Source organism: Tursiops truncatus, chromosome 9, assembly GCF_011762595.2.
Source record: "Tursiops truncatus isolate mTurTru1 chromosome 9, mTurTru1.mat.Y, whole genome shotgun sequence".
Taxonomy (NCBI): domain Eukaryota; kingdom Metazoa; phylum Chordata; class Mammalia; order Artiodactyla; family Delphinidae; genus Tursiops; species Tursiops truncatus.
Genome location: NC_047042.1, coordinates 60,658,364 through 61,754,517, shown reverse-complemented (window position 1 = coordinate 61,754,517; position 1,096,154 = coordinate 60,658,364). Strand labels below are relative to the sequence as shown.

The following is a 1,096,154-nucleotide window of genomic DNA, read 5'->3' as shown; positions in this document are numbered from 1 at the left end:
CATCTGCCTCAAATCTCTGGTACTTTGTAAGGTACCTTGGTTTTAGCTCTCTCATAGTTACCTGAGGGAAGGGATTCATACATTAAACAATCCAAGTGGCTTCAAAACCAAAGGGAAAAAACAATTCAAAAACACATCGTTCAAGAAAATGACCTATTTTTCACGATACAATTCTATGCCATTCTATTGTTCCTGGCAGTAAAAAATACATTTGGCAAAAATAATAGATAATCTAGAGAAGAGAGCCTTCAGCATGAAAATTAAAATCTTGACTGTGTAACCTGGAGCAAACTGAAGTTCCCATTAACTTCATCACAGGAAGACTCAGTGAGACTTTCTTTCAGACATGGTCAAAGGAGAAAGTGCTGAAAACTACTAAGCTACAGTATTAAAGGGGGAGGGGTGGGGAGGGGAGTAAATTTATAACCAGTGTCATTTCCCAAGATAGGAAAAGATTCATACACGCTCTGATGGGCAATGACATGACATGGGAATACAGAGGCAAATAAGACTGAGAAGACCAACGGTATTACGGCTGGTGTTTTAATTTAACTATTGATTTTACAATGTTAGACGTTATAAACGAGGGCTCACAGCTGGAATGCTCACATTCATTCTGAAGTTTACAAAATGCTGCCATTTCTTATGCACGAGGGGTCTCTAAGCACAGTGGCCCAGATCATTTCTTGCCCTTTTGTAAGCAAGGACTAACTTATCAAAGCCAAAAAATCCTGCTATATTGTAAAGGCAACGTGTTTTTTACAAAATCCCCTCCAAATCACTGAGCATGAATCAAAGTGACAACAGCCAAGAGTTTAAAATCTAACAATACCCTGACTTTTAAGTAGAAGTGGTAGGCTTAAATATTTCTTGAGTCTAATGGTTTTAGGACTAAGACTGGAACTTATTTAAACTTCCCTGGGGCTCTTATGCATCCCATTCTTCACTTACCTGCTTTGCTTCATTCTTTGCACCCCAGAGGTAATCATCTCCCAAAGCTCTCCTTTGGGCCCTCCCTCCCTCCTCACTCCTGTCAGCCGTGCCCCTGCCAGTCATAGGATGGTCCAAACTCAAGCTTCAACCAGGTGTGGGGAGGCTGCTAGTCCAGTCCCTCAATCTCACCACTTTATGCCCCTCCCACCATAACCCACACAGCAAAGCAAAACAACTTCTCTTCCCAAGTTAACTCTTTTCCATGGATGTTACCATTTTTTTGGATGTACTCAAGTTCAAATTCCAGTTTGTTTGTTTTTTTTTAAGATTGTGCTAGCCCTCTTACATGTCTATCTATTTACTCCCATGTGAGTTAGGATCCTCACCACTTGGTTTTGTTGAATTACAATACTTTTTATTGAGTAAAACTAACTTTATGGCTTTCATCCATATAGGCACTCTCCACTCTAATTCCTACTATAAAATACTACCGGTTGAAGACAAAGCACATTTTTGTCTCATTTCTCTACTCAATCTGGATTAGCCCCTTTTTGCCTACAGGATAAAAATCTACAAGTGAAGAGAAACACTACTACTTTACCCCATTCTCCTTGGCCTATTTCCCAATTCTCACAAGTCTTCCCTCTGGCAGGATAGTCTCGAGAGAAATCCTGCCTGAGCTCATGCTACTGTCTCCATTCCCACTCCAAACTTCCTCTTTTGTCTCCAAACCACAGCACCTAAAACTGTGTCGAAATTCTCTGCCTCCACATGGACTGCCCATTCTCAGCAATCCAGCTAGACTGATGTCCTATCTCAGCCCAACTCTCCTTACCACTATCACCCAGCTTTCTATCATCTTCTACTAGAGAACTTTGTTTCAAATTACACTGCAATTTCCTAGAATGCAGGAATTCTAACTTGGGATTCCCTTTGCAAATCCTATGAATGTGAGCAGTACAGTTTAAGTGACAACATACTTTCAAAATGAAGAGGTGCTATTGATTCACCTGGTAGGAAACCACAACAGACAACCAAATAGTAATATGAACCCCCTAGTCACTTACATTCCAATGGTTTGTGAGAGGCTCTCCTAGACTGCAGTCCCTCTTCCTTGGCCATGGCGTATTTCCTTTGGCGCCTGACACCACTGCTTTCATAGCCATCCTGTCGTTTCAGCTGGTAAACCACAGGGACGACGTGCTCATATTCACCACCAGCTTGTAATAACCTGTACTTATTGCTGGTGGGCCAGACCATAACTTGGGGAGGGACAGAGCACTCAGGTGGCATCCTGATTATCCTTCCAGCCTTCAGATAAGACCTTCCTTTGGAAGATGTCAGAGGGCCCTGTGGACTCACTTCTTCAAGGAGGCATTCTACCTCATGCATTACATCTTCAGCTTCCAACTCAGAGCCTTCTGAATCCTCAGGAAGCACGATGGTCAAGGCAGCGCTTTTCTGCAGCAAATAGGCTGTCTTAACATTTGAGACGCTGCTCAGGTCTTTCAGCTTCCTGCCTTTCACAGTCTTTCTAGTCTCTGCACACCTTTTCAAGTTCTCTTTATGCACCTCCCCAATCTCATCATTTATCATCACTTCATCTTTGTCTGCACTTAATTTCCTATTTGTGACTGGCTTTCTCCATGACCCCTTGGTTTTGCAGTCTGGTGAGGTCCCTTCATCTCTGCAGGGCATTTGCTGGGGGGATTTCTCTACCTGTGCTTCATACCAACTCATGTCGCACTGGATGCCCTCTTCTACTTTGGTAAACTGGGCCGACCAGGTAGGGGAGGGAACGCGCCCCTCGCAGCCATTGTTCTCTACCTCACCAACTTCATCCTGGTTCCTGCTCCCCACTGACAGCTGCTCTGCTCCCTTTCTCCCACTTCCTGGTGAAGACTCAGGGGAATTCTCAGACTGTACCTCATACCACCAACTCATATCGCATTGGGTGGCCTGACCTACTTTGTTGAACTGGGCCAACCAGGTAGCGGATGGAACACCCCCCTCAGGGTAGCTATTGCTCTCTACGTCTTCCTCTCCACGCACATTCTCAGGGGAGCCATGGCTCCCACGACTGTTCTCTGGCATGCTTTCCCCTGCAGTAAGGAGCTCCTGAGATGCTGAATGTAGGCTCGGGTCTTTTACTGCTTCCATGCTGGCACAGGGTGGCCCTTCCTGATGCAGCTTGTTGATGTCTCCAGGAGACAGGTACAGTTTTGAGTTCAGGCTATTCTGGATCTCATCCCTGCCAGGTGGAGGTGGTGGGTTTTGGGAAACAGCTGCATATCCCTTCTTTTCTTCACTCAAGTTCATGTGGTCTCTACCCTCACAAGGGTTACAGAGCACACCTCTACTTTCACAGGAACTCTGTGAAATCCCATTGTGCTGCGCCTCGTTCCCTGGCATGGCTTTACCATAAGCCACATCATACAATGGCATAGTTTCTTTTGATGTAATTGTAGGGATACTGGTCACCCTTCCTACATCAGGGCTGTCACCTTCTGAGTGCACGTCTTGTTTTTCATTCAAGTTTTCAGCCTGCTGAGGTTCAGTGTCTGTTTGTGTGTCCTTTGTTTTCATTTTTTCCCAATAGCCACCATATTGTCGGTATTGTGCCGTGTTATAAAACACAGGGACTATGGGTCGTCGGTTAAGAGAAGTGGGCAGCGGGGATTGAGGGACGAGGAAACCAGGATACTCATTGAGCACCACAGGATATGAAAAATACAGACTTCCACTTGTGAAACCTAGAAAAAGAAAGGGATAGCCATTTTGTCTCCTGCAGCTGGTCACAACATTCAGCCAGTACACACCACAGCTGTACAGCCACAACTGTTCAAATCCACCACAGGACTACCAGTTAGTCTTCTGTTACCAAAGCCAAGGTCTTAAAGTCGTCCCAAGTCCTTACGTGAATAACTAGTAACTTTCTTAACCCATCTCCCACATATCTCACAGGTCCGTAATCCATTTTGCTTCCAGAACAATCTTTCTGAACAATGTGTGATCCTCACTTCAGTTACAGTATTTGAATGGCTTATCATGGCCTGTCAGGATAATAAGGGACAATGACCTTAGGATGGCATAAAGCACCTCATTATCTAGTTTCTCACTGTATCATCTCATTACATCCATTAAAATGTAGGTGGTCCACCAAGGCTCTAGCCATAGGCGCATTCCTCCACTAAGCCAACTTTGAAAACTTCTCTTTCGTTTTCTGGAACACCCTCCCTTCCCCTAATCTTTTTTTTTTAAATCTTTAATGGAATATAATTGCTTTACAATGTTGTGTTAGTTTCTGCTGTACAACAAAGTGAATCACCTATATGTATACATATATCCCCATATCCCCTCCCCCTAAAACATTTTAAAAATGGAATCCTGCCATTTTCAACAACTTCTGGACCTTGAGGCATTCTGCCAAGAGAAATCAGTTGAACAGAGAAAGGCAGATGCTGTATGATTACTTTTATGTAAAATCTGGAAAAGACGGCATCACAGAAACAGTAGAACGGTGGTTGGCATGGTAGTTGCTAGAGGGTGGGGAAATGGGGAGATGTTGGCCAACGGCAAAAAGAAACCTCTAATTCCACTTATTATAGAAAAGACAAAATGGAGGCAAAGAAAAGAGACAAATTTACCCAAAAAAAGAACTAATTCAGCTATTTTAATTCCACAGCACGGTGTACTGCATGTCCAATTAATATTTAAAAGATGGTAGGCTTCATAATTCTGGATATTCTAGAAGCTTGGAAGTCACTCAGTCCTACCAAAGTAAAAAGCTGAACAAGAACCAAGAATTCTCAGATCATTCACAGCAATGTAGTTACAGGGAAAACTGCTACCACAACACAGAGAGACATGTGAATACATTCACAGCTTACAGGAGCACAAACTCAAAAAATCAAAACTCCATGGGAGGTACTTCCCTGGTGGAGCAGTAGTTAAAACTCCGCACTCCCGATGCAGGGGGGCCCAGGTTCCATCTCTGGTCATGGAACTAGATCCCACATGCATGCCACAACTGAGTGTTCATATGCCACAACTAAGGAGCCCTCCTGCTGCAACTAAGACCCAGCGCAACCAAATAAATAAATAAATATTTTTTTAAAAAAAAACCTCCATGGAAACTCAGTGGGGCACGGAAATCTGAACTGTTATTGACAGAATGCAAGATCAGGTTGGATGGAGAAGTCTGAGTTCAAATCCTCAGAGGAACCCATTCATAAGGGGACTGCCCCACAGACTTTTTAAAGTTCTACATGCAGTAGTTCAACCAGTTTCTCACAGTAAATCTAGGAGAAAAATCCCCTGTCTGTCCTGCAGGGAGAGAGGAAAAGGGAATCACTGTAACATACACCAAAAGCACTGTTCTTAACAAGGCTCATCTTCAAAAGAAACTTTAACCAGAGCCTGACTGATGCAGGGGAATGAATACTTTTATCCAGCCCACTCTAGCCACCCTTCCCAACCCAATGGGAGGGGGGAGGTGAAGCATGTGTATTTTGCTGTCCAAAGGCACAATCACACTAAAAGACTGAGACCTAATCATAGTCCTTTCACAAACAGGACTATGATCCCTTCCCCACCTCCACAAGGTAACACCCCATTACTAAAAGCCTATTCAGATCAGTTCCTTTTATCCAGTACAAAATGGCTGACAATCAAAAACACATTATAAGGCATAAGTAAAAGCAAAAACTGTCTACAAAAAAAAACTCACTTTAAATATAAAAACTGGGATTATACAGAAATGGAAGGAGAAAGGTGTACCATGCTAACAATACTATTCAAAAGAAAGTGAGAGAAGCTGTATTTATTTCAGACAGATTTCAGAGCAAGGAAAGTGACCAGGGATATAAAGTGGGGCATTACAAGAAAAAGTCAGTTCTTCATTGAGACATAACAATCCCTAATGTGTATGTCCTTCACAGTGGATGAAACTATGTGAAGTAAAAGTCACAGAACTGCAAGAAAAATGGATGAATCCATTGTTGGAAACTTTAACACACCTATAGCAGAAATGGATAGATGCAGCCAGGTAAAAAAATCAGTAAGGACCGCTGAACTCCACAGCACCATCAACCAACTGGACATAACTGACCCCTACAGATCCCCTCATCCAACGGAATATTTTTCTCACACTCACATAGAACATTCACCAAGATAGACCACATTGTGGGCCACAAAAAACACAAATTTAAAAGTATACTAATCATAACATGTCTGCTTAGACCACAACTGAATGAATGTAGAAAACAAAACAGAAGACACAAATTCCTAATATCAGAAATGAAAGAGGGTCCATTACTACAGATCCCACGGACATTGAAAAGAAATGAATATTATGAACCATATTCCCACAATATTTATTACATAGATAAAAAGGACTAATTCCTTAAGAGACAATTTGCCAAAACTCACACAATTAGAAATTGACAATCTGAACGGACTTCTATCCATTAGGTCCAAGATGTCTACCTTCCAGATATTTTCAAGACTTGCTTGTCATCTTCCTCCAACATACTTTTCTGACATCACCATAACAGCTTTTAGGCCATGTCGAAAAATTACAGGGACTAGGAGCACTAAGCCACCTCTGGCCTCACACATGAGGGGACTTTGGTTGGATTATTCTGTGACCCTGGGCCAGTCACTGACTGGGAGCCTCAGCTCCCTCATTTGGGGAGCAAGGATAGCAACAGTACCTAGCTCATGGGCTGTTGAGGTCAATGAGAGAACCTATTTCTAGCATTTAGCAGAGTAACTGGCATATAGCTAGAATTCGAATGTTTCCTATTAACCTGAACAACAAACACTGCCCCATGCGCTGCTACAGTCTCTCTGGTGTGAGCACAGGGTGAGGAAAGGGCGGTAATGGACGCAGGTGTTAGAAACCTTCAGGCTTTGGCTCACAGGGAGGGTCCCTAATCCCACTGAACCTCTTTGGGGATTCAGATTCCTTACCTGCCCCGGGAATGGAGAACGGATTATAGACAGCATTCTGGTACCAGGGACCCAGGTGAAGCTGCTGGGCCACGGGGTGCACATAAAAGAAAGGTCTGGAGTTACTGCCCTCAAAATTGTCGTTGTTTCCTGAAGAGTTCATGTCCCAGGCTGAAAAGCAGGTGTTTGTAGTTAGGAAAGGACAGCCGCACTCTGCCCTGTAAAGTGCTGTGAAGGAAGAAAGTCCTCCTTGTCCCCCATCAGAACTAGGAGCCTGGGTGGAGGTCCCTTACCTTCTCTTCCCGCTCGCCTGGGATGGGGGCACGCGGGGGCTGCCCTGCGTGCGTTTCGACCAGAGGAGCAGCGCCCAGAGGCCCGGGCCCGCGTCGTGCTGAGCAAGTCTGGCTCCCCAGGCAGGAGCACCGTGGGGAGATGAGGCCTTGGAGGCGCGGGGTACCTAGCGCTGGGCGCCAAACGGCAGGGGCCGCGCCCCGCGGCTGCACTGGGAAATGCGGCCTAGGCCTCGGCTTCACCGCCCTTGTCCACAGCCTCTCCAGCCTGCCCCCCAGCCTCCACCCGGGCCGAACCCCTCCTCAGTCCGGGAGTCCAGGCCCCCGGCTCCGCGTCTCCTACCACCCCCCTCCCCACAGGCCTGTCTGTTCCCGCGACCTCCACACCCTGCACCCCCGCGCCCTGCAGGACCCGCGCTCGCGTTCGGGACACCAACCTGCTCCAGCTCGACGTCTGCGACTGGCAGCCTCTACGGTGGCTCACACCACCCGTGCCGACCCGACCTCTGTAGCCAGGTGAATCTACGCTGCCGGTGGCCGAGGCTCCAGCCTTTATCTGGGCGGCTGGAAGGCAACGTGCTGCCTCTTCCGCAGGCACCGCCCCTGGCGCATTCCCTTCCGCGCATGCGCCCTGTCAGAGCTCGTAGGCCAGGTGGGTCGTATCGAAGGCGCTGGTAGAAGCGGGGGCTGAGACTTGGTGGAGGGGAGCGGCCCTGTGCACGCTGCTCCTGGGTGAACCCCAGTCCTCCCTTCTGCCCACCCTTGTGTGTGTGGGCGCCCTGGCCTTGACTCTTCTAGAGAACAGAGCCCTTCCCGTTCCCTTCGCTCTCCACGACTGTCCCCTCCTCTGAGTGTGTTGAGTGAGGTCGGGTCAGGCCGCTCCTCTGAGCTCCTGGTCTCCTCCTTCCTTGGGCCTAAAGCCGCCCGCTGACACTTAAGGAAGAGGAGGCTACCGAGGAGAAGGAGAGAGGAAGGAGGCCAACGTGGACGGAGGACAGACCTGAGAGGAGGAAGACTCACACAGGAGAGGTAAACAAGCGTGCTTAATGCTGCTGAGAGCAGCATCTCGCAGGGGCAGGGGCTTCGGCAATTAGGACGCTAGTGGTGGGGGGAAGTGGTGGGACGGAAAGGCGCTGGAAATCTGTGGGGTGATGGATGGGCAGTTAGGAGGGGGAAGCTGGCAAGTACAGAGTACTCTTTGTACATGAGAGAAAGGAAAGACATAGGACAGTGGTAAAGTGGGCAGGAATAGTACTTCTAAGGAGCATTGAAAGTTTGGAATGACTGTGTTACCAGGTCACAATCGTGTTTGGCCAGAAATTGCAGTTGGTGAGACAGAGTAAAGGTTTTCTTTGTCATAAAAAGACTCTGGAGGTAGACTGCCTGAGGGCTGGCCTGGTGGCTTCTTGGTCTCACAAAGGAGTCCATCTAGTTCACTCTTTACCCAACATCCTTAGAACTGGCTTCTTTCTTCAACTTGCCTCTTTATCCAAATGCTTGTTCCAAGCAGAAAGCAGGAGGAAAACAAGGGAAATTGGAGGGGGGAGGAGGCATAAAGGACACACAGCAGCTTCTCGTCAGTCATCAGTCGTGTTGTTAAAGAGTTATAATAGAAAACACATGCAGCTTCAGATTATATCTCTTTGGTTACCCCCAGTTGAAAGGATGTGTGGGAGCTCTTGTCTTTGAGCTGGGCATATTGCCACTTGGAAGAAACTGGGATGCCGTGACTAAGAGTGGAGAATAGATATTAATTGGGCAGCTAACAGTGTCTGTTATAAGGATTCAGGTAATGAAAGAAACATGCTTCTTCCACTTCCCTTTACTCTTATTGTCCCCAATCATCATCCTACCTTCTTCCCTTCACAGCTAAATTTCTCTATAAAGGACCATAAACACTCAGCCTTCTCCACCTCCTGTTCCTCTACTCACCGCAAATCCAGATTTTGTTACCATTATGCCCACTCATTCACCCTCACCAAGGACACTAATGAACCACTTGCTGCTAGATGGCATGGAAACTTTTCAGTTCATATCACTAAACCTCATTTCCCAGGTACCAGCCTAATTGATTGACTCTCTACCTGCCCTTCTTAAAGTCTTTTACTGGCTCTCTTCCCAAATTTCTCTCTTTAATGTTCATATTCTCCAGGTATGGCCTTAAGTTTTTCTCCATCTTATTCCACTGTCTCTGCATTTTCACCCATTCTCAGGGCTACAATACAACCAGCATACTGCTCACACCCAAATCTCTCATCTCCAGTCTCTCGACTAGACATGTATATCTCAACAGAAGACTTGTGCTGTTGTTAGGACATGTGCAAATGATGTCTTTTGTTATTCATAATAAGCCCCTTTCCACCACTGCAGAATTTATGCTAATAAGGTGAGTAGGGTGGGGCCCCTAATTAACTGGAGGAAGGAGGCTGGTCACCAGAAAGACCAAATTTGTGATTAGAGTGGGAACTTTTAGTCCCACCCCTCAACCTGTGTGGGGGGGGGGGGCAGCAGGGAGCTGGAGGTTGAGTTCAATAAAAGTCTTGAAATTGACACTGTTTATTAAGTACCCAAGAAATGTTAGTCATTGATGCTGTTTCCTTTTCGTGGTTTTCAAAAAGCAACATTCAAGGAAAAACACAAATATTCTTCAATGTGTAATGTGTAAAATGGTTAAACAGAATGTTATATCCATATCATGGAAAACAATTCAGCAATGGAAAAAAATGAAGTATTGATGCACAAAACAACTTAGATGAATCTCAAGGATATTATGCATAGTCAGTGGTTTCCAGTGGTTAAGTTTGGGGTGAGACTGTGACTATAAAGTGGTCATACAAGGGAATTCCCTGGTAGTCCAGTGGTTAGGACTTGACCTTTTCACTGCCAGGTGGGGTTTGATCCCTGGTTGGGGAACTAAGATCCCACAAGCCACAGCTGCTCGGCCAGAAAAAAAAAAAGGTCATAGGGCTTCCCTGGTGGCACAGTGGTTGAGAGTCCGCCTGCCAATGCAGGGGACACGGGTTCGTGCCCCGGTCTGGGAAGATCCCACATGCCGCGGAGCGGCTAGGCCTGTGAGCCATGGCCGCTGAGCCTGCGCATCCGGAGCCTGTGCTCTGCAATGGGAGAGGCCACAACAGTGAGAGGCCCGCGTACCGCAAAAAAAAAAAAAAAAAAAAAAAAGGTCATAACATGGGAACTTCTTTGGGGTAAAGGATCCTGTTCTGTATCCTTAAACTGATTTCACCTGACAAAATTTCTTAGAACTATATACCTAACACAAAAATAGTTCTTGTGAAAACTGATGAAATTCAAGAAAGATATATAATGGACTTTCTATATTGTACCAATATCAACTTCTTTGTTTTGTAATCATACTATGGTTATAAGATAGAGTTATAAGATGGTACCTTTGGGGGCTGTGTGAAAGGTACATGGGAATTCTCTGTACTATTTTTGCAACTTCTATGGGAATCTAAAATTATTTCAAAATGAAAATTAAAAAAAGAAAAAAACACTGGAAAGAAAAGAATACAGGAAGGAGAGAGGGAGGGAAGGAAGGAAGGAAAAAGAAAGATGCCTCCAACCAAGGTATCTTGCTAAGAAGAAAGAAATTAGTCAGATTAAAAACAAAAATTACTTCTGGAACTGAAGGAAAAAATACAGAGCAGATAAGTAAATTTATAATGAATTTAATATATGTGGAAGAGCTTATAGAAAAAAATTTGCATCACTCATTATTGCTAATTGCATTATATAACCTTACAAATCAGCTTATGATTACACTTCAAATCTGGCAGCCAGACTTAAATGCAATAAACCCTTTTATTGTACTTTTATTGCTTTTGTTTCATTTGAGAGGGAAGTTACAGTATTTAATAAATGACATATATTCTCATTTATGTACTCCAGAAGCATAAGAATACTATAACATGCCATACTATTGGACAACCAAAGATACATCATTCTCTTGCAGCCCAGATCAGAATGTTCCCCAGCTTCCCAGCCTGAAATACCACCTAGTCACTCTGAATGCTCTGAAGACCCAGAATCAATGTAGATATTCTCATAGTTTTCCTGGACCTTCTTCAAATCACCTAGGCTTTTTAGTATAGCTTCAAAGTGGAACAAGTTTCCAAACAAGGTTTCAGAATCTTGTGGCAACCAAGCTGCCAGTTCAAATGTATTCCATGACAGTAGCAAGGGTAGATATAAAAATAATAATAAATTGAGAGCCATTAGTTAAAGTAAATAAGGCAAGGCAGAAGTGAACTGAAGTTTAAAAAAAAAAGTAAATGAGATGAAAATTTAAGCCCACATGCCTTTTGATCCTACTTAAATCTGCATCCATATTCCATCAGGTTATTTTTTAGTGTACTATTGATTTACTATTGGTTTCTTTCAGATACAAGAAACTAATTCTCTAACCCATAAAAGACTACAATGGTAATTTGTATTCAAAAGAAAGATGAAGGGGAATTATGATCCCTACCTTTCATCCATCCATCCAGACCCAATTCCTGGCAATTGCTAAAATGTACCAATATGCTTTCTTCATTCAGTCAACAAATATTTATTGAACACCTGCTATGTGCCAGGTATAATTCTTTGTGTATGTACGTGTAGAAACTTTTTAAATTCAGGATCTTGGTCATGAGGGCTTAAAATACAAAGCAGTCGACACATACACATTTGGAAATATATTAAATGCTGTAGCTACACACACTCTACCACCTTCTGTTGTTGTTGTTATAGTTACTAGCTTTTTTTTATTTTTTAGATTCCTCATATAAGTGATATCATACAGTATTTGTCTTTCTGTGTCTGACTTATTTCACTAAGCATTAGTACCCTCCAAATCCTCACATGTTGTTGCAAATGTCAATGTTGATGGACACCTGGATTGCTTCCATATCTTGGTTATTGTAAATAATGCTGCTATGAATGTTGGGGTGCCTGTATCTTTTTGAATTCGTGTTTTTGTTTTCTTCAGATATATACCCAGTAGTGGAACTGCCAGATCACATGGTAGTTCTAGTTTTATTTTCTTAAGGAACCTCCATACTGTTTTCCACAGTGGCTACATCTATTTACATTTCCACCAACAGTATACAGAGGTACCCTTTTCTCCACATCCTTGCCTACACCTAAAGAAACTAGAAAAAGAACAAACAAAACCCAAAGGTAGTAGAAGGAAAGAAATCATAAAGATCAAAGCAGAAATAAACGAAATAGAGACAAAAAAAAAGTAGAAAAGATCAATGAAACTAAGAGCTGTTGCTTTGAAAAGATAAATGAAATTGATAAATCTTTAGCCAGACTCATCACAAAAGAAAGAGAGAGGGCCCAAAACAATAAAATCAGAAATGAAAAAGGAGAAGTTACGGGCTTCCTTGGCGGCGCAGTGGTTGAGCATCTGCCTGCTAATGCAGGGGACACAGGTTCGAGCCCTGGTCTGGGAAGATCCCACATGCCGCGGAGCAACTAGGCCCGTGAGCCACAACTACTGAGCCTGCGTGTCTGGAGCCTGTGCTCCGCAACGAGAGGCCGCGATAGTGAGGCCCGTGCACTGCGATGAAGAGTGGACCCCGCTTGCCACAACTAGAGAAAGCCCTTGCACAGAAATGAAGACCCAACACAGCTAAAAGTAAATAAATAAATTTAAAAAAAAAAAGGAGAAGTTACAACCAAACCACAGAAATACAAAGGATCATAAGAGATTAGTACAAACAACTCTATGCCAATAAAATGGACCATCTGGAAGAAATGGACAAAGTCCTAGAAATGTACAATCCCCCAAGACTGAACCAGGAAGAAATAGAAAATATGAACAGATTAATTACCAGTAATTAAATTGAATCAGTAATTTAAAAAAAAAAAAAACTCCCCCAAAAAACATCCAGGACTAGGTGGCTTCATAGGTGAATTAGAGAGATTTAATGCCTATCATTCTCAAACTATTCCAAAAAAATTGCAGAGGAAGGAATGCTTCCAAACTCAATATGTGAGGCCAGCATCACTCTGATAACAAAACTAGACAAAGATGTCATACAAAAAAGAAAATTACAGGCCAATATCATGATGAACATAGATGAAACATTGTTGAAATTCTCAACAAAATATTAGCAAACCAAATCCAACAATACATTAAAAGGATCATATATCTTTTAATGAATCTAAAAGGATAAAGTGAGATTTACACAGGGATGCAAGGATTTTTTCAATATCCACAAATCAATCAATGTGATACACCACATTAACAAATGAAGAATAAAAAAACACATGATCATCTCAAAAGCTTTTGACAAAATTCAACATCCATTTATGATAAAAAAAAAAGTCTCCAGAAATTTTGTATAGAAGGAACATACTGCAACATAATAAAGGCTATATATTATAAGCCCACAGCTAACATCATACTCAATGGTGAAAAGCTAAATTATTTCCTCTAAGATCAGGAACAAGACAAAGATGCCCACTGTCACCACTTTTATTCAGCATAGTATTGGAATTCCTAGCCACAGCAGTCAGACAAGAAAAAAAAAAAAGGAAAGAAAAGGAATCCAAATTGGAAAGGAAGAAGTAAAACTTCATTGTTTGCAGATGACATGATACTACACATAGAAAATCCTAAAGGTGCCACCAAAAATCATCAATGAATTCAGTAAAGTTGAAGGATACAAAGATACAGAAATCTGTTGCTTTTCTATACACTAACAAGGAACTATCTGAAAGAGAAATTAAGGAAACAATCCCATTTACAATTGCATCAAAAAGAGTAAAATACCTAGGAATAAACCTACCTAAGGAGGTAAAAGACCTGTACTTGGAAAAGTAGAAGACACTGATGAAAGAAGTTGAAGATAACACAAACAGATAGAAATACATACCATGTTCATGGATTGGAAGAATTAATATTGTTAAAATGACCATACTACCCAAGGCAATCTACAGATTCAATGCAATCCCTATCAAAATATCAATGGAATTTTTTACAGAAATAGAATAAATAATTTAAAAATGTGTATGGAAATGCAAAAGACCCCACATAGCCAAAACAGTCTTGAGGAAGAAGAGAGCTAGAAATATCATGCTCCCTGACTTCAGACTATACTACAGAGATACAGTAATCAAAACAGTATGGTACTGGCACAAAAACATACATAAATCAATGGAACAGAATAGAGAGCCCAGAAATAAACCCACGCATCTATGGTCAGTCTATGATAAAGGAGGCAAGAATATACAATGAAGAAAAGACAGTCTCTTCAATAAGTGATGCTGGGAAAACTGGGCAGCTACATGTAAAAAAAATGAAATTAGAACATTTTCTACCACCATATACAAAAATAAGCTCACAATGCAGTAAAGACCTAAATGTAAGACTGGAAACCATAAAACTCCTAGAAGAAAACGTAAGTGGAACACTTTTGACATAAATCATAGCAATGTTTTTTTGGATCTGTCTCCTAAGGCAAAAGAAACAAAATCCAAAATAAACAAATGGGACCTAATTAAACTTAAAAGCATTTGCACAGCAAAGGAAACCATTGACAAAATGAAAAGACAACCTACTGAATGGGAGAAAATATTTGCAAGTGCTATGACCAATAAGGGGTTAATATCCAAAATATATAAACAGCTCATACAACTCAACATCAATAAAACAAACAACCCCCCCCCCCCCAAAAAAAAAACCCAGGACTTCCTGGTGGTGCTGTGGTTAACAATCTGCCTGCCAGTGCAGGCGACATGGATTCGATCCCTGGTCTGGGAAGATCCCACACGCCGCAGAGCAACTAAGCCTATGCACCAAAACTATGGAGCCTGTGCTCTAGAGCCCACGAGCCACAACTACTGAGCCCGTGTGTGCTGCAACTACTGAAGCCCGCGCTCCTAGAGCCTGTGCTCCACAACAAGAGAAGCCACCGCAATGAGAAGCCTGCGCACAGCAATGAAGACCCAATGCAGCCAAAAATAAATAAATAAATTTATAAAGAAAAACAACCCGATTAAAAAATTGTCAGAAGACCTGAATAGACATTTTTCCAAAGAAGGCATACAGATGGCCAACAGGCACATGAAAAGATGCTCAAATCATTCATCATCGGAGAAATGCAATCAAAAACACAATGAGGGCTTCCCTGGTGGCGCAGTGGTTGAGAGTCTGCCTGCCGATACAGGGGACACGGGTTCGTGCACCGATCTGGGAGGATGCTGCAGAGCGGCTGGGCCCGTGAGCCATGGCCACTGAGCCTGCGCGTCCGGAGCCTGTGCTCCGCAACAGGAGAGGCCGCAACGGTGAGAGGCCCGTGTACCGCAAAAAAAACACACAATGAGATATCACCTCACAACTATCAGAATGGCTATCTTCAAAAAGACCACAAATAAGAAATGTTGAGGATGTGGAGGTAAGGGAGCCCTTGTACACTGTTAATGGGAATGTAATTTGGTACTTTTTTTTTTTTTTTTTTTTTGCGGTACGTGGGCCTCTCACCGTTGTGGCCTCTCCCGCTGCGGAGCAGAGGCTCAGCGGCCATGGCTCACGGTCCCAGCCGCTCCGTGGCATGTGGGATCCTCCCAGACGGGGCACGAACCCGTGTCCCCTGCATCGGCAGGTGGACTCTCAACCACTGCGCCACCAGGGAAGCCCAGTACAGCCACTTTTTTTTTAATGTGTGTGTAATAAGGACACTTAACATGAGATCTATCCTCTAAATTTTTTAAAGTATACAATACAGTATTATTAATTATAGACACGTGTGGCACAGCAAATCTGTAGAACTTATTCATCCTGCATAACTAAAATTTTATAGCTGTTGCACAGCAACTCCCCATGTCTCTGTCCCCTGGACCCTAGTAACCACATTCTATTCTGTTTCTTTCTATGAGTTTGTCCGTTTTTGACACCTCATTTAAGTGAAATCATGCAGTATTTGTTCTTCTTTGAAGCTGGCATATTTCACTTAGCATACTGTCTTCCAGATTTATCCTTATTTTCACATATGATATAATTTGTTTCTAGGTACAGTTCTAAAGCCAAAAATACATCAGAAAACAAAAATCTCTGCCGTTAAGGAGGTTATTGTATCAGGAAGAGAGACATAATAAACATAATGAATGAATTCTATACTAGTCTGTCAGTCTGTTAGAGACAGTAAGTGCTATGGTAAGAGTGATGGGGATCAGAATTGCCCGAGCTGGAAGGACTGAAATTACATATAGTGTGGTCAGGGTAATGATCACTGAGAAAGTAACTTTTGAGCAAATATTAAAAGAAGATAAAGGAGACTATAGGAATACATATACTTACAGCCCATTGTGAGGACTTTAGCTTTTACTATGAGTGGACTGGGGAACCATTGGAGGGTTTTGAGCAAAGGGGTGATATGATTTGATGTACTGTGCAAAGGATCACTATGGATACCATGTATGGAACAGACTGTGAAGGAGCATGGATAGATTTTGGAGGGAAAATTTTTTAGAAGGCTACTGCAGTAATCCAGTCGAGAGATGATGGTAGAATAGACCAAAATGGTCGAAGTGGAGGTGAGAAGTTGTCTGATTCTGGATGTATTTTGGATCCAGATGGTGTGTTTGAGAGAGAGGTCAAGGATGACTCCAAAGTTTTGACTCGAGTAACTGTACAGATGAAATTCTATTATTGAGACGGAGAATACAGTGAGTAGCAGAAGTTAGGAAGGAAGGTATAATGAGTTCAGCTTTGTACACGTTAAGTGTGGATGTCAATTAGACATCTCAGTGGAGGTTCCAAATAAAAAATTGGATATACCTGTGCAGGATGCAGCTCTGGGAAAGAGAGTAATCAGAATATACATGATACTTAAAGTCAGAAAAACAGAAGGAGATCTCTTAGTGACTGAGGTATAGAGAAATGAAGAGGCAAAAGGACTGGGCTCTAGGGTGCTGTAGAGGTCAGGGAGAAGAAGAGTCACCAGAAAACTGAACAGGGGCATCTAAGGAGATCAAAGGAAAACCAGGAATGTTATCTGGAAGGAAGTGGAAAAAAAAATGTATCTAGGGAATTCCCTAGCAGTCCAGTGGTTAGGACTTTGCACTTTCACTGCCGAGGGCACAGGTTCAATCCCTGGTCAGGAAACTAAGATCCCGCAAGTGGTGCGGCCAAAAAAAAATAATAATAATACAAAATAAAAATAATACCATTGTGACCTATTTTTTTTAAGTGTATCTAGAAAGAGAGAGTAACCAGCTATATCAAATGCTGCTGATCCACCATAAATAATGAAGACTTGGGGGCAAAAGCTCCATTTGGAGTCACAGCCAAGGACAGAAATCAATAGGCTAACCAACAAGTAAGTGATCCTTTGCACACAGTCTGCAGGAGCCAGTTCAAAGAGAGTCTCAAGGTGATAAAATAGGAAGGGAAGATCTGCCCAACATCTGAAGAGGTCTTACTGTCCGCTCATGCGGACAGAAGAGAAAACCTCATGCGCCCTGCCTAGAGAACATATAAAACACCCAAGCAGTGGTGCAAGAGAATTTTTCTTCTTCATTCAAGGCTATTGAATGATATATACAAAATCAAAATGCTTAGATAAGAGACATGGCTTCTGTTTGAATTTAAATAACTTCAAACAAGAAGTAATTGTATCAGGTAAAAATAGCTGTAATGTGACAAAGGCCTTGAACACCTTCGTTAGTGAAAAAATTGTCAAGTTGCTAGAATGAAGAGAAAAATGTCTCCATTAAGCAAAACTAACTTTCCAACATTGTCTATATCAAACTGTAATTTCCCATGGACTTCAAACATAAAACTTGGGCTTCCCTGGTGGCGCAGTGGTTAAGAGTCCGCCTGCCGATGCAGGGGATGCAGGTTCATGCCCCAGTCCGGGAAGATCTTACATGCCGCGGAGCGGTTGGGCCCATGAGCCATGGCCGCTGAGCCTGCGCATCTGGAGCCTGCGCGTCTGGAGCCTGTGCTTCGCAGCGGGAGAGGCCGCAACAGTGAGAGGCCCAGTACCGAAAAAAAAAAAAAAAAAAAACCATAAAACTGAAGATCTATTTCTGTTGACAAAATAACATTGGCAAACTTTAATTCCTTCTTGTTTCTCCTGTTCTATCAATTCTCTTTAGCCACCCCTCCCTCCATTTGTGAGCTCCTTAAAGTCTCTTAAAGCCCCCCAATCACAACTTAGTTCCTTGCTACTGAAAGTGTAGTGCCCAGACGAGGAGCATCAGCAACACCCAAGAGCTTGTTAGAAATGTGGAATCTTGGCCTCACCCCAAACAACATCCCCAGGTGGTTCACATTCACCCCACCATTTGAGAAGCACTGGTTGAAGTGACACTTGATTGCCTTAGGTGGATGTTTCTTTATAGCAGGACTTCCCTCTTCTTTTTCCTAGGGCCTCTGCCAAGTTCCAGGGCATGAAAAAGACCATTACTTTCTAATCAAAGAGCTTTAATAGCTAAGAGGTGTCCAAAATCATTTGGTTTTTTCCTTTTGCAGGATAAGAAAGCAAAGCCTAGAGATATGACATTATTCCTCTAAGCACAGCTAATGGCAGAAGCTAGCTTCTGCCTGCTTTCTTCCTGCTCTTTAGTTTCTTGTATGCTGTCACCATCCCACAACTTAATATCCAAAGAAATGAGAGAGCAGGTGTCAGTGGTGTATTTTTAGTTTTGCTTTCCGTTGTTTTAATTTTTAACAGGAGTGTTAGTGTGAGGAGATCTTAAACCCACATCCAACAAATGGCTCTTCCTCACAAGAACACTACTTAACTACTTCAAACCAAGGCCAAGCCAATTATCCTTTCAGAGAGAAGTGTAAGGTCATGCATAGCAAAATTCATAAATTTACATCAAATCCCTGCATCTTTTTCCCATGGTTCCTGCTGTCCCAAGTGGCATCATCTATCACTGTAGACAATAATTTACTGAAAAACAAAGATTTACATACTTAAAAAGTTAAAAACAACAAGAGAGAAACCAAACATATGGACTGATATTAGCCACCATGTGTTTCCCAGTTCTTCAAAAGGCATTCATACACCCAGTGGTTAATTCCAGACTTGTTTTCTTACCAGATGCCTGCTCAGGTGAGCTCTATCCCACCTTTCTACGAACTCTCCACAAATTTCCCTTTAAGCAGAACACCTGCCAGGGTCCCTGGGCTGGAATAACTAGAGCAAGAGCAGAGGATGCGGAGAAAACAACCCTTACTGCTCCCTCTTATTCTCCTGCTCCAACTTCTTCCATGTCCCGGGCAAAGAGAGCACCTCACCAAGTAGCATCACAGAGTTGGCGTGATTTCCCCCCCACAAGTTGTTCCACTGCATCCCCTTCCTGTCATCCCCAGAGAAAAGCAGAGGAAACTGCATCCGTCCCTTGAAAGAGACCAGGAAGGTGAGAACAAGTCCTGCTACTCACAAAGAGAAAATGATGGAAGAGGTGATGACTGACTGAGATGTAGGAGAAAAAGGACGAACACCTACTTGTTCCAGCCTAACTTCAAGCCACCTTTGGTGTGTTGTCATAGCAAGTTTTTATGTGTGTGGCATAAAACGCATAACGTAAAATTTACCAACATAACAATTTTTAAAGGTACAATACAGTAGTATATAGGCACATAGTTTTGCAGCGGATAGGGTTCCAATTCTCCACATCCTCACCAACACTTTTAATTTTGTTTTTTTGACAATGGTTGTCCTAACTTGTGTGAGGTGATATGTCACTGTGGGTTTGATTCGCATTTTCCTGATTTGTGATATCGAGTATCTTTTCGTAAGCTTCTTGACCAGTTGTCTATTTGAGGCTTTTGCCTGTTTTTTAATAGGGTTGTTTTTTGTTATTGACATAATTTTTAACATAATCTGGATACTAACCCCTTATCAGGTAAACGGTTTGCAAATATTTTCTCACATTCTGTAGGTCACCTTTTTACTCCCTCGTTTTCTTAGCTGCACCCTGCAGTCTGTCACAGTACTTTACAGCCAAGCTACTGCGCAAGTCAGATAGCTGAGCCCGGATGCCTTCTGGGGGTTGTAGTCCTGAGCGTCAGAGGCGGGTGCAAGGCAGAGGATATTTTCTGAGTGATGGTTAGAATCACATTTCTACTGGGCGGGGCTGGAATGAACCACTGCCTGGTCCTCATTAGCAGAGAGAGAGAGAGAATTAATTCCAAGTCCCCTTTTCTGTCCTCAGTCTCTCGGACCCAGGTTCTGAGAAGATCCGCTTCCCCACCTTGGCCGCCCACGCAGGCTAGTTCCTCCTCCTCGCTCCGGCTTCCCGCCGCTGGGCGCTCGTGGGTGGGGCTTTCCTGGGGGCGGGGCTCATGCAAGCAGGGCGGGGCGTTGGGGCTTCTTCACTGGCTGGCGTTTCCGAGGCCCGCAGCCACCTAGCGACCTCTTTTCTTGGAACGCGAGGCGCGGGAGGTCCCGTCCATGGACCGATCCGCGGTGGCGAGGGTGGGCGCGGTAGCGAGCGCCAGCGTGTGCGCCGTCGTGGCGGGGGCGGTGTTGGCCCAGTACATTTTCACCTTGAAGAGAAAGACGGGCCGGAAGACCAAGATCATCGAGATGGTGAGTATGGGGGTTCGTCGCTACGGAGCGCTTAGGGGGCCGCGGGTGGTCCGTCCGGCCTCGCCTTCACATGCCGACCGCTGCTGGAATGAGAGGGGCCCACAAGGGAGCCGTTCGCCCCGCGTGCGGCCACCCCGCGGCCAGGTGACCTGGTTTGGACCTTCGACGGTGGCGCTCGGCTTCCCATGGGCTTTGTTATGTCTCCATTTGAAACAAAAAGGCAGCAAAATAGGTGATTCGGAAACAAGGTGCCTCCCGCTGCAAAAACCCGTTTTTTCGAGAAATAAACGGACGTTTCTGGGCAGATTTCTCCTTCCCTCATCCCGCGTCAAACTGTTGCAACAATCCCATTCTGATGAGGGTTTTTTTTTTTTTGCATCGTGGGTAGGATGAGTTCGATTATGACAAGGTGTAACTTCTCAGTGGTTAATTAAAGGAATGCCAGTTAACCCAGCTGGAGTTCAAAGTAGTTTATTTTGTATTTGAATGTTATTCCTTCTTGTCTCAAACTGCCGGGATGTACCCTTCGTGTTCATTTTTTCCCCGCAAGCCTCTTACATAACGTTTTAGAAATTTATTTCCAATTTTATTGTAAGACAGTGTTTGAAGAATTCCTCTTGAGGTACATTATAAGCAATATTTTCTCCAAAGTTGGGGATGTTTTTAGGTTTTTGTTTTTTAATTAGAGCCCACTCGTCAAGACAGTTTTCTCAGTGAGTTGCATTCTAATATACTTCCTGGAGTGAAGAATCCCGTGTATACTCCGGATGAGGTACTACACGCGTGAACTTCTGGGGACAAGTATTTTTGACAAGTCAGTTGACGGTTTACCGCTGTACTAAATAATATCATTTTAGGTTCATGTTAGAATACTTAGCCCAATCATATGTTCTAATTGATCAAAGAAACTTTTTGTCCCGTTGTTTGCTATTGGCCCTAGGTTGAATACAGAAATATTTTTTCATAATTAAAAGTAAAAAAAAAAAAATGTTAATTCCCACATATCTCATATGCCAATAGTTTTGTTTATCGGTAGGGTTAAATTAGTCTTAGATTATTATTACATAGTCTTTCTCCATCTCTGTACTCATAGCAGCAAATGTTTTCATCTCAAAAATTTCATTTTGTTTATGTTGCTGTCCTGCATAGAAAACTTTAGTGGCTTCCTTTTGTTCCAAACCAAAAATGTATAATACAAATGTGGGGGAAAAACCCACATTGCCATACCTTCTTGTATGTACTTAGACTGTGGATTAGTCTATCACTTCTCCTCGAAACCAGGTAAAGGTAAAAATCAATGCTTTCACAAAATCCACAATGAAGCCATTATAAGAACAGTTTGCCATCTTTGTGAAAATAATTAAGGCCCATGGTTTGTAGTATAGAAATCAGTCAATCTTTATATATACATAATGTTATATTAATTCAGGCATAGGGACAAGTAGTCTTGTGGCTACAGCATCATATACAGATGTGTATTTGTTTTTGTTTTTTAATTTATTTATTTTTGGCTGCGTTGGGTCTTCGTTGCTGCGCGCGGGCTTTCTCTAGTTGCGGTGAGCAGGGTCTACTCTTGGTTGTGGTGCCCAGGCTTCTCATTGTGGTGGCTTCTCTTGTTGCGGAGCATGGGCTCTAGGGAGGGTGGGCTTCAGTAGTTGTGGCACGTGGGCTCAGTAGTTGTGGCTCGCAAGCTCTAGGGCGCAGGCTCAGTAGTTGTGGCGCACGGGCTTAGTTGCTCCACAGCATGTGGGATCTTCCTGGACCAGGGATCGAGCCCCTGTCCCCTGCATTGGTAGGCGGATTCTTAAATTTATTTATTTTATATTTATTTTTGGCTGTGTTGGGTCTTCGTTTCTGTGTGAGGGCTTTCTCCAGTTGCGGAGAGCAGGGGCCACTCTTCATCGCGGTGCGCGGGCCTCTCACTGTCGCGGCCTCTCCCATTGCGGAACACAGGCTCCAGACGTGCAGGCTCAGTAGTTGTGGCTCATGGGCCTAGCCACTCCACGACATGTGGGATCTTCCCGGACCGGGGCACGAACCCTGGTCCCCTGCATTGGCAGGCGGATTCTTAACCACTGCACCACCAGGGAAGCCCGGTAGGGGGATTCTTAACTACTGTGACACCAGGAAGCCACAGATGTGTATTTGGAAGGAAGAGATGGGGAATGTGGGCAAAGACGCCAAATTGTAAAGGAATCTTGTAAAGCCATTCTAAAGGCTTTGCCTATAGGGGGCCATGAAAGGTTTTTAAACAGGATAGTTGCATGTTCAAAACTATATTTTATACAGATCACTTAGACAAGATAGGGTGAAAGCGGAGAGCCTGGAAAGAAGGAAATAATTTAGGAGGTTGTTGGCAGTATTCATTGTGAAAGATGATTAGGGTCTAGACTAGGAGACGAGCGATCAGAGGATAAACATTTCAGAGGTAAAATCAGCAGGACTTAGTGGCACTACAAACTCTGGACTCATACAAACCTAGCTTTGAATGTAGGCTTTCTCATTTATCAAGCTGTGTGACCTTGGGCAAGTTATTTAACTCCTCTGAGTCTGTTTCTTCATCTATTAATTGGAAGATGATAATACTACCTATTTCATGGGATAGTTGTGAAGATTACATGAAATAACACAGTGGACATAATTGCTATCATTTGTGAGCTTATCATTATTTATGATCATTAAATAAAGAGATTAATCACAGGGGTGGGGGGGATTACAAGCTAAATGGTGATACTGGCTACCTTATTAGCCAAGATAGAAAGGGGGAAAGAAAGAGGAGGCAGGGACAATGTGGAACAATAAGTTCACTTTGTCCTGTTTAGCCAAGTAGAAATGTCCATAAATTAGTTAAAATAAGTAAAATGCTTAGAAAAGTATTTGTTGCCATATATTGGCCCATAGTAATATATAGTATATGCATTACCTGTTATTATTAGCAACAGCAACTGAAAATGTAGTGCTGGAGTTGCGAAGATAAACTGGGACTGGAAACTACTTTCTCAAGTGTCTAGCCTCCTGGCAGTAAATAGTGGAAATGATAATAATTTCTCACCCATAACTTTGCAGCAAAATGAAAAAAGAAAACTTGAGAATACTGACATATAGTGGATGTTCAGTAAAGAAAACAGAGATCTCAGAGATGGGGTAACAGGACATGTTTCCACAAGAAGGGGCAGAGGCAGAAGTGTCAGTCTGCACAGATCAAAAATTAACTGAAAGCCTTGTGGGTTGGACAGCCACTAGAAGAACAATGGAGTGAAGAAGACCAGAAAGTGATTGTTGAGTACAAAAATACTTGTGCCGTCAGTGTACGTTTGGTTTGGTTTTGGTTCTGAATGGTTGGCACGTGACCATGTTGGCAGGCAGGATGGCAGTGAAAAACGAGTGCTTAAAGAAGTGAGAGAGGAGGAAGGGAGTTCCCTGGTGGTCCAGTGGTTAGCACTCGGCTGCCATGGTCTAGGTTCAGTAACTGGTTGGGGAAATAAGATCTCCCAAGCCCCACAGCTTGGCCAAAAAAAATGAGAGAGGGGGAGAGGGAAAATCAAGCTGAGTTCTAGAGGAGATAGGAAGGTAGAGGATAGAGAACACAGGTGGACAGATGCCTTTTTAAAGGAATAAGGAACATCCCTCTCTCTAAGAGTGAATAGTAGCCCCTCATCATCCATGGGGGATTGGTTCCAGGACCCGCTTGGATACCAAAGTCCAAGGATGCTCAAGACCCTTTTATAAAATGCTGTAGTATTTACTTATAACCTATACACAACCTCCTATATACTTTAAATCATCTCTAGATTATCTCTAATACCTAATACAATGTAAATGGTATGTAAATAGTTGTAAATACAATGTAAGTGCTATGTAAATTGTTGCCAGTAAGCAGCAAATTCAAGTTTTGCTTTTTGGAACTTTCTGGAATTTTTTTCCCCCACATATTTTCAGTCCTTTGTTGGTTGAATCGCTGATGTGGAACTGACAGATACGAATGGCCGACTGTACTACTCACTGATTTATAGCATCCATTTATTTCTGCATATTTTAATTTACATTATGTCTTATTTTCAGCCCTGCACTGTCTCTACTTACTTTGTTCTTTACTTCTGTCCAGTTGACTTAATTTCTCCTACTAAATGGCACCTCTTTCCAATTTTTATATATCAACTGTTTTCTTTTTTGTTTCTTTTGTATTACCAGAATATATTCTGGTTTTACTTTTTACCAGCAGATTACCTATTTTTCTCCAATAGAAAACTAATGACAAAAAAAGATGAGATGGTTTAATCTTATTCAGTTCTTCTCATATCCTTTATTAAAGGTACAAACTTTGTTTTAAGATAAATAAGTACTAGGGTTATAATGTACAACGTAATGACTATAGCTAATACTGCTGTAGGATATATAGGAAGGCTGCTAAGAGATTAAATCCTAAAAGTTCTCATCACAAACAGAGACTTTTTTTTTTTGGCTTTCTTATTGTATCTATATGAGATGATGGATGCTAAGTAAACTTACTGCAGAAATCATTTCACAATATATGTATGTAAAATCATTATGCTGTATACCTTAAATTTATACAGTGACATATGTATATGTATATATTGTATAAATACAATTTATGTATATTTATAGAGTTATAGCTCTATAAATTTAGGGGTGGGGAATTCTCCCAAGGTGGAAGTATCTAACAAATGAAATAAAATGGAAGCACAAAACCAGAACAAATGTATAGTCTCAACACTATTCCCTAAAGAGCAACAAAGAGGGTGGAAATTATTTGGACAGCAGGAATAGGAGGGATGGAACTGTCACTGGAAGTTCCCCAACCAGTTAAAATTGTCATTTTTAATTTAAACACATCTCAAGTACTTATGGCTTCCTTGTGAACATCAGGAGTTATTCCTTAAATAGCTGGTGCTGTTTTTGAAACTTCAGTGTGTTTCCTTCCTGGAGATAAACTTCTAACAAAAACTTCTTCCTTTCTTCTAAAGATAATATCAAACGTTTTCTGGGTACTATTCTAAGTGGAAAGCCAACTATTGAGTCTATATTTAGATATATTTAGAAAAGGGAGGGGGGGAACCAAGATTCAAACAGCTGCTTTAGTGGATCAGCACTATCACATAGGCTTTTAAAATATTTCTATAACTCAACTTTCATCTAATTTATATCAGTACAGAAATTTATGACCTTTTAGCACCTGTTTTCAGTTCTTGATTTGTTCTGTGAAGCATATTCCCTGAACTCCTGTGGCATTTCCTGATGATTTCTCATAATTTAGCAATTTATGTACTCTTATATTGTTTACTGTAATGTATATTCTGGAAGAGTCTGGATTGGTGCATAGTTCTTTGTCACCCTTTTTTATTAATTGTACTTGACTAAGAGAAACAGAGACCCCAAATCAGTGGCTTTAGTAAACAGTTCAGATTTTATTTTTTTATTGTAACGAGAAGTCCAAAAAATAGGCAGTTGCTGGTGTTAATTAGAGGGTACAAGGATATGAAGAGGTCTTTGAAATGTCCTTGGCTTTTCTCATGGTCACAAGATGGCTGTTGTAGTCCTGGCCAACATCTCCATCTTCCAGGCAGCAGAAAGGAGGAGGCAGAGAGGAGAATACTTATTTAATAAGCAAAACTTTCTTCTTGCATGTCACTGGAGGGAACAGTATCGTATGGTCATCCTAAGTGTAAGTGAAGCTGAGGAATTTTTTTTTTTTTGGATTGAGCAACTTGCCACCCTCTGACAAAATTGGGATTCTATTAGTAAGAAGAAGAGGAGGGTGTGTATTAGGTAATTACCGGTCTACCATACCACAGCACAGTGCCCATTCTTTTTTCATATCATTGACTATTCAGTAAATATTCAATATTTAATCAAATGAAAACACCTGTATATAATATAATATTACCAGTGGTCAGTAGGCTGGTAGAAAAATAGAGCATTCCAACTATTCCAAGTATTTGGTAATACAGCAGTAGAGAATACAAATTCTGAATAGCTTTGATCTTCTGTCCACCCCAAGAGTAAAGATTTATTCATTCACACCTGAAATATCTAGATCTTAAACAACTCCTGCACATGACCACTGCCATCATACATGCTAATGAGATTTAGAAGCTAATCTCCCAAATATGTCACAACTAGCTTAAAAGCTAAAGTCCTAACAGTACTTCTAGAATGAATGAATATAAATGTCTTGAGAGAGAGATCAACAGAAGGCTTTGTGGAGTTCAAAGGAACAGGAGATGACATTGGGTAATGTTCGATGTATGTGGTGGTATTTGAGGGGTAGCAATCATGATTAGTCCAATTTGAATAAAATATATTGTCAAATAAGGAAAATACATTAAAATCTTAACTTTGGCAAAGAAAATATCCAAGGTTATCTTGAATCTCCAAATTTGGAAGTATGGAAATGTTTCTACCAGGCATATGACTTTGTCTTTTCAAAGCACATTTGTCATGTTTCCTGTGTGTTATCCTCAAGCAGCAAGTTAACCACATTTTCAACTTCAGTGAAAAGTGTGATCTCTTATCTAGTGAGGCATTTTTATATTAGCTATAATAGTTCCTGAAAAAGTTTTAGCTTTACAAATTTTTTTTTTGCTTATTCCTTTTGTTGTGAATTCATTTACATGACAGACAGCCACCCTTGAACCAGATACTACTATTTTTAATTTATTCAAGAATTTTGTTTTCTGGCTAAAAGCTGTCATATCCTTAGATCCTTTTACTTTCTTCATTTAACAAGCTCCCCCCCACCCTACCCCACCCCATGATTCTGAGGCTTGCAAAAGTTTGAGAACCATTGAAGTAAACAATTCAAATACTTGCCTTCAGCAAAATTACAAATTTTACAAGTCACAAGACTTCCAAGTCTTGTGCTCACAAATAGTGAAAATTGGGGCTGCCAGAAATTACTGTGTGAAGAAGAGAAAGCAGAGTGATGAGGATGTAGAAAAATGGGCACTTTCATTTACTCTGGAGGTGGTATACATTGGTTAAATAAATAACAGTGCATGGTTAAATTATGGTGCATTTGTATAATAAAATATTGTGCAGCTTTGGAAACAAAAAAGTAAATCTGCATGAGTTAACATTTTAAAAAGCTCAAACGAGTTGGCCAAGAGGCACATGAAAAGTTGCTCAACATCACTAATTATTAGAGAAATGCAAATCAAAACTACAATGAGGTATCACCTCGCACCAGTTAGAACGGGCGTCATCAGAAAATCTACAAACAACAAATGCTGGAGAGGAAGTGGAGAAAAGGGAACCCTCTTGTGCTGTTGGTAGGAATGTAAATTGATACAGCCACTATGAAGAACAGTATGGACTCCTTAAAAAACTAAAAATAGAATTACCATATTACCCAGCAATCCCACTACTGGGCATATACCCAGAGAAAACCATAATTCAAAAAGACACATGCACCCCAATGTTCATTGCAGCACTATTTACAATAGCCAGGTCATGGAAGCAACCTAAATGCCCATCAACAGACAAATAGATAAAGAAGATGTGGTGCATATATACAGTGGAATATTACTCAGCCATAAAAAGGAACGAAATTGGGTCATTTGTAGAGACATGGGTTGATCTAGAGATTGTCATACCGAGTGAAGGAAGTCAGAGAAAAACAAATATTGTATATTAATGCATATATGTGGAATCTAGAAAAATGGTACAGATGAACCAGTTTGCAGGGCAGAAATAGAGACACAGATGTAGAGAACAAACGTATGGACACCAAGGGGGGAAAGCGGTTGGGGGGTGGTGGTGGTGGTGTGATGAATTGGGCGATTGGGACTGACGTGTATATACTGATGTGTATAAAATGGATGACTAATAAGAACCTGCTGTATAAAAACTAAATAAATAAAATAAAATTTTAAAAAAACAGAAGCTCAAATGAGGGGGAAAATAGCAAGTTGGAGGACAGTTGTGGTTCCAAAAGAGATACATGTATATGCTTGTTATTGGAAATTCTTGAAAAACTATATTAGAAGCTGTTTATAGTTGTTGCTGGTGAGAGTCAGACTTGGGAGAATGAGACTGTGGAGGAAGCCTTCAACTTTTTCATCCTTTAACGTTTCATACTGTTTGAAAGAACATGAGCATGTATTTTATATATTTTTAAAAACTGGTTAGTTAAAAGAAACAACATTATAAAAAGTGTGTTGGGACCACATTGTAGAAGCATCTTTATTATCAGGTGTTTGTAATTAATTTGCTAAAGAGCCTTTGAGTTTGTTTTTCTAAAATAAATAAGATCTGGAATGCATTTTAGTATGAATAACCTGGTAGCTGAGGTACACTGAATTAGCATTACTAGGACCAGGAGGAGAGAAGTATAGGGGAGGAGAAAATAATTTTCCCTCCACCTTTCTAAATTCTCCACTGGGGACCCCATAACAAGACAAACTAACGAGAAAAACAAACGGAAGTTCATTAACCTGTACACTTGGGCGATACCAGGGGAAAATGAGTAACTTCTGGATGCCTTAGAATTATACCATCTAAAGCTAAAGACAAAAGAACTGTGTGGGAGCCTGTTAAGAGTTGCGACAGAAGAGGAGTATGGCAAGCCTGACCTAGGGTTGATACACAAATTTAAGTGCATTCTCCATTAATATGTTTCTTGTGCTTACTCATCTTCTCTTCCTGGTACAAAGGGAGACACACAAATGGAGATGTCCTTCATAAATGTAAATTTCCATTACAAAAAGGTAATGTCTACTCTGTTTTCAGAGCTGCTCTTGTATCTGCTGTTTCTTTGAGATAATCATCTCGAAATAATCTTTATGCCAAAGAGGTACACCTTGGGGTGGCAAACCTGCCACTCTGGATGAGCAGGAATTAAAATAAGCCTGAAGTAAAGAGAATGACTATGCTCTCTAGACTGCTGTGGGAGCAGTTCAAAGAGGAGGACAGAAAGAGGATTGCAGAGGTGAAATCTACAGGATTTGAAAGGGAGCAGAATTTGTAACTCCAAAATATGCCTCCGTAGCATTAAGGATTATTTTAGGCTGATTATTTTTTAAAAAAAAAACAGCTGACACAAGAGAAACTCTGAAAAGCAAGTTACCCTTTGATAAGAACAATTTACACTTATAAGGGAAATCTCCATTTGTAGGGGTGTCTACCTCTCTCTGTCAGAAAGAGGGCAACAACTGAATATATATATATTATATAAGACCTCTTAAAGGTCTTAACTCCACGTGACAACCGTACCCTTATTTACTGAGCTTTGCCTGAAAACCTGGCTTTCCCCTGCCCAGCATCTTTTGTCTTTAGCTAGAGATGGTATTTAAGGCGATGGCTTGGGCCATTTTGAGAGTTAACTCAGTTTTCCTGGGTATCTCTCATGTATACAGGAAGTATACTGTATATGTTATTCAACTTGTTTTTCTCAATCTGTCTTTTATTACAGCAGAGTCTCAGCCAGGAACCTAGAAGGATAGAGGGAAAATCACTTTCCCTCCCCCACAGATTTTATAATTTTGCCAAGTGTTTTGGGTTATCCTTAATTTTTCACAGCAGTTTGAATGTTCCCTATAATTTATGTTAAATCATTTCCATATATTCCTATTTTACTTGTTTTTAAAATAATTATTAAATTAATAATTATTAATATTAATAATTATTATTAAATTAATAAGCATACAGAGGGACTTCCCTGGTGGTGCAGTGGTTAAGAATCCTCCTGCCAATTTAGGGGACACGGGTTCGAGCCCTGGTCCAGGAAGATCCCACATGCCATGGAGCAGCTAAGCCCGTGTGCCACAACTATTGAGCCTGCGCACCACAACTACTGAAGCCCACGTGCCTAGAGCCCGTGCTCCGCCACAAGGGAAGCCACTGCAAGGAGAAGCCCGCGCACCGCAACGAAGAGTAGCCCCCGCTCGCCGCAACTAGAGAAAACCCGCGCACAGTAACAAAGACCCAACACAGCCAAAAATAAATAAATAAATATATTAAAAAAAATACAGAGAATCTGAAATCCTATTTTAATCTTTATTCTTCTTTTAATTATAGGTTGTAATTTATATCTTCATGTAATAACTAATTTGAAATCTAATGTCATGAACCTTTCCTGATAGGTTTTCACCCTTTAAAAAAACAGCCATCAGGGAAATTATACAATCCTGTTTTTCTGTCAGCAGGTGGCAGACTTCTCCCTCTGCTATGGCACGGTGCTACATTTCTAAACTATTTACCTTCCTTATTAATGCACTTTTATGTTTACCATCTATTTCTTAAACCTGAAGGGGAGCAGAATATGCCACCCCGAAATGTGCCATTTTGGCATGTGGATTATTTGGTGCTGAAGGCAGTCAAGACTCAGCAGACTCAGGAAAGGCTTTTTGCCTCCTCCTGAACTGCCTAAAAATTTAGAAAGGGGTCCTGTACCAGGAAGAGAGCTATTACCAGAGATCACATTTTTCATCTGAGAGACTTATCTGCATAGCAGGACAAATATTTGTTTACCAAACGTTTGCTCTTCCCCTCTTCTGTGAATTGCCTTCCTCCCCTTTAAAGCCCCAGACTCCTACCTCTTTCTCCTTAGCTCAGTATGGTATGTAAGCCTCAATTGCCTGGCTGTCTTTGGGTCTCATATCTTCGTGGGAGCTCTTGTAGGTATGAAGAAATTTTTTTCTGTTAATCTGTCTTTTTAGTACGGGGGATCTCAGGCAAGAATCTAGAAGGATAGAGAGAAAATTTTTTTCCTCTCCTAAAAACCATTAACCTATGAAATTTAAACCAAGTATGACAGTATTCTGCCATTATAGATGTAAATGCCATTTGTCTACTTTTTTTCAACATATGTTCTTCATTTTCAAGGTGCTAATAGATTACAAAGTTGTTTAGCAGTTGATTGGAGGGTTACTTAATTTGTTTGGCAAGTTCCTGCTTATAATTAGGTGGAAGTAGACGGTCAGAGGTTTAACATGATGTGGGTTCCTGCAACATCCTTCCTGCCTCTGTTGTATCTCCTCTGAAGCCCTGTCGTGGCACAGCCCTTTCATTTACCTTACCTCAAATGTCCCACTCAGAGTCTGGGTTCCGAATACACCATCAAAAAAATCATCATGTTATTATACAGTCAGTCTTCCCCCATGAACAGTTTGTCAGTTTATCTTGATTTCTCTGTCAGTCACACCATTAGCGTTCTAGCGTTCTCGCGTTCTCATTCTCTAAGGGAATGAGACACTTTGATAGAGGGAGATAGGAAAAGTTTGAGAACCTAACCTAGCTTTAAAGCATAGTGAAATGTTACAAAAAAGAAACCCACTGAAGTTCCTTAAGATAAAAGGGGGCTACACTGCATTAGAACTAGAAAACAATTAGAAACCGATTTGCATTTGGGTTAATTTGGCACTGCCTTGTTATCTTGTAACCAGGGAAAAGGAACTAAAACATTGAGGTATCTACTTATGTCCAAGTGTGCCCTGCATGCTTACCTAATTTAATCATTAAAACACAGTACAGCTGGTAGTTATTGTAATTTTCTATCAACTTGCTTAGGAACTTAGCTAATAAATAGCAGAGCCAGCATTCAGTCTGATTATAGCTCTCTCTGAAGCTTTTGAGTAAAGCATGCTTCCAGTTGGGAATGAGAATTACTTCTTTAGTAAGGTGTTGTGTTGCTGATATTTAAAAATTTTGTCTTTCTAAGCTAATTAAATAATTTATTCTATTTTGTCTTTTGTGCACAACTGTGTACCATGCATGATATTGTCATGTGTTCCTAGTTTTGGCAGGAGAAGGAACTCGATATCTACTGATCCATAATTATTGTTCTGTTTTTCTCTGCATAATATAAATATTGTGGTTTATCTAGTAAAGATACACAGTATTTTCTTTCTTTAACAAGTTATGTTAATCTGTGATCTGACCGCTAGACAATCTTGTAAGGGAATGGGGTCGTGTAATAGATGTTTAAGTTTAGTAGTTGGTAAATCCTTGGTTCAGATCTCAGCACTGCCACATTCTAATGGTTTAGCCCTGGACAAATTTCACTTTTGTAAGCCTTAGTTTCCAGTTCTCTAGAGTGGAGAAGATTCACCTAAAAACTCTCCTGCCCCCTGTTTCCTTCAGGGTATCATATTAGAATATGTTCTGTTTTTGTGTTTTTATTTTTCATTTCACTTGTTTTAAATAATTACACTTTGGGAGAATTCCAACAGTATACTATTCTAATATCCACCTGGGTTATTAAGATTAAAAAAGAAATTATATACATTCAGTGTATATAATAAACAAAGCTATTCTTTTCCCAACTTTATTTTAGACATGATGTTCTCATATAGTATATTATTCATTTTAAGTAATACATTTAAAAATGATCTCTAAACAGTATTCCATTTGAGCCCTCAGATTTGGAGATAAAAACTGAATGACTAGTTTTATCATATATCTTTCTTAAAGTTAAAAAGAGAATGAGAAATGTCCAGCATTATGCCAAATTCTGAGCAACAGTTTTTAACCTGAGTACCTAGCACTCTAGAAAACAGTACCCAGCCCAATCCCTGCATGCCTGCTGTCATAATTGTAGATAGTTCAGCTGACCTGGGTAGCACACTTGGAGGCTTGGCATATATCATTTACAATTACTGAGATTTAATTTCACTAAAATTGTATGAGAAACATGAGTTATTGTAAAGGATAAAGCTGTATCTGTTTGACTCACTTTTGAGTCCCCTCTAGTATACTTAGAACAAGCACAGATCATGTGATTCATTATATATTTCAAAATTAACTCACGGGGTCCACAGGTGTGGATTTCCAATCATTTGATTTAGCTTTAGGGGAGTTTTGATGATTAAGGACTCATGAGTACCTGAATTAAGATCCAGCTTTTTACAAGGAATTTCTCCATTTTTAATTATTTACCTATCTTAGACTTAATTTTCCCTTTGATTCTTTCTCTTTTTATTTCTGGTATAGTATATGCTGATATAAAATTAGAAAATCTAGATAAGCAAAAAAAAGTAATCTGCAATTTTCACCACCTAAAAAACCCCATATTTTAGTAAATGTACTCCTTTCTCCTTCTGTACGTATAACTATTAAGTATCATTTTTCCCAAAATGAGACCATACTATAACATTGTTTTTAACTTGTTAAAACAATGTTTAACTTGTTAATTTATTTCTTAATAATAAACTTATACTTAATGACTATATTGTCTTTGGTATTATATCATATACGGATATCATTAATTATTTAGCAAGTTCTTCATTGGTGAGCATTTAGATTGCTTTTCACTTTCTGTTATGATAAATAATGGATCAGTGAACATTCTTGTAGCATCTGTGCGTGTCCATGATTGTTTAAATGGAATTGCTTGATCAAAGCCTTTTGAATGTGCTGCCAGAGGTTACCCTCTGAAAAGGTTGTACCAATTTATATTTTCACCAACAGTATATTTAAGTACCTAATTCTGTATTTTCCTGGGAGTAGATATCTTTTTTTTTTCTGATCTTTGCCAAATGATAGCTTTTTAAAAAAGTATTAATATTTCTATTACTTTTGAAGTTGAACTTTTTAAAAACTTGGTCACTTATTTTCTTCTTTTCTGAACCATCTGAGTTCTTTTTCTTGATTTGCAAGGGCTTTTATAAAATGACTTTCAGCCATGAGAGTATGTTAGAAATATATTTTTCCAAGTTTTTTTGTTTCACTTCCATTTTTGAGTAGTCTAAATTGACCCTCCTTTTCAAACCTTTAAATGGCTCATTAAGCCAATGACTAATTCTTTAGAATGTTTTACTAACCTTGATTTGCACATGACTCATTTATACATTATGACTTCATTCGATAGCCGGAGTAGGAGGAGAATATAGCATTAAATAGTTTGTATAACTTACTCACTAGTTTACCCTCCCAGCCATAGAATGAGGAAGGCTAACTACAGAAAAAAATAGGAAGGCATTATGATTTTGCTCCAACAGATAATTTTCATTTTACCTTCATAAATATTACTTAATATATGCCACGTTCATTTCTTCTAAAGATGTAGTAGCATTATACACACTTTCACTTTCTTTTATTTTGGGACATGTAACTTTTAAAAAATAATCTTTGTTTTCTTCTAGGTATAAGATATTATTCATTATAGAAAATTGAGAAAGTACCAAAGAGTATGAAGAAGAAAATACAATCACCTGTGATCCTATCATTTCTCTTTGATAACTATTACTTGATCTTTGGAATATATTTGATTCAGTCATGTCAGATGATTATTATACTATTGAATTTAGTTTGTTACTGGGTTGTTGTTGTTTTTTTCTGCTTTATAACAAAGTGGATCAGCTATACATATACATATATCCCCATATCTCCTCCCTCTTGCATCTCCCTCCCACCCTTCCTATCCCACCCTGTCACTGGTTTATTATTTAAAACTTTTGTTATGTGTATTCATAAGTGAAATTAGGTATCTTTTCTCTTTTTGTCTCTTTTTGAGAGACATTTGTTTCAGGGTTTTGTACTAGTTAGTTCATAAATGGCATTGGGTAGTTAACTTCTTTTTATGTGTTATAGTTTATCTAGCATGGGAGCTGTTAAAGTTTGAAAGAGCTCACAAGTATAAAACCTGACCACAAAGCTTTTTGAAGGTCATTTTCTAATAAACTTATTTTTATGAATTCTGTTCTAATGAGCACACATTCCATTGTTGGTTTTGGTTTGGTTTATTGAAGTATAATTGATTTACAATGTTGTGTTAGTTTCTTGTGTACAGCACAGTGATTCAGATATATTTATTTATGGATAGATAGATAGATAAAGATATTCTTTTTCAGATTCTTTTCTATTATAGTTTATTACAAGATATTGAATATAGTTCCCTGTGCTATACAGTAGGACCTCGTTTATTTTATATGTAGTAGTTTGCTGATCCCAAACTTCTAATTTACTCCTCCCCCCCAAGCCCTTTCCCCTTTGGTAACCATAAATTTGGTTTCTGTGTCACACATTCCATTATAGAATGTACTATATGTTATCAAAACTTTTCTAAGATTAAATTAATTACTTTGGTTTACTATGTTGAGTTTATTAATATTCAGAGAGGTTTTGAAAGGGTTATATTTTGTGTTTTCTTCTACTTATATACTTTAAAAACTCAAGTTATCAACTGCTGATATCATCCATATAAGTTCAAATAATTCTTTACTACAAGTTATTAGTTTATGAACTTGAATCTCAGTAATTTTCTTCATTGTTTTCTTACCTTATTACTTTTTAAATGAGTTTATTTAGCATAGCAAGAAGAAGGGATAGTACGTTCTCTTTGTACTCTCCTTTTAGATATACTGGATATAATACATCAATAATAAAAGCCACTAATAACATAAAACTTTTTTACCATTTTTATTATAACCCATATCAAAATAGCAATCCTAAACAATACTGTTTCTTTTCAACATATAGAATGCCAACTTTATGATGTGGAAGGAGTCCAGAATTAAAACAAAAGTTTTTCTTCTTGTTGCATTTCAGGCACAGAAATCCAGATATAATAAAACAGGAACAATAATTTCAGTGCTAAGCATCTTGAATGATCAGAACATAGTACATTTGAGAGTTAGGAAAGACTTCCTTCATTTATGGTACTGTCTTACATCAGATTTTCTTGAACTTGACCGACTTATTGCAACACAAATGTCATTTCCTCTAAAGGAGTTTATAGAATTTATTACTTTTTAAATAAGAAAGTAAAAAGATACAGACTGTGTTCAAGAACTTCATTTGAGTTTCTGAAAATTAAGTTATTCAATCCTAGATTTTTGCGTAGAGTTTTTTTTAATGTATACATATCAACAAAGATGTATTTTTTTAAATATATACATTTATTTTATTTATTTTTGGCTGCATTGGGTCTTTGGGCAAGCAGGGACTACTCTTTGTTGCAGTGCCCATGGGCCTTCCACTGCTGTGGCCTCTCTCGTTGCAGAGCTCCGGCTCTAGAGCACAGGCTCAGCGGTTGTGGCATGTGGGCTTAGTTGCTCCAAGGCATGCGGGATCCTCCCAGACCAGGGCTTGAACCTGTGTCCCCTGCATTGGCAGGCAGATTCCTAACCACTGCACCACCAGGGAAGCCCTGCATAGAGTTTTTAAGAAATGTATTGAGATTAGAACCATAGGTTTTCCTCAGTTTATATATATGTGTGTAAATTCATAAATGCAGCAATCAACTTTGCTAACAGTCACCTAATAGGATAAGTCTTTGGAATTATTTTAAATGAGAGAAAAACTTATGAGAAAATCTTTACTTGCTGTTCATTTCCCCAACATATAATAATTAATTGTTTTCATCTCTGTTTTTGCTCCTTAAACATTTTAAACTGTATTCATATAAACATTTATATCACCTTGTTTCAATTTTATTTTGAACAGTCACACTTTTAAAGTTAGTTGACTGTTGTCTTTTTCCGAGAAGTTTTGAGAGAAGTCAAATGCCTAGACAGGTGTTTTGTATGATTAAAAAAATGGTCTTTCTATTTACATCGTGCAACAATTAGCAGGAACAAATTTGGCAAGAGTCCTTATAGAGAGTATTACATCTCACCTCCTACTGAATTGTCTTCCTTTTATGACTTTATTGTTTGGTTTGGAATAACTTCCTAGAGTGTCAAGCAAGTTCAGAATGAAGTTTAAAAATACATTCCACAGAGAAAAGGTAATTGGATTATGGTAAATTAACTGTGAGTTAGTAGTTAAGTCATAGATTGGATTATTGAGAAATAACTACATACCACAGGTGTTATGTGGGATTATGAAATGATTTTTTTCATATATAACAATTAATATAATACCTTTATTCCCTTTACTCCCTGCCCAAAGATTAAAGGCAAAATCAATTAACAAGTTATTAAGATTTAAACTGATAGATTTTCTGTGGACTTTTTTGTTTTTTCATTATTTCAAAATTTTGAGAAACTTTTTTGATGGCAAAATATGAAGTGATCATTTTTAGCTTTTCAAGTTAATTGAAAATTGACGGTATCTAAAAGTTTTAACAAGTTACTCTGAAGTACAAATGAGTATCCCTTTCTCCGTTGATAAAGACAGGCAGTTTCAGTATTATAAGGGGAGAAAAATCTGCCAAATATTTGAGTCCTGTATGATTCTTTGCTCTTGGCATATCAATTTCAGGTTTAGAGTTTGCATCAGGAGTGATATGAGTAATTTTTGTTTCTATGACAGTAAATAAAGAAACTCCAAGGCAACAAGGCCCAGTCATTGTGTCCAGAGATGAAAGTCCACTGTGCTGCTAAAGAGACTGCCTTTATGACTTCTTTTATTCCTGGATCCTTTATGTCTCCTCTCAAAAAAAAAAAAAAAAAAAAGAGGATCCTAGAGCTATTTGAAACAAAATTCATTATCTTTCATTCAGTACTTGTGTCCTTGTTCCTTTTCTGTGGCACAGTTTCAAAACATTACTCTTATATACATCTTTAGCCCTCTCATGTAAGTGTTATGTTTATAATATTGCTGATCAAGTAAGAAAAAAAGTCTTCCAGCTCATGTATGTAAGTAACAAGTGACTTCTCCCAGACATTAGATTCCTTACCTATAATGAAGGGGGAAGTATTATCTTTCTCTTAAGGTTTTACTGATTAGATTACACAGGCATACCTCGTTTTATTGCACTTTGCAGATATTGCATTTTTTTACAAATCGAAGGTTTGTGGCAAACATGCATCAAGCAAGTCTATCGGGACCATTTTTCCTACAGCATTTGCTCACTTCATGTCTCTTTGTCACATTTTGGTAATTCCCGCAATAGTTCAAACTTTTTCATTGCTATCATATTTGCTATGGTGGTCTGTAATCAGTGTTCTTTAATGTTACTATTGCAAAAAGATTTTGACTTGCTGGAGGCTCAGGTGATCATTAGCACTTTTTAGTAATACATTATTTTTAAATTAAGGTATGCGCGGTTTTTTAGACATAGAGGGACACCCCACGAGACACACAATCCCACCCCCACCACGTATACCCACCTACTAGATGGAATTGAAAGGCCGAAGAAGTCCCCTATATGTGGTCAGGAAACAATGCTCACATTTCCTCTCTTCTCCACTCTCCTTAGAGTAGCTGGACAGAGCACTATCAAAGCCAAAGTCATCTATCCCTTAGAGACCAAAACATCCCTCTTGATAAGAAACTAGCCATCTTGGTTTTCATGCTGTAAAGTATTTTGTTTTGTTTTTAGGGTGACTGGCTGAATTCCTTGCTTCTGTCTCTACTTTAGAAATATTATTTAAAATAATCCATCCGTATGATGTTGACTGGTTCTGATTTTTTCTTAAACTTTCTTTTCCGATTATGGACATGATTGGTTCTACTACTATATCATTTTTAACAAGCCATTTTTTCCCCAAGGAACTCATTTATTTTATGAAGCTCAGAAAATAAAAGTGGCCCCTTAATCCCATTACTGACACTGTCTTATGTATTCTACTTCAGACTTTCCTGTGCTTATATAAAGATTTCTCCCCCAAAATTGGACTCTTGCTATAGATACTCTCATAACTCTTTTCACTCAATAGTAGATCATGTATGTCTCAGTATATATGTAAATATTAATCTCACAGAGCAGTACTGTATAGTGCTTTTTTTTTTTTTTTCGCGGTACGTGGGCCTCTCAGTGTTGTGGCCTCTCCCGCTGCGGAGCACAGGCTCCGGACGCGCAGGGTCAGCGGCCATGGCTCATGGGCCCAGCCGCTCCACGGCACGTGGGATCTTCCCAGACCGGGGCACTAACCCGCGTCCCCTGCATCAGCAGGCAGACTCTCAACCACTGCGCCACCAGGGAAGCCCTGTATAGTGATTTATAGGCATGGATTCTGAAGTCACAGAGACCTGAATTTGAATCCATTTCTGCCACTTGCCAGCTACAAGCCTTAATTTATTCACCTTTAAAATGAGGGTAATAATAGCACAAACCTTCTAGGGTTATGAAGATGAGATGAGATGAGATGAGGTATGTCAAGTGCTTAAAAGTATCTGGCACACAGTAAGCATACAATAAATTTTAGCTATTTAGAATAATCATGTTTGAGAACTGTATAATTTTTTATGTGTTTACCCCAATTTATTCACCTCTCCAGTATTAATAAACATTTAGATACTGGGCATTTAGGCTGTTTACAGTTTCCCAGTATAATAAAGCAACCCTGCAATATACACCCTTGCAACTAAATCTTTGTGTACTGTCTTATTTCCTTAGGACATAAAATTGGTGTGCCAAAGGGAATGTATATTTCTAAAGCTTTTAATAGTATTTCTAAATACCCCTCCAAAAAGGTTATGGAACTCTAACTCCAGCATTCTTTGTTGTTTTTGTTGAAGATGATTTATCTGGAGTCATGTTTCAAAGAGATATCTTTAAAATTCTTATCATTGCTAACCATATTAATATATTAAAGGACAGTTAAGTCGTCACATTCATGCATAATACAGAGGTGTTTTCAAAATGGATCACCTGGTTGCCCTTGAGCCTCCATTACTAGAATATAAAAGATTTTCCTCTAAGAAATGTTATGTTGGCAATCTTCTCATCTTATTAAGACAGCAATGCCAATTTTTAACATTTGGTAGGATACCAAGTTTGGTTAATTTGTTAGTGGCCTTTTTGAAAAGCTATTTAAAAATTTTTTGTGTTGTTTGTAATAGAGAATGCCACTTCACAAAGTTTGATTACTGAAATGTTTTGTGGGTTTGATTTCTCTTGAGCGTAGAAGAGAGAAGGCTGATATAAAAATTTATTTACGTAAGTGTAGCATAGCCATGTTTAGAAACATGTATAAGCATGATAAACATGATAAAGCTTCCCAGAGCCCGTAGCATAACTTATGTATCAGGACCTGCCACATGGTATTAGCATATTTAATCCTACTACTCAGGTTGAAAACAAGACTGATTTTTCTTTAAAGGTTAAAAATATTTTTCTTCACAACAGTTTGCTTTCATTTCCAGCAGGAAGGGAACTGTTTTCAATTTTTTTAACCATAAAAATTAGTTTTCATTGTGTTCAGATTTTTTAGTAGATCTATGCATGGTCTTGTTGAAATTTACAGTGTAGGAAAATATGAAGAAAAACATAAAAGTCACTTTAAATCCCACTGCCCTGCAATAAAGACTGTTAACATCTTACTGACCACACTTTTATGCATCATGTTTTTTTCACATGTCTTAAATGAACTAATCTTTTTAAAACTGTGAAACATACATAACAAAGTTTACCGCTTTAACTGTTTTTGAGTGTACAGTTCGATGGCATTAAGTACATTGACATAGTTGTGAAACCACCAGCACCATCCATCTCCAGAACTCTTTTTATCTTCCAGACTGAAACTCTGTACAGGTTGAGCAATAGCTCCCCGCTCTCCCCTCCTCCAGCCCCTGGCAACCACGACCTACTCTTTTTCACTTTGTATTGAAATATAATATTCATACAGAAAAGTACACATACTACAAGTACGCTGATAGCCAAAAAACACATGAGGAAGAGAGTGTTTCAAAGTGTTACTGTTGAGGTTCCTTTTTTCTTTGCAGAGCAAGTTGGCAGTGCTCTACTAGTACAGATTTATGTTCTCTTAACTGCCACATTATTTTATTTGATCATGTTCTGTAGACTGACTGGTGACTAACTCAGAGCTAGCAAGCCTGTCACCCAGAGCATAATAAAGCACTGTGTAGTGATGCGTCACAAGACTGTTTTTGCATAGAGCTTATTAGCCAAGGCTTTTGGAAACGCCCTCAGCTGCACCTTGTTCTATATTAGTACTCCTCAGACAGGAAGAATTTTCTTTTGCTGCGGTAGCTTGTCCGGTTACCTTCAGGGTAAGTGTGTACAGTTCGTGTAAAAATGAGTTTCTCTTGTTTAACTTTATCTGATTCTTATTTGCTTCTGTATCTTTTGAAATTTTAAGCATTTAAGCATCCAAATTAAGGAAATAAAAACAGAATGATCCTGTATAATGTAAAACTTCTTTATAGTTTGCAAAGATATGAATATGTAAAACTTTGCAGTGTCTTGAGTCTCAGAAATTATAATTTGTAGGATCTAATTTTAAGAGCTTATTGTTTAAAAAAAAAGAGCTTATTGTTTCACACATACATGTTAAAGAAAAGCAAAGTACCCTCAGAAATCTCTTTTCAAGGGGAAAAAAGATCCAATTTTGTTGTTCATTAGTTGTTGTGTGACTCAGTTTTGCTGATAGCCACATGCTTTGTGTAGCTAGGGTTAGGAACTATTTATTATGGCTAATAATAAAGATAATTAATTTTTATTTTGTGCCCATAAGCCTTATCCAGGATATCTTGGAATGGGTTTATACTGGTATGTTTTATAAATTAATAAAAGCTGGATTACTGTCTGTAAGGATTATAACACATTGTGTATTGAAAATTAAGATTCAAACATATATATCACCATAATAGCCTAGAATGTTGTAGTTAACTTAGATTTAAATACTTGAATTTACTTTATTTTTTATAGTTAGCTAATGCAGCAGACCATTTCGTAAAGTAGTTTACTTGGTTTTTATTGGCAGCCTATATCCAAGCCCTGCATCTTGGGATGCTGCTTACTACCTGTGCTGTTCTAGGACATATTCAAGGACAGAGGAACTCAGAGTACTCTAAGGGTGATCAGTATAAATTGCCTACTTTCTGTGTGCCTTGGTTTACTCACCTTGAAAAACACTATTAGCTATTAGGTTAGTGGAGATGGGGAGGATAGATGAATAAATTCTAAGCTTTGAAATTGTGTATTTTCATAAGTATCTACAAAATTCTGACTGAGAAGCCACATTTTACTATTTAAGAAAATTGGTATAAATTGCCAATTTTTAAATAACTGGCCTTTGAAATCTATTTTCTTTTCTTCTACCACCTTCTCTTACCATCCCACCTTTTGCTCTTCAGTTTCATTTTTGTTTTCTCTCTGTATCAAGAGAAAGTTTCATTTTCCAGTTTGTGTATTTTTTTTTCACTGCTGCCTTGAAAATCTAATTAGGGAGAACTCTTTAAATGCCCCCAAGAAATTGATTTTATAATGTTATACAAATGAGGAACTTATAGTTTGATTTTCCATGTGCTAATCACCCTAAAAAAGTGTCATTATTAAAAACCCAAGCTTAGGACAAGTAATATATGTTGCTGAAGATGTGCAGTAAGATATTTAGGACTGTTGCTGATACACTGTCCATACTGTAGTAATGCATACCTTTTCTTATGTAAGTAGTATACAGTTTACCATTCAAAATTGCCTTAATTTATTGTGTAATTTAAATGTTTCTAAAAGTATCAAGCTTAAAGCAGAATCACAACTTTTTAAGCTAAGAATATCAATGAATTTAATCTTTTTTCACTTTCCCATAAGACAGTCAAGTGGGCCTTTAAAAGTATTCAATTTGCATTCAAATAGATACTTTAAAACTTGTATAAAGGCAAGTAAATTTTTTTCATGTAGATATAGAAATTTTCAGTCATTTTGATTTGTAAATAACTTCAAGGTGTAAAGAGAATCATGTCAATGAAATACCACGATAGCTAAAATCAGTTATCAAGTTTGTGCTATGCAAGTGAAGTTCTTACCTCTTGCTTCAGTCTTTAGCTTGGTCCTACATGTTCCTTGTAATGAACACTGTTACAGTAGAGACCTTAACCTCACAGTGAAAGAACACAAAGTAATTATTTTCCAGTTTCCACATTTTCCAGTCCACATATAAAGGTTCCAAATACTTAAAACTTCAGAACTTTCTTAGTAGAGAGTTCATAGTTCAAGGGTAATATTTTCTATTTTTGAACATGTCTTCTACACTTGATGTGTTTTTTTCAGCAGCTTTTCTCTTGAAGCATCTGCAACAGATGACTGCTGGCAAAGTAAGCCAGAAGTTTATATACCAAGTATAGGTTTACAAGCCTATTGGTTTAAAAATATCCTGCCCTAATTTTCAATGTCTTCCTTAGAATAGCGCCAGAATGCTGACATTTATACCTTAGTCTTTACACTTCTATAATGATAGTGATTTTTCTATTAGGACTGCAGTGTCACTTCATGTGAGATTATCTTTGAGTAAGGATAAATTCTGGTCAGATTGCCAGTGAGGATTAGGAAGAATGAAATATCATCATTGAAATTTGCAGAGTATCTAGTAAACTATTAGGTTTACTTATTAAAAAGAACGTCCTAAAGTTGGCCATTAGCAGATTTCTGATCACTCTTTGTTTTCTTTTGTATAAATAAAATAGTGAAGAGACCATGAGGAAGATGATTAACTCCTTTACCTACTAACACTGGCTTTTTTTTTTTTTTCCTTCTTCTTTCCTTTTCTACTAAACATGAATGAATGCTCCAAAAAGAGCCATACTTGGGGGCAGAGAGTGGAGAGGAATTGGGCTACTTGGCTATGTGTAACAAAAGACTTTAGATTCCCAGATATTAAAACGTATTCTTCACTACTAGAATTGTTTTCCTTCGAGCTTTTCAAGTGTTTCAGAGTATGTGATATTTTTGTAAACTCCACTGTACTTTTTCACATCCTCCTTCCTTTTTTTCAAGCTAATAAAATGGTTTTATTTAAATAGTGCCTTCTGAGAAATCTAGAAATCCTTTTCAGATATTAAATATTGAAGAAAAGCCATAAGCATTTAATATTTTACTCTTTGGATTCTATAAATGAAGAAACAGACTTGCCAGGCAGTTTTGATGACAGTATTTTTCAGATGTGAAAAAATGGAGGTATCTTACTATTTGGAAATACTGTTTATTCAAATCTAAGATACCATCAGTTATAAGATCATCAACTTAACTAACAGCCTTTCTGAGAGGGGTGGGAAATACTTTTTTAAGTAAGATATTTCCCAATTTTATATATGTACTTTAAGTGGAAGGGGGGATGGATTTTAGAATTTGAGAAATTTTTTTTATGTCTGCTACACACATTTTAATTATAAAGAACACAGATCTAATGTTCAACTTCTATTACTAGAGTTTAAGAAAAAGTCAGTTTTTCCCTCTCAACTAACTTACCCTTTTTAAACAGTGCTTTTATTATAAAATTTTGCTTACCTGGAATAAAGTAAAAGTAAAGTCATTGGGCTTCCCTGGTGGCGCAGTGGTTGAGAGTCCGCCTGCCGATGCAGGGGACACGGGTTCGTGCCCTAGTCCGGGAAGATCCCACATGCCGCGGAGCGGCTAGGCCCGTGAGCTATGGCCGCTGAACCTGCGCGTCCGGAGCCTGTGCTCCGCAACGGGAGAGGCCACAACAGGGAGAGGCCCGCGTACCGCAAAAAAAAAAAAAAAAAAAAAGTCAAGTCATTGAGGAACAAAAATAAATAATTTTCCCTAAGATTTATACTGCAAAAATGAAACTTAGTATAATGATAGGGTATTTTTAAAACTTTTGGTTTAACAAATAGATGCATATAAATTTCACCCAAAACCCTTAAATGATCATTCAATTACATACCTATTTGTGCCAGACACTATGCTAGATTCAAACACAAGTCAGATCTTAGTCACGTCATTTCACAAAATTAAAGATTTTAAAATGAGAAAATTGAAGAATAAATTTGACTTGTGTGGATTATGCTTCTCCTTACATTCTTATTCAGTAATAATAATGCATAATTTTCCCACAAACTTCACCCTTACATGTAGAGATGTTGATAAAGTGTTCTTGCAATAAAGCATTTTCTTGCAAATATACACTTCACTTTAATTCTATTCAAATCTTATTAACACCATATAAATTCTTATAGGAGAGCTGCAACTTCTCCATACACAATTTTAACCCAAAACTTTGTGAGATAGAGTAAAATCTTTGCTGAGCTTCTTAGGAAAGAAAAAAAAAAAATGCCTTCAGTAACTCGGTATTTCAGTCAAACCAAAAGCACCTTCCAGGTATGTCATTAACATAAAGGAAGAGACTAAAATGTATGTATGTCACTTGTACTTTTTTTCTCTCTCTTTCACTGTGACATCACCTGGGAAAATCCAGAAGATTGGATAACCGAGAAATGCCTAATCAAGATTCTGCTGTACATGTGAAAATGGTGGGTATTTGAATATTTCCAGTTCCATTTATTAATGGTGAATCTTCACCACTTTTACCTCTGTCTCTAACCAGATAATTAATTATGGGACTGTAACTGTATACAGATCTTTCTTCCCAATGTTAGACACACAGTAGAACTTCGAATGTTAGTTGAATTGAATTTCTTTGGAATTCTTTTTGCTTGAAATATAATGTGCATTAAAGTGTTTCTCGGCATATAAAATGATTACCCCATTCCTTTTTGTGCTAAATTTTCCTTGCTCAGCAACAGCACACTTAAATCATACAACATGAGATCTTTTCTCTTAGGCCTCTGAATTAAAATGACCAGCATTTAAGAATTTTTAAAAACTTCTTGAACAGCAGTAGCTTTCATCGCATTATAGAAATTAGGATGAAGTAGGGAAAATATAGGCTTTGGCATCAGAACTGGCTTCAGATCTTAACTCAGTCCTTGATAGCTGTGATACCCTTGAATGAAGGCAACCATCTCACCTTTAAGAAATGGGTGTGAAAGCACCAACCTTGTGTTGTTTTCATTCATATCTTTTCCCAGCTTTTTAAAGATATAATTGACAAATAAAATTACAAGATATTTAAAGTGTACAGTGTGATGATTTGATATGCATGTACATTGTGAAAGTTTACCCCATCTAGTTAACACATCCATGACCTCACAAATTTACCTTTTTTTTTTTTTGAGAACATTTGAGTTCTACTCTTTTAGTAAATTTCTATTTTGTGATAGTGTTAAACATTATGATCACCATGTTATACATTATATCCTCAGACCTTATTCATCTTATAATTGAAATGTTCTTACACATATTTAATGAAAAAGTATATATAAAGTACCTCATAGCACATAGTAAGCACTCAGTGAATGTGAATCTCCTATATTATGTTAGTAAGTGTTTTAGCTCTGTAAGTAGCATTTATTTGTATGTGTGGGGAAAATTATGTCCATCCTCCTTATTCATAAAAATTTTTTAAATCACAGTTTCCGTCTTTTAAAGAAGACAACTGCCCCATGATCTCTTTCGTATTTTCTCTTTCTGTCCTTTTTGTTGTTCTTCCTCTTCTCTATTTTTTCATCCTTTTTCTTTCTAGTTTTCTTTTTCTGGTTTGAGCCTATAAACCAGAACATAGCATGCAAACAGCTTTATGTCACAATTAGTAAATCTCTCATTTAACTTTCCTCATCCAATATGTGATGGGAGGTTAAAGTTGACTCAAAGTGCTGATTAAGCTTGTCATCAGTATACTTAGAGCTGTTAGGATAAAGCATGAAATTGCTGATTTTTTTAATACATCAAATATAGTCCAATATTGGCAGTTTTGTATGGTTCAGCCTAATACTTGGACATGATCTTTGCATCCATTGCATGATTGACATTTGATTCATTGGTACTGAGCATGAACATCACTGACTTAAATCATTCTAAACTCATTTTCTTTCTTGAGTTGATTTTCTTTTTCTTTTTTTAACCAAAATGAATACAAGAGACATAGGAAAGTCTTACCATATAATTTGTTGTTACCTGGATCCTAGAACCTTCTAACATGTGTCTCCTTTAGAAGCAAGTAGCAATGTAGTTAACCCACAATAACACTATTGAAGGAAAACAAGCCAAAAGATGATATATACTTAAATACTTTTTACTGTCATTGCGTGAATTTACACAATTTTTACCTTGGGTTTGCTTTTCTAAAAACATTGATACATCTTTTAAGTTGATATCTCCTTAGGATGTTATGCTTAACTTCTCATGATCTGAGTCCAAATCTCTCCTTCCAGACTTTACACACACTCACACTCTTCTCCATGTACACTTAAGTTCTAGAAAAACAGAGCTATTTATCTTTTTCCCACATTAGACCCTGTACTTTGACCCCTCCCAGTCTCAGCATACCCAAATCCTGCTTCACTCTGAAATCCTAGCTCCATCGGCCCTCCCTCCTTTGACCCCAGCAGAAGTAATCTCAATTTCTTCTGTTTCTCTGGTATTGTACTTGGACATCTTGGCAATGTATTAGTTATTTGGGTTCCTGTATTATAATCCATGTTAGAGAACATGCATTTGAGTATAAGATGTATATCTTACTAAAACTTCTGTATCTTTTACAGAGCTGCTTAACAGAATGCCTTACAGTTAAAGACTATATGGTAAATGAAGGAAAGAATTTGGCCTACACTCCCTTAATGTGGAGACAGGCCAGATATGTGGTAGGCAGGAGAGATGGCTATCAATAAAATTTAGCAGTGCATAATCTTCAAAGTAAATCATAGAATCATCCAGGTATGTGAGTGAGTAAATGTACCAGTCTGAATAGGTGGTTTTAAAAATCTATACTTTTTATGTCATCACATAAAAATTGTAGTGCCCACTCCTTTGTACCAGTAATGAAGACTTTTGCTTGTACCATATCTGAACATTGGAAAACAAAGAAAAAATATTTTCCCTGAGAGCTTCAGACAAAGATTCTTAAGTAATTCAAACTAATTTTGATGTGGCCGTGTTTAGGAAAATTACAGGTAGACATCCTTAGGACAATTTTGTGACTACTATGCAGATATTCATTTATATCATCTCAGTGTATCCATAAGATCATATCAAACACTGTAATATTGCTATAGGGTTGTGAACAAAACTATATAACTTTGCAATCAATTTCTTTAGAAATCATGCATTCTGAATATGTAAGTAGACTAATAATTAGGAATTCATTTCATCTGTACAAATACGATATATTAAAGATCAGCCAGAATAAGTATATTTTAGGTTTTCCATAGTTATCTTTAGCATTGCTTCAGATTAGGCTCCAGTCAACCAGAATACCCTGATTCTTGTCAGGAAAGCTTCGCTCCCTCCCTAACATTTTATATTATAGCCTTAGAAAATGAATTGGTTTTCTTTTGCTCACAAATGATGGAAATTTTTAGCCCCTTATTTTTCATAAAATTGTATTATCAAATTGGAAAGTTTTCAAAAAATTTAAAATAACTTGCCCTTCAAATTTCAAGTATCATTATTTTATGTACCACCAAAGAGGAAGGTGTATTTTGTCCAAGAGGAATATGAGGAAGGGATTTGAGGAGGTAACAAAAGTATGTGACATATGATGAAATGCATACTCCTGTAGTGTGCTTCATAATGTTCTGATATTCTGATATTCATTGACAAATTTCATACATAAAATTGTATTTCTTAGGCTGTACTCTAAAATATTTGAGTAAAATGTCCAATATCTCAAGTTCCTGAGAAGTATTTATCATATACTTTAGTAATATTGTATGTGTATTGTGGAAAGGGGTGTGTGTGGTGTATTACCATATAGTCCAAGGCAAGTATAATTATAATTTTTTTTCATTTCTTACGCCGGTGTCCTCCATCCTGTCGTGTTCTCTGGAGAAAGTAGCGGCCCTTCCATCTGTTTTAATCACTGGTATTTCGCCCTAGTACTGTTTGAGTATTCGCTACTCATTTATCTGAAAATGAATGGTTATATTTTGTGCAGAAGCAGGGATATGAATGCCTCTAGCCACTGGTTCTCTTTATTTTCACTGTCAAATAAACCAATCTAATAGTTGTTTAGCCTAGCAGAAACCAGCCTACTTTGAAGTCCTGTTTAAACATGGCTTTTTAAAATTAAATGTATTGGGGCTTCCCTGGTGGCGCAATGGTTGGGAGTCCACCTGCCGATGCAGCGGACGCGGGTTCGTGTCCCGGTCCGGGAAGATCCCACATGCCGCAGAGCGGCTGGGCCCATGAGCCATGGCCGCTGAGCCTGCGCGCCCAGAGCCTGTGCTCCGCAATGGGAGCGGCCACAACAGTGAGAGGCCCGCGTACCGCAAAAAAAAAAAAAAAAAAAAAAAAAAAAAAAAAATTAAATGTAATATGTAACTTGCTTGAGGCAGGACATCTTCCTCAGTATCGACACACTGAAACAAAATGTCTAATTTTCTTGGCGAAAATACAGTAGGTGACATATACCCTCTATTGCTTTCATCAACGGGTTAGTTATCGAATCAAGCATATGCTGGTTGTTATGCATCTGCCAGTTAAGGCAGAAGTAAGAGCAGACTTTAGTCAGGGGATCATTTACTAGCTAAGGTATTTGTAAGGGAACAACAAAAGTGATATTCCAAAACAGCAGTGATTCCTAAAACTCAACAAGAAAACGGTATAAGCATCATGTCATCATATCTCTAGCTTCTCCTGTCTGACACAAAGTAGACACATGGTAAGTATTTATAAAACAAGTGAATGGATATTAATGAATGAAAAAAAGGAATGTAGGGACAAATGCCTATTGGTTTTTCTCATCTATTAAAAAATCACAATAAAATAGTGATGTATTTAGATGATTTAAATAACCTTCTTTATTCTTTTGAAACCCTTTAAAGTCCATTTAAATTAAAAAGATCACTGTGTGAAGGTTAATTGCATTGCAGGTTATCCTATCCTATTTAAATACGGCTTTTTAAAATTAAGTGTATTATAAGTCCAGGTCTTTCATTCATGAAGAAAAATTTAATGTTCCCACTTCTCTTTCCTGTACTCTCTGTATTCATCCTCCAGTCTTAGGAAAACATTTTAGCTTTTTTTCTGATTTTCCAATTTTGTCCATTATGTAGCGACAACATGGGACCTAATAGACTTAACTGATCAGACTCTCTTGTAGCAGAGATACAAGGTCTGGGGAATTTTTCATAACTGTGTCCATAACACACATGAAATATGTTAATATTGGTGATAACACACCCATAATAATAGGATATAAAGTAAATAAATATTATCTGATACAAACCACTATAGAATCTTGATTTGAGGTTCACTTTCGTTTTATACTGTGAGCTGACTATTAAATGATTCATAGTTTCCTTCCCCCAGTCTTCTTGTACAGCTGTAAGAGCACTGTGCTGGTGCTGATTTTACTCTGATCAAACTCTGATCAATTTCATTATATCTGTGATATAGTAGAAAAGAGAAACAATATTTATATAACATTAAATTGTTGAGCAAAACTAAAGCCTGCATAAACCAGCCTAGTGGCAGCTTCTAAGCCCAGGTGGTCTAATACCTAGTAGGGTCTTAACTTGAAATAAGTCCATTGTAAAATTTATGCCAAGAACAATGAAGTTTGGGGGGATATAGTACAATAAAGAAGCAAAGATCTTGAAGCAACTTTTCAAATTAAATACATTAATTTCAAAAAGCCAGATGCAAGGACTTCCCTGGTGGTTTAGTTGTTAAGAATCCGCCTGCCAGTGCAGGGGACATGGGTTCAAGCCCTGGTCCAGGGAGATTCCCACATGCTGTGGAGCAAACTAAACCCGTGTGCCACAACTACTGAGCCTGTGCTCTAGAGCCCGCAAGCCACAACTACTGAGCCCACGTGCCACAACTACTGAAGCCTGCGTGCCTAGAGCCCGTGCTCCGGAACAAGAGAAGCCACCGCAGTGAGAAGCCCGTGCACCGCATTGATGAGTAGCCCCTGCTCACCTCAACTAGAGAAAGCCCACGCACAGCAATGAAGACCCAACACAGCCAAAAATAAATAAATAAATAAAATATTTTTTAAAAAAAAAGAATGCATTTTTTTTTAAAAAAGTACTGTTAAAACTAAGGTATTTACTTAAAAAAAAAAAAAGCCAGGTGCAAAAGTGTGTAATGAGAATGAGATAAATTATGTGCATATACATGCATGATTGCAATCATAAAAATGAAAATACTGGAAAATTGATTTAAATGTTTACTTGTTTATCCTTGGGCAGTAGAATTACAGGCAATTTTTATTTCTTTATACTTTGGTTTTTTTCTGTGGTAAACATGCATGACTTTTATAATTAGAAAAATTGCATTTTCTGATAATGTATTACAAATGTAGTTTTGCCTTAATCTTCTAGATGGAAACTACTGATGTGCTTTAAAATTTTTTGTATAAATGGCAACTTGATATGGTGGTTTGCTTTTTTAAAAATAATGCCCCAACATTTTTACATCTTTAAAAAATATAAGCTTTTTATATTATTCTGCTTAGTATCAAAGGAACCTGGGGAAAAAGGAATTAAAAATAGTTAATTTCTTTGATTTTTAGATGCCAGAATTCCAGAAAAATTCAGTTCGCATCAAGAATCCTACAAGAGTAGAAGAAATTATCTGCGGTCTTATCAAAGGAGGAGCTGCCAAACTTCAGGTGAATAATTATCAGAAGCCTTAAGTATTAAACCTTTTTTTTCATGTTCAAGCAGTCTCATTCATCCTATGTGTTGCTACAATCTAAGTAAAGAAAGTTTCGATAGCAAGCTTCACCCATCCTTTTGGAATGTAAAATCTAAGAGATATATCTAGAATTGGTCTAAAATACTCAGAATGACCCACTGGAAACAAACAAAATTAGTAGCCTTGAGATAAATTTAGCTTTTCTTTAATATTAAGTGCTAAGCTAACTAGTGATATGCATAAGTATTAAACCATCTTAAGTAAAATATTAATATTAATAATATAATATTCTTTAAAATGTGTACAGTTTCAAGTTGTTCTTTTATTTTTTTATTTTTTATTTATTTTTTTTTTTAACATTTTTTTTTTTTTTTTTGAAGTGTTTTCAGCCATTCTCTAATGTGGTTTAATTTATTTATTTATTTTTGCTGTGTTGGGTCTTCGCTTCTGTGCAAGGGCTTTCTCCAGCTGTGGCAAGTGGGGGCCACTCTTCATCGCAGTGTGCGGGCCTCTCACTATCGTGGCCTCTCTTGTTGCAGAGCACAAGCTCCAGACGCGCAGGCTCAGTAATTGTGGCTCACGGGCCCAGTTGCTCTGCGGCATGTGGGATCTTCCCAGACCAGGGCTCGAACCTGTGTCCCCTGCATTAGCAGGCAGATTCTCAACCACTGTGCCACCAAGGAAGCCCCAAGTTGTTCTTTTAATTTAATTAATCACAGTAGTTCAGGACTTTCCTGGTGGCACAGTGGTTAAGAATCTGCCTGCCAATGCAGGGGACACAGGTTTGAGCTCTGGTCCGGGAAGATCCCACATGCTGCAGAGCAGCTAAGCCCGTGCGCCACAACTACTGAGCCCGCGTACCGCAACTACTCAAGTCTGCACGCCCTAGAGCCCATGCTACACAACAAGAGAAGTCACCGCAATGAGGAGGCCGCGCACCGCAATGAAGAGTAGCCCATGTGCTGCAACTAGAGAAAGCCTGCGTGCAGCAACGAAGACCCACCGCAGCCAAAAAAATTTTTTAAATAAAATAAATCATAGTAGTTCAAAGTAAAATGTAACTTTATTAGGAGATAGATAACTTTTTTTTAATTCTTTCCTTTTTTTTTAAAGGAATGTTTTACATGTAAATTAAATCAACAGTCTGGATATTCAGTAAAAACTTACTCTTTTTTTTAAACATTTCTGAAACAATATTTAGCCCAGTCTCCTAAGTTTCAAGAGTTGGTAAACTGTTGCTACGTATCATTCATTCATTGGTAGAGTTTACCTAAATAGACAAGTTAACTCAAGAATGTAACAGTTTCAATAACGAAAAGCTTCATATAGTTTGCTTCCACTGCATTTTTGTACATTGACCAAGTAGGTTGAAATTGTGCAATGTTTTATTGCTGTCAGGAATAGTAACCATATTACCTGTGAGTGCAAATTCCTATACCGATTAGTCAGATTTTATTTGGCGACAGTGCTGGGGCACTTAAGGTTCACCTTGTAGTTATGGAAATTCTCAGGACTTGATATATGAACTGCATTAGAAATCTCAGCGTAGACCGAATAATCTACAGTGGAGGGCAGGGACGGAACACAGTCTTATGCCTCTAGGAAATGTGCATTAAGTGTCTGGCCTTGGTGGCTGTAATTTCATAATGCCTTTTTCCCTTTTCTTACAGATAATAACAGACTTTGATATGACACTAAGTCGATTTTCCTACAGAGGGAAAAGATGCCCATCATGTCATAGTAAGTGTGGCATTCATAAACAAATTTATGAAATTAATCATTATTTTAAATTCCTTTTCTACCTGTATTATCTATGAGATTGCTTGGGGTTTTTTCTTCTTTATGGACATTGAAAGTGAGGGAGCCTTATTATTTTATTATTATATTTTTAGGATTTGTTTTCCCCATGTTACGTAAATGGCTGTTTTTCTATATGGTTTTGGTTGCAAGAGGAATGAAGACTTCTGAAATTTTTCTCCCAAATGTGGTCTACTCAGGAAATATTTAAATGAATTTAAACTTTGAATTAGCCTAAAGAAACAGATTTATCAAATGCTTTGTGTTTTCTAGGAATGTTACTAAATTTTTGTGTCATTGATAAACTCAGTAAAAGAGTGAGTTACTAAATAAATATCCAGTTAAAATCTGTTGTTAGGATAATATAGCTTTTTTGGTTTCCAAACTTGGCAGTGAGTTTTTAAAATAATACTCTTTAACCTGATATAAGCCCTCTCACTAACTGTTGGAACATGTGTAATTTGACAAATCATTGATAATTTATTTTAAAAACTACTAAAAATTGTACCCTTTGGCCCAGTAATTCCTCTCTGGAGAATTTCTAATCAAGTAATCCCAAATGTAGGAAAAAAGCTTTAGATCCAAGGTTTAGATTTTAAAACCATTAGATTCTCTAGGAATGCCATGTGAATTACAGCACTAACACCAAAAGTTGTAATGACCATGCTACTTGACTTGGCATTTAAGTTAAAAGTAATAAGTTATTTATAGAACTAGTAGCATCAGAGTATTTCTTTTCTTTTTTTAAATTTATTTTTTAATTGAAGTATAGTTGGTTTACAATGTTTAGTTAATTTCTGTTGTACAGCAAAGTGACTCAGTTATACATATATATACATTCTTTTTTATATTATTTTCCATTATGGTTTTTCCCAGGATATTGAATATAGTTCAGAGTATTTTTTTTAATGCCTAGTTTGCTTTCTTTCTTTAGATGTCATTGACAACTGTAAGCTAATTACAGATGAATGTCGAGAAAAGGTAAACACTAACTATAATCCAGAGTTACTCAAAAACTTCATTACCCTTTTTGCTGAGAGTTTTTTCAGGTTCATTCATACAAACAAGAATGGTTGCAAAGTGTTTATAGCCATATCTGGCACATAGTAAACACTCACAGATCTTAGGTTTATTGTATGGACTATATGCTCCCAACTTATTTTAATGAAAAAATTAACAGTAACTTTTTAACAATAACAATAAAACTTACATGAGAAACTTTTAATAGATTACCAAAATATTCTGGTGTCCTTACATTAACTGGAGAATTAAAACAAAAATACTGTGATGGGAATTCCCTGGCCATCCAGCGGTTGGAATTCCGAGCTTCCAATGCAGGGGGCACAGGTTTGATCTCTGGTTGGGGAACTAAGATCCCACAAGCCTTGCAGCCAAAAAAAAGTACTGTCGTTTTATGTATTTTGTCCCCTTAAATTGATCAGAAAACTGGCTCAGTTCTCTACTTCCTTGAGTAAGTGTCTATCTGTGTCTATTTTAACAAATAAGACTCCAAATATGAATCAAATTGAATACTTTCATAGGAGAACAAGAGTTTTTTTGGTAGTGATAATTTGATTACTGGTTTCACTGAATTACTGACCTGAAAGTACTTTAAAAAAGCAAGGTAACTTTTTTTAAAATTATTATTTATTTTATTTATTTATTTTTGTCTATGTTGGGTCTTAGCTGCTGCACGCAGGTTTTCTCTAGTTGCGGCGAGTGGGGGCTACTCTTTGTTGCGGTGCGCGGGCTTCTCATTGAGGTGGCTTCTCTTGTTGCAGAGCCCAGGCTCTAGGCACATGGACTTAAGTAGCTGTGGCACACGGGCTCAGTAGTTGTGGCTTACGGGCTCTAGAGTGCAGGCTCAGTAGTTGTGGCGCACGGACTTAGTTGCTCCGCGATATGGGGGATCTTCCCAGACCAGGGCTCGAACCTGTGTCCCCTGCATTGGCAGGCGGATTCTTAACCACTGCGCCACCAGGGAAGCCCCCGAAAAAGCAAGGTAACTTTTTGCAGGTATATTTAGTTATATGTAAACTAAGACCAACAAAGATGTCTTCAGTGGATCTATGCATTAGTTAGGCATGATCTAATCTTTACCATATAAAGCAGTTTGTGGAAAACACTTGCTTACATTGTTTTGCTTTCTGTAAAACTAAGCAGCTTAATGACAACTTTGTAGTCTTAATGATTGTTATTCACTTATTTCTAGTTACTGCAACTAAAGGAAAAGTATTATGCTATTGAAATTGATCCTGTTCTTACTGTAGAAGAGAAGTACCCTTATATAGTAGAGTGGTAAGTGTGTATTGGGTGATGGGAGGTTTAAAAATATAAAATAACATTACAGTTACAACTAATGGTTTTCCCCTGTACTGTATATAAATAGATTCATAGATTATCCAGTGAGTTAGAGCAGTGATTAAATATGACAAAATGAACTCGAATTCTCTAATCACTGCAACAGTCTAGAATTTGTTTTGTTACTATGAAGATCAGTGGGAATAAATTTAAATCCTGCACTCAAGCCTTAAATTAAAAAGAAGAAAAATTTTTTAAGTATATGGACAGATGTGGCTGAATGTATAAAGAAAAAGAATTAGGATTTAAGTTGACTCTGAACTTAGTTGGAGCCAGCAGGTGACATAGTTACTGAGAAATGAGCCTCTGATGTTGGTCGCATTAATCAAAATGCAGCATTCCAAGCAGACCACAGTGGAAGCATTGTGTTGAGTCCTGGGAGAATGCTATTAAGAGAAATGTTGACAAACTTAGTCTGTGTCAAAGGAGTCCACTAAGATAATCACAGGAATTGGAGCCATCCCATTTGAGGAAGATTTCAAGGAATAGAGAGGATGCTTTGATTTGAGAAGCAACAACTTGTGGTTTTAGTCTCAAGAGACTAGGAATGATATTACTGGTTTTCATTATCCCATTACCTAACCTGAATACGTTGCACACTTAATTAGTGTTTATGGTATGAAACACTGAAAAGAGGTTAGACTTTACATGCCTCTCGAAACAGAACTAGACTTGGAAGGCTTAAGCCAACTGATTTCAACATGATGAAAGAAAGGACTGTCCAGCAATTAGAATTTTCTAGCAATGGTATAAACTTCCCCGGGAGAATGAGCTCACTAACATGATGGGAGCTGACTCAGAGAGGAAGTTCACTTAGGAATATTATAGGTGGATTTTTAGATATCAGCTAGAGAGGTTCTAAAGGCCTATTATACTGAGATGCTATAATTATAGGTGGTTTTATGTAATTACAAAGCACCTATATATAAAAATTTCCATAGCAAGAATTTTCTCCGGCTCACTAGGCAACATCTTCAGTACTTCGGCTCTTCATGAAAATTCAGACCACAAACAGGTGGGAAAAAATGGCTTAGCTCTAATTCTCACTGCAATCAGAGAAATGATTTTGCCTCCCTAGCTTCAATTCAGTTTTATCTGTAGACTGAGGACAGAGTTACACCTTGTATCCTTTCATTATCTTATTAACACATTTAAATTAAACCAGACTTTGAGAACTGGGAAATACAGTAAGAACATGCATATCACATTTCGAGACACGTGGGGTATAACATTCATTAGTGATGAATTTAAATCTCTAAAATTTAAATTCAAAATTACGATAAATGAAATGCTCATTTTCTCATACTGAAGAATGCTTTTTAATAAAGATAATAGTCTTAATTTGCTTTAATTGATATTCTCTTTTTCCTTGATAATTGATATTCTCTTTATACTTTCCAGGTATACTAAATCACATGGTTTGCTTGTTGAACAGGCTTTACCAAAAGCCAAACTTAAAGAAATTGTGGAAGAATCTGACATTATGCTCAAGTAAGTTTCTCGGGTGTTTTTTTTTGTTGTTGTTAATTGTCTACGGACTTGAACTGTTGTTATATATGTATTCAAGTGTGTTTTTTAATTAAAATAATCTATAAAATATCACGTATAAAAACATATCCAAAATATGCCACCTATCATAAAACAGTGGTAAGATAAGGAATGTAGAATGACATATTAGATAATTTCAAGACTAACTTAAAAATTTATGAAACCAAGACCATTTTGAAATATTTTAGCAAAATACTTTTGAAAGACATGAAATATGAAAGGAATGTTTATAAATCAACTTGAAAAGGATTTTAAGCTCATAAGTCTGTTTCTGTTACATGATCTGCCTTCTGAATTCTCAAACTCCCCTTGAAAACTACTATCTCTAGGAAAGGCGAATATGTTTTAGCAGGTAATAAAAATATCTGTAATATATGAATTATATAAACTTTTTTTTTTTTGTGGTACGTGGGTCTCTCCCTGCTGTGGCCTCTCCCGTTGCGGAGCACAGGCTCCAGACGCGCAGGCTCAGCGGCCATGGCTCACGGGCCCAGCCGCTCTGCGGCATGTGGGATCTTCCTGAACCGGGGCACGAACCCGCGTCCCCTGCATCGGTAGGCAGACTCTCAACCACTGTGCCACCAGGGAAGCCCTATAAACATTTTTAAGCTTATTTTCAGTACTGTTTACCACCTCTTAAATTTTTCAATTCATTGGGTGAATATGATGATATTTCTTTTCTCCTCTTTTTTTTTTTTTTTTTGATGATGCTACATTTTAAGGTAATCTGCTTCTAAGGAGCAAAGCATTAAATTGTCAGAAAGAGTGTGAGGACAGCTAGTAAGTATTTCATTCCTTTGTAGGCAGCTTAACCTATAGTGCATTAAGAGTAAAATGAGTTTTGATTTTAAGATCAAGACATTACCTATGGCTGCCACATCTTAGGTAAGAGAGATGCCAGATGTAAAGAGAATACACCACTCTGCTTTTCTTACAATAAGGAGTAGATGAGCAAGATGACAAGCAGGAGGTCTTCCAGCTTACCTTTCGTGGGTTTTTCAAGGTGTGCTTCAATTATTTGCTGTAAAATGATATACATTCTGAACTGTAGGTTTATGTCCATATTCAGTGCAAGTCTAAAATCATCTACTTTGTACTGTTAGAATTTATTGAAACGAGAATAAAAAGCTAACCAGTTTGAAAAACTTGCAGTAGTGTCATAGACAACAGTAACAGCCCTCTTGGGCAGTATTTTGAAATGAGAATATAAATGAGCCATAGAATCAAGTAGAAATATTTAGCTTTTATAACTTCTAGGTGAAACGGAGATATACCTTGCTCTTTAACACTCACTTCTTACCTCCATCTTACAGGGAAGGATATGAGAATTTCTTTGATAAGCTGCAACAGTACAGTATTCCTGTGTTCATATTCTCAGCTGGTATCGGTGATGTACTAGAGGAGGTTATCCGTCAAGCTGGTGTTTATTATCCAAATGTCAAAGTAGTGTCCAACTTCATGGATTTTGATGACAATGTAAGAATAGCAAATCATTCTTCATGATTAATTTTAGTCTCAGAAAATATTTTAATCGTGTAAATGCATTTTAATTTATTATTTAATGTATATTCATTAAACTAGGCCAAGTTGATAGGCCTGCTCTGGAAATCATCATCTCTCCCAGGGTTATATCTATATCCATGTTTTAAAAATAATATACCAAAAATAATAATAATAATAATATACCCTTCTGTTTCTGAAGCTGCAGACTAATAATAAAATTAGTAAAACTTCTTTTAAAGTAATTTAATGCAGCAATTCTGAACACTTAATATCCATAGATGGGGAAAAAAAGTGAATTAGAACTGACATTATTTGAATGAGTTCTAGGAAAGACAATATATTATGACATACATAAAATGAGACCTTTTGGTTGGGAAACAAATGAAAAGTAAAAATTGGGTTTTCAAAGCATTGTGCTTTCAGTGGTTTTCAATGGTTTTTCAATGGTTTTCAATGCATTTAAAGTGGTCTCTAGGAAGTCATTAACTTCTCAGAGCCCTTCTTACCTATCATGAATGTAAAAATGCAACAAGTAGAACTTGCAGAACCTATTGTTTCAGAGGATTTATATTTTTAACAGGGGCTGCTCAGAGGATTTAAAGGAGAACTAATTCATGTGTTTAACAAACATGATGGATCCTTGAAGAATACGGAATATTTCAATCAACTAAAAAACAATAGCAACATAATTCTGCTGGGAGACTCCCAAGGGGACTTAAAAATGGCAGATGGAGTAGCCAATGTTGAACACATTCTGAAAATTGGATATCTAAATGATAGAGTAAGTATATAGATGTGATTCAATTTTCTTTAGAAAAAAAATTAGGATAAAACTTTATAGACAATCGTTACCAAAGGTGCCTGAGAAAGTAGTTATTTTAGAGACTTTTTCTTTTTTAAATTTATTTATTAAATTTATTTATTTTTGGCTGCGCTGGGCCCTCGTTGCTGCGCACGGGCCCTCTAGTTCGGCGAGCGGGGGCCACTCCCCGTTGCACTGCACGGACCTCTCATTGCGGTGGCTTCTCTTGTTGTGGAGCACAGGCTCCAGGCGCGCAGACTTCAGCAGCCGTGGCACGTGGGCTTAGTAGTTGTGGCTCGCAGGCTCAGTAGTTATGGCGCATGGACCTAGTTGCTCTGCGGCATGTGGGATCCTCCCAGACCAGGGCCCAAAACTGTGTCCCCTGCATTGGCAGGTGGATTCTTAACCACTGCACCACCAGGGAAGCCCCAGTTATTTTAGAGACATTTTGATTTCTCTTTATCCCTTTACTTTGGTGATGATTAAAGGACTTGGTATGTACATATGCATGCTATAGGGGAGGGAGAGTGTACATTCTAAATGAGGCGTCTCTGGCCTCTCCCCACTAGAAGCCCATATCATTCCCTAGTTGAGAATCAAAAATGTCTCTAGACACTGCCAAATGTTCCTTGGGCACTATCTCCCCAGTTGAGAACCACTGGGCTAGAGAGAAATCATTTCAGAAGAAAAGCCACCATGTGGGAAACTTCCTATGTCAATGAGTTTTAAAATTTTGAAAGTATTTTTTCATTTCAAAGGTTTTATGAAAGCAAATTAATTTACAACATTTTACCCAAAAGATTTAACATAGCAGTGAGATTTATACTGAGATTATTTACTTCTCCCCCCTGCATATTAATTTAATTTTTGTGATTTTTTTTGGTTGTTGATTAGGTGGATGAGCTTTTAGAAAAGTACATGGACTCTTATGATATTGTTCTAGTAAAAGATGAATCATTGGATGTAGCCAACTCTATCTTACAGAAGATTCTATAAACAAGCATTCTTCAAGAAGACCTCTCACCTGTGGGTACAATTGATGCAAGAGCTGCTCATCTGTTCATCTTGTTAAAAGATTTTATTTATAATATATTCTTGATCTTGAAGTTTTTCCTCTATATTACTGAAGTATTTTCAGATTTATTGAATCCATCAACTGGAAGCTCCTTTTTCTCCATCTCTCTCAACACACTCCTCACTATATTTTTTAACAGATTAAAAAAAAACTTAGAGCAAAAATTTGAAGAATAACTCCCTACATTTCCATAGTGAATTTTGTAGCTTAATGTTATTATGACATTTTTGAGAAGGCTTTTTACATTGGGAAAGTTTGTAGACGTTTAAAAAGTTTTATGAAATGGTGAAATAACGTGCATGATTTTAAGTGTTGTCATTTTTATAATTTGGGTGAATTATGCTGATGGTATTAACCATCTCCTAAAATTGTGTTACGTTTGGTTATTTTGTTTGGTGAAAATCGATATTTACCAAAAAATATTGGCATTTGATGTTTGAAAAAGAATCTATTGGTATCTACATGCCACTAATCATTACAAAATGTTCTATATTGAAGCACTGATGATAAAAATGAAATGAAAAGCCTTTTTAACTCTGTCAAGACTATTATTATTCATTCAGCAAAACCTGCCATGTTTTTGTGTGTGATGTATGAATCCTAATGTCCTTGTCATAGTGGCTATTTAGATTATTTTCAGATTTACACACTATAAAAATAAAAAGATTTTTGCAGAGAAAACTTAATCTGTCCTTCAGAAAATAATGGGGCCTAGGAAAGTTGTTTTCCCCCATTGAAACTATTAGTAAAAGAAGTACTATACTGAAAGTCTAAGCGTTTCAGAAACAGCCATAGGCAGAAAACAAAATATAGCTGGGTCTCATGCTGACTAAAACAGAGTACTTCAGGGTTAGGAACTGACATTCCTCTGTGCAGTCTGACTTCCCATTCTGAGTTTTGGCTGCCCCATAATGGTTTACACAAGGCTTAGACTTGCCATTGTGATAATTTTTTTTTTTAATAAATTTATTTATTTTATTTATTTATTTTTGGCTGTGTTGGATCTTCGTTGCTGCGTGCGGGCTTTCTCTAGTTGCGATGAGCAGGGGCTACCCTTTGTTGCGGTGCGCGGGCTTCTCATTGCGGTGGCTTCTCTTGTTGTGGAGCACGGGCTCTAGGCGTGCAGGCTTCAGTAGTTGTGGCTCATGGGCTGTAGAGCGCAGGCTCAGTAGTTGTGGCGCACGGGCTTCGTTGTTCCACGGCATGTGGGATCTTCTCGGACCAGGGCTTGAACCCATGTTCCCTGCATTGGCAGGCGGATTCTTAACCACTGCGCCACCAGGGAAGCCTACCATTGTGATAAATTTGACCCTGACTTCTAGCCCTTGATCTGCAGAGTCTATTGGTTTTCTTAGCATGTGAGCTGTGATACAGACAAAGCATGATCCAGCTGGTTCTGGACATCTAGTGTGGTCAGTAATCTCTAGTCCGGTCGAATATGGTAGAGAGGCAAGGTCTTGTGATGCAAACCTTTTTCCTGCAGCCCATCCTTATCTTCCATCACTACTTCTCCTTTTTATAATAAACAGTGAAACAAAGTACTCGGTGGCACAAAGTAGACTGTTCCCTTCTTGGGTATTTCCAGAATGGAACTCAAAACCAAGTTTCTTGCTTTAAAGCAGATAGCATGGCATGGGAGTATCAATTATCTGGAGGACTTTTTCACATAGAAAAAGTTGGGAATTCCTTATCTAATGAGAGCTCTTTACTCCTGTATTTGCTATTAGAGCTTGCCATATTGGCTATTTTCCAAAGGATTTGTAATATGCTTCCACAAATAAGCACACTGCATGGTGTAAGTGTAAAGAATACTGAAGTTATGACCTGCATTCTAGTCATTGCTCAGTCCTTTACTAAGACTATAGATCAGTCACCTCCCTTTAAAATGAAAGCCATGAGAGCAGTCTCTACAGCCTCTTCTAGCCATTACCAGTTCAGAAATGGCAAAACTTGCTGTTGGATTAAACATGTGGGGTGAGAGAATAGGGTGACCCCAGGTGTCTGGTTTGAACGAATGGGTACAAGAGAAGAATGAGAGAGAACAGGCTTGGATGGAAGGTGCTGGGAAGGGAGTGGGAATATACATTCCATTTTGAACACACAGTTTGAGTTGCCTGTGAGATATATAGGAGAAGATACCATAGGCAGATTAGGGCTCAGAGGAGAAATTTGGGGAACTATAAATCTGGATGTTGTCTGAATTTCAATGAGATTTAAATATGGCCACTGTAAGCTGGAAGGAATTCCCCTGACCTATTGAAATTCCAACATTAAGGATGACCACACAGAATCAAGCACTATTTTAATAATATCTGCAGCTAGCAATAAATAATTGAGAGCAGTATTCTTATTTTATAAAAAGACTCCGGACCCTAAGATATCCAAGGGAAGAAAGCAGCTTTCAAAGAAAGCAGCTCTGTTCCTAGAAACCTAAGATATTAAAGTGCTTATGTATAATCTTGCAGTCGGGCCAACTTCCCTAACAAAATGCGTATGTTCCCTTAGCAACGGAAAGAATGGAAGTGCCAGGCAGCACTCAGTAAGTCAAAGGTTTAGAAAGATAAATACTGCATGGTATCACTTATACGTGGAATCAAAAAATAATAAGTTGAAGTCATAGAAACAGTAAAAAAGTGGTTACCAGGGCCTAGAGGGTGGGGGAAATACAAAAAAGGATACAGACTTTCAGCTATAAGATAAATAAGGTCTGTGGATCTGATGTATAACATGGTGACTATAGTTGATAATGCTATCATATAGCTGAAATTTGCTAAGAGTAGAACTTAAACGTTCTCCAAAAAAAAAGGTGATGGGTGATGTATATGTTAATTAAGTAGATGGGGGAATCCTTTCACAATGTACATTTATGTCAAATCATCACATACACTTGAAATGTCTTACAGTTTTGTTAATTATACCTCAGTAAAGCTGAACAACAAAAGCCTGCAGGACAGAGACCCAAGAAGAGCCGAGACTTCAGTCCGAGTCTGAAGGCCAGAAGAGACCAGTGTCCCAGCTCAGCAGTCAGGTAGGCAGTTTAAATACAAAAACAAATACAAGCTAAAGTTTCCCTCCATTCTTGAAGCTCTAAGGCCCACAGTCCTTAATTTTCCCAGAGAAACTTATTTTTTATGCAGCCAACCTGTCTCCACCACTATAGAAAACAGCCAGTGAAGAAATTCAAACAGGACCATCTAAAGATCTAGCGTAGAGAACAAGCACAGGATGTTTATCTTCATGAAGATATGTAAGGTAAGCGTAATGAAGTGCTACAGGTCAAATGCATTCCAAAGAGCAGTTCAGTTTAGCAGATCATAAACGTATGTAGTGCCCTTAAGGAATTCTGTTAAATGAAAAGGCTGAGTGACTGTGTGCACCGTAGAAGAGGGTTAGGGAATAGACAGGAAGGCCACGGGCACCTCCTTCCCCTCCCAAAAGCACACAGAGTCCCTGAAGTTGCTTCTGCAAAGAGTAAACCAGAACATTTGCTCTTTAAAAAGCCATATATATATAGTTTTTTCCCTATACTTGTGCCAGTTATTCTCCATTTGCTTCCAACCCAACCCCAACTGGTCATTCTCCACCTTCCTCTGCACCCCAAAACACTGATCCCTGAGAACACCAGCCCCTGAGCTCCTTGCCCTCTGGCTTCGGGTTGGCTTCAGCTAATGGGAGCCAGTGGCAGGACAGAGAGGATGGGTGTCTCCCCCCTCAGTACTCTGCTCCACTGCCAGCCACAGCTCTGGGAGTGGCTGCATCCCTCCACCAGCTCCTACCAGGCAGCCCCGCCCAGGCTCCCCTGGACCCTTGAGGCCCAGGGGTGGAAGAGCTTCCTACTGTCGTTGGCCAACAGCAGTCATGGGTACCTCGACATCCTTACTGGGCCCCCTGAGCCCTGCCCACACTTCTGTAAAGAGTACTTTCATTAGCTTCTCTTCAGAAGTCCCACATGAGGGTATGTTTGCAGCCAGGACTCTGACTGATACATCCCCTTTATACTGTACGGCAATCTTCCACTTCTTCCAATTCAGTCCTGCTGAGTTTTTATCAAGGGGATTCTGATGGCATGGTGTATTCTCATGGGAAAAATGAGACTTCAGATAAAATACCACAAAACCTGATGATATAATTCAATATTTTATTTATGAAAAAGTCATCTCCCAACATTTATTCCATTGAGTGAGTGCACAGCATTTTCAGGAACGATCTATCTCAGGGCTACATCAGTACAAAATAGTTTAAATTAGTAAAACAAAGCTGTTTCAAAAGGAAAATCATTGGTTACTGCAGGATGAGTGCCACCACCACTTGGGAACAGAGGACATGAGGCAGCAAGGTGGTTACTGCATAACGTGGGGACAGGCCAGCAGGTACAGTGTCCTTCTCCTATGCAGAGAGAGGCTCCCAGGCCTTAGGGCACCTCCCTCTCTAGGACATGAATGAGAGGCAGAAATATGTCACTTTGTCTATGCTCACCTGTTGGGATGACATTTCCGTCTTGGCCACAGTGAGATAACTCTGGAGCTAGGTAGACTTAGCCACCAGCCCTATGTGTATCTATATCTGATCAAAGGATTCAGGGTGAGAAGAGAGGGTGCTATGGGATAGAGTGATGGGAATAAGCAAGAGTGAAGAAGATAATCTTATGTGACAAATGCAGAATCAAATTCTCTACTCATGGTCCAAGATGCCTTTTGTTTGGTCCACTGATTTTCTTTTTAACCTCCAAGTTACCTAGCCAATGGGAGGACCACAGTGAGGTGGGGTATGATTAACTAGAAGAGCACACCTGTGTGTGTGTCTGTGTGAGTGTGTGAGTAGAGGCACGGTGGAGGTTGGGCATTACCAGGGCCCATACGGGCCATTGGGAAAACTTCTCTGGGGCTGTCTGGGAATCCTGCTGGGGCATGCCCTCTGTCTCTTCTAGCCATCTGGAGAATAATTTTAAAACACCAGCAAGTTAAAAGCATTTTTAATCCTCTTTATGTAAATATCCTAGACACGTGTTCTTCTGTTCCCTCCAAGATGATTATAACTCCTGTATGACACTATTTTCCTTTCATAACAAAACTACCCAGAAGGCTCACAAAACTGCTGACAATGCAGCATTTTCAATATTCTACACAACCCATGCTAAGGCACCCGCACTGATTTTTTTAGTATCACTGGCATCAGCCTAAAATTCTCACCATGTGTATCAACCCACCCCGATGTATGTCCCAGGTACTATATGACCCACCTACTACTTGCTGACGATTCCCCTTCTGAGAGACCCTCGCACCCTCACTGCACATTCTGCCACAACAGGGGGCTTGGCATCACACAAGTGGCTCATATCAAGTTTAGAGTTCGTCGTGTTTTGCCTCCTGGTCTTTGAGTTTAAACTCCTCAGCCGTGACCTTCCCATCTCCATTCCGGTCCTGGTTGGTGAACATATTCTTCACAATCATCTCAGCATCGAATCCAGGGGCAAGTTTCCCTTTGCCAGATGCCACCTGGGCATGAATGTATTCTGAGAACTGGAGAGAAAGGGGCAGGACAGACCATGAGATACAGCAGCTGAGAACACCAAGCTGGAGCCTGAACAGAGCAGCCCAAGGGCGATGGGGCTGGAATTTGAGTCTGAGCCAGCAGAACAGACAAAATCTTCTGAGCTACACGACCCGGGTTTTTTCCCCCAGATGCAGGTTAAAAAACCCCTGCCAAAATGACTCCAGGAGCCCTTAGGTCCCAGGCAGCCAATACAGAGCAACCACTGGAACTATCCCTCTTCCCCAAATCAACACTTAGTTTTCCACCAAAGGCCAATCCCCTAACCACCCTCGCCTCTCATTCATTCATTAATTCATTCATTCATTCATACAATAAAAACTTACTGTCTACTGTGTGCTAAGCACCATCCTAGACCCTGGGGATAGATCAATAAACAAGCAAAACATCCTGCCCTTGCAGTTCCAGCACATGCTCGTGGACAAGATACATGATCAAAAAGGAACATTTAAAAAGTAAGTAAACTACATGTTAACTTAGAAAGTAAAATGCTCCAGAAAAATGAAGAAGTAGAGCCAAGTAAGGAAGATCCAGCGTGCAGTCAGGGGAACGGGTTGAAGTATCAGTTTGGTGGTCAGGGTAAAACCCTAATGTGAAAGAGAGTCTTGTGCAAAGGCTTGAAGGAAATGAGGGAACAAGCCCAACAGTTATCTAGGGGAAGTGTCTTCTGAGCTGAGAACAGCTGGTAAAAAGGCCCGGGGTGGACATGCCCAGTGTGTTTACAGGACAGCAAAGGGAGACTTGTTGGAGAGGAGGTTACGGCAAGCAGGTGGTGGAGGGCCTTTGTGGGCCATTGCAAAGACTTTGGAAATAGGGGGATGTATGGTCAGACCACTCAAGATGGCTGTTCTCTTGTCTTTGTACATCCCCTGTTTGACTAGTCTCTGCTTCACCTACACCCTACTCACAAGAACATGCTTGCCCCCTGCCCCAGCTAGTGATTGTTCTAATCCTTAGGCCAGAATGGCTCCACCTGCTAGTTTAGTAAAGGGAAACCTCTGCCCTCGTGATGGTCATTAACCTGGGGCCGTGAGGGACATGCCCCAGCTGCTGGTTTCCCTGGTAACTGATAAGCCAACCTGATATCAATTCTCCTATAAATGGTGGCCTTCTCTCCCAGGTAACAGAGATTCCTGTTATGTCCTGCCTCCTGTCTGCCGTACACAGTCGTAGGGGGTAGCTCCAGGACCTCTTGCTGCAGACTTATATGATACCCCTGTCCAATAAGTTGTTGATGTCTCTGTTGCTGTCTCTAGGCTCTTTCTTCAGTCTCAAGGCTGGGCAACTACAAGGCTTTCAGGCCTGCGGGATGCAGCCCAACAGGAAGCTTCTGCAGGGTTCTGAGATGAAGCAGGCCATGCTCTGACTTATGTTTTAGAAGGATCACTCTGGCTGCTGTGAGGGGCAAGGGTGAGAGCAAGAAGACCTTCGTAGAGGTCCAAGCGGGAGGCGGTGGGCACTGGACTGAGATGCTATGGAGTAGAGGTGATGAGAAGTGGGCAGCTTCTGGATATACTTTCAAGATAGAGCTAGAATAATTTCCTGATGGATTTATTCTAGCCTGTGAGAGGAGGAGAGGAGTCAGAGATGACTGAGTGCTCTCACCTGAGCAACTGGAAGGAAGGCGATGCCATCGAATGAGATGGGGAAGGCTTTGGGTGAAGCAAGTTCAATAAATGAAGATATCAAGTGGGCAGTTGGATACCTGAGTGTGAAGTGGAGAGAAGATGAGCCCGGAGCTGCCCGTCTGGAAGTCACAAGACAAGGATGGTAAAGCCATGGGACTGGAGGAGACCACCAAGGGTGTGATGTAAAGGGGGAGAAGAGCTCAAGTTCAGGACTTAACCTCCACCCGAAGAGCCCAGGAAGAAGACTCCTGAGAAGGAGCTACCAGTGAGGTAGAAGGAACACAGAGAAACTGTGCTGTGGAAGCCAGGGAAAGAAGACGTCTCAAAAAGGAGACAGCTGTGCTGAAGTAAGAGTAAGTAAGGTTCAGCGCCTTAGTGAGACCAGGTTCAGTGGCGTGGAGGGATAAAAACCCAACAGGAGTGGGTGTGAAATGGATTAGAAGGAAAGGAATTGGAGGCAGGGAGGACAGACAACTCTTTTGAGGTTTTTGCTGTAAAGGGAGCAAAGACCTAAAAGAAATGGTAAGATGTATTAAGAGAAGGGAAAATAGCAGCATGTTCTCGGGCTAATGTGAATGGTCCAGTAGCTGGGGAAATGATGACAGAAGAGAGATAGGGGAGAAGGCTGGAGCCACGTCCTTGAATAAGCAGACGTGGAACAGGCGGAGAGCTGGAATTCCCTGGGGCTGTGACAAGACAGAGGACTCTATTGCCCAGTTCCACAAAGGGGTGTCTCGTGCAGGAGAAACAGCACAGGATCCAGATGCTCCAGACGGGGATGTGTACAAACCGCTGGATGGCTGTGCAACCTTGGGGAAGTCATTTACCTTCTCTGTGCACAGCTGCTTCTTCTGAAAAATAGGGATGATTACAAGGCTGTTGTGAAGGCCAAGAGAGATAATATATGTGAAAAACACTTAGCACAGTGCAGGCCGCAGTGAGCACCCAGGAATGAAGAGCTGAATCTGAGCTGTGAGACCTGGAGCCAAGCCCTGAAGCTCTCAGGGCCTCGGTTTCTTCAAAGAGGAGTTGTGAGCTCAACTTAGAGACTGTGTGTGTGCAAGTGCTTGGTACGTGAGCATGAAGGTTACCAGCATCACAAGCAAGCACAGCTGTCCTCACTCTGAGAGGCTTCACATTCCGGATGGGTACCCCGGCCCAGTGAGGCTCCCTGAGCTCCTTGGGTCCCACTTCCCTTCAAAAAGGTCAGTTACCTCTTCCAGGAGGACTTCTCCATTGCCGTCCTTGTCAATTTCTTCAAAGAGGTTGGCTGACACCTCGCCGTTCCATATGAACATGTACCCCTCCGGCAGGCCGGCCACGAGCTCCAGCAGCTCGATGTCAAACACCAACACAGCACTGCCGGGCACTTCTCCATCTGCCGCAGCAACGGGAGGAGGGGGCGTTAGCGACGAGGCGGAGGGCACGCCCCTCTCATCCTCTCCCTGCCGGCCACCCCGGTTCTAGCTGCCTCATGGATAGAGGCATCTCTTGCAAAAGCAAGAAAGTTCAGCATCAATCAGTGAGTGGTTTTTCCAAACTGTGGGTAGTGAGTCTCAAAATCAGTTGAGAGAATGGTGACCAATATTTTTTTAAATTAAGGGATAGAATAAAATCAGAGTACATTGCACATAGAAAGGATAGGTATTGTTTTATGAAACTTAGTTTTAATTTTATATATAAAATTAAATGGATATGTATATTAGGTAAAATTGCATGCTTATGTGTAACACAGATTGGGAGATAAAATGTAATTCTTACTGTGTCTTGGTGAAAAAAGTTTAAAAGCCACTAGCAGAGTCTACAATGGTGCTTGAACTTTTGAATAAATCTTACCGCTGAACTTTAAGAATAATACAGTATGCCTTAAAATCATGATCCAGGATATGATTTGTAAACACAAATTCTAGAACAGTATATGTAGTATGAGCCCAAAAGAACTTACAAGTATGTGACTATAAATAAATGTGCATTATTTTAAATTATATATTATAACTATAATCTATATCATAGGAGCATGGTCATACAGGATATACAACATATTTTTTAAAGTGTTTCTTCTCCGACTGGGGGGATTAGCAGAGAGTATCTTTTACAATTACTTAAAAATTTTGAAAAAGAAAATCCAAAGTGCCTATCACTTCTATAAGTTAGCACTTCCCATCTCCTCCATCTCCAGACAGTAGGGGCATAAAAACTGAAAAAGAAGGGGTTCCCACCCACCCCCATGAGGAGGGCTCATTTTGGCCAAAATCATGAAGTAAACCGTAACAGCTGTGAGGGCAACGTAATGCCAGTATTTCCAGAACTTGAAACCAATCTTCCACAAGGAAATCTCCTTGGATAGCTTATAGGTTCAGCATTCCAGTATCCTGGGAAACAGTTCCCCAAGGAAGCACCTGGCTCACCTAAGAGAAGTCACCTGGCAAGCCCTTTCAGGGACATTTCCCACATGTGGGTTTGAAGAGCCAAGGTTTATTTCACAGAAACCCCTGTTTAATCCCATTAATGTGGCACTAACACCGAATTCACGGTGTCTTGAAACAAAAATCTAAATACTTAAATAAAAGTCCCCAGGCTTCCCTGGTGGCGCAGTGGTTAAGAATCCACCTGCCAATGCAGGGGACACAGGTTTGAGCCCTTGTCCGGGAAGATCCCACATGCCACGGAGCAACTAAGCCCGTGTGCCACAACTACTGAAGCCCATGCTCCTAGAGCCCATACTCCAGAACAAGAGAAGCCACGGCAATGAGAAGCCCGCACACCACAACGAGGAAGAGTAGCCCCCGCTCGCTGGAACTAGAGAAAGCCCACGTACAGCAACGAAGACCCAACACAGCCAAAAATAAATTAGAAAACAAAATGTCCCACAGTCTTTGGGTTTTAAATGGAAGAAGCATATTGTGGTTCTAAATAAGCACAAAATACAGACGGTGAATGTGCCCCAAACACCTTTTAACATTGTTGCATACTCACCCACACCAGCCTCCCCGTAGCCCAGGTGGGGTGGAATGATCACAGTCCGTTTCTCTCCAACGCACATCTCTCTGAGACCCATATCCATTCCCAACACGACTTGTCCAGATCCCAGAACGATATTATATGTTTTACCTAAGTTCCACCTAAAAATGAAACAGAAGAGTCCCTGGTTAGGCCGTGAACCCACTGGTACTTAAGAGTATCCTCCTGAGAAGAACATATCCCTTCTGTGATCTTTCTGCCAAAGATGCAGAACCCCTATGGAATCATAAGGAAACATCAGACAAGCCCACACTGAGGGACATTCTGCAAAACAACCAGCCTATAACCTTCAAAAGTGTCAAGGTAAAAATCAAAGGAAGACTAAGGGAGTTCGAGAGTTTGAGAGTTTTGGACATACTGGAATGGATCCTTTTGCTTTAAAAGAACTTACTGGAACATTGGCAAAACTTAAGTGGGGTCTGAGGATTAAAAGTAATGTATCAACATTAACTTCCTGATTTTAATTGAATTATGTAGGAGAATGTCCACCTTTGTTGGAAATTACACACTAAAATTTTCAGAGGTGAAGAGCCATCACAGTGGCAACCTTCTCACCAATGGTGCGGCGTAGCGGGGAAGTGCTTTGTACTGGTCTTGCAATTTTTCTCTAAGTTTTAGTCAGTGTTGTAGCTAGTCAGAAATTTTTATGAGAATTTAAAAAATATATAATGTAAGTTAAGATCCTGGGATTTGGATTCAGCAAGACCTGAGTTTGAATCCTGGTCAAATTTAATTTGACCCCAGGAAATATAATCTCTCAGTTTTCCTCATCTATAAAATGGAGATAATAACAGCTATTGCACCCGTTCCAAATAGTAAATAATATGCTTGGCACGGCAGAGAGCAAGCATGAAGAGCTCAATAAATGGATGGCCTTGAGAGTGTGAAGTGCTTGTGCCGGTAATAGCCTATGAGTCCAGAAAAATAACTGTGAACTTGGGCCATGGTGTTAATTATCCTTGATGCCCAAGGTCCCAGGGGAATCTAAACAAATAAAAGTTGGCTCAATCACCTCATTCATTACTGAAAGTAAATCTATTTCCAAATCAATGGCATTCCTACCACATCCTAAAGGCAAACAGTGGGAATGTTCTTCAATGGCCAGGAAGAAAAGCCTCCTGGATATCTTGGCGCCCCCTTGATGTCCATCACCAAGTGCTGACAACAGGGAAGGGACTGCCCCTGGTCACCTCCCCTTCTCAGGCTTCCCAGCCTCCCCTGGCCGCAGGGCCGCAGCCTCCTTCCCTTCTCAAGCTGGTTCCCAGGGCCAGGCTGGTTCTCTGGAGCTAGCAAATTAAAACCGCGTTTGCATTTGTCCTACCTGGGAGGAAGCAGAAACAAAGCCAATTCTGGCACAGGATGCCTTGGCCCCAGGCCTGCGGGAGGGCAGGCGGGTCCTCTGTCCTGCCCCCCACACAATCCCTCCTTTGTCAGCAGCACAGAGGCGCCCTCACACTGCCTCTCTCCAGGGACCGTGGGGAACTTCCCGTGGGACTACTGGGTTTCAAAGTCTTACAGAATATTTGAGAACTCATTTAGTTATCAAATAACAAATGTTTACTCTTCTCTGAGGCCAGTTTCAACATACATTAAAAAAAATCCTCCAAGGGCTTCCCTGGTGGCACAGTGGTTAAGAATCCACCTGCCAATGCAAGGGACACGGGTTCGAGCCCTGGTCCGGGAAGATCCCACATGCCGCGGAGCAAGTAAGCCCGTGCGCCACAACTACTGAGCCCATGCGCCGAGAGCCCGTGCGTGCTCCACAAGAGAACCCCGCAATGAGAAGCCCGCGCACCGCAATGAAGAGTAGCCCCCGTTCACCGCAACTAGAGGAAGCCCGCACGCAGCAACGAAGACCCAACACAGCCAAAAATAAATAAATAAAATTAAAAAAAAATCCTCCAAGCAAGCAATTTGTATTCATGTTGCATCTCTGAACACCCTGCTAATTCTTTTTCCTCAAGTCATCATTTTATTTTTATTTTTTATTTTGCCGTTTTCTCTCAGACATTCTCCTCATTCCTTCAGTGCATTCCCGGCTTCCCATTCATTGCAAGCTTCCTGCTTCCTGCCTGCAGGCTGCCCCCTCTGGCTCTCCACCCACATTCCCCTCTATCCTCTCCATCATGGATTCTCCTAGCGCTGATGAACGGGCAGCAGCACCTGCCTCGTTGTTTACAGAGCCCATGTGGGCTCGGGGCGGGACCAGATCCCCTCTTCCAGAAGGAGCTCCTCTCCCACACCCCGGTAAGCAGTCTCCTGCCACACTTCCCAGTATCCCATTATTCTGAAGCTTCCACCCAGCGGAGACCAGCAGGGACGCCCAGACACTGCTCTTCCGTGACAGTTTACACGTGACACAAATGACTCAAGTGGTTCAGAATGGAGTTTCCGAGAAGAGGAAGGAGCATCACGTGGCTCCCGGATGCTCTGTAACAATATTGTGCATCCGCCAAACACACATTAGAAGCAGGAAGACTGATTCTCCCCACCCCACGTGAGAAGCGTATCCTGAACCCACCAGAGAAGAAATTCCTTTGTTCATTTCCCACCCCCACTTCCCTTTCCAAGGCCATAGGAGCACCAGACAAGAATATGAACGTTGGCCAGAGCAATGACAGCTAGCCATCGGCCTTACAGACTGTTCTAACCTAGTTTTCCCATGCATAAGCTCACTTGTTCCCAAAACAACTACAAGCCATGCTTCTTCCTCACTGTCTAATCATCAGTGCAAAGAGGTTTGTTGTAAGCCAGGTCCCTGTAAATCTGGGCCCCAGAACCTAGAACATATTTCCTTGATTCTATAATGCATATTTTTTTCACATTTTAATATCTCTTGATTTGGGATACATCTTACAATTGACATCATCTCATTGTTTTTTGGCAGTGTTCTTACTTTCTTGAGACACATAAAATGATGCTTCTAACAACCAGCACGTTTTAGATCTCATGAAATACGTTAACTGCCTGAGGATACCGGATCTCATAGCACCAGAGAGAATGCTCTGAGGAGTATGTCCCTCAGGCTCTCCACGCTGGCTCTCCCCAGCCACACTCTGTCACCTGAAGCTAGAAGGCAGAGGTACGCGTGAGAGGGAAAGAAGACCCTCCCCATCTAGAATAAATGCAGTAGCACATATTTATATGAAGCCCTTCTTTCTCCTCAAGACTAAACTTGCGAATCTAAGTCAGGCTCAATACAAAAATGGGTGTACTTATATAGAGACATAAAGAAAGACTGAGGGCTTCCCTGCATGGCACCATGGTTAAGAATCCGCCTGCCAATGCAGGGGACACGGGTTCAAGCCCTGGTCAGGGGAGATCCCACATGCCGCAGAGCAACTAAGCCCATGCACCACAGCTACTGAGCCTGTGCTCTAGAGCCCACGAGCCACAACTACTGAGCCCGCGTACCACAACTACTGAAGCCCACATGCCTAGAGCCTGTCCTCCACAACAAGAGAAGCCACCACAACGAGAAGCTCATGCACCACAACAAAGATTAGCCCCTGCTCGCTGCAACTAGAGAAAACCCACACGCAGCAACGAAGATCCAATGTAGCCAAAAATAAACAAATAAAATAAACAGGGACTTCCCTGTTAGCATAGTGGTTAAGAATCTGCCTGCCAATGCAGGGGACACGTGTTTGAGCCCTGGTCCGGGAAGATCCCACATGCCACGGAGCAAATAAGCACGTGCGCCACAACTACTGAAGCCCGTGTGCCACAACTGATGAGCCTGCACTCTAGAGCCCGTAAGCCACAACTACTGAGCCTGTGTGCCACAACTACTGAAGCCCACGCGCCTAGAGCCTGTGCTCCGCAACGAGAAGCCACCACAATAAGCCAGCACACCGCAACAAAGAGTAGCCCCCGCTCACCACAACTAGAGAAAGCCCGTGCACAGCAACGAAGACCCAATGCAGCCTAAAGTAAATAAAATTTTAAAAAAGGCCAAAAATGTTTCTTTCCCAAAGAGAATAGTGTATTAACTTATAGATACCTCTGAAGATTCAGATACATAAGAAGGAAAGTTCCTTTTACCTGTATGATACTAGTATACACTGTTGATTCCTAGTAATATATTTTCAGATTCATCTCAATCACTTAACATTTATAAAGTACTCCCTTTGTGCTATGCTCTGGTCTAGGTGTAAGGAATAATATGAATAAACATGTTGGGTGTCTAAGGTTTTCAGACCAGCAACAGCGATAGAAACAAAAATAACTAAAAGGCAGGTAATACATAAAACATTATGAGACTATGAGACTATAGAAATGGGAGCAGTTGATTCTTCCTAGGAATTAAGCAAAGATTTTGAGAAAAGGGAATACATTTAAGCCAAGGCAGAAGCTGGCCAGAAGGAAGGGTGTAAGCAGTGCACATCCTGCACCACTGCACATGGCACCCCTGGGAGGCAGAAGACGGGCCTCAGCAGAAGATGCTGGCGAGGCAGAACAGAGCTGACAAGAGAGCCTGATATGCCAGACTCTGGAGTTTAGATTTTATTTGTGGGTTAATTTTTAAAGACAGCAGGATAAGATAAGATCTGCTTTTCAGAAAGACAGTTTCACGGGTGCAGGATGAAACCATTCATAGGGAACTCTTGGAACAATGCACCGGAGTAGCGATGTACACTTGAGATACTCAGCGCAAAGGGCATGAAGATAAAAGCTCTCAACCAGTATCTGATGAAAAGAAAAGGAGGATTGTTGGAACACTGACTGTTATCTGCCAGGCTCACACCCCACCGATCCCTGGCAGCCCTTACGTGGAATCCAGCAGCGTCCCATCCAGAAGCGAGGCGTTGTAGTGATACTTGAGGTAATCCCCCTTCTTACTCAGCACTGAACAGTCGGGGGGCTTATAGTGGGAGGTGATGCTGATGGAGTCTGAAGGGTTGTGAAAGTCAATCACATGGATGTCAAACACCAGCACAGCCGAGCCGGGGATGTTCCCTAAAGGACAGACAAAGGCAATTAGAGGGAACCCTCCAAGCAGCAGCGCACGTGCCTCCCCAGTATCACCAGGTATTCCTCACAGACCTCCAGTGAGGAACACGGGGACCCAGCTGTGAAATCCTAGGCAATGCTGGAAGAGTGGAGCTGGAAGGGCCATTAGAAGTAGCCTAACCCAATTTATAGATGGGGAAACTGAGGCACAGATTTGTCGAGGGTCCACAGTCAGGAACACACTTTGGACTAAAATTCAAGACACAGTACTACTGCCCCATGGAATGGTTCAACCTGAAAGATTTATGGCTTAAGTTCATCACAGATGAGAAAACTAAAGCTCAACCAAATTAAGGCTTGCCCCGCTCCTGCTAGACGTAAGAGGTGAGATGAGAAAATCAGCTATAGAATGAAAATCACTTTAGTGCCCTACCACTGCTTAAGAGAAGCAAAACCAACAGAAACTTCACAGGGGAAATCACCTAGCCAAACTAGGCCCATATATGCCCCTTAAGATATACTACACCTAACAACTCACAAAGGGCTTTACAACACATCCTGTTTGTTCTACGCAAAATTATTACTCTTTTCCATTTTTGAAAACATTATCTCACATCTGAATAATGTTTTACAGTTTACAAAGCATTTTTCACATACACTCTCTCATTAAATCCCTGCAGGAACCCTGTTGGGTAAATATTACCATAAATTCAGGAGTAGCAGGTCATCCATTCATTTAATGACAGCTTCTCAGGAGGGTATCGGTTGTTCACCACACCCCCAGATCATTTCAGAGAAGTTTACACGTAAAAAATTTGTAAATAGTGTTACTTAGAATCAAGGAGGTATAATATTTTCATTAGCATTTTACAGACAAGAAAACCAACTCAGATATAACTTGTTCAAGAAAACAACACAGCTACAGACAATTCAGTAGCGCTATGTGAACATCAACAGCCCCTCCCCACGCCCCATCCTCCAGATCACACCACCCCCACCCCACCATGTGCTCATCTGTTTCCCGGCTGCTGTCTCTCTAACACACACTTAATGGGTAGGTGCTTGTTAGGTACCAGGCACTCTTCTAAGTGCTTTAGATGTATTAGTTTATTTAATTCTCATTATAATCCTATATTCCCAACCTACAGATGAGGAAACTGAGGCACAGATTTTGATGGCCGCCCAAAGTTACCAAGGTAGTAATTAGAGAAGCTTGGGCTTTTACAGCAGCACACACGTGTCTCATACTCACTAGTGATGGGGAGTTGCTGAAGTGAGTGGTTAACAGGGTCCGGGATCTTTCCCAGAGGAACCAGGTATTGCAAACTGCCATAGAAGGGTGCCTGGAACCAGGGCCAAGGGCAGCTCTTTGCGGGAAACAGCACACACTAACGGAGGGCAGTGGCTGTGGAGCCAGACAAGGGGTTTCTCAATCTTGGTTGCTCATTAAAACCAACTGGGAACGAACCTTGAAAACATTATGCTCAGTGAAAGAAACCAGACACAGAAAGACAAATATTGTATGCTTTCACTTATATGAGGCACCTGGAATAGGCAAATTCATAGAGACAGAAAGTAGAACGGTGGTTACCAAGGGCTGGAGGGGGAGAGGGTAATGGGGAGTTTGTGTTGGGGATGATGGAAAAGTTCTGGGTATAGACAGTGGTGATAGTTACACAACACTGTGAATATATTCAACGGCACTGAACTGTAAACTTAAAACGTGTTAAAATGGTAAATATGTGCATTTTACCCCAATAAAAAAATAAAATAATTCACCACATTCACAGAATAAAAGAAAAAATCATGATCATCTGAAAAAAACATCACCTGGGCCCCACTCTGAGATTCAGATGTAGCTCACCTAGTGCAGTGATCTCGGCCTTGGGCGCCATCAGGATGTCCTGGAGAACTTGGTGAAAACGCAAAGGGCCAGGCCCTTTCCCATGCAGCACCTCTGGTTCTGTGATCTTTAAGCTCTCCAGGCGATTCTTGCCTGTGATATGCCACAACCTTGCAGAACGGCTGGACTACAGTGGCACCAGGCATTGGTTTTCCAGGCGTTTCTAAGGGGCAGCCAAGGTTCAGGAGCGCTGTGCTAAATGGTCGGTAAGTGAGCAGCTGAGGATATTTAGGAGCCCCGCCTCTCGTCTCCATGAGGAGGACTAAGGCGCAGGCCATGGTTGTGGTGAAGGGGATTGGTGGAAAAGAAAGCTGCATCCTGAGCAGCTCTAATAACCTCTCTGAAAAAAACGTGTGGACGGAGCCCAGAAAGGGACAAGAAACTGATGGCATTGGGCTGGTACAAACTTAACCTCCCCTTGCCAACTATACGGTTGGACCATTCAAGAGGGCTGTTTTCTTGCTCTCTGTACAGCCCCTGCTCAACCAGTCCCTGCTTCACTCACATGACTATCCAATTCTCTTAATCATAGCGCTTAATCAGTAACTGCCTACATGCTTGCCCCCTGCCCCAGGTGCTGGTTTCCCTGGTAACTGATGAGCCAAGCTGACATCAGTTCCCCCTTTAAATGGTGGCCCCTTCTCCCCCGCAAGTAGCGAAGATTCCTGCCATGGACTGCCTGCTCTCTGCCGTTCACGATGGGGTGTTACTCCAGGATCTTTCGCTGCAGACTTGTAAGATCCCTTATCCAATAACTGGTTGATGTCTCTGTGGCTGTCTCTGGGCTCTTTCTTCAGCTTCAAGGCTGGGCAACTACAAGGCTTGCAGCCCAGCACCAACTAAGTGAATGTTGCTTGCCACCTGGATCTACAAGAATTCAGTCATTAGCCACTGCAGTCACTGACCTACAGCACACCTTGGAAAACATTCAGGGGGAAGATCAGGGATAAGGTACCTGTGCTCTGGGAAAACTGGCAGAACAGGCCTCCAGGTTGTTAGAGGTTTTCAGGAGAAAACTTTATGAACCCAGACTCTTGCATCTTCCTACACCTAGAAAAGCACTAAAGTCAGTAACTGAGATACCTACTCCCCGTGACTAGCAGTTACCTTCTACCAAGATGTGTGCTTTAGGGCTTCCCTGGTGGCACAGTGGTTAAGAATCTGCCTGCCAATGCAGGCAACACGGGTTCGAGCCCTGGCCCTGGAAGATCCCACATGCCGTGGAGCAGCTAAGCCCATGCAACACAACTACTGAGCCTGTGCTCTAGAGCCCGCAAGCCACAACTACTGAGCCCATGTGCCGCAACTACTGAAGCCTTTGTGCCTACAGCCCGTGCTCCACAACAAGAGAAGCCACCAAAATGAGAAGCCTACACACTGCAAGGAAGAGTAGTCCCCACTCACCACAACTAGAGAAAGCCCACGCACAGCAACAATGCCCAACACAGCCAAAAATAATAACAAATAAATTAATTAAAAAAAAAAGATGTGTGCTTTACTGTACATATCCTTCCTCCAAATTCACATATATACTGGCCATCCCCCTTACCTCTTTGGAGCAGTTCCTCAGAGCTATCTGAGAGGCTATCTCCCAGGCTATATAGTCCTCAGTAACCCCAAATAAAACTATAAAACTGAACTCACAGCTCTTACATTGTTGTTGTTGTTGCTGCTTTAATTGACACCCTCAAAGGTACATTCATGTGCAGGACTATCTTAGGGCACCAGGACTACCCCACGCCCCTGTGCTCTGATATCAGTTTGCCCAGCACTTTCCTGATAACTAACCCAGCTTCTCAGGCCCCCAGGATCCCAGGTCCAAGTATTCTGATCAGTGGAGAGGTCAATCACACCCTTTCAAGTAAGTATTCAATGTCTGGTTCTATGTCAGCTCCTAGGAAGTTAGCATGAGTCAGTCTACCAGGTGTCTGATTAAGGCACAAATGCACATCTACTGAGGCATCAATAAGAACGTAAGTTCTATGTGGGCTGGGAGTTTGTCTTTTTCTCTGCTGAATCCCCAATACCTTAGGGCAGTGCCTGGTCATGAAGGCACTCAATAAATTTTTGTTTAATAAATTTTATTTTTATTTATTTATTATTTTTGGCTGTGTTGTGTCTTCATTGCTGCACGTGGGCTTTCTCTAGTTGCAGCGAGCGGGGGCTACTCTTCGTTGCAGTGCGCGGGCTTCTCATTGCGGTGGCTTCTCTTGTTGCAGAGCACGGGCTCTAGGCGCACGGGCTTCAGTAGTTGTGGCTCGCGCGCTCTAGAGCCAGGCTCAGTAGTTGTGGCTCATGGGCTCTAGAGCGCAGGCTCAGTAGTTGTGGCGCACGGGCTTAGTTGCTCTGCGGCATGTGGGACCTTCCCGGACCAGGGCTCGAACCCGTGTCCCCTGCATTGGCAGGCAGATTCTTAACCACTGCGCCACCAGGGAATCCTGGCACTCACTAAATCTTTGATGGACAGATAGATGGGGTTGCTGGGCCTACAAAAAAACCCAGACTAGACCTCAAGCCATAAGATCCCACCTGCCCCAGGCAGCCAGCACCCCTTCCACCCTCATTCCCTCTATCTGGCTCTGCCTTCTCCAAAGAATACACAGTGTAAAAATAAGTGCTGACCAGTGTAGGGGAGTAAAATTGCCACCCCAAAAATGTCTCTTCGACATGTGGATTATTTCAAGTTGAAAATAAACAAGACGCAAAAGACTCAAAAAAAAAGAAAACCTTTCTTTTTACCTCCTTAACTGCCTAAAGAATGTAGATAGAAGACCTGTTGGGGCATGGGGGGAGCTATCACCATACATAACTACTGTATGAACTAGATGTGGAGACAGGAAGGAACCTAGCAAAGTCTGTTAGTTAAAATTTCTCTTGGTGTCCCAATGTCTGTGTGGCCCCGTAAACATTTGTTTACCAAACATTTGCTTTTCCATCTCCAGGTCCGAAACCACTACCCACAACATCCTCTTCTGTCTTTAGCTAATGGTGGTGTTTAAGGTGAGGGCTTCAGACATTCTGGTGAGTTAGTCAGTTTCCCTAGGTCTCTCCCAAATATACATGTCATTAAACTTTGTTTGATTTTCTCCTGTTAATCTGTCTCATATCAATTTATTTCTTAGACCAGCCAGAAGAACCTAGAAGGGTAGAGGAAACTATCTCCTCCCCAACACCAGTAAACAGGTGAAAATAATCCAACATTTCATTAGGCCCCAACACTAGCCTCCTCTCTGAATAAACCCTTAACCAATGCAGAAAAGTATTCATCAATTTTTCCCACTAGATAAGCCGCCTCAAGAAGAGACACAGGGCTTCCCTGGTGGCGCAGTGGTTGAGAGTCTGTCTGCCGATGCAGGGGACACAGGTTCGTGCCCCGGTCCGGGAAGATCCCACATGCCGCGGAGCCCGTGAGCCATGGCCCCTGAGCCTGCGCATCCGGAGCCTGTGCTCCGCAACGGGAGAGGCTGCAACAGTGAGAGGCCTGCGTACTGCCAAAAAAAAAAAAAAAGAAGAGACACAGGTGACAAAAATAAAGCGGCCGGCCAACTGGGCCAGAAGGAAACACGGCAGCTCTTGGCAGCGTGGGTTTCCTCTGAGAGCTCTGGGACTTCTGGTTGGAGTTTTCAGTTCTTCATATATGGGTATCAACAAGTCACAGCGTAATGGAAACTCATTCTTCCCCTCTGCCTATGACACAGGCAGCAAGAACCCTGGGTGCAATTCAACTCCATCACCGATTAGCTATTGTGGCCTCTAGCAAATGACTCAACCTCTCTGGGCCTCGTTATCTTAACAGAGAACTGTTTTGAGGTTTGAATGAGCTCGTACATGAGAAGTCCTTCACAGTGTGGGTAAAATATTAGCTTTCTTCACTTTCGAAAAAGAGTGCTTAAAAGGTCATGTGGAAGTTGGGGAACAGAAACTGAGGAAGTGATGCTGCCACAACCCTGCAGCAGAATCCATTCTCCACTTCAGGGCTGCAAACATCCCAACGCTCTAAATTCAGGGCTGTCCCCATGGAACAAAGCAGACAGCAGAAAGGGCCAGAGCCTTTACAGAAGGCCTACCCCCTCCCCTCCACCAACCCTGCAAGAGAAAATGGCTGCAACAAAATGAAATGCTGATGAGTCGGAAAGTCCAGCATTTCTTCCTTCCACAAATATTTACTGAATGCTTACCATGTGCCTGGCCCTGTGGTATGTGGTGAGAATGCCACAGGCTTCCTCTGTGTCCTGACACCCTTCTAAGGTCAGTCCCTCAGTGATTAGCATTAGGTCCTGGGCAAACCCCACAAGGAGGCCAAGGGCACTCGCTAATCAATAGGACAGAAACAGACCCTGTGCAAGAGCAGCTGGGTGTTACTTGCCAAGGTGCCCCTCCCCCCACCATGGGAACAAATGATTCAGGGTGAAGTAGCCTCATGCCCAGAAAATTTATGAGACTTCAAATGTTTCCCAGAGCCTTATATAATTCTTTGCAAAACTGTCTCATACTTGTGAGAAAGCCAAAAGGAGAAATAATTTAAGCAAGTGTTTTCCATCAGTATATTCTTTTTAGGGAAAGGAAGAATTAGTCCTGAGGGCAAAATGAAACATGAATATGCTGAAAGTATTTGTCTATTCCTGCATGTATTTGGCTAGAAGTAGAAATTTACATAATACAAAACAACAGAGCATCAAGACACTAGACAAACAGAACATGAAGCAAGGTTTGTTGAATGATCTTAAGACCTTAAGCTGTGATTGGTTGTGGCTTTATAAATCAGAAATTTAAGTCAGGAAAAATAATGTTTCTCCATGGTACAGCCTAGTTTCCAACCAATCTGATGATTCTTAGATCCTCCAAACAAATCCTACTGGGAAAATTCTGAAATCCACTGTAGCAGTAGAAGTCAGAAGCAGGTTAACAAAATGAATGTGTACAGCCAGCCAGGCCAGCCAGAATCGCATTAGCAAAAAGAACACAAAAGCAAAACAAATACTGTATCAACTCTTCCAAAGTAAGTTGGCAAAAAATGGTATCTGAGAAAAAAAATAATAAAGGAAATATGGTTTGGAACACTATGCAACCATTAAAATTCTATGCAACCTGTTGGCATAAAACATTGTTCACGACAAATTACGTAAAGAGAGAAATTACAAACTAATATGTATAGGTGATCCCACTTTTGTCAGTATTTATTCACAAAAAATACTGTAGTATTTTTTGTCAATAGTGTAGATGGATATGTGTTTATTTCCTTTTATCTACACAGATTCACATATACTCAAAAGTATAGAAGGACAGTCACTTCACGGTTATATGAGTTTCCTATTACTGCTACAACAAATTACCACAAGCTTGGTGGCTGAAAACAACGTAAATTTACTCTCATAACTCTGGACTCAAAGTCTAAATTCAAGGTATTGGCAGGGATGTGTTCCTTTTGGAGGTTTCAGGAGAATCTGTTTCCTTGCTTTTTCCAGCTTCTCAAGGCCACCCTCCTCCCTTGACTTGTGGCCCTTTCCTCCATCCTCTAAGTCAGCAGTGTAGCATTTTCTCCCCTCTCTGGTCTCCTGCTTCCCTCTTGCAAAGATCCTTGTAAGTACATCAAGGCCACCTGGATGATCCAGGATAATCTCCTCATCTCAAGACCATTACCTTAATCACATCTGCAAAGTCTCTGGGGATTAGGACATGGACATCTTTTGGGGCCGATATTCCACCTACCACATTAACAATGGTTATTCCTGGGTGGTGAGATTATGGGAGATTTTTGTTGTTGTTGATCTCTATTTTCTTATTCTGAAGTCAACGTATATTATTTGTGTAACTTTTAAAAAGAAGTTTGCTGTTTGGGTGACAAATATTCTAAAACTGGATTAAGGTGATAGTTGCACAACTCACAACATTTATTAAAAGTCATTGAATTGTATACTTAAATTGGGTGAATTTTATGGTATGTAAATAATACCTCGATAAAGTTGTTAAAAACAAAAACCAAAATCTAATGCACAGTATAGTGAATATAGACAACAATATTGTCTTATAATCATCAAACTTGCTAATTATCAATTATTCCAACCATCAAAAAGAAATGATAATTATGTACCATGATAGAGGTGCTAATTATCACCACAATGGCAATCACATTACAATATATAAATGTATCAAAATAACATGTATACCTTAAATGTACACAAGGTTATATGTCAAATATATTTCAATAAAAACGAAAAACAGGGCTTCCCTGGTGGCGCAGTGGTTGAGAGTCCGCCTGCTGATGCAGGGGACACGGGTTCGTGCCCCGGTCTGGGAAGATCCCACATGCCGCAGAGTGGCTGGGCCCGTGAGCCACGGCCGCTGAGCCTGCACGTCCGGAGCCTGTGCTCCGCAAAGGGAGAGACCACAACAGTGAGAGGCCCGCGTACCGGGAAAAAAAATAAAAAATAAAAACGAAAAACAGAAAAAGGGGGGTTGCAATTTACTTTCAAATGGCTCAACGAAGAAAAAATGTACTGTAGTTATATATATAAAGCAAATATAGCAAGATGTTGACGACTGGTGAATCTAAGTGGAGTTCACTGTACAGTTCTTTCAACTTTGGTGTAGGTTTTAAATTTTCCAAAAGGAAAAGGAAAACGGGCAGGGGGAACAAGGAGTCATGACAGAGCATCTCTAGAAACTAGAGTTATTTGAGTATTCGAGTCTGAAGCTAGACTAGCTTCTACGCTTTGCCAGAGGCCCTGGTTCCAAGCAGCGTGGAAGCATCAGTTAGTGCCTCTCTAAGGCAGTCTTAGAAGGCAGCCAGTGCTTACCTCTTCCTTCCTCGCCATACCCCAGGTGAGGCGGGACCACGATCCTCCTCTTCTCTCCAATGCAAACGCCGAGTAAACCTTCATCCATCCCAGCAATCACGTAGCCCTGCCCAATGTACGTGTCAAAGGTGCGGTTCCGCGAGTAGCTGGGAAAGAGGAAAAGAGCTTGGTCACGAGGAATACCGCAGCAGCAGTGTAGCTGGTACCATGAGGCAACAGAGCGCAGGGGCCTCCAGACTCCAGAACAGGGTGAACCCTAGAATCTGAGTACAAGCCAGGAAACACGCTCCCCTGAAATGATGAACAAGGATCCACACACTGCGTGGGAGCTGCCGCCTGCACAAACACTCCCAGAAATAAGCCCTCCAGCCCTCTGGTTTGGTCAAGTTATGAATGGGATGCGGGTTACAAGAAGCAATCATGCAGAAATGTAGCTATAATGTAAATTGGACTCTACGCTTGTTGACCATGTCAGGTTAATGAAAAAAGCATTAAGGGCGCCCTTGTCAGAAACTAAGAATTTCTCTGTTATCTCTTGTAAAGAAACAACTTAGAAGTTTTAGAGTCTTCTATTACTCTAACATAAAGTTTCAAATGAAAGCCCAAAAAGGAAAAAAAAAAAAAAGAAACTAAGAATTTCTCTAAAGAGGAGAGTATCTGTATATGTGGGACATGAATATTCAGATTGCCAGAAAAGTAGCATATATACTGAGAGCAATTTAACTCTGCAGTGAACTCGCCCTACTGCAATCCATGCTCACCAAGCTACCACCCGGTGAGTACCTGAATTTCCCAAGTGCCTCTGGTAGGAGCCCCAGGCATTCCACTCAGTGGAGAGATCCAGCCTCTGTATTAATTGCCAATTGAGTCTGATTACTGAGTTTGGAGAAAACAAAGCCTGATGATTCCAGAATAAAATAATAAAACTTCATTTGCCACTTCAGATACTGAACTCTGAACCACAGTGATCTGTACCCATTACCCACCCCCAGCTGGAGCAGATGTGGCAAAAAGCTTGTCCTGAAAAAGAGCCAGTCAGTTCCACTGTCACCTCATCAAACACAGCCCAAGGATGACTGTCAGAGAAGATGGTCAGCAGTGGGACCAGGGAGGTGAAAAGGCAGAGCTGTGAGAGGCTCTTCCTCCTCAACACCCCTCAGGGACCACAAAGCCAAGGGGCGTGAAGAAATGATAGTAACAAATGATTCTCCTCATCCAGGAAGCAGATTTTCTACATAATTATCTGTATTTCACTGTATATGTATGGAAGACCTATGAAGTGCATAACTCTGGTTCCCTGTGAAGAGGGGAACTGGGTGATTGAGGGACAAGGATAGGTGAAAAATTCTTCATTGTATATTCTTTTACACTTTTAGGATTTTGAACCATATCAATGTATCACAGTAGGAAAAAACGATGTTTAAAAAGAAAAAGAATATTCTCTATCATACAAACTAAAACGTTACAATAGCTAAAGGTATGATTGTGGCCCAGAAATAGCTAGATCACTGGAAAAGGATAAAAATTCTAGACCAAGACCCAAAAGTGTATACAAGAATTTGGTACATGATCAATGTCAGATTTTAAATGAGTGAGGAAGATACAGTTATTCAATAAAGGGTGTTGGAGAAACTGGCTAACCATCTGGAAAAAACCATTTAGATCCTTACTGTCATACTGAACACCACAATAAATTCCAGATGGATTTAAGATTGAAACATGAAAGCATTTATAAACACTGAAGAGAGCCTGCAGAAGCTTTTTAATATTTACTGCAAGTGGTGAAAATGGAAGGGGTTGATGTGAAATTATTACATTTTATTAAATATCTTTGCATTGTTTCACTTATACAACAAGAACATAATATTCTTTAAAATAAAAATTCTAATAGAGAATATTTTAAAGGATAAAAAAATAAAGCCATTAGAAGAGCAGGAGGAAAATACAGGTGAATATTTATATACTCTAGGGGAAAAAAAAACAAGTCCAGGGGCAGGGAGAGACTTTTTAGCAAGTTACTCAAGACAGAATATATAAGAATTTACATAAGAATAAAGGGAGCCATAAAGGAGAAATGGAATGTATTTAACAACATAAAAGGTTTATATTTAAACAGATCAAAAATCACAACAACCGAAATTAAAATGCAAATAAACAGGCAGTATGCTTTCAACAATATGCAACCATAAAATTGTTAATATCTTTAATGTACAGAGATTTTAAATTAATAAGAAAAGGACAAATACCAATATCCTCAATATAAAAACAGGCAAATACACAAACAGGTAAATCACAAAAGAAAATATCCAAATAGTCAATAAACATTTGAAAGAATTTCAACCTTAATAGCAATCAAAAAAATTCACATTACAATTATAAAGTTCTATTTTTCTCCTATAAATTGGCAAAGATTATTTTTAAATAATACCCAATGTTGCTGAGTTTGCAGGAAATGGGGTACTCTTAGTGATGTAAAACCTTCCTTGAGGACAACTTGGTACTTATATCAAAAGCTGTAAAAATACACATAACCTTAAACCTAGAGATTCTTCTAGAAATTTATCCTAAGGAAACAATCATATTATTTAAGATTTAGCTACAAAAATAATTATTGCAGTCCCTCTTAGAACATCAAAAGATAGAAAATAATAGGGATTGATTACTAAATTAAGGCAAACCTATATAATGGAATATTACTTAGCTCTTAGGATGGATTAGACCCCAGTGTACTAAAATGGAAATCTGTTTGAAACCTAAGAAAACTGGTTCCATTAATATGAAAAGAAATCTGGTATCCACTAGAAAAATGGCTTTTCAACTAAAAATAAAATTCCAGGGAATAAAAGACAGAACCAAGATCATATGTGACAAGTAATCACACGCACACACTCTCTCAATTTTTTTTAATAGAAAAAATAAAAACAACTCAAATGTCATCAATGGGGAATGGTTAGATAAATATGGTATATTCACTCAATGAAACACTACACAGACATAAAAAATGATTTCTCTCTACGCATTAATAGGGAAAAATTCCAAGGTGAAAAAAAGCAAGGAGCAGGGGCTTCACTGGTGGCGCAGTGGTTAAGAATCCGCCTGCCAATGCAGGGGACATGGGTTCGAGCCCTGGTCCAGGAGGATCCCACATACCGCGGAGCAACTAAGCCCATGCACCACAACTACTGAGCCTGCACTCTAGAGCCCGCGAGCCACACTACTGAACCCACATGCCACATCTACTGAAGCCCGTGCGCCTAGAGCCTGTGCTCCACAACAAGAGAAGCCACCGCAATGAGAAGCCCGCGTGCCGTAACGAAGAGTATAGCCCCTGCTCGCCACAACTAGAGAAAAGCCCATGCGCAGCAACGAAGACCCAAGGCAGCCAAAAATAAATTAATTAATTAAAAAAAAAGCAAGGAGCATAATAGTGTATATAGTACGTAGCATTATGTTATCTGTATATGTATATAATACATAATGTTATATATGTATGTATATAGTATTCTATATGCTATATACTAATAACAATTGTATTTGCTTATATCTGCTTTAGGAAAAAAATCCACACATTTGAAGAATAAAAAAGAAACTTATTAATAACAGTGGTTAACTCTAAGTGGCTTGGGGGGAGGGGGATGTGAGGTTGGCAGGGATGGTCGGTACAACACATCTTAACGCATATTTTGTTTTAATTTTGAACCATGAGACTACTGCCTTTTTCCAAAAAAGTCAAATGAAAAATTTAAAAGAAGGGATCCGCGGAGTGGTAAGAATGAATTATGCAAATAAAATTATACCGTATAAAAATTCTGTAATGTTTCTGGGTGACTAATTAAACGAGAAGTCTCTTACCTCAGAGAAACAGGTAGATTGCTGTCACTACTTGCTTGCTCTATAGGAAGCTAAAGGAATCCAAACAACACATGCCACCTGAATGAGCAACGCATACCAAACACCTGTTGCCTGCTCACAACTGCAGGCTAAGCCTGATAAACAAAGCTTTGAATAACAACAGGCTCCGCCCAGCATCCAAACAGTCCCTGCAGCAGATAAACCATGAAAGTTCGCAAAGTGCTTCTGCCTACCTTCTCTCCTTAATCTAACCATCTCTTTGAGAAAGGTGCTAACAACAATGAAAAAACTGAAGCTCAGGGAGGTCAAATGCTATCCAAAGTCACACACCTAGTGCACCACACACAGGGACTGGAATCCAGATCTCCCAGCACCAAGTCTCTTCTCTTCGCATCCTACCGCCTGGACCTGCCTCCTGGTCACTTCCCACCTTGGACCCCAGAGTTGGGTTTATACTTGAATAGCCGAGCACAGTCTAGAGGGACTGTGGGAGTCCAGGGTGAGCCTCTCCTGCTTTCCTGCAGACCCATCTCCCACAGGCCCCAAGGAGACCGTTCTAACAACCTCTGAAGGAATTCAGTATCAGAAAATAGAAACCTATACTGGAGATGAAAATACTAACTCAAAATCAGCACTGACAAGCTATAAACTATATTTAATAAGATGTTCTGGTAAGTGAAGGACCCTGTTGTTTGCTTACCTGGAATCAAAGAATGTACCATCCAGAAGTGTGCCGTTGTAATGATACCTGAGAAAGTCCCCCGTTTGACTTTGCCGCTCACAGTTTTCAGGAACTACCTTATTCTCAATGGAAATGCCATCCTTGGGGTTATGGAGGTCCAATAATGCAACATCAAACACCAGAGATGCCTGCCCAGGAATGTCTTTCCCTAGAGTGGAATGAAGGAAGATGATGAAATCAGGACACAAGATTTAGGAAGTATCAATACTTTAACTACAATTCAACACCCACTACGTTGGTGTTACACATTCCTTGAAGTTTCCCAGCCAAGGAAACAAATGTTCTTCCACATCTTGGGTGGTCCCCCATGGTGTCTAACCGTGCTATCTCACGTGGTGTCCAACCGAGGGCTGGCAGGTATAATTTGAAGCCTGACTTCCTCAGAAAAAGGAGCAAACCGATAATAATGACATGGAGAATACTGTGACCACATTGTCTATGCTTGTGCTTGCAAATCAAGGCTCTATGTGAGTGGTTATATACCCACATGCAAACCCAAATACATACCTCTGTGGGTTTCTGTTTGTATATAGATGCAAATCACAGACATTCCACAGCTTGGATCTGGTTCTGGAGAACACTACATAGACTTGTTCTTTGGAACTCACAGACAATTATTTTAAAATTTATTTTATTGAGTACAGTTGTTTTACAATGTTGTGTTAATTCCTCCTGTACAGCAAAGTGATTCAGTTATACATATATATATATATTCTTTTCTTTTAATAGTTCGTTCTTGGAGTATAATTGCTTTACAATGTTGTGTTAGTTTCTGCTGTATAACAAAGTGAATCAGTCACATGCATACATATATCCCCATATCCCCTCCCTCCCGAGCCTCCCTCCCATCCTCCCTATCCCACCCCTCTAGGTCACCTCAAAGCACCGAGCTGATCTCCCTGTGCTATGGGGCTGCTTCCCACTAGCTAACTATTTTACATTCAGTAGTGTATATATGTCGATGCTACTCTCACTTCACCCCAGCTTCCCCCTCCCACCCCGTGTCCATTCTTTATGTCTACATCTTTATTCCTGCCCTGCAACTAGGTTTATCAGTACCATTTTTTTTTTTTTTAGATTCCATATACATGCATTAGCATATGGTATTTGTTTTTCTCTTTCTGACTTACTTCACTCTGTATGACAGACTCTAGGTCCATCCACCTCACTACAAATAACTCAATTTTGTTTCTTTTTACGGCTGAGTAATATTCCATTGTATATATGTGCCACATCTTCTTTATCCATCCATCTGCCAATGGACACTTAGGTTACGTCCATGTCCTGGCTATTATAAATAGTGCTGCAGTGAACTTTGTGGTACATGTCTTTTTGAATTATGGTTTTCTCAGGGTATATGCCCAGTAGTGGGATTGCTGGGTCATATGGTAGTTCTATTCTTAGTTTTTTAAGGAACCTCCATACTGTTTTCCATAGTGGTTGTATCAATTTACATTCCCACCAACAGTGCAAGAGGGTTCCCTTTTCACCACACCCTTTCCAGCATTTATTGTTTCTACATTTTTTGATAATGGCCATTCAGACTAGCGTGAGATGATAGCTCATTGTAGTTTTGATCTGCATTTCTCTAATAATTAGTGATGTTGAGCATCTTTTCATGTGTCCCTTGGCCATCTGTATGTCCTCCTTCGTGAAACGTCTACTTAGGTCTTCTGCCCATTTTTTAATTGGATTGTTTGTTTTTTTGATATTGAGCTCCATGAGCTGTTTGTATATTTCGGAGATTAATCTTTTGTCTGTTGTTTCATTTGCAAGTATTTTCTCCTATTCTAAGAAATCAAAGATGACAAACAGATGGAGAAATATACCATGTTCTTGGATTGGAAGAATCAATATTGTAAAAATGACTATACTACCCAAAGCAATCTACAGATTCAATGTAATCCCTATCAAACTACCAGTGGCATTCTCCACAGAATTAGAACAAAAAATTTTACAATTCTTATGGACACACAAAAGACCCTGAATAGCCAAAGCAATCTTGAGAAAGAAAAACGGAGCTGGAGGAATCAGGCTCCCTGACCTCAAACTATACCACAAAGCTACAGTAATCAAGACAGTATGGTACTGGTACAAAAACAGAAATAAAGATCAATGGTACAGGATAGAATGCCCAGAGATAAACCCACGCATATATGGTCACCTAATTTACGACAAAGGAGGCAAGAACATACAATGGAGAAAAGACAGGCTCTTCAGTACATGGTGCTGGGAAAACTGGACAGCTACATGTAAAAGAATGAAATTAGAACACTACCTAACACCATATACAAACGTATATATATTCTTTTTCATATTCTTTTCCATTATGCTTTATTACAGGACATTGACTATAGTTCCCTGTGCTACACTGTAAAACCCTGTTGTCCCTCCATTCCATATACAATAGTTTGTATCTGCTAATCCCAAATTCCCAATCCAACCCTCTACCACCCCACTTCCCCCTTGGCACCCACAAGTCTGTTCCCAATGTCTGGGAACTCACAACCAACTTTTTTTTTACATCTTCATTGGAGTATAATTGCTTTACAATGCTGTGTTAGTTTCTGCTGTATAACAAAGTAAATCAGCCATATGCATACATATATCCCCATATCCCCTCCCTCTTGCGTCTCCCTCCCACCCTCCATATACCACCCCTCTAGGTGGTCACAAAGCACCAAGCTGATCTCCCTGTGCTATGCAGCTGCTTCCCACTAGCTATCTATTTTACATTTGGTAGTGTATATATGTCCATGCTACTCTCTCACTTCATCCCAGCTTACCCTTCCCCTCCATGTGTCCTCAAGCCCATTCTCTACATATGAGTCTTTATTCCTGTCTTGCCCCTAGGTTCTTCAGAACCTTTTTTTTGTTTTAGATTCCATATATATGTGTAAGCATACAGTATTAGTTTTTCTCTTTCTAACTTACTTCACTCTGTAGGACAGACTCTAGGTCCATCCACCTCACTACAAATAACTCAATTTCGTTTCTTTTTATGGCTGAGTAATATTCCATTGTATATATGTGCCACGTATTCTTTATCCATTCATCTGTCGATGGACAATTAGGTTGGTTCCATTTCCTGGCTATTGTATATAGTGCTGTAATGAACATTGTGCTACATGACCCTTTTCGAATTATGCTTTTCTCAGGGTATATGCCCAGTAGTGGGATTGCTGGGTCGTATGGTAGTTCTATTTTTAGTTTTTTGAGGAACCTCCATACTGCTCTCTATAGTAGCTGTATCAATTTACATTCCCACCAACAGTGCAAGAGGGTTCCCTTTTCTCCACACCCTCTGCAGCATTTATTGTTTGTAGATTTTTTGATGATGGCCATTCTGACCAGTGTGAGGTGATGCCTCATTGTAGTTTTGATTTGCATTTCTCTAATGATTAGCAATGTTGAGCATCCTTTCATGTGTTTCTTGGCAATCTGTATATCTTCTTTGGAGAAATGTCTATTTATGTCTTCTGCCCATTTTTGGATTGGGTTGTTTTTTTGATATTGAGCTCCATGAGCTGCTTGTATATTTTGGAGATTAATCCTTTGTCAGTTGCTTCGTTTGCAATACTTTCTCCCATTCTGAGGGTTGTCTTTTCCTTTTGTTAATAGTTTCTTTTGCCGTGCAAAAGTTTTTAAGTTTCATTAGGTCCCATTTGTTTATTTTTGTTTTTATTTCCATTTCTCTAGGAGGTGGATCAAAAAGGATCTTGCTGTGATTTATGTCATAGAGTGTTCTGCGTATGTTTTCCTCTAACAGTTTTATAGTGTCTGGCTTTACCTTTACGTTTTAATCCATTTTGAGTTTATTTTTGTGTATAGTGTTAGGGAGTGTTCTAATTTCATTCTTTTACATGTAGCTGTCCAGTTTTCCCAGCACCACTTATTGAAGACGCTGTCTTTTCTCCATTGGATATTCTTGCCTCCTTTATCAAAAATAAGGTGACCATATGTGCGTGGGTTTATCTCTGGGCTTTCTATCCTGTTCCATTGATCTGTATTTCTGTTTGTGCCAGTACCATCCTGTCTTGATTACTGTAGCCCTGTAGTACAGTCTGAAGTCCAGGAGCCTGATTCCTCCAGCTCCGTTTTTCTTTCACAAGATGGCTTTGGCTATTCGAGGTCTTTTGTGTCTCCATACAAATTGTGAAATTTTTTGTTCTACTTCTGTGAAAAATGCCATTGGTAGCTTGATAAGGATTGCATTGAATCTGTAGATAGCTTTGGGGAGTATAGTCATTTTCACAATGTTGATTCTTCCAATGCAAGAACATGATATGTCTCTCTATCTGTTTGTATCATCTTTAATTTCTTTCATCAGTGTCATAGTTTTCTTCATACAGGGCTTTTTTCTCCTTAGGTAGGTTTATTCCTAGGTATTTTATTCTTTTTGTTGCAATGGTAAATGGGAATGTTTCCTTAATTTCTCTTTCAGACTTTTCATATTAGTGTATAGGAATGCAAGAGATTTCTGTGCATTAATTTTGTATCCTGCTACTTTACCAAGTTCATTGATTAGCTCTAGTAGTTTTCTGGTAGCATCTTTGGGATTCCCTATGTATAGTATCATGTTATCTGCAAACAGTGACAGCTTTACTTCTTGTTTTCCAATTTGGATTCCTTTTATTTCTTTTTTTTTCTCTGCTTGCTGTGGCTAAAACTTCCAAAACTATGTTGAATGATAGTGGTGAGAGTGGGCAACCTTGTCTTGTTCCTGATCTTAGTGGATATGATTTCAGTTTTTCACCACTGAGAACGATGCTGGCTGTGGGTCTGTCATATATGGCCTTTATTATGTTGAGATAAGTTCCCTCTATGCCTACTTTCTGGAGGGTTTTTATCATAAATGGGTGTTGAATTTTGTGGAAAGCTTTTTCTGCATCTATTGAGATGATCATGTGGTTTGTATCCTTCAATTTGTTAATACGGTGTATCACATTGATTGATTTGCATATATTGAAGAGTCCTTGCATTCCTGGGATAAACCCTACTTGATCATGGTGTATGACCCTTTTAATGAGCTGCTGGATTCTGTTTGCTAGTATTTTGTTCAGAATTTTTCCATCTATGTTCGTCAGTGATATTGGCCTGTAGTTTTCTTTTTTTGTGACATCTTTGTCTGGTTTCAGTATCAGGGTGATGGTGGAATGAGTTTGGGACTGTTCCTCCCTCTGCTATATTTTTGAAGACTTTGAGAACTCTGTGAAGCCTGTGAAGCCATCTGGTCCTGGGCTTTTGTTTGTTGGAAGATTTTTAATCAGAGTCTCAATTTCAGTGCTTGTGATTGGTCTGTTTGTATTTTCTATTTCTTCCTGGTTCAGTCTCGGAAGGTTGTGCTTTTCAAAGAATTTGTCCATTTTATTGGCATAGAGTTGCTTGTAGTAATCTCTCATGTCCCTTTGTATTTCTGCAGTGTCAGTTGTTACTTCTCCTTTTTCATTTCTAATCCTGTTGATTTGAGTCTTCTCCCTTTTTTTCTTGATAAGTCTGGCTAATGGTTTATCAATTTTGTTTATCTTCTCAAAGAACTAGCTTTTATTGATCTTTGCTATCGTTTCCTTCTTTTTCCTTTATTTCTGATCTGATCTTTATGATTTCTTTCCTTCTGCTAACTTTGGGGGTTTTTTGGTGTTCTTCTTTCTCTAATTGCTTTAGGTGTAAGGTTAGGTTGTTTTTTTGAGATGTTTCTTGCTTCTTGCGGTAGGATTGTATTGCTATAAACTTCCCTCTTAGAACTGCTTTTGTTGCATCTCATAGGTTTGGGGTTGTCATGTTTTCATTGTCATTTGTTTCTACATGTTTTTTGATTTCCTCTTTGATTTCTTCAGTGATTTCTTGGTTATTTAGTACCATATTGTTTAGCCTCCATGTGTTTGTATTTTTTACAGTTTTTTTCTTGTAACTGATATCTAGTCTCATAGTGTTGTGGTTGGAAAAGATACTCGATACAATTTCAATTTTCTTAAATTTACCAAGGCTTGATTTATGACCCAAGATATGATCTATCCTGGAGAATGTTCCATGAGCACTGAGAAGAAAGTGTATTCTGTTGTTTTTGGATGGAATGTCCTATAAATATCAATTAAGTCCATCTTGTTTAATGTGTCATTTAAAGCTTGTGTTTCCTTATTTATTTTTATTTGGATGATCTGTCCATTGGTGAAAGTGGGGTGTTAAACTCCCCTACTATTATTGTGCTACTGTCGATTTCTCCTTTAATGGCTGTTAGCATTTGCCTTATATATTGAGGTGCTCCTATGTTGGGTGCATAAATATTTACAATTGTTTTATCTTCTTGTTGGATTGATCCCTTAATCATTATGTAGTGTCCTTCTCTGTCTCTTGTAATAGTCTTTATTTTAAAGTCTATTTTATCTGATATGAGAATTGCTTATCCAACTTTCTTTTGATTTCCATTTGCATGGAATATCTTTTTCCATCCCCTCACTTTCAGTCTGTATGTGTCCCTAGGTCTGAAGTGGGTCTCTTGTAGACAGCATATATACGGGCCTTGTTTTTGTATCCATTCAGCCAGCCTGTGTCTTTTGGCTCGAGCATTTAATCCATTTACATTTAAGGTAATTATCAATATGTATGTTCCCATTACCATTTTCTTAATTGTTTTGGGTTTGTTTTTGTAGGTCTTTTCCTTCTCTTGTGTTTCCTGACTAGAGAAGTTCCTTTAGCATTTTTTGTAAAGCTGGTTTGGTGGTGCTGAATACTCTTAGCTTTTGCTTGTCTGTAAAGGTTTTAATTTCTCCGTCAAATCTGAATGAGATCCTTGATGGGTAGAGTAATCTTGGTTGTAGGTTCTTCCTTTTCATCACTTTAAATATGTCCTGCCACTCCCTTCTGTCTTGCAGAGTTTCTGCTGAAAGATCAGCTGTTAACCTTATGGTGATTCCCTTGTATGTTATTTGTTGCTTTTCCCTTGCTGCTTTTAATATTTTTTCTTTGTATTTAATGTTTGATAGTTTGATTAATATGTGTCTTGGCGTGTTTCTCCTTGGATTTATCCTGTATGGGACCCTCTGTGCTTCCTGGAGTTGATGGGCTATTTTCTTTCCCATGTTAGGGAAGTTTTCAACTATAATCTCTTCAAATATTTTCTCAGTCCCTTTCTTTTTCTCTTCTTCTTCTAGGACCCCTATAATTCAAGTGTTTGTGCACTTAATGTTGTCCCAGAGGTCTCTGAGACTGTTCTCAATTCTTTTCATTCTTTTTTCTCTATTCTGCTCTGCAGTAGTTATTTCCACTATTTTATCTTCCAGGTCACTTATCTGTTCTTCTGCCTCAGTTATTCTGCTATTGATTCCCTCTAGAGAATTTTTAATTTCATTTATTGTGTTGTTCATCATTGTTTGTTTGCTCTTTATTTCTTCTAGGTCTTTGTTAAATGTTTCTTGTATTTTCTCCATTCTAGTTCCAAGATTTTGGATCATCTTTACTATCATTACTCTGAATTCCTTTTCAGGTAGACTGCCTATTTCCTCTTCATTTGTTTGGTCTAATGGGTTTTTACTTTGCTCCTTCATCTGCTGCATATTTCTCTGTCTTCTCATTTTGCTTGGCTTACTGTGTTTGGGGTCTCCTTTTCGCAGGCTGCAGGTTCGTAGTTCCTGTTGTTTTTGGTGGCTGTCCCCAGTGGGTGAGGTTGGTTCACTGAGTTGTGAGGCTTCCTGATGGAGGGGACTGGTGCCTGTGTTCTGGTGCATAAGGCTGGATCTTGTCTTTTAGGTGGGCAGGACCACGTCCGGTGGTGTGTTTTAGGGTGTCTGTGAACTTATTATGATTTTAGGCAGCCTCTCTGCTAATGGGTGGGGTTGTGTTCCTGTCTTTCTAGTTGTTTGGCATGGGGTGTCCAGCACTGGAGGTTGCTGGTCGTTGAGTGGAGCTGGGTCTTAGCATTGAGATGGAGATCTCTGGGAGAGCTGTTGCCGATTGATATTACGTGGGGCCTGGAGGTCTCTGGTAATCCAGTGTCCTGAACTAGGCTCTCCCACCTCAGAGGCTCCGGCCTAACACCCGGCTGGAGCACCAAGACCCTGTCAGCCGCACAGCTCTTTTTCTAGTTTCTGTCCTTTTTCCACACATATAGGTTTTTTCCTTCATATCATTCAGTCTTGCTAAAGTTGTGGGGTCATCTCAGAGATCAATCTGAGTCCCTGTTAATGTTGGAGGGTCTCCTGCAGAGGCAGGGGGTGGCTGTGGCTTATTGTGGGGACAAGGACACTGGCAGCAGTAGTTCTGGGAAGTACTCCTTGGTGTGAGCTCTACCAGAGTCCCTCACAACCAACTTTTTTTAAAATAAATTTATTTATTTTATTTTATTTATTTTTGGCTCGTTGGGTCTTCGTTGCTCTGTGTAGGCTTTCTCTAGTTGCGGCGAGTGGGGGCTACTCTTCGTTGCAGTGCGCAGGCTTCTCATTGCAGCGGCTTCTCTTGTTGCACAGCACGGGCTCTAGGCACATGGGCTTCAGTAGTTGTGGCACGCGGGCTCCGTAGTTGTGGCTCGCAGGATCTCGAGTGCAGGCTCAGTAGTTGTGGTGCACGGGCTTAGCTGCTCTGTGGTATGTGGGATCTTCCCGGACCAGGGCTCGAACCCGTGTCCCCTGCACTGGCGGGCAGATTCTTAACCACTGCGCCACCAGGGAAGTTCCCCAATTTTTAAAGAGACAAAAATTCAATTCTTTAAGTTCATCCAAAACAAGATATAAGTAAAACTAAAGTTAGCTGAGATAAGAGGGGAAAAAATGGCACCCACAATCCAAAACATAAATAGTCCTCCAATCATTTCTATTTCACTTCAGGATGGTATTGCTTCTCATGGATACTCCTAACAGTGAGGATTTATTGAATATGTGCCACACGATAATCCACATGAGATTATGGGGCACTAGCTCTTCCTGCAAAGATCAACATCAACCAATAAGTAACTCTAAATCCAGGACTCTGGGATAGAAGGAAGTTAGTTACCTGACAAACCACTTACCTCAACACTCTTACTTGCCATTTGTTATGTCATGCAAAGGAGAAGGCCTAGACAAGTGAACCACAGGGCATGCCAAGACTGTGCTCCTTCAACTGGCTCTTTGGCAGAGCCCACCCCTCTGTCTCCTTCCCCTCAGAGGAATGGTGAAATCTGCTGAAAGCAGGCTGCTGAGTCAGCCTCTGGATCGCCGGGTGTGGTTAATCCCTGAAATGCAGGTGTGGGTGTGGGAGGGTGTGTGACAGAATATTAATCTTTTTTATTTTTCTGTATCTTTTAATTTAATAGAAAACAGAAAGCCTTACGGTAACCCCAGGGTTTAAATTTTTCTAGCATTATTATGTACTACCTGAATATTTGTTTCTTTTTATAACAACTTTATTGAGATATAATTCCCATACTATACAATTCACCTGTTTAAATTTATACCTGGATAGCTGAGCACAGTGTCAAAGTATAAAGCATTTAAAAATAACTATTTTAAATAAACTATTTATTTAAAATATTTAAATTATTTATTATTTATTTTAAATAAACTATGTATTTAAAATATTTAAATTATTTATTATTTATTTAAAATAAATAAATAACATTCATCACATCGGGCTAGGCATCTAGCTTTACTTCGTACCTCATATGCATGTGGATGATGATAAAAGGATTTGGGAGACAAGGAGAATGAACTTCCATTAGCCAAGGATGAGAAAGTTTGAGTAGTGATAAGAATAATAACATATCTTGGGGAGGGGAGAATTAAGATATATTTGCGGCAGTTACTTTCAAGCTTTATTTTTCTTTTAGCAGGTTTTTAAAGAAACTGTCTGCAGATTCCCAGTAATAAAAGTGGAGGTCGACAGGAGAGAAGGCTCCCCTCTCCTCCTGCTCTGTAGACCTAGAACTCTCAGAAAACATAGCTTGGAAAACATTATATTAGGGGGTTATTAGAAGTCAGGTATCACTGTCACTAAACTTTTTAAATAGCATCACATTTTCTTTTTTTTCCTCTTTCTTCTCTTTCTTTTTTTTTTTTTTGGCCACATGGCTTGTGGGATCTTAGTTCCCCGACCAGGGATGGGACCCACGCCCCTGCACTGGAAACATGGAGTCTTAACCACTGGACCACCAGGGAAGTCCCGAGATGTCTTACTTAAGAACAACAGTGAGGGTCAGATGAATTGGGAGATTGGGATTGATATATATACACTATTGATACTATATATAAAATAGATAACTAATGAGAACCTACTGTATAGCACAGGGAACTCTACTCAATACTCTGTGGTAACCTAAATGGGAAGGAAATACAAAAGAGAAGGGATATATGTATATGCATAGCTGATTCACTTTGCTGTACAGTAGAAGCTAACACAACATTGTAAAGTAACTAGACTCAAATAAATTTTTTTTAAATAAAATAGTGCTAGGTGGAAAGAAAAAGAACAACAATGACCATTAATAGGTGGAGATTTCTGCAACTTACTCATCAGACAGCAAATGATCTAGACTAGCACCGTCCAAATAGAACTTTCTGCAGTGATGGAAATGCTCTGTATCTGCCCTGTCCAGTATAGCAGCCCTTGGCAACAAGCAGCTCTGAAGTACATGAACTGTGGCAGTGTGACCAAGGTACAGTATTTAAAGTTTTATTTAACCTAATGTAAATGTAAATAGCTATATGTAGCTAGTGGCTACCATATTGGACACTGCAAGTCTAGACCAAAAGCTCTGGTGAGTTTCACACGGTACGTTAAATTAACCACTGTAAAAGAAATCAAGACAGATGAGAGTGGCTCAAAGAATGAGAAGGACTTACCATCTCCATCTTCTCCATAGGCCAGAAAAGGAGGTATGGTGATGATGCGCTTTTCTCCCACACACATCCCCAGCAGCCCTTTGTCCATTCCAGGAATCAGCCAGCCAATTCCCACATATGTGTCATATGTTTTCATGCGATTGTGACTGAAAACCAATGAGAAATGGGAAAAGTTCCATACCATGAGGGCATTTCCAATTCATCCTTCAAAAGGTTTTTGTTACCCAAAATTCAGCTACCAATGAACTCATACCCATCCCTGGAGAAAAAGCATGTATACATCTTTGTTCCCAATCACAGAGTAGTTGGGAATGAATCCCTTTTCTGATTTCTCCATGGGCATAAAAAAGCGGATGAGAGAGAAAGAACTAAGGGGCATTTCAATGATACTACCATGAATGGCGGGACTTACCTCGAATCAAACAGTGTCCCATCCAAGAACGTTCCATTGTAGTGGTACCTAACAAAATCAGACACCTGGATGGTCCGAGGGCAACTGGGGGGCTTGAAGTAAGTGTGAATCTGAACCTGATCTTCCGAATTCCAAATATCCATCAGAAGTACATCAAAATGAAGCACTGAATCTGGGGGAATCACACCAGCTAGAAAATAAAGAGAGTTCACACTGAGAAGCTGCTGCCTTTTGGGCCAGACAAATAAACACCTAGGATGCTGCCAAGGTGAATGGAAGCCAAAAGGGCTCGAGAGGTCACATACAATTCCAAAATGAACCACATTCCCTCCTTTTTTCCAAATGAAAAACAAATTTTTTTGCCGCACCCTGTGGCTTGCGGGATCTCAGTCCCCTGACCAGGGATTGAACCCAGGCCATGGAATTGAAAGCCCAGGATCCTAACCACTAGGCCACCAGGGAACTCCCTCCAAATGAAATTTAAAGAAAAGAGAAAAAACACAAAAATTTCCTCTCAGCAAGGATAACATTCAGTACACCTGTGTTAATAACACTTCTTTCATATCTAGAATAAATAAACTCTTAAGATGAGATTTTAGCTGTGTGTGTGTGCTCACAGCTTCTCATTTTCCCCTACCCGAAGCTTCCGAAGACTCTAGTCTGCCTGACTGAAGAGCCTGCAAATGTTCTGGTGGTTTCGGCAGATGTGTTTACAAGCACGGAACAAACACTTACAAACTCCTTCACTTCCATAGGCCAGCTTTGAGGGGATCTTCACAAAACGCCTCTCATTTACACACATCCCGACCAGAGCTTGGTCCATTCCTGCAATCAGTTGTCCTTTTCCCACAAACACGTTGAAAGTGGAGTCTCTGTCATAGCTGAAGACCCAAAAGGTAGGGAGAGAGAAGGAAAAGTATGAATAATCCTTCCCTTAATGAAACTAACCTGTAAAAATGTACCCATGGACAGAGTGAGGTCACTGCAAAGTAAAAAGCCCACAGAGAGGGCTTCCCTGGTGGCGCAGTGGTTGAGAGTCCGCCTGCTGGTGCAGGGAACACGGGTTTGTGCCCCGGTCCGGGACGATCCCACATGCTGCGGAGCGGCTGGGCCCGTGAGCCATGGCCGCTGGGCTTGCGCATCCGGAGTCTGTGCTCCGCCACAGGAGAGGCCACAACAGTGAAAGGCCCGCGTACAGCAAAAAAAAGCCCACAGAGGAGTTACTGATGCAGGAAATATCTTCATTGGACAGTACTTGCAGGGTTGGAATTTTTTAATTACCTTGAATATTGCCAGCAAATCTAGTCAGATAAGCATCAGCATAACTCTCTCTAGAGAAAAATATATGTTGTTTGTTGTGAAATATCCACCAATTCTTCCATTAAAAAAAAAAAAGTTTACTCCATTTCCACGTGATTGGTACCTAACAGCAATATCACAGATACTCATGCGCAAATTAACACTAATTTTCTTTTTTTTTCTTTTAAGTCAATAAGTTAAACAAAGAGGCAGCGTGGTATAGCAGGAAGTGCACTTAAACTCTCTTAATCTCAGTTTCCTCCACTGCAAAATGTGAGTGATGATAATAGCCATCACAAGATCTGTACCATATAACGATGTGAAAAGTACTCTGAAAACCTAAGGGTTATGCCAATATTACCATACATAATTATTGCAGGTGATAGAAAGTCTGATGTGGTCTTGAAATCACTAATACATGTGTTTTAAAGGCTGACTGGTGATGGCCTTAAGTCGGAAAATAAATAATGGAATCATGGCTATGATCCAAGCTCTCATCCTCTTCCATGTCAAACTTAGCAACAGCAAGGGGGTGCCAATTAGGATACTATGCTAGGGGCTTTGGGGGATATAAAAAAGTCCAAGGCATGGACTCTGCCTACAAGTACCTTACATACTGGCAGAGACACCTACAGAGTTTTAGACACTGTGTTTAAGAAAATGACTACAGAGCTTGGTTTATAATAACTAAACACTGGAAATAACTTACAAGTTCAAGAGTATGGCACTGATTACATATAAGGCAAGGACATATAATAAAATGCTCTATGGCCATTTAAAAATAACAGATTTCTGCTATAGGGATGTAATGTATAGCATTACTATACATGACTATAGTTAATAATACTGTACAGTGAATATAGTTAATGGTGACTATAGTTAATAATATTGTGTTGCAGGGCTCCCCTGGTGGCACAGTGGTTAAGATTCTGCCTGTCAATGCAGGGGACACAGGTTCAAGCCCTGGTCCGGGAAGATCCCACATGCTGCGGAGCAACTAAGCCCATGCGCCACAACTACTGAGCCTGCGCTCTAGAGCCCACAAGCCACAACTACTGAGCCCAAGTGCCACAACTACTGAAGCCCGTGTGCCTAGAGCCCGTGCTCTGCAACAAGAGAAGCCACCGCAATGAGCAGCCTGCACACCGCAAGGAAGAGTAGTCCCCGCTCGCCGCAACTAGAGAAAGCTTGCGCACAGCAACGAAGACCCAACACAGCCAAAGATAAAAATAAATAAATTAGGGCTTCCCTGGTGGCGCAGTGGTTGAGAGTCCGCCTGCCGATGCAGGGGACACGGGTTCGTGCCCCAGTCCGGGAAGATCCAACATGCCACGGAGCAGCTAGGCCCGTGAGCCATGGCCGCTGAGCCTGCGCATCCGGAGCCTGTGCTCCACAATGGGAGAGGCCACAACAGTAAGAGGCCTGTGTACCGCAAAATAATTAAGTAATTAATTTTTTAAAATAATAATAATGTGTTGCATATTCAAAGTTGCCAAGAAAGTAAATCTTAAAAGTTATCATTGGGATCTCCCTGGTGGCACAGTGGTTAAGAATCCACCTGCCTAAATTGATACAGCCACTATGGAGAACAGTATGGAGGTTCCTTAAAAAACTAAAAATAGGGGCTTCCCTGGTGGCGCAGTGGTTGAGAGTCTGCCTGCTGATGCAGGGGACGCCGGTTCGTGCCCCGGTCCGGGAAGATCCCACATGCCGCGGAGCGGCTGGGCCCGTGGGTCATGGCCGCTGAGCCTGCGCGTCCGGAGCCTGTGCTCCGCAACGGGAGAGGCCACAATAGTGAGGGGCCCGCGTACCACACACACACAAAAAAAACTAAAAATAGAACTACCGTATGACCCAGCAATCCCACTACTGGGCATATACCCTGAGAAAACCATAATTCAAAGAGTCATGTACCACAATGTTCATTGAAGCTCTGTTTACAATAGCCAGGACATGGAAGCAACCTAAGTGTCCATCGACAGATGAATGGATAAAAAAGATGTGGCACATATATACAATGGAATATTACTCAGCCATAAGAAGAAATGAAATTGAGTTATTTGTAGTGAGGTGGATGGACCTAGATCTGTCATACAGAGCGAAGTAAGTCAGAAAGAGAAAAACAAATACCGTATGCTAACACACATATATGGAATACAATAATAATAAAATAAGGTTCTGAAGAACCTAGGGGCAGGACAGGAATAAAGATGCAGACATAGAGAATGGAGTTGAGGACACGGGGAGGGGGAAGGGTAAGCTGGGACGAAGTGAGAGAGTGGCATGGACATATATACACTACCAAATGTAAAATAGATAGCTAGTGGGAAGCAGCCACATAGCACAGGGAGATCAACTTGGTGCTTTGTGACCAGCTAGAGGGGTCGGATATGGAGGGTGGGAGGGAGGGAGACGCAAGACAGAAGAGATATGGGGATATATGTATATGTATAGCTGATTCACTTTGTTATAAAGCAGAAACTAACACACCATTGTAAAGCAATTATACTCCAATAAAGATGTTAAAAAAGAATCCACCTGCCAATGCAGGGGATACGGGTTCGAGACCTGGCTAGGGAAGATCCCACATGCTGCAGAGCAACTAAGCCCATGCGCCACAACCACTGAGCCTGCGCTTTAGAGCCCGTGAGCCACAACTACTGAAGCCCACGTGCCTAGAGCCTGTCCTCCACAGCAAGAGAAGCCACCACAATGAGAAGCCCATGAACCACAAGGAAGAGTAGCCCCCACTCGCCACAACTAGAGAAAGCCCGCACGCAGCAGTGAAGACCCAACAAAGCCAAAAAAAAAAAAAGTTACCACCACAAGAAAAAAATTTTTGTAACTATGCATGGTGATGGATGTTAACTACGCTTATTGTGGTGATCATTTTGCAATATATACAAATATCAAATCATTATGTTGTACACCTAAAACTAATATAATACTATATGTCAATTATACCTCAATAAAAAAAATTTTAACATTTCTATTCATTGGCACTAGAAGGACATACACATGAAGAGAAAACTGTAGGTTACAGTGCCACATATAAAATAATCTCATTTTGAATTTATATATATAGATGCATGTGAAAAATCCACAAGGTGACACGTGAAAATATTACCAATAGTAATCTATGGGTAGGAGATTTCAGGTGACGATTTGTCTTCTCTTTAATTCTCTCTTAATTTCAAAATGATCATGGAATACATGTTCATAGGCTTCACTTCATGGATTCGACCAACTGGAAATTGAAAATATTTTTTCAAATTTCAGATAGTTCCAAAAAGCAAAAACCTGAATTTGCTGAACACCGGCAACTATTTACATAGCATTTACATTGTATTCGGTATCAGAAGTAATCTAGTGATGATTTAAAGTATACAGGCGGATGTGCCTTGGTTATATGCAAATACTACACCGTTTTATATAAGGGACTTGAGTATCTAAAGACTTTGGTATCCAAAGGGGTCCTGGAACCAATCCCCCATGGATACCAAGAGACGACTGTACTTATGTAATAAAATGTTAAGGGCTGTTGGAATCTACCTGCCCTTCACTTGGTAAATTACTTCTACATTTTCCTCATTTTCCTTAATGAACAGCTTGGGAGAGCAGCACAGTCCACCTCACCATCTGTCAGGTCATCTTCCTCAGACCTGCCCTCTCCTTCCCTTTCTCCTCCTAGTTTTAGAATCCATTTCACAGCCTTCCTTTCTCCAAGGTCAGTGAACAGAAAGCAAATGTCCAAGTTCTGGCTGACAAGCCAGAGAACAAAAGCACATAATCAGCTTTGTGCCGAAGTCGGCTCTACGACTCCACCCTCTGTCTCCGGGGGACCTAAACCCACCCTGGGGAATGCCAGCTCTTCAGTTTCACTTGGCTGGGGCTTTGCCACACCCTGAACCATCATCAAACTGGAGGATTTATGGACCAGAATTCAGGCTTCGAAGACTTCCCAGGCACGGAACTTTCTATTTTTCATCCACAGAACCCAAATTTAATGAGAGTTTTTAATAATAACTACTATTTAGAGAGCGTTTATTATGTGTCAGGCACAGGGGTAACCTAAGCTTTTCTATACGCTATCTCATTTAATCCTCATACAACACCTGAAGGTAAGTGCTGATACTCAGGCTCCTGGGAGGTGAAAAAATTTCCCAAGCTCACAAAGTTAGCCAAATGGGAAGAAAAGCTAGAACCCAGGACTATCTGACTCTTATCCTCCATGCACAGGGCCTCCCTAGATGATGTATAAAAACTGGTATGGCCTCGCAGCATTAATTTATGCATTTGATGACTGCCTAAGCAACATGCTAGAAACAAAAAACACCTTTCCGAAAGAAAATGTATAATTTACATACATGAGAAACTAACAAGCAAGGCCAGTTTTGTCTACAGCTGAAAACTCTGACCATCTGGAAAAATAAATTTGTTCTCAGCAAGTCTGTGCTGGTCAGTACTACTGGAACAAATTCATACGCAGGGTCCAGCCAGGAGCTGGTCATGAAAATTATTTCTGCAAGTGCTGGAATTAGCCCTTATTCAGCCTGTCCCAGTATTGGGCTGATTTGCAGATGTCCCAATCGAGGTCCTGCAGGAAAGAGATGATAGGCACAAACTAGGCAGCTCCAGGACACTTTAATAAAGGGGCCGTGTGCAGGGTGCAGAGAAACAATTAAGGGACAATGCAGTACCTCTGGGGACAAGAAGGGAGTGCTGTTGTCACACCCAGACCTGAAGCATCCAGGAACAGAGAGGGAGCTCAGAGCACCTGACAGAAGCTAAGCTAGGACCTTTGGTCTAGGGACACAGCCCATGTGATGACTCTATAGGCAGGGAGCCAGAGGAATAAATATCTCCACCACACTCTCCTCCCTCCCTCTGATCTCCTGCTGAGGCCCCATGGCTGAACCTAGCCACAAGCCGGACTACAAGAGGGTCACTGATATAACCCGTACTATGCACAGGTAGTCCATACAGGTCAACCTCCCAGAGTAAAAAGCAAGTGGAACAGGGGTAGAGTGGACCTAGAAAGGCAAATGGAAATTATCCAGCACATCCAACACCCCCTTTCCTCTCCACCAGCTTCTTTTTTCTCCCCTGCTCATTCACTGCTGTAGACCCTTTGATTGCTGCCCCTGACACTTCTACCTTCCTCTGCCCCAAGGGGGGTATGGGAGGTGGCTGCAGCACCCTCCAGCGATGCTCTTCCAGCCGATCAGCTCAAGGACCACTACGACAGGAGACATCACGTAACACCCATCATATTCAACTCACTCAAATTCAACTCACTCATCTGCTACAAACAAGCATACACTGTCTTGCGCTTATTCCTCAGGATAGGTAACTACCCCTGTGGCTGCATTCTTAAAGCATAAATACTGTGGCTCTACTTCTAAATGCAGGTTTCAACCTGCAGTGAGGATGAACTTTAAAAAGAACATACGGCAAACTGAACACACTCACTTCTCTAGAGCCCCCAAAGCCCATTCCTAGCCAAGCTCCTAAGCTCTTTTTTAAAAAAGGACTGAGAAAACCAGAGCAGAGACCCTTGCTGTCAAGAGATGGCAACATTTTGGAAGATGGAAAGGGAACGGAGGGGCAGAAACTGACCTAGAAGGGAAGAAACAGAATCTAGGTGTATGCAAAAGGGGATCTGGTCAAGGGTGGACGCCATGTGCCTCCTAGAGCCTGCGGAGGCCGCAGGGCAGAAGGAAACCTGGAGCATCAAAGTCCGAATTCAGAACAGCTACACCTCATCCCGGAGCCCCTTCCCCACTCTTAGCAGCTTGGTAACTATAATTCTAAGCTTTATGGAATTATTTAACTGCTTTTAAAACTCTGTGCATCTGTATTGTTTTAAAAATTAAATTAATTTTAAAACATTTTGCCAAAAATTGACATGCATGTATACTACTTGTTGCTGAGATTCTTCTGATCTCAGAGCCAGAAATGAAGTTAAAATGGCCATTACAACGGGGAGAGAGAATGGCCCTATGGTTAGCAGAGCTGAAGTCCTGATCAACTATGAAAGGAAAAGACAGCTTGCTCTAAATGCCAATTTTAGGTTCAGTTTAGACAAATAATAACCGAATACATTACTCCCCCTTGCACCTTTATTGAGGTATAATGGACAAATAAAAAGTGCGTATATTTAAGGTGTATAACTTGATGTTTTGATACATCGTGAAATAACTGTCACAATGAAGCTAATTAACATATCCATCACCTCACATAGTTACCATTTTCTTTTTCTTTTTGTAGTAAGGACACTTAAGAATTACATTCTTAGCAAATGTCAAGTATACAATACAGTATTATTAACTATATTCACATTGCTGTACATTAGACTGAATAAATTTCTTTTGAACATTAAAGAGACTGCCATATTTTGAGAATTCATAACAGGAGGGAAGCAATTTAATAAAGAGCCAGTCGATTGGGCATGGGAACTGCCTTCTGGTGTTTCAAAGTTGGTCAGATGGCTGGCTTACACGGGACGTGCTTGACTTGAGGACTGTGGTCCTTGCCAAAGCCCTTGGTGAATGAGACTAGAACATTCATGAAATGCACAAAAGTAGAAACTCACCTCCTAGTTGGATGCCTAGCCCTGGGATGACACAGGTGAGATTCAACACACTCCCCAGGCTGAATTCCACTGCTGAGCTTGGGCCCAACTCAAGGGAGGGAGGCCACGTCTGATGTTTCTGCCTCCCACCTCCCTCCCCACACCTCTTGCTCCCAAAGGTGACTCTGGGCTTCCCAGACCCTTTGCCCAAGAGTATCTTCCTCAAACAACCACCTCTACCAGCAGCTAATGAGCCCTGGCAGGGGGGAAAGGCAAGCCATTAATGATCTGGCAGACTGCCTCTCTGCTACCCAGATGGAAAAATGAGAGGAAGAGAGAGAAGGTGAGGGAGAAAAGAGGAGCGAGTAGGAGTGCAGAGGAAGGAAAGGAGAGAACGCATCTATTCACACCTCCACGGAGAGTCAGACCCTGACATGCAAGCGGCTGGCTTGGATGGTCTTTGATGCATTAAAGTATCATTAAAAGACAAGTTTTGCAAAGGAAAGTAAAATCATTACATTGCTATTGTGGATTTTTGCTTTTAAGCAACTGCACAAGTTAAAATGTCAGCTCTCTATAAATAATTCTTATTTTACACAAATTCTCAGCCCAGCAAAATATAGCCAACTTAAATAATCAATATGAATGTATAGTTACTTGCAATGACCCACAAATGAAAATTAAAAGCAATGCCATTAAGGCAGCGGTTAAGAATCCGCCTGCCAATGCAGGGGACATGGGTTCGATCCCTGATCTGGGAAGATCTCCCATGCCGCAGAGCAACTAAGCCTGTGCACCACAACTACTGAAGCCCGCTCTCTAGAGCCCACGTGCCACAAGTACTGAAGCCCATGCGCCTAGAGCCCATGCTCCACAACAAGAGAAGCCACCGCAAATGAGAAGCCCGCGCGCCACAACCAAAAGTAGCCCCCGCTCGCCGCAACTAGAGAAAGCCTGCGCGCAGCAATGAAAATCAAACGCAGCCAAAAATAAATAAATAAAAATCAATCAGTAAATAAATATTTTTTTAAAAAAGCAGTGCCATTAAGTCTTCAAAGGGGGCATCATGTTGGCCTGCCAATAAAAGAAGAACTTTTCCTAAAGTTAGCAGAACTGCACTGGGAAGCTTCTCTTTCTTTACATGGCTTTTCCGTAGAAAGTCTTACCATGCAGATCAACAATTTAAATGCTTCCCACCTAAGTGAGCAAGTCCTGACCTGAGTCTCTCTGCCGCCACTTAACCCTTCCAGTCCACCCTGACACTGTCCGAGGTACTGCCCAGCCCACCGGCTCTCTGAGATCCAGTCCTGCAGAAGGGATGAGCCATAATGCCCTTTCACTTAACACATGATTTAACACCCACGTGGTGGGGGGGGGGGGGCCGGGAACCTGACGCAAATGGGACCAATCAAATGGGAGAGATCCTGGGAATGTGGAATTGAGACAGATTCCAGTGAGTCAGCGTTACTGGACCCAAGAGGTCACGTATGTGGCATGGAAAGCCTGCTGGAGCTCTCTTTCAGAGAAGGGGAAAATGCGGCCCCTCTGCAATCCCTCAGAGAGATCCAGAAAGTCACTTCCATTCACGATTCTGGATCCTCAGGAGGAATTGGAGATTCTTCCAATAAATTCCCTTCCTTTCTTCTTAAGCCAGCTGTAATGGGTTTCTGGGCCCTCCCCATCCCCTGGCTTGAGGGTAGGGATTTTTTTGAATACACTGTTTTTTTTAGAGCAGTTTTGAGTTCACAAAAAAATTGAACAGAAGATACAGAGATTTCCCATACACCCCTTAATGCCACCCACACACACAGCCTCCTCCATTATCAGCAGAGTGCATCACCAGAGGGGTACATTTGTTAGAATCAATGAATCTACACTGACACGTCATTATCACCAAAAGTCCATAGTTTACATCAGGGTTCACTCTTTTGTTTTTTTTAAGTTTATTTTTAAAGTTTTTTTTTTTAAGTTTATTTATTTTGGGCACACGGCATGTGGGACCTTAGTTCCCCAACTGGGAATCAAACCCGCGCCCCCTGCATTGGAAGCGTGGAGTCTTAACCACTGGACCGCAGGGAAGTCCCCCATCAGGGTTCACTCTTGGTGATGTACATTCTATGGGTTTGGACAAAGGTAAAATAACATGTACCCACCATCAGAGTATCATACAAAATAGTTTTACCTGAGGGCAGGGATTTTTGTCTGTTTTATCTCTGCTACATCCCAACAACTAAAATAGTAGGTTTTCAATAAATACTTGTTGAATGAATGAATGAATATGTAAAATGAAGTTGACCTCTGTTACGAGTCTATGATTCTTTTAGAGCAATGGTTCTCAAAATGTGGTCCTAGACCACAGCATCAGCATCACCTGAGAACTTGTTAGATATACAAATTCTCAGGCCCCATCCCAGGCCTACCTAATCAGGAGCTGTGTATAATAAGCTTCAGGTGATTCTGATGCATGTACAGTTCGAACACCACTGGGTCTGAGCATTTACAACTCTATATACCCAACAGGGCATGTAGTGGTCACGCAGTAATATTTATTGAATGTATAGACCTTAAAGGCCTGCAGACAGGCCTGAGACTGTGAATGAACTGACCAAGATGCTGGTTTTGCCTGCTAAAGATAACAGGAACATGTTAAACTTCAGTCCCTTACTACTAGGAATGCTATGGAACTCCTCAAAAGCTGAATCAAGAGTGGTGGACAAGGAGTTTCCAAGGACTAGAGAGTGAGAGCAGGAGCCCCCCCACAGAAACCAGAAACCACAGAAACCAGGCGGGAAGCTGCTGTCTTCTCCTTAGATCTGTAGCAGCAGCCACAGAGCATATTAACGAGCCCACGGAGGCTCCGAAATAAAATGAAACCACGTCCAAGCCAGTGACCAAGGGCCGAAGGGCTGGGCCTCCTGGCAACTGCAAATGCCCATAAGCTGAAAAGATACCAACTGCCCCCAAGCGCCAGGCACAGACGCAGGAAGAATGATCTGTGGAAAGAAAGGCCCTTTGTGGTTTATGACCATGGTCAGAGCGACAGCTATCATTTTCTTCTGGGCAAAACCTCCGGATCAACAGCCAAAGCCCAGAGCATGCGGATTTCTCCTTCCCCAAGCTCTTTGTGCAGGAATAGCAAAGTAACACCCTAATACTTCATACATTCCCAAAGGAATAGAGGCCCTAGAAGGAAACTCATTTTAATGAATCACCTACTGTGTACCCTGCTCCCACCATTCCACCGTCCACACTGCAGCCAAAGGGACCTTTGTAAAATGCAAATCTGATCCCTCACGCCCCTGATTAACTCTTCAATGGCTTCCCATTGTCCCTTGAAAAGACCAAACTCCATAGCCAGGCAGAGGAGAGCTCTCAAAAGCTGGCCCTGGGCTTCTCTGGTGGCGCAGTGGTTGGGAGTCCGCCTGCCGATGCAGGGGAGGCGGGTACGTGCCCCGGTCCGGGAAGATCCCACTTGCCGCGGAGCGGCTGGGCCCGTGAGCCATGGCCGCGGAGCCTGCGCGTCCCGGGCCTGTGCTCCCGAGAGGCCGCAACAGTGAGAGGCCCGCGTACCGCAAAAAAATAAAAAATTTTAAAAAATTTTAAAAAAGAATAAAATAAGCTGGCCCTGTCTTTCTCTCTGGCCTCCCTTCACCTCCTCTTTTAACCCCCTCTGTCACACCTCTACTCCCACTCCAAGCTCAGGCTTTTTTTTTTTTTTTTTTTTTTTTGTGGTACGCGGGCCTCTCACTGTTGTGGCCTCTCCCGTTGCAGAGCACAGGCTCCGGACGCGCAGGCTCAGCGGCCATGGCTCACGGGCCCAGCCGCTCCGCGGCATGTGGAATCTTCCCGGACCGGGGCACAAACCCGTGTCCCCTGCATCGGCAGGCAGACTCTCAACCACTGCACCACCAGGGAAGCCCAAGCTCAAGCTATTTTGAACAGCTTTCACATGCCCTCACTTCCAGACCTCTGCATATGCTCTTCTCTCTACCAGTCACACCCTTTCTTCCGACCCCTACTCCCCAGCGCTCACCCCTCAGCTCCTCCTGGTAAATTTTAATCTTCCTCAGGCTTTATTCCTGCTATCCCAGAGCTCCATCTTGACCACCCCTCCCCCAGCCCCCAACCCCTCCACACACACACACACACACACACACACACACACACACACACACACACACCCATATAGTTAAGCCTTCTGGGTGCTTCCAAAGCTCCTTGCCGTTCTTCCATCATATACGTGGTGGACTACAGATCATAAACTTTAGACTCTGGCACTAAACTGCTTAGATTCAAAGCCCCACTCCACCACTTAGTAGTTAAGTAGTTAAACTACTTAGTCGTTTACTCCACCTTGGGTAAATTACTTGAATTCTCTGAGCCTCAGTTTCTTCGTTCGTAATGAGATACCTCCCTCACTGTACTGTGAGGTTAAAAGAATTCATTTCAGTTCCTGTATGTAAAGGCACATGGTAAGAACTATGTGTGAACTCTATGTGAGAGACAGAAGTGTGTGCTCTTATTCTTTCTGTACTTATCGCACTATATAATTTTCTGGACTATAAGCAAAAGGACAGGGAGGGGATACCATCTTCAGAGGCAGACACTGCATACACATTTGCTGAATGGATGGTAGCTCCTCTGTTTTCTTTCCACTGTCCCACACTGCCTCACAGTGGCTGCCATCCTAGAGGGTAGAAAGTATTAGACAATTTGTTCCAATGGGAATTATTAACATCAGCACAAGGAGGAAATTCTTACCTATTTTCTAATTAATGAAGCAAATTTAAAAAGATACACAAATGGCCAATAAACTCATGAAAAGATGTTCAGCATCTTTAGCCATTAGGGAAACATGAATCAAAACCGCAAGGACGTGACTTCCCTGGTGGCGCACTGGTTGGGAATCTGCCTGCCAGTGCAGGGGACGTGAGTTCAATCCCTGGTCCGAGAAGATCCCACATGCCACGGGGCAACTAAGCCCACGTGCCACAACTACTGAGTCTGCACTCTAGAGCCCGTGAGCCACAACTACTGAGCCCACATGCCACAACTACTGAAGCCCACGCACCTAGAGCCCATGCTTCGCAACAAGAGAAGCCACCGCAATGAGAAGCCTGCACACCACAACGAAGAGTAGCCCCCACTTGCCGCAACTAGAGAAAGCCTGTGCACAGCAATGAAGACCCAATGCAGCCAAAAATAAATAAATAATACTTTTTAAAAAAATGAAGTGAAAACACACATCCACAGAAAACCCTGTACATGAATGTTCATAACATCATTATTCATAATAACCAAAAAGTGTAAACAACTCAAATGTCCACCAACTAATGAATAAACAAAGTACGGTATGGAATATTATACAGCCATAAAAAGGAATGAAGTACTGATACATGCTACAACACGATGAACCTTGAAAACATTATGCTACATGAAAGAAGCCAGACATAAAGGCTGCAAACTGCATGATTCCATAAAGAGACAGAAAGTAGATTAGTGGTTACTTAGAGCTGGAGGGGAAGTGACTGACTGTTAATGGATCCAGCATTTCTTTTTTGGAACAATGAAAATGTTCTGGAATTAGAGACTTGTGATGATTGCACAACTCTGTGAATATACTAAAAAATAATGAATTGTATGCTTTAAATGGGTGAATTGTATGGAATGTGAATTATATCTCAATAAAGCTGTTCTTTTTTTTAAAAAAAAAAGAAGCAACTGAAACAATAGTGAGAATGACTATTTCTCAGCACTTGCTATGTGCCATGTGGCATATTAACCAGATTTTTTATATTGACTCCTTGTCTGGAATTTCAAAAAAGGCAAGAGAGGCTAAGAGTACTTTTTAAAAGATACCTTCAGGAATGAGCCTAGCCCAGCCTCGAACACAAAACAGATGCTCAACAAACATTTCTCTTTACTTAGTCTGGTGTTTCACTTAAGAGATTATAGGGCACAGACCTAGGATTATAACAAAGTCTTGGGAAGGAGAGCAGCCTGGAGCTGGAGGCGAAGAGGCCTTGTCAACCCTAAAGCTAAACTGAAGAGAAGTTGGGAGAGGTGTTGTGATCTTGGGGCAGAGTTTAGGGCTGAAATTGTGGACACGGTGCACGGCCCCGTGTCAAAGCTGAGTGACTTGCTCTGGATTACCTCTTGCCCAGGGAGTTTTTGGTAAGGCAGTAAAGGAAGGGCAGTAGTTAACAGGCACAATCCTGGACTTGGATTGTCTGGGTTTCAAAATGATTCCGCTTAAACAAGCTTCTTAGCCTCAATGGCCTTAAGTTCCCTCACTGGCAAAATGAGGGTAATGATAGTTCCTACATCAGAGAATTAAGAATTAAATGAGTTCGTTATATGGAAGGCACTTAGAACTACCCTGGCACACTGTAATAGCTCCATATATGTTAGCGGCTGCTATCATCACCTTCGTCAATATCATCATTATCACCTTCGAGAGGCATGTCTGACTAGACACTCAAGGGCCTTGCCCGAAGGAACAGTAACACATTTGCTCTTGGTGTCTGCTCGCGGGCTGACGACTTTACACCCATTTCGCCTGTGTTCATGCGCAGGGTGGGGAGGGAGGGCGTGATCTGTCCCGACCCAGCTGCTGCGCAAGGTCCTATCAAGATTCCCGCTGACCAGGGAAGCAAAAGGGCCGGGAAACTCGCGGCACCCCACCCCCACCCCCACCCCCAGCCCCCAGCCCTCAGCACTCCAGGCTGAAGGGATGAAGGGTCTGGGACGCTTTGGGGTGGGAAGAGGGAGAGGGAGGAGCGCGGGGCGGAGCTGGGGGAGGTCCGTCGGGAGGGAAAGGCCTGTCCGGAGACAGGGAAGCTGGGAGAGCGGGCGCTGCAGCCTCGGAGGTCGGGCCGGCACGCCGTGCGAGGTACCTGGAGTCGAACTTCTGGCCGTCTGGGAACATTCCCACGTAGTGGTAGCGCACGAAGTCGCCGCTGCGCACGGTGCGGGGACACTCGTCGGGGACGAAGCGCCGCTCGATCTGCAGCTCCGTGTCGGAGCCCAGCCCCAGGCCCGCCACGGGCGCCGCCTGCCCGGTCACCCAGAGCAGCAGCAGGAGCAGCGGCGGCGGCGGGGGCCGCCAACCCCGGGCCCTGATCGCCATCGCGGGCAGCGAGGAAAGGGGATCGCGGCGCGGAGCTGGAGAGGCGCGCTGAGCTCGGGCGGCGCGAGTCGGGCCTGGGCGTGCGGCGGCGTTTGCAAACGTGGAAAAGACTCCCAGCCCTCCCCGGGCAGCAGCAACCACCCCCTCTCTCCCGCCCCCCGCCCCCAGGCCACATCCGAGGGAGGGGAGGAGCCGCGGCCGTGCGCCAGGACCCGCCTGCTGCGCCCTGAGACGCCTGGGCCCGCAGGGTCCGGTGGGCTGGCCCGCCCGGGGAAGAGGCGGGCCTTCTTTGGCTGGCGAGTTCAAAGGGGACCCGTCCCCGAGGGAGAAACCGTGAACTCCTCGGGACTGGGCTTCGGCCCAAAGTTGGGAGGGAAAATCTGTTACTACCCAGGCAAATCCGCTGGTCTCTGCCTGTCGCTAGAGACTCTCCGGATTTAGTGCCACCAGAGGCTTCTACGTGGCCGCGGATCCAATTACCCCTTGCTGCTTTGGGGAGGGAGGAAAACTTTTTTTTTTTTTAATTAGTTTCAAGGCTGGATTCTACGTTGAAAATGACTGAAACCGTCTTCAAGATTTTTTTCCAGGACTTTTTTTTAATACTCAGAGAAAGGGGGAGACATGAATTGTGAGACTCCCCTGACAGTTGTCCAGAGGAAAGTTTTAAGTGGCTACCAGTGAGTGCTACTTAATAGCAAACATCCCACGTGGTCCCACCCGCATGACTAAGCCGGTTAAGACCCCACATTAGAGACTCAGATGCTGCGGGAAATGCATTAGAGTAGTTTAATGCATTCTTAGCTTAGAATTGGTTGTTCTCATTTATTGAAACTTTGGAATAGTGAAAGCAAATCACCAAAGGTTTCTCAACTCGTTTTGGAAGCAAACAATACCAATACCAAAACCTGGCAAAGGTAGCAAGAGAGAGAGAGAATGTGGGCGCCAACCTAATTTATAAATAGAAATGCAAAAATGTTAATAAATTGTGACTAAATTGAATCCAACAACTTATTAAAGAAAAGAACATAATTATGCGGACTATTTAGGTGACCTGCAAATTGTCTGTGTCCTCTAAGATGAAGATAAAACGTACTAATTTAAAAAAATGATAATTATTAGATTATAGATTTTATTAGATGCAGGATCTAATGAGAAACTACACATAGCACTAAAGAAATGTTCATTATTCCTAATAGAGCTTATTCTATTGAAATAGAAAACCTATTAATACAATTCATCCTAACACTGGTTATTTATAGGTGCTTGAATTTGGGGTGATCATTTTCTTCCTTCTATGTACTTTTCAGTAGTTCTTTATGGTTTTTAATAACAATGTCAGGTTTTAAACAGAAACAAACAAACAAAAAAGTCAACCTGGTTCCAGTCAGGAATCTTCCACTCCCTTACTGTGACTGTGGGCAACGCATGCCACCTTCTGGGCCTCGGTTTCTTCATCTGTAAAATGAAGTGGTTGATTTCTAAGACTTCTTCCAATTCTAAAATCCTATGATCCTGTGAGAGAGAAGACATTCTAGAATGGAAAAGAAGACAGATGTAGGAAGAAACAGGCCAGGTAGTGACCGCCACTTCCATTTTGCCTTGTAGTGCTTCCAAGTGGTTTGATTTCTTGTCATTCCTTTTATTTTATTTATTTATTTATTGGCCACGCTGAACAGCCAGGGATTGAACTCAGGCCCACGGCAGTGAAAGCACTCAGTTCTAACCACTGGACCACCAGGGAATTCCCTTGTTATTTCTTTTAAAATGTTAATTATCTGATCAAATAGTATGTGTGCTCTATAATGTCTCTCTAAATCCTAACAGACATTCTTTGAATTGGATTTCTGTAGCAATTTACCAAAGAGAAAATTTACCTCTTGGCATTACTGACATTATCATAAGAACTAATTAAAATCAAGCTGAGATTTTAAAATAAGGATTTCCATTAAACTTCTGGGGGTGACTTTGTGAGGACTTGTCAAGTCTAAAAACTGTAAATCCAGTCAAGAAGAGTCAACAGTAGACTAAAAGCTTAGAAAGGTAAAGATGGGGGGAAGAGGTGAGCAGGTGAGAGACAGGAACCAGAAATAAGGGAAAGGTACTGGAATTTTTTTAAAGGAGCAGGGAGAGAAGTGAGAGAGAAAGCAAGAAGGGAAACATAGAAGAGGAGAATCAGTGAGAGAGAGCCAGAGAGCCAAGGAACAAGAGAATGTGACATAGTCAGAGGCGAGGACATAATAGAAACATCCAAAAGGTCTGAGGCCAGGATGGAGGCGTGGAACAACATGGAGAAGGAAAGCGAAGGAGGATCTGAAACAGGATCGGTCTGAATGAACGTCAGAGAACTAGGTTCTTTCTATTCACCTCTATACAGGAAGTTAGTGGAAAAATTACAAACATAGTCCGTCAAGTAAAGCAGGGCACTAAAGAAAGAATTCCAGTTTTCATTGAGCCTGAAATAAAGAAGGACTCATGCATGAATCAGATCTTCCAAGAGCAGTAAACCCTGGAGGCTAAGCTTTGTAAGCTATTAACTTCAGCTTGGCACACACTGAGTTGGGGATAAAGAAAAGGCCAGTATTAAGAAAAACATCCCCCCCACCCCCCCACCCCCCCGCCAAATTCATCTGAGTTGACCTGAGGCAAAAGTGAAGTAGGAGAAATGTTTCCAGCAGTGTGTTCTCTCCCTCCCCAAGAGTTTCCAAGAAGTTCTCCCACCTTCAGTATTTGACAACACACCTGGAGTCACCATGTGGTTTGATGAAAAACCCTGGACTAGAAATCAGACCACCCTGGTTGTAGGGCCACTCATGCCCCTACTCTCTGAAACTCAATTTCCTTATTTGTAAGATGTCTTGCCTACCTCCATAGAGTTTCTAGGAGGATCAAGGGAAGCAATTTATGAGGGATGGAAATCTGCAAAGTACTGTGTAAATGTAAGGAATCGCATTTATCTATGAGTGAGAGAAGACCCAACTCAAAAATCACTTAACCCATAGAGATGTATACTATCTCTCAGAAGAGAAAGTCTGGATGGGAAGCAGCTGCAGGTGTGGTTAATAAAGTGTCTCTAGAACAGCCTCAAGGGCTCAGGTGTCTTCTCCTGTCCTCCTCAGGGGGTTCACTGCTCCCCCTCATGATTCCAACATGGCTCCCCCAGATCCAGCTACCACATGCAGGGAAGCGCCACCCTGAGGCACAAAAGGGATCTTTTATCTTTCCAAGTATCCTTTATTAAGAGCAAGCATTTCCAGAAAGCCTCCCTCCTACAGACCTCCCCTCATGTCTCATTGACTGAAACTATCCCATGCCCATTGCTAACTTATCAGTGGAAGAGAAATAGGATCACTACGATTGGTTTAAGACTAATCAAGATTCATCTCCAGAGAGCAAGGAGAGCCTCCTCTGAAGTAGATGGCTCCCTAAGCTTCCTGAACAAAACCAGAGTGCTGTGAGCAAGGAAGCGAAGGAGGAATGGCAATTGGTTTGTCAACCAACAGGTTTTGTCAATTACGTTAGATGTCTCCCCTTTTCCCTCCAAGCATCAAGTAAGGCACATTGTCTGCAATTTTTCCTCTAATCCTACTGGTTACTAAATAGAATACCAGTTTAAATTATTAGAAATAATAATACGGGACTTCTCAAATGTTTCCACTGTGCTGCAGAGAGCTGTGGACATGGACCCTTGGGAGCTTAGTGACTACTTGACCAGAATTCTTTGAAGTCTGGTGTTTAGCAGGGGGGAAGCGGGGGAGACAGATTCTGCAGTCTACCCTCTAATCTAGCCATGATTCATTAGTATGTAATAGAGTGTGATCTTTCCCTTTTACTCATTTTTTTCCTTCCTCCATCTTCCCAGTGGGGAAAAGGTCATTGGTAAATTAAGAACTAGTTTAAAAAAACACCTTGTGAGCAAAACAATGGCATCAAAGCTATGCTGCAAAAGCTGGTCAAGATAAGCAGGATCGGCCTTCCCTGGTGGCGCAGTGGTTAAGAATCCACCGGCCAATGCAGGGGACATGGGTTCGAGCCCTGGTCCAGGAAGATCCCACATGCCGCGGAGCAACTAAGCCCCTGCGCCACAAATACTGAGCCTGTGCTCTAGAGCCTGTGAGCTACAACTACTGAGCCTGTGAGTCACAACTACTGAAGCCCGCGTGCCTAGAGCCCGAGCTCTGCAACAAGAGAAGCCACCACAATGAGAAGCCTGCATACCACAAAGAAGAGTAGCCCCTGCTCACCGCAACTAGAGAAAGCCCGCGTGCAGCAACAAAGACCCAACATAGCCAAAAATAAAGAAATTAAATTAATTAATTAAAAAAATACATATAAGCAGGAGAAAAATCTAGTCATTTGGGGGAATTCCCTGGTGGTCCAGTGGTTAGGACTCCATGCTTCTACTGCAGGGGGCCTGGGTTCCATCCCTGGTCAGGCAGTTGAGGAGGGGGGAAGAAGAAGAAAATCTAGTCTTTTAAAAATTGTTTCATTCAGAAAGGCTTCAAACCTATCCAGTAACACAGAGTCAGGGCTAGCTGCAGCCACCCCTCTACAATTAGGCCAACACCAAGGCCCTCTGGCTGGCCTTGAGAGTGAATCTGCTATCTTAGGATGAAGCAGAGGGGCAGAAAAGACTGAAGCAGAGGATCGAACACGGAGGGAGGACAAAGAAGGCATCTCTCACTCACCTGGGCTAGGCGCCTGGGTAGAAAGTGAAGGGTGACTCCATGTGTATTCACAGTTGGGTAATAATCATTTTACTCTTTCTTTCTGGAAAGGAGCTGTACCTGCACACCCCTCCAGATGCTATAGGCATAAAGAAAGGGTGATGGGTAAGAAGAATGATTCAGAATCATAACCACCAGAGAAAGAATTCCTGTTTGTCTAACTGCTTACTAGATGTCACTACATTGAGTTTATCACAATCAGAAAATGCGGCTGAATTTGAAAGATGGCCCTGGGTCATAAAGAATCTGACCCCATTTTTTTATGTTGACCACTGTCACCCTTCAAGCCCCGCCTCCACTTTCCGCTTCCTCCCCACCTGTGGACAAGCTGATAAGAAAGCCTACACACTCCTTCCCTTGGCACCAGAGGAAAGTTCAAACCCCACAAAGCCTTGGCCTGTGTGCAGGAGTATTCACCCAGGTTCTACCTCCTAAACATCATAAAACTCAGGGTCACTCACCTTTCCTTTGCTGAAGCTATTTTTGAACTGTCTTAGGTGCCTGACCTGCTCTCCCAGAAAGCCTCAATATGTGAATAATAAATTTCTCCCTACCCTCTCGGTGCATATGTGGCATCATCAGTCTTGACAGCAAACCGATTTGGGGTGGAGGAGGGTCCAGCATACTTCTGTGGAGTGACCACAACACCTTGCATATCATCCTGGATCGGTGACCAGGAAACTTCTCAATCTGGTGCCAAAATACATAAAGAACCCAAGCTCACATAAACAGGTGGATATAGCAGCAAAAGAATTTTCACTAAACAAATATTGTATGTTAATTCATATATGTGGAATCTAGAAAAATGGTACAGATGAACCTATTTGCAGGGCAGGAATAGAAAGGCAGACGTAGAGAACAGACGTGTGGACACGGGGGGAAGGGGAGGGTGGGATGAACTGGGAGATTAGATTTGACATAAATATACTACCATGTTTAAAATAGATAGCTAGTGGGAAACTGCTGTATAGCAGAGAGCTCAGCTCGGTGCTCTGTCATGGCCTAGTTGGGTGGGATGGGGAGGGGAGGGAGGTCCAAGAGGGAGGGGGTGTGTGTATCCGTATGGCTGATTCACTTCGCTGTGCAGCAGAAACTAACACAATATTGTAAAGCAATTATACTCCAATAAAAAAAAAAGAATTTTCCCTGCTTTATAAGCTCTAACAGGGTAATCATCAAAGAGAGATGCCTAGAATGCAGCTCAGGATATGGTACTGGGTGAGGCTGTCAGACCACTGAACTGTACACCTGTTACTTTTCCCTGCCCAATATTGCTCTTCTCTTCTCCTTCCTCCTCCTCTTCTTTTTCTTCCTGTCTCTCTCTCTCTTCCTCTGTTAATAGCACCTGGATTTTGCTTTGAGGAACAACCCCTCCCCCTCTCTTAGTCTATATGGCTTGGATAAAGCTGATCCACCCTCGGATTTAGGGTGACATGTAACATAGGCATGAGCAGTCAGTGTATTGCAGCTCCTTGACTACAGTGATTGTTTCCATGACAAGTACATGACTCTTGCTAAGCCAATGAGTATAATACATGGAATTCTTATTGGAACTGAGAAAGAGAAAGTTCCTTCCAGCTGGGGCTGCTAATTTGTTGGCCATCTTTGGATTCCAGTGGCCATCTTTGCCCCCACAATGGGAGAAACTGCAAAGAATGAAGCAATACAAAGGAACGTGAAGCTTTGAAGTTGCTGACTATAACATTTCAGCCCCTAGATCCACCCATTCCTGAAGTTCCATCCCACGACATTTCACATATGTAAGCCCATAAATTACTTAATTTTTTTTCTTAGAGCAGTTTGATTTGGATTTTGGTCCATTGTTGTTTTCAAAAGAATTTTGACTAATACTTGCTAAAATGGAATTAACAATCCCTGGGTCTTCTTGCTGAGAGAGCAAATCACTATGTTAGACAAACTGACTTTGAATTGACTTCTTTCAACTGCAAGTGAGAAAAATCCAACACAATTGCTTTCTGCATATAAGTATATACTAAAGTTTTCAGATTATTTGCTTGCATGCCATAAGGTCACTGGTTGTGGTTAGATAATGTTTGTTGTCTTTTCTTTTTTCCTTCTTCCATCTTCTTTTCTTTTACTTTAAGCACATAACTTGGCCGGCAAACAAAGCCTCCCCAGGAGGACAGGAGCAATTCTTGGTTGACGTGAGCCCCTTAAGATTTATCTTTGGCTTGCACCAAGGAGTCATCTGACCAGGGTTGGGGTGTGGTTAGGCAGTGGGGTCTGACCTGACATCCCTTTTTTTATTGTCTCAGGGCCTCTTCACGTGATCTCTCCCCATTTGTTAGCTTGGGCTTCCTCTTAGCATGGTGGCTTCTATGCAACTGAACAGCTTACATCCCTGAAGGCTTCAGGAGGGAATACTTCAAGAGAACCAAGGGAAAGATCTGGCTCCCTCCGCAGCATCCTCAGCGCCGGGGCTCCTGGCCGCCGCCAGTGGGGCGCGCTCCGGCCTCCGGCACCCGCTGACTCCGCAGCACGGTTAGGACGCTCAGAGCGCGGACTTGCGGAGGCAGTCTGGCCGGCCTGTCGGGAGGCGGGGCACTGGCGGCCTCAGCCAGGACGTTGGGCCCGGCCCAGCGGGCCGCGGAGTGGCGGCGAGAGGGGGCGCAGCGGGGCAGGGCGGGCGCGGCGCGGAGGAAGTGCGGTCTTCGCGGCTCGGCGCGGGGCCGCAATGTCGTCCCGGCTCGGGCGCGACGACTCGGGGACCGGGGGCGCGCGGCGGCCGCGGGAGCCTCCGAAGCAAGAGCTGCAGCGCCGCCGGGAACAGAGGCGGCGGCGGCACGACGCGCAGCAGCTGCAGCAGCTCAAGCACCTGGAGTCCTTGTGAGTCCGTCACGCCCGCCTCCGACTAATGCGAAGAATGGGGTCGGGGCCCGGGGTCGCGCGGCGGGGCCCGCCCGGGGTTGGAGACCTGCGAGTGGACAGGTGGGCCCGTCCCCAGCGAGCCGGGTGCGGGATTTGATTCCGGGCTGCGGGACGCTGGACTCTCAGCCGCTGGAGGAAGAGCGGGGAGACTCCGTCCCCAGGGTCGTCCCGGGCGCGCGAGGCGGCGGCGGGCGGGCGCTTCTCCGCCGGAAACTACGGTTTTATTCCTCGTGCGGCGACGTCGGTGTCGGTCAGGATTTGAATACAGGAGAAGTGCGGCTGCGCCCTTGGGTCCTTTCCCATTTCTCAGTTCAAGGGGCTCGCTCTGAACTGGGTAAAATCCCCATTCTTTTCATCTAGTGCTGTTAACTAGGGAGGAAAAAGCCCAGTCCCGTAACGTGAGTGCGCGGTGAGGAAGGGAAGAATAAACGTGGGGTGAGGGCCTGGTCCCTGACGCTTCGGGAGGAGCTGTCAGGTAGAAGAGAGCGTGGACTTCTCTCTCGTCCCCGGGATTTTTTTTTACCAGGGTTAAGGATGGAAGCTACAAAGAGGCCAGTTCCAGCTCAACAAGAAGAATTAGGACCAGAGTCATAGATTCTTGCCGGTCAGCGTGGCCTGACCTAGGAGGCACTGTACTCCCCCAGCTACCCGAGGTTGGAGAGAGTCCAGATAACCCCTGGGAGAAGGGTTGGTTTTAAAGGAGATTTAAACATCAGGTGGAAGGTTGGATTAATGATCCTTGCGGCTCTTTTCTGTGTTTCTGTCGTTCTGTAATCAGCTTTAGAAGTCTGACTTTACTAAGTTCGGTGTTCACTGAGTTATCTGAATTATTTCTGTTTCAGGCACTTCTCATTACCTACCTTCTCATGATTGCTGAGACAGTCGTGTAAGGAAAGGCCCTCATTAACCTTCTGGGAGCTTTGATACAAAGTGCATGCTTCCTTGGAGCCTGGCCTGCTCTTTTCAGTGTGGCTCTTGAGCTGGATTTCACCTCAGTGGGCCGTGGTTTGGATACAGGTTCTGCATTGCTGGCATCCACAGTCCTGGCGTGTTCAAGGCACTCTGGGCTCAGGCAGGGCTTAGCCCCACCAGCCCTCTGTATCTTTAACTTTAGGATGCCAGGTGGTGGTTAATACTATGTGTTTATTTTGTAGCTCACAGAGCTTTTTCACAGACAAGAGAGAGATGATAACGTTTTGTAGATGAGAAAATGGAGGCTCAGTGGTTAAGCCACTGACCTGGTTAGCCAACAAAACTAGAGCAGAATTCAGGAGTGTGATTCTCAGACCAGTGGGATTTTTCCAGTTTCACAGATTTGAAACTGGCTAGGCTATGGACTTATTTGCTTTTTCTAGTTCAGGGTTTTGTTTGATTTTAATTAAGTTTAATTCATACCAGAGTAATACTTGCATATAGCTTAAAACTCAAAAAGTACTAAAAATGCTACCAAAAATAGCGCTGGGCTGCCCAACTCCTCATTTACCCCCCAGAGTAACCTGCACAGCCTCCACCCCCTTCCCTCCTAACCAAGGCCAAGCCTTCCATGTGCAGACTCTTTTAGTTTTTATTTCTTGGATTTAACTGCACATTTCTAAGTTATATGCTTACAACTGGTTTTGTTGACTCAACAATTTTAGACATCTGTTAACTTATTGTCATAGTAGATAAAGATTTAGTTCTCTTACTTGCCCTTCTTGTTTCCATCCTTCCAATATAGCACCATAATAATAACTTTCCTAATCAATGTCAGTGTTAACATTGTTATAACTTTTTTTTTTTGGCTGCGTTGGGTCTTTGTTGCTGTGCGCAGGCTTTCTCTAGTTGCGGTGAGCGGGGGCTACTCTTCGTTGTGGTGCGCGGGCTTCTTGTTGCGGTGGCTTCTCTTGTTGCGGAGCACAGGCTCTAGGCATGTGGGCTCAGTACTTGTGGCACATGGGCTTAGTTGCTCCGCAGCATGTGGGATCTTCCCGGACCAGCGCTCGAACCCGTGTCCCCTGCCTTGGCAGGCGGATTCTTAACCCCTGCTCTACCAGGGAGGGCCTCAAGGCTCTTCTTACCTCACATTTTCCCTGCAATCTCTTGCTTTCCCTTCTTCCAAAAATAAAATCGCTGTGCCAAGACACCAAGTTATGATTTCAGTGAATTTAAGTTCGACATCGAACAGGATGTGGTATAGCATCAGTTTATTTATATAGGACTTCTGACTGCTGGGCATATTTTATTAACTGTTTTAGTTATAATGTAGTTTGAAGTTTTTTCTAAAAAAAAAAGTCTTTTCATTTTGGTCTGCAGTTGCCTTTTGCTGATTGAGATGTGTTACATTCCTGTGAACATGGTTCATGACTGGTGTTTTCTTCCTTTCTAGTTATGAAAAACCTCCTCCTGGACTTATCAAGGTCAGTGTGAAGTCTGTACTTTTGGTTTTCCTCTGAGACAGATTTGATTCAGTGCTCAGACTCGGTCACTTACGAAAAACAGCTGCATAAGGTTTGAACCTCCTTTTATGATAGTTCTGTGTCTTCCCTGCAGATGGCAGTCGGTTCATGCACTTTGGGCTTTGTCACAGCCTGTGCCTTTGCAGAAATTTAATCAGCCTTGTCTCTGTCCCCTAAGAAACCACTGCAGGCCCCCCGAGTGTTCCTCAGCGCTCACTCCCATTTTTTCTGTCTCACTGTGACTGCATCTCCTCAAAGCTCTCCTGCCCCATGTTCCTTCTCTGACCCCCCCGGTGCTGATTTCTTGAATGTCATCAGCTCAGAGAACATTGGACTCTGAGGAGACGTGAAGCTCATCCAGTCCAGCCCTACCTGTTGCAGGAGTCCCTCCTCCAGCACCCTGGCCACAGTGTCAGTGTCTTTCTGCAGGAGCGAGACTTAGAGGACTTAAGGCCAAAGTAACCTTTTCTGTTTGGTAACTTTTAACTTAAAAAAAAGATTTTTAGAAAACATTCTTCCATTATAAATTTAATATTCGTGGAAACTTGAAAAAATCGTGAGGTAAAAAAACAGCACCTTAATTATATAGTGCAGTTATTTGGTAATGAAAATACATCTCACTAATACAGCATGTGTGAGATTATAAAACATGACGGTGGCCTTCAAGGTCTAATAATCTATTTTACTCTAACACATTGTTCTTATTATTCCAGGAAACCTCACCTGTTTAACTCTATATTCTGCCTCATTCCACAAAGCTTTTAAGTTAGCAGAAAACTTTTTGTGATCTTAGAATCTAATTTTTGTGATCTAGAATCAGAATTTGGAGCTCACAGATCAATCCTATGTAAACACTAGTAACTCTTCTCTAAGAACAGCTACGTTGTTTTCATGGTAGAGCTAGCTCTTCTAGTATAGTTACTTCCGTTTTTTCTGTCAGTTATGATTTGTCTTTCTTTCTAGCTCTTCAGAGGGTAACTTATGATGACATTGGGATCTCCAGCCCATGAGAAAGCCAGGCAGGGCTGTGTTCTCCGACAGGTGGGAGAGAGTTCCTGTGCTTTTTTGCCGCACAGCTTACACAGTTTCCTTTTTCAGGAGGATGAGACTAAGCCAGAAGACTGTATACCAGATGTCCCAGGCAATGAACATGCCAGGGAATTTCTGGCCCACGCACCAACCAAAGGACTTTGGATGCCACTGGGGAAAGAAGTCAAAGTCATGCAGTGTGAGTGTGGAAGGGTTTCAAGTAACACCCTCAATACGTGCAAGTTATAGACCACTGTTTACAAATGAGTTCACTTCTTTTAGTTCATTCTCACCACAGCCCTGCTAAAGTCAGGGCATGATCTCTGTGCTATAGTTGAGGAAGCCGCCTTGCATGTTATCAAGTGTTCTGGGGTAAGAGGCAGTGCAGTGCCTAGACTCCAGGGCTCCTGGCTGTAAGGGCAATGGTCTTCCACAGGGCCGTAGCTGCCTGCGGAGTATACGATTCAGTAATATTCCTGTAACAGAAAGGATATTCCATGTAGAAATGCCATGGGGGACAAGGGATGTATGGAGGGTGGTCCCTTGGGTCTTGCCTCAGTCAGTCGTCCTCATCAGAGGTGTTGAGGTTTTATCCAGGTAACCTGAGAGGAGCTCTGGGCCACAGAGGATGGGTCTGGAACAGGTAGACCTCTGTGTGCACACCCTCCACTGCACCAGAGCAGCAGCATCTTCATCCAGCATAAGATGGCATTTGAAGAAGGGGTACTGCTGCCTTTAAAGACATTGTTGGTACAAAGATTCTTCACACACATAATTAAAATAGCAGTTTGCAGTCTCTTTGCCTCCATTCACACACATCCTTTTTCCAGTACCTAGGTTACAACAGTTAGCCTTATTCAGGGTGGCAGGGAATACATGAGGGCATGCTTTTTAGAAGTCAGGGATTTTGGGGTCCATCTTTGAGACTCAGTTGGGTCTGAGTCTTTGCTCATCATTGGGAATTGTTATTGCTCATCATTGGGAAATAAAAAGTTGATTAGGAGCTTGCTCATCATTGGGAAATAATTACAGTTATTGCTCATCATTGGGAAATAAAAAGTTGATTAGGAGCTCTAAGTGTGTGAGTGGGGCTTGCTGAGTTTCACTGGAGGGTAATCTTTCTAGTCCGGTGAATTGGGAACTTGTGAGGTCAGTGGTCAGTACCTGTAGGTTTTTCTTCTTGGGGTGAGTTATATTTTCCTAGAGAAGAAGGCTCCTCCATGGAGGGTGAAGGCCAAGCTGCTAGTGTTGTGGGATCTTATTGGAGCAAGAAGGTTGGGAAATCTTGCCATTTACTTTTTATTTGTTCATGTAATCTTCTGTGTTTACTGTGGCACCTTGCCTTCACATGTATCTGATGTCATTTTGCCAGAGGTCTATGCTTTACCTTTTTCAGACAATAAACTTCCTTCCACCAGGGCTAGTAAGAGTTGCCCTTGGACTTTTCATCAATCCTCCTTATTTCAGCTCCTCCTTTACCTTTACTTTCAGAGGTATCTGGTGCTCAGAGCTCAATTCCTAAGCTCTTTGGAGGTGCTGCAAATAGAAATTGCGCTGATTCTCCGTTCTCCCCTCTGGTGGCTTAGAATTCAATTTTCTGGTGTTTGCTCTTCATTTAGCATTTAGTTGTTTTTTTTTTTTTTTTTTTTTGGCGGTACACGGGCCTCTCACTGTTGTGGCCTCTCCTGTTGCGGAGCACAGGCTCCGGAAGCGCAGGCTCATTGGCCATGGCTCACGGGCCCAGCCGCTTCGCGGCATGTGGGATCTTCCCGGACCGGGGCACGAACTCATGTCCCCTGCCTCGGCAGGCGTACTCTCAACCACTGCGCCACCAGGGAAGCCCAGCATTTAGTATTTTTAAAAAATATTTATTTATTTATTTGGCTGTGCTGGGTCTTAGTTGCAGCACCCAGGATCTTCGTTGCCGCATGCGGGATCTTCATTGCCTCATGAAGCCCCCGGCTTCTTTCTTTAAGCATAATATTTTTGAGGTTCATCTATGGCATAGCACATGCCAGTAATGCCAGTAGTTCATTATTATTATTTCCTCCTTCTGCTTGCCTTTGGTTTGGGTTGCTCTTTGTTTTCTGGATTTTTTTATTGAACCTGTGATTATTGATTTGAGAGCTTCATTCTTTTCTAATATAGGCATTTAAAGCTCTACATTTCCCTCTAAGCACTACTTTATCTGCATCTCATATGTTATGTTTAATTTTCGTTCAAATCAAAATACTTGCTAATTTTCCTTGAAATTTGTTCTTTGACCCATGGATTGTTTAGAAATGTGTTGTTTAATTTCTACATATTTGTAGATTCCCAAAGTTTGCTACTATCATTGCTTTCTAATTTGTTTTCTTTGTGGTCGGAAAACATACTTTGTATGGTTTGAATCCTTATTTTATTTTATTTTTAAGTACTTATTTTATTTACTTATTTGGTTGTGCTGGGTTTTATTTGTGGCAGGTGGGCTCCTTAGTTGTGGCTCACCAGCTCCTTTAGTTGCGGCATGTGTGCTCCTTAGTTGCGGCACGTGGTCTCCTTAGTTGCAACTTGCAGGCTCCTTAGTTGTGGCACGTATGTGGGATCTAGTTCCCTGACCAGGGATCAAAACCGGGCCCCCTGAATTGGGAGCGTGGAGTCTTAACCACTGCGCCACCAGGGAAGTCCTGGTTTGAATCCTTTTAAATTTATTAATTCTTGTTTCTAGCCTATGCTCTCTTCTGGATAATGTTCCATGTGGGATTCAAATAAATGTGTATTCTGTTCTTTTGGGGTGGTCAGATGTTCTACAGATATCTGTGAGGTCTAGTTGGTTTATAGTATTGTTGAAGTCTTCTATTTCATTGTTGATATTCTCTCTAGTTGTTTTGTCCATTGTGGAATATTGAAGTCTCTAATAGTATTGTTGCATTATCTAGTTTTCCCTTCAGTTCTGTCCATTTGTGCTGCATCTATTTGGAACTTTGTTGTTAGGTGCATATATGTTTATAAGTGTTATATCCTCTTGATGGATTGACCCTTATATCATTATAAAATGTCAATATTTGTCTCTTGTAACAATTTTTGCCTTTGAGTCTGTTTTCTCTAATATTAGTATAGCCACTCCAGCTCTCTTTCAGTTAGATTTTTAAACTGAACTTTATATTATTTATTTGAGATCTTTGTTCTTTTCTAATGTTGGTATTTAAAGCTATAAATTTCCTGTAAACACTGCTTTATTTGTATCTCTTTTCATCCTCTTACTTTCAGTTTAATTTTGTCTTTGAATCTAAAGTTTGTTTTACTTGGAAAACATTTTTTTATCCATTCTGCCAAAACCTGCCTTTTGATTTTCATTCAGATTAATGCTAATGTAATCTCAATAGAATACAGAAACTTTGTTCCTATACAGCTCCATTCTCTCCCCCTCCTTTGTGATAATATTGTCATACAAATTACATTTTTATATACTATAAGCTCATCATCACTGTTTTATAATTATTTCTCTATGTAGTTGTTTTAAAATGAGATAGGAGAATAAAAGAACTACAATAAAGGTATTTATACTGTCTTTTATAATTATGTTTGTAGTTACCTTTACTGGTGCTGTGTATTTCATGTGGATTTGAGTAACTGTCTAGTATCCTTTCATCATTTCAGCTTTCTTATTTTTTGTAAGGCAAGTCCATTAGCAATACATTTTCAGAGTTTGTTTATCTGAACTTTACGTTCCCTTTTATTTCTGAAGGATAATTTTGCTGGCTGTAGAATTCTTGCTTAATAGTCTTTCTTTCAGCACTTTGAATGTGTTATTCTACTGCCTTCTGGTCTCCATGGTTTGTGATAAGAAGTCATCTGATAATCTCATTGAGGATTGCTTATATGTGATGAGTTGTTTTTCTTTCATTGCTTTTAAAATTTTCTTGTTATCTTTCGCTTTTTAACAGTTTGCCTATGATGGATCTCTTTGAACTCATTCTACTTGGAGTTCATTGAGCTTCATGGATTTGTAGATTAATGTTTTTCATCAAATTGGGGAAGTTTTTGGCCATTATTTTTTCAAATATTCTACACTCTCTAGCACTCCTTTCTTTCTGAGATTTTCTTTATGCGTATGCTGTGAATTTTGATGGTATCCCACAGGTCTCTGAGACTCTGGCCAGCTTTCTGCATTCTTTTTTCTTTCTGTTCCTCAGACTGGATAATCTCAGTTGTTACCTATCTTCCGGTTTGCTTATTCTTTGTTCTGCCATCTTAAATCTGCTGTTAAGACCTTCCAGTTAATTTTTCAGTTTGATTATTGTGCTTTTCAACTCCAGAATTTCTTTTTTATTTATTTTTATAATTTGTATCCCTTTATTAATAATTTCCATCTGTTATGACATCACTTTCATACTTTTCTTTAATTCTTTAGGCATAACTTCCTTTAGTTCTTTGAACTTATTTATAATAGCTGAGTTAAAGTCTTTGTCTAGTAAGTCCAGTATCTGGACTTGCTGTTGCTTTGTGTGTTCTGCAATTTTTTGGTGAAAACTGCCCATTTTAGATAATATAAGGTGGTCTGGAAATCAGACTCTCCCTTCTACCCAGGTTTTGTTATTGTTCCTTTTTGTATTTTTAGTGACTTTCCTAACTAATTCTGTAAGTCTGTATTCCCTGTAGTGTATGGCCACTGAAGTCTTCTCTGTTAGCTTAGAGGTCAGCTAATAATACGACAGAGATTTCCTTAAGTGCATTGATCTAAGATTTCCTTAAGTGCATTAAGTGTGTTAAGACAAACCTGAAATGCTTATGTGGTTTGGTTTACATGTCTGCCTTAGCCTTTAGTGCCTGCTTGCACAGAGCCTTAACAGTGAGTCAGAAGTGAAAAAAAAGGCCTTCTCAGGCCTTTACTATGCATACACACAGCCTTACACATGTGTATAGTCTTCTAGCTTCCCGGAATTATGTCAGAATTTTTGAGAGCCCTCTATGGACATCTCATTCCCCAGATCTTCCTTTTAAACTTTTGGCTGGGCTCTTGTTTACCCAGTGATATCACAGCTATAATAAGCTGTGATGTTAAACAATTGCAAGTGACTATTTTTGACAAATATCCTGGGGTAGGGCTTTTTCTGTAGAGCAAACTGCATGACTGGTCAGATAGCCACGATACCCTGCCAGTGTGGCTCTGTGCTCTGAAGTCAGGGCTTTTTGAGGTGCTCAAAATCCAGTCTTCCCTCTTCAGTGGGTGTGACACTGCTGCTTTTCACAGCTGTCATAGTTGCAGGGCTGCTTGTTTTTAAGACTGTTGTGTAAGTAGGGGTTGGGAGTGAGCCCAGTTAAAACGCCAGAAATCCTGCTGTTCCTACCAAGGCTCAGCAGGGTTTCTTTAATTAATACTCTTTAGATTGTGGCAAGCCTTTGGTTAATTTTCAAGGTTTCAGACAACTTGATTTGGAAAAATTTGCAACTATTTCCAATGCTTCTATGGAGGAACAGATTTATGGAGGTTATTACTTGGCCCTTCTTGAGATACTTCCTGGATTATTCCTTTTGAAAAGAATTCTCTTGTCATTTTTATAGAATCTCAGGAAGGAAATGAAAGGAGACAAATGTGTTTAGTCTGTCATCTTTACCCAGAAGTCTATGGCTTTTTTTTAAAGTTTGAAAACCACTGCTCTGTTTGATGAGGTGGTTAGTTGCATTTCACTTAGTATTTTATAGTTATTTGCATTGACTTGGAAAATAAAAGTTTGGGTTGGGACCAGATCCAGTTTTACCAAGAAGTAAATGAAGCTTAAGTTTCAGGGCCCCTCACTTGTGTCTTTCAAAGACCTGCAGGGACCATAGTGATGTGTTGATTATGGTCATAGGATTTTGTAAAATTTGCCAAGGCAAGATTTTTGTTTTTCCTAAAGAGCCTCCTCCATCCCCACCCCCACCAAATAATTTAAGCTCAGGCACCACAAAACTGGGACTCATTCCAAACAAGATATATATATATATATATATATATATATATATATATATATATACACACACACACACATATGCATACTTTTAGTGATTTTAGTGATTGTAGCATTATCTAGAACAGTGGTTCTCAAACTTTAATATGTCTACACATCACCAGTAAGTCTTTTGAACTCCAAGTATGTGTCAGTGTTTCTGGGGTAGGCCTAATACTGTGCATTTCTACCAATCTCCCATGTGTTGTTGATTTTGCTTGTGCATGGACCACACTTTGAATAGTAAGGATCACCTTTCCTTTAAAGGTAAGAGGGTTTTGAACACAAAGAAAGACATTGGTTTGAAGGAGTGTTATCCTCCTTTCCTGAACTTTAGATGTTAGGAGAGATAAAGACAGGGACAGCTCAGAGGCAGTCAACAGAGAACCCCCACACTTCATTGTTTTTCAATGGTTTCCTGAGATCCAGCTCTCAAAATTATGTTCCCATACAACCATTTTGTTTTTCACTTTCAGTACAGTATTCAATAAATTACATGAGAAATTCAACACTTTATTACAAAATAGCCTTTGTGTTAGATGATTTTGCCCAATTGTAGGCTAATGTAGGTGTTCTGAGTGCATTTAGGGTATGCTAGGCTAAGCTATGATGTTCAGTAGTTTAGGTGTATTAAGTGCATTTTCAACTTATAGTATTTTCAACTTATGATGGGTTTATTGGGATGTAACCCCATCATAACTCAAGGAAGATCTGTAGTTTTCCTTTGTTTTTTAGGATCTTACATGGTTCATTCACTGATTGCATTTGCTTTTAGAATTGGAGTTTAATGAAGAAAAACTTTAATATGATCTACTGATCCTTTGTCTTCATTAAAGGAAACTGTGTTATCTTACAAAAATATTTCCTCTTTTCTTTGTTTTCAGGTTGATGCTGTAAACGATATGGTCACCGAACAGGCGACAAAGAATGCCCTTTTTTTATCAAAGGCAACCAAAAGTTAGAACAGTTCAAAGTAGTAAGTAGAACCCCACTATATCAATTTACATTTATCAGAGATAGTGAATATCAGTTGATTAGGTACTAACAGTGAACTGCAAATTCACACAAAATACATTCCCAGAAGTCATTTGGCCAAAGTATCTGGTGTTAACTACATTTGTGTTAAATTACAGGCGTACCTCAGAGATGTTGCAGGTTTGGTTCTAGCAATATCTAGAACCTCAATAAAGCAAATATCACAATATAGTGAATGACATGAATTTTTAAATTTCCCAACACAAATAAAAGTCATGTTTACTCTATGCTGTATTCTGTTAAATGTGCAATAGCATTCTGTCTAAAAAAATAAAGTACATAACTTAATTTAAAATACTTTCTTGCTAAAGAATGCTAACCATCATCTGAGCCTTCAGAGAGTTGTAGTACTAACATCAAAGATCACTGATCACAGATCGCCCTAACAAATGTAATTATAATGAAAAGTTTGAAATATTGTGAGAATTACCAAAATGTGACACAGTGACATGGTGTGAGCAAATACTGTTGGAAAAATGATGCTGATATACTTGCTCAATACAGTTGCCACAAACCTTCAATTTGTAAAAAACGTAGTACCTGCCAAGTACAATAAAGTGAAGTGCAGTAAAATGAGGCGTGCCTGTACAGTTGTGTGACAGATTAGTTCTTTTTTTTTTTTTTTGACAGATTAGTTCTTAACAAAAAACTTCTCATTAAGGTGTTATTCGCTTATACCTTGGGGATAGTGATTTTATTTCTGAAGCAGACATTGTTATTTATTCAATCACTTTTTTTTAACTTATTGTATAAAAAAATCATGTTTCATAACTAAAATGAGGGTTTTCGTTTTCCAGGCTTTACCTGAAGATTATATGTCTTTAAACTATAAGCTAGAAGTGTATATATAAATTATATTTGCTCTTTACATGACAGTAAAATTATCTTTTCCTCACCTTATTTTAACAGAGTCATTTCCCAGGGGTGTAAAGTCTCCATTCAGTAACTGCTTCTGTCAAGTGAAATATGTAGCTGTCTGGATGTACTGAGGTTATCAACATATATCAAACTGGAGTCAACAGACATTCTCCAGTTTTTGTTTTTGTTTTTTTAATTTTATTTTTTGGCTGCGTTGGGTCTTCATTGCTGTGCACGGGCTTTCTCTAGTTGTGGTCAGCAGGGGGCTACTCTTCGTTGTGGTGCGCAGGCTTCTTATTGCAGTGGCTTCTCTTTGTTGCAGAGCATGGGCTCTAGGCACACGGGCTTCAGTAGTTGCAGCATGCAGCCTCAGTAGTTGTAGCTCGCAGGCTCTCGAGTGCAGGCTCAGTAATTGTGGTGCGTGGGCTTAGTTGCTCTGTGGCATGTGGGATCTTCCCAGACCAGGGATCGAACCTGTGTCCCCTGCGTTGGCAGGTGGATTCTTAACCACTGCGCCACCAGGGAAGCCCCATTCTCCAGTTTTTAAGACATTTTAAGATGTTGTGTTTTCATTTTAATAATCTGAAATAACTTATTTTGGATCAATCGTTCTACTTTTAGGTGGAATGACAATTTCTACAGATACTATAGAACATAGTTTGGTGATAAATCTCAAAAACTTTAAACATACTCATTTTGACTCAGAAATCCCACTTTAATTTACCTTAAGGATGTAAGAGAACATTAATATATACACAATTCTTTATGTATGTATAAGGATAGCTTTCATTATTATTTATGTGGTTAGAAAAATGGGAGCTAAAGAAAAATAGGAAACACCTTAACAGTCCAATATATCAACAGAAATCACTGTAACAGAAATTATTTAGCCATTAGGAATTGTGTTTTAGAAGAATGTGTAATATCATGGGAAAATGTTTATGAAAACACAACTGAAAAGTAATAGAGTTTTATATATAAATGGTATGATTATAATTTTTCATAAATTATGAATAACAATTTAAAAAGACCAGAGACTTCCCTGGTGGTCCAGTGGTAAAGAATCCGCCTTCCAATGCAGGGGATGCGGGTTTGATCCCTGGTCAGGGAGCTAAGATCCCACATGCCGCAGGGCAACTAAGCCTGCGCACTGCAACTACTGAGCCCACGTGCCTCAACTAGAGAGACAAAAACCTGCACACCACCACTAGAGAGAAGCCCGTGCACCACAACAAGAGATCCTGCATGCCGCAACTGAAAATCCCACATGCCTCAACGAAGATCTCGTGTGCCGCAACTAAGAGCCAATGCAGGACTTCCCTGGTGGTGCAGTGGTTAAGAATCCGCCTGCCAATGCAGGGGACATGGGTTCAATCCCTGGTCCAGGAAGATCCCACATGCCATGGAGCAGCTAAGCCTGTGCGCCACAACTACTGAGCCTGTGCTTTAGAGCCCGCGAGCCACAACTACTGAAGCCCGAGTGCCTAGAACCCATGCAGCGCAGTGAAGAGTAGCCCCCACTCGCCGCAACTCGAGAGAGCAGCAACGAAGACCCGATTAAGCCAAAAATAAATTAAAAAAAAAAAGACCCAATGCGGCCAATAAATAAAAAGAGAGACCAGGGAATTCCCTGGTGGTCCAGTGGTTAGGACTCGGCGCTTTCATTGCCGTGGGTGCAGGTTCAATCCCTGGTCAGGGAACTGAGATTCCACAAGCTGTGTGGTACAGCCAAAAAAAAAAAAAAAAAGAAAAAGAGAGACCGAATGTTAATATTACTGTTATCCCTGGGTAATGAAGTGGTAGATTTTTTTAAAAAACTTAATTTTCTGATAATATCTAAAATTTCTGTAATAAACATTTATTCTTTTTTAAAATGAGATAATTCAAATACCATAACATTTCCCATACGTGTTCTTACTTTTAAGTAATTCAAATCATTTAAAATTATCTGTACCTCCAGTATACTTCCATACTTTGTTTGGGATACTTATATATTTTTGCATACCTATAAATGTTTCATTGTTATATATAATTTTATAATTCACTTGTTTTTCTTAATACTATTTCTTGATCATGTATCCACATAAAACAAAGAGAATTGCCTCAATATTTCTTCCTTGAATAGTTTTTCATGATTCTGCCATCGTTTAATTCTTTATAAAGGATATTTAAATTATATACTGTATTTTTCTCTTTTTAGAAAATAGTTATTTATTTATTTATTTTGGCTGTGCTGGATCTTAGTTGCGGCACACGGGATCTTCGTTACAGCATGTGGGATCTTTAGTTGTGGCATGCAGACTCTTAGTTGTGGCATGCACGTGGGATCTAGTTTCCTGACCAGGGATTGAACCCGGGCCCCCTGAATTGGGAATGTGGAGTCTTATCCACCAGACCACCAGGGAAGTCCCTCTTTTTTTGACCACTCTGCGTGGCTTGTGGGATCCTGGTTCCCCGATCAGGCATCGAACCCAGGCCCTCCGCAATGAAAGCCTGGAGGCCTAACCACTGGGGAATTCCCTTCTGTATTTTTCTAATTGGAAAATTATTTTTACAGCTTCAGGGAGTTTGCAGTTCTGGTGAGCCTTAGGAAGGATTAGAATGTTTGAACAACTAAACTGGAAAAGAATAACTGGGGGATTTAATGTTTAATTAACTAACAACCCATGAAGCCTAACCCAACCTTAACCTTTTCTCACCCTTAAGGCACATGAAGATCCCATGTATGACATCATACGAGAGAATAAAAGACATGAAAAGGATGTAAGGTGAGGTTGTCCTGATGATAACAATATCCTCTTAAAGTCCGAAATTATATAAAGTTGGAAACAACCATTCCAATATTAGAGAAATGGTTTAATAAATATGGTATTTTAATTGTGAAATGTTAGGAGAGCAGGAGTAATCCCTGAAGAGGCCAGTATGTGGGGAATGAGCAGGACAGCCTGTTCTACTTGGGTTAACTTAAAGCAGTGGGCTTTGGGACTTCCCTGGTGGCACAGTGGTTAAGATGCAGGGGACATGGGTTCGATCCCTGGTCCAGGAAGATCCCACATGCCACAGAGCAACTAAGTCTGTGCACCACAACTACTGAAGCCCGCGCACCTAGATCCCGTGCTCCGCAACAAGAGAAGCCACCGCAGTGAGAAGCCCGTGCGCCGCAACGAAGAGTAGCCCCCTCTCTCTGCAACTAGAGAAAGCCCGCACGCGGCAACGAAGACCCAGTGCAGCCAAAAATAAATAAATAAATTTTAAAAAGAACCGTTATTAAAATTTATTTAAAAAAAAAAAAAGCAGTGGGCTTCGCCGGCCTACATTCTGTGGTCCATCAGTTAAGCCTGTTATCTCCCTTGACTTGTGGTTTTTCTGCCCAGCTTACCCAAAAGAACCTCAAACCAAACTCCTCCTCCTCTGTTCTGATTTCCAGACTGCTGAGCCCGTAAAGCTGTCAATCAAATTCCTTCATCCTAAAACCTCTTTCCTCAAACTCAGTACTCTCTACTATTAAGGAAGTCAAAAGAAGCCACCAGACCTCCCTTTACAGAGGTATCTTATCAGCCTGCCATCATGGTCGTGGTAGGCGAAATTGTAAAACAGCCCCAAGGTTTCCTACCCAAACCTATAGAACTGTTACTTTAAGGGATTTTACTCCCATGATTAGATTATGTTAAAAGATGGTTTGGCCTTTTAAGGGTGACTGTTTGGGTGATCTGAACCAAATCACATGAGATTTTTCTTTTTTTAATAAATTTGTTTTATTTTTTTTTATTTTTGGCTGCGTTGGGTCTTTGTTGCTGTGTGTGGGCTTTCTCTAGTTGTGGCGAGCGGGGGCTACTCTTTGTTGCGGTGCCCTGGCTTCTCTTGTTGTGGAGCACGGGCTCTAGGCGTGCGGGCTTCAGTAGTTGTGGCACACGGGCTTAGTTGCTCCACGGCACGTGGGATCTTCCTGGACCAGGGCTCGAACCCGTGTCCCCTGCGTTGGTAGGCGGGTTCTTAACCACTGCGCCACCAGGGATGCCCTCGCATGAAAATTTTAAAACCAGAGTTTTTTTCCTGGCAGGTAGCAAAGTATGGCAGTGGTTCCCACGGAGATTTCTGCTTCAGTAAGTTTTGACTCTGTATCTGCCCATCTCTCCAATTTTTGGGTCAGCGGTTTGCCCTGTGACCTCAATTCTCTGATAGATTTAGGAAGATCTGATGATTAGTTTGTTCGGCTTTTTACTTGTTAGGACAGAGTGAAGACTTCTTATCTCTTACATGCCAGACCAGAGACGGGAAGTTGATGGATATTGCTTTAAGCCACTGCATTTGTGGTAATTAGTTCCTGCCCACATCTGGAAAATTTGTGAGGGCAGAGACCATCTCGTTTCATGTTGTAGTCTCACCTTCCAACACAATGTGTCACGCATGGTGGTGTTCAATGGGAATTTATTAAAAGTATGGTTACATTTTCCATTTGGAACATGATTTGGAAGTTATAGTGGATGCTGTATTGTGCCACTTGTATTTGCCTCCTAACCCCTACACCTGACTTCAGGACTGAAGTATTTATTCTCCCAACTGCTGGTTAACAGCTGACTTCAGGTAACAGTTGCAAATGACCTCCACTTTCCAGGGATTGGTTGTTCTCGCTTGAAGAGAGCTACGCTATCCAAGGCCACGCCTCATTTCCAGGGGCATCCTGCATCACAGTGACTGGTCTATGCAGGGGTGTAAGATGTAGCCTCTTGCCCCAACTGGGACAATTCTGCAGGGTCATTACAGCTCATGAGCTCTCAGTGGGATTGGCCAAGGCCTTTGTTGTGCCTGCATCACACCCAAACTCCTGCTTAATCATGCTTTGTCCCCTCAGAGATGTTATTCCCTAAAGCACTCCCCATTCAATTTCTTGCACCCAAATCTCCATCTCAGAGTCTGGTCCTAAGGAACTCAACCTGCCACAGAGGTAAGATGGCAGGGAAGAAGAAGGGTAGGTGTGGTCAGGAATTATCGTTCATTTTAGACTCCATTTTCCAAATTTATACTTGGCTTTTCATCTCCCCTCTAGGGTAAAGGGGAGACTGGGAAGGATTACGGAACAGGAAAACGTTCATTGGTACTCTCCTCTGTCTTTGTGCTTCCTCTTCCATATACTGGCATTATCAGTTTCCCCACCTTCTAGGGTCCAACCCACAAGGCCCAATTTGTTAATCTAATTAACACTAAGCCATTCATTCACAAATACCTGAATATATATGATGTCCCAGGATCTATACTCTTCCATGGGGATACTGCATTGGCTACACTAATCCATGGCCCTAAGGAATGAATACATGGTCTCCTTTGATGAGGGTAAGAATGTCACAAGTCTCATCTGTCATGTCATGAAATGGGCTATGAAAGTTAAGGCACCGGTGCTACTAGAACACATAGGAGTGTCACATAATCCAGCCTTGGGTGGGGATAGGAGTGAGAGGTGTTTTCCTGGAGTATCTAAACAAAATCTTTAAGTAGGGGTTACATAAAGTCATAGGTCTCATAAGACCAGCCTTGGAAACACTATCATCTTTTGCTTCTCATCTGAAAAAATGTAGCGCTTAATCACTTTTTACCATCTCCTTAATCCATTTTGAGGGATACCTGGTTAATACAGGGAGTTAAAGGACATTTTTCTATAGGACATTTTCATCACAGGGTTACTTAGAAGCAGCATTGAGCGGACACATTGATATGTATCAAAATACTGTCCATACTGTCACCCAGAAAGCCTTTCTTGGAGGCACCCCCATCCTCTCACATATGCTCTGTTCTTTCAAATAACCGTGGGAGAGCCTCCAATCACATAAAAATCTTTTTAGCACATAGTCACAGACCTAACCTGCACCATTTATTGGGAGATTGGTTCTACAAATTGACCACCTAGGTCCTAGGTTCTTAGTATAAAGATCTTTTGTTTCCTAAAGCTTCCTTTATTCCTAAGGAGTCTACACTAGTTGAAAGCATAAAACATATGATTCTACAGGCCACCACTGGAAATATCCATCAGTGGACCTACTGTGTTCCTGGCCTCCATTTATAAACAATGAGTTGGCATCCTTTCCGTCTTCAAGATGGTTCCTCTTTGTGGGGAATGCTTAATCTTTTTATTTTGTCCTCAAATCCACCATCCTTTTCTCCTTATCTAAAGGTCCTTGGAGATTACAAGACAAAACTATTCATGACAGATGGTGCTGTCATGAGTGATGTGGCCACTATGAGAGAAGAAAATGCTTAAGAATCACACACTTTTGCAATTCAATTTATTTGCTGTTTTACAACTTATATTTCCAAAGGCTTTACAATGTCACATTTTCTTGTTTTTTGATACAATGCTTTAATAGTTCAGTCAAGAGAGATATATGATGCAATATTTAGCTCTTCCTTGAAGCTGGAACTCAGCAATTTATTTCCTGTGAAATAATAATGGAATACATTTCCTTAAATTGGCGTGTAACAGACTCAAGATGTTATACAGAGAATCATTACCAATATCTTTAGTTTCCATTTTTAGGATAAAGCCAAAGGTCTTGACATTTTGCCTGAGCTTAGTTATCAGTCTTCCCTTTATGACCACTGCAGGGCAGAAATGGCCTTTAAGGGGCCATCAAGCCACTGCTCCAGGACCAGGGGTTGAGGTGAGGCAGGGTTACCCAATGCCAAGACTCTGTGTAGGGAAGCCTGTCAAGCTACTGCCCCTTAAGGGAGATGCTAAGCTTCCAGTACCCAGCTCTAAGCTGGGACACTAAGAGTGAAACTGCCAGGATCACTTACAAAATCCCATTTTAACCCACGACGTACTACCATTAACAGATCGGGAGTTAAGTGTGAAAGCCAGCTTAAAAATAACATTCCACAGAATTGAAAGGCTTTGGCTCTAATCCTGTCAGGTAGGGCCTTCTTTACAAGGTATGTCTGTTACCTGGGTAGAACTCTGCCGTTTGTCATTGCCCATAAGCAGTGTTAGCTTTGAAGGGCAGACCAGGCACCAAGTAGGAAACCCCAAACAAATAAAGTCCAAAAAGCAAATCATAAGACGAACTGGACACAGGACACATAACCAACCTCTAGAGCTGCTGGGTATTTCCTAAACTTTATAGCATCTGCCTCGAATCTCTGTTACTTTGTAGGGGAACTTGGTTTTTGATCTCTCACAGTTACCTGAGGGAAGAAGTGATTCATACATTAAATAATCCAAATTGCTTAAAAACCAAAAGGAAAAAATAAATCAAAAACACATCTTTCAAGAAATTGACCTGTTTTTCATGATACTATTCTATATCATTCTGTAGTTCTTGGCAGCAAAAAATATCATTGGCAAAAATAATAACAGACAATTTATAGAAGAGAGACTTCAGCCTGGAAATTAAAATCTTGACTGTGTGACCTGGAGTAAACTGAAGTTCCCATTATCTTCACAGGACAACTCGGTCAGACTTTTTTTTTTTCCGGCTGCACCGTGCAGCTTGCAGGATCTTAGTTCCCCGATTAGGGATCAAACCCTGGCCCTCGGCAGTGAAAGCAAGGAGTCCTAACCACTGGACCACCAGGGAATTCCCCAGACTTTCTTTCAGACATGGCCAAAGAAGAAAAGTGCTAAAAACTACACAACTACAATATTAAGAAGAGGGAGAGGGAGTAAATTTATAACCAATGTTATTACCCAAAATAGAAGAAGAGTCATACACGCTCTGATGGGAAATGACATGGGAATTCAGAAGCAGATAAGACTTTGAGAAGGCTAAAGGTAAAGTTGCCGGTGTTTTAGTTTATTCATTTTACAATGTTAGACATCGTGATCTAGGGCTCACACACATCTGGAATGGTCCCATTCATTATGGAGCTTACACAGCGCTTCTTTCTTATGTATGAGGGGTCTCTAAGCACAGTGGTCCAGAACAGTCTCTCTTGCCATCTTTTATAAGCAGGGACTAAACATACCAAAGCCAAAAAACTCTGCTCATATTGTAAAGTCACCCTATTTTTAAAAACCCCTTCCAAATTACTGAGCATGAATCGAAGTCATGACAACAGCCAAGAGTTAAGATGTGACAATACCCCAACTTTTCAGTGGAAGTGGTAGGCATAAATATGTCAAGTCTAAAGGTTCTGGGACTAAGACTGGAACTTATTTAAACTTCCCTGGGGCTCTTATGCATCCCATTCTTCACTTACCTGCTTTGCTTCATTCTTTGCACCCCAGAGGTAATCATCTCCCAAAGCTCTCCTTTGGGCCCTCCCTCCCTCCCCACTCCTGTCAGCTGTGCCCCCGCCAGTCACAGGATGGTCCAAACTCAAGCTTCAACCAGGTGTGGGGAGGCTGCTAGTCCAGTCCCTCAATCTCACCACTTTATGCCCCTCCCACCATAACCCACACAGCAAAGCAAAACAACTTCTCTTCCCAAGTTAACTCTTGGGAATGTTACCATTTTTTTGGATGTACTCAAGTTCAAATTCCAGCCCTTTCTTAAAGATTAAATTGCATTAGTCCTCTCACATGTCTCTATCTCTTTTTTTTTTGTATACATAGTTGTTAAGCAGTTTAAATTTTATTGACCTCCTGGTTTTTTTAAAAAAGTTAAATTTAAGGTCACACCTCTAAGTTTGATGCACTCTATACAGATCGTGTAGAGTATGACTGTGAAGAGATACAAATTAGTCCATGTGGAAAAAGATTTACTAGAGTACAGAATCATTTTCATAAATACATGTCTCTATCTCAAAGTCCCATGTGAGTCAGGACCCTCACCACTTTGTTGATTTATTGGGTTGCCAAAAAGTTCGTTCAGGTTTTCTGTAAGATGTTATGGTACTTTTTAGCCAACCCAGTACAACACTTTTTGTTGAATAAAACTGGTTTGGGGGGACTTCCCCGGCGGTCCAGTGGTTAAGATTCCACCTTCCAATGCAGGGGGCCTGGGTTCAATCCCTGATCGGGGAACTAAGATCCCACATACCACAGAGACAAAAAATAAAACAAACAAAATGGTTTTCAGCCATATAGGCACTCTTCACTCTAATTTCTCCTATAAAATACTGCTGGTTGAAATTCCTACAGCACATTTGTCTCATTTCTCTACTCAATCTGGATCAGCCCCTTATTGCCTACAGGATAAAAATCTATAAGTGAAGAAAAACACTACTACTTTACCCCATTCTCCTTGGTCTATTTCCCAATTCCTCACAAGTCTTCCCTCTGGCAGGATGGTCTCGAGAGGAATCCTGCCAGGGCTGCCCATTTGAGCTCACGCTACTGTCTCCATTCCCACTCCAAACTTGCTCTTTTGTCTCCAAACCACAGAACCTAAAACTGTGTCGAAATTCTCTGCCTCCACATAGACTGCCCATTCTCAGCAATCCAGCTAGACTGATGTCCTCCTGACTATCTCAGCCCAACTCTCCTTACCGCCACCATCCAAATCTTTATAATCTACTATAGCACTTTGTTTCAAATTACATTGCAGTTTCCTAGAATGCAGGAATTCTAACTTGGGATTTTCTTTGCAAATCCTATGAATATGGGCACATACAGCTTAATTGACAACATACTTTCAAAACAGAGAAATGCTATTGATTCATAGCTGCCTTTGCATCCAAGACTTGGTATGGAACCGCCACAGACAACCAGTTAGGATGAACCCACTAGTCACTTACATTCCAATGGTTTGTGAGAGGCTCTCCTGGACTCCAGTCCCTCTGGCTTGGACATAGTGTGTTTTCTTCGGAGGGTGACACCAGTACTTTCACAGCCATCCTGTCGTTTCAACTGGTAAACCACAGGGACGACGTGCTCATATTCACCACCAGCTTGTAATAACCTGTACTTATTTCTGGTGGGCCAAACCATAAGTTGGGGAGGGACAGAGCACTCAGGTGGCATCCTGATTATCCTTCCAGCCTTCAGATAAGACCTTCCTTTGGAAGATGTCAGAGGACCCTGTGGACTCACTTCTTCAAGGAGGCATTCTACCTCATGCATTACATCTTCAGCTTCCAACTCAGAGCCTTCTGAATCCTCAGGAAGCACGATGGTCAAGGCAGCGCTTTTCTGCAGCAAATAGGCTGTCTTAACATTTGAGACGCTGCTCAGGTCTTTCAGCTTCCTGCCTTTCACAGTCTTTCTAGTCTCTGCACACCTTTTCAAGTTCTCTTTATGCACCTCCCCAATCTCATCATTCACCATCACTTCATCTTTGTCTGCACTTAATTTCCTATTTGTGACTGGCTTTCTCCATGACCCCTTGGTTTTGCAGTCTGGTGAGGCCCCTTCATCTCTGCAGGGCATTTGCTGGGGGGATTTCTCTACCTGTGCTTCATACCAACTCATGTCGCACTGAATGCCCTCTTCTACTTTGGTAAACTGGGTCGACCAGGTAGGGGAGGGAACGCGCCCCTCGCAGCCATTGTTCTCTACCTCACCAACTTCATCCTGGTTCCTGCTCCCCACTGACAGCTGCTCTGCTCCCTTTCTCCCACTTCCTGGTGAAGACTCAGGGGAATTCTCAGACTGTACCTCATACCACCAACTCATATCGCATTGGGTGGCCTGACCTACTTTGTTGAACTGGGCCAACCAGGTAGCGGATGGAACACCCCCCTCAGGGTAGCTATTGCTCTCTACGTCTTCCTCTCCACGCACATTCTCAGGGGAGCCATGGCTCCCACGACTGTTCTCTGGCATGCTTTCCCCTGCAGTAAGGAGCTCCTGAGATGCTGAATGTAGGCTCGGGTCTTTTACTGCTTCCATGCTGGCACAGGGTGGCCCTTCCTGATGCAGCTTGTTGATGTCTCCAGGAGATGGGTACAGTTTTGAGTTCAGGCTATTCTGGATCTCATCCCTGCCAGGTGGAGGTGGTGGGTTTTGGGAAACAGCTGCATATCCCTTCTTTTCTTCACCCAAGTTCATCTCCATGATAGATCCTGACTTAAACATCACATGTCTTACAACATCAAGACACTGCTCTGACTGGACAGCTCTGTGTTCATCTTTATATGCAATGCAGTCTCCACCCTCATGAGGGTTACAGAGCACACCTCTACTTTCCCAGGAACTCTGTGAAATCCCATTGTGCTGCAGTATGTTCTCTGGCATGGCTTTACCATAAGCCACATCATACAAACCCATAGTTTCTTTCAATGATTTCCAGAATTTTATTATAGAGGATCCTTTGCCCTGGACTAGCCTCCTTTGCTCTTTCTCGGATACACAGATTCCTTGAGGTGCATCTCTATGCAAAGTGTTATTAGAAGGGCTCTTGCTATGTAGCTCCCTCTTCTGGGCAACAGAAGTCAAAGCCCCATCTGTTTCTTGATGAATGTTGTCAGTTTCAATGTCAATATTAGTAGCAGGGATACTGGTCACCCTTCCTGTGTCATGGCTGTCGCCTTCTGCGTGCATGTCTTGTTTTTCTCTCATGTTTTCAGCCTGTTGAGGTTCAGTCTGTGTGTGTTTCGTTCTCATTTTTTTCCCACAGCCACCATATTCTCTGAACTGTGCCGTGTTATAAAACATAGGGACTATGGGTCTTCGGTTAAGAGTAGTGGGCAACGGGGACTGAGGGATGAGGAAACTGGGATACTCATTGAGCACCACAGGATATGGAAAATACAGACTTCCATTTCTCAAACCTAGAAAGAGAAAGGTATAGCCATTTTGTCTCCTGTGGCCAGTCACAACATTCAGCCAGAACACCTGTACAGCCACACCAATGGTTAAAATACTGAATTTTCTCTATGTCAGTTGGTAAAGGCTCCCAGTTCCTCCCTGGACATCCACAGGAGTCAACCAGTGAAGGAGCAATGACTAGAACAGTGGGGCCTCCAGAACCCTTCTTCACACTAGAACAGCACTACAGCAGGCATCTGTTCCAACTGGTTGGTTCCCAAGCCATCAGTTGGTCAGCATATTAAGAATAGCACCCCCTACTTTGTAGCCTTTTAAAAGAGACCAAGCACATACCAGGCATAACTCAGGCTTGTCATGGTTGCAAAAAGAATAATATCAGGCCTTACAGAGCAAGAGGGAACAAAAGTTCTTTGGATTTAAAATCCTTTCTAAGCCTATGTATTCAGCCCTATTCATTCATACACATACACACATCTTCCCCCATTTCCACTCTTTAGGGATAACCACTGCAGTGGTGTCAATAATGCCAGACATATTTCTCTCAAACAAATATATTTTGGGGAAAGGCATTTGACTTTGCAAGACAGATTTGTACAACTGACAAGTGAAGCTAAGGTAAAACTTCTAACTATATAAAAGAAGGAGCAGTCATATTCCAATCAGTGTTCATGAAGCAATTTAGCCAGTATTGTGCAGTAGAGCTTATGAACCCAGTTTCACTGTTGAGGAAGGTATCAGTGTGCCTCTAGTACTTGGCTAAGATACCTCTAGTATATTTGTATAACCATATGCATATGGGTATTTTCCTTTATTGAAGGAAAAGGAAATCTCAGCTCGGGTTTCAACATTGTCCTAAGAGGTTAGAAGCCACAGAAGAAAGTTCATCTAACTACAGAGACAGATAACTTCAAAGCCAGTCCACGGAGGGTCAGGTTTGGAACTCTTGTTGAAACTACTGGAAGAGTGGGCTCCTCTCTTGGATCACTAGCCATAGAATCATTACAGGCCTGGAAATGCTGTGACCATCTTTGCCACTTAGAAATAATGGCTGACAGGCCAACACAGAGAAAGTCAAAACCTAGAAATAGAGGGAAATAGACTAAAAAAATGGATTATGTGTTTTGAGTCCCCATCTAGCCAAACAAAAGTGGCTTCACTCTTGGAATTCTATACATTCCTTTTTTCACTAAAATATGAATTATGTTGCAATTAAAAATACAAACTTTCTTCCTACTCCCAGCACCATCCACTTTAATTCCCCTAAACCACAACTCTAAAGGATAAATAATTGAAACCTTAAGCTGAATGGTGTGGAAAAACCACAGAGGTATAGCATCTCAACCTGTTAATTCAAAGAATGTTTAAGATACAATATAAATTGTTTTCTCTCAGAACTTCCTACACTCTGTACTCACACAATTCCTGTCTCTGCACCATTTCAAAATAGCATTTCAATGTCTGTACTAATTAGGGAATCTCCAGAGAAACAGAGCCAAGAGTTTATATACGGTAAGATTTCTTGAAGGAGCTGGCTCATGTGGAGGTGCTAGTCCAACATCTGGCAGGTAGAGGCACAGTGAAGAACTGTAGGTCACAGGCCATACGCTGGCACAGGTCCCTGTTGCTCAGACTGAGACTACTATTCAGCTGGCAACAGTGGTGAATTCAGAAGCTCTCCTTATCACACCTAGTTTTCTACCTGGAAAAGCTGCATAATATTTACAACATGCTTTATCTCCAGCAGGATACTCAGAAGAGCAAGTTTAACATTATCTTTCCTACTTGGAGAGGTGAGATGGGAGAATCACCCCATGGATCCTCCTGCCTGCCTAAAGCCCCCTCCCCCATGTACTGAATGAAACGCTAGATGTCTACCTTCCAAACATTTTCAAGTCTTGCTTGTCATTCTTCCTCTAGAGTACTTTTCTGACTTCACCATAATAGGTCTGAGAACCTTTAGGCCTTGTCAAAGCTCCAGGGACTAGGAGCACTAAGGCACCTCTGGCCTCACACATGAGGGGACTTTGGTTGGATTACTCTGTGACCCTGGGCCAGTCACTGACTGGGAGCCTCAGCTCCCTCATTTGGGGAGCAAGGATAGCAACAATACCTAGTTCATGGGCTGCTGAGGTCAATGAGAGAACCTATTTGTAGCATTTAGCAGAGTAACTGGCATATAGCTAGAATTCGAATGTTTCCTATTAACCTGAACAACAAACACTGCCCCATGCGCTGCTACCGTCTCTGGTTTGAGCACAGGGTGAGGAAAGGGAGGTAATGGACACAGGTGTTAGAAACCTTCAGGCTTTGGCTCACAGGGAGGGTCCCTAATCCCACTGAACCTCTTTGGGGATTCAGATTCCTTACCTGCTCCAGGAATGGAGAATGGATTATAGACAGGATTCTGGTACCAGGGACCCAGGTGAAGCTGCTGGGCCACGGGGTGCACATAAAAGAAAGGTCTGGAGTTACTGCCCTCAAAATTGTCGTTGTTTCCTGAAGAGTTCATTTCCCAGGCTGAAAAGCAGGTGTTTGTAGTTAGGAAAGGACAGCCGCACTCTGCCCTGTAAAGTGCTGTAAAGGAAGAAAGTCGTCCTCGTCCCCCATCAGAACTGGGAGCCTGGGTGGAGGTCCCTTACCTTCTCTTCCCGCTCGCCTGGGATGGGGACACGCGGGGGCTGCCCTGCGTGCGTTTCGACCAGAGGAGCAGCACCCAGAGGCCCGGGCCCGCATCGTGCTGAGCAAGTCTGGCTCCCCAGGCAGGAGCACCGTGGGGAGATGAGGCCTTGGAGGCGCGGGGTACCTAGCGCTGGGCGCCAAACGCCAGGGGCCGCGCCCCGCGGCTACACTGGGAGACGCGGCCTAGGCCTCGGCTGCACCGCCCTTGTCCACAGCCTCTCTAACCTTCCCCCCAGCCGCCACCTGGGCCGATCCCCTCCTCAGTCTGGGAGTCCAGGCCCCCGGCTCCGCGTCTCCTACCACCCCCCTCCCCACAGGCCTGTCTGTTCCCGCGACCTCCACACCCTGCACCCCCGCGCCCTGCAGGACCCGCGCTCGCGTTCGGGACACCAACCTGCTCCAGCTCGACGTCTGCAACTGGCAGCCTCTACGGTGGCTCACACCACCCGCGCCGACCCGACCTCTGTAGCCAGGTGAATCTACGCTGCCGGTGGCCGAGGCTCCAGCCTTTATTGGGCGGCTGGACGGCAACGTGCTGCCTCTTCCGCAGGCACCGCCCCTGGCGCATTCCCTTCCGCGCATGCGCCCTGTCAGAGCTCGTAGGCCAGGTGGGTCGGATCGAAGGCGCTGGTGGAAGCCGGGGCTGAGACTTGGTGGAGGGGAGCGGCCCTGTGCACGCTGCTCCTGGGTGAACCCCAGTCCTCCCTTCTGCCCACCCTTGTGTGTGTGGGCGCCCTGGCCTTGACTCTTCTAGAGGACAGAGCCCTTCCCGTTCCCTTCGCTCTCCACGACTGTCCCCTCCTCTGAGTGTGTTGAGTGAGGTCGGGTCAGGCCGCTCCTCTGAGCTCCTGGTCTCCTCCTTCCTTGGGCCTAAAGCCGCCCGCTGACACTTAAGGAAGAGGAGGCTACCGAGGAGGAGCAGAGAGGAAGGAGGCCAACGTGGACGGAGGACAGACCTGAGAGGAGGAAGACTCACACAGGAGAGGTAAACAAGCGTGCTTAATGCTGCTGAGAGCAGCATCTCGCGGGGGCAGGGACTTCGGCAATTAGGACGCTAGTGGTGGGGGGAAGTGGTGGGACAGAAAGGCACTGGAAGTCTGTGGGGTGATGGATGGGCAGTTAGAAGGGGAAAGCTGGCAAGTACAGAGTACTGTTTGTGTGTGAGTGGAAGGAAAGTCATAGGACAGTAGTGGAGGGGAGTCGTGGGGTTGTAAGGAGGATTGTGGATTTTGTTTTGTTTTTGAAAGGAAGGGATTGAGGTATATTTATCCTGGGATGGACTGACAGGGAGACGTTACTGGTAGTGGAGAGAGAAGGATGTTAGGACGATGTTCTGAGAGTGGGAGGGTAGCCAAGGCTGGTTACAGTGCTTGGCCTTGGACGGAAGAAAGTCCTTGAGGTTGGAGGGAAATGAAATCCTGAAGGCAGGAATTTAAGTGCATTAGCGTCTGATGACCTTGTTATTACTATATTTTCAGTCAAGAGGGGTAGGAATAGTACTAACCATGTCTGCCATATTTCTCCATGGAATGGAAAGAGCAGTAATTTACAGACATGCAAAAAGAGCTGCTGGTAGAGTTGGGGGCTGACCTGGGGTGAGATTCAGTCATTTGTATTGGCCTTCATCTGAAGTGTTATGTCACTTGCCTAGTCATTTTCAGTTGCTTGGGAGAGACACAGTGGTTGGATGGATCAAGGACTGTGGTTTTGTAGGGCTTGTGGGAAGAGAAGTCAATGGTTCAAGAAAGTTCAGTGTAATGGTGAGAAGTTAAATACATCATGGCACATGACGTATACCCTGCACTTGTGTGACCCTGAGTGTGAGTGCCTCGATAAATTGTGCTCCCTAGGTACCTCACCTCACCCTACTTAGTGGCCTAGCATGTAGTCAGGAAGAGAAAGTAATGTCAGAGAGGAACTGATCAAGTTAAGAAGAAGTAATGGAGGTCTTATACTTGAGAATGAAAGAGCTAGAGGAGGGCGTTCGTGGTCCAAGAATGGAAATCTAAAATTTCGGCTTTCAGAGTTGGAGCAGTTGTAAGTTGTAACAAGGTCCACGGGGTGGCCATTGGTTTGCTGAAGTCCTGTGGGCATGAAGGTCATTTGCACTGAGAAAGGAAAAGATCTGGGAGGCTGGGGTTTTGTTTGAGTCACCCCCTCTGTTGCTGAGCTCAAGTTTGTGTGCCAGACACACAGTGAGGGCAAACAAACGGAAACATCGGAGTTTGGAGCAAAGAAAGGTTTACAGTATTTGTTGAAGAGGCACCAACCCAAAAGATGGGAGACCTAGACTCATCTCAAATCCTTCTTGCTGGCTGGCTGGCTGGCTGGGGTGCGAGGTTTTTAAAGACAGCAGAGGTAAAGGTTCTTTGTGATTTCAGCTTCCTGATAAGACCTCAACTGCAGACTTCCTGGCTGCCTGTGACTTGATGTGTCGTTGGTGACTGTGACTGATCTGTGTGTTCCTGCAAAGCAAACTAGTAAATCGTGGTCTTGTGATCCCTTAACTTCTTTCTAGGAGAGAGCAAAAGCAATGGTTGAGACATTTTATTCTGTACTTAGAGCCTTCATGATGGTTCAGGAGCTTCAGTTCTTAATTGACCCTCCAGGTGTCATCAATTTTAAGTCCACTTGGGGCCAGCTGGTTGAAGCCACAGGACATTATCTCGACAGTTTGGGGTCATGAATCAAGGCATTAGTTTAAGCTAACAATCATGGAAAAGGTTATGTTGGGCTTGCTTTTCTTTTGTTTCTGCGTTCCCTCACTTCTCCAGTGAGTAACTGTTTGAATCTGCTCTTTGGGATTCAGGGAAAATCTAGGAGACTTAAACCATTTTCTATAAACGAGAAATGACAGACACAGGAAGGCTTTTGTACCCGGGAGGGCCCCGCTGCGCCCTGCTTCATTTCACCTCTTTCGTATGGTAGTCATTTAGAGGTTCCCATGTCCTCAGTGAATGTGGCAGAGGGACCAGCAAGGTGAGAGATAGAAACATCACAAGATGTTTGTATTCATAATGTGATGTTTTTCTTAAAGAGAGTTCCCCAAATTTTATAATCTTCAGTCCCCAGAAAACTTGGATCTGCCACATGCTAGTGGCCATGTCAGCCCTGGAGTGCATGGAGAGTGGGAGAATGAAGAACCTCCTTATGAGGGAACAGGTTTCAATGACTATTCAGTGAATAGGGTGAGGGATATGGTGGCTTGTGCTTAGGCAAACAGGGCTTCCAGGTTGCAGTGGCTGGGAGAGTTGGTAGGTAGGTGAGCAGGGAGAAGAACTGGAATGCAAGTGTCCCAGAAATGCCAGCTCACTGGGAACTTTGAGGCAGTGCTGGAAGATGTCAAGAATGAAACGTATAGTGGTACTAGACCACTGATGTAAGGATGTTTTTTGTGCCAACTGAGGCATTTTGTGTTGGGTGGGGTGTCTGAGGTTAGATGGTGGTTGCTATTTTTGCATTAAGGTCCAGCTAGTAAACTGTGTGTTCTCTGCTCAGAATTCCAAATGGTTTTTATTATTATCATCTCTATTTTAAGATGAGGATATCTGAGATTCAGGAAGGTTAAATAATCTGTCCACATATATTAAGTTGCAGTCCTACTAGTTGGAAGGGGAGTGGGGTGAGGTCTTTGAATTCCCAGACCCAGTGCCTTTTCTACTGTTTGTGTGGTCAGTGTCACTCTCATTTCGACAGTTTGACGGTCTTCGTCTCCCATTAAAGCAGAGTAGTTTCTACTTCCCCCTCAATTGACATGCTGATCTCAGATAGAAGTTTTAAACACGAATGTAATGATAGTCTTGCTTTCCACACCTAAAAACCTCCTTCACCCTCACTAATGATCCTTCATTTACTCATTCCATGTACAAAATTTGAGTCCCTATAATGGTACCAGCACAATTTTAGCCCTAAGGAAACGGAAGAAAAACAAAATTGTAATTCCTAAGGAGCCTTCATTCTTGTGGTATTTGCAATGAGATGCCATTCACAGCTAACATATTGGGGAAAAAATGAGTCTGACAACACCAAGGGTTAAGGAGGGAGTGGAGTGACAGGAACGTGTATACATTACTCCTGAGAGTGTAAATTGGTAAAAATCACTTTGGAGAGCAAGTTGACAGTATCTGAAAAAGTTGAAAATGTGTCATACCCCATGAACCAGCAATTCTACCTCTCGAAATATCCTAGGGAAAAAACCTTGTATATACACACAAGGAGCTGTTTATTAAAAATGTTTGTTACCATAGCATTGCTTTTAATATATATAAAAAAAAATGAAAACCACTTAAATATCCATGAAACAAGAGAATGGATAAATAAGTTGTAGTATAGATAAATTATGGGAAACTACATAGGCGTTAAATGAATGAACTAGAATCACATCTGTCTCCATGGATAAATCTTAAATATAAGGTTCTAATTTATAATTTCTTTTATAAATATCTTTTAGAGTTATAGTTTTTCTTGCTATTGAAAATGATTTATTTAAACTACACTTTCTAACTGTGTTGGTGGTATATAGGAATAATATTGATATTTACATATTGATTTTATATTCCAGCAACTTTGCTGAACTCTTTAGTTTCAATTTTTTGTGGATTTGACTAGATTTTCTGTGTGAACACTCAAATCATCTACAAATAATGAAGTTCTTTTAAAAATATATATTTATTTATTTTTGGCTGCGTTGGATCTTCTTCGCTGTGCACGGGCTTTCTCTAGTTGCAGAGAGTGGGGGCTACTCTTTGTTGTGGTGTGCAGTCTTCTCATTGCGGTGGCTTCTCTTGTTGCGGAGCACGGGCTCCAGGCGTGCGGGCTTCAGTAGTTGTGGCATGTGGGCTCTACAGCACAGGCTCAGTTGTTGTGGCACATGACCTTAGTTGCTCCGCAGCATGTGGATCTTCCCAGACCAGGGCTCGAACCTGTGTCCCCTGCCTTGGCAGGCGGATTTTTAACCACTGCACCACCAGGGAAGTCCCAATAATGAAGTTTTGTTTCTTCCTTTTCAATGAATAGCTTCTCATTTCTCTTATTTGTCTTAATCTTCTAAGACCTTCAGCACGATATTCAATTTAGAACACTGATAGCAGATAGCATTGTCCTGTACTTAATTTCTAATGATACACTATAAAGAATTATTGTAGGTTATTTTCAAGATACTCTTTAGCAAGTTAGTAGGGTCTGTTATTCCACATTGGCTGAGAAGTTTTAAAATTTTGAATGAATGTTAAGTTTTAGCAAGTGGTTTCCTGCATCTTTGAAATAATCATATTTTTTCCTCTTTCTTCATCTTGCTAATAAAGCAGGTTCCTTACTAAATTTTTCTCTCATTAAACAATCCTTATATTCCTAGAATACACTCAACTTGGTCTTGATATATTTTAATATACATTGCAGGATTCCATTTGCTGGTATTTTATTTAGAATTTTGGAATCTAAGACTATAAGTGGAATTGTTTTATAATTTTTAATTCTCATATTGTCTTTTCTTGGTTTCAAGATATCCTAGCCTCATAAAATAAGCTAGATAACTTGCTATTTTTTTCTGTTCTCTAGAGCAATTTGCATAAGACAAGGATTATCTACTTATTCCTTGAAGGTTTGATAGAACTTCCCTGAAAGAGTATGTTGTGTATTTTGTTTGGTGGGTAGACATGGCTACTGATGCAGTTTATCTAATGTTTATAAGTCTGTTTCGTTTTTCCATTTCTTGATTTGGTTTTGATGACTTGAATTTTTCTAGGAATTTGCCCTTTTTGTCTGAGTTTCCCAGTTTATAGGCATAAAACTTTTCATAATTTTTGATTTTTTAAAAGTGCTTGTGATGTCTGTAAATATGTTCCCATTTTGATATTTAATGTTCTTTGTCCTCTATATTCTTTCCTGATGAATGTGCTCAAAACTATATCCATTTCATTATTCTGATCAAAGAACCAACTGTTTTGTTGTTGTTCCTCTCCTTTATTTCCTATGTAATAATTACGGTTCTTTTATTTCTATTCTTAAATGTCTTTGGGTTTCCTCTGTTGTTTGCTTTTCTAGCTTATGAGTTGGACATTTACCTAATTAATTTAATTTTTATTCCTTATACATATATATGTTTAAAGCTATAAACTTCCTTCTAAATACTTCTTTAGTTGTGTTTCACAAGTTTTGTTGAGAAGCAGTCTCATAGTCATTTATTTCTAAAATTTTCTAATTTCCACTCTGTTCCTTTTTCTAATTACAATATGCTTTCTGTCATGATCCTTGAATTACTAAGAACTAGGTTTTTCAATTTACAAACATCAGATTATTTTGGTTTATGTTTTATTAATGATTTCCAATTATATTGCATTTTGGTCAAAGTACATGATTTGTAAGTTACCAATAATTTGGTATTTGTTTGGACTTGTCTTATAGCCTTGTAAGTATTCATATTTTGTAAATGATTATAGTAAACTTGAAAAGAAGTTTTATCCACTAATTATTAGATGTTCCTTATTTATAAATATCCTTTAGATCCAGTATTTTTCTGTTCAATTTCTCTATACCCTTACTAATTTTTGGTCTACTTGATGTATAATTTACTGAGTTACACGTGTTTGAAATCTCCCATCATGAGACAGATTTTTCACTAGTAGAGGAGAGAGTTAAAAATATGGAAAGGGGGAATGAATCCACTATTGTTGGATTGGAATCAGAGATGTTAGTGTGAACTCATGGCATGTATATAGATAGATATAGATAGATAGGGATAGCATGTATGTATATATGTTGATATAAATGAGTGTATATACATGTAAGTATGTACATATATATATGTGTGTGTGTATGTATGTGCTTACATCTGTTTTCTGGTTCTGTTTGCTGAGAGGGCCTAAAGAAATAATACCTTAGGGACAAGGAGCACACCTAGCCCTCAAATCTTGGTTTCTAAATGCCATTCTCCACTCAAAGGAATCAGAGCTTGGAGAAATGGCTGTTTCTACGACAGGCAAATACAGAGAATCACAATTTACTGGAGAAGCTCAAGAGCAGCAACCTGTATGGGAACTAGCACTCAGTAGGGAAACCTGAACTGTAATTGACAAATTGCTGGAGGCTCAGTTTTGACAAGTCTGAGAAATAAAAACTCCAGGTAAGCTCAGTCATTGGTGGAGCCCCCACACTTTTATGAGTTTTACCTCCTGGAGCTCTACAGTTTTCTCATGGTACATATTGGAGAATAATCCCAGAGTGCTTTCAGCAGGGGTATCAGAAAAGGAACCATTTTAAAATATGCCAGATCATTCTGTTCTTCTTAACAAGCTCTGCCCTCAGGAGGAACTGTTCAGAGCCTATCCTTCTGGGGTTTTATCAGAACCTAAACTACTTCTGGGAAGGAAAGTTCCCACTACACACACTCTAGCTGTCCTGTCCCACCTAAGGGTTGGGAGGTGGGACAGAGAGACATGTGTGAAGTTCACAATCAGAGATTTAAGCTCACTAAAAGACTGAGACATAATCGTAGGAATATAGAACACTTGTCCTGACCCCGTACCGTACCACTACATTGCTAAAAGCCAATTTACAGCAGTTCTTCAGCCAGTACCCATAATGTACTTTACCCAGTGCATTATGTCCAGCTATCTAGAAAGAAATTACAGGATACATTAAAGGGCAAAGACCACAGTTTGAAGGTACAGAAGAGGTATCAAAATCTGACTCATATGTGGCAAAGATGTTGGAATTATTAGACCTGGATTTTGAAACAACTGTGATTAATATTCTAAGGGCTCTAATAGATAAAGTAGACAGCATGCAAGAACAGATGGCTAATGTAAGCAGAGAGATGAAAATTCTAATAAAGAATCAAAGAGAAATGCTGGAGATCAAAAACATAACAAAATGAAGAATGCCTTTGATGAACTCATTAGTAGACTGGACACAGCTGAAGAAAATCTCTGAGCTGGAGAATATGAGAATATAATAACAGAATTAAAAACTTCAAAAATTGAAAAAAGACTGAAAACAGCAGAACAAAATACTTAAAAATTGGGAAAACTGTAAAAGGTGAAACATAAACATAATTGGAATACCAGGAGGAGAAGAAAGAGAAAAGAACAGAAGCAACATATGAAGCAATAATGATTGAGAATTTCCCCCAAATTAATGTCAGACACTAAACCACAGATCCAGGAAGCTCAGATAACACCGAGCATGATCAATACAGGAAAAAAAAAAAAAAAAAAAGCCTACACCTAGGCATATCATTTTCTAACTATAGAAAATGCAAGCTAAAGGAAAAAATCCTGAAAGAAGTCAGAGGAGAAAAACACTTTTACTTATAGATGAGCAAAGATAAGAATTATATCTAACTTTTTCTTAGAAACCATGCAAGCAAGAAGACAATGGAATGAATACTTAAAATGTTGAGAGAAAAAAACCAATCCACCAACCTAGAAATCTGTACCCTGTGAAATTATCTTTCAAATGTGAAGGAGAAATAAAGACTTTCTCAGACAAACAAAAATTGAGGAAATTTGTTGCCAGTGGACCTGCCTTGCAAGAAATGTTAAAAGAAGTCTTTAGAGAGAAGAAAAATGATATAGGTCAGAAACTCAGATCTGACCTATAAAGAAAAGATCATTACAGAAGGAATATGTGAAGGTAAAATAAAAACTTTATTTTTCTTATTCCTAATCTGACAGATAAAAGTTTACTCAAAATAATAATAGCAATAGTGTATTCAATTATGTATGCTTTTGTGTATATATATGTTTATATATGCTTACCTGTAATTGAATGATAGTAATGATAAATAGGTCAGGAAGTAGGAATTAGGAATTAGTAAGGTACTCATACTATTGGTGGAATCAGTATAGTGTTATTTGAAAGTGGACTTGGATTTGTTGTAAATGTATATAGCAATCTCTAGGGCAACCACTAAAAAGAGCAAAAGCAGAAGTACAACTGATAGGCTAAGAAAAAACAGAATCATTTAATATGGTCAGTAAGAACCACAAGAGGCAGAAAACAGTGGAAGACAAAAATGGGGACAAAGAAAAAGGGCAAGAAGTAGAAAACAGTAATGTATATGGTAGATATTAATTTAACTATAATGGGTAATCAGTTTGGATGTCAGTGATCTCAATGCACGAAATAAAAGATGCAGATTGACATAAGTGATCAAAAAATAAGATTCAACAAGAAATTGACTTTAAATATTAAGACACATGGGGACCAAAAGTAAATGGATGGAGAAAGATGTACCATACTAGGACTAATCAAAAGAAAATGGGAGGGAACTTTCCTGGTGGTGCAGTGGTTAAGAATCTGCCTGCCAGGGCTTCCCTGGTGGTGCAGTGGTTAAGAATCTGCCTGCCAACACAGGGGACACAGGTTCAAGCCCTGGTCCAGGAAGATCCCACATGCCATGGAGCAACTAAGCCCGTGCGCCACAACTACTGAGCCTGTGCTCTAGAGCCTGCATGCCACGACTACTAAGCCCAAGTGCCACAACTACTGAAGCCCACACGCCTAGAGCCTGTGCTTTGCAACAAGAGAAGCCGCTGTGATGAGAAGCCTGTGCACCACAACAAAGAGTAGCCCCCGCTCGACGCAACTAAAGAAAGCCTGCACACAGCAATGAAGACCCAACACAGCCAAAAATAAATAAATAAATAAATAAATTAATTAAAAAAAGAATCCACCTGCCAATGCAGGGGACACAGGTTTGAGCCCTGGTCCAGGAAGATCCCACATGCTGTGGAGCAGCTAAGCCTATGTGCCACAACTACTGAGCCTGAGTTCTAGAGCCCTCAAGCCACAACTACTGAGCCCTCACGCCACAACTACTGAAGCCTGTGTGCCTAGAGCCCATGCTCCACAACAAGAGAAGCCACCACAATGAGAAGCCCACACACCACAACGAAGAGTAGCCCCTGCTCACCACAACTAGAGAAAGGCCACATGCAGCAACAAAGACCCAACACAGCCAATAAATAAATAAATAAATTTGTTAAAAAAAGAAAGAAAGTGGGAGTAGTCATATTTATTTCAGACAGAGAAGATTTCAGAGCAAGGAAAGTGATCAGGAAATAAAGAGGGGTATGTCATAATGATAAAAATGTCAGTTTTCAAAGAAGACATAATAATCCTTAACATGTATGTGCCTAACAACAAAGTGTCAAACTAAGTGAGGCAAAAACTGATAGAAATGCAAGGAGAAATAGATGAATCCACTATTGTAATTGGAGACTTCAGTGCCCCTCTATCAGAAATGAGCAAATCCAGCAGAGAGAAGATCAGTAAGGATACAGATGAACTCAACAACACCATCAATCCCCTGGATAAAATGGACATCTATAGACTACTTTATTCAACAGTAGCAGAATATACATTCTTCTCAAGTTCATGTGTAACATTATATTTAATGGTGAGAAACTTGAAGGCTTCCCACTAATATCTGCTACAAGGCAAGTAGCACTGCTTTTCAACATCATACTGGAAGTCCTAGCTAATGCAATAAAATAAGAAAATGATAATAAAGGTATACTAATTGGGAAAAAAGAAATAAAACTGTCTTTGTCTGCAGAATACATGATCTTCCATGTAGAAAATCCAAAAGAATGGGTAAGAAAACTCATGGAACTTAATACGCAATTATAGCAAGGTTGCAAGATACAAGGTTATTATTCAAGAATCAATCACTTTCACATTTACCAGCAATGAAAATTTTCAATTTGAAATAAAAGACACATTATACAAGTACCCTCTAAGAATGACATATTTAAGTATAAATCTGACAAAATATGTATAAGATCTATGAGAAAAACTACAAAACTGATGAAAGATATCAAAGAACTAAGTTAATGGAGAGATGTTCTATGTTCATGGATAGGAAGACTCAATCTTTTCAAGATGTCAGTTCTCCCAAACTTGATTTCTAGATCCAGTGCAATCCCAATCAAAATCCCAGCAAGTTATTTTATGGCTATCTAGAAACTGATTCTAAAGCCTATATGGACAGGCAGACTTAGAACAGTTGACTCAATATTGAAGGAGAACAACAAAGTTAGAGGACTGACACTACCCAACTTCAAGATTTACTGTAAAGCTATGGTAATAAAGACAGTGTGGTACTGGCAAAAGAATAGACAAAACAAACAATGTAATCTAATAGAGAGCCCACAAATAGACCAACATAAACATAGTCAACCGATCTTTGACAAAGGAGCAAAGATAGTATTTTCAACAAATGATGCTGGAACTATGGGACGTCCACACGCAAAAAAAAAAAGAATCTATACACAGACCTTACACCCTTCACAAAAATTAACTCAAAATGGATCATAGATCTAAATGTAAAATGATGCAAAATTATAAAACTCCTAGAGGACAACAGAAGAGAAAACCACAATGACCGTGGGTATGGTGATGACTTTTTAGTGACAATTCCAGTGGCATAATCCATGTAAGAAAGAATTGATAAACTGGACTTCATTAAAAATTAAAAACTCTGGGAAAGATACTGTCAAGTGAATGAAAAGACAAGCCACAGACTGGGAGAAAATATTTGCAAAAGGCATATCCGATAAAGGACTGTTATCCAAAATATACAAAGAACTCTTAAAACTCAACCCTAAGGAAACCAACACCTCAATTTGAAAAGAGATCACAGACCTTAACGGATACCTCACCAAAGAAGATATACAGATGGCAAGTAAACATGTGAAGAGATGCTCCACATCATTATATCACTAGGGAAATGCAAATTAAAACAACAGTGAGATACAACTACACACCTATTGGAATGGCCAAAATCCTGAACACTGACAACACCAAAGGCTAGTGAGGATGTAGAGCAATAGGAACTCTCACTCATTGCTGGTGGGAATGTAAAATGGTATAGCTGCTTTGGAAGAGAGTGTGGCAGTTTCTTACAAAACTAAACATATTCCTACCATACAATCCAGCCAACTATTAAAAATGCACATTTTCTGACAGTGTGACAGTAGCAGTTTTGCTAGATAAAGTACTAAGGACTTTCATGACTTTTAGAATTGCAGTACTTTTGAAGCCAAGATGAATTAAGCGTAAGACAAAGTTATCTCATTTTAACATCACAATAGACCTAGGAAGTAGGTACTATTATTATTTTTCCCAATCTATAGATGAGAAAACTGAGGCTTGGGTAGATTAGGTAATTTGCTTTAGATCACAGATCTAGTAAGTGACAAAGCCAGGCCTCTTTCCAGTGTTTTCTTGTTGCTGTTTTGTTTTGTTTTAACCTTTTTTTTTTTGGTAAAATATACAGAAAAATTATCATTTTAAGCATACAGTAGCATTAAGTACATTCACAGTGTTGTGCAAGCATCACCACTATCTGTACTCAGAACTTTTTCATCATCCCCAAACAGAAATTCTGTATCCACTAAACAGGAACTCCTCATTCTCCCCTCCCACCAGCCCCTGACAACTACCGTTCTACCTTTGTCTCTATGAATTTGACTACTCTATGTACCTCATATAAGTGGAATCATATAATGTTTATCCTTTGATGCCTAGCTTATTTTGCTCAGCATAATGTCTTCAAGTTTTATCCACAATGTAGCATGTGTTTTCTTCTTTTTAAAGGCTGAATAATATTATATTCCCATTGCAATAATATTCCAATGTATATATCACATTTTGTTTCTCCATGTGTCTATTGATGGACATTTGTTCCTACCTTTTGGCTATTGTACTATTATGTACATGCGTGTACAAATATATGCTTGAGTCCCTGCTTTCGGTTCTTGTGGGTATATACCTAGGAGTGGAATTGCTGGAGAGTATAGTAATTCTCTGTTTAACATGTGGAAAAGAACATAATTTTAATTACTGTTATTTATTTATTAATTTAATTTATTTATTTTTGGCTGTGTTGGGTCTTTGTTGCTGCACACGGGCTTTCTCTAGTTGTGGCAAGTGAGGGCTACTCTTTGTTGCGGCGCGCGGGCTTCTCATCGCAGTGGCTTCTCTTGTTGTGGAGCATGGGCTCTAGGTGTGCGGGCTTCAGTAGTTGTGGCACGCGGGCTCAGTAGTTGTGGCACGTGGGCTCAGTAGTTGTGGCTCGCGGGCTCTAGAGCGCAGACTCAGTAGTTGTGGTGCACGGGCTTAGTTGCTCTGCGGCATGCGGGATCTTCCCGGACCAGGGCTCGAACCCGTGTCCCCTGAATTGGCAGGCGGATTCTTAACCACTGCACCACCAGGGAAGCCCTACTGTTAGTTATTAAATGACTACTGTGTGCTAGGCACTTTACTTATATTGTCTTGAATCCTTATACAATCTTAAGGTATAGTATGCCCATTTATCATATGAGGATATAGGCTTAGAGAGGTTAAATTAACTTGCCAGGAAGATGTAGCTACTGAATGGCGAGTTGATAAAACCCAGTCCAGTGCTCTTCCTGAAGTATACTCTCGTTTACCATGTTGGTCTCGTGGATTGATTGTCTTTGTAGCAGGCATTGTTGCTAGTTTTACTAGTGGTCTCACCCACTTCTTCCTTGCTGGGAGAACCACAATTTTGTCCAGATAAAGAAAAGCAATGTGTTCAGAGAAAGTGGGTCTTTTCCCCCTCTAGCCCTATCAATGTCTGAAAACCAACTACAGGAATCTCATTATCCTGGGCAAGAAGATATCAATATAAGAGGAACTTTGCTGAAGATTCTGGGAAATATTTTTCCTATCTGTTAATCCAAGAGAAGGGAGAAGAAAAATCACCTCCTTTTCCTTCCTGCTCATACTATTTAAACCATGTTACTGAGATAATATGGTAGTTCCTAAGATTTGAAGTGATACACGGAAGCAGTTGGCTAGGAGAAAAGAAAGCAGTAAAACAGAGTAGTTAAAATCATAGACACTGGAGCCAGGCAGCCTAGATTTTAATCCTGGCTCTGCTAATTTATTAGTAGTGTGATCTAGAGTGAGTTACTTAACTTCTTTGTGCCTTAGTCACTTCAACTGTAAAGTGGGGACAATAGCAGCAAATTCATATAGTTGTTGTAAGGATTAAATGAGTTGATATAAAGTGCCTAGTACATAATAAGTACTCACCAAGAGTCAGATTTTGTTTTGTTTTTATTATTATTGGTGTACAACAAAGACCTCAGACACTCAGAGGCTGGTAGACATACTATCCCTTGAGTGAGACCTGCAGTTACTAACAGCCTAGCTTGCTTTCCTCTGCTAACACACAAACTACTCAGGTTGCATTTTGACTTTTTGGAACACTGCTACTTTTTGCTTCTGCTCTACTACTTACTCTTCATACTGTCTTTCTACAACACAAAACTGATTCCACTGCTAGGTCCCCATTAACTTTAGGATAGAGTCCAAACTTAACCTATAAGCAGCTTCATGATCTGTATCTACCTCTTGCTTTCCTCTCCAGATACCCTGTCATTCCCCCACAAATTCTCCATGTTCTAGTCATGGCTAATGACCTTGTTCACCCAACAAATATTTATGAGTGCCTAGACACTCACTGTGTAAAGCATTGGAGAGTCAACAAGATATGAAAGGGGTTTCTGCATTCATGGAGCTTACATTATAAAAACATTTAATTATAACCATCAGAAGGGCTGTGAGTTAAAAATACTGTGTACAATGAAAACTTAATAGTGAAACCCACCAGCTCGTTTGTTTGAACCTCTATCCTTGATCCCTGCTATGTTCCTCTGCTGGTCCCCTTCTTTTTCTGCCTACCCTGCTCCACTTTTTCTGAAAAAACTTTCTTGAGCTTCTTGTTTTTCTTATGTACTCTTATAACACCAGTGTACATATTGCTTTCACAGAATTTATCCTACTGTTGATTTGCTTGGGTCTTTTCCTCCAACATTCCTATTCCTCTATGAGTCTTTTATCTCTGTATCCTAGGGTACTAAAGCAAATCTTTGTTGAATAAATGATATCCACTTTCTAAAACTTCTTATCTTGAAATAATTATAGACTCAGAAGTTGCAGAAATAGTACAGAGAGTTCCTTGTGTACCCATCACCCAACTTCCTACAGTGGTAACGTCTTATATAACTATAGTACATTATCAAAACTAGGAGACTGACATTGGCACAGTGCAATTAATTAGACTGTAGGCCTTACTCAGATTTCATCACCTTTTATATGCACTTATTTTTTGGTAGGTGTTATATGTAGTTCTATTAAACTTTATCATATGTATATGTTTATAATTATACCAGAATCAAGATACAGAAATGTTCTGTTACCATAAAGAACTCCCTTGTGCTACCTGGTAATAATGATGTCCATTTTAACTAGATTTTCTCTGTATATAATACAGGGAAGCAAGATGGAGAGGGTATACAGTTGACCCTTGAACAACATGAGGGTTAGGGGCACTGACCCTTCTCTAAGTACATGTACTTTACAGTGGGCCCTCCCTATCTGCAATTCCACACCTGCAGATTCAATCAACTGTGGATTGTGCACTGTCCCCCCTCACAGATGGCCTGGTAACTTCCTCCCCCAAATCCAAGGTTTTTAAATACATTAAAATTAACATTAAGAATATTTTAGATTATCTTAATATCTTAAATGATTATGATGTGTAACATCAGAAATGGTTAAGCAAAGATTCAACTTTAGAAAATGTGTAGTTGCCTCTTTATTTTCCCAGGAAATCATTTCTGTTTTCTTTCTAGAATCATGACAATGTTTAAAATGAAGGCTTAGAAGGATTGTTTCATGGCCATTGGCACTTAATTGAAAGAAAATGCCTTATTAACTAAAGAGGAATGCTTAAAACAATGTCATGTGCCTAATTTTGGATATAGATCACATGGGAGCTACTTTACATTGTAAAAAAAAAATAGTATAATAGCTAGAAAATACTGATTTATGATCTCCCTAAACTGGACCCTCAAACTAGCTGTGATTGTTCCGCTTCCAAGCTAAGAGGTGAAATCTGTAAAGAAGTCAAGGTGGTGTTGATGCTCATAATGCCAAGCACCCTATAGTTGTTCTGCCACAGCAGCTGCAAGGAGTCAGCCTCCTCTGACTGCAGCAGGTGCTTCTTCCTGATTGTTCCAGTTCCCTGAGGATTTTTAAGGGGATGGCAACTTTGAGGAGAGAAGGAATGGTAAACAATTACAAATATTTGAGGATACATTTTCAACCTGTTCTTTTCCCAGTTAAGATAAAACACCAAAAAGATTGGCTTCTTTGAAACTCTAGAAACTTCAATCCAGGCTACCAGCCCACAGTGTTTTAAATGTTAAAAAGTGATGCTTTAAGTATTAACCAAGTAGCAGACTGCTATTTGTCTGACCCAAATAGCCTTTTGCTAGAGCTTGGAAAAACTAAGTCCTCACAGCTATAGTTGGCTGAAAGACAGTTCTAGAAAATGAGATGTATGTGAGAGTCAGCTGAGTTGGGGGTATGGAGTATTATCCTGAAAAAGCTTTTACTTTCCTGGAAAAAAAGAAAAAGAAAAAGGTGGCTGAAGCTACTCCTTTCCCTATCCTCCTGCCTTGAACAACGGGGTGTAAAGAGTAAAACTGCTGCAACCACCTTGCAACCATGTGAGAAATGTCAGGAGAATCACAGAAATTGTGGCTTTCCTGTTCTTGAGCTGTTGAACGAATGATAACCAACTACCTGCAGACTTAGGTGACTAAAGAGACGCTTCTTTAAGCCATTGCAATATAATGGTTTTTAATTCGCAGCCATATGCATTCCTAACTGTGCAGCTATTAAAATGACACCTTTTTAGTACTCTCTTTCATCCTCACTATTAGCTACTCTTCCTATAGTTACTGCTATTACTATCTAGTCACCCTAACTGGAAAACTCAGTCATCCTTCACTTATTTTCCCTCATCCTCTTAGTAACCAAGTCTTGTTTATTATATCTAGCTAGTTTCAAGTCCACCTCTGCTTCACTATCTTCGCTGCCACTACGTTAGTTTGGACTCTCTCTCCACCTCCTGTCTGGACTATTTTTACAGCCCCCTAATTAGATAGTATCCCCACATCCAGTCCAATATCCACCATGCTTCAGAATTATTTTTCTAAAACCTTATAAGATACTCTTCTCCTTAAAAATCTTAAATGGCTCTCAGTCCTCTAGAGGAGGAAAGACAAACTCCTTTTGTTGTTTCTGCCTTCTTGTTTAGGCTTTGCATCTCCAGGATCCAGTCTGGCCCAGAGTAGGAGCTCAGGTGTTTGTTAAATGACTGAATCTTCTGTATGGCTTCTTTGTTGTTAAATATCAACACACGTATTTAATCAGACTAAGCAGCGTGATGGCATCCTGGATAGTCAATAAAGATTTGCTGAGTTAATCTAGTTTCTGGATTCTACTGTAAAATCCTTTATCAGTAGTCCCAGATATACACATCTTGCTGTGTATTCAGTTGATTTAATCTGGCCTGAAGAAAGAGGCTCTTCAGTAACGTGTACGCATTTAGTTTATAACTGGTCACGTACATCCTCCAGACTGGGCTTGTGCCAAGAAAGGAAGTTACGAAGGTGGGTGAAGAAGCCTATATGGGCATTTCTGACAATTTTCGATCTGTGAATTACTGCTATCAAACGAGAGAGTAAATCTACGACTTCCTGCAGGCTCGCAAGCCGTACCAAGTTAACCGCACCAGTGTGGGCCACAGCCTACAGCTGCTACAAAGGCTTTGCTTTGTGAAGCGGAAGGCTCTTCTTGGGAACTTACTGCGGGGAGCGGGGGGCCGCTGCATCGCAGCACAAACTAGCTCAAGGCTTCCCGTGCAGAGCTTCCCCAGAACTGCGGGCTCTTTCAGGTGCTGCTTCGAGTTTTTCCTTGGCCTAGAGACCAGGGCATGAAGCCTCTCTTGATAAGATCAAGAAAACGGAGAGTGCTTTGATACGTGCAGAGCGTGTTTTGGAGAGCAGGGGTCGAGGAGACAAAGCCCACTCAGCCAGCCGCCCAACATCTCCCTTTCTTCCCTGGTCCTGTGTTGTCTAGTCCTCCTCATTTCCACTCCCCGACTCAGCCTGCAAATTTCTATATTTCAGGAGGGAAAAATCACTCTACGGCATAAAACCTGGTGCCCTGCTGGCCGCATTTCCTAGCACTGAATTTCTCCCGCCTCCCTTTTCGCCGGGCTTAGGCCTGAAGCCTTCACCGCCCGAACCCCCTGGCGTCCCAGGCCCGGGCGTCTCGGGGGCGACCCCTCCGCCGCGCACGCGCCCTACGCGAGATCTCCGCTGACCTTCTCCAGAAAACCCCTTCAAAAGCGTTTCCCCTTCACCTCGCGCCTTCCCCGCCCTTCCGGCTCTTCCTCCACGCGCCTGCGCGGACCCAATTGTTTTGGCTTTCCGGTGGGATCCGGCAAAGGAAAAGGGCGGGGGAACCGAGGGTAAGGGCGGGCGGGGTGGGGGGGGCGTCTCAAGAACCCGGGAAACTGCAAAATTGACGTTTGTGCCGCTAGACGCGGGCGAGCAGCGGAAAGGGAAACCTGGCGAAGGCTGGCCCACGGTCCGCTGTCCGCGCGTTCCCGGGCCTCAGAAGGGGCCCGCCAAGGGGGCGAGAGCGCGCCGCAGGGGCGGGGCGGGAGCGGCTAGCCGGGCGTTTCGCGGCCCCGGGGCTGACGAGGCGGCGCGGGCAGGCTGCGCGGCTCCCGTGGGAGGAGTCTGGCGGTGGTCGGGCCTTGTGGAGAGTGCAGCTGCGCCCAGAGAGGACGCTGCTTTCCGCTCAGGACGGACCGGCCGAGGGAGGGCGCGAGGGGAAACCGGAAGGAAGGGGAGGCGGCGGCGCCAGCCTTCCTCGGAGGGAAGCAGAAGCGAGACCCCGGCCCTGGTCGCGGCAGCAGGGCCACGCCCCCGCCGCCGCGCGTGAGGGGCCCAGTGTCTTCGTGGCCACCGGCCGCATCGGATCCCAATCCTCGGGACTGAGGGACTCGGGTGAGCAGGCGTCGCCAGCGCCGGGCGGGGGTACCCGGGGACGACCTGTGGAGGAATTGGGGGAGGAGGGCCGCGGCGGGAGGGGGCTCGGCCCTTTGTGGCTCGGCGGGCTGGGGGCGGCGGCGGCATCTTTCAAACCGGAGACGCTTGCGCTGCGGGCGGGGGAGGGGCGCGGGCGGCTGGCGCCTCCCTCCACCCCCGGCGGCGGCCCCTCTGCGGCTCTGCCTCCGGCCGGTGCTTAGGGCAGGGGCGGCGGGGCTTGCCACTCGCGGGGGCGTTTCCGGCCGCGGGTCTCCCAGGCGGCGCCCTGGCCCCGTCTGGCGCCCGCATTGCCAAAATGAAGCTGCTTCCCTTAAGGACTCGCGGCGTCTTCGCGAGACGGTGGGCAGTAGGAGGGCAAGACCTTCCTTGCATTTTTTTTCCCGGTACTTTTGAAGTAACCAAGAGATGTCTAGATTAACTGAGGCCCCATTGTGATCTACTGATGATTTTAAAAAGAAAGCAGAAACTGCCCTTTGAAACGGAAAATTCTGTACGTATTTACTTTAGACTGTGAAATCGCTAACTTATTGAACTCGACCACCTTTCTCTCCCTATGAATTGAGAAACCGTGAAGTGGAAGAATATCCCATAGTTTGATGTGGACCGGTTATTTTGAGTTAACAGGTTTTTTATTTCTCGTTTGTTGATCTAAGATCTCTTTTTATACTACCTCAAAGAGAGAATATACCCTCCACAGATCTCTAGAATTGTCCGATGCCACGATTGCCCCTTCAAATGAAAATAGAAAAAGAATCTAAAAATGTAAAGTTAACTATGAAAGGGTATGTTTGTGTGAAATATCTATCTTCTATATCAGTAGTGTTATAAAAACGTAAGGTACAGGACTGGTCACGTGTTGTTGACACATGAATCTGTACGTCTGGCTCACTTAGCATTCAGGCATTCACAGACAACCCTATCAGCAATGTGGTCTGACTAAAATTTTATTTTCTTCTATTGAGGCAACCAGTTAACTGGGTGGAATTAACAGTGGTTTTCTTTCTCTTTTCTTTTTTTTTTTTTAAGACAGGGTGTTTCCCCCCCTTCCTGCTGTGTTGTGAATTTTTGCCTGAATTTGAGTGGTATGGACTTCAAATCTCGCAATTGTGAGTGACTGACTTTAGTTAACCTTTGGTAAGGACCTTTTTCCTGATGTTTTTTAGAAGGACTTTTTCTGACTGAAAGTAAATCGAAAAGTCAAACCAGTCAGTTGTTTTCCAGTCTTGATGTAGAATTTTCCTAATGTTAAGCTTACTTCTTCACTTTGATCTTTTGTTGGTCTAGTGTTTATTGAAGTCGCTTTAGATTGGGCCCTGAAATTCTCAAGAGGTTGTTGTCCTTAGTAAACAGTACGGGGCTATGGCATTTCTGTTGAGCTTGCTTTATAGTTCGTGCTTTTCCACATAGTTCTGTTTTCTCGACAGTTTTGTAAGAAGAGTTCTAAGTGCTATAACTCTTCTCTCCTTTTTGCTCTCATAAGCAGTACCATAAAATCTGTTAGCTTTGATTATTCACATGCCCTTTAAGGAGATGGGTGGGAATAAAGGTGTCATAGTGCTTTAGTCCACAGTTCTCCATATATTTTCTTCTGGTTAATGGAAATAACGAGCTGTCTCATAAAATCCAAATATTGAGCACTGAATGTGTTTAAAGTGGATGGTAGGGACTTCTCCGGTGGTGCAGTGGTTAAGAATCTGCCTGCCAGTGCATGGGACACAGGTTCCATCCCTGGTCTGGGAAGATCCCACATGACGCGGAACAAGTAAGCCCATGCGCCACAACTGCTGAGCCCACGTGCTGCAACTACTGAAGCCCGCGCGCCTAGAGCCTGTGCTCAGAAACAAGAGAAGCCACCGCAATCAGAAGCCTGTGCACCGCAACAGAGTAGCCCCTGCTTGCCACAACTAGAGAAATCCCATGCGCAGCAACAAAGACCCAATACAGCCAAAAAAAAGTAAAGTGGATAGTAAATTCATAGAAACCTGAATGCAGTCACAAAAGCCAAAAGATACTTTGATTTTCCCAAAGATTTTACTCATATACTTAGAAAAGAGTTGTATTTTTTCTTGCTCTCGTTCTAAGCCCAGGAAAAAGAATTGGTCCTGCTATCATAAAAAATATGAATGAAAATGTCAAGGTCCTTCATTATATCTTAGTCTTATCATTTCAGTTTTGTGGAGTTTGAATAGAGCAGATCATATTTAAATAACTCAGGGTATTGGAAATGATAAGTTGATTTCAAGTAACTTTTTTTTTTTTTTTTTTTTTTTTGCGGTACGCGGTCCTCTCACTGTTGTGGCCTCTCCCTTTGCGGAGCGCAAGCTCCAGACGTGCAGGGTCAGCGGCCATGGCTCACGGGCCCAGCCGCTCCGCGGCATGTGGGATCTTCCCAGACCGGGGCACGAACCCGTGTCCCCTGCATCGGCAGGCGGACTCTCAACAACTGCGCCACCAGGGAAGCCCTCAAGTAACTTTTTAAGTATATGAAGGGGTACTCCTGGTTCCCTTGCTGGTTTTTTCAGTACCTAGATTCCTCTGTGTGGGAAGAAGGGATTATTGTAGGAAATTTGGAGAAAATGTAATCATTTAATGAGAGATGTTTTTTAAAGTCTTTCCTTTTTTTTTTCAGTTCCACTCCCATACCTCTGACAAGTGGCAACGTGTAGTAGGTTCCATGATAGGCAGGGGATTCTGAGTATTCCTCAGTTTACCCCCTCTTTTTTTTTAAAGAAACTGAGAAATTTAAATAGTCATAATCATCATTAAGCAGCTATGCCCTTAATGACCTCATGAATATATTTACTATCTGGGAAATATTTTCTTCTGCTGTTGTGATTGAAAAAAATCATTGATTTGGTGGAAAATGAAATCCCATTGAAAAGGTTAAGGTCAGTTTTGCTTTAGTCTATACTTCTCCAGCTTTCTTAAGTCTATGTAGAGCTGAGGAGAAAAGAGAAAAGTGATATCCAAAATAAAAGGACATACTACACTCATATAATTATTCTATCACAGATGGTGTCTCCTTTATGTTCTTGTTTAATTTTTTAAAAGTGAGATAACTTATTATTCATAATGTAGAACAGAAGCTTATTCTTGTGACCTGAATTTACTTAGGGTACTGAGCGTAACTAACTTGATGGAGCCATGTAGTTTTTTCAGTATAGTTGGAAAGGAGGAACACAAGGAAATAGACCTAGGCTCTGAATTTGATTAGAGTAGAGGAAGCTGTACTGAAATTTATCAAACTTGATACATTATTTAAAAGGCAAGGTGTTTGGTCTTTTTTTTTTTTTTTTTTTCCTTTGGCTGCATTGGGTCTTCGTTGCTGCACACGGGCTTTCTCTAGTTGTGGTGAGCGCGGGCTACTCTACATTGCGCTGCGTGGGCTTCTTGCAGTGGCTTCTCTTGTTGTGGAGAACGGGCTCTAGGCACGTGGGCTTCAGTAGTTGTGGCGTGTGGGCTCAGTAGTTGTGGCTCTCAGGCTCCAGAGTGCAGGCTCTGTAGTTTTGGTGCATGGGCTTACTTGTCCTGCGACATGTGGGATCTTCCCAGACCAGGGCTCAAACCCATGTCCCCTGCATTGGCAGGTGGCTTCTTAACCACTGCGCCACCAGGGAAGTCCAGTTGTTTGTCTTTTAATTGATGCTTGTCACGACTCCAAAAATTTCTGTTTGTGTAGTGGTTGACAATCAATCTGAAGATCAGGTGGTCTTCCAAACATTCTCAACTGTCAGGGTTGTTTTGGTAACTTGAAAGCAAAGTATTTCTGGCACCAATATTTTGTCCTCCCTAAGGAGAAACCTGTTTTCTCACTGAAATGAAGAAAGGCTTGTTTTATGACTGGTATCATTTAGTTTTTCTGCATGGGCATCAGCCTTCTCAAGGTTAGTCTTTGTTGTACTAGTTTGTTTCATGATTTGTACCATCAAAATACTCCCTAAAATCTTTGAATAAATTTCTCTTATCTAAAATATCATTCACCCAGCGGGAAAAGAGAACTGTGTTTGAGTGTTGAGACCTTGTAATTGGGACCCTTAGACCTGTATAGGTGTGAAGTTTTGAAAGTCGGGAAAGTACTACAAAAAGCTTGACCAGTGAGTGCGTTAATAAAAGTAATTGCAAATTTTTTTGCACACAGTAGTACTGTTGTGTGTCAGGCAGCACAGTTCCAAGCTCTTCATAGAACTCATTTAATTCTTAGTCCATTGAGAAGAATTCTGTTTTTATCCCCCATTTTACAGATGAGCATACTCATGACAGAAAAAGGTCACACAACTAGTAAGTTGCAGAACTGGGATTTCAACCCAAGTAATTTGGCTCCACAGTTCACGCTCTTAATTTTTTGGCAATACATGAAATTCAGAATGCCTTGGATTCTTTCTAACAAAAGTTTTTGATCTTCTGTATTGAGATTTGTAGCAGTGGAAGATGGGGCATCACCTAAGTTAATATACAGCTTGAAAATGCTTCATACAGATGATAACCTGTAGCCCACTGCCCTTCCTTTTTATCACTGTTTTATCCTTACTGTGTAATTTTTGTGCAGTCCTTGTTTGCAGCCTCCTCTCCATCTTTTTATCCTTCCTCATTTCACATATACAGCTCAGTTAATTGCTGAGCAGTCTCATATTCACAATCAGTTATTTAATCCTTTATTCTTTCCTTTATCCTCCAGGTCTTCCCTGTATAACATTGGAAAAGCTTGTTTTGTATCTGTTTGAGTTTCTATAGCTACTCTGTGGAAGGGCACTACAAATGACACACCTGTGGGAATGAACACTAGATTTCAAAGTGAAGTTAGACACATCTGCTTCCCCTAATAAAAAACCACTGCCATCAACCTCTGAAACCTGTGAAAGTATTTGGAATTATTTTTTTAAATTTTAATATTTCACACCTTTTTCTAATTAATCTTGATTCCTGTTCCTTGAATATCAGTATTTAGATCCTATAAAATTTATTATTACCATTATTTTTAAATTATGAGTATTATAGTAGCATTTACTTTGTGTAAATTTTCTTTGCAGATACACTTTTGGGCATATTTTAGCTTTTGCAGCCTAAGGACTTCAGTTTTTTAATAGGAAAGTGAAGTGAGGATTTCAGACAACCAACGTAAACTTCTGGAGTACAACTGACCCTTGAACAACTCGGGGTTGGGGCGCCAACCCTCCTAATACTAGAAAATCTGCATGTAGCTTATAGTCAGCCCTCCAAATTCTATGTTCATCCATATCTGTGGTTCCGCATCTGAGGATTCAACCAACTGCAGATCGTGTAGTGCTGTAGTATTTACCATTGAAAAAAACTGGACTTGTGTAGTTCAAACCCCTGTTGTTCAAGGGTCAGCTGTACAGGTACTTTGAAAGTTGGATTTTTCTACAGTTTGATTCTATGGTGAAAATGAAAAACAAGTTAGCTCTGTGAAAATTTACTTTATAGTCGAATTGATTATTCAAAGGGAGGAAAACCTATTGAAATAACTTTCCATAAGAGGTGTTTCAGATTTTTAAGTAGAATTGTATATATTGATATGGATTGTTGACTGATTTAATCCTAATGACCATTTAATAACAGAATGTTTGTTTTGAAACTGTTTTGTGTGGTGGAATTCACTCAGTAGAACCTTGGAGGCTTGGGTATCCTAGAGCAGCGGTCTCCAACCTTTCTGGCACCAGGGACTGGTTCCATGGAAGACAGTTTTTCCACGGGCGGGGGTGGGGTGGGGAGGCGATGGTTCAGGCGGTAAGGCTGCCCTCTTGCTGTGTGGCCAGGTTCCTAACAGGCTGGGGACCAGTACCAGTCTACGACCCAGGGATTGGGGTCCCCTATCCTAGAGAAAATGTTAGGATCAAAGTTTTGGCTTTTCCTTTTTTTCTCCCAATCTCAAGCAATTTATAAATTTTCTGTTCTTACAGGAAGCTCTTAGATTTAAAAATAAGTTGGTCTTTGTTCTGTACTTATTTGCAGGAAGTCGGTAAAAAGGAAAGGATCTCATCCTATGTATAGCATTCTAACCTTATTCATTGCTATTATTCTCTGCTACCAAACAGATCAATCAAAAATATTGAATTGAGCGCAGAACTTAGAAAAAAAGTAAGAATGTGCATAGTTTTAATGCCAGAGTACATTGTACTTTATTAGATTCTGAATTTTGTTATATTGTGTTTGTATGACTCCCATTTAATTCTTATTCTAGTTGGTTTTTTTCACTGTGGAATATGTTCTAACAACCAGCTTTAAAATACAGGACTTTAAAAAAAAAAATAATAATAAAATACAGGACTTTTCTATTAATCTTGAGGTGCCTGGTACCAGGAAATGTGGCAAGTAATAGTGGTTTCCCAGTCTTTGGCCCTTGGTTCATCTAATGAATCCATGTGTTCACTAAATGTCTTTACACATTGTCTTGTATACATCTTCTATTTTTCAAATGTATGTAAATATGTTGTAGTTGATAAAAAAAAAAGAGAAAGTGTTTTTGACTCTAAAATAGTTTTTTCTCATTGTGAGTTTTTCCCAGCAGATTATCTTTAGGAAAAAAGTCCTTTTTTTCTAAGCTTAATAAAGGATACTCACATTAGATTTAAAAAAAAGAAGTGTTTCAGAAGTCCACTGAGCCTGTAGTAAGTGGGGAAAGCGGTTGTGTGATTAGGTAAGAGACATTAAAATATTTCAGTTGAAACGTGGAATATATACAGGTTAGATTAAGAATTATATTTAGGACTTAACCTGGTGGCGCAGTGGTTAAGAATCCGCCTGCCAATGCAGGGGACACGGGCTCAAGCCCTGCTCCAGGAAGACCCCACGTGCCGCGGAGCAACTAAGCCTGTGCGCCACAACTACTGAGCCTGCGCTCTAGAGCCCGTGAGCCATAACTACTGAGCCCGTGCACCTAGAGCCGGTGCTCCACAAGAGAAGCCACTGCAATGAGAAGCCCGCGCAGCGCAACGAAGAGTAGCCCCCGCTCGCCACAACTAGAGAAGGCCTGTGTGCAGCAACGAAGACCCAACACAGCCATAAATAAATAAATAAATTTATAAGAATTTTATTTAATTCAACTTTCAAGCATTTGAGGTTTGTGCGTTTTCCTTGTTCGTGTGATCTGAAGGGAAAACGATCTTCTAGGAAAAACAGCTTGAGATATGTATTTTTGTCACTGATTTTTTTTTAATTTCTTGATATTTGATCAAGAAACAGCCTGAAGCAGAGATTGGTACATTTGGCCTGCAGTATGTTTTTGTAAATAACATTTTATTGAAATAGTCATGTCCATTTATTTACAGGTTGACTTTTGCTGCTTTCAGGCTACAGTAGATTAAGCATGTGGGACAGAGACCTTAATGGCTTGCAAAGCCTAAAATATTTTGTCTTTATGATGAGAAAAGAGAGTAGTATACCTTTTGAAAGTTTGGTTTTTTTAATTAAATAATCATTGCATATGTTAACAAAATTGAGAAGGTTTAAATAGGTCTTCAATAAGTTTTTCCTTCCTCTGCAATGTGAACCACGGTTAGCAATGGGGACAAGTGCCAATTGCCTCCTTTCCTCGTTTTACTTGTGCTACAATTGTTCTTATGGTAAAGAATAAAATTTTCTTGTATTATGTCTCTATCAAAAGTTTGGAAATGAAAGAGCACGACAGCTAGATTTTATTCATTTGCCTGCTTCTTTTTGTTTTTGAGTTTGTCTGGAATAATTGGTTTTTAAAACACCCTGTTTTTAAATGATAGTCGTGTTTTGGCTGTAGTAAGGGTAAATGCACTTGGTGTCTTGGAGCTCTAGTGGTTGGCAACTCTCAGTCTGAGTCCTTAGAGTACAATACAACGACCAGCCTTTAGTAAATACTCAAACATTTGTTGAGTTAAATTTAAGTAGCCATTAATTTATAATAGAAAATTAAGTAAACAATTTCATTGATACCTGAGAATTACTAAGCCTGAGGATGCTAAATTCTACAGACAACAGGGAGTATGACTTTTTTTTTTGAAACTAGTTTTAGGTATAACACAGAATGATATATGGTACAATATATTTATTAAAAAGGGAAAATTCATAAAATGAGTCAAATCATTGGTTATTAAGTAATATGGTACAGACATTGTGAAATGTTTCAGAGTATGTAGGATATTGGTTTTAAGGTTTTTTTTTTTCTGGAACAAGTTGGGAAATTAATTAAGTTTTATTTTTAGGAGAGAAGGAATCTTGTTATAAAAAATATGTTACGGGCATTTAAGGTGGTTGTTGTTGATCATCTTAAACTTTGCCATTTTTCCCCATTTTTATTTAATACATTTTGAAGTCTGTGTTCCCAGAGAAGGGACACTGAATTTTATTTTGGATTGTACTAGATACAGATCAGTTTAAATTAAGTTGACTTTATATGATGTCTGAATGACTTTTTCTGCCTATTTTAATATTACGATATCATAAATAAAAATTACTTTATTAGGAAGAAATGTACCCTAGATTTCAAAGGAAAGAGTGGGAATAGGGTGTATAAAGCAGTGACAATGAGATTATATAAAGTTGGCTCGCCATGTAGTATTCTAAAAGCAGACTTCAGTTTTAATAGTTTTATGCATATGATAAAAAGAAATCAAATCTAGTAAAACTGAGACAAATTCAATGGGGCTCAAAAAAGTCACTGCAAAAAAATCAGGTCATAGTATGAGGTCAGAGAAATGACCAGAGTGAACCTGTACAGCTACCCTGCAAGGAATTCTGGAGTCTAATCTAAATCCATCCCTGCACTGGCCACCAGTTCCTGTCACCTGGTTTAAATATGGATGGAGGGCTTCCCTGGTGGCGCAGTGGGTAAGCATCCACCTGCCAGGGGACACGGGTTCGATCCTTGGCCCAGGAAGATCCCACATGCTGCGGAGCAGCTAAGCCTGTTCACCACAACTGCTGAGCCCATGTGCCTAGAGCCTGTGCTCCACAGCAAGAGAAGCCACCGCAATGAGAAGCCCGTGCACCGCAACGAAGAGTAGCCCCTGCTCGCCGCAACCAGAGAAAAGCCTGCACGCAGCAATGAAGACCCAACACAGCCAAAAATAAAGTAAAATAAATTTTAAAAACTAATAATAAATAAATATGGATGGGGACAATTTTGGGTCCTGCAGCTGGGGTTAGGACTTACAGTCTATTAATACATGCATTTCTGTAAGATAAATTTTTAGAGGTAGAATTGAAAGATTGAGGTATTAAGCATTTTCAATGCCAAATATATCTTCTATAATACTTCATTTGCAATCTGAAATTCAAAAACCTCTTAAAATGAAGTTAAAAAATTTTTTTTTTTGCAAAACTTGACCTGAAGTAACATAAGACTGTATATAGTATTATTTTTCACAATGTGCATGTTTCCCTCAGTCAGAATAGTAGGATGTTCAGTTCTGGAGCTCTGCCCCAGACCCTTTGTAATACATGATATATGTACCACATTACCTCTGTAAGATCTGAAAAATTCTAAATTCTAGAACACAGCTGGCTCCAAGAGTTTGTTTGTTTGTTTTTGTTTGTTTGTTTTTGTCTCCATTGGGTCTTTGTTGCTGAGCGCTGGCTTTTCTCTAGTTGCAGCGAGCGGGGGCTACTCTTAGTTGCGGTATGTGGGCTTCTCATTGCCGTGGCTTGTCTTTGTTGCGGAGCACGGGCTCTAGGCACGCGGCCTTCAGTAGTTGTGGCACGTGAGCTCTCGAGCGCAGGCCCAGGAGTTGTGGCACACAGGCTTAGTTGCTCCACGGCATGTGGGATCTTCCTGGACCAGGGCTTGAGCCCGTGTCCCCTGCATTGGCAGGTGGATTTTTTTTTTTTTAAGTTTATTTATTTATTTTTGGCTGCATTGGGTCTCTTTGTTGGGTCTTCGTTGCTGCACATGGGCTTTCTCTAGTTGTGGCAAGCGGGGGCTACTCTTCGTTGTGGTGCGTGGGCTTCTCATTGCAGTGGCTTCTCGTTGCAGAGCTCGGGCTCTAGGCGTGCAGGCTTCGGTCGTTGTGGCACGCAGGCTCAGTAGTTGTGGCACACGGCCTTAGTTGCTCCATGGCATGCGGGATCTTCCTGGACCAGGGCTCGAACCTGTGTCCCCTGCATTGGCAGGTGGATTCTTAACCACTGCATCACCAGGGAAGTCCCAAGAGTTTTGATTAAGGGCTTATACGTATGTATCAACTTATACTCCTCTGTAAGAATGCTCGTTTCCCGACACCCTCACTAACACTGGGCCTTGCTGCATTATTAATATGTGAAAATAGCCAGTGATTTTAGGTATTATTAGCTTTAGAGGTTATAGTAGTAAACTTAGATTTATAGTGTAACTTTCAGATTTGGAAGAGCAAAGTCATTACCTTAAATGACCCAAAGTCTCTGCCTTTGCACCTATTTTAGTTACTTCCATATAGTTAACTTGGCTGGAAATTTGACAGTCTACGTCAAGTTTGCAGTTCATGTAATAGTATAGTTTGGCAGGAAGTACAATGTGATCTTCTCTGACATAATGGATGATATTTTTGTGAGAAAAAGTATTAGTGGTTCCAGTGATGGTCAAATATATTTATAGGTTTCATGTCAACAGCACTTGACTTTCTGATTATGGAGCTAAGAGTCATCTAATTAGGAAATAGGTGATAGTTTTTAACTGTTATTAGCACTGTATATTCTATATGTTTTTCCTGATTTGTAATTCCTTTGCCATATGTTGTAAATACTGATTTCTAAATAACATTTTAAATTAAACTTTAATGCAGCTGGAATTTCTTTTGATGAATGGTATGCAGTATGACTAAAACTTAGGTGGGTTTTTTTTTCCTTCAGTGGGTAACCAGTTGTTCCAACGTTATTTGTTGAAATAACCCAATCTTCTAGTTTGAAATGACTTGTTTATCTTTATCATATCTAATGTTTTTTTTAACATGGATGTATTGTATTTACTTATTTACCTATTGTGTTTGTTTATTTTTGTTTACTTGGGTTTATTGTAGAATTGTAATACGTTTTAATATTTGTTAAGAGTATGAGGAAAAACTTGTTTTTCCTTCCCTTCAAATATCTTGGCAGTATTTGTGAATTCTTCCAGATGAATCTTCTGCAAGTTGGATTTGTATTAAATTTACACATTTTGAGAACATTCATATCTCTATAGTATGAAGTCTTCATGTAGGAATACATTCCTCTATTTTATCATGTTTTACGTTTCATTTTTCAGTAAAATTGTATGTTCTTATAAAGATTTCTAGGAAGGAACCACTGTACAGAGAGAGATATGTTGTATTTATCTCCGTTACAGGATTGAGCTGCAAATTTTATAATATAGTTTATGCTTTGGAAATAAACAAATTCAATCTATTTATCATATAGTTTAAGTAATTTAAATATAAAGGCTGTGTGAATACATTTAAATTATACTCCCCAAATGAGAATCTCCTTGCAAGAGAAAGGTTTTTTTTTTTTCTCTTAAATTACAGTCATGTATTGCCCCTAAACAAATAAGTAGGAGATTTGGCTTTGCTGGTAATTGAAATTATTTATTTTTAAAGAACTTTTAAAAAACTGTATGCTTATTGATGTGTTCCTTATTTTCTAGAATGTTTATATTTTGTATAGAAGGCAAAAAATTAACTTAAAACCACAAATGTAATAAACTTGTTAAATGTCCCTTTTCTCATGTTTCATTTTTATGGTAATGTCTAAAGTTGAACTTCAAAAAATAATTCATATTTAAGTCTGCGATTTTAAACATTGTATTCTAAAAATGTACTGACCTAGATACTCTAACTGAACTTTTTTTTCTTTTTAGTTACTCCAGAGGATCCACAGAACATAGGATGTTGCCACAAAATCTACCTCGTGTGTTACTCTCTTTCACTCATGAGTTAAACAACAGTTACAAATTTGAGCAAGATATCTGCAGACTGTGTTGAAAAACTCTGAAGAACCTAATTAACACAGGATGACCTGGTAGTGATTCTAAGCCTAAAAAGATACTGCTCATTAGTGAATGTATCAATCTTGGTTCTGAATGCTGCAGATAACAGCAAGCAGAGTTTCTCCTTTCTTTATTTCTGAAGCATTCACTTGACCTTCCATCAGTAAGACTGATTTTTCTAATCTGTTCCTGGATATATTAATGGAATACAGTCATGTCCACTCAAGACGAGAAGCAGGTCAATACTGAATATGCTGTGTCCTTGTTGGAACAGTTAAAACTGTTTTATGAACAGCAGTTGTTTACGGACATAGTGTTAATTGTCGAGGGCACTGAATTCCCTTGTCATAAGATGGTTCTTGCAACATGTAGTTCTTACTTTAGGTAAGTACTGTAATCTTGGTTAGTTTGTAATTTCAAATGCAGAATGTTAGCTTGTTTTAATCTTTTAAACATTATTTAAATTTTTAAAAAAAGTTAGGTGTCTTAATGTTTTGCTTAAGTTTTTTATTTGGGGGCTTCCCTGGTGGCGCAGTGGTTGAGAGTCCGCCTGCCGATGCAGGGGACACGGGTTCATGCCCTGGTCTGGGAAGATCCCACATGCCGCGTGTCTGGAGCCTGTGCTCCGCAACGGGAGAGGCCATAACAGTGAGAGGCCTGCGAACCACAAAAAGAAAAAAGTAAAAAACAAAAAAATTTTCTATTTGGGTGATATAGTGCTTGTCAAATCACCTACTTGCGTGTGTAAGTAAGGGGCAGGTGAAATAAGTTTTTACAAAGGATTAAATACAAGAAATATGTTGAAATTAACTAAGGTAAAGTTTTAATGATGGGGAGGCAAAAAGGTTCAGAATACTATTTTTTCATTGAAAGAAAGAATAAACGAATGGGGTAATTTTCACTTACTCTTAAGATTTTAAAATGTTACATTTAGAAAACAGTCATTGTTTATAAATTTAAGAGTTACAGGAGGCTTAATAATAACTTTTAGAAGATAATTGGTACTGTTTAGACATGTTAAGGACTTTTATTTCCTTTGCAAAAATGAGTTCCTTTACTCACTCTTGGTTTCTTTCATCATTTGTGCTATTGTTTTAGCCGTACCAGACTCCTTGCCAGATTGAAATAGTTAATAATTAATAATGTTTTTGTTCTCTGTGCCTCAGAATTTATAAGTTGATTTAGTTATTTGTTTGCTAATTACAAATAAATAAAGCTTAACTTTACATTTTTATGATCTTTTGCAACTTTTAATCTTTTTAAGATAGGTTTCCCTTTATTATGTGTTTCATGGGAGGAAAAGAATTAAGGCGTAGAAATTCCTATATTTGGTCTCTGCCCTTAGGTTGAATTTTTACTTAATATTTGAAAGGGACAGGGAGAATAAAGATGAATGAAATGTGGACCAGTATATTCCTGCTACAAATCTTAGCTGGCGTAAGTGGAGATCAGCAATGAAAGTTACTTTCTGCTGCTCCTTAGTGGCAGCTGTAGACAGGACAGGTTTAATCTTGACTTTTCAAGGCTAACATACACGAAGGTGTAGAAACTTAACATTCCTTAGTATAACACATCTCATGATGATTCTAGAAGCTAAGGCCCAAATGTCAGTTGCCTTGCTCTGCCTGCCACTGTTTCAGGTTTAGCTGTGGATATTTCATGCAATTTCAGACATTGATTTTCTTATCTTTGGAAGCTGAGCATATTTGCAAACAGTGGTTCTAGAGAATTTAATGGATCTAGAGGATGCTCAGAATCCTCTTGTGCTTCTACAAATAGAGATTCTTGGATTTCAAACCTAGAAATTATGATTCAGTGGGTCTGAGTTAGAGTTTTAGGATTTGTATGTTTAAGAGCTTCCCAGATGATTGTGATGGTCAGGTTTTTTTGTTTTTGTTTTTTCATATTTATTGACTTAGTAGATGGTGTTAGAAATTCAAGGTTATAGATTCAATCAAACCTGGGTCCATTAGTTCTCCCTTTTTAATGGTTATTAATTACAAATTGATTATCCATTATTGGAATGAGCTATATGCTTTAGTTGTGGATTTTCAGATTGATATTTGTAATCATAGAGTAGAATCTTTTGTGGTAATATTTTAGCAGTCATCTTGTATAACTTTTAAACCTATGCAGAAAGTGTATCTCCATATTTTCTGAATTGTCATCATCTTTATCAGGAAGTAACACATGGGTTTATGGGTTAGGTATCTTACCTTTTTTTCTTCCGCGCTAAGTCTGTTTTTTATTGTATAGATAAAACACTGTTCTTTAAATTCTCTAGCCCTGAGGTTATTATTTATCTTTAATTGGGTTGGAATTGGTTTTCCTGAAGACCAAGAAGTTTAAGTATTTCATTAATGTTACAATCTTAAAAACAACACATTCTCTTTAAGGCTGCTGTTATTAACTTATCACTAACTAGTTTCCTTTTTTAGCATCCTTGGTGTTCTGAGAGAATATATTCTCCCTAAAGCAAATCAGATACTAAGAAGTAGAAATAATAGTAGAAAGAGTAGTCCTATCCATGTTTGGGCTTAAAGCCATCCATCTTTAAAATCCTGTGTCTGGACCAGTTTCATAATCCACAAGACGAAGACATTTATATATTAATTTTCCCTCCAATATATATTCTCTGGACTGTGTAGATTATTGTTATTGTATATTCCCACAATAATAACCTGATTTTCTCCCAAGTGTTCTTCAACTGGATTCTGCTTTCAGGTTTGTAGATTTTGGTATCCTTACATATAATGTTGCTATCAATCTTTATCATTAGAAATTTACTATTAGAAATTTTGCCTTTTGAAACAGATACATTCCTCCTTTGTAGTTTACCAGTTCCATCCCACTAAGAATCAAAAGAACTTCTGAAATCCAGAGAACCTCTGAAATGGTAGTTTCTTCTTCTTGGTAACATATACACTTCATTTTAGACCCTAAACGAAGGGGATTACTTGAGAATTACTCAACACCTCTTCCACTATGGTAATTTAGCCTCCTATAATATTATGCAATTCAGTATTTACTCTTTCTTTAAAAAGTCTGTTTAAGATTTTTATAATCAAGTTGGCTAGGCTTCTACTAATCTTTGGTCTTCAGGAAGCATAGTTCCTTCACAGAAGTCCATCATTCTGGTGTCATAAACCATAGTCTAGAATAACCAGTCTCAGTGTCATCTGTATAGTCAGCTGTTCCCTTGCCCTACTTCCTCTTTCAAAGTTAACTACTTTCTACTGGCACAGATAGAAAAGCACATGACCCCTAAATCTTGCATTTTTACTCAGAGCTCCTATAGTTCTTTTCAGGTTGCTTTTGTTATTTCCCATTCTCTCGGGCCACACAAGTGAAGCCAGTAGCAATTGGTGTTTTTATTAGTTTCTTGTCACATCTTGGGTATTTTTCAACAGCACTTCCTAATCTCTGTTACTTGGTTGGGTTTATTTATGGCCATTCTGTATTCTTTGGGAGGAAGTTATCAACCACCCTGATCGATGTTTTTGCCACTCTTCCATTCCGTAACTGCCTGAAGTTTAGTTGCTGTTCTTACTGCTCATTCTGAGCTACACTAAAAATCACTAGTGCCTTCCTAATTGCTTTTGCAATGTTTGTTATCCTTGACTACCGTTTTTGACACCCTACCTCTCTTGCCCTGAGTAGCATTGTACTGACTGGCTTGTTCTTATTTCTCTGATGAATGTTTCTCAACCTTCTGTTATTCTTTTTTCTAACACATGTCATTTTGTAGATAATTCACAGTCTTCTGCATTAATGCCTGATCTTCAAAGTTCCAGTTGTATTAAATACTTAACTGATTATTGTATTACTTCCATTTGACTCAGCTGCTCGCACCTCAAACATATCTAAAATTTAACTCACCTTTTTTCAAGATTAACTGTTTTCCTTGACCTTACAATTTTTCTCTCAATGGTTAACATTTTTTTCAGGTACTTGAAAATAAACAGCTTTGATTCTTTCCCTGTCTACTTCCTACTATAGTCTACTCCATACGTTCAGAAAATCACCAGATCTTGTTGGTTTTTTGTAAAAGCTTTTGTATCCATTTCTGCCAACCTAGCTCAGGTGGTTCTTACTTCTAATCTAGATTATTGCAGTAGCCTCAGAACCCTTTTTCCTATCTCCAGCCTTTGGCCCTTGAGGTCTGTCAGTACAAAATATTCATCCTAGAATACATTTTATTATGCTAATAAATCCATGCTGAAAACCCTTCAGTGAACCTTCTTCACTATCTACAATAAAAAGCTCAGACTCGTATGTCTGTGTATGTGTGTGTGTGTGTGGTTTTTTTTTTTTTGGGACATGCTGAGGGGCTTGCGGATCTTACCCCAGCCAGGGATTTGAACTCGGGCCCCGGCAGTGAAAGCACTGGGTCCTAACCCCTGGACTGCCAGGGAATTCCCTCCTATATCGCATTTTAAAATCCCTCTGTGGGACTTCCCTGGTGGTCCAGTGGTTAAGACTCTGTGCTGTCCATGCAAGGGGTGCCACTTTGATCCCCTGGTCGGGGAACTGAGAATCTCACATGCCTCAAGGCCAAAAAAAAAAAAAAAAGCCCTCTGTGATCTGACTGCCACTTATCTTTCCGATGTTTTTCATGAGCCCTTATGTTCAGCAATGTCACTGGGAAAAACAGTTCTTATGTTCTACCCTGACTCACTGTTTTATCCATTTTAAAGCCTTTCTCATCTTCTTGTCCTTGAGGTTGCCCAGGCTAGTTCTTGTGCTACCCACTTACGATCACTATAGGCATTTCTGTACATGCAACAATATTCTTTGTTTTCTTACCTCTTTCATGTATATGGGCATTTTACTTTGTATTCTCCACAACACTAATTGCCTTTCCAGCATATTTTCCTGCATGTAATTTTTAGGAAACTGTTCTGCATATTTTTAGGAAATCATTTGAGTAAATGAAATTTTTAACGGCTTTATTGAGATCAAATTTACACACAATTAAATGAATTTTAGTATCTTTACAATTTAATTTGAAACATTTCCATCACTTTGTGCCAATTTACAGTCACTCACTGTTCTTACCCACAGCCCTAGGCAACCACTAATCTCCCTTCTGCCTCTATATATTTGCCTCATATATATTTGTATACACATCATACAGTATGTGTCTTTTGTATCTGCCTTTTTTTCACTGAGCATAATGATTTTGAGGTTTGTGTTGTAGCATGTATAATAGAGTTCCTTTTTATTGCTGAATTCCTGTATGACTATAAGGATTAAATTAGTTTTGATGTTATCACTCAGAATGGCACAGTGGAGTAGTTTGGTATATCTTTGGCACTGGATTATAATTTTCTGTTGTTTCCCTTGAAAGCTTTCCCTATAAGTTGTCCATCAGCAAATACCCTAAATAAACATCCCATATTGTCTAGTTTTTCTTTTTAGCCTTACATTTGTTTTCCCCATCTCTACTATAGGGCCATGTTCATGAGTGGACTAAGTGAAAGCAAACAGACACACATACACCTGAGGAATGTGGATTCAGCCACCTTACAGATAATAATAACGTACGCATACACGGGTAACCTGGCAATAAATGACAGCACTGTAGAACAACTTTACGAAACAGCTTGCTTCCTGCAGGTAAGCAGTTTTTTCAGTCTTACAGCTATGTAATTTTATTGCAGATTTTAGAAGGTAAAACTCTTTTTAAAATACGTAAGGGAAAAACAGTAGGATTTGATCAGCTAATAAACTTAGTTTTATGATGGGAACTTGACTAAAAAGATAGGTGAAAATTTCATATTAGTTTCATAGTCTGCCTAATATACCACAGGATTTAGATTTCAAGTAAAAGAAATTTTTAACAGCATTTGTTAAATTTAAGTGCTTCAGTTTTTTGGCTAGAAGCTTAGATGTGCTAATTTTTGATGGTTTTTTCACAGAAAATGTCAAGATTCTTATGGAAGTTATCAAACATAAATGTTCATAATAGCCATGAGACCTTACTGAGCTATTAAGGAAAATTATTTAAACTAAAATAAAAAGTGATGATTGATATATTTACATATGATAAGCTATTTCACTGTGTTTCCCCTTCAACTTTTTTTCTTTTTTGGCTGTGCCGCGTGGCTTGCAGGATCTTAGTTCCCCGACCAGGGATTGAACCTGGGGCCCCTGCAGTAGAAGTGCAGAATCTCAACCACTGAACCACCAGGGAATGCCCCCCCCTTCAACATTTAACTTTAAGAGGAATATAAAAATATTTTCCTCATTTTTTCCAAAGGGAGAAATAAAGTTTCTCCAAAGGGAGAAACTTTAAAGGTTAAATTCTGGGAGTACAGTTCATGATACCTAGTAGGTACTTGATAAATGTGTGCTGAATAAATGTGAATGATGCCGGTCGAATGCCAGTTTCTGGGTGTAACTCTGGGAACCAGAACTCAGTCTGTCCATGCCTTAAGTACCTGTCTTCCTTTTTAGTTCTGTATTCTTCCCCCCCCACCCATAAACTGTGCAGTGTCCTACTATACCTATAACTCTGGGGACACTGAAGTCATGGTAGCTTCCTGGTGCTTTAGAACGGAAGACATTCACATCCTAAATCCAAACCTAAAAGGGAGAAATGCCTACTGTAAGAACTGTCTTTCTTCCATAGCTTATATGTTTTCATTACCTTTTTAAATTTTTTAGCAATTCTAAAAGCAAGTTTTTTTAGAATTGCTAAAAAATTGAGGAATTTTAAGAAATTTGGATTCTAGAACATTGTTATTATAGTGATACCTTTCCTTATAATTTTTTTCTATCATGTTAATGAAACCTATAGGCATATGCTTGGCCAAATGCAAAACAGCACTCTGCCTCTGGGAGTAAGTTGCCCTGGCAAGCCTGGGAATGTGGCATTTTATGACTACCAACATGGCTTTTACTATTAACCACATGAAATGATGTTTTTATATGCCAGGTTCTGTACTAATGCTTTATATAGGTTCTCATCTAATTCTTAAAATAATCACTTGTAAGGAAGGATTTCCCCATCCTACACAGGAGAAAGCTGAGGCTTAGAGAAGTAAAGCTACTTGTCTGATATTGTACAAGTGTTGACTGGCCAATCCAGGTTTTGAATCCAAGCAACCTGGCTTCTTATCACAAACTGCTTCTAGTCAATCACTGTGTCGTTGAATAAGTATAGTAGGTAGCACTTCTGACTCAAGATCTACTGTTTCTTAAGAAACAACAAATCTAGGAAAGTTAGAGTGGCTAAGATGGGTCGTTTAAATATAGGTAATTTGTAATTGCACATGAATATATTCTTTTGATTGGTTATCCTACTGCTCCATGTAAGAAAGGCAAATAATAACTACTGTTAGGCATTGTGTATGATTTTCTGCTTCTATATGACTGTCTTGTCCATGTTAAGAAAACCAGATTCCAGCTTCTCAACAGTAATCATTTCCTATACTGATTTACATTGTTTTCATTTGGTTCTCTCAATTACATATTTTGCTAGGCTTTAAAAAATACATAACTTATGCATGAATTAATTTCTTTCCCTTTCCCTTTAAGGCTGTTTAGGTTTTTAAGAGCCTATTTAATGTTATACTACTGACTCCTAAATAGGGCAGTTAAGTAGGCCACTGGACAGGAAGACGAAATGCAAAACTATGCATAGTCTTCTAATTTTATTATTACTGGAAGATTATCTCTTAGCCCAAACATGTGTAGCTAAAAATAAAAACTATAGTATAGGGATCTGATTAATATACCTGTGTGTTACATAAAAATAAAATTTGTCTAGCCTGCCTTTATCAGCCTTTTTTTTCCCTTCTATTTTAGGTAGAAGATGTGTTACAACGTTGTCGAGAATATTTAATTAAAAAGATAAATGCAGAGAACTGTGTGCGATTGTTGAGTTTTGCTGATCTGTTCAGTTGTGAGGAATTAAAACAAAGTGCTAAAAGGATGGTGGAGCACAAGTTCACTGCTGTGTATCACCAGGAAGCTTTCATGCAGCTGTCACATGACTTACTGATAGACATTCTCAGTAGTGACAATTTGAACGTAGAAAAGGAGGAGACAGTTCGTGAAGCTGCTATGCTGTGGCTAGAGTACAACACAGAATCACGATCCCAGTATTTGTCTTCAGTTCTTAGCCAAATCAGAATTGATGCACTTTCAGAAGTAACACAGAGAGCTTGGTTTCAAGGCCTGCCACCCAATGATAAGTCTGTAGTTGTTCAAGGTCTGTATAAGTCCATGCCCAAGTTTTTCAAACCAAGACTTGGAATGACTAAAGAAGAGATGATGATTTTCATTGAAGCATCTTCAGAAAATCCTTGTAGTCTTTACTCTTCTGTCTGTTACAGCCCCCAAGCAGAAAAAGTTTACAAGCTATGCAGCCCACCAGCTGATTTACATAAGGTTGGGACCGTTGTAACTCCCGATAATGACATCTATATAGCAGGTGGTCAAGTTCCTCTGAAAAATACAAAAACAAATCACAGTAAAACAAGCAAACTTCAGACTGCCTTTAGAACTGTGAATTGCTTTTACTGGTTTGATGCACAGCAAAATACCTGGTTTCCAAAGACCCCGATGCTTTTTGTCCGCGTAAAGCCATCTTTGGTTTGCTGTGAAGGCTATATCTATGCAATTGGAGGAGATAGTGTAGGTGGAGAACTTAACCGGAGGACTGTAGAAAGATATGACACTGAGAAAGATGAATGGACAATGGTAAGCCCTTTGCCTTGTGCTTGGCAGTGGAGTGCAGCAGTTGTGGTTCATGACTGCATTTACGTGATGACACTGAACCTCATGTATTGTTATTTTCCAAGGTCTGATTCATGGGTAGAAATGGCCATGAGACAGACTAGCAGGTCTTTTGCTTCAGCTGCAGCTTTCGGTGATAAAATTTTCTATATTGGAGGGTTGCACATTGCTACCAATTCTGGCATAAGACTCCCCTCTGGCACTGTAGATGGGTCTTCAGTAACTGTGGAAATCTATGATGTGAATAAAAATGAGTGGAAAATGGCAGCCAACATCCCTGCTAAGAGGTACTCAGATCCCTGTGTTAGAGCTGTTGTGATCTCAAATTCTCTATGTGTGTTTATGCGAGAAACCCACTTAAATGAGAGAGCTAAATATGTCACTTACCAATATGATCTGGAACTTGACCGGTGGTCTCTGCGGCAGCATATATCTGAACGTGTACTGTGGGACTTAGGGAGAGATTTTCGATGCACTGTGGGGAAACTTTATCCATCCTGCCTTGAAGAATCTCCATGGAAACCACCAACTTATCTTTTTTCACCGGATGGAACAGAGGAGTTTGAACTGGATGGAGAAATGGTTGCACTACCATCTGTATAGTCAGGAGTTCAGGGAGTGCACGCCTGATCTATTTGCTTTGTCATTTTCTTTGCTAAATGAGAGAGGCTATGAAAGGACTGAATATGAGTACATAAAAATCTATCTTTGATAAATTTTATTTTTATGCCCTACTTAATATTTGCATCAGTATAATATATATCAGTGAGTCTTAAGAAAGATATGCTTCCATAATATGAAATAGATTATCCAATAATTGAGAAACTTTTATGTGTATCATGAGCATAAAAATCTGGATTATCTAACATTGTTAGCCCTGTGTATGTACAGTTCCAAAAGTTCTCTTATTAAAGTAGTTTCCTGTTCCTAGTGTGGTATATCGCAAATTATGCTGAGGTTATTTTATTATATGTATTTCATTCCTGTGCTTCTGTTCTGAAGTCCTGGAATAGTTTTTTTCGGTGTAGTTAATTGAGCTGCACTTAACACAAATGTCCATGTTGGTATTAGAAATGTTGTCTAAATCCTATAGTTGAGGAAGATCTTCCATTTTATGGTATTGCACAGGGAAAGTATGACTGCAGGATCAGTCTAACTATTAGGTGCATGTATTCTCTTTTCACTAACTTATACTTGTCTATCTAGAATACAGGTCTTCCAATCAGCTGGTCATTTACCAGGTGTGGACTTAAGTTGCTGGGCTTGCAATAAGAATTGCTAGTCCCTCATTGTGCGGGTCTGTGTGGAGCTTTAATCAGTAAATGCCTCCACTTTCTGTATTACATTAACATTGGCTCATGCATATAACTACCTGCTGCTGTCGTATTTCTCCATCTTAAAGATTTAGAGTGGGTTAACCAGGTCATTACATCTTAATTTAATAACAAACATTACTGTAGAGTGATTGTGTATAGATATTCGTTAGCTGTCAGGGTGTGTTTTTTTTTAACCTGTTGTGTGTGGGGGGTAGGATTAGAAAGGTGAACTGTTCAGGAATTCTCTGCACTAGCGGTGCAGAAGAGCAGATAACTAGTGCTGCTCTGGCATTAATCCCAGGAACCACTAGCAGTAGCGGGGTGCCGCCAATCTAACATGAGCACAGGTGCTTCATGACAAACATTACTAGCATGTTCAACTGCATAATGTTCTGGCACTGTATTTTGAATGACATTAATTTATTAAATAAATTGTATATATTCAATATCTGTTTTTCTTTTGTGATGCTTTTAGTTGTGCTTTTAGTTTTAGTTTTACGGAGTCAGCTTAGTTTGTGACAGGTGATTTCTTCAGAATTTTGTTGATTATATGATATTTGTCTGATTTGAGCCTTACTGTAGGAACACAAATTACATAAAAAGTAAGAGGCAAACCAGAGCCTAATGTTACAAAAAAAAAAGATTTTTAGTTATTTGAATGGGCCTTGTCCTCTTTCACATACGGTTTTTTCTGCCTCAAACACTCTTCCCCTTTGACTGGTTAGCTCTCAAGTGATTATACATCCTAGTTTGTGCCTGTTTTCCCTTTCACTTTGAAAAGTGTCCCTGTTTGGATAGTAAATGATATGGTAACCCTGGCTGAATTCAGTTTACACTTCAGGTAACTTCCTCCAACTGGCTTAAAAAAAAAATTCTATTGATACTACCATGAGTTCCCTTTGTTTAACTCTCAACTGTGGGATTTCCCTGGTGGCCCAGTGGTTAAGACTCTGTGCTCCCAATGCAGGGGGCCTGGGTTCCATCCCTGGTCAGGGAACTAGATCCTGCATGCTGCAACTTAAAAAAAAAAAAAAAAAAATCCTGCAAGCCACAACTAAGACCCGGTGCAGCCAAATAAATAATTTTTGAAAAAAAAAAAAAAAAAAAAGAATAAATCTCAATTGTACCCCATATTACCCAATACTCGTTAAACTATCTTATACTTATCGATTGTTTTCACCACTGCCGTGAGGGCAAGGGCTTGTGCCTACCCTATTTCTGCATCCTCAACATCTAATAATGCGTGGCACATAGGCATGCAATAAAACCTGTATAAAGGCATGCATAGGTCACAAGGGGAATCTGAATTACAGTAAATCATTCAGACTACTATTTTGGAATTGCAGTAATTATTGGAGTATCTGACAGTATGGAAAAGGATTTGTCAGTAGATTAACATCAAATGAGCTGGCATTAAAAACAAAATTTCCAGGGCTTCCCTGGTGGCACAGTGGTTAAGAATCTACCTGCCAATGCAGGGGACACGGGTTCGGTCGCTGGTCTGGGAAGATCTGACATGCTGCAGAGCAACTAAGCCCGTGTGCCACAACTACTGAGCCTGCGCTCTAGCGCCTGTGACCCACAGCTACTGAAGCCTGCAAGCCACAGCTACTGAAGCCTGCATGCCACAACTGCTGAAGCCCACGAGCCACAACTACTGAAGCCCGTGCACCTAGAGCCCGTGCTCTGCAACAAGAGAAGCCACCACAATGAGAAGCCCACGCACCTCAACCAAGAGTAGCCCCCATTCACCACAACTAGAGAAAGCCCGCATGCAGCAACGAAGACCCAATGCAGCCAAAAATAATAAATAAAATAAAAATTAAAACACAAACTTTCCAAAACAAACAAACAACAAAAACCCCCACAAACTTTCCAACAATATAAAAAGGATTTAACCAAGTGGGGTTTATCTCAGGAATGAAAGGTTGGTTTAACATCTGAAAATCACATAATATATTAACAGAATAAAAGAGAAAAATCATATCATTTCAATAAACACAGAAAAATTATTTGACAAAATCCAAGGACCATTTGTGATATATATATATTCATAGAAGTACTAGAAGAAACATGGATTAATTCCTCTATAATGAGTAGGGAAAACTTTCCTAATAATAGCTCAAATTCCAGAAGTAATAAGACAAAATGTAATTTCACATACAAAAAAATAAAAGTTTGGTATAGAGTAAGACACCTAGGCAAGACACCATAGGCAAAGTAAGAAGACAACAATACAGGAAAAAAATTTCAAGTGGTAGTATCTCTAATATCTTTAAAGAGCATATAAAAATAAAAAGGCCAAGATCTCTAAGAAATTGAGCTTCTGAGGTGAAAAATAAACCATATAATATATGCTAAGAGAAACACACAATAAAACCAACACTGAGATGCTATTTATCATGTATTGGCAAAAATCCAAAAGTTTGAATACTGTTGGTGGAGAAACAAGCACACCCATACATTCCTGATAGTCCTGCAAAATATGGTAGCTGTGGGAGATTTGACAATACTGGTAAAATAACCCTTTGATCACAATCCTGTATCTAGGGATCTCTCCCAAAGATAAACTGGCAAACGTATTTTTTAAATGTATGCACAGGTCTGTTATTCCTTACAACAGTATTTGTAATAGCAAAAAGGCCAGAAACAACACAAAATCCATCAGCAGTTGGTTAAATCAGGATTGGTTAAATAATGTCAGATCCATAAAGTAGATCTCCAGAATATATCATTAAAGGGCAAAGTGGAGAAAAGTGTGTATATACAGTAAAATGTACATTATTTATAAAATTTGCTATGTGTTTAAGCTAAAAAGATAAATATAAACATTTTTAAATGGTTAACTAGAGGGAAAGGAAAAGAACAGTATGAGGGTTAAAAATAGAAGTCTTCTTTGAACATACCTTGTTTTATAAATTTGACTTTGGAATTATGTAAATATTTTACATAATTATAAAACAAAATTAAAATTAAAGATTTTAAGATGAAGCAAAAGAATCTAAATTAGTATATGGGGGTGGCATAACCCCACAAAAAGGAAGTTTCAATCAACTTAAAACAGTAATTTGTGCATCCCTAGTGGAATAAACCCTAAGAAAAAAAAGGAAAAAAAAACTAACTTTTTTTAGTCACATTATTAGTGGTAGTGTTGGTATTAGTATTCTAATACTATTGTGTGTGTATTGTGGTTAAAGCAAATGAGTAATAATATAACCTGTTATTACTAGAATCTTCTTAGAACTGGAATTCCCTGCAGAGGAGAAAGGAAGAGTAGAAGAGGATAAGTAAAACCCTGATAAAACCCTATACAAATTCATAATACATTAAAAAATTTTTTTTTCTCCTTTCTGTTGAACAGGCCTCAAAACAGTCACCAATCCTATGGCAGTGAGCATCCTAGCCCATGGACGGTAGTCTTGAAATAATACTTCCCACTAAAGGAAACAAAGATTCTTGACAAAAAAAAAAAAAAGGCTAATTCCAGATGTGAGACAAGAAATGTACAAAGGAGGCTATGAGTTAGAGATAAGATGGCAGAGTAGAAGGACTTGAGCTCACCTCCTCTCATGAAAAACACCAAAATCACAACTAACTGCTGAACAACCATCAACAAAAAAGACTCGAACCTACTAAAAGTGATAGTCTACATCCAAAGACAAAAAGAAGCCATGATGAGATGGTAGGAGGGGTGCTTTCATGATATAATCAAATCCCATACCTGCCAGGTGGGCAACCCACAACCTGGAAAATAATTATATTGCAGACAGAGTTTCTCCCACAAGAGTGCAAGTTCTGAGCCCCACATCAGGCTTCTCAGCCTGGGGGTCTTGCATCAGGAGGAGGAGCCCCCAGAGCATTTGGCTTTGAAGGCCAGCAGGGCTTGAGTGCCTGAGCTCCACAGGACTGGGGGAAACAGAGGCTCCACTCTTAGAGGACACACACAAGGTTTCACATGCACTGGGAGCTTGGGCCAGACCTACCTGTGGGTCTTGGAGGGTCTCCTGGGGGAGGCAGAGGTCAGCCGTGGCACACGGTGGGGGCAAGGACACTGGTGGTGGAGGCCCCAGTGAATATTCATTGGCATGAGCTCTCCTGGAGGTCACCAGTTTGGTACTGAGACCTGGCCCCATCCAATAGCCTGCAGTCTCCAGTGCTGGGACACCTCAGGCCAAACAACCAACTGAGTGGGAACACAGCCCCACCCATCAGCAGACAAGGCTGCCTAAAGTAGTCCTGATCCCACAGTTGCCTCTACACATATCCCTTGACACGGCCCTACCCACAAGAGGCAGGACACCCAGCTCCACGCACCAGTGGCCACAAACACAGAAAGTTAGACAAAAAGAGTCGGCAGAGAAATATGTTGCAGACAAAGGAACAAGATAAAACTCCAAAAGACCAACTAAATGAAGTGGAGATAGGCAATCTTCCTGAAAAAGAATTCAGAGTAATGATAGTAAAGATGATCCAAGATCTCAGAAAAAGAATGGAGGCATAGACCAAGAAGATACATGAAATGTTTTACAAATAGCTAGAAGATGTAAAGAACAAACAAACAGATGAACAATACAATAACCAAAATGAAAAATACACAAGAAGGAGTTAATAGCAGAATAAATGAGGCAGAAGAACGAATAAGTGAGCTGGAAGACAGATTGGTGGAAATCACTGCTGTGGAGCAGAAGAAAAAAGAATGAAAAGAAATAAGGACAGTCTAAGAGATCTCTGGGACAACATCAAATACACCAACGTTTGCATTGTAGGGGTCCCAGAAGGAGAAGAGAGAGAAAACGGGCCTGAGAAAATATTCGAAAAGATAATAGCCGAAAAGTTCCCTAACATGGAAAAAGAAACACTCAAGTGCAGGAAGCGCAGTCCCACAAAGGATAAAACCAAGGAGGAACACATCAAGACACATATTAATCAAATTCACAAAAGTTAAAAACAAAGAGAAAATATTAAAAGGAACAAGAGAAAAGCAGTAAATAACATACAAGGGAATCCCCAAGAGGTTATCGGCTGATTTCTCAGCAGAAACCCTGCAGGTCAGAAGGTAATGGCATGACATATTTAAAGAGAAGAAAGAGAAAAACCTACAACCAAGAATATGCTACCCAGCAAGGCTCTTGTTCAGAGTTGATGGACAAGTCAAAAGCTTTACAGGCAACCAAAAGCTAAGAGAATTCAGCATGACCAGACCAGCTTTGCAACAAATGCTAAAGGAACTTCTCTAGATGGAAAAGAAAGGCCACAGCTAGAAACAAGAAAATTATGAATGGGAAAGCTCACCAGTAAAGGCAAACATACAGCAAGGTAGGAAATCATCCACACACAAATACGATATCAAAACCAGCAACTGTGAGAAAGGAGAGTACAAATGCAGGATATTGGAAATGCATTTGAAATTAAGAGACTAGCAACTTAACACAATCTTGTATATATATAGACTGCTATATCAAAACATCATGGTAACCACAAACCAAAAATCTACAATACATACACACACACACAAAAGAAAAAGCAATCCAAACACAACACTAAAGATAGCCATCAAATCACAAAAGAAGAGAACAAAAGAGAAGGGGAAGAAAAAAAGACCTACAAAAAAAATCATAACAATTAAAATGGCAATGGGAACATAATATCAATAATTACCTTAAATGTAACAGACTAAATACTCCAATCAAGTCATAGACTGGCTGAATGGATACAAAAGGAGGACCTGTATACATGCTGTCTACAAGAGACCCATTTCAGATGTAGGGACAAACACAGGCAAAGTGAGGGGATGGAAAAAGGTATTCCATGCAAATGGAAATAAAAAGAAAGGTTGAGTAGTAATACCCATATCAGACAAAATAGACTTTAAAATAAAGATTGTTACAAGAGACAAAGAAGGACACTCCATAATGATCAAGGGATCAATCCAAGAAGAAGATATAACAATTGTAAACATATATGCACCCAATGGACTTCCCTGGTGGCGCAGTGGTTGAAAGTCCACCTGCCAGTGCAGGGTACATGGGTTCGAGACCTGGTCCGGGAAGATTCCACATGCTGTAGAGCAACTAAGCCCGTGCACCAAAACTACTGAGCCTGCGCTCTAGAGCCCGCAAGCCACAACTACTGAGCCCATGTGCCACAACTACTGAAGCCCACATGCCTAGAGCCCGTGCTCCGCAATGAGAAGCCACTGCAACGAGAAGCCCGCACACCGCAACGAAGAGTAGCCCCCGCTTGCCACAACTAGAGAAAAGCCTGGGGGCAGCAATGAAGACCCAAAGCAGCCAAAAATAAACAAATTAACTAATTAAAAAAATATATATATATATGCACCCAACATAGGAGAACCTCAATATATAAGGCAAATGCTAACAGGCCATAAAAGGAAAAAATCGACAGTAACACAATAACAGTGGGGGACTTTAACACCCCACTTTCATCAATGGACAGATCATCCAGACAGAAAATCACTAAGGAAACACAGGCTTTAAATGACACATTAGACCAGATGGACTTAATTGATAATTACAGAACATTCCATCCCAAAGCAGCAGAATACATATTTTTCTCAAGTGCACATGGAACATTCTCCAGGACAGATCACATGCTGCACCACAAAGCAAGATTCGGTAAATTTACAAAAATTGAAATCATATCAAGCATCTTTTCTGACCACTATGCACTATGAGATTAGAAATCAATTATAAGAATAAAACTGTAAAAAACACAAGCACATGGAAGCTAAACAATATGTTACTAATCAACCAAGGGATCACAGAAGAAATCAAAGAGGTAATCAAAAAATACCTAGAGACAAATGAAAATGAACACAGTGAGCCAACATCTATGGGATGCAGCAAGGGCAGTCCTCAGAGGGAATTTTACAGCAATACAATCTTACCTCAGGAAACAAGAAACATCTCAAATTAACAACCTAAAATTACACCTAAAGCAACTAGAGAAAGAAAAACAAACAAAACCCAAAGTTAGTAGAAGGAAAGAAATCATAAAGATCAGAGCAAAAATAAAGGAAATAGGAACAAAGAAAAATATAGAAAACATCAATAAACGAAAAGCTGGTTCTTTGAAAAGATAAACAAAATTGATAAACCTTTAGCCAGAGGCATCAAGAAAAAAGGGAGAGATCTGAAATCAATAAAATTAAAAATAAAGAAGATACAACTGACACCACGGATATACAAAGGATCATAAGAAAGTACTACAAGCAACAATATGCCAGTAAAATGGACAACCTAGAGGAAATGGACAAATTCTTAGAAATGTATAACCTTCCAAACCTGAACCAGAAAGAAATAGAAAATATGAATAGACCAATCACAAGTACTGAAATTGAAACTGTGATTTAAAAACCTACAACAAACAAAAGTCCAAGACCAGATGGTTTCACAGACGAATTCTATCAAACATTTAGAGAAGAGTTAACACCTATCCTTCTGAAACTATTCTAAAAAACTGCAGAGGAAGGAACACTCCCAAACTCATTCTATGAGGCCACCATCACCCTGATTACAAAATGAGACAAAGATACCACAAAAAAAAGAAAATTATAGGCTAATGAACATAGATACAAAAATCCTCAACAAAATACTAGCAAACAGAATCCAACAACACATTAAAAGGATCATACAGCATGATCAAGTGGGATTTATTCCAGGGATGCAAAGGTTTTTTAATATCTGCATATCATTCAGTGTGATACAAATTTATCTTTTTTCAAAAAAAAGTCTTTTAATTGTTCAAAATAGCACAAAATGACATCACACTATGGTAATATTGAGTCACGGGGGTTACTCTACAATAGATGAACGGGCTTACAGTTTCCAGAAATGAGAGATCAAAGGGTGGTCGGGAATAGGGATGGGGGAAAACAATGAGACCAGGCAGTGGGCTCCAAGGTGACCAAACGTGACGTTTTCCACACATTAACAAATTGAAGAATAAAAAACATATGATCATCTCAATAGATGCAGAACAAGATTTTGATAAAATTCAACACTGATTTATGATAAAAAGTCTCCAGAAAGTGGGCATAGAGGGAACCTACCTCAACATAATAAAGGCCATATATGACAAGCTCACAGCTAACAACATACTCCCAGTGGTGAAAAGTTGAAAGCGTTTCCTCTAAGATCAGGAGCAAGACCAGGATGTCCATTCTTGCCACTCTTACTCAACATAGTTCTGGAAGTCCTAGCCATGGCAATCAGAGAAGAAAAAGAAAGAAAAGGAATACAAATTGGAAAAGAAGAAGTAAAACTGTCACTGTTTGCAGATGACAAGATACTATACACAGAAATCCTAAAGATGCTATACCAGAAAACTACTAGTGCTCATCAAAGAATCTGGTGAAGTCACCGGATACAAAATTAATACACAGAAATCTCTCGCATTTCTTTTTTTTTTTTAACATTTATTATTTATTTGGCTGCAGCAGGTCTTAGTTGTAGGACGTGGGATCTTCATTGCAGCACGCGGGATGTTCACTGCAGCATGTGGGCTCTTTTAGTTGCAGCATGCCGGATCTAGTTCCCTGACCAGGGATCGAACCCAGGCCCCCTGCAGTGGGAGCACAGTCTTAACCGCTGGACCACCAGGGAAGTCCCTCTTGCATTTCTATACAGTTAACAACAAAGGATAAGAAAGAGAAATTAAGGAAACAATCCCACTTACCATCACAAAGAATAAAATACTTAGGAATAAACCTACCTAAGGAGGCAAAAAACCTGTACTCGAAAACTATGAGACACTGATAAAAGCAATTGAAGATGACACAAACAGATGGAAAGATAGACCACATTCTTGGATTGGAAGAATCAATACGGTCAAAATGATTATACTACCCAAGGTAATCCAGATTCAATGCAATCCTTATCAAATACCAATGGCATTTTTCACTAGAACAAAAGTTTTTAATTTGTATGGAATCACAAAAGACCCTGAATAACCAAAGCAATCCTGAGAAAGAAAAACAGAACTGGAGGAATCAGGCTCCCTGACTTCAGACTATACTACAAAGCTACAGTAATAAAAACAGTATGGTATTGTCACAAAAAGAAAATATAGCTCAATGGGATAGGACAGAAAGCCCAGAAATAAACTCATGTACCTATGGTCAATCTATGACAAAGGAGGCAAGAATATACAATGGAGAAAAGACAATCACTTCAATAAGTGGTGCTGGGAAAACTGGAGAGCTACATGTAAAAGAATGAAATTAGAACATTCTCTAACACCATACACAAAAATAAACTCAAAATGGATTAAAGACTTAAATGTAAGACCGAATACTATTTAAAACTCTTAGAGGAAAACTTAGGGCACTCTTTGACATAAATTGCAGCAATATCTTTTTGGATCCACTTCCTAGAGTAATGAAAATAAAAACAAAAATAAACAAATGGGACCTAATTAAACTTAAAAGCTTCTGCACAGCAAAGGAAACTATAAATAAAATGAAAAGACAATCCTCAGAATGGGAGAAAATATTTGCAATGAACAATGCAACCAACAAGGGATTAATCTCCAACATATACAAACAGCTCAATATCAAAAAAAAAAACCCAATCAAAAAAAATGGACAGAAGATCTAAATAGACATTTCTCCAAAGAAGACATACAGATGGCCAAAATCACATGACAAGATGCTCAACATCCCTAATTATTAGAGAATGCAAATCAAAACTACAGTGAGGGCTTCCCTGGTGGCACAGTGGTTGAGAGTCCGCCTGCCGATGCAGGGGACACGGGTTCGTGCCCCGGTCCGGGAAGATCCCACAAGCCGTGGAGCGGCTAGGCCCGTGAGCCATGGCCACTGAGCCTGCACGTCCGGAGCCTGTGCTCCGCAACGGGAGAGGCCACAACAGTGAGAGGCCCACGTACCGCAAAAAAAAAAAAAAAAAAAAAAAAAGAAAAACTACAGTGAGGTATCACTTCACACCGGTCAGAATGGCCATCATCAAAAAGTTTACAAACAATAAATGCTGGAGAGGGTGTGGAGAAGAGGGAACTCTCCTACACTGTTGGTGGGAATGTAAATTGGTACAACCACTATGGAGAACAGCATAGGGGTTCCTTAAAAAACTAAAAATAGAACTAGCATATATGATCCAGTAATCCCTCTCCTGGGCATATATCTGGAGTAAACCATAGTTACAAAAGATACATGCACCCCGATGTTTCACTGCAGCACTATTTACAATATCCAAGACATGGAAGCAACCTAAATGTCCATCAACACAGGAATGGATAAACCAGATGTGATACACACACACACACACACACACACACACACACACACACACACACACACAATGGAATATTACTCAGCCATAAAAAAGAATGAAATAACACCATTTGCAGCAACATGAATGGACCTAGAGATTATCATACTAAGTGAAGTCAGTCAAAGACAAATATCATATGATGTCACTTATATGTGGAATCTAAACAAATGATACAAATGAACTTATTTACAAAACAAAAACAGACCTACAGACTTCAAAAACAAACTTATGGTTACCAAAGGGGAAAGGTGGGAGGGGAGAGGGATAAATTAGGAGTTTGGGATTAACATATACACAGTACTATAAATAAAATAGATAAATCGGGCTTCCCTGGTGGCGCAGTGGTTGAGAGTCTGCCTGCCGATGTAGGGGACGTGGGTTTGTGTCCCGGTCTGGAAACATCCCACATGCCGCGGAGCAGCTAGGCCCGTGAGCCATGGCCAAAAATAAAAAATAAAAAGATAAATCAACAAGGACCTGCTGTATAGCACAGGGAACTTTACTCAATATTCTGTAATAACCTATATGGGAAAAGAATCTGAAAAAGAATGGAAATATGTATAACTGAATCACTTTTCTGTACACCTGAAACTAACACAACATTGTAAATCAACTATACTCCAATATAAAATAAAAATTAAATTAAAAAAAGAATAACTTCAATTGCAAAAAAAGAAAGAAAGAAGAAATGTACAAGGAACCTAGAATATCTTATTATACCAGATATAAAGAGAGCTATCAGACAATTAGAGTCACGTTAAATGACTCTGCAGCCCACTAGTCAACAAGAACCATTGATCAGGCCTGACTACTGCTCCATGGGATGGGAGACACCTGGGATTCTTGACTGCTGGACCCACAAGGACAGCAGGCACTGTAACCACCATTCAAACCTCCTCATCAATCGCATAGTGTGGGCAAACCTCTGGTCCCAGGAATATGGCCTGGTGGGCCACAGGGGCCTGACGCCCAAGGGCAAGTGTGTAAGAGCTAACTGCAAACGTGGGTTCCACTGTGACTCAGCATCGAGGCTCCCTGGAATCAGTTCTCAGGTCTGGCTGTGTAGTGACAGATGAGGCCGCAAAAAATTAAAAATGAACCAAAAACCACTGAGCAGAGAGAGGGCAGTATGAGCAACAGTAAGAATAAAAACTCCAACAAGAGGAAGATATATTAGGCTAGTGATTTGTTGAAAATTAAAGCTTCTGAATTATAACACATTTCCCTTTCACTTTTTTTGACCCAGACCAATACCATGTTTATTTCACAAACACTGGGAAGATGGGTTGGAGGTAGAGGTGGGACACGGGTGCAAAGCTGCACACAGTCATCAGCAGCCCACTCGCCACACTGAGGGTCCAGCCAGGCAGTGCCTCCAAGTCCACAGGCAGCAGAAGTGAGTGCAGGGAGGGCCCTGAACACCAAGCCCCCTGAAAGCCTAAGGGGCACAGCTCCAGCTGTCCCGGGAAAACCACAAATAAATAAGAGTGGGGGGTGGCCCCACCCACACAGATCATCTAATCACCCATCTTCGCTCTGGAGGTCTGAAGGATTGCAACGATGACCCCAAAGAGGCCGATGGCACTGCCAAAGATCTCCACAATGAGAATCTTTACAAAGAGGCTGGGGTCCTGCACATCAGCCAGGGTGGCTCCACTGCCCACGATGCCCACACAGACTCCACAGAAGAGGTTAGACAGGCCCACTGTGAGGCCAGCCCCAAACAGGGAGTAGCCTGCATGGTAGTTTTGATGGCCAATGGCTTTGGGGTCAGGAGCACTGCAAGGCTCAGCCCTGTTGCTAATGACAATCGCCATGATGATGCCGTAGACGGCCACAGCCTCACAGAAGATGATGCTGATCAGGTTCTTGGTCTTAATCCTTGGGGCCTTCACCCCTTCCCCAGTGATGCAAGAGCCAGTGATGCAGATGCCCCATGCCGTCCCAACCACAGACAGGGAGATAGCTAGGCCAATGCCCAGGTTTGACCACATGACGGGGGAAGTCTCCGTCAGGAACCATGCCACATCAAAGCGGGAGCCCAAGTCAAAACTGGTGTAGCAGATTCCCATGACGAGCAGGCAGGCCCTGAAGGCCACGAAGACCCCGGAGTACAGCAGCACTAGGCCCGTCATGGCGGCAACGACGCCATGGGGGGGCGGGAGCTCAAACCGCGTCCCTGCATCCGCTGTCCACCCTGCAGCCTGTGGGCCCGCCCTGCAGTGTCACCTCCCCTTTCATTTTTATTGTGATTCCTTTTCCCTGTTATTTTTCATTGTACCAGTAACATTATTTTTAGAGGAAAAACACTGAAATACAAACATTAATATATGTATTTGAAAGTAGATATTTTCCCAATACTAAGCACATGCTGTATCATATATTTTCCATGTTGAAAATATTCTTCTCTCTGTGGGAGAGAGCCAGCTATTCAGTGGTACGCAAAGGAACTTATTTTACTCTTGATCCACGGAACCTCCTAGGGGAACCACTGTAAAATATGTCAATGTTTTTTTTTTCCTGGAAATGGTCTACTAAATATTTAATCTCTTTTCTTTATTATCATCAGAAATTAAAACATTAGCATGAAAAAGTTTAAAATTTCTTAATTATTTTTATTTGGGAAAAGTGTACTCATTAGAATATATGGAATATTAAACCCTAAATAAGAGGACTTTATATCAAAAGAAATATCATTAATCATCTAATATAATGAATGCCAAAAATTCTATTTGTGTTCCTGCCAAAATACAGAAACTTATTTTTAAAAACTGAACTATTACTTTCTTTGTGTGTGTGTGTGTGTGTGTGTGTGTCTGTGTGTGTAATTCAGATGTCATTGCTTATTATATCATTCCATACAATTTTAAGTAAACAGACTTTGAGAAAATATACTGGGAATATTAAACAGATGATGGCAATATTGATGAAAATGTTCAAGTGTTTTACATAAGGTAGTAAGAGGCACCACTGCCACCATCACCCTCCGAAATTTGTATGTTTCACATAAAAAGAGTAAAATAGTTTATTGGCATTTAACTAGCATTATTCTTTGTAATTTATGCACCAAGATACACCTAAACAACTGCAGAATCTTCAGAGCAAAACAAAGCATTTTCTTTCACTAGCAGATATAGAAGTTTCAGTTTCTTTAAAAAACAAGCAAACATAGGCTTCCCTGGTGGTGCAGTGGTTAAGAATCTGCCTGCCAATGCCGGGGACACAGGTTCGAGCCCTGGTCCGGGAAGATCCCACATGCCACAGAGCAACTAAGCCTGTGTGCCACAACTACTGAGCCTGTACTCTAGAGCCTGTGCGCCACAACTACTGAAGCCCGTGTTCCTAGAGCCCGTGCTCCGCAACCAGAGAAGCCACCGCAATGAGAAGCCTGCACACCACAACGAAGAGTAGCCCCCGCTCACTGCAACTAGAGAAGGCCCACTCGCAGTAACAAAGACCCACTGTACCCAAGAATAAAAATAAAATAAAATAAATTTAAAGACCAAAAAAACCAAGCAAACAAATCAACACAACTACACACACAACCCCAAAACAAAAGTTGGCCTATTTCAGTGGTCCTGAATTTTGATGTTTCTATTGTATTAATTAAAGAAATAAAATGTGATTCAGCATTTAAAAATGAGACTGATCTTCTTCACCATAATTATACTTACTTTATAATTCAAACGATTTAACTGAAGCCGATGTTAACCCAGCAAAAACCATGGATACAACTCAAACTGCTCTTTGGCTAAGAAAATTTCTTTAAAAGTTAAATATTCTTTAAAAACTCAAACCCAAGCTGCACAGGTGTAACTTTAAGAACCTACAACTGACCCTTCCAGAAACCACAGCAGTAGTTCCAAGTGTTTTGAAGCTGGGGAACATATACAGAATCACTGTAAATCGCACATACACATCAGTAACTTCCTGATAAAACTGTACTAATAGTTTCCTCTATTACTGACTAAAAAAATAAATCAAGCAGGTACTACAGTTTAGCATTTAAAAGACTTCTATGCCTATTTTTACAAAGATGCTTGGGCTGAGACATACATTTGTATACTTGAAAACAAACAAGGCTTGAAATGTGGTTTTATGTGAAACCACTTAGAAGAACTCAGTCATCAAAAAACTAAAAATACACAACAGATAAATAGGAATTTATTAAAACCACTGTCTCTAACAATATAAAAATTAAATATCAAGGCATCTTTTACTCTCATCTTGGTGTATGCAGCAAAGAGAAGTGTTTTAAATAGGAACCAGCACTTCTATTTCAAATGCTTTCTAACACATCTGGCAGATTTTTTTCCTTTCTCCTATTCCACATTCCGTTGAAAGCTCTCATGATCAAACATCATGACCCAAACCAAAAGAAAAGTATAAACAGATATTGACTTATTAAAAAGCAGTTCACCCTTGAAAAATAAAAAGGAACTACAAAGAATATTCTGTATAGGGAATTTCCTGGTGGCTCAGTGGTTAGGACTCTGTGCTCTCACTGCCGAGGGCCCGGGTTTGATCCCTGGTCAGGGAACCAGGATCCCGCATGCTGCATGGTAAAAAAAAAAGAATTATGCATAAAGTTCAAATACTAGTATTTAAATTTCTCTGAAGCAATTTGCGCTTCAGTAATTAAGAGAAAGAAGGGATGAAGACTTAAACACGAGAAGCCTATTAATATGGATCACGCTGTGGACTCGTTCACTCAGTAGTCTGCTCTGTTGAGAAGAGAATTTGAAAAGGGCTTCATACTCCCTTAAAAAACAAAAATCACATTCACCAGAATAAGATCATTTAAATTAACACTGATTATATATAATTCCCCATATTTGTCCACTTATGAAGCTCAATTTCTTCATAAAATATACTAAACAGTAACATTTTCACCTTTTATTAAGGCAGGTTTGGGACTTTTATGTTTGTAGAGTAACAGGCCATAGCATGTAATCTTGCCAGCCCTCCCGCCCCCGTCAAGTGTGAATGTGATCAAGCCTCTACCCCCAGCTACCAACCTATGAAACTACAGATGTTAGAAGAACATGTTAAATTATTTATGCCTAAAGGATCCAATCAGCAAAATCCAGATCTTGGAAAACTGTACAGGACAAATGACCCAATTTCTTCAGCAAATTGGAAAAAAATACAAAGTTGTAGAGGAGGAATCTGTGGTCACTTGAAAGATTTATCAACTAATGGCCTTGTGTAGACTTTAGTTCAGTACCAATTCAAACAAACTAAAAATAAATATGCCTCCACACAAACACCTGTACATAAGCAATTATTCGTAACAGCCAAAAAAAATGGATAAACAAAGCCTGGTAAATCCATACAAAGGAATATTATTCAGCCGCAACAAGGAATGAAGTTCCTTATTCATGTTACAACAGATCAACCTTAAAAACTTTATACAAGTGAGGGTGTTACCGAACCAGGTTTGTTCTGCCGGATGCGCAGAAAGTCAAAATGGTGAGACGCCGAGGTTTGCAGCAAAGTGAGACGTGAAGACAAATCTCAAATCTGCCTTCCCAAAGGCAAGGGGCTCAGGTATTTATGGGAAAAAGAACAAAGAAGCAGGGCACTCTGAGGCGTGGAGAGAGAGGAAAGGTTATTGGAAAAAGGTGTGATAATTGTTCTGGGCAGGCCTCTCTGCACGTTCAATATGTCACAAGTGGATGCTCTCGTATGCCCAGCTGAAGGGTCAGTGGTCCTATCCAGTCCTAAGCAGCTCGGCTCAAACCAGACAGAGCTGACTCTTGGCTCAACTTGAAGCCGAGGCAGCTGACTCCAAGTTCCTGGAAAACACCTTGGGCAAACATATTGTTTAAGCTACGTGCTGCTTGGAGGACCCGAAAGTCTTAAAACTTTGATTAGTGAAGGAAGGTGACATGGATTGCACCATGGTTTCAAATGAAGCCAGACATAAAAGACCACATATTGTAATTATTCCACTTATATGAAATATCCAGAAGAGGCATACCCACAGAAATTAATTTGGAAATGGGTAGCGACTGCTAATGGATACAGGGTTTCTTCTAATGGATACAGGGTTTCTTCTAGGTGTCATGAAACTAGTGGTGATGATTGTACAATTTTGTGAAAATACTATAAACCACTGGGCTGTACACTTTAAAAGGGTGAATTTTATGGCATGTGAATTGTGCCTCAGAAAATACAGCATTCGTGGGACAAATGGAAATTTGAATACTGACTTGCTACTTGATAATATCAACAGTTTATAATATTAAAAAAAATTCATTTTTTGAGATACATTCTCAAAAATTTATAGATGAAATATGATGCTAGAATTCGCTTTAAAAATAATACAGAATAGGTGGGAAATCATTATTTTGAGTAAGGATTACATCAGGCAAGAATCATCAGTGGATTCTGTAATGGTCCTAACATATGTCCACCAATTCTTTGATATTCTCCCTTCAAGAGTTGGGACTTCAGGGAATTCCCTGGTGGTCCAGTGGTTAGGACTCGGCACTTTCACTGCCAAGGGCACGGGTTCAATCCCTGGTCAGGGAACTAAGATCCCACAAGCCGCGCAGTACGGCCACAAAAAAAAAAAAAAAAAAAAGTTGTAACTTAAAAAAAAATTTGGAGCTAAATTTCCCTTCTCTGGAATGTGGGCTGGACTTGGTCCCTCACATCTAATGACTTGACTGTAGAGGAGGTGACAGTGTGTGACTTCTAAGACTAGGTCACAAGGCTTTGCCCTCTCCTTGCCCTCTCAGGGATCACTTGCTCTAGATGAGGCCAGTACCATGCTATGAGGACACACAAGCAACCCCAGGGAGAGGCCCATGTGGCAAGGAACCGAGGCCTCCTCAGTTCCCACTAACTAAGATCCCACAGGCTGTACGGTGCGGGGCGGGGGGGGAGAAAGTTCTAAAGAACACAATTGACAAAATTGGAATAAGAATGGTACAGTAGATAAAACTATTGAGTCAATGTTCAATTTACTGAGGTTAATAATTATACTATGGTCTATAAGAGAATATCCTTATTCTTAGGAAATACACAATGAAGTATTTAGGGATAAAGGGTTGTGATGTATGTTACACTCAAATCGCTCCCCCAAAAAAGTGTGTGTGTGTGTGTGTGTGTGTGTGTGAGAGAGAGAGAGAGAGAGAGAGAGAGAGACCTACAAATGAAGCAAATGCAATAAATATTAATAGATGAAAGTAAAGGGTAATGGGTATTTGGTTTTTTTACTATTTTCATTTTTGCAACTTATATGTAGGTTTGAAATTATTTCCAAATAAAAACTTTAGAAAATCATATGGCGGGCTTCCCTGGTGGCGCAGTGGTTAAGAATCCACCTGCCAATGCAGGAGACACGGGTTCGAGCCCTGGTCCAGGAAGATCCTGCATGCCGCGGAGCAACTAAGCCCATGCACCACAACTACTGGCCTGTGCTCTAGAGCCTGAGAGCCACAACTACTGAGCCCTGTGTCACAACTACCAAAGCCTGCACGCCCTAGAGCCTGTGCTCTGCAACAAGAGAAGCCACAGCAATGAGAAGCCTGTGCACCGCAACAAAGAGTAGCCCCCACTCACTGCAACTAGAGAAAGCCCGCGCACAGCAACGAAGACCCAACGCAGACAAAAAAAAAAAAAAAAAAAAAAAAAAAATCATACGGCAAAAATATTCTACGGGAGGGAGGAAAATAAGTGAGGGTAAAGATGAAAAAGACTGACTATAGGGGACTTCCCTGGCAGTCCGGTGGTTAAGGCTTCCAATACATAGGTTGTGGGTTCGATCCCTGGTCAGGGAGCTAAGATCACACATCCTCAGGGCCAAAAAACCAAAACATAAAACAGAAGTAATATTGTAACAAGTTCAATAAAGAGTTTAAAAATGATCCACATAAAAGAATCTTAAAAAAAAAAAGAAAAAGATTGACTAAAATTGATGAGTACTGAAGCTGAGTGGTTTATTATAAAAGGCTTAGGAACTTCCCTGGTGGTCCAGTGGTTAAGACTCTGAGCTACCCCCAATGCAGGGGGCCTGGGTTTGATCCCTGGTCAGGGAACTAGATCCCACAGACCTGGCACAGCCAAATATTTTTTTTTTTTTAAAGGAAGTTTATTATACTCTCCTGACTACTTTTGTATGTATTTGAAAATTTCCACAATGAAGGTAAACAACACTGAAGCGACTGAACTTGAAGATCCCCTATGTCTCTCTGAGTTCAATGGTTTTTTCGAGCATGGTGGGTTATGGATGATGTGAATTTGAGTTTCACCTTCGTTCAAGTTTTTCCTCCAAAAATTGGGGATAATAATTTCTACTAACAGGATTATTAACTTTATATTACACATGTCAAAGTTGTTAGCACGTTCTCTAGCATATCCAATTGTTCAATATGTGTCAGTAATAATTATTACTATTGGATGAATAAGTGAAATATAAAGATTAATTTCCACTTGAGGTTAAAAGAAGTATTGTCTTCGGAGTTTGTTGTTAAGGGATTAGACCGGCATAACCACGACCATTATAGGCATAAGGTATTGGAATAGGTCCACCCTGGGTTCTGCGGAAAGAACAACGTCCTTATAATTAATTAGGTTAACTCCTATGCGTTAAGAAAATTTTTTTTTTTTTTTTTTTGCGATACGCGGGCCTCTCACTGTTGTGGCCTCTCCCGTTGCGGAGCACAAGCTCCGGATGCGCAGGCTCAGCGGCCATGGCTCACGGGCCCAGCCACTCCGCGGCATGTGGGATCTTCCCGGACTGGGGCACGAACCCGCGTCCCCTGCATCGGCAGGCGGACTCCCAACCACTGCACCACCAGGGAAGCCCAAGAATTTTTTTTTTAACAGGATGTAACAGAGTCCTCTATTTACCCAAAGTATCTTGTACAGAGCCCCCGGTAAAAGTACAGGACATAAAATTAGGAGCTTTTCCATCATTAAACAAAGGACTGGTGGAATCAAGCCTGCATTAAAAGTTGTGGTAAAACACACATAAAATTTACCATGTTAAGTAATTTTAAGTGTACAGTTTGGTGGCATTAAGTACATTCAAATTGTTGTGCCAGCGTCACCACCATACACCTCCAGAACTTTTTATCTTGCAAAACTGAAACTCTGTACCTATTAAACAATAGCTCCCCATTCCTCCCTCCCCCCAGCCTCTGGCAACCACCCTTCTAATTTCAGTCTCTGTGAGTCTGACTGTTCTAGGTAACTCACACCAGGGGAATCAATACAGTAGTTCTCCTTTTGCGACTGGCTTATTTCACTGGATGTAATGTTCTCATGGCTCATCCACATTGCAGCACGTATCAGGTTTCTTTCCTTTTTAAGGCTGAATAATATTCCATTGCACGTATATGTATCCACCATATTTTGTTTATCCAGCGATGGACACCTGGGTTGTGCACACCCCGTGATGACTGTGAAAAATGCTGCTATGAACCTGGGGGTACATGTATCTCCTCCAGTCCCTGCTTTCAATTTCAAGCTTGGATTTTTACAATTTGTGGGAGAAAGTTATATTTTAAATTCCTCTTACCATCTGGCATTTAATTTGTTTGTTTGATGTGTTTAAGTGACCGGTAAGGGGACAACGATAATGCTTTTCCTGATAAAATACTAACATGAATGGTCTTGACCCATTCATAATAGCTAAGCTTCCGTTTCATTTCAGGTGAGTCCCTTCACGTGCAACACTACTCACATGACTACTGGAAAGTTACTTCGATTGGAGGGATTTGAAATAGCAACGTTGTTTTAGGCTTTGGATGCTGGGTGAGGATGGGGAGAACTGAAGCTGGTCAAGTTCATGGGAAAGGGCCTGGTTTCTCTTCAGCAGAAGTCTTCCTCTTTGAGGCCTGAGAACTGTTACTCACGTTTGATTTTCCCCGTGCAGCCCCGTACGATGGCACTTCTTCCCTCTTTCCTGGAGGGTTACATAATTATGCAGCTCAACATCGTGGGCCTTTTTCACCCGGACAGTACTTTCTGGAACTGCTAGATTTCCAGATGAGAACTGTTTATTCTGGATCAGACTTAAGTTGGTCATCTGAATTCTCGTGGGTATGGAGAGTTTTTCTTACCCTTGGCCTACTTTTTGTGCTGCTAAATATCCTCTTACAGTTCCACCAAGCACTTTGTAAGACAGAAAGAGTTGAAAGCACTGCTTCTTTTGCTTTCTCAGTTCCTCTGGCTGTTTCAGTGCGTCAGTTACATGGTGCTTCTCTGGTAAGCCACAACCACAGAGGAAGGAAAGGAAGGTTTTGTTCATGTCACAATGCAAATCAAGTGCCTACTATGTGCCGTGCTCCAGGCCTCATGGTTCATTACAAAACCGGAACAGTAAGGATGGTGATAGAAATACATCCAGGGCTCAGTTGGGGGAAAAAAGGCACTGAAGGCCAGGGCTCTAATTCCCATGCAGTGTGCTTGTATTCTGTGTCCTGGCACAGTTCAGAAGCAGAAAATCACCATTGTGTTATTGACCTCATCTATCAACTCATTTTTCCATGTTCCCATAGCAACGTGGGAGAAACTGAGAAAAGATATAGGAAAGAGGAAGAAAAAACGCAGGGGAAGCAAGCTGGCCTCCTGCTTCCTCTGTATACTTCAGTAGATCCTGCGTTTTCCTCTTCTCCTCGTTATCCCAGTTTCCACAGTGATTGTTCCGATAGCTGTCAAGTGTGACCATGAACATCGCACTCACTAGTATAACACTGAAGCATCATAACTCAGTCCTCCTCTGTTGGTTGTTCCCAGTTTTTCATTTTTCACTATAATGAAAAATGCTATGACAAAGAACTCCATGCACATGGCTTTTTTCTTTTTTCTTTTTTTTGCCTTTTGGATTATTTCCTTGATATTAACTCTTAGGAATGGAATGCCAAGCAGGCTTGGGGAGGGGGATTAAGTCCGTTTACATTGAGTTGGACGCTCTCCTGATGAAGGTACAGGGTCATAAAAATGTTCATGCCTGCGTTTTCGACACTCCTTAAAAGTACATCTCGTTGAAAGCAATGAAATAAGTATTAGCTTAACATTCACACACACTCAAAAAAGAACTCCGCTGGAGTGTGCAGGAACTCGATACAGTACAGGAAGCACTGTGTCATGGAGACCTAAATAAGGAAGGAATAAACAGTCAAGTACTGGGGAAGGCATCCTCTTCAGTCACATCATCCGGGAGGATTTCGCTGGAGTAGCTTTCCACCTAAGAGAGGATTTGAAAACCACCGATCTGCCTCCTTTCTTTTATTCAGAACATAGGCCCAGAGAAGTCTTTTTTTAACATGCCCAAGGTCACATAACAGGCTAGGACTGTATTCTGCCTTCAGCTTTTGGGGTTCTCTGTACAGACATCTTCTCCTAGTAAGTAAGGGAAACTGAGGTAGCGATTGGAACCCAAGGGAGGAGGCCCTGAGGGAGGCGGCCCACGTGCTTCCTTGGGCCTTTCCTCTCTCCTCTTCCCATCTCTCTCCCAGCCTAGAGGGATGAGAAACACCATCTTAAATCGGGTGGTGGAGCCTTCATTTTATTGTTTTCCTTTATACCCTACACATTGGATAAAAATTCATTTGAATCTCTTCAGTTGTTAATTTATAAAGAATTAAAAATTGTTGAAAGCAAATGTGTATTCAAAGCTAACTGCATATCAGATACACTGCCCGTGCGTGTGCTTAGAAAATTCACACTTTCCTTTTATATCCAATTATGCTGTTCATTTCTGGTCCCCCCTCCTCAAACCCTAGGAATTCACACCATTTTCTTCATTTTCCTTTCACCTGTCTGTGGATTGTGACCTTTCACCTTCCAGTTACATATATCTTCTCCCTTCTCCCAAAGTCACAAATCAGAACTGTCCATGCATCCAATGTTTACTAAGGGCTTACTACGTCCCAGGCACTGTTCTAGTCCCTGAAGACACAGGAGTGAATAAATCAGAAAGAAATCCCTCCTCACTTTCTATGGGAGAAGATGGACAATAAACAAATATGAACACAAATAAATGCATCGACAACACATTCGTCATCTAAACCCACTGCACCCATGGGAAACCCAAGGTTCAGAGGTGGTGAGTAATAAGCAAGTGTGGGTGCTGGATCTCAAACCCAGGCCTGTCTACATCCAATTTATGAGATCCTAACTTGTAAGCTACAAAGCCCTGAGCAAAAGCAAAGACTGATGCTGATTACTGTTGCCAAAGTCTAGCAAAATGAAAATGCAGGCACTTTTTTTGGGTAATTTTCACTTGTCAGAGACACCAGCCTTTTTGGGTTTGCAGTTTTCTTGAAAGATGTGCCTGAAAAATGGAAACCATATTCCTTCCATTGACCATGCCTACCTAACTCCAGAAACAAATTACAGTTTGAAATGGTTGGGGTTTTTATGATTAAAAATTTTAAAAATGTGTCTTATGTGTACAATTTGATTTTAACTATGTATATACTTATGAAACCACATAGATCAAGTGAAATAGTTGATTTTAATCAACACTATGCTTGGCCTTGATATCTGTCACAGCTTGAAAGTAGATAAAGTATCTTTTGGTCCCCAAAGAAAACAACTTGATGTTTCTGTTCGAAATGCTTTGTTTTGTGAAGTTGATATAAAGGCAGTTGCACTTTCCAAAACTTTCCAGCTTACTTGATGGAAAGTATCTCATACTCCTGACCCTGGGAAGGCAGCTACCTCATCCAACAGAAGTCCTCAACATACAGATGACCCCTTACAGGTACTTCTTTTCCTTCCTGTATCAGCAGGGATTTCCCCCCTCCTCACTCTTTCCTTAATCCTTGTATTCTCACCAAGAGTGATCTCTGGTGGTTTCTATACTTCTCAGGTTCCTTCTGGCTTTAGCATCCCCATAGACTGTTCTCTTCCTTCTTTCTCCTCTGTCATCACTCCATAACCGTTCCTAGGCCTATACTCACTGACCTGCTCTTCTGCATCACAGGCCACAGGCCCCCCCTAGGGTGGACTGAAAATCTGCTCTTATCTTTACTGTCTCTACTCAAAATCTTAACCATCTTCACTCAAGGAGCAGTGTGAATGCCACCTCCTACAGGAAGCCTTCTCTGATTGTCCTAGCTGAAAGGACTGCCATGGCACTTTACTGGACCTCTCAAGACACTCATCACATTTTTCACTATCAAATTTTTTTTATCAGATCTCCTCTTGTCTCCTGGAGCCCCGACAGCACCTCACCCACAGCAAGTAGTTTTGTGACTGAAACTTGACTTACTCCTGCTGGGGCTATGCAGACAGGAGCTATGTTTTCAGCTGTCAAGCTGTAAGTTACATTCTTCTGTCTGTTGTGCGGAGCATTTCAGTTCTCTAGCACCTTCTACTATACTTCAGTACATACTCTGGCTTTCTGACATGCAGGCTTTTATGAGCTGAGACACAGCTCCCATAAACAACATTGTCCATTTAGGAAACCCATTCTGCATTCCCTAAGAATTGTATCAGAAACCTTGGAAATACAATCTGCTCTTCAAGGGAGAATAGTCACAGAATTTAACCTGATAATTTAAAAGGAAACAAAAAAAACGTTTTCCAACCAGGAGTAGTGACTAGTATCCTTCATTTCCAAGGAGACCCAAGAGGAAAAATTCTAAGTATTCATTAAGCCCAGATGCTCAAAGGAGTGGAATTAATGGCACACAAAATAAAAATGTTTTAAACTTCGAGTCTCAAAATGCAGGATCCATCACTAATAGAAAAACACACTTTAAAAGTTGTAAAATATAAGATTTTAAAATTTCAGGGACTTCCCTGGTGGCACAATGGTTAAGAATCTGCCGGCCAATGCAGGGGACACAGGTTCGAGCCCTGGTCCAGGAAGATCCCACATGCTGCAGAGAAACTAAGCCCGTGGGCCACAACGACTGAACCTGCGTTCTAGAATCCACGAGCCACAACTACTGAACCTGCACGCCACAACTACTGAAGCCCACGTGCCTAGAGCCCGTGCTCTGCAACAAGAGAAGCCACCACAATGAGAAGCCTGCGCACCACAATGAAGAGTAGCCCCCGCTCGCCGCAACTAGAGAAAGCCCACGCGCAGCAACCAAGACCCAATGCAGCCAAAAATAATTTATATGTATTAAAAAAAAGATTTTAACATTTCAGTCCTTATGCTTTTAAATGACCATAAAGTGGGTAACACACAAAAAATACTCATTTATCTTCATCTGTTAAAACCTTACCTGGAATTTCCATTTCTAAGGCATTTAGTGGGAGTGAATGATCTATCGAGGGCACTGAGGCTTTGGCGTGTAATGGATGATCTTGTACAAAGAACCAATTCAGGATTCCTGCAGCTGAAGACGGTGCAGCGTAACTTCTGTCTCCGTGGTTTCTAGGAAGTGCTGCTGACTGTTTTCTAGGGCAGAGCCAGGGGGCAGGTGGAAAGGCTACTTTTCAGATTCTCTTCTGTCCTACTTTGGGCTAATCATTCCTCAGTGCACATGGCTCATCTGGTAACGCTGATCAGAATAAAAATTCCATGGATTAGATCGAATATAAATGAAAGTCCGGATGTTAACTGCAGATGGACTTTTAGAACATATGAAGTATTCCCTTCCTGCTTGTAAACTTTAGGAAGAAACAGTGAGTTTCACCCAGGTTTATCAACATGGTGGTGGCGGCACGGGTCTCTTGGGTCTCCCCTTTGCCAAAAAGAGTAACCTCAGCAGATGCTGAAGTGTCCTCCGGGCTCTCCTGGCACCGCCCACAATCACTTTAGAGCCGCTCCTCCTTCACAAGCGCGCACCCCCCCCCCCCCCCCCCCCCCCGGTCTAACGGCTGGAGAAATCAAAGGAAAACAGTTCTCAGGGTGACATCAGGATGACTGGTTTTTGACTGAGGGCTGGGTCCATAGGAGTTTTGTTCTGGGGCCCATTGTTTGGGGCAAATGGGATTTAAAGTTGGTACAAAGCTAAGAGATTGGGCCCTTGAGGAAAAGGAAGGCGGTGATGGCTGAGTTCAGAGAGACATCACTAGAGCTAATGGCTATGCAAATGCAGTGGTGCCCAACCCAGAATGAACTTTCTCAAATGCAGCACCCAACCTGCCACTTGCCCTTGGAGAGCCCTTTAAGGTTTTCCCCTACCCTTTTAGATCAAGTCCACCCCACCTCTGCCAGGCTGACAGGTATCTCTTTCCAAACCTGGCCTTATCTTACAGCCTCATCTCTTGCCCATCCCCCCTTGCCATTTAGGTTCCAGCCACACCAAAGAACATTCACTGCTTCCCAGTCTTTGCCTATGTTGTTCTCCTAGGCCCTGGAGCCCTTTGTATCTAAACCCACCTCACTCCTAAAACTATCACTTAGCCTTCAGGGGAAGAAACATCTACTCACCCCTGCCAAAAAGGAGCTGGCCACCTGCTCAAACACACTGGGGTGACCTTTGACCCAGCCTCTTTACCCACTATGGTAACCATCCATTCTCCCCCTGCTATGTGGGTGGCATGTACTGTGTGTGTACACAGTAGGCACTCAAATACTTGATGGGAAGAAGGTAGGGTTTAAAATGCAGTGTGAGGGACATGGGTTTGTTCTGAAAGTGACTTCCCAGGGCAAGTAGCCAAAGATGTGCACATCTTGGATCTCTGGAGGCCAGTGTGAGTCTCTGCTTCGGTGCTAAAAGTCCTTAGGGCTTGTGGCTGCCCAGGACAGTTCCGGACACACCAGACATTTATGTGACTGCTAGACTTGGAGAACATCAGCCCTTCAAAGTAAAAAAAATTGGGTTCCCTCCTCTGTCTTCAAAAACTCATGCTGAGGCAAAGTTTTGCATAGGACCTGTAACAAAATGAGAAATATAGGGACAAATTAAACTCATACAACACAAAGAGTTACTAATTTGATTTAAAGGATTCTCCTTTACTCTGACCCTATGCTCTTCCCATGTTTTGGTATTAAAACGTCTTTGTAAAAAGTGACAGTGATAAGAGAAAGACAAATATCATATGATATGGTTTATATATGGAATCTAAAAAACTGATACAAATGAACTTATTTATAAAACGGAAATAGACTCACAGACATAGAAAACAAACTTCGGTTACCGAAGGGGAAAGGGGAAAGGGGAAAGGGGACAGGGGTGGGATAAATTAGGAGTTTGGGATTAAAATATACACACTACTATATATAAAACAGATAACCAACAAGAACCTATTGTATAGCACAGGGAACTCTACTCAGTATCTTGTAATAACCTATAATGGAAAATAATCTAAAAAGCAGTGCGTGTATATATATATTATATATATATATATAATATACATATATAAAACTGAATCGCTTTGCTGTACACCTAGAACACAACATTGTAAATCAACTATATTTCAATAAAAGGTTTTTAAAAACCAATAAATAAATAATAAATAAACAGAGTCCTTACTTGGCCAAATAAGAAGTGCCAAAACTTTCTAGCCATATCGGGGAGGGGAGGGGGGAGTGGGGACTGGGAAAGAAATCTCAGGTGAAGAAAGCCCTAAATGTGAAGGGCAAAACTGAAAAACTCCTAGAAGATTACAGAGAATATCCTTATGACCTTGAGGTAGAGAAAAGTTTCTTAAATAAAACACAAAAAGATATCATTTCCTCTAATCATAAGAGGAAAGATAAATTTGACTACATTAAGAACTCTATGCATCACAAGAGACCATAAAGAATGAAGGTAAGTCACGGAATGAGTATTTGCAACACACATAATTGACAAAGAAATAGTATCCAGAAATCCATCTATCTATCGTCTATCTATCTATAGATTGAGGTATACACACATACATACACACTCGTAAAATTAAAATGCAAGCAAATAAGAAACAGATAACCTAACAGAAAAATGGGTAAAAGACGAATAGGTATTTCATGAAAGTGGAAATCTAAACAGTCAATAAGTAAATTAAAAAGTACTCAATTTTATTTGTACACAGGGAAATGCAAATTAAAACCCACAAGGAGATACCATCTTACACCCATCAAATCAGCAGAAATTTAAATTCCTGGTGATACCAAAGCATGGGAGACAATGTGGAACAATGTTGTTCTCATTCCCTGCTGGTGGGAGGGTAAAATGGTATCATCCCTTTGAAAAACAGGTTGGCATTAACTAAAAAGTTTGAAGAGACACATATTCCCATGACCCTGCAGTTTCATTCCCACATTTATACCCTAGAGAAAACATGCACAGGTGCACTGGGAGATGCATACTAGAAGGGTCAGAGCAGCACTGCTCTTCACATTAGCTTCAAACCAGAAACAGCCAACGCCCACCCATAGCAGACTGGATAAACTGTGGTGCAGTAGTACAGTGGAACAGCTTATAAAGCAGTGAAAGAGAATGATCTCCTAAAACCAAAATTAAGCAGAAAAAGACAATACAAATGGTGTGATACCGTTTATACAAGTTCAAATACAGACAAAAAATAACAATGCTGTTTGGGAAACATACACAGGAAGGAGGAGGTCGAATTATAAGAAAACGATTATCTCAAAAATCAGAAAACCAAACACATCTGGAGAAGGAAGAATTATGATCTGGGAGAGACACAAGGGGCAGCGCATTTTAGGTGCGGGCACTATGCTATTTCTTGCCTGGGTACTAGTTGTGTGATTGGTTAAGCTTAATGTATACATTTCTTTTCTGTATGTGTATTTCGCACTTAAGTTGCCCGTCCCTTTCTTAAAGTTTTACTGGTTGAAAATCTCCAAGACAGAAGCACCTATTTGAGTGATGCTCAATCAAAGCTGTGTCCAAGTATTTTAGAAAGAACTCCGAGTAGCCCCAGGGGAGACTTTGAAGAGCAAGAGAGGCTGGAGCTGACCTTCAGTTAAGTGTCTATCGGGGGTTCTCTCAATAATGCTTCTCCAACAACTAGAGGGGTGGGAAAGCGTGACCACAGCAAAGGTGTCACTTAGCCAGGGGGCTTGTGGAGGCCAAGGTGTCAGGAGAGAAGTTTGGGATGTTACTGTGTGGTGGACCCTGAGTGCCTGATTCAGGAATCTGGATTTAATTCTGTAGACAGTAAGTAGACTTGGAGGATTACCATGCAGCAAAGGGACAATTAAAAATACCCTAATGGGGCTTCCCTGGTGGCGCAGTGGTTGAGAATCTGCCTGCCAATGCAGGGGACATGGGTTCGAGACCTGGTCTGGGAAGATCCCACATGCCGCAGAGCAACTAGGCCCGTGAGCCACAACTACTGAGCCTGCACATCTGGAGCTTGTGCTCCACAAGAAGAGAGGCCGCGATAGCGAGAGGCCCGCGCACCGTGATGAACAGTGGCCCCCAGTCGCCGCAACTAGAGAAAGCCCTTGCACAGAAACGAAGACCCAACACAGCCAAAAATAAATAAATAAATTTTAAAAAAAAGTAACAAATGTTCAAGTACAATTGGTGTCTTAAAAAAACCCAAAAAACCCTAATGTCTTAGGGAGATGATTCTGGGTGTGAGGGGTAGGGTGGACTGAAAGTAGAGAAACTGATAAAGGCTCAGGCATAATAGACCAGGAATGACGGAAGTGAAGTTAGAAAGCGATGGAACGAAGACGAGTTACTGAGGAAGAACAGTAGGAACTTAGTGATGGAACAAACTTTTTCAAAAACTTATTTTCTGTTCTTTCCCAGCCCTTCCATTCTAAAGCTAACTCAAGAGAGATTCTGCTTTACAAGGACAAGTGACTGGAACCACGTAAGGTCAGAAGAGGACTAGCAGACACACTGATTTGATGCCGAGAGCCCAACTGAAGGCTTCAAAATTCCCTGCAACTACTTGAGAGTATTGCCAGGGTCGGGGGCCGGGGGGCGGGCAGGGAGGACACAGAGGGTGGAGCCTTTTCAGCAGCAGCAGAGTTGTTTAATGGCGAGCAAGGAGTTTTTAACTTTTCATTATGGAAATTCTCAAACATACATTGACACCAGAATAGTCTAGCAAATCTCCTGGCTTCAACAATGATCAGTATGTTATCAAGTGGCTTTCGCCATTTTCCCACCCTCCACATCAATGTGTCCCAGGAGGGAAGCCAGCTCTGGTGAAGGATAAAACATACACATTTAGAAACATTTGAATCTTAGTTTTTGTGTTAGGCTGGGATGTCAGTGGTTCCAAAACAGGTATACATGGGATCAAGAGCAAAGAGCACAACCATCTGGCTTTCCTGCCCCAGACACTCCCCGGCCTCTGAATCCACAGCCATACAAAGTGTGTTACCTGTGCTGGATGACTAGACCTTAGCTGCCTCGACTGGAGTTGGCTGTCGTTCACGCGACTGGAAGCTCCGCTGGGGATTTGTCGATTGTGAACTTGGACAGATCAGTCCTGCTGCAGAGCGGTTCCCTAAGCCTGTGATTACCACAGGAGGAGATGAGCCCTTCACAAAGTGTGGTTCCTTGGAAGAAACTGGCTCTATAATCCTGCTCTTTCCAGATGTTGCCAGGTTTGATCATTGCAACTCCCATTCTATCAGAATGAAGAGAAGGCAGCTCTGACCTGGGAGACAATGGGGGACCATCCCCTCACCACGGCAGAGCCTGAAGTGCAGCTGGAACAGGTCCTCGGAAAAGGGAGATGTTGGCAGTGTCGAGCTCTACTGCCCGAGTCACCTTGTCAGCTCCAGGCAGCAACAGTCCACGTTGTAAGAACACTGGTACCTTAAATTTAACCCCGTACTCAAGGCAGCGCACATTCCTGGGAACAAAGAAATTTGTCTCCTTCTTCTGTGAAGCTGTTTTGCAAAACAGCTATAAGGAAACCATGGTACATGGAAATACATATGTGAAAATGTGCTAGGAGTCCTCAGTGGAAATGTCAAGGTTATTCTGAAGCTCACCAGTACGGATGGAAAAATGGGTTGCTTGGGGCAATATCCTAGTCCCCTGGGGATTTCTGTCCGTGAGCATGTGACAAGATGTTACTGCACGACCAAACTCCGTTTGGTTGTACTTTGTGCAGCCCCAGGCACTAAACATTCTTGCTGCGAGGGTCACCACCTCACAAACTGAAGCACCACAAGTATTTTCAAAATGAGAGAGTAAAAAATAAAAAACGAGCAATGAGTCCTTTAGTTCCGCTGGTTTCCTAATAAACGAAGCTGGCCCTTCTCTCCAACTGTGAAGCAGGCCAGAAACCACACTGACAACATGAAGGGTACTTCTAGAAAAACAGGCCAAGTCCACTGTATGCAGGAGAAACAGGATAATTTTATTCTCATTTTTCCTTAAAATAAAGATACAGTAGAAGTTTTACAATTCAGTATGATTGGACGTGATTTATAATTTTAACATTTTTAAAAAAACAAATGACAACAGAAACAAAAGACTACTACAAATTATAAAACTACTAGAGCAAAGAGAAACTATCTTTCTAATCAAAACATGTACCACAGCTCTAAACTTCCTAAGAAAACTTTCTAAGATTTCTAAGCTAAACTTTCTTAGAATGGGGTTTGTGAAAAACCTTTAATCTCAAGTATTTAAACTATTCCTGTACCCACTAAATGCTTTCACCAACTTGTTAATCATATGCTTCCTAAATTTAGGAACCAGTGATCAAGTGGCCTGAAACAAGTCTTGATCCTATAATTCCAGCTATAAATTACTAATATTTAAAGAAAACAATATATTTTCTAAGCATGTAAGTTTTCTAAAAACTTCAATTACCTTTTCTGGCTCAGTACCTCACTGAAATGTTCAAATATTCATATTGCACACAAAAAAATTTGAGCAGCATACTATACGAGTGTGAGAAGCCGATGAAAAATAAGATTGAGGAAAATCCCTAAGTTGTGTCCCATTTAACATGATTTAAATATATAGTTTCTATATCTTTAATCAATATAAGTAAAAAGGTAATCTTTAGAACAGCACAGAGATACAAATGCATTAGCGTTTTACAAAATATATTCAATCCCTTATACGTCCAACAATCTTTTAGTTTTGGAGCTGCCACACAAGGGAGCCAGTTTCTTCTCCTTCATATGAAAGCAGGAAGTCATGTGTACAAAGTTATTTATATGAGAAGAATAAAGATCCACATTCCTTTTCTTTGTCCTTGACAAATATTTATGGAATGTTGGAAGTGATGAGAAAACAATTCCAATGTTATGAAGTCCAAAGACTTGGAATGAAAAAACTCGTAGTGGCACGCTGAGCTACACAGCATGACAATCATCTTCTAGAAACTAGGGTTGCGTTCTCTGTCGTGTTTAGAGGCTACCACAGAACTGGGTGGAAAGGCCATGAATGACGTGCCACCTCTGGTCAAACAATCAGAGCATGCAAATGTCAATGCCATCTCAAGAGTCCCAACCAACTCCCTGATAAAATAACAGGCAACACTAACCGGCTACCAGCCTGACAGGCTACTTTCCCAAACTGCTGAAGCAGATAAAAGTTCAAGGGGTTCAGGATAAGTCCACTGGCCCCTCACAGGGCTGGGCGCTCCTAAACTCATCACCAGGCCTCAGGGAAAAGGACCATTGACTCTAACTTCCACAAAACAAATTAAAAAAAAAAACTGCCTGCCAGGGAGATAAAGTTAAAGCCTCATTTTAAAACTCGTGGGCTTCCCTGGTGGCGCAGTGGTTGAGAGTCCGCCTGCCGATGCAGGGGACACGGGTTCGTGCCCCGGTCCGGGAAGATCCCACATGCCGCGGAGTGGCTGGGCCCGTGAGCCATGGCCGCTGAGCCTGCGCGTCCGGAGCCTGTGCTCCGCAACGGGAGACGCCACAACAGTGAGAGGCCTGCGTACACCACCACCACCACCACCACCACCAACAACAAAAAACTCGTAACTAGCAGATGAAAAATTTAAGTTCTTCATAAAAGAATTATTATAACCTTTAGCATATTAAATACTGCTCTCGGGCTTCCTTGGTGGCACAGTGGTTAAGAATCAGCCTGCCAGTGCAGGGGACATGGGCTTGAGCCCACATGCCGCAGAGCAACTAAGCCCTTGCGCCACAACTACTGAGCCTGCGAGCCGCAACTACTGAGCCCACATGCCACAACTACTGAAGCCCGTGCTCCTAGAGCCCATGCTCTGCAACAAGAGAAGCCACCACAATGAGAAGCCCGCGCACCACAATGAAGAGTAGCCCCCGCTCGCCTCAACTAGAGAAAGCCTGCGCGCAGCTACAAAGACCCAACACAGCCAAAAATAAATAAATTTATACCAAAAGAAAAAAAGATACTGCTCTCAACGTACTTTCATTCAGATTTTAAAGGACCTTGTCTCTTGGGTTTGCAACTTCTCACCTCTCCCTTCCTAATTTGTTTTCTCCTTGCCTTTCTAAGTAAATTATTCTAAAAACAACAACAACAAAAAAAAACAATGCTTAATATAGGACTTGGAAAGCAAGATAAGGTTGACGAAATCATGCCATATGCTCTGGTTTGCTGCCCAAAGATACAGCTGCTGTGTTTCTTAAAGCAAAAAGTAGAAGAAAATTGTATTTTAGGGCCTGGGGGCTAGTAAATCACTAACAGATTTGGGGATAGACTACTCATACTGGTTATATGAGCCAAATGCAGATGTAAAATAACCCCAAGCCATACTGTGACAGGCAACTTTTCCTATTCACTTAACTCAGGACACTTGGGTCAGCTTCCACCCTCTTTCCTTTACCTATGTCATCGTCATTACAGTGCCTAGTAGGAATTAAAGCACACCAGGGACATTTTCCAAACACTCTTTTTAAGTCACCTGGACAGGAGCGAGGTCTCCACCAAGCTATGGAGGCAGTCTGTGTTGCCTGGCACACTCTGAAAAAGCCTGGCTGACCCTAGCTCCCTCGGGCCTACATAAACGCACTCAGTCCTCAGACAAAAACACTGTGGCCAAGCAAAGCACACACCTTTTCCAGTGAGTTGTCCTAAGACAGCCACACCAGTGTTGGCTCCACTCACAGAGCCAGTGGCTAGAGGAGGCTACTGCTTCCAGGCTGGACGCTGGGCTGGAGCCAGGAACCCAAACTTGAAGCACGTAGGCTCCCGGGACCAGGGGCCAGGCTTCCTGCCTGCAACTGTGCTGGCCGCCCCAGGGCCCCCCAGCAGCAACGTAATAGCCTGCACTCCCTGAAGATGCCCATACCTTCTAGAACCTGAAGGAAATAGAGTTATGGTCTTTTGACCATTTCTATGACAAAAGTTCTATCTTCTGAAATACTCACTTTATGTTGAAAGCCAGTTAAATGACCACTGTAAATAAGAGTTGAACTCTTAACCAGAAACATGAATAGAAAGTTCCATTAAGGTGTATATAAAATAGGGAGTGATACTAAAGCAAAGTTAAACTTTATGTAACTTGTTTTATTTATTTCAGTGGGATTCCAAAGTGGATTGGACTTCTTGGAATAGTGAGAGATGAGAATTCACCCCAATCGTACAAGCCATACAAACGAAAGGAGGAACCAGCAGCGTGCTGGCTGACCCCTCACAGCACTCTTAGCGCCGTGAACAGCCTGGCGGTCGAGAGTAGCAACTGTGTACCGATACACTATCACACTCTACTCAACAATGCGGCCTCACGAAAAAATAAGATGTTAGTCTCAGTGCAACTTTAAAGTACCTTTTAAAGTTTTGTTTGGTACTACTTTCTTTTCTTCAAATAGTATTTCCTGAGAAAGCAAACTTTCCTAGCAGAAGTGGAATTAATACAGTTCTCACAATAAGCCCTTTACCTTGAGTTATTATACTCAAAGGGAAGTACGCTTTTAGGTGTGCAGGACTTGTGTTAAAACACAAATTGGAAATTTTAGGGATATTTAGATTATGTCCCTATGTTTCTTTTTACATGCCCTAGTAGTGCTTTTTATACAAACATTTCTTAAAGGGTAAATCAAATATAATCAAGCGTCCTCCCTAATTAGGTCCCCAATTTTCTCAATACTCTTTATATCAAATGTAGATTATACTCATGATGTATTTTCCAAGTATCTGAAAAAGCAGTCTGTCGCCTGTAAGTACTCCCTGAGAACACCCAGCCAAAGTCCCCTTGAAAAGCAAATGAGAGCTGAGCCTGGCAGCCACATGAGGTCTAGTTGTGTAAAAATATTCAGTAGTGAGCACACCTGTGTCTAAAATGAACCCAGGTGTCCTTCATGAAACATGACTGATGTCATGGCTGCAGTTTTCTTCTCTTGCTTTTCTAAATGTGAGCCAAGATGAGATTTCTGTTTAATATTTACAGATCATCTTGCTTTTGGAAGGGGGTAGAGATTGATTACATGAGGATTTTCTATCAGGGAAGTAGGAAGGCCAAGCGCCCTGAAAAGCTTTATGAAGATTAAGACTAAGAAAAAACCTGTAAGTCTGTAAACACCCAATGGAAAACTGTTCAAAAGAAGAAATAGAAGGCACAAACGCTGGGTTAAAAAATGCATGTAAAGATTGCAACATTACTACAGTCAATAGAACTAACACCTAGATCTTTAAAAGTCTTGCCCTAAATACACACTCAGTTAAACTGCTTGAACACCGCTATAACCGTCACCATGCTGTTTCTTTGCACATCTACTCGCACAATTAGAAAAAGGAAGAAAGCACAGTGACCCTCCTTGACACCTCAAAGCAAGTGCTTAGGATTGCGAAAGAATAAATTAAAAGCACAAAACAAAACACTCCATCCTCAGAACTACCACCTCTGACTTCCACGGTTTCTAGGAGGAAGTGAAGTGATAAATGTGTTTTGTAGGTAGAAAACCAACAAACAAAAAATCCTCATATAACTCAGCAAGATAATAATGAAGGGCTGGATTATATGCCCCCTTACTGTTAAATGTAAGCACATTTTAGGGCCCACTTTAGAGAAATTAAAATAGTAATATAACTTAATCTTAGCACATATAAATAGCCATCTGGATATTCAAACAGCAACAACAGAACAAAATTTACACCAAGTAAAAACTTTTCTAAAGTAAACAAATGTATAATATCAGAACTCAGAATTCATTAGAACGTTCACTGTGTTTCAATCAGGCTCAGACTGAAATAAAAGTAGTCAATTTAAACCCCAACCTGGGAAGCCGTCCCTGCTACGCTTGTGGTTTCGTCTTTTCAGCATCCCGTGACATTCATTTACACAGAGGGCAACCATCCCTGTAAACAGTTCGACCTATTGGTCCCTGCTGTGGACCTGTGGTCGATGAAGAGGAACAGTCTGGGAGCAGCAGACAGACAGGGGATGCTTAAACCTAAGAAAGCGACAGCAGCTTCTGGGTGGTTTGCTCCGCTCAGGGTTTCCCGTCAGGCAGCTCAGTGAGACTCTGTGGAGTGGAACTGGTGAAAGTAGAAAGCCATGAAGACATGGCTGTCTTTGCACTGGAAAAAGCTCCTCCAACTGACTGGCCTGAATGGAAAGAAGGGGAAAAACAAAAGGAAAAAATGTCTTCACTTTTGTTAAGAGACACTGAAAAACCAATGTTAATTAATAAATGTTAATTAACTGCAACCGATATGTTAATAGTTACTAAAATACCATTTACACTTCTAGTTTCAAAATAATCCCTTACCATGGGAATGTCTAAGAGGAACCTGGATAATGCCAGGGTGTAAGACCCTGCTCTCCTAAGCATTTTGAAAATCTTGAGCAAACTCTTTCCTTAATACCCACTGTGCCAGACCAGTGGTTCTCAGCACTGGCTGTGCAGCAGAATGACTCGGAGAGCTGAAAAAGTCCTATGAGCTCTCTGTACCCTAAATCCAAGTTGATAACTAAAAACCACCTGCAGGGAAGAGTTGTTAGGCTGCTTAGGGAAATTTGGTTTTGTCATCTAAAATGATGTTGCATCAAATGAAGACACACAGAGCTCTATCTGCCTGAGGTCTGTTCTGTTTTTAAGAGCGTTATCTCGTGTTAAAGTGAAATTATTTAAGCTGAATCATCCATACTCACTATTCCTGAAGAAGGGAGTGTGGAAGAAGAGAATAGGCCTTAGAATTTAAATATCAGCAGCATCACTAAAAATTAACTACCAACTGACATCATATAACTATGATGAAGTAGAATTTTCCTACTTTTCCATAGTGATGGGGCTATGTGCCTTGTGTTTCTCTTCTAAGACGAGTGTGTGGAGTAGTTCTCTCACCCTGTCTATCTCTGGATATACAGAACGTTAGAGCTACGAGGACCCCTGCAGAGATCACTTAGTTCTGGGGCTTTTGAGTTGTGTTCAGTAAGGGTTAGCCAAGCTCTCTCAGGAGGTAAGAAAGGAGACGGGTCCTATTTTCAATACTGATATGACAAAGCAAACACAGCCAAATGTAAATAATCAGTGAATCTGAGATAACTGGGAGTTCCTTGTACACTGTTGCACAATTTAAGTTTGAAATAATATAAAAATAAAAAGTTAAAAATATAGAAAAGAGGGAACAAGAAGTTTCTTTACAAAGGGTATGGAATAATCTTCAAAATATTTTAAGTGAAAAAAGGTACAGAAGGGTGTATACAACAGCATGCTACCATTTGTCTGGCTTTGGTATCAGGGTAATACTGGGCTAAGTAAATGAGTTGGGGAGTATTACCTCAACCACTACTTTCTGAAAGAGTTTGTATAACAGTAGCATTATTCCTTAAATGTTTGATAAAATTCATAAGTGAAGCCATCTGTGTTTAGATTATATTTAAAACCTTGTGGCAAGCTTTTAAATTTTAATTCAACTTATTTAATAGATATAGGGCTATTCAGATTTTCTATTTCTTTACTGCATTGGTTTTGGCGATTTGAGTCTTTCAAGGAAATTGTAGATTTTACCTAAGTTGTTGAAAAATTGGCATAAAATTATTCACAATATTATTATCCTTTTAATTTCTGTAAGATCTACAGTGGTGTCCCCTCTTTCATGCCCAATACTGGTAATTTGTATCTTCTTTTTCTCTTTATTAGTCTAAAAGGTTTCACTAATGTTGTTGATTTTTTCATAAAAACAACTGTTGGTTTCACTGATCTTCTTTATTGTGTGATACTACCTTAAAAGACGGCAACTCCTAATGCCTACTTTATTATTATGGCTCTCTACTATTTATAAAGAACTGTGGGCTGGGACTTCCCTGGTGGCACAGTGGTTGGGAAACCGCCTGCCAATGCAGGGGACATGGGTTCGAGCCCTGGTCTAGGGAAGATCCCACATGCCGCGGAGCAACTAAGCCCGTGAGCCACAACTACTGAGCCTGCGCTCTAGAGCCCATGACCCACAACTACTGAAGCCCGTGCGCTTAGAACCCGTGCTCCGCAACAAGAAGCCACCGTGCTCCGCAAAAAGAAGCCACCGCAATGAGAAGCCCGTGCACTGCAACGAAGAGTAGCCCCTGCTGGCCGCAACTAGAGAAAGCCCGTGCACAGCCAAAAATAAATAAATAAATAAATAAAAAAAAACAAAAACAAAAAACAAGAACTGTGGGCAGCTCAGGGAATGGAGGAAAAACTCCAGAGAAGCTTGAATCCTGGTAACAGAACAGACAGGACAAAATTTGCTAAACTTGGTTTGACATCATCTAGTGCCACAAGAATTGTTTTAATGAATAAGCCCAAAATTTAAAACAAAAACCTCTGTATTCGACCATCTTGCATTATTATGTGATACACAGATCTCTACAACTTTATGTTTTTATCAATGACATATTGAGGATAGAGAAGAGATGTGTTATGATTCCAATCTGTTCCTGCCCAAGACATCCTTACCAACAGCTTTTCCTGTTTGCACAACATTCCGACTCGTTGTGACCATGACGTTTCCAAGTTTTTTGCCACGTTCACTGTTTTGAACAGAACTGAGTAAAGGAGAGGAATGTTAAGTACAATATTAAAAAATTTCTCAGGTATACATTCACCACTCCATAACCATCCCTCAAATCAGTACTGCGAAAAGAAGCTAAATAATGCATTATTTGTTATGCATCAATTAATTTACTAACATTCTAAGCATGTGAATCTTCAGAAAACACTAAAAGAATACGCAGATGAGCCAAAAAGTGGTAAGGGCGTAAGGATGCATGCTTAACTCTTCCTACAGTCACAATATGCTAAAGTAACTTCACCAGAACAAAAATGGCAAATCTGGCTATTAGTTCACACCATTCTCCATGAAACAGCAGTGTTTTCACTTTGAAACATACACACTGCTGAGCTAGAGAATGTTATGCACATATTTGGTTACTATTTGAAGCACAAGTCTGTGAAGTGGAGAAAAACAATTCCCAATTAGCAATGAAACACATGGCATACATTCAGACGTAAGACTGTTCCTAGTATTTTCCCTAAATACTCACTGTGAGAATCTTAACTTCATGTCTGACACTGAATACTGGCCTTGGAAAGGATGGCTGTAAAACAAAGTTTGAGTTTAGACTATGAGTATTTCACCAATAAAGCTGCAACACAGTTATCACATGGAAGAATCAGGAAACCTCCCTCGCAGGGGTGACTCAGCCGGGTGGCAGTGCTCCAAATGAGATATAGGAAACAGGGCTTTGATCACAGCTCTCCACTTAACAGTTATGTAAGTCCCTCTGAGCTTATGTCCTTGCTTGTAAAATAGGTGTGCTTTTTTCCTTGGGTGGGGATGGTTTGTGTTAGTGCTGCCCTAATGTTCTGAGTTACCTGGTCTGGGGTGGGGCCCAAGCACCGACATTTTAAAATCAGGCAACCTGATCAACTTTACACTATAAAAGAAGGCATCAATAAATATTCAAATTCTTATCTCATACGCAGGGGTCTCTCTGTCAATGTCTAACAAAGAAAGTGACCTAGAGAAATTTGTAGCCGCTTATTGAAATATCAAAATGCTATTTATGGCTTTTCAAATGAAAACAAATTGATATATTGGCCATGTTAAGCATACGTTAACAATCCCTCTTTTTCTGGATTTCTGAGTCTCCGGTTGGAAAGAATTGAGAGATTAGTTCATCATTCTCTATTCCTGCAAACGCTGTGCTTAAAGGATGAAACATGCCTGCTGCTTTTAAGGGAAGTCAGAGGACTACCTTCTCCGATCTTTAGGAGTTGAAGAAAGGGTTTCATAGATCTCAAACCTTACATTTAGTTTTGAATATTTCCAAATTATACCCCCTGCTGACAGTTGAAGACTATCATTTCTTGTTTTGAATTTGGTGAAAATCTGCTGATGGTCATATCTGCATAATTTCCCTACCTTTTTTTTTTCCTGGCCCTTTTCTTCAGCTTTCTCCTCAATCTAAGTAACCGCAATTTATTTACATATTTTTAGAAGTATTGTTTTTACATTCCTTTAAAACACATTCCAGCTAATCCTCATATGGACCTGCAACACAATCTGTCGAGCTGCTTCAAGTTAAAGGCACTACAGCAGACGCAGGGGCTGCGTAACAATCTGACCAGGCTAAGGGTCAGAGTACCGGGGAGGAGACCAAACTACGAACAGTCACTCCCCCAGCACTACCACAAGGAGCACCGCCAGGCAAACAAACTCACATCTGTTTCTCCTTATTACTCTCTAGAACACAGACCTTGTGGTTAGTGAGGGAGAAAACTCTGAACTCTTAGTCCTTTCATTTAATACCATTAAAACGCTTGTGCCTTTTAATTCTCTATGTTTTTACCACACCCAAATGGCAACATAGGTTTCTGCTACAGCCCAGTATGAGGATTAAATTCCCCCAAATCGGTCCTGAACCTAGTCATTGTTCTTGATAGGTACAAAATATTGGCAGACATGTTCTCCCAAACCCTGCTTCCTTACAGATGCTTCTGCAAGTTACTATGACATAATTCCTGGGTTTTGTATTTGTAGCACCACTTAAATCACATCCCCAGTTGAGCTAAGTTTACCATAGTTCCCAAATAATATGGTAATCAGTACTAAGTTGATTTTTGTCAGATTCTCACCGAGAAGTAAAGTTTAAAACACAAATGAAAACAAACGTTCAGCGTATACTTGTATTGTAAATAAAAAATTATATATTTTAATTTAGAAAAGAAGTTGCCAAGATGTACGCATTATATTAATTGATCTCCTTAGACGCTACTCTGCCATTCACATAGTATTATTTCTTAATGGCCCCACTCCCCAGCATGTTTAAATGTCTTTTACATGGGATAAAGTCTTTGCCCAGCAGTCGGCACTGTGACAGGTATTAAATTTTGTTAGATCTAGAATCTGATGTGGAAACTGCATCAGATTTGACTGCAAATCTAGGAGTTTAAATATTAACTTTAGTTGTTCACACTTCATATTTTAAAATAACCTCTCAGTTTAAAAAAATAAAAATAAATAAAATAAAATAACCTCTCAGTTTTAACCAGTGCTATTTCCCTCAAGGGTTCTGTCTTGTTTGACCATTCTGCTGAGGCAGAGATCCAGCGAAAGGGAGGGAAGAACCATGAGGTAGGAGGATCCTCACAGGCCAGGACTTTGTCTCCAAATCACGCTGGAAGCTGGGAGAAATGTTAGTGCTTCCAAAATGCCTTGTGCTTTGTGGGTAAGAAGTGTGAATAGGGAAGCAGTTTTCAGCTGCTTCTCTGTACTTGGGAGCCTTTTTATAAAAATCTACTCAGGGAGATTCTTGAAGATATTCACAATATCATCAGAGTTAAGATATGATTTTCTTTTCTTTTTTTTTTTAAAAAGATATGATTTTCTTTATGCTGGGGCACACTTAGTAAGTGAACCACCTCTATCAACCTTCAGAGGATGTGCTTACTTTGGATTTATTTCTGCAAGTGCTGGATGCTTGTTGCTGTTCCAGACCCTGTAGTTGTGAGTGTTCTTCCATGCTGTAACAAAGGTCGTCCCATAGTCTGATAAGATCTTTTCATTATCTGTCAAGTAAATATTTGAAAGTTGAGCTGGACTGTAGTCAGTCAGGGATGTAAAGATTAATAACCTAAACCAGTAAAGAAATGGCTTTAGCCTCCCTGTCCCCCTGCTTTCTTGGGGAGACAGCCTACCAGATGTTAGGAATCTTGGGTCTAATTCCAGAAATCCTGTTAAGAAGTGATGCGGCCTTTGGTAAGTCACTTACTCACTAAGAATTTCATTTTTCTTACTAGAAAATAAGGAGGTTGAGCCAAATATTTTCTAAGGTTCCTTAAAACTCCAAAATATTTCCAAGTTCTCCTTACCAAGGTAAGGAGGCATAGTATTATTTATTAAAATCTATAGGCTGGACAGTGGGTTAAACATACTGATGTCTACACATGGAGCAGGCAATTAGGGTATCTTTTCATCTTCTCACAAATGCCATTTTTCTAAGAAAGGCAATTAGAAAGAATACATTAATTGGTTCTTTTTAGACACTATTTACTTTTCTTTGCCTCACTATTCAGTGAAACTTACTCTTGAGTTTCCATGCATTTCACAGTCAAAATACTTAAAATAACAAGGAGATTTTCATATATTTAATGCTTAAAACTTTTTGGCTTTATCACTATCGAGGCGAAGCTTCAATGAGGAGCGTTTCTTCTACTTGGAAGGATAGAAAAGGTTTTGAGGACTGATTCAAATAGCTATTGCTTCATATGTTAACTTCAAGTTGCTTGCTTTGAGGGTGAAACATGTGACTTTTTTTGCTGGGAGAGGAAGAGAAGGACATAACACGGTTCTGTATGCAGCATAAGGAAGTTCTTTTAAGAACATACTCCTCAAACAGCTCATTGGTCTGAATTTCCTTTAAGAGCTTGGGCCTGAGCCAGACTTCTTGGGCTGAAGTCCCAGCTCAGCCTCTTACCAGGTGGAAGAGCAAACTATTTAACCTCTCTATCCCTCACTTTCTCTTCTGTAAAATGAGGATGACACAGTATCTACCTCTAGGATTGCTGGGAGGATGAAATGAGTTAGCAGATGTTAAGTGCTCAAAAAAGGGGGTGCTGCACATGTTAAACGTTCCCCCCAAAAGTTAGCTACTATGTATTACTCAGTGCTCACAGCTACCCGGGCAAATATTTTTAAGAAGTAAATTAATTACTCAGGAAGCTACATGGCTGGTGGAGACTTGGGTTTTCTTACTAGATAAACTGAATGATTCTGGGTTAGAGGATTTAATTTTGGGGTCTCAGCTGCTACAGCTATAGAAGAGGCAGACATTCAAAAAAAAAATCCCATTAGCAAATAAGGAGTCGCTCCATTAGCTTTCCTAGCGAATGAAGAACATGCCCGAAGCCTGAGTTTAAAATTATATATATTATGTGAAGAACTAACCTGGGAGGTGGCAGTAGTGAGGTTGATTTAAAAATCTACTAACACAACAATGTGAAGGTACTTAATGTCACTGTGGAACGATACACTCATAAATGGTAACGATGGTAAATTTTAGGTTATGTGGATTCCACTACATTTTTTTAAAAAGCAACTGTGAAATAGTTGGATAATTGAAAAGAAGGAAAACCAAAAGCTCTATACTCTTTTAACACCACCACCACCAAAGCTAATGAATATATGCTAAGTGTCCAGGGTGGTAGGTGTCCATGGTGTGAGAGCTCATTGCAGAGCTTCATTTTCTCATTGTATATATTTTTTTCCATGGGGAATGAGATAATTTTAACTCAGCAGTGATTCTATGTTTGCCTGTTCCATTTTAACCACTTGATAGGGATAAAATTTCTCAGAATGGGGGATAAATTTGAAGGTCTAATCACTCAGAATGTGATTTTCAATGATTTCTATTTTTTATATTTCTCTTTTCACCCATTATATATCTTAACATGTAAGCAGTGTTTATAAATAGCACTCAAATACTGATATACCCTTCCATATGGTGGAATACTAAGGGGCCATGTAAAAAGTGACGAAAATCTGCATTTACTCTCTTGATAATATGTTTATGTTTCTATTATAAAGAAAAACTAAGTTATAAAAAACATGAAAAACGGGATCCATGTTTGTAAAAGGACTACCACAAAACTAAAATCCAAAACACAGGCTTAGAAAAAGGTCTAGAAGGATATCAAGTACTCAAAATGCAAAGAGTAGTTAAGTCTGTATAAGGGAGTGACAGGTAATTTTTCATAAACTTGTTTCTTATGCAATTCAAAACATCGTAAGAGTTACAAAATGAGCAAGAGGCTGTGAGCTCCTTACCTAACTGCAGTGTGGCGGCCAGCAGTGCATGGATGTAGACTGCAAACTGGGCTCGAATCCATTCGTCACCTCCCTCCCAGCCCGTGCCATCCAGGAAGACATCATCTCGGTTCTCGGTCACATGCCTCACTAGGTAATCTGCGAACCTTAGGTCTGCAGTGGTTGGGTTAAGCAGCTTCCTGAGTTCTGGATCATGGATCTGGATCAGAGCTTCTTCTACCTAGAGGGTACCCGGGTATAAGTCAGAGTCTGGGCATTCACGCAGATATCCATGCCACACTTTAAAGAGTAACTACTGGGAAGTTGGAGCTGGAAATAAAAAATATGAATAACAGCGTTCTCAAAAGGTGAGCCTAAGAAAGAGACAGGTTTTTTACACTGAAGTTTTTTTTTCTTTCACTATTTTAAAAATGCTCATTTTCTGTTCTTAGAAAATATATGCCTAAATATTTAATCTTGAATTATAGAAGTAATTCACGTTGACTGAATATTTTGGAAAATATAGAAATGTATAGTTAAAATCACCTTTTTCATACAAACAGAAATGAATACAATTAAATATAATTCCTAAAAATTTTTCCTTTGATTGCACAGACACTTTGGAATATTTTTATTATGTAATACTTGATACAGAAAGAAATATATGTAACTTACAGGTTAGTTTTAAAGTATAATAATAAAACAAATACCCATGAACTTGCCAACCAACTTCAGAGCTAGAATGTAACCAATAATGTTGAGAAAACTCTGTGGTCCTCCCATCTGTATCCTCCTGCCTTGGAAAGTATATGTATTTTTCTCCCTCAAAATTGGGATACATATAGCTTTGAATCCCAGATTTTTCATTTATTGTATTATAAACGTTTTCCCAGGAGGCACATTCTGGTACTTCTGTTAGAAACTACAAAAACCTTAGGGTGGCCGAAATTACCCTCACGCATTTGTAAAAATTAATTGTAAAATTGAACAAATTATTTAAATTTCTTATATATTAATAAGATGTCAAATATTTTTCTCTAGTTCCTTCCTCTTGATACTGGGGCATATTAAACAAGCTAGAAGTATTTAAAATATTTATACAATAAACACATTTTAATGGTGAGACTGTAGTAGGACCAGATTGCCTAGGTAGGAATCCTGGCTCATCCAGTTAGTAGCTGTCTGATCTCTCTGTTCCTTAGCTTCTGCAGGTGTAATACAGACAGTAACAATGCCTATTTCAAAGGTTGTTATGAAAACCAGACCAGTTCATATACCTAAGGCGCTTAGGATGCCTGGCAAAGGAAGCAATTATTACCACGATTAGTATTATTACTATGCCCCAAATTCCAATTAAGAAAGAAGGAATCAGAAAGAGAAAAACAAATACTGTATGCTAACACATATATATGGAATCTAAAGAAAAAAAAAAAGATTCTGAAGAACCTAGGGGCACAACAGGAATAAAGACACAGACGTAGAGAACGGACTTGAGGACACAGGGAGGGGGAAGGGTAAGCTGGGATGGATTGAGAGAGTGGCATGGACATATATACACTACCAAACGTAAAATAGATATCTAGTGGGAAGCAGCCGCATGGCACAGGGAGATCAGCTTGGTGCTTTGTGACCACCTAGAGGGGTGGGATAGGGAGGGTGGGAGGGAGGGAGATGCAAGAGGGAGGAGAAATGGGGATATATGTATATATATAGCTGATTCACTTTGTTGTACAGCAGAAACTAACACACCATTGTAAAGCAACTATACTCCAATAAAGACATTAAAAAAAAAAGAAAAACAAAAAGAAAGAAGGAAAACAGACCAGCGGTGTCAAGGACCCACACTCATATGTAACCTACTTCCACAATGGCATCACTGAGGTGTTTCTGTTGTCGAAAAAGGATGTTAGTAGCTCCAGCAACAAATCCTCGAATGGTGACATCAGAGAGAAGATGGTGCTGCTGCAATGCCATATAAGGCAAACACAGATATCCCTGAATTACAGGAGTAATAGAAAATATTAGAAAAGTAATGGAACAGCCCGTCTCTCCTCAAGCCTAGAGAGCTAATAGTAGGAAAAAAAACTCTCCATCTTTCCCCAACCCCACACCATTCCTAACACAGCTGATCTTTGACTCAATACAATAATATTCCAATAATAATAACCATAGGTCCGCATGAATGGTCAATCTTGGCAAAATAGTCTACCATGAAGGTTGTCTTACTTGACCACTTTGTTCCTCGGTTCAACTTAAAAGCCTCCACTGTAACTAACAAACCGAATTTTTTTTCATTTAGGAAATGAAATATTAAGCCCATTAAAAAGTATGTTGTTTAGTAGAAAGCTGTTTGTTCTTCCAGTAAAATTTTAAAACACATGCATTTGCACATAACCAGCAAAGTACTATTATAAGAAGGGCAAACACTGCATAGCAATTATTTTACTGTCCTATTGTTTAAAATTATGCAGCAGTATTTCAAGACACTTTCTACTAAATGTTTAAAGCACAAATGACAGTGGCAGTAGTGTATTTAATTGCTTTCCATTTGAATTGCATTTGAAAATACCATTGCCCTGAAAATTATACTTTAACCACCAAGCCACAGCAGGGAGTTAAGTGTACAGAAAGCAGCCTATATCCTGAAAATAAAGGTGTTAGCACTGGAGTGATGCACTGAAGGAGGAAATGGAATTTCTGCTGAAAGATTCTATATCAAGATAGATTTCCAACTAGTGGCACAATCTGCATGTGAAGGCAGGAGGGAGGACTTGCTGAAACCCTGAATTTGTTTCAATCAAGTCTGATGACAGTTTCATTCATTTATTTTTTATTCTCACCTTTTTTTAAGAAACACTGACTATAGTTATCTGGATAGTGTCTTGTTTCCCTCATGAGACGAATTTCTCGGAGGGCAGGACACACCCCTTCTGCTACTGCAGGTCCTTCCATGCATCTACCATCTGCCTTGTACCTCACAGCTGGTTGTTATATACTTAACATGAAAGAAGACTTCCAAAAGTTGGAATGTATGTCTAGAAACCTGGTTTTATTCTTCTTCTTGACAGTGTCTTCCTCTGCTCTATAAAACGCCAACTAATAGAAGCAGCAAAAATAAATCTATGTCTATGCATGAGACATACTGAGTATACAGTGCTTCTCAACCCACACCCTCTTGTGACTAAAGGTGGAAAGGACCCCTGGTCCTTAGGCCAAATCACTCAAACAGCTGGTGCAAGGCTCACAGGTCATGCTTTACTTTGTGTGCTATGTATTAAAAACAACAGGCTCCCCGCTCCCCAACTACCTGTTTCTAAACATAAATACTATAATATTGAATGCTCTTTCAAACTTGATATGGACCCCAGAATACCCTACTCCCCCAACTAGGCCTGAGAATCCTTCTTGATAAAGGCACCCTCAGAACTGCCAATTTTTACAAAGATTGATTTAATTGCTCATAGTATTGCATTTCATAATTGATTCTGTTAGAGAAGAAAGTCTACCGTCAACAGTGGAATTCTTGGCTAAGTCTATAACAGCATGAAAACTAAGAATGTGTTTTTTTTAAAAAAATCAATAGTTCAAAGCTTTTTAAAAATATGAAAAAAAATTTCCCTAAAATATTATACATACATATATTCTTTGACCCAACATTTTACTTCTTGTAATTTACCCTACAGATACACCTGTTCATGTGTGGGATTTGTAAAAAGTTATTTATTGCAGCATTGCTTATCATTGCAGAAGACAGGAACCCTAACTATTCATGAACAGGGCAATGAATATATGTTCTTCTATATGATGGAACACACTGCAGCGAGTGATGAAGTTCATCTCCAAGGAATATTTTGCTTAAAAAAAAAAAAAGATATAGATAAGGTTGGTTGCCCCTGGAGAGAGCAACTGAATAGCAGGGTATGGAATGAGAGAGACTTTTTATTATAGATGCTTTGGAACCTTTTGAATATTGAACCATGTGAAAGTATTACGTATTTATAAAGTTATTTTAAATAGTAGATCAAAATGGCCTTAAAATTTTGCGATCATTACTTTTAACGATGGTCAATTTAGCCTAAATCTTTTAAAGGTCTTCAGTGTCTGGTGGCAGCAAGAGCCTGGGTACTTTCACATAGAGCAGGCTCTACAGCCAAACTCACCATGGCTTTCCACTTTTCTAGGATGCTTTAACTTCCACATTTGGAGCTGCAGTATATAATGGTTAAAAAAAAAAGAAAATTGAAGAGATATCTGCACACCTATGCTCACAGCCACACTACTCAAAATAGGCAAAAGGTAGAAGCAACCCATACGTCCATCGATGGATAAATGGATAAAGAAAATGTGGTATATACGTACAATGGAATATTATTCAGCCTTGAGGAGGAAGGAAATCCTATCATATGCTACAACATGGATGAACCTTGAGGACATTATGTTAACTGAAAGAGGACAGTCACAAAAAGATAAATGCTGTATTATGATTCCACTTATGTAAGGTATTTTAAAGTAGTCAAGTTCATGGAAACAATGATGGGTGACAAGAGCTGGGGTGAGGGGAGAATGGGGAGTTGTGGTTTAAAGGTTATAGAGTTTCAGTTTTGCAAGATGAGAAAGTTCTAGACATCTGTAGTACAACCATGAGAATACACTTAACACCACTGAATTGTGCACTTAAAAATGGTAGAGATGGGCTTCCCTGGTGGCACAGTGGTTGAGAATCTGTCTGCTAATGCAGGGGACACAGGTCTGAGCCCTGGTCTGGGAAGATCCCACATGCCGCGGAGCAACTAGGCCCATGAACCACAACTTCTCAGCCTGCGCGTCTGGAGCCTGTGCTCCGCAACAGGAGAGGCCGCGATAGTGAGAGGCCCACACACCGCGATGAAGAGTGGCCCCCGCTTACCACAACTAGAGAAAGCCCTCACACAGAAACGAAGACACAACACAGCCAAAAATAAATAAATTAATCGATTAATTAAAAAAAATGGTACAGATGGGGCTTCCCTCGTGGCACAGTGGTTAAGAATCTGCCGGCCAATGCAGGGGACACAGGTTCGAGCCCTGGTCTGGGAAGATCCCACATGCCGCAAAGCAACTAAGCCCATGCACCACAACTACTAAAGCCTGAGCTCTAGAGCCTGTGAGCCACAACTACTAGGCCCACGTGCCACAACTACTGAAGCCCGTGTCCCTAGAGCCCATGCTCCACAACAAGAGAAGCCACTGCAATGAGAAGCCCACACACCGCAACGAAGAGTAGCCCCCGCTCGCCGCAACTAGAGAAAGCCCACGCACAACAAAGACCCAATGCAGCCAAGAATAAAGAAAAAAATAAAAATAAATTTTTTAAAAATGGTAAAGATAAACCTTATGTTGTTTTTTTTTTTAAACCACAATTAAAACTAAAAAACAAATAACGTCAAAAAACACACCTCAGCTTGGTAAATCTGGCAAACCTGTTGTGAGCTGATCTGCTAGAGAGCTGCAAAAGCATAGTGCCTTCTCCATTGCGACTTGGGAAGGGCTACAATGCCGTCAGGACCAACTGGCATTTTCTCATCTCTCCTCTGTTCAGGGATAATAAGCATGTTCATGAACTGGAAGCCTCCATACTGCAGGGATGTCAGTTCTCTACAAAATTTTATCTAGCGTTTAAAGGTAATCTCTCAAAATCTCAACCTCTGTGAGTGAGAACTTAAGTTGATCCTAAAATTAATGTGGAAATGCAAAGGGCTAAGAAACTCTTGAAGAACAATAGCAAGAGAGGAATCTCTGCCTGACTCAACATACATGGTAATTAACACAATGCAGGACTGACGCAGGGACAGATACACCAATGAAACAACAAAAAGCACAGAGACAGACTCCCTTTCTCAACCATACACAAAAATTAATTCCAGGTAGATAAAACCCAAAATGTGAAAGCCAAAACTACAAAGCTTTAAGTCCCATAAATCAGTGACAACAAGGGAAACAACCCAGAAGCTTTGAACAATTACTACACAAAGGGAAATCCAAATGGTTAAGAAGAACATGAAAAGATGCTCAACCTCAACAGTGACTACTGAAAAAAAATTACAAACTAAGAGCCAGAAGATACTACCAGATTGGCTAAGTATTAGGAAGTTTGACAATAACAAGTGTTGGTAAGAATGTGAAACAATGGGAACTCTTAACCACTGCTATGGGAATGGAAACTGTCACAGCCACTTTAGAAAACAGTTTGGAATTATTCTAGTAAAGCTAACATACCCATTCCCTGTAATCCAGTATTCCCACTTCTAGGTACTGAATCCTAAAGAAATGCTTGCATGTATACAGCCAAGATTTCCAAATAAGAATTTCATAGAAGCATTATTTGTAGTAGCCAGAAACTGAAAACAATGTAGATGTCCATCCACAGAATTCGTAAGCTACAGAAGAGCCGAAAACAGAAAACTACAGAGGAATAATAATACACGACTTCATGAAAAATTACGGATGAACTAAAAACAATGTTGAGAGGAAAAAAAATAGTATAGTGACACTTAAATAAAACTAAAAAACATGCATCCATTACTTTTTAGCTAGTCACAAGTTATCTGTAGGTTCCCTAAATTTGAATATGATACCCTGTAAGCAAGCAAACCAAATATAAACTCAGAAGCAATACATAAAGCAGTTTAATACATATGGCAGAAAAAAATTTTGGTTTCCAACTACATATACTTTTAATTCTTTCATATATTTTTTTTTGCTAAAACAGTTGCAAACTGTGGGCTTCCCTGGTGGTGCAGTGGTTAAGAATCCTCCTGCCAATGCAGGGGACACAGGTTTGAGCCCTGGTCCGGGAAGATCCCACATGCCACAAAGCAACTAAGCCCATGTGCCACAACTCCTGAGCCTGCACTCCAGAGCCCGTGAGCCACAACTACTGAGCCCATGCACCTAGAGCCCGTGCTCCTCAACAAGAGAAGCCACTGCAATGAGAAGGCCGCACACCACAACAAAGAGTAGCCCCCGTTCACCACAAATAAAGAAACCCCATGTGCGGCAACAAAGACCCAACACAGCCAAAAATAAATAAATAAATAATATATATATTTTTAAATATGCTTTTTAACGTAGTTCTTCTGTACAAGTATTTTTACTTGTACTCTCATCTTCAAGAGAAAAAAAGCCTAAAGGCAATTCACTTTTAAGTATATTCCATATTTGAAAGCTACTGACATGAAAGAATCAGCGATTGTATTTGAAACTGTGATTAAACAAGTTAGATTTGAATCATCACACAATAAAACATAAAACCAAAAAAAAAGTTTAATTTACCATAATGATGGTGGTAAGCCCATCATATATTCAGTACTGGTATAATGGACACAAAAAGAATATTCTGCCAAACAGTTTATTAACAGCACACGGAACACATTAACATTGCTTTAATTCAGCAACCTGGCAGACAAAAACAAAATCCCTCCCTCTTGATATCTCCACAGTGATAAAAATTAGAGTGGGTGGGTGAAGCAGCAAAGTAAGGGCTCCAAAAAGTACAGGCAGTCATGACACTCACATATGAATTCAGAAAACCCACAATTTGCGTCTATTGAGTATACTCAGTAGTTTGAGAGCCCTGAGTTTTCTCCCCAGGCTCCTGAATCCCAGTTTTAAGAAAATGTGCATTAGTTCAATCATGAAACCAATTAAGATAATTTCAGCATCCCCTAACAGGTCACAAAATGAACAAAGACAGCATTTTCTGTTAACTATTCAGCAACACTGACTTGGGGCAAGTACTTATTTGTAAAACTGAATACACCCAGAAAGAATTTATCATATAGTGGAAATACATGTTCAAGTCAATACTATCCAATTTCTTTTACTTCAGGCATAAAGGAAGGCACTTAGGGAAATCATAAAACATTGCTCTAGTTACTGGACAGATGTATCTGTCTTTCATGGTAGATTGCAAGACCATGGTTGCAAGAATTTAGAACCTAGTACGAGCCTAGCACATAGGAAGGCAATAAATACTTTTTGACTAAAAAATGAAACATACAGGAGACACTGGTTCGATTCCTGATCCGAGAAGATTCCACATAGCGTGGAACAACTAAGCCCATCTGCCACAACTACTGAAGGCTGCGCGCTTAGAGCCCATGCTCCGCAGCAAGAGAACCCACCGCAATGAGAAACCCACGCACCACAATGAAGAATAGCCCCTGCTCGCTGCAACTAGAGGAAGCCTGCGCACATTAGTGAAAACCCAATGCAGCCATAAATAAATAAATAAATTTTATTTTTTTTAAAAAAAAAGGGGATTTTTTTTCTTCTGCTCCATTTTGAAAACTAATTCATGAATGGCAATAAAATAAGGAGTTTCTCGTGAGTAGAATGAAAAATCAAAAGAACCCAAATGTTGCTTCCAGAATCCTAAAATATTCCTGAAATTAAGAAATGATACCCTAGGACATAAGATACTGGCTCAAAGATTCAATTAGATTTACTACGTTGTGTTTAAGTTAAATCATAAATGCATTTTGAATGTTTTTTCATAAAAAGATTAAAAAATAGTTTTTAGGGCAAGTTAACCAAAACACTATATTATACCTATGAGGGGTGCTAAAATTTACGTTAGCCATCTAAGCTTTTTTGTAGCTTTTGGAATTGTCGTATTTTAATATACATTCATTTAATGTAATCAAGACTGCCTCCTCCCCCACCAAAGATAAACCTGAATAATTAAAAACAGGCCAAATACAGTGATTGGTGACCTCAAAATCCCCTGAATTAATTCTCTGTAGCCTTACACTATGGTCACAGATGCCAAAGCACTGTGTATTTTACAGTCAAAGAAAAATTTTCAGACTGAAAATGTGTTTAACACTAAAAGTTAAATTCTAAGAGGATTTTGTTATATCCTTAAGGGCCTTAATAAAGCATTTTAAACCTTACCTTTGTGAAGATGGCCAGGGGCATGCCATACTGGTCCTCTTCCAAACCAGAAATTATCCCTGGTATCAGGACTACCTGGCCTGTGTTAGCTTGAGGTTGTACAGTAATCGGAGGACTGTCTGAGGGCAAAGAGTCCTTTGGAAATGAGTTTGTCTGTTCTGATCCCACCTGTTCTCTTTCTTTCAAGGAGGAGTCCTCTAAGACACTAGGATCCAAGGTCTCCCAGTCACTTTCTGAAGACTCTGGAGATGGGCGAGAAGGAGGTTTCAAATATTGATTGCTGTCATTGGGTTCCTGTCCTTCACTGCTGTCATCATCTACCTGGAAAAAAGGCTCTTCAGTCTTCATGGCAGCATCTCTTCCATGGTTTCTCATCATGATTTTCTCAACAGTTTCCAAGTTGGTATTTGAAATGTCAGGAGCAGGCATAGAAACAAACTCATCTTCAGTGGGATTACTTTCTTGAAGCCCAACATCTTCAGACATACTCTTTCGGGGTCTATATTGAGAACTATCACTGAGACCATGTTCAATCATGCCTAAAACATACAATATTGGTGAACAGTTTGGCTCATAATAAGGTAAAGGAAAAACAAGAGTTGTATATTCTGCTTTAAATAGTGGAACTCCCTTGAAGTAAGTCAGAAGAGACATACAAATATCGTATATTAACACATATATGTGGAATCTAGAAAAATGGTACAGATGAACCGGTTTGCAAATCAGAAGTAGAGACACAGATGTAGACAACAAATGTATGGACACCAAGGGGGGAATGTGGGACGTGGGGGTGGTGGTGGGATGAATTGGAAGATTGGGATTGACATGTACACACTAATATGTACAAAGTAGATAACTAATAAGAACCTGCTGTATAAAAAAACAAAATAAAAATTAAAAAAATACAATCAAAATAGTGGAACTCTCCTATAAAAATTTTAATAAGCTATGCTTGCACAAATTTCAATGAGAAAAAAGAGAACAGAGAACAGAAGCAAGAAGAATTACAATCCTGCAGCCTGTGGAACAAAAACTACATTCACAGAAAGATAGACAAGATGAAAAGGCAGAGGACTATGTACCAGATGAAGGAACAAAATAAAACCCCAGAAAAACAACTACATGAAGTGGAGATAGGCAACTTTCCAGAAAAAGAATTCAGAATGATGATAGTGAAGATGATCCAGGACCTCAGAAAAAGAATGGAGGCAAAGATCAAGAAGATGCAAGAAATGTTTAACAAAGACCTAGAAGAATTAAGGAGCAAACAGAGATGAACAATACAGTAACTGAAATGAAAAATACACTAGAAGGAATCAATAGTAGAATAACTGAGGCAGAAGAACGGATAAATGACCTGGAAGACAGAATGGTGGAATTCACTGCTGCTGAACAGAATAAAGAAAAAAGAATGAAAAGAAGTGAAGACAGTCTAAGAGACCTCTGGGACAACATTAAACGCAGTAACATTCGCATAATAGGGGTCCCAGAAGGAGAAGAGAGAGAGAAAGGACCCGAAAAATTATTTGAAGAGATTATAGTCAAAAACTTCCCTAACATGGGAAAGGAAATAGCCACCCAAGTCCAGGAAGCGCAGAGAGTCCCAGGCAGGATAGACAAAGGGAGAAACACACCGAGACACATAGTAATCAAGTTGACAAAAATTAAAGACAAAGAAAAATTATTAAAAGCAACAAGGGAAAAACGACAAACAGCATACAAGGGAATTCATGAAACATTAACAGCTGATTTCTCAGCAGAAACTCTACAAGCCAGCAGGGAGTGGCACTACATATTTAAAGTGTTGAAAGGGAAGAACCTACAACCAAGACTACTCTACCTGGCAAGGATCTCATTCAGATTCCACAGAGAAATCAAAAGCTTTACAGACAAGCAAAAGCTAAGAGATTTCAGCACCACCAAACCAGCTCAACAACAAACGCTAACGGAACTTTGCTAAGTGGGAAACACAAGAGAAGAAAAGGACTTACAGAAACAAACCCAAAACAATTAAGAAAATGGTCATAGGAACATACATATTGATAATTACCTTAAATGTGAATGGATTAAAAGCCCCAACCAAAAGACAAAGGCTCGCTGAATGGATACAAAAACAAGACCCACATATATGATGTCTACAAGAGACCCACTTCAGACCTAGGGATACATATAGACTGAAAGTGAGGGGATGTAAAAAGATATTCCATGCAAATGGAAATCAAAAGAAAGCTGGAGTAGCAATACTCATATCAGATAAAATAGACTTTAAAATAAAGAATGTTACAAGAGACAAGGAAGGACACTACATGATGATCAAGGGATCAATCCAAGAAGAAGATATAACAATTATAAATATATATGCAACCAACCTAGGAGCACTTCAACACATAAGGCAACTGCTAACAGCTGTAAAAGAGGAAATCAACAGTAACAATAACAGTGGGGGACTTTAACACCTCACTTACACCACTGGACAGATCAGTCAGACAGAAAATTAATAAGGAAACACAACCTTTAAATGACACAGTAGACCAGATAGATTTAATTGATATTTATAGGACATTCCATCCAAAAACAGGAGATTACACTTTCTTCTCAAGTGCGCACAGAACATTCTCCAGCATAGATCACATCTTGGGTCACAAATCAAGCCTCAGTAAATTTAAGAAAATTGAAATCATATCAAGCATCTTTTCTGACCACAAGGCTATGAGATCAGAAATCAATTACAGGGAAACAAAGGTAAAAAACACAAACACATGGAGGGGCTAAACAATACGTTACTAAATAACCAAGAGATCACTGAAGAAATCAAAGAGGAAATCAAAAAACACCTAGAGACACATGACAATGAAAACACAACGATCCAAAACCCATGGTATGCAGCAAAAGCAGTTCTAAGAGGGAAGTTTATAGCTATACAATCCTACATCAAGAAACAAGAAACAAACAAACAAAAAGAAACAAGAAACATCTCAAATAAACAATCTAACCTTACACCCAAAGTTAGCAGAAGGAAATAAATCATAAAGATCAGAGCAGAAATAAATGAAATAGAAACAAAGAAAACAATAGCAAAGATCAATAAATCTAAAAGCTGGTTCTTTGAGAAGATAAACAAAATTGATAAACCATTAGCCAGACTGATGAAGAAAAAGAAGGAGAGGACTCAGATCAATAAAATCAGAAATGAAAAAGGAGATGTTACAAGAGACACCGCAGAAATGAAAAGACCAATCACAAGTAATGAAATTGAAACTGTGATTAAAAATCTTCCAACTAACACAAGTCCAGGATCAGATGGCTTCACAGGTGAATTCTATCAAACATTTAGAGAAGAGTTAACACCCATGCTTCTCAAACTCTTCCAAAAAACTGCAGAGGGGGCTTCCCTGGTGGTGCAGTGGTTGAGAGTCAGCCTGCCTATGCAGGGGATGCGGGTTCGTTCCCTGGTCCAGGAGGATCCCACATGCCGCGGAGCGGTTGGGCCCGTGAGCCATGGCCGCTGATCCTGCGCGTCCGGAGCCTGTGCTCCGCGACGGGAGAGGCCACAACAGTGAGAGGCCCGCGTACCACAAAAAAAAAAAAAAAAATTACAGACCAATATCACTGATGAATATAGATGCAGAAATCCTCAACAAAATACTAGCAAACAGAACCCAACAACAAATTAAAAGGATGTTAAGTGACCAACACTCCCATGATTGAGTGGGATTTATCCCAGGGATGCAAGGATTCTTCAATATATGCAAATCAATCAATGTGATACACCATATTAACAAGTTGAAGAATAAAAACCATATGATCATCTCAATAGATGCAGAAAAAGCTTTTGACAAAATTCAACACCCATTTATGAAAGAAACTCTCCACAAAGTGGGCATAGAGGGAACCTACTTCAACATAATAAAGGCCATATACGACAAGCCCATAGCAAACATCATTCTCAATGGTGAAAAACTGAAAGCATTTCCTCTAAGATCAGGAACAAGACAAGGATGTCCAGCCTTGCCACTTATTCAACATAGTTTTGGAAGTCCCAGCCATGGCAATCAGAGAAGAAAAAGAAATAAAAGGAATACAAATTGGAAAAGAAGTAAAACTGTCACTGTTTGCAGATGACATGATACTATACATACAGAATCCTAAGGATGCCACCAGAAAACTACTAGAGCTAATCAATGAATTTGGTAAAGTTGCAGGATACAAAATTAATGCACAGAAATATCTTGCATTCCCATACACTAATGATGAAAAATCTGAAAGAGAAATTAAGGAAACACTCCCATTTACCACTGCAAGAAAAAGAATAAAATACCTAGGAATAAACCTACCTAATGAGACAAAAGACCTGTATGCAGCAAAGTATAAGACACTGATGAAAGAAATTAAAGATGATACAAACAGATGGAGAGATATACCACGTTCTTGGATTGGAAGAATCAATAATGTGAAAATGACTATACTGCCCAAAGCAATCTACAGATTCAGTGCAATCCCTATCAAATTACCAATGGCATTTTTTACAAAACTAGAACAAAAAATCTTAAAATTTGTATGGAGATACAAAAGACCCTGAATAGCCAAAGCAGTCTTGAGGGGAAAAAAACAGAGCTGGAGGAATCAGACTCCCTGACTTCAGACTGTACTACAAAGCTACAGTAATCAAGACAATATGGTACTGGCACATAAACAGAGATATAGATCAATGGAACAGGATAGAAAGCCCAGAGATAAATCCACGCACCTACAGTCAACTAATCTATGACAAACGAGGCAAGGATACACAATGGAGAAAAGACAGTCTCTTCAATAAATGGTGATGGGAAAACTGGACAGCTACATGTAAAAGAATGAAATTAGAACACTCCCTAACACCATACACAAAACTAAACTCAAAATGGAGTAGAGACCTAAATGTAAGACTGGACACTGTAAAACTCAGAGGAAAACATAGGAAGAACACTCTTTGACATAAATCACAGCAAGATCTTTTTTTGATCCACTTCCTAGAGTAATGGAAATAAAAACAAAAATAAACAAATGGGACCTAATGAAACTTAAAAGCTTTTGCACAGCAAAGGAAACCACAAACAGGAGCAAAAGACAACACTCAGATAGGGAGAAAATATTTGCAAACAAATCAATGGACAAAGGATTAATCTCCAAAATATATAAATAAATAGCTCATGCAGCTCAATATTAAAAATACGAACAACCCAATCCAAAAATGGGCAGAAGACCTAAATAGACATTTCTCCAAAGAAGACATACAGATGACCAAGAGGCACATGAAAAGCAGCTCAACATCACTAATTATTAGAGAAATGCAATGAGGTGTCACCTCACACCAGTTAGCATGGGCATCATCAGGAAAACTACAAACAACAAATGCTGGAGAGGGTGTGGAGAAAAGGGAACCCTCTTGCACTGTTGGTGGGACTGTAAATTGATACAGCCATTATGGAGAACAGTATGGAGGTTCCTTAAAAAATTAAAAATAGAATTACCATATGACCCAGCAATTCCACTCCTGGGCATATATCCAGAGAAAACCATAATTCAAAAAGACACATGCACCCCAATGTTCATTGCAGCACTATTTACAACAGCCAGGTCATGGAAGCAACCTAAATGCCCATCAACAGACGAATGGATAAAGAATATGTGGTACATATATACAATGGTATATTAGCCATAAAGAGGAACGAAATTGGGTCATTTGTAGAGACTTGTGTGGATCTAGAGACTGTCATAGTGAAGTAAGTCAGAAAGAGAAAAACAAATATTGTACATTAACACATATATGCGGAACCTAGAAAGATGGTACAGATGAACCAGTTTGCTGGGCAGAAATAGAGACACAGATGTAGAGAACAAATGTATGGACACCAAGGGGGGAAAGCAGCAGGGGGTGGGGTGGTGTTGGTGTGATGAATTGGGAGATTGGGATTGACATGTATACACTGATGTGTATATAATTGATGTCTAATAATAACCTGCTTATAAAAAAATAAATTAAAATAAAAAACGAGAGAGAAAAGAAAATGTCAGACAAAAGAGAAACCTATGGCCAAAGTGAAAATGTCAGGGAACTAGATCCCACATGCCACAGTTAATAGATTCCCTCATGTCGCTTCCCTGGTGGCACAGTGGTTAAGAATTTGCCTGCCAATGCAGTGGACACAGGTTCGAGCTCTGGTCCAGAAAGATCCCACATGCCATGGAGCAACTAAGCCCATGCGCCACAACTACTGAGCCTGCGCTCTAGAACCCGTGAGCCACAACTACTGAAGCCTGTGTACCTAGAGACTGTGCTCTGCAACAAGAGAATCCACCGCAATGAGAAGCCTGTGCACCACAATGAAGAGTAGCCCATGCTCACCGCAACTAGGGAAAGCTCGTGCGCAGCAACGAAGACCCAACAGACAAAAATAAAATAAATTTTTTAAAAATTAATTAATTAAAAAAAAGATTACCCCATGTCTCAACTAAAAGATCCCATGTGCTGCAACTAAGACCCAGTGCAGCCAAATAAGTAAATAAATATTTTTTTTAAATAAAAATAAATAAACTTCCGGAGAAAAAAAAAATAGAATGGTAACCCTAACCACTTTTTCCTTGAAAATTTTTATCATTCAAAGGTTCATGGACCAAAAAAAAAAAAGGTTCATGGACTTCCCTCGTGGAGCAGTGGTTAAGAATCCGCCTACCAATGCAGGGGACATGGAGTTGAGCTCTGGTCAAGGAAGATCCCACATGCAGTGGAGCATCTAAGCCCGTGTGCCACAACTACTGAGCCTGCACTCAAGAGCCTGCAAGCCACAACTACTGAGCCCATGTGCCACAACTATGAAGCCCTCGTGCCTAGAGCCCATGGTCTGTAATAAGAGAAGCCACTGGAATGAGAAGCCTGCGCACTACAACGAAGAATAACCCCTGCTCACCACAACTACAGAAAGCCCGCGGGTAGCAACGAAGACCCGATGCAGCCAAAAATAAATAAGTATACATACTACTATGTATAAAATAGATAACTAATAAGAACCTGCTGTATAAAAAATAAAATAAAATTCAAAATAATAAAAATAAATAAATATTTAAAAAAACAAAGTCCAGGACAGGGCTTCCTTGGTGGTACAATGGTTAAGAATCCGCCTGCTAATGCAGGGGACACGGATTCAAGCCCTGGTCCAGAAAGATCCACCATGCCGCTGAGCAACTAAACCCGGCACCACAACTACTGAGCCCATGTGCCACAACTACTGAAGCTCGCACACCTAGAGCCGTGCTCTGCAACAAGAGAAGCCACCACAATGATAAGCCCACACACCGCAATGAAGAGTAGCCCCCACTCTCCGCAACTAAGGAAAGCTCGCGCGCAGCAACAAGGACCCAATGCAGCCAAAAATAAATAAATTAATTTTTTAAAAAAAGGTCCAGGACAAATTATAAAAAGGTAGAGTAGAAACCGCTACGCTCTTACCTGGAAAAAGGGATAACACTGTCATCAGGGCACCCACCAATTTATTCACTGGAGAAATATAAAAGAGAACCTGAAATGGAGTCAATCAAAATTAAATCAGAAAATCCATGAGTCCACAATGATACTTTAAAACAAGAAAAAAGAAAAGAAGGGAGAGGGGAAAACTCTTTACAGAAGTGTAACAGCTAAAACATACAGAATTTATGATAGAATCAGAAAATCACCAAGCCATCTATCATGGTTCAGGTAAAAATTACCAATGGATGCTAAAACTATTGTGAAAGGTTGTTGGGCAACAGGATATCCACATATCTTCAAATTTATCAACCCACAGTTTACCTATTAATTGCAAAGAGAAAAAACAAGTACCTAATTTAAAGAAACCTGGCAACCACCACCTGAATCAGATGATCAAATTTCACATTGCCAATAATAATACAAACAGTTATGGGGCTCCTGATGTGATGCCCCGAGAAGGACACACCACCACCTGTATTCTTGCCAAAAAATTTTATCTGAAACTAGTGACAACAATCAGACAAATCTAATACTATAATGCAACTAATCTGGATTCTTAAAAAAAAAAAAATTAAAAGGCCAATGTCATAAAAACAAAGAGAAACAAAAAAAGAGCGAGGTGGTGGCACTGTTTGAGATTAAAGAAAGCTAACAATGCAATAAATGATCCTTGGTTTCCAGATTAAGAAAAGCAACCAGCTTATAGGACATTATTATGACATCTGGGGAAATGTGAAAATGGACTGTACATTAGATAGCATTTATTATATCAATGTTAAATTTCTTGAATGTGAAAATGATATTTTGTCTGTGGGAATGCACCCTTATTCTTAAGAAATATATCCAGGGCGTGTTAGGAATCGGGCTGCACAGCAGGAGGTGAGCAGCCAGCAAGCAAGGAAAGCTTCATATGCCACTCCCCATCGCTTCCCATCGCTCGCATTACTGCCTGAACCATCCCCCCTGCCCCGCCTCCGATCCATGGAAATACCGTCTTCTGTGAAACTGGTCCCTGGTGCCAAAAAGGCTGGGGACTGCTGTCCTAAAGTATTTAGGGATGAAGTACCATGGTGTCTACAAATTACTTTAAAATTATTATGATTCAGGGAGAAAAATGAACACATATAAAACAATGTAATGCAAAAGCAAAATGTTAACAACTCATAAACACAGATGAAGGGTATAAAAGTGTTCATTATATATTACTCTATCAACTTTCCTGTAGGTTTGACATTTTTCAGAATAAAAATTGACAAAAATTAATCCGGAACAGGGTTCAGTTAGATAGTGCACTAAAACTAATGCTGGTGATAATTAAATTAGAGGAAAAAAACAAGCATGTAGTTGCTCAGGTGAGAGTTTTTTCTTTTTTTAAACCATTAAATCATTTAGTGGCACTAAGTGATATCCAGTAAAGCGTAACATCCATCATCTCCTGTGCTCTCCTTACACATTGCTTACTTGAATGCTTTGCAAGTACAGAGAAACCAAGACTGCATTAAAAGATGTCCTTACTTTATTAAATCAATATAAAAAGTGTGTGCCTGTGATTTGCCACATTAAATAAAGTCTACTTGATCATAAGTGCCACTGCATGTGGCTAGGCTAAATATTATTTTGCAAAATTTTGTTTCAGATACACGTATCCACATGTGCTCTAAGTTTCAATGAAAAACATTTTTTATTATGGGTTGCAATAAAAAGTTTGAAACCTACAACTCAACAACAAAAAAAACAAACCTGATTAAAAATGGGCAAAGGACTTGGATACACATTTCTACAAGGAAGATATGCAAGTGGCCAAAAAGCACATGAAAAGGTGCTCAACATAACTAATCATTAGGAAAATGCAAATCAAACCCAGGAGATATCACCTCATACCTATTAGGGACGGCTACTATCAAAAAACCTGAAAATAACCAGTGTTGGAGAGGATGAGAATAAATCGGAACACTTATGCGCTGTTATTAGGAATGTAAAGTGATTTAGCTACTGTGGAAAAGATGGCAGTTCCTCAAAAAATTAAAAATAGAACTACCATGTGATCCAGCAATACCACTTCTGGGTATACACTCCAAAAAACTGAAAGCAAGGTCTTGAAGAGACATACATAGACCCATGTTCACAGCAGCATTATTCATGACAGCCAAAATGTGGTATGTACATACATGGAATATTATTCATCCTTAAAAAGGGAGGAAATTCGGACACCTGTTGTACATGGATGAACCTTGAGGACACTATGCTAAGTGAAATAAGCCAGTCACAAAAACAAACACTTATGATTTCATTTATATGAGGAACCTAGAGTAGCCCAATTCATAGAGACAGAAAGTAGAAGGGTGGTTGCCAGCAGGTGGGAGAAAGGGAGAACGAGGAGTTAGTGTTTAATGGCTACAGAGTTTCAGTTTTGCACAATGAAAAGAGTTTTAAAGATGGATGATAATAGTACAACAACAGGAACATACTTAACACCATGAAACTGTACACTTAAAAATAGTTAAGATGGTTAATTATATGTTATGTGTATTTTACAAGTATAAACTATTTTGAAAGGTTGAAACACTGTACTAGTACATGTTAGTTTCATTCACTTTTTAAAAATTTACTTTTTTTCTGTTTGAAGAAAGAATACATATTCATCCAGAAAGCTAGAATACAGAAAAGTGTATTTCCTTCTTAAAAATATAGCCAATATTCTCACCACACTGTTGCTGTCTTTCCTCCTACTCTTTTCAATTAATATATATTTAATTATAAAATTGGAATCATGGGCTTGATATGTAGCTGGGCAAACTTTTTTCACTTAACATGCCATGAAACACCTTTACAACAATAAAAAAAAAACCCACCCAGAATCTTTTTTGTTGTTTGGAAATTATATACAAAATAAATCAATACTTACTTAGTCACTGATAATTCATCATTAAAAATGACTGAAAGAATCTCTTAGATAGAGCTTTGCATCAACTAAGATTAATTCTGGAAATTAAACCTCTAAGAGAACAATTACTGGGCCAAACGGATAAACATTTTTATGGAAACAAAATATACTGGATATTGTGAATGGCTGACTCTCCAATATCCATTCCACCCTACTTTACTGAGCACAGTAATACAGTGTATACAACTGGCCACAGATCCAGGGATGGCTCCTGATTACTCTAAACCAGAGGTCAGCAAACTTCTCTATAGAGGGTCAGATAGTAAGCATTTTTCATTTGTGGGCCATTTGGTCTCTGTCCCAACTACTCAACTCTTCCACTGTAATGCAAAAGCAGCCATAAACAATAAGGAAAAGAATGGCTGTAACTATGTTCCAATAAAACTTTATTTACAATAGGTGGTAGACCAGATTTGGCCCTGGGGCCTAGTGTGTAGACTCTTGGTCTAAAATTCCTCATCTAAATCTTTGATCTAAAATCATTGCAATCCCATCCCTTTGTACTAGAGAGTGGTCTGGAACCCAGGTTTAAGCCAATCAGTACAGGCGTTTCTTTGGCACCAATTATTGGTTCTGGGTAGGCACATGGCCTCATAGGCCCAAAGGAATTGACAGGAAGAATCCTTATTAAATGGTGTGCGAAGAGGTATTATCTCTGCCACCAGTTACAGCTAAGGAAGCACATAGTTCAATTACTGTTGGCAGTTATCCTACACTACAAGGGAAGTTAGGCTCAAGATAAAGCAAGCACTGTGGACCACAGAACAAAGAGATGGAAAAAATCTAGGTATTTAAATACATTGTCAAACCATTCAGTCAATCCACTCTGAAGTCTGAAGCGAGCCAATACATTTCCTTATTTTTTAAGTCAATTTAAATTGAGTTTTCGGGACTTCCTTGGTGGACCAGTGGTTAAGACTCTGTGCTTCCACTCTAGGGGGTATGGGTTTGATCCCTGGTAGGGTAACTAAGATCCCTCATGCCGCATGGCACGGCATGGCAATCAATCAATCCATCAAGAGAACTTTCTGTTATCTATAGTCAAAACCATTCTGATAACTGAATACTATCAAATTGCCCCCAGAAGAGACTGCATGAATTTACACTTCTATAGTAGTGGACAAAAATATGTGCTTTAGCCCACTGTACTTTTATGGCCAAAAAAGTCTTAATTTATACTTTACCATTAGTTTCAATTTTATATAGTATTTAAGAAATGTCAATAAATATTAAATATTCTAAACATTCAAATCTCACCTTCTTTTCAAGAAGAATTAGTTTAAACAGGATTAGGACCTGAAGAAAGAAAAAAAAACTATCAAAATAAGAAACTCAAGCCTATTTTTCATTTGCCTTTGCCTCTCCTCAAACATAACCATGTATCACTGAATCAATAATATTAAATAATTCTAGAGCTTTAAACACTACATTGAAAATTATGAACTTATACTGAGAAATTCCTGTGTCCTCTAAAAATGTGAATACCACTTAAATTGCTATCAAATTGCACTTCTCGGAATAAGTTGCGCCATTTTTGCTTGAAATGATCTGCAAGCTCTTTAAAGTTAAGGTACTATTCATTTACTTCTGGATGTCCAGGGCATTCACAGAGCAGATACTCATTACAGCTGTTAAGTGAATGATCAATGTGTGTATGTCCCAGTCAACAGACACCTTAAGAATAAAGATCAAAAGATATAAGTATAGATATTTTACTGGAAAATGTTTCACTCTCAGGGCAACATATAAAATACTCTGCAAGATAAAAACATGTTTCTTTTAGATGTGGTATACATATACAATGGAATACTACTCAGCCATAAAAAAGAATGAAATAATGCCATTTGCAGCAACATGGATGGACCTAGAGATTATCATACTAAGTGAAGTAAGTCAGAAAGAGAAAGACAAACGCTATAGATATCACTTATATGTGGAATCTAAAATATGACATAAATGAACTTATCTATGAAAGACTCACAGACATAGAGAACAGACTTGTGGTTGCCACGTGTGTGTGTGGGAGGAGTGAATTGGGAGTCTGGGATTGGTAGATGCAAGCTATTATATAGAGAATGGATAAACAACAAGGTCCTATAGCACAGGGAACGATACTCAACATCCTGTGAAAAAAAGAAGTTTTTTTCCACTCTGATTTCATGATATCCAAAATTACAAAAACCATAGAAAAAAGTATCCTATCCTGCACAGAAATAAATGACACTATTTGTATACTTTTAGAAATTTCTACCATATAAGCACTACGAACACTTTCAACTTTGTATCACTATGACAGCTGTCTCAGGAAAACTAAAACACAGTTATGCCACGCTCTACATTAGACCATGCAGCTCGTGGAATTTGCCCAGTTAAGTAATTTTAGTACGTCATAAATTAAATAACATATCATACCTTGTGTCGAAAATGAAGCACAAGATCTCGAGGAGATAGACCTATAATGTTAAAAAAAAAAAAAAAAGCTAATCTATGACTACCAACTACTGTTTTTGTCAAAGAAAGTTTTAACCTCCTTAAAAGAAAGGCAGGTAAAAGTAGGAATATGCAAATATTTAAATATTTATGTAATATCTCATGCACACACATAATCAGAATTTATCAAATACTGTTAACAGTCAAACAGCACTGCGATAGAACTTTGCAATAATGAAAATGTTCTAAATCTTCACTGTTCAATAGAGTAGCCATATGTGGTCACTGAGCACTTGAAATATGGCAAGTGTGACTAACAAACTGATTTTTAAATTTTATTTAATTTCTATTAATTCTAATCTAAATATAAACAGTCACATGTGGCTAGTGGCTCGTGTTGTGGTCATGCAGCTCTAACACCTCCCCATTTTCCAGCCATCTTACAAATTACCCAAGTTTAGAAACTATGAAGCTTGTACTACTGTGGCAGTCAATCATTTAAACATGGTTTTTGGTCACTACACCCCATAGGCTACTATTTCTGAATCACAATCTTCTCTGATCATCTGCCATAAGACAAGATAAATTAATTTAGAGAAAAACATATTCTCAGAATAGGAGCTTTGTAACCAGCTTACATTACACACAGGATTGCAAAAGTGAAGTTCCAGGGTTTGGCTACATCATGCTAAAATGGGAATTGAGCAAGCGTAAATCACTATGTGATCAACAATTTTTTTAAAACATGAAAAGGACATTTATTGAGTGCCTAACACACAAATGAATGTTCTGGGTTGTCAAAATAGCATAAAACCCTCAACTTGAAAAATCTTAGAATAGAAAAGAGCTAATAAGCAGATTTCTCTCTCTTGCTCTCCCTCTGTGTTATGACAGGGAACTGACCTGGTCAGCATTAACGTAAGGAAAACAAACTTCCATTATTACTCTGAAAAGCAGAAATTTTCCTTATACAATTAATAGTTGTAAATTTTGATACAAGTATGTTACAACCCTTCTTAATGCAAATACTGTCTCAGAAGATATTTAAGGAAGCAGCAGCATCAAATGTTGGAGAATTTAGATCCCATATAGAAACGTAATGCTTATCATGAAGTTTTACATGCAACTCAGCATGCCAAACAAAAAGAAACGAGGGCATTTCTTCTGACTTGTAAAAAAGTGACTTACCAAGATATACCTGGGATCCTTCTAATGAAGTTCCTCCCAGGGAACTATTCATATGTTCATAGAGCTCCTATAAAATAAAAATTCAGTTTAGAACACTTTACTATCATTTTAGACACTGAATTAGAAATAGGATGACCAAGGGAAAATTGGTTCTTTAACTGAGGCAATTTTGTCTCTCTGAAACTTGCCAGTTTCCAGCAATCCTTCCTTCTCTTCCTCTACATATCAGAGCTTGATTCATTTCCATGGTGGTACGGATTCCTAGGATAAATTTCCTCTACTTCCTTGCTAAATAACTAACTGTTCTACTCTCACTAGAATCCAGGAGAGATCCATGTTCTATACATCCATGGCAGCCTCAAGAAAAACATATTATCCATCTTCAGTAAAGTAGGAATGTGGTTTTTCTGTGCTTTTTAGTATGGGAGTTAGGATCCAGAAATGTGATATATAAACATACTGCTCAGTGTATTAATAACATAACAAATGTAGAGAAGAAATGCCATAGCGAAAGGGCTATTATCCATTAACAGAAACATTTATGTCATAGTCAACTGTCAATCATTATTTTCTAATAAAAGATGGCTTCATTAAGTTTAATAAGTATGAACTGTACATTTTGGGATGATCATTGGCTCTTCAATATTATTTTCAAACAAGAATGTCCTTCTTAAGCTAATAAATGATTAGCTCACACTATTAAAAATCTACTTGATTCATCAATCTGTCTTCACACACATCTATGGGGGGGGGGATAAAGTTACCTTTAGAATGGAAATTTGGGAAAAATCCTTCTCTTCAAAATATGCATGCGTAATGAGTTGAAGTTTTGCTTGAAGTAAGCCATAGAGAGGCTTAAAGAAAAAGAGAAATTACCATTAGTTTGATAATAGTAAAAAAAACAAACACCCCACGACTTTTTAACTTGAAAAGACTGAGAAGGAAAAAGTTACTGACAACTTTAGTATCTTATTATTCACAGCTGAACGTTAAGTCACTGTTCTAGCTCCTGGACTGCAGCTGCAAAGTGCCTGACCCACTCAGAGCACCGGGGTTGAGAGTGAGCACAGACCTTCTGGGTCTTGCTGCAGTCACTCAGCTGCGTAACTCTGGGCACTTAACCTCTCCATGTCTGCTGACTGATGTGAACATGGGTATATGAAAAGACAGTACATCTTCTGGGGCTTTCTCATCTTAAATAACACAGGTAAAAGCACTTTCTAGAGTATCTGGCATATAGAAAGCACTTAAATGCTAGCCATCATTATCATAAAATTTAAAACATATCGTAATCCTGCACACTGTTCTGCTAGCTTGTAGTAATGTTTAATCATCCTTATAGCACTAATTCTTATATTCAGTTGAACATTCATGATTAAATTTAATTTCATTTCCCCTTTTTTTGCCCTCTATAGAGGCTTAAAACAACTAGTCTGTGTCCTTTATAATATCCTATATCATATTCTTTTGTATATCCGAAAAAAGTTACTCCTTAATTCTTATTTCTCTATTTAAAACCTTCTTCCTACCATTTCCATCCTTTTATGTTCTGTTCTAGATGTTTTCTGGTTTCTGTGTCCTTTTTAGGATGCAGAGACTAATGTTGAATATATACTCTAATTAGTTAAAACAAGTAATAGTGGAATAGTTTTCTCCCCCAATATCCCGGTTAATATATCATTATTTCTATCTAAATATATTTTTATATATAGACTAAAATGCACTATGAACCACCAAACATTTTTGTGTGAGCTGGCTCTATCTGTCTGATAAAACTGGCTTTTCACCCCAATTTTATCACATAGCAGTTACATGTTCATGAGAGTTAGACATTTTTTCTCTGAGATATATCTTTATTTGTGAAATGAGAACAATAAATACTTAGATCTCTCTTCTTACGAGGATTAAAATGACAACTATATCTAAAAAGTGCCTGGTATAGAATACTTGACATATAGGCACTTGATAAGTGGCACTTGTTATTATTATTACTGTTCTTTGAAGAATTATTCAGGAAGCCTTTCAACATGTTGTGTTTATTCAATATCCAGCACTCCTATACTTTGGTCATCTGGTCCAGCATTAAAAACAATAATTCACTGATGTATATTTTTTCAGGCTACCCTTCTAGAAACTGTGTACAGGAATCAGATTAGCAATTTACCAATTTTCTGATATTGAAGTCTTTTATAACCATTCCTTTCCTAGGAGACTATTCTTGCCCTATATTTAAGATTACTTGGGACTTCCCTGGTGGCGCAGTGGTTAAGAATCCGCCCCCCTATGCAGGGGACATGGGTTCAAGCCCTGGTCTGGGAAGATCCCATATGCCGCAGAGCAACTAAGCCCACGCACACAACTACTGAGCCTGTGCTCTAGAGCCCGCAAGCCACAACTACTGAGCCTGCGCGCCTAGAGCCTGTGCTCTGCAACAAGAGAAGCCACTGCAATGAGACGCCCGTGAACCGCAAGGAAGAGCAGCCCCCGCTTGCTGCTCTAGAGAAAGCCCGCGTGCAGCAAAGAAGACCCAATGCAGCTAAAAAACAAACAAAAAATTACTCTCTTGGAACAAATATCCTGATCCTCAAAATCGTATTAGTAAGGTCCATAGTACTAAATTATTCTCACTCAAGTTTTTTTTTAAAGCTTAGTACTAAGCAAGCTACATTTAAATTGTCTGTGAATATAAGAAATTGGAACAACTGCAGAAGAAATAATTAAATAAAACCATAGTTTTTTTGGTGACTAGGCTAATGAAATATTCTGTTTTGTGTTAGGTTAACTGCAGAAACATTTGTACTCAGTAATCATATAGATCTAAGATAATTAATATGATAGATATCTAGATATTTTTTCCCACAAACAGAAGTGGGGGGACTATATTTTACATGTAGAACTAGGCATCTGGTGTTACTGGTAAAGGTGTTATTAACCCATTAATAATACAAATGGGACATCACAAATGATTTAATAGAGACAGCTATGAAAAATAAGAAATGCTATATATTTTCTTTTGAAAACTAAAAAGTTAAAATGATTATAAACTTGCATCTGATCAACCTGTACAGAGAAGAAACAATTTTAAAGTGTTGTTATAGTACAATTCATTATGTCATTTCCTTTCCTCAAACATTTTCAGTTTTTTGTGTTTTTTTTTTGCGGTATGCAGGCCTCTCACTGTTGTGGCCTCTCTGGTTGCGGAGCACAGGCTCCGCAGGCGCAGGCTCAGTGGCCATGGCTCACGGGCCCAGCCGCTCCATGGCATGTGGGATCTTCCTGGACCGGGGCATGAACCCGTGTCCCCTGCCTCGGCAGGCGGACTCTCAACCACTGCGCCACCAGGGAAGCCCACACATTTTCAGTTTTTAAAGAGCAAGCTAGGGATACAATTTTTCACTGCAAAGAGCCATGCACTTTTGTATCATCAATAAAATCTGAGTAATTACGATACTTTGAATTTTAGTAAAATATTACTTATCTACAGTCTCGAGAACAAAACAAAGCTGGATAAATTAAATATATCAGATGCCTCATTTTGCTCATGTATCAACCTCCTTCCCCAAAACTGATCTATTAGATTTCCTCCCTCTTAAGTAGTTTTGGGCAGAGGGGAAATGAGAGTGAACCTGCTGAAAGGCAAAGAGGAGATGCAAGAGCATCAACAATAAGCCTCTAATTTTAATATATCACTGTTTTCATAAACCTCTCCTCATTCTAATAATGCTTTATCATCAAATAAAAAGCTGCCATGAGTGTTTAACATTAACAGGTTACTTGGTCTCTTACCAGCTTGCTTAGAACACAGACACTTTTCTGAACGGTCTCTCTGGTGATATCTGCTTGCCGTACCTTCAATGCCTATTATAAACAAATAGTCATTATTAAAAACATTTCATGGACATATTTAAAAATAATTATTTTTCAATATAACACAGCAATCAGAAAAAGTATCTTACACTTAATTAAAAGCACTTATTGAGAATCTCAATTTATTGAATGAATAAGTGTCAGCCAGAGCACTCTGCCAGAATCTGGCGGGCAATGGGAACATAACAGTGAGAGACAATCTCTACTCTCAGGGAATTCAGTCTGGAGGAGATTACTTGATGTGTAAATTGCCACATCCATAATGCAAATCAGTCATCCCTGGTTCTGGTTTTAAAATGGACACCCCTTTCGGAGATTAATGTTTCTGGTGAGAAAGGGACAGTTTAACAGCTTGTTTCTCCAGAGATGGAAGAATTGTCAGCAGTTTTGTTAAGCTGGTTATTCTACGTTACTGGAGTCTACCCTGGCACACCTGTATTGTATTGTAGCCCAGCCCTGAGCCGTAACTCAAGCCTTGGTGATTCTGAAGATGACTACATGAGATATCTGCAGTTCTCTGCTAGTAGGAAACAGGACTTGATCAACCTCAGGTAAGGCTGTGAGGGCAGTAAGAATGACTCTTCCCCCCCAGTGTACTGCCTGACGTCTCCTTGGATCTGTCCTGAGGCCCATGGGGTCTCAGTGTCTTCAACTGCCTGAGGACTGATGATTCGTCATTAGATTACATCAAGAGTAGAGCCTTTCCTCAATCTGTTTCTACCTGTTTACCTTGATTGGATTCATCCATCGGGTCTCAGCTTTGTTCAAAAGGAAAGGAAAGGCTTTCTCCTAGGCTCTAGGGCTCTCTGATATCTGCTTTATCTGTCTGGTTATCATATGAGGTGAGAACAACCTGGAGGAATGGGCAACCCCAATATACTCTGGAGTGGGTCAGACTCAGGAGGTGTCGGAGACACGCAGTATGAAATGCCACTTAAAGGCTGTCTATGTAGAGCATGAGAACTGTTGTTAATGACAACAGCATCAGAGGAATAATTTTACTAGTGGTTATACAATTTACAAGGGATAAGAGGTAGTGAAAGGAACAGATTTCCAAGAAAGGGCAGCAGCTCAATTCATCTCATCTAATAAGATGTAAGGTACATGAAGAAATCAAATGCGTAATTATTCGCAGGTTTCTTTATCTTTAAACTCAGTTATTCATTTGAACCACAAACATTTACTGGGTGTGTCCTATGTTCCAGGCCCTGCGCATGGAGGGTTATTTCACAGTAGTTAACTACTTTGGGTATGCTGGGATTTATTCGTGCAGTTTACTTTTAAATGCCTGAGGGAAACACACACACACACACACACACAGAGCAAATGTGGTAGAACATTAACAACTGTTGAATGTAGATGGTGGGTATACAGGTGTTTATTGTGCAATTCTTTTAATTTATCTGCATGTTTGAAACGTTCATTATAAAAGCTGAAAGAAAATTTTTAAAGACTTACTAAGTTAATTACCCACCTGAGGAAGCTTTTAAAACTTTGTAATTGCCTAGGATCTACTACCAGAGATTCTACTTCAGTCTGTAGAAGGAAAGGCCTGGCAAGTATACTTAAATTAAAAAAAAAAAGTCTCTGGGGCTTCCCTGGCCGTCCAGTGGTTGGGACTCCGTGCTTCCACTGCAGGAGGCACAGCTTCGATCCCTGGTCAGGGAACTAAGATCCCGCATGCTGTGGCCAAAAAAAAAAAAAATCTCTTGGCCAAAAAAAAAAAAAAAAAAAGAGTCTCCATGTAGTTCTGGTTAAAAACCATTGTTTTAGAGCAGCGGTTCATAGTCTTGCCTACATATTAGAATCACCTGGGGAACTTTTAATACTCCTGATGCCCAGAACGTTAAATCAGAATCTCTGGGGTTGGGACCTAGTCATCCCAAGTATCTAAAGCTCACCAGGTGATTCCAACAGTGAAGCCGAGGTTGAAAAGGCTCACTACTTCAGAGTATTAATCATTTCATAAGAGGAAAGAGATCTTTACTCAGAAAGGGTATCCCCACCACAAAAAGAACGGTGCTGCACAGAAGCAAACCAGGAAAGGGGAAGCTACCCATCTTGATTTATTTAAATTTATTAATTAGAGATATTATAGTAAGTTAGGCATTAAGCGGGAAGGTAAGTTTAAGAATGATCAAAATCTTAGTTATATATAATTAAGATAACTTGCAAGTAGTTTGCAGCTACTATAAGTACTTTCCATTACTTCTAGAATGTTCCTTAAAAAAAATATCACACTCATTACCATTCCATTTTTTAAAGTTACGTACCAAACACTAGAAATAGAAAACTCAAGGACACCATGAAATTGACATACAGTATTTTGAAGACAAATGGATAATTTTGGTATCAATATCTAAAAACAATGTACAAAATATTATACAATATAATTAGTCGCCAATGTCAACTTAGAAAAACATTCATGTGAATTAAACTGGTACTATAGAGAATACAGCTACATGGTTTATAAAACTTTAAAACAGTATCACAGGTACCACATGAAACATAAAGATTATGTATTTCTCCAAATTCTACATCTTAAGTGGCCAACAATTAAACAATTTTTTAGTGTTTTTTGGTGTTATTCATTTTAACTGTACCTTGGCTTCAATTTGTCGATAGCAAGAGATACCATATACAGTGGCTCCATTTCCATTTCTGGGTGGCAAGTGAAAAAACACAGTATCTAAGAGATATACAGAAAAAGGTAAATACCAAAGTGGACTACCCATATTAATAATGAACTTTGACGTTATTATAATGCAGTCACTTAAACAAAAACGATGAAGTAACACATGTCAGACTTATTTCTAGCATCACAACCACTGGTTTCTTAGAATTCCTCTCACTGCCTTCCAGTGTACACGCATGACAAAAAGCCCAAGAGGCTGAATCATAACAGGTCGAATTGAGACTACAATCATTTTTCTCAGAAAATACTTTATTATACAGGATTATTCCAGAGAAAAAGAAAGTAAAGAATCATACAGGGAATTCTCTGATGGTCCAGTGGTTAAGACTCTGCACTCTCACTGCTAAGGGCCTGGGTTCTACCCCTGGTCGGGAACTAAGATCCCATAAGCCGTGTGGCCAAAAAGAAGAAACAAAAAAAAAGTTTATCCTTAGGGACTTCCTTGGTGGTGCAGTGGTTCAGAAACCACCTACCAATGCAGGGGACACGGGTTTGAGCCCTGGTCCAGGAAGATCCCACATGCCGCGGAGCAACTAAGGCCGTGTGCCACAACTACTGAGCCTGAGCTCTAGAGCCCGTGAGCCATAACTACTGAGCCCGCGCGCCTAGAGCCTATGCTCTGCAACAGGAGAAGCCACCGCAATGAGAAGCCCGCACACCGCAACGAAGAGTAGACCCTGCTCGCCGCAACTAGAGAAAGCCCGCATGCAGCAACGAAGACCCAATGCAGCCAAAAACATAAATAAATAAATAAATTTATATATATATAAAAAAAGAATCATACAGACCAAAGGCAACACATAAATTTTGAATAGATCCAAGAAATTCTTGGGACAATTGGGGAAATTTGAACATAGATTAGATATGAGATGGTATTATGGAGTTACTGTTGAATCTCTTAGCTGTGGTAAAAGAATCGAACGTCATCCCGGGGAATGATCTTATTTTTACAAGATGCAGGCTGAAGTATTTAAAGTGTCATGATGTTTGCAACTGACTTTCAAATAGTATAGGCAAAACTGTACACATATATAAAGAAAGTTTGTGGAATATTTACTATTCTTCCAACTTTTCTGTATGTTTAAAAGCTTTCATGATAAAAAGGTTTAAAAAAGAAGTCTTGTGAGGTTAAAAGTACAGCATTTTAATTTTATGTTAGAGACTTCCCTGTGGCACAGTGGTTAAGAATCTACCTGCCAATGCACGGGACACGTGATCGAGTCCTTGTCTGGGAAAATCCCACATGCCGTGGAGCAACTAAAGCTGTGCGCTACGTTTACTGAGCCTGCGCTCCAGAGCCCGTAAGCCACAACTACTGAAGCCCACGCTCTGCAACAAGAGAAGCCAGGGCAACGAGAAGCCCACGCACCGCAAGGAAGAGTAGCCCCCTCCCTCTGCAACTAGAAAAAGCCTGTGCACGACAACGAGGACCCAATGCAGCAAAAATAAATAAATATAAATTTTAAAAATTAATTTTATGTTAAACTGCAGAGTAATATTTGCTTCATTTCATACAAAAATTAGTAAATATTAGAAAAATAAGTAGCCAAACCAAGTTTAATCTTGTGTCTCGGTAGAGCCTCTAATACCATGATAAAGTATAGTATATTTATTTCTTCATTAAGCCATTCAAAGCACTCATCTATACGGTGATAGGAGACTCAGTACTAACTTCACAGCATTGCTTTCCTTGAGGGTGTTAACATGCTCCCCACGCATGCAAGCCAACTTTTAAGCAGAGCACTGTGATGGCAGTGCTCCAGAGGTGGAGAAGCAATCCCAGCTGTTTTCAGGTGGGCACTAGAGGACGAAGCTAGAGCTCCAATCAATCTGCAGCTGGTGCAGGTAAAGCTCCTTAGTTTGTCTCTGAGAGGAGTCTGAAGTTTAAATGCAGAAAGTGCTACCAGTAGCAGATGTCCTAATATGGCTAATTACTTACTTTGGCCGGAGCTCTTGGCAAAGGAGTGGCCAGTGTCCACCAACCATTACCAATATAAGCCTGGCACTTCTCTGCAGATCCTCTAGTATATGACTAGCTAGTCATCTCCAAAGAAGCATTTAAATATTTTATGAATAGTCACAATAGGCCAAAGGTCTTTCATTACCAAAGTACTCAGACTCGTGGCAAATTTTTTAAAAAGCCACCTACTGATTGCTCCACTGTCTGTTTACATACCTTCTTGGTAGTTGTGTGCGCCATCTGGTAAGGCAAGGAATGGCAAATACTTCCATTCTTCAGGTAGAGTGTGACTGTCATGTCCATCTCCTGGAATCAGGGGCGGGTAAGAGAATTCAACCTAAAATGGTAAGGAATGTTAGCCAACAGGTTGATGATCAAAGGCAGCATTATATCCTGGCAGACAAAAATGCTTTCAAATTCTGAATGACAGAACTAAGGATAAGCCACACTTCTTGATGCCATTTTCAGCAAACCTATGGTATAGAAGAGGAAAAAGAAAAAGGGAGGAAAGCCACGGAGCAACTAAGCCCGTGTGCCACAACTACTGAGCCCGCGTGCTGCAACTACTGAAGCCTGCGCGCCTAGAGCCCGTGCTCTGCAACAAGAGGAGCCACTGCAATGAGAAGCCCTGCACCACAACGAAGAGTAGCCCCTGCTCGCCACAACTAGAGAAAGTGCGTGAGCAGCAATGAAGACCCAACACAGCCATAAATAGATACATAAAGCTTAAGGAAAAAACCCTAGAAAAAAAGAAAGAAAAAAATGAGGAAAAAAAAATTAGTAAGCCTTTTTCCCCTTTTTTATTTAAAGGAGTTTAACTTTGATGTGCACAAGGGTAGTGGGTAGTGGTGGTGGTGACTGGATTGGAGATGTACATGTGGGAGCTGTTATCAAATAGACGGTAACTGAAGACATGGAGCCCTGAGAAAAACCAATATCCTCCTGAACTGAGTAGGAGAGATCCAACAAAGGAGCCTAAGAAGTTGGGCCAAGTTCTAGATTTGCTTCCCATCAGTTGGCTCCCTTGCTCCCAATACTTGAAGCTTTGAGTCTATGGTTTCGATGGGTTGTTAGGGAGGTGAATGGGCATTAACCACCACTTTAGGTTATTTTTTTCCCAAGACTGAGAAGTGATCAATGAAGTCTCTCTAATACTGTTTGTCTTGTAGAAATAACAAAGTTTTTAGTATAAGCCCACGGTTTCTGGCATTCCCTAGGTTTACTAACATTTTCCCTTTGCTTATGGGGTTTCTTTTGTTGTTATTTCAATGAGACTTTTGGAGAGGAAGGCAGAATTAAATGCTGAGGACTTGGGTTATCATACTGACGTAAGTTCTAAGTGTCTTATGTTTAATTTTCTTTCAAAGTATATTTAAGCAGGAATTTGCACTGCATTAGTAATAAATACACTGAAGTTGGAAAAACATAGGGGTAAGAATCACTTTTAGATTCCATCTTTAATGTGGAAAGACATGATGGCTCATTTCCCCACATCTCAAGGTAATCAAGGTGCCACTAGTCACATGAGAGCCGATTATAAAAGGACTTTAATAATGATTATTTTTAACAGGTGATCTAGTTCTATATTGAAAATGTTTAAATTTCCCTGCGTCCACCTCCAGAAGCAATCAACATTTCAGTTTGAAAGGATTAGTTACTTAACATCAATTAACTGAAGGCTGGGCATAAATAATCTCAAGCTACATTTCACATTTCTCTGTGTCTTCTCCATGATACCAGTTTTATATTGGCTAATCTTAAAAGTGTAAGGGAAGGCAAGGTGTGCCACAGAGGGAAAGACATAAATTCAAAGCCGATGCTATGAAGCTGGTAGTTACAGAGCTAAAAAAAATTCCCAACTCAGAATTCTTACTTTAACAAGGGAAAAAAAAAAAAGAAACAAGAAAATTATTGTATTTTATGTAAACACTAAAGTCCAATATATAACACCTAAGAAGTACTGGTAATTATCACAAAATAATTTCTTTTGGAAAACCACTAATTTTTATGTACAGTATTTAAAAGTATTTAGTATGGAATAAACATGCTTCTAAATAAATATAAACATAATGGACTCAAATTCTCACAAATACTTCATGAAGTATGTTGCTCTCTAGGATCCAAAAAGTTTGCCAACTAAAACTTATCACTTGCAATTTGCCTCTACAAGGATTAGGTCACTAGCCACTGCAGTCACTGACCTTCAACACACCCTGAAAGGAGTTCAGGGAGGAGATCAGGAATGAGGCACTCTGTGCTCTGGGAAAAACTGGCAGAACGGGCCTTCAGAGAGTTAGATCTTTTCAGAAGATTTGAGCCCAATTTCTTGCATCTTCTCATATCTAGAAAAGCACTAAAATCATTAACGGAGACATCTGCTCCTCGTGACTAGCAGCAACCCTCTGCCAAAATGTGTGCTTGATTGCACACATCCCCTTCACCAACTCACACGTATACTGGGACTTCCATGGTGCTACAGCGGTTAAGTATTTGCCTTCAGGGCTTCCCCGGTGGCGCAGTGGTTAGGAATCTGCCTGCCAATGCAGGGGACACGGGTTCGAGCCCTGGTCCGGGAGGATCCCACATGCCGCAGAGCAACTAAGCCCGTGCGCCACAACTACTGAGCCTGCACTCTGGAGCCCGTGTGCCACAACTGCTGAGGCCTGTGCACCTAGAGCCCATACTCTGCAGGGAGAGGCCACCGCAATGAGAAGCCTGCTCGCCGCAACTAGAGAAAGCCCGTGGACAGCAACGAGGACCCAACGCAGCCAAAAGTAAAATAAATAAATAAAATAATAATAATAATAGATTTAGGGTATTTCCTTAAAAAAAAGAATCTACCTTCCAATGCAGGCAATGCAGGTTCGATCCCTGGTTGGGGAACTAAGATCCCACATGTCGAGGGGCAACTAAGCCTGTGTGCCACAACTACTGAGCCCACACGCCGCAATGAAGACCCAGTGCAGCCATAAATAAACAAACAAAATCTCCATAAAACAAAAAATCACAGGTATACTAACCTCTCCTGCTACTTCTTCAGAGCAGTTCCTCAGAGGTTTCTGAGAGGCTATCTCCTGGGCTATAGTCCTCATTTTGCCCCAAATAAAACTTAACTCACAACTCTCATGTTGTGTGGTTTTTTTTTTTTGTATTCATTTGACAAGTTTAATCTAGAAAATGCCAAAATAAAGTAGTATGACAACACTCAACCTCTCATTTAATATTTATTTATTTATTTTGGCTGCGCCAGGTCTTAGTTGCAGCAGGTGGGATCTTCATTGGGGCATGCGGACTTCTTAGTTGCAGCATGTGAACTCTTAGTTGCAGCATGCGTGTGGGATCTAGTTCCTCAATCAGGGCTCAAACCCAGGCCCCCTGCATTGGGAGCGTGGAGTCTTACCCACTGGACCACCAGGGAAGTCCCTCAATCTCTTATTTAAACATGGAAATGCAATTTGAAACAATAAAGTTTTTACTCATATATTTAAAAACATGAAAAAGATTATTCATATTTTGTGTTGACAAGAGTATGGGGCTTGGCTGTGGGACTGTAAATTGGTACAGCAGTTTGGATGACTATTTGGCAGTATTATCAAATCAACAATACACTGACTCAGAAATTTCAGTTTTAGAAATTTATCCCACGAATACACAGATATTCACACAGATAAGTACAAAAACACTCACAGAAACATGACTTATTGAAGCATAAAAATCGGAAACCTAAATATTCATCAGAAGATTGGTCAAATAAATTTTACATCAGTTCTATCCAGCTGTAAAAGAATCACAGATTTATCATATATTGATAAAGCAAGATAGGTATGGTATACTATATAGTAGGTAAAATAAGAGCCCTCCAGACGTGTCCATCTCCTAATCCCTAGAATCTGTCAATGTTACCTTACAATGCAAAAGGACATTGCACATAAGATTATCTCCAGATGGGGATTATCCAGGCGGTCCCAATGTAATCACAAGGGTCCTTATAAGAGAGAGGCAGAAGAGACAGAGTCAGAGATATTTGAAGATGCTATGCTTCAAGATGCTTTGAAGATGGAGGAAGGGACCATGAGCTAAGGAATGCAGGCGACCTCTAGAAGCTGGAAAAGGCAAGAAAACTGATTCTCCCTTAGAGCATCCTGAAGAAACGCAGAGCTGCCAACACCCTGATTTTAGCCTAGTGAAACCCATGTCTGACTTCCAGAACGCTAATAAATTTGTGTTGTTTTAAGTGTGTTGTTTGTGGTAACAGAAGCAATAGAAAATTAATACATACTGTTAAATTTAAGAAGCAAGCAGGATATCAGTAAATATAGTATAATCCTACTTATACTGTGATTCCATTTATGCTAACAATTATACATCTTTGTAAATGGATTAAAAAACATGCTTGAAAAAACCTTTAATAGAGGTTTTTATCTCTGGAGAGGTGAAAAGAGTTGGGGATTAGAGCTAAAGGAATATTCCTGTTAATTTTTTCCATCTTTTTTTTTTTAATTTCAAACTTACAGAAAATTTAGAATTCAAAAATCTTGTAACTTTCATCTATATTCACAAACTGCTATTTTTTTTGCCATATGTGCTTTGTGTTGCACGTGTATACAAATACTTTCTAAACCATTTGACAATAAGTTGAAGATATTATCATTTACTTTTAAGTAAATTGGTATTTATTTTTAAATGACTGCTTTTTAAAAATTAATTAATTTACTTTTGGCTGTGCTGGGTCTTCGTTGCTGTGCGCGGGCTTTCTCTAGCTGTGGTGAGCAGAGGCTACTCTTCCTTGCCGTGCACGGGCTTCAGTAGTTGTGGTGGCTTAGTTGCTCTGCAGCATGTGGGATCTTCCCAGGCCAGGAATCGAACCTGTGTCCCCTGCATTGGCAGGTGGATTCTTAACCACTGTGCCACCAGGGAAGTCCCTAAATGATTGCTTAAAAAAAAAAATTTTTTTTTGACGTGGACAATTTTTAAAGTCTTTATTGAATTTGTTACAATATTGCTTCTGTTTTATGTTTTGGTTTTTTGGCCATGAGGCATGTGGGATCTTAGCTCGGACCAGGAATGGAGCCAACCTGCAGTCCCTGAGAAATCTTAACCACTGGACTGCCAGGGAAGTCCCTAAATGACTGCTTTTAGAATAATTTTAAAAAAAGCAAATGATAACCACAAGCAGTTCCTAACTTCTGAAGGAAGTATTTCCATCCTATCCTTTTGGAGGCAAAGGGACATGGAGAGATCTATTTCCTTTTCGGAAGATTTAGTTATCAAATTACCAAAGGCCAGAGTCTAATATCTGATGCTATGTTATGTTCAATATATGATCCTGATTCTATTAAAGGAAGATCTGTTTTGAGTGACTCTAGTTTGAACTTAAAATGCAATCAACTCATAAAATTGTTATAAATATAAGTGTAGATACTACATATGTTTGAAGAATTCCGTTGGGTAAAATAAGGCGGCTTTAGACTGACTTGCATCCAGAATACTCGTAACATTGATTCTTCAGCAAAATGTATTCAGAATTTCAAACAGCTAAATTTTGGGACACAACCTTTTCATAAATTGTACACTGCCTATATTGTGTTGGCAACTTTCTAGAATTCTTCTGCTAGTTTATTTGCTACAAACAAATCCTTGCATTTGGAGACTGCTAAACTTGCTAATCAAATTTACAATAGTCCACACAAACTCCTTTTTGCGTCTACACACATACAGCAATTTCTATGGCTATATGGTGTTGTTTCATTATTTAATCAATCCTTTATTGTTGAACATTTTAAGTTTTTTTAAATTATTATAAGCTATTCGGTACAGTTAAATGTGATGTAATAAAAAAAAATAGATTTTTATTCGGTCTTTGTCCCTGGTCCTGACCCAAAGCTCCTAAAACCCTTGGAATTTCCTAAGAGATAGGAGCAGCCTTTGTTATTCATAATAAGATGCTTTCAACCATACCTAGGTTCATGCTAATGAGGGGACTCTCGGTGGGCAAGGGCTAAATGGCTCCAGGATGGGGCCTGGTCACCAGAACCATCAAGCCTTGATTAGAAGCTAGGAACTTTCAGCGCCACCCCTAAACCTCTGGGGAGGGGAGAGGGGCTAGAGATTGCGTTCAATCACCAATGGCTAATGATTTAATACGTTATGCTTATGTAATAAAACCTCCATAAAATCCCCAGATGATGAGGTTCAGAGAGCTTCCCAGTTGGTAAAGACACTGAGGTGCTGGGAGGATGCTGTGCCCAGGGACGGCATGGAAGTTGCATATCCCTTCCCACATACTTTTTGTCCTATGAATCTCTTCCATTTGGCTATTCCAGAGTAGTAGCCTTTAATAAACCAGTAAAGGTAAGCAGTGTTTTCCTGAGTTTTACAAGTTGTTCTAGGAAATTTTAGAACCTGAGGGGTAGACACGTAGCGTAGAATAGAACTGAATTGTAGGATATCCGGTCAGTGTGTGGGGAAAAACAAAATAACAATGAATCTGTTACCTCCCAATTAATGGGATTTATAAACCTTAAGTTGTACATTCTTCATATTTTGAATACAGACTCAACACTCTCTATGCCCCTTTTCAATACGTCCAAAATAATCCAGACAGACACACAATTCACGGCACATAGGTTTAAGAGGAATTCTCTTGGAGGTTACCTGAGAGTCTTACATAATACTCAGTTGAATCAAAACACAATTTAAACAATAATGCCAATAAAACTAAGCAGTACCACAGAAAGTAAAGGTAGGTATAGTAGGCTGCCTCACTGTCCAACTCTAAGGGAAACCACCAACACTGCAGTTTACAAGAAGGGCTCTCTCTCCCTGCGGCTGTGCTGTGCAGGGTCTGCATACTGTACAGGATAGCCCTCAGTATATATGAAAAATCACTGACAAAACCCAAAGTAAACCTTCAGAGATAAGCAACATTTAGAATGATGATCATCCAGTAAGGTTACTATTTTCACAGCCCCAAATCTAAGTTAAATTTGGGGAGCAAAGATGGTATCTGGGAGGGCATTAGCACAGATAATATATAACAGATACATCAAATGTTCCCCTATGATTAACTCACACAAATTTTAAGTAGCTCTCTCTCTCTTTTTTTTTTTTTCGCGGTACGCGGGCCTCTCACTGTTGTGGCCTCTCCTGTTGCGGAGCACAGGCTCCGGACGCGCAGGCTCAGCGCCACGGCTCATGGGCCCAGTCGCTCCGCGGCATGTGGGATCTTCCAGGACCGGGGCACGAACCCGTGTCTCCTACATCGGCAGGCGGACTCTCAACCACTGTGCCACCAGGGAAGCCCTAAGTAGCTCTCTTTTTATGTCAACCAACACTCATATGGTAAAATCTATTTTGATCTCAATTAGTAGTAATAATTTACATAACTACAAAAGAAGATAAGAGGAGGGAAAAAGAAGACAATGGCTGATTGCTAAGAAGGGAAAGCGGAATAAAGATGCTCTAATCACAAGGAATAAAAGGCAATTTTTCTTAATGCTAAATGAACTATGTAAGAAATGGTGACATATATATATTTTTTTTTTTTTTTTAATTTTTGGCTGCTTTGGGTCTTCGTTGCTGTGCATTGGCTTCCTCTAGTTGTGGAGAGCAGGGGCTGCTCTTTGTTGTGGTGTGCAGGCTTCTCAGTGTGGTGGCTTCTCTTGCTGCAGAGCACGGGCTCTCGGTGCGTGGACTTCAGTAGTTGTGGCTCTTGGGCTTAGTTGCTCTGCGGCATGTGGGATCTTCCCGGACTAGGGCTTGAACCCGTGTCCCCTGCATTGGCAGGTGGACTCCCAACCACTGCGCCACTAGGTAAGTCCTGTGACGTATGTTTATCCTCCAGGAATGGTAAAAATTACAACCCCTTTCCACAGTTCACAAGTCAAACTGGGGTGCTCTAATCAGATTCCATCTACTTTGTCTACAGAAGCAAAAGACTGAAAACACAACAATGAAAAACTACAAAAACAAAACAATTAACATAGTGTCCTGGTGTGGACTTTGGGTACTTCAAAAATATCCTCTGCTCACTAACAATCCACTCCACTGTCAAGAGAACCATAAAAGCCACAATGCTGAACAGCACACAAATTAAACACATCCTTGGACCTCACAGATATGGCTACAACAGGGCTTACTAAGGGAAGGAGAGGGCTTCCTGAAATTCTGAAGCAACTGCTCCACCTCTCCGCTCCCTTCCTAAGTACCTCAGGGATTTTACCTCCTTTATCAGAAGCACAGGGTACTTGTTTTCTTAACAGTCAAAACATTTTAGGCACCAAGGCTCTGTCATGATGTTTTTCAATTTAAATGAAACTTTGGACGTAGAAGACACATCTTCTCTGAGCTATATTTTCCCTCACAAATTTCTTGACAATTCAACACTAGAAAAGAAATGGCACTCTTCCTCATTAGTCTCTTACAAAGTTGGCAGAGCTGAAATTACAAAGGGATATTAGGAATACTGTATATAAAGTTCCTCTAATACAGGAGAGCTAGGAAGAGGATTTATAAAAAACATAGGGTGGAATGATGAAGACTGGTCTTCTGGATGAGATGATATAAACAGAACATTATTTATCCCTAGGCTATTGAGAATATATACAAAGATGATTATCAAAGCTACAAAAATTATTTTCTTGCAGGAAAAAAAAATTAGAGACTTCCTAACAAATGATTTAAATCAATTTGTTTTAGGGACTTCCCTGGTGGTCCAGTGGGTTCCCAATACAGGGGGCCCAGGTTCGATCCCTGGTCGGGGAACTAGATCCCACACGCATGCCGCAACTAAGAGTTCGCATGCTGCAACTAAGGAGTCCACATGCCACAACTAAGACCCAGCACACCCAAAAAGAATCAATTTGTTTTAATGAACTATACCCTAGCAATCTTTTACACATCTATCTATCTATTTATTTATTGCGGTACTCGGGCCTCTCACTGTTGTGGCCTCTTCTGAAGCACAGGCTCCGGATGCGCAGGCTCAGCGGCCATGGCTCATGGGCCCAGCCGCTCCGCAGCATGTGGGATATTCCCGAACCGGGGCACGAACCCGTGTCCCCTGCATCGGCAGACGGACTCTCAACCACTGCACCACCAGGTAAGCCCCATCAATTTATTTTTAATGTATTTATTTTTGGCTGCGTTGGGTCTTCATTGCTGCACGCAGGCTTTCTCTAGTTGTGGTGAGCAGGGGCTACTCTTCGTTGTGATGCACGGTCTTCTCATTGTGGTGGCTTCTCTTGCTGTGGAGCACGGGCTCTAGGTGAGTGGGCTTCAGTAGTTGTGGCTCACGGGCTTAGTCGCTCTGCAGCATGTGGGATCTCCCCGGACCAGGGCTCGAACCCGTGTCCCCTGCGTTGGCAGATGGATTCTTAACCACTGCGCCACCAGGGAAATCCCACACATCAATTTATTTTTAATATTTCAATATTGAACTTTTACATGGCAAAAAAGATTCCAATTTCTGGGCATGCACCACACCCACAAAATAGAATCTAACAAATTACTAATATCACCTGTGAAAGCCATGGGGGCAGGAACAGGTTTCATTAACAACCCTGCAGTGATTTCCTCATATATTAATATATAGCTAGCATACCCTGTGACGAGTTGGATGAAGAAAACACAAGTGCAGAGGGCCATATTTCAAATCTAACTGGACACCCAAACATAGTTTATTCTGAAGTCAGACTTCTGACAATTTAATTACCTAGAACACTGCCAACTAGGAACAAGTAAGAAAAGCATCTATCAGCCTAACCCGCTGTCATGCAGCCCTGGATAATACACTAAGGAGAAGTCTTTAGGTCTTCTTTCAAAACCCATGACTGAGTCATTTTATTTCATACACATTTAGTAGATGTGCCCTCCCAGTCCACTGAAGAAAAGAAGCAACATATGAGAAAGCAGGGAGGGGAAGCTGAAAACTACAACATTATGTTTCTGGTCAACACTGAGAAGTAACTGCTCACTGCTCCGTCATCTCCCTCTCTGTCTGGCTATCAAAAGCCCAGCTGAGTCAGAGGCATGTGCAAATCACTCTATGTTAAAATAAACCGATAATGCCATAGTACAACGAGTGACATTTGTTATGAAGGCAGAATCATCCAGACTAACTTAAACTGTGTTCAGTATATGCTGCTACAAAATCTATTTAAACAAGATCCCCAGTTAAAAAAAAAAAGAACGAAAAGAAAAGATGACTTAGTCTCCACACTTAGAAAAATGGTGCAAAGTCACAAGGATGTTCTTTGCTGCACTATTCAAAATAGCAAAAAATTGGAATGCCACCTAAGTGTCTAAAAAGGAGACCAGTTAAATAAAGATTTCTACAAAATACTATTTAGCTACTTTAAAAATGCTATAATTCAATACTTATCAAAATGGAAGGTATTAATGGTAAAATATTACATAAAAAAGGCAGGTCCTAAAATTTGTTTATAGTATGATACATTTTTGGAAAAAGTTATATATATTCATAAAAAATATTCCTCCAGGAATATTCAAGGCAGGTTTCTCTAGGATAAGGATTTTAAGCGCTAGTTTTCTTTTTTTTTTTCCTCTCTATATTTTCTGACTTTCTACCACAGTGAGTACATATTACTTCTGAAAAGAAATGTCATTTTTTGGGACTTCCCAGGTGGTGCAGTGGTTAAGAATCCACCTGCCAATGCAGGGGACACAGGTTTGAGCCCTGCTCCAGGAAGATCCCACATGCCGCGGAGCAACTAAGCCAGCAAGCCACAACTACTGAGCCCGCTTGCCACAACTACTGAAGCCCGCGCACCTAGAGCCTGTGCTCCACAACAAGAGAAGCCACCACAATGAGAAGCCCGTGCACCGCAATGAAGAGTAGCCCTGCTAGCCGCAACTAGAGAAAGCCCGTGCACAGCAATGAAGAACCAACGCAGCCAAAAATAAATTTATGGTTTTGAAGTCATTTTATAAAACAGCTGAAATATGATTTTAAAAATTGTCAGAAATATCAATTTAAATAACATCTTCTAAAAATACCCTAGGGAGAAACTGAGTTTTTAACCTGGTGGCATCTTTTTCTTTTGGCCGCACTGCATGGTATGCAGGATCTTAGTTCACCATCGTGCCCCTTGCAGTGGAAGGGGGAGTCCTAACCACTGGACTGCCAGGGAATTCCCTCTGATGGCACTGTAACCAAAGAATATAATAGGACCAGTCTTTCTCAAAATTATTAGGTAAGTAGGTCTTCATCTTTCTCTTGTAGTGCCCATCCATGATAGACCAGGGCCCTTCTGCAGTCTCCCCTTGTCTAGCAAAATCCGTGCTCAGCAAAGGATCTGCACCACAATGATAACAAGGAGAAGGCTACCCATGATATGTATTTTACTGGGGATCAAAGACTTAAGGCAAAGAAAGAAATTTATGCCTGCTGTATAAAAAAATAAAATTAAAAGAAAAGAAATTTATGTACTGTTAGGCACTTTCTAGCTACCTGGGGAGAATTATGAGGACAAAAGAAGCTTCCTGAAATTTCTAAATTTCCATTACACAGGTTGACCTCCCACCCTGTTTAGCTGTGATGCCAAGGCCTAAAGGAAAACTATTCCACCGCTATTAAGTGTTAATGTTGCAGCCCTGCAAAGTCAGAGATTTTCATCATTTCAGCATAGAAGAAGCATGGCTAAAATCAGCAAAAAACCTCCACCCAAATATAAAAGTGCTATGGAGGGCCAGAAAATGCAATCTTCTTTCACGAGTTTTTCCGCATAGCTAAAAAAAAAAATCCTTAGATGTTCCCATAACCAGCCCACTCAGACTTTTATTCTTCCCTAACCTCTAATTCTCCAAAAATTTGTTTTTTCTGTTCCAAAGACCTACTTATTCCAACAAGAATCACAAACAATACCTCCCCAATATTTCATTATTGTCACCACAAGATTCCATCAATAGCAGGTGCATAAACTTTGTATCTGTCAGCCAGCCTACTGTCACCAAAACCTGAATGGGTCAGGGCTTGACACTATCACCCTAACATAAACCAACCATCCCCTCAAATTTCCTCAACCCATTCCTGAATTTACCGTGCTACATCCTGCTACTCATGGAGATTTCCCCATCATCAGCCCACTCAGACCAAAAGGAAAATATACTGTTCTCTTCATTGCTTCTAGTTGCTTTATTCATTGTTGTAACTACTCATGTAAACATGAGTTCTAGTGCTTTAATAATTCTACTTTTGAAAGAACTACAGTCTGGTAAAACCAGTTTATCCAAGAATTAAAACTGCTAGTTATGTTTACAAAACCATGAATTCTATCAGAATAGTGGTCAAAATTCAAGTAATAATTCCAACTTTTTATGATATCACTTTGGAAAATAACTATTCCCTATTAATTTGAGTGTTTTAAAAAGTTCCACTCTACGAAAGAACCAAAAAGTTTGATATACATTGATTATACTATTTTGCCAAACATTCTGCAAATCTAACAAACACAGTTTATATATTTACGTCCACAAAGCAAATAAGGAACAAGCAAAACTCTGGGACACACAATCTGTAACAAGCAAACTACTATATAGAAGATGTCCATAAATTACCTCATGTCAATGAGTCTAATTGCAGGTGAATAAGGAGGAAGAAGAATTCTTTGCTAAGTGCTAAATTTTTAAAAATTTCAGGGAAAGAGTTGGAATGGATAAATATTTCAAAACCGTTTGAATTGTCATGGTAGTACTTTAGCTACCATGACACTATCACCCTAACATAAACCAACCGTCCTTAAAATGTTCTAAATGTTAAGTAGATCAATAAACTAGAATAATGACCACTAGAAATTAACATGGTATCTATAGAAGAATTCATTCTCATGAATTACCCAAATAAAAATGAAAAAATAATCAAATGATAAACAGATGTTCATTTTAATTTAAATGAAGGCATTTTTCATTTAAAATACATCTGGGGCTTCCCTGGTGGCGCAGTGGTTGAGAGTTCGCCGGCCGATGAAGGGGACGCGGGTTCGTGCCCGGGTCCGGGAAGATCCCACATGCCGCGGAGCGGCTGGGCCCGTGAGCCATGGCCGCTGAGCCTGCGCGTCCGGAGCCTGTGCTCCGCAACGGGAGAGGCCACAACGGTGAGAGGCCTGCGTACCGCAAAAATAAATAAAAATAAATAAATAAATAAAATAAAATAAAATACATCTGAAGGCCTCAAAGGTAGAAAAAAATAGGAAACAAAGTGAAGGAATCAACACCTACATGCCTAGTTTGAGGATCTTCAACATAGATTGCTTTCATCTTGCCCATGTAAACCGACCTCTTTATCACAGCACTGTAGAGCACCTTTATAACAGAAGAGTCTACAAAGATTTAGTACATTCCCCTAAATAATCATGTTCAACCCAGCACACTGCTGAAAGGAGTTACTTTTTTTTTTAAAGAAATATATTGGTTTTAAAAAAAATAAATTAATTAATTTATCTTTTTATTTTTGGCTGCGTTGGGTCTTCGTTGCTGCGTGTGGGCTTTCTCTAGTTGTGGCGAGCGAGGGTTACTCTTCGTTGCGGTGCGGGCCTCTCATTGCGGTGGCTTCTCTTGTTGTGGAGCACGGGCTCTAGGAGCACGGGGTTCAGTAGTTGTGGCATGTGGGCTCTAGGGCACAGGCTCAGTAAATGTGGCACACAGGCTTAGTTGCTCTGTGGCATGAGGGATCTTCCTCGACCAGGGCTCAAACCCGTGTCCCCTGCACTGGCAGGCGGATTCTTAACCACTGCGCCAGCAGGAAAATCCCAGGAATTACTTTTGTAAGTAAAGGTTTTACTTCGGCTCACTTGAATCTAAATATTACAAAGTACAACCAAGTATGGGAATCTTCTCTATGAATAATCTCAGTGTGTGGAATGAACTGGTGATCAACATGACCTGCTGCATTTTGAGTACTTGGAAGAGCAGTCTAACAAAGCACCCTCAAACCACCTAAAACAATCTGAAGTCAGTTACAATTCAATGAGCCATATACTTTTAATCCTTTACACCTGGAAGTAAAATCTTAATGGTGGAGAAGGGAGCTGATTAATCCATCCTGAGGGAAACCTTACATAATTAGAAAGTCTGAAACACCTGATACACTACTGATTAACAAAGAATGGCAGTCTCTAGAACAGTCCTTCTGCCTAAGACTTGATGCATGTACTTTACAGAACATCAAATATATTTGGATTTTGAAGGGTTAAGAAAGCAGAGTTGGACACATGCACCACAATGTCCACTGCACTATGTACAATAGCCAGGACATGGAAGCAACCTAAATGTCTATCAACAGAGGAATGGATAAAGAAGATGTGGCACATATATACAATGGAATATTACTCAGCCATAAAAAAGAACGAAATATTCCCACTTGCCGCAACATGGATGGACCTAGAAATTGTCATACTGAGTGAAGTAAGTCAAAGACAAATACCTTATGATATCACTTATATGTGGAATCTAAAAAAATGGTACAAATGAACTTATTTACAAAACAGAAATAGTCACAGATGTAGAAAACAAACTTAGTTACCGGGGGGAAAGCGTGCGGCAGTGAGTGGGGGGTGGTGGTGGATAGACTGGGAGACTGGGATTGACATATACACAATACTATATTAAAAAAAGAGGACCTACTGTATAGCACGGGGAACTGTACTCAATACTCTGTAATGGCCTATATGGGAAAAGAATCTAAAAAAGAGTGGATATATGTAAATGTATAACTGATTCACTCTGTTGTACACCTGAAACTAACACAACACTGTAAATCAACTATACTCCAATAAAAATTAAAAAAAAAAAGAGTTGTAGGTCATCCAAAATCATTTGCAGAAGTTAAGAACATCCTTTAAGAACTAATACGACATATACTGGAATTTTTAGTACACTTTGATATTTTAGAAAAACTAAGACAAAAAAGGGAGAAAGTAGGGCAACCAAAAATGAGAAATGTAGATGAACAAACTATTTACCCATCTTTTCCTGTACTAGTATACATCAACTGAACATCCTCTTCCAGCTGGATGAACTTCCATGAATTTATATAAATTATGTCTCCAGCAAAAGTTTGTTTTTCACTGCATTGACGTGTCAATTTTATCGATCAACTCAGTGTGAGAGCCTTTCATTCATTTGCTCTGTTGGCTGAGTGGAGTGGCTATGTTAGCAGACCCCTGACACAACCTGACTACCACCATAGAGGGTTTCAAAGTTTTTTCAGATTATCAACTCACCAACCTTAACTCTCTTTAGAGTCGAGAAATCAGTGTCATCTCTCCAGCTAACCTCCATTAGAGGAGTAACAGAAACCAGATTACTAGTAAGCCAAAATGTTTCTCTGAGAAATAGTAATAGTTCTACTAAAATTATAAGTGTTTGAGTCTTGCAAAAGCTACAGAATACACACTAGTTCTATCTAAAAATCACCTACATTTTGACTTTGACAAATTCTAACAAATTCTTGTTTGATTTGCAAAACCAGGTTCTTAGGTCTTCATTTTCTGCTATGAGATGTAATTATAATTTTAAATATTTATGTATGTATGTATGTACGTATGTATTTATTTAGGCTGGGAATGGTCTGAGTTGCAGCACGCTGGATCTTCGTTGCGGCATGCACGTGGGATCTTGCTCTCCGACCAGGGATCGAACCTGGGCCCCCTGCATTGCGAGCGCGAAGTGAGGTAAGTATAATTTTCAAAAGCTGCTTTCAGCCAGCAATAAGAAAATAACCCTGCGACTTTCCTGGTGGTCCAGTGGTTAAGACTCCACGCTCCCAATACAGGGGGCCCGGGTTCAATCCCTGGTCAGGGAACTAGATCCCACACACGGCAACGAAGATCCCGTGCACCACAACTAAGACCAGGCACAGCCAAATCATCTTTCATTGAATTGTGGCAGAACCCTTTGCATTCTCTTCAATTCTATCAACAACCCAGGTGAGCAGACACTCAACAAGTGTATGTATTCAAAAATAATTGCCTTAGTCTCCCTGAAGCACCTTGTGGATTACAAAAATATATATATAAGGCATGTATTTTTTCCACTCTACTAAAAGCCTACAACCTAAAATGCTACTAAAAGAGATGCAGTTATGAAGACTAGGGACATCTGGGCTTTAATGTTAGTGCTGACAAAGAGGCTCTCCTTAACCAAACTTTAGTCAGGCTCCTCTGAACTCTCTTCTCAATTAGGCCCTGACTTCTGGGCTTCTGGGTTCACCTCCGCATTGTCCAATTTTAGCAAGAATCCTGTTAGACCGGTTTAGCTAGAAACCCCTGTTACCCCTGAGGTACTAATTTTCTTTCCATCCACTGGCCCCCACTCTGCTTCCTGGCTATAAATTCTCATTTTTCCTTGTTATTTTCGGAGTCCAGCTCTATACTGAGGTCTCTTTTTCAATGTTGCAATTGCTTTTCTGAATAAAATCTGCTTTTACCACTAGCTGTGTAAGTATGTTTCAGTCACTTAACCTTTCTGGGTTTCAGTTTACTCATCTGTAAATTTAAGGGAGGTAGAGTAGATGACCTCTAAGGATCCCTGCCAGGTCTAAAATTCTCATGACGAAATCTGGTAGAGGAAAATGAGGTACAGGAAAAATTAAGCAATTTGGACTTGCTGGAGGTCACAGAGCCGTGAAGCCAGGACATCATCCAGGTCTTCTGACTCCCACCCAGCACAATGTCCATTTTACAAAACCAGTCACCGGGAATTCCCTGGTGGTCCAGTGCTTAGGACTTTCACTGTCAGGGCCTGGGTTCAAACCCTGGTTGGGGAACTAAGATCCTGCAAGCCATGCAGCACGGTCAAAAAAAAAAAAAAAAAAAAAAAAAAATCAATTTCAATGCTGAAACCAAAAGGCAGACAAATCCAGAGAAAGGGCATACCCAGGGTGCTATTTCACCCCCGAGTTCTGCTTCATCTTACAATCTGTTGTTCAGTACTCTTTAATCCCTAAGCAGCATTACATTTTTTTCCCATAAGATAAATCATTTTTCCTTTCTGGAAACATAAATTATACTACTTTTACCAATAAAACACGTAGAACACATAATAATTAACCTTGACTTTAGATGACAGCAACGATTAAAAGATTTTATTCTATTTCCTACCAATATTTCCTTCTGTTTTGTCATTAAAAGTTCCATTCAGTTTGGTTGTGAAGTGGGCCCCAGTTCTTACTTTACTGTAAAAGACTCCTAAATGCCACGGGGCTCAGTTGAAGGCAATTCTGACTCCAGCGTGACTTCAGTAAGATCGTTTTACTTCCTCCAAGTTTCAGTTACTTCGCCCATATCCAAGGTAAGTTATAAAAGACAACATCAAAGATGTGAAGTTTTAAAGTATTAAAAATCTAATGATGATGAACACTGTGTTTACATGCCATGGTACAATTATCTCAAATATCTATTTTCATACCTCTAAATATAGGGAAACAGTTTTTTAAATTTTTTAAAATTAATTTTTATTGGAGTATAATTGCTTTACAATGTTGTGTTAGTTTCTGCTGTGAGGGCCACATTTTAAAAACTTATATTCTACTGCTGCTGCTTTGAATTTTTTAAAATACCATACTGAATAATGCCACTTCCTCCTTGGTATCTTTCTATGCCATTTTTACCTGAGGGACAAGGAATATGATATATTTTAAAGTTAAACCGGGAACTAGATCCCACACACGGCAACGAAAACACATACAAACATAACTATTTTTTCACGCCATCAGTTTTCTGTTATCATCCTCTAACGAACTTAAATTTTGCCAATAAAGGTCTTCTAAAATGTTACATTTTCTGTGAAATGCAAGAAACAAAATGCTACATTACCTAGTGGGTAGCAATCAGTATTTTTAATACTTTAAGAATTTCAATTTACCGTTCACTAGCACATTATGACATCACTGCCTTCCAGCGTTTGCTCTCATTAAATAATCCTGTTTCTATCTTTGTTCCCTTGCCTTCCATACATAGACGGCAAATGTTCTATTGTTCCCGTTCACCATTTCAGTGAAGAAGCTTAAAAATGACTTTACATTTGCACGTTTCTTTGCTCGGTAAATACAGTTCCTCTCACTGCAGTTGAGCTGGAGAGGTCGATCTCTCACCAAAAAGCAAGATCTGGACAAAACTAAACAGCAAAACCAAGGCCGAATGGGAAGGGTGGGGGGTGGAGTCAGTACACCAGCCTAACAGGGGTTCTAGGGCTTCCACAGATAAACAAAGGAAGTTGATTTCCCCACGGCGCCGCGTGTGCTTCACTCGTGTGGAGTCCCAGAGCTCATTACCTCAAAAACGCAGCCCAACTGCTGAATTTTTCTAAAGGATCCCATTATAGGTGGACACCCAGAAAGTCAGCGGAGGCAGAGCTGGATGGGGAAGAGAGTGGGCCGACCTTCGATTCCTTCCTCCCACCCCACCAAAGAACCTAAATACCTACCAGCCCCAGCATACCGACACATAGCTCCTCAGCTGCTCAAGATACAATTTTCAGGGGCAGGAGAAAAACGGGAGCGTGGGGGGTGAGCTTCAGGTGGGGTGAGTGCGAGGAGCTGGAGAGAGGAATCAAGTTCAGAGGCGAAGCCGAGGGCACCAGAGGGAGGTCTAAGCAGAGCGGAACAGCTTGGGTGCCGGCGGCGCGCGAACGCCCGAACGGCCGGGGGCGGGTACAGGCCCCTTCCTCACCTGGCAGCCCTTCTTGTGATGAAAGCCGACCACCGCGATGTGCAGTACGGGCCCACGGGGGGCGCTATCGCCGCCGCGCCCGTTTTTCTCCATGGGCGACCGCCGCAGGCCCGCAAGACGATGACTGCAACCGCCGAGGGCGGCAAGCCGAGCAACCCCGTGACCCCCAGGAGGAGGCGAGCAGTGGATTTCAGGTGTCAGCGAGGGCGTCGCATGAGAGCCTCGCAGGGAGCGAGGAGGAGGCCGAGGCTCCTGCAGCTCTGCACCGCCCCCCCCGGGCCGCAGCCGAGCTTCCCTCATCCGCTTCCGCTGCTTCCGGGCTGTCACCTGATGCGGCGGCAGCCGCCGGTAAGGCGGGACTGGGCAGGATTGGGAGGCACCTGATGAGGCGGGGCCTGGCGGGGCCTGGAAAGGGGGAGGGGCGCCGGGATGGGGCGGGGCCTGGTGGGGTCGCCTGGCACACCTGTCCCCCGCTCACACCCTCTAGGTGCGAACTTATCCCGCTTCCTCCTCCTCTGTCCTTGTTTCTTCCCCCTTAAAATCTCCGCCCCTTCCCATCTCGTCCCTCAGCTTTCCTTTTTTTTACTTCACTTTCGGAGTATCCAGTTCTTTCACTTCCTTTCCTTCGCCTCTCTGGCCTACAGTCTCTCTGTTCTTTACTCTTAAATTTTGATAACACGGAGACATATTGGTGCGGCTGTATATCTGTGTATTCAACCTTTAAATTACCTGCTTACCCAGAGTTTCTCTTTTGCTTCGTTCTATGTTTTTTTTCCTTATTTAAATATTATGTGTAGGAGTTTGGAAGTGTTTTAAGCTGATGCAGAATATCCTTGAAAGTAAATTTACAGGGAGACCTGTAAAATGATCCTTCTAGTCCTGCTATTTTATTTATTTATTTATTATTTTAGTCCTGCTATTTAAAAAAAAATTCATTCTATCTTTCTGGTTTTAGTACTCTGGTCAGCACAGAGTACTAAAATACATGGGGTCTGTTGTCACCAGTATTTTTTATTTCCTTACTGTTTGTACTAATTCAATTAAAAAAAATTGAATCTCATTTTACGTCAATTTAAAGTGAATAATGGAAATACTAATAGATTTAACAAGTCTTATCCAGGGCAGTTTGAGGATAGGTACCTGCTTCAAATAGCATTCACAATTATTACAATAACGAGCTGTGAAGTTTATCATTACATGTTGCACATCCCTTAGTTTAGACAACCTTAGCAGCTGATTCCACTTCTGGCCTTGAAATTTAAGGACATTCATTCTAATATAAGTATGGCTGAGAAAAACAGTATACTCTTCTTAGAATATACTTTCTATGATTCAGTTGAACTGTTTTAATGCTAAGAAAAATACTGTAGAAAAATTTCAAGATGTTGCTACTATTTCTTTTCTGTATTACAAAAGTCTTGGCATTGGCTCAAAACTGTGTGAAACTATAATATTGCCTGTATACAGAATATGTCACTGTTTTGTTCCATCTGCCTTGACATTTAGGCCACAATTGGCCTAACTAAAATTGAAGTGAAATTGAACATCTTTTCAAAAGGATGTAAGGGCAGGACATCTTAGGACTATGTATCTACAGTGAATGCCAATTGTTTATTCATTGTGCAGGAGACCCAGTAATAACTTTATAAAAATCCATGTCATTTTGCATCCTAGGGCCTCCAACTAAGATTAAATCATTTATTCATAACCATTATGTTGGTTAAATGTTTAAAAATTGTCATTTAAAATAATGCTATAAACAAAGAAGGTATGTTACAGGGAAAATTGGAAAAGAAAGTAAACAAGTGGATTTCCAGAATTTTTTCCATCCCTAAATATACAGACTGGTCCATTTAACAATTTAGAATAACAACTTTTACGGTAGTTTTTTTTAAAATATTTTTAAATTAATTTATTTTTGGCTGCGTTGGGTCTTCATTGCTGCACGCGGGCTTTCTCTAGTTGTGGCGAGTGGGGGCTACTCTACTTTGCAGTGCGTGGGCTTCTCATTGTGCTGGCTTCTCTTGTTGTGGAGCCCAGGCTCTAGGAGCACAGGCTTCAGTAGTGTGGCACACGTGCTCTAGAGCACAGGCTCAGTAGTTGTGGCACATCGGCTTAGTTGCTCCGCGGCATGTGGGATCTTCCTGGACCAGGGATTGAACCCATGTCACCTGCATTGGCGGGCAGATTCTTAACCACTGCTCCACCAGGGAAGTCCTACATTAGTTTTTAATGAGTTGTATTAATATAAAATAAATTCATTAACAACATATTGTCTACAAGGACAAATATCTATTGAGGAGAAAATAGAAATTTCTCCTTTATTTTAAAAAGTATTGTAAGGAACAAGATTGGAAATAACAATTTGAGATAATGGAATACTTCCTGAACATTATTTTCTTTTGTTTTTATTTTTTTAAACTTTTTATTTTATATTGGAGTATAGCCAATGAACAATGTTGTGATAGTTTCAGGTGCACAGCCAAGTGACTCAGCCATACATATACATGTATCCTTTCTCCCCCAGACTCCTCTCCCATCCAGGCTGCCACATAACATTGAGCAGAGTTCCCTGTGCTATACAGTAGGTCCTTGTTGGTTATCCTTTTTAAATATAGTTGTGTGTACATGTCAATCAACTCCCTAACTATCCCTTCCCTCCCCCCCACCCCCTGCAACCATAAGTTCATTCTCTAATCTCTAAGTCTGTGAGTCCGTTTCTGTTCTGAACATTATTTTGAAAGGAAACTTTTGCTTGTATTTTTATGATGACATTTATCTCCAGGGAAAAAATTAGAAATGCTTTTCTGAATATACATTACATTGAAGAGCTTCTTTTAATTATATATATTTTATGGTGAATTATAAATTCTATATCTGCTCTGTAAGTAAGAGCTAATGGGAGAAAAACCCTGGAGACATAGAGCTGTGACATGTTTTCAAATTCATTAAAAATAAACTCTTCATCTGGAATTGCATATTGTTTCTTTTTCTGTCTTGCCTCAGGAAAGTACTCAGTAAAATAAAACCACTCCCTTCCTGCAATCCCCATTAACTCTACTCTCTAAACAAATTTTATCAACTTTTTCAGAGTATAAAGAGACTTTCTTTATTCTTCATCAATAATATTTAATATTGCTTATGTTAATTTGGTTTCTGTAATGGAATACAAAGTATTGACTTTCTTAAAGCATATTTTTCTGAATTTTAAACTCTATCAAGTAACCAATGCCTTGAATTTGGTCCCTACTCATAGTATGGTGAAAATAAAACAAGAATACAGATAGGAAAACAAACAAACAGGAAAAGAAAAGGGCTTCACAACAAATTTGGCATTCCTTTGTCTTTAGAATCATGTGAAGATTAAGGAGGTTTTTGATGGATATAAATGAAATAGAATGAGAAACAACTTAAAGAACTTAGCCCATACCTGGCCACAATGCTTGCCCTTGAACAGGTCTCAGTAATAATGATCTTAATGGAACAAAAGAACAAAAAAATGTTATCAGATAAGAGAAGTAACAATAGCAAAGATAATACATCTGTCATAAAGACTCCCAGTTCTGTTTCAATGATAAAGATTAGCCTGAAGCACTTTCTTGAGCTGTTTTGCTCAACTGTAACCTGAGGTTTGATGTTGACCTTTTGTGACCCTCCTGCCTTCAACCAACAAAAAGTTTGACTCTGTCGACCTTTGCCCCAATTCTGTGCTGAATTTTCTGCTCAAGCCCCCTCATGAATATGCATGTACCTTAGCTTAAAACTTCCCCAATTTTCCTGTTCGGAGAGATACTGTTTTGGGAAAGATCCCTGGTGTTATCCTTACTTGCTGGAAGTAAGAAATCCTGCCTTCTCTGGATCTTTGGCTTGGTTGTGTCTTTCAGCTAGACACCCACCAAGAGGCAAACCCAGTTTTCCAGTAACAAAATTGCTGCCTTAAAATGGCTTATGTGTTTAAAAGTAAGATAAATGTGAAACTAGCTACCTAGCAATGCTAGCTTTTGTAACGCCTACTCTAAACCAACCACCATATTAAATATTAGGAAACAAAGATAAATAGTAATAGCTCATATTTAATGAGTCCTCTGCTAGCTACTTTTCATGTATTATCTCATTTAATCTTCACAACAATCCTGTAAGTAGACACTATTTTTCTGTTCTTTCCAATGGGTAACATGGGACTTGCAAAGTTTGAATAGGTCAAATAACTGGAAGGAATTGTGGTGGAGATGAGGTTTGAATCAAAGTAATTTAACTTCAAAACTAATGGATTTAATCATGCTTCTTCCCAAAATTCTTGACTTTGAGGAACCTTTTTTTGCAGGAATGGGGTGGGGTGGGATGTGTGTTACCCCCTGGGTAGATAATTATAAGAAAATGTTACCGAACACAAGTTTGTGTGACCAATGCACAGTGAGGCCAAACAGACCGAAACATTGGAGTTTGGAGCAGAGGAAGATTTATTGTAGGGCCAAGTAAGGAGAATGGGTGGCTCATGCCCCCCCAAACCCCAAACTCCCTGATGGTTTTGGGGAAGGAGGTTTTATAGGCAAAATTTGGGCTGAGGACTACAGGGTGTGTGACTTTCTGCTGATTGATTAGTAGTGAGGTAACAGGGTGGTGTTCTAGGAATCTTTTTTTTTTTTCCTTTTTGCAGTACGCAGGCCTCTCACTGCTGTGTACTCTTCCGTTGTGGAGCACAGGCTCCAGACGCTGAGGCCCAGCGGCCATGGCTCACGGGCCCAGCCGCTCTGCGGCATGTGGGATCTTCCCGGACCGGGGCACGAACCCGTGTCCCCTGCATCGGCAGGTGGCCTCTCAACCACTGCGCCACCTCTCAACCACTGCGCCACCAGGGAAGCCCTAGGAATCTTATGCTCAACCTGAAGCTACTATCCTCCACCTGGGTGGGGGCCATAGTTCCTACAGAATTCAAAGATATTGTTATGTATGTTCCTTGAGCAAGAACCAGGACCCTGCCCCAAGGCTGCACCATTGTTTCTTGATTTCTCCTCCCTTATTTCTGCATCCCCTCCCTTCCCTAATTAGAAACTGTTTGAATCTGCCCTTTGGAACTCAGGGAAGGTCAAGGAGGCTGAATGAAGCCTATTTCCTACAAACAAGAAATGGGGGACACAGAAAGTCTTTTGTGCCCAGGAGGGCCCACAGGGGAGAGCATTGAGAGCTATTAACATTGAACATTGAGAGCATTCTGAGAGCTATTAACATTGTTGCAGGATAATGAGAGAGCCCAAGTCTGCAAGTCAGAGAAGCTTCACAGAGGTGGTCACATTTGAACAGGGTCTTGAAGGATGAGTGGGATTTATTAGAACTTGGGGACAGAGCATCCTAAATGCAATAAAGTAAAATCACTAAGGACTGAGGTTATTAAAGGACAGCATTTAGAAAAGGGAGGGTTTTATGACAAACTCAGGGGAAGTATATAAGATTTAAGTTAAAGTGCAGCGAGAGATGTTTGCAGGAGGGCACATGCCAATTTGGAGGAGGGCACACAATATTCCCTCTACTTGGAATGCTGCTCTTGTCCCCTTTCTGCCTATCCAATTATTCATCCTCCAAGACTAGATTCCTGTCAATTCCTTTGTGAAGCTTCCCAAGCTATCTGTGTGGCCAATGGGCAAATTTAACTCTCTGAGTATGAGGAACTTTATCCAAATACCAGATCAAAGTGAAACCGCAGTCCTCCTCAGATGCAACTTGAACCCAGCCATACTTCAGATTGGGACTTGAACCCACAATACCAGACTTAGGAGGGGACTCAAACACATTGTCTTTTCATTGAAACAGCTTACATGGTGTCAGGACTTACTGAAGGTCATGTTCTTTGGTCTCAGCACAGAAATAATTCAGTGTGAAGCAAAGTGATAGGCAAAGAGTGGGTTTATTAGCATAGGATGCTTGTGAGGGATACAAGTAGTCAGGCAGGGGAGCACAGCTCCGAGAACAAAGAGGGCTATATTTTTATAATCAAGGAAAAAGTGGGGAGGGGAGAAGACCAGCTCCTTCCTCATTTTTGGGTAGAGGTCAAATCTTACATCATTAGTTCCTCCTTTGACCCTATATGGTCTAACCCAGACTGTAATGGCGCTATTTAAATCATATGTATATTAGCGAAAGGGTAGTGACATATACTAAAATATGGTAATTCATCTCAGGTTTCAGCACAATGTCCCCTTTCACCTAGTTTCTTTCTCCTTTCCCCTTTATTCCTGTTTTGGCTTCATGCAGAAATGCTACTCTTCAAGAACCATAACTCCCTGACTTCATGTAACTAGATGTAGACCCCATATCTACTGTCTTTTGTTTTAACTATCAGGATTTGTGGTTTGAATGCACCTGGTATTCCTTCAAGGTAGAGTAAATTTTCTGCTATGTTACTGGATTCTTTTATTTTCTTTTAAACTGGATTGTTTTCTTGAATGGTCATTAGTTTACAACAGTCTCCCAAACTCCCTTAAAATTCTCTCTCTCTTTAATCCCCTAGTGGGATTTATAACCTATTTAATTATCCTACTCTATCTCTATTAAAAAAGTAACTATTAGGAGTAAATGTATTTGTAAGTTTCCTGACACATATGAGGTACTCAATATTTCTGAAATGCAAAAAAGCCAGGATTGGCTTAGTATTAAGAAGGAGGTTGAATCCTAGGGGACTTTGAACTCAAGGGCCCACCTGTAAGGGCTTCTGAACCTCCTCACTGATGTTTGCCTTAAATCATACCTACTTCTCTAGGATCCCTGAAGCTAAAAGAGGACTTTTTGCTTTATGTATTAAATTTCATATGCCTTCCACATAATGTTTGTTAATTGTCTTTCTCCCCTATTTATCCTCTGGCTCCTATAAGGACAGAAGACATTGTAGTTCTGTTCTTTACACTGTTTTATACTCAGCAAAATGCCAGACAGTGTGCAACTAAAGTATTTGTTCAATGAATGAATGATGGGTGCTTTACAATCATTTCTTGTATGAATGAAGGATGTTCTTTCTGGCCTCTCTTGCTTAGGCTCTTTAGTTTTAAGTTCCTCAGATACAAACATAAAATATACTAAGGCAGAAAATTTGTTTGCTTTCTCTTTTCAAAAAAGAAGTGTGAAAGCATCAAGGTTTCCTAAATGTGATGTCATTAACATAGAGTGACATCTGGTGGTTGCCTGTTGGACAATGTGTTTGTGGAAGAAATAGTGAAAAAAGTCTATAGTAGACTCCTAGATATAACAGGATTTAAGAACGATAGTAGAAAATAGGGAACATATTTAAAATCTCCCCCTCGCCCAGAAAAGTTTTTTAAAAATGTTAGTTGTGGGTTTTATTTATTTATTTATTTATTTTTGGCCACACCATGCGGCAGGCGGGATCTTATTTCCCTGACCAGGGATCGAACCCATACCCCCGCCATGGAAGCACAGAGTCGTAACGACTGGACCACCAGGAAAGTCCCTTAGCTGTGGGTTTTCAATCCACTGAAGTTTTAAAAGAATTGGTAGATTCCTTAAAAGAAACAAAAATAAGAACAACAAAATTTACGAAAATTACAACACAATGAATCGGTGGCGGGAAAATCAAATTTATTTATACTGGTCTGAAGAAAGATCCTGGGTTGAAATGAGATACAACTTGGGGAAGATAAGACGACTCAAAGGTTTCCGTTTGGCAAAGTCTTCCGGGTTAGAGGAATAATTTATTTACAAGGCGGGATAGTTTTAAAGTCTCTTGGAAATTTGGAGAGAAATGTGAGTGTCTGTCGAGACCGCAAAACGTTCAGTGAACGGAAATATTTCCCAGGATCTCATTGCCGGGGAAGGAGTGACTGGGAGCGATCCCCGTGGACCGGCCCGATCGCACTCTCGGCCTCAGATTGGTCGAGTCTGAACGGGCTGCCGGAAAAAGCGGAAGCGCGCTCTTTCAAACTCGCCTTCCCAACTTCCAGAGACGCAGACCACTTCCGGCGTAGCCATGGCGGCTAACGCTACCACCAACCCGTCTCAGCTTCTCCCTCTAGGTAACCGTTGTCGTGTTGGGGTGCCGGGGCGGGGAGCTGAAGATTAGGGTCGGGGCCCGAGGGGCAGCGCAGCCCCTGGCTGAGTGTTAGGAAAACGTATATGACCAATTGCTTTCTTCGCGGCTCTCCTCTAGGCGCCAAGTCTCTGCGGCCTCAGGCCGCCCACGTCTCTTCGGCTTGGTGGGGTTTTCTCGAGGCAGGGACTTTTGACTCCCCAGACCAAACCGTCACCGGAAGAGGTTCACGCTTAGTGAATAAGTCGTTGGCCTTCTTTGTTGTGAGCTCGCCTTTACAGTAGTGGATAGCAGTTCCGTTCCTCAACCTGGCGTTTAAAATCCCCATCTGTTGCCTATCTGGCCGGTTGTTGAGAGAGGCACCAGGATCTGGACTGCGCCTTAAAAGAGGACTCTGGAAACTAGCTTTTCTTGCCGCTCATTCTTTCAACAGTTATTGCGCCTCTGTGCGCTGGAGACTGTGATTGGGCACTCTTCAACAAACTAAAATCACGGCCGTTGCCTTCAGATAGCATACAAACCAGTGCAGGAAACAGGATGCCGGGCAAATAAACATCGTACCAAATAACGCTAAGCCTGCTGAAGAGATGTTCAAGCTGCTGTCAGACTACAGAGGATAGACTTTTGGGGGGTGGGGGAGACGTAGTGACGAGAAGGCATCTCTGGTGAAGACAGGCCTCTCTCTCTTTTTTTTAAAATAATGTTCTATATCTTTCTAAAATTTTTTTAATTAATTAATTAATTAATTTATGGCTGTGTTGGGTCTTCGTTTCTGTGCGAGGGCTTTCTGTAGTTGTGGCAAGCGGGACCACTGTTCATCGCGGTGCGCGGGCCTCTCACTATCGCGGCCTCTCCTGCTGCGGAGCACAGGCTCCAGACGCGCAGGCTCAGTAGTTGTGGTTCACGGGCCTAGTTGCTCCGCGGCATGTGGGGTCTTCCCAGACCAGGGCTCGAACCCGTGTCCTCTGCATTAGCGGGCAGATTCTCAACCACTGCGCCACCAGGGAAGCCCAGGCCTCTCTCTTAATATTTTGTATCTGAAGGGTGATTGAGCTAGTGGATGTGGCCGTGATTGTAAAGTGTCATGGAACAAACTCTTTTTGAATGATCAGTGTATGCCAGGCAGTGTCCATTGGGAATACACTGATGAGTAAAAACAACCACCATCTCTGCTCTCATGGACCTTAGAGTCTGGGGGGTGTGGGTGGGGTTCATATGTCAATAGGATAACCTAAAATAATATTAAGCCACAGCCATGATAAATTGTTACAAAGGAGGGGTAAGTGGAGAACAGGGAAAACTTTCCTGTTAATAGAATGATTAACAGAGACATGTAGTGTAAGATCTAAAGTTTTCGAGTGAATACTTTTCCTGGTTTATATTTCACCATATGCAAGTAATAAGTGCCAATAGGCACTCACATATTTGTTGAAGTAACGAATGGGCATAATAATCTTTTCTCTCCTCTCCCCCCCCCCTTTTTCTTGTTAAAAACAAATCCATAGAGCTTGTGGACAAGTGTATAGGATCAAGGATTCACATTGTGATGAAGAGTGATAAGGAGATTGTTGGCACACTTCTGGGATTTGATGACTTTGTCAGTATCCTTTTAAAAGTTGGTAGTATGGTTTTTTCTTCGGTATTTTAAAAAAAGAACTTTAGACTACGGATATTTATAATAAAAATTAATTTATTCTCATGGAAATTGTGATAGTGTTTTAAGAGGTGCGTGTACTGAAAGAAGATGAAATTACTAATCACAAACATTTTGAATTTGAGCCATTGTGTTCAATGTTATAATTAAAACTGAACAAAGGCAGAAGCCAGAGTAAATTTAACTTGGTATATTTATTTTCTTAACACCAAATTTCAGATATGGTACTGGAAGATGTCACTGAGTTGTGAGTAGTGTTGAAAATTAAGGAATTGGGCAGGGGAATCTCTTTTTAATTTAAGGCAGTTTTAGTACTGTTGAGTCAGTAAAATGATCTGTTGAGTCAGAGAACACTGCCTATTCTAACTACTCTAAAGATAGAAGTTTTATCTACTGATGTTAGTAAAATTGGATTAGAGGATTATTACCTTTATGTAACTGTCACTAAATTGCTAGCAAATTAGTAGAGACAAAGCTTTAAGGTAAAAGGTACTAAAAACAGCCAGGGATCTTAGGGCTTAGGTCAAATAAAGGAACTGATAATAAGAGCATTTAATGCTTTAAATTAAGTATTCTACAACTTATATATAATAGAAAATGTAAATGATGCCTCAGTTATATTAATTATAAAGATCATGACCAGTAGCTCTGCTTTCAGATTTGAATTAATTACAGATTGGTATAATGGATAGGAATCAGTAGTAGATAATAGTAAAAAGAGTGAGGATAGTAAACATTTTAGTTCATATTTGATCTCCTTGGCAAGTTTCAGCTTTTTAGATGAAGATCAGCTCAGTGGATGTGGATCTTAGGCCAGTCAGTCCACTCTGTTGCCTTTGGGGAAGAATTTACATCACCCAGGGGTGATGTACATCACCCACTTTGTCTCTGAAAAGTGTTGGTACAGTTGCCTGACCTCATGTTCATTTATATAGAATAATTAACCTTTAATCTATCTGTTTAGTGAAATCACACCAGAAGGAAGAAGAATTACTAAATTAGATCAAATTTTGCTAAATGGAAATAACATAACAATGGTAAGACACAGTAAAGCTATTTTTATTTAGATGTTAAGCCATTTTTGTGGGGCAGGGATTACAGAACTAACTTGCTTGACTAAGTGCTCATGGGTCCAGTGGTGCTTAAGATGGGAAATGGGTGCTCTGGTGGTCCGGGCTCTATGGCCAAACTGTTGAAGATGACATTAGGCCTAAGATAGTTTGCTTGTGCTTTTTTTTTTTTTGCGGTATGCGGGCCTCTCACTGTTGTGGTCTCTCCCGTTGCGGAGCAGAGGCTCCGGACGCGCAGGCTCAGCGGCCATGGCTCACTGGCCCAGCCGCTCCGCTGCATGTGGGATCTTCCCAGACCGGGGCACGAACCCATGTCCCCTGCATCGGCAGGCGGACTCTCAACCACTGTGCCACCAGGGAAGCCCTGCTTGTGCTTTTTAATCATTTGTTTTGCTAGTAATCATTGTTGAGACACTAAGTATTAATTGATGATGTTGGAATTGTAAACAGCAGTGACATGGAGAAAATGGAAATATGGGGGAGGGGCAAAGAGGCGTGACTCCGATCAATGAGGAGCTCTCAGTAGGGGTTTTTAGATTATGTAGTTCTAAACTAAATATTAAACTTTTTCCTCCTTTGCAGCTGGTTCCTGGAGGAGAAGGACCTGAAGTATGAATGGATTTCCTTGACTTATGCTAGATTCTGTTTTGTCTTATAATGACAACAAAATAGAATTTTTATTTTAACCTTTTAATGTTTGTATTCTCTGAAGCCAAGTTTTCCGTTAAAGGGAAATGCTTTGAAGATGCATTGTAAATGCCTGTTTTTGTAAGTTAATCATGATTATGTTGGAAAAAGAAGAACAGTTTGTTCTTTGAAAACAAAAATAAAGGTGTTTTTGTTAACTGTCATTTTATTTATTATACTGCAATAGCCAGTGGTTGTAGTTACTTTGTCACTTGCTTTCCTGTCATTTTATGATTATTTGCTTCCTCATTTAGGTGACCATTTGATTCTCAAACAAAAATTGTTCCAGACAAAATGATGAGCTTTGATTTTGAACAGGTGCATTAAAAAAACCTGAAATGATTGCTTACAAAATTCAGTTCAAACTCTGATGCTTTGAAATGAGGATTTTTCTACTGAACTCAAGTTCCATTAACTCCTATTAAAAACAAAGAAGCAAAATACACAGGTAATATATGCACATTGTAGAAGTGCAGATAAAGTAAAAAGGAAAATATTAAACACTTTGCTGTATATTCTCTTAGACTTTCTTAATATACTCTCAGTACACACTTTATTTTTACAAAAACTTACTCTTCCTGAATGTACTGTTTTGTAGCCTCCAGATAAGACTTTTTTTTGAATTTAAATGGGGAGAATCTTTCCGTGTCAAATATTTTGGCAGCATTAATGTGTGCATAATATTTTATTAAATGGGTTTACCATAACTTATTTAGCCTATTCTTTATTACTGGCCACAGTAGTCTAACTAAATCTTTATACATTTTTATTTTTCTTAGAATAAATTCAAAAATATGTAAGGTCAAAGGATAGATATTGTCGTGTTGCCAACAAAAAGTTTGTGCCAACCTACATATAGTTGTAGTTTTTCATAGTACCCTTCACACACTTAACAACATTGGCTATGTTCTATTTTCTCCTCTCTTTGCCATTGTGATAGGCAAAACCTGGTATGTTTAAATTTTTAAAAAGTAATTTTGAACTGATTTGTATTTTGTGAATTACTTATATGAGGGTTTTGCCATTGAGATGCTGTTCTTTTTCTTACTAATCTGTAAGAATTCTTAATACGTTACTCTTAATCGTGCATTTTGCAATAACTTCCCCAGTTTGTAGTTTGCCTGTTGGTACTTTTGTTTGTTTGTTTGTTTGTTTTTATTTTTGGCTGTGTTGGTTTTTCATTGCTGCACACGGGCTTTCTCTAGTTGGGGCAAGCTGGGGCTACTCTTGGTTGTGGTGCACAGGCTTCTCATTGCAGTGGCTTGTTGCGGAGCACGGGCTCTAGGCACGCAGGCTTCAGTAGTTGTCGCGCGGGCTCAGTAGCTGTGGCTCGTGAGCTCTAGAGCACAGGCTCAGTAGTTGTGGTGCAGGGGCTTAGTTGCTCCGCTGCATGTGGGATCTTCCTGGACCAGGGCTCGAACCCGTGTCACCTGCACTGGCAATGCTGTGTTCTCAAACAAGTGGGAGAGAGTTCCGGTGCTTTTTTGCCGCATAGCTTACACACTTTCCTTTTTCAGGAAGGTGAGACTAAGCCAGAAGACTGTATACCAGATGTCCCAGGCAATGAACATGCCAGGGAATTTCTGGCCCATGCACCAACCAAAGGACTTTGGATGCCACTGGGGAAAGAAGTCAAAGTCATGCAGTGTGAGTGTGGAAGGGTTTCAAGTAACACCCTCAATACGTGCAAGTTATAGACCACCATTTACAAAAAAGTTCACTTACTTAATTTGTTCCCACCACTGCGCTGTTAAAGTCAGGGTACGATCTCTATTCTATAGATGAGGAAGCCGCCTAACATATGTTTTTAAGTGGTACAAGGTGAGGCAGAGCGGTGCTTTGACTCCAGGGCTTCTGGCTGCAAGGGCAATGGTCTTCCACAGGGCTGTAGCTGCCTGCAGAGTTTATGCTTCAGTATTATGCCTGTAATGGAAAGGATATTCCATGTTAAGGTTTTATCCAGGTGACCTGAGAGGAGCTCTGGGCCACAGAGGGTGGGTCTGGAACAGGTAGAGCTCTGTGTGCACACCCTCCACCGCATCAGAGCAGCAGCACCTTCATCCAGCGTAAGATGGTGCTTGAAGAAGGGGTACTGCTGCCTTTAAAGACGTTGTACAAAGATTCTTCACGCACACAATTAAAATAGTGTTTCCCAGCCCCTTTCCTTCATTCTCCTCACCTCCAAGGGACCACCTCAACCTCTTTTTTTTTTTTTCAACCTCTTTTAAGAAGGTTATTTTGAAGTTTAGCTCTGGACTAAACATACCAAAGGCAAAAAATTTGCTCATAAACTCACCTTGCTTTTAAAAATCCCTTCCAAATCACCGGGCATCAATCAAAGTCATAATAACCAAGAGTTAAGATGTGACATTACCCCACCTTTAAGTAGAAGTGGTAGGCTTAAATATTTCTTGAGTCTAATGGTTTTAGGACTAAGACTGGAACTTATTTAAACTTCCCTAGGGCTCTTATGCATCCCATTCTTCACTTACCTGCTTGCTTCATTCTTTGCACCCCAGAGGTAATCATCTCCCAAAGCTCTCCTTTGGGCCCTCCCTCCCTCCCCACTCCTGTCAGCTGTGCCCCCGCCAGTCATAGGATGGTCCAAACTCAAGCTTCAACCAGGTGTGGGGAGGCTGCTAGTCCAGTCCCTCAATCTCACCGTTTTATGCCCCTCCCACCATAACCCACACAGCAAAGCAAAACAACTTTTCCCAACTTCTGACTCCAGCCTTCTTTTAAAGATTCAATTCTGTTAGTCCTCTCACATATCTTTTACTCCCATGTGAATCAAAACCCTCACCACTTTGTTTTGTTGAATGAAACTGGTTTTCAGCCATATAGGCACTCTTCACTCTAATTTCTCCTATAAAATACTGCTGGTTGAAATTCCTACGGCACATTTGTCTCATTTCTCTACTCAATCTGGATTAGCCCCTTGCCTACAGGATAATAATCTACAAGTGAAGAGAAACACTACTACTTTACCCCATTATCCTATTTCCCAATTTCTCTGCCAGTCTTCCCTTCTCTGGCAGGATGGTCTCGAGAGGAACCCTGCTCTGACTGCCCATTTGAGCTCACGCTACTGTCTCCATTCCCACTCCAAACTTGCTCCTCTTTTGTCTCCAAACCACAGAAACTAAAACTGTCGAAATTCTCTGCCTCCACATAGACTGCCCATTCTCATCAATCCAGCTAGACTGATGTCCTCCTGACGATCTCAGCCCAACTCTCCTTACCGCCACCATCCAGCTCTTTATAATCTAATAGAGCACTTTGTTTCACATTACATTGCAATTTCCTAGAATGCAGGAATTCTAACGTGGGATTCTTTTTGCAAATCCTATGAATATGGGCACCTACAGCTTAAGGGAAAACATACTTTAAAAATGGAGAAATACTATTGATTCACAGTTGCCTTTGCATCCAGGACCCAGTATGGAACCACCGCAGACAACCAAATAAGATGAACCCCCTAGTCACTTACATTCCAGTGGTTTGTGAGGCTCTCCTGGACTCCAGTCCCTCTGGCTTGGGCATAGTATGTTTTCTTCGGAGGGTGACACCAGTGCTTTCATAGCCATCCTGTCGTTTCAGCTGGTAAACCACAGGGACTATGTGCTCATATTCACCACCAGCTTGTAATAACCTGTACTTATTTCTGGTGGGCCAAACCATAAGTTGGGGAGGGACAGAGCACTCAGGTGGCATCCTGATTATCCTTCCAGCCTTCAGATAAGACCTTCCTTTGGAAGATGTCAGAGGGCCCTGTGGACTCACTTCTTCAAGGAGGCATTCTACCTCATGCATTACATCTTCAGCTTCCAACTCAGAGTCTTCCGAATCCTCAGGAAGCACGATGGTCAAGGCAGGGCTTTTCTGCAGCAAATAGGCTGTCTTAACATTTGAGACGCTGCTCAGGTCTTTCAGCTTCCTGCCTTTCACAGTCTTTCTAGTCTCCGCACACCTTTTCAAGTTCTCTTTATGCACCTCCCCAATCTCATCATTCACCATCACTTCATCTTTGTCTGCACTTAGTTTCCTATTTGTGACTGGCTTTCTCCATGACCCCTTGGTTTTGCAGTCTGGTGAGGTCCCTTCATCTCTGCAGGGCATTTGCTGGGGGGATTTCTCTACCTGTGCTTCATACCAACTCATGTCGCACTGGATGCCCTCTTCTACTTTGGTAAACTGGGCCGACCAGGTAGGGGAGGGAATGTGCCCCTCATAGTTACTGTTCTCTTCCTCACCTTCATCTTCATCTTCATCCTGGTTCCTACTCTCCAGCTGCTCTGCTCCCTTTCTCATTTCCCACTGGATGCCATCAACCTACTCTGTACAGGGTGGAAGGAGGGGAGAAATAATGACACTCCTCATAGAGGCTATGAGAGTCACCTCCAGAGGGCATTTGCTGGGGGTATTCCTCGAGCTGTATGCCCTCACCTACTTCATTTGGCAGGGGGACAGGGGAAATTACAGGGGAATAAAAATACTCCTTGTAACTATCAGAATCATCATCATCATCAGTTTCAAAGAGGTCCCTGTACTTCCACCGTGGTCCTTCACTGCTCTCTGATGATGGCTCAGGCTGTGCATCATAGCACTGACCCATGGCACCCTGAGTGGCCTCATCTACTTTGTTGACCTGAGCCAACCAGGTCGGGGAGGCAATACCTCCCTCAGGATAGCTAATGTTCTCTACCTCTTCCTTTTCACCCACATTCTCAGGGCAGAATGTATTCACAGGGATACTGGTCACCCTTACTATGTCATGGCTGTTGCCTTCTGAGTTAACATCTGGCTTTTCATTCAAGTTTTCAGCCTGTTGAGGTTCAGTTTCTGTTTGGGTGTCTCTTGTTTTTGTTTCTTCCCAGTAGCCACCATATTGTTGGAATTGTGCCATGTTATAAAACATAGGAACCATGGGTCTTTGGTTGAGAGTAGTGGGCAATGGGGACTGAAGGACGAGGAAGCTAGGATACTCACTGAGCACCACAGGATATGGAAAATACAGACTGCATTTGTGAAACCTAGAAAGAGAATGGAATAGTTAGCTATTTTGTCTCCTGCAGCTGGTCACAACATTCAGCCAGTACACACCACACCTGTACAGCCACAACTGTTCAAATCCACCACAGGACTACCACTTAGTCTTCTGTTACCAAAGCCAAGGTCTTAAAGTCCTCCCAAGTCCTTACATGAATAACTACTAACAACTTTCTTAACCCATCTCCCACACATCTCACAGGCCTGTAATGCATTTTGCTTCCAGAACAATCTTTCTGAACAATCTGTGATCCTCACTTCAGTTACAGTATTTGAATGGCTTATCATTGCCTGTCAGGATAACGAGGAACAATGACCACATTTCTTAGGATGGCGTAAAGCACCTCATCATCTAGTTTCTCAGGGTATCATCTCATTAAGATGTAGGTGGTCCAATAAGGACCTTGCCATAGATGGGTTCTTCCACATAAGGCAACTCTTTTCCTACCTTCCCTGCTACCAAACTGCTACCAAAGCCTAATCATTTTACAAAGGGAATCCTGCCAACACATGGACCTTGAGGCATTTTGCTAAGAAAAATCAGTTGGACAGAAAAAGGCAAATGCTGTATGATCACTTATGTAAATATATGGAAAAAGTGGAATCACAGAAGTAGAATGGTGGTTGACAGGCCCGGGGTGTGGGGGAACGGGGAGACGTTGGCCAATGGCAAAAACTCCTCTAATTCAGCTTATTATTCAGAAGACAACACAGGCAAAGAGAAGTTAAATATTTACTAAAATCAGCCCATTTTTAAGAACATAATTCAGGGAATTCTGTGGTGGTCCAGTGGTTAGGACTCTGCACTTTCACTGTCGAGGGCGTGGGTTTGATCCCTGGTTGCAGAACTAAGATCCCACAAGCCTCAGGACGTGGCCAAAAACAAAAACAAAAAAACACAACCCCCCCCCCCCCCGTCCCCATAATTCAGCCCTCTCTTTCAATTCTACAGCACTGTGTACTCCATGTCTTAAATATTTAAAAGGTGGTAGACATTCTGGATATGTAAAATGCTTGGAAGTCACTTACTCCCAAAACAGTAAAAAAGCTAATATGTCACAAACTCTTCTCAGATCATTCACGGCAATGGGTGTACAGGGAAGACTGCTACCCCCAGTATTGGAGAGACGTGAACAGACAATCACAACATACAGGAACACAAACCCTGTAGGGATCTCATCCCCATCTAGCCCACCGGAAGTGGCTTCACTCCTGGAATTCCAGGTTTCACAAGAAAATATATCCTATAAATTTCTTTTCACTAAAATCTGAGTCATGTTGCAATTAAGAAAAACCGAGTACAAATCTTATTCCTACTTCCAGCACTTACTCCTTTAATTCTCCTAAACCACAACTCTAAAGGACAAATAAAATACTGTAAACCTTAAGGGTGTAGAAAAACCAGGGGTATATAGCAGCTCAGCCTGTGAATTCCAAGAATGTTTAAGATACAATATGGGGACTTCCCTGGTGGTGCAGTGGATAAGAATCCACCTGCAAATGCAGGGGACACGGGTTCGAGCCCTCCGGGAAGATCCCACATGCCGCGGAGCAACTAAGCCCGTGCACCACAACTACTGAGCCTGCGCTCTAGAGCCCGAGAGCCACTACTACTGAGCCCGTGCACCAGAGCTACTGAAGCAGGGTGTGGAGGTCGCGGGAACAGACTGGCCTGTGGGGAGGGGGGTGGTAGGAGACGCGGAGCCGGGGGCCTGGACTCCCGGACTGAGGAGGGGTTCGGCCCGGGTGGAGGCTGGGGGGCAGGCTGGAGAGGCTGTGGACAAGGGCGGTGCAGCCGAGGCCTAGGCCGCGTCTCCCAGTGCAGCCGCGGGGCGTGGCCCCTGGCATTTGGCGCCCGGCACTAGGTACCCCGCGCCTCCAAGGCCTCATCTCCCCACGGTGCTCCTGCCTGGGGAGCCAGACTTGCTCAGCACGATGCGGGCCCGGGCTTCTGGGCGCTGCTCCCCTGGTTGAAACGCACGCAGGGCAGCCTCCGCGTGTCCCCATCTCAGGCGAGCGGGAAGAGAAGGTAAGGGACCTCCACCCAGGCTCCCAGTTCTGATGGGGGACAAGGACGACTTCCTTCCTTTACAGCACTTTACAGGGCAGAGTGCGGCTGTCCTTTCCTAACTACAAACACCTGCTTTTCAGCCTGGGACATGAACTCTTCAGGAAACAAGGACAATTTTGAGGGCAGTAACTCCAGACCTTTCTTTTATGTGCACCCCGTGGCCCAGCAGCTTCACCTGAGTCCCTGGTACCAGAATCCTGTCTATAATCCGTTCTCCATTCCTGGAGCAGGTAAGGAATCTGAATCCCCAAAGAGGTTCAGTGGGATTAGGGACCCTCCCTGTGAGCCAAAGCCTGAAGGTTTCTAACACCTGCGTCCATTACCGCCCTTTCCTCACCCTGTGCTCACACCAGAGAGACTGTAGCAGCGCATGGGGCAGTGTTTGTTGTTCAGGTTAATAGGAAACATTCGAATTCTAGCTATATGCCAGTTACTCTGCTAAATGCTAGAAATAGGTTCTCTCATTGACCTTAACAGCCCATGAGCTAGGTACTGTTGCTATCCTTGCTTCCCAGCTGAGGGAGCTGAGGTTCCCAGTCAGTGACTGGCCCAGGGTCACAGAGTAATCCAACCAAAGTCCCCTCATGTGTGAGGCCAGAGGTGCCTTAGTGCTCCTAGTCCCTGTAATTTTTCGACATGGCCTAAAAGATTCTAAAAGCTATTATGGTGATATCAGAAAAGTATGTTGGAGGAAGATGACAAGCAAGACTTGAAAATGTTTGGAAGGTAGACATCTAGCGTTTCATTCAGTACATGGGGGAGGGGGCTTTAGGCAGGCAGGAGGATCCATGGGGTGATTTTCCCATCTCACCTCTCCAAGTAGGAAAGATAATGTTAAACTTGCTCCTCTGAGTATCCTGCTGGAGATAAAGCATGTTGTAAATATTATGCAACTTTTCCAGGTAGAAAACTAGGTGTGATAAGGAGAGCTTCTGAATTCACCACTGTTGCCAGCTGAATAGTAGTCTCAGTCTGAGCAACAGGGACCTGTGCCAGCGTATGGCCTGTGACCTACAATTCTTCACTGTGTCTCTACCTGCCAGATGTTGGACTAGCACCTCCACATGAGCCAGCTCCTTCAAGAAATCTTACCGTTTATAAACCCTTGGCTCTGTTTCTCTGCAGATTCCCTAATTAGTACAGATGTTGAAATGCTGTCTTGAAATGGTGCAGAGACAGGAATTGTGTGAGGAAGAGTACAGCATACAGAGGGGGGGAGGTTTCTGAGAGGAAGAAATTCATATTGTATCTTTTTATTTTTAAAGATTTTAAATTTTATTTATTTCTGGCTGCGTTGGGTCTTCATTGCTGTGCGCGTGGGGTTTCTCTAGTTGCGGTGAGCAGGGGCTACTCTTCGCTGTGGTGCGCAGGCTTCTCATTGTGGTGGCTTCTCTTGTTGTGGAGCACAGGCTCTAGGCATGCGGGCTTCAGTAGTTGTGGCTCACGGACTCTAGAGCGCAGACTCAATCGTTGTGGCACACGGGCTTAGTTGCTCTGCGGCATGTGGGATCTTCCTGGACCAGGGCTTTGCATTGGCGGGTGGATTCTTAACCACTGCGCCCCCAGGGAAGTCCCCCAAATATATTATTGATAAGCGTTGAAAACAGTGATGCCCATTAAAAAAATAAATGGATAAAGGTCTCACCTCTTTGACTAAGGACATATAGATTCTGATAAGGAAGAGTGCATTTTATTGTACTGGGTCAGTTTCAAGATTGAGTTTTTCCTTTTGTAAAGATAAAAATTATACCCATTAAGAAAAAATAATGCATACCTAAATACTGAGTCAGTGAAATCTAGAAAGCAAGGATTAATGGTGATTAGGTGACCAGCCTGGTCCTGGTGCCGTGTGCTTCCCACTCACTGACATCTCTAAGTGGTGAAGCTGGCGGTTGATCTCAGGTCAGCCTGATACCCAAATCTGCTGCTGTCTGTCTGCTCCAGTCACAGGAATGTGAGGTCATTTGGCATTAGCCTGGAACAGAGAATGGCTGGTAAATACTGCGTCTACTTTATTCAAGGTTGTCCCTGACTGAATCTTAGGCTGTTAAAACTTTTCGTTCCTGAACCTAAGAAAAATCATGCGTGACATCAGCTGGCCGCTGGAGGGCACTGTGGAACAGGCTAAGAGTTGCTGAAGCCAAGGGTATTTCGTTTTCCCCAGATCCTGCATTCCAAATCAGGTTCTGGTTTTCTACTCTGCTGTACTTACGTTGGGATCACACCACAAGGGCAGGTAGAGGGTTGAGTCCATACTATTTTACACTTATTTTTGAAAAGGAGGAATCTTTTCCTTCATATTTTCTACATGAGGTGCTGTAAAAAACTGTCTCTAAGTATATAACGTTGTGGATGAAAACATGGGCTCTAGAATCAGATTCACCTTGACTCTAGTCCCAATCAATCATTTATTAGTTGTGTGAGTTTAGGCGGCTACTTAATGTCTCTGGTTCCAACCCCTCATTTGTAAATTGGGAAAAATAACTACCTCTCAGGGTTGTAAAAACTAAGATAATACATGTAGAGCATCCAGTATAGCTTTCAGTCATATAGTAAGTGCTCAATAAATGGCAGTAGTCATTACTACTATTTTTAAGAGACCCTGGATCAACTTATTTTTATGGTTTTCCTGTCACAGCAATTCCATTTCAACAATTCAAGCTGTCACACAGTCCACAACATTTCCCCCAAGAATTGAGCCCTTTGTCCTCTTTGAATCTTCTACCACAAAGCTCAGTGCCTGGGCACAAGGGTTCATGTGATTCGTTGAACTAAGTGGTGTCAGTAAAGCTATCTTTTAAGACGAGCCCGAGAAAGTGGGCTTTATTACTTGGAAAATGGCTGAACTTGCAGAGCAGTTAGCTTTAAGGTTAGCAGAGGGAGTAAAATAAAGAGACAGGGAGATTTAAAAATATTCATGTTTATCATGAATAATGCAGTCATTTACTCAGCACCTACTTTGTGTCTGCCCTCCGGAAGCTCACTGCCTGGCCGGGAGACACATCTCCCTAACTGTGATACAGTGTGATGAGTAGGTTAGCTTTTGGAGCACATGGAGAGAGAGGAATGGGTTCTGCTTGTGGTGGGAGTGGGAAGCTGGAATACAGAGTACTGCTGAAAATCGGATCTGGCTCAGAACTGAGCCCTGGCAACATCTGGACGGTGGGGTTAAGGTATTCCCTTCTCTAAAGGATCTGTTTGTACCCTCCAGTTTACAAGGAGGATGGGGAGTCTTTTGGAGGTTGTAGGTTCAGACCCATTCAGGCGTATCTGATGCGTTTGGAAGAGAGGGGCTACATATTGGGTCGGCCAAAAAGTTCGTTTGGGTTTTTCTGGTGAAATATGGAAAAACCCGAACGATCTTTTTGGCCAACCCAATACCAATACAGGTTGAAAGGAGGGATTTCAGAGGTCTTGGAATTTCATCAGAGGGGAACAAAGAGTCATAAGTATGAGGAAGTGGCTTCAGAAAGAAGCTGAGGATCAGCAAGAAGTGTGAAGGTCCTAGGAAACTCATCCTAACTCATGCCCCCAGGGATGCATGTCCTGAGGAGGGAAGGGAGTGTCTAAGAGAATGTAAGAGCTGTCTCTCCAAACTCTGTATACATTGTGGGCCTGACTTTTTCTCTTGAGCACTTTGATAGGAGTCCTGTGTCACTAGGACTATGTCAGTCACATGCAGGCAAAGTGGGCAGCTGAACAGCTCAGAAAGAGGCATGAAAAGGCAATCAGGAAACCTGAGTTTGTCGCCAAGTGGCTGTGTAACCTCAGGCAAGTCACCTCTGTTTTTTAGGACTTCAGTTTTCTCATCCATAAAACAGGAGTTGAATTGGATGTTTGGGTTTCCTTCCAGTACTCAACTCTCCACCTTTGGTTGTCTTCATTTCAGCGGAAGAGAAAATCAGTCAAGGGCCTGAGGTCCAAGTGGGGAGGAGGGGTGGTTAACCGTAAGTGACAGGTCATGTCTGCAAAGCCCAGGCGTGCTCATTCTTCCCTCCTGTCAACAGCCACCCCATCACTGCCAGCTGTGGTGTGTTTGGAATCTGTTCTGTGTTGGTAGCCATTAGGAATTGAGGGCATGTTTCCACATCTGCGGATTTTCCCATGACTTCTTGTCCCATGGGAATCTAGTGGTTTTGGGATACTGTGGCTAATCTTTTAAAGCTATGATGCTTCCTGTTCTCCTTGCTGCCTCTTCCTTTTCTGTTCTGTTTCAATGAGAGTGAACCTGAAAACTGTCAGAGTGGAAACCACATGGAGAGGAGTCATGGTCTGGTGTAGAAGCTCTATCACTTATTCACTGAGTGAACTCAGGCAGGCCATTTATCCTCTTTGGGTCTTGGTTTCCTTATCTTTTAAACCAAGACAAGAACTCATGCCTTTCCCATTCTATACAGGTGTTCTGAAGATGCAGGGGTCTCACAGATGTGAAATGCTTTAACTTGGCCAACTGTATGTATTGACATGGGGTCCGATTCTGGATTCCTCTTCATTCATCATTGGATACCAGCTGGTAACATCCTGGTTGACTTTTAAATCTATACGCCACAGCTTTCCAAAAAGAACTGTGGCATCGACCAGAATGCCTGCAAAATAATTGATCACTCTATTTTCTATAAAATAGAGAAATAGAGTAGAAGATCATGACCATGGAGTGTGGTGAATCATAGATATGTGGGTCATGGGCTCACATGCTTCCCCTGATGTCTATTTTCTATAAAATAGAGAAATAGAGTAGAAGATCATGACCATGGAGTGTGGTGAATCATAGATATGTGGGTCATGGGCTCACATGCTTCCCCTGATCTCTGGGAAGGAGTCTGTTTACTTCCTTTTAAGTATTTGCTTTTGTCTCCTAATTGCAACTTCTTGGGCCGTGGGCCCCATTAACACTTCTTCAGAGCAGCCCTGTTATTTGTCATTGGTTTTAGCCATCTTCATGGTCACCGTCTCATGGGGGTAGTAGGAAATGGGAAGGACCTTACTTTTCCCTCTGCTAAAGTGCCTGGAGAGCATCTCTTAGTGATTGCAGCTGGAAGTGTGACATTTAATTAGTGGAGAAAATTGAGTCAGAGAAGATGCAGGCTGTGTGGGCAAGAGGGTGAGAAAAGGCTGGGGGAGACGTGATATGCTCAGTGGGGCAATTTGGCCCAGGTGTTCTCCCAGATCCAGATTGGGTGTTCACATCACCACAGGTGGAGATTACAGAAGCTTCAGGAATTTTCCATAGTGATGGGAACCACAAGTGAACCCTCAGGGACGCCTAGTTTCTTCTATCCTACCCTTGCTTTATTTGGGAAAGCAAATGATGACTCCCCCCTCTCTTCCGAGAGGTGAGGACCTCACCCAATGAAGCCTGGCCTCCTGCTGGCCTCCTGACTGGTGCTTGGAGATGACACAAGCTTGCACTGAGAGCTGTGGTCTCTTAGAGCACAGGATCCAGAGTGTGATGAGTTGGAAAGGAGCTTCAGCACCTCTATGCCCAGTCCTGCACCTTATAGAAGAGGAGACCTAGGTCCAGAGAGGGGCATTGACTTGCCTACGGGACTTAGGGGCTGAGCTGGAACCGGTGCTTAGGTCATTGACACCTGGTTCAGAGCTCTTGGCTATGCCACTCCATCTCCATGACTGGATGGTGATGTTTGGGTTACACTGGATAAAATTACCCCCTCTCTCCCAGAAGCTGAACGAAATCGCTTGTGTCTGAGCACCTGCACTTCTCCATGTGTGTCTTAGAGATATGCATTCCCAGTTTATTTCAAAAGTACTATTTCTTCCCTGCAGGCACAGGATTAATTGTAGTAATGCCTCATCTGCCTCTGGGCCCCTGGTGCCTTGAAAAAGGCTGACAGTCTGCAGCAGGAGCTAAAGAGTGCAGGGGGACCAGGAGGAGGGGCTTAGATGGAACAGGAGGCAGAAAGGAAGAGGGCCCAGTATGGAACTTAAAGGAGAAGTGGGGATCTGCCTTCTAATACTTGCTCTGTTGTGTGCAAATTTGGCAAATTCCAAAATTCCATTTCCTTCTCAGTCCCCCTTTACCATTTCCCAGTCTCTTTTCTTAGGCTAAGCAAGATGAGACCAAAAGATAATGCTAAAAATAACTCTGTTCTTTAATAAATTACTTTTTATCTTTATGATTTTGATTATTCCTTATGGGTCAATGACACTTGATAGAAAAGTGAACTCCCCACCTGTGGCTTAAAGCCAAACCCAGGTTTCAGCTTTGAGGGGATTCCTGAGGGTATCCCATTAATAACCCTGAAGTCCTTAGGGAAGAATGAGATGCAGATTCTAGTCGGGATCTCCATCACTCAAGCAGGGGGACCCAGCCATTTTGTAAATCAACTAAGAGAGTAGGTGGCCAGGAATTCGGGAAATTGTGCTCACCTTTTCACTCGAGTGGTTCTGCAGGGCAGGACAGATGGGCACAACTGTACGCATTGGCAGATGATTTAGAGGGTGTGGTGTAAACGTCCTGCCCTTGCGGGCTTGTCCTAGCTCACAGCCACCAGCCAAGTGATCTTGAGTAGGTGACATTTAGTGTGGTTTTTGCTTTGTGTCAGACACTCTCCTAAGCACACTGCTCCTCACAATGACCCAGTGAGAGGGGATGTATTATTGTCCCCTGTATCAGTCAGGGTTCTCCAGAGAAACTAAACCAATATGCGATCTCTCCGTATCTCTATCTCTATAGATCTATTATGTACCCATTATCTATCTATCTATCTATCTATCTATCTATCTATCTATCTATCTATCTATCTACCTACCTACCTACCTACCTATCTACCTACCTACCTACCTACCTACCTACCTATCTCAAGGAATTGGCTTACACAACTGGCAAGTCCTAGGTCCGTAGGGCAGATCAGTAGGCTGGGGCAGGAGCCTATGTTGCCAGAGACAGAATTTCTTTCTCTGAGAAACCTCAATTTTGGCTCCTAAGGCTGTTCACCTAATTGGATGAGACCCGCCCACAATACTGAGAGTAGTCTCCCTCATTTAAAGTCAATTGATTGTACCTGTTAACCACATCTACAAAATATCTTCACAGCAACACCTAGATTAGTGTTTGATTAAATAGCGGGGCACTACAGCCTAGCCAAGTTGACACATGCAACTGACCACCACAAACCCTTTTACACATGAGCAAACTGAGGCAGAGAGTTCATGTCCAAGGTCTGGGCTGGGATGTGACAAGGTTAGAATTTCAACCCAGGCTCCTCAGCTGTGCCCTTCCCCGTTGTGTTGCTCCATGGCCTAACTGATTGCGGTTTCCTCAAGTACAGATGAAGCTAATACTGCCTGCCTCTTTCTACTCACAGGATTCCTGTACTTACTTATGTGCTTTTATTCTCTCATTCCAAATTGGATTCGAGGAAGCTCTGAGAAATCAACAAGTGAATTCCCATAAAGGTATTTTGAAGACGATGATGAGAAAAAATAAACCAACACTGACCGTGCGCCTATATGTGCCAGACACAATGGCAGCGTCTGCACGTTTGTTGTCTAATTTAATACTCAGAAAAAATGCAAATCCTCCACTCCTCAATGTTCTTTGAGGGCAACTAGACCTTGCTCGTATCCTTGTTGCTTTTCACAGGGCTGGGAGCAGTGGAGATACCCATTAAATGCCTATGAATCAATGGAATTATTGCCCAGTGGTGAAACATGAGACCAAGGTGATGGTTGCTAAGAGCTTCTTGGGCGGGGCAAAGGATTTTATATGGGATCCAATCTCTTGTAGGAGCTGAAAAAATAATCCCAGCTCATGTTGCCTTGAGAGGGAAGGAGGAGTCTTCTCCAGAGACTCATAGGGGAAATCATCTGCAGGTGAACTTGCTAAAATTATCCACTCCTTTGGTGCAACACAGTCCCCAGGCTGGAAAGCACGGCCACATATATCACCTGGACTCTTTAAAGCTTGCTTGTCCTGTAGGCAAAGTCTCTCCACTTAATGAGTACTGAATTCCTTTAATCCCCAGCCCTGGAAAGTGTTCCCCTGGAGGGAGGTAACACGAGTAGATTTCTTCTCTGGTTTGTTCTACATCAATCCCTCCTCATATAAACCCAAAGCAGCAAAATAGCTGGCCTGACATGAAAAGGGCTTTGTGTTACGTGGACGTGTCTTAAGGAGAGGTTTACCTGTAGGCAGGGTTTAGGTACTAATATGTTAGTATTAGAGAAGATATTCTGGCCAACAATCAGGTTTATTTTACCTTTGGCTCTGGGAGGACTGGGGCTTTCTGAAGTTCCCAAGAATGTAAACTTGGGTCTTTTGATCTAAGGGAAATGTGCTGAGAGGTGAAGAGGCACTGGCTTCTCGTCATGCGTTAGGAGGAAAGGGTGTGAGGTTTTGGCGTTAACCATGCGTGGTTTGAGTCTTGGCTGTGTCAATTCCTAGACATTTGAGATGGAGCAAGTTACCACCCTTTCCAGGTCTGTTTCCATATATATATGTATGTGTATATGTATATGTGTATATATAAGTATATGGGGATGTGTATGTATATGTACAATATATAGCATTGGGAGGACATTGTGAAAAACATAGGGCTGTTTTGATCATCACCATGAGACAATATATGTACAGAACTGGGCCTGTAGTAGGTACTCAGTACATGTCGAGTCTTACCCTTTCCAGAACCACTGCTGGGGGCTTGCCCAAGCCATGCCTCCCCTGTTGCTGATTGAATCTAGATGAAATCTAGTTAGAATGGACACCAGGAACATCTGAGAGGAGAGACTGTAGTTGAAGTGTGGAAATTGAGGGCCTGCCTGGGGAGTGTGTTCTGGGAAATGTAGTGGATGCTGTCAATGCCCCTTGTAATTATCCCCTTGGACCTGGAGGTCACTTGTAACTTGGGCGGAGTTTTCCATATCACACCAATGACCTCCTACCTCAAGCACATGATTCTTTCTGTTTAAAGGTTTTCTCTGGCCTGGTGAGCATGGTTTGTTCTTCTTTCTCAGGGCTTTGTTATGTGTGGGTATGAGGCTGGCACCTGCTGTAGCTATCTCCTTGCCAGTCTGAGAATGAAGCTAAGACATGGAGGAGGTCAAAGAAATGGAGAAAGAACCACCCTACTTCTGGTCTTGCAGTTTAGTGGAAGGAATGCATTCCTTATAATAATTTAAGCTAATTTGGGTTGGAATTTTCTATTTTATTGTTGTTTTGCTGCTGGAAGTATGCTAATCAATACAGAACTCTCAACCAATGAACCACAAGAATAATTGTGTTCAGATCAAGTCTTCAGTATCCAGAATCTGTCACCCCTCTTCCATTTGTCCTATGTTTTTCTCATTCTATTGGGATTAATCCCAGTAGATAGTATTCTCATATCAAGGCCTCTGACTCTACTTTTGCAGTTGTTTGCAAAAAGTTCATGTTTACTGCGATTTTCATCAATTGATTTCTATTAAGGGTTGTTTCCTCTAATCTGTTTTGCAAAATGCTGAGGTGTTCTGTTTTTGCTTTCTGGGAGTGGCTCTTATCTTTTTGCTTTGCTGAGAAGCACTCTCTCCATCTGATGCTTCGTCTGGTGACTGTTCTCAACCTTAATGAACTTTCTCTGCTTTACTGCTGTACTCTCTGTGGCAAGAAGAGATCCTTTCTGATGGGGGTCTTGTCTGGGCACAGAATGAAATCCCCACCCCATTGCATAACACTGTGACATTTCCTGTAATATGGTCTACATCCTCTCTGGCAGGAGTAGCACAAGGATGTGCCTGAACTCGAGGGCTCTTAGTACAGGGGCTAAATAAACACACAGGCCTTTTTTGTTTTAAAGGTTTTCCTGCTAATCATAGGGAAGGAGCAGCCAAAGTAACACATATGGGGAAATTACAGTGGTTCAAGAAATCTCAGAAAAGTTCCAATAGTAGTGGTTTTATCGTCTGTACTAAATTATTCTCAGATTATTTTCTTTTTATGTTGTAGTCCTTTTCTTTGCTACTACTAATTATACTCTGAATTTAAAAAAAGTTTTGACTTTAGAACTCAATAAAAAACAGAAGGATGGGGCTTCCCTGGTGGCGCAGTGGTTGGGAGTCCGCCTGCCGATGCAGGGGACATGGGTTCGTTCCCCAGTCCGGGAGGATCCCACATGCCGCAGAGTGGCTGGGCCTGTGAGCCATGGCCGCTGGGCCTGCGCGTCCGGAGTCTGTGCTCTGCAGTGGGAGACGCCACAACAGTGACAGGCCTGTGTACCACAAAAAAAACCCAAAAAACAAAAAGCAGAAGGATGAATATTAAAGCATCAGATCACTGTTTTAAACCTTGGAAAATGGAATTCCCTGGTGGTCCAATGGTTAGGACTCGGCCCTTTCACTGCTGCGGCTCAGGTTCAAGAACTAAGATCCTGCTAGCTGCACGGCATGGCCAGAAAAAAAAAAAATTAAGCCTTGGAACATATTTTTATGGGTTTAGGAGAATGAATAGGGATAGAGGGCCATTTGTTTTTTGTTGTTGTTGTTGTTTCCGGAGCACAGGGCTGGAACCCATGTGCCCTGCAGTGGCAGGTGCATTCTTAACCACTGCTCCACCAGGGAAGCCCGATAGGAAGTTATCTTTGACAACCTCAGAAATATGTAAACTCTGAATTTACACAAGGGGGGTTTATGTTACATAAGGAAATTATATAATTATATACAATTATATTATATGATCGTCGTCTCAAAGTACTGTAAGAGCAAAGGTAAAAGTTACCTGTCACAACAAGGGAAAATAACACAGACATTTCTTATTCAAGATAATTCAGTTAAAAACAAAACAGGGCTTCCCTGGTGACGCAGTGGTTGAGAGTCTGCCTGCCGGTGCAGGGGACACGGGTTTGTGCCCCGGTCCAGGAAGGTCCCACATGCCGCAGAGCAACTAAGCCCGAGTACCACAACTACTGACCCTGCGCTCTAGAGCCCGTGAGCCACAACTACTGAGCCCGTGAGCCACAACTACTGAAGCCCGCACACTTAGAGCACATGCTCTGCAACAAGAGAAGCCACCGCAATGAGAACCCCGTGCACCGCAACGAAGAGTAGCCCCTGCTCGCCACAACTAGAGAAAGTCTGCACGCAGCAACAAAGACCCAACACAGCCAAAAATAAATAAAATAAAAGAAAGATAACTTCCTATTAAAGCACTTCGTGTACTTGTTTACATGTTATGAACATTTGAATAATTAGCCCTTTATTTTGAGTGACCATTAGGAAATCATGAAATACCTTGAATGTTGACTTTCAGGGTCAAATAAACCAGTTTAGCTATTTTGCTTAATTTGAACCAAACTTTATTTAGCTAAAAATGGCCAATGACTCATTTATTTTCTCATATGAATTAGAAAAATCAGGTGTGATGTAATTATAAGTAAATGCAGTTTTATGAATTGCCTCTAATTCAACTGGGAAATCATCGTAACTTTTTTTTTTTTTTTTTGCGGTACACGGGCCTCTCACTGTTGTGGCCTCTCCCATTGCGGAGCACAGGCTCCGGACGCGCAGGCTCAGTGGCCATGGCTCACGGGCCTAGCCGCTCCGCGGCATGTGGGATCTTCCCAGACCGGAGTACGAACCCATGTCCCCTGCATCGGCAGGCGGACTCTCAACCATTGCGCCACCAGGGAAGCCCCATCATAACTTTTAAACCACCACTTCTTAAAGCATGTGATAACTACTCATACTTACTTGAACTTCTAAATCTTAAAATTCCAGTTATGTACAGCAGTAGAGCTACTTGCTTTAAACATCATCAAATTGATGAGCAAATTCTGACTGTCTTAGTGAGTTGCAAATGGAAGTTGGAAGATGTACAGTATGTCCTAGTTCTTTGAGATGCATTTTAATATATCCTTCCATTTTGTTCATTTACATTGTATTTTTAGCTTCTACCCTTCCTTTTTCCCTCTGTAATTTTATGTTGTGGATTTCGCTCAAAATAAAGACTATCAAAATCCATTAGAATTTATCCAGTCTGATGCTTTATTTTGCTTTTTCATATAAGAAATAGATGACTTTGTTATGAGTGTCTCCAAATGCATAAACACTATCCCTTTTCTTTGTTTCTTTCTGTGTCTGATTAGTTCATTCATATTAAATATGCTTTTGCTTTTTGTATTATGAAGTGGCAAGTGTCTTAGGAAAATGATTGTTTAAACTACCAGATTTTATCTGAAAAATACAGGTTGGAGAATGTCAAGAAAAAAGTACTAATAAGTAAGCCTTAATTGTTTCATTAGGAAGATGTTCAAGAATTGCCCAAAGTAAAGGTGATGGTGGGGAAAAGCTCACTGTGGATTTTGTTATCCACAAGCTGGCAGTTCACAACTTTTTCCTAAGTGAGAAGCCATACTGCCTACACAGCTGAAGAGAAGGTTGAATTTTATATACAGATTGGCTGGATCTCCAACCTGAATAATTCAGATCAGAAAGAGAGGAGGGGATTTGCCTGGGTAGACAAAGCCTAGGAACTTTCATTCTGCCGAATCTTAAAAAAGGGAGAGAATACATTCTGATCTAAATTCTGTGAGTTGAAAATCAAAGCTATTGATCAAACAGAATTGAATAGCATTTAGAGTTTTAGACTCATATAATAGGTTAAAATTGAAGCTAGCAAATAACAGTAAGTTATTTTGGCAGAACTGGTATAATTTACTGCACCTTAAAAAAAGTTTTCAAATGAGAGCTTTATTTTAGTCTGATAACAATTACAGTACAACGACTTATATCTAGAAAGAATTGACTTAGCATGATAAAAGGACCATGTTTTAAAGCTATGTAGGGACTTCACTCGTGGTCCAGTGGCTAAGACTCCTCACTCCCAATGCAGGGGGCCCAGGTTCAATCCCTGGTAGGGGAACTAGATCGCACATGCCACAACTAAAAGATCCCGCATGCTGCAACTAAGACCTGGGGCAGCCAAATAAATTAATTAATTAAAAAAAAAACTCACAAAAACCAAATATTTCTTTCAAAAAAAGAAGCTATGTAATAGTTATTATTTTTGAGAAATATATGAATTCTGCATTTGAATTTCTTTCCTTGAAGAAATGGAAATGTAGTTTTTGACCTGTTTATGAAGACATCTTGACATGCAAATACAGACATGTTGGTGTGGCTAAAACCAGTTCATTTAGAGGTAAACGTTTTGCTTTGAGATTATTTAGAGTCTAAGAATATACTGAACTAGTTTTAAAATAATGATCATTGGGAGGGGTAGCTGCATATGTTGAAGGATACAGCCTGTGGAATTTGTGCATTTTGCAAGGTTGAAATTATGGCAGGTCCAAAAACTGATGCCCAGTTCCGTTTCACTGGTGTTAAAAAATATTTCACTGCTTTGATGGTCTTATCCTTCAAGTTAATATTTAAAAAGCCTCCTATATGTATATGTATAGCTGATTCACTTTGTTATAAAGCAAAAACTAACACACCATTGTAAAGCAATTATACTCCAATAAAGATGCTAAAAAAAGAGAAAAGCCTCCAGCTGTGAAAGCAACATAAACAGGTTCTAAATGTACCTCATCTAAGTTCCTGTGCCTGAGGAAGCTAATGTTAACTCATCATGTGGTACTCAATTTGTACAATAAATTATGAACTTGGAAAAAAAATGATCCTCAGACAGAATATATGACTTAACAATCTGTATTGTCTTTCCCTGGCTTGTATTTATTTATTTATTTATTTTTTACATCTTTATCGGAGTATAATTGCTTTACAGTGGTGTGTTAGTTTCTGCTTTATAACAAAGTGAATCAGTTATACATATACATATGTTCCCATATCTCTTCCCTCTTGCGTCTCCCTCCCTCCCACCCTCCCTATCCCACCCCTCTAGGCGGTCACAAAGCACCGAGCTGATCTCCCTGTGCTATGCGGCTGCTTCCCACTAGCTATCTACCTTACGTTTGTTAGTATATATATGTCCATGCCACTCTCTCGCTTTCTCACAGCTTACCCTTCCCCCTCCCCATATCCTCAAGTTCATTCTCTACTAGGTCTGTGTCTTTATTCCTGTCTTACCCCTAGGTTCTTCATGACATTTTTTTTTCTTAAATTCCATATATATGTGTTAGCATACGGTATTTGTCTTTCTCTTTCTGACTTACTTTACTCTGTATGACAGACTCTAGGTCTATCCACCTCATTACAAATAGCTCAATTTCGTTTCTTTTTATGGCTGAATAATATTCCATTGTATATATGTGCCACATCTTCTTTATCCATTCATCCGATGATGGACACTTAGGTTGTTTCCATCTCTGGGCTATTGTAAATAGAGCTTCAATGAACATTTTGGTACATGACTCTTTTTGAATTATGGTTTTCTCAGGGTATATGCCTAGTAGTGGGATTGCTGGGTCATATGGTAGTTCTATTTGTTTTTTAAGGAACCTCCATACTGTTCTCCACAGTGGCTGTACCAATTCACATTCCCACCAACAGTGCAAGAGGGTTCCCTTTTCTCCACACCCTCTCCAGCATGTATTGTTTCTAGATTTTTTGATGATGACCATTCTGACTGTGAGATGATATCTCATTGTAGTTTTGATTTGCATTTCTCTAATGATTAATGAAGATGAGCATTCTTTCATGTGTTTGTTGGCAGTCTGTATATCTTCTTTGGAGAAATGTCTATTTAAGTCTTCTGCCCATTTTTGGATTGGGTTGTTTGTTTTTTTTGTTATTGAGCTGCATGAGCTGCTTATAAATTTTGGAGATTAATCCTTTGTCAGTTGCTTCATTTGCAAATATTTTCTCCCATTCTGAGGGCTGTCTTTTGGTCTTGTTTATGGTTTCCTTTGCTTTGCAAAAGCTTTGAAGTTTCATTATGTTCCATTTGTTTATTTTTGTTTTTATTTCCATTTCTCTAGGAGGTGGGTCAAAAAGGATCTTGCTGTGATTTATGTCATAGAGTGTTCTGCCTATGTTTTCCTCTAAGAGTTTGATAGTTTCTGGCCTTACATTTAGGTCTTTAATCCATTTTGAGCTTATTTTTGTGTATGGTGTTAGGGAGTGATCCTGGCTTGAATTTATTGTTCTATCATGACTTAACATTACTTTTGTGGTTTTTTTTGTTTTGTTTTGTTTTTACTTTTGTGTTTTAAAGTATTTTATACACATTTGTGAATTAATTAGACGAGATTTAGCATACTCAGGGGCCAAATTTTTATGGAGATTTGAGGGTTGCAATCCAACCCAGTTGATAAAGGTTGTAAGCAGCAGGTCTCAGTGCTTCCCTATCTCTTGCTCCTCACTGATCCAGAATCTGTGAGCCCGACCACATTTTCTGGTCACATCTAACTCTGTTGAATGCAAAGAGACTCAACTTTTATCTAGCCAAATAAGGGAGTCAGGAAAATATGAACATGCAAAAGTCATTGAACCCAAACTTACATTATATCAACCAACTTACAGGTATTTATATTAGATTATATTATATGCCAGCAATATCCAGGAATAATGGTACTGTCATGTCTGTTTGGAATACAATGTTCCTCCAATACCATGCTAAACATTTTCAATAAAATCATGTAGCAAACTGAAAACAAAACCACAAAGAAGAACATCCCTTTCTTCTTAAGAATATCTTATTTCTTCTTACTGGGGGTTTCTTGGAATTTGATCTAGTCAAGTGATCTCTATGAGCTGAAGGAGCAAAGAAGTATATCAAAAACAGTTGGGGTTCTTCCCTGGTGGCACAGTGTTTGGGAGTCCGCCTACCGATGCAGGAGACACGAGTTCGTGCCCCGGTCCGGGAAGATCCCACATGCCGCAGAGCGGCTGGGCCTGTGAGCCATGGCCACTGACCCTGCGCGTCCAGAGCCTGTGCTCCACAACGGGAGAGGCCACAACAGTGAGAGGCTCGTGTACCGCAAAAAAAATACCCCAAAAAAACCAGTTGGGATTCACAGAAATTTATACAAGAACGTTCATAGAGCATTATCCATAATAACCAAAAGGTGGAAACAATCCAAATGCCCATCAATAGATGAACAGAAGATTAATGGTATATCCATACAATGGAATATTATTCAGCCATGAAAAGGAAAGAAGTATTGATACATGCTGCGGCATGGATGAACCTTGAAAACATCATGTGAAGTAAAAGAAGCCAGGCACAAAAGGCACATATTGCATGACTTCTTTTATATGATACATCCAGAATAAGCAAATATAGATTTGGGAAAACCTGTAGAGATTAGAAGTTATCAGGGATGAAGTAGGGGAGAATGGGGAGTGACTACCTAATGGGTACAGGGTGTTTTTTATGGGGTGATGAAAACGTTTTGAAACTAGAGAGAGTTGGTGGTTGCACAATGTTGTGAATATACTAAATACCACTGAACTGTATACTTTAATATGGTTAATTGTATGTTTTGTGAATTTCCTATCCATTAAAAAAAAATGAGCAGGGAAGATTTCTAAAAAATCTGAGCCCCTAGTTTTCTCAGCTCCATATATTTTTTTAAATGCTCACTTTTCTTTTTAAATTTATTTTTAATTTTTTTTTGGCTGCATTGGGTCTTTGTTGCTGCGTGAGGCTTTCTCTAATTGTGGTGAGCGGGGGCTACTCTTCGCTGAGGTGCACAGGCTTCTCATTGCAGTGGCTTCTCTTGTTGTGGCAGACCACGGGCTCTAGGTACATGGGCTTCAGTAGTTGTGGCTTGCGGGCTGTAGAGCACAGGCTCAGTAGTTGTGGTGCACGGGCTTAGTTGCTCCATGGCATGTGGGATCTTCCTGGACCAGGGCTCGAACATTTTGTCCCCTTCATTGGCAGGCAGATTCTTAACCACTGTGCCACCAGGGAAGTCATCAGCCCCATATTTTGATTTGCATCCTAGGGAGCATATCGATGTGAAAGCTCACATTTTAAGAGATGTGTGTGAGGTGACTATCTGGCTTAGGGTGACTCATCATCGTTTATTAAGCAACCTGGGAGCTTGAGAGCAGTGCATTTCTGGCAGTTTGCTGATTCCTTTAGGCAATCTTAACGCTGAGCCCTGTGAGCAGCAAGAACTAGCATGTGATTAGAGCAGAAGAAATTACTCTTAGAAAAGCATCATTAATTTCAAAAGCTCTTGTCCTGAGCTATGTGGCCAAGTGGAGACAAATTAGGATGCTGTCTAGAGGAGAGAAAGTGAAGTTGTTTTCCCCTCTTTAGGACAGAAGAGAAACCTAAACTCATCTGTTTCAAGTAGTTAATTCTTCCTCTGGGGGGTGGGAGTGGTGGGTTTGGGAGAGGGTGGTGGGTGGAATGTTAGTCATAGGAGGCATGGGGTTTGTATCAACTCTACTGCAAGATGCTTTGGTTCTTTGTTGCTTTGTCTCCTTGGTGATGAAAGGAAGCTGTTCATATTTCCCATTCGAGTCCATCACAGAATCTTTCTGGGGTCTAATTAGTAAGGTGGAAAGGGCAGTGGACAATTCTCAGGAGACCTGGTTTCTAGGGTCTGCTCTGGGGTCTCTTTCTTGGGCCTTGCTCTTCAGTAAGGTAGATCAGAGCAAAGCAGGATCATCTCCCAGGTCCTTATTTAGAAACAGATCCTGAAACAAACTCTTATTAACAAAGTGTTCAAAGCATTTGGACAGTGTACTCTTTTACTCTTCACTTTTTTAAAAAAAATAATTTAATTATTGATTTATTTATTTTTGGCTGTGTTGGGTCTTCGTTGCTGTGCATGGGCTTTCTCTAATTGTGGCGAGCGGGGGCTACTCTTGGTTGTGGTGCACGGGCTTCTCATTGCAGTGGCTTCTCTTGTTGTGGAGCACAGGCTCTAGGCGCGTGGGCTTCAGTAGTTGTGGTGCACGGGCTTAGTTGCTCCGCGGCATGTGGGATCTTTCTCGGACTAGGGCTAGAACACGTGTCCCCTGCATTGGCAGGTGGATTCTTAACCACTGCGCCACCAGGGAAGTCCCTTACTCTTCACTTCTGAAACCCCACTCAGACAGGATATGAAAACAAAACAAAACAAAAACCTCAAGGAATGCAATGGGTATTTGTCAAGATTATTGACTTGATTACTTAGGGTAGTAGTTGCTCTCTCGCTGAGGCTTTAAATAACACACATTGGGCAGATAGGATGTATTAAGCTTTGTACTGTGTCCTTTTATAAAGATTATGTCATCGAAAGATATTTCAAGGTATTACTATTCCAATTTTACTAAGGTCTAAAGAGATTGCAAAACAAGCCCCGAATCTTGTAACCAGGGTTTGAATGTAAGTTTTTGCCTCCATATCCAGTGCTTTTTCTCTATGGCAGTATAGCTGATTTTCTTTGGGGGATGACTTAGGCTACACTACACTTCCTCTTCCCATGATCCTCCACTTTCTAGCTCCACAGTAGAATCCGTATTCCTTCGAAAGAAAAAACCACAGCCAATCTCTAAAATTCTATACCCCAATTTTATTTTATAGCCAGAGTACTATGATTTCTGCTTCCATCTTTCCATTGAAACACTCTGCAAAGGGCAGTTTCTAGAACACATGGGCATATTTAATCATATTCTTATTGGACCTCTCCATGGTGGTTCCATTGTTGACCACCATCCGACTTCCTCTGGTTGCCTGTCCTGGTCTGTCCTGATCCTACGCTTTCTCTGAATGTTCCTCCTCAGTCTCCTTTGAGGGCTCCTCTTAACTCAGAATGATGAACAGCGGAAATGTCCGTGTACTGCAAGGGAAGCCCCGTCACCACTCACAGTTACACAATGGTTAGACATCAGAGTATTTCCTGAAGTCCGGATGATTCAAGGTGAACAGCAGCACCCAAAGTACAATTCCCAGTCTAGGCTGGGACCTTGTCTGTTTTCTTCACTTCTGAATCCTCACTGCTTGGCCTATTATTGGTGTAGAAGGAAGTATATGTGGAATTTAAAAAAAATTATGGATAGATCTCCAAATAAAGATGGGTCCACTCCATGCAGAGGATGCAGAAAATGCCCAGGAATGTGGTCAGAAGTGCTTGGGGCTTTCCAGAGTAATTATGAGGAACACAGTATGGCTACAGTTTAGAGTGGAGGGCTAGAGGCACTGCTGCCAAGGCTGGAAAGTGTAAAAAAATTGTCAAAGACTTTGAAATAGGAAAGGAAAAGAAAAGATTACGAGGTGTCATATCAGTAGAATGCTGGGCATTGACTTGTGCCCTCTTCCATATCATCTGGTTCTATAGTGTTCTGCACCTTTCAGTGTCTTTGACCTTTTTTACACATTGTAAGTTATGTAACTCTGATAGCAATGCAAATGATTCTTGTCTATAGAAATGAAAACGAATTTTGTCTGGCAGAGTTGCAATTGATTCCCTGCCTCCTCAACACCCCAAACCCTACAGTTGGAAGCATCTAGTTTTGCATCTGTTAACGAATTCCTTTCAGCATTTCTGAGTGCCTGTGTATGTGTCTGCTCTGTGGACACTCCTTTGAATTGGGTTTTAATGCCTTATAAGTTCCTCATTAATTCATGGCTAAGTAAAATCTTTGACATGTGCTTACTTTATATTTGTCTGAGTCATGATTTTATCCTTTATGAAAAATGATACTTTAACAGAAAATAGATGAGAGTTCAGTTCTGAAGGGCCTTGAAATCCACTTTAGAGGGTTTAAATTTTAATAGTGTCAGAGGTTCTCAAAGCAGAAACAAAATGGGATTAGATTTGTGTTTTCAAACAAACACATGTGGTTGGGGTGGAGAGACCAGCTATTGGGCCACTGCCAGAGTCCAGGTAGGAGAAGGTGGGAGATGGAGTAGGGCCCAGCCCAAAGCCTTAACATGTAGTGACGCCAGGTGCTTCATAAACACTTAAAGATTAACAAAATGGATGAATTAAGTACTAACTTAAGGAAAGGGGAGATCAGCGAAGCATTTCTGAAGACAAGTTTCAATTAGGCACACCCACTACCTTCCAGACTCAATAATTTAAAACTTTCTGGGACTTCCCTGGTGGCACAGTGGTTAAGAATCTGCCTGTCAATGCAGGGGACATGGGTTTGAGCCCTGATCCGGGAAGATCCCACATGCTGTGGAGCAACAAAGCCCGTGCGCCACAAGTACTGAGCCTGAGCTCTAGAGCCTGCGAGCCACAACTACTAAAGCCTGTGTGCCTAGAGCTTGTGCTCCACAACAAGAGAAGCCGCTGCAACTAGAGAAAGCCCATGAACAGCAACGAAGACTCAACACAGCCAAAAAAAAAAAAAAAAAAAAATTTAAAACTTTCTGATTAAATGCTTTCGATTTATATTTTCACTGACCCTTATTAATATGATTTTTTTTGGTAGCACCGAGTACCAAATCTTAACACATATTCTAAAATCCTCTTTAACTCAATTCTGTACTCATTGTTACAGCACTGTTTCTGTTGACTCAGAATCTTTAGCCCATAGGGTCTCACAATTGTCCCATGTAGAAAGAGTATTATGCTTCAAAGAGAGGTAAGTACAGAAATTGGTGCTTTAAGGGTGTGGTAGACAGTTTCAACAGGGCCTCCAGTGAACCACTTGTGGAGTCTCCTCCCACACTGGCCCTGTGACTTTTTTGGCCAATGGGACATTATCAGGTGTGGTATAAGCAGAGTTTGGATACACGGTTGTGTGTTGGGGTTTGTCTTCTGGAACATTCTCTCTTGGAACCCAACTACCATGTGCTATTGAAGTCTAGTTTTCCCTGTTGGAGAGAGGCCACCTGGGAGGAGCCAGAGTTGGAGATAGCACATGAAAAGAAAGGCCATGTAGAGGAGAACTGGGGTTCCTGCCAGCTCCCAGCTGAATGTGGGCTGCATGAGTGACCTGAGACACAGTCTTCCAGACTTAGGAGAAATGATAAATTGTTATAATTTTAAGCTGCTAAGTTTTGCTGCATGTGTGCATGTGTGTGTTTCATACAGCAAAGGGAAACTGAAACTGAAATAGGGTGAGAGCAGCTTTCCTAGAGGGGAACCAGGAAGGGTACATCTGAGCCAAGTTCACTGTTTGAAAAATTCTTAATCAATGGCCCCAGCGATTTTGTTCAACCACAGTTCCTATTTTCAGTGAGGTAGCAAGTGCACCCCCTTTGTGAGCTGTCTTAGCATCAGCTCTCAGCTGACTAAAGTCAATAGTTCTTTGAGTACCTCATATACTTTATCCCCTGCCTGTTATGCCTGAATATCAACAGAGGGAAAGGAAACATGGCAAGCCCTAAGGTACAATCGGGATTCTAAAGAGATCCGAATAATTGGCTGTCTATGTAAGACAGATGCCTGTAAAATTGGTTTCACCATAGCAAGCTTTTGAGAGGTTTGGGGAATTGGGTCCATTTGGCTAATTTTTCTTTATATTTAACACACACACACACACACACACACACACACACACACGTATAAAAAAAAGTTTGAACATGAAATTAGGGCTAATGAAAATGAGGTATGACAACCCTAACTGACTTTGATTTGTTCTTGCTTTGGGTATATTTTTTTATCTCACAGAGCCAGGAATTTTTTTCATTTTTATTTTTTAATATATATATTTATTTATTTTTGGCTGCGTTGGGTCTTTGTTGCTGCATGCAGGCTCTCTCTCTAGTTGCAGCGAGCGGGAGCCACTCTTCATTGTGGTGCGTGGGCTTCTCTTGTTGCAGAGCACGGGCTCTAGGCGCGTGGGCTTCAGTAGTTGTGGAACTCGAGCTCAGTAGTTGTGGCTTGCGGGCTCTAGAGCTCAGAACCAGTAGTTGTGATGCATGGGCTGAGCAGCTCCACAGCATGAGGGATCCTCCCAGACCAGGGCTCAAACCTGCATCCCTCATATCGGCAGGCGGATTCCCAACCACTGCACCACCAGGGAAGTCCCAGGAATTTTAATTGTAGAACTTAGCTACTCTTAGGAGACCTAAAAAACAAACACCTGCTGGAAGATATAACAGTAAATGCTCTCTTTGCAGTATTGTCTATCAGAAATTACTCGGTTTAATCTCCACCCTTTATCCCTTGCTCTCCTACTCGTCCTACTTATCAACATCTATAATATTGAATAATTTTAATTGCTTTGCTTGAGGAATAATATTTGGTTCCAAACCCAGGATTGGCTGTTGGGCCTTTGGCTGAGTGGATAAAGTGGGCTGAAGGCAAGAGAGACTACTCAGGGCGATTTCTGTGGAGGGTGTGTGAAGGAAGGGCAGAGGGGAGGTGGTGAGTTACCAGGGAGGTAGGTCCGGAGGGGTGTTTCAAGGGAGAATTGTTGGGATGAACGGCTGTGCACTGAGGTTCTCCACTCCTCTATGTCTGCTTCTATGGACTCTTCAGTGAAATGTCCATGACCAGGAAATTTGCTGAGGAACTGGTCTGTTTTGAGATGTATCAAAGTGCTGAGTCCTTGGGTGTGAGGGAAGCAGAGCCTTCCCATGGAGAGCCACACCACCTGGGTGCCACTGGTAATGTCTGTGGCAAGAACTTCTGTGGTATAGTTAGCAGAAACTGGCCTTCACACAAAGTGCCTCCACGCTCATTAAGAAGAGCTCTCTTCTTTTCTTCTGTGAGTAGGCCAAATGGATTTGATAAATCAAGGACTGACTTCTTGGGGAGGGGTAATGGGTAGGTTGGGAGTAGGAGATGGAGCCACTGCTGCTGGCCTAGTCTTGTTAAAAGAAGCCCGATTTTGTTTGGGAGGCGATTCCCAGCCCCAGGTGAGGAATCAGGTTTGGCTTAAGCGAATCATGGGATCTCATTTCTCTTTGCTAGTGTTTTAGGGAACTGGACATATGACCTGGTGCTGGCCAGTGAGATGTAGGAGGGGACATTTGCTAGGTGATTTCTAGGGACAAGTTTTTTGCCTAACAAAAAAGAGCTATGTACTAAGAGAAGGCTCTTTCCCACCAGTCCTCTTCCTTCCTGCTTGGATTGTTATTATGTGACTCTGCAGTGATTGGCGTTTTGGCAGCCATCTTGTGATCCTGAGAAGGCCAACACAAGTGCAGAAAAGCTGAACAATCTTGGGACTACCTATCTCCAGATATTTTCTTAGATGAGATAAATAATACGTTTGTGGTTTTGTTTTGTTTTACTTTTCTACATTAAAAAAATTTTATTTATTTATTTTAGTTTTGGCTGCGTTGGGTCTTGGTTGCTGTGCACAGGCTTTCTCTAGTTGTGGCCAGTGGGGGCTACTCTTGTTGCGGTGTGCAGGCTTCTCATTGTGGTGGCTTCTCTTTGTTGTGGAGCACGGGCTCTAGGAGCGAGGGCTTCAGTAGTTGTGGCACGCGGGCTCCATAGTTGTGGCTTCCAGGCTCTAGAGCACAGGCTCAGTAGCTGTGGCGCAAGGGCTTAAGTTGCTCCATGGCATGTTGGATCTTCCTGGACTAGAGATCGAACACATGTCCCCTGCATTGGCAGGAAGATTCTTAACCATTGCGCCACCAGGGAAGTCTCTACATTTTTTTTAAATTAAAGAAAAATTCTTAAAAGGTGGTGGGAGATGAGGCAGTTGCAGCCACTGGCAGCCTGTTCTTGGATGAAACTTTGTTACGTAGGGAAGTAGGAACCCAGAGCTGCTATTACAAGGAGGCGCGGGGTGAAAGGGGACTTTTCCTTAAGAGGGGAGGAACCTTGCTTTGTCTGTAGTTGGATTGCCAGGGCCTAGCATAATGCTGGCCACTCCCAGGGGGTCAATGAAGCTTCGAGGCGCCAGGCTCGCAAGATGCTGGAGCCTTTCCTTTTGGATAAGGCAGGGACAGGAAGGCTTAGCCTGATTGCCAACAGTGTAGCACCCTCCCCCTAAGCTCACCCACCCCAGCTGCGTGGGAACCTGGGCCGGGAGGAGGGGATGCTCCTGTGCCCCAGAGCTGGGGGTGGGTGGAGAAAGCAAAGCCCTGCCCACTGACAAGGTTATATCTCCAGTCTTTCGGTTCAATGCATTTGTGGTTAAGCAAGCCGCTGTTGGTCAGGTTTTCCTGTTATGCCCAGCTGATATAGAACCCAAGTATTTTCTCCTACTCTGTTCATGGGCTAAATGAAGTTGGATGCTTCACTGTCTTCACCTGCAGTGCAGAGTTGGAGTCTCCAAGTTGCAGCCTGAGACAGCTGCAGAATTGAGGTCGTGCTCTGGGGTCGTGTTGGGTTTGCTCTGGTTGCTAGGCATCAGACTGGGGTCTGGTCCCCACAGAGCTGTCTCTCTCCTTACTTTACCTTCATTTGCACTCACTACCTCCTTCCTCTAAGAACTGCATTTGCCGGCTGGGGCAGCAGCCCCTAGCTTGGAGGGAGACCCCAGAGGCAGCTCATGCTCCAGCCGGACCCAGGTGTGTTCCACTTTGGCTGAGATCCTTTCAACCTAGACAAGGCACCAGGAGTTCCCCACAGCTCATGGGTGTAGATGCAGTGTTCCACCTGCAACCACCTTGGTCACCTCTGAGGTGTTCTCTGTTGTGTGGTCTGCCCCTTCCTTTCTTCCACTTCATGCCCCACACCTTAAGCTCTAGTACAGGTCCTGCTGCAGTATTTACTTAAAGGGTAAGTCATTTAACATGTCTGTCTCACAGTTTCCAAGTTGCTGGATAATCACACATGTATTTAATTGTTACTGTGGGGACCAGAGGAAGTGTAAACGCCCTGGTCTCAGTTGGGCACTGCTGCTTCTCCTGCTTTGACCTCATGTCCTGGTTAGGATGCCACTGGGCACCCCCTGGTTGCTAGGCCCAGCCCCCCTTCATACAGCAGAATTGGTGATTGGTCCTTTGTTTGTCAGGCCATGGCTTCATAGTCTGTTGTGACCCTAGTTCCATTTTAAATAAATAGCCCTTTGGACAAACTGGCAAAAAATGTTCTTCAAATGTTAAAAAATATACAAAGTAAATGTGCACAGATCTAAAACAATTCTGTCATTTTCAAAATGCTCAGATTTGATAAATGGTGGGAGTTTGACATAGTACAGTGGTTAAGAACATGCGTGGGTCTGAGTCAGAAAGACCTAGATTTGAACCTGCATAAAGTTGGACAGGTAGCTTAACCTCCCTGAACATAAGATGGGAATACTCCAAGCTTGACCGTGCTGTTACAATGATGACATGACTATACAGTGATGACATGCTAACAGGTGTTGATATGTACTAGGGCCAGCATTTTATATAGAGATTTCGATGGCAAATTTCTTATTATCTTCACCCATTTCACAGATGATGAACCTAAAAAATAGGTGAGATAATCTCCTAACATCATACAGCTATTAATTGTGCAGCTGGGCTTTGAATCTAGGACATCATCAGAAGCCCTGCTCTGAACAATCAGCTAGGTGCTGCATTTAACATATCCTCCAACACATAGAAAGTGCTTAAGGAAGGCTGTCTATGATAATAATTGTTATAAAGCACATTGTCTGAAGACTCATTAGATGAATTTGTTTAAAATTCCTTTAAATGCTCCAAAGATGGTAAAATAAGAATAATACAAGCTAACAGATGCAAAGACATTGCAGAATGTTAAAAATTAGTTTTAGTTTATAACATAACTTGTAATCATATAAATTATTTTAGAGGAGAAGAGGCCCAACTTCCTGTTGTCAGATGTGGCCTGCCGGCTTGTCCTTGTTATGTATCAGCTTCTTATAGCCTCCCGGTCACCATTTTTGCCTTCCTGCTGGGGCCCACTCATGCCCTTGATGAAGCCTAGACAGGCCCCAGGGACTAGGCTCCTCCACCTGGCTTCTCTCTCTCCCAGGGCTGGGCACTGGGCCTGCCCCACACTGGCCATGTGTAATGTCTCTCCTAGTTTTGTTTGTTCCACTTTCTGAGTTTCTGTTCTAATGCACAGGTGCACAAACTTCGTTTGAGAGTTCGATAGCCAGTCTGAAATAAGTGAGTTTATTATGTGTAATCGTTAACTACTTCCCAGGCATTAGCCCATTTAACTTTCACAATGAGACAGATACTATTATTAATTCTAATCTTGATACAGATGTTAAAACTCTTTAAGTAAAAAACTCTAGCCAGAGTCATAGGTTTGACATTAGCTTGTGCATGTGGGAGGAAAGGAAAGTGTCGTCAATCTTTTCCCAGCTTAAAGAAAATTTCCAAATATTTGTACCTTCCAGAAAACAAAATATCAATTTAAATATCATTACAAGGGCAATACATTATTAAGAAAGGAGATCAGACTTTAAGAGGTGAAAGTAAAATGATAGACTTTAAGAGGTGAAAGTTTACTTTCATAGTCGGGGTGTCTTAGACGACTTCTTTGGTAGAAAAACCACCTGCAAAGGAAATTTTGTGACAGAGTCCTCACTGCTTTTCTGCAGCTGGAGGAGAGGCCTAGCTTGTGGAGATTTCTGTCATCAGCAGGTGGGGCGGCATTTCTCATGGACATGACTGGTATTTTTCTCTCCTTAGTACTGATAGAAACAAAAGCTGACCTGAGAAACTCAACCAACAAGGAGAAAGGGAAACCGGTAGAAGAGGATTATTAACAAAAGGCACATGCGTGCTGTTCTGAAGAGTCTTATTTTGTGCCCCCCTCTCTCCCCACCCCGGCCATCCACCTCCACTCTTTTTTTTTTTTTAAACTTTGCTTTTAGTTTGTCGCCCCTAAGCAGATACCGGGAATCAGGGCCCCGGCTGGGGCTGCCCGGCTCAGCCAGCGAGTCTGTACAGTGTGTGCAGGGGTGCCGTTCGCCCCCTCCAGGTAAATGCAAGGACATGGTCGGCCAGGTCCTGGGGGATTTGGGTGAGATGGGGCCAGGCTGCAGGGCTAGTGGGTTCCATTAGGCAGCTGTCAGATGTCGAGAGAGGAAGCAGGGGACAGGGAGGGGGTTTGAGAGGGCGTAGTGGGCGCCGGCCCCAAGCCCCCAGCGCCCAGCACTCCGCCCTGTAAGCTGCTGGTGTCTTGCCGCCCAGCGAGGCGAGGTGCGAGTCGTGCGTGAACTGGACGCTGGACACGTGGCTGCCGTGACCCCAGTCCAAGAGGCTCGGCGCCTTGGCGCACGCACACAGGTACTGGAAGAGGTCCGCTTGGCGGAAGTCGTCGGACGCAGTCACTGTACGCTCGTTGTGGGAGCAGCACAGGGAGTGATGTCGGTTCCATCTGAGCCATCTGGCCACATGCCATAGACATGGCAGTTGAGCACGCAGGTGTGGGTGGCCCACTCCAGTTCTCAGCTCTCATAGTGATTCCTCAGCAGCTTACAGCCTCCAGCCACGTACCAGTAAAGGATCTCATAGTCCCAGAATTGGACATGATGAAGTTCCTATCCTTGGACCAGTCAGGGTGAGTGATGAAGCTGCAGTGACCCACACAGTGGCCAAAGCGGCTGGACTTGGTACCACTACTGGAAGCTCTACTCTTCTTTATACTGCTCTGTGGCCTGGGATGTAGATGAAATACAGGAGGCCCAGTTTAATTTGAATTTGAACTTTAGTAAACAAACAGGTTTTTAGTATAAGTGTGTCTCATGCAATATTTGGGACATACTTATACCAGAAAGGTATTTGTTGTTTATCAGAAATTTAAATATATCTGGGCTCCTGTATTTTTTATTTATTTTTATTTTATATTGGAGTATAGTTGATTAACAATGTTGTGTTAGTTTCAGGTGTACAGCAAAGTGATTCAGTTATACATATACATGTATCTGTTCTTTTTCAAATTCTTTTCCCATTTAGGTTATTATAGAACATTGAGCAGAGTTCCCTGTGCTATACAGTAGGGCCTTGTTGGTTATCTATTTTATTTTTTTTTGGCCACGCCACGAGGCTTGTGGTATTTTAGTTCCCCGACCAGGGATCAGACCCGGGCCCCCTGCAGTGGAAGCACAAGAGTCCTAACCACGGGACCTCCAGGGAATTCCTGAGGTTATCTGTTTTAAATATAGCAATGTGTGCATGTCAATCCCAAACTTCCAATCTATCCCTTCCCCTTCCCCTTCCCCCCCTGGTAACCATAAGTTTGGCTCTCTGAGTCTGTGAGTCTTTCTGTTTTGTAAATGAGTTAATTTGTATCTTTTTTTTTGATTCCGCATATAAGTGATATCATATGATATTTGTCTCTCTCTGTCTGACTTACTTCTTCACTTAGTATGATAATCTCCAGGTCCATCCATGTTGCTGCAGTTGGCACGATTTCATTCTTTTTAATGGCTAATATTCCATTGTATGTTATTATATTATTGTTATTATTAAACCTGGCAACCCTAGTTTGGGAGGCTGCATCAGCAGGCTCCTGTCCTCTGGCTTCCCATTGTGTTTGATCAGTGGGAGGCACTGGTGGGAGGAAGGGGGCTGGAAGAGGAGGAGGTGGAGGTATTGGCTGTGTGACTTGCTCTGGCCAATAAAATGAGGCAGAAGTGATGGATGCCATTGATAAGCCTCAGTGAACCCAGCAGGACTTGTAAGATCCCAGAACAGAGGAAGGGAGCAGCCCTAAGTACAGTGAGGAGGGAGGAGCAGGGCTCTAGGTAGAAAACTGGGATTGGGACAGAGGGCTATAACAATTGCTGATTGGCTGGTGCCGTTCAATATTCAAGATATGTTTCTAAAAAATCAACAGACTCGTTTTGGGAAGCTGGTGCACCTTAGCTTAGTCTAATTTTTATAGAGTTTTCACTTTTCTGGTTTGTGAGAGTGGAAGCAACAGTGAATCAAAGACTTCATTTGAAAAAATGGCAGAACTTCAATTTAAAAAAATGTTAAGTAAAGAAATTTCATGGATTTCTCATTTTGCTGGGTAAGCTTTGAGAATATTGTCTTGACACCTAGACAGATATGAAAACCATTTATTTCCTAACTCTAAGGGCCTTGCATTACCGTGAAGGCAGTGAAATTTCTTTTGGAGGGTTCTAGGTCAATAGTTCATTTAAGAAAAGCTTTAATTCATGTCTGCAAGAGATAAGGAGATGGACTGTTCTCCTAATAGGTTCTTTTATAGACCCTCCCCCTCAGTGTAGGGCCGTGGCCACGTCCTCTTCATCTTTTTATTCCTAGCGTTCGATGCAGTTCCTGCCATGTAGATGATGGTTGTGTAAATGTTTGTGGGATTGAAGTGAATTTTAGTCTTTTGCATTTGACAGACTAATATACAAATAGACCATATATGAAAATATAACTCTGATTTTCTATCTACAGCAACGAGTCCAGAAAACCAAACAACTCCCATAGCAACTGGCCCAAAATGGTCAAGACTTGATTAATAACTGACAGCTTCTCTAATTTTTGCCCCTACTTTCAACTTTGGACCGATTGGAGAAAGCCAGATATGCTCCCCTAACTAATCACATAAGGTGCTCCACTTCTAGTTAGCCTGCCTGCAGCTTCCCATGCCAACAGCCTTCAGTCAAGGGCATGCCTCAGGTCTTCCCTTTTTTCCACCATAAAGCTTTTCCACTCCTCTGCCTGACTTTGAGTCTCTGCCAAAACATGAGTGATGGTGGCTGACTCCTTTGCTAGAGCAGGCTCTGAAAATAATAGCCTTTGGAATATCTGCTTTATTTAATGAATTGAAATAGAAGATTTATTTTAATTAAATGCAACCAACATTCATTGAATGACCAGTATATGCCAGGTGTTAGGCTATTTGCTGTTTACTACTTAAAAAGAAAATGGTTGTTATCATAATTTTTAAAATTAAAAACTTAAATGTAATATTTTAATTAATAAAATTTTAATATTTAATATATTAATTAAAACAACCATTTGTATTTTGATATTTTATCAAAACATTCAGACCGATCTATTATTTATTAAATTGTTTTAGATGAAGATGTATTATAATAAAATTACATGGGTAAGTACAAACCCCAAGTTGCTTGAAATCTTACCTACTTTGGGATCCAAAATCGAGGTTTCAATGCTGAATCTGTAGAAGAAACTAAGTCCTGGACATGATCATGGCCACTTTCCCTCAGAACTTTTTCTGTAAATGGCCAGACAGTGAATATTTTGGCTTTGTGGGCCATTCAGTCTTTGTCAAAATGACTCGACTTGAGGGTTGCAGAGCAAAAGCAACAAGAGATAACGTGTAAAGCAATGAGTGTTGGTCTGTTCCAGTACTAAAATTTGTTTATGAACCCTGAAAATTGAATTTCATATACTTGTCACATATCATGAAAAATTCTTCTTTTTATTTTTTCCCAACAATTTAGAAGAAATAAAAAACATTCTTAGCTCACAGGCTGTATAAAAACAGGCGACAGACCACATTTGGCTCGGGGGCCGTTGTTTACCTCATAACATAAAAATACTCTGAATATCTTTAAATATAACAGCTGGCAACACAGATGATATTGAGACTAGTTGGTCCTTCTCCTATGTATTTCTGCTGTGATTTTATATGTCCTTGTATATGGTATATGGTACAAGGTATATGTCTTTCTTAGTGAGGCTAGATTCATGCACACACATACACACACACACCCCACATACAAATTTCATATAAAATTGAAAGAATATTTTCACATACATATGTTTTATATATTACCGATAATTAAAAATAACATCATGATATCTTCTCTGTCTTTGGCTTCCTTTAGAATTATGTTTCCTGTTTCTGTTTAGACTCTGGCTCAGAACTGGGTGGGAGGGAAAGAAACAGAATAACCAGCCCAGTAGGTGCAGATGTCCTTTAAAGTCTGAGGGAATTACAGATATTATGTTTCCTTTTCTAGCTTTATTTCCTACCACAGGGTAATGACAATTAAGAGCAATTGAACCACTCCCTGCTAACAGCCTCTAGATTTCAATCACAGGATCTTTGGCAGAAATTCAACCACAGTAAAACCCATGGCGCCTTGCTGGGAAATTAGTGACATACTTGCTTCTCTCTCCCTACCTCTGTCTTTGACAGACACCTTAAATCTATCCCTGCATCTTCCCTGCTATGCCTTAACTGTGGCTCCAGATTCCTGCTAAACACAGCGCTGCAGGCAGCCACTACCAATCAAATGCAGGCACACTAAACAAAACTGATTTGCCATGTATGTGATATTTTTGTCTCAATCTTGATCTAAGAAAGCTCAGTTGTTGAAATTTATCATGTGAAGAACAGTTGAAAAGCTGAGAAGGGAGATTCATGTGACTTTCAGATTTGGTCTTTTTTTACTTAGACCATGAAATCTAGTGGCTTTTTTACTTTTTTTTTATTCTTTGCTTCTTAGAAGTGGTTCAGTTTAATTTAAGTTAACACCGCTGAGGCAAGACATGAACTTAATTAGAATAGAAATATATTGAAAATTCTTCATTTAGGTTTGAAGGCCCATGTACCAAACGGGGAAAGAAGCTTGCCCAAAACGGGCCTGGGGTTTTAGTAGATGGCATTTTCAGAACACTTTGATGGAAGTCCAGGGTCTGCTGGATTATATAGGAAGAAGCAATTCCAAAGTATTCATTCTATCCTGATTAGACCACACGTGGATCATGGTCTTCTGTCTTGGAATTCAGCACCCCCAACCCCCAGCAACAACAACAACTAGAGAGCATTAAAAGGAACACAATGGAAGGGAACACAGTGTCTGAGCAGCCTGTCACATGGGGATGAGCTGATGAAGCGGGCAGTTGGCTTGAAAGAGAGAAGGTTTGTGGGAGCACAATTGCTGTCTTCATATACTCACAGTTTTATCACCTAGAAGGCGGCACAGGTTGATTCTCTGTTACTCTGGGGGCATCTTTCTTCGTTTGTTTCTTCCTTTTAAATAATTGGATTAAAAAATTGTGGTTGAATACACATAGCATAAAATTTACCATTGTAATCATTTATAAGTGTACGATTCAGTGGTGTTATGTATATTCACATTGCTGTGCAACCCACCTCCAGAACCTTTTCATCTTGCAAAACTGACACTCTATACCCATGAAACAACTCCCTATCTCTCCTTCCCTTCAGCCCCTGTCAACCACCATTCTACTTTTTTTTTCTATCAGTTTGACAACTCTGGGTACTTCATAAAATGAAATTATACAGTATTTGTCTTTTGTAACTGACTTGTTTCATTTAGCATAATGTCCTCAAGATTCATCACATGATAGCGTGTGACAGAACTTCCTTCTTTTTAAAGACTGAATAATATTCCACTGTATGTGCTTACCACATTTTCTTTATCCATTCATCTATTGATGGACATTTGAGTTGCTTCTACCTTTTGGCTTTTGTGAATAATGCTGCTACGAACAGGGAAATCTCTTTGAGACCCTGCTTTCAATTCTTTTGGGTACATATCCAGAACTGGTATTGCTGAATCATATGATAATCCTGTGCTTAACTTTTTGAGGAACTGCCATACTGTTTCCCACAGCAGCTGTGCCATTTTACATTCCTATCAACAGTGCACAGGGTTCCAGTTTTTCCACATCCTTGCCAGTACAAGGACATATTGTAAAATACAATATTTTATGGGGTTTTTTTGATAGTGGCCATCCTATTGGGTGTGAGGTGATTGTGGTGAGGAATGTTTCTCAACCTATGGGAACCCATGCTCCTTTTGAAGAAAAAGAAAAATCTCAAGCCCTTTAAAAATGTTATTTGAAATTTTAAAAGAAACTGAATATCTTGTCCCCAAACAGATCTCAGCAGTGGTAAATTTGCTTTCCCAATCACACAGATCCGAAAACTTCACCAGGGAGACTTTCTTCCTTTCCACAACAAACTTTTTCATTAGAATATCTAGAGCAGGGGTTGGCAAACTATAGCTCACAGGTCAAATTTAGCCTGCTGCCTGCTTTTATACACTCTTAAAGCTAAGAATGATTTTTACATTTTTTAATGGCTGGGAAAAAAATCAAGAGAAGAATAATATTTTGTGACAAGTGAAAACTGTATGAAATTCAAATTTTATTGTCCAATTCAGTTCTCAGAAAGGGCTGTATGCTGGCTCAGGCTGAGAGTCAGCCAAAATTCAGAGGCCTGGAAGAAAGAGAGAAGCTTAACCACAATTTGGTTAACAAGCATTTTGTCCAGTTGGTCAGTGGGGATGAAACAGTTTAGCTAATCATTTATGAGGCAAAGAATGGGCATTTGTAGGGTCAGTGTCTACCCTTGTCATAGATAAGCAAAGGGACATCCTTGAGTGTTATCTAAGTCATCTGGGAAAGGGTGGGGTTTTTTTTTGTTGTAAGCTATTTCCCAGGACATGAAAGGACGGGATTTCTCCACCTTCACTGTTTCAGGTAATATTCAACACTGTCAATGGTAGAACCTCCAAGATCCAAAGTCACTCAGCTTGTAGCATGGGTGAATCAGATCTTTCCAAGACCCCTCAACGCATACTCTGCTGACCACCCACTGGTGGAAGTCTGGCTGGATGGGAGCGCTCCTGCCCTTGATGGAAGAGGTCAGTGGCCTGGAAGAGGAAAGGCAAGGGCATGAGAATGACATCACCTACAGCTGGCATATTCTCTAACAGCTTCCTCTAACCAAGCTCTAGTTTTCGATACATGGTTTGTTTTTTTGTTTTTGTTTTGTTTTTTAATGTAAGTAGAAAAGGAAACAGAGAAGATTGTTTCAGGCTCACCTCTTCCCACTTACAGGAGAACTGGGGAGAATCTGATTATCAGCAGCAGTGTCAACAACCAAACTCTTAGTTGAGTTTAGCTTCCCTCCTGGAGGGAGGATGTGTGTGTGTGTGTGTGTGTGTGTGTGTGTGTGTACTGGGGAAAGGCTTAGGTCAATCAGTGTGGCAGAGGGCACTCTGACGGTTTAGGGTAGCAGCTCTTTAGCATCCCATTCAAAAGTCTTATGTTTATGTAAGTATTTTCGCAGTGGGTACAGTCAAGTGGAGTATGTACTCCTAAGTAGGTCCAAAATACCTCCTTCCTCACCTCCTCCCATGCCCACATTTACATTATTGCTAATGATGCCTATGTCAGGTTTGGAGGAAAATCAAGTCAAGGTACACGAATAGGAAATGTCTGCCCAGGAAGCTCCTTTTCTAAAAGGTCCTTTGCCCAGAGAGAGGATTTCTACTTGTCTGTCAAGTGAGCAAGGAAAGAATAAAAAGCACTTAAAGAAGTTAATATAGCCATGCACACAAATGGGTTGAGGGACACTGTTGCTTTCCTTCTGTGTGCCCTGAGAAGATGGGTTCCTGATGTTAGCAGAGGTGAGAGGGCACTCATGATGGTCCTTGCATGGCATGGGGATCGTGGTGTGCATTTGCCTCCATGTAATGTTAGCTCAGGGCCTAGGACTTCAGCTTCTGCCCACTTCACGGGAAACAATGCCAAGCACAGAGAGCTGTGTTGGCCCTGCAGCTGTCCCACTTCAGTTAATCCTCTGATTTAAATGCCCGTTGAGCGTTCTAAAACCTTTTTTCCTCTTCCTCCCACCTTGGGGTTTGTCGATCTGGAAGCCACCTCCGTGATAGTACTACTTCCCGCATACTTATTTGTATGCCATTTCACAGATGACAGTGCCAAGAGTCATGTCAGTGCTGGGCACTGAGGGAGGAGGGGAGGTTGGATCCCAGGCCAGCTGAGGAATCCCTGATAAAGTCATTCTCTCTTCACACATTCCAGCCTCATATGCTGTGTATTTCACAGTTGTCTTTTTGTGTGTGTGTGTGTGTGGTACGCGGGCCTCTCACTGCTGTGGCCTCTCCCGTTGCGGAGCACAGGCTCCGGACGCGCAGGCTCAGCGGCCATGGCACACGGGCCCAGCCGCTCCGCGTCATGTGGGATCTTCCCGGACCCGGGCACGAACCCGTGTCCCTTGCATCGGCAGGCGGACTCTCAACCACTGCGCCACCAGGGGAGCCCTTCACAGTTGTCTTGATTCATAGTTCAGTGCCTGACACCTTCAAGATGGGGAGCAGGGAGGATAGGAGACTGGGTTTAGAAAGAGGAGTCCCAGACACAAGATCCAACTCCATTGCTACTAACTAAGTGGCTGTGACCTTGAGCAAGACCTAATACGTCTCTGGGCAACAGGGTTTTAGCTGGAACTTAATCCCAGGCTGCTCTTCTGGCTTCTGGATCCACATTAGGTGTCACCACCTTCTTATTGCAGTCAGAGAAGGGGTGGGGCCAGCAGGGCAGGCCCATTAATAGAGTCCCTGGCTGCTCTGGCTTCCCTTCATGGGAGCCCCCAGGGCTGCGTTCCTGAGGAGTACTAGCAGAGTTGCCTCCCCTTGCACCTTGGCTGCCCTCTCTGGCCTTCATCCCCCGTGGGAAGGGTGGGCATCTTCTTGGTCCCCACAGGGGGGAGGCACCCAGGATGAGGGGCGCGGGAGGAAGTATGCTGGGGAAGGGGATCGCCGAGCCTTCTCAGGGACAGCCAGGAGCCCAGCCGGGCTCAGCGGGAAGGCACAGCCTGGAAGAGTAGTGATATTGGCCCTAAGAAGAGTAACTGAGAAGAAGGTAGGCTCCTCCTCTGCCCTCGCTAAACCCTTCAATCTCTCGGGGAACAGAGGAGGCCCAGATGTGTCGGAAGGAGCAGGAAGGATGTGCCAGTCCTTTGGCCCCAGGTGAACAAAGTGCAGAAAGTAGAGAAAAAAGCGGTATCCCTCACATAATGCCACGTCCTTTCCCCCCACAATCCCCAGTAAAATCTCTGGACAGTCTCTGCGCACTGACCCCTCCAAGTGTCCTCACCAGCCCGGATTATCGGACAGGCGCGGACACCGCCCGGGTTTTCCTCAGTCCCCGGCGTGGGCGCGCAGCCCTCCCTGCAGCCTCCTCCGCCGCCGCCGAGGAGGGGCTGCAACCCGCGGAGGCACAGGAGGAGCAGAAGCTGGAGGCGCTACGGCGCGAGGAGAGAGTAAACCTTTGGCAGGCAAGGGGTGTGGGTCGCGCCGGGAGCCTTGGCCGCTCCGCTGGGCCCAGCCCGGCCCTCCGAGATGGGCTCCGTCTCCTCGGCGCTGGCGCGGTCCCGCAGCGCCTCGGTGCAGCTGGGCTGCTCGCCGCCGCAGCCCGAAGCGCCCCCGGCTGCTCCCGCTGCTTGCGGAGACCCTGTCGCGCTCCCCAAGACCCGGAGGCTTGGACCAGGGCGTGGAGAGGCCGCCATCCGGCCCGCAGCCGGGGAGGCACAGCGGGCCGCGCCGAGCTCGGAAAGGCGCGAGAAGTTAGAGAGTTTGGAACTGTCCCCGGTGCTGAAGCGTGCGGCAAGTATGTCTCGGCCCCATTTGTCCGGAAGCCCCGGCGCCGCGGGTAAGTCTCCTTCTCTTGCGTAAGGATCGCGGGGAGCTGCTCCGTGGAGACCTATGGGGGCCCTCTTTACCGTCAGGGGGAGACATGAAGGCTGTGTCTCCCAACAGGATTTCGGTTTTCTTGTCCTCTTACCCATAACCTCTTGCCCATAAAACTTGCCCATTAACTTTCACAGGTTAAGACTCATTTCTGACTTATGTCAATAAGGGGTTATTTCATAAGAATCATCTTTCACAGGGGTTTAAACAGTAGCTGGCAAGGCAGTTTACACCCTAAGGACCTCTTTCCTCATCTCTGTACTGGTGTCGGCACCATGGGGAGACGTCTTCCTTGTTGTCTTGGAAAGACAAGGATAAAGGAGGTGCACCTTTCTCCCAGGGGAAGTGGGAAAAGGGTAGGAGATTCCAGCTTGTCCAAGACTTATCCATGTGTGAAGAAGGAAACCAGTATTTGAGCTACTCTCTTCTAAAGGGACTTGGGGGTGTGTGGCTGGGGAGGACATTTTAAGGGTAGGCAGCAAGGAAGAAGGGAAAAGAGCACATGAGATTTGGAGTCAGTGGTGGGTCTGGGTCTCCGTCTCCTGCTTTCATTGTGGTCTTGGGCAGGATACCCTCCTTGTGCCTCAGTTTTATCATCTCTGACATAGGGATGATAATAATACATTTCTCACTAGGTAGCTGGAAAATCTAACCAGACATAGGGCATGCAGTAGTACGTTGAAACTGTCAAGTGCTGTGCAAATACTGAGTATGATGCCTGAACCAGATCTCTAAAACTCTTCAGCTGAAACTGAAGGGAATTGTGAAATGTTTCAATTTTTAGTTTGAGATATTCAAAGGTCCATTTCATAGGGTAAGTCCTGTTTTGTGTAAGTGGGAGGAAAAGTTCTCAGTTGGTACATGTAATTAAAAAAATCACACTAGAAAAGTTACCAAATACATCAGCTGGGCTTTTGGTCTCATACATGAATCCCCACTTCATCCCAAGCAAGGTTGTGATGCTCATTGCTATTGTCTGTTGAGTGTTCAAGAAGGATTCAGTAGATTCAGTGGGCAATATTAGTTCCCCTGAAGAGAAAGATGAGATTAGTAGAGAGGGGGATTGGCTCACACTTTGACTCATGAGAGTTAAGTATACGTGTAACCTTATTCCCTTGAGAATTTCCTTTTAAAAAAATAGTGTGAGTTTATCTATTAGCTTTTATTTGTTCTCATTTCACTCAAACAGCGTTTTCAAACAAAAATTAAAAGAAGATACATGTACATTATGCTTGCAAGGGGGGATTTATCATTATAAAATATGTTAGTTTTTTTGCATTCATAGGATATCTTGTGGTGTTAATGGAAAGAGAACCAGATTTGGAGTCAGGATATCTGGGTCCTGCTAAGGTCTGCATCCTAGGCCAGGAGACCTATATTTTCTAAGCCTGTACTATCAGCTCTTTTAAAATGAGTACAAATAGAGTTGTGCCATCTCCTATGCCATGAAGCTGAAAGGAAATTATGGAGATAAAATTGGTTTGTAAACTATGAGTACTATACAAGTGTAAGGCATTATTAAAGTATCTGGAGACTTAATATTTTCTAATGTGTAGGATGGAAATTTCATTTTTATATAATCTTATCATAGTTACATTGGATGAAACAATTCAATACTAGATTGTGTGTGTGTGATATCAGTTGAATTACAAATATATAGATGTCTATGGAAGAATATTACCATATTTTTTCCTCATGCTTTTGATGATATGGACAGAAGAGTTGTATATTGCACTTAATTCACACATTTGTAATTCCTGAAAACTAATTTCTAGGAATTTGCATTGAATTAATTTCTGTTCTGGATTTGATGAATACACCTTGGAAATACTTTTAACTTTAACTTTCTGATTGTACGAAAATTCCTTTTGTCCATTCCCTCCATTTTATTTCATAAAGAATATCTCAAATTAAAAATAACATTCAGAGTTTTATGTCACCTAGAATACTTATACAAAGTTATTCAATTTCTATATTTTGCTCTTAAAAAAAAAAGAATGGTATTTGAGCTTGAATCTTTGAAGTGTGGTGGGTTTAGATAGTTGGAATTGCAGATGAGGCTCAGTTTTATCATCTTTAAAAGTGAGGTGAGTTGCCCTTACCTGTGAATCTGGGTGGCCCTTTGTTGGACTAGATTGGATTTCTCCAGATATTGGGTCAAATAGCACAGAACTTGTGAATCTGGGAGAAAAGTAGATATGCTGCAAACTAAAACTTGTACTTTACAAACCAAACTGAATATATACATGTGTGCTATGTGCCAGATGTTATTTTATGAGATGGTGGGATGGGTCCTTTAATTATCATTTTACAGAAGAAGATATCAAGGCACAGAGAGGTTAAGTAACTGGTCACACAGCTAGTAAATGACAGCCAGAATTTAAACCTTGGTAGTCTAGTTCTGGAATTATATTCTTATCTACTTCTCTATACTACTTGTCTTAAGTGCTATGGGTTTATTTCCCATTTTCCAGTCCTTTACTTTACTAGTATTTAGTAACGTCCTTTGAAAGCTTTGTCTTGTCTGAGCTATACACAGGGGAACCAAGGGCAAGTACGTTGGTCCTGGGAGGAAGATGTCAGAGTATAAGGAAGAAACAGTTACCTTGGATATTATTGTGGTGGTAATTAAAGTAAAAAAACTTTAAGCAGGAAGACTCAGTGCGCAGAGTCAGGGCAGTTAGGCCAGCTGTTCCTCCTCATCTTCATTAAAGGCTTTGAGCCTCTGAGATTTATTTTACTATGGATGGTGATAGTTCCCTACTCCTCTCTCATGATACTATTGTGAAGGTAAGGTATCAAAACCCAAGTGGGGACCTGGCTTATATTAAGCATGGGTGTTTTGTATGTTTGTTTTTAGAGCTTTGTGGCCCTGCTCACTGGTAGAAAGTAAGGATCAGGTTGATCCATTTTCAATAAAAAGGTATCTCAGAATAAACCAATAACCAGATAAACAAAAAACCTTCCACAGCTACCTGTCTGTTGTGTGATAATCAGCAGTAGATTATCTGAGGCTCCTAGCTTTTGTCAGAAATTCCCCTGGATGGGGAGAGACTTTGACATTATTCATTAAGATGGTTTTTGGTTAATAATCTGTGTATTAAAATTATTGGGGCTTTTTCAATTTTCAGTTGTTATTCCCACCTGCCTTTTTTTTTGTCCTGCTGTTTTAATGTTTGGAAAAGGTGTATCCTACAAGAGGTGGTTTCATACTGCAACTGACATTTGTCAAATGATGGTCTTGGAACATTGTCTTGCTGAATTTTTTTTTTTTTTTTTGACTACGCCTCACAGTTCGTGGGATCTTAGTTCCCCGACCAGGGACCAAACCCGGGCCCTGGTAGTGAAAGCACCGAGTCCTAACCACTGGACCACCAGGGAATTCCCTGTCTTTCTGAATTTTATTTTCTGTTTCTTAGTTTTCATCTAAATCCTCTGTGACTCCTGAAAAGGTTACCGGGTGGTGGTCAAGGGCAGCTGTATTTTCGGGAGGCTCTGCTTAAGTTTAGAAAGTGTTTCTTGCTGTTGCTGCTGATCAGATGTTTTCAGTTTAAAGTAAACGTCAGACCGCTTTGGTGGGCTATTAATCCCTTTATCACTGTTTGCCTCTAACTTCAGTCCTCTCATATGCTAGGATCAGTGGTTTTCAAATCTTGGTGTTTATCTTAATCAAGCGGAGAGCTAATTTCCGAAGCCCAGGCTTGTGGGTATGAGATAGGGCTGGGGGTGTTAATTACTCTAACCAAATTTCCCAGGTGACTCCCTTACCACCAATGTATGTATCATAGTCACCTGGAGGCTGGCCAGAACACAGGCTCCTGGGCCCCAAATCCAGAGTTTCTGATGAGTAAGTCTGGCAAGCAGTCTGAGAATTTGCATTCATAACAAGTTCCCAAATGCTGTTGATGCTGCAGGTCAAGGGATCGCACTTTGAAAACCACTGGTCAATGCACAGAAACCACCTAGAAGGAACACTATTCTTAGATACATTGTGTTATAGCCATTATTGAATTCTTGATTTGGGATCTTGACAGATCCCCCAAAAGAGACTCTGGATCCTAGGCAGCTTTCATTTGCCCAGTCTCTCTGCTTCACCTGCCCAGCCCCTTAGCAACCACTATTGCTAATTTCTAAAATGACAGGATAATTATGATTCTTTACCAGTGATGCTTTTAATTTGGGATTAAATTTTTTGGAAAATTTTTAGCCTAACTAAAAGGACGGATTAATATAAAAATAAAACAAAAGCTTTTATCATTTTTAAAGACCGGAGGGTGGATGGTGATGCCACTAGTGTCTTAATCTTTAACACTCACAGCATCTTCTAAGGTATTTCCCTGTTCCAAGTTAATTTAAACAGACACAAATGGCCTTCTAAAAGCTTAGGTTAGTGACAGGCAATACTGATGAGAACGGAGGTGTGATGGGCAAGTGCTGGACCCCTGTGGATTTGGCATTACCTGCAGGAACTGCCCCCACTTCCACAATGTCTTCCCCGTAGGGAGGCCAGCCCGGGTCCCAGTGCCCTATCAAGGCTGAAAAGTCTCTGAGTCACTTTCCTTTGCTTCTCTTTCCTGGCAGTTACTTGAGTCATTGCTTGCAAAGCCAGTCTCAGCTTAGGGCAGGGTTGCGTAACCTGTTTAGCTCTGAGCCACCAGTGGTGTATTTGCTCCTGTTGGGTGGAGAACTTGGGGAAGGATGCTTCACAGCTGTACAGCACTTTACAGCTTAGAAAGGCCTTAGAGAGTCTCTTTATCTTTGATCTTCAGGACAGCTTTCTGTGGTAGGTGAGACACGTGGCCTTATTGCTGGCCTTTAATAAAGAAAGATTTAAATCAACTTTTATTTTTTATTGATGACATGCTTTATCCTAGATCACTTGCAGTTAGTTAGACTTTCAGGTGGCCCATTATTAATTCTTCCAGCAAGTGGGTACCAGGAAAATAGGCTCTGGAATCTTAATCCTTGGTTCTGATACATCCTGGCTATAGGAACTTGCCTTCTCTGAGCCCATTTCCTTATCTGGGAAATGGAAATGGAAACGGTATTGGTATTGACCTCACCTACACAAGGTAATTTATGCAAGGAACTTAGTACATGCCTTGGGACATGATAATTATTTAAATATTAATTATCTTTACAGATAAATAAACAATCAGAGATGTAGACTCCGTACATGTAGATGTACAGATACGGAACTCTTCCCTGGAGTCCCACAGCCCGTGGACTGGCAGAGCTAGCCTCGAGATCTTTTGATTTCTAATCCAGTTCTCTTTTCACAATGTCATGGTGATTCTTCTGTGGAAATAAAACAATAACTGTAGTGAGAAAGATAGGAAAGAGGAGGATGTAGAACCAGAGAAATACTGGAGACAAAGGGGAAGAAAGCAAGAAAACACAAAGCCTTTGGTGTTAGGAGGCTGGGGCCCTCGATCACCTACTTCTGGGGTAAGGACATAGATCCCACATACGTATGTCACCCTTGATGTTATATTGTCTGTAATTTACTCAAACTGTTCAGCCTATGCAGTGGTGCGTGTGTGTGTGTGTGTGTGTGTGTGTGTGTGTGTGCGCGTGTGTGTGTGTGTGTTTCAATCTGCTTTCTAGGGGCAGGTAGTTAACACCCTATTGAGAAATACTCAATAAGAAGTGTATTCCTACATTCTTCACCTATTCCTCCAACTGCTCCAATTATGTAATGCCTAATTGTGTTAAAGATTTTAAAACCAGAATAAAGGTAATTGGGAATAATTTTTCATTGGTCACAATGAGTGATGTTGAAGGTATGCCAGGGAACTTCTGCCCTTGCATGAGCGAGGAGTAAGAATCTGACGAGTCCAGTGCGCTATATACCTGCCTGAGTGACATCCTAATCCTACGTCTCTGATTTGGGTGGGAGACAAAGGCTGAGGCTAGCTGATTAAGTTGTGCATATTGCTTATAATAACTGTTTTTAAAAACAGTTGGCCACATCAAAACAGCCATGTCAAAAAGAAAAAAAACAAAGACAAAAACCAAAAACAAGACAACCAGGTCAAAATGGACATCAAAATGTCCCTTTGTTTCTAATGTACAGGTGTGGTGTGTTTCTTCATAGAGAGTAGCCACTTGGCCAAATCCCTCCAAGGTTATATTTTGAGTTTCCTAGTGGAGCGGGGCAGGGGATATCTCCACCTCTCTTTCCTTTGCAGACCACACACTGAGGGCAGGGATTTCCCAGAGGCCCTTCTCACCCCTGCCCCTGGATAAATATCTAGGTCATTCCCAAGCACACTCTGAGCCTCTGCATCCCAGAGGGAGGGAGAGAGGACGGGAGGAGGGTTCTGGGAAGATCCTGTGATCTTAGATCTAAGATTCTCAGCATGTCCTGTCAGCTCAACCCAGACCCCTATTTATATATCAGCAACCATCAGTCCTGAGCGCCCTGACCCACTCCAAGTCTCCAGTGGCAGGTACTTGGGCCTCATCACACCTGAAGGCTGCAGGGGTGGTGAGGGGGTCCCACGCAGCGTGCAGCCCCTCTGCGCTGCTGAGGGAGGGACGGAAGAAAGCTCTCAGCCCGCCGCCCACTGCCCTGGCTTTTCAGAATTCTGAGGTCCCTTCCCTAAGAACCAACCCCTGCCCAACTCAGGGGGAAACTCTTCTTCTGCAGGGATTTTCACTCACCGTGTGGCCTTGGCAATGACTAGCCTGTACGCCAGCCAGCAAGAGTTTTTGCTTTTTCTGCCCTGTCACTTTTTCCACAGCCATACTAATTGTGGCCTCCCCAGGGAGAAGGAAAGGAGGCGTGTGCTGTCTGCTCCAGCCCTCTCCAGCTTCCAGCCTTTTGCTTTGTTATGTCTTGAGATTTGGGCTCCACTGGGTTGGGAAAGGGAGAGAGGATGAGAGTGCCAGGTAAGTAGGGGCCCCAGAACACTGCCTGCACCCCACATCGCTTTTCAAGCTGTCTCATAATGAAATGACCCCCAATACAAGGTGAGTCCTCTTTTTCCCCTTTGAGAAGATTCCTCAAAAAAAAATTTTTAAATGGCGTACTTGAACATACAGACTTCGAGGGGACTAGAAAAAAAATCACATTTAAAAAAAAATTTTATTTATTTATTTATTATTTATGGGTGTGTTGGGTCTTCATTTCTGTGCGAGGGCTTTCTCTAGTTGCGGCGAGTGGGGGCCACTCTTCATCGCGGTGCGCAGGCCTCTCACTGTTGTGGCCTCTCTTGTTGCGGAGCACAGGCTCCAGACGCGCAGGCTCAGTAGTTGTGGCTCACGGGTCTAGTTGCTTCGCGGCGTGTGGGATCTTCCCAGACCAGGGCTCGAACCCGTGTCCCCTGCATTGGCAGGCAGATCCTCAACCACTGCGCCACCAGGGAAGCCCCACATGTATTTTTAATATTTATTTTACTTTGTTATACCTATTTAAAAATCTCAAGAGGCAGAAAATACATTAGTTTAAAATATTCCTTTTTCCACTCTTAACATTTCATAAAACACTTTTTTTTTGGTTTTCCCGAGACCTGATTTATTCAATAGCTTAACAGATATCTGCATGTTCGTTATGTGCCCAAAACACTTTTATTTATTCTTCTTACATGCCTTTTTATCACTAGTATTACTGTCTTTACTAAAGTCATTTTGGGATCATCTGACAGTTTTCTAGAGCATATCATCTTCACCTGTGTCTAAGCTGTTTGTATGATCTGTGCGTAATGCTGTCTCTGGAACTTTTACAAGGCATGGCCTGACCAAGGTTTAGCTTTCAGACATTCAAATTCACTTCTCCTCCTCCTTTCGTGAAGTCTGACCTCTAACCTGCTAGAAAGGAGAGACTTGAGAGCTCAAGTTTCAGTGAGTCCCTCTATCCTGAGGGCTAACTTGACGCGCACGCATGTGCACGTGCACAGACACACACACACAGTCCTTGCTCATCATTTGGGCATACATGGCATTAATGAATCTTCATAGCTGGAAGGTTCCAGGGAGATCGTCTGGTAGTAGATAGTACCAACTTCTTTTAGTATTTTAGTATGAGTTGAAAATGGCATTATTGTTGTTATAAAAATAATACAGCTTGTTGCAAAAATGTCAAAAAATGTAGAATAGTGCAAAGAATAAAGCAGTAACAAACTATCAGCCAAAGATAACCACTGTTAACATTTTGCCGAACATCCTTCCAAGTATCTCTTCAGGCGTGCGTGCGAGCACACACACACACACATTTTACATAAATGATATCATTTTATACATGCTATTTTATAATATAATGCTTTCCACTCAATAATATTTTGTGAGCATTTTTCATATCAATGTAGTTAAACATCATTGTTTTTAAAGGGTGCTCTTCTGTGTATATGGTATAATTTACTTCTCACTCTCCGACTGATGGATTTTGGGGTTGTTTCCAGTTTTTAAAAAAATAAATATATTTATTTATTTTTGCTGCATTGGGTCTTCCTTGCTGTGTGTGGGCTTTCTCTAATTGCAGCGAGTGGGGGCTACTCTTTGTTGCAGTGTGCGGGCTTCTCACTGCGGTGGCTTCTCTTGTTGTGGAGCATGGGCTCTAGGTGCATGGGCTTCAGTAGTTGTGGCTCGCGGGGCGGGCTCTAGAGCACAGGCTCAGTAGTTGTGGCACACGGGCTTAGTTGCTGCACGGCATGTGGTATCTTCCCAGACCAGGGCTCGAACCTGTGTCCCCTACATTGGCAGATGGATTCTTAACCTCTGCACCACCAGGGAAGTCCCTCCAGATTTCTTTTCTTTTCTTTTATCAGTTTTATACACATCAGTATATACATGTCAATCCCAATCCCCGAATTCATCACACCACCACCACCACCCTCCGTTGCTTTCCCTGCTTGGTGCCCATACGTTTGTTCTCTACATCTGTGTCTCAATTTCTGCCCTGCAAACTGGTTCATCTGTACCATTTTTCTAGGTTCCACATATATGCGTTAATATACCATATTTGTTTTTCTCTTTCTGACTTACTTCACTTTGTATGACAGTCTCTAGATCCATCATGTCTCAACAAATGACCCAATTTCGTTACTTTTTATGGCTGTGTAATATTCCATTTTATATATGTACCACATCTTCTTTATCCATTCGTCTGTTGACGGGCATTTAGGTTGCTTCCATGAACTGGCTATTGTAAATAGTTCTGCAATGAACATTGGGGTGCATGTGTCTTTTTGAATTATGGTTTTCTCTGGATATATGCCCAGGAGTGGGATAGCTGGGTCATATGGTAATTCTATTTTTAGTTTTTTTTTTTTTTTTTTTGGCGGTATGCGGGTCTCTCATTGTTGTGGCCTCTCCCGTTGCAGAGCACAGGCTCCAGACGCGCAGGCTCAGTGGCCATGGCTCACGGGCCTAGCCGCTCTGTGGCATGTGGGATCTTCCCGGACCGGGACACAAACCTGTGTCCCCTGCATCAGCAGGCGGACTCTCAACCACTGCACCACCAGGGAAGCCCTATTTTTAGTTTTTTAAGGAACCTGCATACTGTTCTCCATAGTGGCTGTATCAATTTACATTCCCAGCAACAGTGCAAGAGGGTCCCCTTTTCTCCACACTCTCTCCAGCATTTGTTTGTAGATCTTCTGATGATGCTCATGCTAACTGGTGTGAGGTGATACCTCATTGTAGTTTTGATTTTCATTTCTCTAATAATTAGTGATGTTGAGCAGCTTTTCAGGTGCTTCTTGGCCATCTGTATGTCTTCTTTGGAGAAATGTCTATTTAGGTCTTCTGCCCATTTTTGGATTGGGCTGTTTGTTTTTTTAATATTGAGCTGCATGAGCTGTTTATATATTTTGGAGATTAATCCTTTGTCCACTGATTTGTTTGCAAATATTTTCTCCCATTCTGAGGGTTGTCTTTTCGTCTTGTTTATGGTTTCCTTTGCTGTGCAAAAACTTTGAAGTTTCATTAGGTCCCATTTGTTTATTTTTGTTTTTATTTCCATTACTCTAGGAGGTGGGTCAAAAAAGATCTTGCTGTGATTTATGTCCAAGAGTGTTCTTCCTATGTTTTCCTCTAAGAGTTTTATAGTGTCTGATCTTACATTTAGGTCTTGAATCCATTTTGAGTTTATTTTTGTGTATGGTGTTAGGGAGTGTTCCAGTTTCATTCTTTTACCTGTAGCTGTCCAGTTTTCCCATCACCACTTATTGAAGAGACTGTCTTTTCTCCATTGTATATCCTTGCCTCCTTTGTCATAGATTAGTTGATGATAGGTGTGTGGGTTTATCTCTGGGCTTTCTGTCTTGTTCCATTGATACATGTTTCTGTTTTTGTGCCAGTACCATATTGTCTTGATTATTGTAGCTTTATAGTATAGTCTGAAGTCAGGGAGTCTGATTCCTCCAGTTCTGTTTTTATCCCTCAAGACTGCTTTGGCTATTCAGGGTCTTTTGTGTCTCCATTACAAATTTTAAGATTTTTTTGTTCTAGTTCCATAAAAAATACCATTGATAATTTGATAGGGATTGCATTGAATCTGTAGATTGCTTTGGGTAGTATAGTCATTTTCACATTATTGATTCTTCCAATCCAAGAACATGGTATATCTCTCCATCTGTTAGTATCATCTTAAATTTCTTTCATCAGTGTCTTACAGTTTTCTGCATACAGGTCTTTTGTCTCCCTAGGTATTTTTCTTTTTGTTGCAATGGTAAATGGGAGTGTTTCCTTAATTTCTCTTTCAGATTTTTCATCATTAGTGTATAGGAATGCAAGAGATTTCTGTGCATTAATTTTGTATCCTGCTCCTTTACCAAATTCATTGATTAGTTCTAGTAGTTTTCTGGTGGCATCTTTAGGATTCTCTATGTATAGTGTCATGTCATCTGCAAACATGACAGTTTTACTTCTTTTCCAATTTGGATTCCTATTATTTCGTTTTCTTCTCTGATTGCCGTGTCTAGGACTTCCAAAACTATGTTGAATAATAGTGGTGAGAGTGGACATTCTTGTCTCGTTCCTGATCTTAGTGGAAATGCTTTCAGTTTTTCACCATTGAGAATGATGTTTGCTGTGGGTTTGTCATATATGGCCTTTATTATGTTGAGGAAGGTTACCTCTCTGCCCACTTTCTGGAGAGTTTTTGTCATAAATCAGTGTTGAATTTTGTCAAAAGCTTTTTCTGCATCTATTGAGGTGATCATATAGTTTTTCTTCTTCAGTTTGTTAATATAGTATATCACATTGATTGATTTGCATATATTGAAGCATCCTTGCATCCCTGGGATAAATCTCACTTGATCATGGTGTATGATCCTTTTAATGTGTTGTTGGATTCTGTTTGCTAGTATTTTATTGAGGATTTTTGCATCTATATTCATCAGTGATATTGGTCTGTAGTTTTCTTTTTTGGTAGTATCTCTGTCTGGTTTTGGTATCAGGGTGATGGTGGCCTCATAGAATGAGTTTGGGAGTGTTCCTTCCTCTGCAATTTTTTGGAAGAGTTCGAGAAGGATGGGTGTTAGCTCTTCTCTAAACGTTTGATAGAATTCACCTGTGGAGCCATCTGATCCTCGACTTGTGTTAGTTGGAAGATTTTTAATCACAGTTTCAATTTCATTACTTGTGTCTGTTCATATTTTGTATTTCTTCCTGGTTCAGTCTTGGAAGGTTATACCTTTCTAAGAATTTATCCATTTCTTCCAGGTTGTCCATTTTATTGGCATAGAGTTGCTTGTAGTAGTCTCTTAGGGTGCTTTGTATTTCTGTGGGGTCTGTTGTAACTTCTCCTTTTTCATTTCTAATTTTATTGATTTGAGTCCTCTCCCTCTCTTTCTTGGTGAGTCTGGCTAATGGTTTATCAATTTTGTTTCCTCTCCCTCTTTTTCTTTTTTTTTTTAATTATTTATTTATGGCTGCATTCGTTGCAGGTGCGTGGGCTTCTCATGGCAGTGGCTTCTCGTTGTGGAACACAGGCTGTAGGTGCGTGGGCTTCAGTAGTTGTGGCACATGGGCTCAGTAGTTGTGGCTCGCAGACTCTATTAGCGCAGGCTCAGTAGTTGTGGCACACAGGCTTAGTTGCTCTGCGGCATGTGGTGCATCAGTTAGGTCCAGTCCATGGCAATTTGCCAAGGGTAAGCAAATGGGAAGCTGGTGTTTGCTGGGAGCTTGGATGGAAGATTGATGCATTTTTCTCAAGAACCACTTAGGCAAAGTGAAGGTGGATTCTCAGAGTCATAGTGAAGAGCACAGATTATCTGGGTGACTTTGGCTTGATATGTGAAGGTGGGAGCTTGCTCAGCAGTGACCATATCAGGGACATGGAAGGGGACCTTCTGTATTACGGCCCTACAAATACAAACGCTGTCTAACAGTATGTTCATGATCTCACTGTCTTAACATTTGTGATTTCATTTCCGCTGTCTAGCTTGAGTATTTTTCAAATTCACTTGGAGCTATTCTGTGACAAACCTGTAAAACGTCAGAGCAGGAAAGAGCCTTGAATGCCTTTCTAGTTCAGCATTTTCCAGCACCACTAACTCCATGAGAAGAGAAAGGTTTCCATGGCCAAATGCATGTGAAAATTGCTGGTGAGACAAAGTTAAACAGGTTTGCTCACTGCTGGACTTCTCAGATGCTTTGTTCTAGAAATGTGCATTGTGACTCCAAGAGCAGAATCTAGCCTGAAGATTTCCCAGTATTCCCCCCTCCCTTTTTTTTTTTTTTTTTTTTTGCATAGAGCATTTCTCCATGGGATACACTTAGGAAAAATGGATGAGGAAATTCAGATTTAGAGAAGGATACTGATTTCCCAAAAGTCATGCCTTGAGTAAGAGGCAGATTTGGGATTAGAACTCAGGTGTCTTCATTCTCCATTCATGCAATTAAAAAATCATTCTCTGTGACAGACATTTCTGTGCCAGGTACCGTGCTATAAACCTGAGTAAGAAAGAATCTTTTTCTGTGGATGGCTTACACTCTTGTTGGGGAGACAGTTATAACACGGCGTGAATTTAGAGACATACGCAGCATGCTAGGTTCCTCAGAGAAGGGAACAATGAACTTTCCAGGTTTAGAGCTCTATCTACTACATCAGGCTATTCCAGGACTTTAAAAAAGAGTCTTGTTCAGTTCATATAAGGATTCCACAAAGTATTTGCATCTATTATTCCATCATTCTACATCAGTGAGTTTAAGAATAGAATCCAATGTGCAGACAAGACTTTAAGGACAAGCAGTGGTGTGTTAGAGATGGCTTGCCCTCTTGTTAGAACCCCTTGTGCACATCTCTTCCCAATTCCTCATTCAGTGACCTCATGAGGGTAGCTTGAAATCAGCCGTGATGAGAGTATTTACACCACGGAAGACACTACAAATCAGGGTCCCTGTCCCAGTTGTTAAATTTTTGCCAGCATAGCGCTAAATAAGGATGTTCACTCTTTATAATAGTCAAGAATTGGATATAAATTGAATGTCCGGCAAGAGGGAATGTTAAATTATGTGCTGGTTATCTTCCAAACTCACCCTCTACTCTTCTCCACCCTCCTCTAGTCTGGGTGGTGACCTTTATTGTCTGCTTTTACCTTCTGACTTCTGTTTGTGTTGGACCAATGAGAAGCACATGCAGAAGGTTGGAGGGTGGAAGAGAGTCATGTCAGGTCATTTATTCCTCCAGCTCAATCCCTGCGGGGTCACTGTTGGCTGGCTGTCCCTCAGCTGAAGGCCACAGCTCCTATCAAGTGATCCTGGAAATCATTCCATGTCTGTTCATAGTGGTCTTCTCCCACCTGCCTTTTATAAAAATTTAAACAGCTCCAGAATCTTCTATCGTGTGGATGTCCCAGAGTTTATTCAACCACTTTCCCATCTATGGGCATTAGGTTGTTTCCAACATATTGCAATTACCAATAAACCTGTAATGAATAACCTTGGGCATTCATTTTGTATTGTTGTATTTTCATATTGTTGGAGGTATTATCATATCGTTGGAGGTATTATCTTCAGGGAAAGTGTCTAGAAATGAGATTGCAGAATCAAAACCCAAACGCATATGTAATTTATTACTAAATTCCCCTCCATAAGCGTTGTACCAGTTTGCATTCCTACCAGCAATGAATAAGAATGTCTATTTGTCCCCAACCTTGCCAATAGAATATGCTGTCAAGCATTTTAATTTTCTTCAGTCTGTAACGTGAGAAATGGTATCTCAGTTTAGTTTTAGTTTGCATTTAAAAAATTATGGGTGAAGTTTAATATATTTTTGCACGAATTATCTGTTCATGTATTTTGCTTATTTTTCTATCGTGTTTCTGGTATTTCTTTCCTCAATTTTTAAGAATTAACAATAGATTAGGACATTAGCCCTTTGTGATATATGTTGCAATTTTTTTTCTTTTGGCTTTGGTTTTGGTATTTTTTTGTTGTGTAAAAGTATGTTTCTATGTAGTCAAATTTATTTCTCCTTTTATTTTTTGTATCTGGTTTTTGAGTCATAGTTAGGAAACCTTTCCCTGCATTGAGGTTAGAGAGGAATTCACCCATATTTTCATGTAGTACTTGTTTGGTTTCATTTTTTACCTTTAGATCTCTGATCTTTTTGGAGTTTTTCCTTGTCTATGGTGTGAGATACAGATCTATTTTCATCTTTTTCCAAAGAGCTATCAAGTTGTCCCCAAGTCATTTATTAAAATGTCCATCTCTGCTTTAAGTGGTTTGAGATGGTACCTTTATCAAATATTAAATTTCCGTATTTACTGGGAACTATTTCTGGAATTTGTAATTTATCGTACTTGCTTGTGTGTCTATTCATGTGCTGGTGTGACATTGTTTTGCCATTTTTTTTTTCAGATTTTTTTCAACATTTTACTATACAATTTTTCAAACATACATAAAAGTTGAAAGAATTTTACAGTGAATACCTACTTACATACCCATTAGATTCTACCATTTCACCATACATGCTGTATCACATATCTATCCATCTGTCTGTCCCTCTGTTCATTCATCAATCCATCTTATTTTTTGATGCGTATCCAGGGGAGTTGCAGGAATTATAACACTTCCCCCCAACTTCAATATGCATATCAGTTTATTTTATTTTATTTTTTTGGTACGCGGGCCTCTCACTGTTGTGGCCTCTCCCGTTGTGGAGCACAGGCTCTGGACGCGCAGGCTCAGCGGCCATGGTTCACGGGCCCAGCCGCTCTGCGGCATGTGGGATCTTCCCGGACCGGGGCACAAACCCGTGTCCACTGCATCGGCAGGCAGACTCTCAACCACTGCGCCACCGGGGAAGCCGTATGCCAGTGTTTTACAAACATGATCTTGTTTAATCCTCATAAGCATGGTATGAGAAAGGTGTGATTATCTCCATTTTACAGGTTAGGGACCTGATGCCCAGACAGAACTGACTTGTTAAAGGTTATTCAGCCTGGTTTAGGGATGGCAAATATATGGTAGAACTAGGACTTGAATGAAGGCTGTCTGACTTAGGGGCTTGTGCTTTTTCTATTACCCCTGGTATGTTAATGTATATATATATATATATATATATATATATATATATATATATATATATATATGTATATATCTTGATATATCACATTCTGACCTTTTGATAAGACAACCATGTTTTTAATTTTCTGGGTTATTCCCAATTTAAAACATTTTGTCCTTGGTCATCATAACTATCCTCATACTTGATACATTCATATGCCCTGATTTTTAAAAATAGAACTGCCTGGGGGTCTTCTCTTCTTGTTTACTCCCTGTTCCAGAATTATGACTGGAAGGTCATAATCTCATCTGCTAGTGATAGATCTTTCCATGAATGACACCCATAGTTACTGTTATTTCTTAAAATATGTGTCTTTTGTTCCATCACGGAACAAACTGAACTGTGATATGTTTTGTAATTCATATAGCTGATTTCATGTTACTGTCATCCTTATAGTTCTGTCACACTTCGGATGGTTACAATTTTCTTTGTCTCTGAGGACATTGGAACCTTGCATTATTTACTATATAGGAGAGGAAATAGTAGCCTTATAGGGAGATGTGATAATGTTCTCTCCCTGTTACTATATTTCTGAGAGAAAGCATCTAGTAAGAGCCAAATGCAAGCTAAGGGCATAGATAGAAGTATAAATGAAACTTTCAGACCTGTGAGGGACCTTAGAACTCTTCAAATTCAAATCTATTTTTTTAAAATTGAGGGCTCAGAGAAGAGAAGGTACTTACACAAAGTCATAAAGCTAATAAATAGTGGTGCCAGAACAATGTTCTTTTACTTTCAGTATAATGCTTTTTCCACCCTAACCCAGAGTAAAGTGTTATGGGGTTAATTGGGCCTCTCCTCTGCAGCTATGACAGCCAAATTAGGAATTATTACTGACATTTCTCAGGTTTCCCTTTGTGCTGAATGAAATAATATTGGGGGAAAATAGAAGATAGAACCCACAGAGCAAGAGAGAAGAGATGGCTCTAAGAGGGTGCTTCCCTGCTCTTCTCCAGGAGGAGATTTATGCCACATGAAAGGGAGGTGAGTACGCTAATCACCTGGTGGGCCTAGATAGGCTGAAATTCATACATTTCATGTAATTCCACCATTTTTAACTTTCATTGTTAGGAGAAAAGTCAGCTGTCAGTCGAACGGTTGTTTGACTACAGATAATCAGCCTTTTCATTTTGTCTGCTTTTTAAGATTTTCTCTCTATATTTAATGATGTGTAGTTTGAATACAGTGTGTCTGGTATGGTATTTTTGTTTTCATTCTGCTTGGAATTTTCTGGTTAACCTGGGATCACTTTAAACTAATGTTTGAGTTGGGATTTTTTTGTCTCCACAGGTAGTGTAGGTTCCATCTCTGAATCCATGTGAGTAAAGCCTTGTGATGAAGAGTTCTTTGGGGAGAGTCCCCCTCCCTGTTTTTCATACTTTAGCTGGAGTCCAGGTCAAAGCAGTCAAGATATCCACTGTTTACCCATACTGTGGGAAAGATTTTTTTAAAAAAATCTAGTTCATACAATTGAGGATGGTGCTTTTTTGGAGAGAGCTCTACTTTAGCATTCCACCCCTTTTTGGTTCCAGACTTTATTTCCTGTCCTCTCATGCTCATGAGGCCAATTAAAATCAGTCCCTAAGCCAACAGAGATTGACTGATTTCTCCAGAGAGAATGCCAGTTTCAGTACTTGCTTATCTCTCTGGATTTATGGTTTCTCATTGTTCCTAACCTTTGAGCCTTTCTATAACTCTCATGCCAGCTCAGACATGTCAATGAAAAGAGGTTTAAAAATGTTTTAGTAGCATTTTTGGTACCCCTGTGCCAGGAGTCTTTTTCCTTGACTTCCAAGTCTGTCATATTGTTGAAAATGAAAGTCGGTCTATTTATATTCAGCAGAAGAGTTAGACTATTACATTTGGATGTTATCTTGATATCACTCCAGCGCAACAGCCATATGGAACTCACAGTCTGTTGAAGGAGGTAGTCATTAAACCATTATACACAATAAATTGATATGGAGGATATGTTGGTCATCTATACAGGGTAAACGGGGACACAAAGACATGAACAGAGGGTCCAGGGGAGTCTTCTGGCAAAAGCTGACTTGAGCTGGGCTTTGAAAGGAAAGGGTGGAGAGACGAAGGAAAGAGTGGAGTGAGCTGAGTCAGTAAAGGCAGAGGGGGTTGTGAAATAGCATCTTTCCAACCCTACAGTCAGAGCTACTTGGTCACCCCAGTCTTTGAAACAGGTCCCAGTCTTGGTCAGTCCCAGTCCCACATCCAAAAAATCATTACCTAGACCAATATCAGGGAGCTTCTCCCCTGTGATTTCCTTTAGGAATTTTATGGTATCAGGTCTTCTGTTTAAGTGTTTAATTCATTTCGAGTTAACTTTTGTGAGTTGTGTAAGATAAGGGTCCTGTTTAATTTTTCTGCATGTGGTTATCCAGTTTCCCTACACCATTTGTTGAAGAGACCATTTTCTTCCCCATTGAGTATTCTTGGATCCTTTATTAAATATTAATTGACTGTATATGCAGGGCTTCCTCCTGTCTTTCTTGTTTCCTGTGCCTGTTCCTTTCTGGGGCTTATTTGACCTTCTGGGACTTAAGCCCTGCCAAGTTCTTGCTAGTCCTTCTGGACATGGTACTGCATGTGACTACAGCCTAGCTCCCTCTCTCCACTCTCTGCTAGTAGGCGTTATGCCAGACACCCTTCATAATCTTCTCTTATTTCCTTTTCTCAAACAGTCTATGAAGGAGATTGAATTTGGATTTCAGTGGGTAGAAATAAGGTCCCCTAGCCTCTGTGAGGGAGCACTCCTCTTCCTAGCAGGTTCCAACCATGTTTGCTTGTGGGGAACCTTGAGGGAGCAGTAGACAAGCTTAAGAAGGGGAGTGCCATGGAGCTACCAGCTCCCTGCTCCCTGCCCCGTTATATTGGAAGTATTTCAGAAGCTGCCAGAGGGAAGGAAATTGCAGCTCTAGCTTCTCTGGCATTTCAGAGAAGAGAAAAAAATATATACCTGCTGATGGCTCCCAGTTATACGTCTGTGATCTAGAACTCTCTTCTGAATTCTCTATCTGTACATTCAACTGCTTCCTTGATACCTCTACTTAAAATGTTTAGAGGAACCTCATAAGAACAGTGTGTACAAAGATGAATTCATCTTCTCTCCCGAACTTGGCTTTTCCTTCTGGGCTCCTGTCTCGGCGAATGCCACCTTGACTCACTCAGATGCCTAAGCCAGGAACAGCAACGCCATCCTTGGCTTCTTCTCCCCTGACAAATCCTGTGATATTCCATCTCTGCTCATCTATTTCTGTTCCATTTGCCACTTCCTCAGCCCATTTCCTCACTATCACTTATCCAGCTGGTGTCCCTGTCTCCTTGGTTCTGCTCTCTTCCAATTCATTTATCAAAACTAGCTAGAGTGATCACTCTAAAACCTTGGTACTCAAAAGTGTGGTCCATGGACCAGCACCATCAGCATCACATGGGAGCTCATTAGAAATGCAGAATCCTAGGCCCCACCCCAGATCTGCTGAATCAGAATTTGCATTTATCAAGCACCCAGATGATACATACCTAAGTACACTGGGATTTGAGAAGCATAGCTCTAAAATAAATGTCTCATGATATCTCTGCCTTGTAAAATCCCTTAAAGGCTTTCTACTGCCCTCAGGAAAATCCGTCCTCCTTAAATGAGCCCATAATGTCTTTTAAGATCTAGTCCCTATGGACCTAGGCAGATATGTCTCTTTTCTTGGTACTGTGGTGACCTCTGAGCAACAGTCACTGCCCTGCTTTCAGTTCTCTGTGTCTTTTCTCCAGGATTTGCATGTGCTTTTCCCTCTGCCTGGAATATTCTTTCTCTGCAACATTTCTTCCCCAAGGAAGCCTTTGTGACCTCCCATATCTGATCTTGGTTTCCCTTCTGTGTGTTCCTGTGGATTTCCCTTATCTTGCTAATTAATTCTTTTTGTAACTTTATCAAATAATATTTTTACAGTACATGTACCTGTTTGCTCTGTGCTGGGATGCAAGCTGCTGAGAATACCCTGTAGATGCTGTGTTCGCCTCCATCTCCCCCTCTAGACTTGAAGCTTAGTGTAGATGGAGACCATGTGTATTTATTCACTTGTGATCCTGAGACCTAGCATAATACCTGGAGCAAAATGACACTCAAAAATGCAAATCAAAACTACAATGAGGTATCACCTCACACCTGTCAGAATGGCCATCATTAAAAAATCTACAGACAATCCACAAACAAAATCTACAAAGAAATCTGCTGGAGAGGGTGTGGAGAAAGGGAACCCTCTTGCACTGTTGGTGGGAATGTAAATTGATACAGCCACTATGGAGGTTCCTTAAAAAACTAAAAATAGAACTACCATATGACCCAGCAGTCCCACTATTGGGCATATACCATGAGAAACATAATTCAAAAAGAGACATGTACCACAATGTTCATTGCAGCTCTATTTACAATAGCCCCAGGACATGAAAAGCAACCTAAGCGTCCATTCACAGATGAATGGATAAAGAAGATGTGGTACATATATACCATGGAATATTACTCAGCCATAAAAGGAAACGAAATTGAGCTATTTGTAATGAGGTGGATAGACCTAGAGTCTGTCATACAGAGTGAAGTAAGTCAGAAAGAGAAAAACAAATACTGTATGCTAGCACATGTATATGGAATCTAAAAAAAAAAATGTTTCTGATAAACCTAGCGGCAGGACAGGAATAAAGACATAGAGAATGGACTTGAGGACACGGGGAGGGGGAGGGGGAAGGGTAAGCTGGGACAAAGTGAGGGAATGGCATGGACATATATAAACTACCAAATGTAAAACAGATAGCTAGTGGGAAGCAAGTGCATAGCACAGGGAGATCAGCTCAGTGCTTTGTAACCACCTAGAGGGGTAGGATAGGGAGGGTGGGAGGGAGGGAGACGCAAGAGGGAAGAGATATGGGAATATATGTATACATAGAGCTGATTCACTTTGTTATAAAGCAGAAACTAACACAACATTGTAAAGCAATTATACTCCAATAAAGATGTTAAAAAAAAAGCTATATAAAGTAAATATATAATTAGGAAAAAAAATGACACTCAATAAAAACTTGTTAAATGGATGGGAAGCCCCAAGTATACTGATGATGAGTATGGAATATAAAGGACCTATTTGGTGAATTAAGGGGGGGGTGGTGACAAACTTTTACTCCCTTTAATCTGAGTGTGCTCAAAGAGGTCTATTCTCAGTCTTCTGGAGACTGGGAAATGGAGGCGATGGGAACAATTATTTCATTTTAAAGATGCAGAAACTGAGGTTCAGACAGGTTAACCAACTTGCCAAGGGTTCCACTGATTGTAAGAGTTGGAGCTGCGACTCCAACCCAGAGGTGGCTGACTCCAAAGCTGGGAACTTTTTCCAGAGTCAGGACCTGAGTAAAGGTCAGTTTGGCCACTCCAGCCCTGAATGAATGAATGAGTGAATGAGTGCATACAGGCATCTGTCCATCATTCTGATAGTTATTTTAGTAATTCAGGCATTTCACATTCAAAAGGCCAACCATCTCTAATGTAGAACAATCCTTTCTGGTGTTTTCCATGGACAGCAGACTCCCTCAAAGAAAACTTTCCTTTGGCCTCTACTGTGTGGGATCTGAAGCCTCTTTGCTTCTCCGTAGAATGCCAAATGTAGAAGAGATCTCATTAGAATCCAGTTGGTTCCATCTCTCTTTTCATCAAGGCTCAGAGACACAGAATGACTTACCCAAGGTAACACAACAGATAAGTGACTGAGCTGGAGCTCAAACCTGGACCTTTGAGTAGTCTGTTCAGAGCTCTATCCACTGGGCTTTGCCACCTCGTATGCAATAGGTGTTCAAGAAATGCTTGTTGATAGTCCTGTGATTGTTGCTCACTGCTGGGAGCTCTGGCAGTGACTCAGGCCTCAGTCAGAGGCAAGTCCCCAGTGATTTTTAGTAAGCAAAAGAGAAGTTCATGTCTTGAGCTATGATTATCTGTTCAGATTCCTTCAATTAGTGTCAAAGATAATAACTTGATTGTTATTATTAAATGTAAATGGGGATAGTCCTGAGATGCCCCAATAATTTTGAACAGAGACATGCACTGGCTGAGGCCTTGCCTCATGACTCCGGGAGAGAGAGAGAGAGAGAGAGAGAGAGAGAGAGAGAGAGATGGAGAAAATGAGTGTGTGTGTGTGTGTGCGCGCGCGTGCACATGCACACATGCGTTTGAATGTAACACTCAGACAGCCAGGACAATATGTTTCAGAATTTTCTACCTGCTGTTGCCTTTGAGATGCACGAAGAGCAAGCAGCCGTGTCCGCAGGCTGGGGGAGAGTCTGCCCGGCGACAGTGAGGAGGAGGAGGGACAGCGCAGGCGCTGGAGTCAGATGGTCTGGGCTCAGTCCCACCCTGACCCTTGGCAAGTTTTTAAACTTTATAGATTTACAAAGTGGGTTTGATACTACCTATGTCACGGGATAACATAAGGTAACGTGTGGGAAGTGCTGTACACAGCGCCTGGCACATTGCACGTGATTTAGGAATGGTTAGTGAACCGTACAGGAGTGACTGGTAAGGTTGGCTGGTAGGGGCTTGTGGACAGGCTTCTCCCCATGGGCTGGTTTTGGATGCAGTGACTACTAGGCTGCCAGCCATGTTCTGAGGGGTGAGCCGACTGCATGATGCTCCTGGGATGGGCTCTGTCCAGATAGCTGGATGGTCAGTGCCTGAAGGCCTCTTGGCCTATGCAGAACCAGAAGCCTTCTTGTCTCTGGGGAGGGCTCTTACAGGACCCAGTTCTGGGGACAGGGATTCTGGGCAGGTGAGCCAAGACAGAGACTTAGGACTCTTTTACCAAAGAGTAAGATGGAGATGAAGCTACCAGAATTGGGGCCCAGCTGTCAGCAGGGCAGAGCCCTGTGGGCAGAGCTGGGGCCAAGGTCAGAGCCAAGGTGCTGGATGTTAAGTCTAGGCAGGATGGAGCCTCAAAATTCCTCCAGACTACATTGAACTCCTTAAGGGAGGTGCATAGTGGTGGTTACAGAGCAGGTGCTGGGGCCAGACTGTCTGGATTCAAATCCTGGTTCTGCCATCTAACTAGCTGTGTGATTTTGAGCAAGATGTACCACCTTTCTGTGCTTTACCTTCTTCTGTGAAATGGGAATGATAATCATATTGCTTACCTTGTAGTCTCTTTGGAGGATTAAATGAGTTCATTTATGTAAAGGACCCAAATCAGTGCTTCACGTATGGCAGTGCTCAATGAAGAGTTAGAGGCTCTTCTACATGCCAGGCACTGTTCCAGGCTCCAGGAATGTGGCAGGAGACCAAACAAGGTTTCTTTTCTCATGGAGCTGACATTATAGTGTGTGTGTGTGTGTGTGTGTGTGTGTGTGTGTCAGACAAATAATAAACAAATACACAAATACATATATACTGTTAAGGGATAATAGGTAAGGCAGGCTGAGCAGGGCAGAAAGATCGAAGGGGAGGAAGTATTTTTTCTTTTTTTAAAATATGTATTTATTTATTTATGTTTGGCTGTGTTGGGTCTTTGCTGCTGTGCTCAGGCCTTCTCTAGTTGCAGCGAGCGGGGACCACTCCTCGCTGCGGTGCACAGGCCTCTCATCGCAGTGACCTCTCCTGATGCGGAGCATGGGCTCCAGGCACGCGGGCCCCAGCAGTTGTGGCACATGGGGTCAGGAGTTGTGGCTCATGGGCTCTAGAGCACAGCCTTAGTAGTTGTGACGCATGGGTTTAGTTGCTCCGTGGCATGTGGGATCTTCCTGGACCAGGGCTCAAACCTGTGTTCCCTGCATTGGCAGGCGGATTCTCAACCACTCCACCACCAAGGAAGCCCTGGAGGAAGTATTTTGGATGAAGTGGTCAGGGAAAGCCTCTCTGGCTAGGAGACTTGAAAAGAGGCATGAGTAATTGAGAGAGTTGTGTGGATATTAGAGGAGAGTAGCTTTCCAGGCTGAAGAAAGAGTAACTGGGGGGGCCTGAGGTGGAAGCATGCTTGGGCGTTCAGAAAACAGTCAGGAGGCCGGTGCAGCCGGAGTGGGGGGGAGCCAGCAGGATAGTGGGGAGTGAGGTTGGAGAAGTAATTGAGGCAAGTGCACATAGACCCAGGCGAAGCCACAGTGAGGATTGTAAGGGAGATGGAAGGCCATGGAGGGCAGGCAATTGAGCAGTTGAGCTGTCAGTTTTACCCAGGGTGCCTGAGTAGAGAATAGACTGATGTGGTGGGGAAATGGGGTAACCTCTGAAGCTATTGCAGTAGTACAGGCCAGACAGAGCAGTGGCTTGAATTAGAGAAGAAGTGGTGGGTGGTAAGGAGTGACCGCACTCTGATGTAGTTTGAGGGCAGAGTGGAGGTAGAGTAAGAAAGAGCAGAGTCAAGGATGACTCTTAACACTTTTGGTCTGAACGACTGGAAGAATGGAGTTGCTGTATCCTATCTCCTTGGATATAAAGAAGATGGGGAGGAGAAGGGGTTGAGGGGAAAACAGTCCTGCTCTGGACGTGTTAAGCTTGAGAATAGTGGGAGACGTCTAACTGAGGTTGCCAGGAAGCTGTTCAGGCAAGAGGCTGGAACTGGAGGTGTGGAACGGGGCGTGGTTAGCATGTATGTGGGCAAGTCCCCTGGGGAGTGAGACTAAATAGAGAAGAACTCAGCCCTGGGGCTCCCCAAAGTTGGAGGTCAGAAGGAGGAGGACAGTCCTCAAAGGGGGCTGGGAAGGAATGGCCCGTGAGGAGGGAGGAAAACCAGGAGCGTGGTGTCCGGAAGCCAGTGAGGTGCATGCTTTCAGAAGGGGATAGCGATCAAATGTGTCACAGGCTTCGGAGGCCCAGTGAGGCGAGGCTTGAGGCTGACCATTGATTTGGGAGCACAGAGTCATTGATAAGAGCAGCGCCAGAAGAGTGGTGGGGTGAAAGTGCACCTGGGGCAGGGTCAAGAGGCTGGAAAGAGAGGAGAAGACGTGATAATTACAGACACGTCCTTTGAAGAGTTTTATTATAAAAGGGAGCAGAGAATGGAACAGTATGTGGAAGAGCGTGTAGTCAAGTGAGAGACGGTTTTCTTTTATGATGGAAGAAATAACAGATCTGTGTGCTGATGAGAATGATCCAGTAAAGGGAGGGACACTGAGAGTGCGGGAGAGAGGGGGCACTAGCAGGAGCCGTGTCCTTGAGTAGACAACCGGAGATGGACCTGTGTGCCCTGGGGAGGCGCTGGCCTTGCACAGCTGTTCACACCCCCAACGGAGCCCTAGGTGCTGACTGGGCACTTCCTGGGGGAGGGGCAGTGGTGGCATAGGGAGTCCTGCAGAGAATGTTGAAAGGCTCATTCCAGAGACCAACGCTAAATTCTTTTTATAGCTTCAGAGTTTTGGTCTTACATGTACAGTGAATTTGATGAACTTATTGCCGGAAAACAGACAGGGCAGCTTCTAATAGCAGCTGTAGGAAGTTCTTGGCTTCCAAATTATGCAGTTGTCCATCAACAGCTCAGTTAAAGCTCTCAGGCAGCAGCGGTATGTCAGCATTAAAAAGGGTCAGAGTGAAACCCTCAGGAAAATTAATGAGATGCAAGTCCACCCGTTGGGCTTATTTTTAGATATTCTAGGCAACTCTCGAAAGGGTGGAATCTTGGGCTGCTTTATGTCAACGTCGCCGCGCCGGGAACTGACAATCTGAGAGGCTGGCCCTTCAAATAACAGACAACTTCCTGCAGCTCATGGGCAAGCATCTTCCTTTTTTACCCCAAGGCACAATTTCTTTCATTTTTTTTTTTTTCAGGAATCCTGAGTTGTAGGCAGTCTCTATTTGCCAGCCCTAATTATGGCTTATAACCTTGCAAACTGGCTGGGGTAGCTTGTGGCATTGTCCTCAAATCGGGCATTTGGGGATTTTGCTGTGGCTGAGAGCAGTTCTGTCTCTGTTTCTGATGTTGTTTCTGTTTTTCTTCATTATTGAAAAGACCAACCTTCCCTCTTTGTCCCTTTGGTTTGCAGCCCAAGTGATCGTCTTGGTTGGTACCTCTGATCTTTCTGTCCTTAGCTCAAGGGGTCTCCACCTATGCTGTCCTGAGAGGTGTCTTGTTGTCTGGACTTGGGCTCTGTCTATCCTACCTGCCTGCAGGTCTTGCCCTGTATGGCTACTGAGTTTCTGGTTGTCAGCCCCAAGATCTGACTGGCGGAGGAATGGTGCCCCAGGCCCTACCTGAGCCCTGAGGAGATCCACCTGCCTGCCTGGACCAGCCTCATACCTATATTGATACTCTATGCTGGGTCAGGGCTATGCTTGGCCTTGGGGACTCAGAGACAATTGGGACATGCCCTCAAGGGTCTGACAGTACAGTGGGGAGACCAGCGGGGAGTCACCATCCTTTTCTCAGGGAACTGCAAGTCCTTCAGGGCTGGAGCTGAAGTGTGATGGGGCTGGAGCTGGGGACATGGGCGGGCCAGAGCTGGGACTTCACACTGAGGGCAAGGGGGAGCCACTGAGGTTTTAAGAAGGTCAATGACATGTCATATTTGCATTTGAGATTTGCATATCTCTCTGGCTTCTGCTGCTGCTGTGAGGAGCACAGGTTGGAGGGGACAGGAAGACTGGTGAGCAGGTTTCGCTCATCTCTGCACCTGTCTGAGCCAGCTCGGCTTTAGAACACGATGCTGCTGAAGTTCCTTGCACACACCTGATTTCCTGATACAAACCCCTTACTCTCCCAAACATAGGGGCTTGGCAGTGGTGTGACTTTAAATACTGTTTCTTCCTCCCAGAAATATTCTCTCTTTGTAGAGACTAGAGGAAGGGATTATCTTTCTTTGTGGACTCTTGTGCACCAGAAATTACAATCCCAGCATATGGACCATTGAGACAAAACCAAAGAGGAAACTCATGTGCTGTTTTCACCTTTCCTTCCTCTGTTGCTGCTTTGTTTTGCTCGATGAGAGGTAACAGAGTATAGTGTTGGAAAGCACACATTTTGTAACTGGATTGCTTGGATTGCTTGAATCCCAGCTCCACCATTTACTAGTGACTCTGGGCAAGTTACTGAACCTCCCCTGTTTCAACTTCCTCATCTCTAAAATAAGGATAATAATAGTAACCTATATCATATTGTTACTGTGAAGGTTAAGTGAAATAATACCTGTAGCGTACCTAGACTAGGGCTTGGTCATAGTAGGACTTACTGCATCTTACCTATTTTTATTGGTGACTTGGAACGTTTGAGGACCAGAGGGCAAGGATGAAATGCTTTTCAGTGGCAAAGCGACTATAAAAAGACTCACCAAAATAGTCCTTCCCAACTGGGGTACCAAAGAGGCAGTGATGGGGCCCATAGACTATTTTAAAATAGCTAATAGAAAGTACACATTAATCTTTTTTTAAAAAAATTAATTTATTTATTTTTGGCTGTGTTGGGTCTTCGTTTCTGTGTGAGGGCTTTCTCTAGTTGTGGCGAGCGGGGGCCACTCTTCATCGCGGTGCGCGGGCCTCTCACTGTTGTGGCCTCTCTTGTTGCAGAGCACAGCCTCCAGACGCACAGGCTCAGTAGTTGTGGCTCACGGGCCTAGTTGCTCCGCGGCATGTGGGATCTTCCCAGACCAGGGCTCGAATCCGTGTCCCCTGCATTGGCAGGCAGACTCTCAACCACTGCACCACCAGGGAAGCCCCACATTAATCTTAAGGCAAGCTTCACAGGTGAATTATACTGCAATGCACTATGGTTACAATGTTGATATAAACAAAGTACTTGGGAAAACAGAGTGATGCTCAACACTGCTTTTGGTGGGAAGGGTGTGGGCAGGGAGGGAGGTTACCAGGTTCCCGATCTCCTTCCCGGAGACTCAGCCTTACACACTGTGACTATCTGGACCACCCTGGGGCAGCTTCCACTTTGCTCAGCTACTGAATATCCTGGGAACATTGTCTTATCCTTTCCATTTCATTATTAGATTGACTGGAGAGTGGAAGGGTAGGGGGAGAGGTGGCTGCAGTAGGGAACACGGTGATTCTTACCTGAGCCCCTAAAAGGGGCCCACACTCAGGGAATGGCTACAGGAGGATCTTTGGAAAGGGGAAGGCGTTGTAATTTTATGTTTATACAAAGAGATATGGGCTTAGGAGACTCCAGCAAATGGTGATTTAGTCCACCCCGTGGTCCCTCACACCCTCAGACCACTGTGTCTGCTTTTAACAGGTCCCAGTCAGCAATGTTTTCTTTCACTAAGCAGGCATTTATCTCCTAATACCATCAAGGCAAGGTCATTGTAATTAACAAAGGGCAGAAGTTTTTTCTTTCTTTGTTGTCCCAGTGTATGGGAAACACTAAGTTTACCAAGCAGACATTATGGTGTCTTTGCCAGTTGACCAGTGTCTTGGATTTCCTGTAGTTCTAAAGTCTGAGGGTTAGCTAGAGCCTAGGTGATCATCTGCTCCAACATTCCATCCCCGTCCTCTGACAGACCATCCATTCATTCTCTGATGGAACGGAGAATTTTTTCCATCTGAAGTTGTTTCTTAGTTCCCCTAATGTCCACTTTGTGCATGGGTCAGATCCTGTTGTACAATCATCTTTCAAGATATTATCAATGGATTTCTTCTTCTCAATGAGGAACACATCCCAGTGAAATGAAAAATGGTGGCCAAGTGAGTTATACTTTACACTCAAGAGCATCGTGGCGGGGGTGGGGGTACTTTGCTGGTGGCGCAGTGGTTGAGACTCCATGCTCCCAATGCAGGGGGCCCGGGTTCGATCCCCAGTCAGGGAACTAGATCCCACATGCGTGCCACGACTAAAAGTTTGCCTGCTGCAACTAAGGAGCCCATGTGCCACAACTAAGGAGCCCGCCTGCCACAATTAAGACCCAGCACAACCAAATAAATAAGTAAAAAAGAAAAAAAAAGAGTATCATGGGGGAACTTGAGAATAAATTTATATCTTAGCTTAGATGAGGCCTTTGAGAAAAGCTATCTCTAATATTTATAAAACCTTGAAGCTCCTTTAGGAAATATCTATTTCGTAAAGTTGAAGTGATAAGAATGACTGCAATTCAATTCCATTTTAATTCAGCTGACATTTGTTGAGTACCTCCCTTTTGCCAGACCCTGGGATAAACCAGGAGGCTGCAGAGATAAATAAGGTCCCTGTCCCTGGGGAGTTCATGGTCTGCCTAGGATGCAGATGAATAAACAAATAACTATAGTACAGCACATTGGGAGATAACTTAGAAATAGGAACAAACTGCTAAGGGAACTCAGATGAGGGAGCTCCACACCTGGAGCGTTCACTCCAGGTGTGGAGAGGCAAGGAGAGCTAAGACAGGTAATGCTATTTATGATGGAACTTACTAGATCTTGAAACATGGGGAGGAGTTGACTGGATTTGGTGGAGAAGCAGAAGCAGTGGAAGAGAACTGGTGAGGTGGATACACATAGTAGGAAAGAGAACAGTATTGTGGCACTCTAAGGAGTGAGTGCCATGATGCCTTTTCTTTGTTTCAGTAGAAATCCTTTCACCTAGTGAGGTGCTGCAGTGCATGCTTGAAGTCTGACTGCCTCTCCTGGGTGGGGGTTGTGTGTTTTCTTTTTATGGTAAGTCTGTGGTGAGGAATAAGGGAGGCTTGGCTTGCTTCAGGACTGGGCTGATCCCAGCAATCTTGCCTTACCTAGATTCTTTAGTTAATCAAAAATTCAGGGCTTCCCTGGTGGCGCAGTGGTTGAGAGTCCGCCTGCCGATGCAGGGGACACAGGTTCGTGCCCCGGTCCGGGAGGATCCCACATGCCGCGGAGCGGCTGGGTCCGTGAGCCATGGCTGCTGAGCCCGTGCATCCAGAGCCTGTGCTCCGCAACGGGAGAGGCCACAACAGTGAGAGGTCTGCATATGGCAAAAAAAAAAAAAAATAAATAAATAAATAAAAAATTCAAAGCTCCCTTTTTAACTGCAAGTACAGTTTAAATGGTGGTGACTGGCTTTCACACTTAGGCCTCCCTTTACCCGACAGAGCCATCTCTGGCTTTCTGAACTTCTTTGTGGGTGAAGGAGCTGCGGTGAGTTGCCTGCGACCCTTTGAGCGCTGCAAGAGCCTCAGCGGGTTGGGAGGGCCTGAGAAAGACTTTGTAAAGAAGGTTTTAGAATTAAAAAGAAAGTCCTAAAGAGTGGTGAGGATTCTTAGACCTTGTAGAAATCTTCTAGCCCTGGGACAGCAAGTGTGTTTCCTCTTTTGTACTGTCTCTCATTGCATGGTGGTGGTTGTTTGAAAGGCTGGCTTGAGGATGTTCTGGACAAATGGGAAAGGGTCTCATGTGAGGTGAGTGGCAATGATGGAATCCAGATCTCGTGATTCCTGGGCGGGACTTTGGGACACATGGTGTGGCCGTTCTGAACCCATGGGGCATAGGCTCTTTCCACGGGAGGATTTTTACAACCTCATAAAAGTCAGAAAAATTCAGAGATCTCTGGGAGTCAACTAGATAACAGCATCCTGACAAATGTCATGAATGAAGAGAAAAAAGAGGATTCTCCACGTTCATCTTCACTGGCCAGATATTTACATTTTATCAGAGCTCAAGGGGGTGGCCTGGGGTCTGGCGTATTTTATTCTCCTGAAATCATTTGGTAGTTAGGTCTTTTCTAAGATATTTAGATGTCATACTAATCAGGGAGGATTTACAGTCTTGTGAAGGAAAGAGGACAGGTGAATGTCAAAGGAATGAATATGCCCAAGAGTCCTGCCGTTGTTGTGCATTGTTCCCTGCACTGGGGCACTCTTTCAGTAGTTTTGGTCCTTAGAGATCCGGGATTGACTTTGAAAGGAGACAACATCTGACTTGCAGGATCAGAAGAGATTGTACTGATGTCATGATACTCAGTTGGGCACACTGGGAGTGAGGATACGAATGTCCCTATCTCAGCTCCAAAATGGACATTTCTAAAATAAGACTAATATGAGAAAGAAAAAAATATCTTCTTCTCTAAGATCATTTCATAGATTCCTCCAAGCTTCAGATCCTGTAACATAAGAAATTTAAGCAATCTAAAAGGCAACAAATAGTACTCAACAAATTAATTGCATGGAAAATAAAGAATGGAGGTGATACCTATAGACTAAAAGAGATTTCAGGAAGTATCAATCAAGTGCCATGGACAGACTTTAGTTGGACCCTGATTCTAACAAACTAAAAAGGAACACCGCAACCATTTGACTTCTAGGGGACAATTTGGGTATTAGAACACTGAATATTTGATGATATTAAGGAATTGTTCTTCACTTGGTTTAGGTATGGTGATGGTATTGTGGTTGTATTAAAAGAGAGCGACCTTTATGTTTTAGAGATACGTATTGTAGCATGTAAGATGAAATGGTATGACGTCTGGGGTTTGCTTCAAAATGATACCGGAGGGGGAGAGCTGGATGGAGGTGTACAGAGGACAAAATTGGTGGTAGATTGCTGGTAGTTGGGGCTGGTCAATGGGTACATGGGGGTTCATCGTATTGTTTTGTCTACTTTTGGGTATGTCCAAAAAAGACAATACAGAGGAATGCCACAAGGCAGGACACGGTTATGTATCACGTAATTGTAACGTATCAGGGATATGAATACAAAGTAAGGAACACACTGTTGTTCATAGAGTAAAGAAACTTATTGCTCACAGAATATTACTTTTTTAAAGATTTTTTTAAATTAATTTTTTTGTTAAAAAGGAACTATTTTTAAAAATGGAAGCATAATTTATAATGTGTTTCAAGTGTACAGCACAGTGATTCAGATATATATATATATATATATATATATATATATATATATTCTTTTTCAGATTCTTTTCCATTAAAGGTTATTATAGGATATTGAGTGTAGTTTCCTGTGCTATACAGTAGGTCTCACAGAATACTCTAAACAGAGCTTTTTTGGATCCACTTTAATGAGTAGAGGAGACAGCTCTAATTGACAAACACATTCCTTAATAGATGTTATAAAGGCCAGTTTTGAAAATCCTTTGCTCTCAGTGTTTTTAGAAGACAGTTCTCTAGAGAGTACAAAAGTTAACTTTAGCCCATACATTTCTGAGTGAATTTAATTTGGATCTCCTTTCTGGAACAGGCAGTCCTGCCCTTTCCCTCACCCCTCCTCACTCATCTGTGTCTTTATAGCTCAAGCATATTTGCCCTGTGCCATGGTCTGCCCTACTGTCCCGAGTTCCTTAAGAGCAAGGATGTGCCTCAATCCTCCTCTGTGTCCCCAACCACAGCCCAGGGCCTGGAGCACCATGGGGTTCAATAGAGATGAACTGAACTGAATTGAATAACGTTTGGTCTAGTCTCTGAACTTTCTGCCATGTCTAGAGAACTCCCAGGAGGCCACAGGTCACCCTGAGGGCTGCCTCTGTGGAGGGGCTTGGAAAGGGTCCTTGACATTTTCAGTGCCCAGGCTCCGGGCGTGTAGGCTCAGCAGCCATGGCTCACGGGGCCAGCCGTTCCGCGGCATATGGGATCTTCCCGGACTGGGGCACGAACCCGCGTCCCTTGCATCGGCAAGCCGACTCTCGGCCACTGCGCCACCAGGGAAGCCCAGTCGTTGACCCTTGAGAATGAATTTGAAGTGATCCCTGTTTGAGGCGGTTCATTTTTTTCTTTGATGGTGTGACTCCCCCTGGTGGTTCTCTGTTAGAATAGCTTCTTCAAGGAGCTGTCATTCACTGCTTGGGCTGTGTGGCAGAAGAGAATTTAGAATCCTTTGTCATAAATCCAAGGTGCAACTGGCAGCTCTTGTCATTTATTGCTCTTTAATGTAGGAGTGGCCAGTATAGGTAAGTCCACCTGCATATGCCAGGCCATTGGATGGTGCAAATGGGGTGGCCATGTACAGCTCTGTAATAAGAGCTTCAGGGAGTCACTGGCTTAAGGTACATCTTTTGCTGGCCTCCTAGGGAGTCCTCCTACCCTAGATAAGAAAACGAAGCTGGATCTATTGCCTCTAGAAGGTCACTGTTAAAATGCACACTGACATTTTGGGTTAGACAGAGAGGAGGAGTCTTCACATGAGTAAAGAGTGAAGTAACACTTAACTGAGTACCTGTTGTGTGCCAGATATTTCTGTAGGCCCTTCACATACCTTCCCATTTTAAGCTATGGCAACCACCCATTCTGATGTTCATGGGATAAAATTGATTTCAGACCCAGTCCCATTTCCCCTGTAAAGTCACTTGTAGTTCTCAGACTACGGATGCTAATATTCAGTTCAGTGAACACGGTTGCCGCACTTAGAGTGTACTCCCATGAGCACAGCAGCTCAAGTGCCTTGATAAGATGTAACAATCTGTCTTAGGGTAGGACAGAGTTAAGGATGCCTCTTTTGTATGGGCAATGAATATTTTTCTTTCTTTCTTGTTTACGGTAATGAATTACCATAAACATAGCTGTTGAAAGCAACATACATTTATTATCTCCCAGTTTCAGTGGGTCTGGAGGTTAGTATAGCTTAGCTGGTCCTCTGCTGGCGAGCTCATGAGGCTGCAGTTAAGGCGTTGGCTGGACTTCATTCTCATCTGGAGAAGTATCTGCCTCTAAGCTCCTCCAGGTTGTTGGCAGAATTCATTTCCTTACAGCCCTGTAACTGAGGGCTCCAGCTTTTTGCTGGCTTTCAGCTGAAGGCTGCCTTCAGATACTAGAGCTCACCCGCAACTCCCTGCCTGTGGGTTTCCTCGACATGCTGGCTTACTTCATTAAGCCAGCAAGGAGAATCCCTGACCTCGGGAAGAGCTCTCACCTGATTAAACCAGGCCCACCCTTGATAATCTCCCTTTCGATGAACACTAAATCAGCTGATTTGGAACCTTAATTACATCTGCAGTGTCTTCACCTTTGCCATATTCTATTGGCTGGAAGTAAGTCACAGATCCCACCCACACTGAAGGAAAGAGATTATATAGGGAATGACCACGAGGGGGCAGGGATCCATGGGGGGCCATCTTAAAATTCTGTCTGCCACAGTAAGATTGTTCTTGATTCTTTTGTATTCCAGTATCACAGAAAATGCAGGTTCCATAAAGACAGACTAGCCAATAGGGTTCCACTCTTCCTTGATTCCTTTAAAAAATTCAGTACCATGTACTACCCGGCTATCGGCTATACTGTTCCCACTCTTGGCAGAAGGTGGGGGGATTTTCAGTTGCCCAGGTGTTCTCAGCCTCAGGGCTGATAGTGTTTCCTTGGCTTTGGACTGAGGTATCCCTGTCCTGTGCAGCTGAGTCTGCTGGCCTGACCAGGCTACCTTACGAGATGTGTGGGTCAGTTGTGGGAAATAGGAGCGAGGACGTCAGATTCTTTTTTAAGCAACTTTATTGAGATATAATTTGAATACCATACAATTTACCCATCTTAAGTGTACAGTTCAATGAGTTTTAGTTTGTTTATACATTTAAACCAGCATCACAATCCAGTTTTAGGATAACTCCATTATCCTGAAAGTTCCCTTGAGCCTTTTGTACTCAATCTCTGCTCCCATCCCCCAGCCCCAGATAACCACTGATCTGCTGTCTGACTCTATAGTTTTGCCTTTTTTCCCCTAGAAATATTATATAAATAGAATCATGTAATATGTGGTCCTTGGTGTCAGCTTGTTTAATCAAGCAGAATGGTTGTGAGGTCCACTTATGTTGTTGTATGTATCATTACTCCATTCTTCTTTACTACTGCATACTATTTCTTTCAGGTCTGGCTACATAACTTGTAGGCCCAGTGCAAAATGCAAATGCCAGTCCCCTTGTTCAAAAAGCAGGAAAAAGTGCCACTAACATTATTAAAATATAAAGCTTTTCCTTTTCTTCTGCGGTCTCTTTCTTAGTCTGCCATGGTGCTTTCTTTTTTTTTTTGGTGGTACACTGGCCTCTCACTGTTGTGGCCTCTCCCGTTGCGGAGCACAGGCTCCAGACACGCAGGCTCAGCGGCCATGGCTCACGGGCCCAGCCGCTCCGCGGCATGTGGGATCCTCCCGGACCGGGGCACGAACCCGCGTCCCCTGCATCGGCAGGCGGACTCTCAACCACTGCGCCACCAGGGAAACCCTGCCATGGTGCTTTTTATTTGCTATTTGGTGTTGTGTTTAGCACGTGGATACTTACCATGGCTCACTGTGTGCCCATGGTCCTCCAGCTGCTGGGTTGCCTTTCCCACCAGCCACTGGACTAATGTGCTGTGGCTTGGCTGGGGGTGTAGAAGTTGAGCCAGGCATCTCTCTTCCACATGGGTCTATTGCCCCAACCCATGGGGACAGGTAACCCCCAAGGGTAGTGCAAGCTTTATGCTGGGATGTGTTGGGAACCTAGATCTGTCCCGTGTCCCATTGGACTTCACTTACCAAACACAAATTCAAAGATAAACTTACTAAGAAGTTCAAGATGGTGACCACAGAGCATGAAACCCTATGTGTGGGGTCCTTCTGAGAGTGGTTCGTGTGCATCTACCCTGGCTGCTTGCGCATCAAGGTGGCCCGGATTCCATTGTTTGATATATCATTTTGTTTATCCATTCACAAAATGATGGACATTTAAGTTATTCTAGTTTTTAGTCATTATGAACGTTCATTTATGAGAGTCTTCATGTAGACATGTTTTCCTTCCTCTTGAGTGGATGCCTAAGAGTGTAATTGCTGGGTCATATGGAAAGTGTGGGTTTAACTTTTTGAGAAATCGTCAAATTGTTTTCCAAAGTGGCTGTACCATTTTACATTTCCCCTAGCAATGTCTGAGGGTTTCTTCCTATCCTCACCAACACTTATTATCTGTCTTTTTGATTATAGCCTTTTTGCTGGAGGAGTTGTGATGGTTTTTCATTATGGTTTTGATTTGCATTTTCACAATGACCAGTAATACTGAACATCTTTTCATGTATTTATTTGCTATCCATATATTTTCTTTGGTGAAGTATCTATTTAAATCTTTTGCCCATTTGTTTTAACATTGGACATTGGGCATTGCTCATTGTTTTGCCCATCGGGTTGTTTGTCTTATTATTGAATTGTGAGACTTAAAAAAATGTTCTGGATACAAGTTGTTCTAATTATATGATTTGTAAATATTTTCTCCTGGGCCATGACTTATCTTTTCATTTTCTTAATGCTGTCTTTTGAACAGCAAAAGTTTTTAATTTTAATGAAGTCCAATTAATCAAAAATTTTTTTCTTTTATGGTCCATACTTTTGGTGACATCTGATTCTTTTTATTACTCTCTTCAGGGGAGAAATTGGGGGCCATGGTGAAAGACAGTCACTGCTTTCTTATTTGTTTGGGGGCATTGAGGGACTGATTTATCTTGATTGTTTTATAGAAACACACAGAGAAAATGAACGTGATTTTTAGATGAACAGGACTTTTGCAGCCTCTCCTTGCCTTCCTCCCCATTGCAGACGTGCAGTACAATGTGTCTGGGGAGAGTCTTGTGGGGAGACTTAGAGATGATGGAGAAGAGTCATAGCCTGACAGTTCCACTCTCCACATGAAAAGGGAAAACATCACATGGAAATTTAAGGCATCGTGGGATTCTCCGACTCTGCATGAGGGATTTTTCCAGAAGATCTGACCTTGTGATTATGCTGGAAGTGGAATGGTTTGAAGCTGAAGCTCTAGTTTTTCTTTTTTTCAAAATCTAAACACCATTCAAAGTGAATGATTAGCAGAAACCTCAGTTTTAGCTAAAACTGCAAATAGGATGATAGATGCAATACTCATAAATGGTAAAGAGACATTTTATGACTCAGGATATTTTTGTATCATTAATATCTTTCAGTTAGCTTAAAAAGTATTTACTGAACACCCATTATGTGCAGGCACTGTTCTAGGCCCCCTTTGTCCTAAAAAGGACAAAGCAAACAAAAATCCTTGCTCTTGTGGAACTTATATTCCAGGAGGGGGAGACAGACAATACATAAAAAGTAAGAAAAACGGGCTTCCCTGGTGGCGCAGTGGTTGAGAGTCTGCCTGCCGATGCAGGGGACACGGGTTCGTGCCCCGGTCCGGGAAGATCCCACATGCCGTGGAGCGGCTGGGCCCTTTAGCCATGGCCGCTGAGCCTGCGCATCCGGAGCCTGTGCTCCGCAACAGGAGAGGCCACAACAGTGAGAGGCCCGCATACCGCAAAAAAAAAAAAAAAAAGTAAGGAAAATGACACAGTATAATAGAAGTGACAGATGTTATGGGAAAAAATAGCAGGGGTTGGGGGGTGAGGGATGCTGAAGATGTTTCATATCATATAGGGTGGTCAGGAGAGAACTCACTGAAGGGGTGCTATTTGAGGTAAGGAAGTGTTATCTGGGGAAAGAGCAAAAAAGGAAGAGGCCCCAGACAGTGCAGAAGCTCCAAGGCGATGGTTTGCCCAGCATGTTCATGGACTCGTGTGGAGGTCCGGGTAGAAAGGGCAGGGAAGAGTGAAGCAGGAGACACACCAGAGAGGAAATGGGGCCAGATAATGTCGGCCTCAAAACCCATTAAGATCTGAGCTCTTACAGAGAGTGAACTAGAACACATTTTGTGCAACTGTAATATCCAAGTTTCTTTTCCATTCAGGTGTTTAACAGTTACATTTTCCTCAAATGATTTCCCGAAGAATACAAGGAATTCAGTGTGTGACTGAATAATAGTTAACTTTTAAAAATGGCAAATGATGCTGTGTGGATAATAAAAGATAACAAGTAGATCTAAAATGTTATTATGGAGCTGCTAAAAAGATGAAAATACTGGCCTATGTACAAATGAATAAAATTTAAATATAAAAATGCATCTATTTTCTTTGAAATAGGTTTTAAATGGGTTATTAAAAATGGAGACTGGGAAATTACAAAAGAATTTATTACAAAGCAGGCTATAAATGGCAAAGTACAATGTTACAGTGAAGTCGTAGATTTAAAAAGTGACTCACCAGAATATGCCATTTTTAGGTACAAGTAAGATGCACGCTTAAAGATATTTTTACTTATACTTGAGTAATATGGAATAATATGGACAGTGATTCAATCAGAGTATCTCCTTGTGCACTGGGGGAAGAAAGGTACAGCATGAACCCACTAACTCCTTAGCGAGTGGGCTGGGCCCACCGTTGGTGGTTTGTGAACCCAGCTCACCATCTACGAGAAAGTATGCGTCTTGCAACCAAATCTACAAGTCGGGTGACAACGTGACTCTTAGAAAAAGGTGTGGGCTATGTGGCTTAAAACTCAAACGAATATCAATCATTTAGACCAGAAAGTTCTCCAAGCCGAAACTGGACTTTTAAATGTAAATAAAATATCCTGCCCCAGAGAGACTGGAGTAGACCCAGAAGTCAGTCTGGTGTAAATTGACCTGATTCTGCCTTTCCTGGTGTTCATTTTTGCACAGCTTTGTCAGAAACCTATTGTTGGCGCCCTCTGGTGGCAGATTCAAGATGAGGCCTAGTGACTGGCAACACCTTGCAGTTAACATGGCCTAACAGCCCTTACTTCATGAGAAATGACTGTACCAACTCACTGCTTGTAAAATCTAGCGGCCTAACAGCCCTTACTTCATGAGAAATGACTGTACCAACTCACTGCTTGTAAAATCTAGCATTTCCCTTTGTTAGTGATGCATATTCCAGATTTAATAAAATTACTTGAACACTGATTTGGGCTTACAAATAAATAAGCACGTGGAATATTTCTGCATGATAATAGCTAGTACTTTTGGGGTTCTTACTATTCTGAGTGCTTCACGTTTATTAAGTCATTTAAGTCATACAACAATTGTATGAGGTGTTATTATTATTTTAAACATCTTTATTGGAGTATAATTGCTTAACAGTGGTGTGTTAATTTCTGCTTTATAACAAAGTGAATCAGCTATACATATATATATATATATATATATATATATATATATATATATATATATATATATATATCTCCCCATATCTCCTCCCTCTTGCGTCTCCCTCCCATCCTCCCTATCCCACCCCTCTAGGTGGTCACAAAGCACCGAGCTGATCTCCCTGTGCTATGCGGCTGCTTCCCACTAGCTATATTTTACATTTGGTAGTGTATATATGTCCACGCCACTCTCTCACTTCATCCCAGCTTACCCTTCCCCCTCCCCATGTCCTCAAGTCCATTCTCTAGTAGGTCTGTGTCTTTATTCCTGTCCTGCCCCTAGGTTCTTCATGACCATTTTTTTTTTTTTAGATTCCATATATATGTGTTAGCATAAGGTATTTGTTTTTTCTCTTTCTGACTTACTTCACTCTGTATGACAGACTCTAGGTCCATCCACCTCACTACAAACAACTCAATTTCGTTTCTTTTTATGGCTGAATAATATTCCATTGTATATATGTGCCACATCTTCTTTATCCATTCATCTGTTGATGGACACTTAGGTTGCTTCCATGTCCTGCCTATTGTAAATAGAGCTGCAGTGAACATTGTGGTACATGACTCTTTTTGAATTATGGTTTTCTCAGAGTATATGCCCAGTAGTGGGATTGCTGGGTCGTATGGTAGTTCTATTTTTAGTTTTTTTTTCCATAGTAGCTGTATCAATTCACATTCCCACCAACAGTGCAAGAGGGTCCCCTTTTCTCCACACCCTCTCCAGCATTTATTGTTTGTAGATTTTTCGATGATGGCCATTCTGACTGGTGTGAGATGATATCTCATTGTAGTTTTGATTTGCATTTCTCTAATGATTAATGATGTTGAGCATTCTTTCATGTGTTTGTTGGCAATCTGTATATCTTCTTTGGAGAAATGTCTGTTTAGGTCTTCTGCCCATTTTTGGATTGGGTTGTTTGTTTTTTTGATATTGAGCTGCATGAGCTGCTTGTAAATTTTGGAGTTTAATCCTTTGTCAGTTGCTTCATTTGCACATACTTTCTCCTATTCTGAGGGTTGTCTTTTCATCTTGTTTATGGTTTCCTTTGCTGTGCAAAAGCTTTTAAGTTTCATTAGGTCCCATTTGTTCATTTTTGTTGTTATTTCCATTTCTCTAGGAGGTGGGTCAAAAAGGATCTTGCTGTGATTTATGTCATAGAGTGTTCTGCCTATGTTTTCCTCTAAGAGTTTGATAGTTTCTGGCCTTACATTTAGGTCTTTAATCCATTTTGAGTTTATTTTTGAGTATGGTGTTAGGGAGTGTTCTAATTTCATTCGTTTACATGTAGGTGTCCAGTTTTCCCAGCACCACTTATTGAAGAGGCATGAGGTGCTTTTATATTCCCATTTTACAGAAAGGGAAACTGAGGTACAAAGAGGTCTCATTTGCACAAGGTCACACAGGTAGTAAGTGGGAGAGCTGGGATTTGAACTCAGGAAGCCTTCTTCCAGATTCTGTGCTCTTAATCACTACACTATACCGTCGCTTATTTGGCTGGGTACACAGTTGGTTTTGTCAGTACCTGGTTCTCTAGCATTGACTGTCATTCTTCAAATACTTCGCTTTTTGTTTTTATTTATTTATTTATTTTTATTAATTTTTTTGGAGTATAGTTGCTTTACAGTGTTGTGTTATTTTCTGCTGTACAGCAAAGTGAATCAACTATACGTATACATATATCCCCTCTTTTTTGGATTTCCTTCCCATTTAGGCCACCACAGAACATTCAGTAGAGCTCGCTGTGCTATACAGAAGGTTCTCATTAGTTATCAATTTTATACATAGTATCGGTAGTGTATATATGTCAATCCCAATCTCCCAATTCATCCCACCCATCCCCCCGCCCTGCCTTTCCCCCTTGGTATCCATACATTTGCTGTTCTCTATGTCTGTGTCTCTATTTCTGCTTTTCAAATAAGATCTTCTATAACATTTTTCTAGATTCCACTTATATGCATTAATATACGATATTTGCTTTTCTCTTTCTGACTTCACTCTGTATGACAGTCTCTAGGTCCATCCACATCTCTACAAATAACCCAATTTCATTCCTTTTTATGGCTGAGTAATATACCATTGTATATATGTACCACATCTTCTTTATCCGTTCCTCTGTTGATGGACTTTTAGGTTGTTTCTGTGTCCTGGCTCTTGTAAATAGTGCTGCAGTGAACATTGAGGTGCATGTGTTTTTTTGAATTATGGTTTTCTCTGGGTACTTTGCTTTTTAAAAGCAAAGCAAGGTGAAATACTTGTATGTATTTGTACGTACACACAGTTAAAATATATATTAAGTTAAATATATCATTTAAAGACAGCTATATAAAAAGGAAGATTATATATATGAAGGAAGATAAATACATCACTTTAACTTCAAACGTATTTGAATGTTTTTCTTTGTGGTGATGCATATATTCTGGTAACACTTCCTGTCATTTATTAATTCATGTTGTTCTTCAGATTGGGGTTTAAAATGTAAAGTTTGCATGTCTTAATCTCTGTTTCTAAGTTTCTTGAGAGTAGAATTAGGATATGATTTATCTTTGAGTGCCAGTAGTGGGGAATCTATCAATACTTATTGAATGAATGAATAATGGAGTAAATATATGAGCTAAACTTTATTCAAAGTAGTGAGTATTCATAGTATTGATAGCAAAGGCTCATACGCTGTTGATGATTCATCACTTTCCTTGCTACTTTATATGCACTACTTCAATCTACAGCAACCTTATGAGGTAGGTACTGCTATTACTCAACATACTATAGGTAAAGAAACTGAGGCACAGAGGTTAAATAAGCTGGTAAGGGCTCTGGCGTCCATGAGCTCAACCACCATGCTACATGGCCTCATGCAAACAGGCCTGAGCTGGCCTTGGCTATGATGAGTGTGTTTACAGAGCTGCAGGGGTGCACCCTGCATGGCTTTTTCTGTGCTTAGTGCTTATGATGGAAAAAGTATTAGGCATGGACTCCTTTCAGCTCCGGAAAACTCAGATTTCACACGCCTCCCCCCACCCCACAACTTAACTCACCATGCCCTTCCCCCAGTCCCTAAACTCACTCCGCTTCTCTGCTCCCTGTCTCAGCAGGTGGCAGCAACAGTCTCTTGTCAGAGCTTCCTTTCTCCAGGGTTACCCCTGTCCCATCCATGCTCCACAGAGCACTCCAGAGTGATTAAAAAAAAATAGACCATTTTTTTCTAGCAGTTTTAGGTTCACAGTAAAATTGAACATAAAGTACAGAGTTCTCATATGCCCCCTCCACACAGCCGGCCTCCTGCACTGGCTTCTGCCAGGAGTACGTTTGTTACAATTGATGAACCTATGTTGACACATTATTGCCCAAGTCCATAGTTTACCTTAGGGTTCACTCTTGGAGCTGTGCGTTCTGTGGGTTTGGACAAATCTATAATGACATGTATCCACCATTACAGCAGCATACAGAGTAGTTTCACTGCCTTAAAAAACCCCTGTGCTCTGCCTATTTCATTCCTTTTTCTCCCCGAACTCATGGTAACTGCTGATCTTTTCTTTTTCCTGTCTCCATAGTTTTGCCTTTTCCAGAATGTCACATAGTTGGATTCATACAGGATGTAGCCTTTTCAGATTGGCTTCTTTCACTTAGAAATATGCCTTTAAGTTTCCTCCATGTCTTTTCACGGCTTGATTGCTCATTTCCTTTTAGCACTGAATAATACTCCATGGTCTGATGTATCAGTTTATTTATCAGAGTGATCTTTCAAAAACACAAATCTGATTGTAGTTCTCTCTACTTAAAATCCTTTAATAGCTTCCCTGGGGATAAAAAATAAACTCATTTGCATGTGTTCCAAAGTCTTCACAAAAATAGCCTTGCATTCTATCCATTACCTTCCCCATGGTACTCAGTTCTCCATCCTTAATGAACTTCTTTCTGTTCCTCAAAGTGACATATTCTCACTTACCCCAGGGCCTTTGCACATGCTGTTTCCCCCTTGCTTCACATCCTCCCCCTCCTCTAGCTCTTTGTTCTCCTCCTATCTTGTCATTCTTCATGGTGACTTTAGTATCAATGTAGGTGGTCCATTTAATATTCTGGACTCTCAGTTCCTTGACCTCCGGCTCCAAAGACCTTTCATTTGACCTGATTAAGCCGCCTATTTGCAAAGTCATGGACAATAACTGCCCCACCTCTTAAATCTGGATTTCTGGCATCCTGCTCTCTGATCCTTCCCTCCTAAGTCTCCAGCTCACTTGTTTAAACAGGAGTCCCACCCAGGCAAGTCCCAGACCACAGTGAAGCCTCTATTTCTGTACCCATCCCCCTCCTCATACCCTCACTTCCCTCTCTGTGCAGCATAGATTCTATGGCCTGGCATTTAAGCCTTCCCTTGCAAAGTCTTATAAACCTCTTGCCTCTCTCTCTCCTCTGTTGTCCCGGCCTGTAAAAAACCATAACCTGGTTAAAGCCAGGTTAAAGCCACTAACTCTGCCCCTGCCCCTGCACAGCTGTGCTCTGCTGGAGAAAAGGCCATAACCACTTGTTTCAATACATAAGACCAGAGAACCCAAACGGCGGCACCACGGTTCTCCATGAACAGCCTTTAATCTTGCTCATCTTCACCCTGCCAGCCTTGACCCTGCCTCCTCCTCCAGCTATGGCCGCATCTCTGTGCTTCTGTTCAAAGCTGAGAAGTTTGAGAAGTCATGTGTCCTCACTTGCTTGATTTCCTCACCTCTTGGTCTCTCTCCTCCCTGCGTTTCCACAAGGCTCCATAACTCACTGTACTGAAAGGGCTTTATCAAAGCCTCCAGCGCCACATCTTGCTACAGACAGTTCTGTCCTCATCTTGTTCAACCTGTTAGTAAAATGGACTACTTATTCATTTTTTTATCCTTCAAAAAAATTAAAATTGTGGTAAAATACATGTGATACACAATTTACCATATTAACCATGTTTAAGTGCACAGTTCAGCAGTGTTAGGCACATTCACGTTGTTGGGCAGCCAGTCTCCAGCAGTCTTTTCTCTGTACCCATTAAACAACAACTCCCCATTCCTCTCTCCCTCCAGCCCTGGCAACCAGCATTCTACTTTCTGTCCCTGTGATTTTGACTACTTTAAGTACTGCATATAAGTGGAATCATACAGTATTTGTCCTTTCGTGACTGACTTATTTCACTTAACGTAACGTCCTCAAGATTCATGCATGTGGTAGCATGTGGCAGGATTTCCTTCTTTTTTAAGGCTGTAAAATCGTCCATTGTATGTATATAGCGTATTTTCCTTATCTTCCACCCGTTGATGGACATGTAGATTTGCCTCCACCCTTTGGCTGTTGTCAGTAAAGCTGCTATGAACATGGGTGTACAAATATCTGTTTAAGTCCCTGCTTTCAGTCCTTTGGAGTATATACCCAGAAGTGGAATTGCTGGATCATATGGTAATTCTATACGTAATTTTTTTATTAACCTCCAAAACTCTTTTCCTTAGTGGCTGCATCATTTTACATCCCAATCAGCAGTGTACAAGAGTTCCAATTTCTCCACATCCTTGTCAACACTTGTTATGTTCTGGTTTTTTTTTTTGATAGTAGCTGTCCTAATGAGTGGGAGGTGGTATCTCACTGTGGTTTTGATATTAATTTTTCTAACAATTAGTGATGTTGAGTATCTTTTCATGTGCTTGTTGGCCATTTCCATACCTTCCTTGGAGAAATGTCTATTCAAGTCCTTCATCCATTTTTAAATTGGATTGTTGGGTTTGTTGTTGTTGTTGAGTTGAATGAGAGTTCTTTATATATTCTAGGTATTAACTCCTTATCAGATATATGATTTGCAAATATTTTCTCCCATTCTTTAGGTTGTCTCCTCATTCTACTGATAATGTCCTTTGACACACAGAAGTTTTAAATTTTGATATAGTCCAATTTATCTATTTTTTCTTTTGTTGCCATGCTTTTGGTGTCATATCTAAGAAATCATTGCCAATTCCATGTCATGAAGCTTTCCCCCTATGTTTTCTTCTGAGAGCTTTATAGTTTTAGGCCTTATGTCTACATTTTTGATCCATTTTGAGTTAATTTTGATATGTAGCATAGGGATCCAAATTATTATTATTATTTTTTTTTGCATGTGGATATTTCATTTTCCCAGCGCCATTTGTTGAAAAGACTCCACTTCACTTCTGAAACACTTGCTTTTCTAGTGCTCTGTGACTCTGCATGTTCCTGCCTTGCCTCTTACCTCAATGACTGTTCCTTCTCCATCTGTTATGCTGGTTCCTCTTCTTTCTGACCTCCAAATACTGGATCTCTATAAGCTCAGTACCTGTCTCTTTCCCCTCCCTTCCCTCCCTTCCCTAGGTGATCTCATTCAATTCCATGTCTTTAAATCATGACAACCCCCAATTCTCTATCTCCATCCCAGATCCCGTATTCCGGGCTCACACATCCACTTATCTTTTTGATATCTTCATTCAGATGTCTAAGAAACATCTTAACCTCACAGTATTGATTACCCCATCAAAGTCTGCTCCTTCCTTGTTCCCACCATCTCCCACTTTGCTGATCTTCTCCAAAAAAGAATAATCATTTTTTAACAGCAACTTTTTTTTTCATTTTACTGCACTGGTTTGGGTCTCCCAATTACCTGCTCTCATAGCATGTGTTCTTACCTACCAAAGGACTCATGACTCTAGTTTATCGTAATTATTTGTTCCTAGCAATTGGCTGTCTCCTACACTAGACTATCACCTCCAGGAGTGTGCCTGCTTTGCTCAAGATAGAATCCCCAGCCCTCAGCATATTGTCTGGGACATAGTAGGGGCTCAATAAATACCTGTTGATTGAGCGAATGAATGATCTGGCAGTGGAGTATGAGAGGTTTAGAGGTGAGGAGACTGGAGTTAGGGAACCCATTTAGGAATCTCTCTAAGTAAGAGGTGATAAATATCTGAGCTAGGAAAGTTGGGGTGGAAAGGAAGAGATATAGTTAAGAATCATGAAAGCTGAATCCATGGAATATGAATGTCTGGGGATGAGGAGGGAGGGGTGACTCAGAACTTGTGCAGAAAGTATGCTTCAGTGATGCGGCTTGGTACTTGATAAATCATGCTCACCAGAGTTGTTTAATATAATTTACTGAAATACTGTTAGCAAAGAACTATATTAGGTAGTTTCCTACTTTCCTGTAGAGAATTCTCTTCTGTGTAGAAAATTTCCTTTGCTATGGAAAATTCTTTTCTATAGGCAGTTCCTGAAAAACTGTACAAATGTTAAACGTATGAAGGCTGCATAAGGTATTTGGATGCTACAAGGGAAACTCTGTTCTCTGAGAGCTAAGATACACTTCCCAAGTTACATCTTGTCTTCTAGGTGCAATCTTGGATCATCTGGTTTTAGAACCTAATCTGTGTTCTTTAGCTTTTTTTCTTTTTCTGTCACAGATATACACACATCAGCTTAAGTTCAGTGAACTCCCAGTTGAGAGAGTCCCTGATTCAAGCTCAAATGACAATTCCCATTTTTGTGTCAACTGTAGTAAGGTTATGAGACTTAATGTGTCTAATCACTATAGTTCCAGTATGTCATTTTCCCATTGTCTACACCTTTATTTGACAATAATAAGGGCAAAATGCAGTAAAATATTCAAATAAGTGTGTAAACAATCTCTAATGGATAGAAGTGGGGTGCTGCTAAAATTGAACTATGAGCTGTTGGCTGGCATGACAGTTTGAACGGTTTGCTTGTTAGGTAATATACAAAAGATCCCCCATGCTGAGGGCACCTTTGTTAAGAAGTGCCCTGCTGTAAAAGGGTTGTGAAGAAAATGGAACGCTACTTATATTTCAGGAAATTTGCAGGTAGTTCTGTATCATACCTTTAATTGGACTCTCCTGCTTCTATCAGAACTAGTCTGTCTACTCACCATGTTCGTTTCTTTGACAGAAGCGTGTTATGGGCTGAATTGTCCTCCACCCCCTCCCCCCAGCTGAATTCAAATGTTGAAGTCCTAGCCCCTAGTACCTTAGAATGTGACTGTATTTGGAGATAAGGCATTTAAAGAAGTAATTAAGGTAAAAGGAGGTTATATGGATGGACCCCAATCCAGTATGACTTTTAAGAAGAGGCGATTAGGACATACACACACAGAGGGAAGACCATGTGAAGACCCAGGGAGGAGATGGCCATCTGCAAGCCAAAGAGAGAGGCCTCAGAAGAAACCAGTTCTGCCAACATCTTGATCTAGGACTTGTAGCCTGCCGAACTGTTTGAACATTAATTTCTGTTGTTTAAGCCTCCCAGTCTGTGGTACTTGGTTATGGCTGCCCCAGTACACTAACACAGAACTCCTTGGCCAAACGCCACCAGCCTTGCTGAGACCCCTTGGACACCCTCTCAGCCTTGCAGGGTCCTCTGGGCCTTAGAGGTGGAGAAGCATTCCCTTAGGGCCCAAGCAAGGAACAGAGGTTATGAGTGGTAGGACGACTTGTCCAGAGGCACACACCCAGGAGGAGGCCAGATTGTAGACTTGAGTTTACTGTTCACCACATAGCCCCCTTAAGAGATTTGGACCTGTCAATTTTTAGTCTATTTGATAAAATGCTGGTTAAGGCATACCATTTTGAATACGTCCATGTAATCACTGGCAAACAGATGCTATCCTTCTTTAGATTTCATGATAACGTTCTTAAATGTTTCACACGAATGGCCAAAATGAAAGAAGTAGTAAGGGAGAGAGCAATGATGGGGGAGGGGAGATTATTACAAACCTACACTTAGATCTCTGCCAAGATGTAAAAAACACCAAAAAAGTAAAAATCAATTACAGGTCATTTTTAAAAAGAAGAATATTTTCTTATGTTATTATAAAAGCAACAAATATTTATGGTGTAACATTTGCAAAAGGCAAAAGTTTAAAGAAAGAAACATGTATCCCTCACAATCTGATCATTCAAAGAAAACTCAGGAACAATTAAATAGCCGTCTTTCCAAAATTTTATTCTATGCCTATGCAAACATACGTATGTATCACAAAAATGAAATTACAGTGTACACATACAATTTTATTGCATCTATTTTATCCGTTTGGAAATATATATATTTATTTATTTACTTAATTTTATTTATTTATTTATTTTTGGCTGCGTTGGGTCTTCGTTGCTGCGCGCGGGCTTTCTCCAGTTGCTGCGAGCCGGGGCTACTCTTCGTGGTGGTGCGCGGGCTTCTCATTGCAGTGGCTTCTCTTGTTGCGGAGCATGGGCTCTAGGTGCACAGGCTTCAGTAGTTGTGGCTCGTGGGCTCTAGAGCACAGGCTCAGTAGTGGTGCACGGGCTTAGTTGCTCCGTGGCATGTGGGATCTTCCCGGACCAGGGCTCGAACCCATGTCCCCTGCATTGGCAGGCGGATTCTTAACCACTGCGCCACCAGGGAAGTCCCTGTTTGGAAATATTTTATGGACATTCTCCCAAATCATCAAATAGTCTTTGAAAACGCAACTCTTATGGTTACATTTTTAATGTCCATTATACAAATATGCCACTCTTTATTTAATTAATATCCTAGTATTCAGGTAAAGTAAGTTCATTTTCTTCTTTTTTACCATTTTATTTATTTATTTATTTTTGAAGCATAAAATACATTTATTGGAAGAGTATTAGGTAGCTGACAGATTCAAAGGTGACCCTGTTGAATGAGGCTTGTTGAGGAACCGAAACCGGCAATGCTTGGGCAAAATTCTGCCACTGAAATAGTCATCTTGGAACAATGCAGCTGGCTCTTCAGCCCCAGGACCTTTTCACTGACAAGGCTTGGCTAGTGTGTGGCCACTGGAAACTCACTGTGGCTCCCTTCTCCTCTTCACTAAGTTCATTTTCTAATCACAGATGTGGTCAAAATGTTAGTGGAATTATGTTGAAAAAATATAGGTCAGGAAAAAATTTTTAAAGGACATATTATATATTTAGTTACCCCCAAATTAAGGACTTTTATTTAGACCATTGCAATTGAAGTTATTCTTTCTCAGTAATTATGTATTGTCACTGTAGGTAGTTTAGTTTTACTGAAAGAAATTTGAGTAAATTTACTTTTATTTTGAACCTTCTTTTCATTGAATCATTAATTGGTGGTTCATTTTATTTTATTTTATTTTATTTTTGCTGTACGCGGGCCTCTCACCGCTGTGGCCTCCCCTGTTGCGGAGCACAGTCTCTGGACGCGCAGGCCCAGCGGCCACGGCTCACGGGCCCAGCCGCTCCATGGCACGTGGGATCCTCCCAGACCGGGGCACGAACACACGTCCCCTGCATCGGCAGGCGGACTCTCAACCACTGCGCCACCAGGGAAGCCCGGTTCATTTTATTTTTAGTGTAAGTGTGTGTACCTGAAATGGTGTCTGTTCCATGAATTCCAGTTTAAGGTTCCAGTGCTTTTCCTCCTTGTATTTGTCTGCTTTTCTTTCTGAAATGACAGGGCCTGGCACGTTCTTAAACATTTTCTGAAAATGTCTATGAAGCAAGTTCAAAAGACCTGAACTTTTGTCCTCATTAAGTTGTGGAGAAAATAGAGAATGTTAATATGTTTGCTTTAAAATGAGTAGAATTGCAAGCTCAACTATCTGCTATGTTACTGCAACTCTCTAGCATTTGTCAAGGGCTTAATACACGGCAGGCACTTTCCTGTAAATTATTTCATTTAATTCTCACTCCAGTCTCACAATTTATGTAGAATTTCCTCCATTTTATATGAGCAGAAACTGAGTCAAAGAGGTTGAATCGCTTGTCCAGAGGCACATAGATAAGTGGCGGGCTCCAAAGCATGTGTTCTTTTTCATTACACAGCACAGTTTTTTGGTGACCAGGACAGCTCCTCAGATCGTTTTTGGGCTTCTCTAATGGGCATTCAGTGGCAAGGAGCATGCACACATAGACCAGGTGTGATGATAAAATATTCAGACTCATTTTGTGGGTGGTTATGGGAATCATTCTCATTGTTTTATAGTCACAAACTTACATTATGTACAGTATATATCCTTGTGGGTAGTGGGTGTGTACATATACACAGGTGCAAAAGCCTACCTTGAAAAGGATAGAATGATGCCTTTGTAAACCTCCAAAACCCAGCCAAATCCTATAGTCAGAACACAAGTTGGCAGCCAAATGCTGTAATAACAGTACATCAAGGCTCAGAAAATTAATATTTGAAAATAAAGAGGTTTTACTATTTATTAACTATTTTTTCATCCTCATTCTTTTAACTTGGTGCTTGGCACTGATTGGCTATGACCTTGGTTTACCTTGACTATGCTTTTGGTTATTTATTGCAGCTGTATTGCCCCTGGTAGACATAGGCAAACACTCTTCCGAGATGTTTTTAGAGTACATTTTTTTTGATGTATAACATAAATATGTTTCAGTGTAGACAGATCACAAGGTACAGGTTGATGGATTTTCATGAAATGGACTCATCCGTGTAGCTGACACCCAGATTAAGAAAAAGAACATTACCAGCATCAGAGAAACCCCCCCATACCCAGTCTTAATCACCATCACCCCCTCCCCAAAGGCTTCCACTCTCCTGACTTTTATCACCAGTTTTGCCCGTTTTTGAACTTCCTGTAAGTTGAATTATAGAACATTTTGCATTTGGTTTCATTTTTCAATGTTATTTTGTGAGATTCATCCATGCTCTTACATGAAGTATTTGTTTATCCACTTTCATTTCTACACAGCTTTACTTTGTCAGAATAAGTCACAATTTATTTTATCCATTCTCTTATGGATGGACACTTGAGTTTTCCCCGCTTTTTTGCTATTATGAATAGTGCCCCTAAAAACATTCTCATACATATCTTCTGATACAATTACATATATATTTCATTGGATAAATGCCTAGGAGTGGATTGCTGGGTTATGGACTACATACATATTCAGCTTTAGTAGATGCTGCCAAACACTTTCTTCCAAAGTAGTTGTACCAATTGAAATTCACATTCATAATATATGAGAGATTTTGCTGCTCTGGATCTTTGCCAAAAATCGATACTGTTAGTATTTTTCATCTTAGCCATTTAGTGGGTAGGCTCATTATGGTTTTAGTCTGTGTTTCTCTAATAACTAATGAAGTCGAGCACCTTTTCATATGTTTATTGGCAACTTGGATATCCTTTTTTTGTGAAATGCTTGTTCAGATCTCTTGCCCATTTTCTATTGGGTTGTTTATGTTTTTTTTATTGATTGCAGGTATTCTCTGTATATATATATATATATATATATATATATATCTCCCAGATAATGTAGCAGCTAGAGGCAGCATGAAAAGTCCTGGGATCCTGGAAGGTGTGGTACCGAGGGGAGAAGAACAGAAAGGAGGTTGGGGCCCCTGGATAAAAGCCCATTTGCTTCTCCTTTCAGCCCTGACATGGGAAAGGTATTTTAGGCAGCGATGCCTTTAGTCCCTGGTGGCTCTGTGCTTTACCAAGGGGTAGGCTGGCCCCACCTCTTGCCTACTGATCTGGATTTTGAAGCCCCATTGTCTGGGAATCTATGCATTATTCTAAACTCACAATTTCAGATGCTCTTGTCCAGTCCCGAACTTGGGTGTCGTCTCTGTTTCCTCACCTCTCCTCCAAGCCCTCACCTCTCCAGTCCCACCAAGTCCTGGCGATTCTATGTCCAAAATATGCATCCAGTTCGATCACTGTGCCCCGCTTCTACCACCAGCACCTGGTTCAAGGCATGTCGCTCTTCCCAGAGGCCAATGAGATGGCTTCCAAATGGGCCTCCAACTGCCGCAGTGAACTGTTTTAAAACACAAAGTGAACCTTCCTTTAAGTTCTTTATTCTCCCTGTTATTATTCCTCATAGCCCCTCTTCTTTCCCTCTATCACAATAGGTAATTACATGTTTCTTTCTGCCTTTGTTTTCATGTCTGTCTTCTCCACTGACCTGTCAATTCCATGAAGGGATCAGACCTACTTTGTACACCAGTGCAGCTCAATAGCTGTTGCATTTGAACATGAGAGATTGAATGAACACCTCATGTCAAATCTGAATCAAGTCCCCAGTGCCCCTTTCAGGTGGTTATCCAGCCTCTTCTGGATACTTCAAGGGATGCAGTTCTCACTACCCCCGAGGCCACCTGTCCTGTATTTGAAAGAAAAGCAACATACCTAACTTCAGTGTTCAAAGAGGAGGCAAAGTGCGCAAGCTGAAGGAAGGCTGAGGTCCCAGTAAGACCAGAAATAGGAAAATATTCCCAAGGCACCAATGTCCTTGCTTAATTGTTTTAGTTGGAAAACTCCCCTTAGTCATCAGATGCAGTTCCTGGCTCTTTGGCCCTAACTCCCTTCCCACCCACAGTGTTTCTAGGGAACACAGTGCACTTCTGTTTTGGGGGCAAAACAAGCTTGGGGGGTGGTGTCGATCTTGTTCCCATGCTATGCCTCTGACCTCTTCCTCTGGAACTGAGGTCCAGAGTGGAACACATCATGACCTGGGGCTCCAAAATGGGCCTCACCCATCTCTCAGTGGCTCAGCTCCTTACCCGAATGTGGATTACTGAACTCACTTTCATCAAAGGTGGTGGCAGGGAGCTAGATACCCAAATGCATCCCCTGAAAGAGACAAGGCTGCAGTTTGAAATTCTGGCTGTATTGAGGCCGTGTCCCCAGTGTGTAGTTAGTCTATTAAGTAGGAATCTCACCCCGTGATGATCTCAATTAATTTGACGTTTTCCCCAGTTCCCTTTAGATAGTCTGTACTCAGCACTGTGGATTCATGAGCAATTTTAAATCCAACACAGGAAAGGTTCTCCTTGTATTCCCACAGTTCACAGCAAGGCTAAGTCTATCAGTGTAGCTCAACAAGGCCTTGGAGCCAGAGAGAGCTGCGTTCTAGCTTGATCAAGCCACTTGTCAAGTGGGACCCCAGACATTCACCTACCTTGCTGAGTCTCAATGTCCTCATCTGTAAAGTGGAGCTAATTCTTATCTCCAGGGCCATTGTGAAGATTAAGTAAGTTGTGGAAGGTGTCCAGCACTGTAGCTAGTATGACTAGGTGTCCTGTATGAGATGATTCTTTTTCCAAACAGAGTCTCCCATCTTCTGGGAAAGATGGTCTGATATGGCTTACTGAATCTATTTGGTTGTTCTGGGAGATAACTGCATTTACTCCTGATTCTAGGACAGTATTTGCCGAATTGCTATACTGCAAGGTACTGCCAGCCTCCTTGGCATCCTTGATGGGGAGACAAAGGCAAGGTGTAGAAGCTGATTTGAGCAAATGAGCTGGAAACAGGCCCAAACCCTGACGCTTTTAATAATCTATCTTCAGTTCATTCCCAATTAATTCCCACCAGTTATGGGCGTAGAGAACTTTAATTCCCTCCACTCCTAGCACAGGCCTGAATAATTAGAACCTCCCAAATGCCCTACTTTATTCAGCAGTTCTGGACATGTGCTCTTGTGAGCCTTTTGAGTAACGCTGACAGTAAAGGAAAAAAGAAAAAACGAAGACTTGGAAGAGACCTGCTGATTTTTCCTGGGTAGTAGAAGTATGGATGGTTATTATTTTTCTCATCTGCGTCCCACATTTTGTAAGAGATAATTTATTAGCATTATTATCAGAACCCCCTTCCCCCCAAACTTTCTGAGTTAAAACACCGGGCAAGTTAATTTAAATGCTGCTGCACTTCTGAAGCAAGGGTGAACCTATGTAAAGTGGTCAAAGCAGGGAGCAGCAGGCCCAGGGCACCTCAAGGCCATACATACTGGATTGAAAGCTCATCAGCATTAAGAGGGAACATGAGTGTGGTTTCTGTTGCAGAGTACAAGAGGCTTATTCCATTCGTAGTAGGTGCGTAGTAAACAGTGGCTAAGGTGATGAATGAATGATGCTTCTCTTCCGATGATCTCAGAACATTTTGCTCTCTCTATTTGCCTCAGTGAGAAATGCCTGCTTAGCTTAGATTCCCCCCAGACAGGGATACTATTTTTAAACCAACCAGCTGATAAAAATTTATTGAGTTCTTATTATGTGCCAGGTACTGGGTATGCAGTAGTGAACAAGAGAGTCACGTCCTTGCTGCCTTGGACCTCATAAGCTGGTGGAGAAGACAGAATGTGGTCAAATAAATAAAGAAATAAGATGTGTAGATGTGTAGGTGCTGCAGAGGAAATATACTCTTGATAGGGAAGTCAGGTAAGAGTTCCCATCTAAGGAGGCGACTTGTAAGTTGAGACCTGAAGGATTAAAGCAAGAAGGTGGGGTGGGGGATGGAGAGTGGGGCTGTGTTCCAGGCAGAGAGGACAACGTACGCAGAGCCCCTCAACTGGGACAGAGCTTTGCATGTTCCAGGCAGCGAAGGAGACGGGGCACGGCGAAAGACGGGGAGTGTGGTTGGCGTGAGGTGAAGCGGACAGGTGGATAGAAGCCAGATCATGCAGGCACTTGGAGGCTGTGGTTATGTGTTTGGGTTTATTCTGAATGCAGTGGGAGCCTGCCCGCCCTTCTTCCCCCAAACCTACTTCACCTGCAGTTTTTCCATTTCAGTTTTTGGCAATTCCACCTTTCCAGTTGCTCAGGTCAGAAAGTTTGGCATCATCCTTGACTCCTTTTTTCCCTCTCAGACCACACCTGCCCTGCCAGCAAATCCAGCTGCCTCCTCCTTTAAGTTATAATAGAATCTCACCACTCCTCCCCACCTCCACTCCTCCACCCCGATCCAAGCCACCATCTCTCTAGTCTGAATTATTGCAATCACTTCCCAGCAGCTTGGCTAAGAATGCTGTCACATTAATATCTCCCTCTTGTGGTCAAAACTTTCCAATGTTTCCCCATCTCAGAGTGAAAGCAAACTTTCTTACCATTGTACAATCTGGCCCCTCCCTTTACCTCTTAGATCCTGGGTACAAAGCCAGTGGGTACACACCGTTCAGAATGGCCATCATCAAAAAATCTACAAACAATACATGCTGGAGAGAGTGTGGAGAAGAGGGAACTCTCCTACACTGTTGGTAGGAATGTAAATTGGTACAGCCACTATGGAGAACAGTATGAGGTTCCTTAAAAAAACTAAAAATAGGGCTTCCCTGGTGGCACAGTGGTTGAGAGTCCGCCTGCTGATGCAGGGGACATGGGTTCGTGCCCTGGTCCAGGATGATCCCACATGCCGCGGAGCGGCTGGGCCCGTGAGCCATGGCCGCTGAGCCTGCGCGTCCGGAGCCTGTGCTCCACAACAGGAGAGGCCACGACAGTGAGAGGCCCACGTACCACAAAAAACAAACAAACAAACCAAAAAACCCCCAAAAAACTAAAAATAGAGCTACCATATGATCCAGCAATCCCACTCCTGGGCATATATCTGGAGAAAACTCTCATTCGAAAAGATACATGCACCCCAATGTTCATTGCAGCACTGTTTACAATAGCCAGGACATGGAAGAAACCTAAATGTCCATCAACAGAGGAATGGATAAAGAAGATGTGGTACATATATACTATGGAATATTACTCAGCCATGAACAAAGAACTAAATAATGCCATTTTCAGCAACATGGATGGACCTAGAGATTGTCATACTGAGTGAAGTGAGTCAGACAGAGAAAGACAAATATATGATATAGCTTATATGTGGAATCTAAAAAAATGGTACAAATGGACTTATTTATAAAACAAATAGAGGCACAGATGTAGAAAACAAACTTATGGTTACCAGGGGAAAGTGGGGCAGGGAGGGATAAATTGGGAGATTGGGATTGTCATATACACATTACTATATATAAAATAGATAAGTAATAAGGACCTACTGTATATCACAGGGAATTCTACTCAATACTCTGTCATGGCCTATATGGGAAAAGAATCTAAAAAAAAGTGGATATATGTATATGTATAACAGATTCACTTTGCTGTACACCTGAAACTAACACAACATTGTAAATCAACTCTACTCCAATAAAAATTAAAGAAAATATTAGATATGTGGACACCTCAAAAAAAAAAAAAGCCAGTGGGTAAAACACGGAGGGGGAAATCAGTGGCTATAACCATTTATTCATTCAGTCATTACTTCAACAAATAGTTATTGAGAGCCTGCCATGTGCCAGGCACTCCTCTAGGTGCTTGGGACATGCTGGTGACAAATCAGATAAGAAGTCTCTGCCTCATGGAACTTACATAGTAAATAACTAAATTACATAATTTGTTAGAAGGAAATAAGTGTTGGGGGAAAAACAAGTTTTAGGGTAAGGAAAAATCCAGAGTCTTGGGTCGGGGGGAGAGTGTGGTCTTTTGTTTTTTTTTAATTAAATTAAATTAATTAATTAATTATTTTTTGGCTGCGTTGGGTCTTCCTTGCTGCACACAGGCTTTCTCTAGTTGCAGTGAGTGGGGGCCATTCTTTGTTGCGGTGTGCGGGCTTCTCATTGCGGGGGCTTCTCATTGCGGTGGCTTCTCTTGTTGCGGAGCATGGGCTCTAGGCACGCAGGCTCAGTAGTTGTGGCTCGCGGGCTCTAGAGCGCAGGCTCAGTAGTTGTGGCACACGGGCTTAGTCGCTCCACGGCATGTGGAATCTTCCCGGACCAGGGCTCAAACCTGTGTCCCCTGCATTGGCAGGTGGATTCTTAACCACTGCGCCACCAGGGAAGTCCGAGAGTGTGGTTTTAAATAAGGTGGCCTTGCTGAGAAGGTGATATCTCAGCAAAGCCTTGTAGGAGTGGGGGAAGTTAGCACTGCAAGTGACAGTGGTAATGAGGTCTTCAGGCAGTGGCCATGCTGGGAGTGGAGCAATGGCTGCTCCCTCCAGAGTGATGCAGGCTGAAGCTGCCATGGAGATTATGCTACCCACAGCCAAGAAGTGGGAGTGGTGGTCATGGTTAAGCCAAATAAGTTAGGTCAGAACAATGCGCTCTCCATGTAGCCTTGATGGCAATATATTTGTCAGATCCCTACTTCCTTTAGAATCAGATTCCCAAAGTGGATTCTGAGCAACAGTTCTCAGCAAAACGATTTCATGGGCAAAGAGTTTGGTAAGTGTTCCTTGGAGTTTCACAGGGAACGTCAGCATCGTAAAGGCTTTGTGGGATTCTGCACTAAAGAAGCATGTTTAACTCAACATTTATTAAGCTTATTTAGTTGTGGAATCCTTTTTTTTTTTAAATGGAACTTCTAGTTAAATTCCATAGAACTACAAACTTGGAAATACTTACATAGACAGACTGGACCCAACCAATCTGGGAAGATTTGATTGGGTTCTCACTAGGAGCAAAGTGCTTGCAGGAGCTGGAAAACAAAGCTAGTTGCTAGGGTGAGTGGGGTCCTCCAACCAGGAAAGTCTAGATAGTTATGACATTAAGAATGGCTGGGGGGCTTCCCTGGTGGCGCAGTGGTTGGGAGTCCGCCTGCTGATGCGGGGGACGCGGATTTGTGCCCTGCTCCGGGAAGATCCCACATGCCGCGGAGCGGCTGGGCCCGTGAGCCGTGGCCGCTGGGCCTGCGCGTCCGGAGCCTGTGCTCTGCGGCGGGAGAGGCTGCAGTGGTGAGAGGCCCGCGTACAGCAAAAAAAAAAAAAAAAAAGAAAAGAATGGCTGGGAATGCATCTAGGGTCAAATAATTATTAATCAAACATTTGTTCAATGTTTCCTTTCTTGTGGCATCTACGTGCTGAGAGTTGGCAAACTTTTTCTGTAAAGGACCAGAGAGTAAGCATTTTAGGTTTTGTGGGCCATATGGTAGTATGTAAGCAGCTATAGATAATACATTAATGAAGGAGCATGGCTGTGTTTCAATAAAACTTTGTTTATGGATACTGAAATTTGAATTTAACATAATTTACACGTATCATAAAATATTATTTTTCTTTTCCCAACCATTTAAAGTTGTAAAAACCATTCTTGGCTTGCATACCCTTCATTTATTTATTTATTTTTAAAACCTTATTTATTTATTTATTTTTGGCTGAGTTGGGTCTTCGTTGCTGTGCGCGGGTTTTCTCTAGTTGCGGCGAGCGGGGGCTACTCTTCGTTGTGGTGCACGGCCTTCTCATTGCGGTGGCTTCTCTTGTTGCGGAGCACGGGCTCTAGGCGCATGGGCTTCATTAGTTGTGGCATGCAGGCTCAGTAGTTGTGGTGCCCGAGCTTAGTTGCTCCACGACATGTGGGATCTTCCCGGACCAGGGCTCGAACCCATGTCCCCTGCATTTACAGGTGGATTCTTAACCACTGTGCCACCAGGGAAGTCCCTGCATACCCTTTAAAAGCAAGTGGTGGGCCCCATTTGGCGCACTGGCTTGCCAACATCATGTGCTATATGCCTTCAGGAGCTCCCAGCCTAGTGGGAGACATCTACCTGGGTAATTACAGTGTGTTGTGGAAAAGGTTGTAGCGGAGGTCAGCACAGGATGCTCTGAGAGCCCAGAGGAGGCACTGGGAGGGGGTTGGATGGGTTAGGAGGGGAGCTAACAGCGAAGGCACTCTGGATTCTCTGCTTTGTCTTCAAGGCCCGGTTGGATGTTGCCTGAAGGGTATGCCTGCCTGAACTCAGTGTTTCTTCTTCTGACTGGGCATTAGTGTTCACCTAGAGTCTCTTTTCTGGTGGTACTATTTTCCTTTTGCCTCCTTGACTTGTTTCTGTGGTTTTTTATCCTCATTTGCCCCCAGTTTACTTTGGGGGCTTTAACTTTCGAGTACCCTCCTGGCTGCTGCAGCCTTCTAGAGATTGAGCACGTGTTCCCTCCCTCCCGAGTGCCCTCGGCCTGTCTCCCTCGGGGGTGGTATTTCCCCACCCACCTAGTTCTCCACTCCCTCAGTTTCTGACACTCACTACAGGAACTTCACACAGTGGTGTGCTGGTGCCAGTGCAGATCGGCTCACGAGACCCAAATGTACACATCTCATCCCAAATGAGTTCAGTGACGTTTGGTTGGTAGCTTGAAATCTGCTGCGGTGGAAGTATTTACCCCGTAGTAATTGGCAAAGAAAACCTGCAAATACAAATCAGCACTACCCCCCACCCCATCCTCTCGGCTGTGGCCATTTCTGCCCAGGAGAACTGTTTTACCGGCCACTCTTTATAAGCCCAGGCAAGATTAGTTTTTAGGATATTATACAACCCTACTCAGCCTGGGAGAAATTTGGATCTAGGTGTAGTGTCAATTACTAAACTGTTAAAAATGCCTGGAAGGTACCGCCCTCCTGTACCTTCCTGACACATTCCTACTAGACTCTCCCAGTTTGTGTTGCCCCTCTTCCTTGGTGTGTTCAATCATATCACACTTTTGTGTCATCTTCTGATTCTATGTGTGTCTTTCATTCAACTGTGATCTCCTGGAATGTGGGCCTGGAATAGGCAGCCGTAGAGTAGTGATTAATTGCCAGGACTATAGAGCCAGGCTGTCTGGGTGCAAATTCTGGTTCTATCACTTATGATCCGAGTAACCCTGAGCACGTTATTAAGTAACTCAGTTTACTTCATCTGTATAATTGGTCAGATTTGCAAGGGCTAAATAATTTCATGTACACAAAAGCACCTAGAACAATATCTGCCCTTAGTAAGCATTCAGTGAATTCAGCTATTATTAGTAATCATTCTGTTTTCAATTCCCATCTATTGTCTGGCACATGTTGTATGGTACACACTTAATACATTTAATATGTATATTAAACACTAATTGTATGAGCAAAAGTACAAATAGAGGTAGAGAAGGGAGTGATCCTTGTGGGCTGTAGTAAGGGGATTTGAACAACTGATGGGGTTTGAAATAGGGCTTGAAGGGTTGGTTGAGTGTGGATAGCTGGGGAAAGTTAATGGTTAATTCAGTTGGCACTCCAAAAGTTAGGCCATTTGGTAAATATAGAAACTGAATGTGAAAAATAATTAGCATTAAGCTGATTTCATCTCAAGTTAGTAGCAGAACTGCTATCAAAATTTCACTTCTCTCCTCCCCAGTGTCTGCTGAGGTGTTACCAAGTGTTTTGCTTTAGGAATATAATAGATTTTAATTATTGAACAATGCACTTGAAGGGAAAGCAGGAAGTCAGGAATGTCCTGTAACTCTGGAGCATCAGTTTTATGCATTCTGGAGAAATTAACATAAGATGGTGACTTTTCCACAGCATCCAAAAGTAATTTTACAATGACTGAGAGATTGTGACCCCTTGACCCTTTCCATTCTCACATGCATTGTCACTTTGCCGTTTGTGAATTATTTTTCCTTTCAGAACTCACCTGTGCTGTCTCTTGGCAAATCAAAGCCAAGCTAACTAATAATGCATGGCTCTGCCCCGTGATTGTGTTAAAAGAAAGGCTGCTTCCCCACAGAAGGGAGGGGTATTAATTTGCCTTTTTTAGGACCTGCACAGTGATTGAGGTTGACATAATTCTCTTTGAGGTTTTTATTCCTTTGTCATTGAGTAATTGTTCTTCAGCTGCTAGGAGTAGATCAGAGCAAAGGGATGAGGACTGTTGTGAAATTTACCCTTCGTCTTTCCCCCACTCCAAAATTCATAGCCTCTGAGGCAAGACAGATCTGGTTTGAATGAGGACTCTGTCACTTTGCAGTGAGTGATCTAGGACCTGTGATGCACCTTTTATTTTGAGCTTCACTTTTGTCTTCTGTAAACGGAGATTATGACACCTACCTGGCTGGAGGTGTGGGTTTCAGTGAGATGGAGCTCTGCAGTGACAGTATGAGGCAGAGCCCCAGTGGCTTAGTAGGTGCTCAAGAAATGCTTCTTTCCTCACATTTCAAAGTTTTTTTTCTCCCAGAAAGTGTCTTATGAATGGTAGGATTTTCCTTAAACATATTTAAATTGACAAAGATATGTGAAAATGAACATCCAGATGAAACATCTATTGTGTGAATGTGTACAGGACTATGGGTGTACATGTTTGTGTGTGTTTGCTCTTGGAGGGCAGGCACGTACAAGAGTGACAATATTTCTAGAACAATTACTTGCATACTACCTTCAACTCCACCTTTTTCTTCTCTTCCATCAAGAAAGCAAATCCATTAACAAAGAGGAACGGAAAAAAGTAGCAGACGGGTCTGAAGAGGCATCGGACAAGAAAACCCCGTTCCATTCTTACAGAATCTGTGCTATTTGTGACAAGCATGATACTTGAAATTCACAGCACACAAGCAATTGTCATTCTCAAAATATATTATACATTGTGTAGTCTCAGTGACACCCCAAATTTGTGAATTTTACAGCATGTCACTACAGACAAGAGCCTGTCAGTAATCTGCCAATTAGCAGGTTGAAGATTAACTGTTTGGGAAATTATCATTTTTAAAATGCTAAAATTATTAAAATGCTAAAATTATTATAGAATTGACTTAAAATCACAAGTTGGCTGGGTTGTGGGCAGGGAAGCTTTGCTCTGTGTCCAGGGCCATGGCATTCTGTATGGTCTTTTACCCACCCTGTTCATTAGGATTTTGGGATAATAAAATGTATAATTATGTTTTATTTATCTATGCTCAGGAGGCATAAAAACTATAGAAAACAGTGAAAATGCTTTGTCATCGTAAAATATGTGCAGTTAAACACCATCTTAAGAAAAATTTCTGTAGGAGTATTTTCACTTTAGACTGGACTTAACTTTCCAGGCTTCGTATTCAGAGGGGTGGCTGCGGAGAGGAAGAAAGTGCGCTAGACCTGTTGAAGACCCATGTTCAAACCCTGACTTGCCTCTATGAGCTCCGTGACCTTGAGCATATTACTCAACCTCTCTGAGTTTATTTTTCCACTTGAAAGATGGGAGTCATTATAACTACTCACAGAGTTGCAGCAAGTGATATTCTATACTGAAGTTTGTCCTGTGTTCCTATTCCCGTCTCCTCTGGACCAGTGCTGTCAAGATGCAGGAATATATTTGCCTGCTCCAGAATGGTTTGTGGGGATCGTCCCAAGTGTCTGGAGGAAGCTTCTCTCACTTTTCCAGCTGATCCCTTTCCAGGGTTGGTTTGCCCATTGCCCAGATGGCTCAGTCCCTTCCTGTGCTGGCTGAAGAGATTAGGAGTCAATAGCACCCGAGGGGGTGGATGCCGTCACTTGGAGAGTGAGAAGAGAAAAAGGGTCTGGAACAGAACACCAGTGTTTAGGGTGCAGAGGAGGGTCAAAGGCCAGCCAGGAGGGAGCTGGGCATGGGAGTGCAGGAAGACCCAAAGTCAAAAGTGACGGCAGAAGAGCTAGTCAACTGCAGCAGACACCCCAGAGAGGTCAGCGAGGATGGGCTCCTCTGGTTACCTTCAGGTGGCTGACAGGGCATGTTTCTTTTCTTTGCGGATAGAGTCAGGAGCCAGGAGGACAACCGTGGAAGAAGAGTGGAACAGCCCGGGGGAAACCAAGGAGAAACTCGAAGATGCAGGAGAGCAAGGTCAGCCCCCCTGTGCGCAACTGACTTGGTTCAGAATCCTCCAAACACTCTTCTTTCCTCAGCTCTTACAACAGCTTAAGGGAACACAGAAGTGGCCAGTACTTATCAGTTTCAATGAAATGATGGAAAAATCGGAACTCAGAGTGCTAATGCTTTTTTTCCAGCCATGGAGAAGCTAGGTTTGAATCCACCTCTTCTGAACCTTAGTCATCAGCCCTTCTCACTGAACCGGCCGCGTCTTTCGGGAGTTTCCTAAGCGTTTACCAAAGCAGCAATGTAGCGCTTCCTGCAGGTCTCTTGGCCACGCAAAAGGCAGGACTCCACGCTGTCTCTCCCCATGGAAAAATATCCAAGCAAATGTGGTCCATCTTAGCATCCTCATGGCTAATCACTTCATGATTTCTCGCCTTTACTCCTGCTCCTGTGCTCACCGCCCTTCCCCCTGATCACTTCTGCCAGTTAAGTCGCGGGGAGGGGGGTCCCTTCGTCCCGGTGAGAAGAGACCAGGGACAGCCCGAAATTGTGCTCGGAGTCCTGCCAGCACACAGGCGCCCCCCAGCGGTGCTGGCGGTAAGTGCAGCTGTGTGGACGGCGCCATAAGGACCTGGGCAGGGGAGGGAGAGGAGAGCCTGTGTTTTCCAAAGTGAGGTTCCTGGTGCTGTGGGCTGTGGCAGTTTGGGGGATGTTGGACAGAGGAACCCCGTGAGACTTTGCAGGGATTTTTATCACACTCAGAAGGACATTTGGTTTGGATTCTAAGTATTCCCAAATTAACCCTAGGTGTGGGGTCCTCCAATCTGTTGAATGTTGACAGTCACATTGTCTCCTAGTGCCATTTCCCTCCTGTTTATGTGAAAATTAAGGCTTTTAAAGGAACTTTCATCTAAGAGCTCAGGGTTTTTAAAAACATTTTTATTGAAGTATAGTTGATTTACAATGTTGTGTTAAGAGTTCAGGGTTTTAAAACAATTTTATAAAGTGTTGTGAAGCGTTAGAAATAACATGGGCTCTCAGAAGTTCTGGTTCCGGAACTGCGCTAACTAGTTGTTAGGACAACCTGTTTCCCTCTCTGACCCTGTTACTTTACCTATGACTTCCTACCCTTCACAGGTTACTACTGTGCAGAAGTGCACCGAAATGCATAAGGTGTGAAAACAAAGTAACAATGACATGATAGCAGCAGCTGATGTTTGTTGAGTGGTTACTTTGTGCTAGATACCGCTCTAAGCACCTTTCACGTGTTAAGTCATTTAGTCCTCACAGCCGTCATATAAGGAAACTGAGGCAAAGCCCAAGGGCATACAGCCAGTAAGAGCAGCACCAGGATTTGACCTTGGCAGGTCAGCTTCGGAACTTGTGCTGTTCATCGTTGATGTTTTACTGCATTAACATGAGTGAGGGAGGATGAAAATGAGTATGGTTAGGGTGAAAATGACACCAATATTGTTATAAAAAAAAAAAGACAAACCGAAACCTTATCATTTTTGCTCATGTCTTTTTATCACTCTTATCTCAAAAAAAAGAGACTGGTGTGGACGTTATCTCCTCCAGGAAATTGTGGGCTGGACTAATGGCCCCATGCTGGGCTCCCCCCACCTCCTGGACGTCCCTCTGTCTATGCTTCATGTTCAGTTATCATTTGTTCACTTTGTCCCCCTAGACAGTGAGCTGCCTGAAGGCAGGGACGATGAGCCTGGCAGATAGATTGTGGAGCTTGGACACTGGGCCCCTGGGTACTGTTGGTATTTTCTCCCCTTCCTCTCTCCTTGCCACTCCTTTGAGGCAACTAGATCTCCCTCCCATCTTCCCAGGAGAGTCCCTGTTAAGTGGTTTCCAGGGTCCATCTGGGTATCAATCAGGGAGGCAGGTCTGCAGTCCTGCTAAGTCCTAAGGGACTGCTGACTTTAGGTGAGTCATCTTCATGACGCTTGGGTTTTCTCACTTCCCCTTGTGTGGCAGGAAGCTGAAGGTGGTCAGTGCGGCCGGGGCCTGGCCAGTATTGTGGATGGGAAACAGGCCCACATAAGGTACTTGGAGGATGGGCTGGGGGGGAGGCTTGGAGGTGGCTAAGGGCTCCTCTCCCAGGGACAGAAACCTCAAGGACAGCTCAGGGGCGCAGTTCTGTATTCCAGGTGGGAGATGGGAAAGGAATAGGGCCTACTCTGTGGCCTCTAACTGGCACCTGTCTCCTCTCTGCTTATGTATTTCTTTGGACTTGATTAAACAAGGGAGAGGTTGAAAAAGTAAGAATGGGTGGAAGGGCCCACAGATGGGAGTGTCTGGAACTTCGCACCCTCTGAGAAGATGAAGACAGGCAGCCTAGCATGGTGGATGGAGGTCTGGGGAGAAGTCAGATTGGTCCCCATTTAGATGTCACATCCACCTTGCTGCACCTGGCCTCAGTTTCTTAATGTGCAACATGGGAATTGTTGTGAGGGCTAAGATTCTTTCTGGAGATGAAAGGGTCTGTCACAGTGGTTGGACCACAGTGAGGACCTCGACAAACAGGAGTTGAAAATGAGGACCCACTGACTCTTCTTTCAATTTAATCACTGAGTTAACACCTCATTTTTACCCTTTTTCACTTCTTATCTCCAACAAGTGGTCTTGATTTCCAGCATACTTCAACAATTCAATTTTCTTGTGATTTGCTTCAGTTGTCACACATTTTGAGTCAATCCCGTAACCATTCGCTGAATGCAGGCCATGTGTCAGTGACAGTGCTTCGTGGTTTGGAGGATATCTTCAAAATCACAGGGAGATTAATTAAGTCAAGAGGCAACTCGTGAAAAGAGGAAACCAAATTGCTTCCATTCTCTCAAATGCCCTTTGTTGGCCTGAGAGGCATTTTGTTAGAAATTCAGTTGCCAAATGTGTGTGTAAGAATTTATCACAATTAGAAAAAATGCCTTTTGGTAACTTAAATACCTGACAAAAACAGCTCAGCATTAAATCGTTAATACTCCCACCTGCTGCCAACATAACTGCTTTCTTTTGTCATGATAATACAGACTGTCTGATTCTCTGGTAGAGTTTTTGGGCGGCAGCATGATCAACATCTGGAAAAATGTGCTTGTGATTCTGAGATTTCAGTCATCTTGTCAATGTAGAGACTTTGTGCTTTCCCCACCCATGAAGGTTTTTATAATTTAAGATCGTAATTTAGAATTTCCACTACACAAGACTACAATCTCTTTCTTTTTGTACCAGGTTGCCTTGTATGGTGAACATGCCTAATATTTTGTAAAGTACCAGTAAATAAGGTGTCACTGATAATGCGGTAGCAGGACTTTCCCATTAAGTCCTGGTATGATGGAAGTATGAAATCTCTCCTGAGAAGAGGAGCCCAAGAGTTTTTAGACAATGAATACGAATTCTCCTTTATGCAGTTGGTGGTAAAGGTGGACCATTTATCCTGATTCATGGAGGCTGGTTAGAGCACATCCTTGACTGAGAAGGCTGGCATGTTAATTTCCATATTTCTTCTTAAAGCTACTGTCAGAACCAGAATATTCATTCAACAAGTATTTATTGACTGCCTACTCAGTGCCAAGGTTGTTCTAGGTATTTGGACTACATCAGTGAACAAAACACACACAGCCCTCACGAAGCTTACAGTCTAGGCACGGGTCATTGATCTGGCTCAGGATAATTTACTTGAATATATTTTTTAAATCATAAAATTTTTAAAACAGGACAAATACAGGAAATAATTCAGAGACCCATGTTTGCATTGACAACTGACTTTTTATTTATTTTATTATTGTTTTATTTTTTTGACTGCTCCTTGAGGCTTGCGGGATCTTAGTTCCCCGACCAGGGATCGAACCCAGGCCAATGCAGTGAAAGTGCTGAGTCCTAACCACTGGACCTCCAGGGAATTCCCGACAACTGACTTTTTAAATGTTTTTCTTTTTTTCTAATAATGGGCAGAGTAAAAAATTTGGAGGGGGGCTTCCCTGGTGGCGCAGTGGTTGAGAGTCTGCCTGCCGATGCAGGGGACACGGGTTCGTGCCCCGGTCCGGGAAGATCCCACATGCCGCGGAGCGGCTGGGCCCGTGAGCCGTGGCCACTGAGCCTGCGCGTCCGGAGCCTGTGCTCCGCAGCGGGAGAGGCCACAGCAGTGAGAGGCCCGCGTACCGCAAAAAAAAAAAAAAAAAAAAAAAAAAAAAAAAAAAAAAATTTGGAGGACACATAAAAGAAGAAACTAAATTCTACCAAGTTTCCTGGGCGGGAGGATAAGCCTGAACTTGTTGCCTCTGGGTAACCAGGTTACCTGTAACTCCAGCACTAGACTGTAATCACTATCACCATTTTGGGGTGTTTTCTCCCCGTCTTTCTGAAGTGCAGTTTTTACATAGTTGTGACCATATTGTATCCTACTTTGCTCTTTTTCTTAAATATAGTTTTTTACTCTCACCAACTATGTTTTTCTGTGACATTTTCTCCAAAACCCCAGCATCCTTATCATTATCATCAGCAGCAGAGACCACATCCAGGACACAAAGTGTGGGTGGTGTGTGTGTGTGTGTGTGTGTGTGTGTGTGTGTGTGTGTGTGTAGCTAGCTGTGTATATCTGTGTGGGTGTGTGTTTGCTGGTGATAAGGGACATGTTTGTTAATTCTGTTTGAAGTGAATCACTAAGCTGGAACAAAGTCCTGGATGAATTTAGCTGCTAGTGAACAACAGATGGGGGAGAAACTCTCTACTACAAGTCATTCCAACAAATAGCTGGATCCACTCTGGTGTCAGAAATCCCCTTCTGAGCTGCCTGTCTGTTCTCTTTGTTTCCAGTGTTCTTGGTGCTCTTGATGATTCTGTTGCAAGGTTGCCACTGAGAGGAGTTACCTTCTCCAGGGATTTCAGAACCACAGTAAGAAAGATTTTCGAACTAAATCTAACACCATAACTCCATTCTTTGTTATTGGAGGGCTTGAAATGAGATGCATGTGTAAAATACTTAGCACAGAGCCTGGCACATGGTGGCTGTTAGATCCCTAAGGCCACTATGTTAGACCCCTAAGAAACCATGCTCCCTTCCCCATGTGCAAGTGCAGGTGCGTGCTGACTCTACCTTTAACAGTTATCCATCTGGGACCTGTTGCTGTGCAAGTTGTAACCCTGGCTGCTCTGTATTTTTTCTAATCCCTATTCCCCAGAGCCCCGTCAGACATCTTGGATGTGGCAGATTTTGCTGGCCTACAGAAGATTCTTCACCGAGTTTCTCTCTGTTTTGCCCCTTGCCTCATAACATACGGACATTTTTGTATTTCTATATATTTATGTTTTCTATTTACAGAAAGGAAAAAATCGTATGTCCTTATATAAGATGATGTAATATTCAACTACTACTAATGAATTATTCTTTTGGCTTGCTTACTAAAGCCAGAGCTATAGTGTACTATTGAAATTGTCTATACCCTTAAACCTTCTGGAAGTGATAATACCAACATCAGGCCACATGAAAAAGAGGTGTTCTTTCTGGGGCAAAGCTTTAATTTATATATCATGGCGGTAGGCTCAGGTACATTTTTCAACTTCAGACCGAAAGGTTACAGCTGTGATTTGGGGGCAGATTTTTCCCTCAGCCCTTGGCAGACAGGTGTCCTATGTCTGCACCTGGTGAATTGGAAATTTGGTCAAAACGGTGAAGAGGGTAGGGTTTCAAATGGATCCACATGTGTACCAAACCCTCTTTTCTTTCCTAATTTCATTTCCTGGAGCCCCTCTTGCAGTTTGATGGGGCCATATGACTAATTTCTGGCTAATGGAATGTAGGAAGAAGGGATATGTGTTTTCTTCCAGGCTTTTGGGGGAGGTCATCGAGGAGATGTGACCACTGGTTGACCTGTGAGCTGGACCCAGGCAACTGGAGGCTCCCCACCACCTCCCCTGTCCTTGGCCCCTTGCCTTCGGCATTTTCAGAAGCTTCTCTAAGGATACAGCCTTAAGATAGAAATGTGGTGTTGAGACTCTCTGGATGGTATATGTGACTGAACCCAGCTGAGTCCTCTACATAAACTTTTAAGATTCGGCGGGTGTGTGCGGAAACTTACTCATTCGCGGCCGCCCAAGACAGGCCTGGTAAGAAAGTTCCCTTGTTTATTAAACCTGCCACCCACCAGTCTGGAGTGGTCTGCCTCTTTCTTCAATCTCTCCCTGCCCTCTGCATATAGGGCTTTGTAATGAGCAAGAAATAAACCTTTAAGTGGTGTCAGGCCACTGAGACTTTGGAGAGTTGTTATAGAAATTAGCTACACAAACTAATACAGGATTTGGCACATGAATATTAGTTCAGTAAATATGAGTGTGTTTTTCTTTTGGTCCTCAGGAAGCACAGAATGTCAGACTCCTCTCAAGGAAATCTGAACTGAGAAGAGTTGATACGTCTAAGCAAAGCCCTTGAGAGAATGTCAGCAGTCAAGCAGGAAAGCCAAATACATCGCCAATGGCATACGGTGGGGTTTGCGAGGAAAGCAGGGCTTCGGGCCAGGAGCCAGATAGGAACATCAGGATGGAAGTAGACCAGGAGTATTTGGGATGAATGTTGCAAACTGGCAGTGGTTCTGATCCTTGGCTTCTCCCTAGAATCATCTGGTGAGCTTAAAGAATACCAATGCTTAGCCTCCCATCCCCATTCAGACCAGTGAATCAGAATCTCTTTCGGTGAGCCCTGATGTCTATATGATCGACTCACTCCACAGGTGATTTCAGCATGCTGTTGTTGTTGAGAACCGCTGCCGTGAACAGTATTGAAGCATCGGTGCCTCATCTTTACTGAGCAGTGGATACTAGTGTGAGGCATACTTGGATGACCCAAAGGTACTGAGTAATATTATGGCATGCTAAATAAAGGTCAGAGATAGTTGCAGCCAGAAGAAATTACGGCTCAAACACACCGGGACATCTATGACTTTTCCTTGGCATTCAGACCTGCCTTGAGGTGCAGAATATAATCCCTGCAGGTTCTCTGATTCCTGGGTCCTCTCAAGCTGCTTGATGGCCACTAGTATCCATTTCCCATCTTCTCCAAATTCCTTCTTATTACCTTTGTATTAGAGAAACAGAACCAACAGGATGCACCCATCTGTCTGTCTATCAACCTGTCTGTCTGTCTATCTATCTGTCTCTCCAGAGAGAGGTTGGTTTATTTTAAGGAGTTGGCTCATGTGATTGTAGAGGCTTGGCAAGTCCAAAATTTGCAGGGTAGATTGACAGGCTGGAGGCCCAGGGAAGAGTTGCAGTTTGAGTGCAAAGGCTGTCTGTTGGTAGAATTCCTTCTTGCTGGGGGGAGGTCAGGCTTTTTTGTAGTAAGATCTTCAACTGATTGGATGAGGCTCACCTACATTATGGAGTGTAATCAGCTTTCCTCAGAGTCCACTGATTTACATGTTAATGTCATCGCCCCACCCCCCACCCCAGATGTTCACAAAACATCCAGAATGTTTGACCACACACCTGGGTACCATGGCCTGGCCCAGTTGACATAAAATTAGCCATCACAATCCTCTTGCCCCTCACATGCACTCTCTACCTGCCAAAGTGTGCATGAAAAATGAAACATCCGAATGCCCATTCTCTGGCTTGTTCTCTGCAACTGTAGTTCGAGTCTTCTTTATACAAAGCAAATCAGATGAGCGCAATGTAGCAGATTCTGTCACGGCCTGGTCTCTCTCTGTCCCGTGCTCTTACCACTCCCAATTGCTGAACTGGCATTTCTTTGCTTGAAACCTTCATCTGTCCACCAGATTTTGCTCTGCTGCCATTTCAGCAGGCCAGGAATACAGTTCGTCTTCTGTTTCCACGGTTCTGCATCTGTGGATTCAGCTAACAGCATATCGAAAATATTTGAAAAAAAATTCCAGAAAGTTCCTGAAAAGCAGAACTTGAATTTGCCACGCTCTCCCCTGGACCACTCCCAGTTCCCCCCAAGATTCTGTAGGGCCTTATGAGCCAAGGTAAGGAGGTGGGGTTTTTTTTTTTGTTGTTTGTTTTAACTAACTTTTTTTTTTTTTTTTTTTTTTTTGCGGTACGCGGGCCTCTCACTGTTGTGGCCTCTCCCGTTGCGGAGCACAGGCTCCGGACGCGCAGGCTCGGTGGCCACGGCTCACGGGCCCAGCCGCTCCGTGGCAAGTGGGATCTTCCCGGACTGGGGCACGAACCCGTGTCCCCTGCATCGGCTGGCGGACTCTCAACCACTGCCACCAGGGAAGCCCTTAACTAACTTTTAAGTGTTTATTGTTAGTTTATTCTAAGAGGTTTTACTTTGTTCTGAGAGTTTTTCTAGAGTGATGGGGAGTCTCTGAAGTGTTTTAGGCAGAGAAAGGACAGGACTAAATTTTTGTTTAAAAAGGTCATCTTGGCTGCTGGTTAGACAAAGGCTTGGAGCAAGAATGTCAGCAGCTTGCAGGGTTAGGAGGCTGTTGTGACAGTTCACGTGAGAGACAGTGTAGCATGGACTGGGGAGGGGGAGCATGGAGAGGGGTGGGTGGATGCCAGACATTTAGGTGGTAGTTCTGTCAGGACTTAGTGGCTGTTTAGGTGAGGAGACAGAGGGGACAGTCATGACTCATAGGTTCTGATCCGATGGTAGAGTGCATGGGAGGACCATTTACAGAGATGGGGTAATTGGAGGTTAAGAGTGAGGCTTTGATGATATTCTGGAGGTATTATGGCGAGGAACCCCAAAATGCCTGAGGACTACAAGAACAGTATGGGAGCAACACTCAGCCCATGTCCACTCACCAAGCTCTGTGTTTGTCCTTGCCTGGGCTGCTTCCCCCAGGGGAAGGGCACCTTTTTCTAACTCTCACAGAGGTGCCGGGTGGCTCTTCCTAGCAGAGATCCTTGTTCTAGTGAGTTTGGACCGAGGAATGCCTTGGAACCCTAATCAGCCAGAGAAGAAATTCGAAGGAGGGTGATAAAGGTGGGCCTGGCCTGGGAAGGGGAGTAGAAGCATTATCCCCCTTCTCCAACACCCCAAGGGAACTCTGGAGGTGGATTAGGAAGATGAAGAGTTCAGATTTGGATGAGTCGAGGTTAGGTGCCTATAAGACCTTCTGAAGAAAAAGGAGATACCCTGTTGCTTGGGGAAGTGATCTGAGCTGGAAATAGATACTTGAGAGTCATTACCAGAGCTATCAAAGTGAAGAGGATTGCTCAGCGGAGAGGGAATAGAGTGAGGAGAGGTTCCTGGATAAGAGCTTCTCTGGTTGACAACAGTAAAGGAAGTGGCTAAGAAAGCTAGAGGGAAAACCAGGAGCAGGTTGTGCCCTGGGTGCCCGGGGAACAAAAGAAATCCTAAATGATGCAGCTGTGGTCCACAGAGTTAAACGCTGCCAAGAGGCCGAGAAGATGAAGGCCACAACATGTCCACTAAATGCAGTGATGCCTAGGTGACAGAAGTGTCGTGGAACAGGGAGGGGGACGGAGGCTGGTGGGTGGGAGAGTACCTGAGCATTTCCTGAGGGTGCTTTCTGAGCCAGGCCCTGTCCATGCTCCAGACTCCAGCTCTCAGGAAGCCCGTGGGTGTCTACAGCTCAGTTGAGTGATGGAGGCTTAGAACCTCTGGCTCCACTGCTCATGGGGTGATTGATACTCTGGGGCCTTGGGCCCAGGGTGAGTGAGCTCTGAGCCTGTTCCTCTTGCCTCTGAGTATGCATTATCTCAAGCACTCTATGCAGGAAACAAGCACAAAAGGGACCCAGTGTCCTAGTGATGATGATGATGTTAAAAAATAACATATATTGATGGGAATTCCCTGGCGGTCCAGTGGTTAGGACTCCACGCTTTCACTGCCGAGGGCACGGGTTCAATCCCTGGTTTGAACTAAGGGGAACTAAGATCCTGCAAGCCGCGCGGTGTGGCCAAATTAAAAAAAAAAACACAATACACCATATATTGAAAGTTTACTATGGGTCAGGTTCAGGGGACATCTTTAACTTATCTCGGTATAACTCACATATTCCCTATAAGGTAGTTATTACATCTCCATTTTACAGAAGAAAAAATCGAGACTCAGAGAGGCTAAGCAACTTGCCCAAGGTCACACAGCTAGCAAACAGAGGAGCTTTTTGTTTTATTTATTAGTTTTTTTTAAAACATCTTTATTGGAGTATAATTGCTTTACAATGGTGTGTTAGTTTCTGCTGTATCACAAAGTGAATCAGCTATACCTATACATATATCCCCATATCCCCTCCCTCTTGCGTCTCCCTCCCACCCTCCCTAACCCGCCCCTCTAGGTGGTCACAAAGCACCAAGCTGATCTCCCTGTATTTATTAGTTTTAAATGTTGTTAACCTGTTTATTATGAGCTGGCTCCAAAGCTCATCACAGAGGAAAATAGAGGGTGAATGGAGAGAGGGAATGACTGAGAATGACTCTTCTGCCCCAGTCACGTCACTGGCTGGCTGTGCAGCATTGCATGTTACACCTGTGTTCACTCCTTAATTGATCAAATGTCTTAGCGAGGGCCTACTCTGTGCCAGGCACTGCTGGGGCTGAGATGGAAGACCCATCCCTGCTACCAGCAGCTTATATCCTTGTGGGGTGACCAGCATGCAAACAAGCAGTGTGAGTGCAGTGTGATGGTTCTAGTATGGAGACGCGGAATGGGGTCCAGGGGAGGCTTAAAGTGGAGTGGCCACCTCCCTCCAGAAAAGGCAGGCAGGAAATGCTTTCTGGAGGACCTGGGACATCAGCGGAGACTTGAAGGAAGAGGAGGAGGTCTCTAGGCAAACCAGGTGGGCTGAGGGGGGAACAATAGTCCAGGCTTGATATTCAGGATTATGAAATAGAAATTCAAGGCCCTTATTTTGGTCTCTCCACCTCCACTGCAGAGTGTCTCCAGTTCTAAAAATCTCCTAACTGCAAAGCCTACCAGAAAATTCTCCCTAAATTCTTAGAGCAAAAAAGAATTAATTTACTCTAATTTGCTCCTGATGTTTTGGGGGAAGCATCGCTCAGCTAATATTTTTTGAGACATGGAAGGATTTTTTGAGACACTGAAGGCAGGTATAGAAAAATAGTCATTTTTCACGGATGCACTAATGATATGTAAACTTAGAAAAAAAGTTGAAAAATAGACAGTGGCCATTCCTATCACAAAGAAAAGTTGCCTCATTGTGCAAATAGAATTCTGTAATTTCCATCAGGGCTTTCGAGTCATCTTTCTGGGAACTTTCTCTGACCCTCAAGTGTGTAGGCACTTTGCTTTTTACTCTCTCTGTTTATTTAGATAGTCGCTGCCATCCCTGGGCCTAGAGAAACAAAGAATAGGCTCTAGGGAAGCAATAAGGTAGAAGCAAAATGAAACAGAGAAGGGTGTTAGTGACAGCTGAAGGGAGTCGCTTCCATAGATACAGATTTTCTGAGACTGCTCTCTTGTTCGGACCCCTGGTTCCAGAGACTGTTCTGGGACTTTCTCTTCTTGTAAAGTCCTCAAAGGCAGGGACTGTTTCTTGGTTAGCACAATGCCTAACACATAGTTGGCACTCAGTAATGTTGATTTAATTCCACCCTTTCTTTCTCTGTTTATTTTTTCCTTCTCTCCCTGAAAGGGAGCGTGTTTGATGGATTAGTTAGGACTCATGTTTGCAAGCAGCAGAAACTCCCTTATGCTGGGTCACTCACAAAAAGGGAATGTAGTATAAGGTACTAGGGCATCTCATAGAATTTGGGAGGAGCTGATTTTTAGATGCAGGCTGGAACTGGGACTGGAATTTCCTGGAACTTCCTCTTCACCTCTCACAATTCCTACTCGCAGCAAAGATACTCATTAGCCTTATCTGGACTGTACCAGTTACAGCCAGAAGAATAGGGTTGCAATTCAGAAACTTCATTGCCTGTAGCCGTTTCTGTGATGATGTGAACGCAAGGGGGTCCTCTCCAAAAACTGGAGTAGTTGTCAGAGAGCTGAGGATGTCCATGAGGGGTATAAACAATGCTCTTCTTGGGGCAACTTGGGTTTACAATTCTTGGGCCTTTGGCTGTTGGGAGAATTCCAAATGGTAGATGGCTTCCTATCTGAGAACGGTTGAAATGCATTAATGAAGTGCTGAGTAGCTGTCTTCTCTTTGGTATGACAAATAAAAAGTTATTTTCTTAGAAAATGGACTTTTTGGATAACACATGCTACACATATATATATGCTCATCTTTATCTAGAGGTTTAAAACCAATGAACAATAAGTACTTTCCACTGACACTCTTCTCTTACATAGAAACAGTTATCAGCCCCTTCATAAGGAGTATCAAAGGACATGATATTAGCACCTGAGTCAGAGGAGTATCCTGCCAGATGAAAGTTTTTCCTTTATAGTTGTTATAGTTTGAAGGACATTATTTGATCCATGAGCTATGAACTAATTTAGGTACTGAATTCAGTTCCTATTCTGATTTCTTGGGATGAAACCAGGGTCATGCATTATCTTGGGAGAAATTAATTCTAACCTAATTAATCTTGGCTAATAACTGGATCAAACTATTATTATGTATATTGTTTCTTTCCTTCCTTCTTTCATTCATCAAGCATTTGTTGCTGTGCCTTCCTTGTTAGAATCCATTCCAGTAATTAAAAGCAGATCAATGATTTTCCAAACTTATTTTAAAGTAAATATAATAAAACTAGAAGTTATCTAAGCCTGGGCAGGTGTAAGATATTTACTATAATCTAGGAGTCAGCAAACATTTTCTGTAAAGGGACAGACAGCCTTTTTTGGCTTTGTAGGCCATGCAGCCTTGGGCACAACTACTCAACTCTGCCTGTTGGTTTCAAAGCAGCCATACACAATATGTAAATAAATGAGCGTAGTTATGTTCCAATAAAACTTTATTTGTGGACACTGAAATTTGAATTTCATGCAGTTTTAATGTGTCACATGTTTTTCTTTTGAATTTTTTTTTCAATCACTTCATCACTTCTTAGCTTGAAGACTACAAAAAAAGACTTCTTAGCTTGACAGGCTGGATCTGACATATAGGTCTGTTTGCTGACCCCTGCTCTAACAATAAGAGCATAGGATTCACCCATCTGCGTGGATATCTTGGTTTAGTTTCCTTACTTCACAGGCATTCTTAAAGGAGCATTTCTGAAAGAACAAGCAAAAGTAATGCTTCTGTTGATCTTAGTCTTGAACTCATTCTTTCTCGGCTTATATAATGTCAGCACTCGACTTCACTTGGTTTCGTGTAAGAGCCCCACACCGAGAAGGCTGCTTTCAGACTTTGCACTTGAAGCAGTGCATTCAGTGGTTCTGTAGGTGTGCAATCTCTAAAACCAGGGAGAGAGAGAACGGTTCTGGGGAGAAGCAATTTAAAAACAGTTCTAATTGTTCAGGCAAGTTATTTTTACCAGCCTTTAGGGGACAGATAAATGATCACATTGTTATTATTTTTATAGATTATATTTCAAAAAGCTTTTCTGCTAAGAGTGATTAAATACCAAGTTTTAATTTCACTCACTCAGGGAAAATTTTCCATCACATTAGGATTTTTTTTCTTGATAACTTAACCATAGGAGACTATAACTCAGGGCTTTCAGGATCCTCATTCCAGAACTTACAGTGCCAGAAAAGAAGGCATGTGATTCTGCTGAAGGTTTGGGAAAGTGGGAGAAATACAGGGAAATGAGAACGATAAGAAACTTTTGGGGGTACTATATTTAAAATACATTCTATATAATACATATAAACATTTTATGTATAAAATTTTCTTATAAAATTAATGATAACAGGGACTTCCCTGGTGGCTCAGTGGTTAAGAATCCACCTGCCAATGCAGGGGACACGGGTTCGAGCCCGGGTCCGGGAAGATCCCACATGCTGCGGAGCAACTAAGCCCATGTGCCACAACTACAGCCTGCGCTCCAGAGCCCACAACTCACAACTACTGAGCCCGTGAGCCACAACTACTGAAGCCCGCATGCCTAGAGCCTGTGCTCTGCAACAAGAGAAGCCACCACAATGAGAAGCCCGCGCACCGCAATGAAGAGTAGCCCCCACTCCCTGCAACTAGAGAAAGCCAGTACACAGCAACGAAGACCCAATGCAGCCAAAAAAAAAAAAAAAAAATTAATGATAACAGTAATGAAAATATATTATTGCTGTGAAGAATTTTCTGCACTGTCTACATAATGAAACTTGGGAGTCACCTGGTGATTGCAATAACTGAAGGCCCACTGCATGCCTAGGTTTCACCCATTTCCTCTTCTTAATTCACATTGTAAGATGAAGAAAGCAGACTCAGGGAGGTCTAGCTTCTTGCTCAAGGTCATATAGCTGGTAAGTGGTGGAGCCACATTTCAGACCCAGGTCTCTTTGTTTCTAAAGCCTTTTTCATGCTTTTGTGTTGTAAGGAGTTCCAGTCTCAAGGAGTGCCTCAGGGTTTGAAGCACTCTCTTACTTCCAAGCTGGGACATGCCATTCTGTGTGACACAGGGTCTGTGACATCCATTGCCTTTTGGATCAATTAATCTTGCCACTGACCTGAGAAAACTATTAATGTGGTTCTAGGTCTTACCAGAGAGAATTTATAATTGACGTTCCAACTACATCTGACATTAAAAAAATACCCATTTCTCTAAAAATATATGGTAAATTGAAGAAGATTCAATTCCTGAGATATTCACTAACCTGGTTGCCAGTGGGCTTGAGGGTTTTATGGGCCCCCTGAAATTGCATGTGGAATACTGCACATGTGTGTATATGTGCCTTTTTTCTTTTGGAGAAGACTTATAATTTTAGTTAGATTCTGAAGACGTGTGGACCCACTGTTCTCTCAGAAACAACGAGGGATAGACCTGATTGACTCTGTTAGTATTGACAAGTGTTTGGTAATTGTGTCAAATTCCATCATGACAAATGAGGTTAAATTAACTGTAGTCCCTTAATAACCTGAGTGTAGCACTGTCATTCCATGTGCTACACTGTGTGGACTCCACCAAGGGACTCAGCTCTGGTCTCATTACATGAGCTCCCCAGCCCCTGACACAGAACACTGCAGCTGTAAATCCTTAGCAATTGCTTGCTGGTTGGAGGGAATGATTTCCTCTGTAAAAACCTTGCCTAACTCAAGTCATTTCAGGTACTGGAAACACCAATGATTGATTTGATGTCATAAAGTGAAACTCCTCTGTCCAAACGCTGCCACTTTTTACCTGTAGGACCTTAGTCAAGGCCCTGTGGACCTGTTTCCTCTTCTGTAACAAGAGGGGTTAGCTGTAGGATTGGTTAAATTTCTGCCACCTCCACAAATTCCAGGAATCTTTGCTTGGCAACACATTCCAGGAGTCTCTATTTGTCAAAACCAAATTGGAAAGAGCTTGGACAATTCGTTTGGAATCGACTAGAACTTGCACATCTTAGAGCCTCTGTGTGTAAGCGCTTAGCCACAAATATGGGTTACTTTGATAATTACCTTCTGGCCAGGGACTGCCGAGAAGTAATCTTACCGGGGTTCCAGGCCAGTTAGGGAGACAGCTGCTGGGAGGAAGTGGGCGTGGCGATTTTCCCGACTTCCTTGTTTGGAGCAAACTTTGGCAGTATCTGACCGGCTTAGATGTTTGCTTTTCCATCTGTTGATGTGCTTTTTGGGAGCTCTCTTGTCCGCCAGAGAAAACATCTAGAAGAAGCCCGACGCCAATCTTTGCCACTCCCTAGAGTCCCCAAACCCCACCAGCCTCCAGAGAGGGGAAGGCGAAGCTGAGAGAAAACAGGCGTGCCTGAAGCGTGCCGGCTTCAGCGGCTCCCAGGGAGTAGGGTGGCAAAGACAGGGATTTCGGCACCCACCCACCCACCGGCCTGCATCCACGCGCACCGGTCCGCGTCGCCTGCCTTTCTTAGCACTCCTCTCGTGGTGTCTGGAACCTGGCACTGGAGATGGAGCAGTTGCGACGCTCGCTGGCTGCGCCGTGTGCCTTGTGCGTTCGTTAGTCGACCTCGCGGTTGCGGCGCCTGCAGCCGGCGCGCTCCGCTCGCAGCGAGCGACGGACCAGCGGGGACAGCGCGCGGCGCGCCGGAGGAGGGGACGCGGCCGAGCGCGGGGCGCCGGCGCGGGGCTGCGCGCTCCGCCGCGGGGGACCCCAGGACGCCGCAGGCCGAGCCATGACGGACGCCAGCAACAGGAAAGAGGGCTTCAAAAAATGCCGGAGTGCCACTTTCAGCATCGATGGCTACAGCTTCACCATCGGTGAGAACTTTCCGCCCTCTGTTGTTCTACTCCCGGCTGGGGCAAACCTCCTCTCAGGTGGCGCCGAGGGTCCTCGGGGTTGGGCTGGGCCGCGAGGCGAGGCGAGGCGAGGCGAGGCGCTCGCCAGGCGGGAGACCCGGGGAGGGGCAACGGGGCCGGGAAGTCGCGTGTGTGGCCCGGCCGCCTCACCGGGGCTGTCCCCGCGGTGCCCCTCCCGCCGCTCTAACCCGGCATCCCGCTGAAGCTGGTTTTTAGGGTCACAGCTTTTGGAACTGCTCGATTTCCTCTCAGCGATTTTAGTAACACAAGCCGGGACAGGAGGGATAGAGACAGAGATGGAGGCAGAGAGATGGAAATACTGGGAGAGAGAGAGAGTGACAGAAAGACGTGGGCATGACAGGCACTAAGACAGAGACACAGAGACACATAGAGAGACAGAATGACAGAGATATCTAGACAGAGACATTAGTAGAAACATGTAGACAGCATGTCAGAAATACAAAGTCGGAGATGCCAAGACAGAGAATGACTGATAGAATGTCAAAGACGTGGAGACAGTTATAGAAACAGAGAGTCAGAGGCTTTGAGAGACAGACACATAGAGATAGAGAGATTCAGAGAAAGAGATTGAAGGATAGGTTCTACAAAAATTGAAGCAAGAAGAGAAAGGGACACAAGGAGAGAGAGAGAAAGACAGGAAGGAGGGAGGGAGGGAGGGAGAGAGTGAAGATAAAGCAGAAAAAGAGGCACATTTAGAGAGAGAGAGAGAAGGCAGGGAGGGAAGGATGTATCATGCTACTGAAATATTTGAGAAAAACCTGTCTGCTGTCCTCTGGACTCCTAGTGGCTCCTTTCCCAAACCCTTTACCAAGAGGGGTACCAGAGGGGGCTGGGGGTGTCTTCATGGCTGTTAGAGGGAGCAGGACCACAGGGCTGACCCTCTGGAAGCTGAATTTGAAGAGATCAGTTCTTGGTGCTTTTACTGCCCATTCTATGCTGCACACCAGCTGGTCCAGGGATTGCCTCCTCATCTTCCCAGGAGATGGGCTAAGCCAGGGCAACTTCCTCTCTGGAATGTCAGAGTTTGGAGAATGGCAGGGCAGAGCCAGGTGTCAAGGAGCTGCTTCAGCATTTCTACTTCTGTGTGTGCTCAGGTCACTATGGCTTTAAATCTGAACTTCACCCCAGAGCCTTTGAAAGTGAGGGGTGTATTAATGTGCTTTTTGGAAGTGTAGCAGGAATTTGCCAGGGGCAAGAAGAGGCTGATGGACAGGAGCTCATCTCTGGACCACTTTTGCTCCTTCTAATGAAGTGGCCCAAGATTTGGGGGGCATGGGCTGAACAAGTATTACCAGAATTAAGTCTAAACTCCTTTGCCTGCTTCCCAAGCCTCTCCATTCTGGCTTGAACTTGCTTTTCCTGCCCCAGCTGTCACTTCAGACCTGTTTCTTCCACACACTCATGATTGTTTGCCCACATCCCACCCCTCAGAGCCTCTGCTCAGGCTGTGCCCTCAGCCAGGAATGCCATTTCCCCCAACTCTGCATTGAGAAATCTTGTCTATCCTGGCTCTCACTTGCCACCTCCTCTGCTCTCCTTCCCCATCAGAAAGAATTTCTCCCTCTGCACTCATCTCAGCCTCTTAGTCCTCTGTGAGAGCTCACACCCGGCCTTGAATCACTTATTTCAGCAACTATTCGTCGTCCTCTTGCATTACGGATTCCTTAAGGATGAGACTGTGTCTTATTTATCTTTCATAATGGTGATGGTGGGTGCTTGGGAGTTTTTGTAGGAATGAATTAAAGGTTGCCAAGGTCAAAAGTGATTCATTAAAAGGCCTTTGCCGTTTTAATATTAGTTTTTTTGAATCTGATAAGGAAGCTCCCAAAAATGATTTTGAAATTTTACCTGGCAGTTCCCTGTGAAATCTTTTTTTTTTTTTTACAATGGTGTGTTAGTTTCTGCTCCACAACAAAGTGAATCAGCCATACATATACACACGTTCCCATATCTCCTCCCTCCTGCGTCTCCCTCCCTCCCACCCTCCCTATCCCACCCCTCCAGGCGGTCACAAAGCACTGAGTTCCCTGTGAAATCTTATCTTCCAAAAAGTGTGGCTTCTAAAACCCAGGTTTACAGTGTAGCCCTCCCCGCCCCTCTTTTTGCTCCCATCCTCACTAGAGGAAATGGTCTGGCACATTGGTGTGGTCTGCTAGTCAGAAGGGACCTCAAAAGTGAGCAGGTCACTTCCTGGTGAGAGAGCTGCCAGCTTGTTTCAGACCTTTGGGCATTTATTCATTCACTCCTTTCCATCTGCCCTCCTCCTTTCCTCCCTTCTTCAAAAACTGCTTATTGAATTTTACTGTATTAAAAGATACAATTTAATACAATGCCTGCCACATGGCAAACATTCAATAAATGGTAATTGTTGTAATTATTCAAGGCCCTAAGCTAATATCATGGGGAGTTTATGATGATGAATCAGACTTAGAACCTAGTGTTCAAGGAATTTGTACTCTTGGGGTGATGCGATGTGTTCATACATAACATTTTACAAAGTAGAAGCTACTAAACGCCGTAAGGGACATTTTAGAAGGTTTAGGCCAATATAGACATTTTAGCAAACACAGATATTCAAAAAGAAAGAAAGAAAATCACTTGTAATTTTATCACCCGATGCTAAACATTATTAATATTTCTTGTATAGACTTCCAGTACTTTTTATTGTATATACACAGTTTTTTTAACAAATGCAGTCATAATGTTTGGTAATGTTATTAAATATCATAATAGCTTTGTTTCAAGCTATATACAAAGTTTTTATTTAAAAAATCTTCTATTGTTGGCTCTTTAGGTTGCTTTTAATTTTTTACCATAATAGACAATGAAAACAGGCTCAATCTTTGAGTACATCCATTAATACTTCTGAGAATAAATTTCTAGAAGTATGATTGCTTGGTCCAAGACTATGTATATTTTTAGGGATTTTAAAACATATTGCTCAACTACCCTCTGGAAATACCAGCTTACACTCCCATCATCAGGTGCTCACACACTCTCATGAGACTGGACACTATAATTTTTCAAAAGCTGTTGGTTTGAGAGGTGGAAGGTAGTATCTTACTTCCACATGTTATTTCACTTCTTTTGTGAAATTGCCATTTTATGTTCTTTTCCTGTATGTTTTTCCTCTGGGGGAATTTCATCATTTATTTTTAATTTGCAAGTACAGTTGACCCTTGAACAACTGGGTTTGAATCGCGCAGGTCCACTTATACGAGAATTTTTTTCTATAGTAAATATTACAGTACTATACGATCCGCAGTTGGCTGAATCTGCGGATGTGGAATTGGGGATATGGAGGAATCACATATAGGAAAGGCTGACGGTTAGTTATAATGCAGATTTTCAACTAACCGTAACCCCTGAGTTGTTCAAGAGTCAAACTATACTCTTAATGTACAAAATACATGTTAGTTATACATATAATCAATATATTAATTATACATAATATATAATTATAATCACTATATATTAAGTATACAATATACTAATCACATAATAATTATATAATTAATATGTATAGTAATACGCATTATATACAAACATGTACGCGTGTGTGTATGATTTGCAAGTGCTGTCTGTCATATACGTTATGTGACATTTTTTTCTGAGCAGGGGACTTCATATTACTGCAACGTCAGTGTGTGGCAGGTAGGACTTGATTTCAGGACATACAGATATCTTGTAGCCTGTGCCCATGGTTGCCAGCTTGTCCCATGGTTTCAGCAGGGTGGAATAGGTGGACAGTCCCCCTCTTACCACGTGAGAGAAGAATCCTGAAGAGATCCTGGTGCCCAGATCACTCCCTTTTCTCAAGTGTCTGACATTCTGTCATCAAGAATCACCTTCTCTTCCAGTCTGTTAATTATGTAAAATTTCCAGGTCAAAGAACTTTACTAAAGGAATTTATGTTATGGTCCTGGCGAGTCAAGAGATTCTTACCAGGAGAGGCTTTTGAGGACAATGGGGGTCTTGAGGGTTCTTCAGAAGGGGAGGTGTGACCCACCCCTGTGGCAAGGTCAAGAATCACGTTTCCTTGGAGGGCTCCTGACAGAACTTCTCTCTGTTAAATGGATGTCTCTGGGATAAGAGGAGGCATCTGGCTCAGAGACTTGTGGTTCAGATTGGCAGGGAGAAGGCTTCAGCTGTGGTTCTCTGCCAGGAATGATACTCCCCAAGGGGTGTTTGGACACATATGGTACACTATTAGTAGTTGAGTTATAGGGGGCTGGGGACAGGCTCTACAGACAGTGAGCAGAGATCAGAGGGGTTCAGTGTTCTGTAGTGTGAGGGCAGTCCTGCACAGTGAGGAATTGCCCTAAACGCCAGTGACACCCCCAGGGAGAAACCCTGTGAGGGTTCCCTCTGACATGAGAGCCTGGGGCTCCTGAGCTGGCCTATGCCCTGGCTGCAGGGACTCTGGGACACTGACGGTCAAGGCTGCACGAAGAACAGGCCCTGCCATTTGCCATGCATAGCTATGGGGTGTGGGCCAGGCACTGAACTAGGTGCTCTACTCTGCTCATTTGACCACCTTTCACAACGACTCTGAAAGGTACGTGTCATGACCCCCATTTCAGGAGAGGAAGCTCCTGAGACTCCGAGAGAAAGTAATCTGCCGGAAGTCACAAGCTAGGAAGTGGCAGGGTTGGGTTCAGACGACATCTGCCCTGACTCCTCAGCCCAGGGTTTGTCCCAACCGTGCTCCCTCCCATGGTAGACTTTATTTGTGCCTGAGCCTTGGGACCAGCCCATCATCCTGATAAGGACAGGTCAGGGAGTTTGCCAAGGTCTGATGAGCGAGCACAGGCTGGGGCAAAACCAGAAAAAGATGGACCATTGTCACAGGGAGGGGAGGGCTGCTCCTGAGAGGAAGATCAGGTTGAAGAAATAGGCTTGTTAATCCACCTCCCACCAGGGCCGCCTGTTCAGCGCTCCCCTCACGTACCTGGGAAATGGTCTTGTGTCCTCTCTGTATGTTGTTCTCAGGTCATGAAATCAGGTATGCGATCAAGAGGTCTGGGAAACGAGACCATGAGCTTGAACACATGCTACATCCAGAAAGCACTACTGTCGTCAGCCTCCGTGATTTGAGGGTCCCATCCCTAGGAAACCACTGAAGTTATGATTGTAGCCAACGATTGTAGCTGTTAACATTAATTGAAGCCCATATGTAGAAGTTCAAGTGTAGCTTGACTGTGAACTCCCATTTGAATATGAAATGAATGGTTGTTGCGGGAGTTGCAGTATCACTGGTTTCCAGAACTTTCCTCGTCTTCGGGGGCTTGGTTATATGTTTGGGTTTGTATTCAGTGGATTTGCAGTTTCTTACTTTCTTCATAAGGCTGCCTGAAATACAAGCATACACTTTCCTCCCAAAGTGAAGTATGTCCGCAGAAAACAAAAGCACTTTTTTTTTTTTTTCAGCCGCCTGAGGGGGCCTCCTTCGATCTCCCTTGGTGCTACTCACCACTCCTTTTATAGCTGAGAAAATTGGGCTCGGGGTATCCTCATTTCCCCTTCTCCCCTCGGCGATGAGTGACCTCCAGGGTGTCAGAAGGAAGTGGGTGAAGCCATGGGCTGGGAGGATGTGAAGTTGGTGGGACGTATGGAAAAGAAGCTGCCTCCTTCAGAAATGAACCTGGTGGTGTTGTGGAAAATTCTAGGCCTGTACTGAAGACGTGTTGCTAACAGAGGGATGTGTTTCCTGTAGCAGCTGCCACTGGCTCCCTTGAGTTTCTCTCTGCAGGGTTGTCCCAGAGGAGGAAAAACAAGGGGCCCCTAGACAGCAATCAGAGGCCCAAGGGGCTAGGAGTGAGGGTTCCCTGTCCCACCCTGGGACTGCCGGGTGCTGGGAAGCCCCGCTAAGTGGGGAGGTCTGCTGGAGGATGCTCCTTTCACAGGGGTTCTGTGTGGGCAGGGCTCCGTGGGTGTCGGGGGTGATGGGGCTGCATGCACCGGGGGTGTGGCCCCTCTCCAGCCCAGGCATAGCGGCCCCTGGCCTCCCTTGGTGTGTATGGCTGGGGACTTTCTCAGCCCAGACCGGTCTCAGTGCTCTCTTGGCTGACTGTCACGTCTGCCTGCTAGTTTGTCTGGGTGGAGGCGAGACCTTTGGGCATTGTACGCCTGGTTGCGGGTGATGGTGGGTCGCAAGGAACTGAATAAGGATCCGAGGCACACTGTCCTACCGCCACCTCCCAGTGCCCGTTGCCCTAATTCCCTCCTTCTCACATCCCTGGGAAGACTGGAGCAGAGTGAGGTGAGGTGGTGTGTGGACTGAGGGCTCACGCAGCCTGGGACTGCAGTCTTTACTCTGGCTCTCAGCTGCCCCCCTCGATCCCCACTCCTGCATCTGAGCCTCAGTTCCTCACGTGTCAGATGTGGAGTGTGATCCTTAGTTACAGGATGTGGTGAGGATCAAGTGAAGATTTGCATGAAAAATTTGTTGGTTCACCCTGAAATGCCATTAAAATGCTTCTTGTTATTAGGGGAGACTTAAATACTGGTTACAACTTGTGCACCCCTCTGCACAGCATTTGCACTTCAACAAAGGGAAGCTTGAGGAATGAGGCTCTCATGACGGGGTTCTGATTGTCAGCCAGCAATTGGAGTGCATAGTTTTAGGGATGTCTGTCAGCTGAGAGAGGGCATTTGTAGTGGGAAACCCTGGGCTTTGGAGTCACACAAAGACTTACTGTGCTGGTCAGGCAAGTCAGTTAGCTTCTCTGAGCCTTGGTTTCCTTCTTAGAATAAACGGGGCTGGTGACACCTTGCTCGTGCGTGAACGCGGCCTGGGGAGTGAAGTTCTATGCACAGTGCCTGCTGTCACACTGCCTGTTTGCTCAGCAACCCTTCCCTTCCCCTGAAATTATACTGACTAGAGCTGGCTCTGGCTGCGAGCAGGTGAGGGGGTCGGTGGTGTGATCCTGAGGGTTTGCCGGTGTGTTCTGGGGCAGGCTTAGACGTGGGTCACTACTGGTCTGTGCTGGTGCGGGAGTGGCCACCAGGAAACCCTGTACTGTATCCTGGCCCCTGACGCCAGATGGGAACAAGAGCAGAGTGGGCACTGGACACTCTCCTGCCCTCTCATGGACCGATGCACCTTCTGGGGCCACACGGTGTCCCTGGCATGTCTACGAAGCCTCATGGACCTAGCAGAGCAATGGGCACAGTCCACCTGGGGCCATGGGGACGTTGTGGGTAGTGGGAAGAACAGCATTGCAGGAAAGAGCTTCTGAACTTGACTTGGGGATTGGCTGTAGGACACAGAAAGAAAAGGGGACCGGGATGGTGAAATTGGACCTCACAGAGTCCAGAATATAACAAGCTCTGGAGTTAAGACACTTGGGGTTCAGATTCTGAACCTCATCTTTTGCCATGATCTTGGAGAGGTGGCATCAAATGGCTAAAGTTTAGTGTCTTAAGCTGTAAAATGGACATAATAAAAATAGTATCTACCTTGCTGGGTTGGGCAATTAAATGAGATAATGCAAGCCGAGCTCCTAGGCATTACCTTAGTCCATTCAGGCTACCATAACAGAATACCATAGATTGGGTGGCTTAACAGAAATGTATTTCTCACAGCTGTGGAGGCTGGGAAGATTTGGTGTCTGGTGAGGGCCTGCTTCTGGTTCATAGAGGGCTGTCTTCTCACTGTGGGCTGTCCTCACATGGCAGAAGGGGTGAAGGAGCTCTCTGGGGTCTCTCTTTTTTTTTTTTGTGGTATGCGGGCCTCTCACTGTCGTGGCCTCTCCCGTTGCGGAGCACAGGCTCCGGACGTGCAGGCTCAGCGGCCATGGCTCACGGGCCCAGCCGCTCCGCGGCATGTGGGATCTTCCCGGACCGGGGCATGAACCTGTGTCCCCTGCATTGGCAGGTGGACGCTCAACCACTGCGCCACGAGGGAAGCCCTGGGGTCTCTTTTATAAGGGCGCTAATCCCATTTATGAGGCTCCACCCTCATGACCTAATTACCTTCCAAAGGCCCCACCACCTAGTACCATCACAGTGGGGATTAGGTTACAACATATTAATTTTGAAGGGACACAAAATCAGTCTATAGCACTATTATTATTGGGGGTTAATAAACATTTGCTGAATATAGCACTGTAGAAGAGCCAGGGGAAAAAAATTGCACAGTGTAGTGGAAAACATGTATCAGACTCAGAATTGAAAGTTAGGGTTAGTTTCTTCCTAACTCGCTCTGTAATCCTGGGCAAGTCGCTTAACATGGGCGACAGTTTCTCCAGCTGTAAGTGAGCTGGTTGGGTACAAAAATGTCTGTGGTTCCTGCCACTCCAGGAAGGGAAGGCAGTGAGCTTTGAGTCCTGAAGGCCACCGTAGCTGTCCCAGAGCCAGAAGGTGCAGGGGAATGGCTAAGTTTGACACTCACAGGATTTGTGGTGAAAGAAATTTGCAGAGTTCAAAACAACGCAGAGGCAAATTGAATGTAGGGCTAGCAAAGAGCTGAAATTATTCTTGAAGTAAGTAGACTAGATTTTGTGTACACAACTTTGTATGGTAATTCACTGTACTCCCAGTGAAGTTTGATAACCGCTGAGCTCTAACCAAAGACAAGTCAATGTGTAGCTGCCTGGGCCTTCCAGCTGTTTCACCTTTGTGGTATCAAATCCCAATGAGAAATGGGGGGCTGGGTGGAGATTTCCAAGTGTTTCTGCTTGCCTGCAGGGTTAGCTCCATTCTGATGTGTTATGAAGCCTTCATGGCTTCCGTTCGTGTTGCTAGATTTGTTTGTAATGAACGGTAAATGTGATAATAGATAATAGTCGTGGAAGCACCTAGCCTGGATCCTGCTTAATAAATGTTTGCTGTATTTGAGAGGCAGTAGGTGTAGAGGTTAAGAGTGTGGATTCTGGAGCTTGACTACCTTGGTTTGAATTTTGGCTTCACAGTTTATTAGCTGTGTGATCACTGTGACCTTGGACAGGTTACTTACCCATTCTGTATCTCAATGTGCTCATCTGTTAAATAGAGATAATTATATTACCTGTCTCCTAGGGTGTTGGAGGATTAATTGAGTTAATGTACATCAAGCACTCTGAACAGCACCTGGTACATAGTAAGTTCTCTATAAAATGTTATGATATTTTTCCATATTATTATTATAATATTCATACTGTATGTAGTAATAATAATAATAAATTTCCATAACAATATTATTAACATGAAGATAATAATAACCATCTCTGAGTCCTGCTTGATCAAACACCCATTTATGCTGTTCCTTGAAAAGCTGTAAGGATGACCTTGGTCTTCTGCTTTCTGTTGTTCAAAACTGGCATTTCCTGCCAAAAGGCATTCACTTCTGTGTGTTCTTGGACGTTGGCGTCCCAGTGCTGTACAGTTGTTCTTGATGAATCCATGGTGGACCTACAAATGTTCCCATCTTCTTAACCTTAATCATCTTTTAGGACTTAGTGACACTGTCACTTGTGATGGCTTTGCAGAGTGAGTCCCTAACTGCCAGGCCCTTTTTAGGTGGTTAGCTCTCCTAGGTCAGGATGTTATGTGGAAAGGAAGGAGAGGCAGAAGACCCGGGCTCTAGATCCAGCCCTGGGGCTTCCTGTCTCTGTGACTGTGGGAAAGAGCATCAGTCTTTCTGAGCCTTGGGTCCCTCATTTGTAAATGAGGATAACACTTCCTTCTTTGTTGTGTTGCTGGGGGAATCCAGTAGGATGGGCAACGATGGAACCCAGCATACTCTAGATGCCCAGTAATTGGTAGCTGTTGGTTGTGACTGCCGAGAGGCTCTGAAATCAGGGAGCGGGCAAGTCTCCCGGACCCACAGCTGCTTCCTTGGCTGGTGCTCCCCGGCCTGCCCCCTGGCTGCCTCTCATAGCCCCCAACCAGCCACTTATGTTGGGTGCTGGCGTGGCTGCAAGGCTGTCTTTGTTTTAGTGTAGGATTTCCCACCAGGCCAGGGATCTGGAGCCCAGATGAGCGTTTCCAGCTGGCTCTGGGTAATTGGTGCCAGCTACTCTGGGGAGAGCTGCCTGGCGCTGCCTGTGCTGTTTGGCAGGCAGGCTCTGGAGTGTGGCAGCAGAGACACTCTGGCCTGAGAACCAGGCCTTCCCCAAGGGGCCTGCGGGGGTCTTGGAAGCCGAGCTGCTGGAAGTTGGTTTTTACCTGTTGGAGGCCAGTATCTGCCAGACAAAGGTCCAAACCACTCAAGACTCCATCTATGAGTATTAGTCCACTAACAGTGCTGCCGAGGTTTGTTTCTTGGAGAGGAAATCAAGTTAATTGATTTGCTGATTCCTGCCTTTTTGCTTTGCCTCTCCAGACAGCTGTGCTTCCTCTCTTCTTGATAACGGCATAGAGTGGCTCAGGTGTGATTCCCTGGGCTTGGAGAAGAAAGTAGGAGAAGGATCAGCTATGCTGGACTTGCGTCACTACTAACTACCAGCGTTTGTTTAACCTTTAAAAAGGGACCTCTAGGGACTTCCCTGGCAGTCCAGAGGTTAAGACTCCGAGCTTCCACTGCAGGGGGCACGGGTTCGATCCCTGGTCGGGGACTAGGGATTGACTGTTTTTTTTTTTTTTTTTTTGCACAAACCAGAAGTTGAATTGCTGAGCTCTGATGTTCACCATTGATGAGATATCTGACTACAGTCTTCACCTTTCTGAATCCTGTAAAGTAGGAATAATAATATCTATATTCGATTATGCCATTTATAAAGTGCTTGGCCTAGTAATGAGACCATCCCAGGTACTTATAAATCTTAATTCCTTTCCCTTCTCTATTCTCCTTCCTTAGCTCATGCCAAACCTGAAGGCATTTTGGCTGGGTTAGATGTTCACCTGTGATACAAAGTATGGGAACCCTCCAGCCCTTTGGAAACTTCATCTCTCTGAGAGGCCCCCGGAAAAAGCAGGCATTGATTTACTCCTGACTCCTGGGGATCCCAAATGAACACATGGGATTTAGGCAGCAAGTGGGAAAGTGGATGGATTTCTATTTTAAAGTCATTAGTTTACAATGTCCAAGAAAGACTTATTGTGTCTAGTGACTCGTCTTTCTTTAACAGTTGGAAGTTTAGATTTTCAAAATTTGTCAAGTCAGTAAGTACTGAAGGGGAATCCAGCATCTCTTAAAGAGAGAACCGACAGCACTCTGAACCAGACCAGATCCCAGCCATGTGCTGGGCCCCAGAGAAACCCAACTTTCCAGCAAATGCCTTTTCTTCTTTTCTTACCTGGGTCATTCATTAGGCTAACTGTTTAAAAGTTTAAAAGTTTAAAAGATGCAGAAATTTGGCCAGTTGTGTAAGACTATAAGCCTGGTCTTGGTGACTATTCCAAGGAGGCTGTTTTTTTATTTTTTTTTTGAATAGTGGTCTCGCACAACTTTTTTCAGATTTATTCCTAGGTATTTGTTCTGTTCTTTTTAAAAAATTAATTAATTAATTATTTTTGGCTGTGTTGGGGTCTTCGTTTTTGCGCGCCGGCTTTCTCTCGTTCTGGCGAGCGGGGGCTACTCTTCATTGTGGTGCGTGGGCTTCTCACTGCGGTGGCTTCTCTTGTTGCGGAGCACGGGCTCTAGGCACGCAGGCTTCAGTAGCTGTGGCATGTGGGCTTCAGTAGTTGTGGCTCGCGGGCTCTAGAGTGCAGGCTCAGTAGTTGTGGCGCATGGGCTTAGTTGCTCTGTGGCATGTGGGATCTTCCCAGACCCAGGCTCGAACCCATGTCCCCTGCATTGGCAGGCAGATTCTCAACCGCTGTGCCACTGGGGAAGTCCCCCAAGGAAGCTGTTTTCTGGAGGTGATTATGCAGTTGTTTTTTAAGCTGTTACCCCCATGTTGATGATGATAATAATAAGGTTTTACCATTTGTGAAGCACTTTCCCAAACAGCAACTCATTTGATTCTACCAATAACCCTGCAAGAGAGCTATGTGCAGCTGCATTTCAAGGGGGCTTCAAAAGTCAAAGTGACTTATTTCAAGAGCAGTGACCTAAATCCAGTTTCTGCATTTTGGAAAGCTCATGCATCTGAAGCAGAAATCTGGGAACCATCTTAATAGATTCCTTCTTCTGTGTCCCTACATCTAGTCAGTCATCAGGTCCTGTGGATTTTCTTCTCTGAGCTCTTTCCTCTTCATACTTTGCCCTCCACCTCCCCTGCCTTAGTTTAGACCCCCTTTCCTCTCCCCGAGTCTACTGCAATATTTCCAAGTGGTCTACCCACCTCCCCAACTTGCCTCCCCTCCAAACGCCTCTCAGCACCACAGCTAGAATGTTCTTCTGGAACACACAGCTGATCCTGCTGCCCTGCAGTTTAAAACTGTCCAGTAGGGCTTCCCTGGTGGCACAGTGGTTGAGAGTCCGTCTGCCGATGCAGATGGGTTCGTGCCCCGGTCTGGGAAGATCCACATGCCACGGAGCGGCTGGGCCCGTGAGCCATGGCCACTGAGCCTGCGTGTCCGGAGCCTGTGCTCCGCAACGGGAGAGGCCACAACAGTGAGAGGCCCGCGTACCGCAAAAAAACAAAACAAAACAAAACTGTCCAGTAGCTTCCCGTCGCATGCAGAATCAAGCCCACATTCCCAAGTAAGGCTTGCAGGCCTTCTGTGATCTGGTCTTTTCTCTAGGCTCACACTTTGCAGTGTCTCTGGATGGTAATCATTCACTTGGCCTTTCTTTATGGGGTGCCCACCACATGCCAGCTATTGTGTTAGGCAGTAGGGATACAATGTGAGTCAAACTGACCAGTCCAGTGGAGCCCACAGTAGTGTAACTGTGCTCTGATGGAATGGCTGGGGTGCTGTTCCAGTGCCCGGAAATGGCATGGAACCTAGTCCGGGGGGCGTTGGGGTGGGCTCCCCTGATGAAGGGGATGGGAGAAGGAGGTGGGGAAGCATCCAGATGGAGCGGACAGCCCAGGCCCTGCGCCTGGAGGGTGGGTAGAGGAGGAATATGGGTTAAGAAGAGTCCGGAAAGGTGGGCAGAGGTTCTTGTGGACCAGCTGAAGGGTTTGGTCTTTTTCCCAAGAGCAGTGGAAGGCAACTAAGAGTTTTAAGCAGAAGTGACTTGATCAGATTTGTGTTCACAAATGCAGGGGCTGGCTGCACTGGGGCGAATCACTGTGTGCGTATTTGTTGACTGGTCCTGCTGTTGGGTCATAACGGGCAACTACCGTGCACATGGTGTTCCTCCTCTGTATCTGGGCCCTCCTATACCCTTCTGAGAATTCATTCTCTCTTCGGAGCAAACCAGAAAAACTTTCAGGCTGCCAGAGAGGCAGGTGGTCCGTGGGGGCAGGAGGCTTTCTTCACTTTCCTAATCACTTAATTCATTTTTTAAACACAATGAAGATGGGATTATTAATTTCATTTGCCTATAAAAATGATCCGTATTCATTTTGGGAACTCAGGAAAGAAAAACTCATTATCCAGAGATGACCTCTGTTAATATTTAGGTGAATCTGCTTCCATATTTTTTTATCTTAAATTCACATAATATTCTATAGCAGTTTTATATTTAAATGGGATCATCCATGTTGTTCTGTTATCTGCATTTTAAAACTTAATTGTATGCATGGACATTTAAAATTACTCAGCTCCCTCTCTCTCTTAGTGCCTTGGCTCTCTCTTTTTTTTTTTTTGCTGTACGGGGGCCTCTCACTGCTGTGGCCTCTCCCATTGCGGAGCACAGGCTCCAGATGCGCAGGCTCAGCGGCCATGGCTCACAGGCCCAGCCGCTCTGCGGCGCGTGGGATCTTCCCGGACCGGGGCACAAACCCGTGTCCCCTGCATCGGCAGGCGGACTCCCAACCACTGCACCACCAGGGAAGCCCCCTTGGCCCTCTTTTGCGCTGTTCTTGGCTTCTTCAACCTGGATACCTCGCGAGCCAGGTGAAACTTATCTGAGCATCTCACAATGTGGCCTGTTTGGGCAGTGCTGTCACACCAATTATACACACACACATTTTATGTACAAACACACACACACCACATACACTTATCTTCTCTCTCTCTGTGATTGAGCATTTGCTGTTCGCCAGGCAGTATTCTAAGGGCTTTGAAAGCACTAGCTCATTTAATTCCCCATTTTCTGATGAGGAAACGGACACTTGCCCTGGGAAGTGAAGAGCCCAGGGCTTGAATCCGGGGCATCTGAAGCTAACATGGTTGTGTGTGAGCCTGGCCATGCATGGGAGATGTCAGAGGAAGGGCCTTCTTAAACCTGTGGCACATGCCTTTGGTAAAAATTCGAAGCACTTTTGGGACATCCAGCATCTTCTCTCAACCTCCCAGTGAGAGGGTTTATGACCTTGAATGGGGGAGGCAACTGGGTATGAAGGTCTTAGGACCAGAATGTTTCTTAGAGTTTATTTCAACAGAAAGCTCGGTCAGCCACTCATTCCTTCTCTTACAAACATTTGCTAGGTGCCCTTTGACTGCCCTGCAAATCTAAGGAGACATGAGACAATTTTCTCATTCTTGAAAAGTGTGTGGGCTTGTGAGGAGACTGATAAAAAAATAACATCCATGGGCCAAGTGTTGTTTGAGGGATTTATGAAGAACGAGGGTAACACAAGCGCAGGAGGAGCTCACTGCCTGCAAGAGTTTGGACCCAGTTTTTTCCTGTCTTGTCTTGTCTACCTTTTCCCTCCCCCTTCCCTTCCATTCATTCAACTTTATTCAGTTTTTATTCAATTTACATACCATAAAATTCACCCATTTAAAAAGTACACTTCATGATTTTTAGTAAATTTACAGAGTTGTGCAGTCATTACCATGTGTAATTACTTAACTGTTTCCATATTTTGGCTACTATGAATAATGCTGCTATAAACGTTCACATACAAGTCTTTGTGTGCACACGTATTGTCATTTTCTTGGGTAGATTCCTAGGAGTGGAATTGCTGGGTTGTGTGATAAATTAATGTTTAACTTCTGATGAACTGCCAAACTGTTTTCCAAAGTGGTTGTACCATTTTACAATTCTACCAGCTTGTATGAGAGTCCCAGTTATTTTCTGTTTTTTTTTTTTTTTGCGGTATGCGGGCCTCTCACTGTTGTGGCCTCTCCCGTTGCAGAGCACAGGCTCCGGACGCGCAGGCTCAGCGGCCATGGCTCACGGGCCCAGCCGCTCCGCGGCATGTGGGATCCTCCCGGACTGGGGCACGAACCCACGTCCCCTGCATCAGCAGGCGGGCTCTCAACCACTGCACCACCAGGGAAGCCCGAGAGTCCCAGTTTTAAACCAAGTTTTAAAGAAGTAGGAATTAGCTATATCAGTGGTTTTCAGATACTGCAAGGGCAGGGCTGGCTGCATATGAACCAAATGGGAGGTTGTTAAAGATTTCTGGGCCCCATGCTTTGGAGATTCTGCTTCTGTAGTTATGGAGTGGGACCTGGGCATGTGCATTTTTAGGAAGCCGTCTAAGTAACTCTGATGTGTGGTTTTGTTTGGGAATCATTGAACTGGATGAGGTTCAGGAGGGGATGGGAAGGGGAGAGATTCTGGGAAAATTCTAGGCAGAGAAAATGGCATGTGTAAGAACAGCATCATATGTGCTTGTAATGAATGGTTAGCAGTAGGAGTGGCCAGAGAGAGAGGCCAGTTAGGAGATTTTTGCCTTGGTCCAGTCAAGACCAATTAATTCATTGACCTATCCATTTAGTTTTCTGTGAAAATTTTTTAGGGGAACTAACCTTTTTTGAGTACCAGGCACTAGGCTCAGAGCTTTATATTTAATTTTCAGCAATCCTTTATAAACCTTATTATTCTCAGTTTACAGGTAAGGAAACTGAGGCTTCAGAGATTAAGTAGTAGGGTTGGGACTTGAAATCGGGTTTGTCTAGCTCTTTCCATTATAGCAATTTGCCCCAACACTGTGCAGATCGCTGTGTGAACAGGGTCCTGGGATTTCATATTCATTATAGAAGAATTCATTATGCATTTTCATATTACACTTGATTCTCCAGCTTGCTATGTGATCACTGCTATTTGCTCTTCCTTTCTGTGGGTTAGAGGTGTATTAGATTTTCTCTAATGGAAATGACAATATTTAAACATTCTAAACACCTTGAGACTTTATGTCTGCTTAAGTGAAAGTCCTTTGGCTGCTGCTTCTTTCCTGGTCCCTGTTGATCCAGGTTGCATTTACTGACTGTGCCAACACTTGACCGGGATCTCTGGTGGCTGTCAGTCTGCGCTCTACAGAAGAGGGAGATGAAGCCCTCTGTGAATCAGGAGTTGGGAGTTCTGCGGTAGGGCTGTTTTCAGAGTTGGATGCATGGTGAGGGGAAACTTCTAGTAATTACCGAACAGATGCTCTTAATGAGGTCTCTGCTGGATTTCCAGCTGGCAGTGAGAGCTCTGCATTGGGACAGGGACATTGCAGTCACTGGATCATTATGTGACATCACATCCTCCCCTTGTTGTCATAGCAGCGTAATCATCCCACTGAAAGTGTCCCTCAGGGTGACGGGAAGCCACGTCTTTTTTCATTAATGGGAATTCATGGTGCTTTCTTCCATGATGAGGAGAAAAAGAACTAGCATATTAATGCTCTTTGAAAGGAGAATAAAGCTTAACGATTTTCAACATATTACTTCTATTGTTGTTATTATTTTAACAATTATTATGCAAGTTGTACATGTTGATTGTGGAAAAATTTATAAAATAAAGATTGGCAAAGAAAACACAAAATCCTACTTATAATATCAACACATACAGAGAATTACTGTTAACATTTTGAGAAATGTGTTTTCTGCTTGAGTTTTAACACATATGAACATTCATTATTATTTTTTTCAAATATGAGACCATTATTGTATTGTTGTTTACTTTTTTCCTCCTACCTAACAGTGTGTAATTAATATCATTTCATTCCAGTAGTCTTCCTCAACAGAGTTTTTAAGGTAACATGGTTTATTTAACTGGTCTCTATTGTTGGACGTTTAAGTCCTTTCTGCTTTCTTGCTGTCACAAATACTGCTCAGTGACTACCATCGTTTTTACATCTTTATAAATTCTTTTTTAAAAAAAATTTAAAAATTTTTGGCTGCGTTGGGTCTTCGTTGCTGTGCACGGGCTTTCTCTAGTTGCGGCGGACAGGGGCTACTCTTCGTTGTGGTGCGTGGGCTTCTCATTGCGGTGGCTTCTCTTGTTGCGGAGCACGGGCTCTAGGCACACAGGCTTCAGTAGTTGTAGCACGCGGGCTCAGTAGTTGTGGCTCACGGGCTCTAGAGCATAGGCTCAGTAGTTGTGGCGCATGGGCTTAGTTGCTCCACGGCATGTGGGATCTTCCTGCACCAGGGCTCGAACCCTTGTCCCCTGCTTTGGCAGACGGATTCTTAACCACTGTGCCACCAGGGAAGCCCTATAAATCCTTTTTGCCTTAGGATAAATTCTTAGAAGTAAAGTTGTTGAGTAGAAAGAGTTGAATATTTTTGAAGCATTTGAAATATATATTCTACCCCCGCAGTATTGAACCAGTTTACAATTCCACACACAAGTATGACTTTGCCTGTTGACCCTTATATTGGATCTCAACCTTTAAAAAAAAGCTATAATTTGGTAGGTAAAAAGTGGCATATAAACCTTCTGTTAATTTGTTTGATTATTTGTGAATTTGAACCTTTATTTCTTATCTGTTATTTCTTTTTATAAATAGCACCTGTATTTCTTTTATAAATAGCATACTCGTTTTTCTATTGGGGAGTTCTCTGATTTCTATAAACTTTTTATATATTAAGGCTATTTAAACTTTGGTGATATTTGCTGCAAATAATTTTCACCATTTGTAAATATGCCTTTTAACCCTTTTTTATGTTCAGACTTTAAATTTAAAAATAAACCAATCAGGTTTTTTTCCCCATTTTTGGTTCATATTTATAAAAACCTTCTAAATTGAAGAGATTATGAAAATATGTATCACTGTTTTTCTTCTAGTACTTTATAGTTTTATTTTTATAAAATTTTTGATTGAAATCTTTGAATTCATCTAAAATTCATTTAATGTTGAGGTAGAGATTTAATTTTGTTTCCCCTCTAAATTTATCCATTTTTCTCTGCACTGATTTAAAATATTAACTTTATAATATAATGTTACACTTACATACATACACACATTTGGGTGTCCCTTTGGAATTTCTATTCCATTCTTCTATCAGTCAGTCTTTTCCTATGCTGGTGTGATGCTCTTTAGTTATTATAGCTTTGTGATACATTTTAATATCCAGTATGGCAAGGCTATACTTGTTCAGCTTTTTCAAAAAGTTATTGGCTACTCTTGCTTATTTCTCTTCTTGATGGACTTTAAATTTGCTAGTTTGCATTTTAAAGTCCTTAGGATTTTTGATAAGGTTGTAGTTACAAGCATGAATTAGCAACTTCCCAGGTGGCCTAATTCTAAATAAACTTTTAAAAATATGCCATGGGTGCTGAAAAATGGAGATTATTTTCTGTTTTCATGTGTATCATTCAATATATTTATTAAATTAATTTAATTATATTGTAATTATATAATCCAGACTAATTATCTAGATTAGTAATTATATTAATACTATTATTCAGGTCCTTCTATTTTTTTGGCTGCTTGACCTGAAGAAGACTACTTGTTTTTTATAAATTTCTCTTTATATTTTCAGTTTTAGCCTTCATGTATATTTTGGTACACTGTAACTTGTTTTGTAGGATTTATGAGAATTATATATTCATTGTCAATTTGTTCTTTTTCAGTGTAAATGATTCTCTGGATACATACCACTTAAGTGGTGTTTACCATTTTCTTTTTTCAGTTTACAGTATCCTTTCGTGTGTGTGTGTGTGTGTGTGTGTGTGTGTGTGTGTGTGTCTGTGAATATATTTCAGTATTAAAAATGCAAGTTAAACAACCCTCCCCCCGCCACTTCCAAAAGCACTAAACTTTCCCTAAACCTACTTCTGACATCTTGGTGAACACCCTTTATTATTCTGTTGCGTCTGTGTGCACATGAACACAGACATTCACAATTTGCCATGGGGTCGTTCTGTATATGCTGGTATGAAATCTGCACTTTTTTTTCCACTTAAAATTTGTCGTAGTCATCTTTCTGTTGCAATGAACATTTAAAAAACCATTACAAATTAAGTTCTTCTTAATTTGGTAAGAAATGTCTATTTTTCATCAGATCAAGCAATTAGGCTTCTCATTTTTTGTCCTTTTCTTGTTTGTTTTACTGTGCTTTGTGTACAAATTTTTTTTTTTTGCTCCAATCTGATAGTTTTAATTTTAAATTGGGGAGACTAATATAAATATCATTACAGTATTTATAGTTGCTCTTATTCCTGTAACGTGAACAATATTTTCTACTGAAAAAAAATCCTGCGTTCTCTTTCCTATTTATTTTTTTGGTATATGGACTGCATTTTCTTTTATCTTTTCTAGTGTTTGGAAGGCATTATATTAATAGTTAACTTTCATTTTTCAAAAGTTTCTTTAATTAACTTTTTCAGATTGTCAGAGTCAAGTGTGAAATGGTACCTTTGGTGATAAGGTATTTGGCACACTTTTACTTGTCTTGCCCACTTCTTAGGCTATGTTGATATAACCTTGGCTTTGAAAATCCAGATGATTTTTATATTATTATTTTTAGCATTATAAAATTTTCTCTTTGGATACATTTTTAGATTTGATTTTTGAAAGCAATGTGATGGTTAATTTTATGTGTCAACTTGATTGGGCTAAGGGATGCCCAGAGAGCTGGAAAAACATAATTTCTGGGTGTGTCTGTGAGGGTGTTTATGGTAAAGATTAGCTTTTGAATTGGTAGACTGAGTATAGACCACCCTTACTAGTGCCGGTGGGCATCATCCAATTTGTGGCAGATCATGGGACTTCTTGCCTCCATGATTGTGTGAGCCAATTTCTATAATAAATCTCCTCCTATATATCTCCATATGTATCCTATTGGTTCTGTTTCTTTGGAGAATTCAGATTAATACAAACAGCTTTATCGAGGTGTAATTTACCATAAACTTAACCAACTTTAAGAATACAACTAAATGGGCTTCCCTGGTGGCGCAGAGGTTAAGAATCTGCCTGCCAATGCAGGGGACACAGGATCGAGCCTTGGTCCAGGAAGATCCCACATGCTGCGGAGCAACTAAGCCCGTGCGCAACAACTACTGAGCCTGCGCTCTAGAGCCCAAGAGCCACAACTACTGAAACCTGCATGCCACAACTACTGAAGCCCGGGGGCCTAGAGCCCATGCTCCGCAACAAGAGAAGCCACCGCAATGAGAAGCCCATGCACCGCAACGAAGAGTAGCCCCCGCTTGCTGCAACTAGAGAAAGCCTGTGCGCAGTAACGAAGACCCAACGCAGCCAAAAATAAATAAATAAATTTATAAGGAAAAAAAAAGAATACAACTAAATGATTTTTAGTAAACTTACAGAACTGTGTCACCATCACTACCATCCAATTTTAGAACATTTCCATTACCCCCCAGAGAGCTCTTATACCCATTTGTAGTACTTGAATCTGGTTTCATAGCCAGCTTTCTGCCAATTGATTATCTCTTTAACTAGTTTTACTTTTTGCCAGTCACTTTTGTGCCATTTTGGAACTCTTGTCTTAATATTCAGATTGTTGGATTACAAATTCAAGAGATTTTCTAGAAGCTCCTGTGTGAGCTTAAGAGCTCACATACCTGAAAATCCCTTCCTAACATAACAAATAAATTGGTGGCATAAAATTGCTGCATGGTAACTTTTCTTCTTTAAAATTCTGTAAGCATTGATTCAGTATCTCCTTGAATTTAGCCTAGCATTGGGGAAATCTGCAGCCTGACTTATTTTTCATATTTCCTAGGCAAGCTGGTTTATCTGCCTGAGTACTTATGTATTTTTTTAATAAAAAAATTTATCCTTGTAATTAAATAGTTGTACAAGCATGTGGGTAGTTCTGGGTTTCTTTTAATGGATTTTTTTTAAACATCTTTATTGGAGTATAGTTGCTTTACAATGGTGTGTTAGTTTCTGCTTTATAACAAAGTGAATCAGTTATACATATACATATATCCCCATATCTCTTCCCTCTTGGGTCTCCCTCCCTCCCACCCTCCCTATCCCGCCCCTCTAGGTGGTCACAAAGCACCGAGCTGATCTCCCTGTGCTATGCAGCTGCTTCCCACTAGCTATCTGTTTTACATTTGGTAGTGTATATATGTCCATGCCACTCTCTCACTTTGTCCCAGCTTACCCTTCCCCCTCCCCGTGTCCTCAAGTCCATTCTCCAGTAGGTCTGCATTTTTATTCCCGTCTTGCCCCTAGGTTCCTCATGACCATTTTTTTTTTAGATTCCATATATATGTGTTAGCATACAGTATTTGTTTTTCTCTTTCTGACTTACTTCACTCGGTATGATAGACTCTAGATCCATCCACCTTACTACAAATAACTCAATTTCGTTTCTTTTTATGGCTGAGTAATATTCCATTGTATGTATGTGCCACATCTTCTTTATCCATTCATCTGTTGATGGACACTTAGGTTGCTTCCATGTCCTGGCTATTGTAAATAGAGCTTTAATGAACATTGTGGTATATGACTCTTCTTGAATTATGGTTTTCAGGGTATATGCCCAGTAGTGGGATTGCTGGCTCGTATCGTAGTTCTATTTTTAGTTTTTTAAGGAACCTCCATACTGTTCTCCATAGTGGCTCTATCAATTTACATTCCCACCAATAGTGCAAGAGAGTTCCCTTTTCTCCACACCCTATCCAGCATTTATGGTTTGTAGATTTTTTGATGATGGCCATTCTGACCGGTGTGAGATGATATCTCATTGTAGTTTTGATTTGCATTTCTCTAATGATAACGATTTTGAGCATTCTTCCATGTGTTTGTTGGCAATCTGTATATCTTCTTTGGAGAAATGTCTATTTAGGTCTTCTGCCCATTTTTGTATTGGGTTGTTTGTTTTTTAGATATTGAGCTGCATGAGCTGCTTGTAAAATTTGGAGATTAATCCTTTTTCAGTTGCTTCACTTGCAAATATTTTCTCCCATTCTGAGGGTTGTCTTTTCATCTTGTTTGGTTTCCTTTGCTGTGCAAAAGCTTTTAAGTTTCCTTAGGTCCCATTTGTTTATTTTTGTTGTTATTTCCATTTCTCTAGGAGGTGGGTCAAAAAGGATCTTGCTGTGATTTATGTCATAGAATATTCTGCTTATGTTTTCCTCTAAGAGTTTGATAGTGTCTGACCTTGCATTTAGGTCTTTAATTCATTTTGAGTTTAGTTGTGTATATGGTGTTAGGGAGTGTTCTAATTTCATTCTTTTACATGTAGGTGTCCAGTTTTCCCAGCACCACTTATTGAAGAGGCTGTCTTTTCTCCACTGTATATTCTTGCCTCCTTAATCAAAAATAAGGTGAACATATGTGCATGGGTTTATCTCTGGGCTTTCTATCCTGTTCCATTGATCTACATTTCTGTTTTTGTGCCAGTACCATACTGTCTTGATTACTGTAGCTTTGTAGTATAGTCTGAAGTCAGGGAGCCTGATTCCTCCAGCTCCGTTTTTCTGTCTCAAGATTGCTTTGGCTATTCAGGGTCTTTTGTGTTTCCATACAAATTGTGAAATTTTTTGTTCTAGTTCTGTGAAAAATGCCATTGGTAGTTTGATAGGGATTGCATTGAATCTGTAGATTGCTTTGGAGTGTATAGTCATTTTCACAATGTTGATACTTCAAATCCAAGAACATGGTATATCTCTCCATCTATTTGTATCATCTTTAATTTCTTTCATCAATGTCTTATAATTTTCTGCATACAGGTCTTTTGTCTCCTTAGGTAGGTTTATTCCTAGATATTTTATTCTTTTTGTTGCATTGGTAAATGGGAGTGTTTTCTTAATTTCACTTTCAGATTTTTCATCATTAGTGTATAGCAGTGCAAGAGATTTCTGTGCATAAATTTTGTATCCTGCTCCTTTACCAAATTCATTGATTAGCTCTAGTAGTTTTCTGGTATCATCTTTAGGATTCTCTATGTATAGTATCATGTCATCTGCAAACAGTGACAGCTTTACTTCTTCTTTTCCGATTTGGATTCCTTTTATTTCTGTTTCTTCTCTGATTGCTGTGTCTAAAACTTCCAAAACTATGTTGAATAATAGTGGTGAGAGTGGGCAACCTTGTCTTCTTCCTGATCTTAGTGGAAATGGTTTCAGTTTTTCACCATTGAGGATGATGTTGGCTGTGGGTTTGTCATATATGGCCTTTATTATGTTGGGGAAAGTTCCCTTTATGCCTACTTTCTGGAGGGATTTTATCATAAATCGGTGTTGAATTTTGTCGAAAGCTTTCTCTGCGTCTATTGAGATGGTCATATGGTTTTTCTCCTTCAGTTTGTTAATATGGTGTATCACATTGATTGATTTGCGTATATTGAAGGATCCTTGCATTCCTGGAATAAACCCCACTTGATCATGGTGTATGATCCTTTTGATGTGCTGTTGGATTCTGTTTGCTAGTATTTTGTTGAGGATTTTTGCATCTTTGTTCATCAGTGATATTGGCCTGTAGTTTTCTTTCTTTGTGACATCTTTGTCTGGTTTTGGTATCAGGGTGATGGTGGCCTCATAGAATGAGTTTGGGAGTGATCCTCCCTCTGCTATATTTTGGAAGAGTTTGAGAAGGATAGGTGTTAGCTCTTCTCTAAATGTTTGGTGGAATTTGCCTGTGAAGCCATCTGGTCCTGGGCTTTTGTTTGTTGGAAGATTTTTAATCACAGTTTCAATTTCATTACTTGTGATTGGTCTGTTCATATTTTCTCTTTCTTCCTGGTTCAGTCTCAGAAAGTTGTGCTTTTCTAAGAATTTGTGCATTTCTTCCAGGTTGTCCGTTTTATTGGAATATAGTTGCTTGTAGTAATCTCTCAAGATCCTTTGTATTTCTGCAGTGTCAGTTGTTACTTCTCCTTTTTCATTTCTAATTCTGTTGATTTGAGTCTTCTCCCTTTTTTTCTTGATGAGTCTGGCTAGTGGTTTATCTATTTTGTTTATCTTCTCAAAGAACCAGCTTTTAGTTTTATTGATCTTTGGTATCATTTCCTTCATTTCTTTTTCATTTATTTCTGATCTGATCTTTATGATTTCTTTCCTTCTGCTTATTTTGGGGTTTCTTTGTTCTTCTTTCTCTAATTGCTTTAGGTGTAAGGTTAGGTTGTTTATTTGAGATTTTTCCTAAATTTACCAAGGCTTGATTTGTGACCCAAGATATGATCTATCCTGGAGAATGTTCCATGAGCACTTGAGAAGAAAGTGTATTCTGTTGTTTTTGGATGGAATGTCCTATAAATATTAGTTAAGTCCATCTTGTTTAATGTATCATTTAAAGGTTGTGTTTCCTTATTTTTTTTCATTTTGGATGATCTGTCCATTGGTGATAGTGGGGTGTTAAAGTCCCTTAGTTTGCTTGTGTTACTGTCGATTTCCCCTTTTATGGCTGTTGGTATTTGCCTTATGTATTGAGGTGCTCCTATGTTGGGTGCATAAGTATTTACAATTGTTATATCTTCTTCTTGGATTGATCCCTTGATCATTATGTAGTGTTCTTCTTTGTCTCTTGTAATAGTCTTTGTTTTAAAGTATATTTTGTGTGATATGAGAGTTGCTCCTCCAGCTTTCTTTTGATTTCCATTTGCATGGAATATCTTCTTCCATCCCCTCACTTTCAGTCTGTGCGTGTCCCTAGGTCTGAGGTGGGTCTCTTGTGACAGCATATATACGGGTCTTGTTTTTGTATCCATTCAGCCAGTCTATGTCTTTTGGTTGGAGCCTTTAATCCATTTGCATTTAAGGTAATTATTGATGTGTATGTTCCTATTACCATTTTCTTAATTCTTTTGGGTTTGTTATTGTAGGTCTTATCCTTCTCTTGTGTTTCCTGCCTAGAGAAGTTCCTTTAGCATTTGTTTTAAAGCTGGTTTGGTGGTGCTGAATTCTCTTAGTTTTGCTTGTCTGTAAAGGTTTTAATTTCTCTGTCAAATCTGAATGAGATCCTTGCTTATAGAGTAATCTTGGTTGTACGTTTTCCCCCTTCATCACTTTAAATATGTCCTGCCACTCCCTTCTGGCTTGCAGAGTTTCTGCTGAAAGATGAGCTGTTAGCCTTATGGGTATTCCCTTATGTGTTATCTGTTGTTTTTCCCTTGCTGCTTTTAATATTTTTTCTTTGTATTTAATTTTTGATAGTTTGAATAATATGTGTCTTGGTGTGTTTCTTCTTGGATTTATCCTGTATGGGACTCTCTGTGATTCCTGGACTTGATTAACTATTTCCTTTCCCATATTAGGGAAGTTTTCAACTATAATCTCTTCAAATATTTTCTCAGTCCCTTTCTTTTTCTCTTCTTCTTCTGGGACCCCTATAATTCGAAAGTTGGTGCATTTAATGTTGTCCCAGAGGTCTCTGAGACTGTTCTCAATTCTTCTCATTCTCTTTTCTTTATTCTGCACTGCAGTAGTTATTTCCAGTATTTTATCTTCCAGGTCACTTATCCGTTCTTCTGCCTCAGTTATTCTGCTATTGATCTTTTCTAGAGAATTTTTAATTTCATTTATTGTGTTGGTCATCACTGTTTGTTTGCTCTTTAGTTCTTCTAGGTCCTTGTTAAATGTTTCTTGTATTTTCTCCATTCTATTTCTCAGATTTTGGATCATCTTTACTGTCATTGCTCAGAATTCTTTTTCATGTAGACTGCCTGTTTCCTCTTCATTTCTTAGATCTGGTGGGTTTTTATCTTGCTCCTTCATCTGCTGTGTGTTTCTCTGTCTTCTCATTTTGCTTAACTTGCTGTGTTTGGGGTGTCCTTTTCGCAGGCTGCAGGTTCGTACTTCCCGTTGTTTTTGGTGTCTGTCCTCAGTGGCTAAGGTTGGTTCAGTGGGTTGTGTAAGCTTCCTGGTGGAGGGGACTGGTACCTGTGTTCTGGTAGATGAGGCTGGATCTTGTCTTTCTGGCAGGCAGGTCCACATCTGGTGGTGTGTTCTGGGGTGTTGGTGGCCTTGTTATGATTTTAGGCAGCCTCTCTGCTAATGGGTGGCATTGTGTTCCTGTCTTGCTAGTTGTTTGGCATAGGGTGTCCAGCAGTGTTGCTTGCTGGTCGTTGATTGGAGCTGGGTCTTGGCGTTGAGATGGAGATCTCTGGGAGATTTTCGCCGTTTGATATTACATGGAGCTGGGAGGTCTCTTGTGGACCAATGTCCTGAACTTGGCTCTCCCACCTCAGAGGCACAGCCCCGACACCTGGCTGGAGCACCAACAGCCTGTCATTCACACGGCTCAGAATAAAAGGGAGAAAAAAAAAGAAGATAGAAAGAAGAAGATAAAATAAAATAAAAGTTATTAAAGTAAAAAATAAGTATTAAAACAATTTTTTAAAAAGTAATAAAAAAAAAGAAAGAAGAGAGCAACCAAACCGAAAAACAAATCCACCAGTGATAACAAGCGCTAACAACTATACTAAAAAAAACAGAAAAAACAAAAAAATCCCAGACTGACAGAACCCTAGGACAAATGGTAAGAGCAAAGCTATACAGACAAAATCACACACAGAAGCATACACATACACACTCACAAAAAGAGAAAAAGGGGAAAATATATATCATTGCTCCCAAAGTCCACCTCCTCAATTTGGGATGATTCGTTGCCTATTCAGGTGTTCCACAGATGCAGGTACATCAAGTTGATTGTGGAGATTTAATCCGCTGCTCCTGAGGCTGCTGGGAGAGATTTCCCTTTCTCTTCTTTGTTTGCACAGCTCCCAGGATACAGCTTTGGATTTGGCCCCGCCTCTGCATGTCGGTCGCCTGAAGGCGTCTGTTCTTCCCTCAGACAGGATGGGGTAAAGGAGCAGCTAATTCGTGGCCTCTGGCTCATTCAGGCCGGGGGGAAGGGGAGGGGTACGGAGTGCGGGGCGTGCCTGCGGCGGCTGATGTAATCTTGCAGAAGCCTGAGGTGCACCATGTGTTCTCCCGGGAAGTTGTTCCCGGATCACGGGATCCTGGCTGTGGTGGGCTGCACAGGCTCCTGGGAGGGGAGGTGTGGAGAGTGACCTGGGCTTGCACAGAGGCTCTTGGTGGCTGCAGCAGCAGCCTTAGTGTCTCATGCCCGTGTCTGGGGTCTGCGCTGATAGCTGTGGTTTGCGCCCGTCTCTGGAGCTCCATTAAGTGGCACTCTGAATTCCATCTCCTCACGCACCAGGAAACAGAGGCAAGAAAAAGTCTCTTGCCTCTTCGGCAGCTCCAGACTTTTTCCCGGACTCCCTCCCGGCTAGCCCTGGCGCACTAGCCCCCTTCAGGCTGTGTCCACGCCGCCAACCCCAGTCCTCTCCCTGGGATCTGACCTCCGAAGCCCGAGCCCCACCTTCCAGCCCCGCCCACCCGGGTGGGTGAGCGACAAGCCTCTTGGGCTGGTGAGTGCTGGTCAGCACTGATCCTCTGTGCGGGGATCTCTCCGCTTTGCCCTCTGCACCCCTGTTGCTGTGCTCTCCTCCGCGGCTCCAAAGCTTCCCCCCTCCACCACCTGCAGTCTCCGCCCGCGAAGGGGCTTCCTAGTGTGTGGAAACCTTTCCTCCTTCACAGGTGCCTCCCACTGGTGCAGGTCCCGTCCCTATTCTTTTGTCTATGTTTTTTCTTTTTTGTTTTGCCCTGCCCAGGTACGTGGGGCGTTTCTTGCCTTTTGGGAGGTCTGAGGTCTTCTGCCAGCGTTCAGTAGGTGTTCTTTAGGAGCTGTTCCACATGTAGATGTATTTCTGATGTATTTGTGGGGAGGAAGGTGATCTCCACGTCTTACTCTTCCACCATTTTGAAGCTCCTCCCCAGAAATTACCAGCCAACAAGTGTTTATCGATCAACTCACTATGCACCAGGGAAAGACAGAATAAATTGATGAGCAGGAAATCATTCTATGAAACTATCCTCCAGAGAAAGTTGGACAAATTCCATTGTTTCTATCAGTGAGGAGTTGTTCCTTTTTCTTCTAGATTTTTGAAAATCAGAGTGAGAGTTTAGGTCTCAGGGTACACATAAAAGTTGTTTTTTGACTTTCCACTTTAAACACTGGCATTGGAGGACTAGGTTAAAATAATAATAAGGGATATGAATCCTCGGGTGGTGACACACAGGCATGGAGATATTCAAGCAGAAATTCTGGGTGACCATCTATCAGGAATGAATTCTGGAGGCTGAAAGTCCAAGATCAAGATGCCAGCAGTGTTGATTTCTCCTGAGGCCTTCTTAGCTTGTACTCATCATGTGGTCGTCCCTCTGTGCACGAGTCCCTGGTTTCTAATTGACTTTTAAAGGAATCCAAAGGCCCTTTTGATCTGCTAATGCAGTTTCTCTTCAGGTTAGGAATGATTTCTTCTATTATATCTTTGATTATTCTTTTCCATTTGTTCTAAATTCTTCTTCAGGAACATACATCATCCCTATATTGACTTTGCATTCTCTGTTTTCCACAACTAGAATCACTTTAGGTTGCATGTTCTTCCCCTCTAATTCCTCTTTGATTTTACCACTGAATGGATTTCCTACAGCATCAATTCGTTTCTTTAACTGTTTCCAGTGTGTACATTACTTCTGCTATTGATTTTTTTTGTTGGAATTCTTCTTTCTCTTCTGCATTTGTTTTCTTTGCAATTTTAATTGCATTTTAATTTCCATCTGTTCATGTTTCTACTTTTTTTTTTTTTGCCATATAGTCTGATCCTCTTACCATGTTTGGGGCATGCTGGTGTGCATCACTCCCAGTACAGTTTCCTGTTTCCATTAGGCCATTACCTGTGAGTCCTGCTCTGTGAAGTGGCATCTTTTATCTCCTCTCATTGCCTGATTCTCTGGCACTCTGAGCATGAACAAGCCACAGTTACCAGCATGCATTGCTATCAGGGCTCATCCTGATGGTACAATGCCTTTATCTAAGAGGTGTGTACTGTGCTGTCATTAAGTCTCTTCTTACCCACATCAATGTTGTACTTTCTAGGATTTGTGGTTTCTGCTTAGATTTGGAAGAAGTAGGGGGTGCAGTTGGGGATGAGGATAAGGCAACAGAACCTGAGACTAAGATGAAAGGGGAAGTTTGAAGCTTCTCTCTCTCTCTCTCTCTCTCTCATCTTTTGGTCTCTGTTTCATTCATCAAAGCTGCTGTGTCAAGAGCTGAAGTCTCAGCAGCTGTTGTTTTAATCCAGTGTCATCTATTCTATAATCCTCATCAGTTGCTCCCAGGTTCTGGTATTGGGCTGTGATCAATTTTAGTTTTGTTATGACTTTTTTCTATGCCTTCTTTGCTGTTAATGAGAACAAAGGAGCATCTGCATTGAGGACTTGTGCCTTTTCTACCGGTTTGGGCCAGAAGCATCGTATTTGATATTCTAAGACTATTGTAAAACTTTTAAAATGCCTCTTGGCAATTTGTGAAGACTTTGTAAAAGTGAGGTTTATAGAAGATTAAAAGAGATAACTGTATCTGTGTAGTGTCATATGTTGCTTATTGTGGGAAAACTTGGCATGGATGCAGTTTTTTTTTTTTTTTTTTTTTTTTTTTTGGGTACGTGGGCCTCTCACTGCTGTGGCCTCTCACATTGCAGAGCACAGGCTCCGGACGCGCAGGCTCAGCGGCCATGGCTCACGGGCCCAGCCACTCTGTGGCAAGTGGGATCCTCCCGGACCGGGGCACGAACCTGTGTCCCCTGCATCGGCAGGGGGACTCTTAACCACTGCGCCACCAGGGAAGCCCTGGATGCAGTTTTTAAGTGACGTGGGGTGTAGGGATTTTTTTGTTTTTCTTTAAGAGTGTATCTAGGAACAGAATAGTGAACAGTTGCTTTATAGAAGCCAGGATTTTGTTCTTTCTATGCTAACCAAAGCCACATTTTCTAGTTCGTTCTTTCTCCAGTGGTGGTAGTAGTGGTAACTGGTGTTGGTTGAGTGGTTCTTGTGGACCAGGTACCATGTTAAGGCTTCACATGTAGTAGCTCATCTAATCCACACAATAACCCTGTGAGTTAGTTGTTATTATTTGTATTATTCCCACAGAAAGGTCAAACGATTTGCTTAAGATCCCAGAGCTTATAAGTGGCAGAGCCAGGGTTGGAATCCAGGCTGTCTGGCTCTGGGGCCCCAACTCCTTACCATCACATAGCACAGTCTCTCAAAATAGCTGCCTTTCCTGTAGTTACTCAGCCCTCCTCCTAGATCCTGAGGTTCCATTTAACCCCTAACTGTATCATTTAATGACTTACTGTTCTTGCATTAAAATGTCTCTCACTTGTGTTAACAGAAGAGCTGAAGATGATGTTTGGGATGTTTAAGCTTTTTCTCTACCATGTTTTTTGAGTCATGAGTAGATACCAATTAATATCTACATAGGAAAAGGTACATGTTCATTTAAGTTCAGTTTATACTTGTTTTTGTCAGTTCTAATATTTCATTTCTTGTCTTTGGCTCAGTTTTCTTTGCTGTAAAATGGGGCTAGTAGTAGTATCTATTTCTTAGGGTTACAGTGAAAATTAAAGAGGTAATAAATGTAGAGTGCTTATAACTGCTTGGTACATGGTAAATGATCAATAAATCTAGCTATTATTGATAATATTAGTAGTATTTTTGTAATACAGTTTTCTACTTTCATTATAGCCATTTATGCCCCAAGTAAGTGAAAATATGTTTGCATTTTCATAAACTGGATACCTTGCAGCTCATAATTAAGGTCTGCCAACTTGATGATTGTTCACCAGCAATTATAGGGTCTTACTAAGTGAGCATGAATCATGTATCATGTCATTATGTCAGTGAATTTGCTGGATGTTTTTACCCAAATATACCAGTTTTCTTGGACACATCAGCAATTGTAAACATGTTAATTTATGTTGCAAGATTAGTTGTTTTTCTAGTGGAACTTGAAATAAAGCTTTTTCTATTATTTCAGTTTGTTTGAGATTGCAGGGTGAGTAGCAGAGCTCCTCCAGTTTGTTCCTACTGATAAGTACCAATCAGTTTTTTTTTTTTTTTTGGATCCTGTGTAGCCAGTACATGACAGAGAAATACACTGGATGCTGAAGCGGGTATAACACATAACCATCATCCTTAACCCCCAGTTTGAAAATTTCACATCCAACAAAATAGCATCTAGTTGATCTCATTTGCCTACTTTACAGTAAATATAAAAGTTTTCACTTTTAAATAAAATGATGATAAGTAAATACCATTATATCCATATTGGGGTTCTGTGTAAAATTTGATTTGAATAAAAGTTTTACTGTTAAAAATATTTGAGACATACTGGAGAGTTCTAAGTGTCCTTCTATTCTAAAACCCTCTTAAGATTTAATGTTAAGCCTTCCTGTTGTTCTTTGGTATATGTTTGTCACTACACAATCCTCTGTTTCCCTCTTCTATGGTGAGAATAGTGCTCACATCATGTTTTGAGATCTCTAGAAAAGAGCCAGCAGCAGGAGTTGATATTCTAAGTGCATTATTCTCCTTAGGAACCCAATGAGGTGGTGCTACTAGGAATCAGTGTTTTTAGATTTGGGGCACTTTCATATTTGATTTTTGTGTCACCACAATTATGATGTCTACACAGTTGATTTTGTTAACAAATCAGGTGGCTTCACACTGACTGCAGACACAACTACGGCCGCGGTGCTTCCACAAATGGGTTGTACTAGCCCTTGAAGGCAAAATTCAAACTTCATCCTCTGGTTCTCAAGGGTGTCCTCCTCTGATCATCATTACGCTCAGCTGTCCAGTCGACTGAGCCCTAAAGTGAACTCTGTCTTACTATCAAGCAAATGCAAAGACCCAGTGGGTTTTGAAACTGAGTTCCAATTCTCACTGTGATAATTCTGTGTCTGCTGTGGCTAAGGAAATAGTTGTGGGATGACATCTATCCTTTGCTGTAGCCCCAAAATACTTTCAGAAGCACTGTAATTACAGGAAGTTCTTGGTTTATGTTTATACATTGACTCAAAGCACAGGACCAAAACGTTATCAATTAATTTTTTATGGGTGGTTTTGCTTTCCTCTGATATGTTTTGCAGAATATTGGCTGCCTACTTCGCTGGTAGGAAGTATGGCAGGCTCTACATTATCAGCCTCTGACTGGGCACCTTTTGCCCTATGTCTGTCTCTGCTGCTACTGCAACTATTGTTCTTTTTTGCAACTAATATTGTTTGAGTGCTGTGCTGCAAGAGTCACTCCCTGGGTAAGCTCCAAGCTGAAGTAGATTTCTCCATTGCCAGGTGTTAGGGCATTTCCTGTTTAATAACCTGCCCCCCCATCTCCATTTTGAGGCTGATGCTACAGAGGTTACTGATTAATTAATTAATTACAGGTTAATTATTGTATATCTAATATCATAGGGTTAACTAAGCATATGGTAGATGCTTAATAAACACTTGTTAAAATTATAGCATGGGCCTTTTACCAAATGTATTCTTTTACATTGTTACATTTGACATGTATGTCCAATTAGAAAACTTTTCAATTCTCAGCCTTTGTTCTCCAGCTCATCACTTAATAGTGGCCATATGGCTGCCTCAGCAGTTATCCCCTTAAATCTCATTGGCTAGAACTGGGACACATGCACATTCCTAGGCCAATCACTGGCTTAGTTGTCATTGTTCACTTAGACCAATCATGAGTCATTCCATGGACTGGGTCCATTGCACCCAAACATAATCAGGATTCTGTTTGCTAGTCTTTGAAGGGAGAATGGCTTTTGGTTAGACAACAGGCAACCTAACTCTGAATATTTTTCTGGTTGAAAAGTCAAAGTTTTTGCTATGTAATAAATCTCACTGCAGGCAATGAACTTTGGCCTTGAGACTCTATTGATTTGTGCAAATAAGTGTTTAGAATTTTTAGAATTTACTTAAAAATGGGAGAATTACATCTTTGTTGGTTCAGTGTGATGTAACTTATTTTCTGAAATTTCCTTGTGAAACAGGTGGGTGTATGTATGTCTGATCTGGTCTGATGGGATGTTTGGAATGTTTGTGCTGGATGTGTGAGAATTTAGTCACTTCTTATTCCGGCTGCATCCCCCAGCACAGGTCAGTCAAGCTGGGTTATGAGGGCTCCCACTAAGTCTGGATCTCACCCGGCTCCACGTGCCTCATCATTCACTCCTGGCCCTGCTGCTCTTTCGAACCCATCTGTCTAGTCTCCATCCTCTTGACTGATCACAAGGGGCAGGGAGATCTGGCTAAGTTTCAGGACGCTACATTGCTACACTCTCCAATCTACTCACCCAAGCTAATGAGCATCTTTACTTCTCAGGCAGGGTCCCTCCCAGGCTATGTAATAAATGATGCTGCTGGGGTGAACAGGTGAGACAAAGTGGAGGTGATTTATAGGTACTTGTTGCAACTAAATCAGTGGAAGAAACAGCAGGTCTGCAGTATCCCAGAAGTTCTCCAGCAAGAAGGCCCAGTTTATGTCCTCAAATTCTTCCCTTCATTGCTTCATCCTTTATTTGCAACAAAAAGCCCTCCCAGTTACCTCCCCAGATGTTCTCCGAGGTGGAGCTAGATAGACCACAGGAGGCTGCACCTCTGCCTGGCATTCATTTCATTTGCAAGCATTTTCCCATTTGTCATTATCCTAAGCTAGAGGCCCTGTTGTCTAGTCAGGAAAGGTTGGTGCAAAACCTGAGACAGGTGTGCCAGCTTCTTCCTGTTTTGCCTATTTGTCCATAAGGTCTTGTGGGACTATTAATTTTCCATATTTTCGCAAGTAATTTATTTAAGTTCAACTAACTAATCTGATACCATAACTTCCTCTAATGTAATGGATTTCATTCTGATGAAAATTACCCATTTTATAGCATCATTCCTATTGGAGAAGTGATTGTGTTCCTGGATAAAAAAATTCTTTATTTTTATTATTTTATTTAAACATTTTTATTGGAGTATAATTGGTTTATGATGGCGTGTTAGTTTCTGCTTTATAACAAAGTGAATCAGTTATGCATATACATATATCCCCATATCTCTTCCCTCTTGCGTCTCCCTCCCTCCCACCCTCCGTATCCCACCTTTCTAGCTGGTCACAAAGCACCAAGCTGATCTCGCTGTGCTATGCGACTGCTTCTCACTAGCTATCTATTTTACATTTGGTAGTGTATATATGTCCATGCCACTCTCTCACCTTGTCCCAGCTTACCCTTCCCCCTCCCCGTGTCCTCAAGTCCATTCTCTAGTAGGTCTGCATCTTTATTCCTGTCTTTCCCCTAGGTTCTTCATGACAATTTTTTTTTTTAAGATTCCATATATATGTGTTAGCATACGGTATTTGTTTTTCTCTTTCTGACTTACTTCACTCGGTATGACAGACTCTAGGTTCATCCACCTCACTACAAATAACTCAATTTCATTTCTTTTTATGGCTAAGTAATATTCCATTGTATATATGTGCCACATCTTCTTTATCCATTCATCTGTTGATGGACACATAGGTTTGCTTCCATATCCTGGCTATTGTAAATAGAGCTGCAATGAACATTGTGGTACATGACTCTTTTTGAATTATGGTTTTCTCAGGGTATATGCCCAGTAGTGGGATTGCTGGGTCATATGGTAGTTCTATTTTTAGTTTTTTAAGGAACCTCCATACTGTTCTCCATAGTGGCTGTATCAATTTACATTCCCACCAACAGTGCAAGAGGGCTCCCTTTTCTCCACACCCTCTCCAGCGTTTATTGTTTGTAGAAAAAATTCTTATTTTTAAACTTTTTATCTTACAAATATTTCTTTAAAAAATGGTACCTCTTATTGTTTATTCTAGAATATCATAGCATTCTATCCTCCTACACACTCATTCAAAGGAAGGGATGTTTACCCTGTTTAGCACAACAATATGTACTTAGGTTAAAAAAATCCAAAAGGATACATGCACCCCAGTGTTCATTGCAGCACTGTTTACGGTAGCCAAGACATGGAAGCAACCTAAATGTCCATCGACAGGGGAGGGGATAAAGAAGATGTGGTATATATATACAATGGAATAATACTCAGCCATAAAAAAGAATGAAATAATGCCATTTGCAGCAACATGGATGGACGCAGAGATTGTCATACTGAGTGAAGTAAGTCAAACAGAGAAAGAGAAATATTGTATGATATTGCTTACATGCGGAATCTAAAAAGAAATGATACAAATGAACGTATTTACCAAACAGAAATGGACTCAAAGACTTAGAGAATGAACTTATGGTTACCGGGGCGGGGGTAGGGGGAAGGGTGGAGGGAAGGGATAGTTATGGAGTTTGGGATTGACATGTACACACTGCTATATTTAAAAAGGATAACCAACAAGGACCTACTGTATAGCACAGGGAGCTCTGCTCAATGTTATGTGGCAGCCTGGATGGGAGGGGAGTCTGGGGGAGAATGGATACGTGTATATATATGGTTGTTGCTTTGCTGTGCATCTGAAACTATCACAACATCACTTATACTCCAATATAAAATAAAAAGTTAAAAAAAAAATTCCTTCCATGGGCACTGACTGAAGTTGATTAGGTTGTCCAGAGGGCCGGCATTGCGGAGGGGACTTCTCAAAGGTCATCTCATTGCACAATTCATCCGAGCCCTGTTTGTACCTCTATTTTGCATGTGAGGAAATGGAGATGTAGAGAGCAGTTAAAGGACTTCTGCCAAATGGCAAAGCTGGATCTGAATCTGGGTCCCAGCCACTCCAAAGCCCATGCCCCTGCACCGTGCAGCCCGTGTGCCAGAAGACTGTTGACTAGGATCTTGAGGGTCACGGCATCCAGGCTAGGGGTGCCTCAATTCTCGAGGCCAGGTGGCACCTTGGCCGCTGTTCCTAACCAGCTCCTTATTTGTGGAGTTTTGAGTTTTCACCTATAAAGCTCTTTCCTCAGGTCAGGCCCCTGGAGACCAATTTCGTTTTCTAAAGGCCTTTTGGGGGACCTTGATGGGCAGCGTGGGCACATTTGAAATCAGCCTGACTTCCCGAGAAGTCTTTCATCTCTTTCCTTTCTTGACTCTGCTTGTAGATATATTCTTGCCTATTAATCCAGTGAGAAAGCCTTCTCCTTGGCCTCAGAACCTTTTGCAGATTTCTTTCTTCCTCTCTCTCCCCCACTCTTTTCTTCCTCCTTTCCTCCCTCTCTTCCTCTCTCTCTCTCTTTCAACTCAAATGCTACTTGATTATTGTAAAAAGCAAAAACGTTAGAAAATACAGCTGCACAAACAGAAGAAAGAATTAATTAAAATCACTCTAAAGTCCACCACCTGGAGATAAATACTGTTAGATTTTGTAGTGTATTATTTTAGATTTTTTACATGCAAAATTTGCATATAAAATAGAATTGTTATGTATATACTGTTTATGCTTTGCTTTTAAACCTTTTTAATCGGATGACCTCCTATTATTGCCTAAAAATATATCCTAAACGCCTGTCTGTATGAATATGTGTATATCCACATCATCATTTTTGACAGGGGCACATTATTTCTGTATACATTGGTTGTTGTGTAAGCAAGGCCTTGCTACTCAAAGTGTGGTTTGTGGGTCAGCAGTGTTGTCTCATCAGGAAGCTTGTTAGAAATGCGGAATCTTGCTACAGCCAGGCCTGCTGGCCTGGAAACGACTCCCAGGTGATTCGTGTCACGTTAATGCATGAGGAGCATTGGTTGAATGCAGTCTTCCTTGTGGAACATTCCAGTCTTTTAACTATAAACAACACTGTGATGAACACATCTTTAGCAGGCGTTTTTCAGGAGGTCTCTATATACTGCATTGTCACAGCTGTCATGACAACGTGAGTTCGGCACTTTCTGGCAACTTGTGTTTTATAACTCACTGACTCTTCGAGGCCTCATGGGGAAAGAATTCACAAGATTTGAGAGGTTCTCGCCAAGTCAAGATAAGTAATAATTCATCATCAGGGGTCCTAGCTGGTTCTGTTTCCTCTCTTGCCCCCTCCCTGACCAGCATCCAGGAATCCTTTCATGTGCATGAGTTTGAGGATGGGGGACGAGAGGTTTAGTTAAATGCTATTAATTAGTGAAAAGCTGCATGTTATTTGAAATGTTACCTATTATCCTAAGTGCATTTAAACACTAGACTATCTCTCCCCTTCCCAGTGAAAGGCTGGAATTCAAATCATAGATATTAAAAACAACCTAACGAATTTCACTGTAGGCAATTTTTCCTCATTTTCTCCTTGAGTCTCTCTGTGGGAGAGCAGGCTCATTAGTCTCTCTTTCACATTTACTCAGTCAAATATTTATCATGTGCCAGCTGCCTTAACTGTCTTTAGAACAAGGCAAGGTAGAAATAAATATAGAGCCTCTACTTTTTTTTTTTTTAACTGTAGCATTTCCTGTCTCCTCCAAGTGCTATGCTTTATATATTGTTATTCAATCCTTCCATCATTCCAAAAGGAGAGGTATCATTAGTCTCATTTTTCTAGTAAAGGAACGGGGGGGGGGGGGGGGCTGGAGCCGTTGGTGATTGGCCCATAGCCATGGGGTCAGTATTCGGTGGGGCTAGAGTTGAAACCCAGGTCTGTCTCCACTTCCCGCCCACCCCAACAACGCCCCCCGCCCCCACCGCCTCTGACCCAATCTGTGCTCAGCAAGGCAGCCTCCTAAGCCTTTTGGGAAAATGTAGGGATGAATCCTTCAGAAACGTCGAGACCGAACTGAATTTAAATTCCTGACATCAGGTCTTACCCTCAGCACCTCAAGCCGAGGTCTAGGAAAGAACAACCACAGCTGGGGCTCCGCGTCTGGCTCAGCCCGTGTGGCTGGGTTGGCAGCCCTGCAGGAGCCTGCTGCTTCCCCACCTCCCTGTGACCATATCTGGTGCGCTTGCCGCGTCCCCGGAGCACTGCCAGCCTCTTTCTTTACTGACGGGCACATGGTATCACTCTTAGGACAGTTGTCCTCACTAAGCCTCTCTGAGCCTGTTTCCACTTCTGTAAAGTGGGGAGAATAATCCCTAATTCCTAGGAGTGCTGTGACGATTAAAAATAATAATGAATGTAAAGTGCCGAGTGCTCCGGTAGAGGAGGTATTGTAATTGCTGTTTGTGGGTGGCCCCTGCTGGGTAGAGAAAGGAGACGGTGACCAGGAAAAAAAGAAGTGACTTTGGAGGGGATTTCCTCCACTGTGACATCATATCCCTTCCCTGCCAAGGGTGTGAGAAGAGACTCCACTTCGGGTGGTTGAGGGTGTCATTTGCTGGGATGTTAGTGGGAGAGAGACAGTGACAGAGAGACAGAGAGAGAGAGAGGGATTTTTCTGCAGTCTGAGGGGAAAAGGCCCTTTGGCTCCCTCTCCTCCCAGAAGCTTCCCTGCCTCCAGGGCTTGATGGATGCCCCCCTTCCACCTGGCTCCTGTTTCTCGACCTGTTCCTTACATGGAGCTGCCCTGGGTTTGGGTCTCAGCCCAGCCTCTTTTCGCAATACACACTCTGAGGGTTCCCATCCACTTCAAGGTTGTGCCAGAGATTCCCAGAGCTCCTTCCCCAGCCCCGAGATCTCTCTCAAACTCCTGACCCCTGCTCCCCCCACCCACTGGACATCTCCACCCTCGTGTCCCCTAGACGCATCCCGCTCAACTTGCCCCAAACTGAACACACTCCCATTCTCCCTCTACCCTTAGATGAAGTCCCCTAACCCCAGCCTGTGGTCTGGCCTGTGCATCGCTTTCTGACCCCATCTCCACACTAGACCTTGCTCACAGGGGATTTCCTCCTCACTGGATCTGTAACTAAGGAGAGTAACTGACCGAGGGTCTCTCTGCAGTGTTTAGTGGCATTGGTGCTGAGGATGTGCCTCCCAGGGCCTCTCCCAGCCAGTGACTGAGCTGCAGGGAGACCGAGGCAGACAGGTTCCCTGAGCTGAGCCAGGGACTCCTCTGACTGCTGACTCTGGCTCCGGTACTGCCCTGCCAGGCCTCCTTTAGACTGCTTGGTGGTCTAGGATACCTCCACCCAGCCTTCTCTTCCACCCTCCTCCCCTGGGGTCAAGCTCTTGCATTGCACAGTCAGTGGGCTCTTCCAGCCTCTCCAGCTCCTTCCCTCTCTTTACTCACAGGCATCTCATCTCATGATATTCTTTCCTGTTTAATCCCCTTTTGCACTGAGGATTGAGCTAACACACTCATTCACACCCCAGGGCCTTTGTGCTCGTGGTTCCCTCTGCCTTGAGTGTTCATCCTCAGGGCCAGCTCATCTCCTCATTCAGGTCTCTGCTCAAATGCCGTCTCCTCAGAAAGGCCTGCTCTGACCTTTCTATTCTAAAGAAGAAAGAAGGCCACCCCTCACCCCTGGCCGCCCGACCTTATCTGTCACATCATGGATTTTAATTCCTTCACAGCCTTCCGAATTCTTTTTATTTGCCAAACTTGCTTTTGTTGCTACTCCTCTCCCTCACCCATCTATTGGAATGTAAGCTCTAAAAGGATAGGGATTTTGTCTGTCTTGTTCTCACCTGGGTTCCAGTGTAAGGAGCACTGCCTGCACATGGCAGGTTCTCCAAAATGGTTTCTTGAATTGTTAATTTGTTCTTTTCCAAGTCTCTCTTCTGCTTCTGCTAATGGGACCACTTGCTCACCCTACCTCTACCTTAATCAGAAAGTTGGTGTTCATCCTTGATTCCTCTCCTGGAGATTTTCTCTCTTACATATTCTCAAATCCACCCTTCTCTCCATCTCTACAGCCTCTTTCTTATCTGTGTTTCTCATGAGGATGCCCTGATTGGCTAGGCTTAAATCAGGTGACCACCCCTAGAGCTGAGGAGCTTCATCAAACCTCATCAAGTGAGAGGGCTTGAGTGTGTGCCCTGCCTAGATTTGCTCATTAGCTGTTAGTAGCAGTGTAATTATCGGGCTAAAGGGTAGTGAGACAGCTCAGCGCTGGTGAAATGAATTTCCTTCTCTCTTCTTTCTTGCTAATCTTACCTTCTCTGAGTGGTCCAGCTATTCTTTTTTGTTAACTGCTTAAACCCATTAATACTCTTTTTTAAAAAACATTTTTTATTGAAAGATTTTTTTATTGAGGTATAATTGACAGCATTATATTAGTTCAGGTGTCCAATGTTTATGACTATTCTTAATTTTATATATCTGAATGAGTTTTATCACAAACTGGACTATTGCCCGTTTCTTGGCAAAGTCAGCCTGGATTCCAAAGGGAAATGTAATTTGGATTAAAGAACAATAGGGGGCATTATAGTATGAACTGGAGGAACAAAAAAGCATCTGTTTGGGCATTTTGGAAAAGCCTGCTTGAAAAGGGAGGGAGAAGTTCAGAAGGCTTCTCGGCAGGGCCTTTGTCAGTGCTGGATGGTTGGTTGTTTTCTAGCTCCATGATAGGCCCAGAGAATGTGGGGTGTGGAACACTCTGTTTCATCAACGTTCGGAGAGACAGGAAAAAGGATAGGATCAATGTGAGCACTGAATCCAGTGGATCCATTTGAATAATTCCTGGTGGACTTTTTAAAAAAAAAAATTTATTTTATTTTATTTATTTACCTTTGGCTGCGTTGGGTCTTTGTTGCTGCACATGGGCTTTCGCTAGTTGCGGCAAGTGGGGGCTACTCTTCGTTGTGGTGCACGGGCTTCTTACCGCGGTGGCTTCTCTTGTTGTAAAGCACAGGCTCTAGGCGCACGGGCTTCAGTAGCTGTAGTTGTGGCTGAGTTGTGGCTCGTGGGCTGTAGAGTGCAGGCTCAGTAGTTGTGGCACATGGGCTTAATTGCTTTCTGGCATGTGGGATCTTCCTGGCCTAGGGATCGAACTCGTGTCCCCTGCATTGGCAGACAGATTCTCAACCACTGCGCCACCAGGGAAGTCCCTTCCTGGTGGACTTTATTGGCCATTCCTTGAGCATTGTACGTGGGATGCACCCAGCCAGAGTCCTGGGTGGCATGGGGTGTTCCTGCCTGAGGTCTCCAACCCCAGTGGACACAGTGTGATGAGACCTAACAGCTTGGATCCATTTTGGAGGGAATCAGAAACTAGCCGTGAAAGTAGTAGTGTGTCAAAGGCACAGGCTTTTTTTTTTTTTTTTTTTGCCGTACGCGGGCCTCTCACTGTTGTGGCCTCTCCCGTTGTGGAGCACAGGCTCCGGACGCGCAGGCTCAGCGGCCATGGCCCACGGGCCCAGCCACTCCGCGGCATGCGGGATCTTCCCGGACCGGGGCATGAACCCGTGTCCCCTGCGTCGGCAGGCGGACTCTCAACCACTGCACCACCAGGGAAGCCCAGGCACAGGCTTTTGAGTCAGGTGGACCTACATTAAAATCTCACTGCAGTCACTTGGTTGTTGCTTGACTCTGGGCATGTTAGCTAATCCCTCTGAGCCTGAGTGTGAATTAGTGAAAAAAATAAAAACACCTACCTCATAGGGTCATTGAGATAATGTATATAAAGGGCTTGAAAATAGTAGGTGCTTGATAAATATTGGCTTCCGTTCCTTCAAACGTTATGTTTTATGACCCCTGTAGTTTGCACATTAAATCTTCAACACCTGCCAGTGTTTTTGGAGTTCTCTACCTAGTGGTTCTCAATTGTTTGGAGTATAGTGGTACCCTAGAGACCTCTCTGTGGGAAGTGGGAACATTTAATTATAATTTTGCAAACATCATAGTAAAGATTAGATCAGGCAAGAATCATCAATGGATATATACTAAATCTAGGGGATTGGGTGGGGTTTTGATGAAGGATAGTTGCATGGTCCTAAAGCATCTTGCAGGGGAAGAAATAAAACAGTAGGGATATTGAGAAAAAAATCTGACGTCCCCCTTGATCAAGTGTTCAAAATTAAAATGACTTATGAAGGATAGATGGACATGACGTGCCTCTGACTGTGAGACCCATAGAGGGAAATGTCTGTGCAGTGTTCTGGCTGAGAATGCAAACCTCAATCTAATCACAAGGAAACTTCAGACACGCAAAATCAGGAACATTCTCTTATAATAAAGAACAAGGAGGTTGGTTCAAGATGGTGGACTAGAAGGACATGCGTTCACTCCCTCTTCTGAGAGCACCGGAATCACAACTAACTGCTGAACAGTCATCAACAGGAAGACACTGGAACTCACCAAAAAAGATACCCCACATCCAAAGACAAAGGAGAAGCTGCAATGAGACAGTAGGAGAGGCACAATCACAATAAAATCAAATCCCATAACCGCTGGGTGGGTGACTCACAAATTGGAGAACAATTATACTACAGAAGTCCACCCACTGGAGTGAAGGTTCTGAGCCCCACATCAGGCTTCCAAACCTGGGTGTCTGGCAATGGGAGGAGGAATTCCTAGAGAATCAGACTTTGAAGGCTAGTGGGATATGATTGCAGGACTTTGACAGGACTGGGGGAAACAGAGACCCCACTCTTTGAGGGCACACACAAAGTAGTGTGTGCATCAGGACCCATGGGGAAGGAGCAGTGACCTGATAGGAGACTGAACCAGACTTACCTGCTAGTGTTGGAGGGTCTCCTGCAGAGGCGGGGGGGTGGCTGTGGCTCACCGCGGGGACAAGGACACTGGCAGCAGAAGTTCTGGGAAGTACTCCTTGGCATGAGCCCTCCTGGAGTCCACCATTAGTCCCACCAAAGAGCCTGTAGCCTCCAATGCTGGGTTGCCTCAGGCCAAACAAACAACAGGGAGGGAACTCAGCCTCACCCATCAGCAGACAAGCGGATTAAAGTTTTACTGAGCTCTGCCTACCAGAGCAACACCGAGCTCTACCACCACCAGTCCCTCCCATCAGAAAGCTTGCACAAGCCTCTTAGATAGCCTCATCCACCAGAGGGCAGACAGCAGAAGCAAGAACTACAATCCTGCAGCCTGTGGAATGAAAACCACATTCACAGAAAGATAGACAAGATGAAAAGGCAGAGGACTAGGTACCAGATGAAGGAACAAGACAAAACCCCAGAAAAACAACTAAATGAAGTGGAGATAGGCAACTTTCCAGAAAAAGAATTCAGAATAATGATAGTGAAGATGATCCTGGACCTCAGAAAAAGAATGGAGGCAAAGATCGAGAAGATGCAAGAAATGTTTAACAAAGACCTAGAAGAATTAAAGAACAAACGCCTAGAAGAATAAAGAACAAATAAACAGAGATGAACAATATAATAACTGAAATGAAAAATACACTAGAAGGAATCAATAGCAGAATAACTGAGGCAGAAGAATGGATAAGTGACCCGGAAGACAGAATGATGGAATTCACTGCCCCCGTAAAGAACAGAATAAAGAAAGAAGAATGCAAAGAAATGAAGACAGCCTAAGAGACGTCTGGGACAACATTAAGCATACCAACGTTTGCATTATAGGGGTCCCAGAAGGAGAAGAGAGAGAGAAAGGACCCGAGAAAATATTTGAAGAAATTATAGTCGAAAACTTTCCTAACATGGGAAAGGAAATAGCCACCAAAGTCCAGGAAGTGCAAAGAGTCCCAGGCAGGATAGACACAGGGAAAAATACACCGAGACATATAGTAATCAAGTTGACAAAAATTAAAGACAAAGAAAAATTCTTAAAAGCAGCAAGGGAAAAATGACAAATAGCATACAAGGGAATTTGCATAAGGTTAACAGTTGATTTCTCAGCAGAAACTCTACAAGCCAGAAGGGAGTGGCACTACATATTTAAAGTGTTGAAAGGGAAGAACCTACAACCAAGATTACTCTACCAGGCAAGGATCTCATTCAGATTCGACAGAGAAATCAGAAGCTTTACAGACAAGCAAAAGCTAAGAGAATTCAGCAGCACCAAACCAGCTCTACAACAAATGCTATAGGAACTTCTCTAAGTGGGAAACACAAGAGAAGAAAAGGACCTACAAAAACAAACCCAAAACAATTAAGAAAATGTTAATAAGAACATACATATCGATAATTACCTTAAATGTGAATGGATTAAATGCTCCAACCAAAAGACACAGGTTCACTGAATGGATACAAAAACAAGACCAATATATATGCTGTCTACAGGAGACCCACTTCAGACCTAGGGATATATACAGACTGAAAGTGAGGGGATGGAAAAAGGTATTCCATGCAAATGGAAATCAAAAGAAAGCTGGAGTAGCAATACTCATATCAGATAAAATAGACTTTAAAATAAAGAATGTTACAAGAGACAAGGAAGAACACTACCTAATGATTAAGGGATCAATCCAAGAAGAAGATATAACAATTATAAATATATATGCACCCAACCTAGGAGCACCTCAATACATAAGGCAACTACTAACAGCTATAAAAGAGGAAATCTACAGTAACACAATAATAGTGGGGGACTTTAACACCTCACTTACACCAGTGGACAGATCAGTCAGACAGAAAATTAATAAGGAAACACAAGCTCTAAATGACACAATAGACCAGATAGATTTAATTGATATTTGTAGGACATTTCATCTGAAAACAGCAGATTACACTTTCTTCTCAAGTGCACACAGAACATTCTCTGGGATAGATCACATCTGGGGTCACAAATCAAGCCTCAGTAAATTTAAGAAAATTGAAATCATATCAGGCATCTTTTCTGACAACAACGCTATGAGATTAGACATCAATAACAGGGAAAAAAGCATAAAACACACAAACACATGGAGGCTAAACAATACGTTACTAAATAACCAAGAGATCACTGAAGAAATCAATGAGAAAATAAAAAAAAAATGCCTAGAGACAAATGACAATGAAAACATGACAATCCAAAACCTATGGGATGCAGCAAAAGCAGTTCTAAGAGGGAAGCTTTTAGCAATACAAGCCTACCTGAAGAAACAAGAAAAATCTCAAATAAACAAGCTAACATTACACCTAAAGGAACTAGAAAAAGAAGAACAGACAAAACCCAGAGTTAGTGGAAGGAAAGAAATCGTAAAGATCAGAGCAGAAATAAATGAAATAGGAACAAAGAAAACAATAGCAAAGATCAATAAAACTAAAAGCTGGTTCTTTGAGAAGATAAACAAAATGGATAAACCTTTATCCAGACTCATCAAGAAAAAGAGGGAGAGGACTCAAATCAACAAAATTAGAAATGAAAAAGGAGAAGTTACAATGGACACTGCAGAAATACAAAGCATCCTAAGAGAGTACTACAAGCAACTCTATGCCAATAAAATGGACAACCTGGAAGAAATGTACAAATTCTTAGAAAGGTATAACCTTCCAAGACTGAACCAGGAAGAAATAGAAAATATGAACAGACCAATTACAAGTAATGAAATTGAAAAATCTTCCAACAAACAGAAGTCCAGGACCAGATGGCTTTACAGGTGAATTCTGTCAAGCATTTAGAGAAGAGCTAACACCCATCTGTCTCAAACTCTTCCAAAAAATTGCAGAGAAGGAACACTCCCAAACTCATTCTATGAGGCCACCATCACCCTGATACCAAAACCAGACAAACATACTACAAAAAAAGAAATTTACAGACCAGTATCACTGATGAATATAGATGCAGAAATCCTCAACAAAATACTAGCAAACAGAACTCAACAACACATTAAAAGGATCATACACCATGATCAAGTGGGATTTATCCTAGGGATGCAAGCATTCTTCAATGTATGCAAATCAGTGTGATACACCATATTAACAAATTGAAGACTAAAAACTATATGATCATCTCAATAGATGCAGAAAAAGCTTTTGACAAAATTCAACACCCATTTATGATAAAAACTCTCCAGAAAGTGGGCATAGAGGGAACCTACCTCAACATAATAAAGGCCATATACGGCAAACCCACAGCAAACCTCATTCTCAATGGTGAGAAACTGAAAGCATTTCCTCTAACATCAGGAACAAGACAAGGATGTCCACTCTCGCCACTATTATTCAACATACTTTTGGAATTCCTAGCCATGGCAATCAGAGAAGAAAAAAAAATAAAAGGAATCCAAATTAGAAAAGAAGAGTAAAACTGTCATGTTTGCAGATGACATGATACTATACATAGAGAATCCTAAAGATGCCACCAGAAAACTACTAGAGCTAATCAATGCATTTGGTAAAGTTGCAGGATACAAAATTAATGCACAGAAATCTCTTGCATTTCTATACACTAACAATGAAAGATCAGAAAGAGAATTTAAGGAAACAATCCCATTCACCACTGCAACAAAAAGAATAAAATACCTAGGAATAAACCTACCTGAGGAGGTAAAAAACCTGTACTCAGAAAACTATAAGACACTGATTAAAGAAATCAAAGATGACACAAACAGATGGAGAGATATACCCTGTTCTTGGAAGAATCAATATTGTGAAAATGACTATACTACTCAAAGCAATCTACAGATTCAATGCAATCCCTATCAAATTACCAATGGCATTTTTTTACAGAACTAGAACAAAAAATCTTAAAATTTGTATGGAGACACGAAAGACCCTGAATAGCCAAAGCAATCTTGAGGGAAAAAAACGGAGCTGGAGGAATCAGACTCCCTGACTTCAGACTATACTACAAAGCTACAGTAATCAAGAAAATATGGTACTGGCACAAAAACAGAAATATAGATCAATGGAACAGGATAGAAAGCCCAGAGATAAACCCACACACATATGGTCACCTATCTTTGACAAAGGAGGCAAGAATATACAATGGAGAAAAGACAGTCTCTTCAATAAGTGGTGCTGGGAAAACTGGTCAGCTACATGTAAAAGAATCCCTAACACTATACACAAAAATAAACTCAAAATGGATTAAAGACCTAAATGTAGGGCCAGACGCTATAAAACTCTTAGAGGAAAGCATAGGAAGAACACTCTTTGACATAAGTCACAGCAAGGTCTTTTTTGACCCACATCCTAGAGTAATGGAAATAAAAACAAAAATAAATAAATGGGACCTAATGAAACTTAAAGGGTTTTGCACAGTAAAGGAAATTATAAACAAGACAAAAAGACAGCCCTCAGAATGGGAGAAAATATTTGCAAACAAATCAATGGACAAAGGATTAATCTCCAAAATATATAAACAGCTCATGCAGCTCAATATCAAGAAAACAAACAACCTAATCAAAAAATGGGCAGAAGACCTAAATAGATATTTCTCCAAAGAAGACATACAGATGGCCAAGGGGCACATGAAAAGCTGCTCAACATCACTAATTATTAGAGAAATGCAAATCAAAACTACAGTGAGGTATCACCTCACACCAGTTAGAATGGGCATCATCAGAAAATCTACACACAACAAATGCTGGAGAGGGTGTGGAGAAAAGGGAACCCTCTTGCACTGTTTGTGGGAATATAAATTGATACAGTCACTATGGAGAACTGTATGGAAGTTCCTTAGAAAACTAAAAATAGAATTACCGTATGACTCAGCAATCCCACTACTGGGCATATACCCAGAGAAAACCATAATTCAAAAAGACACATGCAGCCCAATGTTCATTGCAGCTCTGTTTACAATAGCCAGGTCATGGAAGCAACCTAAATGCCTACTGACAGACGAATGGATAAAGAAGATGTGGCACATATATACAATGGAATATTACTCTGCCATAAAAAAGAACGAAATTGGGTCATTTGTAGAGAAGTGGATGGACCTAGAGACTGTCATACAGAGTGAAGTAAGTCAGAAAGAGAAAGACAAATATCGTATATTAATGCATATATGTGGAATCTAGAAAAATGATACAGATGAACCGGTTTGCAAGGCAGAAATAGAGGCAGATGTAGAGAACAAACATCTGGATAACAAAGGGGAAAACGGGGTGGTGGGTGGTTTTGGGATGAATTGGGAGATTGGGATTGATGTGTATGCACTAATATGTATAAAATAGATTACTAATAAGAACCTGCTGTACTACAAAAATCAAATCAAATTAAATTAAAAAAAAAACAAAATAGCCAAGTGGTATGGGTGGAGCTGTAGTCTTCAAAAATGTCAATGTCATAAAAAGATAAGCAAAGGCTATTGGAAATGTTCCAGATTGGAGAAGGCTAAGGAGGCATGACAGTTAAATGCAATGCCTGACCCTAAACTGGATCCTTTTGTGTATGGGAAAGGCCATAAAGGATGTTATCAGGTCAGCTGAAAAAATTGGAATATGGATGGTCACTTAGATAAAAGCACTGTCAGTGTAAATTTATGAAGGTGAAAACTGTATTGTGGTTATTCCTATTGTTAGGAAATATACCCATAAGCCTTTAGGAGTAAAAGGCCATAATGTATGTAACTGACTCCAAAATGGTTCAGAAAAATAAATTTATATATATATCCACAGCTACACCCACACCCATATATACACATTACATATGAATGAACATATACGTATGGAGAGGGGAGAGAGGAGAAGGGGCGGCTGAGAGAGAGAGAGAGAGACGGAGAGAGAGAGAAAGGAAAGCAAGTGAGGTAAAATGTTAATAATAGGTGAATCTGGGTGAAGTGTTTATGGGTGTTCCTTGTACCATTTTTTGGGCAACTTTTTGCAAAATTTCTCAACAGTTAAAAATAATTCATCATGCTTTTCTCACCTTCCCTGCCCCCAGAGACCTGGAGCACAAAGGATGTTGGCGTGGTGGAGATGAACAGGTGTGCATAAGGAAAACTGTCAAGGTGATTCTGATATCCTCCCAACCATGCCTGATTGAAAGGTGGGAGCTGGACTCTGCGGGAGGAATCCCACTTGACATCTTAGTTCTTTAATCACGACTCAGAGGTGGTAAAATCAACAATCATAATTTTGCAGAGTCTTGAATGAAATGGTGTTTGTGACTGAGGACTAGAGGATCCAGGACAGAAAGAGGGAATCGAGGCCGTAAGGGGCAAGGAGAGCCTTTGGGTAGACATTTTCACCTGCACACCTAGGTGTGCAAGACATACTATCTTTCTAAAAATCATTTAAAGCTTTATTCCAATCTCCTATCCCAGTTGGTTGGCAGGAAGTTCAAAGAGTCATTACGGGGACTCACCTTCCTAGGTCCTAGGAATGAGAGTGTCACTGGTCCTCACTGGGGACCATGGAGTTCCACACTGGGGCCCGTGGAGTTGCCTGGTTCCCTGCAGGTCCCACCCTGGGTGGTGGCTTGGCTGGCTGATTCTCCACCATGTTCAATACACAGGGAGTCTTTGGCCAGTCTGGGCACCTGTGTGCCAGGGGTGCTGCCATGCTGGGGGCCTCTTGCGGTCACCCCTGTGAGGTCCTTCCACTACCACCCTGGTGCACTGCCACATGGCAGGGTGTGGGCCCCTGCTCCCCATGGGACCCCATCCCCAGTCTGGATTGTCTGCCTTTCCTTCTTCAGAACCTTCAAAGTTACACAGCACCCTCTGTGCCATCCTCCCAGACTAGCTACTCACCCATCAGCATAATGTTATCAGTGAGTTCAGGATTTTACAAAAGACAAGATGGGACCACAGACTTAGCCACCTAGTTACTTGCTTGGAATTGGGTGTGAGCTGGAGGTGGGAACCACAGAAAAAAACAAATGAATGTCAAAAAATATCTTGACACGTAACTTTTTATTTCCTATGTATACGTACTCCAATTTCAAATTTTAAAAATATTCCCATCAATACGGGCAAATCAGGGGCAGTTCTGCCTGGTCTTTAGAAGCTGTTTTCTCACCAGCCACTAGGTGTCACATCTGAAAATCTCAGAGCAGCCCCAGGGGTGAACCTTCTGTTTTGGGGTCAGCACACAAGTTTATAAATATTTTGGTGTTCAGAAAGGAAGTCTCAGGATAATTTTAGTCCATCAGGGATTTTTTTTTCCACTAAGGACAATACTTTAAGACTGGTGGCATGTTAAAAGGAAACTCTACAAAGTAGTGATATTGAACTGATGTGGAGGGAATGAATGGTTTCAAAGTCCTGAATGACTTACACCCACCAAAATGTCTGTGTAGCTCTTTTGATTCCCATTGTTTTCCTGTCACATGACTAGACACTTCCTGGTAGGTTCAGTATAAAAATCACAGTTGACTTAAATTCTGGCTTCTGATCCTAGAGGCGAGAAGTGAACTCACCACGCAGAGATGGGAACTTTCTGGGTCCTCTCACTCCCCCAGGGGTGAGGAAGATGAGATCTCTCCCCAGAGAGAACCCATGGAGGGTTTCCCTCCACGAGCTGACCACTCTGCCCATGAAACAAAGAATTGGGGTGGGTGGAATTTGAGAGAAAAGTGACTCCTGTTTCATCGGGACCTTCTCTGTGCCACGTATTTTACTGATACGTCGACCCATAATGCTTACAGCAGTCCTGAAAAGTAGAGGTAATTACGCATCCCCATTTTGCACATGGGAACACTGAGGCCCAGAAAATCGCATGGCTTTTCCAAGGTCATGTAGCTAATGAGGGGTGGAGCCAGGCTTGCCTACCTCTCCACTGCTGACTGGTTAGTTCACTTACTTTCGGTTGGACGGTGTTAAATTCAGTTACAGCCCTTCCCGTCATTGCCTCCCTCCCCAACCTTGACTCTAATATTCACAGACTTCCTGCTTGGGGTCAGAAACTTGAAGCCAAAGTCCTAATCACTGAAGTCTCCTCTGGAGAGGTGACCCTCGTCAGTGAGCCTGGACACAGGAAGATCCACGTAGCATCTCTCAGGAGACTGCTTAGGCCCAGTCCTTGGGGTTTGACCACAGTTCTTGGGGAACAGCCCAATGTTTAGGTGGGACAGAGAATTTCTGGGCGCCCGTCCATGACTGGGTGAAAGAAAGGACACGCTAAGGGTTTGTTTATGCAGTGACTCTGACAGATGTGTGGAGCGGAAGTGTTGAGAAGTCAGCCTGCAGAATACATCGACTCATCCTCTGTTTGAAGGCTGGAGGAGCGAGTTGGGGTGACAGGTGGCCTCTGTTGACAGTGTTCTCTATCTTTAGATTAATTGGGTCCACTTTGGCTACCGTAGCGCGATATCACAGGGTGGAAATGTGATGATATTTGCTCAAGGCGTTTCTCTGGGAGTGGATGAGAGAATAAGTAAAATCCTTCCTGAAGAGCAGTGTTTCTGCTTGTTTGTTTGTTTATTTTGCTTTTTAAAACTTAAGCCCAGTGTAGTGAGGAAACTGTGAGATTTTAAGTCAGATCAAGATTCAAGTCCCAGGAATACCTCATCCTCCCTACGAGGACACGTAGAGGTTTGAGAACTTGCCCAAGGTCCCCCTGCTGCTGAGAGGCGGAGCCCAAATTGGATGCACTTGTCCTGATTCCAAGGCAGTATCCTGTCTGGAGCAGAGACTTGTCCCGGGCCCACGAACATGAGGCATTTGTGCTGTACTTTTGGGGCACTTGTCCAGTCATGCCTACCTGTGCCAGTGCACGGGGGGAATTTAAGGATGCGCTGATGAAGGCAGAGAGGAGAAGGAAGAAAAAGGCAGGAGAGGGAAATTCTCCAGCTGGGGTCTCGCTACTGCCCCTCACCAGCCTTGGCCCTGTCATCCTCCTTGTTTAGAGTATGGGACAGCAGTTTATCCAAACTTCTTTTTGGCAGGATAAAAATGCTGGCGACCTCTCTGAGTCTGGGGAGTTGGGAAACACACACCATATGAAATGTTTAAAAATCAGGACTGTAAAAATGTCTTTTCTTTTTCATAAACTTTTGCTGATTGCCTACCATGTGCGATGATCCATCGAGGTCCAAACCGTGGAGTGAGATAGGGGACCTGCTGAGGACCTCCCTGCTGGGCATGACGAATATGTCAGCTCCTTCAATCCCATAGTTGTTCTGAGAGGTAGATCCAGTTGTTTCCAATTCACAGGTGAGAAGACTGAGGCTCCGGGAAGGTCACTGACTTGGGTCTAGCAGGCCTTTTGAGAGCAAGAGCTGCCCCAGGAAGGAGCTCATCCTTTTGAAGTATTCTTTGAGGTTATGACGAAGGATATTCTTTGGCTTCAGTAAAAAAAATCACAGAAGCCTGCAAGCTTGGCCAGAATAAGGTTTCAGGAAGTTGACTGCCTTGCCTGCGGGGTTTCCTGGAGCTTCTGTGTGTGAGCAAGTCCCTCAGTTGAGTCACTTGCACTCACTGGCCTGGCTATTTTTTTTTTTTAAACATGACGATTCCTCAGGGACCCCAAAGTCTTGAATTCCCTTGGCTGGCACAGGGTGTGCTTGGCACGCCAAGCTTGTTAGCTGAGAATTCGCCAAGGGGATGCCCTTGCCCTTGTCCCTCTGCACACCAGTCATCCCTGTCATGCCACGTGCAGGGACCCAGCTCTCACGCGGGAGAAGGGAAGCGCATGGAAGATGTGTTGCTGAGAGAGTCGTTGTCAGGCTTCTGTGTTTTGAATTGGCAGGTTAACAGACAAGGGCTGATATTCATACCAGATTCAGTACAGATTCCATTTCCTCTTACATTTTGGAATGTTCTCTGATGTGCTGGACCTTGTGCTATGACATGATTTAATTTTGAGAAGTTTTTTTTATCCTCATTATATAGATGAAGACGCATGGATTCTAAGAGGTTAGGGAACTTGCCCAAGGTCCCCAGCTGGTGGGAGGCTGAGAGCAAATTCGAATTCATAGGCTTTTTTATCCTGTACCTTTGGGGCACTTGTTCCTTCCTCTGCTGCCCCTGGAAACTCTGCAGAGCGGTGTGGTGTCTTTGAGTCTGTCTGTCTGGCTCCTTGGAGATCAGCCAACTTGCTGAGCATGTAGATGGGATGGATAGCACGTAGCCTGCTGAACCTGTCTCCTTGGCTGCAGGGCAGCCCTGGTTAGGGCTGGTCTCTGTCTGTTTCTTGCAGATGCATTGTCAGGTTGCAGTGAGCGTATCTGGTTCTGCTCCCAGAGACAGAATGTGGCCAAGCAAAGTGCCAGGCAGGGCTCTTCTGGTGTCTGGTGGGCTGGGGGCAGCCCTCCCCCCCCACCACCGGGGCTCTAGTCTCGCCGGGAACCTATGCTGGGCTCGGGCAATTGAGATGAGTGTGAACTTGAGGGCACCGTCTGTCCTGCTGCCCAAGAGACAGCTGCCACCTCTTCCATTTCATGATTGCTTAAGAATTGATAATAATAATAGTAATAATAATGATGACAACAACAATAATAAAAACACTCATAGAATGATTATGTTGCCAAGCACTGTTCTGAGCATTTTATAAATATTTACTCATTTTAATCTTCACAAACACACTTTAAAGTAGGTGCAACCATTATCTATCTGTTTTATAGAAGAAGATGCCGAGGCACAGACAAGTCACGTGATTTGCCCATGATCACCCAGTAAATGATGGAACTGGGATTTGAATTTAGGGAGTTGGTTTCTGACGCATCATTTAAGTATAAATAAATCTTCATCGAGCCTCCCTGGTCATCAAACTCTGGCTGAGAGGCTTCTCTGTGGCTCCTGGAGGTCAGGAACTATGTGCCTAGTCATCTCAGCAGCTGCACAAAGCTTGATGCGTAAACTATTCTCGGTACGTGTTTATAGAACAGGGTGGTGGAGGGATGGACGGGTGGACTGATGAATTGGCTAAAAGTGACAAACAAGAAGCTGAAACTAGGAGGCTGGGTTGGAAGTAGAAAGAATGGACCATTTACTGATTTGCAGATCAGAAAACATTTTTATATACATTGTTATATTTAATCCTCACAATAGCCCACTTTAGGGGTAGAGCAGATGCTACTGTTTCCATTTTACAGATGAGGAAACTGAGGGCAGGAGAAATGACTTGCCCAAGGTCACACTACTGTGTATCCAGTGGTTTTCCTACTGCTCCGTGGGACTGGCCAGACCCGGAGTAGGGCAGGGGTGCCAGGTGAGCCACTGAGCACCCCTGTGGCCAGGTGAGGCTGAGTGGGCAGCAGGAGTCCCTTGGCTAGGCTGGTAAAAGTGTTGGCAGAGGGAACTGGCTGCTTGGGACAGACATACAGTCCCCCTGGTGAGTTGGCTGCCGTTCAGCTCATGCTGTGGAGGAAGGGGAGCTAGGATGTGGATGCCTAGGGCTTTGCCACTGGACAGCTGCCTTGGCACTCCCTTTCTTGGGCCTTCCACTCTGTGCACCTGGCAGGACAGTCATACTGCCAGGCTCACAGTGGGAGCTCCTTATCTCTAACTCCAAATAGGAGGTCTACACTAAGCTTTCAGAAAGCTTCACTAAACAAGCTGCTTATACCTTGTACCCACTTGAGTGAAACCTGGGAGATTCCGTTTGTTAAAGTTCAGATGCTTAGGTCTCTGAGGATTAATTCCTTATGTGAACCTTGCCTTACATGAACTAATAAAACACATAGGAAGCAGTGAGTGCAAGTCTTGTGAAATGTCTTTTGGTTTCTTTCCTGCATCTCCTTCCCCATGTAATGACTCTGGGTCAGACTTTTGCCATCTTGCCTCCTGAAAGGTTTTCCTACTTCTAATCTTGGTCCTCCAGCCCACCTCCACAGTGGCCACAGCGCGCAGTCCAAAACACAGGTATGATTGTGTCACTTCTTTGCTTCAACGTTCAATGTGTCTTTATTCCCCTGAAATCCTGAGGTATTTCTCACCATAGTCTACCAGGCCCTTCCTGTGTCTGAACTAGCCTCTGCCCCTCCTGTCCATGCATACTTATGTGTGTCTGGACGCACAACAGTATGAGCCAGTTCACTCCCAGGCTTGCCATCTCTTGTCGCGCCTGTGCTCTTGTTTCCGCCTGGGGTGTCCTTTCTCCTCTTCCTGTGGATCCTTCAAGCCTTGTTGCAATGCACCTGCCTCGGTGAAGCTTTTCAAATTCTTTGCTTCCTTGCTGGCAGGACAAATATACTCTCTTCTTTGGTTTCCATAGCATTTCATGATATTTCCAATGTTGTACTTAAAACAATGCATTTTAGTCATCTGCTTGTGCCTGGCTCCACGATATTCTCAGGGACAGGAGAGGGGGCCTGTTCGGCTCAGTCCCCAGTGCCCAGCACAAACTGTGGCTTCTTCTGATGAATGTTTCATGACTAGGTGATGGTGAAGCCAGAGTCCAGTAGGGCTGTCCTCTGTAGCTGCGTTCTTTCTTCTCAAGAAGAGGTAAACCTTAAGGAACCCAGAGATTTGATAATATTTTAGTAGATGAAGGGGCGTGTGTGTGTGTGTGCGCGCACACACGCGCGCAATAGTTTATTTCTGAGATTCGGGCTTCAGGGCCCCAGGATTCCACTTGTATTAGTACCTTAGGAGCTTGTGGCTCTCTCGGTGCAAAATTCTAGATTCCATTTAAAAGTCTAGATTACATTTATGGAATGCTTCTTACGTGCTAGTCACTGAAAGACAGGTTCTCCCATGCGATGCCCATGGTGACTGTAGGTGACAGGTACTGTTATGCTCATTCAGAAGATGAGGAAACTGAAATTTCCAAAATATACAAACAGCTCATGGAGCTCAGTATCAAAAAAATAAACAACCCAATTAAAGACCTAAATAGACATTTCTCCAAAGAAGACATACAGATGGCCAAGGGGCACATGAAAAGCTGCTCAGCATCACTAATTACTAGAGAAATGCAAATCAGAACTACAGTGAGGTGTCACCTCACACTGGTCAGAATGGCCATTATCAAAAAATCTACAAACAATACATGCTGGAGAGGGTGTGGAGGAAAGGGAACCCTCCTACACTGTCGGTGGGAATGTAAATTGGTACAGCCACTATGGAGAACAGTATGGAGGTTCCTTAAAGAACTAAAACTAGAACTACCATATGACCCAGCAATCCCACTACTGGGCATATACCCTGAGAAAACCATAATTCAAAAGGAGACATGTACCCCAATGTTCATTGCAGCCCTATTTACAATAGCTAGGACTTGCAAACAACCTAAATGTCCAATGATAGATGAATGGATAAAGAAGATGTGGTACATATATACAATGGAATATTAGTCAGCCATAAAAGAGAACGAAATTGGGCCATTTGTAGAGATGTGGATGGACCTAGAGTCTGTCATACAGAGTGAAGTAAGCCAGAAAGAGGAAAACAAATATCATATATTAACACATATATGTGGAATCTAGAAAAATGGTACAGGTGAACCTTTTTGTAGGATGGGAATAGAGACATAGACATAGAGAATGGATGTGTGGACACAGGGTGGGAAGGGGAGGGTGGGACGAATTGGTAGATTAGATTTGACATAAATACACTACCATGTGTAAAATAGGTAGCTAGTGGGAACCTGCTGTATAGCACAGGGAGCTCAGCTTGGTGCCCTGTGACGACCTAGGTGGGTGGGACAGGGGGGCGTGGGAGGGAGGTCCAAGAGGGAGGGGATATATGTATACATATAGCTGATTCACTTCATTATACAGCAGAAACTAACAACTTTGTAAAGCAGTTATACTCCAATTAAGAAAGGAAAACAAAAGATGAGGAAACTGAGGCCTAGGGAAGTTAGGTAACTTGGCACAGGTCACAGAGGTAGTAAGTGGTAGCCCAGGGCTGCTCAAAATGTGGTCCACAGGCTGGGCTGCCCTGGCCTCACCTGGGAGCTCGGGCAAAATGCAAATTCTCAGGCCTTCACCAGCCTCACTGAATCAGAAACTCTAGGGGTGAGGCTCAGGGATCTGTGTTTTAACAAACTCTCCAGGTAGCTCTGATGGACACTCAAGTTTAAGAATTTTAAGTATGCTGGCCGTATTTAAACTGAGGTATACGCATCTCCGAAGCCTTCTCCTTCCCTCCCCGTGTCTGCTCTCTCAGCGAAAAAAGGGAAGGATGTGGGAAAGGACCCCTCTGGCGTAGAAATAAATCTGGGCAGTTTATGTTGGTGTCTCCCATCTGAGTGGCCTTGACCCCCGTTAACTCATTAATGCTCTTAACAGCTCTGCAAGGCGATGTCAGCCACCCTGGGTTCATGCTCTGGGCTCTCACCCACCTCTGGGACCTCTTGTTATCAATGTGGGTGATTTCGAAAACAGAGAGTCTTGGGTTTCATAGCTCTTCTGGGAACAGTTTGGCAACAGGAAAAGGTTGAGTTGTTTCAGTTACTCTAGAATGGCTGCTTTTGACAGACTTCTAAGAGAAAGGAAAGGTGTTTCTCCAAGTCAGATTTAAGAATGTGCATTTGACTTTCTGGGGGAGCCTTTATTTCCTGAGAGAATTACATCAGCAGGAAAGGCTGTGTTGGAAGCATAGAGTTGATTGTAGGGTCCTAGACCACTTTCTATGGCAGTCCTTCCTAGAAGTGGACAACTCCTCCTAGCGGGGGTCTCTGAGATGTTCTCTGCCCTCTCCTTGCTCACCTACACACGTGTGCACACACGTGCATGTACAGGCACTCAGACATGCACACACGTTCACATGTGCACACATATTACACACATGCCAGTGTACAGAGACATGCACATGTCTGTCCCCCGGCCACACACACATTCACCCACTGTGGATGGATTTCCCTAAGTAGATGCTATTTCTGATGAATAGTAGAGAGAAAAAATCAGGATCTTTCTTTCTTCCCCATCTGCCTAAAAAAATAGCATTTATTGATTGCTTTGGGAACCTGGTGATATCACTGAAGGAAGCTGTTGCGCTTTCTGGCTACATTTTAAAGTTGGGAGGAAGGGTGAGCGTTTTTTCCTTGCTCTCTCAGGGGGCTGAGTAGAGAAAAGTTGTTCTTTCCCACCGGGCACCACCCAGAGTTTTGTACCTTCTTATGAATGTGCAGAGAACCTGAGTTTCCTGGATCTGTCAGTACCCGTGAGGTCACATTAGCAAGTCAGATGTCACTGGATTTTGCCCCAACCTGCATATCATAGGACTTCCAGCCCCCTCAGAGTCTCACCGTTGTTTCTGGAGGTATCCACGAAGGGGTGTCATGAGTACACAACCACTTTTTGGTGCTCTTTCAGCTATAACAAATAACGCCAAAAATGACCCACGCTCAGATGTGGAGTCTGGTCCAGCCCAGATCCTCAGACGCGCTCTGTATTGCCTCATCTCATTGTTTCATTGGTGCACAAGGCCCTTTGTGATACCCCTGTCCTCGTCCTGCCTTATTCCTTTTCCCTTATTCCCATACATTTTCCCGGTAGTGAGCTTCCTGTGGTTTCCAAATGCATCATGCTGATCTCGCTGCCCAGGATGGTGTTCTTAGGAGTGTCTGCTTGGGAGATTCCTTTCCCTGCTTTAAAGATCAGCCACCCCCTCGTCCAGGAAGGCTTCCCTGACCCACTGTCCCCTGCCCTCAGAGTGGACACTCCCTCTTCCAGGTGTGTGTGTCTGTGTAGGGCATTCACCCTGCAGCATTGCCTTTTATTATTTACACATTGTCGCCCTGTGTCCGTAAGCTCAGGGTCCAGCTCAATGCCTGGCACATTGCTCGTGCCACAGCAATGTTTGTTTGAATGAAACTGGATCCATCTTTACATGAGCCCTGTGGGTGAGCCAGAGCAGAGATCATTGGCTCCATTTTGTAGATGAGGAAACCAAGTCTCAGAGAGGCTGAGTGACGGGCATTGGGTCTTGCAGCAGACGCATGATAGAGGCGGGTCTCAGGTGCCTCCCATCTGTAAATGCAGAGTCCTCCGCTCTTGTTCCTGAGCTGGGCTGCTTCTTGGCCCCCCTGAACCCTTCCCTTCCCCAGCTGCATAAACTCAATTGTCTCCTTTTAAAAGTCATCAGGACCTTTTGGAAATCCATCAGCTTAAGAGAGATGAGAAAATGGTGAAAAGCACAGCCCATTATAAGCAGATTCTCTTTCTACCTCTGGGGTTTCATTCATTGCAAGGCATTTGCATGAAGAATGGCAGCTGTGTTCTCTGGAAGGCTGGGTAATGCTGATGGATCACTGTGGGGTTTCAGTAAAGGCCAGTCGGCTGTAGATGGCATAGAAAGGCTATTTACAGAAGCAGCAATAAAGATCTTGTTATAAGGTCACCAATACGGTGGCCCTAAGAACTGTATTTAAATAAGGCTTCAGAGAGCCTGGATTTACCAGGTTTTGGGAAATGTGAATGCTACTTCTGGAGATGACCTTAAATCTCACTTAATAACGAATGTTGATGACTCCTTTGTAGGTTATTGCAAGTGTTAAATATCATTCCCGCTAAGGAATATCATCTCTCACCAAGACACCTGCAAGAGCCCCAGTTGCCCCTCTGGCCCCAAAGGCATTACCCACACACCAGCCAGAGTGATCTCTGAAACCCAATTCTGAATTTACCTCACCCAGGCTTAAAGCCTTTGATGGCTTCCCATCCACCGTGCTTCTCAAAATGTGGTCTGGGGACACGTGCCTGCTTGTTACCAGTAAGCCCTGAGAAAGGACACACATTGAGAGCAAGCATTTAGAAGCTCTTATAGTAACTGGAAGAATCATTTTATGTTTGTTAAATCTAATAGTGAAAAAAATTGGGCTTGTATTTTCTATGTCTTTTAATTTTTATGCTATTTTATAGAAGTGTCAGTCTGGGACACATTGGCAATGAGTCGTTTGAGCAGCACTGGCCTGCAAGGCCCGAAAGTTCTGGCCCTGCCTGCCTCCCTGGAGGTCCTCTCACATCCTCCTTTGTGTTGCAGCCACACTGGCCTCCTCACGTTCATTCTCCTTCCACGTGGAGATTTACAGACTCTGTTCCCTCTGCTTGGAACGCTTCTTCCCTGCCTGTCTTCCCCACAGATTTAATTCCCGCTTACTCTTCAGGTCTCAGCCCACTCATCAGTTTCCCAAAGAATTCTTCTCTTTTTCTTTTTCCCTCTAGACTGGCTAGTTATATGCTCTCCTTGCACCTGGTTCATCATCAAATAATTAATTGTATAACTTGTTTAAAGCCTATTTTCTGACTAGGATATTGTTCCATGAGGAAAGGGGCTGTTCCTGCTTTGCAGACTGCCCTGTAATCTTGGGATAGTGCACAGTGCCAGGCACCTAGTATATGCTCAATAAAGTTACTGAGTGAGTGAGTGCAGAATCAATTGGCAAATGTTCTTGGTACACATTGTTTATCTGATTATATTGGCTATAATTTTAAAACAAGAGAGCAGTTGCCTAAGAGTAGGCAGGTGAGAGAGGAGGGGATGCAGGTGATCTGTACATCACACGATTAGATCATCAGCCCTGGAATAATTAGAATTTGCCTAAAATACTCATAATCCCTGAGTATAATAGAGAAATACAAAATGGAATCCTCCCTGGACACATTAGCCATCAGTTGGGTTTCTTTACAACCCCAGGCTGAAATCTGATTGATACAGTCAATCAGATGAGATCTCAGCTAAAAGAATTTCACTTTGGCTGGAGTGTAGAGTGGGATGAGGGAAGTGGCAAACAGCATACCTGGAACGATGACTATGACCAACCTTTGTAAGCAATCACAAGGAGTTTGGGCTTTATTTTAATAGCACGAGGGAGCTGTGAACGTTTAAGGTGTTTGGAGTAGAGAATGGAGAATGGGGGAAGGGCAAGAGGCTATAAATATTTTAATTAGGTCTTTGTTATTCATGGATCGATGGTTTAATGTGCATATTACCCTCCTCTGAGCCAGGTACCTCCTCTGTGCAGGTGCTGGGGAGAGAGCAATCCACAAGACAGGGAAGAATCTTGAGGCAGGAGAGCAGTTAGTAGACGGTTACAGTAATCCTGTGAGGGAGCATAGCGGCTAGAACAGGAAGCTAGGATCATCCTGGTAGTGGTGGGATGGAAAGAGGCAGACAGACTAGGTAGAATTGACAGGAGTTGGTGATGGATTCGATGTGGAAGGTGAGGGAAAAGGAGCGAAGGATGGTGGATGACTAGGTGCCTGGTCTGGAAACCTGGGTGGATGGTGGTGCCTTTCCCTGAGCTGCAGCTTCAGGCTGCTTGTGCTGTGCTTAGATTGGGCCAACCCAGGTTCAAATGTGCAGGCAGGGGTGGGTTGGAAAAGGACCTGAGGGGCTTAGCCTGGGTTGTTAGCCTTAGGCCTACGTGTACTTGCCTGTGGACGTGCCAGCTGCAGGTGAATGGATGCAGAAGAAGATCCAGCTGTGAGGGGCTGGGGACTGCAGAGGCCCGGAGCAGAACTAGGCTGATGGGGAATCTGCTGCCACAGCTCAAAGAATTTCACATTAGCCATGTGTGCGTGTGTGTGTGTGTGTGTGTGTGTGTGTAATCCATCATTTTCTTTATCTGCATCATGCTTCACTAAAGCTCTTGACTCAATCTAGCTTGACTTGTACAAATGTCACCATCTGGCACTAGATCGTGTGCCTTTTCAATCAAAAAGAGTGGAATGATTCCATTCAGAAATGTAAGTCTATGACTGAATGCCTTCGTGGTGTGTTATGGCCAAACTCGAACTTGTAATCAGCCTTTGGGGTATCTTTTAAGTAAAAAGCTTGTTTGGATTAACAATAAAACAGACTTCATGCAGGAAAAGTTCTCACAGTTTCAGGGGCTTTACTCTGCCCTGAATCATTAAAGTAGACCCCGGGCAGCCGGATGTACTTTTGGAAGGACTCGGGGCACATTGCCTCCGAGATGAGTGGTAAGAAGATGTGGCTATAGTATTATCAGTCATCATCACCAAGCATTTTATTAATAGCCCTGACAGCACCAGGCAACAGCACAAACATGTGGTTTAGTAGAAAGTGTATAAAGCAGGGAGTTAGAGCTTACAGCAGGATTTCTCAAAGTGTGGTCGGTGGTTTGTCCACACCAGACAGAATCCACTGGGGAAGGGAGCCAGGATTCTGAGTCCATTGGTCTGAGGTGGACCTAGGAAACTCCATTTTTAACATTTTGCTCCCTAGGTGATTCTGATGCAGAATCACCTGATTTGAGAATCACACCTGTAAGCCCATGTTTTTGAATCATACAGACCTTTGGCTCCAGCTCTGCTACTTATTGGCTGTGTGTGTGACCCAGGGTCACTGCTTCCTCTCAGCCTCAAATGTGTCATCTGTAAAATGAGGATAGGAGCAGTGTCTACCCCATAGATGGGTGGTAGAGAGGATTCAATAAAATGCTCAGTGCAGAGCTTAGCAGGCAGTAGGTGCCCAGTAAATGGAAACCATTCAGCTCCTGCCAGGCTAGCCGACATAGGGCAGCTCCTCTGTCTTAATACAAAGCTATAGAGTTTAATAGGCTCTGCATATGGTGGAGTGGTAGCATACGCATGCTTGATTTACAAAAACTTAACTGTACATGCTCATTTTCCTCTCTTTTATGTAATTTAAAATTCTCCAAATTTATAGTTTGCACGTATATTCTTTTTTTTTTTTTTTTAGCAGTATGCGGGCCTCTCACTGTTGTGGCCTCTCCCGTTGCGGAGCACAGGCTCCGGATGCGCAGGCTCAGCGGCCATGGCTCACGGGCCCAGCCACTCCGTGGCATATGGGATCTTCCCGGACCAGGGCACAAACCCGTGTCCCCTGCATGGACAGGCGGGCTCTCAACCACTGCGCCACCAGGGAAGCCCTGCATGTATATTCTTTATAAACACTCTGCCTAACTGCATGCATTGATCTTGGGCACTGTTTAGGATTGTATACGTAAGACCAGAGAGACTCTACTTTACAATTGATTTAAGGGATTTTCAAAGGCAATCCTTGAGCACATGTGAGTTTTGTCTTCTGAGCTAACTTTAGAACCTCACCCCCACGGAAGGTGTGACTCCGCTATACTTAAGACACAATGATTAACTTATTTTTGTGCCTTGATTTTTTTCTTTTAATCTGCAAAATTGAAATCATCTCACGGGATGTTGAGTGGATACATGAGATCGCGGTTGTGAAAGGTACTTATTTCTTAAAAAGAAAAAGTTTTAAATTAGTCCAAAGTAGAATTGACAAAAATAGTCACCAGTGTGGTGGGATGGCCCATTACGATCAACTCCCAGAAACTGATCTGGGGCATCTTTTGTCCCCTTCTCACAGCTGTGAATAGCATTTTTATTAGGCTGGTGTTCAAGGGGTCTTTCTCCTTTCCCCCAGCATCCCATGGAGGAACTGAGGGGACACCCTTGTTTACAGCACTAGTGCCATTTCCCACGGTCTAAGTAAGGTGTGGATGTTATTGTTGACCAGATCCTCTAATGTGCAGTTAAATGCCCACTTCTGTGGGCCTGCATTTACCCACTGTAAGGAAAGGAGAGACCCACCGCTGGTTCTCCAAGCCATATTTTGAAGTATTTAGAAGCACCACCTTCAGTGAAATGATCTAGATTCTTTGCTTAAGAACTATAAAACCTTGGGATCTTGGAAGGGATTTTCTGTGACATACTGGAATGTGCTCCATAGCGTCCCTGATAAGAGGCTGTCCAGACCCTGCTTGGACAATTCCAGTGATGACAGGGAATCACTTGTCCTATTTTCACCCAAGGTGGCCCACTTTCTTCTGAATATCTTTGACTATTGGATATTTTCTTTTTTTATAGTGTTTCATGAAACATTTAACTCCCAAGAGCTTCCATCCATTGGTACCTTAGAACCTATGGCCAGTCCCTCTTCTGCATGACAGCCTTTCATACATTTGAAAACTGTAGATACTTCTCTTCTTGAGCATGAACAACTTTACTGCTGCTCCCACCCAGCGTGTCTCCTGCCTGTTCTTTACATATGTGCAATGCACAGAAACAAAAGGAAGCTTTTCACAACGTCTTTCTCTCCAAGTGTTTTGTTTTCCAAGTGTTGATGCCATTTTGCCCAACGGTATGGTTAGAAGTTAATAATGATGCAACATCTGGGTCAGAGAGTATTTGCTGCAGCAGTGGGTCCTGGCATGTCTATTTGATGAGAGGCAGTAGTGGTTATTTGTAGAGGTTGTATTTTTCTGTAGTGAACTTACCTGTCCTAGGTCTCTGCTGAGCTTACCTCCTCTGGAGGTCTCCTGTCATTCTGTCATGTCATCTGGCTTTGTATCAATGTAATTCACTGTGTAGGCATTCTTCCAGGTCCTGGGAAATCCCTTCTGGGGCTGAATCAAGCTGTTGTTTCAATTTTACATGCTGTTTTCATTCTCCATATGTCTCTCTCTTGACTCCCCTGCTAGATTATAAGCTCATTTAAGGTCAGGATTCTGGCTTGTACATATGAGTATTTGTAGTCCATTGATTTTCACATTCTTGGTGTTCAGTGACTATGATATTGATTTGAAGAGGAATTGGTCTTCCCTTTAATACTAAATTCTTTTCCTTTGGAACCTCACCTGTTGCAGTGGTTTCTGTATGGATTCCCTCGTTGTCTATATCAAACCGCAGACCCATGCGTCCCATCGTCACCTGAATCTCTCTATTTATACATCTCCCAGGGACCTCAAGTGCAACATATACCATATTAACTAAGTATCTTTTAAACCCTCACCTGGGCCACCCAAGCCTGTTCTGCATGGCAACATATCTTACTTCAACAGCCAGCCCTTGACCATACCCGTATAGTATATTCAGTTATTTATTGAGTTGAGGTAATCCAACTTTGGAAATGTCTGTGAAATCCATTCTCTCCTCTCCATCCTGGCAGTCATGCCTCCCTGGAGGCCCTCCCTACTTCCATAGAGCTGACCTTGTTTGGAGAGACAGGCAATAAATCAAAAATCCTGAGCTTGGCCAACAAGGCCCTTGGCTCTCAAGCCCTAGTCCTTGTTCCCTGCTCCATCTTATACAGCATCTCTGCTGGTCATTCCCAAACACACCATACTCATAAATGCTTCTTGCCCTTTGCACATGCTGAACTCTTTTTTTCATCTATTAACTCCTACTTCTCCTTTATAGGTTCCAGTGTCATCTCTTCTGTGGAGCCTTCCTTAACTTTCCCAAGGAGGTTAGCCACTCCTTCCGGATCTCCACAGCACTAACTTTTGTACTTCTATTATTGAACCTGTCAGGTTATGATTATGAGTACTTGTTTACATGCCTGTCTTTTCCACTGAGTGCTTCTTAACGAGCATTTTAAAGAATTAATTAATTAATTTGGCTGCATCGGGTCTTAGTTGCGGCATGCAGGATCTTCATTATGGCATGCAGGCTTCTCTCTAGTTGTGAAGCGCAGGCTCCAGAGCTCGTGGGCTCAGTAGTTGTGGCATGTGGGCTTAGTTGGCCCATGGCATGTGGGATCTTAGTTCCCTGACCAGGGATTGAACTCACGTCCCCTGCATTGGAAGGTGGATTCTTAACCACTGGACCACCAGGGAAGTCCCCACTGAGTGCTTCTTGAAGGCAGGCAGTGTGTTTTATTTATCTCCTCATCCTCAGCAGCGTATTGTGCTTGGCACAGAGAAGTCACCCAGTTCATTTAATAAAAATTATAGCCATTGTTTATTGACCTCTTAAGTGCTGTGCATTGTGACAAGAAGTTATTAACACGAGTTATCTCATTTTGTTTTCATAGCGGTCTTCTGAGGGAGACATTATTATGAAACCCATTTACACCAGGAGAGCCAGAGTTGACCGCTCATCTCTTGGACTCCAGAGCCCCTGTTCTTCACCAATGTGCCTCCCTGCCTCTTGCAATAGAAATTTCTTGAACGCGTCAATGACAGGACTTTCCAGAAGTTATAAATTTCCACGTTTCTATACCACTGGCTTACTTTTGCCAAGTGCTGCTTCTCTGGGTTCTAAGGAGATTCCAAATACATAAACATGGAATAGTATGGCCAATAGCGAATTAGGGCTGTGTTCCCTGCAGGAGCTCTGCACATCCAGGTTTTCTTGGCATTATCTAGTTGGCTTTGGGGCAGGGAGAGTATACACCCCATCCCCTGCTCCTGCCTCTGACCTGCCTCTAAGGGGGCAAAGCCCTTCTTTCATCATGAGTTTGAGTCCATGCCTGATGCACTTGGAAGAGAACACAGGAGCACAGAATGCTCCGTGGGCTGTCATTCACTGGTGAGCAGAGAGCAGAGGTGGGATGGCAGGGGGTGGGGGCGAGAGGGGTGAGTGGAAGGGGCTGGGCTGGACTAGAGCCAGAAAATGGCATTAGGCAGCAGAGCTCACAGAAATGAATTCTGCTTTCTTCATAAAGGGACTTAGGGTTAGCTTTGTGCAACCAAGGAGCTTATTATACTGCATAATTATTTTATAAATGCAAGGTATTTCAGGATTGGAAGGGGTCTTAGAGGTGTTGTTGTTTCAGCTAAAGCTAAGCCAAGAGAGGAGCTGTCTGTCTGTCTGCTTGAGCAAGACTGGGTGGCAGCGCCAGGATAGGGTTACCACGGCTCCCACCAATTTATTTATTTACAGGGAGAAATTTAACTTCCAAGGGCACTAGCACTACCGTGTTGAGGCCAGTGCATTTTCTCCTGCGGGGCACACATGGCAAAGGAAAGAGTGTGGCCTTTGGGTTCCCTCTAGCCTTGGCTGGATCCTGCCCTGCCACACACTGGTTGTGCAAGCTTGGCCCAGTCCGACAGCACGAGGAGAGAGGGCCTTTCCCAGGGTCCCCATGAGCTAACACGTGCAGAGCACCCAGCACTGCTCCAACAGGAGGTTGTGCTCAAAGAGGTTAGCTCTTCAGTTTGACAGTTTATGTGAAAAGCCACGTGACCCTTGGAAGTGTGCCTGCTGATATTAGAGTTCCCATTGAAAGATATATGCTTTTAATGGCTCTTCTTGTCAAGTTGTGACCAGCTGAGGCAGCGTGCTTCCACCTGGGAGTGTCCCTGCTGGTGGGACCGTAAAAATCCTTGGCTGTTGTCAAAGCAGTTTCCCGAAAATTGTTAGTGTTCTGGCGTGTAACTGACACCTTCCTTTTCTTGGGCTTCCTTTGTTGTTAGTCAAGGTGAATTTGATGCCATCAATTTCTGCTCTTCGTTTCTTAAAGTCATGCCTTTCCCCAAAACTCTTTGTGAACTCCATTTTTTTATGATTTTTTTTTTTAATTGAAGTATAGTTGATTTACAGTGTTGTGTTGTGAGCTCAATAGTTTTGGAAATCCCGGGTTCAGTGGTTTTCCGACACAAGCATGGATCAAAATCATGTGGGGGAAGCCTGCTTAAAATGCAGATTCCTAGGACACACTCCCCCCTAATTCTGATCCAGAAGGTCTGAGTGGACTTGGGAATGTGCATTTTATCAAGCTTCTTTTGTGATTCCAACACAGGAGGTAGGGTGATGACACACTGAGAAATATTTGCCCTACTCCCATTAACATTTTTACTCACAGTCTTTTAATTCGTGTGATATTTTTCAATCCATGGATTTATGGGAAAAATGGTAGTTTTGAGGAACAGGTATAAAGTACCTATCCTCACAATGAGGTTGGTTAATGGCCCTAGATACTCATGTGACAATCAAAGAGAAACCTTAAAACTGAGATGGTCTTCACGATGCCTTCCTTCTAAGAGTATTCTCGGTTCAGTGAAATCGACCTTCCCCTCTTCTGAAGTCCTATAACATCTTGTCTGTTCCTCTTTCATGATGCCAACATCTTTTGAAGAATCTTTGCATTCTTCGTGTTTATTTGTGGGATGAAGGACTTCAGAGTCTCCTCGCTTTTGCAGAGTCCAAATCTTTAGCTTAGGTCTGTTTGGTGGGAAGACACCCTTCCTGCATGGACTGACTGTCTTGCAGTGTTGGTATTCCATGGAATGCTCATTGGAAAACAGTGCCCCAGGTTGAGGGAGCCAGTGATCAGGTAGAAATAGTGAACACCCACAAAGGAAAAAGAACTAAAGTGGATTCCATTTTCCATGTTCAATGTCAGGGCTCACAGACACCTGCTGTCAGAATGCTGCTTCAGTGCAGGACTGGCTCAAGTCAGGGCAGTGGGTTCTGGAATATTGAGTGTGCTCTGGAGGCCAGCTTCCACGTGTGATTTTTGGCTGCATGGCCTTCAAGTGCACTGGAAACTCTAAGAACCAGTCTGGGCTCTTGTCTTGTTTCTTGTTATCTAGCACTACTACTTGTGCCTACTGCCTCTGTGCTCCTGCCTGGGGCCCCACGTGGCTACTTTTACATGTCCTTCTCCTTTCTCTTCCCCCATCTCTGCGTGAAGGAAAAACACAGCATTCATTCGTTCATTCATTCATTCCACAAATTGGGCGTGGAGGTGTTGCCTTCACATCCTGCTTCTAGGCCTTTTCCTCCTACATTTCCATCGATGATCAGAATGTAGAAAGAGCTCTCGGAGAGCAGGAGCATGATGTTATCTTGTTTTTGTAGAGGAAGTGAGCCTCATAGTGGCTTTTGTAAAATTTATCTCCTTGGAAACCCACTGACACATAAATGCTCATCTTGAAGGCTTTTGAGACGTGCTTCATTCTACAGCCTGTTCAGAAACTCTTGTGGCTAAGTGTGCTTCCTGATCAGCAACACCGATATTTTCTTGTCCTCTTACTCAGGTCTGTATGTCCCAGATTTCAGTGTTTCTTTCTGGGAAAGAAGGTGATAAGGAAAGCTAGCACTGATTTAGTCCTGAGAGCTCAGTAGACTTTCTCTTCACAGCTACGCCCAAATGTAAATATCATTATCCCCTATATTTACATGGAGAGGAACTAAAACTTGGAGAAATGACATCCCCCAGGAAAGAGGCAGGATTTGAACCCAAGCCTGCTGACTCTTACCTTCAGCTGTTGATTATTAGAAGGACTTTTCCAGGCCCCACTATCACCAACTCTCCCCGCAACCACAATGTTCTCGAAGACCCGACTCTCCTGCTGATCTGTGTGATGGAGGAGGACTGTTTTGTTATTTTTTTGTTTGTTGTTTTGTTTTTGTTTTTTTCCTTCCAGTTTTATTGAGGTATAATTGACATACAGTGTTTTGTTATTTCTGACGTGCAGTTTGAACGATTTTAAGTCCACCCAGAGCCAGTTCCCGTGACAGGTGGGTCAAGGAAAGTGTGACTCATTGAAAACCACAGATGATTTCCGCATTCCATTTTAAACTAGTGTCATCAGCTTCCTCCCACTCAAAAACATCACCCCAAGCTGCTGATCTTTAAGGACTCAAAGGGCTAATCTGAGTGTCCCTTGTTCTCTCTGCCTTGTAAGTAGTCTGTGCACGTCAACCCAGGAAGACAGGCACTGCCTGTGCGTGGAGTCGCCTCTTACAGCATTCATATGTAAAAAGCTATTTGTCTTGGAGCCATTTCCCTAAAAAAATACATCATGCATGTGTTCACTGTGCAAGAGTGTGTAGTGCCCGTGTGATCCAGGCAAGCCCCACTCTCCCTCCTCCTAACTGCCCCCCCCCCCGCTTCCCACCCCAATCTGCCCAATAGACCATCTCTCCCTAGTTGTCCATTGGGAGTAACTCATTTGTATCAGGCACCCCAGGAAGTCAAGACTCTGGGTCATCCATCACCATCTCCTGGACACTCATCTCCATATGGCTTTTGTATCTTTTAATCGGACTAAATCTCTCTCTTCTCCCTGTTCCCTTAAACCTTCCACAGGGCCCTGTGGAACCCGCAGTATCTTATCAGTAAAATCCCCTGTGTCCTAAATCTTTTCTTTGAATGGCCACTTTACCTTTTTTGCTCCAGTTTAAACTGGGCTGTCTTCTGAGGACATTGCTTCCACTGGCAGTTTTATTCTCCCATGCCCACCAGGCTCAGGGGCGTGTACGTGAACTTCTCACTCCTCATGGCCACTTCAGGCCGTTGTTCTTGCCTCCTCCTGAGAAGCCCCCACGTCTTTTGAAGCTCCTGCCTCAGTTGGTACTGTCTACCACTCTTCCTCATTATAGTCATCTATAAACCCTCTCTAGTCATTCCTTGCAGACTGCTGTACCTGATTCACTACTCTTGTCACAGTTTTGGGTGGTTTGAAGATACCAAGTAGGTGATCCTCGATTTCTATTAATTTATTTCCTCACCTTGAATGATCTCGTCCTTTCTCAGCCACTCATTCCCTTGGGTATACCCCAGACTTTGTCGCTACCAACCCTTGTACTCTCCACCCCCAACCCATAATTCCATTAGCAATATCCCACTCATTGTCTGATCCTTTCCTTCCTTCCAGATCATTCCTTCTAGCAGCCCACCTCCAACAATTATTCAACCCCCAGCAACTCCAAACTATTGAACCTACTTTCTTTTCATTGGCGATTGCCCCTGTCAGATCATCAGTTTCCTTCTTACCCATCTCGTTTCCACGGGCCACCATTATAATCACTCCTTTGCCTACCGTTTCTACTTACCTTCTGTTTTACTTGCCTAGCACAGCCCCATAGCCAGGTAAGCCAGCAACCCTCCTCCTGCTCTCTGGCAGCTGAATGTGGCTGAGAAGAACATATAACCAGGCTGACTGTCTTATTTAAAAATTCATGACCACGAGATGGACTTGGAGGGTATTATACTAAGTGAAGTAAGTCAGACAGAGAAAGACAAATACTGTATGTTATCACTTATATATGGAATCTAAAAAATAAGACAAACTAGTGCGCATAACAAAAATGAAATAGACTCACAGATACAGAAAACAAACTAGTGGTTTACCAGTGAGGAGAGGGAAGGGGCAGGCGATAGGAGTAGGAGGTTAAGAAGTACAAACTACTATGTATGAAATAGATAAGCTACAAGGATATATAGTACAACACAGGGAATGTAGCCACTATTTTCTAATCACTATAAATGGAATATAACCTTTCAAAATTGTGAATCACTCTGCTGTATACCTGAAACATATAATATTATACAATAACTATACCTCAGTAAGAAAAATTCATGACCATGAATGAATCTCATATTGAACGCTTGTACTTCCTGGCAAATCTTAATACCTTCTCCCACTTGAGAGACAACTGTTTTATATACTCTCTTCTCTCCTCAAAATTTTCACTCTATCTCCTCCTCATTCTCTACTGATGACCTTGCTTCTTATTTCCCTGAGAAAATAGAAGCAATCAGAAGAGAACTTCCACACACTCCCATTGCCACGTCTTCCACCCTCCTGCATCTGTACTCATAGACTCTGCATTTATATCCTACACCTGCTGTTTCTCCCCACGTACTCTCTCCTGGTACAACACATGGACTGTGTCTAAGGCCAACATCTCCACTTGTGCAGTGGACCCCATATCCTCTCACCTTCTCAGGAACTTTGCTCACAATAATTCTCCTCCATTTCTTCATCAATTTTTCTTTTTCCATGGGGTCATTCTCACCAGCATGCAAACATGGTCTAAAAGCTTCTGTCTTAAAAAGAAAGAAAGAAATCCTGTGTGAACATAACATTCTCCTCCAGTGATTGCCCCATTTCTTGGATCTCCTTGGTAGAAAAATTTCTCAGCATAATTTTTATACATGCTGACTCAGTTTTCTCTTTTTTTCAATTGAAATATAGTTGACATGTAGTATTATGTTTGCTTCAGGTGTACTACATAGTGATTTGACATTTGCATTCATTATGAAGTGATAACCATGGTACGTCTGGTAACCATCTGTCCCCATACAAAGTTATTACAATATTATTGACCATATTTCTCATGCTGTATATTGCATCCCCATGGCTTATTTATTTTATAGCTGGAGGTTTATACCTCTTAATCCCCTTCACCTAATTTCTACCCATTCCTGACCTCCCTCCCTTCTGGCAACCTCATGTTTGTTCTCTGCATTTATGAGACTATTTTCATTTTGTTTGTTTGTTTTGTTTTTTAGATTCCACAAATAGTGAAATCTTATGGTATTTGTTTTTCTCTGTCTTATTTCACTTAGCAAAATACACTCTGGATCCATCCATGTTGTCACAAATGGCAAGATTTCATTTTTTTGTTGGCTGAATAATATTCTGTTGTATATCTATACCACATCTTCTTTATCCATTCATCTGTTGATGGACACTGAAGTTGCTCCCATATCTTGGCTATTGTAAATAGTGCTGCAGTGAACATTGGGGTGCATATATCTTTTCAAATTAGTGTTTTTTGTTTTCTTTGGGTAAATACCTAGAAGTGAAATTGCTAGGTCATATGGTAGTTCTATTTATAATTTTTTTTAAGTCAAATTTTCTTTTTCTTTTCTTTTATTGATTTTTATTTTTGGCTGTGTTGGGTCTTCGTTGCTGCGCGCGGGCTTTCTCTAGTTGCAGTGAGTGGGGGCTACTCTGTTGCGGTGCGCGGGCATCTCATTGCGGTGGCTTCTCTTGTTGTGGAGCATGGGCTCTAGATGCGTGGGCTTCAGTAGTTGTTGCTCGCAGCCTCAGTAGTTGTGGCTCGTGGGCTGTAGAGCGCAGGCTCAATAGTTGTGGCACATGGGCTTTGTTGCTCTGTGGCATGTGGGATCTTCCTGGACCAGGGCTCAAACCCATGTCGCCTGCATTGGCAGGCGGATTCTTAACCACTGTGCCACCAGGGCAGCCCTATTTATAATTTTTTGAGGAACCTCCTTATTGTTTTCCATAGTGCCTGCACCAAGTTACATTCTCACCAACAATGCACAAGGGTTCCCTTTTCTTCTCATCTCAACCACTGCGCCACCAGGGAAGGCCTCTACTCATTTTTTAATCAAGTTTATTTTTTTGATGTTGGGTGGTATGAATTCTTTGTATATTTTGGATTAACTCCTTATTGGATATATCATTTGCAAATACATTAAAGTCTTTAATCCATTTTGAGTTTATTTTTGTATATGATGTGATAAAGTACTCCAGTTTGATTCTTTTGCATGTTGCAAAAGTTGAGTTTCCTCAACTTTTATTGAAGAGGAAACACCATTTATTGAAGAGGCTGTCTTTTCCCCATCATATACTCTTACCTCTTTTTGGAGACTAAAAAAAAATTAATTTTTATTGGAGTATAGTTGCTTTACAATGTTGTGTTACTTTCTGCCCTACAGCAAAGTGAGTCAGTTATATGTATACATATATCCCCTCTTTTTTAGATTTCCTTCCCATTTAGGTCACCACAGAGCACTGAGTAGAGTTCCCTGTGCTATACAGAAGGTTCTCATTAGTTATTTATTTTATACATAGTAGAGTATATATGTCAATCCCAGTCTCCCAGTTCTCCTTTTTATAGATTAATTGACCCTATAAGCAAGAGTTTTTTTCTGGGCTGTCTATTCTGTTCCATTGATCTGTGTCTGTTTTTGTGCCAGTACCATACTGTTTTTTTTTTTTTTTTACATCTTTATTGGAGTATAATTGCTTTACAATGGTGTGTTAATTTCTGCTTTATAACAAGGTGAATCAGTTATACATATACCTATGTTCCCATATCTCTTCCCTCTTGCGTCTCCCTCCCTCCCACCCTCCCTATCCCACCCCTCTAGGTGGTCACAAAGCACCGAGCTGATCTCCCTGTGGTATGCGGCTGCTTCCCACTAGCTATCTATTTTACGTTTGGTAGTGTATATATGTCCATGCCACTCTCTCACTTTGTCACAACTTACCCTTCCCCTCCCCATATTACCATACTGTTTTGATTACTATAACTTTGTAGTACAGTTTGAAATCAGGGAGCATGAAATCAGGGAGCTAGTTTATGCTGCTGTAACAAGCAGTTCTCACATTTATTTTTATTTATTTATTTATTTATTTAACATCTTTATTGGAGTATAATTGCTTTACAATGGTGTGTTAGTTTCTGCTGTATAACAAAGTGAGTCAGCTATACGTATACATATATCCCCATATCCCCTCCCTCTTGCATCTCCCTCCCACCCTCCCCAACCCACTCCTCTAGGTGGTCACAAAGCATAGCAGCTGTCACATTTAAGTGGCTTAAGACAAACAAATAGATAAACAGTCATCTTGCAAGTCCATTCATGGGCTGGCAGAGGCCCAGTCCAGGGTGCAGGCTGAGAGCATTGTTGTCAGTCATGCAAAGGGAAAGAGAGATGACAGATTGCATACTGACTCAAAGGTTTCTACCTACGAGTGACACCTCTGCATACACTTGCTTGGCAGAAGCAAATCACACATACTTGCCTAGCTTAACAGGGTGGGGAAGTGCAATCCTACTGTGTACTCGGAGGAGGGAACTCAAACATTTATGAATAGGTCTAATAACTGTCACATTTACACATATAGTTATAGCCCTCTGTGAACCCCTTCCTGGCCTCATTTTTCCCTGTCTCTAGAGACTATCACTATGCTTAATTTGGTGATATCTCATTGTGTTAATTTTTATTTCCCTGATTATTATTGAAGTTGAGCATCATTTTATATTTATTAACTATTTTGGTTTTCTCTTTTGTGAGTTGCCTGTTTATATAAACATATATAATTTTAAAAATTATATTATTTGTTGCTTTTATATTGATTTATTAGAGTTCTTTATGTATTTTGGATACTAGCACTCTGTTGGTTATTTGTTATAAATATATTCTACTCCATGGTTTATAGTACCCTTTATTTATGGAATCTTTTGAAACACAGAAGTTTTAAAACACTTTTTTGTTTACTTTTTAATCTTTTGTTTTATGGTTTGTGATTTTTGCATCTTGCTTAAGAAATCTTTTCCTACCCTGAGGAAATAATACTTTCTTTTGGAAGTTTTGCTTTTCAAATATAGGTCTTTATTCTACCTTGAGTTGAAAGTTGTATATGGTGTGAATTAGGACTTTATTTCTTCTCTAGTAAGGGTAATGAACAGTTACAGCATCCACTAATTTATAATGCTTTTTCTCTTATATATCAAGTTTTCATATAACAAATATTCCAGGACTCTTTATTCTGTTCCATTATGCTGTGTGTCTGCTCCGGGGCTAATTAAAACATTCTTAATGGCTTCATAATTAAGTGCTAATGTCTAATAGAATGAGAATTATCCTTCTTCCCACCTCTGTTCTTCAAGATTGCTTTGGCTATTTTTGGACCATTGTTCTGCCTTAAAAATTTTTACAACAAGCTTGTCAAGTTCCATGGAAAGCCTTGTTGGAATTTTGATTTATTTGTTTAACAACAGTTATATATCACTTATTATGTGCCAGGCACTGTTCTAAATGCTTTACGAATACTTACTCAGTTAAAACGTATACTTTTATTTGGAGAGAATTGACATCTTTATGCTGTTGAGTCTTCCCATTCATGAACATGGCAAAGATCTGGCCTTCTTTAATATCTTTTAATAACATTTTATAATTTTCTCCATAATGATCTTGATTGTTCAGCTAGATTTATTCCTTGGCACTTTGTAAATTTTTATTGCTGTTGTAGAGGATATCATTTGAAAAATTACACTTCCTAATTGTACATTGCTGATGTAAAGGAAGCCAGTGCAAATAGATTGTTATTGTTAACCTTAAATCCAGCAACTTTGCTTAACTCTCTTGTTAATTCTAATTATTTGCCTGTGAATTCTCTTGGATTTCCTAGGTGAAAATTATAACCTCTGCTGGTTAGGACTTCTGGTTGAGCAGAAGTGGTGATAACGGTCATCTTCACTTCATTCCTGACTTTAAAGAGAATCTTTCTCATTTCTCACCACTAAGGAGAAGTTTTCTGTAGTTGTCTGGTAGGTTCTTTTTATCAGATGAAGGAAGTATCCTTATAATTTTAGTTTGCTGAGAGATTTTTGTTTTGTTTTGAATTTTATTTTTTAACATAGAATTTTTTCTGGTGTATGGTTCTAAATATTTTAATTTATGCTTAGATTTGTATAAGCACTGCCAGTGAGTTTATAGAACAGTTCTATCGTCCCAAATACCTCCCTCATGCTATTCTTTAAACCCTCTCTCCAGCTCTAAGGTTTGGCAACCACTAATCTCTTCTCTGTCACTATAATTTTATTCTTTTCAAGAATGACACATGATTGGAATCTTACAGTATATAACCTTTGAGACTTTTTTCATTTGGCCTAATGCCTGTGAGATTCATCCAAGTTGCAAATATCAGAAGTTTGTTGTGTGGCTGAGCAGTAACCCATTGTGTGGAGGTACCACAGTCTGTCTGTTTACTCGCTGAAGGGCATATGGGTTGTTTCTGGGTTTTGATGATTATGAGTAGAGCTGTCATAAACATTTGTATACAGGTTTTTGTGTGGCCTAAATTTTCATTTCTTTAGATAAATACTTAAGTATATGTGTAACTTTGTAAGGAAGTGCCAAGTTATTTTCCAGAGTGGCTCTACCAGTTTGCATTCTCACCATGTTTGAGAGTTTCAGTTGCTCTGCACTTTCACTAGCACTTCATATTGTCAAAGTTTTTTATTTTAGCCATCTTATTTGTCCTAAGAAGTGTGTAGTGATATCTCATAGTGGTTTTAATTTGTACTTCTCTAATGGCTAATCATGTTGATCATCTTTTTATGTGCTTTTTAAGCCTACTGTATATATTTTTTGGTGAAGTGGCTATGTTTTTGCCCAGTTTTTAATTGTGTTGTTTCTTTTCCTACTATTGGGTTTTTAAAAATTATGGTAAAATTTACATAACATAAAATTTACCATTTTAACCATTTTAAGTTTATAACTTAGTGGCATTAAGTACATTCCCAGTGTTGTACAACCATCACCACCATCTATTTCCAGAACTTTTTCATCAGCCCAAACAGAAATTGTACCCATTATATAATAACTCCCCATTCCCTGCTCCCCCCACTCCCTGGTAACCTCTATTCTGCTCTTTATCTCTATGAATTTGCCCATTCTGGGTGCCTCATATAAGTAGAATCATACAACATTTGTCCTTTTGTGTCTGGCTTATATTACTTAGCATAATGCTTTCAAGGTGTATACATGTTGTAGCATGTATCAATATCAGAATCCCATTCCTTTTTATGAATGAAAAATGTTTCACAATATGGGTGTACTACATTTTGTTTATTTATTCATCTGTTGATGGACATTTGGGTTGTTTACATCTTTTGGCTACTGTAAATAATGCTACTATGAACATTGGTATACAAGTATCACTTTGAATCCTGGCTTTCAGTCCTTTTGGGTATATACCTAGGAGTGGAATTGCTGGATCATCATTTTTGTTTTGTTTTTGTTTGTGTTCTTTTATTCATTAAAAAAATTGAAGTATAGTTGATTTACAATGTTGTGTTGATTTCTCCTGTACAGCAAAGTGACTCAGTTATATATATATATACACACACACACACATTCTTTTTTATATTCTTTTTCCCATTATGGTTTATCTCAGGATATTGAATATAGTTTCCTGTGCTATACAGTAGGACCTTGTTGTTTATTCTGTTCTTTTATTCATGAATAAGTATTCTTTGATTTTTTTCAAAGACTCTTCCTACATCTATGGACATGATTATTTTGTTTTCTTCTGTAGTTTCTTAGTATGCTAAATTATAACATTAATAGATTCTCTAATATTATTCTTACACCTCTGTGATAAGCAGAATTTGTTTAAGCTGTATTATAGAAAACAGTTTTGCTTTCAGTTTACTAACTGGTGTTGGCTCTGGTGTTTTTTACTATTATTTCACCTATGTGCATGTTTATGTTAGTAACATGAAAATATTAAACTTTCCCATACTCTTTCAATGTGTTTCTCTTTTAAATAATTATCCCCACATGCCGGCTTTAAGATTTACTTTGCCCCTGTGAAAAGATAAGCTGGTCTTCCTACTTTATAAAAACTGGACTCTAAGTGTAATGGAAGAGTGCTAAACTAGAAGACAGCTATACAGAGAGAACTGTTAGTGGTCACTAGACCCTTCTTCTAGGAGTTACATAAAAGCTTCTTCCAGCATCAGTTTGCAGGTAACTCACTAGTCTCTTCCCTCCTGGGCTGTGTGCAAGGTGTGGAACCTGGGAGCCTGGAGTCCTGGATCTTCTTCCTGCCTGGTTCCTAACTAGCTGTATGCTGGGTCAGTGTCAGGGACTCAAGCAGAGAATGGATGGGCCAGCTTCATGGAAGATGGCCGTGACTGTGTTCAATGATGTCTAAAATGTCATCTCGTGAACGCTGTTGAGCCAGGAAGGACCAGCTCAGTGATTTCGAGCAGGTCATGCTGGCTCCCTAAGCTTCGGTGTCCAGGGGGAGTCTCCATGGTTCTAGAGGTTTTTAAGGCCATCATGCTGTTTAGCTGTTTAGCAGTTTCAGGACTGCTACTTTTGTCCCCGCCCCCCTCCCAATTGATATGAATCAATGAATGTGATGGTATTCGGAGGTAGGGCCTTTGAGAGGTAATTAGGTCATGAGAGTGTAGCCCCCGTGATGGAATTAGTGTCGTTATATGAAGAGGAAGAGAGCTAGCCCTCCTTTACCCACCCCTGTCTCTCATCCACGCAAGGATACAAAAAGAAGGCAGGTGCCCTTGGACAAATTCCTTAACGTTTCTGAGCTTCAATTGCTTCACTTATAAGATGTAAATAATTATTATTCCCACCTCTAGAGAGTTCAGACCCTTTAGTATAATATTCAAGGACCGTCAGGACCCAGCCCCAACCTACCTTTTCAGTATCTTTCCTGGTACCTTGCACTCTGGCCATCTGAGATGCTCTCCCATTTCCCAAACACACAATCCCCATGCACTCTCCATGCCTTTCCTTATTTTTTCCCCTCTGCAGGAAATACAGTGTTTGTCTCTTCTGGGCCTGGTGAAATCCTTCTTGTTCTTCAAAGCCCTGTTCTCTGAAAGTTCTCCAGTCCTTTCCCATATCAGTTATCTATTGCTGAGTAACAAATTACCCTGTAGCTTAGTAGCTGAAAGCAACAATGAACACATATCATTTCACACAGTTCTGTGGCTCAAGAATCTAGAATCAGATTAGCTAGGTGGGTTTTGGCTCAGGGTCTCTCATGAAGTCACATTCAAGATGTCAGCTGGGGCTGCATTCATCTGAAGCCTTGACTAGGCCTGGAGGACCTGCTTCCATATGGCCACTCACATGACTGGCAAGTTGACGTTGGCTTTTGGTGGGAGGCCTCAGCTCTTCACCATGTGGACCTCTCCACAGGGCTGCTTGAGTGTCTTCACAGCATGGCTGCCTGGTTTCCCCAGAGAAGGGATCCAAGGGAGAGCAAGGTGTGAGTAGCAATGTTTCTGTGACCAGGATTTGGAAGTCATACACCATCCCTACCCCAGTATTTTGTTGGTCCCTGGGTTACTACTGACTCAGTGTGGGAAGGGAGCACACAAGGGTGTGAGCATTAGGAGGTGAGGCTCACTGGGAGCCGTCTTAGAGGCCAATATCACATTTCCCCAACAGAATTAAGTGTTCTGGTGTTCAGCCACATTCATTTATTTACAGGGTCTTTCTGTGCTATACAGTAGATATTTGTGTGCTAGTTTTATTTATTGGATGCATTTGATCTGTTCAGCCTGTAGGCAGCTGGTAATGATGCGGTGATTTATGGTGCTGGATGTAACAGTGCTGGCAGTGCATGTCTGAGCAATGTTTAGGGTGTGTGTGCGTGTGTGTGTGTGTGTGTGTGTGTGGTGTGCTTGCACTCGTGTCCGGCACATTGGCTCTCATGAGCTCAACTTACTGCGAGGTGCTTGGAGAGAAATGGAGCAGCTCTGGTTAGTCGTGGCTGTGTGGTTGACCCATACCCCGGATCTGAGGACCTCCTTGTTTGTTTCGGGCTTTGTGCCCTGCTGGTGGCTTGGCCAGGGTGGGCAGTGATCTTCTAGGTCAGCTGTTCTATTTAATGCCTGTGGAGGGGGGTGAGTTTCCCTTGCCCTCTCTGCTTGGACCCTCCTTCTCACGTGCACACCCTCTCAGCATCTATCCTCAAGTAGGTTTCAAAGTCGTGCTGGGAACTGTTCTTTCTCACAGCATGGCTGAAAGAAACCAAGGGAATTGGACGTTGAATTCAATAGTGTGCATTTTCAAAACCACCAGGGGCTTGTCAGGGAGCTCTTAGAAAGTGTGCCTGGCTGTGCCTTTTCAAGGTGGGTTACGTCCTTCAACACCTTGCTGCTGGAGCAGTACCATCAGCGCCACCTGGGAGCTCGTTTGAGATGCAGAATCACAGGCCCCACCCGAAACCGACTGAGACAGAATCTGCAGTTTTAACAAGATCCCCAAGTGGTTTTCATGCCTGGGGAAGTCTGAGATTCAGTGTTTTGGAAGGCAGCCTTCTGGAAAATTCAGTCCCTTTGGATGGCTCCTGAATGTACAACGCAGAAGAAGGTTCCCAGGCGCCCTGTGTGTCTCCTGAGAATCAAACAAAAAAGAGGCTTGGCCGAGGCGGTGGAGGTTTGGCTTCGCCTGGAGATCATTGTGGAAGTGAGTGTTAACCAGTGGGTTGCTGAGGCTTATTTAAAATAAAAACATCTCTCTTTTCTTTTCGCAATGATTTAAGTGATTTTACTTTGGTGGGTAAAGGGCTTGGGATATTTTTGTCAAATGAGGAGTGGATGGGGCTTGTCAGTCTGGAGAAGAGGGGGCTCAAAGGGCTGAGGCCGTGATCGTTGTCATCAAATGTTGGGAGGACCCTGAGGAGGAATGGGAATCAGGCTTGTTCAGTGAGGGCAGAAGGAAGACCTTCAGAAGGATTCCATAATCATGAAGATGACCTTGCTAAGGTTGCAGAACTAATTAGAGGTGAAGGGGGCCCTAGCTCCACAGGGGCTGAGCTGCCATCTGTAGGGGCAGTCCAGACATGAGCTGGACCTGCCCTTGTTTGGGACGTTGCAGGGGGTCTAAGCAGGACATGTGGAGCTGAACCAGTTCCAGTCCTGTGAACTGTCGAGAAAAGAAAAGGGCTCACAGAACTGGGTTCACTTCCAGCTTTCCCATTTACTAGACCTGATTTGGGCAAGTTATTTAACTTTTCTAAGCCTCAGTTTCCTTATCTGAAAATGGGAATAATAATACTCACCTCATGGGATGGTGTGAAAATTAAATAAAAATTAATTATGGGTGTAAAGTTCTTGCCAGTGCCTGGCATGAAGTAAGGCTTAATACATTACAGGGTTTTTCCTTCCTTTTCTCTGTACTTATTTCCTTTGCCTTATTTGGGTTGGACTTAATTAGTTAACAGTTTGAACAGCTGGCTTGATATTGTATTTTAATCTTGTTCATTTCTGATTCTTGTTAAGTGTTAGCCATCCTGGTTTGCTCAACTGGGGTGTTTTAATGAGGCCAGAGTAGTAAGGTGGCCCTGTATGGGCACTGCTTTCGTCACTCAGGTGTCACCCTTGTTGTGGGCCAGCAGTCGTACAGCCCGGGGTCTGTGGTTGTCACCAGGGCATCAGCCAGGAGGGCTGGACAGAGCCCCACAGGCTGTTACCATTGGGAAGCAGCCGGGTGCATGTCGGGTGGTGGTGCTTTGGAGTGACTGCTGACTCTGGACTGGTGTACCAGCACCTGAATTTAGAGCATGTTTAGACATATCTGCTCTTGGATAAATTCACGTGTCCATCCGCAGATGCGACACTTTTGTAGATGGGAATAGGAAAGAAGGCAGAGTTGCAGTGAGAGGCATTTTATAATGTATCAAGAGAGGAGAGAGCTCTTGTCTCTGCTTTTTACTACCCCCTCCCTCAATTAAAAGCTTTTCTTGCCTGAGAAAGGGAGAGATTTAGGGTATGGTTGGTCCATCTCAGTCTGCTCCCAGGCCTTGAATGTACCACACTTCTCCCCTCTCCCTGGAACGGATCCCATCATCCTCTCCACCTCCCTGGCTCTCACCTGCCCCGGGTCTCCTAGAAGCCTTCTGTTCTCCTCACTCCAGACCACCACAGTCTCTACCTTCTGTGAACAAGGACCCTTCATTTGGCATTCAGCAGAGTTTAGATCATATCATGTATTAATTTTATGTTTCCCCAACTTGGCCTCGGGCTTCCTGAGGTCAGGACCTGGTAGCTTGGCCAGGTGGTTTCTGCAGAAATACCAGGTACCGTAATAAATTTGTATTGCAATAACTCCAGTAATCTGTGTCAGGAAGCTCAGTGCCAGGCCTCTGGTCTCAGTGGACTCCTGCCCACCCAAGGACCAGTTGTATCCATCCTTGAGTCCAGCAAGACATGGGGAGGAAGGGGCTCAGGGAATGAGTGCTCAGTAGAGGTTAATAGATTGTTTGATCTGAGTAACTGGAAGCCATGGAAAGTCAGTCTGAAACCTGGCAGCTTGGAAAGAGAGGCCAGGGAAAGGGAGCCAGGAAGTGATTGAAAAACGTAAAATTCACTTTTATTAATATCCCACTTTGTTACATAAAGGATTGGTGTACAGAGCAAAATAGAAATAAAGTATAATTTGTGGAATGAGGTTGGATATAGATAAATAAACAAATGTATACAATTAGGACCAGGGAAGATAGAAATATATTACATGAGCTTTTTCATATGACCCCAATTCCTTCAAATTAATTAAAAAAAAAACACAAAGGGCAATCTGTTTCCCAAGCTGTCTTCTCAGGTTGGCAAAGACTTATTTGATTTTCCTTTCTGTCTGTATTTCATCGCACCCTGGGTTGAATGAGCTGGCGAGCCACTCTGCCCTCTGGCAGGCAAACCTTGCCCTCTGCAAGGATTTGCCCATTACTCCAGGAGAGAAGGGCCCGGAAGGTGCACCATCCCTTCCACTCTCAAATTATCAGCACTGATGAGTCATCACTACAAATAGGTTTTATTTTCTTTTGTGCAAGAGCCTGATTCGGAGTCGATTTGACAGGCAAATGGGCCCAAAAGGTATAATGAGGCAACACTAAGCATTTCTGAATAATGAAGTGGAGAAAGGAACAGGCTGAGGGGTGGCGAGGCCTTTTATGTCTCTGGGGCACACAGTCCAGTTGGACTTCAGAGCTCTGTTCTGTTGATGGAGCAGGAGAACAGAGTGCCTCCCTGTGTGGTGCTTCTGACCTGAGGCTCAGTGGAGGGGAGGCAAGGGGTTCTCCTGCCAGGGCTGGGTTTCTCGAAAGTAAGGCTTGTCAAACAGTACTGATACTCACATGCTAAAAGTGTGATGGGTAGCATGCAGGTTAAGAGCACTGGCTCTGGAATAAGGTGCTATTGGATTCAGTTTCCACATCTGCCATTCGCTAGTTGTTTCATCACAGGGAATTTACTTAAGTTCTCAAAGACTCAGTTTCCATATCTGGAAAATAGGGAAATAATAGTGATAACCTCAGAGAGTTGCTGTGAAGATAAAATTAGGTAATGAAGGAGCAGTGCTTAGTTTGGTCCTTAGTTATATAGCAGCTCTCATTTTAAGCAAGTCAAGTAATATATTTTTATATAAGTATTTAATTAATTCAGTTATCTCTGTGAATTGTCCATTTTTTTGACCCTATTATTTTATGGTCTATGCAGCCTGGCAGAGATTTTCCCACATACCCATCCTACCTTCTCCCTCCAGCCTCTCCCCATCCCGCCCATGACAGGCTTTGGTAGTGTATCACAGACACATCTTGCTAAACTCAGACTCAGTGTCAGAAGGCTCCCTAACACAGTACTCTGCTCAGCCATTGCCAATCAGAGTTGTATATGTTTATGTTTAAAACATATCCTGGGGCTGTCAAGCATCAATATTTATCAAACCCAATGGGGGCAAAGGAAACCAAGCCCTTTACTTTTACCCTTGACAGACCACTACAAGGGAGTTAAAGAGATGGCGTACATTCCCTTCTCTGAGAATGCTGGACTTGGAGCTGGAAGAAATGATATTTCCAACCCTGATGCTTGGCCTTGGTCTCATCTTGGACAAGCCACTTGATCTCTTGGAATGTCAGTTTCTTCCCCTGTTAAGAGAATAGGTCTTGCCTCCTGGGGGCTGGTGTTATGAGTTGTACTGTTTTCACGCAAAGATTTGATTCTAGTTCCTATTCCCTTGTTACTGTTTTCTAACTGTGGAAGATTTAATAGGGTTAGGGAGACACCTGGTAGCTGGGGTTCTTGCATGAATGTGGCAATGAAGCTCCTCTCTTTGTAACTAGATTCTTCCTCTTCTGGATCCTGTTATTGTGCGTCCTGGCCCCTGTGACCATCTCACAAAAGGGCCCCTCTCTGCTGACCACCTCCTGGTCTTGTGCCAGGTATGAAATCCCCAGGCAGGTGACCTCCCCCAATCTCTGTAGGCTGGTACATGGCTCTCACTGGGGCTAGAGCCATGGAGTAGAGGGTCAGGACTTAGTGTGACTTTTCTCTAGGGGTAGCTCTCTCTGGAGCACAGCTCTTATCTGCCTACCTTTCTTGGAAGGCAAAGAGGCTAAATGGAAAGAACCTGGGCTTTGGAGCCAGGCATACCTTGATTGGGAATTCTGACACACAACTTTGTGGTCTTGGAAAAGTTACCTGACTTTTCTGAGTTCCAATGCCCTGTCTATCAAATGGGAATGACAGTCTTACTCAGTGTGAAGGCAGGGACCATGACTGATTGTTCAGGGCTTTATCTGCAATTTAGTCAATGTTTTATAAGTATTCCTGAAGGACAGAATGGATACTTAAAAAAAAAACATATTTATCGGGCTTCCCTGGTGGCACAGTGGTTAAGAATCCACCTGCCAATGCAGGGGACACGAGTTTGATCCCTGGCCTGGGAAGATCACACATGCCATGGAGCAACTAAGCCCGTGCGCCACAACTACTGAGCCTGCGCTCTAGAGCCCGCGAGTCACGACTACTGAAGCCCGTGCGCCTAGAGCCCATGCTCCCCAACAAGAGAAGCCACTGCAGTGAGAAGCCCATGCACCTCAATGAAGAGTAGCCCCCGCTCACCGCAACTAGAGAATGCCAGTGCGCGGCAACGAAGATCCAACACAGCCAAAAATAAAAACAAATTTCTAAAAAATTTATTTATTTATTTATTTATTTGGATGTGCCGGGTCTTAGTTGTGGCATGTGGGACCTTCGTTGCTATGTGCGGGATCTTCATTGCGGCTTGTGGGATCTTTGGTTGCAGCATGCCAGATCTAGTTCCCTGACCAGAGATGGAACCCGGGCCCCCTGCGTTGGGAGCGCAGACTCTTAGCCACTGGACCACCAGCGAGTCCCCAGAACGAATACTTATAGAACATTTAAATGCTCAGTGGGTGTTAATGTCCTTGTACCATCTTCTTATTCTGCTTCCAGTTCTTGGCCCCCATCGCACTCTGCATGGTAGGACGTTGGTCATTGATTCAATACTGTGCCAGGCATTTAGGCATTAGGAATATAGTAGTTTTTTCATTGGCAGAGAATCTGTGCTTGTGTGGGGATTAGACTGTAGTGGAAGCAAAACGCAGTAAACCCAGTGAATGAAGAACAGAGCATATGAGAAGGTGATAAGTGCTTCCAGGAGGAATTGTGCAGGGAAGGGGGATGAGGCAGAGGGAGAAGGGGAGTCGGGAGCTGCGATCTTAATAAGGTGGTCATGGAACACCTTAATTAGAAGGTGACAGCTAGGTAAGCTGTCACTCGATCTTGGACGGAGTCTCTTTCTCCCCAGTATTCCATTCGGTTTTCCTTGCTTGGGTCTTTGCAAGTGGAAGGCAAGGTGAGGTGAGGCCAAGCATCTGTGAGCAATGCCGAGCTTCACCTTCTACAGAAACTAGGAGGGTGCCTGGAACCTCATTCCAACACCCTCTTCTCTGAAGTCCCTTGTGTGTGGTTTTCCAGCCAGCAGGCTTCCCAAAGGACCTCACCTGGAGGGGGTCCCTGGCAAGCCCCAGAGCTAGTGGCAGAACAGCAGCCAGCCAGCATGCCAGGTAGATTTCCTTGCAGGAAGCAAGGCTCTCCTGTGAACAGCTTTCTCGTTGTGTGTTTGCCCTGGCACCCAGCACCCCAGCTGCATTTATGCTCCCCCAGGTGCCAGGGTTTTCAAAACAAGGGTGGCAGTGTTTTTGGTGCTAGTTTTGGTTACAAAGCAGTGTGTACCTGCCCATGCCACCACTACGACTGTTTGGACCACCCTCCCCATCTTTTTCTGATGGCCTGGAATGTTTGTGACTCAGTTGGGGTTGGGATGCTCATTGCTCTTGAGTTAACTTCCTTTCTCACCATCCTGTCTCACCTGCCTCTCCCCACTGGTCTCCTTTGGAGAATCTTTAAGATTTGTTTCTGGCCAATTTTCTGCCGGGGTGGCGGGGGGGGGGGGGGAACATAAAGCAAACATACCAGGGGCACACTTCATTTAGAATGCTGCTTCTCAGACATTAAGTAGCAGTTGTTTAAATTCTAGAATCTTGTCTTCCCTTGCAGGATTCCATTTCAGTGGGTCTGGAATGGGACCAAGGAATCTGTGTCATATCATCATTATCTTAAAGTCAGTTCCCTAGCTGAACACACTTGGATAAACCCAGATTGAGAGACATAGTTTACCTCCCTAACTAGCTTGTATGTCAAAGCTGAATGAAACCTACTGTTGCAATCCTCCCAGAGGTTAGTCCTGTGTTGAGCTCCCAGGTGGCTCTCAGTACACATGTATTGAAGGTTAGAGGCAATGTGAGGTGAATCCTTTTATAAAGAACCCTTCACAATGTGAAGAGTTGCCCACTAATTGATCTCCATAGTTATGTTTGCAGTCTTAACTGTTGAATTTTTCATAAAGCAGAGGCACGTCTCTGTTCAGGATTTTAATGACAAAACGATAGCCTCCTGAAAAGAAGAACTGAATAGGGGTAATTATTTCTGAAGGCATCTTCCTCCCTGAATGTTGCTTTGATAAAGGTGTCTGAAGTTACACCATTTGTTAGTGCTTCACAGCCGTAGCTGCTTATTGGAATTATCTGGGAACTTGGAAAGTGTGGATGCTTGGGTCCCGCCCGCTGAGGCCCTATTTAATTGGTCTGGGCATCAGGATTTTTTAAAACTTCTCTAGTGGTTCTTACATGTGGCCAGGGCTGCAAACCACTGACCTAGGAAGTGTGGAACCCCCTGGAGAGGGGAGTGGGTGATTCATTTCTTGAGACTTATAGGGAGTCCCCTTGGACTAAAGATAGAAGGTCCCCTGGATTCTGTGATTCAAGACTGCTCTGAAATCTGAATCTGAAATATGTTTCATATAAATAAATATACATACATATATAATGACCCAAACTATATATAATAGTTAATTGTTTTCTACCCCTTTAATAAAAAATTTGTTTCTGATTATAAGGATGGCATGTGCTTATCCAACTGTTGGGTTTATGTAGAAAAGTATAAAAAAGGCTGATAATTTCCCCAAATGCCAGCACATGGAAGAAATAACTGTTACTATATCTGGTGCACATCCTTCCGCTCATTTCTTTCTGGCTAAACACACACGCAGCCAAGATATACAGTTCAGCACCAATGGAATTAGTAATACATACCGGTCTACGTGTTATACCCAGCACATCTTTCGGTAAATCTACATAATAACTTTCCTTAAATGGTTAACTTTCCTTAAATCTACAGAAGCATTTTTATGAGATCTTGCCAAATTCAAGCTCTAATTGCACTTGATAAATGGAACATCTACTTCATTGTCGAAGCTTGCTAGATATTTTTTTAAAATAAAAGGCAAACAGCAGTGTAGGAAAGCCCCTCTGCTGGTCAAGAAGCCCCCGTGTGTCTGAGCCGGCCAGCATTGTGCTGGTGGACCATCGAACATGTCGGGGCAGTTTGTGGGCTGGGAACAGAGGGGCTTAGCAAGCTTGGCCACAACCACTCCTTGTAGTGCTGGTCTCTGTTGAGTCTTAGTTTCCTTCTTTAAGACCTTTAAGAGGTCCTGTCTTCACCTGCCTTCTGAACCCACGCCAAGGGTATAGAAAGCCCACGCCAGTCAGCAAAGAGCTGCCTCCCGAACGTCCAGGAGCTGGACTCACCCATAGGGGGCGTCTCAGTGGTGACCCATTGCTGGCCCATGGGTCTGGATAGTTACTCAGTTATTGAGAGAAGCTGACAATCTGCATTTATATTTGAAACCCCTTGATTTTTAAATGCAGACAACTAATTGTTTAAAAATGAAAGACATTGTAGGGGCCAAGCAGAACACACCTGGGGCTTTTTAGAGTCCTCTGGAAGCCAATCTGAGGGCTCTCTCTACGGAGCCATCTGTGGCACTGGTATGAATTTCAGTCTACTTCATTCAGTTCTAAAAATATTGAGGAATGCATTATTCTGCGTGCCAGTCACTGTTTGAAAGATTGGAAACAAAAAGATGAAAAGTTATGATCCTTGTCTCAGGTGGGGTAATTTATAGTTTAGAGCAGCTGTTCTCAAAATATGGTTTCCCCAGACGTGCATTCTCAGTATCACCTGGAAACTTGTTAGACATGCAAACTCTCGGGCCCCATCCCAGACCCACTGAATCAGAACTTGCATTTTAAAAAACCCTGCAGTTTATTTTAACAAACCTTCCTGGTAACTCTGGTGCCTGCGCGGGGCATTGCCGGTCTCACCACTGAAGCTTGAGAAGCACTGGTGTGCGCGGGGAGTGCGGAGCACGGGCAGAGGTCTGTGGACTGCAGAAGCCGTGCTGGAAGCCAGGGGAGCTTTTCAGAAATGAACGGCTCCTTCTCAATCTTAAAGGATGAGCAGGAGTGAAGCAGTGGGGAGGGGTGTGTAGAGGGGAGGGGGCAAAGGAGCAGTAGCAAAGAGGACAGAGAGTATGTAGGGCGTGTTTGTCCTTTTAGAGTGTGTGGCTGGGCCCTGAAGGAAGCGCTGGGAAGTACAGTGAGCTGAGAAGACTAGGTGGTGCCAGGTTTTCAGTACTAGGTCAGGTTAGCTGGATTGCATCTTGTAGATGTTGGGACATCATGGGAGACCTTGGGGCACTGGGTCTGCATTTAGGAAAATAATGCTGCTAGCAGGGTTCAAATTCCTTCTGGGTAGAGACAACTCTCACTGGCCTAGATCTTGATTCCTGCCTCTCCTGGCGTGACTTGGATCTGGGTCAGCAATTCCCACCCTTGGATAGGGTGGCGGGAGGGGAGGAAAAAGCCTGTGGGTGAGGAAGCAGCCATGGCGGCATGTGAAACTGTGACGGTGTCGCGACCACCCCTCCTTCTTCCCTCAGGGAAAACACGCGCTCTCCAAGCTGAACATTTTAGTGCTTGCTGGTGTTCTCAGCAATGGCGATCGTCTTCATATTCCTACTTTAAAAGCAGCCCGTCAGTTTCTGCAGCAAACATAACCTTGCTCTATTTCTTTCTTTAGAGATCTGTAGTGTCCAAAGAGGAAACGATTTGAACTCAAGGCCAGGAAACTCACGTCAATAGCGAACTAGGTCTTGCTCCGTTCTCCCGCCCTCCCTCTCTGTCTTCCACTCTCCATTTCTGTCTCTCTTTCTTTCCAAAATGCTGGGGTGTGAGAGAGAATGGGAGCAGGATGCAATGTTACCTCCCCCTGCTGGTTGTTTTGTAGAATGTCTTGTTTGTAATACATACAGAGTGCAGACAGTGGGGCAATGCAAATGACCGAAGCACAAAGTAGACTGAGATTAAATTCATTAATTAAAAAAATTATGGTAAATTAAAAATTTTTCACTCCTTTGAAAGGGTGAAAGGAATTTTTTGACTCCTTCCATTCTTTGCAACATGATGTAATACATTTCTGAAGTAGTTATTTCTTTTGTCCTGTACTGCAAATTCTCATAGATGAGAATGATTTTAATGATTACATTGGCAATCTCCTTTATTCTGCATATGTATTGGATGTTCTTTCCTAAACTAAAATGAACAGGTTTTTCCAGTTGATTGCTCTGAATGTTCATTCAAGTTGATCACGAATATCTACAAAACACCCAAGGTTATAGTCATTATGGGCATTAAAAGTGATATTTAAAGGGGATGAAACTTGTGTTTCAATTTAACAATTGATATCTTTTTTATCCATGAAGATGGTGTTCGTAAATATAGGGGATGGTAATTATGACCCTATCAAGATGATAAATTATACAGAGGCTTTTCAGAGGAGGGTGAACGACCCTGCTGAGAAGCGTTAGGGGTACGGTTTTCTAGGGCAGCTCTCCGGACAATTTTCTCGATCCTCCTATTTGTTAGACTCTAAATTTAAATATCCTTCTTAACAATAACCAACCTTACTATCTTCTGAAATCCCTGCCTTGCTTTGCACCATGGACCAAGAAAATCAGACTGATGTCAGGTGCTTGGGGAGCATTTGTGTGCTGAAGGACATCCCGGTGAGAGGAAGCTTAAAGCAGAAGGATGTGCGCTGGCTTTGAAGCCTGGTGTGCACGCCTCTTACTCAGTGCATGCAAGCCAGTTAACTCCTGTAAGCCTAGTAAACTAGGTATTGTTTAGGTCGTCTCCAGCTTAATTCACTTTTCTAATCAGAATGATTAAGGCTCTTGACCTCGTTTAGACATTGAGAGCAGCACTGGAAATATAGAAAGAGAGGGAGTGAAGTTGCTTTTATCCTCTTACAAAGACTCTCAAAAACAGTGTAATAGTGAATCATCCAGAGGATTAGCTGTAGGTTGGGCATATTCTACGGACACATGTGCCTTGCTCTTAATTGTATCTTCTGTTTTTTTTTTCCAGTTGCAAATGAAGCCGGAGATAAGACTGCCAGACCACTTGCCTGCTTCTCCCGTGAGTAAATCTTGTTTCACTCCTTTCCTGGGCTCCTTCAGAGCCTTTTTGCCTGTGTGGTTCACCCTGCCAGGTGTCAGTAAAGCACTGCTAGTAGAAGAGTAATATAGGAAATGTCTTCGGTGGGTTATTACTCCATTTGAGCCCCACCACCAGTGAGTTATTCATTGCTGTTGCCTTTTCAGTCCTTAGAATTGTGGTTTATCAAACCGTGTCCTGGGGCTTTGCTATTCGAAGTGTGGACCTGGGAGCAGCAGAATCGACATTGCCTGGTGGCTTTTTAGAAATGCAGAGCCCCAGGCTCACCCCAGACCTACTGAATCAGGGTCTGGATTTCAACAAATCCCCAGATTCCTGTGCACAGTTGAGTTTGAGAAACACTGCACTGGAGAATCCCCTCAGAGTACCTTGCCGTGGGGTGGGCTTTTTCTGAAGAATGAGTGCAGAAGAGTCTATGAAATGCTTGTAGTTGTCAAGGTCCGTTACATGTGTGGAAGCATCGTCACCTCCCCATGTGGACTTAAGGGCTGGCTCCACTGGCTTTTCCTCAGTTTGGTGATATTTTGAAGCTCAGATGGAATCTGTAACTGGTTCTCCTTTGGCACGGGGATGTTTGTAAGGGCCTAGGAGCTCCCCATCAATTTCACTTGACTCCTTTGTCTCCAGGTCTTCATCCCAATGGGTGAGCAAGGGTCAAAAGCCTCTTGATGTTTTCTGTGCCAGAGTGATCAGCCAGTAATACATTTGCAAGTTAATGCATCCCCTGGGATGAAAACCCAGATCCCAATGAAGGGAGTGGAAATACCAAGGGAGATTGAGTAGGGTTGGGTGGAGATGCTCCCCAAATGGGCTGAGCATCCAGTGGAGAAATAGTGGAACTGTAAATCAAAATAGATGGATTTTTCTTTCCAGCGCTGTCACTACTTTCACTTAAAGGAATTTCACTTATGCTTTCCGAGCCTCAGTTTTCCCATCTCAAAAATAGGAAACTCATACCCATCTTCTCTCTTTTATAAAAAGCTTACCATCTTTTGAAGTGATGGCGTGAGAGTCACTGCATTCACATAGGGCGGACAAAGTCTTGTGTGTGGATTCTGCCAACATAAGTCTTAACATGTAGAGTCTGAAGTATCGTTTCTCTGTTTATAGGGCTTCTTCCAAATTCTGCCTTCTAGCTCTTTTTGGGGAGGGGGCTTCAGAACTTCGGGATTGATTCCTAAAAACGATTTTTATAGAACCGTAATAATATGTGATAATGAAAGAGCATTAAGTGCTCACATTTTAGAAACTGTGTAATAAAACACTTGCTTCTCACAGGCCCCCCTTTTCACTGCCCTCCTACCTGGAATCATTATTTCCAAAATAAGTATTTCATCCCACAGCTCAGTGAGGATGATGAATATGCTTTCAGTCTCTTTATTTCTTCGTCTCCTGAGCAGTAGTCAGGCAAATTAAGAAGCTGGGGTGGTAATCCGACCACGCTGTGCAGGCTGCACCCCCATGGGAGTTTCTGCCGTTTAGAGGCTCATCATGCTTGCCTTGAGTGTTGAAGGGTGCTGCGAGTTCAACACCCTTGAGTGTTGAAGGTGCTGTTGAGGAAGGTGTGGGAAGCATGTCCCAGGCAGAGAGAACACATGGGCACAGAGGAGCCTCGCACATTAGGGAAACTGGCTGGAGAGGCAGCCCGGGGTCAGGCTAAGAGGGGTCTTTGTGCTAGCCCATGGAGTGGACGCTGATTCTGGGGAAGCCTTTGAAGGGTGTCCTACTTGGCCAGCATCTCCCCCTCCTCCTGGAGCTGGAGGTGGCCTCAGGGGACCAGAGCTGTGTGGTGAAGAACTGGACCTCCCAGCCCAGCTCCAGACCCCAGTCAGGGGACGAGCTCCTGGAGCCCCCTGACACTGGGCTCCTGACATTGGGACTGTTGGCCCTGGGGCCGGGACTCCTGCTCGTCCAGATGTCTGGGATGCTGGGAGGCTGCCCTCCAGCACCAGCCCCAGAGAGCCCTCGTCTCTAGAGAGGTCTGTTTTATGTGTATGTCTGTCTCCCATTAGACAGTAGGCTCCTGGAGGCCAACGGACCCCTGGTTGAGCATGTATTGACTGTGCCTGGTGCAGGAACAGCTGCCTGTTGAATGAAGACTGAGTGAACTGCTACCCGGCCTGCAGCTGCCCCCACTCCTCCTTATCCTAACTTCGTGGACAGGGCAGGCTCTCCCACTGCCAGCACACACACTCCCGGATCCCTCTGGATCCAGGCCTCCCTCAGGGGGCTCCCATGTACTAACGTGAGGGTCCTCAGAAGCCACGAGGGACATGGGCTCTGGTGTCAGGCCTGGGTTTGGGTTCTGAGTCCAGGAATTCTGAATTCTGTGTGAACTTGGGCAGGTAACTTAATTACTCTAAGCAGGAATGAGTGCTAAAATGCTTAAAAACATGTGACGTGGTCACCGACCAATCAGGACAGATGTTGGCCCTGGCTGATGTGAAGGAGGGTGCAGGAGGCCCTGATAGGCCAGTCACTGGGTGGGGCGGGGGCAGCTGAGGTGGATATTGGCCCTGATTACTTGAGGTAAATAATAGAAAGCGTAGTGTTTGCACACTGTAAGAGCTCAGTAAGTGTGGGTGATTGTCATTACGTATATTATTACCCTGAGTCATTTTCCTCTCCCCGCCTGCCTCTCTCCCTCCCTCCCCTCCTCCTTTCCTCCCTCCATTCCTCCCTCCCTTCCTTTTACATGTGTTTATTGAAGATTTTTCTCTGCTAGGCCCTGGGGGCACACAGATGAGTAAGTTTGTCTTCCAAGAGCTCACAGTCTAATCAGGGAGTTGGAGAGTTGGACAAGTAAGTGGCCCCAGTGCAGTCTGTGGAGGGAGATGCGAGAGATTGGTACGGGAGCTATATGGGGAGGCCTCACCTGGCCTGCGTTGGGGGTGGGTTCAAGGGAGTCTTCCTGGAGGAGAAAAGGATTAGCTGAGGCTTGGGGAGTGTGTGTGGGTTAACAGGTAGAAAAGGTAGGGGGAAAAAAAAAAAAAGAAGCGACACCACTCTTCAAGGAATAAAGGCCATGTGTAGTGTTCAGACGTGGCCACAGTGTGGCAGGAAAAGCTCAGATTTGGGTGTACATCTCTACTCCAGAAGGCTTAAAAGAGGCTGCATGCAGTGCAATGGACAGAGCACCTTTTGAGAAGGGAGTGCACGGAATTGGAAGAGACTGTCCTGAGGGAGGGGTTGGCCCCAGAGCTTGTGTAGCTGGGCAGCTCCATCCTGGAGTTTTGATTGCTTCCCTAATTGAGGAAGAACAGTTTCTCCCCTGAGATAAGTAATGATTGAAAAGAAAAGAATGGTGTCAAAAGCAGTAAGAAAATGGAGCCTAATTAGTAATGCCTGCAAATTTGGCCTCTTTTGCTTTGGGAGGTAATAATCCAGGTAGTGTTGAAAATAGATTATCCTATAAAAGAGCTGGAGTAGTTTTGGTGGATGGATGATAAAGCAAAGGGAGGTCGCCTAGTATTTTTATGTTGGGTGTATGATTGGGCAGAGATGGGCAGGGGCAGGCGGGGATGTACAGCTAGGGTAGGTGCTGGGTGAGCCTAGTACCTATTACACGGTAATGGCCATTGTGGAGCCCCAAGGCAAATTCAAATCACGTCTGACGGAGCGCTCAAGTCCAGCCAGAGATTTTTTCTAAACTGACTGTCACAGCAAGGAGGGTTTCTCACAAGCATCAAGTTGGGGGTGGATGGGTTACAGAACCAGGATGATGAGAACAAGGATAGGATAAAATGGGTGGGAGTAAAGGCTGAGAAATGCCATGAGCAGTGATGGGCTGTGGCTGTTGGCTGGGTGTTCAACGTTCTCAGGGGTGTGTACTATGAGCTAGAGCCATATAAAGGGCCCAGGACAGGGTAGGAAGCACATATGGAGATTTCCTGGTTTGTCTTTAACAACTGTAACTATTTCCAAAATGTTCAGATCCTCTGTAGAGCTCCAGGTCCCACCTCAGTAGTATTCACAGACCGAGCATCTTCATTTCCTACTTGCTCCCGCAGAAAGTTACCTTCAGCAGTGGCAGCTCTAGGGGCTTAGGGGTAGCAATGCAGCTCAGTGGTCTTCAAAGTGGGGACCCTGGGAACTTGTTAGAGATATGAGTATTTGAGCCCTTTGCCAGATCTGCTGAATCAGAAACTCCTGAGGGTGGGTCTCAGCAATATGTATTTTAACAGACTCTAGTGGTGATTCTGATGCATGCCAGTATTTGAGAACCACTGCTGTAGTTGGAAGGACTATGTTATGGTGGTGGCAGAGATAGAGGTAGAGGTAAAAGGCAGCATGCAGAGCAGTACAATGGTTTTATTTAGTTTATACATTACAGAATAGTACAACTAGCAGTTTTCGATAACTGCTTGTAATATGTAATTGCATACAGACATAAGACAGAGCAAATGTTAATTGTCCTTGTCAAAGAATAGTATATTATTATTATTTTATTTTTATTGGAGGAGTTTGTGGGGGCTGATGGAGGTTATGGGAAAATGATCTAAAGGTCCCTCTAATCCTCCCTTGTGACTGGCACTGCTCTGCATCATCTCTTGAATCTAATCCTCTTTTTTCTAAGATCATCTCCTACCTGGCCCTGACCTTTCCTACTCCACAACAAGGTCATTGTAAGAACTGCTTGGTTGGCCCCTAGCTTCTTGCTTGTAGCTTCAGATCACCCTCCACACAGTAACCTGTACCGTCACGCTCTAGTTTCTGTCATGACATATTTGTGTTTCAGAACACAGGGAGTTACTCCCTAACTTGTGTTCATCCAAGATTTATCTGGCTGACCACAAGGGTCCCACTGCTTGTTCTTACCCCCTTTCTCCATCCCTTTCATCAAATATAGTCGTTATCAGCCATGCAAATCTGCTTGGTTCAGTAAACAGATATATCAACCCATTATCTTAGATTTGAAAAATTTCAAGTTAGACCAGAACTTGCAAATGATCTAGTCCAAACCTCACTACTTCCTGTAAAACTCATCCTCTTTGTGACATCCCTGTTAGGGGGTCATGAGCTCTCTGAAGGAACCCATCCAGTGATGGAAAACTCACCTTGTCTTAGTGAGGGTTGATGGTAACGGTCATAGTGATGGACTGGAATGTTATGTGTTTGGGGAACTGAAACTCACTCTGCTTTTCTTTTTTTGAATGTGTTTGATCAAGTCTTTGAATACGTCCACTATATCACTTGGTCCCCAATATGTTAGTCATTGGTCCACCAGTGGATGGCTGATGATACTATAAGTAGCTTCTAGAAGCTTGTGGACAATATGTAACCCAGATGTTAGCTGGAGGCTCTTAGTCCATTGACATCTAGTTAAATAGGCTCAAATCACTGTTGTGTGCCCTTTGGAGGTTCAGAGCAGACCTCAGTGTTTCCGTGAATATCTGGGATTGACTTAGTGTTCTTCTGGCCCTGATCTCCTACCTCTCTTGATTGTGTTCCTCTGTATGCTTCTGGCTCTTTTCATATCTGCTCTGACATAGACTCAGATGCAGGCCAAAGCCCCTTCCTCTTCTCTTCTTCCCGTGTAACCAGAGGCTATTGGTCAAAGCAAGACCTGACTGAAGATTAGGGAAAGGGAGATCACAATATGCAATTGTGTGCAGACAATTTAAAGTCATAGTTCTCTTCTCAACAGTTCTTTCACCCATCCCACAGCCAGTAATTGTTTTAAAGACCACGCTGCCCATGTAGCTCCTGGCCTACCACCCCTTGATCCTCCTCTATCCACCGTCCTCCATCCTTTACCCTTTATTTCCACTTCTCTCTTAGGAATAAAAATACACTCCTCCCAGTCTCTCGTGCAGAGCTGTATGACCATCATGTTAGTTGCTTTGGTATTTGCTGACACCCTTGCCTTCACCATCTCTCCTTTATTTTCAACTTATTTCTTTTCCTCCAAGAAGGCCAGTTTCTTCCTTAATGGGAATTGTGGTCCAACTTGTTGAGATACTAACAGATATTTAACTCCTTGCCACAAGTGTATAAGCTTACACCATTAAAAAATCTGGTTAGAATATTTTTTGTGTGTGTGTGTGTAATGTGACCCCAGGGAGGCCAGGGAAGACATGGATTGGCTGTTGTATGCCAAGCACCTCCTCCCCTCCCCTCTCAATGTATACTCCTTTCAATAAAGTTAGGATAAAGTTTCTGATTCCAGTAAGAGGTGGACTAAGAAAACCTGAAAATCCTCCAATTTTTATAAGCCTGTAGGAATGCTGAGTAAAATATTTTTTTAAATGCCCTTAAATGCATAGTTAAACTTGCAATATAGAAAGGGAACTCTGCAGGTGGTAGAAATGAAAGAGGAATTTAATATCAGTACAGCAAGCTGTAAACATGCCTGCTGATTCTGCAGCTATGCTGCATGGGGGTGGTGCTGCTAGTTCCATGGGATCTAGTAACACATGTTTTAACATCCACCTGGGGAAAGAAGTTAAGGCCTTGGCCTGTGCAGCCTGGGGAGTTGGATATGAGACTTCTGCCTGAACTTGACTCTTAAAACATATGGCAGATCGTGTTTTCCAAAAATATTTGCAGCTCTATCTCCCATCCCACATGCTCTTCTTGCAGAGTGATGTTGACAAGCCTCCCACTGAGATGTGAAGCCTATGTTCCCTCCCCTTGAATTTTGGTGGCCTGTAACTGTGGCAGAATGTTGCTACGTGACTTGCAAAGTTACATCATCATAAGTGATGCAGCTTCCACCTGGGGCCTGTTGGGATGCTTGTTCTTGGAACACTGTCATCATGCTGTGAGGAAACAGAGAGGCCATATGGTGAGCCCACTGCTGCACCACCCATCCCAAAGTACAGGTTTGTGAGCAAAATAAATGGTTATTGTTGTGGTTTGAAGCCACTAAGTTTGGGGTGATATGTTATGCAGCAATAGATAACTGGAACAAAGGGCTACCTCCTCAGTGAAAGAGGGACCTGAAAAACAAAATACATCCATTAGCATAGGGAGATAACAAGGAAACTTGTTTGCTTCCTCTTGCTCTTGAGGAAAAGTCTCCCCTGGGCGATGGGAACTACCTGCCTGGTCCAGGTACCCTTTCAAACTAAGAAATTAGTAAAAATTGGTTCTGTGGGCTAGTAATGGCAGAATCAAATGGAAAAATGCAGTAAAATCAATTGTAAAAATATTCTGAAATGCAACCCAAGTCATAATGTATTTTCATAAAGAAAACAAGGAGCACTAAATATTGTCTCACAATCAAAATTTAAAAAAAATCCACAGGGGCAGCAATCCACCAGGATGAACAAGAGTCAGTGAGCACAATGAATAGAGAATTAGAACCCTAAGACCTCGAGGTAATATATTGACAAACTGAAAGAAAACATGAACTACATATATTTAAAAATAAAGATATAAAAAGAATTGAAACTCTAAGAAGGGAACAAAAAGGAAGATTTTTAAGAGAACCTATAGAACTTCCAGAAATGTGAAAGTTAACATTAACAATAAAACAAACAAACAGACAAATAAACCCAAACACAGTTTATCCACCTGTGTTGGGTAGGACTAAAAAGGGAAATAATGAATTGGAAGATATATCTGAGGAAATTATCCAGAATGCAGCACAGGCAAACATGAAAGAATGGTTAAGCAATATGGAAGATAGAAAGAGAAGGTCCAACATACATCAAATAGGGATTCTAGAATGAAAGACCAAGGGGAATGTGGGAAAACTAGTAACTGAAAATCTAGTAGCTGAGAGTCCTGCAGAGTTGACTAGTGATATTAATCGTCAGATTGAAGAATCATACCTAGTTTCAAGCCCGGAAATAAAAATTAACCCATTGCTAGACACATAATAATGAAACTGTAGAACATAAGCAATGAGAAAAAACTAAAAACAATTGGAGGGAAGAAAGATTACCTACTGTGTCTGAAACTGTAAGTTTAGTTCTTCTATATTAAAAGAACCTTGACTTTTTAGTGGGGCCTATGTCCCCATCCCTCCAAATAGAGTGCATTTCTCAGGTTCTCTCGAAGCTAGGTATGATGATGTAACTAAGTTCTGGTCAATGAAATGTAAGCAGAACTGTTGGGGCAGATTTCTGGAAACTTTCTTGAGGGTCTTGTGCTCCCTTTTTTCCTTTTCTTATTTATCCTTTCTCCACCCTGCTGCCTGGAACACAAATGTGATACTGAAAGCTCTAGCTGCCACCTTGGACCACAGGGATAATGGTCACACCAAGGGTTGGTAGTGTAGTAATATGAAGACTTTGTGGAACAGAGCTGCTATACCAGCCATGAAATGCTTACCTCTAGATTTTAGAGAGCTTAACATAAACTTCTATCTTGTTTGATATTTTGGAATTTTGAGTCTCTGTTACAAAGACATGTAGAATCCTAAATAATGCATCTACCAAGATTAATAATTAGACTGGCTGCATACTTCTTAATAGCATGTTTAGAAGTCAGAAGACAAATTGAATATTTGTGAAATGATGAGGGAAAAGAACTGCCAACCTGGAATACTATACTGAGAGAAATATCATTCAGGAGTGAGGCCAAAATAAAGACATTTTTCAGGCAAAGAAATTCCAAGAGAATTTATTATATGTATACCCTTGCACAGAGAATTACTAAATGCTATATCTCAGGAAGAAGACAACTGAACCCAGAAATAAGAATAAATTATGTTTAACAATTAGTTAAAAAGAATATTGGGATGTTTTTAGTTTTTTAAAAAACAGCTTTATTGAGATATAATTCATATACCATAAGGTTTCCCTGTTAAAAGTGTACAATTCAATAGCTTTTAATGTATTTGTGGAGTTGTGCAACCATCACCATAATCTAATTTTAGAAAACTTTTGTCATTCCTAAAAGAAATCTTGCACCCAATAGCAGTCACTTTTCATTGAGACTCATACTCCTAGTCCTAGTATATCACAAATCTACTCTGTGTTTCTATATATTTGTCTATTCTGGCCATTGTATATATTATAAAAGGAGTCATATAATATATGGTCTTTTGCAATTGGCTTTTTTGACTTAGCATAGTGTGTTCAAGGTTCATCCATGTCGTAGCATGTATCAGAATATCATTCCTTTAAATTGCTGAATGATGTTCCATAGTATGGATGCTCCACATTTTATTCTTTTCATTTGAGTTGATTCCACTGTGAATAATGTTGCTATGAATATTTGTGTTCAAGTTTTTGTGTGGATGTATGTTTTCATTCAGCCTGGATGTATACCTAGGAGTGGAATTGTTAGATCATAAGGTAACACTAAGTTCAACATTTTGAGAAACTGCCCAGATCTTTTTCAAAACGGCTAGACAATTTTATATTCCTATCAGCAATATATGAGGGTTCTAGTTTCTCTAAATCCTCCCTTACACTTGGTATGGTTATTCTTTAAAATTTTAAACCTAGTAGGTGTGAAGTTGTATCATATTGTGGCTTTGATTTCCATTTACCTAATTACTAATAACATTAAGCATCTTTCCATATGCTCTTTGGCCATTTGTATATCTTCTTTGGAGAGCTAGTTAGTTTTTAAGACAAAAGGCAGCATTCCATTCTCTGATTTTCTAGTTGAAGGAAGTACAATAAAATGAAAAACGGTCATCACAAGGAAGCTGCCAATTATTTATGAATAAAAAGTGGAAGAAAACAGAGACCTCAAAAGCATCTGTTCCCACACTGTACTCATCATCTCTATACGAGTTCCTACTCCGGTGTTTCCTAACTGAATTGGTGCCATTTTATTCACTGGGCAACACCAACCGCAAACCTAGAAATCATATGTGCATCCCTCTTCTCCCTCACCAGTCACCAGATTATACTGGATCCATCTCCTGAATTCTGTTTCCTTCAGATCCTTTCACTCCATTCTCACTGCCACAGCTTTATTTTAGCCCCTTGTCATCTCCTACCTAATAGATTTCACTGAGCCTCCATTTTCCTCTGTGAAGTCTGTTCTCTTCCCTGCCAGAACAGTCTTCCTAAAGATAAAGCTGACCGTGTCATTCCTCTCCTTACAAGCCTTCAGATGTCTGCTTCTGGGAAGATGGAGTAGACACACTTTCCCCTATCACTCTTGTTAAGTACAACTGAAAACTCTGGTCATTTTATATAAGACAAGCAAAAAACAAAAACAAACAAACAGAAGACTCTGAAAGATGAAGAGAAGAAGCCAGACCGGCTAGAGATAATTGGGACCTGGGGAATGAAACAGTGGTGAATTCTCTGGATTTTCTTTTTGCCTTATACATCCCATTCTTGGAGATGGAGAAGCCAGAATCCTGGAAATGCCAACAGATCAGACAACAAAAGGCCCAGCAAAACCGTGCTCTCTGTATCCAAAGGACCAGGGAAGGGACAGTCTAGCAAGACAGAAAATGTTTAGACAATAACTAGACACTCTACTCCAACCAAATACCACAGAAAAACTGGGGTCCCATCCTCACCCATGCCAACAATGGCTGGGTAGGGAAACTGAATGTCTAGCCTCACATGACTATGAGGTGCCCTAAGACCCCCACTGTGGTGGCCTTGGAGAAGGCCAAGTAGGGAGCTGGCCGGTAATGAGGTCTCTTTCCCACCATGGTATCAGTGGAGAACATGTGGGGAACATGGAGTTCCACTTCCAATTGGTAATGAGGCATCCTTCTTCTTCCCTGTTGAGGTGATGTCACAGGAGGACTAGTGGAGAATCAGGACTCCATAACTGCCGAATGGTACAGAGGCCAGACTCATCAGATGTCACTAGAGGTCACTTGGGGAGCTGAAATGCTCACCCTTTTCCAGCAGTAACAAATTTGCCTCCCCTCCTTAGGTGTCAAAGAAACTAGAATAGTTAAAATAATTTTGAAAAAGAAGAATAAGTTGCAAAGAATCAGTGTATTTGATTTTAAAACAATGTATAAATAAGGACTAGGTGGTACTGGTGGAAGGATAGATCCATAGATCAATGGAACACAATAGAGAAGCCAGAAATAGATCCATACAAATATGCCCAACTGATTTTTGACAAAAGTGTAAAAGTAATTCAATGGAGATAATATAGTTAAATGTTGTTGGAGTATTTGATCATTCATAGGCAAAAATTCAAACCTCAACCTATGTTTCAAAACTTACACAAAAATGGACTTCAATGTAAAATGTAATACTGATACGATGAAACTTAGAAAAACAAAACAGGAGAAAATCTTTGGAATATAGGGCTAGGAAAGAAAGACGTTATTGAAAACATGATCTATAACAGGAAAAAAATGGGTAAGTTGGACTTCATCAACATAAAACCTTTCTTCTACAAAATACTCTGTTAAGAGGTTGAAAAGACAAGCTACAGTCAGGGAGAAAATATTTGCAAGTAATGCTGCTATCCAAGAAAGTTCTGGTGTCTATAATTCTCAAAACTCAAAAGTAAAAAAGTAAACAATCCATTTAGAGTATGGCCAAAAGATATGAAGAGACATTTTACCAAAGAAGGTGTACAGGTGGCAAATAAGCACTTGAAAAGGTGTTCAACATCAGTAGCCGTTAGGGAAATGCATAAAACCACAGTGAGATACCTCTATATACCTAGCAGAATGACTAAAGTACGGAGAAAACCATGGTTGGAAAGGATACATGCACCCTGATGTTCATTGCAGCGCTGTTTACAATAGCCAAGACATGGAAGCAAACCTGAATTTCCATCGACAGATGAATGGATAAAGGAAATGTGATACATATATATGCTATGGAATATTACTCAGCCATTAAAAAATGAAATAATGCCATTTGCAGCAACAGGGGTGGACCTGGAGATTATCACACTGAGTGAAGTAAGTCAGACAGAGAAGGACAAATGTCATATGATATCACTTATATGCGGAATCTAAAAAAAATGATACAAATTAACTTATTTACAAAACAGAAACACTCACAGACTTAGGGAACGAATTTATGGTTACTGGGGGAAAGGGTTGGGGGGGACAGATTAGGAGTTTGGGATTGATATGTACACACGACTATATTTAAAACAGATAACCAGCAAGGACCTACTGTACAGCACAGGGAACTTGGCTCAATATTCTGTAATAACCTAAAAGGGAAAAGAATTTGAAAAAGAATGGATACCTGTATAGATATAACTGAATCACTTTGCTGTACATCTGTGACTAATACATCATTATTAATCAACTATACTGCAATATAAAATAAAAATTAGAAAAAACAAATACACTAAACATATGCAATTTATTACATGTCAGTTATATTTCAGTAAAGCTATTTAAAAAGTCTTAAGAGAAAGAAAAAAGAATGGCTAAAATAAAAAAATAATGATCACATCAAATCCTGGTGAGGATACAGAGAAACCACATCATTCGTACATTGCTGGTGGTACAGCCACTCTGAAAAAGTTTGGCTGTTACTTAAAACACTGACATGCAACTACCATATGACCCAGCAATTGCACTCCTTGGAATTTATCCCAGAGAAATGAAGTCTTACATTCACACAAAAATCTGTATGTGAGATCTCACACCTATTAGATACAGGGGTTGGTGAGGATGTGGAGAAGTTAGAACCTCTGTTCACTGTTGGTGGGGATGTAGGATGGTGTAGCCAGTGGAAAACAGTTTGATGGCACCTCAAAAAATTAAAAATAGAATTACCATACGATCCTGCAATTTCACTTCTGGATATATACCCCAAAGAATTGAAAACAAGGACTTGAAAAGATATTTGTACTCTCTTCTTCATAGCAGCATTATTCACAGCAGCCAAGAGGTAGAAGCAACCCAATTGTCCGTTGATGGATGAATGAATAAACAAAATATGGTAAGTACATACAATGCAATATTATTTATTCATTCATGAAAGCAAAGGAAATTCTGACATGTTGCAACATGAATGAACCTTGAGGACTTTATGTTAAATGAAACTAGCCGGTCACAAAAAGACAAACGCTATATGATTCTATTTGTATGAGGTATCTAGAGTAGTCAGATACATAGAGACAGAAAGTAGGATCACGGATGCAGGGGACTTAGAGGAGGGGAGAATATTGTTTAATGGGTACACAGCTTCAATTCTGCAAGATGAAAAGAGTTCTGGAGATGGTTGGTGGTGATGGTTGTACAACCGTGTGGATGTACTTCATGCCACTAAACTGAATACTTAAAAATGGTTAAGATGGTAAATTTTATGTTATGTGTATTTTAACCACAATTTAAAAAACCCTATACATGAATATTTATAAAAGCTTTATTCATAATAACCTCAAATTGGAAACAACTCAGATGTATTTATCCAGTGAATGGTTAAACAGACTGTGGTACGTTTCTACCATGGAATGCTACTCAGCAATTAAAAGAACAAACTACTGGTACGTGCAACAACCTGGATGAATCTCCAGAGAATGATGCTGAGTGAAAAAGCCAACCCCAAAAGGTTATAAATTCCATGTATATAGCATTCTTGAAATGACAAAAATATAGAAACGGAGAACAGATTAGTGGTTGCCGGGGGTTAAAGAGGGAGTGAGGTGGGAGGGATGTGGGTGTGGCTGTAACTGGGCAACGTGAGGGATCCTGGTGGTGATGGCAGTGTTCTGCATCTGTGTCAACACCCTAGTTGTGATGTTGTACTATAGTGTTACAAAATGTTACCATCAGGGGAAACTGGGTAAGGGTACAAGGGATCTTTGTATTACCTGTTACAAAGTTCTTGGCATATGATGAAATGCCCTTCAAAATCTGGCCCCAGATGACCTCTTCTGTCACGCTAATTCATCATTTAAGCCCCAGAAATGTGAAAGTACTTGCCTGTCCATGCTGCTTCACTCCTCCGTGCCTTTGCACGTGTGTTTCCCTCTGCTGATCACCAAGCCAACCCATTCATCTCTCAAAGCTCTGGTCAGAGGGCACCTTTTCTATAAAGCCTGGTCTGACCCCCAGGACAAAATTATCACTCCCTCATTTGTTTGACATCTATATATTTCTACACAGTTATATTACTGCTTGCTTCATACTGTATTACAAGTAGCTCTTTATTGACTGTTTCCCTACTAGATTTTGAGTTATTTGAAGGCAGAAACTATGCCTTGCCAGTCAGTATATATAAATGTTCAATAAATGTTTGTTTAGTTGGACTGAAAGCAGAGTGAATGGGAATGTTCCAGATCTGTAACAATTCCAGACAAGGGGAGGAATCCCACTCATTGACTGGACAGCTCTTACGGATCCATACTCAGTTACCTAACTAGAAAGAAGTCAGATGCATTTTAACTTACAGGACTCCCATGATTTACCAGTCACAACATCCTGTGATGCCTTCTTTTCAACAACTATTTATGGAGCACCTGTTGTGTGCCAAGTACTGTGTGTACTCCCCTCCTTGGACAGGCAGGTAGGCCAAGGTGGTGCAGTGGTTCCTGCCATCATGTGCATTAGGCCCTGGCTAAGTCTTGGATTGAAGCACAGGGTGGACACCTATAGTCCTGTAGGCTGTGAAATATGTGACTCCAAGGACATCATCCTACAAACTAAGCTATGAACAACTTCCTCTGCAACTGTACAGTCCTGGAGGCTCTGCTGAAATTCTCATGTTTGCAGGTGCAGTTCTTGAAACTTGTGAAAGAATTGCCTCGGTTCCAAGTCTGTGGATTTTAGCTTTAGGGAAGCTAGGTTTCCTAATATAGGGCAAGATAGGAAGGGAGGTCAAGATGTGAAGCCAGTTGGGTGAGAAACTGAAGAAAACTCATGCATGATACAATTAAAACACGTAGAAGAAAAGACTGACAAGAGATTCATTCATGTTTTTAATATTGGGTTACAGCCTCAGAAGCAGATATCTTAGAAGCAGATAAAAAAAAGTTAACCTTGAAGGACATTTTGGGTGCAGGAGTATGAAAATGAGTAAATCACAGTCCTTTCCCCAAAGGAGTTTACTGCCAACAGATGATCCATTGTTCTTATTACCGGCAATGGCTAGTTTGGGCCAGAATTAGAGTTCTTCTCTGTGACTAATATATTGTCCCCAAAGCCTCTGTTTTTCTGGAACTCTTGATGCAAATCTCCAAATCTCCAAGCGATTACTTTCAAACACTTATATTTTTGATCACAGTATACATACCATTTAAACATGTCTAGGATGAATGTGGCACATTCTTCCAAGTGCTCAGAGCACTTTCATATAGACTATATTACCGAATTCATTCCCACCAAGTTTTTATAATAAGGTTAAAAATCAATCCTGGAACTTCCCAAAGGAATACTAGGCAGATTTACAAATGAATCATCCAGCAGATGGTAAGACTTGGGTTTTTGCATGCTTTGCAGACATTAACATACTTCAAGGTAGTTATGCATTGAAAAATTTTCACAATTATGGGGGAGGTGGTATCTGAATTAGCGATAGTCTAAGTTATAGAAAACTTAAAAAATACTATCTTCTAACTCTCAAGTACCCAACTTACGGTAACCATTAACGGTGTTTGTCAAGTAGATTTCACTCTTAGTAGGTAAAGCTTCTCTTTTAATTAGTATACTAAATGAATGCTGTCAAATTTCTTGAAAACAGTCTCCCTTTAATCTTGTCTACATCATTACTCTGCTGAACAGACTCATTCTTTTGATGTGTGACGAAGAGTAATCGAGACATTTCCTCTTGGAATTGATGGTCTCACTATATAGTGATCCACTGCACCAGATGAATTTCTAAATAGACTTTGAAAATTATGTGGGAGCTGTGCCCATCAGTTGGGTAAAGACAGATGCAAGGCTTTGCTTCAAAGCAGATTGGGCACTGTTCTTACTGTTCTCTTTAAGCTTGGGTTATGCATTACTTATTGTGAAAACTAGCTGTTTGAATAGGAATGTCAGTCTTACTCTTGATTCTTTCTGCTGAATTTATCTGGCAGCCGAGGTAGACAGTGAGTGAAACCTAGAGTGACTTACATACCTTGCCTTTCAGAAAACAACAGGCTCTGTATCAATCTTTTTGCATCCCAGAATGATTAAACTAGGGTTAAATCCAAAATAAAACTCCAAACAAAATATGAAGAACTAGGGAAATGAAACACTGTCCTGAAGACTTAGGGAATAGGTAGACTTCTGAAAAATGACCTAATATAGGAGCCAAAAGAAAAAATGTAAATGCTACTTTGCATTCTCTGTAAGAAGCAAAAAGACATAGACCCTGTGAGATAGGAGCAGAAAGCTGTTAAGAAGAAAAGCAGGTTGATTTTGAGTTGAGATGCAAAAAGGAACAATGCACAGAAAGTAAATATGAAACATAGGAATTAAAATCCTCACTGAAATATAGAAATGACACTGTAAAGATTTTAATCAATGATTGGAAGACAAACTTGAGAAACAGTGTGTTAGACTATAGAGGAAAGTGATGAAGAATTGAAAACGCTGAGAAAAGATAGTAGGAGGTCAGAGAAGAAAGAACCAACACAAATGAATTAATCATAGATGTTCTGAGACTAAAGCCACACAGTTGGAACAGAAGCAGTAATCAAAGATAAAGTTGAAGGCAGCTTGCCAGAACAGAAAAAAGGTCTGAGTTTGCATATTGAAAGGGCTTGTTGTATTCCAGAAAAAAATTGAAAATCAGTAAAAGTAACCCACAATTACATATACGCCAGCAAAATTTTTGAAATACAAAGATAAAGAAAAATGTTTTTTCAAAGGGAAAAAACACTATCAGACTTGTTTCCTAATTCTCTTCTACAGCATATAAATAGCAGAAGATAATTGAGAAATTGTTCAGAGTTTAATGTAAATTCAATAAATCTGTCCCTGCATTGTTGTTCACGTGTATCTCATTAACCAACATATCATTCTTGGAAAGAATTATTCGAGGATATACTTAAGCCAACTGAAACATGAGTCAAAATAAATTCTGTAGAGCTGTTCTGTCCCATTAAATGTGGCTATTGGGCACTTGAAATGTGGCTAGTCCTAACTAAGATCTGTAAGTTTAAATACACATTGGGTTTTGAAAAAAAAAGAAAAATATAAAAATCTCATTAATAATTTTTATGTTGATTACTTATTTAAATGTAATATTTTGGATTTATTGACTTAAAGAACATAATTTATTAAAATTAATTTCATTTGCTTGTCTTTAATAAATGTAGCTACCAGAAAATTTAAAATTACACGTGTGGCTTATATCTGTTCTGTTGGACAGTGCTGCTCTTGAAGATAAATTATTATGTTGAAGAACTGTTGAGCATCAAAACCAGGTAAATTTATCCTTAAGTTCAAATAGCTATTGGACATAAAGTTAGAAAACAAAATGTAATGTGAAACACAATTCTTAACAATGGAACTTCTTAATATTAAAATAACAATTTAGAAATAGAATTCAAAAATTCACATAACATCAGTGAAAGTGAATAGAGGAATAGGAAGTCTAGGAAGACTAATTTAATCATCTCATATAGGCAAGAGTCAATGGAAACTCTGTTGTTATTGATGTTGGCAGTAAGATAATATGAGAAAGAATAGAAGAATGTATATTGTTAAATTTAAAAGTAACTATCATAGTGTTCCAATTATTACAACTATATATTATTTCAAAAGGCAAAATTAAAACAAAAAAATGATAAGCAAGAATGTTTCAGGTGAGTACAAAGGAAAAGGAGATAGCTGTGGCAGTATTAAACTTGATAAAATACAGAACTCAAGAAATAAAGAGCTGAGTCATTTTCAACTGATAAAGGATATAGTCCACAATGCAGATGTGATAGCTCTATACCTTGTTTTCTACACATAGAGTGAATCTTTTCTTTAAATTCAGTGCCCATGAAATAGTTATAAAAATTACCATGTGTTGGATGACAGATGACATCAATAGATTCCCCAAATCAATATTAGATCACATAGAACATAATCTCTGACTATATTATTATAAGATCTAGAAAGTAAAAAGAAAAAATAAAGAGTTAAAGAAGGAAGGAAAAAAGGAAGGAAGAAAGAAAAAAGGAGAATGGAAGAAAGAAAGAAAGAAAGAAAGAAAAACTTAAGTTACAACAACCAAAAATACTTTAACCACTTGAAATATTTTTTCAGAAGTAGTCAACTTCTGGGTCAAAAAGGACATGAAAATTTCCATTGCAGTTTTCTTAGAAAGGATATTCAATGAGAAGTTGGCATATCAAAACTGATGACATATATCCAAAGCCATAGACACAAATGCTCTGATTTAAAAAAATAAATTATGGAAAAAAGAGGAATATAAACTTATTCAAAGTAGGAGAATGAAAATATCAATCTAAAAGCCCAAATAAGTGAATTAGAAATGAGAAAAGCAGTAGAATGTATAGATTCAAGAGCTAGCTCTGTAAGGCAATAAAAACAACTTATGGAATGGCACTGTCCAGAAAACATTCTATGATAATAGAATGTTCTATATTGGCACTGTCCAATACAGTAGCTACTAGTCACATGTGTCTGTTAAACACTTGAAGTGTGACTGGTGCAACTGAGGAAGTAAATTTTTAATTTTATTCTATTTTTATTTTAGTTTATTTTAATTTTTAATTGAAGTATAGTTGATTTACAATGTTGTGTTAGTTTCAGTGATTCATACATATCTGAATAACTTGCTGTACACTTGAAACTAACACAACATTGTAAATCAACTATACTTTAATGTATATATATGTATTCTTTTTCAGATTCTTTTCCATTATTGGTTATTACAAGATATTGAATACAATTTTATCCAGTTTTAATTGATCTAAATTTAAGTCACCACATATGATTAATGGCTACCATATTGGACAAAACAGCTCTAGAAAGTAAACAGAGAAGAAAATAAATAAGTAAAGAAATACTCAAAACTATTAATATGTAGGTGAAGATTAAAATACAAAATGCCATAGAAATCTGTGCCAACAAAATTGAATATCTCTACAAACTGGTAATTTCTAAAGGAAAATATTGACTCCAAAAGAAATAGATACTCTGAATGCAGCAATAACAAAAGAAGACATTGAAAAATTTGTGAAATGATTACTTTGCTAAAGATACTTTGGATCCTAAGAGTTTTATAGGCAACTTTATTCAAATACCAGGGAATAGGTTATTCCCATGATGATGACTACTTAAGAGATGAAACTAATGGCTTATTTTCTTTATGAATATAACATTGCAAAAAGTCTTAAATAGAATTCTAGCAATGCAAATCTCTAAGTATACTACAATAACAATACAACATGACCAAATAGAACTTATTTGAGTAATGCAAGGTGGCTTCACTATTAAGAAGCATTTTATAGTATAATTCAGATGTCGTATAGACATGACTTTTAAGACCTATGCATGGTTGTCTCAAATCCCCATCCCACATCAGTTTCAATCTCTAAAATTCAATCAGCGGATTTTTCAGGAGTTTCTCTAGGTTTCTTCTCATTATCTCTGGCTCTCTTTTCCTGAATCTGTTGAATTTCCCCCAACACTTTGCATCTCACAGATGTTGATTTACTCTTTTCAGACAACAAACAAGTATGGGACACAGGCCATTCTTCATATTTTCTGAATCCTCTCCCCAATGTCACTTTCACAAAGCAACCTGTGTGTGAGATCTTTACTGTTCTAGAGAGGTGGTTACATTGCAGTTCCACACAGCATTCAGTTTAAACATGGATGTCAGACTTATATGTTCTTTGAAAGTTCTTCACTTATTTTTGCCAAGTATGGGTCCAGTAGCTATATTGCTCTGCCTTCTTTCTCTCCTCTCCTTCTTTTCCCCTCTCCTTTGTTCTTGCCCTTCTCTACATTTTGTGCATTTTGTATGAAGAATAGTTTAACTCTTTCCTTGTTGTTTCTCTTTCCCTTAATCACTCTCTGTCATAACAAGATATTTTTCCCACAAAGTTCCCTAGAGGAAACTTGATTCCATCTGGAAAATAAGTTTTTTTCCATTTTGCTACTAGTTTAACACATCAATAGGTAAGAGTGAGAGAGTGAAAGAAAGAGAGAGAGATAGAAAGATGAGAGAGAGAGAGAGAGAGAAGAAACAACACATGATCATCTCAGTAGATGGTAAAGCCATTACCATTAAATATTTTATTTCTTGCAACAATAACCCAAACAACTAGCTTATCAAAGGGAATTTATAATAATGCTACAACAGAAAATTTCAACTACATTTCACAAATAGAAAATGAAGTGAAGCCAGCAAAATGATAAGGTTGCTTGCTATTGGCAATATGGTTTAAAATTCTTCTGGAAGTTTTAGCAAATGCAGTAAGACATGAAACAGAAATAAGAGGCATAACTAATGGAACAGAGAATGAAAAATTATTATCGATGATATATATGCTTACCAAACTGAAACAAAGAAACAAGGAAAAATTCTTAGAAAGAGTAAGAGTTTAGTAAGGATCCAGACTATTAAGTAAATACACCAAATGAATAGCTATTTTATATTCCAGCAATAACAATTTAAAATATATAATCTAAAAATGTACTCTATTAATGAGTGACAAGCATATAAAATGCCCAGGAAAGAAACTTACTAAGAATTTTGAAAGAACATTTGAAAGAACAAAGAATTTTGAAAGAACTAAGAACGTTGAAACTTTACTGAAGGAAATTAAAGTCTGAAGTACATGGGAAGGCTTTTGGTTGGTAGGTGACAGAAACTCAACACAAACTCTCTTAAGTTCAAAAGGGGATTTGCTGGAAGGATACCATAGTAGTTCACAGACCTGTAGAAGAGCTGTAGAAAACTCATAGATCTGGGAATATAAGGCATTAGAACCAGCACATGCCACTCTCATTCTTTTTTCTTCCTTTCCTTAGGCAACTGGCTTCATTTTCTCAGGCTCCTCCATGCATTGATTGGGACATGGTTGCTGGCACTAGCAATGTAAAGAGAAGGAAGTGACTTTCCTCTTTGGTTTCAGTATGAAAAATACCACAGGGAAGAACTGTGATTATCTGAGATTGGGTTGTATACCCACTCCTTGACTCATTACTAAGGCTAGGGCCATGGAATAATATAGCTAGAAAGCCCACCAGACTCACAAGGGATGAGTAATGGGGGAGGAGACATTCCCAAAATAAAGTGAGAGGGGCTGTTATAAGTAGGGAGGAAATGGTGCTTGGGTAAACAAATATGATAGATATTCCATACTGAAAGGACATTTTCATCTACCTGGATATGGACATGATATATTGTGAAGATGATAATGCTTATGAGAAATAAATTAATGAAACAATTAATTATACTTTTGTTAAACACCATCTCAATATAAATTCAGAAGGGAGATTTCTCTTTAGAAATTAAAAGAAGTGATTTTAACTAAGGTTTTCTTAGAGACTTAAACAAGTAAGAAAAGCTGAAAGAAAGGGGGAGGTGTTGCACTATCATATATTATAAAGTTATAATAAGTAAATAATATGATTCAGCTGTTTAAAAGGTTAATTTAACATGATAACTCAGAAATAAACCCTAACATATTTGAGAATTTAGAATATGTCATCACAAATCAAGTTGTATTCTTATATTTTGCTAGCCGCCCCCCTCAGTTTGTATGATATCTGAAATGGAATTAAATTTTCAAATCTCTTTGAAATTGCAGGTAGCAGAATTTCTGAAAAGTTTCTAAAACCAAGACTTAGTATATTGAAAATAACAGAGCAGTACCTGTGTGACTCTTTTAAAGATATTCAAAACATTCTTGACACTTTATGTTCTGTACCATGATTATTGTTCTATTTTAGTCAGCATAAAACTCTTCATCTGGGCTTTATTAGGTTCATTCTGGACCTCTGTACCCAAGCCCCAGTTTTCCTACCCCCTGGGAATTTTAGGAGCCTTATCCTCACGAAAAGAAAGAATGCCTGTGAATGCCACGTCATAGATATTTTGAGAATCATTGAAGGTTTCCAAGGTTTTTTCTTTTTTCTTTTTTTTTACCTTTCTGGAGAATTAAGTCTCTTCTTTCCTTTGTAGAACTCTAACTTCTCAGCCTTCTGCCAGCATAATGCTTCTGTATTTTTTTTTTTTTAATCAGGAACCCAGTTGATAAGTCACTTGTCAGATTTCAATAGGATTACCACATCACCTTGGGCTCCTCATGCCAGCTGTTTATCAGGCTGCCACCATTAGACACGCTTCAAAATGAATCTGTAGTTATTTCAGATTTAGATTCTTCTCATCTCATTTTCTTGCCTTCTTGTCTTTTCTTAACCCATTAAACTCATCTTGCATTACTCATTTCTTCCTGCAGCCTGAACCTCCTTCTTTAAAGGAAGCTGCAAACATGCAAGAGACTACACATCAAGGTTCTCTCTAGTTGCAGATGGGGTGTATCTTACTCCTTATGTAAAAGGATGTCTTTTTCATAGTAAAAAATGCAGAATATTTTGCTTGATCTACACTATGTGTGTGTTTATTTACTCATAAATAAAATACAAACAGTGTGATGTATCACCCTGAGTCCTGGATTAGGAGAATGAGAATTTGGGGTCAAAGCAATTTTGTGTTTTCTAACTCTATGATCTAGGTGGTTTGATCTCTTGGAGGCTTAATGTCCTAGTGTTCAATAGTGTTTCAATAATACTTACTTTGGAGGGTTGATGTGATGATTAAATGACGTAATGCAGACGAAGGCAACATGACAATGCCCAGCACATAGCAAATACTGAACAAATGTTGGTTCATCTGAATCTGAGCACTTGGTCTCCTGATAAGCTCAGTGATAAGGATGCTGCTACCAGAGTTTGTGACTCTGGAAAATTTATAATCAATCTGGAGTGTTCATAGAGTATACAAAAAGTTGTCTTCGTGAAGAGAAGAGAGAAGATTTATGGCAGGGACAGAGGGGGTGATAACAGCAAAGGTAAATGTAATGGGCATTTAGTGAGAGTCAGGAGCAAGTCAAAGGAGAGAGGAAAGCTGGGATGGGGAGGGGAGGGGAATGGGCAGAAGCAGATGAGATGGAGTGGGCTGAATGGAGTTGCTCATCTCCTGCACCTGAGCCTCATTATTTTTGGTACCCTGAAGGCTTAGTTTATCTATGATTTCCCTCGTGGGGTTTTTGATATTATTAAGAGAGACCTGTGTGACTGTTTCCATATTTTTGCTTCTACTTAGTCAGAAACATTTCATGCTTTCAAAGTCAACTTAAAATAAATTAGAGCAGGGGAATTTTTTTTTTTTTTTTGTCAGAACAGACCATTCCAGTGTCCCTGGATATTGCTCTGCCCACGTTTGTGGAGAATCGGAGGAAGAGTTCTTTCCCATTCTCTCGGATTTCAAAGAGGAGAGTGCCCAAAAGGCTCACATCAAATTGAGTTGGGATGAGCCGTGTCAGGGGGCTGTGATCCTCCTAAGGCAGGAATGAGTAGCAGATGAAATTCTGGTTGTATTCTCTAGGATCCAAAGACTGTGTGGAAACTCTAAGAATTGGGTACCTTTGAACTCAGTGTCACTCCTGTTGGCCCCCTTTTAAAGCTCTAGCTCTACTGCGTTCTCTTTATTTCTGTCCCAGGCAGTCTCTGATGATGTGGAGGTGGCGCCACAGTCACGCACAGTAGACCCAGAGAGCTAGGGAATTAATACCCTATGGTGTCACCCTTATCCATGGGATGAGAGCCTGTGGATCAATGCTGTCTCTTCCATTCCTCGCGAGGATCATTCTGAGCGTCACCTACAGCTCCTCTGAAGATCTCTGACAGCAATAATATAAGAGGTGGGAGGGAGGAGTTAGGATTATTTTGTTATTATAAGGCACTCAAACTACCTGTGAAGGGGGATGGTATTATTTGAGAGTGAACTTGGATTAGCTGTAAATGTATATTGTGAACTCTAGGGCAACAGCTAAAAAAAGTTAAAAAAATAACAATAAGCAATATGCTAAGAAAGAGGAATCATGTAAGATGCTCATTTAAAACCATAAAAGGCAGAAAAACAGTGGAAGACAAAAATAAGAACAGAAAACAAAGGCAACAAAGAGAAAACACTAATAAATATGGTAGCTATTAATCCGATTATATAAATAATCATTTAAATGTCAGTGGTCTAATTTGACCAATGGTTTCAATGTACTGATTAAAACGTGGTTAATAACCAACCATGGTGATAGCTCAATATTGCACCTGTGTGCTGGCTTTCCCTTGTTGTGCCCTGATTCACTCTCTCTGTCCTCCACTCACTCCTGCTTCCTGAAATCACTTCCAGATAACCTACTTGCCACGAGCCCTTGTCTCAGGATCTACTTTCTAGAAGGAAACTAGGCCACGACCCTACCTTGGAAGCAATTCAGGATGGGCTAAGAAAGGCCCCTTTCTCTGGATATGGTGGTATTCTTTGTTTCACTCTTAATATGTTTCCTGTGATATATGTTTTACTTAAAATTGTTGAAACCAGTCTGTTCACCTTTTGCCTTAAAGGTTTATTTTATTTTATTTTATTTTTTTTGCGGTACGCGGGCCTCTCACTGTTGTGGCCTCTCCCGTTGCGGAGCACAGGCTCCGGACACGCAGGCTCAGCAGCCATGGCTCACGGGCCTAGCTGCTCCGCGGCATGTGGGATCTTCCTGGACCGGGGCACGAACCCGTGTCGCCTGCATCGGCAGGTGGACTCTCAACCACTGCGCCACCAGGGAAGCCCAAAAGTTTATTTTTTAAAAAATAGTCCGTCATTACTAATTAATTTACTTAGCAAACATCTCTTCAAGGCCTGTTGAGAACAATCATAAGTTCATACTAATAGTTCTAATTCAGATCCTAAACGACAAGATTCTTCTTCACATTCTCCTGTTGCCTACTTGTATTTTCCTTCTCCTGAAGTGAGAACTCTGGATCCCTGCACCCTCATGACAGTTGCTCATTTGCTCTTTCCTACGATATGTATGACATAGTTTAGATTACTACTTTATGATTACTACTGACTAGAAACCTGCTAATGGAAGTTCAAGGTTTCTTTGCAGTGTATATGTTTATGTGTGTGCCCTTAGAATTGGTCTCTGAGGATGTATAGTTGGAGTACGGTATTCAAAAGATATTTAAATTAATTCTTGTTTTCCATTATGGTTATGTTACCAATTTGATATACAGTTAGATTTGATAGTTTCTGTTTGTATTCAGTTTTAGGATTGCTTTATTCCTTGCTGATTTGATTTTCTTTTTGAATATTAAAACATTTGCATAGTTCAAAAGTAAAAACTATCTGTAAATGTGAAGTGTTTCTGTCATCTTTAGTGTATTCTGCCTACTCTCAACCCATCCCCCTGTAGATAACCATTTTCATGGTTTCTAGTCTGTTATTCTTGTTTGTCTTTTTGCAAAAATATGCAAAGACATTTCCCCTATCTTTTACTCCAGAGATAGCATAATACACTATCAAATACTAGATAGCATAATATACAACTCACGCATGTTGCTTTTTCCCCACTTAGCATACATATTGGAAATCACTCCTCATCAGTTTACAGACTTTGGGATATTAGTAGCTCATTATATATATGTAGCATAGTTAATTCAATTGACTAGTATGGTTAGGTTAATTATAGGAATTTCTCAAGGGGTGCAGCAAATATTGGTTATGGACAGTATGAGGTCTTTGGTATTGCTAAAGGATAATTTAAAAAAATCATAAGAATCCAAAGTGAATGTATGTTAAAGATCTTATTTAACTCATTAATTGATGAAGAAACCAGTAAGATGTTACAACTGGTTTGAAGGAGAATCCAAAGAGCAAATATACAAATCCATCAGGAAGGCTGAGATGAATTTGCTTATTAGATGTAAAACTGGCAAAATGCATCATATCTACAAGGCAATAATTAATTGCATTCCATGGGACAACTTTACATTTCTAAAACCAAAAATCATTTGCATTACTATTCGTTTTCTCCAATTTTCAGAACTGTGAAATAGCTACAAGATAATAGAAAATGGAGATAACTGAGATGGGTGAGTTAGGATATTCACTAAACTTTTTTGTCCATTTCAAGTCTTTAACCATTTTTCTTAACAATGTTTATGGAGGGGATGGGGATGAGGGGTAGGGGAAAACAGATTTATTTTTCCAAAGACTGGCTCTAGTCTGAACCACTCAGTAGTTACCTTGCATTTTTCTGCCTCTCCAAAGTTTCTTGAGGGCAGGGATAATAAAAGCTTCTGTATGTCTTGAAGGATTCAGCACAGAGCTCTAAAGTGCTCTGCACTGTGCTAGAGTATTGGGGCCACAATCGTAAATCCCCTTCTGTTGATGGTTGGCATGTATCAGTGGACTTATGCCCCAGTCATATCCACTATTCTTGTCTTCCCATTTTGTGCTGTGTTGTTCACGTACAGCAGACTGTTGTCAATAATTTACCTTCTGAAAGAGATTAAAACAGAAATAGCAAAATTCTCCTTATAATACTTCGTGTTATGCCAGCTTCCTGGATCTCTCTCGGGTTTGTGCCTTAGGCCAGGTTATAGGTGATACAGTACTAATGAGCTGTTATAATTAGATCCTTGTGGATGGAGCCCAAGTTCTACTTAAATTACAGCTTTTATCAAGTCAGATAATGGCTGGAACACTCCAGGACAGGGCTGGGGCTTTGATATTGCCCTTCTTTAAAACATTTATTATTATTATAGTTTTTTAAAAACTATTGTTTGGGTTCAGTGAGAAGGGTAATTTATTCCCCATTTTATCCTGCTGTGAAAAATTTTCTTATCTCAGTCACGATAGAAGTGTTTGCTGAAATAGAATATTCTCATTTGAATCATGTATTCATCATCTGTGTGCTTCCACTTCATGAATATGGAGGGGATCTTTGCTTATATTTTCTATCTTGAAATACAGCTTTTCAGAGCATGGTTCAACTGCAGGCCCACGAGCTGCTCCACCTCCAGCATTTTCTAACGGCATCACAGTCTACCTGGCTGCTTAACCAGAAACCTCAATCCATCTTGCCACTTCTCTCTTCATCGTCTACACCCAATCAGTTACCAAATCCTACTGATTCTACTTGCATATCTCCTAAATCCACCTGTTTCTCTCTGTCTTTATCATCACTGTGCTTTTCCAGACCCCTCATTTTCTCACGGCCAATTTGCCTTTTGGTTGATCACCCGGTTCTAGGCTCATGCACACCTCCCAACTGGAACATCCTCTGTATTGCTGGTTCCCAACAATTTTTTGAGCAAAGACCCCGCCCTGCCCCGCCCCCCCGTTAAGTTAAAAAACAAAACAAAACAAAAACCAAATCAAAGACTATCCCATGAGACTGATGGTTCTCTGGGTTCTCAAAGGTCAAGAGAACCAGGCCATTTCCATTTTTTGAGTTTCCCAGAATATTAAAAAATGTGAGGAAATGCCAAAATAAGCTATAAAAATTGTAATGTGTTATAACTGTTTGCATTTAACAAATTAATAATTTTAACATGAGAAAACTGTGCAGTGTAGTTATGCCTTTCACAAGATAATTGGAGGATTTATTAAAATGTCAGTTCTTAGTACTTTATAGAGGGTGTATCATTTGGATATGGGGAACACCTTTATGTTAATATGCTGAGCACACATATAACATTTAGGAAAGCATTTGGCTACAAACAACCAAATACCTAAGAATGTAATAAGTCAGTATTCATATGTCTCACATCTAGAAATCTGGAGATGAGGGAGACCAGGGAAGCTGTTCAACTGTGTTGTCGGGGATTCAGGTTCTTTCCACCTTTATGTTTTTCCATATGCAAGGTGTAAGCTTTTGTCATAATGCTTGTCACCTCATGGTCATGAGATGGCTGCTGTAGCTCTAACACACGCTCACCTTCCAGTAAGAAGAAAGAAAAGCAAAGGGGAAAATAAGGAAAGGCAAAGTTTAAAGGGACAAAAATGTTTTTCTCCTGTTGAGACTTTACTTTTTCATTGGGACAGAGACACCAGCCCCAGGGATTTCCACCTACATTTCATTGGCCAGAATTATAACATATGGTTAGCCATAGCAGTAAGGGAGGCTGGGAAATTGAGTATATTGTTTTCTAGCCTCTTCGGAAGAGGAAGGCAAGTAAAAAGGGAGTTGGGAATGAATGTTGAGTGAATCCTATTTATAGCTTCTGCCACAGTCGTCTTCTTTTTTTTCTTCTTCCTTTTTATATATTTTTTTTATTGAGGTGAAATTTACGTAACTTAAAATTAACCTTAAAAATTATTTTTATTTTTTTAAAACATCTTTATTGGAGTATAATTGCTTTACATTGTTGTGTTAGATTCTGCTGTATAACAGAGTGAATCAGCTATACATATACATATATCCCCATATCCCCTCCCTCTTGTGTCTTTCTCCCAGCCTCCCTATCCTACCCCTCCAGGTGGTCACAAAGCATCGAGCTGATCTCCCTGTGCTATGCAGCTGCTGCCCACTAGCTATCTGTTTTACATTTGGTAGTGTATATATGTAAATGCCACTCTCTCGTTTGTCCCAGCTTACCCTTCCCCCTCCCCATGTCCTCAAGTCCATTCTCTACGTCTGCATCTTTATTCCTATCCTGTCCCTAGGTTCTTCAGAACCATTTTGTTTTTTAGATTCCATATATATGTGTTAGCGTACGGTATTTGTTTTTCTCTTTCTGACTTACTTCACTCTGTATGACAGACTCTAGGTCCATCCACCTCACTACAAATAACTCAATTTTGTTTCTTTTTATGGCTGAGTAATATTCCATTGTATATATGTGCCACATCTTCTTTATCCATTCATCTGTCAATGGACACTTAGGTTGCTTCCATGTCCTGGCTATTGTAAATAGTGCTGCAATGAACATTGTGGTACATGACTCTTTTTGAATTATGGTTTTCTCAGGGTATATGCCCAGTAGGGGGATTGCTGGGTCATATGGTAGTTCTATTTTTAGTTTTCTAAGGAACCTCCATACTGTTCTCCATAGTGGCTGTCTTCTTTTAAACTTGCCAGTGTATCTTTGTAGCTGCTGGTACAACTTCTGAAGGTGTTATTGCATGTCCATCTGGGACCCCTGATGGACAGATAGCTTGGATCACATGACCCTTCTGATTCACTGACTGAGAAAATGAAAAACCTATTATGCATTCATCAGTGCTTTTACATAAATTTCTTGTTTATTAATCATATCTATATATACTTAAAAATTAGTCGTATATATAGACTTCGTTATTCCATCTACAGATACAATGGATTCACAGACCTCTTCATATAGCCTTGCTAGTCCCCACGGGTTCACTTTCACTACTCTACAGCACTCTCATTTCCTTTCAGAAACACGGAAATGGTCATGTCACCATAACCTTGGTTAAAAATCTTTAATTCTTTTTTGCCTACAGAAGAAATTCTAAAATAATTAGCATTTTATTCAAGGCCCTCTACAACCAATCTTTGGCCTTATCTCTGGTCACTGTCCTCTCTCTCGAGCTGCTTTGTTCTGCTGCGGAGGCTTTGCACATGCTATTTGCACTGAATGCTCTTCTCTCTCTTCCCCATCTGCTGAAGATCTGTTCCTGCCTTAGACCCATATCAGACGTTACGTTTGCTGTGTGGCTTTCCCCAGGGCTCTGAGGCAGAGTGGGGGAGCTCTCCTCTGCCCCTTCTAGCGCTTCTTTGTCCCTTAGTTATGGTGCATTGCCCATTTATTGTGATTGTTTATAGGCTGACTCATCCCAAGGGAACCAGTCTCATTCATCTGTCTGTTTCGAGAGCCCAGAATGGAATCTGGCATATTGAGGGAATTCAAAATTTGTATATTGAATGAGTAAATGAAAGAATGAAGGGAAATAGGCAGGGAGTTTATTGTAAGGTCTTCGCTTAGATCAAATCTAAGAAAACAGGCTGCTGCTTTTGTCTTCCTCCTAGAACCAGACCTTCGTTAACACAAAACCAGACTTTCATTAATAGGACCAGATCTTATTAAGATATGTGTTTAGGACTTTGAAAAAGCTGTCTTGCATTTCAGGAGTTGGAGGGCTCTGTTTTCTGCTCTTAATGTGCCTTAATTTTCTCTGGATTGACACAAAAGCAGTTTGGATGTGGTACACTCCCAAGGATCATTCGTGACTGTGGTCATTAAAAGAGTTGTTTTCGGAGCCATGGGTGTCCTTGGTGAAGGTTCAGGGGTCCTCATGAGGTGCTCCCTTTTGTGTGTGAAGTTCTTTTGATCTTAGCTGCAGAGACAACCTTCAGGCACAACAAACTACAGTGATTTCTTCTGTTGTGGGCTGTGGATGGTTGATCAGGGAGGCATCCCCACGAGCATACGAATATGTTCTCTACCCACCGATCCCATGCATGTGCATTAGCTGGCACTGCTCCTTACCCCTCCATGCCCACCTCCTCATGCCCCATAAAGAGTCTTTGTGTGAATTAGAAAAAGGTCCTCCTTCTGCACAGATGGGATAGAAAAAGCCAACCCCCTCTGGATGGGCAGAGCTCCATGGGTGCATGACTCAAGAGACCTGACAGTATATCTGAGCAAAGATAAAGGCTTTCTTTCCTCTGGGAAGAGGATAACCAGCACCGGCCAATGGTAACTGGGTAATGATAGTGGTCATACCCTCAGTCTCTACCTTAAAAATATAACTTGCTCATAGACATTTAAAATAATAACTATTTTTATTACTTATTTTTAATACTTATTTGTATTTTTATAATAACTCTTAATTTTAGAACATTTTTAGATTTACAGAAAATTTGCAAAGATAGTTCAAAGAGCTCCCAAATACCCCATTCCCAGTTTCCCCAATTATTAAGCTTTTATATTATTATGGTACATTTGTCACAATTACTGAACCAATATCGATATACATTATTATTAACTAATGTACATTATTGAAATTTCCTTAGTTTTTCGTAATGTCCTTTCTTAGTTTCAGGACCACATCAGGATACCACATTTAGTTATCATGTCTTCTTAGGCTCCTCTAGGCTGTGACAGGTTTTCAGACTTTCCTTGTTTTTTGATTGCCTTGATGGTTTTGAGGAGTACTGGTCAGATGTTTTGCAGAGTGTCTGTCAGTTGGGATTTGTCTTTTCCCTATGACTAGACTGAGTGTTTTAATGGGTTTTATTATTTTTAGGTGTGGTAAGGCCAACAGATCAGGGGATGACTGCCATTGAAAAGATAGTTTGTTAGTATTCACAGATCCCAAAAGAGGGGGTACACGTCATACCACGGAGGCCATGCTGAGAAGCATTGGGGTTGTTAGGCGGAGGGAGGGAGGAACTGTGGGCAAGAGTCTTTACTGTGGTTTCTGCAGGAAGGAATGGGTTCTGCCAGGTAAGCAGGCTTAGGATTGGCTAGTTTGAATAATTTTAGTGCGCTCTGGGGCATAGGGGCTGTCCCTAGATGTCTGGTACCTGTCTGGGGTTATCGGGGCAGGTGGAGAGTGGCTCAGGATGTGAAAGCTTGGTGAGGGAGGTGTTGGGGTGTGGTTGCTGGTTTGGTTGGCTGGTATCTGAAAAGCATGCCTCTTGGAGGGGGGACTCTTCCTGAGGAATGGAGGGGAGGGAGGAAGGGGGAGGTGACGGAGGCAGGAGGCCAAGGCAAGATGACTCAGGGGTATTTTCTGGTTGTCCAAACAGGGCATGTCTGGGATACGCACGTAGGGCAGATGTTAAAGTATTAAGTTTACAGAAGATGGAAACATGCTTAGTACTCTGGGGTTATAGATTTTGGGGAGAAAGACCGTGGAGGTAAAGTGCCATTTTCATCACATCATATCAAGGATGTAACTTATCACTGTTGATACTGACCTTGAATACCTTGCTGATCAGGCCCTATTTTGTGGTACCATATCTACTTCACGTCTGCCTTTAATGTTCATCTCATATGTTTGAAGTGTTTGTAGGGTAGGGTCTTGGTAAACACCCAGTGTAGTTTTCCTTGAATCTTGATCTTCCAGAAGAATGAACCCGCCTGTAGTGGGGTCTAGTTCTTAGGCGGGGGGCCCTCTTTGGGGTGGGTGTCTCCACAGAATACAGTCTTGAAACTTGGGCCTTAGGCAAGATGAGTTCACAGGGGAGACTTGTGTCTGAATATCCTGCTGTTCTCTAAAATGGTCGTCCTTTGTATACTTCCAGTTGCTGAATGAATACTTCAGTAAATACCGACAACTCTGTCAGGAGTTGGAGTTGATTATCCCTGAAATGAGACAGGATATATATTCACAGTACTTAGCTGTGAGTTAAAATGCTCAGAGTACTAACCTATTTTTGTATATAAATTTTAAAAATCCTGGTTACTCCATGAGTTGCCTGACCAAAACCTTCTGGAGCCCTCTCATGTTGGTGGAGATCATGAAAGATATGTCAGTGTTCCTGCTCTGCTTTTGAAAATCCCGAGTTGGGCAAGGCAGGCCATGGAGCTGGTTGGTAACTCACCTGCACCCCTTTTTCCCCCCTCATGCCTCAGGGTCTAAGTCGCAGAACTGTCTGTGGAACTCCCTCATCGACGATCTCACAGGGAATGTCCAGGAGAAGCCACGGCCGACGATTGTCCATGACCCCCGGCCACCGGAGGAAATCCTAGCTGATGAATTGCCTCAGCTTGATAGCCCGGAAGCCTTGGTGAAAACGTCCTTCAGGTTTGGTGGATTGCAACTCAGTTTGTTCCTTCTTTTTGCTTGTGGAGTTATTTCAGTCCAGTTGGATGCCACGTCAGCGTGGCCAGCAAATTACCTCATTTCTCTGCACGAAGTAAATTAGAATTGATGAAGTAGTGTCGGAAGTAATGCCGCTAAACTTCTGGCTGGATTTCCTGAATGTAGTGAAGACCATATCAGTAGTTAAGTTGCTGTTGGTATTTAATTGGTATTGGCATTTAAACGCTGAGGCAAAGGATTTACTGACATTGGCAATTTGAATTGGATTAATGAGTCTTTTGCTTCAAAGGAGGATGACGCAGGGAGATAAGTGCACAGGGAAAAAGCACGTGGTGGGAATTAACTCAGCCCTGTGCCTTTAGAGTTCCTTGCTGGGGGAAGTTTTCTAGTTGTAAGAGAAGTGAGAGCTGCTGCCTCCTGAAATGAAGTGTGGATCTTCTTCTGTGGTTTCCCAGGTGGCTGTTGACTCTGTTCTTGTTCATCGTTTAGTCCTGCGTTTTCCCGCAAAGTTCTCTGGTGTTTTCTTTTTGTATTGCACTCCACTTTCATCATGAGGCGTCTCCTTACCTTCTCACCTGTATTAAATAAAAATCAGCCTGGGTATGGATGCGGTATAGAAAAGTGATTCTTTTTTCTGAATGGGTCTTTCAAACTCACTTTTGAAATACGCAGTCGTACTGGTATCAGAAATTAAGGTTTAATGATTTTGCCAGCCTGCCTTCCTCCCCTCCTTTCCCCCTGTTATTCTAATTTTACTTCTTTCATTTTTCTTTCCATTATATAAGGCTTTCATACTCTCCACATGGCCAGTAGTACATGTAAGCTTCCCTTTTCTTCCCTCATAAACAAATCAGACAGGATTTGGAGTCCAGGAAATATACTTGAAAAATGTGTTCTCTTCTGCATCCAGGTGATATGTGTAATCGCCCAGTAAAAGCCATTTCATTGTGTGAAGGTTCTTAGTGTGGACTGAATTATAGATGAGTTCTGAAAAGGAGTGATGAATAGGGGTTTGGATTTCTTTATATAATGTGACTGACGCAGTGGCGGGACCAGAATTGCAAGGCAAATGCTTTTCTTATTCCTAGTAAGGGTTTACTGCATTGTGAGGTTTAAGTAAAATAAAAACCACTCAAGTAGAGAGAAGTACATGCTATGAACCTGTGATTCTCTGCAAGTGACTGTGGGGGGAAGACGGGAGGGTGAATGGGTCTCGTGGTCTGTGTGTTCTCATCTGCAAGTGTCTCTGGTGGAGTCAACCCCTTCATATACTGTCTTCTGGTAATTACACCTTCCACCTCAAACCAGGTTCATCATCTTCTTCAGTGAATAGCTAAAGAGCTGCTCCCATGAAAAGAACATCGTATTTGCTAGCCCAACTCCATTACCATCATCCCTTCTCTTTGCATTCCCTCTGTGCTCTTTAATAGAGATAAGGTACTGATGGCCATGAACTTCTTTTGCTCTGCTAGTTGTATTATGTGCCAATGTCTTGGTTCCAGAAAGAGATTAATTTATAAGTTTGTTAAGGTCAGGATTTATTTCTGATTCCTTGTAGCACTTGGTGTGTAGTGGGAGAAACACAGTAGGTGTAAATATGCCAGTCCTATAGCAGTGGAACCCAGAAATGTATTGGCATTTGTTGTTCATTTACTGGTCTCCTTAATACAATTCTGTGCTATCCTGGAACCATCCTTTCTTCCAAAGAAGATAGTTGATTTCAATAGCAATGTTAGAGGGTAAATATTCTCTAATGCAGTTGTCCTTAATTGTGGTAGTAACATCAGTTGTGAGATTTGTTGCAGATAAATTATTATAAGCAAAATGTGGGAATAGCTTACTTATCAAGAAATAATTTAGAGCAGAATCAAGGTTGCTCTTGTAGCAGAAGACCTAAATAGACATTTCTTCAAAGAAGACATACAGATGGCCAAGAAGTACATGAAAAGCTGCTCAACATCACTAATCATTAGAGAAATGCAAATCAAAACTACAATGAGGTATCACCTCACACCAGTTAGAATGGGCATCATCAGATAATCTACAAACAACAAATGCTGGAGAGGGTGTGGAGAAAAGGGAACCCTCTTGCACTGTTGCTGGGAATGTAAATTGATATAGCCACTATGGGGAACAGTATGGAGGTTCCTTAAAAAACTAAAAATAGAACTACCATATGACCCAGCAATCCCACTCCTGGGCATATACCCAGAGAAAGCCATAATTCAAAAAGTCACATGCACCCCAATGTTCATTGCAGCACTGTTTATAATAGCCAGGTCATGGAAGCAACCTAAATGTCCATCGACAGACAAATGGATAAGACGATGTGGTACATATATACAATGAAATATTACTCGGCCATAAAAAGGAACGAAATTGCGTCATTTGTAGAGACTGTCATACAGAGTGAAGTAAGTCAGAAAGAGAAAAACATCGTATATTAACGCATATATGTGGAATCTAGAAAAATGGTGCAGATGAACCGGTTTGCAAGGCAGAAATAGAGACACAGATGTAGAGAACGAACGTATGGATACCAAGGGGGGAAAGCAGGGGTGGGGGTGGTGGGATGAATAGGGAAATTGGGATTGACATGTATACACTAATATGTATAAAATAGATAACTAATAAGAACCTGCTGTATAAAAAATAAATAAAATAAAATTCAGAATGAAAAAAAAGGTTGCCCTTGTAATACCACTTGTTTTCTAGATGCCTTTTGGATTGCAGAGAAGGAATGAGTTATAGCTGGATATTAAATAATGTGATAGGAATATATCACAATGTGTTCTCCCCTACCTCCCTTTTTACTCCAGGAGTGAAAAAACCTGGTAATTGCTGACTCCAATATTAGTGACTCTGGAAAATCTAGGACGACCCATGCATTATGCTCCTACAGTTTCAAACTCCAGGGGTGCCTCCATGATCAGCGCTCTCAATCCCTACTATGACTTCTTTAACCAAGCAGTACAGTCATCCCTTTGCTGAGATTGAGGTGTTGGGTTCTTTTTTCTGACTCTGAAATTCAGTCTCTCAGCCACCGTGCCGTGTGTGTGTGTGTGTGTGTGTGTGGACACACTTATACACAACCCCACACACAATTAAGGGATCCAGGCATGTGACTGTGAACATCCTGCCCTTTGCGGTTCTGCAGAGTCTTGTTTGCTGCGGAGGAACACATGGTTCTCGTGAATTGGCATCCTCTGTCCTCATAGCTCCTCTGCAGGATCGTTACCACCGAGCAACAGAGTAGAAGTGATAGCTTTGCCTACTCCCTTCTCTTTCTCCTTGTTCACACTTGGAGGGCATTTGGAATTTGGGGCCACAAAATATGGTCATCATTTTTTTTTTTTGATTGGGCAAGGAAATGCCTCTTTATTGGTGCTGGAGCTGTTCCTGAGGCAGTCAGACCATGGGACCCTCATTGGGACCCTTGCCCTCAGCTACTTCCATCTGTGGGAGATACTCTGTCCCAAGGACACCTATTGTATCAGCTTCTGTAACTGATGCAGAAGTGGGCGTGGTAGGTGGGGATGTCCTTCCGGGCAGCAGCTGGGGACGCACGTGCAGGTAGCGCTTGGCAGCCACCTCCCACTCCTCCACGCCTTTGAGCAGATACACACAGAGTGAATAAGATCAGACTTGGGTTTTGTGGGTCCAGGTGCAGACACTGTGGGCTCTGAATGCTCACGAAGCCTCTGACATGAAAAAGTCTGCTTTCAAATCCCGAGACTTTTGAAAAGAGGAAAGTGGGGACCATAGCTAAATAAAAAGGCTCGAGTGTCTCGAAAGTAGACACTTCTGGGAACTGTATCCAGGTGCCTGTTTTCTTTGTTCCTCACGACCTGTCCCTTTGAACCTTGTTCTGCTCAGGTTTTTCTTAAAAGAGATGAGAGAATATGCTGAGCCTGAAGCTTAAGGAAGATAGACCAGTCCAGCCAGTCTGATTAGTGACCCAAAAGAACAGGAAAGAGCTGGCTGCTGAGAACCCTTTATCTCCCCAGCTTCTAGTGTGCACATTTGCAAAGGTGAGACCCAGCCCAGATTGTACTGAAAGTCAAGGAAACCAATGTTTACTGAGCATCTGCTATGTCTAGGACTGTACATTCATTTACTCAATCTCCCCAAACCCTGGCAAGGTGTGTATTGCTATCCCAGTTGTGCAGGTCAGGAAACTGAGTCTCAGAGAGATCAAGTAACTTACCCAGAGCCACCCAGCAAGTGGCAGAGCTGGAAATTTCAACCCAGTCCACCTGGCTCCAAAGCCTTACCTGTCCACCATGTTCTACCACCACATCACCTTGGCTTTCCTGCTTCTGGGTTTGCTGTTGGTGAAATAAGGTAGCGTGATTGATTCTACTAATCTGGATGTGCAATTTGGATATATAGTTTGAGGCTTATCCTATGAGACTGACCCTGTTCTATTGCACTAAATCTTTTTTCTAGTCTAAACTTAGGTTTTGGATCCACCTACCCCTTTCTGGTAGGAGCCCATTAAGGTAAACTTTATGTCCAATAAATTCGTTGAGGGATCCTGTTAAATGCAGACCCACATTCAGTAGGTCTGGGTAGCAGCCTGTGAATCTGTGTTTCTAACAAGCTCCCAAGTGATGTGATGGTCCAAGGACCACCCTCTGAGGAGTGAGGCGTGGGCTTTGGAATACCACAGGCATGAATTTGCAAATGCTCTTCTTAACTGTGTGATCTTGAGTCATGGTTTTGATTCTCAGTTGCCTCATTTAACAAATGGAAACAGTGAAATAACAGCAGTGGCCTTGGGCCCTGTTGCTAGGATTCAGTGGGCGATGAATATGGCAGCCCCTAATTCCTTCTCTCCCAGTTTTTCAAAATCCTGTTTAGGAGTGGATTGATCCTCTGCACCTTGACCCCTTCTTCTGTGACTGGGCTGTGCCATGTGCCCCAGGCTGGGAATACGAGCCCAGTAGGTACTTTGTGAGCAAGGCTGGCCTCTGGCCTGACCTCCTTGGGCAGTAGTGGAAATTCTGAAGCCATCCAGCACGTTGGCCATCTCAGTTACTTACCTTGAATTGTGTGACTCAGCATAGGTTTTGATAATTTTGCATTTGGAAGAAGAGTATGCTCACTCCCTGGAGAGTCACTGGAGGATTGATGGACTTCTCTTCCCACACAGAATGGACTTATTTGGGCTTTGGCAAAAGCGTTCCTGATTCTATACATAACTTACTAAGACTATGTTCCAGAGAGCAGAACTGCATTGAGCCAACACCCTCGGCTGCAGATGAGATTAAGTCCTTGTCAGATCCCACTTAATGGATTGCATTTTCCATGCAGAATTAAATTGTTGAACTCATCCTCATTTTGGCTTTTGGCATTCATTTTTCGACCAACAGCTATAGCCAAGAAGCCAGTTTCTGACTTGATTACTTTCAGGAAATGTGCAATCTGGCTGATGATAGGGCTTGGTGTGGGGTAGCGTCCCCTGCAGCTTCAGACCCCACCCTGGAATGAGTCATGGGTTAAAATTCCCAATTAGCTCATGAGAAGTCTGGTCACATGTCTTTCTCTATCACCATATGTTGGTCACCCACCGGGAACTTCGGGGGGCCCCTACTTCCGTGACTTAGTGCTGTCTCCCTGGAGTTGACATTTTTCCTTTCTAGTCTTTGCTAACCCAAAGCAGTAGAGTTTTGCTCAGGTCTGTGAAGGGGAAAAATGAAAGAATGAATTCTGATTTTTTTAAAAACTCAGAAGAGTTTCTGTTGCAACTTTGGCTTCCCACAAGGGAAATACTTAGGCTTCTCTTTGCAAAGCAAGTTTTTATAGACAGATTTTCCAATGTTGGAAATTGACAAAGCATATATCATGCAGACACTGTTCCGTTTGCATTCTTCCTGGTCCTTCCACTAGTATTTTGGGAAAGAGGGAGTTTGTCTCTGTGGTGGCCATGTGAATGCACCTCTCACATCTCTGACCACATGGAATATACTTGACCCATGGCCTCAGCTTCTGTGCGAGGATATTTGTCCCTGGGATGGCTCTGGCTGTGTTTCTCAAGGGTACTTTCAGCCAATGACTAAGAGTGCTAGGGATCCTAAGGGTGGCCATTCCTGGGAGACACAGGACTCCTCTGATGGTGACTTCAGCTCGAGGACTCCAAGTTCCTTGGTGAACTTTCTTTAGAACTGCACTGTGATCTAAGACGCTCCCACCCAACCTGCCGTCCTTCTCTCCTTCACTGGAAGTCAGACCTGCATCTCGCCTCTCCCTGCCTCCTCTGGCTCCTTCCCCATTTTCTCTTTCAGATGTTCCCCCTGATACATTTCTTGCATGTCTAATCCGTCCTTGGCACCTGCTTCTCAGAAGGCCCCGGCTAACTCAGTCTCACACCATGCTGCGATCCTCTGCTGGCCCACCACTGCCAGCTCTGTGCTGTGGGTACGGCTTCAGCTTCAAGGCTACTGGCCTAGAAATCCTGGGCCAGTTTTCTGTGCTTGATTTTATATTTCGTGCTGCATCTTCCCCGTGGGCTCTAGTGGTGGGGTGAACATGGGGCAGGCCACAATTTTTTTTAGTCTTTTGTACTTTTGTTGCCCACTGGAGACTTTGCTGAAACATTGAGATTAACTAAAGAAACTACAACATGAGAAGGGAGCATTTAAAATCGTACCCCAAATATAATTGTTTCTTTTGTACAAGGGAAATGCTAAAGAATGTTGGACATTGTACAGCTGGTTTGAGCACTTTGGTTGCCAGCCAGTGGACCTGTCTCCAAGGCTAATTTCCCCTTAAGAGCGTATCCTTTGTCAAACCAGACACATTCTCATCAGGCTATTGGGGAAGCCAGGGTTCTACCCATAGGAATGGCACTCATCCAAGGTGTCCTCAACAACTTGGTATATGTCTAAATCAGAATAACTCCTAGCAGCACATTTTACAAAGTGTGAGTGAGTCATCCTAGGAGAATCCCACAGGGAGGAGTGGGGAGCTTCAGTACTGTCAGGTGGGGGAGAGGCTCGGATACTCCTGGAGGCTTCATCTCCATCTGTCTGCCAGTGTGCAGCATGGGTCAACCTCCCGTGCTTCCTGATGAGCAACAGGAACTTCTGTCCTTGGTCACACAGAGACCTGAAGTGTGCTAGGAGTCTCTGAAGTTCTCTCTAAATGAAGGCAGGCCTCCCATCTCTCTATGGCAGTGCTTTGCATCCTATCGAGGTCTGGTCATGATTCTCATATGCTTCTGGATCAGATGGTCTGGCCTTTAGCTCTTGGGTACTTTGTCCCCATGTCAACCTCATGGGCCAACTCCCCAAGCACAATCCCTGGTAACTTCTGAGGTTCAACCTCAGGAGCTTGTGGGAATCTCTGGGGCCTGTCCAAACCACATAGAACCCAAGAGATAACTCGGGGAAGCTAAAACCCAGCCTCCTTCTACCTGACTCTACTGGCCACAGAGTTTACTCAGATGTGGACCTTCTGGTTTATGGGTAGATGTCCCTCTAGAAAGAGAAGAGGAAGTCTCACTCCTGCCCCGTCTGCCTCGTCTCCCTATAATCCCCCAAGTCCGAAAAGCTGGGTCTCTGGCTTCCTGCTTCTCCTACATTATATCCTCCTCTTCCCCAGGACCAGGCCTTGGGCTAAGTCTTAATGGTGGATGAGGTAAAGAGACAGATTGGCCTAACTGATATGGGACCCTACACTGGGAAATACCTCAGAAGCACCATATATGTTATGCCTTAGAAACTTTCAGTGATAAATGACTTTACCTCATTGGTTTTTCTGCAGTAAAATTCAGGTTCCCTAAATAAAAATAGAGCAAAACTCTTTGAAACTGTGCCCTACGGTCATGCAAGTCTGGATATCCCTTGATTGGTGATTGGTCCCTGTCCTCAGCAGTGGGGGATCCCGGGTTATGTTATGAACCTCACGATAAGGTTACCTTGTGTTTTACTCTGTAGAAATTTTTGTCCCCACTTGCAGCCTTAAGGCAGGGTTTCTGCCCTTGCTAGCAGGAAAGGAGAGATTTCCTTCTTATTGAATCTTTCTAATAACAGGTGCTCTCTTCCCATTCAAGTGCTCGGTCCTTGTTCTGCAGTCACATCCCATGCCCGGCTCTGGAGCCACTTGAGGTGAACTGGACCAGCACGTACCCTTGCCCCTGGACCTCACACGGATCAGTGAACATGTTGAATGACACTTGGTGTAACCATTGAAACAGGCCAGACTGGATCATGGTGGACATAAAAGGGAAGCAAAAGGAATGGCGTTAGCCAGGGTCAGGAGGCAGGAAGACACGGCATATGTTGAAGGAACTGTTGGATTAGTGTCTAAGGCATGTGAAAGTGGGGCAGTCTTGGAAAAGTAAAGTTGAGACCAAATATGGCAGGGCGTTGTTTGCCACGAGAAGAAGGTTCACTTTTATTCCATAGGCAGAGATCTTTGGAGCGTTGGGAAATCTTTGGGGAAGCAGAAAGAAGACTGCATATTTTTTTCTAATTAAATTACAGAATTAGGATTTATATTTTCATACCTCTGCCCTCTATACACAGAACATCAAGACTAAGGTTTTTTGCCCGGCAGCAGAGATGGAATAATGGAGGTGGAGAACAGCATGGAATTTAAAAATCTATGGAGGAAGAGCATGGACAATCAGGGGAAGACACTTGTGAGAATATGTCTTCCCACATGGATTGGAACAGGGACCATTGTTTTTTCTATTACTTCTAAATGTAGTAGCAGCTAATGGTTATTGAACAGACAGCCCCATGACTGTAGTCTGGCTGCTCCCCATTTATTGATTACTGGTAAGTGCAGCAAGAGTTGAATTTGCTAAGATGAATTACCTCTAGACCCCAGAGGCCAGCTCGGTTGGGGAAGGATGGTTATTTGAACAAGAGCTGTAGACATGCTAGACATGCTTGTCCTCCTTTGGAAGGGATGATGATTCTGGCTCAGGTGATGGGGTCAAGTACTCAGAGGCAGACACATTGCAAACTGCCCGAGAGTATAACTTGTGCACACTCTGCAAAGCCAGAAACAGGAGGATGTGAATCAAATAGCAAACTTGGATTCCGGGATCCAAATCTTGATCTGTACATCAGTTTCATTCTTTGAAAATGGTCCGGATTGAGAATGAGAAAGGGGATGTATGCAGGGGGCTGAATTATATTTATTAAATTTTGTGTTTCTCTGTTGTTTTGATAATTATTCTATCTTCGACCCTGTCTGGCCCTGTCGGGGCTGAGTTTCGTTGGTCATTAGGTTTCCATGGGTAGCACTGAATCAGGCTTTTGTGTCTAGCTCTAAGCCAACTGGTAGGTACCTACATTGTTTTTCAAAAAACTATTTTGACAATTTTTAAACCTTCAGAGAAGTTGTAAGACTAGTAAAATGAACAACTGTCTATCTTCCACCTAGAGTCACTTTTGCTTGCTTGCTCTCAAATCTATCATCTATTTATCTTTTTTTTTCCAAATCTTTTGACCTTAAGTTGTAGACATCATGACCTTTCAGCTTCAGCTTGTATCACTTAAGAGTGAGACCACTTTCTTACACACACAGTATAATTACCAAATTCAGGAAGCTTAAGTTTTATATAAAACTATTATCTAATATACAGCCCACATTCAGATTTCACCAAATGTTCCAATAATGTCTTTTATGACAATCTTTTTATCTGATCCAGAACCCGTTCCTGAAGCACACATTACATTTACTTGTCAGTCTCCTTTAATTTGAAGCAGCTTTTTAGTCTTTCTTTGTCTTGCATGGCATTAACATTTTGAAGCAAACGGGTCACATGTTTTGTGCTGCAGAATGGTCCTCAGTTTGGGATTGTCTGATCGTTGCCTTGCGATTTGATTCAGGTTATTCATGTTGACAGGAATACTATTTAAGTGATGTAGATGTTGCGTCCTCCATGCAGCACTGGAAGAGGGCTGTCGATTGTCCCATTACTGGTGATGTTAGCTTTGATTATTTCATTAAGGTTGTTTCCCCTAATGTGTCCCCTGTAAAGGTGCCGTTCTGCCCTTTGTAGGTAATAAGTTATCTGCGGGGAGATAACTTTGAGACGATGAAGATAATCTCTTCTTTCTTTCTTTATTTTTTTAACATCTTTATTGGAGTATAATTGCTTTACAATGGTGTGTTAGTTTCTGCTGTATAACAAAGTGAATCAGCTATACATATATCCCCATATCTCCTCCCTCTTGCGTCTCCCTCCCACCCTCCCTATCCCACCCCTCCAGGTGGTCACAAAGCACCCAGCTGATCTCCCTGTGCTATGCAGCTGCTGATAATCTCTTTCTTAACAAACTTTTATGCAATGGTTTTAGCATCACTTGATGATTCTTGCCTGAATCAATGGCAATTTCTAACTCTATTATTCTTTCTCCATTTATTAAATGACATTTGATGGTAAATAAGAGCTTTCCCTTTCCTTCCTCTCTTGCTCCCTTTCTAGATTGTAGTGTCAGCATGCACTCTGGATTTTTCTTTCATCCATTGTTTTATAAGCCGTTATATCTTCATCCTACCTGGAGCCCAGGGAGGGTGTTTGTGAGAGAAAGGACACAAAGAAGGGTGGTATGGGCAGTCCTTTAGTCTAAAATGCATCAACCCTAATGGGCAGAAATAAGTTTGACTTGGAATATGAAGAAGTGTGTCAGCAAATCCAGGCTCTAAATAATCCCCTGTCCTGCAGGTAGGGGCTCCGTGGGCTGCCGTAATCTGGTGGAAGGCAGTATCTTGACCTGAACCTGGTGGTGCCACTGTAATGATGGGAAATTGCAGAGTGGCAAGAGTGACATGGAGTGGGTTGGGGGAGGCATTACTTAGCCAGAAAAAGGAGTGTGAATGTATTGTCTGGACTTTTTGTTTTTGCAGTACGCGGGCCTCTCACTGTTGTGGCCTCTCCCGTTGCGGAGCACAGGCTCCGGACGTGCAGGCTCAGTGGCCATGGCTCACGGGCCCAGCCGCTCCGCGGCATGTGGGATCTTCCCGGACCGGGGCACGAACCCGCATCCCCTGCATTGGCAGGTGGACTCTCAACGACTGCGCCACCAGGGAAGCCCTGTCTGGACTTTTAACTGGGTCTCCAAGTCTTTTCTCCTCTCCTCTTTCTGCCATGTAGCACTGCTCCCTGCTCCCACTCCTGCCGGCCAGTGTCTGATGTCTGTGCCCAACCCCATGGTCTGAAGACTTGCCTACATCTTATCACTGACGGGTATAGCGAGAATGCCTGAGCTCTGGTTTTAATCCCAGCTCCACTCCTCGCCTGCTGTGTGACCTTGAGCAGGCAGTTGAACCTGAGCCTCAGTTTCCTCAACCGTTTAATGGGATGGAATCTTCTTTTCCTCGAGGGATACCTGTGAGGAGTCAAGGGGGCTCTGCATGTGGAACAGTGAGCACAGTGTCTGGTACCAGCAAGTGCCTTGTAGTCGTAGGTAACGCGATCCCGCGTCAGCATCCTGCTGAGTGCTGCTGGTAGATGTACAGTTAGCTGTAGGCCCGGTGTTGTGTGAAGGAATTCACTTTATCTGGCTGTCCCTCAGGTGTGTCCCTTAGTACTGAAAAGCCACTCTGACACCAGGGACCTTTGAGGCACCCTCTCCTTCTCTTTAGTTTCTAGCGTTTTCCTCTTAATCCTTGTCCAGTCACGTTGTGTGTAATAATAAGATTTTAAATTTTTTATTACTTTAAATTTACAGATGGAGAAACTGAGGTGTGAAGTTAACTTACCAAAAGTCAGACCACCAGTTGGTAGGTGTGGGTGGGATCTAGAGCCACACACTCTGGCTCCAGAACCCACATATAACCACTAGAACACACTTCCTCCCTGGCCTAGCATGGACGAGGGGGTCTGTGTCTTCTGGTTTGGTTGTTGATGTGCATTTGCTTTCTAGCTAGGCTCCTGCTTCCTGCCTGCTTCCCAGTGAAGTACCCGCAGCAGCCTACTCTCTTCATTTCCTGCCATTTCCTCGTGCCCAGGATGGACTCTTACTTCATCGCCTGCTGGCCTGCTCTCTTGGGCTTCGTCCCCTGCCTGCCCCTTCCTCCTGCAGAACATAGCTCAGCCTACAAATGCCACTTTAGCTGCTGGGCAGGAGAACTAGAAGGCCCTTCTTAAGACTTACTGCTCTCCTGGCTGTGACCTCACACACTTGCTACCCACAGGCCTCTCCTACGAGCTTGTCACCAGCATCACCCTGCAGTCTTGCTAGAGCCCTTTGTCCCCAACGGCCATGAACCATGGAGGGGTGTGTGTGCAATACAGGGACCTGGTAGAGGAAGGTGGTTTAGAACTGGAGCTTGGAATCAGGCAAAGCTGAGTTTCTATCCTAATCCTGTCTGTCACTTACCACCTTGGGAAAGTTACTCAGCTTCTCCTGGCCTCAGTTTTCTTTTCTGCAAAATGGAAATAGTAATGATGGGAAGATAAGATGAGAAAGTGTATGTCAAAACACTTAGCATAAAAACTCCTGAAATCTGAGTAAGGTCATAGGCTAGGTACTTATACTGTGTCAATGTCACCTTCCTGGCTTTGATACCATACTGTAGTTGTGTAAGACGTTATCATTGGCAGAAACTGGGTAATGGGTATGTCGAAGCTCTCTGTACTAGTTTTGTAACTTACTGTGTGTCTACAATCATTTCAAAAAAAGATTTAAAAAACCTTTAGTGTAGTCCCAAATCTCAATTAATTGTAGTTTTTTAAATTATAAAATATCACCAAGAATTCAGTTACTTGGCTCAAGTTCAACTTTTTGAGGTGTGTGTATTTGTGTGTGTGTGTGTGTGTGTGTGTGTGTGAGAGAGAGAGAGAGAGAGAGAGAGAGAGAGAGAGAGAGAGAGAGAAACCTAAGATAAAGTAGACCAAACAATTTCTAAAATTGTTTCCCTTTTGTAATGGATAATACCAGTGGCATCAGCAGCAACCACAGGCAAATTCCCTCCGTGCTGTAGTTTCATCTTCTCCCAGTTGAAAACCTTGTCTTTTACTTAGTAATCTCTATTCTCTTCAGATTTATTATTTACCTTATATTTCAGTGGTTCTTAATCCGGGCTTCACAGTATACTCACGAGTGATTAAAACAGCATCCCTGGGGTAGCGCCCGGAGAGCTGTATGATTTGAAAGCTTCTTTGGTTTGTGGAGTGCAGCAGGCCTGAGAACCACGGTTCTAACTGCATTGCAGGCTCCCCTTCGGCCCTTTCTCCCTTCCCTCCTTCTCCCACATCCACATTGCCTTGGTGTGTGCTGCTTCCACAGGGCACCATTCTTCTAATGACCATCAAGGCCTTTCCTGACCGTGGTTCCCGGATACAGACGTTGCTCCCTTTTCTTTACAGCATTTATCTGGAGCGGATGTCTGGAGTTTTGGAATCATCACAGAATGAGCTCTCGCACCCCTCGAGATGCCATATGTCCATGCCATTTTAGATAACTGAAGTGTCACCAAATGTCCCTTATGTTGTCTTTCTCCAAAAGCCAATTCAGCAGAATTCAGGTGACGTACATGTTTTCTTTTGAGAATGTGATAGGTGGAAGTTTTCAGAAGGCACTGACTACTTTTGCTTACAGTTTCAGTGGCTGACGTATTTTCACCACCTTCTGGATAAACTCACTTTGCGACATTTCCTCAGTTTCTTAGTCACCAGTCCTCCTTTATTCATCTTTTACAAAATGAGATTTTGTCATAAAAATAATATACTTATCTTGTAGAACATTTGATAAAGGGTAAAAGAAAAAAGTCCTGAATATAATCCCTGCTGTCATTTTGGCATCCTTCCTGAAGTCTTTATATCTATGACTTATTCTTACAGTCATAATTACAGTGTGGATACCGTTTTGTATTCTAATTTTTTTTACTGAATGTTTTATGTTTTTTAAAAAATTAATTAATTAATTAATTTTTTATTTTTGGCTGTGTTGGGTCTTCGTTTCTGTGCGAGGGCTTTCTTTAGTTGTGGCAAGCGGGGGCCACTCTTCATTGCAGTGTGCGGGCCTCTCACCGTCGTGGCCTCTCTTGTCGCGGAGCACAGGCTCCAGACGCGCAGGCTCAGTAGTTGTAGCTCACGGGCCTAGTTGCTCCGCGGCATGTGGGATCTTCCCAGACCAGGGCTTGAACCCGTGTCCCCTGCATTGGCAGGCAGATTCTCAACCACTGTGCCACCAGGGAAGCCCTGAATGTTTTATCTTAAGCATTTTTCCAAGTTGCCACATAATGTGCGTGTGTGTGTGTGTGTGTGTGTGTGTGTGTGAGAATATATGTTGGACATTTAGGTTGTCTCCAGTTTTTCATTCTTTACAGGAATACTGTGATAAAGTCCTCATGCATCTAGATATTCCCATATTTTAAGCTGTATCCCTAAGAGTAGGTAGCTAGAAGTGGAAACACTGGCTCAAAGGGCATCTTGACCCTTAATAAACTGTACCAGAAGAGGAGCCCTGGGTGCTCTTTTCAGTGGGGCTTCTTCCAGCAGTTCCAATCAGTGCTGAACCCCTTAGGTTGAGTGGGATGGTGCTCATACCTCACAACTTTGAATTGACTGTTATTAGTATTTTTTTTCAAGATAGCTTGTCCTTTCTTAAAGCTGTGTAGTGCCAGTGCTGATGATTTTTGTGTATTTTGCTGACATACTGCTCACGGGAATAGTATAGTCACTTTTTGACCTGCTACTGGTAGATGTCAATATCATCCCTCTTTTATGTATGAGCAAAGTAAGGTTCAGAAGAATTAAGTGACTTGCCAAGGGCACACAACTGAGAAAGAGCAGAACCAGGAGTTAAACCTGCACCATTTTGGCCCCAAAGCCTGTGTGTTTTCCACCCCACTCCACCCCACCCCCCAATCTGGAAACAGGGCACAGTCATAAATTGTTCCTGGGGGGAGGAGTTGGAGGCAAAGGAGAGGAGAAAATATCTGCCTAGGATAGACTTCAGAAAGGTTCTTGCCCACAACGAACCTAGAGTTTAGTGGAAGAAATATAAGTAAATCAATAATTGGGACTTCCCTGGTTGTGCAGTGGTTAAGAATCTGCCTGCCAATGCAGAGGACACGGGTTCGAGCCCTGGTCCGGGAAGATCCCACACGCCGCGGAGCAACTAAGCCCGTGCGCCACAACTACTGAGCCTGCACTCTAGAGCCCGGGAGCCGCAACTACTGAGCCTGTGTGCCACAACTACTGAAGCCCACGCGCCTAAAGCCCGTGCTCCGCAACAAGAGAAGCCACCGCAATGAGAGGCCCGCGCACCACAGTGAAGAGCAGCCCCACACTGTTGTGGCCCAGTGGGAAGTGGATCTGCTGGAAGCCAGCCAGAGTACTTCGAGAATATGAGCAGCTCTGCTGTGAAAGTTGAGTGCGTCTGTGGGCTGGACTCCTTTCTGCAGAGCTGTGTGACCTTGGGCATCAAGTTAGACTGTGGCCCTGCAGTTGTCACATCCTTCCAAAGGGTGATGATAGTTCTTGACTCAGTAGCTTAGACCAACAATTCAGAGAAAAGGATTAACTCCTTGATTACAAGTGGAAGCCCATTTTCTAAACAAAAAGTAGAAGAAACTTTTCCTTTACTTGAGCTTCATTATCCATGGTGAGGGATGGACAAGGGGGTATTGAGACGTATTTACCTGTTTGTTTAAAGCTTTTTTTAAAAAAATATGTTTCTATTATAAATGTGATAGTGCTCATAGAAAAAGGAAAAGGGAAAATGTTACCCATTATTCTTTCTTTGCGGATTGCTAAAATTTGATTTCCTCTATGAATATGTTTAACTCCTCTTTAATCTCACAGTATCATGTTCTAAAACTTAACATTATGACCCACCCAACATTTCTCCATGTTTAAACTTTTATGAGCATCAAAAACTCTTAAATTTAGTCACTTAGTGGATGTACTATAGTTTAGTAAACCATTTTCTGATATTTGAAAATTTTCCAGTGTTTTGCAAATGTAATATAAACAATGCTGTGAGGGACATCTTTGTGTAAATAGATTGTTGTAGATTTAGGATCATTTACCTGGGTTAGATTCTCATACCTCAGGCAGATTTGTGGAACTCCCCAGAAGCACAGTGTGGTCAGAGATAAGAGGTGCTCCAGCTGTCAATGCCTTTGATGTTCTTCTTTAGATACTCTTCTAACTCTCCTTCACTTGGCATTTTCTTATCAAACAGGTATTAACTGTAATCTCTTGACTTTTTGTCAAGCAACCATATCTTCCGCTAATGGATGCACAAGATCTATGTAATTTTGATATTCATATTATCTATTGATACAGGACATTGGAGAGAATCCTTTCGCAGCTGTACTGAGCATTCTTTGTGCACTCTGAAGTGTTTAATTCAATTCTACCTACGTTTGTTGATCACTAAAGAGCAGCTGCCAGTGAATTTGAAGGAGTGTTAATTGGGAGTCAGAAAATGTAGGTTCAAAATTTGGCTCTGCCCTTTATTAAGTGACCTTACACACAGAGACTAAGCTTGTTCTAGTTTTGTTTTCTGCCTAAGATGTGGAAATAATATCTCTCTCAGTGGGTATTCATGAAGATGAAAAGATGATGACCTTAGTAAACTGTGTAGTGTTATATAAGTAAGAGGCACAATTATTGTCATACATGGAAAGTGTTCTGCTCAATACTGTGGGCGATACTAAGAGGAACCATTCATGCATTCATTTATTCAACAAACATTTATTGAGTAACTACTGTGTGCAGTGCAATGACCTGAATGCTGGGCATACAGTGGTGAACAAGGCCCTGTAAACCATTGAGGAGTTTATAATCTCGTAGTATAGATAGCTGTCCAGTATGATGGCCATTTCCTACATGGGGCTAGTGCCAGTGAGGAACTTAATTTTTAATTTTATTTAATTTTAAGCTATTTAAATATAAGCTTGAAAAAAGAGATCATTCAGTAACCGTTATTGGAAAACTAATGTTTTCCATTGAGAATTATGTCTGGAACAACTTGAGTATGTGAATCTACATTTTAAGCTGTACATTGTATAAAATCTAAATACAATCAAGGATTTCCAGTGAAAATTTAGCCTCCTCATTGAGATATGCTGTAAGAGTAAAATCTACACTGATTTCTAAGACTTAACATATACAAAAAAGTGAAATATTTAATTAATAATTTCAATATTGTTTATATGTTCAAATAATATTTTGGATGATTAGGTTAAATAAAATATATTATTAATTCACCTACTCCTTTTTACTTTCTTAAATGTGGCTACTGGAAAATTAGGCATGCAGGTTGCATTATGTTTCTACTGGCAGCACCAATGTAAGTAGAGACGAGTGAGCCACAGTGTGAGCTCTAGTGCAGGCTGCACTGAGGTGCAAAATGCTCTGGGAATTTTGGAGGTGGAGAAGAGAAGCATTTCACCTGCGGGGGGCTTCAGCAAAGCTTCTTGGAACAATGTCATTTGACTGAGCCTTGAAGGCAAACTATATGACTTTTTTTTTTTTGCGGTACGCGGGCCTCTCACTGTTGTGGCCTCTCCGTTTGCGGAGCACAGGCTCTGGACGCGCAGGCCCAGGGGCCATGGCTCACGGGCCCAGCCGCTCCGCGGCATGTGGGATCCTCCCAGACCGGGGCATTAACCCGTGTCCCCTGCATCGGCAGGCGGACTCTCAACCACTGCACCACCAGGGAAGCCCTATATGACTATTTTTAAGGTTAGGTTTATTAAGGAAGAGCAAATTCCAGTAAGAGGAAGCAGCTTTCACAAAAGTATAGTGGTCAGAGGGTTTGGGGCCTGTTATTAGGAAGTATAATGGATTTTTTTTTTTTTTTAATGTTATCCGCTTCTACTCTGCCTTATTTGGAAGCCTCAGGGTTTTAAAGTTCTCTTATGCTGAGCTCTGCCCAGGTATCCTGCAATGTCATCCTGATCCCCCAGGGGGTGATAGAAAATATATACTCTTCCCAAAAGCACATTAGCTGGGGCATTCTGGACATAGGTCTGTAACAGAAATACAGACAGGTAGTTTCTGGGGCCATAGTGACTTGGGGACAGTCTTGTGGTGCTCTAGTGCCAGAGTGACTTGGAGACAGGATTCTTGTGGGATCTTTAAGACCAAACCACTTGGCAGCCACCTGCCATCTGCCCTTAGGGCTGAGTATTAGCTTCTACTTTCCCCAAACTACCTATACCTCATTCCTCCTGATTTAAATGTTCTTTTTGGGCAAATGTGAGTAGCTAAAAATCTAAAAGCTAAATGTTGATCCAGTTCTCAGACTGCGAATACAGTTTTTATTTATTAATTTTTACTGCAAATAATGAGGACCAAAACCGAGTGGAAAAATCATGGTCCTAGGAATCAGAAATCTGGAGTTTCAACCCTGCCTCTGCCACTTATCTGTTGTATGATTTTGGGCAAGTCACTCATTCTGATAAAGTTTGTGTAATGGGATCAATAATACTTGTTTCAGAATTATTGTGAAAATGAAATAAATGGAGATAAATAAAAGTGTAAAGTTGGTAAAGTGCTATAAAACATAAGGCACTGTTTTGAGTTGTCAGTAATAATAATTCTGTGATAATTGGCAATTACAATTATAGGTATTATTAGCAATGCCCACACAATCGTTAATAATCACATAAAATCACCAACAATTATTGTCACAGATTATAATTTGACTATATTTTAAAGTACAATTAATAAGCAGTTATGAAGAAGCACTCTTTTGAACCTGAGAGGAAGAACTTTGTTTAGATAGGAATCTCCATATCTGCTTCCCATCATTTGCTTTTTTTTCCCATGTGAATGTTATAGTTGGGAGGCAAGTGAAGAGTGAAGGGGAGGAGGGATGAGAATGGATGGTTTGGAAGCTGTCAGCTAAACCTGAAGCATCCTCTGTTGCTGCTCTCCATTTAGTAAGTAGTTACATCCTGTGCAATAGCTCTGTAATTCGTTTCTCCTTTTCCATTCTCTCCAGCTATTAGTTTGGCTCAAGTCCTTGGCACCCCTCACCTTTCTACTCTAATAGCCTCCCAACTGGCCTCTTTGCCTTGAGCATCTCCTCATCTGACCCATCCTACATTTAAAAGCCTTCAGTGGCTCCCCATTGCCTACAGCATCTGTGCTCATCTGAGGCATTGGGAAACATTGTTGAATCAAAAGTCTGTGAATAATTTATTCTCTTTTTGTTTTACTCTTTAAAAACCCACTAGAGCAGGGTTCACTGTATCATTCTGTCTAACATGAGAGAATAAGGGTGGAATTGGAGCCAATGCATGAAAAAATCGCGAATAAACCCCAGATATGCCTGCAAGATGCTGCCATCCATCATTATGTTATGGGAGAAAATAGTTGAGAAATGGTAGCCTGAAGAATAAAATCCGTGTTCCTTTGCGTATCATGAAAACGATCCATGGTAAGTCCTTATTTCGTCTTGATCCTCCGCCATTCCCCCACCTCCTTACCGGCTGTGTTATTCCCCAGCCATACCGGTTGCGGTGACCTTTGTTTCCTAGCCAGCATGTGTTCTTTCTTCTGTGGGAACAGCAGCCTCATTCCATTTAGGGAAGCTCTGTTCCTCTACCTTCCACCAGCATGGCTTGGGTGGGGCTGACCCCACCTTCAGCCTCCTGGATTGGCCCTGTATCTCAAGCCTGACTGGCAGAAGTACAGGATTCCCCCAACCATGGGGATTGGCTGGAGATGGGCAGGTGCCTCTAGCTGGGCCAATCAGAACCAACCCGTGGTTTTGTAGGAAGTATTGGGAGTGTGGTGCAAAGCTGGTAGGATGTGTCAGGTCCTTCCAGGGGCTATGTTGCTGCCTGGGGAAAAGGCTGTCTGGGTATGAAGCTGACACAGAAGATAGGAACACTGAGAGAGAAGTGGCCACAGACTCTTGGCGGCATCCCTTGAGCTCCTGGATCCACTTGAAGCTAGATAAAGCTTGGTTTTATGAGCTGATTTAGTGTCTGTCTGTCTGTCTGTCTTGCTTAAGTCTGTTTGAGTTTAGTTTCTGTCATCTCAAACTGAGTCCTGACCAATATACTAGACTCCTTACCATCTGCAATCTTGACAAGCTCATTACCATGACATGTTTTTGCTCATGGCCTGGAATGCTCCTCCCCCTTTCTCCGCCCAGGTCAGGTATCCCCACTGCCTTCGCATCCTGCCTGGGCAGAATGAGTCTTCTCTGTGAGTTCCTATAGCCTGGGGTCACACAAGTCGTTACATTTTGTCTTACAGTTGCTACACGTGCATTGGAATTTCTGACCCCTTACTTATGAGATACTTATTAATTTCAGACACTTTCTTATTTAAATGTATGTCCCGAACACTTTGCATAGCTTCTGTGAATAAACAATAAATATTTGTTGATCTGAATTTAGTAGAAAAAGAGAAATAATAAAAGTAAGAAAGAAAGAAAGAAAAAGAAAGAAAAAGTGCATTTTGCCCTTTAAAATGTGAGTCTTGGTCTTGGACTGTGGATAAAGGAAGATGGGAACAACTTGTTGAATAACAAGTTAAACCTATTTAATCTCTTTTTGTGAAAACTGTTTGTACTTGACAGCTGCAAAATATTTGGTAGCCCGAAGATGGGAGGAATTTAGCCTAGCATACGGGGATGGTAAAAAGAGAGGCTGAAGAGGTGATTCTAAGTTACATAAAGTCACCGTCAGTGATACTGTGTCCTGCATAGCTGAATAACTCCTACCAGCTGATGGGATGTCAACTCTGGAATGTCTCTCAGGACTCTTTCCTTTTCATATTCCCTAGTTCAGGCCGTCCCTGAACACTGGACTACTGCAGAAGTCTTCTCACTGGGCTCCTTGCCCACCTTCTTTCACACGTAGTTCATCCTGTATGTGGGGTCAGAATGATCCTGTAAATCTGCCCCTGTCACATGGCTGCTTGCAAGCTTTAAGTCCCTAAGATATCTCTTTAAAGCATCACTTAGGACTTGCTATGGTGGGGCCTGAACTTTCTTTTACAGGCTCATTTTCCAGGACTCCCATTCCTCCCTGTAGTGTTCCAGCTAAAGTGAACCATATGCCGGTCCTGACTGTTGACCATGCCCTGCTGTTTTCTGTTTTGGTAGTTCTCTTAGGGAGACCTCTCTACCTGGAATATTCAATTCCCAACTCTGCAAGACCAATAGCTGTCATCCTTTGATGCCACAGATGAATGCCACCCCCTCCCTTTTCTGCATTTGGAACTACCCTAGAATGTTTTAGTCATTAGGGTCATTTGTATATACATTCTGTATTAGGATAGGCTTGCCACTGTAATAAACAAGACAAGCCTCAAATCTCAGAGGCTTAACACAATAAAACTGTATTTCTCACTTGGCCACCATCCTATGCAGCTTGAACATCTCTTCTCTCTGGCCACCTCCAACTCAGAAACTCAGGAATCTGGGCATCTTCCATAATGTGGCTTTACCATCTCAGAGACCTTAGCTTCCTGTCTAGAGAGCAGGAGAGAAAGAGAGAGAGGGTGGTGGATGGTGTGAGATGTTTTAGAGGCCAGACTGGGAAGTGGCACATGTTATTTCCATCTACATGCCGCTGGCCAGAACTGAGTCTTATGGTACCAGTCTAAAAGCAAGTGTGGCTGGGGAATGCAGTTTCCGTGTGAACCCTGGAAGAGGAAATGGAATCGGTGAGTCACTGCCAGCTTCCTACTGGAGAAATTTGTCTCATCATTTCTGCACCCTTTGGCATTTCTGAACAAAGGGCCCTAAACATATAAGGTGACAGTGAAATTGAGACCCATGAGGACCTGTGTACGGGCAGCACTGCACACATTATCTTTTGCTACTTTATTTTGCTTTCTTGCTCCTGAGCAGGGATAAAACCTTTAGTGCCTTCACTTTATACCTTCTCCCCCCTTCTCCTCCCCCTTCTCCTCCTCCTTCTTCTGTCTACATTTTCCTCCTTATTATCTAATTTTTTCCTATTCTCTTTGCCTTCTCTTAACCTACTTTAATTATCACCCAAAAGCCAATTGCAAAAGGCGTAAGTGTACACAGAGTGAGGAATGGATATGTTTGTGTTCTTGGGCAGGTAGAAAAGATGCTAACCACTCCAATTCCTTCTATTCTTTTTTTTTTGAGGGGGGGGGAGGTGTTAAATAAACCTTTTATTTGGGAATAGTTTTAGATTTTCAGAAAAGTTCCGAAGATGACAGAGCATCTCCATATACCCCTCACCCTGTTTCCCCTAACGTTAACATCTTATATTTATGGGGTCCTTTTGTCAAAACTAAGAAACTAACATTAGTACAGTGCTATTAACTGAATTCCAAACTTTATTTGGGTTGTGCCAGTTTTTCTACCCATGTCCTTTTCCTGTTGCAGGATCCCATTCCGGGTACCACATTGCATTTGGTTTTCATGTCTCCTTAAGTCTCATCCAGTCAGTAATAGTTTCTCAGTCTTTCTTTGTTTTGTATGACTTTGACACTTTTGAGGCGAACTGGTCAGATATTGTGTAGAATGTCCCTCCATGTGGGTTTATTTGATATTTTTCATATGATTAGTCTGGGTTCTTGAGAGGAAGACCACAGAGGTGAAGTTCTGTCCCCATCACATCATATCCAGGGATAAATGATATCTACATGATATCACTCATTATAATAAACTTGATCACTTGTTTAAGGTAGTGTTTGCTAAATTTCTCTACTGTAATGTTACTGGTTTCTTCTTTCCATACATTTATTCACTGGCTACTACTCACTAAGTCCGGCTCAAGGGGGAATGGAATTAAGCTCTGCTTCCTGAAAGGGAGAATATCTACTTAATATTATTTGGAGCATCCAATTCTTTATGCTTCCCCACTTAAATGCTTTCAAAGCCCCTATAAATAGATTTGTGCCTCAATGGCAGACATAAATCACGGCCTCAAAAACTATCTCTCTGACAACTAAATGAAGAGCCTTGCAAATTCTTATCCCATAGATAAGAGGAAGAGTCCATCCTGAGGAATCAAAACAAAGCGAGCAAATGAACCTATTAGCATCTAACCCTTCTGTGAAGTAGCACACCTTGGAGTCAGCTAATGACTGCAAAACGCTGCTTGACTCATCACCGCCTCCATTACTCATGAATGCACACGCTCACTCTTGGGTGAGGTGGTGAGGTGCCTAAGCTTTCCAAAACTGCTCCCGTTCTTTGTGGCAGGCTAAGGTGCTGAGGTGTTCTGTTCGTGGGCAAGGGAAGTGGGCAAGAGGGTGCATTTTGCTGCTGTAACAGCCACAATCATGCCCTCCCTAGCTAGCTAAGAGCATCAGGGATGTCAGAGAGGAACCTTAGAATGTTTGATGGGAGGTGGGGTTTCTCGCTTCAAAGCCCCCTTTCTCAGCTGTCAGGAAAAGTGTGAAGAGAATGCTTTTGAAATAAAAATTGAAATGAATCACCGCGCTAATTGTTTTCCATTTATAATCATAGTTGGGTGAGATCATCTGGATGGATCACTTTATTCTACATGTAAGAATCTACAGATGTGAAAAGTAATGCAGCTGAGTGCAGGAACCAGGCCACCTTAAGACGTACCTGCTAATTCACTTGCTCACTGGGACATACAGTTCTGAGAGGCAGGAGCTGGAAGAGAAAGAAGAATGTGGGTTTTGGCATCAGGCACACCCGAGTTTCAATCTTTTTTAAAAAATTTATTTTACTGAAGTATAGTTGATTTACAATGTTGTGTTAATTTCTGCTGTACAGCAAAGTGATTCAGTTATACATATATATACATTCTTTCTCATATTCTTTTCCATTATAGTTTATCACAGGATGTTGAATATAGTTCCCTGTGCTATACAGTAGGACCTTGTTGTTTATCCATCCTATATATAATAGTTTGCATCTGCTAATCCCAAGCTCCCAATCCATCTCTCCCTCCCCCTCCTCCCCCTTGACAACCACAAGTCTGTTCTCTATGTCTGTGCATCTGTTTCTATTTAGTAGATAAGTTCATTTGTGTCATATTTTAGATTCCACATACAAGTGATATCATATGGTATTTGTCTTTCTCTTTCTGACTCCACTTAGTATGATAATCTCTAGGTCCATCCATGTTGCTGCAGGGAGCATTATTTCATTCTTTGTTGTGGCTGAGTAGTATTCCATTGTATATATATGTACCACACCGTCTTTATCCATTCATCTGTCATTGGACATTTAGGTTGCTTCCAGGTCCTGGCTATTGTAAATAATGCTGCAATGAACATTGGGGTGCATGTATCTTTTCGAATGAGAGTTTCCTTCGGATATATGCCCAGGAGTGGGATTGCAGGATTGTATGGCAACTGAGTTTCAATCTCGACACTGCCATTTATATTAGTCAAGTCACCTTTGCAACTTTATCTCTCTTAAGCCTCAGATTTCTCAGCTGCCAAGTGGAGTTACTGAAATTTTCTTAGGATAGTTGTTGCAAGGATCAAATGAGGAAATACCTGTTATGTACCTACCTGGTATTTAATAGATGGCAGCTGCATCAGAATGCTTTTGGTGCAAATAACAGAAAATCCAACTGAAAATGGGCAAAAGAATATTTACGTTATTTCACATAAATAGAAGAATAGTAGTAGGATTACTCCAAGATTGGTTGTTTCAGAGGCTCAACATTGTTAACAAAGTCCAGGTTCTTTCCATTTTTCTGCTCTGTTGTCCTCAGCAGGATGGGTTCGTCTTGAGAGTAGCTCTCCTCACAGTCATAATATGGCTGCTGACTTCCAGGCATCCCGTTCATAGATGACACCCCAGAGGAAGATGAGGTATCTCTCCCAGTGTCTTTCTTAAGGGTGAGGAAACCATTTTCAAAAGCAACCCATCCCCATTCTTCCTTTCCTAGTTGACTGCTCTTCACATCTCATTGATGAGAACTACACCACAGATTTGTGTCTGAATCATGGGTCACCATAATTGGTCTAGACCAATCAGGATCCACTCCTGGGACACTGTAAGACACTGTAATTGGTTAGACCAATCAGGATCCATCCTGAGGCAAACGCTGGTCCAGCCTCCCTGATACGTGAAGAAAAATATGAATACTGTTAAGAAGGAGGAGCATCTGAATATGTCAAAACTTTTGCAGGTTCAGCAAACAAGGTTATTGCGGTAATTCATGAGGATGGACATTGACCTGATTGATTAAAATGTAGATATCTCTTCCTGCCCTTTAAATTGGTTCACTCTTTAATATGGTAGAATGTCAGAGTTTGAAGGAATCTCTTTAAAACATGTCTAAAGAATGATTACTTCCTTTTCTTGAACTCCCACCAGTATACAGGAGTCTGTCCCTGAAGCACGGATGAATGGCTTCTGGTGAACCAACCCTGGGGTTATATCTTGAGGTGATTATTTACATCAGAATTAATTGAAGTTAAATAAAGTTACAAGTTCAGTTCCTCAGTTGTGCTAGGCACATTTCAAGCGCTCACTAGCCACATGTGGCTAGTAGGTACTGTATTAAACAATGCCAATTGTATAACATTTCCATCATTGCAGAAAGTTCTTCTGGACACCACTGCTATAGGTTCTCCTCCAGACCCTTCCAGTTTTTTGTTTTTGTTTTGTTTTGTTTGTTTGTTTTTTTTTTCGGTACGTGGGCCTCTCACTGTTGTGGCCTCTCCCGTTGCGGAGCACCCGCTCCGGACGCGCAGGCTCAGCGGCCATGGCTCACGGGCCCAGCCGCTCCGCGGCATGTGGGATCTTCCTGGACCAGGGCACGAACCCGTGTCCCTTGCATCGGCAGGCGGACTCTCAACCACTGCGCCACCAGGGAAGCCCCCGTTCCAGTTTTAAAATTCTGAAGAACAGACTCAGGATTACCAATGTCTATGTACAGATTTAATAATTTGATGGGTGTATTGATCGGTTGGAAAAAAAAAATTTATGGGTCAACGTTTAGAAATTCTTACCATAAATTATTTGTCAACTGATCCATGTGAAGTAGAATTAATGATTCTCAGTGTGCCTAAATCTGCAATATGAGTTTTAATTAGTTAGCATTTAATTTCTTTTGTGCTTACTCATTTATTCCTACAAACCTCAATTCTTGCATATTCTGGGAGTGATAATTTCTGACCTTATTATTTTCTCTCTTGTCTTGGTCTGCCCAGTACTCTGCATTTCCCAGCTGTTAACATCTTCATCAACCAGAAGATGGGGAAAGGAGAGTGTATTGAATTCAAATAGTGAAAAACTACAGCTTGTCAGTGTCTTGGGTGGAGGTTTGGTGAGAGAACACTGGTTCAAATAAGGAGTTTGGACCATCTGTTGAATTAACTATATACTGGTATTATTACTAATAGTACCTTATATAGGCATCTCCCTTTCACATTTTTTATTTCATTTAATCTTCCTGTAAGTTATTGTATTATCCTCACCTTCATACAAGAAAAGAGACTAAATTACTATTGTGTAATGTGGTATATTAGTAGGGGTTAATGTTTTTTAATTTTATTTAATTTTGTTTGAATTTGGCTTAATAAAACACACACTGAATACACACACACACACACACACAGCATGTGTTTCAAAAGGTTATAAAACTAGAATTTGAACACAGAACTTCTGATTCAAAATTTGGTGCTATTCATATCTGTGGCTGCTTTCTTTGTTCTTTTCTATACTTTGTACCTTTCCCCTTTGCCAGAGATAATTGACACATGGCCATGCTAAACTCTCATAGGAAGTTGTGAAATACAAAATAAAGGGACTCACTTCATAAATAATCATGAAAGAACTTGGGGATCTTGACATGAAAGGTATGCTGAATTATAATTATATAGAGGTACATAGATTATAATAGAATTTCCTTCTTCAGTCAGAGATGTAAACACTTATGGGTTGTTGCAAGCCTCTTATTCACCATAAGTAGCCATTTCTATGTACATGCTGGGATAATGTCAAAGAGAATGGAGGGTAGGAGTAGGAGATGGTGAATTGAATGGACTGACATGTCTTTCTTCTCTCATGTGTTCTCTGTTAATATTGTCTCCAGAGAGGAAACACTGTTTCAACTGATGTAGACAAAACTTGAATAATAGGTCGAGTGAACTGGATAACAAATATTGAAGTGGAAAATGGTTATTGGATCTTTTCATTATTTAATCTGATGATGAACATCCTTTGTCACCTCCCCTTCTGTTTCTTATCCAGTGGACAGAGGAGATACAACAGCTGGCAATGAATCCATCCCTCACCTGGTTGATTATTCAATTTTAGGACTTTTATTTAACTGTGGTTGCTAATCAGCTTTTTTCCCAGGCAGTCTCCACATTGCTTTTTAATAATGGTGGCACCCAAGCAAAGCATGTGACAGGGATTAATTTAATTGTGTTGTCCAGGAAATGGAGCATGGGCTCTAAGGATGCTGCAGTGGTACAGCCCTTGAAGAACCAGGTGATGCTGACATTTTTCCTAATGGGGAGTGAAGATGGGAAGTGCTGGGGCTGGAGGTGGATCTTGGTTTACTTTTAGATTGCTGTGGATTACTTGCTGTGCGTCTTTGCTTGCAGCAGGAAAGCTGATTTCTGGAAGCAAACTTCTCTTCATAATACATATTGTGTTTTGTATCTTGCAGGGTCTTTATTGAACCAGACCCTTACTCTGTAAAAACACTGTGATATTCTCATGCCCCATCATAGATTGCTATAAACAGGAATAAAATGGATGAATGGATGAATGAATACATGACTCTGTGAGTAGGGGTGAACTACATAAAGAAATTGCAATGCTTTATAACTACTGAGTTTAAAAAAGCCTCTTGGGTGTAATTGCTTCTTTCTTTTTCTACTAAGGACTGCTAAATAAACAACCCCAAACTACTTCCAATTAAACAAGTGAACTCTGCATGCCTTTTCACATGAAGGCAACTAGGCAACTTTTTGGAAAAGGAGGCAGACATTTTAGATTCTCTGAGGCTCAGACACTTCCTCTGTTTAATTATGATGCAGTAGAGATTATTTAAACTGAAATATAATTGACATATAATTTTATGCGTGTTTCAGGTGTACAGCATAATGCTTTGATATCTGTATATATTGTGAATGATGCAGTATAGATTTATCCCGGGAACAAAGAACTGAGCTAAAGCCTCCTCAACATGGATCATCATCTCAGCAACTTTGGCCTGCTGTTATTGATACACGCTTATTTTGGCCCCTCTCTCTTTGTAACTAAATAATCATTTTTATCAGAAAGAGTCCTTTGATGAGAGATAAAACCAAGAGAGAAGTAACATTGAGCACTCTGAATCAATTCATTCTTTCAACAAATATTTATTGGGCGTTTACTATGTGTTAGACACTTCTGGGCACAGAGAAAGCAAAAACGGATGAATGAATTAAGGTTAAGTTAGCAGAGTTGACCATAGAGGGCTATCTGTGCTTCCTTCAAAATTTACTTTGAGAGGTCTCCCTTCTCACCATCACTGCCCCAAAAGGTCTTTTTCAAAGTATTTCCAACAACCTACAGGATTCGCTATGAGAGGAGTTCTGGCAATGTAATTTTCTCTATCGTGTCACATTTCCCATGATGCTTTAGTCTTCCTTCTAGATTGGCATGTTGGGAAGCAACACCTAAGACTCTTAATCTGCTGTGAACTCTTTTTGGGGACGACTTTAGATCTCCGTATGCAGTTCACTGAATGGTTTTGCTTAGGAGCAAGGCATAATGAGTTTTGCATTTAGAAGTTCTCTATCATCAGAGTGAAGGATGGAAGTCCTTGCCTCTCTTCTTTGCCTTCCTTTCTTTCTTCAACCTCTTTCTGTTGCACTTTTCTCTCTATCCCTTCGTTGGGACTGCTCTTGTCTAGGTTCCTACTGATTCCCACGTTGCCAAATCTGATTGCAGCTTGTTTGCCTTCATCTCATTTGGTCCATGCCAAAGGAATCAACCAATTCCTTCTTCTTAAAACACTTTTGCTCTTGGCTAACGTGACCACCCTATTCTCCTGGTTTTTAAAAAATACCTCATTGGCCATTTTTTTCCTCAGTCTTCTTTACGAGCTCTTCATCCTCTATTTGACCTCTCCATCTCAGATGATCTGAGGGCTTCCTCTTCAGTTTCTCTAGGCTTACCTTTGCTGATTTTATCTGTCCCAAGTCTTTATCTTTTGTTTCAACACTTAGACTATTATGTGCCTAGGTGCGGTTTTCTTGAATGTGCTCTTGAGTCTGTACATTTTTGTTTTTTTACTAAATTTGGGAAGTTTGGGCCATTTTTTATATTATATTTTTTCTAGCCCAATTTCTTTCTCTTCTCCTGGGATTCCAACTACCTTTATGGTGGACCTTTTGAAATTTCCCACAAGTCCCTAGGCTCTTTTAATTTTTTTCAATTTTTTTCCTTGTTCTTCAAATTAGGTGATTTCTATGACATCTATCTTCAAATTCACCGAATCTTCTTTGTCTGTCTGCCCCTACTATAAACTTAATGAAGTTAGGGTCCTTGTCTATCTTGGTCACTGCTGTGTCTTCACTATCTAGAACACTGTCTGGCAAGGAAAGAAGGTAATGTCTGTGGTCTAGAGTGATACAAGGAGAAGCTGAACTAGGACACTGGCAATCAGGAGGAAGAGAAGATAGACCCAGAGAGGTATCTTATCATCAGTAATATTATCAGATCAGTTTGAAATTCAATTCAAGCAAATTATCCTAAGGCAGAGATTGAGTGAATTGGGTTTAAATAGATCTCATTGACTCTAATGAGGTGGCTTCATTAGGGCTCCTAAGGGTCACTAATTCATTCGTGGGGGCCCAAGGCTTGGCTCTGATGTACAAATGACAGAGCATTTGCTTCTTTCTAAACATTTAAGGATTTAAAATTTTCAGTTCATCCATCCAAGGAACCAATCATCTAACCAACAAATTATTACCCTTACTGAGAGTTGAATCCTGGGCCAGATCCTGTGTATACAGGGGTGATTATGTATGTACCTTATAAGACTAGTAGAGTCGGAAGTTCAAAACAGTCAGTGTCATCCAGCATGATAAAACGCTCTATACAGGGTATGTGCCAGGGCCTGTCACTTTGAGAATGAGTATGAAGGGTTCAGGGAGCATTTTGAAAGGAGGTGCTTGAGTTGTGCCGTTTGAAGGACAAGTAAAACTCCTCAGACACCAAGGGAAAAGCTTGTATGCAGATCCATGCAGAGAAACCATGAAGAGGTCCATAACCAGTGGGAAAATTCCAGCGCCCTCTGGTGGAATGTGGCAGTCTTGATTCACATAGCTTTATCCTGACCCCCTCAACTTGAAGAAACTAAGAACATGAAGCAGGGATTAGGATCCAAAATGCCCCAAAACAGTTTGCAGTAATCATGGCACTTATTAGCACTTATTAGCACTTATTAGTACAATGGGGGCTGGGCAGAGATGAGCTCAGGAGGTTCTCCTGTACTTCTTGTCATCACTTGCCCAGTTGGGAGGTAGTAAGGGCAGAGAGGCTGTCATTTTTCAGGGTCTTACTTCTCTCCTTTTCCTCAATATATCAATAATATTCATGGTGATGCCATCTAAGTACTTCATTATCTCTTGCACCAGAGTTGATCAAGGAGGAGAGAGAGGCACAAGGGAATCTGCTTTCTACTGGTTAGGTTGCTGGTGAATGCTGCAGGGCCAGAGGAGTTTGGTCATAAGTAGTTGGGGAAGTAAAGGACTGTGATCATTTTGCAGCTCAGGAACAGGGGGTCTAATGAGGGAAATCCATTATGCTGAGATTACAGATATGAACAATGGCCATACTAGGACAGTAATACCCAGGTATTCTAACTCCTACTCAGGTACTTTTCCTCAGAATACCACAGGGAAGGGAGGAAGAGAGAAAGAAAGGAAGAGAGGAGAGGAGAAAAAGGGAGGAGAGGAAGAAATCCTTAATTAATATTCATATTTTGACCAAGTTTGCAATGTACTTTCCTGGTCTTAGTTACTTATCTTCTGTACTTTGTAATAGAGAATTGTTAGTTCGTATTTATTTCAGGAAAAAACTGTGGTATTTTTCCTTTGGAAGATAGATAGATACGTAGCTTCTGTAATGAGAGAGAGAAAGAGTTGTTTTGAATGTGAGTGAAAAACTGTTCCTGTAGGCTCTGCCTTTCCTATTTGCACATACTAGCACTATTTTCTGAAAATAAGAACAAACAACAACCAGAAAGAGAAATCTATATTAAAACTATTTAATCTAAGTAAGTGGTCAGCTTCGTTTTTGGACTTGTGTATTGGAAATATTCTTTCATTATTATTGTATGAGGTATGTCGTTTCCAGGTAACAGGGAAGAAAAAGCTTGGAAGCTCAGAATCACAATTTTATAATTCTCTAACTTTGTAAAGTACCATATAAGAGAACTTTAGGTTTAATTATATTGGAACAATGTGTGCTTATTTTAATCCTGAACTGAGATAACAGAGTCCTTGGGAAGATTATTTCTGTCTTAACTTTGGAGACGAAGAAAAAAAATATAAGCCCATTAAAACAACTTAGGGTCTTTGAATGAAAGCAGTAAAGAAGTTATACTATTACGAGACTGTTTTTGTGTGATTTCAAGTTAATGTGGAGTGACTTGAAGAGATTAAATGCAAAAAGCTTTGAATCTGAGGAAAACCATTTAACAGCAAGGCAATTGAAAAAGCAAGAGTGAGTTTATTAGCATTGTTTTTTTCTTTTGATAAATCGCTACTAATGTAATGCCTTGATAAAAAGAAACTTGAGAGCGACTATTATATTTTAACAAATTAAAAATAATTTGTTTACCTGTTACTAAAGTATTATGTCACATGTTCACTAATATACTGAATTTGGTAAGCAAGTAAGTATACATTAGACGACCCAGCAATCACACTACTGGGCATAAACCCTGAGAAAACCATAATTCAAAAAGAGTCATGTACCACAATGTTCACTGCAGCACTATTTACAATAGCCAGGACATGGAAGCAACCTAAGTGTCCATCGACAGATGGATGGATAAAGAAGATGTGGCACGTATATACAATGGAATATTACTCAGCCATAAAAAGAAACGAAATTGAGTTATATGTAGTGAGGTAGATGGACCTAGAGTCTGTCATACAGAGTGAAGTAAGTCAGAAAGAGAAAAATAAATACTGTATGCTAACACATATATATGGAATCTAAAAAAAAAGAAATGGTTCTGAAGAACCTAGGGGTGGGACAGGAATAAAGACTCAGACATAGAGAATGGACTTGAGGACATGGGGAGGGGGAAGGGTAAGCTGGGACGAAGTGAGAGAGTGGCATTGACATATATACACTACCAAATGTAAAATAGATTGCTAGTGGGAAGCAGCTGCATAGCACAGGGAGATCAGCTTGGTGCTTTGTGACACCTTGAGGGGTGGGATAGGGAGGGTGGGAGGGAGACGCAAGAGGGAGGGGATATGGGGATATATGTATATGTGTAGCTGATTCACTTTGGTATACAGCAGAAACTAACACAACATTGTAAAGCAATTATACTCCAATAAAGATGTTAAAAAAAAAGAGTATACATTAGTATATTGAAATTAGTATAAAAATAATAAGAAAAAATTTAAAATGTAATTCCAATACCCAGATATAACCATTGCACTGTCTTTTACTGTTTTCATATGTGTTTCTCAAGACCAACTTTATAATTTAAATTTATAATTAGATTTTATTATAAATTATAATTATAAAGCAAATTATAATGTGTTCTTTGCATGAACACTATATCAGGGGCATCTTTCCATATCAGTAGATGTGCATCTTCAATACAGTGGTCTCAACCATTTTGTTTTACTCCGGCATAACTGAGGAATTAAACACAGTATCGATAGCGGTATTCTGTCAACTCTTTTTTTTTTTAACATCTTTATTGGAGTATAATTGCTTTACAACGGTGTGTTAGTTTCTGCTTTATAACAAGGTGAATCAGTTATACATATGCATATGTTCCCATATCTCTTCCCTCTTGCGTCTCCCTCCCTCCCACCCTCCCTTATCCCACCCTCTAGGTGGTCACAAAGCACTGAGCTGATCTCCCTGTGCTATGCGGCTGCTTCCCACTAGCTATCTATTTTACGTGGAACTCTTTTTTTAAGGGGTGAGGAGATGGGGTGGAGAGGGGGGAGGAAAAATGGTCAGTTTATGTCGAAAAAGCTCCACGTGACAAATACCTATCTGTAACATCACTTTTAATGATTGTATAAATTATAATGTTTTAAAAACAAATTCCCAATTGTTGGCCATTTAGGTTGTTTCTAATTTTGAAACATTATGTGTAATATTGTGATAAACACTCCTCCCCACCCCCATCTGATTATTTCCTTACAATAAATTTCTAGGCATAGAATTAACGCTATCAAAGAGCCTTTCCTGCACTAGCAGTACCTTGATTTTAGGCCCAGGACCTGCATTTGCCATGCCAGTGACCCTGGAGAGTCAATGTTATGGTTCTAGTACAAATGCTGACAGGCTTGAGACCCAGGAAGGGTAATTTGAGTTCGAAGGCAGAAAAGAACCAATGTCCTCGCTGAAGAAAGTCAGGCAGGGGCTATTCCCTCTTACTCACCAGAGGGTCAGTTTCAGGCTGTTACGAAAACTGGAACCTTTCCTGTTAAGCTGTTGCTTTTCTGAGACTCCTCTGTCAGCTCTCAGTAGGAGCCTTAAGTGAGGCAAGGTTAGACTTGCATTTAAGACTTTGGCTTCAGCTGGGGCTTTTCAGTGTCATCCTGTATGTTTCCAGTTGACGGTTTTGGCTTACTAGCCTGAGTGTTTGCAGTCTCCCTTCATTTCTTCCAGTTTCCTGAGAACCTTCTTGAGCTTTTTGTAGACTTAGAATTTTAGTGTAAACAAAGGATGTCCAAATATATCCATGGTCATTGTGAAAGGCAGGGATTCAGTGAGGGAGGGAGAAAGAGAAAATAAAAACTGACCTTCAGTCTGCCATTGAGGCTGGTATTTTTCGGCCCCTCAGTCCCCATGCCTTGGTTACCCTCTCACACATTATTTGGCTTGGCATTGGTGCTACTCCCGCCTTCCTGGAGGAGTCATTATAGAAGAAATTCTGGGTCAGGTCAGAAGTCAGCCATATCATCATAGTATCACAAAGAACACAGAGCGACTGCAAAATGCTTTATGACCTCGAGGTACAAGTACTGTCATGTTTTATTTTTAAAATAAAATCAAACCTGGCTTTAAGCGCTGCTAGCTTTGGTGGGGGAAGAATCTAATGTTCCTTTTTATTGGAGCTCTCTTTCTTGTCTACTGAATCATGCAGGGACCTCAGAAGTTATATGTGCCTCGTGAAATGGAGGAAGGAAATGGCCTGACGTCCACAGTGGTCGGCATTATCAGTATCCTTCCATGTGCTCCTACGTGCTCCACTTGACACCTGGTCCTTCATTCTGTCAGGCTCTGCTTCTAGACTTGCATGTGAGGATGCTCACAGGATCCCTTCCTACTTGACCATGGGATGCTGTACAACCCCCTCACTTCCTTCTCCCTACCCCTCACTTCCTAAAACATACTCATATGACTTCCCAGGCTCTGGGAATCCAACCCTTAGGGAAAGGACAAGTCTGTCTTCCTCTTGTTGCACCAGTGTCTATCCTGTTCTCCTTTGGACAGTCTTTCCTAAAGTATTGTCTTGTTAACTTTTCCCTGAGGGCAACAGAAACCAGCCTTTAAGGACACAGACCCGAGCTCCCTCTTGAGTGGAGAATGCAAGAATAGCTTTTGTTCTTGCAGCTAATGAATTCACAACAACATCCTGGCCCTGCCCCCCCGCAAATTAAAAGCATGGTACCAATTTAATTTTTCAATAACTTACCCAATTCCAGAATTTTTTTAGACATTTAGGGGAGAAAAGGTGAGCAGTGCATTTTGAACATTCCTGGTCACCACCTATGGTAACAAATAGACCTATCCAGGCTGATCAAGAAAATAAGAGAGAAGACAAGTGGCCAGTATCAGGAATGAAGGATGGGACATCACTATAGATCCTGGTACACATACATGTATTAGTGCCACGTGTGTGCCCAGTTATGTGGTGAACTAACTGTTATAATAAACTTGAAAGACTTAAGACACAAAGAGGTGAAAGAGTACTTACTATGCTGGAGTTAGATGTCTTATGTTCCTGTTATGTCTCTGATAATAATTTTTAGCAAGTCTCTCAACTGCTATGGGTCTCTGTTTTATTATCTATAAAAGAGTGTAATAAACCTGTACTCACAGACTCTGAGACCCAAAAGGAATCACATACAGGAAATCACCGTACAAACTGTAAAGTTCCATTTACACATGAGATAGTTTTCTTATAGTTGTTATTATTATTAGCAGAGTTTGGTCAAATAACTCTTGGTCAAATAGTTTGGAAAGCCGAGCCAGACAAACAGCTTGAGATGAATAGTTTTCTCTTGACCTTTAAAACACAATCTCTTTGAGGGGTTGAATAGAAAGAGAAGTTGATCATGTCAAGGGGATGAGAAATTTCAAGGCTGTTTTCCCTCTGATGGGCTTGCAGATGCATACCAAGTAACAGTTTCGATTTCTGCATTTTGCATCTGCCTACTCCCAAGAGCAGAGAAGCAGAGATTTTCACTTGCATTGCTGAGTAATAACTTGCAAATAGGAATGCTCTTTCCCATATGGTCCAGGAAGTCAAGTGAGATGAGGAGTGCTAGCACTCCATTTTAATGCTTAGTTTATTGCCATGAAATGGGCTATAGGGTGCTGTTGATGAACTTGTCCAGAGATGTGACTGAAGCTGTGGACGGAAATAACTATGTAGCTGTAAGGGGCACAAGTTTTATAATTCTGTAGTTTTATGGTCCAAAACAATAGCAAAAGAGGACCCAAATCACCTAACAGGGAATGTGGACTGAAAGGTCAGATCCACCTCTCTTGTTCTGGCTTCCTCTCCCTCTCCGGCTCCCTCAGCTCCCAGCTTTCCAAGGTTACTGCACCTTCTATGTTTCCAATAGCTCGTCATCCTTCTCACCCTAGGTGGTGGAATCAGGAGAAGAAAGTACAGGTGGCAGAAAAATTCTGGCACCTTCTCTTTTGCGTTTTACCTACGTATGTGCCTATTATGAGCAGCCCCCCTGCCATTTGGGGAGATCGTCAAGGTGTTTACGTGGAATAAACCTGACAAACCCCGCCTGCTTCTTCGTTATTAGGATGCATCAGCTTTAATCAGGAGCAGCAAGGACACGATCCTCGCATCCCCTGAGAATAGCAGGTGTATTATCTTCTGGGGTTTGCTGAGCCTATTAGGAGTGTCCTTTGGCAATGAGGTAGATACAGCTCTGTGCTAGGAAGAAGAGAAGTATGCCAAATCTCCTACAAACTGAGTAGCATATGAGCACCCCATAGCAGACGTAGATGCAGGAATAAAAAGGGGGATGGATTGACTAAGATGATGCTTCTAAAACACCCCCTCAAGTTTCAAAGCACCCTATAGTTCCATCCCAGGGAAATGTCACATTTAAGGACAAAACTTTCTTGACTTACATTTTTGTAATGTTTCAGGGATTTTAAAGGCTTGGTCTAAGGAAACTCAATTAAAAACCCCTCATTCTGTCTTTATTTTTGATTGAAGTATATTTGATTTACCATATTGTATTAGTTTCAGGTATACAATAGAGTGATTCAATATTTTTATAGATTATTCACCATTTCATTCTCTCTTTTTATAACCCCGATCTCCTGGGATTTCCTTACACTTTTCCTTGAGCAGACCTCTTTCATCCATGCCATTTTGTCCGCACCAGCTTGGTCCCTTTGCATGATGGACTTCTGAGAAGTCGCATCTTTCCACTGTGCAGAGCATTCGGGAGGTGTAGTTCTTCCCTCTGATGGCTGTTCTCTTCAGAATCTGCCTGTGCAGCTGTCATCCTTTCTGTCCTCAGAGATCTGGGGGCAAGGGGGAAGGTAAGAGAGCAAAGAAATTGAGGAAATATGGTAAAATACCCCACATTTATAATTGTATCTTATAAAGATTAAGTTATCACACTTGTTGACCAACTATTTGGCGGATTGCCTAGACTCATTGGCTTTTTTGGCTTATTTTTCCTCATTAGGACTCTTTAGCCTCCCAGAGTTTAGAAACTGGGAGATTTACAGTGAGCTCCACTTTGTAGATCTTGGTTATAATTTTTCTTAGAAATTGTACCTCAGAGGCAACTACTGAACTACTGGCCAATCTCATTTCTGAATACAGACGTGAAAAATTCTAAGAACATTATCAAATTAAGTCTAGTAGTATAATGACCAAGTGAAGTGTCAACCAGAAATGCAAGGATAGTTCAGTACTAGAAATGCATTATATTACAAGATAAATTGACTTTATTTTTTAAAATTTATTTTTGGCTGTGTTGAGTCTTCGTTGCTGCTTGCGGGCTTTCTCTAGTTGTGGTGAGCGGGGACTACTCTTTGTTGTGGTGTGCAGGCTTCTCATTGCGGTGGCTTCTCTTGTTGTGGAGTACAGGCTCTAGGCTCATGGGCTTCAGTAGTTGTGGCATATGGGCTCAGTAGTTGTGGCTCACCGGCTCTAGAGCACAGGCTCAGTAGTTGTGGCGCATGGGCTTAGTTGCTCTGTGGCATGTGGGATCTTCCCGGACCAGGGCTCGAACCTGTGTCCCCTGCAATGGCAGGCAGATTCTTAACCACTGCGCCACCAGGGAAGCCTGATAAATTGACTTTAAAAGGCAATATCCGTTTCTTTTCTTTTTTTCTGTTATTTTAAAAAATTGTGGTAAGAACACTTAACAAGAGATCTACCCTCTTAACAGATTTTTAAGTGTAATGTTGGCAGTATCCATTTCTAAGTTATCTCTTACAAAAGTAGAATAGAAGGATAGTTTTTTTTTTTTAGAACACAAAAAATAGTAATGGAGGAAGATTTTCACTGTTAGAAATATGTATTATAAAGCTATAATGATTAAAGTGCTGTGTACAGATTCAAGTGTAGACAAACAGAGATGATGAAAACAGAGTAAAAAGTCCAGAAATGGACCCAAGTATATATGAGTTTTGTGTGTAATAAAGAAGGTTTTTTAATTGGTGGGTGAAGGATAGCAAGGTCAATAAAATATATTGGGATTACTGGCAAAACATTTGTTAAGAATGAAGTTGGAGCACTTGTCATTCATACAATAAGTTTTAGAAAGAAAAAAATATAAAAAGAAGAAGAGGAAGAGGAGGGAGAGGATGAAGAAGCATGAGGAGGAGGAGGAAGAAGAGGAAGACGAGGAAAATAACCTAAGGAAGTGGGAGAAAGCGTAGAAAACATCGGTTCTGAGGTGAGGAAGACTGAATGGGGGGCTCTTCAGCAGCCTGGGGTAAAGACCTGAAATTGTGGGAAGATCCATGAGAGGCCTCATAGCCACCTTGAGGGAGGCACATTCTCTTTTAAAACAGAGATTCCCTTATGATTCCCAGGGTGTTTAGAAAGTTTAGGTTTCTGGTGACTCATCTTTTGGGAACAGAGAGTCTGGTTTCATGATTGAAGGGTAATATTACAACCATGAGGGAGTTCAAGCAGTGCTGGTAGAAGATACCAAGATGAGGTTGGGAGCACATCAAGGAAAATCAGCTTTATTTCTTTTCCATTGATATTTTCTTGTAAAGTAGGCAGGCAAGTAACTTATAGGGGTTTATTACTGAATCTTGTTCTGTCTACCCTTCTGCCCCTATGCCATTCATGTCCTGACCCGTAAAGGTGAGGTCCCAGCCTTTAAAGAGTGGTGGTACACCTCCCTCATTCCCAGGCCGGTCTTGTTCTCATCCTGTCTCCTTAGCTCTGACTTGTTCCCCTGCAGTTCTGATTGCTGCCTGATTGTGGCCCGAAGGTCTCCTGGCCTGAACCTCAGTCTCCCAAACAGACTTTGATTTGGGGGGGCTCATGGCTCCTACCACTTCTGTGGCAGAAGAACCCACCCCCCAACTCTGGTTCTACAGTCTCAGGCTAATTGGTTGTGACAAAGCCATCCTTGCCTGCTACCTCACTCCACCTCTAGTCCCTGCACCACTCCCCATGACGAGAGAGGCGTTCCAGCAAGTTAAATATGACCAACACCCCACACCCATACACTTTTGTGTCTTTAAAATGCTATGAGTGTGGTAATCGTTAGAAGATTTCAGGGTCTATAATCAAATGTACCATCTTTGGTGTCGCAGAAACATCCTTATTGTCACTTCACACCTGCCTTCTCTGCTCCAAGCTTGAAAATCTAGAGACTTGGAACTGGTCATATGTAGTTTTTGAAGCTTCTGATTACATTTGCTTACATTTTTTCGAACTTTTAAGAGGTTTCATCCTTTTGAGCCTGACTTTGAGAGGACTCTTGAGTTGGCTGCGGGACAGAGAAGATGGGACAGCAGCCTTGTTTTGCCATCTGGCTACAACCCCCTTTTCTTGCTGCCGTGTGTGTGAAAGGCCTCACAACACGAGTTTAATTCGTGTCAGTTCACTCCCTCCCTTGCCTCTGCCAACAGCAGCTTCCAGCTTTGTTCACTTAATGAGAGTATGTTCGACGTAAGATGTCTTATTTCTAGCAAATGTGTAGCAATGCTTGGAGGCGCTCTGGAGGTTTTGAGATTTCTCTGGGGAGTTGAAGGAGATTTCTAGTTTCTTCTCAGGCAGTTAAAGTTGTCTTCTCATAAGCGGAGTTGTTACGTCCCCACCTGGTTCCGAGATTTTAAATGCAGTTGTTTGGAAAATACCACCCATCTCTGGGGTTTAATCAGATGGCAGGCTCTGAAAGGCTGCTGGGTTGGTGGCCGCGGTACCGTCTTGAGGGATGATGACTCATGGGCATCATCATTACAGTGTGTATGGAGTGAGGTCAGTCTTTCACTTTAAATTAGGCAGAGAGAGAGGGAAAGGGCGGGGAGGGAAAGGGATGATGACAGAAAAGGACCAGGGAAGTGGGACTTGGTGAGACCACTGTGTAGCTACCGCCTTCTTTTGGTCAGTCAAGGGAAAGACCCATTCTTCCTTAGTTGCCATGGTTTCTTCAGGAGAGGCATCAGGACTTTGTAATGAAAGTGATGCTCAATTATGTGATGGGCACTGCTCTAAGCTCTCAATGATAGATATCATTTTGGAGAATGTTCACGGGCTTTGAAGACAGACACACCTGGATCTATCACTTGTGTGTTGTAATTCTGGGAGAGTGACTTTTCTAAGCCTCGGTTTCCTTATCTATAGCCTTACTCTGAAGGGTAGTAAGAGAAGGTGCTGTAACACTGGCTGGTGGCAGGCCCTCCATGGCAGTTTTGTTTCAGGATCCTTCATTGATTCTTCTTGACCTGGGTGTGATACACCTCGTCTCAGCCCCAAACATGTCCTCATCTTGCTGCTGTGAAATATCCTTCCCTCCCTTTGTGCATCACCTAGATCTGTTACTCCCCATCCATGTGATGGTCTAGTGATTTTGTTTGGCCGTCCATCCCTCTGTCCTGTGCACATTCACGTGTCTGTCTTGAAAGTGAAGCCCTGCAGAGGGCAGTGGTCAGCTCTCTGCTGCTCTCTCCCTGCTGGGCCAGGCTGGGGCCAGCCAGAGCTAAATAGGTCATGAAAGTGCCGTGACAGCTCTCTCAGGGATTCATGAAGGTAGTGGGTGAGAATGCCTACACACTTGCCCAGCCAGAACCCACTCTCTGTGGCCTCAAGAGGGCTAATTGATGCGCACATATGAGGGTATTGGGAGGAACATGTGTGCCCCTGCTGGTGGATTTGCATGCTTGATACTCAGGTATTTACTTAGAATGTTGGCACGTGCCAGGCACTGTTCTAGGCACTGGGCGTACCACAGTGAACACAACAGACACAAGTCCCTGGTCATTTTTAGCTCACATTCTATAGCTAGTAGTAAATAACTAAAACACAGAGTGTGTCACCTGGATAAGGGCTATGGGCAAAAAGTCAAAAACAAAACCAAACAGGGAAAGGAGTGGGTGGAGAGTGCTGGAGTGGGGAGAGGGGTTACAGTGTCAATTCCGGCCTCCCTGAGAAGGTGAATTTGAGCAGAGACCTGAGAGAGGTGAGGGAGTGAGTCAGGTAGACCTGTGAGAGAGAACGTCATGCCAGAGAAAGGGCCAGTGCAAAGGCCTGGAGGAGGGAGTTGGTTGAGGAACAGTGAGGAAGATGGCGTGTGTGGGCTGGAGCAGAGTGGGGAGCGTGGAGGTGGAAGACGTGAGGGGGACGTGGGGGGACTAGAGGGTACTAGAGATCCCTTGCACCTCTGAAATTCTGCTATTCACTGAATGAAAAAATCATCTCTATTTCAGGAATATCTAAGCATGGACATTCAAGGTCCAAGCACAGAAATAGTACGTTTCATTTTGGGTTTATCAACAAACTCCACTGACCAAGGCGAGTTCTTTGTTTCAACTTGAATATGCAGTATTTTAAAAATGTTAATAACTCCTTAAGAAATACATGTTTAAGCTATAAAAATCTGAAGATACCTCAGAGGACAACCTCACTCTAAAATGAAGAAAAGACGAATCACCTGTTATCTCACCAAGCAGAGACGGCCATGGTGAAGACTTGCTGACTAGTAAATACCAAAATCTACACTGTGTGCCCTCTAGGCTTCTTCATTTAGGGCAGCGATTCTCAACTGGGGACAGTTTTGCTACTGAGGTACATTTGGCAATGTCTGGAACCATTTTGGGTTGTCACAGCTTGGGAGTAGCTATTGGCACCTAGTGGGTGGAGTCCAGGGATGCTGCTAAAACTCCTGCAACGCACAGGACAGCCCCACAACAAATTGTCTGGTACAAAACATCAATAGTTGTGAAGCTGAGAAACCCTCATTTAGACCTATTAGATGTGCTCTCTGTACTTTTATTAAAAAACAGAAATGGAATCAAAGGTATATATTATTTTGTAATCTTTTCCCTCACATAGTGATAAACATCTCTCCTTGTATATAAACCCATCTCTCTGTTATTATTAGAGTCTGTGTTATCCTTTCCTTCGTATGGATGTACTGTGACTTAAATAACCACTTCTAAATTTTCAGCTATTTGGGTTATTTCCAGCTTTTTGTTTTTGATTTTTCTGATCATAAACAACAGTATGAGGAGAATTCTTGAACATAGATATTTATGCATTTTGTTAAATTTTGTACCCCAGTGACTCACACTGTGCCCAGAGAAGGGTGGGAACTTGATAAATGTATCCCAAGGCTGAACTTCCATCTCTCTCAGTCCTCTGCTTCTACAGTATTTGTGTCCAATTCCCTGCGTGTTCCTTTGGCCCAGGGTTCTTATTTTATGTAAAGTCCTGGAGCGAGGACCAGATGAATCAGAGTATGTGTGTGCCAGGGGTAAGGTTGAACTGAAGAGAAGGCACAATCATTGGAACAGTAGCATGTGGTAGCTGGAGTTCTGCACTGAGTGACTCAGATTCCATTTCAAATCTCCAAGCTCTGGCACAACCCATAGGCCTGGTTCTGTGGGCCTAGATCAGGCCAGGGAGGACCTCGGTTGATATTTGACAATGTGGAGTACAGGAAAAAGACATGGCCAGATTTTCTAAATCATGATCATTTATGCTGTGCATCGTATATGCTTATTAGAACAAGGAGGGAGCAAATTGATATGGGTTTGGAGCCAAATGTTGATCTTTGTCATGGTACTGGGAACATAGTAAGTGCTCAGTAAACACTTAGGGAAGGATTGGGGTTGTGTGTCTTGCATCTCTATAATTTTCTTCTGGCATCATGGCCTAGGCACATCCTTTGAGCTTTCACTTTCTTCTGAATTGATCCTCTAATTTTCTCAGATTTTCTATTTCTGCTTATGCATTTTTTCTTTTTTGCTCTATTCTGTGGAAGGATTCCTCAACATATATTATGAGCTTTGATTGCATTTTAATTGTGCCCAGTTCGGGGAAATGTGTGGTATCATTCCTCTGATAATTTTTCCCTTCCGTTTTCTCTTTATCCAGAACTCTGCTCTGTGAGGTGTTGGATATTCTGCATTGTCCTCTCATTTTAAAAGATCTTTTCTAGGATTTTCCATGTCTTTTGCTTAACTTTATATTAGATTTTTCCAACCTTATCTTCTATCCTTTGTGTTGAATCTTTTTATTTTTTCTAACATACTTTAAATATTTTATAGCTTTCTTGTTGTCTTTCTTTTTATTTGAGTAGCATCCTATTCTTGTGTCTTGCCTGCTATGTTTCCTTATATCTCTGCCGATATTAGTTATTGTTTACCTTCAGAAGTTTCTTCTCTTTCCCTCGTTGTATTGATTACACCCCCTCAAGTTTCTTTTTGTTTTTAATTCTTATCATGTTGAAGGATTTTCTTGAATATATGACAGTCCTTGTCTCTCCGTTCATATTTAAGAGCACTAAAAGCTGACGGCAAGCCCTGTCTACATGCTTAGGCTTGTCAACTGTTGGGCTTTACTGTAGGGTAACTGCGCAGGTTTCTGGCTCATCATCTCTTTTTGGGGAATCGCATCTTACTACCTAGTGGTATTTTCTCTGACGCTCTTCCAATTCTCAAGAAAGAATTTTCCAGTCTCCCAGCTGGGCAGGAGTGGGTGGGAGATATCTGTCTGGCTGCCAGCATCCTGGGGATAAGAAGTGGGCTAAGACTTGTGTCCTCAGCCCCATCCTCATCCCTACCTTCTACTGAACTCGACTTCTCAGATTTTCCCAGTGTTCTGCAGGATGAATCAACTCACTCCTCTTTAAGATTGTAGTGTTCTCTGCTCTGGTAGCATAGCCAAACTTTATCTTTAGCCCTCCAATGATTTGTTGGAATCTTTCACCCTCTGGTACCTCCTCCATATTCTTTTTGCCCTTTTTTTGTGTGTGTGCGGTACGTGGGCCTCTCACTGTTGTGGCCTCTCCCGTTGCAGAGCACAAGCTCCGGACGCACAGGCTCCAGCGGCCATGGCTCACGGGCCCAGCCACTCCGCGGCATGTGGGATCTTCCCGGACCAGGGCACGAACCTGTGTCCCCTGCATTGGCAAGCGGACTCTCAACCACTGTGCCACCAGGGAAACCCCTTTTTGCCCATTTTTACTCTTGTGGGGTATGGAGGGGGAGAGGTGAGATGATAAAACCCTGAACTTAATTGATTATATTTAACCAGCGTTCCCTGGACCTGTGCTTTTAGCCCACGCAACTCTCTGTTACTTGCAAGTGACCGCTGAGTTTCAGCTGGCCTAGGCAGAAACCTCTTTCTTTGTGGAATAGGATGTGGTTTTAAGTGGCTTGTCACATGCTCCTCAGTCACCTGGAGAAACCCCTCAGTCCTGACTTCTCTATGAGAAGCAGTCCCACTGAGGCCCAGGGAAGGCTGAGAGGTCTCCAGGTATACATTGCAGAGAGCAAGACGCCTGTGATGAACCCTCTCCTCCATGGCCTGCCCTTGGCAGCAGGTGAGTGGCCAGTGTCTCTGGCAGTGGTCTCCAGGAGGCCACACCAGAAACACAGTGGCTCAATAGCAGTCACCTCAAAAGTCACCCTTTGCCCCCCGTCTTCCTTTTGGCAGCGTGCCATGCTGTGCAAGCAGTTGTCACTCTAGACCCTTCAGGAATGAGTGCAGATTTTCCTGGACAGTTGCCTCCTGCCAGATAGGAAAGGAAGGAGGGAAAGGAATTGACATTGACTGAGGTTGGCACCATGCCAGGTGCTTTATATAGGCTTGCTTACCTCATTTTTGTAACAATCCTTTGAGAATAGGATTGCTACCCTCATGTTATAGAGGAGGAAGCTGAGATTCAGGGAAGCTAAATAGCTTGCCCAAGGGCATGGTCGTTAAGTGGCAGAATCGGGATTTGAACCCCAGTTTGTCAAGCTCAAAACTAGTAGACCCTCCATAGATCACTGTGGATGATGGTGACAAAGGGGGCCTCCCTTCCTAGGAGACCTCAGAGGAACCATATTCTGTTAGGTGTGTACCCAGGAGGTGCTAAGTAAATGTGGTCCAAGTGAACAAATGTGATGGGAGGGCTTTCTTTTTCTAATTACTTTTAGAGCTTTAAGAATACCTGAAATGATACATTATTGTTTAGAAGAATCCAGAAGTTTAAGTGCCCAACCAGCTTTCAATTGTCCTTGACCAAAGAAATGTATATTGGATATCTGAGAATACTCAAATCAAATTTTTATCATTACTTTCAAGTAATTCCCTCTGTGGAGAATTCATTATAAGAATAACTTTGTTGGTTGATGTCCCATCCCTATGTTTGAGAAGCAGGTTGATCTCCTTTTTGTGATAGTTTTTGCAAGAACATTTAAACAAGTAACAAGGAAAAAAACATATTTGGGGGGCAAGAGGATTTGGATTTGGGTCATGTTTCTTAATTTCCAGCACTATGGTCCTATGTTTAGCCAGGGATCCCAGTGTGAGAAGTGACATCAAGTGTGACCAAAACATTCAGTTGATCCTGTCTCTTGTGCCATGTGGAAATTCCATTAGTTAGAACAGGGTGATGGTGAAGCAAGTCAGTCAGTTCTTAAGGGCATGTTTGTCCAATTCTTTCTTTTTCTCCAGCATATTTGTTCAAGTGCTGGGGAGAACATAGGAACACCAGGTCTATTCCCAGGTGGGGACGTTGGGACTAAGTTGCTCAGCAAAGAGAAAATCAGAAGCAGGAAAACAAGTGTGTGTGTGTGTGTGTGTGTGCGTGCACGTGCATGTGTGTGTGTATTTGTACATGCTTGTGCATGTGTGTGTGGTCATCTCAGGCATTGCTTCACATACTGTTTGGAGCTCACCTTTCTTATTCAGGCAAGTAGGTGGGTCATGAGTGGGTCAGTCTAGATTAAAGGGGAAGGTCAATGTCTAACTAGAAAAGGCATTGTATATTGCTTTAACCAAAACTGCAGTATTTACGTGGCTTTCTGAAAAATTCAAGTAAAACGTCATCTTTGCTTCTCCTTAATTTAGTAGAGATTGGCAGCTCAAAGCATATGGCATGAGTGTGTAATTTAAGAGAAAGTAAATTAATGTGCCACCAGGCAGGAGTTTATGGCGTTGGATGACTAATGGGAACAACCAGAACTATGTACTTATTTTCCTATCAAACATAGCAGAATTTATACCACTTATTTCCTCAAATAAGAAATTCTTCTTTAGGAATGTCATAGTGAAACAGCCTGAAGTTTGATGGGACATCCAGAAATGTTGCCTGCCTCCCTCCCTCTCTCCTTCCCTTTCTTCTTTTTATTCTGTCCACAAAAACTCAGAGGTGGCCACATGCCACCTGCTGTGCTAGGCACCTGGGAGTGGAGTGGGGTCTCAGGGGCGGTGCCTGGGCACAGGCGTATTTTAAAAAAAGTGCATCATGAGTACGACTGATAGTGGGATGTAGAAAATGGGGATGCGTGGTGTTTACTAAACTTACTGTAGTTATCATCTCACAATATATACATATATCAAATCATTATTTTTTATACCTAAAACGAATGCAGTGTTGTATATCAATTATATCTCAATTAAAAAAACAAAACAAACAACAAAAACCCAAACAAACAAAAAATAAAGTAGAGATGCAGAACAAACTGCTTTTATGTTGGCGGTGAGAATGATGAAGGGTGGGGCCTGAGAAGGTGAAGGTCCCAGAAGACGTCACCGAAGAGGTGACAGTTGAGTTGGATTAAAGGAAGAGTCAGGGTAAACTGGGGGAAGTGTACCCAAGTTGTGAGGGGAGAGGAGGCAGAACGTGGACTTCTAACCAGTGGAAAAGAGCATACTCGACGGCAGGTGGGTGGTACACTTGAGAAGAGGCCATGACTGTATCCTATAAAGTGTAAGAGTCATGGGAGAGGAGAAGCTGGAACAGCAGGCTTGCAGGGCCTTACTTGCCATGCCCAGGAGCTCAGGATGGATTTTGCAGACAAGAAGGATCCAGCAGACATTTTGGGGTTTTTTTTTTTTTTTTTAGTCAATTAATTTCGTATTTATTTAACCACGTAATGTATAAGGACTTGTACAAAATACACAAAGTATTCCACAACTTATGAAAATGTTAGAGTTGAGAAGGACCTGAAGTATCGCTCAATCTGCCATTTTTCTTCCAGATGACAACAGAACACAGTGGAGGTGAAACACACATGAACACAGTGTTCTGCAGAATAGCACACAGATACTGAGTATAAACTTTTAGAAGCAAAATCAGATTTCCTGATTCAGTCCAGGGCTCTTTATAAGGCCGAAGATAACATTTTCTCCCTTTAGGTTCTTTCTTCTATTGAAACCAAGGAATCTGTGAACAACTTTCTTTTGTAAAGACCTATGCCTGTTTTTTCCGGGGGGTGGTGCTATTTAATGTATTTTACTTCGTTTTCTTCATGTTTATGTGGAAATATTAGTGACTCTCTTTAATCGTTCTATCCTTTTTGTATATTGTTAAGAGCCATTATTGTTGCTACAGCAGTTTTTCAGAATAATTCACCCTCACAGCATTTACTTAATTAATTATACTGTGATAAGGTACACATAATATACATTTTACCATTTAAACTCTTTAAGAGTGTACAGTTCAGGGCTTCCCTGGTGGCGCAGTGGTTGAGAGTCCGCCTGCCGAAGCAGGGGACACAGGTTTGTGCCCCGGTCCGGGAAGATCCCACATGCCGTGGAGCAGCCGGGCCCATGAGCCATGGCCGCTGAGCCTGTGCGTCCGGAGCCTGTGCTACGCAACAGGAGAGGCCACAACAGTGAGAGGCCCGCGTACCGCAAAAAAAAAAAAAAAAAAAAAAAAAAAGTATACAGTTCAGTGGCATTAAGTACATTCGCATTTTTGTGCAACCATCACTGCTGTCCATCTCCAGATAGATTTTCACCTGGATCTGATTTTTCATCATCTCAAACTGAAACTCTCCCCCAACCTCTGGCGCCCTCTATGAATCTCCAATATTTTTAGTGAAAATCTTCAAATATATAGTTTAGGTAATAGAATTGTGCAGAGAACATCATATATCTACCACCTCGACTGTACAATTAACAATTGCTATATTTGCTTTCCCACAAATCTCTGCATCTATCCATCTCTCTGTCATTCATCAATCCATGTTATTCTCCCCGCTCCACACACGTTATTTGTTGATGCATTTCAAAGTAAGTTGCAGACATCAGTATCCTCTCCCCTAACGCTGTGGCAATGAACATCTTTTGAGTTCCACATTTGTTTATGGCAGTAAATAGATGTTTTTCATTTCAACAATAGGGGACTGGCTTGTTCAGAAAAACTGCTCTGAGCCCATTCAATAGAAGAGATAAGAAAGGAATGATCTTAGGGGAAATTAAGGTCTATCGCCCTAGAAAGGCCTGAAGGATGCGAAAGCAGAACAAAACAACAAAACAAAAACCTAATTGAGCAATTCTCTCTAACTTAATTAAGTAAAAGGAGGAAAAGCTTTAGAATCAGATAAATCTGGATTATCGTCCCAGATGTCCTATACATTCATTTTTCTACTCATCCTTCTACTTTGATTCAGAAAGGATTTGATTGTGGCTTATAAGAACACAAGAAAAAAAAAATTGAAATTAAATAAAATCCGTAAGCAGGGATTATATTAAGATCATTTGAATTTGAGTTTCATGGCATCTTTAACCAAGGGGTAAATACAATCATTTATATGATTCTCATTGTCCATAAGGAGAAAGGCTCTCCAAGGTCGTATAACCTTGGGCAAGTCACCTAACTTCTGTGAACCCCAGTTCTCTCATCTATAAAATGGGGGAAACAAATGCTTACCTGCCTCAGGGTGGTGTTGAGAATTATGTGGGTCATTGTCTTTAAAGGGCTTGGCACATTGCCTGGCACATCAGTGCTCAGCAATTGTTAGTTCCTGTTTCCTTTCATGTCATGTTACCTTGTGACTTGTGTTCCTACTATAAAAGTGAAGTGTAAACAATGTTCATTGCGGCCCTATTTACAATAGCCAGGACATGGAAGCAACCTAAGTGTCCATCGACAGATGAATGGATAAAGAAGATGTGGCACATATATACAATGGAATATTGCTCAGCCATAAAAAAAAAGGAAATTGAGTTATTTGTAGTCAGGTGGATGGACCTAGAGTCTGTCATACAGAGTGAAGTAAGTCAGAAAGAGAAAAACAAATACCGTATACTAACACATATATATGGAATCTAAAAAAAAAAAATGGTTCTGAAGAACCTTGGGGCAGGATGGGAATAAAGATGCAGATGTAGAGAATGGACTTGAGGACACAGGGAAGGGGAAGGGTAAGCTGGGACAAAGTGAGAGAGTGGCATGGACATATATACACTACCAACTATAAAATAGTGGGAAGCAGCCGCATAGCACAGGGAGATCAGCTCTGTGCTTTGTGACCACCTAGAGGGGTGGGATAGGGAGGGTGGGAGGGAGCTACAAGAGGGAGGAGATATGGGGATATATGTATATGTATAGCTGATTCACTTTGTTATAAAGAAGAAACTAACACACCATTGTAAAGCAATTATACTCTAATAAAGATGTTAAAAAAAAAAAAAGAAAAAGTGAAGTGTAAAGAGCCTAGCAGAATGGGGTCTTAGTTGGAGTCTCACTAATTGAGGCTTTAGTGCTTGCAGCAGCTGTTCTTCCTCTTTACCCGCCCTTTTCCCAGTGGCAGTCTCATTGTTTCAGGGATGGCGGAAGTTTTCTGGGATGCTTCATTGTTGTTTTCTTTTAATACACACCAACAGGGTAGGGCTATATGATTTAAAAAAAAAAAAGACTCATTGCTGTCAGTGCAGGATTCTTTGTTTGATGGCTTAGAGCATTTTCTCTTTCGTTTATGGTTCTCTAAGTGTTGGCATTGAAGTTGGAGCCACAATCAGCGATCTTTGGGGTCAGTCAGGGGACAGCGTGTAAGATTGTTAAATAGTTCATTCTAGCTATTTTTTTAAAGGATTCCTTCAGTTATTTAGGCATCTCAGGCCTGGAGTTGGGTTGTCATTTGGCATTCCAACTTGCTGCTTGGCACTGTGGTCTTCTGACAGCCCCAAATCCAAGATTTACTCAACCTGGTTAATTTGTAGCTGTATTTAGATTTTGTGATGGTTAATTTTATGTGTCAACTTGATTGGGCTACGAGGAGTCAAGACTTTTGGCCAAATATTATTCTAGGTGTGCCTGTGAGAGCGTTTCTAGGTGAGATTAGCATTTGAACTGGTAGCCGGAGTAAAGCAGATTGCCCTCTGCAATGTGGGTGGGCCTCATCCAATCAATGGAAAACCTGAATAGAATAAAAAGGCTGAGTAAGAGGGAACTTCTCTTGTCTGACTGCATGATGGGAGACATTGTTCTTTCTCGGCCTTTAGACTGAGGCTGAAACATCTGCTTTTTTGGGTTCTCAAGGCTGCTGGCTTTCAGACTAGAACTTATACCACTGGTCTCCAGCTTACCAGCTGCAGACCTTGGGACTTCTCAGCTTCCAGTTTGCATGAGCCAATGCCTTGTAATAAACCTCTCTATCTCTATCTCTCTATCTCTGTCTGTCTATATATACATATCTCCTATTTGTTCTGTTTCTATGGAGAACGTTTACTACCACAGATTTGTCCTGTACCAGGACATATACCAGAGCTTGGAATAGAACCATCACTTCTTTATAGATAGAGCATATGTTATTTGCATTAAGACATTGTGGGATGTTTTCCATATCACAGAAAAATAATAATTTTAAATCATGTATTAATTCTTTTATTTTTTTTTTGCGGTACGCGGGCCTCTCACTGTTGTGGCCTCTCCTGTTGCGTAGCACAGGCTCCAGACGCACAGGCTCAGCGGCCATGGCTCACGGGCCCAGCCGCTCCGCGGCACGTGGGATCTTCCCGGACGGGGGCACGAACCCGTGTCCCCTGCTTCGGCAGGCAGACTCTCAACCACTGCACCACCAGGGAAGCCCCTAATTCTTTTTTTATTACGAAATGGTGTTCATTATCTTACTGAATTCTCACAACAGCCCTACAAGTCAAGATTTGAAAATAGATGTATCTAATTCCCAAACCTGTGCTCATTCCACCATGATGAGAATTGATAAGATGTCAGGGGAAATGAACAGTTTATTCTCTTGACAATATTTGATGCTCACTATGTCTAAACTGAGGATTAAAAAAGTTTTGTTTTGGAGATCCTTTAACGTTTTCTGTTTAACATTCTATTGTCTAAATTCACCCTGTATACCTCTGATGAGGGCTTTAAAGAACATCTTCCAAAACCATTAATGCTTTCTTCCTCTGGCTTTGGGTGATTTCCCTCACCTGCTCAGTGATTGAATGAGTTCATGAGGCTAGAGCTGAATTCCCAAAGTTATGCTGGGAGAGCAGCAATGCCTTAAGATGATGCACCAGAGAAGGAGGTGGTGAGGGGGTTCCCATGGGAAACACTGCATACAGTACCCCATTTTGGAGGTTCATAATACACCTTAGTGTGGTAAAGCTCTCAAGTGTCCTCCGGTAAAGACACCCTCTTCATATTTTGTAACCCAGCATTTCCATAACTTATTTGACCAAAGGCCATTTTTATGATGCCAGTTTATAATTCTTTGCAACATAATATTATGGGAAATATTGACCTAAGCATGGGGTAGGTGTTTGCAGTGGCACCTGTTGATACTGGGGAGGGGCCAGGTGTGAGGGACATTGGCTTGTGCTATTCTGTAAGCACTTTACTTAGGGCCTGGTTTGTTTAGGTCTTATTTGGGGTGAAGACCTGGAGGATATACCCACATTTGCATAAGGATAGTCTGATGCGTCCAGTTTCTAAAGTTCAAAAAGCAGAAAGAAAAGCTTCCCTAGAAGCAGTGTTCTAATTCTGCAGACTGAGTTGATGAGGAACATCCATGCTAGAAGCAGCATATTGGGTATACTAGAAGTATGTAGCAAAGCTGCACATACATTTGAGAGCCAAAGTGGGCTGTACAACTGTGAGAATAGACACTCATGTCCTGCTTGGGATACCTGACCCAGGTCAAGGCCAGTGTGATTGTGGCCAAGCTGCATACACAGCAGCAAAGGGCAGACCAGTCCAGCTGAGGAAGTCTGCTGGGAGTGACACATCTCAGATGCCATTGTCTGGAGGGAAGAAACTGAAGATAAGGTGGGATTTCCTGTGCACCCATAGAGGGGCACCAGATCTGCCCATCCTGGGAACACAGTCTTTGGTTGTTGTCTGACTTCAGCCTCATCAGAAATACCTTGGCTGGTTTCTTTCCTAAGGAGATTTTCAGTCTTTAGGCAATCTGAGCACAAAAACTGTTCTTCTTAAAGAAACAACAAGATGATTCAGCAAACATTTATTAAATTTTTCGTATATGTTCTGGAGGAAAAATTAGTCCTTGCCTTCAAAGAGTTTATTTAGTATAGAGGGCTAGACTATCTTTTAAAGAAGTAAGGACAATAAATGAGTGGAAAGATGCGTAATGCTGAGTGAGCAGTACTAGCAAATCGTGCGAGCCAGGCTCTGGAGAATTCTCCAAGTTCTAGGTTCTAAGCAGCTGACTCTTATCCCAAGCAGCTGAATTCATTGATGTCCCCTTAGCAAGATATTGGGCCAGAGTCCTCCGGTAAATTAGTCAAGGATATAAATTACAATGACCAGAGCAAGAGATCTAGTTGACATTTTGCAGCAAACAGATGCAAAAGGGAACTGGATTTGGGGAACACACACTGGCAAGCTTGCTTTGGGAGTCAGCTGGTGGAATCGATCCCAGTAAAATGTGTAGGAAATTGGGGATTAATGTTCTGCAGCAAATTCTCACCAAGGACTCCACTCTTATAATTGCAGAAGACTGGCTTTTAACTGGGTGGGAAAGAAACCTGCTTTCCTTAAAGGTGAACCCCGTAGGAGCCCATACTTACCTTGACTAAAGGTGTTATTTATAACTCTCTCAATGATGTTTTTAAAGACTTCAGTTATTCTACTGAATTGTCTAGGTATTTGTGAAATGACTGCATTTTACATGTGCATATTTTCAGTTAACGAGGCAGCTAGGGTGCTAGGGTGACTCTCTGGGCATGGTTTGCCCTACACTTTCCTGCATTTAAAACTGAAAGTCCAGCATCCCAGGAACCCGCTCAGTCCCAGGCACATGGAGACTGTCAATCACCCTAGAGGCAGTTGTGGTGAAAGCTCTGCTTTGAAGTCGGACATCTGTACTGACTAGCTGGATCACTTTGGGCAAGTTGCTTAACCTCTCTTAAACTTTCCTTCTCAGAAAAATGGAGAAAATTATGCTGACTTCTCAGATGTTGTGTAGATTCAGCAACACAGTGCTTTTAAAAAACACTCAGCACAGTGCCAGGCACCTAGTAGGCGTGCAATAAATTTTTCCTTCCAAAAATATAGTTTGTCTATCATCTTGGCTTTTCTATCTTAGCATTTTGAAAAGCAAACCCTCAAAGGAAAAAGTGGGACACTTACCCTGTGCCAAGTGTTCAGCACCTTCTGCTCTAACTTCCTGTGGAGTATCTCCTTGGTTGAGCAGCATGGTCTGGAAGCGAGCTCCAGTTTCACTCTTGATTGTGTCCAGAGCCGGTGGCTCAGCGTTTGCCTGGCAGCCTAGCCTAGGCTAACCAGGAATGCTGGTGGGGGAGAGACAGCCCTGACTTCCCACTCTTGGTGTCAGATTCAGGTCACCCGGAAGTCAGCGTCTGTCTAGAGCTCCCAGTTTCAGAAAGCTGTTTGAAATCACCAGCGTTTTGTGGCCAACAGGGGTGTGTGTGTCCAGGTACTGACCTGGGGTCTAGCAGAGCAGGAGAGAAGATTTTGCAGCCTTCCACAGGAGAGAGCATTGTGCAGCCTTAGACATGAAGGGAGGGAGTAAGACAAAGGAAACACTTTCCAAAGCTTGCTTTCCAAAACTTAAATCAAGTGAATAACATACACTTTTAAAAGAATTCCTTCCTGCCTCTTGTCACAGGGCTACATGGAGTGACATCTCTCTTATGGAAAGAAAAAGGGAAACATCTTTGGAAACTTTAAACATCATATTATTTCTCCCAGGTTGATTTTGAGGCTTTGAGAATAAGACAGCAGGCTTTTAAGGCTTGCCTTCTTAGAATATAGGGATGAGCCTAAACAGATGTCAGTTTTGTTGCTTGGGCCAAAAACCTTAGAGTCATCCTTAACTCCCTCTTGCATATCAGGGATATGCTTCTCTCCATCTCCACTGCTACCACCTGGCCAAGCCACCGTCATCTTTTGCCTGAATAACTGGATGTGGCCTCCCGCCTGGTCTCCCCACTCTTGCCCTGGCCCCTGCTATGCTCTGGCCTTGTGCCAGCAGCCAAAGCCATCTTTGTAGGCTGGAAGTCAGATTATGCTCCCACCCTGCTCTGAGTCTTGCAGTGAGTTCCCATTTCACTCGGAGTAAAGGCCAGAGTCCTTGCAGTGACTGACACGTGGTCTTTCACAGCCCCCTGTTACCTCTCCGCGCTCCCTCGCCTGATTCTGCCACGCTATAGCTCCTTGTTCCTTGAGCCACCAGGCATGCTACCGCGTGGGGGCCTGGCTCGAGCTCTTCGCTCGAGCATCGAGCTGTTCCTCTATGCCTCTGCACAGCTCACCCCTTCATCTCCTTCAAGGTTTTGCTCAAATCTCACCTCTGGAGAGGCTGACACTCACCACCCTGGTCAGAGCTATAACCTGCCCCTCCCACATACTCTCAGTCCCTCCTCCTTGGCTTTTCCTGTTTCCCACAGCACTGGCCTCCAACACTGTATATAATTTATTTGTGTTCATGTCTTTGCTTTAGTCTCAGAGAAGATCACATCAAATGTTCGTCAAAGTGCAGGGGGAAGGGGGCAGACAGATCTGAGTTCAAATTCCACCTCTACCACTCATTCCCTGTGTGATTTGTGTAAGTTAATCTCTCAGAGGCTCCACTGCCTCATCTACAAATTAGTAATAATTCACTCAAATACTCAGTAAGCACCAACACTGTGAAAGGCACTGGGGACAGAGAGGTGAATATGAAAGACACCGTCCTTGTTGTTATACAGTTGTGAAGCGGATTAAATGCAAAAATGCATGTCATATGCCTGGTAGAGAACTCAACATATATTTGTTGCTCATTAAGCACAGTTCCTTTGTTTTTTTGAAGACCTTGAATATACTTTTAATTTTCTTCCCTTTTTAGTTCATACCATTTTCTTTTGGTGCTATGAAGAGCAAACACACACGCACACACACACACACACACACACACACACAACACACACACCCCATGTTGTCATTAAGCTACAGCAGGAGTTTTTTGTATTTTTATTTTTTGCGGTACCCGGGCCTTTCACTGTTGTGGCCTCTCCCGTTTCAGAGCACAGGCTCCGGACACGCAGGCCCAGCGGCCATGGCTCACGGGCCCAGCCACTCCGCGGCGTGTGGGATCTTCCCGGACCGGGGCACGAACCCGTGTCCCCTGCATCGGCAGGCGGACTCTCAACCACTGCGCCACCAGGGAAGCCCTACAGCAGGATTTTTGGGAAAGGGGGCTGGATGAGCTCTGGGAGGGTCAAAGAGCCTCCTAAAAATATATGCAAATCATGGTATACACATTTTATTTAAATAGATAGAAACAAAGTCTGTAACTTTTATCAGATTCTCAAAGGGTGCGCTTGATCCTTAAAAGTTGAAAACATTTCCAACACCCAATGATTGGTCTACTTTTCTGGGCTTCTCTAAACAAAGATTTGTAATGGAAACTCCAAAATGATGATTAATTCCAGGGTGGAAGATAGCTTTTGTCTAGTCTTGGTGCTAAGTTTCATGGGTGGTGAGAGGAGAGCCTGTGTATGTCAAGGTCATTGCCTTTTGAATCCCTGGTACCACTGGAATTTAGAGGCTTGCTGCCATGCAGATGAAACCACCCCTGAGATGACTGGGATGACAGTGCAAGAAGTGTAGGCATAGGTGTTATGAATGCTTCATTAATCTAGGTTGAGTACAGGTCACAGAGGGCAGAACCCCTCCAGCCCTCAGCGTAATTCTGGGCTGTGATTTTGGGAAGTCTGAGAAAAGGACCATCCCAAAGAGAGTTAAATGCAGAAGCGTTATTGCTTTATTATGACTGTTATTTATGTTACTAACAGTAGGGCTGCCGGCTCACTTAGCCCCATGCATTATTTTCAGCTCTGTAGCATTTAATCCCAGTTCCCATCATTATGTCTTCATTTACATGTATCATTCCAGGAAAACATTTTGTGTGATTTCTTGCTTCTTGCAAGAGAAAAATTAGATGAAAGGAATGAGAGGAGTTTAAAGGCAAGAAAATGATACCAAGAAACTGCTTTGCCTTGCCTTAATGAAGCAAGCAAGTAAAATTTTTACTGTGGTCTTCTCTCTGCGTGGAGGGTAGGAAAAATGCTGCCAGGCAAAAGCAAAAACCGGAGTGGGTGATGGAGGAGTTTCCCGGGAGATATGAGGATATATGTATATGTATAGCTGATTCACTTTGATATAAAGCAGAAACTAACACACCATTGTAAAGCAATTATACTCCAATAAAGATGTTTAAAAAAAAATGTGGGATATATTCACTATGGAACATTACTCAGCCGTAAAGAAGAAGGAAATAATGCCAATTGCAGCAACATGGGTGGACCTAGAGATTATCATATTAATAAGTGAAGCAAGTCAGACAGAGAAAGACAAATATCATATGATATGGCTTATATGTAGAATCTAAAAAATTATACAAATGAACTTATTTACAAAACAGAAATAGACTCACAGGCATAGAAAAAAACTTATGGTTATTAAAGGGGAAAGGGTGGGGGAGGGATAAATTAGGAGTTTGGTATTAAAATATACACACTACTATATGTAAAATAGATAACCAAGAAGGACCTACTGTATAGCACAGGCAACTATACTCAATATCTTATAATAACCTATAATGGAAAAGAATCTAAAAAAGAATATCTATCTATATATATACACACATATGTATATATCACTGTTGTACACCTGAAACTAACAGAACATTGTAAATCAACTATATTTTAATAAAAATTGAAAAAAAATGCCAAAAAAGAGATTTACTCTCTTAGCAGTCCAACAGAGAGTAGCAGAGAGTAGGATAGTGGTTGCCAGGGGTGGGGGGGAAGGGGAAATGGGGAGATGCTGGTCAAAGGGTACAAAGTTTCAGCTATGCAGGATGAATAAGCTCTGGAGATCTAATGCACAGCATGACAACTGTAGTTAATAACACTGTATTGTGTACCTGAGATTTGCCCTCAAGTGTTCTCACTGCAGGCTTCTTTTTATTCCAGCACCGCCACTGTCTGCAAGTGTGGCCTTGGGCTAGCGATCTCTACTGTACTCATTCTTGTTTGTACAGCTGCTTAAACATGGCTTGAAGTGATTGGTAACTGCAAAGTTCTGGTACCGTCATCAGAAGGCTTTGGGTCAGAGGGCTGTTAGTTGTTCAGACACAGAGAGTTAGCCTCCCAACTTATACAAAAACCCCGACGTCTGAGAGAACCCATAGTGGGGCAGGTCAGTGACAGCCTTCAGTTAAAATCCAGTTCTGCCCCTTACAGTGTGACCTTGGGCAAGTTAAGTGTCAGTGTGAGGGTTTCATGGGATATCATACTTGCAAAGAGGGAAGTACACACATACATACAATAGAGAGTAGCCATTATTATTACTATTATTAACTGTACTACTACTGTTACTGTTACTACGCATGTTGGGAGCAATATTTATGTCTGGGGAAAGAAGAGGGGTTGGATAGGTCCTCTAGATATCATCCAGGGTTAAACCTGCCCTTTCAGTAACAGTGATGGCTTTGTCCACACGTGGCCCTTTACAGCTGTATTTTGACCACTGCTCAATTACCCAGATAGCTGAAAAATGTCAGCCATGGGTCCCAATGCATTATTGATGTTGGCCCTTTTTCTTCCAGCTGCATTGCACGCTCCTTGTCTGCCAAGAACAGGAAGGGTATTCTCTCTCTCCTGTGTCCCTTGGAGGCAGGCCAGGGTGGAATCCTGCTCCAAAATGTTACTTCCCTCCAAAGGTGAAAAGCGTGAGTCACATCTGGTCGTCCCGGTGGGTGATTTCCGCGCAGCCTCTCCTCCGCGCAGCTTCTCTCCTGCACCATTTCACGGGTGATTAAAGGCAGGCCAGCGCACCCCGCTCCGCTGGAGTGAGGTCAGAGCCCGACTTCGACGATGCGAAGAGGGATTTTCCTCCCCTTTGCAAACACCGGGCGACGTCACGGAGCCTCGGGGGCGCTGTCAGTTGCGGCGGTGAAAGCGCAGGCTGACGGAATATTGATTCGGTGCGAGGGTTCGCAGCAGCTGGGACAAATGGGGCCTCCTCGCCGCTGCGGGGTTCCGGCCGCCTTTGCGACCCAAAGACAAGAAAAGCGTGGCCGAGTGTTTGCAAATGCCAGGCGGGATGGGCTCAGCCAGCGGCACGAAATGACGCGAGCCAGGCTACAGCCAGGATGCCCAGAATAATGCGTTCACGTGTACTTTTGCAGAGCAAACTCAGATAAGCTCTCAAATGTAAGCACCTGCTTAATTGGTTTAAAAAAAGAGAGAAAGCCCAGTCACTACATTTTCAGAAGTCCTTTTGCCTTGAAATATTCCGTAGCTTTTTTAGGAGTGGTTTTTGTTCCTTCTTTCCTTTTTGTTTTTCTCCTTTCTTTTGTGTTATAAATGGTTTATGATGATGCATTTGTTAGTCGTGGCCTCCAGGGCTAGATAGATAGTGACTGTGGAAGGTAGGCTGTCACTGAAATCCTAATCAAAATTTATAATCGAATTGAATGGTGTAAGTCTCCCTGCCAATATTCTAACATAAACACAGTTTCATTTTGATGGGAACGTTGTTTCTAAAAGCCAAAGTTATCAAATAAAACTCCCGAGGTTACCAGTAGTAAATGACCAGCCCTCTGTCAATAAACCCTTAACCAAGTTTAGCTTTGCTATGGGAGGTGGAGGGGTTTTGAAAAGGTCATGCATTAAAATTTCCTCTCTGACCAGCTGGCTCTGGCACACACAGGCAGATAAATCCTGCAATAAATTAATAGGAAAAGTGGTCCCAAGTCTCAGGCAATGGTAGCATCTTGAGGAATTGCGTGGAACTGATCTGGCAGAAATGGTTGGTTTCTGGTGGATTGAATCATATACTATAGAATTGGAGTACATATATGGGAAATTATTACGAACATTAAAATTCTGATCATTAAAATTCCAACCTCCACGGCAGATGAGACTGATTTCTGCACAGGATGCAGAGGGCACTTCTGTTATGTTGTATGGGTGAGTGAGGTGGGGACTGATTTTCACGAACGCTCTCTGTGCTTGGGTGGGGAAAGGGAAGTATTAAATGAAGTCTTTCTTATTTAGAGACTAATTGATTCAGAAGGCTCTGTTTGGTTTGCCCATAGTGAAAGCAGAATGGCTTCTAATTGACTTACAATTGCTCTTAATTGACTTGATTGGAGGTATTTTCAAGGACTCAGCACTCTTCCCTTTCAACGCTTTAGTTAAAATTCTCACGTGCCTCCTCAATCCCATTGAGGAGAGTAATTTTCATGTCTTCATTTACATTAGCCCAGGCTGTGGGGAAGTCACATAACCATATGTGTGAGGGTCCACCTGGTCCCATGGTGGTTATGGAGGCATCTAGCACTTTTAGAGTCTTTTGCTAATTTGCTTTGCGTGCTAACTACTTTTAAACTGTGTCCATAAGTTTCCATTCCTCTCCATAAACCAAGTCCCACTCCCTACTTATAGGAGTCTGTTTATATCTTAGAAGTAGAAATGTAAGCATATATCAACTTCTGATGGGTCTGACAATCTGTAAGTGTGAAGGATTATGGGCCAAATCAAGGTGCCTTCAGGGTCTTTTTTATTAGCCTGAATCTGTCAAAAGTGTGTGGGTGGAAGGCATTCATGGAGCTGTTGTTCTTAACTCTCCTGGGTCTTAAAAATCCTTTCACTTCTGAGAATCACAGGGACTAGAATGGACCATTTAGATGTACTCAAGGATAATTTTGAAAATACTGTCTGGAGTAGTTAATATCCCTCATTCCCCTTGCGTGCTGAATCACACAGAAAGTAACATTTCACTTCTCTGGAGGTACAGCTGCCAGATTATTGAAAGTTAACATTTTATGCACCAAAATGTAACCTGGGCAATGCTTTATTGCCTTTCCCTGGATAATCCCACATTGGCTTCTGGTCATGTTGAAGGTTCATTTGTTTCCATGGCTCGGGTTTGCTCTTTGAATATAGTTTATATGGCAGGAATCATCTTGGACCATAATGAAATAAATTTTACAGTCCTTCTTGGACTTTACAGTCCTTCTTGGACTTTGTCATTTTACAGTCCTTCTTTGGTCATTTTACAGTCCTTCTTTGGTCATTTGTCATTTGGTCTGTTATGCACTCAAGGGACAGTGATGAACAAGACAGTTGGGATCTCTGTCCTCCAGGAGAGTAGTCTAGTGAATTTTGTAGTAACCCTACCAATAGGGAAATTAGTTTATCATCAATGACGAATTAGTTCTGTATTGTGGATTTTGGATGCTGGAGCTCATGTGTCTAGAGTCTGTCCTCAGTTCAGGTCACTTCTTGAGATCATTCAGCATCTTTGATTAAGCCAGGGGACATTCTTGCTCCTTTCCGGCCATTCTTCACATAGCAACCAGAGTGATCCTTTATGAACACACAGCTCTTGTAATCCCTAATGATTTCCCATTGCACTTCAAGTGGAAGCTGGTCTGTAAATCTGCCCTCAAGTCTCTGCTGTGGCCCTAGCCACCTGCGTCCTCCACCTAATCCCAGACCAGTCTTCCCTTTGCCGCATCCCTCCAGTCACAACTTGCCTCCTTCCAGTTCCTTGACCCCATCAAATGCTGCTTCCTGCCCCAGAATCTTTGCATTTGCTGTTCCCTTTTGTCGGAAATGCTTTTCTTCTGCTTATCACCTGGATGACTCCTTTACCTCCTTCAGGTCTTGGCTCAGATGTCACCTGCTCACAGAGGCCATCCCTGACCACCTAGGTGGAGTAAAGATGGCTGTAAAATCTGTGTCACTTCCACCCTCCCCTCTGCCTTGAGAGGTGGAGTTTATTTCTCCTGCCCTTGAATCAGAGCTAGGCCATGTGGTTGCTTTAATCAGCCAAATGCAGCAGAAATGATGCTGTGCCAGTTCTGGGCCTGACTTTTAAGACAATGGCCGCTTCTACCTCCTCCCACTTAGAACGCTTGCTCTGGCAATGAACTTGCCATCTAAAGAAGTCTCAGCGTGGCCATCATCAAAAAATCTACAAACAACAAATGCTGGCGAGGGTGTGGAGAAAAGGGAACCCTCTTGCACTGTTGGTGGGAATGTGAATTGGTACAGCCACTATGGATAACAGTATGGAGGTTCCTTAAAAACTACAAATAGAACTACCATACGACCCAGCAATCCCACTACTGGGCATATACCCTGAGAAAACCATAATTCAAGAAGAGTCATGTACCACAGTGTTCACTGCAGCTCTATTTACAATAGCCAGGACATGGAAGCAACCTAAGTGTCCATTGACAGATGAATGGATAAAGAAGACATGGCACATATATACAATGGAATATTACTCAGCCATAAAAAGAAATGAAATTGAGTTATTTGTAGTGAGGTGGATGGACCTAGAGTCTGTCATATAGAGTGAAGTAAGTCAGAAAGAGAAAAACAAATACCGTATGCTAACACATATATATGGAATTTAAGAAAAAAAAAGGTTCTGAAGAGCCTAGGGGCAGGACAGGAATAAAGACGCAGATGTAGAGAATGGACTTGAGGACACGGGGAGGGGAAAGGGTAGGCTGGGACGAAGTGAGAGAGTGGCATGGACTTATAAATACTACCAAATATAAAATAGATAGCTAGTGGGAAGCAGCCGCATAGCACAGGGAGATCACCTCGGTGCTTTGTGACCATCCAGAGGGGTGGGATAGGGAGGGTGGGAGGGAGATGCAAGAGGGTGGAGATATGGGGATATATGTATATGTATAGCTGATTCACTTTGTTATAAAGCAGAAACTAACACGCCATTGTAAAGCAATTATACTCCAGTAAACATGTTAAAAAAAATAAGTCTCAACAAACCACACGGAGACCATGTGGACAGAGGAGAGGGGAGGGAGGGGGGAAGGGGGGGAGGGGGAAGGGGGGAGAGAGAGTGAGATGTCCCTGCCAAGGCCCCAGACATGTGAGTGAAACCATGTTGGTTATTCTAGCCCCAACAGACATCTGACTGCAACTGCATGAGAGATACCAAACAAGACCAGCAGAAGAACTTGCCTGGTCAACCCACAGAATCATGGGAGATAAAAGATGGTTTTGCTGTTGTTTTAAATTTTAGCCACTAAATCTTAGAGGGTCGTTTGTTACATAGCAATAGTTGGCTGAAATGCCCAACTTATTTATAAATAGTTCCCACTCCCATTGTTTTCTGTACTGGAGAAAACAGTTTCTGTTTATTTTCTTTTCAGCACTTTTCACAATTGATCTTGATGTATTTATTGTTTTATAATCTGTGTAGCATCTGTTACCCTAATTAGACTGATGCTCCATGGTGCAGGCACTGGATTTTTTATTGACCACTGCATACCTACTATCACAGAGTGCCTGGCACATAGTAAGCACTAAGAAAAGGTTTGTTGAATGAATGAATGAATTTAAAAGTTTCCAGCATTTATTTGTGAGATTGTCTCCCTCCACCCCCCACCCCCCAAATACAGAGACAAGCATCTGCAAATCTTTTCTGGGGGCGGTTCAAAAACAATTTTAAAAATTTCTTTTTATCTTTCTTTATAAATCATACTTGTAAATCACAATTCTACTTTGTATCTGCTACACACCTGCTCAGCAGATTTTATTGATTCCCTATTGGCAATAGCATAAAAAGACTATGCTTTCCTATGGCAGTTCAGGCCCACCTCAGTCTGCAGATCCAGCCTTTCTCCACTGTCCCTTTCTTGGCCCCCTTACACCCATCACTCCTGGTTATGACCTGAGCCACCACACACATTTCCACCTTCCTGGAGTCTCTCGTCCTCTAGTTTTTTCCTTCAGGAAACCTTTGCCAGTGGCCTGTGGTTTTAGTGGGCATTTCTTCTTCTTATCTGTGAACAAACCCTTGAATGAAATCCTCAGGTGGAAGCAGGAGCTGTTCTTGAGACCCGGGAAGGAAGTTCAGAGATAAAGGAGCCTTGGGCTGGGGGTATGGGGACATGGATTCTGGTCCTGGCTTTGCCAACATCAAGCGCTGGGCCATGTGCAGTTATCTAACCTGCTGGGGCTGCCCTTTTCTCTCAGTAGAATTCGGAGCTTAGGTAAAGGGATTGCTGAGTTCCCTTCAGCACTGAGGTTTTCCACATTCAAATTTGCTTTATAGTGACAACCCGCTGATTTATGTGCATTTGGGGCAGAATTTGGCTGACTGCAGCATCAGCAGTTTTATGTGAACAAAATTTTCAATTTCATTAGTACAGCCAAGTTAATTTTGCTGGGTTGTCAATTTTTCTGAGAGGCAGAGTGACCACTGGGGCCAGGAGTCAGGAAAGCCTTGTGCTGTCGTGTTTCCCAGCCACTAGCTGGAGTGTAAGCCATCCAGAGGGCACCGAGAGCCCTCTTGGATCTCATCCACTTCCTTTCTAAACTGGGGATAAAATGTATATGATAAAATAATATGTGTTTCATTCACTCTAGGGTTGTTCGGAGGGGCTAATGTGTGTAATATGGCAACGCTTTGAGAGGCCATTATCAAAGAATTACTGAAACACAAATTTTTTTTAAAGATTTGATGTAAGTTCATAATAATGCAATTGACAAGGAAATTTAGTTATTTCTGAGATATACATTTTAAAGTAATAACTAGAATTATGACTTATAACATTATACCTGAACATATAAGATTTTTAGAAATTTCATGTAATGTCTGAAACATTTATATTAACATATTTCCATACAAATAACCTAAAGAAAGTTTAGTATTCGTTGTTTTTGTTTGTTTTTTTATACTGCAGGTTCTTATTAGTCATCAATTTTATACACATCAGTGTATACATGTCAATACCAATCGCCCAATACAGTACACCACAATCCCCACCCCACCGTGGTTTTCCCCCCTTGGTGTCCATACGTTTGTTCTCTACATCTGTGTCTCAACTTCTGCCCTGCAAACCAGTTCATCTGTATCATTTTTCTAGTTTCCACATACCTGCGTTAATATATGATATTTCTTTTTCTCTTTCTGACTTACTTCACTCTGTATGACAGTCTCTAGATCCATCCATGTCTCAACAAATGACTCAATTTCGTTCCGTTTTTATGGATGAGTAATATTCCATTGTATATATGTACCACAACTTTATCCATTCGTCTGTCGATGGGCATTTAGGTTGCTTCCATGTCCTGACTATTGTAAATAGTGCTGCAGTGAACATTGAGGTGCATGTGTCTTTTTGAATTTTGGCTTTCTCAGGGTATATGCCCAGTAGTGTGATTGCTGGATCATATGGTAATTCTATTTTTAGTTTTTTAAGGAACCTCCATACTGTTCTCCATAGTGGCTGTGTCAATTTACATTCCCACCAACAGTGCAAGAGGGTTCCCTTTTCTCCACACCCTCTCCAGCATTTGTTGTTTGTAGATTTTCTGATGATGCCCATTCTAACTGGTGTGAGGTGATACCTCACTGTAGTTTTGATTTGCATTTCTCTAATAATTAGTGATGTTGAGCAGCTTTTCATGTGCTTCTTGGCCATCTGTATCTCTTCTTTGGAGAAATGTCTGTTTAGGTCTTCTGCCCGTTTTGGGATTGGGTTGTTTGTTTCTTTAATATTGAGCTGCACGAGCTGTTTATATATTTTGGAGATTAATCCTTTGTTTATTCATTTGCAAATATTTTCTCCCATTCTGAGGGTTGTCTTTTCGTCTTGTTCATGGTTTCCTTTGCTGTGCAAAAACTTTGAAGTTTCATTAGGTCCCATTTGTTTAGTTTTGTTTTTATTTCCATTACTCTAGGAGGTGTATCAAAAAAGATTTTGCTGTGATTTATGTCAAAGAGTGTTCTTCCTGTGTTTTCCTCTAAGAATTTTATAGTGTCCAGTCTTACATTTAGGTCTCAAATCCATTTTGAGCTTATTTTTGTGTATGGTGTTAGGGAGTATTCTAATTTCATTCTTTTACATGTAGCTGTCCAGTTTTCCCAGCACCACTTATTGAAGAGACTGTCTTTCCTCCATTGTATATCTTTGCCTCCTTTGTCATAGATTACTGGACCATAGGTGCGTGGGTTTATCTCTGGGCTTTCTATCTTGTTCCATTGATCTATGTTTCTGTTTTTGTGCCAGTACCATATTGTCTTGATTACTGTAGCTTTGTAGTATAGTCTGAAGTCAGGGAGTCTGATTCTTCCAGCTCCATTTTTGTCCCTCAAGACTGCTTTGGCTATTTGGGGTCTTTTGTGTTTCCATACAAATTTTAAGATGACTTGTTCTAGTTCCATAAAAAATGCCATTGGTAATTTGATAGGGATTGCATTGAATCTGTAGATTGCTTTGGGTAGTAGAGTCATTTTCACAATGCTGATTCTTCCAATCCAAGAACATGTTATATCTCTCCATCTGTTTGTATCATCTTTAATTTCTTTCATCAGTGTCTTATAGTTTTCTGCATACAGGTATTTTGTCTCCCTAGGTAGGTTTATTACTAGGTATTTTATTCTTTTTGTTGCAATGGTAAATGAGAGTGTTTCCATAATTTCTCTTTCAGATTTTTCATCATTAGTGTATACTAATGGAAGAGATCTCTGTGCATTAATTTTGTATCCTGCCACTTTACCAAATTCATTGATTAGCTCTAGTAGTTTTCTGGTGGCATTTTTAGGATTCTCTATGTATAGTATCATGTCATCTGCAGTGACAATTTTACTTCTTCTTTTCCAATTTGTATTCCTTTTATTTCTTTTTCTTCTCTGTTTGCCGTGGCTAGGACTTCCAAAACTATGTTGAATAATAGTGGTGAGAGTGGATATCCTTGTCTCGTTCCTGATCTTAGAGGAAATGCTTTCAGTTTTTCACCATTGAGAATGAGGTTTGCCATGGGTTTGTCGTGTATGGCCTTTATTATGTTGAGGTAGGTTCCCTCTATGCCCACTTTCTGGAGAGTTTTTATCATAAATCGGTGTTGAATTTTGTCAAAAGCTTTTTCTGCATCTATTGAGATGATCATATGGTTTTTCTTCTTTGATTTGTTAATATGGTGTATCAATTGATTGATTTGCATATATTGAAGAATCCTTGCATCCCTGGGATAAATTCCACTTGATCGTGGTGTATGATCCTTTTAATGTGTTGTTGGATTCTGTTTGCTAGTATTTTGTTGAGGATTTTTGCATCTATTTTCATCAGTGATATTGGTCTGTAATTTTCTTTTTTTGTAGTATCTTTGTCTTGTTTTGGTATCAGGGTGATGGTGGCCTCATAGAATGAGTTTGGGAGTGTTCCTTCCTCTGAAATTTTTTGGAAGAGTTTGAGAAGGATGGGTGTTAGCTCTTCTCTAAATGCTTGATAGAATTCACCTGTGAAGCCATCTGGTCCTGGACTTTTGTTTGTTGGAAGATTTTTAATCACAGTTTCAATTTCATTACTTGTGATTGGTCTGTTCATATTTTCTGTTTCTTCCCGGTTCAGTCTTGGAAGCTTATACCTTTCTAAGAATTTGTCCATTTCTTCCAGGTTGTCCATTTTATTGTCATAGAATTGCTTGTAGTAGTCTCTTAGGATGCTTTGTATTTCTGTGGTGTCTGTTGTAACTTCTCCTTTTTCATTTCTAATTTTATTGATTTGAGTCCTGTCCCTCTTTTTCCTGATGAGTCTGGCTAATGGTTTATCAATTTTGTTTATCTTCTCAAAGGACCAGCTTTTAGTTTTATTGATCTTTGCTATTGTTTTCTTTGTTCCTATTTCATTTATTTCTGCTCTGATCTTTTTGATTTCTTTCCTTCTGCTAACTTTGGGTTTTGTTTGTTCTTCTTTCTCTAGTTCCTTTAGGTGTAAGGTTAGATTGTTTATTTGAGATTTTTCTTGTTTCTTGAGGTAGGCTTGTATAGCTATAAACTTCCCTCTTAGAACTGCTTTTGCTGCATCCCATAGGTTTTGGATTGTCGTGTTTTCATTGTCATTTGTCTCTAGGTATTTTTTGATTTCCTCTTTGATTTCTTCAGTGATCTGTTGGTTATTTAGTAACATATTGTTTAGCCTCCATGTGTTTGTGTCTTCCCGTTTTTTTTCCTGTAATTCATTTCTAATCTCATAGTGTTGTGGTCAGAAAAGATGCTTGATATGATTTCAATTTTCTTAAATTTACCGAGGCTTGATTTGTGACCCAGGATGTGATCTATTCTGGAGAATGTTTCGTCCGCACTTGAGAAGAAAGTGCAATCTGCTGCTTTTGGATGGAATGTCCTATAAATATCAATTAAATCTATCTGGCCTATTGTGTCATTTAAAGCTTCTGTTTCCTTATGTATTTTCATTTTGTATGATCTGTCCATTGGTGTAAGTGAGGTGTTAAAGTCCCCCACTATTATTGTGTTACTGTTGATTTTCTCTTTTATAGCTGTTAGCAGTTGCCTTATGTATTGAGGTGCTCCTATGTTGGGTGCATATATATTTATAATTGTTATATCTTCTTCTTGGATTGATCCCTTGATCATTATGTAGTGTCCTTCCTTGTTTCTTGTAACATTCTTTATTTTAAAGTCTATTTTATCTGATATGAGTATTGCTACTCCAGCTCTCTTTTGATTTCCATTTGCATGGAATATCTTTTTCCATCCGCTCACTTTCAGTCTGTATGTGTCCCTAGGTCTGAAGTGGGTCTCCTGTAGACAGCATATATATGGGTCTTGTTTTTGTATCCATTCAGCAAGCCTGTCTCTTTTGGTTGGAGCATTTAATCCATTCACGTTTAAGGTAATTATCGATATGTATGTTCCTATGACCATTTTCTTAATTGTTTTGGGTTTGTTTTTGTAGGTCCTTTTCTTCTCTTGTGTTTCCCACTTAGAGAAGTTCCTTTAGCGTTTGTTGTAGAGCTGGTTTGGCGGTGCTGAATTCTCTTAGCTTTCCCTTGTCTGTAAAGCTTTTGAATTCTCCACCGAATCTGAATGAGATCCTTGAAGGGTCGAGTAATCTTGGTTGTAGGTTCTTCCCTTTCATCACTTTATGTATGTCATGCCACTCCCTTCTGGCTTGTAGAGTTTCTGCTGAGAAATCAGCTGTTAACCTTATGGGAGTTCCCTTGTGTGCTATTTGTCAGTTTTCCCTTGCTGCTTTCAATAATTTTTCTTTGTCTTTAATTTTTGCCAATTTGGTTACTATGTGTCTCGGCGTGTTTCTCCTGTATGGGACTCTCTGCGCTTCCTGGACTTGGGTGGCTATTTCCTTTCCCATGTTAGGGAAGTTTTCGACTGTAATCTCTTCAAATATTTTCTCTGGTTCTTTCTCTCTCTCTTCTCCTTCTGGGACCCCTATAATGCAAATGTTATTGCGTTTAATGTTGTCCCAGAGGCCTCTTAGGCTGTCTTCATTTCTTTCCATTCTTTTTTCTTGATTCTGTTCCACAGCAGTGAATTCCACCATTCTGTCTTCCAGGTCACTTATCCATTCTTCTGCCTCAGTTATTCTGCTATTGATTCCTTCTAGTGTAGTTTCCATTTCAGTTATTGTACTGTTCATCTCTGTTTGTTTGTTCTTTAATTCTTCTAGGTCTTTGTTAAACATTTCTTGCATCTTCTCGATCTTTGCCTCCATTGTTTTTCCGAGGTCCTGGATCATCTTCACTATCATTATTCTGAATTCTTTTTCTGGAAGGTTGCCTGTCTCCACTTCATGTAGTTGTTTTTCTGAGGTTTTATCTTGTTCCTTCATCTAGTATATAGCCCTCTGCCTTTTCATCTTGTCTGTGTTTCTGTGAATGTGGTTTTTGTTCCACAGGCTGCAGGATTGTAGTTCTTCTTGGTCCTGCTGTCTGCCCTCTGGTGGATGAGGTTATCTAAGAGACTTGATGGGAGGGACTGGTGGTGGGTACAGCTGACTGTTGCTCTGGTGGGCAGAGCTCAGTAAAACTTTAATCCACTTGACTGTTGATGGTTGGGGCTGGGTTCTGTCCCTGTTTGTTGTTTGACCTGAGGCGACCCAACACAGGAGTCTTCCTGGGCTCTTTGGTGGAGCTAATGACAGACTCTGGGTGGGCTCACGCCAAGAAGTACTTCTCAGAACTTCTGCTGCCAGTGTCCTTGTCCCCATGGTGAAACGGAGCCACTCCCTGCCTCTGTAGGAGACCCTCCAACACTAGCAGGTAGGTCTGGTTCAGTCTCCCCCGGGGTCACTGCTCCTTCCACTGGGTCCCGATGTGCACACTACTTTGTGTGTGCCTCCAAGAGTGGAGTCTCTGTTACCCCTCAGTCCTGTCGAAGTCCTGCAATCAGTTCCCACTAGGCTTCAAAGTCTGATTCTCTAGGAATTTCTCCTCCAGTTGCCTGACCCCCAGGTTGGGAAGCCTGACGTGGGGCTTAGAACCTTCACTCCAGTGGGTGGACTTCTGTGGTATAAGTGTTTGCCAGTCTGTGAGTCACCCACCCACCAGTTACGGGATTTGATTTTACTGTGATTGCGCCCCTCCTGCCGTCTCATCATGGCTTCTCCTTTGTCTTTGGATGTGGGGTACCTTTTTTCATGAGTTCCAGTGTCTTCCTGTCGGTGATTGTCCAGAAGCTAGTTGTAATTCTGGTGTTTTCGCAAGGGGAGTGAGAGCACGTCCTTCTACTCCGCCATCTTCAAAAGTAATCCTTTCAATGCTGAAACACAATTTTTGACTTATCTCTTTACCAGGATAATAAAGTCTCTATATTTATCTTGGGTGCTGTGCACGCCAAGGTTCCTGTACCATTTTCCATCTTCCCTTCCTTCATGTGCTGTTGGACGGGTAAGATGGGGGAGGAACTACTGTCTCACGAGAGCCTTCAGGGTTTAAGGCACTGGTCATACATGTTTTTTCAAAAAATTCCTTACAGTAGTCCTCTAAGGGAGGAGTTGTATTAGTTAGGATTCTCTTAGTCGTCAGTGACAGAAATCTGATTCACGCTAGTTTAAGTGAAAAAAAATGGGGGGGGTGGAGGAGATATTTATTTTGTTCATATAACTTAAAAGTCCATGGGTAGTGCTGGCTTCAGGAATAGCAGGATCAAGGGGCTCGAAAGACCCTTTCACATTTTTTTCTTTGTCTTTTTAGTTCTTCTGTCTGCTTTTCTCTGTTATCCCAGAGAAAAGACAAATAGACCTCCTCTCTCTTTCCCAGGGACCACATCGAATCTCCCATAAGGAACTGGTGTTGGATCTGCTTTAGTTACATGTCACCTTCAGACCAATCACTTTGTTCAGAGATAGGAGGTGGATGGCTCTGATTGGCCAACCTAGGCCATGTTTGTTATAGTCAAATCTAGCCAGGGGCTAGACTCCAGGTTTTCCTACAGCTTTTTTGGGTCAATGAAAAGCTTGGTTAGCTCAGATCAGGCTGAAGGTTTTGAATCAGGGTATGTGAGAGCTGGGAAAAGATCCAGAGGTCACTGAGCCCAACCCGGCCATGGCCAGAGAAGAGAAGAGAAGCATCTTGTTCTGGGTCACAGGCGATTCAGTGCTACTCCTAGTCCTTTCCTTTTCCTGCTACTCCTAGTCCTTTCCTTTTCCTGTATTTACCTCCACTGGAAGGGTTACATGAACTTCTCCTGTCAGAGTAACTGAAGGATCCTTCCAGAGGTAGGGGCAAAAACTGGATCACATGCAGGTTACATCAGACCACCCCTGAGCTGGGACTCCATCCTGTCTCTCCTCCCATCTCCTCTCCCTGCCTCGCTGGGCTACACTCTGGATAGTTGAGCCCCATTTCACATGGGGCTGAGAATAGGTCCTCAGGGCTTCGTCAGTCCACTGTCTCTTTTTGCATCTTTTTTTTTTCCTGGTGGAGGTAGTTCCTAGTATAGAATCTGCCCCAAACTATGAAACCAAAAAGAGAAGACATCAAAGGGAAAAGCAGTGTGACTGTTACCAAAGAGGCCCCTTGCTGGAAAGAAACGCCTATGGGAGAGAAGAGCCTGTGATGACAGTGTGTCCTGGGGGCTGGCTCACACTTGGTGTGGGCAGGAAGGAGGGGCTGCTCTGCTTGATGGTGCTACTTCCAATGTCCTAAATGCTTCTCCAGAATTTTCCCGTCAAAAGACTCTAGATGACGCCATTGCCAAATCATGAAAAATGTATCAAGGACACTGGCTTGCTTCATGGAGGTCAAAGCAAGCAATCATAATCTTGTAGCTAGAAGATGGGTGTTCATGGGAGATAATGCTGTGCTTTTTCTGATTTTGTCTGTTTTCTTTGTCTAGCTCTTCCTTGGTAAGCTGAGGAGCTTGTTTGCATTTGGTAGTTGGATTCCTCTTATGGAGCCCTGGTTATCATTTGCCCCATGGTTGTTGCATGGTCCTGAGGCAGGTTCCCTGAGCTGACCTCAGTATATGATGCATATTCAGGCAGCAGGTACCCTCCACATGTGACCATGCTTCCCTCTGCCTAGAGCCACCCATAGCTCCCTATCGTCTGCAGAAGAGAGCCCAAACTTCTTCCATGACTACACAGGTCTGGCTGACACTGCCAGCATTTTTCTCCTGTTCTTCATAGTCATGCACTTATAGTCAAGCCACAAAATTGTTTGTGGGTCACTGGCCACTCCACCCCTTCTCAGGCTTCTGTGTATCTTCCCATACAGTTCCATCTTTCTAGAATCACCTGCCTCCACCCACCTTCCACCTTCAAGATCCAGTTCAGATATTATCTCCACTACGTAGCTACTGTAATTCCCCTGCAGTTTTCGGGACCCCTCATATGTGCTCCTGCAGCTCCACCCTCTCTGTTATATACCTTTTAATTTGTCTTTTTATGTGTCTGTAGGGAAGAGATAATAACAAAGGGAAAAGAACTTTGCACTATGGTCTTGGTTTAAAACCTGGCTTTGCCATTTTAGCAGTACGTCTTTGCAAAATTGATCTGACTTTTGGGTGCCTCTTCTGTCTTTACTTGTAAATGGACATAATGAATTCTTCTGAAGTGTTTTGTTGAGGGTGAAAATGAACCAAACTGTGATGTGCTTTTAGCATGGTGCTTGGCACATGGTAGTTCTCAATAGCCAGTAAGGGTAGTGGTTGTTTTTATTGCAGTTATTATTGAACTGTGACATTGTGGTGATGAAAGGGAACTGAGGGGTCATTCTCATGCCTGTGAAGCCTGATTTCTGCTCCCTTGTCTGACAGTCATGCAGCTTCTCCTTGAACTCTGCCATGCACAGGGAGTTCACTTTCCTTCTGATCTTCTGATACTTAATGCTGATTATGCAGAGGTTTGATAGTACTTAGGCTAAGTTACTCTTTGTCTATTTGGGGCACTATTTTACTTTATTTTTTTTCTTGAACCAAAGGTTTTATTTATTTATTTTTGTTTTTAGTTTTTATACAATTTTAAAGGTTATACTCCACTTCACAGTTATTACAAAATATTGGCTATATTCCCTGTGTTGTACAATGCATCTCTGTAGCCTATCTTACACTCAATAGTTTGCATTCCCCCTCCCCCATCCCTATATTGCCTCTCCCCACCTCTCCCTACTAGTAACCACTAGTTTTTTCTCTATATCTGTGAGTCTGCTTCTTTTTTGTTTTATTCACTAGTTTCTTGTATTTTTTTAGGTTCCAAATATAAGAGAGATCATACAGTATTTGTCTTTCTCGTGTGACTTATTTCACGTAGCATAGTGCCCTCCAAGTCCATCCATATTGCTGCAAATGGCAAAATTTCATTCTTTTTTATGGCTGAGTAGTATTCCACTGTGTATATGGAATATACACATCTTCTTTAGACATTCATCTGTTGATGGACACTTAGGTTGCTTCATACCTTGGTAATTGTAAATAATGCTGTTATGAACATTGGGTGCCCATATCTTCTCTTTCTTTTTTTTTGGCCGTGCTGTGCAGTTTGTGGGGTCTGAGTTCCCTAACCAGGGATCAAACCCATACCTCCTGCAGTGGAAGTGCCCAGTCCTAACCACTGGACCACCAGGGAAGTCCCCATGCACGTATCTTTTCGAATTAGTGTTTTTATTTTTTTTCTGATACATAGCGAGGAGTAGAATTGCTGGGTCATATGGTAGTTCTATTTTTAGTTTTTCGAGAAATTTCCATAATGTTTTCCACAGTGGCTGCACCAATTTACATACCCACAAACAGTGTACAAAGATTCCCTTTTCTCCACATCCTCGCCAACATTTGTTATTTGTGTTCTTTTTGATGATAGCCATTCTGACAGGTGTGAGGTGATATCTCATTGTGGTTTTGATTTGAATTTCCTTCATGACTAGTGATGTTGAGCATCTTTTCATGTGCCTGTTGGCCATCTGCATTTCCTCTTTGAAAAAATGTCAATTCAGTTTTTCTGCCCATTTTTTAATTGGGTTGTTTGTTTTTTTGATGTTGAGTTATATGAACTGTTTATATATGTTGGATATTAATCTCTTATTGGTCATATCATTTGCAAATATTTTCTCCCATTCAGTAGGTTGTCTTTTCATTTTGTCAATAGTTTCCTTTGCTGTGCAAAAGCTTTTAAGTTTGATTAGGTCCTGTTTGTTTATTTTGCTTTTTTTCCCTTTATTTTAGGAGACGGATCCAAAAAATATTTCTATGATTTATGTCAACGAGTGTTCTGCCTGTGCTTTCCTCTAGAGTTTTATAGTATCCAATCTTAAATTTAGGTCTTTAATCCATTTTGAGTTTATTTTTGTATACAGTGTTAGAGAATGTTCTAATTTCATTTTTTAACATGTAGCTGTCCAGTTTTCCCAGCACCACTTATTGATGAGACTGTCTTTTCTCCATTGTATATTCTTGCCTCCTTTGTTTAGATTAATTGACCGTTAGTTCGTGGGTTTATTTCTGGGCTCTTTATCCTGTTCCATTGATTTCTGTGTCTATTTTTGTGCCAGTACCATACTGTTTTGATTACTGTGGCTTTGTAGTACTGTGTGAAGTCAGGGAGCATGATTCCTCTAGCTCTGTTCTTCTTTCTCAAGATTTTGGCTTTTCAGGGTCTTTTGTGTTTCCATACAAATTGTGAAATTTTTTGTTCTGTGAAAAATGCCATTGGTAGTTTGATAGGGATTGCATTGAATCTGTAGATTGCTTTGGGTAGTATAGTCATTTTCACAATGTTGATTCTTCCAATCCAAGAGATTATTTTAACGACTTGTTTTGGGGATACAAGACAGAAGTATGATCCCCAAATGGAGTTTGGCATGTGGGATCTTCCCGGACCGGGGCACGAACCCGTGTCCCCTGCATCGGCAGGCAGACTCTCAACCACTGCACCACCAGGGAAGCCCATTAGTGGGATTTTGATCAAGTCAGAGAAAAGCAAATTTTGAAAGAAAAAGGGAAAAGAATAGCCTTTCACTTTAAGTAAGCTAATCAGAGAAAGAGAACCAAAAATAGTCTTTAAAAATGTTTGTAAAACATGATTTTGTTTCATTTTAGAAAACTTAAAAAGTAAACATGTATGAGAAAGTTAATAAGGATATAACTTTTCTTTATTTTAGAGCCATAGTAGTTTTTGGAGCTGGAGGAACCTTAAAGATAATCTAATTTAGACATCTTCGAATTTCTTAAGCAACAGAATATTTTACTTCAAATTAACATCTTATAAGGAATTCTAATGCCTACCTCAGATTTTAAAAGTAAAGAAAGAGATGCTCTGGTTGAATGAGGAAGTGGAGTACTTAGTTCTCAGGATCAGAGTCCACCTCTGCCTTCTCCATATCCCATCTCTGAGTGACCAGTGCTCCCACTTCACAGATGAGAACACTGAGGCCAAAGTACCACAAAACACCACGGGATTCCTTGCTTCTCATTCAAGGTTCTTTCTAAACTACATTAGGAAGAGTTTGCCTTCTCTCCACCAACAAAATATTACTACTTTTAGATATACCATGTTATTATGTCATATGGTCAGCTTATTTTTGTTAAAGGAGGCAAGAATATCCAATGAAGAAAAGACAGCCTCTTCAATAAGTGGTGCTGGGAAAACTGGACAGCTGCATGTAAAAGAATGAAATTAGAACACTCCCTAACACCACACACAAAAATAAGCTCAAAATGGATTAAAGACCTAAATGTAAGGCCAGAAACTATCAAACTCTTAGAGGAAAACATAGGCAGAACACTCTATGACATAAATCACAGCAAGATCCTTTTTGACCCACCTCCTAGAGTAATGGAAATAAAAACAAAAATAAACAAATGGGACCTAATGAAACTTCAAAGCTTTTGCACAGCAAAGGAAACCATAAACAAGAGGAAAAGACAACCTTCAGAATGGGAGAAAATATTTGCAAACAAATCAATGGACAAAGGATTACTCTCCAAAATATACAAGCAGCTCATGTAGCTCAATATCAAGAAAACAAACAACCCAATCAGAAAATGGGCAGAAGACCCTAAATAGACATTTCTCCAAAGAAGACAAACAGATGGCCAAGAGGCACATGAAAAGCTGCTCAATATCACTAATCATTAGAGAAATGCAAATCAAAACTACAATGAGGTATCATCTCACATGGTTTAGAATGGGCATCATCAGAAAATCTACAGACAACAAATGCTGGAAAGAGTGTGGATAAAAGAGAACCCCCCTGCACTGTTGGTGGGAATGTAAATTGATACAGCCACTATGGAGAACAGTATGGAGGTTCCTTAAAAAACTAAAACTAGAACTACCATATGACCCAGCAATCCCACTGCAGGGCATATACCCTGAGAAAACCATAATTCAAAAAGAATGATGTACCACAATGTTCATTGCAGCTCTGTTTACAATTGCCAGGACATGGAAGCAACCTAAGTGTCCATCGACAGATGAATGGATAAAGAAGATGTGGCACATATATACAATGGAATATTACTCAGCCATAAAAAGAAAAAGAAATTGAGTTATTTGTAGTGGTGGATGGACCTAGAGTCTGTCATACAGAGTGAAGTAAGTCAGAAAGAGAAAAACAAATACCGTATGCTAACACATATATATGGAATCAAAAAAAAAAAAAAGGTTCTGAAGAACCTAGGGGCAGGACAGGAATAAAGACGCAGACATAGAGAATGGACTTGACGACACAGGGAGGGGGAAGGGCAGGCTGGGACGAAGTGAGAGAGTGGCATGGACATATATACACTACCAAACATCAAATAGATAGCTAGTGGGAAGTAGCCACATAGCACAGGGAGATCAGCTTGGTGCTTTGTGACCACCTAGAGGGGTGGGATAGGGAGGGTGGGAGGGAGATGCAAGAGGGAGGAGATATGGGGATATATGTATATGTATAGCTGATTCACTTTGTTATAAAGCAAAAACTAACACACCATTGTAAAGCAATTATACTCCAATAAAGATGTTAAAAAATAAAATAACATAAAATAATCTCTTAAAGTCCAATTCCATGAAGTCACAGTTTTGCATTGGGTGACATTGGGTTGGTAAATTGGTTTCCTCAGGTAAACAAATTTTATCGTAAGATGTTGACTGCTTAATGCTGTCTTTGCTTGAGAGTAATGCTTTAACTCACTGGAACTGTATGTGCTTCCAGAAAATCCTTAAGGACTGACTTTAATGAGATGACTTCAGCTTGTGTGGTAGGTGAGTGTGTAAGTTCTTTTCAATCAAAAAGGTCTGTCATCTCACCTCTAGGCAGGTACCTTCTCCACTGCATGGGGCTAGCCATGCCATCCTCATCACTCTCATCTCTAATTTCTGGAAAGTAAATGCCCACTTCCAAATGGATGAGCATTTAGGATTTAAACACTGCTTTAAAAATTTCTTTATCAAGGCCACTTGAATGGAACTTTACTTGAGCAATGGAGAAAAACTAGTTCTCACCTTTAAGTTTATCTGAATTTTGAGAAGCAGGCAAGTATCTGATGGATAGAATAAGAATGCTGGGAGTGTGACTGAATCATTAACTGCCAATGAGGGACAATACCATTATAGGGCAAGCTGCGTCCTGAATCTCAGGAGCCCTGGGTCCCAGGTTTGAAATGGCCGCTGGGAAGTGGGAAGTGGTGGTTGGCTGCATCTGGAAGGGAGCTTGACCACCAGTTCCTGTGATGTCTGGGCCTCAGTCAGCTTGAGCCAGGATCTTTCCTTTCTTTTCTTTTTCTGTCTTTGGTCTTTCTTTTAATCCCACCTCTCTCCTCCCCTCTTAACTGCATTACCTGGTCCCACTCTGCCTGAGCATTACACTTTATGGACATTGTGAATGACCTAGGGGGACGCAGATACTGAGTTGTAGCTTCGTGGAGCTGAAACTCCTCTCCAGTGTCAACATCTGCCCAGGGACCCTGTGAGGAGTCTGTCATGAATCAGTGGAAACTCCAACTTCCTTACTTTTGTTTATATTTTCCTTTTTTCACACCATTTTGGGGGGAGAGAGACAGACAGAGAGAGAGAGAGGACAGAGAGAGAGAGAGAGAGAGAGAGAGAGAGAGAGAGAGGGAGGGAGGGAGAGAGGGAGAGAGAGGGAGAGAGAGGGAGAGGGAGAGAGAGGTGACTCCCATTAGCAAGAACATATCGGGACTTTCTAAGTGTGATGTGTGGTTACTTTAGTCCCTGTCAATTGCTTTAATATTTCAAAATGGAACCGCCTCTCTGGCGGGCGTGGAAGTGAGCGCTGTGAATGAAAGCTCCAAGCACAAACTCCGCGGAACCTCGCCGTGGCTGTTTGCCCCACCGGCCCCCTGGGAGGACACGGACCTCGGTTCCCTGGGATTTCCGCGAGCGGTGCCGTGCTATTCATTTTGTGCGGGCTTCGGGAGCCATCGGCGCGCCGGGGCTGGGGGCCCTGAGCTACGGCGGGCCGCCCTGGCGCGCGCGGGTCTCCGGGTGCGGGGCTGGAGCCCGGCAAGCGTGTGCCCTGCCGCCGGCGGTGCCCGGCGCGCCCCTCTCTCCGCGCCCGCGGGTGTCAGACAAGACGCCGGTCCCGGCGCGCTCGCAGACGACTCTTCTCAGTTGTCAGTTTTCTCGCTTGTCAGCAGAGCTGCTGGTAAGTGACAGAAAACAGAGAGGGGGCGGGACGGCAGCGTGGCTGGGGAGAGAGCGACCGGGAGGGGGAGCCGCGGGGCGCCCCAGGGCAGGGGCGCGGGTGGAGCCTGGGTGCACGGCCTCCGGGTCGGACCGCCCAGCCCCGCGTCGGCTCCCCCTAGGCTCAACCCCCTCCTCGGTCTCCCCTTTTCACTTTCTCCCTCCTCGCCGCCTCTCCTCCCCACTCGGTCCTCCCTTTCCCCCGCTGCAGTCCTTCAGCTGCCAAACTGTTCGCTTCCTTGGCTTTGTTTGAGAAAAAAAAAAAAAAAGAACCCGAACAGGTCTGAGGTGTTTTCTCCTAAATCAGGAGCACAATTCCTACCCTTGGCATTAGCCCAGGAGCATGGCTGGTTCCCGCAGCTGCCTCCGGGGAGCACCTGGGTCCGGGGTCGCCGGCCCTCCGGGCCCGCCTTAAGCCATGATTTGGGGGTCGCAGAAGGGGGAGCGCACGCAGAAAGTGACAGGCAGACGCGCTCGCCACCTGACTGGGGCTCGAGGGCAGGGCTGGGCAAAGAGGCGGGAGAGGAGAGCCCAAAGTCTCTCAGCCTCACTCCCAGTGATAACCTGCAGCTATGGAGTCGCCAACCAAGGAGATTGAAGAATTTGAGAGCAACTCTCTGAAATACCTGCAACCAGAACAGATCGAGAAAATCTGGCTTCGGCTCCGAGGGCTGTAAGTAGATCTGTTTACTTCTTTCGCCCTATTTCCCTCTCATCAGTATTTTACTACACAGCCACAGTCACGACTGCTCACCCCAATTCCTGCATGACCCTTCAAAATACAACGCTAGAAGTTCCACAACCGCTTCTCTGTTAATTACAGTCACTGCTACCTTCCTTTCAATAGCGAGACTTGTCTTTCTGAGTGCTTCGGAATGCCTTGCTGTTTCCAAGTCATGCTTTCTTTGGGGAAGAGGAGATGTCCTTAGATTTCAGTTATAGTAGCTCAGTATTCATGGAGATATTTCTGTTTGTTTGTTTGTTTGTCAGGGGAGAAAAGTTTGGGGACTCAGGTCACAGACTTTTAATCAAAGGAAGAGTTATTCTCTGCAGAATGCTTGCAGACACCTTGGCAGGTGGTCCAAGAACTTACCAACCGTTCAAATTCAGCATGCATTCTGCCTGTTAGATTTTCCTCTCCCTCTCCCTAGCCTACTTCAACTTCTGATATTTTCTTAGGATTCTTTCTAGCAGGAAAAGAGTTACTGAAAGGAAGGACTATTTTTGGAGAAAGTAGGGTTCAGAACCAATATTGGAGTTTCCTAGTAATATTTGAACAGTGAAATAGGGCATTTGCTTTCAATACAGTGACCAGAATTCTAGTTGGACTGGTGAACAGAGATCTCTGAATTTCATCCACTTCATTGGGTGCTGTCTGTTTTTGGGTACTGAGGAGAGGTGACCTGAAAATATGTGTTATTTTCTGTGAAAAGATTTCATAAACAATGAACTGCTGGTTATCCCAGTCAGGAAGCTGTAGTGACAGCTGTATGGTTACAGCTTGCTCCTCAGTTGACCAGGCAGGTCCCAAAGATACCTTCCATAACCACCAGATACTCATTTCCCAGATATTTGGCATCAAATATCTAGTGCAGATAAAAAAAAAAATAGGTTATCTCCAAGTATATTCTCCAGACCTTCTGTTCCTACCAAGGGCAGTGATGGGAAAACCAGCTCCTTGGCAGTTTGTTTTGCTGCAGTTATTGTTTTTGAAAGCACACACACACACACACACACACACCCCAAAACAAGTCAGAAGGGCACTGATCTAAGTTATCTTTATCTTGGGGGAGACCACATTCCAACCAGGATATTCACAGTTTCTAAAGGGAAGCAATAAGGTAGGTGTTTCTTCAAGGTATCCCCATTTAAAGTGCAATTTATAAAAGCCCTTCCATCAATAATCAAAGTGAGTTTCATTGCCATTGATCTAAATGGGAAACCATGCCAAGTAACATGATTTTGGGGTTGTCTGGCTGCTGCAAGCAGAGGCTGTAAACTTATTTGGAAATCTTGTCTTTCTGGCTGGCAGGCTCTTCCAACAGTTGAGATGCACGCAATGCAGCACCTCTTTCAGAGAGGTGTTTACAATAAGCTCATGTTATATGTGATGAACACTCCATGTGATCATATTGTGGTGCACACAGAAAGTTTGTTGCGTCCACAAAATCTGGGTCCAAAATATACAATGTCAAAGTGTTGTCAGGCTGGTCTCCTTGACATCCTGGCTGGAGGGACTCATGTGCAGACACTCAGGAACAGCTTCTCTCAGGCTGCTTTACAATTCCAACCAACTCCACAGAGCAACTCAGGCTGGGGAAGAGTGTTTGGGCAAATCAGCCAGGTTGAGGTGGGAAACTTGTGTGAAAAAGCATTCAGAGCTTACAACGCACTGTCTTGTAGCTTCCTCTGTTTCATCTGTTAGGCTTCTCTCCCCAAATTGTTGTCTGCATTTTTGTTTTCAAGTCTCTCGTGTTTACCTAGCACCCTGTACCTTTGAACATAAAAGGTGTGGGTTGATTCTTTTCCAAAGGTGTTTTTGAATCCTTCTCTTTTTACCCTTCCTACTGAAACACCCTGCCCAACAGCAGTCCCAGGAGATCTGTAGCTTCACTTTCTGATTTGAAAAAGGACATGTTACTATTGTTATGACTTTTTTTTTTTTTTAACTACTGTTATGGTTCTTACTACCACTTTTTTTTTTTTTTTTTTTAACAAAACAGTAGTGCTATAATAAGTAGCTAAAGATTCCGGAAACCAAAGCACATGCTTTTTTATACAACTTGGAGTAACACTTTTGCAGTTAACAAAATAGAAACCTTAGGAGATGGAAGGGTGTGTGTCTCTTTGCTCCCACAGTGGATTAACAGTAAGAGAAAGGAAGCTGTTCCTGCAACATTTTAGAAAAACTCAATAGCCAAAATTGAATTTTCATACCAATTTATTACCATGACACCTGTATAGAAGGGGCTTTACAGGTGACCACAGGTAGTCAGGAATTTGGTTCACCTTGTTTGAGAGCCATCTAAGTTTCAGGACTTGGTCATCTCATGCCTGGACTATTTAGTGGTATTGTCAGTATCTCGCCTACTTAATCTATCCTTGAATTTTTCATCTCCTCCAGTAGAATGTCAGTTCCTTAGGACAGACACTTCGTGTGTCTTGCTCACTGCTGTACCTCCAGTGCCTAGAACAGGGTTTGGCACATAGTAGATGCTCAATGAATAGGTGATGAAGGAAGCATAAAGACCCAAAGATGAACTTTTCAGTATTCAAAATGAAGGTAAATGTGTATCTGGGTCAGCTTACAGGCCACGTGGTACTATCAACACAGTATTCCATGAACTAGGTGGGAGGTGGATTTAATTAACATCATTACCCAGGTTGGGCACAGGAATCTAAACTGAGGTAGAAACTGGGCAAGATGTGGCAAAGCCACGACCCAGGGCAGGATCCCACTCTTAGGTTTACCCAGGTTCTCTCTTTTCCTCCCCTTTTCTGCACTTGCCTGGAGTGGTCTTTACCAGCAGCAAGAGGATCGTTGCCAAGAATCTCCAGTGTGGAGAATATAGGGGATGGTCCTCTCTATATTACAAGCCCCACACATCCCCCTTTCCACGCTTTCCTTTTTTCTCTAGCACATTTCACTGTCTTAATACTATATATTTAATTTATTTATTATGCTTATTGTCTGTTTCCTCCAATTAAAATAGAAGTTCCTTGAGGAAGGAGCCTCTTTTTTTGTGTTTCCATTTCCTCCGTTGTCCCCCAAGTGCTGTTGTCCTTACTCTATCCTCTGTAGGAGTGGGTGGAATTGTTAAGAGCCCCTCCCAATGCCTGTTTTGTTAGGGAATCTTCCAGCAGGGAAAACATGACGACTGCACTTGCTTCCTCTGATGTTGAGGGGGAGCCTCACGGCTGTATGGTTTTGACTCATAACTTGTACCCTGGGTCCTGACCAAGAGTTTTTCCTGTTATATGATGACAAAAGGGTGCTTCTATACTTTTTTTTTTTTTAATTGAGAGCAAGAGAACAGGTTCCACTTACTTCTTGGCACTTATTGTCAAAATTGTAGTTGAGCTTTTGTATATCTGTTTGCCCAGCTATGAGGTAATCAGTACAATAAGCTTTCTGCTTTTATAACACTCTATGAAGATGCTTTTTTTACATGATCTAAAATAGTATTATGAACATAAACGGAGATATGGTTTATTATGTTTATTGTCTGTTTCCTCCAACTAAAATATAAGTTCCATGAGGACATAGTTTTTTGTTTTTGTTTTTTTTTGATCTGTTTTGGTTACTGGAGTATCCCCAGGTGTATGGTTATTAGGGTCACAGACTGGGATTATTGTTTCTGTCTATTCACCAAGCTTTCCCATCCCCCTTATTATGGCAGTAGACCCTCCCCCCTGCCCCCCAGCCCTCCATGGGCTCAAGATCCAGGATTGGCCAATCACAGAATTTCACCATTCTGGCAACAGTGGTTGGTCTCAAGTGTGGCACAGAACCCAAGCAGAAGCAGTAGAGTCCTCCACTGAGATTTTCTGTTGGCTGGGGGAGAGTGCTGCTTTCTCTTCTGGGTTTTCCTGGTGGCTGCTGCTGGCTCCATTTCTTGCTGCGTGGAGCAGAGCTTTCAGTGACAGGAGACAGGCCAGAACTTACAGAGAAGCAGAGGGGAGAAGATGGAGTGGAAGTCCCTGGGTCTGCTCCCACAAGCCCCAGTTCCTGCAGTTGTTTCTCTGATTCTGTCTGCTGTCCCAGCTACGCGAATCCGTCAGGCTGTGTTCCTGCATGGGCTACTTTGAGTCTGGTGTCTCTGAAAGTCTTCACTAATACCCCCACTCAAGTACAGAGAACTTAAGTGACTTTTCCAAAGTATACATCAAAGGCAGGGGGGAAATCCAGAGGCCAAGAAGCCTGGATCTTTGGTTTTGTATTTCTTATTTAATAAAGACTTCTCACTCTGTACTTTCTTTCTACTCATCTGAAATTTTTAATAGGGCCATCAGTGTTCAGGCAACAGAAGTTTAGTCAGTTAACATTTGCTGAGTGTCTGTTATGTGCCGGGCACTTTGATAAACTCTGTGCAGAAGTAAATAATCCATAAGGCTGTAAGATATAAGGCTGTAGCTAAAGAGATGAACACCCGGGAGTGTTGACTGTAGTTACAGAGGACACACGGGGAGCTACCTCTGCCTGGGAGGGCCAGAGAAGGTGTGAGCAGTGAGCTGCAGACTTACTCGGAGCAGAGTCCTTAGAGTCACAAGGAAGAAACTTGCACAGATTTCTTTCATTCATGTCAGCCTTCTGCAGAGATGTGAGGAAAACAAGGAGTCATCCAGTCAGCACAGAGTACATCAGCTCAGAATTCTGAGCTGTTTTTATGGACAACTGGAAAAGCTGTGTCTACTTAACTAGGAATATAGCCTGAGTCTCAGTGCCCTTCCCTATGCTCACCTCTTACCGGTAATCCCAAAAGAGAGGGTGTGGTTGGGTCTAGCTGCTGTCATTCAACATGGAGCTATTGGACAGAAATCTCCCAGGTCACCTCAGAAGCAGTTGGCCCCTACATTGGTCCCTGGTCCATCAGCTGTACAGGTAACAGGGTTACCTTCTCTGACAAACCCATCCCCAGAGGTCTTAGATATTCTCCTTAAAAGGTAGTTGTGAGGTATCCTCTTGCAGCTCATCTAGTGCAATATTGAGGGATAGATAAAGCTAGTGAATGGAGGTAACAGTGTACAAAGGTACAGAGGTATGGGAGACATTGACACATCAAGGAGGAATGAGAGATAAAGTTGGAAAAAAGGCATGGGCCAGGTAGTGATACATGGAATTTTAAAAAATTTACTTTTTGTTTTATTCAAAACTATACATGCTCATAGTTTAAGGAGGCAGGTCTTCGACCACGTTACACACACACATACAAATGTGTTCCAGACACTCTCCATTCATCCTTCAGGGGATCTTTTTTTGAATGCATGTAATTTTAAGGAGTTTACACTTTATCCCTTAAGTTCTAAGGCATTGTTAAAAGACTTTAAGCTAGAGAGTAACACAATGAGATTTGAATTTTAGGATGGCTATTCTGGAAGAAGTATGGAGGACAGATTGGAGATGAGACTTGAGGCCTGGAGATCAGTTGGAGAAGATTCTTCAGTGTGGTAGTACCACTGAGGAGGAAAAAATAAGGGGCACAGTTGACATTAGAATGGAGCAGACAGAAAGAGAGAAGGAGAAGTTGTCTTCCAAGCTTGTTTTGTCTCGGATGTATTAGTGAGTTTGGTGCCATTTGCCTTGTTAGAGACCACGGAGAGAAGTGCAGGCTTGGATGCAGCAGAATGATAAATTTGGGTTTAGACGTGCTGGACTGGAGCAGCCTCTGGAAGATTCAAGTAGCTGGTGGTGATAGCAGCCTGGAACTATGGAGAGACCTTTGGCCTAAGAGCCTCGGGTCTGAGAGTCATGGTTCTGAGTTAAAGCCTTGTGAACAGATGACCCAGGGAAGAGGGGCTTCACCTGAATCTCACTAATAAAGCAATTCCAAAAGAATAATTTTTAAAAATTGATGTTTATTTCCCCCAGATTACATATTTTAGGGTGTTAATTGGGCCTTCCACGCTCCCGTTTAATTGCAAATGTCAGATGGTTCAGCATAATTTTATTGGGCTCTTATTATATACCAGATATTAGGAGCTTCAGAAGAGAAATGAAAGTATCAGGAGAAAAGCCCTGCTATCAGGAAACTTAGAGTCTAGTTAGGGAGACAAGATAATTCTTTATAGAAGTGAAAAGTTATAAAACAACAATAAAAGTATGGGCAATAATTAATTGCTAGGTAAATGACATTGACACAATGCCCTAGGATTTAGAGAAGGAAGACGTTTGTGTTTGAGGGATTGTTTTCGAGTCTTTCTTTTCCTAATAAAGGCCAGTTAAGTCTCCCTGAATTATGTTCTTAATGTATATTGAAGGGGAGAAAGAGGTGAATATCAAAAAGGGTTAAGTAGATTCTTATATTTAGAATGAAATTTTCTTTACTTGAATACTAATGTCATATATTAGTACATCATCACTTGCTTATCAGAATTTGGTTGTGCTAATTTATTAGCTAATTACAACTCAGTATTTAGCAGCCGTTTATTATTTTGGCTAAGTTTTACAGCCTCTGTCGGTAAGCAGCCCTAAGCAAAGAGATTTCTTCATTTCTAGCTCCATTTTCCGTCTTTAATTTTCTTTGGTTCATAGAAAACTACTTTCCTTGGTTCCAGTTTCCCCATATGGAGGGAAGGTGCTCACATGACCCACCTCATAGCTTTTTGAGAGATGACAAGAAAAGTAATGATTAAATGTGAGACACATAATGTAGTCTGTAACAGCTTTGAGAATGACCATCACAATTTCCCATGAGTAATACAAATGAATTCTACAACAAATAAAATACTCTTATTTCTGGAGAACGTATACTGAATCCATGCAAAGTGCTATATTCTTCAGGCTTATTGGAATGTACTCTTTATTTAAAGACCTTTTGACAGCTCTTATTAAATAAAATAAATGAGTATAAGAAAAATCTAGATGTTCCTAGGTTGTGAAATTATGAAAAATCTTAAGAGAATAATTCAGTCAAGAAGACATCATTCATAACTATAGGTGATGAGTTTTATTTATAAATTTGAATGAATACACACTCATCTATATGCAGGAATCTCATCTATCACTCATTCACTCAGCAAACATTTCTTTAGCACTTACCACGTGGCAGGCACTATGCTAGGCACCAGAGATACAGTGGGAAACAAGACAAATGTCCCCTCCTTTAGGGAGCATTCAGTCTACAGGTAGAGGCAAATGTTAAATATCTAATTCCCCAAATAGATATTTACTGTGATGAGTGCCGCAAAGAAGTACAGGGTGCTGTGGAAACATATAAGAGGGGGCCCACACCAGGTCTAAGAATCAGGGAAGCCTTCTCTGAAGAAGTGAGATTTAAGCTGAGATATGAAGAATAAGTAGGTGTTAGTTAAGAGTTGAGGAAGAGTGTTCTGAGGTATCCAAGGCCTGGGAAAATAGCAGGTGCAAAGAGCCAAAGGGACATGACGCCTCCGAGAAGACAAAAGAAGGCCAAGTGGCAGCAGCAAAAGCAGTGTGGAGACAGGAGGCTCAAGGCACAGCTGGAGAAAGGGGCAGATCTTGCCTTTTCTTTTAGACCAGGGAGCCTTAGCAATGGGAAACCACTGTAGGTCTGTGGGGATGGACTTGAGAGATTTTTAGGAGATAGACTCAACAGGATTTGGACTTGGCATGTGAGGGAGAATTGTGGAATTTAGAATAACTCCCAGGTTTTTAGCTTGAATCCACAGGTACTATTTACTTAGATCGGGATCACTGAGGGGGGATCAAGTTTGCAAGTTTGGTTGTGTGTGGCAGCAGAATGAATGCGGAGTAGAAATCATGAGCTCAGTTTTGGACATACTGAATATGAGAGGCCTATAAGATGCCCCTGAGGAGACATGAGCAGTTGGATAAGAAGGCCTGGAGATTTAAGGAAAGGTCTGTGTTGGAGATGTAAGGTACAGCCCAACAAAGTAAGAAGAAAAAATTATATTTATATATATATAAAATAATGATATAATACATATTGTAAATAATATATATATAATGTGTATAAATATGTATATGTGAACATGTGTATTCATGTATGTGTCTGAATGATGCTAAATTAATATTCCTATAAAGTTTACAAGTAGAGAGAACATAGTTTAGTGTGACCTCTCTAAATAGTCTGACAGAAGATGCCAGAAGACGATGAGTTTATATATACTTTCTCACTGGCATTTACTTGTTCAACATTTGGGAAAGACCAGCTAGTAGTCAATCTACATGGCTTTGCTTGGAACACTTGTACTGACTGCTTGGTGTCAAGTCCACCACAACATGGGTTTGGAGCAAAGACAGAAACCTGAGGGCTAGGCAGGGTCATTTCCAGTATACCAGATGCAGAAAGAGACCATGACCCAAGAAGCTAAATGGAATGAGGCCCTCATCACGGACCTTGTGGGGACTGTCCTGCGTGAGCCAGGCAGTGAGACTCGGAGCTTGGAGCCCTGCCCCCTGAAGAAGGGTCTGGTGCAGCTTGGCTGGGTGGAGGCTCCCTAGACCCTGCAGGAGGCTGTCCTGTTGTCTAGGCTCGCCCAGTGGGCGCCGCCTCGTGCTGCTGCTCCCAAGGTGTCCTACGTGCACACACCGGGCCTCTGTCTCTCGGGGCATCCACAGTTCTGCCATAGTGCCCACCCTCCACATCAGCTCTGCCTCATTCATGGCCTTTTCCCTGGAAGCTCTTTAAGGCCTTCCAAAAATGGACCTTCCTCCCTTCTTTTCCACTCCCTTCCAAAGACCTATTGCAGGGACCCAATATTCAATATTCTGCCAAAATATAGCTTTCCTTTCCCTTAAGGCCAGTAGAAGAGTGAGAAGCAATGTGAGGATGTATTTTGACTGAAAGTCACTATTACACATCCAAAGACCATTAAATTCTGTTTATCCAGATTCTAAACAACCAAAATTCTTAAATAAGCGAGACTTTTCCTACACTCTAGAGACACGGAGTAAATCTGGTAGTGAAAGATTAGTCTTTGAAAGCTACTTCCAGGTGTGTTTTTAGGAGTAGTTCAAATTCAGATTAATATCCCACTCCTTTTTTTTTCTCTATGTCTCTGAGTCTTGTCTGAGGATGACTCTAAGGGGTCTTACCATATCTTTAAATTAACCCCCCCAAAGTATTTTATATTTCGTATACTACTCTAGGTTGTTACTTGGAACCCTGTCTCCTAACTATGAGAAACTATAAACACTTTCATGAACAGGGTCCTGCAGAGCTCATTTGTGAAAGATAAGGATGAATTATTGTAAATCAAGCTTCAAAAATGTTTAGAACTGCCATTCTGTCTATAAAACTACTAACTGAAATTAGTCATGGTTAAACAAATGAAAGAATTGTTCAAAGCACCCATTTGTAGGAGTCTTGGATACTTTCAGTGAGGATAACTGTAGCTGAGGAGAATCTGGTTCAAATGCTCAACTGATTCAGTTGACAGTGGCGCTCAAAATGGTCCCTAGGAGTGCATCTGCTAGCTGAGTGGGTTGTTCTTTTTTTCTGTATTTTGGGGATCGGCCTTACTTTTGCCATATTTAAATTGTGGAAATTTACAGAGCCTATGTCCAGAGAAGAGCCTTCTATAGATGATTCTATTGTGAGAGAAGATTTGAGAGGAAATAGGAAGGACATCTGCTTTCGAGGAGCTGTTGTATTGACTTACATTCACCTGGAATTGTAAATGGCCAATAGCTGCTTTCTGCCGGGAATAGGTTTTGATAACAAGTTGGGAGGAAAGGTAGAGGAGAGAAGGAAGGAGTTACTACTTGGGGAGATAGGAAAGCCTTAAAAACATTAGACTGGTCACTGAAGTTAAACTTGGCAGAAGATACAGTTTTTGTTCTGGCTAAATCTACATGGGGAAAACAGAGTAGAGAATTCAAGCATCTCTCTGGATAATTCAGTTAAAAAACCTGCCCCTCCCCTAATTACAGGGATATATCTGTGAAGAGTGAGGTTTTGTCTCAGTCCTTTGGATTTATCTCCACTCTGGCAGTGTTGTCACAGATATTACGAAATATTTTTGTTTTCAGCCTTTCTCATTGATGTTTATCGAAACCGGAGATAGGCTCCCAGGAAGTAGGTCACAAAGATCTCTTCCATTCCCATCCACACAGTTTTATTGTACTTAGAACACTGCAAGTGGTTGTAAATATGTGAATGGAGGGGTAGATCATTTATGCAAAAAAGGTACTACTTAGACTTCTACAAGCATGACATTTACTTTGTTTTCTTTAACGACCTTTCCAGTATATTTTCATTGGTGCCACTGATTAGCTCACTGCCCAGCTTTAAGCAGTAGATTTTAAGCTAGAGGGAAATGGTCCTTGGTTTGCTCAAAAATAATGCTTTTCAGAGGAAGATTTCAGCTTTTTTGGGGAGGGGTCCTATTTTGGGGCCTGTTAGACAGTAATCTGAGTGCTGGAATTTTTAACCCAGGCCCAGGAGAGAAACAAGCATGAACAGGAGATTTGGATTTTTGTGACTGGCCAGCTGTCTGCAGCTAGAAGAGGGGTCTGGGGAGGGGGAGCAATGAAGACGCAGCCCTGTGGGAATGTGGGCGCACCCGGCGCGGGGTGGATTGACTGTGAGTTGGTGCCGGTCCAGGTGGGGCTTCCTGTGGGGTTGTTTAGTTTGAACTAAACCTTCTCCTCAAGGATTTCTCCTGTTTCCACTGCCCAGCCGGCATTAGATAGAAACACATTTGCTTCCAGAAGTGAGTTAAACATTGATCATCTTATTTACAGCTGTGTTTCGGATTAGCATTCTCTCATTTTTCTGATTTACCAGTGCTCAACCCCAAACCACACTCTCGAAGGCTTCCTTCATTTGAATTTGATCTCATCACTTTGGGTTAAACATATTGGAATTTTGTACTTTGGAAGTTGCTGTCCCCAAACATGATCTTCCTTTTCTAAGAGCCCTAAATGAAAGGGTGGGAATCTGTAGGACAATTTTCCCCAATAGACAACCTGGCAGAAAAATTCTCTAGAAAATTTAAGCAAAAACAACTCCTTCCTAATTATTGGGTTATTCCAAGTAAAAGTGAGTTTATATTATTTCATTATTTTGTATTTTTTGTCCTGCCTTGGATCTTTGGCCAACCAGGAAAATAGAATTGTTGCCCATATGGATTTTCATTCTGTAGCTCATCAGTTAAGAAATATTTGAGCTAGTAAGAGAAGTTCCTCATTTTCTCTAATATCTTTCTTCTCCCCACCCCTTCCCCAAATTGTCTGCTGGAAGGTGCCAGGAAACCGCAATTTATATACATTTTCTCATTGGCATTTACTTGTTAAAAATATGGGAAAGGCCATAAAGCAATCAGTATATATAGCTTTGCAAATCTAGGTTTTAACATGGGTATCATGGAAATGAAATCACTGGGAGAAATGAGAAGAAATGTACAAGGGCCTTCCATTCTCAGCAGCATCTAAAGTAGTTCATACAAATGATTTAAGACAGATTCAGTGGAAGTTTCTAGCGATATCCAGTTTTGTTCAGTCGGCACCCCATATGCCAGTAAAAAACAGAACCAGAGGATCATTCAGATCCTCGATCATTTCACAGATATTTGTGGCATTTTATCTCAGTCCACTTTCCCACAAGTGAGCCGCATGTGACCTGAACTCGTGAGAACATGTACTTAACTCCCTGAGTTTTGCTGTGCACTTTTTTTTTTCTGAGTCTGTCCCCCAATCTCCTCTCCCTTGAGGGAACTGAAGCCTGAGAACCAACATTTCCAAAGCTATCTGTGCCTCAGCAGCAATAGTGACCTCAGTAAGGAAGGATGGAGACGGGATCTGATGGGATCTGGAGCAGAGTGAGTCATTATTGCCCAGAAACCCTGGAGAACATTGCAGACAGAACTGGACTTCTCACTGTGTGTGTGGAGCTGTTGCATATTCAACTTCCCAGACCAGAAAATCTTCTTGTGCTCAACTGAGAGGTATCTTGCTGTCAACTTAGAGACTAAGCACAAGTTTTGGTTTTTCTAAGCCAGCTTGTTTGAATATTAAGCCTATTTATAAACCTCATTATTGCAGCAACCATATGGCTCTTACTCAAAGATACTCACTTTAAAAAAGTGAAAGACTGCCAGGTGCTTCATGGTTTAACCTCAATGCTTAATTGACTCTCACTCACCCAGGCTATCAGGAATGATTCCCAAGTCATCTGTTTGACTTTGGAGTCTGTGAAACTTACATGTGATTGTGGGTATGCCCAGTACTTTGCAAACTGCTAGCCATCAGAAAGCAAACAAACCTCTTTAAAAGCATCCAGCATCTCCCACACTGTTGTTTCTTTTTTGCTATTTCCTTGCTGTCTCTACTCTGCCCTTAGGTCCAGGTGTACTGTGGCCAGAATCACTCCTTATGCTTGCTTAGTTTCCTCCCTTCTCTCCCAAATTGGGGCCAAGAGAGGTAAAATGAAGTGCAGGGTCTTGAAGTTCAAGGTGTAGATGACACAGCCATGGACAGCTTTGGGGAACCTTTTTAGATATTGGGGGTCAGTGCTCCTTGCTCTTTGATGATACTCCGGTTTCAGTAGCCACTTGTCAGAATGTGATCAGCTGGACGTAAATGGACTGAAGCCTTCCAGGGGAGATTTTTCCAGCTTATCACTTCCCCTGTTCTGTACACATGCATGCACACATAACACGTACACACTATTTGATACTTCTTGGGCAATCCACGATTTCATAGACACATTCCAGAGTTAAACAGACATGGATTTTCAGTGAAGACCAGGAGTCTTTTAATTTGCCTAACAGGTAAGTGGATGTGGTCAAGCAATAATTCTAGTTATAGCATGATATCTCTGTGCTGAGTTATAACTTCTAGAGGATGCTTAGGGATTCTGTGTAAGCAACTCACTGGGCTTCAGTTTTTAGGGAATTATCGATAAAAAGGTTTTTTCTTAAAGATAATTTGAGATATTTCTAAGGATTATCATGGTGTCCAGTTCCTAAATATCTATTTTTACTTTCTTTTTTTCCTGCTTTCTGAGCAACGACCCAGCTTTGACATTAGAGGAAAGTATGTGGGTCTGCTAGGCTAACAGGGACCACTGCTGGGTGGGTGTCAGAGTGTATACAGCCTGCAGGCTCCCTGGGGCATGTGGGGAGCGAGGAGAGCTGGGCAGAGTTTCAGTTCCTCCTCTGCTTAGTAGGACTGAGATTAGCACCTGCTTTCTTTGTGGCTCAAGTGTTCTAAGATGAGGAGAACTGAGAGTATTCAATTTTTCTACTTTAGAAAACAATCTTAAACTTCTTTTTAAAACTTTTTTAATCAATGAAAGCCTTTTTTTTTTCAAACAAAATTTGGAAACCTATGGAATTATAATACCATTATTACTTAGGCAGTACTATTGTTATAAATACATAGCTGACTCGTTCTTGAACGTTTACTGGGTGCCCAACACTGTGCTAAAACTTTACATTCATTATTACATTCAACTCTCACATCAACCTGTGAAGTGCGTATTATTGTTACCCAAATTTTACAGATAAGGAAACTGGTGGCTGGGAAAGTGATGTAAGTTGCCAAAGGTCACATAGCTTATTGGACACAGTAAGTTGAAGAAGGGATTTAGCTTAGGTAAGTGATCCTAAACACTATACTGTAATGCCTCTCTTTAAAAAACAAATGAATAGACAAACAATGCCATGTATGTGTGTGTGTGTGTGTGTGTGTGTGTGTGTCTGTGAGTGAAGGGTAGAGGGCATTCTGGGGAACAGAGTTTGCAAAGTGCTCTAGGCTTTCATCCATGCGGTTTCCTCAGCCTGGCCTTGTGAAGATGGCCTGCCTTCTGCCTCAGTGTGCAGGTGTGCTCTCTCCATCTCCCACACTGCCGAGATACCAGAGCACAGCAGCTCCTGGTCATTCTCTGTGGTCTGAATTAGCTCAGTCTAGCTACGTGAATCTTGAGACTTGTGATGTATTGTTATAAGTTTCAAAAAATTATAAATTTAAAGTAAGTTTGAGAAACCAAAACAGAAGATTTAAAAACATTCCCTTTGTCTTTAAGGTTATGAATCAGGGGCAAATTCTGTTGAAGTTCTTAAAAACAAAAGGCCAAGAATAAACTAAGTTCTTTTCTAGCTCATTTCCTGCGTTTGGACGGAAAGAGCCCAGTATGTTCTGTGGTTGGTTTTGTTTGTTTTTGTCGAGTGTCTAAATTTCCTCCGGACATCCTTTGACTTCTTTGACTAATTTCCTCAATTTTCTTTGAGGGCTTCAGAGTTTGCTTTCTGTATCAACCAGTTCAAGGTTCTGTATCCTTAGAAAAGTTACTTAACCTCTCTGAGCCTCATTGCCATCAAGTATAAAGTGAGGTAAACCTCCTAGGGTCTGTAGGAGGTCAAAGTGAGTTAGTTTATGTAACAGACATGGAACAGAGGAGATGCTCAACAATTGTGAGCCTCCTCTCCAGCTTCCCCCCACCAGCCTTCTCTCATTGCATTCCTCCTGTGTGTAGAAAACCATGACTGTGGTAGATGGTCTCATCGCTTGTAGTAACTCATCACTAAACAGAAAAAAAATGGGTAGAAAGAAAGCATTTTGATCAGTGTCTTGATGAATTCACTCATTCACGCAACAGCAGTATATTGAACAGCTGTCATTTGTCAAGCACCATGTTAGGCAAGGGAGAAATACTAGCAGATAGTGGACAAGCTATCGATCTTGCCATCAGCATAACAGATGAGCTCTGGCCACCATGGAACACACAAAAGGGATGATCCAGTTTGGGAGGCCCTAGAAGGTTTTCGGGAGAAAGTGATGACTCAGCTGAAAGCTGAAAGCTGAAGGATAAGTAGGACTCAAGCCTCACCATCTTGCCCAGTCAAGATGATCTGTGAGTAGGATCTTGAGTAGAGTAATTTCTATGGATCTGTATTTTCTCTTGTGCTTTAAGTGCTGACCTTCCAGCTCCAGTGTAAGCTGACACTTTGGGTTGGGTGTCTTTGGACATGGGGGCTGTCTGTCTAAATGGGACAAGATGGGAAGGGAGAACTTCAGAATCTGTGAAGTCAGGAATGCATCTGTGAAGGTGGGGAGTGAATGTTGGGAAGGTGAGTTGGGCTGAAAATAAGGTTTTTTGGTCTCTCTTTTTTGGGTCTACCAAATGCACAACCCATGTTTTGATATGTGTGGGTGGCAGCTACAAATGATGTATTTACTTTGCCCACAGACATTTGTTGTGTACGAACCATGTGCCCGTCGATATGCATGCCCTTGGGATAGATACAGAGACCCATATGACAGGACCCCTGAGCTCAAGAAACTCAAAACAAGGCGAAAGGGTCCTAAACCTTTTAGAATTCCTCTTACATGGCATGCATGGTACCTGGCAAATTCAGTGCATTGTGTTCTCTGAGATCATTCCTCCCATTTTATAGATGTGGAAGCTAAAGCTTGCTTTAGTGTAGAGCTTGTCTGAGTCTCACAGCTAGAGAGGGAGAAGTTGGATTTTGAACCAGGTTTATCACATTCCAGAACCCTATTGTCTTTCCACAAGGCAATGCAACAGGTGACCCCTTCTCTCAGGTGTCATCTTTTAAAAAAAAGTATACATTTTATTACATTTCTTGATTAGCTCAGTACTTTTTAGCCTTAGAACCTGCTCTCTGCCTCTGAATCTGTCTGGGCTGAGCTGGGCTGGTTTGAGGTCATTAGGCACGCCCTTCTTACCTGCTTGCCCACGTACTTACGTATTCCTCCTTGTTGAACTCCTGCCCATCAATCAAAGCTACAAAGCTTCCTGAGCCACCCCTTGTCTTGGTTGTTATACTATAACACTTTTGGTAACATGTATTAATTTCCTTTTTTAGGATTCAGATTCTTTCAGAGAGTAGATCTTAGTAGAGTTATTATGAGTATTAGTGATGTATGTTAAGTGCTTGTTACTAGTAGGTGCTGAAATTGGAAGCTATTCTTATTTTTGTTCATTTTGATGCACTCAGCGTTCCCAGCAGTGCCTTTTTTTTTTTTTTTTTTTTTTTGGGTACGCGGGCCTTTCACTGTTGTGGCCTCTCCCGTTGCAGAGCACAGGCTCCGGACATGCAGGCTCAGCAGCCATGGCTCACGGGCCCAGCCGCTCCACGGCATGTGGGATCTTCCCAGACCGGGGCACGAACCCGCGTCCCCTACATCGGCAGGCGGACTCTCAACCACTGCGCCACCAGGGAAGCCCCCAGCAGTGCCTTTTTATGATTTGGCAAGTGTTGGCAGAATTCTGTGGAAGCCAATAGCAAAGGTTGTCTTCTTCTGGCCTCTGAAGATACACTCTGTTGACAGAACTAGTTGAGTTTCTGGGTGGGAACCAGGGGCATCCATCTGCCCCAACTGCCCCCTTACCTTTGGCCCTTGCACACTCTCACTGGGTTATTTTCCAGTCTTGCCAGAGACTCCCGAGCCCGGTTCATTAGACAGCAGTTCTAACGAGGGCCAAGGGCATGGGTCACACCCACAGCTCACTGTGGTCTGTGCCTGTGGATGAAACCTCTGCCTTTGCTACTGCTTAGAGCGTGTGAGCTGTCACTGCTGGGGTGGGGGGGGGGGGGGTCCAGGATGGTCAGTGCACACCCATCACAGCTTTTGGAGGGCGTGCAAAACACTGTTTTAAGCAGTGGGATACAGTGGGGCAGCATACAAAGAATCTGCCTTTGGGGAGCTGACATTCAGGTGGGTTATCTCATTTATTTCTCACCACAAGGTCTTGAAAGAGGTGTTCTGATTATTCCCACTTTACAGATAAAGAAAGTGAGGCTCAGAGGGTTTGAATCTCTGGTCCAACACTGTAGAGCTGAGTGCCACAGCCAAATCGGAACACAGGTAGTTTGCTCTCAAGCCCAAGCCCTAACCCATCTGTTAGTTGACCTTCCTCCCTACATATATGATATAATTCAAACATGTAAATATCTCTGTATATTCTTCCTATAGATGTAGATATCTGTATATGTGACTGTATATGAATATTTTATAAATTTTTATAATTATTCTAATTATAATCATAAGGCTCATTTAAAATAGAAAATATAGAAAATTCATACAAGTACAAATAAAAGTAATGATTCATTAACCTACTACCCTGGGCTCGTGATTATCACTCTGGTGTTTTTCCTTATAGATAAACAGGTATCAGTACCTCTCAGGTCACGATCACATTGCGGGTTCAGTGCCTCATGCTCCTTACTTCACTTAACATGTCACACTGCCATGTATGTTTTCATTTAAACAGAGATGTCACAGGTCATAGGGATTCTGAATTTGAAACATCTGTGCCTTTTTGTAAAGGATGTGTGACATGTAGCTCTATTAGCAAATCAGTAGCTTGGCTTCCTGGTGCAGTGACTGTAATGGGAACGTCGGTGTGGAACCAAGGACAGCTGCATTGCCCTTCCCGGAGATGCTACCGGGAGATGCGTTTTCCTCTCCCAGCACTTCCTTTCCTTTAATCCCCTCCATTGAAGAGTCTTTTAAAACTCTTTTGAGGGTCTTCAGAGCCTACAAAAGCTGACACAAATGTGAAAAACGTTGGGATACACTGGGAAATAAACTTTTATGGCCGTTTCCTCCTCGAAGGCCACTGTGACCCAGGTGAGATTACCAGGGCCAATGTGACCTCCATTTGATAGATTAAGAAGCCCTGCACCCAGTAGATTTGCCCAAGGCTAAGTGAGGACTCTAAATAGCAGAGGTGGAGTAGAACTCCAGCTACTTGTGCTTCCTGGGGACGTGTTCTTCCAGGGGCCTGAGCCCACAGCTTAGCCAGTAGCAAGTTCCTGATTCTGCTCTCACTATTTTGCTTCTAGACTTTCTCATTGTCCCTTTTCTCACGTCTTCCTTCTCTGAAGACCTTATGTCTGGTCTTATGGTTTAGTTGCATGATTACACATTTACATTTTAAAAGGCAGGTCTTTAAAGGGACTTCAGTGCTAGCTGATGGGGATAATAGTAACAGTAGTGACAGTACAAATAGCTAAGAGTTGTGGACCATTTACTATGTGCCAGATACAAGACACGCTTCACAGCCTCTGCCCACTTACTCCTCAACAACTCCATGAACCTGGTGAATGAAGGGCTGATATTTGAACCTGGATCTTGCTATCTTTAAGGTCTGATCTCAACCAAGATGCTACAGTGCTCTCAGAGGGGAAAGAGCAGAATATCGGGGGCAGAGCCATTGAGCTCTTGGGATGCTATGTGTAGCTGATAAGACTACGATTCTCTGCATCCAACCGCAATGTAACACAATAATCCAAAACTTTTAAGTGGGTTTTGAGACCCACAAGCCTCACAGAGAGAACTTTCTACAAAGTGTTCACCTCTGCGTCCATCCCCGCTGAAGCTATCTTTTTCTAACCTACCACCTGCCGCAGACTCTTTTCTGATGTGTGTTTATGCTTCTTTTCCCACAGGAGGAAATATAAGAAAACGTCCCAGAGGTAAGAGCGTCCCTCTGAGAAAGGGGAACTGGTTGGTTGACTCCTTTGTGTCACAAGTCTTCGCAAGTCTGGCTCATGGTGGACGTTCATTGTAATAAACAGTCTCTCAGTTCCTTCTCAGCGAGTTGCCTGCTTTATCTTCGAGTCACTACTGTTTCTGTAATTAAAAATTGATTGCATGCATTTAGCGTGGCGCAGTAAGTGTACACCTTCACATGAGAGTGGATCCGGTGGCTTAAAAAGCTTGTTACTGCTAAGTTATCTAGCGATTTTATTAAAACCTTTGACCAGAGTGGGGCTGGGCTGAGGGCATGTGTAAAGGATTATAGGTGGAGCAGAAAAGGTTTGCAAATGCACGTTTGGTGTTTGGATTCTCCTTTGCCTGATTTGCTGACAAAATGCTATTGAGCTCAAAACATAGGTACAAATTCCTTTAAGGGAAGTCTTTTGATTTAACCATGGAATGGGTAATTTAAAGTAGAATATCATCTGTCTTCACCCTCCATTACTCTGTTTTATTGAGAAGAGTTTGGAAAGCACATTCCAAAGAAACAGAGTTGCTTAGACCTTCTGTTCACCAAGCAGCAGAAGACTACGGCTAAATCTAAAAGCCTAGTGTCTGCTTTTCATGGATTGACTTTGGTATTATGGCTTTAAACAGATTATATGAGATCAAAAATTGCTGTTGCAATTAAAATCTTCCAGTAGGTTTCAACAATGGTACTTTCAGTGACGACTTTAATCTGACCTCTCTTAGTGGGTCTCATCTCATCGTAGAGGCTCCTATGTCCTATGGTTTCCAAATAAAGTCAGTAATCCAAAGTAGTGGTGTCATCATTTGATGTGCAGTGTGGAGGTGCACAAATCATTGAGAGAAAATGAACTAAAACTTTAAAAGCTTCCTAGACGTTGCTATACTTTTCTAAATATAGTGAGCTTATACAGATGGCTGAATAATTCTGTCTTGTTCAAGTTCATCAGGCTCATGGTAGTAATTGCATGTGAACCACTGAGCAGGGCGTAAATTAATCACTCAGATTAGAGGGCATAGTAGTCTTTAGTAGTAAAAGGTAATTTATCATTTTCACGTGTAGTTAACTTGGGGTATGACATGTTTCAAAGTTGCCTCAATCTTATTTTAAGGGGAGATAAATAGACAGGTAAGAGGGAGTTTCTCAAGAGAACTGCTCAAACCTGTCAGGTTTCAAATTACTGTGTCAATTTTTTGGGAAAGCATATTTTTGCATATCTGATGTGAAAGCTGTTGCATTTTTATGTCGATGTAAAAAAAAACTGGTTTGTATCGGCTTTATTGAAGTCTTAAAAGTGCAAATTAATAGAGGCTTGGTGTGAGCTCTTCTGCTTTTAATCACATGCATATTCTCATGTGAAATATTCCATGTCTACTAATTTATCATTGAGTAACAAACCATCCCCACACTTATGGCTTAGAACAAGGGTTTTACTTTGCTCATGATTTTATAGGTCAGGAATTCAGGAAGGACTTGTCTGGGTGGTTTGGATCTGACCCACCTGGTGTCAGCTGGGGCTGATGTGGATGGAGGATCCACTTCCAAGATCGATTCTTCACTCGCGTGTGGGGAGCTTCGGTGCTCCTTCTTTCTTTCTCTCTCTCCACATGGCTTTCATCCTCCAGAACGTCTCCAGGAGTTTGGGCTTCTACTGCATGGTGGTCTCAGGGGTGTTGCACTCTTAGCTGGCTTCCTAGGCCACGTGTTCCAAGAGAAAAGGAGTGGAAGGTGCTAGTCTCCCTGAAACTGGCTTAATGTTACTTCTTCTGTATCTTATTGGTCAAGCTATTGCAGAATCCACCCAGAGTCAAGAGAAGGAGATATAGATTACATTTCTTGATGGAAGGGTATTAAAGAATTTGAGGCCATTTTCATGTATCAAACCTTCAACCTTTATCAGAATGATCTTGCTTGAGACCTTTTCCAGGGATCTGTAAATTTGGAGTGTGTGGATACCTCATTTGATGAATGGTAGACACTTTTAAATACATCTTGATACCCCGTCAGATGCTGGTCTGTTTGAATATATGCTTGTCTATTGGATGATTCATTTGGACTGGGAATAGCTGTGGTTCCTTTTTCATGTTAAGGACAGGTGTACTAGTGTGGACTCAACTGGTTAGTTGAATTCTAAGTGCAGTTATTTGGATTCAGTCAATAATTAGTCAGGTAAAGCTGGTGGCTTCATGTAGGAAAACTAAATGACACAAATGCTACATTAAAAAGCGTTAGGTCTTGTAGGTTTGCTTTGGACATAAGAGGAAAAACAGCCCAGGATACAAAAATAATCTACCTTTGTTTAAACTTTTCTTGCTAAGTTTCATTTCGTTTTACTCATGTATTTATTTACCTTCTAAAGCCATGTTAAAGAAAAAAAAAAATTGACTAGCTTTCAAAGTCATCATTATCCCACTACAACTCAACTGAGGTAGATATATTTCTTTAAATATTTCATAAAGTACTAGGCAGATTTTAGTAACCCACAAGAATATTTTTTTAACATCTTTATTAGAGTACAATTGCTTTACAATGGTGTGTTAGTTTCTGCTGTATAACAAAGCGAATCAGTTATACATATACATATATCCCCGTATCTCTTCCCTCTTGCGTCTCCCTCCCTCCCACCCTCCCTATCCCACCCCTCTAGGTGGTCACAGAGCACGGAGCTGATCTCCCTGTGCTATGCGGCTGCTTCCCACTAGCTATCTGTTTTACATTTGGTAGTGTATATATGTCCATGCCACTCTCTCACTTTGTCCCAGCTTACCCTTCCCCCTCCCTGTGTCCTCAAGTCCATTCTCTAGTAGGTCTGTGTCTTTATTCCCATCCACAAGAATATTTTGATGATAGTGATTCTACTAAGTCTCACTTTTAGTGTTAAGGGAAATGTACTCATGTCTTTCAAGACCAGGATTTCAACAGAAAGAGTGATGTTATAAGTACTCTTTACTGGGTTAGCAAGGGCACCTGTAGGTAGGAGGTAAGCTTCTCCCTGCACAACTTTATTAGATTGGGCTTTAAATAAACACAATTAAGGGGAACCATCCTTTTGCTTTCTGAATGGGGCTTGTCCACGAAGGCCAATCATTTCAAGAGATTTGCTGAAGTGGTGAAATGGTAATTTGAAAGCTAGAGGGGATTACACCGGAAACCTGCTTCCCCATAAAATTCTCATCAGGTTGTTTTCAGTACAGCTGCAGCTTCAAGTTATCACGTCTGGCTCTGAGAAGTTTGTATCTTTGAGAAAGCATGCCAGACCATGTGCAAAATAATCACAAATATCTATAAATAATCTAATATTTCGGGGCTGCCCCTGAAGAAAAGAATTTCTATGAGGGATGATGTTATAAGCTGAGTCTATATTAGAAGAGCTTCCAACGCACACACATGCACACACACTCACTCCCTGTTTCAATGTGCTAGGGAATCTGTGAATGGTCAGCACAATTAGAGGCAGATGTACAAATAAAGACATATCCACAAACCTGAGGGACCTCCACAGACAATTGTTCTGTTTTCATATGTGTGGGCGGTGGAAATACTTTGGTCAGGATGGCCAGGGGTTGGAGTTTTAAGGCCACCAGATAGCAAAACTCTCAGTGGCATGAAGGTTTTTGTTGATTTGTTTGTTACTGACCCTAGCTTTGTTAAGATCATTTAAGTAGAAGTTCTGGTTCTGACTCTATCTGATTTACTCATTTTATAAATCTAGACATTTCTGTGAACAGTTAACTTTAGCCAAAGTTGTCTCTCTTTTTGTTGATAATCATATTAGATTGATAGTCACATGCATAGCACTTTACAAAAATCTCCAATTTTAACAAAAGTTTACTGAATACTTACTGTTGCCATACACTGAAATAAATACCAGAAATAAAAAGATACATAAAAAATAGCCTCTGTGAGGAGGTACACAGGCTTGTAGGTGTGACTGTGAAAAAATTATAATAAAATTTGGTAAGTACTATAATAGGTGTAAATACTGAATGTCATTGGGAACAATTAGATCTTTGGGGAGGATTCTTACATTATCGCATGCTCTTCTTTCACTAGATCACAAAAGAGAGCTGACAGTATTTTTTATTATTCATGGTGCTTGAACGTATGAGCGTATTAAAGTCTAATGGGATAGTTGAGAATTTCTTTTCTTCATGTTTTCAGTTATTTTAAACATGTATGTTTTGCTGATTCTTTAGGCTTTTTCTCAAAGGGGCAAATGGCTCAAAAATATTCTGGACATTAGGAGGAAGACAGCCCAGGATACAAACGTGTGGAAGTAATTGACAAAGTGCGTCTTGCACATGTAGATAACAGAATGGCCTCTATCTGTTGCAAGGCATAACAAGGAGTTATTTTTTTCCCTCAAGTGTCTAATGCCTTCTTTTACTTGGATTTTTATGTGGCTCAGTAATCACACTTGATAAGCCCAATAATTGATTAAATCCAGCAAATGATTTCTTTAGTCAGGTCTGCCCATGTCGTCCTTCATGAATCAGCATACTTAATGAGTCATCAGCAGAACCTCCACCTTTGCTGTTAATAATAGATTGTCTTGTGTGGGCGGGGATGGGTAGGAAGGTGAGTGGATATCACCCTTTGGCAAGACTGCCTTCCAAGCACTCGTATTCTTGTGTTAGCAGGTGCATCTTTTGCTGAACTGTGTCCCGTTTCATTCCGGACGTATTAAGACTCATTGGTGAGTCCTGAAGCTCTTTTGGCGTCACTGACATAGACTTGGTGGATGTTGTCCCCTACCTTTGTGGTAAAAAAAGACAGTCAGATAACTTGTGGGGGAAGTTGAAGGGGTGATAGGGTATATCAACGCACATATTTGTGCGTGCTTATGGATAACCGATCTTACACACTACTACTTACTCAGTAGTATTGACATTTAGAGCCCAAGTATTAGTGGTGAAATCAGGGGCAAGAGGATCTTCTAAGAAATAAAGTCCTTTAAAAAATATTTTCCTATATGTATTTGCGATGACTAAAATTCTCAAAGTAGTAGGAATGTGTGCATCGGCTATGAGAATATGTCCAGTTTACATTCCAAGTTTGCCGGCTGAGTCAGGTTGACTTTACAATGAATGGTGGCAGACAGAATGCCAGAGAAAGGAGCAAAGTGGTCTGGTTAGGGCACAAATCACAGATGGACGCTGAGAATTAGCCACAAAGGCTAATGCCCAAGGGAGTTAACATGGGAAATGGCCTACAAGTACTGTGATTTCAGGTGAAACAGCCAGGGGAGAAAGGAGGGTGATGGAGGGTCCACATAGATAGTTTGGTCAGATTTCAAAGTATCAGGCAACTGCCACTCATCATCCCTCACTCACTCATTTGCCTTCTTAATAGATCAGCAGGAGTCTGGGCAGCACAGGTGCAGGGATCTAGACTCAGAGTCTGTGTAGCAGGAGTTGGGAACGAGGTATGGCGAGAGGGTGCTCTCTCCCTCAGAGGTGGAGTGAGTAGCTCCGGCACTGAGTCTGGGTAGTATATTTAGACACTAGTAACAGGAATGACCTTGGCATCGAGCTGTCATTTTCTGAATCAGGCGGATTGTCTAGGCACAATTCAATCTTCTTTTCTCTTCCATCTTCAGGTCTGATGATTACTACCATTCTCCCACTCATCCAGGATCAACACTTTTGAGTCCTTTTATATGAGCTTCTATTGTGTGTGTTTCTTCAACTTTTCCTTTTTGTTCTCCCCTTTCACCTGTGATACGTGGGTCTCTAACAGGTGGTGGGCTTTTCCTCCGCACTATTTTCATTCTCATCATCTCGGTCCAGTCTCATTATCCATCTCTTTGGGTCTTGAATAGCCTCCTAACCACTCTTGGTCTTCTGGTTTCTTCATCTCCGTTCTGCTTACCCATGTCTGATTCCTTTTTCCACAGTGTCTCTGATGGTGTCACATCTGTTTAGAAAAAAGCAACAGTAACTCAACAGCAACAAACCTCCACTGGCTTCCTTTCAGCTAGTAAAGACTATCTTCTTGTCTGGGATTTTAAGAGTTTCTTCATCTACCTCCATCTCAATTTTCCTGTTTGTCTCTGTTATGCTCTTTTATTCACCCTGAGTTCCAGTCAAGCTCAACTCTTTGCTGACGGTCATATTTGCCTTGTGTTTTCTATCATCCCTTCTTCATTAACAATCTTTCCTTACATTTAGGTCTTTAATCCATTTTGAGTTTATTTTTGTGTATGGTGTTAGGAAGTGTTCTAATTCCATTCTTTTACATGTAGCTGTCAGGTTTTCCCAGCACCACTTATTGAAGAGCCTGTCTTCTTTTTTTTTTTTTGAATTTTATTTTATTTTTAATATAGCAGGTTCTTATTAGTTATCTATTTTATACATATTAGTTACATATGTCAATCCCAATCTCCCAATTCATCCCACCACCACCACCCACTCCCCGCTTTCCCCCCTTGGTGTCCATACGTTTTTTGTTTGTTTGTTTTTGTGCGGTACGCGGGCCTCCCACCGCCGCGGCCCCTCCCGTTGCGGAGCACAGGCTCCAGATGCCCAGGCCCAGCGGCCATGGCCCACGGGCCCAGCCGCTCCGAGGCACGTGGGATCTTCCCGGACCGGGGCACGAACCCGTGTCCCCCGCATCGGTAGGTGGACTCTCAACCACTGCGCCACCAGGGTAGCCCTGTCCATATGTTTGTTCTCTACATCTGTGTCTCTATTTCTACCTTGCAATCTGGTTCATCTGTACCATTTTTCTAGATTCCACATATATGTGTTAATATACAATATTTGTTTTTCTCTTTCTGACTTACTTCACTCTGTATGACAGTCTCTAGGTCCATCCACATCTCTATAAATGACCCAATTTTGTTCCTTTTTATGGCTGAGTAATATTCCATTGTATATATGTACCACATCTTCTTTATCCATTCATCTGTCAATGAGCATTTAGGTTGCTTCCATGTCCTGGCTATTGTAAATAGTGCTGCAGTGAACACTGGGGTGCATGTGTCTTTTTGTTGTTGTTGTTTTTTAACATCTTTATTGGAGTATAATTGCTTTACAATGGTGTGTTAGTTTCTGCTTTATAACAAGGTGAATCAGTTATACATATACATATGTTCCCATATCTCTTCCCTCTTGCATCTCACTCCCTCCCACCCTCCCTATCCCACCCCTCTAGGTGGTCACAGAGCACCAAGCTGATCTCCCTGTGCTATGTGGCTGCTTCCCACTAGCTATCTATTTTACGTATGGCAGTGTATATATGTCCATGCCACTCTCTCACTTTGTCACAGCTTACCCTTCCCCCTCCCCATATCCTCAAGTCCATTCTCTAGGAGGTCTGTGTCTTTATTCCCATCTTGCCCCTAGGTTCTTCATGACCATTTTTTTTTTCTTTCTTAGATTCCATATATATGTGTTAGCATATGGTATTTGTTTTTCTCTTTCTGACTTACTTCACTCTGTATGACAGACTCTAGGTCCATCCACCTCACTACAAATAACTCAGTTTCGTTTCCTTTTATGGCTGAGTAATATTCCGTTGTATATATGTGCCACATCTTCTTTAACCATTCATCTGTTGATGGACACTTAGGTTGCTTCCATGTCCTGGCTATTGTAAATACAGCTGCAATGAACATTTTGGTACACGATTCTTTTTGAATTATGGTTTTCTCTGGGTATATGCCCAGGAGTGGGATTGCTGGGTCATATGGTAGTTTTATTTTTAGTTTTTTAAGGAACCTCCATACTGTTCTCCATAGTGTATCAATTTACATTCCCACCAACAGTGCAAGAGGGTTCCCTTTTCTCCACACCCTCTCCAGCATTTGTTGTTTGCAGATTTTTTGATGATGGCCATTCTGACTGGTGTGAGGTGATACCTCATTGTAGTTTTTTTTTTTTCCAACATCTTTACTGGAGTATAATTGCTTTACAATGTTGTGTTAGTTTCTGCTATATAACGAAGTGAATCAGCTGTATGTATACATATAACCCCATATCCCCTCCCCTAAGAGTATATGTTTAGAAAACCAGAATTCCAAAGAAAAGTCACATGCACCCAAGTGTGCCCGGCAGCACCATTTACAATACCCAAGATGTGGAGAGATACAAAATGTCCATGGACAGATGAACAGATAAAAACCAAGTGATATATGTACATAGTGGTATATGACTCCGCTGTGTGAAAGAATGAAATCATGTCATTTACAGGAATATAGATAAACATAGGTAAAACATAAACATAGGTAATCATACTAAGTAAAGTCAGTCAGTCAGAAAGACAAGTATTATATGCTATCACTTACAGGTGGAACCAAAAAATACACACCACTGAAATCATTGAGAAAACATAAACAGACTCAGGGACGTAAAAAACAAACATATGGCTTTCCTGGCGGCGGGGACGGAGGTGGGTGCGGCGGGTCAGCGCGGCCTCAGGGCTGGAGCCGGAATCCCCGCCCGCCCCAGCGCCCGCCGCCGGCCGAGCCCCGCGCCCCGCGCCTCCGTCCTGGGTCCCGGTGGCCGGAGCTGTGCCCGGGTCCGCGGGACAGGCGGGCTCAGAGGTCGCTTGTGTTGGGGAAGGGTGCGGCGAGGTTCCGGCGCCTCCGCGGAGCATCGCGGGTCGGGGGCTAGGGGCGCCGCTTCTTGCTATGCTCCCCACCCTTTCCCGGCTCTGAAGCCGCGGCTGTTGGCCTGTGAACTATGTACAAGAATTAGTTGGGTGCATGTCATTCTTCTTGGCATCATTGTGATTTTTTTTTGAGTAGGGACTATGCTCCCCCAAAGCATGATGCCTTGGACCTGATTAGTATTTATTAGTGTGGATTGAATTTATGAGTGTATCAGATTGGGATCCTTCATGTATTTCGACCATGGGTCAGAAGTAAAGCCAGAATTACCAGGTGGAACTGCGGGTAAATAAGCTCAGATTGATAAATGATTCATACTTGTAGATCACCACATACTCCCACACTCAGGCTCTATTTGGCCCTCACACTGGCCAGGGTGGGGACCTATGAGGTCAGCAAGCCAGATGGCATGCATGGACAGGAATCAAAACATATGCAGTTGCTTGGATCATTGACTCTGCTTTTCTGTTTAAGTTCTTTCAATATGGGTCTCTAGCTTTGGGTGGAAACTCAGAGTGTTTTTGCTCTACATCAGTACTTCAATCTCTACCTTTCCTCCATCCGAACCACTAGTCCTGGAGATGTTTAGTGCAGTGTCAATGTATTTGTTTGTGGTGCGTTATTCTGAATATTTGATAACTGTGTGGTGTGCATCATTTGACTGTTCTGTGGTGTTTTGAGAATCATTTTCTTAGATTGCCTAATAAGACCTAAGTGCTTCTTTAAGACTTCAGCAGCATTCATGCTGGGCATGTCACTGTGCTTCAGAAGTTAAGCCCAGACTTTCAGTTGCCCAAATAGGCAAGTCTATAAATCCCTCCTAATCCCAGTAGCCTTCAATACTAAAGAGGCAGAATTAACTTGATTGATTCAATCATTGGTGAGAGCTTCCAAATTGGGACCAAGTCCAATCCCAACAGCAGCTTAAGAGGCAGCTTTTGGAGTATCGGGAGACACTGGGTCCACTAGTGTAGATCAGAGTTTCTTAACCTTGGTACTATTGGTGTTTTCATTGTAGGGACTGTCCTGTGCTTTGTAGGGTGTTTTGTAACATCCCTGGCCTCTACTCACTAGATTCCAATAGCAAATCCCCTATACCTAGTTGTGACAACCAGAAATGTCTCTTGGGGGGCAAAGTCATCTCTGGTTGAAAACCACTGGTATAGATGAAAGATTAAGAATCAGACTTGTATTCTGTCGCTAGTTTAGCTTTTCAGTTTACTCCTCTCTGATCTCAGTGTCCTCATGTATAAAGGGATGAGGTTAAACACAAGAATTTCTGTGGTTCCTTTTGGCTGGAGAATGATACTCTCTGATTCTAATTACTAAGGTTTTCTACAGGAAAACGGAGACCACCAAACAACTTTTCCAGTGATGACAAGCACTCTGTGACTTATAACTGAATCATTGGGGAGGAGCAACATTGCTGATTAGCATGGAGATCATTGGGCAGGTAACATGGTCTGGCCTCATAGTGATGGTCCTTTGGCCACCAGCCAGATTACCCATGATTTAGATACTTCTAATTTCACCTAAATAGTGTGAACTAATCATGAGAAGGACATTAAAAGGACAAATGCCAAAACATAAACTTTGGCAAAAACATAGATATGTCTAAAAGGCATTTTATTGATTAAATTTATTGTGTGTTTACCATGTGGCAGGGCTTCACATGCATTATCTTACTTAATCTTCACGGTGATCCTTTTACAGATGAAGAACCCAGGGAAAATAAGTAACTTGACTGATGTCACAAAGCAGAGAAATGGTTGGGCTAGGGTTTAAAGGCAGGTATTTGAGATGCTAAAAATGTCTTGTTTTTTTTTTCCATTCTGGTGGTTTTATAATTTTTTACAGCTGTGGAACCTCCCCGCCCCCAAATGAAGCAGCTTAAAGCTGAATAAAATCAAAGGGTCAGAGAAATATGCCTTTTGGAGTTCATTTCCCTACTCTGCCAATTTTTATTTTCTCATCAAGACATTTTACATGTGAAATTTTTCATATTTGGCCTCAACCCACAAGTTGAAGTTCTCAGGAAAATTCAATGAAGACTTAAAAAAAAACCCAACAAGCAACAGTGATATTTAAATAATGTGATTGAAAGGGGAAAAATCCTTCACCTCTACCACCAGGTTTTTTTTCAAAATCGTCTGTTTTAGTACTTAACTGCTTAAAGTGCTTTGGAGCAATGTAATCAGTCATACATGAATACAAAACTCTTTATGCATAAAAAGTAAACAGCAAAATAGAATCAGATAAAGGAAAATTTGTCCTGTATTTTCCTACCCTCTGATTTAATATGATAATGCCTTTTCAAAATTCATGAGATCACTGCTTGAATTTTTCCCTTTGTCTCTGCACAAGTAGAATGACTCTCTGCACTGTATTGTTTATTCCCATAACTTTGAGGAGAGGGAACCTGCATGAAAATTCCTAAGCAAGCTGGAGGGAGTAGACTGAGCCGAGAATGTGCTTTGGAAGAGGCATGTCTGAAGTCTTTGCTCATCCATGAAAGAAGGGCAGAAAGTTGGGTCAAGAGCAGGAGTTTGGAGTCACCCATTTCTAGATTGAAATATGAGTACTTACCAGAACCTTTGTTTCCTGTAGGTCAGGTGAAAATAATGATACTTCCTAGGGTTCTTGGGAGCCCAGAATGATATAGTATATGTGAAGCACATAGGAAGGCTTTGGTACTTGGAAAGTGCCTAGTCACTGAAGGCTCGGGGGATCCCTCAGAGAGAAACCAGCATTCAGTGGCCACTGTGTAAATGGCTTGCACTATGAGACAGAGCACGGTAAAGTAAGGGAACTGGTAGGAAGCAGATGGCCCTGCTTTTTAGGGGCAGGGATTGTGTCTTTCTTACTGAAGAATGGAATCAGCCTTAACCAAGTGATTGGTGACCATCTTTTGGAAAGAAGGTTGGAGTAGGTTGGGTAGGGGAGTCCTATGCAAGGTCAACAGCCACTGGGACATGGGCCTTAATTAGGAAAAAAAACTTGGAAGGGTCCAGTTGGGTGTAGTCATGGAAAATCTTTCCACAGGAAGACACTCATAGTTCATCTTCATATTTAGTTTTCTTTTTTGAGGGAAAATATATGTCCTTTAAACTATCACAGAGTGAATAGCACTATGTTATATTGGTTGATGGCATGCCTTCTAGACTCAGCATGCCTGGCTTCTAATCCCTGCTCTACTATTTTAAGTATATGACCTTTAGTAAATTCCTTAATTTCTCTAAGCCAGTGGTTCTCAAGTGGAGGCGATTTTTCCCCCAGGGGACATTTGGCAGTGTGGAAGATATTTTTGGTTGTCACATCTGGGAGTGGGACATACTACTGGCATCTGGTAGATAGAGGCCAAGGATGCCGCTAAACATCCTACAATACACAGAACATCCCCACCATAACAAAGAATTATCTGGTCCAAAATGTCCACAGTGCCAAGGTTGAGAAACCTTGCTCTAAGCCTTACTTTCTTCATCTGTACAGAGGGAATAATAATAGTACTTACCTCACAGGGTTGTTGTAAGGGTTAAATGAGATAAAGGTTAAACACATTCAAGTGCACTTGCTGGCTTTTAGTAAGTGTAAAGAGTATTTTGGCCATTATTATTAACATTACTATTTTGACCTATGATCCATTGTTTATGTAGCAGATTTATGAATTCTGTTTCATAGTTTATGGAGCTGACATATACAACTTTACAGGTGTTTAGATGCATTTAAATTTTATAAGGAAAAAATTTTGAAGTACTTTAAATCATGCATTAAAAGACATTTTGAAGTTGTCTTGAAGGGATAATATTGTTTGGCTTATGTATACTCTGTGCTGAAACAAATCAGAAGTCATAAGTTCTACATGCTGTTATAGTCTGTTAGACCTAAAATCGCAGATCTTAAAAGAAATAATTTGATATTATTGCATATTGTTACATAGGCAATAAAACGGAACAAATTTACTGAGAAATCAAGTCCCATCTCTTACATGCGGGGCTAGAGAAAGTTAATTATCATAGTAATCTGAGTGAAAGCTGGTAACTACAAAGTGAGCCTCAATATAAATTGGGGTGGATTCCTACTTAGTACACAAGACAACAAAAATTGACATTCATACAAGTCCAGAGCCAGTGCAACACCTCTGAAAGCTTGGCTCTATCTGGAGTCACAGGGCAAGCTCCTCTCCGCTGTGAGTTTGTGAATTGCAGCGCTTAGCCGCTAGGGGATAGGGTTGCCCTTGTTGTCTTGTTGCCCTCTGATATAAATACAAATGGTTGACTTTTTAATAATCAGCTTCTTAACCTTTAAGGTACGTTTTATCATTTACATCATAATCAAGAGTTTCTTAGAGTTAGCACAACAATTAAATAGCTTAAGAAAAGAATGTGGTGTGTGCAACGGGGACCCTGAGGTGTGTGATCACCTCTGCTGGTACGCCAAGTCCATAATTCCAAATAACGTTGTCATGATTTTGTGATAATTTTACTAATTCTAGTGTACTATGTTGTTAGTAAGAGTAATATATTTGCTAGCTACCACTGCTCACTCATGACCCATTATTAAGAAAGATCGAAAATTAACCCTTTTGGTAATACAAACAGTGCCTGTTTGATGGGTAAACAGAAGCCTCATTCATTAGAGGTCATAGTGCTCCCCCTTGGGAATGAAGTTACTTTATAATAACAATACCAATGATGATGATGCTGGTGGTGATGGTGATGACGATGGTGGTGGTGATGGTGTTGGTGGTGGCCCACGAGCACAGCTATTCATTAAGACTGTAGCTTATGCTCGTTAGATCACACTAACTTCATACTTTTGCCTGTTTGCTTTACATTTGCTCCTTTCCCCTGCTGATTTCTCTGTGTTGAGAAATGTGTTCCGAGAGCATGATTTAGGGATTTGACAGATGAGGTTCTGATGAAGCCATTGTAAAGCTAAATTGCTTTTCATTTAGCACCATTATTTTGAATAGAAAGAAAATTTCCTTAAATTAGTCTCTTATGTGGAAAATGAATCACGTTTAAAGGGTACTTTTGATCTTTAAATTGGTGGGGTGGAAGGTTCTTCCTCCTTGATATCAGTGACTTACTTCTGCCATTGGTTTGCATGGGACCTTGTAGGGGCATAATTACACCAAAAGTCTCTAAGCAAGACAATACAGCATTGGCACTCAGAGCATAGATTTGGGGGTCTGAGAGGCCTAAATTTAAATCTCATTTGCACCCCTCCTTAACTTTGTGATTTTTCAGCTGGTTAAACGTAAATATTCTCAGGGTATGGGCTACTGATAGTACCTAACTCATAAGGTTGTTGATAAGGATTAAATGAGACAATGTATGTATCGTATGTGACCCAGTTCTAGGTATATAGTAAGTGCCTAATAAACATTAGCTGTTAATATAATGCCCTGCCTTCCAATAAAAATTAACGGCCACAGAATGCCATTCTTCATCATAATTAAGAATGAGACCTTGCATGTTCTCTGCAAAACTTGACCTCCCTCAAGGACTTATTCTCCTTGCACAGGAGATTAATTCTTCATGATTGCATGTGGCAGAGGAGTAGTTGGAATGGTGCCAGCAAATTATGGGCAGGGGGTGGGAGAAGTTGCCGCCTTTTGCTTCCGGCTGATCCACAAAGCGTGAAGATAAAGTACAGGTCTGTAGAAAGAACCTAAAAGAAGGAATCCAGCCATTTTAGCCAGGGATTCTAGGTGTCTTCTGTTCACTGCTGCTCTCTTGGTCCCTGTATTCATTCTCAAAGAGGTCCTGCAATGCACAGGTCAATGGGCAGACACCTAACACACCCACCAGAGTTTTTAGAAAGGGAGGTCAAGTATGCAAAATGAAAGCCAGTCCACGTGGTTTGCATCGACAGTGTTATCGAGAGGTTGAATGAAGAGTACATGAGAGGTGTTTAGTTTTAAAAATGAGTTCTACCACAAGTATTGAGTAAAATCAAGTTAAGCATATTTTATTTATGGATGTCGACTTTGGCCTGACTCCACTTGCGGACTCTTTATTTCACTTCATGTTTACTGAGTGTCAGGTATGTGATGGTCAGGTACTGTGAGACATTCAAAAATAAATAAAAAGAGTAAGATGTGGTTTCTACCCTTTCTACCCTACCCTTTACTGAACCCAAACCCTGCTTAGTTTGGGTTCAGTTAAGGCTTTTGCTGGAGGTGATGCCTGAGCTGAGACTCCAGGATGAATAAGCGAAAATAGGCAGATGTGGAAAGGTCGTATGGGTATTTATTTAGAGGGAATAACATGAGCAGATAGTCGATTTTAATCAGTTTTGTTATCTGAGCTCCAGTGTCTGCTCTGGCTTGATGAGGTTTGGTATGACAGCTTAAGGCAGGGTCACGGTGCTGTGGGTATCCTTGTGGGTGAGCCTCGAGCCTTAGCTGCTGCACAGAGAAGTAGATAATCACTCCTCTCAGGGCTGCAAGAAAAGGAAAGAAGACAGTTCATAAAGACTTCTCTACTTGAAGGCACGCGGTGTGGCCACCTGGGCACTGTGGACCTATTGTCTCTCAGAATGGCTCATCCCAAAGAAACTAAGAGTCACTTCAAAACAAGAATCAAAGGGCGGATTTAAAAAATCTCCTACATCTTCCATAAGGGAGTAGAACTTAAAAGTAATGATGAGAAGTGTTCTCTCCTCTATTTTCTCAAAGAGTTTTTGTAAGGCTGGTATTTTTCTTTTTTCTGTGTCTGGTAAAATTTATTAGCCAAAACCATCTGGGCCTGCATTTCTTGTGGGAAGATGGTATTCAAGCAATTCTCAAATGGTATCAGGATCACCAGGAGAGCCTGTTAAAACACAGCTTGCTGAGACCCCCAGATTCTGATTCCGTAGGTCTGGAGTGGGGCCTGAGGATTTACCTTTCAAAAAGTTCCCAGGTGTACCTGATGGTGCCATTCTGGAAACCACGCTTGGGTAACCACTGCCTTAATAGGAATAGGGCTATTTGGATTTTCTATTTCTTCTATGTCATTCTTGATGAGTTGTATTTGTCAAGAAATTTGTTCATTTCATCTGTGTCGTGATATTCACTGGTATAGTGTTACTTACCATCTTTTTAATGTTTGCAAAATCCGCAGTGGATTTCATTCCTGGTATTGGTAATTTGTGCTTTTTTCTCATTATTTCTTGATCAGTCTCGCGGCTTGTTTATTACTTTTGTTAATGTTTTTAAAAACCTAACTTTTTCTATTGATTATCTGTTTTATATTTCATTGCCTTATGTTCTTATTTTGATTATTTCTTCTGTTTACTTTGCATTTAATTTTCTAAGTTCTTAAGATGAAACTTACAGCATTGATTTTAAACTTTCATCTTTTCTAATACAAGCATCTAAGCTATAGAGTTCCCTCTGAGTTCTGTTTCTCCTCTGTACCTCCCTGGTACCTCATCCGTACTTGTAGTGTTACAATTGTCAACTGAATTCTTGTTTCTCTTCATAACAGTCCGATAAATTCCTTCATAGAAAAGACCCTCCTACTAATTTTTGTCTCCCTAATAAACTCATAGGATGAGTATGTTGCAGCAGGTGGATGTGTGAATGTGTTCGATCTGGTGGCTTAGATGCTTCCTCCTTTGTTCTTGTTTCTTGCATGTGTGGTTGTCAGACAAAGGAACACCACTTATAGGAGGAAAAGTCATTTTTGAAGCAAGCTATGTGAGAGTAGAGCTGTCCTTGTTTTGAAAAACTGTTACAATAGGTGTCAGTAAGGCCGGCCTGGCACTCAGAGAACACGGTTCCACTGCCTGAGTTGGTTGTTGGTTGAATTTTCTCTGAGTTTCCCCGCCTCTGGCATTTCCTTGGAGGCCAGGCTACCCTTCGTGCTCAATGCCAAATGGAGTCAAGATGAGATTTCTCTCCATTCAGGTCGGATTTCACAATTGACCAGGTGCATTGTAGCTGAAAAGTGGGGTTGCTTTTCCCATTTCCTCAGCAGCAGCTGGTATCTGTGGCTGTGAGAGGCACGAACAGCCCTCTGCTAATGTACTCCCATCCTAGGGCAGATGCGGAGCCATCCTGTTGGAATTTCTAGCTCCTGGCTCTTCAGAGATAAAAACTCTCAAGTACGTGGATTTTCTGACTTTTGGCAACTCCTTTAAAGGCAGAAGAATTAGGGTGTTTGTTTCCCAGGGGAAAATGGGAACTTCTCTGGGGGATTGAGTTTTAGGACCCATCATTGTGCAATTCATTTACAATAAACAATTATAACAAAATATTCTTTTTTATTCTCACACTTCAAAATCTACACCAGTGGTATAGATCTCAAAACAAACAAGCTAGGCTGAGGAGAAGTCAAACTTTGATTTGAAATGCTAATGACTGTGATGGTAATAATAATAATAATAGCCATAATAATACATGATAATACATGATAGTTATTATGTTCCTGGCACTGGGTTATGTGCTTTCCACGTGTATCTCATTTAGTTTTTGCTATAGCCTCCAAGGTAGGGGCTATTACTGTCCCTATTTTATGGGTGAGAAAACAGAGTCTTAGAGAATATAACTTTCTCAAGGTAGAAAATAATTGGACTTGGTTCCAAATGATGTTGGTTTGGCTCTTGACCCCAAACCTTTAAGCCCTGTGCTATCCTGCCTCTGTGTTTGACTTTGGGGACATTGGGATATGGTGACAAAAGCAGGGTTATGACTTGGTGTTTGCATTAAAATTCATCGTAAGTGCTGATTACAATCATTCTGATGTAGATGATTCAGACATCTTCTTAATTCCTCTGTTTAGTTTTCCTGTGCCCTTGTGAGTGGGGGCTACCATGAACATACCCAGGGCAGAAAAGGAAAATAATCTTTGTACAGAACGAGGACCTTAATGAAAACTCTGTTGAAGAAAAGGATCTCCGCGTTGTTGAGGCTTTCTTTTTCCTTCTACTGCTAAGGGAAGTCCACACGCCAGATTGGCACCTCTGTGCGAGGCACAAATCAGCTTTTCTTCCTTTTAGTGAGGTTTATGAGATGTGGCTTCTGATTGAGCTGTAATTGGAGGAGGGGACGGAGGAAAGAGGGGGGTACCTAGAAGCTCCAGTCCCATCTGTCTGGCCACAGGAGGACTTGATTTCTTCCTCTGTCTGTTTATAGAAGCTTATTATATGAGGAAACTGGTTTTTCCTGTTCTCTTCCATTATTCTTCCCTTCTCTTTTCAGCAAGGGGCCAATCTGCAGGTGCTGTAAGGCAGCAAGTACCTTTCTTGCTTACTGTGACCCACAGTGAAAAACACGTGAACACACACTGTGGCTCAGTCTGTGTTCATACTCATACACACACACATATGCTGTCACACACACACACACACACACACACTCTCACTCACACGGAAATAAAAGTTTTATCTTACTACCGGTGACTACATCTGATATTTCCTATTCTATTCTGTTTTATTTTTATTTATTTATTTATTTTTGTAGAAGGTGAAAAATAATACACCATCATTTCACAGCTTTTAGTACAGTGCCTGGCACTGAGATGGAACTCAATTCATTTTCTTTTTAAAAAAATTAATTAATTAATTAATTATGTTGTTGAGGTATAGTTGTTTTAGAAAGTTGTTTTAGTTTCCACTGTACAGCAAAGTGAAGTAGAGTTGCATGTGCGATACAGCAGGTTCTTTTTTTTGTTAACATCTTTATTGGAGTATAATTGCTTTGCAGTGGTGTGTTAGTTTCTGCTTTATAACAAAGTGAATCAGTTATACATATACATATGTTCCCATATCTCTTCCCTCTTGCGTCTCCCTCCCTCCCACCCTCCCTATCCCACCCTCTAGGTGGTCACAAAGCACCAAGCTGATCTCCCTGTGCTATGCGGCTGCTTCCCACTAGATATCTATTTTACATTTGGTAGTGTATATATGTCCATGCCACTCTCTCACTTTGTCAAAGCTTACCCTTCCCCCTCCCCATATCCTCAAGTCCATTCTCTAGGAGGTCTATGTCTTTATTCCCATCTTGCCCCTAGGTTCTTCATGACCATTTTTTTTTTCTTTCTTAGATTCCATATATATGTGTTAGCATATGGTATTTGTTTTTCTCTTTCTGACTTACTTCACTCCATATGACAGGCTCTAGGTCCATCCACCTCACTACAAATAACTCAATTTCGTTTCTTTGTATGGCTGAGTAGTATCCATTGTATATATGTGCCACATCTTCTTTTTTTTTTTTTTTTTTTTTCTGCCATACGCAGGCCTCTCACTGTTGTGGCCTCTCCCGTTGCAGAGCACAGGCTCCAGATGCTCAGGCCCAGCGGCCATGGCCCACGGGCCCAGCCGCTCCGCGGCACGTGGGATCCTCCCAGACCAGGGCACGAACCCGTGTCCCCTGCATCGGCAGGCGGACTCTTAGCCACTGCGCCAGCAGGGAATCCCTCTCCATGCATATTTTAAGATGTTTTGTTCTAGTTCTGTAAAAAATGTCATTGGTAATTTGATAGGGATTGTGTTGAATCTGTAGATGGCTTTGGGTAGTATAGTCATTTTCACAATATTGATTCTTCCAATCCAAGAACATGGTATATCTCTCCATCTGTTGTGTCATCTTTGATTTCTTTCATCAGTGTCTTATAGTTTTCTGAGTACAGTTCTTTTACCTCCTTAGGTAGTTTTATTCCTATGTATTTTATTCTTTTTGTTGCAATGATGAATGGGACTGTTTCCTTAATTTCTCTTTCTGATCTTTCATTGTTAGTGTATAGGAATGCAAGAGATTTCTGTGCATTAATTTTGTATCCTGAAACTTTTCCAAATTAATTGATTAGCTCTAGTAGTTTCCTGGTGGCATCTTTAGGATTTTCTATGTATAGTATCATGTCATCTGCAAACAGTGACAGTTTTACTTCTTCCTTTCCAGTTTGTATTCCACTTATTTCTTTTTCTTCTCTGATTGCCGTGGCTAGGACTTCCAGAGCTATGTTGAATAATAGTGGTGAGAGTGGACATCCTTGTCTTGTTCCTGAGCTTAGAGGAAATGCTTTCAGTTTTTCACCATTGAGAATGATATTTGCCATGGGTTTGTCATATATGGCCTTTATTATGTTGAGGTAGATTCCCTCTATGCCCACTTTCTGGAGAGATTTTGCCATAAATCGGTGTTGAATTTTGTCAAAAGTTTTTTCTGCATCTATTTAGATGATCACATGTTTTTTATCCTTTACTTTGTTAATATGGTCTATCACATTGATTGATTTGTGTATATTGAAGAATCCTTGCATCCCTGGGATAAATCCCACTTGATCATGGTGTATGATCCTTTTAATGTGTTGTTGGATTCTGTTTGCTAGTATTTTTGCATCTATATTCATCAGTGATATTGGTCTGTAATCTTACATTTTTGTAGTATCTTTGTCTGGTTTTGGTATCAGGCTGATGGTGACCTCATAGAATGAGTTTGGGAGTGTTCCTTCCTCTGAAATGTTTTGGAAGAGTTTGAGAAGGATGGGTGTTAGCTCTTCTCTAAATGCTTGATAGTATTCACCTGTGAAGCCATCTGGTCCTGGACTTTTGTTTGTTGGAAGATTTTTAATCACAGTTTCAATTTCATTATTTGTGATTGGTCTGTTCATATTTTCTGTTTCTTCCTGGTTCAGTCTTGGAAGCTTATACCTTTCTAAGAATTTGTCCATTTCTTCCAGGTTGTCCATTTTATTGTCATAGAATTGCTTGTAGTAGTCTCTTAGGATGCTTTGTATTTCTGTGGTGTCTGATGTAACTTCTCCTTTTTCATTTCTAATTTTAATGATTTGAGTCCTCTCCCTCTTTTTCTTAATGAGTCTGGCTAATGGTTTATCGATTTTATCTTCTCAAAGGACCAGCTTTTAGTTTTATTGGTCTTTGCTCTTGTTTTCTTTGTTTCTATTTCATTTATTTCTGCTCTGATCTTTATGATTTCTTTCCTTCTACTAACTTTGGGTTTTGTTTGTTCTTCTTTCTCTGGTTCCTTTAGGTGTAAGGTTAGATTGTTTATTTGAGATTTTTCTTGTTTCTTGAAGTAGGCTTATATTGCTATAAACTTCCTTTTTAGAACTGCTTTTGCTGCATCCTGTAGGTTTTGGATCGTTGTGTTTTTGTTGTCATTTGTCTCTAGGTATTTTTTGATTTCCTCTTTGATTTCTTCAATGATCACTTGGTTATTTAGTAATGTATTGTTTAGCCTCCGTGTGTTTGTGTTTTTTACATTTTTTTCCCTGTAATTGATTTCTAATCTCATAGCGCTGTGGTCAGAAAAGATGCTTGATATGATTTCAATTTTCTTAAATATACTGAGACTTGATTTGTGACCCAAGATGTGATCTATCCTGGAGAATGTTCTATGTGCACTTGAGAAGAGAGTGTATTCTGTTGTTTCAGGATGGAATGTCCTATAGATATCAATTAAGTCCAACTTGTTTAATGTATCATTTAAAGCTTGGTTTTCTTTATTAATTTTCTGTCTGGATGATCTGTCCATTGGTGTAAGTGAGGTGTTTAAATCCCCCACTATTATTGTGTTACTGTCGATTTCCCCTTTTATAGCTGTTAGTATTTTCCTTATGTATTGAGGTGCTCCTATGTTGGGTGTGTATGTATTTATAATTGTTATATCTTCTTCTTGGATTGATCCCTTGATCATTATGTAGTGTCCTTCCTTGTCTCTTGTAACATTCTTTATTTTAAAGTCTATTTTATCTGCTATGAGTATTGCTACTCCAGCTCTCTTTTGATTTCCATCTGCATGGAATATCTTTTTCCATCCCCTCACTTTCAGTCTGTATTTGTCCCTAGGTCTGAAGTGGGTCTTTTGTAGACAGCATATATACGGGTCTTGTTTTTGCATCCATTCAGTGAACGTGTGTCTTTTGGTTGGAGCATTTAATCCATTCACATTTAAGGTAATTATCGATTTGTATGTTCCTATGACCATTTTCTTCATTGTTTTGGGTTTGTTTTTGTAGGTCCTTTTCTTCTCTTGTGTTTCCCACTTAGAGAAATTCCTTTAGCATTTGCTGTAGAGCTGGTTTGGTCGTGCTGAATTCTCTTAGCTTTTGCTTGTCTGTAAAGCTTTTGGTTTCTCTGTTGAATCTGAATGAGATCCTTGCTGGGTAGAGTAATCTTGGTTGTAGATTTTTCCCTTTCATCACTTTAAATATATTGTGCTACTCCCTTCTGGCTTGTAGGATGTCTGCTGAGAAATCAACTGTTAACCTTATGGGAGTTCCCGTGTATGTTATTTGTTGTTTCTCCTTTGTTGCTTTAAATAATTTTTCTTTGTCTTTAATTTTTGTCAGTTTGATTACTGTGTCTCTTGGTGTGCTTCTCCCTCGGTTTATCCTGCCTGGGACTCTCTGCAGGACTTGGGTGGCTATTTCCTTTCCCATGTTAGGGAAGTTTTCGACTATAATCTCTTCAAATATTTTCTCTGGTTCTTTCTCTCTCTCTTCTCTTTCTGGGACCCCTATAATGCGAATGTTTTTGTGTTTAATGTTGTCCCAGAGGTCTCTTAGGCTCTCTTCATTTCTTTCATTCTTTTTTCTTTAGTCTGTACTTTATGGCAGCAGTGAATTCCACCATTCTGTCTTCCTGGTCACTTATCCATTCTTCTGCCTCAGTTATTCTGCTATTGATCCCTTCTAGTGTATTTTTCATTTCAGTTATTGTATTGTTCATCTGTGTTTATTTGTTCTTTAATTCTTCTAGGTCTTTGTTAATCATTTCTTGCATCTTCTTGATCTTTGCCTCCGTGCTTTTCCCAAGGTCCTGGATCATCTTCACTATCATTATTCTGAATTCTTTTTCTGGAAGGTTGCCTATCTCCACTTCACGTAGTTGTTTTTCTGGGATTTTATCTTTTTGCTTCATCTGGTACATAGTCCTCTGCCTTTTCATCTTGTCTATCTTTCTGTGAATGTGGTTTTTGTTCCACAGGCTGCAGGATTGTAATTCTTCCTCCTTCTGCTGTCTGCCCTCTGGTGGATGAGGCTATCTAAGAGGCTTGTGCAAGTTTCCTGATAAGAGGGACTGGTGGTGGGCAGACCTGGGTGTTGCTCTGGTAGGCAGTGCTAAGTAAAACTTTAATCTGCTTGTCTAATGATGGGTGGGGCCGAGTTCCCTCCCTGTTGGTTGTTTGGCTGAAACGACCCAGCACTGGAGTGTACAGGCTGTTTGGTGGGGCTAATGGCGGACTCTGGGAGGGCTCATGCCAAGGGGTACTTCCCAGAACTTCTGCTGCCAGTGTCCTTGTCCCTGCGGTGAGCCACAGCCACCCCCTGCCTCTGCAGGAGACCCTCCAACACTAGCAGGTAGGTCTGGTTCAGTCTCCTATGGGGTCACTGCTCCTTCCCCCCTGGGTTCTGGTGTGCACACTACTTTGTGTGTGCCCTCCAAGAGTGGAGTCTCTGTTTCCCCCAGTCCTGTTAAAGTCCTGCAGTCAAATCCTGCTAGCCTTCAAAGTCTGATTCTCTGGGAATACCTCCTCCCGTTGCCAGACCCCCAGGTTGGGAAGCCTGATGTGGAGCTCAGAACCTTCATGCCAGTCGGTGGACTTCTGTGGTATAATTGGTCTCCAGTTTGTGAGTCGCCCATCCAGCGGTTGTGGGACTTGATTTTATTGTGATTGCACCCTTCCTACTGTCTCATTGCACTTCTCCTTTGTCTTTGGATGTGGGGTACCTTTTTTGGTGAGTTCCAGTGTCTTCCTGTCGATGATCGTTCAGCAGTTAGTTGTGATTCTGGTGCTCTTTCAAGAGGGAGTTGAGTGCACCTCCTTCTACTCTGGCATCTTGAACCTATCTCCTCTATTCTGTTTTATTAACATACAAAATGTTGACTGTGACCCAGCAAACTGATGTTCTTATTCACTGATGGGTGGCACCCCATAATTTGAGAATTACTGATAGCGATTGGTGGGAACTGAGTATAAGAGCATAAACTGTATCCTTTTGTGGATCTATTTGAATGTCCATGTCCAGCCTGAGTGCATTAATAAACCCAGGTGCCATATTTTTTTTCTGTGGCTAACTCAGTATCCCTCCTGGAGTCTCTAGATTTTCCTCTAACCTGAATTAGATGCAAGTCATTTGAGCACCTCTCTAAGGTCTGTGGGTCAAGCCAAAGGAAGTAACCCACAGAGAACGAACCAGTTGGAGTTGCACAGTGAAGGCCCAGGGCCCTTGGCCTTCGCCTGCCTACATGGTGCAAGGTGAGGGCATAAGTTATGGGAGTTGACTGTGTCTTGGGAACCACTTCTTACTGTAATAAGCCCTTGACAATCTGCATTCTTTGGGACTTCAGAGTAGATAACAGCAATAATGGAAAGCAATTTTTGTTTTTTTTCCTTTGCCAAAGTACTGACGGGGGAAGGACATTTATCCCTTTAATGACAAAGGGAATTGGGCTTCTCTGATGCACAGGGTGGCATGACATGCTTGCTGCTAACATATTCCATATGTGTTCTTCACCCTGCCTTCCAGACTGTAAGTTCGTTAAAACTACTGAATGAATTCCAGGGTAGGGACGATTAAGCTGTAATTTACTATATTTCATGGCTCGCTTCTCCCTTTTCTTTAAGCTCATTCAGCTGTGGCTGAGTCACAAAGAGACAGCAAATTCACCACAGTGCATCCCGCATCCTAAGACAGCTTTGGGAACTGACGTTTGCTTCTGCTGGGATGCAATCAGGAGAGATACAGCCCCTCCCCTCTTGCTTCTCCCTGTCTGTGGGTTCTGTCCTCAGTTCACCGTGGGAAGGTCTTAGAGTTGTCAGCTGGTCTCAGTTGAGGATGAGTTTGGAGAAGTCACCTTCTGAATGGATTATGCTGGTAACAGAGCTGCTGTTTTCCAGTCCATGGCCTGGTCTTCCCCATCTCCATCTGTTTGCTTGTTAGTACTTTGTATACCCATGCTTTGCTGCCTCATCACTCCTAGACACTCTGCAAGCAGCACTTCTCAAACTTTAATCTGATCATCTGGCAAGGTTGCTACCATGCAAATTTTGATCTAGTAGGTCTGGGATAGGGCCTGAGACTCTGAATTTCTAATGGATGATGCTGGTGCCCCGGGTCCTTGGCCGTTCTGTGAATAGCGAGACTCAACAGGTTGGTGTGTAGATGGCTGAGAGGACGCTGTCTGTGTGTGTCTTTATCGTTTTCATAACGATATATATGTGGCTATGGGGTGGTAGCTTTTAATCTATGAGAAGAGAATCAGGACTGATCATTCCTTCTAGGTAGAGTTGCTCTGTACCCTCCAGTCTGATCACTTCTCTTTATGCATTCATTTTGTATTTCACATGTGCCTTTTGGGAATCAAGGTCCTGTTTCCTGGCAGTGGCTGTCTCCACACACCCTTGGCAGTGAATGGATTCGCTGTGACCCCGATTCTTGCCTTGCAGTTGTGAGGAGCATGATATGCCCAGGTGGCAGAGAGATGGGAAAACTCTCAGGGTGTGAGAAATTCTTGATAGTGACACATTAACCCAGAAAAAAGCAGCCTAGCCTTGTTGTGAAGTTCCTGCTGATCTGAGACAGAGCCTAACACTCAGTGGAGTGACAGCAAGTAGCTTTGTTTTCCTCTTTAAGCCCTGGGGTTTCCACTCCTCTTCAAAAAACCCCTCAATGCAGCCTGTTTTCTCCAGGACAGCACATGGCTTTTCTAACTAGTTATGGCATCCTGGATTTCTGTAACGCATGCAGTTATAATGCAACACACCACCACCATCAATTTAGGAGGAATCTTAAATCTTATCTGTTCTTTTGACCTTGCTGTAGCTTTGGTCCTAGAAGGAATCTTAGATGTCATCTTGTTCAGCCTCAGGTGAGGCAAAAAGCTCATATGGTGAAGGGTTGTGCCCAAGGTCATACAGCCTTGCATCTCATCTCCTGACTCTAGGAAAGTAGAGAGCTCACTTCACAGCCTCTTGGTGTTTTTCCACCAAGCAGAGCTGCTCCTCCAACACACACCTGTGGCTTCTGCTCTTTGGTGCCTCTGACAACGTCTGGATACAGAGCCTCCTTGCCCACCTCCTCCCACTTTCACACCCCCTGCTCTGTACCTGCCCTTGGACCTTGTGGTGATGGTGGTGGGGTTTCCCTTTTTTTTGCCATACCACATATCCACACTGTGCCCTTACGTCTGTTTCCTGTGTCCTGCCAACTCTGTTGATTCTGCTTATCCATCGAGACCCTGGTCAAATTCAACTTCTTCCTTGAGCCCAAGATCACTGGGCTGGGTGTCAGGAGCCCTGAGTTCTAGTCTCTACCCAAAATAAGCTGTGTGGCATGCACAAAATCTTTAGACCTTTGTGCCCCAGTTCCCTCCTATGACAAAGGAACTGGACCTTGATATTTCTCTGATTTCGCGATATTCCAGTTCCACACTAATCACTCCTTTCTCAGAATAGTGGCGCTTCTCTCAACTAGACTCGAGTTTAGATTTCCAGCTCTACTATTTATCACTGTGTGGCGTTATGCAAGTTGTTTAATCTCTGGGTCTCCATTTCATCATTAGTAAAAGATGGGGCTGTTAGGAGGATTAAATGCATAGTAAAATTATCTAACGCATATTAACACTGTTAAGATAATTTTTTTAAAAAGTAAAATTATAACTCATTCATAAGTAAAATAAACGTGTGTTAAAGATTTTCTCATTAACTCATTATTAATGAGGGAACTGGTAAGAAGTTACAAGCAGTTCAGATGACAATCCAAAGAATAGACACATTTATAGATTAGAAATGTGCAAATGGCCGGGCAAAACTTCTCCGACCGTGGAGGAGGGAAGTCGACTGATTCTCCACCAGACAGAATGTAATTGCATGTCTATAGACAAGGATTATTTTGTATTATTATCAGTTATCCACAGTTTACAAAGTTGTAAAGTAGCTCAAAGGCTGTGTGGGATGTGCCTCTTGTGGTGAGGACAGAAGCAAGAGAAAGACAAACCACTTGGTCACCTTTAAAGCTTTTGCTTCCTTGCAGTGTATGTCATGACTCACATTCCTTTGGATAAAACAAATCTTATGGCCGAATCCAACATCAGTGGATGGAGGAGTGTCGTCCTCCCGTGGAGGGAGAAGAGGTCCATATTAGCAAATGACAACAGCATCTTCAGCAGTTAGCATTTATTTTATAAATTCTTAATCAGATTTATTATAAATTCTAAATCGGGTTTATTATGAAGTTGATCAAAGATGATGAAGAGCTGTGAATCACAGTTGCAATCTTGCATCAAGCTCATCTGGTTTATTTCTCCATTTTATTTTATTTCATAGTATCACCAAGACCCTGATTCATGCACAGATATGTAGAAGCATACTGATGTGTTCAGTTTTACGTGAGAAGACTTGCAGAGATCTGAATTTTTTAAAATAACAATTCAGAGGAACTACTTCTCTGTATTCAGAATCCATCCACATGTTCAAATACACACATGGATATAGTGGGAGAAGCTTTATTCTTAGGTGAGCACAAACAGCTAAGCATGAGTATGGTGGGTTCTAATGTATTAAATTTTGATCTTGGATAAGCACATTTGAGGGTGTGCCTTGTTGTTTTAAATTCTTTTTTTTCTCTGCAAGTAAAATATGAATACATTCTCTATAAAGAAATTAAAATATTCCTGAGAAGGCTGAAGTGTCCAATCTCCTTTGACTCCCTGTCTGTCCCTTCAACCATCCTTCTCCCAGATTCCTCCTCAGTATAACTTTCATCAGCATGGGATGTATACATATTTTATATAATAGGTATTTTTCTGCAACTTGCTTTTTCTACTCAATGATATCTTGGAAAGTTCTATATGTCAGCTCATAACAATTTACCTCTTTAAAAAAATTCATAATATGGGTAATCATAATTAATTGGGGTGTTCTCCTAACGATAGGCATTTAGGTTGTTTCTGCTTCTTTGCTGGGATAAGTTAGGCTGCAATGAAATAGGAAGGCCCATTATGTGTTTATTAAGCGACAGTCTTTAAAATGCACAAATGCAATGGCTAAACTCTGCTTTCTTGTTCTTTCAGATGTATTGGTGCATGTAATTAAGGTTCATTGCTCTGAAAACCCCTTTTATAACATTTACACAGTTTTTTAAAACCCAGGTCACATCACCTGTTTGGGTGAAAGTCATTCAGTATGAACATCCTGCTCTTAAACTCTTGATTCCTTGAATTTATTTGTATGAAATGATGTTATATCTGCCCTCCACCTCAGCTTTCTCTCCTCTGCTCCTTTCCTTTCCTCTCGCCTCTCACTGCACTTACATCCACTTTTTATGCAGGCCCCAAACAGCATTGCACATGGTATTTCTTTTTCATGGTACGCGGGCCTCTCACTGTTGTGGCCTCTCCCGTTGCAGAGCAAAGGCTCCGGACGCGCAGGCTCAGCGGCCATGGCTCACGGGCCCAGCCACTCCGCGGCATGTGGGATCCTCCCGGACCGGGGCACGAACCCGTGTCCCCTGCATCGGCAGGCGGACTCTCAACCACTGCGCCACCAGGGAAGCCCCCTGCACATGATATTTCTTGATTTATTCTGCATCTTGAAAATCTGTAGATTATTGTTAAGACAGAACTATGTACAACAACACTATGAATCACAAAGATAAACTTGAGATGAGAAATTCTTTGCTTTTTCAAACAACATGGGAAGAATATGAACTGGAAATAAAATTAATAATAATAAAAATTGAAGTTGAACTGGTTTTCACACTAAAATAGATCTTAACCTTTTTTTAAGGTTTGCATAGATTGAAGCAGTGACTTAAATCTATTACTGCTTCCTCTGGTGAAGTCCTTGTAGCAAGAATAATGACATGTATGAAGAGATTCAATAAGTGTATTTGAATGAATAAATTAATATTTGAGAAGGGGAAGCTTGGGACCGTTTAGGTTTCCACTGAAAGTCAAAATATGTGTAACCACTAGCCACATGTGGCTATTGATCCCTTGAAATATGGCTGCTGCTGCCACATATTAAAATGGTAAACATTTGGCTACATTGAGTTAAATAAAATATACTACTAGTATTAATTTCATTTGTTTATTTTTTTAAATGTAGGTACTAGGCAGTTTAAAATGCCGTATGTGACTGGCAGTATCTGTCTATTGGACAGCACTGCTCTAGCTGTTAACTGACCAGGACTGCTTTTGCATCACCCTCTTTGTTAAGGACATACTTTAATTCTAATCCTACCTTTAGTCCCTAAAGGTGATTAAGTCAAAATCCCAAGAAGACTTGCTTATTCTTTCTTTCCGATTAGTTTTTGAAGATTTAATTAATGTGGTTTCAGTGTAAGACTTATTATATCATATTTTTGCTGCTCTGAAAATGTAAAGTGAAGAATTTGAGGAAATGGTAATCACTACATTAGCCTAACAGATAAAAAACAATTCCTTTTCCAAGTTTTCCTGCAGTAGTTTGCAATGCAGCTCATAGCAGTGAGGCTCATTTTGATAGAGAATCAGAGTTGTGGTTTTTGATTGATAAAAACTCCCTCCTTTAGCCTCTTTACCATTTTTTTATGGGCTCCTTTGCCTTTGCAAAGAAAACTGAAGCAGTTGCATTCATTTCTGACCTACTTGAAGTCTTATAGTTTGCCACATCTGGTAAAACCAGCATTCCTTTAGAGTGCTATAACTTAGTATCTATTCGAACACACACATAAACAGACAACACACCACTAATTTTGTATGTCAGTATTTTTGTTTTGGTTTGGCTTTGTCAGTCTCTGAAGTGTTTTTTTTTTAATCAATAAGCTTTATTGTTTTAAGTGAGTTTTAGATTCACAGCAAAACTGAATAATGGAACACACAGGGAGTTCCCACATACCCCTACTCCTACGTACACACAGCCTCCCCACTCTCAATCAAGGAACCTACACTGACACGTCGCTATCATCCAAAGTCCACAGTTTACATTGGGGTTCACTCTTGGAGTTGTTTTTTCTATGGGTGTGGACAAATGCATAATGACATGTATCCAGTCATTACGGTATCATATAGAGTAATTTCACTGCCCCCCAAATCCTCTGTGCTCCGTTTACTCATCCATTCCTCCCCCACCTCTGGCAGCCACTGATCTTTTTACCGTCTTCGTAATTTTGTCTTTTCCATAATGTCATATAGTTGGAGTCAGACAGTATTTAGCCTTTTCGGATTGGATTCTTTCATTTACTAATATGCACTTAAGTTTCCTCCGTGTCCTTTCATGACTTGATAGCTCATTTCTTTTTAGCAATGAATGATGTTTCATCGTCTGGATGTACCACAGTTTATCCATTCACCTACTGAAGGACATTTTGCTGCTTCCAAGTTTGGGCAATTATAAATAAAGCTGCTGTAAACATCTGTTTGCAGGTTTTTGTGTGGACGAGTTTTCCATTCATTTGGGTAAATACCAAGGAGGATAATTGTAAGATGAGTATATTTAGTTTGGTAAGAAATTACCAAACTGTCTTCCAAAGTTGTTAAACCATTTTGCATTCCCACTAGCAATGAATGAGTGTTCCTGTTTCTCCACATCCTCTCCAGCATTTGGTGTTACCAGCATTCTGGATTTTGGCCATTCTAATAGGTGGGTAGTGGTGACAGTTGCTTTAATATGACCAGATCAGTGAGTGATTCGGTTGGAATTCTGTTGTCCCAGCAGAATGCTGTTCTTAGAGGGATGAGGTATGTTCTTGATGTTCTGAGTTGGACAGTGAGTCCCTTCTGTGGTGGCTGTTGAGAGAGAAGAGAAGGTGGCAGACCAGAAGACGGGGCTCCCACATTTCACCCAGAATTGCAGGTTGTGGCCACCTCTGCTCTGTGGGTGAACATACGTATAGCACAGGCTGTGGACCTGGCAAAGGAAAAAGTGGGAATTCTGAGTCTAAGCTGGAGGCAGCCTTTGTTCTATTTGGTGCTGGGTTCATTCTGACCACAGTTTCTGGATTGTACCGTTGTGTGTGCGCATGTGTGTGCATGTAGGGGAATACTGGTTACTTCAACATGCAGCTTTTGTTCTCTGAGAGCAGCTTGTGTAACCAGCTGTCGGTTGGAGGGGTCTCATTAGTGGAGCAAATTCCCGGGAAGTTATTACAAGGAAACGCACTGCCAGGGCTTGGTTGGCCTGAAAAGACACAGCTATGTAGGTGTTCTGATCCTACCCCTTCTGATCAAAAAGAGACTGAAAGAGAACGTGCTCCCCTGTGAACAGATCGGTGGAGGGGGGCCTCCACCCTGACTGTGTGACCTTTGCCTGTAAGAGTGGATTGGGAACTGCATCCGTAACATGGGTGCTGAATGAGTAATTACAGGCAAGCCAGTCTGAGTCAGCCAATAATTGACCTTAACCATCCTTTCCCCACTGTGGTGAAATCTCACCCATGGCGAACCTACCTTATGGCTCTGCCTCAGTTCTGACGCGATTAGAATTGGCTCACCTGGAGCTGCTGTTCCCACTCTCCCAGGCACCTCCCACTTCTGCCAGGCTCCTCTGGTTGTCTGTCCCATCTTGGAAGCCTCAGCCAGCCCTGCTGGCATCAGCTGCTCGTGCTCTGAGTGGTAGCAGGCGGCCGTCTCAGTGATGTCTTCACGCCATGAATACATACATGCCCCTGCTTCCTGACTTCATGCTCCTCGGTTTCTACTGAGTGTCCCTCCCCACTCCCTAGTGTTGTACTCCACCTCCACCTCCTCTCCACCCCCCTGGCCCCTGGCCTTGGGTTTCAGTCTGTGCTTGTGTCTGACCTCTCTCTTATACTGTCTTTTTGGTGTCTAACATAAAATTAATGTAAAGAAGTAGGCACATTTAGAGATAGGAAAGTGTTTTCTGAAAAGATGGCAACGTGATACGAAGATGACTGTCAGTGTGCTGCCCATTTTCTGCTGTGTCTGCTTTGACCCTTGAGGTCAGCAAGGACCCAGTGACCTTGGGATATTTGCCTCTCCGTCAGCTGATCCTGGGACCATTTCCTGCTTTGCTGGTCCTTGACCTGCTCGACTGTGACATTTTAAGCCCCCTGGATGGATTCCCTCGTTGGGCGGGTACTTGAAGGCATTGCTTTTCTGGTGTTCTGTTTGCCATCTGCGCAGGTTATAATAATTCACTGAAAGGAAAAAAAAGGTGAGGGGAGATTATATTCACTGAGAGAAGAGGAATTGCGGTTACCTTGGGAAGAAGACAGAGGTAGAGAGCTTAGGTGTTAAATGTTCAAAGCATGGCTCTTGTTAAAGTGCTATAACGTTTCAGCCCCGTGGCTGAATTGTGTATGGGATTCTGTGCTTCTGAGAGCTTATAGAACTGTGACTCTGTAGTTCAGTGATTAAACTTAGGCATACTTATAACAGATGTGCCTGGATGAAATGAGCTCTGATTTTATGTTTAATCTTTGCTGTCTCTGATGGTTGTTGAAGGAAGAAGAAATAATTCTATCAAGAAATAAGGTCATGCAATAAGAGAATAAGGAAAGAAGAATAAAATGATGGAGAATTTTCTTTTTCTTTTTTTATGCTTACTGGAAGAGAGTGAATACTTACTGATTCCCAAGCTCTTAGTAAATGCCATGGATGTTTCTTTAATTCGCACAACTACCTTACAAAGTTGATGGTAGTGTCCCCATTGTATAAAGGTATACTGAAAACTTAAGACAACTTTGTAATGTTCTCCAAATCAGGTTTTCATCAATTTTAGATCTGCTAGGGATGTTGTACATCTTCCTCCCTTCTCCCTCTCTCCCTTCCTTTCTTCAAAAAGCATTTAAAGTCAGCCCTGCCTATCCGTGGGTTCTGCATCCATGGGTTCAACCAACCATGGATTCATCCCACAGATGCAGAACCCGAGGATACAGAGGGCCAACTGTACTACATCATGTTACATAAGGGACGTGAGCATCTGCAAGTTTGGTATCTGTGCGGTGGGGGGGGGGGGGGTGTCCTGCAATCAATCTCCCCTGGATACAGAGGGCTGCTGTATTTTGTACCTTAATCTGCGCTCAGTACTGGATTTAGTACTGTTGGAGTTCAGCAGAAGTGATCCTCTGACACATTCTGATATGAATTGACCATATATTTTAAAAATTTTTAATTTTTAAATAATAATAGATTCATAGGAGGTTATGAAGAAATGTACAGGGAAGTCCTGTGCATCCATCTTCTAGCCTCCCCCAGAGCTAACATCTTACATGACTATAGCGTGATATCAAAAGTAAGAAATTAACATTGGTGCAATCCATAGAGCTTATTCAGATTTTATGCGTGCGCTCATTCACGTGTGTGTATGTGTAGCTCTATGCAATTTTGTCACATGTATAACCTTGTGTAATGACCCCCACAACCAAAAGGCTGTTGTACCATTACTATGAGACTCCTTCATGTTATTCCTTTATAGCTATATTCATCTCCTCTCCTCCGTCTCTCATCCCTGGCAACTACTAATCTGTTCTTCATCTTTATAGTTTTATTTAATGAGGGTTCCATAAATGGAATCATACAGCATGTATCATTTTATGACTGGTTTTTTCTCCACTCAGCACAGTTTCCTTGAGGTTCATTTAAGTTGTTGTGCATGAGAATACTTCCTTTTTATTGCTGAGTAGTAGTTCATGGTACGGATGGACCACAGTTTGTTTAATCATTCATTCATTGTAAGATGTCTTGGTAGCTTCCAGTTTGGGACTATTACAAATAAATCAGCTATGAACGTTTGTGTACATAAAAAAGAGATTAAGTTCTTCTGATGTATGTTTAAAATTTTATTTGAACTGACGCATGAAAATAAATCGTCATGTTGTATAGGAAGTTTGACGTAGAGTGAAAACTCCGTTAGAACTTGATAGTGGCTGAGGTTGTTTTTCAGCAAATATAATTTTTTTTTTTTTTTTTTGCGGTACGCGGGCCTCTCACTGTCGTGGCCTCTCCCGTTGCGGAGCATAGGCAACGGACACGCAGGCTCAGCGGCCATGGCTCACGGGCCCAGCCGCTCCGTGGCATGTGGGATCTTCCCGGACCAGGGCACGAACCCATGTCCCCTGCATCGGCAGGCAGACCCCCAACCACTGTGCCACCAGGGAAGCCCAGCAAATATAATCTTTAACAAACATCACTGTCAGAAGAGATTTCCCCCATTGTAAGCTGTATGTTAAAGCTTTCACTAATCTCACCGGCTTTTATATGATTTTGCTTTATCCATCTTACTCTAGAGTCAATATTTCTGCCAGGACCAGTTGTGCAGTGGCGTGTCCTATTTCTTAGTTCTTTAATAGAAATAACTCAGCCATAAAAGCCAACAGGAGAAGTACTTAGTTGACCCATTGGTTGGCCAGTCTTTAACGTGTACGTGTAATAAATGGTGGGGAACAAACAGGCAAGTGGAAGAATAGGAACAGAGCCTTATTTGTTGACTTTTAAATGTTAGAAAATATCAGAAATAAAAAGAAAGGCACGGAAAGCAAACTCACACTGGATTTCTGTATTGGTAACAGGTAAGTAACGATCTATTTCATATTGATTTCCCATATCCTTGGGATTCAAATAAAATGGCATGCAAATGTGAAATAATTAAAATTGTCATTCTTTTTTATTGTAGTACAGTTGATTTACATGTTATGCTAGTTTCAGGTGTACAACATAGTGATTGAATATTTTTATAGATTATACTCCATTTAAAGTGATTATAAAATAATGACTACATTTCCCTGTCTTGTACAATATATTCTTGCTGCTTATTTATTTTATACATAGTAGTTTGTGTCTCTTAATTCCACACCACTGTCTTGCCCCTCCCTCCTTCCCTCCCCTAACTGGTAACTACTAGTTTGTTCTTTATATCTGTGAGTCTGTTTCTGTTTTGTTTTATTAATTTGTTTTATTTTTAAGATTCCACATATAAGTGATAACACAGAATATTTGTCTTTCTCTATCTGACATTTCACTAAGCATAATACCTTCTAGGTGCATCTATGTTGTTGCAAATGGCAGAATTTCATTCTGTTTTATGGCTGAGTAATATTCCATAGTATATATAGATCACATCTTCTTCATCCATTCATCTGTTGGTGGACACTTAGGTTGCTTCCATATCTTTGCTATTGTAAATAATGCTGCTATGAACACTGGGGTGTGTGCATCTTTTTGAATTAGTGTTTTCATTTTCTTTGGGTATATACCCAGCAGTGGACTTGCAGGATCGTATGGTAGCTCTGTTTTTACTTTTTTGAGGAACCTCCATCCTGTTTTCCATAGTGGCTGCACCAATTTACATTCCCACCAATAGTGTACTAGGGTTCCCTTTTATCCATATCCTTGCCAACATTTGTTATTTGTAGACTTTTTGATGATAGCCATTTTGACAGGTACAAAGTGATATCTCATTGTGGTTTTGATTTGCATTTCTCTAATAACTAGTGATATTGAGCATCTTTTCATGTGCCTCTTGGCCATCTGTATGTCTTCTTTGGAGAAATGTCTGTTTAGGTCTTCCACCTGTTTTTTGATTGGGTTGTTTGGTTTTTTTGATATTGAGTTGTATGAGCTGTTTATATATTTTGGATATAAACCCCTTATCAGTCATATCATTTGCAGATATTTTCTCCCATTCAGTAGGTTGTCTTTTCATTTTGTTGATGGTTTCCTTTGCTGTGCAAAAGCTTTTAAGTTTAATTAGGTACCATGTGTTTATTTTTGTTTTTGTTTCTTTTGCCTTATGAGACAGATCCAAAAAAATATTTCTGTGATTCATGTCAAAGAGTGTTCTGCCTATGTTCTCTCCTAGGAGTTTTATGGTTTCTGGTCTTACATTTAGGTCTTTAATCCATTTTGGGTTTATTTATTTATTTTATGTTTCTTTGGTTGCGTTGGGTCTTAGTTGTGGCAGGCAGGATCTTCCTTGAGGCATGCCAGACCTTTTGTTGCAGTGCGGGCTCAATGTTGCAGCGTGCAGGCTTCTCTCTAGTTGTGCCATGCGGGTTTTCTCTTCTCTAGTTGTGGTGCATGGGCTCCAGAGCGTGTGGGCTCTGTAGCTGTGGCATGTGGGCTTAGTTGCCCTGCAGTATGTGGGATCTTAGTTCCCTGACCAGGGATCGAACCTGGGTCCCCTGCATTGTAAGGCAGATTCTTTACCAGTGCACCACAGGGAAGTCCCTTGAGTTTATTTTTTATTTTATTTTATTTTTTTTTGCAGTACGCGAACCTCTCACTGTTGTGGCCTCTCCCGTTGTGGAGCACAGGCTCCGGATACGCAGGCTCAGTGGCCATGGCCCATGGGCCCAGCCGCTCTGTGGCATGTGGGATCTTCCCGGACCGGGGCACGAATCTGCGTCCCCTGCATCGGCAGGTGGACTCTCAACCACTGTGCCACCAGGGAAGCCCTATTTTTTTATATGGTGTGAGAAAATGTTTTGATAAAATTTCATTCTTTTACGTGAAACTGTCCAGTTTTCCCAACACCACTTACTGAAGAGAGTTTCTTTTCTCCATTTTATATTCCTGCCTCCTATGTTGTAGATCAATTGACCATGAGTATGTGGGTTTATTTCTGGACACTCTATTCTGTTCCATTGATCTGTGTGTCTGTTTTTTTGCCAGTACTGTGCTGTTTTGATTGTAGCTTTGTAGTATAGTCTAAAGTCAGGGAGTGTGATACCTCCAGCTTTGTTCTTTTTTCTCAAGATTGCTTTGGCATTCATTTTTTTAAATTCAATTAGACCCAATTTGATGGAAGAAGCCTTTCCCAAAAGATCCCTTACGGAGAGATAGAAGTGTAATTTGCAATTGACATCAGCAGATTTATAGTAGAAGCCATATTCATATTCCTCGTTTATTGTTAAAGTGCCAGGCCTAACCTAATTCATTTGTTTATTCATTTGTTCACTCATTCATTTCCTTACTCATTCAAATGGTCTCCCAAATCATTAGTAATACTTCTGCTGTATCATTATAAGCCTGGATACTAAAGGAACTCCTTTCCGTATTCTATACTCCCTGAAAATACTTTTATTTCTCATCCTGTGATTTCTCACATTCATGACTTCTGCTTGGATTACATTTTCCCCTTATGGTCACTTGTCTGAATTCTACCTGTTCTTCAAGGCACCTCAAATGTTTTCTCTATTGACTTGCTCCTGATCTCTCTTATCTAGAAATTACATAACTTTCTTTTGATTTTCCCCAACATTTTACCTGTAGCCCTTTAATATTTTCTACTTTGTATTATGATTATTTATGTACATTTCACATCTTTGCTACCTACTGTTAATTGCTTGAATGCTGAATTCATGTTTGATTCTTCTTAGTATTTATTTGTTCTTTCCTTCTCTCCCTTTCCTTTCTTCCTTCCTCCTTCTTGCTCTTTCTTCTGCCGTTTCTTCCATGTCTCCCTCTGTTCATTTTTTTTCTCTCTTATGGGTGTTCATTAAGTATTTGCTTACCACCTGCTATGTGCCAGAGACTATAATAGGGGTTTTGGGTGGAGAGAATAGAAACAAATACTAGGTCCCTGGGTTAACTTGATTATATATTTAAGTTACACATTAGGAATAAAAAAAATCTGATTGGTATATTGAGAGATCAGGGACATATTAAAAGAGAGAGTATGGAATATTCCTCTTCAGAAATTTTACACAAAGGTAAATTGTTTTTTTCCTGAGAGAAGGGCATGTAAATGTAGTCTTCCTGAAATAGGACCAATTTCACTCCTAGATTCAGGATTCTGTGAGTTTAAGAAAAATTATTGTGTTCCTAAGTTTTGTTGACAGACATCAGGAGAGTGTCAGCTGATGATAAAAATTGAAAATGTCAAATAAAACATTACTGGAATTCAAATTGTGTGTTAAAATAACTTTTATTGGTGCATAAAATGCTTCAGCCAAGCATTTTGGAAGCTCTGAAAACGTAAAAAAGATAAGAGGAAGGAGAGAATAAGCATTTGTTTTGCTTATCACTTACCTGTATGGTATCTGATGTTGTGTCTTGTCCCCTGATGGAGGTGCTTGATAAATGGTAAACAGGAATTGTGTCTATAACAGGTAGATGTGTTTTCCTCATGGCATCCTCTAACTCTTCTCTAAAAAAGTTACTGTGGAAAAAACATACCCCAAACTGAGAACTTTCACTGAGTATAATTTGTTTAAAGAGAAGTCAGCAAGGTAGGGATTTCTAGGGAAATGTCTGCAAAGCTGTCAGAAGTTGAGTGCCCTGGATTTCAAGAAAAAAATTGTAAAGAGACTGAGTAAGTCCATTTCTAAACAACAAAGTCTCGGGGAAATGTTCCTTTCAGTGAAGCTTGAGGAAGGCCTATGGCACGATGAATGTGGGAATCTCAAGGAGATGGACTGAGAAAGTGCAGATTCAGGGCAGCCTTTGATGACTGGCTTCATTCACATGGGATAAAATGGACAGTGAGGCTACCAGTATAACTGGATCATAGTGCAAGATAGGAAGGAATGTAGAGGGATGGATTGAGGAGCTCTTTCTAAAATTCATTTATATGTCCTCCTCCGATGTTAGTTTTGTGGAGTTTTTCTTCTGTGGGTAATTGGCCTCTGTCCAGAGCAAAGCATTTGGCAGCAGACAAATATAGCTGCCCCCCCCCACCAACCGTCGCTGGTCATAAGAGTTTTACCAGATCGAGGGTACGGAAATTACTGCAATGCAAAACATGACTTTGAATTTTATGTTCCTGGCAGTCACGAGGAAAACAAACACTATAGGATCTGTACTTTGTCAGGAAGATTTTGATTTGCTCCCCAGAGTCAAATTTTAGATTTGTGTAAAATTCGTACGACACAGACTGAACTCTTTTGGGCCTTGTTTGAATACAGTCTATCCTTGTACAAATTGCCTGGATTTGAGGCGCTGGTGTGCTTTTCAGAAAATGTAACTGCAGTTTTACTCTAAATGTTTTTACTCTGTAAAACCAAGAATCTGTGGTTTTTTTCTGTCTTTATTTTAAAATATCTCCAAATTTCTGTGCTTTTAGATCTATGGGATTTGTCCTAAGTGTCCAATTTTGAGAAAAGGAGTTATTAAAATTTTGGTGTTTTGGAAGTCCTTGTATCACTGTACGTGCTTACTATTTCAGAAAAACAAATCCAGAATTTATAAAATTAAATTACCTTCTTTTGGTTTTTGTCCACAGAAAAAATATGGGGAATTTCTGTATGTTTATTTTTGGTTATTGTTTTAGGTGTAATGAAAAGGTGCAGAAATTGTAAATGCGTTGGTGGATAAGCTGCCTGGGAGATGTTGGTCCCCTTTTGGCTAGCACAGCTGCTCCTTGAGTTATTAGAATTTCTACGAGTGTATTCACATATAGCAAAATGAGTATAGACTAACATTTGTATTGCACTTTTGAAAGGCGCCCTAGTGAGTGGGACCTGGGTCTGGCTCATGGATTAGGATTTTCCTTTTTTAGTGCTTGCTTTTTAAAAACACAAACCTCATCAAAGCACTATCTGACTCAACATCCTTCAGTGATTTCCCCCTTCTTGAGATAAAAGGATTTCTTCACTTGTGCTTTGAGCTACAGCCATTCTGAAATACTTGCATCCCCTAAACGTTTCTGGGTGTGTTTTACTTAGGTGTGTTTGATTTCTCCCCTTCCTCTAAAATGCACAGGCTGGAAGCACTCTTTGCTGGGACCTGCCTGTACTTCCTGAGTAGAAGTGTGCTCTTCCTGTGGGTGTGGCCCTCACTAGAGGCACTTGCCACGTGGGCCTGATGTCACTTGCATTCTTTTTGTCTCCCTGCCCAACTAGGTGTTTTTATGGCAGGGGATCTGTTGGTTTCTTTATATCCCAGCACCCAGGACAGTCCTTGGCACATAGCCTCACTTAATATTCTTGGGATGAAAGCTCATCGAAGGAGCACAAAGGGCTAGGATGTCTGTGGGCTAAGGAAGGAAGAGCAAATCCTTCAGTGGTCAGGCCATAAGTGCCCAGGCTGACCAAGCTCACCACTGTGGTCTTTCGTGTTTGGCTTCTTTCAGTTAGCATAATGTCTTCAAGATTCATCCATGTTGTAGCATGTATCAGTGTTTTATTCCTTGTTATTGCCAAATAATATTCCATCTAATGGATATATCATTATCCATTCATCAGTTGATAATGAAGACTTTGTCCATTCATCAGTTGATAGACATTTGGGTTGTTTCCACATGTTGGCTATTATGAATAATGCTGCTGTGAACATTCCTCTGTAAGTTTTTGTGTGGACTGTTTTTAATGTTTTCATTTCTACTGAGTATATAAGTAGGTGTGTATTTGCTGGGTCATGTGGTAACTCTACGTTTAACATTTTGAGAAATTTCCAAATAGTTTTCCAAAGCAGCTGTATAATATTACATTCCTATCAACAAGGAATGTGGATTTCAATTTCTTCACATTATCAACAACACCTATTATCTGTTTTTTTGGATTGTTGCCATCCTAGTGGTTGTGAAGTGGTATCTCGTGGTTTTGATTTGCATTTCCTTAATGGATAATTATATTGAGCAGTTTTTCGTGTGCTTATTGGCCATTTGTATATTTTCTTTGGAGAACTATCTATTCAGATCCTTTGCCCATTTTTAATTGGGCTATTTGTCTTTTTAATTATTAAGTTTTAAGTGTTCTTTATATAGTCTGTATACAAGTTCCTTATCAAATATATGCTTTGGAAATATTTTCTTCCATTCTGTTTGTTGTCTTTGTATTTTCTTGATGGTATTCTCTGAAGCACAAAGGCTTTCAATTAGTCCTGTTTTTCAGTTATTTTGTTTTGTCACTTATGTTTTTGGTGTCATATTTCAGAAAATGTCTAATCCAACTTGAGATTTACTCCTATGTTTTTTACTAAGAGTTTTGTAGTTTTAGCTCTTACATTTAGGTCTATAATCCATTTTGAGTTGATGTTTGTGTATAATGAAAGGTAGCAGTCCAACTTCATTCTTTTGTGTGCAGATATTCAGTTGTTCCAGAATCACTTGCTGAAAAGACGTTGATTTTCTCATTGAATTCTCTTGGCATTCTTCTCAGTGTCCAGGTATTTTCATCTTACTTGTTCTCAATGTTATTATTATTATTATTTATATAAGTAATACATGGCAGAAAGCAGTAATAATAATTAGCATTATTAAGTTTTTACTAGGTATCAGGCACTGTTCTAGGAGATCTACCATTTAGTCCTCATGATAACTCTGTGAGATAGGCACTGTTATCCCCATTTTACAGATAAGGAAGCATGGGAAGGTTAAATAACTTGAAAAAGGACACACAACTGGTAAATGTTGGAGCCAGGGTTTGGACACAGGCAGACTGACTCTACAGCCTGTGTTCTTAACCATTACGCTTTGTCTGACTGTGTCTTGTTCTCAGGAAAAATAAAAATTTAAAACAGGCAAAATTCAATCTCTAGAGTACTAATGTTGACATTTTCATATACATCCTTCCAAACTCTGTTCAATGTAAAAAATGTTATAACAATGGGATTAGACTACATATACATTATTGAGGTGGTTTTATTCAGTTTATTGATGTATTATTACTGACTTTCCTTGTCCATAAATCTGCATCTAAAGCATCATTCTTAATGGCTGCAAACTATTCTACCACATGTCTGCACCATCATTGATTTAACCAATCCACTGTTGTTGGACGTTTAGGTTGCTTTCAGTTTTTCACTTCATAAAGTGTTCTGATGCATGTATTCATTTATGTACTTTTCCACTTTTTTTTTCTTAGGATAGGGGAAAAATTCCTTTAGTGGGAATTTAAGGAGTATGAGAAATCTGTAGGGCTTTTAATACATATTGAAAACTTGTTCTCCAGGCAGTTTCCATATGCTTACCATTGATATTTTATATTTGATAGGTGACTCTGATCCTACATTGCTTTAGTGTACATCTTTTCTATTATCGGTGAGATTGAACATGTATCAACGACTGTAATTGTTCTTTTGTGAATTACCTATTCATATTTTATTCCTATTTTCATCTAAGAGCTCTTTATATATTAAAAAATATTAACCCTGTGTCCTTTTTTTGCATTCCCCTCTAGTTTATCATTGTTTTTAAAATTTTTCTCATGACTTTTTTGATGTATAGAAAATTAAATTTCTTAGTAGCAAAACATGGTAGCAAAAATATATTAAGCCTTTCCTTTATGGCATCTTTGTATTTAAAAGTAAAGTGTCAAAATACTGTTTTCAGTGTCTGGCTTCCATGAGCTGGGGCAGGATATGAGAAATTTTCCCTTATATTTCCCCAGCTTGTTTTATTTTAAACATTGGTTATCTATATTCCTTTAGCTTATAGAGAAAATAAACCATCGATTTAACCATTTGGCATTAAAATGTTAGCAGTGAGACAGGCTGGGATGGAGAACTCGGGTCTCCTGTACATTGCATGGTGTATGGTTTTCGGCAGTATTTTAACTGCCCGCTCCATGGTGTGTACTCATTTAAGTTTGCTCCTAGCATTTAGACATGATATCTTAAAACTCAAACAACTTAATTTGTATGAGAGAATGTGGACTTTCTTAGCAACATAGGTTAGAAGAATTGCATACTATCCAACTGTGAGCTTCGCTCATGTGCCATCTCAGTTAGCATAACGTGGAGATTTGGGATCTTCCGCCTGAGTCAACTGGTTATTCTTCAGGCAGTGGAACAATTTTCTGGTCTCCTAATCTGATTTGTGGTTAAGACGATGATGGCAAGCAGATTGATTTCACACAATTGATTTAGAAAATGCATTTTTTTTCACTTTAGTCTGGTTTTCGCACATGGATGAAATACACTGCTAATTTTCTCCCAGCTCCATTTCAGATTTATTCTCTTTCAAAGGGTTTAGACAGAGGACTGGAAATGTGCCTGCCTTAAATAGAAGCTAATACTAAGTACTTTCTTTTGCAAAGCACTGTTGAACACTTTATCAGCTTTATCTCATTTAATCCTCACAATAAAAATATGCTGTTTTTATGCCGGTTTTGCATAGGAGGAAACTGAGTGAGGTCAAGTTAAGCTGCCCAAGATCAAAGATCTAGGAAAAAGTTCTACAGATTCAAATCCAGGTCTCCAGAGTAGGGCTGTGCAGTAGCACGTAGGGGAAGGGAGTTAGATAACAATTTTGACTTTAAGTATAGTTGAAACCTTACACATATGGAGATAAACTTTAGTGCCTGTATATACTAGAAACCCATTATTATTATTTTATCTTAAATTCTTTTTTTAATGCACCCTTTTTATTTTTTTATCTTTTTAACATCTTTATTGGAGTATAATTGCTTTACAATAGAAACCCATTATTATTATAGGTGTTATTATATCTGTAAAAACCTACAGACTAGAGGGCCACCATTTATAAATTTTTTTTCAGTTTTTTAGAATGGAAGTATATAGTTGATGTACAATATGATACAAGTTAAAGGTGCAAAAGGGCCACCATTTATATTGTCATCTAAGCATTTGATTCCTCATTTTTTGGTCATTTGTTCACTAATGTTTGTTTTGCCTCTGAAAGTCATAAATATACACACCTAGAAAGCTAGGCTTTCAGCAGCATACATATAATTGAGATTTCTATGCAGGACTGTAGACCCTGTCTTTTTCTATGAGCTTGGAAAATATGTGCTAGGAATAAATGAGTACTTTATAATCTCAGAGTTACAAAAAAGACGTTAATATATTTCTTAGAGATTCAGTAGATAAAAGTTCTTGAAGGTGTTTGTTCCTCAACAAACCAAATCTGTAGGCATTAAAATGTCATTGCTTTTTCATTATCCATGGCTGTGAAGGTGTGATCTTTTCAGTCAGATTACACCAGAGGTTTTTGTTTTGGTTTGTTTTGTTGACTGTATAGGTTTTAAATGTTTTCAAACTACCTTCTTACTGGCTTGACATTTTATGCCTTTTGCATATAAATTTTCCTTATTTTATTTTCCAAAGTCTCAGCAAAGTACTTGTGTATCTTGCATTTTTACTGAATTATTGCAGTGCTAAGGGCATCTTTCTAGGCTTGGTCTTCCATCCACATATTATGAGGACATTAATCAGACCCGTTTTTTCTCTTTGCACAGTCCCACAGGCCTACCCACCAGTCTGTGGGAGAGAACAGCCATCATGCATGCTTTTTTCCTAGATGGTCTAAACCGCACATGTGTAAAAAGACCTTTAAAGTTGAACATTTTGATATGTGTCTGTGTGTGTGTGTGTGTATTTGTGTGTGTGTGTTTAAAACTTGAAATGTGGTTTTGCCAACTGCAATTGAAGAAGGATTACATATGTATGAAAGAGTGTTATTTTGCTGAGACTGTATAACCATTTATACCAGGGTAGGTCACAACTCACAATCCAAAAAACACACTTTTGACTTTCTGCCAGTGCACCTTTGATTTAGCAAAATTCACATTAGCACTATCTGAAACACTGAAGAAAGTGGAGAAGACTCAGCTTTCTAGGTTCTAAAAATACGGGCTGTATGTCTTATCTTTCACGTTAGCTTTTATAGGAGATTAAGTAAGAATGGGTAATGTTATTATTGTTATTATTAATAATAGCTGCAAGTTATTGAGTAACTCATGTTTCACTGAGTTAGTTATCAGCTGACATCTGCAATAACTGTGGAAAATAAGTATTATGAATTACCATTTTTACACTTGGACAGTGTGAGGTTCAGAGATAACTTGTTTGAGGTAACAAAGCTGGAAAGAGGTAGAGCCAGGACTTGAAACAGGAGGCCATCTGAATGTGAAATACACATTTAAAAATCAGCTTTATTGAGCATAACTCACATGTAATGCACTGTACTTAAAGCACACAATATAAATTTTGACGTATGCATACACCCGTGAAACCACGACCATGCTCAAGAAAGAACATATCTATCACCTCCAGAACTTTGCTCAGGACGCTTTCTAATGCCTCCCTCCAGCTCCACCCTGCCCTTCTCTCCCCATAAGCCCATTTCCAGGCAGCCAATTATCTGCTTTCTAGCTCTGTAGATTATTTGCATTTTCTAGAATTTTACATATATGGATTTACACAGTGTGTGCTTTTTAAAAACTGGCTTCTTTTACTTACTATAACCGTTTTGAGAGTCATCCATGTCGTTGCAGGCATCAGTGGTTCAGTCCTTATGTTGTGAAATATGATTCCATCGTATGGATTACATGCCACAGTATTTTATTCATTCACCGTTGATGGGCATTTGAGTTGTTTGAAGCTTGGGGCCCTTACGAAGTTGTTAGGAATATTCATAGGCAAGTTTTTGTATGGACATAGACTTTTATTTCTCTAGAGTAAATACGTAAAAGTAGAATGGCGAAATCATATCGTAGCCACATGTTTAAAGTTTTAAGAAACTGCCAACGTGTTTTCCAAACTTGTGCCAGTGTACGTTCCCACCAGCAGAGTATGAGAGCTCCACTGATCCATATCCTTGAAGCACTTGGTATGGCCAGTCTTGTTGTTGTTGTTGTTGTTAGTTGCTGCTTTATAACAAAGTGAATCAGCTATACATATACATATATCCCCATATCTCCTCCCTCTGGCGTCTCCCTCCCACCCTCCCTATCCCACCCCTCTACGTGGTCACAAAGCATGGAGCTGATCTCCCTGTGCTATGCGGCTGCTTCCCACTAGCTATTTTACGTTTGGTAGTGTATATATGTCCATGCCACTCTCTCACTTTGTCCCAGCTTACCCTTCCCCCTCCCCATGTCCTCAAGTCCATTCTCTAGGAGGTCTGCGTCTTTATTTCCCGTCCTGCCCTTAGGTTCTTTATAACCATTTTTTTGGCCAGTCTTTTCAATTTTAGCTGTCCTAATAGATGAGCAGTGGTATCTCATTGTCATTTTAATTTGTATTTCTGTAACATCTTACGATGTTGAAGCTTTTTTCATGTGCTTATTTGCCACCTGAATATCTTCTTTGGTAAAATACCTGTTCCACTCTTTTGCTTGTTTTAAAAATTGTTAATTATTATTGCTTTTTGAGAGTCTTTGTATATTTTAGACATAATTTTTTTTATCAGATATGTGATTTGAAAATATTTTCTTGCAGTCTGTGGCTTGCTTGTCATATTCTTAACACTGGTTTTTAAAGAGTAGATGGTCTTACTTTTGATGAAGGCCAGTTTATCAATTTGTTCTTTTTATGGATTGTGCTTTTGGTGTTTATTATAGGCAGAATTATGTCTCACCCCAAAAAGGTATGTTGGAATCCTAGCCTTTGTACCTCAGAATATGACCTTATTTATACCTACTGAAGATAGGGTCTTTACAGAGGTAATCAAGTTAAGATGAGTCATTAGGATGGGTGCTAATCCAGTCTGACTGGTATCCTTATAAAATGGGGAAGTTTGGATACAGAGACAGATACACACATAGGGAAGACGATGTAAAGAGACACAGGGTAAAAATGGCCATTTTCAAGCCAAGGAGAGAGGCCTGGTACAGATCTTTTCCTCACAGCCCCCAGAAGGAACCAACCTGTCAACATCTTGACCTCAGACTTCTAACCTCCAAAACTATGAGACGGTAAATTTCTGTTGTTTAAGTCACCCAGTTTTGTTATGCCATAGCAAACTAATACGGTGTCGCAAAGATGTTCGCCTGTATTTTATTTTAGAAGTTTTATAGCTTTAGGACTTATATGTAGGTCTATATATACATTTTGAGTTGATTTTTGTATGTGGTGGGAGGTATGGATTGAAGCTTAATTTTTTTTTAACATCTTTATTGGAGTATAGTTGCATTACAGTGTTGTGTTAGTTTCTGCTGCGTAACAAAGTGAATCAGCTATATGCATACGTATATCCCCATATCCCCTCCCTCTTGTGTCTCCCTCCCACCCTCCTTATCCCACCCCTCTAGGTGGTCACAAAGCACCGAGCTGATCTCCCTGTGCTATGCAGCTGCTTCCCACTAGCTATTTATTTTACATTTGGTAGTGTACATATGTCAATGCTACTCTCTTACATCGTCCCAGCTTACCCTTCCGCCTCCCCGTGTCCTCAAGTCCATTCTCTACGTCTGTGTCTTTTTTTTTTTTTTTACTAAATTTATTCAATTAATTAATTTATTTGGCTGTATTGGGTCTTTGTTGCTGCGCCCATGCTTTCTCTAGTTGCGGCGAGTGGGGGCCACTCTTTGTTGTGGTGCGTGGACTTCGCGGGCTTCTCATTGCAGTGGCTTCTCTTGTTGTGGAGCACAGGCTCTAGGCACGTGGGCTTCAGTAGTTGTGGCTTGTGGGCTCTAGAGCGCAGGCTCAGTAGTTGTGGCGCACGGGCTTAGTTGCTCCGCGGCATGTGGGATCTTCCTGGACAAGGGCTCGAACCCATGTCCCCTGCATCGGCAGGTGGACTCTCAACCACTGTGCCATCAGGGAAGCCCTCTGTGTCTGTGTCTTTATTCCTGTCCTGCCCCTAGGTTCTTCAGAACCGTTTTTTTAAGATTCCATATATATGTGTTAGCATATGGTATTTGTTTTTCTCTTTCTGACATACTTCACTCTGTATGACAGACTCTAGGTCCATTCACCTCACTACAAATAACTCAATTTCGTTTCTTTTTATGGCTGAGTAATATTCCATCATATATATGTGCCACATCTTCTTTATCCATTCATCTGTCAATGGACACTTAGGTTGCTTCCATGTCCTGGCTATTGTAAATAGTATTGAAGCTTAATTTTTTGCACATGAATATCCAGTAGTTCCAGCCCCATTTGTTGAAAAGGCTATCCTTTCTCCACTGAATTGCTATTACATCTTTGATTAAAGTCAGTTTTCATGCATTTGTATGTCTGTTTTAGGACATTCTGTTCTGTTGCTTTGTCTATCTTTATGTTAATACCAAACTAACATTATGATAAGACTTGAAAACAGGTTGCATTAGTCTTCTATCTTTCTTCTTTTTCATAGTTGCTTTGGCTATTTTAGGACCTTTATGTTTCCATATGATTTTTAGAATCAGTTTATCCATTTCTACAAAAAGTCACTCTGTGATTTTGATTTCAATTGTGCTGAATGTATAGATAAATTTGCGGAGGCTTGACATCTTAACAACATTGAGTCTTTTGACCCATAAGCATGGTTCATCTCATCATTATTTTAGGTTTTCTTTAATTTTTCTCAGCAACATTGTAATTTTCTGTATTCAGGTCTTGACAACCTTTTATCAGATTTATTAGTGTTTCATATTTTTGTTATTATTATAAATGGTAATACTTTTTTTAAAATTAATTTTTATTGGAGTATGGTTGCTTTACAATGTTGTGTTAGCCTTCATTGCACAACAAAATGAATCAGCCATACACATGCAGATATCCCCTCCCTTTTGGACTTCACTTCCATTTAGGTTACCACAGTGCATTAGGTAGAGTTCCCTGTACTATACAGTATGTTCCCATCAGTTGTCTATTTTATACATAGTATCAGTAATGTATATGTGTCAATCCCCATCTCCCAATTCCTCTCACCCCACCCCTTTCCCCCTTGGTACCCATACATTTGTTCTCTACTTCTGTGTCTCTATTTCTGCTTTGCAAGTAAGATCATCTATATAAATGGTATTACTTTAAAATTTCAACTTCTGATTGTTCATTTATAGTATATATAAATACAGTTGATTGTTGTATGATGATCTTGTATCCTGAAAGCTGGAAAACTGATTGATTAGTTCTAGTAGCTTTTTGGTAGAGTCCATCCGGTTTTCAATATAAAAGATCATGTTGTCTGTAAATACAGTTTTACTTCTTCCCTTCCAATCTGTATGCCTTTTATTTCTTTCTCTTGCCTTAATGCACTGGGTACAACCTCCAGAATAATGTTGAATGGAGGTAGTGAGAGGGGACATCCTTGTCTTGTTCCTGATCTTAGGAGGAAAGTGTTCAGTCTTTTACTGTTAAGTATGATGTTAGTCAAGAGTCGCCAATTTTTTTCCTGTAAAGAGCCAAATAGTACATTTTCGGCTTTGAGGACCACATGGTCTCCGTTGTAACTACTCGACTCTGACATGGTAGTACAGAAGCAGCCGTATCTTCCTCACATATACGCACGGACATTACTTTGCTGCATACTCAGGTAAGATTCTCTGCAGATCTCTGGTGTTTTCTCTTTGCGCAGTTCTTCTTTCTCAGGTAGTGTTTCCTGCACGTTCTAGCTGCCTTGGTCTCTCTGGAATCTCAAGTCCCTCTCCTAACTCAGAGAGTCCCTGGGCCTTCCGCTGGGTTACCCCTCCTTGCACTGAGCCCTGTACACTTTCTCAAGGCTGTAAGCTGTGGCAGTCATAGAGCTCCCCTTGTTTGTTTCCTGAGTCTTAAATACCACTCTTCCTTACCTATTCTTTGTTGCCTTGATGTCCAGTGGAGTAGCGGATTGGGCCCATTGATCCAGACGGCACTAGGAATATCCATGTTTACCATTTTTTATATCTAAAAACCATACACGAATTGCTATCAGAAGATTTTGTTTGTAGAAAACATTCTTCTACCACTTATCTTGGAAGTTTCCCTGAAACCTATTATTTAGTTATTTTCATATTATATGAGCTTTTACTTTTTATGACCTTCTTTTTAGAGAGAAGATCTCTAAGAAGTATTAGATCTGACCATTCATTCAACAAATATTTTTGAGCACCTGCTCTGTGCCAGATAGTGTTTTAGGGATGGAGGGTAGAGAGGTGAAAATAACCAAATTGATTTTTTTCAAGCTTCCATTTGAATAGCATGACACATAAAGTGAAGAAAGTAAATAAGTAAAATATGTGGGACCACCAGTACTATGGAGAAAAATAAGGCTAGTTGGGACTGGTGATGATGGTGGTGGTGTTAGTGGTATTGGGGTGCATATAAAAATAGTGAGGCGGGGTAAGGCAAAGACCTGAAGTGGGTGGTCATTATTTATATCATTAGCTATTTTGATTATTTATCTTGTGGTAAACCTCCATGATATATTCAAAATAACAATTAAAATCATTTTTCAAGCTCAGTTCTTTTCAGTAGCCTCCTTTATTCATAATCCTGATCCTAGCCCAGGGCATTAGGAATACGGCAGATCTGATTTACAGTATTCTAAAAGCCACTGGGTGGGGGTTTTGTTAGGAAAAGAAAAAAGTGGGGGGGGGGGCGTGGAGTTCCTTGGCAGTCCAGTGTTTAGGACTCAGCGCTCTCACTGCCAAGGGCCCAGGTTTAATCCCTGGTTGGGGAACTAAGATCCTGTAAACCGCATGGCGCAGCCCAAGAAAAACCCAGAAAAACAAAAAAACAGAAAAGTATGTGTGGCAGGCCAATATGGTAGGTGTGCTGAGGTGACTGGGGGAAGAGAATTAATGGGGCATATGTGAGGGTAAAGCTTGTTTCTGAGGCCACAAGGCTTAGGTACAGACAGAAGTATTGAATAGACAGTGGCATACAATTAACTTTGACACAGGTAAGTTCTAGTTTTAAAACCTCTCTGGGTCCTGATAGAGTTAATTAGGCTAATTTAATGAAAAATATGTTGCTATGGGCTTTCAAATTCTGTACTCATTACTTTAGTCGTGGTACCTGCGCTTGAATATCATCAACAATAAGATAAACCTTAGAAGACATGGGACTTTGATTGTACAAAGGACCATCATAGAAATTGGGTGGGTTTTTAAATTAATCTTCATACTGTTCTCCATAGTGGGTACAACAGTTTACATTCCCACCAACAGTGTAGGAGGGTTCCCTTTCTACATACCCCCTCCAGCATTTACTATTTGCAGACTTTTTTTTTTTTTTTTTTTTGCGGTATGCGGGCCTCTCACTATTGTGGCCTCTCCTGTTGCGGAGCACAGGCGCCAGACGCACAGGCTCAGTGGTCATGGCTCACGGGCCTAGCCGCTCCGCGGCATGTGGGATCTTCCTGGACCGGGGCATGAACCCGTGTCCCCTGCATCGGCAGGCGGACTCTCAACCACTGCGCCACCAGGGAAGCCCTGCAGACTTTTTGATGATGGCCATTCTGACAAGTGTGAAGTGACACCTCATTGTGGTTCTGACTTGCATTTCTCTAATAATTAACAGTGTTGAGCATCATTTCACGTGTCCGTGGGCCATCTGTATGTCTAATTTGTAAAAATGTCTATTCAGGTCTTCTGCCCATTTTTTGAGTGGGTTGTTTGGGGTTTTTTTGATATTGAGTTTTATGAGCTGTTTGTATATTTTGGATACTAACCTACTGTTGGTCGCATCATTTGCAAAGTCATTTTGATCTACCATATGATTCAGCAATTCCACTCTTGGGTATATCTGGAAAAAACAAAAACTCAAATTCAAAAAGATATATGCAGCCCAGAGTTCATAGCAGTACTGTTTACAGTAGCCAAGACATAGTAGCAGTCCAAGTGCCCATCAACAGAGGATTGGCTTAAGAAGATGTGAGATATATAAATGTATGTGTGTATATATACACATACACGCACACACACAGCGGTATACTACTCAGTCATGACAAAGAATGAACTACTGCCATTTGCAGCAGTGTGGATGGATCTAGAGAATATTATGCTTAGTGAAATGTCAAATAGAGAAAGAAAAATACTGTATGATATCACTTATATGTAGAATCTAAAAAATAATACAAACATATACAACAGAAACAGACTCACAGACATGGAAAACAAACTTATGTTTACCAAAGGGGAGGTCTGGGAGGGATAGTTTAAGAGTGTGTGATTGACAGATACGAACTACTATATTTAAAATAGCTAAGCAACCAGGATTTACTCTATAGCACAGGGAATTATACCCAATATCTTGTGATAACCTATAATAGAATATAATCTGCAAAAAAAAAAAAAAAGAATCGTTGTGCTGTATACCTGAAATTAACACAATATTGTAAATCAACTATACTTCAATTAAAAAAAAAAGAAGAAGAAACTGAGTGGGGCGGAGAGAAAGGGAGACCAGTACCACCGAAGTGTTGATGTGCCAGGCATTGGACGCTTCATATTCTTGTCTTGCTATTTGACAGTGAAGCTGGAGTGTAGCAGAGCTGGGACTTAGACCTACCCTGGCTGACTCCACGGATCGAGCACTTTGTGTCATGGCTGCCCCTTTTTTCTGATTATATTTGGTGGCTCCAGGGCCCACAGCATCATCTTCTTTCTTATGTCTATTGGCCCTAAGTGCACCTCATTGCCAGTGTCAATCATGTATCTTTTCCACACCCAACCTACCCATATATGGAATTTCACCATGTTTTTGTTTCCTGCTGTGCCTCTGGGTAGAATGAAAGCATTCCAACATTGAGCGCTTATCCTCCTATGGAAAATGTCACCAATCTCCTGTACGGCCAGCACCAACTGTAAGTGATGGGCCTGGCAGTGAGCACAGGGCTTCTGATCCAGGACACCCATCTACTTGTGTCTGAAAGATCTGGGACCCAGGCCATGGTTTATTTCCCCTGTAAACATCCGCTACTGTAGAGGCATTTCTTTTCTTTTACTCATATCCTCCACCCCCTTGACTTGTATAGTGTGGGAGAGGATTTTGTATTTTAAGGTGAAGAAGACATTTTTTCTACATTGATCAGCCAAGGCAGAGAACGTTAATTCTTCTGAGAGCATCTTTCCTATATGAAACTGCTTCGCCAATTTAGCATGCCAGGAGAAGAGAAGAGTCATTTCAGGCAAAGAACTAGAAATCAATTGCCTGTAAAAATTTTAAAATGCCTTTTTTAGGTGAATTTATTTATAGATTAAATGAAACTCCTTACCTTTTCCTGCCTGATTGGTTTCAGTCAGAACCAGTGGAACCAAGAAAGTGATAATAGTGATATTGATCTGCAAAAAGAAAATGCCACCAAAGAAAGGCAGTAATGACATTTTAAAGAAGTGACTTTTGAAAAAAATTTTTTCTTCATGAATACTTTAAGCTATCTCCTCTTGTTGCACTGGAAAAATCTGATTTAAGTGTGGCTTGAGTATTTCAGTGTGTCTGCATATCTCTTTAAAATGACCACATTCAAAGATGCCAAATCAGCAATTGGCTAGAAGCAATCCCATAAACTCTGGCTCCATGCTTAGTGGTAAAGTGTCAGTTCTGAACTATACACCTTTCAAATATACCAGCCAGTCTGGTGTAGTTCCTTGCTGGTGTGATTGGAGGAACTCCTTGTATACATTTATGGATAGGCCGGTGAGGGGCGTGGGGAGAACACAGTTAAAATTTTGGATCTGGAACTCGCTAGTTGTGAGGTTTGGGTGATTTCTCAGAATCTCCACTTCCTTGCTCAGTGTGCAGGTGCTGTGTGATGAGGAGAGTAAGACGTTGGTGGGGACTCAATAAAAAGGCCCACGGGGCTTCCCTGGTGGCGCAGTGGTTGAGAGTCCGCCTGCCGATGCAGGGGACACGGGTTCGTGCCCCGGTCCGGGAAGATCCCACATGCCGCGGAGCGGCTGGGCCCATGAGCCATGGCCGCTGAGCCTGCGGGTCCGGAGCCTGTGCTCCGCAACGGGAGAGGCCACAACAGTGAGAGGCCTGTGTGTCGCAAAAAAAAAAAATAAAATAAAATAAAATAAATAAAAGTTAAACAGTTGATTAACATACTAAAAAAATAAATACAATTTAAAAAAAGAAAAGAAAAAGGCCCACGTGTGGGGCAGTGGTGAGAGTTCATAAACTAAGGATTTGGATGAATCTAGTCTGATTCTCTGCACCTGCACTTCAGTGTTTTAGAAGTGCTCTATATCCTAGAAAGCTCTATGAATTAGTGAAGTGTTAGTGATTGTGATAGATTATAGGATATACACTTTAAGGCCAGGGAAGCAATATTGTATACGTTTTCAGCCTTTGCAGGAGCTGGTGCCAACAGGGACACATAATATGTGCCAAATAAAGAATTAATAGAAATCAGAAGAGACCTCATTTTTCTCTTATAACAAATGGCTCTTTGGATATATTGAGAGGTGTGTTCAGTTCTCAATAATTTGGTATTAAGGAGAATTTACCTATGATATGTGTTTGGACTCTTTCTGTGGCATGCGATTAAAAAAAAAACCCATCTTCAACTAGAATAGGAAAAAAAAAAGAGATAGTTAATTAACCAATGATTTTGAGAGTCTGAGAACCTATTGGATTTAAGTGTGGCTCCATCCAGGTGCTCAGATGAAGGCATCTAGGCCCAGTGTCTCACTCTATCTTCCCACATCCTGTTCCACAGAGGCTCTGTTCTCTGCCAGGCTTACCTGTTGCAACGAGGCCTCACATACCTCCAGGTTCAGTCCAGCAGAAAAAAACGTTGTCTGTAGGAACTCTTACACAAATCCCAGGACTTACGTGGCCTGGAGAAGCTTGGGCCACATGCCTGTTGCTTGCCAGTTCCTGTGGAAGGGAGGGGATTCAGGAACACCTCCCACTGGCATGTCTGGGTGAGGCATGCCTGCCTGGGGCTGGGAGTGGGTTCCTCTGAAAGCAGGTGATCTGAGAATGGGGGATGAAAGAGTGAGCTACTGCCAGAAGACAGGGAGAGGGGACACCAGGTGGCCAATATACAGCCAGTGTTCACTCCATCTGTGGACCCCTTGGTTGTCCTCTTCAGGCCTTTGTAACCCATTCCTGCTCAAGTAAAGTTTAGAGAAGGGCTATTATCCTTAACGAGGTAGTGACAATTCAAATAGTCTATTTTGTTTTATGATTCCTATCTGTTTTCAGGTATCTGGGGGTCATTTAAAGAACAGAGGCTTTCCCCGAATGTCTAAACTACACTTAAGGGTCTGACATGATCTCTCTAGGGATCCAGAGATTTTGGTGCTTGGAATTGCGTTCAAGTGTTCACAATCCATCTTAGCTGTGACTTTCTGGCAAACCGAGCAGTAGCTCCACGGAAGCTCCACGGAAGTATGAACAGAATAGCCATGTTAAATTCTGAGCAAAGGGCAGTTCTTTGCATGGATGGCCCTTTCTTGTCATCCATATTTCACTTCATCAGAAAGGCCTTCCTGATTCTTAACAATACATCATTCTCTGAAAATAGCTTTTGTTTCATTTTATTTATTTTTTCTCACTAATGTTAAACTCCATAAGAGCAAAAACATTTTTTCTATTTTGTTTTCTTCAGTAGCCATAGCACGTGGAACAGTGTATGACACCTAGTAGGGACTCAGCAAACACTAGGGCATGAATGAATGGCTCCTACAAACCACTCTTCTACTGCCTCTCTAGGCGCGAAGTGTCCTCTGTAAATGAGGTTGGCTGGAGTAAATACAGTAGCTGAATCCAGCTATAACTATGTTGTTATAATGGATGGGCCGTGTAATATAGTGAAGTTATTAACTCCCAAAGTTTGTACTTTATCCAAAAGACATATTACTGGCTTTAGGCAAGGAATGAGTCTGGCCTCCATGATAGATGGGGCTTACACTTCAAGACAATAAGCGTTGTACTTGGGACTTTTTAAATCTTGAACGACACAATTGCATCTGAGGACAAGCATGATTGACTATGTAGAAATGGAATAAGGTTTGTTATTAATGCAGTCTTGGAGCTCACGGTCTCACAATCTACTTAGCAGAGATTTCTAAGTCGTTATCCACAGAATTTTACCGTAGTGCCTGGAAGTGAGTTAGAGTTTCCATTGTTAATTCCTCCACACATGCCTCCTTCCTCCCAGCAAGCCGTGAGAAAGAGAACTGATTCCAGTGCCTGCACTTGGTAAAGGGGGTCTGCACTTCCCCATTCTAGAGAGAACCTAGAGATTGGATCTCTGTGTAGGTTTGTGGCAGGCTGGGCTCCTTGACAGATTGGATTCATTTGGTCAAATGTGTTGGCTTAAACTTTGCAGAAATGAAGTTGAATGGACGTCAAGAGAAGCTACAGGGCTGATGGTGTAGCACATTAGTGGACCTCAGAGTACAAGTTAGCTTTATTTATAGATACTGCTTTTATGGTGAACTAGCTAAAAAGACATCAACAAAATGAAAAGAAACTGAATTTCAGTTCTCAGAATATTGCTCGTAGTCATCACTCTGTGAGTCTAAATGTTTCAAAAATTTTCACTCCATTTTGACATTTTTAACAAACATATATGAGCACTTTCCAAGTACTAAGCACTGAGGATATAAATTTGAATAAGATAAATCTGTTTTGGTTTCAGAAAAACACTCAGTCTAGAAAGGAGAGACAGATCTGCACACACCTAATTTGAAAATCTATGGTAAGTAGTATGAGAGAAGTCCGTGCAAAATACCATAGGAGGTGGCAAGTAATTCTTCCTGGAGTGGGGTGTGTGTGTATATATTCGTGTGGTATTTATGCCCTGCCTATGGCTTTTTGTCTCTAATAATAATGGAAGCAATAAATACACAATTAACATTCATTGAGTGCTTTTTATGTCAGGCGCTGTTCTAATTACTTTATACCTATGATCTCATTTAATCCTTGTAGTAGCTTCTATGGAGAGGGTATCCGGATCTTCCTCATTTTGCAAAAGAGGAAACTGAGGTTCACAGAGGATCAGTAACTTGTTCAGGTTCATGAGGCAGAGCCTGTATTCATCTAGGTGACTCTTGTTACCTGTGGCCTCCCAGCACCACTGGACCCCTTGCTTCCATGCTAGTTGACAGGAGTCTCCTGAAAGTGCTCTCTGTGGATCCTAAGGGGTTGTTTCCTTCCCGTACGTATGGGTTACTCTCTTCCTGTGTGGAATCCATCATATGTGTGTGCCGCTAAGGTGACTTTACTAATGTGATGGTTCATTTTGTGCGTCAGCCTGACTGGCTACGGAGTGCCTAGATTAAACATTGTTTCGGGATGTGTCTGTGAGGATGCTTCCAAATGAGATGAGCATTTGACATGGTAAACTCAGTAAAGTAGCTCGCCTTCCCCATTGTGTGTGGGCATCATCCAATCCATTGAGGACCTGAATGGAACAAAGGGTGGAGGAAGGAGGAATTTGCCTCTCTTTTCTTTCCCACTACTTGAGCTGGAACATCTCACCTTATCTTCTCCTGCCTTTGGACTGAAATTTATGCCATCAGCTTCCCTGGTTCTCAGGCCTTCACACTTGGACTGAATTACACCACCGGCCTTCCAGGGTCTCCAGCTTGAGAAGAGCAGATCATCAGTAATTGCATGAGCCAATTCCTCGTGATAAATCTCCTTTTATGTATGTGTGTATGTATACATCCCCCTGGTTCTTTTTCTCTGGAGAATCCTGACTAATACAGCTCGTGTCAGGGGAATATCTTAACTACATATGTGTGCAATGAAATGACATTGTTGGTCTGTTTTAGAAAGCTCACTTCCTAGTAGTCCGAGCTGTGGTTCTCACTGGGTTCTCAGTATTAGTCTCCAGCACTGAGTCCAATCTATTGTGTTTGAATGTGCCCACTACTGCTGATAGAAAGTTCTGCCTGGAAGTCTTGGGGACCTAGATTTTTCTGGAGCTCCTCTCCAGAAACTTTTGGCCATTCACATGACTCCACTGGACCTCAGTTTCCACATCTGCATAATGGGCATAAGGATGAATTTGCTCCCTCACCCAGGGGCTGTGGGCAGGACATTTATGCCTGTGTGTTGGTTCACTCAGCTAGTCTGTGGTGATGATCTCATGTGTGGGAGACACTGTGTATCCTGTGCGAGTACAGGCAAGTCCAGACAGGAGCTGTCCCCATGGAGCTCACAGCCTCACTGGGGGAATCTGATACACGTAACTGAGCTTGAGCACAGTTATTACTGTACACATACTTATCATCCAAATAATTATACCTTACTTATTAATTATGCAATAGTTCTATACAAATAATAATGGTAGCGCAACAGGCAGCTGCCATTTACCAACAGCAGTTAACTATGTATCAGGAAAATGTACTTTTATTTAGGCGTTAGAATCGACTTCTGATGTGAGATTTCTTGCTTGTTTCTTAAAATCACTTAAAAATTTAAAATAGGACACGTGCGTGGTATAAAATTAAGATACAAAAGTGCATTAAATGAAAGGTTCGTCTCTTTCACTGTAGATTTCTCAGTCCTACTCTCCAAAGTAAACTCATTGTAAACTTTTTTTATATCCTTCAAGAACTCTCATTCAGGTACTGGCAATATACTCATATCCATTCTTTCACACAGATGCGACCATATTGTGTACAATTCTACATCTTCTTTTTATACTCCATGCACTTTCTTTCTGTCTCTGCCTCTGTCTCTGTCTCTCCCTCTGTCTGTCTCACTACACACACACACACACACACACACACACACACAGTCACACACACATGTACACAGAGAGAGGTCAATCTCCACCTCATTACTTTTGATAGTGATTAGTTCTCTTTCTCGGGGAGTCAGTAGGTTAAAAAAGTCATATCATGTGAAGGTATTCTGTAACTGTAAAAATATAAAAAAGTAAACATAACCCCTAAGAACTGGCCGGGGTCTTGGAGCTCGAGCTAAGTGGCATCATGAAAGGATTCTTGTTCTAGGGCGGCTTACCTAAGGAGGTGGAATGTGGCTCTGTGGGCAAGTGGGTGGATGTGGAGAGAGTGTTGCTGGGCAGTGTGTGTCCAGGGCTCATCTCAGGCACCTGCTCTGTGGGGAAAGCACTGATTCCCACCCCTCTGGCTGGTGGCTGAGGCTGGTGGGAGGGTGCTGTGCTGGTCAGGGTTGGCTTGGGAACTGGGTGGGACAGTGCAGCTGTCCTGAGAGGGAACGGGCTGCCATCTTGGGCCCCAGGCCTCCCAGACCACTTTCCTGGTCTGTTCGCCCCAACCCCTTTCTGCATTTCTACTCCTCCCCCCACCCAGTCTCTCACCAACCTTCCCTGGTGAAATCCTACTCTTCCTTCAAAACATTCCCCTGCACCTTCATAGCTCCCTTTTAAAACACTGGGAGTGTGGGCTTCCCTGGTGGCGCAGTGGTTGAGAGTCCGCCTGTCGATGCAGGGGACACGGGTTCGTGCCCCGGTCTGGGAAGATCCCACATGCCACGGAGTGGCTGGGCCCGTGAGCCATGGCCGCTGAGCCTGCGCGTCTGGAGCCTGTGCTCTGCAATGGGAGAGACCACAACAGAGAGAGGCCCGCGTACTGCAAAAAAAAAAAAAACAAAAAAAGAACACTGGGAGTGTAGGAGTGGTAAGAGCTGAATTGTTCCAAGTTCTCACTACATTCCAGACACTAAGTTCTTTACATGAATTTACTCATTGAATCCTCGCTACCACCCTATGAGAGACTCTTATCATCCTCATTTTTATAGATGAGGAAGGCTGAGACACAGAAAGTTCACACATTTAATCAGTGGTGAAGCCCAGTCTCAAATTATGGCAGTCCAATGAACTGTCTGATGTAACAGCCGTAATTGCTACCATTTGGCCCTCACAATGACCTTGATGTAGGTGTGGTTATCTCCATTTTTACAGATGAGGAAATGGGAGCAAAGCAACTTGGCAAAGGCATGCAGTAGTAAGAGGCAGAACTGGGTTTTTTCCATCTGGTTATCATCTCCTTTCCCCTCTAACTTGCTGTCTCTGCACATACACCTAGGGTACTAGAGGCCCTTGTGCCTGACGTACTCACTGCTACTGAAGTCTTCTCTCCTCCAGCAACAGCCATGCTTGGCACTGCTCCTGGCATATAGCTGACGCTCAGTAAGTAATTGTTTCATGACCAGTCTTTCTGTTGGCTGTGTGAGGGTTCTTACCTTACCTAAACTGAAAGGCATGTCTCACTGCAATCATTTTGAAATTATAGATGGAAAAGTGTCAAAACCTGTGATGGCTTAATGTTGTCATGTCACATGGAGTTCATCTGTATTCTTTTTTAATAGATTTATTTATCTATTCATTTTTGGCTGCGTTGGGTCTTCGTTGCTGCATGCAGGCTTTCTTTTTAGTTGCAGCGAGCGGGGGCCACTCTTCGTTGCGGTGCGCAGGCCTCTCATTAAGGTGGCTTCTCTTGTTGCAGAGAGCAGGCTCTAGGCACGCAGGCTTCAGTAGCTGTGGCAGATGGGCTCAGTAGTTGTGGCTCGCGGGCTCTAGAGCGCAGGCTCAGTAGTTGTGGTACACGGGCTTAGTTGCTCCGTGGCATGTGGGATCCTCCCAGACCAGGGTTCGAACCCGTGTCCCCTGCATTGGCAGGTGGATTCTTAACCACTGCACCACCAGGGAAGCCCTCATCTGTGTTCTTGCCCAAAGGCATTTTTACATCCATGTGGGAGTGCCTTTCCTTCCACATTCCTGACGTTGCATGAAATCAACAGATTTAATAATTTATCAGTGTCACATGGGGCTTGTCCTGTGAAGTGGCTTCAGGGTCCAAGAGCTGGGGAACCACAGGGATTCCTGGTGCTTCTTCCGGGTTCTGCTGTGCTCTACTGAGGGTGTTTTACACAGATCGCCTGGCCAAACCCACATACACCTGGCTGTGCAGACCCTGAGATGGGCATTTGGATGGAGTTGTCATAGAGTGTATGTCAGTTATGTTGGGTCAGTTTCCCAAGTGCAGCCTGAGCATGTTGAACAGGTGATGTGCCCTTATGAAGAGCATATTTGCATATTAATGTGCCTGCATTTTGATTCTAGGCCCTTTACTTCCTTAGGACTGTGCCACTGAAGTTTGTGCTTAGGTCTGAGAATATCTGTAAGTTCTAGCAGAGCCAAGCCTGTGTCTAATATAACTCTGTCCCCTGGCAGAGTACCTGGCACACAGTGAGCTACCATAACGTAAATATTGAGTGAATTAATGGTTGTGTCTTTAGGGAGGTGAGAATGGTTCTGGGTGGGAAAGAGTTTCTGAAAACGCTGCAAGTATATCAGTTCCTCTGTTCCTGAACCCTGACGTTTCCTTCATGTTTCTTTACTTGCAAATGATCCGTGATGTTTCTGACCACAGCCATTAGGAGGTGGCACAGCAACCTTGGCTGGAACCTTCTTGGTGCATTGGCTTTTGGACAGAGAGTTGCTAAAATTAAACTGTTGCTTTGGCTTTAGTGCTGTTGACCTGTCTTCATCATTTGAGAAAAAGTGCATATATTAGAAAATTTGCCAGGGCCCAGAATTTGCCTATGGAAATGAATTTCAGTTAATCCCACCTTTAACTAAAGAACTTTTAGCCGTGTGTTAATCAAATTGTTAATTATGCTCAAAGCAGTGTATATGATGACTAAATTACCATAATTTTGCTACTAATGGTCATTTTCTGCTTCCGTCCCTTCAGTTGTATTATGGACCATATACACAATCAGGTAGCCTTACAGTTCTTTTATGAATCACTGATATAATCTTATAGTTGTACCTAGATGTGTACAAGCGTGATTAATGATGATAATCCAGTGTATTACGTTTGTTTTCCTGTTGCTGGAATTAATTGAAATAATATACATGCAAAGGCCTAGCACAGAGTGAGACATATGGTAGAGGATCGCTAAGTATTTAGTCATCTATTTAATATGCATACATCCATTTTCCCATCTAGTGGTAGTGCTATTAAAATATTTTTTAGCAGCCATATAGGGGCATTTTATTTTTTGTTGTTTTTTTAAAGTAGGTCACATTTATTCTTAGATATTCCAAGTTCAAATTATTGCTGCAGAGATCTATGATACAGAGTTCTAGAATCCCAATTCATTACTGTCTAAGCATTTGACTGGTTTATGATATATATTTTCTCTGAGACAAAGAATTAGCTTTGTCTGTAATCATGCCTATAGTCGGCCCTCTATGTGGAGGTAGGATGGGCCACTATCTGGGTGAGACAGTCCAAAAGATGTTAATCCCACCACTTGGCAGTGAGTCCTGCAACAACTCCCTGATTGTGGTTGAGACCATTGTCAATCTAAGAGACAGACCAGCCACCATTTCTTCAGGTTCTCTGTTGTCGAGTCTGTCTAACAATTTATTTAGCCATTGTAATATCTACACTTTGAGTGGAATGTCTTCAGGGGCATTAGGTCTCTGACTTTTGTTCCATTCATACAAAGACCTGAATCTAACCATTGTGAGTGGGGGCAAGGGATGGGAGATGGAACCGATATTTTGTGTACCTGCTATTCAGGTACTATGTAAGATCCTTTGCCTGTGTTATCTCATTTAATCCTCATGACAACCTTAAGAGGGAGGTACCATCACCTCCATTTTAGAGATGAGGAATCAGAAGTCTCATGTGCTTATGTAGCTTGACCAACGTTCTAGTTACTAATTTGAACTCAGGTGTGTCTACTGCAAAACCCATACGCGAAAGTTCTATGCTGACTTGCCTCATGTAACACTGTTTGTTGTTATTTAATGTTTTGTTAATACTTGTCAACCTATCAATTCATTCTCTACATTTTCATGCAGTAAATTTGTCCTAAATTCTGTGCCAGAAAGACTGATCTTTCTATAAGCTGATGATGCTCCTTTTTATTAGATCATGAGGGTTATTTCACTTCTTATAGTTTCTTTTTTCTTGACTGGAGAGCCAAGTTGAGTGCTCAGTTGTAACAATTCTCATCTCTGATTTCTGGTACTATTATCCCCCCCTTTCTATCTAGAATTTTCTATCGATCTTTTTCTCTTATTTTAACTTGCCTCTTAAGCTTCCAAATTATTTATTAAAGTATAAATTATAAAATCATCATAGTATTTTTCAAACATTTAAACAGCTTTACTCATCTTGGAAATCAGCTTAAAAATGTTCAACAAATAGGGAGATACTGGATCCATTTAAGCAATAGCTTTATATATTGTCCTTTCACGCACAAACGTGTGCACGAGTATATCCATGTGGATGCACACACACCATTAGTGGGACATGCCCTTTGAGTCTCCTGCCCATGGCTTGCATCTATCTGTCTTGTGTGGCATTGGTTTCACTGACCCTATTCTCTGGTCACCTGATCTGACCAACCACACAGTGTAGCTAAAGATCATCCATCCAGAGGACACTCCCTCTCACTCCTCTAACTCCCTCTTATTTTTATTTATTTATTTATTTATTTTTTGCGGTATGCAGGCCTCTCACTGTTGTGGCCTCTCCCGTTGAGGAGCACAGGCTCCGGACGCGCAGGCTCAGCGGCCATGGCTCACGGGCCCAGCCGCTCCGCGGCATGTGGGATCTTCCCGGACCGGGGCACGAACCTGTGTCCCCTGCATCAGCAGGCGGACTTTCAACCACTGTGCCACCAGGGAAGCCCTGACTCCCTCTTATTAAAGCTGTTTAAAAGAGGCAATTTCTGAGTATTTGAACACTTTACATAGATCTGTGACCTTGAAATTTAGTTTTGGACATTCCCTTGGATGATCTTTAAGTCTTTCAGGCTATAAATTACTACTCTAGCCTGGCGGCTGGGGCTGGAGTGGAGCATGAGCAGGTGAGGCCCTTGTCCTCCCAGGCAAGGACAAGCCTGTATAGTAATCATGGTGGTTCTTCATTGTTCAACATTTAATGTTGCAGCTTCTCTCTCCAGCTTGGCTTTCATACCCAGTCAATGCATAGAGGAGTGTGTGTGTGTGTGTGTGTGTGTGTGTGTCCCGAAGCATAAAGCGGCAGATGGTTCTGAAGGCTGGCACAAAGTGGGAACTTCCTGCTGAACAGCTCTCCCTCTTGGGGTAATGCCGGCTGCCCAATAAACCTATGTTTTCTGGCACCTAAACCCATTGTCAAGGATCCTTCCTCTGCATAGGCAACCTGCACCTCAAGTAACATGAACAAGCGCAAAGGCCTTTGTTTGGCCTGAATGCTGATGACAATTTAGAATTGGTGCTTTTTATTTGTTTGTTTTGGTCCTTGAATTTAGTGCTTTCTGCTAGGAGACCAGTTGGCCTTTCAGCTCTAAGCAGCACTCCCTCTGTATAGATATCAACTCTATGAGATTCTTTGGGGAATTTAAAAGTTGAGTAGATAATCAATTCTTGCTCCCAAGAAGCTTGTGAGCCAAACAATTTTTCCAATGCCAAAATCTAAGGGAGTTAGGGAAAAAAAAAAAAACGCTTTGGTGCAAAATTAGACATGCAATATGATAATTACATTGTAATTTTAAAAATGGTTTACTATTAAATAGATTTAGTTGCAGAGTTGGAAAAATGGAAAAATGCTGAAGAAATATTCTCTACTATAGAACAGGGCTTCTGGGCATTGGAGGTGTGGTGGAGAATGAGTCACTTCAGATGGGTGTGTAAGTTTGTATTTCGGGTCCTCAAAAGTTGCAGAATGGACTATCTTGTCCGTTAAGTATTTTACAAAATAGACCTCCGACCAAGAGGGGCCTCGCTGGCTCTCTTCCTTTCCCTTATCTTTTCACTCTAATTTTAGGAGGACCTTGCTCAGTAAGTATATCTGTAATTACAGGCATTACAGGGGGTACTCAGGGGAAAGAAAAAGCTGCTTTTTTGAATAAGGAAAAATATCCAAAATAGTATCTAGAAACAAGAATAACCATGAAATGAGCAAAGATCATCTAGGATTATTTGGGCTTCTCTCCAGGATGGTCCTGTTTAGGATACAGGATGGAAAACATTTCTAGAAAGCGTTATCATGGTCCAGTCAGTCAGTCCTGACAACGTGGGTTTTTGTTCCATGGGTGAAGACCCATATCATTACAGACTAGCTCTTGCTACATGTTGAGTGGGACCAGGGATTTTGCTGTAATCGTTGGTAAATAAGCATTTGCTAACCCCTCTACTGCTGTTGTTTTACAAACCAGTAAAGAATGATGGCTAAACAGATTCTGACAAGAATCAGTTACTCTTCCTAGATTCGCATAAAGCTATGAACCTTAGGTTGAATTTACTTCCTTCGTAGATGTTCTTTCGGTTTCTGAGGATCCTGAAGTTCCCTGTTGCCCAGTTGTTGGACCTGTGAAACCGAATGGCTAAAGGAGAGTGGGAAAATGGTCATTAGGTTCCTTCCGATTGTGATGAGCTATCAAGAGCTCACTTTTTATCGCCTGCTATAGTTCAGAGAATGCCGTGCAGTTCATAATCTCATTTGAATTTGGCAACCTTGGGGTGGACAGGGAAGATTTTACAGTTTGCCCTTATTAGATGAGAAAACTGAGAGAGAGAGGTCAGGAGGTCATCCAGCTCATTGATAGTAAACCTGCTATAAATCAGTTTTTTATTCCAAGTTCAGTGCTGTTTCCATTAAGCACATTAGCTCTCAAAACGAGTCGTGCTTTCTATTCTTTAATGCTTTGATTTTGAATATTTTAAAAATATTTATTCTTTTGATGACAAAGGTAGTTTAGATAATATTAATTACATATCCAGATGAGAAAACTAAGGCATAAGGAAATTTGGGGGCTTACTCAAGGTCATAAAATGAAATTAGAGGCGGAGCCTCAGAGAATTTGGCCTTTTCTACCCCACATTGCGATTGTTGTTTGCCTTTGTGTCCTGCTTCCTCTGGCTTGAAGCACTTGCTGCTACTTGAGATATTGAAGAAATACAGGAAAAGGAGACTTGGGTATCTGACACGGACTGTGATTCAGCAACATCATGGAATTTCCACTTTCTAGTTTCTCTGCCTTGGAGGTTAATGATTTATTCTGTCTTCTACATAGGGCGATTGAGAAGTGGGTTGTATGCTTTTTTACATAAATATTGTCCAAAAAGGGAAAATGCAGGACTGTTACATTTGGCCAGCAACAAAAGAGTTTTTTAGTTTTGTTTGTTTTTAGGAGATCCCTTTTGTCCATCATTTTTTTTTTACTGATAAGGAAAGAGACTAAGAGAGGTGAAAAGACTTGTTAAGCTTACAGACTTTAGCGCCAGGACCCAAGACTTCTCATTTTCTGTTCTATTCACTTTTTACTCTATTACATCTTGTGCATATGTTGGCATGCAAACTATTTGTTATTTAATAATATTTCCTACTGTTTTGTAAGATATTATGAGACTTCTCCCTCCAAAATTTCTTCCTTCAATTTCCCATATCCAAAGCTTTTATATCTCTAAACGATTATGTTGTGTAATAGGAAAAAAATAGACTTATAAAGGGTATCCATTCATCCTCCTGATTTCTAGTCGATCACTTAGAAGATTTGAAAATATATGCCCCGCATCCCTATGTTTCTCTTTCTTGTTCTTCCCAAGTTCCAGTTCTGAATGCTTGCCAACCAGGCCCTCCAGCACTCTGCATTTGCCGTCCTCCCCTCATTTCTAGCTCAAACTGTGATCCTTTGTGTATGTTAGAATGCTTTGCATACCCCAGAATACCCTTATATCAGCCAACTCAAGTATTAGCCTGGAAAACAGCAATTATTTATTGGGTTAAACATTCATATTGAATGATCACGAATGATCATGTTCTAGTTCAGACAGAGAGTAAGGTCACAGCTCTTCTCTATATGTCAGACGTAGCTGAGGCATATTCACAACATCGTTTTATAGTATCTCAGTGTGAAACCACTTAAATATTAACCAGTATGTATTGGCAAGTATTGGAAGACACCAAAAGCATAATTATTTTTTTTTAGATTCCATATATATGTGTTAGCATACGGTATTTGTTTTTCTCTTTCTGACTTACTTCACTCTGTACGACGGACTCTAGGTCCATCTACCTCACTACAAATAACTCAGTTTCATTTCTTTTTATATCTGAGTAATATTCCATTGTATATATGTGCCACATCTTCTTTATCCATTCATCTGTGAATGGACACTTAGGTTGCTTCCATGTCCTGGCTATTGTAAATAGTGCTGCAATGAACATTGTGGTACATGACTCTTTTTGAATTACGGTTTTCTCAGAGTGTATGCCCAGTAGTGGGATTGCTGGGTCATATGGTAGTTTTTTGTTTTGTTTTTTTAACATCTTTATTAGAGTATAATTGCTTTACAATGGTGTGTCAGTTTCTGCTTTATAACAAAGTGAATCAGTTATACATATACATATGTCCCTATATCTCTTCCCTCTTGCATCTCCCTCCCTCCCACCCTCCCTATCCCACCCCTCTAGGTGGTCACAAAGCACGGAGCTGATCTCCCTGTGCTATGTGGCTGCTTCCCACTAGCTATCTAGTTTATGTTTGGTAGTGTATATATGTCCATGCCACTCTCTTACTTTGTCCCAGCTTACCCTTCCCTCTCCCCGTATCCTCAAGTCCATTCTCTAGTAGGTCTGCATCTTTATTCTCGTCTTGCCCCTAGGTTCTTCTGACCATTTTCTTTTTTTTTTAGATTCCATATGTATGTGTTAGCATATGATATTTGTTTTCCTCTTTCTGACTTACTTCACTCTGTATGACAGACTCTAGGTCCATCCACCTCACTACAAATAACTCAGTTTCATTTCTTTTTATATCTGAGTAATATTCCATTGTATATATGTGCCACATCTTCTTTATCCGTTCATCTGTTGATGGACACTTAGGTTGCTTCCATATCCCGGCTACTGTAAATAGTGCTGCAATGAACATTGTGGTACATGGCTCTTTTTGAATTATGGTTTTCTCAGGGTATATGCTGGATCATATGGTAGTTTTAGTTTTTTAAGGAACCTCCATCCCTTGTAAGAAATGTTCCCAGAGCAACTGGCATAACTAGGACAGGTGACAGGTTCAGAAAGCAGAGGAAGGAAAGGAAGGGAGCCAGTATGTACTGAGTGCTGCCCTGCGCCAGGCATCGTGGAGGTGTAGTGCATGTGTTACCTTACTTAGTCCTCATAGCTATTCCCATTTTGCCGGTACAGATATAAAGACACAGAGAATGTAATTTGTCAGTGGCCACAAAGTTAGTAACTGATAAATCTGAGATTCCGACACTGGTCACAATCAAGACAAGAGCCGTGGAGACCTCATTTAACTCTGTACCCACTACCCATTTCCAATCTTTGCCTCCGACACCCTAACGTTATTTACTTCGTCAGAACCAGGGCTCAAAGCCTCTGAATTTGACCATTGCCCGTATTTTCTCCATGGAGGTGTTTGATTTGGTGACCAGATGCTATAGTATAACAGACTTTTTTTAAAAAAATTGAAGTATAGTTGATTTACACTATTATATTATTTTCAGATGTACAGCATAGTGTTTCAGTATTTTTGCAGATTAGCGTAATAGACTTTTGAGGGCTAGCCTGGAAACCTCAGCACTATTAAATATCATTTCTATAAGAAAATGCATGTCACATTCCAATTAAACAACTTACAAATAAACTTTGAATATGTAATAGATATTCAAACATACATATGTAATAAATAAACTTTGAAAATTTGTTAGTTGGCTATACACAGCATTAATTGAGTTAAATTTATTAGAAAAAAAGAGAACTATCTTCTTCAGTGTCCATCACCCTCTTTTGTGGTCATGTGTGAGGACTCTAGGAGCCAGGATGGGGACAGCTGAGAGTTGCTGGTAAAAGTCATGTAGGAGACTCCCTGATATGAGAAGAAAATTCTTGTGGTTTAAACATGAAATAAATAGTAAGATCACAGTGATGTATTGAACTTTTAAGTGTACTTTTCATTTAAATGAATTTTTCCCCTACATCTTGCTGCTCTAAGGGAATCTCCAGTAGAGGAACAATTTAATTTTGAAGCTGAATTAAGTTCAGTAGTCAGCCTCAGAAAAGCAGAAAATTTCTCTTTACACACATAGAATTCAAGTGAAGTTGTATTAATTTCAATTGAGGAAGGCATCTATTGGCTATTGCCACCGTGACTGATACTGTTTCCATAATTCTCAAAATCAACCAGATATTGAGGGCGTTTTTTGTTTGTTTGTTTTGCGGTACGCAGGCCTCTCACTGTTGTGGCCTCTCCCATTGCGGAGCACGGGCTCTGGACGCGCAGGCTCAGCGGCCATGGCTCACGGGCCCAGCCGTTCCACGGCATGTAGGGTCTTCCTGGACTGGGGCACGAACCCGTGTCCCCTGCATCGGCAGGCGGACTCTCAACCACTGCGCCACCAGGGAAGCCCTGAGGGTGTTTTTTAATCTGTCTAATTCTACTTAGCATTAGGGACTCGGTTTAGTGGCCCCTTCTTCTGGGAAGTCCTCTCTCATCCCTGCCCACCAGCCAACTGGAAGACACCCTCCTGTGTGCTCCCACACGGCCCTGCACTAACACCCGTCTTGTTCCCAGACCACACGCACTGTAGTGGTCTTTCTATTCCTCTGGGGCCCCACCAGACTGCAGGCTCCTTGTTGGAGGAGCTGCTTCAGATCCACCCCTTCCCTGTGCCCCGCACAGTGTCTAACCCTCAATAAGCGGTTACTGAATAATCAAATCAGTGAATGACTAAATGATTCCCATTTTTTTTCTGGTTGGGGAAAGCAAAGCTCAGACAGGATAATTGACTGTGATTGTATAAGTAAGTGATGGAGAAAGTGCCTGCCCAGAAGAAGGCTAAAGACAAAGACACAGCTGGTCTCTGGAGTTATCATAGCCAGAGAGACCAAAGACAGTTCACCCATCAGGGGCTAACTACGGCTGTAATGAGCAACATTGATGGGGTCTCGTTAAAGCAAAAAGGGAGAAAGTAAATTTTCTCTTGGAAACACTGAAGAGACAGAGACACTGAAGAGACACTGAAGTATAAGAATGTATAAAGTGTTTGGAAAACTACTTGACCAAAGGTGGAAACTTTTTGATATCTATCTCTATCCCTATATCTATATTTGTATCTGTATCATCTATCTACATGTATATATGTCAAAATAGAAGAGGAAAAGTTGATTTAACAAGAAAATTTCAGTGTACAGTGTGTATGTGGATATAGAAGATATAATGTATGTATGTAATATATAAAAACCTGCTATGCATGTTTATGGAAATATTCTTGGTTTCATGGTGATTTATGATTGACAGTACCCACCTGGCTAGAGCTTATAGCAACAGCACACATTTATTGAGTATGTGTCTGGCACTGAACTAGGTACTGGCGTGGGAGGAGATATAAAAATTAGGACTATTTTGTCATTGATCTTAAGGAGTTATTAGCCAGAGAAAGGGGATTTGACCTGAATACAAATGAAAGTAAAGCAGAATGAGGAAAAATACCATAAGGAGAGTCCAAAATAATACAATTTTAAAAAACATAGAGGCCCAAATGTGGAAGAAACTGTATGCAGTTAGAAAATGTGTTAAAAGATGGTTCTTGAAGCATGGGCAGAATATCAACAGGTGGAGGTGGAATGGAGAGAAGGCAGGTAAGGTGAAGTCAGTCATCTTAGGAGTTGTTGCGATTGTTTATTTGAATTACATGGACATATTCAAAATAGACGTACAGATGTTGGCATTGTTACTTATCAATCCTGGTTCTGGCTGGAAACCAATGGCACATCTAAGGGTTTAACTCAGGGCCATTTAATGAAGGTACTCTTTACAGACATGTGGGCAGAGTTAACAGAACCAAAAGGAATGGTAAGGCGCCCAGGGACTGGCAATAGCAGGAAGCTGTCACTGCCTGGGCCTGATGGGGCAGGGGGAGGGCTGGAGACAGCTCAGAGCTGTGTGAACAGTGACAGTTCCACCTGTCACTGTTGGAACAATAGTGATCTCGGGATAGGTCATGTCATAAGTACTTCAGCTTCCTTCTCTTTCCACTTTCTGGTCTTTTACTGGCGCCTCCAACAGAAACTCAACAGGGAGTGGAGGGCCAGAGTGATGCACAGGCCATGGGAGTCTCCCCCATAGGAGCTGGCAGAGGATAACCAGCACAGATACATAGTATTTTCTACAGATTCCAGCTTTAAACTGAAAGTTCATTATAGAACTGTTTGCATCAGAGAACTCAAAAATAGCTCCATATTGGGTATCTTTCAAAGAGATTTTATTACTGAAGCTACCAGAAATAACCTCTTTTAAGTCTACTTTGTATGCTAATGAAGCTATAACATGGTTCTCCAGGGGGAAAATTGTAATTATGCTTCAATAAGTTAGTTTTATTAGGGAAGGGGATATTTTGTTATCCAAGACCCTGCCCCTTCATTTCATCCTGGTACTTTGTAGCGATGAGACTGAGAGAACAAAGCCCTGCAAGGAGACTGTAGCTGGAGACATTTTCTTGGTTTCAAAGCTCATTTTTTTCCCTTTAGGCCGGGTGTGGTTTTCTCTTTAGGCAATATAAGAAGTTCCAGATCTCTGTAGTATCTTCCAGTGCTCCTGAGAAGGGATTGAGGAAGGATTTAATTTAGAGACATTCTGAAAGAGTGAGATGGAGGCAAGATGAGCTCAGCTGGGTGGACCCACCCTGTCCTGGTTCCTCAGCACCACTGGGAATAAATGCTTTCAATTGCACATCTCTTTGTTTACTTTTCTTAGTCTCCTCAAGAATCCTTAGTGCATTAAGAGCTGGTTGTTTCTTTAGCAGGGATTTCCGGATACAGTTTAAAGTTCCCTTTTTAAAAAAACACTCCACTAAATAAATACATAAATGAATAAATAAATAAAGAAAATAGTAGCTTAATTCTAGTCCATCCAAGAATGCTTTTTTCCACTCAGCTGTTTAAGGCACAGAGTCAATGAAATTTAAATCGCTCTCTTATATTCCTCTGAGTTAATCAGTGTTGATATTAAATTATATGTTTGGATTTTTGTCTTGAAACAGATGTATTTCCCCTTCTCTCTTTCCTTCCTTCCTTCCTCCCTTCCTCCCTCCCTCCCTCCCTCCCTCCCTTCCTTCCTCCCTTCCTTCCATTTTTCTTTTGGAAGATGGAAGCTCGAGTAAGTGTTGCAATAATTAATCTTCATCAAGCTTTCATCCTCCCAGTTAGTTCCTAGGGCAGCTGCAATAAATTGCCACGAACTTGGTGGTTTCAAACGATAGGAGTTTATTCCCTCACAGTTCTGTTGGCTGGAAGTCCAGAATCAAGGTGTTGGTGGGCCATGCTCCCTCTGAAGACTCTAGGGAAGAATCTTTCCTTGACTCTTCCAGCTTCTGGTGACTCCACGTCTCTTGGTTTGGGGGCTGCATGGCCCCAATCTCTGTCTCAATCTTCACTCTGTGTTCTGTCATCTTCTTAAAGGGACAGCAGTCATCAGATTTAGGGGAAACCCTATTCCAGTATGCTCTCACCTTAATCCTTAACTAATTACATCTGCAAGGACCTGTTTCCAAATAAGATCACTGTAATGGGTTGAATAACGTCCCCCCAAAATTCATGTCCACCTGGAACCTCAGGATGTGCCTTTATTTGGAAATAGAGTCTTTGCACATGTAATTAGTTAAATTAACAGGAGGTCATACTGGATTAGTGTGGACCTAAATCCAATGACTGGTGTCTTTATGAGAAGGGCAGAGGACCCAGAGAGAAGAAGGCATGTGAAGGAGGAGGAAGAGATTGGAATAATACACACAAGCCACAAGCCAAGGAACATGAAGGATTGTTGGGGGCCACTAGGAGCTAGGAAGGGAAAAGGAAGGATTCTTCTCAAGTCTGCAGAGAGAGTGTGGCCCTGCCAAAACCTTGATTTTGGCATTCTGGAGACCAGAATTGTGAGAGAATAAATTTCTGCTGTTTTAAACCACCGAGTTTGTGGTTATTTGTTATGTGGTCCTAGGAAACTAACAATCACGCTCTGGGTTTCCAGGTCAGCATGAATTTGCCGGACCCTATTCAATCCACCATACCTCTTTCGCCTACTCCTCTTCTTTGCCACTTTTTTTTTTTTTTTGCGGTACGCGGGCCTCTCACTGTTGTGGCCTCTCCCGTTGCGGAGCACAGGCTCCGGACGCGCAGGCTCAGTGGCCATGGCTCACGGGCCCAGCCGCTCCGGGGCATGTGGGATCTTCCCGGACCGGGGCACGAACCCGTGTCCGCTGCATCGGCAGGCAGACTCTAAACCACTGCGCCACCAGGGAAGCCCTCATGCACACTTTGACAAACCCTGGACTACGTACAGTACATCCTCATCAGTGAGGAGATGCTCGCATAAGGACTGGTAGGAGGGGAACATCAGCTTTAAAAGTGTTACTTTCTCATTTCCTGCTCTTGCCATGAAGTGATTCAACCTAACTTCACTTTGGTCTTGCTCATCATCTGTTCTTCCTCCCCTTCCCTCTTTCCCAGTTTAGGGAGCTGGAAGCTCAACGTATGACTCTGCTGTTAATTAGCTCTGTGACATTGGCTTGGGAGCATCACCTTTGTGGACCTGAGTTTCTTTAGCTTTAGAAAGGAAGGGGCTGAATGAACTCCGTGCTCTATACTTTCCTTCCAAATGGAAACAATTCCATGATTTTGTTGACATCTCCATGCCAAATTTGCTGTTTTCTCCTCATGTTTTGGCTTGGTACCTTTGTTTAACTTTATCTGCTGTTATTTCCAATATGTAAATGACTTCTGTGAAAAAGATGTGGGAAAAGTTGACAGGTGCATCTTAAGTCACTCATATAGCACTCGGATGAGGGTACAGCATTTGTTAAAATGTTCATACTGACGATAGTGAACATTTGTTGAATAATTGCTCTCTGCCAGGCATGGTTCCTCCTGTAGTGGCTGATTGCCGTGGGTCTGGCACGGGGAGTGCAGAGATAGACGGGAGGTGGAGCTCTGATAGCAGAGGTGTCAAGCACATGCTGGGTTCTCTGAGTGTGTGCAAACCAGGTAGGGTCTGATGGGTATAGGATACCCATGACATTTGGTGTGGAACAATGAGCGATGCTTTGATGTGGAACACATTAATTAGATGGCAAAGTGAGCTACGTTTTTTTTTTTTTGCGGTACGCGGGCCTCTCACTGCTGTGGCCTCTCCCATTGCGGAGCACAGGCTCCGGACGCGCAGGCTCAGCGGCCATGGCTCACGGGCCCAGCCGCTCCGTGGCATGTTGGGATCTTCCCGGACCGGGGCACGAACCCGCGTCCCCTGTATCGGCAGGCGGACTCTCAACCACTGCGCCACCAGGGAAGCCTGTGAGCTAAGTTTTGACACATCCAGGTGGACTCATTCATTCATTCGTCCATTCGGTTGTTCACTTACCCATTTATCAAGTATTTATTTTTTCCTGCTATGTGCTAGGCAATAACCGAAGAGCTAAATAGGGGTTGGCAACTGGAAAGATGAATGTAAATAGAGAAGCATCCTGACAAAAAGGATGAATAGAGTGTGCATGGAAGGAGGCCCAGATGACGAGGAAGTGTGGCTTAGGTGGCCTCATTCTTCATGGGCCCATCTGACTCCAAAATCTTCTGATGGCATATCTCTCTAATAGGAAGGAATTTTATAAGCATAACTTTATCCACAATGGAATGCCCTAGCATCTGGGACAAAACCCAGCGGCTGTGTGGCCGTGTGGTGCAGTGTACAGGGCAGGGAGTTGGTAAAAGTTATGCCTCCAGCTGACATTGCAGCTGGGAGTTAAGATTGGCAGAATATACTTAGTGAAAGTGGCAAGCCGCCAGGTTCTCAGAGCTCATACTCTGTGCCTGTCTCGCCAGCTTGTTGACGACCAGCAATTGTCAAGACCACTCTTTTATAGCTCCATTCCAAAATGGGAAATTTTCAATGATTCACTAATAATGTGAGGTCACTTGCAAAATTGCTTCAAGTCATCAAAACCGATTACAGTCATGTGAAACACTGTGGCACATTACTTTGAATGTTTCATCTAATGTGCCTAAGCTTCACGCAGCAAAACTGCACCAAAACAAAAGCTATAAAAAGATCTGCAGAAACAGCAAAAAGGAAACACTGAAGCAAACACAAATTTGAGTCTTTGGAAACATACACTACGCCTCTTTTGGATATTGCATCCAGTATCCCTTGAGCTTGGAGTGTACAAATAAATGCCCATATAATGACTCTTTAACTGAGTAATTACATGCTTCTTCATGCCCTGTGGATTGATTAGCAATTACACATGGAATTGCTAGGGGAAAAAAATGAGACCTGCTGAAGTGGTTTCTGTCAAGTGGTAACTGAACATGGTTGAAAATGATTGTTTGCAAAATGACTCTGGTGGTTATTTCGATAATGATGGTTTCCAGAACTTGAAGTTTGTGATAAACAGTTTTCAGGACCTGAGAAAAACTGTGTTGGCTACAGCTGGGGAGTCTTTCTCAAGATTCTATCAAGAGTTTTGGTCTTCCTTTTTCTCAGAGTAAAGTCATATCGACATTTCACAGAAAGAAAGCTGGATTGTAGTTGGTGCCGTGTGTGGGACTGGGTTTGGACCAACCTGTGTAATTGTGGTAGGGCTTTAGGAATGAGATAGAGAATGTTTCCGATATCATCAAATCACCAAATGGGTTTTTCTGTAATTGCTAGTTTAACAATGCTCCTCTCCCTTCTAAGAATGGTTATTTAATAATATTTGGTCATTTATAAACTTCTTCTGTACTGTAAATTACCATTGGCAATGAATCTTAGTGGTAGCTGGGTCCCTCACTTACTAACATATGAATTTTGAGTTTGGCTATTACAAAGGGTTTGGCAGGGAGCAGACTCCAACTCAGATGGTTCAACAGATTTTTAAGGAAGTGGCTACTTGCAAGCATGGGCACAGGGTAAGGGTATTTGTGTTCCCAGAGACTAGTAACAATGGGAAGCTGTTACTACCCTTAGTTCTGAAGGCACAAGGAGAAGAATTAGCATTACAGGAAGCCAGTGAGAGACAGGAGCTGGAGTCTCGGAGGGCCACAGACAGTGCCAGAAAGTGTAGCTCATTGGAAGAAGACGGTGGGAGGAGATTCCTCAACTTCCCGCCTCCTGACCTGACCTCTAGTTAGTGGCTCCCATTGGTCCTGTCCAACCAGAAGCCTGCCAGTAAGGGGGCTCTGGGTAATGTATCTTTAGGAGGAAGTCTCAGGTCATAGAACGGGGCAGAGAAGGCAGGAGGATGATCCAGAGTGGAGGTGAAAGCAAACAGAAGAATCCATGCAGATCCTAGTAATACGGGCACAATCGTCAAAGTGGTCCTAGACCCTCATAGTACTCTGTATCCGTAATTCTCAGTGACTGTAGACCCTCATAGTACTCTATGTACATAATTCTCATAGTGAGGCTCAGACTAGTTATAGCATAAGTGAGGCATATACACACAGGCTTGGGAACATAAAACTAGGGTTTGAATATCAGCTCTGCTGTTTACTAGCCAAAAAAAGGTTTTCCCCCCTTTTTATTAATGAAGAAACTAAGCCTCAGTGTGATTAAATAACTCTCTCAAGATCACACAGCTAATAAGAACATATATGAAGAACAAAACACCGTAGCTCTTTATTGAGAGAAGCTCTGAATAAATTGGCAAATATTCCATGTTTCTGAATGGGAAGACTTCAAATTTTAAGATAGAAATCATTTCATCACTCAATAAATGTCTAAGTGCATAACAACAAACAAACAAACCAGCAAATATATGCTGCACAATATAACCTTGCGACGCAGCATGGCATTTGCTCTCAAATATCTGTAAAATAGGCTTCACAACTTTTTTCCTTTCCTTTTCTTTCTTTCTTTTTTAAAAACAAGTTTTACCACGAGGATTAAATAAGATAGTATTTGTATGCTTAATAGGGTGTCTGGCATATAGTAATTGATCAATTGATCAATAAATATAGGCAGTTATACATTTTTTAACATCTTTATTGGAATATAATTGCTTTACAATGGTGTGTTTTCACAAAGTGAATCAGCTATACATATACATATATCCCCATATCTCCTCCCTCTTGCGTCTCCCTCCCACCCTCCCTACCCCTCTAGGTGGTCACAAAGCACTGAGCTGATCTCCCTGTGCTATGCGGCTGCTTCCCACTAGCTATCTATTTTACATTTGGTAGTGTATATATGTCCATGCCACTCTCTCACTTCGTCCCAGCTTACCCTTCCCTGCCCCCCACCCCACCATGTCCTCAAGTGCATTCTCTATGTCTGTGGCTTTATTCCTGTCCTGCCCCTAGGGTCTTCATAACCATTTTTTTAGATTCCATATATATGTGTTAGCATATGGTATTTGTTTTTCTCTTTGTGATTTACTTCACTCTGTATGACAGACTCTAGGTCCATCCACCTCACTACAAATAACTCAATTTCATTTCTTTTTATGGCTGAGTAATATTCCATTGTATATATGTGCCACATCTTCTTTATCCATTCGTCTGTCAATGGACACTTAGGTTGCTTCCATGTCCTGGCTATTGTAAATAGTGCTGCAGTGAACATTGTGGTACATGACTCTTCTTGAATTATGGTTTTCTCAGGGTATATGCCCGGTAGTGGGATTGCTAGGTCATATGGTAGTTCTAGTTTTAGTTTTTTAAGGAACCTCCAGACTGTTCTCCATAGTGGCTGTATTAATTTACATTCCCACCAACAGTGCAAGAGGGTTCCCTTTTCTCCACACCCTCACCAGCATTTATTGTTTGTAGGTTTTTTGATGTTGACTGGTGTGAGGTGATACCTCATTGTAGTTTTGATTTGCATTTCTCTAATGATTAGTGATGTTGAGCATTCTTTCATGTGTTTGTTGGCAATCTGTATATCTTCTTTGGAGAAATGTCTATTTAGGTCTTCTGCCCGTTTTTGGATTGGGTTGTTTTGTTTGTTTTTTTGATATTGAGCTGCTTGTAAATTTTGGAGATTAATCCTTTGTCAGTTGCTTTGTTTACAAATATTTTCTCCCATTCTGAGGGTTGTCTTTTCATCTTGTTTATGGTTTCCTTTGCTGTGCAAAAGCTTTTAAGTTTCATTAGGTCCCATTTGTTTATTTTTGTTTTTATTTCCATTTCTCTAGGAGATAGGTCAAAAAGGATCTTGCTGTGATTTATGTCATAGAGTGTTCTGCCTATGTTTTCCTCTAAGAGTTTTATAGTGTCTGGCCTTACATTTAGGAGATAAAAGACCTATATGCAGAAAACTATAAGACACTGATGAAAGAAATTAAAGACAATACAAACAGATGGAGAGATATACCATGTTCTTGGATTGGAAGAATCAACACTGTGAAAATGACTATACTCCTCAAAGCAATCTACAGATTCAGTGCAATCCCTATCAAACTACCAATGGCATTTTTCACAGAACTAGAACAAAAAAATTCACTATTCGTTTGGAAACACAAAGACCCCAAATAGTCAAAGCAATCTTGAGAAAGATAAATGGAGCTGGAGGAATCAGGCTCCCTGACTTCAGACTATACTACAAAGCTACAGTAATCAAGACAGTATGGTACTGGCACAAAAACAGAAATATAGATCAATGGAACAGGATAGAAAGCCCAGAGATAAACCCACACGCATATGGTCATCTTATCTTTGATAAAGAGGCAAGAATATACAGTGGAGAAAAGACAGCCTCTTCAATGAGTGGTGCTGGGAAAACTGGACAGCTGCATGTGAAAGAATGAAACTAGAACACTTCATAACACCATACACAAAAATGAACTCAAGATGGATCAAAGGCCCTTCTTGTCTGTGTCACATGGCTTGGCTTTAGCATGGATACAAGATAACTTACCCTGCAGATGTTTGCATAAGAAAACATTGTACAACATTAACTTTAGAACAGTTTGTAAACCAGAAGAGGCTTTTTATTTAATCACTGCAGTATATTCAAGGTTTAGAACTCCTCAGCGAGTGGAAAGCCAACTCATTGGCATATCCAGCATCCCATGTGGGGCCAACTGGAGAGCCTTGGCTAGAAACTGTGCTTTTAATAAAACCCAGTTGATTTTTAGTCATTTGTCATATGAATGGAAACTTGTTGAAAAATATAAAGCACTTCATGTCCTGGTTGCTGTGCAGTGACTTGATAGAGATGATGTTTTCTACTTGCCCTGTCCTCAGCCTCCGGCACTGCCACCGGTAACCAAAGCCACGCCTGGGAAGTGAACTGCTGAGAAAATGCATGTTTGCTAAGCTACTCAGGAAGGGAACACCAGTGTAGGTAATGCTGCATGAAAACTAATGTGGCCAGTGTTTCCCACTTTAAGAAAACGACAGTGCTAATAGCAAAAGGAAGAATTCTTTTGTTATATCTTACAGAGGACCAATCTAAATGTGCCAGTGATGGCACAGCTCCCAGATACTGAGTCATTTCCTACTGTCCTCTTGCTCTGCACCTTGCCTGTTAGAACCCAGTGTATCAGTGAGGGTTAGGTGGTTTGTTCTGTCCGTACAGGAAACGGACTACCTAGATTCTACCGTCTGTAGCTGTTTTCGAGGACCACATAGAAAGACACTTTTGAATGACAGAGTTGGGTGATGCCAGGGTTACAGGAAGAGGTTTATATTTGTGCCTGAGCCACAGGTTAGCTAATGTCCACAGTAGAAGAACAAATGAAAAACTGACATGTCACCTTATGCTTGAAATGCCAAATATTTGGTTGCATAAAACTTCTTTATGTCAGCGTCAGAGGAGTTAACTGACTTGGCTGTTAATGAAATGAAATGTAAGACTCGGGAAAATCATATACATTTTAAAACTTCTATTTTAGGGACTTCCCTGATGGTGCAGTGGTTAAGAGTCTGCCTGCCAGTGCAGGGGACACAGGTTCAATCCCTAGTCCCGGAAGATCCCACATCCTGTGGAGCAAATAGGCCCGTGCGCCACAACTACTGAGCCTGTGTTCTAGAGCCCACGTGTCACAACGACTGAGCCCACACTCCTAGAGCCTGTGCTCCACAACAAGAGAAGCCACCGCAGTGAGAAGCCCGTGCACCGCAACGAAGAGCAGCCCCTGCTCACCACAACTAAAGAAAGCCTGCGTGCAGCAACGAAGACCCAAAGCAGCCAAAAATAAATTTTAAAAAAAGAAGCTTTAAAAAAAGAAACAAAACTTCTATGTTAATGGCACTGTGGCTTTAATACAGAGCATTATTTTTGCCTCCTTAAACAGGATTATTACTGAGTTTTCCAATTTTTATTCCTTATCGTGCACATATCAGCCAATTTTGCCTCTGGCACTGGCATACGTTTAGATTATGACCTCTTTGTAGAGAAGTAGGTGGGCTTAGGAAGAATATTTGTACTCCAGAAGAAAAATCTCTTCTGCATAATTGGACATGTCAGTTTATAAAAGGGTAGCAGAAACCTGTACAAATATAAATTGGTTTCATTGTTTATCTGCCCATGATTTTGACTGATAGATTTTCAATTTTCTGTTTGTGGATATTTTGAAAAACTCTTATAGTTGTGATAAAGGTTAGGAAGTTTGATTTGGTTGTTGAGTCTTTGATTCTTGGAAAACAAGTGAGTTTGATTTTAGTTTGCATTTTTTCTTGATTAACTCATTCTGAATGTTTTTGGTCCCTGAGTGGCCGCAGGTGACGTGGATCAGTAGGTTAAATAGAAGCAAATTCCAAGGCAAGATTCCTGAAAGGGCAAGTTTGAGGTGACTCACACATTGACCCTGTGGTGAGAAAGAGAGAAACTTATTAATCACAAGTCACTTCCATTCAAACCCCATTTAAGAAATTTTTACCTAGCTTAACTTATCTCTGCCTACTGAGAGATTCAGACAGCACATTCTCCCTGACAAGAAGGCTTGTGCACACATGTGGAAGTTCATTTTATTTGTAAATCTGTTATTGATCACACTATGACCATACATTTAACTCTGTGTTTTAAATATTAAAACATTAAAAGTGTAAATATTAAAAGTTTAAAAATGTTTCATCTTTCATGACTTGCCGTCCAAGTCAAATTGATCATCTTCACCTTTAACTTGGGAAAGTATAAGCAAAGACAGACTTTTGAACTAATTCACGTGGGGACAGTTCCTTAAGCCTTCAAATTCACATCTAAAGTAGGAAGAAGGGTTTTCTTCCTCCTTGAGCAGGGCCCTTCTGCTTGTTTGCGTATGGGCACTTCCATATATATGAGTTGCAGCCTTCTTTTTTTTTCTTTTTTTTTTTTTAACCAGAATCCTCTCAGTAACGATCAAAGAAATAGATCAGTCAGAAGGGGCTTTCCCTACTGTAATGGATTGTCTGACTGGATGTTCAGTCAGACAATCTACGTTCAAAAAAAAAAAAAAGGCAGAGACTTGCTGAAGCCACATTCAGTGCCAGGACAGGATGCTCCATGGGTCCCCATCACACCCCCCAATTTAGGTCCGCTTATTAATCCCATTTTACTGCTGGGGAAACTGAACCTCAGTAAGGATGTGACTGGGTCACGGTTACTCAGCTTGAATCAGGTCATTATTTCCCCGGAGCTCTCAGCATTGTCTGTACTGCCTCTAGAGGAAGATGGTTCAGACAGAAGAGGAACTCTGTCTACAGTGAGCTTCTGACACCAGAGTGACATGCAGCCAGGTGAGCGGGAGTCGCTTGGCTGTTAAATCAGTATGTTCCTTCAGTGACCATGGGCAAGTCACTTAATCTCCTGGGGCCTCAGTTTCCTTACTTTTAAAATGAGACAGTTGGACAGAATGCCATCTGGGCTTGATAATATTCTTTAAGTGTCCAAGTATGTACTTCCATAGGTTAAATGTCCGGTCTGGAATACTTCAATTACTTATTGAGAGTGGGGGATTTTTCCATTTTAAGACAGCTAATGAGTATAAACTTCATACTGCCCCACTCCATTTTGGGCACAAGGAAATTTGTTTTTGAACCTACTCTCTAGAAATTGCCTTCTGAAGGCCACGCTTTTTGACTTCTTTGTTGCACTAGCTCACACTTAACTGATGGTTTCAGCATGTGGTTTTGATGTGAGGGTGAGTAGTTTTACCAGTGAGGGTGAAACTTTAGCCCTATTTCCTTAACTGCCAGAATAAGGAGGAGGAAAACATCTGAAATGGGTATCCATGAATGTGTCCTGTTTCAGCGAGCAGGATTTAATGAAATGGGCCTGGTCGATATCAGCTTGACAAATAAATGAGCAGCCACATCAAATTGTACACAACATAATCCAAACTGGGGGTGGGGAAGATTGTCAGGATAAACCTGCGTCAGTTCACATGCGGCTGCTTCCAGATGTGCTTCTCATCTGTTACGTCAAACAAGATTCCTTAGTACCAGAACTATTGCCAGGTCTGTTGGGTGATGATTCAGAGTTAAAGAAAGATATGTATGAGACCGTGTGGGGACTAAGTGAAAAGTTATCTCGTCACATTTTGAGATGAGAGAATGAAATGTCAAAAGAGAGATAAAATGTGTTATTGTCCTTTTACAAAGGAAGAGACTGAGGCTTGACAAAAGTAAATAATTTGCCCATGGTTACCCAGAATCAGCTGTTAAACTTACATCTATACACTACACTACAACTCTATTTTAATCACTTCCATCACGTAGTAGTAGTATGGTATGGTAAGCCAAGCTGCTACGGATGAATGGAGAAAATAACAGATATATAACTATTTCAGTAAGCCAGAGGGACAAATTCTTGGCAATCCACGCTACATAAAAGCCAGGAATAGATCAGAGAATCGAACTGTTAGTTATAGAGCAATAGACTCATTAAAAGACACGTCAAAATGAAAAGTTGTTTAATAGATAGAAAACTAAGATAGCAAATTGGACCAGTTAGGGTAAAGCGAGCTGCATAACAAACACCAGACTGTCGGTGCCTCAGTGTTACTGAACTTTACTTCTTGCTCTCACGTTCCTGGTCAAGTGGGTGACCACCCATCTAATCAGTGATTAGGGTACGCGGGCTCTTTCTGTTCTTTGTACAGTCTGTGAAACCTCTGCATTCGGCAGAGAGTGGGGAAAAAGAGTGAAGGTAGGGCAGTTGCTCCTTAATATTCCTGGTCCTAGAGTGACATACATCACTGTCACTCAAGAACTAGTCCCGTGGCCTCCTCACCTCGGTGCAAGGGGGGCTGGGAAATGTAGTCCCTGACTGTGCAGCCACTTCCCAGAAACAGCTCTACACTATGGAAGAGGCAGTATGAGTCTTTGGGAGAGCATCAGCCACTTGGCTACACAAATGGGCCTTCTAGACCTCACCTAAATGAGTTTCACTTACTTGTCACAGCAGAGGATTGAATTGGAGAATATATTTGGGAAAGGGGCAGCGTGGTGCTTAACTTCAGATGGCGACGTTTCCAGTCATCACAGTTTAAAATATTCCCATCAAAATATTGTGCACAAGGTCCTAAGATACCCTGTTTCTGTAGCTCTACTTCTGTTTTGTTGTTTTTTTCTTAACATTTTACAAACTCAAAAGAACAGGACTTGCTGCCTTTTTTTTTTCCTTTCTTTTTTCTATTTTTTTCATGCAAGAGATCATGAAATGGTTTCTGAGTTGTAGCTCTTTAAACTCAGAGGCTTGCCAAGAGTGTTTTTAATGGCATCATCTGTGACATTTTCTACAGCTATTCTGATGTGTCAAAATGCATTTCTCTTAGCATGGAACTCCTGTGTCAGAGTAGCTGGCAGGATGAATAGATATTTTCTCTGGAGAGACTGGTTTGAAATGAAAGCAAAATCTGAGCTTATTGAGAAATCTAGCAAAGACTCTTCCTAGTGAAGGTGTTCTTATATAGAGCTGTCAGGTACCCTGATTGTTACCAATTTCCAGTTTTGGCTCTTATACTTTCAGTAATTTTGCTGAGAATCTGTCGATATCAAACTTACACAGTGGGGCAAATTATTTTGCATTTACTTGGAGACTAAAGAGTCAGAACCTTTCTCTTCACTCCCAAGGTTCAACCCCTCTGCCTTCAGAATGGAGTGTGGGATCCCTTAGCTATGGAAATGGGATATAAATGGTGGAGTCCATTAAGCCGAGTTATGGGTAGAACCTCCTTCGGTTACTAATTGAATCAGCGCAGTTGCAAATCTGTGTTCTTGTAGGCCCGAACAGCTTTAGGCATGTTGGTCGAAGATGCAATTAGTAAACATGCAGTTAATTTTGAAATACCTTTTAATCTGCTGTTTTAAATGGCTGCCAGTCAATACCAGCTTTCTGGCTGTGACAGTAAATATACATATTTATTATCAATTCAGCCACATGATATTTTTTGAATATCTATCATATGGAAAGCATGCAGGGCACACTGTTGGAAATATTAAGAATAATGAGGTCTTCCCTGGTGGCACAGTGGTTGAGAGTCCGCCTGCCGATACAGGGAACACGGGTTCGTGCCCCGGTCCGGGAGGATCCCACATGCCGCAGAGCGGCTGGGCCCGTGAGCCATGGCCACTGAGCCTGCGCATCCGGAGCCTGTGCTCCGCAACGGGAGAGGCCACAACAGTGAGAGGCCCGCGTACCGCAAAAAAAAAAGAATAATGAGCAAACATAATCTCCAAAATTGAGGTATTTATGGTTCATCCATGTTTCTAGATAGATGCATGTTAATAATACCAGCTGTGGCATTTGTCTTAGGGCCAAGAGAATGAAACAAACTGAATTCTTAGACGACTTTGGAGGAGGGAGGGAACTTGGATGGCTAGGATTGTTATGTCAAGGGAGATACCATGGGTAATGGTATTCTTCCTTGGATTTTGATTAATATAAATGACTTAAGTTTATTTAACTTTTTGATTGACTGTTTATTTTCCTCAAAACGCATTCACATGCAGCATCTCATTTGTATTGTTTCAGCTGTTTGTAAATGTGAAGAGCAGGTATTATTGGTCTGTTTTCCAGATGTGGAACTTGAAGCACAGAAAGTCATAGCAGGAGCCCCACCAGAGATCCAGAGTGTGTGAAATCCAGGACTAAACCAGAAGTAGTATCTTTTCTATGAGACCTTTGTACCTCCCTATATAATAAACTTTTGCTAAAAATAAATAGTTCCCTAATAGAGGTACATTCTTATACCTAAGTTGGTAGAAAATTTATGCTTGAGTAAGCAGGGAAAGATAGTAGATAAAGCTTGAGTGTTGGAAATAAAGGGATTAGAATATTCACTTTGCCATTTACTAGATATGTGATCCTGGGGGAGTTACTTAACCTCTCTGAATCTCACTTCTGTAAATACTTGGGTTTGTTGAGAGGATTTGCAAAACAATATAAGGGAAATAGCACAGTGCCTAGCAAGCAGTAAGCACTCACTAACTAGTACTTCTTATTTTATTTTAAAGTATATTTTCCAGTTTTATTGAGATATAATTGACATACATCTCTGTATATGGTATATAGCCTAATGGGTCGACTTACACATAGTGTGACATGATTACTGCAATAAGTTTAGGTCGATTCATCATCTTATATAGGTATAGTAAAAGAAAAGGCAAAAAGAGCAAAAAATGTTTTTCCTTGTGGTGACAACTCTTAGGATGTACTGTCTAAACAACTTTCGTATATAACATACAGCCGTGTTCATTATATTTGTCTTGTTGTACATTACATCTGCAGTACTTATTTATCTTGTAACTGGAAGTTTGTACCTTTTGACCACCTTCCTCCAATTTCCTCCCTCCCACCCCTGCCCTTGGATAACCACAAATCTGATCTCTTTTCCTGTGAGCTGGTTGCTTTTTTTAAAGATTCCACATATAAGTGAGAAAATACAGTAGTATATATAGCTTGAAATCACGAAGTTCATTCTATTCCAAATAGCGTATGGATGTCATAACAGTGGTAGGGCAAGTGGAACTGTAAGTTGGTGTCTCCTTGTGGAAGATCAAAGGGAGGGTGGGAAAGGTTAGTGCACTAACCTTTCCATGGAAGGCACAGAGAGAGAGAGAGAGAGAGAGAGAGAGAGAGAGAGAGAGAGAGAGAGAGAGGCCAGACTAGCTCTCTCACACACGTGGTTTAGGCTTAGCTGCCATTGGGATCAGATATTAGGCCAAGTAAAACAGAACTGTTCTCCACGGAGAAGACCCATGAGGGTATGCTGGATAAAAAAAGGCCCTGCCAACTTGTGGTTAGCTGTGAGGGGGAAGTCTCAGCCTACTGAGGGATGCCCACAGTTGGGAAGAAAAACTGAGAATTGTGCAGTAGCAAGTGAAATAACTGTTAGTTTCACCATTTCTCCTTTGCCTCATTGCTCAGACTTACTGGCTACCAATAAATGTTGATAGCAACCTCCAGTGAGACAGAGCAAACTTGGGGAGGGAAAGACAGCTTAACTGAGAGCTGAAAAGTTTAGGAGCTAGTGGCTGAACTACCACATGTAGTTGGTAGGTTCCAAGTCACTTAATAGGTTTGGAACCTACTTTTCTTTGAATCTATTCTTGGATAACTTCTGGGTCAGATGGCTCTTGCATTAATAGGAATAATAGCTAAACTCCTGGGAGGTTATCATGCAGTCAGAATACTCTGTACCTTGGTGAAGATACTGAAATTTCTAATCTTCTTTAATTCTATTTCAAGTTGAGGTCTTTATTCAAAGTAATTTGTTACTAATAGGAAAACAGTAAAGTTTGTGAATGATTCACTTAAATTAATAAGTGGACTCAAGGCTATTCCTGTAACTCTTACTTTCCTTCAAATATACTTTTCATGAGTGAGAGAGAAAGGGAGTGGACTGATAACAGGAACATACTTAGAACATACAAGAACATATGTGTGTGCCTGCTTAAACTCACACTCACGTGTACTGAAAGTCTCTGCCAAAGAGATCCCTTATCTGACATGTGGTTAGCAATTATGGCAATAACAATTTATTAGTTCTATTCTGCTCTGCATATTTTTAGGGTGTTAGGGAAATTGGGGTGAGCTATGAGAGTATGCTTCAATTTAGTACTGACATTGGGGTGGGCTATACAAGTGTGTTTCACTTTATCTAAATTGGGATGGGCTGTGAGAATGTGTTTCACGTGTTGTATATTGATTAATGGTCAGCCCTTAAAAAGACCTCTGTTTTTATGTCACACTCTCTCGGACCCCTTGGGAGAACTTTGCATGCAGCGCTGATTGATTGCAGTGCCAGAGAGATTTATAAATATTTAAATGGGAATTTCAGTTTTTTAACTTGCAGAAGGATAGCTTAAGGACTAGGTTAGTTAACTGTTACCAAAATAAAGCAAGAGAAATGGGCAAGGAAAACTGTCTGCTCTAGTATAGAACTTTTCTTTATTAAGTGAGAATAGAAAGACATGTACATTTTTTTAATGTGGAAGCTGAAAACTTATACTTTCAAGCTTATGAAGCCTTCAGACCTCACTAGAGCAGGTCTTTGAAGACACAGGAAAGTCAAATACCAGTTAATCAGGAAAAAAGAAACTAAACTAGAAACCGTTTGTGATAACAGTTGGCTGCTTTTTTGGGCGCTCCGTATGCCTAAGTATATAGTTCATTTATGATCAGGCATCTTTGGAGAACAAAGTGCTCCATGTAACATAATTTTCTAGGTTACCCCTTTACGTCAAATTAAGAGATAAAAATGCTTTATTTGAGGTGAAAATTCCTGTAAAGTATTGAAAGTTCTCAATCCAGAGGACAGTGAACCCAGTTCAACCTTTTAATGCATATTAATGACTTCATTTCTTCTATTGTAGATTGTAAGATATATCATTACTGAATTTCATTAAAGGAAGGAAACACTACTATGTTAAAGGAACACATCAGTTCCAAGACTGATTTCAATTTCAGAAACATTAAAAAGTGAAAACGTAGAGGGAAATGATAGTAATTAAGACCAAACTGGATAGGGCTATTGAAAATAGTTCATCAGTGTGAAAGACCCCAGTCTTCCTTGTTTGAGCAATTTTGTTTGCTCATTGTAGGTTTTCTCATGCCCGGTAAAACCTCCCACTGGAGACAGCATGTCAGCCTACTGCCTTTGCCCACCCCTTAGGTTTGCCATTTCTAATATGCTTGGGAGTGGTGAACCAGTTGTTACACAGTTAGGGCTGTCTGTAAGATTGGGGGCCTTCCAGAAAACTGCACAAATTTGGGGGCTCTCTTTTTGCTGTGCTCCAGCTTGGGGCTTGTCATGGATCTTAGCTGCCAGATTTGTGACTGCTATTAAACTGTGATCTGTAGCTTTAACAAAATATCTCTCACCTAGATGATCAGGAAAGAGTACTAGGTGTTAGGATGATAATTTTAAAAAAAAAAAAAAAACCCCAAATAGATACGTCCCTCCCCACAAAGGTATAAGTAATACTAAAACATCCAGGACATGGAAAAGTAAGGAAAGAAAGTTAGGAGAAGGAAAAAAGTCTAGAGAAGATGTCAAGAAGTGGTAATTTTGAACATCACTTTATTTTATGCTTAAAATCACAAGAATATGATTCACAACCTTCATGGAGCTAAGTGAATGTAAAGGAATGAATCATTTCCAAATGATATTAATAAAATAAAATTCAACTATCACTTTAAATAATGGTTTTTAAACTTGAGATGATATTTTTTCAGCTAGTATCTAGACTGCTGTATTAAAGGTAAACTGAACTATACTTGTGCAGAGTTTATCATTTACAGCTCCTTTTCCTGGTTGCCAGTCAGCTAAGATATCTATGTTTACCAAGTAAGAGAGTTCCTATTAGTCAGGTCCAAAGTACACATAACTGTATTGATAAGGGAGGCACTCTCAAATGAGTCCCTAAAAGTGACATCTCTAAGGGAATTGGAATTTTTTTTTGTTTGTTTTTTGCGGTACGCGGGCCTCTCACTGTTGTGGCCTCTCCCGTTGCGGAGCACAGGCTCCAGACACGCAGGCTCAGCGGCCATGGCTCACGGGCCCAGCCGCTCTGCGGCATGTGGGATCTTCCCGGACCGGGGCATGAACCCGTGTCCCCTGTATCGGCAGGCGGACTCTCAACCACTGCGCCACCAGGGAAGCCCTATGCTTTCTTATTACTGCCTCTAGACAGTAACTATCACTTGCCTCTAGAAATAAGTGGCTTCCAAGAAGAATGATCTCAAGTTACTATCTCAGATCCTTCTAATATTTTGCATTGCTGCTTACTTGTACAGCATCATTTATTACCTATGAGACAAAGGGTAGCACACATCCATTTTAATACCCCTTGGATCAGTTTCAATCCATGCCATTTCTAGGGTGTATTTCTTCTGGGAATTCAAATGGCTTTGACATCATTTTGCCAGGTTTATAAATTATTGAGGGTCATAACTTAAAAAATGTACCCTTTTCTGGGGCAACACTGGCAGCATGAGGGAATTGGGTTATGATAAAAGGCTAGTTTAAGGGCATAAGTTGGGAGCCAGCAACCCTTAAACTGATAACTGTTCCTGGAGAAGTTTGGAGGGGGTCATGATTCAGATTGACACAAAACACAATGCTTGATACAGCTTATGATTTCCCTCCTGAGCCTGGAAATGAGGTATCCATGGACTCTTCCACTTGAGTCTGTATCACAACAGGCTCTTAGTGTGGTTTCCTCAGGCTGCTCTTGAAGGAAAAAAATGGGCTTTTTTCTTTATTCTTAGGAAGATGTTTAGTTATTGTCTTTAGAGGTGAATGTAAAAAGAAAACCCAGAAAGGTTGTCTACCTCCCCTCTATGTATTCACATGAGTAGATATCTGTTTCACAGATATATACCTGATTCTCAGCTGGAAGAATATTCCTTGTTTCATGCATCTTTGCATTTTTAATTTTAAGTATCAACATCATTTCTATCAGATAAGACCACTCAAAATACCACTAAATTGTGATGAACGGTTTTCAAGGCACTTTCATACATCATCTTATTTGGCCAACATTGGAACCCTGAGAGGCTCACATCATCGTAAGATTACAAATGACAAAGTCCTTGATGTAAGAAGGTAAGGGATGTGCCCAGGTCACCGGGTTAAAGAGCAGTAGAGATAAAATTAGATTCCCTGTCAGGTTCCCTGACAACTTTAGTCCAATGCTGTTTTCTCAAAATGTCTGAAAGATTTCGATTAGGGTTGACTAACGGAAGGAGGATGTTGGGAGGGCAACAAAATCCTTGATATTTACATATTAATTTAGAGTACCAACATTATTTGGTACCTCCTCCCTGGATCTGTCAAGATCTCAGGAGCAGATATACCCTTTGATTCAATTCTGGGAGCAAGGAGTGGGGCCGTTATCAAGGAAAATAGAGGTTACTTGAACACAAGCACTTTGATACCATGATTGTTGATCTGATAACCCAGATGGCTACTAAGTGACTAATAGGTGGTATATGCTAGATGAAGTGATGATTCATGTCCTGGGCTGGATGAAGCAGGATAGGGTGAGATTTCATCATGCTACTCAGAATGGTGCATAATTTAAAACTTATGAATTGTTTATCTGGAATTTTCCATTTAATATTTTCGGATCACATTTGACTGCGGGTAACTGAAACTGTGGAAAGTGAAACGGTGAATAAATGGTGGGGGGGACCACTGTGTTCATCTTTAACAGTCCTTCCATTAGAGAGTGTGTTGTTTCTAAAAGCACACCGTTTGGAGAGACTAATGATCAGTTCTTTGAGAAAGGGTAGGCATACTTTTCACTACTTGACAGATGAAAAGCTCAAGGACCAGAGAGCACAGATACACACCTGGGAGAAGGACAGTGGTTTGCAGACTTTTATTTCTAAACTCTCTTTCTAGAATCCAATGTCCAGTGTCCCAGATAAACATACCCCTGGGAGTAGCTACATCCTGCCCAGGCTGGTGGGTCTGCTTGGTGCATTCTAGGATGAGCACTTCCCCAGAGTAAAGACATTGCTTTGAAAAATTGGGCCTCCCACTTACAGGACCACAGTCATACCATCAGGGCTCTGTTCTTCTTCCCTTCCTGTAAGAGCTAGTGCCCCTTGTCCAGGGGTTTTTTTCTCTTCCCCCACGCTGCTTGTTGTATTCCACATCTTCCTCTTTCCTAGATTCACTCCTTTTACTAATCTTTAATTCTTTGAGAGATGGTCTGTGGAGATACATTCTCTGAATTCTGGAATGTCTGAAAAATATCTTCTTTTGCCTTTCTATTTGAATGTTATTTTGATGGGGTTCCAATTCAAAATAATATCTTGTTTATATTCAAAAAGAGTGGTCCTTTCTCTCTTAGCACCCGATGTTGGCAAGAAGAAATTTGATGTCAGTTTGTACCTTTGTAGGCAATCTGTTTCTTCTCTTTTTAAGCTTGTATTATTCTCTTCCTCGCTAACTTTGATGTTCTAAAATTTCACCACAGTATACAATGTGTGGTTTAATTCATCCTGCTTGGCACTTGATGAGCCCTTTCAAGTTGAGTCTTGAGTTTTTACCTCTGGGATTTTTTTTTCCTTTAAAATTCTTTCACTTCTTCCTTTGTTTTTCCTCCTTCTGAACACCTATTGTACATATATTGAAATATCTTGCTTGATCCTCCATGTCTTTTAACTTTTCTTTCATATTTAGGAACTCTATATTTTTTTGTTCTGCATTCTGAGAGAGTTCCTTGACTTGTTCTTTCAGTTTCCCAAGTTTCTATTCAGTTGAATACCATCTACTTTTTAGTCCCTCATTTGGTTTTCTTCCAGTGATTAAAGTTTTAATTTAAAAGATCTCTAGTTAATTTATTTATGGTTATAATATCAACTCCCATCTCTTGAAATAAGTAACTATATTTATTCTAAGTTTATCTTCTCTTTGCTCTATTTCCTCAGGTGTTAGTTCTGTTGAGTTTGGCATGAGTTTCCTAAAACATTTGATGATTCTTATTTATCTCTTTGTCTTTGTACTTGAAAATCCCTGTTTTCCCTACCATACTGTATTTCCAGTTAATGTGGAGAGGATTAGGACACTCTCTGGGAGATGTTCGCTGGTAACTTGTCTTTTGGGTGTCAGCAAATTGCTGTGTTTCCTAGTTTTCAGTAACTACTCTGCCTCTATGACCCTAGCTCCACATCCACTGCTTTAGCTAGTGGTCAGTGTCCCTGCTGTCTGTTGCTTAGCACAAGAGAGACAGTAGTGAGGGGTTAAGTGGCAAGAAAGTACAAATCTAGTTTCCTAATAGATCACTCTGATGAATACCCCAGGGGCTTCTTCTATTTCCTGCCTCAGTTGACCTTGAGTGTGGCTTTCCCCGAACATTTCTACTTTATAAGCAGTTTTTGCCTCTCTGGGTTTTGGGGTGTGGTTTCTTTCTGGTTTTGCTTCTGAGTCGAGCTGATCCTGCCTGTTTCTGATCTTTCCTTAAACTCTTTGTTTCATCATGGAACCCTTTCTTTGTTTGCAAGGATGTTTCACACGTTTAAAAATACATTTTTAGTTATTTTGCAGGGTTTTAGGTGGGAGATAGGGAAGATTTATGTGCTCAGTCGGTCATCAACCTCCCCCTCCCATTTTTCTCATGCATGAGAGAAACAGACTTTAAAAAATTTCTCTTTGATTGGTTACATCACACGTTGTAACATCAGTGAGAAATCTCATTAGAGCTAGAGGCTTATCAGAGTGTAGCAGAGCAAACTCTTTTTGAGGTGGGAAGTGGTAGAGGGTCCTCTGAGGTAGCAGGATAAATGTCTGACAGCAGTGTTTCTCAGTCTCACCCTCTAGTACAGAGGTCGGCAAACGTTTTCTGTAAAGGGCCATATAGCAAATATTTTAAACTTTATGAGCCATATAGTCTTTGTTGCAGCTACTCAACTCTGCTGTTGTGGTGTGAAAGCAGCCATAGACAGTATACAAATGAGTTAGTGTAGCTGTGTTCAAATAAGACTTAATTTTCAAAAACAGTCCTGTGGGCTAGATTTGACTCAAGCCATCGTTTGCCAGCTCCTGCTGATTCAATTTGGGGTCTAGAGTATTATTTAGAATATAAGGTATTTCTCAGACCAGAATTTTAGGAGAAAGTTGATCCATCAGGTAGATCCCATGTATAGAATTTCAATATCAACATAATTTTTAAAATGTCATTAATCATTCTGTTTTTGCCTTGAATTATCTTCAAAGTCAAAGAACACTTATTATTATTGGAGAGCTTAAAAAAGCTTGTGGTCTGGGTCATGTCTGAAAATATTCTGATGCAGAATTTATAGATGTTAGAGAAAGCCCTCTCATAAATACTCAATTATGAGTTTCTGAAATGAAGAAGGAAGAGCCTCCTTCATGGCCCATGAATAACCTTGGTGTAGGGAGATGAGTGGGGATCAGCTGATGGTGATGTAGAAATGGTGGTGATGTAAATCTGCTGATAACTCAAAAGACTTTGATAGGACCAGTGAAGATGAGAAGCTACTTTGGAGGAAGCTACCTGAGCAAGAAAATAGCTTCCCTATACTGCAGAGGAGTTTGTGTAACTTCCGGGCTCTTCACTTTATTTTTACAGAATGGAAAGCCATGCCTGAGGTGATGTAGGTGAATCAGGACTTGGAGTGAGGGCTCTGGTTTCCCAGTTTGTTGTCTGTTTCATGACACGTAATATCAGTAGATGCCAAGAGATAGCTTTAGAGAAAAAAGTCAGAACATTGTTCGAGAAGATGAATTCCAAACCCCTTTTGGCTGTGGTTTCTTTTCTGTCAAACGATAGGAATGAAAATCATGGTTCTCAGCCCTGACTTTGTATCAGAATCACCTGGACATTTTAAAAATAATTTCTGTACACAGATTTAACCTGAATCAAATGAATCAGTCTCTCCAGGTGGGTCTGGGCATCGGTATTTTTTAAGTTCCCCAGGCAATTCTAATGTGCAGCCAGAGCTGGATACCATCGGTCTGACATTTCTCCCATGTACATCCCCCAGTTTAGGGGGAATATCCTAGTTTCAGTTTCTGTTTTGCACATCTCTTTGTGATGATGGGTGACTCATCCTTTCTCCAGGCTGTGGACGGCCAAACATGTTTCCTCTTTATGAATTTCAGTTGGTCCTAATTGGAGTCTTCTTTGGGCATTGCTGATACTTTTTATCTGTCTAGATGACTTCTTTTCATTCTGCATTGACCTTTGTCATATACTGTCTTGTGTCTTCCCTCGTCTTTCCTTTCTATTATTTTGATCAGTTTCTGCCTTATTTTATTAGTCCATTCGGTATAGAAGAGATAAAATGATTTTCTTTCCTGAGCATGGCCTGATGAGTTAAGCAGAGTGAGAACTGTTCTTGCATGTCCTGAAGCTGCTCTTTTTTTTTTTCCATTCCTCATCCCCTCCCCCAACACCAATTCTTTCCCCCTTAAAAATCCCTTGCTTTTCTCAACTCTCAGATGTATTTCTTATTTGTCTCATGTAAGATGCTTGTCAATGTCTCTTCTCCGTTTTCTGGCATTATGGCAAAATAGTAATCATATCATTAAATATTAAAGAAGATCATATAACTCAATATTAAAAACAAAGCACTAATTTTTCCTTTTTTTTAATTTATTTATTTTTGGCTGCAATGGGTCTTCGTTGCTGCGCGCAGGCTTCCTTTAGTTGTGGCGAGTGGGGGCTACTCTTGGTTGCGGTGCGCGGGCTTCTCATTGTGGTGGCTTCTCTTGTTGCAGAGCGCGGGCTCTAGGCGTGCAGGCTTCAGTAGTTGTAGCTCACAGGCTCTAGAGCACAGGCTCAGTAGTTGTGGCGCACAGGTTTAGTTGCTCTGGGGCATGTGGGATCTTCCTGGACCAGGGCTTGAACCCGTGTCCCCTGCATTGGCAGGCAGATTCTTAACCACTGAGCCACCAGGGAAGCCCTAATTTTTCCTTTTAACTCTTGTCAAACTCTGTCAACTTTATGAATATCAACCTTGAAAACTCAGTGAGTCTTGTCCACCCAAGTGTGTTACACATAGGTTAATAACTATGTAAATGATTTAGCTCCTTTCTTTACTCTCTGTATGTGTATGTCTTGAAAAAATAAAAAACAGTCTAGCTACCTAAATAGTTTTGTCCCCATAATGCTAGAGCAATAATATTGCTAGAGCAATAATTTTAAATTAAATATTTTGCTGGTGCTTGGGCTTGTTTAATTTGGACTCTCTTAAAGGACTTGGATAATGTGTCTGAATTTTTCTGTGCGATACTTAGAACATGCCACTAGGAGCTAAAAATACTTTGGTGTTGGTAGTGGTGTTGCTGAGGACTCGACACAATGATGCTGTATCCTCAGTGCACTATAACCACAATTAAGATTAGAAATATACCATTTGCCTTTGTGTCACTGGGACCTGTAAGATAAACCACTAATTCAATTTTTCATTCTACCAAAAATTTAAATTATTAAATACTTATATGTGCTAGGAACTAATCATGATGTATGAAGATTTTAATAAAATTTTACAGTAAACTTTTGTCAGTGTTTTTGGCATTGGTGCGGGAGAGGCAGATAATTATAGCACTGAACACATGATTAAAAGGGAGGTATTCTAAGAGTAAATATTATATTAGGTATAAAGGGCTTTTTATCACTAAAATTGATACTGGCTTTAAGCTGTTTGGTCTGTTGATCCCCACTTTATCCAGTTGGTTGCTCTTTTTTGAGATATTTTGCAAAACAAAAGCCACAAAGAAACTATTTGGGATTACCAAAATTTGTGAATAGTTTTGGAAATTGCAAATTCTAGACCTCTACAAACCAATTTAAAATGTGTTAGATGCCTATTGATTTTTTTCAGGACACTTGATTAATAATCATTATTGAATCAGAAATGGATCCATCTTCCAAAATGGCATTCTTGCAAGAATTTCAAAGTCGCTTGCAAAACCTATAATAGGCATTAGATTGTATCTACACAATATAAATGTGTGGGAGTAATTAGCCAGAGGGCTCAATCAATATAGATTTCTAATCTGGATGATTAAGGATAAAAAAGGGCTTTTTCTTCATCATGAGGGGCTTTTTAAAAATGAGTACAAAACACCTAAGTAAAGCAGTTTTTTTTCCAGTTTTATTGAGATATAATTGATATACAGCACTATATAAGTTCAAGGTGTACATACATCATGAAATGATTATCACAATAAGTTTAGTGAACATTCATCATCTCATAGATACAAAAAAAAGAAATAGAAAATTTTTTCCTGTGATGAGAACTCTTAGGATTTACTTTCTTAACAACTTACATATATAACACATTAATTATATTTATAAATATAAATTATATTTATCATGTTGTACATTATATCCATAGTACTTATTTATCTTATAACTGGAAGTTTGTACCTTTTGACCCACTTCATCTAATTCCCCCTCCACCTACCTCCTGACTCTTGTAACCACAAATCTGATCTCTTTTTCAATGAGTTTGTTTTTGAAGTATAATTGACCTACAACACTGCGTTAGTTCCTATTACATAACATAGTGATTTGGTATTTCTATACATTTCAAAATGATCACCACAGTAAGTCTAGTTACAATTTGTCACCAAAAATATTACATAGTTATTGACTATATTCCCCACACTGTACATTTCATACCCATGAATCATTTATTTTGCAGCTGGGAGTTTGTACCTCTTAATCTCCATCACCTCCTTCTTTTTTCCCCCACCCCCTTCCCATCTGGCAACTACGTGTTTGTTCTCCATATCTATAACTATTTCTGATTAGTTATGTTTGTTCATTTGTTTTGTTTTCTTAAAAATTATACAGTATTTGTCTCTTTGTGACTTATTTCACTTAGTGTAATACCCTCTGAGTCTATCCATGTTGTTGCAAATGGCAAGATTTCATTTTTATGGCTGAGTAATATTCCATTATATATTTACATATACCACGTTTTCTGTATCCCTTCATCTATTGATGGGCACTTGGGTTGCTTCTGTACCTTGGCTACTGTAAATAATGGTGCAGTGACGTAGGGGTGTATATATCTTTTCTAACTAGTGTTTTTGTTTTCTTTGGTTAAATAGCCAGGAGTGGAATTGCTGGATCATATGGTAGTTCTATTTTTAATTTTTTGATAAGTTTCATACTGTTTTCCACAGTGGCTGCATCAATTTACATTCCCACCAACAGTTCACACTAGTTCCCTTTTCTCCATATCCTTGCCAGCACTTCTTATTTGTTGTCTTTTTGATAATAGCCATTCTGACAAGTGTGAGGTGATATCTCATTGTGGTTTTGATTTGCATTTCCTTGATGATTAGTGATGTTGAGCATCTTTTCATGTGCTTGTTGGCCATCTGTATGTCTTCTTTGGGAAAATGTCTGTTTAGATCCTCTGTCCATTTAAAAAAATCAGGTTGTTCAGGGTTTTTTTTAAGTTGAATTGTATGAGTTCTTTGTATATTTTAGGTATTAACCCCTTATCAGATATATCATTTGCAAAGGCCTTCTCCCATTCAGGAGGTGGCCTTTTCATTTTGTTGGTAGTTTTCCTCACTGTGCAGAAGCTAAAATTTGATATACTTTCATTTGTTTATTAAGACCAATGTCAAGGAGAGTACTGCCTGTATTTTCTTCCAAAGTTTCATGGTTTTAGGTCTTACATTTAAGTTTTTAATTCATTTTGTATTTATTTTTGTGTGTGGTGTGAGAGAGTAGTCCAGTTTGCTTCTTTTGCATTTAGCTGTCCAGTTTTCCCAACACTATTTATTGAAGATTGTCATGGATTAATTACCCATGTAAGTGTTGGTTTATTTCTGGGCTCTCTATTCTGTTCCATTGGTCTGTGTGTTTGTTTTTGTGCCAGTACCATACTGTTGTGATGACTGTAACTTTGTAGTATAATTTGAAATCAAGGAGCATGATACCTCCAGCTTTGTTCTTCTTTCTCAAGATTGTTTTGGCTATTGTTTGGTCTTTTGTGTTTCCATACAAATTTTAGGATTCTTTGTTCTAGTTCTGTGAAAAATGCCCTTGGTATTTTGATAGGGATTGCATCAAATCTGTAGACTGCTTTGCGTATTACGGTCATTTTGACAATATTGATTCTTCTGATTCATGAACATGCTGTATCTTTTCATCGTTTGTGTTGTTATCAGTTTCTTTCATAAGTGTCTTATAGTTTTTAGAGTACAAGTCTTTTACCTACTTAGATTTATTCCTAGATATTTTATTCCTAGATATTTTATTCTTTTTGATAAAATGGTAAATGGGATTGTTTCCTTAATTTCTCTTTCTGATAGTTCATTGTTGGTGTATTGAAATGCAACAGATTTCTGTATATCAATTTTGTCTCCTGAAACTTTACCAAATTCATTGATGACCTCTAGTAGTTTTTTGGTAGTGTCTTGAGGATTTTCTATGTATATACCATGTCATTTGCAAACAGTGACAGTTGTAATTCTCCCTTTTCAATTTAGATTCTTTAATTTCTTTTTGTTCTCTGATTGCTGTGACTAGGACTTTCAAAACCATGTTGAATAAAAGTGGTGAGAGTGAGCACCCTTGTCTTGTTCCTGATCTTAGAGGAAACGCTTTCAGCTTTTCACCATTGAGTATGATGTTAGCTATGGGCTTATCATATATGGCCTTTATTATGTTGATGTATATTCCCTCTAATCCCACTTTATGGAGAATTTTTATCATAAATGGATGTTGAATTTTGTCAAAAGCTTTTCCTGCATTTATTGAGATAATCATATGATCTTTATTCTTCAGTTTGTTGATGTGGTGTATCACATTGTTTGATTTGTGAATAGTGAACAATCTTTGCTTACATGGGATACATCCCACTTGACCATAGTGTGTGATCTTTTTAATGTATTGTTGAATTAGGTTTGCTGATATTTTGTTGAAGATTTTTGCATCTATGTTCATTAGTGATATTGACCTGTGATTTTCTTTTTTTGTGATATCTTTGTCTGGTTTTGGTGTCAGGGTGATGCTGGCTTCACAGAATGAGTTTAGAAGCATTCTTTCCTCCACAATTTTTTGGAATAGTTTGAGAAGGATAGGTGTTAACTATTCTCTAAATGTTTGTTAGAATTCACCTGTAAAGGCATCTGGTCTTGGACTTTTGTTTTGGGGGGATGTTGTCTTATTATTGATTCAGTTTCATTACTGGTAACTGGTCTGTTCATATTTTCTATTTCTTCCTGGTTCAGTCTTGGGAGATTGTACATCTATAGGAATCTGTCTGTTTCTTCTAGGTTGTTCATCTTATTGGTGTGTAATTGTAGTAACCTCTTATGATCCTTTGTATTTCTATGATGTTGATTATAATTCCTGCTTTTTCATTTCTGATTTTATTGATTTGAGCCCCCTTCTCTTTTTTTCTCTATGAGTCTGGCTAAAGTTTTATCAATTTTGTTTATCTTTTCAAAGATCCAGCTCTTAGTTTGATCTTTTCTATTTTTTAGTCTCTGTTTTATTTATTTCTACTCCTATCTTTATGATTAATTTCCTTCTACTAATGTTGGGTTTTGTTTGTTTTTCTTTTTTTGGTTCCTTTAGATGTAAGTTAGGTTGTTTATTGGAGATTTTTCTTGTTTCCTGAGGTAGACTTGTATCACTATAGACTTCCCTCTTAGAACTGCTTTTGCTGCATCCCATAGATTTTGGATTGTTGTGTTTTCATTTTCATTTTTCTCCAGGTATTTTTTAAAAATTTCTTCGTGATTGGTTGTTTAGTAGCCTATTGTTTAGCCTCCACGTGTTTGTGTTTTTTGCATTTTTTTCTTATAGTTGATTTCTAGTCTTATAGCATTGTGGTTAGAAAATTGGCTTGTTATGATATCAGTTTTCTTAAATTTACTCAGACTTGTTTTGTGCCCTAGCATGTGATCTCTCCTAGAGAATGTTCCACGTGCACTTGAAAAGAATGTGTATTCTGCTGTTTTTAGATGGAATGTTCTATATATATCAATAAAGTTCACACCATTGTAAAGCAATTATACTCCAATAAAGATGTTAAAAAAAAAGAAGTTCAATTGGTCTAATGTGTCATTTAAGGCCAGTGTTTCCTTATTGATTTTCTGTCTGGATAATCTGTCCATTGATGTAAATGGGGTGTTAAAATCCCCTACTATTATTATGTTACTGTCAGTTTCTCCCTTTATGTCTGTTAATATATGCTTAATATATTTAGGTGCTCCTATGTTGGGTGCATATGTATTTATAATTGTTGTATCTTCATCTTGGATTGATCCCCTGATTATTATATAATGTCCTTCTTTGTCTCTTGATACTTTTTTTGTTTTTTTAAAGTCTGTTTTGTCTGATATAAGTATTGCTACCTGAGCTTTCTTTTTATTTCCATTTTCATGGAATACCTTTTCCCATACCCTCACTTTCAGTCTGTGTATGTCTTTAGATGTGAAGTAAGTCTCTCGTAGACAGTATATATATGGGTCTTGTTTTTATATGCATGCAGCCACTCTTTGTCTTTTGATTGGAACATTTAGTCCATTTAAAATAATTATTGATAGTTATCTACTTATTGCCATTTTGTTAATTGTTTTGGGGTTGTTTTTGTAGTTCTCTTTTGTTCATTTCTTCTTCTTTTGTTCTCTTCCCTTAAGATTTGATGACAATCTTTAGTGTTATGTTTGGATTCCTTTCTTTTTTCTGTGTGTATGTGTCTATTATAGATTTTTGGTTTGTGGTTACCATGGGGTTTATATATAGTAATCTCTCTATATATATAGGTGATTATTTTAAGATGCTGATCTCTTAGTTCAAACACATTTTAGCAACCCTGCATTTTTAATCCTCTCTCCCCAATGTTCACTAATTTTGACATCATATTTTACATCTTGTTGTTTTGTGTATGTCTTAACTACTTATTGCAGATATAGATGATTTTTACTATTTTTGTCTTTTAACCTATATATATATTTGCCTTTACCAATGAGCTTTTTCCTTTCATAATTTTCATGTTTCTAATTGCAGCCTTTACTTTTTCAGTTAAAGTAGTCCCTTTAACATTTCTTGTAAAGCTAGTTTTGTGTAAAGTGGTTCTGTCTTGTGTGGAATGGAATTATAGCACCATGGGTATGGTTTGTTAGATCATAGTGTTGAGTTTCCTTTCTGAGTACTTTTTCTTCAAAATTTCTAGGAAATAAATCTTAAATTTTTGTCGGAATTAGCAGAAACAATCCTTCTAATTAGTTTTTTGGAGCATTAACATAATTTGGATGTGGTGAAACTTGTTAGTGTCTATCCCAACACATGCAATGAGTTTTTATGGGCCATTTCTAACTAATAAAAGCTATTTGTCAAGTATATAGCTATATGTGATTTAGTCTTTAGGTCTTTAAAGCTGTTTATGCAAATATACTTAGTTTTTAATTTGAAAAAAATGGATCTTTTTCAGACCCCATGTCTCAATTTTTGGTCTGCAGTACATGGTCACTGTAGAAGTAGATAATTGGAAATAATTGAAACCTGGATAGAGGTTGCTGCTTATATCAAATGGGAGGTATTCTCTCCTATGTTGCCTCATAGGAAATGCGGTGAATCCTTCTCCCTCTATCAAACTGTGAGAAGTGGGAATAATAGGCCTTATTGGCCCTACCTCTCCCCAACTCATGAAAATGTAGTGAGAATTTCAGAAGTGCTGATACTGCTAGGATTGTCTTTCTTCCCTACTAGTTGTCCCATGCAGGTGTTTGCACTGATAAATAGGATACCCCAGAGCCAATTAGGCTTTAGTGCAAAGGATCCCAGAACTCTATTCTTGGGACTACCATAGCATTTTATTTATACTGCTCTTAGCACATGTGTCTTAACTTTAATTCATTTTATTTGTTCCTGACCAGATTTTAAACACCTTGAGACAAGAGACTAAGTCGTATTTGTCATTATATTTGTGTCCAAGGCCTAGTACTGGGCCTGCCACAGAGTAGATGCTTGTGAATAAATAAATGAATAAATGAATGTGCCCTTGTATCATTGGAATCTTTCTCTGACCTTGACACTACTACTGTTTTTTTATTTGTCCCAAGAGCTGATTTATAGGTTTTCCTTTCGGGGATGTGAACTTCAGTGTGAAAAGCAAGAGCCAGAGGAGAAGGAACTTGTGCCCTGAAATCAGTGAGAGGGAAGTTCTGTAATAGAGTGAAGTGTGGGCCTGGGGCATGGGACAGATTTGAAATAACTGACTTGATTTGTTAAGGAATTGGAGAACAACCAGGGCCCAGGGTTGTCAGCCAAAACTTTTTTAAAAGTATTGATTTCAATTAAATGAAGGAGTTTGTGTCAGTATATGAAACTTTCTTTCCATCTACCAAGGATGCTTTCTCTTCACTACTCAATGTCTTGACATTTTAGAATTTATAGATCCATGTATTGAGGGTAGCTTTATCTGCTGGCTCTTATTAAAGAAGGCACTTGAGTTTTTGTTGCCTTTGTCATAAGGGAGGGTTATATGATAAGACAAATCCATTAACTTGACCTTTTAATCCTTACATGTGTGTTCCAGAAATGAGATTTTTAGTTTAAAAATACAGTATTATCATTGTATTTTGAAAATGAAATTGGACATAATCACTCACTCTCTTCCATTTTTTTCCCTGAAATCAAGTGTTTGTATTATTGGAAAGAGAATTCAGTATTTGAGGACCTTGTTTCTTGTAGAATCAGACCTTCATGGTCTTCTGACCCACAGTGATCCTACAGAGAATGGAAGTCAAGCCTGTCCATCAGTCACCTAAGAACAACAAGTGCTAAAAATGACTTTTAGCAAAAGTTCTGGTCACACATGGGCCCTTAAGAGAATGGTGGCATAAGAAAAAATTACTCTTCCTCATCAGTATTACAAAATTAGATAACTTTTGAGTATGAGTCAAACAGTTTTACTGTATGAAACCAACTGGCATCAGCTCATATAAGCTAATGTGAATTTTTATATTGGTTGTGCTAATTGAACTTGCTGGAGATGATTACATCACAGATTGTCTGCAGTACTTCAAAGAGGTTGTGCTGTGAACCTAAACTAGTTACAATGCAAAGCACGTTACAAAGAAAAAGGTGCCACTGGAATAAATGACAGAGATGACATTAATTATTTTGTTGTTATCTGAATTATACCTACCAATAAAAATGTTGTTAATGAACTAAGGCTAAGAGTCTTAGAGATCTATACCAAAAACATTTGATTATAGTAGGTGCATTGTGAAAAATTGAATCATTTTTGAAATTGGTATAATTCTTACAGCAGAGATGTGCATCAAATATAGCATCATTTTTCACGCTCTGAAAAGCTGCTCTTGAATCAGGGGCGTCCTACATTTGATGGTGTCTTAGTGTTGTGGCAACCAGAAGACATAAGCTTATGGAGACTCCTGGTAGAGACCTGGGAGTTAGTGCTTAGCCTTCTTGAAACAACTCTTTTTTCCCATACCATGGAAAACCATAAAATGGTACAGCACATGTTTAATTGCCTTGAAAAAGTAAAATTCATTCTAATAAATGCTATTCATTTGTGTCATCCTCAAACTGCTACATGCTTTTTTAACATAATGGGCTCTATTGGCTGCGCTTGGCATAAAAACCTGTTATTTAGATGGTAAGTTTCTTCTAATATGATAATTGTTGTTAGAAGGCAAAAGCCTCCTCAGTTCTGGAAAATGAATTAGAAACTATTCTTCAATGACAGCATTCACTGTAGCATCACATTCAGAAATAAATACTTGGGCATTTATCCCTATCCATGTTTTAATTGTTTTAATAAATTGAAAATGCTTTATTGATAGATTTACTGTTTTATCCAATGAAGGAGAAAAACATCTAGTGAACTACTCAGAGTTTCCATTTTCTAACATGGCTATTTCTTTCAGAGGTTAGTTTCTAAAATGTTCATATGTTGGCATTCGCTTTCAACATATGTATCCAGCGTACTCATATTCCACAAATATTTATTGATTGACTGCTTGGTTCTAGGATCTGAGTTAGGGGCTCTCACGTGCTGCAGTTTATCTAACTCTCATGACAGTGCCATATGTAGGCTTGACCATTAGCATTGTAAATCTTCCAGCAGGAAAATATTTTATATCACAGCCCAGTGAATGACTCACTGAGAAAGAAAAACCATTTGAGGACCCACAATTGAAAAATACACGAACATCAGGCTGTATATGTGTGTGTATAATCCTGTGTGTGTACATGCACATATAGGCATGTGCGTAGGGTAGATACAGTGTTTTCTGGTCATCCACCATGACAGTAAAACATAATATTCTGTTTACAAGCTGTAACATGTAATAACAGGAATACTTGTGTCTTACATTATAGCCAGTTTGAGAAGAATGGCAGCCTTGTATGGGGGTGGGCTGGAGTGGACAGGAAGAGAGAGATTTGAGACATAGGGCACAGAATGTACACATATGCACACATGGATATCAGTGTTCATGGTGCTGACAGACACAACTTGCACCTTTGCCAAACCTCTAATCATTTATTGAATACTATTTTTTCTTCAAAATATACATCCCTTAGGTATAAAATTTTTGAACACTAGGCAAAATTATGCAAACACATGGTTCTTTGAAATCACGTTTTTCATTTTCAGTGAAAATGATGTCTACTTTAGAAAGTGGTGCTGTGACTTAAACATTTACTTTTTAATTATGAAATATTTAATACATCTGTACATGGTAAAAAAAAAAAATGTAGTCATGGTGATGGAAATTGAGTTTCCCTTCCACCCAAAGGCACCCCATTCCCCAGAGATTGTCAGTGGTTTCTTGTCTATTGTACCAAAAGTCGACCATGTAATTAAGTGCACATACAAATACAATTATAAATAATTAAAAATGTAAATGAAAGACTGTTTACATGATCATCTTTTCTTTCTTTCCTTCTCCTCCTCTCCCTCCCCCTCCTCCCCTCCCCCTCCTCCCCTCCCCCTCCTCCCCCTCTCCCCCCTCCTCCTCATTCTTCTTCCTCCTTCTTGTCCCCCTCCTCCTCTTTCTCCTTCTCCTTCTTCTTCCCCAAGCATCTTGTACAGATTTTCCTCATTCTTTTTAGACTGTGGAATTTTATTGTATGGATGACCCAGTGTCTTAACTAGTACCTCACATATGATATACACTTGGTAAATATTTGTTGACTTAATAACTTTAGTAATTTATTTCACTGCCCCTCCCACTGATGGAGAGGGGTATCTGACTGATAAGAGACATATTCAAGGGAAAAATAAAAACTAATAATGAGGTTCAAGTCAGCATTACAAACCTTTATCTCTTGGAGTCTACTCAGTGTTGCCACTGCTTAAAGAAATTCTTCAGCTCTGATCTTGGTAGTAATGAATTTCACACACACATATAAAGACATGTCTGTGCCTAAAGAGCTGCTTCAAGTATATGGAATAGATTTTTTAAAATAAATTTATTTATTTTATTTATTTATTCTTGGCTGTGTTGGTCTTCATTGCTGCACACGGGCTTTCTCTAGTTGCGGTAAGCGGGGGCTACTCTTCGTTGTGGTGCGAGGGCTTCGCATTGCGGTGGCTTCTCTTGTTGCAGAGTACAGTCTCTAGGTGCACGGGCTTCAGTAGTTGTGGCATGTGGGCTCAGTAGTTGTGGCCCGCGGGCTCTAGAGCACAGGCTCAGTAGTTGTGGTGCATGGGCTTCGTTGCTCTGCGGCATGTGGGATCTTCCCGGACCAGGGATCGAACCTGTGTCCCCTGCATTGGCGGGTGGATTCTTAACCACTGTGCCACCAGGGAAGCCCTGGAATAGATTTTCTACCAGATAATTTCTATAAATCTGACCGATTGAGCCATGTATTTGGGAATTTTACATTGATGTCTGAGTTGACTGCTCTTTCTGCTCTGCTATAAAACCTCCTTGATTACTGTAGTTAGGTTGTGTTTGATTGAACACTGAAGTTCTATCTTCTTTTCACTTCTCAGAAAGGTATAGTTCTTACTTAGATCCATGATATATCACCTTTCACTCATTCATTTGTCTCCCATCTTTAATATATTTTGGCATTAGGTAGAATGTACATCAGCTGACTTGGTAGATGTAATCTGAATAAATTATACTTCAAAAAGAATGGACTTGAGGACATGGAGGGGGGAAGGGTAAGCTGGGACAAAGTGAGAGAGTGGCATGGACTTATAAATACTACCAAATGTAAAATAGATAGCTAGTGGGAAGCAGCCACATAGCACAGGGAGATCAACTTGGTGCTTTGTGACCACCTAGAGGGGTGGGATAGGGAGGGTGGGAGGGAGATGCAAGAGGGAGGAGATATGGGGATATATGTATATGTATAGCTGATTCACTTTGTTATACAGCAGAAACTAACACAACACTGTAAAGCAATTATACTCCAATAAAGATGTGAGAAAAAAAAAAGTGTACAGTTGGCATGTAAGAGTTACAGTAGTCTAATACTCTTCTCATTCTTTGCTGATGGTCCTGTGTTTGAACTTCACTCTCTTGGATCCTAAAATTATTTTAATAACAGGAACATATTGTCTCCATAGGCATCAACATTTTCCCCCTGAGGAAAGTGCAATGCTTATACTTTCCAGTTAGTTCTAGCAGCAGAGCAGAGCATGGACCGCTGCCCATTTCCTTGAATGGGGAAGGCGTCAGAGTAAACACTGCTGCAGTGTCCTCCTTCTGAACTCTGCCTGTATATAAAAGCAGGGTCCCCAAAAGGAAGGAGCAGCTGCTGGATCAGTGGAGGAAATGAAAGGCTCTTTACATAAACCAGGTGCCTGTGGCTCTCATTGATTTGTTGATCAAAGCTGTCTGAAACGCTGCAAGGCAGGGATTTATCAGTGCCAGTCATGTGCCTGCAGGCCACAAGCGAGTCCTTTAGGTTCCTTAGGTTGGATTCCAAAGCTGATCCCATGGGAGGAATGGGAAATGCTTGTCAGCTCAGAGGAGTCTTCTATTCAGCTTTGCTGCAAATTAAAATGGGTGCTTTCCCTTACTTGGGCAGAGACCCTGTATTACCCTTTTCTATTGAAAGTACCCAAAACAAATAGTGCTAGCCAAGATTATAGGAACCCTCACACTTGGATTTTAAAACTCAGGTTCCTTGGGACCCTGTGCAATAGAAAAAAAATTCACCTTAGGAAGTTGGGACTATTACACTCGCTACTGGAGAAAACCTTGGTGTAAGCACTGGACTTGGGTGGACCTCACCCTAGCTTTGCTGTGACCGAATCCCACTTCTAATCTCATGCAAGTTTCTAACTTTTCAGTGTTTAAGCTTCTTGCAAGTATACTGTGAGACACAGACAAATATAGTTGACGTAGAATATTTTCATTTATTCATAGGCAGTGTGTCATTTAAATTTTATAGAATATGAAATTGAAGACGACACAAACAGATGGAAAGATATACTGTGTTCATGGATTGGAAGAATTAATATTGTTGAAATGACCATACTACTCAAGGCAATATAGAGATTCAGTGCAATCCCTATCAAAATACCGAGGGTATTTTTCACAGAACTAGAGCAAATAATTCTAAAATTTGTATGCAAACACAGAAGACCCTGAATAGCCAAAACAATCTCAAGAAAGAAGAACAGAGCTAGAGGAATCATGCTCCCTGACTTCAGACTATACTACAATGCTATGGTAATTAAAACGGTATGGTACCAGCACAAAAACAGACACGTAGATCAATGGAACAGAGCAGAGAGTCTAGAAATAAACCCATGCACTTTTGATCAATTAATCTATGACAAAGGAGGCAAGAATATACAACGGGGAAAAGACAGTCTCTTCATTAAGTGGTGCTGGGAACGTTCATTGCAGCATTATTCACAATAACCAAGACATGGATACAACCTAAGTGTCCATCAATGAATGAATGGATAAAGAAGATGTATAGATATAGATATATACAGAATAGAATAGTATTCAGCCATAAAAAGAAGGAAATCATGCCCTGTGCAATGATACGGATGAACCCAAAGGACACTATGCTAAAGGAAATGAGCCAGACAAAGAAAGAAAAATTCTGTATGATCTAACTTACATGTAGAATCTAAAAAAAGTCAAACTCGTAAAAACAGAGTAGAATGGGGGCTACCAAGTGTTAGGCAGTGGGTGAAATGGGGAGATGTTGGTCAAAGGATAAAATCTTTCAGTTACAAGATGAATAAATTCTGGGAATCTAATGTATGGCATGCTGACTGTAGTTAATAATATTGTACTGTATTGTATACTTGAAATTTGCTAAGAAAGTAGACCTTAAGTGTTTGCACTCCCCCCAAAATAGATAACTACGTGAGGTAATGGTGATGGATATGTTAATTAGGTTGACTGTAGCAACTATTTCACAATGTATATGTATCATCACATTGTACACTTTAAATGTATATAATTTTATTTGTCAGTTTTACCTCAATAAAGCTGGGGGTGGGGAATAAGTGATGCTGGGAAAACTGTACAGCTACATGTAAAAGAATGAAATTAGAACATTCTTTAACACCATATACAAAAATAAACCCAAATGGATTAAAGACCTAAATGTAAGACTGGAAACTATAAAACTCCTGGAAGAGAACATAGGCGGAATACTCTTTGACATAAATTGTAGCGATATATTTTTGGATCCGTCTTTTGAAGCAAAGTAAATAAAAGCAAAAATAAACAAATGAGACCTAATTAAATGTAAAATCTTTTGCGTAGCAAAGGAATTCATCGACAAAATGAAAACACAACCTAATATATGGGAGAAAATATTTGCAAATATTTGCGATAAGGGGTTAATATCCAGCATATATAAACAGTTCATACAACTCACCATCAAGAAAATTAACAACCCGATTTAAAAATGGGCAGAAGGCCTGAATAGACATTTTTCCAAAGAAGACATACAGTTGGCCAACAGGCACATGAAAAGGTGCTCAACATTTTTAATCATCAGAGGAATAAAAATTAAAATCACAATGAGATATCACCTCACACCTGTTAGAATAGCTGTCATCAAAAAGACCACAAATAACAAGTGTTGGCGAAGATGTGGAGAAAAGGGAGCCCTAATACACTATTGGTGGGAATGTAAACTGGTGCAGTCACTGTGGGAAACAGTATGGAGGCTTCTCAAAAAGCTAAAAGTAGAACTACCATATGATCCAGCAATTCTACTCCTTGGTATATATCTGAAAAAACTGAAAACACTAATTTGAAAAGACACATGTGCCCCAATGTTCATAGCAACATTATTTACAATTGCTAAGATATGGAATCAACCTAAGTGCCCATCAAGATATGAATGGATAAAGAAGATGTGGTGTATATATATATATATATATATATATATACATACACATACACACACACACACACACACACACACACACACAATGGAATACTACTCAACCGTAAAAAGAATGAGATTTTGACATTTGCAACAACATGGATGGGCTTGGAGTATATAATGTTAAGTGAAATAAGTCAAACAGAGAAAGCCAAATACTGTGTGATATCACTCATGTGGAATCTAAAAAATACAACAAATTAGTGAATTTAACAAAAAAGAAACAGACTCACAGATACAGAGGACAAACTATTGGTTACCAGTGGGGAGAGGGGCAAGATAGGGGTAGGGGATTAAGAGGCAGAAATTACTATGTATAAAATAAATAAGCTACAAGGGTATATTATATAACACAGGGAATATAGCCAATAGTTTATAATAACTATAAATGGAGTATAACCCTAAAAATTGTGAATCATTATGTTGTACATCTGAAACATATAATATTGTACATCAACTATACGTCAATAAAAAAAAATTTTTTAACTAAAAAAGTTTTTATTGAGTGCCAGCTGGCCTCTTCCATATTATTTCCATTTTACTCAATCATTAATCATCAAATAAATTTTGCCTTCTACTGACCCTGAACCAGTGGTTCTCAACTCTGGCGGCTCCTTAGAATCACCTGGAGAGCTTTTAAAAATGCCGATGCCTTGGGACGCTTCATCCACCTCCCCTCATCCCCCAATAGATTCCAATTTAACCAGTGTGGCTGGGACCTGGGCACTCATGATTTTAAAAAGTCCTCTACTCTACCTAATGCACTGTGGTAACCTAAATGGGAGGGAAGTCCAAAAGGAAGGGCCTACCTGCCTGTGTGTGGCTGCTTCATTCTTTTGTGCAGTGGAGGCTAACACAACAGTGTGAAGCAACCATACTCCAATCAAAATTTAAAAAAAAAAAAAAAGTCCTCCAAGCGATGCTAACACGCAGCCACTGTGCCTGAATCCTACTGTGTGGCTCAGGTGAGAAGCAGCTCAATCCAAAATCAGGACATTTTAGAGCATCTGCCGCTGGAATTATTGATTGGGGGGCTCACATTTAAAATCCCTGTAGCTTTCTCTGTTTAGAGGATCTTATTAATGCATGTGGCTTTGATCTCCCTACTGTGCTTGAGCATCAGCTGCTCTGAGTACTGCCCCCCGCATTTCTCTGCCCAAGTCGATTCAGCATATGCCATTGGTCTATGTTTAGTTATAGCTTCCCAAATGTACACTCCAGACATGATGAAAATGCACCCAAGCTGACAGAAACGTCTTTATGTAGAGAGAGATAGGAAGAAAAAAAAAAAGGACAGAGGCTTTCAATTCTGGAATAGTGGACCCACTTTCCCAATTACATTGTCTTTGACATCCTTTCAACGACTTTTGTAATGAATTTTTTAAAAATAAAACTCATTTTTGACTCCACACTTTTGTCCTGAAGATTAATATCCTTTTTCCCCTTTTGCTTATAAACCACTGAGTGAATAATTGTATTTCCTTCTTCAACTGTTTCTCTGAGCAAAGCTGTCAACTATACAATTGTAAAAATGTTCCATAACAGGATGCAGTTCATACATTTTGTCCACCCAAATCACTTTGTTATATCCTCATTTGCTTCAAATACCCAAATGTAATTTGGTTAACTGTAAGAGAAAGATATGCCAGGGAAGTTTTACGACAGCCTGTGCTTAGATTAAAGGCTTTGGAATACATTTTACCTCTGGAATATGCTGCTTAACGAAAGTAAACATTTATACTCATTCAGAAAAATAGGCATACAGAAAAGTTAGTAGGATTACAGCCTCCAGATTGACACTTTCAGAATATAAATTCAGAATTGAAACTCTATAAAATCTGTATCACTATGCAAATGATGGAGAAAAAAGACTATTAAATTATAAGAAAATCTGGCTCTAATTTCAGAAAGCGTTCTTGCTTGGGGCAATGAGATTTTATATTTTAAAAGCTCAATTCCATTGGCGTTTCCAGAGCATTTCCCTAAGATTGTTAACAAGTCTACCCAAAATAATCTGAAGTATTTATAAGAGGGGCCAAGGACATTGTACAATAAAGTATTTAAAGAAAACAAATATTATCAGTGTAGCTTCTCTTTTCATTCTTCATGTTATGGAATTTCACAGCATACTAAGGTAGTATAATGATGAAGTTAAGAGGTGAACTTTGTAGGCTGACAGGATCCAAACTGTAGTTCTACCACTTATCTGTGCAACTTTGGCAAATTATTTATTGACTTTTCTTAATTCCAATTTTCTCACCTATACAATTTGTAATTAATAATATGTATCTCTTATGGTTGTAAGGATTAAATGAGTTAACGTACATCAAACACTTGGCATAATCGCTGAAACAAAACACATGTTCAAAGGAGTTATTTAAATTGTTAAATATTATAATTATTAATAATAGAAGCAGTATTGAGTCTGTTGATTCCATTTTCACAAAGAAAAAAATAGAAGTCAGACTCGAGAGCAAGATGGTGACACAGGAGGCTCCTGGAGTTCCCTCCTCCCGTGGACTCACCAAATATACAGCTACACATGGATCAAGTCCCTCTAAGAGAAATCCAGAAACTAGTCCTGTGATTCCTACCCATTAGGAAACAGAGAATACCCACATTAAATCGGGTAGTAAAGCCTGAGACATGCTCTCGCCATAAACCCCACTAATGGCATAGCACATGAAATTGAGAGGGAATCCCCAACTCCCAAAGCATTTGGACCACACGTCTAGCATCCCAACTTTTAAGGCTACTACCAGAAGGACAGGGCCTCAAATCACATAGCTCTGAAAGTCAGTGGGGCTTGCATTCATGAGTCCCACAGGACTGTAGCAAACAAAGAAGCAGTTGTTAAATGGACATATAGCACAGTGGCTATACACCTGGGCTCAGTGCAGAGGAAGGAGACAAAAATGCCCATCTCCCAGATTCTCCCTGGAAGGGGTTTGACTGCATAATTTCCCAGCTGCTGCCTGAGGGTCTGCCTCCTGATCAGCCTGCATCTAGGTGCTGACTGTAATCCTCCCCTTTGGGGTACTGATGAGTCTTAGCACACCCTCAACTACTGCAAGCCACTTGGACACTCGCAAAGGTTTGAGAGGCAAATAGGCTGTGCTGGTTGATGAGGTTTATCTCCTACACAAGCCTACACAATCTGTCAAAACTGGGAGAGGTGGCTGTTTTATCTAATGCACAGAAATCAACACAGAGAGTCAAGGAAAATGAAGAAATGGGAATGAGTTCCAAACAAAAGAATGAGGTAAATCTCCATCAATCTAGCTTAATGAGACAGAGCTAAGTGATTTATAGAATAGAGAGTTCAAAATAATGGTGATAAAGCTGCTTACCGAGGTCAGGAAAGCAATGCATGAACAAAGTGAGAAACGCAACAAAGACATAGAAAATGTTAAAAAATACCAGGCAGAAACGGAAGAGATGAAAGATACGATACTTGAACTGAAAAACTGAATTGAGAGGTTCAACAGCGGACAAAATCAAGTGCAAGAAAAGAAGTGTTCTCTTATCATGTAATCTTTACTTCATCAACCTCACACTCTTTTTACTTCCAATATGACCGTACTGTATTTAGGGCTGTATGAGTTATCCCCTGACACCATGACTCAGCTACTTCTGTTGTCCTGAGCATTCGTTCCTATTTTAAATATTTTAATAAGATACTAATAATTATCCAGATACTCAAATTTGAACTTTGGAATTTATCTGTAAGTCCCAGCCTAATATAATTTATTCATAGCAGTGCAGCTGCTGATTATTATTTGCATATAACCTGATCCATGGAAACAGAGGATCAGGAAAGAAGAAAAGGAATGCCATTCACTTTATTTTATCTTAGTCCGTTCCACATTAGAAGTTGGTCATCTTGAGCCAAATAGATCTAGATTGGAGTGGTATACTGTGTATAGTACAGTGGAGACTTCTGGCAAAATATGGCAGATTAAACACTTGGGTTTACCTCTGCTCCTTTATAAAACTCTTCCATGTGACAGTAAAGCAATGAAGAAGGCATAAGTGTACAAGAACAGAAGGGGAGAGGAAATGACAGAAGAAAAGAGACATCAATAAAAAATTGAAAGCTGGGAATTGCCTGAAAAATTTGAAAGCTACTGGTCACTGTCTTAGCAGACTGGACACAGCAGAAAAGCCTTCAGAAAGAGAAGGTGACAAGAAGCAAGTCCCTTTTTGCTGCATAACAACAGAAAGACTCAGGACCTGGGGGCTGAGGAAGCTCAAATGATGGTTCACAGTCTTCACAGGGACAGTTGGACCCCCAAGTCCCCTCTGCAACATGCCCAGCTAAGCAACTCTCTTCTTTTTACTCTGGGATGAAGAGAAGTCACTTGGGTTTTCATGAGTCTACAGAGCTGGCCTGGGCATACATGCATGATATGTATATATACAAAAATGAATAACGCTTTGCCTCAGAGTTGGCAATTTGATGCAAATTTTGTTTGTCATGGGATATTCCATTTTCAAAACTCTGAAGCCAGAAGGGGAGAAAATTGTGACACAAAATGTCCCTGTTGTGCTTAACTTGAGACCAGGACACTGGAACTACAGGTGAGATGGGGGAGTCTGATTCATGTTTTACTAATACTGCTCATTGAAATCGAAAATGAACACATTAAAAAAAATCAGTAGCTATTCATGGATCTGTTTGATATGGTAACTCAATAAATGAATTTACATTCTAATTAAGGAGGTCTAATCACCTTGACCTCTTGTAAATCTCCTGGGGTTGGTATTGGAAAGGCCTTCAGTACTAAATATCTTTGACGGTCTTTGATATATGGGGTGTGGGTAGCACTCAATATTATTTACTATTGTATTATTATTTCCACAGGGTCTAAATCAGGGTAGTGATTTGAGTCTAAACTATTCAGTACAGCATTTCTAGGAGAGGCTTTCCTAGTGCAGAGGTGTAGATATTTTTAACAGGTCTTTTAGCAAGGCAAGTTGATTATCAGACATCATGATTGAAGATTAGTGTCGTACTGAAGAGTATGGTTACTTGGAAGAAACACAGAGAGTTATGACGAGTAGATCGATAGCTTGCCAGGTCCTTAATGTAGGTTTAGTATACTAATTCAGGTAAAAATAATATTATTGTTTGTCCCTTATGGTTTTTCGTGTGTTTCTTGTTAGGTTTGGTTTTTTCACTCAGTTGCTATATGAAAAAGCAACTTACCCAAACCCAGGATCAAGGCAATTAATGTCATTAAGCAAAATATTTATTCGGCAGGCTTATTCGTAGAGCTGAAAAATTAGAACTATTCTACAAAGGCTTGGTTTTGGCAGTGTAATGAACCAAAATGCTCAGAGACTCATAGGTCTGACTCACTTATATTTAGGTTGACGTTAATTCACTTTAAAAAGCAATGCCCATCTGTGACTGTTGTGTTGGTAAAAGGTCATAAAATCTTGAATGTGCCTCAAAAACCTTAAAATGAAATTGATGACTCTGTAAAAATCTTCTTTTTCTTTAAAACAGTCCCTGGAATCTTAGATCAGGTAATCTAACATAGCATATCTTCTATTTGTAAAAACAGAATTATCCCCGCGAAAATAAATTCTCTGTTAATCTTGTGGTATTTGAGATGGAACCTGGGTCAGGATTGGGGCCAGTTACTTCTCCACCTGTGGCTGAGTAGAAGTGATGCCTTTCCCATGCAGGAGAACTGCCTTACTTGGAGCTGCTGGGCCTTCCTAGGGGCCACTTAACATTTCTGTTCATAACTGGTAGTTGGGATTCTTCTCTAGGTAGGTTGTAAAGTATATACTTTCAGCGCAGGGATTGGCAGCAAGATAATATTGCACCTCTCTCAGCATCAAATCAATACATTTCCCTTCACCGACTGAGTGTTGGGGAAAACTGGTCCAGTGGCTTCTAGAAAGGGATATGAATAAATGGGACATAAGCTGATATTATCATTACAGGTGATGCAATGGAACAGTCCCTCAATATCATGTTCCACACTTATCACAGTTTGATATGAAGGAATGTTTTGTTTGTATAAACTCCCTCTCCCTCCTCCCCCAAAATGTTAGCTCCATGAGGCAATGCTTTTTGTCTGCTTGGTTTACTGTAGTCTCCTTATACCTAATATAGAGTCTGACACAGGACTGCACAATAAATATATGAATGAATGAACAGTGCCTAAACCACCCTATGCCATGTCCTTGCCTACGCAGAAGCAAATTTACATAAGACAAGGTTGGAGTAAATGCATTAGGTCTCCTATCACGAGAACAGCATGGTGTGAAGATGGTGTGTGGAACTAGCAGTGTGGGCTTACGAGTATCTTGCATTCTTGGCTATTTTGGTGACTTTATGTCCTTAAGTAGGTTCTTGGATTTCTATGGTCATACTTTCTACAGCTATATGATAGATATAGTATTTCTAGATAGCTTTGTAAAGTACTCAGTAATTCAGTTTTACTTGAAACCACTTATTGCCTGAGATATGCAAATCACCCTTTAGGTCTGAGGAGTTTTAAGAATGAAAAAGACAGTCCCTATCTTCAGAGATCCTACAGCTCACTGGAGGAAGTCAATCATAACTGTAATAATACTAACACTTATAGAGCATGTATTATCTTCCAGGCTCTACTGTAAGTTTCTATGTTTTATATATTTATAAAACTTATAAAGTATATACATTTAATATACTTATAAAATATATAAATTTAATCTTCATGGTCTCCTCTGTGGTGGATACTAGCATTATTTCTCTTTTACAGATAAGGAAACCAAGGCATAGAGAATTTAGTATAGACATTTAACGCTAAGCATTCCTGGAGAATAATTCCATGGATTCAATGAAATATGAAAGATAAGTGGATACCATTAATCCCCCATAATGCATAAGTAGCATCAGTCTAGGCCAACTTTGTTAATATCAAAACTGGAGGTAGGGGCTTCCCTGGTGGCGCAGTGGTTGAGAGTCCGCCTGCTGATGCAGGGGACACGGGTTTGTGCCCCAGTCTGGGAAGATCCCGCGTGCCGCAGAGCGGCTGGACCCGTGAGCCATGGCCACTGAGCCTGCGCGTCCAGAGCCTGTGCTCTGCAACGGAAGAGGCCACAGCAGTGAGAGGCCTGCATACCGCAAAAAAAAAAAAAAAAAAAAACTGGAGGTAGGGTAGGTTTTCATGGTGAGGTAACTCAGCTGCAGGCAGCAGGCATAGCAGGCAGGCAGGGATTTTTAGGAAGATATAGCAATATCCATCCAAGACCTAGATGGAAGGACTGTAACTCAGCAGCTGAACCTTGAATATTGGAAACACTGGAGAGCAAGGCCAAGCCTGCGTCTGGGGCTGCTGGGGAGCATCTGGGTTGTGCTATTGTGACAGAGATTGGGACATGAAAGCACAACTCTCATTGGGTAAGGTAGCGTCTTATTGAAGGACACAGGCTCAGAACCTACAGGTCAGTGTATACACAGGGATACGGCTGACTTTCGATTAGATTCTTTGGGAACCTTAAGTCCCATCTCGGCTAGCAAATGGATTGGTTCTAGAGGGCTAATAGAATGAGTGAATATCTGAATGAATGAATGAATGGACATCGTCTTGGTGAGGCTAAGTAAATAGAACTAAATGAATTAGACATATTTAGGGACAGACAGACAGATGCATCGTTGTCACGTAAGTGGTTTTTCTGTGATAATGGATTTATTCTTGAGCAAACCCTCTCGTAGCTTCAGAGGAATAGTGACCGTATTTCGTAACTTGAGTCTTGTCTTCCAAACTGTTTTCAAATGGACAGGAATCTTTGCTATTATAGATGCTAAAAGGCAGCATTTATAATAGAAGAAAAAACTTGAAGTAACCATGAAGTTATATTTGTCTATGTAGCATGAACATCTATTACCAAAGTTCTTATTGAGGTAATGTCTTTTTATTTATTTGATAGCTTAATATTCAACCTTTGTGATGATTGAATAAGACATCTTGTAATGGGGGAAAGAAAGGAATCAGTTTGCTTTTTCCATGTATCCTTGCCCCGAAAACATGTGTTTAGAGTGGGTTGACTATAGGTAAAATGAGAGGTATTATGTTAGGTCTACTATTTTCTTTCACTAGATTCCTCTTATTATCAAGCCAGTGTAAGCATCCCTATTTAATACACAAAGAAAAAGCAAGACGTGTATTGACATTTGGATGTAAATGGATCAAGTTGGATATAGAATTGCTAAATTCTTCCCTGAACTCCTTGTCATAAAGTTTTCCCTTCCAGCCCATGCTTATTCTCACACATGTAATCAGAACGATTACATTTGTTTTGATGTGATAGGTTTTTCCCAGTGATAATCTCTACATTCTCTAAAGTAGACTGTATTTTAATTAAGTTCTTGGCCTTTGATTTCTTTTATAGCTGTTTTGGAGAATTTGTGTAATTGATTTATACTTGGTACAGAACCAACTTTGAACCTGACCTATAAATCAGATTGGAGCTGCTTAAAAATCATCTGAGTGATTCTGAGACAATCTGTGTTACGTTTATGTGAATTTATTTTAGCTAGTATATGCTTTTCTTGGCCTTGGACCGAATTCAGACTCACTGTATGGAGTGTCAGTGAGAAGGAATGAAGATAATTGCTGGTTTAAAAATATAGCTGTTGGACGTAGAGAATGGACTTGAGGACACAGGGAGGGGGAAGGGTAAGCTGGGACGAAGTGAGAGGGTGGCAGTGACATATAAACACTACCAAATGTAAAATAGCTAGTGGGAAGCAGCCACATAGCACAAGGAGATCAGCTGGGTGCTTTGCGACCACCTAGAGGGGTGGGATAAGGAGGGTGGGAGGGAGATACAAGAGGGAGGAGATATGGGGATATATGTATATGTATAGCTGATTCAGTTTGTTATACAGCAGAAGCTAACACATTATCAAAAAATTATACTCCAATAAAGATGTTAAAAATATATATATGGCTGTTGTAGATTGAACTGTCATACAACCCTGAGACGTAGGCAGAAGGTAGTAAGCTGAAGGGAGATTAATGAAGTGGACTGTGCAGGTTCTTTTTGAAAAACTCTCCTCTTCTGCTCATGAACAGAGATGGCAAACCAGCATGCAAATGCTGCTCGATAGCCACAGCTGAACTGGTCTTATGAGGCTAGGATTGGAGAACTCCGTGTAAGGATGAATCCTGGTTAGCGCTTGGTCCTTCAAAAGGGGTGCTGATGCCAGCATCCCTTTTGAAATTACTCCAGACTATTCTTGTTTTGGCCCCAGACCACAAACCCCAGATTTGATTTGATCATTTGGGCTGTCTTTAAACCTCAGATCAGCCCCCTGCTTGCCCTAGTCATTCTGGTGTCTTTTGTCTGCTATTTCTCTGTTCATCCACAGTCGCATCTTTAATCTGACACCTGCTGCATCACTCCTGCCCTTCTGACTCCAGACTTTGGCTTTGTCTTTCTGGCCCAATGTTAATTGTTACCTTTAGCCTCCCTCCTTCTACATGACCCCAAATGGCCACCACTTATTATTCAGGGTGCTTTTTTCCCCAGTCCACTGCCTTATAAAATGGCGCTGGACACAGCTGCTGCACAGCATTGGCTTGTACCCTGGGGATTGCTTTTCTTTTAAGCAGCATTGCAATTTCACTGAAAGATTTTCATTGAACATTCATGTGATTGACTGTGTACAACATAGAGAGGTAAAGTGAAAGTGAAAATAAGGTTTATGAATTTTAAAGAGTGTGGGATAAAGTATAGCCCCAAGTGTATGAATCCTTTAATGACGATGATGATATTGAACCCTTACCACCACCCCTTTTCAGGGGAGAAATCTGAGGTCCAGGATGTTTGTGTCCTCGAATTTATGTGGTAAATCAATAGAGCTGGGAAGACATCCTGGGTCCTGGGCCCTAATGTCTCTTGACCACCAAAATTACAAGTTGAAGTATGAAACACTTGGTCTAGCCAACTACTTGGGGTCATGAAGATAAAAATAAGTCCAACTATGTCAGCAAACAGTGGAGTACTAATCTATGAAACAAATCATCCTCAGCGATTACCTGTTAAACATGTTTGTGTGTGCAAAAAATAAAATGTATTTTGCATATAATTTCTAGCCCACTAACTGCTGTCCTTCTTAAAAACAGCCCTATTGGATGCATCCTGCTGTTTTAAAGGAAACTAACTCCCTGTCTCAAAGGCCAAAATATTTTTTTATTATCTATGTTTTAATATACCATGATATGAAAATAGTACTTCCTCTCCCCCAATAAATTTCATTTTAGAAATACATGTTTACCCAAATAGAAAGATATCTGTATGCCAAGTCAAAATATACTGAATACTTCTGGTAATAACAGTGTGGCTATAAGACCATAAGATTAACTAGATTTGAGGTAGAGTTCTTTGTCCTTTTCTATTGTTTGAGAATTAATAGGTTTTATTGATTTTTATCCTCCTTTTTATCATGGTGACTTTGTATAGATAACTTTTGGTCTGTTAACATTACTTCTATCTCTGTAGAGTAACCCTTTGCTCCCTGGAAATTAATGGATTTAACATTTGATTCAAAGAAAACTAACCCGTTGAATTTAACACCACCTGCCTTCACAGGGAAAGCGGAGAAGATAAAAGCTCCTGTGGCACCTTGGGTAGAAGGACATGGAGTGGTGGAGGAGAACAAAGGAGTGAAGCCAATTTGCTTCCTCAGGCGGCATAGATAACAGGGCTTTATCTTTATTTTTTTTTTTTCTTAATTTTTTTTTTTTTTTTTTTTTTTTTTTTTAGCGGTACGCGGGCCTCCCACTGTTGTGGCCTCTCCCGCTGCGGAGCACAGGCTCCGGACGCGCAGGCTCAGCGGCCATGGCCCACGGGCCCAGCCGCTCCGCGGCACGTGGGATCCTCCCAGACCGGGGCACGAACCCGTGTCCCCTGCATCGGCAGGCAGACTCCCAACCACTGCGCCACCAGGGAAGCCCCAGGGCTTTATCTTTAAAAGAAGAAGGAATCTCAGTGGCTGCATTGAGATACAGGCACGAGAGTTTTCACTTGTATTACTTAGTTGATTTGAGGGAAAGTTATTTCTCTTTTCTTAGCTTCAGTTTTCCCATCTGTAAAAGGAGCATAATAAAAGTGTGCAAAGATGGTTGTGAAAGTTTTCCGTGACATGAGCACATCTGGCTCGTAGGAGGTGAAAGGGATTTATTATTTACTATTTTAGAGGGAAGCTGGCTACACACCTCATGGGTGGGAGGAAGTTCCAGGGTGCGTCAGGGAAGCTGACGCAGGAGTGGTGTTAGGGAGATTAGCGGCAGGTGCTACCTTCTTTGGAGATGAGCTCGCAGGATGAGGTTTGCTTCCTTAGTTAAGACAGCTCATATAAAATACTGTAGTCAATGTGGATGGCTCTGAGGGCCAGCTGAGAGGTGATATGGTTACTCGGCGCCTTGAGATTGTCCTGTTTCTGGGGTTACCCACCAGGCAGAAGACTTTAGCACCATAAATACCATAGGGGCCACTCTCTATTTTCAAGGATTAAGTTTCTGTAACGTATATAGATATTAATATTGAAACATCCCAACCATTATTTAATTTTTGTGATTCAGAAGGCACTTTATGATTTAAATTCATTGTTTTATATCTCTCTCTCTATATCTATTATAATAACAGGCACATGCCATAGTGTATTATATCAGATATTCAGAAGTGATGGTTCATAGAAAACTGGTAATTTTTACCATTACTAGCATTTTATGAGTTCGTATATATATGTGTATAAACTAAATCTCAAATGATAGTCAAAGTCTGTTATCCTTCTCTGAATATATGTAATATATTTTACATATATTTAATATATTTTTAATATATTTTTTAAAAAAATTTATTTATATGTATTTAAATGTAAATTAAAAATACATATAAAAATATATACATATAAATTATACATTTATATGTATAATAAAATATGTATTTTTATATGTATTATTTTATATGTATTTTTAATACATATTTTTAATATATTTTACATAATATATGATTTTAGATTTAGCATTTTGATGTGAGTATTCTATTCAAAAATTAGGCTGATTGGGCTTCCCTGGTGGCGCAGCGGTTAAGAATCAGCCTGCCAATTCAGGGAACAAGGGTTCGAGCCCTGGTCCGGGAGGATCCCACGTGCCACGGAGCAACTAAACCCCTGCGTCACAACTACTGAGCCTGCGCGCTAGAGCCCGCGAGCCACAACTTCTGAAGCCCACACCCTAGAGCCCGTGCTCCGCAACAAGAGAAGCCACCACAATGAGAAGCCCACGCACCGCAACGAAGAGCAGCCCCTACTCGCTGCAACTAGAGAAAGACCGCGTGCAGCGATGAACCCAACACAGCCATAAATAAATAAGTAAAAATTAGGCTGACAAATTGGAAACCAGACTGTCAAGCTACGCAGAAAGTGCACCTCAACTGTTTTTAGCACCTCAATTGTTGGGTCACTGATAATCACAGATAATTCTCTGGTGTTTGCATGGGCCAGGCACTTTACTCTTCCAAGTGTTTTACTCACTTATTTTTCACAACAACTGCATGAAACAAGGGCTGTATTTCCCCCTTTGACAGAGGAGTAAACTGAGGCAAATAAGATCAATTAGCTCAAGCTCACCCAGTTTCTAAGTGGTGGAGCTGGGATTGAAACCCAGGCTCTAGAAGCCATGCACTCAGCCACCCATGTAGTGCCTCTCAGCTTACAGGCTCCTGAGACAAGATGGGTTCTCTCAGCAGATCATATTATGATCAAATCATATTTATTTGCCGGGGTTTCATCATCCTACCAACTTTTGAAAAGCCTTTGCTTGGTTTCCTCATCTTCTGGGGTGTGGGGTAGAGCTGGTACGAGGCAGCACCAAGGGAGCAGGGGCGGCGCCACCAAGATGGTTCGTGCCCACAAAAGGCAGGTAGAGGGACAGGGGAGCGAGTGCTGTCAGCGCTTCCAGAGTGGCTCTTCCAAACTGAAAGTGGAAACTAAGTGAACAGAAATGCAACATGGAAAGAAATCTACCTGGAGGATTGTGCAAAGCTAAAAAGGGGGAGGACAGTAAGGGTAAAAATAAAAGAAGAAATCAGGGAAAAGGACCATCTTAAGGGGGAAATGTTAAGCTAAGGGGTGTTCCTGATTTCTGCAGAGGACCCAACTTATTTCTGGCTGCAGTGCAAGTCAACCTGGGCATGTCTTCATTTTTAGGGAAGAATATATATTGCATAGGGATTAAGCATACTCTAGAGCAGTGATTTTTTTTTTTTAAGAAGATGTTGGGGGTAGGAGTTTTTTATTAATTAATTAATTAATTTTTGCCGTGTTGGGTCTTCGTTTCTGTGCGAGGGCTTTCTCTAGTTCTGGCAAACGGGGGCCACTCTTCATCGCGGTGTGCGGGCCTCTCACTATCGCGGCCTCTCTTGTTGCGGAGCACAGGCTCCAGACGCGCAGGCTCAGTAGTTATGGCTCACGGGCCTAGTTGCTCTGCGGCATGTGGGATCCTCCCCGACCAGGGCTCGAACCCATGTCCCCTGCATTAGCAGGCAGATTCTCAACTGCTGCGCCACCAGGGAAGCCCTAGAGCAGTGATTTTTAATCAGAAGCAGTTTTTGTCCCTCAGGGGACACTTGGAGACAGGTGCTACTGTCATCTAGTGGGTAGAGGCCAGAGATACTGTTAAACATCCGATAATGTATAGGCAGCCCTCTATAACAAAGAATTATCTAGCCTACAACGTTAATGGGGCCAATTTTGAGAAACCCTACTCTAGAGCTAGACTTCCTGGTTTCAAGTACTGGCTTTGCCACTTACTATTTGTGTGACTGGGGAAAAGAGTCTGCCTCTGTGCCTCAGTTTCCTCATCTGTAAAATGGGATGATGGTAAGACCCTATTTCATATAAAATAAATAAAGGTACACCTTCATTTTATGGAAGACAAAGCAGTGCCAACAGGGAGATCAGCTGGGTGCTTTGTGACCACCGAGAGGGGTGGGATAGGGAGAGTGGGAGGGAGGGAGATGCAAGAGGGAAGAGATACGGGGATATATGTATATGTATAGCTGATTCACTTTGTTATAAAGCAGAAACTAACACACCGTTGTAAAGCAATTATACTCCAATAAAGATGTTTTAAAATCACACACACACACAAAAAGAATTGCCACATAAGTCATGATATTCTATGGATTGTACAATGCTTCTCTACTTCAGAGATAATAAATGTGAAAATAAATAAATGTCTTAGAATTGATAACATATGGTATGACCTGTTTAATAGGTTTTTGGAAAGATTAAATAGATGTGTTTTCTTAGTTCTTGGCGCACACGGTGCTATATGAGTTTTAGGGGCAATGGGAATGAAGAAGGGAGGTTTCCTTTTCCTTCTTCCCCCTCAGTTCCCTGTTTGGTGTTAATGAACCTAGGAGAGCCAGTGCCCCGGGACTTTATCTATAACGGAGCATATATTCTGGATCCTGGTTAACAGCTCCAAGTGCAACAAAATAAAAGAGCCAAATATTGAAGCCTTAGAGAGTCCAGGCAGTTGATGGTCCCAGGTGTGATAGGAAGGGTGGCTGCAGTCATGCCTCAGATGAGAGGGCATGGAGCCTTATTTAGAGAGTCTGGTGGCATGTTTATGGTACTAGAGGATAGATATCCAAGGAGCTGTGTTTTCCTCTGACAATGATTTGACTAAGTCACTGATAACCAATGTGTAGAAATAGCCATGGTGGCCGAAGCCATTTATTTACCTAGTTATAATTGGATACTGACATCTGAGTAACCATCTAAGAGAATTTAGGTTACATTTTTAAGAAGTTTTCTGTCTTTGGCTCGTTTTCCTATTTCTCAGTGAAGATAACCACGTTTTTATATTTTAGTGGTTATTCCATTAGGATTCTGGGTGAGAGAGTTATACAATTTGTGGGTGCAAAATACTATCTTAAAATAGGAAATTCACGTGGGACTTCTGAAGAATGAAAAGCTCTCAAGCAACTGTGCTAAAGTTTTGCATCCTTTCTACCCCAAATATTGCAGTGAAGAATCTGAGAGAGATTTAGCACAAGAGAACTGCCAGCCGAATCAACTCATTCATTCACTCAGTTACTCATTTGGTTGTTTATTCACTTATAGGACATTTGTTAAGCACCTACCATGTGTTCATCACTGGAGTTATAAAGATGAGTAAGAGTTCAGGGTCTTTATTTAAAAATCCACATAGCCGTATCTTGTTCTTTTTTAAATTTTATTTTGCTTTAAAATGGTGATAGGAACTCCTGCTGTTGCTAAGTTTTAAATTGCTTCCAAACCCTGTTTGCTTCTTGAGTAAAAGCTGATAAATTAACTATAATAACTCCAACTCTGCTATGTAAGAGTGCAAAAGAGTAATTGTATCACAGGAAAATGGAGGCAGTAGGAGATGTATATTAAGAAAGTTATTGCAAGGAACAGGATTACTCAGTTCTGGGGGCTGGCTAGGTAAGTCCAAAACCTACAAGGAGGGCAGCCTGGAACTCTCAGACACAGCTGAAGCTGGTGTCCACAGGCAGAATTTATTTTTATTCTGGGAAGCCTCAGTTCTGCTTTTAAGGTTTTCAAACTATCTAATGTAATTTACTTTATTAAGTCAACTGATTATAGACTTTAATCACATTTACAAACTACCTAGATCAGTGTTTGATTGAAAAATTAGGGACTAGCCTAGCCAAGTTGACACATCAAAGAGACCTTCACGGTAATGTTTGAAAGAAATTTGTTTTAAATTGTATATTTAAATGAATAAGCAATAGCCAGAGTATATCCATCCACTATTAATTTTCTAATGGTACTTTGACATTATTACATTATTTGAGTAAGTTAATTGATAGAGTCAATGAAATGAAAAAAGAAGATGCCTTTTTGCATCAGTTTGGTCAGTTTATAAATTAAGTTTTAAAATGTATAACTCGTTGTGTCAGCATTTTGAGGACATAGTCTCTGGCTGCCAATATATCTCTTCTTCACGTCAGTTCATTCATTGGATGGCAGTGTTCATAATACTGGGCATGGTCTTTGGGATCTAATTTTAACTTGGGAAATTTACAAATCAAAATTTAAGAATATTCTATCTCAAACTCGAGAAGCTAAATAAGAATATGATCGTGGTGTTTAGTTTATTTTAGTATGTCTTATTCATTTGTTTAGTCATTTGTTAAATCATCCAATCTATATTATTTGTTGAATAATGATTTAAAACACAGGCTCTGGAGTCAGATGCCATCACTTTCTAGGGGTATGACCTCGGAAGAGTTAAACTAAACCTTTTTTTTCCATTGTGAAATAGGAATAATAATATTAGCTACTTCATAGATTTGTTTTGAGAACTAAATGAGGTTATCCGGCAAAGTCAGAGTAGTTACTTCTTCAGGTCATGGAACTGACTTTCAGTCTTTGTATGTCTTGGCACGGCACAGAGACTGACAAAGTCATACAAACTGACCATTGCAACACACTGTGATGTGCCCATTAGTGGTGGATGTTCAGAGTGTGGTGGAAACACATTGGAATGAGAATCCCTGCGTACTCTTACTGCACAGGGACGTTTTGGCCCTCCACTTGCCACACAGAGAGTGAACCTTAGCATCACCTTCAAAACTTGGCATTGAGATTAATGACATGATAAAAGAGGAACTGTTTCATCAAGAAGCAACAGTTAAAGAAAACGGTATTGAATCTTTGCATGGAAAGTCAGGTCCATTACCTCAAGAACTAAATTTAAAGATCCTAAAGAAATTTCTAGGTTATAGAGCAATATTATGAAATAACTGAATATCACTTTCTTAGGGATTTACCTACTGAGAATTGTCAAATGACATCAAGATTATACAATAGGTGTCCTGTAATTAAATCACTGTGTGGTTACTGGCTTCATTTTAACTTCATCTTTAAATTATTGTTTTACATCTTTCTCTCTTCCCTACCCCGCTTTTCCCCTTGCACTCATCTATTTTTTTCATAAGGTTTTATTTTGCTCTAGTTATTTGGCTGTATATAAATACTTCTTACTTGTAGGAATAATTTTCACCTGTTCCCCGGTGATTTCTGATATTGAAAGTAGTAAATGACTCTGTCAAGTATATTTTCAAAGAACTTGTGCACAGAGACGTTAACTCACTTTATGAATGCCTTTGTATAAGAGATATTTTCCAGCTATGTATAATAAATCTGCTTATATCTTTGGGATGTTTTTTCACATTCATAGTTTTTATTGTTTTTTATTAGATTAATTTTTACCCTAAAATAAATTGCCTGCCAATGAGTTGCAATACATTAATTTTCAATGAAGAATGAAATGAAAGGGAGGAATATAAAATTATAAATAGATGTATAAATGGCATTATTCTAACGACAGGAGGCTTAACATAGTCTAGTTTGTGGGACATGTGATTACATTCCCATCGTCATTCACAGGCTGAACAGCCTCACAATAGTTCATATAACCCTTTTCATTAGGCTTGTGTTCCATAAAATGGGACTCAAACACCTGCTTCCCATAAAGTTTTACAGGTTCAAATTTATTAAATACCTTTTATGCTTGCCGACTTTTCTCGGTGCTAATCTCTGTATAGAAGGAGTTGTGAGTCACAGTCAACCCTATCTATGGAGGCCTGTATGGTTTGGGAAGGGAAGAATTGTGCACAGGAATGCAGATGAGGCTAGATTCCCATATAATATTACTAGGATGCCACTTTTCTTGCTCTTTACTTCCTTGGAAAAAGATATTTATCTTGCTTTTACCTGTAGGCTCAGAACTTCTCACTCTCTGAGGTTATTTTTGACTACACACACACACACACACACACACACACACACACACTCATGACATTCGTGACGTATCTATTAGGAGGTGGTTGGCTCACTCTGCCTTGCAGCATAGTTATTTGTATACCTAGCAGAGTACCTAGCACAAAGTATACACACACATGCACACACAGCAGCTACTAAGGGTTTAAAAGCACTGTGCTAAACTCTCTACATAAGTTATTTTATGTAATTATCACCTAACCTATGACACAGATACTCTTGTCATCCCTATTTTACCAAAGAAGAAATGGAAATATTGGGAATTTGAAAAACTTTGTTCAGGGTTATACAACTAGTAAATGGAAAAGCTAGGCTTTGGATCAGAAGGCTTTATACTCCGAACACCACATGCTGGACTGCTGGACTATCCTTTCTCTTGTTCACTCACTGGTGCATGAGTCAACGCTTGTCTCCAACACTCAACTGGAAGCTTCTAGCATCTTTTCTCTCTATAGCCTATATGGCACCTGCCATGGACTTGGCAACAACAAATACTGTTGACCCAGCAGTACACTTGGCCAAGGGCATGGCGATTTCTGATCTACACATCTTCCTATATCAGGGCCAACCAAAAGAAAGTGCATTTCACTGTACAGCTAATAGATTTAAAGCAAAGGCAAAGACAGCATTCACAGATTGATTGCCATCCGAGTAAAAACTTATATACTGTAATATAAAAAGTTAACATGCTCTTAGGAATTATTAAAAGAAGTTGACATTTGAGAGATAATAACTAATTAGAAACTCTTGATACTAACACTTTGAAAAGAGCCTGAAGAAACTCATTCTTTGTGTAAGAATGAGTGAGATGATTAAGGCTGTTAAATGTGGTATTTGTGAAGAAATGACTTGAGAATATTTAACATAAACATTAAAGAAGGTTATGGTTACATAATGACTTCAAATATAAGAAGATTTAAAAAGAAACTGATCCATTTTGTATTCAATTTACACCCAAGAGAAAATGTACTTAGAGTAAAATGTTTGGTTTCACATTTATTATTCATCCAACATAATTTACTTAATGTCCACTGTGATCAACCACAAAGGCTTTAAAAGAAGATAAAAATTTGTACACATTAAGTTATATGGTTGCAACTGTCTGTTGACGTGGCAAAATGTTTCCTGGCTCTAAAGTGTAGACGGAAGTTATTTTACAGATCCTTGCATAGCATAATTTTGCAAGAAAAGGCATAACCTTTTCAATAGACATTTTTTTAAACATCTTTATTGGAGTATAATTGCTTTACAATGGTGTGTTAGTTTCTGCTTTATAACAAAGTGAATCAGCTATACATATACATATATCCCCATATCTCCTCCCTCTTGCATCTCCCTCCCACCCTCCCTATCCCACCCCTCTAGGTGGTCACAAAGCACTGAGCTGATCTCTCTGTGCTATGCGGCTGCTTCCCACTAGCTAGCTATTTTATATTTGGTAGTGTATATATGTCCATGGCACTGTCTCACTTTGTCCCAGCTTACCCTTCCCCCCTACCCGTGTTCTCAAGTCCATTCTCTAGTAGGTCTGCGTCTTTATTCCCGTATTGCCCCTAGGTTCTTCATGACCTTTTTTTTTTTTTTTAGATTCCATATATATGTGTTAGCACATGGTATTTGTTTTTCTCTTTCTGACTTACTTCACTCTGTATGACAAACTCTAGGTCCATCCACCTCACTACAAATAACTCAATTTCGTTTTTATTATGGCTGAGTAATATCCCATTGTATATATGTGCCACATCTTCTTTATCCATTCATCTGTTGATGGAAACTTAGGTTAATTCCATGTCCTGGCTATTGTAAATAGAGCTGCAGTGAACATTGTGGTACATGACTCTTTTTGAATTATGGTTTTCAGGGTATATGCCCAGTAGTGGGCATATACCCTGAAAACCATAATTGAGGGAAGGCACTGCATTGTCCCCCTTTGTATTCCTGGAGCCTATCACAGTATCTGCATTCAGAGAGCACTCAGTCAATGTTGAAGGCATGTTTCAAGTACCACAATGTTAATTATAGAAACAAACAGATCTCCAGAAAAATATTCAGATGGCATCATTGGGTGACATTAAAACGTAAGCCTGAAATCCCATTTGGAGGAGTTGTTTCAATTTACTTTCTATGGCATTTAGGTAAGTGGCAGGGATGGGAGTGACAGAGGAAACAGGTGTGTATAGATACACAGAGACACCTTTGCCTTACAAATACACGGATGTGATGAACTGAGTTGGTGATTTTTTTTATTCAAATGAGTTTTTAGGACACATGATTCATTGGGACATGTACGGGAAGTTCTGTAAAGGATCCAGTTCCCTTTGATATTCTTTCAAACTAACAAAGCCTGTCTGAGATAACAGCTGTTGGCGGCCACACTGGCATTTTAGGAGCTGCTTATTCATTCTCAGGAGGAATAACCTTGGGCAGAATGGACAGATATAAGAAAGTTTGTTTCATGACTCTTTATTCCAGTTTATTTTTGCTTGTTCTTTTCTGATTTCATTCCAGCTCAGCAAATGTATGGGCTCTCAAGGCATGGTGTTGAAGGGTTTTTGGGACCTCACTTGGGTAGGGAATAATGCCGAGTCCATTGTAGGGCAGTTTCCTAAGTTAAGAAGTTGAGTCCAAAGGTTGCTTCCTAATAAAGTCAACCCCGTTGGTCCTAGAAATTATCTTTGTGGGAAAAAAAGAAGACTTTGTCTCTTCCACTCCAACAACCTTTCAAGTTCCAAAATACAGTGTGTGGGTCTTGCCTCACTTAGTTTCTCTCTTCCAACACTTTTCTACATCCCAAATAATGACATAGTTTCCAAGCACCTCAGCGTCCATCCAGGACTTGCTCCAGACCTGAGGGCACTAGGAACCGAAGTGATGCAGCATTTTATTATATGCCTTGTAGCAAAGAAGCCTAGAGAAAGCAAAGAGTTTATGTGGAGAAATGAAAGTTTCGTGTAAAGATGCAACGGCTCATCCACAATGAAATTATACACTCTCTTCAGAGAAAGACATCTGCCAAAGTTTGAAAGTGTAAGCTATTCCTAAAATGGTGTTGTGCTTCTATACTGGAACTCTTATCTGGCAACCACAGTGACAGAAATGGATGGAGTGCTGGAAACTATGAACGTTCACTCAGAAGAGAAACTCTATTATTATTTTTGTTGTATTATATGTTTCCCTTCTCCCTCCCTCCCTTCCTTTAGGTGCCCAGACCAAAAATCCTTTTGAATAGTATTAAAAAGCTAGATGTACAGACTGCAACTTACTGTGGGACCTGTCCCTGGGGACATTGGCCTTTTAGGTAAATGAATTCACATAGAAAAACATCCAATCTTTACTAGGAAAACAAAGGAAGGCATCTGAGCCTTCCTGCTTAGCTAATCTTCTTCAAATTTAACAAAAATACTTTGTAGTATGGGTATGAAGGATCTTGGCTATTTTTATACAACCCTTCTTAAGATGGTTTGAGATCTAGGGCAAACCTGCAGTCTGATGGCTTGAGATCCAGGGCAAACCTGTACTAGGGAAGGGTGCCTCCTTATTCCCAAAACTTTAGGACATTTTTCAGTTTTTGAGACTAGTTGGTGACTAGTGGTGAAAGGCTAATTTGAAAGTCTTCTGCCCACAAAGCAGCAATTTTACAAGAGGTAGATGGTAGGTGGCAGAGAGGGGTGAGGGTAAAGGCAGGATGTTCTAAGGAGGATAAAGGATTGGAGGAGAGGAGGGACTGAGGGGCCATTGGAGCAGCACCCACCTGAGTGATGCCCTAGAACTCAACAATGTTTGAAAATAGGGACATCTGGAATTTCCTAGGGTTTGTGTGGCAGCTACATAGAGCAGAAAGCTGGCAGCTGTGTGGACAGGGACAGCTGTAGCTTATACCTGTGATAGGTGCCAGTCCAAATAGGAGCTGGGTATATAAGAAGTTGGTCACTTTTTTAAAAAAACGTTCCTATAGTCTTTCTATTGTCATGTTTTGTTTCTTTTTCATTTCTTCTCTCTCAGTATATTCACTTTTATTACATTATGATTTCAGCTTTCACCTTTGTTTCAAAGATCTGTTTTCCTGAATTTTATTGAACACAAAGCAGATGCTCCCTAAAATTTACTTGTGTTTCCTTTAGTGAATCTTCTTTTGAAAAGTGAGTCCTTCCTCTGCATTTTGAAGACTATTCTCCACTTTCTTTATTGCTGAATCTTTCTGTAGATATATTTTTTTCCTGTTCAGTTGTCCTTGAATAAAGAGAGGTGAATGTTGCTGGGTGTTTTCCATAAACTCTGTGGATGTGTTGTCCTAGGCTACCTTCATGTCTGCCAGGGTGTTAGTGGATCTTCTGCTCATCTCATTAACTAGAGAGACGGGAGTAGAAGTGAATTTCTAGTATGTCTTATGCATCCCGAAAGTACTTTATTCTGTGTCATTTCATCTCTGGCTTTGTCGAAGCCACTGGGCTAGGGGTTTGCTTCTGTTTATAGCTTTCTGTTAGGTCAGACTTTTGCACTGGATAAATAAATGTGGCCGTGCCTAATGTCTGTCAGGCACTACTGGTGACTACATCTCGGGAAAGCCCCACACTGCTGATTTTCTGCTAATTCTGGCATAAAGTCTGGGACTTTCCGGGGGAGATGATTTTCAGCTGCTGATCTGAACTGCTGAGTGGGAGTCCAAATGATGCTTTCCCCGAGTGCACTACTCCTGCTCTGGCCTAAGGTCCTGGATGACATATTGCAGAATAATATGAGGCTCTTCACAACTCAGTTCCCCCAATATTGTGCTTTCCCTGGAGTGGGACTTGTTCATAGTAATGGCTATAAAGTGATATTCCATATAATGTTCTTAATAATTTCAATTGTTTTCTGAATGATTATAATTAGTTTTTAGTCCATAAAAGTGACATAGGAAGCATTTACACTAGGAATAGGAGCTTGTCTTAGGAAAAGAAGATGTATCAGCCATTTTCATGTGTAGTTGTCCTTGTATAGTTAGCATTATATTTCATCTACCACTCATCTTTAATCTTTTTAAGCTACTTTTCCATGTTGTTAAGGTTGGCTTTGTTAAATCTTGATCATGAGTCAATTTATTTATTTTATTTTTAACATCTTTATTGGAGTATAATTGCTTTACAATGGTGTGTTAGTTTGTGCTTTATAACAGAGTGAATATATACATATGTGCCCATATCTCTTCCCTCTTGCATCTCCCTCCCACCCTCCCTATCCCACCCCTCTAGGTGGTCACAAAGCACCGAGCTGATCTCCCTGTGCTATGCGGCTGCTTCCCACTAGCTATCTATTTTACGTTTGGTAGTGTATATATGTCCATGCCACTCTCTCACTTTGTCCCAGATTACCCTTCCCCCTCCCTGTATCCTCAAGTCCATTCTCTAGTAGTTCTGCATCTTTATTCCATCTTGCCCCTAGGTTCTTCTGATCTTTTTTTCCTTTTCTTTTTTTTTTTTTTTTTAGATTCCATACATATGTGTTAACATACGGTATTTGTTTTTCTCTTTCTGACTTACTTCACTCGGTCTGACAGTCTCTAGGTCCATCCACCTCACTACAAATAACTCAGTTTCGTTCCTCTTTATGGCTGAGTAACATTCCATTGTATATATGTGCCACATCTTCTCTATCCATTCATCTGTTGATGGAAACTTAGGTTGCTTCCATGTCCTGGCTATTGTAAATAGAGCTGCAATGAACATTGTGGTACATGACTCTTTTTGAATTACGGTTTTCTCAGGGTATATGCCCAGTAGTGGGATTGCTGGGTCGTATGGTAGTTCTATTTTTAGTTTTTAAGGAAAATCCACACTGTTCTCCATAGTGGCTGTATCAATTTACATTCCCACCAACAGTGCAAGAGGCTTCCCTTTTCCCCACACCCTCTCCAGTATTTATTGTTTGTAGATTTTTTGATGATGGCCATTCTAACTGGTGTGAGATGATATCTCATTGTACTTTTGATTTGCATTTCTCTAATGATTAATGATGTTGAGCATTCTTTCATGTGTTTGTTGGCAATCTGTATATCTTCTTTGGAGAAATGTCTATTTAGGTCTTCTGCCCACTTTTGGATTGGGTTGTTTGTTTTTTGGATATTGAGCTGCATGAGTTGCTTGTATATTTTGGCGATTAATCCTTTGTCAGTTGTTTCATTTGCAAATATTTTCTCCCATTCTGATGGTTGTCTTTTCGTCTTGTTTATGGTTTCCTTTGCTGTGCAAAAGATTTAAGTTTCATTAGCTCCCATTTGTTTATTTTTGTTTTTATTTCCATTTCTCTAGGAGGTGGGGCAAAAAGGATCTTGCTGTGATTTATGTCATAGAGTGTTCTGCCTATGTTTTCCTCTAAGAGTTTGATAGCGTCTGGCCTTACATTTAGGTCTTTAATACATTTTGAGTTTATTTTTGTATATGGTGTTAAGGAGCGTTCTAATTTCATTTTTCTACATGTAGCTGTCCAGTTTTCCCAGCACCACTTATTGAAGAGGCTGTCTTTTCTCCATTGTATATCCTTCCCTCTTTGCCATAGATTAGCTGACCATAGGTGTGTGGGTTTATCTCTGATCTTTCTATCCTGTTCCATTGATCTATATTTCTGTTTTTGTGCCAGTACCATATTGTGTTGATTACTGTAGCCTTGTAGTATAGTCTGAAGTCAGGGAGTCTGATTCCTCCAGCTCCATTTTTCATTCTCAAGATTGCTTTGGCTATTCGGGGTCTTTTTGTTTTTCCATACAAATTGTGAACTTTTTTGTTCTAGTTCTATGAAAAATGCCAGTGGTAGTTTGATAGGGATTGCATTGAATCTGTAGATTGCTTTGGGTAGTAGAGGCATTTTCACAATGTTGATACTTCAAATCCAAGAACATGGTATATCTCTCCATCTATTTGTATCATCTTTAATGTCTTTCATCAGTGTCTTATAATTTTCTGCATACAGGTCTTTTGTCTCCTTAGGTAGGTTTATTCCTAGATATTTTATTCTTTTGGTTGCAGTGGTAAATGGGAGTGTTTTCTTAATTTCACTTTCAGATTTTTCATCATTAGTGTATAGGAGTGCAAGAGATTTCTGTGCATAAATTTTGTATCCTGCTACTTTACCAAATTCATTGATTAGCTCTAGTAGTTTTCTGGTAGCATCTTTAGGATTCTCTATGTATACTATCATGTCATCTGCAAACAGTGACAGCTTTACTTCTTCTTTTCTGATTTGGATTCCTTTTATTTCCTTTTCTTCTCTGATTGCTGTGTCTAAAACTTCCAAAACTATGTTGAATAATAGTGGTGAGAGTGGGCAACCTTGTCTTTTTCCTGATCTTAGTGGAAATGGTTTCAGTTTTTCACCATTGAGGACGATGTTGGCTATGGGTTTGTCATAATGGCCTTTATTATGTTGAGGAAAGTTCACTCTATGCCTACTTTCTGGAGGGTTTTTATCATAAATGTGTGTTGAATTTTATCAAAAGCTTTTTCTGCATCTATTGAGATGATCATATGTTTTTTCTCCTTCAGTTTGTTAATATGGTGTATCATGTTGATTGATTTACATATATTGAAGAATCCTTGCATTCCTGGGATAAAGCCCACTTGATCATAGTGTATGATCCTTTTAATGTGCTGTTGGATTCTGTTTGCTAGTATTTTGTTGAGGATTTTTGCATCTATGTTCATCAGTGATATTGGCCTGTAGTTTTCTTTCTTTGTGACATCTTTGTCTGGTTTTGGTTTCAGGGTGATGGTGGCCTCGTAGAATGAGTATGGGAGTGTTCCTCCCTCTGGTATATTTTGGAAGAGTTTGAGAAGGATAGGTTTTAGCTCTTCTCTAAATGTTTGATAGAATTCACCTGTGAAGCCATCTGGTCCTGGGCTTTTGTTTGTTGGAAGATTTTTAATCACAGTTTCAATTTCAGTGCTTGTGATTGGTCTGTTCCTATTTTCTATTTTTTCCTGGTTCAGTGTCAGAAGGTTGTGCATTTCTAAGAATTTGTCCATTTCTTCCAGGTTGTCCATTTTATTGGCGTAGAGTTCCTTGGAGTAATCTCTCATGATCCTTTGTATTTCTGCACTGTCAGTTGTTACTTCTCCTTTTTCATTTTAATTCTATTGATTTGAGTCTTCTCCCTTTTTTTCTTGATGAGTCTGGCTAATGGTTTATCAATTTTGTTTATCTTCTCAAAGAACCAGCTTTTAGTTTTATTGATCTTTGCTATTGTTCTCTTCATTTCTTTTTCATTTATTTCTGATCTGATCTTTATGATTTCTTTCCTTCTGCTAACTTTGGGGTTTTTTTGTTCTTCTTTCTCTAATTGCTTTAGGTGTAAGTTTAGGTTATTTATTTGAGATGTTTCTTGTTTCTTAAGGTAGGCTTGTATAGCTATAATCTTCCCTTTTAGAACTGCTTTTGCTGCATTCCATAGGTTTTGGGTCATTGTGTTTTCATTGTCATTTGTTGTAGGTATTTTTTGATTTCCTCTCTGATTTCTTCAGTGATCTCTTGGTTATTAAGTAGTGTGTTGTTTAGCCTCCATGTGTTTGTATTTCTTACAGATTTTTTTCTGTAATTGATATCTAGTCTCATAGCATTGTGGTCAGAAAAGATCCTTGATACGATTTCAATTTTCTTAAATTTACTAAGGCTTGATTTGTGACCCAAGATATGATCTATCCTGGAGAATGTTCCATGAGCACTTGAGAAGAATGTGTATTCTGTTGTTTTTGGATGGAATGTCCTATAAATATCAATTAAGTCCATCTTGTTTAATGTATCATTTAAAGCTTGTGTTTCCTTACTTATTTTCATTTTGGATGATCTGTCCATTGGTGAAAGTGGGGCATTACAGTCCCCTACTATGATTGTGTTACTGTCGATTTCCCCTTTTATGGCTGTTAGTATTTGCCTTATGTATTGAGGTGCTCCTATGTTGGGTGCATAAATATTTACAGTTGTTATATCTTCTTTTTGGATTGATCCCTTGATCATTATGTAGTGTCCTTATTTGTCTCTTATAATAATCTTTGTTTCAAAGTCTATTTTATCTGTTATGAGAATTGCTACTCCAGCTTTCTTTTGATTTCCATTTGCGTGGAATATCTTATTCCATCCCCTCAGTTTCAGTCTCTATGTGTCCCTGTGTCTGAAGTGGGTCTCTTGTAGACAGCATATATATGGGTCTTGTTTTTGTATCCATTCAACCAGTCTATGTCTTTTGGTTGGAGCATTTAATCCATTTATGTTTAAGGTTATCAATATGTATGTTCCTATTACCATTTTCTTAATTGTTTTGGGTTTATTATTGTAGGTCTTTTCCTTCTCACGTGTTTCCTGCTTAGAGAAGTTCCTTTAGCATTTGTTGTAAAGCTGGTTTGGTGGTGCTGAATTCTCTTAACTTTTGCTTGTCTGTAAAGGTTTTAATTTCTCTGTCGAATGTGAATGAGACCCTTGCTGGGTGGAGTATTCTTGGTTGTAGGTTTTTCTCTTTCATCACTTTAAATATGTCCTGCCACTCCCTTCTTGCTTGCAGAGTTTCTGCTGAAAGATCAGCTGTTAACCTTATGTGGATTCCCTTGTATATTATTTGTTGTTTTTCCTTTGCTGCTTTTAACTCTTTCCTTTGTATTTAATTTTTGATATTTTGATTAATATGTGTCTTGGCGTGTTTCTCCTTGGTTTTATCCTGTATGGGACTCTCTGTGCTTCCTGGACTTGATTAACTATTTCCTTTCCCATATTAGGGAAGTTTTCAACTACAATCTCTTCAAATATTTTCTCAGTCCCTTTCTTTTTCTGTTCTTCTTCTGGGACCCCTATAATTCGAATGTTGGTGTATTTGATGTTGTCCCAGAGGTCTCTGAGGCTGTCCTCAATTCTTTTCATTCTTTTTTCTTTATTCTGCTCTGCAGTAGTTATTTCCACTATTTTATCTTCCAGGTCACTTATCCATTCTTCTACCTCAGTTTTTCTGCTATTGATCCCTTCTAGAGAATTTTTAATTTCATTTATTGTGTTGTTCATCTCTTTTTGTTTGCTCTTTAGTTCTTCTAGGTCCTTGTTAAACGTTTTTTGTATTTTCTCCATACTATTTCCAAGATTTTGGATATCTTTACCATCATTATTCTGAATTCTTTTTCAGGTATGCAGGCTATTTCCTCTTCATTTGTTAGCTCTGCTGGGTTTTTGCCTTGTTCCATCATCTGCTGTGTATTTCTCTGTCTTCTCATTTTGCTTAACTTACTGTGTTTGGGGTCTCATTTTCGCAGGCTGCAGGTTCATAGTTTCTGTTTTTTTTGGTGTCTGTCCCCAGTGGCTAAGGTTGGTTCAGTGGGTTGTGTAGGCTTCCTGGTGGAGGGGAGTAGTGCCTGTGTTCTGGTGGATGAGGCTGGGTCTTGTCTTTCTGGTGGGCAGGTCTACATCTGGTGGTGTTTTTTCGGTGTCTGTGGCCTTATTATGATTTTATGCAGCCTCTGTGCTCATGGATGGGGTTGTGTTCCTGTCTTGCTAGTTGTTTGGCACAGGGTGTCCTGCACTATAGCTTGCTGGTCGTTGAGTGGAGCTGGGTCTTGGCCTTGAGGTGGAGATCTCTGGGAGATTTTCACCGTTTGATATTACGTGGAGCTGGGAGGTCTCTTGTGGACCGGTGTCCTGAACTTGGCTCTCCCACCTCAGTGCCACAGCCCTGATGCCTGGCTGGAGCACTAAGAACGTGTCCTCCACATGGCTCAGAATAAAAGGGAGAGAAGAAAGAAAGAAAGAGAGAGAGAGAGAAAGAGGAAGGAAGGAAGGAAAGAAGAAGGTAAAATAAAATAAAGTAAAATAAAGTTATTAAAATAAAAAATAATTATTAAGAAAAAAATTTTTTTAAGTAATCAAAGAAAAAATGGACAGACAGAACCCTAGGACAAATGGTAAAAGCAAAGCTATACAGACAAAATCACACACAGAAGCATACACATACACACTCACAAAAAGAGAAGTAGGGAAAAAAATATATATATATTGTTGCTCCCAAAGTCCACCTCCTCAATTTGGGATGATTCGTTGTCTATTCAGGTATTCCACTCATGCAGGGTACATCAAGTTGACTGTGGAGATTTATTCCGCTGCTTCTGTGGCTGCTGGGAGAGATTTCCCTTTCTCCTTTGTTCGCACAGCTCCCGGGGTTCAGCTTTGGATTTGGCCCTATTTCTGCGTGTAGGTCGCCTGAGGGCGTCTGTTCTTCGCTCAGACAGGACGGGGTTAAAGGAGCCGCTGACTCGGGGGCTCTGGCTCACTCAGGCCAGGGGAAGGGAGGGGTACGGATGCGAGGCGAGCCTGCACGGCAGAGGCCGGCGTGACTTTGCACCAGCCTAAGGCGCGCTGTGCGTTCTCCCGGGGAAGTTGTCCCTGGATCCCGGAACCCTGGCAGTGGCGGGCTGCACAGGCTCCCCGGAAGGGAGGTGCGGAGAGTGACCTGTGCTCGCACACAGGCTTCTTGGTGGCGGCAGGAGCAGCCTTAGCGTCTCATGCCTGTCTCTGGGGTCCGCGCTGGTAGCCGCGGCTTGCGCCCGTCTCTGGAGCTCCTTTAAGTGGTGCTCTTAATCCCTCTCTCCTCGCGCACCAGGAAACAAAGAGGGAAGAAAAAGTCTCTTGCCTCTTTGGCAGCTCCAGACTTTTCCCCGGAATCCCTAGCGGCCAGCCGTGGCGCACTAGCCCCTTCAGGCTATGTTCACACAGCCAACCCCAGTCCTCTCCCTGCCGACCGGAGCCCGAGGCTCAGCTCCCAGCCCCGCCCGCCCCGGCGGGTGAGTAGACAAGCCTCTCAGGCTGGTGAGTGCTGGTCGGCCCTGATCCTCTGTGTGGGAATCTCTCCGCTTTCCCCTCTGCACCCCTGTGGCTGAGCTCTCCTCTGCGGCGCGGCTCCGAAGCTTCCCCCCTCCGCCACCCGCAGTCTCCGCCCACGAAGGGCCTTCCTAGTGTGTGCAAACCTTTCCTCCTTCACGGCTCCCTCCCACTGGTGCAGGTCCCGTCCCTATTCTTTGGTCTCTGTTTATTCTTTTTTCTTTTGCCGTACCCAGGTACGTGGGGGGTTTCTTGCCTTTTGGGAGGTCTGAGGTCTTCTGCCAGCGTTCAGTAGGTGTTCTGTAGGAGCTGTTCCACATGTAGATGTATTTCTGATGTATTTGTGGGGAGGAAGGTGATCTCCGCCTTTTACTCTTCTGCCATCTTGAAGCTCCTCCGGTCATGAGTCACTTTAATTGGAGATTCATGAATCTATCCTCCTTGAAAGATCACTGTCCCACAGTTGGCCTTAAAGTTTTTTTGTTTTTGTTTTTATTTTCTGGAAAAGCATATTAATGATGAAATTTTGAGCTTGTCCACAACTGAGAATGTATTTGTTGGCTTCACATATACATGGCAGTCCTAGTATACATAGGTAGATATAGATATCTTGAATTATACCATATTATTTTCAAAAATTGGTGTTGTTATTAAATTGCTTTTTGATATTTGGCATGGTTGAAGTCTATGGCCAGCTTGAATTTTTGTTACTTTGTAAGTAATATATTTTTTTCTCAACAGTTTTTGCCTTTTTTTAAAATTCTTGGAGATAAAAAATTACAACTGCATATGTTGGATTTCTTTTTCTGGTTTTATTTGATCCCTTTTCATCTGCTTATAAAGGTTTTTCTTCAGTCTAGGAAAACTTATTTGATTAAAGCTGCTTCTGTTTGTTTATTTCTTATTTCCCTTTTGTAGGAAGATAGAATCATCTGGTTCTTACTTCTGTTAGTCTTGTAGTTTCCGTCATCATTTTTTATGTTTTGTCTTCTCCTCTCAGGTTTTGAGAGCTGAGATGGGTCCTATTAGGGATTCATGTCAATTCCTGGTAGAATCTTTAAGCCCCAGATCAAGGGAGAACATTTTTAGGAAGTTTAAACTTACCCTCATTTTTCCTTGCCAGTGGAGAGTCAAAACAGGCTGGGGGTAGTTGGGCTTCTGGAGGTGAGAGTCAGAATTGGAGGCAGACTTAGCCAGGAATGTGTTTTGCTAAAGAGCTTCCGTTTCTTATTTGGAACAACTCTCAGGGCTTGCTTCTGCAGTCTCCCCATTGTTTGGCAGGCTGGCTGTCCACTGTGTGTGAGGGACTTGATAAACCCTTCCATGCCAACTCCCTGTCTCGCACTGCCTTTGAAACCAGAACACTTCCTAGTGCTGCTAATGGGATCCACAGGCTAACCCTCACCTCCAAGCCTGCAGAGGCCTCTGCTGATTTCCTTTGTATATTTTCCTTTTGCATGTTGGAGGTTCACAAGTCAGGTAGCCACTACCCTCAGTCTAATTTCCTCTGTATTTTACGTCACTGAAATTCCTGGGAATTTATTTTGTATGGCTAACCCTCTTGCCTACTTTTTAAGGGTGATCCTGAGTTTTTCCTCTTTCCTTATTGTTGATCATTTTCATGTAGACCTGGAGGGGAATAGTTTATGCCTTGCAGAGATGTTGACCTGTGCTCTCTTATAAATGCAAATCTGAGGATATTTTGAAGTCAGGAAAGTGGGAGCACCCTTGGGAAATGGAGACTTGATAATAATCTTAAGTATCCTGATAGCATGTTTCTCTCTGGTTACCTCTGATGACCAAGGTCACTGAATAACAACAATGACAATAATGATAACAAATGCCTTTTGAAAAAACAACGGGGAAATGGGGGAAGTTGTTCAGAGTACAGATTTACAGTTGTAAGATAAATGAATTCTGGGGATCTAATGTACAACCTGGTGGTTATAGTTAGCAAGTATTGGTTTTAAGTATTATATACGAAAGTTGCTAGAATAGTAAATCCTAAATGTTCTCACCAGGAAAAGAAATTAAATTTATGAGGTTTTGGCTGTATTAACTAGCCTTATGTGGTAGTCATTTTGCAACATATATGTGTATCAGATCATCATGTTGTATAAGGACACAATGTTATATATCAATTATATTCAGTAAAGCTGAAAAAAATTACCAATCGTAGGTCACATGGTTGATGTGACTACATCAATATCAATTTGATTGAATCTTTATATCAACCTAGGAAATTTGGTGGTTCCTTCTTCATTTTATAGCTGACATTCAGCTATTGCCTGGGATTGCAGAGCTAATACTATGTGATGTACAATTCAAACCGAAGGTTGTCGTCAAAGTTTCTGTTCTTTGCTGGCTGTCAAAGAGCCTGAAGAGTTGTCCAATCTCCATATCTCTGTGGTATTTACAGTGTTCCCAGTTGCTGGTCTTTGATAATCTGTTGGCATTTTATTGCTCTCATATGTACTGAGTCCTTCTCTGTGGGAATAGTGTTCATATACATAAGAGGAGAGCATGTTTTATTGTTTCTCTTTTACTGTCTGGAACTCTTGACTAGCAGTGGGAAAGGTCTTGTCCTCAGTACCTTGGTTTGTCATCCATCCTCCTTAAAAAAAACAAAAAACAAAACTAGGGTATTTATCTGCTCCTAGAGGAATTCTTCCTGTCCAGTAAAAGTTTGCCTTCATGTATTCCTTATGGAGCCCTCTGTGGTTATTTTGGTGGTCTAAGTCTCCTCATCTGTCTTGGAACATGTGTGGGCCATGGGACTGCTATTCTCTATGGTCACAGCTGAACGAAGTACCTGCAACATAGCAGGATCTCAAGCAGTGTTTGGTGATGTTGTTGCTGGTCATGCTTTACTACATACAGTTAGGACCAAAAAATACGAAAATCAGAAGAGAAGCAAAATCACTGATAATTTAGGAAACTCTTAGCAAGATAAAAGGTAGTTAGAAAGTGTTGGGGGCTGTCAGTGCCTGGTAGATGAGAATATTTTTGTTCTTGATTTAGAGTGGGAAAAATGTGTGTATTTATTTTATAACTTGCTTCTTTGAGAAATACTGGTCAGTTCCATCATTAGATTTATATTTTCCTTTCAGATATATTAGGATAAATAAAAATATTTAATGGCTGTAAACTGTGGCCCTCTAATTGTAGGATTATCTTTGGTTTCCTCTAATTGTTTTTCCTCTATTCTAATTGAATCATGTCTTTTCCCCCCAGGTTACGGTCTTTGGTCAAACAATTAGAAAGAGGGGAGGCTTCCGTGGTAGATCTTAAGAAGAATTTGGAATATGCAGCCACAGTGCTTGAATCCGTATACATTGATGAAACCAGGTAAGCTAAAATGACAAGTTGATGTGGTAATATAAATTTTCTGTTATATGGCTTTTCTGAAATGTCCACCATGGCATGTAGGAGGTAGCATTCAAATGATTGGTCTTGGAGCTTTAGTTTTCACAAACACATGGGGTAGATCTGGATATCACATAGCCTCTGTACATGCTCATTTATAAAAAGGAGCTAATAGAACTTACCTCTCACATGCCCATTATGACAGTGAAGTAAGAAAATGTAAGAGGAAAAAAAGTGATTTTAAAAAATCTTACCAGACTTTTAATCAAATGTAAAGTTCAACTAGAATTATTGAATATTATTCATCTCAGCCTAAAAATTATGTTCATGTTTTAATTCACGTTATCTATCTGTAAATGGAAGCTCCTGAAGGGATGGAGAAGCATTTGTTCTCTTAAACACCCAGTATTCCTCCCTTAATCCTTAGGTTTGTTATTGATTTACTTAGCAGACCCTCTCCACTTGAATTATCCGTAAATACTAAAGCACTTCCGGTTACTATTGTAAAATGAATTTGAAAGTAACAAAATTGCTTTTCTTTAGAAAAATGTGGAAATGGTAAACATGAAAGGCTTTTCTTCTTTTTTCTACTTCAGACAAGCTTCTCTGTTAGTATTTGTGTTGTGTTACTTTGCTATGCCAAATTCCAATCCAAAAGGATTTCCCAGTAATCTAAGAATCATGTGGCTTGGTTTTCGGTGATATGCTTGGTTCCTAATTTAAGGAAATTTGATACCGTAGTTTTTTCCCAGATGTTACATTTTTCTCCCCTACCTCTAAATTGATGGGTCTAAAGAGAAAAAAAACAAAACAAAATTTTCCATTGACACCTGTTTTTACTGCCTATTTTTAGTAGTGCTTAGTATAAGTATAAAATACAATATTCAAAGTTTTATTTTAATTTATTACTACTTCTGTTCTAGCATGACCTATGAACATATTTGAAAAATCTGCTGAGCACACCTGACAGATGACTTAAATCACTGTACTCAAATAAAGAACTGCATTGTTTTGGAAATTTTGCTTAAATTTAGACATTTAAGTTTCTGTAATGTCCTAACAAACTAGAGAGAATAGCAGTTGATATTATTTGGGTTCGTTACTTCAGAGGACTGGGTTGATGTGATTTGGATAATACTTTGCAAAATCTTTCTTTTTCTTTTTTAAAATTTATTTTTATTGAGATGTAATTGACATGTAACACTGTATAAGTTTAAGGTGTACAGTGTGTTGACTTGATATATTTATATATTACAATATGATTACTACTGTAGCGTTAACTAACACCTAATTATTATTTTTTGTGATGGGAACTATTAAGATCTAGGCTCTCAGCAAGTGTGAAGTTTATAATACAGTATTGTTGTCTATAGTTTTTAACTGCCATTATTTTTAAGACAAAATAATGCCACATGGACATCTATGAAATAAACCTCCTGGTGAATGCATTTTAAAATGGAAGGTTTAGATTCCATTCAAATTCCACAAATCATCTAGGAATAAAGATACTGGGTGCTCCTGAGTGCAATGTGTCTCAGACCTACGAAGCCTGAGATAAAGTATCTTTGACTTTCTCTGATTCCTTTGTTCCTTTGTCCAGCCTGAAACAAACAAAGGGTGGGCTTTCACAAGCCTTGTCTAAAAGGTGCTGGATTTTTTGGTGGCCAATTTATTTTGGTTTCTTTGCACCTGTGTATGCAGGTGGGGTGGAGAGTAGGAACAGCTGCTTTGAACAGAGAGCTCTAAATTCAGATCTAATCTGTGTCCTGGTTCTGTTTCTTGGGTTCAGGAGACTCCTGGATACGGAGGATGAGCTCAGTGACATTCAGTCAGATGCGGTGCCTTCTGAGGTCCGAGACTGGCTGGCCTCCACCTTTACACGGCAGATGGGGATGATACTCAGAAGGAGCGAGGAGAAGCCGCGGTTCAAGAGCATCGTCCACGCAGTGCAAGCTGGGATATTTGTGGAGAGGTAAAGATGGCTGTCATTCAGTGACCAAAGCAGCAAAAGGGACACCAGTTTCTAACAACCAAAGGCTTTGCTTTGATGTAGTTTTGGTATCTTTATAAATGCTGAAAATTCTGGGTGGAAACAGACAGTCTTGAATGAGAGATGGCAAAAACGTATCTCTGCAGCATTGTTAGGACAAGCTTTTGCCTTTGCTTTGAATTCGTTTTGTTAATGTTAACTAGAGAAGATTTAGTTTGCATTGAGTCTCTAATGTTTAAAGAAGGACGTCTCGTCCGTCATCATTTGACACATGTGGATGATGTCTACATTTGGAACAGATCAGGGATGCTTTGTTGAGGGTATTGAGCCAGGGAGGAGTTCATTCAAGGTGTTTGAGTTCCCCATGACACTTTCCAATTTTGTAAGTCACTTTGCTCTCTGAAATTAAATTGCCCCCCTTCCCCAGAAATGGATTCCAGAAATCGATTTATTCTTCCTACAACCCTTATCACACAATTACACATTTTAGAAATGCCATGGTCAGCTCGAAGTTCTCTCTAGTTTTTGACAGTTCTAAAGAACAAGCTCTTCGAAATAGGTTGCCCATAGGAGTTCTTTTTCAGGTTGAAGTACTACACTACATACTGTCCGTGCTATACTATGATTCACTTCCAGCAGAACAGGAGACCCATTTTAATAATTTAATTTCCAATTTGGGGCACATAGACTCAATTTTTTTTATTTCCAATGCTGTACATGTTTGGGATTGCTTTCATTTCATTTCATAGGCCACTTGAATGACTATGAAAAAGGTTATAAAAGAAATTTTAGGTTCCGTGGGTCCATCAGATGACATGACTTCTTGTTAATTGTCAATACTGGTATAAGTCTGTGGCCTGCTAATTCTTCTTTGTAAGACATAATATTGCATTTTTCCCTTCTGACTTTGCCAGAATGTATAGACGAACATCAAACATGGTTGGACTGAGCTACCCACCAGCTGTTATTGAAGCATTAAAGGTAATACCAAGGAAAAGGTCTTACAATGTTCAAGGTACCTTATAAAAAGTACAGTTAAATTTCTTGCTAGAAAATAAGAAATTTTCGTTTACAATTCTATTTACAGTTTTCCTAGTCATTCCTGACTTTTTTCCTTCATTATCTTTTTGCTATTCGTTCTAACAGTATCACTATCTTTTCAGCCTTTGTACTGCCAAATTTTTAAAAAATTGAACTCTGTTTGGTTTCATTTCTTTCTGCTCTCTTGGAGTGGTTTAGTGATCTGTATAACGATCTGGCGTTATGAGACTCAGTCTGACTTTGGCCGTAGGAGATAAAATTTGTACTGGTTATAAATATTCAACATTAAGAGGATCTTTGGTGATTATAATTCTACCATTATCTGCTTACCTGCTCTATATCCATTTTATAGATGAAGAAACTAAGACTCAGTGAGACTAAAAAAAAAAAAGACACAGAGACAGAACTGAGGTTTGATACCAGAGTTCCAGGCACATAATAAGCTAAGCTCTCAGTAACATATTACTGTATGAAAGTATGTCCTCCAGAGACCTTGTCCTCTTCATATATCCTACTGTTTTCCCAAGCCCCTCACTGAGCCGAGAAGTTCCATGGGAAGTCACACAGATGCTTGAGTTTAAAGGGCCTAAATACTGCAAGATGACTCCCAATCAGACAAGCTCTTGGAATTGTATAGAGTAGCTCTGAGAGCCCCCAAGTAGATGTATTCCTGTAGAAGTGTGTTCATTCAGACCCATTGGTCTAAGGATATCCCAGCTGTGCTGAAGCTGATTTGACTTCTGGATTTGAAGGAGGGGCCGTGCTAAGGTTCAGGACCACAGAACTGGTTGACATTGCCTGGTGCCTACACAGGGAGTTGTGTCAACTTGCTCAGGGGCATCCCAGCATTCCAACTCTTCTTAAAGCTATTTTAGTCTTTCTCTGAAACCTGAAAAGTGCATTCCTGATGAAATTTTCAGAAGATAATTTAAATTCCCTTTTCACAGAATCAGAGGTGGGAGTGCTTCTTGATCAATTTAATGTCAAGAGAGGGCCCTTGAGGGTCATTTTGCTTTTATATTTCATAGTCCCTTTCTCTTGACTCGGAGACATTCACTAGCTGAATTTGGGAGACCCTATATATTCAGATCCTCAGTTCTCCATTTTATGTTTCTTCTTAAGTCATCTAGCACAGCAGTCCCCAAACTTTTTGGCACCAGGGACCAGTTTCATGGAAGACATTTTTACACGGACGGGGGGTAGGGTGGGGAGGCTGGTAATGCGAGCGATGGGGAGCGACGGGGAGCGGCAGATGAAGCTTCGCTCGCTTTCCTGCTGCTCAACTCCTGCTGTGCGGCCTGGTTCCTAACAAGACGCAGACTGGTACCAGTCAGAGGCTGGGGGTTGGAGACCCCTGATCTAAGACAGGTAGGATGCTCAGGAAGGAAACAGCAAGAAGACACATGTTTTCTCTCCCTCTTCTTCAACCCCCACTCTAATGCTGAATAAATTATTGTGTAATTTACAGCAATGTTTCCCATTTAATCTGTGAAATCACTTCATGAGATTTGATGTTTCATAACACCCACTATGAAGTTGCATTGATTTTCATAATTGAACCGGAAACATTCAATGAAAATCTTGGGAACATTAAAAGCATCTTTTTTTTTTTTTTTTCCGGTACGCGGGCCTCTCACTGCTGTGGCCTCTCCCGTTGCAGAGCACAGGCTCCAGACACGCAGGCTCAGTGGCCATTGCTCACGGGCCTAGCTGCTCCGCAGCATGTGGGGTCTTCCTGGACCGGGGCACGAACCCATGTCCCCTGCATCGGCAGGTGGACTCTCAACCACTGAGCCACCAGGGAAGCCCTAAAAGCATCTTTTATCCTTAATTTCTTCCTTTATCATGAACATAAATACAGGTGGTTATACCAGTACTAAGAAATTTATGAAAATATTTCTTCCAAATTGGAGCATCTTTTCTATGCAGAATAATTGAAGAAATGTGGAACAACCTGTGATGTGCATGAATTGTTGTTTTATGCTTAGGGAAAAGTAATTCTCAGAGGCACACATGTTGTCTTTCTGAGGGGAATGTTACCTTGATGATTCAGACAAAAAGTAAATACTAACTCTCTGAATTGCTATCCTTCTCCACACTATTGCTGATATGTACAGAAGGCTAAAGCTGTCGTTTCTCTTGGTTGTATGCTCTGTTTACTGCAGAAGTTCAAGACCTTTTTACAATGTAATATTTTTCTGCATCCCTAGACTCCAGTTTTATTTGCAGTGGATTGGAGGTGAATTGGAGATATGACGTAGATTCTTTTTTTATGTAGTGCCTGTTAGAAAAAGGTTATTTTCACTCCAGTGCCAGCAATTTATATGGAATCACTATCGTTTTCTTCTATTACAGAAAATTTCCCTAAAGCCTGAGAGAATACAAGTCAATAAAATAATCATCATGCTACTGTCATGTTAACCTTTGTGATTAATGTAAGAACATGGCATAAAATAACATTTAAGTAAAGAGAATACTTCACCACCACCAATTCCTAAATTTTAAATATGTTGCAGTTTTGTTCTTTTTATTTGTTTCCATGCAATGAATACTCACTTCTAATTTGGGGTGTTTTATCTCTCACCTTCTAAGGTGGGGTTATTGGAAATGTAGAATTGTGCTGTTCTTTAGAAGGGCATCTGTTGTGTGACTCAGGAAGAGACACTCTGGGCAGACTCCAGGTTTAAAGAGGAAATGAGGAGGTTCAGGCTTTCTTCACTTTAGACTAATAGGAAATTCATGCAGTGTTTCCACAGGAATGGTGCTTGGGCCAAATTTGCTAAGAAAGGAAGAATGGTTTAAGGTGCTTGTTAAAATGCAGATTCCAGGCCACAAGCCAGGATTCTGCAGAGCCCTCCACCAGATTATCGGCATTTTCTTCTGAGTACCCCAGGTGGTTCTAAAGAACACTGAAATTTGAGAATCACAGCTAGGCCTTCTCAAAAATGAGGGGCTGGAGTGAATGTCTATCCTATTGTCTGTATTTACTCATCCTTCTGTTTCTCTAAGACTTAATATTCAGATAAATCTTGACTTTTTACTATGATAATCTCTTGATTTCCAGTGTTAGAGAGCTTTTCTCTTTTTCATTCATTCCAGTGAAGAGGATTAAAAATTGTCAGATATGACAAAGGGTTTTCCTATCTACTGAGTTGTCAGTGGACTTTTCTTTAGGACTATTGGCTAGACAGTGGCTGTCATGACAATGCCAATTACAGTAGCCAAGATGAAGCTTCAGGTCTTGGATTAATCTTAAATGACCCCACTGTCTATGGCCTAGGCCCTCTTGGGGTATTTAGGGCATGAGGCTTGAGTCACAGCATGTATTCATTGAGTTTACAATGTCATTTGTCAGTAATGGTATCACCAAGGGGTGTCAGTGGGGTTATTACGTGGTTCTGCTACCAGTTGGCATTAGACACTTCATCTCTCTGAGGTTGCCATCTGTGAAACTGGTGAAAGTGATACCCGTTTCTAGAGCTGTGAGGGTTTGCAAATGTTTATCAACACTTCCCACTGTGCCTGGCACAGAAAATGTCCTTAATACTTGTAGCTATTTCTTTAGTTATTATAATGGAGGAGAAATTATTGAAGGCTGAGGTGAGGTTACCACCAAGTGTGAACTGAAACAATCTATTTGAAACCCTTTTGGAAATGTTTGGTTTCACCTATATACCCTGGCATCCATGAGAGAGACTGTTCATGGTCTTGGGGTGATCTTGATGGTTGGGATATTTGGAGAGGGACAGGATTGGGATGGATAGATGATGTTGGAATGCAGTGAGGGCTGAGGTGGGAGTCACTGGATCCAGCAGTTCCTGAGAGCCAAGGTCTCTTCCAGGGGACCATCTGACACGTAGCCTGAACTCAATGTGGTCTCATATGGGTCCTTATTGTCACACTCACGGCAGCACACTTTTCTTAACCACTGAAAGGGAGACTCTTGGTACACTGAGAAACCAAATGACTATTGCTTAAACACATCTTTGTTCATAACACCCACAAGTAGCTAGTTATAAGTCAAAGACACATCAGACAGTGTTTTGGAGTCGCTATTTATGGACAAATAAGGCTTTGAACTTCAGGAGCAGTGTGTGAGGAGTGTGTTCAGCTTAGCTCTTAGTTTTACTTTTTCAGTAAAGTGACTTACAGATTTGAGGGCTCAGTCCCCAGATTAGTGACTCCGGAAGTGGTAGCGTTTTTCCATCCCGTGAAATGAGGGCTCTCTCCTCGGTTTCAGCTCAGCAGTTTGGATTGTTGAGGTGACACATTATCTTGTGATCTATATGCATGTTTCTGAACACTTTTAAGTGGGTTAGCATTCTCAATGGTAGACTAAGAGGAAGTCAGTAGATAGTATCATGGGGCTTGGGAGAAGTTTAGAGTAGGGAACACCCTAGGTTATTGTGAAATCAATTAAAATTTTGGAATTCGGCAGAGATAGTAGAAGGTTAATGGAAAGAGCCTGAGTTTAGGCATCAGTTGAACATGTGTTCATGTTTTGTCCTTAGCACTTGCTTGCCATGGGTCTTAGGGAAATTAGGTAACTTCTCAGTTTTCTCATCTGTAAGATGTGACTGATCATACCTACCACTTAGGGTTGTCTTCAGGAAAGATTACATGTTTATCACTGATCAGAATGGTAGGTACCCAATAACTTATAGCTATTGTTATTACTAATAAAACTATTGAATATTTTATCAGTAAATGCTATTTAGGACTGCCATATTGGAAACAGTTTGAGAGTGGAAAGAGTATTAATTAGAGTCTTAGTCTGTGAATACCCAGGTGAGTGCTGTGGGCTAACTCCAAAGTAGGGAGATTAGTAGCTGTGTAAGTGGCTACCAACTAATGAATTATTTCTCTCCATCCTCTCCTGTAGGATGTGGACAAGTGGTCCTTCGATGTCTTTTCCCTCAATGAAGCGAGCGGGGATCATGCACTGAAATTCATTTTCTATGAATTACTCACACGCTATGATCTGATCAGCCGTTTCAAGGTCAGTGTCTAATTAAAAAAAAAAAGAACTGCACACATTTGTCCATACTTGCATGATTTGGGGGCTAAGACCAAGAGAATCCTTTTAATGTAGACTGAAAACTCTCTGGGGTGACTTGGGAAGCATCATCTGGACAGCCACTGCCATGAACTCCTCTGTGGTGGGAACTTTTCATTACTCCCTTGTCTGGTGGGCTCATCAGCAGGGGAGAGGCTGGAGCTGCCCATTTAGATCCCAGTCGTCCTAGAAGTATGGCTGGAAGCCTGAACCAGCAGAGCTCCCCTGCCAGCTCTGCCCACAGATCTCATTTCAGCGAGACTTCGTGTGCTAATGACCACCACCAGCAAGGAGACAGGAATGGAGACAGAGTGCACGTCTGTTATCTCCAAAAACTTCTCTTTCGGCCACTTGGCTCAAATTCACACAGATATTCTCAGTTATCGTCTGTGAGAGATCATTGGTATTTCCCAGCCATTCGTGCTTCAAATTAATTCTTCACCTTTAAGTAAAGAGCATGAATCGATTCCAGTGTTCCACCTCCTCGGCCTTCTAATTCCACAGACTCTGGAGGTGGCGTCCGGTTCTCCAGGGAACTTGAGCATCGTCTGCTGGCGTCTGTCATATCACGCCAATTACATTTCTCTCATCATATGGACGAGTCTCCGTAAAATGCAGGTCTTTTTCTGTATAACATATTGATTTCTCTGGGCAGCATGATTCTTTATCACTTTCCTAAGGACTGCACATTTCAGGATATCTTTTCTTACATAGCCATAAGCATTTTATGGCCATGGTCCTTAATTTCTTTTGCATCAGAAACCTGCTTGAAGATCTGATGGCTCCTCAAGACCTCAGAAGAAAGTTCCCGTGCACATGCACACACCTTTGTGTAGCATTTCAGTGGCTCATAGATCTCCAAAGAACAGCCCAAAGAACCGAGGTTCATTGGATCTTCATTTTTTAAAATGATAACGAATTAATCTCTCACATCTAAAAGGCTATATTTAAATTTTAAAAATCCACAAATAGTAAATATGGAACAGTGTGCCCAAGGGAGAACATAGTATAGATTCTCATGAAGCACTCTAGTAGTATTTTCCTCATTTTTTCTTATGAATGTGATTTCTAGTCTCCTGGAACATACACTCTCTCCTTTTCCCCCAGTCTTGTAATTGATAATTTACCCCAAACCAAGGAATTGATGCAGAAAACTATACAGTGAATGTTTTCCGAGTCTCCTTATTTTGTACAGGCATTCTGCACTTGCTCACTTTCTGCCAAATAGGAAACGAAGGTGTGTGTTATACGTATTTGAGACAGAAAGCGGCTAGGATAACTGGAAGTATTTTTCCAAATTGCAAGGCACCAATAATAAGTTGCCAAGTAATAAACACAAGAACACAGCTTGTTTCTGTTATAGAACAGACTATCACTTGTGTTATGGGTTTTTTTTCTCACCTGTCCAGTGTATACATCACTCCTTCTAAAGTGTGCAGTTTTCAGAAGGCGGCAGCTTGTGTTTGTTTGCAATCATTTTATAGCTTAAGATCTTTGTGTACTTCTGTTTTCCCACAAGTAAATGAGATGCTGCATAGTATGTGTTCATTTATTTCTCAGGAAATAAAGACTTGAGCCTTTGCCTGAGAAATAAATGAGCACCTACCTTTTTGCCCTCAATGTCCTTGAGATGATCCTGTGTCATTACCCTGGGCCTCTGAACTGGAGAACAAAGAACAATTTCAAGGGTGGACCAGGGACATCCTGTTAGATTTTCAAATTATCCAATACTTTGTTCGGTGACTTTTATTAACTTAGAAAAGTTCTAATGTCCTCATATGATATCTTACGCCTTCAGAAAGAGGCAGCTAGAGTACCTTAGACTTTTGCATCGTCACTCAAAGCTGCTAAATCACTAGCTAATTAACCTTGCTGCTCTCTTTCAGATCCCCATTTCTGCACTTGTCTCATTTGTGGAGGCCCTGGAAGTAGGATACAGCAAGCACAAAAACCCTTACCACAATTTGATGCACGCTGCCGACGTTACACAGACTGTGCATTACCTCCTCTATAAGACAGGAGTAGCAGTAAGTACAGATAGAAACTCTTGGATTACACAAAAGATGTGATAATGATTTATTTTGAATTGGAGGCTGTTTCTATTCTGATGAGGTTGAACCCACAAGAAGTGCATTGTTTCATGGACTTCTTGTTCCCCAACTAACCAATCGTGGAAAGTCTCGGGGTTCCTTATTAACTTTGAATTTTTCTCCATCTTGGACTTGATGAAAGAAATATCTGGTAGTGCCTTGTATCCTTACTAGGCTATGGCCAAACTAAATGTAATTTCTGTAACTAAATATGTATTTCCAGATATGGAGAGTGGTGCTATTAATCTCTTGCTATGGTCAGTTACAATGATATCCATGCATATTGAAATCGTACTGAGTATACTTGGGAACCATGCTGTACACAGTTAGCTTTTGGTTTAAACCAGTAGATCTTTTCCACAAGGACTCTGTTTATTCTCATTTATGTGCATTTGATTTTTTTGAACCTAAGGATTAGTCTTTCCCTCTAACCATTTGGAATTTTCATGCTTGTTTTGAACGTTTTAGCTCTTTAGATATTTTTGAATCTCTGTTCTGTAATTCATTGCATTAACCGACCTACTCAACTTGGTTATCTGTGCCTTTGCCCTCTTTACCTTAATTTAAGCCATTCATTTAAAATGTATAACTGTTAGTGACAAACAGCTGGGTCTCTATAGTAAATAGAGACTGTGACTTTTTACTTTGAAATCTTCTGAATTGACATGGAGATAGACATTTTTCGGGGGTGTGGTTATTAATTAACCCATAAACCCAGTACACATTTGTTATCTCTTTCTGCTAGGGCGTGTTGAGAGGCTTGGTCTAATATCTCATATTAAATATGGAATAAAGTGGGAGGAGTGTGGGCTCTAGAGCTAGATATAGTTGCATATAAATCCTTGCATAATTACTTATTAGATTTTGTGACCTATGATAAATTGCTTGAATCTCTGAGTCAGGATTTCCTCATTTCTAAAATAGTGAAAAATATTCTGTCTGTAAAAGTACTGTGATGGTTAGGAATAAAGTATCAAAAGTGTGAAGTGCTCTGTCTCATAAAGGAAGCTCAACAGTTAGGAACTGTTGTTATTAAAGATTTCCCCCAAACCTATCAGCAGTTTTCGTTTTTTCCTTATTGTAAAGCTGATTTCTTAAAAATATTGCTTAAAGAGCTGTTTTTTAAATTTTAGAAACACTACATAGGAAACCTGTTTAATATGATAGTTTTTGCCCAAAATTTAGAGCAAACGTCATAGTTAATGGTGGTTCAATAAAAGCATGGAGCAAAACAGGGATGCTGGTATTAATATTGCTAGTGAGCATTTTTCTGGAGATCTCAGTCAGTGCAATATGGTATCTACAAAAGTTGAAGAAGCAGCCTATGAAAATAATGTGATCATCTCTTTTAAAAAAACAACAAAAAAAGCCAACTATAAATTATTAGATCATATAAAAGGCCTCAATAAGATATGGATAAAATAGCTGTCTTATACACTGGAAATTAACAAGTATAGTAGAAAAACATACATTCCCAACAGTTATTAAAAAACCTGTAAATTACCCATGAAGAACTTCAAAATTAATGAAAAGGAGACTGTAAAACTAAATTAAGGGTACAAAAATAATGTTTAAATAACTGAAGAAATACACCATGTTTTTAATGGAAAGCCTCAGTATTAAATAGAAGTCAATTTTCCTCAAACTAATGTTTATAGATTCAAAGCAATACCAATAAAAATTCCAGTAGGGTTTAACATGAAACATGATAAGCTGAGTCTAAAATTTATGTAAAATAGATATTTAACAACCTTAGAAAAAACAATTTTGAAAAAGACAATGTGTGTGGTGGGGTAGTTCTTACTCTACTAGATGTTAAAATATCTGCTGAAGCTATAGTAATAAAAACAGTGTGGCATTTGTGCAAAAATAGACATATCAATGGAATTGATTAGAATTTTAAAAACTGAACCCAAATATTTATTGAACACTTTTTATGTGCCAGGTACTTCTTTACAGGATGAAGATACAATGGTGCTCTTACAGAACGTGCATTCTAGTGAGAGGTTACAGATAGAAGACAAATGAAAAAGTAAACAAGAAAATATCACTAGTGTTCTGCAGAGTATTAAAATAGGGCACCTGCATAGGGAAAACTGGGAGTTTTATTAGATAGTCAGGAAAGGCATCTTTCCAGAAGTAATGTTTAATCTGAGACAGTTGTGATTTTAGGCTTGAGCCATGCTAAGAACTGAAGAAGGTATGCCAGCAGAATTAGTGCAGGTTTAATACAACGTCCCTCATGACTAGAGGGAGTCAAAATGTATACACTTTCATTTATAAAATAGACAAGCCATGGGGATGTAATGTACAGTATAGTGACTATAGTTAATAATACTGTATTGTGGATTTGAAAGTTGCGTAGAGAGTAGATCTTAAAAGTTCTCATCACAAGAAAAAAAATTCTATAACTATGTGTGGTGTGGAGATTTACTATGGTGATCATCTTGCAATATGTACAAATATTGAATCACTGTGTTGTACACCTGAAACTAATGTAATGTTGTACGTCAGTTATACCACAACTTAAAAAAAAAAAGTCCCTCGTGAGAGAACAGCTTTTCTACATTCAAGGAGCAGTAATAAAGTTGGAGGAGAAAACGGGAGTCAGACCAAGTCAGCTTTGTAGGCCTGGGTAATGAGTTCCAGTGTTATTCGAAGTACAGTGTGAGGCAACTAAAGCGTTTTGACAATGGAATGAGATGATCTGATAAAGACTAGACAAGGATTACTGTGGAGAATGGATCTTGAGGTGGCTTGTTAGAAGAGATACTGGTGAGATAATGGTAGTTTGGACTAGGAAGGACATTGCTGGGATATAGAGACCAAAAGTTCTGTTTCTGAGGTAGAGTTAAAAGAATTGGGTGGTGAATAGGATTTGGAACACTAAGGAGAGGAATCAAGAGGACATCTTAGATTTTGGGTTTGATAAACAGGGTTGATGAGAGAACCTGGTAGCAAAGCAAGCTTTAGGGGAAGGGAAGTCAAGAGTTTTGATTCAGACATGTTGAGTTTAAGATCCTTATTAGATATCATTGTGGAGATGTCAAGCAGGAAGAAAACTAAGGAGTCTAGAGTTCTGGAGAAGGGTCAGGGATGGACATGGAGATTAAGCATTCGGGGCATATCAATATTATTTAAGAACATGGGACCAGATGACGTGATATAAAGAGAGGGCATAAATAGAAAAGTAGAGGGGCTCTGAAGTGAGTCTTGGAGCAGTTCTAAAGTTTAAAATGAGGGTAAAGAATTAGAGCCAACAATAATAACTAAAAAAGTATGGCCAGTAACATTGTACAAAACCCAAGAGAGTGTGGGGTTGTGGACACCAAGGAAAGAAAGTGCTCCAAAAACAACTGTGACTTACGTGGAACATGCTGAAAGGTCTAGTGGGATGAGGACAGAGAAGTGACCACTGCCTTTGGTAACATGGAAGTCATTGGTGCCCTTGTCATGACCAGTCCCAGTGGTTTGCTGGGGATGGAACATGGACTGGAGTATAAGGACAGAATCGCAGGTGAGAAGGTGAGGACACGTCTATAGAAAACAATATTAGAGGGAAAATTACTCAGTTCAAAAAATGTTTGGGGGACAGTTCATTTGGAAAAAACATACTGGTTTTGTCCTACTGGAAATCATTCACCAAATATCAGACAAATGAATTAAAGATGTGAGCATAAAAATTTGATTATATTAGAAGAAATTATGAGGATAGGTGTATAGCCTTGAAAAAGGAAATCCTTAAATAAGCCTCAAAACATGAGTTATATAACAAAATGTTGATTATTTTGAGTACATGGAAATTAAAACCTTCTGTAGAATAAAAAAAATCACCATAATGAAGTAAGGACTTGAAGAAAATACATAGAGAGCAAGGATTAAGATCCAGATTATATAAATAAATCAAAAAGAAAATGGCACAAATTCCGTGGAAAAATAGGAGGAAACACATTGACAGAGTTAAGATTCTCCTATCGTAAAGTCTCTGGCATGGGCTGAATTTTGTTCCCCCTCCCTCAAATTTATGTGGTGAAGTCCTAGTCTCCAGTGCCTCAGAATGTGACTGTATTTGGAGATAGAGCTTTTAAAGAGATAATTCAGGTAAAATAAGGTCATATGGGTGGGCCCTAAACCAATATGATTGGTGTCCTTCTAAGAAGAAGGGATTAGGACACAGACATGCATGTGTACTGAGGAAAGACCTTGTGAGGATACAGAGAAAAGGTGGCCCTCTGCAAGCTGGGAAGTGAGCAGTCACCACAAACCAACCCTCCTAAAACCTTGATCTTGGACTACTAGCCTCCAGAACCCTGAGAAAATAAATTTCTGTTGTTTAAGCTGCCTAGTCTGTGTCATTTTGTTATGGCAGTTCTAGCAAACTAATACAGTAGCAGAGCCACGATTTGGTTTCAGTCTAATATTTAAATACAAAATATAAAAATTTAAATATTTAGCCATGCTTCTGCAATGCTGGTGGCAAAAAAGAACCCCTTATATTCTTACACCTCAGTATCCTCATGTGGTACTTCAAAGTACTGTGGTGAGGATCAAAATGGATGTGAAAATGTACTTTAAAATCATCTGTTTGACATATCTTTAGTTAACACCTACTGTGTACAGTGTACTATGGAGATATAAAGGTGAATCATACACAGCCTTTTTACCCCCTAGAAAAACTCTCAAGTCTTTATACTAATGCAAGTTATCATTACATAGATGTTATATCATAGCAGCCAATGATCATGATGTACTGCATACTATTCTTAAATGAGCTCATTTGCCATTTGCCATTGAATTTTCATTATCAATTCAGGCCGTATTCAGAATAATTCTTAAATATAGAAACTACTTCCCGCCCACTCTCTCTTGGAAACGCAGCTCAAAACAAGCTTCTTTCATTGCAAGCTTACGAAAACAGTAGGAAGCATTCTGATGAATGGAGAACATATTGTTATGCTAACCTTTCATTACAAACCAAGCTGGGGAAAATGCTCGAAATCATTTCAGCTTTATAAACTGTAAGACACGTAGGGAATGAAAATATCCCATTGATAAAGTGATGCCTGGGCTTCAACATCAACAGTATTACTCATTGTAATCTGTTTATATTACTCATTATTGCTTAGCTAAGATGCCTAGGAGACGCTTGAATCTTTTCATAATGATTTTGCTCACGTCTAAGAGAAAATCCTTGAACAGAATTAGATTGAAGAGTTGTTGATTGAATAGATATGAATCAGACTCTGAGCTCCAGTCTGCTTTTGAGTTAGGTCAAAAGATTCCAGACTCCAAACCTGTCCTCTGGCCCTTTCATTGCTTTTATCAGGCAAGGTGCTGTTAATTTTCCCTTTGCTTATTTTTTTTTAGAAGGGAGAAGCTGTGTATCTTATTCTTTTGATCATATATGACATCATTGTATTTACAAGGGAAACACTAAGGCCATTTATCTAAATGGCATCTTGGTGCTAAGTAATTTTATAAAGGTTGTGGTCAGTAGAATTTTGGCCCCCATGACCTTTGCCCTCTGATGTCACACTTGTGAATAGGTTACATTAGATGGCAAAAGGGATTCTGCAGATACAGAAGTTTGCTAATCAGAGGGCCTTAAACTAGGGAGATTATGCTGGATTCTTCAGGTGGGCCCAGTATAATCACATGAGTCCTTAAAAGTCAAGAGATGTGACAGAAGAAGGGTGAGCAGGACTCAATCAGCTGTTGCTTGAAGATGGAGGACCCAAGTGGAAAGCATGAGAAGGAAATGAATTCTGCCAGTACCCTGAATGCACCTGGAAGCGGATTTTCCACAGAGCTTCCGGGAGGAACACAGCCTGCCAAAACCTTGGTTTCAGCCTTGTGAGGTCTTCACCAGAAAATCCAGCCTCATGGTGCTGGCTTCTGACCTAGAGAACCGTGTGCCAGTAAATGGGAGTGTGTGCCTTACGTTTATGGTAATCTGTTAAGAGAGCAAGAGAAAACCAATAAGAGTTGGAAACAGATTACTAAAGAAACTCTATCATTTACCCGTCGAAGTCAGAACTTGCTAATAATGTCTCCACTAGCAATGGGGAATTATCCGTGTCTTTTCCTTCAGGTTTTCACTGCCCACCACGTGTCCCCCCGCAACCCACATACATGCACAGCTTGCTCTCCTGAGTCATACACAGCAGAATTCAAAGTCTGCCTTTACCAGTTGTCAAGGTATCCCTGTCATTGAATTAGTTGTGACACTCATATTTTGTAGGTAGGGAAATTCTGGATAGGATCTGTGACTTGTACTTGTCACTGTTTGATAAATCTTGAATAAAATTCTCACAGGACTTAGATTTCTGACATTTTATGGATGGTCATAAAACCTTCGGGGTTCATAGTAATAATGAATTTGGAAAAGGCAAGGAAATCTGAGCTATATTAAAATATTAAATCCCATTTCCCTCAAAATAGCTTCTCCCACTTTCTCTGTTTCTATTAATCCTGCCATCTAATGCCACCCACCATTTTTTCTTTCCGCTTAGGCTAGGAATGTCACAGTCATCTTGAATGCATTGTTTTCTTTGACTGCAACCTCTTCCTGCCCCTCTGCATTCAGTGAACTGCTCAGCTGTAAGGATTCTACCTCCATACCGTCTGTACATTCTATAAGGACTTTCCAGTCCAAAAGTTCAGCTCTTATTTCTTTCCTTTGTGCTCTCTGCTCTTCTTTCTCCCTTTCAGTGGCATGCTGACCATATTACTCTCTTGCATGTAAACTTCACTGCCTAATGAACCTGGTTTGTGTTCCTTTGGCTTTTAATGCCTGTCATCATAGGGCCCTAATCAACCCTCATTCCTGCTCCACTAAAGGGAATCATTTCCTTACTGGTGATGAATCAGCTTTTGCCACTGGGACTTGCTTCATTGTTCATTCTGAAAATGCCCAGTTCCACTCTTGCTCAGTCCAATCTTCATTATGGTTTTATTGTTTGTTGTATGTTCATTTAATCCTTTGTTGGTTTTGGTTTGTTAGAAGTAAGTTACACTTAAGATAGGATTTTGTCAGTATATTTGGATAAGGACAGGAGTTACAGTGCTGTTTGTGAGAACTGTGATTATGTAGTTACTTAGACACTTTCTGCTGGCTGGGCTGATGCTCTGTGATTCAGATTTATTTAGATGGTACACTGTCTCCCATTCATGATCTTATTTTAACATGTTAAATTAACTTGGCATGAACTTGGAAAAAGAGATACATTGGTACTTGGGAGTGGGTAGAGGGAGTTGGGGCAGATGGGTGGGGACAGGGTGTTGGGGAAGAAAAGCAAAACATTGCCAAAATGAGAAAAGTACATATGAATGGAAAATATCAAGAAAACTTGTAATATAAAATCATACCTATGTAATTTTATGAAGAATTGAGTAAACACATGAACAATGACCCAAAGGAAACGTGACTTAAAAATTATAAGTAAGAATTCTGGAGTCAGAAGGTGTGGCTTGTCTCAGGACTAGCTCTGAGACCTTGGGTAAGTTACTGAACCTCTCCTAGCCTCAGTTTTCTCATCTATGAAATGTGGATGACAGAGTACCTACCTTTATGAAGTTGTATATATTGTATGAGTTTCTATGTATAAATAAGTGAGCTCCCATTAAGTGTTAACCCTGATGAGGATGATGCCCTTTGCTGCTTTCAGAAGAGTTTTTCAGTTTTCTTGCAATCTGCACTTATTTACCCATCTCTTTTTAATTTAATTCTGTTGATTTTTTTCATCTTATTCTGTTTTCTCCTTGTGTCTTTCTGCTCCCAGTAATACATCAATTTGTATTTTGTGACATATTATCAAGGATTCCAAAACGTTTCCTGACATTTCATGCTAGATTCTGCTAGAAATCTTTTTTGTTTGTTTGTTTTTGTTTTACATTTTCATAACATTTTAACACTTAATAGAAGCTATGTACAATAATTTTTTTTATTGTATCTTACATAAGATAGCCACTACAGAAATTTACATTGGTAAGAAGTAAGATGGATGGTTAGGGAGGGCCCAGTCCTGTGAGCTATTTTCTCAGAGGCTATAGGTCAGAGTTCATTGAGGGGAGGGGCTTCAGATTACCCAATTAGGTGAGAGGTGAGGAAAGGCTAAAACACAGGCTGCTAGACAGAGTTATCCAGCCATTGGGTCCATCCATATCCCAAGACTTGGGAAATAGCATTACACAAATCTCTCTCCCCTTAAGTAAGCACAGTGCCAAATACTCTCAATCCCAGCAGCTCTGACAGGAATCACCTCTCTCTCTTCCTTGCCTAGAGTGGGAAGACATCTACAACTTTTAGACACTATTGGTCCCTTCTCCCAACATTTAGTTTTGACTGTAGCACTTGATAACCCAGAAGAAAAACAAGGTAGTCTGGGTTGTCCTTTAGTGAGAGACGGTCAGAAATACTTGTTTATAGAATTTGAAATACAAATCCTCCAAAGTCAACTGGCTGCCGAAACAAGCTATCAACTGACAGAAGTGGGTTCTGGCTTCCCATCTGCAGTAGCCACTCCACTTTGAGGCAATGGCACAGAGGCGTTCTCAGAATGGAAATCACTTCTTTAAATGTAGTTTTCTTCCTGAGTTATTTCTGTGCTCATTCTTTCCTTAACTCTGAAGTCTTTTTTCCATAGGTTGTATGTAGTTTATTTATTTTTCCCTTAGCCATCTTCAAAGAAGGTAATAATTTCAGTAAGTTTCTTAGATGAAGATGAAGATTAGTAGTAATAGGAAAAAAGTTAAAGTGAGAATTATTAAAAATTGACCTGTTCATTTTTAAATCATTTTGTTAACTTAAATCAAATAAATATATTTTATTCACTAATCTTTTACCCAGGCTGCTTCCTGAATTCTTCCAATTTAGGTACCCATGTTTGTCTTGCATTACCCCTGCTCCCGTCTAAGACTTCTAGTTTCATTTCTTTAAAAGGAAATGGGAACTTAAAGATTCTCATGAAGAAAACTGAGTGCAGAATCTCCCTAAATTTTTATAATTGTTTTCTACTGTTTCCCAGTTGTCACACCTATTATGATACCAGTTCTTTTAGTGACTGTGCAAAGCATTGAACTTCTATGGACATAACTTTTTGTATTCACATTTTATTGGTTTAGGTTATATTTATTACATAATTATAATAATAACTGCAATTTGTTAAAATTGGGTTTGGGATAAACCACACTGAAACTTGGAATCATTAACTCAACTAGTACAAAAGTAAGCAGGGATACCAAAGGGTGAGGTGAGAGTGTGGAAGCTCCGTGGGCATCGAGCAGTGTGGTTTACAGAAGGGAGGGGAGGCATCAATGAATCCATAGTCTCTGAAATGGAAGTCGGTTGAGGGAGCTTCAAACACAGCCGTGGTTCTCAAACTCCAGCATGTATCAGAATTATCTGGATGGCTTGGTAAAACAGATTTGTGTGCTGCAACCCACAGTTTCTGATCCAGTGGGACTGGAGTGGGGTTTTGCATTTCTAGCAACTTTCCAGGTGATAACTAACACTGTGGTTCCAGGGAACACAATTTGAGGACCACTGAGCTACAGCCAGTTTTGGTGATGTGGATGGGGACAGGTCTCTTCAAACATCAGCTTGCACAAGGCAGAAGACCAGATGTTATCTTTCCATCTGTCTCTACCTATCCTCCTTCTAGTGGATAGGCATTAGGTTTTCTGTTACTCTTAGTTTTTGGTATTGTGTTGAAGCAAATTCCTTTTTTTTCTCTGTCTACTCAGGAACTTCATTTGGAATTTGGGAGAGGATGCAATGAGGGCTGTTAAAGTTTTCATGTTCATTGTTTTTTGCTTCTTTGAAAAAATAAAATAAAAACTACTAGTTAGCTCTTTCAACTATGCTGGGCATGCTGTTTTCAAATCACACATCCTCCGGTCTCCCTACAGAAGGAAAAAAAACCATTTCTGTCTGTCAGAAAATGTGTGTTTGGCAATAGCTTGCCAGCTGCAGAGAGGAAAGGCAGCAATGTGGGTGTGTTGTCAGCAAGCTGAAGACTTTGAGAAGGAGACAGATTATCTGATTGCTCTGTAATCTCCCTTTCAGAACTGGCTGACAGAGCTGGAGATCTTTGCTATAATCTTCTCAGCTGCCATCCATGACTATGAGCACACCGGAACCACCAACAATTTCCACATTCAGACCCGGTGAGGATGTTGAAACCTTTGGAGAAGAGGCGAGAGGGGGCAGGGATAGAGTGTTGAAGTCAGAGGGGTGCAGTCACCTTTCTTTTGCATGGTGGCTCTATTTTGAGTTTCTGAAAAACTGGAATTATAAATAAGAGATTAGCCCAGTCAGCTTCAACCAAAACTTAAAGAAGCCATTTGCTCCTAATTCTCCTATGTTATTCACATTAAATATGGATATCCTTTTCTTCTCTAGTTTAATGCTAGCTATTTATGTATGTACGGACTATGCATACTCTACCCATTTCTAATAGGAGGTGGAACAGTTTCCATAAAGGTGCAGATACCGTGTAGACTAAATCACTGAGGACGGGCAAGGATTGGAGTGAGTCTGTTGACATTAACAATGGCAGAGCCATCTTACCATCTTCCCTCTGGAATTCTGGTGATGCTCTTCTCATCCTCCCTGATTTCATCTCTGCTCTGTTCAGTGCATATGTTACTCCCTCGCACAGGGCTTGGGGAGCTAGGTTGTCTCATGTAGGCCACTTTGCACCCTCCGTAAGGAACTTCACAGGTAGACACAAACCTCTGTGGGGGTATTAAATACAGGTCCAGTTGCCTGCCTCTGAACCTCTTGACTGTAACAGGCATCACTAATTGATTTTGGTATTTTTTTTCTTAACAAACTGCAGATTTATCCTTAGTATTCCTCTCAGCACAGAATTCCAGGCAAGCAGTACAGTCAGCTGTCATTTCCATTTAGGATGAAACCTTATCTGCCTTCTCCGGGTCTAAGAACTTAGCTTCTCTTAAGACAATGATGTGGAACTGGAGAGACTCTGACAGTAGGATTAATTGGGTCTTGAGGTAGGAATCAAAAGAAGCTAGAATTGGAAAAAGGTGGTGAGACACAGAGAAAGAATATAATGGGGAGGGTTGAGAGGCTAAATAAATACTTGCTGATTTCACTTGAAAAAAGCAGGTGCACACTCCAGATAGATTTGTGTTCGTTAAGTCATTCCATACATTATTTAAGGAAGCCTGCACTTAATTATGGGGTACACGAAAGAAGACGATATCGACAACATCGTCTGATCTCTGCTCAGAAGGGGATTTCGGCAGAATGGAAGCGGACAAAAGGACCTAAGCCACATGCTTCATCTTCTGCCTCCTCCTTCCTCACAGAGTAGTTTTGGCTGCTGTGAAGCAGCCTTCTGTAGTTCTGTTGCAAGGTCTTTGAATACAGGGATTCCACAGAGCATCTCTGTTTAATGGATATCTGCCAGTGGAACCTTTGCTCTGAGGAAGAGACAGCCGTGAATAGCACCTGCTGAAGGAAGAGAGGTGGCTGGAACAGAGTTGTACATGGATCTTGGCTGGAGACCAGTGTCAAAAGTAGTCACAACTCAGGGGAAAATGGCTTAATTACAGGAGTTGGAAAATAGCTTAATGTCACAAAATACACATCAGTTGGTGCCTTACTTACTCAGCGGATATAAGATTAGATCCTTCACCTCAGGATTTGCTTGTTTTGTGTTACGTCCATTGGAATGGAAAAATGCCAGAGGGTTCAGTTGAGCTTGCTTTGGAATGAAATTTAAACATTCGCCTTCTTTAAACTGAATTTTATCCAAAGCATCTCAGCCTGTGAGATCCCTGTTTAGGAAACTAAATCTGTGACCTAGTTCTTTGCCCTTTGATGGACAGACTGTTAAGCCTAACACTTTAAAGGTATGCTAAATATATCCCAAAGTTTGGCCGATGACAGGTGGAAGTTATCTTGGGGAGAAACGGCTCAACTGTCAGAAGACATTACCTTCATCCCAACGCTGCCACTTAGCCACTGTGGGGCTCTGTGAACTCTCACTTTATATCTCTGGGATTTAGCCTCATTGATGAGAAGTGAATAAGCTCTAACAATCTAAGGTTTCATTAAATTAAATATATTAAAATAGTATACTGCCCTATGTTTGGTGTCATTCAGCTGTTTGAGAAAGCGACTAACAATTGTCATATAACCCTTCCTCAATTTCCCATGTATGGCTTCTGCATGGCAAAATTTTAAGGTCAAGCCACTAACGGAAGAACTTGAAAACTGTACCTGCCAGGTGGTATGTGTTCAGAGAATTACAACTAAAACAAATATAAACACATTCCCTCATTGAATAAAATAAAAATTAAAAGTCATTCCAGAAAATATAAGGACGTTTGACATGACCCACATTTTTTAAATAATCACCTTTGCTACTACTGCAGGTAGTTGAGATCTGCTTACAGAATAGTTTTTAGAGAGTTCTCAAGTTGGATATCACATGTGAAATAACATCCACATATTGACATTAAAATACTCTACGTACATCTATTGATAATTTGTAGTGTTGGTGTTAGCTTTTTGGTCGATATAAATGGCATGGGGGCAAAGTTAATTGCTAAAATAGGATAAAGAGATGATGTATTCTACCTTTAGGAGAGTTACCTGAAAAATCTCAGCTGTTCAACATCCTAAATTATTTTGCTTGGCTTTCCTCTCAGGTCTGACCCAGCGATTCTGTACAATGATAGGTCTGTTTTGGAAAATCACCATTTAAGTGCAGCCTATCGCCTTCTACAGGAGGATGAGGAAATGAATATTTTGATTAACCTCTCAAAGGATGACTGGAGGTAAGGAGGAGCTAAGAGAGAGATTAGGAGGCTAGGAAAGGAGCCATGAGGATGGATAGAGCATGCATCTTTTGAAGAAATAATACTCTGTTTGAAATTGTTATTGCTGTTTCTTTCTTTCTCTATCTCTCTTCTCTTGCTTGACACAGATACTCAAATATATTGTAGGCACCTTGGGAATACTTGCTGTTGGTTACCTTAGGAAACTTGTGTTCTTTTTATCTTACCTTCTTAAACGTAAATTTCATCAATTAACTTTTTTTTCACCTTACATTGGATTGGACTTCTTAAAAAAATCTTTCAAAATTTGCTAAGGAAATTGACGCTTTAAAATAATCATGGGCACTTAATTCTGTCGCCTAAGTGGCACTATGTGTCTTTGAATTTGGGCAGACCTGAGTTTGAATGGGAACACAATCATTTACTAGCTGTATGATATTTAGGAAGTTACTCAACCCCTTTACACCTTTTTAAAATTTAATTTCTAGAAAATAGATAACATTTAGCTTGTAATTTGGTTAGGGTAATAATACATGATATAATATAGGATATATAGGGTAATAATACATGATATAATCCATTGAAAATGCTTAGCACAGTTTGTGACACAGATCCTTGTAGCCTGCAGATCCGTACTATAGGTGAAGGTGTTTCAAAGCTTGTAGGCAAAATCACTTAAATGCTTAAAAACTTCTGAATCTACTGTGATGCAAATAATACTTATATTTTAATTAAATGATCAGCTGTTTATTTTCTCTGTACCATTATGCAAGGATTTAGAGAAATAAGCCATTCTGAACAACAAATCTGAAACTGATTTTCAGTAAGAGTTGGCTATTAGTTTCCATGCAACTCTAGTTCATTAAAACAGAGAGGACTATTTGACTTGAATTTTGTTGGAAAATGTTAGATTTAAGCAGCATCTAAAAAATGCAGAGCATTTCAGTTAATCAATGCAAATCTTGTAGAAGAAGGAGCCCTCTATCCAATTTAAATGTTTGTAAAAGTATAATAGAAGATTTGAATATGGCAGAGAACAGCTTTACACATATTCAGATATATCCCTTTGATCCCAGAGGAAGGAGAGAGAGAGGGAAAATTGGGTAGAAGCATCCTAGATCTCCGTGTATCCTAAAAAATGTTCAGCAAGGCTGTCAGGAAATTCTTGAGACAAAGTCGGCCATCAGAGGAGTCCCATGTCTCCCAGGAAGGGATGCCCTCAGTCATTGGCTTGGAGCAGCCCATGGGAAGCATGGCCTTGGGCAAAAATGGCAATAGTTTTCAGAATATAGTAGCTGAGGCCCATAGCCAATTAAATTCCTGTAGTTGGTGGTCTGTGTGGTATGTTCTCATGGCCACTGTCCCATGGTAATTAAAATATGATATTAAATGGCTGTATAATACTCCATCTATGGAAGTCCCATAATTACTTTTGAGTGTGTGAGTATGGGTGTGTTCATGTGTTTTGGTTATTATAAAGAATCCTGTAATGAACATCTCTTTAATGTATTTTTATGTGTAGAATTAATGGATCAAAGAATGTTTGTTGTTTTAAGGCTCTTGTTGAACTTTGTCAAATTGCTTTCAGGTAATGCACTAATATTGCTGGCCTGTGGGATTTGTGAGCACATGGGATTTATGGCTGGATGGGCATAATTGCCTCTTAATCTATTTTGAAAGCATAGATATGCAACCTCTGTTATCTATATTTTTGTTAAGGGTTTTCTATTTCTGCTTAACTATACATTTGTCAAAATTTAGCTTAGATGACTTGTGCTTCCACTCTGCTATGATCATAAGCCTCGTTCAGTCTGCTACTGTGTTAGCGAGGCTGGTTTCGGCAATATCTAAACCCAGAATCATTGCAACAGACCAGAGTATATCAGTTCACACTGGAATACACTGATATTCACCAGTGCAACCATCCTAATTATGTATCATTAGCTCTGCATTCTTATTGGTGGGTATTTGTGAAGTACTAGTTTGAATAATTTGAATACTACCTCTGACCAAAGCAAGTTGTAAAACTGAGTGATCCAGCAAAACTTAAGTGAATTTAATATAAAAAAAGTCAAACTAGTTACTTGAAAAATATAGCTTAATGAACTCTGTTTATGTACTAGCCTTATATATTTGTGTTTTTTATTCAGCACTATCTTTACTATCTCAAAGAGAGAGTGAAATGTAATTGATTTAGAATCACGGAACATCTCAGGTACAGGAACATTCTGATTCAGTGGAAACTTTATAATTATAGCCCATAGTGCCATGCTTTTTTGCTACTCCTGTTTTTGAGGATTCTGTAGGTTAAGAAAAGATTGTAGTTGATGTAGCTTAAGTTACATAGATTTAGTGTTCTATTATATTTTCATTTAAGGACAGTTTTTAAAATATTGTTTTATTATTTTATCATATTTTATTAATGTTGAGATACATTGCTCTAAGACAGTGGTATTATCTCACAAATAAAATATTAACTTATTATTAAGGGCTCTCAGTTAAGCCCATCAACCCAAAGACAACATATGTTTAGTATCCTATGTCTTTCTAGGAAAGCAATTTAATATCTGATAGATTCTATTTGGATACATAAGTGCATTAGACTTTTAGGACCTTTATAAATGAATGTATTACCAGGTATTACTGCATTTCAAAGTGGAAAAATATGGAATTCCACTTTGGACAGGCCAAATCAGCTACTGATAAAGCAATTCTCCTGCAAATAAAGCTATAAACTATGGACAAAATACAAAGACACAAATAAGCACAACATCCAATGACATGAGAGCTGTAGAGAGTAAACAAAATCACACAAATTTTGGAGATGTGTTAAAATTTGGAGAATCTGACAGGATGAGGTGAGTGAGACGTTTTGTGTCTTTACTCAGAAGGCAGTCTCAGTCAAGGCAACACTAGATGTATAAAACTATATTTATACAAAAACCTCCACTATGTTTCTGGCTAAAGAAACCAGTGTAGAACTACCAGAGCTGCTAGCAAATGAATTAGAACTCCATAAAAGAGATTGCCAAATAAGGGAAAACTTAAATTCTGTGACAGTCTCAATGACAATACAAAGAGCAGGAAAATGTGACTTGTTTGCAAGGGGAAAGACAATCAACAGATGCAATCTCCAAGATGAACTATTGTTGGAATTATCAGACAAGAACTTTTAAAGCAGTTATTATATTTATGCTCAGTGAGGTAAAGGAAAATATGCTTGTAATAAATAAAATACAGTAAAATTTAACCAGTGAACTGACAATATAAGCAAGAGCACACAGAAATCTTAGAACTGAAAAAGTAAAATATCTATATTGAAAATTCACTGTATTGGCTTAGTAGCAAGTTGGAGAGGACAGAAGAAAGAATTCAGTGAGCTTGAAAAGATCAATCCAAATTATCCATATTGAAGAAGTAGGAGAAAAAAAAGATTTTAAAAAATGAGCAGTTTTAGGGACCTATGGGACACTTTCAGGTGGTCAAACATAGGGACAACTACAGTCTCAGAAAGACAGGAGAGAGAGAGAGAGAGAATGAGACACAAAAAATGTTTGAAGAAATAATGGCTGAAAACTTTACAAACATGGTGAGTGAGATAAATTTATAGATTCAAGAAACTCAGCAAACTTAAACAGGATAAATTCAAAGAAAAACATACCTGCATGCATATTATAGTCAAACTGCTAAGAGTCAAAGATAAAATTAGAGAAAAACGACACATTACATTCAAGGGAACAATTTGATTGACTTTGGACTTTTCATCAGAAACCATGGAGGCCAGAAGGCAATGGAATAATGTCTTTAAAGTGTTAAAAAACACAACAACAAAAAAGTTGACACAGAATGCTATGTCCCATGAAAATATCCTTTAAAAGTGAAGATGACATAACATTATTTTCAGATGATGGAAAACTACAGAAATTTGTCACCAACAGAGCTGCATTTTAAGAAATGCTAAAGAGCTACATGATGACAGTATTTCGCTTAATTTATTTAGGTCCTCTTTAATCAGCAGTGTTCTGTAGTTTTCAGTGAACAGGAGTTACACTTACTTTTTAAAGTTACTACTAAGTGTTTTATATTTATTTTATTTATTTTCCAATGGTTTGCTGCTAGTCTCTCTGTGTGTGTGTGTGTGTGTGTGTGTGTGTGTGTGTGTGTGTGTGTGTGTGTATGTATAGATATATATCTATATATCTATATCTATATCTCCATCCAAGGCATTCAATGGGGAAAGGAAAAGCTTTTCAACAAGTGGTGTTGGAACAAATGGATATCAATATGAAAAAAAGTTTGAGTATTACCTCACGCCATACTAAAAATTTACCTTGAAATTGATCATAGACCAAATATAAAAGATTAAAATGGTAAGACTTCCAGAGGAAAACAAAGTCCTTGGGGTAGTCGGACGTTTCTCAGATAGGACCCCAAAAAGCATGAAGCATTAAAAAAATTGTATTAAAATTTAGATTAACATACAGACACTATTATATATAAAATAGATAACCAACAAGGACCTGCTGTATAGCACAGGGAACTCTACTCAATATTCTGCAGTAACCTATATGGGTAAAGAATCTGAAAAAGAATGAATATATGAATAAGTATAACTGAATCACTTTGCTGTACACCTGAAACTAACACAACATTGTAAATCAATATACTCCAATGAAATTTTTAAAAATTATATTAAAATTTAAAACTTTTGCTCTTTGAAAGACACTGTTAAAAAAAAAAAAAGCAAGGTAGGAAGTAGAAGTTATTCACAACTCATATATCTTACATATGATTTGTATCCAGAATGTATAGTGTACTTCTACCGCTCAATAAGAAGAACACAAACAACTCAAGTTTAAAAAGGGTAAGGTCCGTGAATAGACATTTTTGCAAAGAAGACATACAGATGGCCAGCAAGCATATGGAAAGATGCTCAACATCGCTAATCATCAGAGATGCAAGTCAAAACCACAATGAGATATCACCTCACACCTGTCAGAATGGCTATCATCAAAAAGATCACAAATAACAAATCTTGGGGAGGATGTGGAGAAAGGGAATCTTGTACACTGTTTGTGGGAAGGTAAATCGGCGCTGCCACTGTGGAACGCTGTATGGAGGTTCCTCAAAAAACTAAAAATAGAATTACCATATGACCCAGCAATTCCACTCCTGTGTATATATCCAGAGAAAATGAAAACACTAATTAGAAAAGATACATTCTTCCCAATGTTCATAGCAACATTATTTATAATAGCCAAAATATGGAAGCAACTTAAGTGTGTATCAACAGACAAATGGATAAAGAAGATGTGGTATATGTATATAATACTACTCAGACATGAAAAAGAATGAAATCTTGCCATTTGCGACAACATGGATGGACCTGGAGGGTCTTATGTGTAGTGAAATAAGTCAGACAGAGAAAGACAAATACTGTATGATATCACTTATATGATAGAGGTAGGAGATTAAGAAGTACAAGCTACTATGTATAAAATAAATAAGCTACAGGACTATATTATACAACATAGGGAATATAGCCAATATTTTATAATAGCTTTAAATGGAATAAAAATTTTGAATCCTTATGTTTTACACCTAAAACTAATATAATATTGTAAATCAATCATAGCTCAATTAAAAAAAAGGGGGGGGGAAGGGTCTGAAAGAGGCATTTCCCTAAATAAAGATATACAAATGGCCTATAAGTACATGAAAAGGTGCCTGACATCATTAGTCATCAAAGAAATACAAATGAAAAACACACTGAGATACCACTACATATCCCTTAGAATGGCTGAGATATAGAAAATCTGGAACTTTCATACACTGATTGTCAAAACATAAAGTGATACAAACCACTTTGAAAAATTTCGGTAGTTTTTTAAATAAAGTTAAACACTCATCTATCTTATAAACAAGCCATTCTACTCCTAGGTATTTACTCAAAAGAAATGAAAACGTATCTACACAGTGACTAGTACATAAACACTCATAGTTTTATTCATAAGGGCTCCAAACTAGAATCGAATAACCCAAATGTCCATCAGCTGGTAAATGGATAAATTAATTGTGGTGTCCTCGTATGATGGAATACCATTCAGTAGTAAAAACAAATGAACTGTTGATGAACAACTATGTGGATGAATTGCAAATCATTATGCTGAGTAAAGAAGGCTAGAAAAATAAGAGTACATGTTGTATTTTATATGTGTGTGTGTGTGTGTGTGTGTGTGTGTGTGCGTAGGCAGATACATATAAGTGTGTATACCTACTGTCTAGTTTAATATATATGTGCATGTGCCTATGTACTCTACATATATGTGTATATACACATGCACATATATATCTGCTTTATGCCTCTCTAGTTTGCATTTTCTAGTTATATATATGTATGAGTACATACGCACACACATATATAATAAAACCAGAAAGACATAAAGCAAACTATCTAGACATAAAGCAGATCAAACGTTGCCTGGGGCCTGTGGGTAGAGGAAGAGGTGAGCTGCAAAGAGGTTTGAGGGCGATGGAAATGTTCAGAACCACGACTGTGGTGGTCCTTCCAAAAGTTTTACTCAACTGTTAAAACGAATTGAAATGTGCAACTTTTAGGGAAGCAGTTTATTCTATGCGAATTCTACTTTAATAAAGTTCTTAGAGAGAATAAAAAGATCAGTGTTTGGCAGGGGTTCAGGAGCAAGAGGAATGAATAGGTGGAGCACAGGGGATTTTAGGGTGTTGAAACTATTCTGTCTGATACTGTTAATGGTGGGAACAGGCGAGTATGCATTTGCCAAACCTCATAGAACTGTGCAACATGAGAGTGGACCCTCAGGTAAACTATGGACTGGAGTGAATGTAAGGTATCGATACTGGTTATCATTTGTAACACATGTACCGCATTAATGTAAGAGGTTAATATTGAGGGAAACTGCAGTAGGGGAGAGCGTATATGGGAGCTCTCTTATACTATCTTCTCAGTTTTTCTGTAAACCTAAAACTGCTCTAAAAAAGTCTATTAAAAAAAGTGAAACACCTATATCCAACATGTACTTTGGATTATCAATCCCCCTCCTAGGATTAATTTCAAATTAATTTTTTCATAAAACTTGAATTCTTAGAGAAAGGAATGCTTTACTACACTTTCAGTTTCTTTGGAATTTTTCCTGTGAGTTAATTTTCCAAATGATATGTGCATTCCACATATTATATTCCTAATAAATGATATCCTTAATCTTTAAGCTTCCTTTATTCCTCATAAAAAAGTCCACCTAAAAGACTCAAGTTAGATTTGAAATGTCACAACCAATTAACTAATTTTGGTTAGAAATGGCAAAGAATAAACTAATTTCTCTTTCCATTTTTCACTTCTATCCTTTTTTCTCCATGGGGTGTCCCTGAAAGGGAGTTTCGGACCTTGGTAATTGAGATGGTGATGGCTACGGATATGTCCTGTCATTTCCAGCAAATCAAAGCGATGAAGACTGCTCTGCAGCAGCCAGAAGCGTGAGTGGGCCTGTGACATCATGTGTTTTCATAGGTGTTTGACCTTGTCTTTGTCCATGTCACTGTACCTTTAAATTTTATCTCCTTCAATATGACTTTATTGAGTGATCTCATAAAATAATGATGCTTGGAGGAGAAAGCATGAGAATTGTACCTATCAAAGATATATTCTCATTAGGGTTGAAATAACAATTTGCCCCAGTAACAATTTGCCCCAATTAGAATTTAAAATATTTCCGTCAGAAACGAAATTTTGGAAGGTCCACTCAATGCAGAGGCAACAAATAAAGGTCAGTGAGTGACTCTTGGATTCTTGTTGTCTTTTTAATGATGGCAGTCATTCCAGAAACGGTTTTGAGTCAGTTTCTGAGGTGTCCAGTTCAATAAACATGGAGACCTTGCTGATGAAAATCCCAGTTGTAGGATGAATTGATGGTTTTCCCCTAGTTCAGCTGCAGTGGGGTTTGAGATGGGAGAATGGAAGGGATTTTATGTTTTTATTTTATTTTATTTTTAATTTTGAATTTTATTTTATTTACTTTTTATACAGCAGGCTCTTATTAGTCATTGATTTTACACACATCAGTGTACACATGTCAATCCCAATCGCCCAGTTCATCCCACCACCACCACCACCACCTGCGGCTTTCCCCCCTTTGGTGTCCATATGTTTGTTCTCTACATCTGTGTCTCTATTTCTGCCCTGCAAACTGGTTCATCTGTACCATTTTTCTAGGTTCCACATACATGCGTTAATATATGATATTTTTTTTTCTCTTTCTGACTTATTTCACTCTGTATGACAATCTCTAGATCCATCCACGTCTCTACAAATGACCCAATTTCATTCCTTTTTATGGCTGAGTAATATTCCATGGTATATATGTGCCACATCTTCTTTATCCATTCGTCTGTCGATGGGCATTTAGGTTGCTTCCATGACCTGGCTATTGTAAATAGTGCTGCAATGAACATTGAGGTGCATGTGTCTTTTTGAATTATGGTTTTCTCTGGGTATATGCCCAGTAGTGGGATATATATACCCAGTATGGTAGTTCTATTTTTAGTTTTTTAAGGAACCTCCATACTGTTCTCCATAGTGGCTGTATCAATTTACATTCCCACCAACAGTGCAAGAGGGTTCCCTTTTCTCCACACCCTCTCCAGCATTTGTTGTTTGTAGATTTTCTGATAATGCCCGTTCTAACTGATGTGAGGTGATACCTCATTATAGTTTTGATTTGCATTTCTCTAACAATTAGTGATGTTGAGCAGCTTTTCATGTGCCTCTTGGCCATCTGTATGTCTTCTTTGGAAAAATGTCTATTTAGGTCTTCTGCCCATTTTTGGACTGGGTTGTTTGTTGTTTTAATATTGAGCTGCATGAGCTGTTTATATATTTTGGAGATTAATCCTTTGTCCATTGATTCATTCACAAATATTTTCTCCCATTCTGAGAGTTGTCTTTTCGTCTTGTTTATTGTTTCCTTTGCTGTGCAAAAGCTTTTAAGTTTCATTAGGTCCCATTTGTTTATTTTTGTTTTTATTTCCATAACTCAAGGAGGTGGATCAAAAAAGATCTTGCTATGATTTATGTCAAAGAGTGTTCTGGAAGGGATTTTAAAAAATGGTGATTTGTTAAAAACTCTTATTGAGGTTCTGTAAGTTGGTCATCATGTGTTTGGATCCTTTGGGTTTACAGAATTGAAAAGCCCAAAGCATTATCCCTGATGTTGCACACGGCAGACATTAGCCATCCAGCAAAAGCCTGGGAGCTCCACCATCGCTGGACGATGTCACTCCTGGAGGAGTTCTTCAGACAGGTACCTTGTTGCTCTGCTAACCACGCCCCCACTGCTGTCATCCATGGACATATCCTGAATTTTATATTTCAGCAACATTGTGATAAAGACTATTGTGATTACAGTCATCTTCTTTGTGGAGGGAGGGTTCACAGCTTTTTTTTTTGGTCTTCTGGTCATGTGATATTTGAATCTCACCTAAATTCTGATTCTTGGACTGTTATGGTATTTCTATCCTATGCAAAAAAAAAAAAAAAAAAAAAAAATATGCATTTCCTTGTGGCAGTCTTTTGTCAAAATGTCAGCTGATGAATGCTTTTACTTTTTGAGGGGGTGAATGACCAAATGGCAGTCGCTTTAACTCGCTTCTCTGTTATAATTGGCTGGATTGTTCCCTTCTAGCAGACAAACCCATGTTGTCAAGTTCCAAAGCCGGGTGGGGCAATTTGAGGTCAAGAAATCACTAGAAGCTACTGTTCCAATTATATTTAAACTTAGTACATCCTAAGACACAGGCTTGTGTTTTCTACAAGAATAGTGAGAGTCTTTAATGAGGATACATTGCTTGGAATTTTTTTTAAAAAAAGGTGCATAGAAGTAGAGAAATAAAAAGGTAAATAAATGCATAGCGCAAGACTGCTGTCTGGTCAAACCCAGACATGTGTGCTAAGCTCATCTCAAGAAGAGCTGCCATTAAATATCTGCTTTGAGATGTGAGGTCCTGAGGTTGAAGGCAAGATGACATGTAGATTATGGGACCTGAATTACAGTTAATTCATATTAATACAGTTAATTCATTAATTCTTGTTAATTTACTGAGAGCGGTTACAGTATGGATTCAGAGACCTCTGAGATTTCATAAAACACTACATATTAACACCAGTCTCAACTTTGTCCTCTAAACTGACAAGACATGTACTCTTTCACTGGTTACTCAGATTTTTGGAAGCAAATTACTCTTACGATTACTCTTATTCTTATGATTCTAGTTTGAATGGAGAAATTATAGAAGGCATTTCTGTGTTTGTTTTTTTCCTTCTGAAGCTGCACACAATATCCAGTAACAATGTGGGACTAGAGTTAACAGCATATTAGGCAAAGTTCAGAAGGCCCTTTATTGGAATTTTTATTCCAACGGGTTTGTGGTCTGGAACTAATGAAATCACTCCTCTGGTTCCCAGTGGTCTCATCTGTGATTTGTCTTTTGGAAGGTGGGAGGATTTAAAGGAAGGTTGAACCAGATTTTTTCCTTAGTGTCCTTCCCACATTAAATGTTCTACATTTCCTTCATTCTGTCCAAGGGTGCACATCAACACGTGCACACACGTGTGCCCCCTTAAGCTGTTCTATGAATACGCCAGCAGGTACCTTATTCAGCATATGGCTGTTTCCCTTACATGGTCATTGCTTGGCCTCACAGAGTAGTTCTCAAGGGGAACCGAAAGGTGTGAGAGGAACTAGAGCTGTACACGTGTGGCCATGCTGTATATACAAGAATGACTGCAAAATCATCCTTAATCGAGGGCTGATTTTGAGCCATTTTTCCAGAGGTTACTTTTCTAATATTAATGAAAGAATTTTCTCCAAATCTCCACTTCCCTTATCATATGCTTTTTTTGATTATTGCTTTTGTAATAATACTCCCTATAACTAGGAATATTTAATCTATAGCCAGAGGTAAATCATCACTAACTCATATAAGTTTGAGGTATTGAAGTGATTCCTTTTTTAAATTGTGAGAGAGTGAATATGAGAAATTACTTAAATATGTGAACATTTTTTCCCATTAAAGAAAAGCTTGTTTGCACAAACATAAGCTTGAATTGAAAGAAAATGTACCAGAGGCAATGTGAAAATAAGCATATTGAATTTCTTGCCAATTGGGAATGGAATGTTATCTCACTGGACTGGAACTATTTTTTAGCAATTATGATTCAGTAAATTATTTTTATTGACTTAATGTTTTAACCCAGATGCCATAAGCCATGGTAAGTAACCCACGTAGGAGAAATGTTGCCTGAGTTCTTAACTATAGATTTTAAATTGGACAGTTCAAATGGGAAATCTCAATGGGACTGTAGAATCGTTGAAAAAATTACATTTAGAAATTGGGTTATATTTCAGAATAAGGGCATATAGCCTCAGTGCTGATAGACCAGACCTTCTATGCTTTGCTAAAAGAGTAAGTTACATCTTCAGTTTTACAACCATTTTTTACAAAATCCAAACCACTGCCTCAAGTCTTTTACAATGAAATATTGACTTTAAGGAAGTATAAGTTTGCCTCTTTGGTGAGTACATTTTGAGATTCATTTCCTTAGTATTGCTGTATATTTTTCAAACATCTCCTATAATTCTTTTAATTTCCTCTGTGTTTGTGGTTGTTTCCCCGCTTTTATTTCCTATATCAGTGTCTTTTTCCTTTCTTCTGTATGAAATTAGCTAATCATTTGATTATTTGCTAATCTTCAGCTAATCTTTTTTATGTTATGATGTCAGTTACTGTTTTCATTTTTATTAATTCATTTCTTCTGCTTGAGTTTATTTTGTTCTTTTGCTAATTCCCTGAGTTGGATGCTCAATTCAATTATTTTCGTTCTGCCTGTTTGATATTAGAAAATATAAGGCTAGGAGTTTGTGTTATCATGAATCTCGTAGGTTCTAATATGCAGGTGTTCACAATCCTTCTTTTCTAAATATTCTGTAATTTGGGTTTTGATTTCTCTTTTGCCCAAAAGTTGCTTCAGATGGAGATGTTTGTTTATGTAATTTTCCAGTGGTAATTTCCTTTGCTTTCTACTTTTGCAGTTAATTTGTGGCTTATTGAAATTTGATCAAAGGATTGTTTTCATTGTTTGGATCTTACTGTGAAACTCATTTGACACCTACTTTATAATCAATTTTTGTGAATGTTCATGGCTCTTGAAAAGTAGGTTTATTTTCTACTTACAGGGTATAAAATGCAAAGAACACCAAGCACATCCACCTTATTAATTATGTCATTTAGGTATTTTATATATTATTTTAAAAATTTTGATCTATCATGGGCTGACAGGTGTTTCTATTATTTTCATTTTCTATGTGGTATAGTTTTTGCTTCATGCATGTTGATTCTGTGTTATTTGTGTTCTTGGATATTCATAACTGTTAGATTTTCATAATTTACTGTACCTTTATCATAAAGCCCGCTTCTTTGTCTTATCTAATGCTTTTACCTAGAATTCAAATTCGGCTCATTTTAAGAAGAGACTCTTGTCTTTGCACAACTTTCTACACTAAACTTTTCAGAGACGCTTTGATTTGGGTGTGTCTTTTAAACACTGTATATAATTGAGGTTTTTCTATGAGTCAATCTAAGATTCTTTTATTATTTGAAACCAGCCATATTAACATCTATTGAAATGACAGGCATCTTTGCTCTTAGGTGCTGTCATATTTTATATTATGATTTCTGTTTTTGTGGCTTCTTTTTAAATCTTTCACTATATTGGTGGTACCTTCTGCTTTGTTATGTTTTTATTTCTTCTGATGACTTGAAAGTTTTATATTATGTTCTAGTGGCTAACGTGATAATGAAAACTTTACATCCTCTATTTATTTAGATAGTATCTATTGCCTCCCTGCAATACGTCCTCTTGCTGCTTCCCCAACACATCATTGTAACTTGCTTAATTCTTGTAGTCTGTTCCGTTGTTATTTAAATAGAGCTCTATTCCTTTATATATCAGGTTTAAATGGTATATTTGCACCCCCATTTTTAACGCGTAAGAAGGACAGCACTTATTCATAATTCCCAACACCTTTCCCGTTTTCCTTTCGTAATATAACTAATTCCTTGTTACTGTTTGTTGGCTATATTATTTCTAAATTCTTAATATTTTCTAAGTGAGCATTCTGTCTCATGTACTATATGCTGTTTACAAAACACACACCCAAAACAGTGTGACCCAGAAAAGTGGAAAATAAACAAATTTGGCAAAGGCATAATTCTCCAGTTGTTCTTGTCCTGGCTCTACTCAGTGCTGCCACTTCGGGCATGGTTGATCCATTCACCTATTCGTTGGTCAAAGTTGTTCCTTGAGTGGTTTCTTCTAGAAGTGCTAAAAACCACATTTTTGTGTGTTTGCAAGTTTTTCTACTGCTGTTATAGTTGGGTCACAGTTTGTCCGGGTAAGACATTTTTTTGAATCAAACCTTCTTTCCCTGAGGTCTTTTTTAGATTTTGTTCAAATGTCTTCCACCTATGAATGTTGTTATGGGGAGGTTGGAGGCCATGCTAGAATTATTTCCACGTCTAGGTGATATGTCTTTTTGCTTATGTGCCCTAAGGATAATTTCTTTACCTGTGAAGCCCGGTGACATTACTAGGATATATTTCAATAACGAGTGTTCTATAATAGCTTTTCTTGGGACCTGGCGTGCTCTTTTTCTGTATAGATTCAAGTTACATTCATTAAATTTTTAATGATTTCCTTTTCCATTTGTTTTTGTTTCCTTCTTTAGGAAGAACAGTTATTCATATGTGACCTCTCTTGTTTTTCTTCCATGTCTGTTATTTTCCTTTAAATCTTCTTTAACTCTCTGATCAGTGGTATTTTGTTCAGTCCTGAACTCCATGTCCCTTACTGTGTTTTTATCCAGAATAACTCTCCTTTGTTTGGCTTCCAACACAATCTTCATTTATATGATGGTTCTGTTTTTCTTTTCCATAGCTTCCCTGAGCTCTGCTAGCTCCTGGTTCCCTAAGCCCTGGTTCTTGATAATTTCAGGAGTTTCTTTCGGATCATGGCAGTATGTTTGGTCATCACTTGGTGGCACTGTTTTTTCTGGTGAATGTTCCCTATCTGTTATTTTTATTTTTCTGTTCCTTTATTTATTTTTTTTCTTTTCATGTGAAGTAACTTTTCATAAGTTTTTTTTTCCTGGTACTGGTGATAGTGCTGCCTCCTCTTTCTCTCCCCCCTCTTTCTCCCCCCCTCTTTCTATCCCCCCTTTTTCTCCTACCCCTCTTTCTCCCCCTGCTCTTTCTACCCCACCTTTCTCCTCCCCCTCTTCTCATTCTCCTCCCTTCTTCCTTCTTCTTCTTCTTCATTTTATTATTATTTACCATCTTTGAGTGAAATGCATTATTTTTTGACCAACTATTTGCAAGAGATATGTGCCAGGGAGAAACTGGAACAGCAATATTCTAAGTTCCATGGTTTATTATAAGGCTTCTATGACATGGGGTGTGTGTGTGTGTGTGTGTGTGTGTTAGCCTTTACTTCTTCCTGGTCAAACAGTAGGCAACAGTTGTAGGACGGCTCACAGTTCAGTCTCTGTCATCCACCCACTTTCTTGCCATGCTTGTGTGTTTTCTCAGTCAACATTTTCTTCTCTACTATTCCTTGGAGCTAAATAGGGTGCAGAGTAGCTCCTCACACCAGCGCTTACTGTCTCTCTGGTTTTCCCATGTAATGGATGTGGGGTACTTTTCCTGTCTGAGTGAACTTTGGAAACCTCTATTCTTCAAGCTTTATCTGAGATCTGCAGCCATAGGCCTCTTATCTGGGCATCTTACCTCACCCCTCCCAGATATTCACAGCATTTTGCAGCCGTTCCTCACGTAGTTTTGATTTGAGATTACAGATTTCTCCTAATATTCATTTGTGTTTCTGTTGTTTGTCATTCTCCTGTTTTGAGAAGATAATTTCTGAGAGGGAAGGGCAAAGATGTCTTTACTATACTTATCTTAAACCCAAAATCATAATAATTTTCTCATACCTCATATTTGTAACTTCTTCCTCTGGGAAAGAAGAATGTACATTGCTGCATTTTGTTCAACTTGATGCTTTTGTTGCCTCCCCAATCAAATACCTTTTCTTCAGTCTACCTGGAAACACTCGCTTGAGATATCACCTAACAGTCTTTTGAAGCTCTTGCATTGAGAGATGCCGTCTGCCCTGTGAACTTCCAATACAGAAAGAACCTTTGTTTCTCTTAATTGGCTTGCTGCTTACAGATAGCTGCTGTAACAAACAAACACCCACATGTATAACAGTACACATAAAATGGAATTTTATCACCCACTCATGTAAAGTACCGACAAGTGTTTCTTGACTGGCAAATGGTTTACAATAAGCAGTGATTTTAGATCCAGACTCTACCATCTACATGGCTTCCATGGTGCTTATCTACATCAAGCAAGCAGAAGAAGGGAGGACATAGAAACATAGGCATAGGTGATTTTATAGGCCAGAACTGTGGTGGAAATACATCCCCTCTCCTCCTGTTTTATTATCTAGCACGAACTGGCACAGATTCTGGGAATCGTAGTCTAGCTACATGTGGACAGGAAATGGAGGGGGGGGTTGTTTGTGAACAACTAACTGCCTAATTGCTCTCCCAGCTTGCTTGTGATAAATGTCCAAGTGACCAAAGGAACTTGAGTGTTTCTAACCAAATTCATCTTTTCATTCGTTCAACTAACATTCCTTGTGTTCCTTTTGTAGATTGATTCTGTGACCTTATCAGTCAGTTATCTTAACCCCTACCACAAGAATGATAGTTATTTATTTTCTGGCACTGTCCTGGAAGAAAAAAAAATGAGTTCCTTTTAAAAAAATCCTTTGTGCTGACTGAGACTTTCCCCCTTTTTTGAAAATATTGACCTCTTTGACAAAGAGGAAGGTGTATGAATAATTCCACAAGGGCCAGTAGTTAAAGAGTTGTACAATATTTTATCAGTCAAGCTGGATTCACCTGTAGAAGTACATTCTTCTGTATTACTTTCTACATATTTTTTCCAATTTATAAATGTATCTGTCCTCCAGAGGGAATTCAGGGACCACTATCTTAAAATAGGTTTTTAGTAGTTGGTAGTAATAGTTAATTAAATCCAAAAGATGTAAGTGATGTGTGAATGTGGGTATGGACAAGTCCATGGGATAAGAAGTTGCTTAATATCATGTACTTTTTCAGTAATAAAATCCAAATTAATGCATACATCTTAATAGTCAAGTGGTTAGTGTTCTTCTAAGCCACACCCATTAAAATGCACCAACAAAACAACTTATATCCCTGCTTCATAAGGAATAAGAGTGGGTTTTATTTGTGTTAGCTGAGCTAGCCCACTAAACCAGCTACACAACAACAATTTATGTTATAAATACTCTTCCTTCTCGTCATACTGCCCAAGTAGAAATAGCTTTGGAGTAAGTTATTTTCATCATGCCACTTGAGAGATAGAGCAGCCCTCAGCAAGGCATACTCAGAAACAGAGGGACGATTGTGTCCCATGGGCTGTTCATACAGGAAAGAGTACAGAAGGAACTAAGCCACTTCAGGACTGTTCCTGAGACCCTTGGATGTCCCCAGCGCCCATTGTGACCCCCACTGTTCAGCTTCCTCAGACGCCCATTCCTTTTCCTTCTTTTCAATAGATCTTAAATGTGCATGTGAACTAGCATCCTTTCTCTTTGGTAACATGCCTTAGAAAGAAAAAGCATTCAGTTTTTGAACTTTGATTGTCGAATTAGGTTATTACTCTTTATTTACTATAGGTTCATTGGCCACATTTATTCTAATCAGAGTGTAACAATTAAATGTAACAAGTTCACTAAAAATTTCTCAGATCCTCACTTAGATGGTAGAAATATCTACTGGGAAACAATAATTGTTCTTTTAATTCATTTATATACATTTTGTCACTTAATCTTCATTGTTACTTGATGACATAAGGATTATTATCCCACATTTGAATTGAATGTGTGGGGCTTCCCTGGTGGCGCAGTGGTTAAGAATCCACCTGCCAATGCAGGGGACACGGGTTTGAGCCCTGGTCCGGGAAGATCCCACATACTGCGGAGCAACAAAGCCCGTGCACCACAACTACTGAGCCTGCACTCCAGAGCCTGCGAGCCACAACTACTGAGCCTGTGCACCTAGAGCCCGTGCTCCACAACAAGAGAAGCCACTGCAATGAGAACCCCGCGCACTGCACCGCACCGCATCAAAGTAGCCCCCGCTCGCCCCAACTAGAGAAAGCCTGTGTGCAGCAACGAAGACCCAAACACAGCCAAATAAATAAATAAATAAATTTCTTTAAAAAAAATAGAAATGTGGAGAGGGAATATAAACTTCCTATGATCACACAGGTGGCGAGAGCAAGGCCAGATTCAAGCCCAAGTCAGTAGCCATTAACCTGGGCAGATTCTTTTCTGTTAAATTGAATCAGCACAACTTTGCGGCTCTCAGAAGGGTGACACATTTTCCCTTTCCTCTGGGCGTGTGACTGAAGTATTGCGCTCTGGTTCAGAACGGTTTTTAAAAATCATCTCCATCACTATTTAGACTTTCCATAGCACTTGCTTATTATAGTCTTGCTTTTTGGTGAGACTGAGAACATATTGGCCAGAGAATCATGTTTTATTATTGTCTAACTTGATAAACACAAACAATTATTTACTTTGCTTCTTTTTCATTCTACTTTTCATCGTCACTGAGCCCTGCAGTGAAGACCCCAGAAGCACTTATTCCAGCTGTTTATGGCTTTAGGTAGCACTTGGAGAATGAGTCCAAATCAGTCCAATTAGCATTGGTGTCTTAGACACTCCCCACAACTGGGAGGGGCTTGCTGGCTCAAGAAAGGCCAGCACAGGGCAGGTCAGCACAGGGCAACTGGAGAGCACACAAGAATTCTGACTGCTGTGCTGGCTCTAGGCCACAGGACGCGTTGCTTTTCTTGTTTTCCTTGGGGGACCTATTGCTTTCTGATGAGGCTTTCTATACAGCAGCATGCCCCTTTGCAGTTGGATGGAATGATTGGATCCCGGAGGGCTTCAGCCTCTGGGTGTCTTGTATGCAGAGGAGCAGGTCCCAAAAGGACATATTACATAATGTAATGGGAATAATTAAAATAAAGACCAGTGGCCTTTGTGGCAGCTGGAGTTGTGAAATAAAATCTGGGCAGCTCAGCCTGTTGTTGTTAATTTACTTTGACCTCCTGTTTTTCTAGGGTGATAGAGAAGCCGAGCTGGGGCTACCTTTTTCTCCTCTGTGTGACCGAAAGTCCACCATGGTTGCCCAGTCACAAGTAGGTACGTGTTTGCCAATCCATTGGATGGAACGAGAAACCAGAAAGGAGTGTCTGGAAGTAAGCGCAGATGCTCCCAGTGGTTCTTCAGCTGGGAACCTGGCTCCATTCTGCTTGCTGTGCTCATGGCTTTGGCTGGTTGAGCTGATGGAGCAGCTCTCCCCATCCTTCTCCCGGAGTGTAGCTGGTTCCCAGGAAGATTAGACAGTGACACTCTGCTGTCTCCATCATTCCCTGCCAAGAGAAAAAGGGACCTTAACACTAAGGCAATGACAAGAACTAGTGGTGGGAAGCCATGCTATTTCAGTCTCTCCATTCTACATGCAATACCAGAAGTTTCCTCAGTGATGCTTCCTCTAGCCCTGTTTCCAGGACAGCACCATTTCCTGGATGACCCTACTTCCAGGAATGGCTCTTTTAAAATGTTTCCTTCCCCTTCCTCTTTCCTCCCTTCCTTCCTCCTCTCTCCCTCCCTCCCTCCTCCCTCCCTTCCTTCCTTCCTTAAAAATAAAATTTAGCACTTTTTTTTTGGTAAAGATAACTTTTACACTGCTAATAACCATAATATATGGGCATTACAGAATTCTTCAGGTGTGAGGGAGGGTACCAGTGCCAAACATAAATTAAATGTCATCAGTGATCTCCACCTTGGAAGAGTCTGAAATCATTCAAAAAATAAATTCAACAAAGATTTATTGATTTTTTTCTACTTGTGTTTTGGGGACTTATTAATTTTTTTCATATTAATATATTGAGTTCCTGTTAGGTGTAGGACACTGCTAGGCACTGTAACAGATGTTATAAAAAAAACAAAGACAAATTATACATGGTGTCTGCTCCCAAAGGCATTGAACCAGTATTGGGTGGTAGGCAAGAGACTGAGAAAACAAAATCTATTAGATTGTTACAATGCTAAGGTAGAGATTGTACATGGTACAATGAGATACAGAACAGAGTGTGTGAACATTAGACCCAGAAAGACTTGTTTAAAGGTAATGTTTGAGTTGAGTCCTAGGAGATAAGTAGGCAGTGTCTAGGCAAATGGTGATATGTGTTAGAGGTGGATAGGCGTGGGTGGAAGGAAATTGCAGACAAGGACCAGCATATACTAAACAAGGAAATTTAAAACAGTATAGTATTGTCAGGGAATTAATTACAAATAGTTCCATTTGGCTGGAGCAGTAGGTAGGGAGTAGGATGTGGTGAGGGACATGTTTAGAGAGAAAATCAGGTCCAGGTTAGGAATAGCGTGTGCTTATACTTTCCTGTAGGAAATGAGGGCACAGCTAAAGAATTTTAAGTAAGGTTAAAACTATATATAAATTGATGTTTTAGAGTAAGAATCAGCAAACTATAGCCTGTGAGCCAAATCTGTCCAACTGCTTGGTCTTGTGAATAAAGATTTATTACAACACAGTTAAGCTCATTCATTTGCATATTGTCTATGGCCGCTTTTGCACTACAGTGGCAGAGTTAAGCAGTTGTATGACAAACTCCTTGGTTTAGGTTTTGTATGTGGCCCACAAAACCTAAAATATTACTATCTGGCCCTTTACAGAAAAGGTTTGCCAGTCCCTGCTTTAGAAAGATTTCTCTCTCAGTAGTATGGAGGATTAATTGGAGGGTTTTGAGTAAGACTAGAGGCAAGGGCTCCAGCTGGTGCTTTCTGCAATGTTACAGGGAGGAGATGTTGAGTATCAGAACTAAGGCAATACAGGAGAGAGGTAGCATATAAAACATTAAGGATTCAGCTGGATGCAAGGCTAAGATAAAGGCAGCAATCTAGCTTGAGTGGTTGAGCCATGTCCTATTTACAAGGACTGGAGGGAAAGCTGATGAGTTTGTTTGGGTTTGGACATGTTGAATGAATTTAACTTGTGAGAAAAAAAAAAAAGGTGAAAATACTGTCATCAAACACTTCAATTTCAGCTTAAAATTATACTGCAATTAACTGCAATTCAAGTTTGGCTATCAGTGTTTCTTTATCAGGACACTATTGGTATTTGCTTGGGACAATTCTTGTCTTGCCAATTACGTTACAGGGTTTTTAGCAGCCTTCACTGCTGGGCATTGAATGCCAGTATCACTTCCACCTTGGTCACTGTAAAAACCAAATAAGCATTTGTATGTTTCCAAACACTGTATTTCCTTTGACTGGTCTCTAGTTTCATGTGGCTGTGTAATGAGTTATCACCCTTAGTTCCAGATCCTGTATTTTCTCCTGATGTGTCACAGAACACTGGGGTATTTTTGAACTGTTGAGACAGTCAGTCTAGCCCAGCATCAATTATCTCCCCAGCATGGCGATCTCTCAAAGGTATAGTTCCAGATCTGACCCTTCTCCTAGTTTCCAACCCTGTTTCTTCCAATTCTTCTGACCCTCTTCCATCTGGATAGGTCCCTGGTACCTCAAGTCAGCAAATCTAAGACCAAGCCCACCATCTTCCTCCCCAGTCACATTCTCCCCCGTTGTCCCTGTTCTCTCTGCCTTCCTGTTGGAAGTCTCTGACAGATCCCACCTAGAGGCAGGACCGCCTCCCACTGCGCATGTATCTGTGCCTCCACCACACTCTCACCTTAAAATGGCACTGGATCCTGCCTTCCTTACCTTGCCTTTGAGCTATTGCAACAGCTTCTAAAATGAGTTTCCCAGCCTCAGCCCCTATGGCTCTCTCCCTTCCCATCCATCTTGCCAGATTAACTTTCCCAAATAACATCAGAAAAAAATCTTATTACAATGCTGCCCAGACATCTCAAGGGGCTCCTAGTGCCTATCTAAATCCTAACCTTTAGCCTGATACTTAAGAACCTCCCTCCTGAGCTGATAATGACCTGCCTCCCCAGGCTTTCCCTTTCTGACTTCAAAAGAATCCCTAAGCCCCAGTCATTCTCCAGACACATCCTGCACTTTTCCCTATCCTTGTCACTTTGCTTATTTCACCCCCTGCATCTAGAATGAATACCCTTAAGGGCTCAGCTCAAACATCACAACCTCCATGATGCTGTTTGCAGCCTTCTCGGTGCAAGGGAAAATATCCTCCCTCCCTTACCTTCTCAGGAGCCTTTATTTGGCCTTCTCCGTTAGCCCTTTCCATTTTTGTGCTCATTTAATTCCTCCTATAACCTTCCTAGGGCAGGCAGGTTGTGTTACACATCTTAGTCTTTTATGCAGCACCTATTACATCGTTTTTTTACATAGTAGATGTTGAACTTGCATTTTTAAGCACTTTATTGAACTATCTCCTAAAAAGTTATAGGAAGGTCATGTAGGAGAAATGGAACTGACTCCTGATATTCAAAGCAAGGAATATATTAAATGATTAAGACCAACCTGGTCTCTCCTAATCTGATCTGGCGCTCCTATGAAGATGAATTTTAAAAGAAAGATACAACCCATCAGTTGGCATGGGAACATATGGAAAGGCCCAAGTTAATATGCAGTTCCTCTGAAGTTTTGCTGTTTCTCTTCAGGCTTCATTGATTTCATTGTGGAACCCACCTTCACTGTGCTCACGGACATGACAGAAAAGATCTTGAGTCCACTAATTGATGAAACCTCTCAAACTGGTGGGACAGGACAGAGGCGTTCAAGGTCAGTGCTGAATCTTGAAAGCTGGGGGTCAGGGTGGCCTGTCCATGGGGATAGACTTCTTCTGGAAGGGATGGGGGTGGTACTTCATAATTTTGTTCATCCTACCTCCTCCTTATAAAAGATAAAAGGAGGGGCTTCTCTGGTGGCGCAGTGGTTGAGAGTCCGCCTGCCGATGCAGGGGACGCGGGTTCGTGCCCCGGTCCGGGAAGATCCCACGTACCGCGGAGCGGCTTGGCCCGTGAGCCATGGCCGCTGGGCCTGCGCGTCTGGAGCCTGTGCTCTGCAACGAGAGAGGCCACAACAGTGAGAGGCCCGCGTACCAAAAAAAAAAAAAAAGATAAAAGGAGGACTCAAAGTTGTACTCTCTGTACTCTCCAGGCTGGCCTGTAAGGGGATGACCAGGGTCTAGGTGATGACCAGCAGGTTCCCAGTACCAACCCCCCACCCCGCATTCTCTCTTTTGGCGGCTTTGCTCTCAACAGCATCAGTCACTGCACTTTACCTGCTGTGCCCAGAGGGTCCTTGCTCCCCATACTCCAAAAGGAAAGTACCACTGATCAGAGTTATCACAAGAAGTGAAACTGACTCTCATTTCTAGGTTCAGGAAGAAAATAGAAAAAAACTGAAATTTTAAATCACCTTCTGCCACAACTTCACTATATTGAGGGTAGTTTAGTAGTCAAATAGCACAGCGTCTGGAGTCACAATCCTGGCTTAAACATCCTGATTCCATTACTTATTAGCTGTGCCACATCTCAGGCAAGTTGCCTCAGTTTCCCCATCTGAGAAAGCATGGATTCTACTCATAGGTTACTGGGAGGATTAAATGAATTATTTAATCTCCGTAAAGCCCTTACAACAGGGTCCAGCACAGGGGAAGTGTCAGCTACAATAAAGCTAACGCTCGGTCTTTACTAGTCGTATTACCAGTAGTACAACTCTCCCCTCCTCCTCGTCCATGCAAAACCTTGGGCTTTGTCATAAAGGAGAGAAATGTAATGAAGAAAAAGAAGAAAAGAGCAAGAGAAGGAGTAAATAAAAGGAAGAAAGGCAAGAAGAATATTAGGACAGTGGGACCCCAGGGATGCTTAAGATGGAGGGACCCAGTCAAGGCTGCTAACAAGGAGGACAGAAGCCCCCTGCCAGAGTCCCACAGCTCCACAGCTCTGCCGGCGCTGGGCTGAGACCTGCCCTACTTATCTAGTCAGTCTTGGTTGTCTTTCAGTGGATTTGCATTTGCGTCAGTCACTACTGTAGCTCCTTGGGAGTGTGTGATACTTTAAAGTTTCCCAGAAGGATGGTACTTTCTATATTATAACGTTATATATATTACTGTATTCCCTATGTTCAAAGCTTAAAATGATACCATCTTTAAAAAGGTCTCCTGCATGACCGATCTCCCACAATCTCCATGCTGTCTGTGCCTCTCCACCTTCCCCAGGAACATAAGGAAATCACCTTACTCGGGCCTTGGGGATCCTGAGATCAGAGGATCTTGACTTCAGGGGGAGGGAGAGCTGGAAAGAAAGAGGACCAAGTGACTGGGTAACTTGGAAAAGTGGTCAGTGTGGAGGCAGGTGGGTGAACTGTGGAACCAAGTAGCAGTCAAGTTTAAATGCATTGATTTCCGAAAGTCAAAGGCAGAGAATTCTTGTGTGGGGGAACCTAGTCATATGGAAAAAGAACATCTGAACTATGGGGACTGTGGGGACGATCAATAGTCATGAGGCTGAAATCTTGGGGTTTTGTTTTCCTGCTGAATATGGAGACTTTCCCAGCTGTTGAATATGGAAAATAGGAATTACAAAGCTCAGGCCCCAGGAATTTCACACAGCGAAATTGAGTGTCAACTGAGTGTTAACCACTCTTCTCTTAGGCTTGTTTATATCGGCACACATTTTCCAAACACTAACCCTCCTCTTCCGTATGTTGTGGGGTTTTTTTGAATTTTTTATTTTATTTACTTTTTTATACAGCAGGTTCTTATTAGTTATCTATTTTATACATATTAGTGTATGTATGTCAATCCCAATCTCCCAATTCTTCCGTATGGTTTTTTTTTGTCCTCCAGTTTGAACAACATCAGTTCGGCAGATGCAAAGCGATCAGGTGTCAAGAGCTCTGGCTCAGAAGGAAGTGCCCCAATCAACAATTCGGTCATCCCTGTTGACTGTAAGAGTTTTAAAGCCACTTGGACTGAGGTGGTGCACGTCAATCGGGAGAGATGGAGGGCCAAGGTGCCCAAAGGTAACGTGCTGCTGGGGAATATTATCCAGACCACTCAGACCCGCTTACAAAGCAAGGCACTGCCGCCCGTGATTTATAGGTGTTGCAAATGAAGCACAAACTCAGGATATAAATTCAAATCGCTGAATGTTAGGATCGACCATCTTTTGATCTTCATTATATCGAACACTCAGTGCACGAGAGAATGAGGCTGACCACCAGGCTTCCCGACAGCGTGACCTTTGTGCTATATGACCAGACTCTTCTCGAAATGAAGATTCTACAGAGAATGGGTGTTGCTATTTCTTGGTTTCTGCTAGGCCATTTTGTCATTCTTATTTCATGTCATGCGGCACATTTATGAGGCCTTTATTCCTTCTTTTATCTAAATGAAGCCTAGCCAGTAGCCACTTCGGCCATTATGTTGGGATAGAAGGGGCTTTAATCGCCTTACATGCATTTTTATCTTTCATGTTCTCAATTTCCCTTCAGCCATTACTCAGGCTAACCTTCTAAGATGAAGATAATGTGCAGGTTAACAGAAATTTGAAGACAGAAAAGTCATCACTCTTGATACTAGAAACAAACAAACAAAAAAACCCTGAAATCTGTTTTTCTGAAATTCATTTGCTCATATGCATGTTTGTGTTTATTGAGCATGTGCTACATGATTCGTACATACTGCATGCTCATGCTATAGTCTAGGTAGGAACACATCCCTGAGGTAAGTTTTAGGAAGCTGTGATGCCTGATTCCAGAGAGGGCACAGACGTGGATGGCTCTAGAGCCCAGCAAGGAGACTGATCTCAATGGGGTTTGTGGAAGTGAGCCTTCAATAACAGTCAGTTTTCGCCAACATCTATTGAATGCCTACCGTATGCCAGGCTCTGTACTCTGTGTTATTCACAGAGGTGAATAACAGACATCCTTGTCCTCAAAGCTCACGGTCTCCTGGGTGGGGTGGGGAGGCATTTGTACAGAGTTTCTTTCAAAGTAAGAATGGGAGTTCAGTTGAAGCTTTGCACTCATCGCCAGCACCTACTGGCCCCGAGCCCCAGACACTCATTATAGGCAAGGAAAGTTTTATCTCCGGTCACAGCATCCCACACTTGTATCCACCCAGTGTCTGCACAAGTGAGAAGAAGAGTAGGAGTAGACAGGCACAGCACGTTCTGGCAGTCTTGGTCCTCAAACATTGGGGGCAGGGGGCTGCTTCTAGTGTGGAAGAGATAAGACCTCACTGCTGGAATTATTCAAAGGCCAGCACTGTGTCCTGTCCAAGTGGCTGTTCAGTTCAGGTGGGGCAAAGGGTTTATCTTTATGACTCTTTTAAGGCATAATTGGGCCCTTATCATTTGGGGACAGAGGTTGCATCCTGAGCTCTGGAGGGAGCCAACGCCTCTTCCATATTTTAGGTGTGGCCTCTCACAGTCTATTCAGATGCTTTAAACATTGAAATCCTCCCTGTTGGCAGGCACTGCAAGCAGCAGTGGTAGCTACTGCATCATTTCAAAGAAGCACTCGTCTTTTTTGTTTTGTTTTGTTTTTTTTGCGGTACGCGGGCCTCTCACTGCTGTGGCCTCTCCCGTTGCGGAGCACAGGCTCCGGACGCAAAGGCTCAGCGGCCATGGCTCACGGGCCCAGCCGCTCCGTGGCACGTGGGATCTTCCCGGACGGGGGCACGAACCCGTGTCCCCTGCATCGGCAGGCGGACTCCCAACCACTGCGCCACCAGGGAAACCCCCAAAGAAGCCCTCTCTTATAATCAATTACGCTCGTTACACTTGAAAATTCAGTTCCTGACAGCACGCAGTTGAAAGTGGTACTTCAAAATAATTTGTCTGCAATTGTGTGGCTTACTAAAATTACCCTCTGAAACTAATCACCTGGGGGAGCATTAGACAGTTTCTTTTCTAGGAGAAAATTGGCCCTTTAAAAAGAACAGATAAATAAGCACTAATAGTTTTTAAATATGTGAGGTGTGCTGATAGAGATAGTCTTAAGCTAACTTGTCCCTAACCTTGGTCGGGGTGCTTGAGAAGGCATCTTGTAGCTTGGATTTGAAGGATGCCTGGGGTTGAGCCATGAATTTAGAAAGGGAGAACAAGGAAAAAGGGGTAGACAAAGGCACACATATATTTCGTGGGAGGATAGTTTGGGTATCAGAGCAAAAGTTGGGAAAAGAGAGAGTTGAATCCCTACTTGCCCTGTGCTCTTTGGCAAATTCAGACAGAGTCTTTGAGAAAAATTCCCTTTGGGGGATGATAATAGACATCGCAGAGTTGATGAAAAGAACAGAAATTACATATGTAAAGCACTGAGAACAGAGCCTGCACATGGTTAGTGCCTGATAAGTAGTAGCTGTTATTTTGAAAAACTGGAAAAGAAAGTTAGAAGTTTGAATGCAAAGTTAAGAAGGTGGTGGTCAAAATGCCCACCTATAATTAATATTTTATAACATTTTCAGCTTCCCAATAATGCCGTTGGCTGGTTGGCTGGTATTAAGAAATTCAGTTTGCATCTGTTTTTCCATTGGTGGTTGGTTTGTGCTATACTATTCCAGGCTGTTTTGCTCATGACTCTTTTTTACCAGAAAACCCTGATTTCAGCAAAGGCTGCCCTGCATGGGGCACTTAAATATATGTTGTTATTAAATTGATCAGAAATGGAATTGGATCTAAAGTTTTAGTTTTATTAATCAAACTGATTTACAGAGCTAGCTAGGCCAGAACGCATAGTTGTTAGGAAAAATTGAATCAGTAATTTTTTTACAGCTCTTAGGGCTGAAAATCGTTATTCCCAAACAAAGATGTGTAGGTATAACAGTTTGCAAGTCTGATAAATATTCATCAGTTTCCATTCAGGATTTAATACTTTTTAAACATTTTTTTCTGGTGTAAGAATAGTAGGTGTTTAGGTTACCATGCTGAAATATAAACAAAATATATAAAGAAGAAAATAAAAATCACTCATAACCTCTCCAGCCAAATATAACAACTGTTGAAATTCTGATGTAATTCTTTTTAATTCGATTTTCAATGCATATTTATAAGTAAAAATTTCCCCTTAAGTTGAGATTATAGTGTATGTAATATAGTATTTTCCTTCTTTATTTCTATTTTGAAGATTTTATTCTGATACTGAATATTCTTAGAAAATATGATGTAAATGGCTACATTGTTTGGAATACCATAGTTGAACCATTTCTCTGTTACTGAGCATTTTGGTTTCTAGTTCTTCATTATTGTATATAACATGGTTATGAACATACAAGTTCAGCAGTCTTTGAGCCTACATCTGATTATTTAGGGTAAATTTCTAGATATGGAATTCCTCTGTCAAAGTAGATGAAAAATTCTAAAGCTCTTGATGTATATCATCAAATTTCTTTCAGGAAAGTTTTTTTTTAAACCATGTTCTCTTTCAGTGGAAGTGTAGTGAGAGTGCCATTTCCCTATATTTTCCCCCTTTATTTTTCTCATTGGGATGTTTATATTTTTATTGCTGATTAATAATAACTTTTTATATATTAAGAATAGTAACTCTTCAGTTGACAAACTGTCTTGCAGTTTCTGCCCTGCCTCTGTCCAGTTAGTTTGTCATATATTATACCTTTTAACTTTGTTTGTTTTTTTAAAATATGTCCTATTTTTATTTTACTACAGATTATCTTCATATTTTTTATTGAATTATGTCTCTATCAAGGTAAATATGAAATAGTATATAATGATACTCCTTTGCAAGTGCTGAGAAGTTTATGGAGTTTTTAAAAATTTCCTCCATTGTCACTCAGTTTTTATTGAAACAATAAAAGATTTTCAACCTAGGTGATTGTAAGTAGATTGCTATTTTACAATTAACTTATTCTTTAATATTATTTTAAATATTTGCATCAAGTTTTATATCTAGCTTAACAATTATTTTTATTTAACACTATGATGTACTGGTTTTACTGTGCATCAATAACATATTTTCCTCATTCCGAGTTTTTTTTTCTTTTTTTTTTTTTTTGGCCACGCTGCGTGGCTTGCAGAGTCTTAGTTCCCCAACCAGAGATTGGACCTGCTCCCTCGGCAGTGAAAGTGCAGAGTCCTAACCACTGGACTGCCAGGGAATTCCCTCATTCTGAGTTTTTAATTGATTGAATTTTTCTGTCAGCTGAAGCACTTTTGCTAAAATTTTTAGAAAGGTCCAATGGGAACATCTTCTGAGTCCTGAATTAGCTAGGAGTACCTTTCTGTTGTTCTTGTATATAATCAAAAGTTGACGACTCAGAATTCACGTAGTGCTTGGTTGTCTTCATTAAGTTAGTTTCTCTCCTTTTCTTTCTTTCTCTCTCTGTTTGTAGGTGGTTTAGGTAGGCATTTCAGAGAATTATATTAAGGAATACTTAGCCCAATATCATTTTTAACCAAGAGCCTATAGTATCATTATTCAGAAAGGCAAATGAAATGAAGAAATCAATGCATTTCTCCAAGACTGCACAGACATTCAGTGTGGGATAGAACCAGCTCTCAGGAGGAATGTAATTTATAGATCATGAGGGCTGTGCTCTACCTTAAGTCTTTATTAGCTCCTTGCTTTTGGCCATTTTCATAATGATCACATCACTACAGATGGTGTGAAATGGAAAGCAGAAGGAAATGAGATTGAACTGCAATGTTTGCTTTCTACTAGTCTAGGAGCCTAGGAGTTCCATGGATGTTAAATCTAAAACCTGAAAAGTTCATTCTTTGTATATATGTCATCTCTGGAACTGTTACCATATACAAATTAATTGTTCTATCACCTTCTTTGTCTCATAGTAGGAAAGATTTTATGTATATTAATATTTCACCTTGAAAATATAAGAGGATTGGATTACAGTGGAACAGATGTTCCTTCTGTCAATTTATTTTCTCTTTTCTTATTTATGTGTTTGCTTGTTTTTGTCTACTTATTTTGAGTAGTAGCACTGGATGCTGATGGCTGATCACACTAATATCAGATATTTCAGAGATACAAAGAAGAGATAGGAGTAGAGTAGAGAAGTTGTAGAACATTTCAGAGCCATCCATTGGAACATGCCTGCTGCAGAGAAAGGAATCATGTCGGATCTGATTATGATGTCATAAGAGCTACCATTCACTAATTTAAACATTAATTGCCTACTGTCAACTGTAGTTGAGCCCAAGCAGACTTGTTTCTGAAATGTACCCCCCAGTTTTTGGGGGGGTTTTTGCTAGATTTTCCATAGAAAATTGGTCTGACTCAGTTGTCAAATGATTTTTTCTTGCTTAGATAATATGTTGCACTCTTGTAGCAAAGCAGAATTTAATACCTTCAGCTTTCATCAAAATTACTTTTAACGGGGATATTTTGAATGTTGAAAGTTTGCAGTAGATTCAGTGGGGATTCTGTGAGAGGATTATACATTATTTTACCTGATATCTGAGTATAAATGAATTCTCTTCCCCCTTGGCCCTCTTTCCCTCTCTGTGTAGTAAGTACAGTCATCTTTTTACTTACCTATAGTCAAATACAGTCAAATGGCTTATTTTTTCAGGATAGGACTTTAGGGTGTGTATAGTTCCTGTATTTTATACTGGTCTGGATTGCTGATGATGGAATATGAGTCAGGTTCATTGGCAGATAGGGTGAATCACACCCTCTGTGTACATTTCATTTAGTCAACAAATACTCCGTGAGCACCTGCTAGGTGCCAGGCATTATACCAAGCACTGGGAATTCAGTGATGGAGATGACATTTGACCTTTGTCCTCGGGGCATTACAGAAGGGTAAGAGGAAGTCTGGACAAACATTCTAGGGAGCCTTCTGTGGGCCTGCAGCCTACTTGAGAATGCCATCTCCCTATCTTCTGCAAGGGCATTCTTTTACTCTTTAGTTGTACCTTTCTGTAGGAGTCAGAAGACATATTATACTATATATGCACATAATTATGCAGCTTTGTTAAGAAATTTTTCCTTACCTCTTCACTGTAAATTATAAATACATCCTGTTGGGAAGTAGAATATCATGAAATATTGAATGGCAAACATTTAAAATTTAAATCAGTGCTTATCAATCCTTATTGCATGTTAGACTCATCTGGAGAGCATTAAAAATATCCTATTTTTGCCTCTCTCCCTCCAGAGTCTGATTTAATTTGTCAGGGGTGAGGCCAGGGTATTGGTTTGGATAGGTGGTTGGATGAACCGATGAAAGGATGAATGAAAACTTCATAAAATATTAAGGAGGACATCTGAGCCAGGCAAATGTAAGGGCAGGAAGAGTGAAATGAAGCCAGAGGTCATAGACATGCACAAAATACAACGCCATAAAGCCCGGCGAACGTGTGAACCTGGAACCAAATCTGGGCTTTGTGCTCTTTAGCAGCTGAAACAAAGGGAAACGTGATCACATGCATAACCACTCTGGTGCCCATTAGATTAACATTTCACCTGTCATCTATGAAAGCCATCTGTTTTCAGGACCAGGGCTAACCAAGGGAAGTAAAGAAGACCCCTGGTAATGAGGTGTGGGGCATTTGTAACACATCTAGAGAAAAAAATGCAATAATGCTTTTCATAGTGGAAGTTGGAAGCCCTTTTGAGTGAATTGAATGCTAGACAGTGAGTCTGTAGACCTTAAGGGAGGATTGGTTTCTGTTAGGTGCCTTCTGTTGGTCTCTGTAGGTTACTTCCTACAATCCAGCTCCACTTCTTTGCCTCCAAGGCTCTGCATGATCTCAACCTTGCATGTCCTTGGTCACTTGACCACATCATCTGTCACTAACCCCTTACTAAATTTGCTTTAGCCATACTGGCTGACTCATTGTCCCTGGAACATACCAAGCTCATTCCAGTCTTACGGCCTTACACTTTTTATTTCCTCCGCCTGGAATGCTCTTTTTTCTTGATTATTGCCTGGTCAGCAATTCGTCATTCAAGATTTGGTCAAATGTCACCTACTTCACCTCCTTACCTAATGCCACCTCCTTCCCTTATGCCCATCGCGTTCCATCATATTACTTTTTTGTAAAACTCCTTTCACCATCTGAAATTATCCTAGTGATTTGTTTGCTTAATTATGGTATTTTCTACTCTATAAGTCTTCTTGCTTGCTGCTGTATTCCCAGTACCTAAAACAGTACTTGACACTGTAGCTGCTCAATAAATATTAGTTGAATGAATGTATCCATTTTTTCATGAATCCTTGACCATAGGCAATTACACTGTGTTTTTGATTAAACACAGAGCCAGACCCTTTCACAGTCAACCAAATTGGAAATAAGGCTGACATCCTCTCATTAAAGAGGAAGACACATACCAGCATCCCTGGCCAAACTAAAGGCCACCTCTCACCCTGTGGACAGTTTGAAGGCCATGTTTTTTGTGAGGCCCAATTACACTCCTCCTACTTTTAAATTCACAGACAGTGGCCTGCAACAGTATTATTCTAGTGGTGGTTATTTTCCCTGTATTTTGGTTTTGTAATCAGTGTTTTTATGTTTAAACTCCAGTTCCTAAGCAAATCTACATGAAACTTCAGTTTTTACTGGGCTGTGGGAGAGCTTTGTAATGTCTTTGAGCCTCAATTCCACGTTTGTAAAATAGGGTTACAATATTAGTAGCTGCCGTACGAGGTTGAGAATGAGAGGAGGTAATCCTTGGAAAGCACTTAGTATAATACCTGGCATAGAGGACACACTCAAGAGAACTTATTGATGGTAATATTAATATTAATAATGCCAATTACAGTATCGGTTTATTAATTATTATTATCCTTATTATTACTTTCTCCCCATCCCCTTCTTCTAACCCACTGTTTTCAGAAATGACATCACCATGAACAGATTTTGTTGGTTTCCTGAATATACATACCAATCTGACTTGAATTAACCAAAATTATACCCCAAACACACAGTGAACACCTTAGGTCATTTTAATGCATTAATTCCCAATGCAAACTCTTGCTTTTGTTCAAAGAGGCAATTCTCCTAATGGCATGACCTCTTTTTATATTTTCTCCACCTTTCCTGGTTTGTTCTGGATGCAGAGGAGAAGGCCAAGAAGGAAGCAGAAGAAAAGGCTCGCCTGGCCGCAGAGGAGAAGCAAAAGGAAATGGAAGCCAAAAGCCAGACTGAAGAAGGTGCATCTGGTAAAGCCGAGAAAAAGGCATCTGGGGAAGCTAAGAATCAAGTCAACGGAACAGGAACAAACCAAAGTGACAGCCCTCGTGCGAAAAATTCCAAAGCTGAGAAGTCATCAGGAGAAAAGCAACAGAATGGTGAGTAGGATTGCGCCGGTGAAAGGCTCTTTTCAGGGTGCTAATGATGTGATGAATGGACGCTGGCAAAGAACTGCCCCTGTGAGGACAGGTCACAGAGCAGGGCTGCCCTGGCCATCCAGCTGCTGCAGATCATACCTCCCTAGGCTGTGGATTCTCTTAGGATCCCATCAAAAGCAGCCAGAAGCTTGCTTAGGCCATGCTCTCTGGGGAGGTTTATATCTTTTGGGCCCTTTCCAGCTGGGTCGTTTTGGAGACTCTGGCCAGCACCTGCCTACCAGCAGGGGAAATTCCTATTAGCAATCCCAGCACATTCCTGAGTGCTTAACGCGAGAATGAATGAATAGAAAGGCAGTCTTCTGTAGGTACCATCCCCCTGGCAGGGCCGACACTCACATCTGCCTAAGGTCTATTTCCATAGTATTGTCTATATATCTGTAGGTGAACAAGTATATACATTAGGATGACCAGTCATCCCAGTTAGCCTGGGAATGAGCGGTTTCCTGGGATTCAGGACTTTCAGTAGTAAAACCAGAAAAGTTCCAGACAAGCCAGGATGAGCTGGTCACTGTCGTGTGCATACAGTTGATGATTTCTTATATTTAATGCAGCAAATATTTATTGGTTAACAACTCCATGCCAAGCACTGCTCTTGGCACTGAGAATTTAGAAATGAAAAGGCCACAAGAAGTCCACAATCTCCTAGGGGATATGGACACCTTCAGAATTAATTCTGAGCCAGTAACAGTAGTGGTATGGCAGATAAAATACCCAAGGGCCATGTGCAGAAAAGAGTAGCTTTGTTGGGTCTGGGGATTGCAAGATGTAGTAAATGTCAAAGAAAGCTTCAAGAAGAGGTGATGTCTAAGCTGCGTTTCAAATGCTAAAATTTGGGGGGACACAGGGACTTCTCAACCAGAGAGAATACAATGAGCTAATGCATAGGGGCATGGAATTGCTTACCTTGTTATGGAAGAGCAGGAAGTTCAGAGTCACTGGAGCTTTCAAGTGCCAGGTTGTGGCATGGTCATCTGGCAGTCAGACAGACCTGGATTCAAGTCACAGCTGTGCCTCTCACTTCTTGCTGGCCTTGGCCAGGTTGCTTAACCTTCCATTGTCTCTGTAAAATGTGCATAATAATAACTGCTCACAGCTTGGGCCACTTGTGAGCTTCCAATAATAATAATGGTAGCAAAAGCAACAATGACAATAAAACAACTAGCATTTATTGATTATACACCAGATGCTGTTTAAAATTCTCTCTTGGGAATTTCCTGGTGGTTCAGTGTTTAGGACTTGGCACTTCCACTGCAGAGGGCCCGGGTTCGATCCCTGGTTGGGGAACTAAGATCCAGCAAGCCATGTGGTGTAGCCAAAAAATAAATAAAAAATAAAAGACCATCCTTTAAAAAGAATAAAAATAAATAAATAAATAGATAACTAAATAAATAAATTCTCTCTTTACATATTCACTCTCTCACCTGCCTGGTAGGTCCAGGTGATCTCCTCTGAACCATGGTCTAGCTATTATGCTACACAGCCCAAGTAAATGAGAAATACGTAGAAAGTGCTTAGCACGACACTCTCCAATTATTTTTGCAATTGACATATATAACATGTAGAACAGAAAACAATGTTTTAATACATGTAATAATGATAAGAGCTCATGTTAGGACTTCCCTGGTGGCGCACTGGTTAAGAATCTGCCTGCCAATGCAGGGGACACGAGTTTGATCCCTGCTCCCGGATGATCCCACATGCCGCGGAGCAACTAGTCCTGTGTGCCGCAACTACTGAGCCTACACTCTAGAGCCCGTGAAGCACAATTACTGAGCCCACGTGCCACAAATCCTGAAGTCCTCGCGCCTGGAGCTCGTGCTCCGCAACAAGAGAAGCCACCGCAGTGAGAAGCCCGCGCACCGCAACGAAGAGTAGCCCCCACTCGCTGCAACTAGAGAAAGCCCGCGCACAGCAACGAAGACCCGACGCAGCCAAATAGATAAATTAAATAAATAAATAAATAAAATGAAAAGGTGTTTAAAAAAAAAAAAAAAGCTCATGTCGTGTTCCAAGAGCTTTGCCTAAATTCCTTCAGGTAAGCCCCACGAACACCCCAGGAGGCAGGGAAGGCCATCATCCGACTTGCCCAGCCTCTCAGCAGCCAGGTTCTGGAGACAGCTCGTAACTAGTCTGCTTTGTATTCAAGCGCATCATAGGTCAGAAAATATGTTCAATTCAATAAGAATTTCTAATACAACTGTTGGAGTTTGAGAGAGCAATGCAAAACACCCCTGTTTTCCCCTACTGAGGGTGGAACCAACTGAGAGGGAGATACCAGAATCAGAAAGTGATCACAATGTTAGCTCCACTGCAACTGGAGCTGAACTGGAAAACACAGACTTGATCTGCTGAGCACATGGGCTTCTGCACACATCTGCCCTGAACTGGGCATGGCCCACGGGACACTGGCAGAGCAGGTGGGATCAGGCCTCGTCCCTCACCCCCCCACTCTGCATCTAAGCAGGCTGCTTCTGCAGTAACAGAAAAGGTGTGTGTCTCATGGAAAACGCATCTCAGAGGGGGCTGGGGGCTGGAGAAACGGGTGGCTGAGCTGAGCTGTGCATACTCAACTCTTCCTTCTAGATGAGTCTCTCCTTCCCAGAGGGGGAATATGTAAGGACTGGTGAGAAAGGCAAGATGTGTTTCTTCCCTACTTTTTTTTCTGTTAGGGAAGTGGGTTTAAAATGTCTTCCTCTTAATAAAAACAGCCATTATTATGTCAGTAACAGTTATGGAATGTTTAATATGTGCTGGACACCGTACGTGGGATTTTACATACACTAAATCATTTAAAAATCCTAGCAACTGTGTGAGGTAGATAGACTCATTTCCATTTTGCAGATGAGGAAAACGAGACTCAGAAAGATTAAATCACTTGCTTAAGGCCAAGCAAACATTAAGTAGAGATTTCAGGTCAAATAGGAATATGTGAGTCCAAATTCTGTATTCCTTAACCAGCATGCCCTTATTTGCGCAGTTCAGTGCTGTTGGTGAGAGTAGGGAGTAGGAGGAATATTGAGACCCAGCTACTGTCCACAAGAAGCTTATAATCTGTTTATTCCAGGGGTTGGCACACTCTTTCTATAAAGGACCAGACAGTAAATTTTATGCTTTGCAGCCCTACAGTTTCTGTTGCAACTACTTAACACGCCTGTTTTAGTATAAAAACAGCCACAGATAACATGTAAACAAGTGAGCATGGCTATGTTGCAATAAAACTTTATTTAGGAAAATTTAAATTTTCACATGTCGTTAAATATCCTTCTCTTTTTTCAACCATTTAATACTCTTAAAAACTGTTTTCAGGTTGTGGGACCTATATGACCAGGCATTGGGGCCACGTTTGGCTCATGGGCCATAGTTTGCCAACCCCTGGTCTGGTCAAGGAGAGAAACCAATGAATACAAACATGCTGGTCACAAAGGAGGTTATACATTCTACGAGACAGGTATAAACAAATACCCAGAGAGGGCAGAGGTGGCAATAATTTATTTTGAAGATGGTTAGGGGAGTGCCTGAAAGAAAACAGGAGCCTGAGCCTCCAGCTAGGCTGGATTGACTCACAACTGCGTTCATTTCCCAAAGTAAGCAGTAGTCTACCATTTCCCTTAAAAATTAAGCATTAAATGAGAGGTGGGAAAAGAAATCAATTTTGAGCAATAATAATAAAGGCTAATGGTGGTTCGGGACTTGGTTGCAGCAGCCTAATTAAAATGATTTATAACTGCACAGAAAGGCTCTTTTGTTTCCCCCTGTTTATTGAATAACAGCTCACATCAGCCGTTAGTCCATATTCAACCCATGGGAAATTACCTAATGGATTCTGTTCAAGGAACATCATCAAACAAACATGTATCACTTTCCCGGCACCCTTCTTTGTGGTCGCTCAAGATAACTTCCAGGATGGAGCTGAAGGATATTGGCTAATTGTGGTTCTAGACATTTGGTCCCCTATCAGCAGTCATGGGAACCCCTAAGCTTTGGTCTCCATCAAGGTACTTTCCCCTTTAGCCTCCCCAACCCTGACTGAGGAGAAGGCAGGCTTCCACAGGCTGCTGGCTAGCATCCAGCACATCAGACGCCTCCTCCTGACCTCTGGAAGACACCCTGGCCCTGCTGCAGCTGTGGGTAAAGCTCCAGTCCAGGGCAACCCTGAAACCTTAAAGTATTGTGCATTAGAGGTGTGAAGTCTCATTGAGGAAAGAAAGACCATTTTTCTGTAGGGAATTAGTTTGACTACAAGACTCAGGATCATCCTTGAGTTCATTTCTGGCATCCTTAAAATAGGGAAAAGCCAGTGCTTGAACTGTTCCATGGGGCTTCCAAAGGAATCCATCTGTTTTGGCTATTGGTGGTGGTAATGTGCAAGGACCATGTGCTTCACTCACACTCCTCCTGCTGGCACTGTGGCCAGAGTTGACTCCCCTTCCCTCAAGCTTAAAGTTTGTCAAATTCCATTAAAACTACTTATTTTGTAGAATGTAACCTAAAATGGTCTTGAATTATCCTTGGGTAACCATTTCTATATAAATCTATAGGCCAAAGGCATTTAAAAATGGCAACAGTAAATGAAAGTCTGAAATCTAGAACTTAAGCTTCATAGGGAAGTTGCAAAATACAGTACTTGAGAGCTTGGCCTCTAGAATCAGACCTATCTGTGTATGTTATGGTAAATTACTTTATCTGTGCTTTAGGTTCCAGAGCCATAAGATAGAGATGATTCTGTGGGTTTTTTGCTTAAGGCTATTTAATATTTAAGCAAAATCACTTTGTAGAAAGATCAGTTGGTCATTTGTCAGATCAATGGCTTAAACCAGATCTAAAGTAGCCAACAGGAGCAGTTTTGCTATAGCAGCAGACACTCTTGCAAAGTTTGGGGCAGAGATGCAGCCTGAGAGTGTGTGAAACACATTCAGGAGAGCAGTCCACTGCACTCAACACAGCTGGCCCGACCAGCGTGTGACAGAGTGTCCGCAGTGAAGTCAAGGAAAAACTCAAACTTGGAAAACATCCTCAATCATTTGGTGATTCAGCAAATTGATCACTTAGTGAATGAATCTTTGACGAATTTGTCTGCTTTCAATAATAGTACCTTCATAATGGGGTTGCTATGAGAATTTAATGAAATGACGCATGTAAAGCATTTAGCACGCTGCCTGGCACAAAGAAAGCAGAAAAGATAAATGTACCCTTCCCGCCTTGGGCCCTGCTCCCCGCTTCCTGGCTGCAATAATTATGAGGGTCTTTTTGCTTTATTAATGCCAGTAATTTAGTAGTAATCTGTTCTTGGTTTTATGCAGGCTAAAAAGAAAGCCGCCATCAGTAAGATTTGTAAGAAAAATATCCGAAACTTGAGAAGAAATCTGAGAGAAGAAATACCATGTCCTTTCAATGTCACACTGGCATATTGTCAAAAAAGACCTGCCCAAGGATTATTTAACTGTCTTAGGCAGGGGTCAGCAAACTTTTTCTGTGTAGGCCCAGATAATAAATATTCCTGGCTTTGCATGTCTCTGCTGCAACTATTCAACTCTACCGTTGCAGCAGGAAAGCAACTACAGACATTATATAAATGAATGGATGTGGCTATGTTCCAATAAAACTTTATTTCCAAAAATGACAACAAGCCAGATTGGCCCACGGACAATAATTTGCTGACCCCTTGTTTTAGAAGAACATGACTATGTTTAACTTTGTCATTTACTATTTGCTCAAGCCTAGGTACTGTGAGGTTATGTACTAACGTGTAGATTTTTGACTACTAGAGGAGATAACCCCAACAGTTATAGTTTTATTGCCCTGTAGGACATAACCAGTTTCATCTCTAACCTAGCAATCTTATTTTAATATATTTCTAAAATACTTAGAAATATCCATTTCCTTTTTTTTTTTTTTTTTTTTTTTGCGGTACGCGGGCCTCTCACTGCTGTGGCCTCTCCCGTTGCGGAGCACAGGCTCCGGAAGTGCAGGCTCAGCGGCCATGGCTCACGGGCCCAGCCGCTCCGCGGCACGTGGGATCTTCCCGGACCGGGGCACGAACCCGCGTCCCCTGCATCGGCAGGTGGACTCTCAACCACTGCACCGCCAGGGAAGCCCCTATCCATTTCCTTAAATGCTCTTGGAACCATCCTTACTGTCTTCCTGGTTCCTTCATAAATGAATTAAATAAATTTTTGACACATGTTCACTCTACACTGGTGTGCATAGTGTTTTTTAACTTTTACATATTACATTTCAACAAGCTCATTAATTAAAGTACCATTTACAGCTCAGTTTTAGAATAACAGCTGTCATTGAGTGACGTGCCAGATAGCACATTCAGTACCTTAAATGCATTTATCCTTATATTATGCCTATAAAGTAGGTATTATTATCACCATTTTGCAGATAAGGAAAAGCACATAGAAGTTAAATAGTAGCTATTAATTGATATAACTTACAGTAACGCAGGTTTTTCCTCACTCCACAGCCTAATAGTAAAGCTGAACTGCCTTCCTTGGAAAATAACGCCATTGACTTAAGTACAATCCTGTTTAACATGAACTTTCAGTCTTAATTTCCAGATCATAATCCAATTTCCAGGGCCTAATCCAGTTTCCTGATATTTACACTCAGACATGTAACCCCTCACGACTAAAATTATGTGGTTTTTTTCTTTTTTCACCTTGACAGGTTTAAAGATATTTATAACTTCCCCGTTAGCTTTACACATGTACTGTTTGTCATGTTTATTACTTTCAGGTGACTTGAAAGATGATAAAAATAAGACAGACAAGAAGGATCAATCCAGTGTCAGAAATGATTCAAAGAAAACAGATGGTAAGAGCATAATTCCCATTATATTTTTCCATAAATTGTGCAATTTAATGCAAGCTTGTTAGATTTACACATAAAGTTGCAATTGTGTGGAATTGTTAATATAGTCTTATACCCTGAAAAAAAAACATTCACTGCATTTAAAGAGTACTATTATCCCCTTTTCAATAATTTACAAATTATTGTTGTATCTTTTCCCTTCCACCGTACTTTCTCCATCACAAATGAGTTCTATACTCTTTCTTTTCCCACTTGCCATTTTTCATTTTAAACTTTATGAAAAGGTGATTCTGGGCTTGCTGATTATAATGGAATGGAATATAAGCCTTTGTGAATTATGCAGTGTAAATGGGAAATGTTCCATGTTTTCAGTTTTCAATTTTTTATACCTTTAATGAGTTATTATTTTGGGTAAGAACAAAAACAGAAATCTGTTCAGTGTTATCAGTATGTTGGGAGGCCCACATACTGGAGAATGTGCATAGCTGTAGAATACAGTTTGGTCAGCAAGAGTACATCTTAAAGGCAAGCTGTGGATGACAATCCCAGACCAGTTAGAATGAACCTACATTGTGATGGGCTTCATGAGCACTGCTTTTACTTTGCATAAATAGCATTCCATTCTTTATAAAATCTGAAAGTTCAAATTATATTGCCCTCCAAACTTTGGACCATCAGATTGAGAAAACTACTCTCACCTTTTATATAATCCTCCTGTTTCAATTATAACATGGGCTTATTCCTAGTTATCCCCCCATACATATAAGTGATATTAAACTAAAAATGAAAGTTTTAGGAAGTGGTTTTTGTTAGGGTCTCAGACTCTTTGAACGATACCTCCCTGCAGACATTGTATTAGATGCTAAGCTATTCTTTGAGTAGTTTGGTTAGTCAGAGAAGAACAAATGCAGGGTAATCAGGTTGAGGAGTAAGAAGAAATTTGAATACAACTCATACATCTGTTAAAAAGAGAGAATTGCCTTTAGTTTTCATCTCTAAGCCATTGTGATATGCTCTCTTTACCCATATGCATGAAATCAGTTCTTTCTTTGAAGATCATTCAAATAACTCACACCAGGTGTCTTATCACATAATATCTGGGGAACACACATGTCCAATTTTTTCACCAAATTGTTTATGCAAATGGAAACCACTTGCTTAATACATACCCTCCTTGAATAATTGTGACTAAGACATGAATTACATGGAGATAAAATAGGATTCAGAATGACAGTCTCTTAGCCAGACTCTGTTATGGGTAAGGTTTGTTCAAGTCCCAGACATCATTAGACCCAAGTTAAGGTAACACAAGCCAGAATATGTACAGTAGAGGAGAATGCTGTTAGTTATAAACCCAGCACCTGGACACCTGACCCATCCTATATCCAGTGACTGACCCGTCTGAATTCCTACAGCATAAAAGCCCAGAATAAACCAATTCCCAGATCTTTAACATGGGGTCTTGAATCTTGTTGTATGTTTGTATTGTGCTATAAATAACTGTTGTAATGTATTCATGTGAGCATTGTAGGTTAAATTTTATCACCTTCATTATGCCCTTTTATTTTACCTGTGTCTTTTTTAACTGAATTATCACCAGTATTTTAAATAATTAAACTGTTTTTTGTTTTTTTTTTTTTTTTTTTGGTGGGATGAAGTGATGAAATAGATATTTTGTTCTATGGAACAAATAAGCATAAAGCTTGATTATTTAATGAATAGGATTCTTGATCCCATAGGGCAGTGAACAGGATGCAGTAAATAAAGAAGGGACATTTTCTGATGTCTATCCTTTTTCCCTCCATAACTCCAACCTTCCACTGTTTCAAACTGAGTCTGGTGTGTCCATATACTTGTAAGTCTGGGCATGAAAAACTTTGTATTTTAATTTCATTGATGGGCTAACACGACATCAGTCATTATCATTGCTTTGGTGTCATCAGGACTTAGATCACTGGGCTTTAGTTACTTGTGTTATCTTAGCCCAAAATCCTATCAGGACTAAAGTTATTTCTTAGTGGCATGAAGTGGAAAAGAATTTGATCAGCTTCATATACCCCTTCTCCTTTGCATTAAAACTCTCTACTTTAGAAAAAATTTTAAATGATATGCATATCAGTAGATATATTGATTTTTAGAAACTATCTAGTAACAAACAGATACTTTTTGCACATTTCTTTTTAACGGATCTTATTACATCTGATGACCAGAGGGAGTCAGTTTAACTATTTTTAATGCTCCTACCCTTAATCCAACCCCTGGGAACCAGCTCTAATTTTTGAAAGGGAGTATCCAAGCATAATATGGTGCCCAGTGTGATCAAACCCACTGTGTTTTGAAGTTTAATATTCTATGCATTCAGAAAGAAACTCAATGGAAACTAGACTACAGTTGGCTATTCCCAAACTCCAATGAGCTGAGGCACACACAGAAGGAAGGAACATGTGCTGAAAGGGTAAATTACATCCTGGCAAAATGAACACATTGCAGTTGTACATTATCTCTGTCAGACTACTGAAGTACTGTTTAGTACCCTGCAGCACTAATTTTCTAACTGACTTCAAAGAATGAATGCTCTTTGAAAATACCTTGTTTCTTAGGGAGAAATGTACTAACATAAAAAGATCTAGGTTTCTGAGCCAAGATTCTCTCAGAGGCTGTTTTTACACTGTCATTGGGAGACTTGTGGGGTGCCACATGAATGAATTATTTTCAGTGTGTTTTTAGTCATGTTTGAAACAGCATAGCTATAATTTTTATAGTTGCCCAGAAATATGAATTTGCCCTTCACTTTATGTGACTACATTAACAGAGATATAAGAGATAGCCACTGTTTGTGTCTCTCAAATGATTCTCTATAATTAGGCCCTGCAAGGTTATTTACCAAGTCCCAGGGAGGGAGTTCAGCAGGAATTTTTCCTTTATTGAATGTTCTGGGAATTGGAATGTTAAAGATGTCAGTTCATGAAATGTAAGTCAGTTGTGAAGAGTGGAGTGGACAAAATACAATCCATGGACATCTGCTTCTGCAAAGAACGCTACCAAGAATTAGGTTTACCCTTCCACCTGAAACAGTTTTTAAAAAAAGACAACATATGTGGAAGAATGGTTTTTCAAGAAATGAAGACATCAGGAAATATTGGGCATCAAGAAATGAAGACAGTGCTCTCTAAGAAACAAATGAAGTAAGCCCGACGATTGCCTCAGCTTACTGCATTGAGAGGGTTTCCAGGCAGACCTGATGGATTCCTTGTGTTGAGGAGTTGACTAAGGATCCAAGGATACCAAGGCAGCTATAATTAATGGGATAAAACACAAGAGAGGATAGAACTGAAGAGAGATAGAACTCTAGAAATCTGAAGAGTATTCATCAGAGTACTAATTGACTCTCAATGAGGAAACCACCTGAGACCAGGAAAGAACCATTCAAGAGGTTTAGAAAGAACAGTCCTGATGTTCACACTTCACACAGAGCAATAAAAGTGCCTATTCCTACTAGCCAGACTAGAATACCTCATAATTTAAAGGGAATTGGAATTTAAAGGGAATTGGGTAGAATACTCATAATTGTCTTGCCTTAGCAGGGGAATAATTAGTTGTAGGCTAAATGTTGCTTTAGGCTCACCTAACAAATCTTAAAATCAAGATATAAGAGGATCAAAGTGTTTCCAAGTAACTGCATCCCAGGATAAAGCATGCGTGTGTGTGTGTGTGTGTGTGTGTGTGTATACACACTCCCAGCAAGCTAAAATTCACAATATCTAACATCCAATCAAAATTTACTGGACATGCAAAGAAGGAAGAAAACACTACCAATAATAAGAGGAAAATAACAACCAATTGAAATCAACCCAGAACTGAAACAGATGTTAGAATTAGCAGACAAGAGCATTAAAGTAGTTCTTACAATTCTTACAACTGTAGCCCATATGTTTAAGTAGAGACATGAAAGATATAAAAAAGATCAAATGTCTAGAGATGAAAACTACAGTGTCTGATATGAAAAATATACTGGATGGTATTAACTAAATAATATTGTATGGGATTAATGATAAACACACTGGATATGATTAGACATTTTGGAAGAAAAGAGTAGTGAGAATTAGCAATAGAAACTATCTGAAATGAAGCACAGAAAACAAGAATAGAAATTGTAAAGAGCATCAATGAGTTGTAAGACACCTTCAGACAGCCTAATGTATGTGTAATTGGAGTCCCTAAAGTAAAGAAGAGGGAAAGGAGGAAAGAATATTTGATGAAATGATGGCTAATATTTTGCCAAATGATGAAAACTGTAAGTCCATAGACTTAAGAAGCTCAATAAAACACAAGCACAAGGAATATAAAGAAAATTACACCAAAAGCATATTATAATCAAATTACTCCAAACCATTAATGAAGAGAAAAATTTAAAAAACAGCTAGAGAAAAAAAAAAGATACATATGGAGAGATGAACAAAGATAAGGATAACAGTAGATACAATGCAAGTGAGAAAACAGTGGAGCAACATCTTTAAAGTGCTAAGGGGAAAAATTCAACCAAGAATTTTATACCCAGCAGCAATATCTTTCAGATATTAAAAACTGAAAGAATTCATTACTGGTAGACCTACACTACAAAAAATGTTAAAGAACAGCAGAAGGATGGATATGCCAGATGGAAATATGGATCCACACAAAGAAATGAGGAGCACTAAAAATGGTAACTAGATGGATAAATATACAATATTTTTTCTTATCATTTAAATATCTTGACTATTTAAATAATTGACTATTTGAACAGAATAATAATATATTACTGAGTTTATAGCATATATAAAACTAAAATGTATGACAGCAATAGCATAAAAGTGAGAAGGGGAGAAATGTAAATATGCTATTGTAAAGTTCTACTATCGTACATGAAGTGATATAATATCAATTGAAGGTATTGGATTGGCCAAAAAGTTCATTCAGGTTTTTGGCCAACCCAATAGATAGAGATAAATTAAGAGCATATACTGTAAACTCTAAAGCAATTACTAAAATAACAAGATAATGACATATAGCTAATAAGCCAAAAGAGATAAAATGGAATCATAAGAATAATTAATCCAAAAAAGGTAGAAAAAGAATAAGAAGAGAACAAAGAATAGATGAGACAAATAGGAAACAAATAGCAAGAATATAGACTTAACACTAAGCATATCAGTTATCACATTAAATGTAAATAGCCTAAACAGCCCAAATAAAAGGCAGAAATTTTCAGATTGTAAGACCCAAGTATATTCTGCCTTTATATTAAAAGACACAAAAACTCAAAAATAAAAGGATGGAAATTGGTGTGCCAAGCTAACAGTAATCAAAAGAAAGCTTGCATGATTATATTAATACCTGATAAAGTAGATTTCATAGCAAACACTATCACCGGAGAAAGGAGGTTCATTTCATGATAAAGTCTATTTATCAAGAGGATATAATAATCCTTTACATTTATGTACCAAAATGCATGAAATGAAGTGTAAAAAAATTTTAATACACAATTCTATTTGGAAGCATTAACATCCCTCTCTCAATCATCGACAGGCTAAGTATATATAAAATCAGTGAGGAAAAGAAGACTTGAATGACATTATCAACCAACTTGACTTAATTGGCCTTCCCAGAACACCCACAGTATGAGAATACATATTCTTTTCAAGTGCACATAGGACATTTATAAATATAGATTACATTTTGGGATGTAAAGCAAGTCCCAATAAATGTAAAATGATTCAAGTCATACAAAGAATGTTCACAGGTCACAATGGAATTACACTGTCATAGGATGTTCACATTGTTTTATTTTCTTTTTAATAGCTATAGAATTTATAGTGATGTTGTCTTTATCATTTTTTATATTGGTGATTTGTGTATTCTCTCTTTTTTTCCTGACCAGTCTGGCTAGAGGTTAATAAATTTTATTAATCATTGTCATTAATATTTTCCATTGTTTTTCTGTTTCTATTTCATTGATTCTGACCTGATCTGTATTATTTCCTCTCTTCTGCTTGCTTTTGGGTTTGGTTTGCCTTATTTTTCTAGTTTCTTAAAGTGGAAGTTAATGTCATTGATTTGAGATATTTTTCCTTTTCTAATATAGGCCTTTAATGCTGTATATTTCCCTCTAAATACTATTTTAGTAACATGCCACAAACTGATTTGTTGCATTTTTATTCACATTCATTTCAAAATATTTTCTAATTTTATTTTAATTTCTACATTGATCTAAGGATTATTTAGAAATATATTCTTAGTTTCCAAATATTTGGGAATTTTCCAGAGGTAGTTGAAATTTAAGTTCTTTCTAAATTGATCTATAGATTCCATGCAATCCCAGTTAAAATCCTAGCGGGCTTTTTGGGTAGAAACTGACATGCTGGTTTTAAAATGTATATGGAAATGCAAATCACTCAGAATAGACAAAGCAACTTGGGAAAAGAAGGAAAAAATTGGAGGACTAAACAGGTAGGCCTGATTTCAAGACTTATAAAGCTATAATAATCAAGGCAGTATAGTATTGGCATTGAGATAGACAAATGGGTCAGTGGAGTGGAATAGAGGGTCTAGAAATAGATCCACATGTATATGGACTTCTTATTTTTGACATCGTCAGTTGAAGGAATTCCACATTGACAGTAAATGAAGGGTGGATTATGCTGTAGAAGACTTGTTGACACTAAAATGAATACTTGTGACCAATGTGTGGTTTTGATTGCTAGTTTACTGTGAAATATATCCTTCATGTACACTGGAATGCTCACATCTACTGGCCAGTCAGCGGTTTCTTTCTCCCAAAGGAAAACCTACTGGGGAAGTCAAATCACATCAGAAAGTTGCCTACTAAGCTGATAATGTAGGGGAAGTTAGTTGATGAATTGTGACTTCAAGGTAGAATATCCTGAAATGTCTGTCTCTACCCTTGGGATGGATCTGCCAAGAAGAGTGAATAGGGACCATCTTGTGTACACTAGATACAGACAGTGCAAGAGGCGGCCCTCCATGGCACCGCTTTTACGTCTAGTCTCCTTTTGGATCTCACATTCAGTATCAGATATGTTGATATCTTGGGGTAGATTCTCATTCTTGTTCATTTTCAGTCATCCTTGATGGCATGTCTGGACCTTGATCTTGATGAAACTTCTTTGTTTTTAAGGCAACAGTCCTCAAACTTTTTCTCTCTTATTTTCTTTTCCTAACATATTATCATAAGCTTTGCATACCTCCCAAAATTATGCCCAGATCATGAACTCTGGTGGGTAAAATAGGCCAAAGATGGTGAACAGTTCTGGGGATACTAGCTGGTACCCTGCCCTTTTCTCTCATACCCAAGACGGTGCTACACTGTAACAATAACCTTGAGTCCTTTCTAGTTTACTTTAAAAATTAAACCTGTAAGACTGTAGGGCTTAACTGTTTCTAGCAATGATTGATTTGCAACACACTTCACCATTGATTATGCCACTGATGTCAACACTACTGTCTTGAGGTAGTTTCTACAAATAGTTAATCCTGTCCTTTGGATTTTTTACTCGCTTCCTTCTCAGAGGATAACATTATTTCTTAGTTCTGGGAAGATATCTCACTGTAGCCTTCTATGTATTGACAAAAGTAGGTCTATTTCTTTAATGAAGGAATTGCCTTCCACATGAGAATCTAGGATCCTTATGGGTTATTTTTCATGAGTGTACAGGGACCAAACATCTGGAGTGCCCTGGGTCCCAGTTAAGATAAGTCATCATAACAACACATGTTCTGATTAATATCCCATTTCCCTTAGCCATTTGTCCATGGAAACTCTTGTGACCCATTTACTTAACATATTTATATGTATCAACACATGGAGCATCAACAGTGAGTACATGCTGTGGTTTAGCAAGAAAGAGGCATGACATACTTGCTTTTAAAAATATTTTATGCCTTATTTTCTCAAGTAGTGTGATAACCCAAGTGTCTTAACCCTCCACTGCAATGTCCCTGTCAAAGGAAAACAACAAAAAGTTGATAAATGTATGAGAGAATTGCAATATTGTTTTTAGATGCCTGTTATTCTTATGCATCTAGATAAGATCCCCTAATTAGATTCTAAAAGGTTTTGTTGCTTAAATTTTTTGATTTATATACTTCAGTGCCATTTTCTAATTGATTTTTGAAGCCATGCTGTAGGTTGACCCAACAAGGGTTGTTGTGAGTGCAGCAATACTGAAACCCAATATAATTTTTTTGGATGGATTTTGGGGAAAACTATTAGCCAATCCATTATACGTGGGTTGGAAGTGGTCAAATGGGGTGAACTCAGAAAATCTCTTTGTTCCTTTTTGCTGCGGATGATACACTTGAGAGCACGGAGGTACAGAAGCCATTGACATCCACATGGTTCTAGCATTGATGAGTCACAGTGAATCAGAACAGTTAGCTCTTTTGGTTACGCTCATCCATTTCAAACCAATGTGTTTTTAGTATAGTTTTAGGTTCAGTGAATATCCTTGTGCTTTTTAAGGAGGGTATATAATACATAGCCTCATGGTGGATTATAAAGGAACAAGGTGACATGCAACAATTATTATCTTCCTGTAGGTTTTGTGTTATTGAAATTCATGTTTGTAGTATCAAACAGCAACTGAAATTGTGTGTGTGTATATACATATATATGTATGTATGTATATTGTGTATATATATACATATATATATGTATTGTGTGTGTATCTATGTATATATACATATATATAATACAATGTAAGATTGGTGGGTTTAAAATAATTAAATTGTGTTCTACTAAAGAAAACTTCTAAAGTCAATTCATGCTTTTCACATAGCTGTTTAGATTCCAGTCTCTTACCAAATAACTACATAGTAGAAATGTCACATAAAACTATATTGTGTACTCTTTGTTAATGACGAAATTAATATTTTTAAACAGCTTTTCCCTTGCAATTATTGGTGTATAAGCTTTCATTGTTTCACTCTATCTTCTAGACATTTCGTTACACTCTTAATGTACCATTGTATTTTTTTTTTTTTTTTTTTGCGGTATACGGGCCTCTCACTGTTGTGGCCTCTCCCGTTGTGGAGCACAGGCTCCGGACGCGCAGGCTCAGTGGCCATGGCTCACGGGCCCAGCCGCTCCGAGGCACGTGGAATCCTCCCGGACCGGGGAAAGAACCCGTGTCCCCTGCATCGGCAGGCGGACTCTCATCCACTGCGCCACCAGGGAAGCCCCCCATTGTATTTTTAAAGGAACCTGGTTTGACAGAGAGGATTACAATTTTTGAACTACTGGGGAAATGTGATTTGTCTTTTTTTTCTTAATACTGATGTTCAGGATTAAAATTAACTTTTTAGTATTCATGAAATATTTATCTGTTCTCCCCCTAGAAAAATTGTATTTTGTCAGATTCTTTGCAAGTGATTGGAGAAACACAAGTAACGATACACTTGTCAGAAGAAACTCTATTAACACTATAAAAAAATTCTTTAAAATAACAGCCACCTTTGAAATATGTGCCAAAACCAGGAGCTAGAGATGTCTCCATTGTTAAAGCCATTTTTTTTCAGTCGCCCACAAGCTAGGAGAGCTGTTAAAAATGCAATGTCAAGCAAGTATTGAAGCTTCTTCTTTGTGTTTATTCTTAGCCTTTTCCACCAAAGGACAGCCTGATCTCCACGTGATGATATCTGTATTTCATAAGTATTAGCCCTCTACAATATATGCCATTTTTATTCTATACCCTGGAGCTGCAGTGAAAACATGAGAATAAATGTTTGTTTTTTTCTTTCATTCATTTTGAATCTTTTATTGTTTTTCCTGAACTAATAAAATAGAGAAGAACACGAAGAGCAGTCAGAATGTTTCAGACCTAAAATCCCAGCCTCACTTAACTTTCTCAGAAGGACTTCCTTAATCTCTGGTTTCTTGTTAGCTTCAAAAATAGCAGATTCAGGGCTTCCCTGGTGGCGCAGTGGTTGCGAGTCTGCCTGCCGATGCAGGGGACACAGGTTCGTGCCCAGGTCTGGGAAGATCCCACATGCTGCGGAGCGGCTGGGCCCGTGAGCCATGGCTGCTGAGCCTGCGCGTCCGGAGCCTGTGCTCCACAACGGGAGAGGCCACAACAGTGAGAGGCCCAAGTACCGCAAAAAAAAAAAAAAAAAGTACTAGGTTCTTAATACAGAGAGGAATGGCAGTAAAATACCTTTGGACAATGTAGGACAGAAGAATGGAAACATTCACATATTTTAAGTTTGGAAAGAAAAGCCATGCTACATAAAGGAAGAGAGGAGCCAGCAAAGTTAAAGAATAAAAGTTAAGAGGATCATTATTCTCAGTGATAGCACAGATTCCAAGGATCAAAAGAAAAGATGAAGAAAAATCACAAAGGTTGAACCTAAGAACTACTACCCTTTGTACAGTACTTATTCTTTATATTTGGATCCAATGGGCAAATTTTAGGAAATGATGGCATAGGCAAGGTTTCAGGAAGTTATATTCCTGCAAATTTATCTATCATCTATTTATTCTATCCATCCATCATCCATCCATTCATCCATCCAACAGTCCACCCATCTTAGCAGGGCTATAGCGTCGGTATTATATGCAGTAAAATTAATAGAGAATAATCCTAATATAATCATATCCTCTGTCATTTGGGGCAAGGAGAAAGCATGGATGCATATGTTGGGCTATTTGGTGGTAACCATTTAAAATACCTGTCTTGCACTTATGACCTAGAAGAGTGAAAACAATGCCTGGGTAAATCTTAACAGCTATCTCTCAGACAATGTTTGTTTTTTTGTTTTTAGTATTTCCTCATTATTAAGAAACAAAACCAAACCAAGACCTGCTTATAAGCCCCACAGAAATCCTACTACTCAACATTTAAAATTGGGTTTGGTTTTACCACATTTATTCTTCCCTGGGTTTTTTTTGTTTTGTTTTTTTCCTCTTTAGCCTTTTACAACTCTTTCTGTTGCTTACAGTATCACTTTGTTGTTTTCGTCGAAAGTTGACTCCATAGAGAGGCAGCTCTGGAAGGGTTTCTGGGACTTGAAAATCTGATTTAAATCCCAGCTCTGTGCTCAGCCAAGTCAGCTTACTTTTGAGCTTGGGTGATAGTTGAATCAGACTGTAAAAATATCAAACCCAAGACAATGAAAAATTAAAAGTGTTTACAGATGTTTTTAAAACCCAGTGCCAGATTCTATGAGGCCTGCCTCACAGATGGTCAGCTTGTGATCTAGTAATAAACATTATGATTGCTAAACACATTTTTAGAGTCAAATCAAACTCGAACTTTAAGCCTCTTTTTAAAACAACTATCTTTAAACCAAATGGTTTTCTGTAGCATCTCCACTTACCTTCAGGAGTAGCCTGAGAAGGGAGGAGTAAGGCCACATTGTTGTAAGTCTCCATCTCCTATTTTCTAAATTAAGTTGCTGGAACATTCTTGGCTATTCATTCCCTTAGAGTAAATACATTTCTGTGAATTCATACACCACACACTTCAGGCTTCAGAGCCCCCATGGCTACCCCTCTATGAGATGTGAGAAGTCTTTCTTCCAGGGGCGGGTGAGGAGGTGGCGCTTATTTAGATATTTTCTTGAATTTTCTCAAGTTGGGTGAAGATAGTTTCCATTTCAGTTCATCAGTCACTCTTAAAAAGATGAGGGAGTTTAACCACTTTTTGTGGCCAAGCCAACATAGACTTACAATCAGTGGAATTCAAAGCCGCTGTAACAAAAATAGTCGCGTAAATCGGATCAATACAGAGTGACTTCTCACATTTTGTTTTTAGATCCTCATTTTTATATACTTCGTAGTCTTACCCAATTTTTGTTTTAAATGCTTATGCAATTTTAGTTTACATTGAAAACATATACACAAAACCAAAACACAGCAGAGCAAGTCTATGCCATTTGAAGTTGAGGAGAGGAAGTGTGGAGTGAGGAGGTTTACAAACCATGTCAAAGCCACCTGGGTGGCAGGTGCTCTTTTCTCTGGGAGCTTAGTCCCACAAAGAGCCATGCACAGTGGGGCTATTTCTTCATAAGGAGTATACATTTTGGACATATCATAATTTGCTGTTGAATAAATTGTAAAATCAATGTAATTATGATTTCCTTTTTACGTCACACTATGAAAGTCAGGATTAGAAAAAGGTTGGAGAGTGACTTCCTATTCATCATTACACCTTTATCTGTCCCATCCACTTCATGCTTATTCAATTCACTTCCTTTCAATGAAAAACTAATGATTTGTTGAGCATGTGCTGTGTGTCAGGTATTGTACTACATTCAAGAGGAGTTATCAAGATAAATAAGATATTTTCCCTGCCCTCAAGGAGTCTACAGTCTGAGGTAGAATATCTTCCTGCAGATAGATATGCTACTAGCCACCATAGGGGTGAGTGCCCTAAGAGGAAGTTTTTTAGAGAAAGCATGTGTTTGGGAAGGCTGGGAACAGTCACTCAGGTCACAGACCCAGCTGCAGAGTATCTGCCTCTTGTTCTTTCATGTTGGTCGTATTCAATGACAGTGAACACAGGCACAGCTTAAACATACAGGCTGCCTTTATTTACCCCTTTTTGCCACTCCTTGACCAACTCCTTTCCTCTGTCCCTTGACCAGAAGGCCGAGGAGGGGCAGGTAGAGACCCACAGCCGGCCACTCCACCATTTCACCCATAAGCAATGACTAGCAAGGGAGGAAGATGTCCTCTCAGGGGCCTTTGGGTTCCATTCACACACCCTGGATGTACCTCTTCCACCCCTGGGACACAACAGTCTGGACAGCGGGCCTCTGCTAACCCAGGCTGTATGACACAAGAGGTGCATCACTTTCCTTCTTGGCAAATTGGAGCTCATTGGGTGTAACAGTGGTCCTTGTCAGCCATCTCCAGCTATCCGTCCTCACTTCCTTCCGACCAATCTATCATTTAGTAAAAGATTAACCTTATATCATCGTAACAATATATTGGGTTTTATATGTGAGGGCCTGGGGACATCTCTTAAGGTGATTAATACTATAATGACCATCTAAAAGGAGTCTCATTACCTATGACCCCAAATTGATAATGACAGGGCCAGAGCACTAAGAGGCCCTGTCTTGCAATTCCCTTGTGGCCCAACCTACATAGAGACAATCAGAAACAATGGAAAATTTCTAATCCATGATTTCAGCTTTTGTTTCACCTCTTTCCCTCCCTGGCAAGTTCCAATGAGGCAACTGGCAACTTCCCTCACCGATCCTACTAGAATCAGAGTAAAGTGATTGGCCAGAAGTTTTTCTTTTTTCTGTTATTTCTCCCAAATGGGTGAAGGTGCTAATGGAGAGTAAACACTCACAAGACCAGAATGAAGAAAGAGGAACCGCAGGAGGTCTGGGTCAGTGGCCCCTGAAAATTTGAGAATTGACCGTAATTACAATAGATCGGAAAGGGCTCTCCTGTCTCCCAACTGGTTTGTACCTAATTTAGACCAAGTCTTATTTAGGAGAGTGTTAGTCTTTAAAGTTGAATGGAAAATTTCCTTGTCCTCTAATGACTCCTAACATTTCTGGAGATGATGATGTTATTCTTTTTAAAGTCTCCTGTCCCTCTGGAACCTTGCGTAGGAGGGAATCCTCTCTCACTCTGAGGCATGCTGACTTGGAGAGCACACAGCACTTAGGGGAAGCAACCGTAATCATAATAATTTATGTTTGTTTGCTTTTTAAAAATCCTGTCCAAGTCTGTTGAGGTTACATGTTATCGAATAAGCCAGGTGAAAAGAAAATCCAAGGTGGTTTATTTCCATTCATGAGTCCTGTTTCAATCTTGGTCCTCCACCACCTCACTCCAGGCCCCGTAGAGACTTCAGGTGACTTATCCATTCGCACAGTGATTTCAGCTGGGGCGCATCTTGCCTTGAATCTTTTGGGGAAGCATTTGTTAAGCATATGCTGTGTGTCAGGCATTGCACTACATGCAAAAAGAGTTATAAAGATAAGATATTTTCCCTGCCTTCAAGGAGTCTATAGTCTGGGACAGAACATCTTCCTGCAGATAGCTATGAATCCTGATAGAGGAACGTTGCTTTGGTATGGAAATGATTGGGATTAGATGAATCCAATCCCACTGACCCCAGAGGCAAATTGACCAGATCAGATCTGGCAGTCACTGTCATCCTGATTGCAAAATAAGACGTCGTAAAACCCATACTGCATGAACCAAATATTTGATGCTTTAGTTTAAAGCAACTATTAAGGCTTCCAATGTAACCAGTGTTTAAAATTCTCCACTGAGATTTCCCCTTTATGAATAGAAGGATTGTGTTACAAAGGAGACAGCAGTGACTAGCATTGAAATGTGTAATTGATCCCTCTTTTTTTTGTCCCTCAGATTTTCTTCTCAGACCTGGAGGGTTGAGAAGGGGGGGAAAGGCAGCATTGACACTTTTCTTTTTCTTTTTCTTTTTTTCAGATTCAGAAGAGTAAAACACACCTCATAGACAATAAGAGAGGCTGCCAATGTCTTGCATCATTTTAGCTGAGCTTCTTCATTCTCTTCTCCTTCCACAAAGACCTGTATCTGGGGAAGGTGTACAACTTTCAGAAACAAGCCCCACCCCTGCACTTGGCCTTCTCTCATGCCATCTCCTCCCAGGAGATGACTTTCTTGGAGCTGGTTTGAGGTCTTAGAACTCTGGGGGAATCCCCCCAGCCCAAGCAAACAACACAACTTCCGATTTTTGCACAAACAGAAACAACACATGAAGGGACTTCCTCAGAATCCTTTGCTGATGCCCTGGCTTTCAAGGCACCTGTCTGGCCTGATGGGAACGGACATCCTGGAAACGCCGAGAGAGGCCTGAGAAAGCCACACACACACAGGACTTGCCACTGTATTTCTTTATGTGTTGTTATTTTTGCACTGGTTGCTGATGGTGGATGCAGCCAAGCTGGCCTTCATCGCAGCTAAGATGATGATTTCAGTCTCTGGTTGTTCCTTTCCTGAGTCAGGAACGTTCTTTCTCTCCAGTTTTCTTCCAGACTTAGAAATTGTTCCCATGCTTTTCTTCCCATTTATATAATATGAAATACTTTCTGTTTTATAAGAAAGGAGATTTTCCTCTTCTTTATTTGATGCTTAATTTACCTGTGCATTCATTAATGCAAACCTGAATGTTTCAGCTCGTGACCATATCGTTCAGGTGGGAAACCCAGTGTTTTCACTGAGTAGCATCCATGACTAAAGGTTACTGAATTTTTTACCACTGGCTGGTCCTCTTCTTTTGAATATTTATGGTTTGACCTAATTGTTCTTCTTTCTATTCAGGGAAGTGCTAAGGGAATTAGTATCAGGAAGATATGTCCAATAATTTTTTTTCATTTTAATGAGCCTTTAGAAATGCCAGATAGGAGATGATTAATAGCACGAATCAAAAATAAGAATAGTGGATGTCACAGGGAAAGAGACAAAAAGTACAGCCCCCTGAAACCAAATCAAGAATGGGATCCAGTGGAGTGCAAGTCAAGGAATTTTGTGGATCTAAGTGGTGTGATTTGAATGAAACTGATTCTTAAAATGGAATTGTGGTTCACAGAGGAATCTTTGAGTCCTTCCTAAGGGTAAATCACATGAATAGGCTGGTGATGGAAGAGGAATACAAATAGGAAGAGAGAGAGAGCCGGACGGTAGGCTTAACTGTATTCCTCGTTGCAGATTTAATTTCCACGTGGAAAACACAAAAGCAAACATTTAAAAACTCCTCTCAGTACTAAGGCAACATGTTGGTATTTCTTCAGACAGAAAGGAGACTGTGTATGTCGTCTACCAGGCCTTTTGTGTCACTGAAATATTCCCCAACAGAAAGATCTGGAGAACTCTGTGGTGTGGAATGCACAGTCGTGTACTGATATTTGAGCAGGGTTCTTAGATCAGATTTCCATTTTGCTTGGTAATAGCAGATTTTTCTGTTGCTTCTCCTGTTTTCCTAACAGTGACCACAGTAAGTCATGTGGTCACAAATTCAAAACAAGAGCTCAGCAGGTCAAGTAAATGAGTACAGCAAGCTGTAATATCAGAATGATTGCGATAAATGGTAATTCATCGTGGGCCTGGGTATCAGAGAGCCAGTGAGGAGCAGTAGGGGGGAAGTGGGGAGGGCATGCACTGCCCCAAGGGGGCAGTGGCTGGCAGCTACGGGATCAGTGCTATGTGGGAATGAGGGTCCTAGATACCTGAGATTTTATGTAAACCCCCTCCAAATTTTTTAATATTGGCGACTAATTCAGAAACTTACAAACACAGTGCTGGCCAAAGAAAACATCCCTATGAACTAACTGCATTCAATGCATGGGACATCGATTTGCAAACTATGCTCTTTGAGGTGGTTTTAAATAGAAGTGAAATACAACCAGTGCATGTCAGTTCTTAACCTTGGAACCTGAACTTTTGACCTCACTTCAATTCTGTATTTTTCTATGTAGAGCTTTGCAACCAATCAAACTAGAAAGGTGCAGCTTCCCTTTTATACTCAATCAAGACTAAACAATATTTGAAAAAGAAATAGGAATATAGCCGTTTTTTCTAGCACCAATAAAGATGGAAATGTTTTACATTTGCTTTAAGTCATTAATTTAGCTGGAAAAAGGTGGGCAGAGAATTTTATTCAGGATAGTACTCTGCTTGGAACTCTCAGCGTGGAAAAACAAAAGCATCATGTAACTCTTATTTTTAAATCCTTAGAAAGTGTTTTGAAGGGACATTGAGTAAAAAAGCAAAATTATCTATTTTTTTAAATAAAAAACAATGTATTACTGTGCTATAAATTGATACTGGAGCTGGTGAGACAACAGTATTGACTGGAAGAACATTATTTCCAGAGCTCTAGCTCACTTGCTGTGGTCTTTCCATTCTCTTGAAACAGCTTCCTCCAAGTTGAGCAGTGAAGTGGAAGACACATTCTTCCATTGCACGGATTGTGACACCTTACTCTGTGTTCCATGTCACTTAAAAAGCAAAGGCTTACACACCTGAGTTAAGAATTAACTGCTATGTGGGGAAAGTACTAGGGATATTCCCACCATTGACAAACCACCAGTTCTACATGTCCCTGAGTAGAAAGTGACAAATGGAGTTAGCCCTTGAGTTTGGGCCCCCATGTCACCAACTAGCTCTACAGCCAAGTTTTGTTGATGCAGTGTGTTTTGCTGCCATAATGACCGAACCATAGGCGGGTCTTTGTTCCAGCTTCTATTCACGCCCACCTTTCTTAGGTTATGAGCCCTCGTTGTTTATGGCAGCAGGCAAGAGACTCATTTCTAACCCATTAAATTCAAATGGATTTTCTTCCTATGTCCATTTCATTCCTGGAGCTTTTAAAAAGCATTGAAGACATCTGACAGTATCCCATTTAGGACCTGATATACTTAAACAATAAAATGATATCTAGACATCTGAGAGCCAAAGAACAATCTAGTGCATCTGTTCATTTCATTTGCAGAATTAAAGCCATTATATTATATTTTCCACCTGAAGTGATGCCTCTAGTAAATATGAAAAATAGAAAGTAAAGAGCATTATTATCACAAGATGTGAGACAGCAAATAAAAAGATGGAGACCAATATTGTAATCCATATTTTAGGAGTAAGGTTGCTGGTCTTCTAATGTCACTTCTGTCATGGATCAATTGTCTTTAGATAGATAGGAAGAATATGTAATATGTTTTCTTCTATTCTTAACCTTTCAGCAGAGACTTACATGGTAGAAATGACTTCATAACATTCCCCATGGAATAAGGAGGAAAACAAAAGAAAAAAGGCACAAAATCTTTTTCTCATAATGAGATAGAGAAGATTCTGAGATTAAAACCTATGTATGTAGCATTATGTCCCCCATAAAGGGGATTTTAGGAAATAAACTTCATTCTTATTGCAAGATTCCCACACATCCCAACAGGATTTGCACCACTGGCCCACCACAGGGCCTGGCATACAGTCAGCGTTCAGGAAACACATGCAGAACCGTCCAGCTGAATTCCACTAGCCACCTGTGAGTGCAAAGTTCAAGTTTACCTGAAAACGCACTCAACGTCTTCTGTATGTCAAGTGTATTGCTAAAGGCTTATCTTCTAAGTATGTGCAGACATACCCTAGTGACACAGATAGCTTATTATAAGGGACAGGAAATTGCAAGTAGTATGGGGGAAATTAGCAGTGCCAAGTTTATGAAAATAAAACTTCTCTATGGTTTTTGGGTTTAAGAAAAACAAATGAAAAAACAAAAACAGAAACAAACCAAAACAGGATTTATATGAAAATTCACTTCGAAAAGGAATGATGACACGATTACCAGTGGATTGATTTATAATCCAAGTTGTAACATTTAAAATCCAAAATAGACTTTCTTGAAGCGAGTAAAAGCATCTATATGTGCAGCCTGGGGAATCAGTGCTCTGCCAACATTATGGTCGGTATAGTACTGAACCACAGCAGAGTTGGATGTTAAAGAAATAACGTTGCAATAATGATGTTATATTGGCTCTTCTTTGTGAATAAGTGGAAAGTAATATTTGTAATTCATTGATAGTGATCCATGATTAAAGGCCTCGTTATCATTTAGAAAATGAACTTGAAAAAATTGTAATGAACAGCACAATATTTGTATAAAATATCCCTCTGAGAACCAAGAGACACATTATCTGCCAAGACCAGATGTCCGTTGTTAAGGTTTCCTCTCATCAAACACACTGGTGGGCACAGAGATGATGGCAGAATTAGAATGGTAACAGCCTGTAGGACATTAGACAGGGTTCATCTGATAAGTGAATTTGGGTCCAGGGAAGTTTAGAAAATGGGAAGAAGTCCTCTGGATGTTTTCATTGGACATTTGCAAAAGCCTGGATGCTCCTCCAGGAAAGCTGCAATAAACAACGATTGTTTCATCAAAAGAATATCTTGTTTTTACATTGAACAAGAGTGGGGTGCAGTGGGAGGCCTGGACTGAAAGGTTCATGAAAATCAATTTCAACATTATTAAGTCCCGATTATTTTAACTAATGCCCCTCCACCTCATCCATTTTTTTCTTTAAAATATTGGCAGACATATTTGAAATGAATTGACATTTATTCTGGCTTCTGTTCTCAAGCAGAAATGGATTGACACTGACAATGGCTGGCTTCACTAAATGAACTTGAACCCAGCCTAGATAGCCATCCACTGAACCAAGGGGTGGTGTGTGGGCCCTTCACCTCACTCAGGGCACACTTAGCCTCCATTGGGGAGATCTCACCATTTCTGGGGCTTAATGCTTGCTGTAGTAGGCCAGTCATTGCCATCTTGGAAGCTGTCAGCTTTGGTCAGCTTCAGTCATGTTTGCTGAACCTCACCCACGTATCTTCATGGAAGCTGGCTTTTGGACAACAGAAGCATTTCTCTGTCAGGTTACAGTGCAGGAGAACTCATTTAAAATAAAGCCCATTAAAACCCAATGGCTGTGGAATGGCTTTTCAATAGATTGCCCTGGAGGCATACCCTTGTACAGTTTTTGCTTCTCTGTGGTGATCTGTCTTGGGGTAGGTATTTGTGTACTAGTGTCCTTGTCTTTGAGTGGCTATATGTGTGATGGTACAGAATATAGTCGCACACCAACAAGCATAGATTTATAGTAAAAATCTACAGCCATAAGTATTGTCCAGTAACTGATTCTAGAGATAGAACTGTATAAATTTTCCTTTTTTCTTGCTTTGATGATATTTTTATAAAATTTTATATGCTGTAAAAAATTTTTTAAAATATTTGCTATTTTCATTTGTAGAGCTCGGTTAGGTTTTTATCAACTCTGGTGCCCGCTGTACAGCCAGATTCCTCCCTCCACCTAATCTCAGCATTCTCTCGCTTTTTCATACTTTTTCTCTCTCCTTATTTTCTTCGCTCATTTTTATACCTTTTGCAAATTCCTTCTTTTGCCTCTGTCCAGGCAAGCCATTCTGCTTGCAGCATCTTTTTAGCACATGGAAACACAAAATAATGGAAAGAACAAAATTATCTTGTTCCAGTGTGATCCACATGAGGAAAGGTTGTGGGCCAGGGATGGGGTATGAATAGATGGGGAGGAGGGAATAGTTTGGGGAAAGGAAGCAGGAAAAAGGAAATCCTCATGGGATATCCATTACCCAAAGTAAGGTGACTCACTTTGAGCCTAACATAATGCTCTTATTATCTCTCCTCAGTCTACGGCACAATTTTTGTACAGGGTTTTTCTCCTTAGGATGTTAAGCCCTCACCGTGGGCCTCTAGACCTTTCCTTACTAGGGCACTGGCCACCAACTCAGCTCATCTCCTCAGCCTGAGATCTTGCTGCTGTTCAGCTGGATTTCGGGGAGATGTCTGGATTAAAATCAAGAATGTTTAACAGGACTCAAAAGAGGGAGGCAAGCAGAATTAAAACCCCAAACCTCAATCCAAATCATGCCGAATAAATAGTTCTTTTCAGGAATAAGGAAGGTATTTCTAGATATGTTCTGAGAAAGCTCTTCCAAAAGGGAAGATGATAGAAGGGACTTTGTATTTTATGGCAGTGATAGAATGTACTTCCATGATGTGAAATATGTTTTTAGCAGATAAAATGCAGGTTGCAATTTGCAAGAGAATGACCATCCATTTTAAGAAAAGTGTTTTGTTCCCTGTGATGCTGGTCTGTACTAAAAGAAACTATTCAAATGCCATAGCCTCACATCTCTAAATGCAAAAATAAATCATAGGGATTCATGTAAAACAGAATATGCTAAACTGCTCTCAATAAATTATGTGTTTATTGTAAATCTTTTTTGCACAGATGAGGCAGACAGTCCCTCAATGTATAATTTTCCGCCAGCATCTAGTAATGAATAAGTACTTGTATGTTCTTCTGATTACCAAATAAAAACAATGAGTTAACCTCTCTGTTGAAATTTGAAAAATGAAAAGGCTGTTTTTCTTCACTTTAATGTTTTTCATTGTTGTCAATGTTCTGTCCCAGATAGGAGGCTGTCCAGACTCACTCAGCCATCTGTCTCTTTTGTACTCTTCCAAATGCCAAGCAATATCCAGGTACCAAGTGCTTTTGCCTGCACACTGAAGATATACACAGTGTATCGCGTCTCATATAATCTTTTTTGAGGGATGAGTGGATGGGCTATCAGAAGCTCCTTGGAGGCATAAGAAATGTCAGTGTTCCAGGAATTAGGCTGGCTTCCATATGTTCAGTTTTCTTCTGGGTACCACGATACGGTTTTACATTCCTACGATGCTAGTTTTTGAATTCCAAACATTTTTTCCTTTTCCTTCTCCCTCAGGTAGAAAGGGCTACCTGGCAATATTTTCTTTCTCTCCAGCTACAAACATAGGGAGTCTGACGAGGGACTAGTCATTACCCCTATTTGTGAGCATACATACATGGTTTAATATAGTGAATGGCGTCCAGCCTTCAAACCAGCCACTAAGAGGCACCCCTAGTGGTGATGGTGCATATTACACAAGTACCACCCCCTTATCTGGACCACCTCTGTATGTTGTTCCTCTGCAGTAACTCCACTGGGTTATTACTGACTAAAGAGCCTGGGATGTTCCTCCCAAGCGGCCATGCATTGAAACACTTTTTTTTTCAATTCCTTTTTTTTTTTCCTGAGAGCCAAAAACAGAACTTATGTTGAAAAATATAGAGAAGTATAATAAAATTAAAATCACTTGTAATACCCCATTCAGTGTCAGTTCTTTACTTCCCAATGGTCTTTTGCTATGTGTTTTTACACAGTTGAGGCCATACAGTACAATATATTTAATTTTGTATTATGGTTTGTTCTCATAACATTGGATTGTAAGCATTACCCATTTAAAAAAACTCTTTACTAATATAATTTCAATTGCAACATAATTTTTCATTTTGTGGCTCTAGTGAAGTTTACTTAACTGCCTGTCTGCTGTTGGACAATTAAGTTATATGCTTTTATTTTCTGAAGTTGTAAATAACAGCAGCGGGACTCTTTGTACATAAGGGTTTGTCGCATTTCTGAATATCTCCATTGGAAGAATTCTTAGAATACTGGGTCAAAGGTCGTGGATCTTTTCTCAGACTCCTCATTCATATACCCAATCCCGAGGCATATCCAGATATTTAAACGGCCATATTTAAATAGCATATAACGTTGCATGTCTGAATAGCTCTTATGTTTTTGATCATTGTTCTTTGTGATGAATAGAGATCAGGTCACACAAAAGAAAGCATGGTATTCATGTATTGTGGAGGAGAAATGTTATCAAACACTCTGCCTATGCTGCTCTAGCTTATACACTGTTGGAAAACAACTCTTAGGAAAGTACAAGAGGTGGGCTTGAAGCCCTCCAAACTTTCAGAGATTCCACAGTCCTAAGCAGAACGTGGACTTCTCTTGATGCCCTTTTGTCAAGGCTGCAAAGGGGCAAAGATAACGATTCATTTAGCTCGTTGATCTCTGCCACCCCCTAAACGGGACACAGAGAAAATGTTGGTGGATGTGCTCAGCAACGGTTATCAAATGTTGTGGGTGTCTAAAGGCAGACACTGCAATAGGCTAAAAGAAAGAGTGAAAATGCACAGTAGACTGACAGACACTTTTCCTACTTTAGTCCTTCAGCACCCACTTCTGCCTTGGGACCTGCTTGTGTTGTAACAACATTGCTATTGTTGGACCGTTACTAAGGATGACGCTAGGTCTCAAGGGCTTTTAAATCACCTTTTCCGGCAGGCTTGGGCCTGGCCGTGCTAATCTTACGTTGCAGAGGGAAATTAATTGAGGTCAAGTTGCCGATCATTGGGTTTAGTGCTACCCTCACGTCCTGAGTCTTAGGTGTGTGTATTTGCCCCAAGGCAGGCAGCCTTGGTTGTCACTTTCATCCTCTTCTCCAGACTCCTGATGAATTGGATTTGTTGCCCTTTAGCTGAACCAACCAAGGACATTAATTTGAAATATCTGAAAGCTATTCGTTTGTCAAAAGATACTTCCAGTCACACAAGCTGCTGTGTTGACATCTCTGCCCCGAGCTGACTGATTGGGTTGTTTACTCCTTGAACATTCACATGCTCTGGGTCAAGGACAATGTAATGCGTGACCTTAAAGTGCTTCTCTCCCAAAGATGACATATTAGCTACTGTACACACACACACACACACACACACACACACACACACACACACACCCCTTTCTTTTGAATATAAACTGATAACACACACTCTGTCGCACTTCAGTTTGCTAAGTTCTCTCACTTTGTCCTCACAATGACATCCTGAAATTGATGTTTTTAAATTTTTATAGATGAGGAAAATGGAACTTAGCACAATGTCAGCACTGATGCAGTTGTTTATTCATGTTTTTATTTTCCTTACCTCATTTACAAAATATTTCAGAAGTCTAAAATCACATAAATATGACCAATTTGCTTTTAAAAAATGAAGGCTGCAGAATAAAACCAGAGGCAGGAAGTCAAGCTAGTGTAGATTGAGTCAAACAAGGCAAACTTTAGTGTACGGTCATGCAGGCTGAATAGGCCTCCCCAGTTCCCAGCATTAGATCATAAATTGGGTCTGAGTTTCCGGGAAACCTAAATAAAAATGAAAAGAAACCATTTACAAGATTCACATCATTCATGAGGATAAAGCACGCCAGTTCCTCAGAAGAAAGAACACTTCCCTTACAGCTGAAAGAAATGTCTTCCACAGGTATTCACTGGGTACATTGCTTCTCACTCCTGGCTGCAGACAGGCTTACCTGGGCCCCATCCCAGATCAGTGAAACGGCATGTCTAGGGGGAGGCCCAGGTATCAGCATATTTTCTTTAGAACTCCCCAGACCATCCTAATGTGGAGCCAGGATTGAAAGGCACTTACAGAGTGAATTCTGAGTCACTCACAGAGCAGCATCCCAGGTAGATTTCTATAATAAATCCCAGAGTGAGGTTTATGTGTCCACCAGCCTGGAACAGTAGGGGTCAGTTTGAAAGCTGATCTGAACATGGATCTTCCAGCTCAATTTCTGATGTGTTCCCTGGGAATGGGAGCAAGGGAGGGTGAAGGGTTTTAGAAAATGAAACTTAGATAAGCTGAGTATTATTCCCACGAACGGAACTTTGAGTAAAGTGATAAGTTATTTGGTGGCTATGGAGTGGAAGATGATTTCAGGGACACAATCTGACTTAACAGGGAGCCCATGGGAGGCTGACTCAGAGCCTAACCACCCCCAGTGGTCCATGGAGCCACCTGATGGTCTGGAGAAATTGCCAACAGGTTTATTTTATGCGTCTCTGCCTGCTACCTGTTTGTGACTCACGATTAGGAGAGGCGCACGTGGTTTCTCCCTTTTCCTGATATATTGGGCATTTCGTCAAGCATACAGAGAAAATAACCGCATTGGTAGAGGGCTTGCAGCTCTGCTTTTCCACTGACCCACGGCCCCCAGAGTTTTCTGTCTCATTCACTATCTGCAAAGGAGACACCAAGGGAATGAAAAGCTGCCCCAAGAAAAATCCATCAAGCTTCAGGCTTTGGGAAGCTCATGATAGGTCATTAAAAAAAAAATTATTTATTTTATTTTTATTTATTTTTGGCTGCGTTAGGTCTTCATTGCTGCATGCGGGCTTTTCTTTAGTTGCGGTGAGCGGGGCTACTCTTCGTTGCTGTGCACGGGCTTCTCATTGCGGTGGCTTCTCTTGTTGCAGAGCACAGGCTCTAGAGCGCAGGCTCAGTAGTGGTGGCGCACGGGCTTAGTTGCTGCATGGCATATGGGATCTTCCCGGCCCAGAGATCGAACCCGTGTCCCTTGCATTGGAAGGTGGATTCTTAAGCAGTGCGCTACAAGGGAAGTCCCTTGATAGGTGACTTTAATTGCGCCAAGCATTTCTATGAAATAACCTGGCAATAGTGAATATTTCTGCAGGTAACACCATTAAAAGCTTGTCGTCATTCAGTGCTTTGCAGTTTTTTAAGTGCTCATTTAGGTCACATTACATTTGATCTCTCAGCTTCATGAGGGTATCCGTGGAAAGCAGAGTGCCCTATTTTCCAGCAGTTAAAGAAGGAAATTTCTATCACATCAGGTTTTCCAAGCCTCCCTGAAGATCAGAATCACCTGGGACACTTGTGAAAGGTCCATGCCCCTCCAGAAATGCTGGCTCACTGGTGCTTGGCTGGGCTGGGGAATCTGGGGTTTTTTTCCTTTTTGTTAATAATCCCAGGTAGTTCTTATGTGTAGGCAAATCTAGGAAGACGGCACCTGAAGGAAACCTGGATAACGGATTGGTCAAGAAATAGCAAGAGTCATTGGGAAAAGTTTCTCTAGGTTTAAACTCTGAAGGATCTTGGCTTAAATTTTGCCCCCCAACATTCAGTAACTTTGTGAAAATTACTTACACTTTGTCTCCAAATTCCATAAATTAGGAATCATTCTATCATCAGAGAGTTAGTATCAGAAAAGATAACTAACGTACGTTTAATTGTCCGTTACTAATATGGTGCCTAGAACATGGTAGCTGCCTGACATGTGACAGTGACTGATGCTAATGACCAAGTGGCCAAATTGTGAGTCACACCTCTGAATAAAAAACCCTAAACTCTGCCTCCTTCCTAAAGCAGTGGTTCTTAACGGAGGGCAATTTTGTTCCTAGGGGACATTTGTCAGTGTCTGGAGGACATTTTTGATTATCACGACGGTGGGGGGCTTGGTTGGGGGGTGAGGAGGGGGTTTGCTGCTGACACCTAGCGGTAGAGGCCGGGGATGCTGCTAAACATCCTACCATGCACAGGACAGCAAAGAACGATGTGACAAAGTATCAGTGTGCATCTGTCGAGAGAAACCCTATCCGAAAGGGACAGTGAGACAAGTGAAACGTCCCGTGAGTGGAGGGATAAACACTTTGAATCATTGGCTTCCCCACCGTGGAGGTGGACCCAGTGGGACACAGGTTGTTTCTGGTGGGTCAGGAATGGCTATGGATCTGCACCCTGGTAGTGCCCTTGATCGGGGCTGGCTTGGTACATACTCAGGTCCACCATCCTTCCTGTAGGATACAGTGTGAGTGGCACCCCCTGGAGCTGTGCAGTGAGGCAGCCCTGGCCCGGACCCCACTTATCACTTTGGGTAAATCTTTTTTTTTTTTTTTTGCGGTTTGTGGGCCGCTCACCGTTGTGGCCTCTCCCGTTGCGGAGCACAGGCTCCGGACACGGAGGCTCAGCGGCCGTGGCTCATGGGCCCAGCCGCTCCGCGGCATGTGGGATCTTCCCGGACCGGGGCACGAACCCGCGTCCCCTGCATCAGCAGGCGGACTCTCAGCCACTGCGCCACCAGGGAAGCCCTGGGTAAATCTCTTTACCTCTAGTGTCTGAGCACCCCGTCTGGGGTACGTGTTGACCTGCAAACTTGTGGCTCCATTCCCTGGAGGTTCCCCTTCAGTGGGTCAGCAAATGACCCTGGAAGCCATATTTATAAAAATCACCCAACTCTTACATTCAGGGCATCTACAAGATCTGGAAAATGAAGACCTAAAAGTTCTGCCAGATATCACTTCTCTCACCTCGTGCAAATTAACAGTTTTTGTGGGTCTGAGGTGTTTGGATTAATTTCGTGTTCTCTATTTTTACTATTATTACTACTATGACTAACACTATTAACGGTACTTCCACTGCTAATAATAATGATAATAATAATTAACAGTAACACAGAATGTCAGGGGTAGTACCCTGTTCTTTAAGACTAAAATGGAACAGTCTCAAACACCATCCCTAGTGTATATCTTCACATCTCACCAGGTATTCCGGGGTTGGGAAAGCTTATCCCTCACCTGGACCCCAAGTTCCTGCTTCATCTGATGCCGAGATCAGTCAGTGTGTCCTCTTGTTATCTTTACCCATGACTGTGTTCACTCAGACTAGCACAACCTCCACTCACGCCAGGCCTCTGCATGGAAAGTAGACTTTACAAAAAGTTTGCGTAGGTTCAGGGGACTTGTGACAAATAACTTGACGTTAAATCATGCCTACCCTCTGCCTGAGAATTCTGTCTGCTTTTCTGCCAGCTCAGAGTCCAGGCGTTTGTCATGTTGCTGGATTCTGGCCTTCAGGCCTCTTTTGCCCCACTCTGTATGGCCAAATAAACAAAGAAACGAATGAATAAATAATATTTGCATTTATAGATAAAATATATATGTATATATGTGTATGTGCATTTTATGTGTATACATATATTGATGTATAAAATAATATATACGTGTATGTGTGTATAGGCATATATTATATATATACAAACATACACACACACACACACATATGTGTAAATGTTCTTTTGCAGAACAATTCACCTCGCTTCCTTTATTTCTCGCCAGAACACTTGGATGTAGTTGTTGTCATTTCCCTCGTTTTGCAGATGAAGACTTCATCTTCACAGCTCTTCAGAGGTTCCAGAGAAATCAAGTTTGTTGCTTGAGGTCCAATAGGGAGTAAAGGCTATAGGGACAAAGCAGAGACAAACCCCTGACTTCTCACTTCTAAATCCAGAACTTTCCCTTTCACAGCAGCAGTTCTCCACTCTGGCTGCACATTAGCATCACCTGGGGTGGGCTTTGAAAATCCAAATGCCAGAGCTCCAGCCCCGTACAATGAACACAGAATCTCTGGGTGTGGCGCTCAGGTAACAGCATATTTAGAACGCTTCCCTGGTGATCCTAAAGTGCACGCCTGCCTGCTCAGACCAGTCTGGAGACCGAGAACCATCACACGCACAGAGGTAATATGTGCGTGTACTGTGTTCCTGGCTTTTCTGGACCATGGACTATGCCCTGCTTTGCTTCCACACCCTCACCCAACCTTCTTCTCAATGTTGTCTTCAGACCCAAACTTTTGGATCATTTGATAACATTGCACGTGAGCATTTACCGGTCTGAAAAGTCTGTCCACAATCCTATTCTTTCTCATCCTCTCTTTCCTCTTTACAGGCACAAAGAAGCATTCTCATGGCTCACCAGCCCCAAGCACTAGCTCCACTAGTCGCCTTACCTTGCCAGGTGGGTAAATATCGTTGCTTCATAATCTTAGCTGATCACAGACAGCAGAGAGGACCCGTTTCTCAGGAGTTGAGTTTAGCAGTTGATAAGTGGGGAATCTGGCCCCTTGTGTATCCTGTTGACCCCATGTTATCAGAGGGCTTTGTCTCTGATATCCACATTTGTAAGGTTCTCCCAAGAATGGACATAACATATTCATAGTTGGTTCACAATCTCTCCTGCTCACTGATGGAAAGAGTAGAATCTTGATCTTCCTTAAGGTTCATCGGGACATGCTGTGCAAGTATTTCTTTGAGAGGCAGGTGGCATAGGGGGAAGAATGAATTTTTGGTGAGAGAGAGAGACTTGGGTTCAAATCTCAGCTTTGCCATGTTCACACTGTGCAGGCTCACTACACTTATTCAGCTTCTTGGAGCTTCTGTTTTCTCATCTGTCTGCATGATAATAAGAATCAGAAACAATACTCATCAATTTAACATAGTACTGACTCATAGAGGGTGCTCATAGCGAGTATCTACTATTGAGAAATAAGGAGGTCACGGACGATCTGTACTGGATCCTATCTAACATTTACTAGAAAATTTTAAGCATTCATGACAATCCTGTGTAATCACTATTTAATATGAGAGGTACCTATTGGTCACTGTCTCCATGCATAGGCTTACATTCTCTATGCAAATTAGGTTCCAAGTAAAACTTGGAAAAACACATTTATTTGGAGGGAAGGAGAGATTATAACAGGTAAATATGGACATTGTAGAAAAATCGAAAAATAATACAAATTAAAAGAAGGAAAGATGTTGCCAAAATGCTACCACTCAGAGCTAATCAAGATTACCTCTCCTTCCAGTGTTTCTTAAATACCTTTTTCTTCCTAGATTGAGATTATACTCTACATGGAGTTTTGTTTCCTCCCTTTTAAAATTTACTATTACATTATGAGCTTCCCCCCATGTTATTAAATATTTTAAAAATATTTCAGCGATTGACTAACATTTCATATGATTATGCCACAATTTATTTATATACAGCATCCATGGAATTGGTTTCAGGACTACCCAGAAATACCAGAATCCATGGATACTCAAGTCACCCACAGTTAACCCTCCATCACTGCAGGTTCCACATCTGTAGACACAAGGGGCCGACTGTATTCATCAATAATCTGGCATTTATATAGCTTGCCTTTTTATCATTAATAACTTTACGTTCTTGTACATAAGTCTTCTTCTGAGTCCGTAAGTATGGGTTTAGGACAGATTCCTGTAGGTACAATTACTGACTCAAAGAGTATGTACATACTTAGGTTCTTGACCCATTATTGTCAAAGTGATTTCCAGAAAAGTAGTATTATTTTATACTTTTAGCAATGAGTTTGCCTTTTCTCTTTGCTCTTGCTACTGCTAACATTGATACTTCACTAATTTGATAAGAAAAATTATATTCATATTTTGTTTGCATTTAGTTTATCTTTAAAAGACTATGTTTTCTAATGTTAATTTATCTTTTACATTGTTTCTTTGGGGAATTTCCATGTTTCATCCATTCAAAGAGAGACAGTGACTTGCGTTGTAGCTACTCTGAAATAGGAATGTTTTGCAAGCAATGGGGTGTTATAATTGAATTAACAGCATTTTTTTCTTGATTGTACATGAAATAATAGTTCACTTTATAATCAGTGGCATCTTAGATTAGCTGAAATATAATCTATGTCCATCTGCCTTTTCAGCCTCAACTTAATGCAGTGTCCCTACCCCAGTCCAACAGCTGGACTCAGTGTCCACTGAGTAGCCCCTGAACTTACTTGCCTCTCACTCTGCCTAGAACAGTCTTTACCCTTTTCTCCCCTGGTTAATTTCTCTTTGCAGTCTCTCCAAACTATCTAGGTAGAATTAATGCTGACGTATAATTATTTGCTTATAAGTCCTTTAACCATTGATCGGTGGCTTTTTCAAGGGTAGGGACTGTCTTATTCTTTTTTGTCCCAGTGCCTGCTGAGGTGACAAGCACATATTTTGTGCTCATAAATGTTTATGAGGCCGGGTGCCCTGGTGTGTGAGTGAGCATTATCCAAGTTAATTTATGACTAGGTAGAAAGCAGCCGTCCTCAGAAGAAGGCTCATCTTGGAAATTGGATTTGTATCAACTATACTAACTTACAGCTATACAACTATAACTATACAACTATACTGACTTTTTTAGTACTGAGTAGACCTTGCTCTGTAGTCTCTGGAAGCCCATTTCATCTTGTCCCTGTTTGTGGTTATTGTGCTCTTAGGATTATAGTCATCATGAGGAAAACATTTCTAAACCCAACAACTTCAGTGTGTAGTGATGGTGTTTGCTCTTCTTTGTAAAGTCATAACATTCCTGGGTCAGGTGGGACCTCTGACATACTGGACATCTGCACGAACATGTTCCCGCCTGCTATGCCAGGGACCTATTGCTGGCCTGCTGGGATTCTAAGACCTCTGAGTCAGAGTCTCAGCCACCCTGTCTTTGGCCTTAGTTTTGCAGTCTAAAGTGGTCCCAAATTGGGTGTCAGGATCTGAGTTCCAACCACTTGAAAGCCTGTGGAGGTGGAGTGGGTCGTTCTCAAAACACTTGACATAATAAACCATGCTTTGTTTAGCAGACGCCCTCCACGTCATTCATAATGACAGCCAGCCCGCTGTTTCTCCTTGTGACCTCACGAACGCCACATGTTACCTCCCACAGTGCACATGCCTCTACCACAGGCTCTTGGTGCAGGCTGTCAAGCAACTTAAAATATGTCTTAGGATACTCAAAGAGCCAAACGGAGGAATAAAAATCCTTTAAAACCAATAAAGGAAAATTATGCTGAAGCCAAACAAGAACAGAGATATGCAAAAGAAGCAATCCAAAATCTGAAATGTTAAAAAGCAAACAAACAGGGCTTCCCTGGTGGCACAGTGGTTAAGGACTCGCCTGCCAATGCAGGGGACATGGGTTCGAGCCCTGGTCCGGGAAGATCCCACATGCTGCAGAGCAACTAAGCATGCAAGCCACAACTACTGAAGCCCGTGCGCCTAGAGCCTGTGCTCCACAGCAAGAGAAGCCACCGCAATGAGAAGCCCATGCACCACAACAAAGACCCAATGCAGCCAAAAATAAATAATAAATTAATTAATAATAATTTTAAAAAAGCAAACAAACATATAGTCATTGGGATTTTTTAAAAACAAAGAAAAACAAGTTGGTCGTATAAACTCAAGGTAGAACACAGCTGAAAAGAGAATTAATGTTGGAAGATAGTCCTTAGGACTTTATACCAAACATATTGTACAGATGGAACCATATAAAAAAAGAAAAGCAAGAGCTTGAACCATAAAACTCTTAGAAGAAAACATCCTTATGACCTTGAATTAGACAATGGTTTCTTAGATATAATACTGAAAGCCCAAGCTGCCAAAGAAAAATTAATAATACAACTTCATCAAAATTAAAAATGTTCCATTATCAAGAAAACTAAAAGAAAATTCATGGAATGAAAGAAAATATTTGCAAACCATAAATCTGATAAGGATTTAGTATCCAGAATATGTAAAGAATTCTTATAACTCAACAATAAAAAGACAAACAAGACAATTAAAAAGTGGGCAAAAGATTTGAAGAAACATTTCTCCAAAGAAGATAGGCAAATGGAACGTGAAAAGATGCTCAACATCATTAGTCATTAGGGAAATGCAAATCAAAACCACAGTGAGATACCACTTCACATGCACTAGAAAGGCAAGAATAAAAAAGATGGATAATAAGAAGTGTTGACAATGTTATGGAAACATTAGTACCACCATACATTGCTGATGGGAATGTAAATGGTGCAACTACTTTGGAAAACAGTTTGGCAGTTCCTTAAAATGTTAATCATAGAGTGACCATAACACCCAGCAGTTCTGCTCCTAGGTATGTTCTCAAGAGAACTGAAAACATAGGTTCACACAAAACCTTGTCCACAAATATTCATAGCAAGATTACTCATAATAGCCAAAAACTGGAGACAACCTAAATGCCCATCAACTGATGAATATATAAACAAAATGTGGTATATCCATACAATAGCTTATTATTTGACCGTACTAAAGGAAGAAAGTACTGATACAGTCTACAACATGAAAGAACCTTGAAAACATTTTGCCAAGTGAAAGGAGCCAGACACAAATGGCCACATATTGTATGATTCCATTTATGTGAAATATGCAGAATAAACAAATATATAGAGACAGAACATAGACTAGTGGTTACTAGAGCCTGGGGAGGGAGAAGAATGGAGAGTGAATTCTCATGGGTATGGGATTTTTTTTTATTGGTGAAGAAAATGTTTTGTAAACTGTCACTGTTTGCCGATGACATGATACTATACACAGAAAATCCTAAAGATGCCACCAGAAAACTACTAGAACTAATCAATGAATTTGGTAAAGTTGCAGGATACAAAATTAATGCACAGAAATCTCTTGCATTCCTATACACTAACAACGAAGATCAGAAAGAGAAATTAAGGAAACAATCCCATTTACCATTGCAACAAAAAGAATAAAATACCTAGGAATAAACCTACCTAAGGAGACAAAAGACCTGTATGCAGAAAACTATAAAACATTGATGAAAGAAATCAAAGATGACATATACAGATGGAGAGATATACCATGTTCTTGGATTAGAAGAATCAACATTGTGAAAATGACTATACTACCCAGAGCAATCTACAGGTTCAATGCAATCCCTATCAAATTACCAAGGGCATTTTTCACAGAAATAGAACAAAAATTTTTATAATTTGTATGGAAACACAAAAGACCCTGAATAGCCAAAGCAATCTTGAGAAAGAAAAACAGAGATGGAGGAATCAGGCTCCCTGACTTCAGACTATACTACAAAGCTACAGTAGTCAAGACAGTATGGTACTGGCCCAAAATATAGGTGACACCTATGGTCACCTTATCTTTGACAAAGGAGGCAAGAATATCCAATGGAGAAAAGACAGCCTCTTCAATAAGTGGTGCTGGGAAAACTGGACAGCTACATGTAAAAGAATGAAATTAGAACACTCCCTAACACCATACACAAAAATAAATTCAAAATGGATTAAAGACCTAAACGTAAGGCCAGACACTATAAAACTCTTAGAGGAAAACATAGGCAGAACACTCTATGACATAAATCACAGCAAGATCCTTTTTGACCCACCTTGTAGAGAAATGGAAATAACAACAAAAATAAACAAATGGGACCTAAGGAAACTCAAAAGCTTTCCCACAGCAAAGGAAACCATAAATAAGACAAAAAGACAACCCTCAGAATGGGAGAAAATATTTACAAACAAAGCAACTAACAAAGGATTAATCTCCAAAATATACAAGCAGCTCATGCAGCACAATATCAAAAAAACAAACAACCCAGTCCAAAAATGGGCAGAAGACCTAAGTAGACATTTCTCCCAGGTAGACATACAGATGGCCAACAAACACATGAAAAGATGTTCAACATCACTAATCATTAGAGAAATGCAAATCAAAACCACAATGAGGTATCACCTCACACCAGTCAGAATGGCCATCATCAAAAAATCTAGAAACAATAAATGCTGGAGAGGGCGTGGAGAAAAGGGAACCCTCTTGCACTGTTGGTGGGAATGTAACTTGATACCCCACTATGGAGAACAGTATGGAGGTTCCTTAAAAAACTAAAAATAGAACTACCATATGACCTAGCAATCCCACTACTGGGCATATACCCTGAGAAAACTATAATTCAAAAAGATACATGTGGACTTCCCTGGTGGTGCAGTGGTTAAGAATCCACCTGCCAATGCAGGGGACACGGGTTCGAGCCCTAGTCCAGGAAGATCCCACATGCCGCGGAGCAACTAAACCTGTGAGCCACAACTGCTGAGTCCACGCACCACAACCACTGAAGCCCGCATGCCTAGAGCTTGTGCTCTGCAACAAGAGAAGCCACCGCAATGAGAAGCCTGTGCACCGCAACAAAGAGTAGCCCACTCACCACAACTAGAGAAAGCCTGTGCACAGCAACGAAGACCCAACACAGCCAAAAATAAAAAAAAAATAAATTTATATCAAAAAATGGTCAACTTAAAAAAAAAAAGATACATGTACCACACTGTTCATTGCAGCACTATATACAACAGCCAGGACATGGAAGCAACCTAAGTGTCTATCAACAGATGAATGGATAAAGAAGATGTGGCACATATATAAAATAGACTATTACTCAACCATAAAAAGAAACGAAACTGAGTTATTTGTAGTGAAGTGGATGGACCTAGAGTCTGTCATACAGAGTGAAGTAAGTCAGAAAGAGAAAAACAAATACTGTATGCTAACTCATATATATGGAAACTAAAAAAGCTGTACTGATGAACCTAGTGGCAGGGCAGGAATAAAGACACAGACATAGAGATGGACTTGAGGACACAGGGGTGGAAGGGAAAGCTGGGATGAAGTGAGAGAGTAGCATGGACATATATACAGTACCTAATGTAAAATGGATGGCTAGTGGGAAGTTGCTGCATAGCACAGGGAGATCAGATCAGTGCTCTGTGACCACCTAGAGGGATGGTATGGGGGGGGGGAGGGAGGCTCAAGAGGGAGGGGATATGGGATATATGTATACATATAGCTGATTCACTTTGTTGTACAGCAGAAACTGACACAACATTGTGAAGCAATTATACTCCGATAAAGATGTGAGAAAAAAAAAAGAAAATGTTTTGTAATTAAATACTGGTGATGGGGCTTCCCTGGTGGTGCAGTGGTTGAGAGTCCGCCTGCCGATGCAGGGGACACGGGTTCGGCCCCGGTCCGGGAAGATCCCACATGCCGCGGAGCAGCTAGGCCCGTGAGCCATGGCCGCTGAGCCTGCGCGTCCGGAGCCTGTGCTCCACAACGCGAGAGGCCACAACAGTGAGAGGCCCGCGTACCGCAAAAAAAAAAAAAAAAAAAAATTGGTGATGATTGCACAACCTTGTGAATAAAATAAAAAGCACTGAACTGTACACTTCAAATGGTGAATTATATGGTATGTGAATTATATCTCAATTTTAAAAATGAAAGAGCATGGAAGATAGATAAACAGCTCTAAAGGCTCAAATTCCTAGACAGTAAATGCACCTCACTTGCCATACCTAAGTAATACCAAACACATACCGAAATGCATTGTGTGAGATTGTTCCAAATTATGTCAAGGGTGAGAAAATATTAAATGCTATAAGAAGCTGGTTATGTTCAAGGGAGCTGCGAGCAGGTTGCCTGTAATAAAATGACAACCAACTGACAGCAAAATTTGCGTTAGCAACAGCAGATGCCAAAAGACAATGAAGATATATCTTTCATAGGCTGAGGGAAAATAAAGCATTATATAATAGCTAAAATAGCTAAATTATTAGTTATGAATGAAGGCAAAGTAAAAACATTTTAGGTTTACCATGACATAATTTAGCACTCCAGACTTCACTAAAAGAAGTATAAGGGACATACCTCAAGAGGAAGAAAGGTGAACCCAAAAGCAAAGTGTGAGAGACAGGAATTAATGGTGAGCACACAAGTAAATAAAGCATGTTGGTAAATGTGAGTAATTAGTCACCATAAAAATAATGTCCATATTTTTTGCGTTAAAATAGGAAACAGAAGCTATAGATGGAAGAGGGGATATTTAAGAGGGAGTTAAGGAATGCTAAGATCTATTCTGTCTTCGGGCAGAGCTTTGTAATTTTGTAACTTTTTTTGCAACACAAAGAATCATCAGTAAAATAATAGAAATATAACCTATAGCATCTAAGTCAGCAAATGAACAACAACAAAGAAAGGGAATACAGAAAATGTATCTACTTGATATAAGGCAGAAAGGAAAAAAAAAGAAGCAAGGAATAAAGAATGATTATAAAATTAGAGAGTAGAATCAAGTCCAAAACTATCAGTAATAAGAATAATTGCAAATGGTTCGAACTCTGCTCTTAAAATACAGAAATTTGGATAAAAAAACCAAAATCCAGCCCTGTCCTTCTTTTAAAAGAAACACTTTTAAGAAAAACTCCCAGAAAGTCTGCTAATGTATGGCAGAAGAAATTCCATGCAAAATATAAAGCTAGTTCTTTGAAAAGCATCATCCATTTTAACATCTGTACAATATCCTATTATATAAATGTGCTACAGGATGTTTAATCATTTTTCTGTCGATGGTGGTTTTCCATTTTTTTTGCTGTTGCAAACAATGCTCAACATAATGTTGGGCAAGAAAAGCAAGTTTCAATAAGATTTATACCATCTAACGCAATTTGTATTATCTTTAAAAAACAAGCAAAAATAAAAGTAGATATTTTATGGTTGCATAGAGATGCAATAATTGAACGACTATATGCACAGGAATAATAAACATCAAATTCTGGATGTTTTTTTGTGGGGGGAAGGGAAGGGTATATTAGGTACTTAAATTCTACCTTGGTATTTAATCTCTTTAAACAAATTTTTGAACAAATACGCAAAATGTTAAGATCTGCTTAAACTGTATTGAGAGAGTACCTGGGTATTTGTTATATTATTAATTATAGTTTCTGTTTGCTCAAATATTATATATTAAAGAATTTCCTAGTGAAAAACCTGTGACTGTCTTCCGAGACAGTTTTGTTTGTCACATGTGTCAGTCCTGAAGCCACCAGAGACCACTTCATTAAAGAACTGCTTGTGTGGTTTCCAAAATTATCAAAGCTGTCTCCTGACACGCCAGCACCAGGAAACTGCTCTGAGGACATCACCTTGATTCCTTGCATGCCCATAGCAAAGTGACTCTTAGATGGTAAAGTAATAGCACCTGCAGACAATTTTTTTCTAGTGCCAACTTCAAGTGTGCCCCATGAGGTTTGTGAACGCAGTCAAGCTCATGGGCGGGCCGTAAATGATGGAGAGCTGAGCCAATGTTGGTTCTCGCTGGAGGAGTGGCCCAGAGCTTCTCTTCCAATCATGACTGGTAACGATGGAGACTAGTCAGTGGCTTCTGAGCAGATGCCCCCAGCGCCTCGGTCACATCACTTTTCCGAAGTGATCGTTAGATGGAAAGGTACAGTACCGTAGTCATTCGCTGATGCAGATAGCTCATTGCTCCTGTGTGAGCAGCTTCTGGCTTGCACGGTAGTGTTGGCAATAGATGCAGCTCTGCTTCTAATCTCCGTTGCCTGATGTAGAAAGAGTTGGTGCGTTGAGATGCCAGCTGGCTTGCAATGACATTTTTTGTGTGTCCTGTTCTAGGGGACTACGGATAAAACATCCATTCAGAGGATTCCTCAGAAGAGAACTGACCAGCCCTGAGGTCTGAAGACATTTTAGGAAGCTTATGTTGCTTTTACAAAAACAAAATATTATGTGTATTGTAAGTTACTGAGTGATTAACTTCAAAAATGGTAACTTCTGATCTTCCTAATACAGGTTTTTAACAGTAAATACTTTGGTACGTATCGCACATCTATCAAATATCAGGGACAATGCTAGGTTCTTCACACGTATTATCTCATTTAATCTTCACAACAACCCTCTAAGGAAGGTACTGTTTTCTCCATTTCACAAATTAGGAAACTGAGGCATACTCAGATAAATAGCTTGCCCAAAGTTAGCAGGTGGCAATCCTGTACTCTTTGCTCGAGTTTCATTGTCAGGCGTAAAGACTGATGTCAAACAGTCCACACTGGAACAGCCTTTCTTTCACAGTTGTACTCTGCCTGGGGTAGAGTACAATTATGCAGGTACCGATTTCAGGCACAACTGTGGGGTGTGGAGGGATCCTGCATTGTCTTAATTTTAAGTAAAGATTCCCACGAGTGGTCTCTGCAATTGCCTTCTATCTTGAGTTCAGTTTAAGGGATGCCAGTTGTCATCCTTACTATGGACCAGAGCAAAACACATTTGTTATACGTGATTTAGCACTTCAGAGCTCTAGAACCCTAAAGAAATTTAACTTTACAGGCTTCTTCTGGCAGAGGTCATAGTTGGTGTGAGCACAGGACAGAGCTATTGATTTGGCCTTACACTCCCCATGTTCAGATGCACACGTGGACAAAGGCACACACGGATGAAAAAAAATCGAACAAAAGACTTAGCTTGCGTAATCTCCCAAATATTTTTCTCCTTTGAAAGAGCATGCCTCATGTTCTTTGTGCTTGCCAGGAGAAACAAAATGAAAACAAAGAACTCGATTGAAGATGATCATCTCCTTGAGGGAGGGCTTTCTTATTCTTTTTTATTAATTAAAATAATATTTTTATTAAATTAAACGATTAATCATTAAATCATAAGGTCGCAGGGCATTTAATAGCTAGCAGTTGTTTGAATAAGAAAAGAGCTTATTTTCCAGCCTTACCTAATTGCTCCTGCTCTTTCAGCTGTTTGTCAGAGAAACTTGAAAACTGTGCCTCCGCCTCTCCAGATGATAGTAAGACCTGAGTTGAGGTTATAGCTTTGGTGTAAAACAAAAGTGCTCAGGCCTCAAATTTGAAACGTCAGAGGAAAGGAGCTTGCCGACATTCTTCTTTGAGCAAACACAGGCAACAAATCTAGGTATCAAGGCATTGTGGATGCAAAGGAGAAGTATTAGGTTTTGTAGATTCTAGTCAACTGGTGTGTATTCTAAGTGATTCCCCTCTTCTTTAGTAAATGAGAGATTTATGAAGGTTACTGAGTATGATGCCGAGTAGTTTACTCATTCATTAAATATTTTTCAGCACCAACTGTTATCAGTACTGGGATTAAATTCTGGGGATGCAAATGTGTATAACACCCTGTCCCGTCCTAATGAAGTTTATAGCCAGGATCAGTGATCTGTAGGGTGAAGCATGAGGAAGAGGTATCTCAAAGACCAGGGAATCAGTGGTTCGAGAATGGCTTCCAATGAAGGTGACTCAAAGAATTATTATGGCTCAGCATAGTAAATGCAAAGAGTCTTAAGAATCAAAAGTCATTTGTTTGTCATTTTCCTAATTACGTCAAGATTGGAGTTCAGGGACTGAAACTCCTTCCATCCTGGTTGGGTATCTAAGCCACCCTTCCCATCTGGGGGTTCCAGCTCATGGTAAGGAATAGCCCAAAGTGATTGAATGAGGCTCAGTATTTGTACATGGTATAAATAGTTTAGAATGTGGGATAGATGATTCTGCTTTGCTTAAAATGGCACTGGGTTTCAGCAAAGTGTAGGTAGCTGAATGGAAAAACAAACATATATATATATATATATATGTAATTTTTCCCCACAAATGCCCATTTTGGATAATTAGCCTTTTGTGAATCACAGTGGTGTGTTCTCTGCCAAATAGTCACAAATAAATTCATTAAGTTCATCTCTTCGTTGTGTGCTGAGGTCTTTCATGTGGTAAAATCCATTTGTACGGGGAATGACATGACTTTTCTGTACTATAATAAGAAATCCACCAGGGAGGCCACCATTAAAAGGCTCCTTGTGATGACCTTTCATCTCCTGTGCTGTGTAATGATGGTAGCCACATACCAAGCACCTACGACATACTGGCACTCCGCGAGGTTGCAAGGTACCATACCTACATTATCTCAGTTATAGCCCCTTTAAAATCCTCACAACAACCATGCAAAGAAGTTACCATTTTCCCCATTTTACAGAAAAAAACAAAAACAAACCCAAAACCCTGAATCCCAAAACAGATTATCTCCTTAGGATCTCACAGCTGGTAATAGTTTAATCCAGTTCTGTGACACCCCAAACCCACGCTTCTCTCACAATACCACACCACCTCTCCCAAAAGTAGACCTTCGTGGATTTGATTCTTGTCACAGATCTTAGCATGTGGCCAAGGGTTGGCCACTCCTGTGTGCAATGACCAGACCCTGTCAGCTGCCCCAAGCATCCCTCGAAACTTAAGGGGACATATTCTCAAAACAAACTCGGCACCTAAGCCAGTGGTTCTCAACCTGGCTACGAGTTAGAACCACTGGGCGTTACAAACATACTTGCTTGGGCTTCACCTTAAAATAACAGATTACTTTCAAGACTCTTGGAGGTGGGGCTTAGGAATGCAGTAAATCTGAAGCTTTCCAGCTGATCTGATGGGCATCCAGGGTTGAGAAATGAAGGTGGAAGCAAACAGCTTCAGGTTGGATGAAGGGCAATAAAACTGTGTGGTTTATTTTTTTCCCTGTGGCCATGTATTCCTCTGGGGACGTGGAAATGCTGGTCAGGTGATCTTTCCACACTAGGGAGTGGTTTGGTTCAGGCAGTGTCAATTGGCCTTTTTCTGGATAGCTTCTCAGACAGCAAGCTTCCTGTCTCCTGTGCTCTTTGCTCTGTAAGCTTCAGATATGGCACCAGTAGATTAGTTAGTATTCCCATTTTCTTGAGGAAGAGTCCTTGGAGAACCAGAGTCTTTTCCAATGTAGATGCTGGGTTTAAGTATTCTAGTTTTAATATAAACTACACCTTGAAGAGTTTAAGAATAGACCCTCACCTTAGACAGCACTACATCTAATGTGCATGGTTTAAGAGTAATTTTCTGGCTGGGTTCATGTCGCTAGATTGTATTTCTGCAAAAGGAAGGAAGACCTATCAGCATGGCCTTCATGTAACGCTTTCATGTCTTGAGGAGACAAAGCAATTCCCTAGCTGGGAAAGTATTCTGCTGCTGAGTTTTCCTGGCAATTGCAAATCTTCCAGATAATTCCTGAAATGTAGGATCTGCCTCTGAGGAGAGGGATGGAAACTGATACTGGGTGAACGCCTACTACGTGTCAGCGCTGTGCTGGCTGTTTCTAATACGTTGCTTTCTTGTCATTCTCAGGCCTCTGCAGTGAGTGTTACTATCTGTTTTTTTCTTTTTATGGGAAACTGAAATTATGTGTCCCAGTCATATGGGGACAGAGAAAGAACTGAATCTGACTCCCTTCCAAGGATGGGTGAGGGGCGACTACAAATGAGATAATGGATATAAAGACACTGAACTGCACAGAAGACAGGCCATGCTACTGGGCTCCTTAAACAGCAAAGCCCCGGGTTCACAAAAAGTTGTTACACTTCACTTTCATTTTTAAAACTGTTTGCTGGGAAGCCTAGATATTGAACAAGGACCAAGTCTCCTGTTCTGGTGAGACAAATTAACATCTTCCACTTGCCCTTTAAGGAAAAGACCAGCTATGAAAACCAATTCAGCCAAACTGCTAATTTTAAAGGGTGTGTTTCTTCCTTTGGGACTGGGATGAACCCGTCTTGATTCCACTCTCTGTGGAGCTGATGTTAGTGAGAGGAGTCTTTTGGCTGATTGCGTGTCTTCCCACGAGCTTATCTTCAGAACACAGTTAATTCATACCAAATGTGCTAGTGTGGCTGCCTCAGTCAGAAACAGGTATAAGTCGGGTTTGGAATTCCAGATGCTCTAAGAAGTTGTCCCAGGAAGAAGCTAGAAAGAGTCCAGAGAGAAGACAAATCCAGAGGGCGAAACTGATGTCAGGCCGATTCTCTGAAAAGGGCAGAAGGAGTGAGCAACACCCTTTCCACCAGCCCAAGGTCGGCGCTGCCAGGGATGGTGGTGCCTGTCCCAGAGTCTTTCCAGAGCTCCCCTTACCCACCAGCAGTTCCCCCGGACATGGTCACTGTCACTACAATAATAATAAAAGTTGCCCTTAACTGAAGGCCTTCTTTATGCCAGTCACTGTGGTTCACATGGTTCACATGCCCCATCTCGCTGAGTCCTCCCAAGAAGCCCTGTTAAGTGTGTAACATTGTTATTCAGAGGGGAAAAGTGACACTTGAGAGGGGGGGTGTTTGCCTAAGACTAAACAGCTGGGGGAGGTGAAGGAGGCTTTAAAACCAGGTCTCTCCGACTTCAAAGCACCCACTCTTGCTCTCACGCCTTAGTCAGACACCAGGAACATCCTCTTTGGTCTTACTCGTTGCTTTTCCAAGCGCTCAGTACATTGAGGAAGGATCGCTGACTCTGAGTGTTGCAGATTTCCTCACAATCCTCAGGTGATAGCATCAAAGTTGTTTTTTCCAACAGAAAGAACATTTGTTTCTTCATTTCTCAGAGCTTTTGTCTTCATGTTAGACCCAACAGGAAGAACAAACTATGTGGGTAGGAGAGAAAAAAAAAAAAAGCCTAATTTTGAAGACCACAGGTAACTTTAATTGATGCATAAAGGACTCCTCACCAGCCAGGCAGTTCGTTGTGATCAAACTACAGCAAGAGCCCTGGCTAGCTCTTTACAATTTATAGAACACTTGCAGTGTGTGCAAAATATTATCACTGTCGTTCCCTTTGTGAAGATAAGGAGGGGGAAGATTGGCGAGGCTGAAACGGTAGTTTGCAAACACCTGCACAGTGGAATTATCTGAAGGGCTTTAGAAACTCCTGAGGCCTCAGCCCAACCCCACACAGATTCTGCTTTCATGGGTCTGGGGTACCCAGGAGTTTTAAAAGCTCCCCAGGTGGTTCTCATATGCAGTGAGGGGTGACAACCACCAAGTTAAAAATTTCACCCAAGACCCTGGGGCTCCCCTGACTTGTTTGCTTGTCTCTGGTGCTTAGACCTCTGGAACACCTGTTCCATCCCAAACCCACGTAGGTGAGGGAAGAGACAAAAGCAGCTATTTAAGAGACCTGTTAGCCACGATGTTTATGCAATTCCTTCCTGAGCCATTACCACACAAATTGTATTAAGAAGGAATGATTTGCTTTTGCTTTGGGGGAAGTATGATTATGGCTACTAACAATGGTATTCAAGAATCCCATATATCACAGATATATACTCAAATTATTGATAATATAAATGAATTACTATTTTAACTTATTATGGTAGTTATTAAAACGTACTCTGAACTTTGGTCCCGGGTTATTTTAAATATGTGAGGTCTGAGGCTAGACCACTTGGATGTGAACCCAGAATCCAGACTTCCTGCAATGCTGGCTGTGTAAACTTTGGCAAGTTACTTAAGCTCAGTTTCCTCACTCAAACTTTGGCAAGTTACTTAAAAGCCTCAGTTTCCTCACTCAGAAAGGGGGTGATCGGGGCTTCCCTGGTGGCACAGTGGTTGAGAGTCCGCCTGCCGATGCAGTGGACATGGGTTCGTGCCCCGGTCCGGGAAGATCCCACAGGCCGTGGAGCGGCTGGGCCCGTGAGCCATGGCCGCTGAGCCTGCGCGTACGCAGCGTGTGCTCCGCAACGGGAGAGGCCACAACAGTGAGAGGCCCGCGTACCGCAAAAAAAAAAAAAAAAAAAAAGCGGGGGTGATAACAGTGCTTGCCTGTTGAATTGTAGTGAAGATTAAAGGCTGGTTCACATTAAATTCTTAGCATTGTGCCTAGTACACGATGTATGTCAGATATTATCATTATTTTACCATCACGGATCCTGAAATGAAAATCACAGGCTCAGTTCTTGTATCATTTTATCCTCGTGGAACGGATGTTGACACATCAATCCCTTGCAATTCAAAGCTCATGGATGATTTTTGAGCATTTTTATAAGGACTTTGCATCAAATTTCAGACAGATATCAATAGACACTATTTTAGAAATGGAAGGTATGGCAGTGGGATTTTGTTCTTCATGTAAAGCAACATTTATGAGGCAATAAATGATTGTTTTTTATCTTGTTAGTGTATGTGTTGTGTTGTGTGTGTGTAAATGCAGTTAGAAAATATCTACATGTGGAAATGTTTTTTCCAAAGGTCATGTTATGGCATTATCTTTGAAAAAGAAGAAAACACATGCAGAACACTTTTGTTTTTTTTTTTAAAGGTGCCAATATTAGAATTTATTCAGAAGCTAAGAGTAAATCAAGTTTCTGCCTTTGGAGGCAGTCCTCTACAGCAGAGATTCAGAAAATTTCCCAGTTGCTGCTGCTGTGCAGTGGCCCTGCAAGATCACACTGAAGCCGTGGGGGATTGAAGACACAGATTTGGGTTCTAATGCAGATCATGGTCTACTGCACGGGAATTAGGGTGCACGTAGATTAGACGAGCACTAGTGACCATTCCTTCTGCCTGCTGTCAGTGCAAACAACAGGGCACACCGAATTAATAAGATACAACATGTTATGACATGAGAACGACAGTGATAATGAATTAAACCAGTCCTTCCGAAAGTGTGACATGCTCCTGATAAAGGGGGCGCCTTGGCCTAATCAAAATGAGAAAAACACATGCTGTTGGCTGTTCTTAGGGCTATATGATACATGTCGCCATCCTTTAGGTCTCTGAGAAGTCCTGCCGTGGACATACTAGTTTAACTTTAACACAGTTACATTTGATATATGAATAAATCGCAGTCTATTTTCTGAAGAAGAATAAGTCTATGCATTATTTTCCTATGGGAAAAAAAAGTCGCCACCAAGCAAAGTGGCCTCAGAGAGAGAGAATAAAAAGTTGGTGATGGCAGACGAAAGGGCGAAAGTCAGAGACACCTTTGGGAGAAATTGCGTTTATGAAAAAGATAAGATTGAAACAAATGAGGATTAAAACTCCTAAAAGAGCGCTAACGTCTATGAAAAACAAACATTGTAATTGTATAATAAAGGATGATGATGTGTCAGTTTTTGTCTTGAACTTTTCTTTTCCTAAGCACATTTGAAAGTAATATAGAGAATGACTTTCCCAAGTTCAGGCTTTGTGCAGAGAAACGTGTCTTTGTCAAATCTTCATTAGCCAATGAGATCGTTTTCTCCAAGTAAATTGCTCTAGGAGACAAGAGCAGACTTTGTGAACGTGTCTCCAAGAGGAAAAGGGTCCAACTTGTTGATAAGCATATGAAGGGGAGGGGATTCTGTTCCCAATTTGGTTCTTCTCTGCTTGGGGCGGGGAGGGGCTTGGGTTGAGGGAGCAGAAGAGGATTGTAACACTACTGCCTGGGTTCAGCTGTGGGAGGTACCCAGTCATCGAAAGGGAAAGTGCCAGATCTCCTTCCAGAAATATCTCAGGAATCGCCAAAAGACAAAGGAAAGGGTCCTTAAGTGGCCACAGCACCACCCCGGAAGAAAGGTCCTCATTAAATTCAAAACCGCGCCCTCATCCCAGGTGCCGCTGTTTTGCCCTGTCATCATTTCATGTTCCCCTGTAGAGGGGAAAGGCAGTCAATGCGTACAAACAGCACTGCGTGAATTTTTATTTTTTCCCACATTTTGAGTGAGGGTGACAGCAGGCATATAAGTATTTCCACAATCTCGGTGGGGAGCCGATCTCTATCAGCGGATTCAACTCTATTTGCAGCGACTCCAGTGGCAAGGAGAGCTTCCGTTCTGACGATCAGAATTCTAGCAAACGGTAAATGTTTCTTCATGCTGAGAAGTGGGAAATTCAATAATACTTTGGCTGGGTTCATGCTGAGTAGTGAAAATAGAATGAATATGGAGAGGGACTGTGACTTAAAGAGCAGTAAATCAGCTAGCCCAGAAGTGTGGGGACCATCAGCTTTTAATTCGAAGCCCTCGCCTGTTTCTACTCCATTCTCCAGGGTAACGGGACTGTTTTTATATTTGATCCTAGAGTGTTTTGTGCTGCAATCCCTTGTTTACCCCAAGAAACAGAATTAAACATTCTGAGATATTCTTTTAAATCTGCATATACATTATTATGGCACTATAGGACCATTTGCTGAAAATCTTAACTTACATGTTAGCCTAACTCCAAAGGCAAAGTAGGTGTGGATAGTGTAGAGCTTGTAGTAATAGCATTACTTATTATGATTGAACACTTTTTCTTCTGTAAGCAAGTCACAGGTTTCAGAGGGGGTTACTGGAATGGAAGCCCCATGAGGGTAGAGGTTTCTGCCTGTTTTGTTCATTGTTGTATCAGCAGGACACACAGTTAAGTGCTTTAACAAGTCGGTGAATGAATATTGATCTCTAGGCTGCGAAAAGTATACTCAGCTGTGAGTGCTCTGAAAGGTGTCGGACTAAAGTGCAGAGTAAACTCAGTTTTCCTGACTTTCCATTATGTATAGTTTTGTAGAATAGCTTCGATACTTGATTCTATGGAAGAAATTTTTACTAGTATGTTTCTTTTTAAAAAGTTACATCACTAAAACTTGATCATCATAGAAAAAATAGAAAGTGTAAACAATTAAAAAGAAATTAAATTGCCATGTTTATACTACTCAGAGATAATCACGGCTATGGTTTAAATGTATGTTCTCCCAGATTTTCCTATGCACACAGTTATATGTTTTTATAATATTAAGATTAGATGTATATATGCTTTTTTTCATTCAGCAGTACTACATCCTAATAGGTGTGTAGTATATATCACTGTTGTTTTAATTTTCAGTTCCCGAGTGACAAAAATTGTTGAGCATCTTTGCCTATGCTTTTTGGCCATATGTATATCTTCTTTGGCAAGGAGTCTGTTCAGATCTTTGCATATATTTAAATTGGGTTGTTTGTTTCCTTTTGTTGGATTTTAAGAGTTCTTTCCATATTTTGGGTACAAGACCTTTATACATGTGCTTTGCAAATATTTTCTCAATGATGTGCTTCTTATTAGCACTCCGGGATTGTGTGCCACTTTGCAACCCTAAAAGCTTACATACAGTGCTAAGTGCTGATTAATGAGATGGCTGTGCTCACCTGTGTTTGCTTCGTTATTTTTCCCAAAGTGACGTCACTGCTCCCTCTCACTTCCTTAACCCCATCCATTCATTGTCAAAGAAACTTTGTATTCTGGGGTCATCATTGTCTATCTGTAGGAATTTTTTTTTTCCTAGGCATTTGTCTTTATTTATTTTTGTTTGGTTTTTTTTGCGGTACACGGGCCTCTCACTGTTGTGGCCTCTCCCGCTGCAGAGCACAGGCTCCAGATGCGCAGGCTCAGCGGCCATGGCTCACGGGCCCAGCCGCTCCACAGCATGTGGGATCTTCCCGGACCAGGGCACAAACCCGCGTCCCCTGTATCGGCAGGCAGACTCTCAACCACTGCGCCACCAGGGAAGCCCTATCTTTATTTATTTTAAGTGAATGACCAAAGTGATGATGTGCTTATTCATCTATTTGCAATAAGATTTCTAGTGAGAGTTCAACCCTGTTTGTTTCCTGGTTTTAAAGAAAACAAACAGGTCTGGAGGCCAGGAAGTCACCCCCAGGATTTAGGAGCACTGTGTAGTTGGTGAGGCTAACCGTTTTCTGTCTTCCTCTGCATGGCCTGCAGTCACCAAGCCTCCTCTGCGTCATTTTAAACACCCTGCTTATGCATCTAGCGCCTACGCACCTTCGGTCCCAAAGAAAACTGATGAGATCCTGCAAGGTACAAGATGCTGGATCAGAGGATCAAAATGCAAAAGATTCAGAACATCTCACATAACTGGAACAGAAAATAAATCAAGGGGAAGAGGGAGTGAGGGAGAGGCCCACCCATCTGCCTCTGGGCACTAACCAGCCACAGTGGGATATGTCTCCAGAATGAAGCCTTCAGGGCTGGTGCTATCATTGTTGACTCCACCAAGGCACGGTGAAGCCTATACGTGAGTTTCCCCTTTGCTGTTCTGTTATAGAGCCATCAGTCACAGGATTTGGAAGTCCATGCAGCCTCTAGCAGCAAACCCGTAAGAGGGTTGTCTCATGCGGCTTTTATTGGTATAGATCTTTCAAAGTCTAAATTGGACCCAAGTTAAAATGATGCTACCCGTTCAGAAAAAAATGAAATTCTTCCCATTGACACTTTTTTCATCCCTGGAAATTGACTTGCCCCAATGAGAATATCGGTTTAATAATAATCATTATATTTAAGAAATGCACTTCTAAAAACATCTTTTCCAATTTTTAATACAAATATTTACAATTCAAGTAAACATGGAACTTTCAAAGTCATTGCATTCCCAACAAAAGTTGTACTTCTTTTTTTTTTTTGTGGTACGCGGGCCTCTCACTGTTGTGGCCTCTCCCGTTGCGGAGCACAGGCTCCGGACACGCAGGCTTAGCGGCCAAGGCCCACGGGCCCGGCTGCTTCACAACATGTGGGATCTTCCCGGACCGGGGCACGAACCCGTATCCCCTGCATCAGCAGGCGGACTCTCAACCAGTGCACCACCACGGAAGTCCAGAAGTTGTACTTCTGAATGGAACTATCTTAGAGGGAAAGGAGAACTGATGAATTGTATTCATATGTACTTTTGAACTTAGGCTTCATAAAGCAGATCCAAGTTAAAAATAAAGACCGTTGTCTGCGGTTCTCATTGTATGCCTCATGCCTGATAGCCTTGCTGTACCTTTAAGAACATGAGAGTTTGCAGGAGATGGATTTTGGATCTGCTTTTCTCCCATCTTTCCTCTTCACTCACGGTAGACAATGCCAGAAGTCAATGGGATGCCTGTACCTCAGGGACTCCTGGTTTGAGATTCACCCAGGAAATGTCCATTTAGTCTTATGGTCCTGGTTCAAGAGAGTATAAAATGCTGAAGCTAATTTGAATTCCGTATTGGCAGATTTTTCTCCGTAAGTTTGGAGGTGACTGTAAGTTAAATTTCAGGTCATCTTCCCAACAGACCACATATCTGAGTCCCTTTGGGAGCCCAATTGCTCTCACAGCTGTTGGCGGGATAGAGGTCTATGACTTACCTCTCTTCATGGTGGCATTTTTTAGCCTTTCTGTATCTCTCCCTAAAGTTTTTACTTTGGGACTAAATTCACAGAAATGGTAAGAAAAATCTCAAGGTCAGAAATAGCTTTTGATCCCTTCAGAAATGGTCTGGTGCGATGGAAGACTTCAGGTTTGTTGTCTGTCAGGTCTGATCTCCGGGCCTGTTCTGTCTATACCTAGTTGCAGGTCCTCAGTCTAAATGGCATAACCTTTAAAAGGCTCAGTTTGCTTGACTAGAAAATGGCCTTCATAATCCCCACTCTTGCCTTTTGCGATGAAGATTAGGGATAACATAGGTTTTGTTTGCTATGGCTGAGCCTGGAGAGCCATAGGTACACAGCAGAGGTAGCCGTGAGCACCCCACTGCTGGGAAAACTCTCTGGGATGCCCCTCAAAGAGGGGACTGTACCCTGAGCCACAGCCTTTGGGGTCTGATTGTAAAGCGCGTAGCATCTTCTCTTCTTATTCTCCACATTCATTTCCAATAAACCACAGTTTTGCAAGTTGAGTCTGCACCAGAGTTCAGTGCCCATCAGGCTATTGAGCAATTTATTTATAATGTGCTTTACAACGGTAGTTCAGGGAAATTTAATTGCTATACAGAAAGGAAAATCACTTGACTTTTCATTAAGGAAGCAATTAATTCTTACCTCCCTGCTTAGTGCCTGAGCAAGAGGACCCTTCTGCAGGCTGGTAGAGTCTAATCCACCTGAATTAGGTTAACTCGACAGGTAATTTCTACCTGTTTGTATACAGATGCCTTAGTGCTTGCTGCATAGTCATTTGGCCACACAGTGAGACTGTCCATGGGGTGGTGGCCTCCAGTGGATCAACCCACAAATGATGGTCCTCACCTGTCCCTCAGTATCTTCAGTCTTAGGTATTGAGATTGTAGCTGTGCTTTATTTTTATTTTTATTTTTTTGCGTTACGCGGGCCTCTCACTATTGTGGCCTCTCCCATTGCGGAGCACAGGCTCCGGACGCGCAGGCTCCGGACGCGCAGGCTCAGTGGCCATGGCTCACGGGCCCAGCCGCTCCGCGGCATGTGGGATCTTCCCGGACCGGGGCACGAACCCGTGTCCCCTGCATCGGCAGGCGGACTCTCAACCACTGCGCCACCAGGGAAGCCCAGCTGTGCTTTCTTGACTGTGCTCCTTGGTATTGGAAGCCATGATCCTGAGGAAGAAAGTTGACTCCTTCTGTATTCTTTTATCCCAAGCTGTTACTCTTCAGCCTTTGCTAATCTTTTAATTGAGCAAATGTACAAGTATTGAAATTCTGCATTGCTTGTAAAATGCCTACCATGATTTTTTGCATGATGGGTTGTATGGACGGGCCAGATTATATTCTTATAGCAAATAAAGTGATGCTTTTAAAGAACTTTCTGGTATGTGAGTCATCTTTATCTTCTGCAGAATTCTGGGATTCATAGGAAAAGAGTTAGATTTCCCTTATGCTTGGCACTGTTCCATCCTGAATATCTTGTCAAGATGAATAGGCTAACTTACCCTTTTCAGCTTGCTTCCTGATTGTATAGGCGAAAGATTTTTTTTTTTAAAAAAAAAACCTCCTCCTCCCTACACCACAAACCCAGTAAGTTAATTTGTTGAGTAATAATAGCAGCTAGTCCATAGGTAAACATCCGTGTTAGCAACTCAGTTTATATCATTTCAGACAAAGGTGTATAGCTTAGTCTGAAATCTCAGTGGATTCAGAAAAAGGAATATATGTTTGAAGATGAAAGTGCCACTATACTTTTCTTTAAAAAAAGAAAAAGCGACTTTGCTCTTCATATGTGTCTCTGTTTTATCTTTGGGTTCAAAATTCCTAGAGGAGAAAAGAATACAGCTTTAGCCCTTAGAGCCTCACCCTTAAAAGTAGGTAGTTTGCCTAAGCCATTCTGCCCCACAAACATTTACCCATGGAGGGCCCATATGACCCAGAGTTGTGGACACAAATATCAAGGTGTGAACTCATCATTTCCTAAAATGCCTTGGGTGATGTTGCATTAGACAACGCAGTTGTGTTTCCAGTAAACAATCTCCCATCTGAAGAGAATTTTTATGTTAATAAGCCAAATGAAATGTGTGTCACGCAAAGGGCATCATGCATAGCTCATTTCTGGAAAGGAGGTTGAAACCATGATGAACTGGTGGCACAAGGATCTGGATAAGGCACACACTTAAAAATTATATTTATTTATTCAATTTGATGGAATCAAGGTATGGATACAACTAGATCCACTCACTTCTTACGCTGCACTGCCACCTGGTGTCTCTTAGAGGCATGAAATGTTTGTTGAGTTCCCCGGGATCTTTTTTTTTTTTTTTTCCCTTTTATAAAAGGAAGTTTTATTGTTAATGATGATAGTTTTTAGCTGGATGAATCTTGGAATGTAAAAGGGCAGGTGGCTGTGGAGAAAACCATTCTCATTCTCATAACAGTGTTGCTCCATTTCTGAACAGGTTTACTCTGCTAGCAAACACAGGTCCTTGAAGAGTCCTATTGTTTAAAAAAAATAATAATACACACATGAACACACTAAGAAATCTTAATCTATGGAGAAAATAAAATAAAATCGGGGGACATATTGGGAGACAAATTGCAGAAGTCCTGGATGCTAAGTAAGAGACAATACCTGTGACATTTAAAATATGGAAATAAACTATTTAATCAACACCATTTAATTAATTAATTACCATTTAATTACAGTACCATTACTTTACTAGCCCTAGCATGCTCATATGCTCACACAATCTCCATTTCTAAACCCTTTCCTTTTCACCTGTCTCTCCTGGAGAAGCTGTAAAACTTAACATTCAATTGCCCAGTTTTCTTACATGTAGGGGCAGCCATGTGACACAGTTTCAGCTAATGAGCTATAAGCTGCCTTTTCCAGTTCTCCTTCTTGCCTGGAATAGAGACTTTCGCCTGGATGTGCAGCAGCCATCTTGGGTCTGTGAGGTGTTGATGAGCATGGAAATAAAGTCCAACATACTGAATGTAAATGGAGCAGAAAGCTAGAAAGAGCCCATGACTCTGCTTATATCACCGAACTGCTATACCATTCCTAGACTGACTCCTTGAGACTTAGTGTCGTGTGAGAAAAATAAACTTATATTTCTTTGAGTAACTGTTATTATTTCTCTTGCTACCTCTGAAGCCTATTCCTAAGTAAAAGACCTTGCTTCCCTAAAATTCCATTAATATGCTTACATTTTAGTTTTTTTTAAAAAAAAACAGAATTTGTGTGTGTGTGTGTGTGTGCGTGCGTGTGCGCACACTGCGTTCTCTGGGCAATTATCCAGCGCTGATGTGATCTTATGATTTCCGTTTGTTGACACCATTGAAACTACAAGCTACTGTTTTTTCTTACGCTCCTGTTTGCTTCCCTTTATCTTAATTGCTGTAGGGGGGCAGTTCTCAGGCATCTGAAGGACGGGTAGAAATTAAGAAACTAAAAAGTGGGTAGAAGAACATTCTAACAAGGAGAAAGACCATGAACAAAAAGCATACACAATCTGAAAAAAGGCCCATATTATAGGAGCATTGTGACCAATTGGGAGGCTGGCGTGAGGTGAACCTCTCTGGACAAGCAAGGGCTAAATCCTGGAACGCTTGTAGAGGTACATTGAGGATCCTGGACTTGATTTTAAGTGTAAGGGGAAGGTTCCAGAAAAATATAGCAAGTTTCCAGTGGGATAAAATTTGTGTTTTTACAAAAATCATCATGGCTGCCCAAAGGAGAATGGATTAGAAGGGGTAAACAGAGAAAACTAAGAAGCCAACAAGGAGACCACAGAGGTTGGGAGGAGTCGAGGCTGATTAGGAGTGGCACTAGAAATAGTGAGGGATGTCGAGTTGATAAGAACTTGGAAAGTACAATCAGCAGAACTTGGAGGGGGCTGAGGGAGGAGTGTGTGCATGAGTGAGGGTAGATTAAGGCAGCGGGTCCAGACATGGAGAGCACAGGGGCAGGGGGCGGTGCAGGATGGAGCAGGTGGAGAGGGAGGGTACTGGGGACAGAATGGAAACCAATTATTCTGCTCCACACGTGTAGAGTTTGTAAGACACACAATTAGCCCTTTGATTTGCTGGTCAGGAACTCAGAAGAAGGTTCCAATTTGAGTTAGACATTTCAAGAGGACCACACCCCATAATTTCCACATGTTCAGAGGCTACTTGCCCTTATCCCCAACTGCACTTTGCATTACTTTTGGTGGTCTGGGTGGATTCAGTGAAATGAAGCTTTGAGAATCTGGAAAGCCAAGATCTCAGAGGGGACCAATGCCGTGTTTCAGTGAAAGGAGACTGGGGAGTGAGTCTTGAATCCAATTCAGTAGTAACCCTAAAGCCCCAATGCATAGGAAACTTGTAGTTATTGAAAGAACAGAAACTGTAGAGTCTAGAGTACTCTCATCCAATAAGACCTTAGGAAGGTGTTGTCTTATTAGTTTATGTTCAGAACCGATTAATAGCAGGAGAGAACAGGGCCTCAGGATTTTTTGAGCAAACAGAAGTCCTGTGACAAGACTGTTCTTTGTTTTCTTAGTTGAACGTGTAGGACGTGTGTTATTGTCCATGAAGGTACATACATGCTACGCCATTTTCATTTTCTTTGCTTATGCCTCGTTCCTGGCTTTGAGTACCATTCATTCACTGTTCTATTGACCACTGGTGGTTGAATCACTTCACTGTGCTGTGTGCTGGGAACATGCAACAGTGATTAAGATGCAACCTTTGGTCTCCAGGAGCTCTCATCCAGTGGGGAGGTAACTTTATGAACAAACAACATGATGAGGGCTGTGCCTGAGCTGTAAGTAGAAAGAGAAAAGGCAGAAAGTGTTGTTAAATCTGGGGATGCTTTAGGCAGAGAATCAGAGCGTATATGATCTGGAACCTCTATCTCTCCAATATCGCCTGCAGCCATTTCCCACCCCAGATCCCTTCCATTCCGGTCCTAACAAGTTTCCTGTCATCCCTAGCTCAGCTCATTCCTCCTTGGCCCTATGATGAGCCACATGCCAGGCGAATATATGCATGACCTCCGAGAAGGAAGATAAACAATTCTGGTTACAGTCAGGTAGAATGTAAACTGGTATAAAACCAGCCACCTGGTGAGAAGAATCTTAAAGAAGATGAAAATGGGTGAAAATAACTGAAGATACACTTGAAGCTACTAATTAAGAATAAGATATGAAGTAGTTAAAAACAGAGTAGAATACAATTTAGAGAAAAATAAGAACTCGAGAGACCTTATTAATAAAGGAATAAAGAAGCTAATAATATTGAAAATAACTAAAGTTTCAATAACTAATATTGAAAATAACTAAAGTTAATTTCAATATTGAAAATAACTAAAACTAAATAACTTATAAGGTAAGATATATATTATAAACTTAAAAGAGATGTAAAATTAAGATAAAACCAGTTAATCTAGTTACTATCACCTCATGTAAACTCTCCGAATTTCTCATAATTAATGCCCAGGAAAGATAAAACATAAAGAAATATAAAAACAAGAGATAGGGACTTCCCTGGTGGTGCAGTGGTTAAGAATCCGCCTGCCATTGCAGGGGACACGGGTTCGATCCCTGGTCCAGGAAGATCCCACATGCCACGGAGCAACTAAGCCCGTGCGCCACAACTACTGAGCCTGTGCTCTAGAGCCCGCGAGCCACAACTACTGAAACCCGCACACCTAGAGCCTGTGCTCCGCAACAAGAGAAGCCACCGCAAAGAGGAGTCAGCGCACTGCAACGAAGAGCAGCTCCCACTCACTGCAACTAGAGAAGGCCCGCACGTAGCAGCGAAGACCCAACGCAGCCAAAAATAAATAAATAAAATAAATAAAATTTCTAAAAAAAACAAAAGATAAAAAGTCACAGCACCACACAATCCGAGACTAAAAGATATTTAATCACAGAATCTAGTAGAGACTGACCTTAATTACAAGGATTTTATAAAACTGGGACTAGAACAAATAGAGCAAAACAACATGATTATATTAGTAAACAAATTATTGACCTTTTAATGTACAATTATGATGGAAATGCATTTCTTTTTTCTTTCTTTTTTTTTATTTGCAGTACGCGGGCCTCTCACTGTTATGGCCTCTCCCGTTGCGGAGCACAGGCTCCGGACGCGCAGGCTCAGCGGCCATGGCTCACGGGCCCAGCCTCTCCGTGCCATGTGGGATCTTCCCGGACCAGGGCACGAACCCGTGTTCCCTGCATCGGCAGGCGGACTCTCAACCACTGCGCCACCAGGAAAGCCCAACTCTATTACATTTTTATCTCTGATAAAAAAAACTTCACAGAGCAAAAAATAAACCTCAGTCTTGTCTAAAGGATCACAAAAATCTGAATATTGCAAATCAACGTTTGCTGAGTATTAAAGGCACTAACAATAGACAGGAAACTGCAATGTGATAATTTTTCCAGCAGGTGGCGATGCTGTGCAGGAAGAAAAGCTACCCTCAGGCTAGAGGAGAATGGAGGCTGGCTGGGGACAACCGTCAGCCAACACTAATTGAATATTTCTAGTTTCCAGGCACTGCCCTAGGTGTGCAGTGAGTCCAGTAGGAGTGAGGCAGTGTCCCTCAGCTTTGGGAGCTCACAGTCTTAGGGGAGAATGTGTCTGTCAGGCAAGGTCATTCATTCATGCTGCTCGGAAAAGAACTTAAAAACAAACCCCACACCTTGTGCATTGTTGGTAGGAATGTGAAGTGGTGAAAAACAGTAAGGTGGTTCCTCAAAGAATTATAAACAGAATTACCATATTATCCAGCAATTCCACTTCTGGGTATATACCTAAAATAATCAAAAGCAGGGTCTGGAAGAGATATCTGTACACCGTGTTCATAGTACCACTAATCACAATAGCTAAAATGTGGAAACAGCCGAAGTGTCTATAGATGGATGAATGGATAAACAAAATGTGGTATATTATACAATGGACTACTTATTATTCAGCCTTAAAAAGGAGGAGAATTCTGATACATGCTACAACATGGATGAAGCTTGAGGGCATTATGCTGAGTGAAATAAGCCATTCACAAAAGACAAATACTGTGTGATTCCACTTTTATGAAGTACTTGGAGTAGTTGAATCCATAGAGACAGAAAGTAGAATGGTGGTTGCCAGGGGCTGGAGGGAGGGGACTTAGTGTTTAGTTACAGAGTTTCAGTTTTACAAGATGAAAAGGGTTCCGGGGATAGATGGTTATACAATATGAATATATTTAGTGCCATTGAACTGTACACTTAAACATGGTTAAGATGGTAGATGCTATGTTATGTGTACTTTACCACATACGCACCACCATCCCCGAAGCAAATTCTTCTCTGCCTGTTAGCCTGTCTGCAGTGTTTCCCCATATTGTAGGGACACAGGGAAATCCCTAAGGCAAACCTACACACATTTCCAGGCTGCACTCCTTGGTTCAAGACCTGGAAAGAGAGGGTGTGTTTACGTTTGCTTGGCTATCATAGTAGGTGTGGTCATCAATCCAACGACTGAATATGAAATTTGATGTCTCCCTCCCGCAGTTGTGACCTTTCAAAGGTGTAGAAAAAGAAGACGGTCACCTGTCCTAGAGTTGCAGACCCAGGAAGCAAAAAGAAACCATAGTTATTGTTCTACTCTGGGCCAGGCATTCTACTTTGTAAGCATTATCTCGCTTAACCTTTATTTAATCACCTCAAAGAGACAGGATCAGCCATCATTCTCCCTTGGCAAGTAAGGAAATTGTGGCTCAAAGTTCACAATGTTACCCAAGATCCATAGCTAGTGAGCATCAGGGGGGCGGGATCTGAGTTCTGACTGCTCAAATGGAGGCTCTCTGTGTGGTCTGATGAGGAGATGACAGGTGTGGGCCGTTTGCTTATACTGCCCTTATGATGCTAAAATGCAGTGCTTTCCAAATGTGAATCAAGTATTAGGGATCACCAGTGTCCCTTGTAAAAAATGAAATTGTGCTTTGGCTTCAGCAGGGGATTCTGCACTTCTAATGAGCTCTTAGGGGTTACCAAAGGCGCTGGTATCACGTTGAGTAGCAAGACTTTAATTTGCAGACGTTCCCAAACTTTCTCATTGTCTCAGCAGCTTTTGCTCAGGACTTTGGTTCAAAAGAAATTCCTATTCTGTTTTTTAAGTTGTTAGTTCCAAACAACTTACTAAGTATTATGTTCTAACAGCTTAGTAGCCATTAAACAATTATGTATATGTAAATTGAAGAAAACTGTAATGTTTTGATTTTATTCTTGAATAAGCACAATTACTTGCTAGTAGTGAGGCTGGAGCTAGATGGGCCCCAGGCTAAGCAGCTGGAGTTTGTCCTCTGTGGACGGAAACTACAAAATAGCAGGAGGGGGGAGAAGCCGTGCCCTGCCTAGATAAGAGATAGAAGACCACGTATTCCTCATTCTCAAAGTCCAGGAGACCTTCCCAGCTACACACATGCAGAAAGGTTCCTTGAAGGTCAAAAAGAGAGGAGGCACCACCGCATAGTAGAAGATGTCAACCTACCCATAGGCTTCTTTGCTAGAATCCATCTTGGCTAAGAGATACACACGTACACACGGGAGGACCCTGAGATATACCAAATATGGACTCAGAACCAGGCAAAGCAAGATGATTTGCCAAAGGAAACCCTAAGGAAATGCGCCATAAAAGTGATTCAAACTACCACGAGGGTGCGACTCTCTGAGCCCGCCTGTGCATCTATCCACATTGTACACTTTCTCCCCCTAATAAACACTTTCCTTGTTTCACTACTTTCCGTCTCTATGTGGAAATTCATTTCTACACAGTTGATGGGCCAGGTCCTCGTCACTGGCCACTGGTCCCTGGTGGTCTGGGGGCTAGGACTCAGCGCTCTCACGGCCACAGCCTGACTTCAATTTCTGGCTGGGGAACCAAAATCCTGCTTCAAGCCTCTGCCGGCTGAGGCCACCCGAGATCAGTAGGATATATGCATACCCCGCCCCTGCACAGTTTCTCAAACCTTGGAATCAGCTTGGACGCCACCACCCTCCTCTCCTGTTCCATATTGATCTTTTATGATACTTGCCACTTAGGACAGCAATTGTCAAAAATCCAGCTTCCAAAAGCTATGACATCCTCAAAAGAAATTCAGTGCGTACTGAAACTGTGAACTACCTGGAACTCACCTTTCACACAGAGGCTCACAGATATCAAGTACTGCTGGATTTCCCTCTGAAACTTAAAACATCCCGAGGCACCCCAGAGCTCCTCGGTGCACAGTTTGGGAACCGTGGCTTTAAAGCACTCTGGCTTGTGTTAGAGAACAGCTGTGTGGAGACGCAGACTAGGAGCCAAGAGACCCTTCCACTAAATTACTCTGGGACTTCAGCAGGTTGCCAAGTCTTGAGGCCCTTTTCTGACTCGAGAGGGGACCATGTGAACTGACCTTTAACATTCAGGTATAATATCTGTGATTCTAATGACCTGTACACATGTCTCAACTCCCCCATAAGATTAAGCTCTTAGAGGGTGGGGGCTGAGTCTCATTCAGCATCCAATCCCACAGCACCTTCCTCATAGTAGCTGTTCAGTAAAGACTTGTGCGATAGGGGGCTTCCCTGGTGGCGCAGTGGTTGAGAATCTGCCCGCTAATGCAGGGGACACAGGTTCGAGCCCTGGTCTGGGAAGATCCCACATGCCGCGGAGCAACTAGGCCCGTGAGCCACAACTACTGAGCCTGCGCGTCTGGAGCCCGTGCTCTGCAACAAGAGAGGCCGCGATAGTGAGAGGCCTGAGCACCGCGATGAAGAGTGGCCCCCGCTTGCCACAGCTAGAGAAAGCCCGCGCACAGAAACTAAGACCCAACACAGCAAAAATAAATAAATTAATTAATAAACTCCTACCCACAACATCTTCAAAAAAAAAAAAAGTTGCATATTCTATTAAAAAAAAAAAAACTTGTGCGATAAATGCCTTTCGAAAACATCTTCATCAGTTTCCAGGGCTACGGAGTGGCGTGGGGTGGAGGGAGATTTTATCAGTTCTTTAATATCCAAAACATTTTCATGTACGGTAGAAGCATTTTAGTGGCCAGTGTTTTAGCAGTAATTTTAAAAGGATACATGCATAGGGGAGACATTTGTACCATGGAATTCCAGAAGGGCAGGAACAGAAATAGCAATTGAGGAGACCTCAATGCAAAAGCCTGGACTCCAGTTCTAGAACACCTGCTTACTACCTGTGAGGATTTAGGCAAGTGACTTGATTCCCTGTACCTCAGTCTCTTTATCTGTTTAATCTGAATCATAACATCTCTGCCTATAGGGTAATTAAGACTATTTTAAAAGGTGCCTCGAGTGAGTGTGCTTGGTGAGTTAGGCATCCTTGTCATCCCACCACAGTGGGATCCCACCCCTCTCACCATCCCTGCCACAGAGGGGTGACTACAACGGTCCACTATGTCCAGCAAACGACAGCAACTTCCAAAAACCATAACCAGGAGTAGAGATCCCTGCCCAGCATCACTACTTGAATTATGGGGCTCAGATGTGATCCAGGTAATCGGAGAAGAGACGAAAGGAGAAGACAAAGAGGCACTCAATCTCTATCCTTGTGAGAGGTGACAAATGAGGCATCGTAAGTCAATTTATTTCATAAATATTTATGTGTCCTTTGAGACAGACACTTTCATCTTCAGCTAAGGAATAAAAGAAAATGGACATCAGCAGAATGCCAATCTTTCTTATTCTTTCCTTCGGACAAATCAAGCTATGGAATAGCTTTCCCTTAAAAATGGAAATTCCAAGCTCAGAACCCGATACTTCTCCCTAAAACGGTAGAACCATCTTCCAATCTCACCTCAGTATCAAGATGAATCACTTTTTCCACCCACCTAAGCCGTCCTCCTGTCCCCTAATTGATGAGACCTCAGGGTTCTACTAACCCTCTCTTTTGAGAATCAGATCCAAGAACACCCACCAATTAATCCAAAAGGTGTCCCTTGGGTTTACAGTTCATCATTATTGATTTTAGCCATATTAGCTATTAAACCTAAAGTAGACCAAACACATTTTGTGGGAATGAAGAACTCTATGTGTGTGGGTATATTCATCAGAGTTATTCAGAGAAACAGAACCAATAACACACACACACACACAATGAGAAAGAGAGAGCAAGAGAGAGAGAGAGAGAGAGGTTTTGAGGAATTAGCTCATGCAGTTGTGGGGTTTGGCAAGTCTGAAACCTGTAGGGCAGGCTGGAAGCCTGGAAACTCAGACAGGGTTTCTGTTTTGCAGTCTCGAGTCCAAATTTCTTGCTCTTTGGGAAATCTCTGGCTTTGTTCTCAAGGCCATCAACTACTAGATGAGGCCCAATGCTTTACTCAAAAGTCTACTGATTTCAGTTAATCACATCTAAAAATGACCTCACAGCAATATCTAGACTGGTGCCTGACAAAACCACTGAATATGTTAGCCTACCCGAGTTGACACATAAAATCAAGCCTCAGAATTGGTGCCTAAAAAATGACTAAGTCCATCCAAAGCAGCCTAAAATCGGCTGCTTATTGTAATTCAACTGGTACCACCGTAAGATGAATAAAACCACGCGGGAGTAGAGACTCAGGATGGAGAAACTTTCCCAGGTAAATGTCTTAGGAAAATGAAACACCAAAGTCCCTCCTCCAACAGCCCGTGTCTGGGCTTCCTGGCTCTACACAGTGAACGAGAACATCTGGGTGGGTGTGGAAACACCTGCACAGGTGTGTTCAATGCAAGGCAATCAATCTTTGGGTTGATGTACCCTTTTCATCAATAATTTCTCCTCCACTGGGGCGAGTCCTTTCTGAGTAACTCTCCGCTTTATCAGATCCAGAGGAGGGGTGGAGCTCTGGGAAAATAAACAATGCAAAATCGTCACTCAGGGAAAGTAATGTCCTCCTACCCATCTCTTCCCTCTCCCTCGGCCAGAACGTGAGTCAGATCAGCCTGGTGGCAAGAGGTTAACGTGTTGGAAGGTTGGCCCATGCCTGGAGTATTGTGAAAAAGGTATTCCTAGAAGTATTTTGTCTACTTATTAAAAAGTATAATTCCCTCCCTCCCACCCCCCAAATGATGTTGTGTTTAGTTGTATTAGGAGGTGATTTCTAGCCAGTGATTGGCTGGAGCTTCCGAAAAGAGCTAAACTCACTCACCCATTGATCCTCAGGCTCCCTTTCCATACTTAGGGTCCTGCAGGTTTCCGTGATCTTGGCTTGCTGAGCTATGGTTCCTGATTCCCTTACCTGCCTCCCTCAGGGACCAACTCCCAATCCACACCCACCCCCAACCCCCATGCAGCGAAACACAAACCACAGTGTCACCCCTTCCTGTAATGTCCGCTCCATGGCTGACTGCTGATGGGACGATGAAGGTCCACATCCTGTGCATGTCCTGCAAGGCCCTCCGTGGTCTACCTCCCTGTAATTTTCTCATTTTCCCTAATCTCCTTGCATTTTCTGATCTAGTCATTAGATTTTCTGACCTACCAGGAGATTTTGGGTCTCCTTTACTTGTTGCTTCCTTCTTCCCTCTGCAGTGTCATTTTCTTTTCTTGTCCATCCTTCATATTCTTTTTTGCCTGGTGAAGGGGCTGAGGAGGAAGTAGAGTGAAGGGAGCAGAACTGAGATTGGAGATCAGTGATCCTGAATTGTTTTGATTGAGCTGAAAGGATGACATCAGTGTGTGTGTGTGCGTGCATGTATGTGTTGAAGGTGCACTTTGTGCAGCACAGTATCTGTTGGTGAACCACCTAAATGATGTAAACAAGGTCTCAGACACCAAGAGGAAAGTGATGGGAAAGAGAGGTGAACTAAAATTGAATTAATGTCTAGGGAACCAGAGGCTTTCAGTGCATGATCTCAATTACTTGTCACATCAACCTGGAAAGGAGGTATAACCAAACGGTTTTTACAGACGAAGACATCGAAGCTAAGAGAGGTTCAGTAACTTGCCACAGAGGCATAGCTAGCAAACGCCTGAGCTGTTAGTGGTACCCCACTGGTCTGGCTCCAAAGCTCCTCGTCGAACCACATATGCTTCTCAGTGTGTATTTGTGTTCTCAAATTATGTTTGCATGCTCTCTATACAGAATTGTCCTGAGGACAGTTTAAAATTTTTTGCATCCCAAAGGTGGCTCAATCAGAAAAATGTGTCTTACGTAGCTATATGGATCCCGGATTATAGGGAGAAGAGCTTTCGAGATCCTTTTTTGAGCCCAGGCATCCTTCACTTGCCAGATCCTGTTTTCCTTACTGGACTGAACTTAAGATTTGGACCTGGCCTCTCGTCAACAATCTGGGTGGGAATTATCTGGGTGGTCGCCCTCCCTTTCTCTAATACCCTTGGTGTGAGCCATTCTTCCCCAGTGGAAACAGGTGCGTCACCTACTGGGTGCTTTAGATTCAAAATCCGCAGGTATTGCTGAGATTAAATTTACTGCTATTGTTCAATTTTAAAAGTATCATGCAACAGAGAAAATCTTCAAAAATGCAAAACATATCACACTCTTTTCTCCCACTGGTTCCTCACCAAGTGTCTACCCTGTGAAGACTTGCGGTGTATCAGGAGTTGAGTTTTTATGAAATTTGTCATTCCTGCCAGAGCAAATCCTTCGAGAAGAAACAAATGGAATTCATTCAACCCAAGGTAACCCCAGACAAGGCCTGTCAAGTGGTTCTCTGGGCCGGGGCAGCTGTTTCCAAGAAAGGCCCACATGGAAGATGAGCTGTCCAGTGGAATGAAGACAGAAAATTAACTTTTGTCCCTCCTTCTTGCCAGGATGAGGACTAGAACATTTCACAGGTGTTTTTACATTTAATCCTCACAAAAACCTAACAAAATCTACATGTATCATTTGTTTTTGCCAGTGAGAAAGCAAGACTCTAAGGAGGTAAAGATGCAGGTCTAAGGTCAAGTCCCAAGTCAGTGGTGTGAAGCCTGAAAGCAAACCAAGTCCACCTGATCACAAGGTACAAAACTCAGGTTCTAGGCAGAAAGATTTACCCCCACAGGAGGTGGAATAGATTCTTTTGCTTCCACCCTGCTTTGCTTTCATTCAGGTGTTCTTAGGTCTGAAATACTCCCTCCTTTCCATTCTTTTTCAAAGCAAGCCCAAATTTCACCTCCTCTGTGAATTCTCCTAAGACCTGCCTGACAGCACTGAACATCCCCTGCCCCACAGCTCTTCCGGGCTCCTGGACTGACATTTGTTCAGCACTGAACATAGTGGGTCATCGATATTTGCTGGCTCCCTCCAGGATGGTGTGAGCTCAGGGAAGCCTGGACTGTGTCTGATTTTATCTCTGAACCTCAGTGCTCAGAAGACAGTGGATGATCCATAAACACTTGAGGAATGACAGAACACATACATGAATGAATTAACATAAATTCCAGAACTTCAGAACAGAAAATTGACTACAAGGACTGTGAAATAACTTCCAAAACAAGACAGTCAAAAACAGATCAAACAAATGCTGCATCTCTCATACTTTGGGGATTTGGTTGGCCTAGAATGACGCTTATTAGCAAATGGGAGAAACAGGCTGGTGGCCTGTGGGCTGGTGGGTTGTGCCTTGGGAGATCTGATTGTCTTCACCCCAGAGAGAAGTGCTGGCTTATTTTCTTTCCTGGAGGACAGGTGGCAGCTCCAGGCTCCCCTGGGCCCCATGTCCTCCATCAGACTGCTTGGATGGTTGATTCTATTGCCAACCACAGCCTCCTGAAGTAGAGAGGTTAACATTCCAAACCTGCATTGCCCAATACAGTAGCCACTACCCACATGTGACTGTTTAATTCTTCAAAATTAAGTAAAATTAAACATTGAGTGCCCTGGTTCATTAGCCACATTTCAAGTATTCAGTTGGCACAAGGTGCCCACCATATTGGACAGCACAGACCTAGAACATTTCCATCATTACAGGGAGTTCTATGGTCAGCGCCGTTCCAAATAATTTGGTGTTGTTTCCTAATTTCAGCACCATAATAAATGAGCCCCGTAGTTGGGATCCTATCATCTCTGAATGACAAACATAATCTTTGCTCTAGAATTCTCTTTCTGTTGGCTTCTTCCTCTACTCCTTTCAGTCAGGGTTGAGATTGAAATGAAATGGACCCCAGAATGTTCTGCCTCTTGACAAGCCATCGTGTGCTTGGCTTTGGTTGGAAAGAACATTTGGGGTTGAGACTTATATGTGTACACTCAGATACACATACAAGCATTCTACTGGGGATTTGGTGGTGGAGCCTGTGTCTTTAAACCTCTTGGGAGAAACCAAGAATACTCTTTTCTCACTAAGATTAATATCTCATAGACTGATAGGAATTTTTGTCAGAGGCAGGGTTTGGTCAAATCAGGCATTGATTCTCTGGAACTCCACTACACCTGAAATAATGCTTTTAAACTACTAAAAAAATATAAATATTTGTACTGTTGGCAAATGTACTTTGCTCTGTCACCAAATACCCAAATGCAGAAGAAAATAAAGGCTTCCTTTCTGTTCTGGGTCATTAGAGCAAAGCCCTAGGAGGGGATTTATAACTACACAATTACAAATTATGAATGTGCATTTGTTCAAGAACTACACCCTGTTGATTTGCTATTTAGTTTTCTTATTGCTGGCTTTTTGCTTTGCTCTGTAGGAGAGCGACTGCAGATTTGGCTTCTGCTCAGACTGAGGAATCGCCAGGGATGTTGGGCCTATTCAGAAATGCACAGGGTATATCAAAGACGGAGCTTGCAAACGTGCATATTAAAACCCATACATTACCCACACAATGAAAACCCTCATCCCACTGGACACGGGAAACTTGGGGCTGAGTGTGAACGGAGGCCTCTCATGCTGGAGGCAGCTGAAGGAATGCTTGGCCTCCTTAATTATCTAGTTACAGGGCTTCTGACCCTGCCTGGCAAAGTCCTAGTGTTTCCTTAAAGGCCACCAAAGGAGGTGATGGGAGGAAGAGGGAAGGAAGGGGTGACCATGGGGCTTCCTACTGTACTCCCACTCGGTTCTTCAGATTTGATGTGTTCTACATACTAGCCTTTTCAGTATGATTTCCCTTCAACAAAAGGATCCCCCAAACACTGGGTAATGGAAGCAAGGAGCTTTCCTATGGGATTAAGGGGCTTAGGGAGGAGCGGGATTGGCCATGGTACTTGTTTTCTTTCTGGGTAGAAGCCTTAGAGCAATGGGTATTGGCTGATATGCCTCAAACCTTCCTATGTGTGATGGCTCATTTCAATGAACGTGTGGGATTCATTCTTGTTCCAGCTACTGCCTTTCAGATGGAACACAGAGCCATGTGGTCATGCAGTGGGATGGGGAGGGAAGGTAACGTGCTGCTGAGGAAAGGATGGAGGGATCAAGGAAAGAGCTATGTTTCCCAGGACAAGTGAGAACTCAATACCAAGAAATTATAATAGCATTGACCAGGGCAGTAAAGAGCTGTATCGTCACTCAGCATTGAAGGACAACCTCGTCAACCCTACAAGAACTCTGGGAAGTCTTCTTTTTTGAATTTCCTGAAACATACTCTTATGTTATTAATATTCACCTTTTAATTCCAGCAATCATCCTGCTAAAAAATCTGGTTAATGAAATTGTGTGGTGAATATATACTGTTTGAGAAACACTGCAAAAAAGGGTGAAGGAAACAGGTGGCCAGACTTGCTGAGACTCATAGTACGGGCAGACAGCTGTCTCTTGCCTGCTAGGGACAGATTTATCAAGGAGTTAATAAAGCTTAAACTCCAGGGCCCCTCACTAGCATGTGCCCTCCTGAGTTCTGGGGGTAGTTGGGAACCACAGAGTGTTCGGGGAGGAGGGAAAGCCAGGGAGCCATCAGAAAATATTTCTGGTAAGTTGCTAAAGAAATTGCAGAAGAAAAGCACCCAGATATTCAAGATTCCAGAACCTGGATCTACCACTGGGCTCAACCTCTCCCCAATCCCACATGCTCCCCACCCCGTCTCCAGGTTTCACACACCTTTCAAACTCCTGTCTCTTAACCTGACTTTGTCTGTATCGCTGCTGCTCTTTGGCGGCCCCGTGCTGGTAACTGAGGGTCAGTTTGGTATAAAGGCTCTAGTTATATAACCCCAGGAGGGGCACAACCTTGACTCTACCAGAGGATGTTTCAGACACTTTCCCCCTAAGGCGATCCCAGGACCCGTGACAAGCCGGTAGGAACTACCCTGGGTGCCCAGCAGCTAGGAGCTGCAGAAGGTTGTACACAGCGGTCATTCCTCCACACCCAGCTGCCAGGATCACAGCACTCATGAGTTCGGAGGCCTGAGTTTCCATCCTGGCTTCTCCTCCAAGTCAGTTTCCTTGGCTATTTAGTTTTCTTACAATTGCTTTCGAGGATCAAACGAGGCGATAGAGGAAAAGGATTGAACAAATGCAAGGGCTGAGAGCATGCTGTTCTTTTCATGAAGGGCATAATTTAAGTAGTGATTAAACAATACATTTTAAATATAGATTATACATGATTTGATGGATAAATATTGTTTTTCTGGAGCACTAACACATAATCGTAAGGATGTGAGGATCCGTGGTTAGCTGTTTTTATGCAACTCTCAAAATTCCCATTTGGCGCCAGATGGGAAGAGTGACGTTGGTTCAGAGGAGCTCAGTTATCTTCCATTTTCTGCTGCTTCTTCTCAGCAAGTCTCCTGAAGACGAGGAGTCCCACGTTGTTGGAAGGACCTGCTACTGTAGGTTAGGAAATACCTATCCTTTCTTCTTGAGAAAAATAAACTGATTCTTGGATTTTTCCAGGGCAGACCACATTTCAAATATTGCATTGTTTTCCCTGTAAATACACTTATCTGGGGAGAGTCTCCTGCCCTGATTTTTGGGAGTCAGGAATTACGGTCATTATTGTGTTCTGAACTTCTGTGAAGATGATACCTTAAGGCCAGTTCAAAGGCAATCCCGTGTCCAGGAGACCAGGAGGAGGAGATTTTCAGTCCATCTATTTTCTCTGCATTCATTCACTGCCTTGGGGAGTTTTCTGAGTAAGTCTTCCACACTTAGAAATTACAAGTGACAAGGGAGTCTCATTTACACAAGATGACAGAGAGTCTACACAATCCATCATGTAACTAGGAAAAGGAAGTGCTCGATCAACCTATTTTCACAACCACATGTCATCTAAGTCTATCCTTGTTTTAAGAAAACAATGTGGACAACACAGGCTTGGGAGGCCTGCAATTCATTTAATTGCATTTAAAAGGAAACGCTGCTTGAGTCCTTTCCCAGCGCCGGCTCCGGCCTCTCCAGGTGATAATTAAGCATTAGAAGCTGGCGGTGTGATCTCAGGCAGCAGCTTTTAAGGAGGATCTGGATTTAAATGAAGCCACCAGTGCTACGTGCAGCTAAGAGTCTCATGTCTAGCGCCTCCTCTTCTCAGGCAGCCTGGGCTTGGGGTAGATGCCATCAGAATGAACAGATGGCCAACCGATTTGCCAGTTCTGTTGGGATGCCTTTAGTTGGGGCCTTCTTTCTGAATGGACTACCATGTAATGCTCTTTAGTTTCTTAATATGATGATTATTTAGTTGGAGGGAAGTTATTCACAATGTATTGAAAACTACTTTAATCCGAATGTAATCCTAATCATTAAATGTCTAATTTACCTGCCTAGAAAAGGGCTACATGCATCAAGGGAGGTGAGGGAGGTTTGGCTTCAATCCAAATCGCCCAGTGACATCCAGCGTTGGTTAGATATTCTGACTGGCTTTGTCCCTCACCATTTCTGTGAGTGCTTCTTTGAGGCTGGGAGAATTACAAAGACCATCTTCCTGGAAAGAGGAGGGCTGGTCTTTCAGTTAAGGCTATGCAAGTGACTCCCTACTTGAAGTATTTCTTCAGAGGCTCTGATTCAATTCCACATAATTGCTACTGATTTAATACCCAGGCAATGGGGATTTGGCAATAGAAAAGGGACAGTCCTCACTCTGAAAATGTCTTAAAATAATCCTGTTACAGACGAACAAGGCTTTTAAGCTTACTACACCCTTTGCTTTATATTATCTCATTTAATTCTCAGACTGTGAAGGCAAGGTGGGGATTACTAACCTCATTTTCAAGATAAAGAAACAGACTCAGAGAAATCCAGGGACTTGCTCAGTGTTGCACAGTTGGGGCAAGAACCCGAGACCTTTGTCTCTTCAACAGCCCGTCTACTCTCCACCCCACCCCAGGAATCAGAAATGAGGAGAGCTTTTCTGAGCACCTGCGAGTTTATTGAGAACAACCAGTGGGCATGGCTGCAGGTACACCACGCTTGTACGGCAAAGCTGATAGAATGAGAGTTCATCTGTGTTTTCTTACTAAGCATCCCTTGGTGGTGAGGTAATCCTATTTCCCACATACGTGTAATTGCATTTGGCTTCTTAAAGACTTTATGGTGGCCAATTTCACCACTTAGGCTTCAACCAGCAGCCTGGCCACAATCCTTCTCCCCTCTTCCCAAAGCTGTGATTGGGGCCACCACTAGGAAAAGTGGAGTGGGATCAAAGAGGGAGAGATCATTAGGGACGCAAAGTATGGGTCTTCAACAGAGGTTCCAAACTCCAACGTGAAGGCTGGAGGGTGAAGTCAGTGGGTGAAATACGCCGGGGGGGGGGGGGGGGGGGCAGATGGAGCGCTGGAGAATGCATATTTCTCCTAAAAGGGCATCTGGTACTCAGTGCCCGCTGATGGTCGCCACGCTTCTAAATCAGGCTCAGGTTGCCAGACCTTGAGATGGTTTCTCAAGAGAATCTGGAAATCTAGGATTTTATGTAAATTCTCCTGACTAGATTATTAAATATTAATGTTGATTCAAACATTTTTAAACCTCTGTGGGTCAAAAACAAACAAAACAGTCCTTGAGTCTCTTTTGCAACCTCTTCTCTTTATACGTGTAATATAGGGTATTTATAAGTGTAAAATAGGGTATTTTTAGGAGAAATGAACCCAGACATAGCGATGCGTCTTATTACCAGAAGCATCTTTATTACTAGCAGGGTCCTGTATCTTTTCCACATTTGTGAGAAGGACAGAAAGACAGAAGGGATTAACAAACTATTGGAGTCAGGGTGTATACAGAGCTTCCAAATTATCACTTAGGCAGGATCTGTTTGAATATCCACCTTTATACCTTTGAACGACAGCTTTCGTTTTTCCCCATGTCCATCACCTGATAGATGAGGCCCTCGTGCAAAACCTTCTCATGGCACTCACAGACGGCAGGCTGGGGCAAGGGTCGTACACAGACTCCTGCTCACTAGCTAATGTCACATCTTTCCCTCACATCCATGAAAGCATATGGGGGTCTAAATAAGCGAGATTGCTAAAAGTAGAGGAATGGCCTTCCATTGATCTTAATTAAGTTTTTAAAAAGTAAATTCGTCACAAACATCGGTATTATACCTATCATTAGTAATGGTCATTTGTGACACAACTCACAAAATTTCAGGACAACATAGTTAAGAAACATTTTAAAAAATAAATAGGGTATATTGCTAAGCTTCCCAGATAGACCAGCACCCTCTACCTGTGGTGTTTTCAGTCCAGGCATGGTTGGTCGGGTTGACTCCCCCAGCTCACATATTCGCTTTTAGGGTATCAGTTACAAGGGTCTTACTTAGGTATGTCACAAGAGACACTTGGACTCTTAAGAAAGGATAAAAGAGATAAAAGACCATGTTGTCCAAAGCAATCAGTGAGTTAGAACCCAAACATTCTCATTTCCCTAACTGGCAACAGGGAGCCCCACGTTATCCATGCTCTTTGCTCCACGAATGGATCCAGAAGCTGAGCACTAAAGCTTTCCCTGTTATCTCCCAAGTTAGGATGATCTGCTTCCTTTCCACTGCATCAGAAAATGAAAATTCAAGAAGTGGGAATAGAAACCAGATTCAAAAAAGAAGAGGAAGACGGAGAGGTGACTGGCAATCCGGTATAGTATGCCTCCTGGGGAAAATGTGTCTGGATCTTAAAGGCGGACTATGACAAAATGAGAGCAGAAACAAGTCTATTTTTTCTAGGTTGCCATAGGGAACCAATCTAACCTATTTACAGGTGGTCTTAGGGGAAATATCTTTAAATAGCTCTTTGTCACCATCTTTTTCATCATCTTCCATGATCACTTTGGGTCTCTCGTCCCTGAGCAGTGTCACACCTGCAAAACAAAGCACAGATCTGCAATTAAGTGCCTCTAATTAAAATATTAGACGACCTTACAGCATAGACAGTACACAGGAGCATGGCAACGCAGAAACGTTTTAATGTCTGCAAAGCTAAAGGTGCCAACAGAGAGAGAGGGAACTGAGGGGCCTTATTTGGCCTTCCCAGAGGAGCTGTGGCTCAGTGAGAACACCGTTATGATTATAAGAGATGCTCAACCTAGGTGTCAGAGGCAACTCTCACCCCCTTCTCTACATTCTACATTTAAGCTTACAGCAGTAGGATGGAAGCATATGGATTTTGGAGTCTAACTGCTTTGGACCCAGTCTGCCACTCACTTAATCTCTGTTGGGCCAGATAGCACCTTCAGACCTAAGTTTTCTTGTATGTAAAATGAGGGCATTAATATTTATATAAAGGGTTATTGTGACAACTAAATGAGAAGTATGTAATAATTCTGAGCACAGTGCTACAGCCGTGAGCAACTTAGTTCTTCCTTTCCTTTCACAATTTGCTAGTTTATTTTCCCTTTGAAAAGAACTGGTAAGCCTCATGAAGTCAAACTAAACATATTTTACTAACATCTGGGAAAATATTGAGCTGCGACTCTGAACATGCTGAATGTCAGTGCTGGTAGATGATAAATTTTATGTGGTTTAGAACAAAACGAGAAAATAAGGAAAATGCAGTGAATTTTTTTCATACAGCTATATGGCTACAATTCTGTCCTTTATTTTGAGATGATTCTTTTTCTTATCTTGGGGATTAAAATATCCTTTCTTCTATGAAATTTTAGGGGTGTTAGATGGTTGTTTTGTCAGTATCCTTACTAGGAAAAAGTCGAAGTTGCTATCCCTATGTTAGGCTCACAATATCTTGTTTTTAAAAGTTTACTAGTTGGTGGAATTCAGAAGCCTGAGCACCATTTTCTGGACTGATCAGCCCAGAAAAAACTATCCAAGGAGGTCTGGACGGTTCTGCTTATCCTGTGAATTGTGAAATCGGTTGTTTTAATAAAAGGAAAGGGAGCTGTGATTCAGGGCCAGTCCTCCATGGTTTCTGTCATCCCACTCCAGTCAGTCAGCCTTGTTTACCCACCTCTGCCTTGAATCACTCCCCACCCTTCTCAGAATCAGAGACCTTTCTGTTCATGAAGCATTTCATAAAGATCTAAACTTGAGGGAGGAAAGCTGTGCACCCCAAGAGGCCTTTCTACAACGCGGGAGTCCATTCAACAGTAGCAAATTGACGAATACTATGTGTTGAGCTTAATGACTATTCCTTTGATTCAGTCCCTCGTTGGTTCATATGGGTTCTTTACCAATTAGCTGATATTTATTGGAGGAGAAAAACAATTTCAAGAGTCTGGCTGAAAATAAGGCTTTTGCATAAATCACTTATGAAGCAGAGTGGGAGATATTTTCTCTTATACCAGTTGCACAGAGGTTTGGATTTTAATTTAGAATTAAGGCTATCTTGATCGAAGAACACAGAGTTAGCGATGCTGAGCCCCCAAGCATACCATCCTTCCTTCCTTGATATTTCTTCACATTGCACCAAATTTGGGTGGATTCAAGGTGGACAGGAGCCTTTAAATTCCCAGATCCTAGTCAACTTTCTGGTTATTTTAAGCATCCTTGACACCTAGTTGTACAAGTATCTGGGCCAAGAAAAAAAAAAAAAAATCCTGGGATTTCAGGGAAGGGAGGAGGCTGTTAAATCATCAAGGTCAGCCCTTCCCAAAGTGGGCTAGGTTTCCATAGCGACACAGGAGATACTTTCAAGCGGAGGTGAACTAGTATATTAGTATACTATTATACTATTATATAATAGTATATAATATAATATATATACAATAATATATATTATATATATAATATATAATAATAGTATACTATTATATTAGTATAATTAAGCATTAGTATAATCAAGCATTCATTTTAATGTCTTATAATTTAAAAATATATGGTAGTTTATCAAAATCCTGATTTCATGGATATCATTGCTTAGGATGAGGCTTAAATCAGTAGCATCTATATGTCGTCATTGTGTGCTTATCCTTGACGCTTCATATCATTGCCTTTGGTCATTCGAAGATGAACGAGATTTAACAAACGCTAGTCTATCTGATTTAACCCAGTCTTGATCCTCACATTTTCCTGTATAAGCGGAGGTGTATTATTGGAGAAATGTGCTCTAGAGCCAGAAAGCTTTCCCTTCATTGGCCACTGAACTTGGAGCAGGTCACTTAACCTGTCTGAGCCTCAGTTTATTCGCCTGTAAAACAGGAGGAAACATAATTTCTATCTCCCACGGGGGGTGATCCCGCCAAGATAGATTTAGCCCAACATTCTTTTATGCTTCAATCACACCTTACATGAACCTCTGTTAAAGTACTTGACACGTTGTAGGAATCATTGGACAAGACATCGTCTCCTTACCAAAATATGAGATTCTCAAAGGCTATCCTAACGTCTAGCACGGGACTTGGAATGTAGTAGGGATTTAGAAAAATGTCACTTCTTTCCCTTTCCCTCTCTATGTAGAAGAGTTTAGGGCACCTGGTTGCTTCTTAGAGCTTGATGTGTTTTTAAGGCCAAAGCTGTTAGTCCAAGGTCTCTAAAGGGTCAATTAGCCTTGCAGCAAGCTGTTTTAGGCCATGATCCCCGCCAGAGCACCATCTAAAGCCAGTCACCTGCATTACAGATGTGTGCAGATCTAAGGCAGCCAGAGCTAAGACACCACCCCTCCTGGTAAACCACACCAGAGAGAGCGCTCTATTCCCGGCAGGACAGAAGAGGTGTCACTTTCAAAGGACACATCAGGCTCCTTTCTACAAGTACCATATTGAGCTTTGACCTCCAAGTGTTCACAGGTCACAGGCCAATTTTTCAGGAAGTTTCTCTTCAATGCTTGCAAGCCTCATTATTCATTACTTTCTCCAGTTCCTTTTGCCACAAACCTCAACTGAAGACTTCGCTTCCTCTTCAGCAGGTCTCGGCTACGCAGATCTGACCAATCCCAGACCAGTTCTCCCTGCCCTGCAGTTCCTTGGCCCTGGCAACTGTGGGTCACATTGAGAGCAAAGCTTGGGCTGGCAAGGAAGCCCGAGATGACTCCTCACTGCTCAGAGGAGTTGTCCGATGGTTGGAAGCTGTCAGAGAAGCTCATTAACCTCAGGGAATGAAGGTAGCTAGCTAGAGATTTAAAGAAGAGAGTGAATCCCTGTCCAGCCTTCACTTGCCAAGGGCTAATGAGAGGAGATGTCTCCAGAGTGCATTTTCCCGTGAGTTCCTCTCAAGACCCTTATTAGAATCAGTGTGTCTCTCTGAACCTCTGCTGAAGGCTCCATTCTTATCAGCCTAACTAGCATTTCGATTACTGCCAAATCTTTAGATACTAAAAGGCTCTTCAAAAATAAAGTACTTCAGCTAATATGCTAATGAAAGCTAGAATCATAGAACACTATCTATAATTGCAAATACTTGCAACCCAAAGATTTGCTGATTCAATGAATCCCATAATGTATACAGGCCACTGCTCCAACTCTTGTGTACTTTGCACTGTTTGATAAACATTTTTTATTTGTCCGGGAAGCAGCACTCTTAGGATGTCGATATTGGGACGTAAGCAGCCTCTATTCCCAGAGAAATAGAGCTTAACAGTTTAGGAAGTTCCTTGAATCAGCAGGGTTCTATGGAGAGGTAAAACACTGTGACTAGAAAAATTCTCACCTTTAGAAATGATTTAACTTATCTCAAAGAATATAAGGTTCTTGAGGACACGGGGAGGGGGAAGGGTAAGCTGGGACAAAGTGAGAGAGTGGCATGGACATATATACACTACCAAGCGTAAAATAGATAGCTAGTGGGAAGCAGCCTCATAGCACAGGGAGATCAGCTCGGTGCTTTGTGACCACCTAGAGGGGTGGGATAGGGAGGGTGGGAGCGAGATGCAAGAGGGAGGAGATATGGGGATATATGTATATGTATAGCTGATTCACTTTGTTATAAAGCAGAAACTAATACACTACTGTAAAGCAATTATACTCCAATAAAGATGTTAAAAAAAAGAAAAGAATATAAGTTTGAAAAGAGATAGAGGTGAACTAACATTTATTGAGGACTTTCAACAAGCCAGGAACTGTGCCAGGTGCTTTATATACTTTATTTAATTGTGTTAACAACCTTGAGAGACAGATTTTATGGTTCTCCTTTCAGAGATGGATGAAATGAAGGAGGCCCTTATGGTCTGTTTCCCAAGGTCACAAAGCTAGAATGGAGCAGAACCAGAGACCAAACCTACACCTGTCTGATTCCAAAGCCCATGTTCAGTGCTGTGTACTAAGGTAACTCTCTGACCGTCAGTATTTTTGTTCCTCTACTAAGTCTTCCCCTAGAAGGACTTCAACAAAAACAAATACAAGAATGAGCATAAAATAATCAGTCTCCTAATGGAGAACTTGAAACTGCTAAATCATGATTGCCGAATGGAATATCTAATGAACAGATACTTATTGAGCACGGCTATAGAGGAGGGACTGGACCAGATATCAAGGTGAATACCAGCAACGCAGGGCAATCCCAGGCCAATTCTCATGACTTCATCGAAAAAGTCTTTGATGTAAGTCAATTTAAATAACAACTACAACAACAGCAACAAAAACAATAAGGATAATACTAAAAGAGAGGGCAAAGTCTTGGTATTTGCATGCCCAGCTCTAATACAGAGTTAGTTCAGAATAAAAAATATGCATTTGGCCTTGGAGGGGTCTGTTGGCAGAGACTTTAAGCTGGCTGAGTCTTAAAAGGTGACTAGAATTTGGACAGAGGCAGAGCTTGGAGGAAATGTGTGATGGGTTGAAGGATCAGTATAAGTAGGGATGCATGTAACCTATGAGAAACATGGCCGAGGCTGGTTCAGACCCTCCCAACTGGTCCTTGGTCCATTTCTCCAGACAAGTGCTTCCTCATGCTCCATTCCTCCTTGCCTGGCTCTTCTCAGAGGTCAGTAACCCTGTCTGCTCCCCTGACTGTCTTTCCATGATGTGTTCTGAGCCGTTTTTCAATTTTGTTATTAGATGCAATAATGGGAAAATACAGTTTTATAATAATGACTAAATCTCATCTCCTCCCAAGTGTCCCTTCTGGATTGCTAAAATGCTACCAGTCCAAACCATAGCATGGTGCAATGAAAAACTGCTCACAGATGAGACAGACCTGGACAGCAGCCCCAGCTCTGTCATGTAACAGTGTTTGAACGTGAGCATAATTTGACCCATTCATCAATCGTTCTAATCATCCCACCATCAATTAGCCAATCAGCCATCCATCCATCAGTTTCATCAACAGAAGACTTTAGAGTAGCTAAGTTACTTAAATTCTCTCTCAATTTCTTTATCTGTAAAGGGAGATAATAGTTACTGTGTTATTCAGTTGATTTTTGAAAATCCACAAGACATGTAAACTCAGGAGCTAACGTTAAGTAGGGTTTCAATAAACATTAGCATATTTTCTCTTCTGCCATTCTCCCACCCCCAACTACTATATAAAACAAACACGCACTCCGTCTTATACTCTAACCGTGATTGTGTATGTCTTTCTCCCCAACTTGTACATAAAATTCTCAGGGACAAGGCTATACCTCACACGCTGACTGCCCTGCCCTGTAACGTGGGGTTGTGCACATAGTTCAGCAAGATTTTTTGGTTTGATTTGACACATATTAAGAGAGCTATCATTATTTCTGCAGCTCTCTTTCTCTCCCTTTCGCTCTCTCTTTCTCTTCTTTTGAGGATTTGGTAAATATATCCAGGTGTCTTGGGAGACTCAGCTGTCAGCCATAGAATGCAAGATTCCTGGAAGACTGGGGAGGAGGGTATTTAAACTCTTTTCAAGGACCCACTGACATTTCTAGTTCATTGGCTCAATGAATTCGACCAGTTCTGCTGAAGCATGAGTTATGCTCTGATCATCACCCAGCTCCAAGTCAGCCCCAGGGGAGCGGCCAATGAAGGTAAGCCTGAAAGGCAGCAGTAAATGCTGTTCCTCCCCTGGGCCCTTCTTTGAGACACAGATTGCTGGGCCAGGACAAAGGCCGTGCCTCTGGCACGTCCAGATGTTAAGCCTGTTGACCTGTTTCCATCACCCCCTGAAAATGCCGTGCACCAGCTCTTTTACCTGCTGCAAAGGGGGACACGTGCAGGGCAGGTGTGTCTTTTCTCCGTGGCTTTTTCTGTTCCAGGTCAGTGTTATGAAGAGCTGGACTCATTTTGCCTTTTGGATGTCTCTCTTGGACATCGTATCTTTTAATTAAATGTTCTGAAAGCACACCTGCATAATTAGGGGAACAGAGGGAGAAACAGGGTCAAATACATGCATCTATATTTGCACATACACCTGGTGATGGTAGTCAGCAGATCTTTTCAAACATCTTAATAAAAGCAGTTTCTTTAAAATAAGAATTAGTATTTATTGAGGCTACACTAGAGAACATCATTTGTGCAAAGGATTTTACATGTCTGCTTTCATTTTAGCCTCACAAAACCCTGAGCAATTTAATATTACTACCACCATCCACTCGCTGAGGAAAGTGAGGCAAAGACATGTGCCTGAGGAATGGAGCCCAGGTCTGTCTGCTGTCAAAGTCCACCCGCATTAGAGCGATGGGGCCTTTGCTGTTCCGTAAGCCACGGGCTACACTCTTCACTGGCTTAATTAGTCCTCTACTTCCACCTACCTGCCTACTCTTCTCTCTTCTACGCGTGAAAGTTCTCTCCATCTGTAGAATGGAGAAAACTCTCTAAAAACAACCTCCTCTATAAAACTGTCCACAATTCACTGCCCACACTGAGTTCCCAGGGTCCTTATCTGAGGACCTCCGTTATGATGTTACTTCTTGCTGTATATTTTAGCTGTTTATGTGTTTCTCTTATTTCTTATAAAACTGAAAGAAAGTTCCTTTTCAGAATGCTCTGTGTTCTATTTGTTTTGTATTCCCCTGAGTGGGTTGTGAATAGAGAGGACACTAAATAAATGGCCTGGAGGGAAGGGGTAAAGGAAATAAGACAAAACAAAACGTTTGGAAACAAGAGAGTGTCACATGCCACACGCAGGGTTGTTATAGAGACGTGTTAGCTGTTCACCAGACTGTTTCGCTCTTCTGGGCACACAGCTGGGCTGCATTTCTCTGCCTCCCTTGCAGTCGGGTGAGGGTTGTGACGGAAGGAAGTGTGTGTGCCACTTGCAGGCTTGCCAGTCCTCCACTCTGTCTGCCCTGGGCCTGCTGGATGCCTACAGTGACTTTAGAAGCCGTGTAGTGTTGATGTCCATTGACTCAAGTCCCTGCGGAACTGTTTGAAGCACAGCCTGCCTCCCCCATCCCCAACTTCCACTAATGAGGGAAAAGTAAACCTGTATTGTGTTATCCACTAATATTTTGGACCATATATATATATATGGTATATATATATATGTTATAATGGCTGGCCTTATCGTAACTAAGACAAATGTAGAGATTGCAACAATGATTTAAAAACATCCAAATATTTAAGGAAAAAATTGTAAGACCAATGTGATCTAGAGGCGAGTAGTTCCCTTTTACAGATGTGCAAACTGACCTCACCGTCCGTTACCTGGTATGAAAGGTGGGATGTGCAGGGCCGGTGTATCTTTTCTCCTTGGTTTTTTCTGGTCTGACTCAACATTCAGGGTGACTTGTACATTTTTCCCTTTTCTTGGCTTCTTTTTGAGCTCACAGTCCTTAATAAACTGGTCTGAAAGGTCATCTGATTTTGACAAGACGCAAAGAAAAAAAGAATATTACATAAGTGTTCTGTCATGGACTGGTTGGATTCCAATTATACCTGATGATAGGAGTAGAAGTCGTTTGGTCTGAAAAAGAAAAGTATTTATTTATTGTGGCCTCTTCTACAGCGGACTTTACATGCATAAATCATGTAATAAAACTAGAATTCTGTAAAATTCCAAATGGAGAGAGCTTAAATGGGATGGATAATCAAGGCAAAGAGGAATTTTAAAATATAGTTAAGCAAGGCACAGAGTGGGTTTAAGTTACATTTCTGATGGGAGAACAGGTGTCAAATGCTCCTTCCCAATTTCCTTTGCTCAAGCCTTATTCTCTTTGGAGAGCCCAAGGGCCGGTACGGCGCCTTATGCCCTCCTTGGTCTTGTAGTTGGGTTCTCAGTCTGTTCCTCACTGCCTTCATTTCTATGACTGGCCAAGTCACACCAGTGATTCACACTTACACTTCAGCACTGCTCTTTCTAAAAAATTTTTATTTTATATTGGAGTATAGTTGATTTACAATGTTGTGTTAGTTTCAGGTGTCCAGCAAAGTGATTCAGTTATACATATACATATATCTATTCTTTTTCAGATTCTTTCCCCATATAGGTTATTACAGAGTAGTGAGTAGAGTTCCCTGTGCTATACAGTAGGTCCTTGTTGATTATCTATTTTATATATAGTAGTGTGTATATCAGCATTGGTCTTTACCCTGCCCCCTGGCTTTGCAATTCTCCTATTTGCCCATCCTAACCCCAGGTCCTCGCGTCTTCTTATTCATCTCTTTATTTTCCTCAGTCCCCTGCATTACCTCACCAGAGATTTTCTTTTTTTTTTTTTTTTTTTTTTTTGCGGTACGCGGGCCTCTCACTGTTGTGGCCTCCCACGTTGCGGAGCACAGGCTCCGGACGCGCAGGCTCAGTGGCCATGGCTCACGGGCCCAGCCGCTCCGCGGCATGTGGGATCTTCCCGGACCGGGGCACGAACCCGTGTCCCCTGCATCGGCAGGCGGACTCTCAACCACTGCGCCGCCAGGGAAGCCCTCACCAGAGCTTTTGAAGCCTCGATTCTACATCATGTCCATCAGATGTCATTGTATGTAATTAATTCGATCCGATCACCCCTTGCCCATTAAAGTATTCTCTCTGTTCCATTTTACTCCTCGGTGCTTTGGTTTATGTTGCTGTCCTTTGAGCTCCTCTGTCACTGTTCTAGCATTTGTTCATTCCATAATGATTTATCTCCTGCTCTAGATAGAGCCTTCTTGGAGATTAAAGATTATATATCCTTTTGATAATTTTATTCTTAATTGCCTCTCCCACCAATAAATGCTTGCTGAATGGATAAATAAGTAGAGTTAGACTGATCTAAGTTCAAATCCTGACTCAGTTTCTTGTTAGTTCTGAGAACTTGGGCCATAATTTCTTTTTTTTCCCCTTTTTTTTGGGGGGAGGGCTTAATTTCTAGGAACTTTAATATTCTCTCAAATTTTAAGGTGAGGATAATATTAAATGTGTGTGTGTGTGTGAGAGAGAGAAGAGAGAAAGGGAGAGAGAGAGAGAACTAAATTTGTTAAGGATGGTAAAGCATTTGATACATTTGATATATTTCATACCCTTAAAAAATGTTCACTCTAGCCATTGCTTACCCCCAATACTTTCCCCAAGGCTCAGAGGAAAGTCAAACCCTCCCACTCCCACCCCATCATTGTCTTTTCTTATTAACCCGAGTCCTGGGTGTCCTTTCTCAGTTTCTAAGTATCCACAGCATTTTTACTCATGTTAACACCTTTAAAGGGTGATCTAATGATTACTTATGCATATCTTCTTGGCCCTCTTTTATGACAGGTGTCTTGTATTTTATCTCCTTAGCGACAATGAATAAATATTTGTTGAATGTATGCTTGAATGAATGAACTCAAACAGATTATGGATAAGGAGCTATCCCGTTAGGATTCAAAGAAGGTGCAAGGCAGGGAAGCTATTTGTCTCTCTGGAAACTCACTATGGCCTGGATACTGTCCAGCTAGATTTACAACTATGAATGATGTTGGGGAAATTCAGAGAGTAATTGGATTTTTTTAATCCCTCCCTCCCTCCATTCCTTCCTTCCTTCCTTTTTTCCTTCCTCCCTTTTGTTTTTCCTCTCTTTCTCTTTCTTTTGTTTATGAAAATATTCAGGTCACTTTTTTAAAAATATTGTGGATTAAATGTGCCAGACCTTTTCACTTCACTTTTGTGGGTCTAGACATAACCTGTGTCATTCATTCATTTATTTATTCAACAAACATTGATTAAACCTCTACTGTATATGCCAGCATTGAGCTAGGACTAAAAAGAAAAGTAAGAAATGGACCTTGCCTCCAAGTTACTTATGGTCTATTGGACGTTATATCTGGATGATCCTTTGTTTTAGAAAACCCAATACATGTGAGGAACCAACTATCAGAACTATTTAGTAACTATCATTATGCCTGCCTCATCAGAAGATCATAATACATAACCAAAAAATCAAACAGCATCATTCTTCAGCCATATTTAATAGTGATAAATATTTCCTTTTATCTGGGAGATTTTAATAATTTCATCCAATCATTTCAATTTAATAAGCATTGATTGAAATTGTACTATGTGTAAGGCATTGGACTATATGATTTTATGTTTACATGCATGCAAAAAAAGGAGATGAGAAGGGGACTTTATTGAGTACTACTTATGTGCTAGGTGATTTCACCTCATTTTAGTGTGTGGGATGGACCAACACCTTTTCTGATTCGTCAATGCCTGTGTTCTACCAGACGTTAAATATTCACACCATCCTGAATATATTATCTCATTTAGTTCTCACACCATGCCCACGAGGAAAGGTACAGATATCCCTAACTTGCAGATGTGAGGACTGAGGTTTAGAAGGCTGAAGATTCCACTGCTGTCAGGTTATGGCATCAGGATTAAACCCAGGCTCTTGAGTCTATGTATCTTAATGCCGGGCGGAAAATGTAATTTTAAAAATGTATTACCACAGAGCACAGTTCATTTCCCCCCATATTATCCATACCATAGACATTTGTTGAATGAATTAAAGTGGCTCAGAACGAGTGCTGCCCAGCTGTGGGGTCTCTGGAAGTACAGGCTGGCTATGCACCAGCCATGCGTCACCGTTCAACCCCAAGAAGCGATTCAGGGCACCGTACAAAGAGCAAGACATTTCCTTCAATTTTGACTTTTACTTCAATTGCCTTTTCTCCCATGTTTGGAGAAATCCTGACTATAAAATATCTTGATGGTAAATGGGGAGAGGGGAGAGGCAAGGGGAGTCATAACCAAGCGAGGCATAAACAAAGGCTATGAATATGCAAAAGGCCCACCCATCAAAAGTCTGAGTGTCTCATTTTTAGAAATGGGTAGAGGCAGAAATGTTTCTGGTATTTTCATTACAAATGTTATGCAAAAAGTCAGTTCTGGAAAGGAAACAGATTGACAATAAAGCAGAAAAAGGCTATTTAAAATTCTGTCTTGATAGGCAAAGAGAGATATTTGAAATATTTTATTGGCGCTGCACGTGGGGTGTAAGTGTGCCGGGAAGGACTGGAAACAAGCTATAGTGTCACATTCCATTTATTGCCTCAAAAATGCTCTGCCTGGGACTCTGTCAGACCCAAAAAAGAGGACAATGCCTTTCCCCTCTTTTTTTAATTCTAATGAACTTCTCTACAGTGCTTCAGCTAATATTTACGTGGCAGACCCCACAGACCCATGGCTATTTGCCCATCCATCTGGTGTTGGCTGTCATCAAAAGTCACAAACTATCAGGTTTCAGGGGGCCTCCCTCTGACTTGTTTGCAAACTGAATGGCAGGGATGCCCCCTTTCTGACTTTCACCCTTGACATTCGCACTGGAGCATTTACCTAAGTGGCCACAACGAGGGTCAAGCTTGTCCAGTCTGTCTTCTGAGAGCTCCAGCGGCTGCATTTGCTCAGTGGACATCATCAAAGGAGGGCCCGTGTGTGGATTTCTTCTCCAGCACCACCGAAGTATAGAAACAAGTCCATTAGTACCTCTTTTGTTTATTCACTCACTTGTTAATTAAGTATATCTACTGAGCACTTACTACTATGTTCTCAATTCAATCCTATTTTTAAAGTCTGCTTCTTCTACTTAGCTACTAGAAGCTCCAAACTTAAGATTTAAGCCAAAATAAATGAATCACACACACACACACACACACACACACACACACACACACACAGATTATCAGTAATTGTCACATATCAAAAGTTCAGTATTTGCTGTCTTTCAGAAGCACTGTGGGAGTTTCAAGAATGAACACTTGTAAAGTCTGAATTAGAAAAGAGTTAGCTGGGAGTTACAGAAAATCTTGATTAAACCTTGCCTGTATTTTTTTCTGTTGAGTTCTGCAAAGTAAGATTATGCCTGTTTCACAGGTGAGGAAACTGAGGATCAGAACATCTAATTAAGTTATTTAGTCACACATCTATTAAATAGCCAAGCTTGGATCCATCTCCATTTCTGAAGACTCCCACTAGAGACCCAAGACTCTTAAAACAGTGGCTCCTTTGAATCGAAATTGAAACAGGCTTCTGGTTTTCTACCATTACATGCTTATAACTATGAAGTAAGGAGACTTCTTCCCTATCCACATTACAACAGTCGTAGAGACGTGGTAGGAAAAAATCTAGGTCTTGAAATGGATCTTTATTATTTTCTCCCTAGAGATTTCTGACGTTATAGCAAATCTGTTTCCTCTTCCTCCTCCCCTCATAGCCCATTTTTCCTAAACCGCAAATCCATTGAATTTTTCAGAGCTATTAGTTGTAGCCATGGTCCAGAAGGAGTAGAAATTCAGAATGGACATGTGTCAGGTCTGAATGAGAAATGCATTAGTTGAGATTTATAGGAAATCTTCATTAGAGTCTGCCTATATTCTGTTTCTTTTAGATAATTTATTACTCGTGTCCTACCGTAGCAAGAATGGTTGGAGAGCAGTAAGATTAAAATGACCCAACTGGTCGTGTTTTCTTGAGATTCTTGGATACTGGCATGCAGAGGAACACACAGACCAATTGTGTTAACATTTCAAGCTCACAGAATTAGTTCAACTCAGTTGTCTTCTGAGGAATAAGCCAATGTTCTCTGGGAAGGCTAGAGGGCCTCTCCTCCTCCAAGCTGAGATCATTGTGTAGCAGATGGAGACATTAACGGATTACTTGAGCCAGCTTTTAGTGTCATTCTGAGCAGACTGACTTCACTGAGTGACTTCAGCAGAAATCAATTCAGACCATTGCTTTTAGTGTTTGTATAGAGACTGCCAACTCCCTGGGACCATAGGAAGTATGCTGTTAACTTGGGTGGCCGGCCGCTACCTGCTTGCGTGAAGAGGAAAGCTATGGGACCATCATTCAGGATGAGTGGGCTCAGTGTTGGGGTCTGGAGGCAGAGTCATTCAGATATGGCTGTGTACCTACTCAGTCTTTCATCTCTTTGGGCAGAAGGTCATGGGCCCTGTCATTGACTTTGTGCTGAACACCACCCCATGCAGGAACTAGTTAAAATATTCCTTCTCTAGAAGAAAAGACTGAGACTCAAAGAGCTTAACATGACCTACAATTAGTTACATATTTAGAGTCAGTCATCGTTTGAACTCAGGCCTCTTACCTTCTGCTCTAGGTCCTCTCTGGCAGGAGTACCCTCTCCTTCTCTCCAGCCTAATGTAAGCTGGTTTTTGTACTTGGTCATATGGCTGCTCCTATGTGCTCAATAGCTGGTTTATTTACTTTGAATCTGAGCTTTCAAGTCAAATAGATCTAGGTTAAATTTCAGCCCTTTACCTAAAAGCAGTAAGACTTTGATGAAGTGGCTACATCGTCATGAGGTAGTGAGGATAGATGGTGCCCAAGTGCAATATAATCGTTTTTGCTCTTTCTGCCTACAGTCTATTGCTGCTGTGGTAGAATTTGCCCAGGCGAGCATCTTCCTGGTGCACCCACAAACTGGCACCTGGGGACATAGGGTCCTCTCTGCCCCCATTCTTAGCCTCAGTTTTCTTGTCTGTAAAATAGACTTAATAATAACTATCCCAGAGTTACTATGACGATTAAGTAGTAGCTATGTGCTCTGCACATTGTAGGTATTGAGTAAATGTCAGTCACGTGACATTGTCTATACCTTACTAGATAGCTGGCTAATGAAGACCAGCTAACGAACTGAACAATTCTAAAAATCATTGACTCTTTCATTTTCATCTAGATGCTGACCCATGGGACAGCCAGCCACCATCCGAGCAAATTGGCTTTCACAGTACTGGACTTGAGAGAAAGGAGGCTGCCCTTGAGAGACGAGCTGTGCAAGTGTCAGAAGTCCACGGACAAGGTAAGGGTACCTGGTGATCAGTCACAAAACTGACACATGCCTCCTCCCCAAGGTAGCACCTAGTGTCTATGGGGGACACATCACTATTTTAAATCAGTGTGAGGGAAAAAATGATGGTAAGCCTCTGTTTACTAGGAGGCTGAGAGATGGTTTATCACATTTGGGATTTTACTTTACAAAAATACTCCATGCTGGGCAGGGATGCATTTTGCCCATGGGATTAGAAGCTACATTTACTATGGATGATGTCACTACAGTATTCTTGGCTGTAAAAAAAAAAAAAAAACCTTCACACAAAGAAAGGAACGAGTACACGGAGGAGAGAGGTATTTGGAGTTTAGCATCACCTTATTAATGATCGTCATTTTATCTGCCTGTTGAATCTTAGTATAAGACGACCCCGTCTCCCTGCCCCCTCTGCATTTCTACCCTCAGTGAGAAGAGGTGCTCAGGATAATTGAGCCACTGTAAGTTAGGAGCTAGTCTAATTCTTGAACTAGGAAATGGAGTATTTCTACTTCGTATTCCTGACTCTGCCCATGCGTTTCTCTCTTTAATTCAGTCTCCACCCCAAGCACAGCATATGGATGTTGCTTTTGTCATGCTGCCCAGGGAGTGTTTCATCATCTCCCTCAGCAGCTCGCTGTAATATGGGAAATTTCTGAAGAATCAGCTCTTGCTTTCGTACCTAAACACCTGGTACCCTGGGTCTTCAGATTCCAACCAAAGGGCTAGGGACTGAAGAGATGCTTTGGGGGTATTTTATAAACTATTTTCTAGTCAAAGATTTGTGATCCTTTAGCATTCTCTTGCTGTTGGTTCAGTGTGGTCTCTGAATTTGAATACTCACACAGTGACGGCTGGGACCACCACTGTGACTGTCAGTATTGGCCCTCCCAACCTCTCCTGAAAAGCCTGGGGCCACATGTATGGTGGAAATCAGGATATTTTTATTATGTAACACCTCCAGAAGAGTCTCAGGAAGCTCCACGATCACAGGCATTACTTCTGTAGCAAAAATATGAATATTCACACTAAACCACATAAATAAAGCCTACAAAATGATTCATACCTTTCATGTCAGGTTTAGCTACCAAATGCATTTATGTTGAACCTAACAACAACAAAAACTTTTGGTTTTCAGATTTTTCCATTAGAGAAGAAAGAGCTGTGGGTCTGTATTACTTTTCTCATTGTTGTTTGAAAGAATGTGGGTGTTTTGTTGTAGCACGTACAAGAGACCAGGTGATGGCATATCAGGGGTTTGAGGAGGTTTTCAGGATCCTGACGCTAAACTCTCGTAATTCCTCTTGGTAATTCTTACATTCCTTTTCTCAGAGAGACATTTGTAAACACAAATACCACTGAGAGAGGAGATACATTAACTGATGTCACAACACACAGGGGTTATTAATGACAAAGGTCTCTTTCTCTTTTGAGAACAGGAGAGGAAAGGTCCAAGGACCTGGGTGCCAGGGAAGGAAGCTGGCTAGGTTGCAGGGCAGGAAGGCCAGAGCAGCCTGCTGAAGCCGAGGACATCTTTGAGGGAGGCTGTCTCCACTAGCTCAGAGCTGGTTCCTATTTCAGGAGGATAGTAATGCTATTTCTGCAGCTAAAAAAGATTGGTCAGTTCACTTTAAGGTCAGAAGCTGCTCTGGGCATGTGGTCCTTTCTCTTAACACTGAGTAGATTTCTCAGTTGGGTGTTAGCATATGTAGTTTAATTCATAGAAAATTCCTCACTGACTGTAAGCATTTGGTGCTGTGAGGTGATATAAGGTAGAAACAAATGCTTGCTTGTCCCACTCTCTAGCTGGGTGAACTTGGGAAAGTTATATGTCCTCTTGGAAACTTAGTTTCCACATCTGTGAAATGGGCACGATAGTGGCTCTTCTCCAGGGTTGTTGAGAGTATTAACAGTACCATGTGTGTCAAGCTCCCAGCCCAGATCCCAGCACATGCTACCATTTTAAGAATGTCAGTTGTTTTCTTGGCTCTTTTAGTCCTCTGCTTGGAATTACAACATGTACATCTAAATTGAACCACTGGAACCATTTCCTTGTCCCATCTCTGGCCTTTTCTGAAGCTAATGATGAGAGAAGAACAATCCAAGGTACAAACCAACTGCAGGACACCCACTTCCAGGCCTTGGGAACATGCTAATGCTGATTCTCAGGAGCGAGCTGACACTTAGCCGAGTCACGTGGTATTCTAAAGAATTTCCCCAAATTAGTCAGACCTGGATTTACTTGATGGAATAAAAAGTTAGAAGGTTATGTCCACAGCCCAAGGTGGTGTCTGGTTAAAGTAGCCTCTGCTTATGTAAAAATTCACATCTTTTGTCAAATCTTTTTTTAACCTGAGGACTGAATTCAGGTTAAAAGTACCACGTTTTTAAATCAAGTTTGTTCATTTAGAAGGCCTAAATTTGCAGTATTCCTCGAGGAATGACTCTTCCTCGAAGTAGGACAGAGAGGGGATTTTTTTGATTAGGACACTCCCCTCAGCCTTGGAAGATAAGCCTCCCTACACTGCTGTGCGAATACGCAGACATTCCTGTGTTCATTATGAAACTTCGCAATTTAATTTGCGGGGACTCTGGTTCTTACAGAACTCAGGAGTCCACCTCCCTTGGAAAAAAATGACTTGCAAGTGGTGACTTTCCCAGCTCCGCATCTAATTCCGGCTTAGACTCACTCCAGAAAGCATCGCCGTCTCCCACGCCCCCTGTACCACCAGCTGCAACCTTCTTTGTCCCAGCAACCACAAAAGAGCTGTAACTTATTGGAAGCTTGCTTTTCTCACCATAAAAGTTCTCAGAGTAAAAATCCGAAGCACTTACCAGTCAGTGCAGGTGCTGAGATGAGAAGGCAAGTGATGGGGAGGAAGTGTTTCCTCTCTGAAGCTGGGCCGGCTCCTCAGTGGCAGTGGCTGCTGCTGCCCGGCTTCAGCTCCTCTTATCAAGGGACCAGCTGCCGCTGTTGCCATGGGGATGCTCTGTTTCTCAGGCGCCAGGGCAAGGGGGATGGAGAGGGAAAGAGGACTCATCTCGCGGCCACTGCTCCCTACCGTAATAATTGTCCATTACAAAAACAATGCACAGAGTAGTGCTTTGAGGGCCTGGTGTGCAAGGCTGGAGTAGTCCAGACAAACAAGCTAGGTCCTTTAATCCCCATAACCACCTTATGCAGTAGGAATTTTTTGGCCTGGCTTTGCAAATATGGAAGTTTAGGCACAGAGAGATTAAGTGACTTGCCCCAAAGGTGCCACAGCTAATTCTGACCCTCAAATCCATTTGAATTTAAATTCAGAGTACTCACCACTGTTGCCTCTTGGAGTAGTATGCTGATGAGAAGACGAATAATAGTAGCAATTGCTGACATTTACATAAGGTTTCGCACATGCCAGGCGCTCCTCTTTACACATATCAACTCTTCAACCCTCATAACAGCTTTGCAGGATAAGCTGCTGTCATCATGCCCATCCCACTGATGTGACATTTGGGGCCCAAGTTCTCACTGCTAGTAATTGGTGAGGGCAGGGTTGGAACTGGGCATTGAATGTTAGAGTCCATGCCCTTAACCACTTTACAGTCCTGCTCACCAGTGAGAGCATTTTAGAAAGAAATAAAACATAACAAAAGAATGCAGCCCTCACCATATAGGTGGGGTATGGAGGGCAGGAAAAATTTGCTCCTTCAAAGGAACTAAACCAGATGTTCTAGTATTAGGAATCCACATGACACTAAGAAAGGCTTAGTGTCAAAGGGTATTTAAACAAGTTGTGCGGGAGGTGACATGCTGTCAGATGGAGAGGAAGGGTCCATGTTTCCCGTTTGCTCACTGGAGGAAATGTCCTGTGTTGATTGGAGGAACAGACGTTTGTAGTCACTGGTTTGGGCATCAAGAGCAGGGAGGTCAGTCTGGGAGATCAGGTAGGGATCAGTATAGGCTGGAAGGACTTGAGATCCCTGAGGGTTATCAGGAGGCTACCCACCAATACTGCCCAAGAAATGGGTTCTCCCAGAAGAGGTCTGAGCGCTTTCCATGCATGTTGTTTTCTTTCTTCCCTGAAGATGCAGGCTGTGCAGGTCCTCAGAAGCTCCTCATTGACCTCAACTACCAGTTAGTTCCCAGTATTGAGTTGGTCGATGCCTCCTTGACATTTACCAGCATCTCAGTAATAGAGCAAGAACTCATATAATAAGCTCATCCTGAGGTTGACCCCAAGGGTTAGAATTTCTTCAAATGCCGTGGTAGTGTATCAGTAGAGAGTAGGCTTCCCTGTTTGATCCACCTTGTCTTGGTCCTTATTGGAAGCTCTAGGACAGAGATGAAGGCTGCCAAATGGTAATGCTCCTGGCTAGGAAGGGAAACGCCTGCATGCTGAGGCAAAGTCCCTAAAAGCGGCTCTCAGTTCCAAACTGCCTGCTTTATCCTCTTACCAGCAGCCTTGTTGGCCAACAGGTTAGCTGCAGCTTCATCTCCAAACTTAGGTGGAAAGAATATGCTTTCTTCCTAGACTTCTCAGTTCTTTTTTAAAATTAAACCTTATTTTTTTTGTATAACTGTAGACTCACATGCAGTTATAAAAAATAATACAGAGAAATCACCTGTAGCCTTTAAGTAATTCCTTCAGTGTTACCATCTTGCAAAACTATAGTAAAATATCTCAACCAGTGTACTGGTATGGATACAGTCAAGATACAGAGCAGTCCCGTCACTGCGAGCCTGCCTCACGTTAGCCCTCCCCCCTACCCAACTCTTCCTGCCCTTACCCACTCCTTAACCACAGCAACCACTAGCCTGCTCTCTTATTTCTATAATTTTGTCATTCCAAAAATGTTATGTAGCTGGAACTGTACGTAACTTTTTGAGTTTTATTTTTGTTTGTTTGTTTGGTTTTAACTCGGCATTGTTCCTGGTGATTCATCCAAGTTTTTTCATGTATCAATAATTTGTTCCTTTTCATCACTGAGTAGCGTTCCACGGTATGCACCAAAGTTTAACCATTCATCTGTTGTAGGACATCGGGATTGTACCTGGTGTTTGGCTATTACAAATAAATCTGTTATGAAAATTGATGTACAGGCTTTTGTGTGAACATAAGTGTTCATTTATCTGGAATAAAGCCCAGGAGTGAAATTCCTGGCTCCTATGGCAATTGCAAGTTTAATTTTATAAGGAACAGCCAAACTGTTTTCCAGAGTGGCTACACCGTTTCATATTTCCACCAGCCATTTATGCGTGATTCAGTTTCTCCACATACTTGTCAGCATTCGGTGTTTAATTTTTTAAAAGTCATTCTCATAGGTGTGTAGCATTATCTCATTATGGTTTTGCTTGCATTCCCCTGTTGAGTAACAATGTTGAACGTCTTTCCATGTGCTTGTTTGCCACCTGTATGTTTCTTTGGTGAAATGTGTTTTCTAATTAGATTGTTTGTTTTTTGTTTTTACTATCGAGTTTTGAAAATTCTTTATATATTCTAGATACTAATCCTTCTTTACCAGAAATACATTTTTGCAAATGTTTTCTCCCAGTCTATAGCTTATCTTTTCAAACTTTTAGCAGAGTCTTTTGTAGAGCAAAAGTTTAAAATTTTTATCGTCTCATGTATCATTAAATTAACTTTAAAGCATAAAATGTTGAGATTATTTCTGGGGCCCTTCAGAGAAGCTGAACAGTGTTAGGAATTTTAAAACACTCTCGTCACAATTTCCCAAGTTCAAAGGGAACATTTTCAAAGAGAGAAGAGTGTATGAATTCTTTATTTCCCCTTTGGATAGACACGTACTTCTCCGAAGTTCAGGTTGTTGTGGTGGTGTTTTTTCCAGGGCTTTCTATGCGCACTTTAATTGATTATGCCCAACCCCCCTTTTAAGACAGATGTAAACAGCAACTGTGATGGCAGATGGTAATGTAAACCTATACCTCAGAGAGTTCTAAGTAACAGCCACATATGTGCAGTGTTGAAGTCATGGACCCTTGGCCTCCAGTGTTCCCAGTGTAAGAGCAAGGAGCCATTGTGTACGTGACATGATTTGTAGGTCCAAGAGCCCTCTGATGAGTGGCTGAATTGGCTTCCGGCTTCATTCCTGATGGATGCCTAATGGTAACTAGCTTTAAATGAACGTATTTTCATTTTAATCACAAATATTCAATCTTTATGAATAAGAATGATCACAGTGATAGACATTTTCAGACAATTTATTTCAGTCAGTAACCCATAAAATGTGCACTTGAAATATTTGCCTTCCAAAATCAATCTAAGGCAGTTTCTGTGTTGATGGGTGATGGGGCTCCAGCTTTTCAATTAAGAAAGAGAGAGAGAGAGAGAGAGAGAGAGAGAGAGAGAGAGAGAGAGCACTGAATATTTGTAGGCTGGTTCTTATCCCAGAGATCTTGCTGGATCACTTTGGTTACTTGCTTCAACACTCAGAGAGGAGAATTACGGTTTCAGATCAATATCTTCTGGTAAATAAGTGTCTCTGTTTTGCTTTGGGAAGCTGTGAAAACAATTTTAGCTCTTTATAACAGAGGACTGTTTGACTTTATCTATAAGAAATTCTGATATCATTTATTCACATCTAATTGAAATAAAAATATAGAATATATTTAACCTTCCAGAAATTGTCAAATACTTAATAAGTGCTTATGGAAATAGGAAGTAATATTAATTCACTTCAGATAATTGTAGATTCACGTGTAATTATAAGAAATAATATAGTGAGATAGAACCTTTTCTGTATTGTGCTCAATTTCCCCCAATGGTGACATTTTTTAAGACTATAGCACAATATCACAACCGGTTATTGATATCCATACAATTCACCTATCTTATTCTGATTTCTCCTGCTGTGTGTGTGTGTATTGTTTCATACAGTTTTATCACCTGTGTAGGTTAGTGTATCTACCACCACTGTCAAGGTACTGAACATTTCCACCACCAGAAGGATCCCTCATGTTGTTCTCTTATTTATTTATTTGTTTGTTTATTTATTTATTTATTTATGGCTGTGTTGGGTCTTTGTTGCTGTGCGCGGGTTTTCTCTAGTTGCAGCAAGCAGGGGTTACTCTTCATTGTGGTGCACGGGCTTCTCATTGCGGTGGCTTCTCTTGATAAAGAGCATGGGCTCTAGGCTCGCAGGCTTCAGTGGTTGTGGCATGTGGGCTCAGTAGTTGTGGCTCGCGGACTCTAGAGCGCAGGCTCAGTAGTTGTGGCGCACGAGCTTAGTTGCTGCGTGGCATGTGAGATCTTCCTGGACCAGGACTCGAACCCGTGTCCCCTTCATTGGCAGTTGGATTCTTAAGCACTGTGCCACCAGAGAAGCCCCCATGTTGTTCCTTTTTTTTTTTTTTTTTCGGTACGCGGGCCTCTCACTGTTGTGGCCTCTCCTGTTGCGGAGCACAGGCTCCAGACGCACAAACTCAGCGGCCATGGCTCATGGGCCCAGCCGCTCAGTGGCATGTGGGATCTTCCCAGACCAGGGCATGAACCCGCGTCCCCTGCATCGGCAGGGGAACTCTCAACCACTGCGCCCCCAGGGAAGCCCCATGTTGTTCTTTTTTAATCACAGCCACCTCCCCACCTCCCACTCCTGTATTCTTTGCCCCATCATAACCTCTGGCCGTGTGGCAGTCACTAATCTATTCTCCATTTCTATAATTTTGTCATTTCCAGAATGTTATGTGAATGGGGTCATACAGCATGTAACCTTTGGCATTGGCTTTTTCCACTCAGCATAATTCTCTGGAGATTGTTGCCTGTATGTTCTTTTTTCTTGCCAAGAAGTTTTCTATGGTACGGATATACCCCAGCTCGCCTAACCATTCACCTGTTGAAAGATATTTGGGCTACTTTCAGTTGTCATTTATTACAAATAAAGCTGCTATGTACATTTATGTACAGGCTTTTGTGTGAGCATAAGTTTTCATTTCTCTGGGATAAATGCCAAGGGGTACAATTGCTGTTCTGTATGGCATTTGAATGTCTAATTTTTTAATATGCAACACCTTTAATTCCAATCACCTCTCAAAACAGGTTTCAATATGGTGACAACTAAGAGAACACATACACGGGAATGAGGCAGTGGGTTGTTTAATTTTATGAAAAATTACCAACCTAGTTTCTAGAGTGGTTATATCAGCTTACATTCCTGCTAGCAACGTGTGAGTGACCTAGTTTCTCTGCATCCTCACCAGCATTTGATGTTGTCACTATTTTTTATTTTAGCTGTCCTAACAGGTTTGCAGTGATATCTCACTGAAGTCTTAGTTTGCATTTCGCTGAAGGCTAATGATGTTGAACATTTTTCATGTACTTAGTTTGCTATCGTTATATCCTCTTCAGTGAAGCGCCTCTCCATGTCTTTTGCTCATTGTCTAATTAGATTGTCCAATTTTTACTGTTAAGTTTTGAGAGTTATTTATATATCCTAGATATTAGTCTTTTGTTGGATATGTGGTTTGAAAAGATATTCACATAGTATGTAACTTACCTTTTCATCTCCTTCACATGGGTTTTACAGAAGAAAATTTTTAAATTTCATGAGTCTTATTTAATAGAGATTCTCCATTGAAACCATCTGGGCATAGACATTTCTTTTGAGAGCTTTCAAATTACACATTCAATTTCTTTACTGGTTCTAGGTCTACACAGATGACTTATTTCCTGTGGGTTAAATTTTGGTAGTTGCTGGTTTTCAAGGATTGGTCCATTTCTTCTAAGTTATTGAGTTATGAGCATAAAGTTGTTTCCTTATTATCTTTTAAGTGGCTGCAGGATACATAGTAATATCTCTTACTTCATTCTTGATATTGGTGATTTGTATCTTCTCTCTATTTTTGTAAGTCTTGCTAGTGGTTTATCAATTTTACTGATTTTTTTCCCAAACAACCAGCTTTTTGTTTCATTGATCTTGCTCTACAGTTTTCCTATTTTCAGTTTCCTTGATTTCTGCTCTTATCTGTATTATTTCCTTTCTTCTGCTTGCTTTGGATTTATTTTGTCCTTCTTTTATTAGTTTCTTGAGGTAGGAAATTCGGTTATTCATTTGAGACCTCTCTTCATTTCTAAAGTAAGCATTAATGACATAAGTTCCCCTCTCAGAACTGCTTTCCACATATTTTGATGTGTTATATTTTCATTTTCGTTTAATTCTAGGTATTTTCAAATTTCCTTTGAGACTTCCTTTTGACATGTGTTAGGTACAGCAGATACAATAGTGAATAACATACAGTGTCAAAGTCCTTTGCATGGAATATGCCATGGGCAGATGGCCAAGGACAGTCACATTTTGAAAGTTGGAAGATTGCAGCAACTATTTACCTACCCTTCTGAAAAAGAACAAAACATTACAATCTTTCTGGAGGGACAGTGTTATATCATTTCGAGAACTGTCAAATTTTAAATGAAACTTTGGATTATTCCTGATATTTTGGTCTCAATGATAACATCTACCCAGGAATGTGGGTGACTTGGCTTTAAACGGCATGGGTGTCCCTACTTTGTGATGTCAGCTGACCTGCCTGAATGTCTCAGGGGATGCGCCACTTGCCTGTCAGGACCTGACATTGCAGCTTTCCTACGGCTCTTGACTGGATATTTGATCTGTGATACATCCTTGTTTTCCACACATTCCTCACCTTTTATCTCACCTTCATCTCTACCTTGATTTTCTCTCATTTCCTACAGCTGATTCAATTCCAAGGCTTGCCCCACCTACATGCATTTCTATCTAGTTTCCAGGTCCTGGCCTATAATGGTTTGTCTTATCCAGTAGAGATCTAGAGCCATGAGGTCTTTGAGCATCATTCTCACCAAAGGGGCCATAGTCCCACTGGCCTCAAGTGCATTTTTGACCCAGAGAGTCCCAATCACACTGACTGACCTTGAGCACCATTCTGACCCAAACAGCCATAGTCACCCTGACCTAACTACCTTTTGTTAAATTCCCACTTCAGTCTAAGTATGTTCTGGTGAATTCTCATCATAACCCATCAGGTATATGTTATTTTGTGTTACAGGTTTAAAACTTGATTTTCAGAAACCTAGATCACTTGTCAATGTTGAATAGCTGCTAAAGAGCAAGGGAGTGGTTTGAACCCACAATCTATCTTCTCCAGAGTCAATGTTCTTCCCTTTATCTTGCTCTGTGATGCATGTGACACTTTCCCAGTTGTCTCTGCATTGGTGGTCTTCCCAGGCTTCATGCTCTTCTATTCTCTTGCATCAGTGAAGCAGACAGATCCGACCCATCCTTTGCTCCCTCATGGAAGCCAAGCTGACTTTATTCTTTTTGAGTAACGTGCTCTCAAAGCTGGACATCTGGCTACTGTATAAAATGGTGATCACCACTCAGCAGAATAGCAAGGGAGCCTTGTGGCTTTTCTTCGGTTACTAATCCAAAGCTTTGCTTCAATATTAATTCTATCATGGCTTCTCTGATGCCCTATTAAGTAAGTGTCCTAAAGATGAGAAACATGCTGAAAATATGCTGACTAATGCAGCTCTAAGTCATTAAGGACACCCAAATGCTCTCTGGTCACTGGTTACCTCTCCAGCATGCGAGTTTGAATACACCTGTGGAGAATGAATTCATTGCCCTTTCCCATGCATGCTGCCTTCTAGCTAAGCTATTAGAATTTTCCAAATCTGAGACTTGCCTGGATTCTGAGAGATCTCCACCAGAGGCAACACAATAAGGGAACTGAGCCTAACCCCCACGGCGTCACCAAAGCCTATCAAATGTTACTGTAAGCGTTCATATAAGGCTGCCTTGTTGGAGGAAACCAGCGAGGGAATTGATGTGAGCTACCAGATGGTAATAGTGGCAGACACGACACATTGTTTATGGGGGCTTCTAAACACAGAGGGAGCAAGCACATATATTTTCCCAAAAGGCACACAGACTTTTAAGGTATATGCAATGCAGTTTAAAGCTTTTGTTGCTCAGAGAGAAGTAGTTAAATGAGGGGTTGTCACATTTGAATCGTGCTACGAAAATATTAAGTAAGTTCATTAACATAAAAAGTGTTGACTAAGGTTTTTATGCTATGGAAAAAAATCTTATAAAGTTTTAGGACTTTGCCTCTTTGGTTTCAACTGCATGAAAAATGACACACAATTTAGGAATATGTGAAAGCAAATTTTAAACTCAGCATGTGTTTAAAAGAGCGGCTGTAACTTCTGCACTTGATTTCAAGGAAATTACATGCCTCATATTACTACACGCATAAAGCCCGGAGGGAAACTCTCTTGCCGTTTGCCAGTGAGAAGGTCAGCTCCCCAGTTTCTGGCAGGGCCTCCATGCAGAATTTTGGCTTCTCCTCCTGTCTGGTACACCCTGGCCTGGAAGTGGCAGCTCTAGAATGCCTACATAGGAGCAGCCCCGGGGTGCACTCTGGTTGGAAGGGGAGGTTACAGGGTCTGCACCAAAGCTGCATTTGCAAAGCAAGCACATGGTTATTACTAGATTGTATATTCATTTGTGTTTGGATTGGTGGTACACACTATGGGGAGGCTAAGTCTACCAGCCCTTGTCTCTGCCAGTGCTTCCAGAGAGTTTTTCTTACATTCCCATCACAATCCAGGAAGTTGAAATGATACCAATTGCCTTTAAGGTCAATTTTAAACATCTATACCTAGAATCAAGGCTCACTTGATTTGATCTTTTCTTACCTCTCCAACCTGGTCATCCACGACTGCCTAAATGATTTCCTCCCTGTTCTCCAACATTCTTGTCTCAAGCATATAATATACTGGAAAAGAAAGCACAAGGTTTGAAATCATAGAGAACTGGGGTTAAATCTGTATCATGTCTAGTTACACTCTGGGTGATCACAGACAATTTAATCTCTGAGACCTCATTTTCCCACCTATAAATGGTGATAGTAATACTTGTCTTATACAGTTCGGGTAAGTATTAAGAGCGATAATACCATAAAAGTATCTGAGGCAGTGCCTTGGCTCAGAGCTGTCGCCTAAGAAATACTCATCCTCTTCCATTGTCCTTTGCTTCATTTTTTAAATTCTCCCAACCCCCAAAATGATAAAATCAAATTTAATTTTGTCCAATAAGAACCTCCTGGATCAACTTAGACAAAATCTCTATTCGGAGGGTCAGTAGAACTTGGAAAATCATGTATGAGAACAACTAGTAAGAGGTAATAGCTCCATGACCATTCAAAACTATGTTCATTAAAATCAAATCTGGGGAGAGACTTCTGCTACCAGTTAGAATATAGAGACTTCTGCTACCAGTTAGAATACAGAAAATTGGAAGATCCTCACAAGATCTTAAGCAAGATAAGCAAGATATCTTATACAAGCAAGATAAACCACAAAAATCAGAGTTTTTAAAAAAAAACCAATCGGAGAGTTGAGGATTCATAGAAAGCTAAATGAGCTAAAAGTCAGAGAGAGTGACTATTTTTTCCAGGATAAAATAGGCTTATGGCTGCCTTTATAGCTGGTGAGGTAAAGGAAGAAAAAGAATTCACTGTAGATAAAGATAAAAAATAATCTTAATGGCTGGGTATGAGCTGGAATATGGATTAAAATCCTCAAGAACCCTGGCCAGAGTGAATCTACACCTACTTGCTATTACTTTCCTAAGGGTTTTCGTTGAGTGCAAGAAGTTAGGGAGTATGCTGAGGCTGGGGCAAAGCAGGAGGGCTGAAGGAAAGCAGAGATATCCTCCTCGAGACTCTTAATACCTTCTCCGAGTTAAGCGTAGTGGTGCATTTCACTGAAAACTGCGCGCAGGGCAGGAGAACTAAAGGAGGATCCCCTTGAGGCATTTCGGGTCTTCACTGAATGCAGGGTGGGAACCCATTGAATGCAAGGATTAGAGAAGAAAGCCAAGGGAAATCACTCCAAGGCACTCTGGGCCATCACTAAGTACACTTTAGAGATGGTCAAAGGCTAGCATCTGGGCAACAGGATGGAGAAAGATCTCCCAGAAATGCACAGAAGAGGGACTAAAGGGCAAAGAGAAGACCTCAATGATCAAAAAACTGAAAGCAGGGCTGTCAAGCAGAGAAAGATACCCTATGGTGCTGAAAACAGCAGCTGGAGAGTGAATCTTAAAGAGATCTTGAAATCCCTAATATATGGAGTCCAAGCCCTGCTGAAGGGGAAGTCCTTATCCCACCCTGAAAATATTTGGAGCCAGTGGTGAAGTGAATCTAATGAAAGCTATAACAAAACCCCAACCCAGCTTAACTTCAGATTAGACTTATTCAGTCTCTCATGCTAGTGCCTGGCAGAAGAATCAAAGTGCCCTTTTCTGGGGGTAAATATTATTCACCTCAGTCTCTACCATTCTTTTGCCCATGTCTGCATACAATAAAACATTCTGAGACACGCAAAGAAGCAAGAAAATATGATCTGTGGAAATGGTAACTGTGAATACACATAAAATACTTTTATTTTTCTCATTTCTTAATTTTTAAATGATAATTGGATGCTGAAAACAAAAAAAATACTAACAATTTATTGCGGAGATTATAGACAATATAAGACAACAAAAGTTGGAAGGGAGGTAAAGGGAAGCAAACTGTTGAAAGGTTCTTAAGTTATATGTAAAGTGACATAATATCACTTGAAGCTAGACTGTAATATGTTAAAGTTGCATACCATAAGCCATACATAGAGCAACAACTTAAAAAAGAAAACACATTAGTATGTCTAATAAATCAAGAGTGGTGATGAGATGGAATCCTAAGAAATACTTGATTAATTCAAAAGAAGACAGGAATTGAGGGAAAATGGAGCAAAGAACATATGGCATAGAAAATATTAAGATTGTAGAAGTAAAACAAACAATATCTGTGATTACAGTAAATGTGATGGAATGAATATTAAAATTAAAAGACAGAGATGGTCCAATTGCATAAGAAAGAAAAGCCAAACTGTATACTCTTTATAAGATACACACTTTAAGTATAAAGACACAAATAGGATAAAAGCAAGAAAATGGGAAAAATATATCAGGCAAATAGTTTAAGAAGGCTCAAGTTACAATATTAATATCAGACAAAGTAGACTTCAGGATAAGAAACATTACCAGAGATAAAGAGGGACATTTCATAATAACAAAAGGGTCAATTAATCAAGAATGCATAAATCATTAGTGTATAGGTACATAATAACAGAGTTTAATAAAACAATAACTGACAGAACTAAAGGAAGAAATAGAGAAGTCCACCATTATAGTTAAAGATTTTAACATTCCTCTCCGTAATTGATAGTACATGTAGAAAAACAATCAGTAGTAATATAGAAGATTTGAATAACTGTATCAACCAAATTGAATTAACTGATATTGTAGAACATTCAACTCAACAGCACAACGTTTTCAAGGGCATATGGAAAGTTACCAATATAGACCATATGCTGGACCACACACACACACACACACACACACACACACACTCAATTTTTAAGGACTGAAATAATACAGAGTATATTTTCTGGCCTCAGTGGAATAAAATTAGACATAAAAGAATAGAATGTTTGGAAACTCCTCAAGCAGTTGATAGTTAAGACATACTTCAAAATTTTCCGTTAATCAAGAAGTAAGAATCAAGGAGGGCTTCCCTGGTGGCGCAGTGGTTGAGAGTCCGCCTGCCGATGCAGGGGACACGGGTTCGTGCCCGAGTCTGGGAGGATCCCACATGCCGCATAGTGGCTGGGCCCGTGAGCCATGGCCGCTGAGCCTGCGCGTCCGGAGTCTGTGCTCCGCAACGGGAAAGGCCACAACAGTGAGAGGCCCGCGCACAGCAAAAAAAAAAAAAAAAAAATCCATTCATGGTTCAAAAGAAGGTACAGGGTACAAGGCCAGTACAACTGAGTTATATTTCTGTAATAGGAATGCACATTTGGGAAATAAAATTAAAAATACCATTTACATAGAATCAAATAATGTGAAATAATTTGAGGTAAATTTAACAAAATATGTGCGAGACTTCTACCCTGAAATCTGCAAAACATTGCTGAGAGAAATTAAGGAAGTCCTAAATAAGTGGATGGTTCTAGCATGTTCATGGATTGGATGACAGTATTGTTAAGAAGTCCATTTTCACTATTTATTTAAAGATTTACCTGAAGGCAAGTCTCATTCAAAATTTCAAAATTTGAATAGCAAAAGCAATTTTGAAAAAGAAGAACAAAGTTGGAGGACTTACACTACCTGATTTCAAGACTTACTATAAAGCTACCATAATCAAGGCAGAGTTATATTGACGTAAAGTGGGGTTTCACACCTTCGCACTACTGATATTTTGAGCTAGATGATTCTTTGTTGTGAAGGTTGTCCTGTACACTGTAGAGTGTTAAGCAGTACCCCTGGTAACTATTCGCTAGATGCCAATAGCAGCCCCCTCTAGGAGTTGTAACAAACAAAACATGTCTCCAACCATTGCCAAATACACCCCCTCAGGGGTGGGGCAAAATCACCTTGGTTGAGGACCACTGGTATAGAGATAGTAGAGATAGATAAACTGATCAATGAAACAGACCAGAGAGACCTACACTTATATCACTGGTTGATTTTTGACAAAGCTGCCAAAGCAATTCAATCGGGAAAGAAGTCTTTTCAGCAAATAATGCTGGAACAACTGGCTATTTACACAGAAAAAAAGCAAACATTGACCTCTACCTCACACCACACAAAAGCATTAATTTATGATGTATCATAGACCTAAACAAAAAATGCTTAATCAATAAAGATCCTAGAAGAAAGCAAAATAGTTCCTTCCATAAACTTGAGGCAGAGAAATATTTTCTAGAAAAGATCCAAAAAGTATTAGCCATAAAATCGGTATTTGATAAACCATACTTCATCCAAAGTAAAATCTTTTGCTCATCAAAAGATAACATCAAGATGGGACTTCCCTGGTGGCACAGTGCTTAAGAATCAGCCTGCCAATGCAGGGGACACAGGTTCAATGCCTGGTCCGGGAAGATCCCACATGCTGCAGAGCAACTAAGCCCATGCGCCACAACTACTGAGCCTGTGCTCTGGAGCCTGTGAGCCACAACTACTGAGCCCATGTGCCACAACTACTGAAGCCCACATGCCTAGAGCCCATGCTCTGCAACAAGAGAAGCCACTTCAGTGAGAAGACTGCACACTGCAACAAAGAGTAGCCCCCGCTCGCCGCAACTAGAGAAAGCCTGCACACAGCAAGAAAGACCCAATGCAGCCCAAAATAAATAAATTTATATATAAAAAAGATAACATCAAGAAAATGAACAGGCAGACCACTAACTTGGAAAATATATTCACAAGATTTACCTATGACAAAGGACTCATATCCAGATAATAAAAAGATCTTCTATAAATCAATAAAATGACAAATAACTCAATAAATTGGGCAAAGGACTTGAGTAGAACCTTTACCCAAAAAGGTAGGCAAATGGCTAATGAGTATATAAAAATGTACATACTCAACAATGAAATATCACTACACATATTAGAATAGCTAAAATTTAAAAAAAGATGAATGACAGAGATGGCAATGAGCGGGGGCCAATGGAATGCTCATATACTATTGGTGGGAATAGAAAATAAAACATCCATCTTGAAGAATATTTGTTAGTTTCTTATTAAGTTAAATACTCATCTATCCTTTGACTGTAGAATTGCATTTCTAAATATTTACCTTAAAAGCAAAACTAAAACAAGAATTTTCAAGCAGAAGAAAAAATTTCAAACTAGAAACAACCCAAATGTCCATCAACAGGAAAATGGATGAAAAAAATTGTGGCATCCTTACACAGTGGAATGCTATATACTACAATGAAAAGGAATAAACAACTATAACACCAACAATGTAAATGAATCTCAAAACATTTTGTTGAGTGAAAAAAAATCCAGATAATTATTGCATGATTATATTTACATGAAATTCAAGAACAGAAAAATATAATTTAATGTGAAAGAAATCAGAAGAGTAGTTGCTTGTGCTAGATAGTTAACTAAAAATAGGCACAAGGGAACTTTCTTGGAGTGATATAAATATTCCTACATCATATTTGGGAAGAGGTTCCTAGAAGTGGCATAATTAAATTAAAGGGAGAAAACATATGTCATTGTGCACTTTTATATTCACACTGGTAGTGTTAAGAGACTGTCTGTTTTCTAATAGCCAATAACAGAATAGTTGTCAAACTTAACAGATATTGCCAAAATGGTATCTCAATATATTTCTAATTTCTTTCGTTTAAGTGAGGTTGAAGATTCTTTCATATGGTTAAGAGCCAACTGCGTTTCTTTTCTGTGAACAACATTCATATGTCTGATCCTTTTCTCAATAGCTCTTATATGTTAGAGTTATTTCTATGTCTATGATAGAAGTTACACATACTTTTCCCAAGCTTGCTATTTATTTTAAAATTTCCTTCAAATTTTGCTATGCAGAAACTTTTTTAAAGTTATATAGTCAAATATATCATTTTTCCCTATTGCGTCTGGAATTTATATCATAGAAAAGATTCCTCCACTGCCACATTTCAGGGGAATTTGACCATGTTTTCTACTATTTTTATGGTTTCATTTTCTGACATTTAAGCATCCGATTCATTTAGAAACTGGTATATCCTAAAAGAAACAGATTCAATTTCATCTTTTTCCATATGACTATCTAGTTATTTCACTTATTTAAAAGTCCACTCCTTCCCTTCACTCTGTATTTTGAGATGTCACTTTTATCATATTCCAAATTTCTATTTGCTTTTGGGTCTATTTCTGCACTTTCTATTCTGTTCCATTGGTCTGTTCTGTCTATTCAGGCACTAATACCACACTGATTTAATAATAGAGGACTTATAATATGCTATAATATATGGTAAGACTATTCCCTTCTCTCATTGTTTTTATTTTTCAGGGATTTTCTGGCTATCTTTCCTTCGAATCTGCTTATTTTTTTTGTCCTTCAGGACTGCCTTATAGTTTTTCTCACTCAGCTTTTGAATATTCCTTGTTAAGTTTGTGCCTAGGTTTGTGACATTATCTTATTTTTCCTATTGTAAATGAGACCTTTTCTTTCGTTATGTTTTCTAGCTAGTTTTTGTTTATACGATGAGAGCTATGATTTTGACACACTGATTTTATAATCTGCTATTTTATTAAACTCTTGTGGTTTTTAGCAGTTTTTTCATGATTCTTTGCATTTCCTATATGTATATATATATATAATTATCTCATCTATAAGTAGAGCTAGTTCTACCTCTTTCCTTTCATGTATCTCTGTTTTCTCTTTATTAATAGCGTTGGCTGATACAATATGATAACAATGCTTAAGAGTTGAGGAGACACTGGGCATTCTTGCTCCTGACTAGAGGGAAAGTCTAGGAGTTTTCCAGTATGTAGGGTACTATACTGGCTATTGGGTTGAGTTATTAAGAAGGTATCCATTAATTCTTTTATTATCTAGTTTTTTATATAGGATGGCTTCTGAATTTTATCAAATACCACTTCTGCATCTATGGAGGTAAAAATATAATCTTTCTCCTTATTTTTATTAGTATGCTGAATTAATTTTAAAGCCTTTCTAATATTTAACAAATGTTACATTCCTGGAGGGGCACTTAGTATATATTATTTTTCATTGTGCCATTGAATTCTATTTGCTAATAGTTTAAGATCTTTGTATTGATGTTCATAAGTGAGAATAGTTGTATAGTTTTCTTTTTGGTGTAATCTATTTCAAATTTTGGTGTCAATCTACTCTGTTTGCAAACTGAATTTGGAAGGTTTTTTGTTTGCTGTGCTCTGGAATAGTTTAAGTAATATTAGTATTATTTGATTTGTAAAAAGTTTGGTAGAATTTCCCTGAAACTTCCTGGTCCTGGTGCTTATTTTGTCGGGAATCCATAAAACTATTTTCTTTTTATCTTCTATGGTAATTGTCCTGTTTAGACTTTCTGTCTCTGCTGTGGTTAATTTTGCTTCTACGTTTTCCTACAAAATTATTCATTTTAATTTGTTTCCAAATTTATATACAGACTTGTGCAAAATTAGGGTAACATTAAAAATCATTTTCCAGTTGAGAGCTGGAGCATGTGAGAACTGGATGGGATGCTGGGACCACAGGCATAAACTGGCCTGGATAAGGTGGGACTAATGGTCGATCACCCTCTGCAAAGTTGTTTCTTATGATTTGTTAAGCCCCTGATTGAGGTTATTTCTCCTTCATTATTTCCCTATCTTGTCCTTTTATTCCCTTTAATCAGTTGGCTTATGGTTTGTCTATTTCATTTATTTTATTAAAAGAAACAGCTTTTGTATTGATCTAATTCTAGTATTTTTCTGTTTTTTAACTCATTAAATTCTGCTTTTGTCTTATTAGTTCCTTCCTTTGGCTTTATTTTGGTTTACTTTATTCTTTATTCTAGTTTTTGGAGTTGGCACTTAGTATACACACACATTTGTATACGTATGTGCATATTTACTTATGTCATACATATATATATATATATATATATATATAATTTTCCTCTCATTAGTGCCTTATCACAGCTTCTGATATGTAATATTTTCATTTTTGCTACTTTTAAGAAATTCTGTAATTTTGTTTTGTATTTCCCTCTTGACCTAGGAGTTGTTTAATAGTATGTGTGTGAGTACATTTCTTAAAACTATTATGATTTAAAATTTACCTAGTTTTATTCCATTGGAGTCAGGGAATGCTCTTTGCACTATTTCTATCCTTGGGAATTTATTGAGATTTTCTTTGTGTCCTAAGAAACTGTGGCCAATTTTCCTGAATGTTCCACGTGCACTTGAAAAGAAAACATACTTTCTGTTGTCAGTTTTCAGAGTTTGCGCTGGATGTGTCTCGGACTCTGGTTCACAGTCCCTATTTCCACCCTTTTTCTCTGACTGTTTCTGACAGCCCTTGGCTCTGCTGCACTGGTTGTCTCTGGTGCTCTGCCCTTGGCTTCTCTGCCACTGCCCTGTGGAGCATCACAGGGGCCTCCTCAGCTGCTCCGGTGCACATGCTGACCTGAAAGCGTTATGGTATTAACAAGGCATTAATATCTTCTGAGGCAACTCTGGGAGATGGTAACCAGTGGTTCAATACTCTCTTCCATGTCTCAGGTAGTAGATTCTGAGATATATTGAACATGGCTCTTCAGATGGATACCTCATACCTGTTTTGTTTTGATGTAGATGTTATCAGTGGGTTTTGGTTTTGTTATCCTGTTGCCCTGTCTGGTCTTTTTTTTTTTTTTTTTAATGGGTCATTTAGTGAGATTACACTTCCACTGCTGACATTTTCCCACAGTTTTTCTTTATAAATTTAGCATGTTTGTATCCTTAACCAGTATATTGTTTTTGTGTATTTGTGAGACTTACATAAGTGTGATTATAATGCTACAATTTGCCTTTAAAAAAAATTTTTTTTGAGATCCACTTGTGAGGTATGTAGTTGTGGGTATCAATTAAGGACCAGTCAGGAAAACAAACACCACTCTGGGTACATACAAAAGAAATTTAATACAGGGCAGTGCTTCCGTGGAGAATGAAAGATCGGAGAAGTCAAGTAGAGGAGGATGAAGCAAGCTAGCCATTAGCAACAGCAGAAGGCACTGCTACCATTAGGGCTGAAAGGACATAGGAGGCAGTCTAACCAGAGACCTAGCCGGGCCATCTGATGTGACCTTGAACCACAGCAGGAACTGGATTCATAGAGAAGGAATTGTCTGGTGGAGAATGGCAGAGATGTGGCCTACACTGGGAGAAGTCCACGAAAGCAGAGAAAAAAAGGGAGAAATACCCTGGATTCTCCCTTCCTCCAACTCCTCAGTCTTCAGGCTGTGTGTCTGATTGTCCAGGATACATATCTAACCAGAAGTCAGTTGTCAAGGGAACCCAGAAAATGCAGTTTTGCATGAGAAGGATAAGGAATAGATCTGAATAGATCTGAGAGCAAACAAACGAGGATTAGCTGTAGTTCGTTCATTTTTCACTGCTGTAGAGTATTCCATTGAATGAGTACCCCAGGGTTCATTTGTCTATTGTACTACTGATAAACATTGAATTATTTCTGATTTTTTCCTATAGAAGTAATGCTCCCAGAAACATTCTTTATTCTTATCTCCTGATGCATATGTACAAGATTCTCCCAAAGATTTACTCCTGGCAGCTGAATATCTGTGGTAGAGTATGTCCATGTTGAATTATTCTAGGTAATACCACACTCTTTTCCAAAGTGGCTGTAGCAGAATATATTCTTATTAGGGGTGTTTCAGAATTGTGTTTTTTCCATATCCTAATATAAATTTGTATTATCTGCTTTTTAAAAATATTTACCAATCTGATGGGTATAGAATTTTATCTTGTTGTTTTAATTTGGATTTTATTGATTGCCAGTGAGGTAAAATACACTTTCATGTGTATATGGGATATTAGCCCTTCCTCTTGTTTCTATACTTTGCCATATTTAAAATCCTCCTCCTTTCTATTATTGATTCATATTAGTTAAAAAAAAATCTATTTCCGATCCTAATATGTACTAAGTATATGTGTACCAAATATCATCAACTATTTTGTGAATTTTTTCCTCTACTTATCGTGTCTTTTGTTGAACAGAAATTCAATGTGAATTACTTTGGTTTATGGATGTTCAATACGTGTTCTGTTTAAGAAATGCTTTCCCACAAAAAAGGCCATAAGGATATTTTCTAATATGCTAGGGTTGAACGTAGGTAACATAATCTAGGTATTTTAATGGAAAGGAGTTCAAAAGAGGGAGTTCTAACAAAATCTGGAGGCAGGATTAAAATGAAATCTATGATCTAGGGTGAAAAAGCCATAATGACAAAGCTGCCATGGTCACAAGTCAAGCACAGCTTGTCTGCTCTGAAGCTGGTGACTGAAGGCTGGAACAGAGCCCAGCTACTGCTACCATCGCAACTGCCCTTCACGTCAGATGGGCAGGATGCTTGCTGCATTTTCCATCGTCTTGCTTGAAGCAGAAAACAGCCCAAAGCAGCAGGTGGGTGGCCTTGGCCTCATTGCCACCTTCTAAATCCCATGTGAGCACACCTATTTGATGAAACCTAATTTGTATCCTGGGCCTTAGCTACTGGGAGTTTGAGAAATGTCTTTTTTTTTTTTTTAAGATTTCTGCAGTGTAGGGATACACATCAGAAGAAAGTACAAATGGATTCTGAGCATTGGTCGACTGCATCTCACACCTCCTCTAAAACCTTCCCAGCTCTGCCTTCCCATTTAAGTCCTTAATTCATCTGGTTTTATGTTGTCAGGAAGGAATCTTATTTTATTTTATTTTTTCCACACGGATAACTGATTGTCCAAGTACTATTTCTTGAAAAGGTTGTTGCTCCTCCACTGATATGAGATGCTGTTTCCATCATAAGTGCAGTTTCTGCATACTTATGGGTTTGTTTTGGGGTTCTTTATTCTGTTTTTTGGGTCAGTTTTTCCATCTCTGTAACACCACATTGTATTGATTAGTATATCTTTATAATTTTCTTGATATCTAGCAATATTCCCCTGATCTTGATCTTCTGCAGAAGTGTTTTAGATCTTCTTTGGGTTTTTGCTTTTTTTTTTTCATTCTAACATTTTGTTATGTAAATTTCCAAACATAAAAAGTTGAAAGCATTTTACAGGGAATAAACATATAACTACAACCCAGGTTTTATCATTAACATTTTACTATACTCGCTTAATGTATACCTATCCATCTACTCATCCCTCTAACTTTTATTTTTGATGTATTTCAAAGTATGTTGTAGACGATAACAGCCAAAACTGATGAATGATGGAAAAAAATCAAAACAGTGATTGCTTTTGTGCAGCTGGGGCAGGGCTGACTGGGAAAGAACATGAGGGAACTTCTGAAATGATTGTGATATTCATTATCTTGAGATTATCTTGAAAATATCTTGAGTTGCACAGGTGTACCCATTTGTCAAAAGTTGTTGAATGGTATATTTAAGATTGATACATTTCATGATATGTTTAAAGGAAAAAGACTGAACACAGTTCTCGCGAATGAGATGCATACTCCTACAATTCGTTCTGGATTTTCTTCTAACTGCCCACAATGGTGTTTACTCCCTGCCCTTCGGCACATCAGACTCTTACCTTTTAAAGCTCTGTGAGGCACTTCACAAGCTGAGAGTGTAATTAAAACTTCAGAGCCTGATATTATTATTTAATCAAAACCAAAACTACCGGTGGGAATGTACTGATGGGCAATGAATTGATTTTTAAAATAAGTGATGTTGAGGCAACCACGTATCAGTTTGAAGAAAAAGAAAACTAGTCTCCTGCCACCCACCTTACACCAACATAAATTCCAAGTACGTTAAATGTTTAAAAAGTACAAACATTAGAAGAAAATGCTGGTGAATATTTTGTAATATTTGAATGTGAAAAATCTTTCCAAGCTAACTAAAGCAGAGGCTATGAAAATAAAGGTTTATATAAAATTTAAAAACTGATGTAACATAAAAACTCACAATCAATTTGCAACATTTATGTCAAAGATTGAATCTCCTTACCCTATAAAGAGTTCTTACATATTAAAGAGAAAGAGATATTTTCCCCTCCCCAAAGACTGAATATACAAACAACATACATTAGAAATGAAAAAAGAACTCTGACCCACAGTCTCTGCAGCAATCAGCACAAAATGGCTGTAAGTTGATAATTACTGTCAGCTTTCCTAATTTTTACCCCCGTCCCAACTCAGGGCCAACCAGAGAAAGTTAACTATTCTCCCCAAACCAATCATATGAACTAGCTCCCTTCCAGTTAGTTCATTTCCAACTTCCCCATGGCAACAACTTGCAATCACGGCATTCTTGAAGCCTTCCATTCATTTCACTCTAAAGCTTTCCCACTCCCCTGCTTGCCCTAGAGTCGGCCAAACACAAGCACTGCTAGCTGACTCCACTGTTACAGCAAGCTCTGAAATGAATAGTCTCTGCTTGTTCTCAGTTGAGTGCTCCTCACTTACTTCCGCACTCCCAAACGTGTGCAAAGAATATGAATAGGCAATTAAAAACCAAAAAAGAAAAGAAAAGGAATAAAAGAAAAAAAGTCAGAAGTATATGTAAATATGTTTGATCTCACTAATATTCAGATAAATGCAAACCAAATTCATTTATCAGGTTGGTAGAGTTAAATGAATGATAATGATTTGTGAAGAGTATGGAATAAGGGTCACTGTTAGTGAGTTTACCTTTATGTTGAAACTGGGATAGTTTGGCAATATGTATCTAAATCTTTAAAAATGTTCACATTTTGACCCTGAAATCCCACTTTTATTAATTTAATCTACCAAAACTGTCTGACCTGTGTAGATACCTGACAAAGATATCTTTTCATTGTTAATAAAAAGGAAACACGAGAAGCTAACAATGTATCAACATGGGGAATTAGCAGTATTAGAAAACAATTATAATAGGCTGTGATGTAGTCATGATACAATGTTCATGTTTGCAATTGTGTAATTTTTTGAAAGATCATACAATGTATTTCCCTTCTTGGTAAAGTATACCTCCTGCCCCCTTGCCAAGCAGTTTTTTTGACATGAACACTTGGTCCTGAGTCTGAGGCTTCTGGCCCCAGGAGAGGGGAGGACTGATAAAGCTTAGAACATAGAAGTCATAGCTCAGCTTTGAGCATTTTAAAGTCCCTATCAAGAGAAAAAACATAAAAGCAGGGCTTTAGGAAAGAAAAATAATAATTTTCTAGAAAATTCCAAAAATTTTCACAAATCAAGGATCAATCCTCGGACCATGAAAAAATGGAGGTTATGATAAAAGGAACATTCTTATCACACGAGCACAAAAGCCCTTGTGGAGTCAGGGGTAGGAGAAGCTAAGAAAGAGATAGAAGGAGGGAAATATTTTAGTTTTAGTGTGGGTTTTGTGGCCTAGTTCTGTGTGCTGCTAGATGCTTGTTAGATCTCTGGGATTCCCTGACAGAGGTATGGGAATCCCAGAGCGAAGGGGAGTCATAGCATGCTTCCCATCCGAGCTTCTGGTTGAGCATCTCTGTGTCTGTCCCATGGCTATATGGGGTGGGGATTATAGAAATGCCAGCATGGTGGACTTAGGTGGAGAGAGGGTCTGAGACAGGGTCCCATGATTCCCCACAGCCTGGGCACGATGTTGAGGAGAGCTAGATATTCCAGTGGGCCCCAGTCTGGCGATGAGGGTGGTGGTGTGGAGTGGGGAATGCACAGCAGATAGCTGACTGTTGAGAGCCAGTGGACCTGTGACGCTATCACCATGGCACAAGGCAATGAGTGACCAGTGAGGTACAATAAGATTTTGTAACAGAGGTAGTTGGATAGTCTCATAGCAGTTTATAGACAGGGCTTGAGCCTGAACTTCTAAAGTTACCTGTGAGTCTACTTTAAAGCATAACTTGAATTTTCTAGAATCTAAGCTGTAATGGGACAACAGTTACCAGTTAGAGAGATTAGGAGCAAAATATCACAGGGAGATATGCAGGATCGTAAAGGAGAGAACATGGAAGAAAATTGCACTGAAGCAGGGGCAGGTTTAGAATTGATAAACAGCCTCTGAAATGATCGTTACAGTCACCAGTGCATGGGTATGGCTCAATTTTATGGAGAAGTGGGCATGTGGTATATGAATGTTTGGAGCTGCCTGAAAGACAAGGTGTCAAATCACTTTCAAGGTTGATTGGCTCCTGACATAGAAATATCTGGGTCAAGCGAAAGAGATACCTTGGGACCTGTCACGGGATGGGAGGAGGGCTGGAGGAGTCCCAGATGAGAGTTACACATTCCAAGGTTGAGCACAGTTCTCTGCTGAGCAAATCTCTTCTGTGAGAAAAACTGATGAATTTGAAAGGATGGGGGCTGGAGAAAAGAAGGGGCGTTTTTAGGCTTTTATTTTTAAATTATATTTGCTAATCAAAACGTCTGTAGGCTGCAATTTAGCCCTGAGGAAAGTGCCCATTGAAAATTGTGTTGAATAGCAGACCTCAAATCTCATTATGTGAGTAATGGTCTAACAAAGCCTGCCTATTCTTTACCACCCACTTGAGCTTGCACGAGGGAAACAACCCCTAAGGCAAGAAGAGGAGTCTAATGCAAACGCTGTTTTTCTACAGATGCCTTATTGTTCCTTTGCCAAATATATCACTGAAGACTAGTTTGTTTGTGATGTAGGAAAATCATTTGGCTGCTGTGAGCTAGAAAATTGGTGTGGAAAGAGTTGTCATGGACAAATTAAGTGGCCTATGTTTTACTTTGACAGTGCTATTTGGAGTGAAAAGCAGGTTTCCATACTAAATTGGGATAATGCCTTCTTTATAAGGATTAATTATATAAGAGTTTAAATTTTTCATTATTAATAGATTGCTCTCTTGTGAGCAGTGACCGTATAGCTTGTTTGAGGTACTAAAGGTTAACAGTGGGTCAAATATTCTGGATAGTAGTCGTTTTCTGGGGCAATTCATGAAAATTGTTCTGCTAAATATAAAGTGACCTTGCTGTTTATGATAAAGAGAAAAGAAAGGAAGCGAAGGGAAGGGAAGGGAAGGGGGGGAAGGGAAGGGAAAGGAAGGGAAGGGAGGGGGAAGGGAAGGGAAGGGAAGGGGGGGAAGGGAAAGGAAGGGAAGGAATCTGACATTTCTGAGTGTTGCTCAAACTGCTATGCTATGATAGGTCCTGGCAGGTCTGCCTGCTTCCTTTCGCTCCCCCTGAGTCAATAACCCACAAGATAGCCAGACTAATCTTCTTAGTATGTTTTGCGTCCTGTCACTATCCTACTTCAAACCCTTTGATGGCTTTTCATTACATTCAAAACACAATTCAGAAAGATCCTACCATGGCTTGAGACCCTTCTGACCTGGTCCCTGCTTCTCCCTCCTGGACTGGCTCCAACCTTACTTTCTCTCTGTCCCCTAAACAGCGCAAATTCATTCCCAGCCACCGTGGTGTACTTGCTGTTGCCTCCCTGGAAACACTGCCTCAGGTATTCATGATTACTTTGTTTTTATGTATTTATTTTGCTTTGCTACCTTTTTAACACTTCATTGAGTAATAATTTACGTACAGTTAAAGTGAACAATTTAATAGTTGTTAGTATATTTACAGAATTGTGCAACCATCACCATAATTTCAGAATATTTTCATCACCCCAAAAGAAATTTCGTTCGCATTGGCAGTCACTTTCATTCCCCTCCCCTGCCACCTCATTCTCCAGCTCTAGACGACCACTAATCTACGTTCTGTCTCTATAGATTTGACAATTCTGGGCATTTTATATATACAAGATCATATTGTAAAATATATGGTCTCTTGTGACTGGCTTCTTTCCCTTAGTGTGATGTTTTGGAGGTTTATCCTTGTTGCAGCATGTATCAGTACTTCATTCTCATATTGTTTTATTGATTGATTACATAAATGCACTTATTTGAAATTTCATTGTTTCTGCATATTTGTTTACTAGTCCACTGTCTATTTAAAGGGCACATACTCCCACTCAAGAAGCCCTTTCATTTGATGTATATAGATAAACATACTCAGCAATCCCAGGGGGTGAGTAGGTGGAGAAGTGAAAATCTGACAAACAATTTATCTCTGTGGAGGACTCAGGCATATGTGAGAAGCTCAGATGAGAAGCCTTCCCCACCTCCTCCACTATTGTATCTAGGGAAAAAACCTGAAGGTTAGGGAAAAAAAACCACTTGGATAGGGTGCCCCTTGTTTGTAGTTGTTAGGACCTTCTTTGTCATGCTGGGGGGGGGGGGGGCGTTGCTCACCCAACCCAGGTGAGGGTCATTTGACTCTTTGGTAGAAAGTACATAGAAAGTATGATTGTTGGACTTATATCGATTAGGGCCATGGGATTTAACAACTCTCTACAGTTAGATGTAAGTTTATCAGAATCTGATAAAATACAAATTATTTTATATCCAATAACAAATTCAAATAATACTTATCCAGTAGAGGGACTTCCCTGGTGGTCCAGTAGTTAAGACTTCGCCTTCCAATGCAGCGGGTGGAGGTTCAATCCCTGGTCGGGGAGCTAAGATCCCACATGCCTCGGGGCCAAAAAACCAAAACATAAAGCAGGAGCAATATTGTAAGACATTCAATAAATACTTTAAAAATGGTCCACATCAAAAAAAAAAAATTACCCAGTAGAGAAAATAACCCCCCAAAATATGATTTATTGCTCTGTAAGACATTACCAGTCTTTTACTTAAAGTAGAAATTTTATCAAGTATTTATTTGTCTTACACTCATTATATAAACAAACCTTTCTCGTGTTACTATTTATTGTTTTTTGTTTTTTTTGGCTGCACTGGGTGGCATGCGGGATCTTAGTTCCCGACCAGGTATCGAACCCACACCCCCTGCAGTGGAAGCACGGATTCTTAACCACTGGACCACCAGGGAAATCCTTGTGTTGTCCTTTAAATAAACTCTGTCATCTTCCTAGTTCCCTCCTTAATGAGTTCAACAAAACTTCCACAAATTTTCATTATGTATTTGAATGTAGTGTCTTTTTTTCTATAATCTTTTGGAAAATGACACACTTCACACAATTAACTTAAGACTGTAGTTTGTATGGATACGTTTGATTGCACTAAGAGAAAATCAAGTTTGGCATACAGACCTGATTTTGTTCTTTGGAAGGACACTAACTGCTTTTTAAAGTACGGTTATTAAGGTATAATTTACATACAGTAAATTCACCATAGTGTGGTGTGCAATTCTATAAATTTTGACAAATACATTGTCATATTCCATCACTACAAGTCAAGATAATAGAACGTTTCCATCACCCCCAAATTCCCCACTTAGCCTTTTTGGTAGTCAATGCCCAGCTTTCAATCTAGCCCCTGATAACCACTGGTCAGTTTTCTCTCCCTATAGTTTTGCCTTTTCTATAATGTTATATGACTGGAGTCATAAGAGTATATAACTTTTTCAGTCTGGCTTCTTTCAGAAGCATAATGTGTTTGAGATTCACTCATGTTCCTTTTTATCGTGAGTGATATTCCATTGTATATATTTATAGTAATTTGCTTTTCCATTTACCGACTGATGGACATGTGGCTTTTTTTTCTAGTTTTGAGAGATTATTAATAAAGCTGCTATAAACATTAATGTGTAGGCTTTTGTTTGTATATTTGTGTTCATTTCTCTTGGGTAAATACCTAAAAGTAGTAATTTCTGGGTTGTATCGTAAGTGTATGTTTAATGTTCAAAAAACTGCTACACTGTTTTCAAAGTGGCTGTACTAGTTTGCATTCCCATCAGGAATGCATGAGATTTTCAGTCGCTCTGCATCCTTTCCAGTACTTGGTAGAGTCAGTTTATTATTAGTATCATTGTTATCATTATTAACACCATCCTAATAAGTGTGTTATAGTTTGTCATGTGGTTTTAATTTTTTCATTGCAGTTTGAATTTGTCTTTCTCAATACTTTTTTTCATGTGCTTATTTGCATTCATATGTTATTTCACTGAGGTATCTGTCTAAATATTACATCTTTTTGAAAAATTAAGCTGTTTGTTTTCTTATTATTGAGTGATGACAGTGCTTTATATATTCTGGATGCCAGTTCTTTATCAGATATGTGTTTTCTAAGTATTTTCTCCCAGTCTATGGCATGTCTTTTCATTTTCTTTCTTTTTCTTCTTATTCCTCTTATTTTTATTTGTTTATTTTAAAATTTTATTCTGGTTGGGTGCTAGTATTATTCTCTTTTTTAAAAAAATAAACTTTATTTTTAAGAAACGTTTTAGATTTATAGAAAAATTGTGAAGATAGTACAGAAAGTTCCTATATGCCAGAACCCAGTTTCCCCTATTATTAACAGCTTACGTTAGCTTGGTATATTTCTTAAAATTAATGAACCAATGTTGATACATGATTATTAACTGAAGTCCATACTTTATTCAAATTTCCTTAATGTTTACCTGATGTTCCTTTTCTGTTCCAGCATCTCATCCAGTATACCATGTTTACACAGTCATCATATTTCCATAGGCTCCTTTTGGCTGTGATAGTTTCTGAGACTTTGTTTTGATATTCTTGACAGTTTTGAGAAACACTGATCATACATTTTGTAGAATCTCCTTAAACTAGCATTTTTCTGATGTTTTCCTCATGATTAGATTGGGGTTATAGGTGGAAGGAAGACCACAGAAGTAAACTGTCATTTCCATCACATCATTTAAGGCTATACCATACCAACTTGCCTTATCACTGTTGAAGTTGATCTTGATCACTTGGCTGGGGCAGAGTTTGTCCGGTTTTTCCACTGTAGAGTTATGTATTTTCCCTCCTTTCTGTACTGTGCTATTTGGAAAGATTTTATTATGCACAGTCCATACTTGAGCATGGGGGAATTACAGTCCACTTCTTTGAGGATGGAGTATCTACAGACATTATTTGAAATTCTTCTACATGGGAGATTTGTCTCTTCTCCCCATGTACTTACATTTTAATCATCCACTTATATCAATGAGGACTCATGGAAATTTAGTTCATACCTTGAATAATAATCCAAGATGACTTTATTTTGTTGCTTAAATCGTTCCATCTTTTTGCCATTGAGAGCTCTTACACTTGGCTCCTGTATCCCTTTGACATAATCCCTACTGGATTGTTTTTGAACTTCCTTTCTGGCATTACAAGTTAAGTCAGGCTAAGCTTGTATATTTCCTACCCCAGTCCTAGAATCAGCCATTTTCCCAAGCAGTCCTATTTTCTTTTATTGGAGGGTGATGTTAGAAACTAAGGTCTAAGTGCTAGGTGTGATTGATGCTACTGCAGTGTCCTTACTTCTAAGTCTGTTCAGCTGATAGGGCAAGAAAATATGTATATTTTCATGTACATTTGTAAGGTATATTAATTGGTAGTTTTTCTTTTGGAATATCTTTTTAAAATTTTGATATCAGGTTATAAAGTCAATACATAAACATTAATAGCCTTCAATATATATAAACAAAAATAATTTTTCTCCCAAGCTCTGTCACAGGGAGACATTCCTGTCTCTCCTTGGGGTGAGGTGGGAGGTTCTCTCTCCTCAAATTTCAAGTTACCTGGTTGCCCTGTGATCTCAGCTGTATGATAGATTTACAAAAATTATGATTTTTATCTAGCTTTCCTCATTGTTCATTAAGAGTGGTCCAACTTTATACAGTCTAAGAAGAAAGGGATCTCTCAACAGTTAATCTATAATGTAGTTAGTTATTTTTGAATTCAGACATTTCATAGGAAAATGAGTTACAAGCCAGGGAATAAATTCCTCCACATCCCATTCTCTACTGCATCCACAAGACTAGAGCAGAGGTCTGCAGGATTTGGGGGAACACCAGGGTACAGGTCAAGACTGAATAATGCAGACTTGGAGGGGAGAGAGGATCCTTAGGTGATATCAACATCTGTAAGTAAGATATGTGATTTCTTGAAAAAAGGTACTGCAAATTCTCATGAAGAAGGTTTGAATGAGGCTCTGCGTGAGAAAAAATCAAAGCCTGCGGGCAGGTGGGCAAGGATACCACCTGGAAGGCATCCGATGAAGGGACCTTCTAAGAAGTGCCTAATTTGTGAGGTGCTTCTCCTTTGGGCTAGAAGAAAAGTTAAATTCAGCATGCATGTTATAATTATTTTCCTACAAATATAATTCTCTATAGATTACTTATACTAGTAGTTCCCAACCCTGTGTGCCTATTAAAATTACTTGAAGCACTTTTATAAAATGTCAGTGCCCAGGCCCCATCCTATACCAATTATATAAAAATTTTGGTGGGGACTTCTCTGGCAGTCCAGTGGTTAAGACTCTGCACTTCCACTGTAGGGGATGCGTGTTCGATCCCTGGTCAGGGAACTAAGATCCCACATGCTGAGTGGTGTGGCCAAAAAAAAAAAATTCTGTGTTTTTTCCTAGGCAATGGCAAGTTTTTGAAAATTCTTAGGTTATTTTAATGGGCCTCCAGATTTGAGAATCACTGACCTAGATGATTTACTATAATCTGAAAATCTCATACAGGCATGGGATTCAAAAGTAAAGGAAACCTGTCCACATGAAATCCTGATTCAAAGGAGGCCCTTGGGAGGAAGTAGCTTTACAATAAGGTAATGAATTCCATGTGCTGGTGAAGCAAGCAGGGGCTTGGGGTGGAGGAGAAATCTTTTTTTTTTTTTTTTTTTTTTTTTTTTTCGGTACGCGGGCCTCTCACTGTTGTGGCCTCTCCCGTTGCGGAGCACAGGCTCAGGCCGCGCAGGCTCAGCGGCCATGGCTCACGGGCCCAGCTGCTCCGCAGCATGTGGGATCTTCCCCGGACCGGGGCACGAACTTGTGTCCCCTGCATCAGCAGGCAGACTCTCAACCACTGCTCCACCAAGGAAGCCCGAGGAGAAATCTTTGAGGGGGATTATATAATTTGGATCCAGGTTTGTGATTCTCCAACCAAGAGGCAACTCCTCTAATTTAAAAGGAGATGTAACCCTGAAGTAAGAGGAAGAACACTGTTACTTGGGTTGCATTAAAGACTTGCCTTTTTGTCCTAATATTTTTTTCTCAATTTCCCCGCTGTCTGGTACAAATGATGATCCCAGGCCCAGAAACCCTGCTGTTAATAGGGAATTTTTGAAAAGTATAAATAAATAACATAGACAGGTTGTTAGCTATATGTTTTTTCCTCCCCAAACCAAAAATTCCTTGACGGATTAGACTGTGTCTCGTCTTTGTTTATCCAATGTTTATTAGTGTTGATATATTGATTAGTTAATTAGCTAACCAACTTTCTTGTCTATTCACTCATCAACTTCTTTTATGAACTGATATCACGCCAGGCAGTGTTTTAGACCTGGAGATAGGATATGGAAAGGTGACAGACAAGTCTCTTCCTTACGAAGCTTACATTCTAATAAGGGAGATAGCCACTAAACAAATAAAGTAATAAAAATCCAGGTAATAAATGCCATGAAGAAAACAAAGAGGATAAGTGGATAGAGAATATACAGAGATGTGTGTAGGAAGAAGCTCTATTTTGGGTAGGGTTGTCATGGGAAACCTTTCTGTAGAGTTTGCATTTGGACAGAGATTTAAATGGGAAGGCACCAGCCATATGAATATCTGGGGAAAGTGGACTAGCAAATGCAAAGGGGGAACAGCAAGGGAAATGCCCTTGAAGTGAGAATGACATTAATGTGTTCAGGAATTAGCAAAAAGATCCATGAAGTTGGATCATAGTGAAAGAGGCAGAGAGTGGTATGAAATGAGGTCATAAAGGTATGCAGGGCTGGGTCATGTAGAGCTTTGTATATATTGGTAAGGAGTTAGGGATTTAATTATAAATATACTGAAAGCCATTGGAGATTCTTATGCAGAGAAGCAATCCATCTGATTTATGTTTTTAAAAGACAATTCTGGTTATTGGGTGGTAAGTGGATAATTTCAAGAAGGAATTAGATATTATTATGATGTTCCATTATGAGAATAAATGTCTTGGTTAGGTGAGGTAAATTGAGTGTTCCAAGACCCAGAATGGAAAAATATTCCATTCAACTGTAGCTCTGGGATACCATCATGATCTAAAAGGACTCAATTAGTCTCTTTGAAAGGAGAAGTTCCTTTGAGAGACAATTCCTGTTGGATGATGTCCCATGTTATTGGCAAGCGTTTATAAAACATCTTTCCTTCAAGCCATCTCAGACATGGTAATCCAGGAGGATTCAGGTACTGCATCTTAATTGATGTCATCATAAACAGTTGCATCTGGTTGCTGCAGAGGCAGACACATGAGTCTATGTTCCATACCTATGGTAACTGGAACATCATTTTCTATTATGTTCTATTTTGTTCTGACAGACAAATGATTAATTAGCACAATCAGCATCTCTCCTTGAAAAGGGCCATGGATCAGCGTGTTCCCCTCCATCATGTAATTGAATCAGGGCCCACACACCTGTTTCCACTTCCTTTAAACAAACACCTGTCCAATAACCAACACAGAGCAATATTAAATCTCAACCTGCCTTGTGCATAAGTACATCTTTCAACTTGACCTAATCAATGCTGAAAGCTAGGAAAACATGGGTCTCAGAGAAGACTGCTGCCTGATCCTCACATGTAATCAGAGCATCTGCAGCTCTGGCCCCACTCATAACTACTTTGAGGAGTGATTCTGGAATCAGACCAGCCTAGGATCATACCTGGTTTTCCAGTTGTGTGACACTGAGCGATTCAGTTAACCCCTGTTAAGTCTCTATTTCCTCATCTTTAAAATGGGGTTAATGACGTTTATCACAAATGTTTGTCGTTTTTCTATACGTAAGTCATGCAAGTAAAAGCTTAGCACATTTAAGCAAGCACATAGTAAGCAAGTGTTAGCAATTTTTACTATAATAAGATAATATTAAAAGTAATTAGGTTGAAAATTTTCAATTCTGGTTAAGATAGGGTAAATGCATGCCACCTTCTCTTTTCCACTGATTACAACTAAAAGTCCTGGACAGAATATATGAAGCAACTATCTGAGGACTCTGAAAAGTATACAACAGCAAGTTAACTGGGGAGGAGAAAAAAGCCACGAAGAGCAACAGCTATGAAGATGAGTTCCTGCTTCTTCTTTCCTCCCATACTTCCAGGCATAGATTCAAGGACTGCTTGAATCTTGAGACTGTACAACAGGTACTAACAGAAAAAGTTGCATGAAAAGTCCTCCCTCTTGGGCCAGAGGGCTGGGAATGGGGCCCATGGGAAAGAAAGATTTTTTACCTCTCTAAGCCCTACTTCAATAATGAGGTGGCATTCCCATGGCAGTGGGAATTGCAGCAGCAGTGGAGGTGGCATCATGGGTAGCAGCTACAGCAGCAGGATTTCTGCAGGCTCCTTTCTCTTGCTACTTTGCCCTGAGGTAGATCCAGTTTCAGGAAGTTCATTATAGTACATGGATGCTAAAACCATGGTTTTCTAGGCAGAGCCATGAAAAGGAGTCCATAGGAGTCAGAGAATGTGGGGGGGATTCATAAGGAGGAGGTAGCAGGAGAAAGGGATCCTTTAAATCTGTGTATAACGTTTGGGCTCATCATGAGTTGTGCGTGTATAGAACTTGATCATAAGCAACATAGCAAAGTCTTTGAGAACTGAACTACAGTGTAGACCACCACCCTGGTCTCAGACTGAACCTGGATGGTACGTGCACAGGTAGGCCGGATAGTACAGAAAGGCTATGAAAACCGAATTCACAATAGAGCTACAGCCTGCAGGTGGGTCAGGACTGTGGTCTGAACTTAACTTTAGTAGGTTAATTGCCTACTAAAGAAAACAAACAAAAAAATAACACTCCTCAGAAATTTCTTAACATATCCTATATTCTCATAGCATAATATTAAAATGTCCAGGATACAGTCCAAAATTATTTGACATACAAAGCACCAGGAAAATGTTAACAATCTTCAAGGGAAAAAGTGATCAACAAATGCAAACTCCAAAATGACCCAGATGTAGGAATTATCAAATATTTCAAAACACCTCTTATAGTGAAGATTCATGCAGTAAGGGTGAACATTCTCAAAATGAACAAAAAGAAATAGAAGGTATGCCAAAGAACCAAATGGAAACTTTTGAACTGATAGATACAATAACAGAACTAGAAAGTCCACTGGAGCACCTCAAAAGCAGAATAGAGATGAGAAAAAAAAGAACCAATGAGCTTGAAGTTCAATCAATAAAAATTATCCAATCTGGAAAACACAGAAGGAAAAAAAATGTTTGATAAAAAATGAACGGATCCTCAAAGAACTGTGGTACAATATCATAAGTTCTTATATACTGTGATTACAGTCCTGGAAGGAGAGGAGCAATAAATTGGTGCAGAAACATATGTGAAGAAATAATGGCTAAAAATTTTCAAAATTTGGTAAAGGCCATATATTTGCAGATGCAAGTTCAGCAAACTTCAAAAAGAATAAACTCAAAGAAAACCTGCTCTTACTCATCATAATCAAAGGGCAAAAAACCAAAACAAAGCAAGAAATCTTAAAAAGACCATAGAAAAACAATACATTAAAAAGGGATCAGTGACCCAAATGATGGCAGATTTCTCATCAGAAACCATGGAGGCAAAACAAAAAACAAAAACAATAACAAAACACCAGAGGAATAACATTTTTTAAGTGCTGAAAGAAAAATACTGTCAATGCAGATTTTCATGCCCAGTGCAAACAGCACTCAGTAATTTAGGTCTGAGAACAGGTCTGGTACTTAAAATAAGTTTTTTTCACCAAATATTCCTACTACGTTCTAGGTATAGTGCTCAGTACAAGTGATTCCAGAAAGATCAACACTCAGCTACGCCATCAAGAAACTTACTCTGAAGTCCAAGATAAGGTGGAAATTTGAGCAGTTAAGTGCCGTGTAAACACTGGAGTTAAGGATGAAGTCCATATAAGGTACTCTGGTGACACAAAGGAGGAGGTAGTTGTTTCTATTCAGGTAAAAAGAAGGAACCAGGGGCTTCCCTGGTGGCGCAGTGGTTGAGAGTCCGCCTGCCGATGCAGGGGACACGGGTTCGTGCCCCGGTCCGGGAAGATCCCACATGGCGCGGAGCGGCTGGGCCCGTGACCCATGGCCGCTGAGCCTGCGCGTCCGAAGCCTGTGCTCCGCAATGGGAGAGGCCATAACAGTGAGAGGCCCGCGTACCACACACACACACACACACACACAAAATAATAATAAAAGAATAATAAGAAGAAGAAAAAGAAGGAACCAGGCATAGTTTCAAGAGGAGATTATGTTTGACTTGAATATTAAAAGGTATATCCCAATGACTAGAGAAATTAGTGCAGTATAGTAGGTACCCTGTAACAGGGAGAAACATGAATACACCCTGCAGTGGTTTGTTGGTATATTTGGGCAACTTTAAGTTTTTTAGTTATTATAGCACATATACCTCTGAACACTTATTTTTCACTTTCACCAAATTTCCAACTTCCAGTTCCTACAGCACGTTGATTGAGGGCTGGATCCAATTCTTCTTGCACACAGAGCAATCTGATTATACTGGGGAATTAACGCTCCAGGGGCAGATTTCAACCGATGACTGATGGGAGTTGATGAATAAATACCCCAGCCCTCATATTCCTTGGACAGGGTAACTCTGAAGTACTGGGGTCTCAGATTTCCCAGTGGAATTTAGTCCTGTTTGCCCACTCTTGTTAACTTGCTTGACAATGCATACATTATTGATTTTCATCCATTCCCTCTCCTACTTCCCCACTTGCCTTAGTAGTGTTTTTAGGGATAACGTCTCAAAGAAACTCTTTGAACTTGTATCCTTGTTTCAGGATCTAACTCTGAGATAACTCAAACTAAAAGAGTTTCACGGATTAGGTTTCCAAGGAAGCAGATTCTGAAACGGAGATTTAGAATTTATTAAGAGGTACTCTTGTAATTAACATCTGTGAGATAAGAAAGCAGGATTGGACAGAGGGAGGAGTTGGGCTGTAGTTACAACAAAAGTCTCAGGTAACCCCATGGAGAGCTCTGAAGCTGGAGTCACTCTTGAGAGTTGTCCCAAGTTGAGGTGAGGGGGCTTGGCTTACATTCCTTCATATCAACCAGTCATTAGATGCACGTTTAACCTTAATTACCTCCTGTAACATCCTATCTCCAAATACAGTCACACTGCAGGTTAGGGCTTCAAGATATGAATTTTAGGAGATACAGTTCATCTTATAATGTGTGTCTTTATGAAGAGAGTGTTATATGATGTAGCGGACTGTGCCTTTACATAGACATATGTATAAGTATGCCTCACCTTGAGCCTAAGTGAAGAGAAATCCCTAAACCTTGTTTTATACAAAGCAAGGCAGTGTTCCTTAATTTATTTCAATAAGCATTTATAGAGAAGTGACTATGAACAAGACACTGTTATCAGATGTGAAAGATACAGAAGTGAATAAGATTACGTTAGAAGTTCTTACTGTAATTTTAAATGACTTGAATATTTTACAAAAGGACACACAAATTATTCTTGCAAACTAAAGCTTTTCAGAAAGCAGACCACTCAACCAGAAGAAAGGGAACCTATTACCTTTCTAAATTTCAAAGAGCATCCCTATTTAAATAAAGAGTTTTCAGGGGAAGCAAATGTATGATTCATTGCTCTACAGTTATTCAGATTAAATGAATAATAGAGAGTTGTTTTCTGAAACAAAATACATACACATAAAGTGACCAAGTGCCAGACAGATATCCTACTCTACCACTTGTATACCCAGCTCTGGAGCCTCCACTGTGGACTGAAGAAGAAGCAGAGGGGTTTCTGGAGGTTGAGGCTGTAGAGAACAGATAAGTGGTAAGACTGGGCAGGAATGAGAGTTGAACAGGGCAGGGAACCTCCCCCTGTAACGCATCAATGTTATGCACTCATTAAAGCAATGGGAAGTTCTCAAGATTCAACAGTTTTCAACAGTTCAAGAAAACTGTGTCAGTGGATAATAAAAAATAAAAGTAAATTTTATTTTATTCATAGGACTTGCTAACAGAGCAATGCAGTTGACAAATGCCTACCCATTTCCGTAGAAGAATACAGATGGTCCAAAGCAGAAATGTGTAACTTTTTTTGAATGGGTAAATACTTGGCTTTTGGGAAAGAAAATGCTGGACACCTATTATATTCCTTAAGTCTTAGAAATTATATGCTTATAAAATATCCCAAAATATTTATTTTTAAAAAGAAAAATATAGATGTTCTATGACTCTGGTACACTGTCATTAGCAAATAAGCAATTATTGAGTGATAATGGGAATGAAGAAAATGTAGGTGCATTTAGGAAGTAGGTGCATTTCTTTCACTTCTATTTTCCTGGTGAGTGAATTCAGAGAAGGACTGGCTCTGACTGTTAGAGTGGATTACCAACATTGGATAGCACTGAACTCTTGAAGTACCCAAATGGGAAAAGTCTTCAGTTTGATTCTAATGATTAGAAATCATTCGTGACATGGAAGTCTCTTTCTTTACATAATTAGGGTGACTCAGAGAGGGAGCATCTCATACTAAACTTCTGGTCTACTAATGTTTGAAAATTAGACTATTAGAACCTGAGTCTTGGGTTAGAGAAAGGTGCTACCAATATTTTGGCTTCTGTTGACATTCTCTCATTTTCAAGAAAGACAATTTGACATCATTTCAAATAATCTACAGTCCCTACAAATTATGGCTGTTCTTTGTTTTTCAAATTAAAATTTGAAATTAGATATGCAACCCACCATCGCACAATTAAACATTTTGAAACTTTTCTTCCCAAAAAAACTTTTATCCTTTAATCTCTGCACAAATGTCCTATTTTATGACCTCTGTTATACCACAGAAATTATTTCTCAACAAGAAGAAACAGTTATATTAGACCAGATTTTCAAGTCATTAGAACATATTGTGACTTTATTTTTTCTACTTTAGCAAAATTATTTTCTTTTGAAGAAAAGATGATTCTGGACCTGCAGACAAAAATGCATATATAAGGGAATATCTGTTAAACAAAATCTAATGGGATTCTGTGGAAATGTTTTCCTGTGGACTGAAAGATGGATATCCTTATATAAATCTACATAGCCTATGCATATGCTGTGGTTCAGAGCAACCTTCAAGGTTTTATCCTTTTGTCTCCATCGTGAGTGAAACCTGGGTCTTCACTCATGCATAACAAAACCAAGGAAAATATATAACCCGAGTTTCCAAGTGTTGTTTCTCAACTCAGTTTTCTCTAGTCACATCTTTGTCTTTGAATATTGAAATGAAATCTGGATGGAATAAAATTAATACAGGAAGGGACCCCTGTCCTTCGATGTAAAAGAAGTTAAATTGTTCCCTTGCCAACTTGTAAATTTGAAAATGATCAGGTGGTGTGATCTTTATTTTTTTTCTTCTTTTTCATTGAAATGGAATGACTCTAACCCCGAGCTGGGTTTCACAATTAAAAGGTTTTCTATGTTATTAACTTTGTACAAATATTTATTGCAATGATCTCTGATTTCAGATATGTAGTCTGGATTTTCCTGAATAAAGTCAACTTGGATAGGTTAACTTTGAAAAAAAGAGAATGCAGGATCTTGGAACCTGAAGATAGAACAATGAGATTCCCCAGAAAATCATTCAGGGACTGCAAAGGAACTCTTGCCATTATCCTTGGGCAGTGGGACAAGCAGTAGTAAGCGAAGAGTTTCTAGGATGGTAGGTTCCTGAGGAGTCTTTGCGGAAGAAGTCATCTCTTTACATGAAAGCAACTCAGAACCTGCCTTTGACTGCAAGAGTCATTTGTCATTAACATAGTACAGTGCTTTCCAAACTTTTATATAGAGTGAGTTTTTTTTTTTTTTTTTTTTAGAGTGAGATTTTTTTAAAGGAAAATCTCTGCTAAAGCTAACTAGATAATGCAGACAGAAGCAGGGTTACTTTGGGTGATTTGGACCTATCAGTGGGCTGCACATAAGCCCCAAGGCTTGGCAGAACCATAATGGTGAACCACTGGCAAAACATGGAATCAGAGAGTCAACTCAATCCCTGACTAGTTGTTGGAACTTAGACAATTTATAGTCTTTTTGAGCATGTGTGTGTACATGCATATGTGTGTGTGTGTATTGATTTTTGCCTCTCAGGATTGTTGTGAAGATAAGTGATATTGCATATAAAGTGCTTAGCCCAGTACCTTGCATGTAAGTAGATACTCAGACATGGCCACTACTCTTATTATCATCATCATCGTAATCATAATGAGCTGTACTCCATACGGAATCATACAGGAACCATGTTCCAGGCTTGCTCTAAAGGGCTATATACGCATTAACCCTTGTAATGTACAGATGATGACACTGAGGCTTAGAAAGGTTAAGCAGTTTATCCAACACAGATGGTGGAGTTGGATTTAAGCTTCTGGATTTAACTCTAGAGCTTGAGTCCTTAACCCCACTGTACAGTTGCCTCTCATTAATAATACAGCACAGGACTCAGTGCCTACCTGTGGAGATCATTCTCTCCATCTTAGCTTCCTCCTATTCAAATGGGGAATTACTTCCCTTAGCACTGAGAGGCTCAAATGAGGGAAAGTCTGTCGTGTCACACGCAAAAGACTTCTATTTTTATATGGCAACTTATATGGTCAGTTCTTTTTATGCAGTTTGATTATACGAAATAACAACCATCAAATCTTCATTTGCATCTGTTTTGTGTGGAAGCAACTCAGGTCAAAAACAGGTCTGAACTTTATCCACACCCCAAACTCCAAAATGGAACTTATTAGGCTTTAAGCTAGGTTCTCAGAAAAAAAAAAGTTTTCCATGTCTAATGAACAGTTTTGCTGTGGGCTGCTTTTGAGAATAACAGATTGTCATATAAGTACTTGGCATGGGGCACTGTGTATCACACAGAAATAAAAAGATAGATACTGAGTGAGATTTGGAAGCAACTCTTCCAGCTGAAACTATCTTGTAGAGAGTAGAAAATGCTGGATGGGAATTCTGGAGAGAGCTGGGAACTGGGCTTCTAGAGTGAGTGTGTATACTGAGAAAGATGGTGTGGAGAGAGAAAAAGAAGAGAATTGAGGACAGAAGAGGGATGTCCACACTCTAAGGAAGTATAGTCAACAGAGGGAACTGCAGGGTGGTCTGAAGGGTAGGAGGGCTCCCATGAAGTCAAAGGGTTTCCGCAAAGCAAAGAGGATGAAGAACGGAAATAGGCTATGAGATGGGTTCTAGTAATGGGTAGCTTCAAAAGAAATAGCTTCTTAGTTTCCTTGCTGGAAAGTAACCACCACTGGCCCATCTTACATAAATTATGCACTTCCCTCAAGGAGTTACTTTTCCATGAAGTTTTTCTGACTGTTCCATTCTTCATGCATCCCCCGCTCCTGAGAATTCCTGTAGCACTTAGAGACCGCCAGTGCACTCAGCCCTGGTGTACACTACCCTGCATTTCACTGGCAAAGGGCGGTGGAGGGCTCACAAGCCTCCCCAGCTGGATGGAAGCAACTTGACAGTTTTGCTTCTCCCTTCAGGGATTACACCAACTGCCTTCTAACGGGAGCTCCTGTACAGCTGTCAGTCCCCAGTGGTACATTTTCCACAAGTCAGTCAGAGTGACTTTTAAATGTAAAGCAGATCACAGGACAACCCTGCTTAAAACCTACAGTGGCTTTCCATCACACTTGGGAAAAACTCAGGCTCTCAGACTCCAGCCTACAGTTATCCCGAAGCCCCACCTCTCAGACTTCCACTCCCTCCAATCCCCTCTCACTCACCCACTCAGCAATGCTGGCTGTTTCTGTCTCAGAGCCTTTAAACTTCTCATTCCTTCTGCTTTATTTTTATTTTATTTTATTTTTTTTTAGAGAAGGGCTCTTTTTAAAAAAATAATTAATTAATTAATTAATTTTTGGCTGTGTTGGGTCTTCGTTGCTGTGCGCGGGCTTTCTTTAGCTACGGTGAGCAGGGGCTGCTCTTCGTTGCGGTGCGCAGGCTTCTCATTGTCATGGCTTCTCTTGTTGTGGAGCACGGGCTCTAGGCATGCAGGCTTCAGTAGTTGTGGCACGTGGACTCAGTAGTTGTGGTTCGCGGGCTCTACAGCGCAGGCTCAGTAGTTGTGGCGCTCTGGCTTAGTTGCTCCGCGGCATGTGGGATCTTCCCAGGCCAGGGCTCGAACCCGTGTCCCTTGCATTGGCAGGCGGGTTCTTAACCACTGCACCACCAGGGAAGCCCCCTTCTGCTTTAAATGTTCTTTCCCCAGAATTTCACATGGCTCCCTCTTCCTCACCATTCGTGTCTTGCCCAAATAGCTTCCCTTTCGCAAGGCCAACCACTCTGATGAATGTGGTAAGCTTTTCACCCCACGTCACTCTCTACAGTATTATCACACGGTCTTCGCCATGGTGAGGAACTGACGTGATCTTATATACTTGTTTGTTGGTGCGGTGGTTGTTTCTCACTCTTCGTCCGATGCTTTGTTGAGTAGGAGCTCTGTCTCGTTCACAGCTCTGTCTCCAGCACAAGAGGAGCTGCTGACACCTAGTGGGTGCTTCTTCAATAAGTCTGGCTTGCTGACCAACTCAAGGCTTTTGGACAGTCTGCTACCTCTCAAGCCTGGATCTTCCTTCCTCCTTCTGTTGTCACTCCTTCAACCAGGCCCTTCTGATACCCTGACCTAAATCAGCCTCCCTGTTATTCTCTCTTTCATAAAACCCTGTTATTTCCTTCAAAGCCCTTTCACAGTTTTCAAATTCATACCTATTTATGTGTTTACATTCTGTCTCCCCCAACAGACTGTAAGTTTCAGCAGGGCAAAGACTGTACACCATATATACCTTGAGGGATATATATTATATTCATCTTGGCCACTGCACCCTATGCCTGGCATATAGTAGGTGCTCACCTATTCTGTATCGACTGAGTATTAAAATATTCCTCCCAGGTTTAACCATAGAGTAGAATATTAAAAAATAGCTGAGGAAGGATTGATACATACTTCTCCTTGGGGAAAATTTAGATATTCTTTTTTTTTTGTTTGTTTTTGCGGTACGCGGGCCTCTCACTGTTGTGGCCTCTCCTGTTGCGGTGCACAGGCTCCGGACGTGCAGGCTCAGTGGCCATGGCTCACGGGCCCAGCCGCTCCGTGGCACGTGGGATCTTCCCAGACCGGGGTACGAACCCGTGTCCCCTGCATCGGCAGGTGGACTCTCAACCACTGTGCCACCAGGGAAGTCCTAGATATTCTTGCTCTGGCTAGAATGTGCTTTTACATCTTGTAGAAAGGTCAACAAACCTGCCCTGATCTAGAGGAAGACATCTGTATCCTTTTCTCCACCAGGACAATTTGACAGAGAGGCTGGATCTGATTCTGCCCAAGCTGGAGGAGACATCCTGGTGCTTCTCCCGAAGGTGGATGGAGGAAAGGCAGCTAAATGGGTCACACTGCAGCATGGAGCCCGCTGGCCATCACTGGGAGGAAAGGCAGCCCCAGGGGCCATGGAGGGGTGGATCTTAGCACGTGAAGTCTGGCCATTCTTTTCTTCGGTCCACTTATACTGATGCAGTGGTGTTCAGGTGGTTTCCCTGTGAGAAGCTCAAGTTACTAAAAGGAAAACAGGAACAAAAAGTGTGGACAACTTCCCATATTTACACCAAGCAGCTAACTCAGACTGGTGGGAAAGGCACTGCTGGGTGTGAATTCTCTAGACTGGGCTCTGTGCGATGGCAACAGATCCTGGCAGTGACTTAGCCCATATTAGGTCAAAAGCCGTGTTTCTTGTTCTCATTTGGACAATGGGCTACTAATACTTATCTCTTGTTTACAGGGCAGAGGAAAAGATTGGCATGAGGGTGAGGTGACCCAAGTTCTAGTCCTGAATCACCATCAGCTAGCTGTGTGGCCTTGAGCAAACCAATGCGCTTTTCTGGGCTTCAATTTCAGTCACCATCTTTATTTGTATCAGTTGCAGGCATAGGTTTATTAGGAGGGCAGGTTTCCTTTTTTCTTTTTTTAAACAACTCTGTTGCAGAATAATTTACATACCATAAAGTTTACCTATTCTAAGAGTACAATTCAATGATTGTTAGTAAATCTGCCAAGTGTGTAACTACCACCACCATTCAATTTTGGAACACTTCCATCTCACCAGTAAGAAACCTTGTACTCCTTTATAAATTAATCCCTATTCCTACTCCCAGCCTCAGGCAATGACTAATCCACTTTTGGGACAAATACTTTTAATCTATGTGAAAATAGTGCAGATTTCCAAAACTCTAACAATCGCCAATATTCGTATTTGCGTGAGCCCCGTTCACATTGATTAAAGATATCCTGCTGGGTAGCCCCCTCTTCCTAGCTGCTGCCTATTTCCTGACCTCAAATAGCCCTGGCCTTGAAGAGTTAAAGTGTTGCTATCCGGCACATGGCTCTCACAGACTCCCACTGAGAAAGTAAGAATGGGAACAGGAAAGCAAAGGGAAAGCTGGTCAATTTCTCGTTAGCCCTGCTCCTTGGTGCTCATCTGTCCTGCCCTGAATACCTTTTCTTGCTCCAGATGTGTGGGCTGGTACTTACTTTTATGGCTCCCTTAGATAATTATCTTTTCTCCTCTGACATGCCCCTGGAAAAGAGTGCCTGTTGTTTTCTAAGGTGCTGCTCAATTTCTTCTAAATGCTTCGGGAAACTCTGGCAGACCGTCCTCATTGTTTCCATCTCAGGGACTGTGCACTGAGAACAATTAGAAAGAGCTGAGAAGGAAGGTCTTTCTGAATCACTGCAAGAGTTCACCACAGTGGCACCTGCCTTCCCACCTGGGCTTACCTGTTCGCGACGAAGCCCTGCTGCTAATGTGTCAGAAAGAGAATAGGGAAAGCCCAGCCTTTGGCTTCGTCAAGCAAGTAGAGGCAGTAAGTGGCTGAGACAGGAGGGCAGCCATTGTTGGATGGCCCTTGGAGACATTATGTCCCAGAGACAAGAAGGCGCTCTGGAAGACTAGGGGGAGGTAGGGTGCGAGGATGTAGACAGGAGAGGAGGAGGGAAGGGCCAGAATAGTGCGAGCCTGTGCTTAGAATTGTTGAGTTTTGTTTAATCTTGTTTCACTTTGGTACTGAGTACTGCCTCACTCTGAATCTCAGTAACACTGAACATGTTTGTTCGGATGGTACGTATTTGATTAGAGAAAGTCTGCTTAGAATAATTTTTATTAGCCTTAGCTTTGCTTAACCACAGTCTCTGGTGGTTGAAATCTGTAGGATCAGCCCCACCCAGCTGACAAGCCCATTCAGAGTGAGGTAGGCATAGATTAGGCATCCCATCCTCCATGGACTGGAATTGAAAATTGAACTCTGTCCTTCCAATCCTGCTTCCCATTGTTCCTGATGTGAATCAATCTTTAAATCTTACTTTCTCTGTACGACGATGCTGATGCCTTGGTTTCCTTATTTAAATATCTTCTTGCAGCCACCAAGCCTGGTCTATTTGTCAGGCACTCTGCCGATTTGCTGAGTTCTTACCAGCTATCCTCTTTGTTTTCTAGCCCTGGTTGGATCATGCTTTGAATAGATCCATGATCCAGAACCCCAGAATCTCTACCCATCTGACTTTGAGTAATATTAATGCTAGCTGGACCCTAACGCTAGATCTACCAGGTCCTCCATTTTAAATTCCTCCCTGATTAGTGTGTAGTGTCTGGTCGTTGCCTACTCACCATCTCTCCCTCCTGTATTCATAATTACAGAATTCTAATATCTTAGGGGCACTGAGCATTTAACTAAAAACCTACATTTCCCAGTATCACTTGCAGATAGGATGGCAATGAGATGGAAGTGGAGATGGTGGAGTGGGGCTTCTGGGAAACTCTTTTTTTTTTTTTTTTTTTTTTTTTGGGAAACTCTTTAAAGGAAAAATTTCAATGGCAGGATGCTTTTAACCTTTTCTTCTTCTTCCTCCTTCAGTGGAGATCAATCTTTCAGCTATGTTATTTCCTCCCACCCCTTTTTCTAGGAAGTCCCAGATTTCTTACCTTTCACCCCCAAGCCACATGGCCATGCTCTTAGCAACCAGATGGCTATTTTTACTGGTATTGTCATAATGGAAATACTGTCCTGAGTGATATTTTGATATTGAAACTCTCCATCATTTTGCTTTGAGAGTTCGGTTTTGATTCTATCCTCATTTTTATACATGAACAACATTTTACAGAGCAAAACTCTCCAATTATTGTTTCTTCGGTGTGAGTGCATTTGAACCAGTTAGAGGAGTATTTGAAGGTTATTGATGTCGGCAAGAGTGCTTGAAAGGTGACTACAGTTATGGTTCTTAAAACTAGAAAAGATCATACAGACCATGGAGGACTTCTTTTTATAGATAAGTGTTCTGACACAAAGAGTTAACTAACTTGTCCCAGGTCAAAACACGGTAGATTTCAAACCCAATTCCCCTGATTCATTTCTTTTTTTTTGCGGTATGCGGGCCTTTCACTGTTGTGGCCTCTCCAGTTGCAGAGCACAGTCATCCAGACGCGCAGGCTCAGCGGCCATGGCTCACGGGCCCAGCCGCTCCGCGGCATATGGGATCTTCCCAGACCGGGGCACGAACCCGCGTTCCCTGCGTCGGCAGGCGGAATCCCAACCACTGCGCCACCAGGGAAGCCCTCCTGATTCATTTCTTTTCTTCTCAAGATCTAGCTGAGTCACAGCAGGGACTACAGTGTAGCTAGTCATACGGAGAAGTTATTTGTCCCTAAGGAATGAGCCGATTGGTCTTAGATTCTTACAAGGTGACCAAGTTCTAGGGACTGTGAGGCCAGGGCCATGGAAATATGGTGCTCAAGTAAGCTGAACGTTATAAACGTTGAAATTTATGCTTCATCTAGATATTTTGGGATAACCCTTTGTGATTGGAAGGCATGAAGGCTGGGATTTAGGAATAACTGACGGTGTATAGCTCCCTGTGAAGGGAGCGATGTGGAAGATTCTGAAATGCTGCCATCTCCCGGTCACTTGGAAACACTGAAACTATCAATACATTTCTGCTTTAGAACAGATACAGAAGTTTCAGAAAAAAGGAAACCTTAGTCAAGCAAACAAAAAAAGAGGCTGTTTTGAATTCTTTTTTTTCCAATATAAGGGCTAGGTTATAACTCAAATACAATGCAAGGTCTACTCTACTGACCCAAGCTGGGCCTTAAAACAAACTTTATCTTCAATAGTAAGAGCAACAATATTGACCCTTCACTTTTGAATTGGTTCATATTACTTTTCAGTGGCCATGGCTCACGGGCCCAGCCGCTCCGCGGCATGTGGGATCTTCCTGGACCAGGGCACGAACCCGTGTCCCCTGCAAAGGCAGGCAGACTCTCAACCACTGCGCCACCAGGGAAGCCTGGCTCATATTACTTTTTAAAATTTGTATGATTTTCTTTTTCTTTAAATCTAAATAATAAACATTATAGATGGATCTTCTAATATCCAAAACTCTTATTTCATATACAGCTCATTTTCTTTTCTGGAAAGATTTTATTTTGAATTAACAAATTATTGTGAAGAAATCACTTATATAAGAAATTAATCATATCAGCAAACCATTATCATAGATAACCCACGAGAGCACACCCTCTCTGTGACTTTCTTCTGAAGTTTTAAACACAGTTTTGGTTTTTTATACTTTATTATTTTAAACAAAATATAAAGCCAACTATGGTTTAATTTATATTTCCTTATGAAATTTATCTTAAAAATGTAAATTAGAAAAATAATATTTTTTCAGGATATGTTAGATCAATAATCTGGTTTTCATCATGGAAACTGGAGTACCTAACTGTAGGATTTAATATTTTTCCCCTTATAGCCTCTTAAAATGTCACCTTCTCCAGCTGTCTTTCATCCCTAACGTTTGCCTACATGATCTATATGGTCAAGTAGATGTTTATTCCCTTAGAGCTGAGTTTTTCAACTTCGACATTGTTGACATTTTAGGTCAGAGAATCCTTTGTTGGGAGGGATGTCCTATGTATTGTAGGATGTTTAGCACCATCCCTGACCTCCACCCACTAAATGCCAATAGCACCTACCCCAGTTAGGACAGCCGAACATGTCTCCAAACATTGCCAAATGTCGCCATGGCTGGGGTAAAATTACCTGCAATTGAAAACCACTGCATTTACAGTCTCTCAACTAACATCAATGATGATGATGACTCCTACCATTCTCCAGGATTTGAACCTTGGTCTTTTTACTCCAAAGGACCCCAGCTATACATTAGCTTTTGTTCTTTTTTCTCACTGAAACTTAGCATATTATACCTAGAATTGATCTCAACACCTTCTTTTACTAGTTCAACCCTTATTTTATCTTTCATATAATCACTTTCTATATTCATATTACATTTGTATAGATTTCTATATCTTGAAGGACCATGTAGTAATTTGCCTTATCTTTCAAGTAATCACTTTCTCATGTTACTGTTACACTTACATAGATTTAGATGTTTTAAAGTTGGACACATCTTTGGAGTGGATTGTCCAAGGATTTGGTGTCAGCTAAACTTGAATGTGACTCTGGACTTAGGAGTTGTGGGAAGTTGGAAAATTAAACTCTCTCAGTTCTTGTTTCCTCATCTGTGAAAGAGGGAGGACTTGGCACATTTATGGCATGGATGAAAATAGGGGGTATTTGACACAGCATAAAGTGCTTGGTATAGCACTCGGTAAATATTTGTGGAATTAACAGAATGGGAAGGTAACACAGAAGGCACCGAAGAGTAGGCACCCGGGAAATCGTAGTTGCCTTTCATTCTCCTTTGAACAGCCATAATCCTACGTTACATGTGCTACCTTGTTTTTCCACCCTGTCTATACATGTAGTTTCATGTTTGATACTCTTTAATTTTTTAAATCAATGGCTAGCCTTGATAGCCTAGATTATTTCTGACCTGAGAATTGCTGAAGAGGGTTCATTGGAAGGACTTACTAAATGCTTGTCGATTTACCAGGAGCTGAACAGGGTTGGGGGTCCTTCAGTCCTCAGTAACCTCAATGTTCACTTTTAAACAAGCTTAGCAAAGGAAGACCAAAAGTTCCTCTATATGACATGAGAAGTTCTATATTTAAGACCTGAACAATAATAAAATAGTAACAAAAATCGGTAACCACCGATGCTCTCATTTAATCCGAAAACGATCCTGCATCGATGACATGAATAGTCTCCCTATTTTACAAAGCAGGAGCTAGGCTCAGAGAGATGAAATGGCTTGTGCAAGATTATACAGCTAAGTGAACACGAGACAGAATTTTCAGTTAGACTGAACTGAAGAGGAGGTACAGGTGCATTGATGCTTAGAACCTTACGTATGAATGCACTGTCCTCTACCCCTCTGTAAAATGGGGGTGGGTAATAAAATGTGCCTTCCTTCCTTCATAAGGTGACTGGAAGTATCAAATAAGAAGAAATTTGTGAGAATATATTTTAAATAATAAAACAGTCTACAAATATTAGTCATGATGTGAAATGGAAAGGTGTGTCCCGAGAGCTCACATTCGGAAGGGAAGGCTGAACTTTATCCCTGAGGTATTTGTCGTTGCTGCGTCTGCTTCTCCATCTTTGCAGAGGTAAATACTGACAGAATACAGCTCCCTCACTGGGGTGTCCTGAAGGACTTTCAAAGCCTTCCTGAACTGGGCTTCCAGATGGTTATGTGAGTATGAACAGGGCCTACAGGCTGAAGACACAAAGCTGGGGCTTTGCCTCGCCCCGTGTCAGGGGAGATGGTGGTGACAGCAGACACCACAGTGGGCAGGCGCAGCTTGGCAGGGGCCCCCTGGGTAGATACCAGGGAAACGTGTCTGCAGAGACAGATTTGATGAGGGGCTGGGCCTTGTTACTTGGAGCTGAACAGCAATGCCAGGGCCTAGGCTCACATGTGTTAAGTCTGAACAGAAACATCATTGAGCTGTCTTGCTTCTGTTCCCAGTCCTGGTTCTGCTGTGGTAACAGGGGCACACGTAGTGCATTCTAAAGTTGCTTCTCTAGAATCCATTCCCAAGACCACAGCACTCTGAGCAGCTGATGCCAGTTTGCAGAACATCTGGATTGTCACAGACTTGGAGCATTTACGTTAGCATCTGGAGGAAGGTTTCCCATCTCAGATTCTGCCCTAGGTGGTATTTGACCCAAAGCACTACATCTTGGCCTCACTTGGGGAGTATCGCCGGCCACTTAATCTAGATGGGGAATGGACCTTCCAGATGTTTGGACAAGGTCGCCTGTATAGGGCATGGCTTCACTGGGCTTGGGGACGTGCTGTGGGACACTTTTTGCATCAGTAAGGCGTTGTTAATATCAGGACAGAGTTTACCGCCTTCCGTTCCTCTTGGGGCCTCCGAGTCAACATGAAAGGACTTGTCTTGAGCACGATCAATTCCAGGTGATCTCTGAGACTCACAGTGGTGGCTTTGTACATATACTGCCCCAGCTCGCTCAGGCCTCAGGAACCCATCCTTCACTTCTGTGATGTGCATCACCACAGACCCAGAGGGCAATCAGTGTAAAATTGAGTCACTGGTTTCCTGTTACAAGGAGTAAAACATGAAACAAAGGAAGAGGAATGAACATCTCTTAAAACGAAATAACAATCTGATTGTGAGATGCATCTTCACTAAGGGGAAGAAAATCCAGAAGGGAATGCATATGCCTTAAATGCCACACTTAGAAAACAATAAACACCACAATTTATACATCTGTGTATATGTACTGTAATGGACAGAATGTTACATTCCCCTTCCACCATGCTATGTAAACATTAGGAGACCCAAAGATGCAACAGAAGGGTTGAAACTCACTGAAGATGGACAAAACAGACTTTGCAACCTCTCACTTTTTCTATATTTGTTTTGGTGCAAGATGTGTGCCACAAGCTGTGAAGGACTCCCAGTACATCATTATTCTTTACAATTTCCAGATAATGTCTAAGCAATTACTATTCTGGAATGTAAGCTTCATATAAAATGGTTGCTATTCCCTTTCTTATAACTCTGGAATGAAATTATACGTTAGAGCACTAGAACAAAATTATCGGTTAAAGCCCATTTATTCGTATGCTGGTAGGTTCAAGTCAGTCTGGTCCAAATGAAAATAAACAACCACCAACATAAAGGGTCCCTAAAAAGTAGAGAGAGTGATTTCCTCTAAAAGGGATATAGTTATATTATAACTGTTACCTTTAGTTAACTGTACTTTGTAAAGCACAAAAAACACAAAAATAAACAAAAATAACCTCTGAAACTCATTTAAGTGAATTTGTGAAGAAACCAGATTATGAAAACTTCTCTTTGATGGTGAGATCAAATGGTGGAATTGGGCATATTTCTCTCAGGAGTAGAGCCTTATTTATCTTGTGTTTTAGAAGCCAAATACATGCATCTGAATCATTTTGAGCAAGTCGCCAAGAAAATGTGGTCCAATTTACAGATGGTTTCGTTTCTTCAGGAGGCTAAAAATCTTTCCTGCCTATAAACCACCTTTTTGACAACTCGATAATAAACTTTCAAAATTGAGTTTGCAAATTCTCTTTTTAAAATAATTAATTAATCAATTAATTTTGGACTGCGTTGGGTCTTTGTTGCTGTGCGCAGGCTTTCTCTAGTTGCGGTGAGCAGGGGCTACTTTTCTTTGCGGTGCACAGACTTATTGTGGTGGCTTCTCTTGTTTCGGAGCACGGGCTCTAGAGCTAGGGCTCAGTAGTTGTGGCACACGGGCTTAGTTGCTCTGTGGTATGTGGGATCTTCCCAGACCAGGGCTCGAATCCGTGTCCCCTGCATTGGCAGGCAGATTCTTAATCACTGCGCCACCAGGGAAGTCCCGGGTTTGCAAATTCTAACCATTCTCTTAGGGTTGTAGGAATTACATGATACAAAGGATGAGACATTGCCTAGTCCAGGATGGCTATGATAGATGATTAAGCAAATAGACAAATACAAAGGTGCATCGTTTAGCACTCCCACACCCTCACACCTAATATGTAATATGAAGGTTGGCATGACTTAGGGGAAGATGATATGGCCTCTGGCAAGAGTAATGGACTTAGTACCTGCACCCTCAGGCCAACCCAACCCAGTTCCTGAAACTATCGAGGCCAAGACATGTAGAACTTCAGAAGCTTCATCACCTCCAATAGGATTTTCCCTATGCTCTTAATAGGCACAAGGAGCCATAGCTCTTCCCTACTCCACTAGATTGGGGCCTTGGCTTACCCCTACCTTACCCCTACCAGTCCCTTTCCCCCAGCTATATCTTATTATTTAAACCCTTGCCTACTGGGCGGATCCTGTACCAAACCACCACGAATCCCCTCGTGAGTGTGTCATGCCCCTTAGACTGCTGATTCCCTCATTCTGCCAATCCTGTAGCTCGGGGTGGGGGGTTAATCTCTCTAGAATGTATGCTACTAAGATCCAGTTTGCTCCCATAGCTGAGTCATCTAGAAAATCTGGAGCCAAGACTACTGGGTTAAGATTCTGACTCTCCTACTTACTAGTTGTGTGGCCTTGGGCATGCCACTAACACTCTCTGTGTCTGTCTCCTCATGGGGAAAAGAATAAATAGGCTGATGATATTGTTTGTGGGGTTGCGAAGAGGATAATATCCAATAATACATACGTGAAGAATTTATGTACATGGAAAAGATGATGTAATTATATATACATTTTTACTGCAGAACATCATCTTAATATTATATTATCTTTCAGAATTCAATCATTACTAATGTTATTAAATATCATTAATAAGTGTCATTATTAATATTAATACTTACTAGAAATTACCTTTCCTAGCACAGGACTGTCCTCACAGAGTTAAGATTTTACCCTCCCAAGTAGGTAGACCCTGCCCCGGGGAGGTTTGCTTCACCATCTCACGGGTGTGAAACATTTCTGCCTGGGAGGAGAGTGATGCTGCAGGCACTTTGTCCAAACAGTCACCAGGTGGCAGCATTACACCAACCACAGCACAGAGGAGTCAGGGCCCTGACAAGAGTCTCTGGAATGGCTGAAAGCAGTAAGAGAAGTCAACCTGAAGGGTTGCTCTTCTAAGCTGAGTTAGTGATAAAAGCTCTGAATCCTAAGTGGAAAGTTTTTACTTAATGTAGTCTGAGTTCCTAGAGGCTCAGGAAAAAAAAAAAAGCCTGTGGAATTGAAATATAAATGAGGGGAGGGAGAAAAAGAAAAGGAATCTTTAAGGGTGTGATGTATGCTGGAGTTGTGCAGAACAAAAGAAATGGTTCAACCTTAGGCTGTTTGGGGTTCCCATCTTCCCTGAGCTATTCTACTCTACCTCTTTGCCAAGTTCTTCTCTCTTCCATCCTCCAATGGCAGAAAATTCTGTGACAGCTCCGTGGTGAAGTTACATCTCAGGGGCAAATTATCTTCGAATTGGACTGGACATTACAGATTATGCCAACTCGAATGCCTTTAGGAGCTGGGCAGGTCGCATAGATATGCGAAGCAGCAAGATTCAAGACGATAGGGAGCCGTGTGAATAGTTTGGACTCCAGAGTGTGTGTTCCCCTAAAGGCATTTAAAAAAAAATTCATTTGTAGGGCTTCCCTGGTGGCGCAGTGGTTGGGAGTCCGCCTGCCAATGCAGGGGACGTGGGTTCGTGCCCCGGTCCGGGAGGATCCCGCATGCCACGGAGCGGCTGGGCCTGCGAGCCATGGCCGCTGAGCCTGCACGTCCGGATCCTGTGCTCCGCAATGGGAGAGGCCACAACAGTGAGAGGCCCGCATACGGCAAAAAAAAAAAAAAAAATTCATTTGTAGAACAAACAAAACCTCTCTATGGGCCAGTCAGTCCCTCATGTTGGAAGCCTGCATGGTGCATCCTACCATCCAGTGCAAGAGTACCTTCCAGAACATTCCTTATAGATGGTCATCTAGCTGGTGTTTGCCCACTTGTGGTGACACAGACCTACTCTTGTGTACTCAGAGGGTATCATACCTTTTAGAAAATGCCTTTTCGTATTGAGCCAAATCTACTTCAGTACTTTCCATCTGTTGCTCATACTTCACTCCGTGGAGTAATACTGGATGGGTCTAACCCATTTTCCCCCGGACAGCTCTCTTGTACTCTCCAGGCCTTTTCTCCTCACCTTAAATCTCCCCAGATCCCCTTAAATCAGCCCTCAGAGGGCAGGGTCTCCAGGCCATTTCTGTTTTGTATTTTGGAATAAGCACTTAATAATGTTTGCTGTAAAACTGGGCGCCCAGAATTCGATTCCGTGACTGGGACATGGTCTGACCAGCATGGAGTGGAGCAGGACTGCCTTCTTCCTTCTTCTCGATATTTCTCTTCTGTCCACACAGCCTACGGTTAGTCTAGTCAGAGGCTGTGTTTGCAGTGTTGGGTTGTACTGAGATCAGTCTCTATTTTGTATTCTCACAGATTGACCTAGCTAGCTTGGGACCATGTTTTCATCCAGTCAAGGATGATTCTGACCTTCATTCTGAAAGCTATTTGTGTTATCTATGGCTTTGAAACACATTCTTGCTGTGGGCCAAGTCACAGTTCATATTCTGAAGAGAACAGGCCATGAGACAGAGCCGGGCAGGGTGCTCTACTGCAAACCCCCCTTCTTCCATTGAATGCATGTTCACTGGCCCTGCAGGGCCCTGTGCTGCTCCAGAAACTCCATGGACACAGCAACAAAAGTACCTGGCCTCACACAGCTTATATATATATATATATATATTTTTTTTTTTTTTTTTTTTTTTTTTTGCGGTACACGGGCCTCTCACTGTTGTGGCCTCTCCCGTTGCGGAGCACAGGCTCGGGACGCGCAGGCTCAGGGGTCATGGCTCACGGGCCCAGCCTCTCCGCGGCATGTGGGATCTTCCCGGACCGGGGCACGAACCCGTGTCCCCTGCAAAGGCAGGCGGACTCTCAACCACTGCGCCACCAGGGAAGACCAACACAGCTTATATTTTATCTTGACTGAATTCTATAACTCAAGAAAGGCTGACAATATTCGTGACTGTGGCAGGTACACCTGAAGAGATTTAATTTTTCCTTCTATGCCAGCAGGCTGGAAGCAGAGGAATTTCTATCCCATAAAGATTTCTACATAAGGATTTGATAACTTCCATTAGCACCCTGCTGACATTTTTGTTTCAATCTCTTTCTTACAGCCTGGGAATCCTTACTTTTCCTTTTTCCTTTTTCCTCCTATTCCCCTCCCTCTCCCTCACCTCCTCCCTCTTTTGTTTTTTGTTTATTAGTCCAGGTTTAGCAATTTCTCCTTTGTTCTTTAGTCAGAATAATCTTCCTTCATCATTCCAAAAATAAAATAGCTGCATCTCTAAAATCAGCTTCTTTTTGGCTTAATACCATTAGTTATTTTTTAGCATTATAGAAGTAATATATAGCAGTGAAAAAAATTTGGAAAGTGAAAAAACATAAAAAAGAAAAGAAAAAATACGTATAATCTAACCATACAGGAAAGTTACTATAATATATATCTACTTCAATCCAGTACATTTTCTTTGTGCACATGTATATGTATGTTTTATAAAATAATCATCCTAACATACATAGTATATATTCTGCTTCTTTTCACATAATATATTGTGAATTTTTCTCTATCAAAAATTCCTTATAATTTGTGTGTGTGTTCATATGTGTGTATTTGTAAGCACATGAATTTCTTTTTCAGATTTTGATATAATGATTGTGCTACTTGTATAAAAAAATAAGTAGATAGGTTTCTCTTTTTTTTTCCCTATGCTCTCAAGCAGTGTAGAAAGCTTAGGTAGTATCACGTCCTTAAACTTTTTTTTTTTTTTTTTAAGAAGATGTTGGGGGTAGGAGTTTATTAATTAATTAATTATTTTTGCTGTGTTGGGTTTTCGTTTCTGTGCGAGGGCTTTCTCTAGTTGTGGCAAGTGGGGGCCACTCTTCATCGCAGTGCGCGGGCCTCTCACTATCGCGGCCTCTCTTGTTGCGGAGCACAGGCTCCAGACGCGCAGGCTCAGCAGCTGTGGCTCACGGGCCCAGTTGTTCCGTGCCATGTGGGATCCTCCCAGACCAGGGCTCGAACCCGTGTCCCCTGCATTAGCAGGCAGACTCTCAACCACTGCGCCACCAGGGAAGCCTGTCCTTGAACTTTTTAAAGTGCTCAGCCATAAAACCACTGATTGTGGTGCATCTTAAAAGATGAAATTCTTTGACAACTTTTAATTTCTACAATAGTTATTGACATTTTTGGATTCCTACTTCTTGAATTAATGGAAATACTTTCTTTTCTTACTTATTTTCTAATGTTGTCAGTCAAATAAATCATTTGTTTTCATTCTACAGTCTCTAAAAAGAACAAAGACTAAGTTTCTGCCTCTTGTCATAGCTTTGGCTTTATTTCATAAATTTTTGTATGTACTTTCTTTTCTTGAATTCTACTCTATCTAATAATAATAATGTTGGAATTCTTGTTTTCTTTTTGTTTACTTTAGCATACTTTTTGGTATATTTTGCCCATTCATTTTTCTTTTAACTTTTCTGTGATTCTTTATTTTAAATATTTTAAAATATTTTAAAAGGTTTTATTTTATTTAAAACGTTTGAGTCTTTTCCTTTGTTAGATCCATTTATTATATCTATAACCATTTTCATAAAATATGATCTTGGTCTTATTGTTCGTAATTTTATGTTATCTACTTTTATAATTGTGATTGATGTAGTAAGCATATGGCATACTTGATGCAAATCTTCTCTCTCTCTCTCTTTTTTTTTTCACGGTATGCGGGCCTCTCCCTGATGTGGCCTCTCCCCTTGCGGAGCACAGGCTCTGGACGCGCCGGCTCAGCGGCCATGGCTCACGGGCCCAGCCGCTCCGCGGCATGTGGGATCTTCCCGGACCGGGGCACGAACCCGTGTCCCCTGCATCGGCAGGCAGACTCCCAACCACTGCGCCACCAGGGAAGCCCTCTCTCTTTTTTTAAAAATAGGCTCACTAATAGTCCATGCTGGTCTTTTCTGCTGAGCTGGGATTCAGCCTCAGAATATTTATCAGTTCAACATTACTAAAGGTTAATACTAATCAATGAGAATTGGGACATAAGTTATAATCTATTTGCTATTCTTATTGTATTAATAAAGACCATAACTTCACATTTAAGCTGACCTGATTTCAAACTGCATCATAAATAGCTATCTCAGAGACTTAATCGAGGATTAAAAGAGATAATGTAAAACACTTAGCCTAGTGCCTGGCACTCAATATTTGTTAGTATCATTAATATGATTAATTTCCGATGATTATTCTTTTGCCAGGTGGACTATATTTTCTTAGGTTGCTTTTTTACTCTGGTAATTCATAAGGCATATAGTGTGTTTTTAAATTTAATTAGTGGTAACTTAAAAAGTTCAAACATATTTCACACTGCGATTTTCAACATCAAGAATTATACATGTCTATTGACTGCCCAATTAATCAGTATTTGTTGATAATTTTATTTTCTTCTGCATTCAGCTTTCTTTGATATGATCTAGGATTTTAGATCTAGAATGTTGTTGTTAAATTATTTTTTTCATGTGCCTTCTTTTTAAGAATTTTCATGACATTTGGATTCCGTCTGTATAATTTACACTTCCTTCTACTTTGCCTTGCTCGTCCTCTTAAACAGGATTTCCTCATTCGGTAGGCTGGTGTACATCTTTGAGAAAGAAAATGTGAGTGCTCTACTTCCTGAGAGTTTGCTTATCTGAAATGTTGCTTCACAATTATATGACAACTTAAAAAGGTATAAAATTCTTGAGTTGCAAAATATCTACTTTAAAATGAAAATGATGTGCTCTTATCCTCTGGTTTCTGCTGAGAGGTGAGTGTGAAAAACCTCTGTTGGTCTCATGGTCTGACCATATTTTAAAATATACATTGCTTCCTCTGGCATCTTTTCATACCATTTTTTTAGAAGCTGTCATGTAACACACCACCTAAACAATAGTTGAAAAGGACATTTTAGAGTGAATAATCAGAGGGAGTGACTTATGTTTCTGTGCTCCCTCCTCCCCCCACAAGCTATGTTTCGACCCATAAGGAGAAGAGGCCAGCGTGCCTGGAGCTAAGTGGCATAAAGTAATCAGGGGATTGATCATGAAGAATCTTGGAATGAAACAAAGTAATTTTAATCAATTAAATTATTTCTGAAACAGAACATTTATATGAATCTATGAAGATTATATTGTTTCAATACACATATCTTCTTTGTCTACATAGATACTTGTTTATTAGATATTCTTGAGAAAAAAGGAAGGGGCACAGAGGCAGTTTTGAATTGTAAACCTGCATTCATCATTCGGGAAGAATGTAATGAAAAATTTTTCATTCGGAACCGGTGCTTGTCTCATATTTGAAAATAGGAGAATAGAAGTTTCCAGGGCTACATGAACAACGTCGCCATGACCATTTGAGACAATAGGTGGATTACAAATTTTGTGATACCAATTTATATGAAGCTTTTAATTTCTGTACTGATTCAACTACCATAGTTGTGAAGACCACCGGTCCAAATGTTTTTTCTCTTGCGAAGCTGTCTGGGAGCAACATTATCCTTGCTTGACTTAACCAGCTGATGGGCGGCTGATTATCCCAACTGCTCAGACAGCAAGAGGCAACAGTCCGTTTACACGGTAGCCTACTTCATCAAAAGTAACAATTTAAGTATCCAAACTGCATCTATTTTTCTTACAATTATAAGTAAAAACTGTTTCTTAAAAATACAATTCTTAAAAATGTAATAATCCAGGATGAAAAAGGAAAAAAAGTTTGGAGACACCAAGCTGGAGAACTAAAATTTTCATCAAGAATCAGGCTTATGATTTTCATCTACGTACATTCTAGGGGACAGATGTAGGAGTGGTGGCTACATCGGGGGCAAAGGGGAAGCTCTCTGGGAAGCCACTTGTGTGTTGGTTAGTCTCCATTTGCCCTTCCTTACTTTCACTGCTGCTACTCCAGTCATTTTTTGCCCTGTCTTTCCTCCACGTTTTCACTTGTGTTCAGTCAATGGGAGGAACTGGTAGAGATTGAAGGGCAGGAGAAAGAACACTGAGTACTTACTTACCACCACTTCCTTCGGGGTACTATTTGAAAATAGCTGCACTCCTTTACGGTGAGATCTCCAGGTAAAGTGTTTTCCTTCTAAAGCTTCCACTTTTACCAGGCTCCAGTAACATGATTCTTTCCCACTGTTTTTTCAGACTTAGGAGTGGTAATGGCTTTCTGCTCTTCCTAGCCTAGGGGTGCTTCCCCACCTCTTATTTGTTCCTTGAATTCAGCCCACCTCAGTAAATAGTTCCTTTTCAAACCTCTCTTCAGTTAAACATTTTTGAATATGGTATTGCTTTTCTGAGTGAAACATCCAGGACAATCACCCAGATAACTAAAAATGCTTTGCCATGGCTAATCTAGTATTCTCATAGCATTGCATCTTTTTATTTTATTTAAAATTAAAAAAAATTATTTATATATTTATCTGGCCATACTGTGTGTGCAATCTTAGTTCCCTGACCAGATATCAAACCTGGGCCCTCGGCAGTGAGAGCACAGAGCCCTAACCACTGGGCCACCAGGGAATTCCCAGTATCTTTAAATTTTAATCCTAATTAATCTTTATTTATTTATTTTTTTAAAAAAAGGAGGTTTGTGTTTTTAGGGACCTTAACCCACTGAAGCTTGTTGGAAAGATGGACAGAGGATTGAGACCCTGCCCTCCGTATCTGTCATATTTAATCCCTTTCACCTCTTTGCCTTGCTCATTTTGATTTTTCTCTAAAGAATGTCTTTCATGTCACTCTTTGTTTTTTGCACTACCAATGTATTTTTTACTACTTCAAAATCATTTTAAATTCTGGTAAAAATTATTTTATATATTCTCATTCATTTACTTGACAACTATATTACTAGTTGGCTACTCTGTGCCAGGCATTGGATGAATAATGGAGAGACCTGAAAGACACAGACCAGGCTTTGAGAAACTTGTCTAGTCGACAAGGCACAGATTATGGGTGAAATAGATGGTAAAAAAAAATGCTAAAAGTGCCTTTTAATTTAATTTGATAGCAATAAAAAATATCCCCAGAAGATCTTTTTCAACATATGTTTTAGAAACACATAATTTATAAGACGTGCCTCCTAAGCAATGAAATAAAATAATTTGAAAGCTGATGACTAGCCACCATCTAGAAAATAGCTTGCTATATTTATTTATTCATTTCCAGAAATATTTATCTATTGAGTGCTTACTGTGAGTTAGGCAGTGTTCTAGATTCAGGGGATACAGTGGTGAATAAGATTGTGTCTCTCCTCGGCAGAAGTTCAGTCAAATGTTCTGAGAATGAACTCTGAGGACGTTGGTAGCCCTTACAAAGAGTAAAATAGCCTTATAACAGTCTTTGTACACTTTAAAGACTAAGTCCTTTTATCTGCGGCTCCAGCAGCACTGGCTCCTCTTTAAAGCATGGTTTCACTGACACGTGTAAGCTATTTGGATTCAAATGCTAAAAACTATTCAGAAGAGAAATCCTGAATACCTACTACAGGGGGAAAAATCAAGTGAAGATGCTGTATGCAGTTTTGTGATATTCATGATAGCAAAGGGAAGCATGATAACAAATGAGAAATATAATCATGGATCTATAAATAGTGAAATGCAAACACAAGTATATTAGAAAAACTTATTTCTACCTAGTATCACCAGATTAGTGATGGCAACTGAAGTATGATTAATGGTGGTGCTCAGAACGAGGTTACACACCCAAACTTAAAGCATGATTGTGGTCACAAGGTGGCCTATTTCAAATTGACTTTTCTAAAGGAATTATATATCTGGCTTAATTTCAAGCAAGCAATTTTAATATCTTTTGTCACACAAAGTATATTCCATTGCTTTATGTGATGTTATCATTCTTTTTTCTGGTCTTTGCTCTTACAAAAGGAAAACCAGAAGATGCACAGCAGTAACAGATTTTGAGGCTGAATTCTTTTTTTCTTAGAAGGACATGTTTTTGCCAAGTTTGCAACCCACTTGAACTTCTGTTTGTTCTTTGATTTTAGAATAAACTTGGGTTCCTTTTAACATTGGGAAAATTACAGATTTTGCCATAGATAAAGAAGTCTAACAAAGTTTACTCAAGATTTTTATCATCACCAAGTATCTGTACGTAAAGAACCTTCTTAATACAATCATTGTAGCTGAATCTGAAATATAGTGTCTTAATTTAAGGTGAAACCATTTTATTTTCAATTAAGCATTCATAAGATAACTTTGTAAAGGAAATATTTTTTAAAAGATATTCTAAGAAAAGCTTACTCTAATGTTTAACGGTTTGAAGAAGAGCTTGCTTTATTTAAAAAACTACTTGATCATTTGTTTCCCCAGCAAACATGAGTGTTTGCTCTGTGCTAGGCACTGAGGTAAATTCTGGGGATTGAAAAGAAATCAGACATTATTCATGCCATCAAAATGCTATTACCTGCTTAAATTTACCTTTACACATATCGTTTAAACAAAGAATAATTTGGGAACATGTTACACAGAGAACTGGTTAATCATAAAATAATCAGAATTGAAGATTCAGAACTGAGAGTCTTGGGTCTGGATTTGTCACTAATCATCACTGGCATTGGAACAAGTCACTAACCTCGTGGGCCTTTCTTTCCTCATATGTAAAGTATGAGGATTGGCCTAGAAATGGAGTTATTAAGCCTTCCATTTTATAATGACAACAATTTGATTGCCTGAAATAACCATAACCTCATGCCCACCCCTGAATGTCTGAGCATGCATATTGGCTCAACACGGTCCACCAAAGCCTACCAAGACATGGAGAGGGTAACTTGCATGTATTTATAGACAAAGAAAAGGAGGGAAGACTAAATCTATTTTTAAAAATAAATAGGTTATTATGGTTAATATATACAGATTACAGGTAACATGGGCATATTTTAGAAATGATAAGAAGATGAAGGTGAACAGGGAGTCAGAGAGGAGAGCAGAGAGGATTTCCTCTCTCAGACATACTACAAGGTGGTGAGCAATCAGGTTTCACAGAGTGAATCCTGAAAGGCTTTGTGTTACCCACTCCCTTATGACACGTGTGATAATACATTTTATCTGCTTTGGCTTCTAATGAAATGCAATCTGCACCAGCAAAACTCATTTTGTAATAAAGTTACATCCCAATAGGTTATTTGCAGCACAGAATTTGGACAGGACATTCCAACCGGAGTCAGAGAAATCTGGGTTTCGTCCTGAGGCCAACACTTGCCAGTTGGGTGAACTTGAGCAAGTGACTTAACTTTTATGAGTCTTGGGTTCCTCATTCACAAATTAGAAATAATTGTAGATAAGTCTTTATACTCAACTATAATTATGGGGTACTACGTTGTAACCAAATTAAGGAAGGGAAGTTTCTGAAATCTGCCTTTGGCCTTTCTTGACTCCCTTTTACTTTCTTGCCTCAAAGCCTTTTCTAACATCATCTCTACCTTCTCCAAGGAAAAAGGAGGACCCCACTTAGAAGCATTTTGTCTCGGAATTAGGCTATGGAACAGCGAAGAAACAAATATTTGTGAAACTTGGGTACAAAGAGTTGGCAAGACCCAGATGCCTCTAGCAGTGTTGTGTATCAGAAGCAAAGGGCACGAGAGGGATCCCCCAAAGAATAATGTAAACTTGCCTTCTTTCCATTTCCCCATAAACGGCCCTATTATTTGTTATGGGATACTGGTCATACTGGGGAGAGGGGCAAATTGGGTGGTGATTGGAGAGATACACATAAAACAGAAAAGTTCTTACGTTTGAGGAAATGGTTACACCTTTGGTCTGGATACAGACTTCAGCGTCCTTGCTTCCATAACACTAATGGGTACCAAAAAGGCATATGAGTCCTAAGGGTCTGCGAGCCAGATGTCTTCTGTCTTCTCCAGGCTTCCTTAGGATCCCAGGGAGGCCACAAGTACAGGAACTGTCAGAAGAGCGTGTACAATTTCTCTAACAACAGTAAATATGGTGTTTCTGAAATTATTTCCCCACCATTTCCCTTGCTACAAATAGAAAAGGAACTTTATTTTCTTTCCCTACAGTGATCTGTGCTAGAAATAAATTTAAGCACCTTTCTTCTGAAGTTAAATATTCTTTTCTGAAATTCAAATATTTTATCTTCGCTCTGTCAACCAAGTTTACTGAATTTATTTTAGGTCCCTAAAGTACTGTGGGAGCAGGAATAGGGCACAAACATAAACCAGAAAATTACAAGAGAATATGGTGATTGTTTTCCTTAGAAGATGGGACATTGAATTATTTGTAAGGTAAGGGACTTGTCTAAAGAGTGACTGTTAATGGAGTCCAATCAGAATATGTTTCCTCTGAAATAAGTTTGTCTAAACTCTGTTCTTTCCACTTACAGTGAAGTTTTCTTCACAAAAAGCAAGACGATTTAGATTTTATACTGATACACATTTTCTTTTAAGTAAACTGTTGGAGATATTTGGTTATATCTCAATGCCCCCTCTTGTGTAACTTAGAAATGCTTAATATTGCATGGAGGTATGATACCTTGGCACTCTGAAACTTAAGGCTAATTTTATTATAGGTTATCAATGAAATACTTGCTATTGAGAAACTCCTTTACGTAAATCATCCTCTCTGCAGCAGTCTATCACTTTTTAATTGTTGGTGTTGTCTCCATTCTAATTAGAGCAGTGCTTCAAATCTACTGTGGTTATAGGAGTAATAATAGGATTTTCCCTTCTCTAGGTTTTTCTTCCTGAAGGATGCCAAGTGCTTTAAAAATTGAATAAGTTGATAGACAAATTATACTGGGATGAGCACACCTACCAAGGATGTGCAACCATCTCCAGGGTAGCTCCCTGTAGCTGTTTACTACCTCACAGTGGTGCCTGGGAGCAGTTGATTAAAAAGGAAAGAAGAATGCCACTTGGAATATAAGCAACAGGGGGTTTGAGGGAGAGGAAATATAATTATCTAGATTGGAATGTGACCAGGACAACCACACCATATATGCAAACTACTAAGCTTAAAATAATTCCTTTTATTGACGGATTAATCAGATTTGGAAAGGCAAAAAGTAGGCAGGAGAGGTCTGGGAGTCCGACAGTTGTTTGAAAGACAAGCTAGTGTTTTTACACTGCCAACGTATGCATTTTAGAAACCTTTTTGGTCTTGTATTTTTTGTCTTATTCACTTGTACTAATCCTCACGCTGTTTCTTGCTTTGGGCACAGAGGAAATCAGAAAAAAGCCCATTGAAAACTACTCTCCCAGCTATCTAGGGAATCTACTATGTGATTTAAGGCACTAGCTATTTTCAAAGCTAAAATAACAGATAGTGCCTGTGGAATCAGAGAAGATGAAAAATTGGACCTTTGTCAGTGTATGGAAGGGGTATGTTAAAAAGTGTATTACCTCCTTCAGTTCCTAGACCCACTCCACATTCCCCTGCTGTTTTTCCTTGGAACACTTCCTAATAAATCACTTTAACATGAACCTTTTACCAAGGACTGTTTCTGGGGAACACAGTCTAAGATAAATGGTAGGGATGATTCATAAGTGAACTCTCGAACATAATGTTAAAAAAATCTAATTACTGAAAGTCCAGTATATGTAAATATTCATCACAGGCCCTGAAGGGCTTATCGTAAATAGAATAAATGAAAAAGAAGTAAATTAACAATAATTTACATTAAAAAAACCAAGAAAGAGCCACAATTGAAAACCATGATCGATTCAAGGTGATGTTACTAATATGTTGATAACAAACCATAATTCTTGAAAATTGTAAAAATTCCAAAAATTTACATGGTTGTATGTACAGTAGGCATCTTATAACTTTGTCACAGCATTGTGTAGCATCCAGGCCTCTTTATAGAAAACTGAATTAGAATTCTCAGTAAACTCGAATGTACCACTTGTATGAGTCCTTAATTAGTCACTTAGTATGTTACTAGTAATAGTCTGGATCATATCTGAAAATGAAAGTCTGTGTAATTACACATACTTTCCTTTTAAGAATCAAAGAAAAGACTTCCCTTTTTTAAATCAGTTAATGTCTCATTTTTCTTAAGAGAGTACTAAGGACTATCTATTGATAATCACTTATCATGTCTTCATATCTTTCCATAGAAATGACAGAAGAGGGTTTACAAATGACTTTCAAGATGAATCCACAGTAATAACTACAGTGCTAATAGCCACTATTTATTGCTCACCACTACTGTTTGTGATATTCTGTACACATTGTTTCTGATCCTTACAACTGCCCAGTTGGGTAGATTTCATCAGGCCCATCATAAAAATGGAAACATTGGGGTTTGCAGGCCTCAAATAACTTACCATAGGTCACACAAAGAACGTGACCTGACCTTATGTTCATGCTTTTTCCATTAAAGCACACATATCAAATCTTTGGTATTTCACCAGTCAGTCCTGTATCCATGTCCAAAGAAGGAAGGAGAAAATATTGGCATTTATTTTCTAAGGGCTAAATTCTGGATTATGGTGATTTCTAGAGTTTTGCTAATCAATATATACTTTCCAGAAGCCACTCTTATGCTCCTTAAGGAAATTAATACAAAATTAAGCTGAACTAAGTAACATTCTCAAGCTTACAGCTTAGAGTTTAAAAAGAAATAGCTGTTTAGTCACTTGGCTGATGGTGATACAAAACGTCAGCAGTGGACCTGAAGTGAGGTCCAGTGTTTATTCCTGCCATTCTACTTCAGGGAATAAGAAACGACATTCCAGGGTTCCTTGTGATTTGAAAGTATAAATGGAATTTCTGAGTCAGGAGTTTTCTCAGTGGTTGTTTCTGAAATAGGTTTCAAAAAAAACGAGCAATGAATATTCTAAAATCAGATGACAAGGGTGTCCAATCCCTTCTCCTCAGAGAATCTTTCCTAACCATCTAACCAAATATAACTCCCTGTGCCAGGGCATTCTATACTCCATTGCTCCATTTTATTTTTTCATAACCTTTAAAAACATCTAAGTTTACCTTATTAGTTAATTAATTAATTATATAGATGTATATTTATTGAACACCCATTATGTATCAGGATCTGGGTATGTCCTAAGGAACTGGGCATACAGTATTGTACAAAACAGAGAAAATAACTCTATGCATGAGATGTGTACACCTATTAATTGTATGTCATCTCTTCCTTTTGTGGAGACTTTGTTATTTATAGCTCTGGACACATAATAGGTACTCAATAAATATTTGTTAAATTACTAGAAAAAGTATAAATTGCAAACTTGCATGCAGTTATTTTTTAAAATAAGCTATTGAGCTAAAGTTGAGTCTCTCTTCCCTTCCATACCCTGCTCCCCACCAAAAACAAAGATAACTAGCCCTGCTCTTCTCTTATAAAGCATAATTTTATTGGAAATATTTATGAACTGACCTCTCCATCCCCCTTACTTTAGATGCTTAAGAAAACATTGGAGGTTATGTAGGTGTTTTAAGCATTGGATGGTTTGGACTAAATAACAACCTGAAAGTCCATGGTACCTGGAGTCGAGGACACTGGATGCTTATAACGAAGAGGTCTCTAAATTTTAATACAGATGACCTGAATTCAACTTCCAACCTTGGTGCATACTAATTGGTTGTTTTGTGGCAAATCGCTTAACTCCTCTGAGCCAAAGTTTAGCATCTGATAAATGGAGATAAGCCTGACTGCTTAAACTACTATACTGGTGACTGTAAGGAAAAAACTTATGAGCTAGAAAAATATGAAGCTCTTATTAACGGCAAGAATAACACAAATGTAACTTAATGTCATAAGAAGCCATCTCTCAAATTCAGGAAGGTTGAGAATGCTGTCTGGTATACAACATAAATATAAACATAACCACTGAATCTAGCTTTACATGGAAACAAAACAGACTGCTGATCATATGGGGATTTAAAAGAAGGATGGTCTTAACCAAGAATATCTTTGCTTCTGGTGTGTCTTACTACCTGATATTCTACTAGTAGAAATGTTTCAATCCATTGTTACTGAATAATAAAACAAATGTAGACTCTGGACTAAAATGGTAGAATGAACACATATAATTTTTTTCTTTGCAAATATCTTGCTAAAACTGTAGTGAAGAAATTTGTTCATATAGTAGCATCTTGGACATGGAATTGTTAAACCATCTTTGAGAAATGTACACCAGGACTTGTTCATTAGGTTGGCAGCAGAGGGGCAGAAGGAAGTATAAAAGGGAGGGAAGTATGTGGATGTGTTCCTATTTATAAATATATATATATATCTTTTTAAATGTTGAGCCTTCTTTTAATTTATTTATTTTTATTTTTGGCTGTGTTGGTTCTTCGTTTCTGTGCGAGAGTTTTCTCTAGTTGTGGCAAGCAGGGGCCACTCTTCATCGCGGTGCGCGGGTCTCTCACTGTCGCGGCCTCTCTTGTTGCCGAGCGCAGGCTCCAGACGCGCAGGTTCAGTAGTTGTGGCTCACGGGCCTAGTTGCTCTGCGCCATGTGGGATCCTCCCAGACCAGGGCTCGAACCCGTGTCCCCTGCATTAGCAGGCAGATTCTCAACCACTGCGCCACCAGGGAAGCCCCCTATTTATATTTTGATGATAACCATTGATGTGTGTGCATCTCTTAGCTGTACTATAGGAATATATTGTTAAGTAATTCAAGGGAAACATACCTCCTTGCTAATACTTTAATAGTTTAGATCAGATAATGAATCCTCTTTAAAAAAAAAAGAAATTTGTTTTATTACAAAGACATAAAAGGAGAGAAGTACTTCTGGAATAATGGAAAAATAGCCTGCCAAACCCCATTTCTACATAAAAGCAACAAGAACACTGGCAAAAATGGTCAATATTAACTTTTTCAGAACTCTAGAAATTAACTCAAGGCTTGCAACAACCTAAGGAGCATTTATTCAAGGGAAAAAAAAAGCTGGATATAAATAAGAACAGTGAACTTTGTGGCATTTTAACTTACCCTAATCCCATCATCCTTTCCCCAGCTCTGCATGAGCCTTGAAAACCAGCAGCCTTGGAACAACAATAGCTGTGAAAATCAGAAGACTTAGCAGTGAGTGGTAGAAGCAGAAAAAGGGTGAACCTCCCAGAAAAGCCCATCCCTGGAGAACTGTCACTAGTTGACCTGGCTGGCAGCTCTCTGAGAAAACCCCATTCACTAAGCTTGTCTTTATTTGATTTGACTCACAGGTCCTTAAGTGAGGAAAGCCACATCTTCAGGGCATTTGTCAAAAACAACCAAAGATAATTGTTTAACATTGCAGCTACCTGAGATGGCGATACCACTTGGGGCAAACATGAAGCTGACTAATGCCCACAGAAGACTTTGAAAAGCTCCAATATATTCCTATGGATCTAGAAGGTTGTACACATGTGCAAGGTTGTGTGCATGACAGGAAAGATCTGAGGAGACCCCAATCTTTCACCTCGGGCTGACCTTGAGGCTCTGAACAAGGAGGAAGTGAAGACTAGGCTGAGTTGTATATAGTTGGAGCACTGAAGCTGTGCTCCAACATATGCACAGAAACCATCAGCAGTGCGTGGGAGATTTATTTGTTCAAGGCACTTAAAAAAAAAATCTGCCCAATCATTAACTGACCACTAAGCTATCTGAGTAGAGACTTCAGTGACTGCACATGACAAAGAAGACAGACTTCACAGAATTAATCCAGGGAAGTCACTTTAAAACAAACCAACCAACCAGAAACAACAACAAACTATCATAACAATAAACCATAGGGAAACTCAATAAGATTAACAGTTAACTTCCCATCAGAGACCATGAAGACCAGAGGCTGTGGGATGACATTGCAAAGCACTGAAAGAGAAAAGAATGCCAACCGAGAAATTCTATATTCAGCAAAACTGTCCTTCAAAAATAAAAGACAGTTTAAGACATTCCCAGATAAACAAAATTGAGAGAATTTATCACTAGCAGACTGCCCAATGAAAAAAAACTAACGGAAGTCCTTCACGTTGAGTGAAAAAACACTAGAGGGTTGGTGATGCTAAGATATCCTAACGTGACAACTGTGCATCAGGCATTAAGCACCACCATCTTGTTGATTAGAAAGGCACACTAAGAACAGAGTTTTGTTTTCTGATTATATATCTTTTTAATCTAATGAAATCACTGGAGGATGTTTTCTGAAAAAAAAAAAGGGGTACCCAAAGAAATAAATGAGTTCTAGGAAAAGGATAATCCAACCCAAAAAGATGTAGGAAAAAGAAGGTGAAGGAAAATCCCTGAGGATGACAGTTTCATAGCATGCTTAGAAATCATTCTATCTAGAGAAAAAAAAAGGATGGAAATTACCATAAGAGTAGATGCCAAGAGTAAATTTAAATGATTAGATTTGTTAGTTTACCTGGCGTAAAAATTTATTTTATGAAAAAATATATTGAGAAGGTATTGGAAAGTGTAGGAAGAGCTGGTAAGGTACATAAAAGAAAATAAACAAAAATACCTTGCCCAAAATATCTTGGTCCATTCTTCTATTCAATATCTCCATGTAAACTTTCAATTTCTCTGATAAAATCCCAGTTGATATATTATTCGATGCTAATGCTTGAAAATAATAGTCTGATGGGCATAAAATTTTTTTATTCTTCTAAATTCAAAGCTTTTTATCATTATCAAGTCAACAGAAGTCCATACTACTGCACTACATTATCTTTGCAAAAATTCATTTAAGTGACATTGATTTTATTTAAGCCTTTAGAGCCTGGCCATCATAAGTTTCTCCATCTCTCTCTTTCTCTAGCTCTCTCTTTCTCTCTCATATCATTGCTCTATGAAAACATTTAGATAGGGGCTTGATTTTGCCTTTTTATCAAAGTCAGGGATACAGCTCCTGAGAAATCTTTGTTGTCTCATTCATCCATTGAAGAAATACTTTCTGAGCTTCGAATAGGTGTCAGATCTCCCGCTAGATTACCAAGGTATGCATGTCAGTGTCTTTGGACTGCTAGGAAATCACAATTTATTCACGTTATCATTAACAAAGAGCAAATACTGGTTTTTGAAATAGTCATATTTTTCAGGAGGCAAGAATTTATACTAATAATATTGCCTATTAATACAATAGGAACAATAATGATAGAAACAGAACTTTGAATTTCCCTGTAGACTGCATATTTTTAAAAGAAAGTCATTTAATGAAAATAGAATATTTACAAGTTCATATCATGTTATATTTTATTAAATAAATTTTAAATCCTATTGGTTAGTGCATCAGACCATGACCAAGGTGAAACCTGTGCAATTGCCATGCAGGTGGGCAAACTGCACCTGCTGAAGGAAACAGACCATGTCAGATATCATCCTTGAAGTCTGTATGGGCACCAGAAGCAGACTACAGTTGTCAGCAGAAGAAACCAATCAAATTCTCAGCTGCTCTAGCTCTGAGCCACTCTCTAACCTCTCTTCCCAGGGAGAAGAACCAGCCTCACCTCTGGTTTCAACTTTCCCAGGGAAGACTAAGAGGGGGAAATGCCAACTCTCTTTCCAAAGTGAGGAGAACAGCCAGAATAAGATCAGATATGGAAGGAAAAGCCCTAATATTCAAAGCTTCTTCTAGTACCAGTTTCCTTCTCATTTGCTCAGACTTTTCTAGAGCCTTGTGCTTACCATACAGGATAATGTTTGCTACACAAGACAAGTACTGGGATCTTTCTTCCAACAGATTCCTGAAAAGAAGGTGGGAAGCAATGATTTTCCCCTTGCACTCCCCTAAGCCATCGGTCTTCACATCGATTTCATACTGCCTGGGACTTTTGGCAAAACACAAACTCCCTTATGAATGGCCTAGTTTCTTGATGCAATATTCACCTTGAGTGGTTTTATACTAGCACTTGGCCAGTAATTAAAGGAACCTAGAAAGGAGTGGGGGAAAAGTGCTGGGGCCGAGCTGGGGCAAGAATAGGGGATAAACCGTATGATAAAAAACATCTGAAACACGTCCTCTTTACCTTCCCTTTTTTCCTCTTTTTTTTCTTTACCTTCCCTTTTTTCCTCTTTTTTTTTCTTTTTTTGTGGTACGCTGGCCTCTCACTGTTGTGGCCTCTGCCGTTGCGCAGCACAGGCTGCGGACGCGCAGGCTCAGCGGCCATGGTTCACGGGCCCAGCTGCTCCGCGGCAGGTGGGATCTTTCCAGACCGGGGCACGAACCCGTGTCCCCTCCATCGGCAGGCGGACTCTCAACCACTGCGCCACCAGGGAAGCCCCTCTTTCTTCTTCTTTGGTGGCTTCTATCAACCACCCTTGGCCACACCCTTCATTCCTTCCATAATCACCTCTCCAGGCTCAAAAAAGGGCCTGTGAGAGACCGATTTTCTAATCCTCTTCCAAAACAACCTGTTAGGCTAAAACAAAATAAAGGATTCCTGGTTTCATATCTGCTATAAGCTATCCTCTGAACAAACCCTGAAACACATCTCGTTAAACAAAAAGTTCATTTTTCTAAGGGGCATAGAAGAGCATGCTCTTGTTCATTTTCATCTAGCATAGTTCTGTGGGGAGTTATATAATAATAATAATAACTGTTATTATTAAGCCTGAATTTAAATAAATAAACTGAACTCCTAGTTAAATCATAAACTTTGGTTTGCTCCCCCTTTTTTGGTGTGGTTTATTTCAACCATATTAGTATACTTTGATTTTAATATTCCCTTAGAAGTACAACAGTGTTTTCTCTGTTGAATTATAAATCTAATTCTACCTACATTTTAACATTAGGGTGGTATCTTGACTATTCTAACATAACATTAAGATTTTTGTTAGGGAAATAGAGGAATGTTTTGGCAAGAATAAAAGTTTTTGCATCAGACAGATCTGTTTATCCTAGCTCAGTCACTCAATAGCTGGGTTACCTGGATCTAATTATTTATCCTCTCTCAGCCTCAGTTTCCTCTTCTGTAAAATGGGGGTAAAATCCACTAATTCCTGTGGTTGTTTTAAGGATGAGTTAAGAATGTAAAGTGCTGTGTGTGATGCCTGGCCTATAGAATACTCAGTACAGGTTTATCCCCATTCTTTAAGCCCATTTTCCATGCTAAGTGCTCCACGGATGTGATGCCAACCCCTAATCAAGACATGGCTACAAAGACGTATGCAAAGAATCCGTAAAAGAAATACCAATTTAGTTAGAGACATATGTTTTGCACCAGCTAATTATAATTCAAGGCAAACTGTGTTCAGGCCTATAGTAAAGGCATATCAAAATTTATGGGAGCACTGAAGAAGGGGTACTCCAGGGAAGAGGGTTCTTGGAGGAGATGATAGAAGAGGCAATAGCTGAACTGAGACCTTGAGGATGGATGACTTTTGGCATGTAGAAAAAGAAATTGGAAGTGGATTCCATGAAAAGGCAGCAAGGCAACTACAAAGATGTAAAAGTGGGAAGTGCTGAGGGATGCAAAGCAACCCAAATACATGCAGTTTGGGCTGTGGGAAAGGAAGTGAGACCGTCAGGATGTACTGAGGCCAGAATGGGAAAGACCTTGAATTCAATCCTAAGGATATATCCAAGTATAGACAATTAGGAGAATGAAATTCAAAAAACAATCATGAATGAACAGTAGAGCATTATTATGGAAGTGAAAGCTCCCAAACAAGTGTAGGGTTGTAGCTATAGAACTTAGCATCAAGCAACTGCCCCTTTTATTTGATAGTGGATAATACCAGCCTTCATGCTAATGGAACATACTCAGTCAATTAAGAAAAGTACTGATTGCCGGCTGCAAAACATCCCCATGGTGCCAAAATGTCTGTGGAGTGGGTGGGGAGGGGGAGGGAAGGTGTGATAATTAAAAGAATTGTTACTTGCAATGTCACAGGAGCCAATGTGTTAACTCTGCATGCTGGAAGCTAGACTGCTCCCAGCTGCCACGGGGAGGGAGGATGTGGTTTGATCCCTGGCACCACTCCTTGGGACAAGATGAATCACAAATGTGTTAATAGTGAGGTTCCATGTCATAATGTGCCAGATGGAGGTGGTTACATCTCTGATTGATTGCCTCCTGGCCAAGACAGGGGTTTTCCAGAAGGCGAACGTCTCCAAATTGGTGTTGGAGCTCTAGGGATCAGCAGGTCTTTATTTTGGTCAACGTGGACCTGACATTCTTGACTTTATGAAGTGTGGCTTCCCCAGGACACAGGCAGCCAGAAACAGTACGTGGATGAGGAAAGATGTGATGAGGGTGTGAGGAAAGATGTGATGAGGGTGTGATATATGGAAGAAAGTTTTGCGCTGGACTAAGCGTGGCTGTTAGTGAATCTATGTATGCACTGGAAATAAGGGGGTGGCGTGGGGGTGAGGAGATGCACTAGACACCCCGCCCGTGAACGAATTAAATAACTAGAGAGAGGAAAGGAAAGAAAAAGAAGAGAAAGAACAGGGAGGAAATGCTTCCCAGCCCCAGACACCAAATCCCCACAGCAGATGAACCCGGATGCCAGGCTGAGGCCACCAGGCAGAACTACAGAGCAGAGTAATGCTGGGTGACCTTCCCGCCTGTTCCGTTCCTTTCCATTCACCCCAACTATAACCACCCAGCCCTTTGTTGTTGTTGATTTTTCTCCCCAACGCAAGCTTCCGACTATAAACAGCCAACTACAAGGGCAATAACTGTGGCATCCTACTGGGAGCTAACGCAGCCTCTCGTGCAGGCGCTGGGTCCTAATACAGGACAGTGAATAAAGCTTCATTACAGAACAATGGAGTTAGCTGCCAGGGCCTACAGATTTGAATAAACAACAAATAAGCAACATCTGCTCCAGCATATGTGTATGGTAAAAAAAAAAGTCACAAAATAAAAGAATTTGTAAATGCCAAAAGCAACATGAAACTGGCAGTGCTACTGTAGAGTGAATTTTTAATTGCACATGCAAAGAGGCAGGCTGTGGGTATTAGTCTCACATATGTCTTGTTGCTGCCAACCTGGGAGTATAGATGAATTTAATTAAATAAGGATTATCCCTTCTCCCCAGTACAATTACTTATTTATAACAATGATAAAATTGCCTAATAAAAATTGTAATATTTCAAAAACAAGCCTAGAAAACACCCTGCTTTCTGTAAGTCGTTCAGGGCTGTTTGAGTTGGAGTGTGTCTTTTAAAATGAAGTCTTTGCCTACTGCCAGCGAAGAAAACAACAAACAGTAACCCTTATCATAAAGCCCGCTGCAGTTAAACAGCCAGAGATGGTATTATGGAGAAATATAAAGAAAACGCAGAGCAGCATGGGAATTGGCTTTCGTGGGGTGTGCAGAAAATTAAGCAATTGGACTCAAATTGAGGCCAGGCGACTGAGACAAGGGACAGAGCCACTGAGACTTGTGCCCCACCAGTGTACTGGTCCTAATCTGTCTTGTGAACAGGCAGTCTCAAGTGATCAGTTCCCCTCATTCTGGCTATCCTTTTCCCTGTGCACTAATTCCCCCCAAACAAGTAACACTACCTAGGCCGAGCAAACAACCAAAGAGGTGGGCACTTCTGCTCCTCTTCTCATTGCCAATGGAGTCCATTTTTACCTCCAAGTTAGCAAATCACACCATCGGGGAGGTCAGTGGTAATAATCCAGGTATGAAGCCATAAACGCCAAAGTAGATTCATGTGTAGGAGGTTATTATAGAAATCAGTATCTTCTGAGTCTCATGATCTAAGTTTGTTTTATATTTGAGCAATGTTGTTGTTTCAATAGACTTTCTGCACTAGGGTTTAAGGTAAGCGTTAAGAGCTCGTCACCACAGGGATTCTGTCAATGCCAATTTAGAAGGCAACCAGAAACAAAAGACAGTCAGGGGCTCTGAGATGTGTGGCCATGGGCAACCACACAATCTCTGTACATCAGTTTCCTCATCTGTGCACTGGGAATGATAATGATAGAATCCACCTCCAAGGGAGGATTCAATGAATTAATAGATGGAAAGTGTCTGGAAGTGTGCCTGACACAGAGTGAGCACTCAGATGTTGCCCGGAAGTTAAAATGATGCTTTATCAAGGCACTTAAATCTGTACTTGGTTCTTTCCGGGATGTTAGCAGCTTTCAATTCATCTTTTGCTTTTTCCTCTTGACCCTTATCACAATTGTACATTAATAATTAATTAGTTTCTCCTAAATCTTGTAAGCTCCATGAGACTAGGCTCTGTTTGTCTTCCATCTGTAACCCCAGCACCTAGAACAGGTTCTTGTATGTATAAGTGCTCATTGAATATTTGTTGAATGAATTAATTCAGTATGGAAGGAGGACAAGATCCTGGCTTGAATTTTGGTCCTTCCCTTGGCCAGCTGTGTAAACTTAGTCAAGTTAATTTATTGATGTCTTATCTCTAAAGAGGAAAGAATAGTGTGATCATTACATTAAGTACTATAATTAAAATTGCTTGGGACACTACAGATCTGTGTATTGATGTAAATTGTTAATTGACAAGGAAATGCTCCTTCATAATAATTGTAATTGATTGGAGTATAAAGTTCAGCAACAGATTTCACATATATTCTGATAAACCAGCTTTCTGAGAGATGTTGCTGAAATGTGTATAAAAGTGAAGTAAATTGTCTACATTACTTAGTACTAAATGCAACATGAATAAAATGAATGAGCAATTCACAGATTTGAAAGGCATGTACAAATTGGGTAAATTCCTAATTTACATATATTGAAATCTATGACAGTAAAACCATTAAAAAAAAACATGCACTACATTTTAAGCTAGTCATTATACTCTGCCCATAATGCACTGTTGCAACATTAAATCACTACTGATGAATTAGAATTGGGAACTCTTTTGGTTAAGACAAGAGAAGCCCAGAAGGCGACATGACCAATGTGGGGAGGCAACATGTATGTATGGGATTGCCTGATGGGTCAGGCACTGTGCTAGGCTTATTGGGTAAATAGGACAAGATTCCTACCCCTAAAAGGAGCACTGTTTGGCACAAGAGAGCCAGGTTACAGTTTCTCCAGTAAGTCCTGTGGAGGTGTCATTCACCAAGGGCAATAATAGCAAAAGGAAGCGGGTATAGGTAGAGAAAATAAAGGAGGAAGAATAGCAGGGACTACGGAATTTGTCTGCCTAACAAAGGAAATAGGCCATTTTTGGTGTTTTCTAAATTCGAATACCAGCCTCTTTGAAATAACAAAGAAAGAAGAAGAGAGAGGAAGAGGGAGAGGGAGAGGGAGAGAAAGAGAAGGGGAGGGGAGGGGAGGGAAGAGAAAGGAAGGGAAGGGAAAAATTGAGAGAGAATAAACGATTCTAGTTTAGTGGTAACTGATGAGGAAGAAGACCAACCAGGAGACAGGATATAAAAGTTATCTCTTCAAAGTTCTCTAGGTCCCCAAATATACTCAAATTGTAAAAATTAACATTTAGGATTATCTTCATTGAATGATTATTCTGTGTAGACAAATTAGAAAATACAGATAAGCAAAAGGAGGAAAAACCAGATGTAATTCTATCATCTGGAGATTGCCATTGTTAATACTGTGATCTCTCCCTCTTTCTCTCTCTTGATTGATTGATCAAAGGATTGATTTTTGTTGTTGTTGTTGAAAATGTTTGAAACTTGTTTCAAACATTTTCATTTGTACTGTATAAAATGTAAGAAGGGGAAAGACAAAATATTACCTGAAACTCATCACCATGAGATGGTCACCAAACTATTACCTGTAGTTTATCTTATATGTAATTTTTATGTCTATTATATAGATTAAATATGTAATTTTATATAAGCAAATTGAGATGTTTTTCTGTAGGAATATGAGTTTTATTTTGACCTGTTTTTATCTCCTAACTCTAAGTCTTTAACCACTGTGGCGTAAAATACCAGTTGTGTTCTCATTAATCACTGCGTGATGTGCAGCATTATTTATTTAAACAACCTTTTACGTTGGATATCTAGGCTAGTTCTGATTTTTTTTAATTTAATTTTTTTTGATTATTTTTAGTTTTCACACCTCTTTTATAACTGTTTTAGGATAACTTTCTAGAGGGTGCGCACAGCTCAGAAGGTAAACCATTTGCAATATTTCTGATACATGTTGTTATATTGCCTTTGGAAAACAATGTGTATACTTGACATTAGATTATATGATTTCTTAACCCTCCATCAATTTAGTAACTCATTTGTCTATTTTAGTGTAATTTAAATTTCTTAGATTACTACTGAGGTTGAAATTTGCTTCATTTACATTATTTTGAATTTATAGTGTTAACTTTGCATTTTCTGCACTTTTCTATAAGGTGGAGGACTCAGTCCCCAGGTCTTGGATTTGGTATTTTGCTTTGTTTGGAGGAGGAAAGTGTCACTTATACTTATACTTTTTTATTGAATTCAAACATTACTGCATTTATATCTATGGCAAAGTAGCCTATACATTATGTGTGAGTGTGTGTGTGTGTATAAGATATAAATGAAATAATCTTTGCATTACAGTTTGTTAGATATTTTAATAAATATTCCAAGAACACCAGCAAGGAATACTTATTTCAATATTCTTCTATTAAAGGCACATTATCAATTATAATATTAATATCTTTTCTATCATATTTTATTATTTCATGTTTGACCTGTAAAAGATGAGAGGAATAATAAAATCTCTCAATTTGAGTGGAGATGTTGGTCAAAGGGTACAAAGTTGCAGTTATTCAGGATGAGTAAGTCTAGAGATCTAAGGTACTGCATGATGACTATAGCTGGTAATACTGTATTGAATATTAGAAATTTGCTGAGAGATTTCGGGTTCATTCATTACACACACAAAAAAAGTTAACTATGTGAAGAGATGGCATGTTAATTAGCTTGAGTAGTCATCATCATAGTAATTATTTCACTGTGTATATGTACATCAAATTATCACATTGTACACCTTAACATACATAATTTTTATTAAAACAAAATCTCCCATTTTCATTGTGTCAATTTCCTATAGTATCACAGAGTTTATTTTGCTAAGTAGTGTTATGAAAATAACATATACACATGGTTACATAATAAAAAGATGCCAATTAATTTAAAACATGTGTTTCCCTTCTGTTAAGGTGCTGCCATTAACAGTCCCTTATACATTCTTTCAGAAGCATCCTGCACATACTTTCCACTCTCAATATACTCTTTTAACACAAAGAGGTATGTATATAGACTCTTTTGCACGTATCTTTTTCCCCCTCCTTTAGCAGGTGTATATCTTAGAGACCTTTCCGTATCAACATATAAATATCTGCCTCATTTAAAAAAATAGATTTTAATGTCAGAATAGATTAATAGATTTTAATGTCAGAATGTACAATAATTATTTGAAGCAAACATATTTTTGGCACTTAGGCTGCCTCTAGTTGCTTGTTATTATAAACATTTTTATAGTAAAAAATCCTTGCGTGTACATTTGAGTCTATTGGTAGGTCAAGTTTCAGAACTATAATAGTTGCACTAAAGTTACATACATTTAAAATTGTGCAACATCAACAGATTATACTCCAAATAATTATGACAATTTAGCTTCCAACCAACATTGGGTGTTTGTTTTAAATTTTTATTATCACTGGGTATTATATAAATCTTTAAATATTTGCTAATATGGTAGGTGAAACACATGTTATCATTACTGTTTAAGCTTGTATTTCTTTAGTTACAGGAGACATTGATCATGTTTTACCATTTTTATGGAGCTTGTATATTTCTTCCCTGGACTTTGTATCTATTTCCTTTCCTCATTAATCTAATAAGGTTTTGTTGTTGTTCTAATTGATTTCTAGAGGCTTTTTACAAATTCATAAAATCAGTCTTTATATAGTAGATGTTAATTATTTGGTATGTAATGATTCATAATTTTTAAATCTTAAATGTGGTTTATAATTTTGATTAAATTTTTAAAGTCTTCTTTTTAAGTTTTTTTACCTTGAAGTATATTTTATTAGATTTTAATATGATAAACCCTAATTAATTTTTGTCTTTATTTCTCTTTTATCCTATTTCCAATCTTTCACAGTAGTTTGTTATAATAAAATAGAATTTAAACAAATTATTATTGTAAATTTTATTTTTATCCCAAGTTACTTTGTAATATTTTGTTTCAAAAATTTTGACAATAATTAATTAACTTTGTATGTTTAGTTGGTTTTTACTTGAGTTCACCTTTTCCATACCCTATTTGAATTATTCTACAGTACTTTTTTTTTTTTTTTTTTTTTGCGGTACGCGGGCCTCTCACTGTTGTGGCCTCTCCCGTTGCGGAGCCCAGGCTGAGAGATTTCGGGTTCATTCATTCGGGTTCAGACACTCAGGCTCAGCGGCCATGGCTCACAGGCCCAGCCGCTCCGCGGCATGTGGGATCTTCCCCGACCGGGGCACGAACCCGTGTCCCCTGCATTGGCAGGCGGACTCTCAACCACTGCACCACCAGGGAAGCCCCTAGAGTACTTTTTTTTTTTTTTTTCCTTGCAGGATCTTAGTTCCCTGACCAGGGATTGAACCTAGGCAGTGACAGCTTGGAGTCCTACCACTGGACTGCCAGGGAATTCCCAGGACTATGTTATTTTGAGTAACATCTTACTCAGTCAGGACATTGTCCTAGAAGGGTAGTGAAGGGAATACTTCATGAATCTTCCTTTGAGAATGACTTTAAGCTGCCCTTGCATATAGAAAAAATATGAATGGGTATAAAATCATTGGTTCACATTTTCCCACTTCTAAATTATGTGTACATCAGTTTACTCCCATCTGCCATTTAGTGTTCCTAGTGACATGTTGGAACGTTTTCACTTGTAAGTAATCTGTACTTTTCTGTCTGGAAATTTGTGGATTACCCCTTTCCCCACCTTATCATTGTATCTCATACATTTTACTGTGATATTTAGGTGTTCTCATTTCCTTCATGTACCTAGACTTAATAAAAACTATTTTTGTTGTAATATTTATTTATCAAAGGTAAGATTTAGCTAATTTACACTGCTACTGTACTCCCTTTGTCCTTGTATTTCTATCATCTATCTATCTATCATTATCTATCATCTATCTGAACATTTCTTACTTTCGCAGTCTATCAGCTTTAATCATTATCTTGCCAACCTTCTATCTAAGGTAAAGACATTAGTGTACTGTACTGAATGTTTTCTGTTTGCTCCTCCAGATCTAGTCTCCTTTCTTCTCTATGTGTCCCTTATTGACCATATCAATGAGCTTCCTTGATCTCTGGCATCATCTTGGGTTTGGCCATTGGAGATTGGAGGATAGCGAGAGAGGGAGTTTGGAGTATTTATTTTCCCACCTGCCTCCTTGCTGGGTCATCCACAGCTTGGCTGCCTCACTCTACAAAAAGCCACAGCTTTCCGTACAGCTGTTCACCACCCGGTTTCAGCCACTACTCCTTCCCCTGCCTCTGCAGTCCTAAGAGTGGTAATTTCTCCTTCCCCTGCCCCTGCAGTCTTAAGAGTGGTAATTTCTCCCTAATATTTCCAAACCTAGGATTTGGCACCATTCATTGCTGGGTTTAAGCTTGTTCATACGTTTATGGAAACTACTTCTCAGTTGCCCAGGTTGGGTGCTATCTGTTTTCTTCTTGGATGAAAGTCCCTGTTCTTTCCTCCACCTTTCTTCCAACGTTTCATCTACCACTTCCCAACAGCTCTAATTCTATCTTCAAAATGTTTATGTGACCAGAATTAAGTCTCTGTGTTTGCCTATTTGTTGATTCTCGAAGCTGAAAACCAATCAACAGTGTTCACATTGTTATAGCTGTGTAAATATGATTCAATGCAGAGTCTGTAGTTTGGTCAGGTGGCATTCCCTTTTCTTTATGCCCATTGCCATCAATTGGTATTAGATACCATTAATTTAAAGATTTCTATTATTTATGTACCACTAAAAAAGGAAAAAACCCTCTGCCAATTAAATTATGACCTGCCATCAATTGTAAGATGTATCTTGATTTCAAGGAAAAACTGTTCATCTTATAATTGATGAAATACAGTGGTCAACTCTTCCCTTGCCCTCTTGACTTGTCCTTGAGCAGTTCTCAGCCTGGAGTCACAATCCATTTCACAGCCTGCATTATTTTTCTCATTCACCAACCACATGTCTTCCAACTGCAGAGGAGTCATTTCAAAGTTGTATGGTGTAGTATTTAAGAGTACAGACTCTGGTGCTAGATGACCTGAATTTGAAACCTGGAACCACTTTCTACTATCTGTGAGGCCATGGAAAGTTACTTAACCTCTCTGTGCTTCAGTTTCTTCATCTAATAATTAGAAATAATAATAGTGCCTAACTCAATGGTTTATTTTGAGGATTAAAAGGTGTAATGCATGTGAAGTACCCAGAACATGTGACGTACCGGTTACACTGTGACTGTCCTTGTTAAATATAATGAAATTGCTCTGTGAGTGGTCTCCGTTAAATGCCCCTTACTGCTTGGGTCTCAAAGTAGCATCCCCAGTCCTCCTCCAAATGGTAGAAAGAAACACAACAGGGCATTACTTTTCCCCAATTAAATATCTTCACCAATCTTTTCTTTCTCTCTGCAACTTGTCCCTTCTTTAAATACACAATGAGCTCAAGAGTTGTGGAACTGAGTCCTACAATTTCCTTAGAAAAGTTGCATGTACGGATTTGTCACATGTTGACTTTGTATCTGATATCTTTTTTAGAACCTCAGTCAAAACTAAGACGGGAAGAGTCCAACTCTAACCACCTGTTAGGACTATGTAATATACTCCTTGGATCTGTCTTCCTTGACATTTTGTTTATTATATCCATTTCATTTTCTACTTGATTCTTAAATAATTTCTCACACATGTCTCCTACTTTTTAAATTCAGTTATTTTTCTGCAGTATTCAATCTGTCACTTACTGCCTTCATTGTACTTTTTTAAATTATAATTTAATTTTTCTATCAGCTTTTTGCTATACCTCTGTGATTTTTTTAAACTTTTTTTTATACAGCAGGTTCTTATTAGTTACCTATTTTATACACATCAGTGTATACATGTCAATCCCTATCTCCCAAGTCATCCCACCCCCCCCCCCCACCCACCCTGCTTTCCCCCCTTGGTGTCCATACGTTTGTTCTCTACATCTATGTATCTATTCCTACCTTGCAAACTGGTTCATCTGTACTATTTTTCTAGATTCCACATATATGCATTAATATCTGATTTTTATTTTTCTCTTTCTGACTTACTTCACTCAGTATGACAGTCTCTAGATCCATCGACATCTCTACAAATGACCCAGTTTCATTCCTTTTTATGGCTGAGTAATATTCCATTGTATATATGTACCACATCTTCTTTATCCATTTGTCTGTTGATGGGCATTGAGGTTGCTTCCATGACCTGGCTATTGTAAATAGTGCTGCAGTGAACATTGGGGCGCATGTGTCTTTTTGAATTATGGTTTTCTCTGGATATATGCCCAGTAGTGGGATTATTGGATCATATGTAATTCTATTTTCAGTTTTTTAAGGAACCTCCATACTGTTCTCCATAGTGGCTGTATCAATTTACATTCCCACCAACAGTGCAAGAGGGTTCCCTTTTCTCCACTTCCTCTCCAGCATTTGTTGTTTGTAGATTTTCTAATGATGCCCATCCTAATTGGTGTGAGGTGATACCTCATTGTAGTTTTGATTTGCATTTCTCTACTAATTAATGATGTTGAGCAGCTTTTCATGTGCCTCTTGGCCATCTGTATGTCTTCTTTGGAGAAATGTCTATTTAGGTCTTCTGCCCATTTTTTTTTTAAACATCTTTATTGGAGTATAATTGCTTTACAATTGTGTGTTAGTTTCTGCTTTATAACAAAGTGAATCAGCTATACATATACATATATCCCCATATCTCCTCCCTCTTGCATGTGCCTCCCACCCTCCCTATCCCACCTCTCTAGGTGGTCGCAAAGCACTGAACTGATCTCCCTGTGCTATGCAGCTGCTTCCCACTAGCTATCTATTGATTTGTTAATGGTTGCTTTAAATCCTCAAAATTTCACAGTGTACTTTATTTTCTTTTATTAAATTTTCTTTTTTTATTTTTATTTTTTGGCTGCATTGGGTCTTCGTTGCTGCACATGGGCTTTCTCTAGTTGCAGCGAGCGGGGGCTTCTCTTGTTGTGGAGCACAGGCTCTAGGTGCGCGGGCTTCAGTAGTTGTGGCACGCATGCTAGTAGTTGTGGCTCGCGGGCTCTAGAGTGCAAGCTCAGTAGTTGTGGCTCACGGGCTTAGTTGCTCCGTGCATGTGGGATTTTCCTGGACCAGGGATCGAACCTGTGTCCCCTGCATTGGCAGGTGGATTTTTAACCACTGTGCCACCAGGGAAGTCCCTCGTGGTGTACTTTAATATTGTACCATTTCACATAAGATGTAAAAACTTTGAGCTATATTGATCCATTTACCAACCTCCCCTTCCTCCATGCTGAAAATGTCATATGTATTACATTTATGTATGGTATAAACATCACAGTTCACTGTCTATCATTAGTCTGAAGAGCTTCCTTTAGCATTGTAAGTGCACTGTAGAACTATACTAACGAGTTATGGTCATAATTTCCAAATGAATCTAAGTTAACTCTCAGATTAGTCAAGGCATACCTTTCCTGTCACTGTAATATCAGCAAACACAGAAAAATTACCACAGTATCTAGCAGTTCACAATTAGAGGCTATTCCAAAAATGCTCACCAATAAAAGAATGACTACAAAGAATCATTTGGAATCCTCAGAAATGAATATTTTCAGTGAGATGAGAATTGTTATATGTTTCCTTCTTATATTTATATTCCCTCGTCATTCCAGTGATAATTTTTCAGTGATAAAGGGAGGATGGTACATTTGTGGCCTTGGGTCCCCATCTTTCATAAGAAGAAATTTTGCTCAAATTCATTTAGGGAAATGCTTAAATACACTTTTTCTGCTAATATTCAGAGTATTGTGCTTGAGTAGATGAAATAGTCTTTAGAATATCTTCAAGTTTTAAAGGTATTTGAAGGGTTCATCACATGCCTTCATCTATTTGTGTGTATATATGTGGCTTAAAACTACAATTCATTATTACTTCCATGGTTCTGTGGATTGATTCAGCTTAGCTATGTGGCTGTCGCTTGGATTCTCTCAGGCAGTTGCAGTCTGATGGCATCTGGGCTGGAGTCATTTGAAAGTTTGACCGAACTGGGTAACTAAGATGGTTTATTCACAGGTGAGCTCATTCAAGGCTGTCCCACCAGAGTGATCACATGTGGCATACCCACATGGTGCACTTCTCACACAGAATGAGCTAGGGCTAGGTTCCCAGAAGGAATGTTCCAAGAGCAGGTATCTCAAGAAACAGGAAGCAGCCAGGTGGGTTAAAGGATAAGCTTGAAAGTGGCACAACATCATTTCTGCCATATCCTATTGGTCAAACAGTCCATGTGCTTTCATCTTTTAAGTCAAGTCATCTTTTGAACTTTGTGTAAGCATTCATTCATATGTGTATATATTTAATATGTACATATATAATTCATATATATGTAATCCATTCATATATATCAATCAAAGTAATAATTTTCCCTTTCCCTATTAATCAAACTAGTTTTACTTATTTTTTCTCAGTCCTATTTTTTCTTGGGTTAACAACACTGTTTTTGAAAGTAATAAAATCGCATTTGCTTTACTATAATTCAGATTTTCTCCATTAGGCCAACCTTCACCCATCTTAATTTGTTCTACGAATTTGAGATTAAATGTAAATTAGTGCTTTTGCCTAACTTCCCAAATCATTTTTTGGAATGACTGGGGAGACTTACATGGTATCAGCAGACCTCTTAATTGAATGTCAAGGAAGGCAATTCCTATTGGCAAGGGGACCTCCAGCTTCACTGAGAAGCGTTCAATTAGATGGAAAACAGATGCTTATTTTTGTCTTATAAACCTCAGTGCAGGTTAGTGGTAATTACTTCGAAGAGCAGGATAACAATTTATGTAATCAGCAGGACCCTATAATTACTAATGCATAATTTCTAAACAGCGTTTAGCAAAATGAGGCCCATACATACACTTTGTAATGAAAAAAATGTGTTTGACACCACACTAAATTAAATTTTAAATTTGCATATTTTCTTCTAGGAAGCACGCGAGCTTCATCTGCTTTATTTTGCTTCACTAACCCCTGTCTACTTCTAGCTCTTTTATAGCATCATGGAAATGCTGAATCACAATGATGGCTGAATGGCAGCCTAAGAACCAGTAGTGGAGAAAGACTTCCTTCTCTGTTTTCTAGGGTAATATAACACCAGTCTAAGAGATGATTTGGAATGTTACATCTAAGCAACTTGTTTCCACTGTGAGATTAATATGATGGTCATAGAATCACTTAATGTAGACTATAAGTGCCAGCAGAGAACTTAAAAATTATCTGTACTTACCTCTTTATTACAGACGGAAAAACTGAGGTCCAGTAAAATATGACTTGTGAAACAGCAAGCAGTTGGCAGTAGGAGTAAGAAAGTATTCACTCAGTTAGCCCCAGGTCTGTGTAAAATCCATTTCATTAGCCTATTTTGGGCCATATAGAGTTTTTTTTTTTTTTTTTTTTTTTTTTTTTTTGCAACTACTTACTCTTAAGCAGAAAAGAAATTTTACTCGTAAAATATTCTAATGGAATGGGAATGGATTTCTTTTAAAAATAATGAGTCTAAACCTTTACCTATATTTAATTTTTATTTATTTATTTTTTTGCGGTACGCGGGCCTCTCACTGTTGTGGCCTCTCCCGTTGCGGAGCACAGGCTCCGGATGCGCAGGCTCAGCGGCCGTGGCTCACGGGCCCAGCCGCTCTGCGGCATGTGGGATCTTCCCGGACCGGGGCACGAACCCGTGTCCCCTGCATCGGCAGGCGGACTCTCAACCACTGCGCCACCAGGGAAGTCCCATATAGAGTTTTTGTTAGACAATAACACATACTACATTAGCCCCAGGGATACTGGACATTTCTGTAGTAAGTATTTTGAAATTTACATGTACATATGCATTGCCAGCAGGTGTTTAATAATAGTAGGTCGAAGTAGTAGTAATAGTAGGTATAGCATCTCTTGAAGATAATTTAAGTTCTACATATTAAGAAAATTGAGCACTAGTTATTGACATTTTCTTTGTGAAAGACCATTGATGAATTGTACACCTTGATGAATTCTTACCTACAGTTCCTGAGGTCATGTCGAGAGGATTACCAGCCTCTTCTTCAAAGCTCTGGACCTGAGACACCAAAGTGCATCAGTCTCATTAGAAACCTTTCATAATAAATTCACTTCATTTATTTAATCAACATATAATGAATACCTACTGGCTACTGCCGAGAGGATTAAACATGATTTCTGAACTCAGAGAGCTAACAGTCTGTGGCAGGCAGGTGGTATGTACAAGGCACTCATAACAAAGATTCAAAGAACTAAGGGAGTTAAGAAGAGGGAAAGGGAAAGATCACTTCTGGGTGGAAGGAATAGAGGCCCTGCCTGGAAAATGTGGCATTTGAACTAAACTTAAATAATATTATTACTATTAACCTAGAAATATTTCTTTTGTTCCTAAAGAGCTTTAACTGTATTTGGAGCAAGCAAGTTATTTCCCATATTTAATTTTAGCTCTCTAAGGGATTTATTTACAACTTGGTAAATTTGTGGAGAGCAATTCAGGAAATTTCATAACTCAGTTGCTATATAAAGCTTAGAAAAAAAAATTTGAAAAAAATATATGAAAAAATTTGAAAAAAATATTTGAAAAAATATATGAAAAAAAAATTTCATAACTCAGTTGCTATATAAAGCTTAGAAAGCTCAAAGAAAATTTGATTTTCAAATTGATTTTCAAATTGAGAGAGTAGAATTTATTTAAAAAATTCTTTTAAGGAATTAATATTACCCTATTAACGAGAATAAAATTGTTAAAACAAAATAATAATTATTTCTTTAAAAATAATAACAGCTTTCTATAGAAACTTGATAAATATAAAAAGTTAAAGAAGGTAGGAAAATGGTTACTGTTATTATTTTGGAGCATGTCTTTGCAGGTTTTCTTTTAATACATTAATTCTGGATATAGTAACGTAGTCAAATTTTCATCTCAAAATTTGGAGGGACCTCTTTTCCCCATATAAAATTTCTTTGAAAACACCATCTTCAATGAGTGCACAATAGGCCATATTTTGAAGGTACATTAATTTACTTAATGATTCTCCTAATGTTGGAAAGTTTTCTAAATTTTGCAAATAGAAATGATGCTGAGATGAGTATCTTTGTACATAAATCTATTTCTACATGTCATATTATTTATTTGGGATTCATGTCTGAATATTGAAGGCTGAATCAAAGGATGAAAACATTTTAAGCATTGTGGTACATACGGCCAAAAATTACCTTTAACCCAGGAATAAACAGAGGACTATGAGGATATAGCTCAGCAATGTAAGAAGAAATATTTATTCCCTCTTTTTAATCCTTCATCTCTTTTTTCACAGAAGGTACTTTATACTTGTAATTGATTAGACATACTTCTACTTAATTAGACATACTTCTACTTAATACTTAACATTATTTTTACTGGTTTTGTAACTCAAACCAGTGTGCACCATATAAATTTTTCAGTATAATAAGTAAATTTTTTCTCTGTGAATGTTATCCTGGAGAAAAATCCACTTAGTGCAATGTAAAGTACCTATTCATCTATTAAAAAAAAGAAAAACAAAAAATTCCCAATAATGTAAAATGGAAACCAGGTGTATTCCTGGGTTATTCCACCTGGGCCCAAGTTATTAAAAAAAATAATAATTGTAACGTTTGAAATATTTCTCACCTAAACAAGATGCTGACTGGCATTGTTTAATACTATGGGTAACATTCTTACATAGGAGTTCCAGAGAGCAGGGTCCTTGTATGTAAGCCAGAGGGAAGGTTAAAGATGTTATATTGTAGATACAAAGAAGCATCCTAAGAGAGTCTACAGTTACAGAAGTTTCATAAGTATTAAATTCTCATAATATATTTGGGAATTAAAAAAAGAAAGGAACAGACTCAGTTTAACTCAGTAAAATTAAACACAAAAATGTTGATTTTTGCATTAAAAATCTATGTACAACTTGGTTGGAATCATAATTTTGAGAAGTGAGCCAAATATTACCATATTCAGCCTTTAGTAGGACTTTAGGGAAAACATCATAGAGTGATCTGGAGGCAGAATTTGGCCAATCAGAGTTGAAATTCTGATAGGTAGATATTTAAGTACATTGGTTTATGTTTTAACTGCCATGAAAATCTGCCAATTTCACACATAGTTTTCATTTCTTATATTTTTAAATTTGCCATTAAAAAATGACTATTAAATCTGGCATTAGCTCCTGTTTAAGCTACAACCTACCCAAGTTTCATTTACTCATACATTGGTATTGAGTGAAAGAAATATTTTTCTCCCAGTCTGTGTGATGAAGATTTAATATTTTAAATATACATTTTTAAGAAAACAAAGTTCGGGACTTCCCTGGTGGTGCAGTGGTTAAGAATTTAACGAGATCTCGTCTGGGAAGATCCCACATGCCGCGGAGCAACTAAGCCCGTGAGCCACAACTACTGAGGCCCCCGCGCCTAGAGCCCGTGCTCTGCAACAAGAGAAGCCACCACAATGAGAAGCCCGCGCCCACAGTGAAGAGCAGCCCCCGCTCGCTACAATTAGAGAAAGCCCGCACGCAGCAACAAAGACCCAATACAGCCAAAAATAAACACATAAGTAAATAAATTTATTAAAAAAAAGAAAACAAAATTCAAATAGTGAGTTTTTAAATATCATTTTGAAGGCTCTCTCTGCCTTATATATACATATAGCCTCTTACACAAATCTGGGCAAATATTAAAGAAACACCACAAAGAAAGTTGGCTTCAAAGTTCAACAGAATATTTTGTTTTTATACGGAAGCCACTCACAGATTAAATTATCAAATACTTCTAATATTAATTTACTCGTTTATGAATATTTACCAAGTTCCCACTATGTGCCACAAAACGTGAGGTTTTTATTTTTATTTTTATTTTTGGTGTCTGAGTGTGTTCTCCCTTACCACACCTATATATACTAATACGTATTGCTTTTCCTTGAATAATTGTCATATAAGAATATTTGAAAGTTTGCCATGCAAGGACTAACATTCTTTTCTTAGCTCTTTATGTTGAATATGATGATATTTATCTCTCCCTGTACTCTTACATATAGATGACACGCAAGGAACTTTGCTCTCCTCTAAGTCAGTATAGTTTGATGCAGAAGAAGCTTAGTAAGGGGACCGTGGAGTCTAATGAGGCTTGTCAACAGGCTGGAGTTGGGGGAATTTCCTGTTTGGATCCTAGGAAATAGACAGCAGACTGAATAATGACTTGCAGATTGTCTTTATAGTCTTTATAGTAATTTAACTATTAGTTTGGTAATTAAATAATTTTTACAAGATTGAATAAAAGAAAATACTCTTTTTTAGTGCCACCTGCGATTGTATTCAAATCACGGCACTTGACCAAAGCTCTGTTTTTTCTCCATTTATAATTTTTATTCATTTTTATGCTACTGTTTTAAAGTCAGATTAATATTTTAAGGTTCTTAAAGTAATTTTTGACATAATACATATGCATACAAAAACATATACACATAGCTATTAGGATCATTAACAGCTATATATTTTGAGGCAATTTTTCTCTCTTTGTGGGATGGGGAGACCTACCAATAGGCATTCTTAGACTTCTTTTCAAGTTATTGTTAAGCTTTAACATCCTACGATTTCCTTGATTGTCTCAGCCCCCCGGCTGATTAAGAGCCCCTTTTCTTACTCCCCAGATATCCAAACTTGTCTCTTTAGTGACATGAAAGTTTATCAGCATAGCTGTCACTCTCCCTACCATGTTATTGGTTTTTGTGCTTATCCCTGCCACTACACTGTGGTTACCTTGAGGGTCTGTGTCCCAGAGCCTCACATGCAGTGGGCTCACGTGTAGAGTGTCTCACATGTAGGGGGCTCACATGTAGAGTGTCTCACCTGTAGAGGGCTCGAAAGAGAGTGGCCTGACCTTGGGACTGGCATATAAATATCCTACCCAACTTCTAAACAATTTACATGAAAAGGGGGAAAAAGCCTTGCTCTTCTATACTTTCTCTGTAATTAAAGAATAAAGAGATGAGTGGAAATGTGTATATATTTTTAAAGACTTTGAAGTACAGTTGGGTATGCCATCTAAATGACAATGAAAATTAGCACGTGTGAATGAAGGTGGGATGAAGAGGCAAAGAGTATGTGTGAAATGGAGGTCAAGCTATGTGAGTATCACTAAATCCCAAAGCAAGCAGGCAAATAAAATGCTATCAAACCCAAGTCCCTACTTTTTTGGTCCAAGGCCCTGCATTAGGTGTGGCAAGGGAAATATTCCCAAGACATATTCCCTTGAGGATAAAATCTAATCCTCAAGGAGCTGACAGTCCAGCGGGGGAGGTGTAATCAACACACACACACACAATCTTTACTGTAACAAGCTCTCCATGCCAAGGCTACGAGAATACAGAGGAAGAGTGGTGCGCTAGCTTCACTTAGTGGGAAGTAGTTGAACTGACCCTCAAAGAAGGTGAAACATGAAAAGTTAGAGAGTAGATGAAAGTATACTGAGATGCATAATAAAACACTGAGGAAAAGCAAAGTGAAAAATAACCTGTGGATTCAGTTTTGAGCAAAAAAAGGAAAAGAAATGGGAGAAAGCAAAGGCTGGCTTCATACTAGTTTAGTTCTGACTGAAGTAACTAGAATGACCTTAAATGTCCTAGATTAAACAGAAGTTTGGAATAAGATGTAATGCTGAAGGGCTGAAAGATGAAGGGGTTAAATGAGGGGTGGAAGGCAAAAGATGCCTTGGTGGGAGATACTTCCCTTAGAAGTTGAGTACACTGACCTCTTCCATTTCGAAGGAGTCTCGTGCTTTGCCTGCAAGACAAGACAAGCTCTTGAGTTTGTTAGTCTGAAGTGAGTTCTCCTTTTGAGTTCTGTCCTTGACTAACCCCTCAGACACATAGGAAGGAGGAGCCTGCTTGGCCAGCATGGATGAGTGAGGACACTGCTTGCTCAGAAGAGCTTGGGGAGGATCACAAGCTGTCAAGTCATCACAGGCCTGAAGAGACCAGTGCTCTGCTGAAAGAGACAAATGACTTTGGTCGTGTTTGTTTGTCATGGCAACTCTGCTCCACACCCTGCTTCTGCAGAGACGATGGAAAATTTGTTTCTCATCTTCAATGACTGTGGTGCTCCCAGGCTATAATCCCGTCTAGTGTTCTGCTTTGAACCTATCCTAAAAAAGTTCACCCATTCTTCTTCGATGCTCTTTGGCTTCACTCACTGAGGTTCTTTGCACACTTTTCCCTTCATCTTCCTCTTTAGCTTTGTTCTGCAGGAAGGATGTTGACATCATTCAGCAAAGATGAGAAAGCACTGGCCACATGATCCAATATTTCCAGCTGTTAGAAACAGCCTGAACAATACAAGCAACACACAATTTTTAGTTTCAACGAAACTGCATTCATGTGGTAAAAACTGAAGAGATTTGTTAACTCATGTGATTTTCAAGATGGGAAGGACTTTAAGTTTCTGAAACTCAAGTTTTCCTTAGTGTGTGCCATTGATTATCAAGGAGGAGATTCCCCTACATAACAAGGTATCACTGTATTATAGGGAAAGAGAATGCCTTTTATATTTAGTTGAATATGCATGACTATATAGATTCATATAGTCTTTATGTGTTAATCTATAAAAACTATAGGCAAGGCTGAATCTTGAGATTAATGTCATGTGTTAAAGTAAATGTCAAAGAGTGAACCCAGCTCTTTCATACGAAGTGAGCTTGGAGATTCTTCCATTCTTCCATAGCTTGAGGCAGTCATCGTCCTCATCATCACCTCCATCATATCCATCTATACCCTTCACCTGAGAGTGTGGAAAGATCATGACACATGGAATCAGAAGGCCTGGATCCAAATCCCAGGTCAACCAGTCACTGAAAGTGTGACCACAAAGTAAATGAATTGATAGATTCATGGTGCTTAATCTTGTGCCTGGCACATAGTAAATGGCCCGTTTCTTCATCTGGAGAATGAGATAATAATACCAGTCTTACATACCTCTCACATCTGTTGTGAAAAACACAATGCTACATACATATCAGTTAAAATAAATGTGCGCAACTCAGGAAGGGAATGTATTGTCTTCAGTCTTCCAAGAGGTGATAGTCATTAATGTGAAAACCCATTTACCTTTCCAAACCAACCAGCTCCTCAACTTGTAAGTCTTTCTGAACCACCTGGCCTCACTCATTCGGGCAATATGCAAGAATTGGCTTAATTAGTATGTGGGAGAGATCTAATGTAGCAAGGGCTACTTTGGGGATGCATTGCCACTTTGAAAAAATTGTAAAAAATATTTTTGGTATCTCCAGACAGTAAAACCACAGTAATGGAAACAGAACATTTTGTTTTTATTACACAGCCTTCTCTCAACCCCAGTGATAGCATGAAGGGTTGCATAGCTCATCAACGGCCAAAGGCCCATTGGTGTGGAAGGATACTGCCCTCTGTTCTGTTGTTTGCACCATCATAGCAATGCTACAGACTCCTCCACGAGCAAATCATTATGCCTACCTGTTTTCTTCACCTGAAAGTGGAAGATATTAACCATTCTTAATTCTACTCCAAAAAAATGTGATGGGTGTCTTATGGGGGACTGTGATATTCTGTCAAGACCTAGAGGAACTCTTGGGTTCCAGATGTTTTCAGAAATACTCTGATTACGCTTCCCTCTTAAATTTAGTTGTAAGCTCAAGAGCATGATTGAATTGTAATTCCACTTTTACGATTGTCTTAGTATCCTTTCTATAGCAGATTTTTATACTTAGACTAACATAAAACCTATCGATTTAATTGGTTCAGGCAATTCAGAGAACATAATAGTGTGAAGTGTTGGATGGGGGTTTTGTCTGTTTGTTTTGCTTTGAGGTACACTGAACAATGAACCAACTGATTCTCATCCCTTCAAGTTGGAACGTTTTGTACTGACTTTGAAGGAGACATACTTTTCCATTCTGTCTACGGGACAACCAACTAATTTTACTATTGCTTCTTTTACATTTGACTTTCTCAGTTTTCTCGAGTTGAAGGTGTACTGTAAGTGTTGAGTCAGAATAGTTACCGTGCTCTATTAGCACAGGTCTAAGTGGTGGAAATTAGAGGGGGCCAGCAGTCACTGGATCAGGGGCCAACTCCTGGTTTCCCTATAATCCATGTGTCAATTTCATCTGTGAAATGTTTACTTCACAGATCTGCTCAATCACTCCTCAAATATTGGTAAGTGTTATTATTCTCCCCAAATAAATAACTGATCAAAGATTTTGCATCTCTGTGGGGCTTGGAGGAGGAGACAACAAAGAACGGTATTAATTTCTTCTAAAGGTAAAGAAACGTTACATTGCAACACCTTCAGTTTTGCATACTCTTTTTAAAAAATGTCGTTGCTGAGATTTCTGAGACCCATTTCACCCATATGAAAGCAGGGGAAACAGAAACTGAAATGAAAAATCTAAGTAAAACCTCTGTTCCTGATATTTGTTTGAGAGAAACACTTCATCTCACTTGACTTTCCTTTCAGGGAATTTATTTATTTAGAAGAATTTATTTAACAGAATTTTGGCATGTTCCGCAGTCCAAAATTCTGCAAACTCTATTCCACGGAGGAGATGTTCTTTAATGCCCCTCTAAAAGAGGTTCTGTACTGAAATGATTTTGAAAACGCTGCACTGCATCCCCTCTAGAAGACTGAGAGTGCACCTCAGCATATTAAACAAATCCTGCAGTAAATAAACCTGTTTAACTGTAAGCCATCTTTCTCTCAAATTATTTGAGCACAGTATACATGCTCCAAGAATATCCTCAGTAGTGTCCTAGAGAAAGGTATTCCATTGACCGTCAGCTGGAGAAAAATTGCAGCATGCATGATAACTATAAGATTTAAGCACAGTTAATCCACAAATCTGAAGATATGACAGATTTATAACTACCAATTACAGCTTGGGGTGGAAATAAGCAGTGTTCTAAGCCTCACAGATGAGAAAGTTAAGGTGTCACTTAGTGACTCATGAGCCAGATCCTGGTTGCTCTGACCTCTGGGTCTGTGGCTATGGTATGTATCAGTGCTGTTCACCAGTATTGTCTTCCTTCTGGGCATGCGGTACGATTGCACATTGTCACCCCTTTGGAGTTAACTGTGGCCACATGATTTATTTTGGACAATGAAGTGAGCACACTTGATATGTGTAAGTTCTGAGCAGGAGGCTTTAAGACCCAAGTATCGTTCTCTATTTCCACCTTTTCCCTGTCATTACAACCAGTGATGTTCCAGATAGTTGAGCCAAGTCCATGGATAAGGAAAACATCATGGAACAGATCTTTCTTCCTCCCAAAATATACACCAATCTGCAGTGGGCATGGAGAGTGATCATGACATAAACTTGTTTCTGTTTGAAGCCACTGAGATATTGGGGTTGATTGCTACTGTACAGATCTCCTGGCCCATCCCTCCTAATACTGTGGCTCATCTGACTGTTCATTGCCATTGCTGAGGTTCTGACGCCACGTGGTCCTCACTTACTGTACGAGTCAGGGTTCTCAATGTCCATTCGCTGCTTTTGAGCTTCGAGGAAAACACGGATGTTGATTCCTCTGGCTGCTGAGTCACAACCCAGGAATCTGGCTGGGATTCGTGTGTAGATGTCTGGCTCGTCAGCACCAAACCCCAGATCCAAGAGAATCTCCACTGGATCTTTTTCCCAAAATTCCAGCCATTCAGGAATGCTGCAGTAAAAATATGAATATCTTTATCCAGTAACAGTTCACTTAACCAAAAGCCATTTTTTTTCCTAGTCACCTCACCCACCCAATCTTCCAGAAATTGAGTAAAGGAGGAATCTGAATAGACAAACAGATGGTGCATTTCCTAGAACTCATATATACTTCCTAAAAGGACAGTCCTTCACCCCCGCTCAGGGACTGCTTGTCTGTACTTTAAAATGAGTTTACTTAACAGGTTTTCCATTTCACAACAGGCAGGTGTTAAATTAGATATGGCAGGGATATTGTGGGACAAAAACCAGAGGCAGTGAAGTGATAACCACAAAAAATGGTAGTTGATGGCAATATGAAACAGAAGAAAAAAAAATCAACCCTGAAAACAGTAGACTAAAAAAAAGAATATTTAAAAAGAGTATCAGTCTGGGGCGTCCCCAGTCACGCAGATTTGTTGAGGATATCACTAAATGGAGACTACAGGACTAATGTTCACAAATAATGACTTTAAGTCCCTAGGTGAGGTTAAAATATGTTCTGTATTTTTTTGGACTTGGCTGAGAAGCAAGAAGTACTTTTTTCAACTTGTTTTATTCAGTGCTGGCACTTAAAATGATACCCTGCAGTTATGTGGAAATTATATTTATATATACCAGCTCACTTCCCCCTCACTGACTACCCATTTACACAAATATTTATTGAACGTCTGTCATGTTCTAGGCTCTCTGGTAGGCATCTAAGGAACAAAAAAGAACAAAAATAATATAGTCCTGCTTTCTAATGGCTCACATTCTCACGGCCAAGAATATAATTATTGATTGACTTGTCATTAAAAATACTTTCAATATTATTTACTTTTTTAAATCTATATTTAATCAGGTAAGAAAGACATAAAATACACTCACTTTGTTAAAAATTGCAATGTCCTACATAAGGGTCTCTCTCCCCTTGGCCATTACCCCTGCAAATCCTGACTGCCTTCCTACTGAATTTATGTGTATCCTTCCAGACATTTTCTTTTTATGTAGTTACATATATGCTTTATAGTTTTCACTTGTTGGCTTTATAAGCAGTAACACATTCTGTGTATCTTTCTGCATCTTGATTTTTTTCCTTTTAAAATATGACTTAAAGATCATTGCAAGTTAGTATAGTTATCTCTACCTATTCCTTTCATCACTGTATAGAATTCCATAAAGTGGGTGGGCCAATAGTTTAACTGGCCATTTCCCCATTGACAGATATTTAGTCCACCTTCACTGAATCTTTTACATCGTTCTTGCAAGTTGGGGTTCTGAAATCCTTTATTCATTCTCTCATCCATCCATTCAACAAGTATTTCTCAAGTGCCTATTTGTAATTTCATGAAATCCATCGTTGAAGAGAATGATTTTTCTGGATGAAAAGTGCCTGGAAATCACGTACCTTTGTGGTATACTTGCAGCAGAATGGCCAGAGTTGAAACTGGTCCCTCTGGAGAGAGTGGGAGTTTCTAAACACTGATGCAGAGATCTGCAGTCGGGGGAGGGGGGGAAATACCAACGATGAGATGTGTTGATTTAGATAGTGCCCTGGGAGGTCACTGTGACTCTTTCCCTTCCAGAGCAAACATTTGCATTTCCTCTTTATTTCTAATAATCTCGTAATGGCCGCACCTTTGAAGAAGAGAGAGTGTGCAGCAGAGGAACTGCTCCTCTCTTCAAGAGCGTTGTGTTACAGAAGGTGTAGGAATTTAAGTGTTAGGTGCCCACAAGTACTCATTATAAGGTGACAGAATGTCTCACTTTGGACAGATGGCGAATCATTGGGGAACCTTTCAGGAATACAGCTTTGCTAGGCACCAACTTTCAGGAAAAAGTTAAAATTATGTGATGAAAGAGGTAGAGCAAGCAACCACTGAAGCAACTCTGCATGAATTCTCGTAGTGGTGGAGGGTTTCATACTGCATGGTTACCACTCTCTAAGTGCTGTCTCCTGTGGTCATCCATACGCAACACTAACAAACTCCTTTCTTATGGCAAAGGCAAAAAAACCACGAGCATCTCTCCCTGCAAATAGGCCTGCAATGCAAGTCATCTGAAAGGGTTTCCAAACAGAATGGAACCCTGTTATAATATAGTTCACTTTTATATGGCTCAGATATGCCATAACATATCTAGCCTCATCAAATATAACAGCAAGTGGGCACAAAATTGGAATTTATCAAAGAATACAATGTTGATATCAATTCTCCCAAGGAGACCAAGTTATTTTACATGGGCTCCTGAATTTGCCTTAGCCTGGTCCACATTTGGTAAGAAGAGCTGGGCCCCGCCTCTTCTTTGTTTAATTGCTTCTCTGTATTAAGGCTGAGAAAATGCACGTTTCTCAATAATAAAGATTCTGTTTTAGCAGATGACTGAGCTGGCTGAGAGCCTTGGAAGGCAGGAAGAAGATACCTTTTACTTACTGCCTCCCCTCCGTTTGCATTAGGTTTGCCATAATTTTTGTTTCACTCTGTGTTTGAGATTCACACTTTATTTTATAATGTTCAGCAGAGCTACCCAGAAACTGCCCTGACCTTGGATCCAGGAGAGTCCACGTACAGTCAAAATTCCAATCAAGCTGTAGGAGCATGGGTGAGTCACTGACCTTAACTTGTCATTTTCCTCTTCAACAAAACGAGTTGCCTGAGAGATTTCTGTGGTCCCCACGCCTCTATGATTCTGTGAGTAGCAAAAACATCTAATCTTCTAAGAGGGAAAAACTATGCCGAAGTAGCATTTTAGGTCTGAATCGGTAGGAGGTAGAGGGATACAGTGTTGAACGTTTGGTTTTCGACAAGTTCGAATTATCCGGAGAAGGCAAGAGTGACTAGAGCGTGGGAAGCAGAGTTCCCAAGCCCCAGAAGCACACTGTCTGTTCCGGTGGTTCTTATACTAGAGTGGGCCTCAGAATATTTGAAGGGCTTGCAAAAACATAGATTTCTGATCCCTACATCCAGATTTTCTGATGTGATGTGAGTGGGGTGAGGCTTGGAAACTTGCAGTTCTACTAAGTTGCCAGGTGATGTTCCTGCTGCTGTTGAGACCCGTTTGGGACCTAGTCTCTCTCCTCATATTAGGGACACTCAAAATGCTTTCGACCTAACAGTGGAAACCGTAGGCATTCTTGTCCAGCAAATATGGACATAATAATGTCCATAATAATGGACAATATGGAAACACAGATGTAACTACTTTATGAACAGGTCCTTATGAACAGCTGAATTTTAGTAGAATACCATTTACACAGATGCTTTAATTAAACTCCTAACATTGGAAACTGTAGGCATTCTTGTCCAGCAAACAGCGTGATAATAACGGACAATATGAAAATAATGAATGTAACTACTTTATGCACAGGTCCTCATGAATAGCTGAATTTTAGTAGAATACCATTTACGTGGATGCTTTCATTAAACTCCCCCCAAGCCAGCATTTGCTGAGTTAATTTGCACATTCCTTTATGACAATTAAAGAACCTCTATCTCTCTCGAGGCTGGTACAAATGGTTTAGGCACTGTGGCTAAACCAGTGACAAGATCCCAAGATCCATGGCATTATAAAGAGACCTCCTCACTTCCACTTCATTTATGAAAGACGCGGCTGTAAAATCCTGCAGTGAAATAACAGTGACTCTGTCACCTACCTCCTGTAGTCTTTCACAGTCATTTGAACCATTCCTTGTTCATGAAAAGGAACTGCAACAAAAAAGAGGAGATGAGCTTAATTTCCTTTTTTTCTAAAGGAAGGTTTTCTCACCTTCCAACAAACCAACATGGCATTGATTTCCATATCCAAGACTGTGTCAGCCTGAGATAAAAGGCATCTCTGTAGTGAACAAGACAGAATGTAATTAATGGCTAAATTGTGTGATAAGCACTTGAAGAAATGTGGTACTTGCTCAGTGAAGGGGGAAGTCAGTGGCAAATGACGTAGTCAGCAAAGATTTCATGGAGGAAACAGTACTTGTCTTGGATTTTTAAGAATGGGGAGAATTTGATAAATGGAAAAGAGGTGTCATTATGAAAGAAGAGTGTCTATAGCAAGTGCCAAGCACAGTGATAGGGCTATAGGCTGATTAGATCACAAGGCATTTTGGAATACTCTCTCCTGGTACAAAAGGTTGAGGAGCAAGGATGGGGACAGGCAAAAGAATACATGAAGAACCCAGCATTCACGGAGCAGTTTCCATTAATTTGTATCACCTAATCCTTACAACAGTCTTATAATTTAGGACCTATTCTTATTTTTCAGATAAGGAAACTGAGACTCACAGAAGTTGAGTAATGAGCCCATGACCACACAGTCAGAAGTAGCAGATCCAGGAATTTATCATTACATTTATTATTGATTATAGCAATAATAGTTACTATTTATTTAACATTAAGCTTGTGTGAGGCAATGTGCTAAGCATGTTACATGCACAATCTGTTTATCCGTGAAATAGGTATCATTCATGCCCACTTAAGAGAAATAAATTGAGGCTCAGAGTAAATAAATTTCCCATGGCCAGTAGGGTGCCACAGCTTATTTTTATTTGTTGCTGTTGTTTCTTTTCAAGACACTATGCTGTCAACAGATTGTCTTGTTGCTTATTCGAAAGCTGGAAAGAAGAGTTTATTATGTACGTGTTAGGACATGGAAAACGATAAAAAGTTTTTGAGCGAACAAGTAAATGTGAGAAGGACGATGCTGAAAGTCCATTTGCCTGGTTAGTGGTGCTGAGGACAGAATAGAAGAGCTACATATTGGATGTCAGAGAGGCCTATTCAGGGGCCGAAGCGGTACTCAGAACCTGTGTTGTGAGGTAACGCTGCGGTAGACATCTGCAGAAGGAAGTGTTCAGAAGACAGGCAGTTCCTCAGAAGTCCCCCACTCCATCCCCAGGGCTTCCAATTTCCTCTCACTGTGGCTCTCCTGGGCGCAAATGTGTGACATGTATCAAACTGGAAGTATTACCACCCAGCACTTCTATGAGAATGTAAAGTTCTTCACCATAAGAAATATAACACAGGTTGGGAGAGATTTTGGAAAAACAAGCTTAAATGATTGAAACATACATAAAAAAGGAAAATAATAAAGGGCTCTTCAGTCTGGAGCCAGAGTTCCTCTCTGGGTAGGGGGTCTCTGAATAGATCTCAAGGTATCTGGGAACTTGTCTCTGAGTAACAAATTTTGAGGGTGAAGATAAGAATACTCATAGTTTTCAGCTGTTTTTTTTTAAGGTTCAGTGACCCTGCCGAATGGAAAAGGGCAACTGGTCTAGAAAGATAAAGACTAGAGGTATATTACTGAGGTGTGAGCAAATAGTGGATTCTTAATTAAGTCCGAAATACATAACTACAATTTTAAAAGGTAATGAGAAAACAGATACAGTAAGTTCTGCCCTACAAAACAAATGGAATTCTGTCACCACAAGAGCTATACAGGGTGAAAAATATTAATCTATGATAAAGGTTTAAAAATAAAGTATATATCTCCATGCTACCACTCTCATAGCAGACATCATTAATCAATTACACCAGTTTCTCATAGAGCCTAGATAGGCTCTCAAAATTGTCAGGAATTGAATGAGATGAAGCTTTTATGCCATTCTTTGTGTAGAGTAAACTTCATGAGTAGTTTTTTTTTTTGAATAAACAAACTTCACCCTTTGTTTAGAATAAACTATGAGTTTAGAATAAACTGCTTCATAGAACATTATAGGGAGCCACTACCAAGGATGGAATATCAAGGTGAATGGTCATTATTACGATACAAATGTGACATTTACTAAATGTGCTATGTGATATCTGGTGACAGTTATTCATGTAAGTTAAAATATCTGACTCAAACTTATGCACCAATTTAGAAATTAGCTTAGAATCCAAACTCCAGTCTTTTGCCCATTACCTCAGTAGTTTTAAAACTATGCGTTTTAGTGAGGAATTCTTTTGCAAATTTCTAGTAATTTAAATAGATAAAAGGAGTGCTGTTCTGGGCAGAGTGGTCTCCCATTTAGCTCTTCCTTCACTCTGTCAGTCACCTCCACAATCCAGAGTTTGAAAAACTCATCTATTCAACACCAAATCGCTCACCTAGGCAGGCATTGCTAATCCACTGCAGCACTCTTGCTCACTGAACTCAGTCTCAAACCTTCTCAAATCATAAAGCCAATGCCAATTGATTAAAGTTGTCACATGGGAGAAAGCCTATTTGCCACTTTATTAATCATGTTATAGATGCCAGCACAGTATAATATTTTGGCAGTCATGTTGTAATGACTTGATGAATTAAATAATAGGTTGCCCCAAATGGAAGGTTAAAATAAATATTTATCATTTTCAGCAATCTTTTGTCTATTTCTCCCTGCCCCCACCATCTCCATCTATTGCTCTGCATGTATCTCACAAAGGCAGGCTCCATTTGTGCCTAGTTAGCTCATCCAGGGAATTCTGGAATTTCTGAGCAGCTCTTGCATAAAATACTCTGGGGTTCTAGGACATTTGGCGTCATATCCTGCCAGTACCGCCACTCTTGCCACTGCCTCAGTCTTTTCTGGTTGTCTGCTATTGCTCTGGATTTCCTAGAACATGTGAACGGATGTGTACGTCCAGGCCAGGGGTCTGGCATTGTGGCCACAGTGAATTGTTCAAACTGTTGGACAGGAAATGAACCATTTTCAGATACTGATGAAAAGAGTTAGCTCAGCCTTGTTGAGTTTTCAAAAACCCTAGCCCCACAGAACATCCAAGTCATCCATAAAATTCCACATCCCTTCACTCAGGGCTTCTTCATGAGATTCTAGTGCCCACACAGATCTAGTAGCCACATTCCACGGACCACACACGCTGCAGCTCTGCAGTCCAGGTTCAGGAGCAATCTGGTTGCCAAGAAACCAAGGGCAGCCCCAAAGGGGAAGGAAGCCCCTGAAAGAAACATATTTTCTAAGGAACATGCAAAGTGGACCTGGCTAGTTCACCGAAGCGTTGTTTTCTGGTCTGATGACACACATGAAAGCCTTACACAGTTTTAGCATCAGCGGGCCCTGTAAGGCCCAGCCGTCGCTGACAGCTAGGGGCTGGGCAGGATGTTTGACCCCCCTCACCTGAATCTCGCACTTACTGATATACAGATATAGCTTTTACATCTTTTGTTAGACTCTATACTCTTTCTTTTCGATCTTGTTTAAAATGACACAAATGTCTATCTCTATCCAATATATTCAGACACATAGCCTTCTCTGCTGCCAAGCTTAGATTCTGGAGAAAATGAAGCCAGGGAAAATCGATATAATTTTTGAAACTCACAAGACAAGCCTGATTTTTAAAATTGTAATATAATTATCAAAAATCAATTAGCTTCACTGCTTCATTTCCATTTTTCACTCCCTGGACACCCTGAGTCCTGGGAGACCAAGAGGCATTTTTAGCATTACTACGTGTTTACTTCCTGATGACTGTGGAAACAGGAACTGGCCTTCCCAGTGTTGGACGCTGACAGTTGAGTCTTGCACAGGACAATGTGAAACTATTATTCCTTGCCTGTTTGAGTTTTCTTTGGTTTTACTTTAGCTTTTTTTTTTTCCACTTTGTTAATTTGTAAGGTAAACTTCCTGGAACCTGAGGACAACCTGGTCAGGGTCAGGCCCTTGCTTCTTTGCCTGTTTTCAATAATGAACCTGAAGCTGGTAGCCCAGTTCTCAGCAGCATTGGTATTCCCAGGCTTTTGTTAAAACCCAGAAGATCCAGCAGCCCTGGCTCAGGTCTCTTCAGGGCAACATCTGCTGGAGGTGATGCGCCCTGCAATTCTCTGCAGTCTCCCCGCCTGCCTGGTTCATTAGCACTCACCTGCCTGGCTCACAGAAGCATTTAAGTCTGTGACCTCTGATCAGAGCACAAATTTGACACCTAGGGAATGCCATCATGGGACAAACAAGCTGCTCCTGTTACCCCAGATTTCCCCAAGCTTCTTCAGGTACAAGGTGGGACCCTTACAGATGCACCTGTGTTCACCACATAAGCCTGCCTGCTAAGCCTGCTCAAATCCACACTGGCTTCTCTGGGCGCTTGGCTCTGATATTTTCTCCATTTCTTTGTCCTCCCAAGATAGCACTCTTATTAGGTTTTTAGAGCCAGATTTTACTCTCTAAAAGCATTGAGGGAACAAAGAAAGAAAGAAAAAATTCAAGTTCTCCTATCCTCAAGATTCCTAAGGGTTGGTCTGAAGGAAAATTAAAGTGAGAAAAAAAAAATTCCCTGCTCTACTCAATACATCCCATTGCATGGGTTAAAACGCCAGCTCTGATTCCCTTTTAGATACTTGAGTCTCCAGCCACCCTCCCTACTGTTAGGTGGACTTCTGCCATCTGAAGCAGCAGACACTGCACTTAACCCTGCAAAATGTATTACTGGAGAAGATGTAGTGAGATATGCAGAAGGCACTAATTAGCACCTTTATTGGCTTGGAAAGCATTTTTTATTTTGGTTTTCCTAAGCATTTCTGACTGATTCATGGAAGACATTTGGTTTTTTGGAATATCGTCCAATAGACTAATCAAATTGCATTTTCACAGGCCTCTAAAATAATAGCATTCTGCAGCTTTCTGTATATTTAACTCCTGCATGACCAAGACACTTAGTAGAGGCAGTCATCAGGGTTTGTTTGTCTCAGTTGGTAACATATTAAACTATATTCTTACAAGAAAAAGAGACTCTGACATTCTCCCTGACCCTCATGCTCAGAACTTTAAAGCCAGTTGTGATGCTTTGCTCTTCTTAACCCAGATAGCTGTTTATTTTCCAGATGCTGTGGACTCTTCTTCTCTATTCCTCTGCTGACACCCAGCCCAAGCTCTCATCACCCCAAGCCTGAGGTCATAATAGCTTCTTCCCAAAGGGTGCACCTTCTTCCCATTGCCAGGATAAACACTGGAATCTGTCATCTCTCTTCTTAGAAACCATTCATAACTCATTACAATAGAGATGGCAAATGTGAAACACACCTGCTTCAATTCCCCAACGCTGCACCTGTGGAGTTATTACTTATTATTCATGACCCTCTATCCAGGTGAACAAAGATATGGCTTCACAGTTCTACTCAACACAGACCCCAGCTGTAACTACCCATCCTTTGGCTGGTACTTGAGATGACACTTCTTTGCCATCCCTGTCCTAAGACGTCAAGCGTGATTCCCTTTCTGCATTTTAAGGCATTTATAACCTGACCACACCCTATTTAACAGAAACATGTCTCCCTTTGCTCCTTAGCGTGAAACCTTTTCTCTAGTCTTATCACCCTATATGCTTTCCTGCACACATTCAGTTTGCTTCTCACTCTGTGCCTTTATTCAAGCTCCTATTGCTTCCAGGAAATGACATCGACTTGCTTTGTCTCTTTGTTTTTTCAAAACCATATTTCTCTTTGATTGACTAGCTCAGGTCTCACCTTTTTTTGAAGATTGCCCAATCTGACTAAATCATGTTTATTATGGACCAGTTTTACTAAGATCTTTTTGTTGACTAGCTTTAGGGAAACCAGATGTGTGAGAGAGAATTCTTGCCTCAGTGGCCTTTACAATTTTGTTAATGAGGCCGATCATATACTAATAATTTGAGGCAGCACAGACCAAGTGTCATATGGGTAGAACCCATGATGGATGTCACTGATGTTCAGAAGAGAGACTGAGTCTCTTAGTGCAGATGTCAGGAAGGGCCTTACAGAGAATATGGGACTTGGGTAAAGTCTCAAAAGAAGGGCAAGAGGTAAACGGAACAGGAAAGACTTTAAGACAGGAGGAACTGGATGAAGAAAGAGAAAGAACTAGGTATAATGAGAGGAGATGAGACTAGACAGTCTTGTAGAAAATTGGAACAGGTTATATTCACATTGTAAAGGTCCTGGAAAGTCAGAGTGACATACCTGAGGGCAGGAGTCATATATTCTACATCTTTGCATCCTCCACCTTGCATAGTTCTCTGCTTTGAATGTTTTCATTTGATAAACATTATGCTTTCATATTATAAACATTCTTATAATATAGACAACAAATTTAGAACTGGATCTTGTAAGTTCTTATTATTTAATAGTTTTTTTAAAAATTAATTTATTGATTGATTTTTGGCTGCGTTGGGTCTTTGTTGTTGTGCGTGGGCATTCTCTAATTGTGGCGAGCGGGGACTAGTCTTGGTTGTGGTACTCGGGCTTCTCGTTGCGGTGGCTTCTCTTGTTGTGGAGCACGGGCTCTAGATGCGTGGGCTTCAGTAGTTGTGGCATGTGGGCTAAGTAGTTGTGGCTCACAGGCTCTAGAGCGCAGGCTCAGTAGTTGTGACGCACTGGCTTAGTTGCTCCGTGGCATGTGGGATCTTCCCGGACCAGGACTTGAACCTATGTCCCCTGCATTGGCAGGCACTTTCAGTCTGTATGCGTCCCTAGGTCTGAAGTGGGTCTCTTGTAGACAGCATATATATGGGTCTTGTTTTAGTATCCATTCAGCAAGCCTGTGTCTTTTGTTTGGAGCATTTAATCCATTCACGTTTAAGGTAATTACTGATATGTATGTTCCTATGACCATTTTATTAATTGTTTTGGGTTTATTATTGTAGGTTCTTTTCCTCTCTTGTGTTTCCTGCCTAGAGAAGTTCCTTTAGCATTTGTTGTAGAGCTGGTTTGGTGGTGCTGAATTCTCTTAGCTTTTGCTTGTCCATAAACCTTTTGATTTCTCCATCGAATCTGAATGAGATCCTTGCTGGGTAGAGTAATCTTGGTTGTAGGTTCTTCCCTTTCATCACTTTATCATGCCACTCCCTTCTGGATTGTAGAGTTTCTGCTGAGAAATCAGCTGTTAACCTTATGGGAGTTCCCTTGTATGTTATTTGTCATTTTTCCCTTGCTGCTTTGAATAATTTTTCTTTGTCTTTAATTTTTGCCAATTTGATTACTATGTGTCTCGGCATGTTTCTCCTTGGGTTTATCCTGTATGGGACTCTCTGCGCTTCCTGGACTTGGGTGGCTATTTCCTTTTCCATGTTAGGGAAGTTTTTGACTACAATTTCTTCAAACATTTTCTTGGGTCCTTTCTCTCTCTCTTCTTGTTCTGGGACCCCTATAACATGAATGTTGTTGCGTTTAATGTTGTCCCAGAGGTCTCTTAGGCTGTCTTCCTTTCTTTTCGTTCTTTTTTCTTTATCCTGTTCCGCAGCAGTAAATTCCATCATTCTGTCTTCCAGTTCACTTATCCGTTCTTCTGCCTCAGTTATTCTGCTATGGATTCCTTCTAGAGTATTTTTCATTTCAGTTATTGTATTGTTCATCTCTGTTTGTTTGTTCTTTAATTCTTGTAGATCTTTGTTAAACATTTCTTGCATCGTCTCGATCTTTGCCTCCATTCTTTTTCTGAGGTCCTGGAGAATCTTCCCTATCGTTGTTCTGAATTCTCTTTCTGGAAGATTGCTCATCTCCATTTCATTTAGTTGTTTTTCGGGGGATTTATCTTGTTCTTTCATCTGGTACGTAGTCCTTTGCTTTTTCATCTTGTCTGTCTTTCTGTGAATGTGGTTTTTGTTCCACAGGCTGCAGGATTGTAGTACTTCTTGCTTCTGCTTTCTTCCCTCTCTACAATTATTTTTAATTAATAATATTTAAATCTTCATTATGTACCTCAAGTGTAAATGAAATAAGGTTTTATCAATACAAGAACGCCCTTAAATGGAAGTGTCCCTTTTTGCCATCCAAGCTTGGCTCACAGAAATAAGGAAAAGCTAGGGATAAAATTAATGGCCATGGATTTACACCAGTATGCAGTATACTGGTTTCTGGTAAAAAGAGCATGAACTTTGAAATCAAACAGAATTCAAATCATGTGTCCACCTCTTTGGCTTTATGTGGTTTTAGGTACATCTCTTAACTTTACCGAGTCTCTGTTTCTTCAATATTTAATGAGGTTAATCAATCACCTTGTTTGAGAAATACTTCATGATATTTTTAAAATATGCAACAGGCACTCAATATATGATAATTACGAATTATTACTAATTATAAGTTTGAGACTGAAATGTATAGGGATCAGAAACCTCAGGAAAAACCTGAGTGAACCTCAGGAAAAAAAAACAATAACCATGGAATTTTCCAACTCTTAAGGGCTAGTACCTCACTCATGTCGATTTTCCAAGAGTTTAGTTTCTTATAATTTAAAATTTCTGGAGTTAAGGTAGAATGGGCTTCTTATGACTTTCTAGAAAACTAATTTGATGCATCTTTTTTATTTTACGATCCAGATGTGGCCATTTTTCATTTCTACAGATACTTGACTGACATTTAAAAAATTAGCATTGTCCTACTTCAAAACATTTAAATTCATGAGGACTGAGTTGTGGCCGTAAAAGCTGGTACACAAGAGTCAGAAGACCTGGAGGGAGAAGTAGATGCCAGTGAACTGACCCACATTGTTCATGCTTTGACTTTTCTAGCAGGGACACTGATGCAGAGCTTTCCTCCCAGGATACTTCCAGGAGTGTCCATGCATAACACGGATGGTAAATTATACTATAGTCCTCTAGAGAGGAAACGTGGCTGCAGAGTCAGACAGACCCATGTTCAAATCTCAACTCACTTATCTACTAACTGGGTTACTTTGGGCAAGTTACTTAATGTTTCTGAGTCTCATTTTCCTCTTTGCAAAAGTTACTAATGATAATATCCACCACAGAAGATGGTTCTGGTAAATGAGATAATATACACAAAAAGTACCTAGACTGTGTGCCCTCCACATGTACTAATTTCATTCCCCTCTGGGAGCTCTACCTGGCATAATGGTGGTGAACAAGATAGGCCAACCAGATTCCAGTTTAATAAAAATTAGACTTTAAAATAAATTAGACTTTAGGTAGCTGCAGAGCAGCATGAAAGCCAAAAAATCGCCATTAGAAGCCAAGACCTGACCTTGGCCATCTCAAGACATAGGAGGAAATCAGCAATAGGGCCACTGAAGCCTTATTCCACCTCTTCATGTTATTTGAGGTCCACTAGAATGCTTTCCATGGGAGGTACTGGGTCACCTGGAAGATGAGCAGGCACTTGGATATTGTTACACTTTAATGTATAAAGCCTCAGAATGATCACTGAGGGAAACCAGCCGCAGAGTGGTTTCTACTTGTAGTCAGTTGAATAGTATCCCCCTGCAATTTCATTTCAGTATCTGAAATTTCATATCAGAATGTATCCTTTATCTGGAAATAGGGTCTCTGCAGATATAATTACTAAAGGTGAGGTCATACTGGATAAGGGTGAGCCATAAATCCTAAAGCCAATGACTGGGGTCCTTAAGAGAATAGAGAAGACTCACAGGGAAAAGACAGCCATGTGAAAACAGAAGCAGAGCATGCAATGATGTAGCTACCAGTCAAGGAATGCCAGGGTTTGAAGGGAACCACAAGAAAGAGGCCAGGAAAGATTCTTCCCTTAGAACTTTCAGAGAGAGAATAACCTTGCCGTCACTTTTTTTTTGTTGTTCTTTTAAGGTTTTATTCTCTCCATTTTCCCCTTTACTTATACTACAGACAGCATTTAAAATCTTGTTGCCATAGTTACTGATATTAAAGCACATACAAGAGAATCAAACCTGAAACTCTAAGAAAATATACTTGAAATAAAAGAAAAATCACTACAGTGAAACGTACTTATATATAATAATTCCCCACCTGACACTGTATTATTTTTCTTCCCTTAGAAGATACAATGATTGAACTATATAGTGCCCCCAAAAGGTTGCAGGATTTAAAGAACTTTAAAATGTTTCCCTAAAAGAGAACCTTGCTGACACTTTGATTTCAGACTTTCAGCTTTCACAACTGTGAGAAAACAAATTTCCGTTTTAAGCCACCAAGTTTGTGGTAATTGGTTATGGCTTACCTAGGAACGAATGCACCACTCTACATCATACTGAGATTGTGGGAGCTTTCACAGGATTTTCCCTCCAGCAGAGAATACTTTTCTTTCTCTCCTTCAGTTCCTTTTTGTTTCACCACAGTTTTCTCTCTGACACACCCCTCATGACCTTCAGGTCTCCAGTTTCTGCTACTACTGTTATAGTTTCCACTTCCTGGTGCGGGCTTCCCTAAACTCAGGGTGCCTTGAGCTCATTGCAGCAAAACCAGCACACAGAGGGGCTGAGAGCATGCCCAGCCACAGGTCCCTCCACCCACCTCCAACCAGCTGTAACTAAAAATCGTGGCACTTGACCACCCAGATTCTCCACCTGCAAACACAGATGAACACCAGCCTTGCTACCATACAGGTTACTGAGTTTAAAATATGATAGATGAGGAAGGGCCTTGTAAAAGTGAAGGCTCAATTGAACTTGTAAGAAGCTATTCCATTACCATTAAAAACTTCAGTAAAGACAAAGGACCTGGCAAATAGAAACTGCGCATGTCTGATCTCAGAGTCATCTTGTTACCCTTCTTTCCTCCAACTCTTCACCTCATGCTTTTACTTCATTGGCTTGATTCAAAGGAGGAAGGGCCATGATTTGTCTTAATTTCTGGGAAGTGAAGCTTTTAATATAGTTACTGACAACCCCAGAACTGGTGCCAGGCCTCCTACTATAATCTGGGCAAGATGAAGTATCAGAGGGATATGAAATGCTGGCTATATTTCTTAACTTCCTGCCTTTTCATGAGAATAAACTGTCAGGAACAAAGGTACTTAAATTCAATTTATTGGCAAACATCTTCAGAGATTTTTGGCATCATGGAACTTTTATATTTAAAAAAAATAAAGAAGCTTGGCAAAGGAGGAAATTTGAACAATATACCTAAATTTTTAAAGTGAAAATTCCTAAATTTAAACTGGTTTGTAGCCAATGGTCAATCTTAATTTAAGTGGCAGTGAAGGAAGTGAAATAATTAAAACTAGCCAAGTAAGTAGCAATTAGACTAATAATTTTCCCTCTAATCATTAAACTCCTTATTTATGTCATTTTTTACATGCATTATTTAGGGCATTACATCAATTTTAAAACACACTGTTTTCACATTTTAACATCTATGAAATCAGGATGTGTCTAGTAGTCAGTTGCCTACTATAATGCCTAGTTATAATTGACAGGGATGACAAAGATGGTTGTTTTATTTTCCTATTGGAGTGGTACTTAAAATGTGGGTGCATTTTATGATTGAGGAGCCTTATATTCTATGAAATACCGTATTTGACTTAATGAAGATGTAAACTGTGAGACCTGCAGTTAAATTTCTTTTTCTTCTTGTAATGTTCTTATCAAATCTCAGTGTAACAAGTGTGATACATTTTCTGCCTCGGAAATACATATTTGTACTGTTTGCTATAGAATTCAGTCATTTGTTGTTTTTGAGAACAAGTGCATCATTAGAAAGAGAGGATATAATTTTAAGACTGAAGAATAGAAAGAAACTAGATTTAGAAATAAAAGTACAATACAGTGTCAGGAAAAATTAAACAATTTCATTTTCATTTCCATAATTACATCCTTGCAAAATGTCTTCACAGACCCAGTGAGTTTTCTGTTAGAGTCTGAGCTAATGATATGGCAAGAGTCCTTGTTTCTAGCCCCCAACCTGCTGCTGGATAACACCTATCTGTTCTGAGCTTGCCTTAAGTATTAAAGAAAGTGACTGAGCTGAATGGTTTCTGAGATTTTTTTTCCATTTCTAGGAACCTCTGATAATTCTCATTTTTAGATTTATTCACACAAACATTTTAATACATCTCCTACTCAGGTCCACAAGCATAACTGCTCTGGGTTCTCTGGTCTTACCAATGTGGTCGATGGCTGGCTGAAGGTTTTCATTTACAGAGACACTATAAAGAAACAAAAGTATTGTGAGTCAAACAATGTGTGTAAATAAATTATGCTAAATTGCTCCTTAATTAAACAGAGTTATGCAGTTAGGCTTTATTATAAGAGGACTTTTGGAAACCAATGAACAGCTGGGGGCTGAAATAATATTATTCTATTTTGTATTTTTTTTTTTTTTTTTTGCGGTACGCAGGTCTCTCACCGCTGCGGCCCCTCCTGCTGCGGAGCACAGGCTCCGGACGCGCAGGCCCAGCGGCCATGGCTCACGTGCCCAGCCGCCCCGTGGCATGTGGGATTCTCTCAGACCGGTGCACGAACCCGTGTCCCCTGCATCGGCAGGTGGACTCCCAACCACTGTGCCACCAGGGAAGCCCCTCTATTTTGTAGTTTTAAACCGATATATAACTTTTGCAATAACAGAGTTATCCTTCAAACATCCAGTTAAAATGAAAATCCCTACATGTCACACCTGTCCCAGAAGGATTACCCATACTGTTTTCATGGATCTTTGCAAGAAGGATGTGTAAGGGCATAAAGAAACACTTACAAGAATCCAGAGTCCAGCCAGTGCTGAATACTTTCTTGTTTGGAATCTTCTACTAATGAGAAACAGACCAGTTAGTCAAAGCATAACCAGCTAAAGTGATCCCACCCTGTTATTCAGCCACCACCTAATAGGTCTGGTTCCTAGTATTTAGTCACATGTTTCTATAAGCATATTCATTTTTTCCCCAAGGCAAAACTTCCGGTTTTCCATAATCAGCTTTTCCTGAAAATGAAGTGTAAACTTGCCAAAGGACTAACTTAAAAAAAAGAGAGAAAGAAAAAAATGTGAAAAGGAAAAAAAAAAAAAATCACCAAAGAGCAAGAGATGTTAGAATAATTATTAAATTACCTGGTGTGAATACAAAGGGTGAAAAAGCATAGGAGACTTTTGCCTTTCTCTAGTTGGACATAAATCACATGGAGCCTCTCCTTACTGAATCACATTTCCATAAGGCAGCTAGCCAGTGATGTTCATTTGCAAGGAGTTCTCTGCCAGGTTAGGAACCAAATTTGCATTCATTCCAGGGGCAAATTGCACTACAGTCCCAGAATTGCCACAGGCACCCTGTGTTAAAAAGGCATCCAGTCTTTAAAGGTGGATCTTTACCACTAGCTCAACAAATAGTCAACAGGCAAAAAGGAAAGGATATAAAAGCAGTTTTCCTGTAAATATTTGTTTCCATTCTGGTTGGTTACAGGTTCCTCTGGGCTTATTTTCTTTGACTTTATCCTACGAAGCAGTGAGGTACCTGAATTACCCCCTCACAAGGTGTCTGGTGAACCAAAAAGGCCAAGTGGACATGGGAGGTGCTTAGTTTTCAACTGAGATACTGTGAAGGGATAGAATAAATTGGTGGTGGGCAAAGAAGAAACGCCATCAGTTACATCATAAAAAATCAAACAAACAAAAAAATCACAGTGAAGGGAGAAGTGTTTTCTTACTTATTACTCTTTAAACAATTAAAATTATTATCAACACCTTGTGCAAGACCCAGCAAATAAAAGCCTTTCAATAAAATGTTTGATGTCCTACGAAGCTTCATGTCTCTGGCATGGACTCCACATAGCTTTATGATCCTGGGGACTTAGGATGAGGGGATCTTGGAGTGGAAAGGAAGCAGAGTTCATTCGTTAGTTGGTCTGTTTCCATCAAGAAGGTCTGTGTCTTAGGTGTCTGTAGGGGAAGTCAGATGTGCCCATTTCATAGAAGTTTCTGGTATCATGCCAGGAATACTGGTATCTTCAAAGTCAAATCTTTGTTCCAAAATCATTTGCCCCCAGCCCAAAACCCCCATAACCCTCACCACTCACAGTAGGTTGGATTCAAATATCCCTGGGGGCCCGTTCTCACCCAGCATGGGGGAGGTGAGACTGCGGCTCTCCTCCTCAGAGCCAGGGGGCGGCTGCTCATCCAGGGGAGCCCATGTCCTCTTGGTGGACCTCAGGATGTCTCTCCTGCTCTTTTCCTGGTCTCCTTGAGACTTCTCCGCCATCTTTAAGAGAGTAATTCAACAAGCTAATTAAAAACACACACACAAACAGATTAGACACAAAGAGCTCAGCTTTCAGGTTTGGCTCAGTGAGAGGGAGAGGACGACAGGATTCACAATTCAATGAGTGGACCCAGCTTTACAATTTTTGGGAGCCTGGCTCACCTACCCAAGCAAGGTCCCTGTCTCAATGAGATAACTGTTTCTTTCTCAATGGAGAGGCAGCTGGAGACTAAGGACTAACGTGGTCTCACCCTTCACCAGGCCACATCCACACTCTGGAGGATTCAATCTGGTGGTCTGGGATGTGGATGGCAAGCAAAGAAACTGGACTGGAGGACCTACCCAGCCAAGGAGAAAGTTTAAAAGCATTGATTAACATAATGTAAGTATCTTTCAAATTCATCCAACAGTTACATCTATGACAATATGTTTAGAGACCCAAAATGTAAAAAATAAGGGCTTTGGCTGAGTCTCATCTCTGCAATTTATTGTGTGGCCTTGAATAAATTATATAACCTCTCTGCATTCCCTTATTTTTAATTGGGGATCAATTGCACTGAATTTTAATAACTGTTAACCTCAGCAGAATACTTATTATGTGCTAGATTCTATGCTGAATTCTATAATCCGTTATTTAATTTAATTGTCAATGAAGGAAGTAATCTCATTGCTTTTTTTAATGAATTTATTTATTTATTTATTTATTTTTGGCTGCATTGGGTCTTTGTTGCTGCGCGCGGGCTTTCTCTAGTTGCCGCGAGCAGGGGCTACTCTTCGTTGCAGTGCGCGGGCTTCTCATTGTGGTGGCTTCTCTTGTTGTGGAGCATGGGCTCTAGGTGTGCAGACTTCAGTAGTTGTGGCACGTGGGCTCAGTAGTTGTGGCTCACGGACCCTAGAGCACAGGCTCAGTAGTTGTGGCGCACGGGGTTAGTTGTGCTGCAGCATGTGGGATCTTCCCGGACCAGGGCTCAAACCCGTGTCCCCTGCATTGGCAGGCAGATTCTTAACCACTGCACCACCAGGGAAGTCCGGAAGTAATCTAATTGTCACAATTTTGTAGTACATCTAAGAGCAGTGGGGTTAAATTGCTTACCCAAAGTCACACAACAACCAGGATTCAAACCCAGGCTCTGGACTCTAAGCATGTTCCCATGACAATTAAGCTGCACTACCTGCCCTGTATGATGGCTGGGACAATTGGGATGTTAATAAATATGTTATTTACATGGCACAAGAAATACAGGCTGTCCCCATCATCTCATTTGACATTTATTAATATAGTTGTGAGGCTCACAGAGTAGGAGACAGAAGTTTAGAGAAGCTGTGTAAATTGTGTAAACTCCCCAGACTATCAGCACATAGAGAACAAAGGCCTCTTTCTTACTGGTTGTCAGTATTTGATTGAATTCTCAGCATAGAGTAGGTGCTAAATAAATATGTACAAAACTAAAGTAGCAAAGCTAGAGTTCAAAACCACTAAACCGTGACTGAATTCCTTCCATGGCATCTACTTGAAATTGCATTAGTTTATTCTTCAAGTTTAGAGAAATGACCAAATAGTCAAATACCTACTTCAGCAGCATGTCTTGCATCCCTAAACTTATGCATAATCACTGATCACATGACATGTAGACACTCATTTCTAATCAGCATTTTAACAAGTCAAGTTGTTCAGATTTATTATAAACATTTGAATATTTTCATTTAATTACAGATGAGCATTCCAGGTGCAATTGTCAATAAGGGTCTTCCTATATGATTTATATATTAAAATTCTGTCATTCAGTTGAACTATAAATATACAATTACTGTTGCAATAATAAATTACTGCAAAAATTAATTGTAATGACTGTTAATTTTATGTTTAAAACAGCAATTATTAAGAAATCTCAATTAATTAAAATTTAAGGCAAAGGGTGGATAGTTAATATCTATACTAATGGTAGGTCTTTTAGCCAGCTAACTTTAGAAAGTTAACTTTAGGAATATCTTCTGGGAGCAAATAAATGTTTATAAAAATTTCTATGATAACATAAGACAAAAATCATACAGAGATGATTATATTTCTAAAATTTACAGAATTATTTCATATGCTAGAATTCATAACATGGCAAAATAAAGTTTAGAAACTACATTTAATTTTTAGTTGTTTAATTTTTGAGTAAAAAAATAGTCTCTTTGGTAATGCCTTGTATCTTGTATGTGTGAATTATAATAAAAGCATCAACTCTGACAGTACAAAATCTCACAAGGAGGAAACCTCCAAAATGCTCAACAACATTCATGAAATATCAGACTCCATAAAGGATCAGGGCTTGAAGGAAAGAATAATGTATTACAAAAAAATAAGATTCCCCCAGTAATCTTGCTCCTCCACTGACCTCAGCTGAAAGTCAGTTTCTGTTTAGCACGAAGATTTTGCTTTGTAGTGGCAGCAAGGACTGTCAAGCAGTTCAGTCCTCAAATTGCTGCTTCTGTACTATAATGTTGAATTTTCACCTAGCTACCACTTTCTCAAACACAACACTGTAAAAGTCATCCAGATTTTAGATAATGGTGCTGCTTTATTCATATATCCCCAAACTTCCATTCTACCATGGCATGTGTGACCTCAGCCACCAGCCTTGCACAGCCAGTGAGGATACGCTCCCTGCCTGCTCAGCTGTACTTGGCTTTAGAGGAGGAAAAAGCTTGCCAAGGAAAGTGGGAACCCTTGCTAAAAGCAAGGGTCAGGGACAGGTTTGTAAAGAAAAACTCATTTGTTCCCTCTGTTATAGTGGATGCCTTCCCAGTTAGTAAACAAATCTGCTTCTGGAAATGTATTCTCTGATGCTTGAAAACCTTGCTTTGGCATCCACTGGCTTGACCCACAGAGAGTCCTTTGGAAAGGGACACAAATCAGGTGGAAGGCCCAAATAGTCCAGTGGACTGACAGGGCAGAAGTTATGTCATGTGGCCTCTGCTGACTCATCTAGTTAACCCCTCCCCAGGACCGCTTGGAACCTAAGTCTTGCCAGCTCTGACTTGGCCCAAAGTGAATCCTCATTCTGGATTGCGTTGCCTCCTGTGCCTGAGAGGCCCTCCTCTCTCTTCAGTTCCCTTGTATTATGATTACTATGTCATTAATCGTTATGTGTATAAAGAACTGCCATTAACACGGGATATTTCTTATATTATCTAGTTTAACTGAAAAAAACAAGAGGATGTGAAACTATATATGCATCAAGAACTCAATTTTGCAAGAACAAAACAAAACAAGACCGAAACCAATGTATTGAAGAGACAAAAAGTAACGTACTGAAATGTTATCAGAGTTTCAAAATTTTTTAAATAGTCAAAATGAGAAAAAATTGGCTTTGTTACATTAATATTACATCACATTTTCTTTCACTTGAGCAAATTCAACCATACATGATACTCAGAGCAGTGGTAATGATCCCACCTTTGTCCTCTGGAATTATTTAACTTTTTGCACCTCTACGCAAACAGGTTGTCTTGCCAAATTGGTAGTTCCTACTGCGGAATAGAGGTTGTGCTTTATTGACCTCTGTATTTCTCATAGATCCCAGCACAGCATTTTACCCAGAGTAAATAATCTTTAACTATTAGTTGCTTGCTTGGTTATTTGGGAAAGGAACGTGCAGTTGGCTTAGCTAGTATTCTTGGTTGGTATGTGGTTAAAAGAGCAAGTGTTTTCAGATCAGATAACTCCAAGTTTTAATCAGCTCTGCTGCTTTTCTGACATCTCCTTGGGGAAAATTTCAAATTCCTCTGATAATCTGTTTCCTCATCTCTGTAACGAGTATGAAATAGTAACTTCATAGGGTTGTTGGGAAAATTTAATGAAAAATGTATATAGAACAATCAATACCCATATTGGTCAATTTTTTTTTTTCTTTTTTCTTCTCTTCTTTATGTTGCCTCTTATTGTTCTGGCAAGAACTGTCAAGTAAAGAAGATGAATCAACAACTAATGCAATAGTTTTTCTCACAGGAGATAAATTTGACACTTATTTTGTAGATAACCCATGTCATCTTGAGATTACTTAGTTTGGGTAATTGAGAAGTAGATATATTTGGGGAGTATGAGAATAAAATAATTCTGTGACCATGAGAATGCAGATTTCCCTGAGACTAGTTAGAGGTTCATATCAGAGTTTGGAAATTCCCTTAACTATGGACTTAATTTCAAGGTTATAACTACAGGCTGTAGCTCCAGCCTTGGCTACCACTTCTGAATGAGCCCTGTGGTCAAGAAGAGAACTTCATAATGAAAGAACAGCCCCAAGGCATTCTGGGTCCACAAGGGAACTCACGATCTCTATGTCTCCCTCTGGATTCTTGTTATCACAGCCTTTGTTCAAGCCTTCGTAAGATCTCATATAGTATCCAGGCTTGCCTTTCTCCCCTCCATCTTCCATGTGTAATGCCTTCCCTAGTAGCAGGATTTAAGAGAAGTCTACATAGAGCCATGGGCTCCAGGAAGACCTGTCCCTTTTCCAGCTGTAATGCCATTCACAGACATTTGAAAAGGAAGCCCCCAGAGCTCCTTATATTCTCAAAAAGATAATTACCATGAGCCTCAGTACCACTCACCTCTCTTCACAAACTAAGAGATCAGTACTCAGAGGCTGACACTCAAAGAGAACTGATTTACACTTCTTGCCCTAGGAGACCACAGGATTAATCCCATCATGCCCTAGAGCCATGTTCATATGGCAGTGAATGTTGCCTCATCTGGCCCAATCTCCCACCCTTTCAGGACTCTCCTAACCCTTGTGCCCTCTGGAATTCATGGATTAGAACCCACCAAATCCCCTTTATCTGAAGCTCTTCACTGAATGTCCCTTCAATTCTTTCTCTAATTGAAACCTGGACACAGCTTCCTTTCTCACTGTCTCAAGTTGTGGCTTTTTCTTTGTTGCCCATTGAATTAGGAACATAGTCTTGAAGATGGTGTAAATTTCCTTCATGTTCTTCATTGCTGCTTTCAGATCTTGTTTCCTCTGTCCTTTGAAGAACATGCTATCAGACTATGTAGGACATCAACATCTAGGACATTTGCCCCATTTACTGAAACTTTTAAGATGGTATTTCTGTCATCTTTCTGGAAGATTTCATTATCAATCTAGATGACTTATCAACAACTGAGCACTCAGTTTAATAATCTGTCCACTTTTCATATCTGGAGAAAACCACAATTTGAAAAGAGAATGCACCCAATGTTCACTGCAGCACTATTTACAATAGCCAAGACATGGAAGCAACCTAAATGTTCATTGACAGATGAATGGCTAAAGAAGATGTGGTGTATATACATAAAATGGAATACTACTCAACCATAAAAAAGAATGAAATAATGCCATTTGCAGCAACATGGATGGACCTAGGGATTATCATACTAAGTGAAGTAAGCCAAACAAAGACAAATATCATATGATATCACTTATATGTGGAATCCAAAAAAAAAAAAGATAGAAGTAAACTTATATGCAACACAGAAATAGACCCACAGACACAGAAAACAAACTTATGGTTACCAAAGGGGAAAGGAGGGGAGGGATAAATTAGGAGTTTGGGATTAAACATATACACTACTATATATAGAATAGATAATCAACAAGGACCTACTGTATAGCATAGGGAACTATACTCACTATTTTATAATAACCTATAAGGGAAAAGAATCTGAAAAAAATACATATAAATATTATATATATATGCATGTATAACAATCACTTTGCAGTACACCTGAAACTAACAATATTGTAAATCAACTATACTCCAATTAAAAAAAATCTGCCCACTCTCAACAATCCTTCACTCTACTTGATTCTCATACTTCAACATTGTAAATGAACATCCTTTTAAATCCCAGTTTCAAGCATCCCCTGTCACCACTATTCTGCTCACATCTTTGCCTGGGCACAATCACCGGGTCATTCCCTTCAGCTTACAACATGGTATAATGTTTCCCATCTTAAAATAATCCTCCATTGACCCTTTCAATTCAACCGATGATGATTCCCAAATTCACGTTTCCAAATCTGGTCCACAGCTTCAGAATAAGGTCCCTGAGACTCAGAATGGGGTATTCCCAGTTACGTGACATCTCCACTTAGATACTTATAGACAGCTTTAATTTAATATGTACCGCACTGAATTCTTCGTTCTTTCCTTGACTTCTACATGACCCTCCCACGTACCTGCATCTATTACAGTGTCTGTCTCAATAAATAGCACCGCTATTCAAGTAGCTGCTCAGGCCAAGAACTTGTGAGTCTTCCTTGATTCCTCTGTTCCTTTCACATCGCACATCAAGCCATTAAATTGAGAGAGAGAGACAGACAGACAGACAGACAGACAAAGGAGCCCTTGCAGTATATCTCAGACCAACCACCTTCACTGGTATCAACCTGATGTGAATCAGAACTTGTAGTTTCACGTGGATCATAGCAAAGATTCCCATCTACACCTCCCATTCTCTTTATAACCCACTCAAATCAGCATAATAATGGTCAACTATCAGTTCTTATCATTTTAGAATTTTCAGCAGCATTTGATATAGCTGACCCCTTCCTCTTAATGGAAACAGTCTTTTCATTTGTTTCTTAATACCACAATTTCCCAGGTTTCCTCCTATCTCACTCAAAGCTTTTTTTTGTTTCAAGCTCTTTTGCTGGTTTTCTCCTTTCCAACCTCTAAATTATGGATGGTCTATACCACAGTCCTCAGCCGTCTCTCATCCTCTCTATCTACTTGCTCTCCCTACATGAGTGCGGCTTTAACTGCTACTCTCTAATTCCATAGTTCAGTGTAAATCACTATTAAAGTATTTTTACATTGTTTTATAAGTCTGCTTAATGTCTGTTTAACAACTCTGCTTAACCATCTCTTTTTCAGGACAGAGATCTTAGCTCTCATATCATAATTATGTGGAAAAGATAATGTATGTTTGTTGACTGACTGAATGAATGCCAACAAGGGATTGAGAATATCAAAGAAAATCTGGTTATGAAATGATTAAGAATGGTTTGGTATTTAGCAGTTAAACAACTTATCAGAAGGTGCAACTTGCCAGGAATGGGTATACAGAATCAGGGAATAGTGCACTGTGGATCTGAATTTTAAAAGTGATAAGTTTTTATATATATATTCATATATACACACACACATGCATATATATATATATATATATATATATATAACATCACCATTTTGAAGCAGAATTTTCTGTCATCACTTGATGCCCACTTCTGCCATTTTGACCAAAACTATCTAAGTAGATACCTTTTTCTACTCTTCTCTTATGAGCCTTCCAACAGCTAACAAGCAGATGAAAGATATTAATTCATCACCAGGGAAATTAATCAACAAATAGTTAATTGGTATATGACATTGGGCATGTAGTTTCAAGTTGTCTTGGGATGTAATTTCTTCTTGCATGATATGAGAGAATTGGATGAGATGAGATAATTCCATCAGTCGATTATTCAATTTCTAGCCTCCACACAAACTGTTTAATATTTGACCAATGGAGCTCATATTTAAAAAATATTTTAAAGCTATATTCATCAAAACTATAAAAGTGAGAAGAATAAAACATTGTTCCTATTACTCACAAGTTTGGAAGACCACTCAAAAACTCAAGCAACAAACCCAAGCCAGGAATGCCCTTCTGCTCTTCCTACCTATCCAAGTATCAAAGTCCCACAAATACTTGTAAATGTTCCCAAATGATTCAGTGAAGTAGAGGGAATAGAGTGTTCTGTCATCACTCTGCTGGGAGGAACAAGCAGTCTGTGATGACTTGTTCTGTGGGTGGTTTCCTCCCACCAGGAAATATGTGAAGGGTGCTCACTCCTGCCATTTAGGAGCAAGCTGGATCTAAAGACAAGGCAGTTGTGCCCAAGTTGGAACCCAAAGTCAGTTCTCTTGGACTTGGAGTTTTCCTCTTTTGCTGGGGAAAATACGCAAAAGATTATTATTTCAAGAACCTTATATACAGCTTCCTGGAAACTTGAAATGACTCTGAGGCTGGTAAAGTTGGATCGAATGATCCATCTACTGCTAGCTCTGTTCCAATCCCTTTCCAGCTTTAAAGGGATTTTTATTTCTCAATGATCCCCTCCTTTGTCATCATTTCTACTCTTGTCTTCTAAACATTTGCTTTGCTTCATGCTAGGGGGGGAGGATGAAAGGATGTGGGGGCATCTATGCACTACTTCTGGTCTCCCATTTCAACATAATTGCAGGCTAGGTTCCTTCATGTACATCATATTCTGGATACACAGAACTACTTTTTCCCAAATGTGCCCTCCTCTCTGATCCCCCTGGGTACAGATCCTTCTATAGTGCTGCCCCTTCTCCTTACTGGATACCATCTCATTGAGTTCAAACAGAACTTATTCTGTAGAACTTTTTCTCCTTATCACTCTCCACTCCCGCCCCAGCCTCCTTCTGGAACTCACAGCAAACTGTGTGACCCCTTATTGTAGCACTCTTCACACTCAAGTTAAGTAGTTTTTTTACACTTCTGCCTTTCTCACTCATCTAAATGGACTTGTTGGGGACAAGGACCATGACTTCCTCATTTTTGTATCCATGATACTTAGTCTAGGACATGGATAATGATAGGTGATTAGCAATAACTGCTTAATGAATGTATAATTACTTCTGACCCTGGACTCTGTCTTTGCTCAAAATTGTGGGAATTGTGAGTTACTCATCTTTGTAGTCTTCATCATTTTAGGCAAGGTACTGTATACCTGTAGTTGCTCATAAAAGCACATGGTATAAATGAACTATAAGTTAAATAAATTCAATAATGATATCTACTAATTCAATTCAGTTCAGTATTTTACTGTCTACTGTGTACAAAGAAACTTTGAGGAGCTTACAGTATAACAAATAGCATTTATTAACTACATATTGTGAAGCAGAATATGCATTTTAAAAGAAGTACAACTGTTCTCAAAAATTAAAAGAGGAAAACGTTCTTTTAGGGGCATAAGAAAAGGCTTCTTGGAAGTGAAAGTATTCATTCTGGCTCCTGAAGATGGGATAATGGGTAGGCAAGCATTCGAGACAAGGGGTTCAAAATACATGTAAGCAATGATAGCATAAATTTTACCAAAGGGCTATTAACCGGTGACTTTGCAACAATTAAACAGATGTTCTTCAGTGTTAACTTACTGAAATCTTGTGGCATCTTATATGATGGTGTGATGATTAATTTTATGTGTTCACTTCGCTGGGCCACAGGGTGCCCAAACAGCTGGCTAATTATTATTTCTGGGTGTGTCTGTGAGGGTGTTTCCGGAAGAGATTAGCATTTGACTCAGTAGATTGAGTAATGCAGACTGTTCTCCCCACTGTGGATGAGTATCATTCAATCTGCTGAGGGCCTGAACAGAAGAAAAAGGTGAAGGGAAAGTTCTTTTTCTCTGCCTGATTGATTGAGTTGGGACATGAGTCTCCTCCTGCTTGGAAGTCGGATTTATACTATTGACGCTCCTGGTTCTCGAGTTTTGGACTCAGATGGGAACCTCACCACCAGCTTTCCTGGGTTTCCAGCTGGCAGATGACATATCATGGAACTTCTCAAGTTCCGTTATTGTGTGAGGCAATTCCTTATAATAAATCTCTCGACAAATAGATAGACAGACACATAGATAGGTAGGTAGAGATATTTTTTCTCTGCATATATCTATGTCTGTATCTATCTACATATCTCTGTATCTATGTTCTGTTTCATTTCTCTGGAGAAAGCTGACCAATGCAGATGTTTATTTCTCTCTCTTTTTAAAAACATCTTTTATTTATGAAAAAAGATTTTTTAATAGATCTTTATTGGAGTATAATTGCTTCACAATACCGTGTTAGTTTCTGTTGTACAACAAAGTGAATCAGCCATATAGTTGGGCTCTATCACACTTTCCTTCCATCTACCTTTCCTAATAACCTTTGCAAATGACTGGTCCAGCAATTTGCTTTAAGATCTTTAGGTGCATACACCTCAAGTTTAAAAGTATACTGTTACACAATAAAAACTGCATCATATTTCAGTTCAATAGGAAACTAACACGATGGTAAAGATCTTAATTATATAAATGAGAAAGTATTCACAAAGAAATAGCTGATAGTGAAGAGAAGAGATCAAGATTTAAGCCAACTCTTGTCCCTAAACACGCTTTCCTCCTAGACTTCTTACAGAGGCAAATTCTAGCAGTATTCTTTACTCCTTTGGTATCAGAGATGCCATCATTGTTCCCTTCCCACTGTGATCATAACCATAAAATCTCAGGGAATGTAGCAAAGGGAACAGATCTTATTCATTATAAATGATCTTAAGAAACTGTCATGATATTACAGCTTCGTACCCACTGACTGTGTTGGGAAGACAAACTCTTCCCGGATAAAATCTGCATATGCAGAAATAAGTTATGTATGCATTGTGAAAAAGATTCCTGCATTAAGGCAGGAAGACTTTGTACTATTTCTTACAACCAACAGTATGTGAATTTACAATTATTTCTAAATTAAATGTTAATTAAAAAACAAAAAATAAAACAAAAGAAAGAGTCCTAAACAATTCATCAAAATAAATTTCAATAGTGTTAATGATTTAATGTGAAAAAATGAAATACAAATAGTCCTAGAATAAAATATTGTATTTTTTCTAATCTTGAGGTTGTAAAAGCCTGCAGAGAAATGACACCAAAGGCAATGAAGGGAAATCATGATGGATTTCACCAGATAAAATTTTTAAATTTACTGTGGCAAAAATAGTAAACATGTCAAAATGTTTTAAAAAATGTAAAAATATTTGCAGTATATGTGACATTAAAAGTTTTCATATCCTTAATGTATGACATGCAATTACAAATCAAAAAGAAAAAGATACATGGAAGTAGAAGCAGTGTAATGATCAGGCAATCCAAAAATAGAAAATCTATGAATGACTAAAAAATGTAAATGTAATGTCATTATTATTTAAGAAAAGGAAAACTAAAAAGAGAATGAGTTACCATATTAGATTTTCAGATAGAAATTCATTAGCGTGAGAATAGCTGACTCATTATGATTATTTTTGACCATTGCTTCCTCCTTTTAAGGTTTGAGTCCCACTATTAAATCATTTCCTAACATAATAAGACTGATAAGTAGGTGATCTTTTGACGGAACTTTATAATGAAAGGTTGTTTTTTATTTCAATTAATTAATTTATTTACTTATGGCTGTGTTGGGTCTTTGTTTCTGTGCGTGGGCTTTCTCTAGTTGTGGCAAGCGGGGGCCACTCTTCATCATGGTGCGCGGGCCTCTCACTATCGCGGCCTCTGTTGTTGCGGAGCACAGGCTCCAGATGCGCAGGCTCAGCAGCTGTGGCTCACGGGCCCAGTTGCTCCACAGCATGTGGGATCTTCCCAGACCAGGGCTCGAACCCGTGTGCCCTGCATTGGCAGGCAGATTCTCAACCACTGCGTCACCAGGGAAGCCCCGTGAAAGGTTTATAGTGAGAAAAATGCATACTCTTTTTTTTTTTTCCTTACAATTCTTCAATTTTCATCCCTGAATCAAATTGCCTGGCTTGTCAACTAAAAAATACAGGGTGTTCTGTTACATTTAAATTTCAGGTAAAAAATAAATAGTTTAGCATAAGTATGGGTCATACATTATTTGGGACCTATTCATACCAAAAAATCTTGCTGTCTATTTAAAATTCAAATGTTAACTGGGTGTCTTGTATTTATCTGGCAAGCCTATCCTTGAATCAGCTTTCTCTACTCTTGCAAAAGAAGTTTTCACTTCTACAGCAGTTTCCACCTGTACCGGAAAGCCCACATGGCCTGAGCACATCAAGCTCAGTTTTCATATTTAGTGAATTAACTGATTAGTTAAAAGCCAAAGAGTGTAACTCTTTTGCTTCATCTTAATGAATTAGACTTCCTTCAGAGAGTAAGGGAAAAGTGACACAAATGATCCAAGATACAAACAATAGATACAAAAGGATGGAAATATAATTTCTGCATCTCAGAAACATTGCTTGAAATAATATTCACAACATAGAAGAAACAAGCTAACCATTTTGAGCCTAGAGCATTCCCATCCCCTGTGTTTTAGACCTTTCTGTGTTAATGGCAGCCACCCAGGCAGTCACAGGGATGCTGAAATCATCCGGGCCAGAACCCATGACGATTAGATTTCTTACCTTATTGCTAATAGTCTCTCTTCCTAGGAATCACTCCGTCACACAGCTGCAGGTAAAAAAAAAAGTTTCAGAACATGCCACAGCTGCCCTTTCATTCCAACTGAGAGAAAATGAGAACAGAGAACTAATATCCCCTCCCCCACAACAAACAAACAAACAAATGATAAAAGTTACTCTACCAGAAGAAAGGAATCTCAGCAGAGAAGTGGCCCTTGTAGTTAGTTTGCTGTAGTTGTTCTCAAAAGTGTTTGTAGTGGTCTTGGATGCTTTCCTGTCTCCTTGAGCATCAAAGCTGCTAACATTAAACAGCCTTTGTGACAGAACTGTGATCTAGGTTTTTATTTGTGCCTATTTAAAAGTTAGTCATAGAAAGCCAGGACAGTCTGCTTGCAAAGATCCGTGGTCAAGTTGGGGATAAAGATATGTAGTGATTCCCTTTACCCTCCCTTTTAAGGAAAGAAAGCAGCAAGAAAGTACTAGTTAGGAATAGCAGAAGTCATTAGTAAGAAGTCCTGGACTCAGAGGAATGCGTAGAGAATGGATACAATGGTTCCAGTTGTGTTTTTATTTCTATGAATCCTCTTGCTGTCCCTTTAATGCCCTCTGACCTGTTGGCAGTAGCATCAGGTCTGAAAGCAAGACTGGGAAGCACTTCACTGAGGAAGTAAAGCAAACCTGTCTTCATCTGGTTACCATGGTTATGGTACTGTGTGTTACCAACCTGATGATTTGCATTGCAAACCATCACTGGAAATGAGGACATCACTGGAACTTGATATTCCAGGTGGAGAGGTTCAATTCACAGGAACTTCTACTGGAAAGTTCAGAGCAAACAGAACATAAATATACACACATACTCCCAAACCCATGAAGAAGAGGACCAAACTGTAAGGGCTAACAGTCAGTCTTATCCTCCATGGAATTTCAGTATCTATGAAGTATTTTAGTTGAAAGATCAGACAATTTCATTTTAGAAAGGTAAATAAGCACATTATTGGCCTCATTAAAAAAAATTAAATTTCACAGTCACATTCAGCGTGCATTCTTGTGAAAGACATAATGCTAAAGCACTCCCTAAAAATTATTCTATCCTGAGTCACGCATGCCAACAAATAGGCTTCATTTTGAAAAGCTTCATTAGCAGAGTTTGAAATGATGGAAAAGACCGTGTGCATTTCAACTTATATTTAACTTCAAACAAACAGGAACCCCAATATATAAAAGGAGAGTGCTGAGGTTGTCTTCAAGAGGAATGAGTGGAAAGGGCCTCATCAAATCTTCCCTCTCCCTCTATGACAGCTAGTGAGGTTCCTCTGCAGAGCTCCTAATATTAGTGGGTAGAATGCTAATGGCCCTATAAACTGGCCTGAAACCTATCCTGGGAGAAACTCTTGTCTTTTAGGCTTCTCTCACCTCTTCACCACCAGGTTCTAAGACCCTTACTCTCGGAAGCCCAGGAGTCTCTTAAGGCCTGAGATAACACCACAGCCACCTTTTCCTCCTGTGGCGTCCACAACCCACTCAGCCCTAGGAAGAGCAGAACTTTTGTCTTGGACAAAGACTAACTGGCAAAGCATACTTTAACTGAAGTATCACGTGCAGAACTACACTTGGAAAATGGAGTCCATAGTTTAACAGTTTTCATTTTAATAAAAGTGATTTTTTAAATGCAAATAGACATTCAATTGCACCCACAAAGAAATCCTCAACTAGCCATATTTCAGTTGCCTATTAGTTATATATGTATTATTTATGTAGATCATTTATTGGGAAGTTGCAGTACACGATGCATTGAAATCTGCATTAGAAATTAGGAGAATAGGACCCTATCTTAACCCAGTTCCTACTAGAATGGTCTTGGGAAAATCAATTCCTCTTCAGAGACATAGCTAATTTGGAAAAATAATGTGTACATTGCTGAATTTTTAAAAAAGCTCTCTGCATGAAAATTAAAGATATCATATTGTATCAAAGTCTGTGAAACAAGGGAAATTGATAGCCAATACATTGTTATTCTATGAACAGTCTTCCAAATAAAACACCTTCCTTCTAGTTCTGTTCCCTAGCATGCAGAATAATTTCTTCCTTAGTAATAAAGAAATACTTAAAGTTGAATGAGTTCACTGCCTAAGGGAGAGGTAATAAAGTAAATCAAAGTGACAACAGAGTTGCTAGATTTTGGGGGGTAAAAGGAGAGGGTTCTATGGAATCTCATAGTTAGAGTCCTCAGCCCAGGTTTGAGGGTTTGGAAAAAGCATCCTGGAAAACATGGAGTCTAAGCTTGATCCTAAGGGAGATCAGAAGTTAGTCAAGGAGGTGAAAAAGAAGGGAAATAAGCTAAAGGGGGTGCTCCAATTAGTAGGGAAATGAGGGTAGGGCAAAAATACGACTGGAAAACCCATATATTTTCCATATTTTCAATAAGTGTATCATTCTCATAACCTTGATCTCTTTGGAAATTCTGTAATACAATGGCAGGGATAAGGAAAGTGAGACCCAGAAAAGCTAAGTGATTTGAGAATATCACAAAATGAATTTTTGGTATATTACGCCCTGGAATTAAGGTCTCAGGAATCCCTTTCCTAATGCTTCTACCATTAATGGGTCATCCTGGGAAAACAGGCTAAAAGAAGAGGCACAAGTTTAATGTCTTTCCAATTAACTGAGTTTACTTGTGGTTCCATTTGTCTGGGGTAGCCTTCTTAAGAATGCCAGTAAGTAAACATAAGCTCCTATCCTCTGCATGGGGTGGGGAGAAGGAGGGCGATCCAGGCAGAGGGAACAGCATGTGCAAAGGTCTGGGGGCCAGAGAGAGAATGGTGCACTTGAAGAATTGCAAGAGTCTAAGTATGGCTACTGCATAATATATGAAGAGTCAATGTCAAGTGATACAGCTGGTAAGAAAAGGAGTAAGCAGATCATAAAGGCTTTGCATTCCATTAAGAGATTTGAACTTTATTCTGAGGGTAGTGAGAAATGACATTATCAGATTTATATGCTAAAAAAGATCCTCTTGCTTTAATATGGAGAATTCAATGAGTGGAAGGAACATGACTAAAGACAGGAGGCTGGGGACCAGGTGAGATGCAATACTGACTGCAGCCACAGCCCCACGGTTAAAGACATGAGTTACTTTAGAACCATGTGTGAGAAAAAATCAGCAGGTCTTATTAACTGATCCACTCTGTGGGGAAAGACAGTGGTCAAAGATTTTTCTCAAGTATAGGTTTATAAAGGGATCTAGTGTGTTTTGTTTACAAATATAGAGTTTGGGGCTCCCATGGAAACACCAAGGGGAAGTATCAGTATGCAGTTTGGATACATGAGTGTGTTCATTAATGAAGTCTGGGTTTACATGCATGTCCAGTAACAAAATAGCTTCTAATTGAAGCCAAGGTGACAGGTGAGTTCACTACAGGAAGGACTGTGGAGTGAAAGTAGGTCCTAGACCAAGATGGAGAACAAGATGAAGGGAAGAATTAAGAGTGCCAAAATCAGAAGCGGGCTTGTAAGCTCTGGAGAACTGAAACCTTTGATCTACATGAGAAGCCAAGTTACAATCATCAGGCAGCTTGATGAATCTACAATAGAGTCAACTGTATTGTTGAAATGTCTAATGGGTTCAAACTATCAGAAGGAGACACAACAGACAGTTGAAACTTTCGATTCAAAGTTTCTCAAACCTAAATGTGCATGGAAGTCCCTAGTGCTAGAGATTTTAGTCAGTAGGTCTGGGGTGGGAGGAGAAAATATGCATCATTATTGATAAGTTCTCCAAAGCAACTCTGAGGTAGCGTGTCCCAAGGGAAGAATTTCAGAATCATTGTTTCTGGTTAGTGCATCCTTTCTCCTGATTGGCCAGTTTTGCTTCTTGACATTGTTCTTCTACACACAAATACTCACCTTCTACTCTTAAGCATTTAAAAGATATATTGACTGTTGAGCTATACATGGAGCTTGTGGTTTCTAGTACATTTCCAGCTCATTGGGAATGTTCCCACTTTTACTCTTCTCACTTTTACCCTGTGAAAACTTCACTTACAGAGAACATGTGAATGATGATGGTGGCGGTGGTTTTTAATGATCAGAGGCAGAGCCTGGGGGAGGGAGACAGACCTTCAGCCTCCCTAGAATCTCATCAGACCCACATTCTTTAGTAAGATCAATTGAAGTGTTTTCCAAATAGCTCTTAATGTCTAGTAGATGGACATTAAGATGGTGTTTCACTTTAGTAAGACCTTTAATGATGCTTATTACTGTTTTTTACCCCTTTGAGTTAGATGTGTCATATCATGCATGCTATTGGGTATTCATTCTTATCACAATAAGTCCTGCTAGGTCAATTTAATCTTTCTACAGTAAAGATCCAAATCAAATGCTGCCTCCACCGGGAATGGAACTCCCCTATTTTACTCTCATTTTCCTTATGCTTGTCATGGAGCACTTACCACATTGTGCCTGCTATTAGACCACTGATTCTTAAATGGAATTTATTTTGCCCCCAAGGGGACCTTTGCCAATGTCTGAAGACATTTTTGGTTGTCACAGTGGGATGGATGATGTTACTAGTGTCTTATGGGTAGAGGCCAAGGATAGTGTTAAGCATGCTATAATACACAGAGCACTCCCCCCGTCACAAAGAACTTTTCAGTCCCAAATATCAAGAGCATGGAGATTGAAAAAAACCTCTGTATTAGACAAAGGAAAGACATAAATTGCTTAGGACTTAGAGCCACAGGTGCTTAGTTCCAGCTCTGGCTCCAATGTTTGCTACCTGTGAGACAATGGGCAGGTCTCAATTTCTGAATCTGAGTATTCTCATCAGTAAAATGTAGATACTTACTTTACAGATGCTCCTTTCACAGAAATATTGTAGGGTTCATGGCAATAATGCCTAAAAGTGGCCTGTAAACTTAATACAATCATCATTGGATGCTTTGAGATTGTATGTATAATGATGACTATAATGATAATAATTATGCAGGGAGTTTGGATATATAGGTCTAGAGCTCAGTAATGACATCTAGGCCGGATTTCAAATTAAACTAGAATCTTACTCATTTTAATTTCATCTCAGTGAGTGTTTATTGAGCAGGCTCTCTGGGCTGGCATTCTTCTAGGTACTATAGATATAAAAATGAGACATTCTCCTTGAATTAAGGGCTCTTTTTTAGGATGGAGATAGAGATATAAACAAAAATTAAAATATCATGTAAAATAGCCTAAGATAACAGAGAATAGATGAATGAAGTTTTTTTAGAAAAATAGCAATTCAAGATATATTTTAGAAGTTTATGGGTTGCATTACTACTGGCAACAAAAAAACTTTCTTTACTACCTCTCTTTACTGATCCCCACGGGGAAAAATATACATTCTAATGACTCAGATTACCCACTCTTCAGAGTAGATGAAAGTCAGTAAGGAACTGAAATTGCTTTTTAACAATGAATATGTTAAATCTGACCATATAGAAAAGTAACAAAATGGAGGCAGCTCTCTAGTCTTTAATCCTAAAATGGGACCACTAGTCATGACTCAAAACAGTGGCTGTGCATTGCTCATTGCTCTAACTGAGGCATAAAATGCCCTCAGAATGCAAACTAATGGTATTTGGGGAATGCAAACTAATGGTATACTTGAAGTTTTCGAGAACACACCAGGCAGCTGGACACTATTCCCAGTTATCTTGCTCATAGGAAATAAATAACTGCTCAGTAAATGTCCAAAAAACTGAACAGGATTACTTGACAGTAATAGAGGAAGTGGGCACTGATTTTGCCCCTTTCTCTACAAAGCCCCACAATGTTTGGTTGTAAGGGAGAGTACCAAATACCCAGGGATATCTCATTGAAAAGAGTGAGTGGACTCATCTTGTCTCTACACTGTCTTGGGTACTCAACAATTTCAGCATAACTGAATAGTTGATATATTACTAACATGTACTTCCTACACTGTCCATTGTCATATTCCCTTCGTGGATCTCCTAACCTAGAATGTACTCAGTATTGCCTAGGCTAATAGCTCCAAGCCATTTTAATCCAAAGGGCTACTCAGTGGCTCAAGAAGAACCAACACCCTTACAACTACCATTTACATCAACAAACCTTATAGAGTTAGTAAGTAAGAAACCCTACTATTCCACACCATGAGCACAGTGAATATGGCACAGTTGGACAGCACCTAAGATCTCTAAGGGATGCGGTCCAAGAGAATCTCTCCCATTTTTGTGAACTTCACCTTCAGGAAACCCACCAGGTTCTCACAGCGAGGATGCAAGAAAGAGACTCTCATGGCTCTGGGAGCAGTAGGGGAAGAGTAATCATTGTGAAATATGCTCAGATCCTTCTCCATAACAAAGGCCTGTTCGCCAAGAGAAAATATTTTGCCAGAACCTCACCCCAGTTGTGGAAAAGCGTTCCTCCTACTCTAGACCACTTTAGATTTCTTGTCTCACCTAAGAAAAAACATAGTCAATAGGGGTCAGGGCTTCAAGGAAATAGACTGGGAATGCTGCTGCCAGGTATGGCAATAGGAGCAGGAAGGAAGAAGCTATACTATTGGAGAAACACTTGTGAAAGTCTCAGCCCCAACACAGAGACCCACTAAAACACTGAGATCTAATCAGAAGATTGCAGAATGCATCCTCTCCCCCACATTCTACTAACATACCAACAGAGTTCTGATATAATCATAGTGGATTACAACTTAAAAATCTACAATCTCTCTCTCTCTTTCTCCCTCTCCTCTCTTTCTCTCTCTCTGAGGAGTACTTGGGGAAAATCAAAGTCAAGATGGGAGACAAAAAACCAAGACACTAGAGGAATTTGAAAGCCTCTGGCATCTATAGCCATAGCTAACATTAAATACAGCCCAATCTCTGGTCAAATAACATAAATTCTTACACTAAAGGCTATTTACTTCAGTTCTTATTACCTGATACAACATGTATTACTTTCAACAAAAAATTACAAGGGAAGAAAAAACACAGTCTAAAGAGGTAAAACAATTATCAGAACCAAAATCAATGATACAAATGTTGGAATTATCAGATAAGAAATGTAAAATAACTATGATTAATATGTTAAGGGTCTAATGGAAAAAGTATATAGCATGCAAGGAAAGATGGGTAATATAAGCAGAGAGATGGAAACTCTAAGAAAAAAATCTAAAGGAAAGTCTAGAAATCAAAAATGCTATAACAAAAATGAAGAAGACTCACACAGCCATGAAAAGAATCAGTGACCTTAAAAATAGGTCAGTAGTGGGGCTTCCCTGGTGGCGCAGTGGTTGAGAGTCCGCCTGCTGATGCAGGGGACACGGGTTCGTGCCCCGGTCTGGGAAGATCCCACATGCCGCGGAGTGGCTGGGCCTGTGAGCCATGGCCACTGGGCCTGCGTGTCTGGAGCCTGTGCTCCGCAACGGGAGAGGCCACAACAGTGAGACGCCCGTGTACCGCAAAAAAAAAAAAAGGTCAGTAGAAACTTCCCAAACTGAAAATCAAATGAAATAATGACAGACTCCACAGATTTACGACATTTAGAAAGCACTAAGTAGGATAAATACTAGAAAACCATAACTAGGCATATTATTTTCAAATTATAGAAAACCAAAAACAAAGAGAAAAGTTTGCAAGAAGCTGGGGGGCTTGGGGAGATGTACTTATAAAGAAACAAGGATAAGAATTACAGTGGACTTCTCACCAGCCATAAAAGCAAGAAGAGAGTGAAGTAAAATATTTCAAATATTGAATGAAAACCTCCCATCAAATTAGAATTTTATAACCAATGAAATTATCCTTCAAATGTGAAGAATAAATAAACGTAGTCTCAGAAACAGAAAAATTAAGAGAATCACTAGCAGGACTACCCTACAAGATAAGTTAAAAATTTTTCTTCAGGTAGAAGGAAAATGCAACAGGTCAGAAATTTAGATCTACAAAAGAAAGGAGAAACATTGAAGAAGGAATATATACATGTAAAATAAAATTTTTTATTTTTCCTATTCTTAATTTATGTAAACTATAACTGCTTGCAGTAATAGCAGTAGCAATGTATTGGATGATTAAAGTATATGAATAAGTGAAATAAAATATAATATCAAAGGATGGGAGAGAGGAAGTGGGAATACCCCATTATAAGTTACCTGCATTGCATGAGAGGTGGCATAATGTTATTTAAAGGTGACTTTAGATTAAACATGAGTAGTGTAAACTCTAGGGAAACCACTAAGTATGTTTTACAATAAGTATACAACATGCTAAAAGAGAAAATAGAATAGTCATATAAAATGCTCAATAAAACCAGAGGAAGCAGAAAAAAAGAGGGGAAAAAATTAACAAAGAACAAATGCAACAAATAGAAAACAATTACAGACATAGTAGGCATAACATAGACACATTATGCCAATTATATCAATAATCACTTTAAATGTGAATGTTCAAAATACAGCAATTAAAAGACAGAGATTGGGCTTCCCTGGTGGCGCAGTGGTTGAGAGTCCACCTGCCGATGCAGGGGACACGGGTTCGTGCCCCTGTCCGGGAAGTTCCCACATGCCGCAGAGCGGCTGGGCCCGTGAGCCATGGCCGCTGAGGCTGTGCATCCGGAGCCTGTGCTCCGCAACGGGAGAGGCCACAACAGTGAGAGGCCCGTGTACCGCAAAAAAAAAAAAAAAAAAAGACAGAGATTGTCAGAGTGGGTTAAAAAACAACAACCCCCAATTTGATGTTATCTACAAAAAATCCATTTTAAATATAAACACTCAGATAGATTAAAAGTAAAAGGGATGGAGAAAGATACACCACACTAATCAAAAGAAAGCTGGATTAGCTATATTCACTTCAAACAAAGCAGACTTTAGAACAAGGAAGATTATCAGGGGTAAATATCGGCATCATGTAATGATAAAGGTATAAATTGTCCAGAAGACATAACAATTCTAAATGTGTATGTGTAACAGAGAACAAATCTGACTCCATATTGGCTCAATTCCTTTAGTTCTAACCTTTGTGCTCTGTTGCCTGTGCTTAGTCATGATGGCTCTGCACCTTTCTCTCTTCAAACAGTAAAATAACGTTGCCTATAGCCTGGAATATACATAATAACCCTTTCTCAAGGCTCTGCCTCCCAGGCTTGACCTTTAAAGGCGTAACACTTTTCATTCATATAGAGATAAAAAGTTGCAGAACAGAAAATAACATTTGTCTTTTTGAAGGTTTTTAGGAACATTGTGATCAGACCTATGTGGGCAGCTGTAAGAACAAAGAATTATCACATCCCCTCCAGAGTCTGGCTGGCACCAAGATGTCTGAAACAACCAGCCACACCCTCTCCTCTTTTAGTATAAAAGAAGCCTCACTTCTAACTCAGGTGAGATGGTTCACGAGTCCATCACTTTCTTGGTCTGCTGCCGTCCTAAATAAAATCGCTATCCTTTGCCCCAACAACTTGTCTCTTGATTTATTGGCCTGTCATGCAGTGAGCAGTAGAGCTTGGACCAGGTAACATATGCCCTTAACACAAGAGCATAAACATACACGAGGTGAAAATTGATATAACTGAAAGGAGAAATAGGCAAATCCACTATTATAGTTGGAGATTTCACCACCCCTCTTTCAGTAATTGATACACAAAGCAGGCAGAAAATCAGTGAGGGTACTGATGACCTGAACAGCACTATTAACCAACTTGATCCTGTTGAAATGTACAGAAAATTTCATTCAACTATAGGAGAATACATATTCTTCTCAAGCTCACATAGAACATTCAACAAAGTTGACCACATTCCGGGTCATAAAATGTACCTTAATAAATTTATAAGACTAGAAATCACATGAAGTGTGTTTTCACGCCACAATAGAATCAAACTAGAAATCAGTAACAGAAACATAACTATAAAATCTCAAAATATTTGAAGATTAAACAACACAATTCTAAATAACACCTGGGTTAAAGAAGAAATCTTAGGTTTAAAAGTATTTTGAACTAAATGAAAATGAAAATACAACTTACCACAATTATCAAAATTTGTAAGACGTAGCAAAAGCAGTGCTTAGAAGGAAATTTATAGTATTAAATACATATTTTAGAAAATAATAAAGATCTATAATCTAAGCAACGTAAGCTTAAAGCAAGCAGAAGAAAAGAAATAATAAAAATAAGAGCAAAAATCTTGAAAAACAGGAAAACAATAGAGAAAAATCAATGAAACCAAAAACTGGTTATTTGAAAAGATCAATAAAAGGGATAACTCTTTAGCCAGGCTAAGTGAAAATAAAAGGGAAAAGAAACAAACAATGTGACAGCCAGGTTTCTCACAGTTGGAGTGGAAATTTACAAATAAACAAGGGGAAGAGGCTAGAACAACCCAGGTGGTAATGGATTAGAGTTGAGGACAACAGTATTAACTCATGGTTAGCTTAATATACATACAGATAGTTACATATGGAAATATTTATACATATGTTTATATAGATGAGTTAGCATACACATATATATTTCCTCCCTCTGTCAGCTGAGAGGGCCTAGAAGCAAAACACCCAGTAGTAATAAGCATGTATAGTTCCCAGATCTTGGTTTCTAATATATCATTCTCCTGTAAAAGGAACCAATGCACCTTGAGAGATTGTTGAACTATAAATGATAAACTCGTAACATCTTAAAGTAATGAAGCGCTAAACACGCACGCGCGCAAACACACACACACACACACAATGATGTGGTATGTCAAAGAGATACAAAAGCCAGCTGAAAGAGCTCCTAACGGCCCAAGCTGGTACAATTTGAGCACACAATACATAAAGCAGTATTGGATTATAACCCCAAATTTAAAATAAATATCCACGAGTCCATACTCATATAAATAAGTGATTTATATAAATAAATAACTGTGGGAGAATAGACAAATCTCCTGTGCAGAAGAATTCCAAATAATTTATTTAGATACTACACTTTCTAACTTCTTACTCCTTGAGTGTGGGCTTAGCATAGTGACTCTCTTCCAAATAATAAAGTATGGAAAGGTGGGAGGGAGTAACTTTACGGATAAGAAACCTGACAAACAATACCTGAACCAGGTGATCGAGGCTAACATCAACAGTCATGTCATGTTGATAGTTTTGCACCCTTGATACAATGCGATGAGAATGCTATTTTACCTCTGTGACCTTCCTCCCTCACGCCCATAACTCCAGTCTGATTATAAGAAAAATACCAGACAAATCCCAGCTGAAGGACACTCTACAAAATATTTGATCAATATTCTTCAAAAATGTCAAGGTTACCAAAAACAAGGAAAGTCTCAGAAACTATAACAGTTAAGAGGAACCTAAGAAGATGTAAAAACTAAATGCAGTGTGGTATCTTGGATGGGATCATGGAACAGAAAAAGAACAGTAAGTAAAAACTAAGGAAACAAAGGTACAGACTGTAGTTAATAATGATGTATCAATATTGATTTATTAATTGTAATAAATTACCATACTAATGTAAGATGTTAATAATAGAGGAAAGTGGATATGGGGAACTCTGTACTATCTTTGCAATTTTTCCGTAAATCTTAAACTATTCAAAAATTTCTAAAAATTATTTATTTGGCAGTTGGACAAGATGGTATTTAGTATATCTATTCTAACTCTGATATTCAATGATTTTAAAATAAGATATTTGTGATTTGCTAAGTGACAAATAGCAGCAGCATGCATATATATATACATTAAAATTATACACATATGAGAGAGACTAGAAATATATACATAGATGTATGATTGTGTGTATATATCTATGTAGATGTAATATTACTATATTAGGATACATAAGACAATGTTAAGAATAGTTATCTCTGGATGATATGATTATGGACAATTTTTACTTTCTTCATTTTATTGACAGTATTTTAAAAACAACTGACTAAGGACACAATTACTTTTGTAAAATAAAAACAAGTCAGTAAAAGGTTTTGTTTTACAAATCAATGAGTATCCATGATGGGTGTTGCCCCTCTGGACTATGTGCCCCTCCTCCAAGCCTAACCAATTCTTCATGCTTACTTCTATCATTGTATTTACAAAATAAATTATATATGTACGTTATTCGTCTGTCTTCCTTCCTAGATTATAAAATTCTTAAGGACAAAAAAATCTGTCACTTCTGCATCACTACTGTCTAGTCCAGAGCCCAGTATGTTGTGCATTTAGGGGCACAGGCAGAGGGCAATGCAATGTGAAATCTTGGGCAAGCAACTGAAGTAACTAATCCAGTTTTCTCATACATAAAATGAGAAATCTGGGCTACTTCCATCTCTGGGGTTCCTTCCAGATTTAAGATTCAACATTCTCTGCCTGTCTCAATGAATTAGGCATAATTTCACAAAATAAGAACTCCAGGGAAATTATGTGACTTGCCCAACTTCTTCTTTTGCATCTTCTGGAAGATGATGGAAGATTGAGATTCAGGAAATGTCTGCTCTGTGGGAATTGGTTCAGAAAGCCTTTTTCTGTAGGTTTTAAATAATTTATTATTTGCAGTTAAATCTGTCCTTGAAAATTTACAAAGGTTTGAGCAAATCAGAGTGGTTAAAATACGGAAGGATTAAATACAAGGATAATTATTTCATTAAGGCCTTACTGAAATTATTCTTTAAAAAATTTCTGCAATATGCAGAAAATACTCTGTGTGATAAAGTGAACATATTGCTACATGTGTGTCATTCTGATTACACTGCTTTTTCCTTGGGGCTGAGATTAAGGAAGAATGATGAAAAAGGACAAGTCACCATCCATACATCTTGAAGTCAAACTCTGAGACCCTTCCACCATCAGTGATCCTGCCATCTCTTAATCAGCAACATTTTCCAGTTTTCCTACTCCTATTCCCCACTGACACTGATCCCTTGAAACATCAAGTTCACCTAGAAGAGCCTATTACAATTTGTTTTAGTTTTCTATCAAGCTGCAACAAAGTTACTACAAATTTAGTAGCTTAAGACAACACAAACTATATTATAGTTCTAGAGGTCAGAAATCCAAAATTTGTCTCACTGGACTAAATTAAGGAGTTAGCAAGTCTGCACTCCTTTCTGAGGGCTCTTGGGAAGAATCCATTTCCTGCCTTTTCCAGCTTCTAGAGGCTGCCCACATTCTTCAGATCCTGGCCCCTCCTCCAGCTTCAATACCAGCAGTACAGCATAGTCCGATCTCTCGGACATTGATATTCTACTCCTGCTATCACATCTCCTTTTCCGACTCTGATTCTCCTCCTTCCCTCCAATAAGGACACTTACAGTCACGTTGGGCCCACCCAGATAATCCAGGATAGTCTCCCCATCTCAAGATCCTTAATTTATTCATATCTACAAAGTCCCTTTTGATATGTAAGGTAGCATATCGACATCTTTGGTATGGGGGCCATGTTTCTGTCTACCATGTATCTGTCTTTCTCTCAATATCCAACAGAGTGGACACCTCTATTTTCGTGGCAATCTCTGAGTTAGGCACTTTTTGGTACCAGTCACATCTTGTCACAGAGAAGTCACTACTTTGTCAGTTCTATAAGATGACCCTTTTAGAAAGTGTAAATGGATATATGAGGCTCTAATTAAAGCATGCAATACTTTTCTATTCAGATAAAATTTGTTTTTTCTTAAGAGCATAGCTTTGGTGAGATAGACTCAGATTTAAATCTGGGCTATATCATCAATTATCTGTGTCACTTAGAATAAACTGCTTTCTTTTTCTGAGTTTGCCATCTCTAATTCAGCCACATTTTCTACCACCCATTTAAAGACCCCACCATCCCTGCGATTTTTTTCTTTGATGTGAGATTTGAAGGATATACAGGGTGTCTTAAATTATACAGTAACAGTCATAATTGAGCTTCATAGACTTATTGGAAATAAATGAGTAGAAAATAAGTAAGATCTTATAATTTGGGTGGGCTTTTTACTTGAAACATCTAAGGTTTGATATATTCATTCTCTTCTCTGAAAATATTTTCAATATCTATTCTCTAGAACCTATAAACACATGCCAAAAAATCTTAGAAAAACCACCTAAGTGTCTAACAAGACACCCAGGTGATGAAGTATTATGCAGATTATAAGATATGATGTTTATAAAAAGAGTTTTATTTTTAATCTCCTGGTCCCTTCCTCTCCTAGCCCAACCCTTGTGTCTCTGTGATTCTCTGAAACTTGTCCAAGTTTCTCTGCATGCCCTATGGTTCTGGGAGTCCAGCTCTTTTTTCCTTTTTAAAAAATTAAACTAAGTTCCCAAATGTACCCTCCTTCCTTCCCCAGTGCCCCTCTTTAATAAAATTATATTAAACCTGCTAAAAGTTCAATGTTTAACTAGAAACCTAGTATATTATTAGCAACATAACTTATTCAGGATGACTCAAAATATATAGACTATTTATTTCCCTAGCACAATATCAATGGCATCTTCAAACATGACAGAGAAAATCATTAGTCCTACCTGTAAAGAGTGTCACACCTTGATCATATTCTTGGGATCTGTGTCCTGCTTCCTTCATTCTCTTTTCTCATTCTCTCATTTACATTCCCACCTTCAGTCATTCTTTCTTTAAAAATGTATCAGTCTGGCTCATTGCAAACATTTTAAACAATACATATTAAACAATATAATGTGTATAAAATGAAGGGAGAAATGTTTCCCACCTTCTCAATCTTGTGAGGTAATTATTATAAAAAGTGTTGCCAATCATTGTCCTCCATAATTTTTCACTTATGAACACCTGCTGGACATCACACCACGTCCAAGCGCATAGATCTGACTTATTTTTGGTGGCCACATAGCAGTCATTGAATGGACATACCATGATTTGTTTCTCTCTAATGCTCTCTTTATTGTTGCTGCAGAAAGCAGGATGTGTCCCTTTTTGCATTTATCACTCCATGTAATTTTCAGTGGAGAAATACCAAAAAATAATGAAAAAAGCCGTCCTTAAAAATATCTTTCCCCCTGAAATTTCTCACTTCTGGATCTTTGGCCTTGGAGGAGTTTGGGGAGTGGTCTGGTAAAGTTATTATTTAGCTGCACATTATTAAACATGAATAGACAATTACTAGAGCCCAATTCCCCCTCTCTTGCCAGTTCCTTAGTGATAGTGATTGAAATGGGCCATTCTCATGTCAGAACCAGAAGTGAGAGGGAGTCCTGTGCTGACTTAATAAACGTATCTGCCGAAAATACAATTGTTTTTATTCCACAGGGGGGCAGACAGACAGACACATATATGTGTGTGTATATATAAACATAGATATAGCAATTGTATTTATATATGTTGATATATAAATATATATCTTTAAATATGTTCTACTGTCTGACTGGAACATTTAATTTCATCAGTATTTAGTATGTTTCATTAATTAACAACTTATATTAAAGATGAGGTACTAAAATACCATTCTGATTATGGCATTTTGAACATTCTTCTGAATGACATCCTCACACAGAAATATCACTATCTGGAAACCAGAAATGGAACATCATGCTTATAAGCAGTTCTCACCTCCTGGACTTCCTCTCTCGCTCTCTCTCTCTCTCTCTCTCTCTCCACACCCCCCGCCCCGCCACACACACCCCTCTCCTTCCCTGGAATTAGCTCTCTCTCATGACCACACATTTATCTGTCAATTCTCAGCTGCAACTCTAGATTATCATTTTGATTTACACCCATCCACAGAGAATTACTTCTCCTTCTTCTGTCTCTTTCCCAGTGAACTCTTCAATCCCCTCATCATCAATGGCATTTAACATCATTCTATTTGTTTCTAATAGCTGAAGTCCCCTCAATTTCACCTGCATTCAACTCAAGTCCGTTAGCTTAGTTTCAATCAAAAGATTCTTACAAATAGGAAGGAGAAAGGAAGCTGATTTCCTGTGTCTCTCCTTTTAACGATCAGGGAGAGTAATTAGGTTGCTATGGCACAAAGAAAAGGTCCTGATAAACAGTCTTACCTCCTCCAGTTGGAGTGAAGCTCAGGGACGAGCAAAGTTCATCCCCTAAAGAAGCTGACTGTCATAGTCCCATCCACCAGCCCCATCCACCTGCAACAAAAGCTTCACTGCTGAACTGTCTGAAAGTTGTATACGTGGACAGTTCCTGCAGGAAACAGCGTAGCATTTGCCTAATATTGCATAACATTTTCATAATCCATGCCCATTTGTCTTAAGAAAAAACCTGTTTTCCTGATATTTTATATCAGGAAGCATTTGAAACAGGGGACTGAGACAGTGAGGCTCCTTCACGCGAATGAACCAGACTAGAGGAGACTTCTTGCATTCCTTGGTCCCACAAGATTTTTGGAGGTCTACTTTATGCCAGACCACGGGCTAGGAAAAGGAAATGTGAACATGAACAAATCATTCTTCTCTCCCCCAAGAAGCTTGTAGCCATTTGAGGGCCACAGCCAGTAACTCCCAGGGAGGAACAGTGAGGGCAGAGAGGGAGAGGGCATGTACTATCTAATGGAAATTTGGGAAGGCTTCACCAAGGACATAATGCATGCCATGAGTTTTGAAGCATGAGTAGGAGCTTCCCTGATGAACAAAGATTGAACTAGGCTTGAAGCTGTGGGGAGGATGCATATACAAAGGCACAAAATTATTGAACGGATGATACCTTTGGGGAACTGCAAATCGTCTGCATGGCTGAAGCACAGAGTATGTGGTGGCAAAGGGGAGAAAGGAGGCTGAAGAAGAAGGAAGCCTCACCTGGTGGGCTGACTTATGACTTAGAAAACTGTGAATGTAGCTAATTATAATGATTCTACACTTTAGTGTCTGAACTTAGCATATTATTTGTAATTGTGAGAGAGAAGCATTGAAGGCAAGAGTTCAATATATATTTAGTTACTCAGTATACTCAGAAAATGAGTGATTTGTTTGGGCAAATGATGTAGTTTGAATTAGGGCACTGAATACCAACTTCCAATTAATTAGAATAATTAAAGTACATTAAATATTAAAGCTGTCATTAGTTCATAGGAATATTCCTTTGACATTTCAGAAGGTTCTTCAAGGCTTTAGAAAGGGTCGGACCTGTGATCAGGATGAGTACCACTCTGTGCGAGGGCCAAGGTGATCACCCCCAAGATCTGCTGGGGAGGAGGTGAGCTTAGTGTTCTCCTATTCTAAAAATCACTTGCATTTAGAGTATTTTTACACTTTTGTGTTCTGTGAAGCCTCCTGACAGATTGAATTTGGGTCAGCATAATAAATGAAGCACTGCACTAATAATGTTAATACAAACAAATAATCAGAATAAACCACATTTACCCACATGATCTAACAAACATATAGTCCTGTGGTTGAAACTTGGCAAGTTAATTGTCATAAGAACCCTGAAAGGAAGGTGGAATGAATTGGCAATTTTATCCCTAGGTCAGACCTCCGTTCTTGATATTTCCCTGTTCCCACAGAACGGCAAACCCTTGAAATAGCAAGCACATTCTATTGTTAACATTTCTTCCTCTGTGAAATCGAATTAATGATTATAATTTGCTCCATTAATATTGGCTTTACAGCTTCATTAAGTGCTTTCACATGCATTATTTTACTTTGTTTCTAAAGATTTGTTGGATACCCAGGGCAGGAAAGTTGTTGTTTTTTATTGTTTTTTTTTTTCCCCTCCTACATTTAACATGTAAGAAGCTAAGACTCAGAAAGGTGACTTGCTTTGTTCAAGGTCACATGACCTGAATCACAATGCTTGCTTCTGTCTCCAAGTCTGAATACCCTTTTGCAATCATACTGCCTCGAGGACATTTCCTTAAAAGGGAGTTGTGCACGGTTAGTAACTTCTACTGCTTGGATGGTCTCCAGGACTCCCGACCATTTTCCAGAGCTCCCAAGTGATTTTACATGGCACAGTGTCCATCTTCCCTAGCCGCCTTCAATGTCCTGACCAGGACATCGCCTCATAAAAATTCACTTGTTTCCTTCCACCTTGTCTTTGATCACTCTTGTACTCACATGGTTTTCCCAGGTTCTGTCTCCTGCCTCTACTTGGACTCTCTCTCTCTGTCTAGCATCTTAGAGTTTCACATCTCTTTTGAATGCCTGACTGTCCAATTTATTTCTTTTATCAGTACTGCTCTTTTATTGTTTCTATGAGGATGCAGGACTGCAGATGATAAAACAAGTACTGTCTCAATTTTATGTCTGTCCCAGTTCCATGCTCAGCATCTCAGACTTCCAATTACCTGTCAGGGAGGATGAGTCACTGAGGGGTATAGGCACGAAATTAACTGCCCCCAGAGAACAAGGGCGGGTGAAAGCCTCCTCCATTCCTCAGCGGAACCAAAATAGGCGTTCTGGGACAGGTCAGTCCAAAAGGGTTACTTACTCAAGATAGATTGGGTGGATGGCATAAGAATATAAATTTGGTCAAGAGGAAACCAAGGCCATGTCTAGAAATATGCAGAAGTTCAAGTCTGAGGATCAATGAGTTTTCAAGACTAAGATTCTGAGGAATGAGGGAGTCCTATGGTAGAGGTGAGATTTGCTACTACAAGGTATGTTGGATAGAAGATGTTTAAGCAACAAGGATTAACTTGATTTTGCCTTTGGGATTAGTTACAGGATGCAGGCATGAATACAGAGGGGCAAAGTCTCAACAAAATACACAGATCCATGAATAGCCATCAGCAAGATAAAGACAGCAAGCAGAAAAAGGAAAGGACTTGCAAGAGAGAAAAGGTGATAGGCAGTGGAAAGAAGGATGACGAAGAGTAACAGGGTCTGATTTAATAAACCAGAGCTTCATAGGGCTCCAGTCCCTTTCCAGCACTGTCTACCTCTAATACGAGACATAAATAGAAACCTCCAGCTACATGGAGCTAGTCAAATCTCCCCAGACCCTCAACTTTATCTTGCCTCCATGACTTTGCATATGCTCTCCCTTCTCCCTGACATCCTCCTGGTTAGTCCACTTGAAAAACACCTAAGCACTTATCAGGGCTTGACTTACAGATGATCTCCTTTATAAACCTCTCCTTGATGCCTTACTCACCAATTTATTTAAGCACTGTTTGTGTTCCCAACATTGTTCTAATGAAAACCTCACATTAACCCTATGGCATAGATGCTAATGTTATTCCCATTTTGCAGATGAGAAACCTGACATGAAAAGGTTAAGGAACACATTATCTCAAAGGAAGAATTAGGAGTCAAACCCTGGTGGTAGTGGGTTCCAGAGTCTGTACTGTTAACTACTATTGATACGCCTCTCCAAGGCTGCTAATCTCCCCTTTCTGATGCCATTACTGTACCTTGAATATATTACTATAATATCCTTGTCTATGTGGCTTTCTTACCCACTAAACTTGAAGATTCTGTACAGCTGAGCCAATGACTTATCTTTGTTCATAGCCTCGCACTTGTTAACTCCAGAAAATATTCCTCTGTATTTCTTTTTTTTAAAAAAATAGATCTTTATTGGAGTATAATTGCTTCACAATACTGTGTTAGTTTCTGCTGCACAACAAAGCGAATCAGCCATATGCACACACGTGTCCCAATATCCCCTCCCTCTTGAGCCTCCCTCCCATCCTCCCTAGCCCACCCCTCTAGGTCATCGCAAAGCACCGAGCTGGAGCTGATCTCCCTGTGCTATGCACCTGCTTCCCACCAGCCAGCTATTTTACATTTGGTAGTGTATATATGCTGATGCTATTCTCACTTCGCTCCAGCTTAGCCCCCCCACCCCATGTCCTCAAGTCCATTATCTATGTCTACCTCTTAATTCCTGCCCTGCAACTAGGCTCATCAGTACCATTTTTTTTTTTGATTCCATATATATGTGTTAGCATATGGTATTTCCTCTTTCTGACTTACTTCACTCTATATGACAGACTCTAGGTCCATCCACCTCACTACAAATAGCTCAGACCCAAGTAGATGCTGCTTCCTCTTTTGGCATAAACTTCCCCTACTTCTTTGCCTATACAGTTCCTACTCATCATATAAGACACAACACAATCAATTTATTTTACTTATCCATTCCACCATTGATAGAACATCAATTGAGTTCCAATGCTACCTAATCACCTACAATTAAATTATGTGCTTCCTTATGGAAAACAAAAATAAGCAAATGGGACCTAATTAAACTCAAAAGCTTTTGCACAGCAAAGGAAACCATAAACAAAATGAAAAGACAGCCCACAGAATGGGAGAAAATATTTGCAAGTGATGCAACTGACAAAGGATTAGTGTCCAAAATTTACAAACAGCTCATGTGGCTCAATACCATAAAAACAAAAAAACAATAAAAAAATTGGGCAGAAAACCTAAATAGACATTTCTCCAAAGAAGACATACACATGGTCAAGAGGCACATGAAAAGATGTTCAACATCGCTAATTATTAGAGAACTGAAAATCAAAACTATAATGAGATATCAACTCACACCAGTCAGAATGGCCATCATCAAAAAACTTTACAAACAATAAAAGCTGGAGAGGGTATGGAAAAAAGGGAATTCTCTTATACTGTTGGTGGGAATGTAAATTGGTACAGCCACTGTGGAGAACAGGGAGGTTCCTTAAAAAACTGAAAATAGAGCTACCATATGATCCAGCAATCCCACTCCTGGGCATATATCCAGAGAAAAACTTGGTTTGAAAGTATACAGGCACCCTAATGTTCACTGCAGCACTGTTTACAATGGCCAAGACATGGAAGCAACCTAAATGTCCATTGACAGAGGAATGGATAAAGAAGATGTGGTACATATATACAATGGAATATTACTCAGCCACTAAAAAGAATGAAATAATGCCACTTGCAGCAAAATGGATGGACATGGAGATTATCATACTAAGTGAAGTAAGTCAGGCTGAGAAAGATAAATATCACATGATATTGCTTATATGCAGAATCTAAAAAAAAATGATACAAATGAACTTATTTACAAAACAGAAACAGACTCTTTTACAATAGCTCTTTCACTCATTTGTCATCACCTAACCAACCTCTTGGGGTGGGGGAGCTTGGTTATTAAGGAATAAAAGTCCAATTACTGAATGATCCAGCTGTCATGTATCTGTTGGTACTGGCTCTGACTGTGGTCTCCTCCAGTCCTGCCCTGACTAGGTATCCCCTAGCCTCCCTGGGCTGGCTGCTGATCTTGACTTTCAGAAATAATAGGGTGGGTAGCAGTCTGCTCAGGGTAATGTGGGGAGAAAAAAAGAGCACATGTAAAATCCCTTCCCTACCCAGTCACTCATCTGTGGTGCTTGTCCTTCTGTTGTCTAGGAATGTCTTGTGTTTTATGTAGGTTGGTTGGGGCTATCTTTGTTTTCCTTTATCATCTGTGGTAGCTCCAGGGTTGGACCTCAGAAAGGGGGCCACAGGCCATGTTAGCTTTTCATCTTGTCTAGTGTTTTTATGAGGATTAAATGAAATAACTATACAAAAGCATCAGGAGGACAGTATGTCACCGGTAAATGTCACCACACTAGGATTATTATATGATTATTTTGCTATCATTAATTATAACTTTTCCATTTCTCATCATAATAAATATTCTCATAAGTATATATTAAGCCTCTTCTACACCTTAGACTCCATTCTGGATGAAAAGCTATAAAATGTATTCCACACAGACCTTGCTCTGTAGGTGACACAAACTACTGAGTATTTTCAATGTGCACAGCAAGGGGGGCCCTTGTCCACATGGGAGAGAGAGGGTGTTCATAGAGCCTCAGAAAGGAAAGAACTTATAAAATCCCTGTGAGTTTTCCAATAGCTCTTACTATGTTTGGCAGAGACACAGTCATGGACATCAGTCTCAAGGAAATGCAGGGCCAGAGAGCCCGATGGACACTCAAAGTTTCAGTGATGTGGGCCTGAGGATAACATATTGTGATATTTTGGGAAGAGCGCTGTAAAAAGAGGCTGTTCCAGGGCTTTCATTATCACAGAATTTTACTTGTGAAAGGTTTTCCCGTACGCAACAGGCTTTCTTTCTCTCCTTTCCTGCTCCTACCAAACTGGAATGAATTTGCAACCTTTGCACAGAACAGTGGTGTTGAGTAAAATATTTCTTTACAACTTAAGAAATGTAAACCACTCTGCAAATATCCTCCTGGGTCTGTTGACATAGCAGGAGTGGCAGTAAACCTCCTAGCTAAAACGTATTAAGACATTTCTGGATTCCCTTCTCCCTTCTAATTGTTTTAGGAACAAAACTTTTGGCAACCTGACCCTTTCATGGAAGTAGAGCTGGAGGCACAGAGCTGATTATGAAGATCATGTATGCAGGATTAGGGAAATGAAGGCTTTCTGACCTTCAGTCCCAGGAAATACGACCTCATAGTACTCTCCCTCTCCACTCTGCAAATTTTTTTCCCATGACTATGGCTATGGGAACATCAACTCTCCCTAGCACAATACGTAACCTAATTTTATGACAATGTTTCCCATGACCAAACAAGTGATACATGGTGAAGGTGGAGTGCAAACCTAGGTCTTTATTACTCCAAAGCTGAGAGACTTTCCATGATGTGCTAGGCGTTTAACATGTGTTGCTTCACACAGGTCCACACCAGGCCCACAGCTTATCTTCCTTTAACTATCTGAAGCCCAGACTAAAGGGACCATATTTCTTCAATCAATAATCAAGGCAAAGTTACACCTCTATGCATAATGAGATAGAATGTTTAAAACAAAGAAGGTTCTGGAAAAATCTAGTCAGCATGGTCACCACACTCCTTGCTCTTGGGCTCCAACATTTTCTGTAAATATTTACTAAATGGCTGCTCTCTTCCTTAGTCTCTGTTAGAAGATAAGTAAGTTCAAAACATGAGCAATTAGAGCCAGCCATAGGCCAAAATTGTGGTTTTCACTTCCTGCTTTAGGAGTTCCAGCACCCATCTTACCAAGTCCTAGCATAGGGGCCCAGAAACAGGACCTGCACTATAATTCAAACCCAACTTAAGGTATTCTTTTTCACTCTATGAGTCACTAAGTATTACGGTTCAACAAAGCCAAATCTCTAGAACTTTCAAGAGCAGGGATGTATCCGCATTGTGTTCAAGAGACGTTTAAGAATCAAATACATTTTTGTTTTGAAAAACTCAGTGGAATTATTCCCTTTAGGCTTCTAAAGCTACGGAGCAACACACCAAGACCACAGCACAAAGCTGATGGACACCTGAGCCATGGGAGGAAGCAAAGTCATCCCAAACCAGTGGGCCTGAGCACAGCAAAGTGGTCCTCAGTGGCACTGTCAGGTCCCACAGGCCTGTGACCCACATGGCTGGCATCTCCACTGTGCAGGGCTTGGAGAAAAGTCAGGAATCAGGGCCTGAACTTCTGAGGAAATTCTACAGTCTTCATAGGACTGGTTTTTCAAATAAAGCAAAGAACAATAAATAATTCAGATAAGCTTGTTACAGGTAGGCCAAGGAGGGGGAACAAAGGAGACTGGTAATATGTATACCCCTTATTAGTGAAGGCTCACCCTCTGGGGGCAGGCGGAATGTTCATAAGAGGGGTGGTAGGTGACGGAGCACATATACAACCTGGCAAATATTTTCTGTTTCTCTCATTCTCTATAGGACACTTTAGGCTTGTTTGGAGTCAAATTTCCTCTCAGGTTTGTAAAATAGTTTACATTTCTTACAAAAGCAATTTGATCTGAAGGGTGAGGTACCACTTGGTAATAAAAGCTCCTAAGAAAAAAATTCAATCTTCTTTAAATTTCATAACTGACCTTTCCTTAAGCTGGTAATATGACATCCTCTTTAATACCTATCCATATCTGACACTAGAACAAACAAAAATGGTCATCTTCCAAAGACTTCCAACATTTAGCACTTTAGCTGGAAGCTAAAATTCAAAAACTCAACCTGGTTTATTTGGAAATTTTGCTCTTAATTTGCTAATGCTTTCATAGATTAACCATTTGTTATTAAATTCTAGTATTGCATTAGGCCAGAGATCAAGACATTACGGCCTGTACTACTGCTTTTTTGGAATTTTTGATGCTGTCTATATGAATTAGCTCATATAGATTGATTTGTGTACATGTTTTATGGGCACTGATATTTTAGATCCTCAGTTTTGTAAGAATGTAAGTGTGAGATTATATATACATATAAAATCATCTATTAATTATATTATTCACTTCATATATAACCTTGCTTATCATTTTATATATATAAAATATTAAATTATATATCTACAATATATAAAATATTTTGCATGTCAGTTCTACTCTCTTCCAGTGTGAAGTTTAATGGTATTATTGTCTTTTTTTATTTTTATTTATTTATTTTTTTGCAGTACGCGGGCCTCTCACTGTTGTGGCGTCTCCCGTTGCAGAGCACAGGCTCCGGACACGCAGGTTCAGCGGCCATGGCTCACAAGCCCAGCCGCTCCGCGGCATATGGGATCTTCCCGGACCGGGGCACGAACCCGTGACCCCTGCATTGGCAGGCGGACTCTCAACCACTGCGCCACCAGGGAAGCCCCTATTGTCGTTTAAGATCCCTTGGAATGCTATAGTATCTCAGTTAAGTATATAAATACATATATGTATATTGTGCATTTGTTCTGACGAAGAATTGTGTAAACAGGCCAGCAAGTACTCAGAATCACTCCTTTTATATTATGACTTCTTCATTCTTGAGCTCTTGAGCTCTGAAGTTTGCTTTACTTCCTGGCTAATTGGAGTGGATCTGCAAATAATTTTATTAGGTAGGGTAGGTACGTCATTGGTATATTTTATGAGCTTCTGTTTATCAGAAAATACATTTATACTGCCTTCTCACAATTGTCTGAGTCTAAAATTCTTGGGTCTAAAAACTCTTCATTGAGAGAGAAAAAACATTGCTTTATTGTATACTGACATTTAAGGTTATAAATGAGGAACTGAGCTAAATTAATGTTTGTTTCTTTGCAGAAAATCTGTTTTTCTTATTTGGATCACAATTGATTTTTATCTTTATCCTAGTTGTTTGTCTTTATCCAAATGTCTAGATGTATGTGTCATTTCTTTGACTTCACATGGAATTTGCAGAAAATGTTCTATTATTATAAATTTATGTCTTTTCTACTTTGTCCAAGGTTTCATTCAGAAATAATACTTATTTGCAACTTGGCCACCTACGTTTGCCCTTAGCATTTATAATCTTTTTTCCCCAGCACTGTACTCTTCTTTTTGTATATTGTCTCTTCATTCTGGAAGAATTTTACAAACTTGTCATTCATATCACTGGTAATTCTTTTACACATCAGTTCTACTCTCTTCCAATGTAAGCTTTAATGCTGCTATTGTCTTTTAAGATTCCTTGAAATTCTATATTATTTCATTTAAGTCTATTTTCATCCCACACTCCAGACTTTTAATCTCAATCTGCTCTCTTAATGGCTGCGTCTGCTCATGTTTCACACAGTATATGTCTTTTTGTTCTGTACTGAATATTCCAAATCTCTTCTCCCAATTTTCTTTGGGATCATGAATAGATGATTTGTAGAAATACCTTCCTTTTCTTGTTTTCTCCAGCAGTACACCAAACGTCCTATTTGGAGGTTATTTTCTATCATAGTCCCCATATTGTTTCCTTATTATTATTGTCTACCCTTAAAGTAAGGTGAGATCTAGTAATTCCCCATATTTATTTTCAGACAGGATGAAAGGATAGGCTTTTTCTTGTTCAGATTTCCCTTCTCAAATCTAAAATGTGAGGGCAGGTTAATGGGCACATCTTCCAGATCCATGACCAGTCTCTAGGAAGCTTTTAACTAGTGTCTAATTTTCCTGCCTTGGGTCTCTCATGCTATGAACCCGAACAATAGGTGAAAATTGACCATGCCAAGCTTGCTGTGCGCTGTAAGTTCTTCCTTCCTCAGCCTTGGGCTTCACTGTTTTCTTCATAGGATGGAATTTTCCAGGATGCACTCTACCCAACCCTGCCCTCTACATCTCCTAGTTGAGTTCTAAGATTTATAGTCTCTGCTTGAGATTTTAAAAAGTGGGAGGGAAGGACTGGGGGATAAACACATTCCCAATCTGGTGGGTACAGGTCCTGGTTCTTAAGTCTACAGGAGCTTATATAGAAGGAAGACAACATCTATTATTTCTTTAATGATACTGTTTCATGACATTGAACCAGGTCATGACACAAACTGATAGTTTTTTTCCTAAAATAATTGCATTTGTGTTTTATTGACAAGGCATTCCAAATCCTGATATGTTGTCTATAAATTTCAGTTTCTAATGCTTTGGATTTCCTCTTATTCTACTTCTTCATGAGTATTTTAGAAGACTCTTGGAGAGCCTATACTGGGGGCTACTTGCCAAGCAGCATTCTGAGCAAGAATGCCATAATGATCAATCTTTAGTAACGCTTATGTAAAGATGGTTAAAATCGTCAAGTCATGGGGCATTACTCTGTTAGCAACCTTAAATATCATCCAGTATAGTCTTATCTATCTGAGATATGGAACCGTGGTAGAAGAACTTACACCCAAGCAGACTCTTCAAAGTCTGCAATTCCATCAGAGGAGATCCTAAAATTTTCCTATCAGCCTCTCTCTCTACCTGTAGGTCAGGGGTATATATGCAGTGGCTCAGAGAAGCTGGGCCCTAATTGCCCTGCCAACTTTCCTAAGAGAAGCTGGTACATTCTGTCATATCCCAGACTTTAGCATCATCTGTCCACACCAGGAAATGGATTCATCTTTACCTTCCTTTCTTCCTCCCACCCTTGCCTATTCCCACCACTCCCAGCAAAACATGCTAATCCCTGACAAAATTACTTCCCATTAAATTCCCATTTGCAATATTCATATGACAATGGGTAAGAAGAAAATTTGGGGCAATCGTTGAGCCTACTTGTAGGGAAAAGCAAGTGAAGTGACAGAACTTATCTGTATTCACCTGCTCCCTCTTCCCAATTAGGCATGGTGATAGGACTCAGGCTCTCTCTCTCTGGTTCTCTTATGCACACACACACACATACAACACACACATGTGTGCAACACACATACACACACATATATACACACAAAGAGAGTATTAATGATTGTCTGTCCCTACCATGACTTTGATTTCATCCTAAGAGCAGAATAAACCAGGGTTTCACAAATTATAATCCAAGGTCCATGGAATGTTAACATATATTACATGGAAACAAAGAAAACCACCTGAACAGCAACAACAATGAATGGTGGTAGGGAGAGGCTTGGTGGTCAAATACCTTTGGGAAATGCTGACTGGCACAAACAGTCCTCGTAGCAGGAATTCTTAGGATCTCTACTGAGTTCATGTGCTTGCTGAGAATATCCAAATTCAGTGTGGAATAAGCAGTCTTTCCCAGCTTATTGAAACATGATTATCTCACGGAGATCAAAGCTTTTACCCAGAGAAAGTTTTAGAAGTAATAAGCTAAATACCTTCCCCAGTCTTCCCCAAACCTTCCAGATATGGGGGCTCTGGAATTACAAAGACCTGTATTTAAAACCAGATTCTCGGACTTCCCTGGTGGTGCAGTGGTTAAGAATCTGTCTGCCAGTACAGGGGACATGGGTTCGAGCCCTGGTCCGGGAAGATCCCATATGACGCAGGGCAACTAAGCCCCTGTGCCACAACTACTGAGCCTGCATGCCACAACTACCGAAGCCCACGCACTTAGAGCCCATGCTCCGCAACAAGAGAAGCCACCGCAATGAGAAGCCTGAGCACTGCAACGAAGAGTAGCCCCCTCTCGCCACAACTAGAGAAAGCCTGTGTGCAGCAAGGAAGACCCAACACAGCCAAAAATAAATAAAGTAAATTTATAAAACAAACAAACAAAAAAACCCAAAACATATTCTGCTACTTGCTATGTGGCCTCTGTTAAGTTGGTAAACCATTCTGAGCTTTGGTTTCATCTTCTATAGGAATTTAAATAATAATATGTGTTTCACTGCATCATTTAGAGGATTAAATAATAATTCCACTCAAATGCCTAGCAGAGGGTCTGTCTCCTTTTTCCTGAAGATGCATTGCTCATAAAACATTTTCAAGTATGGTAATGAACATGGTTAGACCCTACCCAAAATGCACAGATCTCCAACAAGTGGCTAGTCACTGAGGAAAATCTCCCATGCTCCCTCAAACCTCTATGAGGTTGCCAAGGTGCCCAAACACTTCACATACTATACGTTTGTGTTAAAGCACTGAAGACACTGCTAAAATATAGCCATCCCTGGGAAGCCAATAATAGCATTTAGAACTACTGTGTGAGTCAGCTTCTCAGATTAACATTTACTAACCAACTAGGCCCCTAAAAAGAGCAGTGGCTGAGAGATACTATGTGCAAGGACCAACATTAGGGGGACAGGTTTTGAATACCTGATCTACAACTCACTGGGTGGGGATAAGACTGAATGATGTGCGAATCTCTTAGCATAATACCTAGTACATTGCAGGAACTTGATTGGAAAAGCATGCATGTATGTGTGTATTATTATTACTCACTCATTAATTGAGCAGTTTCTCTGTGCCAGGCACTGGGGATACAATTCTTGCTCTCATTATATGGATGTGTTCACTGAGAAGCCCATGCACAGTTTAAATAACATTAAATCATCCAAGCCACTTTAATCCACTCCCTACCATCCAGTGGTTAAATCCACTCCAAATATTCACCTAACAGTCACCTGGGGTCTGCTGGACACGTGAATGGAAATGGGGAGCTCTCTGTTTTCCAAGGCAGCTGATTCCAATTTCAGAGTCTCTGGTAGTGGATCACCTCTCTCAGTGAATCCAGGTCTCCCACACTGCCCATTTTACTTCACAAGAATAACTTCCATGCACATTTCAAATAACCTTGACCCACATTAAAATCATAGCCAGCATCTTTTCCCCCTCTTTTAGAAACAGTAAGTCATAGCTAAAACATTCCTCTTTACCTGCCATTCCTTTTACCTGGTACTGCTAGTGACCCCTGCCCTTCTTTTGTTTCAAATAGAGCTGATGCTACAATATCTGACATGATTAACTACGATGTCTCCTCAAAGGCTTGATTAACTGCAAAGTCCACTTGCCCTCCTGAGCAGCAAGGACTCCCTTTCCATTGTCACCACGGGATGCAGCCCTGGCAGACCGGGCAGTTTATGCTCACATCAGCGGTGAGGTCCACCTCCCCTGGGGACAGGTGGCTGTTTATTGCTGTGGAGCAGAAGGAGAGCTGTTTGTCCTTGGCTTCATCTGGGTCCCCATGGCCTACATCTGAAGGAGCCACAGAATTTCTATTTCCCGCTTAGTGAGAGCCCTGGAAAGTGAAGGTAGGGGAGATGATCCCATGCTAAAGATATTGGATTATTCTTTTTTTATACTTGGAAGGGACAGATTCAAGTCCTCACTTATTCAAGATAAATTTTATGTCAAGGCAAATGTGAGTCAATGCTCTGCTTCAGCTCCTATCTTCTTTTTAAAATTTATTTTTATTTATTTTTTATTTTTGGCTGCGTTGGGTCTTTGTTGCGATGCACGGGCTTTAGGCACGTGGGCTCAGTAGTTGTGGCGTGCAGGCTCTAGAGCGCAGGCTCAGTAGCTGTGGCGCACGGGCTTAGCTGCTCCGCGGCATGTGGCATCCTCCTGGACCAGGGCCCGAACCCGTGTCCCCTGCGTTGGCAGGCGGACTCCCAACCACTGAGCCACCAAGGAAGTCACCCAGCTCCTATCTTCTGCTTCTCTACTCTCAGACTCAACGCCTGCTGAAAGTCAAGGACTCACTTCATCAAGTCCCTTTTCCCCCCGCATTCCTCTTCATTTTTTCTAACAATGAGAGGGCAAACCACTGGGGTTGGCTGAGTGAGCAAATGAGATTTAGGAGGATTGGAGAATTTCCGGTCTCATTTTCAATGTTATTATCTCACAGGGCAAACTCTAGCGTTAGTGACTGGGCTCAAATTCTGGTTTTGCCCTTTGCTAATGGTGCGATCTGGGGCAAGTTAGTTCTCAAACGACTCTAGAAGACATGTTAAATAAACTATTTAGGAGAAGAGAAAACTGTGACTCAGAGTGAAGTGACCTAACCTAAAATCAAAAGATAAATGTGTTCTAAGGCAATGTCTTAAACTTAAGGCTGAGTCCAAGATCCATGTCCTTGTTACTTGCTCGAGCTCCCTGATCAACTAAAAGATGCTGAATGCATCCATGCCAGTTGCTAGATAAAGACTATTCCAGATTTCGCATTCATGGATTTCCCTTGACAGGGACAGGTTTTGCCTGTAGAGTTGTTTGTTCTTTTCAGTGACACTGATAGAGGAAACAGCTCCCAAGGGGACTGAGTTTGAGACAAACCTCCATTTTGCCTCAACTCAGTTAAACTCTTTGAGCCTCAACTTTCTCATTAAAGAAACAAGAAAGTAGTACCTGTCTTATGTGTTAGTGTCACGATTAAAAGATGATGACTATGAAAGTACTTTTCAGTCCCTAAAGCACTTTATGTAAGTGTAAGGGATTTCTAGCATTGTCGTCATTGCCATGACGCATCCAGGACTCTGGGGGCAGGGGTTTCTGTGCGTCACCGTGAGCTCCCCTTTCGCCAAAATGATAAGGAATGCGTAGAGGAAATGGTAGAGTCCCCGCTTCCAGATGTGAACAGAAAATGAGTGGTCTTGGTTCTTCCTGACACTTTGTCATGCAAAAGCTATTTCTGTTGCAATGTGCAAAGAACAATGAGGGGGCAAAGAATCTTTGAGGCAATGTCATTAATGAACATTCCCCAACCCCTGGCAGGAGTGGGCAGCCTGAGTTCTTCAGAAGGGGAAAATTTGACTAGCAATTCAGCCAGAGGTCAGGAGCAAAGATATTTCTGCCAATAGAGTTAAAGCTCAGGCATTCTTCTGATGGCATCTTTAATCATATCACCTCTTCCTCAATTACTCTACCATCATTATTCATTCTGCAGGTATTAAACAATGATTTATTATGCTCTAAGCCCTCGAGATAGAGCAGTGGACAAAACCAACAAGGAACCTCACCTCATGGAACGGACCTTCCAGTAGGGGGAAGAGGAACAATAAATAACCAAGCAAATAAATGGTAAGATAATTCTAGGTGGTGATAAGTGTTATAAAGAAAATGCAAGGTGATGGAGTTGAAAAGGATTGGTGAAAGTTCCTTTAGACTGGGTGGTAAGGAAAGCCATTCTGAGGGGATGGAAATGACATAACAAGAAGCCAGGTGAACTGGTGGTTCTCCATTTGCCCCCATCCATGCTCTGCTTTTCTCTATTCTGACTCCCTTCCCAGCTTATTTCCAATGGGATTTAGCCAATGAGACACCAGAGGGCAGGAGGAGGGAGAGTAAGTAAATCTTTCCTTGCTTAGAACCTGAGCCTTATCAGACAGGTGGAGACTGTGGTCCTCTACAATGGCAGCTCTCCTGGGGTGGCCCCCTCCCCGGTTCCAGCTCCAGCAGGGCCCCAGTAACATGGTTCCTCCCATCCCAGCCCCAGTTCTTCTGGCCTTAGAGGTAGCAATGGCTTCTCAGTACTGGTACTGTCTAGGTTTCCCACCTTTCCTGGCTGTCTCCTTAACCCAACCCACAGTACAGTCCCTCAACCAAAAAATTGGGGATGGACTCTGTTTCTTGCTGGAATCTGAAACAACACACCTTGCGAAGATGCAAGGACAGAGCATTCCAGGCAGAGGGAACGCCATTATTTTATGGACAGAATGAAGAGGATGTTATCAATAATTAACCTTTCTGTGATTTGTTTTATAGATTAGGAAGTGTATTCCCATGTATAATCTCATTTAAATCCCATGACGACGTAGACAGTTTGGGCAGCTATTACTCCCATTTTACAAACGAGGAACGGTAAGAAGTAAATGACTTGCCAAAGGGCGACACAAATGGTCATTACTAGAGCCTAACCTCAAACAAGGTTTCTGGCTCCAAGTCTAGGCTTCTCCACTTCCACCCCTGTCACCTAGCAGGCAGGTGGAAAAGAGAATCCAGGGACATTTCCCAGGGACCAGCTTACCAGCTTCAGTAGCAGCTCACAAAATCCGTCACACTCAGCAAATAGCCAACTAGAATCTTTAATTCAGCCATAGAGTCCCATGAAGTGCAAAAATCCCCCCAAGATAAAAAGTGACAAAGATAACCATCAAATCTTATTAAAGGGAAAGCCATGTGATTAAATCTTACAAGTTGATACTTTTGTTTCAGAGAACATATATTCTCCACCTTACTCAAAACATTACTTTCCCCTAAATACATGTAAGTAGTCACAAATAATGTATCTTAAAGGAACTGAAGAAGATGGTTTATTAGAATCATTCGACGGAAAAATATTAATAGAATTATTTTGAAGATCAATAATAACTAGTGTATACCTAATGTGTCTTGGAGTTGAGAATTTTGTATAAATGGTTCTCAAAATGGGCACATTCATAGTCATAACACCCCCTGTATGAGCAATATAGTATAGATCTAGGATTAACAGTAGAATTTATTCTTAAGAGTAGAGCAAGCCACAGAAAAATCCAATTTCCAGCAGTAGATCATTTGTTCCAAGACTCCTACAAGCCACCTTCCTCATTAACTTATCATTTGCAGTTGAAAATATCTACATGCACCTCTGTGACACACCCACAGTTAGTCCTCTGGGGGTTTCTAAGTCAGACTGAACATCTGGATTTGCAGCGAATCCTAAAGATCACCAGATTCAGTGTGGTAGAAGGAGATGGATAGATGGGCACAGGACAGTAGGCAGCCACCACGACAAACTGCTCCTGCTGGCCCAGGCCAGCTCGGAAAGCTTAGACACACTAAGACCACATGGATATCTGCGGAAGGATGAATTGTTACATGGCTTTGGAAAAAGTCAGTGTTTCCATTTCTTTCTCTCCCACTTGGCATTTTGGAGCCTGCTGTCAGGATTCACACCGATTTTTGGCTTGGTTTTAGAGGCTTTTTTTCCTCTTACTACAGTTGAGCTTAAAGAAAAACAGCACAAAGAAATTGTTAAGAAGAAGGAAATCATGCTCCAGATGGTTTTGAAGAGCTCTAAACTGACCCAGAGCCCAAGAAAAGGCCTTTCATTTATAGAACATTGAGGAAAATGATATTCCTTTTATTTGGTCATAAAAGCAACAACTGAACATGCCCTGAGCATCCACAGGAATGCACTCCAGCATGTGTGCCTTTGTGTGTCTGTGTGTGCATCTGTGTGCATATCTATGAGGATACGGTATGTATATGTCCAAACTAGAGACTCATAGAAGCTATGGGGAATATTCACTTATGAACTTCCAATCCTCTAACAGCTGCTATGATAAAGGACATCTCCAAAAAATTGAGAAATGGTCAAATTCAGTTTCCCAATGGTAGGAAGTTTCTGACAAACCCACTTTGGGAAACATGGACTTTCCCTCACTGTATTTAACATATGTGAAGGGAGATGAAGTCCTGCGCAAGGTGGGAGCGTGGAAAGGGACGGGCCCTGGAGGAGGTCAAGAGTCTGGGAGGCTGCAGTTGTAACGTCTTTTTAGTTACAGGTCACAGAGACTGTACTCAAACAAGCTTAGGCAAAACAATAAATAAAAAGGATTTATTAGAAGGTTTCTAGGGTAATGAAGGAACCAGGGCAGCGTAAAGGGTCAGAGACTGGGACCTGTGACTGATACTGTTCCAAGTTTCTGTCCATCTATCATGTCAGACTGCCTCTTTCTGACCCTATTCACTCCAATGCACACAAGTTTTCTCCTTGAGGTGGAGAATGTAGTCACAGGCAGTTGGAGTCCAGTCACAAAAGACACATACTGTTTCCTGTTGGTTCTAGATAGAGTAAACCTCAGAAAGGTAACCTGATGAGTTCGGCTTTCGTCACACATTTTTCTCTTGACCAATCACTGAGTCCAAGCAGGTTATGCCTGCCCAGCCTGATTCCCCAGGATCAGAGTCTGTACAAAAATAAGCAACAGTGCAGGGAGGAGCAGTCAGGGAAGATGATGGTGGAAGTGCCCTACACAGTCGGAAAACATCCCCCACAGCAGCGAACGGAAGCTTACCAGGTTACCAGGCTTGTGTTACTCACACTTAATATCCCAAATAATATACAATTCAAAGATGGGGTACAAGTTTTAAAATTGGGGACAGACTTATTGCATTTAGAGTGGAGTGCAAACAGCTCACCATGGCTGACAGGTGCTATATGATGTGGCATGCCACCTCTCAACCTCACCTCATGTCCCTCTGTCTAATCACACTGCTCTACTTTCAGGGAAAGAGGGCTCTTTCCCTCCTTTGGATTTAGTGCATTTTATTCCTTCTTCCTATAAATGTTTTTCCCTTGCTATTTGCATGGTTAAGATTTCGTCATACTTCAGAGCTCCTGTCCTCAGAGAGGGCTTCACTGAACACCCTGTTTAAGGAAGCTTTGCTCTCTAATTCATCAGAGCACTTTGTTTAGCTTTTATGGTATGTCACCTGCTTGTAACTGATATATTTATTTGTCTGTGTAATCGTTCATCTGGTCTCTGTTCTAGACTGTAAGCTAGGTAAAGGTAGGTACCATGTCTGATTCTATCATCACTATATTCCCACATCTGTAAATGTGCTCCACCCATAGTAGGGGCTCATAAGTACTTGTTGAATGAATGGATAGATGGATGGATACACTGCCCAGATGAATGCAGCAGCAAGTGAGGAATAAAAAGAGAAAATGAAATACAATCTGAAAGGTAGGAAGGGGATACAAAGCATGGATCCTGGTTGGCTGTGCAGGACCCACACAGGGGTGCTATTCTCAGAACACTAGGGGGCGCCATTTGCATAGCCTACAATGATGCTGGACCCCCCACTCCCACCCCCCACCCCCGCCCCCCGGAGTTAGTGGTTTCTAGACCACATCTACCCAGTTTGGTACATCTCCTTGTTAGGAACAAATAAACCAATTCTAGAAAACCACAGACCTTTTCAGCTGTCTCAGACTTGAGGTCAGTGATTCTTAAATTATCTGTGATGAAGGACCAGTTTTGTAAAATTATTTCGAAACTTTTGTAAACTACAATAAAAATGAATTGCTAAAAAAGAAAATTAAAAAACCTAGAAGACATGCAAAATAAAAGCCCAAATTTGTAAATAGATTGAGCATAAAATCACAGTCCAATTACCATAAAAATATATGAACACTTTTAACTTCTGTATTTATCTCACTGTAGACAAAACAATGGTTTACAGATCAACACTGGTCTGTGAGCCACACTCAGGGCATCGCTGCTTTAGAGAAAACTCAAGTCAGAGTGAAAGACCAGCCACCAGGCTAGGTGGCTGTTAACACCCTGCACTGAGTCCTCACAGCTATCCTGTAAGAAGGGCAGGATGAAGAGAGTGAGGTGAGTTGTGTAAGTGCAGGGTAGATACCATTTTTATTAGATTCTGAAATTGCATTCATCATGGATTTTTTGCATTTATTTTGATTTTTATAAATATTATATTAAAATAATATTTTCTTGATTCCTGAGTTTTTTGGTGTCCCCTTAAATTTTGCATCCAAAGTGAATCCCCTCATTCACCTCTCCCTAGTCCTGGCCCAGAGGAAGGGCATAATATTTGCTATTAATTTACTATCATAGATTAATTACTATGAATTAATCTATGTGAATAAGTGGCTGAGACCTGAACACAGGTCTAACCTTTCCATTGCACTACACTACTGCCCATGCTGAGCATCTACCATTCACTAATGCATTCACGCATTCATTTATTCAATAGCAATGCCAACAGAGATTAAGTGTGTGCTACATGTGTAGCTGGAAATGAGTAAGTTCCCAGCAGTAAGCAGAGGCCAGGTAATATATGACCTTGAATGTGAAGTATGGATTTTATCTGGAGTTACTGGGACATTCTAGAAGTGACATGGTCAGATTAAATATTTAGAAGGTTCACTCTGAATGCAGTGGGGTGACTTGGTAGACAGGAGTGAGCAGAACTGGAGAGAGGTATCCAGTTAATGGAAGGATACAACAATCCAGGGAAAAGAAGAAAAAGAAGGTAAAGATGCTGGTCACATTTGGAAAGACTCTTACCATTGACATTTTTGAGGGTTCAAGGAAAAAACAAAATCACCCCTGCTACCACCAGGCTATGCTCTATCATGCTCCCTGGGGTAAGGAAAGACATAACATAGGTCTATTGGAGAAACCAACCAATATAAAACTGTGCATGGGGGATGGGGAGGGATAAGGAAGAAAACACAGGGATAAGTGAGAATCTGGAGAGAGGCAAACGGGTGCAAGGAGACATGGAAATACAAGAAACTGGTAAAGGAGAGAGCAGAAGGCAGGCAGCATCTGCGTGCTCAAGGACAGGAGGAAGGGGGAAGGCGGGAGTAGGCGGAAACAGCAGTCAGATTCTCAGCAGCACTAAAATTGTCCCTGCCACTTGGCAGGAGTCAGTTCAGATGTCCCAGATCCAAGAGCCAGGGCCTTTTCCTCATTCATATAACACAAGGAGCAAATTAGTGAGATTCATGGACCAAAAGATCCCTTGGCAAATATTGGTTCTATCCTTGGGGATGTTTTAAGCCCTCAAAGCACTGTTTATCGAAGTGATGGCAATGACAATGAATTATTTCTGCCAGAATGAACTATAAGAAATTTAGTCTGGCTGATTAAAAGAAAGTTTATAAAGCATAGTTCAAACATGCACGATGCCTTTTAGGAAAAATTAATTTAACATTTAAATTAATACACAATTGATATTGTGATTTAATCTTTAGAGACCCTAAAGAGCACTCTTTTCATTATTGACTATTTTTATAATGAAAAAGAGAGACCCCTGATACTGTGGACAACTTTACAATCCTCTATGCTTTTTCACTCCAATTATGCATTCATTTTTGCATTTGCATTTGCTTTGCACATTCATTATGCAATTGTTGATTCTTTCAACAATTCTATAAAGTATAAAGGGCAGAAATTATTATTCCTATTTTGCAGAAGTGAAGACTGAGGCCCAGAGTGGTGCAGAGATTTGCCCAACGTCACACATATGCCAAGTGTTAGAGCTGACCCTGTAACCCAGCTCTCTTGACTAATAGAACTCTTTCTACTCATTTCTATCATTCCACTTTAAACAGCCTATGTTGTGTGGCTTTTCTGGAAGTGCAACATGATGATCATTCCATCATCTTCTCCCAAAGATCTACTGAAGGACAATTGTGAAAGAGGATCACATACTTCCTAAAGGAGGCAACTGCAGAGGCCTGGAGTCAAAAGGTTTAGACACTCCCACACTGCAACTTACCACCCCTATGACCTTGGGCAAGACATTAAGCCCTGAAAGTCTCAGTTTCCTTAGCTGAAAAATGGCTGCCGTGATCCCTATTTTACTAGATTGTTGTAAAGCGTTATGTCCAGTAGAAAAGAGAGGGGTAAAGGGATGGCACACAGGTCGAGCAAATGAGATTGGAGGAAAAAAGGAGGAAGAACCCCAGGGTATTTAGGGTCCATAAGGAGAAGCAGACCCGGCAAGGATGTATGAGTGGAGAAGAGGGCATACAGAAATAAATTAGAAATTAGCACGAGTCCTGTAAGCATCTGGAAGACAGAAGAAAGCTCACTCCTTGAGTACCTGCTGTGTGCCAAGCACTGCTAGACACTTCGGAGTAAATCATTTATTCAATGACTGGTTTTGGCCACTTACTATGAGCTGAGCACTGTTATAGGTGCTCACAGACAGATTGCATGGCCCTAGAGGCTTACCTCCTCTCCTCTAGTGGTCCAGCAAAGAGAGTTAGCTCCCTGGGACAGGGACCAAAGCAGACATTCATGGAGCTCTGAGGTTCCGCCTTTCTAACGAGGACACATCTACCAGGAAGTTTCTACTGTTACATGGTCGCCCCCTTCCCACCGTTATAAATATGTAGAATTTCAGAGGAGTGGAAGACTTCTCTCTACCAGAGCTGTTTTCATGGTGTGCCTGACCTGGATACCCTTCTCTGGAATAATAAACTTTGGAGGATCATGTACACTCTACTCCCCATCTGCTGGTAATATTTTCCCCAAATGCTCCAGTCTATATTTATATCACACGATAATAGTGGCATGTGTGCCAATGTCTTTTTTGCAGAACACAAAGATTCTATTCTCAAGAAGCTAACATTCCTGTGGATAAGACAGACAATGAACAATTAAATAAGATAATACTCTGTCATTGGCTCCATCCAACTTTACCATAACTGCTCAGGTTTGAATCCCTGCAGGCGATCCGTGGCTCTCAGCCAACTACGGCTGATACACTCCCCTGGGTGCTCTCGGCTACTCTTGTGGCTTCGACCATCATCCACCACTACTCTTGTGGCTTCAACTGTCATCCCCCAGACCTTTATCCCCAGCTTAGGTCTCTCTTCTGAGTACCAGACTCTTCCTTTCAGCTGCTTCCCTGACGTGTCCACATGCACGCCAGAGGTGCTGCACACCTCCTCCTTCTCCATTTTCAGTCTTCACCGAAAGTCTTCACTGAAGTCTTCCTGCCGCCCAGGCTAAGAATCAATCAGTCTCAATCTTTCCCTCACCCTTTCTTCCTACAACCAATCTGTCACCATGCCCTGTCAAGTCTTGCATTTCTGGCCTCTTAATCTCTCTCCTCACACCCTCTCTGACTTAGGTTCCACTCTAAAATCTGAGCTCATGCTCACAACAGTCTGTTGACTGGTTCTCTCCTGCAATTACCCTTCCGCCTAGAACTCTCTCAACCCTGCACCACTGTGATCTTCCTAGAGTAGACATTTAAGCAGATTACTCTCCAATTTCCGAAAGCTTGTAGGGAAAGGACCAAACTTCCAAGTCGGCTTGGCTCCTTCTCTCCCACCTCCCCCCCACCCCACCCCCTTTGACTGCTTTCCCTGGAAATGGCCTATGCTCTGGCCACACTAAATTTCTCACCAATTTCCAAACATAACTTGCCATCTTGAGACTATTTAAATCTGCAAACCCTTCCTAGAATGCCGTTCCTCTCATCAACCTGCAGAACCCCAACCCTCTACCGAGACCCAGCCTCAGGCCACATACATTTAAAATGTCTTCCCAACTTCCCCTAGCTAGAGACAGTCTGGGCTCTCAAAACACTTAGAAAGATTTATCTTAATATGTCTTCTTTATATGCCTAATTTTCCACTAGAAAGTGAACCCCTTAAAGAGCTCTTTGTATTCTTAGGGCCTAGAAATTGATACATAATAATATTATAATAATTATATTAATAAAATAACAATAAATAATGATAATATCTATCATTACATAGTGCTTACTGTGTTCCCAGCAGCAAATCTGTGTATGCGAATATATGCACACATATGCATGTATATTCAAATAACCTTCAAAAGAAACTTTGAACTAATGCTATCATTAGTTCCATTTTACAGATGAAGAGACTGAGGCAAGTGTGTTAACTGACTAGGCAAATATCACACAGCTAGTATGTGGCAAAACTGAGTTTCGAACTCAGGACCAGAGTCCTTGGTCATTACCACTAAGCTTTACTGCCTCTCACAGGGCATTCTGCACATTTTGGATAGGGCTGGCCGACTGAATGAATGATTAAAACACGAGGCAAAAGGTGGTGAGAATGATAAGAATGGTTAAAACCAAGAGACTAAGACCTATGATGCAATCTAACAAAGGCACGGAGGCAGGTGACACTACAGTGTTTGCCTTGTGGGGACGATGGTGAGGACAGAGGGCATGCTGTAGACAAAGGGAACAGCATAAGCAGACAAGACTCTGGAAAGATTGCAGTGCTTTTAGGAGAACAGTGCAGAGCCGAGAGTGGCTGCAGAACTCCAGAGCAATACTGAAACCAAGTAAATGAAATGTTTCCCTTGGAAATAAAAGTATTTTCATTATGTGGTACTTTTCTCAGGCCTGCACAGGATGTTCTGGGCCTGAGGCACTTTTGCCTTTGTGGGCCCCCTCCTTCATAAACTGTATTAAAAATTATAATTTACAACTACATTGGTGTAAAGATGAACTTGTTAATATTATATATTAAAATATTTCATTTGATCTAAAAGTTTCCTTTTTTCTTTGGATGTTAAAATAAATTAAAAATAGGCCCTATGAAAAATCAGAAAGAGAAATTAAGGAAACACTCCCATTTACCATTGCAACAAAAAGAACAAAATACTTAGGAATAAACCTACCTAAGGAGACAAAAAACCTGTATGCAGAAAACTGTAAGACACTGACGAAAGAAATTAAAGATGATACAAACAGATGGAGAGATATACTATGTTCTTGGATTGGAAGAATCAACATTGTGAAAATGACTATACTCCCTGAAGCAATCTACAGATTCAATGCAATCCCTATCAAACTACCAATGGCATTTTTCAAAGAACTAGAACAAAAAATTTCACAATTTGTATGGAAACACAAAAGACCCCGAATAGCCAAAGCAATCTTGAGAAAGAAAAACGGAGCTGGAGGAATCAGGCTTCCAGACTTCAGACTATACTACAAAGCTACAGTAATCAAGACAGTATGGTACTGGCACAAAAACAGAAATATAGATCAATGGAACAGGCTAGAAAGCCCAGAGATAAACCCAAGCACATATGGTCACCTTATTTTTGATAAAGGAGGCAAGAATATACAGTGGAGAAAAGACAGCCTCTTCAATAAGTGGTGCTGGGAAAACTGGACAGTTGCATGTAAAAGAATGAAATTAGAACACTCCCTAACACCATACATAAAAATAAACTCCAAATGGATTAGAGACCTAAATGTAAGGCCAGACACTATCAAACTGTTAGAGGAAAACATAGGCAGAACACTCTATGACATAAACCACAGCAAGATCCTTTTTGACCCACCTCCTAGAGAAATGGAAATAAAAACAAAAATAAACAAATGGGCCCTAATGAAACTTAGAAGCTTTTGCACAGCAAAGGAAAACATAAACAAGATGAAAAGACAACCCTCAGAATGGGAGAAAATATTTGCAAATGAAGCAACTGAAAAAGGATTAATCTCCAAAATTTACAAGCAGCTCAATATCAAAAAAACAAACAACCCAATCCAAAAATGGGCAGAAGACCTAAACAGACATTTCTCCAAAGAAGATATACAGATTGCCAACAAACACATGAAAGGATGCTCAACATCACTAATCATTAGAGAAATGCAAATCAAAACTACAATGAGGTATCACCTCACAGCAGTTAGAATGGCCATCATCAAAAAATCTACAAACAATAAATGCTGGAGAGGGTGTGGAGAAAAGGGAAGCCTCTTGCACTGTTGGTGGGAATGTTAAATTGATACAGCCACTATGGAGAACAGTATGGAGGTTCCTTAAGAAACTAAAAATAGAACTACCATATGACCCAGCAATGCCACTACTGGGCATATACCCTGAGAAAACCGTAATTCAAAAAGAGACATGTACCACAATGTTCACTGCAGCTCTATTTACAATAGCCAGGACATGAAAGCAACCTAAGTGTCCATTGACAGATGAATGGGTAAAGAAGATGTGGCACATATATGCAATGGAATAGTACTCAGCCATAAAAAGAAACGAAATTGAGTTATTTGTAGTGAGGTGGATGGACCTAGAGTCTGTCATACAGAGTGAAGTAAGTCAGAAAGAGGAAAAAAAATACTGTATGCTAACACATATATACAGAATCTAAAAAAAAAATAAAAAATGGTTGTGAAGAACCTAGGGGCAGGACAGGAATAAAGATGGAGACGTAGAGAATGGACTTGAGGACACGGGGAGGGGGAAGGGTAAGCTGGGACAAAGTGAGAGAGTGGAATGGACATATATGCACTACCAAACGTAAAATAGATAGCTAGTAGGAAGCAGCTGCATAGCACAGGGAGATCAGCTGGGTGCTTTGTGACCACCTAGAGGGGTGGGATAGGGATGGTGGGAGGGAGACACAAAAGGGAGGGGATATGGGGATATATGCATACGTATAGCTGATTCACTTTGTTTCAGCAGAAACTAACACAACACTGTAAAGCAATTATACTCCAATAAAGATGTTAAAAATAAAAATTAGGTCCTGAAGTCCTATGTACTTTACATACCATACCTTCTGTGCCTAATGAGTAAATTGGTCCTGACTTCTCTCTTAATTGTTTAAATCAACAACCCTCAAATGTTCTCTCAGGGATGAATGGAGGATGACTCTGACAGGGTTAGTTCTCAAAGATCATTGTTTATTATCAATTTCCTTATTTGCAAAGTGAGAGAAATAGTCTCTATCATCTCTGAGGGCCCTTCTGACTAAAAATTAATGTGCTATCTGTTGTTTTTGAGGTGTTTAACAGCCCAGAAGTATACTTCAAGTTTATCATCCAATTTGATTCCACAAATTCCCACTATTCATATAAGGAAACTGAGGCTGAGGGCAGCAGGCTGCCTGGCTTCACAGCTCATACATGGTGGAGGGTGAGGCAAACCTAAGTCTTCTAACTCCCATGCACTGCTCACATTAGTGGTGTGTTCCAGGAAATAACCCCTGGGGTGAAAGAGAGGCTTATATCCATGTATGGTTTAAATAGTTATGTACGATAGGTCATGAACTTGGAGCTGGCCACATGGTGTAGTAGAAATTGTCCTGGGCTTGGAGTTACACATATGGGTTCTTGTCTCCGCTTCACCATTTCCTAATCATGTGCCCTTGGGCATGGTATTTAATCACTCTGAGAATCAATTCTTGTATTAGTCAGCTCAGGCTGCCATATCAAGACACCACAGACTGGATGGCTTAAACAACAGAAATTAATTTCTCATAGTTCTGGAGGCCGGAAGTCCTGTATCAAGGTATCAACCAATTTAGTTCCTGATGAGAGCTCTCTTTCTAGCTTGCAGATGGCTGCCATCTTGGAAGCGCATTCACACGGTCTTTCTCTGAGCACTGCACACAGAGAGAGAGGTTTACCTCTTCCTCTTCTTATAAGGCCACTAATCCATCATGAAGGCTCTGCTATCATGACCTCATCTAATCCTAATTATCTCCCAAATGTCCCATCTTCAAATACCCTCACATTGGAGGGGTAGGGTTTCAACATATGAATTTTGAGGGGACACGATTCAGTCCATAATGTTTTTCTAATCCAAGAAGTGGGCATAATAGAATACTTGGGAGAATAAACTACAATTCAATAAGAAACTATATATATATATATATATATATGCTACCTTCATAAAGACAGGATATTTGGCTTTAAAAGGTTTAGACGCTTAGATTTTGTCTTTGTTCCTGTTTCTGTGGCTTAGCAGGTAACTGAACTCTGGTACTGACTCCTCATCTGGTCCTCTTCCAGATCAAATGCAGAATTATCGGTCAATACAAGGGGTCCAGTCTGTTCAAACCCACACACGTTTTATTTTTCAGTACCTACAGTATTTTGGGTACTGGGCTGGACCCAAGCAGGGCAGGAAAAGGAGACAGAGGTGCACAGCCACACACTAAGACTGCTGTCTAGTCCAATGGTGTTTTGTTTAAACGGAACACAGGTTTGATAAGAAATATGTGGCCAAAATAGCATAGGATGCTAGCAGACAAAACAGAATGAGGAGGAAGGAAGTATAGTTGAGAAGAAAAGCTGAAAATCTTCCCGCTTTCCTTGGGGCTGGTCAGCTCTCCCCTTCTTGCTTCTGCACCCACAAAAAGAAAAATCCAGAATAAAACCTCTTAACAGGCAAAGAAATATTTGTTTGTATAATTTCCTATTAAAACTAAAAGTTTAGCCTGATTCTAGTCAGCTGAACATTTTCCACCCTCTCCCTTACCCCATGTTGGCCAGGCTAATAAGACAAGCACTGTATTGAGGAAGTTTGGGCATGAATTTTATCACTCCCTGAACAGTTCTGAACAATAGAAGGGGAGGCATTACTACAAAGTTTTAAAACTCATACTACTTTGAAATTATCGCGTAAGAATTGTCACAGGGGAACGCAGTAAGACTGCGATTTCTTCTTGTTTTACACCACAGGACTGAAAAGGGAGTTGAAGGAGATTAATTACATTCCCTGCTAATCAATGCAAAGACATATTTTCTGCTTCTCCATCTCATAATTTTTATTTCATCTAGTTTGGGCTTTTTTAGGGTTGCCAGATGTCCCAGTTTCAGTGGGACAATCCTGCATTTTGAAGGTACGTCCCATCTGCTCTTGAAAATATTTCTGCTCACTGCTCTCTCGTGGACTGCAGGGTTTTTAGAGCTGCCAGCCAGAGTACGGCTGCTGGAGAGAAGATGATAAATTATTGTAACGCTATAAAAAAAAATCACTCACATCCACCACCATCCCACCTTACCAATGCTGTGAATTAATTCTGCAGGAATCTTTGTCATGAAAGGTGAATCTCCAAGTCTCCAGATGGGAATGTGAAGCTCTTTCCACACCGGCTTTGAGAAGACAGAAGAAGTAGGCAGGGCAGGAAAGCATGCATGGACTGATTCTTGGATTTGCTGTCAGAACACCTGGCTCTGCCGTTTTCCACAAGAGTGACTTTGGTCCAACTGGTTAAAAGAACAAACTGTTTTTTGAGCACCTACTGTCTACCTGACTTGATGATAGGCACTTTTGATAAAGTAGCTGATTAATTTCTATAATAATGTTGGATAGTATAGGTTTTAGCCCCATTTTATAGACAAGGATGTTGATGCTCAGATCCAGTGAATCCAGAACTCCATGGTACCAAACCCCACTCTTTTCACTACAGATGACTCACTTTCTTTATCTATTAAGCAGGAATAATAATAATCTATACCTTGTAAGATATGAAACAGAAGTTGATGAATAGATTCTCTAAAGATCTCTTTAGAGGGCTATATAATGGGGATGAGGAAAAGTGTCAATTGAGGTTCCATCTGTGGAAGGTTTTAAAAGGACAAGTTCCACTGAGCAAGCATTCTTCGTGCTGGTCTAAGTGTTTTTTAACTTGACTTCAGATTAGACATTAAGGATGGCACTGTCAGGGAGAAGCTAAGTGATCTTAGGGCCATGGAACCAAATTATCTTCTTCCTTTGTATTCTTGCATTCCTCACTTCTCCTAGCTGAGGCCTTGAAACTGATGCTTCAGTTCGGTAGTCATTTCAATAGGGCTACTCATTACATTATGAACAGCCAACTTATAGAGAGTGAGTTTATCATATTTATTTTAACAGAACAAGGCCCTAACAGCAGAGGCCAGGCTGGGCAAACACTGTTGGTAGCATTGAGGCAATGCCTGGGAGAGACATTGCAGAGGAAACCCGGCCACCAAGAGGCAAGTGAGAATGTTCTGGCATCCTGTGGGAAAGGCAATGAATGATTTCATTAATACACATTGCCTAGTTTTCTTCACACCAGTAGCGTGATGCTTCTTCCAGGCCCATAGCTTTGATATTGTTATGCCTCAGTGGGAAAGCCTCAATGGAAAGAGAGTCGATAATCCGTAATGTGGGCCTTTGTCAGTGTATCGAAGTAACAAATGTGCAAGTGGTGGAGGGATCCTAAAATACTGCTAGCACGTCAGCTGTCATCACTTCGGATGTTTTGCGGGCAGCATGTCACGTGGACTACTCATCTTCTTGTTTTCCTCCTGCCCTTTGCAAAGACATTTTCTCCCAGTAATGACGAAAACTGTTTTCTTAGATTTCAGTTCCATGCACTCTTACCCTTCCCACCTCTTTCTGTCCTTTATTGGGGGTTAGGAGTTTTTATCTTATAAACTGTAGAAGTGCTTCAGCATGTCAATAGACCCCTTGCAATTTTTCAAAAGTGTGTATATATATGTACATTCCATCAGATTCTCAAAGGGATCCATGACATCAAAATAATTAAGACCTAATGCAGTAAAATATCCCTCTGCCTGGGGTTACAGGGCCACACATAGCCAGTGTTCTACCTGTGGAGAAAAGAGTTATTTCTAATCCAAATTACCTACATTACCACAAGCAAATTACTTTAGCTCCAAATTCTTCTGTTTTCTCAGCTGTACAATGGGCTCAATGAATCTCTCACTGACTCCATAGCCTCTTCTTGTCCCTGCCTCTGCTGCTCCAGGCACACAGATTTTCTACCAGTTCTGAATACTCCACACCTTGTCACATCTTGGTTTCTGTACTTCTGACCTCCAACCATTCTCCTATCACACTGTACAATAACTACCTACTTACATGCCAGCATCCCCTCTGTCTGCATCATCCTGGGGAGGGGTAGCCCTGCTATTCATTTACCACCAGTGTCAGGCAGTGGGAATGAAGTAAGGAATTCATAAAGTTGTTGTGAGATTCAGCTTGTTTGAACTCCCACACACTCCACCTCCTTGCATAGAGAGAAAGGAGAAATTAGCTCTGCTGGCCTGAGTTTCCAAGGGCATAGACGGTAGGGTGTGTAGACAACCTAACTGCCTTCCAGCTTTCAGTGTCCAAAGAGTGGCTTATTTAAAATACAGATTTCTAGGCACCGCCCGCAAATATTCCGAGCCCATTTGGGATGGAGTACCTGAAAGTAGTGCACCCGGGCGGTCCAGCGAGGCTTGGTTCGTCAGGGTAGCTGGGGACCGGACATTAGTGGACTGAGAGATAACTGCAGCCTCTTTTCCTGAGATCAGAAACAGGTCTGAAGAGCTGAGGAACCACTGTATTTCCTTGATTGTCCTCTGGGTGGCGCT

At 40.9% G+C, this 1,096,154-nt stretch overlaps 9 protein-coding genes, 3 long non-coding RNA genes, 1 other non-coding gene and 1 pseudogene across 25 annotated transcripts; 6 read left to right on the top strand and 8 right to left on the bottom strand.

The window, feature by feature from the left end:
• The first annotated feature begins 20,525 nt into the window (after window positions 1–20,525).
• On the top strand, window positions 20,526–61,653 carry NT5C3A (5'-nucleotidase, cytosolic IIIA). Of its 4 annotated transcripts, none has more exons than XM_004314895.4 (10): window positions 20,595–20,734; window positions 45,757–45,811; window positions 51,916–52,014; window positions 53,711–53,780; window positions 54,772–54,818; window positions 56,050–56,135; window positions 57,600–57,689; window positions 59,060–59,222; window positions 59,830–60,030; window positions 60,946–61,653. In XM_004314895.4, the coding sequence occupies exons 2-10, from the start codon at window positions 45,776–45,778 to the stop codon at window positions 61,045–61,047; spliced, it is 894 nt and encodes a 297-aa protein (XP_004314943.2). In that variant the 5' UTR covers window positions 20,595–20,734; window positions 45,757–45,775; the 3' UTR covers window positions 61,048–61,653. The 4 variants fall into 4 exon arrangements, with proteins under 4 accessions (XP_004314941.2, XP_004314943.2, XP_019781494.1 ...); XM_019925935.3 differs by having other exon boundaries at window positions 20,600–20,734; window positions 45,760–45,811; XM_004314894.4 differs by lacking the exon at window positions 20,595–20,734 and adding an exon at window positions 41,526–41,590.
• Window positions 26,141–45,701, bottom strand: LOC109548444 (uncharacterized). Its single transcript, XR_002174532.3, has 3 exons — window positions 44,826–45,701; window positions 43,349–43,419; window positions 26,141–26,308 (listed from the first exon to the last, which is right to left on the bottom strand). It is a non-coding gene; the product is annotated as an uncharacterized lncRNA (long non-coding RNA).
• A 3,591-nt stretch (window positions 61,654–65,244) lies between the features above and the next one.
• FKBP9 (FKBP prolyl isomerase 9) lies at window positions 65,245–116,202 on the bottom strand. Of its 3 annotated transcripts, none has more exons than XM_019925871.3 (11): window positions 115,565–116,202; window positions 101,531–101,676; window positions 100,796–100,985; window positions 100,384–100,529; window positions 89,531–89,720; window positions 84,979–85,124; window positions 76,098–76,284; window positions 71,281–71,426; window positions 69,519–69,682; window positions 69,132–69,155; window positions 65,245–66,645 (listed from the first exon to the last, which is right to left on the bottom strand). In XM_019925871.3, the coding sequence occupies exons 1-11, from the start codon at window positions 115,795–115,797 to the stop codon at window positions 66,469–66,471; spliced, it is 1,749 nt and encodes a 582-aa protein (XP_019781430.1). In that variant the 5' UTR covers window positions 115,798–116,202; the 3' UTR covers window positions 65,245–66,468. The 3 variants fall into 3 exon arrangements, with proteins under 3 accessions (XP_019781430.1, XP_019781438.1, XP_073665919.1); XM_073809818.1 differs by lacking the exon at window positions 65,245–66,645 and adding an exon at window positions 68,192–68,381 and having other exon boundaries at window positions 115,565–115,922; XM_019925879.3 differs by lacking the exon at window positions 69,132–69,155 and having other exon boundaries at window positions 115,565–115,920.
• Window positions 116,203–123,029: 6,827 nt separating this feature from the next.
• Window positions 123,030–138,504, top strand: LOC101323599 (retinitis pigmentosa 9 protein-like). Its single transcript, XM_073809820.1, is given in 6 exon segments — window positions 123,030–123,368; window positions 125,776–125,806; window positions 126,944–127,073; window positions 133,728–133,819; window positions 137,443–137,504; window positions 138,164–138,504. Coding segments are annotated over 6 exon segments (483 nt in total). The 5' UTR covers window positions 123,030–123,216; the 3' UTR covers window positions 138,180–138,504.
• A 2,535-nt stretch (window positions 138,505–141,039) lies between these two features.
• LOC141279557 (uncharacterized) lies at window positions 141,040–149,545 on the bottom strand. Its single transcript, XR_012334029.1, has 4 exons — window positions 149,451–149,545; window positions 148,745–148,894; window positions 141,817–141,912; window positions 141,040–141,164 (listed from the first exon to the last, which is right to left on the bottom strand). It is a non-coding gene; the product is annotated as an uncharacterized lncRNA (long non-coding RNA).
• Window positions 149,546–180,137: 30,592 nt separating this feature from the next.
• Window positions 180,138–190,434, top strand: KBTBD2 (kelch repeat and BTB domain containing 2). The gene is made up of 3 exons (XM_033863135.2): window positions 180,138–180,307; window positions 185,377–185,542; window positions 187,736–190,434. Exons 1-3 carry the CDS (start codon window positions 180,138–180,140, stop codon window positions 189,269–189,271), a joined length of 1,872 nt encoding a protein of 623 aa, XP_033719026.1. The 3' UTR covers window positions 189,272–190,434.
• Window positions 186,047–186,119, bottom strand: TRNAR-UCU (transfer RNA arginine (anticodon UCU)). Its single transcript has one exon. It is a non-coding gene; the product is annotated as a tRNA-Arg (tRNA).
• LOC101335630 (V-type proton ATPase 21 kDa proteolipid subunit c'' pseudogene) lies at window positions 187,560–214,588 on the bottom strand (annotated as a pseudogene).
• On the bottom strand, window positions 187,560–283,851 carry AVL9 (AVL9 cell migration associated). 5 transcript variants are annotated; one of them, XR_002174519.3, is made up of 20 exons: window positions 283,535–283,850; window positions 265,065–265,185; window positions 262,797–262,882; window positions 260,113–260,184; window positions 257,091–257,180; window positions 256,327–256,393; window positions 255,121–255,161; window positions 253,966–254,004; window positions 249,747–249,816; window positions 242,261–242,799; window positions 235,187–235,321; window positions 233,348–233,567; window positions 230,973–231,090; window positions 228,564–228,617; window positions 227,977–228,065; window positions 225,314–225,644; window positions 219,510–220,473; window positions 214,496–216,093; window positions 198,056–198,624; window positions 187,560–188,377 (listed from the first exon to the last, which is right to left on the bottom strand). XR_002174519.3 is itself a non-coding variant. In XM_019925839.3 (16 exons), the coding sequence occupies exons 1-16, from the start codon at window positions 283,832–283,834 to the stop codon at window positions 225,529–225,531; spliced, it is 2,157 nt and encodes a 718-aa protein (XP_019781398.1). In that variant the 5' UTR covers window positions 283,835–283,850; the 3' UTR covers window positions 220,479–225,528. The 5 variants fall into 5 exon arrangements, 3 of the variants coding, with proteins under 3 accessions (XP_019781398.1, XP_019781416.1, XP_073665918.1); XR_002174518.3 differs by lacking the exons at window positions 187,560–188,377; window positions 198,056–198,624; window positions 214,496–216,093; window positions 219,510–220,473 and adding an exon at window positions 220,479–220,514; XM_019925839.3 differs by lacking the exons at window positions 187,560–188,377; window positions 198,056–198,624; window positions 214,496–216,093; window positions 219,510–220,473 and having other exon boundaries at window positions 220,479–225,644.
• A 7,555-nt stretch (window positions 283,852–291,406) lies between these two features.
• Window positions 291,407–295,144, top strand: LSM5 (LSM5 homolog, U6 small nuclear RNA and mRNA degradation associated). The gene is made up of 5 exons (XM_004328954.4): window positions 291,407–291,555; window positions 293,075–293,170; window positions 293,443–293,470; window positions 294,188–294,260; window positions 294,876–295,144. The coding sequence occupies exons 1-5, from the start codon at window positions 291,510–291,512 to the stop codon at window positions 294,906–294,908; spliced, it is 276 nt and encodes a 91-aa protein (XP_004329002.1). The 5' UTR covers window positions 291,407–291,509; the 3' UTR covers window positions 294,909–295,144.
• A 132-nt stretch (window positions 295,145–295,276) lies between these two features.
• Window positions 295,277–895,708, top strand: PDE1C (phosphodiesterase 1C). 4 transcript variants are annotated; one of them, XM_073809803.1, is made up of 22 exons: window positions 295,277–295,428; window positions 296,498–296,627; window positions 302,124–302,330; window positions 399,877–399,963; window positions 506,300–506,350; window positions 538,755–538,926; window positions 777,438–777,551; window positions 779,359–779,541; window positions 780,474–780,540; window positions 785,483–785,599; window positions 787,543–787,683; window positions 797,813–797,913; window positions 800,428–800,556; window positions 807,967–808,068; window positions 809,771–809,891; window positions 818,866–818,947; window positions 822,415–822,535; window positions 824,607–824,782; window positions 832,800–833,030; window positions 839,832–839,909; window positions 867,896–867,964; window positions 877,249–879,326. In XM_073809803.1, exons 2-22 carry the CDS (start codon window positions 296,594–296,596, stop codon window positions 877,260–877,262), a joined length of 2,397 nt encoding a protein of 798 aa, XP_073665904.1. In that variant the 5' UTR covers window positions 295,277–295,428; window positions 296,498–296,593; the 3' UTR covers window positions 877,263–879,326. The 4 variants fall into 4 exon arrangements, with proteins under 4 accessions (XP_073665904.1, XP_073665905.1, XP_073665906.1 ...); XM_073809804.1 differs by lacking the exons at window positions 295,277–295,428; window positions 296,498–296,627; window positions 302,124–302,330; window positions 399,877–399,963; window positions 877,249–879,326 and adding exons at window positions 416,021–416,150; window positions 894,666–895,708; XM_073809805.1 differs by lacking the exons at window positions 295,277–295,428; window positions 296,498–296,627; window positions 302,124–302,330; ... (2 more) ...; window positions 538,755–538,926; window positions 877,249–879,326 and adding exons at window positions 616,875–617,073; window positions 617,682–617,784; window positions 636,195–636,221; window positions 894,666–895,707.
• Window positions 404,553–408,454, top strand: LOC117313603 (uncharacterized). The gene is made up of 3 exons (XR_004528152.2): window positions 404,553–404,836; window positions 406,295–406,560; window positions 406,668–408,454. It is a non-coding gene; the product is annotated as an uncharacterized lncRNA (long non-coding RNA).
• A 13,949-nt stretch (window positions 895,709–909,657) lies between the features above and the next one.
• PPP1R17 (protein phosphatase 1 regulatory subunit 17) lies at window positions 909,658–921,568 on the bottom strand. Its single transcript, XM_004314052.2, has 4 exons — window positions 921,487–921,568; window positions 917,406–917,558; window positions 915,952–916,104; window positions 909,658–909,767 (listed from the first exon to the last, which is right to left on the bottom strand). Exons 1-4 carry the CDS (start codon window positions 921,566–921,568, stop codon window positions 909,658–909,660), a joined length of 498 nt encoding a protein of 165 aa, XP_004314100.2.
• A 46,220-nt stretch (window positions 921,569–967,788) lies between these two features.
• ITPRID1 (ITPR interacting domain containing 1) lies at window positions 967,789–1,037,290 on the bottom strand. The gene is given in 18 exon segments (XM_019930289.2): window positions 967,789–968,051; window positions 968,054–968,078; window positions 969,084–969,212; window positions 974,104–974,356; window positions 974,401–974,567; window positions 974,738–974,799; window positions 974,802–975,011; window positions 1,010,717–1,010,774; window positions 1,015,487–1,015,767; window positions 1,015,770–1,015,884; window positions 1,015,886–1,015,978; window positions 1,015,980–1,016,059; window positions 1,019,224–1,019,426; window positions 1,020,843–1,020,929; window positions 1,023,087–1,023,138; window positions 1,035,210–1,035,253; window positions 1,035,799–1,035,847; window positions 1,037,149–1,037,290. Coding segments are annotated over 18 exon segments (2,313 nt in total).
• Window positions 1,037,291–1,096,154: the final 58,864 nt, after the last annotated feature.

Coding starts and splice junctions, on each gene's coding strand:
- NT5C3A (XM_004314893.3), top strand. CDS start 20,597: ATGGACCGATCCGCGGTGGCGAGGGTGGGCGCGGTAGCGAGCGCCAGC. Junction 57,690..59,059: donor GAATCTGACATTATGCTCAA/GTAAGTTTCTCG, acceptor TCCATCTTACAG/GGAAGGATATGAGAATTTCT. Junction 59,223..59,829: donor TCATGGATTTTGATGACAAT/GTAAGAATAGCA, acceptor TATTTTTAACAG/GGGCTGCTCAGAGGATTTAA.
- FKBP9 (XM_019925871.3), bottom strand. CDS start 115,797: ATGGCGATCAGGGCCCGGGGTTGGCGGCCCCCGCCGCCGCCGCTGCTC. Junction 101,677..115,564: donor GGCCAGAAGTTCGACTCCAG/GTACCTCGCACG, acceptor TTGGGTCTTCAG/CTATGACAGAGACTCCACTT. Junction 100,530..100,795: donor GGGACACTGTTTGATTCGAG/GTAAGTCCCGCC, acceptor ATTGGTTTTCAG/TCACAATCGCATGAAAACAT.
- KBTBD2 (XM_033863135.2), top strand. CDS start 180,138: ATGTCCACTCAAGACGAGAAGCAGGTCAATACTGAATATGCTGTGTCC. Junction 180,308..185,376: donor ACATGTAGTTCTTACTTTAG/GTAAGTACTGTA, acceptor TCTCTACTATAG/GGCCATGTTCATGAGTGGAC. Junction 185,543..187,735: donor AAACAGCTTGCTTCCTGCAG/GTAAGCAGTTTT, acceptor CTTCTATTTTAG/GTAGAAGATGTGTTACAACG.
- AVL9 (XM_019925839.3), bottom strand. CDS start 283,834: ATGAGGGAAGCTCGGCTGCGGCCCGGGGGGGGCGGTGCAGAGCTGCAG. Junction 231,091..233,347: donor GGCCGCCACACTGCAGTTAG/GTAAGGAGCTCA, acceptor TTTACTTGACAG/ATAATGAAAAGATCTTATCA. Junction 228,066..228,563: donor ATGAAGTTAAGATTCTCACA/GTGAGTATTTAG, acceptor TCCTTTACTCAG/TTCTGTTCAAAACAGTGAAC.
- LSM5 (XM_004328954.4), top strand. CDS start 291,510: ATGGCGGCTAACGCTACCACCAACCCGTCTCAGCTTCTCCCTCTAG. Junction 291,556..293,074: donor GTCTCAGCTTCTCCCTCTAG/GTAACCGTTGTC, acceptor ACAAATCCATAG/AGCTTGTGGACAAGTGTATA. Junction 294,261..294,875: donor ATGGAAATAACATAACAATG/GTAAGACACAGT, acceptor CCTCCTTTGCAG/CTGGTTCCTGGAGGAGAAGG.
- PDE1C (XM_073809803.1), top strand. CDS start 296,594: ATGCCACTGGGGAAAGAAGTCAAAGTCATGCAGT. Junction 296,628..302,123: donor AGAAGTCAAAGTCATGCAGT/GTGAGTGTGGAA, acceptor CTTCCTTTACAG/CACTTTACAGGGCAGAGTGC. Junction 808,069..809,770: donor GCTCTGCAGCAGCCAGAAGC/GTGAGTGGGCCT, acceptor TTGGGTTTACAG/AATTGAAAAGCCCAAAGCAT.
- PPP1R17 (XM_004314052.2), bottom strand. CDS start 921,568: ATGATGTCCACTGAGCAAATGCAGCCGCTGGAGCTCTCAGAAGACAGA. Junction 917,559..921,486: donor CCCTCGTTGTGGCCACTTAG/GTAAATGCTCCA, acceptor TGTCAAAATCAG/ATGACCTTTCAGACCAGTTT. Junction 909,768..915,951: donor CGTGTCCCCCTTTGCAGCAG/GTAAAAGAGCTG, acceptor TTTGTTTTGCAG/GTGTGACACTGCTCAGGGAC.